The sequence below is a fragment of the Leuresthes tenuis genome, unplaced genomic scaffold (assembly GCF_036924035.1).
Source record: "Leuresthes tenuis unplaced genomic scaffold, fLeuTen1.0.hap1 SCAF_7, whole genome shotgun sequence".
Classification (NCBI taxonomy): domain Eukaryota; kingdom Metazoa; phylum Chordata; class Actinopteri; order Atheriniformes; family Atherinopsidae; genus Leuresthes; species Leuresthes tenuis.
In genome coordinates this window covers 24,391,371-25,544,803 of record NW_027325361.1, presented here as the reverse complement: position 1 = coordinate 25,544,803, position 1,153,433 = coordinate 24,391,371, and the positions used below count along the sequence as shown (strand labels likewise).

The 1,153,433-nt window shown below is 39.7% G+C and overlaps 32 protein-coding genes, 1 long non-coding RNA gene and 2 other non-coding genes across 67 annotated transcripts; 22 read left to right on the top strand and 13 right to left on the bottom strand.

Annotated features, from left to right (window-relative positions):
• The first annotated feature begins 64,171 nt into the window (after window positions 1–64,171).
• LOC140312348 (uncharacterized) lies at window positions 64,172–148,912 on the top strand. The gene is made up of 5 exons (XM_072390153.1): window positions 64,172–64,487; window positions 71,657–71,778; window positions 78,481–78,528; window positions 139,694–139,899; window positions 148,158–148,912. The coding sequence occupies exons 1-5, from the start codon at window positions 64,430–64,432 to the stop codon at window positions 148,363–148,365; spliced, it is 642 nt and encodes a 213-aa protein (XP_072246254.1). The 5' UTR covers window positions 64,172–64,429; the 3' UTR covers window positions 148,366–148,912.
• A 32,039-nt stretch (window positions 148,913–180,951) lies between these two features.
• lmo4b (LIM domain only 4b) lies at window positions 180,952–191,379 on the bottom strand. The gene is made up of 5 exons (XM_072390139.1): window positions 190,879–191,379; window positions 189,169–189,409; window positions 185,039–185,135; window positions 184,051–184,206; window positions 180,952–181,931 (listed from the first exon to the last, which is right to left on the bottom strand). Exons 2-5 carry the CDS (start codon window positions 189,402–189,404, stop codon window positions 181,923–181,925), a joined length of 498 nt encoding a protein of 165 aa, XP_072246240.1. The 5' UTR covers window positions 189,405–189,409; window positions 190,879–191,379; the 3' UTR covers window positions 180,952–181,922.
• A 38,341-nt stretch (window positions 191,380–229,720) lies between these two features.
• Window positions 229,721–241,035, bottom strand: hs2st1b (heparan sulfate 2-O-sulfotransferase 1b). Its single transcript, XM_072390138.1, has 7 exons — window positions 240,446–241,035; window positions 236,598–236,839; window positions 234,219–234,304; window positions 233,675–233,813; window positions 233,490–233,587; window positions 231,883–232,040; window positions 229,721–230,843 (listed from the first exon to the last, which is right to left on the bottom strand). The coding sequence occupies exons 1-7, from the start codon at window positions 240,567–240,569 to the stop codon at window positions 230,617–230,619; spliced, it is 1,074 nt and encodes a 357-aa protein (XP_072246239.1). The 5' UTR covers window positions 240,570–241,035; the 3' UTR covers window positions 229,721–230,616.
• A 5,105-nt stretch (window positions 241,036–246,140) lies between these two features.
• LOC140311391 (claudin-18-like) lies at window positions 246,141–281,493 on the bottom strand. The gene is given in 7 exon segments (XM_072388767.1): window positions 246,141–246,304; window positions 246,307–246,398; window positions 246,474–246,594; window positions 246,688–246,837; window positions 248,065–248,140; window positions 279,225–279,342; window positions 281,351–281,493. Coding segments are annotated over 7 exon segments (864 nt in total).
• Window positions 253,251–537,860, bottom strand: dtymk (deoxythymidylate kinase (thymidylate kinase)). The gene is made up of 6 exons (XM_072390154.1): window positions 537,689–537,860; window positions 537,445–537,553; window positions 535,344–535,434; window positions 535,025–535,222; window positions 534,815–534,943; window positions 253,251–253,260 (listed from the first exon to the last, which is right to left on the bottom strand). The coding sequence occupies exons 1-5, from the start codon at window positions 537,816–537,818 to the stop codon at window positions 534,833–534,835; spliced, it is 639 nt and encodes a 212-aa protein (XP_072246255.1). The 5' UTR covers window positions 537,819–537,860; the 3' UTR covers window positions 253,251–253,260; window positions 534,815–534,832.
• On the bottom strand, window positions 300,148–301,422 carry sox14 (SRY-box transcription factor 14). Its single transcript, XM_072390137.1, has one exon. It carries the CDS (start codon window positions 300,960–300,962, stop codon window positions 300,246–300,248), a length of 717 nt encoding a protein of 238 aa, XP_072246238.1. The 5' UTR covers window positions 300,963–301,422; the 3' UTR covers window positions 300,148–300,245.
• LOC140311375 (uncharacterized) lies at window positions 396,523–397,742 on the bottom strand. The gene is made up of 3 exons (XR_011916899.1): window positions 397,630–397,742; window positions 397,338–397,469; window positions 396,523–396,775 (listed from the first exon to the last, which is right to left on the bottom strand). It is a non-coding gene; the product is annotated as an uncharacterized lncRNA (long non-coding RNA).
• hdlbpa (high density lipoprotein binding protein a) lies at window positions 455,803–470,357 on the bottom strand. 4 transcript variants are annotated; one of them, XM_072390133.1, is made up of 28 exons: window positions 470,256–470,357; window positions 467,638–467,709; window positions 465,297–465,446; window positions 465,071–465,237; window positions 463,657–463,872; window positions 463,318–463,524; window positions 462,998–463,213; window positions 462,670–462,876; window positions 462,470–462,577; window positions 462,242–462,346; window positions 462,062–462,140; window positions 461,833–461,972; window positions 461,642–461,746; window positions 461,426–461,539; window positions 461,227–461,313; window positions 461,008–461,139; window positions 460,703–460,921; window positions 460,262–460,483; window positions 459,949–460,167; window positions 459,727–459,865; window positions 459,406–459,557; window positions 459,228–459,332; window positions 459,006–459,140; window positions 458,586–458,729; window positions 458,279–458,458; window positions 457,566–457,682; window positions 457,334–457,474; window positions 455,803–457,253 (listed from the first exon to the last, which is right to left on the bottom strand). In XM_072390133.1, the coding sequence occupies exons 3-28, from the start codon at window positions 465,406–465,408 to the stop codon at window positions 457,164–457,166; spliced, it is 3,858 nt and encodes a 1,285-aa protein (XP_072246234.1). In that variant the 5' UTR covers window positions 465,409–465,446; window positions 467,638–467,709; window positions 470,256–470,357; the 3' UTR covers window positions 455,803–457,163. The 4 variants fall into 4 exon arrangements, with proteins under 4 accessions (XP_072246234.1, XP_072246235.1, XP_072246236.1 ...); XM_072390134.1 differs by having other exon boundaries at window positions 459,406–459,554; XM_072390135.1 differs by having other exon boundaries at window positions 465,318–465,446.
• On the top strand, window positions 484,773–516,761 carry farp2 (FERM, RhoGEF and pleckstrin domain protein 2). The gene is made up of 28 exons (XM_072390132.1): window positions 484,773–484,887; window positions 485,481–485,703; window positions 495,267–495,371; window positions 496,257–496,299; window positions 496,380–496,458; window positions 496,729–496,826; window positions 497,233–497,347; window positions 500,673–500,820; window positions 500,922–501,017; window positions 501,134–501,297; window positions 501,416–501,484; window positions 501,623–501,680; window positions 501,831–502,083; window positions 506,791–506,975; window positions 507,170–507,259; window positions 508,739–508,872; window positions 508,973–509,054; window positions 509,135–509,372; window positions 509,770–509,900; window positions 509,991–510,059; window positions 510,154–510,243; window positions 510,930–511,012; window positions 511,896–512,014; window positions 512,213–512,376; window positions 514,998–515,105; window positions 515,206–515,357; window positions 515,444–515,942; window positions 515,978–516,761. The coding sequence occupies exons 2-27, from the start codon at window positions 485,503–485,505 to the stop codon at window positions 515,535–515,537; spliced, it is 3,168 nt and encodes a 1,055-aa protein (XP_072246233.1). The 5' UTR covers window positions 484,773–484,887; window positions 485,481–485,502; the 3' UTR covers window positions 515,538–515,942; window positions 515,978–516,761.
• Window positions 519,748–528,311, top strand: boka (BCL2 family apoptosis regulator BOK a). 2 transcript variants are annotated; one of them, XM_072390155.1, is made up of 5 exons: window positions 519,750–519,900; window positions 520,086–520,433; window positions 521,881–522,009; window positions 524,500–524,663; window positions 526,937–528,311. In XM_072390155.1, the coding sequence occupies exons 2-5, from the start codon at window positions 520,220–520,222 to the stop codon at window positions 527,060–527,062; spliced, it is 633 nt and encodes a 210-aa protein (XP_072246256.1). In that variant the 5' UTR covers window positions 519,750–519,900; window positions 520,086–520,219; the 3' UTR covers window positions 527,063–528,311. The 2 variants fall into 2 exon arrangements, with proteins under 2 accessions (XP_072246257.1, XP_072246256.1); XM_072390156.1 differs by having other exon boundaries at window positions 519,748–520,433; window positions 526,069–527,030.
• atg4b (autophagy related 4B, cysteine peptidase) lies at window positions 529,493–534,500 on the top strand. Of its 2 annotated transcripts, XM_072390148.1 has the most exons (13): window positions 529,493–529,594; window positions 531,046–531,147; window positions 531,280–531,351; window positions 531,451–531,549; window positions 531,708–531,809; window positions 531,906–531,978; window positions 532,258–532,337; window positions 532,697–532,893; window positions 533,207–533,285; window positions 533,426–533,571; window positions 533,714–533,770; window positions 533,882–533,975; window positions 534,065–534,500. In XM_072390148.1, exons 1-13 carry the CDS (start codon window positions 529,585–529,587, stop codon window positions 534,136–534,138), a joined length of 1,185 nt encoding a protein of 394 aa, XP_072246249.1. In that variant the 5' UTR covers window positions 529,493–529,584; the 3' UTR covers window positions 534,139–534,500. The 2 variants fall into 2 exon arrangements, with proteins under 2 accessions (XP_072246249.1, XP_072246250.1); XM_072390149.1 differs by lacking the exon at window positions 534,065–534,500 and having other exon boundaries at window positions 533,728–533,770; window positions 533,882–533,971.
• Window positions 537,861–542,326: 4,466 nt separating the features above from the next.
• Window positions 542,327–545,730, bottom strand: agxta (alanine--glyoxylate and serine--pyruvate aminotransferase a). The gene is made up of 11 exons (XM_072390150.1): window positions 545,450–545,730; window positions 544,644–544,836; window positions 544,195–544,259; window positions 544,006–544,106; window positions 543,854–543,924; window positions 543,672–543,756; window positions 543,495–543,593; window positions 543,292–543,361; window positions 542,778–542,873; window positions 542,568–542,696; window positions 542,327–542,473 (listed from the first exon to the last, which is right to left on the bottom strand). Exons 1-11 carry the CDS (start codon window positions 545,606–545,608, stop codon window positions 542,366–542,368), a joined length of 1,176 nt encoding a protein of 391 aa, XP_072246251.1. The 5' UTR covers window positions 545,609–545,730; the 3' UTR covers window positions 542,327–542,365.
• A 1,952-nt stretch (window positions 545,731–547,682) lies between these two features.
• On the bottom strand, window positions 547,683–1,052,790 carry LOC140312341 (allantoinase, mitochondrial). Of its 2 annotated transcripts, XM_072390144.1 has the most exons (12): window positions 1,052,778–1,052,790; window positions 553,143–553,332; window positions 552,880–553,031; window positions 552,160–552,274; window positions 551,924–552,070; window positions 550,352–550,397; window positions 549,971–550,064; window positions 549,679–549,865; window positions 549,413–549,551; window positions 548,684–548,856; window positions 548,346–548,378; window positions 547,683–548,245 (listed from the first exon to the last, which is right to left on the bottom strand). In XM_072390144.1, exons 2-12 carry the CDS (start codon window positions 553,287–553,289, stop codon window positions 548,087–548,089), a joined length of 1,392 nt encoding a protein of 463 aa, XP_072246245.1. In that variant the 5' UTR covers window positions 553,290–553,332; window positions 1,052,778–1,052,790; the 3' UTR covers window positions 547,683–548,086. The 2 variants fall into 2 exon arrangements, with proteins under 2 accessions (XP_072246245.1, XP_072246244.1); XM_072390143.1 differs by lacking the exon at window positions 1,052,778–1,052,790 and having other exon boundaries at window positions 553,143–553,356.
• LOC140312332 (tetratricopeptide repeat protein 39C-like) lies at window positions 557,208–569,887 on the top strand. The gene is made up of 14 exons (XM_072390131.1): window positions 557,208–557,932; window positions 558,644–558,692; window positions 559,820–559,948; window positions 560,364–560,478; window positions 564,448–564,808; window positions 566,672–566,840; window positions 567,161–567,254; window positions 567,353–567,460; window positions 567,549–567,658; window positions 567,760–567,883; window positions 567,994–568,091; window positions 568,190–568,294; window positions 568,398–568,436; window positions 569,480–569,887. The coding sequence occupies exons 1-14, from the start codon at window positions 557,787–557,789 to the stop codon at window positions 569,567–569,569; spliced, it is 1,737 nt and encodes a 578-aa protein (XP_072246232.1). The 5' UTR covers window positions 557,208–557,786; the 3' UTR covers window positions 569,570–569,887.
• Window positions 577,616–614,748, top strand: kif1aa (kinesin family member 1Aa). 15 transcript variants are annotated; one of them, XM_072390118.1, is made up of 50 exons: window positions 577,616–577,960; window positions 579,679–579,847; window positions 587,116–587,189; window positions 587,306–587,488; window positions 587,577–587,642; window positions 587,744–587,922; window positions 588,257–588,368; window positions 588,647–588,724; window positions 588,859–588,924; window positions 589,036–589,053; window positions 589,150–589,228; window positions 589,325–589,403; window positions 589,690–589,832; window positions 590,524–590,562; window positions 593,309–593,442; window positions 593,819–593,898; window positions 594,161–594,236; window positions 594,867–594,946; window positions 595,074–595,180; window positions 595,274–595,354; window positions 595,485–595,665; window positions 595,771–595,843; window positions 596,223–596,313; window positions 596,406–596,554; window positions 596,647–596,825; window positions 597,040–597,177; window positions 599,157–599,453; window positions 601,480–601,598; window positions 601,720–601,805; window positions 601,904–602,039; window positions 602,343–602,505; window positions 602,617–602,707; window positions 602,803–602,921; window positions 603,039–603,094; window positions 604,554–604,662; window positions 604,803–604,869; window positions 604,978–605,062; window positions 605,139–605,244; window positions 607,180–607,206; window positions 609,367–609,481; window positions 609,601–609,734; window positions 609,828–609,889; window positions 609,970–610,115; window positions 610,271–610,459; window positions 610,653–610,724; window positions 610,839–610,960; window positions 611,076–611,219; window positions 611,314–611,506; window positions 611,598–611,716; window positions 611,799–614,748. In XM_072390118.1, exons 2-50 carry the CDS (start codon window positions 579,742–579,744, stop codon window positions 611,839–611,841), a joined length of 5,391 nt encoding a protein of 1,796 aa, XP_072246219.1. In that variant the 5' UTR covers window positions 577,616–577,960; window positions 579,679–579,741; the 3' UTR covers window positions 611,842–614,748. The 15 variants fall into 15 exon arrangements, with proteins under 15 accessions (XP_072246219.1, XP_072246217.1, XP_072246216.1 ...); XM_072390116.1 differs by having other exon boundaries at window positions 593,240–593,442; window positions 601,904–602,033; XM_072390115.1 differs by lacking the exon at window positions 607,180–607,206 and adding an exon at window positions 608,971–608,994 and having other exon boundaries at window positions 593,240–593,442.
• Window positions 614,880–619,059, top strand: scly (selenocysteine lyase). Of its 6 annotated transcripts, none has more exons than XM_072390107.1 (13): window positions 614,880–615,109; window positions 616,084–616,176; window positions 616,263–616,372; window positions 616,559–616,659; window positions 616,769–616,946; window positions 617,042–617,169; window positions 617,319–617,474; window positions 617,561–617,667; window positions 617,798–617,834; window positions 617,998–618,081; window positions 618,255–618,354; window positions 618,525–618,600; window positions 618,701–619,059. In XM_072390107.1, the coding sequence occupies exons 2-13, from the start codon at window positions 616,085–616,087 to the stop codon at window positions 618,852–618,854; spliced, it is 1,323 nt and encodes a 440-aa protein (XP_072246208.1). In that variant the 5' UTR covers window positions 614,880–615,109; window position 616,084; the 3' UTR covers window positions 618,855–619,059. The 6 variants fall into 6 exon arrangements, with proteins under 6 accessions (XP_072246208.1, XP_072246209.1, XP_072246211.1 ...); XM_072390108.1 differs by having other exon boundaries at window positions 616,079–616,176; XM_072390110.1 differs by lacking the exon at window positions 614,880–615,109 and adding an exon at window positions 615,285–615,390.
• espnla (espin like a) lies at window positions 619,153–636,395 on the top strand. Its single transcript, XM_072390113.1, has 11 exons — window positions 619,153–619,838; window positions 621,582–621,772; window positions 623,759–623,945; window positions 624,025–624,207; window positions 624,311–624,442; window positions 630,996–631,163; window positions 631,262–631,403; window positions 631,568–631,737; window positions 631,832–631,996; window positions 634,168–635,126; window positions 635,392–636,395. Exons 1-11 carry the CDS (start codon window positions 619,545–619,547, stop codon window positions 635,921–635,923), a joined length of 3,123 nt encoding a protein of 1,040 aa, XP_072246214.1. The 5' UTR covers window positions 619,153–619,544; the 3' UTR covers window positions 635,924–636,395.
• Window positions 636,697–642,016, top strand: klhl30 (kelch-like family member 30). The gene is made up of 8 exons (XM_072390106.1): window positions 636,697–636,794; window positions 637,206–638,050; window positions 638,132–638,333; window positions 638,809–638,895; window positions 639,036–639,191; window positions 639,294–639,482; window positions 641,163–641,308; window positions 641,413–642,016. The coding sequence occupies exons 2-8, from the start codon at window positions 637,277–637,279 to the stop codon at window positions 641,659–641,661; spliced, it is 1,803 nt and encodes a 600-aa protein (XP_072246207.1). The 5' UTR covers window positions 636,697–636,794; window positions 637,206–637,276; the 3' UTR covers window positions 641,662–642,016.
• crocc2 (ciliary rootlet coiled-coil, rootletin family member 2) lies at window positions 651,808–670,772 on the top strand. The gene is made up of 33 exons (XM_072390286.1): window positions 651,808–652,017; window positions 652,088–652,171; window positions 652,747–652,850; window positions 653,848–653,992; window positions 654,433–654,539; window positions 655,240–655,446; window positions 655,955–656,051; window positions 656,231–656,320; window positions 656,399–656,533; window positions 656,629–656,828; window positions 657,031–657,213; window positions 657,524–657,668; window positions 657,769–657,915; window positions 657,992–658,222; window positions 659,930–660,123; window positions 660,591–660,718; window positions 661,068–661,237; window positions 661,667–661,846; window positions 662,134–662,268; window positions 662,343–662,486; window positions 664,362–664,600; window positions 664,690–664,849; window positions 664,940–665,107; window positions 666,144–666,528; window positions 666,606–666,736; window positions 666,830–666,950; window positions 667,038–667,201; window positions 667,291–667,731; window positions 668,420–668,569; window positions 668,656–668,847; window positions 669,485–669,616; window positions 670,023–670,202; window positions 670,294–670,772. The coding sequence occupies exons 1-33, from the start codon at window positions 651,808–651,810 to the stop codon at window positions 670,375–670,377; spliced, it is 5,583 nt and encodes a 1,860-aa protein (XP_072246387.1). The 3' UTR covers window positions 670,378–670,772.
• Window positions 671,615–699,307, top strand: sned1 (sushi, nidogen and EGF-like domains 1). The gene is made up of 31 exons (XM_072390103.1): window positions 671,615–672,216; window positions 679,174–679,461; window positions 680,670–680,810; window positions 680,931–681,093; window positions 681,191–681,316; window positions 681,591–681,704; window positions 682,382–682,495; window positions 682,990–683,103; window positions 684,543–684,590; window positions 686,069–686,158; window positions 686,299–686,430; window positions 686,750–686,869; window positions 687,199–687,315; window positions 688,222–688,365; window positions 688,797–688,970; window positions 689,081–689,194; window positions 689,286–689,399; window positions 689,503–689,616; window positions 689,998–690,114; window positions 690,226–690,513; window positions 690,643–690,826; window positions 691,036–691,148; window positions 691,501–691,779; window positions 691,934–692,075; window positions 692,168–692,250; window positions 692,929–693,027; window positions 693,259–693,375; window positions 698,159–698,246; window positions 698,373–698,452; window positions 698,549–698,576; window positions 698,707–699,307. The coding sequence occupies exons 1-30, from the start codon at window positions 671,998–672,000 to the stop codon at window positions 698,572–698,574; spliced, it is 4,062 nt and encodes a 1,353-aa protein (XP_072246204.1). The 5' UTR covers window positions 671,615–671,997; the 3' UTR covers window positions 698,575–698,576; window positions 698,707–699,307.
• ryk (receptor like tyrosine kinase) lies at window positions 701,823–740,224 on the top strand. Of its 2 annotated transcripts, XM_072390104.1 has the most exons (16): window positions 701,825–702,545; window positions 713,622–713,743; window positions 713,834–713,933; window positions 714,926–715,057; window positions 716,887–716,949; window positions 718,146–718,287; window positions 719,519–719,619; window positions 721,404–721,487; window positions 724,508–724,633; window positions 727,299–727,385; window positions 728,426–728,495; window positions 730,212–730,344; window positions 732,979–733,088; window positions 733,201–733,360; window positions 734,573–734,709; window positions 739,105–740,224. In XM_072390104.1, exons 1-16 carry the CDS (start codon window positions 702,341–702,343, stop codon window positions 739,214–739,216), a joined length of 1,884 nt encoding a protein of 627 aa, XP_072246205.1. In that variant the 5' UTR covers window positions 701,825–702,340; the 3' UTR covers window positions 739,217–740,224. The 2 variants fall into 2 exon arrangements, with proteins under 2 accessions (XP_072246206.1, XP_072246205.1); XM_072390105.1 differs by lacking the exon at window positions 721,404–721,487 and having other exon boundaries at window positions 701,823–702,545.
• On the top strand, window positions 742,560–759,409 carry slco2a1 (solute carrier organic anion transporter family, member 2A1). Its single transcript, XM_072390102.1, has 14 exons — window positions 742,560–742,804; window positions 748,436–748,573; window positions 749,189–749,351; window positions 749,855–750,067; window positions 750,547–750,645; window positions 750,746–750,885; window positions 753,191–753,263; window positions 753,383–753,547; window positions 753,906–754,107; window positions 754,927–755,074; window positions 757,237–757,400; window positions 757,633–757,697; window positions 758,450–758,570; window positions 758,665–759,409. The coding sequence occupies exons 1-14, from the start codon at window positions 742,691–742,693 to the stop codon at window positions 758,783–758,785; spliced, it is 1,926 nt and encodes a 641-aa protein (XP_072246203.1). The 5' UTR covers window positions 742,560–742,690; the 3' UTR covers window positions 758,786–759,409.
• rab6ba (RAB6B, member RAS oncogene family a) lies at window positions 761,541–815,920 on the top strand. 2 transcript variants are annotated; one of them, XM_072390151.1, is made up of 8 exons: window positions 761,541–761,806; window positions 787,966–788,024; window positions 797,043–797,096; window positions 797,437–797,563; window positions 800,213–800,324; window positions 807,199–807,292; window positions 808,896–808,962; window positions 813,792–815,920. In XM_072390151.1, exons 1-8 carry the CDS (start codon window positions 761,737–761,739, stop codon window positions 813,854–813,856), a joined length of 648 nt encoding a protein of 215 aa, XP_072246252.1. In that variant the 5' UTR covers window positions 761,541–761,736; the 3' UTR covers window positions 813,857–815,920. The 2 variants fall into 2 exon arrangements, with proteins under 2 accessions (XP_072246252.1, XP_072246253.1); XM_072390152.1 differs by having other exon boundaries at window positions 761,542–761,806; window positions 797,458–797,563.
• On the bottom strand, window positions 818,857–820,393 carry LOC140312351 (RING finger protein 208). The gene is made up of 3 exons (XM_072390157.1): window positions 819,906–820,393; window positions 819,405–819,509; window positions 818,857–819,306 (listed from the first exon to the last, which is right to left on the bottom strand). The coding sequence occupies exons 1-3, from the start codon at window positions 820,262–820,264 to the stop codon at window positions 819,261–819,263; spliced, it is 510 nt and encodes a 169-aa protein (XP_072246258.1). The 5' UTR covers window positions 820,265–820,393; the 3' UTR covers window positions 818,857–819,260.
• trnap-ugg (transfer RNA proline (anticodon UGG)) lies at window positions 821,212–821,283 on the bottom strand. Its single transcript has one exon. It is a non-coding gene; the product is annotated as a tRNA-Pro (tRNA).
• Window positions 821,576–821,647, bottom strand: trnap-cgg (transfer RNA proline (anticodon CGG)). The gene has a single exon. It is a non-coding gene; the product is annotated as a tRNA-Pro (tRNA).
• On the top strand, window positions 821,895–827,487 carry cep63 (centrosomal protein 63). The gene is made up of 14 exons (XM_072390101.1): window positions 821,895–822,269; window positions 822,448–822,625; window positions 822,729–822,824; window positions 822,993–823,082; window positions 823,184–823,297; window positions 823,425–823,589; window positions 823,944–824,089; window positions 824,262–824,405; window positions 824,528–824,630; window positions 824,746–824,943; window positions 825,882–825,953; window positions 826,103–826,305; window positions 826,381–826,702; window positions 826,780–827,487. The coding sequence occupies exons 1-14, from the start codon at window positions 822,229–822,231 to the stop codon at window positions 826,993–826,995; spliced, it is 2,088 nt and encodes a 695-aa protein (XP_072246202.1). The 5' UTR covers window positions 821,895–822,228; the 3' UTR covers window positions 826,996–827,487.
• Window positions 854,599–862,574, top strand: amotl2a (angiomotin like 2a). The gene is made up of 11 exons (XM_072390140.1): window positions 854,599–854,828; window positions 855,483–856,276; window positions 856,407–856,545; window positions 856,917–857,061; window positions 857,162–857,254; window positions 858,484–858,779; window positions 859,328–859,512; window positions 859,617–859,718; window positions 859,813–859,973; window positions 860,310–860,489; window positions 860,730–862,574. The coding sequence occupies exons 2-11, from the start codon at window positions 855,564–855,566 to the stop codon at window positions 860,813–860,815; spliced, it is 2,100 nt and encodes a 699-aa protein (XP_072246241.1). The 5' UTR covers window positions 854,599–854,828; window positions 855,483–855,563; the 3' UTR covers window positions 860,816–862,574.
• Window positions 872,717–883,547, top strand: sap130a (Sin3A-associated protein a). 2 transcript variants are annotated; one of them, XM_072390099.1, is made up of 21 exons: window positions 872,717–872,825; window positions 873,489–873,617; window positions 873,711–873,976; window positions 874,264–874,431; window positions 874,517–874,628; window positions 874,752–874,867; window positions 874,952–875,073; window positions 875,266–875,413; window positions 875,495–875,585; window positions 875,713–875,817; window positions 875,917–876,058; window positions 876,659–876,774; window positions 876,905–877,204; window positions 877,301–877,472; window positions 877,749–877,847; window positions 877,925–878,286; window positions 878,378–878,623; window positions 878,710–878,835; window positions 878,921–879,024; window positions 880,252–880,365; window positions 882,185–883,547. In XM_072390099.1, exons 2-21 carry the CDS (start codon window positions 873,506–873,508, stop codon window positions 882,341–882,343), a joined length of 3,180 nt encoding a protein of 1,059 aa, XP_072246200.1. In that variant the 5' UTR covers window positions 872,717–872,825; window positions 873,489–873,505; the 3' UTR covers window positions 882,344–883,547. The 2 variants fall into 2 exon arrangements, with proteins under 2 accessions (XP_072246200.1, XP_072246201.1); XM_072390100.1 differs by having other exon boundaries at window positions 872,717–872,936.
• On the top strand, window positions 885,172–908,618 carry myo7ba (myosin VIIBa). The gene is made up of 47 exons (XM_072390098.1): window positions 885,172–885,202; window positions 885,309–885,410; window positions 885,501–885,653; window positions 886,860–887,044; window positions 888,181–888,302; window positions 888,376–888,518; window positions 888,612–888,725; window positions 888,836–888,989; window positions 889,077–889,153; window positions 889,235–889,354; window positions 891,097–891,236; window positions 891,323–891,533; window positions 891,617–891,752; window positions 891,834–892,009; window positions 892,112–892,252; window positions 892,358–892,516; window positions 892,614–892,706; window positions 892,896–892,990; window positions 893,078–893,162; window positions 893,253–893,471; window positions 895,698–895,907; window positions 895,994–896,206; window positions 896,305–896,469; window positions 896,573–896,872; window positions 896,953–897,113; window positions 897,188–897,314; window positions 897,405–897,524; window positions 898,422–898,595; window positions 898,877–899,104; window positions 899,192–899,359; window positions 899,458–899,575; window positions 900,489–900,615; window positions 900,715–900,881; window positions 900,994–901,175; window positions 901,263–901,384; window positions 901,498–901,652; window positions 902,990–903,143; window positions 903,400–903,555; window positions 905,306–905,411; window positions 905,533–905,646; window positions 905,769–905,856; window positions 905,951–906,057; window positions 906,369–906,554; window positions 907,676–907,792; window positions 907,982–908,065; window positions 908,170–908,289; window positions 908,374–908,618. Exons 1-47 carry the CDS (start codon window positions 885,185–885,187, stop codon window positions 908,467–908,469), a joined length of 6,708 nt encoding a protein of 2,235 aa, XP_072246199.1. The 5' UTR covers window positions 885,172–885,184; the 3' UTR covers window positions 908,470–908,618.
• gpr17 (G protein-coupled receptor 17) lies at window positions 911,296–916,287 on the top strand. Its single transcript, XM_072388753.1, has 2 exons — window positions 911,296–911,463; window positions 914,055–916,287. The coding sequence occupies exon 2, from the start codon at window positions 914,063–914,065 to the stop codon at window positions 915,077–915,079; it is 1,017 nt and encodes a 338-aa protein (XP_072244854.1). The 5' UTR covers window positions 911,296–911,463; window positions 914,055–914,062; the 3' UTR covers window positions 915,080–916,287.
• Window positions 917,682–937,789, top strand: inpp5d (inositol polyphosphate-5-phosphatase D). The gene is made up of 27 exons (XM_072390097.1): window positions 917,682–918,044; window positions 918,566–918,629; window positions 921,083–921,218; window positions 921,320–921,461; window positions 922,412–922,552; window positions 922,644–922,734; window positions 922,821–922,898; window positions 923,002–923,079; window positions 923,196–923,319; window positions 925,092–925,198; window positions 925,315–925,417; window positions 925,496–925,692; window positions 925,781–925,898; window positions 925,994–926,090; window positions 930,255–930,393; window positions 930,606–930,714; window positions 930,820–930,908; window positions 931,282–931,363; window positions 934,050–934,139; window positions 934,218–934,328; window positions 934,414–934,493; window positions 934,585–934,672; window positions 934,754–934,900; window positions 934,988–935,051; window positions 935,141–935,338; window positions 936,664–937,103; window positions 937,175–937,789. Exons 1-27 carry the CDS (start codon window positions 917,905–917,907, stop codon window positions 937,213–937,215), a joined length of 3,294 nt encoding a protein of 1,097 aa, XP_072246198.1. The 5' UTR covers window positions 917,682–917,904; the 3' UTR covers window positions 937,216–937,789.
• Window positions 938,573–941,197, top strand: smx5. Its single transcript, XM_072388752.1, has 5 exons — window positions 938,573–938,642; window positions 938,827–938,894; window positions 939,259–939,289; window positions 939,416–939,475; window positions 940,344–941,197. The coding sequence occupies exons 1-5, from the start codon at window positions 938,640–938,642 to the stop codon at window positions 940,467–940,469; spliced, it is 288 nt and encodes a 95-aa protein (XP_072244853.1). The 5' UTR covers window positions 938,573–938,639; the 3' UTR covers window positions 940,470–941,197.
• bcl6aa (BCL6A transcription repressor a) lies at window positions 942,650–956,644 on the bottom strand. Of its 4 annotated transcripts, none has more exons than XM_072390093.1 (10): window positions 956,126–956,644; window positions 949,961–950,053; window positions 946,070–946,241; window positions 945,746–945,967; window positions 944,692–945,657; window positions 944,268–944,449; window positions 944,011–944,178; window positions 943,782–943,912; window positions 943,399–943,536; window positions 942,650–943,303 (listed from the first exon to the last, which is right to left on the bottom strand). In XM_072390093.1, the coding sequence occupies exons 1-10, from the start codon at window positions 956,148–956,150 to the stop codon at window positions 943,160–943,162; spliced, it is 2,241 nt and encodes a 746-aa protein (XP_072246194.1). In that variant the 5' UTR covers window positions 956,151–956,644; the 3' UTR covers window positions 942,650–943,159. The 4 variants fall into 4 exon arrangements, with proteins under 4 accessions (XP_072246194.1, XP_072246195.1, XP_072246196.1 ...); XM_072390094.1 differs by lacking the exon at window positions 956,126–956,644 and adding an exon at window positions 955,259–955,301; XM_072390095.1 differs by lacking the exons at window positions 949,961–950,053; window positions 956,126–956,644 and adding an exon at window positions 948,350–948,447.
• Window positions 969,348–1,128,845, top strand: lpp (LIM domain containing preferred translocation partner in lipoma). Of its 2 annotated transcripts, XM_072390141.1 has the most exons (12): window positions 969,348–969,566; window positions 977,812–977,875; window positions 999,184–999,219; window positions 1,020,322–1,020,515; window positions 1,036,671–1,036,774; window positions 1,042,809–1,042,931; window positions 1,062,113–1,062,700; window positions 1,083,728–1,083,824; window positions 1,099,876–1,100,045; window positions 1,117,454–1,117,632; window positions 1,122,568–1,122,688; window positions 1,124,542–1,128,845. In XM_072390141.1, the coding sequence occupies exons 4-12, from the start codon at window positions 1,020,326–1,020,328 to the stop codon at window positions 1,124,668–1,124,670; spliced, it is 1,701 nt and encodes a 566-aa protein (XP_072246242.1). In that variant the 5' UTR covers window positions 969,348–969,566; window positions 977,812–977,875; window positions 999,184–999,219; window positions 1,020,322–1,020,325; the 3' UTR covers window positions 1,124,671–1,128,845. The 2 variants fall into 2 exon arrangements, with proteins under 2 accessions (XP_072246242.1, XP_072246243.1); XM_072390142.1 differs by lacking the exons at window positions 969,348–969,566; window positions 977,812–977,875 and adding an exon at window positions 981,361–981,444.
• The last annotated feature ends 24,588 nt before the right edge of the window (window positions 1,128,846–1,153,433 follow it).

Genomic DNA, 1,153,433 nt, shown 5'->3' with positions numbered 1-1,153,433 from the left:
GCCTTTGAAAAATATTCTCTAGGAAGTGACTGTTGTCAGAAGTCAAAGTTTAAAACTAAACTACAGCAGAGTGCCAAATGGGACAATTTAGCTATCTGCAGTTTAAAAAAGAGAAAAACAAACCGAACTGAAATTCAGAGTCCCTGCAAACGAATATCTGAGGTTAATTGAACGAGTCTTTTTGGTTTGCTTGTAGAGCTTTTTGACACCCTCCATTAAGAGTGTTTGACACAAAAGGGGATGTATATGGATCAATAGTGGGGTTACATGCTTATGTTACCCTGAAAGTCCGGCTGGTCATTGAGTGGCGCCATGAGCTCATAGCTAATGACTGAAGATCGATGGCCAGAAACTTGCCTGTGGTTTGTTGCTGTGTTATGTTTACCATACAGTGGCTGATGGCTGCACCACTGACACTCTTCTCCCCAGGGAGAATAAACAGGCTCTGGAAATACATTTGCTAATAGTGGGTTTTAGTCGCTTATTAGATTTTTCAACTACATGACAAATCCCTTATTGTATTAGTGAAACAAAAGTCTATCGGCTACAGATTCCAAGAAAAATTCCCCAGCATTCACTTTGCACTGTTACATGAAGAATTCGACCCCAACAATGATGCCTGTCATTGGGATTTTTTTCTTTATTGCTGTCTGCAAGCATACACAGATGAAGCAGGAGCATTTGTTAAAATTTTCTGCACTAAACAGTATTAACACTAACTTTCCATGGCAACAGCAGATTAAACTACCGTATTTCACTTTTTGACACATTTTATATATATATATATATATATATCTTTTTTTTTTCTCTTGTCAGATTTTATTACGTAGAGAATAAATAACATTAGTTGTGATTTTAAATACAGAAACACACTTATGAACTTTATGAAAGGTAGCACTGAGATTTGTTTTTGTTGGGACACCCAGTCCTATTGCTTTGGGGTCACATAGTTCTGTACTGTGTTATCAGCACACATTTTCCCTATAAATATGGCCCAGTTGTTACCTACTCCAGCTATCAGTAGGCTGTTGTCACCTGTTCCTATAGATGGAGCTAATTTACTTGAAGAAGCCACAAAACCATCCTAGGAGAAAGGGGGCGGGGTGAGTAGTGCCTGCTGCTCCTTCAACTGTAAAAATATGATAAAGCAAATGTTGCCTCAGTCCTTTGTTTTCATTTATGTAGTCTTTGTTTTCAGTTTCGCTGGCTTTTTATGCTTTACAACTACTATGTTAGGGTAAGGCAACACATTCCTGGTTATGTTTTGGCACAAAAACTATTGTTACATGTCAGAACTGCCTTGTTAATGTTTAGAAAAAATCAATTTGAATTGAAATACATTCTTTCAAAACACTTACGTTACATTACAGCATGCCATATGGTTGGTTGCCAAGGTGGTGTGCCAATATATCGATTCACAGTATGAACCAGTGGGCACAGCAGGTACCTACTGATCCCTATGAACACCTAAGTTCTCCCCGTAGACCACGTTCCTGCATGTGCCAATCACAGCTGTTCCTGGCATGGCACAGCTAGAAGTTTCCTGAATGAAGTGTGGACGAGTAGGGACATAAGGATAGAGACACAAGAACCAATAACAGAGCGTTGAAAAAAAACAAAAATAAATGTTGATGTGTTAGAAGATTAGATTTGTATGTTAGCAGGAGTGTTGCTCAATAGGCATATGAAAGTAATCTTATGTTTACATAAAAGTGTAATGAAACCTTTTTTTTCTCCAAAATCTATGAATAATGGCCAAATAATCATAACCTCAATATTGATCAAAATAATTATGATTATTATTTTGACCATAATTGTGGAGCCCTTCCACAGTTGTCATGATTACAAACTTAGTTCGGGGCTGCGCCATTTGTAACCCTGAAGCTGAATGGAAAGCAAATGAACAACTTCACTTTCTATTAAAAACCTATATTATATTGAGAGTTTTATTGATAACCTGTCAGAATCAGATCGGTCCCAGTGACTTTACCAGTCAGAATGTAAACTGTATCCTGCGTAGATGTCGGTTCTGTTGGGGGTGGGGACTTACGTTTAGATTTGAACCTGCAGAAAAAAAGCACATTACACTGTTATGTCAGAAGTGGCTTGGGGGTCTCCTCTTATTTGGTGTAAGATTTGTTTGGACTGTATGAGAGCCTTTAAAACTGGTGCCTCATACTGAAAGTGTGAGAGGTGGCAGCCCTGTAAAAGCACACCTAAAACTGGGGACAGGTCCAGTCAGGGACAGGCCACCAAAAATGGGGTCTATTCAGAAGCTAGACACGTACAGGCAAGTTGGTTGCCTAACATTGACATAGTTATTCCAGTGGTAGTTTTTATTTGATCATATTTCAGGGCAGTACATGTTATGTTCACCTTTTTTAAAATTTTAATTGACTCTTTTCCAAAGCTGTATTCGGACGCTTGGAAATCTGAGTTAACAGAGCATTCTACATTCTGAAGCATTAGTGCCAAGTATTTTCTGAATGCTTGCCCTTTAGTCACCCAGACTAGATTCCTTACACTGTCTAAAATCTCCTAAACAATGACTTTTTTCCATCCAAGCCTTGTTTGAAGAAGTCCTTCTCTGTAAGAATTTACCCAAGGTGCTCGTTTGATGGACTGCAGCACATTTAAAAGTCTGCCTAATAATTTGCCCACTCCATTATAACTTAATTTCTGACATTATTTGTTGTAGAAATTTTGAAAAAATATTCTAAAATGAAAATGTGAAAAAAATTATTTGGGGGAATAAATAGAGAACAAAATAATATAAAAGGAAAATTATACATATAAAGATGAAGTGGAACAATAAACAAATATAGAAATTGAAAATGGTAAAGTAGATAAATTGGCAGTAATAACACCAAGCTAAATGTGTATAACTGAAAATTAAAGTAGAAATGTCTATTTAATTTGCATACTATACATATATTTGTCTTATTCTAGTTGCATTGTCATATTGATTTATTTACAGGGCCATTGACATATTTCTGTATTTATTTCTGATCTGAGCAGTTTAAGACCTTCATATTAAAGACGTTAGGGGTGTGTGTAATGTTTTATAAATGTTTGCATGAGAGTTACAATGATGGAGCCACTATGGCTCTAAAAATCCGTTAAAATACTTGTTTTGTCATATTGTTTTGGTTTACGCAACAAGAAATTGAATATCTTGCACATGATTATGAAGCACCACTGCATTTAAGTGTCTGAACTGTGAGTATTCTGTATAGTGAACGCTTAGTCGATGAATGGACAAAAACATATCCGAACTTTGTGACCCATTCTGCACAAGGTTTTTGTTCATGAGGAGAGCGGGAGGTTGAGGACCCAAATGCAGGACTTCCCGAGGGAGGAGACGAGGACAGGGAAGAATTTCTAAGATTTATTTAGATAAACAAAAGTCGCTACCAAGGCAAGATTTAACCAAGGACATGAAATTAAATTATTTACAAACCAAACCACTGGTAGACTAACAGGACAGAGCTTAGAGCAGAAGACATCAGTGAACCGGCACTGAACAAAGGAAAACATGAATCATAAACACTGAGGAGAGAGATAACAAATGAGGAGCAGGTGTGGCAATCAGAAACCGAAGACCTGGTGCGAAACCGGAGAGGAAGTAAAATCAACAGAAATCAACACAGACAGGAATTAGTCAAATAAAACAGGAAGCAAGAGGACAGAAAATCATTGACCAAAATTAAACAACTACAAAATATTACACTTTTCAACTTCCCTCTCTCTTTTGAATTGTCACAGTTAAAATAAAGGTACATAGTTAGCTTAATGATACAAATGCATGGTTATGGATAACATATTTTACTATTAATTGGTTGCACTTCCTGACATGTCATACGGATGCTGCCCTACATAAAATAGCAACCATGATATGCTGTCATTTCAGTTTAAATCCTTGGACTGTGACACTACCAGCTTTTGGAGACATGCCTGTTACACATGTTTTTGTGAGATTGGACTGAAACTTCAACATGTTGGAGTCAGAATTTTGGGTTTGTTTGTTTTGACAAAAATCATAAAATATTTAACCCTTAAAAACTTTTAAACAGTTCTTGACAGGGTGAATAAAAAGGCTTTTAAAGCTGCAAATTTCAACAAACACAGTACAGCTGCTGTTTTTAATTTCTCTCTGGCAGTCAGTGATGTGTCTCTCTGAAGGGAGATTGAAAATGACTCCCAGTGCCACCATGAGTTGCTGTGGTTTCAGGCTAAGAGCCCACATTCTGACACAGGGCCTCATCTAGTTCATTTTTTCAAAGATAGACTTATTATTACCTTCCCACAATAAATTGCTGTAGAGGGCTGGGGAAATACTGCTCCCTTTTTCTGTAACAGTGGCATCTCGGATATCATTAGGCAGGCACTGAGCAGGGGGACAGCAGATCAATGGATTCCGCCACAAAAGCATTAGTACACTCCGTGTATGATCAGTTTACTGAACAACAACCTGCCCCTGCGTCTCTTACTGGAAACAATTGATGCCTTGTTGCAGTGAAATTAATCCCTTGACTTCATAACGACAATCAGATTTCCAATTGGCACGACCCAACATAATTGTATGGATGACTGAAAATGAGCAACATATTCTGAATCGAGGTGAAGACACAGGCTACACTTTTGTTATTATTATTATTTGCTACAGTCCACAGACAATTCACATCAAGAGAGAAACACATTCCAACAGCATTATGCTGCTTTCAGACAATACTCTGACGTGTGAAATTACAATGTGTCAGGATCATGAGGATTTTCTGAGCAGATGTTTATTTATGTGCAGTCCAAAAATGATGTGTACTCAAAATCGACATGTTTATATAATAATCCATAGGGATACTCACACATCTGTAGAGAGAACCTTTAAGTCGGCAGCTGACTTTGGTCCAGAAGTATTTATCTAATTGAATTTGAACAGCAGTGACTGGAGATACACTGAGCTATTTGGAGGTCATATGCAAACTTTCTCTTTATGAAAAAGTTACATTGTATAGGACAGGGCGTTTTTGTTTATTTTCTCTGACACACTTTGTTCATTTTTTGCCCGCTCATTAACCAAAATATTGGAACAAATTGGGAATTGTGTCTGTGATTCAATTATGCAGATATTTTGTAAATTTGACCGAAACAGAGTTGGGATAAATGAGACTGACATGCCAGCCAAGATTAAAACTGCCCGGTTTCAGTCACAGCCAAGCAGTCGGGTCATCTGTAAACAGACCTGGTGGCAGTTTCTAAACTACTGCATGTCATCAGATTGATGCACAGTTTAAAAAAAATTTATGTAATCCCTTGGTGAAATGAAGTGTGACTGACAGCCGAGAAGCCAGTAATGTGACAGTTGTGTTGTTTGGTAGAACAAAGAGAACATGGTTATTTATTTTTGCTGTGCTATGTGCAACAGAAGCAGCCATAGCTGCAAGCACACAGCACAGCTGTGCAGCTTTTGGGGAAAACATGTATGCAGTTTTTGACTTGCCTTGTTGAGACTTTTCTCTTTTGCCTAAACCCACCCAGGAGTGTGAGAAAATCTTGTCAAAGCATGGTGTGTTGACACCAAGGCAACCAGCTAAATAGTGTTTATCAAGTTGACCTTTGCTTTGTTAAAATAATGGATCTTATCAGTACTTTGGATTTATATACCTCTCACCAAGTAATGGTATTATTTAACTGACAAACATATATTTGTAAAGTGACTTTGTGGCACATTATAGGAACTTTTTGAAAATGATGTTTGCTCAGATATGACAGCGTTCATGAGTCGCATTATCCTCCTGCTGCCTGTGTGGGCGGTCGTTTAGAGGACATCCCATGAGTCGTATTTGTAGAAGTGTATAACCAAAAGACTTATTTGGGCATTTTGATTGGATGACTTGTTGGTCTTTTCTGTATATATTTATGAATGTGAAAATGACCATGGTATAGTGATAATACAGTATTGTTTATTTCCAGTTTTGCTTAACATTAACAAAAGATGTCTACAAAGATGTCTGAAAATCAATGTGCTTCAATACAAAGCTACATTATTGAGAAATGATATAAACCATCCATTTTCTATACCTGCTTAATCCAATTTCAGTTTGTAGGGGGGCTGGAGACTATTCCAGCTGTCAGACAGGTCACCTGTTCAGGGTGTACAAATCAGGAATACTGAAGACATACCTAAAGGAGTGTTTTGCAACAAATTTTAGTTTTGACAATTTATTCATTATTTAGATGTGTGTGAGCGATAGGTTTCCTGTTTTGAAGCATCTGAGCAAGCTGTGTAAATACACTGCGCTGTACAGTCAATGGCTTTTTAATCGTTATTGTCATTTTTCACAACACTGTGTGTTGCTGTTATGCTGAACTGAAATTTCATTGAATTATAAGAGGGACTACAATAATAAAAATGGCAGTTAGATATAATGGATCAGGATAAATGGCACCAGTATTAAAGAAGAACACTTAATGCATTTTCATGTTTCATGTCATTATCATTAGTATTACTACCATTTCAATGAATGCATGTTGAAAGCCAGAGAGTTTCATTTTCAAAATGGCCTTAACAGACCAGTGATGCAGGTCACCCTCAAACTTGAAAGTCACATCTTCTGTAGGGGACAATAAATATTTCAGAAGTTGTATCAGTTAATTGACATGGTCACAATGAGAGAAGCCTGCAGTCTGAATTAAAGATGTACTCTGTACAAATGCTGTGGCTGCATTAGATTAGCCACAACCTGTAATCTGTCACTTAGCTGCAGCATGCCTTGCTGTTTGAAGTGATGTAAACTGCTTCTGTCCGGGCACAGAGCTGGGGAGTGTAATGGGGGATCATTGATCCACTGGTCTTTAGCTGATTGAGTTAGATAATTAAAAAGCCTCTTGTATCAGTTCCATTAGGGATTGTTTGTGTAGCTTTTTTCTTGATACTGTTCCTGAACAGCAAAACTTGGAGCTCCAGAGAGCTGCTTGAAAACAAATGGTTTCTTCGGCCCATTTTTTTTCCCTACATATCCAGTTTGATTATGAGGTCAAACTTGTAGCTGATAGTTCTAACCCAAATTATATGGAGATGTAAGTTTTTTTTCATTTTATTATTATTTTTTTTACAATGCCCACGACACGAGGGACTGGAAAACATGACCATGAAAATCGGAATATTAAGAAGCTAGTGTGATGACCTGGATCACAGAGATCCCACCGAACAGGATCTGGAGTGACTGTGCTGTCCTGAAGCGTGCAGGCTGCGGTCTGCTTTGTACCTCCTCCAACAGGCCAACTGTCCTCTGCTGTCACTGGAAGCCGCGCCAGGCCTCCTCAGCAATGGCTGTGGTGTCTGCAGCAAAGCTGAAAATAGCCGTCTGAGCTCATTAGCAGATTAGGTGTTGCAATGAATCTGTGTGGTTAAAGCTCCGAAGCCTGATATTGTTCCTTCAGGATGGCAATTACAGCTGATTGACGTGTTGGCACATGGAGACGGAGGGGTGGAGCTCGCAGCTTGTGCCTGTGGAGTTCCTCCACATGAAGGGCAAAATAATCTTCTCTGCATCACACGTTATCTTAACAGCATCTGTGTCACTGGCATCAAATGAGAAATGTGCAGTCGTGAGGCATGCTGTGTTTTACTTTGCGCAGACAGAAATGACAACTGTCACAGTGAAACTTCTTAAATAAGATGTCATGCAAAACAAATTATAGTCTGCAGATTTTAGATCTTTAGTTTGATCTGTGAACAGTCACAGATTCTTTTCTTTGTCTACTTAACCTGGACTCAGGAGCAAAGAAAAATAAATAAAAATTGTGTCGCCATTTCAGCCAGTTCTCCTGCTTTGCTGCTTAAGGTTGTCATGCTCACACTTGGAAATCCCAACATGACTGCAAATCAAATAAGATCTTCCTTTTTAAATGGATGGTGATTCTGAAAGACAGCCCCCCTGCTCCTTCATATGAAAGGGAATCACTGCGACTTGCTGGTGACTGACTGTCCCCTCATCTTTTAAATCATACTGTTGTTCTTTTATCTGCAAATTTTGAAAAAAAAACTAAATTTCTTCTCTGAGTTGGATGCCAGCTGTGGTAAGAGAATATTTTATTCTTTGCGGAATGCAACAACTGTCAAGTGGCATAGCGGTCTCTGATCATTTCTTTTTCAAATGGGTGGCATCAGAGAATGTATGTTATCAGCTATGCACAGCCATAAACTTTGTATGATGTGCATGCTTTAAGATTGAGGCTCAGAGCATCAGAGGAGCAAACTGGGGATCTGTTTATGAAAACATTGAAGCAAAAGTATGTAACTCCAAATACACTAATGTCAAACCGCCAAAGAAATGACAGTGGATGTCTCTCCTCATCTACCATGTTACAGTGATGTTCAGTCCCTGTCCACAGCATAATAAAGTCAGGTTTTAAAGATTCACAGAACTAAAAGACAGGCTGTTTTAATCACAAAATGTGAACATCTACGAGTACAACAATCATAGCTAATTCTCTGACTATAAATGTCAGCATTTAGCCAAAGAGACAAAGGATTTATAAGTTCGGAAAGCGTCTAAATACTGCACATTATAGAAAATTTTGTCTAAAAAGCAATTAACACAGGAATGTCAGACAGATAATACAACATTCCTGAGGCAAGAAATATTAACAAATGGGTAAAAAAAAAATCTGGCTTCAGTGGGCAATTAGTGACCAAACTCTGCCGTTTTGTAAGGCTTATGGAAAGTGTAAAAAGTTGTCAGGCAACACGGTTGCAATTGATAGCACTGTGGCCTCGTAGGGAGCAGTACCTTTTCTAACCTCAGCCAGAGCCTTTCTGTATAAAGGTTGCGTGCTCTCCCTGTGCCTGCGTGAGTATTCTCCATGTAGAGAAGACTGAGAGTGTGTGGCTGTTTGCCTCATTGTTCTGGGTAAAAGTGTGCTCCATCTTTTGTACAGGGGGAACTCCCAATGACCATGATCAAGATAAAGCAGGTGCAGACTATGGGTGGATGGAAATCACTTTATCTGCAAACTGTTATGATGGATATGAACAAACTATAAGTGCCTATGTAGAGAGATTTTCTTTTTTAGTGCCATGTGCCTGTCTTTCAATTAAATTGTCAAAACCTGTGTTCATTTTCAATTTGTGCATAATAAAACAGACTCAGTTTTGCAATGTACTGAGAAAAACAAAATGCAAAATCTGACCTACTAGTAAAGTCCTAACATTTAAAAGTCAATCATTGTTCTATCTGAGAGGTGAATGGTCACTTTAAGCTTGTCCTCTTTTAATAGCTTCTAAATGTGACTGTATTCTGCACAGCCAACATACTCTGCTGTGAAAAATTGGAGGATTTGAATTCTCTATCACCCATATTCTGGATGGTGGGTTTTGTAACAGTTAAAACTCCTTAGAGAACTCCATTTCAGCCTCTTCCTCCTCAGAGGGTGAATTGTCTCCCCTAGAGGATGACCCCTCTCCTTCTTCCTCGTTGTCGGATACCTTGGATGGTAGGGAGAAGAGAGGCTTTGCATTGGTGTCCCCACTAGCAGTGGAAGGTTGGGTGGATCCACATGGTGTGGGGCAGCTTGAATCTAACCGCTGCAGAGTTTACAACCTTCTCAATAACAAACGGCCCAATGAACATGGGGGGCCCACTTCTTGGACTCCGCCCTCAGTAGAAGGTCCTGGGTCGAGAGCCACACCTTCTGGCCCACCAGGTAAGTGAGGGCATGATGGTGGTTGGCGGCCATCGAGTACCAGTCTGTGGGTCATCGGAAAGCGGCCCTGGCCTAAGTCCAGGTGTTGTTGCAATGGCTGATGAAGGACTCAACAGATGGGCAGGAGGCTTCCTTCTGCAGAGCTGGGAACAGCGGCAGATGGAAGTCATGGGGACACTGGAAGGGGGAGAGTCCTGTGGTGGAAACTGGGACCTCGCTGATCCTCCAGCACGGCTTTTACCTGTTCCTCCACCACCCAGGTGAGAGCGGCCACCAGATGGAGGGGCAGGAAGGATGGTGTCAAGGTTAGTCTCCTGGTCTCCTCTGCCTCAAACTGGCGAGATGGAGCATCTGGTTTGATATTGTGGGAGCCCGGCAGATAGGAGAGAAAGAAATTGAACCTGGTGAAGAATAACGACTACCGGGCTTGGTGGGAGTTTAGTCTCTTGGGCGAACGGATATACTCCAGGTACTTGTGGTCGGTCCAAACCAGGAAGGGCGATTTCATCCCATCCAACCAGTGGCACTCTTCTAATGCCAGCTTCACCGCCAACAGCTCTTAATTTGCAATGTCATAGTTTCTCTCAACTGCTGACAGACGTTGTGAGAAGAAAACGCAGGGGTGCAGTTTCTGGGCTTCAGCTGAGCGTTGGGAGAGGACACCTCCAACCCCACATCAGAGGCATCCACCTCCACTACAAACTGCTTGTCGGGGTCAGGAACCAGGAGGATGGGAGCTGACGTGAGGTGCAGCAATTTGTCTGAGGCAGACCTGATGACAGGAGGAACTCGACCACAGGATGGACCCCGTTGTCCAGTCAAAGTGGGTGTTATGGTGAGAGAGCCAGGGGTAGCCAATGGATCAGTGGGAGGTGAGGTGATTTCAGGATGTGGGACTTTATGGTCTCATGATAGTTGCTGGACATGGCAGAGGAACCTGGTCGATACCCAGCTGGATGGCGAGCTCCTTGTCAATCAGGCTGACGCCTGCCCCAGAGTCAACGAAGGTGGCGATGGTGTGAGAGCCCCTGCACAGGATTGTGGGCAAGGGGCAGAGTCTGAGCCCTCCCTTTTACTGGGCAATGGGAGATCAAGTGCCCAGCCTGGCCGCAGTAGAGGCAGAGGTTCCCCAGGATCCCCTGAATAATGCTCCAGGGCTCCCACCTGGGGCTCTCGAGCAGTGCTTGGTGGAAAACCCGGAGCTGGAGCATGGGGAGTTGGTGCTGAGGCAGGAGCGGCCTGTTGCGACATGGTGGCCATCAGCTGGATGACTATTGAAGTTAGCGCCCGCACCAGGGCCGATGCTGACTACTGTTCTGGAGGCTAGCTGTGCCTCCTGTTGCTGGAACACTTCGTCCACTCAGGTCAAGCGGGACTGAAGTGACCCGCTTGACCTGAGTGGGGAGGAGTTCAATCTTCAAGCTAATAGACCATACATAGTCTCTGGGTCTCGGGCTAGAGGAAGGGATTAAGCCTAAGCCGAACCCGACCACAGTCCGAGGGCTACAGCCCAGAGTAAAAGGAAGGACCTTATGGGAGACGAGGTAGATGAGGCGAGTTGTCCAGAGGCAGAAGAGCCAGCCAATGGTGCAGAGGTGCCGATGAGGAGAGAGTAACAAAGGAGCCGGGGGAAGGCAGAGGAGTCAAAGTCAGGAGAACAGAGAGACTCTATAGATGCGGAGGCAGAGCACGTGGTCGGAGACAGAAGGCAGGTAAGTTCATCAGGAGGCAGGTGAGGAGGGTAGGTCGGAAACAGGCAAGGTCAGCAACAAGAGATCAGGCAGATAATGAACGCTGGAAAGTATTGCATGTATGCAATAGAACAATTTGGCACGGGTGAGAGTGCTGGAGAGGCTTATATGCAGGGCTTATTGGGAATGAGCAGCATCTGAGCTTGCAGGTGAGAGTAGTTGGGCTGATTAGGGAGGAGTGGCTGGCAGGTAGATTGGAAAATTACTAAGAAATCAGAAATCGGGGGGGGGGGGGTGCAGTGAATGAGGGAGTTATGGGGGGGTGAGGAGTGATGGGGGGAGCTCACATTGCCTTTGTGAGGGGGGGCAGGGGAGTGGAGACAATGGGGGTGCATGTGGTCTCTCAAATCTGGTGTAAAAGGTGTTGAGATCATCAGCCAGTCCGGGGTGGGGGTGATGACAGGGCTTTTTCTTTTGTAGTTGTTGATGGTTCTGAGGGTACTCCACACAACTGCAGAGTCGTTGGTGCCTGAATCACGCTCAAGTCTGGCACTATAGTCCCTTTTAGCCATTTTAATGGCCCACTTGAGGTCCTGTCTGGCCAGCCTGAATGGGTCCATGTCACCTTCTCTGAATGTCTGCTCTTTCTGGTGTCTGAGGTCTCTGAGCTGCTTGGAGAACCAGGGCTTTTGGTTGTTGTACCTTGTGATGGTTTTGGTTGGGAGGCAGACCTGCTCACAGAAGCGGATGTAGGAACATACAGTGTCAGCAAAACTGCCGTTGTCATCCTCAGGGGCCCTCAGTGACTCCCAGTCCATGCAGTCCTGAAGCATGTCCCTTGCCTCTGGGGTCCACCTCCTCACTGTAGTCCTGGATGGTTTGGACCTTTTCAGTTGCTGTCTGTATGTGGGGACCATCTGTATAATGCTGTGGTCGGAGTGTCCAAGGGGGGCACGGGGTATGGAGTGGTATGAATGTTTTATGGTGAAGTAGAAGTGGTCCAGGGTGTTGTTGTCCCACGTAGCACACGTCACCAGCTGTTTGTAGTTCGGCAGCTCCTGTGAGAGCTTATAGGTGTTGAAATCTCCCATCACAAGAACTACTGAGTGGCTGAGAGTTGGAGATCTACAATCTGCTGTTGTAGTGCTTCACGGGCGGGTGCTTGCGGAGGGATGTAAACTCCTGTGAGGATGAAGGACGAGAACTCTCTCGGGGAGTAGTAGCTGAAATACCGTGGCTGCCCAGACCGAGGTCAAGCGCCAGAGAGGCTTATATGCAGGGCTCATTGGGAATGAGCTGCACCTGAGCTTGCAGGTGAGAGTAGTTGGGCTGATTAGAGAGGAGTGGCTGGCAGGTAGAGTGGAAAATTACTGAGGCAGAGGGATAGGAGGGAAGACAGGGAGGATAAAACCGTGACATGTTTTTCTTTAAAACATGCTGTAAACTTTTTGGATACTTTAAACAACTAACACTTTTTTTGTGAAGTGATGTTGCTGGTTTGTAAGCACTAGCTGAGTAAATTTTATTGGAACATACACAAGCAGCCATATTGGGTATCTGGGGCTACGGCTATATGGTTAATGTGACAGATGAATAGAGTGATGATTTCTTAACTTGTTTGTATATGGTATATTTGTCCTTTTAACAAATTGTTTTTCCAATGTCCTTTAAGTCTCAAACAGGGAAATGAAAAGAATTGAAAAAATATTTTGTTTAATAGTTTATAGTTTAATAGTCTTTTTAATTTACAAAGAGACTGGAACATCCTCTACAAGCTAGTCTTGAGTATTGTGATGTAAATGAATAAAATCAAGCACATTTACAAGGAACAGCATGTCTTAAACTACTATCTCCTCAAGATTATTATTTTCTTTTTACTTTTGAAGAATGACATGCAAATTTGCCATTAGTATGTTATGGTTTTGGAGGCATATCTCACAACAAATTAAGATTTTGGTATTACTCTCTTATTTTGAACTGTTTTTCTTCAGACAGAATTATATATTAATTCCAGGAATTTGCAGGTAATTTGTGTTTTCACATCTAGTAGAGATGTATAGCACACCAAGAATAGTAGATGTGCTTATTACTGGAAATAATAACGTCCAAAATAATGTAATATTGGTCTTTTGGACCTCAGGCCAATCAGACCTCACAATCAGCACTGAGCCTGAGGGCCAAAACATGGATAATAAATCAGGTTTAATGCATATGGAGCCACTTATGTGCTCTATGTATCACACCTGAAAATCAGCTGAACACCTGAAAATCTGAACCAAGGTTTATGTTTTTGTTACATTGTACACAGTAGATCCAGTTAAGTTTGATAACCAAAGTGATCTGCATCCCTCTACAACTGACAGTAATTGTTTTAGAAACAGGTGTACAGCACTACATTAGCATGTTGGCAGGTGACCTGTAACCTTTTTAAATGAATCACAAAAAAATACATAAACAGGATACTTTCATTGTAATATCATTCACCAAATGAACATCTGCATTGGTAACCAATGCCATCGCAGAGGAGGTGAAGAAGTGAAGAAGAGTTTTCTTCCGATTCTGAATCCGAAGACTGTGGTCAGATCTTTGGGCCTTGGAAACACAGGTGGAAGACAGACCAACATTGTAAATGGTAAATGGACTTGTACTTGTATAGCGCTTTTCTAGTCTAGCTGACCACTCAAAGCGCTTCACTACATGCCGCATTCACCCCACTCACACACATTCATACAGCACGTCTTAGGATATAACTACGTGCTTTCTAAGCATTCACACACATTCATACCCCCAATGATACACTGGGGGAGCAACGTGGGGTTCAGTGTCTTGCCCAAGGACATGTATCCTGGGGAAGCCAGAGTCGAACCACCGACCTTCTGATTGGTGGGCGACTGCTCTTCCTCCTGAGCTCTCTGAGTCTTCTTCAGAAGATGAAACAAAGCAGACCTGTTCTCCCCAACTGCTAACGTGACTTGTGTTGTTTTGTTTTATCTAATTTTAGGCATTTGGTCAGGATCATGGTCTGTGGGAGGTGTCACACTGGTTTTCACAACAATTTTTAGTTTGGATCAAACTGAAGAGTTAGTCTGGACCAGAAGAGGCTGGTAAGGTGTGAAAGCACTTTTATAGGACACCAAAAAAAAACAAACAAAACCCTCGCATAACACAAAATGCTGCAGCATGGGTTTTATCTTAAGGGTCTATTCTTTTATTTTTTTGATTAAAGGATATTAGATAGTTTTATGGTGCCTGACGTTATGACCCGTGATAACAGTGAGTTTTGATTTAGTCAAAACAATTTAGACATAATGCAGAAACTTCGTTGTCTCCAGAGTAAAATCAAATACTGTGTGTATGCTTATACATCAGTGGTCAGTATGTTGGTATAGATTCTCAGTAATCCAGGTCATGACCATGCTAAGACAGAGGTGTCAAGCTCAAATACACAACAGGACAAAATTAAAAACTGTCACAGTTTAGTCATCCAACCATCAGTAATTTTCCATTGATCCTGCTTCTGCCCCACTCAGCCTGTCAGTCACACACACCTCATCAGTTCACTTCACTCACCTGTGCACACAGCTGCCTCTCATCACATGCAATCAGCCCAGCATATAGTCACCAGCTTCACACTCACTCCTTTGCCAGATTGTTCTTTGCCATGCAAGTCTTTCCAGCGTTCTCCTGCCAGCTTTACCGGTACCGACCTCGCCTCTCCCTGCTTCCCTGCTTCCCTGCTTCCCTGCTTCCCTGCTTCCCTGCTTCCCTGCTTCCCTGCTTCCCTGCTTCCCTGCTTCCCTGCTTCGTCTGCCTCCTGGTAATTCGACCCAGCCTTCTGTCCCTGACCAAGAACTTTGCCTGTCCTCTCCTGATTCCCGTTTGCCGGTTTCTAAACCGTTTGTCTGTCTGCCAGAGTCTCAGTAAAGCCTTGAACTTTTTACCACTGTATTCTGACTCCTTTGTACTGCAATTGGGTCCATACACCACCCGTTACAAAAACTCGGACAAAGTCGCGGGTCAGCCTTTATATTTATTGAAAAAAATGGCTCTAATTGAGGAAGTTTTTGCTTCTCTTCAGATATAACGATGAAGCTTTTCATGTGGAAACAAACTTAAGTTTTACTTGAACACTGAATCTGGAACAAGCAAAGCTTCATACTATAAACACATGTGAAATCAAATGTCAAATAAAAGACACATTTGTGGCATTAATTTCTAATTTTTTAAATCTGATGCCTCTTTCTCCTTTTGTAGCCTTCTGAGTTAAATATCAAATCTTTTTTCACAGGCTAATAATGATAATATTTTTTTATATATTTTTTTGTGAACAGATATTCGGCTTCCCACCTGTCTAGAAAGCTCCCATGTTCCACCTTTCGTTTAGCCATTTTTTGGAGGGGTGGACCCATGCGACTGGTAGTATGAGGTCGCTAATGAGTGTCAAATGAGGAGGGGGACCAGATTTGGCCTGCGGTCCTGAGTTTGACATCTATGTCCTAAGAGCTTGAATAAGGACAACTGGACTTCTTCTTGGATCTTGAGGACATATCACTTCTCATCTGAAAGGCTTCTTCGGTTCTGAACTAGATGGTGGGGAGTATCAGCTTATAAGCAGAGAGGTGTCATTCACACTTGGTGGGTCGACGCAATCACATGTAGCTGTTCTACTTCTGCCTCAGAGATTTTGTTGTTCCTTATTGCAGATTCAGTAGCTGTAATGAGGTCCACCACTGGCAGTTTCAGTAGAGAAATGGTGAAGTTCAGTCCTTTGGCTAAAACATCCTTTTCTGGTTGGAGGAGGTCTCTATCTGATAAGATCTTCACCCAGTGGTCCTGATTGTCCTTGTCTGTTGTGTCATCTAGTCCTCGTCTGACAGATACACCCAAAGGACAAAACACTCAAACACAAACTGAGTTGTGTCACGTATGCAGTGCGGTGCAGCGAGGACCTCTACATAGGAGACATATTTACCTATTTAAGTGCCTTGTGATGACAATTGTTGTAATTTGGCGCTATATAAATAAAACTGAATTGAATTGAATTGAGACCAAACAACAGCTCCACAAGGGCATGGCACAACACAGAAGAGCCACCTCTTCAGGTCAAGACTCAGCAGTGCACCTACATTTCAACGAGAAGTGACACTCTTTTGAGCACAGTAATGTACACATTCTGGACAGAGAAGACAGATGGTTTGAGTGAAGAGTCAAGGACGCCATCTTTGTAAAACTGGAAAAAACACCTTTGAACAGAGGAGGAGGTATCCTCTCAGTACCTACAATGCAGCCAGGGCTCTACGCAGGGCCCAAAAAATACTAGGGTCATGAGTTCAGGGGCGCGCTCCCCTGGAATCTTTTTAAATTCCGTTATTTAAATCTGGCCATTTTCAGAGTTTTAAAGGAACAAAAACAACATCATAATGATTTTAGGCTTATTTTTTTTGTTTGTTATCAGAGAACATCAGCCTCATTCTAAATGATTTGCAAATGAGTTACATTGTAAAACTGGAGAATCAATTTCATCAAGTCATGGATTAGGAATAAAAAGGAATGTCCTGGAACAGAGGGATAATATATACAAATTCTTCATATTTCCTTCAGTATTTAAAATAGATACCCAAGCCCTATTACACTATCATGTTGATGATAGTGCCTAATCTGTTCACTCTTGTTCAGGAAAACCAGCTTTTGAACACATTTTTATTATAATCTTAAACAATACTTTAATTATCATGCATTATACATCTGACTTTTAAAATGTATACAGGTCTGGCATAGTCTCTTCCTTTTATAGTACCTGCTGTTCCATCTATCATTGCTCCTCTTCTTGCTGCTTGGCCCAAAGATGAGCTTGGTTTGGCTCAGCCTTTTCCTCCCTATCCCGTTTTCCCTTTAGTGAAGAATATAAAAAACTGGACTATCTCACTCACCTGCACCTTAACGCTAACGTCAATAATATTGTTAATATTGTACATTTTTACACTTATATTTTAATACCCTACACTTGACACTTTTTTACTGAAGCATTTTTCTTATTTTCTTATTTTGTGTGGAATTATTGTGGTTTTATTAAGGTTTTTTTATTTGACATATTTATATTTAAATTCTTATCCTTAATTCTTGGTAGCAGGTAAAAAGAAAATTTCACTGCACATACTACTACTGTACTATGTATGATTATGTATGTGACAAATAAAACTCTTGAATCTTGAATCTATAAACAAAGTCAAATACTAAACTGATAGAAATGAAAATATTTCGCCATTTCAACATCATGTTTTCAGATGTGTCAGAAATCTTAAAAAACCTTCAGGGCGGTGCAGAGCTTTTGAAATTTGAGGTAAAAATGGGGCATTCTGAGGCTTTTTCAAGGACCATTATGGTGTCTAATGAAGAACGGGCAAGTTACCACAGAAAATGATTCATTATTATTATTATTTTGAAAATTAACCTGGTGTTTTATTTTGTTTCTGCGCACGACTTCCTGTCCCGCACGATCTGCTCTGTGCCGTGTTGCTGCGTTGTGCTCCGGCAGAAATATATAACAGGTTCAGCATCCAACATTGAGAAGTCAACACTGAATAAATGTTTCTTTTTCAATCGAAGATGTCGCTGACATATCAATCGCAAAATTAATGTTGACTCAACCGGTGGAAATTGATTGACTACTGGTACTGACGGAGTTAACCAAAATTAAACTTTGATTCATGTTTCCTTGTAATCAGAGCATGCTGGGCTGCAATAAAAATATCTACACATTAAAATGCTTTTTTTTTTCTCACAGTCATCTACCACTTAAACTGATCTCCACCTACATTTTTAGCTTGTTGTGCTCCTCTTCCAGTGACTGGTGCGACTGAGTGACTCACTAACGGTAGCAGTAACATCAAAGTCCGACTTGTGTGTGTTAGTTACCATAGACAGTGAATGTTGTTGATGACGCGCAGCACGTATGTCCAAACTGAGCCACTGTTGTATTAAACAGTCGCGCTACTCTTGGCTCTTCAAATATAAAATCACCACAATTTAACCAAAAAAAAAACCAAATACAGAGGACACGACCTCGGTGTCCTCTATGGTAGTTACGGCCTTGAATGCAGCATTGTCTCTCCTCCTCAGGCAGTTTCACAATCATTCACACCTTGGATCCTATGACCAAACCTTTCTCTTTCAGACACGTATTGGTGAGAATGACTTAAATGACGCGCACACATTGGTGAGAGGGTTCAGTAACACGTGATTGTATCAACCCACCAAGTGTGAATGACCCTCTCTGCTTATGAACTCATACTCCCCATCATCTAGCTTAGAACAGAGGAAGCCTTTCAGATGAGAGGTGATATGCCTTCAAGATGTCTTGAAGTCCAGTTGCCCTTGTTCATGCTCTTAGAATGACCATGACCTGGATGATTGAGAATCTATACTGCAAAATGTTCCCACATACTGTACTGCAAACCTCACAGGACAGACAAAACTGTATTGTGCAGCTCTAAATTACAGAAAAATAAAATATGCTGGAAAATAATGTTATTTGAAAATGAATAAGGTTGATGAACTGTATGTGAGAAAATATCCTCTGCTGCCAGCAGCTCAAAGGGCTCATTCAACAGTAGATAAATGGTTAGCTATACAGATTATTAGACATATTCTTTCTGAATGTTTCCCGAGTTGCCAATTGTGCTTGTAAATGTGTGTATGCATGCAAAAAAACTATGAACGATTATTTCTCAATTATATATAACAGTATACTGTATTAGTATCAATATTCTCTACAATTTTTTCATGATTAATTGTTAATGCCCTTTTTTACATTAATTGGCATCCTTTCAGTTTATGTACATTAGTGTTTATATTGATAAATAATTTAACTTTTAAAGTGTCAACCATGTTCACCATCAATAGTCAAGATCAAAAGAATTAAATACAATTTGATTTATTCAAACTTTATTTGAGAACATACAGTGAGTCAGAACAGATTTGATTTGTCTGGCGTGTTTGATATTTAAGACAACCTGACAAATAGCTTCAACATTATTGAATAGATACAAGCATCTGTGTGTGCATGATGGCGTGACTTGTTTGCTGTAGATAACTTTAGTCCAGCTGTTAGAAACAGCTGCTCAGATGGAGCAGATGTCCACAGATACTGTTGCACAAACTTTATCTGTCCAGAAAAGATTTGAATATTTACTGTCGCTGCAGAAAAGTGTTGATTCCGTGAAAGAATCCTGCCAGTACTGAACACTGCATAAAGAGCTACAACACTGCTCCCTGTGTGAAATTCAGCTCTTGACCTGTATTAGCGAAGCAGCATGTTCACCTTCTCCATATACCATGCTATTGTAGCTTTGGCATGGTCATCAGATGGCTGATTGGGACAGCCAGCACACAAAAGGTGGACATTAACACAACATAGGTCATGTTCAGATGTTCAGCTGCTTAGTTTGTTTTCAGGTTAAACTCCCGTGGAATCAAACAAGGCTAATATTTATTATTTTAGTTAAGTTAATAAGAAACTAACAGTTAGGTTGCTAACAGATGATGAATAATAGACTTAAGCTTCAGTGGTCAAGGTTGCTTTAGTGTTTGCTATTTTCACAAGTGGATTTTGCAGTGGATTCTGACTTGATAAAACGCTGTCAGAACCCTGCCCTTGATACTTGCTTCTCTCATAGCCCTCCTCTGACCTAGCTGCATGGTATTGTTGCAGAGTTACAGATTAAGGTTGACAATGTCACAACACATTTTTCTCTTAAAGGGCATTACTTGACCCCCTGTTGTCAAGGAGTGCAAAGGTTTCCAGTGTTATCTTTAGTAAAAGAATAAAAAACTAAACGGAATATTCCTTCTCCTCTGCCTATACCATTGTTCTTCATCAGCAAAAATATTAAAGAATACTAAAGACCATTAATAAATAGTGATAACTTTCAGTTACTGAGAGGGTTATTCATTTGTTCAGCTCACTTGTACAGTAAAACATGGTAAATCACTGAACAGGAAAGTCTATGTTCAACCAGTTCTCTGTGTTGTTCAAGCAGTTCTAGTAAAACTTTTTATCCCTCTCCACAAAGATTAAAGAAGAGGGTGTGGCATGTCCCTGAAAAGTGTAAGTGTTGCTTCTCCTTGTTCAGAGAGGAAGTAATTTAATTGAGGTGTCCAGCTCTACCACCTTGTTTCACTAGCTTTGATACACTGTTATGACCGCAAATTTCAAAACTGGATTCATCCATAAAAGTAGAGTTTCCATCATTCCATTAGGGTGATTTCTTTGCCCAACCCAACTATTTGACCTGCTTTGACTCTTTTATTCTGATGCTATGCTTTGCACTGTTATTGCGCTATTGAGAATGTAATGTTATGCTGGCATCTTGAGGCACAGCCACATCAAAACAGATGAGCAATTGCTGCAGGTTAATTTACTTGCATTGCCTTTATAAGCCTCTAATGAGTAGATTATATCTACCTGAATTATTGCTGTTTCAGTAGAGGAATAAAACCAAGACAAATCTGAGTTGTTACTCAAAGTTACAGCCCAGTCTCTTAAAATGTAACAGATGCCTTTGTCCAGATGTCCAAAGTGAAGTAATGTTACAATAAAGAAGCAAAAATTGTGAGATGGTAAAGTTTTTCAATGCCTTTTATTTTTATGTGACGGCTAGCAAAAGAGAAACCCCACCCCTAACAATGGAATGTTATAGATAGTCCTATTGCAATGACTAAGCCTTTGACTAGTAAATTGCCAGAGTTTTGCAGAACTTGGGCTATCTGTTTAAAGAGGGGTAACGAGAACAAGAAAAATTGTATTTTGTGAGGAGATAAGACTGTAGTTTGGGCAACACACCAGCTCAGGCAATCAGATTTATGCTAGGCAAATTGAATAGAAGAGCCAAGTTAACCAATATGTACCACTATTGCTAAGTGCTGTTGATACATGTTGAACATCGTAGAATAATTTTCTGAAAAGCCCACAGTGCACTGTGGGCATTTCTAGGCTGCTCACACTCACAGATCTGAAATTTCAGGAGAAACTGCAGTCAGTGTTGACTTGGTAAAGTTATTATATGCAGAGCAGCAGTGATAGATTTCAGAATCAGCGCCAACACCCCCATTGTGATTAATTTAATTCATTTGTGTTTGGCTGGGCAGTTAACACATTTTTATGTGACGTGAAAAAGTGAGAAATTAATTTTACTTCTGCTTTACTCAGACTTTGAATTTTCTAAATCATCAAACTAATAATGAAAATATTACTGATTTATTTACTGAACATAATGACAGGGTTTCACAAGCATAGACTTTATATGGGAAGGTCACCAGGGCCACATTAATGGTAGCTGAAATATATCTGTTCCCATTTCAGATTAGCCATCTTGTGTTTCCCTAACTACAAGCTGACCAGGTTGCTGTTGATCTCTGTGTCATTCAGCTGGTACCTGGGTGAGTCTCTCAATTTTCTTGCAGACAGATGGCAACTCTAGCTTCTGAGCCTCTAACTGGTAACATTGTATCCCTGTGGAGATCCACTGTATGCTGCACCAGAATATGCATCATGGAAAAACGGTTTACATGCAGCTTTGCTAAACTCATCTTCTTCTGCTGCAATCCAGGACAGTGGAGTTCTGTTCACAGTATGAAGAAGCTCCTTAAATTTAAGGTTTTAATAATTAATTTTAGAAAGTTCATAACTGTCCACTTCCTCTGCTACTCCTGGATAGCCAGCATAAATGATTATACATATATCTGCTTCTGAAATCAGCGTAGCTACTCATTTTAGCAGCTATTTATTTTCATCATGGTCACATGACTAACGTTTTTGATCCATCCTGTGGATTTATATAGGGGTATTACACTATGATAGATTCTATAATGTATGCATAGACAACATGCAAACCTGACTGAAAACTTGACAAAATGTCCTCAAATTTGTGTAAAATCAGCGTACATGTTTGCTTCATTAAGATTAAGATGAATATGCTCTCACTTGGCTATGTTAAAAAGCCTTGGCCTGACGTGCAGAATAGCTGTAATCCACTCTGTGCTAAACCACATTTCTTTGACTCTTATTGATGTAGATTTTGCATGGCATGTACTTTATAACTACTTAGGTCTGAATGTGCTTCGGCCTCTGCCTTTATCATTTGATAAATGTTACTCCCCTGAGTGCATGTCAAATCCCCTTACAAGAATTCCACAGCTTTTACCAAAAGCCATTGCACCAGGAAGTAATCTAATAATGAATACAACAGCAGTTTACACACTGCCTGCCTTTGTGGCCATAATATAAACAATGAAACTGCAAGCATCCAGACCTCCTCTAATGGAGTACCAGAGCAAACACACTCATTTAATCACAAGCTTTTCTTTCAAAGCAAACTGGCCAAGCAGCAGAGGATGAGAGGCTAATGACCCATGAGCAATAAGCAAGTGTTACACCGAATGTGCTCTTGCAGAAAGAATGAAAGGGAGAGAAAAAAAAGCTTTTACAGAATAGCCTATCAATATTTTAAAGCAAAGCCTCTATGGCTTCCCCCTCTAACTGGATTAGCGGTGTGATGTGTCCTGACAGTATGTTGTTAGTGATACTCCATTTGCTTTGTCTATCATGTGATTTTCCCTTGGTAATGCACAGAGCGCCGTTATATTTCATAATTTGTTTTGCGATCAGGGTTGATTTGTAAATGTGCAAATTCTAATTAGCCATAGCTACTGTTTCTAATTTATTAAATATTAAATGATTCTTGTGGTAGAGTCTTTCTTCACATCCCCCCAGATGAAAGTTTATGATATGCAAATTCAATTGCCTTTTAGATGTCAGCAGTTTTTTTTTAAAAGGCCCCAATTTTTGAGTGAAGCCATTTTCCCCTCGTTTGTTTGTCTGTCCCTTGATCCTCTTTAAGTTCATATTTATTCATCTCTGATCTCTAGTTGTGTTTTAGTTTCCATCACAAGTTACACACTCTGTCAGGCACCAGTACCTCTGCTGTGTATAACATCATTGGTAGTCTCTTGATTATCTGCTTTACCTATAAGCAAAGGGGTTTGGCATGCACTTTGAAGTAAACTTTTTTCCTGTTGGTCCTTGTTGTTTAGAAACTATGAAACCAGGACCCTGTTTTCCAAAAAAAGGGTTAGAGTCAAACATTTTTACACACATTTTCTGAAGCAGAATGTGGGAGTGATAGCTCGAATATTCTGTTATATATAGTTAACTTTGACTTTCTTTAGCATTGAATAGTTCGCACTGCATACAAGTAAAGTTTTACTGCCTCTCAAGGTACTTGAGGCAATCTCAAGCATATATTTAAAGTAAAATCAAGCTTTCAAGTTTCCGTTGAAAGACCTCTATTTCGTATGTCCCCCATTTAAATGACATCCAGTGGATCCAGGAGTGTTGAATATTGCTAACTTTTGACTTCAACACTTCTAACTTGGATCATGTCATATTAGCTCGCAGTAAGTATTGTAATGATTTCCTCTTTGAGCATCTATGCTTGAGCACATTTCAAAACACTGAGGACATAACAATTATCTGTCAAATCAAGTTTGTGAAACAGCTCTTTGTGCACATTTCACCATCTTTTGATTTCATAAGAGACTGTCAAGATGGACATCAGATATATGTTCAGTCAGTATTATAAAAGTGCAATCATGTCTTTTTTAAAGAGTTGAAAAGCATTGGATGGTTTACCAAGCCCTAAGGGGTGTATGAGCTTGATGTGAAGGTTGAATGGGGCCCTGTAGCACAGTCAGTATAGTACAGAATAGTACAACCCTACCAACAATCTTCCCTGAGATACTTTAAAAGTATCAGGTGCAACATTTTGTGATTTTAAGTAAGTCAGACTGAGAAAGACTGATGGTGTGGGTCTATCCAATTTTAAAGAAATGGTCAAAGTGAGATGATCTTGTTAAGAGAGACTGCCTTCTTCACATTAGCTCCAGTGTAGTCATGTACACTTCATCCACCACCTGTCACACACAGGAAATGAATGTTTGAGTTACACCTCATCTGCTGTAAACCAATTTCTAAGTGACAGAAAAAGTTTGAATTTACTGATTCAACCCTTATTTCAGACTCTGATACTTGTTCATAAGAACACATAACCAATTAATTTAGATCAACTATATAATTATTATTGTGGGCTGATATATTTTTATCATTAGAAGGTATCCTGGTATGATAACCAGATCAAAATGATGTGGCACAGTCAATGGGGGCATCTGCAGAGCTTCCCCAAATCTTATATGGTGGGACTTAAGTTTTGTTTGCCTGATTGTTTTAGTTTATACAGCACATGAACTTCAAAGTTGTTGGTGTTCCACATGTCTTCCACTGACATATGACTATGCAGCATTGGAATCATCCAACAACCAGTGAACACTGTGATTTGCTGGTCAAGTTACAACTTTTTCATTTTTGACTAGCTGTCCTGTTAATGTTATTTACAAGAAGTTGGAATCACAGGATATATAAAAGAAGAACATGATATCTGGTCAGCATACACATTCATTTGAATGCATAGATGTGTGCAAATGTTTGACTAGCACTGTGTGTTTATAAATGGAGAAATAGGCTTGATTTTAATTATGTGTTTGCAATGGCATAATGGCATATCCTGTGTCTATTGTGCACATGCTGCAAGGTGCAATATCCCAATATGACCATTAGGAGCATTGTAGACTCAGCTGTGGCTGGATGTGTAAGGTCACAGAATTTATTCTGGTTTCACGTGTGTTTTGTTGAACTGCTGCATCTCAGCTGCATGCTCAGCGAGTGATTGTACGATTGTTTTTGTTTTTTTTTAATCAAAGAAAAGCTTCTGGTAATGACCATGAATACAGAGTTTATATAACTTGAAAGGGAAGACATGACAGTCATCCAACTGTAACTTGAGAGCAGTAATGTGACTGCTGTAATCAGTAAGTATCATCTGTATGATCGGTAAGCAGCATTTTTAATGTCACCGACATGTTGCCTACAAACTGAAAGGAGCATTGTTGCTGATATGAGGTCAGTGATGACTAGCAATTTGTTTTTACTGTGTATTGGTGAAGAACTGCTTCCCTGATACTTACATCACCACACCAAAAATTCTAGATGCCTTGTGGCTGCAGCACAGTTTGAGCTACAGCTAAGATGTCCGTCTCATACAGTTGGTGTTGATGCTCTAATATGTTAACATTGGAACCGAAATTAAAACCATCATCTTCCACATGTGTCACAGCTGGCCTTAGAGGTCGTACTTACAATCCTCGATACTGCAGCTGTCACTTTTCTGCCGTGATCTTAACCATTTACTAACTTTCTCAATTATGGGCATCTAATTAACGACACAGGTGGAACAAATGCAACCCAATTATTAAATTAGGAGGGAAATTTTTGTTTTTCATCCTACTAATCCAGAAGTATAATCTCTGTTTTTTCCCCCATTTGGAATTCATGAAGGAAAATTCATGAGCAATTATGCTGAAAATGAAATAATTTGCCTATGTTAGAAAATATATCTCTCACCAAAATGTTAGCAACTAAAACTTCATAAAAAAGATAACAGGATCATAACATTACTGAAACTTAATTAAGCATCAGTTTTTATTTTCTTTTACAATGAAAATATTAACATGACGACTTGATATTTCTCAACAGAGACCGAAGTTATCATTTTTCATTTCTAGTATGAACTGGAGCTTCTCAAAAGACACTGTGAGTGGCTTTCGTGCACTTTTCAATCTGCAATGGTCAGAGTTGCAAAGCTCTTTGGGAAACAGGATCCTGGACTGTTTCATGGCCCCCTATGAATATTTCAAACCATGATAATCTGGTTGCCCTTGTACTCACTCCTCCTGTTCTTCGTGACTTTTTTTGAATGGCTGTCTGTTTTATGCAATTTGAAATGTTTTTGAATGCCACTACTATTCGAGTGCAAGACATTTATTGAACGCCCACTTATCCCAAGTGAACTTCACACTAATTAAGTTTTAAGAAACACATCCATCAAGCTATTTAGGCAGTTAATTTACTGTTGCAGTGTGAATCTGATGCTAATATTTCACACCAAATTGTGTGTGGTTCTTACACAGACTGAACTGAACTAAGAGTGAAATAAATATATCTATACTCACCATGACTAGTTATACACGTAATTATACAATTTATTGATTAAATACACATTATAACGTGGTCAGGAAACAGCATCCTCCTAATTTGATCCGTTGGGGAAAAGAAGTTTCAAATTCAAAGAGTAACTCTATTTCTTCCTTTTCGCAAGAAACACAGATTTTAAATTTTTCCACAACAGTTAGCAGCCAAATCAAAATTTTACAAGTCATTACCACATTTCTGCCATTCGTAACAACAACCCCCTCTATTTTTTTTATAGCTCCTTGCTGCCTCTGTTCTGCCTTCTCCTTTGCATAATAAACCTCTACCCAATTTGTCATGAAATCCCTCATTTGCTGGATACTCAGAAAGGCAGATTATGCTTATTTTTCATTTGGACAGTGGGAGATGGAGCCAGGTGTTTGGCAGCAGCAGAGTGTTCAGGTGTAACTGTGCTGGTGACGGGACATGACGAGCAGCCACAGATGAAGGATGAGGCGTGGAGGATTTTTGGGAAGAGGGGCACCCCACGACCTGCTCCCTGAAGAATACCCCCGCAGACGAAGAGGAGGCAAAACTTTCTTTTGAATCACTTCTTGCTGGAATCAGCTCCTATTTCTTAATTAGCCTGTGAGAGCCATATTGGACATCCAGCTGTTAATCTGGGAGAACAGATAACTGATTCTGCTTTGCTCAACAAGATTAATTCATGCCTCCTCACACAGTAGTGGTCTGATCTATGACAAGTCCATTAAATCATTCAGCTTTGGTTATTGTCATATTATAGTGTAGAGCACTGGCATAAGAGCTGCTGTGTTACAGCTACCAGGAGTGACTTTCTAATTATGAGAACTGGATTACAGACCTTGATTACATTAATCATATAATGCAGTGATTCACGTTTTTTTTATCACAGTGACTGCATACAAAGTATGTACATACATGAGCATTGGGGTGAAACCCAACCATATTTAATTCCACTGTTTGAAATCATGTCCACTTTCACAGTCACACGCGCTCCAGTAGGAAATGTTTCAAAGTGGTATAGCTTAATAACATGTAATGCAATTGAAGTTAAGATGTTCTTTAAGTAACTTTCATGTGTTATCTGATGGTGATCTGCTTTTGTCATTTTTACTTGGATTCTTCATTCTACCGTCCAGCCTGTGAATAAACCCATGATTCTCCACAGCTAAACCATTGACAGGCAAGCTCAGCTGTTCTCTATAGCCTCTTCACGTTTGACTTTTTAAAGAAAGACTTCTTGCGCATTGCGTCATGTGGGGAAATACAGAAGGCAGAAAAGTTGATTTGCTACTGACGTACCTCTGAGTCAGTAAGACAGGTAGTTACAGAGCCAAAATGATCCTGTCTCATCTGTGCTTACAAACAGCAAGCTAGCATTATGGAACATGCCACTGTAACCAATGGCGCTTCTGTCACTCAGCTGATTCTGTGACAGCAACTTAATGTGTAAAACCAAACAGTGATGGAGGGCTGATCCAAGTTCTCCAACTGGAACCCCTTAATATTGCCCATAATGGTGTCCTCTACAGTACCGCCACTACGAGCAGCAGAAAGGAAATGTGACTCATGAATGTTTCCCTATTAGAGTAGATGCTATTTTAAGCCTTTTATGAGAAGCCACAAAGTCTTCATAAGGAGGACGTAGGAGTGTGTGAATGAAGCCAATGGTTAAATGTGCAGTAAATTGCTGCACTTTTAACCATTGGTCTTTGTATAACATGATACGAGACCAACATACGTTCTGTCCATTACACAACAACACTTCACTAAAAAACATTTGTCACTTCCTGGCTAGATTTAGGCATTAACATTAGGGTTAGAAACTGATCATGGTTGTGAAAAGCACTCTAACTCGAATAATGTGGCCGTAACAATACTTAATAATAATAATAATACGTAACAATAATAATACATAATACGTAACAATATGTACAGATCTACCCCTCTTTTCTGCACGTTCTGCCACTTTTGAGATTGATGAAACTTAATTACCATTAAGGCACAATATTCCCATATGACAGAACATAAGGTAAATAGTCTGAGTGTCACATAACATGACACAGCAAACTCAGCATAGACGACCAGTCAACAAATTGAGAGAAAAAACTTGATCGACTATTTTATTCTTTTTTTTTTTTTTTTTTTTTCCTATTTTATTCTTAAACATATAATTTGTATGCAGTTGGACCACAGACTGAGCCCTAATTTAGGCACATACTTGTCCTGAGTCATGGGAGGAACTGGCCCATGTTAATAAAACAGCGCACCACAGAACGCTAACAACCAGCTGGCTGGTATAGTTAACAGTCGAATGAAAACTTGTAGGAATTCCTCCATCATATATCAGCTTCATAAACTCTGGGCTTCACTGTCACTCTGCCTCACTTTGTTTTTAGAGGCTTTGCTTGTAGGGGCACTTTTCATCAATGTTAAAAAGATTATTTTGGTAATGACAGAGCTGTTGGTGGTGCTTTAATGACAAACCAGAAATTAATTTTCCAACATTCTCTGACTGAAAGTATGCTTTCTGTGTCTGCAGCGAACCAGTCGGGACTGTAGAGATATGCTCTCTGTCCTATTGATGCCCCCATTTGTATCGATACTTCCCAAACATGGACTTGCAATCTGTCTACAGCACTTTGTAGAGGTGTGGAAAAATTTTCCTCCTGCAATCTCGTACATTATTTTTTTTCTCTTTCTCGTCTGCTTTATCAGGTTTGTGTTTTTCTCTCTGAATACAGATTGATCCAGGTACATGTGTAGCTGGTGCTCTGGCCACGCGGTTAGAAATCGTTGAACTGGATGCGATTGGCCGCAGAGGCAGCCAGTGGACTCTTGCATACTGGTAAGGATGTCTAAATTGATATAACAACACAGATCATGAATTGCCTTTGAGTGTTTAATTTCAGCACACACAGACACACACACTCTCTTTTTGGATAGTCATTCTTTAAAGCAGCGGTTAGCCCCTTAATACCCTTTATCAACACCGACTGTACTTTAATAAAAATCATGCACTTTGGGGGTGGACGTTATTTAATGCCGTTGATTATGTAAAGTGGATACGGGATATAATCACATCTTTTTGGCAATCCGTTGCATTTACAATTAAAGAACATGCTGTTGAACCAACTTTAACTATGAAGCTGGATAATTGTTGCTTTATAGTCCATTGGTCTCGAATTAATCTAAAAAAAAAAAAGGAATAGATTAATACATTAATGATGATGATATTGATAATAATGATAAAACAAACACACACACACACTGAAAATAGACTGGAAGTCACTGTCCTAAAGAATCTCCATAACAACACACACACACCCACACCCACACCCACACACAATGCTAAGCTTACTTTATAATGCAATCCTATACGTATATGTCATTTCTAAAACAAAACTAAGTTTAGAGCGGTAATGCTGTGCAGTTCAGCAGCATTTTGTTTGTGTACTGAATGATTTGCATATTCTAATTAAGGCAGATAATTTACAAAGAGATTTAACCAAACAGCAGAGGCTCTGCTGTAGTGTTAGTATACTGACATGTTTTTTTTATCCAGCTGTGCTATCAAAGGGCAGTGGTTTTGAGCATTTCTAGTTCCTGTCATGTTTGATATCAAAATCCCCTTGCTTTGACCAGGAAGTTAATTTTGCCACACAACTGTAGTTGTGCCTGCAAGCCAGCTCCTCTTAGCTCACAGCCCCCATCATGTAAGCTCCTGAATTGAAATATCTTCAGTTTGAAATATTGACTTTAATATCTCATTTGAAAAATTCATGTAACCTTTTGATGTTAAATCCATACTCAATTTTGCAGAATGTTATAGGAATATGCAGAAAGGGGATAGGAGGCATTATTATGTTTTCTCTGGGAGAGAAATTACATTTTATGGTTGTAACACCAACCTCCCCTGTGTTCTTTTTAGTCCACGAGGGAAAAAAAGACGGGGCCATTAAGACAAAATGAAAAGAGCTATTGATTGGGCTCTTATGCCTTTTCTATTTGCCTCATTTCCTAAATGCATGATAATAAGGGCTCAGCCACTGAAACTAACAATACTCCTTAATGAATCGAACTCAGAAGAATTAGCCTAAGTTTGCATAATGATTCACAGATGTTTCCATTAATGGATAATATGCATTTGGTTTGTTGTTTTGTGGATTCGTGTCCCCTTTACCAAATACACCATCATCTCCTTATAGCATTATAATGCAATCAAGTCATTTTCAATACTTTTTGCTTGAAAAAAATGCATTGCTTGTCATCGGGGATGTCTGGGGTGAGTTTTTTTCCTCTAAAGAGTATCATATTAGAATAATGTTACTGTTGATGGATTGGAGCTATTAATTGGCAAATAGGGCACAATAAGTTCTAACAAGTGCAGAAAAACATGCTTTTAGCTAATGGAGCTGGTCTGTTGATAGAGAAAAGGGTATGAGAGCATCACAAAGAAGAAGAATGAGCTTAGTCAAATCCACAGTCAGCCAAAAGTGTATTCCCTGAACATAAAAAGTATTGGTTTTCTAAATCTTTTTTTTTTTTTTTATATTTCTTTCATATATATATATATGGACCTCTGTTTTTGAGTGAACATTTAAATAGGTGGAAAAAGCTCACTGTTTCCTAAAGATGCAATAACTGGACAGAAACTGCTGTACTTTTTTTTACATATTTTATTTAATTTCTTAACTTTCACCACACATTTTGAATTGCCCTTCTGAAGAAATCATGCTTCTCTGTTCATATTGAGCAAGTCAGTTGACCGTCCATCATGTTCAGCTCACACTGCTCTTTAGCGCCAAATCCATGGACGTTTTGTCCAATGACCGTTCCTGTAAAGTTATTCAAACATCATGTATGTGCTCTCAGTGTTGAAAAAGAGAGGTAATATCTGTTCTTTACACTACAGATTTAAATGTTTCATTCAAGTTATTCCCACTATGTTGAACTTACTTTAAAGAGATTTTTTTGTTCGAGTCATTTTATCATTGAGTGCAAGCGAGTGTTGCAATTAATCAATTAGGATATGTGTTTTTCAATTTTTCCTCAACAGCACACACCATTTCAGATTCTTAACAACAAATGAATTCCTATGAGAAATATATGAGTATATTTAATAGATTTGAAAAAAAACTCCTTTATGAATATCTCTGGTTGTGTCTGCTGCTTAATATGAGTCTGTGACTACAAAACTGAGCTACTCTGATTACAAATTTAATGTACGAAGATAAATCTCCAAAAGGATTTTTTTTTTTTACATTTTAATTAAGATTAATTGCATTAGCTTTGTTTTGTTTCTAAATGTTAATGTTTACTGCTATTTTAGTGTGAATGGAAACACAATAACTATTGACAATATGTTGCATCTCTGCTAACTGATCCCCATGATATTGTTCAAATATTGCACATGCAGTTATTTATGTCACACAGATGGTTCAGTTCACACTTTCTACCCCTCATCACTCTCATTGTCACAAGGTGGAGGGTTAGGACCCAAGGAGCAGATCAACACCGGAAAATAAGATTTGAACAGGTTTATTGAAGTTAGAGAATGAAGGGAGTTGAAGCAAGTTTTAATTTAACTTTAACAATAGAGTGCGTCACCTGGGCAATAAGTCAACCATGTAAGACATTAGCCTAAATTTGGCTGTGAGGTGGCTTGAATTTGAGTCTTGGTTGGGGGCCCCATGGATTGACTAATCTGGCTCATCAGTACCCCCACTCTCACTGACGAGCCCATTCATTTGGGCAAACCGGACAAGAAATTTGGAAATGACTGGGTTGACAACAATAGAAACACCAGATTGTAGCCTCTTCAAGTATTCTGCCTGGGTAAGATGATCTCTCCCCAGCTGCATGGGCTCAGAGGTGGCTGTTGCATTGAGTGAACTCTGATATAGCGGAGTAGAGTTCCCAGAATGAGAATATTTTGGAACAGAAGTCAAACTAGCTCTGGAGTTGAGTAAACTAACAATATAAAAGAGTTTGAATCTGTCAGATGAATGTGTTAATGGGTTCTGATCAAATATCAATGAACATTGTTAAAGGAATCCTTTACATTTACCCAGCTTCCCGAAGAATGGTTTGATACATGGACTTCATGGCTTGGGATGGACAGAGATGGTAGGGATTCCGGTACCGGGGCTGTTGAAGCAGATGACTGAGAAAACAGATTAACAAAGTGGGCATTCTACTCATAATTTCCTCAATTTAAGAACAGATTTCCCTTTGGATTTTGACCAAGACAAAGTAGTACCTGTGAATGTTGTCCGAGAAGATTTCTTTGGGAGGTTACTGTGTAAAACAAAGTTTCTGGTTTCCTGATTCTGATTCTGTGATGCTGGTTGATCAGCTGAGTCCATGTTCAAGTGCAGGGTTAGGACCCAAGAAGCAGGTCGACACTGGAAAATAAGATTTGAGCAGGTTTATTAAAGTTACAGAATGAGGAGAGTTGAAGCACTGAATAATACTCGATTTCTTGTAGGAAGGGGATCCCGGGATTGAGAGCATTGAGCAGACCGGACGGGTGAGTGCCCTGGTTTGCGGGGTCCGGAGAGTTCTGAGAGTTCAGGTCCTATTCAGGTGCAGGGGGTCAGCACGTTGCAAGCAGGAATACGCAAGGTGAGTTGGCAGGTTGGCGAGGCAGCATCTTGGCAAGAGACATGTTTAGGATTTCAAGAAGAAGATTTCTTAGAAGAGCAGAGAGAAGCACGGTTAGACAAGGACAAGGCATACGTTGTACAACTTAACTTGTGGAGCAGCCAGTTGTACCATTTAGGTTACACTTAGTTACAATGTGTTTATGTTTATGCATTTAGTAGCTTTTAAAGCGACTTACACTGGTAGCAGACACTTTTATCCAAAGCAACTTACACTGGTAGGGTAAGGGGGTCTTGCCTAAAGACCTTTCATGCAGGGGATTTTGAACCCACATGAAAGGTGGCAATCTTACCTCTACACTATCCAGTCCAGAATACATGCATCAGGATTGATGAACTTCAGCTGTACCAGGAGAACCTGCTGGAGAAGTAGGTCAGCCACACCCACAGGTTGCACAAGTATGCTACCGCTATAAGGATGAAGAAACACGTTTTGGCTGTTAGGGCTTTAGGGGGCGACATTATGTATCGACAATTGAGACGATGCACCATTGCCATTAGAAAAATAGCGCAAACAGAATAATGACTGGTATGGAAACTTCGTAAAGTAGCTCAGGTTTGTCCTAGTTTGAGGCTGACAAACTCTTCTTTGGCTACAACATAGCCATGCCAAATTGTCATAAGTCTTCTTATCAGTGAAGCGTACCGAGACACTTATGCAAGGTAAATTATTTCCCCCAAGGCAAATTAGATATTTTGTCCAAAAAGCATATCTAAACATGAAAGCAAAGCAAGGCTATCTCACAGCTTTTACTTCTTTGATCCAAAATACAGTAACATTGCTAAGTAAGATGTTAATTGTAGTGTCTCTGCAGAATTGTATCGTCTAATTTTCTTTGGCTGTTTGGCTTTGCATTACCTCGGGCAACGTATTTGCATAATGAGGATTTGGAGTCTGATCACTGTATTGCTGAGCCAAGTGCACAGAGGTAAGAGAGAGATGGCTTCTTGAAATCAGTTTTGAAAATGTTGTTTTAGGCTCCCAGTGAGAAAACTGCAGTGCTTGCTTGCATTTTAAAACAAAGTGGAGATTAGAAAAGATCACATTTCAGTGTGAAATGCTGGGTCAGCTAGGTCTCAAATTTGGGTCCATGGATTAATGCCGTCAGCCATTATCACTGACGTACTTTTCACTCACTTTAAAGCATAGGAAAATATATTTCTTTGGATCCACAAAACATAGTGTAAGGTTTGTTTTACAGTTGTCAGTGACTTTAGAAAAGTGACTATTTTTTTATCTTTTTATTTATTTTTACTAAGTTCCCCTTCAATAGCCATAAACGTGTGACTTCTCTGAGATTTGTGTAGCAACTTTGCTCTGGTTTAAAAAGCTTGCTGTAGAAGATTTTTTTGGAAAAGGACCTTATATTTTCTCAGTAGCGGTGACTAATCTGCATTCAGGTTGTAGTCTTTCTCCGTTAAAACAATAAAAACGTGAATTGGCATCACTTGGTTTAGTGGAAAATGGGAGCCCTGTGGTTTGCAAAACCAGACATCTCAGGTAGTTGGAAGCAAGGCAAGCTATGCATAACATGTGAGCATATTTTTGTAACAACAAGGTGACAAACTGATTTTTCCATGTATTTTCTCTCTCTTCTTTACTTATGTTTAGATAATACTACAATTTAATTTCTGGTTTTACACATTAATGTTTTCCAGAATACATTAACCTTGGAAACATTTTATTTGTAGTATTCTTATGGTGCAGACTCTATGTAGCACAGATAATCTTTTTACTTTTAAAGTATTAAAAATAGTAAATATGTCTGTTTTGCCATATTTGATTCAAAGTGGGTCTGATACCATTCAGAGTATGGAGACAGAATGTGCATCATATTTGGATACGTGAGGCTTAAAAGATTGCCATACTTGAGTTTCCATTCTTCTTTGGTGGGACCATTAACAGATCATATTTACAAAGAATACTCAGTTGTTGCATCACTAGGGAAGAGCTCAGATCTTCTGAGATCCATTTGTTGCAGTAGTATATGTCACTCTTAGTCTGTCAAAGTCAGTCACAAATCCAAAGTGTCACTGCTAGAGAGACTGACTTTCGGGGGGAGGGTGGTGTCCCTTAAAGGACTTCCTGTGCACACACATTGACTTATAAGTGTAATAGTAGAGAAATAACAGTGAATTTTATAGAACTAATGCCAGTTGTAATGACACTAATAGTGGGCAGATTATAGTCCTTTGCCTGCTACAGCAGCTTCATAGCAGGATAGTTTACCCTGCAGCTCTCTTTTGCTGTCTCATCTTAACTCCATCCTCTATCTGGGGACAGTCACCTGCAGAGGGGCAGATGGTCTCATTTCTCCCGCTGGGACACTCTCTCTGTCTCATGTGCAGCAGGGATGCAGTGCTTTTGTTAGCAACATATTCCACAGAAATTCTAACATTGATAATTGTAAAAATTAATTAGACTAATTTTGGTGCAATTTGCATGAATACAATTTATGTAATTTGTACACTTCAAGGGAAAATGGACCAAGACTTGGAGCAATTAGTGCAAATTCTGACCTACTTTGGAAAACCTCTAAAAAGTGTAAGTCAATTCATCTTATATTGTAGATGTGTCCCAGCAATTAAAACAGTAAAAGCTGCTGTTATAGAATGGAATAGAATAGAATTGAATCGAATAGAATATAAATACTTTATTAATCCCAAACTGGGAAATTTCTTTGCAGTAGCAACATATACACTCGAGATGATGAAATAAACGTAGAAAGCACAACCAATCCAGATATATTAATAAAGCACCTACTATTAAGTAGTAGTATAAATAAAAGTATAGAATTCAACCATCAAAATAGTAATTACAAAATAAGATTAAAGTGAAAAAGTATCGTATTACATATATTCAACAAAATGTGCAGTTGGGCAGTATTAAAGTGTACCAATATCAGTTATTGAACAGATGTACAAATAAGCAGTATGTTTAACAGATGTGTAAAAATATATCTAAAGTGCATATAGAGAAATAATGACCAAAGATTTCAGCTTTTATTATACAGTGTGATAGCGTGTAGCAGGAATGATTCTTGTATCTGTCCCTTTGACAGCAGAGCTGAAGCAGCCTGTGTGAGAAGGTGCTCCACTGTCTGACCACTGTGTGATGGAGAGGGTGCTGTTTATTATCCATAATGGACTACAGCTTATTCAGCTTAGTTAAAACAAGAAAATGGAAAAGGCTCAATGATGTTTGCCAGTAAATGCATCTAAAATTTCTCTCATGTTTTACCTTTGTTTTTTTTTACTTAATTCTTGCCTGTTTTTCTTCATTTCTGACTAAGCCCAACAGGAGATGCTCCAGAAAGAGGCAGTGCTCTTAACGACCTTGTCTCACTTCCCCTGCACCACTAGAGCCAGGGTCTGCACCAGAGCCTGGTGCTCCTCCACTACCTGGAGTACAGACTTTTCCTCAGCCAGCTCCCCAGCCTTTGTCAGAGCCAGAGCCAGAGCCAGAGTCCTGATGTTCAGAACCTCTGCTTTCAGCACTCCACGCCACTTGCGTCCCAGCCCTGGTTGACTCTGTTTGTATTGGCGCCCGCTTCTGTGTCATTGGCACCTGCATTGCCAATCCATGTCCCCATGGGGGTCATAGAGTGGGATGCTCCTGTGTCCGATCCTGTTCCCAACAAGCTTGGTAAGTTATTTTACTATTAAATCTTTGGTTTAGATCATGCTTTGGCAGCACATTTTGTTTAAATAAAACACTCCTGTCCTTACTCCCTGTCCTTGTCCGTGACCCGTCTCTCCTGTGAGTAAAAACTTCCAACTTAGACAGCTGGTCAGCTGGACACACTGTTACACTACTGGAAAAGCTAGCTGGTGTCTCTCCTTCCCCTGTTGGTTTGCTAATCCTGTAACATTTTATTATCGGTAGCTGAATCCGTGCAGGGTAAATGTTGGTAACTTACTTCAAAAATGGAGGGGAATTTACATTTAAAATCTGCAGTATATGTTTTGTTATTTCAAATTTAAGCAGTTTGTTTTGGTTGAAACAAACTCTGTTTGACCCGTTAGTTTTGTTTATTTGAGCTAATCTAAGGTCTGAGAGCAGAAAGGTGCTCATTTTCTCATGCTGTTGAGACCTCACTTTTTATTTCTTGGTGATTATATTAACCATTCATGTTTGAATGAACACATTTTTCTGTAATGTGACAAACTCGGATTGCAGATTTCATTCTGCTTTTCTTGGACTTTAAATGAATAAAGTTGAAAATTAAAGCAGAAATAGAAACTTATTTCACATTAATGTTAGCATTTATTAGCCTTTTTTTAAAGAAAACTTTAATTAATTTGTCATTATTGTTTTTGTTCCTGATGATGTCAGTTTAAGTCCTCCAAAATATGTACATTCTCAACTACACTTAAATTGGTCAAGGCGCTCTGCACTTTTAATATTTAAAAAAAAACAGGATAGTGGAAGTGTATATAATATAATATAATATAATATAATATAATATAATATAATATAATATAATATAATATAATATAATATAATATAATATAATATAATATAATATAATATAATATAATATAATATATTATATTATATAATTATTATCAAATATTGCTGCTCTTATTCTCATATTTGTCTTTAGTCAAAAGACTTAATGTGTAAGAAAACTGACTGAGAAGCAGCATTAAAACCACATATCAACTTGATATTACTTAAAGCATTTATCAGATTGTCACTCTGCTCTAATAAATCTAATTTTATGACCATAGTGGCATTTAACAAAAAAAAAGAAAAAAAATTAAATAACAAAAAAAAAGTTAGTAATTGGAAGAATGTAACGGCGACAGACTTGCTTCAGTCAGCAACTTGATTCTCCAAGGACATGTATACTGGGATAAGGCAGGTGGCCCGGTCAAACTCTATACTAAATACAAACCATACTAAATTCATCCCACATTATTTGTTGCCACAGAAATTTTTAATAAATTGTATTGATTTCAGGCTTTCAGAAAAGCCAAACATTGCAGTTCATCAGTTCAATGTAAATATGAAAAAACACTTCCTTTTTTATTGGCCTCTAGAGGTGATCTGAAACCACAGCTTTTAAATTGCCAATATCTGACATTTCCCTGTATGTTTGGCATTTTCTCATGCATACCTGTTACTCTACTCTAGACTGGTCCAAATATAATGATGGGAATAAGAATCTTAGATTTATAGTTCCAAAAAAAATCATTTTCACTGAATGAACATTTATACTCACCATTTCTCTGTATTTGGAGTCATTAATTATGTTTTCGTTGAAATGTAAGTTCTATTTTTTCTTTTTTTTCAGTGGCCAATTTGCCTCGTATGTCCTACATCTCAACAGCTCATTAATATTGCATGATCTTGTTACTGTCTAGCACCTCTGCTGTTCCCTGCCACACTCCCCAAACCTTGACGGCTAAAAACTGGAGGGTACATCTGAGAAGCAGCTTGCATCTCCTGCCTTCACCAAACTTGCAGACATGGGATGGGCTCATATCCATCCAAGGATTATTCTGTCTCTTTTCCAAAAGACATTTTACAGAAGTGTCAAAAGAAATGGGATTAGTTCCCACTTTCCCCACTTTCTTCTTTGCAATGCAAAATGCATTTTATGTATGATTTTCACCCAAATAAGCTGGAGGTACAGATGAGTAGCTTCTTGACAGTTATGAATGAGGCCCATATTACATTAGGGCAATGACAGAAGGAGAAGCAAGTGAAGGTTTCAAAGGGTTCTGGAATGAGTCATTATCATCTGTGTTGTTGGGCCTAACACTCAGTCACCTGACCTTTCTTGACAATCATCACTCATAGAAGCATACAACATATTCTAACATTTTCAGTTGCTCCAATCTGCATGTGACTGGTGTCCATGTGTGGAGTCGCCCCCTCATTTCAGCAGGTACTCAGGTCAGCAGCCGCTAGATGCTGACATAATGAAGACCCAACAGAGGCCAGAGGAAAAAGGAGGCAAAAACAGGTGGAGTGGTTGGCTGAGGTGGTTATTAAAGGGGAACTCCAGTATTTTTAAACCTAGACCTTATTTCTGGCATGAAATACGTTTATCTACTCACCGAGAACAGTTTGGTGAAAGTTGGTGTCCTTCAGAAGATATTTAGATTCCTCAAGATCCAAATAACAGAGTGAACGGGGCTTAGACGATGCAGCTTCTAAATAAGGCATTATCTGTCTTTATTTCACCAATACTTAAAAATGAATGAATGCATACTATTGCACTGTTAGCTCATAGCTGCAATGTTGTTGTATGTCATGCCAGAAATAAGGTCTAGGTTTAAAAATACCGGAGTTCCCCTTTAACGACTGTACAACAGTTTGAAATGCAAAACCTCCACATTTCACAAAGAAATATGCCTGATACGTCAACTGGAAGGACCCGGATTACTGTATGTCAGTCAGCACGGTTACATGCACAGTTACAGTCGAGCTACAATTACAGCTGGACTTGGCCATTTAATTCGATCACTGTCCTTGTCCCAGTATACATTCACAGGAGCGAAATCAAGTTATTGATCAAAGATTGTATGATGCTGTGACCTGTGTGAGAAGAAGGTTCAATACAGTCTGCTACTCCTAACTTTGTTAATCAACCAAGATCCTTTAGATTACAGCAAAAATGATCAGTCTAAGAGCTATAATTGTATTGTGTTAACATTTGGTGGAGGCAACCTGCAGCTGATGATATCGCAGCTTTGCTCTTGTTTTTAACCTGTTGTTCTTTGGTCGTCTGAGAAAGCTTAGTGAGACTTCCTTCAAAATCATTTAGCAAAACAAAATGTATATTTTCTTCTCCAGTTTGCTAAATAAAGACTGGTTTTCTCAACATTTTACATTTGAACCACCTTAAAACCTGATATTATCAGTTTGCTGTAGCATAAAACTGAACTAAGTGGCAAATCCTCAAAAATGAAAGCTGAATATTTTTTTTCTGTAAAATGGACCCAGAAAGATGCTAAAATATGTCAATTATTATAGCTTTAGAGAGCAGCTGAGACCTTATCTAAAAAAACAAAGTTTTAGGATGTATGTTCCAAACTGATTTGAATTGTTTGTCTTGATCCTGCAGTTTAATGTGTTGTATTTCAGTAGTTTGGTGAAAATGGAAACTAAACGGAGAACAGCTTTAAAATCATTAAACACACAAAGAAGGTCTGTAATTACAAAATGAATTCATGCTCTGTTTACAGCCTGTTTAAACTATCTCTGAGCACACCAGTAGCATCAGGGGTTGTTGCATCAGTATCCAGGACAATACATTTTTATTCAGTATACAAATAGTGAACATACTGGTTATAGTTCTAGACAAATATGAAAATATGTTGTTTTTTCATGGCTAATGTCAACAAATGTCAGAGTAGAAGAAAATGAACTGATACAGTATTTGAAGCTCATCCATTTGCAGTAATAGTTTTTATGTCAAAATGTGTCACACTGTACAATTAAATAAAGTACCAGAAGAAACAGCCCATCACCATATTTTGGCAGGTCTGGACTGCATTTTCTGAAATCATTCAGATCTAAAGTTGATTTTAGAAAATGTACATTTATTCATTTTTTTGAAGAGATGAAGAATAAGTAGATAAAACTTAATGTGAGGGTGCATCAGGGACTGAAAGCAGGTGTCTTATGCCAAATTGGCAAACCTGATAAATGTTTACTTGAACTTCTCATCTTTTTGGAAGTTTGGTAGGAGAGATAAGTCACTTGCTTAGACTTAGACTTAAATAGACTCATGCGTGCTCTTGAGTTAAATCCCACATCACATTTGCCCTTTTATTAAATGGAGGTTCCTTAAAAATACTTCCCATTGTCATTCTTTATTGCTGTGTGCTTCCCACATTCAGTCATTTTCATTGGATTAACATTAGTCTGTGAAAAAGAGAAACAATATATTGTCATCACAGAAATAGATCACATAGGTCAGATGGTGTGTATTATGAGCTCAGCAATCAGTGAGAATAAAATACCTGAATAAAAAGGGTGGATTGTGATTCAGTTTCAGAATCATACTACTAACATTAAGTGCATCTTCCTTCTTGACATAATTTTGTATTTTATTGTACGGTGTAGGTGGTGTTCAAAACTGTGTTTCCCTGTTTTTCTGGACAGACACCTACTTCGTGAGAAGAGCAAGAACAATTTGTCTCCCAGAAGAGGAAAAAGCAAAAATACTACTTTCATGGGAGCTAAGATTTAAAAGGGAGTCTGCTTCATTAAATGTCAGTAGCTGCTAATGTTGGCCCATCTGAACATCTTTAAAACAAACTGACTCTAACTTAAGCAAACAAATCAGGTTCAGAACATGTTTAAAAATTACACTAAAAGCACAGCAATTCCCTTCTTAATTATCACATCAATGAAAGAAAGGACAGCTCGCTAAACAAGGTATTACCTTTTCCTCCAGTGTGTCTTCAAATGTGGGGGGAGAATTCTGGGAACTCTTTGGAGATCACATTTTGTTAATTGCCATCATCCATCAAGCATAACACTCATAAATGGAATAGCCTTTGGACATTTAAGATAATGCTCAGCCATTATGATGGATCGCAGTTTCGGTGCCTATGTTCAATCTGTTTAATGTCTGAGATACAATTTAGCTTTAATCTGCCTTTTTTAGTAGATTTGAAATCAACAATAACTTCTGAGGCTTTGAGGCTTTTTGTGATCTAAAACTGCCAACAAAACAATGTAAAGCACTCTACCAACCAGTTTGCTTCACCATCAGCCAGACTTTGCATAAAATTCTGCATACAAATAGCAGCATGTTAAATAACATCAAATACATGGTAATACACAAAGTTCAACAGCAACTCCTCCTTCTTCCAAAAAATCCAAACATATGCAAATGTTGTTTTTTCAGAAATGTAATGTCTTTCACAGAAGAAGAATATGGGTGTCCTCATCACACTGGTCTAAGTTGCATATTGAATTATTACAGGCTGTAGGGTAATTTAGGCAAAATATGCTTATTAAACTATTTAACCAGGTGTCCAGTATTACACACCCGGTCTTTTAGACAAACTAAACTGCTTGAATGCTGATAAAAAAAAATTCAGCTGGTTGTAATCATTTTAAATTTAGACATATCTCTGGCCTCCTTACTTATACGGTGAATTAATTAAGACATGGTGCTGCTCCAACCCAACATGGTGGCCGTGCCTGGTAAAAAAATAAAAATCTATACTGTTTTATTTAAGTGAGAGGTAGAATTAAAGTAACCCTGCCTTTGTGCAAGTGAACATTTGCAAAGTAGCTGTATATTATTGTGGGGTTTTCATTTGGCCAAACCAACAGAGGGTGAACCTCATTTTTCAAAATAAAAAAAACTTATCACAAAATGTTTTAAATGAATATAATTATTCAAATAAAAAAAAAAACTATATTTGATCCTGAGGCGAACAATCACCTGTTTTTTTCAAGGTACCAGGGCCCCTTGTCACCCATGTGATTTTCAGCTCTGGCAGTTTTAATTGAGATTTAAGTTCAGTTTGATGTTGATATTAATGTTGACTTCAGTCTTAATCTGATATCAAAAATGTATTTTTGTCACATATTGATTTTTGCTCTGTTGTAATCAACAAAAACTAAAAATGCAAAAAAGTCTAATTTTTTGCATTTTTACTTTTTGTATTTTATCAGCATTTGTTATTGCCATCTTACTACGGTTAAAGGGATTATTCCCCTCTGTCCTGAGAATAAATGACTCATTGTCCATGTCCCTCTGCTGTAAAATGACGAAACAGATGGACTGTCCTCAGTAAATCCATGTAAAGTCATTTACAAGCTTTGACTGTTTAAACAGAGCTGCTCTCTTTGCTCACCTAGCATTAGCATTAGCATAGCTGCAGATTCTTGCTCTCACCAGGCAGGTAATTCACTCACTTGTTCACTAAAATTTGTTTCCTGTCTGAAGAGAATATTGTTAAGACATTATTGTGATGTTGCTTAAGGGAACTCGTAGAAGACAGTTTTGAAATGAATGAAATGTGACAGACCGTAGCTTTCAGTTCACTCCAATTAAAACAGTAATGTTGCATTAGCTTACCTTTTGATAAATGTTGGCTGCCGCCTGCATGTTTATAGTTCATCTCAGCTGGGACGTCATTGGTTCCTTGAGCTTAGTTCATGAATCAGAAATTCATAGTTTAGGAATGTAAGGCGTCCATTGTCAGACAACAGTACTGACACATAACTGATGGAAGTAGATCTTTATTAACAGGTCACCTGGAAAAATTACTGATCTGCTTCTGAATTAGATATATTTTGGGGAGCAGAAGAAGCTTTTTTGTTTTTGGTCACTGAAGAAGTGACAATTAGCCATTTTCTGTCTTCCTTGAACATTGGTCATAGTCATTGGTCAGATCATGGTTGTTGTTCTGGTGTTTGATTTATGTTAAATATCAAAATGTAGTCATTAGAATAGTCTCTTTTAAGGCTTTAAAGCTTATACTGTAGTTTAATCTATAATTTCTTTAGATTTGTCCAGATTTTTTTTAGTCTGGAGACATTTAACATACTGTACAAGTATATAATGGGGGAATCACAAACAAACACACACACACAATTAGTTCATTTTCTATTTCAGTAGAGTTTCAACTTTAACCTAAAGCATTTCATAGACTCTAAACCATGACTCACAGCTGACTGCTTAGCTATAAATCTTACTGTAACTCTAACCTTAACCAACATCTTTAACATCTAACAAGTTTTGACTCTTAAAAAGCCCGTTAAAAATTCAGGTTCCACAAACTTAAAGATTTTTGGCCACATAAATCTAGTAGGCTTCTGGTGCAGACCCCACAAATACAGAAACACAAAACCCCACACACACCATTTCAGTTTGACTTTCATAAGATGTCAGTGTCGATAAATGACAAGCAGGTGGAGCTATGAGCAAAGTAAAGCTAAGAGAAACACTTGTTACATTACTTTTATTTTTTATTTTTTCCGAGCAGAGAGACATGTGTTGATGCTGTATTCCTACTAAGGCCCCTCACAACGCAGAGCCCCCTTTCCAAACAAGTCTATGTAACATCAAGGCCATGCCTCTCTACACTTAATTCTGCATCTAGCATAACTAGAGGCTAACAGTCTCATTTTAATTGATGTTTCTTCCACATCTCTGCCTCTTCCTGTGTATTCTGACGCTACTGCTGGTTGGTGTAGCAAGTGACAGCGTAGAGAGGAGCATCTAATCCGCAAGTGGCAAATAATCAGAATAATTTGGGCACTGTGAGTGTGTTTGTGTGGGGCGATGGCCTGCATGTACCGCTTGTCATTTTTTCAATTACTCTAGCTATGGTTAAATGTTCATTTTCAGCAGTCAGCCTGGAGCGAAAAACTACTGAGCCCCATTAGGTTTTATCCACAGCCTCACACTCATTAGTTCTCTTCGGTCAAACGAGAATGAAGGAGAAGCTGGGCTGGCCTCTCTAAAGAGGTCAGGGTGGAGTCTAGGCAGCCACAGAAGAGATTGTTAAGGACTTTTCAAGCCAGTATGCTACAATGGGAAGATTTCTGTGAAGACTTGTGTGACCTTTTTAAGGCCAATCAACACACACTCCTGTCTCTTTTTCATCTACTTTATCTTTTCCTTACAAATGTAGGAATCTACTGACCTATAAGACATGCTGATAAGCATGACAGCACAAACTAGGGGTTATGGTTATGCTGAAATCAAGAGTCTGAGGAAAATACATTCTCTCCACAGCTAATAGGTACAGAGGTTTTTATCTTCCCTGTTAGATCTAGCGTGGTGCTTTCAGACCAGTACAGGCATCATTAACCAACGTCCTCTTGTTTCTATTGACCTGAGGGATCCTGTCTTGATTTTGTGCTGCTACGCCTCTGCCAGCTAAATGGAGGTTGCAGGAAGATGGCATCCATTATTGAGGTATTCAATTCAAATGTCACCCGTTTCCACTTGGCACTGTTTTCTGTTCCTTAATGTTTGCTCGGGGCATGCGGGTAGGAGGAGGGACAGCAAGGGCTTGTTGTCTCAGCTCAGGGAAGGACTTTTCAGCAGATATTAGCCTGGGACAGATGCAAGGTGACACCATTGTAAGTCTCGCCACCTCACCTTGCACTTGGACACCTGGACGTTCTCCCAAACCCTCGCTGCATAGTTAGTATCCTCCTGAGCACAGGCCTAAAACAAGGCTGATTGTAACTATTCATCATGCTGCCCCCTCTTAATTGGATCAAAAGTAGATTGCATGTACTGCAGTACCAGCCTCTCAGGTGGGCGTGGACAAAATACAATTCTGATAAGAGCTGAAAATACTTCAGGTGCTCACATGAAATAAACCTACTTTCACTCTAAGTGCAGGTTACTTATTTGGCCACTGCAGACTTGACTTTCATTACCCGGTTACCCTCCTGTCAGTGTAATTCACTCCTATCATCCCTCAACCGAGTTGAAATTAACAGGTAATTTGTAAATGTCACTTTGGGTTAGACACCTCATTTTCTTCCTTTTCCAACAATCCAGCACTCATGAGCTAATTTTTCTTGTCTTTTGAATAAGATTTTCATTCACAAATAAAGTTATGGTCCAGTAGATAAATGAGAGTAATTGATGCAGGGGGGGAATGTGATTTACCGTAACCTATTAGAGTCAATCAATGACATGCCTCCCAGGTTTTCTTTAGTTTCCCTAATGCTGCGTGTCTGCTGAAATTCTTAAGATGCTCATTTGAGGAAAGAAATTAAATGTGATTAAATGATTTTCCACACAAAAAATACTCACCCACACAAACACTAAAAGAATCCCAAGCACAGATCATTTTTGAAAAAACAAGGACGCAGAAGTTGAACCCAGATGGGAAAATGTTGAAGCATTCTGTGCACATTCACACCCACTCTTTGTCTCAAGCTGTAAAAGGGCTTCTTCATAGGGAAGGAATGATTAGATATGGAATATATTTTTTAGAGAATGAGTCATTTCAAGTTTAAAGTTCAGTAAAAAACAGTAAAGGATGTTTTTAGGTTGTTAGAATTGGGGTCATCATGTTTCAAGATTGGTTTTAAATTTGAAGCCTTTTATATGTATATTTTGAAATTAGAACTACTCTGATTTATTTGCACATATCTAATAACAATGCAACAATGTGTCATTTAACCTTCATTATCATAGCTGCTGTTACACAGGGAGTTGGAACTTCCCATTCCTTTTTGAAAACTGCACCTGCAGAATTTATTTTGTTCTACTTTACGTGAAGGTGCAATGTTGCCCGCAGGTTTTTCTCATTGACCTGCTAGGCTGTGTCACTTATGCATTTGGTGTAGTGGTAGATGTAGGTATTTATTTTAAACAAAACTGAATAAGTCTCTTCGTGCTGCACTGGAAGGAGTTACAGCCTATTTTGTTCCCCATTAGGACTTTAATGCTCACATTGGCATCAGAGAAGTGTTATGATTGGAAGAGAAGCCCTGCCTGCTCCTAGCCAGAGTGGTAGGTTATTATTGCACTTCTGTTACTAGCATGGACTAGCCATAAGAAACGGCATGTTTGAGTAACATGTTGCCAAGTGTACTGGTACCAAAACGTCTTAGGCCAAAGGTCAATGATCGATTTTGTAGTGGTATTGTGGTCGCATGTCTTGGACACTTGGGTAAGTAGAGGATCGAAGCTGTTTATGAGCACCGTTTGGTGGTAAATTGGGTCAGATGGAGGCTCTCCAGGCTTGGTTGTCCTGAAGCAGCAGATCGGTTCAGGAAGGCCAGAAGGAAGTTGTGAACGCTTAAACACAAGGAATTTGGGAAGACTATAAGGCTGGCGTGAAGGAAGTTTTGGCCAACCATTCCATGGCTCATTAAGGGAAAAAAGGGCTTAGCTGAGGCTTTCTTAGTGAGAAGATTAGGATGGGAGGACTTGTTAACTCAAACTGAGGATATTGTTGGGCAGTGGAAAGGGCCTGACTAAGATGCCCTCTGATAAAGAGGCACAGAATGACAATGAGGAAAGTTCTCAGCTAAAGGCTCTGGAGAGTGTTGCACTGTCCAGTTTGACATACTTTTTCAAAGTTGTATGGAGGTCCTACATGTACTGAAATGGCAGATCTGAATAAACATGTTTGTCTGAACTGTAAAAAAGGAAGCTCTTAAAACTGGACTAACAGACCCATATAATGCATGTATATACTCACTCAAATGGGCCAAAGTGGTCTGTACATGCTCCATAGTTTAATTTTTTTGCAAAAACAGTAAAGCATAACTGTATCTTAATACAGTCAAATTCATATTTTTGTTTCTTTTGTCAGACGGCTAAACACTAATCAGCCCAATTAAGTACGGCTGCTTAAAGCATTTCCAGACTATCGCTCTGCTCTGATGAAATGTAAAAAAAAAAATTTTTATAACCGCAGCATCATATGACAAAATCATCATTCAAGTAACTTAAAGATGTCTGTGCAGTGAATTGAGCTATGTTAATGTATGATGATCTCCCACAGAGAAAGTTAGAAGCAGTGTGAGGCGTTTTTTCACACAATCCACAGTGTAGATAAGTCAACCACCACTATATCTTATCAAATTAGCATTGCTATTATTTCTTACTTTGCTGTGACCATTACTGTTTTACTACTTTTATTGATTTTAAGGACCACTGGAATCAATATTACTGCCATTACCATCCCCCAAATAACTAAAACATTTTGTACTACTTATATTTCTGGTCATGCAGACCCAGAAGAACTTTTAATACAATTGTAAGTTCGACCACACTTCAAACCACTGATCCAACCACGGCTCCATCGGTTAGTTTGGGATTGCTTATCTTACTTCCTGTTGGTATTGCTAATGCTGCATTATCATCACCAACTAGATGAGCAGGATTGGAGTGTGGAACAAGAGATTATGTGTGTCGAAGATCAAACCAAAGAGCCTGTTGAATATCATGGCCAGCATTCAAAGTGACTTCTAAGTTTCAAAAGTTACTTTGAAGTGTGAGCAAAGTTTGAAGACTTTTGAGCTGAGCAGAAATGCTCCCCGTGTACTCTTTCTTTACTTGCTTCTATAATCTTTTTAAAGCCCTCAAGATATTTCAGTTGACTTTTTGAGCCACAATTAAAGATGTTTTTGACTTGATATCAACATTCGTCTTCATAACAGTTTGCAAATTGTAAACATCCTTTTCATGTAGCTTCTGCAAAGGGGAATTTTACCAGATTCTGTTGATTATGAGCACAGAGGCCACACTAGTAGTCACACTGCTGTTCTCATACTCTACATATGTTTTTATTTTATCTTTAAACGGAGGCTCTTTGTCCCAGAGTGTCAATTTTGGCTCATATTCAGGCTGCGTGATATAGACAAAACCAGATATTATCATTTCTGTCACTAATGTTGGTTTGTTTTGGGGAAAAATATCACAATATTCTTAATGGAAAATCAAATGATGGCCAAGCAGGTAGAGGGATTCATGATTCATTTAACTCAGAAGATCTTAATAAAGAAAATTGTTTTATCAATTGTAAAGCAGCAATGACAGGACCAGAGGGGGGAAAAAACTTTTATGCTAAATTACAGTATTATAACCACCAAAATCCCAGATAATGTCCACTCTCATTTGAGAATGCTATTTGGATGTATTACATAGCTTTAGGAGCCACAACTACACAAGTTTTTAGTAGATTTAATATAATTCAGAAAAAGCATCATTGCCTTTCAAATATAATTTATTCATTTTTAAAAGATAAAATATAAACACTGAAAGGTAGGCAAATTTAATCTGTTCATCTATAATTGAAATCCACCATATACTGTAAATGTCTGTGTGGAGCACATAGTTAAGTTTTTAGGATGTCTCTGAACTGTTAAGTAACTATCACTCAAAATATCAGTCAAGTTAATTCCCCAATCAGTCAGTGCACCAGCTAAGTGGAATTCAAGAGTGATTTTACAATGTGATACCGTGTGCCTCCAGACTAAAAGCCTCTATGTGATTGATATATAAGAGAATTGAGGCGGCATTTAGACTTGGAAGAGGCCTCTCTCATTAAAAATATGGTGTTCGTAATGAAGAGGAAATAGAATTAGCACTGAGAGGGATGGGGGTGTGGGAAGGGGTTTGCTGTGAATATTGTAAAGAGGGATTGCTAACCTCCTCTTCCAGCCACAGCAGAAAGTCATTATGTGGGTTTTGGATATAGGTTCCCCATGACCGCATATTTATTATCTATCTAAATAGAATCACTTACCTCTGATGCTGGCTCTGATAGCCAGTCACCACAAATATCAGTTTCCTCTGTGCCTCTGCCAGAAACTTTACATAAGGCCAAATGATTATGCGTGCAACCAGACAGGATTGCATTTTGTTGTTAACTTGATTCCAGTTTTCTTATGAGAAACAACTATTTGTGGCAGAGATTTTTCCCCTTTCGTGGTGTAAATTCAACACTTTGACATCCTTCTATCTGGAAAAGGAGTTCAGTGTTAGAAAGCCAGGATACCATTTTGAAAGCAGCAAAATGAAAATTGGTCTTCATGTTACCAAGACAGCAGCATGGCCAACAGCTTTATCTATGATCCTATATCCCCGTAGAATTGTTATTTGTCCTTACAGTGCACTTCAGCACGACTTTTTCCTCTACTGCCCTTGTTCAGGCGTTACGAGTTAAGGCAACAAATATATGTCTTATGACGGGGGATGCAGCTCGATGCCTATTCATGAAGTAACATATTCAGTGCTCAAGAACATGTATGCACATAAGTATTGGCCCATTTGTCAAGTCAGGAGAGCTAATTATCTCATACCATGTGATACTGTTTTCAAGCCATGCATTTCATTTTGCAACATTAAAACATACGTGACGGAGGCTGCAGAAATGGTTTCCATGAGTATGAATGCATTAGAAAATTTTGGAAGGGGATGCTGTATTAGAACTCCACAGGGATATCAGCATGCTACACCTCTTTTGGTTTGTCATTTATCTTCCTCTGTGAGGGCGGAGAAAGAACCAGTGGGTAGTGACGCCTTCAGCCAACTTGGCAGGTTAATGAAGGTAATTTGATTTCATACATAATGGCTGCCAGTGCCACGCAGGGCTTAATTGCGCTCGGCGTCTGGTCGTCATTTCGTGGCAGCAGCCAAGGCCCTGCGTATTTCCTGAAGGTTGTGCACAGGCAAACAAGTTCCTGATTCTAGTGAAATGGAACCGATAGCTCCGTTTCAACTGCTAATAGATTATCTTATTTCCCAGGCAGATGTGAGCTCTGCTGTCACAGCGTGAGGGCGGCAGCTCGCTTTTAGTGAATCAAGCAAGTTCATTACTACATGGCAAACAAACACCATAGTAGGCCGTACAGTCCTGGGATGACTCTAAAGGAACATGCTGGTGCTAACGCTGTCCTATTTATTCCCCCTTACATATTATCCTTTTGGAATCCTTCTTCTGCATCCGTGCCTTTGTAATGTGGGCCGAATGTATTTTGCATCCCTTGAAATATGTCATATTGAGGGCAGCAATTGTACTTTTCTGCATTGAAGTTGCCATCACTAAAGTGTAAATGAGCTTTATCAAAGGCACTGATACAACCCCATGTCACCACAGAGCCTGGTGTGGCTTTGGTCAGTTTCTCCTGTGTGATGGTTCATCCCAGATGCCTCTGAGCCCAGAGAAGTTGACACCTTCTTTGGAAAAGGTTTACATGAGGCTTCTTTTTTTGCATAGTAAAGCTTTAAGTGGCATTTGTAAACTTTAGTTGTAAACTGAGGAAAGAGGTGAAGAAATGGCAAAACTGGGACCAGACAGAAAAACATATACAGATCATGACAAATCCAAATGAAGGTTACGAGAAAAAACATGAACTCGCTTGCATTTGTACGCTGCAACAAAAGGGTGAGAATGTAAGAATCACTGCAGTTCCTTCCCTTTTTTGTACCATTTTGATGTTTTCTGATTTGATGTTGTGAATCATCTGCATGGGGCTTAAGAAAATGCCAATAACTTGAGGCCCTGCAACATGTTTCATATTCTTAAAATATCAAATACTGTGATACTTAAATATGCAATACCATGCTTTTTGTTTGTTGTACATTTACTTAAAGTGGTTGAAAGTCCATATTGGAGACATTTTACAATGAAATGGTGCTTAGCTAGTTTTAAACAGTGAATTTTAGGTACCATCACACAAGAGTCAAAAGCAAATCTCATGTATAGCTGCAGGTTACCTCTTACCCTCATCTGTTATCAAAAACACTGTTCGCAACGGCCTGTAATACTCTCAGACTGTCCAGCAGTGTTCATTTTGTGCCAGGCAGAAATATAAAGCCACCAGACTCCGAGCACAGAGTGGATAAGCACTCCTACAGATTCTCATAATATGGAGCTAAAAGCCTTGTTCTTTCTCACCTCACTGCCAGCCTTTACAAGTGGCAGTACAATTAGCAATAATAATCCCTCACATAATGTGTGTGCCTGTGTGTGTGCCAGGCCCAGCACTGATTTATATTTTCCACGTAGGTGTGTAACTGTTATAGACTAGGAGGGGAATGAGTGTAAATTCTCAATCACAAACATTACAAGAATGTGATCTGAACCATAGAGACTTTACCTTTCATGAGAGGATGACTGTATGGTAGAAAATGAGAGAGAAAGGAATAAATAGATGCGTGCGTGCGTGCGTGCGTGTGTGTTCTAGTATAAAGATAGACTGCAGACTGTTCATGTTAAAATCAGTGCTTCAAGCAGATGGAGGAACAATTACTCCAATTCACCTTTTACCATTAATTAATCCTAAAATCACAATGACGGGCAGACCATGATTAGTTTATGGATAATAAACGAGAGAGAGGCTTAAAAAACGCTGCAGCACGTCATATCGACTGCACTGTTTTCTGGAGCCTTGACAAGTTGAATATATAGCATAATGCCACTGCTGATGTTTTAAGAACATTCTTTGCTTTTAGCTGAATCTAGCTGGAATTAGATGGAAGGAGTTATGTCTTTGACCTGTATTCAGCATGATTACCTAGATCTTCTAAAACACTTGTTTTCGTTGTTTGTCCAGGAATCTTTTTGTGGTTCTCACTCTAACTTGGGTTGCCTAGTTAAACCAAGTAATGAGATTATACTATTCCTTACTTATTGTAAACATGACCATGATGTTTGAAGAGGTTGGGATGAATCATTTCAGCTTGATGTTACCTGTGAGCAGGGCTCTCCAGAAACAGGCTGCTGGCCAGCTGACATCATGCTGGGAAAAATGTGTGCTTTCTTCAGATAAATGTAATGGAGCATGGTGTTAGAGACAGCCCAGATGGAGGAATAAGACATTTTAGATTAGATCAGAGGTAAGGATCATGAAATGTAAAAAAAAGTGTTTTTCACAGAATTTTGTGCGTACAATGTGAGGTTGTATAGAGGACAATTTATACCATTAGTATAAGTCATTCAAAGTAAATCCTTATGAAACTGTATTATAATCCTTTGCCTTTGTACTCCTCTTGTGTTACTGGGTAGTTATCAGGCTTGCTGTTTTTCAAAAATAGAAACTTTCCTTTTATAAGGTCAACATCCACGGTTGTTTGGCTCCATAATCTACCATAAAGCCAAAGCCAAAGTCCACTTCTGAAAATGGCTCATTAAGATTTTGATCAATCTTGTGCTTTCAGTGAGACAGACTTAGGAAATGCCATCAGAAAATTGCATTTCCCAATGACATTAGGCGCCCGGTTGACCATCCAATTCCATGTGTTTCTATTGAGAAGTTAAGATCTGATATCATTTTGGTCAGAAAACCTGTTTTTTTGCTCTAAGTGAGGCAATTAAATTTCCTTGATGGTCTCTGAGAGCACTTAGCTTAAGAGAATACACTTCTAAATCAAAAAGCTTTCAATCATCCTAAATCATATTTAGGAGAAATCTGCCCTGGAGTGTAGTGTCACATGCAATACCAGTGAGCATGTGACAGACACGTGCTGAGATAGGCGATGCTGGGAAAGGTTACTGTCCACGTCTCTGTGGGTTGTGCACTGGCTGCGACATGTTTGTCAGATGTAACCTCATGGCTAAAACCGGACAAAAGAGGCAAACCTTAACAGAGGACAGGCCTGCGAAATGGAGACAAATGATATTGGAGAACAAAAATGAGAAGAAAAATACTTTTGGGAATATAATGACAAAATCTATTGAAGAGCCACCAACAAATAAACAAATTGGCTTAATACAATTATCACAAAACCCTAGTGTATGGGTTGGGATATGGCCATTTGGATCGCTGGCATATTTCTACAAAGTTTTAGGGTGACTGGCTAATGCAGCAAAAAGTTGATTCTTTATTGACTGATGACATTTATTAGCAGCATTTTTTATTTTTTGTATGGCAGGATGACAAGTTAGCTCTCACAATAGAGTACAGTCCCAGTCAGATTAATCTCCTAGGCTTGATGCACATAATATTATCAGATTGTGCTCAGAGCTGGATTACCAACTGAGCAAAGTACTATCATTTTAGAGGCTATGTAATCTTCTTTTGTTGTTGTTGTCCTATCAAGTTGCTTCAATTTTTCTGTCTAAAATACCATCCATCCATTTTCTATACCCGCTTAATCCAACGCAGGTTCGTGGGGGGGCTGGAGCCTATCCAAGCTGTCAGTGGGCGAGAGGCAGGGTATACCCTGTACACATCGGCAGTCCATAACAGGGCCACACAGAGACAAACGACCATTCACGCTCACACTCTCTCCAAGGGTCAAATTAGTCAAATTAGTTTGAAGTATTGTTCCTTTATAAATCAATTACTAATGTTAATAATTCGTCGTAATCAGCTTTTCATTGAAACAGCAGTGGTATGGTTAGCTTTTGGATATTTTGTGTTGGGAAGGCCAGAAGGGGTCAACAGTTTTGCCCTGGCGCAACCATGAAAATTAAGCTGCTCATGATTGTATTGTGAAAGAATGAGTATAAGTCATTTTTATTAACTTTATCTGTGATTTGTATGCTGCCATATATTTAAAAAACACAAAACTTCTGATTACTTCCATGGCGGCTTTTTTATCCCCTTTGTTTATCTGAATCTGATGATCAAAATATAAATTTTTTTTATAACCTTGAACTGTTCTGAATTCTGAATAAATCTTATTCAAATTAAGTAACTTAGATAATTTTTAATTATTTTTTCGATGTTATTGTTGTATAAAGGCTACCGGGATAAAGTCTTATCTTATTAACAACTTCCCAAATTCAGTAAGAGCAAGATGCAAATACTAAAATAAGATCAGATTTATTGTCATGTAGATACAGGGGAATACACAAAATTACTCTTCCACATTTAACCCATCCAGGTTGGTACCTGTTGAACACACACATGCACATGCACAGGGTCACACACTCATGGAGATAGATGCCATATACACTGGAGCAGTGGGCAGCCATTCTCAGGGCCCGAGGAGCATGGGGGTACAGTGCCATGCTCAAGGGCACATCGGCCATGGGAAGGAGGTGGACTGACACTCCTCCAGCTGTCAGTTCACCAGTCTTTGAGTGGCAAGCGTTGGAATGGAACCGCCAACCTTCCGGTTATTGGACGACCCGAGCCTGTCGTAAAGAATAGCACAGTGATATACCAGTGATAGCAGGTTGTTAAAGAGAATTAAGTGTTTCATTTCTGACTTTCCAGATGGACCATTGAATATTTTTTACCTTTATTGGCCAGGTTTGACACATTCCCTTTGTTTTTTATTTATTTATTTATTTTATTTATGTCTTTGCTCTGAGCCTTACCTATTCCTATTTATCTCTGTTTTATGGTGCACAAAGCAACAAATTTACATCATCAACCCAGCATGCATTGCTCTAGTACAGTGTTTTTCAACTCCGGTCCTCATGACCCACTGCCCTGCATGTTTTCGATGTTTCCCTCCTCCACCACACCTGATTGAAATGATCAGCTCATCATCAAGCTCTGCAGTGGCCTGATAAGGAGCCATTCATTTGAATTTGAGTTGAAAAACACTGCGCTAGTAAAACAATGGCTGTGTTCATATGTGTTCATATGTATTATAAACTGCAATTTTTAAAGAAATAACAATTCTTCATGATTTTTTTAACAACACATTCTAGTGTAGTGCAAACATTAAAGCATATTTATGCCTATTAGTCCTCACAGTCGGGATTCCCTTTAAACCAGGGATCTCAAACTCCGGTCCTCGAGGGCCGTTGTCCTGCAGGTTTTAGATGTTTCCCTGCATCAACACACCTGAGTCAGATCTATGCCTCATTAGCTGGTTTGTGCAGAATTGAACAATCTTTGAAGAGGTCCATTTAATCTTTAATTTGAGATCCCTGCTCTAAACCAAAACCAAATTGTGACCAAAATGAAAGTGTGTGGAGACAGAGTTAAGATTAAAGGTTTAAGAAACTGAAATCAGGTTATGGCCAACACAGGTACTGGACAAAACTCAAGAGTCGTGACAAAAAAATTAAACTGAAATATGCATTATAAACATAGGTAGTGAATATCTACATACACTAAATATTTTTGTGTGAGAGTTCAGAAATATCTGAAGGGTTTTCATACAGAGGCAAATTGCTAAAGTTTGCAAGCTGACTTAGCTCCACATAACTTACAGTTACTCTGCCCACTTTGTTGCCACACTAGCCAAAAGCCTAGTGGGGTTTTTTTTGGACATTGTTGAGCTACTGTTACAGTTCAGAAAGTCAAATTTATTCCATTATATGTGGACAACATTTTTTCCCCAGACAGCTACAGCCTCTATTGTCATTCACTTTCTTTGAGTTTTTAAGGGGCAACAGCCATCAGTGCATTAGCAGAAGGTTCAAGTGAGACATTTTGTCAAGTTATTAGTCGCATTTCAACCAGGCAGTTTTACATCCAGTCATTGTAATGTTTGAAAAATAAATCAGAAAATTAAGACAGTATGGTGAAATTCCCACATTTGCAGTGTTTACTGTTCTTAGACTGAGAAACTAAAAAAAAAGTCTTACGACCAGTATTGAGTCCCATATTTAGAAGACCTCTCTTCACTTCTACCACAGGAACCAGGGACTTTCTGGGGATTCTTTTCTTGACACCCTCTGTTTTGACTGCAGGAATCAAGGGATATACAGAATGTTTGGGGGAAAATTTCAGCTCTGGCTGGGAGTTGGCACCATTGAGACTAACCTGAACCATTGTGTTGGAGCTTTCAGTAATGAAATTTGTAACATAGAAAGATTTTTATTTGATACGGCTGAAGCACTTTTCCTTGTTTGCAGGCCGCTCTGGTTAAGCGGTGCATCGTCCCCGCTATAGCAGACAACAGAGGTAATCATGGTTGTGATAAAGATGTGATTTACATTAAGAAAACGTTAACCTCCAGATATCTTACAGCATTCATGCCCTAAGGCACAGATAAAAAACGATTTTGAGTTGATTCAATTGAACTTCCTGTTTTTACTGTAGGCTTTACTGCGGGGACAAACACTGACTCGGTAGAGCAACACACTTCAGCAGACTTGCTTTGCATAATTTACCCTGAACCTTAGACCTGGAAAATGCAACAGGCCCAGGGCTGAAACAATCTTTTAGCTCCTGAGTAAAAAATGGTGAAGCCCATGTAAGTTCTGCATACTGTTGGTCAAAATGCACCTTGAGGCATTTTCTTAACGTAAAAGATTTATTTGTAGATTAATTTAGTTTTATTACAGCAGGCATCTCTATGTTTAATCTGAAAATAAAACAGAGATAAAATAGGAATAGGTAAGGCTCAGAGCAAAGACATAAATAAATAAATAAATATAAAACAAAGGTAACGTGTCAAACACTTTGGCCAATACAGGTAAAAAAAATATTCAAGGGTCCATCTGGAAAGTCAGAAATGAAACACTTAATTCTCTTTAACAACCTGCTCACTGGTTTACCACTCTGCTCTTCTTTACGACAGCTAATTAGGCTGCTTTTATAACCAGGTTTACTTAACTCTGTCATGCAAGGATAAATTACCATTTTGCACTTCTCACTTAATCATTTTAATTACCATAGGCAATTTATCAGGCTGTCTTCAGGCCATGAATAATTGGAAATATCATTAGATGAGAAAACACACAGTATATCAGCATCCACTGCATTTATGAAAAAAAGTTTTATTTTAGTCACTTTAGAACTTTATGTTGAAATGTTTCACATTTAACTATTTAAACTTTAAAGCGACAGAAGGCTCGCTCTTCAGTAGGTTTATGCAGTTTAATGTTTGTGTGCATTTGGGGTGTGTTGGCTGGTCTGCGATTGTATCTTGTCAGACCTCTAAAGTGGCTCTTGCATTTTGCTGGAATAAATTTATTTTTCATTCTTTGGTACTTGCGACATTTGTGACCAAATATAGCTCCTGTGGGCCAATAAGAAGGAGAAAGTATCTAAAAGATTATTGTAAAAGAGTTTCATGTGATCATCTGAAACCAAAAGTGACAATTTTGTGGCATTTTACAGTAAAAATTATGTCAACAGATACTTAGATTTATTTCATTCCTGCAGTTAGAACATAAGATCTTAAGATCGAACCATACACGATGTATAAGACTTGATGTTTATAACTGTACAAAATTTACTGTAAATAAAAACAGGACAATTATTTATTTTCCATCTGTACAGTGTGAATTTGAGCTGCAAAATTCTATTTAGTTTGCAGTGAGTTGGTGAATTGGTTGTAAAAAGAAAATCTTCTCCGTAGATCATATGCATATTTCCACAAATATTTCCTCACACAATGGCTCACTCAAGTCAGTAATTCAGGTCGTCAACTTGACAAAGGAACATAATTTCACGTTGTAGTTGTTTGGGAGTGAAGAAGCAAACATACATAAATACCCATTTTAAAAAAGATAAAACATTTGCATAAAAAGAATTGAAAGTTCTGGAGGACAAAGTGGTCCAAAGTAGAGATTGTGCAGTTTAGGCTGAGGCGTAGCTGTCGGTGCTAACATCTGTACAGCTGCACAAAGAAACAGCTCTCTAGAATCATGCAGTGGCATTGAACATGCAAGATACTATGTTTTAACATAACTCTCATGTAATTGTCTTGCTTAATTTAGTTCTATTTAGCTAATCATTGTCTTCTAATTCCATGTGTAATTTTTGTAATACTTGATATTATGATAGTAGAAGTGTTGAATTTTCATTTTCCATGAGAGCGTAACAGACAGTAATGCTTAGTAATGATATATTGTCATATCATATTGATTTAGATCATTTTCCAGATTTTTTTTGTCTTTATATTTTTTAAACTGGATCTGATGAATATTATATTAAAAAATGCAGCTTTTCATGACCGACGTTTTTTTTTGTTCTCACTGACAGCAGGTGTGTACTCCTTAGCAGGTTTTGATATTTGGGTGCTAAAAAGATTTTTTAACCTGTTAATACATGTCAGCATTTACAGAAACTACATACCCACAAAACTACGTGTGAACAAAAAATTGCACGTCCTAGACAATATTGACTGGTTAAGTTTAGACCAAACACATGTTGAGGGCTGTCCCAGGCACCTCTCACTGGCTGCAGTGCTCCCTGAAATACCCCCGTGCTAACATGCTGTGTCTTACTGAGAGGACTGAAGATTAGCATGTGACATGACAGATTACATTAAATCATGTCTGTGCTGTACTTTATGACATTAGCCTCTTAGCCCAGGCATACAGATGCATGCAAATGCTCCTCCAAACCCTCTTATTTAAATCTGCTGCATGACATGGCACCTTTGATATGATTATTAGTCATCTAAGCGACTTGACTTCATCCTTATCAAATAGGAGGTGTCAGCGAAGGTGAGAAATGATGGCTACTTTGAACACAAACCTTGACAAGCTGCAGCAAAATGCTGAGAAGCACACGGATGTCTCGAAATGTTGTACAGCTAAGAATTTCCACATGATGAGTTTTGCTCTACTCACTTTATTTCCTGTTTTAAAATCCAAACAGGAAGCAGCACGACCTACTCAAATATAAAAGAAGAAATCTGTTGAGAATGTGGCTGTTCATTTCATGCTGTCCAACTCATTAGTAACAGAAGTCAGTCTGTCTCAGTCATAATGGCTGCCCAGATGGCTTTCCAATCTGCCCCATGTAAAGAGTGAATCATGATAATAACACATAATCTGCTGTTTAACACATGCCTTTGCTTCAGTTTTAAAAAAAAATGACTCACTGAGAGTTTCACAAAAAATCAAGCTCAACCTTTTTAGATCTAAAAGTTGCACAGAGATTGAGAGTTGTCACACAGTCTGAAAGACTTCACTGATGATATGTCACCCTCATTCCACACACACACACACACACACACACACAGTGTTTGTATTTAAGGATACCCACATTCTGCTGCTCTTAAGGGAGATAGGAGTTGTAGACACTTCTCTCCAATTATTCCCAGTATCTCTGGAGAAGCCCCCAACACCACTTGTATGTCTTGTCTGGACTCTGTGGTCTTTAATCTTAATTATGAAGCTATCATTACAGCATGAACCCTGGGCTGCCAACAGAGGAGCCCTGGGCTCATCTGCTCCGAATCAATCAAACTAAGTTCTGCACTGGAGGACTTCTTCCTTTTTTTTCAGTCAGGTCATTTTGATTCTCCCTTATCTCATTTTCATAATTATGCTAGTTTTTTCTCTAATGGTGTGAAAATGCTATGCCTCCTGAAGCTGTACACGGTCAACTCTGAATATTTAAACTGTTACCTTTTTTAACATTACTTTGCTGTAGCACTGTGACTATAGATAGACATATTTATTTTTCAGTTGCAAGCAAAGCTTTTCTGAGTAATACAAAAGATCAGAATGTGTTCCCTGTAGTGCTTGTTAAGCCTCATTAATAGAGGAGAATGAGAGAAGAACAAAAATCACTCCAGCGATTTATTGTTTATTTAAAGGTGTGAGATATGGAGTTATGTGTCTGCCAAACACCCTCACTCACACTCAAATTGTCAGCTTCTGCTGCAAATCAGGGCAGTGAAATTGGACGACAGAGAGAAAGCTGGCAAGAGCCAGCTGACAACTTAAAGCTGTGATCAAGTGGAATGATCAAAGGCATTCAGTACTCCATTTAGAGGTACGGCGTATGACTGTGTGGTCGGGGTGATAGTGTCAGGAGGCTTATTCAAAATCAAACTACAAATTAAAATTAATTTGACACACATCCCCGGTGTAGATTTAGTCTTTCAGAGGTACCTGGTCAAAACTGTACCCTCCATGAAGAGTAATCTTATATTTTATTTCTATTCTGTTGTGACAGCACCTAAATCAGTTCTTGATGAAATGTCGTTGTGTTAATTTTGTTGATGTAATATATGTGTAGACGTGTACTGAAAATAGTAATATGACAGCAGTTTCAGGGCACACAAGCTATTAATCAGCTTGGGTGGGGTAATGTTTGTTAGCAGCTGTTAAGTCCCATCTGTGATTTTAGGACTCCTTGTGTTACTCTGTGTATTGATTTAAATAAAGATCAACTCACATTGTTTCTGAAAAATGTCTTTTGTGTACAGTCACACCCAAAGATTCAGTGTAGTCACATTCAAAACATATTATTTAAGCCTCATGTAATGTTGACATAACGGTTTACAGTATATATAGAAATGCTACATCTAATGCTAGCTAAACTCTGTATTTATATTGGGACAAACACAACATTTAGAGGACCTGAAAATAACTGCATTTTGACTGCAAGAATCTCCCCCAGAGACTTCTTTAGGGTCTCGATCACTTCAAGTGTAGTAACATGTAGCATAATATAAGGTTTTTGAAAAAATAGGTCTCATTGCTATAATAACAATTAAACATGATTTACTACCAGAGTTTTGTACACCTAAAAAGTAATAACTTGGCAGTTATGTGGAAATCAGTATTGTCTCCTTTACTGTACAGACCATTGGAGTGGAGCCCCTTCCCCATGTTGGGTAAAATGACACAAAAGTGAGAAGAAAAAGATTGTTCACTGCTTAGGATCCCTACATTTTCTTCCAAATCCTTTTGTCACATGACATATATTAAAATTATTGGTAACTTTTAAAGATACAAATTTGTATCAAATAATATGTACATACTTGGTGAACAACACAAGAAGCAAGTTGCTCTTTAAATCATCACTTGACAACCGTAATGTATGTACTCCTTGTGAGGATTTCTGTTGTGAATTGGGGTCATATAAATAAAGTCATGTATTTTTTTTATAAGGGGCATATAAGTGAGTAGCAAGCTACTGCCAAAGGAATTATTCAACCAGAGGTCTGAAGTATAGACTCAGTTTTTCTACCTATTCCAACAACAGTGGTACCATTTCATTTCATTCTACAAAAGAGTTTAACTCAAAATTACATCTCTATCTGCAGCACTAATCAACCTATATTTTCTTTTTCTGAGCTACTGAGAGAGAACATATGCACTTGCAGTGGAGAAACTCAAGAAATCCTTTACAAAGACAACCTCTAAGTAATTTCATTCATCATTAAAGAAGACGAAATCAAAGAAGATGAAGTGAGCTTTTCAACTTTTAACAGGCGGTGCAGGTATAGAATTACTTCCCACTGTCCGTGCCGACTAGTCATAGCACAAAGGGAATTGAACCTGACAAGAGAGTATCAGACAGAGAAGATTATGTGGAGTTCACAGGTCAAATTTCTTTCATGCTAAAACCCTCCAGAATACCTTTTTACTGCTGCCTGGGAGGAAGCAAAAGCCTCGGTTTAACGCGATAGAACTGACGTTCTTATTGCCTTTAAAATATGCAAAGCAGCATATGCTAACATTAACCACTGCCTACATTATTTATCCCCCTGAAAAGTGTTTTATCAGCACTAGGCCTGCTTTATTTTACTTTGAAATATTCTAATTAGCGCAGAACTAAAATATCCACTGTGCAAAGCAGAGCAGGGCTCTTTAACAAATGATTTTCAAATTAGAATCTAAATTCTTACTTGCTTTTTTAAATAAAGTTTGGTCTACTGCAAAATTCTATGGGACTGCAATTATTTTTAAAGGAATTGCCAAAGACTAAACTAGACCCCCCCCAAAAAATGCAGATTTAGTTTTAGTCCACTGAGATACTATATTTGGTTCTAAATGAGTAACAGATGAAGCTGATGAGACAACACAAAAGAGCCTTTAATGATCATTTTTTACCATGAGAGTGTATATGTGAATTTTGATATTTCTACATTTCTGTGTGATGCAATAACTTTATTTAATAAATGTTGTTCCATCTTGAGGAATCATGTCCTGTATAGTGTTGATTTGTCACAAATTACTTTGCATACCTTTCTCCATCTTTGCTGGCTGTTTTTTTCCTACAATGCTAACTTTATTTACATAGCAAGAGGTTTTAGAAGGAAAAGCTTTTACTCTGGTTTATATTGGCCATGAAACTTCATACTTACTAAATACTAAGATGCCGCTCCTTGCTTTTTAACACTCAACAGTTTACCCCACCCTTTATTCCCCACCACCCATTGCAAATTTGATCTGGTATGTGACTGCTAATTTATCCTTTCAATGCATGATATCCTGTCATCTACGCATTTGTCCCTGACTTTTTCTAATCTGAGATAATCCCAGTCAAATCCTTTGATTGTATGTTTGGACCAGATCCATCTCTAAAGAAGCAATTTAATGGGCTTCATGGCACTTGGTATAAAGTCATTTATCTAGTGGATTGGATGTGAATGCTTGTTTTAATAAGTGCTCTTCATGAATAGACGGAGAGCCATTTAATTAGCCGACGTGAAAAAAACTCATCCTCACAACTTCTCCAAGGTTTCTTTTATTTTTTTTATTTGCAGCTTGGGGCCTTGTTATAAAAGGTCTGTGTGTCCACAGATTTCTATATTAATGGAGTAAACTGAGAGACCATCTGAAAGTAAGAAATCCTGCACAATAAAGTGATATAAACACTAATGGTCTTGGTATGAATATTACACATCTCCAATTATACATTATCAGCCAAAAACAGAGTCTTTAGTCAGCTAAAGACTCTGTAAGCTAATTCTTTCACTCGTAAAATTGATTGGTCGCCTGCTTGAAATGCATGATAATGTTAGAAACAGTGGATCAACAATGCATTCATCGCAGATTTGTTCATCTTTTTAATCTGTTAAGTCTTTCCCAAATGAATTTTTTTTGTGCGTGTAGCACTAATGTTACAATAACAACAGTGATGTCTGTGAATGTGCTCAAGTTTTCACAGTTTTGTTACATTCATAAAAAGGCATCACAAAATACATCTCAAAGTATGTTAATGTGAATGCATCTTCCAATCACAACCAATCAAAATCTGATCCTGACTTTGTTTTCCTACTTGTTGTCCACCTGCTCACAAGCATTTGACTGCACACTAGAGCAAGAATTAGTTTGTCAATGTGAAAAAATTAGCTCACAAGTCACTCATCAGTGTGTGACAGAGGAGAAAAAGTGCAGCATGAATGGAGGATAAATATATAGAACAAGAAGTGTTTGCGTTAATTGATGATTGAGAAATACATTACAGAGAACTGAGTCGAACATAGATATGGCTAAAAGGTGTGATATAAATGTGGACCAATTACAATTTCACTGCCATAGCTCTAGTTCAGAAAAAATAGCTGAGGGAACAAACAACTACTACAAACTGTTGCTTTCCACCGAAGAACTTTCCAATGAAGCCCTCATACAAAATGTTATAAGATGTGCTGGGAAATTCCAGAATCTATTAGTCATTTCTCATCAGTGACTGTGTGTGTGGGTCGTTGCAACACATCATTGTTTAGAGGACAGCACACTCTCAAACTACTTTCTCAAACGTCAGTATGAAACATTTCCAAACTTTTTTACTTTAAACAACCAAAAACATTCTTTGTGTCAGGTTTGTAAAACAATCTATCTGTGCAGTGTGTTAGAATCATCTGTGTACTGCCCTAAACATCTGTTTTTAGACAGAGACTGCACCAAGTTGACTGCGTTTTCCTTTTTTTTTGTCCCCCTTATGTGGCTTCCTGCCCTGACGTGCCGAGCTGCACAGCTGTGATTGGCTGCTCTCTTTCACAACTTCCGTACCAATGAAAACAGAACTGTCAGCTGACAGTGAGCGCAGTAGAAGAGCAGTTATGCTGCTATAAAAATCTGTTTTGACACATTAATTTATCCTTAGACCTTCGTGAATCTGCAACAAGAGGAAAGAAAGGCATATTGACAGGAAGTGGAGGGAACTACTGGTATCTGAAAATATTCCGAAGGGGGGAAGAAGAAGTTCTCTTTTGACAAAGAGTGAGAACATGGGCAGTGAGTACCAACCACTGTCTTCTGCAGAGTCGGGCATAAGTTTGTTTCTAGGTATGTACTGCTTCTTGAAGTCTGGTTGCCATTTCAAGAAGAACATGCCATTTATCACACTTTATGACTGATTTTGATATGCACTAAATAGATTGTTTGCTGGATTATTTTCATCCTTTTTCTTTAAAAGTTGATTGAAGAAATTGATTGAGTTCTTCCTGACTGTACCATCTCATCTTCCACTAAGATGGTACAGTCTTGAGTCTGCAGCCAGTTTCGTCTGATTCCAAAGTGAAAGTAAACTAACTGTGTTTATCCACAGCAAAAAGGGCTGTGTTCAAGGGATATGATAGTGAAAGCCATTCATGTACTTCTTGATTTCTAAACCTAATCATTTGTGAGATACGGTGAAGTTGAAAAGTGAAAGAACTTCAAAAAGATATCGGTTCTAATGGGGCTCAAACTTGAGTCTTTTGCATGGCAGTCAGTGAATAAATGACAGGAACCATCACCTCTTACCCCCCTTTTATTTTCACATAATGCAAAACATATTCATGTCAGAATTTTTCAAAGCAAACACAAGCAAGTAACTCTTTTTGGAGTCGTGAAATTCCTATATTGCCATTCTTTAGTCTTTCCTGTGAAACTGTGAAATTTTCCAATGTTACGCCGACTGAAGTGAGGCTGTGTTGCTACAGCCCATCTTATGACGCATTTCAGAATCAGAGGGAATAGTCATGAGAGTACATCGTTTCACAACACTCTCAGATGGAAAGCAGCAATCATTCTGACCATTGAATATTGGTGTCTAAGTTATCTGAGGTATAATTTATTTATGTCAAATTATTTTTTTCGACGTCCATCTAATGAGATTGAAGCATAGGTGTAAAAAACTTGAACTTGAGTCCATAGTTACAAAGAAATACTTTGATGCATAATGTATCATGTTTTGTTTTTAACCATTTATCTTTTGATTCTTGAGCTGAATTGATTGTGAAGTTTCTCTCACTCTTTTTTTTAATCTTACCAGGGCTTAAAAAAATCTTACATGGAAAACAAGAGCAGTCACTTATTGAGGAATTTTATGATAAGAAAAGTTCAATAGCAAAAATCACGACGCTTCTTTCTATCAGCTTACCAATAATGATTGCACCTTTGTGTGTTTTGTGTATGTGGGGATGCTATCAGTATAACTGGTATACTCTCCAAGAGTCTGTGAACAGTGCTGTGAAATCTCTACATGTCCTATTTTTTCTTACTTGTGGTCAAAACACTCAAGGATACATAATTTGTTGCTGCCTATTTAAACAAGTGTTCTTTTAGAAATATGCACTTTGCTTAGATGAACAGAAGCTGTTAAAAGTATACTAAAAAAAGATTTGTATAATGAACACAGTGGATTTAATGGATCAAATTTCCTCACATTGGTTGGGTCAACATAATGTTCACTGAAACAAAATAGGAGCTAGTTGTATAAACAAGTTATTTGTCTACGTTTCTCCTGTCAGTCTTGTTGAATGAGTGAAATCAGAATGAAATCACGAGGGATATAATTAAACCCCATAAAACCCCCCAGGTTCATTCAACAGCTAATATAACATAGTCTTGTTAACAGACTGGTGGAGTTTTTTTAGACAATAAGCACAAAGTCATCCATGAATGGATGAGTTCCTTTGAATTGATTTGATCGCTCAAAGTTAATTTAGCAATCATTGCAATGGTGGAGGGATGCTGCTGGCTTCCACACACAGGTGCCTAACTCACATTCTTATATGCACCACATTCTTAAAATGTTTGAGCAATAATGACCCACAATATCGCTTTGTAAGCTACATCAACTCATAAGCTAACATAAAGAGACAAACCCACAACCAGCCACGAAGAAACCCAAGTAACATGAATGTGTTTCTATTGTATCACTGTCATCCTGCTTTGTTGAAATGATAAAAGCTGCACATGATATCATGTGAGACATGCTGGAATTTGATTTCACATTTGGACAAAGTTGTTGTCTTACATTGGAAGGACCCTAGGTTTTACATCTGTTTTGTATATGAACAAGGCAAGTCACCAGAATGATTTATTTTATAAATAAGTGTGGGACTAAGTCCAATACGAAATATATCTTATAGATCACAACTGCAGTGTAGATGTGGAATCTAACAGATTCATTACCGAAGTCGAAACTATGACTCCCAGTATTTTGATTCTGTGAAACTCCAAATTAATCTTGCTTTTGTATTCATATCCCATTTATTTCTAATTTTGTTATTATGATATAAGTGGTTTGCAGTGGATAGAGAGACTTTTTGGGATTTTGGAAGCTTTGAGTCAGTCTTGTGACAGAAAAGGTTCAGGTATGGCCCCACTGCTTTCTACAAATTGTGAGTTTATTCTTGTCAAACATCAAATAAGTTAGCTGAGCATTAAAAGTTTAGTTGGTAAAATAGTAATTCCTGCTTCTGTTTAGTATTTACTGTCAGCTTGCAAGTCCCCCAAATCCCTCCCTCTCTCTCCATTGTAGCCAGATGGTTGTCACACAAGCAGGTCCTCTCCCAGACCATGCTGATTTCCCATCATTCTTTTGTTAATGAGGTCATTAGCAACGCAACAGACAATTAAATTATCCAAATCTGGCATTTTCCTCACTTATTCACTTGTTTACTTTTTACTGCACTGTACAGTTTTCCAAATACATCAAATGACCCTGCACAGTGTGAGTGTATCTGTTGAAATGAGGCCTTCTATGCTTGTGCCATCTTCCATCCTGCGATTACTGTGATTCTGAGCTGTAGTGAATTAGAGAAAGTCACTGACACGCGCCTGCAACTAAAACCAAGTCCAGACAGTCAAGTAGCATAAACAGAGCTCTTGACAGAGTTGGTGTTGGTACAGTCTCATCAGCGATAACTCTATGGAAAGAGTGCAGCCTGGAGCTGCTGTTGCTGCTGCACAGAGGAAGTTTTGTTAGCTGTTAAATCGTGCAGAGCGGGAGACTTCAGCCAGTTAGTCGAGCATTCTCCTTTGTGTGAAACACTGCTGAACACTGACACTGCTGACAGTTAATTATGGGAGTCACAGATCATACCGGCATGTCAGCCCGACTACGATTGACATGCCGCATGTTTACATCTCTGTTGTAATGTTATTTTCTCGTTATTTTCTCAGCAGCAGTGCTGTTATTTAGTTGCAGAAGTGCCTCAGGGCTTGCCATAATGATTGTAAAAGCAGCACAGATTCAGGGGAGTGAAACATTAAAAGGGACTTCTGGGTATAATTGGATAACCTGCCATCACAGTAACTTTGCAAATATTTTAGATCAGGCTGCTGAAACCTGCACATTCCCCAGTTAGATAGTCTGTCATTCTCTATAGGTATGTCTCTACATGGCTCCACTATTCTCTCCATAACTCCTCAATACATACAAAGTTATTCTGACAATGACTCAAAACCAACTAAACTTCATATTAAGTTAGATGGGCAGACATAAAAACAAGCAAACATATTAATTTTGACACTTTAGTATGTTGGAAGTGCGTCATTGGAAGTTGCACTCCAGGTGGTTGGTGTCAGGAAGGGGGAGAAAAAGCAACATTCACACATTCATCTTAGAATGCCAGATTTAGAACGAAACAAAAAAAAAAAGTTGAAATATTTTTCACAGCTTGTCTCAAACACATTAAAGCTGAGAGAGATATATGCCTGGTCAGTAATAAAATATGCTTACACAGATTGTGATGGCTTCCATTAAAAACCCAGCCTTTGATTAAAACATTTTTCATCTGAAGATAGTTTTTCACCTGAAGCAATGCAGTTCAACAAGAAGCCCAGAAGAGACAGGAGCTTCTGAGGCAGCAGTTCATCCCCCATACACAGATGACAGTGAGTCCTATCTGCTGTCTCCCAGAGTTTTTATGGGATGAAACCAGTAAATCTGGCTTCTAGCTATACCGTCCAATATTTAACTTCAAAGCTGCTTCTTGGGAATCTTTGCTGGAAAAAAATTATTGCCAAAGTTTACTGTTAAATCAGAGGTGCTGATTGCAGCACAATGAAGCAGAAAAGAACAGCTGAATCATGTGGGTAACGTCAGCCAGGACCACATGTCAAATCTCACTCATGATGTATTCCACTCTTTCATGTCTATATCCACTCCTAAATGAACCAGTTACGATCATTTCTCTGCAAGACATTAAGCATTCTTTGAAGGGATATTTCAATTTGTGGTCTACTAGTGAGTAGTCACAGTGCTCTCAGTTTGGAGAATGATAAACAAAGGCTGACATTCGAGCTTAGCTAAAAGCAACTCAGAAAGTGGTCATGAAGAGAGCAACCCCCCCCCCCCCCCCCCCAAAAAAAAATAGTGAAACCTCAAAAAATGTCATAGCAGTTCCCCTGACCTCTAAACTCTCCAGATACCAATATGTTGGGATCTGATGGCATCCGGGTGAAGCTAACCCAATATACAAGACCCTCCCCCACAACCCACAGGGCCCAAAGGATCCTTTGCTGTGGTTGTGATGCCAAACAGTCCAGGACACCTGCAGATGCTCTTTGGCCATGCCTTGACTTGGCAGGATGAGGACAGCACGTTCTATATTAGGCAGGTAGTCATATTGTTATGACTGATCGATGTATGTCACCAAGTGAGATGCATCTTAAAAGGAAATGAGTGTGGGAATCATAGTCATTTTGGAGCATTTTTAGTAAAATTGCAAGATTTTATGCAAAAGAAAAAAGACTCAATAAAGCCCAAACAGCAGCATTGTTTTTCTTGACCTAGGGTTAACATAGTGTATCAGATTAGAATTCTTGGGCACAATCAGCATAACATATAATTTTATACCAAGGGCACATGACCCAGATGATCAGATGTTATCATCCAGGTAAACACTGCATTTAAATATCTGGTGTGAAAAAAAAAAAAGCTTTTTTATGTGTATAATCTCATACATACTTGACCACTATAGGTTACAGGGACGAAAACCGGGATGAATGGCACAGTATGTGGCACTTAGGAGTGCACTTATTAACATATATGTATATATATGTACATCTTCTTTTTTTGCTTACATTTTTTTTTAGTTCATGAAAAGAACATCATGGAGAATGTAGAGCTGTCACTCACACACACAGTGAGAAAATGATCACCTGGCTCTGCAGTTCAGCTCAGTTTAGTGTTTTTGCGAATTTGAGATCTGAGACCACTAATTTGGTTTTATGGCCCCAGCTTGTTTTGTTTCTGACTCACTCCTCCTTATGACTGATGAATGCTACCTGCCCACACTGCAAAGTTAGCTACAAGCTGATAAACATTGTGGAAGCTGCAGAGAGAAAGACTTTTCTTGCAGGAATCACTGAAGTTAAAGATGGGTTAGCTCGTTTCCATCACAATGGTTATATTGCTTTATAGTGTAAATATTACCACTTTGTGTTATCTGTTAATGCTATATTCTGTATGAGACTAAAAATATCCATTTTTAGAGGCTTTAAGGTATAGTAGTTACACTTGCATTTGTCTTAACTCAATGCCTCTGTAGTTTTGTTTTCTTACAGAACATTTTCATGTCAAATAAAACAAGTTGAAGTACAATCTCAGTTGTAATGCTATGATATATGTTAGCTTTAAATCAAGCAGTCATCTGATTAGATACATGTTGCGAATTGTTATTTTACATTTCAGCAAGACACGGAGTTGCCTCGTGGTTTGCGTCCACAGGTAGTAGTTTTTGCCCTGGAAGAACGCATGTCCTTCTTTTTTCACAGCACTCCTTTCTCAAGCTTATTGTTGCAAGTTGACATAAACCTTCTTCAGTATCAGTCAGTATCAGTTTATATCAGAAGTTCTGCAAATATCTTGATTACGATTGTTCAGAAAGAGAGAGATGATAATGATGAGCATGTAGTTTCAACTTACTTTTGCCAACAAAAAAAACAGAACATCCACCTCTGTCAACACTGAACTCAATTTGATTTGTATGGAAAAAGATGTGGCTTCATGATAATGCTTTTCTTTCCCTGCTTTGTTCTGTACACACAGCAACTTTTTTTTCTGCTATGCACACACAGATGATACATGAGGATTTTGGAATTCATTATGTTGTCTCAGGACATCTCAACAAAGAAGAAACTTCCTGATTAGGGAAACAGCTCGTTCTACCTGCTGAGCCACAGCTGCCAATATGTCAAACCTGGAGAATCTATAAGATGTGAAGTTAGTCTTACAGTGTAGTTTACTGTTAAGAAACACAGATTTAAATAGAACTGATAATCCAAACTTTCCACATAATGGAAGGCATCAAACAGTGCCTCTTACTCCAATGAGTTTAAGGAAAACAGTAGGGGTCATTTGTATGCTTCAGTGTTGTGTGTGCTAAAGGATAAATATGCTAAAGGAGACAATAAAGAAAGCATTGAAGCTTCTTTCCTTTTAGCTTTCAGAGAATTCAGCCAGCTCGTTTGATGGCTTCTCCTTACTTCCTGGTCATGTGGCTCAGTTAGGAAACTTTCTTGGCAACAAAGACCATTTGGCCACAGCCTTGGTCTTCTCACAGCCAGAAATGACTACATTTGCAAAAAAAGTGGTGCTAGAGGGTGAACATTGGCTTCATGTCCTAAACCTTATGTCTATGTCCGTCTTTGATATAGTCTGTGTTTTATTTCCTGTGGTTTTCTGTTATTTAAAATGTCAGATTAACAATCAGAACTATGGTGCAGCAATTGTGTAAAATTACCCTGGAAAGCTTTATGCTTTGATCCTTTTATTACAGAAATGTTAAAAATACTTTGGTTTGCAATTACATTTTCTGCACAGGCTGGTACTTATATATTCTTAAGCTTGAATTAAAAACAGGTATTTGTCATCATAAGGGTGTTAATCAAAAATAACACTAATGATAGCAAAATTAGTGAAATGATGAGACTCTTCTGGTAGGTAAAAAAAAAGATAAAATTCCTTTTGCACGGCACCATGTTTTACTGTGAGTAATGTCAGTCTATTGCAATCACCTTTAAGCCCTGATTCACTTTGCCACATCCCTGCTGGGAACAAAATAAATGTGTATTGCTCAGGGGACCTGTAAAAGTGTGTGCATTTAATGGTGTAATAGGGAAAAGGCAGCAGCATACTTGTGAGACTATTTGATATGGATCTTAACAAAAATCGAGGATTAGCCTTTGATTCAGAATGAAACCATTCATAACCTCTATCTTCTCCTGTTCTTCGACAGAGATGTCAGAGTGCTTTATATGCAGGGATGGTGAACTTAAAACCAGCAACCCACTGAAGAATTTCTGTGACTGCAAGAATTTACTTGCCCATCACGTGTGTCTATCTGCATGGATCCAGAGGGTAAGAGAGACTTTGCATGTATGGAGCATTGATTTTTTAATTTCAGCCTGGCTGTTTTTCTTCATCAGCCACTTGTCAAAATGTGAAGGGGGACACATCTGTGCTGGATTTCTAACAGTGAATAAATGCATTTGCCTTCTTAGAATTCCTTATTGAGACAAAACATTGCTGCCTAATGAGCTACATTTCAAATAGCAATACCAATTACTTTTAATGAGGGTTGCTAACAATGATAACGCATCAGAGGCTCAGACACTGATAATAGACTGGCAGAGATCCAGGAGGCTATCATGCACCCGACACCTGTCACCTACTGCAGAACAACTCATTAACATCTGTAGTCCTCCTTGAACCAGCAGTTGTACTAATATAGTAGTTAGTGAGGTGGTGTTTTTCCTCTAACACATCCAAAAGTCTTGTCATGCTCTTTTTAGTTGTTAAATTGTAACATTTCCAAGGCGGAGGTGCATTTCTTGTCCTGTTCAAGAATGATTCTCATTGCTGCTCGTGTTAATTTCTTATTCTACCATTAATTCTTACCAAAGAACGTCTTATTACTACTGTGTCTTTTCCGTGAAATAAATTCTAAAAAGTGGGTGCAGAGGTGTGTTGATGTGAAAATGTAAATTTAGCATCTGACAGAGGTAATGAACCTCCTCTGTATGAAATGACTTCTGATGTCATATGACATGAAAGTGCACTTTAGAAGCTTCTTACTTTCTTTGGGCAGATTTAGTGATGCACTGTTCATTTTTATAACATAATGTGATAACTGTCCAACTGCGTCCTTAGAGCAGCAGTCACATTATGGTTCTATAAATGCTGGTTCTGATGCCTCAATAGTAAAGGACTCAAATGAGTGAATTTTCTCCCTTTAGACCTTTTTTATGGCATTTTGACCCATAGGAGGAAATTCTCTCTGTTCCACAAGCTTTCTCTGTAAGTTTTTACAATGAGCTGCCAAGTACCCTGGAACACATTCACCTAAATAGAATGCAGTAATGTTTAATGTTATTACCTTCGCACCTCCTGCTGTCATAAGCTAAAATGTCTGAGGTGAAAAAAAAAATCTATTCCTCAGTTCCCATTAGCTCTGTGGAGCTTTCTAGATCTGTTGTTTTTTCCCCTCACAGCTTTTTGTTTAGCTCATCTTCCCAGCTTCCTTTTAGAAGAGCCCTTTTTTTGTTTGTTTCGGAACCTTTCGAAGAAAATAGGCTCTGAAACAACCTTTTTATTCTTTCTTCACCAAAATTTGGACTGATGTTGGCAGCTAGCCGTTTCTGTTTTTCACCAAAAGTAGAGCATTTGAAGAGGTACACATGCTCAAAACAAGCCAATAAAATCCTTTCCCTTTTCTGGTTTACCCTTAGAGTTGGTCAGTAACTTCCAGGGGACAAGCCTTTCTGTTTCTGTACAGACAATGTGAGCTACTGCCACTCTTGTAGCCCAGACCGCAGCATCCTCAGTGAAATTCTGTATGTTCTGCTCCCATCTGTCTTGTGCGTAACTAAGTGAGTGAAATTTATACATAAAGCACATTTGTGTAGTTAACACTGACTAAAGTACATTTCAAAGGGCTACAGGGATTCCATCTTTTTTTTCTCCTAAATCTATGATATACCGCTGAGTATCAGTTGTTAATGTCCATCTTAGTGTCCATGGACGTTATATTGCCAAGATTGGCAATATAGATACTATCAAAATAATCTATAACCTTCACTATTCAAGCTCATAACACTGAGCTACATCAATCAAAGCACCATCACATCTTCATATTTGTGATTTCAGAGGACATTCTTTTGTGGAATAGCTGAAGTTATTCCTAAATCATGGTAAATGATCTTTTTCTTTTTTTTATTAAATATTTTTTATACAGACTAGTCGAGCTGGTCTCAACATGGCGGCGTGCGCAGACACAGACACTCAAGGCCCTTTCGTTTTGTGCTATTTATGTCTACTTTCCATCTTGTGCACTTGTTTTTTTTACAGGGTTATGTATATATAATATACAGCCGTCAAGAACTGATCAACATTGGTATCCAGAGCAGTTCTGTTGCTACAAGCCGTTTTCCGCAGACCACCGGGATCCCACCGGATTGTTGGCCCCATCAAACGACGAAGACTGCGCAGAGCGAAGACGCAAAAGTGCTGATGCAGAGCTGGCCTGCTTGCCAGGCTAAGAAAGGACCCACACAAACCACTGCTCCCCAGCCTCTTTTTGACCAACGTTAGATCTATTGGTCCCAAAATGGATGAGCTGGAGCTACGGATGTCTACCAACAATTTCGTACGGAACTGTTGGGTGATTGTTATCACTGAATCTTGGCTTCATCCCACTATTCTTGCGGTGAAGCTAACTAGTCGAACTATTCACGACAGGACTGCAGCTGCAACTCATTCAAGAGCAAAGGGGGTGGTCTATGTGTCTATTTCAACAATGTCTGGTGCTCGCAGAGCCATATCATAGACAACTACTGCACAACAGCTATATAAGCTCTGGCATGTGTCTGTTTTACCTGCCAAGGGAGCTAACTGTAGCTATTGTCACAACTGTCTACATACCTCCCTATGCTAATATTAGCCTAGCCCCATCCCACCTTCACCCCACCATCAGCGAACAACAAAGAGCTTATTCAATTCAGTTTTATTTATATAGCGCCAAATGACAACAAATGTCATCTCAAGGCACTTTGAAATCCAATTAATTAATTTCAAAATAATCAAATTCATTCATATAGAGCCAATTTAAAAAACAATTTCCTAGCTAAGGAAACCAACAGATTGTACCAAAACTTCTCTTCAGTCCAATCTCCTGTCCTGAGTGTGCCTGAGTCGACTGTGGAGAGGAACGGCTCCCTTTTAACAAGAAGAAACCTCTGGCAGAACCAGAACCAGGAAGTGTGGCCATCTTCCTCGACTAGCTGGGGTTTGAGAAGACAGAAAAGATGGAACAACAAACACTAACACCATTCAAAGGATACCTGTTGGAACAGGGAAGCACAAGTTAATGAACACAATATTGTCACCTGTACATAAAATCATTTGAGAAATTAAACAGGGGGGGGACAAAGTGAGGAAAGGTGTGACATACGTTTCCCTTCATGGATGATAAAGCATGGATGTCAACTGGTAGCGAGCTAAAGTGGGAATGTAAAGAAACTAACACAATCGGTGTAACGTTAACGGTAAATGGACTTGTACTTGTATAGCGCTTTTCTAGTCTAGCTGACCACTCAAAGTGCTTCACTACATGCCGCATTCACCCCACTCACACACATTCATACAGCACGTCTTAAGATTCATAACTACGTGCTTTTCATACACACATTCATACCCCCAATGATACACTGGGGGGGCAACATGGGGTTCAGTGTCTTGCCCAAGGACGCTTCGACATGTATTCTTGAAGCCAAGAATGACATGAAGCCAGAGTCGAACCACCAACCTTCCGATTGGTGGGCGACTGCTCTTCCTCCTGAGCCGCCCGATAACGGTAAACTACTACCGAAACCGCACGTTTAAATTTGAATTTCTTTGGCTCCAGGTGCCCTATCCGTGATTCCTTCACCCATCCAGCAACAGCATTCTGGTAGGCACCCCTGCTCTTAAAAGCCTTCAGGCTGTCTCGGCTGTAGGGGGGGATTGTGGATCAAATAGATACAAATATCCGGAAACGTGAGTTGGGGCAGACTTTTGCAGAGGTTATCGGACAAATTACTGTTGAGGGTGATGAATATGGGTCGCAACCAATAATGTTAATAATTAGCAAATATCACCGTCTACGTCTCGCTCAAGTCTGAGGTGTGTACCGCCATAGCGAAACTGAGGAGAACTGTCAAATTTTAGAAACAAGTAAACCTGCAGTTTGGGAACGAAGGGCTCTGTTAGAAAAATATCTTACAATGAGATCTTTACAATAAGATGGAGCTCGGTCATTAGAGCTTTATATTTGAGGAGAAGATTTTGTCTTTTGTGACGCATATAATGACAGTAAAGCTTCTATTCTATTCCAGTAATAAGATGGTAATAGTGGGGTTATAGTTGTATAATGAAGAAGTAATAATTAAGTAATTATATTTAAATATATAGTATTAACCAGATCATAGCCTAGTAGAAACAGTTGGTAAATTGGGGTAATAACAGTCAAAAACTTTAAGTTTAGTTAGTCAGGGGAAAAAACAAAGAGCAATAATGGAGAAACTAATTCAAAGATAACAACAGGGCAAATTTATGATTGTTGTATTTTACTAATTATATGGTAACTTGTGAAGTTATATCAGAAATTAAGTTTGGACTGTTCTGGAAACTCAAATTAAGATATGACAGAAATACCATGGAAGCACTGCTTTGTGCCGACAAGCACATAAACCATGTCAGATCTGTTCTTTTGAAAGGTTCAACCGAACAGAACATGCTTGCTTCCATTTGTGCATATTCTGAGTAAGGATGTGTTTTTAAGTTGCTACACTGCACACCAATCAGTTTGTTTTAGAGAATACAATGTGTGTCGCTGTTGTGCTGTCCACTCCACTCCTGTGAGCTTTGGTTTTCTCTGGATATTCCACAAGTGGCGAACAGCATTCTACAGTAGACCTTTCATCTGCACCACCCAGCTGTCAGAGTGAAGAGCCACTTCCATTAAGTGTGTGTCTTCCCACTATACAATTATATACAGACACACACAAAGGTTCGTGAAGCAGGCACACACACACACACACACTCACAGACACAGAGCCTTGTTCTCAGCTGAGAGCGTGTGCTGATGATACCAAACTACTTTTTCATATGTGTGTGTGAGAGAAGCAGACAGACAGAGAGAGCATGTGACCTTTTAGAGTGCTCAGGGTAGGGAGCCCCATTCCCTTTTATGGAACAGAAATCAGCAATTGACCTGTCACTTTTGCTCTGATAGCCATCTCTGGAAAGCAGGTCGTGCACATATGTCCAAAGTGCCTCTTAACCGCATTTTATGAAACCAGAAAATGTAATCCAATAATGATTTGACTTGCGAGAGAGCAAGCCAACTGGGAGTGATAGCACGAGCATTTACCACCCTTGAAAGCAGTTGAAAAAAAAGGCCAAATTCTACATCCTTATTTAATTCCAGTGACAACAGCATTGCACCAATTTGCCACTTATGAAAACAAAACAGAGCTGGCATTGATTTTAGTTGATGATACATACATCAGCATGTTTGCAGCAGGGGACTATCTGAAAGAATATGGTCAGCACTGAAGCAAAACATATGCTGCCTTTTTTTAGACCGCCTCAATTGCCCCCCACCATCACTACCCCTTTTTTATCGTTCAGGTTCCCAAAGACAAATAGCTTGGCACAAAACTAATTAGTAACCAGGAACTAGTTAGGAGATGCCCTTTGAAAAACATATCCTGAGGCAGGATTTAAATTTAGAGACAGAGTCAGTGACTGAGTGAGCCTGGGAGATCCCGGCCTCCAGGCGCAATAGCACTTTGACCCCTGACCCTCATTATAGGGAGTGCATTCCTGGAGCGGTGAAACCCCTGGCAGCTTAAAGTACAAGGGCATGGGAGGACTGTATGGCTCGTACTACACCGGCCGAGCATGGCCTGGTGTGCCTCACTGTCCAGGCCAACGAGAAGTTGGAGAAACCACAATACTTTTCATAAAGGCCTTAAAGCAAATGGATGAATATACTTTTAGTCACTCTGCTGATGCACTTCAGAGCTTATAATCCCACTCATCTGAAATGAAGTACATAGAAGAAAGAAGTGATGCAGAGGAGCTAAATAAAGCACTGATGCAGGTGAGAGGGAAAGTGTGAAGAGATGGAAAGATATAAAGAGACAAACAGAGTTTAAACACTGACAGAATATATTAGATATGTTCTTCCTATGTGATGAAAGTGTTTGTCTGCGTGCCTGCCTGTTTCATTTTAATTGCGAGCGGTGTGAATAGTAAGTTAAGCTTCCTCCCCCCACCTTCTTCACCCTTCCTCTCTCATGGGTTGATAATTCTCATCATTGCAAACAGACCTGCTTTATATTCATTAGCCCAACACTCCCAGCAATCAGGCCGCAGCGCCAGGGGCAGTGGTCCTCTTTATAAAATCACACTGCCTAATAGTAGCGTTCTGTAATTATGTGCCATTAGCATCCATCAAAATTATCTTCTGCGTGTCATGTGTTTTGGTCGTGGATATGTTTGTACAAATGCTTTTATTGTTTTTAGGATTTTCAATAAGATGATGCCAGTTTTAAGATTTTTGTCAAAGTGCTATTTTGATTTAATGTTTCTGTTTGCAACAGAGAAAGCTTGTTATGTATGTGATTGTCGTGTCCCTGAGGTACAAAACACAAGAACAAAATGGAAAACAATGTTTTCTCTGAAATGTTGTATTTTCTTTTTAGTTGGTTGTGTTTTGGTTTTCTTGCATTGTTGTTGTTTTCCTCCTTTCTTGTCTTGTTTCTAAATGTTGTTTTTGTTCCTCAAGGCTACTGAACTATGCTGGCTTTTAAATACAATGTAATTAAATTAGCATTGTTACATGCAACACACATTTGGGTTAAAAACCACCAAACAAACGTAATTAGTTTTTTGATCAAAACACAAACAAATGATTTGTAACTCTTTCATGTCAACCTGCAGACAAGTTGGGCTTTGGGGCTGCTGTTTTGATCCCTGGGTGTCTCTTAATTACTTTTGAACATTGTTTTCTTGCAGGGATGTGGAAGTGAAGACAGGCTACGATGCATCATCTGCAAGGCCAAGGTAAGTGTATTGATGTGTCTGGTTTGAGAAAGGGGGTTGTTATAAAAATTGAACGAGATATTTGATGATGTCTCATTCTTTTAATGTTTACTGTGTGAAATGGAATGGTGAGCATTTAAACAAACACCATTTAAACCATTAAGCAGTGTCTGCATCTTGCAAAACAGCTTTAACTAGAGCAGATCCATAATACTAATGAGCAATCAGCTCTTTGTTTTGCTCTGTGATTTAGCTGATTTACCAGCAGTTGTGTTGCTTATGAGCTGTAAGCTGTCTTTTATTCCTTATTATTGCAGCAGAACACTTGCAGTTGAAAAAGGAGGGTGAAACATTACAATATCTGGCAGAGGATACAAGCCATGTAATGACAGAATCTGTATTCATTTCATGAGCAGAAATTAATCATGCTTTACTGTGTTACATTCCCAATGCAAATGATCCATTGAGTCGTGTGTTTGTGAGTTTATTCCTATGAAATAGTGGAGCTCATGTTCCGACACAGATGGGGCTGCATGCTGGATAAGGTGGTCACATTACTAACCATCTCCGATTAGGACGGATGCTGTTGATGTGTTGCTTGTATTCATGCTTGCGCCGTGGGTCAGAGCATCACAAGCTGGCCGCTGAGTGTTTTATTCATTGTTTGCTCTGCAGCGGCAGGTCGGCTGTCTGTTCCTGCGTATATGCATGGAAGGGATTCATTCTGTGGAGGAGAATGCTACAGTAACTTTAACGACAACCTTTCAGGAGTGTGAGATAGTTTAAACATGAAATCATGGACACACATATTTACAGTGTAAAGAAGTCTCAAGTGATTGTTGTTATTCATTCAGGGCTGCGTGCTAGTTTCCACTCAGGGTCAAAGACTAACTTTCTGTAATTCTGATGTTTTTCTGTCAGGATGTGTACGCGAACATCTCAGTAGCCTTGTTTCACTTTAACTTTGAATGGCGAATATCATGATTTTGTGTTTTTATCATTAAAAGAACTTCCGGCTGAGACCACTTAACAGCAGTGCAACTTGGAAATATAACCCAGATTTCTTTTTCTGTTCTTTTTCATTTTTTCTTAATCATCGTCATATATTCTATGAAACACCAGGAGGAATTGAGAATCTGTATGTCACTTTTCCCCCTGTGGTATCAAAAATTATACCAAATATTGAGCATTTTTCTGGCATCGAGTTTGAAATTCTAGTAACGTGACAATCTTACAGCAAAACTTCTCATTACAGCAGTACATTAAAGTAAAGGAAAATAAAAATGCCATGTTTATATGCATAAATCACGTATAGAGGTACAGAAATGTGTCCATGGCTTTATGCCAAACAGCTGTCAATTATGGAGACACACACACCACTGAGAATCTTTTAGTTGAAAAGATGTCTAAAACACATCAAAGGAGTCTAGAGATAGATTAAGTTAAAAAATGATGAGCATGCTGTGGAAAGAACAAAGAATTTTGGAATTTTTGTCCTAACTATGATCATTTTGTAACCTTAAGTGTTGTTATTCCTGAAAGGAACCAGGAGGTGACAACATGTTGTTGTCATATGCTGTGTTTATATTAGGAATGGGCTTTTTAAGTGATTTTTGAGATCAACTAATGAAGCCAATTGATCACCGAAGGAGTTGTTTGTTTCTGTAGTTTGCTGTCACACGAGCATTTATCTACAACAAAACCAGTCATTTTTTGTTATCTTTCCATCTGGTCTTTTTGCTCCTGACGCATAACATTTTTGTGACAGTTTAGTAAGAAAAAATATTTTACTCATCCTAAATAGGTAATGTATTATCTAAACCCAACCAGGAAGTGACAACAGAGTTTTAGTAAAATGCGGTGTTGACTGTCGCTGTGGTGCAAGGTGGAAAGAACTGTGCCTGACTGGGCTGTCCAAACGTCCTCCTTCCTCCATATGATGTCGTTGAAGCCTCTTAATTGAAATGTTTGAGAATGGCATGTGCTCTCATGTAGAAATGCTCATTTTCCCTCACATCTAGTTCTCACTGGCCTTTAAAATAGCTAATTAAAAGCTGATCAAGAAAATGAAAACTTGACCAAATATCAAAGCGAGAATTGACACTTCACTTTAAATTTCAAACCATTAGTCATTGGAAGCTCCTGCTGTATTCAAGACATTTTATCCAAATAAGGGATGCAAGCTAGCATTAGATGTCCATAGCCTACAATTGCATACTGTACATTACTCATTTGAGACTCTCTTACTGAAGAAAATGATGCATTTCCCCTGTGCTTCTACATTTTTGAATATCCAGCACAGGACTTACTTTGCTGTTTAAAAAAGTAGGTGAACTTTGTGCTAACCTGCATACTGCCTGTAAAAATGTGAGCCATTTTTGTTTAAATAGAGGCCATTTTCATTGATTTTCTGTTTCCTTGACAGCATCTGGCTGCAGGCAAACACAAATTTTAGTTGCTACAGTTGTCTCTGCTCTTCTTGTAGCTATGAGGGGATGTTTCTTACACTTTTTCAGCAGCTTCAACTGACCGTTGCATTTGTCTTCACCCATTGTACCTGTGGCATCATCATCAATTATTAATACCAGACAGTAAGTGTCTGAGAGATGTCCCACCGAGAGCCCGAGCACGAACAGGGAATAGTGTCCTGACTGGTGAACGCTGAGAGTGGCTGCTGCACCATTTAGAAAATAAGTGTTGGGACGCTTCTAGCTTATATTGATATGAACTCTACTACAGTAAGTTAATGCATCAGCATAATAACATTTTAATGTCTGCAGTGGCACAGCCATTTAATATTTGTCCACAGAGAGATGTATAAGTAGATCAGCAATGACTCTAATGATAGTGATAATCATTTGGTCCTACGCTGCTATCAGCCTGTAATGCATTGCTGCAATCACCCTTGGTTAACATTAAGGGGTTTTTGTCATTAAGACTTTGGGCTGGCATGCTCATCAAAATCTCCATTTCAGCATGTCAAACATTTTATTTTCTGTCCTCTCATATTGTTGTAGCTGTTTTTCTTTTTGTATTTTGTTTTTCCTTTTTCAACAGGGTCTCAAATGTGGGCCATTTGTGTGAGATATGCTAATTTGTTGGGGCAATGAATGCATTAATTTCATTAGCACATGGCCTCAAAGCAATAATTACCAGAGTAGGTGTGTCAGAAGCAATCATGTTAAAATTTGCCAGTTAATTATTAAGATTTTGTTCTGGGGGACCTGGATTTGACATCAGTCGCCGAGGGAAAAAAAAAGAGAGGAGAAAGTTAATGCATTCCAGTGGCCGAGGCTAGGTGCTTGTTGTTGAACACAGTGGGGGTGGCTGTGTCATTGTGGGCCTACTGGAGCATTTTTTGTATGTTGACAGCTCAAATTCTGTAATAACTACCATAGAAAACAGAGGTCTAGCTGGTGCTAGATCAGTCCAGGAGGGTGTAATTATAAAGAAAAGGAGGTCCATAGCAGCCTAATGACCCCTGCTCCATCTGATTGGAGTCCAGTGGAGAAGTCTTCGGAAGGGAAATGTGAAAGAGGAAAAGATTCACAGCTCCCTTCTGTAGCCCTTAAGGGGTCAGGAGGAAAAGCTGTTTGTTTAATGATGCTAAATAACAATATATCTGAAAAAAAAAGAAAAAAAGGGAAATATGAGTTCACCAGTAGGGTGGCACTTTTCTTTGAAAACATTTTTCTGTTAGTTAATTAAATTTTCCCAACACAAAGCTTTAATATCAGTTAACAATGCCATCGGTTCAATTTGTTAACAGTCTAGCAACCTGGGAAGATATAGCAGATTGCAGAGAAGTCCTTTAGCTCTGGTAATGTAATGATAATTGATATTTCAACACCAGTGGAAGTATCATGTATGTTCCTTTGGGCTATGGAGAGTTAAAAATGACTAAATTAGACATTTGTTTTATGTGTCAGCACAAAGTTGAACTCAAGAGTATACTCATTACAACTTATACACTACAACGAAAAGGATAGATTGATAAGTAATGAAACAAACAAAAGGTCTAAGGCCAGCTTCACTATGACATCATAACGTTCTGCAACAAAGTCTTTTTAAGTTTACGGACATCACTGTTTGCAGATGCACACAGCTGTAAGCGGTTATTCTGGTAGTGTCCTTGTTAGTAAGGTAGGAGGCCCTTACCTCAGTTAAAATCAATGCATGTAGTTGATAGAAAGGTTGCATAGCTATCATGTGTCATGTACGTTTGAAAAGCACCCACCAATTTCACAAATAGCTGAAAATGTACAAGTATGTAAAAAATAATAAGTGTATGATATCAGAAATATTTGTATTATTATCTGTATCAAAATGTAGAAAAAGCATCATCACGTTATTTAAAATCTATCCATTTTATTGCCAAAATGTTTTTTTATTGACTAATGTATGTATCTACTTATTTTGCTATTTGTTGTCTCATATGTGGACAAAAGCATTTGCCAAATGGGTGAAATGAATTATTATTTTTTTATTGTATCACTTCACTGCCAGCAATAACAATACATCGATTCCACATATTTTCCATATAAAGATTCACGTTTAAACATGAATGGACACCTCTGAAAGTTATAATATGATGGAACCAGTTGGGACACAGCAACAATTTAACATGCAAGGTTTCATTTTAATGCCACATTCATATAATGTCAAATATCCGGGCACAGCTCCGCACTTTCTGCAAACCTTCTCCACCCCATGCCTCTCAAGTGTCTCCTTAAAGATGCTTTCAATTACACTTTCAAAACCCCACTTTAGGTGAAAAAAATGTTAATCGTCACTTGATTTTATATGGAAAGCAGATTATCCTTTGATTTTGATGAATGCGGCAGCTGCCAGACACTTAATTTGACTAAAAGCAGGACATTCTGCCGAGGCCTCTCGAATGTCACTAAGCCTCTGAGGACGGTGCTGTGACAGGAGATGACACATAAAAGGAATTCCTCCTCGTGGCTTTCCCAGGACAATGATACAGGGACTTGAGGTTTGTATGTGTGCGTGTGTCCGTGCAAGTGTACACACCCAAGCTGTGAACTATTTTTACTTTAAGAAAGGACACACACACAAATAAAGTGGTTTTCTTTTAGATACGTCTGGTTGTTTCTTTAGTTTGATTCTAGTGTCTAAATATATATTCTTCACCACAACAAGAATATAGACTGTTTGTCTGAATAGAAACTAAAGTGATACTGCCACACTTATGAAAACCTTTAAAAGAGACATTTAAACTTGACCATTTGTGGGGATATTTTCAATGACAGCACGGCATTTGGAAGCCATAAGTGTTATGAAGGTAAAGATGGGAAAAGATTCCCATGTTTATGACTAACATTCGTGGCATCTGACAAGCCGAGATGGCAGCTATCAGCCTTCTACTTCTGCATGTCATTACTTATTTCACATAGAAAGAGGAACATTTCAGAACATCATACCTCACAGTGAACAATAGTTTGGTGAAAATGACTTCAAAGGCTGCTACAGAGGAGAGTAATTTGAAACTATGATAATAATGTTGAGTAATGGTTGTTGCAATGTTAGAAATGTAATGGTTATAAATACTTGTTTGTTTATTTAGCACCACATTTATTAAACTTCATGATTATTTGAAATTTCTGGGGACATCCTACCTTTCCATCTCCTAGTAATTCCAGTTTGCTCAGTGAAAGAAAACTAATAAACAGCAACTCAGAGGCTAAAGCAGTGTTTGTTTTCAACTACTGCTAAATTCAATTTTGAGGTGATTTAACATGTTTTCCTCTTTAGCTTTGATTACAGCACGCATTTGGCATGACATCTTTTCAATAATCTCAAAACTAGCACTGACCAACTGAAACAGCCTCAGATCATAACGTTTCCCCCACAGGCTGGTAGGGTTGAAACTAGCTATGATGGGTGTAGCACTTCATCCTCTGCTTTTCCTACCATGATGCCCCCATCACTCTGAAACAACACCACATGAACTTTTTACATTGCTCAAGGGTCCAATCTTTATGCTGCATAGCGAACTGAAGCATGTTTTTGAACATTGCAGGTTTTCTCTGTCCTTCCCAGCTGTTTAGTCCCAACACTGTGCATTATCTTCATACTGTACGTATGGATATGCTCTTCAATTATTATTTCATAGATGACGGTTCACCATAACTCTTCCAGTTTTTAATGTGTAGAACAGGTCTTGGTCCAATTTTAGTCGTTTCAGCTATCTCCTCCTCAAACAAAGCAACAACTTTTCCACAACTACTTGATGTGTCCTCTTACATGGTTGTTTGAGAAATGAGAAGCTACTCACTGCATAATTTAGAGTTAAGTAACTTGTTGGCAGCTGAACACATTAATCACTGCAGTACTTTTCATTACTTACATATTTGCTTAGTTAAATCTAGGTGGTGACTTTGTTTTTCTGGCCAGACTGATAATGAATTGGCTTTTTGCAAACTTTGCTTTTTTTACATTTTTGTCTGTGATTAGTTTATCTCATTGAATATCATACATAGATTACTGCCCCCTGCACTGGAGAATTTTTTCCTTTTTCGCAGGTGTAGCTCCCACGCCATAGTTGGAAACTGACCATCATCTTTGTGGTGTGTTCAAGTTCTGCTTTTTTGCCCTGATGCAGGCGACATGAGAGGACACAGAAGGAGCCTTTTTTGCCACTGGTTCTTTGCGTATTTTTTGTGTGTCAGGGCCTTTGAGCTTGCATTATCTTTGAAAATGGAAACAAGCATGGCTAGTAAGCATACGACTGGAATATTAGTCTAGCTAACATAATCTCTGATTCCCTTTTACGAGCTCAATCAGTCAAGCGATGGATTGTAAAGCAAATGAGGCTCGTGTTACCTGCCTCTTGCTGCCAAGGGTCCACAGATACCAGAATGTAACCAGGCTGTCAAAACTGGCAACAATTTTGAGTGTGGCAAGTCAAGCACAAGGTTTCAAATTATGAAAGTGGGTGTTCAGATCCAAGGAAGTGAACGCTTTTACTCAAAATACAACTTTGAAACAGACTTTGTATAAATTAAGTCAAATGGCTTTGTTAGTTTGTTTAGATAAGGAATACCATTATTTATTTAGTTTATGATTCTATGAACAAATGCCATTTCCACACAAACCTGAACTTACAAATGTTTATGTTGTCTTTGTAAACAAGAGTCAGTACAATTACATGCACAGAGTACACACACACATATATATATATACTACCAACCAAAGGTTTGGACACATCCAGATTCAAAACATGTGTGTGTGTGTGTGTGTGTTTATACACATAAGTACATTTTTTTATTTTTTAAATTTTTATAAATCATATGATTGCTATTTATTGTGGTTATTCTCTGTTGTTACCACCATCATCTTCTTCTCTGTACCGGCTGCTTCTATTACTTCTGGGTTAAAGCTGGGGGGACAGGAACTCTCTGAGCCCCAGTCAGACGTGTCTACATGTGGGAGTATACAGACTTTTAAAACATGTTAGTCTGACTGAAATGGCACTAAACTGAATTTTTCTAAGCCTGATTTTATTTGTAACAGTAATAATTTTTTTCTAATGTCATATAAATGTACGAGGTGACAATTTCATCTCATTACTACAGACACACTTCAGTGACGTCAAAAGCTTGCTATCTGAAAGTAAACATTAATTCCAAAAAGAAAATAGCGGCTGACCTTACCTGCAAGAGTGAAGAACAGAAGGATAAGGTTAAGCGGTGGGTTCAAGGGGAAGAATTGGGTTTGGACTTTAATGTCACTTTGACTTTTAAACAGAGCACTTTCTTATTCTGCTGTAACTATAGCATGTGGTTTGGTTATATAAGGTTTCAAACAAGATTTCATTTACATCATAGCAGGGTCAGTCTGTTGCCATTATTTCCAGCAAAGACTGGAATTCTTAGTAATTCCACCCTTATTATTTAACCTCCATGCCCTCTTTGTCTTTCCTGCCATTTGTCCTCAAGCACAATTCATTTGAGTTCCTGCTCAGGAGGATCCTGAGGCTGATTCAATTAAGTTCTCCTTTAACTGCCTGTCAGGCATCCAAACCGAAACTGATGGAGAATTAATAACAGCTCCAGTTGGTCTCCATACTGTTTGCAAGCTTGGAAACGCCTTATAAAAGAACTGACAGCACCCATTCCACTTTCCATGCCTGTCTTTTAGAAGTTTTATAAAGCAGCTGCAAGAAAAAGTTGGTCACAGTTGTTGTGTGGTCCCCGTTCATATGTCTTTGTTAGCAACCTAGATGACCTAGAAAGCAAACTTTGTATCCACAAAACACAGGCCTAAGTAAGCTCTGTAGAAGTACAGTATATCTTACTGCTTACTTGTAAAAAATGCATAAGGGTTTCATAATATTCACTGCCATACAAAGCCATCAATTAGCAATGAGAGATAAAAGTAAAGCTCTTTACATTCCTGTTAAGCCCTTACAGTATGTTTTCTCCTATTTGCTCTTCATTGAAGCACATGTTGCACACAAAAAAAAACACTTCATGTGGAAAGAAAATTACTTGCAGATGCATTACTATTTAGGTAGCTAACAAAAGATGAGTTGGACAATGGCAGGAAATAATGGCTGCTAAAATTAAGGTTTGGAGTTCACACATCATTATTATCTATGAATTCAACTTTCATGTGAGTGTACTCTTCCCCCACAGTCTGCTTTTGTCTTCAAACAGGGCCAAAGCATTCATTATGCTCAGACATAATGCACCATAATGACAGTAATTTCAGTATCAAATTTTCAAATGTTAGGCCTTAATTCATTGTGGTTAAGTAGCTTATTTGTAATGGACGTTTCCTACTCTTCTTAGCTAAGTGCTCAAGGAGACTTTTAAAGCTGGGCAGAGGAACAGTACATGCAGGAACATTTTAAAGGCTCTGTTGCAAACACAGAAGGTCTACCATTTAGGGTTTACTTGCAGTGTGAAACAAAAACAAATGCATACTGGAGTCTTTTGGGTTTCCACTCCCACTTATGTCTAATTTAATGTTTCGGGTTTACATTTTTGTGCACTTTTAATGTGCATGGTCAGAAAAAAGCAGCATGAAACCAGATATACCAAGTCATTCCCGTAATATCATCAGAATAAACAGCAGCTTGGAGGTCTCTCTTAGTGGTGAAATGGAATTTTTCATTGACTGAATAGAAAAATAAAAGGCATCAGTTTTGATATGTAAACACTGAAATAATTTTGAAAACAACAACCGCAATTCAGGGGCTACTGACATTCTTCCTCTAACTTAACCCATCACGACCTAAGGCTTTTTTTTTAAACAGCCTTCTAAAATCTGAGAATTTCGTGAAAACTTAAACCTTTCCAATTAAACAGTTTATTTCTCAACCTCTGAAAAAAAATCTAAAACTTGACGTTGTAAGAGTCTAAGTAGGTTAATACTTTCTGACACTTTTTCCTGAAAATCAGCTCCTCCCCTAAAGTTCTCAGTTGTATATCTCAACAATATAATACAGAGGCCTGTTTTGTATGTAGCAAATCTGCTGATAGCTGTAATTGGATTATTTTTTTTCTACGTAAAGCACCTTTGATTAGTTGGTGTAATATAATGTGAGTGCATCGATTTTCATTTGACGTATTTTATGCTAATCAAACATGGTTAAGGAAATTATGTTGCATTTACGCCAGTATATCGCATTGCATACTGGAACTTGAAATTGGTATAATTTACCTTCATTAACAAAAAGGAAGAAAAAAAAAGCTTTTAAAATGATCTGCAAAGTAAATGGAGAATATGTAAGGTGCTTCTTACGGCTGCCATTTATGACTGATTACAGTTTATTTAGTTTTAATGACATAAGTAAGAGGGGCAAAAAAATTCATGATGAAATAATACCTTGTAACAATATTGATATCATCAGTTAACATTATCTTTAACTTTTACTATCTTTTTTTTTACTGTTTTTTGTCTCTCTTTGGCTAACTGATGCGAGGACCGAATGTGTAAAAGCTAAGTTAGTAAAATAGCACAAGTCTTGCTGTCTTATGATAGAGGCACAATAACAGTACAGTACTACATTTTCTTTACTCTGTTTCATATGGAGACAAAGCGAATGTCTTCTATGATATGTCTTCGACATACATCATTTCCATGTGTCTTTTCCTTTTTTCACATCTCTCACATGTTAACCAGTGTTCATTTGGCCACAAATTCTTATAAGGAGGAAAAAATGGAAAGACAGAAGAAGTATTCCAGTGACTTTCTTTCTTGTTTCTGCTTGCATCTATCTCATTAATGGCTGGGGTTGCAAAAATAGTCATGGTTAGGTCACATCTGCAGATTTTTTTGGGTCAGGATTTTCATCATATCACGTGGGATGCAGCCCAACAGAGAGCAGTTCAGGGAACTGCTGTCTCACAATTTACGAGCACAGAATATGACACTGCTACTTTTTGAGATGTGGAAAAACAAAGATTGTATGTTTTCTTGTGAGACTTGGCTGTTCTGGCTAATGAGTTAGAGGTGAAGAGAAAGTTTGTGACCATAATTGCACAAAGTAAGTTACTCTTACACTTAATGAACAGGGAAAAAGAAACTATAGCAACCACTGAGGAAAAAATTCACAAGGCTTAACATCTGCCACCAGTAACAAAACATAACAATGTTGTCATGTATACCGATACATGATATATGCACTGCATTACTGCTCGTTGATACACATATTGTTTGAGATTCAGTAAAATTAAGTACAATTTGTTTTTGAATTCCAAAATGAAACTCTAGCAATTTTGGATTTATCTCATATGTAAAAATAATTATATATGTGTTCCTACCTTACGCTGTTTTTGTCTTATTGCAGTTGGGCAGTTTTACACAATATGGTCGAATTCTCACTACAGTCATTTGCCTGCATTAAAAATTGTCGATAATCCCTGCTAATAGGCAGACAGCTGAAAGCCTGCATTAAAGAGAGCTGTTATCTATAAAATCATGACAGAAAGAAAACTGGAAATAATTGAGCTATTTCTGAATCATCTTTTGACCAGAGTTAACCTTGCTTGTTAGGATCAGTATATTCATTATCAGGGTCCCCACAGCCATGAGGCACAGAATCTTTTGGTCCCAAACTAAGCTGTAAATTTTGAAAGAATCTGACACCCCTGCCTGAGGGTTACAGCAGAATGCTAACGAGGCCACAGCGACATTTCCATCACCATACAGTCAGTCGCACCATACATCAGCTGAGCGCATCTCCCAGTCAGTGACAATTTCAGACGTAACACTTTATTAGTATCCCTCCCATCTCTGCCGTGTAATGAACAAGGCCATTTAGACCAGATTTACGATATCTTTAAAACCTGATTGCTTAGAACTTGAGAATTATTCATAAGACCGTGCCATCATCTGTCATACAGCAAGTGCTGTTTTGTTGGGAACAAATGGTTTTGTTGTAGTTTTTTAAATGAACCCCCTCTCATTCACTCTTAAAATATGCCATTTGTATGCACACATATCCACAAAGAGGCTGTAATTAAAGGGAATGTGGAGCAAGTGACAACTCACAATCAAGTTTTTTTTTTTTCAATGTATTATGCCACCATGGAGCTGGAGTAATAGTTATGGATGTCAGTGATTAGGAATACATGCACGTATTGGATTATACTGCAACTTTTCTTGAAAGAAAGAACTCATTGTCCAAACTATGGCTGGTTTGGGAGGTGTATGATACATGTACTATATAACTTTGCTTAAAGGTAACCTCAAGAGAACTTCTCTGACTAAACAACACATTTAAATAATTAAATGATTCCCCCTTGAGTTAGATTTCCTTGTTTCCACCACAAGTGAAAGAAGTGTCCTCGCCTTGTTACTAAGATTATTGTGCTCACTTCCTGAGGCGGTGTGGACATGCTTTGTGTGTGATGCCCTGATCATCTCTCATTTACACAGGGATCCTGAGGCAGAGGGCGGGGACCCAAGTGAAGGACCAGTTTATGTCCTCACACACTCACACACGCACACTCACACACACACAGAAATGCCACTATTGCTTGGAGGCATGGCTTACTATGGCCACAGCCATGAATGGGGCCTCTCAGGATAGATTTACACAGAAATAAAACCAGTCTTATCTTGGCCCACGTGAATGAGAAATGATTACACGGTCTACATTTCAAAGCTCAGATTAAATGGAGTCATTTTCCAATGGCCTATTTAAACCAAGTCCAACCTGCAAACCTAATGAAACCAAATCCAACTGTCCATCTCAGAAACTATTAAGAAATAATTCTGGTTGATGATGTGCTTATACATGTAGAAGGGAAAACCATAATTAATATATTTTCCTGAAAACCATGATGGAAGCAGAAATGTAATACATCTCTATAAATCCAGTACTTTACTTCTGTAACTTTAATAATGTGTTTTGCTTGGTATAGATACATTATTTACACACTTTGTTTTTATTAGCATAACTTTATGAGTACCAACTTGGTTTATAGCTGAAACTACAGATTTGTATCATGAACATGTTTTCACCATGTTTTTATCAGGAATATTGTCTTTCCATGTCTGTCTTTTGGAAGTTTTATAAAGCAGCTGCAAGCAAAACTTGATCACAGTTGCTGTGTGGTCCCCGCTCTTGGAGTGCACTTCATATCATAACAGTGTCTAACAGGGGCGGACTGGTAATTTGTGAGTTCTGGAAAAGTCCATAACGGCTGTCCGGTCCACGGTTGTCGGCCCTGTGAGTTTTCTTATGACAGACAATATGGCACCCGGAAGTCCAGGGCCATTTTTTGGTCCCAGTCCATCTCTGGTGTCTAACACACCCACAGGGTGCTAAGATTAAAATCTGGTTGCTCTGTTAATGATAGAAGAATTAGACAAAAAAAAAAGAAACTTATTGTTTATTTGTTAGTCTGATCAATACTTTTCTATCTGAAAGACCAGAACCAACGATGCATCTCAATCATGAAAATAGTTACTGACCACTTTTGTTGAGATGGAATCCTTGATCACTTTATCACCTTTATTAATAGCTATTCAGAGTTAAATTGCAGTGCCAGTAAAATTAAGCCTCCCCTTCTTCATCTCCACCCACAAGTTAAAGTCATGCTGCATTCACTGTATATTGGAAGTGAGAAGTCAAAACTCTTTTGCTCTTCCTTTTTGCTTTGTGATTAACAACAAATTCTAATCAGCAGCCAAAGGTTTTCTTAATCTAAGAAAGAAATTAGCTTAAAATGTTTCTGTTGTTTGTGAAATATTCCCCAATCAGAAGGTGGAAATTATGATTTCCCTTGTAAACATCAGTAAAACATAGGCCAGAGCAACATTTCTTAACATAGAAACTTCAAAACACAGAGAAATGGAGCAACAGTGAAGTTCAGGGTTTATGGAGCCGATATGCAACAAGGGAGCAGCAACATGACTTTTTCACCCTCGTGGCCCTTTTACCCTTGCTGTGGGTATGGTAGCTTGAAGCTATATGAGAGGTTGCAGAAGAGGCACACCTGCGAATGAGAGGTGGAGTGAAGTTGAGTGGGTGCCACCACTCCCTAAAACTGGCTGTATTGAGAGCGGTATTACTTCTATCTGTGATATTTTGACAAAAAACATGTCACACAAGACCTCAGGAAGTTGTATCAGTTTGTGAAAAAAAGGCACTTATGCCATTATCCATAAAATAATTCAACTGAATGCACAGTGAGTATCAGTTTTATTTTTAGTGACACAATTACTTTCAGTTTTGCAGTACTCGCCCCTTAAAAGATAATCATATTCGTCAGCATGAATAAGCCTTAATTGTGAAACTGACTTCTATCAAACTTTCTGGTCAGCAAAAGTAAACACAGTAGTTGAAGTTGTAAGTGCAGTTGTAGACTGGTAGTTAGTACTGTCACCACACAGCAAGATTGTTCCTGGTTCGAATCTCTGCTTGGATTTGCATGTTCTCCCAAAGCAGGCGTAGGTTCTCTCCAGGTTCTCTCACAGTGAGCGTAGAAGTGAGTGTAAGAGTGTTTGGTGGTGTGGCCCTGTGATGGGCTGGACTCCAGGCTCATGTTACTGACTCTGGTTTACTGAGCTATTACTGAGTTACACCATTGAGACTATCTGTGATCTAAAACTATTTTTCTCTATATTTCAAGGCAAAACTCACTCTTTTTATTTGGTTTTACACCCAAGTTTAATCTTATTTTATAGAATTATTTAATTAGTGCATATATAATGGCTATAAGGCATCAAATAATTAGATTCACCTGTATAACTATATTTTCTTCCTCTTTAAAATAAAACAGTTTTAAATTAATGCCTTGTGCTTTTAAGTATTGAAGTAAGAGGACTATGTGTGTGCGTGTGTGTGTGTGTCAAGGGGACGCATGCGTTGTAGCACATGAGTGGGTGTGTTTCAAAAGTCCCACACAGCCATATTGTACTGCTTCAGCAAAGCTCTTGATTAGTTGTGGTTTTATGTCTGGATGGTCCATTTAATTAGGTTATGTACGAGATGAAGGTCAGCCAAATGTAATCACAAGGATTATTTACTCTTGTTAATTGTGGTTCCATCTTAACACCACAACTAAAGGTTAATGTTCTTTCAGCATATTATTTACTCTGCACACTCCATAGGCTGGCTAACAACACACACAGTGGAGGAGGGAGGGCAGACTCCACAGGTACAAATGATTTGTAGCATATTATTGACAGTAGTTGAACTTTGGATAGTTAATGGTCCCGTTGAAACATCCTCCAGCCTTCATTTGAATAATCTGACTTTGGCTCTCATGTGTGATGCTAAAGTTTCCTGGAGGTGGTTGCAGCCCGGTGCAACTCCTAATCTCTCCTTTAACTAACCACAGATAATTCTCCATGCTCATGTAAATCACAGAGTGAGCTTTAAAGTGAATTGAAAGGTAGATTTGAAGTGACATTGTGTGATTAATTCAGCTGCTCTCTAAATGACCCTTATTTCTGTCTTCATAGGAAAGCTTTTCTAATAGTCTTTCCAATAGTGATTAAAATTACATATGAACCTGTAGGTTAATAAAAATGGTAATTTAAGTAGTATCTGATTTAATTGACTCCGAAGAAGTACTTAAACGTGTTTGCACTCTGGAAAATCTACATGGCTCAGCGGCAAAGAAATTGGAATATCCAGCTGTCAAGATAATAAATTTGACTATTTCATCACTGTAATCTTCATACAATCTCCCTTTGTGCTGGTCTCTACCACTTGCAGCTAACGTAATAAATCAGCTCCGTGTTTGGAATCGTTTCATGTGTTTTAGAGTAACTGTAATGTTCCAAGAAGACCGAAAGCACTGTGATCCACCATGTGTTCTTAACCTGTGTAGATTCAAGATTTGAAAAAGTTCAGTAGAGCCTTCAACCTTTGTCAAACTACTGCCAAGTTAGCACAAGAATAGCACATGATCTGTCAATGCTTGGTAGGTTGGAATGTACTCTACCAAAGGACTTGACACTGTTCGAAGTGGGGATTCTTTTCAGCTTCTTTTTAAGCTCTCATTTTCTGTCTTTAAGTGTAGCTTTCAAATGGATTCACAGCAAATCATAATTGGCATATGAACCACCCCATAACCTTCCAGGTCAAAATTAAATACAAGTCAGAGATGTGTGGTACATTTTTATCTGATAACCAGTCGTTCTTGTTCAGTTAAATTATTTAGTAATAGAGAATTTTGATTATTATTGGATTTTTTGGAGGAGTAGGTTAAAGATGTACTTTACTTGCTTTACAGAATAAAGGTCAAAAACTTGGCTGAGGCCTTTCTGTGTGGACTTTGAATGTTCCTTTGTTTCTGTTCGTTTACTCTATAAATTGCTGATATACAAGCTGACACTCTTCTATTGAAAGATTTATTCAATAAATGCTTCTATTTGCAGCTGGGTATGTCGCACTGTTACCATAAAATTGCTCTAACATTCCTGATAATAAATGGTCACATGCATGTGATTTTTGATACCCGCAAGCCTTACAGAAAATTATTATAAGTATAATTCCTTCATATATTCTAATTTCTGCATCATATGATTCCAAATGTCTCTCAGGGCTATCGTTTTTCTGTGCCTGTTTGTGAAAACAGAAAGCTAAGAGGATTTATCTTCTTGACCCATCATGCAAAGACTATGAGCTGCAGAATAGCAGTGTCCAACTGGGAGGACTGAGAGTGGCCACACCCAACCATCCTCAGGCTTCTCTCTAAAGACAGAATCATGTTACAGGTGCAGAGGCCCATTACTCTTGTCCGTATCAATTCACTGTGGCTTTATAAAATGACACATTGGATATGAGTTGGTTGCAGGGATTACTGTATGTCATTGTACTCTGGCTTGTTTTGACCAGTCAGGGATTCAGGTTTCTGACAGTAAACACCATTAGAAATAAGCAACAACACTGGCAGGAAATACCAGGACAAGTTCAATTTGAGATTTAGTAAGAAAATGGTGTTGCAGAACTCTTCACTTTTTGGGAGCCATTTGGCCTGGAGCTATGGCTAATGGTTTACTCACTCCTCGACAGGCCCTCAGGCTTCAGGTAGTCTCACATTGTCATGCTGCTCTCATTAACTCCTATAACTCCTGGAGAGACAGTCACATACTGGAGGCCTTACAAGTGGAAGTGCAACGGACTAACAAACATGTTAAAGGACACCATGGAATTCTTGTTGCTCTTTTGTTTGGAGGCAACTTAGTAACCATAAACTACTTCTCAAACCCATGTATTGTGCTGCGACTCTGATCTCTATATCAAGCAGGAAATCTGTTATAAATCAATCCAGTTATGCTGGCAGTGGAAGAAGTACTCAGATTTTTATACTAAAGGGACAATATTTAACTGTACTCTGCAGATTAACAATGGAAATAATAATAATTTTAATAATTTATTAAATGACTGTTCTTTTGGATTCTCAGTTTTCTATATTCAGCTGAACAACATCCAGTTTGCTTTCATGAAAAGAAAGAAACTATAGATTTAGAGACCAGACATTTTTGACACGAGAAATTATTATCAACGCATCATATCAACATTGGTATGAAATAAAATCGTTTTATCTGCAAAGTTATTGAATATTACTGTAGTCCATATTAAGGGAGTAAAAAATGAAGTCTAGATAAATATATAGATAGGTTGAATTAGTTAAAACACAACCTTAAAAAAACTAAGTTTTATTGTTTGAGGGATTTTAAAAATTGTAATGGTTCATTTATTTTTTTTCAGGGGCCTGACTTGGTCAGCAACAGCACCAGAGAAAGGCCTTCAAGATAATTTGAAAAGAGAAAAGAAGAGTGGGAAGCAATAGTGTTTCTCTGAAAAAGGTCATTTAAAAAAAAATTTCATTGAGTTTTAGTGTCTTTTCATCTGTCACTTTAGTAATAGAGTGGAATTAATTAATCTGACTTTTTCACATCTTGTCAAGTAAAGGCAGAAACATGTTTCTCCAATTTCCATGTTTAAAGGGTTTAATGAAGAGCTGTCTATGTTGATGACCAACTACATCTTCAACTCACTCTCATTTCTAAACACCTAAGCCTTGAAAAAATATGATGACCTCAACAGCTACAGTCCATTTTCTCAAAAACTCACGCTCTTTGTTTACAGGCAAATCTTCAACACGTACACTCAAAGACAGTTATTTGCCAGTCGTGTCATGAGGTCTGATTAGACAATGGAACTCATCCTGCGTATACCCACAATCACCTCTTCCACCATCCTTTAATCTTGATTAAATATCTTTCTGTTTGACGATGTTTGAGCTGCTGTCATGCTGCAGTATAAGGCCCTGAAGAATGAAGAGAACATTACAAACAGCTAGTCACTTTTATATTCTGTTCATTCGTGCATTATAAGGAAATTTAGAGGATTTTGTTGCTTCGGGTTCCTTTTGTATTTAAAAATGTTTATCTAGATTTCCCATTTAAAGTATACTGTTCTGTAGAGTGCTACGAAAGGCTGATCTGGAAACAGGTGAGAGCAGACTTATCCATTAGCACTGTATTGAATTAAGAACAACTGAAACCTGAAAGAAAATGTAATAATGTGTCCAATATGCAGCACTTAGTGGTATTTGCTAAAAATAAAAAAGACTTTAGAAGGTATTGAAAGTCTTATACCTGATTTACAAGGTTTTACTACTCCTGACCTCTAACTTTATATAGAATTTAGTTGTGAACCTTAAATGAATTTTTTTTAATGTTCTTGTTGTTGTCATTTTACAGTATTTGATCAAAGTCATTCCAGCACTGGTTCAGAGCTGCTGTTAGGACAAGTTCCAAGATAGTTTCCATAACAGCACAGAAGTGGTTTAATGTCATTTAAAATGTCTCTTCAATACATAATTGAAACTCCCTCTTGTGTAGTGCACAAGAGTGTATATTCTCAGGTCATGGTGCATGTCTCATTTTCCCTGTAAGCCATTGTCTTAATATCACCAGTATAATTTATAACAAGACTGTAAATTGTCCCTATGAGTGAGTGTGAGCAAAAAAAAAAACAGTCTGAAGTTAGGCTTTTGCGCCAAACCAGCACTTGAGCCGCTCTGTTGAAAAAAAACCTTTTTAGTTTGGAGAATCGGGCAGGATTCCTGACAGGCCAGACAAGGCCCCAGATGAACAAATGTCTGCCATCTTGAACAATTCAAACCGTATACATTTCATAGCCATTTGGGTGAATGCTTCATTGTATTTCATGACACCGCATCATTTTTGCAACAGATAGTAGTGCAGGGTGGGTCCATGCAACATGGTTTGTGTTGCCAGAAGACAGACAATTTTCAGCTGAAATAATTAGTGCACAGTGAATAACCATCTGACACAAAAGTGTACATACTGTACATCCTGAATGTAGCATTTGCCTGAACTGCTCATACAATTTTGAGGTTTTAGATATTCTATATGATAAAAGTCGTTCTTCTGATGGTCCTGGTCCGAGCAGCTGCTAGCTTGGCTCAACTGTCAGGGATCCTAACTGCTTCTCCAAACTGAGGGTATGCTTACTATCATCAGTACTGTCAATGCTCATAAATATCTCATACAACCACACCTAAGAAATAAACCAAATATCAATTTAAATGACTCATTTCCTAATCCATTCATCCATCCATTTCTGTTGTCTTCAATGATTTATAGTATTGATAGTAATTATGGAGATATATACCCAAATTCACCATGAACCAAAACCGTATTGCTTAATATCCCCACAGTCAACTGCCTTTAGTTTGGCATTAAGATTCAACTTTGTGATCCCTGAAATACAATAAAATGCAGTAAAATAAGTTTGTGGTTTAAGTGGAATGTGGTCCAGTGAAAGAATACTGCAAGATAACGACCAAAATTATGATCCAGATGATACTCCAGAATTTATGGCTACGTTGGTCCACAGTAGGAACATAGTAGGTTCACAAAAAAGCTTGTAAGATTGTAAAATGACTACTGTTTCAAGACTACAAAATCATTACATCTGTAAATAAAATTATGATCAGTGACAAAAGCAAATGCCCAGAGGCATCAGTCCGTGAACTGCTGTCATTTGCAATTGGTTAGGTTTAGTTACTAAAAATGCATGGTAGGGTTAGAAAGAAAAGCATGGTTAGGGTTAGCCATCACTTCATATGAACACTGCTCTATAAAATAAAAAAATATATACTCGAAACTTTATTATGACAACACATTATGAATGTAGTCTCACTCCAAATTATGGAGTGAGTTTGGGCTTCATCATTAGTGTCTTCCTCAGTGCTATCATAGCTGATAGATATTAAATCAGTGTATAACCTAACTGCATGAGGGCACAGAAATCCTCCATGTGTCTGCCTGAAAGGTACTATGCAGCCCTTCTGTCAAATAGTCTCCGACTTTGTTTCTGGAACTAAAAATAGCAGGGCACCCAAAAAAACCTATACAAAATTTCTCTTCTCTCTTCTTGTACTTGTGCTTGTTGAGGTTGAAAAAGATAAGAGGAAAAAAGTGCATCACAAACTGGCTGCAGGCCTCAGGGTAACAGTGTCTGTTCCAAAGCTGGATAATCTCATATCAGTGTGGCGTGTTCATTTAGCTTAAAAGATAGGACCGTTTTAGAAGCACCTCCTTAGGTTATTATGAAGCTTTTCATTCTCAAGATGATAAACTCTTTCTGGCACCTGTGTAATTTACTAATGACATATGATTTTTCCCTGTGCTGACTGTGAGCCGTGGAGGAATTACAGCGCAGTGCAGAGCCTCAGCAGATATGCCAGACGCTGACATTGAGGCAGAACCTGGTTCGGGTGTTTTAACTTCTTTAATTAGGTGTGTTTACTCTGTATTTTATTTGCAGAGATCATGAAAGAGCCTGGGGAAAGGTAGATTTAATTAAGGGACACTGATGAAAGCACACAGCTCACACAATCTCCAAAGTGTTTCCTCTGATATTGCTGTAAAATATCCTGATGACAGGTGGTGCTGGGGAGGAGTTGACACGGCTGTGAAAGAGAACGATTTGAATTCATTCTCACCATGTGTAGGTGGGAAAGTGTTACAGGTCTTCGGTTATATATTACTGAACTCTATTTAACTGCCAAATGAGATCCATTTAAATACACAATCGGACTTGTGCAGAGGAGTGGGATTCAGAGGTGAAAACATAACATCAGAAATATATGACTGCATTTTTGGAATTCTGATGGTCGGTGAGATAATGGAAATGTACGAGCAGCTTTGCAATTAGCAAGTGCAGGCCTGCCACATTGTCAAATGCCCTCACGCTCTGTCTCTGCGATAATTGTCACAGCCCCTCTCTTTTATTACAATCTGTCATAGAGTCAACCATATTCATTATGCATTCTTATCTACTTGTGCTTTAACATTTGCCAGATGGCACACTGGTATCAAAAGTTAATAATGATGTAGTAGGGAAATTAAGACTTTATCAAAAGCTACTTAATACCGGAAAAAAAGGAAAATCAAAATACAGGAATGCATCAGATGATCCTCTATGATCCCATCTGTGAACGTGTAAAAGATTAATCATCCTATCTTATAGCTACAGAATATGCAAATTACTTCAGAGAGCAAAGCTGAAATTAGATTGGGTTTAGCTTAACTAATCTCCTTTGGTCACAATTTAAGTCTGATGTAGAGATAAATGTCATTTTATACTCACCGATGTAATCTGGTTCTCTAACCTATGTTATAGAAATCACTGACAGGAAATATAAAGAGAATAACGTGTCAAGGAATATGTTAGCACATGGTCAGCAGCTCAGACATGTTTTACTTACCCCTGTAAGAAAAGGTTGTATGTTGTTAAACACATGAAACAGAATTAGCTTAAAGACAAAGAGAGAAGACATAGACTTTTTTGGTGACTGATAATTGAGGAACCCTAATGTTTCCATTTTGTTCTAAAATATGACATTATTATATGACAATATTAAATTATTTGAGCCTAATTGTGTTTTTTACATCACAAATTTAAAAGAATGCAGGTCAGACTAATGGAACTTGTTCATTATAACCAAAAATCTCAATTTTAGAATGATAAATAAAAAGCCAGTGTCAGTGTTTTCAGCTATCAGAGAAGTCAAGGCATGTATAATGTATATATAATGTACAATATCATTATATCATGTGCAATATTACCATACCGTTCACTGCTGCTCATTCTTCGACAACATATTTATGATATATCGCTTGGTTTATTTAATCCATTATCATTATTTATTGTCGTATCTGCTATTTAACTTTTTATATTTATCTGCTATTTACATTTTTATATTTATCATATTCAGTACCATACACCTTGACTCTGCCTTATTACCATTGCAGAAACCACTAATACCGTTACTGGCAGCAGGCCTGCCAATGCACCCAATCAGCTGCTTTGCCCCACCCATCTTGTGTATTTTTGTGCATATATCCTTTTCCTTTTCCTTTTCCTTTTTCTTATTCTTATTCTTTATTCTATTATTTTTGTTCTTGCTCTTACATGTATGCGCCGCTATTCGCCCTCCTAATTGTCCCTCCTAATTGTCCCTCGGGGATAAATAAAGTTTTTTCTGATTCTGATAAGGCTGGTGACATAAGAACATCACATGGATGGATGTAGGCTAATCCAGATAATAATGAAATGAGCACTGGCTGCTAACTTGAGAGTTGTAGTAAGCTAACTGTTAGGCACAGCTGGGCAGTAGAAATAAACTCAATATTTCATTCAAAACATGTATTGGAACTCTAAGCTCTTTCTTTAAGCAGTTTTTACAGTTTGAGGGATATCGTGACATACAGTATTTCATGATTGATAACCATCTCCATCAACCTCCCCTTTAAATGTACAGACCATAGAGGCACGATATAAGAGAAAAAGCCTTATTTAGAGCCTGTGTTTAATTGTTCATTCTGAGCTACTATAGTAAAATGGGTGCACAATATATTTTGTTTTGTTTTTGTGAAATAGGACCTACACTATATGTAGATATGAACTTCTAAGCTAACCATAAAATTAGGGGGGTGGACAGAAACAATGAATGTATACAGGCTCAATTAGGTGTCAGCACCACCATGAGATGAGAATCAAACCTTCAGCCCCAGGTTGATGTAAAAAATATGCAGGATGTTGCAATGTTTGCCCTTCTCTGGTGTGCAACATAGCTGAAATGCCAAATTAACGTGGAAACGTAGAGGTAAATGCAGATGCAGTAGCAGGACTGTTGTGAGAGGAAAATGTCACGTATAGAACCATCAGATATCAGGGACAGGGGGCAGAAGGACATTAAAAAACGAGTATTCAAAAAATATCACTGAACATTTTTAACTAATGAGGTAATTACTTAATTTATTTATATATACATATATATATATATATATATATATATATTGACAGCATTGCTTCTTTCAATTCTAAAATGTTAAAAAAAAAAAATTTGATTGTAACAGTTTGATCTAAGACCAGCCCATAATCTTAGTTGGTGACTGATATTAAAATGAACCCCCACAGAAATTATTTTCAAATACATGCATTGTACTTTTTTATTTTTTGCTGAATTTCAGTGGTGTTCGTATAATAGAAACATCCTAAAGCTTCCAGTTCAGCTCACTTAATGTCAGTGTTGCTTATATCTGCAATTTAGCAATCCGAGGGTGATTTAGCAATCCAAAATGGAAGCCAAGTCAACTCCTCGTTTGTGAGCATTTGTTTCTGCCTAAGGATTATTTGAGGCCTGGTTTGCCTCTGGACTGTTTGTAGACTTGACCATTCCTGGAGTAGCAGCAGACGTTCCAGCCTTGCAGCACTTAGCCTCAACAGGTTCTGCAGCAACTAGCCTCTAACAGGGTTGCTTAAGGCCTAGTTTGTCTTTGCTCTGTTAAAGCCTGAAGCCTTCTTGAGCAGTGGTCGGCTTCAATCAATTCTACAGAAGCAAGCCATCATCAGCCCTGTGGCAGCTAGCTTCCTCTAGCCCTACAGAAGCAGGCCTCCACCAGTTCAGCAGCAGCTAGCCTCTACTGGCCCAGCAGCATCTAACCTCTATTGGCTCAGCAGCACCTAGCCTCCATTGGCCCTGCAGTAGTTAGTTCAATGGGCCCTGCAGCAGCTAGTTTTCACTAGTCCTGCGACAGCTAGCCTTCACCAGCTCTGCTGACGGATACACTCCCGCACACTGCTTCCTTTCTCTGGGTTGAACATTGTGCAAAAATGATGTGCTTTCCTTTCATGGTTCTTGTCGCCACTGTGACACTCTGGGACCTTGGGTTAACCAGCTATCATGGGGAGTGTGTATCAGTGATTGTGGCCTCTCCAATCATTCCAAGACCCCAAATGCTCAATTTACCCAGCAAAGTGCCGATTAATTCTTATGTGGACTGTTTTAACTATGCTGAATGATGGTCTCTTGTCTGCATCTATGTCTTAGAAACAAACTTTGCATTGTCAGATAAGTCTCTTGTCAGATTTATTGGTAGGTTACACTTTAAGAAAGACACACCTAACAACTTTGAAATTATTAGGAACAGATTTTTGCTGTTTTTTTACTATGTTATACAGCCAAATCCTGGCTATTTGCTATTTGTAACACACCTACTGAAATTAAGGATAAATGACCGAGTCACCTCATCTGGCTCCTCTCGATGTGGAGGAGCAGCGGCTCTACTCTGAGCCCCTCCTGGATGACCGAGCTTCTCACCCTATCTCGAAGGGAGAGCCCAGACACCCTGCGGAGGAAGGCCATTTCGGCTGCTTGTATCCGCAATATCGTTCTTCATCCCATTCTCATTCTCATCCCAGCCGCTTCACTCTCGGCTGCGAACCACTCCAGTGAGAGCTGAAAATCACGCAAAGCACATAAAAATTCTGTCCATAAAAATTATGAGCAGAATCAGTGACAAAGGGCAGCCCTGACGGAGTCCAACCCTCACCAGAAACACATCTAACTTACTGCCAGCAATGCGAACCAGACTCTGACATACAGAGACTGAACAGCCCCCATTAAGGGGTCTGGCACTCCAATCACCTGGCGCACTCCCCACAGAAGTCCCCAAGGGACAGTCGAACGCCTTCTCCAAGTCCACAAACACATGTAAACTGGTTGGGCGAACTCCCATGCACCCTCTAGGACCCTGCTGAGAGTGTACAGCTGATCCACTGTTCCACGGCCAGGACAAAAACCACACTGCTCCTCCTGAATCCGAGATTCAACTGTCCGACAGATCCTCCTCTCCAGTACCCCCGAATAGCCCTTACCAGGGATTCTGATGAGTGTAATCCCCTATAGTTGGAACATACCCTCTGGTCCCTCTTTTTAAAGAACCACCCTGTTCTACCAGTCACTGTCCCCGATGATGACCATGCGATGTTGCAGAGGCTTGTCAAACATGACAGTCCTACAACATCCAGAGCCTTGAGGAACTCTGGACGCACCTCATCCACCCCCGGGACCTGTCCTCCTGGCAGGGGATTCCGCCAGACGTTCCCAGCAGACCCTCACAATACGTTTGGGCCTGCCAGGTCTGATTGGCATCCTCCGCCACCAGCAGAGCCAACTCACCACCAGGTGATGATCAGTTAACAGCTCTGCCCCTCTCTTCAACCGAGTGTCCAGGTCATACGGCCGCAAGTCCGACGATACAACCACAAAGTCAATGACCAAACTACGGCCTAGGGTGTCCTGGTGCCAAGTGCACACGTGGACACCCTTATGTTCCTCCTTAGGTTCCTCCCAATCACACCCTTCCAGGTTTCACTGTCATTGCCCATGTGAGTATTGAAGTCCCTCAGCAGAATGAGGGAGTCTCCCGCAGGAGCACTCTCCAGTGCCTCCTCCAAAAAGGGTGGATACTCTAAACTGCTGTTTGGTGCCTCAGCACAAACAACTGTTAGGACCTGTCCCCCCACCTGAAGGCGGAAAGAGGCTACCTCTCGTCCAATAAACCCCGATGTGCAGGCACATAGCTGGGTGGCAATGAGTATGCCCACACCTGCTCTGCGCCTCTCACCACATGCAACTCCTGAGTGAAAGAGAGTCCAACCCCTCTCAAGGAGACTGGTTCCGGAACCCAAGTCATGCGTTGCGGTGAGTCCGACTATATCTAGTTGGAACCCCTCAACCTCGTACACCAGCTCAGGCTCCTTCCCCAACAGAGAGGTGACATTCCACGTCCCAAGAGTCAGCTTCAGTAGCTGAGGATCAGACCGCCAAGGTTCCACCTTTGGCTGCTATCCAACTCATACTGCACCCGACGCCTCTCCCACGGGTGGTGAAAAGGGGACCCACGTCGGAAAGGGGACCCACGTCGTCTTTTCAGACTGTATCTGACTGGGCCCCATGGGTATAGGCCCAGTCACCAGGTGCTCGCTGCTGGGCCCTGTCCCCAGGCCTGGCTCCGGGGAGGCCATGGTGACCAGAGTCCGGGCAAGGGAAAATGTGCTCCAAATATGTTGTTCATAATAGTCTTATGAGCTGTTCTACGTCTTGCTGTGCAAATCACAATAAACAGTTTGAGTTCCTGGCCATAAACCTCAAGGTGTTAAACAGGTTTTCTGTAACTGTTGTGGGCTGCTATAGACCCCATTCAGCTATAGCTGAAGCCCTAACCTCCTTTACTCAGTTGTTAGTTGACCTGAATTATAATGGATTAATCTTAATTGGTGACTTAAATTGGGACTGGCTAAATTCTAAATCTGATACATTTAAAGATGTCTGTGTATCATCAAATCGTACACAGCTCATTGAGAACTTCACACACCCCAATTTAAAATGTCCCGATAAATCATCTTTAATTGACTTGTTCTTGACTAATGCTCCACACAAGTACTCTATGTCAGATGTTTTTGCAAATTATATCAGTGACCACTGTGTGATTACTGCAGTCAGAAATGCCAAAGTCCTTATTAAAACCAAACTCCGTATTTTGATAAAACATAATATGAGGGCCTTCGTTGAACAGGTGTTCTTTCATGATGTCTACAGTTTTAATTGGGGATGTATTGAATTAATCAATGATGTGGAGACTGCCTGGAAATTGTTCTCTGAATGCCCCCTTCATAAGGTTAAAGGGAGGGATAATCCATGTTTCACGCCTGATTTAGCCGATGTACTGCATAATAGAAACCTTGGTTGGGCTAAAGCTCGGAAGACCGCATTCTAAAAATGTGTTTGTATTCAGGCAACTCAGAAGTCGTTTTACCTTTCTTGTGAAAAAACCAAGTCCGATTTTTATCTCTCTTATCTGCTTCTACCAAAAATTTAAACGATCCTAAAAAAGTTTGGAAAGCGATCAAATATATTTCAGCCACAGGTAATCATAATGAACTTCCACCCTATATTGTTAATGACACTACTACTGTAACTGATAGGGCTTCCATGCTTGATTGTTTTAACAGGCATTTTTATTGCCTCTGGCTCCCTGTTCTCCAGGTCTTCTCCCCCCATTGCCACACCTGCCCTTAATCCTGAACCTTCTGCTCCAGATGCTAGTCACATGTCTGCTGATCAATCTTCTTTTAGTTTTATGTTGTTTTCAGTGGAAGAGGCCCATAGAGCTCTGCTCTTTCTGGACATAACTAAATCTGCAGGCCCAGATAATTTAGAACCTTATTTTTTAAAGTTAGCTGATTTTATTGCTAAACCCCTCCAATGTCTCTTTAACCTCACTTTTACTACAAATAGTATTCCTGAAATTTGGAAGGTTGCTTATGTTCTACCCCTTTTAAAAGTGGGGGGCCCTACCTGCTGGAATAATTATTGACCCATATCCAGTTCTCCATTTTGTCAAAGGTCCTTGAAGGTCTAGTTAATGATCAGTTGAAGGATTTACTCCACACCAACAATATTCTCTCCCCATTTCAGTCCAGCTTTAGGAAACAACACAGCACTATCACAGCCTCCCTCAAACTCACTAATGACATAATAGACTTACTGGATAATAAAAAAGTTTGTACAGCCCTCGTTGTTGACCTTTCAAAGGCCTTTGACACTGTGGACCACTCCGTTTTGAATCTGCTTGACATAGGTTTGTCTGAGCAGGCCATTGGCTGGTTTGATAATTATCTGTCTGACAGAAAGCAATGTGTTTATTTTGAAGGCAACTCATCCATACTGATACATATGGCTACCGATGTGCCCCAGGACTCTGTTCTGGGCCCTCTTGTGTTTGTTATTTATGTAGACACATTGGGCAGAAATGTCCCTAATGTCAAATTTATTTTTTATGCTGATGATACAGTCATATACTGCTGCGGCTTCACCCTTGCTGCGACAAGTTACAGTTCACTTTTAACCTTGTGGAATGTCAGCTCATTGAGCTAAAAATTTGGCAAAAAAAAAAAATGACAGGAAAGTACTTGAGCCCCCTCCCACCATTTTAACGTTTTAACGTTGACCTGTTACATGTATCTTGGCATTTTAAATGATGATCAGCTTTCTTTTAAATTTCACATAGAAAACCTGGTAAAAGATTAAGGATGAAACTGTGATTCTTTTGTTGTCACAGGTCGTGTTTTTCTTTTGCTGCCAGGAAAAAAATTGCTGCCACCTTTCTCCCTGTGCTTGACTATGCCGACCTTTTATATATGAATGCCCCTACGAACTGTCTGTGAAGTCTGAATTCTGTGTATCACGGTGCCTTATGGTTTGTAACGGGTTGTGGAGCCGTCACTCACCACTGCACTTTATATGCTCGAGCTGAGTGGCCCTTATTTGCGACGCGCCACCTCATGCATTGGTACACTCTTATTTATAAAGCCGTCCTAGGTCTACTCCCCCACTATCTATGTGATTTAATTTCTAAAACTCACAGCAATGACTGTTTACGTTCCATTGCTTTGTACTTATTAAATGTGCCAAAGGTTTGTTCTGAATTTGGGAAGCATTGTTTTAAGTATTCCGCACCTGTTGCCTGGAACTCACTGCAGAACACATTGAATCTAAAGGAACTCATCACCCTTGGATCTTATAAAAGACATATGAGAGATTTTGTAGCAACTTCATATCGCATTTGTTGTTGTTCTAATGTAAAATCTTAATCTTGTTGCTTTTATCTAGCATGTATTTTACTTATGTTGTTGGGTGTTGTTTGTTTTTAATTGTGGTAACTTTAATGTTTCTCAGGCTGCTGTCTTGGTCAGGCTTCCCTTAAAAAAGAGGTCACTGTATCTCAACAAGACCGACCTGGTTAAGTGAAAGTTAATGAAATGAATAATGTTGTAATTTTGCCACATTAGATTTGTCACAATATTAGATTTCACTCCACCATTATTGTAGCCTAAAGAATTTGAAGTTATGATTTCCATTATTTATAGTGATATGGGGAAAAGACAGCACTTTTCCCCTCCTTTTACCCATCCAGACTGCCTTGTTTACTGAGTTCATTATCTCAGTTTTACAAGAAGGTTACAATTTTAAAGATGGCTGCAGTAAACCAGATCTCAAAACTATAAACCAAATTCAGAAAGTCTCCAAAACACATGATAGACTTGATAGATTTTATCCCTGTACTTAGTTATAGGTCTTAAATGTTAGATTTTGTTTGACAGTTATTTAATTATACATGAAAAAACTAGTTAAATCACTAGAAGAAATTTGAGTGAAAAAAAAATTGAGAAGAAATATTGAATACGGCTTAGGAGTGAGGATGACATGGTTATGTTTTGATTATACCTGTGGAATTGTACATTACACTAAATTTATACAGATAACAGCTGCACGTGGAAAGGGTTTTCAAGCATCACCAGCAAATTAAAGTATGAACAGATTTGGACTTGTGGTGGTTGTTACTGATATGTGAGATAAAACAGAGGGAATTAGAAATAATGGTCACTCCTTTATATGCCTCTCTCTGTGCTTTCATGCTCCAGTGACACTATTATCTAAAATGCAAGTAAAGCTTGCTGGTAACATATTTTCTTTTAAAAAATTGGTCCAAAACAGTGGGGGAATTTCTGCAATGCAGACAAAATAAGGCTCATGGGTACAAGAAGTACGGTCCTAGATTTTCCTCCCTAGTGACATCTTGAATAGTTCAGGAATTATGTGCAAAAGTTGTAGAAGATAATGTCTGATGACATAGAGTTGTCACATTTTTCATCCACTGCTATCCACTTCCATTGCATTCAGATCACACTTCTTCAGGCAGATAACTATTTCCTCAGGATTAATGTCCCAATTTCTGCATCTTCCAGCACATCAGAGTTAATGGCTTTGATTTAAATCACAGGATGGTATGTAGGAACTTATATTACCTCCAAACAAGAAAAAAAAATCTGCCTTTGGGTGTTGTTTTAGTCTGGCCTGGCGTTATACAACTCTAACCCTGCAGCTATCAGTGAGATGGGAGGCCGCCTCTACTTCTTGGTTTGATTGATTCGGTGCTGGTTTACTGAGCTGGGATATGTCGCTCATGCATATACTGTTCCTCACTTCTCATATTATATATGAGAAGTATATATTTCTCATAATTCACAAAGTCAAATACTTTGTGCATCTGAAGCCAAAAGAGTTTGGCATACCAAACAAATCGTTATGTCGCTTTATAAAAGTGAAAGGTATGATAATCTCAAATGATGAATTAATTCTACTTTAAAGCTAGCCACACATGTTCAAAATTTCAACTAATTCCCAGCGTCTAAGCTAAGCTGATGGTAACATCACACAAAACCACAAAAGTTAGGCAGGTACAAGGCATCCTGCTTAAAGGCCTATGAATGATTTTTGGCTCAAAGCAGAAAGGGGGTAATCATTAAATTGTGACATCCACAAAAAATACCTATGCATGAAACACACATCTACAGTGTTTCATTTGGATTACTCTCTGCAAATATTTGAAGCATACTGATAATTCTGTGCACTTAAGGTCACAAAATTGTGAGAGTTTCTACTTTTTTTTCTCCATAATCACTGACTGAAAATCCTCTTGTGTACCATAAATATACTTTTGCTGTATGTAAAGTAACGGAGACTTTACTGCGCATGTATATTGTTGCACATTTACTCTCTCTTGATGTACATTTTTACATTGATGGATTTTTTTTTTTTACCGAAATACCATCAAGGATTTTAAATATTTTTATTGAGAGATCTGAACACCATGCTCTAAGACAGTGCCCAAGTCGTTTTGATGAATCTTGCTCGGTGTCATTCAATTTTTTCCCAATGTTAAAGTGACATTTTGACAATGCTAACATTTGGAGTGGAGCACCAATGAGTCATATTGATTGAGTGATCGATTGATTGTTGTACAATCCACTTTTTTATTCAAAGATCTCTGCCAAAATGATCACTTTGAAAAATAGATTATAAACGAGATGTCGTTTAATGTAAATGATAGGCTCTACAACAAACTTTGAATTGTCCTTGGCAACTTGGAAAACAGTTGAACAATGTTGACACAGCTAGAAAACAACGTTGATTAACAAGAGGTTGATTGTTAATCTTGATGATCATTTTGGTCATAATCATGCATCCCTAGTCTGCAGGAGCTGAGAGCACTGCAGATGGATACCTCTGAACAGTACTGCAGGAAGTAGGGGTGCTGCAGTACCCCAAAAATGTATTTACCCAAAAATAAATACATGACATAAAGTGAAAAAAATAAAGTGGAAAAAAAAAGAAAATGCTAAAAATTAACTGGAAACACTAACTGTTGGTCTGACTAAATGTTAATTTTACAATTTGTGTTATGCTAGTCACATGACCACACGTAAGATCAAGTGTCACGATCGTGTTCTACACGGACTGTAAACAATTACACACGTGACTCAGAGTCAAAAAATTGGCACCATGGAAGAGAGCGAAGAGGCCGTCCACAAAAGGCAAAAGATGTCCGCATTCGGACAGAGATGTTCTAAGAACACAGTTCTAAGAACACAGTTCTAAGAACTGTCCACCTCGAATTTCATAATAAGAACTGCCCTTCCCCAGGGGAATTGTTTAATTTTGCATTCGCACATGAGTCAGGGACCTTGACAGAAACTGATGTGACGCAACCGTCTGCGACAGACGTGTTACTTTAGCGTCTGACACGACCTGGCTCAAAGGCCGCATCAAAAAGGAGGAAGCACATGATTTTGAGGTTTACAAAATAAGTATTTAATTTATTAAAGTAATCGAAATCCAAAACTAAACTGAATATGCAACAAAAGAGTAACTGTGAGGAGTGGCAATCAGTTGTCAGTAGTGCAGTGATGTTGAACATGGAAAATGTGCTGCCAGTGTGTTGTATGGTGCAAAACTTAAAAACCAAAAGGTAATGTCAACAGAACCCAAAATACGCTGCTGTCCTCAAGGAGCAAGCCTCCCCAAAGGGAAAGGGACAGAGCTTTTAATCACCACCTCACAGAATGCCGGCGAGAACGCCGGTGCACTGAGTTGCACTAATCAGAGCCCAGTGCTCCAGTCAGCTCAGGATCTGAGGAGAGATAAAGATACACACCCACACAAGGCCCTGAAAGACACCTAAAAGGCCGTGACACACAACAACAAAACAAAATGAAACCAGCAAAAAGTAAGGAGAGAAGAAAACAACACCACCAAGAAGCTAATATGGAGAGCAAGGAGGCCACCTTGTTCATGGCCTGCATGACGGTAATATTAATCATGGACGATCACATCAGGCGTTTAAGATCGAGGCTGGAAGAGCACACAGCGAGAGTCAGGAGACGAAGAATCGAGCAGCAGGCGATACTTCTTCGTTTCATGAAGGAAGGAAGGAGAGCAGAGCGCCGCAGACAAAGGAGACAACGTGTAAGTTTAACAGGCACCAGTTGTGTCTGTGTCGTATGAGTAAACATTTCAGACAAGGGGCGTAGCTACCAACCACCAAACACCTACGTCATGTGTTCCTATGGAACCCAGAAAAGACCCTGCTTCGGAGAAGGGGCTAAAATGGTTATATGAACCGAGGGCCGTGGTCCCTAGTTCCTGTATGTCTGAATGCACGAAAAAATGTCCCTATTCCTGAAAAGGTTATAGGAACTGCCAAAGGTTCCTACAGTGGAAATGCGCCTTATCCCTCTGAAGGTAGTTGTCATGCAAACATTGGTTTTACACAACAATGACTGATTGGGGGAGTGTCTACACCCTGATATGGCTACAAATGGGAGTGAAAATAACATTCATGCATGTGCATATATTTTCATTATCAGTGCTACTTATAAAAGAGAAACATATGCATGTATGGATTTGTAAATCTGGCGAAAGGAATGCAAATGCACATTTCCACCTTTCTACTTTCATACAGCTTGGTCACAAAACTATACACATTTTTATGTATGTGGCCCCAGGGTGGCAACAGGAAAATGGCAAACATAAGTCGGCAAAACGGAAGTATGTAAACCATTAGATGAGATTAGAGTAGCTACGTCCAATTCCAATAAACACGTACATGTACATGCTGCATCGGACAGATGCTTACCTGGATGTGCCTGGTTCATATGCAAGAATCATTTTCTTTGACTTCTCCAGTGCCTTCAACACCATACGGCCTCCCATACTGAAAGACAAGCTTCTAGTTATTGGTGTGGCCCACTCCCTGGCATCGTGGATTATTGACTATCTGACTGCCAGATCACAGACACTGGAATGCATTATTGGGGCTCCGCAGGGTACTGTTGGCTCCTTTTCTTTTCACCCTACACATCGGACTTCAGGTACAACTCAGAGTCCTGCCACATACAGAAGGGTTCTGATGATACGGCTGTTGTGGCATGTGTGCGCGGTGGACATGAGAAGGAGTACAGGGACTTTGTGGAGTCCTTCAGTGGCTTGACCAAAAAAAACTGTTTGCTCCTGAACACTACCAAGACCAAAGAGCTGGTGGTGGACTTCAGAAGATCTAAAACACCATGCCAGTCAGTCTGAATTGATGGAGGGGAGATAGAGACTGTTCAGACCTACAAATACTTTGGGGTGGTGCTGGATAACAAACTAGAGTGGTCTGCCAACATAGAAGCAGTGTACAGGAGGGGTCAGAGCTGTCTCTTCTTCCTCAGACGGCTCAGGTCCTTCAATGTCTGCAGTGACATTATGTGCATGTTTTATCACTCTATCAATGAGAGTGCACTGTTCTATGCTGTTGTCGGCTGGGGGAGTTGCACTACAGACAAAAACTGTGGGTATCTGGACGAACTGGTGAAAAAGGCTGGTTCTGTGTTAGGCAGAAGGTTAGACCCTCTAAGTGCTGTGGTGGAGCAAAGAATGAGGAGGAAATTCTATTCTCTTTTGGAGAACAATAAACATCCTCTCCACAGCATCCTGGCAGGACAGAGGAGCAGCTGCAGTGAGAGGATCATCTCTCTGTGCTGCAGGACTGAGAGGTTCAGGAGGTCCTTTGTCCCCACAGCCATAAGTCTTTTTAACAGTGACTGCTGACATGTTCTTCTCAAATTTATTCATCTAGTCAATAATAATAATAATAATAATAATAATAATAATAATGGTTGTTGTTGTTATTGTTCTGATATACAATAATTGTAAGTATTTACATTTTTTGAGCTACTTGACTACTTTGAATTTCCCGCACTGGGGGATGAATAAAGTATTTTTCCATTCTATTCTTTTCTAAACAAATTTTTCCACTGTAATTAAAGCAACAGAAAACAATGACAGTTAAGAACATTATGTAGAAAAATCATTTAAGATTAAAGTATGTGTATCACCTGATGTTTCTCAGAAAATAGTAGGCTACAGTGACAACTTTGTAACAAAGCTGAATGTGTGCCTGAGCAGAGTAAGTAGACAACAGCTTTAATTACAGAGGGAACATTAATGACATCAGTTATGAGTCACATGTTATGAAGACCAATTGAAGCCCACGAATGTGATAATACTCACATACATACAGTATGCTATAGAATAATTAGGCCTCTGAATATAAAAGAACTCTTTGCAGCTTCACAAGTTTATATATAGTTTATATAGTTTAAGTGTGAACAGAGACATCTGGAATTAATCTCTATAAGGCCCGAGGAGTCAGACTAATCACCTAGTAACCCAAGTAAACTATTGCCGCTGTGAGATAATTGCACACACAGACTTAGAAAATAACTCCATTTAGATTTGCACAAGCCACTCTCAATATGGGGGTTATAGGTAATTGATGTAATTTCCCTGAAGCTTCTCAGTGCAACTTGATCTGCTGCAGTCTGTACAGGGACATGCCATTTGAGCATGAATGTAAGTTCCAAGCTTTTGTTGATGTTTTAATTGAATTTCACAGACTTTAAAAGTGGGTCCTTGTGGTTAGGTGACGAGTTTGTGCTGACACATATGAAGGATATCCTGACAGACAAACTCTGATGGCCTTCATGGGCAGATATTTATGATAATTGGTTCTTTAGAATAAGGTAAGTATTTCAAAGGCTTCAAATTGATCTTTTCTCATTCAGAGCATCTTTGGCACCCCAAAAATAATTAGGGCATTGCTGCTTGTTATGCATGCCATGTCATACTATGGCAAAACAGCAAGAAGGATGCCAAGAGAAGTTTTATGAATTCCATTTTAGGGTAAACTGAACTGATGCTCATTATAAACTGTAAGCTTTCGAAAAGACTGTCATCTGTTCTTCCTGAGCTTTTAAGGCAACCATTTGTACTTTACAAGTCATTAATAATGGAAGTGAATTTATCTGTTTATTTTTTTTGCATGCTGGTGTCTCAAGTCAAGAGGAGACCTAGATGCAGTATCAAAAGACTAACTCTGCCAGAGTTTGAAGTAGTATCATCCTCTGAAGCTACAGTTTTCTATTTACAGATGTATTCATATAGCAGACATGTTTCTATCCACCTAAAAAATAAAAGTTAAATAAAACTCCTGGGTCTGTATGTGAAAAGCCTGCCGTTCTGACTTTACAAGTAAAATTGAGCTTTGGCAAAATACTGAAATATGATGTTCTGTACAATGACAACACCAATTCATTGTAAACTTAAAGTACATCAAATCAACTTGTTTTTGTTTATTTTTTTTATTTGAGAAATGGCAAGCCCCTTCTCTTTGCTTTTCTCAATTGCTCATATATTGAATCTTTCAAACAAAAACTCTAAATGAAAAATGGGTGAAGCCATATCACCCGTTATTTAGTAAAGCAGGTAGAGCTGGAAGGTGATCTTTGACACGTAATTGGAGAATCTTTCAGGACCAATATCTATTGAATCATGGGATAATCTCTGAAGGACAACCAGCACATGCATTAGAAGGAGCCAGAAGACAGCGCTTAGCGGCTGCCAAGGACTTTCCTTATTAGCTTTACACCTGACAACAGATGACTAGTTTAACTTTTTTTGTTCTTTATGCTACTGTAGTCAGTTGTAAAATACCCCATGGCTGTTTTTTCGCATTCACACATTTGCATCTAGCTGCTGTGTGGCTTGTTAAAGCTATAGACATAAAAACAATTAATTTGTAACAGGATTAAAACCAAAGTTTTGTGAGCATAGTAGAATAAACACTTTGTAACAGGCCTAACCTGAGCTGCAGCTTAGATCAAACACTGAAGTGACACATGATGCAACATGACACAAACTTGTTAAAAGGGTCAGTAATATCGAATCTTTAATGCTGTCGGGAATCTTTTAAAATCAGCTTTGATTTCGGCGCAGTAACTAAAGCCAATGAGAGATTTGAGTGCATTGTTAGTTACATGTCACCTTCAGTCTAACTGAGACCATGCTGCTGCATTTAAGTCAACTCACAGCCTAGTCTCACCAGAAAATATAGACTATAGGTACATTTGTTAACTTGTCCAAACTGTAGCAGTGTCATAATCCATGGTGGTGAACCGGGAGATAGTAACATATCCCCAGGCTGTTGTTTCCTGTCAGGCAGCGTTCCTGTGATATTGACCCTTTTTTTAAAATATGTGTGTGTGTGTGTAAAAATGTAAATTGCTTCATCTTTAAAGGTTTGTCTTGATATGACATAACAATTTGTGATATGACAGGAAACTCCTGGCTCTAATGGGCTTTTTGATTGATAACATTGCAATTTTTGGTTGATCCTCTTCACATAAAAAGTGGCACTTGAACAGTTAACCTATTTGTTAGATTTTGTGACTTTTCACGCTGTTACAGTGGTAACACCTTTCCGTGTTCTTTGGCAGTGACAAAGATCAAACATTAATCGTCAACCCCCCCCTCAGCACTCATTTCTGTGCTGCAGCTGTTTGGGGACTTCCGCATTGTTCAGTTCCACAGTGCTGACATGGTGAGCAGTCAGATGTCCTAGTAGCCTCATTCTCCCTGCTAGCAGAGCATGTCCCAACTGTTGTCAATTTATCAATGTATCGTGCACTACTGGGCACAGTTTGAGCCACCATTAGGACAGGTGCCTCCATCCATCATGGCCAAGTCACTTATTCCACCTTGTCAGGGGAAACTAAATGGAGCTTTTGGAGAAATGTAAACAACTCTCAGTGGACAATCAGATGGCCCCCATCAACACTTGCAACCAGAGAACTGGGTACAGAGAGAGTTCAGTCTCCCATTAACATCCAGGTGCCTCTTGCTCACACTAATGTTTTCCCATATGTCCTGTAATTGTACAGATGCGCTGATATGCAGCACATGAGCCGCTGTTGGAACTGTAGTTTAAATCCTGCATTATCTTTTCGTGTTGATGACAAAGGAAATAATTCTGCTGTGCTCTGCAAAGATGGTGCATCTTTCAAATGTCAAATTTTTTTAAAGAAAAGGCAACAAATATGAGCAGATTTTCAGTTTGACATGGAAGTATTTTTGCGGTGCTGCTTTTGAATTATAAAAGAAGTAAGGAGAAAACAATCTATGAAGATGTGTCATTCTCCAAGACTCCTACAGCATCATATATGATTTAAAAGAGTCAATTAATAATGCAACAATAACAAAATGTTATGCATGTATTCGCAGTGTGAGAGAACACATCGTCTAATTTGTGTTTGAACATTTGTTTTGCTGAAGCTGGTTTTGGAGAGTTTCATCTTGACAATTATAATCTTATGAGGAGCGCACTTACCCTGAGGGAAGCGCTTCATTCATTTTCATTATACTGCTGCACAATGCAGCCAGAGGTGAAGTGAAGTAGGTTTTAATTAAAAGACAAAAAAAAGAGAAAAAGAAGTCTCTGTGTGTGTGGTAATCAAAGCTGTTAATCAGTCCCAACCAATCAGCCAGGATAATAATGGCTCAACAGCAACCAGTAAACACAATGAAGTGAATAGCGAGCAGACTGATTGATTAAACAGACTAAACAGAGAAGAGAAATACAAAAATAAAATCGGAAAAAATATATATTGCATGCACTGTTCATGCAGGTAATAAATATACCTCTTAAAGTCAGAGTATGAACCAATGCTGTTGTGGTTTATTGGGGTACTTGAATTATACAGAGCATCATTAATGTTATTAATAACACCTGAGCAAGAACCACTACTGAGAGCAAGGCTTGTTTGAAAAGGTGCATTTATCCATTAAGGTCAAGAAAAAAGGCAAGTAATGGTCTCTATTTTTCTCAGATTTTGTGAAAGACTCTAAAACTAGGATGAACTGATTTCACTGAGAAGCCAATGCTTGAGTGCTTGAGTTCTTCTTGAGTGACATAATCTTTCATTTCCATTAATATGGACACGTGGGCTGTCGCTGTTCATTTAAAATTGACTACCCATTCAGTGACAGAACAATTTAAATATTTGATCTATAATCATGTGTTTGAAATCAGATTTCATATTTTAGCTCAAAAAGTGCAACATGTCTTGCACTTGTGTAGCAGGGGATTTTCCTGTCCCCTGATCAGTATGGAGCTTATTATTTTCAAACTGCTTCTGTAAATGGGGGGTGTTCCATTGTGATTCCCGTTTCAGTTTGGGTAAATTCCAACATTTGCTGCATATTTCTTAGCAAATCATGCTATTCTGTTATCCGTTGAGTTTATTTCTGTTGCTACATTGGTGCTGTGGGGTTGAGAAAATATAGTGACACAGTAACCAAATGTCTTGTGCTGAAATAAAATGGTGTACAAGTCTATGTAGTGCTGACCCGGACCACAAAGACATTTCTTTCGGTTTGATTTGTTCCAGATAGTAAAATATTTGCATTTATGGACACCTTCTCAGTAGCTTTTACTTTGACTTTTACTTTTACTTCTGATTGTTCAAACTGAGAGTAAGACTGCTGTCTTATACAATTAAGATGCTGACTACTACTTAAGTACCTAAGTAATTAACACAACTCCATTTATAAACAAAAAAGCTAAATATCCCTTTAAATGCGACACATAGCCTAAACTACCACCCCTACAGGCAGCAGGAGAGTTCTACACCTCATAAGAGTGTTTCCACACTGGAGGAAACGTCAATTTCAGGTTCCAAAAAAATGTATTCATTGTTTAGCACCTAGCTTGTAATTACATTCATCTTGTTGGCCTGATTGTTAAAATACAGAAAGGCTATGTAGCTGCCATTTTTAGATACATTGTTTAATTGTTTTTCTCACAAATTGTAAATTGTTGGAAGTATAGCATAGTTGACTGAAACTGTTATTATTAATGACCTACAGAGTAGAGCTGCACTTAATTCATACAACAACCCAAGGCAGTGCTTGAGGAGGCAGGCTGAAAAGCAAGTTATCACATATTATTTGGCTCATTTCTGAACACAGAACTTCAGTCTCTACTCTTAGCAATAAATGAAATGGAGCCGCATGTGCAAGCATGGGAAGAATTCAGTATAATGAGATGTATGAGGGGGCAGCAAATTTACCCAACCTCATGAAGAGCACTACTGTTGATTAGCTCAGAAGCTCTTGTGAGGTCAGTAAAAGCCGTTATTTGCATCACACATACTGAATAATTTTCCAGAGCCAAAGTAATGTGTGAATCTGTGTATCTATGAGTCTTCTAATTGGCAAGCTTTTTGAAAGTCTTTTCTGTGGTTAGGAAAATAATAATAACAAAAGACTGTGACATGATCGACATTCAATACGAGCAAAGAGATGGAGGAAAAAGCTGTCCTACTTTGAATCCAGACATATTTCACCTCTTTCAGATCTATTGTTATGAAGTGAGTTCAACTCAACATGAAAGTAATTATGCCTATTATATTCAAACAAAATGTTGTAAACCTTTGGCCATACTAATCACATCTTCTTTTATTCACAGTGAAGACTCTAGTTGGCTGTTTCTTTCCTTTCAGATTTTATATGCTTATTATCAAATTTTCCTTTGAAGGCTTTGATTATTCCCTGTCTGAAAATGAACAATAATTGCTGCCCTACTGCTTATAAAGTCTGTTGAGCAGAAGAATAAGAGTAGTATTTTCAATGGTCAATCAACAAAGAAGTACATTAATCATTATCTTACATTACATTTCTTGTTTTGTGCATGAAACATGGTTCTAAAGGAATTAAAATGTCTTTTACCCTTCTAATTATGCACAAGATTTGTATGGTTACTCTAAAACATGATAGGAACAACAAGCATAAAATGGAATTCACAAAAAGGAGAGTGCTTTGATCACATACTGTATGCCTTGAGGAGCCTTGCCCAAGAGTCTTTGATGTGAATAAGCGCATGAAAGATATGTCCAATTGGCCTGGGGTCACCCTCAAATTTGCACTCTTTAATCATGTGATCCATGTCAGGTGTGTGGGAAAAAATGGTTCCTTTTGGATTGTGTTTTCCTTTTTATTCTTTTTTTTTTTAATCAGTGCATGAGGAAGATCAGTGCAACGTAGTTTGTTCCCCATATATATGCCTGTACAATAAACACTACAAGTTGTGAAAGGCATTACAGATGACAAACACAGGATGGGAGGAAAAGCCCAAACAGTTGTTGAGTTAATACCCTCATAAACACTGGGATTGCTGCACCTAATTACCATCAGATGGATGGAACTGAAAGGTCGTTCATATCCTGTTTTAGCCACACAACCACCACTGCTCCAGGGAATTCAATGCTGGTTTGGCAGTTCAGCATTTTAGACCAAAATTAAGTATGTCAACATTGTCAATAGATATGATCAATTTTCATGTATTTGTAGTCCAGAGTAAATCAATTCTAATGTCTTTCCCTGTTGTCAATTATTCTGTGCCCTCTCACAGATTTAAATTATCACTACCCTGCATATAATTTGAAATAATGTTGTTTCGTTAAGCACCTTCATACTCCCAATTCGTCAAATATAGATGCTTGCCCAGGAACCTGCTGTGTTGGTTTTGTGTACGGGGGGGTACCCTTACAGCGTCACTTTGTGGCCCAAAGGATTTTCAAAGCTGGTAATGTAAAATGATGCATCGCTATGTTAACGAAAAAAATGTGAAAGCTTTCCACAATGAAATGCACTTTCTTTGTAGTTCACTTAACAGTAGCAGCTGGAACTTTGACCCATGTACAGATATTTTTTAACTGATCAAACCATAGGAGATAATGGTTTGCTCCAAGTTTGATGTGTACAAGCACAGAGCCGCATAGCAATAGTCTGCAATACCAGTTGATTGGTCAACTGTATTTTTCACATGTTTAGACTTTTTTGCCTGAACAGTAATTTATTGTATTAATATTTTGAATAAGTATAAATAGGCAGAGATGCCAATTAAACTATATATTAACACTGCTTTTACCATTGACCATATTTTTTTCATTGTTAGATGCCAAGGTTCTCAGTTATCTCTGGCAGCAGCCTGAGGTTGGATTACTTCACCCACATCCATGTCTGTAAAAATCCAAAACTCTGCCCACAATCAATTCGAGAAGATGGGCGTGGCTTCTAAAGTAACATGATGAACTATTTGAATGTGAGAAAAACCACTTCACCTTCAGGCTGCTGCAAGAGGTTACTCACCACTCCTCAACCAAACTTTCATCTCATGAAATCCAAGATGGTTTTGGCAATAGGGGAATATGTGTGGGTGTGTACTGTGACCAGCAGTACGTATCTCCAGGACCACATTTGTGTCATAAAAGCACACAAACAAACATGAACTCACAAAGTGAAAACAAACACCAGCCACGCTGTCTCAGCTCTACTCGTCTGTTTAGCCTCCCGAATGGGTGTCCTTAACCACCCACCCTCAAAACAACTGCCTTCAGTTAGATTAACAACAACAATACACCAAGATTGCACACAGATTCTCAAATGCTGTCAGATACAATTCAAAGACACAACAAAAAATTCTACTGGCAAACAAAGTTTCTCAGCAAAGTAACAATTACTGACCAATACACTGCAACGAAAGCATTCTTCTACTGCAGCGCTAAAGCATATTAATACTAATGTTAGCTTTCTTCGGTCTTTGTAATGGTGAAAAATAAGCATTTGGACTAACATCTCTAAGATTTTACATTACAGTTTTAGAATAACTGAGTATCTTAACTTGTAATATATTATCATGGTTTCCTGAAGATGCTACAGCTCAAACTTCAGCTCGTAAACGATGGTGAAACCATGAAAGTAAGAAAAACAACAAAAAAATGCACTGAAAGCATAGGCTAAAAAGAAAACAAAGGTTTCAGAGGTTTCTTCTTCTGTTTTTTCTTCTCTTGAGTAATTTTGTCAAATGTTTACAATTTCATAATGTAAAACTTACATATTTCCTAAATTTTTAGATGGAAAAAATGCAAATTCTCATCTACCTAAAATTTAGATTTTGCTGCTCCTATAGCATAGACATTCCTGTGGGACTTAATGGGATCTTATTTCTATATGGAGATAAAATTGAAAAACCAATGGGATTTAAGAAAATATATTACCTCTTGTCCCTCTCTGAATTCAAAGGGCAGACCTCAGTGCTATCACAAAGAAAACAGCTTAGCAGCAGTGCATTTGTTTTCTCATTCAGGGAGAGAAGCACTTTGTCTTTCCAATCGTTACCTGTCTGTGAATCAGTTGTTCCATTATGGAGGGTCTAAAAAGGGAGGTGCTGTCTAGGGCTAAATTGCAATTAGTCGGCCTGCAAGTGAGGCCGGCAACAGTTAACTTGGGATATTGGAGTGCAAGGGCCCCGTAATCAGGCTTTGGTCATGTAGAACAATGCATAAAATTAAATTGACATTAATGAATAATTGTATAATGAAAATGGACGAGTAGAGTTAATTGCATGTTACAGTGAGTGTAATGCCCAGATAACCCTGTGTCTAATGCTATTCTTAGTCTGACTGCCAAGGCTCTCACCGTGGCTCCTCTCGGCGGGAAGTCATTAAAGCTAGGGAGTAGATAATGCCAGTGTGCTGAAAACCCAGAGTAGCTACAATCTTGCAAAGACTTTCTTTCACAGGCTTTTTCCTAAGTGGCCTATGCTGAAGTCATTTGTACACAGTCTGAATGAAATTAAAGGTCACCAGTGCTAGGCATCTATGTCTGGATGGGCTTTTAGAGCGGGGCCCGCTCACAACAGGGGCTGTCACACGATAGAATGAACACCTTAAGCTGACTGAAGAACGTGGATATATGCCATAGAAGAGGAGGACTTGAGTGACAGCTGCTCTGACTAATTCATAAATGTAATCATGCAGAACCACACCTTTCATTTAAAAGTTATTCCAACAATTAGTGATATTTCCACATATTGAGTTGCATTTCTTTAGCTGTCTTAAAGAATAGGCTCTATTTCCCAGACACATATCAAGTCCAGCCCTTGACAATCAGTTCTTTTAAACTGAAGATTTTTTAAAAATTTGTTTTTATTAAGGCTTAGTCCATGTAAGGGAAACTGACTGAATATGTGGCCTTTTTATGTTTTTGCTCTTCAAGCCACTAAAAAGCCTTTTACATCTAACAGTTTGTTAGGGCTTAGTGCACAGTAGTTTTGTTGACTGTGTATGTAGAGAATAAAGTTGCTAATAATAAATTAATGTTGAATTAATTTATACTTTGTGCTTCTTTGGTTTAACTCAAACCATTTTAAACCATTTAACTCAAAGTTCATGTCAACTAAAACTTCTAAGAAACATAACCCTGGCACTTCGTTTGGGGTTCTCATGGTTTGAAAATATCTAACTTAGTGAGTGGTTCAGATTTGCAATAGAATGCTATGACACACTCCTTATCTTTATCACTACCCAACTTCAAATATAAAACAACTCTCCCTTCAAAGTGGTAAGTGTAAATTCTTTTGTTCTTGCCTTTGCTTTGCTATTAACAGCAAATTCCTGTCAGCAGTTAAATTCTTCACTTAAATGAGAAACTAGCTAATAATGCTCTGTCAGATCTTTGTCTCATGTTTTATATCCTAACTAGGAAATCTTTTTTTTTCTTTTCTTATGTGTACCATCAGTGGCTGCACCACTACTAAAATGAACTTGTTGCTTGTAACATTGGTTAAAAGTATTCCATACAAGCAACTGTTCTTAACATTAAAACCACAAAACAAAAATCCTTTTCACACACGCCTTTCATGCTGGGACTTTAGTGCCTTCATTTCACTTTGGTATCATGCATGAAAGTACAGAGACAACATGGGTGGGGGGGGGGTCAAAGTTGATCCGTTGCTGATACACCTCTGAGCCTTAAAAAGAGCTGGTAATAGAGGCGAAATGGGTGATGAGTGCAAGGGCAAGTCGGCATTGCAGAGCATGCCACTTTGACCAGCAATGCTCTTGTTAAAAGGAATGGAACAACAGTGATGTGGTGAGATGTATGAGAGAGAAATTTCTATGTGAGTTTTGACAGAGGTACTAACCTTCATGCTTGCTGTTACGTTTGTTTGGTGTGGTCTTTCTCCAACCTGGGTCAGTTTAACATGTGACTCATGACAAAATCCAAAGGGGATCAGTACTGACTGTCTTTGGCCAATCTGCAGACAAGGGAAATGTGAGTATTTGAGAATAGAATTGCGGCAAGGTATTATGCATGTATCAGAGGGTTGGAGTGAAGTGAGTGGCCCCTGCCCTAAAACAGCCTGATGTGAATAGAAGTGTAAATTCATGGTTGAAAAGGAGCTGTTGTTCTTACATTCTGTGGTGTTTTGACCAAAACATGTCATAAAAATTTCACCAAGACCTCATGAAACGGTTTAACTTGTGAAAAATGGACAAAATAGGTCCACTTTGAAATAAAAGTCCCCATACCAACTTACAAGGAAATCAAATATTATTCAACCAAAAGTTACCAAAATCCCTTTTGTTTGACCAAGGCATAATTCACTCATATGTACAAACAGCAATGATAGGTGGTGGACAATGATAGCTTTAAAGAGTCACAAACTAAGTGTATTATTGGTGTTTGAAATTGATGATAAAATGTACAATATTCTAATAATATTACTTTAAATCTTCATTTATTGAGTTACATAGAGAGCTTTACTTTGAAAATATCTTCTCCCATTTTTTGGGAAGTGACACGAAAGCCCATGGGGTGAAAATAAGCAGCTTCCCATAGGGAAATTCACTGAAAAGAACAGCAATGTATCAATTTACTAGCGACTAATTTACTATTTTCTCAGCTCATTAAGTTGAAATGCATCACTAACATCACATTAACACAAAAATATGCAATAAATAAAGCAAAGAAGGCAATATCATAGTAATTTATCAGATCATTTCTGGTAATCACTGATATGTTTGTTTATTGCTTTTTGCTATTAATGTGCTGAATTGTAACTTCAGTGTAGGGATAATGCACACTTTCAAAGGAATTTCAAATAGTTTTCTACTCTATATCAGACAAACTTAAAATACAAATGAGCAGACATTAAAGGAGCAACATGAGCTCCAGATATAAAGTTTATCTTAAAAAAACAGATGTATTTTACTCTTGACAAAACATCTGCAAGTTGTTAACAAAGACTGCTGACTTTTCGCCCATTGCAAAGCTGTTTCCTTGTATGATCACAATGGTCAGTTAAATGTTTCATTCATTCATTTAGCAGATGCTTTAATCCAATCAAAATTAAGAGTAGCAAAGACACTGGGAGCAGTGTAAGGTTCAGTTTAATGTTAAGGTGCATATCAAATTGTCAATAGGAAGCTAGCCAACAAGCCTGTGACTATCTGATAGGTTGTCCACCATTCTACCTCCAGAGCCACAGCTACCCCACTCAGCTGGTTGCTACTCTGGCGTTTGAGACACTGCCTGGGATATATTAGATGCTAAATGAACAGTTCTCATGTTTGGTTTAGGAAAAATATGCTGCTGTAAAGATCTGGATGACATGAGGCAAATGATTATGGCCAGATGTCCAAGTTGGGAAATGTCTGAAAAAGCAAGGTTTGGGGCATGCTCCCAGTCAGCAGTGGTCTGACAAACATTGATTTGAGAAAGGGTGTTTGAGCTTGTGTCTGAATAAGTCTCATTTAACTTGCAGAGCCTAAAATGTACTTAATGCACTTAAAAGTATTATTGGGGTCTGACATGTTTTGGAGCCAGTGCCTGGTGAACCTCAGTGCTTTTGCACTTGAATACTTCAAGTCATCATTTCAGTGGCAGAGTCCATCTTTTGTGTCTGATGCTGATCTAATTTGATGCTGCAGGTTGGTGGTACATGGAACTTGGTGCACACCCTATAGGCGGAAAAGGGTCCAGAAAAATTTAAATTGAAACATTGTATTTTGAATAATATGCGATTTTCAGAATATTATTTTCAGTGCAAATTGAAGTTTTTATTGGAGAAAAAGACCAGCAGTTAGAAAAATGGCTGCTCCTGGAACACCTGTTGGCTGTAGAGCTCAAAAGAGAGATTCCAAACTGATTAGGTATAGTGAGTCTTCTTGTTTTTGGAACCAATTGAGCCATGATATGCAAATACAATTGGACGTGATGTCTTGTTCCTATAGTATTTAAGGGGATGCCTTGCCCTTTTCAGCGTAGTTTAGCTAATGCCTCAATGAAGGCTAATAGCAAATGGGTACTAACTTGGAGGAATAGTTAAGGCGAATGGGTTAAATATGTTTGGTGAGCAAGTGTAGATCACTTTGGGTATGTTTGAGATGTGTATTTCAAGGGTGGCCCTGTCCGTGTTGGCCTGGTTTACCTCTGTTACATCTTTAGAACCATGCACATACTCAGTTGAAGTGGCCTGAACATCATTAGTGGCTTTTTTTTAGCAGATTTTATGGTGTCTCCGAATCAGCCATTTTAGGTCAATGTGTGGAGTACGGGTCAGTTTCCATCTCCAAGGACTATTTGTTGGTATTCAAAATTCATACTGGAGCCACAGATTACTAAGAAATGTAGAGTTCAGTTAATGTTTCAAATATTTGTCTGTGGGGATTATTTAGGATTTGTCAGCAGAAGAGAAACTGTTGTGGCGTTTTCTGCCATGGTTCTACACAACAAGAAAAATGGCCTCAAATGGCCTGTGTCTCAAATGTCCATTGATAATATAAATGTAAAATTATAGTACACAATTAAATAAATCATTCTTACAACTAAAGTAACTCAAAATACACAAATCACGTGGCAGACACCAACAATCGAGCTGATAAAAATATTTATATTATGAAGAAGAAAAAACCTCCACTTGTATGAAGTTAAGGGCCTCACAAAGCAGTGCTGAGCTTCCTTTTGGACTGAAAGGAGGAAAAAGCACCTTATTTTGATACAAATCTAACTTTTTTCTTACGTTTTCTAACTTCAAACCAGCAGTTTGAAAGGCTAAACCTAATGAAGCAACAACTCCAAAGAAAAGGTAGTTTTAAACTAAAGTTAAGTGTATGGTGGATGACCTTTGTGTCCTTGTTGGCAGCTTTTCAGTCACTCCACCCTGATACCCTTCTTGCCTTCAGAAATGTGTTAACAAATTAATAGACTGCTGTACGTTTCTTAACAAGTTCACAGACATTTGTGAGATTGTGTTGGATAATGACATCAGAACTTCCAAGATGATTTAAAACTACAATGTTTGCAGCCCAACAGCATTTAGCTGCTGAAGATATTGTGGAGACAAGATATTCCCTTGAATAGGCCAGACACTGTATTTAGTTTCACATCTGCATGGTCCTCAGCACTTACTTTACTGCAAACTATGACCTAGATAGATTTACCTAGTTGTGTCAATCTTTCCCATTTTGAGTAGTTTTACATTTTACTGGAGTGACTTTTAACTCAAGTTGGGTGAAAAACTGCAGCTATGATATAGACATTAACCTGCATATCAGTGGTTCTCACAGATGTGCATGATGTAATGCTTTCCATCTTATCACAGGCATTTAGCAGGAGGCCCCTCATGTCCTATGTTGTATGACTTTGGCTCCATTACAGATAGTGCTGATGAGGCAGTGTTTCCTTAAACAAGCCTCATCTTGTACACTTTTTAAAGTTGCCTGGTTTCATTGGTAAATGTGGAGAAGTGAGATGTCACACTGGAGGAAATAGGCCAATTAATCTACAGCCCCTCCCTCCTCCCCACATTCCTCGCTTCTACCCACTCACCAGGAGTATCCCAAAGTGGAGTCCCAGGAGAGTTTCCAGCAGCAGTTGGAGTGAAGGAGGATCTTGATGTGGTGTTTCGAGACATGCTTGAGTTTGAACTCTGTCATCTGTTTAAACCGTCAGCTGAGCACGCTGAAGGTTTAGATACGCGGATTCAAACATGCTCAATTTCCATACCCAAACTGGTTTTGTTTTACAGCATACCCACAAAAGTACACAAAAACGCACCTCGAGAAATAATTCCAGTAATTAAGTTTACCCAAGGCAGTTTGTTTGATCTATTGGAAATTATGCTCTCTACAGTGTGTAGGCATTTCTATTCTTTATTATTTTATGTGTCAAGTGAGAAATACAACCTAATCAGAATTTACTAAACTACTTTGAATGTTGGTCATCTATTACAAGTGTACTTTATATTAATATGAGACATGTATGTGCAACATTTTATATGAAGTAGAATATAACATCAGTAAAGGAATGAAATTTGCATAAAATTTGTACCTCAGTTGGAACAAGTTGATATCAGTTAGGCAGTGCACATCACAGTCTACGCAGCTGTCAAATTTACAACAAAAAAAAAAAAAACATGTTTGTGCCTGATTATTTGGTCTAATTTGGCCTGAAATGCTGCAAAAATAAATATTTTGAAGTCCTGATAAAAAAAAACAGGAGGAATCCTGAGGCGTGTCTATGAAACGGGATTAATGGCTTAGTGAGCTCTGTTGAGCCCAAAATCTGAGTCATGAAGGTGGCTCTCTTTTAACCTGGTTAGATCACCATGGTAACTTAAGCTGAACTCATAACCTACATTCTCATAACAGCACCTGAGCATTTTATAGTCAAAGTTTCAGATTAAATCATCTGAACAAAGCACCCTCCTTTCACTGATTCTTCTCCTGATGATATCCCAGACAGCAAAATCAGACTGAAGCAACATTTAAATGTCGTCAGGAAGAAGTACTGAAAGATGTGGTCTGACACTGTAACAAGACTGGAAGTGCTAAAAGTTTGTGACAGAAACTCACTAAATCAACTGGCATTTTAAAAATGCAGTCATTATACCAAATGTTGACTTTTTAATGTCCAATTTAAACCCAGTGCAATGTTGATTTAGTAGTATCTTTTCAGCATTGAATCTGTTGAATATTTCCATCCATTTTCTATACTCGCTTAATCCAATTTAGGACTGCAGGGGGCCTGGAGCCTGTGCCAGCTGTCAGTGGGCGAGAGGCAGGGTACACCCTGGACAGGTCACCAGTCCATCACAGGGCCACACAGAGACAAATGAGACACACAACCATGCACACTCACACTCACTCCTAGGGACAATTTAGAGTTACCGATTAACGTGACATGCATGCTTTTGGATGGTGGGAGGAAGCCGGAAAGACTCCACGAAAACACAGGGATGCAGAAAGGCCCAGCTAGCAGTCAGACCTGGAACTCTCTTGCTGTGAGGCGATGGTGCTAACCACTACACCACTGTGCAGCCCCCCTGTTGAATATTTTATCCACCATTATATTCTTCTTAACTAAAAATAAGTCCTTTTAACCAGAACTCTGTGTTGAAATAACAAGTCACCATGCAGATTCTCAGATGGAGACACGTTAAATATCCAAACTCTTATCATCCAGTCTAAATAAGCGCAGCAGAGTAGATGATAAAACTCTCCCAGTACAAACTGTGGTATCATGTTTGAATGAGAGGGTTGAATTCATCTATTGCCTAAATATGATAGTTCAGTATGATGAAAAACAGGCAAAATGGTCAAATTGCCTCTTCACCTGTATGTACCAGGCATACCGGTGATAAGCGATACCTTTCGTCACTTTATTCTGTCAGTCGAAAGTCAAAATATAGCCTTCCCTGCAGAGCAATCACTGGACAGAAGTGTCTCCCATAGGAGTTGGCAAAGCAGTGAGTCATACTGATTGACAGCTCTCCGTATAACACCAACACATGAGCATAACATTTTTTTCAAACTGTATGACTGTTTTTAAGATTGGATTGAACATGAACATTTAATAACATGAATTTTTCTCAACAATCAATACATGTATCCATGTACAATGTGTGGAGGGGCTTGCTCTAATGTCAGATGCAGTATATCAGACATTTTTTAGGTTAGTATCAGGCAGTTTCTGTTAATCAAAGTGGTCCACTACATGATTGACAGCCTGCTGGAGTATACATTGTTTTAATGGGATTCTCCCAGCAGGCACCAATACAATTTGTCTTGCTCGGCCCCTTTTCTTGACTCCCTGATGCTTCCCATGTTCCATTTCTGTAACTAAAGCTGTAAGACTGCTTGGTTGTTCTTCTTATGTGTTTTGGTTTGATGGTGTTTTTTAAAAATTGATTCATTCTCTGACTGTGATATGCACTTAAAAATGCTTGACAATGATGTGGTTTCATTACAATCCGAGAATCCAAATCCATGGTGAGCAGTGTAAATATTCTGGCAAAGAAATTAAGCAGTCTTTAGTCACATAGCTGGAACAATGTAGCTACAGGCTTGACTCACACTGCTGAAAGTCTTTAGAATGCACTTTGATCTAGTCAACTCTGTACTTCTCATTGACCTGAACTCTTTTTCTGAAGGTCTTAGTGTATGCTTATTATAGATAAATCCAAACTTATGTAAAAAAAAATCATTAAAGTCAGAATAACACAAAGAAGTTACAAAGAAGAAAAACTTTTTGTCCACATTGTCTCCTGCTGCTGTGCTGGCCTACCTGTCTGAAAGGGAGCAATGAGTAATTTGATTACATTTTTCATCTCGCTCGAGTGCTGAACAAACAGGAATCTGTGATTAACAGTTTTAATTGGGATTCAAACTTGACAAATTCTAACAGCCTCGCAACGTGCCTAAGATGAATAAATCACTGAGTCTGGGATCATCAAGCTGCCTCCTAAGTGACTGTGCCTTGAGATTACTTTGTGATTCCACAAACTGTGAGTCCGCCAAGACTGAGTGTGTGTAACTAATCCTTTTCCCACCACATGTCAGGTGGAGGATGTTTATGTCCACTCAGTGAGCTGACTAACTTGGATCCTTGTTTTTTTTTCTGCATTTCATCTTTGACGCTTGAAAGCCTGGATTTCAAAACTGTGGAGCCGGTGGTATTCAGTCTCACAGTGTCAGATTTCTGCACACCTGGCTTACAAAGGAGCTGGAAAAATAATGGTCAAAAAATATGTTTACAAGTCAGGTTTTGGGGCATGTAAGGTTAATTTTACAGGTACCAGTCTGTGACAATGATAGAAAATGGCTTTCTCTTTTAAAAAAAGATCATGAATGATAAAGAAGTGGAATCAAAACCTCTTTTATAAGCTATTTATGTCACTACATCAGAGCAGCTAAAAAGACTTCCTCTATAAAAGATCATTGAAGGACTTTGAGCTTTATTTAGTCTTTTGTGACTGAAGCCTAAAACCCTTTTGAAGCTATGTAATTGTTTTCTTTTAATTTGTTTTCACAGCCTTCTATCAATTGATTGTGTAAAAACAGTTTCATCATTGCAAATATAGTTAAATTGGCTTTATAATGAATAAAATCCAAGAAAAACAGACTGATGAGTGATACTTATTACAGTAAATCACAATTGAAAGTGACTTTATTCTTCCAGAATAGTAGCTTCTGAGCCAGATGTGTAAAAAATTCTCCAGCCAGCGTAAAGTTACTGCTACAAACAAGCTGTACCGTAATTTCACACTTGCAGTTTTGTCAGAATTATAGATGGAGACACACACCATCCCTCAACCACTCTGACCCACCCTAATTTCAAATTTAAACATCAATAATGTGCAATGGTGTCTGAAATTCCATTGTGAAATGTAAAATTTAAATCTTGATGATATGCATCGTAACTATTGTAATCAGACACCCTAAGCTTCGCCTCCATTATTAATTGTCCAAAGCCTGATGATTTATTGTAGTCCTGCAGAAGGATTATTAATTTTCTGCTTGATTATACCTGTGGGCGGCAACAACACTGTTCTGCATATAAGCATCTGCTAAATGAAAAAGTATTCTTCATAAGAAAAGAAGTCTTTAGAAACACAACAGCTCATTTTTGCTTCAATCAAAGAAATATAAAAATGCTGTTGATTAAGGGTATTTGGCATGCATGCAGAGAGGAAATATGTACGAACATTATCTGATGAGTTTCTTTGTTCAGACTTATTCTATATGCAGTTAAAGACACGTACAGTGTTTGTCTTTTCTAATCATATGCATGCTGTAACTTGGTTCAGTTTTGTGTCCCAAACTGCACCTGCACCGCAACAAAACATGCAACCATGCTGCACTGCGCCAGTGTGACACCGGTGGTTTACATTCCGAAGGAACAGTGGAGAGTGACAGAAGTGTGTGTACAATACAAACTGTTCTCATTTAGGCAAGTCTGGGTATGCCTTGACTGCAGACAGCCAGCCAAGTTCAAACTTCAATTTGAGAAATCCGTTGGATCTCCACACTTAAAGGAATGCACAGGTGCAGACAACCCCAGCAGACACTTGATCAATCTGACACTTTGCAGGGCCGGAGCCAGTGGCAAGTTCCTGTAGGATCATGATTGGGCCCCATGCAACAAAAGAAATCAGTACTTGGCTGTTTTTTTCCTTGTTTTTTTTTTTCTTGCTTCCAGTCTTGCAGTATCACAGCCTAGTAAATTAATTTTAATTCTCGTGCTCATTTACAGTGACACAGCTGATGGTTGTGTAATAACACTTTTACTCTGATAAGCTTGGCATGGTAATCCACTATCCTATTAATCTATGCATGTCCATCCATCAATGCTGCATCACATGTTGTTGCTCTTAGTTGACAGCTTCCACGTACATCTACTGATATCAGGGTCACCTTTCTATAGAATAGAGCTGCAGAAATATCTATTTTTGCAGCTGTTAATATTCAGACTGGAGAGAATCTATGAAGAATTCAATTTGAACCTCTTTGATCAGAAGGGATATTACTGTCCATCAAATAAAAAAACTTAAAACTTTCATTAACTAAATCAAATAGAATATGCAATTTGTGCCTGTTTCTAATATGAGTAAGGCAAGATTTAGTGTTTTTGAGGACACTAGTGAGTGTTGCTTAACATTTCAGCAGTCTTATCCTAAATCAGACATGTGCTTATTTGTAATAGGTCTGACACATTGGTGCTGAGCAGAGAAGACAGCTTGCCATTCACTCTGTCCTCTCCGGCCACTAAGAAGGAGAGGCAGATTAATTAACAGACCTTTGCAGCCAATGAAGACAGGTGGCAATAATCCTGACAAGAGACAGATCTGAAGCCCCTCATACAAAACCAATTTCAACTGCGCTCCATTTTTCAAAAGCTCATCAGGTTGAGGAACGAGGGAGTTGAACCCATGTGGCTGCAGAATTTGTTTCTCTCTGATTGCCTTGTCAGGATATCTTATCAGATGGCAGATGACCAGAACCCCACCCTTCACAGACAAACTCTCCCTCTTTCTGTGTCTCTGACACAAAGTGCTCCACACAATGCACCCTCTGTTTTGCAACTCACACACACCGCCTTGCACTTTCCCAAAAAGACACACACACCGCCACAATCCACCATTTGCCAAAATGCTGTTGGTGTGCCTGTCAAGCTTTCCATTCTCACACGGCACCAACGAATTTTAGGATAACAGGGAAAATTTATCTCTGGGATTTAACATTTAGAAGTAGACAGAGAAAGCAGGTTGTTTCTACGTGGCAGCAGGCAGTTTGGCCAACTGTCATGACAAGCATCACAGGCAGATTTTATCAGCAATAGCTGAAGTCAGCTCCATGGTAAGGAAAAATAGAAGATCATTGTAAAACGGCCTTATTTGCCCCATTTCATACATATCTGAACAAGCTACAAGGTTAGATTGCTGCTCACATTCTCAAACCGTGTGCTAGTTTCAACATTACACGACAAAAGCCTTTGAGGACCGGGCACCTGGGTTCAAATCTCAGGTAACAAGCACAGATGGAGTGTTAAATTCCCCAAATCCAGTACTGCTAACATTACAGGAGTGGCCTCCCACACAGCTACTGAGGGAAAAGGCTTTTATTTAACTTCACCTGTGACCTCACAAAATAATTATGAAATGCTAAGGCCTGGGAAGTAACTCCAGGTTGGGTTCCTTTTGTTTATTTGAACACGCCAGCATAGCTGACTTTAAGATTGTACACTTCGCATGTATCCTTTACAACAGCCTCATGCACACCCATTCAGCCTATTGGGAAGGCCTAAGAGCTCAGCTTGAAGGGGTTAGTGAATGGTCGGGCTGTGATTGCTTAGATTTACACACTTTTCCCTAATTGTAGTTTGTGATTGTTCCTCGTTTGCCCAGCTTAGTTTCTGGATAATTCATCAAATGTGCTGTCTCAAAAAGTCAAAGGATGTGTAACATAAAAGTTAACATGAAACAGCTGCAGCACAAACTCAATACAGGGCTCTGGTTCAGACTATTTATCTTGGTTATTGTCAGGTACAATGAGGTTATTTCTCTGAACAGGATGGACCCCACTTGGTTTGCAACAATGCAATCACCAGCACATTATAGTAATGCTACTGTCTGTGGGCAATTAGTACATAATAATGTGCTGCTCTTGCATTAATGTGACTGAGCACGTCTGTTAGGTGTATGCATGTATGCAGTTCTTTACTTCCCCTCCCCTTTGGCCTCTCCAGCATAACCTCCTCAAGAGAGCGGCAGTGGTCGATGATAGGATCCACCCTGTCTGTCCAAACACCACTCCCTCAGGGACATTAATTTCCAAGCAGTCCCATGAGTCAAAAAGAGGTAGAGCTCACTGGAGATTAGGGAATGAGAATCACACTTTTCAGTAAAAAAAAAAAGTATATTTTTTTCCCACAGAGAATGTATTATGGCAAATTAATTATTCTGAGATTAATGCATGGAGAAAATATTTTAGCAGGAGATATTATCTCTGAAAAGTCAGAGGATGGATACACCTTTTGCTCCCATCCCCCTACCTTGCTCTCCCACCATGTGCTGAAAACAGCTAAGATGCATAAGGAGTCTAATGAGGGAAGAGATTCCAAGCAGCCTGATGGATCTCATCAATCACCTTTCTACTTTAGAGGTGTGATGTCGGTCAGGAAAGGGGGTCATGAAGGGGGGAGGATGGGGGAGAAGGGAAGGGATCAGGCTTTTAATCTCAATAAGTTAATAGACTTTCGAGTTTGGTCCTACTAAGTAGAACTTTGTGCAACTTACTGCTCACAAGCAGCATGTACACAGGAGAGTCTCAGGAGCTGCTTGGCATTTCCACATTACACAGTTAATTTACGTTGCACCTGAAATTAGGAGATCTAACTAGAATTTGTCGATACACCCATAACAGCCAGTTAAAGGTTACTAATTACAGAGCTGCCATAAGGAAATCTCTCCAGATCTCTGCTGTAGGAAGTGCAATACATGGATCTTAAGATGGGTTATAAATATTTTAACAGCAAATCTGTAGGATTCCTGACTCACCTGAAGGCGTTTATTATATCTAAAACAACATTGGACCAAGTGCTATAATTAATAAGAGGCTAGTAGCAAGCATAGAGATGATGTTTGATCACGGAGGCACTGTACGGTGCCCAGACCATCATACACTGAGAAACATTCATTGTGTCTTAGCAGGCTTCCCTGACACTTCCTCGTGCAAGACCTCTGCTAGCCACTGGCTCTATATTGATCCAGTGCATAGAATAATATACTAGAATAATCATATGGAAAAGAGTTTCACGATGTGCATCTGCTCCATCCAATTATTCCAACCATCAAAATGTGAACTAGTTATTGAACAGAAAATACGTGACACAAGCTTTGTTTGTTCAGCAGATTCCATGTTTATTTGAGTGCAGGGTCTGTTTTCATGCAATGATGTAATTCTATGATGTTTTCCTAACCATAACCACTTCATTTTAAATACACAACCCCAACCAAGTAGTCTGTAATGTGAAGTACAATGGTGAAGCACAAGAAAACAACAACTGAATGAAAAAAACTATTCCGAGGAAGGTCCGCTGAAAGAAGACTGATGACAGTAAATGTTAAATATTCTTGTAAACTTAATCCAATTATTCATATGTACAGGCACAATTCCCAGTTTGTTTGTTTTTTTGGATAGCAAATTAAATTAATTCCATTGTGTAATACAGTGTCACAGCATTATGTCATCATCTGGTTGGAGGGGTTGAAGAATGGCACTACATCCCTGACTTCGAAGCGGGAGAGCCACTGTCTTGATGACGAGTGCTTTAAAGTAGCTTTGTTTTCACTGGTTGTTTTTGCATTAAGTCACTATTTCCTTACACTTTCACTCCCTGTTTGATCACTGTTTTACATTTTACAAACTATTTGGTTAAGGTTAGCTATTAAAAACCAGATGGTTGATGTTAGGAAAACATCATCGCCTACATTAAAACATAAACATACCCTGTAATTACATATCAAATCAAAAAATGTCCTTAACATTTTTAATGCCCGTCCTCTGAGCTAAACACACAAAATGTGATGGATGCATGAACCACACGTCCCATTTGAATAGATTACTTTCAAAAGTTGTGCTGGAAAAAATAATGCTGGTTTTATCTTCATCACTGCAAAGTTTTCTGCTATGTGGCTATTTTAAGTTTTGTTGTGAGACTGGGCAGGGAAGTTACATTTTTTTTCAGACCCATACACAGACTTTATCAACAAAAAAGTGCTGATTATGGGGTTATCTTTTACCTTGGATATCACTTTTTCAGTTTTTGGTAGATGCTTTCACTGGTGTTTTTTCCCTGTTTTTCCTCATAAAGACACTTATTTGGTCACGTATATGCATATTAATACAACACTTGCAAGACCTGCACATTTCACACAAATTGTCACTGTATCATGTGGAGGCAAAGACACCAGGCTCCCTTGGCTGAACAAAGCATGATACCTAATTGTTGTTTCTTGAAACATACTTGCTTAACGCACAACCAGTTAGCAACATCCAGGACTGCAGCATTTTCATACTTGAGTGAGGGGTGTGTTTTGTTTTATATAGCGCCAGTTGCATATATATGTTATAAATAAATTTGACAGCTATATCTAGGTTTATCGAAAAGACCAAAAGAAAATTGAAAAATGTGATCAATACAATTCTGGTGCTTTGGGACTTTGAGTATTACACCAGTAGAATGTCCAATTTACTTTTTAGTCTAAGCAAAATAAAGCTGTGGTGGCCCCAACAGGGTCACGGTAGCTGTGTAGCTCAACAGGTTACAAAGAGTGCTAATAAGCAGAAGACCTTGGGTTTTATCCACAGTATTTTTGTCACTTTTATTTTTGCTATCTTCTTTAAAAGCTGTGCTTAAGAGCGTTTAAAAAGTGAGTAGATTCTAAATGTCTTTTCATTGGTGACCGCAGTCATTTTTTGAACATCTTTTCAATAGAAATATGCTCACAAATCGAAACATTAATTTTCAATCTTAGACGGAAACATGAGTAAGTTCGACTCTCAAGGTAACAACAGAGCAAATGTTTTGCCGCACAGTGAGGGCTTCCTTTTGTCATTGAAAGAATAGAACCTGATGGCACAACAAATAGAACGAAATGTGGTGGTCAGTCCTTAAGATTTGTGCAACAGAGAGCAATGCACGTTTTTGGTGACGATCATGCTATGGTAGATTTATTATCACATTCATCAGCAGAACCTCTGCTTTTAGTCATATCAAGGCCAAACCAGTCTGAATCCAGCTTAAAGCAACTCAGTGGGTTTATTGTAGTTAATCAGCCAAATTAATTACGGTATGTGTGAAGAAGCAGAGTAATAAGATAGATTCACATACTTCTATTGTTTCCACATTCCTCTCTATTGAATAAAATACTGTATTTTCTGTATTTTGGAAATTTTTTTTATTTTAGAAAAAAAGGAGACAAAACTTACCGTATACATTTACCAAAGGAAACAATGATTGAACACACCATATGAGGAAATGTATCACAGATATGACAGGCTCATCTGCTTTTTTTTTTTTTTTTACTGGGAACACTGTCATTTGCTGTGCACTTAATCATGAAATTCAAATCATGTGGTAATCCACAAACCAGACTGAGAAGCAAACTAAAAAAGTCAACAAGCAATACATTAACTACTGGTTAAAAAATCCCAGTCTGTTATTTACATCCTGATGTTTTATGACTATGACCTTTAAACACAATACCAATCAATCAATAGGAGGGAAGCAGCCTATTGGGAATATTTAAATCCACAGATTCTGAAAGTAGGACACAATTTATCCAAACACAATCATTATTAATATCTGGACAGTCAACCCTAATACATTTTCTGCATATTTTCCACATTAGTTCTCTCCGTCCAGATGTACACACACACCAAACTTGGAGATAATTAATGATCCACAGCTGTCACGTTTGTCAACCAATACAACACAATATTATCCTCATAAAGTCACCTAAATATTTGGCCCATCATGAAGATGGCTGCAACATTCTTTGTGATATAAAATCTGGAACTGAACACCAACAATAATAATAGAAAAGACTATTATTTTATTACTAGTAACTGCTGGGGAGGAACATACTGCTACTGAAAAAAAATGACTATAGTTAGATCAAAGTGTCTATTTTTTTTTTATTTATTTTTTTTTATTAGTCTACTAACTTAAATTTATAGTACAAGTTGACAAAAATGCCACAGCTGCTTCTTGCAAAGTCTGTAGCTTGAGTAAGCAAGTTGCAAAACTGCTGTGAGTTTAGTAGTCAACTGTTTGGCTGATATTCTAATATTATCAGCTACCATATGAGGGCATTTTAAAAAGTGTAAATCGGCCTGTGATTCAGACTGCTCATCATGCTAATCCATGTGCATACTGAAAAAAAAACATTGATTGCTAATGCTAACGGGTGTGTGGCAAAAAGTTAGGCCATGTGCTGATATTATTGCTTTAGTTTTTCTATTTGTAAAACTGCGTTTTACAATTGAAAAAATATATACATGTCAGTTACATTTCATGCAACACAGCTAATGTTCCCCTAAATTTGAATTTAGAACCACAGTCACTGAAATTAGTTAACTGTTGGTAGCTAACTTGTCAGTTCCCTATTTAATTCTGTTAAAGTCTGAAGTCATTTGAATCTGGTGAGCTGGAAGAAGCAAATGTGTTAAACATGCAAGGCAATAGGAAATCCTTGCTTACAGTATTAAGCAAGTGAAAAAATGTTTATGCATATATAACTTTTGAAGTTATATAAGTTATATAAGTTAGTGGAGTGCAGACAAACACATTGACAAAAGCATTGTTTGGCCCCTTCTTTACCATTTTGTGCTTACATTTCTTTTTTGCCCAAAACAGTTAAAGAAAATAACACATCCAAAATGTAAAACTTGACTAAACATGACTGATATACATTCAATATTTATTCAAGTTGTGGATAATGTTTTCCCTGCTCTTGACTGTTATTTTTTTCTTTAAAAATGCTGAGTTCCAGTTAACATGCTGGATTAATAAATAATGGTAAATAGTCATACATACAGTGTATTCTAACCTTGTCTAGGTTCTTCAAAGCATGTATTCATTCAGAGAGACACTCATGCAGCGCCTACTATAATCTATATTTTCTCTACAACATGTGCTGCCTTTTCTCCACAATCACACCTTGAGTGTCTTGCCCAGGAAACCATGAACAAATAGGGCATCACTGCCAACCTTCTGGAAGACAACCACTCTACTGGCTACTTAAACATAGTACCCTTCTCAAGACATAAATGCCCCGCAATATATATGGAACACTGAACCAAACAAAGGCAACATAATATCATCTCAAGAGTTGATTTGAGATGACACATAGAAAACTGGGTTGTAAATTTCCATCATGAACAGAGCCAATCGTTGTGAGAAATACCTTTACCATCTCCAAAAGACAGGAGTAGGTTTTCACTGAGTCTTGTTTTTGGCTTTTATGTGGCTGCAACACTCCACCTCTTTTAGGAAGTAAGAATCACTACCAAAGAACCTGATGAGCGAGGAAACAACAACCCAGTATTTCAGTCAGAGTGACTAGAATCAAAAGAGGCAAAAGTTCAGGATCTGAGTGCAATGAAATGTATCAGTTCTTTAAAACCTACTGACATAGCTCACTTGTGGAAGAGCAAGCCCAGACAGAAAGGGCTGAGTAATGAAGATGGATGCATTCTGTTATCAGGCAGCCACTTAGTGGGGCCTGATGTAACCTTAAACATTGAGGATAGCTCAGTTGCACAAAGAATCTAATTAATGAATAGCAGCCATGAAAGAGGACAAGGCAAGTGTGCATTTGCAGATGAATTCCAGACACTAATCAAACACTGTTTAAGTGGTTTGGTTTGTCTCCAGAGCGAGGCGATATTTGCTGAGGACTTAGGGCAGTGTTTGCATGCTGGCTTAATGATTGCATGCATCTTTTAGTGTTTTTATACATGTGCCTGTGTATGGGCTTTTATTCCTGTTTTAAGTGTTATATACACTGGTGCCAAGCCTAAAGTAATAGAGGACTAAAAGCACAGAAGTGGTGTGAAGCTACATTAGTGTGAATCTATTTAAACATTATGATTTTGTTGTTCTCTGATCATACCACACAGCAGGTTTTCTATATGTAGACAGTTGAATCCCTTTGGCTCTGTAGCTCGATGTATATTGGCTGTTTGAAGCTGGGGACATTCTTTAGATTTTAAAACAAATTTAAAACTACAGCTTGGCCAGTACGCTAGATATTTTAAAAAGAGTGCACATTATCAAATCTAAGGTGCAGGACTCTCACCTTAAATGGGTAGAAAGGGATTTTGGAACTAAGTTTAAGCGCAGTGTGTATTCTGTGCCTGTAATTGTTAGACAATGATCAGGGCAAATCTTTTTGTAGGTGCCTAAGATTTTGATAAGACCGTGTGTCTTCTTGGGCTGGATCTTGATTTCTATGCACATTTCTGATAGCTATTTTAGCAGGTTGAATTGACCAATCAAAGCGTTGTGGCCAGAATTAGTAATGGCAAATGCTACTATGTTAGCACATACAGTGGCTATTATGGCTATATCTAGAAGTAGCCTGTTAATAAAAGTTTTCCTAAAACACGACTGAAGGTGAAAGTCTTCACTTTAGCATATGTTGGACAAAATGCAACTCATAATTTATGATGATTGTGTCAAGTTATAAAGTTTAACAGTTCATCCTGAGAGAAAACTTGAATGTCAGAACCACCTTTCACAACCAAATGGCTTCACTGACAGAGCGACCAACAAATGCCTGATACCTCCCTTTGTGTCTCTGCCTTAAAATCATAGGATTATTATGATGAAAAGTGAAGTTAGTGATGATCCGACCAGAGTGACTATGAGGTTATATTCTTTCTCTTATCCAGTACCAGCTGCAGAGGCGTTCTCCCTGGCGGTTGCTGGGTTTCCAGTGGCAGACGTGGCTTGTGTTGTTCACCGTGTTTGTTCTGCTGGGACTGGTTCCTTATGTTGTTCACTGCATGATGACGGCGTTCACCAACCCTCCTCCTCCTGTCTCCTTTAAAGTGGCAGCAGCCTCTTTTGGTTTACTGACAGAGCTTCTGCTCATCAAGTAAGTGTTTAATATTTTACCCTCTATCCGTTTACCTACACATCTGTAGTGTTCATGTCATGCAAACAAGCTATTTCTGAAAACATGTAGTTGTCTGACCCACAGCACACCCCATCTCTCTTGTTTTCTTGTCTTTCTTTCCATTTTGAAAGAAACTGGAAAGATGTCTGCAGTACTATCAACCATTAGTAAACGAACAGTGTGATATTATTAACGTCTATCTTGTAAGTAATGCATTAGATTCCTGGCATAAACAACATCTACTCTCTCATCCGAAAGCAACATATGGCAGATACTGTAATCAGATTACAAATACGGTCATGTAATTAGTAAATGCCAAAAGCAGTTTGTCCCTCGGGCTGCACTTTTATGATGCATTCAAACTGCGTTATGTGGAAGCAAGGTTCATTATTGTAGTATTTTAAAAATAAATCTATGTTTTTTATTTGACTTCTATATCTTTGCTCCAACGAGCCAATGCTGGGCTCTATACAAGCTCCCCTTTACTTACAATTAGCTGTAAAATATGATTGTAGTTTTAGAAATGACCCTCTAATTACCCTGAGCTGCTTTTTCTGTGAGCAACAAAATTAAAACTGGTCTTGTACATGTGTCCTTCCTCCAGTCTTTTTCTTAACTAGAGGAAAACAGGCTGTTTGTAATTAACTTAACAAGGCCCATAACTTTTTTCCCCCCATTAACTGCCTTTGCAAGGAATGCAGCAAGTCAACTGGTAATTAATAAATGTGGTAGCTGTGGTGGTGTGCTTCTGCTTCATTATGTTGCTGAAGCCCTTGTCCACGCTAGTAATGAGCTGTAATTTTATGACAGGAAATTGGTTTGTTTACAACACGTTAAGCAGCCTGAGATGGTCACATTGTTCACCGATCTGGGCTGCAGGCATTGTTTGAGTTAAAATAGGTTAAAATATTCTTTCTTTAACATACTCACACCTATCTGTGAATCAGTTGAAGTAAGTGAGTTTTTGCTGAGGTTTTAAAGTTTTAGTAAGGACTACAGTGGACCTTAATTGTTAGAGAAACAGTAATATTCGTAAGTGTTCTACATAGGTTCTCTGCTGACTGATGCCTGCATTATTACTGCTACAATAGGAAGGTTGGTGGGTGCCCTTATTAGGATTGGTGGTCTTTACAGACCTGTGCCCTGTGGTATTAGAGCTGCCTGGGATGTGCCAGCCTCCTGCTGCCCTCTGTCAGTGTGCATCTCAATCACACTTCAGCCCTGCGGGTTCAGCTCTTGTAAGGAGCAACCCCCCCAGTCCCCTCCCCAGCTCCTCTGACCCCCATCTTTTAGCCACCACTCCACTTATAAGTCTTCCAAACAAGGATGAGACCAACAGCTTACAATCTAACATTTTTACAAAATATTCAATATAATTGCATTCAGTTTGCATTAATTTTAGAAGACAGACTTTCTACAACAACAAAAAAAAAAGTTTGTAAACCTTAAAATGACGTGCTTTTGACTTGTTTTGAAGTACAGTGATCTTTGTTATGCACATTCCTGGGCCTGAAATTGCCCTGGAGTGACCGGAGGCTGAGATTCCGCAGTTCACAACTTTGGTTTCTTGCCCCGCACCACACCGTTTAGCTTTACTGTCACTTCATATTTTTGTGGGCTTTTCATTGTTGTCTTTGTGGCGTTTTCTGCATGACAACAAATTCATGTGTATGGCTGCATATGTACATGGCTTACACAGAGATTTTATGGCAGTGGTCTTACAGCCCACCACTGTACAGGAAGTCCAAGAGCAAATTTGACAAATTTGACAAACTCTGTGGCGTTACTTTAATATATATATTATATACTAAATTATGTCTCCTGGTATTACAGGCTTTGTAACAACATGAAAGGGGTCTTTCTGCATCAACAAAGCTTTTACATATTTTTTGTCCTATGGAAAAAAAAATATATAAAAGCTTAAAAGCTCTCAAAGCAAAAAAACAATGACATTTGAAATACCCAAAGCTAATTGAAAAACACAGGGAAATTGAGAAAATATCTACAGCAATTTGACTGGAGCATTTGGGAAGAATGTAACAAACAGAAAACAGAACCAAATATAAAAGCAATCTTCAAATTGCCCAGACCTTCACTGAAATGTTTCCATGGGGCTCTTAGAGAGTGGCAGCCGGGACATGCTTGTTGAACTCGTAGTTTGTCATACAACAAGTGTGTCCCAGCTGTAGTCAACAATTTTTAATGTCTTCTAAAAGCAAATCTCAGCTTGTTTCGGGATTTTCTTGATATTTTGTGTGTTGCAGTGTCTCTAAATCCTGCAGTAACTTGGTGGAAAAGTCCTCTTAATTGCAACGTGTTAAAAGTAACCAACAATATTATTTTAGGATTCAGTGCAACTTACAAATGTGGGATTTGTCCTCCTCACAAACTCAAATAATGTTTTTGTAGGTGGTCGTCTGGTTTCCTTTGAATGTTTTGACCCTCTGAAACAACCTTTGATTTGTGCCCCTCTTCCAGCTGCAGGTCTGTTTCTGGACACATTCACAAAGTCACAAAATATTTGTCAGGCATGAACTGCGTTTCAGAAGGCTGTCACACAATATGCGCCCTCTCCTTCCTTTACTGTCATGGCGAGAGTTTGCGGTGCTGAGACAGAGCCCTGACCGTGCAGCTCTGCACTGTGAATTTTTATATGCCACTGCCTGGAGGTTAGAAACTCTCATTATGCCTTGTTAGATTTATTAAAATAGATTATGGAAATGTTAATTAAGTCATTAATTACATTATTTAAGCAGCATTGACAGATAAGGAGTATGTATGTGTGTGTGTGTGTGAGGGGAAGAGAAGAGGTGGGGGGTGTCAAGCTCCCTGGGTGGTTTAAAAGGATGTGATTGGTGACAAGGGACACTGTGGAGATGGCGTCTAACCAGTAGTGCTGACATGATACAAAGTGGCCTACACTGCTCTCTCACCTCACGCTACTGTCTACAGCAGTTTGCAGATCTGCCTGAGGACGAGTCGCCCTTCTGCAGATGTATGAGCCCACAAATTTGCCTTTTTCAAGTGGCAACTACACTTACAGTGAGTTAAGAGGGTTTAGGGATCGAGAACATGTTTTGCATTCCACTTTACATTTTTCCTTTGTGTGGACGTTCAACATTTGGACGATGCATTTTCAGTGACATTTGAGCAGAGGCCTCAAGCCATATTTCCAGCTGTTCAAGAGGAAAACACAACAGCACAATTGTAAGATGAATTACCCACAAGTTGATACTATGGACTCTCTTATCTGTTGACAGTTTAGTTACCACAAAGCACAAGAAATGTGTTTTCCAATTCTCTGAGAATTGAGCTTTTCTTTGTACCATCAAACCTATATTAAGGCAGAGAAAATTGCTCTGATCACACTTGATAAGAACAAATGATAGATGTTGTAAACAAGCAGAATGTTTCAATTCTGATGTGAACCATTGATTTGCCTCGGCAGCCAATTACTATGTGGGCTGAGGTTATCCATTCAGTCAGTCTGCTGAGAGAGACACCCCATCCCCACCCCCATCTCCGTGTCCATTCTACTTTTTTGTTCCAAAAAATTGCTCAATTAAAATGTATTATAAACTCTTATAGTTGAAAAAGAACAGTAGGAAATAATGAGTCTTGTTCCTCTGACCTTCCATCAGGGTGCCAGACACCACTGAAAGGTGTATGTCTTGATATTAAGTGGCTGCTGATTGTAGGAAGTGATACAATGTGTAGCCGTACAATACCTTGGAGTCAAGCTATGACGATTAGCCTCCACATCAGCCGCATGAACCTAATGATAATGAACTGATTGCTGTTAGTTAATATGCACCAGCATGAATCACATAAATCAGATAGTTCTCAAACAAAAAGAGAGCTTTTCTCTCTGTTATAGTAGCTGATTATTGAAAGTGACTAAATAAGATACAAATGTATACATAATGTATTATCATAATGTCTCCCTCTGTGTTGGTGTGTTCCTCTAATGGTCAGCAACATCCAGCCATGTGAGAAAAAAAGTCCACCCTTTTTCAAATCTCAAAGGTTTTACGTACCAAGATAAAATAAAAATAAATACCAAAATAAAAACTTAATGTAGGAGGATGAGTCTCATCCCTGCTCCCAAAATGGGTGAGATTGCTCGATCACTCCCTGGGACACGCTATAAAAAGGGATGGAGCCTATCTCAACCTCCTTAGGTCTTGGTCCCATGACCGCCTGCTTCTGGGTTGTCTCCTAGCTTCCTACCCATTTCTGACACTGGTAATCTTCAGCGCTGAATAGGTTCCCCTTCCCTATTTCACCAAATTCCTGTGATCATGTCAGTTCTTATGGTTTTTAAACTTTTTAAATGGTCGCTTATGGTTTCTTAATAAAATGAATATTTTCTTTTAATTGGAACTACGTCGTCTGCCTTCTGTAAACAAGTTTGTGTGCCTTGTGGTTTGTATAACAACTGAATTATTTCCCTGGGTGAAATTCCCAGGGTGGCGTTGTCACTTCACACATTCACTCTTCCTCAACCTTCATATCTAGATTCTCCCTTGGTTATCGCCAAATTAAGATTAGGTAAATGATGAAAAATGCAGAAATAGTGTGTGAAAAACTAAGTACTCCATGAAAGTCCATGATTCAACAACTTGTAGACAGAGAATTAATGGTTTTCTTTATGATGTTATCAGTCTAACATTATTCTGGGTGGATTTTGATCCACTTTTCTTTACGGCGTTACTTCACCTCACTGAGATTTGTTGACACTCATTTATTTCACAGCTCTCTTGAGGTTCCATCACTGTATTTCAATCAGGTTGAAGTCTGGACTTTGATTGGATCATTGCAACACCTCGGTTTTTTTTGTTTGTTTTATTCCTTTTTCAGACAGTCTGTTGTACATTTGCTGTGTTTGTCTAGGCCTTGTGGCTTCAAAACAAGCCCAAATCATCCAACTTTCACCATGCTTGACAGTTGGTATGAGGTGCTTGTGTTGAGATGCTGTTTGGTTTCATACATAAGTGCATTATAACCAAATATCATTACTTTGGTCATGTCTGTCCACAGGACACGGTTCCTTGCCTTCCTTATTCTTGTTGTACTGTCATTTTAACCACTCACATGATAACCAAGGCCTATGAAGTCTGAAATGTAGCTCATAGTTGTTTTTTTTTTTTTTTTTTTTTTTCAGTTGTTGTTGTTCACTCGAGTTTTAAACAACAAAACTGATGTTTTTAAGTCTGTTTCTCATACATACTTTGGCCTTTTTTTATTACGATAGCAGAATGCCGTTTGTACTATGCTTTGAGCCACAGCAGTAGAGTCGCACTGCTGTCATTTAGTATCACACAGAAATCTTGACATCTGCTTTCAAAATCTGTCTCAGTATCACATTGTCTCCACAACAACTGGGGATTACCTTTGTTTGTTATATGTTTTAACATATCATTGTCATCTCATTAACATTTATTCTTTTCTAAAACACAGTTCTTTCTGTGAAATCCTTGGGAAGCAAAGCAGCTATGCTCAAAATTAAAAATCAGTTTCTTCTAAAGAATCTTTGCATCATATTTCTGGTGTGCCCAGGTCACAGACAGTGCTGGTTGAATGCAATAGTATTTGTAGTAGTGGTATTTCTGCAAACGTGCACTTCTGAAGACTTTATGCTTGCTAATGAAATCTCAGTTCATTCCACAGAGTGTGTAAGTTATAGTAGATGCTCTACTTGGGTCATTGCAAAGATATGTCTCCTCTCCTAAACGGAAACATCACTAGTTGTTTTAATCTCCAAACTGAGTAGATTGACGTGAAGTTTTTAAAAGTGAAAATTGAGAGGGAGAGCTAGTACAGTACCTCCAAAGTTCCCATTGTAACACCTTACAATATTTGTTACGTTTATTTAATCTGTTATAGGAAGAAAATGTTTGGTTCGCACAGTGCTCTGCAACATTTTGATCTTTTTATCACTTTTTAAGGCTTTTGTACATAAACAAGGCCATTATTCCAGTGCACACTGCCAGTGACAGCCATTTCAAAACAGCAATACCACAGAAACAAAAGCAGCAGCAGGAGTGCTTTTCTTACTTTGTCTGACATCTGTAGAGACACATAAAGTGAAAAAATATAATTTTGCCTTTGCATGTTTCCACATTCCCTCTAATCACAGAGGCTAAAAGAACTGCCCCCTCCCCAAAAAAGCCCAACCTTCCCTGATTGGTCACTTACAGGGATGTAAATTTGTATACACCCCTGATTGCACGATGAGCAATATTGATAATAATGGCGTTAGAGTGTTAGAGAGTTGACAAATGTGACGTCGCCGGTCCGGCCGCATCTGGTGACTCTTGTAAGTCTCTTGACATAGTTAGAGAGCAATGTGTGTCGAGCCATACTGTACTTATCTGTACGCTAACAACAGATGAGCGTGCTCAACTATTTCCATTTACTCATCTTCTTTTCTGCCAGTAAGCGTAAACGTAAACTGTACAGAGAAGACGCAAAAAGGCTTGCTATGATTGATCCAGTGCCAGTAATAAGAGACGACATACAGGAATCACACAACATACATTTAGTGTAAACAGGAAACGAAGTACAAGCACGGTTACTGTGACAACCACAAACAAAACTGGTGCAGACTTCACACATGTTAGTAACCTAAAAAATATTAACTTTCCTTTTTAAATATATATATAGGGGGATGTTTTTTTGTCTTTATTATGAATTTAGATGTTAATTTTAATTATGAAAAATAATTCAACAATCACCCTATCATTTAGCATGGGCCAGTTGTACAAGTGGCCCATCCACTTAGGTCAACCCATAACACCGGCATTATTTTTTTCAGTAACGAATAATATAATACCTTTTCCCATCGTTACTGAGAATGTGAAGTGGCGCGTTATTAACATTTGGTTGAATGAAGCGCAAAGTGTCAGGTTTTGGCCCTGCATCAGTTGCCTGGAGAGAGCAGGGGTGGGGATGATGACACCGCTGCAAATGTGATGATGATTGGCTGGGTGGGCGGATGATGCCCTGCTCGTGCTGTCTCACTGCACCCTCTGTGACTGCTAAACACAACAAGACAGCGACAATGGCTACGAGCCAGGGAAATTCAAAGGTAGCGACTTCAAACTGGAAGGACCGGCATGACTTCTCGCCCATTTTAATTAAAGACAAGAATGTTTATGTTACATGCACGCTATGCCCAGGAAAAAAATACTTTATCCACGTCTGCCTCAAGCAACTCGAATCTTATGAAGCACCTCACGTCAACACATGCTAACATGACACTTGTTGCTGCTGCTGCTAAGTGGTAGGCTGCAATCTATTGAGTTCAAATAAATACCAAATGTTCTAAAATACTGTAGTGTTTTTATTCTTCAATCAGTTAATATAAACATCTTTGACGATAAAGATGTTATAGAACGTAATAGCGTATAGAACATGAAAAATAACGTCACAGTTACTTTGCTGAGTAACTAATTACTCTTACAATGAGGTAACTGAGTTACTAACTCAATTACTTTTTGGGAGAAGTAATTTGTAACTGTTACTAAGTACTTTTTAAAAGTAAGATGACCAACACTGATGATGAATCAATCAAAGTGTTTCAGCAATTTTCCAGGAAATGACAGACTGAAATACCTTTAAGAATTCATTCAAAACTACTTTTTAGTATACAGGTCACTATTTTCAAGTCAGGTCATACAAAAAATATATATATTCTGGGACTTTAAAGGGTAAAAGCCCTGGTATGAAAACAACATGGACAGTAGACACCCAATCATGTTCAGACTATATTCTTTGTTCAGTCCGTGATCTGCCGAAACAAGTCTGTTCTGTAGCACCCCAAAATTAGAAGCATCAATGGATGTTCTTCTGGGATTGTGTATGATTTAGGCCACAGACTGTCAGAACTTTTTGGGTGGCACATGAAGGAGCAGCAGTTTATCATTATGAGGCGTTCAACAGTTTGCATCAATTTTCTTGAATTGCATGAAAGACACGGTTTGACTGGACCATTCCATTGCATCATGTCAGGATGAAAAGCAATCTGGATTAAACAGGAGTCTCCCACACACTCTAAAGACTCATTTAATAGTAGGACAGGGACTTAATAATAAGACTGGGATTATGTTATTACTAAAAAAAAGTTATTTGGCATCAGTGTGAATGTAACTAATTGGACTTTGGTGACAGAATGATGTGGGATGAAGCCTACAGACTTCTTTTCCTAATGCTGTCGGTGGGTGGTGTTTTCACAGGTGTCTGTCGAGTTACTTCAGCAGTCGCTACCGGCAGGCTGAGCAAAGCGCCTTCATAGTCCAACCCAGAAGCAGTCTGGAATGCCGGGACCACTCTGAATCAACTTCAGCTGCGGCAGGTCACGCTTCATCAGCACCCTTGACCAGTCAAAGAGAGGAGAAAGTGGAGGTGTTGAAGATTACCGGTAAACATCTCAGCTTTTTCTGAATCAGACGGAGTTAACAGAATTCAGGGTGTGAGTAAATCTTTTGGGTATTAGATGTGTCTAACAGCAATTCAGAGAATCACAACAGTATATCATTGTGGCATTTATGAGATCTTACACTAAGAAACCTATTTACGAGGTGCAAAACGGTCTTGTTTTTCCACTGTGTTAAACCTTACACCCTCACTTTATACAATAAATACATTAGCATAAGTTGCAAATTGATGAAAAGAAAGAGAATGCACGTAGTTTGCATGAGTGTGTTCTGGCACAGCGAAGGAAAAAAAGCCTGAAATCACTCTCTTGCCTTAATGATGCCCACACAGAGACAATGGGGCGCCGCTCTGATTAGTGTCACCTGTCCTTGTGCATCTCATCAGCTCCATTATGGCTCCAACTCCCATGCCTCTTCTGCTAATTGAATAGCCCGTGAAGTGGTGACGAGCACGGGGGCGAGAGCAACGTCTGTCCCACTGCTGCTTTAGAAATGAAAGGAAAGCTTCCCATAGAGACCCAAGCTCTAGAAACATAAACCATTATCAGACAGATTGCTAACAAGTAGCCCTCGTGTTACATTACCATCATATTGAGAATAGATTGTTTTTTATGTTTAACAGCTTTCAATTAGCAGCTGCTTTATAATTTTAGCAAGGATGCATCATCTCTTCGCAGGTTCAGATGCTTCATTAGTAAGGGCTGGATGAGAAGATTAAAAGTACTCGCCTAAACATCCGTCAAATATACAGATACAGCCAGCTGCTGCTTAGCTTAGCTTAGAACAGATACCAGAAATGGATAATTGTACAGAATTGCTCAATCGAATGGCATCAAAATAGTGTATAGTAAATGCACCTTCAAAGCAAACCTAGAAAGGTTTGTGAACCCCAACGCTACGTGCCTCTGATTTGTTTTGAACTACACTGATCTTTATTATGCACATTTCCGGGCCCTTTCCTTACATCACACCATTTCACTTTACAGTTGCATGATATTTTTGGCTTTTGATCTTTGTTGCTTTGTGGTACATTTGATAACACAGGTGTTGCACCCCACAACTGTAAGGAGAGCCAAAGAGCAGAAAAATTGCAAAATTCTTTAGAGTTACGTTAAAGCTCACTAATGTATCTTTTATACCTGTTTATTCCATAACAAATCTAACATCCCTGTTCGTTTTTTTTCCAATCTCCAAACACGAAAGTGTCAAAATCCATAGCAATCTTTGGATGGTAGCGCATCTATATCTGTAGCTGTTTTGTTGAAAGCAGCGTCAACGTGTGATCTCACGTTGTAAGACGTGTAAGCTCTAACCACATATATTCTTCTGACCCTCACTTTGTGTTTTGTGATGTCAAGACAAAATAAACCAAGCCCAAACCATTCATGAGTGAGAGCAAAATGGAAAAGTGAGCAGGGCTGTGGAAAACACTGTGTCAGATTCATGGAGTCAAAAAAAAGCAATGTCATCCTGCACACCTTCTACTCCTTACCAATGTCCTAATCAACAGTTTCAAAAGTGTTCATAGTCTTGTAGCAAGATTTCATATGAGGCGTTGTGAGATGTTGAAACTACGCATCATCATGTAGCCACACGTTTAATGGCAACAACTGGGATTCCATATTAACAAAGGGAAAAGAGACAGAAAAACTCAGTCTCTAAAAAACTTTTGAGCCTTTCTTGCAAATTTGCAAGGTTTTGCACAGGTTTTCCATACGTTCTGACATCAGGTCGGTGTAAAACTGAGTGCTGGGCATTTCTAAAATTGTATCAGTTCCTGTAATGTCCAAAAACTGAAAAAAAGGGTCATTTTGTTGTTCTTGTTTTGCAAACTTCTTTACCATGTGTGTGGCTCTTAGCCTGTAGTTATTTGAAAAATGCGTTGGGAGTTGCTACATAATTTTTTAACAAGCATGGGTAAATGTTTTCCTTAAGCACTTTCTTGGACTAGTTTTAGCCATGTTTTAAACATTTTTGTGGTTTTTGTGATTTGTTTATGGCAAAAAGAAATGGCAAATTCACATTCAACAACAGTTTCTCAAGTTTTTTTAATCAAATTTCTAACAAGATTGACACAACAGAGAACATATGAGTTGGTTTACAGAAATATTTTCATCCTTTTGATCATCATCCCCGTGTGGTATAGTAACATATAATGTATATCGTATCAAAGATTGCATCGTATATCAGATGTAGCACTACTAGTTAAATAGCTAGTTAGCTACATATCCAGTGATTTTTTTTCCCATTTGATACATTGGTTGTGCTACAACAGTATCAATAACTTTTCCACTACAGCTGAATGGAAAATAGCTCAGTTTGGCATTTCAGAGCAGTTTTCCAATATGACATTCAAGATGCTGATCCATTTTCTAGTCTACAAAGTGTACAAAATGAAACACACAGCCCTTTTTTAGCCTAGACAAAGTTTTTCCAGAGCAGCCCAAGTCCCGATACAACTGTTTTCCTTTTTAATATCTGCCATATGTTCTGTTCCTTTTTAACGGTATTGTATAGGAAACTGTCTGTAAGGTATATTGAATTAACAAATGTTGTCACTGTACATCAGTATTGACCTGTGTCATTAAAAAACTTTTGTAAATAACAAATAAAAACAGAGACATGCCTCATATGTTTACATTGAATGGTTTTCAGCTCTATCTGTATTCGGTCATTGGAAAATACATGCAATATCATTCTTATCTGCAAAGAAGACATTTCATTTTTATTGTATAAACATTGCAGCTGTGATGCAGTGTACCTCTCCTGCCAGGCAGGAGCTTTGCAGTTATCTGCATATGTCTGAGGTTCAGCTAATATGAAAACATCCTTCTCACTCTTGCTCTGTGAGCTCTGCAGGCTTATTGTGATCAGTCCCTCTCTGTTTCACTTCATGGTCACCATGAAGTGACTTTCAGCTGTGCGCCTCCTTGGCTCCAGCCTTTCCACTGACAGAATTGACTTTACAGCAATATCTCACACTGCTTTTTCTGTTAAATGACACTACAACAGTGACTCCCATGCCTGCATGGTACAAAGGCTCAATGTGTACATGTGCAGCCAGATGGACACTTTCAGGATTGAAATTAAATTATGAGTGTGGATTATTCTTCAGGCTACATCTGGGCTCCACATGGTACAGCAGACTGTGGCAGGAGAAGCAGGTGGGAACGTGGGCAGAGCACACCTCCAGTGGGCTCGCTTACATCTCCACTCACCGACAGGGTATCGCCACAAATGGCAGACAGAAAGGTTACAAAACCATCCTGCGAGACAAACACTTCTCTGAATCCTGACAAGTGTCTTGCTCTTTCCTTCTTTTGTAGCAGCAGCAAGTCTTTCCCTCTAAGTGTCACATTTGACGATAAAATTTGCTCCATATTACATTTGTTAGGAGATGTTTCCGTTTAAAATCATAATTGACCATAATTACAAAAAACTGCAGTTAAAGTGTCTTGCCTGCCTAATTCACATTATCACATTATATTCTGATCATTTCTGTCAGTGTTCATCACTGACAATTAAACAGGTTGTAAATCTATAAAAAAAAAAAACACGATTCCATAAAGACAGATAATGCCTTATTTAGAGGCTGCATCGTCTAAGCCTTGTTCACTCCGTAATATGGATCGCAAGTTATCTAAATATCTTCCAAAGGACGCCGACTTTCGCCAAACTGTTTTCGGTTGGTAGATAAAGGTATTTCATGCCAGAAATAAGGTCTAGGTTTTAAAATATTGGCGTTCCCCTTTAACACTTGACTTTAAAGCAGACAAAATATGAATACAAAAGCAGTGTCAGATTCCTTGCAGATGGCAGGCATGTTGGGAGCTGATTAATGTATGTCCATTATTCATTCAGCTCTGTTTTGGTCTTCACAAGCTACTGAGGTAAATGTGTCAATTTAATTGCTGACGGCTCCACCAGATAATTGGTAACTTGTTCTCTGTGTCACTTCATACTGTTGATTCTGTACACTTACATCTGAGTCTGTTTACTGAAAATTGCATTGTAACCCCCTGGAAATAAAAATAAACTTTATCTAAGTAAAATGCTATATAAAATGCAAATAATACACAGAAGTGGTGTATTTTCAGTCAAATTATCAATGGCCTCTAAGTGACACAGAGTTTCTGAAAAACAGCATTTTGACCCATTTTCAGTACAAAGATATTCAACCCAGGCTCACAGAAATTGGTTTAATAGTCACATTATCTAATCTATTGATTCGTGCCCACGAACAGTTGGTTCAAATATTGATTATGATATTATCTGAAAAGATCAAATTGCACATTGGAAAATTCTTAAAAGTATTTTAAAATGGACTATACTTGCATAGCGCTTTTCTAGTCTAGCTGACCACTCAAAGTGCTAGACATTCACACACAAATGCCACATTCACCTATTCACTAATGGGTCACACACTCATTTAGTACATCTTAGCCCTAAGTACGACACAGTACTTTCTTCTGTGCATTCACACACATTCATACACTGGTGGACGCTTCGGTAGGCAATGTGGGGTTCAGTGTCTTGCCCAAAGACACTTTGACATGTAGCCCAAAGAAGCTGGGAGTCAAACCACCGACAGCTCTTCCTTCTGAGCTACATGTCTTATTAGCTGACACGTCGCGTCAAGCTCGGGATACACTGTGCGGTTTTCAGCCATCCCAGGTGAAAGACAAATTGAATTATACAGGGCAGTCCATGGTAAATACTAGTCCTAGAGTAGACAATGAGAGAGGTTCAAACACAGGCTATTTAAGGTTTTGCTGCCAAAGATACCAGGAAAAACTTGTCTGTGAAATTTAGAGCTATCATCCTGCAGTGCGACTGCTGCTACAACCTACAACTCAAAACCAAGCAATAGAAATATAGTATGGAGTAATGGAGTAGCTTGATCAGTGAATTAATTTCACTTTATTTAAGCTTTAATAATATAGCTCCAAATTACAACAACTGTCATCTCATGGCACTTCAATGATAGTCCAATTTAAGCCACTTAAAATCAAATGTATTGTAATGCTATCATAATCCAAATTAGTGCAATTTATATAATGCCAATTCCAAAAAAAGTTGTCTTAGCTACTTACCCAGCTAAGAAAAACCAACCATTGCAACTTTTGATTCAGTCCCCCCCATCCCAAGCCTGCACAAAGCGACGGTGGAAAGGAAAACTCCCTTTGAACAGGAAGAAACGTGTTAGCATCGTTGTGTATAAACTGAGACAAGCCTGAACAGTGTAGATGGAAACCAAATGAGCAAAATGTGACTTTTGGAGTAAAACAAAGAAGAAAATCTGTTTGAGTTGTAGAAGCAGAAACCATGTTTGTATGAGGTGTATGAGTTTATACCATGACTGCATCACAAAAGGCAGAGCAAGGAATGAAATAGCAGAGGAATTACGTTTATTACGTGAACAGCAAGCCAATAAACATCTTAATACACACCATACTAAACAGAGCTCATAAAACCTATTTCATATAATGAGATGGTATTTTTCTTTTTGTTGCTCTTCATGGTCACAGCCGTCTGCAGTTCAGCAGGTATGTACAATCTGCACAGGAAACTTGATGTCATAGCCAAGTTATTAACATGCGTGTCGCATTGGCACTTTACGAACTTATGAGACTTAAAAGAAAGCTTGAACTGCACACAGTGTGTAGCTACCCGAATCTATGTTGTACATCAGAAAACTTGGTTAGCAGATGAAGCAAATAAATGTTTTACTGGTTACCCCCATTTTCAAAAAAATGTTTTCCTTGAAGACCAAATGTGACACTGGATAGTGTACTGCTTCCTATCCTATGATTCCTTCATGTATAGTTGGTTTTCTGAGTGCAGTTTGGCAATGGTGGCCTTTGCTACTAACAATAATAATTATCATACATAATATGGCAGTAATTACTGAATATAAATATCAATGGACAGAGATGTGGCTACTCTGTACTCTCTGTAAGGTATTGAATGGGACAAAACGAAGTAAGGTTAAAATTGCAAATATGCGTGAAGTAAAGTAAGATGTCTGATTCCCTCTGTTTTACATTAACAGCATTAATAGTTTTACATTGAGAGTTGTTACCTGTAGTTACTGACCAAAGAAACTCAAAATTTCCAAACTCTGATGGGGCCATAGAATGGCACACAAGAAGCCAGGTTTTCAGGTCTGTCCGTCAGGTATAGATCGTCAGCCTTGACTTCTCCAGTTTTATTCATTTCCCCAAATGGCAACCGACCACATACATAGAAAATATTTAATCTGTTATTTTAGATTTAATAAAACACTGAATTTTTGCTCATTTCTTTTTTCGCTTAAGTGAATTTCATAACTGCTTTTGAGCATTTATCGTTATCAGCAAAGGAACAAAGCACGCCTGGAGGCAGCCACGATATTTCATCCACTTTGTATAATGAAGATGAAGTAATATTGAATTGCAACTTCCCATTTCAAATGTTCATCAAATGCAGTATGAGAGCTGGTCAGGTGGACAGAATCACTATGAGATTTATGAAGAGGGATTCATATTTTTCCAGAAGTTCATATAGCTTACTTTTGCATCTAATTAATACATAATTTCATAATTTCAGTGCTCATCATAGTATGTAAAATAAACTAGTTATATAGTTTACAATGAAATAGTGAGGTGGACAATTCTCTCTTTATCCCAGCAAGGGGATGTGATTTCCATCTATGACAGTTAATAGCTTGAAAAACTGGTTTGGATTTTTATTACTAATCAAATTACATTTTACATATTTGTCCCTTTGTAGCAAGCACCATAGTAACTCTGATACTGATTTACTGTCTATAAATGGCTAACTGTATACATTCATGCAACATCTACATGTTCTCGTGCATTAATATCATTTCGAAATAAAAATTTTCATTGAGCAGGCTCTCAAAAATCAACACAAACTTATTTATGCCCTACACACATATTCAATTGAACTCAAGCCAAGGCCTTTGTTGAAGCTGAAGCTCATTAGACGAGTCCACCTCATAATGAGTGGCCAGATCCATCAGGAGAGATAAAGCTCCTGCTCTGTGCTGACTGAGATCCAGTTAAACACACCCGCGGTGCTTCAGACCACATGTGAACAACATATTCGCTTTGAAGCACCAACACACAGATTTGAATTGGAGTGTCAGAGTGCCAAATGTCCTAGGTTGTGAGTGACAAGGGATCTGCTTTAGAGTTGGCTACCTGTTGAGGAGGATTAAACAAAATGCAGATGGTGTTTACGTGATATACAAACAAAGGCAGGCTCTGTTCTGATGCTGACAGAAAAAAGCTTTCATCAAGTGAGGCCCTCATCAAAAGTCAAAAACATAGATGTTGTTGTGACAATTCCATACCTTTCCCCAGACTACATATTTTTCACATTTGTTCCTCATGAAAGCAGAGCCCGTGTCTGCAGATAAAAAGTCCTGAATGTTTCCCTTTTTCCGAGGCCTGTGACAGAATAACACGTGACCCTGCGATCACCTCTGCTGGACAAAGGCTGCTGAGTGTCCAACCATGTATGCTGGCCATCAACACAACAGGAGCGCAGTACGGTCTGATCCACTGTGGGTCGGGTTGAATAAATTAAATGAATTACCAGCTGCCCTGTGCAAGCTAGCCGGATGCAGGGTGGCATGAGCACACCATTACAACAATGATAAGGATATATGCACAGTCTTGTGTTAAAGGAATTACACATAGCATCCAAAGCCTTTAAGAGATCCTGACAGTTTTGCACACACTTGCAAGTTAGTATGACATGAAAATGTGTGCGGCGGCAGAGAAGCTCGGCTGCTGCCTGGCCTGAGTCAGGGGCACAGAACGGTCAGAAAAAAGAGAAATCTTATTTTGATGCAAATGGACACAGTACTGTGTTTAAACAGTGCATTAATGTGACTCCTCTGGAGAGGATAACATCTCCAGATGCACAAAAACACAGTGATGTCCCATTTAAAGCGATATGACATGAAATCCTGACATTGCAAGAAGTGCTTACCGCCTGTCCGAGCGGTTTTGTCTCCAGCTTTGATAAAAACAGATGAAGGACAGAAGCTTGCATTTGAGTACCAGCCACTACATTGGAGGGTCAATTTACATAATATTATGTATATGGTATTCTGCTCCCTCCTAATGTTTGAATTTAACCTGAATTTAAGTCTAACGCTCGCAGAAGTGTTGAACGCGAGACACGTGGTGAGGAGTCCGATAACTTTGTCTTCCACCTGTTATCTGATGCTGCGCAGAGAGGAGGGATCAGCCTCACTTCCCCCTGGAGTGATTTATGATTGAGGACATGTTAATAAAAATATCAAAACAATCTGAGCTCTGTGGGGGAAGATACTGGTCCACCACGTACATCATGCTCGACAGGCCCATGCAGGGAATCGCCTGTTTGACAATATTATGCGGGTATGGATGCCCCGTTGCCCTGCTCCTGAATAGAATATACAGTTGTTGTTTGTTTGTTTCTGTTATTTTTGGAGGGTGGCTGGGGGTGGAACTTCTAACAACAAGGTGACATTAGCGTGAACATGCGCCTTCCTGCATGCAACAAATTGCTTGATGGGTGAAGCTCTTTGTTGAAATCTTGTGCAAACACTTACAGTACAGTAGAAAAGTGTTAAACCACATCTCGTTTCTTCATAGTTTGCTTCCAAGCAGCAAGGGTGTAAACTTTTAAATAAGTCTTGAGCAATCTCCAGGATTACTGATTGTCTTTTAAAGTTTTTGTGAGGATGTTGGTAGCTTTTTTTTCAGTCCAGTCCTATACCCATCTATGGAGGACTATATTTTATCTTTTTTTGTTAAGCCACTTAACACTTATCTATGAATCACATTTTAAAAAGGCACCTAACTTAAGGATTGAACCGTATGTTTACACCTATCATTTTTCCTTAGTCTACGACAAATGCTATAAATATAACAAAGTTTGACAGATAAAAATAATACTTTTACACCAACAAGTTTACTTCCAAAGAGCTATTGGCAAAAAAAAATGACATATCTCACCAAGGTGTGCAGTGTATCCTTAAAATAAAAAAATATTTGAGAAAACCGGACAAGTGAAAGACAATAGAACATGTTGCAGCTGTAAAAAAACAAAAACTATCTGCAGCAGGTGAAGAGTATCTTAAAGTGATATCCTTAAGAAATAGGATAACATCCAGTGAAGACCTGAAGCAGAGAGATGCTCTGGACCATCAGCTGATCCATCGACTGTTCACTGAAGCCTCATCAGAAATGGTCTCCGTGGCTGTCAAGAAGCCATTCTCAAGGAAGGGAGCAGGGAGAAAAGGCTGAGGTATGCCAAATGACACAAGAACTGGAGTAAAAAAACAGTGGCTGATTAAGCGATTAATAAAAATTTGACAGTTGTGGTTAAAATTGTCATCAATATCCTCAGGTTAGGTGAGGAGATAAGTACAACAATAAGTGTCTACAACCATGTTTAAAACATGATGGAGGCTCTGGAACGATTTGTGGCTGCATTTCAGCCCATGGTGTTGCATGATCCACCATGCAATACCTTCTTGGAACCACCTTATTTGCAACAGCTTCATTTTGTTTGCATAACAATGGGCCTCATCACCAATATCTCTGTAGGAATTTTCTTAAATTCTTTCTTCAGTTGTTCTTTTGAAATTTCTGAAGAAAACTCTACATCAGATTCATGAACATGTTCTCAGACCACTACATTGTTCATACCTTTGCTCTTAGACTGAGGAATGACAATCTCTTCTAAATTGAAAGGACATGCCAGCTGTCCTTAATTTGCATTGGTAATCACCCAAAAATGCCTATTAAAGGGCATGAGACTGAAGGGCGTGTGCAAACACATCCAACATTGAGATGTCTATAGTGCGATTTATTGTGGAGCGAGTATGTGCGTGCATCTGATTAAATAAAACCTCCTGGTGAGTCTGAGGGTTGGTCAGTGGTGACCACGGAGTCAGGGCATATCCCAGATCTCCTAATATAACAAATCATAATAAAAAGCCACCGCTGTAGAAAATTTAATTTATTAAAAGACATGTACCAATGAGCCATGTGTCATCAGCTGTTCCTTATTCAAGGTGCTTGCCCACAGAGCTGCTCTGTAAGATGAAGGAGTCTTGTGCTCCTCCTGGGAAGCGGGGTACCACATTTATTAGGAGGTTCTGGGAGTTGCAAATGAGTTGAATATTTAGTGTTATTGCTTGCAGTTGAGTTGTGGGAATGGATCTTGTGTAGGGGCTTTAACGTGCAGGTTTGTGTCGTTTCTTGCACCGATGGTGTTAGGAAGATCAGCAATACAATTAAATTCCTTCTTGACGGTGACTTGTTCTTCAGCTGTATGTGGTCACTTTATGTAGTGTATGGCCAGTTGATTTATTGCATCCACGACTTGCAAGAGAGCGTGGCTGATGGACAGATGTGATATGCCCACCCTGTCTCCCAGCACTCACTGAAATGTTCCAGTGGCCAAAAAGCCCAAGGTCATGAGAACCTGCACATGTGGTGGAACAGGGTTGAACCATTACTTTTGCAACGATTGCAGAAATCGTATAAAAAGGGTGGAACCACTATTTGATGGCACAGCTTCCAATCAACTTAATATAAATTAAAAGTGTTGGTGTCCCTAATTTATTCTAAACCAACAAAATGCTTTGTACCAACATTTATTTAGAACATCTCTCAAAAATGTTATGGTAATTTTATTATGGTATTTTAATGAACTGCACAACAGAAGACGACACAAACGATTGTGTTCAAACATGTCAGTGCTCAAATGTGCTCAGGAGTACTCCTGAGTGTTTGATGCAGTGAGGGATAATCTTGACAGAGAAGAGAACAAAAGGCAGCCAACATCCAAAGAAGAGTTGAAGCCTGGAGAACTATATCCGAATATTTCTTCAGGAAGTTAAAAGTAAGCATGCCTAAGACGGATCAGGCTGAGTTGAAGCCAAAATATATGATTTTCAAGCTCTTAACAATTGTCCAAACTATTTTGTGTCGCCTTATATACTCTATTTACGTTTATATTTGCACACATTTCAAATAAATTGCAGCATAAATTTTCTGTGTTCCTGAAAATATGTTAAGGGGAGGATGAGAAATCAGGAGTGAAACAAGACATCTATACCGTAGTATATATAACTATCAATGCATAAAAAAGACTTAAAAGCCATAAAATCTTGAGTTACACACTTTGCCTGCTCTTTTAAAAGAGCATCATGTGTCATCATTAAACACTCATGGGTACAGCAGTGAGCTTTAGTAAACACACATCTTACAAAAGGATGCAGAGCTGAACGCACTGGAGAAGGAAGTTCTAAATTGTTCATTAAGTGTCCTCAATGACTGGACGACAAGATATCAACACCCTTCCACCTACCACCACCACTCTCAGTCTTGATGGATTTATACTGAGTTTGGGTGTGGACGTGTTGTAATTCAGTATGGGTTAAGAGCCACTGCGGGGATGAAGCCCGTAACACTCATTCAATTCCACTTCCAATATCACTGTGGCTGAAATCTCAATGATTTTCTGTCTCAGCCTCTTGCCTGGACACAAAATCATTTCAAAGCACACAGTTAAATGGAAAAAAAAAGTCCTGAAACATAAGTTCCACTTCAAACATACAGTGGTGTTGTCATAGAACTTAGAGTGTATCCATGCTCACAGTGTTAGCGCTGACTTTAGTTGCTCCCTGAAAAACTGAATTGAACAGGTATACTCCCTTGTTTTCTGGTGCTTTTAATGGATTAGATGGCTCATTTCACTGAGCTCACCGTGCCTGTGTGACATGAGGTTAAAGTATATTTGTCATTGTCTTTCTTTTCTTACATGAACAGTTTATGTTACTGGTACACAATTCTTATCTTTATAAGTGAAAATACTTATGTTCAGTTCTATTTTTATTTCTTTTCATTATTGGTAATCAAAAAGTTAATACTGTCACTTGTCAGAAATACAAAGACAAACAGGAATGCAAGTGCATACATTTGCCACAAAGGCAATTTTTGAAACAAAGGCATTTAAGAGCCTTTAGTGTAAAGGTGTCCTTGTTTCACTGCCACACAACACTTAGCTACTGTTCATGCACTTTTAGATGGAAGTTGGATCAGAAAACGCTCTAATGTCCATCTTCCAAGTTGTTTGTTAAATGAAAAGTAGAAGTTTTACTTTAGTTAACAGCCCCATTCTAATTGCATGGAACTTACCAGCCTGTCACACAAATGTGACAGATTATATACCGGTAAGCAGATTGTGGCTGCAAATGGTGTGTGTGCCCTCTTCCTGGCTGCGAGTCCTTTGATACTGCTGCAGGTATTGTATGCTGCTCTGGTCTTCCTTTGTAACCTAAAGTGCAATTGCTTATTGTAGCTGTTTCGTTTTGCAGCTTGTTTCAGTGTAGGCCCTCCCTTGGATATTAGTGGATCACTGCCGGAATGTCCATTTCTTTCTTCATGGTATTGTACCATGCTTTACCAGTATGAATGAGTGTGTGTTTCTAGACCCAGGTTTACTGGGCCTAGAAACACAGGTTTACCAGGTTTATTGTAAAGACTTGGAATAGAAACATTGCACAGACGCAAACTTGGACCATTTTTTTTTTAAACTGCAATAAATCTATATTCTTCTTTCCTGACAGAAGCTGTTAAGTTTTTATTCTGCATTTGAACAAGTACAGACAGCTGATATTTTACAACAAGCAGCTTTTTTTCATATGATCCCAATAGCCCTTTTAATGTTTCCCACTCAACTACCACAACAACCATAGTTCTGATGTAGTTTTAGCAGTGCTGCATTTACTGATTTCTGAAGCCCATTTCAAACATGATGATCAACTTCGCCTGAGGACACCATCTCCACCATCACCGCTGACTAAGAAGCTGCACATACTCACACAACTCTTCTCTGATAACAACATATCATTAACATTCATCCATCCATCCATCCATCTGTCCATTTTCCATACCCACTTAATCATTCAGGGTTGTAGGGGGGCCTATCTCTGCTGCCATCTGCTGAGAAGCAGGGTACACCCTGGACAGGTTTCCAGCTCATCGCAGAACATTTAATTTTGCCATATAGATACATATCAAGCAATGATCGATGTAAACAATTTAAGATATTGATACCCTGTCAAAGAGCAGAGGCCTCAGATGCAACACAAAAAAATTACCCAGTACTGCAACAAAATACCGTAGTTAAAAGGAGGAGGAGAGTTTGGATGGCACTGTCATCTATGAATTTTTTCAGTGACGGATGTGCTCCGTTGGATTCATCTTTTCACTTGGTCAGAAGTCAAATTAACCTGCTTCTCCTATGTGTGTGTCCATAATGTGATAACAGCAATTCAGACTTGTGCAGTGTGTTGAAAGTGTTGTGTTTCCAAACTACTAAAGACTACCATTGCAAATTGCACCAGAAAATCACCTGGGTGCTCATTCACACATAATACCAACACATTCAGGTGCCATCTAATTAATGGAAAGCAGTGCGTGTCTGAATGGGGCTAAACCGTCATAATTTCAATCACTGTCTCCCAACAATTCACAAAAACATTCCTTCAAGACCAGTTTTGACCCACATGAGCTGTTGCATCCTCTCCATGGCAAACTTGTGTAAATGTCAAGCAAGATTTGCCCTCCTTTTGTTTGCTGCAGAAATTGCCGGCAGCTCATTTCCTCCAGGAACACATTAACAAAGCAGTTAATTCTGTCATTAATTAAAAGGAATCACAACTCAGTGAACACTTCAAATTAATCTGTTGAGATTTGCTCTTGCACAATGCTCGCTTTCTATTTTCTTTGTCTCATCAAAGAAATTGTAGCTCAAGAGATGTTTTTTTTCCCCCTTCCATTTGTGTCAGTCTGGTCCTGTATAGCTCCGTTAGCAAAGCATGTCACCATCAGAGCCAGGTTTCAGGGTGTGATTACAAAGGACCCATCTATGCAGTGAAAAAAAATGCACTCATAGCACTACCAAGGCACTAACAAGGGTGTGGTTGGCAAAAAAAGAAAACAAATTCATCATAAAAATTAATTGCAAAGGCATGAATAAGCTGAATAACTAGAAAGAGTGGTCTTTGAAACGATGAGTTTGGGTGAGATTGATGTGAAACGTCATCTAAACGTTATCTAAAATAATGCCACAAATCAGTTCCATAAGACCAGCAAAATGTTTGATCTGGCCACTGGCCACACAGAGCTGTTTATCTTCTCAGTCACTGGGTTATAAATACTAGTGTGCTTGGCGTCTCCACAGTATGGAGCTACTTGGAGGGTGATAAGGTGCTAATTAGCGACTGTTAGCACAAGTAAAAAAAAAAAGAAGAAAACTGCATCCACAGAACGAAGCACATCTCACTGTTACCACTGAATGTTCTGCAGATGATCATTTCTCCTCTTTCACCCAGACTTGAGACATGTCCCTCATTAACACTGTGTACAAGAACCCCACACCCCACCCCTCTCTTCTTCCAACCAAGCCAGGTCTGACAAATTAAGGCTGCAGAGTCATTAGATTTAGATAAGAATTTATCTTTTACTCTGAGACAGACTTGTATCTATTGTATTTTTCTTCTTTCCCATCTCTTATCCCAGCACCTTCCCACTCACCACCACAGTCACCTCCATTCACTGTGAGATTGTTAAAGTAATTGGGATGTTATGTGACCAGAGAGGCCAGATACATTTTTAACCCTGTCATGGATTAACCTCTGGTGTCTGAGGTAGGTCATGGAAGGTGCAGTTGAAGACATGGTAAGACTCATTTAAAGGAATCTTGATGCTCGAAGACGACTTCTTTCTGCCGCAGGTACATGTGCCAGGAGGTCCAGAGATGACTTCTGTACATTGTCAGCGGGTTATTAAGGCGTAAAGTGTATTCTTTTGAGGGGGGGGGGGGGTTGCTGAACGAGACTGGTCTTTATTTCAGAGTACATCATTTCCAAACATTCAACCAGGTTTCATGACATGCTTCCTGAGAGCTATTTTAAATGACCTTTTAAAGTTAATCGCAGTCATGCTTGGTCGAACTAGTTTAAAGGGAATCCAGCTTCAAAAAAAGAAGGGGAAGGGAAAGGGAAAGGGAAAAAAAGCAAAATCTCTCATGATATAATCCACAGCAGGATAATTAGAAAAGCAGCTTTCATAACATCAAATAAACAATCGGCATCAGTTCCTTTATCTTTGTCCAAAAACATGCATGTACAGCATTTGACCTGATCGAACGCTTGTGTATATTTTTCTGCATGAAGAGTCACAGCCTGCAGCTGCATGATCACAACATTAAGATTTATTATTCTTCAAAGCAGAACACATGAAAACCACCTGAAATAAATGAGTTAGAGCCTGATGGCAGCAGCCGGTGCATTTCCATGATGCCGGTGTTTAGAATCCTTTGTTTTAAAGGGCACTGAACCACCTTGTTGATATCTAGACATTTATTTGTAGAGTTAATTGCACCTACATTCTTGACCACTTTGTCAGACAACGCCGCACTAGAGCTGAGAAATTCAGAGTACATGGGGCTTGTTTACTACGATCAAGATAACAAGGACAAGTTTGTGGAATAACGAAGGCCGGGGCCGATGCAGAAAACACTATATTTTCCATTTTAATGGTGTTTAAGCGTGGAAGCTGGAGGAGAGATAGCTTGAAAAATGTAACTAAAGGATCAGATTCAGTGGGATCCAAATGGCAAGCATTGCTGTTGGGCATGATGACGTTTCTTTGATGTGAGCTATAACTAGCTTTAAGCTCAGCTCGGGCGCATCACGGCTGCATGCTGACTGATGTTGGTATTCCACTTAGATGAGATGGCCACTTTGTCGTGTCAGCCAACTGTACCTTTAATTTCAAATTCTCTAATGTCCTAGATGGGATGACATGAAAGGGCTGGGTCATTAGTGTATTGTAATGTTTGCCCACAACCGCATGAGCTGGACTGTCATCTTTTGGAATTTTGTCACATTCATCAATGTTCTGCATAATGGGATGAGAAATTATTTACATATCAGATCAAAATTGCCAGAAGAGAGCATTAATTATTGAAAAAGTGACAGAGTCAAAAGAGAAGCTTCCCTCCTCTTTATAGTTTGTTGCCTGCATGGACTGAAAGCCACTCTGTGCCAAGTAAACACAATTATCTCAATTTTAAAGACATTTGAGAGAACGCAGTCAGGCACAAAGGCCGGAGCATCTTCACTTGCAACAGTGAAATTAATGTTTGCCCTTCAAGCCTCACTTCCACCAATAGGCTGTAACAAGCTTCAATAGGGCATGGTGCAGCTTCTGGAGAGCCATCTTCCCTACTGTCTTTGTGTGTCAGCTTGCTGATGTTGTTAGCAGCCTCTAAACAATAGAAAGTGCATCATATTGATCAGTGTCATTGAACATGGTACTTGTACTGACTTAATTATTGAAAATAAAGCAGTGGGCTAACAGGGGCTGCTGCACACTCATTCCAGGGAGTCCACTTTCTTCACTCATTTATCATCAGCTATGATAAATGTATTTACAACCCCAGTTCTGAAAAACATTTGGACACTGTAAAAGGAAAAAATTTGGAAATCTCATAAACAAATGTTTTATTCACAACAGAATATAGAAAGCATATTAAATGTTGAAAGTGAGACATTTTACAATTTCATGGAAAATATTAGCTTATTGTAAATTTGATGACAGCAACACGTCTCAAAAAAGTTGGGAAAAGGGCAACAAAAGGCTGGAAAAGTAAGTTGTAGTAAAACGAAACAGCTGGAGGAACATGTTGCTACTGGTTACGTTAATTATCAACAGGTCAGTAGCATGACAGTATTTGAGTCTCTCAAATGTAAAGATGGGGAGAGGCTCAGCAATCTGCAAAAAAATTTTGGACCATTTCAGAATAATGTTCCTCAGTTTAAAATGACAAAGTTTTGAATATTTAATCTTTTTTCATATAATTTTTTTCATTTTATCATTTTATATAAAACTTTATCTTACAGAGATGTAAAGATGTAAACATGAGCCTGAAACTTATTTAAGCCAAAGCTCAATTAGAATGGAAGTCATGGGTGCTTCCATCTTCCTCACTAAAGAGGAGAGGGACCATTCAGCTTGTTATCAGCACTCAGTTCAAAAGCCAGCAGTATAGAGGTGCATTAGTGTCTATGATACTGGTATCTTCCACAACTGGAAAAGCACCATCCGTGCCATATATATGTTTTAGAGAAACACATCCTTCTGTCCAGATGAGGCCTTTTTCAAGAACAACCTTGCTTATTTCATCAATTCGATGCTAAACCGCATTCTGCACAACAGCATCATGGCTTGGTAGTAGAAAAATCTGAGTGTTGACCTACAGTCACCAATTGAAATAATTTGGTACAAAATACGAAGTACAATAAAGAACATACAGGATTATTTAGCAGTTTAGAGTCCAAACATGGGTTGACATTCCTCTCCAAAAGGTCCATCAACTGGTCTCACTTGAATGTCTCACTTTAACATCTGACAGGGTTTCTATGTTTAATTTATGAAAAAATTGTTTGTATTTGTTCATGAGGTTTGCAAATCATTGTATTGAGTTTTATTCATATTTTGCAGTGTCCCAACTTTTATAAAAGAGCCTTGAATGGGATTCTTAATCCAATGACCTGAAATGTGATTTCACTGCAGGGATATTGGTACATAGCATATTCATCATCAGGAACAGTAACATCTACCTGACTTCTTGTTTTGAATTAAACTTTAGCTCATTTTAATGCTTAAACTTAATCTGTTTGAATATGTTCTGTTTGAACCTGCTTTTTTAACTGATGCAGTAAACTGTGACTAATTTATTTTTTATTTCCTTTGAAATGTGTTGTTTGAGGTGTCACATGCACTCAACATCATCAAATAGAGCCATGATGACAGATAATGACATTTCTTTTACAATGCTGTCTCCGTATTTACAGTCAATTATATGCATAGGCAATGAGGATATAAAGAACTTAAAAATGCAGATACATACATTTTACTGCCCCCCCCACAGTGTCATCCCTTTAAGCTGCCAAGAGAGTGTATTAGGGTGAATTCATGAGGGTCTTCTGTAATAGGCTGGCACACACACAGGCACAGCCTGTGGAACCTTACAGGCTGCTGAAGCTGGTCTTGGCATCGCTTTTGGCAGCTATGTGGTTCTGTGCTCACACACTCACACTACACATTCTCTCTGAAAAAAGAAGAAAAAAATAACTTTTAACTAGCTGGTCTTACCACTCCTTTATAGATGAGGAAGCCCTTGGCATAAATAGATCTACATGTTCATTTGGTATATTAAGAGAGACACACAGCTAAAGAGTGTTCATTACAATTGTAAATTTCTGCCCTCAGGCCCTTCGCCCGGCGCTAGATTACATGAGGTCTATGCTCATGGACAGCGCCTGGCATCTGATTGAGGGTCCAGTGCAGCTAATTAATTTCATTAGAAAGTGAAGTCATCTTCTAGCAGGAATTAATATTTGGAGCGTCATGTTGCTAATTTATTTCCAGATTTAATTAGCTCAGAGAAGAAATGTTGCTTGGGCAAGAGGACTTTTTAATTATCAGCTTGGATAAATTTGAAAATGTTGATGCCTAAGGGTTGAGTTAATTAAAACCTGCATTATTTTAACTTTAATTAGCTCCCATCTTTGTTTTTCTTCACCATATGGCTATGTCCTGTAGTCAAATTTAGTTAATTAAGCTAATTAAGCTAATCATTTTAATTACTCAAGACAATGTGATTGGATAGGGGATGACTACAAGTTTATGGCCAAGTACTTGTTTTTCATTAAGTTGAAGGGACAGAGTTATTTCTGATTGCAGTTGGCAAGCATAGCAGAGTTGTTTGAGAATGTGACAGCCTCTGAGATATTAAGGCTGAATCTAATTGCATTCCTTGATATAAAAAAAAAGGAAATCTTGTCACCAGCACAACTCTTACAGGGGAGAAATTATTTGGTACATGGTTTTTTAGGTTTCTGCTCACAAGCTGATGTCGACCCCTTGTGCTCCATCAGATTAAATAATGTTGGCTCGTCACTTTTAAAGAGGCTTGGCATCACTGTAGCTATTCGCTACCACAAAATAAGGAATCTCATGATCTGCAGACAGTGCATGTTGTTTCGTTTGACCACAGCAGGCTAGAAAATTTTATTATAATTGAGTAATAGTGTGTGTGGTTGCTGGTGGGATGGGAGCCTGCCCTTCCCCTTTCTGACCCTGGAGAGTGTGATGGCTGGGGTGTGGGTCTATGTGAGCTGCTAGCAGCTGTGCATCAGTCTGGACACAAGCTGGGCCCATCCAGAAGCCAGGCCTAGCTGACAGATGCAGAAGTTAAACCCAATAATGAAATAATACTGGGAGACATCATGTCCGTGGTTTCCATCATTGTTAAAAGATTTTGGTACTGAGTACCCCCACTTAGGTAATTTGTTTCCATGTATAATCCTATTGCTCACTATTAAATTAAACCAACTGGTCATTTCAGTTTGGAGCCTATAAATAAACTGGTTGCTATGTGCATGGGCAGTATGTGGGATGTCTCATCTGATTAGAGGGGAAGCACTTAATAATTTGTACTGAAAAAGGTGACCTTCAGTGTCAGGTGACCTCAGTGGTCTGCCACACATATGGCCCTGCAATATTACTAATGTCTGTTCCTAATGTAGTTTTACAATCCTGATCCAGGACCACTCTCCACAAATTGTTTTGGACAAATGTTGATGTGTGGTGAAATGGCAAAGGGTGCCGTGTGAGAGATGTCTACATGCATGGTCGAGAGAAGTAATGCTATGAAGCGTGGCTACAGCGGTGAAGAGAGATGATAGGCCCCTCTCTGCTTTCATCAGGGTGAGGCTGGTCAGTCATTAGTTTGTGTGTGTGTGTGTGTGTGTGTTCAGTTTAGTCAATGTTAGAGGGGTGGAGCCTCCAGTCTTCTCACAGTCACGCTGTAATTTAGAGTGCAATATGAGAGCATATTTAGTCACTATGTGCTCACTAGGCACTCACCTGCTTCAATAAAGTTTCTGTTGTGACCTGCGTGCAAACTTTGCATCTACTGCTGCAGATGCCCACCTGATCTGCTGGCTCTGATCTTATTATACCTTCAACATAAGACAAGCAATCGGCCTCAATCACTTATTTTTATTTGTTAATCTTTCTATTGCACGTACAAAACATGTTGAAAAGCCTAATCTTAGGTATTTAGGTTTGGATAAACTAACAAATCACCCAATGCAAAACCCCCAGCTAATGGTAAAGATTATGGTAATTTTGGTTGCCCCGTGTTTAATAATTTTTTTTGAATGGACACTTTTCACTTTAAAAAGAATGTTTAAGAGTGGGGAAGCTTATACTGTAACTTTATGCCAACATGCTTTTTCAAGATCCTTCAAGATAACAGCAGTATGTTGCTGACATAGCCTAAAATTGCTAGCTTGTTGCTTGGACTAAGGATTTATTGGATACATCTAAAATAATATGTTAATATTCTATTTATTACTGTTAAATAGAATGTGAGATTTTTCAGTATGTCTAAGACAAAAACATAAACATGGCATAAACATAAACCACTCAAAAGTATGTTTAATGAGATGACATGTTGAGCATGTAGTGCAAAGTTTGTCTCATAGGTCGGTGAAATGATTGGCTTCTTGAAAATAATCTGTACTTTACACACGCACTTACTTAATAGCTTGTCGCTGCCATTGCTCGACCTAAACACCACCTGCAAGGAGGTCTTCACGAGGGGGCTGCATTAGGATTGGTGTGGGCCAAAGCAAACTGAACCTGCAGTGACATAGGAAAAAAAAGGAAAAGACAAAAAAACACAAATGGGACAAGAGACAAGAGTTATGGGGATGTTTACATCTTTATAGTTATGTGTTACATGAGTCCTTCTTTTTAAGTGATGATTGGCAAACAGCTTAGAGGCTCATTCCTGACACAATCGTGACCGGAGTGTGCTGCACACTTTGTTGATGCAAGTAGGTAAGTATAGTGTTTGGTGTGGTTTTACTGCCAGTTCATAATAAACTTGCAGTTACCCTTGTTTATTCATTTCTGTTACATGATTTAGAAAGCTAACACAACTTATATTGCTTTCTAATTGTGGCTTCATGGTAGTACTGTGCTGCGAGGCTGTCTGTAGAGTTAATGATGTAAAAACTAATAGTTTGGTGCCTTCTTTATTGCTGCTGTTAGTTTAAAGAACAAGTTTGTTAGATGATTTACACAAGACGGCTAAAGGGGGAGCGAATGATAATGATCAGAAATCCTGCAAAACTGAGTTTAAAATGTAGAACTCTAGTCTGCATTGTGAAATGTAATGATTTATGTAAAACGCTCTGTTGTGTAGGTGTGCCTTGTAGTAATATGCAGCAAGACCCATTCTGGGATGGTAGCATTGTTAGCACTCTCACCACAGCAGTTGTACTGAACCCTGATTAATGTGATACTAGTAATGCTCCCTACTTCTTCACGTGAAAATGTCTGGTGTAAAAAATGGTCATTAATGATGTTGAATTGAGTTGTTGACAAAAGGAAAGGGATAGCATCTTTGCATCATCTATTTCTGGCCACAAACTGGGAGGCTAATATGATAGCTTTCAGACAGGAAAACTATTGCCCCTTTGTGTCAAATGAGTATCCACATTACTGTGTTTCTGGAATTAGAGAATTTGATTGCATTTAGTAAAAAAGTGTACTTAACATCTCCATAGCACTACATAATTAATTTGTTTAGGGATTTTATAAAAAGCATGATCTTGATTTCCCCCCTGGGGATCCGGGCACTAAAAGAAAATCTTAGAAAGTGATTTAGAATTTGTTACCTACAAATTAGGGTTAGGATTATAATTTTTTTCATCTGAAATTTGGAAATTGTATAACTGTTCCCAAAAATTATAAGTGAAAAGACAAAAAAATAAAGTTTCACGTAAGTTTATATTTATGTAATAATTAACACGAGATACATTTTTGGCCAAGATTTTGCGAACAGTCCAACATAGCCCCCTCCTCTGGCCAAGGAGCTCTCAGTGAGGAGCAGCTTAATAGATTTAGATGAAAGGACGGAGTCATGGAAGCTTCAACCAGCAGAGAGCAAGGAGAGCATCTGCTCAAAGGCCACCTCCCCACGCCCCGATCTCCAGAAGAACTCGGGCATGGAGCCTCCATCTCCACAGCTCCACACTAATTCCAGTGCCCCCGCCACACGCAGGCTAATTAAGGCCATGCATTTATTTATGACTGAGCTCATTAAACAGGGAAAAAGATGGTCGCCGCTCTAAAAACACATTAGTCCCGAAGGAAACTGCCTGTGAAGTTGCACTCCTCAGGCTGTTTCAGGTCACAGATTTTGAATCTTTGTGACATATGAAGAAACATTGAGATGGAATGCCTTTAAAAAAAAATTGAAAAATGGGGAAAAACAAAAGTGCTGAGGCAATGGAATGATGGTGAATGTCCTGATGGCACAGGACATTCGTCAGGGTATATTTGAAGCTGCTTGAACTGGTCCCATAATTACATCTATAGGTCAATGACAGGGGGGTGAAATAAATTTCTTTCTCAGGTCTTGTGCTTTGAATTTTTTGTTTGTGTAATTTGTCCCATTCCTGAATGTGTATAATTGAAAATGACAACTGAATTAAAAATATGTAATCATTAGAAGACATAACTCAACCTACATTAACACTAAGTGCACCCACCCTCAAAACCTCCCCACCACCTCCCCCCACTTTTTTATATTACTATGGTATTTAAGTTCAGTTAGACTTGGGCTATGCAGAGCTATGAAATCAAAGACAGAGGATATCCCTCAGGTGTATTTTCTCCCCCTGGAGTGCTGTGCTGTGTGTCTGTGTGTGTGTCTGCATAAAGGGCATAGTCAGAGAGATCTTAGGCAGATCCTTCTCCCTTCCTTGTAATTGCAAAGATAATGCCAAATCACACAGTCCTTTGCTGAGCCAACTGGCATCTAGATTTACAGCTTTTTAATGACTAACTTTGAAGACACTGAGAAATTCCCTTTTTGTCATCGTATTTTTGAGCTTTGCGTGGAAAAACCTAAAATAGAAGAATTTTGGCATTGTTGCCATTTCTGGAGCTGATATCAGAGAAAAATGAAATGTTATATTATTATTCATGATTTATAGACATTAACTGGCTCTCCATCCAAATTCAACATACATTTTAACTAAACTTTTTTTTTAAATCAGAAAAATAGTGTACAGATATACGTGCATCTAAATCGACTATTGTTATGATGTTATCATACAGGTTTGGTTTATAAATATCAGCAAGAGATGTTGTTCAAACTTGAGCAAGAAATGTAGAAGAAAAGGGTGCATAGGTGTGAATTCAGGAGTTCGATTCAAACCTCAAACCTTGGAAAACAATAAATTAACATTTGACATGAAGATCAGCCAGCAAGCACAGTGGACAGTGGAAAGGGAGACTTTGGAACAACTAATTTACCTCATAAATAGGTCAGAATGAGCATAGTATGAGTAGTATATGAGTATATAGATATAAATAGATATACTATGTAGAGTATTTAACCAAACTAAACTACTTAAATGTGAAATCATAAACCCAAACGGAAGGTATGAAGTGGTAAGTATGTCCATCCAACGAAGTGGCCGTCTGTGCTCTGTATGCTAGCAGGGCAGGAAGTGAGTCAACATGTGGCAGCAGTGCATCAGTTAATCCCAGCTGTGTTGGCGGAAACGTTGCAAAACTTCAGGCGGGTATTAACAACTACAACAGGAACAGGTTCCTACAGGGGTGAATGGTTATGATGCAATATCGTACTAGTGATTGTAAGTAAATGTGGTTCCTAAACATTAGAAGTAGTGTTAGTGCCTGAACCTAATCAAGCAGTACTGATGCCTAAACCAAACAGTGGCTGAAACTAAAAGTAAACAAAAAACAAGGAAGAGAAAAAAACTTAGAGCTCAAAAGCTCAGACCTCATGTTTGTAATTTCTGCTTCATTCCTGTATTCTCCTCTAGACATAATTTCAGCACTTTGCTGAGCATTCTGTATTAAACAGTTTTATGAATTATGTTTTCTGCATTTGCTGTTTTTAAATAACACCGTGACTGGTGTATTAGGGCATCAGTGCAAAATACAACTTTTACGTACCTCAGAGATGACAGGGGCTTTGCCAAAACAGCAGCATTTGATGACCTGGAAATGAGAACTGGTTTCAAAGGCATAAATGCCAAAAAATAGTCTTTAACCACACAGCTGTTCTGGGACGTCATGCTTTTTCTTTTGCATCTTCTTTTATTGATTACACAGCCGCTGATGGTTACCATGCCCAAAAATCAATTAAAGAAATTGCTTGAAATTTGCAGTATTTGTCCAGTATTTGTCTTGAAATTAGTATTGGGATAATCATCACAGTGTGTTTGTGATGCTACAGGCACAGAGGGGCTCAAATCAATCCACAGGATACCCACTCAGTGCTTCATTTTAGGATGACTGATAAACAACAGCATTTGGTGACCTTTTGCTGTTCTTATGGGGGATTTAACCCCCTGCTCAGAGCTGCACCATGCTGCTGGCTCCAGCAGACAGGAGGACGATGAGCGCTAGAAATCAGATGGGACTTTTTCTGCAGGACGCCTGCGCAAAAGTTTGATGGTACTTTTGGTTTCTTCCTCAAGAGCCACAGATAGTGTGTAGGTGTCTATTGTGAGTGCAAAGCGGAACAAAAAGGGGCGGTGGATGGGGGAGCTGGAGGGGGGTGTCGAACTCTTCACTCTCTGAAGGACTGTGTGTGTAAGATGCTTTCAACAGCAAGCAAACTGGCTCTGCACTTACTGAGAGAGGAAGCTCTGAGTGTTTAGAGTACTCAGTCCACTTAATGCGTTATTATTGTTACTACATTCTTGAGGAGAATGGGGGAAAATGGAACAAGGAATGCTTTTCAAGAGTCAAACCGGCAAAAGGAGAGGAGATGAATGTGTGAGTGCAAGCAAGCAAAGATGACATGAATGTTGAATGTTTGTAATATTCTCCAGTGAAATCAACTTTTTCATTTGTGGATAACGAGTGCCTCTAATTTCTGTTGTGGATTTATTTATTTTCTTAAATAATTCGGTTGCTGTCGTTGGAAGATAAAACATCATCGCAACAAAGGAGGAAAATTTATATTTTGGATAGCTTTGAATAAATCTAAGAAAAAAATTGAACTGTGCAAGAATGTGAAAATATACCTTTTTCTGGATTAATATCCAATTATGTGTGTGAACCATATCCATTTTTACTAAATGTGGCTTTAAGAAAATAGGAGTCCTGCGGGTACGAGGTGCTGAGTTTCCATTGCAGCATTATGAGTGCATTTCCACCATGAGGGACATGAGTGAGTGTAAAGTGAGACTCTTCTGGTTAGTAAAAAGCAACACTTTAACTGTGCACCTTGCACCAGAGTTCACAGCATACATAATGGAGAGGATAGTGTTACCTGCAGCTATAGGCCAAACGGGACTGCCAATAATTGCCTTACCAATATTTGCATGTCCCTCTCAGTGTTATTGAACACCAGGCTAAGTAACTGAGCACCACCGCTCAGGCACTATTTTAAGTTGTTTGCTGAATCCATGGTGGGCTGAAACAAGACAATTATGAGGACCATTTCACTCCATTATGGTGTTTTAAGGGGCCTCAGCTTTCATTGAAAGCTTAGATTCTGGCATGCTTTATATGGATTTTCAGTCTACTTGGGATGGATGTTAACTTTTGTGGAAAGGACTTTTTCTGAAATACATTCATTGGCGATTATTCACTCCTGACTACTGTTAAGAATAAACACCTCTGAATCTTTATTTTGACCTACAATTAGTAAAAATGAGAAAAAGAAAGCCCGATAAATGGTTTTTAAGATACGTATAAATAGTGGGACCAACAAAAACCTCTTGGACCTCATCAGTGTAATTACTGAAATGCTGGAATGTGAAAGTGAGATTCATATTTTTCACAGTTTTTTTTTTCTTGCAAAATCTGATAGTGTGGCCAACAAAACAGATGGATAAACTAATGAAGGAACGAATAAAGAAACACAAGTTGAATGATGCTATGGGGGACAATCTGTTTAAGAAACACTGGAATAGATATTGCTCATATTTATCGAGTTGAAACAACCAACAATAAAGCCACTTCCAAACAGGTCAGTATCAGACTTTTCTCTCCATAAAGCAATGCTATAGGCTATTGGAGTAAGCTCTTTTTACCACCTACAGTTACGGTTGGAAAATGAAGGGACATCTTGCAGCTGTGTGAGAAACTGCATTAAAAATTTCTGGCTTAAGCCTCATTGAAACAATTTAGAAAATGGGGCATGCTGTGAATGTTGTGAAAATGTAACTCCTAAACCTAACTAGGTCATTTTCTTACTTACTTATATCAAGTATTTTTGCTGTCAAGTACCTGTCAAACAACAAATAAAAGCAACACTTGGTGAATACAACTCGTCACTCCAAAAGGTCTACTAATTACCAAAAAACATTTGTATAAACATTCATATAATGTGTTGCTGATCATTTGATGTTGTATTCACCTAATTTTAAACCTGGTAAGGACGATTTTTTTAGATATGTAATTTAAAGAGAGAACAAACCAAACATTACACTAAGGTAAGCCTTTCATGTTTCATGTTATCTCTGTAGATTTTTTATCTCTGTAGGTTGAGTAAATTTTCAATTTTTGACATTAAATGTCACGGAAACCTTCAAACTGAGCCTTTAAATAAAGAAACAAGACAAAACTAAACATTTTGGTGTACGCTGCCTTTTCAGGGAATGATATGAAATGTGGAAGAGTTGAGAAATCTGACCTAAGTTAACAATTTGGAAATTAACTTCTTGTAGCATTTGATTTTTCAAGTTTTAAGTTCACATCCTCCAACTGAAACGTCATATAAGTTGTTTGTTGCTTGTGTACCCTTCAGTGTGACTTACAATGACGTCTTGTTTCACTACAACATTTTGTTTCCACATCAGATTAGACATCACTATCAAGTCTTTTGTTTAAGAAGCCACAAAGTCCTCATAAGGAGGAGAGAGGGGTTGTTAGGCTGCACAATTAAGCATAGAGCTTTCAACCATGAGTCATTCTGTGATGTGAGATTAAGACCAAAATATGTTCCATCAAAAACACCAGAACACCTTATAAAAATACTTGTCACTTCCTGGTTGCAGACTGTAACATTACTTGGATTGGGTTAGAAAACAATCATGGCTATGGCTAAAATACATTCCCTTTCCAATGCAACCAAAACCAACACGAATGCCATTTTACTGGTTGTCTTTTTTTCATCTAAACACAACAAGTTACAACAAAACTGTTACTTTGGGCGAGAGCAGTCATCTGCCAATCGGAAGGTTGGTGGTTCAGCTCCCGGCTTCCCCAGGCCACATGTTAAAGCGTCTTTGACCCCAAATTGCTTACCAATGCGTCCGTCCATGTATGAATGTGTGTAATAGAGAAAAAAGCACTGTGTAGCCTGTAAAACTGTATAGACTAAAGCATGCTGTATGAGTGAATGAGTGAATGTTGCATGTAAAAGCACTTTGAGAGGTCAGCTAGACTAGAAAAGCACTATATAAGTACAGTCTATTTACCATTTACTTTGTGGTTGCCTCTAGGTGTTAACATCACTTGGTTAGGGTTAGAAATAAAAACTACTTGAGTAAGGTTAGAAAACCATCGTGGTTATGGCTAAAATAAACAGCATTCTTTTCACAACACAACTGCCATAGTCATGGATGTCATTTTAACCCTTCACATGCAGTTGCTCTTGTAACCAACAGAGGTTGCATATTCTTAAGAAATCATTTTGGCCATGTCCACCTGCATGAACAAATACTGCATGGGCACGATTTGGGTAGGAGAACCCAAATCGTTTAATCAAGTCATGTTAAAAGTCATCTCAAGGAACTTTAAAGAGAAAGTAATTAAAGCCAATGTCAGTCCAATTAGATGCAGTCAAACTCAATCAAATTCAATGTAATCAATTTATAAACCAAACAAATACAGTACACTATAATGCAAATCAGTCCATGCCATTATAATTGTATTCATGTAATACTAATTCGTAAAAAAGTACCTCACTGACAAATAATCAACAGATTGCATCAAGTTCTTAGTTACAAACAGACTCAGCATCATCAATTAACTTAAGAGATTTTAAGAACTTGATGGCAAACATGGGAACTTTTGGGATTTCTTCCACTTCTGAGGTTGTAGGTAATGTTCAAACATTCAATTATCCAACTTGAGGATGAGGTATTTATTGATTGTAAATACTGATTTACTGTTTACTGTACTGTAAGTACTGATTTGTTTATGCAAATTATTTTCAATAAAATACCTCAAGATGGTCTCTTGCAACAAATTATTTGAACTTCTCCTCCAAAAAGAAACTACTGATATGAGAACTGCTTAAACACTGCTACAAAACTACACATTTTTAGTGCCCCCTCACAGAAGGAAAGTCTGCCGTCAGATCAAATTGATCAATTTTGTCTCTTTTGTTTGCAAGATTTTCAGAACTACCACATGAGCATTATGATCCAAAAATGTGTTTCCATCAAGAAAAAAATAACTGTGTCCACTCTCGCAGCCCAGACAGCAACACCCTCATTCCCTCACTGAAAATTAGATTTCCGCAATTCCTGCAGAATCATTTGACACAGAACCTTGTTGATTTAACCGAAGTTGGTTAGTGAAACTTTTTGGAATTAGGCTTCTGGTTTGGTGGTTAGCACCATCACCTCACAGCAAGAGGGTTTCTGGTTCAAATCCCAGCTGGGGCCTTTCTATGTGGAGTTTGCATGTTCTCCCCGTGTATGAGTGTGTTCTTTCCGGGCACTTCGTGATGCAGTTGATGTAGTCTTTATCAGGACCATAGACCCGAGTCATATTAGAGGTTTTGATTTTTTTTTAAGTTTGGATTATTCTGCAAAATGAACAGAAGTCAGTAAATCATCCTTGTAAGAATAGAGGTGCTGGCCTGTATGGGTTGCAGGAAATGGATGGGGTTCAGAGAGCACTGATATTGTCACTTATACTAAAAGATAAAATTGTGATTCTTTTGTACAGTGTAAAGAACTGTTTAAACTGTCTAAAACACTTAAAATTAGTTTTAGCTTCTTAATAGCCAAAATATCAGTCACAATGTCTGACTTACTATTATTTATGTAATTAGGAGGACTATGCTTTTAGTTTTGCATATTGCCACAAACAGATGGCTCATAAGCCATCTATCCTCCACGAAAATGTATAACGAAAATGACTCGCCCTGTGACAGCTGGGATAGGCTTCAGCCCCATCTCCCTTCCGCATTGACTTAAGCAGGTATAGAAAAATGGATGGATGGATGGAAGACATCCCCTCTGCCTAGAGAAAAATAAAAATTCAATCCTTCCAGTTGATAATTAAAACCTTGCAAGACTGAAGACATACACAAATAACAAATAAATACAAGGTGCCCAATCATAGGTAATCCAGTTGTGGAGCATAAGCAGACTCCCCACTGAGAGCAAAAAGGAGCTGGAGTTGGAGCACTGTGATTTCCCTCAGGCAGATGTGCCATTTAAGTGTGCTGCATTGTTATGAGTGAGTTCCATTAGCCCCAGCTCTGCTGTGCCACATCAAAGCAAATTCTCACATATAGATTATTTGTAAATCATGTCTCAAACTGAGCAACTTGATTTGATACTGTAAGGTCATTTTGAAAAACGACTCGTGAGATCTGTGTATACATGAGCACAGCTTATGTGTTTATGTGTGTATGCATGTGTTGATATGTGTGTGTGTGAGAGTACACAGCTTAATGCAACCAAGCGGATTTCATAATGCAAAAGACCATTAGTGGTACACAAAATAATGTTGTTCTGATGTGGCTTACTGAGGTCATGTTGAAGCAGAATTAAACCCAAATTAACCTAAAGGATCATTCCTTTTTATGATGTACTAAATGGCTTCTGTGGCCAACGAATAATTTGATATGCAGGTGTGAGTTGAATGCAAGTTCTGGATCTCTGGTAATATCATCATGTTTCAGTAGTTTTACTTAAATGAAATGGAACACTTAAGCTGAATCAGGATGATGGTTTAGAATATTTTTTGCAGCCATTTAGGTATTAATGCTGGCCACTCTTTAATGTTTACATAGCTCTTTCCTCCAAATTCCAGTTTAAAGTGGTTTGTAGAAGCTCCTGCCAAAGATCCATTTGAATGTTACATGAAAAAGTGGAATTATCCCTGGTGGTAGTTTTTTTTTCTTTTAATGTGCAAATGCACATTGCTTTTGTGCATCTGCAGTGCGATTCAGCTGCAGCAGTAAGGTTTGTCTTTATGTAGTTTTAAAGATATGTGTAACCTGTTCTGTCCTTAAAATGCAGACTGTAAAATGGTGGTTGCACCTCGGCCACCCTTTAGGTTTGCCTCAGCAAACCTAAAGTTCAAAAGTGTTCAAAAGTGTCACTGTCGTTATGTGAGATGTGTCTTGGATCTTAAATGTCAGTTACAGCATGACTCATTTCTCATCATTCATTTGAACCACTTTTGGCAGTAATAACTTGAAGTAATTGTTTTCTGTATGATGTTATCAGTTGTTGTTGTGAAGATATATTGTGCCACTCCTCTTCTGAACATTGCCTCAGTTCATTGAAGTTTTGGGAGTTTATGCACAGATCTCCCATCACAGGCTGAGGTCTGGACTTTAACTGGACGATTACAACACCTTGATGGTTTTCTTTTTCATCGTCCTGTTGATGACCCAGTTTCAGCCAAGCTTTAGCTGTCAGACAGATTACCTCACAACTGACTCTAGAATACTTTGATACACAAAGTAGTTGAATTTTCAAGTCCATGACTGCAAGGTGTCCTCATCAGACCTCCACCACCGTGCTTGACAGTTGTTATGAGGTGTTTGTGCTGATTTGCTGTGTTTGGTTCCTTCCAAACATGCTGTGAATTATGACCAAACATCTCCACTTGTCTTGCTGTTTGTTCGGATGTAACTTTGCAAATCTAAGTTTTGCTGACATGTTTTTTCCTTGTAGGGAAGAGATTTTCTCCTGTAAACCCTTCCAAAGAAGCCATACATTTCCACCCCTTTTCTAATTGTCATGAACTCTAATATTTAACATGCAATCGGCTGTAGAGTCTGAGATGGAGTTGTTTTTTTTCTTCTGAGCATTACACCACCTGACTTTGGGGTGAACTTGCCGGGATGTCCACGCCTGGAAAGATTGACAGCTGTCCTGAATGTTTTCCACTTGTAAATAACCGTTCTCTCTGTAGAATGACTAACTCCATGTTGTTTGGAAACGACTTTCGAACCTTCTTTTCTCCTTGACATCGTGTTCACAAACACCTGAATGCTCCAGTGCAGCAAAATGCCAAACCTTCTGCTTTTATAGAGGTGCTCACATTTGTGGATGATCAGTTAGTCAAATCTGTTTGATTAGCAACACCTGGCGGCTACTTATCCTCTTCATTCCTATGGAAGCTGTGAGGGTGGACTTAGCTTTTCTATACACTGCTTCTGAAATTTTGTTGTAATGAAAAATAGACATCTGTTGTTCGTCTGAGGCTGCATTTACCAAATTTAAAATTCTGCTGAAGACCCGATGATTAACTTTTCCTCTGCCTGATTCACAGAGCTATACAATTGAAAGAGGGTGGACTTAAGGACCTCAACAAAGAAATCTATCTGCAGTCAATGCGTTCTTTAGTCCACGAGAATATATGAACAAAGTGTATGCTTTCACTCTGAAGACCAAACAATAAATCATAATCTCGTGCAAAGTGTTACAATTAACGAGTTCCTGCAGAGCAGGATTTCTTTTTTTTCCCTCTACAGATGCAATGCACCTTAAATCTAACTGGTGAAATCATTTACCTTCAAGATTCAAGCTTGTCAGAATCACCTTGCTTAGTGTTATACTTAGGAGGCTGAAAACAGATCCACTCTGCATGAAATTCCAATTTAAAACCCAAGATGCTGTTTACTCTGTAGGCCCATTTCCTCTCCTACTTGAGCTGATTTCTGCATCAAAGCCAGCCCTGCACAGCAGCAGCATTGTTTCAGCGACAGCCGCAGGCTCACCGGGGGCTACACACTGCGCAGATAAGTGCATCAGCTATTACTGGGTCCCTCCTTCAGACCTATTAGGTCTTGCAAGGACTTCAAACACCAATTTGTTCAGCAAATAGCCCATTCAATTTGTGCCCGCCAAAGAGAGACACCTCTCTTCCTCTCTGCAGTAATTGAATCTTCAAAGGGACATTTTCCTGTATTTCTGTCAGGTATTAGGGGTGATGAATAGCAAATGGTCAGCTGAATAGAAATAGAGGATATATGTTTATCCATTTTGAGTTGGACGTTGATCATGCGCCTTGATGATTGCAGGACTGGAAATGAAATAGCAGCGTTGCAGGGTCCTCAAGAGCGACAGACAAGTCATGGACTGATACAGGCTTCTCTGCACTCACACTACATCAACTTCTAACAATGCAGCTAAACTACAGTTGGCTAGCATAACTGAAGCTTTCAATAAACTTAAGGAGGCTTGTAAATCTTCAATATTTTTATTAATTAAATACACCATACTGGAGCAAATGTCTCGGAAAATATCACAAATAAATTTCTCTCTCATTCAGCATTTATATGTTGGGAATGATCTACATTACTGACTATGAGCAAATTTCTTCAGGCTGTCGTGGTTCAAAGGGAGGAGCTGGGTGCGGAGGGGTCGGATGTACTGTAGCCACGCCTGGACAACGACATTTACATGCATACTGTACATACATGGAAGTTTTACAAATACACCAACAGTGTTCATGATTTTGTTTTCCACAAAATGCCACAGATATTTTTTAAAACCCCATACATATATATATATATATATATAGCTATCTATAGATATACATCTATAGATAGATATATATATTTGTATTTATATACCACCAAAAAGGAAGGAAAAAAAAACATTTCCCTTGACAACACTGAAAATATAGAAAGTGGAAACACCATGTTGCTGGGAAATTAGGATAGAAAAGGAGGAGAGGAAAAATGAAAAAGTCCTGCTTTTCCCCCAAAATATTTTTTAACAAATGTGCAGAGTTGAAAAGTCTGCAACTCTTCAACCCTGTTAAGTCTTCTTTTCTTTCCTTTGCTTCAGTCACGTCTTCTCAGTGAGTTTAATTCTCTCTCTCTCTCTGAAGAGTCCCCTCAGAGTCTCCTTCTGTTCTTTTTCAAAATCCAAGTGTGTCCCAAGCATCCTGTCTCAGGTGTGGCAAGTGCAAATATCCACCCAATTTTGGGGAAAAGCCAAGGTTTGAAGGCTGAGAGTTGAGTATGGGTTGCAGAAACAAAAAAGTCAGGTTACTGGTATGATGGGTGGAGGACTCCGTTGGGGCGAAAGAGCCTGGGAGCACAGCTAAAAATGCTGGGGGGGGGCTTCTGATCCACGCTGTCTCAAGTGACAATGAGTAAGGGCTAAAATGAAGGCACACATCCTGCTTCCTGCATGGCTCCCGTTTAACACACCTGAGCAGTGGATGGAAAAAAAGGAGAAATGGAATAAAACAGAAATAAAGTCTTCATTAAAAGTGTAGTTCACATAGTGTCAAATTTTTCACCAAGCTGATAAATATAATTTCCACAAGCTTCAGTGTCTAATTTATTGATCAGCCAGGCTTTGAAAACCATCTGGTGTCCCATTTACTTTGCATTAACTTAAAAGTGCCTTCATGAGGCGATTCTCTTTGGTATAATTAGAAGCGCGCTCCAACATAACTGCAGGAGGTGCTCAGGCCTGTGAAACAGAAAAGCAGGGGAGGAAATACAATTATCTGTCTGAGCTCCACCAGCATTAAACTTTTTCATCTTTCTTGTTTTTTTCCTGCACGATTCCAAGGGGTGATTTACTTTTCCCTTCATCCCTCAAATCACTAGGAGGGCTTCTGTCTATTAGTAATTGCAAACTCCTACTTGGGGGCTAATTAAAGTGACTGACGCTGGGAGGGTCTTCCTCCCCTGGGTCAAAGCAGCTCTGTATGAGAGAGGTAATTTGTCTGTTCTGAACAAAGGGATTAGGCAGAAGCTGGGAAGAAAGCTTAATAAATGAGCACCAAATGTCCTATGCCATGATCGTGAACAACACCAATTATGTTGCAGCAAAATCGCACATTATCAAAACAACGGCCTGTAGATAACTGTGTGACTGCTTCATTTTCTCCTGTGCTAAACCAGCCTGTGCTTCTGTAGTCAGCCTGATATATTGGAAGTATATTGATCTGGAGGGCTGGTATCCTGCTGTCCAAATTCTGTTAAAGCAAAAGGCATGCGTGATAAAGTGCTTGAGCAGCAGAAAGTATCTCCTCATTTCACACGTAGAGATAACGAGAGCATCCGGAGACTGTTCCCACTGAGTAACGTGTCTGTTTATTTAATAATTCTCTCTCTGCTATAATTAAAGCACCAGGGCCTATATTCAGATTGCATTTTAGCATTAATAATTCAACGCTTTTCACTACAATTGATGTTAGTGCATAAATAAACTATGAGGCTTCATATTTACCAAACCTACACGCTACGAGAGACACTCTTCACACGCGCAAGGACTTAAAACAGACATTTAAAATTAAGCTAGATAATACAACAGCTTTCAATTTAAAAGTGAGGAGCTCTTTGAGCTCGGGGAGCTGATCTGTGAAAGTGACAAGCCCTTAAAAGGCCAGTGACGTAGATGGAGAGGGTGGCGGGGGGGGGGCTTAATGGAGTTCTACCTCTCCTCTACTCCCAGAACCACTCAAGGTGAAATGCATGCTCCCAACAATATAATTCCTCTTTTAGTCTGTCTATGACACACTCCAAACACCTCCCATATCTCTCAGCATGCCGTGTGTGCAGACAAGGTATCAATAAAGCGGCTTGTTGTGAGGCAGAAATGATTAGATCTCCAGCAGGCAGAATGAAGCAATCCTGAAGAATGAAGTTATCCTTTGTATATGATTAGGCCCTTTGTTTTGTTTTCACTGGAGGCATCAAGATCAAATCAGGGAAAGCCATGATGACAGCTCTCATGATATACTAGCTGCTCTGGCTCTCTGGCTGTGTTCAACCCTTGAGGGCCCCCTGGATACAGCTTTTTGGCCTTGGAGTAATCATTTAGACCACATGATCCCAGTCTTGTTGATAGAGTAGTAAAATTCCGCTTTAAACACACTGTATTGATGGCAACATGTGTAGTTTTTCAGCACAAAAGGGAAGTCTGGCTCAGGGTGACAAAATAAATTCACAGTGAGTAAAATATGTGTCTTTGTGAGCACAGCAGCGCACACAAAAAAAATCCACATAATTTTCAAATGTGTTATGTTGATGGTTAATACAGATTTTCTGAGTGTCCTCCAACAAGAATGATGGAAAAATCCATCAGCTGTCTCGAAATAAAATGAATCTCTGCTCTGTTAGATGCCTTGCAGCGAAGCTGAACCGACAACATCAATATAAACAGAGTGAGAAATGTTGCGGTGAAAATTACAGATGCTTTTCTTTTCATACTAATATCTTCAGTTGACTGATGACAAGCTTTCGCTGACTTGTCCTGTACTTTCATACTGATCATCCATTACTTTTAACACACAAACACACATGGTGATCTTACCTTCTGGTCAGGCAGTAGTGGGTTCGTCTGCAGGGAACTCAAATGGCCGTTGATGAGTGCTGTGGGTCTGTCGTGTTCGCAGAAGAGGCTGCCATTGATGTAGTGGAACCGGTCCCCGGGGACAAGCCGGTTCCGGCAGGTGGAACATGTGAAACACTTCAGAGAGAAAAATACAGTGGATTACAACCAGGCACGCTGGAGCAAACACACTCAGATTCTTGACATGACATCACCGTTTAATTAGGGGATGTCAGAAATTGCTTTGGTTTAGCTAACCCAAATATTTAATCATTTAAAAACACATAAGAGAGGCCAAATCTGAACAGGTGAGAAGATGAAGCTAATAAATTACTGTTTGACAACACTGAGGCTGTTTCAAAGAAGGAACAGAGCAGATTCTACTTCTTGAGGAAGCTTAGGTTCTTCTGTAGTTTCAGCAAGATGTTGCATATCCTCTATAAGTCTGTAGTGGAGAGTTTAATCTGTTTTGCAGCCATCTGTTGTGACAGCAGCATCAGAGCCAGAGAAACTGAACAAAGAAAGCTGGCTCTGTGCTGGGGACTGATCTGGAGCCGCTGAAACTGATTGTTCAAGGAAGAATGCTGCAAAAGCTGCTTAATACAATGGACAACATTGTACATCCTCAAAAAAACATAGAAGTCAAACCACAAAGTGTGTTCAGTCAGAGGCTTCTTCAGCTCTACTGCAACAAAGAACGTTACATGAGGTCTTTCTACCTGTAACTCTGTAACTCTACGATGACTAATGACTGATAGCTGTTCCAGTTTTTTATGCAGCTAACACAATTTCCTATTTAAGTATAATTCAACTAAATGAATTCTCTTCAATAAAACTTTATTTGTACAACCCATTTCTACACACAGTACACCTGTAACAAAACCTGAAAACTTCTGGAACTGGAAAAGACTGAGCTTTTAAGGCTTTAAGAAATTCTTCCAATGCTCCACAGTGGAAACTTGAGTTTTACCTTGAGATGGTACACGTTGCCCTGTGCCCTCATCACCAATTCACTGGCTGGAATAGACTGACCACAAGCGCTGCAGGCTCCACTGTTTCCGAATAATCTGCGAAAAAAGGAGGATGACAGAGAGGAACATGGGTTACTATGGAACTGTTGTGTACATCTGCAAAGATTTAGCTTTGTATAATGAACTGTGGCATCCACACTTTTGTCTGCTAAGTACGTGACTGAATGAAAGGCCTATTCAGTGCCTCGTTCGCTGCTCTCCATTTCTAACTGGAAGAGAAAACATGCAGGGGGGGGATCATCATAGTATCAACAGGAAAAATGAATCCTTTACTACACCGCTCTCCACAAGCATCTCTCACTGAGACTGCATATTACTTTTGCTGCACATTTTTTGCAACCTAATAATAACCTGGAACATAAGCAATCAGGACCTAAGAGGATTTGATTGTACATCCTGGCGGAGACATAGTGCTTTTGCCATTAGGACTCCTGTGAATGCTCTGTCAGTGCCGTGTTTCCATTAGAAACCCCGTAGCTACTCCGGTTGATATATAATGTGCATGGGTTAACCTTTTCAATCATGGTGTCAACACTTTAGATTTGCTTCTGCTCATCTCTTTCGTCCCTAACCTTCTCCCTCTCTCCCCCCCTCTGCCTCTTGATAATGAAATGCTTGCTCCAGCTTCCCTTCTATCTTCCTTCTGAGTCCACAATTTAGATTACTTCATCTCGGTGAGCAGCAAACTGAATGAAATTTCGATTTGAGCAGAAAGTAATTTACTGGGATCTGGACCCATTTGTCATCATATCTCACTGGGTGTTTGCTCTATCACTGCACTTTTCCTAAGCAATCAAATAAGACCACGGCATCTGACATGCTCCGGAGAGAAGGGGGAGGAGAGAGGGAGAGAAAGAGAAAAGGATATGTGGGAGTGGTTAACAGTGATGTGTGTGTGTGTTTATCAGATAAAGTTATTTGACTTTAAAAAAAATTACAAAAAAACCCAAGAATGTCTCGTCTGTTTGAGTTCAGACATTCTTGAAAGCGATTTTATGGAAAGTATTTAACAAATTCACGGCCACACTGAGCAAGAGACTGAACGTCTCGTATCGTACCCTGAGCAGTTGTTAGACATACTGACAAACAAACGAGCAGCAGCTCTCAGAAATGGTTTTCAATAAGACGGCCTAGGCAGAAGCGAATTTTGTCTTGGCATCATTTGGAAAGGGTCCATCAAAACTCAATTTCAGAAACTAATTAACTGGAGCCTGTCGTCACGACACTGCCAATTCTCGGCTCTCGCTGGGACAAACATGATATTGGAAATTAACATATATACCTTGCTTTAAGATTCATGCGATGTGTGGAAAGAGAGAGAAACACCTTTCCTACGACACATTTCTGAATATAAAAGCCAGCTCATTTGAAAAGTTCAACTTAGCTCGAGCCGAAGAAACACTCTCTTCGTCTTCAATTTGTTCCTGAATGAGTTTCCTCTGCATGAGAGCTTTTGACAGAGTGTCGAAACAAATGCTACAGGACGCTTTCACAGCAGCCCTTTTACATTGCAGTGTAGTGTGGAATAAGTAGCAGGTTAATTATTTTACCAGGGGATGGCTCTTGATCGGGTTTGATTTAAGGAGCCAAAGCCTTTAGGTGCTCAATTAAGTTGCTGTAAGGGTTTGAACTTGGGGCTCTAATGGCCTCTCCTGCCACTGAACTACATCGCAGAGGTGAAGTCGACACTCCTGGTCAGTATAATTAATGACAAGGGACTCTTTTAATTGCAATGACACATCTGGATTCTGCTTTTTGTCTCTGAAAAAAAATAAAAATTTCTCAAAGTGACAACATTTCTGGGGGACGCTTTTATCTTGATTTATCTGTTGTCTTCCCCAAGTGGATCCATCTTTGATAAAATTTAATGACAAACAACAGCAAAAAAGAAACACATTCAGAGCTGTCTGCTGTCTATATAGGCAATGACTATTGGATTTAATTTCAGCACTGACTGTCGGGTGAAATATAGCGTGGCTTGCTGCTGGGCTGTCTGGTAAATGCAGACCTCATTCACTGAGACCTTTGAGTAGGGTAAAATTACCCCCACAACAATGATTTCTGCAACACAGTCCATTAAAAATGCCTCTCTACATCAGCAGCCAAAGCACCTTAAAAGCACTAGGCCATATTGATACTGAAGCGGGGCTTTGCATAATGGCAAGAGCTGCATTAGAGAAAGAGGGTGGAGGGGCTGGGGGCGGGGAGATTGCGAGGATGAGGGAGGGTTGGCGTGGATCTGCGTTGGGCATGTGCATTTGTTTTGGGAGAAGGGGGATGGGGAGGTGAGCGTGTGTATGCCTAGGAGTAGAAGGTGTGGGTGGGTGGGGGTGGTGTTTGGTGGTGGGGGAATCAGCCAAATTACACTTGGTTAATTCAGAGTAACAGATCTGCCCCCAAGTGAATCGAAGGCCTTGAATTAATTCTGTTATGACAAATCAAGATAAACGTTTCCTCTAAATTGCTTGCGATTTAATTAATTTCTGAGATCCTTCTTTCTTTTTTTCCCCTGGCCTAATAGTTCACATTCTCTTGTGCTGTCACAGTGCTTGAGTGGGCAGACTTCAAAGTGATATTAAATAACCAACTATTAGATTTACCTCACACATTCTATTGGAAAAGTGCCATTTAATTACCTTGGCTTATTCAATTAAGGGGACAGCATTCTCCCTGAATCCAGCAGCTGCAAGTAAATTAATTCTCCCTCTACCAGCAGCCCGCAGAAATAATATCACCTCTGGCTTAAAACAACATGAGCCCCGCAGCACACGCAACTTTGGCTTGAAGTTTCAGCTCTTGGTGACAGCCCTGCACTGGGAGATATGTATCTTTTAAGACCCAGCAGATGTGAGCTGATCGAGCAGACGAGAGTATTTTCACATCAGCTACTTTAAAACTAAATTAAATCTACTGCTGAAAATGTTGTCATGTTGTAAGGCTTGTTTCATGGTCTGTTACAAAAACAAGACTCTGCCCCTTTAAGATAAAGGGGAAAAAAATACAGCGGCAACTGGCCTTCACAATAATCCCTCCTCTCTATCTGTCTTTTCTCTCATGCTCTCAAAAGCCAATTTGGTTAATTAAATGTTTTGTTTGCAGTGTGGCTCTCATTCATTTCGGACACGTCATTGGTAGCGGATACAAGCCAGGGACCAGATCTCATTTGATAAAACCCATCAGGACTAAAGGAAATGGAGGGGGACTATAATTAAAGCATTTAATTGTGTGGACTCACTGTCAGATGTTTTTTTTTTCTTCTCCCCTACTTTTGTCTTTATCTCTACAGGGATCTCATGGTTCCATAATATGCATTTTAGCTCTTCTACCAAGCATGCTCTCATTACAAGTGGAAAGGTGTACCCACAACCCCCCGCCCTTCCAATTTTAATTATGTTATAGTACCATTATAAATGAAGTACCCCATTGACTTCCCCGTGCTTTTTATGAGGTGGGAGTGAGAGCACACGGGCGCACTTTAGATTTGGAAATTGTCAGATTTGATTTGATGCTAGTGTTGTAGGTTAGGATCCATCCTTTCAAACGTGAGTTCACATGTGTTTTAGCTATAAACAGACATCCTACCTGAAGTAATGTCTCTTATCAATACAAACTCAACTGTTCCAGAAGATGCTTCAAAACTGGTAATTAATGGGCTTCAAATCGATAGCGTTCTTACACCCCTGGGTGACTTTGATTAAACTATGTCTCATCTCCTCACATCAGTCTGCACATTAGCAGAATGAGTGACATGCACAAGCTCAATGACAATACTTAAAAATGCTCCTTTTGCTGATCAAAAGGTGATTTTCTTTTATGTAAAGAAAAAAATATTAAAAATGAGATCATCTGTCACCAAAACAAAGAGGGTTCATATGTTTAAAAGCAAAGAATAGTTGTACAAGACTAGTTTTCTTTGCATGCACTGATTATGATCTGTGGAGCAACTTTTTCACTTTGTTCTTCCCTCTCTGCGTCGCAGTGTTTGGAGTCTTCCGCAAGGGAGGCTTCAGTCGGAGCTGCAATAATCAATGTAACACATGAATTAATCATTTTAGGGTCTTCTTCTCACCTGATGTAGTCGTTTCTACAGAGGATCATGCCGCTTTTCGTGTAGCATGACGTGCCTATTTCGCCCAGCTGGGCCTGGCAGCAGGAGCACTTGAGGCACCGGCTGTGCCAGTAGCTGTCCATGGTGTAAAGGAGGAAACGGTCTGCGATTTTGCCACCGCAGCCTGCACAACGCTTCCAGGACAGAGAACCTGTGCCCACCGCTGGTGGCTGGCTGCTGCCTCCGGGATTCACCATTGTCCCTAAAAAAAAAAACAAAAAAAAAAAACAAACACAAAGAAGTTGTCAGGTTGTCTCACCAGGAAGGTCGTTATTCATACTTTTACCAGCTTTGTATTTATTTCTGTACTATAAAGCTCAGGAGTGATACCTGACCAATGACATCATTTTGAAATCTTGCTTCTTGAACATATTGTTGCATTTGCAGCTCCAAGTCAGACCAAAGTGAACTAGCTGATCTCATTACAGGAGCAAGTCTTGTTCTGCTTCAAGGCAGCTTCGAGTCATTTAGTGAATTAATCTGCCCTTGATCTCTGTCTCATCCCTGTGCTGTTGCTTCATTGGACCTCTTGTGATAAACGTCTGTTAACTGAATACACTGTGGGGCCAAAGGAGCAATTATGCAGCACAAGCCATTGTTGAGCTGTCCTGAGAATTTCAAAATAACACAAGACTTCAAATAATTCTTGGCAGTTTGAATGGCCGAATAGAGGTGGTGTTTACCCTAAAAACAAAGGAATGTGTATGAAAAGCCTGAAACACAATTGGCTTCAAGCTGACATGTGAGCCAGTTCAGCAAGTTGGCTCTGTGTTTACCAACACTTGATGCTTGCTAGGCTTTTGATCGGAGCTGTGAATATGATATGTCTAACTATAAACACAACACAGCTCAGAGATACCACAAACCTGCTGTAATGATGTTAATCTAATGAGCTGAAGCGTGTGTTCAGCGCAAAATTAATGTGTGCTCTTTCAAATGTAATCCCCACCAATTTGGTTAGGCAGACTTGCCGGGATAAAAAGCCAAATCTTTGTTGAAAGGCAGGTAGGGCCAATTAGACCTAGGAAGGGGGTGGGGGGGTGGGGGTGAGACTGAGAAAAGCATTCAGTAAGCCCATTAGCAATGGCTCTTAGGGACAAACCGCAGCGTACCTTAGCGCTGATTAAATCTAAAAGGAGATGAATCAAAAAGCAGACCTGAAAGTGATTCTCCTGAATAAACAGGACGGGCTATCGTCAAGTTTCTTTCGAGGGGGGAGAGTTTCTGTTTTATTCGCTAAGGGATGGAAGGGGACAGGAGCGGAGAAGGAGGGGGGTGGGCTTTTAACTTAAATGGGCTAACTCAAGTAATTACATGGCCAGGCAATTTGGGCACAGAGACCATGTCATGGAAGTACAAGAAAGAGCTAGAGTAGGAAAAAACCTATCAATCAACCATGGGCTAAAAGGTCCGGTCCACTGGCTGCTGCTCCTTAATGGAAAATAAAAGATACGTGGCTTCACATTGGTGTCATTGCGTGATAAATGCGTAAAAATGGGATAAGGAGGAGGAGAATGATCTTGGCTATCAAATATCAGAAACACACCGAAAAGACGGAACTAAAATAAGACTGTGTTGCTAACGCAGACTATTGTTTCCAGTGTGAAATAATTAGAAACATTCAAATGTATTTTAACATGCGCCATAGATAGAATGCCAACGAGAACTCACCTCGTTTGTCTCTTTTCCGTGTAATGGCGGTAAAGTTGATGGTTTGACGTGCAAGAAGGTGAACAGGTAGGGCACAACAGTCCCAAAAAGTGCAGGTAAAAAGCAGACGCACTACCGCGCGTGGTCGGCCTCCGAGCGACAGCGAACCCACAGCGAGGACTCTCTCTCGGCTCTTCACTGGCAACAAGCGGACTGTCGACCAAATGGAGTTATCAGATAGTATTTCCACTGGATGGTTCCCGTTTTACTGATACCGCTTTAGTGCTCTTTTTTGTTGCTGAGACGAAAGGAGTCCATTGCAGGACGCAATTACAGGTCTCCGCATGCCGTAATGTCCTCAAAGCCGTGAAGTGCCTGTTTTGGTAGGAGGAAGGAGAAAGTAGAGAAATAACGACGCAGGCAGAAAGGATATAACTGACTGTCTTCTCTCCCTCTCTCTCTCTCTCTTTCTTTATGGTTTGGTCTCACAGTCCCGTTAGCAGCTTGTTCTACATGTGTCGCTGACAGGAAGAAACCTCCAGTAAAAACCCTCTTTAGCTGCGTGACGAAAATGACGCCGCAGCCAATCAACTCGCAGTCCAGTTAGAAGGGAATAACAATTCCAGCCAATCGGGGTGAAGCGAAATTAACTTTGACACGCAGACACAGAAGGGTGGAAGTGGAGGTGAGACTGAGCAGAGAAGTCAGTTGTGTCAAATGTATACACTGAAAACACGGACAAGAACAGCTCACGGGGAATTAAGACATAAAACATGTATTATTAAACACGTCTTCATTTTAATGAGCAGTCACTATAAACACGATAAAATGATTGTATTTACAATGACTACCTTATTTAATCCTACATTAACAACTGGTTTTCATTTATGAATATTGGCGTGATGAAACCATCTGTCTCCATATTGAATACCTTTAAGATTAGACTAGATATTGCTAAAAAATGCAGCATCCAGTGAGCTACATTCACCTCACGTCAGAGTTTAATTAGTTGACATTCAATAACTACTTCGTTTACAGAGGACGACTCCAACCTCTGGGAAATATCCAGGCTTTATAGTTGCGTGGTGGCGCCATCGTCTGTCACTGAAAATAATCGCAGCGACGCCGGCTGTCGTTTACAACCTCATTAAGCCTCAGGTCATTGGTTTCAACACCTATTAAAGCTAATCTGCAAGACCTCGATTTGGCTGAGGTTCTTTAATTCATTCAGTGCAACATTTTTTTTCTTTAGGTGGGGCATGATGGAGGAGATAAATGTCAATCAACGGCAAGACTTTTTGATTAAATAGATAACGATAATAAGGTGGCGCTGACATTTCGAAAACTACGTTGAAAGAGAAGAGTCATCCTTATATTTCTTTGTACTTAGCTTTTACTAAACGGAGAGCAAACACGTGACGTCTTCTGTTACTGATTGTTGCTATTGGAGAAAAGTTGTCTTAGAGAAAGTAGTTTGAGATTCACCAGGTTGAGTGGTTTTACATGACAAAACAGCATTCTTATACGATGCCCCTGGCTTCAGATTTATGAAGATGATCTTTCTCTTGACTTTAATTGTTTAATTATTCTTGGAGCTCCAAGGAGATTGTACCGCATCAAGCTGATTTCCCTTTGGCAAAGCCAGTGCTGCTCCACCTTAGTTTGAGCCACGTTCTCTTGACGCTCTCATCATTCTCTCTCACAAGAACAAAAAAAAGCCCCACAGAAGATTGCAAAGAATATATTCTCCACCAAGGAATGATTAATTGATATAAATGATTAAAACAGAGGGAAATTATGAAATGAATTTGAAAAGAGGCCTCACAGGAAAAGCTTTGTTTGTTCCCAGCCTATTTTAATGAGCTTTTCATAACTGGGCAGGAGAAATTACTCTGTGTGTTCTCTTTGCAAAATAATTATGGCTATTTGAAGTGGGAAGGAGGTGTAGGGGTCAGTGAGATGAGGAAGATGGGGGTGTATTGGGAGTTCCCTCAGAAATTGATCATCTCCTTACTCCGCTGAGATCTACTTTGGCAGTTTCTAAGCAGCTGCATTATGGAAAAAAAGGGCCACACAACAATATGGTGGAACACTATTTCAGTGTTTAAACAGGGACAAGGGAGCATCAGCTGTGGCTCGCTGTGTTGATACTCCCCACAGGAGTGATCTCACCGAGATGAAAGGGAGACCACGGTACTTCATTATGAAGCCTCTTGTCTTGGAAACCACATTCAGAGCCACATTCAGCATCGTGGTTAACTTCGGACTGGGATTCGCTCTGTGTTCCACTTTGTCGACGATGAGCCGCGGAGAGGCTGCTTTCAGCCTGCAAGTTTACACACCACAGGCCATCCCCAAAGTGAACATATGGGTCAATATAATTGTCTCTCACACTCACATTTTAAGATCGCGTCAGAATGTTTACCACAGCCACATGAGGTCCGCTCTGTGTGCGATATAGCAGTAACTTATCTTTGCAGCGTGTGTGCATGTCCTGCCCGTGAGAGTGATATTTGGTTAGCCGAGCCAACTGATGAAGGAAGATTAGAGTTCAGATTATTCACGGATAGAAGCCGCTCGCAAGGCTGCACTGACTATGGCAGAAAGATCGCCAAGAAAAATCTCTTAAATGAGCGAGAGGCTACAATCCTAAACCCACATTACAGGACTACTTAAAGTCTGTAAATGTTCCTTCTCTTGACTCTTTGAACCTTAATGTAAACAACTATTATTCATGCTTTTTCCTTTGTATTGCAAGTGGCTTGCCATGTTCTGGAATTGTTGCACTGACAGTAACAAAGATTCAAAAAGAGGTGACGAGACATTTTGTGTCAGATATGAGAAACATTTCTATGTTCATATAGTCTTTTTTTTTATTAAAAGAGTAACAAGCTATGGGTTTTTACCTTGATAATAATATAATAATCCATGTCATATCTTATTTTTATTAGATGATATATACAAAAGAGCCTCAGTGAAATAACGTCATAAAGCCATTTAAACTGTTAAGGGACTTCCTCTTTACTTTGGAGGCAAAAGAATAACCCGACTCTTTCACTAACCCTAATCAGTTCCACTGTTATTTTTCATCATTGTGACCTTGCCAATTCATGACAAAAATTGGGACTTTTCAGCAACAAGATTTTGTTTTACACACTTTTGTCACTTTAGAGAGAATATGAAGCCAAATTTGTGTAATTTGAGAAGAGCCAAACAAGATGTTTTGAGCCTGTGTGCTAAGCTAACAGGCAGCTGGCTGCATAAACCTACATATGAATCTTCTTATTTTGGAACCACACTGTGTGAAAGCCACTGAAAGAGTATAAGCTGTAGCTCAGGTTGAGGAGCAGTCGCCCATCAATCGGAAGTTCAACTCCGGCTACATGTCGAAGCGTCCTTGGGCAAGACACTGAACTCTACGTTGCCTACCGATGTATCCATCGGTGTATGAATGTGTGTATGAATGGTTAGAAAGCACGTAGTTATGTATAGATGTAAGACATATTGTATGAGTATGTGTGTGAATGGGTGAATGTGGCATGTAGTGTTAGAAGCACTTTGAGTGGTCAGCTAGACTAGAAAAGCGCTATACAAGTACAGTCCATTTACCATTTATAGTTTGATTCCATTCTATCATTCATAACCGTTTATCAAACTCATTAAAGATTTGGCAATGGTGACATGTAAAGTTTGTCAGTGAGTCAGATGTAAAAAGATTTAAAAAGTTGATCTGCTAGCTATAAGACCACATTCAGCTGAACACATTACACTGCACTTCTCAGTCACAGTGATATAATGTCATAAAAAAACAAGCATATTCAAAATGAATGAGTTACAATAATCAAAGCCATCTATCTGAAATTACCTTTGTGATGCTTTGTTATTTGATATGTTCTTTACACTATTTTCTCTTGTGTTAACAACTTGACGAGGACCGCCAAACAGTGAAGCACCCAGAATTGTTTTGCTCAGTTTTCACTGATGAAACCTCATTTTTGGTTTTTAACTAATTGATTGTCACCAGTTTTACCTGATCCTCATTTTATCTGTACAAAAGAGTGATTGAAATGTGTAAGGCGTGGTTTGGTCAAATTATCACAGGGATACAGTACTACAGCAGCTTTTCAACCATATTCTTGCAGCTATGTCTACAGCAGCTGGTTTTGGGAAGTGGAGCCACTCAAATTAACTCAACCCTCCTTTTTTGAGGTGTACCTCTATTTAGATCAGGCATACAGCTTTAAACTGTCACTAAAATGTAAATTTTGATTCAAATCACTCCAAATAACCATTGAAGCATGTTTTACCATATGCAGTACATAGTCTTAGAACTTGTATAGGCACAAAAAACACTATCACACAACAAACTTGTAAAGAAAAAATACATGATTGGTGTTTTGTTCTCAAATACTCACTTTTCCCTCATTTTTCTCTCGCTTAGCCATTTTGTTTGTTTAAGATGGCAAGCTATGCAGTTACACTGTTGATGAATTATTATTTAGGAATATATGGAAAAAAAAAATTAGTAACCTAGAGGATTTGGCTATTATTCGCTCCTTCTAATGTAATAACATGTATGTAACTCTGCTTTCATAAAAAGAAAATAAAAAAAAATCTCTGTGTGAGTCCTGCACATGTATTCTCATTCAAAGGGGAAAGAAAATTAAAAAAACAATTTACTGTAAAGCAAATCAGTGTGGTATCTCAGCCCCCAGGCGCTCAGGGCAGTTTCAGGATCAGGAATGTCCATAAGAAATTGTGTACATCAAATTCAATTAGAAATTCAATTAGAAGTACATGGTCATAAGGTTCACAAACTTCTTTAGTGTTGCTTTAAATTATCAGTATAACTGCAGATGAGGATTTGCTGTTCATAGCAAAGCAGAAAAAGAGCAAAAGCTCAAGAGGTATGATCTCCAACATCTAAGGCACAGTGAATGCACAAGTCCTCCAAAATTGTTATATTTGTTCACACCCTCCAGTATGGCTCAAGTGACGCCCACTAAAGTACCGCCCTTGCTAGTGGCAGAAAGAAAATATATCACAAATGATTGTTTCAACATTAGAGCCGACATTAAACTCAGGTCTTACATTTAGGGAGCCACAAAGTCCCCATAACGAGAAAGGAGAGTGGTTGCATGGTGCAGTTAAGCGCAGCATTTTCACATTTGGGCCTTTGTGTGGTGTGGAGTTGAGAATAAAATACATTGCATTAATAACATGACAAGACCTCACTGAAACACTTGTTTTACTTACTGGTTGGTGTAGACAATATCATTGTTGCGGCAAGGTCAGAAAACAGTCATGGGCTAAAATATCATTTTTTTACAACATGACCGTCACTGTCATTTACTGGTTGCCTTGGTTACATGTAAACATAATATGTTACAATGAAACTCTGCCACTTACTGTTTGGCTTGAGGCAATAACATCCCTTGGATAGAGTTGCACCTCAACAATATCTGGGTAGGTTTTGAAAACTAGCATGGTTACTACTAAAATACATTCTTTCTGCAACGCAACTGTGACGTCATGGACAGTATTTTACGCTTATATGCAGATGCTCTCACAACCAGCGGAAATCGCATAATCTGTTTGCATGAACAAACGGCACATAGGACATTTTGGGGACTCTCTGAGTTGTCACTGAATGCAGCATGATTTGAATCTCTTCTGGTAGATAAAGAGGGGGAGGTTGGAAAATCTTTGTAGGAGTTTTTAAGTTGGTAGTGACTTCAAACTCCCAGTTACCCTCTTTATTTACTCTCAAACAAAACAAAAATGCAATGGAAAACCCACCCTCTAATAAAGATATGGATAGTGTTATGACAGAATCCCCATTCAGATTTATCCTGTGTCCTGATGAAACTGTGGTCTCAAGCCTCAACCAATAGGTTAGCTTTTGGTGTAGGCACATGTTCATTGGTGTTTCCTTCCACATTTCTCTAGACCATGGGAGGGATTTACAGATGGAACACCTACATGGATTAAAAATGAGTTGTAAATTATTTTGGGTTACTTTGGGTTACCACTGGGATAGGCTCCAGCCCCCCCGTGACCCGACTGACGGATGGATGTTGCTCTTTTGTTCAATTAATGTGGCTATCTTGGCTGTTTTTTATTTAGTTACCATTACATTAGTGATTAAAGAGTGACAGGATTATTTTTACCTTTTTATTTGTTTTCAATATTTGGTAGATGTGTTGAATGTTTTTGACGGTGTTTTCATTCCATTTAATTATTTGTATTTCAGTTCATGTGTACAGTATTTTCAATGGATTTTGCAAAGTTTTGATGGATCAGGATGCACCTTTCCAAACACACCAGAAGCCCTTAAGAGAAAATAATGTGCACAAAAGAATCAGAAAACATTTTCAAGGTGGGGAAAAGAACGTAGAAATTGCTAATTCAGAATCTAAATGACAGAGAACTAAAAGCAGCTTTTCTTTTAAGTGCTTTAATCGTTCCATAATTGCCTCTACACACTATTTCAGACTCTCTGCATGTGGACACGTACAAACACAAACACAACACCATGTGTTGCCTCTAACAACGTTGCTTTAATGAAATGTCGCGAATCCTTAATGACTCTCGATGCCTTGTGATGAATTTCATAATTATTCAACCCCACACAACTGGAGTGGGAAATTCATCAGTCAAAGCAAATTAGTTGGGATCCATTAGGGTTCTGTGTCTTGTAGGGACATTCACTTTATTAGCTCCTTACACCCATTGCCATAATTGGGAGCATATTTCATTTGGTTCCAACCCCACTGCACTGAATGACTGCTCTTTCCCTTTTCTATTTACAGCAACGTGGTCTGTGCTGCATACTGTGCATATAGTCTGTTGCACATTACAGAGCAGTGTGGTAGATGATGCTGTTTCTTTGTTTAAACCGGCACTGTTTATTTCAAGAGTGACACCACCTCATGTTCACATCCTCAGAATGTGCACATTTTTCAGATTTTAGTCTGGTCCTTACTGATTCATATGCAACATCAAATGAAAGAAGTGGAAAGATCCAGTGATCCCTGCTCACTTGAACTTAGATTAAAACAAGCCAATGATGAAAGAGGATTTTGTCTTTTCACGGGAGGGCCAAGGTCCGAGCACGCAGCTCCTTGTTGATCAGTGGCACATGGTGGAGGGAATCACATCTGTAGGATGGCTGACAATGGCTTCCACTCACTCTTGCTTGTCCTGGGGCTGCCTCAGGGTTTGCCTTTCTTTCACTCCTCTACTTCTTGCTCTGACAACCTGCAGACATCTCAGATGAGTGGCATTCTTTCCACAGAGACACTGAGTCTCAGACATGAAAGAATGAACTGTTTTGTGTTGAGGCCATAAGAAACCAATATAGGTTTGGTAGAATGTTGGGTGTAGTGTCATTTCAAAGACCTTAAGTTACATTGCCAACCTATTTAAATTGACTGGTGAATTTTACAAACAAAGAAATTATGATTCTCATCTTCATTCATTCAGTTCATTGTCACCTAAAAAAACCTTCATTTGGAGGAGGTCAGGCTGGATGTTTGGATTATTAAAGCAATCCACTTTAACACATTGCAACATGCTTTTCACCTGTAACATGCCCATAAACGTCCCCATAAGCTTCTGCAAGTAACTTTAGATCTAAAACTAATAAACTATTTATTTTCTACTTTTTTAGATTTTTGTTTCTACCTGCAAATTCTGTCATTTTAGCTGTTTTTGTTCTGCATGTGGAGACAAATTTGGGTTTGATTGCACGCTCCTCACTGTTTTTACCCTAAACCTAAGTTAATCTGTTGAATGATTTAGTTCAGAGGACATACATCTGTCTGTCATCAGGCTGTAAGTCACTTTTGTTGAGCTGGCACTGTTCTCATTACTTCATACCAACATGTTTGCACCAAGGTGGTAGGGCAGGTGCAGCAGTTTTTGGAATGGGTTCATGCTGATCAGGTGGAAGAATGGATTTATGATGAGTGTTTATGAGGCCAAGCTTACAGCTGCTCAGAATTGGTCTATAGGAAGAGAAAATACTTTGCCGTGTAAAACATTTCAACCTCCAAAACTTCAACTTCGAGGGAGTGCAATGGAGTGGATATCTACACTACAATCACTTCTGTGTCCAGCTACATGAACTGGGTTCACATAAAATGGTGTGAGTTGCAACGTGGTGCTGCAACATTGAGGCAGCTGTTGCAACACTGACTGAAAACTACTTAAAATATATATAATGGGTTATGAGCTGTTTAAACAACCACAGAAATTATCATAGATCTAGTGTAAACACAGGTTAATTCAACTCTGAAATTTTATGATATACCAGATTTGTATTTGGTTGAACTTTTAGTTGGAACTCGGTTGGTGCCATTTTCATTTTTTCAAGTATATGTTTGAATTTAGTTATACACATACAGAAACATCATAATTTGGTCTTAACATTTCATTTAACATGGCAAACCAGGAAGAAATCAAATATGCCTATTGTACAAATGTAATTAAGAGAATTGAGTAAGTATGTTTGGACACGAGGTTACTGTGTCTTGTTAACAAGTAATGTAAACAGTTTCGAATTGGAAATATTTTTCATTTCAGTGAGAGGACTGTCAGTTATACACTCCTCAAAGCTGAACGGTAAACTCTCTATTTGGCAGAAGCCTTTTCTATGTAGTTATAGGATCCTGAATTTTCCACAGCAACAGAAGGCCTTCATTGAGGCCTTGCTTTAGAGTCTTAATCTTATGCTGCCCACATCATGGCTGTGTTTGTCCAAAAAGCCTCCACTGTGGAGCTGACCTGATTGGAAGGTAATAAAATCTAAGTCGAACAAAGAAAAGAAATAAGCTACATTCAAGCAGGCACGCACACACACACACAGAAAATAGCACCCTTATCATCCCTGTTTCATTTAGAGTTGATTGCTGTCGGATTATAATGCAATCACCACGCTGTGTGAGCCGTAACTATGGGAACTGGTTTTAACTGTTTATCTTGCCAGAGATCTTAATTTAAGTTTGAACACTCTGGATCACTTAGATGTGAGAGACATGGGAAATTGACAAAAAAAAAAAGGAAAAGAAAAAAAGAGAGAGTGCAACAAAGAGAGAGGAGGGAATGTGAGCTGTGGAAAAAAATGGAAAAACAGGCGCTGTCTTGTTCTCTCTGCTGTATTTCATATGCAATTTAATTTGTCTTTGAGAGAAAATCAATTTATGATGACAATCCGCTGGGCAGTTATGAAAGCAATGGAGTTCCTTTGCCATGGGAAAGTTTCTGCTGGAGAATGCCACTAATCTCGGCAAAATGAATCATTCACACTTTATTTGGACATCCGTGATACATCCCCCCACCTCCCCACCCCCCCACCCCCGCTATCCCTCCTCCTTCTTCCTCCTCATCTCCCGACTTTCATTCATTTGTGACAGTTTTATTACAAGTTGTGCAGGTGGCTGGAGGCTCAGGAGTCAAACAAGAATGCCGCATGGAGACGCTCCAAAATGCTAAGGAGTCGATGAGTCTCAAATGATGTTTCCTCTGTGCTGTGCAGTATGAGTGTTACTATTCTAATGACATTCTCAACTATCACACTGTCAAACCTGAAAAGACACACCAGACCAAAAACAAGGGTAAATTTGTCTCTGTCTCCAACTCTGCTGAAATCTGCTCCACAAAGATATAATTTAAGGTATGAACAAAGTCAGATTAAAGGATCTGGGGGTCTGACTTTATGTAAGCCTAACTAAGCCCATACTAAATGGACAAAACTGCATATGTTGCCATAGTATCAACACTGTAGTTTGACACTCACAGAAAGCAGTACAATTATCTATGTGGCTTCCAAAGAATTCCTACAAAGCAGAAATAATAAATAATAATAGCAGCTATTATTTCAAAACTATCAAAACCAAGGTTCAAAACTTGTTTTTTTACAGGATATTATATCAACAGTATGAATCCAAGGACTCAACTTGCTTTGTGTCAACAGTTAAGGCTGCTGCTGTTCGTGCAATGGTGTAAGAGAATGTGTACAAAATACTTTTTTGGAGTAAGATAATACCAGTTAAGCATGGCTTGAAAAGCAGAACCTTTCTAACCATGTGCATCCCTATATGGCAGTGGGAAAAAAAAGTTTTCGGTCATTCATTCGTATAAAAATCAACTGATTCTCGTTCCCAGTAGTTTTCAAATCTAATGTTCACTTTGCAAAGTGCAAAAACTCATCCAATGGCATTTTCCCATTGACTTTATATGTAATTCTACAATTGGCAGTCACGCTTAATCTAAATAAACCGTATATCTATACTGAAATAAGCAGAGCTATGAAAATGACAAAACAGTATATGATTATATCCCAGCTGGGTATAGATTACATTTTTATTTTATGAAAGTATTATCTTAAAACAAAGTGATAATTATTTTACATTTCTAGAAAGATTAACATCATACTACAGCCAAGCTTTGTAAGGTAAATAAAACACAAAATCATACATCAGGATTCAGTCATCGGTCAACCAAACAGATATCTCAGACTGTGGGATTAAGCTGGAAATCATGGATAATCACACAAAGGAAACATTCAAAAACCCTTGCTTGCTCATTGTTTTGAACCCAAAAGGTTTTTCCTACTAAGCGGCAGCACATCAATGTGTTACCCACAATGTAATAGGACAGGACAAATGTCAAACCCACATGAAAATCTGTGGGAACTCTATGTTGGTCTTGGCAATAAAATTGTTATGGGAGTAGAAGAATAAACAAGCCATCTAGTTTCTAGTTCCACTCAGGGTCCTTATTTAGTAATAAATAAATAAATGAATGAAAATGATAATGAATGGAGACCTTTGGGCTAAAACAGTGTAAACCTTTTATTATAGCATCCCCAGAGAATTTGGATATGTTTTGCTCTTCAGCTCACCCTTCAGTTGTGGGATGTAACAGCACTGTCGTTACAAACAAGCCTCCGTTTGAGCCCTGCACGTGCACAGCTGTACACGTGAATTCGTTGTTGTGCTTTCGGGGCTGACAAAGAAAAAAGCAACCAAACAAAGAAGACACACTTCCAGAGGCTGCAAAGAATGTCAAGATCAAAGGTAGGATAATATTACAGAAAGTTAGAAGAGTGAGTCTGCATACTTTTAAGTATTATGATATATGTGATGTACAAACATGCTCATAAAAAGACAAAACAAAAAAAAATGAAGTAAACTGCTCTGGTTTCACAGCTTTCAATGTAGCATACGTGTGAAATCAATACATGTCCAACAAAATGTGCATTTTATATATTACAGTGCCATGTGGTGCATGATTTTGAAGTGAAATTTGGAAAAACGTTTTTCTATGTTAGCCTAAAGTGGAACTGAGGTGCTATATGAGGCTTCAACTGTGAGGCAGAACGATAATTATAAGGTTTTAACTTTCTTTTTGGGTGCTGATGAATAACTAAACAAGCATGAGCATGCAGCTGTTGTGTTTTCCCTGTTAGTCATTATACAGAGCACTAACGTAAATGTCTTATGTACTGCAAAGGAAGTTTGAATTGGTTTTATTAGTTTGTTGTGTGTTGTTTTATTAATTTATTTACTTTTTCTTGGACCTTGAGTCTGTAATAAAGTTTGGTCTTCAATTCAATTCAATTCAATTTTGTTTATATAGCGCCAGATTACAACAATTGTCATCTCAAGGCACTTAAGTAATATAGTCCAATTCAAGCCAATTGGAATTCTGTTCATTGTAATCATAATCCAATTAATTCATATAGAGCCAATTCAAAAAATTTATATCCTAGCTAAGGAAACCAACAGATTGCACTGAAACTTGTCTTCAGTCCAATCTCCCGTCCTGAGCGTGCCTGTGGAAAGGAACGACTCCCTTTTAACAGGAAGAAACCTCTGGCAGAACCAGACTCAGGAAGGGTGGCCATCCGCCTCGACCAGCTGGGGTTTGAGAAGACAGAAAAGAGGGAAAAGAGGGGGAAAATACACCATAACGCCATTCAAAGGATATCTGTTGGAACAGGGAAACATATGTTAATAACCACAATAATGTCACGTGTACATAAAATCAATTGTGAAATTAAACAGGGGGAAAAAGAGAGCAAAGTGAGGAAAGGTGTGACAGATGAGGTCCCCCAGCAGTCTAAGCCTATAGCAGCTTAACTATGGGATGTTTCAGGATTACCTGAGCCATCCCTAACAATAAGCTTTATCAAAAAGGAAAGTTTTAAGCCTAATCTTAAAAGTGGAAAGGGTGTCTGCTTCCCGGACATTTACTGGCAGCTTATTCCACAAGAGAGGGGCCTGATAACTGAAGGCTCTACCTCCCATTCTACTTTTAGAAACTCTGGGAACCACAAGTAAACCTGAAGTTTGGGAGCGAAGTGCTCTGTTAGGAAAATATCTTACAATGAGATCTTTAAGATATGATGGAGCTCGGTCATTAAGAACTTTATATGTGAGAAGAAGAATCTTAAATTCTATTCTGAATTTAACAGGGAGCCAATGAAGAGAAGCTAAAACTGGAGAAACATGATCTCTCCTGTTAGTTCTCATCAGAACTCTGGCTGCAGCATTTTGGATCAGCTGGAGGCTTTTCAGAGAATATGTGGGACAGGACAATAATAAGGAATTACAGTAGTCCAATCTTGAAGTAACAAATGCATGAACTAGTTTCTCTGCATCACCCTGAGACAGGATGTTCCTGATTTTAGCAATATTACGAAGGTGAAAGAAGGCAGTCCTAGAAACCAGTTTTATATGTGCGTCAAATGATAAATTCTGGTCAAAAATAACTCCAAGGTTCCTCACTGTAGAACTAGAAGCCAAGGAAATACCATCTAGAGTAACTATATAACTAGACAATTTCTCCCTGAAGTGCTCAGGTCCAAAGAGAACAACTTCAGTTTTGTCTGAATTTAAAAGCAGACAGTTCTGAGTCATCCAGGTCTTTATGTCTTTAAGACAGGCTTGTTGTCTGACCAACCTATTGGTTTCATCTGGTTTCATAGATAAGTACAGCTGAGTATCATCAGCATAACAATGGAAATTTATGCCGTGCTGTCTGATAATGTTACCTAATGGAAGCATGTATAAAGTAAAAAGAATCGGTCCAAGCACAGAACCCTGAGGAACTCCATGACTTACTCCAACGTGTGAGGAAGATTCTTCATTTACAAGAACAAACTGGAATCTATGAGATAAATATGACTTAAACCAGCCTAATGCAGTTCCTTTAATCCCAATAACATGTTCAAGTCTCCGTAACAGAATGCTGTGATCGATCGTATCAAATGCAGCACTGAGATCCAACAGGACAAGCACAGAAACAAGTCCGCTATCAGAAGCTAACAGGAGATCATTGGTAACTTTCACCAGAGCTGTTTCTGTGCTATGATGCACTCTGAATCCTGACTGAAACTCTTCAAACAGATTATTTCTATGTAAATGATCATAAAGTTGAACTGCAACTATTTTTTCAAGAACTTTAGACAAAAAAGGGAGATTGGATATAGGTCGATAATTAGCCAACACTTCTGAATCAAGAGTAGGTTTTTTAAGTAAAGGTTTAATTACAGCAACCTTAAAAGTCTGAGGTACATTGAATTCAGTATTATAGGAATCAACCACAGCTTCAATCACCTCTGATTCAACCTACACAGAGCTGATGGCGAAATAATCCTGATCATATTCTTTTCACAAATTCAAAGCAGCACGTCGGCAACTTAACTAACAGAGCCAAGCATAGCAAATGTAACAGAACATTTACACCTCCTCCCATAGAGTTGTCTTCCACAGTGCAGTTCTTTTTTTATCTTTATTTGTAACTGCAACAGTGTCTTCTTTTCCACTTTATTTATTATGTGAAAGTGTTGCATTTTACAATAAAGTAAAACAGTGTCATGCTGGGCAGGAAGCACAGCTGTGAACTGCAGTATCTCAATGTGCATAACATTCCCACTGCAGTATGTGCAGCACACCAGTACCTCAAAACGTGTCAGAGGCATGTAGTGTTAAGGTAGTGTTAAGGTAGGTTTGTGATGCTTTAAGTGATGTTATGATGGAGCTGAATCTCAACAGAATGCTGTCAACATCATGTGAAATCCGTGACAAAGAGAACTGAGAGCATTTAATAACAAACCTGAAGCCAGATCCAATGTTATTTGGTTTTCCTAATGTTGTTCTTATTATTATAATATTTAGTTTTAATTTTAGTATTCAAATGATTTTTTAAAAATGCAATTTTTTGGTTGAAAATATGTTTCTCTTCAGTCTTTCTCTGATCATGAGTGAAAAGCATGGACAGTGTCAGTCCTACAAAGAATGATGTCCTCCAGCCACTTGAACCTGTTGTTGGACGGGTTCTTGAGCTAAAGCTTGCGCTTTACATTTCATAAAAATCCATTATCAAAACTCATTAAATTCACTCCCACTTTACCTCAACTTTTTTTCCTACTCAAACACTGAACTTTACCGGAACACAAGCTGGCTGAATTGTAAGCTGGCGTGTAATGGAAGTGGCAAGGTCAGCGATCAATAGGAAGTTAATTAATGAGGAGTATGCAATGTTGTATAAGTATGGATTTCTGAAAGCCTATGACTGTGTTCCAGTCACTGAAATGTGACCAGCATTGGGTGGAAAAAGAATAAATATATAAATAAAATCGGCCTACCTTTAATTTACCTTGAAATTCTAACCTCATAAGGACTTGGTTGTACCAGTCTCTCATACTGCACTATATTTTCCTCCAGACTAGTTTTGATTTTGATAATTACAGTAAATTAATGAATGTAGCCCAGGCATGCATTGTATAAATATGATGATTAAATACTATGATTAGTGAACCTACAACATCAAATTTAAAAACATATTATAAGTGGCTAAAATACTATAAAGCCAGAACATACTTAGATACAAGGCTTTTTATTAATACCCCCACAGGTAAAATAAAGTGGAAGAAGGCAGGATGCTCCACTGTATATTGGTATACGTTTGCAGTAATAAATTCAAACTGAGGAGAGAAAGCTAATCAATGCTTTATTTGCAGTGTTTAAAACAGGAGCTATGCACACTGAGAGAGAGAATTTCCTTTCAAAGTAAATGAGTGCATTTTTTGTTATTGTGTATGGAGCATGGCTGCTGTATTGTTCAAGCTCTAAAAGTTTGCATGAGAAAAGTTGTGCTGTGAGAGAGAACAAGGATAAAAAATTAAGTTCTGATTACAATTATGGGACGTGACACTTAGCTGATTTCAAATCAGCGAGGCCAAATTTCACAAAGCCTATCAATGGTGGCAGCAAGCTCGCCAGATCCCTCCCCAATCAAAAGTTTGCTCTATATAATTTTACGCAATCAGATTTCTCCACAGTCATCCAGTGCAATCAGGTAATCAGAGGGGAGCATTAACAAGACAAATGGGGTTTAAAAAGTGGGTGCACTCTGTTTGCAGGAACTTCCTATGGAGAAGCCCCCTCCTCTCCTTGATTACTCCTATCACCCTCATACAGCGCAACATCCCCGCTAAATAGCTTTCTACTACAGAACAGGCAGTATGTGCAGTGGGAACAAATGAGACTGACTTTACATGAAAAAAATCGACACCTAAATTGTTGCCCTTAAAGCTATTTATGTCAAGTGACTAACTGCTCTAACTAACAATTTCATCATGTGATTCATATTGTATAGTAATGGTACTGTTGCCATGTTCACACCTTTCATTGTATGCAATATTCTGTCATCCAGATTGCACAGTAAGGGACTGTTTGTACCAGAATGTGTTTTCATCTCATGTGTGCTTCCGTTGCATGTAGTTTATTGAGTTGGACCAGCTTTGTGACATTGTCAGTGCGAAGGTAGTCTCACTCATATATTATATATATTGTATCGTTAATCCATTGAGTCATGCCAGTCCACATACTGACAAAAGCTATTACCTAAATTATGTACATAATTACTGGAGGTCTCACTTTCTGTTAACTAACTTAAAATTGGCTGTGAATACGTAAATAGCTAAATGTCTTAGTATGTTAAATAAATGGACAGAAATTACAGAAAACTGAAGATGGCTAAGTAGTTAGTGAGTTAGCTAACATTTGCTAATATCATGAACTCCAACACAGCTGACAAAATTGTGAATTTGGGTGACCAAGTAATGTAGAAAACCTTACCTTCCAAAATGTTATAAGCCAACACAAATAAACTACATACAGTTTGAAGCAAAGTCTATGTGGATTTGTGATTATGCTAACTTAATCAAAAGTATTTGGTTTGATGCCATCAGGATAACATTTTGTTATAAGGTATATAAAAAAAGAGTAAATATCAATTCAAGTTATCTGTGTTCAACACATATTTCTATAAATACAATGTGTTGTCTTAGTAAGTTAATGAGACCTGACAACGAGCCCAGTTAGGCTGAAAGGCTGAAGAATCATAACTGGACATTTCAGTAATCCCTGGAACATAAAAAAGATAGTCATAAACTTAATCTGATGAAAACAGACTGAGAAGTGTGGTAACATTGCCCAAAAATTAGGGTTCAAAATGATTTTTTCTCACCTTTCACCGTTCATCTATGTGCAACATTTGAGGACATCAATCAAAAGTAGGCAGAAAATTGGACTGGACTGATAAAGTTGAAAGAATGTTTTATATAATGTCACTGACCAACAAAAAACACATAAAAGACAAACAAAAGAAGATCAAAGGTCTACCATATCCCTGCAAAAGGGAGGTAGAGGGGAGGAATTAGGACTGGGCCTATGACTATTCTTCAGAACTTTAGTTTGACATTAAAATGGGGTGAGAGTGGCAGTTGTAAATTACTTTGGATAAAAGCCACAAAAAAACCTAATTCTAAATATAAAACTATCCTAATTACGATGTTATCATGATTGTATTCTGTTGGTAGAGTTCCACGTGTTCATCACTCAAACAAAAGAGTCTGGCTTTCTATTAGGGTGCCTCCTAATTCTTGTCTGAAGATCCTTGTGTTAACGTGCAATGAAGGTTGAGAACAACTAACAGGTTAGTGAGCACCTGGATCCTGATTACATTGGCATTTATAGATAAGTACAAGTTAAACAAATATATTGTTATGAGAAAGCTTATCAGATTTCATTTCTTCGGAACACGGCTATGGTGAGATCTTATCAGCTTCCTAGCCATGACTTATATTGCTCAATTATATGTCATTAAAAGTGCACTGACTGTCATAGAGTTTGCTTGTGATTGAGGTTACACAATAAAAGGTTCATTTAAAAAGCTGTCAAAAAAATTATGTGTACTGGAAATATTTTTTCAGATTTCAAATCAGATTCTACAAAAAAGATTAAAATAGTATGCCTCAAATTACAAAATCTTCTTCCAAATATTAGCATTAGCTATAGTTAGTTTTTCATTTTAAACTGAATACTCAGTGCACAATGATGGCCTTGACCACACAAACCTTCTGTATAAATAGTGTATTTCACTGTAAATACATTTGGTTGGCCAGGCACATTATGCATGAGGGTATTTATCCTTTGCAGCACCTTTTTGAAATGAGTGTCTTTACTCTCCAACTTTACTTCTTCCTCTATTCTAATGACACATTTCTGGTTATTCTAAGAGATTGACCTCTTCACTTACAATTGCCCAATCCTTTGAGCGAATTTTCTGGGCTCTGAAATAATTAGGGGAGACGATGGGAGGACGACAAAAAGACAACAGGAAAATTAAATAGGCCCTCTCTATGGGCCCTTGGGGTCTTTGCTGCAATTCTAATTAAGACCATCTAGAAACAGAGGAGCTTGGGTTGAGGCAGTTTCTCATCAGGGTCCCTCCATGAGCCTCTTTTGTCATGAACACACAGCCAATTACAAAGCTCAACAAAGGAGTAGGGAAGTCGTATACCCTCCACAAAGACCAGAGACTATAAAGAGCTACAAATATCCACCAGTACAGAATGACTTTGCAAGAAAATAACAAGTGAAATTAAATATGCGTTCAAATGTGTGGCCAGAATTGGTTGACATAAGACTTCCGGGTTCAATTCCCTGTGACCTACATGCCACAATAATTAAATGTTTTCAAGGGGAACACTGAAGATCTGATAATAGAGTGGTTTTCCAAATATGTGTGTTCCACTAATTAAATCAAAATAAATTTAGGTGTAAAGTAAATCTGGACAGCTCCCACTCTATATGGAGACAAGCCAAAGATAACCTCACTTGTTTATCATCTTTGCATATTAGTGTTGGCGAATAATATAAGTGGTTGTGCAATCTCAAAGCTTGCCAGACCATAGATTATAGAGCTGCCTTTCATTTCATTCATTGTGCACCGAGAGTAATTACCCAAACATAAGTGTTCCTCTATCAGAGCCCACTCTCAGCACTCCGTAAGCAATCTCCTCAGACAGGGGTCCCGTCTCAAGCCACTTGGGGCGGCACGGAGTGGCAAGTGGCTAAGCTTTGTGGTTGCCTGCGATCGGATGAGGCCTCCTGACAGTCACGGCCAGGTGGGCCTATCTTTCAGTCAGACATCCTATTTACCATTGCAAAGCTCCACTGCCCTGCCTCATTTATAGCTGCGTAGGTTGCTTGTGATGAGAGTAGATAACGGAGTACATCCACCCTCCCACCTCTATCCTCAGAGGGAGGGAAAACATCCTCAAGATGGGGAGGGAAGGTTTAGACAATTATTTGTGTGTGTGTCACATCAAATATGAAAGCTTGCCACAATGTGTAATTGGGAGAAAGTAAGAGCAATGCTTTTATAAAAAAATAATGTATGGAGGAAAAAAAGCAAACTTTTTTGTGTCGTTAATGTGTACCAGTTTTAGTCGAGTGAATAAGCAGTCCCAGAGAAATCAATGTAAAGACATTGTGCAGAAATTAATATTTGATTCTAATTGAAGTGTTTCGCAAATCAGCGTCATGTATTGTCAATCCGTTTTTTATTATTTATTAAGTGTGGGCATTGATTGTTTAGGGAGCCTTTGCGACCACTGATTTAAAAAATGATCCTTTCCTTAAGTAAATGGACCACTTAAATACACTAACGCTGTCAAGTACGAGTAGATAAATAAATTAATCTAAATGTACTTTTTTTTATGCCTCCACATTTTTCATCAAGGTTTCTTGAAATATTTTAACCGTTTGAGATTTTATTTGTCACTCAGCCGCAGCCATTATAGCCCATGTTACAATTTTTTTTTTCAAATGACTCAATGTTTAAAGTATAATTTTACAGTTACTTAAAGAAATTGACTGTCTTTTACACCAGACTGTAAACATGTTCATATCTGCCATAAAGTTAGGTATCTTAACACAGAGTCTCTGAGGGGGTATTTGTCAGTCAAAGTGGGCGTTTTTCTATCACAAGACTTGTTTGGATAATTAGACTTAAAGCTTGTTTGATTATTACTAGTTGCCAGTCTTCACTTTGATTGGTGAATGCCAGTGGTGAAGTACACACACTTCATCATAGAGTATATTCACTTCTTAATCTCCTTTTATCATGTGTATCACATTCACTAGTGTGTTGCAAGTCAATTTCTTTTCCCAGGGAGGCAAAGACATGACCTTCCCATCTCTGCCTCTCATTGACCGGTATCAGTTGCCTTCACTGAATGGGTTGGTTAGGTTCATGAATGAGATTTAGGGTACCAATTTCATGCCGGTGCTTACTCCCTAATGTCAAGCAACAGAAGATATGAGACAATATAAAAATACTACTGACACTTTTTTGGATAACTAAATGTGGCAAAGGTCTCACTATGTGTCATTGTTTATAACACAGGGTGCTAATCCTTTGCTGGATGGCAGCTCAAAAGAAAAAAAAGAAAAACATTGGTCAATTTGCATTTTCTTTTCAGGTTTTCTAAAAACTGAGCCATATTTTCAGTTTAATTTTGATGCAAACCTATTAGTTCTGTAATCAGTTCGCTGTAGCAGTTGAGACTGACGTACCTTCCACTTGCAGTTTACAAGTGTAACTGAAGAATGCATATTTCATAAGATGGGGTAATTTGACATTTTAGGAAATTGCGTAATTTGTTATGTATAAATGTATCTTTTTATAATCTATTTCATAAAGAAACTGCTATATTATTATTCTAACTTATTTTGTCAATTACTATAGAATTAATACAATTTGAAGTTTGAGTAGGATTAGCTTAGCCTAAAGAGTGGAAAGTGAGGGAGAAAGGCAGCATGGTTAGCTTTTGGTTGTGTCCAAATGCAATAAAACAGAATTTAGGTTATTGAACCACTTAAAAAACTTTGGGGAAAAAAAAACAAACAAAAGTAGTTGCATGGGACATATGCTTAAAAAAGTATAGAGAGGTATATAGAGAGAGTATTGATCTTGTTTATTGACTTGATGCAGCAAAAAGCCGCTTATTGACTGATCACTTGAGTAACATGTTCGCTATGTCAGAAATGATTTATTTTTAACTATTTCCTCTCATTTCCATCTGTTAATTCAATTCAATTCAATTCAGTTTATTTATATAGCTGTCATGGTTTCAGGCGGTGGAGGCAAAGGAGCAGGATCCAGATGCAGACATGGACAGGAGCCAGAAGTGAACTTGAAGGGTTTATTGTAGAAAATAAAAATCACAGCAAAGCTGGAAAACACGGAACAAAAGAATTGGAAAACTCCTAAGAAAAACAACAAAACTCAACTGTACAAAACTTGTAAGGAAAACCATGGGGATGAAGACTACGGTTAAGACTACGAGGAAGACTGTAAGGATCTGACAAAGACTGAGAAGAAACCTGGAGACTAAATACTGTGGAGAGGATGATTAGTGAAATGCAACACCTGAGGAGAACTAGCACCGGCGATGGGAGTGGAACTGGTGAACTGGTGAATCAGGAAATGACAAGAGAAAACTCATAGGAAACTAAACAGACAAGAAACTAGATAAACAGAATACAAAACTAAACCAGAAAAATACAAAACAACAAGAATCGTGACAATAGCGCCAAATCACAACAAATGTCATCTCAAGGCACTTCAAAGATACAGTCCAATTCAAGCCAATTAGAGTCCAATTCATAGCAATCATAATCCAATTAAATCCAATTAATTCAATTCAAAATTTGTCAAATTCATACATACAAAGCCAATTAAAAAAAAACAATTTCCTAGCTAAGGAAGCCAACAGATTACACCGAAACTTCTCTTTGGTCCAATCTCTCGTCATGAGTGTGCATGAGGCTTCTGTGGAGAGAAACGACTCCCTTTTAACAGGAAGAAACCTGTGGCAGAACCAGACTCAAGAAGAGTGGCCATCCAGCTCAACCAGCTGGGGTTAGATAAACCTTACCAAATATTATATTTAGATTAGATTATATTTAGATTTAGAGTCTCATTTGAAATGTTAAATGTATTTTATGCTGTATTAATAATAGACAAAACACTGATGAAAGAAGGTTCCCACCTGATGACCCCATTGGCATGTTGGTCAGCCCTGCTCACTGGTATATATAGGGATTATAGGGATTATTCACTGAGTCCATTTTCTTTTGTAGCACAAGTTTCTTGTGTTTACTTTGAATTCAAATCTAGCCTAGCTAGTGACTGCTGTGAATAGGGCAGCTGACAACAAGGGAAAGACCATGTGACAGATTGGAAAGACAGCTGACAGGAGGCAAAGACCCCAAAGGTGCTGCCATGGGCTAGTAATCCATGGTAGCAGTAGTGAGGCCTAGCAGCTCTGTTACAACCAGCATAAGCTACAACTAAACTAAGGAGAATACCCCTAGGTTCAGCGAGAGCAGGGGCGGAAGATGACTCACAGGCAGACTACTTTTTAAGAAGTCAAGTCGCATGAAGTCCAGCGGCAGGTAGAAAACCCCAATCAATAAGACAACTATGGAGGTGGAGGAGGAGTTTATAAGAAGGGATGTAGGGTGTAGAAAGATTTGGAGTGCAAGATAGAAAGAGGGTTGAAAGAGTACATTAGTGAAGTCTAGACGGCAAAGAGACATGGAGAAATTGGTTAAGGAAAGAAGAAACTTAAGAAAGCAGTGGAAAATTAAGAGAGGGAGGGAATTAATGTTTTGCAGGAAGAATTGGGAAGCAGGTTAGCAATATTCAGAAGGGCTGAATATCTTAGGAAAAAGAGAAAGAAGATAGAATATGTAAGGACTACGTTTTACAGAGACCCGTTCAAGTTTGCTAAAGGGTTGTTTAACCAGGAAAAGGGAGGGCAGCTTAAAGCAACAAAGTCAGAGGTGGAAGAGTATCTAAGAAATACATATTCAGCTCTTGAGCAGTGTAAAGTAGTAGGCCTTCCACCTGACATGCCACCATTAGCAGAGATAGCTCATAAGATGGATGTTAGACCACTTAGGTGGAAAGAGGTTGAGGAGGTAGTCAGGCATGAAAAGGCTTTGTTGGCCCCAGGGTCAAATAGAGCCCCCTACCGGGTTTATAAAAGTGCATCTGATACCCTGAAGTTTTTGTGGAGGCAATTAAGAATAGTTTGGGAGAAAGGAATAGCTTAATAGATACTACTGTGCAGACGGCAGGAATACCAGGTTTCGCAGGGTGTTTAGAGCACACTGGCATGATTTGGCATCAGATTCATACATCCAAGATTGAGAAAAAAGACTTGTATGTTAAATTTCTGGATTTAGCAAATACATTTGGTTCAGTGCGACACAGCATTATTTGGAAAGCGTTTGATTATTTTAGAGTGCCTGTAGTTGTTATTAACTTAATAAGAGCATATCTCCAGGATAGTAGACTGCCTAAGTACAGCAGGTTTCACAACAGGTTGGCAGAGGCTAGAAATAGGCATTATGACAGGGTGTACAATTTCTCCATTAGCATTTAGAATGGCGATGGGGATAATTATTAGAGCTTCCAATCGGGTTGTAGGTGGAGAGATATCAGGATGGCATGGGCCTTACACCAATTAGGTCCTACATGGATGATATGACGTTGCTGACTACAACAGTGTCATGTATGAGGAGAATACCTGAGAGAGTTAATAAAAATCTAAAGTGAGCTGGTAGGAAAATCAAACCTACTAAGTCTAGAAGTATCTCAATAAATAGAGGGAAATTAAGTGATAAAAAGTTTGTAATAGATGAAGAAAAAAAATCCAATAGTTAGGGAAAAGGCAGTAAAGAGTTTAGGTAGGTGGTACCAGGCAGACTTAAATGATGGAGAGCAGGCAGTGCAGTTTTGAAAAGATGTTGCCGAGGGAGTGGATAGAATAGATAAATAAGGACTTCCAGGAAATGTGAAGCTATGGTGTCTGCAGTTTGGATTGTGTCCTCGGTTGATGTGGCCACTCTTTGTATGGGATTCCATTATCTGTTGAATAGAAAAAAAAAAAAAAAAAAAAGGAAAGATTAGTTAGCTTTTACATTAGGAAGTGGCTAGGTGTTCCTAGATGCTTAAGTACTGTGACACTGCATGGGAAAGGCATACTCCAGCTCCAAGTATCTAGTCTAGTAGAGGAGTTTAAATGTACTAAAGTTAGGACAGAGCTCCTGTTAGCTGGGGATAAAGATGTGGTAGTTAGTAAGCTGGTTCAAAACCTGACCAAGGGGAGGAACTGGAATCCAAGAATGGCAGCTCAGGAGGCAGAAGCAACTCTTAGACACACAGAGATTGTGGGCAATGTTCAAATAGGCCAGGGAGGCTTGGGGCTTGGCCCAGGCAAACTGTTGTGGAGTAGAACAGGTCCCAAGGAGAAGAGACAGCTAGTTGTTGAGCAGGTTTGTAGACAGGAGGAAATGTTAAGGGGTACAAAGGCAGTGACTCAGGCTAAGCATAGCAGTGGTTGAATTGGGAAGGTGTACAGAAGAAAAAGCTTAGTTAGAAATAGCTGTGAAATATGGCGGAAAGGAGTATTAGATTTTTGACTGGGGCAACATATGATGTATTGCCAACTGCCCAGAACAAGGCTGGTATACATGGTGACATTGTCACAGGGGGCATTAGCCAAACCAGAAAAAGAACTCAAAAGCAAGATTCAATTTAGAAGAAAAAATTATTTATTCTTTGCGACCAAGTGGCGGTAACAGGAAACGTTCAATCAGGAGCCAGGTGAATAATCGGACAGCGCAGGAGTCTGAGGTAGGCGTAACTGGATGAGGAGAGTTTGGTTAGCTTGAGGATCCAAATAGAAAAAATGATCCAAAACCGGAATGAAGACAGTCTTACTGTGAGCTGGTGGAATACGACTGGAAGGTGGGGCAGAGTCTGACTGGCTGGAGGGTGTGTTCCAGAGTGGCGGCAGGTGGTGAGGTGGACGCGGAGGAGAATCCGAACACGGCACTGATAGGCCAAGACCGGAAACCAGGGGCTCCGACAAAGTCTCGGGAGGAACTTGGCACAGAAATGGTGCAAAGATCTGGCGAAGACTGGTGCTCCTGCTGCTCCTTAAGTATGGTTCTTGATGACTGTAGATTACAAACAGGTGTGACAGCAGGCAGCAAGCAGATTCCGCCCAGGTGTCCTGCTCACCCAGCCTGAAATTTAGAAACACACCTCCACAGCCAAGTCAGATCATGACAGACATAACCAAGTATTAAGAAGCTTAGCTCCAGGTATTGAAGATAAAGTAAAGCAGGTAAATTTAGGAGGGTCTAAGGTGAAGGGAGTGGCAATTCAGTTTGTTCAAGAGGGGGAGAAAGTTGATAAGACAATAAGGAGGCAAGGCAGCTTAGAGGGTGCTTGTGATTGGGAGATGCAGGTAGATTTAGGAGGAAAGCTTGTTGTTCCCCAGGAAATAGCCTCTAAGGCCCGATATAGTCTTGTGGTCTAGGAGTAGAATGAGAGTCTGTTTCATAGAGCTGACTGTTCCTTGGGAGGAATTAGTGTCAGAAGCATATGAAAGGACAAAAGCTTTGGTATGTGGAGTTGGGGCCAGAATCAGAGCAGCGAGGATGGAAAGTTAGGATATGTCCAGTGGAAGTAGGATGTAGAGGATTTGTTGCAAAGTCTGTTGTCTCATTGTTGAGGGAGTTGGGTGAAAGTGGACAGAGTGTGAGGAAAAATAGTGAAGGAAGTGTCAGATGAGGCAGTAATGTCCAGTCAGTGGATTTGGACTAGAAGAAGTAATAGTAGATGGGGGCCCAGCAGGGGAGCACTTAGGGTAAACAGACAAAGAAGCAAGGAAGAAATCCTTATATAAGTGAAGGGTGTGGCCCATGTGAGCCTTTTGAAACCAGGCGGCTATTTTAGGTGAGTTGGCCTGTATGGCCTTGTTTTTGCTGGCATTTTTAGTGATTGTAGGAATGTTTAGGTGAGTTTGTCTGCTGAATCTGCTAGTGTGTCTTGTCCTGCCTCCACCTCTGCCACCCTCTATACTTTCATTACCCCCTACCCGAACCAGAGTTTGTATCCCCACCCCGCTATGACTGGTGTGCAGTTGGTGAGAGGCTGGGGTAGCTTGTGGTTGTGGGAAAAAAAAGATGGTTGTGGTGTGAGGAGCAGAGATAACTGGCATTAGGGGAGTGACTCTGAGATGCCAGTGATCACTGTCTAGCCTCCTGGAGGTGTCATGGGCCCAGCTAGACAAAACACTGATGAAAGGAGATTCCCACCTGATGACCCCAATGACATGTTGGTCAGCACTGCTCACTGGTCTATAAGGATTATTGACTGAGTCTGGTCCATTTTCTTTTGTAGCACAAGTTTCTTGTGTTTACTTGTAAATACTGCGTTAAACCGATCATTTTTCTTTTGAAAAAAAGACTTAAAAAACACCTCAGTTGTGTTTTATGAACCGCATTAAGCATATGGCGATGTATTACTCTGCAAAATTCCTGCTATTTCCTTGTTTTTTCTTTACGACAGTTTTGACCTGCTACCGAAAGGCAGAGGGTGTGTAGACGCAAGAGTAAGAAAGCATGTATGTTAAAACCACAAAAAAATATAGTACTGCAGAAGTACAGCACCCACCTAAATGTTATTGCTGTTGCAAATCTTCTGTGTGTGTAGAATCACTGACAGTAAAGGTATATCAAATTAATTTTCTTCAAGCTGAGTCTCCCCTTCTGTACTTTCTGACTGGACATAAGTAAATCTTGTGAGGGCCATGTTGGAGTCACAAGAGAGGCTCATAATGAATTGCACTGAGGGAGAGCTTTTGATTATAGAAAATAAACATCTCACCCCCACACACCATTCGTCAGCCCTTCCTCCCCTTAGCATAGGGGAAATGTGTGCTTTACCTGAATGTAGGTTTATGTCCTTAAACTTTAACATGAACAACATGCTTAACATCTTTAATGGAAGAAATAAATAAAGAAAATAAGGAAAAAATCTATGTATTAAAATCCATGGAATTAAATGTTAGTTAGGAAGTAATCCATACTTATTCAAAGTCACATAACACATGCCCTTGTTGAACAAGAAAAGGCTGGGGTGGCTTTGGATTAAGTCTGACGGTTTTGAAACCCCATCTTAAACTCGATAAAACATCTGTGGATAGAATTCTCACTTGGACATAGCTTATGGGTGGAAATTTTCTTTTAAAAATGACATACAATGATGTAATGTGCAGAAAATTAAACAACTGTCAGAAACAACCTCAGAAATTAAATGCTTAAACGTCTGCCATGTAACAGCAGCAACTACACACACTTTCTGTAGGAAGTTTGAATTAGTTGTAAACTTGAAAGCAAAGTCAAATTAAGGGCAAATTTTTTTTAAGAGTATCGATCATTTCTTTTCCTCTGGACCTCTGGGCTGTTGCCTCAGATGATCTTACTGAAACTGAGCCTCACCACATCACTCTGGCTCTCTGAGCAAACACAGGAAAAGCAAGCACCCTTGCGGCTGTTTAAATTTTTACCTTTATTTGTCATGGAAAAGGTTCCTCTAAATATCCATGTTCTCTATCTAGCGTTTTGCCTTTAAGCAACATTTAGCAGAACAAATGTGGGGAAAAAATTGTTGCTTTTGGAAGAGAAAATATTACTGCTCCTTTTCAGCAGCTAGGTTTTCCCAGCTTGTGTGGAGTCCAACAGATACAAACCTACTTCTTTCACTTTGGTGCTCCTGCTGCCTTAGGAAAAGTTTATCTAAAACATACTTTTACATGTGTGTTTTAAGGGCAGTGAGGCAAAAAAATGGTTCTTACCATGGGAGGAATTAAGTCTATCTACAATGGGTCTTCACTAAATCTATCAAATAGCACATTGCTTTTCTCCATATTCAGTGCAGTCCAACCGGCTTCTGAACAGCACCATCACTTGTTCCTCCTGCCAGAAAAATACACTCCCTCTTTCAGACAAGAGAGTAACAGCACCAGACCATTTCCTGGTGTCACATGTTTCAACTCTGTGAGGCTGAAACAATTCTTTCTTTCATTATAATGAAACACGAGATGCCTGATAATCTCATAAATATGTGTTGTATTTCTTTTTCTGCACTTGCACTGCTTGGGCAAAAGAGGTAGGTCTTTGTTTCGTGCTTCCTGGTCCACAGGAAGTGATTGCAGCGTGACAGTGAGAGACACTCATCTCTTGGAGAGGGAGAATGCTGGAAGACGTATTCCTTTTTGATCAAGGCTTGCTGACGGATCACCCGGAGAAAGGCAAATGAGGATCATACCAAGGCCCGATGACAAGAGGCCAATTTTGATGTCCCTTTTCTCTCATTGCGGTGCTTCTCTTTCAAGCCAAAATCTGCTTGAGCAGCCTGGGAAAATGGCCTTTTACCCACCTTCATAGTCCCACAGTTGACAGGACAACTAAGCTAAATGGAATTTAGATGAATGTTGAGGCTAAGAGAAATGAGTCCTTCAGCTCTGCTCAGTCTTTGTCTTTATGGCCACAAGACATGAACAGAAAGAAAGATTTCTGTCATGACACTGTGAAAGAAAAAAGGTCTGTCTGCAGGTGAAAACAAGGGCACCGCTCTGTTTCATCCCAGATTGTTTAATTCAAAAATGTTGACCCATGTGAGAAACATTATATCTGAGCAGCATCGAGGTCCATATTCAGTGTAACAGGAACCTCAAAGGCCACATGTTCTTGCAGTGTTTATAATGCATTAGTGGAACAAACTCTACACTGTACTCTCTTTACAAATCCCACCTGGCCATATATTAGTTGCAGATGTGGCTCTCTAATTCATAATGAACTAATAATGGTTTTGTTAGTGCAAGACTGTTTTCCTTTCCTCCCTCGCACACACATAGATGGGACTAATCTGCAGCGGAGGTGTGGCAGGGCAGGAGGAGATATTGCTCCCTGCATGAAACATAGACTTTGGAATGTGTTGTTGCAAGCTATTACGCTTTGAATTATCCTAATATGACTCACTCATCATGAATGGATCTGTATTATTAAATAACCGCCTATCATCCCCCCCCCCCCCCCCCCCCCCCCCCCCCCCCCTCGGGGAGTCACCTCTCTGTATCTGCACAGATCATAACACGTTATAATTTGCTCTCCAGCATACATAAGTGAAACCACATAGGTTCAGTGCCTTGTTTTATTGAAAGTCCTTGATTGTATTTGTTGCTAATGAAACCGCATGACACAGAACTGCAAACTAATGACTCCATATTCTGATGGCATGCTGATAAAAAGGAGGGCTCAAGGACCAGACTTAACAGATAAAGTACAACAAAAGATGGAGATCTAAAGGCATTAATTAACTGCTTGATCTAGCTTTTATGTCAGAGGGTGAAGTTAAAAAGAAAAAACACACTTAATCTCAGTCAGTTTTGCAGCTTCTGCCACAGATACAGATTGATTGTATTCATCAGCATTAAATTTAAAATTTTTATTTTTCTATTTTGAAATCTATTTTTTCTCAAACTATGTTTTTTTTCCATACTTATGGCATGAATTTGTGATCTGGATAACAAAAATAAACAAATAATGATAATTGATAATCGCACATAACGCTTCACTCACTGAAAACTCATCTGATATCAACTTAAATAATAACTCTTTTTACAATTCAACTCAGGTTTTCACTTTTCCTGTATGGATCATCACTGTCACTGATGTACAGATACATCAGTGACAGTGACTATGAATAGCTAAACTATTTTAATGTGGCTACTCTCAGAATAGGTTCAAAATCCTTTTTGTATGCAGAATGGCCTTGAGCCAATCCATTTACATATTTCCAAATATTTTCTCCCCTTAACTGTGTGATTTGTTATTGTCGTTTCAAATCACAAGACAAATTGTTCTGTAGAATACTGCACCGCTGCTAGTTTTTCAGTAAGTTAACTAAGTTTGTATTAAGGTTAACTTAAAGCTTTAGTGTATAAAATAGAATGTTTTGGGGTTTTTTTATCTTAGAAAAAAACTGTTTATATCTTTTCATACAGTGGGTCAGACCCAAAATACTGACTGTCACATTCAATGCGAGACAGTCACTATTTTGTTATTGTGAGACTTGAGAGCCCTGTTATAATCAACGGGACCTGGAAGTTTTACGTTACCTGGGACTTTTGAGACAGAAGACGCTGTGCCTCAAGCTCCCCCGCAAGAGTTGCCGCTATCGCTTAGCAGCGTATCAAAGACTTTACATTCGTGCAAAGTAATTGCATGATGTGTGGTTAAATGTTTCAGAATATTGGAATTATTGGAATATTTCCCCCCTTTGATGTGGTCAAAGCTCTGTACGTGTTGCAACTGGCCCTAGTATTGTCCTTTTTGGTGAAATATAACCAAACTTTGGGGCGTTTCTGCCTCGACGCCATGTTGGAAACATTCTGAGCCAAAATATGCAGCGTGCACATTACGTAATCGTGCAAGTGTGTCAGACGTTAGCAGAACCTATAAACAGGATCGTTAGGGAGATTAACGATTCCACGGAATCGAACTACTGGGAGACGGTTCTTGATTCCCATCCCTAATGGTAGATTTACCACTTATAGTTTATCTGCAAAATAGATAAAATCAAGGTTTGTTTTTTTGTATGCGGCTAAGCAAAAGCTGTGAGTCTAACATAGAGGACATGAAAACAAAAACGCTAGCACAGTTTTTGTGGCACCTGAGCGCTACCGTATTTTTCGGGCTATAAAGCGCACCGGGTTATAAGCTGCAATATCAATGATTGACAGCTAACGGGTCTATTTTCATACATAAAGCGCATCGGGTTATAAGGCGCATTAAATGAAACAAAACTCAGATAAGTCAAACTTTATTCAACTCACTTGTTGTACTGCGTGACTGATAGTGTTGAGTTTGAAATCCGCTTCGTAAGCATGTCTCTCAACAGGAGCCATTTTTAGGGCGATGGGTATAGAAAATGAATGAATGAATGCACACAGCTTAACATTGAAGGACAGATTGTATAACTCCGCGAGGCTCGTGACTAAGGTGGTTGTGCTCAATCAATCAAGCAGTGCAGCTTCATAACTTACCAAGGCTGTCCTAAAACATTTTGACAGATTTTTGAGCACCTTGTACCACATAAAATCGGATTTAACCAGAATTAGTTCATACATTAGGTGCACCACATTTTAAGGCGCACTGTCGATTTTTTAAATTTTTTTTTGTTGAGAAAATTAAAGGATTTTAAGTACTCCTTACGGTCCGGAAAATACAGCAGTTACTGAGAACACCATAAAGTATAATGAAGAATACGAGGCAATAAGCCAAGTGACACGAGAATGCTCTTTGTTTACATTCATGCAGCGTTTATTTTGTTCCTTGCAATTTGGCATTTGTGTTTCAGCCTTTGTGAAGATCAAATAAAAGACACTACCCTTTTGAAGTCTTCTGAAGCTGCGTAGTGCTCTTACTGAGGACCCATGCACACTGTGATTGGTACAGCGTGAAACCCTAAGCTCGACAGACTTGCCATCAGTTGCTAAGCCATCTGACAAATGGTCAGTTGTGTAATGTCAGGATCAACTATTAAAATGAAGTCTCTTCTTCTGTACACGCTATCAAATCTAACATCAGTCTGGTACTCCTTACAAAAATCTGCTTATGAATTTAAAACTCCACAGTCGATGCCAAACAGTACCTCATAATGTTTTATGCATTGAGCAGCTTATTTTTGTGATTTATCTGTATGGATTTGGCCCAATCGCCTCTGTCGAGATCAAGCTCTGAGGAAAATAGGAAAAGGCCTGCCATGGATGGATCATGTTTTAAATTTATATCCACCATGGATGAGCAGAATTACCACTTGTGCATTACAATTCAGAAGTAAAACCTAATACTTAAAATGTTGGAAATCATATCTACGGTTGAGTTAGTGCTAAAGTCCTGGTGCATTGAAAACTTTAAAAATTTCCATTATTTTGCTCTATTGACTACATACACATTCTCTTCTTAGTTGATCACAGGTTGGAAAGTACGTTGATGGCATGCAAAGACCAAAGCCGTAACATGTGCGGCATGAAGTATCAAATTAAAATGTCCTGCCACTTCTCTCGAAGATTTCACCTTGAAACTTTGATGTTTGACCCGTGAGTAAGGGGTGAACGGAGCTGCACGCCCTGTTTGTTATTGCTGCATATGTGTGTGTGTAGCTCTCTCATTAGAGAATTTTACCCCCACGAAATATTTAGCAAGGAAAACAAGGGCGATAAAGAAAATGAAAGAAGGGGAGAAAGCAAGAGGAAATCCAGAAGTAAGGAGAACTGGGGATATTGTAATTAGTTGCACCTGTTTCCTTTAAGCCAGCTCCAGTTTCCCTCTACAATCGCATGCAGATTACCCATCAAAGCCTCTCTTCGCTGCCTCTGCTCAATGGAGCCTTTGTTGCCAGTTGTCAGGGAGGCGGCCTACAAAAGTATGTAACACAAGCAGGCCACATTGCTCTGCAGCTTACAGTACATGTAAGTCTCCACCAGCCACAACAAGTATAATCAGGAGACACAGAGTCTGCAGCACTCAGTTTGCAGCTGAGGCACTGGTGGTACTTTTTTGGGAGGATGTGGCCACAACAGTTGCATCATCTGTCAACACTAAAAGGAGCCTGTGTTATCACTGCCACACAGGACTGATGTCAGCTGAGGAAAGATGACTTTTCCTGTTTGCATCTTCACTGGAACGCATGTATATATGCTCTTATGTTCAGCAGCAGTGTACAATGTTGGCCAATGTTTCCTCACATACGTATGTGCACATACATATAACCCATCTATCAAAAGCGTTGTGCCACTGTTAGTAAAACATACTCTTCGGCAATCTTGCTTATACCTAAATATGATTTGGAGGTTGTACTTTTTTCTTTAGCATTTTTCAAAATAAAAAAAAAAAGGTTAAAACAATTAAAACCAACTATGATATGACACAAACTTGAATTGTAAATGTAAAATAATCCTTATTGGCCTTAATCTTCCAGGTAAATTAGATAAAGTGAGAAATAAATACTAAAATAATTACAAATTCCTGGACTGAATTACACCAGCTAACGCTCAAAGGACCAATAAAATCTGGACTTCTTTGTTGTTGCTGCTCACTGCAAACTCATGCTGCGCAGGCAAATATTAACTTAATTACTTAACGGTTATAACGAAAAGGAGGCTGCAGAGTTGCCAACAATATCAGACATGTCAGATTGAATTCTGAGGATCTTCGCATCAAATAAAGGACAACGCATACAAGTAGCAGTGCAAACATCACGTAACTCCAATAAAGAGTTGGCATAAGCTGCTAGCACTTATAGATGGTACTATCAGACAGTGCAAAAGAAGATCAAGTAAAATAAACTTCCATATACTACGAGGGGAAATGAAAGACGAAGTGTATTGGTATATAACCATACTTTAATTTTACTGTGGAGTGCTCTGGTTTACTTGTTTTTCAATGTGCTGTATAAATCAAATTTGCATTGATAATAGTGTCCTTAAACTGATAGAGATTTTCTGATTAGTTAAAAAAAGTGTGATTTATTCAGTTAGAATTTAGAGGTAAAAAAACTCTAAAACTCCAGACTTTTGAAAATGAAAAAGCTTTCTGTCTTTTCTTTTCACTATATGGAGGTTAATAGAAAAATTTCAATGTGTGACAGAATATGAATGTGACTTTGTTATTGCTCCTCAATAAGACTTTTTTTGGTTGTTCGGTCCTTTTTTTCCCCATAACTCCTGAAACTTTCTAAACTAATCGTCTACTTATCTCAGTTACTTCTTCGTCTTTTCATTTATAAGCTGTATTTTCCCAATGTTAGCCCTTTTTTATATATGTGTGTGTATATATATATATATATGATTACTTATTTTTCTAAAACATTTCAGTTTTGTACGCCTTTCCCTCCATAAAACTTGACATTTGCCATAGACACGTCAATACAGAGCGTCAAAGACCTCAGTCACATTGTCAAAAGAGGTTTTAGACAATAGCCTCCATAGTTCCAATCATGTTGGTCCTTTTTTTCCATATCGCCGCGACATTAAGAAAAACAGCTTGAGGAATGATTCGTTGATCAGTGGTCTTGATCCCAATTCAGCTAGTCGTTCGCAGCTGCTGCAGTCTAATTTCTCCATTTAAAGAAGCTGTCCTTGATTAGGTTATTATCAAGACCGTTCAATGTTCCAATGAGAGGAGCTGAGGGAAGAGTGACATCGATGTGGTGGTAGGGTGGTATTTTCTGTCATTGAATCGGATGCTGACAGGTTCACATGCTCACCTCATGGAATGTATCTGACAATGAACGGCGCGGTGGAGGAAGGAGGTAAAGGGAGGAGAGACCGCTCTGCATTCAAGCACTAATTAGAAAAATTAGATCTATGAAAGGCAGCGAGTGATCTAGGCCTTCAACCTACGTCTGTGTACTGCTGTAGCAGCACAAAGAGGAGGCAACAATGAGCTCTGGGGAGGAGGAGGGGGATAAATAATTTAATCCATTATCTACTCTGCAAAGCTCATCAGCACTGCTACACAATGGCCACGATTGAATTGCTGATTGCATTTCTCTCCTACCCTCCAGGAGAAAATGCCCATGCTCCACTATGTTCTGCCAGCACAACCAAGAGCAGCAGAAAAACAGAGTGGGAGGGAGAGGCATAGGAGTGTAGAGTGTCTTCCACCAAGGTCAAACTACAATACAGCAATCTAATTAAGAGTATCAGAGTTTCCTGTATGGGGTCAACCTCCACGTTGTGCTTACAGGCTCATATTGTCCATTATGTCTTACATCATGTACTTCTTTATGCAAATGATGGATGGGATGCTAATTAAATCTTTCTACTTCGTCTTCTAGCCAATATTCATTTTAAATGGAAACATAAAAAGAGTCACTATCATCTATCTGCTGCAGTTTAACCAGCTGTAAGTCAGCCCAGAATACCACTCAGGCACAGGGTTATGTGTGTGTGTCTGTATTTCTAATCACAAAAGCAGCATGGTTGTGGTGGCAGTTCCAGTGTTGGGCCACTATAGGGAAACTTTTTTTTTTCAAATAATTATTTAATGGCTTGACCATTAAATTAAGAAGCAGAAGTTCAGTTTTGATCCAAATGTTGATGGTCCCAGGTGGATGATTCCTGCTAATTTTGGAGATACCTTGCTTTTCTTCTTGTGTCACAATCATTTCGGCATGGTACATCTCAGCAATTGCTATTAAATTTGGCACTCACTTTCATGGTACTGAGAAAATTAATCTTAAAGACTTGTTTGAATCAAGACCTTTCACTGTGTCCCACCTCATACATTTCACTTATTTGGTATAGTTTATTTAAATCTAATTAGTTGTTACAATAGTTTATGGTTGCCAGAGGATGAATTCAATGATTTGATGAGCTCCAGACTTTCCAACCAGAGCCATTTTTATCCACATTTGTGTTTCAGTGAAATTTCTTGACAGCTTGCAGATAGACTGCTATGACATTTGGTACAGTCAATCGTGTCCTCCTTACTCAAGTGATTTTCTCACTTTGCTACAGGGAAGGTCAGTGCATCATCAAAGTCAACTGGATATTTCCCTTATGAATGAATCTGTATTCACTTATCTAGTTTCATCCAACAGTTACTGGAAGGCTCAGACACCAAATCTCTTGGATCTTATGTTGCCACAGATATCTTCCATATTCAACATAATAGCTACAAACGCTTTTGCTTTCTTTATTATTTAGGAATGGTTGCGTTTGAGTCACAAAGCTGAACTAAGCATCCAACTTAGGTGAGGTTTATCACTTTTAAACTTGGCTCCTTTGTGATACTGCTGCTGACTGTGTTTTCTGGGAATCTTAAAGCATTTTTCCAACCAACAAGAAAAAAATTTTCAATACACATAGTTGGATGGCTTTCTGCAGAATTATCTGCTAAACTAAAGGCATCCTTCAGTCTCAGTTGTACTTGTACAGTAGCATGCCAACACCTTGAGGAAGGGAAACATCGCTTAAACATTATACCTGCTAAAAATCAGCACCCCGATGTTTGAATTAGAAGGTGTTCGGGAATGTTAACACCGAGCTTAAAGTACAGATGTGCCTTTTAAATTTTCCACTTCGCAAAGCAGGGGATAATTGTCTCTAAAGTTTACAAAGAATAAACATTGCAAGTTTTTAACCCTTTATGAATAAAGATTTTACTATAATTTAATGCCAACACCTGAAGAGACAAAATAACTGCTAGTAAAGGCATGGTGGTAACCAGACTTGTGGTACATTTAGCACACAATAAATCATGCATAATTTTATATATATTCTAACATATTATAGGAGAGCAGACAATTTAACATCAAAACAAAACAATGCCTGATAAAAATCTGCTCCTCTTAGCTTAGCTCTTCACGGTGTGCTGCATGAAGAAATTATGTCTGTGATGCAATCATCCACTTATAGTATCAAAACTGTTAGTAAGCTCTAAGGCATTGTTTGTGTTGTTTATCCATCCTTTATCAAATGTTTGAGTGTAAAAGTCTAGAAGGTAAGGCAACAGGAATGGAATAATCTGGTTCTGCTTTTTGATGGTGATGGCCTCCATACATTATGCAGTCTATCAACAGCACCGAGTTCTGGTAAAATAAAAATATCAGGGACACTTGAGGGCTTTTTGGCTCAGTGCCTCAGACATGCTGGGTTAATTTTACCTTCCATTTTATCATGGCGCATTTACATAAAAGATGGAATAAAGTGGTACACATAATGGTCCCCTTTGGCCAAACGCTTGAAGGTCCTGTCCACAGTCCCAGTGAGGGGCGGTCAAGCTGCCCTGGCCTGCTCTGCTCTGCTCTGTTTGTTTTATGGAGCAGTAGTGAAACCACTTTGAGGTCAGCAAGTAGCAAAAAAACTGTGCTGGGTCTCCTATGATCCTCTGAAAACTTTCATTGACAAAAAGAGGTCATTAGTCTGCACACTGTGTCAGAAATAAGAGGTTCAAATGCTCTGAATTGAATGTAAATCAGACATTTTACATCTTTGAGCAGCTGATCAATTCCTTTTGCAAACATGGAGGTGAAGTAGGGACAAAACTGCCCCAAGTGTCTCCTTTACATTGTCCAGCAGTATGGAAACTCTATTCACACATCCTGAATTCATTTGAGTGCTGTCATTATGCAGGTACAGCACAAATCGTCCAAGACCAAGTGAATCTATTTATAGGTATTGCAGGGCCTGAGAGCCAAGTGTGCCTAATGGTGTAATTTGTATTGTTAATGGCAATGCACTGTTAGTTTGTTCCATTTGGCTTTGCACAGGTGCATTAATGAGAGCCTTGTGAGGCATTTCAGTTGGTCCAGGCACTGTGAAGGCAGGGCCACGGCTCCCTCTAGTGGTTTAGAGCGCTTTAAACGCAGGTTGGGGTCAAGGTTTAGGAAGGAGCTGGTTATTGTATGCTTTTTGTCCAGAGATCAAGCATTTTTATTGTGACAGAAAGACCTGCACTAAACCAAAAAAGTCAACAACAAACACCTTCCATAACTGCAGCATAGACTTTTGAAATATTGTGTTCCTAATTAACCTTCAAGCTCATCAGCCACAATCAATATAGAGTGTAGGCTTTTTTTCCTAATTGAGATGAAGTAATTATCAGACTGTATTCATCTCGTTAATGAAACAATGTTCCAATATGCCTGCAGCAAAACTGTTAATTGAGTTCTATTTTCTGAGACAGGAAGCTTTTCTTTGTGTCCATGGCCACAAAGCGTCAAATGCGGGTTGGGGGCCTTTATGCGTGTCTCTGTGTGGCTATAAGAACAGGCTTTGGACTGATGGAGTGTGCTAGTGCTCCCCACAGACGGTTCCTCCATCCCTGCTGTCTGTTCTCCCATCAGCGAGGAGGAAAGAGTTGGTAATACAGCTGACTTCAGCAGATCATACCGCCTCAGCCTGTTATTTCATGGTTTCTGTGGTTAAGTCTCCCTATTGAGTAAGATATTGTGAGGATATTATTCTGTAATTATGAAGCAAAAAAATGAGAAACAGGAGCTCTGAGTTACTGAGTCTATATAATCCACTGCAAGAGATCCGTAAAGGGTTCAAAAACAAACCATGTCTGTACAGAGAAATCATTTGGACTGACTTTCTTTTCTCCAGCAACACTAAACCACATGAGACCTTTTTGCATAATGACCTAATGTTGAAATGAAGACATTTTATTGTGCTCTTTTTTTAAGCTTTTGTGGCAAAAACAAAGAAGAGATGGAGTGACGTGGAGCAAAAGCAAAATTTAAGAAATGTTCTCTTCGAAATGCAACTCACTTGAAATAAAAGAATATGAAAATGAATTGTCAAGTAAAAAAAAAATATATATATATATATATATACATATATATATATATTGCAAATTGTTTCTGAATTCAAGTGTTCCACAGCCTTAAAAAGTAAAGTTCTCTCTTCTGGAGAATCAAGCTGGTATCGCTTGTCAGATGGCAGCTAAAATCACTGATGTCAGTTAATGTGGTGAGTGCCACAGGGCAATGGCCATTCAGACTGGAAAATGTTGACTTTTTAGGGTAAAGAGATAAAAGTGGCTATCTTACAGCAGGTTGAAACAATCTCCTATGCCTGTGACACATCACAAATATCAGAATTAACATCAGCTTGTTGACTGGCATGTGTTTTCAGTGCATGGACTGTGATGTCTACAGGCCTTGCAGCTTTGCTTGTATTTACTCTTGGATGAATTCCTCTGTCATAGGACAATGGAAGGGCATATGGAGGCCAAAAGGTCATTCTTAACAGGTGGCTCTATATCAAGATCAAAGCGAGTCCATTTAAGATGTGATAATCTAGTACTGCAAAGTTAGGATATAAATTGTCCTGCTTTTGTAGCTTGTGATGCTCTGAATGGCCTGCCACACATCTGCTGTTAATAAGGCCTTTCTCCAACCCCCGCTGATGTCTCCGTCTTGTTCTCGAGGAGGTGATGCATGATACATTGTTAGCTGCATATATAGACGCAGCTACTCATACAGGTTTTTCTTTATTTTGGCAATTTTTGTTTACTTTGCAGAACAAAACTGAGGACATCAAAACTATGAAATTGCAGATATGAAATCATGTGGTAAACAAAGAAAACGGGTGCAGCAGAAGTGATTCCATAGATGATTTTTTTCGTTTGAAATAAAGAAAACTGCAAATATATATATATCATTTAAAAAAATTGCATTTGCCACCTGTCTGGAGATTGGATATCTCACTTTAATATCTGATTGTACTTGTATTGCATTTGCTTTCTCTTGAAATGCCCTGAGACCACCTTTGTTGCAAAGATAAAGTGAACTGACCTCAATAGAGGGGCTAATAAACAATAAGGGGACGGCACTATGGGAAAAGCCAAATCAGGGCTTTTGGTGTTTGATCAGGATGTGTGGTGACGACCTGTGTTTCAAAGAGGATAGAATTAGAACTTTAGAAAAGAAAAAACAGAAAAACGCCCCCAAACTTTATGAAAATATGTTAAAATGTGCAAAACTAATTAAAATGGCCCATCAAACTCAGAAGACAAAATCCCCAACTCTTGATTATGTAAGTAAGAATGAATGAAGCCAGGACAGTTGAAGTGATGTTTTTATGTTCAGGCTTTTAGTTTGGTAGATGTGCAACAACAGAGCTCTAAGATAGAAAACACCAAAATGTGACTCCGGGATCACTGGAGGGTGAACACTACAAAAGTGTTATATTATAAAAAAGGCACAAACCGTCTCTTTCCGAAATAACCCTGTACTCACACATTGGAATCATCTTTTGATTAGTACTTTTCACTAATTCCAGCTCGGTCCCTTTAGAGACTAACAACAGCAGCTATTTGTCACATCAAAGATGTAAATCACCTTCTCTGTGATAAAGTACTGATACGTGTTAAACATTCAACGAAAAACAGCAAAATAAAAATGCAAGTCACCCAGCAAAGGATGCAATGGTCCGATCTTTTTTCCCTTTCACCGTGTGGTCCAGAAACATGTTCACTGCGTGGTTATATCATATGTACAAATGCAGCCTCGACAACCACGAATTTGTAAACAAATATTCATTCACATAGAATCTGATGTGCAATTGATTTAAAAAAAAAAACGAAAAACAAACAAAAAAAATCACAAACCAGATTAACTCATTTTGTTTCTACAAAAAGTCATGTTTAAATACTAAATGAGCGAGTGCCCGTCAGCTGCTTTTTCTCTCTTGATAGTCTATTCCAGAACCCATCGTTTCTAACAGCTTCATCAGATTTCAGCTTCATGTCTGAGGTTCCCACAGTATACGTTAGCGGTTCAGTTTACTCAGCAGCAGCACCATCAATTGATTAAGAAAAAAATAAAAACAAAACACATTCTTAGAAATGTAACTGTACAATTCAATAAATCCAGCATCACCTCAAGTCTCCTCCTCTCCCAGTGTATACACCTTCTAACAGAGTCCCTGTACAGCCCTCTTCACTGGCTACACTTTCAGTTCACTTTGGGGTAGATCTTTTCATAGAAGAAGCTCTGAGCCAGCACGTAGAGTTCTCCATCCTTCTCCCTGACGGCGTGAGCACGGACAAACTGAAACTGTTCAAGCGCAAACTCGTAGAACTCATTTTCGATTTTCCAGATGACAGACTGCTGCAGCTTGGCTATAGTCGCTTTGGTGGGGGGCTTCTTCTCGGTGGTCTTCCTCAGATGGGATTTCTTTCCTGGAGAAACACAAGAAGCTTTTGTGTCTCAGTCCAAAACACATAATGACTACTCTGCTAAATTAACTTCCTGTCATCTGACACATTTTTACAAAAGCATTCTCAAACCTGTCTGATGACAATTGACTAAAACCCGCTGACAGAACTGTCACTTTATTTATCTGAGAGGTTAAACCTACGACTTAAACTGTAAGTTACTGACTCTGCACGATGTTCATTAATGAGTTAAGATAACATTCGGTAATAATAAATATAATAATAAATTCAGTCATCCACACATGACATTCCTCACAGCACCATCAGACATATTGTACCTACAGCAGTTAGCGTGCAGTATCTGGACATCGTGTTTTTCTTAGTTTTTTTAAGGTAACTGAACTATCTTTCTCATGAGGAATTTTTTTCTGTAAGAGAGCAGCCGCAGCTCAAATTCTGTTGTGAACATTCAGAGTTTTCTCCTGCTCATTTGGCTCAGCTGCAGTGAAGAGAGACAGTTGGGAGCTGCATGTAATTATCTCAGGTAAACAATGGAGTGGGAACGGTTTTGACAGCACTTGTGTGTTTTATGATGAGATCTGTCAGATTCTGCTGAAAAGCTGGTCAAATCATGTTGAATCATGAGCCCACACAACTGTCTGTTAATGCGACTGCTGCATGTCCGACCGTGTTTTACCCCGAGGAGTTTTCATCCTCAGGCCACTACATCAGGACATATTTACATATAAGAATCATCTGACGTCTATATATGGTTCATTTCGGACCTTACATTAAATCTTGAGCTACTTTCTCTGTTTTTAACTGGTTTACTGCTGTTTAAAACTTTTTTTAACTTTACATTTTTAGCTTGGCACAGTTTAAAATGAGGATCAGGGTCCATTTCACCGCACGCTGTAGCTGTATGCATGTGATAAATAAAGTGCAAAAATCTGTTCAGGCATGGGGCAGAAGAGACATTCATTTGCCGTCAGATTAATGTCAAAGGAATTTATGTCTTGTTTGCGAGATGTGTGCAGTGAAATGATGCACGTTGTGTATGTACCCGTTTTGTAGAGCTCTGTGGCTCCCTTGAAGAAGCGTGGAAGCGCTGCCTCAAGGATCATGACGAAGTCTTCCAACTCCTCAGTCACTCCGACTAACAGGTACTCGTTCACCAGGTTGTATTTAGCCTGTTCCAGAGCCCATCTACTGCCAGCATTCCTGCACACAAATAACAGATCAAGATTGGGGAGTTTAAAACTGTTGTTGTATGAAGCAACATTGAAGGAAAGCCAATTTCTTCTTCTTTTTTTTTTTGCAAATCTGTTTATTGGGAAACCAATCACATAACAGAAATTAACTTTAACTAACTGTAGTAATTAAATTAACTAACTACATTTTTTTTTTTTTTTTACAGAAGGTGAAAAAGTAATCCCTGACAAAAAAACTAGTGACAAAAATGAATAGTAAGTATAATAATAATAAATTTAATTTCTAATGCACTTTTCATCGAGAAAATCTCAAAGTCAGGACAAGGTTAAAAATCAGTAAACAAGCAGAGCCCTGCATCAACAAAATAGATGAAACAAAAAGGACAGGACAAAAAACTCTCTCCAAATGTAAGGTCAAATCAGTCAACCAATGCTTAAATGAAGGGACCTCTCTCTTCTTTAGTAGGACCAGGTTTTTTGCTGTTATAAGGCCATGTGCCAGAAGGTGCTGTTGTGCACTATGTAGCTTCCTTAGCCCCTCTGATGTTCCCAGAATTATCCAAATAAGAACTGGGTCTAGTTGAATCCCCAAAATCAACGAAAAGAAATCAAATATTTCATGCCAATAGTTCTGAAGTTTGGGGCAGAGAGCGAAACTATGAGATGGGGTACCTTCCATGGACTCACATTTCTCACACAAAGGAGAGACTACAGGAAATATTTCATGCAGCTTCGTTTTGGAGTCGTGTAGTCTGTGGACTATTTTAAATTTAAATTAAACAAACAGTGTCAGGCGTTTCTACAACATTCATGGATGTGCTCCAAACTCTCCTCCCACACATTGGGAGGTATCAGGGCTCCGAACTCTCTTTCCCACTCCTCTTTTATCCTGTCCATCTTAGGAAGGCACATGTTTTGTAGTATCTCATATAGTTGCGATATTATATAGCGTGGATTGGGGAACAGATTAACTAAACTCTCTATCTTGTCTGGATTTACCTTCTCGAAATAAGGGAGGTGTGTTCTGAAATAATTCCTAATCTGAAGATATCTGAAAAACTGATTCCCCGGGAAATTAAACCTTTCTTGGAGTTGCTGGAAAGAGGCAAAAGTCCCCTCTATGTATAGGTTACCAACAATACAAATCCCCAATAGTTTTCCAGGTGGAAAAGGGCTCATCCAGAGCTGAGGGGGTGAAAGATGGGTTTGCTGTTATAGGTAGAAGGTAATAGAATAAGGTAGACAGTCTGCCCGTTCCATCTCTAGCCCATCATAGGGTGTTGGGTTGTCATCTAACCAATATAGGTAAGCCAGTTCCTACCTGTCCACAAAAAGCCAACCTGTCCACGAAAACAGATCGCACAATAACTCAGAAACTGCACGTATGTTGAGTTTACCGTCACACAAAGGCAGGACAGAGTCGCTGGTCCAAACTCAGGGCTTTTAAAGGGGAACTCACCAGCACTCTGAATGGTGGCCGCAGAAGAAGGGGATCTGCAGCCAGAGTTTCTCAGGAGCGCAGTCAGACCCGCCTGACGACACACATTCATCGAAGGTCTGAAACACAACAGGAGGGACAATAGTGATACAAGAGGCAGTGAAAGGAAAAGATTATTTTCACAGATGTGAGCTCAACACACGGACCTTCTTGTCCCCTTGTTTCCTTCGTCGAAGGCCTGGTCTATAGTCGTCTCCGAAGCGCAGGAAATAGTAGTAAGACACAAGGCGCTCTATAGGATCCCGCACCACATTTATGTACAGCGGCTTGCTCTTCACACCATATCTGAAGAAGAACAAAAAGGAATAGACGTATTCTGTAAAAAAAAAAATAAAAATACTTCCACTGATCAGATACAATGTTAAAGTCTCAGTTAGAGCAGTTGATGAAGTTTATACAGTGATTCATATTCATTGTACTCCAGATCAAGATCCTCTATCAGTGAAGGGGGTGGATGGATCGGAGGGAGCGAGTCAACAAGATCCAACTCATATAGAAGCACTTAGACCATTAGAATAATTACCTGAGATCACTGGGTTGATAGTGTCAGGGGAGATAAGGACAACAATGCAATTAATCAACACTACAGCACAAGTTAGCAATCAATAGATGACCTCCCTTTATCCGCTCTGCTAACTGCGTGTAACTAATCTGGATATTAACGGTATTGCAGGAAATGAAAGGCCTTACTTTGAGAAGTCCAGATAAGCTACGTGGCCGTGGTAGAAGCCGGGCTTCATCTCTCTCCACGTGGTGACGTTCCGAACAAAGCGCACCTGGAGACAAAGATAATGGGAATTCATTACGGAGCAGCGGGAAAACACACAAACATCAAAGTATCCAAAGCTTAGTGTTGTTCTGTGTGTGACTTTAAGCATTTCTTAGTTAAAACACAGAAAAAGGAAGAAGTTTGAGACCAAAAACATACTCTTCACCATACTGGAGTCAGCTGACTGCACTTGAATCTTTCTCTTCATCTCTTTGATCGTGCTCAGTGTGTTTGAGGTGACGGAGGGGCTATTGTGAGATGGCAGACAGGATATTACCTTGGCACTGGCAGCTAGACATAACAATAGTATAGCTTTGGGGCATTTACACTGTGTGACCTGAGCTGCACTGACAGCTGTGTGCGCTCAGCCTAACAGGCAGCAAATATTTTCAGGTTTTATTATCTTCAATGTAGAAACAAATACACCAAGGGGATGAAAACATATTAAAACAAAACAGCTACATGAGTAAGTAAGTAATGTGGGGTAATATAGTCCACTGATTCATGCGCTGGTAATGAGCCAAGAAATGAAGCAATGTGCCAACAAAAAGCAAGGAAGAATAATGTCTTGCAGGAAAGCATTGAGGTAAACCCATGAGAAACAGATTTTCACCTTCTAGTTTCCAAACATCTGCGAATAAGGGTGTCTTGTTGTGTCTTTTATCTTTATGGATGTTTGAAGTTGCACAGGTCCAAGCTGCAACAACAATTGGAGGTACGGGTTTTCTATCCCATCGAGTTTGATTTTCCGTAATTAACCATGCGAATCCTGCTGAGATACGTTATGATGGCTGTTGGGCTTTATTTTGGATGCTTTTCCACATCAAGCGACATGAACAACAAACCTCTGTTGTCTCTTTTTCATGCTATCGTTACCAAGAAAAGCAAATCGGCGGTCAGTCTGAGCTGAGTTGATTTCAGCCTGGTTTATTTTCAGTAAGTGAGTCAGGTGAAGCTCTACAAATATGTTTTTACACCAAAGCCGTTCCATTATTTGTTCAAAGGCAGAGCCAAGACTTAGAACCAGTGCTTTCTGTCTCAAAGGCCAAAGCACTGGCTCCAGCCCCAAAAACACTGACCTGTGGAGATAAACTGTCTCCCTGCTCTGTGGGTCTCTAAAGATAATCAGTATGCTGTCAATAACAGAGGATAAGATGTGTATTGGAAGAGAAGTCTAAATTAATGTAATGATGGGATCCGGATGCAGAAAACCAAACCAGCATCAGGGTCTTTTTGTCAATGGCTACATTTATGCCGGCAGAAGGCAATTTTATTTCTTTATGTGCACTGGGTTCATATTAAAATGACAACAAAAATGATCTTGAAAAAGAGGGTAGACATCTCCACCTCCACAGTGGCGATGGAAAATGCGATGTCACAGAAAATTCTGAAGAAAAAAAAAAGGTTTCCTTTTTTTAATTCAGATTAATCCGATTACTCTGACCAACAGAAACTGATGCGTTTAAGGAGGTATAGTTGTAAGAGGTAGAGTGTAACAGTACAATGTTCAGCTTGCACCTGAATGTTTTTGTTCAAAGAAAGTGAAGTAAGAATTATTATTATTTGAAATAAATCTTCATTCTTACTGTAAGATCCTGAAGACTTGCGCTAGGTGACATTTTTACTCTAAAGTATAAAGTAATTCTAAAATAAAATTAAAAAAAAGTTTTAAAGTTTTATGATCGAGTATGTGGCCTTAAAGTTAGATCATGTCTTGACATGTTGCAACATTTAGATTTGACACAAGTGGGAATAATAGCAGAATGAGGATCAATCAGTTGCTATAATTTACACAATCATGCTTTTTTATTGTTCTTTTCCAGTTATGGAAACAAACTATTATACTATGTAGTAGTTATACTACTATGAACTAAGGCCTATTTTAAATAAGCACCGTTCAATATATCTGATTCTATTCTTTGCCACCAAGATTTAAAATACCATTGTCTTATCCTGAGACTGGAACCTGAAGCTCTGCCATTCATGTGAAAGTGTTTTCATGTAACCACAAGCACATCTCTATCTTCTATTTCACATTTTCAGCTGTGCTGATCGAAGCTTACAAGCCTGTCATAATCTGAGCATCTGTGCTGCCAACAAACTCTTTGCTGCCTCGATTCTTTGTCTGGTTTCTGTGAAACAGAACTTTCGGTTGAAAATGAGTTGGTAATATGGTAAATTAGGCCTCTACACCAGTGTATTCCCAGCTTAAATAGAGGTTGAGTGATTTAATAGGTATGACGATGAAATCTGGTCTTTTTAACTTGGGATCTTGTTCTGGTTGACAGTGGAAATTCTACCTGGTCCTGCAAAGACATGACAGGGTTGTTTTTGGTAGTGTTGATGTGCAAGACGTGGAAACGATTCTTCCCGCAGAGGTCGTAGGCGATGTTAGTGAAGGACGTGCTGGCCGTCTTTGGCACTCTGTTGTAGATGATGACCATGTTGTCGTTTTCGGCCAGGGGCGGCAGCTCCCGCAGCCCGCCACGCTCACTGCGACGCAGCTCTACTTCAGCCACCTCGTGTCTGGCGATGGTGCGTTCTGAACGGGACAGAAACACGGTATCTGACGTCAATGAGCACAAGTTATTGAACATTTCTGATCAATGATGGGTTGGTTGTGTGCTTTTCTAAAGTGGCCCATGTTTTTATTATTAATGAATATTCTGCTTTTATTAATGCTTTCTTTAATTTAATCATTGTTGACATCAATGTCTCTGACAGTCGGAATTACACGGCTGCAAATGTGGCAGAAACCAAACTGAATTCTTGTTCTGTGCGCTGTTCATATTCAACTCCAGCAAAACACAAAAAAACTGAGCAGCTTTAGCATTCACTGTTAGGATGGTGCCATCGTGTTTGAGTCCACAGACACGAGCATACAACTGACGCCGGAATAGACAGAATATATAAAGCAGATGCTTCAATGTGACGTCTGCCAGAGGTTCGTTAACTGCTATTTAGAAGTCTTGAGTCTGGGATTTGGCTGTTGCCATCTTGATATTTTGGGAGCCAGAAGCGACTTAATTTGGCTAAGAGGGTGAAGCTGAACGATGATATTTGAAACTCGATTGGACAAAAGTACCGGTATGTGTTTTTGCTTTCAAATTTCTTCATATTTATAGACTTATCTTTAAAAAAAATATCCAGAAGGTGCCAATCTGCATTGGCTTGATATCTGATTACTTTGTTTATATTGTACAAAACATCTAAGGCTCAACAAAATTTCTCTGAAAGTTAAGTGCATTCTGACCAGTATTTAAATGTAATGGGGCTTTTTTTGAGAAGCTAAGAGTATTTAAATTGGATAAGAAATTGCATCTTTAAATCCATTAGACCTGGAGTATTGTGCATTTTCACTAAGGTCTCTTTATTCACAATCGACTTTGAAAAACACATCTGACCCCCTAAAATAGTGCTTGAAATTACAGCGAAGAACATGTCCACCTGCCAGCTAAAATGTATGAGCTATACGCATGCAAGGAAACCATTATCCTAGACAAAGGAGGGGAGTAACACCCCCGTTATTCAATAGAGGAGGCCAGAAGATCAAATGGATCAAATTTAAAAAAAAAAGAAAAAAAAAAGAAAAGTGCTTTGTATTTTTCAGCAAAGTCCGACAGAACTGGTCTCTCCTGGTTATCAGCTGGTGGCCCATTTCTTCACTGCACACAGCCACGTTCTTGTCAAAGTGTTTTAGTTTTGGGGAGATGAAGATGACCAATTAAAAGAAATTGTGTGCACACGTGGATGTCGTAGTATGCTTTCTGTCATCACTGTCGTAAAGATAGCCAATCAGAATGAGGTCTCGCACTGACAGATCACACATCAGTTCAAACGCTGAACTGACAAAAAATTGTAAAAAATGGCGACAGCACAGTGCTGACAGTACGTTCCACGAAGAATGTTCACGTGTTTACTGACGCTCCTGACAGTCGGCAAAGTAACTCCTGTGAAACAGTTCATATTTCTCCGATTCACTCCTTTGTTGTCACAGCCACTGCTCCCTTCCCTCATCCGTTCCCAATCTTGCTCCACGATAGCTCTTTAATCTTAATTATTTAACTCGTGTACAGCAGCCATTTTGACAAACAATTGACCTGCTACAGAGCAGGCAGTTGTTTGGAGAAATGTAGCTAACCTCCGAGTCTTCTTTGTGTCTGTTAACGAACTAAACAGCTGGAACGAATGAGGAGCGGCAGCACAAGCAGACTGGCAGCTGCCATTTTGAGCTGTCAGATGAAGTGAACACTCAGAGGCATAAACACGCGAGCCTTTCCTCCCACATGAACGCAGCAGAAGGTCAGCGAAGCATGTTAGCGGACCTTGATTAAAGAAAATAACACAGTCCCTCAAACCAAAACAGCATCCAAACATGTAATTAAGCTTTTGATGATAATATTGACAAGAGATATCATTTAAAGTGTTTTCCACTCTTCTTAACTTCTATGTGGTGTTAATTCAAGCCAATAACTAGAGAGGCTTCGTGGGTATCGTTTAGACTTGCTGTGTCATTAAGAACAAAAAAACAAAATGTGTGTATACTGTCACTCTACTGTGGTAACTGTTAAAAAACATCTATTTTCACGTAGGTTTCTCCTTAAAACTTTTGAACACAATTAGCCACTTTTAAATAGGATTAAATGTCCAATCATAGTCGGCTAAAACATACAGTCCTGCAGCAGATGGTCTGGTCCCCACAGAGCCCTGATCTTAACAGGATTATGCAAATTGGACTTTACAGAGCATCCTTACTTCACTTTTAGAACCCAAACATTTTGCACAGTGAGTGAAACACAGCGCTTTAGATACGACAACACAACCAGTTGAGAGCAAATTACTGTGAGACCTCTGCGAGCCAGAACAGACATGTTGACTGTGTTCCATTTTCACATTGGTCACACATGTGGTCAAACTAAAACACATTCATGAGTTGACCAGCCAGTGTGTGCTGCCACACACTTACATTACGTGTCTTCATCATAGCATAAAGACCTGTCTAAAGTAAATGTCGCTGTTCATGTTCCATACACATGTTCCTCTTTAGATTCAATCATTGATGGAAAGAAAAAAAAAAGAACTTTAGCTGAACTGATGTTTTTAAATTGTTTTATTTTCTTCCTGCAGCAAGATCGTGTCCGCACCAGTTTTAGTTTACAGATGATCGGATTAAATGCTTTTAAAGACTGGCAGGTAATCACCACATCTGGAGGATATTTGTTCAGCTTTTTCTGTTTGAAAAAAAAACAAACAAAAGCTATGTGTGATACAAAATGTCATAAATAAGTCTCAAAATGATACTTAACAGAAATGAAAATATGAAACAGGCCTTGTGATTTGCATTTCTAAAACGAACACATATGTAAGTCTAAAAATGCAAACAAGTTCAAGTGACTGGCAAGAAACTGAATGTAAAGGATAAGAACTCCTGTAACAAGGTTATAGTGAGCTAAAGAGAAGCAGTCAGGAGCTGTGGCTGGTTGGATGAAAGTGATACTCAGCAAGGAACCACCATCTGCACAGGGCAAGGAGATGATGCTGAAACCTTAGTTTGGTGCAGGTCCACTAAAATATATAAAGATGACTGTCTGAGATAAACAAAGTGACTGATGATATGTCAGGTTAAGGACCAGGGGACTACTCAATGGCATGGCCATTAAACAGTTCAGATCCGAATCTAATTTAAAATTTATGGTTGAAATTGGAAGAAAAAAAAAAGGTCCATAACAAGATTCCATCCTTCAAAGCTGATCTGTAAACTGCTATTAAGGAACCTGATCGATGAAGGATGCTGTTTTTCTTTACTTAAGTCCAGCCTCAGAGAATTCAAGCTGTGGTTGGTTTTCCTCTATTATATCTGAAAAAACTGCAACAAATTACGACCACCATATTAAAGTTCAGACATGTATAACAAAACATGAATGCTCAGCCTTTAACTAAAGGGTCTGAACATCCTCCAAATGTGGTGAGTCCATCATTTTTATACCAGGGCTTGGATTGGCTCTGATATGTGCATCAAATGTAGATTTCTGGAGTAACATTATTTTCCCCAACTTCAACATTTCTGTACAAAGCTTGAGCACCACAATTCAATTTCACAACTATTAAATATTTTCACAAAGATAATTCATCTTCTTTGGGGTCTTACCAAGTTTGGCTCTTGACTCATCCAGTCTCTGGATCTGATTCTCTATCAAGAACATTGCAACTCCAAATGCCAAAACAGCCAAAAGCTGGATCTTGGGCGACATCGCGATCCTTAAAAGCCCCATCAAACAACCGCAGGAATCATACCGCGGATCCAATTATCAGCACAAGAGCTCCCAGATACGCAGCTGCTGTCGGGTCCAGCAAAGAGGTTCGTTGCCGGCAGCTTTTTTAGTTTTATTGACCTTGGACCAAATCAAAACAAATGTCGTCGATGTTTGCTGTCGAATGTCATTCAGTTGTGTGGAGATTAACGGTCCTCATAAGGTTAGCTCATCGTTAGCTACACAAACTAACGTGAGCTAGCTTCTGTGCTAACAATATCCAACATTTGGGAGCCTACACGTAAAGCTCATGCAAACGTCATTTTTGAAAGGAAACAAAGTGTTTGCTTAACGTTTCTTTTGGGTTTAATTTCGTTTAACGATCACGAATGCGTGCTGACACCACGAAGACCACGGGCATTGTTCGTTTGCCAGGTTGAAACTAAATGAGAGTTTATGCGTCCGAAGCGAGTTATACGTAGCAGCTTGCCTGTAGCTATTGGCGACACGCTTCTTCTTCGTTGTCTTTTTTGATAATAAAACAATAATAAAAGCGTATGTCGCCGCCTGCTGGACTTCAGTATATATTGTCGTAAGGAAGAAACGAGTAAAGGGGCTCTTATTAACAGTAGAGAGAGCATAGAAGTAACCAATCTCTGTAATACAATCATGTAATTTAAAAAAAGAAGTATTTTATAGCCCCATATAAACGTATTATCTGAAAGGATGTTTTCATCAATCATTGTCACAAGCTAGATAGTTCACTCTTTCAATCCAAGGGACTTAGCAGTGTAGTTTGTTTGATACATTTGTCCTAAATTCAGATGTATGATTTAAAAGTTACATAATTAATAGAAGCCACATGAACATCACAGAAGTCAGAGGCTGCACAAGTTACAGTTACTGCATTAGGCTTGTTCTCTTATAGCAGCCCCTGTTTTAGAATAAAATACAGTAGAATAGAAAATACTTTATTCATCCCTCAGTGGGGGGGAATTTAAAAAAATGCAGCTTCTGAATTTTTTTTTCTTTCTTGTTGTTGTTGTATAGCAATATAGCAAACAACTATTACTGAGACATTAGACCACCACGGTTGTGTAAAAGACGAGTAAAAGTGAGGGAAATTATCTTTAGCTAAGGCTAGCCAATCAAATCAAAGTTGTAATTAGATCAGACTGTGCTTTTGGATTATTACTTTAATAGCTATTTTTTATTTTTCAACAAAAATGAGTCTCTGTTTCTATTTTTGTGGATCTAAGTCAGATTTGAAACTTTTAAAATAAAGACAAGACATTTAGGAGCGGAGACAAGAGAGAAAGAGGGTTATATAAACATTCAGAGGGGTTATAATATTTCACTCCCTTATAATGTCTGTGTAGTTAGTGTTATGCATTAAAAGAGGTAAAACAACTGACTGTGTGTCTATGAATGTTTGTGTGTGTGTTTTACTAGAGTAATTCAATAAAACCAACATGAAAGCCGATTGGTAACCAACCCATCATGTTTGCCCTATTTGTATGGGTGAGTGTATGTATGTGAATGTGTACTTGTTGAATTGATTTAATGCATTAAACGATGCACAAGGAGCAACTGGCAACCACCTGCCAGGCCTACCCCTGTGTATGTGTGTGTGTGTAGCATTGAAAAAGATGAGACATAAAACAGGCTAATAATATTGATAATAATCACCATACACATCATCCCCGTCATCATCTTTCTACTGGTTACAAATAATAGAAATATAATAATAATAATAATTTTATATTATATAGATATACATAAATGGAGAAATAAGGTAAATAAGCAATGTCAGCAAAGGAAAAAGACGTGAGGCATTTAGATGTGTGCAGTGTTAGGTGTCTGTATGTGAGTGGGTGTGTTTTGGGTGCTCTTATAATGTGTGCTCGCTGCGAAATTAAATATAGGAAAAGAGATCACGGGCAAAGAGGGGTAACATTAAGAGTGATGCACTGAGTTTAGATTAATGAAGAATGTGAGTTCCATATATTAGTGTTAGCAGTAGCGTTTTTGAGAGACGCAGATAGTTTTTCCATAGTTACTTGTTTAACTATAAAAAATTTTCATAATGTGGTATTAATTTGAGTTTAAAGTTTTCTGTCACCTCCTATTTTTTTTCTAAATTAAAATGCAGAACAGGTTCTCGGTTTTACAGTATATTAAACTACTGGCACCAGTTCAGTGAGTGCTTTCAAATTAAAAATACTTGAAGAAGGCCAAAGGCTGAATTATTGAGAGAATACTTTAAAGACATTGGATATAGGGGTTCTATAGTATAGCTACTATATCTTTGAATTTGTTTTCAGAAGTACTGTAGGTGCAAAACTATCAAACAAGTCAAACTGAAATTTAAGGTTGGTTCATTAAGAACACAGTGCGATATTCCATCTCATAATCCAGCCGATCCATCTATTCAAAGATGTGGACTAACGTCAAATCAGACTTTACTAACAGATGTACAGCATATAGACGAATAGCAGTGATGCACAGCTACACCAGCAGGTGGTGGTAAAGCCTCAAGGATGACGGTATGTTGGCTGGACCTGACAGACAAGGTGCTTCCTCTCATGCAAATGAACAGAAACACAGAGTCTGTGGCAACCTTAGGAAAGACATACTCCAAGCGCCAGAAGAGAGAAGTTGGACCATTATGATATGATAGAAGACCCCTGCACATACACTGTTTTAGAAAAGATTTATAAATTCAGAAAATAGACTTTGAAATTTGAGATAAGAAAGTAAAACTCAGATTTTTGTGCACACTGCAAAGTTGGATTACCAACAGAGGTGAGTAACAGTGCTTAGGCCTAATGCTGTGTGGTAGATCTGATTTAATGATTGGTCATCCACTCCACCTTTCTGCTCCCAGATTCATAGTTTAGGCTAAAATGTCAAACCTTAATTGAGTTCAGTCGAATAATCATTATTCACAGGACAAAAAGGCTGCAACAATTTTACTACATCTGACAACTGTTATCAAATATTGGAGACTACATTAAAAGTAGTTCATCATTCTGAGAATCCCAAATGAACATATTCAATTGTCTTACTGTCTGACTAATAGTAAAAACACCCACATTTTTAGTTTATTATGAAAAAAAGACATATTCCAGTTTGAGAAGACAGTTTGCTGTCAACAAATCAACTGATCATATTATTTTAGCTCTGAAGTGGTGACTTACTGATGCTTTCTGGAAACTGACACGTAGTGTGAAGATCACCATTCATTCAAGATTTGAATTGAGTACCAACAGAACTGAATAGTATTTACTTGATAACTGTTGAGTAAATATTAATTTATCTTATCTAGATTAAGCAAGACAGATTTGACACATTGTTTTTACATTTACAATTTAATTAAATCAACTTGTTTTTTTTCATTATATTAAATATTCCTTGTACATTTTTACTTTCATCCATTGTATTAGATAGACATTTGGTGCAAAACTTGTTTCTGGAAAATAGAAACTTTGTCTCTTGGTATCAAAGACCAGTCCAGTTGTATACACAGTGTCTGATCAGCCAACACTTACATCAAGAATATAATAGCTATCTGGGGGAACTATTGTTTTTATTAAACTTTTCTGAAACAGTGGAAAAACATTTAATTCATCATGTGGTGCTGCAGGGCAGGAGTATAACATGAATTGCCATGAATAACACTAATAGGATAAAAAACAACACAAAAATCAATAAAAGTAGTGTTTTTGTTCATTTGAACCTTACTTGCATGAGTATGCACCCTAAATAAATTAGTTTATCTGTCGACTCATACTTTCAGACACCAATATGAAAGTTATGTCACTCATTAAAAAAGAACAGAATGTTTAATCATATCTATTAAATGCCATGCAGTCAAAAGCATTCATAAATTAATACAGATTTAGGAGGCCATGAAATAAATCAAATGTCGACATTTTCTTTAAGGTCCACTGTTGGATAAAGTGATATCTAGTGGTGAAGTTGCAGACTGCAACCGATTGAGCAACTCTATGCTCTATGTTGCTACTTTTTGCTGTCTCATGAGCTACAGCATAAGTTGCCTCTACTACAACATCACTGCTTTTTGCAAGACTTACGAAAAACTGATTTCTTTACAGTTGCTTTTGGTAAAGAAGTAGTCTTAATGAGTGATATTTGTGTCACTATTTGAGATAAAGCATGTAACATGACAACCGTTTTGTTGGGAATTTGAATGTGTTTAAGTACAGTAAATGTGAGCTTTTACACAATGATGAACAAACAGCCGTTTGTTAGCTTTTATTAATTAATTATACCGTAGTTTATTCTTAGGTTCTTCTGTTGACTTAATAAGAAGAAACCTTCAAGGTATGCCCCTTTATTTTCATAATGCATTGCAGTTCTTTTATTTTCTTTTTAGGGCCAATATATTGAGTAGAATGGGCATGCACTCCAAATGTAAGGAGTTTTACGCTGAGAGAGATAGACTAGCATACCACTTAATTCTCACAGTATCCATAAGCTAACAGGGACAACTAAGCTAAGGCAAGTGTTATCACAACTTAGCGCTCCTCCCCATCGTCTGCCTGGGGGTGAAATTGTGACAACTATCTAAGTTTATCTATTTTACACAGTCTATGGTCTAAGGAAGTGACATATTATCATGCTAACATTAACTTTGTCTGAGTTATGCTAACAGTTCCACCAGCAGTCTCCATTTGCAACTTTTTGCAACAACATATTGTACTTAATAAAACGTTTCAAAGGTTTAACTGTTTTCATTGTGATGATGAATGTCTAAGGTTTGCTTCATACCGACTGTATGGCGTGAGCGGAATGTCATCGTTTTCATTTTGATTGTCATATCAACAGATTAGAGCATGCACACCTGCTCAGGAAAAAACTCCCAAGGTCAGTGTTTTTTGTGTGTGAGTTAACAGAGCAGATATATATAACCTAAGCATTTCCTGGTCATCGTGTTGACCTCATACATGAGCAATAATAAACTTTTCACTGTTACCTCAATGTGTATGAAATGTCACAGAGCTAAAAAAAATTGTCTTGTATGCTATTTTTTTTATTCATTCAATCACATGTTATTAAAGGGTTGATTTGAACCTATATGAGTAGTGTACTTGAAGAAAAAGCCCAGTGTGTATAATTATTGCAGTACATAGACAGAATTACTTTTTCCCATGCTTTTAAGCAGCTCCCTCAACAAAGGTTAAAAAGTCATATTTATGCTATGTGGTTTGAACAGGGCAAATCTGCGGTCTTCATTTGCCTTGCCGTCTCAACAACAGAGTAAACAAAACCTGGTGTATATATGGTGATTACCAAAAGCAACAGTAAGTAAAAATCCACAGAGATGAAGCCAGTTTTAGAAGCAAGTGGTGTAACTTCTAGATTTTGATGTTGACATGTTGTAGTTAATTAAAATAGGGCACAAAGAGAGCACAATACAAGCCATAAAACCAAATAATACAATTATGGTTACATTATACCATTAATAAAATAAATCTGACTTAAAATGCTTCTACCAAAAGAAATAAAAGATGTAAAAAAAAAGCATAACCACTCTTCTCAGGAATGTTGACCAAACAAGAGAATAAGTCAACACAGAATTGCAGAACTTAAACAGAGGCTAAACTCTACATAGTTAAATATCTGGTTTGACTGCCTTCCATCCACACTTTGCACTTTGTAGGAATTGTTGCAGGTGAGTTGACATCTGGTGTCAGGCCTGTACATAGTGTGCTGAGAAGCAGCTTTGTAGCCATGCCATCGTACCTGGGAAAACAACCGTATGTGTGAATAACATACAAAAATGAACAAAGATAAGAGATCGTAGTTTCAAGTCTCTTAGGGTACCTTAGTTACTTATTTACATAACTCTTACTTTTATAATAACTGTCCAAAACATCTATCCTAGTGTGTGTGTTACACCTTGGTGTTACACTGCCAGTCAGTCCACCAATACCGAACCCGCCGTCATTAAAAGTTGTGAACTGACAACTTTTCACAATCAGATCAGCGAAGGCCAACACTCCAGTGATGTCACAGACACTTAAAGAAATACAGAGCAAATAATGGACTCTATGCAAAATGGTCCAACAGTAACACCAGAGCTAAAAACTCAGAGAGCAAAGTTTGACCATACCTGCAATGAGAAACACGATCCTGGCTGTCTGAGTCATTATGGCTTTGATTTTGTCCTCTGTGCTTCCCATTTTCAAGCACTTCAGTGCAAAGCTGATAGCTCCGTGCACAATGCCAACAATCATCAAGGCTCGAACAGCTTGGAGCAGGGCTGAAAGTTACAGCAATTCAGCAAGTTTTTCATCACATCAAACCAATGTGCAACCAGCACAGAGTTACCTAACATGTAATCAAACCTCACTGTTATGCTATATAAGATTATTAAAAACTGAAATTATGACCTCTGTTACAAGATATTGTCTTTGTGTTTTTCTCTTTTGAAAAAAATCTTCTCCTGTAATTTTGAGATAGTAAGTCAGAGATATGCATGGTAAAATAAAAAAATTAAAAAAAGTCTTTTGCTATCAAGTTTGTGTATAATTTTGGAAAAAAATGCTTTTTCCTGTGTAGTCCAAGTTACTTTGCAGTGATGTTAATACCTGTGGATATGCGAAATGTCGGCAATATATAAAAAACAATGTATTTTTCTATGACTTAATAACCAAACAGATTATATTGGTACAATTAACTGCCATTCAACAACTCTCTTTAGCAAAAAAAAGAATATATAAATCATAGTTTCTGTCATCAGTGATTGCAGGTTTATTGTTTGATTAATTTCATATGTTTACTACAACTACACAGACATACAATAAATAAATGAATCCTTACACAAATTAATATCATATCAAGAATAATACCAAAGCATAAGTTTAGTCCTTTTGGATCATTATATAAACTACTTTTGAAATGATTGGGTGAAAATCTCTGGTAAGTTTTTTCCGATGCACGTGTGCAGTTTAAGCAAGGCTTAGAGAGCTCAATATTAACAGCATTCACTTTCAATTAAAGTATAAAAAGGTAAGAAAAAATGGCTTTGCAGTTGCTGTTTTTCGAGTAGCAGTCATATAAAAACTCACAAAATCAAAGCACCGTGTGGTGAAACATGTTGAACTAAATACCATTTTTCTATTTCTTATAATACTGTACCTGTAATATTCTAGATGTAAGCTTTTAAAACCGTATATACAATATGTTCTACACTATATTCAGCTGTTAAGCACAGAGTGTGGAAATGTACTTTACATTGTGTGACACTCTGCTAAAGCTTGTGCTTGCTCAGCTAAGCTTCAGATGTCTCATCAAATTTCCATTCAAGACACCATCTTTTTCTGCAGTCGACTGCATTTTCATATGAAGTGATTGGAGTGGAAATGGAGAAAATCTGCCCTGAAACCTTCCAAATATTCTAAAGTATCCTACAAAGTACTCTGGAAAATGTTCTCCTTAATCCGACATGTGCATTTGATAAATGTTTTTTTCACACAGTCTATTTTACCTGGCAGTACCAGTATGATGAAATAAGGTCTGGACTGGTTTCTTCCATACACTTTCCCCACACATCTTCCAAAAAACTGAAATAGGTGTAAAAGATTGGGTCTGCATGCCCCACCTATTTATTACAGTTGCAGTTGGTGTTAAGAATTACACCAATGTGAACAATATGAATCGTAACTGAATCACAGAGCCATTCTAGATGTCATTCTAGATGTCAGATAACCTTCCCATGTCATAGAACAGACCTAATCAGGTGTTTGCTAAAAAAAATTCTTTGCAATTTGGAGAAGCAGTGGAAACGAGAATTTCCCTTCTTGTCGTAAGGACATGGTCTAAGCTGCAATAATTTTTTTCCCATTCTTATGAGGAAACTTTGAAATGCAAGTGTTTGATGTTTTGTTCTAACTGTTCCATTATTTTCTTGATTGAAAGAAACATTTCAAACAAAACTTCTTACCAGAAAAATAACTTTTTTCTCTTTCAAATTAAGCCGTACGGAAGCCGTACGGAAATTCAACTATAGGGGTATCACACTCCTCAGCCTCCCTGGTAAGGTCTATTCGGGGGTACTGGAGAGGAGGATCCGTCGGATAGTCGAGCCTCGGATTCAGGAGATGCAGTGTGGTTTTCGTCCTGGCTGTGGAACAGTGGACCAGCTCTATACCCTCGGCAGGATCCTGGAGAGTGCATGGGAGTTCGCCCAACAAGTCTACTTTTGTGGACTTGGAGAAAGCGTTCGGCCGTGTCCCTCGTGGAGTCCTGTGGGGGGTGCTCCGTGAATATGGAGTGCCGGACCCCTTAATAGGGGCCGTTCGGTCTCTATATGACCGGTGTCAGAGTTTGGTCCGCATTGCCGGCAGTAAGTCGGATACATTTCCAGTGAGGGTGGGGACTCCGTTAGAGCTGCCCTTTGTCACCGATTCTGTTCCTAACTTTTATGGACAGAATTTCTAGGCGGAGCCAGGGCGTTGAGGGTGTCCGATTTGGCGATCTCAGAATCGGGTCTCTGCTTTTTGCGGATGATGTGGTTCTGTTAGCGTCGTCAGGCCGTGACCTTCAGCTCTCACTGGAGCGATTCGCAGCCGAGTGTGAAGCGGGTGGGATGAGAATCAGCGCCTCAAGTTCAAGTATCTCGGGATCTTGTTCATGAGTGAGGGACGAATGGAGCGGGAGATTGACGGGCGGATCGATGCGGCGTCTGCAGTGTTGCGGGCTCTGCACCAACCCGTCCTTGTGAAGAAGGAGCTGAGCCAGAAGGCGAAGCTCTCTACTTACTGGTCAATCTACGTTCCCATCCTCAACTATGGTCACGAGTTGTGAGTAGTGACCGAAAGAACGAGATCGCGAATACAAGCGGCCGAAATGGGTTTCCTCCGCAGGGTGTCTGGGCTCTCCCTTAGAGATAGGGTGAGAACCGCTGCTTCTCCGCATTGAGAGGAGTCAGATGAGGTGGCTTGGGCATCTGGTTAGGATGCCCTCTGGACGCCTCCCTGGTGAGGTGTTCCGGGCACGTCCCACTGGGATGAGACCCCGGGGAACACCCAGGACACGTTGGAGAGACTATGTCTCTCAGCTGGCCTGGGAACGCCAGCTCGGAAGAGCTGGACAAAGTGGCCAGGGACAGGGATGTCTGGGTTTCTCTGTTAAAGCTGCTGCCCCCACGACCCGACCCTCGGATAAGCGGCAGATGATGGATGGAAATTTTACCCCACTCGGCTTAATATGTACAACTAATAACAGATAGAAACTGACCCGGAAGACCCGAATACAGTATGCATTCTGTGAAGCCGGAACCAAGAATGATATATATACACAGCCGAGAGAGAGGTCCTTTGATGCCTATTGGTCCATTCTCGTTGCAGCAATTATTCCCACCAGTCCCAACAAACTCAGAAGGAGGCCCAACTCCCAAGTTTGGGAACGAAGTGCTCTGTTAGGATAATATCTTACAATGAGATTTTTAAGATATGATGGAGCTTGGTCATTAAGAGCTTTTTATGTGAGGAGAAGAATCTTGAATTCTATTCTGAATTTAACAGGAAGCCAATGAAGAGAAGCTAAAACTGGAGAAACAAGATCTCTCCTGATAGTTCTCATCAGAACTCTGGCTGCAGCGTTTTGGATCAGCTGAAGGCTTTTCAGAGAATATGTGGGACAGTCCAATAATAAAGAATTATAGTAGTCCAATTTTGAAGTAACAAATGCATGGACTAGTTTTTCTGCATAACCCTGAGACAGGATGTTCCTGGTTTTGACAATATTACGAAGGTGAAAGAAGGCAGTCCTAGAAACCAGTTTTATATTTACATCAAATGATAAATTCTGGTAAAAAATAACTCCAAGGTTCCTCAATGTAGAACTAGAAGCCAAGGAAATACCATCTAGAGTAAATATATGACTAGACAATTTCTCCCTGAAACGCTCAGGTCTAAAGAGAACAACTTCAGTTTTGTCTGAATTTAGAAGCAGACAGTTCTGAGTCATCCAGGTCTTTATGTCTTTAAGACATGTTTGTAGTCTGACCAACCTATTGGTTTCACCTGGTTTCATAGATAAGTACATCTGAGTATCATCAGCATAGCAATGGAAATTTATGCCATCCTGTCTAATAATGTTACCTAAGAGTTTCTCCAGGTACTGTAGAGCCCGACCATCCAGAACAGAATCATGAATCACTGAGTAAGAATAAAAGAGAGTATAAAGTCCACTGATGTGGGTAATGACCTACCGTAAAAGTTTGACTTTGCTTCTACTGTCTTCTCCCCTAGCTTGTGCTAGCTTCTCATCTCCTGAGTTCTTCACAGTGCTTGCAAAAAGACTCACCCTGTCTGGTTCTTCTGATATTTTACATAAAACATACTGACTCTCTCACTTTGCCTCTCTGACACTGTAGGGGATGCAGTTCAAAACAGAATTCCTCAGCCATATAATTTATATGTGATCTTGCCCATGATAAGTCTTGTAGCCTTCCATCAACAGCTTATTATGTATCCAAGATGTATCCAAGAAAACAGGCCTCATTTAGCATATTAAATGTTAAGGTTCATGACAATGCAACAAGAAAAAAAAAAAAAAACATTGTTTTAAAGGCTTGCCAGGAGAAAAGCCTCTTGTCTCTAACAAGAGTCGTTTCATCTCAGCTTAGGTTTGTAAAGCTGCATCTGAACAAACCACAGGACTTCTGGAATGATGTTTTTATGACAGATGAGACAGAAGAGGAGATGTTTGGTCATAATGCACAGCACCATGTTTGGAGAAAACCAAACAGAATATCAAGCAAGCATAAAGTGATGATTTTGGTTTGTTTTGCAGCCACAGGAGCACTTTGCAATCATTGAGTGGACTATGAACTCCTCCGTATATCAAAGTTGGACTGATCATCTCTACAACAGCTAAAGCTTAGCTGAAATGGGCTCATGTAAGATGACAATTACCCCAAACACAGCAGCAGATCTACAACAGATGGCTGAAAACAAAAAAGAATAAAGGCGGTTGCAATGCTGTGGTGGGACCTCAAGGGAGCTGTGCATGAACAAAAGTCCAGAAACCTCAATGAAATGATGCAATGCAGCAGGGAGGAGTGGATCTAAGGAGACTGATAACGTCATACAGAAAATGATTACCTCAAGTTATAGCTGCTAATGCTGGGTCTACATCCTACTGGCTCATGGGATGATGCTTCTGCAGTTGGGTTTAGGTTTTGTTAAATAAATAATATCACAATGTAATGTGTTGTATTTACCAAAATTTCACAGCTGTACCTATTTGTACTTTTGCCTCTAGTAGATTTTTTTATGTTTTGTCATGTATATACAGCTACATCTCTATACCAGGATGCCTGAAGCTGTTAAAGTCTATATTTGGTGAAAAGCAAGTTTTTCACCTTTTAACATGCCCATGTGTTACTTTTTCATGTACTAGGGTCATGATGAAACAGGCAGTCACCTGGCTGAGCATTTCCATCTTAGAATAACATTGCACACATGACAGTCTCAAACGGTTTCAGACAGTTTCAATGTAACAAACCCAAGACACTTAACTTTTACAGGCTATCAATCAGAAACCAGGTTCATCTTTTAACAGTAGCATTTAGCAACATATTATTAGCTATGTGCTAACACCTTCAGCTAAATGGCACATATTATCTGTGTGCACTTGTTTTACTACAGCTCAGGGCTTCTTATTGTCTGGTCTTCTTATGTGTTTGTGTGTACATGTGTTTCTGTGCTTGTAATGCATAATCTCAGCTTGTTGTGTGCAACCCTGTCGCTGTATCACACTTTCTTCGAATACAGCTGCCATCGATGCTATTCTCCAAGTTTTTTTCTCTTTAACTTCCACACAGCATGATTCCATAGAAGAAATTAATTTTTCATTTTTTGGAGCGAGCATCAGAGAGGAGAGGCAGGGCTAATTTACTTTTCACAGATCTTGGAATAATAATTAAGGCAAAAATATTACATAAAAGCCATTTGAAGGCATAAAATGATTATTTTAATTGAATAAATTTTGTAAATATGTAACATTACTGAAGAAGGAGATTAGTTAAGTCTTCAACCCTTCATTGTATTAATGACTGAATAAACAGCAAAAACTTAGTGTGGGAGTGTGGTTTGGTCAAATTTGACTGACGAAATACACTAATTTTAACAAACGTACAATTTTTCACCTTTGCATTAACAGTCATACAAATCGTATGAAGCTCCTTGAGGCCATTGCGGAAAAATAACTATAATTGTTATGCCAAATTTTCCAACTGTGTTCTCGCGACATAAAGTTTGTTTTTGGTTGTTTTTGTTTGTGCATTTCAGTTATAATGCTCATTTCATTTTGTGTCATTTAGCTTCTCCTAATGAGATGTCAGCTCAACTGAAAACAAATAATTGTGTTTCTTTTTTTCTTTTTGGAGTATCTTGAAAATATTGACAGTATGTATATTCTTGCAATCGAATTCTATTTTTTAATGTAAAGTAATGAACAGGTTCTCACCTTCTCCTCGCCATGCTCCACACCTTATGATGCACCTCTGTGTTTTCTAATTGTATGTTTTTATATTCTTAGTTAGGGATGTTCCAGTGGGTCACGTGACAACACTCACTAAATCTCTTCTCTAACTTCAGAAACATGCAAGTCTCAGCCTTAAAGTAAAAAAGGACGTATATTTCAAGTGATTATCGTGAATGCTCTTATTAAAGAACTAGGACATAAATTAATAATGATTTGTGTTTTAAGGTTTTTTTAAGTTGTTACAAGAGCCTGTTGTGTCCCATGTGCTCCAGGTACTGTTAAGCCAGAATCTTGTCTCTGTTTGGAGACCTCTTGGTTTTCTTATGAATCACTGAGTAAGAATAAAAGAGAGTATAAAGTCCACTGATGTGGGTGATGACCAATTGTAAAAGTTCGACCTAGCTTCTACTGTCTTCTCCCCTAGCTTGTGCTAGCTTCTCATCTCCTGAGTTCTTTGCAGTGCTTGCAAAAAGACTCACCCTGTCTGGTTCTTCTGATATTTTACATAAAACATACTGACTCTCTCACGTTGCCTTTCTGACAATGTAGGGGATGCAGTTCAAAACAGAATTCCTCAGCCATATCATTGATATGTGATCTTGCCCATGGTAAGTCTTGTAGTCTTCCATCACCAGCTTATTATTTTATGGTTATATCAAAAATAGACAAATGGAATACATGAAGTTAATGGTCCACTCAATGACTGCAATGTGCCCAGGTCCCATGGCTGGAAAACAAGGATAAATCATCACCTCCTCGCCAACAAGATGTAATCATAAACCAAGATAAAAAAAACAGCACTATTATTACCTTAAATGCATGAGATATAATTGATTCTCTCCTTTTACATATTTACTCCTTGTACGTATTTGGTTGGCATGTACATTTAGTTAAAAAAATAGTTTTGTCACTGTGTAAAAGTAAATAAAAAGAGAATACAGTTGCTGGACCTCTGGGAGAAGAATATTGTCCCATTCTTGTCTGCTATTGCTGAAACTTGCTGGTTTCATGATGCAACTAATGTTTTCAACTTGTGACATGTCTGGACCCCAGGCAGGCCAGTCCAGCAGGTGGACTCTTCAACTACGAAGCCTTAATATGCAAGGCCTGCCTATAAAAAGACGTTGTTTGAATGGGCGTATATGTTGCTCTAAAACGTGTGTATAACTTTCAGCATTAATGAGTTCTTTCCAGATGTGCGGGTTGCCAGTTCCAAAGCCACTAATGCACTCCCACACCACCAGAACTTGCATGAAGGAGCTTTAACCTGCATATGTGGATGGCATAGTGAACTTTGTTCACAGACAGTGATTTCTGGAAGTGTTCCCGAGCCCATGCAGTAATTTTCATGACAGAATCCTGAAATTGCTGACAAGAGGACTCCCGAACCATTTGTAAGATGGTAAGATGAGATTTACCGATAACTGAAATTTGTGGCGATCAAGGAAGATGCTGTATGTGGCGCAAACCCAGATACTCCTTTTTGTACCTTCAAAATGGTAACCATGTTGTGTTCATCAAATGATAGGGATCCATTTTTATTCCAGCTAAATATGAAAAAAGGTGGGGAATAGTTTCATACTGTGTTGAGGGCAGCCGTCAGAGCTTTACTCTGGGTTGTAACTCACTTGTAATAGTTCTAGTGTGATAAATACATATACAAAAACTATGAATAATCTAATAGAATCTAAACGTGTTTGTCTCATTTGAACAGCTCACCATTCATTGATTCATTACTGTTCTGTACTTCTACGGGGGTTTCTAAGTCATACCAGATGATAGCGCTGTTGGGTGGGAGCTCTGTATTGTTGTGGCAAATCATCAGGTGCTGAAAGTTGGGTGACTGTTCTTAAAATGACCCACACTAAGGTGCTTGTTCTACCTTCTCTCACACAGCGATTGGATCACTGCCAGTAGAAACAACAGCTCGCTAATAATTTTTAGTATCTGCTGTGTAAAGCTATTTGTCCCGCAGCAGGCTGAACCTTCAGCCAACAAGTTTTCTAGAAGTTTCCTGAAGGAGCCACTGTTTATGTATCATGAACTGCCTACAGACATGACACAAGAGATGCTGCTTCACAGGGATTGCTTAGACACAATGGACTGGATTCTAATGTATGGTATGAGACAGTGTATCTTTATGTGCACACAGAGGATCATTAAAACTGAAAAGTGTTTGTAATGACGCTCAAGGTGTAAAATATTGACAATATGTGTTTGACAGAATGTTATATAAATAAACTATAATGTCGATTTAACAGTTGTATGACTTCACAAAATGGTCCAGTTACAACTCACACCAGGAGTCCAAACTTTTAATGTAGTAGCATTGGTGCGCAAAGATTTTAGAAATTTGTGCAAAATTTTACCACATAAATTAGCCCATAAATTCTTGAGTCCTGTTTAAGCATTTTGTAAGGTGACAGTGACCACTGGTCAACAAATTCTAATCGGCTCGTTCTTGGGTTGATGTGAACATTTGTGCCATATTTAGCAGCAAGCCATGAATACTAATGTACCACCTTTGAAAAATGTAAAAGCAAACTAGTTAGCAACCTTTGGCTTGTTAGTATTATTATAATGTGTTCCTGTCCATTTACTCTCCTTTCCTCCCAGCATTGCGGAAAATGCCTGGGCAGTGGTTGTGTTATTCCTATGGCTGAATGAGCCATTCTGTAAAAGACTGAAGGATCTCATTCACTGAAGTAAACAATTCTTTTTACATATTTCCTCCAATTACTTCACACCTCCTCTTCTCCCGGAGCACTTCTTAGAGGAATGTTTCTCATCGTATTGTTCTTTGTTCACACACACACACTTATGGTCAGCATCAAACCAACATGCGTGACATCCTCAAGTTCGAGCTCAGATTCATCACTGGCTCTGAAAAGTCATGGAAACAGCCAGAAAACAAACTCTTTGCTTCAGACTAGCAGCTCTCAAATCAACAGGTGTCAACAGGTCCATATTTTACACTGACTATATGAATGTTGACAATTTTCAGAGGTTTCTTCGGTCTAAGGAGTCAGATTTTGTTTCTATTTGCTCTCATTATATGTTTGTGAATCCAGCTGATGATGCAAATACTAAGCTGCAACTCCAAGCTTCACTTTAAGGTTATTTACAAAAAAACCCAGTATGGTGGCGCTACAGGACAAACAACAAAAGTCAAGGAATTATCTTTGTGTTTGTCGATTTGCAGGATAGTGCGTCCTTTTTATCTGGTTCTGCAAGGCCAGATAAAGACTAAGGACATATAATGGAGCGAATTTCACATCAGTCCATTCAACTGTTGTTATGGTATTTCATTAAAGACCATAAATATCAAGTTAATAGTGGTGCTAGGGAATGTGTTACCAATTTTATTTTTATTAGGACGCATCCCCTGGAAACAATGAATATTTAAAACTTGATAGTGATTCTTACATGATGCAGTCCCAAACAGCATGTAGTGTAATCTGCTGCAGTCATTTTCTCTGAGTTCTGTAGGGCAAAAAAAAAAAGAAGAGTTTGGGTGACAGACCTTGAAAGAAAATTTCCGCACCAGCTTCTATTTTGAACTCCAGTCAAGAGCTCCATTACTACTCAGGCTACAATACGAAAACACTAGAAAGAGATGTGCTGAAATGATGAAAGGCTGTCCCAGAAAATGGTATAAAAATGGCCCATTTACTTTCTCCCACCTTTTGGGAGTCTAAATGGATTTTATTCAGTCATCAATGCACTACTACCTGAATTCCACTAGAGGGCAGAGCGAGAGCACGGAACACAGGCAGCCTCCACAGCAGGGAGCAAACTTGTTAGAGGTGTGATAAGGGTGTCTTTGACATTACAGGGGCGTGGAGTGAATGTGTTGTTTCTTTGAGGGCATCAGGAACTTCAACAAAATATAAGCAGGTCATTAAAAGGGCAATCAAAAATTCTGTTTCCTTCTTGCTTGTGTGAATAAGGCTGCTTACAAGTGAAATCAGTATAAATGAATAGTGTTATACGATTTTTTTTTTTAAAAAGCCAGAAGGCAGGCATATTGGTTTAGCTGTGACAATGACTCACATCCTCAAACCTGTAAACAATGAACATTACCTGGACAGACAGGAAGACAGCTCTCACAAATATGCTAAATTTGAAGAATGAGAGAAAACTTCAGAAATCCCTGAGCAATTAACCAATCACAGTCCAACAGGACAGTGTGACAGAGTGCACACATCATTGGTCGACAGGCTCGCATCCGTTATGCTTTCAGTGGGGCGAGATCTAAATTAGAGAGCCAATTAACTCTGCTAATAGCCCTCTCCTATTTAATCTGGAAGACAATGGGGATTGAAGAGGAAGCTTTTACAATATCCTCTTTCTACCACGATTCTGAGGGTCTGCGTTTGCCTTCTTGTTTTCACTTCAATTAGCCCAGTGCTTTCTATGATTAAGTACCTATAATTATTTTTCAATTAAGGCTTTGATCTTGTGTGTACTGTATACAGCTCCTTAGCGTGCCTGGAAGAATGAGGATGAAACAGTAAATTTGTTCCCTTCTGTGTTGTGCTGATGAGGGTGCAAGGTAGATTAAGCTAACCGAGCTGCTGGGAGAGCTGCTGCAGCGACAAAACTTGTTCAAATGTTTGTCCAGTTTTAAACTTTTCATGAATATCTTCTAAAACCCCTCTACTGCATTTTATCTTTCTGTACTTCCCTCTATGCCTGCACTCTATCTCTACACTGTCACCCCTGTCACCTCTGACAGAGTCTGACTGGTGGTTTCCTTCTATGTAGCTTATTGTTAGCGTTGATGTTAGCTATAATGTTATATCCTCATTTCTAAGTCGCTTTGGACAAATGCATCTGCTAAATGCGTAAACATAAACATAAAATTATTTTTCCTAATTTATTTCACAACAATAGAGTGGTTTATTACAAAGAAAACTTACGAATAAGTTTCATGAAAGCTTATAAATGTTGGGGTTTGTATGTTTTTTTTACCTGTGTGTCAAGCAGCTGCATGTAACAGCCACCACAGGAGCAAATAAAGTCATATTGAATGATGCAACATAGATTTATTTAGAATTAGTTTAACTCAGCAAAATCTCAGTTTGCAGGCAAATTACTAATAATGATTACAATACTTTACTTGAAATTTGTATAACACATACTATATATTCAGATGGTATTTAGCATTAAATTGTGACATATTTTGTTGTCTCATTTATGCCAGACGCTGTGAAAATTGCTACTTCAGTTATTGCAGGTTCTTATTCCAGGTCAGCCAAAGTGCTACATACCAGAAGGTAATACAAAGAGTAGCTAAAAACAGCTTTGATGTGAAATATAAATGTACACTGGAAATAACAAATATTTCAGTCACCTTCCAGCTGAGGACTGTTACCAACATTGTTGAATCGTGTATTTTCAGAGTGAATTAGTCCTGCAAAAATATTCAGCCACCAAAATAAATCGGTGTAGTATGAGCATGCCAGTAAGGGTGACAGCAACATTGGTGTTTTTATGTGTCTGTTGATCCTAGATGTTTCCAATGAAAGTTTATTAAACTATAGGTGAAAATTAAGGCAGATGTTGCTGGTAATCCTCAGCTCCCTATTACCATCATTCTGCACAACATAAATCCCTCCATCGTCCACTGACTGTACTTATTTCTGACTATGACAACCAAATCAATATTGAAGGTTTCTGATTGTCCTTCAGCATTACCATTACTTTACCCTTAGCTAATGGTAATATCAGCTATATTAGCTGTACAACACAAATTATTTTCCTATTCATGTGGGGATGCTGCTAAATTGAAGCTCCTTGCTGTTTTTTTCCTTTTCGCTGTGATATTTTAGAGTTAGCAGAGGTGAAGAAATAAAACTGAGAGACTGCCACTTAAAGAATAGGAACGTAAATTACAACATAAATTCCAGAAAAGTTGAGACAAATGTGAATAAAAACAGAATGTAACGATTTTTTTCTAAAAAAAAAAAAAAGTGTTTTATTCACAATAAAACAGAGAACTTGCTAATTCACGTTTGAAAGTGAGTAATCAATTTTCTTTTTGGCTGAATATCAGCTTGTAGGCTTAAAAAAAAAGGTTTTAAATTTAGATTTTTCAGAATACAGAACATTTTCCAATTTGCCTCAGTCCGTTTCAAATAAGCCTTGTGTGGATAGAAAGGCAAACATTCTTCGCACAAAATGGTTTCTTAGCCTGTATAGTGAGTCCCATAACAGAGTCATGTGTGTTTTTAATCTTTTGATGGTATTATGTACTGTAGATTATGGAATATTCAAATCCGAGAACAGTTTGGCGAAAGTCAGCGTCCTTCGAAAGCTATTTAGAAAACTTGCGATTGGCGACAGGGACGATGCAGCCTCTAAATAAGGCTTTATCTGTCTTTATTTCACCAATACTTTAAGAAGAAGGAATGACCGAAAGTGAACTATAGCTCTGTTAGCACATAGCTACTCTTATGTGGCTACTTGCAGCTATAGGAGAGCTAAGGGAGGGAATTCTACACACACCTCTACTGGGACCACTTCACCTCTGTTATATGGATATACGCCGATCGCGAGTTTTCTAAATAGCTTTTGAAGGACGCCAACTTTCGCCAAACTGTTCTCGGTGAGTAGATAAACGTGCCAGAAATAAGGTCTAGGTTTAAAAAACAAAATCGGAGTTCTCTTTTAAAGTGCTCTTTTTACACCTAGTCATGTTACTGATCTGCTGCCAATTAACCTAATTACCGTATTTTCCGCACCATAAGGCACACTTGAAAGGCTTAAATTTTCACAAAAATTGGCCGTGCGCCATATATTCCGGTGCACCTTATGTGTGCACTGGTTTCCAAAATCTGTCACCAATACCGCCATTCTGAACTTACCGCGGGGAGCACCGAGCATTCATCGGGGCATTAAGCCCCCTCCGCATCACTCACCGCTCTCCCTTCACGCCACTCACCACCACGTTCACTTTTGCCACGGCTCTTCGCTCTCGCACATTGGAAATGAAAGGCAAAGGCGGCAAAGGCAGTCTGAGATGGGTGATGCAAACTGATGTGCAGTTTATAAGTTTATAAGTGTAAAAACGACCGACGATGTTGTCCTTGACCGTCGGACCATTTCCCGCTGACACAGGGACTTAATACATACACTACGTGTGCTGGTAGCGATAAACCAATCAGAGAACATTAGGTAATACATACGCCTTATAATCAGGTGTGCCTTATAGTGCGGAAATTACGGTACTTGCAACATGTTCCTCCATTAGTATCACTTCCTATTCCTGCCTTTCATTGCCATCATCCCAGTTAGTGTTATGACCATCAAATTCAAGATAAGCAAGTTGTTTTCATGAAATAGTACAAAAACTTCCCTTTCAATATTTTTGATATGTTTTCTGTCTTCTACTGTGAATAAAATATTGGTTTCTGAGATTTGCAAATCGCAACATTCCTATTCCTCTTTGCATTTTACAGTGTTGCAACTGTTTTAGAATTGACATTGTAGTTTTAATCATGGACTATTCATTTAATTGTACTTTGGAGATCTATATAAAGGTAATTATTGATCACACTGAAGAGAATATATTTGACTCATGTAGATGCTAGCTTTGTGACAAAAGTGCTGACACTTTGTTCACAGGCACAGTTTCTGAACATGGACTTTGTGCCTTTATGCTTCAATTCAGAGTTTTACATTTTCAGTTTTCAAATTGCACCGAGACTTTATTTATATATTTTTACTTTTCTTTCTTCTAATTTATAGCTGTGTGTTTGAGCTTGTGTTTTACAAGTAAATAAAAAAAATGATTTACTACACTGTCAAATCATCCATAAAGGAAAATACTTTCTCCAAAATGTACTCAAGTATAAAGTGATATAAACATTTTCAGGCGGATGGTTAAGGTAAAGTTGCATAATATGCTCTGGGGCTGTCATACAATTTACTGATAGTTTACCCATGAGCTGTGGATTACTCATATTTCACAGTTTCCTAAAGTACAGTCCGTACTGTAGCACAAAAGGTGGAAGTAAAGATCAGTAGTACAGATGCCATGAAAACAACAAAAAAAAAAAGGAAATTGCCTGATCTTCTCATGCATAACAAGGTACTTAATAACAATTATCATAATTCCTGTGTTTATGTATTGCTACCTGACCTGGGTGGTAGATCAAAAGCGGCTTGATGTGCAGTGTAAAATGACAGACTGGGTTAATTAACTGCAAAGCTTCAGGGATTAAAGCGTTCAAAGTATTCAACCCTCAGAGAAGTGGAGAGGTAAAACATGTTGTATAGAGGCCCAGGATCTACTGCTTACAGACACAGAGAAGCTGTGAAATCTAAACCAAAATGTGATTAGAATGAAATGGTTTGCATAAAGCAAAGAGGACATACTTAATTTATTTTGATTTTACAGATGCAAATGTAACTCATGTATTCATAATGGCTGATAAATGCTCTTTGATGTTTTAATACAATGCTGCCCTAAAAAGCTCTAAGCACATGTCTGCTAAGCTAAATGAGAACATCATTATGCAACAGAAATTTCAGATTGGACATGTGATGCTTCCAAAGCAAGACACCACAAAAACCACAGAACCAATTGATGAGATAGGCACTGATGGTCTTGGCTAAAGCGAAATGTTCCTACGTCTCAGATGATTAGGAGGCTGTGGACTGCCTGAGAAGACATTCTGTTGCTTCTAACTTTTTTCAAGGAGAGCATTGAGCATATAAATTTATCCGAAATCCCTGCCCAAATGTTGTCTTTAAATTATTTGGAAGGTGATTTTTTTTACTTTTTGTTTTTATTCACTATTAATGGAGCAAAGCAGAAATCTTAAAATGCTTCTGTGATGACTGCAGTTGACATGCTGACTCAAGGGGCTAATTTTCAGTCACAGTTTAACACTTGTTTTGCTGTCTGGCAACAGAGACAGCAAAAAATATTTGGATGACAGCAGCTTTAATAAGAATTGAACTATATTAATACACATCATAAGTGAGCAAAGAATACAAAATGAGCTGGTTGTTATACACAATATAAGTACTGTTATCTAAAAAATAGTTTGGTTAACATTAGCTATAAGTAACCATTTCATCTATATCCCTAAAGGTCTGGAGCTCTCTCTTGAATCTTTAGGATTTAAATGTAAAATAATTTTCATTAGCAGTGAAAAGTAAATCAATCTTATAAACATTAATTTGGGCAAACCAGCCTCAAAGCTTTAACCCCCTCTTCTTAAGCTAACCTTCTTAAGTTCCTGCTCTGTTTTGGGGTTAAGATCTATTACGGTCTGGTTTTGAGTGTAGAAAGGTTTATTTTCAAATTGGTATACACTCTGATAATGTGCAAACAGTTAATTTCTTACAATGCTGAGCACGCCAGTCTTATTTCTCTAATACTTTGGCCTTCTTCATGTGTTCCAACCTAGCTAACAGAGGATGAGAAGCTGAAATCCACTGAGAGGCCAGTAATTAACTCCTTTACTGTAATTAAAACACTTAAGTCTCTAAAGGGTGTCAGGCTCCTAATGAGTTGTGACATTTTAGTGGCTCTGCGTACCTCTAAAACTGTGCTGTCACGATATGCTATCCAAGGAAAAGGAAGAGCTCATACTGAGGTTTGGAAGAAAAAAAGTACAAATAAAAGGAGAGGAATTGAAAGAGGGAGATGGGATGCTTTCTTTGCCCTAGAAGGGAAATAATGAAATATCAGGCTTTGTGAAAAATAGAAAAATAAAAATGGGAGGTGCAGGTAGCAAGGGGGAGGTGGGGGTGGTTAGGAATTGTGTCTGAAATATTTTGTATGACCTCCTCCCTCGCCCATCCATCAGGCAGGCTGGCTCATTATTCTAACTAGCCAGTTCTTTTCTTCCGTAGCGGGACGCCATCAGCTGCAATCTGCATGCCAATTATCGGCCAGACCCCCTGATACCCCTGCATGGAAAATGATCTGTCAAGGAAAAGAAAAAAGGAAACGAAAAAGCGAGAAGACTTGAGCACTGTAGCCCCAATCTCTCTAACCGCCCCCCCACCCATTTCTCTCCCTTTACACTCCACTCCTCTCTCCCTTCGTCTTCCTGCACAGCAGTGACAGGGCTTCCTAGAAAATTAATCTATGGAAAGAGAAGCAAAAAATTATAAATGTAGCTATTCTCCCACTCCGGCCGCTCAGTTCTCTGGGATCCGGAGGGCAGGGGAAGTGGAGTTTGTGATAATTGCCAGGGAAAGGGGGGTGATAACAAAGGGCCACTCTTCCCCTGAATGTTACACTAAGGGCAAGAGAAGCGGTCATGAAGCAACCATCGTGCTTTTTACATTCCCAGGTATGCTTCCTTTTCTCCCCCTTTATTACCATCTATTTCATCATCAAATTACAGATGAGATGAGCGGCTTTTTCTGAACACTCTCTTGATCTTTTAACAACGATAAATGTTCCGAACCAAGAATAAAGAAATGTTATGTCAATGGGCCAGGCTGTAATCACTGGAACTGCCTGACCTGGCCTTCTGATCATAAACAAATCCCAAATACATTTAAAAAGACTGTTTTGCTAATAAAGTCTCCTGCAGATACTGTAAATGCACTTATCTCCTTTATACTCTCACATTATACACACATACTGGATATTCTTATCTAATTTACAATAGTCGCATTTACATCCATCAGTTTTAATGACATCTTCATTTTGCATGTACTCAGATCTAATACTAGAACTCTTTCTAGTAGGACAAAGCTTCATTTGTAGTTTTTCTGCCATCAGGATTTAGATTTAGATTTAAATTTAGATTAATTTATTTTTTGTTTCTTTCAGTTTAAGTTTGATTGGCTCTCCTCTAATGATGGCATCGCATTACTCCTGTTGTGCAGCTCTGGCTAGAAAATGATCATTGCTTATCTCAATGCACAACCCTAGGATTGGGTGGGAATGCATATAAATTAACCTTTTATTTCCTTATAAAATACTTAAAAAAACTTTAAACACTTTAGGAAAGAAACTGAGCTTATGATCATAGCAGACATATTATACTCTGAAGTCGGGGATACCTGCTTACAGACATATATCATTTCTAAATAATGTCTTCAACATGGCTACCTTCTTGCTACAGTGAAGTTGCACTACCTAATCTGCACATCTCTAACAGGACCAAGTGTCTCTCCGCTTTTCAAGTGTTTCATGCCGAACCTTGGTGGACAGTAACAGTAATACTTCTGTAAAATAATCTTTCATATAAACTTTTCCAAAACTTTGTAAAAACCTTTGTTATACACTTGTGTGTATGTCTGAGTATCAAAATTAACTTTGTTTTCTTATAATTGTGACAAATATGTAAGATTTCTAATTCTAGACCAGCAAAGATTTGGCAACTCTTTACTGATCCACAATGTTTGGGGCAAATCTCAATGTTTTTTTTTTTGCTGACAAAATGTGGATAACTGATGTAAGATTGTAATCAAACCAGGAATTGCTGGAACACTTTGGATGTGTTAAGTCATGTTTGCTAAATAAAACTGGCTATCCCTGTCTGTGAGAGAAGCTTACTTTGCTTAGGCTCAGTTTAGTCTTTAATCTTAGCTGTATTTCCTCTGCATCCCAGCTACTGCACCTTTGGGCAAAAGAAGAAGCCAAAGGTGACTACTGAATGGATCGAGTGATTGAACAAAAGGAAGTACTGTACAACACAAAGTTTGCTGTCTTGTATTAAAGCCAAATCCCTGTTGTCTAATGCTTAAGAGATTAGGCAAAGAATCTGTAAGAATGACAGTTGGAAAACATTTTTTTACAAAAACACAAACATACACACACACATATATACACAGACACAAAGCAAACCTGATCCTGATTTCTAGCCAGGGAGCCAGGAGAAGAGAAAAAGAACAGTCACTCAGTGGAAGCAGCGGAGAATTGGGTTTGCTCTGTCTGCCTTTGTGGTGCATGTGTGTGAGCTTTGATTAAAGACAGAAGATTCTTTAAGCACATTAGGGCCATTTTGTCCAATTGTTTCACGCCCTCTTCCATATCCACCCGCACAAAAGATACAGACTGCAGCACAAAGCAATGCTCACCCTCTTTACTCTTCTCTATCACACTGAGCAGGCCCAGCACAGGCACAAACAGGCAAAGACCAAAGGAATTATGCTCTTGTGCACCACTAGTACCAGCAGTGTAATGTCTTATCTCTTTAAGGGCAGATGAGGTATTGACATACAAAGGCAAACTAAACAAAAGGTAAGATGTAGTCTCATGTTTGGAGCATGAAAAAAATATTTCTTTTAACAGTCACTATTAAAACGTGCTCATCTGATTAGTAATTCTCAATGGACAGCTATAATATCTTGTTAATGCACTCAGTTGCAGGAGCAGCACTATAGCTTGCAGTGCACTTGTGTAATATATGTTCAGTATTAAACCAACAGCACATGCATTGAATTTGCAATCACCCCCTAAATTCAAAGTCTCTGGGTCTGATGCTGAAATGCAGCGAACAAAATCATATTTCAATATTCACAGAGAAGAGGAGAAATGACTCTGTTAGCATACTCAGTAAGAGAGCTGAACCCAGGCCAGCCAGCCACCATACCCTAGAGTAATAATTAAGAATCCTGTCGCCGAGTTGTCAGTAGTCAATTACACCTCCTGTTCAGTTGGGCGCACGATCTGACTGCAAGCAAAACGAAGACACTGGAGCTGTCATCGGAGATGGAGAAAGAAGGAAAATGACTGAAACGGAGATTACTGTGGAGTAGGGATTTTGAGCAGGGTTTAACAGTCTCTGTCACGAGGTGAGAGCTGAATGCGAGTGACCAAACGCCCTCCCAAACATGAAACCATTATTGCCGATTACACAGAACGGGGACTTTGGTGGTGCATTAATTGAAGCTTTGGCTCGCATCAGTTTCCAATTACTTTTATGCTAGCCTACGGTTAATACGGTGACAATGGATGGTAGGAAGACACTTCACAGACGGGAGACTGGGTATGAAATGAGAGTGGTTCTTGTTGTCACAGAGTGAATATAAGTGCGAGGCAGAAAGACTGCATTGCTGCTCCTGTGCTGCTGGCTATGAGTGTATTCAACATGCAGAGCTGGTTTAGGACAAACACTGCAGCTAAATACAGTTAAAGCTGACGATGACCCACTACCCTGTTGGACATTGAAACCTAGATTCATGTCTCAAATAAAGATTTAAGCACCAGTAAATAAAAATGTCACAATTAGTTAATTTGCATGCATGCTTGAGTTGGTTAGAGTTCAACCTAACCATTTAATTGGACCACTGACACCAGTCCAGCCTCACAGAAAAACTTAAAATAGTCACATAACAGAATAGTTTATATTCATGCTGATAGAGACAAAATCTTTCTTTTTTTGGGGCCATCCAGTTCAATGTTCAAACTAAAGTGTTTCAGTGGGACATCTGCTTTGTGGGTGCATTGTGTGTGTTTTGATGTGATGTGTTACAGTATTACAGGGCCATTTTAATGCAAACCATGCTGCTTTTCTAACTTTAACCCCTTAATTGTTAATACCTAATCATTATCAAGTAGCTTGTAATGTGTAAAACAACTCCATAATAGCAAGTGCAAGCACAAGGAAACAAAAATTACATTTTAAAGTTACTTTAAGGTACTAGTGTTCAGGATGGACTCCATCTTGACTTTCCTATTTGCGAGTTCCAGGTGTAACCATACTCCAGTCCCTCTGACTTCCAAATGCAAACTTATTTGAATTTTAGATGTGATGCAACAGTCAATTTGTGACTATTTCATGAAATGTTGTGGCACTGTGTTGCTCTGTGGAGATATTTTTGTCTGTTGTAGCATGAAAAAGAAAAATTCTGAGAAAATTGTGTCACAAATCAATTGATTTAATATACAGTTCATATTTTTCCATCGACAAACATGGGAGGGGAATTGCATTATTGGCTGAAGAATGCTCGATGGCATGACTCTACGTAACAAAATGCCTCCCGTCAGCATGTTTTCTATTGGGCTTTTTCCAGGTGACCCATTACGCTGTGGTCCAAAACAACTTACAAACAATTTAGCTCACAGCAAAATGTGAAGCAGTGAATTAGAGAAAAAGCATGTTATCCCTTGTTATTGGCTTCTTCTCGTTCTGTGTATTGCCATCTTCTGTTATTTCTGGGTAAAAGTCAGGGATAGGAACTGTGGAGCATGCGCTGAGCGCCAAAGCCTGTTTGGGTCTAGTTTAGCTTATACTCTCCATGCAGGAGTATTTCAACCCCCAACCGCATTATCTGGGCCCTGTCCTCACTAACATGGTTATATATGTTCCTGTACAATTGCTAGTTTGGTGTTGCTATACTGTAGCAGCCCATAGAACGGAAGATCTGTGATTCACACCCTGATCATGGAAAGCTACATTCAGCTTTATGAGCGAGAGACATAATTGAAGACACTCCGATACGAACATCAACAAGGTTTGTGTTAAATGTTCAAGTAGCAAGGCATTCTGATGAAAAGGGAGCATCAGCCAGATGTTTATGGATTGGAGCACAGTATGTGTGCAAGAAATACCGTATACTGCTATTTAAATACCAAGATTGGGTTTTATGATCTCATCAGGCTTTCTAAAACTGTTATTTTTTTACCGTTAAGTTACAACTCATGATGCCACAGCAACTGACAACTGAACTAAAGTCTTCGATAGTGATGACTTTTCAAATGTTAATGGTTCACCCCCTGGCCTGTAGAATGGATACACATCTAGTGTATGCACAAATGACAGATAGTTTAATGCACAACAGATGGATGCCTGTGAATTACCAGTTCGTCACCAGAGAGTGGAGAAATTTAAGATATCCTCAGTTTCAGAGTAAATGAACAATGAAGTTTTTATGCATACAGGGAACAAAGCAGGAAGAAATAAAGAACTGATTCTGTAAACTTCCTTTTGCAAAATTAAATCAAATATGGACCAACAAGAAAAAATTGCAGCCCACTTCAGTGTTTTTGTCCACGGATCATTATAGTCTCTACTTCTTGTAAAGTTCACATCTGTTCACAGAAGTGAGGACTGTTTTTGGGATATTATGATAAAAAGAAACATTTACACAGATATTCAGTATACTTTTCATTGACACATGTAAAAACTTCTGTTGCTACAAGTAGTTGACATAGTGATCTTAGGAACACATTCATTTAAAGTTGAAACATACTGTTAAGCATGACTGAACGGGAAGAAACATTTAGGCCGAGAGAAATTAAACTTTCAGACTACAGTCTACACCACAAGTTAATTCATTTTTTTCAGGCAGTGGTTCGTTCGCAGTCATCGTACAGGAAGACCAGGTGAAAGCCTCAAGTTTTAAATCTGCAGCTATGGGTTCTACTTAGTCTAGACTGATAAAAATTGAAATTACGGTTTTCAAATAGCAGGAGAAAGTGATGAAAAAAATTGCGATTTCAACGATTTCAAGTAACTGTTTCCTTAATTCGTTATGTATTAAAGAAATGACAGATAACATCAAAGGCAGAGGTCAAGTTGACAAATGGAAGACAACGAAAATGGCAAAGGAGAGCTGAGTGTAGGGCTGCCAAAGAAACTTCTGTCCCCAAATTACTTTGTTTTAATGCAAACGATCCATACGGAAGATTACAAACTGATTTCTGATTCTTTGTTAGATTAGCGCAGAGGCTTTGGCAAAGTCTCTCTATCATGGTAACAATGTGTCTGAGTCAGTGAGTGCTACCTTGTGCTAGCTAAGTTTCTATGTTGCTGCTTAAAACGATAGCGTTACTGGAAGTATCAAGTCCAGTTCTGTGAGAAAGTGAACCGCTAGCACATTGAACAACATTCTCTTCAATTAGAAGAAGTGGCCAGTAAGAGTCTCGAAATCAAGAAAAAAACAACAAATAATGTGCAGGCAGATTAGCTGTAGATTACCTGTCACATTTAAAATGTTTGTTTCACAGAGCTATGTGTGCAAAGCTGTATGTGTTCTGTGTGGCCATGTGTCGATACATTTCATGAGAGGTGCTTATCAACAAATGAGGAAACTACAGTGTAGCAGGCTGCAACGTAGGTTATATAAAGCTTAACAGCATCACCAGTTTTACAGGCCCTTATCATTTTTTTTGTTTTTTCCTTAAGCTGTCTTAACTGTGGGTAGGTAGACAGGAATAGAATAGATGTTTATTTTTTTAAGTAGAAATGAAAGGGTTACCTTGGTATAGTCTCTAAGTCAAATAAAGATGCAAGCACATAACTGGGGTTGAAATGCAACCTAAGGACTTTGGTGTAGGTTGTGCCTTCCATTACATTCCACCAAAACCACAAAGAGAAGTTTCAGCAAAGGTTTCATAGTGACCTAGTTTTGTTAATTCTTTTGCCTCTGAAAACTGAAGTGGTGGTAATTATTACTCCAACAAAGGGTACATTAAATACTTCATTGCCTTATTACCTGAATGTGCTACAAACAGATTAAAGAGAACGCTTAGGTAATTTGATAATTGCTTTTGGCACCTGTGTTTTGTTCTCTCCCCTCCTGTAACAGAGAAAAAAGAATCCCTCAGCATAGATTTTACCTTTAAAGTCAGGGCAGAGAGGGCTGAGGAGCAGCTCAGCCCCTGTTGTGTGACCTGCTGAGAAGGCTACACTTTCACGTCAGCGCTACATTTGCCCCTGCTCAGCATGTCTTAGATTCAACCACATCCAGATTTATATCACTGTATGAATTAAACCTTGATTTTCAGTCCAGTCAGCATGGTAGCTCCACATCGTTTCACACTCTGGACAGGCAATTGGCAAAGGTATGCAGAGGAACACAAAGTGACTTTCTTCTTCTTCTTTCCAGTGATGGCCTCAAAATTGCAAAAAAGGTTCTTGACACTGATTTGTATTTTTTTTATTTCATTTTTCACCTACGCACATAGTCAAACCTTTTCTGTTTCGGCCTGGTCTCTGTGGATCCTTGCTTGTGGGAGGGGGGGGAGAAAATTAAAATCCATCAGCTAATGTGTCGCCCCGGTAATGAAATAAGAATCTGACACTCTCTTGCATTGAAATGCAAAAGAGGTGTCCTGGCGTTACCCTAGCAATTTATCATAAAAGCCAGTGAATTTCTACTTAATATACATGAGGTACAGTGAATTATTACAGGGCTTGCCATTATAACAAACTTCTCAAAGTGTACAGACAAAGGGGTCAAGTATATTATTTTCCCTTACGTCACTCAGATGGATGATCTAAATGGCTTTCTGAAGTTGGGAATTTCATACTTTCTTTGAATATGTTTTATACTTTGTCCCATTTTGTACAATACAACCCTTTTTACCCTCTGTTCCCTTTTTGGTAGAGAGAAAATGGGAGAGTGGGAACAGAGAGCCAAGACGAAAAATGTCACCTGCTAGTATCTGAGAGTGCTTTCCACAGCTCTAATTCATCTCTGCCAGCAGCATGTCTCTGCTCTTCTTTTCTTCCTAACCACACTAAAATGAATCCTCTGATTCACCCAGCCAGCAGCCTCCCAGCAAAAGTAACATTAAACACAACAAGAAAAGAAAAAAAAGCTCCTTCCTTGTGATGAAACAACAACTGGAGAAACTCTCATGATTAATCATTTGCCCTTAATCTCATGATTCCACTTGGTTAAAACAATCAATAGTTAACAAAGCTTGTGATTGATGAGCCTACTACATTTAAGAAGTGTATTTGTGGAGGGATAATGGTGAATAATGCCCACTAATATTAATAGTGCTGCTCTGTATCGTTTGATTGCTGAGTTTGGCCAAGCGACAGCCCATAAGAGATTATACTTTTGTCAAATTAAAGATTGAGGAAAAGGATGCCTATATCATCTCAAACAGGATCTGTGTTGATGTTACCAACAACCTCCATTGTTGTTAAATTGTCCAACACGTAAAAGTAAACTAGTTGTATAAAGCTAGATAAAATCCAACTATTGTATTAACGTGTCATTGGGTTATAAGGAATCTTATTACTGTCTGAATGAATATATAATTCAGACATAATCAAAGACCACACTTGAGCTTTGAGAGGTGACTGAACTGATTATGCCCAGTGAATGTGAAAATCAATTTTAAGTGACACATTCAAGTGTTTTGCCCCCAACTGAGTACTGTCATATAATGCATGTAGCCAATGATAATGTATAATTTATATATGACACATTTTTACAGAGGTGGGTGTAATGCCATTATCATATGGAGAATGTCTTTAGTTCTCCCAGGGGACATCTCAACAAATTCAAAATTTCTCAAGCATACCAGGGCCAAAGATTAATGATAAACATGACAAGGACAAATTAGAATATGCAGAAGTTAGCATGTCCCAGCCACTCCAAATATCCCCAAGCCAAATAAATAGACTCACATTCTGGTCTATTCCCTATTGTCCAATTTTATAAATATTCCAATTGCCCTATTGCTGAACTACTACAGTATGTGTTTTATACAGACAAGGGCTTCAGCTTTTAAGTGTAATAATAATGCAGACAGGTAGGGAACGATTAGCACTTATACATCCAGTTTTGAGCAGTGCTAGTTGTGGTAGGTTATGGTTCTAGTTCTCATAACCTATTTTAAACTTCAAAGATCCAGCGAGTCATTGAAATGTGTTTGTTTCTTGTTCAAAATGATATACTAAAACTCTTGGTTGTCAACTGCGATTGTAACTACAACCAGAAGAAGCAACATGAGCATAGAACAGAGAAACGTCTGACCTGGCTTACATTTCCTCACACTATATTTACAATAGAATAGAATAGAATAGAATAGAATAGAATAGAATAGAATAGAATAGTAGCTTTAACAGCTCTACATCTGAGTTGTCAAATGGAGAAAACAAACAAGGCATAAACTTTTGAATAGTAAGGTCCAGAATCATTGATTAGAATTTATGTATCCAGATAACACTGCAAAGAAAATTGTTCATGAAAAAAATACATTTAAGTAAAACAATGCAAGAGGTCTTTCTTCCAATTCATGAGACACATTTTAAAATACTAACTGGGACGCTAACCTAGCTGTCCAAATCTTAGCAACGAACAAAAAAAAAAAACTTAAAAAAAAAAACAGCTCTTGAAATCCCAAATGTATGATAAATCACATTTCTATATTCTATATGTCTAAATGTGACCACATTACTTTCAGGTTGACCTGAAGAAAACGATGCAATGCTTTGATCAGTTTCATCTTTAGACTAGCAGTTTCATCCAAGCTCTGGTCATTATGCTACGCTGGGATAAGCAAAATCTTTATACTTCATCACCCCAGATTTACATTTACATTACTCACCCAACTTCTCAAAAATTTAAAAAAAGTAGCACTACCTAATACTTACTACTGTCATATTTCTTGTGTTTTTTTTAATACAATAAATATGTTGTTATGATAATGAAGCATGGTGAGAGCAATGATATATAAAACTGGGGTACAAACCAAAATCAAATTAATTAGAAAGATATAAGTCATCATGTGTCACAAGCGTTGCTTCCATGTGTTATAGTATTGATTACACAAGTCTCTTAAACTCAGTTGGAAAGATATACAACACCATTCTTTCAACACATATTCACTTATTTGAAGTTTTCTATAAATGTCCCATAGATCTGTCATAGTTCTTGGGACTGTGAAGGCCACAGCATAGAACTCACATTATGTTAATACTTATCAAACCAGTTAGTGACCCCTCATTTCATATGCATGGATGCATTGTCCTCTTGGAAAAGACCACTCCCATTAGGATAATAATGTAATTTTGTATTGATATGCAGTGACATCTTTCTCTAAGGGAACAAGCAGAGCCAAACCATGCCAGCGAAATGCCTCACAGCATAACGGAGCCACGTGGCTTTCTCACTGTGAGGGTCAAGGCTTCATGCTATTTCTTTGAATAACTTACCATGTGTTATTGTAGCAGAACATGAAGATATCAGTTAATTCAACTACAAAATAGGTCTGTATGGTTTAATTAATAGTGCATTGCATTCAGACTCATACAATTTGTTTTGCCAAAGTGTAATAAAGCCCATAAAACCAAAAATAAAAATACTTTTGCTTCTTACAGTCAGGATCTCTATGTCCTAGGGGATGCGAGGAGGGAACTTTATTGTTTTCGACAGGGAACATAAATCTCAATAATCATCAGTACTGGGCCACAAGTCCCCTCCTCACTCCAAGTGAAAGTCACATCCAGTGATGTCACTACATTAAAGAAGAAGCCTCCATATCCACCTGAGGCTCAGGAGATGGATGGCCTGCTCCATGGTGCGCTTGCTCATCTCTGCCCCAGTACAGAAGTCAATGCTGATTAAAATATCCACACTGGGTCCTTATTTCTATTACCAATTCACTCAGCCAGCCCAGACCCTCTCAATTAAAGTGCTTGGGTCCAGATGAATGGAGATGAGGGGTGAATGGTCGCTGACAGAATTACAAACGCTCACAGTCACAATTTATCCTCCTGACAATTAGGAGCAATTTGTTTCATGCTAACTCATCCTTAAGGTTTCAGAAGGTCTTATTTGATATAAACAGGAGCGACTGCAGCTGTCACAATCCCTTAAGTGCCACCCTCTGTTTTGATTATACACAGTTGACTGCCCTTCATATAACATGATGATTTGCCCAAATCTGCTCTAACACCTAAATTAATTGGATTGAAACATGTTTATATTGGTCATGTATACTTAGATTATGTCAAGACCTGGCCTAAAGGACGGTCTTTGTGCACAACTACTTGAGAATTGTGCTTTGTTTTATACACACAATCTTATTTTGCTACTCTGTAATGTCCCAAACAATTAGATTGACAATGGTAATTATTATAAGAGGTGATAAAGCAGCATATAAATATGTAAGCTTTTACGACAACCTTTTAACTACGGCTTTGAAAAGTGAGAAATGATGGCGACTTTTCAGCAAGAATGTCTTAGGCGCCAGCACAATGCAGTACAGCTTTCAATGACTGAGCCACTTTCTTTAGCGGAACCACTAAACTTCTGTGGCAATATTCTATTGTGCTTTGAAAAAGGGCTTTTGAAATGCATTAGCACTACACACTTTCTGAAGAAAGCCTGAGCATGGATTTGAAACACAGCGACGCAAGAAAAAAAAACAGAAGAATAAAATAAATAAAACCGGAATGCAATCATCTTTTTTTTCCCTTTTAAAGATTTGCCCGGCCCCTTTGAGATCTCTCTCTCATTGTTTGCTGACGACTTGATGTTGCAAAGTTCTATCTATTTTTTTTCCCTCCTCTTCTTTTTCTTCTGCCGTAGCAAATTTGTTTTCAGGCTCCATAAAATAGCTTTTTCTTATTTCAAGCAGCAGTGTATGCAGTGGAAAATCTTTCACATAATATATCCTTAAAAGCACGTTACTGTGTCCCATACACCGTTAAGAGTTAAGAACACAGTTAATATTTACAGTTGAAAAAAATGGGAGAAAAGGAAAGGATTTTGCCAGGGTATAAAACACCCCCACCCACGTATACACACTCACTCTCAGTGCAGCAGTTGAACAATTGCTATTCACAATCCTATCCTTAATGCCTAAGACCAACATAAAAGAAGGGAGTTTAAGAATATAGGGATAAGCCCTTTCAGCTTTTCTAAGTCTTAAGGCTGGTTTATGCTCCATGAATACTGAGCATCGGCAGCCAGTGCTGTTGCCACTCTAAATAGATATTACAATGATTTGGGAACAATGCATTCAACTGATTCCCTCAGACACAAAAATACATATATGTGTATATATAGTGAATAGGAGGCAAACATTAGCGGTCCCTGACAATACAAGCATTTTTGATGTAGAGGGGTAGAGCAAGATTAATGTCTGAGCGAGAGAAAAGGCGAGATACCACTTTGGGTGTTTGCTGGGAAAGCTGCAGCGGGAAGATGCTTTGAGAGTCTAAATCCCCCCCCGAGTACAATGCAGGGCTGCTGATACAACCAGCAGACACGGGGTCACCTCCCCTCAGGGAGACAATGGAGGCACAACAACAAACTGGAGTGAGGAAGCACTGGGGACTGTGGCAGCACAAAAGCATCCAGACGCAAGGCAAAGAGAGGGGAAAATGAAGAAGAAAAGGAAAAATGCAATTTGCACTTTCCATCATGATTATTACTGCTAATAAGCATCAAGGGCTGCTGAATGTCAGCAGAAAGAAGTCACTATTCCCCAAATCTCCTCCTTTTCTAACGTTACACACGAGAATGTTATTCTTCATTGCAAAATGTCTGTGGTGCTGAATGACAGCATTTAATATGCTAAAAGTCTGTAGTCTTTTTTTTAAGTCCTTTTTTTCTTTTCTTTTTTTTTGCCACTTAAGCTTTCCAAATGGCCTCAGGGCTCCAGAACAACCCCGACCCTTGTGTCTCCTCTCCCAATCCAAGATTAGCCTGTCTTCTTGTCTTAATCCAGCAGAAACGCAGCATCCTGACTCCAACACCTCTCCACAATTACTGCACTCCATAATCCCCTGCCTGCCTCCATTTTCCCTACTGCTTTAAGAGGGGTAAAGATCAGGGGTGAGCACTCATCCCCAAGCCCTCCCCTGCCTCTCACCATGGCAGTTAAGTGTCTGTGGAAATCACAGAATGAGTAAGCCTTGTGACAGCTTATTAATACTTCTCTCTTCTCTGGGGTTTACCAATGGTCAGTCCTTAAGTATACTGTACTGGATTAAAAGGATTTGCTTGTAGCTCAGGTTAGCTTCTGCAAAGAGGTATTTCAGTGCAATTCTGCTGCTCTGTTCGTACTAAGATGTCACTTTAAGGGGTCTCGAGTTGCATTGTGAGCCAGGCTGATGGTCTATGAGATATAATGTGGAACGTGAGGCTGAGATCTTTTTTTTCATGGTCACTATCTGCTATGATTTCAAGAGGCACTTGATCCTCTTTTGGGAGCGAAAGCATTCAAGCCCAGGTCTGAAATACAGCAACCATACGAACTGAGCAAGCAGCTCTTTATTTGCTAAACTTTGATAGTTTTTTCTGTCGTTCCAAAGAATGACCACCGCAGTTCTCTTCCACTTAAAGCTGCTGTTCACTGCAGTGTACACGGCTGAGCAACAATGACTGCGGTGCTTACAGAGATGTGCTTAAATGAATCATCCTGCTGGCTTAGCATAGCTTGGCTGCCTCTGTGCTTTGAATGTCTTTAATGCGTTTGTTTGCCTGCAGGCCCTGCAATTCTTTCTCCCTGCTTTCTGTGCTTTCTAGCCTGGATAGATTATGCGTTTATATATATTTATTTCAAAACCTAAATGGACTTGAATCGATCAATACTTCATTGTGTGTGTGACGAAAGCTGCACAGGAGGGGGGCACCCAATATGACAGATGTTACAATTCAGATTTTCTTTTCATTCTTTTTCAAGTAAACACAATGCCATATCGAAAAGCATTTCAAAAGCTGTTTTAAATTGATTTAAGTTAGCTCCTTGTCATAAAGCTGTGTGTTCACAAGTATCACAGAGATGACTGGGAATGGAGAAAGAGTAAAAGAAAGCTGCCTCCTCCAAGGAGTCTAAGCTATTGTAGGCTTCTTCCCAAGCTTTAGATTTAAAAAGGGACCAAGCCTAGACAGATTTGCTCAGAAGTCTTTTCAGAAGATATTTTCTGTGCTGCAGATAGTCATCATAGAGAATAAACAACTTACTTTCAGAGAAGGGAGGGACATGAAAGAATATGGAAGCAAAAATGTCCCACTGGTAACAAAATCAAGGAAAATAGAAGGGCATCAGAATCCTCTGAGCCTCCATATCAAATGTCCCACCCGATTTGGAATTCACAATGAAATAGACAGCACTTGTGCATAATATAACGACTGACATGACATATCACTACAGCAGAGGAAGTAAAATGGGGAAAGGAGAGAGCCTTTTATGTTCTGAAAATATGATATGATTAAGGCTTTTCATGCTGGAAGCTACTCATATTTTTTTTCAGCATCAAAAGGTGAGATCTTAAGTTTTCCGTATTTCTAGTCCTCCATCATATCGTTCAATATCTTCAAAAATTATTACTGCTGCATAACTGAATTAATCGACAGAAGTACAATTGAGTTGGAACCTCAGTTGCCCTAGCTACAGGGACAATACCAGGGCTTTTCATCCAATCACATCTGTTCCATTTAGCCGACATGATTTTTGGAGCTTCTAATCCACCATGCCTCATTCAGACAGGACGATGACCACAAATATGCTACATTCTCAAGCTGCGATAGATGATGGAGGAGGAGGACAGAAGACGGGTGAGTTTTTTGGAGGGAAAGGGGAGAGATGTGTTCCACTCTGAGGCGCCGGAGCCTCAGAAAGAACAAAACATGCAATTAGAGCTGCAGCACACTGCGAAGTGGTCATTACTAGAGCTAATGAGCGCACTATCTGTCCACACATTAAAGTGCTTGCTAACGAGGGCCTGTTCATCATCCAACAAACACAAGTCATCGCATAATCCTATCTCCTGTCCTCTCATCCCTGTAGCAGAGAGAGAGGGGCTCATTTGGGCAGGAGGCAAAAAAAGAATCCAACAAGGCGTGAGGATTTGGCTCTGAGGCAGCAACTTCAACTCCTCAAACTTGACCAAAACACTTTTCTCTTTATTTTTCCCGCTGATTTTCCACCCTTTTTTCCCTCATTTTTTATCAAATGTTCAAAAGAGCTTTTTACCCTTTTGAGTATATATGTTTCAGATTTTTTAGCAGGGCGCAAATGGGAGAGATCAAATTTTTTAGAGTTGGACTCAACTTCAGGCATGATTAGGCCCTCTTTGCAAAGACACTCTTCACCTAAGTTTTAACAACTCACCAGACACCACAAGAGGGCACTGCAGCCAAGCATTTTCCACCCCCAACACGTGCCGCTTCTGCTATGTGGCATCTCATACTGTAGGCTGATAAAGAAAAGACAACCGATAGTTGCATCAGATAAGAGGGAAGGGAACGCACTCCATAGGGTTCACAGATTCTTAAACACTTGTTATCTGTTTGATTCATTCCTGATTGCAAAATATTTCAAATCCTCCCACAGGGCAAGCAACCTCTCGCTGTTGCCGCTTTCACTTTGGCATGGAAAAAAAAAAAACACATTCTCGCCAACCCTAAATACTGGATGACCTTCTATTTACCGGAAGGTAGTTGGAGGGGTAGAAAGGGCGTTTAGTCTTTCACTGTCTCTGAGGAAAAAAGCAGCCTGAGCAGTAAGAACAGCTTTACTGTACAACAACTGCCAAGACGAGCGTTTGTTAAAAAGAGTGACTGACACAGGACTGAATACATCTGTATTTCATATAAAAGAAAGGGAGAAATAAGGAGATGAATTTGGATTTATTTTTCCTGCCTGCTTGTTTGTTTCCATCCTGTCTCCACAGGGCAATGTTCTGACAGTCACAATCGGATGAACAAGTTTTTCCTTTCCACCATTGTTGGATCTTAAGCGCTCCGTTGTGACTCATCTTATACCCTGTAATTATGTTGAGGAGAAAACAGACTTTAATTCTCCTTAATTGTCAAAGCTCAAAAAAAAAAAGTATTTAACCTTGGGCAGCGATATTAACCATACAAACCACAACGGCTCCATAAAGATGGGAAAAAGGCTTTTCTTCATCGCTTTCATTGATTGATATTAATTCTGATTATCTGAAGAGAAGAATTCAGATTTGTGTAGTTTCTTTTTTTCCTTGACATGGTGCATTTTATTGAGAATAACATGATTAATAAAGTATAATTGTTAAATGGCACTGTCACAGAGCCACTGTAGAGCAGGGAGTGTATCTTCTGTGCATGTCAAGAGTGCTTCTGATTACTTCCTCCCTATTCATCATGTTGTCATCTGGCCCTGAGGCATCAATAAACAACTGTCATGGATCCAAATCAACCAGCTTTCACAGGACAAAGCATCTAATACAATTTTATAGTTACATTACTTTATCATAATATCATATCTAAGTGCCAGATTATGAAGTCTCATGTTTGATTATCTCACAAGTTTCAGGTAAAATTGTGTTTCTATGAATGAGATGAGGATCTTACAAACCTGCTGCTATCTCAATCTGTTTCTCAATCTGTTTTCTCTTTTCGTGGCATAATGGCATGTGATATAGTCCATCAGCTGTACCTTCACTGTGTGTGGATGTGTCTGTGTGTTGTATGCATAGATAGATAAACACAAACCCACGGACGCACGGTGTGATCTGCGATCAGAAGCATCAGAGGGTTTAGTTGCAAGTAGCACTGGCCCCCAGGGGACTGCCTCTGTGCCTGTGCAAACATGTGGACCTCGCTCTGCCACCTGGGAGCGCAAAAAAGGGAAGACAATCAAGATCAGCAGCCCAGATAATCTCTGTTTAGGACACTACATGCATTTAGGCTGAAATATGAGACTACATGGGAGTTGTTTTTTTCGATCTGTACATGTTTGTTCAGCATCTAAATCAAGCAGCGGCTGGTTTCTGCGACAGTGGGCTGGGGAGAACAGGGAGGGAGAAAAAAGGAAAGCAAAACTGGTTGTGAGCTGAAGTGGGTGGTTTTTGAGCAAGCGTACACAGTTGCAAGATTGAGCTCAAATAAATTTACTATTTAATAGGACAAAATCTGCACGCAGAACCAATTTCAAAGCACCTATTCCAGGGTCAGCCTCATCTCAGCTGTGCTGGGCAGCAATCATGCTGCGAGCACACAAATGATGCTTAACCACAATTAACCTGGAGGGTGTGCCACGTACACCAACACCATTCAATCACACTTTCATATCACCAACAAGTTTGAAGTTAAGAGATTGTCTTGGCTTCTCTCTCATCAAGCATCAATAATTGATTGAGGCCTCTGGGACACGTTGTGTATTGTGTCGTTCTGAGGTGATCAGCAAACGGACACCTTGTGTGGGAGGAGAGGGCACCCACTGGTGCTTCGCTTGACCCAACCAATCCTCTATTATTTATTACAGCAAAAAGGATCCTGGTGGATGGGTTAAGGAGGTTAGTCCACATTTAGTGCTCCCTCAACCAACATCCCAGAGGTTTAGATTGAGCATTTCGCGCTACGCTGCCTCTCCCCACACAGGCCCTGATTTGATATTAATATCAATCTTCTTTTTACCATTCTCTTCATTGAGATTAGCACCTCTCTTTTTTTCTATCCTATTCTTACATTAATTTTGGTCTAACAGGGACAACGTGAAACATACTTTACTCCAGAGGAATAAATTCCTAATATGGTATTTTTCAGAGTGTAGACGTCAAAGTTAATCTCACATAAGTTTATCCCATGCAGACTGACTCTTCAACTCACACACAGACACACACACACACGCACACACTCAGACACGCACACACACAGGTCCAGCATGACATTTTGTTTGTGCAGCAGTCAGCTGAAACAGACAGTTGACTTTATTTTGTAATGAAGTGCTAAATGATTTGTGTTGCTTTAGTTTTAATCCCAAATGGCTGAAATTAAATAAAGGAAAGCACCAGGGTTAACTCAAAAAGCAGCTTCTTGCTCATGTTTTACTGTGCTGACAGCACCACTGGCCAAAGGTTAGACCAAAGGCCTGCGGCAACAGCCTCGACCACACTATATCAGTCTACATTGTCACCCCATCATTGTTCAGAGCTGACACCAGCATGAGCCGGGTCAGAGTTCGAACCCCTAACACTCACTCAGGCGCTAACAAATCACATCTAAACATGACCCTGGGCCCTCAGGCTAAAACAATGAGGCGAAACAACACCATTCTCCAAAAGCATTGTACTTGGGTGCAATGATAATTCAATATAAAAAGTTGGACCTGTGAAATAATGACAAGAAGTCATTAATCAAAGGCCAACAAAGCCGAAGCCAAAGCACTGCAAGAAAAATGGCAAGAATAAACCTTAAAGTCCCTTATCAGTTGAAGAAGAAAATTACACAGCTGCAATCCTGAAACATTTAATTTGCAATTTATGTAGAATCAACATATCACATCTCTGCCACCACTTCTCTGCAATTACTCTAAATGCCTGAAGCAGTTTGCAGTTTGTGAATACTTCTTTTTTTTTGTTGATATTTGGGTTTTGTCTCTGTCTCACTGTCAAGTCTCACTTAGAGTTCCTGTCTCAGATATCCTTTTTTTTGTCACAATACAGCAGAACTCATAACTACTACAACAACTGAGGGCATTCAATAAATTAAATTCAACAATGTGACAAATCTAGAAGATTTTCCAAAGGGAAGATTTCTTCTTTACAGCACAGCTTGTGTCCGTTGTGTGTGAGCGTGCACAAGTGTGTGCAGTTGGTACATTTTTCTTGCTGGGTCACCTTGAGCGCTGCAGTGCACATGGTATGAGGGTCCCGTTGCTGACTCTGGCGCGCTTCGCTGAGTACTTCCTCAAGCGCAACACTCTCACTCCAGCAGGGATTTCCATACACCACACTTCCTCTAGGCCTCCATTGCTAGCCATTAGCGGTGGATTAGGAGAGCGGGTAAACGGAACAGGAAGGGCCCCGGGGGGTTAGCTATCAGGTGGCTATAATAACTGACGTCCTCAGATTCCAATAAGAGGTTACTAAATCAATTCTTGATTTAAAGTTCCACATAAATCTGTATGAATTTCAAGAACTTGTGTGCTAAAACCCAACCAAAAGTAGAAGGTTTCCATTATGTTATTAACTGAACTTGTCAAGGTATGAATGAACACATGTACTTTGACAATATGACTTTCTTTCCATTCAACATTAAATGCCAATAAATTAGCATAGCATTAAGACAGAGTGGGTGGCAATTGATGGTTATGGCATCACCTCATTTAGCAAAAATCTTCAAAGGGCCAAAATCAGACTTTCAAAATGTGTGCAAAAGTGTATGTCTGCCTGAAATCGTACAAAATCAAGCTTGTCAAAAATGGACGAACATACTAAGATAATGTGGTTGTTGAACATGTCACTCCTGCATGTATACGCACACCTCGACTCCAATGCTCTAAGGCACACGTGCTCCAAAGATCCATCTTTTTGCATCTTTCTGTAAAATTCTAACAATATGTCAGCTCAAGATCATTTAAAAACTGATGCTCTGCTCTAATAAAATCTTGATTTTATAACCACAGCGTCATCTGACAAAATCGAAATTTAAATAATTCAAAGACTTCTTTGCTTTGAATTCAGCTTGACTGATACGTATGATGTTCTCACACAGAGAAAGTTAGAAGCAGCAGAATGTCTTAAAGGTTTACTCACACAGTCCACTGTGTCCCGGCGTTGAAAAGACATTGTTGTGAGTTTATAAAGTTAATATTTTGATACTGCTAGCAAACAGTTACTAATTTACATCTTGAGGGGAGCAACTTTAGGATTCATTTGGATGTTATTTTCTTACAACCTAACCAATTTCAATCCAATATGCACTCTTATTTCTGCTCAGATTCAGTTTCAAAACCCCTTTGAGTTCATTCGTGTTTTGATGCTGCAGTGTTAGTTGTTAACATCCACACTGCTGCAGTCACAGACACCGGGCTTCTCAGTGCTTTAGCAACAGCTTACCTCTTGCTAAGACTGAAAATTCAGGCGAGGAGTGAGTGAAATAAAACAGCTATAGGCTGTAATAAGAAAAGAAAGAGTTTAAGATGCTAAAAAGCTGAGTTGTAGGCAACTGATTATTTATTTGTGTCTTTCTTTCTATGTATGGTTAAAGTATAGAAGATTTTTAGGACTATAGATGCATAAATGGATTTCAGGCTTTCCTGTAAATGTGGACAAAATAACAGCTCTGAAAGCAAAGCTGGTGCACAAATATCTTCAGTGGAGGCTGTCACATTGTGACCACATAAGAAGCCCGCAGGCTTCGCAACTAGTGGCCACTGAGGTGTAACCAAGTGAATCAGAACGTAGAGCCTCTATTTGTCAGGAAGACAAAGGTCTGGTTTTCACACTGAGGTCACAGTTGCATGGAGAAGAAAGCCGGACCCCGCCAGGTAAATAGGATGTCATTGTGCCATAACAAAAGCATAGTCTTAACCCTGTGACCTCATCAGCTTTGGGGAATGCTCCTCTATTCTCAGTCAGTCATCAGAAGAGGGAGCCTTGCTCTTTTGACGACACTGCCCAGACACCACAAGTATTAGTTTCCTCAGGGCCTGTTGCACTCACAGAACGGAATTCAAGTGCTGCAACTTGTGGCGACATGAGCTTTTACCTTAATGGTTTCATAAAGGAAGATTATGACACAAAGAAACACCTCAGTCTTTGTGGAGAAAATGTGGCAGAGCTAATAACAATGTGTTGCTTGATGTGATGATAAGATTTCAGTGACCTATATTACACATTTGAAATCATACCACCAAAAAAACTTCTACAAGTAACTTGAACTGCACCCATCATATTTCCTGTTCCTTTCTTGCCCCACTTTTCCTTCAAAGCCCATCAAAATTACTTTCAGAAAATGCAGTATCACTTGTTCTGTGATCACGCTAATCTGAACGCTTTAGCAGATTGAGAGCTTTGAGTGCTGAAAGCAAAGGCAACTCAATCTTAGAATTTAAAAGGCTTTTTTTTTGCCTCATACAGCCTGCAGCCAAATGGCACTTGTGTTCTGACACGGCACATAAACACACACAAAAGAAGTTATTAGCGTAGATGCAAATCAAATTACTAGCAGTGTAAACTGCTATTCCTCCCTGCACTTGGGCCTGTAATTACTCTGGCTTATAGGACTATAATGAATGCTAATGACACACTACTGCAAGGCCATCAGCTAACACTTGTGTGAGGTTGGGTGATTTTCACTTAAGTTATGAAAGCCCATTTCGGTCTGTGTAGCTTCCCATTTGCTCCGTGCTCAGTGTGAGATTACAGAGTGAAAGAAATTTTAGTCAAAAAACACATGCCTGGAATGTGTTTCAACAGCAAATCATTTCAGAATTAAAGGCCATAATTGGATGCATTCAACCAAATCATATATAAAGCACATTTTTGCATTTCAAAAGGGATTACAAATGCAGCTACACAATGACAGCTTGTGGAATTGAACAACAGCAGTTGCACATGCTTTGAAACAAGTACATGTCTGTGTTCCTCATTGAATCTAATTTCATTAAGATGATTTTTATTTTTGCTGCCAGAAAGTTTGCACTCTTGGTGAAATTGTGATGACAAATGTGTACATGTTAACTAAAAGAAATATCACATATAGATGAAGTTATTTTTAGTAGATGAACAACACTGCAAATAAAATTGAAAATATTAAGCATTGGTGCAACGCAACAGCTCCAATATGGTGCTGTAAATGATGGAAGTCCACAATGACACATTTTCCTTACAACAAACCTATTGTAGAGTCGTTCCATATTGATGGGAATGCACTTGACAAACTTTAAGGTCCATTTAATCCCAGAGCTATTATAATATCACTGCACTTATTTGTTAAAGTCAAGCCAGCATATAAGAAAACACTTTAACCTCAGTGTCCATTTAGCGGCTGTTTCAGAGCTCATCATCAATGAAAAGTCATCCTTTTGCCCAGACAACTCATTTAATCCTTTTCAGAGACAATAATATTAGTTTCCAATATGCTAAAGCTTTTCATGCTTGGGGGGGTAAAAAAGTTGTCATGAGTTCAGCTCTTTAGAGTTACACATAGAAATACCAACCTTTCACCCATACACTAATTAAATATGAAGCCAAGTAGTTGTCTCTCAGCTTTTTATATCCGTCCTCTCTATCTCTGGCTGGTTGTCTTGTTAGCCTGTGGTGTGGTGACAAAGTCAGTGCTTACACAGAGAAGGCATGACATTGAAAGTTTGGATCCCTGGACTCTATCGTCACATGTGCAGGACCCTCTGTTAGTGTCAGAAAGGGTTACATTTTTAAATCAAATTTCTCTACATGACACAGAGAAAAGCAAACACTGTTACAAAACAATCACCAATCAAAGCTTACATTAGGGATATTGTGATCTAATATTAGTGATGATAAGTGAGATATTACGAGAATGGTTAACAATATTGTTTCTATACACATTTGATAATATTGTGATTTGATCTCAACTAATATGTTCTCTCAGTAAAGGAGATTCGATCAGAGTAAAAACAAATCAAATATTTTAAAAAAGTTATGCTTTATTTATTTATTTATTTTTTTGGTCCATTCTTGTTTTTACTGATCTTCTTTTAACTAATCACAAGTATGGTCATATGAATCAACGTGTGATCTTATCTTTTTATTTTAAATAATTTACAGTACTTGGAGATCTGTCAAGCTATGGCTTAATTGTTTACAACCGTGATCAGGTGTTAGTGTTTAGCAACCAGCTGATACACCTCAGCGAAAGACCAGAGAAGGAAAAATAATCCCAACAGCATTTTTTATCTAAATATGCAAGAACACCTCTGCTGAGAACATGCTTACTGAATCATATCATCAACTTATAGGCACACCAGCCACCACCTCAGATTTCCTTCAACAAACAGCCGAGTGAGCCAAAGCTCCCCATCAACAGCTCCCTGAATAAGGGATTTCTTCTGTCCTGAGGTAAAGGTCACCAGTGCAGAAGAAATGCTGCAGTAGAGAGAATCTATGTCCGTTAAAGTGTGTGCAGATGGCCCAGAGATAAGGACTGGTGGAGCAAGTGAGCATGCATCACAGTCTGCTTGTGGTACGAACAACTCACAGGAAAGAGGTGGGAGCTTTCCAGTTACCCACTATGGTGTTACTAAGAGGGTTGAAGATAGCAGTGGCTGCTCAAACAGAAGGACTGAGTGTCAAGGAGGAGTATGCATTGGCCAAGAGCACAAGATAAATAGCACCTTCTCAGCTGTTAACCTTGATGACAGACATTACATACTGTGTACTCTTTGCTGATCTTTCACCACAAAAAAAGGTTATATAAGAGTGATGATATTGAACATGCTCACTGTTATACTTTTGATGCTTTTAGATTATCTGTTAGGAAAGAATATTATCTATGTTCGATTGATGGCGAAAGCTGCACAGGTTTTTGTGAGACCACATTTTGGGTCTACTGATGCAAAGCTTCCCATGCACAAGCATCAGTCTACATTCCTTGTACACTTTCAGTTAAGCTTTGTGGAGGTGTGAATGATGGTCCTTCTCTTGAAAAGTCTCTCTTGTCACTTTTCTGTCCATCGTTTGCTTTGTCTGGTGTGTTTTCCTTTCTCAATGGAGATCGATCCAGTTGCATGCACACTTGGCACACTCCTTTCAGTTACCAGTGCCCCATTATCATTGTCCAGATAAATAGTTGATTGATTTTCAAAAGTCTAAAACTGTCACATTTCCTGCACCATATGATGACCCTCCTACCATAGGGCAAGCAAGGTGATATTAATGTGCCATGGCCCTTGGGGTCACAGTTTTTGAAAATGTTTTTATACTTATTAGCCTTGCATTAGCTAATGTTGACTGACTAAGCTTAACTCATATTTATATCTGGAACTGTGCATGATGAGTGGTTTGGGGTCCTAAAAAAATTTCTGCAGCATGGTTGTAGGCATTTAGCTAACTACCAAAGACCTTGCCTGGTGCTCAACTTTGGGTGCAGGGGTCTTCACCGTTTTTTTTCCCCCCAAGATGCCCCATTCCTATCCCTAAAATGAACACAGACAACTTTAAGTTACTATGCAAAGTCAGGCAAAATGGTTATTCTACCTCTTTTTAATTTTTTTCCATTCTACCAGCCACAATTTTTATCTGTGCCACTAAGCAAGAAGTTTTCCAAGTTCTACTAAAGGTCTCACATTACTGAAAAAGTTAGCACGCAGTAAAATAAACATTGTTTATGGAGCAAACTACTCAGTGTATAATTTTACCAGCAAGTTACTTTTGTGTGCAGTTTTCCACGTGAGCGTCTGTAATTTATGTAAATTGCTACTACAATGGCATCATTGTAGAATGAATAAAGACAGAGATTATTTTCTTAGTTTAAACCACCTCAACTATACTCAAATCAGGAGTGAAATTGGTCTATTCAAAGTATTTCGCCCCAGTCAGAGAGATGATGATCTGTTCTTTTGTATTCATCAGACCAGTGTTTCCAAACCCTGGTCCTCAGCACACCTGTTTCAAAATAATGGGTCTTCATCAGCATTCTTCCCAGCTTAAAGAGCTGACCCATTCTTTTAAATCAGGTATGTTAAAGCAGGGACATGGAAAACATGCAGGGCTTTGAGGACCAGAGTTGGGAAACACTAAACTAGACTTCTAGTGCCCTATACTGTTAACGCCCATACAGGTGCGACTGAGATCTGGTAGTCGCTGATGCTCTAACAATGTCTGGCTCCAGAATCAGAACTGCCTCAGCTAAAAAACTCATGTCAGTATGGTTACATACACAGTTGAGTTGAGTTACAGTTATAGCTTGATCTGACTGTTTAATTGGACTACCGTCCTTGTCCCAGTATGCATGCATAGGAGGAAAAAGGAGTATTAAAGTGTCCGACAGTATGATGCGAGAAAACGTACAAGACATTCTGCAGTTTCTAACTTTCTCTTAGGGAGCTCATCAAACTTCTGAGTATAGCCAAATTTACTGCATTGATGTTTTAAGTTACTTGACTGGTGATTTCGTCAGATGACGCTGTGTTTATGAAATAAAAAGGATTTTATTATTCACACATAATCTTAATGGGCCGCAATCACAATTGCAATGTGTTAAACTGTCAGATTAAAGAAAATGGAAAAATCTGTAAATGAGAGTAGCTTTATTGAACCGTCGACTGTATTAACAAACATTTATTTATAAAATAAGAAACATTTACTGATTTCACAGAAAGATGCAAAAAGATGGAACTTCGGCCCATTCAAATCAAGTTGAGTGTATATGCGCACAGGTGATTCGATCCCCCAACCACTTTATCTGGAAGCTTGGTTTCATCAATTTCAGTTGGACTAACATGTTTATATGTGTTTTAAGTCTGGTTTTGGTCTGACTAACTCAATAATTAGTTTTTTTCTGAGTGTAATGAAAACTTGCTTAGTGAGGAAGTGTAATGTTCTCACAACAACCTGAGTGTTAGAAACAGCATCGATATTATTGTGTCACTGTTTTTTCTTCTGCAAACATTTTCTTAATTTTATAAATGTATTCAACTATTTAATTATATAGTTCATGTGTGTATTATTAATTCTGTGATATATAGATATAACTCATCTATAAATATATATATGTAGTGTATATATATTTATAAATGAGATCGTGATTGATGATTTCAACATGAATTGCCCAATTTGCCTTATATAAGTGGATGTGAGCAGTTACAGTGACAGAAGAACCATCAGTGAATTTGTGGTTAAAGATTTTGCTGTTGTGATATGATAATGATCTGCAAAACACACCAGTGACACAACTAAGATACTATGAGCCTCATTAAAATCAGTGATTCTCTATGTTATTGTAGTAAAGAACTATAACTGGGTTCAACAGACACAATGTCTGAGCCAAACTTTTACTGTCCTTGACCTATTTTTTTTTAAGTGCCAATTCCAATGAAACCTATTCTGTTTCATCTGAGTTGGTATAACTTAAAGCACAATTACCTCAATGAACTGTAGTGGGAGCATACTTCATGAGGCATGAATTTTTAGACCCTGGTGGACAAAGCACCCAGAGTAAATCTTAGATCAAACATTTTGAAAAGTTGGATCTCAACTTCAATAGCTGCCGTCAAAGAGGCTGCAGGTAGGAAAAGGAAAGGAAGACTGTCTCGCTGAAATCCTATTGAGCTATTTTCAGTGTGGGTTCCAAAAAAGCGAGAGAAAAGAGTGCACTGGTAAAGGTCAGCGTGAACCCAGATCAGAGAACCTGAAACATGGCACGGAGATAAAGGGCCCGGTGAGAAATATCAATTACACCTTGACATTTTCCAGAGAGACAAAAGAGGTGCATATAATACCCCACGATGGTGTGGAGCAGTGGCCACTGCAGCCTCCTCAGAATTCACCAACAATGTGGGTTCCACACTGTGGAATCAGATAATTACTGTTTTTAAAAATGTTTTATTAAAAAAAGTTAATATCTTGAAACACATTTTCTCAATTGTCATACAATATAATGTGTGTTTAAGAAAAGATCACAGTGTCATGGTATAAATTAATTTTTGGCTTAATCCTAAAATGCTGCCTCTAACCTATATGTGACTTCAGAAGACACACTCCATTACATCCAGAAAGCCTGTTCGCAGGAGGTCAGCAGCTGGCCCTTGAAGTCCTGTGTGTTGTTCGTTGGAGTCTGTGAATTTGACTTCTGGTAGGTCAACATGCTTGCTTATTTTGGAGGTATTTACTTGACTCTACTTATAACTGCTGTAATGAACAATAAATGCCAAATCACAGGCCTAGGTTGTGTTGTTTCTGTTTGTCTGAGGCAAAAGAGCAGTTGAAATAGTTGGAACTACTTTACATTTACCTGTCGCTTTTAGAAAAAATTAAAACTAACTATTATAACTGTGACAGCAGTAAGTACATTACCTGACAAAACCAGACTCCCAGAGTTATGCAGGGCTACAGTAATTATTTATTTTACTTTATTCACTCTAACATGTGATGATAAGCCCTATTTGATAAGGTACTGTACAACACAAACAGTACAAATTCATGGTCAGCATGACTCTTGTACTTTGAATGCTCTAACATAACGATTTAGAACTTTTTCTTTATGATTTCTCATATAGTAAAAAAAAGATATAGCTCATAAAGTAAAATTAGAATAGCATCTTGTATGAAGCTCGATATCATGTCATGTACTGGGAGGCACCTGAATTTTACATTATTCAACAATGTGATAAATCTGGCTTCTGTACAAGGCTGATATCTTATACATCTGCTGCTCTGCACTTCCTCAAATATTTGCAGGCATAATTAGTTGACATAATCAACCCTGTACGCCTTTGTGGTGATAACAGTGTTGTACAGTGCATATCGTTTTTCTATTGCCATCAACTGAATTGAGACTGAAGGGGGTGCCTCTCATTCACTCTCATTCAGTTTTGTGTCAAGGTAAATCCCCACAGCACACCAAAATATTTCTGTTTTCTGTAATTATGTAATATGTAGTAAACAATATAAATGGGATGTCACTTCCATCCTGAAACATTGGAGGACTTTAAAACAGCAATCATGATTACAAAGCTGTGATCACTGCTGTAAGTCACACGAGGCCAGTGTTTTGTTTTCCATGAAATATCATAGCTGCTCAGGTCAGGCCAAGATTGTGAGTATTCAGCGATACTTACCAGCCTATAGACAAGCACAAGGTACCACATAAGAACACATACAGTACATTGACAAGTACATGTACATGTACATGATACATTATTAGCAGTTTGAAGGGCTCTTCCATTTAGTTGACAATGATGTTTAAAATACAGCGACAGTGTAATAGAATTGTCTGACTTCCAGATGTTACCATTTATCAAACACAGTTGGACAATTTCAACCTGCAACTTGCAGCTTGAGAAAAAGAAAGCCACACCTCCTGGAAATTCTCTTTATTTGTCATCTTTTAATGTTAAGAAAATATATTTTAAAAAACACATCAGTAGTGATTTTATTTAGTGTATCTTTTTTGGGGGGGACTAGGGCTCAGAATATATGGTATCAAAAAGTCTTCATTAGAGTTCTTTTGCACTGGATAAGTTGACATTATACAACTGTTGTACAATGATATGGTAAAAAGAAGGTTACCCACATGGGGAGTTTTTAACTGTATAGTGTATAAAGAATTTGGAGATTTGAAGGGGTTTGTCACCAAAAAATGTGTGAATATGCAAGGCAATATGGCCTCCTGACAGCCTCTCGGGAGGCTATATTTCATTGGTCTGATTTCTTAACAATGCACTTCTTGACTGTTGTGACAGCAAAAATGACTTCTTGCCAAAATATTCTGACAACTTGTCCAAACTGCTTTCCCAGCAATACACCTTCAATTTCTGAATTAGACCGGATGTTGTCAAGAAAAAGCAAGAAACAGATGCAAATGCAGTGATGCTTTTATTAAAGCTGGATGACATAAATAATGAAAAAGTTGAGATGATTTACACAAAATTAGGATGGTAGTATAACCATACCAAAATGTCTGTTCAATCCCAAAATTACATACCTTAAGACTTCATCTCCTCTCTTGAAGATATGTATTGATCCTGTTAAGCCAGTTTAGTACCATGGATCCATCAGTCTGGATGCATTCATTCATCATCATTTGATGGAACATGGTTGCGGTGGTACTGTCGCACAAAAAAACAAAATGTGCTTTCCTAATGTCAGCCCAAAATCTCCAAGAAGCTTCTACAGTTCAGTCCTACTAGGCTAGTAGTTTAATCTTGTACATCTTTGGGCTCAGAAGCATATTTTTGAGACCTTCGCACATATCTACTAGAAACCCATCTTGGCATTGGCATATAGCCAATACTACAGCATACAGTATGAATATTTTGTAGGCCAGCATTCCTCAGCCCTGGTCTTCAGGGAGCCACCGCCCTGCAAACTTTGGATTATTCTCTGCTTTAACACATGTGGTTCAAATTAATGGGTAATTAACAGGCTCGTGCAGATTCTGAGGACAAGCTGTTGAGGAGAGCCATGAGGAACACTACTACATTCACACTGCAGTGTTGACATACTTCCTTAGCCAGCTATGTCACAAACAAGATTACATTTAAACAAATAAAGGGCACTACAGTGTAATATAATTTTGTCAAGCCTTCTGTAAGCACAATAAAGTATTTAGTTTTCATACATTTAGCATTTCTTCACATATATTGAACATTCAGGCCAAATAATTATCTTACCTGTCATGGAGTCGTGGTTTCAAACTGCGATGATAGAGTAGTGGCAACAGTGACCGATTTTGTAACATAGGATTGGATTTGGTAGAGAGCTAACCACTTGCAGCTAGCTTACCTTAGTTCCTGAAAAGCTATTCATTTGATAGGCTTAGAGTTGAAGAGTTTCCACCGTGGAATACTATTTAAGCATTGACATTAGTTGTCATACACAAGCAACAAAATGAGAAAACAGCCAACCCTGGTGCGTTAGAGGAAGAGAGACTCACCATTTTTTGCAGAGTATGCATTTAGGCTATTGGCACAGGAAGTGTCTCTTTAGTGAAAATGACACAAACTTTAGTCCCTTCTTTTAACGCTTGATTTCTGAGGTGGGATCAACAATACCGCTGGAAATGCTAAGATGTACAGGAAACAGCTTACAACAAAGAGCTCAACACATGGTCAGTCTTTCCTGAATATATGTGGGCCGATCCCTTCAAGTATTATGTCTTGGTTTGTTCATCTGTCAAAGATAGACTATGCATATTTTGCTAAACAGCATACCACCCTTACAATATTAACCCAGCCTACTAAAAGAGATTATAAAAGGCTAGCTAATGAATTACAGTCCATTTTTATGGGGTTCTAACAAAATGGTGGTGTGTTACATGTTGAGAGTGAGCTGTAATCCAATGCACCAGATAGTACTTTTCACACAAAACCATCTCAGACCTTGCGCATATGAACACTGATAATCTGATAAACACAAATTTCTCTATATGTTTGTGCCTTTTGTCTACATGTGAACGCAGTTTTGGGTACTGAAACCAAACTTTTTGGTAAATGCCTCACAGGATGAAGATTTGTGACTCAAACTGTGATGTTTATGGAGAACTGGAGTTTTTGGCTTGTCTCATGATGACACTGTGCACCATAATCTCCTCTTTGTTGACATGGCAGCAGGAGATGCTGGCAAGATACTGCCAGAGCCATCCTTGTTAATAGCTCTTTTTACATGTTTGGACATAGATGTACTGTTACTCTTCAACTCTGCTGGAGAACCGAGACATCTTGAATGCATTACTTCTACATAATCCAACACAAAACCAGCCACCAAAATACACGTTTTTTGATAAGGCTCTATCAGACCTCTAGTTGGTGAAACAACTTTGTAAATAAAGTGGTTGTATGAGGCTGCTTTGATTGCATATTGAGGAGAAGACAACTATGATCAGATCACAAGTCTGTGCTGTCAGAAAAGTTGCACTTTAACCTTGTATCAGGTGAGGGGAGATAACATATGACACCAAATGCCTTTGTATGGTCAATAAAAGTGGTTTAAACAAAAAGTAAAATGTTACTACTTGTACCCTATGTATATGAAGTTAGCTGTATAACGTGTTGTTCTGGTTGTGTTTTACATTTCTATATAGATTGAAATTTTCTTTGTAAATGGTGCTGAGTTTTTTTTGAGAGGGGGCCTCTAAAATTGTGCCATTGCCGTGTTTTCCAGTTTAATTTTGCTTTGTCTATATGGAACCAAAACTTACTTGATAATGTATAGGTTCCACATCCATCGATGTTCTTCATGATGATGTTCAACTGCTTCGCGTAACTCCATGTTGGAGTCATTCACCTGCAACAGATTGCTACATAATACTGTTTCACACCATTCATATTGAATGGTTAGGGATGGGAATTAAAAGCACATGGTTAGGTTTAGAAAAAATATATGGAATCAATCGCTTGCATTGCTGCTGAGACAATGTCACGTGAACATCCCCAAGCACAAAACAGATGCCTATACAGAATTTGCCATCTCACAATTTTCAACCTCAATTTGTGACACCACTAAGGTTTGGTCATGTGAACAAATGGATAATAACAGCAATAAAATACTTCAGAAGTTGTCAAATTTTTCGCAGCATTTTCCCTTCTGCATATTCTGCTGCATGTGTGCCCATTTAGAGTTTTACAATTGTTTTTGGATTATTTTGTCAAACAAGTAGCTGAAACTTGGATTAAATAACTTTTTTAATCTAGAAATAAAAGATAGACTACTTGACTATCCCTTATCCCTTCAAGAAATAGAGATTAATTTTAAAGGTAATCATAAGTGTGAAAATTGCTCTTATCTTTTCACCATAGCTTTGACTGCTAACGGGCCGTCTGGCTCTGAAATCTTCCCAGTAATAAATATTCATATACCTTTCAGGGTCTTTGTTATTTTTGATTGCCTTCCATCAGTCTGATCTGTTGTGGTGTGAGAAACACAAATAGTGAAAATAAATGCATAAAAAAAGAACTATAAATATAAATAATAAAGACAATGAGTGAAGGGGGGAAATTTGGAACATCAAAGGCTCCTCTATCTTTGAAGCATGTAAACAGTGCGTGCCTTCAGTGAGTGGAAGAGCCCTTTTTAATGATTCCATGGAAGATTGCCACATCGACAAGCATCCTGTAATAAATGAAATTAACAAACATTTCTGTAGGGTCTTTTCAAAGGGAAAGAGAGCCCAATGTTTTTTTTCAGATAAGTGGTCTTTACATCCCCTGCTCCTTCCTGATTAGTCTAATCCAGTGAGAAGTGCGTGCAGGGTTTTGATTGAGTCAGCCGTCGAGGACCCCGGGGGGAACCCTCCTGATAAGTGCCTTTACCTTTCACCTCTAGAACCCCACGCACGTCGTTTCGCCATATCCCACTCCCTCTAATCTCATTTGGCCCAGGAAGACATGCTTAGGCACAAGAAGCTACGATTAGCATCCTCTTTACCAAGGGATTCCATTGGCTCTGACTGCCAGCGCCCTCAACCTAGGCCGCTGAAGGCACTAAATCAGCCAGGTAGCTGTGTGTGTGTGTGTGTGTGTGTGTGTGTGTGTGTGTGTGTCTCGATCCCACATTCAAAAGCATGTCTTTGACAGCCTGATATCAGAAGCTGACTTCACTAAATTAATCTTCACCAGACAGTGGAAGAACTCAAAATGTTCTCCATTATTTTATCACATGGATGCAAAAGAAGAGCTGCAAGCAGGCTTTTAGAAATATTATGGTTGAAAAATTAGAACTGACCATTAACAATGTCTAACAACTAACATTATTAGGTCTTTAAGAAAAAAATAAAAATCAAGAGATTTCACATATTTTTACTGATATAAATGTCCAGATTATGCACCTATTATTTGGATTAGTGGGGAAAACAAACCTCTCTCATGAGTCTCTAAAGTGCCCAAAGAGGTGAATACACCCTGCAATAAGATACATGCCAAGCAACTCAAAGATTACACTAATACCAGCTGCTGTGGCTAAACTTTGCAAACACATTCAACATTCAGCCCATTTAATTTCAACAGGGATTGTTATGTGGCATGACATCATGGTATTTTTCCAAAAGGGTATTTATGTCGAGATATTTTACAAGATTGTTTTTCTTAAGAAGTAAGCCCTGGTTAAAGAAGGGAGTCTCAGGTCCTTACGCTGTGAGGAGGGCTAGTGGCTACAGAGTCTCGACTGTTAACAGCAGTGTGTGGAGCTCTCCGCAGCTTCAACAATGGATCCAACCATCTAACATCACACAAAATCCAAAATGTGTCGAGTTGCTTTGTGAAAGATGTTAAATAAAACATATTCATTTGGAGAAACACGTCTTTATTTATGAAAGCACAGATAAATTAATCATTTTTTTATGTGGAGCATATAAAGATTTTTTTAAAGTCTTTTCAACAGGAAAAAAAATCAAGCTTTGCTGACTGTAGACTGCTTTAGAATTGAAAACAAAAATCAAACCAATTGCTGGACACAAATATAAAAATGCCGATCAGGAGTGTAAAACTCGAGGAAGTTATTTTGAACACCTCTTAGACAATCTGAGCATTTAGTAGTTTATTTTTTCATCACTCACATGCGAATACAAAGAGTCTTGTGCATGATGATGCGAAAAAGCACAGAATAAACGGCTCAAAAAGTTTATGAAAAATTCAGAGAGCACAGACACTCACAATAATTCAGAAGTATCATATGAAGCATTTATGACGTTGCACTGTAAATGATGAAACATGTAATAATAATAATAATAATAATAATAATAATAATAATAATAATAATAATAATAATAATAAAAATGCTAACAATATGCATGAGGAATCAAGCAGACTGATAAGTGGCCTCAGGAGTGTGTCATGAGAAACTACTGAATCAGCAGCTGCTGCCCCCCAAACACTGTGAATCTAATACATTTAAAAAAGGAAGAGAAGGAAATCAGGCTGCATAATGAGGCATAGAATGAAAAAGAAAAAAGAGATGTGGTTAGAACTGTGGTCCCCAGCCCGGGGATCAGGATCACTTCAAGGGGTCATCAAATAAATCAGAGAGGTTGCAAGACACAAAGATAAGGAGGAGGAACGTTCCAGGGTCCAGAAAGGCAAAATTAGATTTATTTCTTCAGATTTTTTTTCTTATAATCTGATTCTGGAGATCAATTTACCTCTTTGTGGCTCTCATTCATCGACACGTGCAGCATGTAATGGAAACTATTACAGTAGACACTGCTACATTTGAATAGGTAAGAAGACTGACAGATTAGAGCCACTGACATGAGTAATCGGAAGGCATTTCTCAGCACTTTTTCCAATATAATTAAAAAGTATAATAGGTAAAAATATATATATATCAGTTGTAGCTCAGGTCATAAAAACATCTTGTAACTGAGGAGTTTTTATTATTGTTCTCTTATCTAACAGTTGGCTCCAATTGTGAGCCTGTCTGCTCAAATAAAGACGTACTGAATAATCAGAGGCACGTTTTTTTTAACATTTTCTCAATTAAAACATCCAGGAAAATTATTCAGCAATGCAACACTGATCCAAAATGTAATGTATACATTCTGAAAACTGTTGGAGAAACAGCCCTGTAAAATATGAGCTGACTCTCAGAGGAGTAGGCCGCTGATCCAACAACAGTTAACGCAGAAAGCGGAACGTGAACTGTCCGGTGCAGACTGTGAACCTCCGACGGTCAGCATCTCACGCTCTCCAGAGAATTAACATCTAGACCACGTGCACGCGTGTGTGCAGACCTGCACCTGTGTGTGTCCGATAAATAACAATAATAATTAAAAGGTCCACACTTTTTTTTTTAAACCAGTCGGGGGGAATAAAGTCTTGGTTTAATTCACTTTTCCAACTGGCACGAGACATTAAACGACCGTGGCAGGATTCCTTTTCTCTCAGCTCACCCACTCCCCAACACCCCCCATCTTCTTCTTTTTCTTCTTTTTTTTATCAGCTCGTTCACCATTTCATTTCTTTCAAATGAGAATTCAGGAACCCCCAAATTCAAGCCCCCGTGTCTTCAAACAAGCACAACTGTACGGTTTTTACTTCTTCTCCCGTCATAAAAATGCTATCCCAGATTCAATTTTAGATAGAGCAGGATTTAGCCAGTGATTATGACTTATTCAAATGTATCTATTTATTTACTCTATTTTGATATTCTGAAATTAGATCAGTTGTAAACCCCTTTTGTTGTCGCAAATCTGGTGCTGATAGAAAAATACACAAAAGGAATGTAACTTAGATATATGTGACATACTGCCATCATCAGCATTAACATTTGACTCTTTTTTGGTTTACATACCCTTTATATACCTTTTCAAATTATTTTCATTTTTATTTTGTATTTCTTTAGAAAACCAGCTCGCCTAAATACAAACCCACTTTTCAAACTCCATTTTCAGCTGATGGTTTCAGGGTGACATTAAAACACAATCATCTAAATGACTTTTAATTAAACAACCCCTCTCCTCCCCATCCCACTTTTGTTTCATCTCTTTCACTTCTTCTCTTTTCCTCCAGACTTCAGTGAATGGAATGATAAAAAGAAGAAGTCAAAGCGCCTGCTTTTACTCCGTGTTTCCCCTCCTCGTTGACTTTTATCGCTAAATGAAGCATATAAATGACCTGAAAGCGCTGGCTGTCGCGTTAAATTAAATAAAATAAAGAACAATTATCCTCTCCACCCCCCCCCCCCCCCTCCCCCCCTCTGATCTCGCGCTGAAAAGGAGTCCTGGAGAGATAAGGCAGATTGAATTCTCTCTGTTGTGCTCCAATAAAAACGTCATGGGGGGAAGAGAGAGATTTAAACACACACCCTTTCCCCTATAATTCAAAATAATAATTTCCCTCCCATTATACCTCTCAGATGCCGTTTATCCTTATTTATTTCAGGGCGTCTTTAACCGCAGTCAATTTCCGTGACTAAGTTGGATAATTACAGGTAGCGAGCGAAAAAACTTGAAGTCAAAGTGATTTCAAACAACACCACGTTATGTGTAAGTGATGAAATATATGACACCGAAATCCGCAGCTGCGGTCCTGAAAGTAATTAGAATTGTCTAATTTTAAAGTTGAATTAGGACCCTTTAGGGGTTTGATGTAAAAAAAAAATTTAAAAACTTCCCAGTCGGTTCAGTGAAGTATCGCCACTAATTTCCAGCTCCAGATAAGCCTGTCATAGAAATCTGCCCCCACCGCCTCCCTCCTGCCCTCCCCTGGACTGGATTACACCTTGGGCAGCAGGGCAGAATGTTAACTTCGCTCCACACATGTTCTTGGCAGATAAGTAAACAATTTGGGTTTATTTATTTATCTCTTAATTAATGCTCAACCGTTAATATGAGCCATTTACACGCCCAAACGCCCGGGCCATGCGCTCTGCCCGCAAATCCATCTACCTCCACTAACAAGAGAAGAAGAAAACAAATTACGTCGAACTGCTGCTTTCGAATTCTCCTTGTTGTTCATCCTCTGCTGTCAAAACGAGTCGATTATGTTCCGCTCAAAGGTTTGCGCAGGTTTAAACACGTGTGTTTGCGTGGTTTGATATAATGGGGTGTAGCGGGGTTTTTTGTTTGTTTGATTTTTACTGCAGCACGCGGAGATATATTTTTAGCAGCATTTTCAGCCAAGCTTGGGCTGCAGAAAGTTGGACCGCAAAAGAAAAAGTCACATTGAGTTTGTTCCATTAGTTAAAGCTATAATTAAGCAGCTCCTTAAAGTGATTAAGCAGTCAGACAAGTCGGACGGGGCGGAATGCCTCCGGGGAGGCCTCTGTTGAACTGTCAAACATAAAAAAAAACCGGTTCATCCCAAAGTCACAAAAGCACCTTCACTGCGCTGCGCCCCTGAACAAGCCTCAACCCTGCGACTGTAGTCATGTTAATAATTATCATAATAACAGCGGGAACCGAAAATAAAAAAGGAGAGACAGAAGTGCGGATGTAATTAAGCCTCGTTGAGAAAATGATCAAAGAAAAGCTTGACAGCTTTAAAAAGAGAGAGCATCGATTTGGAAAAAAGGAGGATTGATTTGGATGGGATTGCTCTAATTCAGATCTGTACGGGCTATCAACTGTATTGATCATATTTGCTTTACAAACGCACAAAACTTTTCAGAAAAAAACACACTCACACACACCCTCAACATTATTATAATTTAGTGACTGTTTAAAACTTTGCCTTCTTTTTGACAGTTTAAACGCATCGCTGCATATTTGTTGTGTCAATGACCTACAAATACAGGAAATTGTTCTGGTTGAAGACAGATTGTCTTTATTCAAAACGTCTTTGCTCGGCACCTGAACAAAGAGCAGGAGGTATCAACCTTCCAGATACATGATCCTTTCCATAACATGACAGCTTTTAAATGACCATCTCAGATAGAAAATACACATAGAACTCCTTGAATTCAAATAGAAGTTATCCTCAAAATCAAATGAAAGGGGGGGAAAGGGAACTCAGATGAAAGTATGACTGTATTAGCACTGAACCACAGGAAAAATGCAAAATGAAACATCAGGATGATTTTTTATCCTCCCTTTGTCATCTTAAATAGACCGTCTACTTTTATGTTCCACATTCTTTTTTTTTTTGTCATAAATAAAAAAAACAGTATATCCCGTGTATAAGCAGCCTGTACGTCCTGATTATGACCTTATATCCAGAATATCATCATATAATTGCCAAAACGCGGACTATTTAGGCCTATACAGGTATTGTGAACGCTAATTGTGCAAGCCAATTTTTTTTCCAAATAAAAAGCAGACTATCAATAATCAACACAAATCATCATATCAGCATTGAAATGTACATAATAAATAAGGTTAAAGGCCTCCCTTTTTCTGGTTGCCATAAACGTTATACAATTTACATTTCTTACAGTTCACTCTGTTACACCAAACTCCAGCTCCTCTCTGCTCAGCCAGGAACTTGTTGGATTTCTGGAAAAGTTTCTTAGTTTTTCTTTTCTTTTTTCTTTTTTTTTCATAACAAGTCCAAGGCAGATAACACTGTTCGTACCATTTTATTAGGGCGCGCTGTCCATAACATATTTACATGCATGTCAGTATTCAAGTGAGTTAAAAAGTGGAAGAGAGTCTTGAGGGTTACATGGCAGTGGCGTGTGCGGATGAATATGGGTCTATCCCAGTCTTGGTCATACCTGGAAAAAGTATGTAGGCCACCGGGGGCTGTAAACTTGACGTTGACCAGGCTGTGCAGTTGCACGGGACGACGTAGCCCGGGTTTGTGGGCGACGGGTGGGTGTGGGTGTGCTGACTGGGGCACCCAAGGGTGCCGAATGCGCCGTTCTGGTATCCCAACGAGGAGGCATAGGGCAAAGTGCTGGTGCTCAACGCGTGGGGCATCTCTGTCATCTTCTGGATGGCGCTGGAGCTGAACTGACTCGGGTCGAGGAAGGAGTACGGGGCGGACGTCGGCGGCAGAAACGCCCTGGCTTTCTCTGAGGAGCCTAAGAGAGAGTCCGCGGCCGACACTGGAAGTCCCTTTAAGTGATCGGTGTCCCCGAGGTAAGGCAAAGGAAAAACGTACCGGTCCTTCTTGAGCAGGTTTTTGGGTTTGCGCCTCGGTCTGTACTTGTAGTCGGGGTGCTCCTTCATGTGTTGTGCCCGTAGCCTCTTGGCCTCGTCGATGTAAGGTCTCTTCTCAGACTCTGAAAGCAGCTTCCACTCGGCGCCCAGTCTTTTGCTGATCTCCGAGTTGTGCATTTTGGGGTTCTCCTGAGCCATTTTCCTCCTCTGGCCCCGGGACCAGACCATGAACGCGTTCATGGGTCTCTTGATATGATCTGCAGGCTTTGACATCTTAAAACTAGACTTTTATCCACAACGTTTATGGCAAGGGCAAGTTCTTATCTGAAAGAAGGGAAAGTGATCACCTGTTTAAATGCCAGATACCGGTCATGCCACGTCTGGGATGTTCGGCGTTTGCAAAACAGCAAAAAGGAAAAGAGAGGCGGAAAGAAAAAAATAAAAATCCAGCGCCCGGTTCGGTTCTTCCCGAGTTAAAATACTGATTTGCGTTCGCTGAAGTCCGCTTGCAACTCTTGTATCAGACCCGCGGCAAAAAAATACACATGCAAGATGCACACACGTAAAAAGAATCCACAAAGGTGAAAGCAATGTTCCGCATTCAGTTTGCACGAGTCATAAAAGTGTCCTGTGTTATTTTTTTTCTGTCACTGCTTCTCTCTCTGAGGTTTGTCGTCAAGCACCTGGCTTGGAAATGAGCGGAAGAGCGTGAATACGAGCCAAAAGCGGTGAAGTTCAAAGGCTGGGCTGGTTTGGTTTCTGCACGCAATCTGACATAATCTGCAGGGCGTTTACTCACCAACCTGAGCGCCCAATCAGCACGGAGACCGGCCATTCTAATACCTTCACGAAAAAAATATAGGCTATGTACATTACAACATAAACAAAGGCAGGGTGGGAGTAAAAGACAAAAAGAAAAAGTAAATGGTGTATGTGTATACGTGTGCGCGCGCGTGTTTTTGTGTGGGGGTGATACTCGGGATTCCTCCCCAGATCCAGTTAATGTAATGAATCACAATAAACGTAGACCTTCAACCTATTACAAAGAGGTTTTAAAGAGGATTTCAGCTGCAGCGTAGGCTGCTGTCCCCAGAAATACATACGAATGTGGTCCAGAACGGAGCTGAGTCTACTTTCATTATAAATATTATCACAATTATTTTATTTTTGTGTATAATAATAACAATGACAATCATTATAATAATTCGGAAAAATGGGAATATTGGGAATAAAAAAAAATTGAAATATGCAAAAAGACCAAAGAAAAAGCAACTAGTCTGTACCTATCTAAAGGACACTTCAGCAGAACTTTTGCGGGAGTTGGTGTCATACAAACTCATAAAATGAAGAATAAATTACAGCTGGTAACATGGATAAAAACTTTAAACACCAGGTTTAACTTCAAGAAAGATAATGTTTATATGTCACTCTCACAAGCAAAAGCTAGCACTTTCTTAATAGTACAATAGGGGGAAAAAGCGGGCCAAACAAACAAGCGCGAGCACGTAGGCCTACACACGAGTACTCGCTCGTGCCATTAAGGTCAGCACGTACCGCCGATACCCTGAAGCGCAGCTGACAGAATTACAAACACCGAGTAAGTCTCACATTAACTACAACCGTTCTGAAAAGACGAGCGCGAGCCTGTAATTGTTGCATTAGTTCACTTCAATTTGACAGTGTGGTTTTTAAGGTGGCGCAGAGTGATCGTTTTAAAATGCTAATTTCAGCTAGGACCACTGCCTAATAGCCCTCGGGCTAATGTGCGTGATATATGATTCTTTCAGCTGTGATTATTAAACGAAAGGCACTCTCTCTCTCTCTCTCTCTCTCTCTCTCTCTCTCTCTCTCTCTCTCTCTCTCTCTCTCTCTGTCTCTCTCTCTCTCTCTCTCTCTCTCTCTCTCTCTCTGCGTGTCTCTCTCTCTCTCTCTCTCTCTCTCACACACACACACACACACGTGTGAAAATGCTGTGATTTGAGATTGCTTTCAATCACGAGTCGAGTTTAATTCGTTACACTGTATATATATATATACATATATATATACATAGGCCCATACGTATACGGAGCCGCACGCGGATGTTGTCAGCTAAATATCTTCACCTCATCCTTTCACTCAATAGGCTGTGCAACACCCAATAAGCTGGTTCAAGTTCAAGTTTATTTTAGCCTCATTAGCGTGTTACGCTGATGCTAGCAGTTCTGATGTCAGCATTTACAATATAAAACAACATGAGGTTATATGTTGGTAATGAGACTATGCTTTTTTTATATATGATGTGCAGCCAATTATAAAGCTTGCTAACATTAACATATTGTACAAGGACCTGACTCGTTTTATTGTTGAAACCAAATGGACAAAACGGTGATAATTTTCCTCCCTCTGATGTCCCCATATTTCTCATATTTCAACCCCATCTGTCTTTCTCACGCCCTCTCTCTCTCTTCGCTCTCCGCGTCCCCACGTACGCATGCGTCAGTCAGCAGCTTGTAACCAGAAGATTTCCATCATATCTTTTCTTACAATTCCTTGAAATAGGCCTAATCGTTTAAGGGAGAGGGGGGGAGGGAGGATGCGCGTTTTTGGATAAAGATTATCCTCACCTCGACTTACAGAACAATCAGCCAAGAACACCCCTGACCTTTCTTTCTTTTTCCCGTCTTTTTCCTTCCTTTTTTTATTCCCAATGCAAGCGCCGACCAGCATACAAACAAACGAAATAGCTGCTCCAGCCCTCCCAATCGGCAGGCTATATGATATGTTCATCTGCAACCACGAGGTAGTATGCTGCATGTTTTGCACTGTAGCCCATATTTCGGCCTGCATTGAACTTTTAAATTGCGGTGTGCTATCTTTCACATAGCAGCATGTGCAATTTGATATGTGCGTTTAGGCTACCGCATACCCACACCGGCTTAGACTTCATTTGAGATCAATGAATTAGATAACGGGAAATTATTTTAGGGGCTGAGCCTCCATACTCATGAGGGAGAAATCAGCTATGTTTCTTATTCAAAAACTGATTGTCTCCTAAACGCGCGCCTGAAAGTTCCCTCGACAATTTAACGGGATAATGAGAAATGCAGTAGGTTTTGATTTGTCGAGGGCTGCGATGATTATTATTTCCATCTGCATTTTTTTCTCTTCAGGTTTCTTTAGTACAGCCCATATCTTACCCAGTTCTGCACAGTAACTGTCTGAAATAAACGCGTAAAAAGACAATAAATACTAACTAATGTGAGAATAGTTTAGGTTTTTGTAAAAACTCCTCAAACTTCAGGAAATGTCAATGCCATGTATCATTTTGAAAGAGTGAAATTATGAATATATGCCACTCGTGGTTTTCATGGGACAGGCTTATATATGATTTGAAAATCACTGTTAAAGTGAAACCAACGCACTCACCTGTTAGTCTTAATCATTAAGTCTAATATTATGAAATTCAAAATAAGCTTATTACTTTTAGTGTAACAAACAGCTAATTCAAATCGCACACAAACGCAGTCAGTACTTGCGCGCACGTGGCAAACACCACGCGTGGACGCGCCCCTACACATAAAACTAGGATTATCTAAGGACACATGTCCATCCATCTCGCCTAAAAGAGTGAACGGGGAGCGGCCTGACACGCAGAGAGCCTATTAGCCAACTCCGGCTCCTGCGGAGTGCATCGAGGTAAGCTCCCCCACCGTAACTGTCCATGGTGCTGAAGCGGTAAGAGGTTTTCTTTACTGCACACTTGCGTCCTCCCCTCAAAAACTCTTGAAAGCGAGGGTTGACATTTCAATGCCTTTTATTGTATTTCCATCCTATTTAGGAATGGTTCTCCGTAATAATAAATATATTAGAAGCCCGAGACAACTCACATGGTCTACAACTTTTCTAACTTTCTTTTTTCTTTTTTCATAGCTGAACATTTTTAAGCCCATAAAGTGGAACTCCTGAAGTGTGACCTGAACATAAAAGACATACATGCACATGTTACATCTACATTATTATAATATAATTAGTTTAGTTGCATTCAGTAGTGTGTGTATAGTATGTTATTCAATAGAGTATGTAATAGAGTAGTATATATATATATATATATATATATATATGCATGTGTATATATATATGTATATATATATTTGGGTAAGCTATTATATGCTTGACACAAAATTCTCAACTTCAATTTTTTCACTGTAAAATGATTTTGCAGATACAAAGTAAAGCCCGGCCTCTTTTCAGCCTTGTGTACAGAAAATGTTCTTTCTGTTTTCAATTAATGCTTAGATACTGTATGATCATGGTCGAGGTGACTGTTCCTCGTGACTGTGCAAAAATGTATATGTACCGTGCACTTCATGTGGTGATAATTGATCTTGCAACGTTCAACACAAACAGGCTTTCCTTCGCTCTGAAGGCAATTACAAAACTCCAATCCTGCACACAATACTGCAGACCTTTTTACATGATCCCTTTCCAAGCACCATTCATTGACAGTGATAAGCAATCAAAAGAAGCAATAAGCTGCATGTGCAGACTATATGCAGACTATGTTACAGAAGATTACTTTCTATACACACACACACAGATATATATATATATACAGTATATATGTCTTTGTGGTGAAATCAATTCTCAGGTGATAGTGAAGTCGGGCTTGAATAAAAATCTGCAATAACTGAACTTAAGCTGCTCTCTCTTTTATTCTGCAACACTGGATGACACAGAACACAGCAGAAAAATATTAACAGAGGTTCAAGGCATCAGGTGATAATGAAAGGATAGGCCAATACTTCAAAGACCACGAGGTCCACATCACACAATTATACAATACAATTAGGATTAAAGGGGCAAAACAAAGATAAGAGGAGATAGGGATAAATTATCACAAAAGGAAAGATGTGACTCTCTCCTGACCTTCATTAAGAGAAAAAAAAAACTAATTTATTGCTAGACTTCCTTGCAGGGGGATTTCAGCCTTTTACATGTGACTCAGACTCACCAGATAAGATTTAACCAGCACAACTGAGAATCTGAACTGCTACTAAACAATAACAAGGTTGTATTCACAATGGAATACTATATAAATACGTGTGTGTACATTAAAAACAGCAATGATTATAAACTATTCTTTTTCATGAATTATTTAATTATTCTTCGTGCGCGCATGTTTGTGTGTGTGTATTAGAGGGGTTAATAATCAGGAGTCCTCCCCAATTCCATCTAATGTAATGAATCACAATCAGTATAGACTTTCAACCTGTTTTTTAAAACCGAGGTTTTACATTTTATTTATATCTTTTTATTAGTATATTGTGTCACACAAAGCTTAAGCTTAGGTTATCTAACATTATATCCAACTTTTGCAACTATCAACTTCTCTTAATGAGGGACAACATTACCAGGAGGTTATTATAGTAACCATGGCATGCCAAGAGTTGTTATAGTGATAAGGTCTAAAAAAAATGTCCTAAGAAATTACTGGACTGATCTGCTGTCAACCTTTGACATCATGACTCCTCGCTGCAGGTCTCAAAAAGAGTGTGGATATCATGCCCTGCAGGGATTCTGTAAAAGCAGCTTGTTTCAGGGTCTATACACCCCTGTAATACTCACTTCTCATGATTCCAAAGGGCAGCATGAGGATTGATATCCAGTGGCCACAACCATGCAACAGAAATCTATACTTAACTTGCCTCTCTTTGGAGTTTGCTTCATTGTTACTTACTCTTATTGCTCATAATTACCTCAGTAGTATTCAAGAACTATGGATACATCTTTGGCAAATAACACATAGGTGCTTAAAAAAAAGAACACCTATTCATCTATGCTAATTTATCAAAACACTAGTACTGGATGCCTCCAGTGTGGAATCAGAGTTTTTCTCATTGTCTAAAAGCTCCAGCCCTATGATTTTTCTCCTTAGTTTTACTAAAAACTGTTAAGTCCAAAATTTAAAAACTGTTAAACCTGAAAGAAGCTTTGAAACAACATGAACAGCATCTCCTTTTGATGATCTGGTTATTGACAAATAAAGCCTTCACCCATATAATATCAGCTCAAAGTAAGTAAAGTTTTGGAAAGCCACATTTTCATTGAACCATTTGGTTAATTATCTAAGGTGTCCTCTAACCGCGTGAACTCCAAAACCCATATACAGCATCAGATCTTAAAGAGGAACTCTTAAGAGTAATCTAAATATCTTCCGAAAGGACGCCAACTTTCACCAAACTGTTCTCGGTGAGTAGATAAACGTATTTCATGCCAGAAATAAGGTCTTGGTTTAAAAATACCAGAGTTCCCCTTTAATGAGGTAACTGTGTAGAGTCCAAGAATCAGTGTTCTGATGTGATTTCTAGATATATTCTTGATATATCAGTCTAACACTGGTATCAAATGATATTCAGCCATAAAAGCACTGAGAAGTCATTGAGTTGGCAGTGGTTAAACATGTATTTTTTTTTTTATTCATGCATTTATGTTTACCCACGGAATATTTTTAATTGAAAGTTTGCAATAAAGTTTTTTTATACGTTTCAATTAAAATGTTTGTGCATTTGCAAAGGTGGTGTGATGAAGGGCTGAAACACTTTAAAACTGTTTAGTTATTTTATTATAAAGCATATTTATACATTTTTCTTTCCCTAGTATTGCAAGGGAATATCAATGACAGAAACATTCCGTATCAGCAGTCGTCCCAATTATTATCTTTAACATTGCTGTACGGATTGGGCACAGTTGGTGCATCCCTAGAGATGTCCCAAAAGTTTGATAAATCTAAAAATTAATTTCTATCAACAATTCTGAAGAGATAAGTAGCTATTTTAGCAGTTTTGATACAGATCTTAAATTCCCCAAAAGTGTACATTCAGCCAGCAACAGCATCCGCTGATTGGGTCACATTACACATTTTACTCCTACCAACATTTAGACTGTTCCTATACCTTCTGTCTGTGTCTGTTGACCATGTTGGTGCTCCACTGCCATTTATGCTGGAGGATGACATTATCATCGCTTCCTCCAAGGCTGCTAATTGTGCCCCGTATTCTCAGCTTCATTCTGCCAGAGAAGCATCTCAACCCACCATCAATCACTTTGTCTAACATCAAGATAATTTTCAGGAGTGTTTGTGCAGCGCTGAAGTGAAATGTGACAATTCAACAAGGACCTTGAATGTATCTTTTGGGCGAAGTCGAGGAATGCAACGGATATGGGATGATACTTTCTTTGTCTTTTAACTGTCAACCAGAGCTTTACAAGGCAGTAGGATACTAATATTTTCCAGTTCCTGCTTTGGCTGGAAGTTACCTGGTCCCAAAAGGTTTTGCAAATTAAACTAGCAACAGTCCGCATTCTGCTTTGAGTGAATTCTGGGTACAGAGGGTATACAAGGATTAATATCTGTTGTCACATTATAGATACTGATCCCACAACAAACATCCAGTGGAATCACCCTGAGCAACCTGTGAAACATTTCCTCTGAAGAAATGGTCCTGTTGTAACTGTGGCAACAGCCAGAACTCTTCCTCATAACTCCTCTTCAAGACTAATGTCTGACAAAAGTCTTGAAGTGACTCCTCGTGTTTTTGCTTGGCAACATTTGGAAAAACCTTCAAATTAAATAGCAACTGCTTTACAACTGTTTGACTGAAACGCTTGTAAAAACTCTTATGACACATTGACTTATTACCTCTCCTTATAGCTGTGGTCCATATCTTATCCGTGGATGTAATTTGTCTGTTGGAGTATATGGTCAATGCTGGCATTCAAGCTCTGTGGGTCCTTTTCAATTACTGGTAAATACTTTTTAATGTAATGTTTTGGTTGACTGGATTTGGTGTTTTTATGGGAGTTGAAAGTTGTAAGAGACATGTAAATGCCACAATCCTGTACTTCATGAATTCGTATTCTTGTTATCTTTGTTAATATTGCTCTATTTATCCAGTGCCTTTTTTAAATCATTTACCACAATGCCACCAGGACCTCCACTGATCTCAGACCTGAAACTCAAAATGTGCTGCAAAACTGCTGTGAGTCAGCAAACCTGAAAATCAACATTCTACAAATGAGTCGGAATCTTCTCATACATTGTTCTTATTTTATTTACAGGCTTTTACATCCTTAATTATGTGGGTAAAGAAAAAGTCCTGCCTGTGTTCTGCAGTATAGGTAAAGACAGAGCCATCTCAAAAGAAGAAAAGACAGTTAAAGAAAGTAAGAGCTTTTGAAGCCAAGGCAAGCTGATGAAGAGAAAAAAATACAATTCCACAAATCTGTATCAGTGAATGATTAATTAATTTTAGTTGAATGATCTGCTCTAGCCTTGTGAGATATCAGCTTCTATTTCTTTTACACTTTTACTGAAGATCTCAAGAGACTGGTAGTTCAAAAGGCTGTTCAATTTAGAGCTCCTACTGGAAATGGCTTCAGAAAGACTTTGCCATACATTGGGCTTTGATGTGTTTTAACTGTCATAATCTCCGTGTTCAGAAATGGGGAAAAATAAATTTGCTCCATTGTATATGCTCTTTTTCTTCTTCTTCCTTGCATTCCATTTCAGCTTTTGATTATCTTCCCTGACATTTCTTTCTTGAAGGCTCGGTGTGAATTGACGCAACAACATGTTTTTCTTTATCTACTGAGTTTGAACTATAACATGTTGCAGCTGGAAGGTGATCTGGCAGGTCATATATTAATCAAAGAACAGATAAATACCCTGTGATTCACTGCACCGTTTTTCAGCCAACAGTTTGTCTTTGGTTGGCGTTATGCCCCTGACATTACCTCCTAATAAGTCTCACATTTCCATATGCATTCGCCGGTAGATGTGCGATAGCTGTTTATTGAAAAGCAAACTAAACTTGAAAAGAGAATCTAACCTCGAGTCAGAACTCTGCAGGGGTGGACTAAGATTGAAATTGGTCTGACTCTCTGCTCTCTTGAATTGAGGGTCCATTGTACTACGTCAAACAAAAGGTTTTTTTTTATCAGAGGCCCTTAATGTAACCCCCTCCCTTCACTCTCTTGGCCACCAACTCGTTCTTCTCTTCCTCTCTCTTCTCATTCATTTATTCCACTGTGTGTGGAAATAGGCTGGGCAACAATTAATTTCAGAGTGAATTCAGGCAGGATCTATTACCCCTCTCTGCCTCTATTGCTCTAATGGAAATCTATTTCACTTCTCTTTTGTGTCCAATATAATTTAATGCCCATTTTATTAATGGCCTGAAATAATTACGGGAGGCTTTTGTGATTCTTGAGTATGTTTCATTTAATTGTGTAATAAATGTCTAATCAGAGCTCCCATCTGAAGCCATTATGGCATTAAAATTAACAATTACGCCACAAATGTCTTGGTGAATGCGTTGGGGTCTATAGAAATCGTTGCTGATAACAAGACACATATAAATCATTCATGAGAATTTTTGCAGAGAAAAGCGGTGTGAAAGATAGGAGGATGGGAGGGTGGAAAAAAGAGGTGGAAGAATAAAAGAGAGGAAGAAAAAGGCTGAGTTTTCTTTATTCCATTGAAAAACGGGGATGGCCAAAAGATAGGGCATTCTAAAACTGTGTCACCCTCTTCAGTTCCTTTCTTCCCCTGTCTCTCTCTATCTCCCTTTAATTTGCCTTCCTCTTTATTTTTGAAGTGACAGATTTCACTTTGGGAATTCATTAACCGTTAACTTGGGCGATAAAATATCTATCAGGCCCTCTGCCCGGTTCCTTTGCTAAGCTGCATGGCACTCCGGTTCATCGTTGTGGGTGACCGAAGACAATTAAAGAGGCTTCACACTCCCTCACTCTCCCAGTGTCACTTTCTCTGTGAAAAACAGGAAGGCTGCTCAACATACCAGCAAGAATTGTTTTCTTAGTAACCAAATATACTCATTTCATGGTATGGGGAAACTCCATCTGCTGCTAAAAACCCTCATCAGTTTGTCTGTGTCATTTCCAAGCTAATATACTACAATTGGTTTTGGTGAATCTATTTTATTATTTGATATTATTATCTATTTTTTAAGTTTTTGCCTTTTTTTGTTCTCTATTACCATAATGCACAAAGGGCCTCCTTGGAAAACTGATTGCACTCAAGAGTCCCAACCAGACTCTTAAATGTGACAGAGTCAAGGAAATGACTTTGATATAGATGATGTCACGTTAATGAACAGGTTGATTTGATTTTATCAAGTTTCAGGAATCTAACCCTAACCCCCCACCGTAATCAACCAATCTCAAGTAATTGGTTGATAAAACCCTTCTCTGTCTCTGCCCAATCTACAATATGCACTTTGCTAGTATGCTAGTACAACTCTAACACTGCAGCTCCAGCACAGAATTAATATTTTGTTACAATTAAGTTTGAGGTTATCGGGACTGTTCTCCTCCCCATAATGTACCCATCGGTCATGCAGGCAGAAACAACCCATGATTTAGTTAAAAAAAATATGCCCCCTATAGTGGTTGAGAAACTGCATGCAAAGTGTAAAAAAATGGCGTCCATGAAGGTGATGACCACATTGTTAAAAATAATCTATTTGAGCCATAACAGTGTTCAGTTTCTAACCCTAACCAAGTAGTTTTGATTTGTAAATATCAATTTCATTCAGCTCAGTTTAATTCAATTTTATTCATATAGCGCCAAATTACAACAACTGTCATCTCAAGGCACTTCAATAATACAGTGCAATTCAACAATTTTGCAAAACCTTCATATTCATCACAAAATAATCCACCAGCTGATAATATTGATCAGTTTCTTAGTAACATCAACCTTCCAAATTTACAGTTTGAACAGGCTATGGCTTTGGATTCACCTCTTTCAATAGCTGAACTCCATGAAGCCCTTCAACATATAGGGTGGCCGTGGCTCAGTGGTCAGAGTGGGTCATCCAATAACCAGAAGCGGTTCGATTCCCACTCTCACCACTCAAATAGATTGGTGAATTGACAGCTGGAGGGGTGGCAGTCCACCTTCTTGCCACGGCTGAGGTACCTTATCCCCATGTTCCCCGGGTGCTGTGACTGGCTGCCCACCACTCCAGTGTATGGCATATGTTCAACAGGATATGTGGAGGACAAATTTTGTGTATTTCCGTGCATGTACATGACAATAAAATATGATCTTATGTGCCTAGAAATACAGCTCCAGGACCAGGTGGTTTTCCAGCAGAGTTCTACAAAGAATTTGAAACACTTACATTTCACAAAATAATATCACAACTAAAGGAGAATGACAGGCTACCACAGAAACTAGGAAAAGACCCTGTACTTCCATCCAGCTACCACCCAATATCACTAATAAATGTAGACCTTAAAATAATTTTTAAAGCCCATGCCATAACACTAGAAAAAATAACTCCCCTTATAATACATCCTGACCAAAGAGGTTTTTATAAAGGATAGACACTAACACATGCAGAGTAATTTTCTCAGATTGCTCTTGGATACCACAATCATCTCTCTAGATGCAGAAAAAACATTTGATCGAGCCAACTAGAAATTCTTATTTGCAACTTTTAAGCAACTTCGGGTTTGGGTCATCCTTCATCAAGTGGATAACAGTACTGTATAGTTCTCATGCATTTGTCAGGATAAATTATTAAACTTCTCCAAGCTTCGGTCTGCAGAGAGGTACCTGACAGGGTTGCCCACTTTCCCCCTCACTTTTTGCTATTTCTGTCGAATCTTTAGCAGCTGCTGTTAGACAAGATATAAATATCAACAATTCATGTAAAACCTGTACCATATCATTTGCATGTTCATACAAACACACACATGCATTCACTGACAAACAGTCAGATGTTTATCATACAGTTGCTGTTTCGTCCTGTGGTTTCAAACCATCAGTATCCACAGATGCTCCAAGTACTTGCAACTTGTGGTTTTTTTTTGTGTTTGTCTACCTTCAGGTGTTCCTGATGATGCTTTGCCTAGTTTCCCTGCAGACGCCATAGGATGTTTTCTGTTTAGTCTTTCTACAGATGTAGCATCTAGTCTTCTGGTTTTGTCTTGTTATTCTCATTGTCTCCTCATATAATTTTTTTGAATCTGTGTCTCTTTTCCCTTTTTTTCCCTTTTTCTTTGCTCTCCCTCTTCCCATGTCCCCCTATCAGCATTTATATGTATACAGTATCTTGACAAAAATAAATAATTAAGTAGCACTTGGGCATCAAGGGGAATTTTCAATTCATAAAGCTTCTCTTGGCAAAGCAAATGTTGTCATAGCATGGTATTCAGATTACAGTTCTGCTTGCCAGTATGCTGGACAGTACAAGGTAAAAAAAAAGGTAACTAGTGAGGTAACTAACTACTGTTCAGAAACATACAGCTATGGAGCCAGAGGTACAGGGAGATACAGAACAGGAAGAAAAAGAAGTCAGACAGCAAAAATATTCACTGCAACTTCTTTAAATTTATAATTTAGCAACAAAACCAACCAATATCTACTCTTACTGCCGTTGTCAGACATGTTTGATCTCTTAAACTGTTATTTTAATTAATCTGTAAATATGGACTCCTTGCCTTGACCTGCTACTTGCTTATTAGATTATGACTGGGCCTTATGGCGTTCGAGGCTCATTGCAATGAAAAAAATAATTTATGAATACCTTTTTCACTCTGAAAAAGAAGATTTTATTACAACTATAACCTAGTTGTCTTGGAGAAAACAGCCTCCTGTCAACTAAAAGAAATTGGATGGGTCTCAAGACTGTGCAGTATAGCAGGGCCCACATCATGGTCCTCATTTTGTCATTTAAATTTACATAATCACATTTTCCAATAAAAAGTTTCAACTATATGACTCCAAAATAGCTGCTATAAGTTGAACCAGCCTTGTCCTCTTTCCAGTTTGGAGAGATAAACTACCATTTACTCATCCTGTAAATGTAAACATTCAGCAGAACCTGTCCTTGGTCCCGCCCAGAATCCTCTCAAATAACTTCACTGTCAGATTCCTTTGATCATATTTCATGATATCCTTCTTCATTCCACGAGATCCTCAAACAAAAAATAAGAGTTCAATCATTTGTAATATCTGTTCAAGTTTTAGAAGACGTAAAGTTACACACCCTCAGCAGAAAGAAGAGAAACTGTACAACCTGATGGTCACAGGAAAGAATCGAGGACCTCCTAAGCTGTTCAGTGGAGCATTGTGTCATGTTTAGTCTCTGGCTAACCAGAAGTATAGACCGTGGAAAAGAGGAGATGATGCAGATTTTCCCAAATCACCCTCAGGATTGAGAAGGGATGTCAAATGACTTTTAAGGACTGGAGCCACCACAGATGACTCTAGTATATTCAGTAGAAAACTGTAGAGTTTCTACTCGAGTCTCGTTCACCTCTCCAAGTGACTTACAATATAAAAGCCCCAGTACCATTTCTACATGTTTTCCCAAATGAAAAGCACCAGCAAGTCCACCAGCAACCCTTTTGTTTAACTGAAGTTGAGCAACAGATGGTTCAGTTCTCACCTTCACACATTCTCCCCCTTGATGTATCCAACAACTGCCATTAACAGAGCTGGTAGTAGGTGAAACGAAATAGGGGACAAATGTTCCAGTGCTGTTCTGCTATGTTCCAGTGCTGCTCAACACCATGTCTGACACACAGCTTTGAACGTGCACATGCTGAGGATGACTGGTAAGGTCATGCTGATGCCAGAAAACATTTGAGGAATGAATCCATTTTATCAGCTTGAGTTATGCAGTGAATTCCACTTTTTAAAATGCTCTGAAAGCATATTTTTCAAGTAAGAAAAACACTGGTAGCTGAAAAAGTTATTTGAAGTAAAAGATTGTAACAATGTGCAGATAAGAGGCATTACACCTGTGTGTAGCTGCTGATACCATTCAAAGAGAAGGACCTGACTCTTACTCTCTCAATTCAACATCACAAAGGGCTCAGAGAGAAAAGTGTGCATTTTTCCAAAGGATGCCAAAGAATTTTTCAACTTCTGAATACATTTTTTTTATAATGTCTTCACAAGAGTTCCAGAATGCTCCAATAAGGCACGGGTTTTGAAAACTTAATGTAACCTTGAGTACAATAAAAAAGCAATGCTTTTCACTATATTTTATCAAATGTCTTAAGCAAGTTTCAAGTTTCTTTAAGTGACTTTTATTACTGTTTCAACATTAGTGGAAACCAACTGGTACATGAAGTGCAAAAACATATCAAATATTAACACTGTTCATGACAAGTTTTCCAATTATGGCACAGACATCTGTAACCCTGGAAAATGACCAACAATGTTGAAAAGCTGAAAGGTATTGCATAAAATAAACACATACACAGGCTTTTTTCCTCATCAAAGCCAGTCCAAGCATGTGTGGTTTCCTGAAAATCTATTGAACATAAGTGTGCAATTTGACTCCCACACAAAAAAGATTAACTCTACCGACTTCACCAAAAATGACAATACAGATAGGCGTATGCAGAATGTAAGTACGTATAATGATAATACTTCTGAAAAACATGGCTCCCAAATATGTGGTACTCTAATGGGGATTCAATGCACATTGAAATATGAGTAATGACAAATATAGAAAATAACATTGATTTGACATTTCACTTACTATCATTTAACACCAGCAACCTCTCACACTCAAGACAACCTGAAATTCTAATATCCACCCATACCTAAATTGACACTTTGTTGCCTTATGTAGAAATCTGCATGACAAAACTGAGAATATTGCAAATAATTTTCGATTATATGGACCAATTACTTACAAACATACAAAAACAACATGGTAAACAAAAATTTATACTGGAGGAAGAGAGCAGATAGAGAATTACCAAAATGACCACCTATCTCAGCCATCTTCTACATCTCTCCTCATAAGGCTTCACTTTGACTAAACAGATTACCTACCATTTAATTATCCTCTTTGCTGCTGTGCAAATTAACCTTGGTATTTTCACAAAGACACAAGTGTCTTTGTGATCATGCCTCACACCTTTCCCCCTCCTCTTCTTCCACTCAATTAAATTCCAAGCTCCAGATTTCATGGTCAGTTTTATCTCACTCACTCTCAAAGAGTCCATCATCAATTCTTCACAACTTTTCATGTCCCCTTTCTCTGCAGATTCACTGCGAAATTGCCCATTCAGGTTATTAAATAGCTGTGACTGCTATAAATTTCTGGCAACACCCAGATATTTCAATATGCGTTTCAAACACTGACCCCCAGCAGTAATTAGTCTTACTCTTTCTTCTTTGTTTATCCAAAAATCACAAAGCTTTTTTTTCATTCTTTATTCTTTATTTTACATTCTTTATTGAGGCTGCATAAGTCAGGAGGAGGTTTTTTTTCAATATCACATTCCAGCGAGATGTTAACAGTTATTGGAAAACTTCAAGCAATGAAAGCTAATAGTTTGTGTTTTATTATTTTCCTCAGCAGGGTTAGCTATATCGCTCATCAGTCTCAAAAATGGATGGAAAAGTAGAAAAACGGGGAAAAAGTATCTTTAAACATGCCACACATTCAGAAGAATTGGCAACTGAATTTATCCAAATCTGATTTTAGAGATCTGTGATGGACTGGCGACCTGTCCATGGTGTACCCCGCCTTTCGCCCGATGACTGCTGGGATAGGCTCCAGCCCACCCGCTACCCGACCGACGGATTGACGGTATATAGAAAATGGATGGATGGATGATTTTAGAGATATGCTTCAGAACAGTGTAATTTTAAGATGTGCTCTCATGAGAAAGGAAAGAGAAAAGTGACTGTTCAGACTCAGCAGTGAGTGGATACTTAGTTTATTAGTATTTAGAAAAATTGTTTAATTAATTAAATTCAACGTTATTTTAACAAGCTCAATTTTTAAAAAAAAGGACTTATTTTGAGGAAAACGTAGTATGGTAAAAACACTTCACATTGCAATAATGAGAGGTTTGTCAGTAATGAAAACGTCTGTTCAAGGTTGATGTGTGTTAAATGTTGCAGTGTGACTGGTTGGTTTGAGTGATATAAACAGTCATAATCATTAACTAATGACTTGATTCAATTGGATAATTATGTAATAGAATTATTTTTAATAGTTATTATCACATAACTGAATAAAGCAATTGTATTGAAATAATAACAATATGTAAGATTACACAAAATTAGTAAAGTATCACTATACTTGGATAATGATGCAACAAGAAGACAATTTCAAACTAATTCTTATAAGTGTATAAGCTTACTTGGTTTGTTTTGGCCAACATTAATGTTGGTGAAGATGGCTGCATATTGACACACCACAATAATTTAAACACAACACAAATTGTGATATTAAGCTATTATTTTATATTTAGTAGGAATATTCTACAGAAAAATATCAAGAGAATAAGTGAAGAGAAAAGCTCTAAAATCATATCAAGTCAACAAGAAATAGTTTTTAGAATATGGACTTTATTTACCCTATAAATAAAAAGTTAATAAAAGTTAATTTACAAAATAATATATAAAGTTCTAGATCCATTGAAGTGACTTGACAAAAATCTATAGACATCACAAAAGTATATCTGTCTGATCTAGTTACATAGCTCTAGTCTGTTCAGACCAATGACAAAGGGTAAACAAAAACTCTCGCATACTAACCTTCTACAAAAATAAATTGAATATATTTTAGAGGGTGTGACATTTGGTTCTCATCTCTGAATTGCCTGTTTAGAGGACTAGTAGCAGATACTATGTCTATTCATTATGACAGGAAAAGTGAACATGAGCACTGATTATGACCTATTCTACATATTCACAGGGTGAACATATGTGGCAGCTTTTAAATGGAAAAATACATGATGATATTAAGCTTAGAATTTGATTTGTGCAAGAATGTACTAGAAATGCACTAATAAAATATACAAAACTGCAGGAATTTTCTGCAAACAGCAATGACTAGTGTGATAGCTTGATAGCTATGCTAATACCGTTTTTATTTTTACGCTAATGTTACTGTTATGTTAAGCTAACTTTATATTTTCTGAGTAAATGCTACTTCTAGCTCGTACTACAGCTACCATGTCTATCAAACTGTGGAATACAGTGAATAATCTAGATAGTGTGTGCTCTCATAGATACAACAAAGTTTGTTTGTGTATAATAAATACAAGTTATTTGTTTCTTTTGGTAATGATGGTCTTTGATACTGAGTAATTAAGATAAAAGCAATATCTATGTGACATTTAGACACAGTCTGAGTCCTTTCCTTTGTCTTTTAAGACACCATGGGCTATAATTGGAGACCAGTGCACATCGTCTCTCGGCTGAGAGGGTAAATGAGGGATCCCTAGACTCCAGGATTACCCTATTATTGAGAAGACGTTTGACTAAGCCTCCACCACTGACACATATTCCTGTTCTATGGCCTATTCACTTTGAAATATGTCTTGTCAGGGAGGCTTACAGAAATCTACATAATCCTTTCTCATCACAATTAAAGATACCACTGAACAATAAAATTGCTTGCTCTCTGGTTTGTTTCAAGTTGCTTCGACCAAAAAGAGGGTGAGGGAAATGCAGCTGGGTGAAGACTGAAGACTGCAAAAGGTTAAGATGAATTTTAGATGATGTTTAAGGAGACGAAAGAAAAAAAAGAGTTTACAAGAGTTCTTCCATCAACCCATTGTCTATAGTCATTTAATCCAACTCAGGGTCACTGGGGGGCTGGAGCCTTTCCCAGCTGTCGTTGGGCGAGAGGCAGGGTACACCTTGACCTTGGACAGGTCGCCAGTCCATCACATGGCCACATAGAGACAAACTCGACACATAACCAGCCATGCAAACACTCCAAGGGTCAATTTAGAGTCACCAATCAACCTCATATGCATGTTATTTGGGTAGTTGGGGGGAAGTCGGAATACCCGGAGAGAACCCATGCATACATGGGAAGAACATGCAAACGCCACACAAAAAGGCTCAGCCGGGATTCCTACCAGGAAACCTCGTGCTGTGAGATGACAGTGCTAACCACCATGCAGCCCTACAAGAGTTCTTGTGAAGCAAAAATAGTAAATGTTATGTTAGTGTAATTTGTCATGAATATAGTTTTGAATTATGATGGATAACTGACTTATAACTAAGAGTGAAGAAATCAAGTTGGAAATGCCAAGTAGAGCCCTTTTTAGACGGTCAACAGAAAATTAAAAATAAACTTGATTCATTTTTTTAAAAAGTCCTTGCAATTATGTTCCAGTTTAGTTCATAAAAGTATATTTCTGCCTTCCTGATCTGGTTGTATAATATAAATGAAGAAGACGTAAAAAAGGGAAAAAGAGCACATGAACACAGGATGAAAATTTGATGCAATCATCAGCCCTATTTGATCTTAATTAGTTACTGTGTCATTATGATGGCTGAAATATTCAATTCAATTTTATTTATATAGCGCAAAATTACAACAAATGTCATCTAAAGGCACTTCAAAGACACAATCAAATTCAAGCCAATTAGAATCCAATTTATGCAATCATAATCCAAACAAATCCAATTCCAAATTAGTCCAATTTGTACATAAAAAGCCAATTAAAAAAAAGTAATCTAGCTAAGGAAGCCAACAGATTGCACTGAAACTTCTCTTCGATCCAATCCCTCTCGAGGTGACTGTAGAAAGAAAAACTCTTTTAACAGGAAGAAAACTCTGGTTGAACCAGACTGAGGAAGGGTGGCCATCCAACTCGATCAGCTGGAGTTTGAGAGGACAGAAAAGAGGGCACAAGCCATAACACCAGCACAGGGATACCTGCTGAGAAAGAGAAACACAAGTTAATGACAGCAATGACATTATATGAACATAGAGAAAAAAGATACCAGAGTGAGGAAAGGTGCATCATGGGAGGTCCCTCAGTAGTCTAGGCCTATAGCAGCGTAACTATGGGATGTGTCAGGGTCAGCTGACCTATCCCTAACTATAAGCTTTGTGAAAAAGCGAAGTTTTAAGCTTAATTTTAAAGGTAGAGAAGGTGTGTGCTTCCCGGACATATACTATCAGCTGGTTCCACAAGAGAGGGGCCTAATAACTGAAGGCTCTGCCTCCCATTCTACTTTTAGAAACTCTAGCAACCACAAGTACACCTACAGTCTAAGAGCAAAGGGCTCTGTTTGGAAAATTTTGCACTATGAGACCTTAAAGGTACAATGGAGCTTGGTGATTAAGCTTTATATTTGATGAGAAGAATTTTTAATTCTATTCGGAATTTAACAGGGAGCTAATGAAGTGAAGCTAAAACTGGAGAAATATAGTCTCTCTTGCTAGTTCTCATCAGAAATCTGGCTGCAGCATTTTGAAATGAGTGGAGGCTTTTCTGAGAATTTTGTGGAATGCCAAATAATAAAGAATTACAGTAGTCCAATCTAGAAGCAAGAAATGCATAAACCATTTTTTCTGCATCATTCTGAGACAGGAAGTTTTCCTAATTTTGACAATATTATGAAGGTAAAAGAAGGCAGTCTAAGAAACCTGTTTTATATGTGCATCAAAGGATAGATTCTAGTCAAAAATAACTTCAAGGTTCCTCACTGTAGTACTAGAAGCAAAGGAAATACCATCTAGAGGAACTATATAACTGGACAGTTTCTCCCTGAAGTGCTCAGGTCCAAAGAGAACAACTTCAGTTTTCTGAATTTTGAGTCATCCAACTCTTTATGTCTTAGAGACTTGCTTGTAGTCTAATCAACTGATTGGTTTAATTTGGTTTCATAGATAAGTACAGTTGAGTATCATCAGTATAGCAATAGAAATGTATGCCACGCTGACTAATAATGTTACCTAATGGAAGCATGTATAAAGTGAAAATAATTGGTACAAGCACAGAAGCCTGCAAAACTCCATAGCTTACTCTGGTGTGTGAGGAAGATTCTTCGTTTACATGAACAAACTGGAATCGATCAGATAAATATGACTTAAACCAGCCAAATGCACTTCCTTTAATTCCAATAACATGTTCAAGTCAGAATGCTGTAATTGACTGTATCAAATGTTGCACTCAGATCCAACAGGACAAGCATGGACAAGTCTGAGGCTAAGGAGATCATTGGTAACTTTCACCAGGAATGTTTCTGTGCTATGCACTCTGTCCTGACTGAAACTCTTCAGATTATTTCAGTTCAAATGATCATAAAGTTGAGCAGCGATAATTATTCCTCAAGAACTTTAGACAAAAGGGCCACTGGCTATACGTCGATAATTAGCTAATAATCCAGGATCAGGAGTAGTTTCTTTTTTTTTTTTTTTTAAATAAAGGTTTAATTACATAAACCTTAAAACTCATAGCCTGTCAATAAAGACAGATTGATCAAATCCAAAATGAAAGTACTGATTAAGCGGAACATATCTAAACAGTCTGGTCGGCATTGGGTCTAAAATACAACTTGATGATTTAGAAGAGACTATCGCTGTTGTTAGCTCAGAGATCGACTGGACAAAAACAGGTTCTGAAGATACTTCTAAAGTGGCTGTACTTGGTGATACAGTGATAATAGTGGGAAGGTTTCCATTAATATCTAGTAGAAACAATTGTATTGGTAATGAAGCTCATGAAATCATAACTATTGAGGCTCAACAGAGCTCGCACTCTTTGTCAGTGTCAGTTACCTCGGGATTCAGAACACAGACGCAGGGTCTTTTGGATTCCAAGAGGTTTTATTTTCAAACAAGCAAACAGAGCACAACAAGGCAGGGCGATCTCCCGGCAGAGCAAAGAAGAGAGCTATGGAAAACCCAAGCGCTCTCCTCAGTAACTATGGCGCGGAGGATGAGCGCAGCTATGAAAGTTAAAACTCTCCAAACTGGGAGGAAAACAGAAAAGCTATGAACACTTAAACAAAGACATGCTCTCCTAACGAGGCGGACTGAAACAAAAGACGCACTCTTGACAAAACAGAGGCACTATGAAACTTTACCGATAAACTTAAAACTCTCCTTTAACGGAGGCGACTATGAAAGGTTACAATAAAATCCCTCCTTGAAAACGGAGGAGGAAAAAAAAAGCTATGAAACTTACCGTGTAGAATAAATAAACTAAGGCTAGGGATGCACTGCAGGAGGACCGCTCACTGCAGGTTCGTGGAATCTATGGATCAAGGCTTGAGACAAATGGCTGGTAATGATGCTCATGGGGAGAGACAACATACTGGCACAAGACAAGGGAAACGCAGACTATTTGAACACATGAGGGACCATGGGGTACAGGTGGAAACACTTTGGATTCAGGGAAGATAATGAGACGCCTGACACGGGAGGAAGGGCAAGATACCTGAAACGAGAGGAGAAGGTCAGTGCTTTTTTCAAAATAAAACAGGAAATGACGAGAAAGACATGAAACAGAACATAAACCGTGACAGTCAGCCTGGCTAAAGTGCTGAAAAAAACCTGGCATTGTTCTTATTCTCTTCTATCAATGACGAATAGTAAGCAGTTCTAGCTTTACGAAGGGCTTTGCTACCAGACTATCCTTCCAGACTAACCAAGACTTTTCTAATTTGGTTCCACATCTTTCCAACTTTCTTGCTATCTGCTTTAAAGCATGCACCTTTGAATTATACCAAGCAGCCAACCTCTTTTGCCTTCATTTTCAGTTTCAATGTGTACAGCATTGTCCAATTTAGATTTATTGTCATTGCAATGAGTAAAACAAAAAGTAAGGTGCAGGCCTTTCAGTGCAGACATATAAAAACTGTGTAAACAGTGTAACTTTAAAAGGACAGTATGACTATATAAAAAACAATATGACTATGTATTAAAAAAAACAATATATTGCACTTATCACCATAAAGAGGCATTTATGGCTCTTATGAGCAGTTGGAAAGAAACTATTTTCTATTTGTCCTGGTTCTGATGGCCCTGTACCGTCTACCCGACGGCAGTGTCTCAGACAGGAAATATCCTGGGTGGAATGAGTTCTTCAAGATGGTGTTGGACCCTCTGGAGTTCTTTCTTGTTTTCCACTGTGCAGCTGGCAAACCACGTACTGAGGCAGTACGTAAGGATGCTCTCCATGGTGGAGCGGTAAAAAGACACAAGCAGTCTCTGGCTAATATTGTTCTTCCTGAGGATTCTCAGTGTGTTGTTCTTGTCACAGGTCAGTTTCTCCTTCTGCTTCCTGGGAGGAAGCAGAAGTAACTGATCCTTTCCACACAGGTCCCACCAATGAGAATGGGCTGAATGTCTGTTTTATTTCTTCTGAAGTCAATGATTAGCTCCTTTGTGTGTTCAGGAGCAGTTTATTGTCTGTGCACCACCCAGTCAGCCATTGCACCTCATCCCGGTAAGCGGACTCATCATCTCTAGTGATGCAACCTACCACTGTGGTGTCCTCCGCATACTTAATGAAGGTGTTGCTGGCATGGATGGGGGTGCAGTCTGAGGTGTAGAGGGTGAAAAGCAGGGGACCCAGCACACAACCTTGAGGGGAACCGTTGCTGAGTATTGAGAGGTGTGAAGGTGTGGAGGTCAATCCTGACCCTCTGTGGACAGAAAGTCCTTAATCCAGAGGCATGTGGAATGAGGCAGTCTGAGGTTCAGCAGTTTTCTCACGAGACGGTGGGGTAGGATGGTGTTATATGCTGAATTATAATCTACAAAGAGAAGACGGGCGTAATTTCCTTGTTTCTCCAGGTGGGTTAGCGCTGTGTGTAGCGCTGTGTTCACGGTGTCCTCTGTTGACCTGTTTGCCCTGTAGACAAACTGGTATGGGTCCGATCCAGGGGTTATGAAGGTCTTGATGTGACTCTTAACCAGGTTTTTGAAGCACAGGTGTAAGTGCAACAGGCCAGTAGCCGTTGAGGCTGGTTGTGGGGGATTTCTTGGGTTGGGGGACAACAGTGGAGGTCTTCAGGCAGGATGGGACTGCAGACTGTGTCAGTGACAGGTTGAAAATCTTGATGAATATCCCAGCAAGCTGGGCCACACAGTCTTTCAGCACCCATCTTAAGATGCCGTCAGGGCCCAACAGCGTGCGCCTCACCTGGGGCATCCTCCTCCTTGGCCGTCCTGATGCCTCTCTTCAGGTTGGCGCGTGCTGTAGAGAGTCCAGTCGCCAGCTTTGAAGTCGGCGTTTCTCTCGTTCAGCAGCTGCTTCACCTCTCTGGTCATAGACCCGAATGCATTTCTCCACTGTGACCGTGTCTACACAGTTCTTGATGTAACACAGTACAGTACAGTACAGTTTCTGTAAGACAACATATATCAATATGATGATCACCAATCAAATCAGATGTGTGAGACTACAACTCTGCTTCCTGGTCTCAACCATGAATTGTCATGTTTTTGAATGACTAATACATTTGGCCAGATTTCTAGATATGAGAGCTGCTCCTTCCAAAGTGGATACCATCTCTCCTAATCAGACCAGGTTTTCCCCAGAAAGATTGCTAATTATCTATGTAGCCCACGTTGTTTGCTGGACACCATCTAGACAAACAGTGGTTGAAGGAGAGATGTCATCTGGTCAGGTTGGTCAGGGGTCCAGAAGGAGTCAGACATTGTTTTGGCAAAATTACACACCGATGCAACATTAGTTTGAGTGACTTTGAATTTGCGTAACTGGGTGTCATTACCACCAACGTGTACAACTATCTTTCTGTTTCTACATTTATATAAAAGCAAGAAGTTCCAAAGAACACAAACGAGATTACAGGAAGTGATGTAATATGTGTTACTGCGAAACGTCAGCCTATATTTAAATATCTATTTTAACAGCAGCTCTCAACCTGATTCTACGTCAAATAAATTATTTGCAAAATTAGTAATTTACAAATTACTCATAATTATTCAGAACCTCATAAGAACCAGTATTTGCAGAATAGATATTCATGCTCACTCTAACAGAAAAGAACCCAGAGTTGAGAAAATACAGCATATTCGTGAAATTCTGTAAGATGCCTCGGCATGTGCACGAGGTAAAGCACAACTTCCTCATTTCAGTTTTATTGAAAGTATATAGTCTATTTTTAGTCTTCAAGAATAAAAGTGCATGAAAAAATGGCACTACTCAGAATTACAAGCAAAATGATACGATACTGTAAATGGACTATACTTGTATAGTGCTTTTCTAGTCTAACTGACCACTCAGAGCGCTTCTAATACTACATGCCACATTGAGTAGTGGAGTACAGCACGTCTTAAGTCTATACATAACTACGTGCTTTCTAACCATTCATACACCGATGGATACATCCGTAGGCAATGTGGGGTTCAGTGTCTTGCCCAAGGACGTTTTGACATGTAGCCCAGGGAAGCTGGAGTCAAACCACCGACCTTCCGATTGATGGGTGACTGCTTTTCCTAATGAGCTACAGCCGCCCCAACAACTATAACTAAATTCTCCACACCTTCACGGTTAAGGCGAAAGATAATCGCAGTAATACACCGCACATAATTCTTAACGGTCATCATTCATCATGCAGTTTTATTGTTCATTTATGTTCAGATTAAAGTGTTTTGTAGACTTCTAGCTGTTCACATGTTGATGATCATGACATGTAACCGTGTATTCTCATGTAAAGTTTCCCCCATGTTTATTCTGTTGAGTTTTACCTCCTTTTCTGTGTCACACCTCATTTTCTGTGATTTTCTCCCTCAGTATATTCACTCCTTGTCAGACCATTTCACGTTACTTCCTTCCACCTCTTAGTTTCCTTTTCTTTGTCAGCCAATGTTTTGTTTCCAGTTTCTTTTGCATAGTAAGTTCTTTGTTCAACCTTTTGAAACTCACCTCCTCCTCTTGTAGTCTTGCATTTGAGTCCAGCATTTCCACTCCTGTGACTGTTAGACCTCTATCTATTTGTTTGAATATATTATTGACTAGATAGATAGATTACTTTATTCATCCCTGAAGGAAAATTAGGTCGTCATAGCAGTCCAGTATATTTGAATACAATAAAATACAATACTATTACCACCCTAAATTAAAAAAGATCGGACACCATGGAAATTGCAAAAAAAATAAATCAAATAGAATTAAATCAATGAAGAACTAATTTGTACACTCATTAACTATTGCACAACATGAAGCCTAGATATTTCATGTTTTGTAAAGTCAACTTAATTTGATTTAATATACATCTATTTCCGGGCTGCGCAGTGGTGTGGTTAGCAAGAGGGTTCCAGGTTCAACTCCTGACTGGGGCCTTTCTATGTGGGGTTTGCTTGTTCTCCCCATGTATGAGTAGGTTTTCTCCGGGTACTCTGGCTTCCTCCCACTGTCCAAAAACATGCATGTTAAATTTTCCTTAAGAGTGAGTGTGAGCGTGTGTGTGGTTGTTTGTCTCGTTAGTCTCTGTGTGGCCCTGTGATGGACTGGCAACCTGTCCAGGGTGCACACCGCCTCTCGCCCGATGACCGCTGGGATAGGCTCCAGCCCCCCCGCGACCCGACCAACAGATTAAGCGGGTATAGAAAATGGATGGATGGAAGATGGGACAGTAAAGCTTTGACAACTTTGTAATGTCACCATTCCTTCTCACAACATTTAAAATACTTTGTAGACTGTGAGCCAGGTGAGACTCAACTCAACGGTGGCGAGGATCTGGAATAGTGGAAAACCTGATGTATAAATAATGAGCTACTGACAAGGAGGGAGAGGTTGACAATCAGATGGTCGACGGTTCAATTCCCAGCTGTTGAAGTGTTTTTAAGCACACCGAAACCCATGTTGACTCTTAATGTGCCCAGCAGTGTGTGAATGTGTGTGATGGAGAAAAAAGCCCTCCAAAACTGTATAGACTAAGAAGTGATGTATGAGCGTGTGCGTGTGAATGGATGAATATGGCTCATAATGTAAAAGTGATTTGAGTTGTCAAATCAACAAGAAAAGCGCTACAAAAAACAGTCCATTTGCCATTTACAAGGGGGAAGCTTGACAAATTAAAACAGGAAGCAAGACCAACTAGAATATCACGTAAACCAGAACACGAGAATTAAAAAAGCAGAGCACCAAGATTAAGAGGAACAAATTACAAATCAGTAATCAAAACAGAAAACCCAACCTGAATTTCTGAAAGCCAATTACAGAAATCAGAACAAGAATGTATGCTAAAACAGACCATGAAATTATGAGCTTTTTTTCATGTGGGTTCCAACTTAGGTTTAACTTTTTTTTACATATAATTTATGTGTGAGGTAAGGATAAGGAAGATCTGTTCCCTCACATCTGTTCTCGTTTTGTCCTGCCTCCGTTCATCACTTCCATTTTCCCACGCTGTCAAACTGACCACATTCTTTTTTCTGACATCATTATTGGTTGAATGGTCTTAACTTCTATTTCTAAAGCCAATCAGTCTGAGCCTTGTTCATTAAAACTTTTTTTCTGTCATTCTCCTTCTAGGCCAACTTTAACGAAACCTGTCTCATCGTCATCTCCACCTCTACGTAATACCCGAGAAGCCGCATTCGAAATCTGCCACCTCCTAACTTTGATATCCACCACCAGCATTTTGACACCAGGGGGTCCCGTCCTAGCCCCTTACTTTGTTTATATAACTCTTACTCTATGATACAGACTTATAGACTCGATTGCCAAACAAATATGTTTTAGATTAATCTCTTGTTCACCAATTAGTCTTGTTCTATCCTTTCAATTGATCTCTCTTTATTGAACTGAAGTTAGTTGCTGCTGTTCTAGAGAAACACTAGGATCCAGGGTCACACATGTCACCTTTAAAATATTGTATTTTAACTGCTTCAGTAAAAAGCACTCAAGCCCCCTTAGCTTTCTCTTTAAATTGTTTATCTATCATGTCACGAATATATATACAATATGGGCAATAGACCATATGTTTGATAATGTGCATTCACAAATTAATCAAATTGTTCTTACAGTGCATTAGTGTGCATACATTGGGGTGTGGTGTCTATCTAACTGAGGCCTTTGCTAATGACAAAAGCTGACTTGTGGCTGTGCAGCATCATGTTATATTGAATGTACATTTTTTTTGCTGAGACTGACATGTCTTCCTGTGTGACAACTGTGGGTTTGTGAAGAAGTCCTTGCTCTTAAATTCTGCAGTCTTGACACCAAAACATGACCCATGTTCAACTGCTTTCCTGTGACCTGTAATCAAAAATTTCAAAACCTTACAGTGTCAGCCATGTGTATTCACAATCATGCTGTGCCACTGCCTTACTTTCTATGAGTTTATAACCTTTTTAAAGAAGTAGTCGCAATAAAGTTAACAAGTAAGACACAGTCCACAGGCTCCTGCAGGAGTATCTAAAGTGTGGTACAGAAAGGAGGGCACACAGAGAAGGCCAAACATAATCTTGTTTAGAATGTCCAAAAGCCTGGGTTTTACATCTGTTGCCTCTTTCTTCTCTAGCATCTATATTCTCCTAGTCCTTAGAAATATTATGAGGTCAGCTGGTGTCATGACAGATGCACAAGTTGCACACAGCCTTCACTGTTACCATACTCCTCCACTGTCAACATGTCTCTCTCATGACCTCTGCAAAGCTCCACTGTATCATTGGTATTCTGTTTGTAGGTTTTTGTCATTGACTATGGTGGCTCAACATAAATGTAAACATATGAGCCAGTACCACAGGTAATGGTTTCACTGCTGACAAACAATATATCATATACAGTATATATATAACACACAATATTGTTATTCAAATTAGATCTCTTGTTACAGTCATCCTGTTCGAACAAAGTAGAAATGCAAACATTTGAAGTTTTTAACATATATTCCTTTAATCATCTTGTGACAACTCAAATTCACTTCTGGGAATCCAGAGGATTTTTTAGCACAAAAGCTTATAAAAATCTGTAGTATCAAAAATGCCTGCCAAACTGCCAAGCAAGAGACCTGAGTTAATCTTCCATCCAATCAATTATTGTCTACATTTTATTTCAATATTTTTTGTTTGTTTATTTTTGGTCTCTGTGTATTTTCGCAAAGCAAGTAATAAAAACTAATAACTTAATCATTAGTAATACCAAATTAAGTACAAATCTATGTTCATTTTTATCTTGTGATACTTAACGGAAACAAAAGATTTTTAAATGCAAATAAGCAAAGACTGTCCTTTATGTTGAATTGTTGGTAACTTCATTGAGACATTTTTTTTTCACAAATCTGCACTAATTTCATGTTAACAAGTTGTTTTTCAACACAGTACATAATTATTTTACCTTTTACCGGACCTATTCCCCACCAGTTGGAAGGGATTAATTCACATCTCCTTCTGCCTGTTAGGAGAACTACAGCTGTATCAACGTGCCCCTTCTTGAGACATGCAGATGCATGGCGACTAGTTTGATGTTTGATGGGACTGAGAATGGGTGGGCGAAACAGTAGTCTTGAAGACAATGTTTAATGAGTGGTGTTTCCACGAACCTCATTAAACTTTTGAAATGCCAACACACAATCAAATGTGAGGACATCATACTGCGGCGGAGGGAAGAAGTAGAAAAAACACACAAACCTTCTGATACTCCTACTAGGGCGAGACAGGCATCACTCTGCCTTCTTTTAACACATTAAACTTTTGTAAAATGTATCAGAATCACCATCGACAAAATCCTCAAAATTTGAATTACTTGGTATCAGATCAGACTGAAAATTAGTGGTATCGCACATCACTTGTCAGTAATCAAAGTGTGAAATATTTCAACATTCCATCCAGTCTCTCGGACTATGTATGAAAACCTAATTAGCACACAACAGACTGTTTAGATCTATTTTGCACACTTCTCATTGTGTGTTTTTGTGTCAGTACCAGTGTACAAGTTAGAAAAGCAGTTTTACGACCATTCACATCAGGTTAATTCAAAGAACTCAACATGAACAAACTCTAAATTTCAGAGGGGCTGATTTGACTGCATCTGACTTGCAAACAGCTGGCTATTCATACATATAGTCGTTTTTTGGAATGTATTTAGCCTCCAGCAGCTTCTCGGTGCTCTTCTTTTTTTCCTTGTTACTCTGCCAAAATATTGTACTAAGTAAAACTACTATATCTACAAAGACTGTCATGTTGTTGGTGGTTATTTTAGCAACTTGACATGATTATGTTACTCTCAATGTCAACATAAATGCAATTCTGATTTATTGGTGTAAAATGCTAAACATTGTATCAAGTCTAAAATTAGAGCACTGCTTTCTTCATTAAAATCAATCAGAGTTGATTCATTATTGTGACTCATTTTTCATTTCAATGCCAGTGTCTCATGTCTCACTTTGAGCTTGACAACAGCTGTGACACTTTGACACCTGTTCTTCATGCCCAGCAGATAAACAACATTTTGTTTTTTCTTTTCCCATTCAGTGTCTGACCCACTCTGAACCAAAGCCACCAGGAGGCCTTCATTCATTCAGAGTGCAGCAAAAATGGAGATTACCTCCTGAAATCTCCTGTATCCCTCCTATACATCACCCAGCTGCAGAGACAGTTACAAATTGGTATTTGGAAGACATGCTTCAGAAGGTAATTAGCTTTACTTTCAAGGATTACACTGTTGGCAACAAAAAAGGGAAGTGCATTTTTGCAAAACCTGAGGGTGGCAGATTGCAAGCAACAATACTACAATTGCCATATTTAAGATTTTAGACAGAAAGGTTAGACTGAAGAGATAGTTAGTAAAACATTTTCATGTACAGTAATTATTCAAGATGTACCTCGGGTAAACAAGCCCTTCGAGCTCATAGTCTTAGCATGCTAATAAAAGCCAAAACATGATAATGACTAGCTGATGCTGGAACTAATGTAGTGGGTTGTTTGGATTTATATGTGAGTAGCTGGCATCTCATTCACAACCTCTTGCCTATCACTTTACGGCAGTCACCACTTTAACACTGTGGATCTGTCTGTGATGCTAACTTTACACACTCACATTGATGTGTGTAAATAACACTATCTGTGCTCCAGCACTTGGCCTCCAAACTTTCCTATGTAGCATTCACAATAGTCTGCCTCAAATAAGTCCATTTGCAGAGCAACCAGCCACAACAAGAGACCCTCAGTAACGTGTTGGTGTGGTGAATGAAAACTACAGTGTGTATTTTTCATCTTAGCCTTGCAGAAATGAACCATTACAGGCAGTTATTTATTCATTTCAAGTCAAAGTTGAAGGAAAAGTTTTTAAGAACTCCTCGTTTCCCTGAATCTCTACACCAAAAGTGGTGAGTGGCAAATCAGCATGAACCATAGAGACTTAACAGACAATGGGGAATACACCATGTTGAAATTAAGCTGAATTATACTCAAATTCATAGCCCCTACAGTCAAAATTACTATGAGCCATATAAGTAGTGTTGTAGCTGTTAAATAATGTAAGTTAGGTAGCCACATCGCATTCAGTCACCAAAACTTACATTGCAATTAAATGATTGTTAGAAAAGACTTTAGATAGAAGAAAATGATAAATTCAAAAAAAATTTAGTCAAGTCATTTTTAAACTCTTGTACATGTACATGTACAGTTCCCAACTATAAACAAGCTATTCTTACATATAACGACTTTTTCACTTCTGAGTTATGTTCAATTAATAGCATAAAATCCCATTACTAAAAGACTTGGGTGACTTCCTGGTTGGATTAAGGTAATAACATTAAGTGGTTAGGGTTAGAAAACTATCATGATTAGGGTTAAAATATATTCTTTTTATGATGCAGCCATCACCCTCATGAATGCAAGTTTTTTTCTTTGCTTACATTAAAACATAAGAGTTTGCCCAAAATATTTGCCCAAACACAACCCAAAATCTTGTCACATCTTGTTTGGGTTTATCTAATAACTTAAGTTGATTAAGGTAAGAAATCAAAGCTACTTGCTTAGGTTATAAAACTATACCTTCTTCGATGGCATTTTTGCGATTGACATGCAGTTGTTCTCGTGGCCAATAGACGTTGTATATTCTACAAACGTAATCAACGTAATTTTGACCTACCTGAACAATTGTCCCGTGGGGACATATTTTAGAAGATCAGTCTCAAAAAATAAGCTCTAGAGCCTACAAACAACAAAATGTCTTACGTTTACATTCTATTACTCATGTTGTTATGTAACATGTGTTAAGGTCTAAAATGGCAAGATTTAATCACCATATCAACAACATCTCAGAATCATTTGTTGACTTTTCACTGCAGTAAACACTGGAAGACAAGTAGAGGACCTTAATACTCAGTGTCAGTTTAACATGGTAGCTCAGAGCCAATCAAACTGAACTGATGACATTTGACCTTGATAAAGGGACGCTGAACCCCAACGGTCTCATAAGCTTTGTGTTGATGGGTCAGAGCGAGAGTTAGCTTTGCATATAATTAATGTTTAATAACCCCTGGTTGTTTGTCAACACTTTTACCACTGTCTTTTTCCATGCCTTATAATCTTCAGAGTGCCTGCAGGCACAGCATTCTCTGATAACATCTTAAGCCTCTTGTTCCAATACCCTGGCCTGGCAGTAACAACACTGGCCAGTCACTCATTTACAAGCAAAGATAAATGCACAGTCCTTAATCTGTCTCCAGTTAGGGCTCCAGCAACACAACACAGGCCAGGCCCACGCCTTCAACTCCTCCTCAGGCTTAGCTGCTCCATCAGTCCTGCTGCTGCAGCATAAGGCTGCCTCCACTCACCTCTATCACCTGCCACACAGGTACCAGCTGATAAGCACACATGCACACAGCCACAGAAAGCTCTAACAGTAATTAGGATGAATTCTAAAAAGATTTCGCAGCTTTTGTGCTTGTGCATTATTTTATCAGGACCACGTCCTACTTTTGAGTGTGCTTTTTGTTTTTTTCTAAGCATACTATTTGGATGAAAAGCATTTAGATTATTTGACTTAAAAGTTGAGATAAACAAGTAATCATTAATTGACTGGCAAAAAAAAAACTGTATCTAAAAACCAACACCTCCTCTGCTTCCCAATTGCAGAGGACTTTTCTTTGTCTAATATGATCATTTTGGTCTGTCTTAATAAGATATGCAGGCTGAAGATTCCACCTTTGAATTTAAGCAGTTGTGAATGTTACTTGGTTTTATTGTCCCTTGTAAGCAGATTAACTGAAAAAGAAAATAGGCACATAGGCAATAGTAGCCTTTAAAAAAAAACTAAATCCCTGCATAATAAACCAAACTCTATCTCATACAAGGTTTTAAGTCTGACAAATCTGTAAAAAAAAAAAAGAAACAAAAAACATTTTGCTAAGTGAATTTTGATTCCTCCCCCCACCTCACAGGTTAACTGAAGCTGCTTTCCTTCATGCATTGGAGTCCTGAAATATGTTCCAGATGTTTAAGTGCTAACTATAAAATTTTCATGACCCATACAGATTTAAAAGTTAATGGGAAATTAGATAATGTCGAACAAATCTATTACCTGTTTTTCAGGATTTCAGACTGTAAGGATAGACATTTAGATTTACCAAAAATGTATAATGCCTCAAATCAACAACCAACACACATACAAAAGAATGTTTAACCACAGCCTCTTTAGTTGGTCTGGGTTTTATAAAAAAAAAAAGCGTTAGATAGTTGCCACTCTTCTAATTTAGCACATTGCTAGCCAACCTCCCTTCTCCTCATACAGAGCAGAATTCATACAACAGTGAAGATACTAGTTACTGGGAGTTATGGACACTTTTCAGTGAACAGCACTTTACTGTTATTTTTTTTTAATATAAAACAAAAGTTACCCACAAAAAGTTGCAATATGTAAGGAGATGCAGTAATTTTGAGGTGTGGAGAGCCTCTTTCTATATGATAAATTAACTCATATGCCAATCGAAAATCTGTGTTATGTCTCAGTCACTCCTTTGCGAAGGCAAGCACAACAAAATCCCTCTTAGTGCTGTATAATAGTTGGGGAAGAAAGAAAGAAATAATTAAATGTGAGTCAGTTACACAAGCTCATTAAAGCTTGCTATCCACTCTATTTCCTTTTGGTTTGAATGAGACAAAAGAGGAACAATATCCTTTTAAAGGCTGTTCATCCTATTCATTTAAACTGGTAGTGAAGTGTCTGTGTATTTCGGTGGATTAAAGTCTGATAGCACTCAGTCTGAAGACTTGTGAATACACACAAGGCAAGAAAGACAGTTAGAGGAAGAGGAGAACCCTGAGCTACAACAGACAAGGGGGGAAACATAATGAGGTGAATTAGGAGGCAAAAAGTGTGATTATTGTGTGATGCGGTGGCGGTAGAGGCGGTGATGGTTGGATCTTGCCAGCCCCAGGATGCAGATAGAAACCACCAGGGGTACAGGAGGGGAGCAGGCAATTGTGATTTATGGGTAGGAGCAGGCTGATAAGGCAGCTCCCTTCATTTAATGCCTTATCAGCTGCGTTAAAGAAAGGCCACAATTTGCAGCATTCTTAAAAGCCCCAGATGCGACTAATCTCTGCAACCTTCCAGATGATCTGTCTCTGGGAAAACTATAGATCACTCACTTGTCTTACTGATTTCAGACTCTTCTCCCTTTACTGTAACGAGAAAGTAGCAGAGGAAAATGTGTTTGTGTTGCACAGTAAAGTATATTCTGTCAAATAAATCATGACAAAAATAATAATAATGAAATGCTCTTGTTAATGACCAGAACTGCAATGATAAAAACATTCATATGAGGTGACTCAGCAAAATGTCAGTGGTATTTTTATTTTTCATTGCACTATTGCATTACAATATCTATGTTCTCTGTCATCACATTAAGTTTGAAAGGCCATGTGAGGTAAAACTGGGTTGCAGCTATTCTTTATTTCAACTGGTGTGCAATTTCTCACCCTGTAAAACATTTCAAAATGAATTTGTTCAGATTTTCTTACCAAGAGTGACATGACATACAGTATCTAATGCATGAGACATGAGCATGGTGAACCCGATCTCATGGCAAAATTTGTGATAACTATGTTGGTCCACAGTCCATGACATTGCTGTTTCACAGTAAATGCAAAAAATGCACACGTTCAATTGCTCACTACGTAATGACAGTGATGCTCAACATCTCGCTGTGTTAGTGACATTGTGTTGATGTGCACATTTGATACTGGATTTAGCAAAACTGCACATGAAGAGGTTGAAGGTATGGTTGGATACCTTAATCCCATGCTGGAAATGAAAATTTGGCACTGATCATGTACAACATTTATCACCTGCCTTTCAGTTTTTTTTTTACTTTGCTCTCACTGGCAAATGCGAGACTAACTCAGAACTAAAATACATTGTTGTGGTTGAAAATAATGAATATGGTTTGGTTTACAGGTTACAACATACACGATTAGGATTAAAATTATATACATGATTTTACTATTCATGATTTGTGGTTCCTGTCTTATCACATGGAAGCTAGAGAGATGTTGCCATTTCCGACCATGTATTGTAACACCATTATATCTTGGAGATGAGGACAAACATAAAAGACAAACATGAAAGACTACTTGAGCTTCTAAACAAAGCAAATGTACTGTTCATACTCATACTCAAGTCAACACCACTGTCGACACTTTTTTTATGAGCAACTATTTTTACTAAAGTTTTCAAGAGATTAAAGTTTAGAATTGCCCTTACCTGTAGTTAACCACAAATTGATTTAATTTTATAATCTGTTAAATTCAATTAAAATGAAAGATTTCCAAATGTAGGGATATGCATCCATACAAATGTAGTGCGACTATTAGGCCTTTTCCTTAATGAATACAATCACTGGACCACCAACATTAATTTGCAGGAGCTTGACATGTTTTTTTTCTTTCTCTGAGCAGTGTGTGGCTTTAGTTTTGGACTCAGATGGTGTGATAATCTAGCCTGAGTGTAATCCAATGATAACTGGACACTGATTCAAAGAGCATTGAGCAATTTATTCTTAATTTGTATGGAGGCTGACACGCAATGCTGTGGCACATTACCAGAGTCAGCTGGAATAAAGTGTGGATTGGCAATGCCAGTGGCAATTTTATGTATATAGCACATTTCATCTCATGTAAACCATTCTTGCTGTTTGGGAACCGAACATTAAGAATTTATTTGAGTTAGTGGCAATAACTTTTTTAACAGCCTTGAGTTTGAAAACGTGTAGTGGTCCTAACTTTGTCAGCCCTAGTTTTTATGTAGTGTGTTCAATAAAGTATTCTACACCAGGAGGCCTACAAAGCTGCAGATTAATCTCAGACATAATTAGAAATATCTCACTGCAAAGGATATTCTGGGACTGGAATTCTGGAACGATTTGAAATGGGACCAACAGAAAGCTTGTCTTCCCACCAACAATAAGGTGGTTTAACCCAGTCCATTTGGTCTCATAAGCTCCTGTACATTTTAGACTAATATTTATTCACTGCAAATGTTTCAATGTTGCACAGTCTTTGTCTGAAAAGGGAAACAAAGTAAGGAAGCAAGAAAACAAAGTAACCAGCGATGTTTATGAAAAGTAACACAATTTTACACATCTACTTTCAACTGCATTCTCTTCCTGGATGTATAATGTGTTAATGTGAAGCTGCAACCTTCAGGCTGAAGCATTAAGCCAATGTTGTTGATCCATAGTGCTAAATGTCTTACTTTTACAATAAACGCTGTAAAATTGTATGATGCCTTACGTATGGGTATGGTTGGAGCGGAATTCCTCACCCTGACAACTTAAGGGGGAAAAAAAAGTAGAAAGGCGCTTTCTCACATGAGGTGATGGGGTCTGTATGAGACCAAAGCACCAACGATCCCGTACATCAACTGTATAGTTTTGGTGCAAAGCGGCAAACACCAACCAAAAATAAAAGAAACTCCACAAAATATGGCAATACAAGATTTAGAAATCATGGGGAAAAAAAAATCCTTGACAAAAGTCTTGTATTTGACTCATGTGACGACCACCTCTTCTCTGCGAGAAGAACTAAACTTGACAGTCTCTTTATTGTGAAAACCGTTACATTTTGTAGATCTGTGTAGCTAATACACATTTTTATGTGAGACTGGCTTATCAAGACACTCTCTCTTCAATTATATAAAAGTGTGCAGAAGAGCAAACAACTTCATGTAAATGGATTAAATGTTCATATCTAAGTCCCCACATGTTGCACACACTGTATGAATGACTTTCTTGTGGACACACACACACAGATACACACATAACTCCAGTGCTGTGTCAGGTGTCCCTACATTCTTCTACCAAGTAACTGGGAACTTGACACAGCCACACAGCTGATCAATACTAATCACTGAAATAATTACTCACCGGAGCTTAGGTATACCATTGATTTTTAAGGCAGTTGTTTGCATTACTGTCATATCTGATCTTCATAATCTTAAAGGGCTTTTTTACCGTTGAAGTTTAAGGTCCTCAGTCAGGTTGTATAAAATGTATGAATGTCATTGCAAGGTCTAATCAATGTGCATTGATGTCTTGAGCACAAGCTTCAGTGGCTTTCATGTGTCTTCATAGAAGAAGTTGAGCATAAATAACAGTACTGAACATAAACAAATTATGTTGTTTAGGTAGAATTAAATTTATACACAAGTGTATTGAATATTGATCAGTGCTGACAGAATGTTAGATAAATGATAAATTATCATGTATTTTACCCAAACAGACTCAAATGAACTGGACAATACTGATTGTCAACAGCTGGTTGGAGCCAGAAGAGGAGCAACATAACAGTTTGCACAACTTCTTCCCTTTCACATAATTCAAACTGCAAAACACTATCTAACTCATTCCTCAGCTGACATCTGTTAATATCTATGTGCAAATAGGTAGAAGGAAGTGGAGCAGTGTTCATCTGCAGGGCAATCATCTGCAACGTGGCATCGTCTGGTAATCCCTCCTGCTCTGTCATTCACCTCTGTGGTTAGCACGAGTAGCTACAATCCTTCAAATCTATTGCAATTTTGGACTTTTAAATGCTTCTCTTTCTTTAAATTAAGTGCATATATTCATTTTTTAATGCCTCACTGTGTTCTACAAGTGTAATTAGTCTGAGATACTCAGCAGTTGATTTTTTTTCCCCTCCATTCTTAAGTATTCATGAAAACCAGTGATCTGACAAATGGAATTTTTCAGTACGGTAGCATCTTGCATCTCACACCCTATTCCAGCAGATAATCCTGTTTAAATATCCTGGCCTGGTTTATACAACCCAGGTACGAAAATATCAGCAACAACATTTAGATGTCTACATACGTAGACATCTATCATGTGTGCACCCTCTAAAGAAAATTCACCAAGAAAGCATGTAAACAATGGTGGATATGCGTGGGTTAGTTTGTGATGCAAACCACTTCACAAATGCACAGCCCCATTTTACAAGTGAGGTTAAAAACTTACAACACAGCAGGAAGGTGAACAGCTTCCTCACATGTCTGTCTGCATTTCAAAATTGTATCATTCATGTCATTGCTATTAGATGTTCGAAAATACTTTTAAGGACATAAGTGGAGGTGGACAACAACAACACAAGGTTAGGCTAAAATACAAATCAATAAATAGTTACAGGTTTTCGTGCTTCCAACACTTCCAAATGAAAAACATCAAATCACATTTTCTGGGCCTTTAATGTGACACTGCTTTGCTATGAACTTGAGGACAAATGTACCGATTGCACATTTTCTTGTGAGACTGGACTCAGTCGCCTGACCTCCATGCTTCTGTAATGTGAAATGTCCTACTAGCTGCTGCAGCCAAGGGGCACATACTGTTCTCAGTTCCCCTGGCTAATTCATCACAAGCACTCCACTAACACCAAGGTCACTCACATAATGAGAGGGTTAATGTGATAAAAGGCAAAGCTGTGATTGGATCAAAGCAAAAGGGCCACTTTACAGTCACGTTTACCTTTCAACCTCTGTGACTTAACTTCAGATGACCTGCAGTCCCTGTTGCTGTTCCACATCTGATGAGCTGCCCACCACAGGGCCGGCAGCTTGCACATTGTTTACTCTCCTCTCTTTGTTGTCACGGCCCACTGGGGAACATCCTACAAGTGAACTGGCATTTGACAGGGTTTGCATGATGAGGGAGGAGGTCGGGGTGGTGGCTGTGCTGCATGTTGGGAGTCACCTATTTTCCTCAGGTGCCAGGGCCTTTTGGCGTGTTGGTCCATGCTGCGTGCGCTCGATCCACTCAGCCTCCTGCCCCCACCTCTGTCTCTGTCTCCCTGTGTTCCCCACCGCTCCAGCCCGCCTGCACGCCTGACAGACAGACAGATGCTATCTGCCGTGCATCTCCAGTTCTGGGCCTCTATCGCTCTCCACAAACAGCCCATTGCTCGCACACAGGCTGCAAATTTCGTCTGCCTCTCTCCCACTAGATAAGGCCCAATATCAGTGACAGAACATATTTTATGTATGAAATGTAGCTCACAACAACCAGTCAAGCATTAGGTTTGTTTAAATAGATGATCTTTATCACCATTCTTTCAACACAGTTTTGACATTGTTCTCCGTTTATTTTTATTTGCCCACAATTCTTTTCATGCTATCTACCCCAACAATTGCCTTTTAAAGAGGCTCCTGTCCAGGGGTTGAATTCATTGCTATTTTAATTATAGCTGCTCGGTGTGAGCAGGACAGAGCGTGTGAGGAATGTTTCCTGCCCGTCTGCAGTTGTAGTTCTTCCTTCTAAATCCATCCAGTCAACATTCCAGCGGATTATTTGCCAGGGATTTCTCTTGTCAGAGAAGCAACACTTTTCCCCCCTACTGTTGGCTGTTGTTAGCATCAGATATTGGGTGATTTCCATTTAGTGCTTAGGTTATGGTTGTCAGTTTGTGCCTGGCATTTTTGTAATGACAGAAATAAGATCTCACATATGCCATGAGTCAAGCTAACATAATAGTTTGGTTTATGTGCATGTGTGTTTCTGTGTGTGAGTGACAAAAAGATAGTTTCAGTTTTTTGTTGCGCTATTTTCAGTTTTTCTATTATCTATTTAAAACAGACAAACAGACACTCCTCATCAAATACCGCAATTTTATATCCTGTCTGCAAATATTTGATAACTATATGCTGAACATGTTTATTTGATTGGATACATCTTTCTTTTTTATATATTTCAACCCTTGTTCTGTCACTACAAGCCCTGCCCTGGTACATTGTGCTGGGTTGTTCCTTTTAAACCCCCCCATCTAAAAAAAAAAGCAAAGCCTCACCCCTGCGGCACACACAGAATGAAAGGGGGGACACGCAGGTCATTACCATAACAAGCTGGCGTGTTTCTGAAGATACACTTGTTCAGAACAGACAGGGGCAAGAGGGGGTAGGCCAGGGTGGCAACGCAGGCCCAGTTTATTTCAATAACAACAGCCAGACACACGGCCGATCCAGTGAGACTTTGTATGAAACACTTGGGCTCTGATGGAGCGATAAGACGCAGATGCTAAAAAGGCAGACTACTGAAACGGCCTCTTGACCCTCGCTTTGAGTTATTATTTAGGAGAGCAAGTGAAGTAAACATTATATGTGATCCGTTATATGATCCTGGTCATACTTGGCAATCATTACAAAAAATGAAAAATGCATTCCATAATATAGGACATTAGTATCAATATCACAGGGAAAGAGGGCTGCATCCAACCTACCAATTTACACTTAAACCTGAATTGTTAATTACAGCGTGATCATTTTCACATGAATGGCTCCATGTTTACTGTGGGGCAACTGATCTATCCCTGGGGAAGATGATGTCAAGTACTTTACACATAAACAGATGTGTACCCCACCACCAAAACCACTTCCAAAACCCTTTTTTTAAAAACAGGTAATCCTCTAGGTTAAATCTGAGCTAAACTAGTCAGTGAAAAGCAGTCTGCGCTTTAATATTTTTACAGATAAAGCACACACTTAGATTTAGAAGGAGATGTCCTAAATCTCAGCTTGATTTCCTATGTTAACCGTGGCTTAGCTGCGGCTGGGCTGGATGCAGGAGTGCCTGTTGAGAGTTAGTGGAGTAGTTGTAAATATGTGGTAACACTTTCAGTGGTAATCCTCCAGCACAAAGAATTGCCAGAGATTATGGACCGGTTGTCTGACAGAGAGAATCCTCCGGCACAATCAAATTCCTATGGCTGCTGAGATTTGTAGAGGGCACAATACTGTACTGCTGAGCTGTGAGGGCAAGCTGGTCCCCAGATGGAGAGCTAAGAAGCAAATATAGCATGAAGTGCATAATAAGTAAACAGAGGTTGGCTAAGAATTTAACATTATAGGAGGGAATAGTGGCAAGCCTTCTCATTGTTTTTTTTTTCTTTAGATCAGAGGAGAGTGCTTCACCAGGATGGTCTGACCTGTGCCCATCCTCTCCTGTTGTTACCATGCTGACCCGAGTCGTGGAGATGTGAGGACCGGCAGCCCTCTCCTCCACCTCCTCGGAGCGCGACAGAATCGCCCTCGCTGACACGTTTTGAGTGGGGTTTAAGGAAGTGAAGTGAAGAGAGAGTGTGAGGGAGCAGTGAACCCCGCCACAGCCCCACAGCCCTGAGGATGAATAGAAGATAGGAGCCGTTTCATTTCAAAATCGGCCTCTGCACTTGGCTGAACCTACAATAAAAGTTGATAATTGAGAAGTGAAAGAGCAGGATCAATATGACTGTGGAAAAAAAATCGGAGGTTTGGGCTTATGTTTAATGCAGTTTAACTGATATTTAATATTTTCTGCTTTCTCTCTCTTCTTCTCCTTTTGTCCACATTAAAATACTTCAAAAAGAATTCTAATAAAGTGGAAATTAAAAGGAGCGTAGATTGGGGTTGGAAAGAGAGGCCTCTAATCCTGCTATCTCTTAATAATTCAAAGTCTCTTTTATTTTCTGAATAAAAAGCGGAATTAATCTGGCACTGTGAAGCTGTCCTCTCTTCTCACTGTTTAAATAAATCCCCGTTCGTACATTAGACGCGAGGAGGCCGGCTCTGGCTCCTCGCCAAGCTCTGTGTCAATTCCCTCATGCCTCCTTCCTTTCTCTCCCAGCCCCTCTTTATTCCCTTTCTTTTGCTTTCTGCCAGGGAGGGACCTGTGAGAGAAGCCTTGCCACCAGAGAGCCGCTATCTCCAGAACCTGCTCAGCACACAGGCCTATCACAGGCAGCTAAGACCACTTAGCTCAGGCCGCCAAAAGGCACCCTTATGAAACTTTACCCAGATATTAGGGCACTCTGAAGCCAAATGATATATTACAAAGGCATTGTGTAAGGGTGTGACCATTTATAGTATTTATATAAGGCTGCTCTGACTGTTAGAAGAAACTGAGTTACTATTCTGGCCTGTAACAGAAATCAAGAGATGGGCATTCTATTCTTTAATCTAAATAAGGCACAGAATGTTTATCACACTGATTATGTGTAAGATTAAAAAGTAAATTCTAAAATGAATAACATCATTACATGCTTTGTTTCACTGAAGACTGAGTCAGTGATTCAAAAAAAAAAAAAAGACAATTTGAACAATTAAACAAGAAGTCCACTCATCAAACAGATGAAGAAGTCCACTCATCAAACAGATGACTGTGTCACTTAGCTTTTCACTCGACAAAAGACAGGCCACTGAAACTGACACTGATGAAATAAAAGGAGCTTAGGCTCCATGAGCAAAACTGAGTAAATGCAGTTGACAGAAGAGTGGGGATGCAGGAGCAGGCCCGAGCGGGAGCACAACGGGGCCTGCTGGCGCTTTGATTAGCACAACCCTCTCTATCAGTTCACAGGCTTTCTGTCTTCCGAACCCTCTAAGCAGCAGGTCCCCCAACCCCCCCATCGGCCGCCTTCCTGTCCATGAACTCCTCCTCCGGCTATGCCGTGAGCAAGGAAGCTGATACAGTCAACTTGCCGGCCGCCTCCCAAGGATGCATTTGTTGAGATGAGCGCCGTGCCTGTCCTTGCTCTGATAGACGCCTTTTGTGGCGCTCTAGAATCTAAGATCCTCAGCTCGATCCTGGATCAGCCTTCCCACTCTCCCCTCTGTGGTCTCAGATTTGCAGCATTGCTTTCCCTCTTCTTCAGTCTTTGCACATGCTCTGGCTCAAACTGCCCTCACTTGGAATTCTGACGATACTTTCCTCCGAGACTCCAGATAGACAAACAATAGCTGCAGACTCTTGGCTTTTTCTACAGTGGTCACTCATCCAGGCAGATGCACTGTTTTCAAAAAGCAAACCAGTGTCATCCTGTCGGCTGTACGTGATTTAACAATATGCTGGGAAATATCAGTATCTTCTCAAGGTGAAGCCTTGGACCTCTGCACCCTATAACCATTACACATCTAATTTTATGTGTTAAAAACAGCTTGATTTTGTGAGGCTTGTAGAAATGGGATTGACATGTTTGGTCTAGGGCCAGGTCGTTCTAAAAATCCGGCACAGCTCTTTTTCAATACTATATTGCTCTGCGCAGAAAATCTCTATTTTATATGTTATCAAATGATAAAAAAAATTTAAAAAATCAAGAGAAGTAGGAAATAGAGGAGGCCCAGAGGGGAACTGTAAAGGTGTGTCTTTAGTTCCCTGAAGGCAGCAAAAAGTCATTTTCACTGAGGTGTGGGCTATTTTTATTTATATATCTCCTTCGCTCTGTTTCTTCATACATACTGTTTGTGGGGCTATCATTATACCAGACGGAGTGGTGGGGGTAAAAACCATTTGCATTAGCATCACTGTCTGACTCCAGGCACTAAGCAATGATACTTTATTCCATACCATTCAGAGGGCCATTATCACTCTACCCCCTCTGTCCCCTCTTCCAGCAGGGAGCTCACACACACACATGCACACGCAATTACACGACGCGCCGCTCACACTATTCCCATCCAACGCTATCACAGATAGCATCTCGCGCAACACTGGCGCAGAGGTACAGGACGGGCGAGGGGAAGTGGAGGGGAGGGACATTTCCGGAGGGGGGTCCTGGCATGTAATTGTCCTGGTGAGCACTCAATAGCACCTTAAACCAAGCAGGCAATCTACAAAGCTGTGCAGTGAAGGAGGGAAAGGCCCTGTGGCTATGGGGACCCTAATAGGAACTTCTTTCTCACAGAGATAAATGGAGAAAGTTCCTTTTATTTATCGGTAGATGCTGTTTGGGACTGGGGCTATCAAAGCGCAGCAGTGCTATTTATCCCTCCAAAAAGGATTCGTCCGACACAGGGCTGAGGGCAAAAAAGGGAAAGAGAAGGCTAAGGAGGGGGTGACCACTGGAAATTGGCAGAAACAGAAGGTCAAACTGTTTATCTTTTTATTCCCATATCTCTCCTTCTCCTTCATTCTTTCATAACTCTCGGTTTACCTGTTGTGGTAAGAGCCTCAGTAAAAACACTCTTTTGCTAGCTGTCACTGCATGGAAAATGGGCAGATTTATGTCTACAAGAATTCAGTCACAGATCAGGGTTGTTCAAATACGTAAACAGTCAAGGTCAGCAAGTAATTAGTTTCTATTCACTCTTCAAATGATCAGTAGTCGTTACAGTGTAGTTCCAAAGTGAAAGTGATGATGATATGAACAAAGAGAAGAAAACCCATCTATTCATTCATAGCGGGCTGATTGCATTGCTTTGACAGTGAATTTAACATGTCTGTGCATATTTTACATTTATTAGACACACAAGCAAGAAGTGGGACCTCAAGCGCAAGTCAACTAATTCATTTAAACAACAGCAAGTAGAATATCACATCCTTAAGTGCTTGTCTCCACTGTGTCCAGAGCATCACATGAAGAGCTGTTCTACCAAGAGCATTCAGTCTGCCTTGGATGAATGAGCATTGTTCAATAAATGCCTTTCAACTGTCATGGCCCAGCATACGTAATCCACCTTAAGATCCAATGCAAAGACAGGGAGAAAGTTGGATTTTCATAACAAAGATCCTGTCACTGTCTTGTTACCAGACAACAGAACATCTTAGAAGGTCCTCATCTGTACTGAATGCAGCAGGTTGGTTATAATACACTTTTTAAATTAAGAAAAGCTTCAGTGACTAAAATGAGCACAGAGGATTCTGCAGTCCCCCCCCCTTTTAAGAGTCCTCTGGTCGAGTGTTTCAGTTTCACAATCCACAGCTTTATTGTTGTTGTGTTTTTACAGCACTTTTGAACCACAGCAGGTTTCAGCAAAAAGCTCTGATTAAACTGCCACATGTTGCCTGATGGCAGTTTATGAAGTAAGAATGTGTCAACAGTGTGTTTTGAGATCTTCTGTTAAAGATTTGTTTGATAGATTTTTCTTAAAAGAAAGTGATACGTGCTTCTGGAGTTCCATTTAAGCATTTTCCATTGTGTCAGCGTGCATGATCCAAAGCACTTGATGATCATGGTTTATAAATTTGTCATGACAACAATTCCAAATACAAGGTGCTTCTGCAGTAGGTTGAATCCCTCCAAGTTACATCCTTCTTAGGCTAGGAAAGACTTTTTCGTTACACCCTGAAGTCATGATGGAACCAATTACAGCTATAAACAGCTGCTAAAATCTGACATTTCTGTTAAATAGCTAGTAGCTGTTAGCTGCTTACCTAATAGCCATTTATACTGGCAATTTATATTTAGCTGTTCTGGCAATGCTGAACACTGAAACATTTAAATCTATACTACACCAACACTGAACCATGTGCTGTTTGTACCAACTAAATGAAAAGGATTGTTGGTGCTGTGGGAAAAATAGAGTCATCCTTCAAATTTCTCCAAAACAAATATTAAGCCCTTTAAAGGATCGTTAAAATCAGTTCCTTGACACAGAGCAGTCATCTGCAAGACTGTATTAGGTGACATCCTAGCTGTTATGATTCTTGACTTTGAGAAGCACCTGCAGTATTTTCTTCACAGGTTATTTATTTGAATGCCAGCCCTTCCTGTCTGTTCTTCCAGCTCACCACCCAACCAGCCTCCATATCACAAGCTGGTTATATTTATCTTGCTATGATCTTAAGCTTGTAAGGAGGTTGTTTGTCGGAGGCCACTAAGAAGAGAAACTGCAAATAATCAACCAAAAACAATTTTTGTTGTTTCTGAGTATTTTCTGTTACTACAGATAAGAATTTTATAGTAGATATACTAAATTACATACAGAACCAACAACTTACTGTTGTCTATCTATGTTACTTAAATAATGACTAGTGTATCCTCTTAACTGGGTTTAAAAGTTATGTTAAAATACTTCACATAAAGCCATCCGGTGTATGTTTTGGTTATCATAGAAAACATGAACAAGCGCTTCCATTTTACTACAGTGAAGTGACCACAAAACACTGATGGGTCACTGAACCAATCTCCAATATTGTAAAGATCTCAGTTTCATCTACAGCTGATGTTCTGGCAATAGAAGCTCCATGGACGAATCTCTTTGAAGCCAAGCATGGTTTAGGAGGTGAAGGAGTACTGGGCAAGCCACATGCTGGTGATGAATGACTTCTCTGATCCATTACTGTCTATTTTAGTCTGGTAATCCAAATGGGAATGCCCACATCAAAGCCTGGCTCTTTTCTAAGAGGAATTCCCCTCATACTTGGACATGCAAATGAGCAGGGCCTCCTCCAGGCCCCCACACCTGATTGAGGCGTGCAACGCCATTGCCAGCAAAGTGCCATGGGAATTACATACCAAGGGATGGCATCCAATTGGACCAAACTCTCCCTAAGTAATTTGCTTTGGCATTATTCACTGGCATAGTCAGGCATGGCAGCACTTCCTTTATTTCACGGCCATGCTGCAAGATTTCTGGCTGGACCTCGCTTGGAAGCCATAGTATGGCTGAGAAAGGCGGAAAAGAGGGATTTGGTTTTTACAAAGGAATAGAACATGGATCTGTGTCAGTGTCTCTGCTCATTCAGGTTTTGGGAATGTTTTGACTTGTTGCCGGAGCTTATGAGGAGACGTTCATGATTCTTTTCCTGTTCCTGATCCTATTTCAATAAAACAATTGTCGCTGCTGCGAGTTTCTGCTGCCAGACAAGTTTTCACTTCCCCGCAACAAAAAGAATATATGCATATGTTAATCTAAAGCCACTGCGACAGTGCTAATTCATTTGTTTGACTCAGTGTTTGAGAGGAACAATGCAAAAGTGAAAAATGCGTGTGTTCTTTGCTATTGCATGTTTCAACTGCACCTAACATCACACAAACATGTTACAGGTGAAATATATGGTACTATAAAGTAAACTGAAGAACAAGCTGTTAGAAATATACTTGCATTTAACTAGATTTCAGATGCCCCAACAGAAAGAATGTGAATGTTTTCCGTTGTACTGTAGACAAGACTGAGTGAAACGGTCACATAACTCCTTGGACACCCCAGCCAGTAAAGTGGCAAGGGAAGAATACAAGATATTTCCGTGCAAAAAAAATTAATTTATGTATATGCAGATGAGAAAGGACAAAAACGGGTCAGTGACTGCAATGGACCATCTTTTCGTAGGAGAAATCGGTCTGAGGGAGTGGGAGTATTTAATTTTTCCCCAGCTGTTTCAGCAGGCAGAACAGCATACGGCGGCGCTCACAGAGACTACAGCCAGAGACCAGGAGTCTTTTTACATCGGGTTCACAAAGTGGAGGTTTTCCTCCTTTGCAGATATTAAGATAGCAAATGCCGCAGCCCGTTTTTATGAGGGGCTCCGATACATGGCTGCGACACCTCTGTGAGTTCACGCTTTAGCTGGGCAGGGCCCGCACGCCCCCACCCTAATTAATTTGTCTTAATTGCCCTGCTGCTCTGGTCGCTGTCCCAACATTATTTCTCCACTCTCAGCAGACTTAACATTTTAAAAAAATCTCTCGGATCAGTCAGCAGGGGGACTGGAGGAACAGTGAGCCTTTTGTGTCTCGAACAAAGTAGACAAAACAACCACAGCCTGGGCTTTTGTGTTGTCATCACAGAAATAATGTTTATTACTTTTGGAGAAGAAAGGAGAGTGCCATCCAATTAATATCAATTAATTCAGTGTAAGATTTAATATGTTAAGCAGTCTCTGTCACAGTTACCATGACACTGCCTGAAATATATTCAGCTTAAAGGTGGTTTAGAACAATAAAAATAATATTTTTTCTATTTTAATTGTAAATTATACAAATGGTTGATTTTTGACTCATACTGAGTGGTACTGAGGAGATATACAGGCAGTCAGAAAAAAAAACAAGGATCGTCTTTGTTCTGTGATGATTTAACACCACAATGTAAACATTTCATACCCTATTTGGTAGGGTATGAAATATTTAAATAATCATTAAATCCCCACAACTGGATATACAATCTTTTCACTAAGTAATATTGGAATATTATATTAAAGCTTCTGTATAGTAGCTATTTTATACAAAAGTGACTTTAACTGAGTGAAACTAAATTTTGTACAAACATGTTGTTATGTAATGTCATTGGCTAATAAAACCTAAACTACACAGATGGAATATTACATTTCTGTGAAAGTAGGTAGAAATGCATAATTTTAGGGAACCAGACCTTAAATAATTGATTTGGATTCTGAATGTTGTTTTTTTTTCTGTCATGCACCAACCTCCCTAACCTTTCTCTTTGGCAAAATGCCCTTCTTCTCTCTTCCACTAGGCTTCCCCACCCAGAAAGCCCTGTCTGGCAGATTTGTGCCTTTCTTGTGCTCCTTTCACAGAGCAGAGAATGCTGCTGAAAGGCAGGGCAAGCTTCCTCGCTGCCCCGGGACCAGTCCAAATTGTAATCCTATTCCTCTGTTTATCAAAAAAAGGGAGAGAGCAGAGAGAGGGAGGCATTGAGCTGACAGCTTGATTGTGATGCTCCTGTCTGATAACTCAGCTAACCTTATCCATCTATTTCACCTCAACCTTGCAGCCATGTCCCCAACCCCCTCCACCTGCGTCGATCCTCTATCCTGAGAGCTACACATGCACGCACGCACGCACGCACGCACAGGCTTACCTTGCACACACTGTCTCCCTGTGTCTCCCTTTTTCCTCTCTTTCGTTCCTGTAATACACACACACAAATAATCACTGCACACCTCTGACCCCTTTATCGAGTGTCAGTGTTAATCCTCATCTCTCTGCTCAATGCAGAGCACAATCACAGGGACCCGCAGGACCTACAGTTAGCACTGTGGTTAAGTAGCCCACGGTGAAGAAGTCTGTGATAAAGATGGCACAAAGGGTCAGTAGCTGCTAGGAGCATAGGCCAAAGCCCGTGACTGGCCATGGCCTTAAGACAGGACAAAAAGGTAGGGTGCAGAGGACTCACAGGGTAACAGAGGGATTGAAGAGGAAGTGCAGGACAAAGGGAGAATGTGCACAGCAAGGGCTAGGTTAATACACTGGGATAAGATGGGAGTACGTACAGTATATTCATGAAAAGCTGCTTTCAGTCTCTGGAGTTGTTTTTTAAAGCTCTACAATATTGAGTGCAGTCCAGGAAGACATTTTTAAATGTCCAATACTGTAAGACAAAAAAGCAGAACAGGGCTTATATTTTCTTATACTTTCAGAAGTTAATTCAAACTGAATTTGATATAAGCAAGTCCTGTTTCAAATGCATGGATAGATATTCAGATAACTGTGTCCGAAATGATCCTTGAGCAAGTTTTTAAGTGTATAGTTCTATTTTTTCGTAGCAGATCTACAGTCCTTCACTTCTCATAGAAAAAGGAAAGAGTGCAAACTGAATCTAAAGCAACACAAGAAAATCTTAGAATTGGGAAAACAACTTTAAAAGGGTTGGATTTTTGGAGTTAATTCTTTAGCTCTAGCTAGTGTTGGCAAAATGCCATTTTGGAGCTTACGGAGTTGGTGTTCAGAAGCAGGTTTTAAATTCAGTCTTGGAGTTGATGAGATGTTTATTGCTCCTTGATTGTTTCGGTCATGTAGCTAGCTGCTCTGGAAATTTAAAACTGTGTGGGTTTGTCTCTAAATGTTACAGCTGGGACAACATGAGTTAAGTAAGTTTCGTGCATGATGACAATCCTTGTGTTTGATACAGCTAGATTTGTTTAATGTGCTGTGACTGAGAAGTACATGACTGGTCAGATTTGCTAGTGCTTCGATTAAAAGCACCTGATTATATGCTACATAAGGTGTTACACAATAAACAATTGAACCATGAAATTTAAAATGTTTCACTTCTTTAAAAGTTTTGCGAAGCGATGATTACATTCATACATAGATACTGATGACCCCTAAGCTCGACACACAAGCCCTGCCTGTAAAAAAAAAAAAATAGAATAGAATTTGAAAACTGGTAAAGGATTGTTTTTACAAAGACCACACTCTGAAGTTACATGTGATTCTGACATACATTGTAACACAAAGAAGAGGTCAAATTTTAAAGGAGTTAAGGATTAACAGACTAAGCTTATGTTAATTCACATTTGACCGATATTTAATAGGTAAAAGTTTGCTCTGTATATACAACACATCTGTGACTTGTCATGTGTTATAACAAGGTGTTTTTAATGCAAATAACAGCATTTGTATGTACCTTCATTTCTCCCACAAACTGTTTGTTACAGCCTCCATTCATTATGTCAACACACTCACAGAAATCTACGGTGTAAACTACAGAGTAACTTTCTGTTGTTCTCATTTCCCTCACAGTCTAAAGTTCTGCAGTAAAGGTTGGAATCATGTGCAATTATGTGTATGTGAACAAGTGCATTTGTCAGCCTGGCAGCTGTCACACATCAGCTAAGCTAACAGATGTTTGTAATTAATATCACCTAATTACTTGATTGTGAAATATGACACACTTCCTGTTAAATTGCAAGATTTACATTTATGCACTGTGAAGGGTTGATAAGTAAAATATTTAAATTGAGGCCATTTGCAGGTTTTATGTTAACATCCGGCCGCTGTGATACAACGAATCAATCAACCTATCACAGTTAGTTTTAATGATATTCTTCTGTGTTCAGAAAACATTCATCTTCTCTGTTCATTCTGCTCTGGCCCGCTCTGAGGATTGTCATTGGGACACCCACATGACACGCGACAACATGCACGCAGTCAGCGCAGAAGCACAGGCCGACTCACGTGTACAAACACGCACACAGGCACACACACTCTAGAAAGCGTCACTGTCAGAGATAAATCATGCCTGACATTGTGGCCTGAAGAAACAGGCTGACTGAGCAGCGGTGAGATGAAGATACTTCTCACAAAGTTTCCCTGAGCCAAACAAGTAGTCTCCCCGGGAAACCTGGACGCTGACTTCAATTGCTCGAGGGCTACGTGTCAGTCAAAATGTCCTCCAAACAGGCACTCTGAAAGCTGACGAACTTTATCACCCAGATACAAACTTGTAGATTGACAACTTAATGCCAGGACGTGTTCAGTTCATATTAAAAAAAGGAAAAAAACGTATGCTGTCATTCAAAAACAAGTCAGGAATTGTTTCTTTTTTTTCACATTAATAGACTTATTACTGCATACCTCATGAATATTTTCATTTCTTATTGGCAGGGCTGATGCTTGCTTTTGATTCTTCTGTTGACAAAGACTAATGTGAGTTCACAATGATACAGAAGACTTTTAATGTGATGTCTGTCTTTTGTCCTTAGAAACAATAGCAGCTGTAGCTCAGGGGCTTCTCTGTGTTGTGGGAATTCCAGACACAGACAGGAAGGGACGGCTATACACAATGTTCAGAGACTTCCTATCCCCTTTAGGACAATCTGATCAGTCAGTCAAAAGGCCCCTCCATGGGCCCCAAGGTCAGGGGCCATGCCAGTCAGACAAAACACAACAGTCTCTCTGTCTCTAAGTGCTCCTGTGTAATGATTGTGAAAAATTGCATAGAGGAAAAAAACGGATTTAAAAAACTGGTTTACTAGCTTTATGATACCCGTAAAACAGTCAAAAGAAAGACAAAAAAGACAAACAAACAGAAGAAAAGAAAGAAAAACAGCTTCAAGCGCCTCCTTACTAAAAATATTTTCAGGGGGAGGGAGGGATAAAAAAAGTGAAAGTGTGAGAAAAAGGAAACAGGCCTTTTACAACTTTGAAGAGAAAGAAGCTGCGGAGCAAACGGAGAAAATATTTACTCAGGGAATTAGTTCAGGATCATTGTGTGCATGCAGGGCTTTAGTTCCCTGGCTCCATTTCAAGGCCCAAGTGGCTCAACTGGAGCTCCCTCCAGGGCAGGCCTAATTATCACAGGGCTAGGGCCATTAAAATGCTTAACTAACCTCGTTTCTCCAAAACGCACAGATTAACGCCAGCCTCCAGCAAAGTGTCGGGAATAACCCTGCTGCCTAATACCCTCTTTGATTTTTTTTTTTCTCTCTCAAGTGTGGAGAGGCAAGGCAGAGGACTGGTGTGGTAATAGTTCTGGATGGATAAGAATACTGAAAGTTAAGGTCCCGTCAAACCACCCCTACTCTATAAATGGATGTATGAGGAAGCACAGGTAGCATTAATCAGTCTGTGTACTCTGTACCTGAGGCTACGATGATTCTGCTCTAAGACTGTACAGTGCACCACACATTATGCTTTTTATATAGGCACTGAGGACAAATAAGGACTGTAGATATGCACAAACGAAAGATACAGACACTTAATGAACAATTCAAGTCATGCAGTGCACCTCTTGACTACTACAGTTACTAATCAATTTCAATTAGCTACAGTTTAATTGTGCTAATTTTACTGTTGCATGAACATATACGAGCATTACAAAAGCACCCTCTGGAATCAAATACTTAGTTAACAATCTGTCTGATAATACCAGAAAGTATCAAAATGTCTGCACTGTATTTTGCTATAGAAATCTGGTGACATAAGGGCGACTTCAAGGCCTGGTGGGTAAAAAGTCAGCCTACTGTAGCTTGCAAGCTTCATGCTATAAACAGAGCCGTGATGAGAAAGGGCTAATTCACAATAACTTTCTCTGGGTTTTTTTTCATGCTATACATAATAATGTTTACCCAGGGTATTTATTATTTGCATTCAAAGATAGCATATATGGTTGTTTGTCTCTGTGTGGCCCTGTGATGGACCTGGTCAGGGTGTACCCCTCTCTTGACCAATAACAACTAAGACAGGCTCAAGCTTTTCCATTACACTGCATGGTACAGTGCAGCTTGTTTGTTTCTTTTTTTTTCTTCTTTTTTTTATTGTGGGCTGTAACATATATAATGTATGTGTAATGTCATCATCTGTCGGCATAAACAACGCCTGCAACTCTGCGGCAGTGCAAACTAACACTCTTTCTTGTGCAATGAAGTCTTGAAAAACCGAAGCAACATAATTCACAGTTATCTCATCTCAGAAATTTTTATCCAAGGAAGTTTACCATACCGAAGGTTTATTTGTCTCCAAATGGTAATACCAGTATGGCAAATGGCAAACATTGTTTGTTTGTTTTTTCTTTGTTTTTATCATAATTTTCTTAAGTATAAATTAAATATCTGCTACTCAGTCCCAGTTTCTATTAGAGTGATTCTGACTGATTGGGACAAAAACATTTAGTTCAACATTTTCTCCAAACAGTACTTGAACAGTTCTCATTTGCGAGGCTTTTCTCATGCAAGACAGATTTACTATACCCTGCAAACCATTCCTTTTAAGGAATCATTTATGCTCCAACTGAGAAGGTTTATGTAAAAGAAGATGATATAACACTGATAACAATTCTTGTAGCATTCCCTTTATAGACTCTATGTGCACTCATTTTCAATGAAGTCAAGTCAGCTTGATGTTGGTCAGTAGTTTGATCTTGAAAGTTTCCCAAAGATGACCTCCTTTCAAAGAGGCCTATGCAAATGTATTAAAGCCGCAGCTCTGAAAAAGGTAGACCGAGCTGGAATGCCAAAGTTAACTTTTTTTTGTATTTGTTTAATTCCTTCCCTTGATAGATAGATGCTTCAGCCAATATGTGTCCTTATGTGTATGCATTTGGCAGACACTTTTATCCAAAGCAACTTACACTGGTAGGCAGGTGTAGGGTAGGGTCTTGCCTGAGGACCCCTACTGGAGGTAGTACTTTTCATGCAGGGGATTTGAACTCAGGTCTCCCACAATTCCAAACAAACACAAAGCCACAAAAATATATTCTGGATATACAAAAACCATAACTAGCATTGTGATACCCATTATGTTTGACTGGGGCTTAAGATTTTGAAGAGCCAGCAAATACAAAGAAAGTCTGGCTATGTCTGACCTCATAGAGCAACATTGAGAAGTACTGAGAAGACACAGATAGTGTCACGAACATTGATGGTTTATAAGCTATTTTCAAATGAAAACAGCTCAAAACACAGGATTGGCAGTGGGAACACAACAGAAACAACTACTCAAAACAAACCTTGAATTCCATCACACAGCACAACAGAGTGCAGAAAATGTCCAATTAAAAGATACATTTTGATGCAGCGAGTGAGTTTGCAGACATAAACACATAAATCTTGTTGTTGCGCTTCAAAGCTGAAGCAGCTGTAGCTCAGGAGGAAGAGCAGTCGCCCACCGGAAGGTCAGTGGTTCGATTCCGACTTCCCCGGGCAGCACATCCTTGGGCAAGACACTGAACCCCACGTTGCCTACCATCGGGGTATGAATGTGTGTATGAATGGTTAGAAAGCACATAGTTATGTGTAGACTTAAGACATGCTGTGTGAGTGGGATGTAGTGTGGCATGTAGTGTTAGAAGCGCTTTGAGTGGTCAGTTAGACTAGAAATTGTTGCAGTATGTCCACTACATTAAGATGCTCCTCAAAGCGCTGGACTAGATGTTACTCAGGTAGTGTTTGGGAGTTTTATCCTTAGAGTGAGCCAGCTTTGTCCAAGTGTGCTTGCTGGTCTGAAACATAAAGATATAAACTTGAACAATGTTGTGGTTAGGTTATGGGGTTTTCGATATTCAGATGACATATTCTAGACTTCTTTGCCACTTGTGCTTGTGTTCCATTCAGTTTTTCTAAGTTCACTTTTGCCATCTAAACTTCCCTACACTACCTTTTCTGTAATTTACATTTATAAAATCAACACAAAGAGTTGTTTTCATCTTTTGAGTAATTCACATATCATTATTAAGAAAAAAACAGAAATGGAAGCATCATGGTGACACAAACCAAGAGGCTGTGAGGAACTTGAGTCCCTGAAGAAGACTCTACGATGATGCACTGTTCTTTAACATGTGAAACCTTGTACAAAAAGGCTCTCAACTGTCCTTAAAATACTTTAGCCAAATCAGCAAGAAACACAATAACACTCGTCTGCAAGTTTCTTGATGTATGTCTTTACAAATCATTTCACAATATTTTAAATCAGCGCATGCAGTGGAAAGGAAACAAGGTCGTTTGTATGCAGTGCACTGTGTAATGAATATAATTAAACTTGGCAATAAGACCCCACGCCTATACAGATGCCGATCATGTTTTAGTACTGCTTGAAATGAATTTTCTGTGCTACCCACTTTGTCTTTCAGGCATTGAGAAGACATGAATGAAGAGTCTGATAGAAGGATCACAGTCTTTGTTCAGAATAACACAAGGATTCATTGGTTCATTTAAACAACTGTCTAAAAATCAGAGCGATACAGCATGATTAATTTTCTATAAGTGTTTTTCTTCATTTCTTTTAATAAGCACGGTTTCTTGATCTCAAGGAAATCAAATTAAACTCAATTCCAATCAGTATGACTGGAACAATATGATTTATTCTCACATCCCAATTCATGCAAAACATGCTTGTGAAGTGTTTTGTAAGTCTTAACCCATGGCCCGGAATTCTATAGTTCTATCATTTCAGCTTTGTTATGCATGTATTCACATGATCTCTTAGTTTCTGCTATTTAACGATATGTTAAACTACTCAATATTACTGTACAGAAGAACACATTTTAACGTGATTGCCAGTATCTGCATTAATTTCTCTCACAGCTGAGACACAATTTTCACCATCTCTGTGTCTCTACCGTACAGGTGTTCCTTTGAAGAACCAATTTATCTTTCAGGCATTTCTTAGCTTTCGTCTCCAATTATATCACACAATTTAGCAATCTTTTGAAGTGTTATTTGTATAAACATTCTCTTGCATGCACCAGCAGCTGGCATCTCCCTTCAGGGAACCATCACACAGTTGCAGCTGTGATGCACTGAGAAGACAGTTGGAGAAAACATTGCTGGTGTAATCGAGGAGCAGATGCATAGCAGAGAAGTAAAACTGTCACTGACTTTTCATTTAATTTAACTCAAGCACTGTGAGAAGAGTTGTGTGTCACAAAGATCAGCATTTCTATCTCACGTTGTTGATACTGAACTACTACGTCTATTTTCATCATTACGTAAAAATTAATTTACACTTTACATAAAAGGATTATCAATGAAGGTATGTTTGTCATTCCTCAGTCTCAAAACACTGAATGATCAGGCAAGTATGTTGACTTTAGCTGTTTCTGCACCTCACAATAAACATCCAGTTCCAGTGTTCAAGGCCATCGCACACCACAAGACACAAGAAAAAAACAATTATTGTGTAAATCTGAACAAAATAGGACTTTAAAATTGAGCTTCTCAAAACCAGACAAACACTCAGATAGTGTGGTTGGGTGTTAAATCACTCCTACATTTATACACTCAGATTCAAACAGACCAAGGTGCTACGTACATGCTCCTAAGGTCAATCATTTTTTTAAAACCAGTGTATTAATACACTTTGTATATCAATACAGCTAAATTCCAAACACGGCTAAACACATTGGAAATTGTGACTGTGTCAACTCATGGTCACTTATTACATTTCCAGACTGTAGCTCTGCTCTAGCAAAATCCTGAATTCATAACCACAGCGTCATGTGACAAAATCACCATATAAATAACTTAAAGAAAACATTTGTGCAGTGAATTCAGCTGTACTTACATGCGCAATGATCTCCCACAAAAAAAAAGTTGTAAGAGACAGACTCACACATTCCACAGTGTCAGATGCAGTTCAGTCAGTTACTTGATGCAGCTGTACGTATATTTGGACTAGGACAGAGGTCCTGTTAAATAATGGTCAAGTTGAGCCCTAACTGTAGCTCAAATCAACTGTGCATTTAACTGTGCTGACTGAGATGTGTATTAATTTAAAAATAGTCATTTTCAAAACAAAATGAAAATAAATATAAATTGTACATATTCTCTGGTGTCTGCGTCCTGGATGGCAGAATGTCCTACATATTCCTTTCATTTATTAGTTAAATGATGCCTTTGGATTTTGGATTTGGTTTTGACAGTGCACTTTAATGACATTTTTCATGCCATTTTTCAGCATATGTGAAATTATGTCAAACACCAAACAACTCATCAATTTGTTGACAGGCTTAATGATAAGTAATAAGTTTAATGAAAGGTGAAGTACAGCTCTTTTAATCATTCATGCATTCATGATGCAGGTTCAAGATGTGGCAGCTGTTTCTTTCACTCTTGAATTAAGTTCAGTTAATAGCACTTTTCTGAAACACTTTAGCACTTTAATTCAAAGTGAATATCACTAACTGAAGCTTCACAGAAAAACATTAAATAGCCACATAAAGTAAAACTAACTGTGGTTTGTGTCTGCTGCACATCTGGTGCTGGACTTGGCAGACAGAAATTTTGATCCAAAACACCTTGTGTTTAACACTTAACCTTAATCAGGTAGGCTAGTTTGTAATGTGTAAAGGATAAAACAGGGAGTTAAAGAGCAAGGAAACAGCGAGTGGATACAATACCAACAATTCAAAGTAAAGTTACTTCAAAGCACTAGTGCTCAGGACAGATCTCCATTGGAAATATCACACTTGGCAGTCGGGTGTCATCATCCTCCAACTGCTCCAACCTCCAAATACGAGTTTTGTTACCTATCAAATGTGATGCAACAATCAAAACATGGCAATTTCATGAAATGCTGTGACACTGTATTACAGTGGAAATAATTCATGAAATAAATCATGTCTGTGGATAAAAATCAGTAGATTCAATTCAATTCAACTATTTTACATTTTGCTAGGAGACTGGGTTGCAATAAAACAAAATACTAAACTTAGATCATCATAATCTCACTTGAAAAAATCTAAACTGTATGTAGGTTTGTGTGTGATGCTGCTATTTTAAACATGATTAAGATTTTTTAAAATTGACATTGCTTTTGTGTTTAGAATACTACTAACTATCATATTACTTATATTATGAAGTCTAAGACTGGAGTAGTCTCGTTTTCTGCCCTTTTGTCAGTTTTATAGACTCAAAATCCATTGTCCCTCTCACTTTAACTACTGTAATGATATTACAGGGAAAATACAGCTCAGTTTGCCTAAATTAAACAGACTTGAGCATTGCTAATTGTTGCAGTTATTCCACAAATAATCCTTTTAGTGTTTTTTTGCCCTGGAAAAGGGGAGAAAAATGTGATAATAAATAAATAAAAGCAAATAAATAGGGACTGATTTGAATGCAGTGTCAGGGGAGATGTAGTGCGAGAGCGCGATAATAGCTAAGCTAGCTTATGACATCTTTGTTTTCACTGAGCACTGTGCTGTGCTCTCTGGGGCCCACAAGAGGATTTTTGGCAAAGCTGTTCTTCTTAAGGTCCATACTTTGCAAACACTCAAGGAGGCTTCTGTGCTATCAGTGAATCAGAATCCACGTACTCTCTCATGGTATAGGAGGTGGAGGAGGCTACTCATAACAACAACTTTCCCCATGGACGCATGTTACTGTATCTGACACTTGGGGCTGAGCTGAACTAAAAACAAAGAAGTTAAACAGTGGTCTTTTTTGGAGAGATTAGTTCCACATGTTAAGAACTAGAATGGAATGCTGCATCCTGGATATTATTCTGCTCCGCAAGCAAACACACTCGCTGCTAAGAGGCTGAGAATTTATTGTGATTTCTTACATCCACAGTGAATTTATTGTTGTTTCTCAGAATTCCTTTCTGCTTCTGTTTTGACACAAATAAATGACTTTGGGACCTTGAAGGTTTAATTTGAAATAGCACATGTCTTGCAGTCAAGATGTCGTAGTGAAACAATTGCTTTTCAGCTGGTGACCAGACTTGAGGTGACATGGTGAAGGGGAAGTACGGAATAATATTTATCTCCCTGCCCTTGGAAATGCAGCGCGCACTTCCAATTCATCCATGTCTCCATCAGAGAAGAATGAAAGCGTGGTCACGAAAAAAAAAAGAGAGAGAATCCTTTTCATTACAGCAGCATGGCTCATTTATCTTGTTGAGTTGGCTCCATCACATGTCATCGATTACACAAGTTTTCTTGAAACAGTAGAACACCACAGTTTAGGTCACAGACAGGAAGGTGTAACACAACAAGTCATCATCAAAATAGTGGAAAGGACAACTGGGATTGTTTTTTACTGTAGCAAAATTATCTTCTGAGCCAAAGAGATATAAACATACCACAGCAAAACAGAATGTCTGTGTCAGTGTGTTTTCAGAGTTGGGTTTCCTACAATAGTTTCATGCAAAAAAGAAGCAATGATGCACAAATTAATTTCCTTTCTACAGATTTAAACAATAAACAGACAAAACCCCATAAATCATATAGATGTTTGTTTTTTTCAGTGTCATTTTCTACAGCCATCTCTATCTGACCCCGTGATGTTGAGTTGCCACAATAGCTGATGCCTGACTCACATTTCCTCTTGAAGGCAGTTACTTATGAGTCAGAATGAATGCTTAAGTATGTTTTCAGGCTGAAGAAGCAAACTGGGGGCACATGAAACTCTCTACGATGTAGATACTGTTCTCTCATCGGTATGCTTTAGAGTTAGATGAATAGGACTGGAATCAAGTATTATAGACCGACAAAAAGAAACATAAAAAATGTATTCAGAATTATTTACAACAACTCATGTGGAGTAGTTTGCCCTTCATGCCTATTAATGATAAGATTTCTCCCCACAATAAAATCAATAATGCAAATTATAGCATCTCCATGCACCTTGGATTACCTCATTGGTTTTGTTCTTTTTTTTTGTTTTCTCATTTAATTATCGTTATTATTATAATTGCTATTGTTATCATCAATATATTTACTCTTTGAGTCACAGGTTTATTACAACACAGAGTATAAAAAAGTTTAAAATCTGATGAGATAATTTCTCTCAAACTGATCAGATCTTATATTTGTATAATTTAACCACAACACTACTGTGCCTGCTTGAGTAGACCTTACACTGTGTTCCTAAATCTCACATTAGAAAACCAGGGGAAGAGTAAAATGCTCAGCTGTCCATCTCAGCCTATTTAGTATTCTGCCCATAAAAAGGTTTAAAGCTCATCCCCCAACCATCTATCTAGCAAAAGATATGAGATAACTTTTTTCTTCTCAACAGATGATATTAAGTGCCTCCTATTATCTCAGTAGGTCTGTATCATATTAGAATCTGCAATCGCAGGTCAGAAAGTATGCGGCTCTCTTGTCTCGGCCAGTGCAGCAGAATTACTTTCCTGCACACAATAGCTGAATGGGTTGAGGCTTTGTCATTTAAACTGCATAAAGAGGCCAGAAATTGATTTTTATTGTAGATCTTCATATCTAATAAAGCTCTGAGGATCTCCATTCTTCATTGTCTGAATGGCCGGTGAATGCTTTCAATCTACCTCTCTGTTTCATGCATAAAAGTGGAAGCCAGAATGATAGGAGAAGAATGAGAGGGAGGGGTGCTGCCACGCAAGTGAAAAGCATCCCTTTTATTTTTTTTCTCTTCTCCTTGGAAACTAGACTTGGGGAGGGTGGGAGAGGTGAAGGAGCTGGGGGTAATTGAAAAGTGAAATGTTTTTTTTCCCTACCTCTTTAGAAAGAATGTGTCTTTTTCAAAGAAAAAACATAACCAGGAGTCGCTTCTGCTAAAGAAATCCCCTTTTGGAGCGTCCAAAGCACCGAAAGTCGACAAAGATATCAGTTCTCTTTCAACGGAGGTCAGCCTAATTTTTCAAGACTAGTTTAGATGCACAAATAATAAATCTCCTGCAGCTGTATGGGAAATCTAGTTAGTTTGTCATGAATGCAATCCTTTGTACCTCAGTCTGTACCAAATCATAGGAGAAACACTAGGTACTTGAATAGTCTTTTAAAATGCTAAATTAATTGAATTTCGTCAATGGACAACAAAAAACTAAAAAAGGTGCAAAAATTTATATAAAAGTTCAATGTTTTGGGTTACAGGATAAATGTACAGTAATTATGTTGATAACAATAACTAATTAATTAATATTATTCTCATGCTGATGGACACTAATTATGCATTTTCTTTTCCAGTTAAAAATTGGTGTAAAAGACTCCTTATTAGTAATTGGGGTTGGGGTGGGGGTGGGGGAGGGGGAATCGATTCATGTACATATCGCGATTTTTTTATGGGGTGATTTTAAAAATGAATTTTTCTCCCCAAAATCGATTATATAAGTCATATACGTAGCCATAAAAACTTAGGCCCTGCCGTAAAGGTGAGAGATTAACGGAGAGCGGGATGAAAGCAGACAATGGGGACTGCAGACAACTCCAAATAATCGGAATTAAGACCTGCACTCATACATTTTAAATCCAAAGTATGGATATACTTTGGCTTTAATACAATTCCAGGAAAGACAGACCTAGATATGACCAAAGCGTATGTAAACTTTGTCACGGACAGGTATCGTACTGCGGTAATAGACTAACATGAGTGCTCATCTTGTGCGCCACCACCTAGAAATGAAAACGGACCAAGCCAAACGACCGACAAGCCAGCGGATACTGGATGGATCATTGAACAAACTTCCAAGCACCTCAGATAAAGCTAAACAAATATCAATGTCAATTGGAATGTCAAAATCCTCTTGTGGGCCCCACAGTTTTTGGAATTTGGAGCCACGCTACATTATACCGTCAAGGAAGTTTTTTCAGAGACTGCCATTCCTAAACTCTACCACGAAGCGAAGTCAGGTGTCAAAAAAAAGCTGAGCAGAACTGAATGAGTTGCTCTTACCTGCGACTCCCGGACCTCACGGCCAACAGAGTCACAGCCCACTACATTGCAGAAGATTGGTCATTGTCCTCTCACGTCCTCCAAACAAGGACCCAGTAAGTTTTGTTTATCAGTGTTTATCTGCAGTCCAGGGTTTTGTAAAACTGTTTAATTTAAAGCATTTTAATTTCAAGGCTCATATTTGTGCTGTTTTTTTCTTTTAGAGGCTCTATTTTGGCCAAGTGTTTTATTTTAGTCTATTTTTATCTCCTTCAGAGAGCACAGAGTAGTCCGAGCACTTATTATTTAAAAACATATAGGTTAATCTATTGAACAATTCATTACATTAAGTTTTGTTAAAACTAGCCCACATTTGCGCTGTGTGGACATTTCAATTAATATTGTAACTGTAAACTTTAAAAAATGCTGTACATTATAAGTAACTCTTTTTGTCTCAGTTGAAATAAATGTCAGCTGCTGGACTGATTGACAGATTGATGTGCATTGTTTATGGGAACTACATTCATGGTTTATCATCTCTAGAAGTGTATGATTCAACTTGTTTGTTTTTAAGGAAGAAAAGAAAATTACTGATTATATTGAATCACAACACTTGGAGAATTGCAATTATCAAGAACCGTGATAGAAATCGAATCGGCAATTTAGAATCGTGATACAATCGAATCATAACCAAAGCATATCGTCCTACCCCTACTGATTATCATGTTTTTTTTCATGTTTATTATGTCATTCATATATGTTTATCTGTTTATTGAATACTTTTATACTTTTATTTTCACTTTTTTTCTTTTCCATTGAAATTTTCTTTCAGTTTCATATTCCATTGTCATTTATGTTACCTTTTTTTTGTCCTCTAACATTTGCTCTGAGCCAATAGCATCCACCCAATGGGTGTCCAATTATTACCAAATTATTTGACCCCAGCTGGACCCAAAAATTATTAATGAACATATTTGAAGTGAGATATAAGCACCACAATTGTCAAATCTAAACCAATATTGTATTTCCAAGGCCCAAACAGAAGTTTGTTTTGACTTGTGTAAGACAGGGTTTACAGCTACACTTCGTGTTTGGACCACATAGTGTGGGTTACAGAGTTTTCTCTACACTAGAAATGCAGTAGAGCGTATCTTTCAAAAGGTTTACTGGGGATGAATATTGTCTCCTGACAATAGATTGACAAAGAAGGCTTGCTCTGTTTTGGAGACAGTTTTGGAAACCCTGAAATTGATTGTGCAAAGAATGCCGTACAAGTTACTAAATGTAATGGGTGACGCTGTGCACCCTCTACATAACATAGGGATCAAACAAACAAAGTTTGGTCAGAGTATTCTTAAGCTTTATTGCAACATAGAATGTTACAGGTCATTCATACCCCAAGTGGTAACTCTACTTTGATGGTAAATTTTATGTCTCTTAAGAAACCCCCACAACAGACTTTCCAATCTGCATTTGTCTCACCCAGACACACAATTGTTTTAAACTATTTGTCTCTTAATTAACACTCAGACAGGTGGGGACTGACCTCTTTTGCAGAAGAAGAAAATAAAAAAAACTTGGCTGGCCAGCAGAAAAATTTAATTTCTCATCAGATGTATTAGGAAGGGAAGCGCAAAACTTCCACCACACTACACAAAGACTTTTTTACACGACAAATGATTAATCACTGTTTTCATTTTTTATGCTGTAGTTAAATTCAAGTATTCAATTCAAATAATCTTTCATCATTTCAATCGCTTTAGTATTTTTTATATAGCGCCAACTCACAACAAACATCATCTTAAGGCACTTGAAAGAATCTGCAAATTTTTAAAAATCTGCCTCGCCAAGGTTAACCCTTTAGACCTCCTTCTTGACAATCATGTGTATTGCTCTGCTACTGAACTACCGGTATGTCTTTTTCTGTCTCTTTAACAGGATTCTATTCCTTTCGTGACACTTTCACGAAATATCTGGAGACCATATTCCTGTGTACAGCTCTGTTCATGTCCTCAAGTAAAAAACAAGCAAATACATAGATAAATTAGTGTGTCTCATGGCAGAAGCCAATGTGTTAAGGTTTAGGAAACTTTTGTGAGACTGTGTTGTGTATGTTCACACAGAGCTACATTAAATTAAATAGAGAAGATGTGAGTGGAAGGATTACATTAATTAATCAATTTGATGCATATATAAAGGTGATGCTACTTTTAAAAATTCTGTTCAAGGACTGGGCTTTGGTGGAGAACTGTACTCTCAAGATTTGCTTGCTTGAATTTGATTTTAGTATCAACGTGGCCCATCCAATACCAACTCTGATTGCAATGAATGTAAGTAAAATAAAATACTCTGATCTGAGAGTAATTTTTCATTTGAAAATGAAAGAAACATGCCCTCTATTTATTTCAGTGCTGCTCTAAACAAATCATTCTCTGTTTGCATGTTTAAACTAAATGTTATGCAAATGCACACCTCACCTAGCTCACAGGGCTTCACACTCCTCCCTCGTTCCTCTCATTTTAGGTGATGGTAAACATGTAAACAAAATTTGTTTTCATGCATTTGAATATGATTAATTATCACAGAGTAATCCAGCTGCACTTGTAAGGACTTTTCATAAAAGATTAGGAATTTCAAAGTGACAACCATGATAGATGGAAGCATTCTGTAAGTCGCAGATTAAAGGTCACAGCAATGAACTGAAAAAACTCAAGGCATCATTTAAGTTGAGGCAGATGCAATCAGAACTGTGCAGCAAATAGACTGGCGCCTCAAACAAGCAAAATGATTATGGAAATGGGTATCTGCTCACAGCTAAACATATGGCAGGGCCTAATGCCATGTAACACTAGGGGCTGGGTTTAATCAAACTTCACCAATTAAAAACACAAATGTTATGCAAACATCTGAAAGTCTGAAGAGGAAATGAGGAGGATTGTTATTGACGATAGGAAAGGAATCTATCTCCACTAACTCTCCAAATGTTTCCTCCACTACTCTCCTCTCTGCAGATAAAACTGAGCATCATCTCTGATTGGTTTCAACAAGCTTTTCTTAAATAAACAGGCCAAGTGGGAAACATGGACAAAATAGATTCCCACAGGGAATTTACAGCATGCTTCTCATTTGCAATAAATCATAAAATAACCTTGATTTTAGAAGCAGTTAACAGCTGTATTAAGGATAAAATTGGTTCTGAATGTGATTAATCATACATTTAAGCCCTAGCTATGACCTGGGGCTACCTGAAAGACAAAGGTCTGTCGATGTGTGTCATGATGCTATTTGGTGGTTTCAGGTGAATAAACACCTGGTTGGTCTGCAACAAAGGTCTGTCGATGTGTGTCATGATGCTATTTGGTACTTTAGGGTGAATAAACACCTGGTTGGTCTGCACCAAATCTCTGCCTCAATCCTCCTGTTTCATCCAGTCACTACGGACCATTTTAACATGTCAAAATACACGTTTTAAAATGTTTTTTGTGTTACTGGCCACAAAAAATAGCTCCATAGAAGAACACAGAGTCACAGCATTAAGTGAAAAAGCCACAAAAACATCACAAAAACAAGAATCAAATTTAAGAAAGTCTATAAAGTTCAGATTTGGACAGTGGAGGAGGTTTTTTTAAGTGACTACTTTAAAATCTCATCTTTTGATTCAGTTCCTGTTTTCTATGCATTTTCTTCAGCTGCTTTTTCATTGATATACACATTAGAAATACTTGGTGAACAAGTGGTTAATGTTAGGCGTGGAAAAACAACATGGTTATTGTGTGGAAACCAATATTGCTTGAATGAATACACTGTAATCATGTCAAATACAAAGCAGGCTGGACACATAAACCAGACATCCTACTGAAATATATGACTTTGAAATTCACATTATGGCAGTAGAGGTGTTGAAGTTATTCATATCTATTCATCCTATAAATAATGTAGGGGGTTATCGTAATCATTCACCCTAGGTGTGACAGGGAGGTCGGAATGACAGTGTTGCAACAGAAGTTACCAGGTGCAGTCTTTCACAAGGACCACAATTCATTCACTGACTTCCACACATTCCATTTTTGAGCGGCTGAAAGTCATGAACAACTGCTGTCTCTTCAAAATGACACCAAAGGAAGCAAAGATGTCCCATTGGGTAAATGTAGTTCTTCCATCCTTACATCTCCCTCTCTGTGTTGCTTCACCTATTGGGAGGAGCTAAGATGATAGAGGAAGCGGGGAGCCACATCAGCCAAATAAAAGAACCCATACACCGATCATCTTCAAAAAGCAGCACCACAATGTGGCTAGAGGAGATGTCAGAGGGCTGTCCCAGTTGAGACCTGGGAGTTAATGACATCAAATAACAAAAAGTGTTTTCATTCAGTTCTGACAGGAAAGAAAACTTGCTCCGTGAAATTTGAATGGTGCATTTAGTGTGCAGGCATCTCCCTGTTTATACATTATAACTTACTTTTGCCTCTGTAATTGTAAAGATTTCAATAAGAATTAAAACGGATCAAAATAGCTTCTTCTTGAGGCAAACTGTTGCCTGCTACAGAGCATGTCAGCAGGGAGTCATGGGTGTTCATGAAGAATCTGGATCCCAGGTTCAGGTGATTAAGGTGTCTGACTTCATATCTGTACTGATGTCAGTATTACTCCAGCAGCACATACACACACACACACACACACAGTATTGAGCTCAATCATTTCTTCTTGAATAAACAGTATTTCATTCCATCAGCTGGTACAGTCACACAAACCAAATCCATTTCAGATCCAGCAATACTTTCACCAAAATACTGACTTACAGTAGAGTATTGGATCTGCTTTGTGGTCACACGGGTTAAGTTAACGTGGCTGCAAAATGAATCGGCTGTGGTTAAATATTTCTGTCTATTTAGTTTTTTCTTTTGCATATTTTTGAAGCAGACACAAAGGGTAGTCCGGTTTTCTGCAAAGAAACATGTTTTTCTTTGTGTTTATGAAACTAAAAAATACTCTCAATCCAATTTGGATGTCATGAGATGCTTTTTTTTATCCAATCATTCAGGTCTTACATTACTTTACTTATCCTAAGCAATTTACTATAAGCTTTAATGTATGTGAACATCACCAAGTAAATCAGAATATTTTACTCTAAGCTTCCCAGCTCAGGCAAAAGTATACCTGCCACTTGTCCATTATAGACATGACACGGGTACCCCCATCACCATCCTCGTCTCAGTCCCCCAGGAGAAGGTAGGGATGTAGGCTGTGGAAGAGGGAGGGGGCTTTGAGAGGATTCTTTATGCAGCTCTGTGTATTGCTTTCATGTTGTCCAGCCGGTAACTAAGTTGGGTTGCTGGGGGCAATGGCTAATTCACACCCTCAGATCATGAGCATGAAATGAGAGAGCAGGGAGCTCTAAAGCCCTGGGGTTAATGATAGCGCCATGGCACCACACACCCAACACCCTCCTCCATATAAATCTGGTCAAATGGTTTCATTTTAGATGATCCCCAGAATCTCGTAGCAGAGGGGAAGAAGCTGAGCAGGAAACATCTGAGATGGTGGGCCTGATTTTAGAATGGGTAAAGAAGAGGAAAGAGTTCACACTGTGCAGTTTTGTTTTCCAAAGCTTTACATCTGCCTTTTTTCAGACACTCTGCTGTAAGTCAAGCATCTGCACTTTTCTTTGTGTTATCCCAATGCGTGCTGTATGAATGGACACAGCAGGCAGCCCACACAGAAGCTATTTTGTCATGATGGAGGCTGTTTTTTTACGGAGATCAGCAAATAAAGAAATAAATATTTAAAAGAAGAATACAAGTGTGAAGGACTTAAAAACTCTTTTACTCCCCAGTCGAACAAGCATGTGGATGAAGACACCCCCCCCCCCCTCCCCCCCACACACACACACTACCACCCCTTTTCCTCCCCAAAAAAACCCTCTTTAAAGTTATTTCAAATTTCTCAGCATGGCTTTGAGAAATCTGTTTGTTTGAGGGCAGCATTAGATGTGACCAGCGTTTTATTGTGACATAAAACCGCATTTCTTCCTTGGCAGATTAAAAATAAAATCGGTTAATAAGAAAAGCTGTCAGCAGCAGAAAATGGCTGACATAATCCGTTTATCCTCCAAGCAATAAAGATATTGGTCCTTGGGAGTCTATCTTTCCTCTTATGTTATTTCGCCCAAAACATTATCTACTATGCATTCAGATGGATTAAGAAGTCATAAGGGAGATAGAAAGAAAATGACAGACACAGAAAAAAATATATAATATCCTTTTCATTCCACATCAGACACATTCACAGGAGGGTACATATATGATCCTTCCCTAAGTTAATGAACAAAGAAAAAAAGCAGTAAGGAGGAAGAAAAGAGAAGAGATGACAAGCAGTTATCCTAAAAATGTGATGGAGAGAGATTACAGAGACTAGTGGGGTCAATGAAGCAGAAGAGCGGAGTGGATCGACCTCAACTGGGGCTAAGATGGGAACATCTCCACTTCACTCTCTATTCGACCAGGGTGACATGCAAGTAACAAAAAATTAAGCGTGGGCCTGTTTGAATGGATGATAGAATCCTTAAAGAAGGAGAGAAAACACTACAAGTCTAACATCCACCCATTTTCAATACCCACTTAATCTAATTTAGTGGGCTGGAGCCTATCTCAGCTGACATTGGGCAGGAAGAAGGGTGCACCCTGGACAGGTCGCCAGTCCACAGGGCCACATTCAGACAAACAACCATGCATGCTCACATTCGGGACAATTTAGAGACACCAATTAACCTAAAGTGCATTTTTTTGGGCGGTGGAAGCCATAGTACCCAGAGAGAACCCACGCATACACACGAAGAACATGCAAACTCCACATAGGCTATCCAACCTGGAACACTCTTGCTGTGAGGTGACAGTGCTAACCACCACATCACTGTGCAGCCCAAGTCTATCATCAGAAACAGGATTCACTGTAAGAACCTCATGGGCTTATCTAATGTAAGACAAGATGGCATGGATCAGGCTCTTACATGAAACAGAAACTTTCATAGTTTTAAAGCTTCACTTTGCCTTTGTATTCACTTTTGTATTTCTATGCTCTCCATAGTGTTTCATCAATATATATGAGACATCATACATGGCCGATATCTCTGACTGTTGTTTTTATCCCACCTGAGTGAAAGCAGGATTCCACTGAGGCTTTCCTGAGTTGAGCTGCTCCCCCAGGGACTCAAATGACTGACGGATAAAGGCACAAGCAGAGTAAACGTGTGGTCAAAGATGTGAGGCCGGTCATGAAATGCTGATTTGGATCTGTGTGAGCCGATGGGGCCAGGCTGGGGCGTTGAGGTGGGCAGTAGTTTGTGAATGATGAAGGGGGTGGAGACACCGCTGAGTGGCAGCTAACGTGTGCCGCAGTATGAGGCTCTGAACTCAGACTCTGTTCTGTTTAATCATGTCGGCTTGGATGGTAATGAAATTTGATTATGCCTCTAAAGGCAGCAACGTTGGGTGGAGGGGTGAAATATTAATATCTTGCTAGATTATGCATGAAACCCTGGTGTATAATTCTCCCTCTCCCCTTGTCCACCACAAAATTGTTAGTAGTTCATCATTAGCATGGAACTTTTGCATTTCCATTTGTCTTTTCAGTGCAAGCTGCAATGTGATTAATGCAGGCCTTGATTCATTAGTTCATCATCAATGTGGTTTTAACTGATCACTACAGATCCATCATACACTCCACAGGGCCCCACAGAGTAGATAAACACCCAGGATGCTCAGAAGGGCTATCTGCTGATCTATTTTAGTTGGCTCTCATGGTGGGCGGCGGCACATAATTCACAATGCCATGAGCCCCAACCCACCACACTCAGTGAGCAGCTATTATACGTATGTGTCTGAGAACACCCAGCTATTAAAGTGCCATCACATCCATTTGATTAAAATAAAAAATAAATGTAAAAAACTAAAGAAGGGGGGTGGCGATGGAGGGTGGGTCATCTAGCCACCCCAAAATATGTAGACTTGGAAAAGGGGGTATAATTAACCAATTGTAATCCAAAGAAGAAAAGCTCCAGCTTTTGGGCAGCAAAATAATAACTGTGACCAAGTCAAACACTAAACGATTGGGAATGATTGGCTTATAGAGGCATAGATCTACACACAGAGAGGATTTCTGATTCCATGAATGCCTGTAAACAAAAAATTCTAAAGCAAAAGATGTACAGCAAAAGAGCTCTGCGAGTAGCTGCGACAGTTCGATGAAACCATTCTCATTTTCAGGCTGTTAAATGCTGCTTTTTTTTTCTTTTCTTTTTGTCTTTTTGTTTTTCAGATTGTCAGTAGATATCCTCTGGCATTGGAGCTGTGATGAACTGGTCACAGATAATTTGATGCAGCAAATAAATCTAAGTTAGGGAGGAGGTGTTGAATAAGTCACAGTGCCATTGGAGGCCTCCACTCTACTCCTCTCTGTGTGTTATTTCACTTATATATAGATTGTAGTTTGTATACCTTATGGGTGAACATTTGAAGAACTAACATGTAAATATTATTTGATCTACTTACTGACTGAGCGTACAACCAGTAGTTACTGTTTTGGCTGTTTTCATTTGAGGAAGCTATCTTATAATAACAGAAGAAGTAGAAGAAGAAGGCTGCTTGGTGAAGTTATTGTATCTTAATTTTGTGCAGACTAATTAGATTATTTGATAATGGTGAAGATGATATCAATATCTGCACATTAATACCCTTCCATTTATTATGAGATAAAAATTTAACAAAATGTTACCGTAAATTTGTATGCTAAGGCTAAGAACATATTTACTTTATAACCTTGTGCTCACAAAGGCCACCAGATCCATTATGGAGTGAACACCACAATGAACTGAGACTGTACAGAATCTCTGTATTTGAAGGATGTAAACAGTGAACACAGAGATAATATAGGAGTTTAGTGTTTCATTGATGTTATGATCACGGCAGATAAAGAGACAGCTGTGGTTTTGTAGATTATATTAAGGCCCCTTCCTCAAGGATGTCAAATATCTGGTCACATTAAGCCCTGCATTTAGCATATTTAGTCACCTCTGTTTCATATCTTTCGTACGAATAACATTATTTTCTGAGGATGTGCAAAATTGATGCTCCAAACAATTGGATGTGTGAGGTAGCCGTCATAAACACAAGTAAGAGGAATTAAAGGAAATATATTCTTGCCCTAATAGTGTGAATTGTTTGAGGAGTGAGCTGATGGCTGCTTGGGGAGATATGTGGGTGAACCGCCTTTAGCAGCAGACATTGGCTTGTCAGACTGGCTTGACAGGATTCCAGGGGGTGAAGCCAGAATAACTCTGTGGATGGCTGACAGTAGAGTGAGGCTGAGGGCGAGGTGGAGTGAGAGCACAATACAGAGGCTGCAGCAGGCGGTTTCGCTGGCAAGGTATAGCAAAAGGCAAAGCACACAGAGACTGGAGACTGGGACATGGAGCACATGCAGAAACAAGGTATCACTAAAAAGATCGAGTGACAAAGATAAACTGCACTTACACTGTACTACCTTGGTAAAGTAACAATCTGGTAAGGAGTGAAGAGCAGAGCTGAGTCGAGCGTACTGCAGAGGTATAAAGAGTGGAGGTGAATCCACAAAGCTATAACAGCTCATTAATGTATTTACCTTTGTTAATGAGATGTTGACTGAGCTTCCAGTTGTTTGAATCAAGCAAGCTAACATTGCAGAAGTATAGAATTATTAAAGTAGGACTGCAATTCTAAACCAATGTGTACAAATGGCTCCGGTTAGAAACACAGAGCAGCTTCATGTACAAGTCAGGTTGTGGACTAGCACCTGCTGTAACAAATTATCTGAAATTTTATTCAGGTGTATGGAAACTTTTACAGGTGTAGTAACACTTTAGGTGATGTCAAACAAACATGCAGACTTGTGGATCTGTTATTTTTGGGTTATAATGATGAGTTGAATTACTGCAATGCTGAAATGCTGTATTACTAAAAGGCTAAACTTGCAGATTAGCGAGCATCAACATGCAATGGTCGAGGGTTGAATTACGGAGAATCCATCAATGATGGAAACCTGCGGTGTTTAGTATACTGAATGAAAATAAACATACCAGCTATATTCCTTCTCCTGCACATAAAGATAAAGGAACTGAGAGCTGCACCACATCATCTTTGTACTGGTATAAAATGGCTTCAGTGGCTGCAGTCTTCCACATCATATCAAATGAGATTGCAAGAGGAAAGAAGATGTCTTTGTAATTACTATATGACTCAAAAGTTCATGGAACATGGCATAAGTAACTACATTGTGGTTCAGTTGAATGAAATCAACTTATATCTAATTGAACTGATTATAACTGAGCATATGTTACGTTTAGTCACATTTTTATGTTGAATGAACTTCAGGTTCATTTTAAAATGACTGTCAGGTAAGACTTATATATCCCGATGCACAATGACACCAACACATTCTTATTCCCAAATCATCACATACTGACACATGGCAAATAACCCTTTGCATCAGTTTTCAACGTCCCTTTCTGATTAAAGGAAACTACTCCATATTTCCAAGTATCCCTCTGTCGTGTCAAGTGACACACCAGCTGTGCAGTAAATACAACAGTAAAGAGTGGCAGTAAAAAAACAGAATTCTCAAAGGCTGGCTCTGCGATTAGATCAGAAAGTTTGGAGGGGAGAAGGCACCCAAGCACTGCCATAATTTATTACTATCACTTCTTTTTCTGTCTTTATTTCTAAATATCAAAAGTTAAGCTTCGGGGCTGCATGGTGGTGTGGTGGTTAGCACCATTGCCTCACAGCAAGAGGATGCCAGGTTCAACTCCTGGCTGGGTCCCCACTGTGTGGAGTCTGCATGCTCCCCCCCATGTATGTGTGGCTTCTCTCCAGGTGCAAAAACATGCATGTTAGGTTAATTGGTGTCTCTAAAATTGTCCTTAGGAGTGAGTGTGAGCATGTGTGTGGTTGCTTGTCTTGTTTGTCTCTGTGTGGCGCTGTGATGCCTCCTGCCCAATGACCAAGAGGATAGGCTCCAGCCCTCCTCCACCTCCCATCATGGAAGCATCACCAACATTTTCCACGTTGCCTTAGCAATGCACCTAACAACAGTCATATTACCAGCTCTAGTAACCCTAAATGTTAAAAAGTGATGCTTTGGAAGTACCCTCTGTGTTCAAAACCTAAAACCAGTGTTTTGACCAGTGTTTTGACTCATCGGTTTGTGATGAGTTGGGAATGAGAGCGGGATGATGACACCAATCATGTCTAACCTGCATAAGAACTCGCTGTGTCATTAGGATTAGGAAACATTTTTATCAATGGAAAAAGCCAATAAAGCACAAAAAACTGTTTGTCCCATTGCTGTCATCCAATAGCACCTGATCCTCACTCCAATAATTTACTAATTTGAGATTATACTAGGTCATCAGACAGAATGAAAAGAATGAAAAGAAAAATATAAGAAAAAAAGAAAATATTTCAAACACGATTGTACAAAAAATATTTGAGTTCTAATCTATTTGATTATGGGATCATTTTAAAAATGACCACAAGCATACTGTTCAGAATGTGTTTCTCAAGATAATGACACCATTTTGATACATGGGAAAAATATTGACTTTGTGTTTCATGCCATAAATTGAGACTGTTTGAATGAGCCAGAGATGTTTTGGAACCATTTAAGTCCATCTTATATGTGCAGTCTATGCAAACTTTTTTCTGCAAAGATAACTTCTTTGTAACTCCTCAAATGTACAAAGGAAAAAATTATCCATTTCTAGAGTGTAGACAACTAACTCTTTTAAAAGAGATACCGATCAAGACTTTGAACATAATTTGAATTAGCAGAACAAAATCATAGAACTAAGAGTAAAGAAGGCTGTATGAAAACTTGGACAGAATAGTGGCCATGTTTAGATCGCACACAGATCAGCTCTGATAACAAATATTTCACATTAAATGCATTAAATGTTAAACTTGAACCATGAGCACTGAAATGACTGTCACTTATAAAAGGCTCGAGCCTTTTAATGAAGTATAATTTTGCTGTTGACAAAGTATATCTGTGATATTCACTGTGCACTAAGTAATTGTGCTTGAAAGAATTTAATTTGTAACTGTATTATGAAATCTACTGAATGCATATAATAACTGTCTATAGATATTTCCTTTCAAAGGAATAATCAAGGGGCAAATATGACAGCACGGAAGGGCTCCAATTACCTCAAATCTCACCTCTAGAGTCAAGATAAATACGTCAGCCGAGGAAGACCTAATATAATTGGCCATAATAGAGAGACCTTGGGTGTTTTGTCTCAAAAAGACAGCCAAATGAATGCAGAGCCCTGAATTGAGCAGATAATCAGCTTCATATTTGCCATCACCTCACCAACGTTTATCTCAACCTTGTGTGAAAACATTGTTTGATTTAATTGATTTTAGAAGCTAAATTTTCTGATGAATTCCTTTAAAGAATAAACACATAATAACAATGTGCCCTCACTTTACTGATAGTTTGCCCCCAAAAGGTTTCAGGAGTGCACGGTACCGAGTTCTTCGAGTAAATACTGGAGAGGTCATATATGGGCAACAGGCTTTCTCTCACTGTCTTTCAGTGTTCATACAAAACCTTTTATTTTTCTGTTGAAATGCTGGAGGAAAAGTAGAGCTGTGTCTCTGCGGAGGACAAGCGACTAGTCAGGTGGGAATGTTCCACATGAAAACACAAGCAGCTGGGAGAGCTTAATGGGAGATTCAAATACTGTCAATCGTTTCACAGTCGCAACAATGTCAGCGTGGCACTGTATTAAGTGCCAACCACTGATAACTGGGTCTAAGTCCAGCGCAAATCCATCCATGTTCATTCACTGTGGCCTAGCAACCCGTATCAGCCCAGGCTGGAACAGGCACAGACTTAGAGCATCAGAAACTTAATAGGCACTTGGTCCCACTTAACACTAAGTGCTACCAGATATGTTTTTAATATCTTCTAGTCCAGGTAGTCTGGAGTTTAAGCTATAAAAATGTCATTTCATGTGTGTAATCCTGTCTATTACTCAGAGGTTTTAGGGGTCTATTTTTTATAAGTGCGCTGCCACATTTAGTGAGCAGTGAAGAACCTTTCTCTAAGAATGTTCATGGATTTGTAGTCATTTTATTTTACAACTGGAACCATGTTTGAAATGCAGTGCTCAAAGGCAGCAGTATTATGCCTGAATCCTAAAGCTAGAACTGACCAGCCATAACATAAACTAAGCATTAGAGCTATGTATGCAGTGCATTTTATTAAATTTTCATTATATTCTAAAAGCATAATTCTTCAAGTTATTAACAGTACTCCAATACAAATATTTTGCAAGTGTAATACATATACAGCAATATGCAAAAATCTTGAGTCACCCCCCTTTTCTTTAAATTTCTGCCTCCAAGAAATCAGACCTTCTTGCCATCTCTAAAGTGGTTTAGTTCTCCAGGCTTTCTGAAGGTCTTTTCAAAGTTTGTCTTTGAACATTGGCACATCCTTGTAACTGACAATTTTTAGAAGAATGTGTTTTTTTGGTCAGTGGGGTGTTAAGTTACTTAACACTGTGTTGTGTCGACACATAACTGCCAACTTAGTAAAGAAGCAATTTTAATTGCCGTCTTTGTTACTGGCAACCTGTCACAAAAACACTATTTCTTTTGTTGCTCCTGTGAAAATACCAAAAATGACACGCTTTAACAGGCAGAAAATGGTATTTTTGCACCAACAAGGTGATTCCTAAAGAGCTATTAGCTTAAAACTTAGCATGAATCAGCATGATGCGTACTGCGTCCTTCAAAAATCTGAAAAAATTGGAAAAGTGGAGGACAGAAGAAGACTGGGAAGACCTAAAAATGGTCTGCAGTAAATTAACAGCATCTGAAAGTAATGTCCTTAAGAAAGAGGAAAAAAATCCAACAAAGACCTGACACGGGACCTGAGAGATGCATCTGGACCTTCAGTTTATCCATCCACTGTTTACTGAAGCCTCATCAGAAATGATCTCCATGGAAGGGTGGCTGTCAAGAAGCCATTCTTAAGGGAGGGAAACAGGGAGAAAAGGCTGGGATATTTCAAATGAAACAAGAACTGTGCTGAAAATCAGTGGCAATGGGTCTTTCAAATTGACACCAAACAGTTAGTCTTTTATTTCACTACTGGGAAACTGGTGTGGGCCAAACGTTGCAGGGTCCCTGCAGCCCCTATGCAGCCTGTGATCCCTGTCCATTTAATTCAGTGACAATGACAATACCTGCTTTAGTTCAGCTGTGATATTTAAAATGTTTCAAGCTGCTTATTTGACCTCTATCCTTTATGTATTGATGGGAAAATACACAATTATAATATTTTAAAAGGAGTAAAAGAGGGGCCCACAGAAAATAATACCAATAATAAGAACAGTGAACACTGAAATATTAAAAATTCTTACGGACTGCCTGAGAAAATATCCAATAGTTTATTCAGCTGTGAATCTAAATAGATCATTTTATGTACAGTATACATGTATGTGGTTCAAATATACTTCATAATATAAGCTGACTATTAAAATCAAGCCATCTGCTTGCTGAACAAATTGGGCTGACATTGTTTCACACATTGTTTCCCTTTAGGTTTAAAAATGGATAGAGGGCTGAAATTGTCTTTCTTCCAGCTCAGACATACACAAACAGTGACGCTCTCTCGCTGCCTCTCTCCTCTTCTCCAGCATGCCTCTAATGCGTCCTAATCCTGGCTGAAGACAGACGCGTGTTGTGTGTGTAAGAAATATCTCTTTGCTTTTTCTGCCTCAGTTCATTATTTTTCTTTCTTGTCACTTAGTGTGATAGGTTGGACAGAGGCGCACAGATGAGCACTGAAGACACAGTCACAAGGCCTTAATCTAGTCTTTAATGCGTGACTTCAGAGATGTCATTTATCTTGTGACTGCAGCAGGCGTCCACAAAACTTTATCTCTAATAATATATTGATGGATTAAAGGGGTCAGGCAGGAGACCAGGCAAGAAAAATTGCTTATTGACATCAAAATACAGTGCCCCAAAACCTGATAAACATAGGGACAGGAGAGTGGAAGTCAGAGAGAGAAGGAAAAGAGAGAGATGAGGGAGGGGGAATTGAGTTGGGGTATTGTGAATGTTTGCAGCCGGTAATTTCCTTCCTTCACAAGAGCCTCTGGTGGTCTGAGCCCTCAGCTTGATAAAAAACCCCAGCCTCTCCAGCAAGGCACTGTGCAGTTGCCGAAAGGAAAAAGCCGGTGACTGCTAGGTCATTTCCACGTTTATCTTGACATAAACTCCCCCACTACCGCCACCTCAACATCAACCCTTCAACACACACACACACACACATACGCACGACGCTGCACCTTATTAATCACACTTAAGTGCCGTGTGAGACTGGAGCACTCGTGCGAAGGCAACTGAAAGCAGAAACCTGAATGTGAGGCATTATCAGGAAAAGCACTGCTGTACAAACTTGGGAGACCACTGGTTGTCTCCTCCATTTTACCATTTCCCCACAGCTTAGAGAGGAATGCATAGTATTTATCTGAACAAATAGGAGACTCTTTAGTCAGCTTCATATTAGGATCGGCTCCAAAACCAACTTGTAAGTAGAATATACATTTATTCAGTATAATAAACAGATGATTGATAATTGTGTGGACATACTAACTATATATTTTTTCTTAAAATGTTGGCAAAAAAGGCTGAGTTTGTATAAGCTAAAAATATGAGCCTCTCCTCATTTCTTTGTACATTGTCAGGAAACAGGACATAGGGGCAGCAATTTATTGAAACTTATACAAACAGAAATGGGAATGTAATATTTATGACAAAAAACAAAGTTTATTTAATTCTAACATGCATACAAGTCAGTATTTTTGTATGACTATCTTTATTCTTCAACATTTTTTTAATAATTATTTTTTTCAGGAATAGTTTTCCAGGCTATTTGAAGGACATTCCAAAGCTCTTCTTTCGATGTCGGCTGCCTTTTGTTCCGTTCACTGTCAACATGATCTGACACTGCTTCAATAATGTTGAGGTCTGGGCTCTGGGAGGATTTATCCCTCCATAAGACCTGTTGCCACTGATTTTCAGTCCACTTCTTGTGTCATTTGGCATAGCTCAGCCTTTTCTCCCTGTTTTCCTTCCTTAAGAAAGGCTTCTTGACAGCCACCCTTCATGGAGACCATTTCTTTTGAGGCTTCAATAAAAAGTAGATGGATAAACTGAAGGTCCAGATGCATCTCTCAGGTGCTGTATCAGGTCTTTGTTGGATCTTTCTTAAGGACATTACCTTAATAGATGCTATTAATTTACTGTAGACAGTTTTTAGGCCTTCCTAGTCTTCTTATGCCCTTCACTTGTCCAATTTGTAGAACACATCATGCTGAGATATGCCAAGTTTTAAGCTAATAGCTTTTTGGGAATCGCCTTGGTGCAAAAATACTATTTAATATCTGTTAAACCGTGTTATCTTTGGTATTTTCACAGATGCAACAAAAGAAATAGGAACAAATTTCTGTCTTTGTGACAGGTTGCCAGCAGAAAAGTGGATGGATTTCCTGGATTTTTCCCAATTCGTAAAGACATCACTTTTCGATACTGTTCATTTGCCATAGATAGTTATTTAGGCCTTTTCTCTTCAAATTAATCTATAATTGGATTTGATTGAATTATTACAAAGAATTGAACTCAAGTTGGCTTGAATTGGACTATATTATTGAAGTGCCTTGAGATGACATTTGCTGTAATTTGGCAATATAAATAAAACTGAATTTAATTTAATTATATTTAAGGACACGCTGCTCACCATGCCAAGATAGGCTAAACCTTTGGCTTATAGCCCTTTGGGAATCACCAGTAGTATGTGTCTTTGTGTCTTTGTGACAGACTGCTAGTAACAAAGTGCCAAAACATACTTTTTTAAATTATTTCTTTGCTAAGTTGTCCGTTATGAGTAGAGATAGCACTGGTTCATCCCGTGTGTTAGGTGCTTTTTTGTACTGGAATGATTCATTGAACAGTATTAAGTAGACTAAGAAACAAAAAAGAAAATGGTCAGATGCAAGGGAAAAAAGGGGTAAAAAAGCAGTATATATATAGAAATTAGGGGTGGCTCAAGGCTTGTACAATACTGTATCTGTTCAAATGCCAATCACAAAGAGGGTTCAGATATACATTCTCTGCATGTAAATCAAATTACATGAAGCTATGAGAGATTTTCACAGACCATTCGTATGTACTCACACTTGCTCCATATAACTCATATAGTAAAAGCCTGCTTCAATACTTTATGTGTAATAAACACACTGGCCTGGTTGAATGACTAAAGCTGTACCCTCACTATACAATAAAAGAGTAAGAAGCACAACTTCATAGGTGACGATGCTAAGGGGACTTTCAATTCCAATATCAAGCCAGTCTTGGAAAAGTCTTTAATTACTGTATCCCCACTCCTCATGATGGATTGTGATATACCAGTCGCTTACTTAAGAAATCTACCAACTGAAAGCATTTTTTTTTTCTTTTTCACCACCAGCTTCATCTTTTGCAGTCCTTGCGTGAAAACCACGTTTTGAGCATGTGGCAAGCCGTTCCAATCCGAAATAGAGTCAATTCTAACCCCTCACACAGACTCTTCCAGTCCCGGAAAATTAATACACTTTACTATTACAAGATAAAGCTGTAGGGACATATTACACCGGGCATATCTGCAAGCCTGTAATACTACAGAGTCAGCATTCAATAAAAGACATTTGCAACCCGGCATTTCTCACAACAACACTTGCAAAAGATTTAAAAGCTTCTAAATTAGGTGCAGCTCACGCACGAAAGGTGCCTGGTAAGCAGGGTGATACTTACTTAAAATGACAGAGTTGTTTATGGAGGAGGGGGGCTCCCTCTCTTTAAGGTGGCATGCAAGAGGAGCAGTTTATGATCCACACACTGGGTTATTTAGCCTCAAACAGTGTGCATAATGTTGGGTGACAATCAGTGCATGTAACTCAAGTCGGGCTTCAAGCGATCTCCTCTGTCATAACAGTACCCCTTGAATGCTGATGGCAAACTTATCGTGCCATTTATCTGATGCAGCGTCCGCCTTCTTGAGCTCAGACACACCGCTTTCTAATTTGCTGCAGTGTCAGAAAGTTGTGAAAACTGTTGCAGCGGAAGGTGTTTACAATCCTTTGAGAGATAAAACAGAAATGTATGTGCAATAGCCCCCTTTCTCAGTGTTGCAGCAGTTTATTTTTACAGCCAGGGTGACTGCCCTTGGAACCATTAAAAATTTAATCCAGCCGGCACACGCACATATAACATATCACCCATTGTAACAACCGGTGTCTGCACTAGACAGGGGAGCTGGCAAAAAGTGAAAAGAAAGAGGGTGCAGCCATTTTTCACCCTGTAACAAATCCCAAAGCATGGACGCTTTTATTATCTGGATACTTTTAAGAGAATGCCAGTGTTTGTGTTACGGACTGAAATTACTTTTTTTAACCTTCTAATGAGTGAAAATATCATCAGTCACCCTTGCACTTACTGTCAGATAGTAATAAAGTGTGATATGAGTTTGGATTGCAATGTGTGTGTCACTTGAAGGACAGGCAACGCTCATCAGTTAAACACCCCACCCACACCTCCACCCAGACAAAAAGCCAGGAGGGTAATAAAATAGGTTTACAAGCAAACTAAGATCGCCTGCATTAGTCCTGGTAAATCTGTCGCCTGCTGCAACAATAGCAATAAAACTGTGGAGTTTGCCACACACCTTCAAGGTTGCGTGATGGTCTGATGCAAAATGTACTCAGAATTCAAAGGTAACAATAACAGTCAAACAGCTGCATTTAGGGTCATTGTGACATGATTAGATTCTGCCCAGAATGCACACAGCTCTGCATCTTTATCACAGTTATCACTCAATGCTGCATGTGGATCACTCCCAAAACTGTACTCTGAACTGCCTAAACGAAAGCATGATGATGAAGGAGACATCAAACCCAATGCACAGTTTTGAAATAACCTACATCTCAGAAAAGAAAAAAAAATAGAAAAAAAAAAACACATAATACATCTTACATTCCACTGGGGAGTAATAAAACCACCAACTTCCATGATGAAGAAAATGTTTCTCTTTGTTGTTCGTTCCAGAAAGAAAGAAGCATGGTCAAAAGGGTTGCCACTGTGTAATCTACCTTTGGGCATTGGTACATTAATTCCATTTTCATATTCACTGCCGTTCCCCCCCAACACCCCCCCCCCCCCCCCACCCCCCCCCCCCACCTCCTTCCACCTCCACACCCTCCTCTTCAGCCTTCTGCTCCCTCAGAGAAACAGGCACTCAGTTGGAAGCCTGGGCTACTCCGCAGCCCGGGAATACCCCAGAGCCCGCACGCCTGCACTACATAATTCTACCCTGCCTCATTATTTAGCATGTCACCACTATTTTACATGTTAAAGCCCCTGCATTGCCATCTAATTTATTATAAGAATATAGAATAGGCAAGCCTGGAATGGGGTCACTTGCTTTCATGCGGCAAAGGAAATAAATTCATACAAAGTCAGTCAAGTCAAGGTGAAAACCTGTGTCAGTAAGATGCATTTTGTCATTCTTTGGAACAAGTATAGTATCTGAGAGCTGTAAGACTTTTCCTCCATCCCGTTACCATTTCCCCACAGTGTTTAACTACTTTAATCTATACTTTCATTCACGTTCCTCACAGAAAAGAAAAAAGAGAAAAAGGAAAAACAGAGCAGAGTCCTGCCAAGAGTTGAATTGGCTTTGATGAGATTCAGCTGTAATTATTTCTCAGCTATAACAATAAGGACAACAACAACAGAAGACTTAATCCGCCAGTGAGAGGGCCTGATTCTGCTTCCTGGTGACAGTGATTAGGCCTAATCTAGGGGTTTTGGTGTGTTCATTGGAGAAATGCGATTTTAAATGGCTGTGTGTTTTGTTTTGTGAGAGTTTTATTTGCACTGACTGTGTGCAGTTATAGAGTGAAAGTGCAATCCATCTTTTGAGGCATTGACATTGAGCAAAAGGGGCACTAAGGCTGCAGCGAACAATAATGTTCATTATCAAGCACAGTTCACAGTATTGTTTATAAGATGATGAGAGAATATCAGAGAACAGTGGAAAATTCTTGTTATATAACTATTGTTTGGTCTGACTTGGGAGTGTGAAACCAAAAGAGTCACATCTACACTTTTAAAAATGTGGAACCAGCAAAACATTTCTGTTATTGAAAGTGTCACAGAGATACCTACCTACTAATTAATCCTTTTCTTTTTTTTAAGTTGTGCACTTGGGTAAATGATTTAAACCCTCTAAACAGCTGATTTATGGCTAAAAATCAGGAAGACGATTAGGTGACAAATCATTTTAGCATCTTGGTTAAACATTGAAGCAAATAGTGTTTATTTGAATTACCGATATTGAATACACTACAGATTATTTTAGTGAATTTGTCTGAACAGTCTAACATTATTCTTACCATTAAATTTGTTTTTACTTTAGATAACATGATGTAATTGATCATCAGGGCAACATCCAGCAATTATTTTCAATATTAATTTACTTCATTTTTGTTATTTTCTGAACAAAAAAATCTGATTTGTAAAAATGGTGAAAGGGGATCATTGTACCTGAAAGACCTTTCAAAATGTTGCACTTCTTCCTATTCTTCTACTACAGAAAACTCAAAAACATTAAATCATACACATTTGAGAGGCTAGTAATGTCATTTTAAAACAAGTTTTCTCACTCTAATTACCATTGAAAATGGATAAATGTTCCAAGCTGCAAAAAATGATCATCTTAAGTTCCCTGTAGCCTTAAGTGATGTCCTAAAATTATCTTTTTCTTTCAGACAAAAAAAAATGGAAAACATGAATTCAATCACATTTCAGGGCCAACTCTTTCATTAACAAGTCAATTATTTTAACTTAAGTTTGTTTCCTGAATTCATCAGCCGTCCACTTGCATCTAAACAAACAAAAATATCAAACCCAATATTTGATATTGTGTTAATATCAAATATAAAGAATAAAAACTACTAAAGAACCATTTAGAGCTTTTTTTTAAATATCAGTGAATAAAGTCATGTTGTAGCAAACATGCCAAACATTTCCCTGCTTCAGCTTCTTCACTGCAAATATTTTTTGTTTTCTCTGCTTTTTATGAATGTAATCAGAATATATTTGGGTTCTGGTCTATTGGTCAGATAAAACCTTTATGGTTTCTCTACTTTTTTCCCCTGAAATTTAATATGATAATACAGTTGACTGAGAAAATTATCAAAATACTTATTGTTAGATAATGTTCATCTTTAAGGGAGACAAAAGTCAGATGAGACACACAAATGATCAAATCAAACCACAAAACAAGTTAAATACATTTTTTTTTAAACAAAAAAAGCCTCCACATTTAGCACAGTGATCATTTTCTTTGACTGCCTCAGTCGCAGCAGCCGTCAATTCCCACATAAACTGAGCGAGAGACGAACAGGATGGAGTGGAAGTGGGAGAAGGAGAAAGGCCAGATGTCAGGGCGCTCCAGGAAGAGGATTGCTAAGCGGTGTGAACATTTTTCAAAAATGATGTTTTGTGCCTCAAACATCTTGCTTACAGCAGCAGGGTCTGATCCAAGTATTATGTGCAAATACATCAGTAGCCTTGGACCCCCCCTCTTCACAGGAATACACGCACATACACGCATGGATGTATGCACATAAACACACACATTTCCTAGTAAGTGAAGCTCGGTGCCCTCCTCCCATCCTCCCGCCTGCCTTCTTCTTCTTCTACAGAAGTAAATTATCAAAACTGTGTTTGAAAGTGAATGAAGGGTGACTGGCACTCTCTCTCCCTTTCTCTCGCTCCCTCTCCCCTTCCCGCTTTGACATCTCAGTTTTTTTTTTCCCTTACTTGCCACCGTTTCTGGGCTAGGTGATAACTGCCGGTAATAGGATTAACATTGATTTCTTTTTGCAAGAACAGAGATGTGCCAGTTCCAGCTATTTATTGAACTGCCAGCTTTGAACTATGAAAACTGACTGCAGGAAAAGACCTAATGCAGCATTTTAAAGAAAAGAAAAGCCTCTGTGCAATTCTTTCTTTCTTTTTTTGTCATTTCTTCCTCCTCTGTCTTCTTTTTGTTGTTACAGGATAAAAGAGCAAATCGGGTGCCTGTGTTCTAGGCGCTGGTAATGACTTTATTTATTTACTTTGTTGTTGCTTTTATATATATATTTAGAAAGAAAAAAAATGCTCCAGTCAACATGGTTACGATTTGATCTACAAATCTTCAGAGTGTTTGACTTCCCTTTTACCTTGAAATAAAGATCCATGCATGCATTACTTTGTTGAAGCATAATCCCATGACATAAGTATTTCTGTTCAAGTTTGCTTTAATGTTTGAAAGACAAAAACCTGGAATGACCGTCCTGACTGACGTGTAGTTGTAAATTATAATCTATGGTGTCATTTATATTTTAAGTATTTTTCAACCACATATTAAGATTAATCATTCATCTTCTGGAATGTTACTAATTGAGCGTATCTCTCTTCATTAGCTCTGAATGGGTTTATTGATTACTGAACCATGTCTATTGATGACACCACTTAGGCAGCCAACCGCTGAATCCACACAAAACAGAGGAACACAAGTTACTGTGGTGTTTCAAATTGATGGATTTGTCAGTTTTAAGTATAAGAGTACCATAAAAATGTCAGCCAGTTTGGGGGAAAGACAAAACAATCAGGTGAATAAAACTAAAACTGCTACTTACAACAACATAATTGATTGTTCTGTGCTTTTCATTCAAATTTCATATCCTAAAAATATTTTACAACACAAACAAATAGATAAAGAGCGCAATTTCAACTCAGGTCATCTGCAATTTACATTTGAAAAAATGTTCTTTCTGAAAAATGAGCCAATAATAAAATAATAATTACAGATTTTTTTTTCTGCAGTGCAGTTGTTTGGAGAATCAGCTGATCATCTCTCTGTTTAAAGGTGGTTTAATATCCGAATTTATCTAAACACTGAATTATATAAAGATAAATACATACAAATACATAAATACATAAATAAAGACATTTAGCTTTATATGTTCATAACAGTAAACATTCACTTTGCTGCTCAGAGGCTCATATAATTGTGATACGTCTAGAAACTCCAGGCTCAGTACATCAGTGTAAGGTCTGGATAGCACGACACTACTGTACTAATTTAAAGCAGTTGTTTGTAATAAAATGCTTCTCTTTGAATATGCAAACTTAAGGAGAGCAAAGGCTGATGCAGGCGACATGGAAGTGGTTGTGTTATGCAGCGCTGTATTGTGCGTGACAGCAGCACCCCCACACACGTCTACTACTATCAGCTCAGCTGAAACATGAAACAACTACCACTGTCACTACAAATGCACCCCCCGTCCAAACCAGACGCCTGTCAGCCAGCTAATGTCCCCTGACAAAACACGCTGTGAATTAGAATGGCCACAAAAAGTGAGTGAGTGTGTGTGTGTGTGTTTGTGACAGAGAGAGAGAGAGAGAGAAAGAGTGGTGGTGGGAGGAAAGGGGAGTAGAGAGAGTGAGGGAAAGAACTCATCTGTGTCACAGCCTATTCCCTCGGGCAATCAAGGAAGAAAAAAAACAGTCATTAGCAACTGGTGGTGCTTGCTCCAGCAAATCGCCGTTTGAGTGAAGATTTATGCAGACTCCTTGCTGGAAATGATTTATTTATTTTAGCACAAGCTGTGAGATCATTAACCTCCGCAGTGTCTCTCGGGAACGACATCTGCGGCCCCCCACACTGCACGCACAAAAGGCCCCACGCGTCCCCTGGTTGAAAGGCTCAAGAGGACGAAGGAGAGGAGGAGGAGGAGGTGGAGGTGAGGCTCTCTGCAGGGCCTCTGGTGTTCGAACTGGATCTTTAAACAATGATCAGGCTCACTTGTTGGCATTGCTTTGACAAGTGGGGGCAGTATCTTGGATTGGTGTTAATCTGATGTTAAAGGGAAATCTGACTGGTAAATGTCAATTAACGAAGCACACACATCGACTTAAAAGTTTAGCATACAACAGGAATTTTTGCGAAGAAAATTTTACACATACTGTGAATTGTTGTTCACAGTATGGATATTTAGATATATTTCTCATTATAATCATGTTGATACGCATACAGTATTACCGGAAATATTTTAACACCTGAGTCTATGTAGTTTGAACTCTCACAGTTAGTGGCAGTATTACACAATATCACTGGAAGCCCACTATAATAAAAATAAAAACTAACACAAAGAAGAAGAGGGCTAAAGAAGATGCAGTAACTCATTACTCAAGATGGCACAAAACACAAGACACAAAATCTTAGCTCACTTAGCTAGTTCTGAGATAGTGGCATGAGATTTCTATTTTATTGTAAGTTTCCTAAAAATGATTCATCTGTCTGCTTTTATCTCATATCTGCTGGTGATGTTGCAGTTGCAGTGGTCCTACCTCTACTTGCAGTCAATCACTCCACAAATAGGAGCTGTTTCAGACATTATATGGTTTTGTTTGCTTTGATTAAAACTGCATTGTTAGCCAATTTCATTTCAGAAAACTGCTTTAAAATTGAATATTGCAACTATTAATATTATATTAATATCATTATAGCCACTTATGGTTATTGCCTAGGTGCAGTTTGTTTATTTTTTTGTAGATTACCTAACCATACGAACTTTTGCAGAGCAAAAAGAGATTCTGTCTACAAACTGATTAAAATGTATGTCAGCGTCTTCAAATCATTTCAGTCAAGGCTGAAGCTGGACTCAGAGCAGGTGCACACTTCTCCTGGACAGGTGAACCTCTAGCACTATGTTCAAGCAATTTGGACTAATTTAGGTTCCAAACATCACAAAGTTTACCCTTTGTATTTCATCTGAAGTCATCAAACACTATGATATGACGTATTTTAAAAGAGCATGTATGGAATATGTGAGAGTTCTCCTGTGTGACATTAAGGTGCTGCATTCAGTACATGATCTACAAACACGTGTGCTGTACAGAAAGCCACACGCTTGTTTTTTGTTTTTTTTTCTAACCAATTTAGTCATCTAATGTAATGCCAAAACTATAATCCATGGTTGCAGTTTTCATAACTGTTTGTGACATGTTACAAAATAAAACGGGCAAGTGAAAAAGCTGTTTCATCTCGTGCCTTCATATGGAGCAACATTATTTAACTGTTTTTATACTGGGGCTGCTAACAGCTGCCCCCTGTCAGCTCGGTGTACATGCGAGCATCATCGTGTCTCTGTGGACATGCAGTCTAAATGGGGAACAGCTGAGAACAGATAAGGGAGGAGGTAGCTACAGGACACAGGCTTTGTTTTTAAAAAATCTGGCAGTTTTGTGCAGCTCAAATAAAATTATGTTTTTGTAACTGCAATGTCATTCGGAAAAATCACAATTTACCATTTAAGTAACTTAAAGACATAAAGATGTGAAGTGAATTCAGCCTTACTTACATGTACGAGGATAGCGTTAGAACCACAAGAAAGCCTTAAATGTTTTTTCACTAAGGCTCACAGTTTCGCACCATCTTTGCTCAACAACTCGATTCCCCTCCCATTCATGTATACTGAGACAAGGACATTACTCCAGTTAACCGACAAGGTCAAACATTAAAAGTAGGTTGATTCAACTGTGCATGTAACTTTACTGAATGCAAAATGTGTCACAAACGGTGGAGGAGGTAGGACCCAGATGCAGTTGAAAATCAAAAAGGTTTATTCAAAAAACAGGGAGCAAGAACAAAAAGCGCGGCTGAGCCGGATAATCAGAAATACTTCAACATGAAAAAACAAGACTGTGGATTAAATAACTAAATAACAAAGACTATGACTATGACTATGAGCTCGCCCGATGACTGCTGGGATAGGCTCCAACCCATCCGCTACCCAATTAACGGATTGACGGTATAGAAAATGGATGGATGACTATGAGCAGGACTATGAGGGAGGAAACCAGACTAAACTTCTGTGGCATGATGTGAAGGGTTGGTGAAGATTCTGCAATGAATGAAAGGAAACCAGGAGACTAAATGCTGTGGAGGGAGTGATTACTGAGTGCGTGCAGCTGATGACAAGGAAACAGGTGATGTGAGTGAAGCTGATGGCAGGGGAGAAACATGACAAGAACAGAATCTAAAAACATGACAAAGAACCTGAAAACATAATTATCAAAACATAAACTGTCACAGAAAAACATAAACTGTGTGTGAAAATGGTTAACAATATCACTTAGCAGTTACTTACCCACATCTGAGACAGCTGTTAGTTGTCTATATTTATTAGTTACTCAAATCATGGAGTACAAAGGTTACGAGACCAAATTTGGATCTATCCTTGCATTTTCTTCCGGTCACAGTTAACAACAGTAAACAATGGCAACCGAGGTGGAGCAGCTGTATTTGCAGTTGGAGCTCATCAATAGTGAAGAACAAATGCGACAGAGAAGACGTTTGCGGAGGTGGTTTGTTCGACCGGTCGAGGTTGGTAACGGGTGAATTTACAACACTGGTTGTAAATTGTAAACAACCCACTAAGGGACCTGGATGAACAAATGTACTTTTGACACTTTCCTTTAAAAGCAAACGTTTAACTAACAGAAATGAGATGTGTGTTAGATTAGCTCAAGTAAAATAGAACTTTCAAACTGCTAATGGGAAAACTACATTATTTGAATTACTTATGCAGCCACCACTATTATTTAACTACTTCCCCTACTGTTACAGCTTGACCAAATACTTTAACTGTAACTCTGACTACTGAAACACATTCCTCATTCCCAACTCACCACAGACTTGGGCTTGGTCCCTTTACATCAGTTTTCAACACACAGGGAACCCTTTTACTGTCACTTTCTTGAAGGACAGGGAACTGCTGCAAATAGTTATCCTTCCGCAGCAGGAAATGATGAAGCTGCTACATCATCAGCAAAAGGCAACAAGGAAATATTTTTCTTATGATTGGCTCATCAACAAGGCTGTGTAAGGAGGCTGGAATAGAGAGGGTAGACATCTGGCTCCCAAGCAATGGTCTTTGTGTCCCACCTCCTTCCCAGAGTTTTTTTTTTTTTCCACTTCCCACACTGTACAGTAGTACAGAGCCCCGCTGTACAGTAGTACTTTGTTACGCACTGAATAAAATTCAGTTAAGGTTGAGTAAGTTGGTTGGTTTATTGCTGAAAGCTTTGCATATTTTCCACATTTCCATAGCAATGTACCCTGTGACTGTAATATATCAACTTAGGAAACGCTGAATGTCCAAAAGTGACGCTTTGGAGATCAGCTCTGTTTAAAACCAACGCAGCAGGTTCCTGGCCAAGTATGAGACGAGTTTGCATGAGAGGGAGAACGGGTTGACTACTACTACTAAAAGTGAGTGTAGCCTGCGACTTCTACTACTATTGCATAGGTTGTGTAGGTTCTATAACAATTACAATACAGCTACATTATATGACAACCATTTTACCACAACTACAACCTCTGCTGTTTTTTTACAGTTGCGTTACTATTACTTGTACATCCTCAACTTGATCTAATGGGCTGAAGTGTGTGACAAGGGAGTGCATACTAGATTTTGCTTTCTGAGGTGCTGTAAGGGTGATGTGATGAGAGTTTCTATTGTTCAGAGTGCTAAACATGGACATATAAAAATAACCAAAAAAGAGAGAATGAAACAAGAAATGGTCAAGTTAAAGAAAATTGTGTTAATGTTGGAACTATTAAGAAAAATGGTAAATCTTTCCATTTGCAGTACCATAGTTTATATTCACATTAATCATATACACAAAATGTGGAATATTCAGATTAAATCTTTGGTTTGAGCAACTCTTAAATGTTTCAGAATGCATTTCTAAATGAGACATTTCGTTAAGCTTAGATTATTCAATGCATATTTTTACATGCTTTAACTTGGCAAATGGCAAAGAACATGCCCTTTAATGTTCTCAACACTGGAGATATGTTGGTCCCCAGGTATCATTACAGTCCCAGTGCTTCATGTACATCAAAATGCTCTTAATGCAAGTACCTCTTTGTCCATCTAATCAGAAGATTTGAGGTCCTGTGCAAGTCCAAACTGATTCCTTGGGGCAGTAGAAATTAAAAGGGCAAAGCAACTGACGGTATAAATATGAAATGAATTAGAACTTGAATCAAATAGGGGCAATGTGTGGCCTCATCCATGCCTTTTTAAGTATATGTAATTGACAACTAATAGTAATCTCAAAGCTGCATCAAATAGCATCTTTGTTTAGCCTTTACACCTAAAGTGGAGAAGGCCAGATGATTGCAATAATTTCTCTCCCTCTCATCCCCGTGTGCAAGACTGATTCTTTAATTTCATTAAATTTCATGAGTTTGAACGATCAGAACTGTGTCTTCTTTGGAAGAAGAGTATGGATATGGCTATGGAAGACAAATGGGCAGGAGGTGTAGGTTTGTCAGTTTACGGGAAGTGATGATTGTGCTGCAGCCTTATCAAGCAAACACTTGAGAGCACAACAAATCAAGATTTTTATTGGGGGTTATAAACTTGAGCATCCAATTGGAGATGAAGAGGACAAATTTATGAGAAATGTTAACGGTGGTGTAATTTCTTTCCCAGATGGCAGCTCTTTTTTTTTGTTTCTAAGGTTATATTACTGTGTAAATATGCAGTTCTTTTTTATCATTAATATGCTAACTGAAAGTCTTCTGTACACATGTTTCTAATTATTATCCATTAATGATAAGATTAAGCCAACAAAATGTTTTGAAAACCCACACTTTCATATGACGAGTAGTAATAAGACTCCACAGAGCAAACATTTGAAAAGAGGAACCAAACTTTTTACATTTCAATTTTTCTTTTTTGTGAGGTTACTGTTTCCAGTTATGTAAACAGCTGCTTGAACCCAAAAATAATGCATACAAAATGGAAGCATGTTTCAAATTCAAATAACCACAGTTTTCTAATTTAATAAATGAAGTTTGGAAAAATGCAGAATAAGTTAGAAAAAGGCGGGTGAACATTTTGGCATGGTTTGAAACAATACTGTGTGGTGAGAGTAGAGGGGGATCAGGGATAAACAAACAAACCTTGACAAGGGCAGCAGTGGAGAATCAGTCTAGGGAGAAGCGCGGTCTGCAGCCGGGTGCAGACAGCCCTGTTTGAGAGGAGGACTTGCCAAGTACCGACCCTGAACTGCGGCACTCTGTTGCTGCCTGGCTGCACTAAACAGTGGCTGCCAGCATGCACTGATTTATCAAGGGGGCAAATCCAGCCGCCACCTCGCTCTCCCTCGTGCCCTCCCTTTATAAAGAACCTCCCTGACGGCTCTGATAGTGCAATCAGGGCTACGGCAGAGCCAAGGCAATTTCTCCTTCACTCTTTGATAACCCCGGGCCTTATTGAAAGGCAATGGCAATGGCAGCAACAACAGCTCAACTGGAAAGAGTTGCTGTATTTTGAAGGGGGAAAAAGGTTACGCCTTGACAAAATGAATGGGGAGTGAGGGATGTCTGTCTCACTTTATGTGAAAAGCTCATTGTCCTCCAACAGGTGGTGAGATTCCAAAGTGACTGATGTCCCTCAGCTAGCATGTCATAAGGACAGTCAAATATTTCCTTTTTTCCATCACTGAAATTCTGACAGAATGCTTGTTCAACTTTTTGTCCACGTTGAGCTTTGACAGAGAGAGGCAACAGCCATGCTAGGTCTGTGAGGCCTAGCAATGCGCTTAACAGTGCTTTGAGCTAAATGCTAGTATCAGTATGCTAACATGTTTTAGAACAATGCTAAAATTCAAAAGAATTGGATCATCAAAGTCATGATGATGCTTTATCTGGAGACTATGTATACAAAAATGTGCCAGCTAAGCAGAAGTAAGGATATGTATTACAATGACAGATGGAAGACATTGAGCAACTTGTCGCTCTCCAGGAAAAGTACGCCAGTAAACAAGTATGACAGAATTTATTCTCCTGAGACCACAAATTCTAAAAAGATCAAGTGATTGCTAGATTCTGTGAGATTCATCTCCTGTTGACTATGAATGAATGTGTTTTCTGTGACTATTCATCCAGTGGCTGTTAAAGTATTTCTTTAAAAAAACACGTTACTCTGGCATTGTCAATTGAGGGATTATCACAATGAATAGTTTGATCATCTGTTGTTGTTGTTTCTTTGTTTAAATTTGTTTGGTCCATCTCAACAGTACACTTTCAATGGCTGAGTGACATTTAAGACAATGGGGATTCACAAGCTTCTGATCAAATATTTTTTTGGTCCTTGGGTTCAAGTGAAGATGTATAAAAGGAAAGGAAAGGCAGAATCCAGGGGATGTTACAAGGAAATTTTGAAAAATATATATTTATTTTAAATAGTTAGCACTTAAGAAATAAAAAGTGAAATAGAAATTCTCTGTCAACAAACGCTTTGGCACTGGAGTGGCTTGAAGTTTTGCATTGACATTGCCCATGAATAAAGTTTTCCTTTTGAGGTTTTAACATTTTTAGAGCTGTTAAAGCTGAAAAACAGTTCTCTTTCCCAGTTTGGCATCAAACTTCAGTTAGATTTTGTTCACAGCTGATGATCTCTGACCTTATGAAGTATCAAGCATTCTGCTTTTTTAACTTTCAGGTAAGCATGTGCAGAGGCTATTTAATGGTGTAGTAGGCCGTGCTTGACACATGTAACATACTTACTATTATATGTTCGAACAGTTCTTAAATACGGTTGTTAAATGAGGCTGTTAAAGATGATGCTCAAGTAACGGAGTGCTAAATAAAGGTTGGAAATTTGTGGTCAAACGACACATCAGAACAAGCTAAATAGCCTTGAGAGAACAGAGCAGTTTGAGGAGATGTAGCAACATGGGACAAAATATCGCACAGCTTTAAGAGGATGAAGAGGAGGGGGTTTCAGAAAGTCAACAAGTCTTAAATGATAAGGAAACTGTATAATTCTAAGGTGTTGTAGAGTTTAGAACAGTTCAAAGTAAGGTACTATCACCAAGATGCAAAGGCCCAACAAGGTTTCAGAGAGTGATGATCACACGAAAGATAATTTTTACGTGAAGACTGAAAAAAATGCACTTTATTTTGTTAAGACATTTTGAGCACACCCACAGTGCTACTCTCAGGCCTTATCAAGTGCCATGTTATGTACTGCACGCGTTGTTACACACACTGTATGAATAAAAGATGTAGCCTCCCTTTTCAGATGCAGGTGACCCAAAAACCTGTCCAACAGTTGTGGATAATGCCCTGTCACTGTACGAAATTTCACTCATAAATAAGCTTTAGCAGCCGATTAATAATAACTGTCTCAGTGGCAAAAGCAGAAGGATTGTGTCACTTTCACAGTGTCATGCAGCCACTCAGAGAGGCAGCAAAGATGTGTGACGGTCAGGTAAAAGATGGCTGACGATACAAATAGTGCGAGAGGAATTCCAGTGAATTCTTTGTTTCAATTCAACCATTCCCATCCATAAATGATTTTGGTTTCAAGAGAGTAGGCAAAACTCATGTCCTTCTAATGATTAAACTACAACCTCAAACCTTATTAATGTTCATTCAAAAACAGTGTTCAGTTTTTTTGTCCTACTGCACTTTTGCCTTATTAGTATGCACATAAATATGAACGTGCATATTAGTCCATATTCCCAGCCTCCCAACACTTCTTTTAAAGAGCATAGTATTTTCTACACTGCCACTGAATGTTAGAGCTAAGATGTGATTTTTGTTCTAAAAGCCAGGTGTCCCCAGGACTTCGATACCCCTAGACTCTTGGCTGACAGGCCAGTTACACTTTAGCCATTAAACCCAAGATATTCAAACAAGGTTTAACCGTTAAAGATCAGTGAACTGTTAAATATACCCACTCAGACCTGTGTCTTACTCTGCTGAGAAACAGTAGGTCTGTTTTCCTTTGAATAAATTTCATAGACTGAGTGTCTGAACATCAGTCAAGTCAAATCAGTTTCCCTAACCTGACCCTCTGAGAACTGAGTTAGCATCTATTATTCATGTTGCAGTCCCACAGTTTTGTTGTTTTGTCCAGAGCTGAGTGTTTCTTTGTGCCCATAATTTCACTATTAAAAAAGTATGTCAGTATTGCATTCATTTTCCTCCAAGTGGACTATTTCACCTTTCACTTTATGGTACATTTGGATTTGTCAGTTACACATAACTGAAGCCTACCATTACAGGCTTCAGACGTTTATGTTGAGTGAGAATTATTTTTCTACAGTGAGCTTGATCCCCAAACTGAAATCCTGAACAACTAGCACTGAATAAAGAATTGCTTTGAACCACTCATTCAGAACTGACGTGAAGGTCTTGATGCGAGAATTATCTCTCTTTAATCATTTTGAGTCTGAAGTGCACCAGTGATGCCTATGCTGCCCACCTTCGATCATTATTTGAATTATTTGAACTTCGCTAATATACTATATGAACTTTACTGATTAAATTAATGCTTCTATACCATATGAAATACATTTACTGAATTGCCTTCCACTTGTGCTCATCTCATGCAAATATTTTGCTTAATCTTTCATAAAATACCATGAGAGTGGGAGATGTTAGGAGAAAATGTTTTTGAAATGGGAAGGAAAAATGAAAAATAATAATTTCTTATCAGTGTAGAAAATCACAAGAATTAGAAAGCAGTGTGAGCAATGTGAATCATGGGAAAAACAGGAGCAAGAACCCAGTTTATAAAATCACATCTGATTTTACTTCCACTTTACTTGTATCTTGAACTGAACAATATCAGTGGAGGGAAACTCTACTCAAAAAAGTATTGATAAGGGCAGTTCTTTTGTGTTTGTTGATCTGATGCACTGAGCAGCTTCTCATTCCTTACGTAACCTTAATGTTGGAAGACACATCCTGTGATTATGAGAAATATTTCATTGTCTTTCAGAAGAGTCAAATTATTATTCCTTATGAAGCAAAGAAAACATCCATCCATCCATTTTCTATACCGTCAGTCGGGTCGCAGGGGGGAGCTGGAGCCATATCCCAGCAGTCATCGGGCGAAAGGCGGGATGCAAAGAAAACAGCTAAGGATATTTCTTAAACTGCTAAAATTGAGTTAAAAACCATCCAATACATCATTAAACCTGGATGGATAGTGACAAACCAAGAGACATGATTGGGAGAAAATCTTGGTGGATTGAGTGTGGAGATCACTTAACTATTTGGTGAAATCAAATCACCAGTGGAGCTCACAGCAATATAGTGAAAGTAAATGTCCACTCTCAGTGTGAGGAGAACTCAAGATATTGGAACTAAACAGCTGGATTCATTAGGCTCAAAATGTGAAAGACTGATGAAGGGAGCATGAGACATCATTTCACAGACATCGTAGAGTCCATACCTTAACACCAATGAGAATCTTTGGGATGTGCTGGAGATGATTTTTTGCATACACTCATCTATACAACATCTTGGTGAAAAATGACTGCAACTCTGGACAGAAATTAACGTTGTGACATTGCAAAAGTTTAATGAAATGATGACACAGCGAATATGTGCTGTAATCAAAGTTAAAGGTGGCCAAACAAAATGTAGACGGTAACTTTTAGACACTGTATTTTTTTCCCCTACTTTCTTGCATGAACTTCATTGTGGTTTGCATTAGCTCCAACTGTCCTGATCAATCAACCAGTGGTTTATCCTACATTGGGTTATCTTTATGTATGTGCGTTTCACATCACTAAAGTTCTGATCTACTTCAATGTAAGACTAATGTACATAAAAATGCACTTTTGGACAGCCTGTAGTATTCATAAGCCACTCAGAAGTGCTAAGAAATTGTTACAGTGTAGTTGTATGTCAAAAGTAGGAATATACAGAATAATATGAAAAAGATACTCTTGAACAAATCCTTAAAGAATGTTGTAAAACATCTATAAACAGAAGAATATGCCATTTTGGTTATGTGTGGAGTATCAAAGCCATTTCAACTCAGTTTTAATTGGAGGCTTGATGTTTGGGTTTTTAACAAACAAAGGCTAACACTGTGAAGCCCTGCTCAAAGTTTATCCAGTGCAGAAGTCAGCAATGTGTTATTTTCTCTAGGTATAAATTATGTGATGTACAAACTACATCATGAGGATACATCAACCATGTTTGCACTTTAAAGCATCTCACATCAAAATATGAAGTAGCTACTTTGGTCCACAGTGCAAAACATAGCAGTTTCATAATAAAGGTGTAGAAATTGTATAATTCCTATACTGACTGGACCTGCCTACATCTACCTTTCCAGAATGTAACAAACCCAGGTTTTGCATTTCATAAAACTGTCACGCAAACTCAAATAAAGTAGCAATACTACATTTTCACACGCATCACAAATGTGATATTGAACAGGCATCGCATGTTCAAATACACTTTTAAAGAGGCAGAAGAGGGTGGACGGTGGCGCCACAGCATAGGCTAAAACCAAGTTCGAGTTTTCCTTTTTTTACTTTGCTGTCTGTCATGGTTGTTCAGGGTTAGTCATAAAAATAAATAATGAACTATAAAAAACACATGGTTTGGCTTGAATGATATGAAATGCATTCAGGTTTCCATCACATCACTTGAACGCTTTCTTCAACAAAACAATATACAATTAAAAACATTAACATCTCATCATTTCTGGGTCTTTGTTGTCACAATACATTTTGGAATGTGAACAAATGTTCCTACTTTTAAAAAATTTTTCCAGCATTAATTATACATTTATTGAAGCACTTGTGTTTATGCATCTGTTACAACAGTGTATTTGAAGAGATGCCCTTGTACTTTAATTATATTTTTTAATACTTTATAATCTTTTCATAAATCCTTTTTCTTTATTGGATATCATGCTAAACTAAGATGGCACATTTTACCACTTACAGATGGTAAGTTACAGATGGTAACTTTTACCACTGTATGATCGTACACGAGGGAACTTCTATGAAAAATAAAGGAGATCAGTGAGGTGATGACACATCACATCATAGAAAAATAGTACAAAGTTACATGGACAGCGACAAAACCATGTCCAATTTTGTGTCTGTCCAACCTGAATCATTCCAGTATGTTGTCAGGCTCCGCCTCACCAGGTTCCAGGCTCAGCACTGATCCTCCCTTATTCCACATCTCTCTGAACTTCGCTGTCCTGCAGTGCAGCAGCTGTTATGCCGGTTTGATCGACTTCAGGGGGGTCCGAAGGTCGAAGCACAATGCAATTCTGTGGCAGAAATCCTTGTTCTTATCAATGTGACCTTCAGGGCCGCTGATACCACTGATTGCACAAATACTACAATCCTTTGCTTCCAATGCAGTACCGCTGTGGTTTATTCTTTAGGATTTTCATCGAAACTGCATTGTTGCGAAGGATGTAATTAGTCCTCTTTGTCAAGACTGATTTGATGGGTTTGTCTGTATGGTACAGAGGAAAGTTGATATAATATCTAGAAAGCCCAGACAACATGTGGAAACATTTCACCTAAGACAATGCATATTTAATTTATTGAAAGGGTTTTTTCAAAGATAAAATCATTCACAAGGAAAATACTTTATTTATACAGAGTCATTTGGTGTCATTCTTGACAATGAAAAAAAACTATATATATTTGGAGATCTAAAATTCAAAAGAAGACTTCTTACTAGATTATTTTACTTAGAGACTACATACTGTATTCAAATTTGAATATTGAACAGCTTTTAAATACTATAAATAACGTCCTCTGTACTTATAAATGTGTTATCTAAATTTGATAATTCCCTATATATCTTTTTAATGTTCTTACCTCAAAGCAGCCTGAGACTCTCAGCAACAGTAAGATTAATGGCTGTTGTAGTTGTAGCACCGGTCGCTGTAGCAACATTGAGAGCCCCATATTTAGCCAGATAGGAGTCTCATTCAATGCTCAAGGTTCGATCTATTAAAAAGAAGAGTGCAGTTATGGTAACATACCCATCTGTCAAGGAAGTCCTCCATCCTTCAGTCTTGATAGCTGCAGATCAACTGTTTTGCCTTGATTTTACCACTGTCCTAGAATTTGTGTAATGACGCCTGGATGATATTGAAAAAAAATTTACCTTCGGTGTCAATGCTGAACATCTGAGTGTGAATAAATCCCACAGTAGACATTTCAAAGGCTTCCACAATACTTACAGAAGCCCCAGCAGGGTTAAGAACACTACCTGCTGCTGGCACTTCAGCTCCAGAGAGAATGCTGTGTCACCTCAACAGGTGGTTGGTTAGATTACTGCTGTTCTCACAGTTAGACACAGCAGATGTGTGAAGGCTGCACGCTGCATACAATTTGCTGATCTGTCTGTGTTTATGTTTGAGATTAGCCTCAGTGTAACACTAAAAAGCAGTCTCTCTTTCTGCAGGAAAGTATTTGTTCTTAAATGAGCATCAGAAGCATTCTTGTCTCTTTCAATCACCCCAGACGAAATACTCTCCTCATCCTTTTCAGTAGATTGTTTACAATCTTCAAACATTTGCAAATTGTAAGATTCAAAGCATTCCATATTAGTTATTGTAAATTATTGCTGTTTTTTTGTAATGCGTAAAATCTATCAGTGGCAGGAAATTTGATCAGGAATGTTAATAAACTCCTTCTGCAGTAAAGTTTGGAAGTTTTGAAAATTTTTGGAACTCTGTTTAAAGCCACTGTTCAATCATTTAGGAACTGAGGATATTAATTGCTGGAATCTGTGTCTATTTGTGCTGAATAGAAGATTTCACCTGTTCAACAATCCAAAAAAGGATTGTAAAGTTTAATCAAAATCAAGATTTAGGTTTTGTTGCATTTTTAAAATATTTGCCAACTTTTCTGCAAATGGGGTTTGTAAATTATGTTAAGGGTTCATTCATATGTTCCCGTTGAAAAATAACAGAGAAAAATTAATAAAGAGAAAAATTAAATACCTTCACTTGAATATACAAACTATTGCAAGAAGAGTTACTTTCTGTATTTCCAGATGTTCCCAAAACACCTTGAACACAGGCCTTTTGTCGTTGTATGTGGTTCCTTTTTTCCTTACTCTTACATAGACTTTGCACTTCCATGGGTATACAGCAAATAAACCTGCCAACAATAGGTTGGTTAAAAAGTTGTCCAGATAAGTGACAAACACACACACCCAAATCGAATAATAATCAGAATAAGAATTTCACTTAGAAGACCAAAAAATCCAAATCATTAAGAAGAGGAGGCATGTTTTTTATGACTAAATGTCATTTTAGGGAGCATGCGCATGACTGAGGGCGGCACAGTTGTCTGTATAACAGTATCACAACTTTTCACAAGATATGTGATAAGTGTAGAATTCATGACTGGTCTCAAAACGTGTGTTAAAAAGGGCTGTGGTTAAGTAATGTAATAAAGTAGTAATAAAGTAGACTGCAGCAACAGCCCTCAATTCCCATCATGTCTATTCTGGACTCGGTCTGTCAGTTATGTTAAGCAGACACTTTAAGTTAGTATGTATTTTCTTTGCTAAAAAAAAGTGTGTGAGTGTGTTCCTCATTCACAAGGTTCTTCAGATAAAAAAAGAAAAGATCTGCTAAGTGTATTGATTTACACTTTTTTTAAGCAATAGTAAGTTCTGTTTGAAGACTTCCATCTGCAGAGTGAACCTAAGCTCATCTTATTTGATCAAGAGACCTGAAGCTGACATGAAGGAAAATGTATTCTTGTTGCCAAAATCTCTGTAATTGCTTACTGATAGAGTAGCAGGTCAATTTCAAACATAAGTTGTAAAATAAACTCCTTAAGAGTAAAAACCTGATTAGCCAATTGTATGGAAATTCATATAAATAATAAAAAGAAAATCATATTGTCTCAGCTGCCACTCAAGTTCTCTCCAAATTTTCAAAGTGCAAACCAATAATTGATGAGCCCCCTTAAAAAGTAATTAGGCTATTCATGGTGTTAAGTGTAGCAGTGGACAGGGCTTGATGACTGCAGTACAGACCTAATCCAGGGCAGCAGCTGAGCTGTTGATTTGCACACTGTGGGCCTTGCATTGTCAGGGCTTTATGGTCCCTTTATGGTACGCCAAGAGACACCTGCATGGGCGATATGTTGCCTGGGACATTTTTCTCTCCTCCACTCTGTGGCTCCTTTGCTTTTGTATCATTAGCAGAGCAAGGGAGCTGTGAATCACTCGTCTCTACCACCCCCCACCCCTACCCCCACGCCCCCATCTCTTTCAACCTCCTTCCACCCCCTTACAGCCCGACCACCGCCGCCGCCGCTCCCCTCCCTCTCTTCGGGTGCTAAACAGCTTGACAGAAGGGTGCCCAGACCGTTGGCAGTAGCCATCGACTGGAAGGGAGAAGCTGCCAGGAGTTCTTGATGGATAGGCTCATTTTCCAGCCGGCAGCAAGTCTCGGCGAAGCATCCGTGTCATTTGTAATGTCAGCCAACAAAATGTAATCAAACATTCCAGCGGTTTAATCACAGAGGGCTGCTCGAGAGATGATTGTAGTGTCAATATAATGCTATTTCATTATCTGTTTGTATTTTATATTGACAGTGTCAGATAAACAGTGTGGAAAATTAAGATTAAAAATATGGTAATTTCATTTCAATCACCCCGGCTACAGTTGCTGGCCCATTATGCGATTGATTACTTCTGAATTAAATTTGGGGCTGAATGTAAAGTTTAATCTTCTTTCTTCTCTGCAATTCAGCTCCCCAAAGGCCTCTTAGTAAGTAAGTACCCATTTCATTTAATCTTTAATGAAAAGTAATGGCCCAAATGAATTGTATAAATCAGCTGTCGTGTGTACCTAGTTGACATTTTATTTCTTTTTCCCTTTCAATTTTGAATCTACTTCTTACATGTATAGTGCCATGACCCAAAAAAGCAACAGCACTTCTAAGCTATTTGCTGTTTCTGTAAATAAAACTAATCATTTTTTTCAGTTTTGTTTCATATCACAAACTTTATTTTTATTTTTATTTTGTAAATTGGGAGCAGATTTACAAAAACAGAAAATAAGGTCAAACACATTTACCCTGGAAGGTGCTAAGCAACGAAATTAAGAGGAATGCTTTATAGCCTAGAGAGCCACTTGAAGGAGAAAATGCAACCTCTAAACCAGCCGAAGGGTGATAGACATTTTAATTACATGGTAAATTTTGATATTTTTCTCTGTGCCTAGGCAGAACTCTTAAGCACTGTCATGTACTCAAGATTTGGCAACAAATTCCCCCCATTTTTGTGGCTGCATGTGAAGTGACACAACTGTTAACGAGAGCTCAGCAGAAAAATAAGGGGTTGAAAAAAGGAGCTCTTCTTTGTGAGTCCCATTCAGCCCGATTTGTCCCCCTTTGTAGTCCTAATTATGTGCCAAAGTAGGATAACAGAAGTTCTCAACTCGGCCATTATGCCAGCACAAAAAAAGAGACGCATACAAGAAGCTGATCACTTTGGAATTAGCAAACATGATACTATATGAGGAGAAAAAAAAATCATTAATACCGTCAGGGATTAGAGGTTCTGATTAAAGGGTAGCTTCTACCGTATGCAAATTAGTGATAGGCATTTATCAGCGCCTGGGCAAGCTGTCTTAGCTGCAAAGCCACATATGTTTTTTAGCTGATTAAAAAACTGCTTGAAGTTGCAGGCTTTCTAATGGTGCGGTGAGAAAGAGAGACGCAGAAAGAGAAGGGGAGGCTGGAAGGCAACTCATTTCCTTTTGGCCAAATTCCCGCAATAGCTCAGAGCGTTTGCCTTAATTCCCTCCTTTATTAACTGCATTCTTTTGTATATAATTAAAACATTTCTCAAGTGAGCATGTGCATGCTTGTTTTTATTTTTTCCTGCAATATTTTCCATCAGAATACATATTGTATTCCACACAGGGCTTTTTTACATTGTATCACCATGGCCTTGATGCCCCTCCTCGAAAGAGCCTAAGTTGCGAACGACGCATATAAGGGCAGAATTAGGTGAGAATTTGTCAGCGGTCTGCTATTGTGTGGGGGTCTCTGTGTTATTATATTTCTTTTCATGTGGAGGTGACCCCCTTTGCGTTAACAAAGAACATGAGGATGAAACTGAGCTCTATGTGCTTCTCACCCGGCACTGATAATGCCTTGGTTACCCAGCACCCCCCTCTTCTCCTTGAGGGAACACTTTAATTTATGCTTTTTCATCTCCCTGGGCCCAGGACTGTTAACCTGCTCTGTGCACTACTGATTCAGGGAAGGGAAACCTCTTATCCACACCAGACTGCTGTGTCAAGTCTCTTCTCTCACTCTACTAGTACAAAGTTAGACTACACACTCTCCCTAAAAATTTGCCAGCTGTGGTATCAAAAGTTTCTGAACACAAAGAAGTGACTGCATGCTGTATGTAACAGTGCTAAACTAACACAGGTAATCATCACAGTCCTAATCTGGTGCATACTTTCATCAGTGTAGGCCTTCTTTTGCACTAAATGGTGCACAACTTACAAAATCTATTTTGTTACATTGAAAATATGTTTTTAACATTTGTGTTGAAGTGTATTTATAAAGTACCTGTAGCAGCTTTGGTTTCTTCTCTACTACATGTTCTCAGAAGAATGTATGTACTTGTATGTATAATGTTATGTACTTTTTACTTCGTTACATGAGCAATAACATTCATTCAAAATATGCAAAAACATAAGTTTGCCTCATAAAATGTAATTTATTGTTATTAATTAAATTGATATATATATTGTCTTATATATTGTGTAATAAATCAAGTATACCGAACAACAACAACTTTAAATGTGCTACCTAAAATTGATTATGTCAATGAAGTGAGACTGCAGCTGTAGGAGCTAGTGGGTCAACATCCAGCTCTGAAAGAGTGTTAAAAAGAAAACAAAGAGGCTGATATGGACATACAATGAGTCACAGTAATACTGGATTACTTGCATGTATCATTTTCCTCTGCAGAGAGGCAGTGGCAGTTTCTGCCACTAAACACATACAAAGTCATTCTTGAACTAATAGTTGTTCTTGTTTTTGCACAATGTACAGCTATCACTGAAAAATACAGGTAATGAACTTGCATAAGCACTTTTCATTCTGTTTATTGCAGTTTGGAGGTTAAAGAACTGCTGTCAGTGGTAAAGAAACCTACATAATACAAACAGAAATTACATTCATATTGGACCTAAACTATAGAGAGAATTCACAGTGTAGTCCACTCCTCCCATGGGTGGACCAAATACTGTAAAATCATGAGTGGAGGTTTTTGTTGTTAGCAAAACCATCACTGATACACAGTGGACCAATAATACTGTGCAAGCCAGTGATTCAATAAATTACATCGTGGCAAAGAAGCCATGTAATTGAAATATCTAGATAAGGATAACAGTGACTCCAAATGATGTGAAATGATGGAGACAAAAAAAAAGGAATGGTCCGAAGATGGGCTTTTGGTTGCCTTGAACAGTCTCGAAGGAAAGGCCTAAATAGGAAAGCCATAGAAACATGTTGAAAAGATCTATTGTTGCTTTTGAAGGCAACTTCTATCTCTCAAGGACATCTAATTAACAGACAACAGCTGAGTCCATCTCAAATGGTAATATATTTTCTCTTAAATGCATCATTTTCAATGCCTTATTGCTTACTTCAACAGACATTAGGGGTTTTTTTCCATCTTTTTCTGAGAGGTATTTCTTGCTTTATTTACTACACTCAATATATTGTCAGCACTTGTACAGGCATTTATCTCTGACCTCTTCAGTATACAATAGTGAATTGGTAGTTAATGAAAGGTAAGCATTTCAACACGCTTTTTCATATTTGGCTCAATACATCGTTTCATTTAACTGCTTTTATAGTGTTTCAGTCAAGCCTAATTTGTCCAAAGGGCAGTTCAATTAAAATCAAATAAATTACTGAAAATATCTGAGTTCAAAGTTTGAAGAACAACCGCTGATACTTTCACTTTAGGGACAACTCATTCTGAAAGGTGCACAAACTCTTTCAGGAATTTTTTCTAAGATTTCCTGAACCTTGATAAAGTACGCATTGGCACAACATCAGACCATGCAAACACAAAGCTATCCAATTAAGCACACCCTTAAATACAAATGTTTCCACATTCTCTACATAAGTACATATAGGCTATGGTCACACTGCAGTTGCAAGCGACCTAAATCCGATTTTTTTTTTTGCTCATATGTGACTCATATCCGATTTGCTTTTGACAGTGTGAACAGCACAAGTCGCATTGAATCTGACATTTTCGAATCGGAATCAGGCCACTTTTAAATGTTGTTACTGAATAGGATACTCTCTGATTTTTTTTAATGTGACCGCAGTCTGAACAGCCAGGTCTCATTTAATGCGACGTTGACCTCATTCTGACGATCGGCCCAGCACACTGGGGGAAACCCCACCTCTGCCTGAAGCCTGGCAGCACCTCCTGGAGATCGTCTCTTTGGGGTAGTTTAATATAGTCAGGCATGAGGACCTGGTGCACAGCTTTGCAAAAGTCATGCACAATAGCACAAACGGAGGACTTGGCGATGCCAAACAGGTTGGCCAAGGTGCGGTAACCCGCCCACGTTGCTACCCAATATAGCCCCACTCCCGCTCGCTTTCTTAAGGAGAAGGATCTCCTGAACGGCGTGTGTCCTCTTGAAAGTCTCGGGGAGCGCTGACAAATGTGGTGAAAGGCATTCCTCGACATTCTAAAGTTCTGGAAGAATTCCTGCTCCGTGTAATCAGCCACAACCTGATCCCACCATTCCTGGCCACATCCAAATACTTCTCTGTGCGGATGTTGCGGTTATTGCTCCGCATAGAGCCATCATTAACATCTGAATTTTCTTCCTCTTGTTCATCCTTTGTGATCTCACACAGTATTTTTAGCAGGGCTCTCAAGTTTTAAATGAAGGCAATTCAGGTCTTTTATTACTTAAGTTATTATTAGTGTTGTTGTTAGTGTTTGCCTGCTCAGACTCATGGGAGATGTGCTTGTTTCCTGCCGTTTCCATAGCGATAGCAGCGCACCAGAGAAATTTATAATCTACTTTTTTTCAGCATGAGAAATACCATGTGTGGCGTGTGAGCGAGAACTTGTTGAAATGTGTGTGTATCGGGAGCCTTGAGAGACCTGATTTTTAACATTAAGCCATACAGTCCTGTAGTACCGGTTGCCATGGTCGCTTCAGTAAACATCATTGTGGCGTGTCTATGGGCGTGATGTCATCAATGATCAACTGCACATGCGGTCACTTCAGGAACATGAGCTGTTCCCACAGCAATCCGTAGACAGGCCACATTTAAAGAGGTAATGTGAACAGCCACACAAAAAAACGGATTTGAGCAGTAAATCAGAATTGTGCATTAAGACCTGCAGTGTGAACATAGCCTTAGTACTACATATCAAAACAGTCAGATATTGAGACAGGTTGATGAAATGGGTCATGTTTCCTTTGACTGTTGTCGACTTCCAGGGTTTGCTATTTACCCAGTGATATCTTTTCAAGAAATCTTTGAACTGGTGGCTCATTGCCATTAACAGTTTCATTGGTCTTTTTTTTACTAAGTATCCCTTACTGCATCCCTAAGAAAAACAGCATCAGCTGTTTATAAAATTCCTTAAAATGACTTAAAGCTTTTACATAACAAGTCCATATTTTTGAATGTGTTTCATAAACTCTGTCATTCGACAAAAACTGTAACTGAGTGTGATGCATTTTATTCATCTATCGGCTTCATACTGTAATGGAAAAATATTGTCTGTGCTACTTACGTCCTTATAATGATATGTTAAAGTCTTTGTCGCTACAATGTCTGCTACAAGACCGGTATGTAAGCCAGAACCCAATGGCCTTGGGTAACCATAAAGAGAATCTGTGAGCCTTACAGTGTAATAAACATATAAGAACTATTTTTCTTAGTTAGGAGGCATCAGAGGAGAACTGTAATGTACTGTCAACACACAAAAAGAGAACAAAGGAACTGCTCACTGTTTTTTGTCAGATGTCACAGACTGCTGTTGGACTTTAGCTGTTTGACCTTTTTGCTAAAGTGTGTAATTAAACCTTCACAGTGGTGTCATATTGGTGTTCAAGTGTGTTCTTATTTCAGGTGTCCAGCACAGTGTATTCGTAATAGGAATATTTGAGTATTCTTACATGGACCAAGATATTTTAAGTTGGACATTGCATTCATATTCTTTACATTGTTTGTGAAAGTGCTTTATGCTGGTAAACAAAGCAAATCAGTTTGTCAGATGTCATCCTCCATTGTTATGTTTGCATTTACTGATGTAAAAAAATGCAAAAAAATGAACCTGTTCAAAAATCTTTGAAGGGTCCATGACTTGTTTTCCCATGTTTTCTGGCCTTTATACAGTGTTAAAACAATGTATGGGCACCTTAAAGATCAAAATCCAAAGCTAAAAAAGGAGGTATATGCATGTTTTAGTATTTTTATACTGAAGCAACCTGACCACTATTAAGTCATAGTTCCTAGATTTTATTTGAATGATCAAATTCTCCAGGCAGTGCACCCCAGCTAGAGCGTATTCATGTAAGTCCCTTTACAAGCAAAAGTTTTTTCAAGAAGCAGGAAATGTGTGATCCACAACAACTCCTGAGAGCAAGGCACTTTGTTTTTGTCTCAGAGATGTCTCCAAGAAAATGTGTCTTTGGTTGCAATAATCAGAAGACCCTTTAGCCAAATCCTTTTGTTTTCAGGAGGATGCTACCCCCAGGATAAATTGCTCCCTGGCTCTAATCTAATAACATACTATTTGGAGTTAAGAAGTGCACGAAGACAATCTAGAGGTACCAGAGATTAAGAATGAAATGACTGGAAACTATCAGCACATGACCACTTTTATGATGGATGAAAGTTTCAATGTCAGAGTGCTCAATTTGAACTCTTGTTTGTAAGGGGCAAAGGAGAAAGTAGCATAACTTTGTTACCATTTCCAACAACTTGCAGCAGTTAGTGGAAAGTACCAAGGTATAATGCCCCAAGTTTAAATTTGATGCATAAGCAAGTTTACCTTTTTTCCACTTTATAATTCTTTCCCTTAAATTGATAATATAAACATCAGCACAATCTCACATCAATGTGTAAAAGCTTATAAGTCCATAGGTCACTAAGGCTACTGCATTTCAAATGCTGCCCTAATGTTACTACAGATTTGTTCACAAGTCACATGAAATACGATTTGTTTTTCAGTTGTGATATGGGCCACTTCAGTATGTGGTCATAAATAGGAGAGGAGAATATACAGATTTTGTCAAATCAGAATCACAATTCTGTGCAGGCCCCACATGTCTGTGTTTTCTTTTAACCTCTTTTTTTTAACATGATGGACGAGAGCATAGACGTTAGCCAGTGGAAGACCAGTGAGGAAAATATACAAATAGAAATAGAAAATGTAAACAGACGCCAGCGTCTCTATTTCTGAGTCTAACTCCCTGACTTAGTGATGTCTTTGTTTTTCGCTCATTCACATCATGACATCTTTGTTGTTTTTTGCGCTTGAGGGTCAGTTCAGTATGGTGAACCGTTCACACTGAAATCTGATATTGGCCATTGTCAGGGACCAAGCAGTAAGGTAACAAGGATGCAGGTGCTTTTGTTAAAAAATGTTAATTTTTTATTTACCCAAAAAATATGAAAAAGTTGCAAAATTCCAACTAAACAGGCCTATAAAAGAGGGTAACCAAGTAGAACTAGACTCAGAACAAAAGAAAACTCAAACAAATGAATGAACAAGCAAACTGACCTTCCTGCACAGAGACAGAAGGGGAACTGAAATACTGGTTTAGCTAAACCATGTATAACACAAAGGGGGAAACAAAATGGCTGCTACGTTCTAAACCAACAGAAAAACACAAAATGAACCACATACACCCTATGACAGTGGAGCACATGGTTTAGTCCAATGAGGCTGGGCAGTATATTATAGTCCTCAGGGCTTGGCCACGTCTTTTGCTGCACCAAGAAAGAGAAGCTAAACTCCAGGTAACTCAAAAAGAAAGAAAAGAGTATTAATACAAAATAAAGAGAATTTGACCTTGCATTGTTGACATTGTTGGTACGTCACATTACAAAGTGAGAAAAATAAACTAATTTCGTAAAGAAATAACGTGTTGAGTAGTGTGTCTAAATGTCTGGAGTAGTTACTGTAGTCAAAGTCAAATTTATTTGTAGCACATTTCATGTACAAAACAATTCAAAGTGCTTTACATAAAATTAAAAAAAGCATGTAAAAGAAAATATGTAAAAGAATATAAATAGAAAGAATTAAAATAATCAAAATTGATTCAAATGAATAAAAACAAGCAACAGTCTCAAGAAGTTAAAAGAAATTGTGCAGATTTCATGCATATACACATGAGAAAATAAATGTTTATAACCTGGATTTAAATATGTCTACATTTGGTGACAATTTAATCTCCACTGGCAGTTTGTTCCACTTGTTTGCAGCATAACAGCTAAATGCTGCTTCTCCGTGTTTAGTCTGGACTCTGGACTGGACCAGCTGACCTGAGTCCTTGGATCTAAGAGCTCTGCTGGGTTTATATTCTCTGAACATATCACAGATGTATTTTGGGCCTAAACCGTTACGGGATTTGTAAACCAAATGACTGTCAAGCAATCTAAAGTGGAAATACACTGGTGGTGAGGTGCGGGTATTATCATGTGTGGCTGGCCATCACAGCCACATTAAGAGGAGTAGTGTGAACAGGCTAACAAAAATTGGAATTGAGTATTAAGGCCTGCAGTCTGAACATATTGTAAGTGATGAATATTCCCACTCCGCTGGGAACACTTTTTTGGCTCTTTTATGAATTTCTTTTAAGTATATAAAGAATTTGTCAATATCTTAGCACACAAAAATTCTGATTTAAATTTTCCAATATGAGTGACTGGATAGTGTAGTGGTAAGATTGCCGCCTTTCATGTGGGTGACCCCCCACATGAAAAGTATTACCTCCAGTTGGGGTCCTTAGGCAAGATCCCCTATTCTACCTGCCGACCTGGGATATGAGTGTAAGTTGCTTTGAATAAAAGCGTCTCCAAAATGCATAAACATAACATAACAACATCTTACATATGGCCTCAGTCCTGCCAAAAGGAAACATTATCTGAAGATCAGTGTGCTAAGAAGCTGTCGTATTTCCCCGAGAGCTTTTATTCTATGAAACAACATGTAAAGTGTACTGTGTTTACCTGATGCATTCTGTGTGTTACTTATTGCCAACACCCCACATACACACATGCAGTGGCTAACTGTTCACACTGTGCATCTGACATTTTGTCTCTCCCATGGGTAGAATCTAAAATCAATAGCAGCTATGTTAAAGATGCAGCTTGCCATCTGACCTGTCTTCCCCTTGTCTTCATCACAGGCTTTTTGGCTTTCTCTCCCGAACCCCTTCACCCCTCCCGTCTTACCCCCGGAAACGATGTACCAGCACGCTCTTTACAAGACACAAATTGTTTAAGTCAGTCTAGGTGAAGTGAGTCCTGTGTCCTCAGGCTGACAGAGATTATATGCAGAGGAAAAGCAGGTCAGAGTTTGGACAAAAGACTTGATGCAACCTCTTTAGCTTCCAAGAAGAGGAACTGAGTGTGCTTAAATGTCTTGGGAGTCGTTTGCCTCTTGATTTTGGAATCAATGAAGGGGCAGAAAAGGGAGGGGCAGAAGGTTTCTGTAGCAGAAAATGGCATTAGAGTTAATGACCAACTTAGTCCCAGAGGGGTAGTCCATATTAAAGCTATTTCAACAGTGACAGCTTTCATCACATGACCTGACTGATTAATGACAAAACGGTGCTCAAATAGGAATAACAATAAGTGTCAGTCAGCATGAAAGGAAAACAATTATTCAGCAGCCTTCCACTGTTTTTCTGGCTTTTGGTGGATTTTATTACCTCAGAAAACCTTTCTGACTTTGCTGTTCCTTTTTCGATAGAGATTTAGTTTGAACTTTTTCCCACACACGTATTTTTTTTAATTAATCCTCCTAAATAGACAAATACAGCACAGGTTGCAATTTGTTACTTTTTTTAATCACTTCTGAAATTTTGCTTAATATAGTAGTCTTTTACTTTGAAAAGATAATAAAAAGGAATATATATTTACTAAATTTACAACTATATGAAACAGAGATTAGCCATAAACAACAACATTGGATACGTTTTATGCTCAATTGATCATTTTTCAACAAACTAATAAAATGATCACTTAGTGGGTTCAGCTCTGTAGGAGATACTGTATGCTGTCATTTAACAGTTAAAGTAAATGACTTGATAATTAAATCTGATCACTAATGGGTGGTAAAAATGTGTCTTCGTGAAATAGAGATAGATGTTACCATAGAAACCTTGATACCAAGGAAATACAACATGCAGTGTGCTAACAGTAATCACAAATTATCATAAAAAAAGAAGGTTGGGAATAGTGTGATATCCATGAAAGTCCAAAAACATTTAAGGCCCCAGATAGTTTGTCAGCCATAACTTTGAAGTCTTCTGTTGGATGTTTGAGTTTTAGTATGCAGCGATGTTAGGCAGATGCTTCTCTGAGTACACCTAACATTTGAGTTGAAGGATGCTGGTAATATTTGTGACTTTATGACACAACACAGACAACACATTTTTAGATCTTAAAAAAGGTTTGCTAATTATAATTTCTCGTCAGTTTAGCAAACTGCTAGAAACAGAAATTCTATACAACACAACAAGAGCAACATCTAGGCTAATAATCAAACAAAATTACTTTAACATATATTTCAAGCCTTTTTAACAGGATTTTTTTTTTTTTTTAAAAAAAGGTCAAAAGGAAAGAAAGAATAAGGAAACAAAATATGTTGCTATCATTGGGTGTTTAAAAAATCTGAATGAAAAATAAATCCCAAACACAACTACACGATTGAACTTCACACAATCTAGATTCCATTGGGAATATGACAGTAAGGGAGATTTTTTTATTCTTTTAAATTTTTTCCTTATTATCCTTGGTCATCTCTCTGTGTCAGAATGGTACTTCAACCCACTTTAGGTTGTAGCCACCAGTTGAAAAACTCTTATTGTGCTGGAGATTGTTTTGAATGCTGATTGTATCGCATCTGTGGCGACAGAGGCCCCATCTGATATTTACCACCGCGACTCTGCTGGGGGTGATGAGGGGGCAAGGCCAAGTCCCACGTGTCTGACTGGAGAGCAGATTAAAGTGTTCTGAAAAGCTACACACTGCTGCCCGCAATGAGAAAAATAATAATGTGGACATGGCCTTCCCTTTATGACAGTAACAACACATTCTCCAGGGAGCAATCTTTTTTTATCAATTCCAAAGAGTGACAAACGGCGCACACCCAGTGTGAGAGGATGTATGGACTATTTATGATGCTTGTGACTCCTGAAGGTAGAAATGACAAAAGCAGTCAAGCAAACTTATACTACTATCTGTCAGTTGTTTTTTTTTTCCTTTTTTAAAATATCCAAACAGGTACATTGTCTCTTGTTATTTCTTTCAAACTTAATGAGGCACTAGCTGTACCCTCCTGATAGTCTTTGAACAAATGAAACAGCAAAAACAGGGGAAAAGCATTGCAAAATAATTGGAATGTGAATTAAAAAAATATGTATCTATTTCTTACAGAAAGGAAACCATCTAAATTTAGTGATGAAAGAAGTACTTTAGATTATTTACTTTAGTAATAATACATTTATTGTACAGGTGGAAGTCTGTCATTCAAATTTTGTACCAAAATATTATCAGATTATAAGTTTGTAAGCAACACTAACTTTGAACAGGACTTTATTATTTAATCTATGTAATGGTTAATGGACCACACTTAAATATAACTTTTTTTAATCTTGTCTTGGTTGTTTCTAATTTACCTGTCCAAACAAAAATTCATGCAACACTTCATATTATATAAATGCTCTCTATATTAGCATAGAGCACATTTTTTTCAGTACAGTCACACACTTATGGTCATACAGAGGTAACATGGACACCAGTGTCTTGCCCAAAGACACTTTGACAAGTGCGGATCGAACTCCCAATTTTCACAGTTGGAGAACAACCACTAGCCACCAAGTCACAGCAACCCAGAGATTGTGTCAAAATTGACTGTTTAATTACAGAAATTATGCAGTTAAAGTCTGTGTAAAGCAAGTAACGAATATGAGTTAAAAGGGAAAAATGTGTTGAACAAAATGAAAGGTTGGGGGTGTTTCGGTCGAAGATGCTGATTAACAGATGAGCACACTACCGTATTTGGGCAAAAGAGAGACTGTTGTAACAGACCAAACAGTTGGACGTTAAGTCACAAATGTAGTTACAAATTATTTTTGTGACTTCTCAGCTATAGCCTTGCTATAACATAAGAATTGAGCAAACAAGACAACTTCCACATACTTCTAATGATGCAGCAATAGATGCCAGTGCAAGCGGAGGATGGACGCCCTGGAGAAATTGAGTTTATTCAACTACGGTCATCATTTGCAGCTGATTCTCTTTTAATCCCTGTTGTCTGTGGTCATAGTTTGCTAATCTGTCTGGAGAAAATTGGTCACCGCAGAGGCGTGGCGTTGGTCCTTACCTCTATATCAGGTTGGCTCTTCATAAAATCATGGCATTGGGGACAACCACAGTAAGTCCAGTTGTATGTGTGCGTAACCCCCCAAACATGAAAATCAAGCATGTTCTTCCTCAACTCCTGTTTTCAGGAAATTTGAATAGGGACCCCAGGCTGTTTTGCGAACTTTGGCATCCAGTGAAAAATGTATTTGAGGCACAGAGGCATTAGAGTTGGCTAACTACATGTTATATCAACATCTTGAACAGAAAAATGATGTAAAACAGTTTAATGGTTGGATACCACATTTCAGAACCAATTATTTTGAGAGATATTTCACGAGTTAGACTTATTTATCTTTACAGAAATATAATAGTGATGCCTTCATTTCAGATTTCAAAATAGCTGTGCTTTGAGATTTTGACTTACTTAGTTAGTGTGCCTTTTGAAAAGAAATGACTGGAACCAGGCAAAATCTCTGTATAGCTCTTTATTTTCCCTCTGTGATTTCTATCCTCCAGGATTCTGTGAATGTGTGTGTGCAGCTGCCACACTGTTATGTGCTGAGTTTGAGCATTCAGAGACTTAAATTAGATTTGTAATCTGATAAGAAAATGGCGGATTTAAATGGGTAAAGTGTCATCAGAATGACAGTTTAGGCACACCTTTTGCAAAAATGGAAGTTTTTGGAGTTCAGCAGACAGACAGCGAACTTACTATATCTATGAGGGACGCACAGATGTATTAGACTAAAATCGGTATCGACTGATATTGCCTTTTGATAAATAGGTTGACATATATCGATGGTGGTGCTTGATATTTTTCTGGTGTGTCCTGATTGTGTTGCAAAATTTATTTCCATGATTTTTTTTTAAGTTGGCTGACAGTTTTTTTTTAGAAAAAGAAAGAAAACACACAAATTGTGTTTTATGTGATTTTTTTAACATTGCTGAAATCATTTGTGCACATTCAAAGATGATGGGATGAAGGACTGAAATACTACTCAGTTATTTTTTAAATCTCGTTATTTCCTTATAATGCATATTTCATGGCCTCCCTGGCATTAGAGGGAAAAAAATGGGAAAAATAATCAGTATTGGTTATTGTCCATCAGCCAAACAATTATCTTTAACATCTGTATTTGCTCAGACATTTACAGCCAGTGCATCCGTAATATTTATAGAAGCCATTAAAATATTTTAATTGTTTGTCTGACATTAGCATATTGAAAAAAATACTCTGGTACCGAGATGCAAATATACAACATGGAGACACTGCTATTTAAAAGAAAACATATGTCACCATCATGATTTATGATGTCATAGCTGGATCTACTTTGAATGAAAGTTGCCATCTACATGCACTAAGCACAACTCATGTATGAATTCTAATTTTCATACCTGCTTATCCACCCAGAATTTGTTGAACTCCTTATCAGCTATCGTATATGCATGCAAAACTACAAGCTGTTTGAGCTTTTTTCATTTTTTCCTCAATGTATACTGAAGAAAGGAAGTAAGCCTGGTGCTCCTCTCATGTAGTTTGGGAATATAACCATAACATAACATTTCTAAAATTTATTCAGATTTATTGAGCAAACATAGAACCAAAACTAAATGGAACAAAACATAATTCAACTTAAAAACTGAGTTGAAGCAACACTGGCCTGAAATTAAACAGTCTTCATGTTTTTAGTGGAAAATGTTGAAGCCCTCGGAAAGTGTACACTTTGAAAACAATGAAGGCATTTACAAGACAAAAGCTTTGCATCTCAGTAAGATTATTGCACACTGAACACAATAGCACTTTATCCTTTTCTCATATTTCATATTATAGAACACTGCAAAGTAAACAGACACCGATCTGAAAGCTTTAAAAAGAGATATAAATAGATGTTGTTATTCTGAACCATCTAATGAAACATCATCATTCTCCTGACAATGCTTCCCAGCTCCTTTTTAACCAAACACAGCGCTTTAATGCATTCTTTTGTTTCGCCTGTCTTTCTGTTCTATTATTGCAAAGAATTGTTGCCCCAAATCTACAGAAGAACTCACATACTTGAGATTAAACTGGTCACCATAATCAGGCAGCAAATTTTAATTGTAAGAGCCTCTGTTGGCACTGTTTTCTCTCTTATTCTGTCCTCCTTGACAAAAATCTGACAGTGGCTTTGCATGGCAAACCTGTTTAATGAATGACTAATCCAGGAAGAGCGCATTATGGCAAACTGTCACACACACACATTGTACCAATATTAACTTGAATTTACATTATCATCCTCTAGTAATGCTGGAATATTTGGATTTCCATTAATGTATGGCCTTTCTGTGTGAAAACCAAACAGCAGTGAACTAAATCTGCTTTTTTTCTCCTTTTTTTGACTGGATGTTGGTGTTAACACTGTACAGAGGAGCTTTCTTTATTGGGATGACAGCTCCAAGGCTTCCCCACTCCTCGCAATCAAGCTCACAAACAAAAGACCCCACTTGCATTACTCAAAACCTCTTCTCAAGCAGTAGAGCCAAACTCCTATTACGCCATTGTGCTGGTGCTGTAAATCAACAGAACAATGAGGAGAAGCACAATCACATGTGCCGGCACCATCATCCTTATAAAACATGAACCCATAGAACAATGAGTCAGACACTTATGTGAAAAAGTCTTTTCCTCCTCCAGTTATTTATTGTGTTCATCCTCTAGCTCTCTATTTGGTGTTTATATTTTCATTATCCTATTTCTGACACACCAGACTCTAAGCTGCAAGAAAATTAAGTAAAGAAAATAGACATTTAGTTTTCTCTTGGTGGGCAGCCCGCATGACCTGAGGGGCCTACAAGATACATACAAGGATCTGTGATAACATTTTGTATATTTATCTGCTTTCACTGTCACTGTCACTGTCACTGCCCAGCCAGCCTCTCTACATGACTCTGAACTGAGGATCACACCTGGCTTGACAGCCAGTCAGTGTATCAGCTGACCCGGAACTCCAACTCAGGAATAAAGATGTGTTTTATTAGGCATCTCATTAATACAATGCAGTTTCTCTCCAGAATGCATAACAGCTATGTTGTGTGTTGAACAATGCAGCGTTAAACATTGCACGTTTACAACAGAAGCTCAAAAATTGTACAAATGCTTCAATTTCTGGGCTCTAAAATCATTTCATTCCTACAACTGCCTTTTGAAAAAGTAACATGCCAACATTTTGCATTACATTGAACTATAACGTATGATCAAAATGTGTAAAATCATTACATTTTCAAGGCCCGAACAAATTTTTTATGCCATGTTTTTCTTTGTAAATTATATCATTATCAAATTATATAAAATGCCTACATTTTATGTTATGTAGAACTATAATATTTTCAAAAATGGTTAAGCTGATTCTAAAATTGTATCAAGAAGGAAAAGATGACTTTCAAAGCAGGTTCACTGCAGAAACAGTCACAAAGATGTTTCAATAGGAAATGTGCCAAAAGGGACATCATTTAGATCTGTTCTTAAGACCAGAGCAAAATGGGACAGAAACTGAGATTAGCAGCTTAAATTTGAGTAGTGAGAAAAAACTGAAAGCAGCTCTTCCATAAATGTGTCAATAAAGGAAGTGTTCAGGCTGTCAGCAAGAACAGTCTGGTGATGGCTACATAAAAAGGGATATTATTGTAGGGATGCAGTGCACAAAGTCTTCATTACAAAGTTGTCTGAGAGTTCAGTGGTGCATGCCTGCAAATCAACCCCAGGCTGAGTTATCACCTTTATCCTTTGATGAAACATTCCTATCCTGATGGGAATGGTCTCTTCCATGGTCGGTTCATCCTCAGTGAACCAGGCAGCAGTGAATGGTTTGATGAGGAAGAAAAATGACGGGGATCATTTGCTGTGATCTTCTTCACATGATGCCCGGTTTAGGACCTTATGGGAGATTTTGGACCGACATGTGCTCTCCACCAACCACCATAAAAACATCAAAAGAGGGAATCTTTGTATCCAAATCCCTCCATGTTCTCTGTCTGTAAGATCGAAAACGCAGCACTGGTGAGGGAAATGTATGAGTAGACCAACAGCTAGTTCTCAGCCTGAAATAAAACTCCAATATAATGTACCACCCCAGCTCTGTATCACATCACAGAATTTGCAAAGCCCCACCCAGTCTTTAAGATTGAAAATAATTTTTAGTTGGACTACTACCTTGGTATGCACATTTAAACCATATAAGCAGTAGAGTTTTGCTTTGCTTTTCATTACATCATGAGACCTTTTAAAACCATGTATAGTATATCATAGAAACACATTAGCCAGTGGCAGAACTCAAAATATTTGTCATCATCAACCGGGACTACTTGGTTAATAATGCTTCCACTTAGTTTAGTACAGTGGCAGCTTTTCACCAGCCACAAATAATGACGAAGGAGCAGGTGTGGAAAGGACATCCATAAGCCGGAGACAAGCAGAGCAGTGCTGGGGAGACGGAAGAGCAAAGCAGCAACTTTTGAATATTACTGACCCAGCACTTGGAAAAGGCAATGCACAACAAGACGAAAAACGAATGCTTTTTAGTCAGAAAATCCTTTCACTCTCACATTCAGCAGATCAGATTAAGAGAGAGGTTTAAGAAGATTTTGACACGCACCAAAAAAAAAAAAAAAAAAAAATCAACTTCTTAGCCATGGGAGGGGGTGAGTCAGGAAAGGTGGCGGGGAGCAGTTTGTAATTCAGTGGCTTCAGGCAATTCATCACAGAAATTGAGTTTCTAATGCAGCATCTTGTGAATCCCTTTTGCCCTGTCAACGTTTTAATACATTACATTGAGAATGTAAATCGTGTTTGAAATTTGGCACAAACTACACAGCTTCTACTGAACTCACCCTTACTGTATCACACATACAAGTCTCACATTATATACACATACTTTTGACTTGTGGGTGACATGTGTGCATACATATGCACTGTAAAAACATTCCAAACCAAGGCAGAAATGTCTTCATGTTTTGCTGTTGTTTGTTTTAAAGAATAAGAATTAAGCCATGAAATTGTATAACTCAAACCTAATATGAATTAGGGATTTAGCTTAAAATCCAGCAAAGAATTGTTGTTTCATTTAGTTATTGCTGATGTAAAATTCAGACAAATATAGCATAGCATAGAAATTATTAAAACCTTTAAACAACATATACGAGGGCTGAAAAGTAATATCAGTCTGTTTTACCTTACAATCTTAAAACTATTGAGGGAATGTTAAGTTTTTGCTAACAAATAATAACATTATGACAGTGTTCTTTCTAGCAGTCTACTCATTAAAGCCTTCTGTTTGTCCCATAAATGGCTTTTATATTGGTATTTTCATCCAAAGTGAAACAATATTAACCTGTCCAACACCTCCTGTTCTGATGTTTTAACAAAAAATAGTCCTTAACTGCCCAAATTTAAATTTTTCATGAAAAAGAATCCATACCTCTGTAGTTATCAATATATTACTGCATTACCTTCATGTGATTTTTTTAGCTATTACCAGTGTTACTTGTGATGCTATTAACAGGGTAACTTACAGAAATAAAATGAATGATAAAGAACAGAATATCCACCAGAAACATATACCAAAGAACTATTTTTGCAGCCACTACTCCTTTCAATGTAAATGGTTCAACAACTTCCTATACTGAACTGCCCCAATGGCAGGGTTACTGAATACATGTAGCAGGCCTGGGAAATCATGCTAACAGGAATTCTTGTTGAAACTGATTAAATCAAAGACATTTTTTGCCAAACTGCAATAGTATTATGTTACTTGTTAACTAGTAAACCTGCATTGCAAGCTTGTTAATGTGCACTTTCTCTCTGTTACTTTTTAGGATGTGAAATGTGATTTTTACATTGTAAAAATTTTGCAAGAAAAGTCTGTTCTGCCTTTTCACTAAAAACATCTAGTATACATCTAGCTACATTAGCAAATCAAGTACTGACAATCAGCAAAAACTAGAGTAAACTAAAGTTTATTTTTAGTACATATTTTAATATTTTCATAATTAGTTTTTCTGGACATTCAGGACTGAGCAGCAGCTCTTCACGTCAGTCTGGAAAGTGAATTGTTAGCCAATGTTTTCTTAGCTAAGCATCTAAAGCGGTGCCTTTGGACTTTTCCAGGATCAGTTTAGACAATGTTTATAATGTAGATTCAAGGAGAAGTTACCAGAAGAATACCAGAAGTTGAAATACTCAGCATCCTATCTGACCTCCCAATTTTATGTAGTATGTAATGACTCAACAAATGATTGTTATAATATTATAACTACTGTAAAAAAAAAACTGTTATCTTTGTCACTTTTTAAATGTCATGCATACATGATGAATAAAACATGATATTCTTTTTCACAACATACACTGTATTGCCATATCTGTTTGACACCACACAAGAAACAGCTGTTAATACAATCCAAACGTAATTGCCTGGATATATCTGAAACAGGGCACACTGGTCAAAAACAAGTGTTCTTTTTTTGGATTTTCTTTTATTATATTAATCATCTTTCTGTCAACCAAAACCTCCTTCCTGTGCAGACAGCTGTCCTACTGAAAGATAAGTATGGGATATATTAAGCTTAGGGACTTGTTTTTATGCAACAGCCTTCTTTAATATTTCTTACAAGGCTAATTCAAGGAGCTCTGACAAGTATTGTAACCATTAGTCATACATTGGAAGTTTTAATTGCGTTTAGGAACATTATATTTAACACTATTCAATAACAGGTCTCACTGGCTCGTGGCACGCACACAGTAAATCTTTTTGTCTGTTGTTTTTGTGAGACTTCCACCTAAGATATTAGTTGTTCACCATATAATCTATCACCACGGTATATCATATATTCTAAAAGTGCCACGGATGCCAACCTATTTAAGTTGATCATCTACAGCAGATGTGGATTACCCAGTTTTGATTGTGTCACATGTTGTCCTTTAGATATCTAGGGTATCTGACACAGCAGATATTCAAAAATCTTAAGACATCCGACAAGTATGCCCTAAAATGCTTTATTAGTAACTGATGATCCTACTGTATAATGTTGAAGTAGAACTTAGACTAGCACTGCGTCCCACCATTCTGAATGTTTCACCATCATGATGTGGTACTTTTTGCAACAATAAAGATATTTTCATTGTTTCCAAAAATGTGTTTTTAAATCTTTTCTGATCAAGAACTCAGGCTTAAAATTGCTAAAAAGAAACATAATTTAATAGGTATAATATTTTTTCACAGAAAATTTGCAGAAAGTACATCGCTTTCACTAATAAAAATGGGTCATCTGGGGTTTATTCAGCTTTTCTTCAAGTGAGCAAATAGGAGTTCTCTGGAAAAATGTCTGGTTTTTTGACAAGTTTGTCGAATGACAAAAGTCAACAACTTATCACGGGTGAAAGCTGGCCGCAGAGGACTCTCACTGGTCATCAAAGATCAATACTTACATTACGGTTTTCTCTCAGAGTTGATTAAAGCCACAAAAACACATACATGCAGTTCCCTTTCCTGTCAAACTCTGATCCCTTCTTAAACCATGTTATCTTCATTGATTTGTTGTTTCTTTCTTACGAAAGCAACATCTAAACTTTGTGAGCTTCACATACACAGATGAGGAAATTAAATTGTTCCAAGCATTGAGTCATTTATGTAAAAATGTCACATACTGATTATGATAAGTAATTAATGCTAAACTGAAAGACAGTAGCATGCACAGTAATATTCAGACTATTGACTTTAATCTAATTAAGAGAACATTTACTTTAAACATGGACCATTAGCCCCAAGCAGGTTTCTCCCTCGCCCCAAAAGTGTCTTCTCTAATACTGCAGCATTCCTGTTCTGTACCGAGCTACGGTAGAGCGAGTGTTGCCAGATCTTGTGATAGAAACAAGTCACCTGATCTGTTAAAATAAGCTGGTGTAATTGAGTTGTACACATCTACATAACACAGCTAAGATCAGCATACTCCATTAAGCTCATTTTGATTATTACTGACTTAATCAGATCTTATTTGGGTTAAGGTGACGAGGATGCTCTGTTAACATGGCAATATGTTATTCAGAGGAAGGTTTTAATCGGGTTGATGTGATATCTGAAAAGTGAAGCCAATATGGAAAGCACAACACCATGTAGATTGCATGGCTCCAAAACAAACAAAAAAATAAATAAAATTGTATCACTGAATAAATGTACTTCTTATCAATCTGCTGCTGGGGGTTCTTCTTAACATAACTTGATGTTTGGGAAGATATATTCAAATGTCTGACTGCCTTCACTAACATTCTTTGGAGTCTAAAGGGATGAACAAGGTGTCTACATGAACCTGAGTTGAACACTTCTTGTTTCAACTCATGAAAATTGGTATCACAGTTATAATTATAATGCCAGTACATCTGAGAATCGTGTCATCTGCAGAAACACTCTGATGAGTGATGGTCGACGACTTTGTGGCATCATGCAGGAATAATTACCTCATGAGATGATTCTGGATTTTACGAGGACCAGAATAAGCCAAAGATTAATTCTGGGAGAAGAGAAGGAGCTGGTGGAGGACAGCAGATACCTGGGTTTTCACCAGAACAACAGACTGAACTGGAAATGCAACACTGAGGCTGTCCTTCCTCCAAAGGCTTAGGTCCTTCAGTATTTGCAGTAAGATGTCGCATATCATCTATAAGTCTGCAGTGGAGAGTGAAATTTGTTTTGCAGGCATCTGTTGGTGAGGCAGGACCAGAACCAGTGGCTCAGTGGTCAGAGTTTGCTGAGCGTGGTCAGAGGCAAAACAAACTTTCAATCAGAAAGAACAAATTGGAATATATTGTGGCCCATTTGAAAACTACTGACTGTGAGTTACCTTTTCCAGCCTTTGAGGTTTTCCAGTTTAATGTATTTGTTTAAGAGACAGCTAACTGAACTATCAACAATCTTTGGCAAGGAACATTGTTTAACAGACTGGACTGTTAGGAAAAAATGACTGCTTATGAAAATATTTAATCTTTTGAAGGTTATGGACATATTTTTGGAAATTTTGCAAGATATCAGAACAATTGTAGGAATCAGTCTTCACTGCCAGTTATCCTAATATCACCACAGAGTGCTAATGCAGATCTAACCTGACACAGAAAAAAGGTGTCTCTGGCTAAATCAAGGAAGATGTTGACACATGTTGGTCACATGTTGACCCAGACAGAAATATCACAACACAAATTAAGTGTTTGTCAAGGAACTGTGTTCATGGTAACCAAAGAAGAAATCAAAATCACTTATGTGGCTTTAAACGTAAAACTATTGTATCTATTTTCAATTTCATGCAGCTCCCAAATGGCTGTAAACTCTTCATAATGCATAAAACATATAAACATAGCTCTTAAATAATATACATGTAAACATGAACAGTAACATATTGTATAATCTACATTTGGTAGCTACACGTGACACTATTGTCCTGTTAACTGAGAAAAATCTTCTCTATTTGAAAAAGGTAGAGTTAAGTGCAACTTGCAAAATATCAAGGGAAACATGATGCTACTGTACGGCACCACTAAAGAAACAGAGAGCAGATGTTTCCTTCCAAACATTTTTCTGTTAAACTCAACGCATCCAACAGTGGATTTTTCAAATCAGTCGTTCCTGATAATTCTATCTATTTTTCTCTTGCAGATGTGCAAATACCAAGCAAAATGCAAGCATGTCTTCTTTGGTAGAGTGTGCCACTTGTGCTGCTCCACAAGGTAAAGTGCACAATGAGCACATTTGCTTCAAATGAAAATATCATTTTCAGAGTGGGGGATCATAATATTCAAATCCGTATTTAACCTTTCAAGGCAGGAGGATTATACAGCAAAGTCTCCATTCCGAGCGGTTTCCTCGCCCCCTACTCCCCTGCCATAATAATGATCATTATCATCATTGTGTGAAAAGAGGATTATCATATCGTTATATAAACCCAGGAACACCCCTACTATTATGAAGTAATTTTACTCTCATCAGTGGACCGGCACTGTGTATGACAGTCAGCTGAGCTGTAGCAGGTGACCATGGCAGTCCTCCATCATTCTCTGAGCTGCCAGACTCTGCTGTGGAGGAAAGAGAGACAGTGTTTCATTTCAGCCACAAAATGGTGAACATAAAGACGCTGTCAAACACAACTTCTATGATTTCTGCAAGTGCTTTTCTTTTTAACGACAGTAAAAAAAGAAAATGTTTCAGAGACTTTAGTAATTCATTGCTTTTCTAGTGTTTAGCCATTACGCTAATGATGATTGCCTCAGAGTTTCCATTTGTTTGTTTTCTCCACAGAGAAAGAAGCTTCCAAAAAAAGAGATTGTGTGAATATGCGGTCATAGTAAATTAGACACTCAGCTGCTTGGTTACTTGTTAGTTAGCGGGTTCATTTTCATATGGTATAACATGATGTGTTTTGTGAGTTGGATGCATGCTCTGCTAAATGTCTTTTGGGAGGCGAAAAGTCCACTATGGATCAGTTGAATTTCACGTTGGTAAGGACCAACATATATTATGTGTGACTATCCAGCAACCAAAATTCTCCCGATAAATGCAGTCAACCACTCATCAAAACCATAGTTAACAGACAGTAAACAATGTTTTTACTACACAAAACAATGAATTATACTTTCAGTATCAAAGTGAAATTCTAATCTCCAGACATTCAGACACTGAATCTCTGGGCATTTACAGTGGACATGAAGAATTCCCTTTTAACAGGAAGAGACCTCCAGCAGAACCAGATTCAGGAAGTACGGTCACCCACCGCAACAAATTGGGGGTGAGGACAGGACAGAAGCAGAAAACAAGGACAAGATAAGGACATAATCAACAAGGCAAAGATGCAGAACAGACACAAAAACCTTTGCTCTGGGAATTTTTGACAGTCGCTTATTTTCTGGTCAGAACTCTAAAATGGGCAACTGTATTACTCAGAGTAAAGAAACAAAACTAGTGAAATGTAAAACTTTATACAGTACACCTAATATCCACCCCTTAGAAAAGTACAAATCAGCTCCTTTAACTTCCTCCCGGGCAGTCTGGACTCATACACTGTAACCTTGTGAGGTACTGTACTTACTCATTATTGCAGTTGGTTTGCATATGGAAGCTGTGTCTTTCCTTAAAGGGACACTAGCACCATATTGTGGATAAAGTCAGCATTACTGGACACTCAGGACAAAAAACTGTATAACGGTTGTTACAAACAAACATTTGCCTTATTCAAAGCATGCTTTTCTTTCGCTTTTCTCCTCTAATTATTTACACCATGTCGCATACTGTCATTTCGATACTCAATAGCAAGGTCAGTCCCGTCACTCCCAAGAACCCAAATGTTTCTGCTTCTCCGTAGGTACAGCCTTAAACATACGGACTCCTTTTAATTAAATCATACTTTGACTCAGTCCTCCTCAGTCTTACTGACAGCAAGGTCATTAAACTATTAAAGGGAGTCACAGGCAAAATTGTTGTAAGCAGACTGAGGCAGGAAAGGTTAATTAAATGGCCATTGCTTCTCCTTACCTCAAGCAAAGCAGCATTCTTCCATCCCAGGCAGGCCAGTATGAGAGAATGTGGTGTTTTTTTCCATTCTGTGCAAGATGTGTGAGCATGCTGTGTTTTTTCTGTTTATTTCTTTTGCTGATACAAAACTGTGACCTCTTCCTGTGAACCGTGCAATACAGTAAAATGAAGGAAACAAAAGCAGTGAGACTGAACCTCTGTGTCTGGTTTGGTTAAGGACAAATCATTTTAAAATGCTTAAGAGCTAATGTATGAAAACATTTAGATGTAGTGTGCACACGTCTTTCTTATTACTGTTGCTGAAAGGGTCAGGACTCGCCATCATTAAGCTTATTTAAAAAAATTAGCTTTTGATTAGATAGAACATCACGTATTGGAAAATTATCCTTATTTTCATTTTGGTGTGTCCTTGTAAAATTCCAAAAACATCAAGCATAAGCAGGCCTTTTCAGTCAAACCGTATGTAGAGTGCAAAACTATCACATTATTTCACATATGAATAACATTCTCAGCTTTAGTACTCACAGTGTTTGTCTACATAATCTTACAGCTGTATGTGAATTTTTTTCAACTGAAGATACCAACATTTATATTACACAGATTTTCCTAAGGACATAAAAGATGGTCATTCCTTTGTTATTCTTTTTTTTCTTTTTAAAAAAAAAACAGATAATCAGTGAAAAAATGTAATCTTAGCATTCTTCTCCGTGCTGCTTCTTCACCTTCCTGGTACTGTTAGGATTTTGTGGTAGATTACAGACAAAATGGAATCTGTATTGTGGCTACAATCACTGCTCTCTATTATAACCACGTTTGCATCAGACAATACAGCGATTTAACTGTAGACAGCTCTGATGGATTTAACAACAGCTGGAAGTGATACTTTTCAGATCTCAAGAATTTTATCTTCTCAGTACCTGCTGCTGGAATTCCACAACAATTTCTCACTGTTTTGTCTGTAAGTCATCTTCAAAAGCTAACCACTCTTTAATCTCTGCATGCAGTGCTTGTATGTGCTATAAATACAGAAACTGTTAAGATCACTTCAGCTTTGTGATATTTTAAAGTTCTAATGAAATGTCCTCCATCCATCTCACTCTACATCAACTACAGCAATAAAGCCAATGCTGTATGATAAATACAGGATGGGGAACTCTACCTTCTAGTTTGCTGTTATCTACAGATACTAAAAAGAAAAGAATAGCAAAGGCAATGCATCATACCCATTTTTAAAAATTCTGTGCAATTTTTTTGTAGAAAAAGTTATTTTTAAAAAAGTAATGAACATACATATACATTTCAGTTCAATATAGACATTGAACTGAAAATGTATCTTTATTCATTACTACACAACATGGTGACTTCTTAGTTTTTAGTATGTGTCTAAAAAAACTTACCATGTTTTTTTAACCTTTAATTTTTTTTTGTATGGATTTATTAAAGAGGAATAAATGGGAGGCATTAGTTGAGAATCATTGAGTAGCTGCCAGCATTCTATAAAAGTGCTGTAGATTGTTTGCATGTTGGCATCAGTTAAGGTGAATGTAATGAAATTGGATTTTTTTTTCAGATTTAGATCAATTAGGTCGGTAATCTATATCCCACCTATATCATTTCCCTCTTTCTGCTTTTATCTATTTATCTATTCATTTGGATAGTTTGCCAGAAGCAGAATGAAGTGTGTCTCTGGTATGAGACTGAGACACTGCACTTGCAGGGCAACCCACTGTTGTTACAAAATGTTGCTAAATGTGTTGCTAACTGTGTGTGTGGGGGGGTGTCCTGTGAAAAGTCACTAAAAGGTACTAAAAAGTTATTAAATCCAGCAGTATCCGTCTGCATTTTTGGTCACGCTAATGCAATCCTTTTCATAAATGTTTTTGTTCAAAATCGTTTACTTCGAATGTTTCATGCTGTACTCCACTATGCGCTTTTGACTCTTTGACCTTTCAACTGTGAACTGCACTCCAGGCTGATGTCGTACATCAAAATAGCGCACAGAAACTGCACACCACACCGGCCAACGTGGACCATCATGCATTGCTTCCTGCAGCCATCAGCTATGTAGCCAATAGAGCAAGCTAATAGAGCATCCCTAGTTCATTATTATGATGGGTAAGTGTCTAAGAATACGCAGACGTCTTTGCCTCGAAGTGGTTTGTCTCCTCCACAGGATTTGGAGAAATAATCTGTAAAATACATACCAGAACATATTTTATACTGCAGTTGTTCAATGTTATTCACAAACCTACAACAGCACCAAGGCCAGATGGGGTCTAACCCTTCTGATGTTTCCAACTGTCAGCTTGGTGTGTCACAGCTTTAAGTACAATATTTCCAACCTACTTCACAGATGATTGTTGAAAGCCACAACTTGCTGAAAAAAAACAATATCAAACAATATCAGACAACAATATTAAATTAAATTTAAAAGAAAGGTTAGTCCTCTAAAAGGGTGATTTGCCCTGACTGACAACAAAATTTCAACAAGTCCTCCAACTGAAATGGTCATGATGGTCTTTTGTTTTTTTACCCTTCAATACAACCTATAATGACATCAAGTAAAGCACCACCCCTGCATCGGGCAGAATTATGACTCCTATAAGAGTTTCATCTTCAGAGCAGTCTGCTCAAGTCTTCCGTTTAAGAAGCCACAAAGTCCTCATAAGGAGGAGGAAGGTGAGGGAGGATGGCGCAATTAAGCACAGCGATTTCAACCACAGACCTTAGTGAGACAGAGACCAGCATACTGTCTACTAACAACACAACAACGCAGTTTGGTTCATCATGGCAAGCGCTAAAATACATCACTTTTACAACAAAACTGTAACAGTCATGGACGACATTTTACTGGTTGCCTTGGTTACGTGCAGTCACAACACTTACAATGAAACTTTATTGGTTAGGGGTAAAAAAAAAAATTTACAATGCAAACGTCACCATCATGGATGTCATTTTTAGCCTCCACATGCAGCTACTCTCACAACCACTAGAGGGCATGTATTCCTTGAATTAAATATTAGTATAATTATTACCTTCTCCCAGCATGAGGAAACGCCACATGGACACGTTTTAGGGATAAGGACAGTCTCCAAAATTTACATGCTTCTGGTATACATAATACTCAGCTTCTTTGTAAAATCCAATTTAGCTATTCAGTCAGGATGAGCCCATGACATTAGAATATTACAACAATAGCCAGTGAACATCATCCCATTGATTAAGAGAGAGCTTGCTGCTACATGAGGACAACATTAAAGACAGAGGTGGAGAGTCCCAGGTGAGGTGTTAGAGCTTGTGCTAGTGTAATTAAAAAGGAGGAAAATGCTGGACTCAATAATGAGATACAGTACATTGTTTAAGGAACAATGTGGTAGTCTACTATGGCTATACTCAGAAGATAAGTTGAGCAAGGTCTCATCTTTATGTGTTCACGTGGCATGCAGCCATAATCAATGAAATATTTTGTCAGGTGAAGGTGACAAGTGAGGAAAGAGCTGCATCATGCAGTAGTTTCAGGTTGAGTCTCAGGTTTTATCTCTGAAGCCCCAGACAGTGATCATTTATTCACCTACTCTAAGAGGAGAATCAAAATTGGACAAAATGACCAAAAAGAAAAGGCTTAACCATCTGATTCTTAACCTTGTCATACGCAAAACTGGATTGTATTTATCTAATGGTTTTAATAGTGCAGCAAAATGCACACTGCAAAATAATTCCAGGCAGCACAGTATCCTGATTAGTTCTTCTTTTTGTTTATCAAAAGCAATGTCACTCATCTATTACTTCTCAGCTACTATTTGACATTGAAAAGAAAGAGATAATTGTGCGTCACTTTTCTATGTGCATTTTCTGTATTGTTAGATTGTGATGTGGACCAAGGGAACACTAGATACATTTTAATTAAGACCCTCTTTACATAATCAATCTGTGAAAATATGCTGTTGGAGAGCTGCACTACAAGTAATTGTGATCAATTTGTACAGGGGTTCTTTATCTGCTTTATACCTGGAGTGACTATAGAGTATCTGCAACATCCAATTCATTCTGTGCAGGAATAAGCTGTACTTATCTCATTCTATAACAAATACCTATCACTCTCTTGTCTGAGGACAATGTCACTTCAGTGTTTAATTCAAAACGGTCCCAATTACTGATGCCTTGAATGACTGCAAGTGACTTACCATGTGTTCCAATACTATTTCTCTGTTATCTCCTGCAGAAGGAAAATTATAATGTACTTAATGTATGAAAGTCAAAAAACTTTGATACAGGGTGTAGCGCTTTAGAGCTCTCTGAACCAGTTGATAATATTGTTACAATGAATACAGCAGTGTCAATAGGCTTATCTTTGAAAGTTTGCTTTTTAAAATCCTTTACAATGTTAACCTGCATAACATCTGTTCTTAAATATTAGGTATCAGCCACACTGCTTACTTATACAGCACACATGAGCTGAAGATGATGATACTGTACTAGAATTGTTTCGTAAAATTTCATTTTTAAACTAAAAATAACCATTTTCACACCATTATTATATAAGTTCAACCATATTAATGTGGTATAGAATGTTTGTGGATTGTTTGCCAACAAAAACAAAGGATTGGTTTTGTGTGTTTTTGCAAAAATGCTTTGAAAATATGTGACCAATAGCAAGATGTATAGGTGCATGTGGACTATCCTGAGAAAGTATTAACGTGTAAAAAGGCGTTTTGACGTAAATGTTGTTAACAAATGTGTTTTAGCTCGTGTCATACTCTTTTCCTAACTCTAAAACAGTAGTTATGACTCTTTAACCTGACCAAGTAGTTCCAGCGCCTAAACCTAACCAAATAGTGAGGAAAATCAAAAGTGAAAATACCAGCAAGTCTTCTAACTAGCGGTCCTCGGACCAAATTAATGTTTATTGCTTTGGAAGATTCATAATTCAGTGAAATTACCTGGAAGTATCTGTGCAGCAGAATGGAAAAAAAACAAAGTTTCAGTCCTTCCTTTATTCATCCATAGGAAACACTGGACCATCCTTTATGGAAGGAAAGGAGATTATTCCATCCTACGTTTCCCTATGGTAGCAATTTTATTCTCATGTTAATGACTGTGATTCATGTAAGTAAATATGAGAACAGGAGTTAATATGAATAGCATAGGTGAACAGCCTGTAAAAACATCCTTCACTTTTGTGTCTTTTTCTTTACTTTTTAAATTACAAGTAATGCTAATATGGCAGTAATATGTTATAACTAATCATATTGATAAGTTGAAGATGATATACCATACCGTCCAGGAAGGAAAGTGACTTCGTTAGACACAGTTTTCTTCTTTTTCTCTTTTTGTTGAACATTTCTTGATTTCTCGAACAGCTGTAGACTTCTTCTGAGGACCATATGACACAACAGCTTAGTGTAAATGCAGTTGGATTCTCATTGTGTTGTTGTCATCTTTCATCTATCTAGGTCCCTCTTTCTTAATATTTTTTCCAATGAAGTTGAGATGAAGTGTTTATTAAAAGACAAAAGGAGGTGATGTTTTTTTTTACTCTTTGACTGTTTTTTTTTACTCATCTTGTCACCACTGGCCTGATGTTATGAAAGAGGTTTCTGAAGAAATTGACATTTTTTTTCTTTTTTCCATAGTTTTATAGATTATTTTGTGGACCATTTTCTCTGAGATATCCCAATGTGAATTTAATTGATTCCTGTTCGCCAACAAGGAGCAGGTATTTCTCCAGTGTTACATATAAGTAATGTGGATTTGCAATATTTTTGCAAATTAAAATGATATGCAAGGTCTTCTGTGTCTGAACTTAAAAAATATCAACGGTATAATGTTTGCTTGAAGTCTAGAACATGGGTTGGGTTTTTCTAAAATGAACAGCAGCTTTAATCAATATTAATATATAACAATGTTTAATATCAGGATTCATAAAGGCATTGAGTGTAGTAGTAAACATACAAAGAATTATCACCTGATTCTGCAGTACCCCATACCACATAATTATTATTTAGATTTTAGTTTTTGTGGCCTCAACTTTAGTGCCAGTCCCATCAACTTTGTTTTTCTGGTTGATGAGACTGATAGCAGTTTTCGTCAATAAAGCTCTTATGGTTCAAATACAGTTGCTGTTAACTACGCATACATGTTTATCATAGCTGCCTTGGTTGTGCACGTCCTCAGAAATTAATGTTACGCAAGCTGCAATATGCAGGTGACCAGTAGGGAGTGTATAAACTTTGTCCAGCTTTTTAAAAGATCAAAACCTGAATGATTCTTTTAAAACAAGCAAAGTTCAGCATAAGTTTAAGAAGAACCTCTGCCGTGCTGCTCATAATAATGACACCTGCTACCCATCTCTTTCTCTGCCAAGGGACTATGGTCAGAGCGAGGGAGTTGATTTAGGTGTGAAGAAGCAAATTACCTTCATTGCTGCCCTGGCATTACCCATGCAGATCTTTATCGAAAAGGCCAGTTACTTTATTGTGACTATTTTACAATGGCTTTCCGTGCACCCATACTAGCAGGAGATTGACTGAAATTATATTCTCTTCATGCTTGGCTAGGTTGCAGCTTAGAAACAAGCTGCTTATGGAAGCCAGGGAAGATTGCTGATAATAGGAGCTAATAGGAGCTTCACATCCAACTCCTTTTTTCACCTGTGTTGCAATAGCTCAATTGCAGTGACAGGAGGAGAGAAAACAATCTTTTCCATAGAGGACACAAGACCTACACCATTTATGACATAGCCAAAGTGCACTGGATGGCAGACTCTTGGCTCCTTGCTGCTAAAAAATCTGATTTCCAGTAGGCTTATAAGGGATCAACCAAGCTTACTCGTTTATGTCTGTCAATTTTCACATATCTTTGCATCTTTTTACCCATAGCTGGGATTCCAGACCATCAGGTGTCTGAGCTCTACTGAGCTGCAGGCTGCTTGTCAAAACATCTGTGAGTCCTTCATTTGATCTGTCCTTTTGTAGAACAAAGAAAAACAACTTTGCATGAGTTGAGACTATATGCAAAGTTTAAATTCCTCAAATCAAAAAACTTACATTGCCTGGTCAAGCAATACCAAACACTCTAATTTGTAGTTAAACCGCCATTAGCTTGGATTAAGGCATGAATTCACCGTAACATAATTTTGAAAAGCTTGAGCAATGTCACAACAATTACAGTCCTAATTCCCAAAAAGTTGGTACAGAGTGTAGAATCAAAATAGAGAATGCAATGTTTTGCAATTCTCATAGGCCACCATTTTATTCACAGAACATAGAAAACATATGAAATGTTGACAGTCAGATGTTTTACTATTACAGCTACATGTCTCAGAAAGTTGGGACAGGATGCATTATGTGGTCTTGTACTGTCTTACTGAAATATGCTAGGCCTTTCCTGAAAATATTGTCTGGATGGGAACATGTTTCTCTAAAACCTGCATATACCTTTCAGCACTGATGGTGATTTCCAGATGTTCAAGTTACAATTTCCATAGGCACTAATGCACCCCTGTACCATCTGACAACCAGATACCAGAAACCGGTCGTTTCTCTTTAGTATAATTTAGTTTTCCTGGCTTTTGTTGCCCTGTCCCAACTTTTTTGACACGTGTTGCTATAATCATATTGAAAATTAGCTAGTATCTAATTTAGTGAATAGTAGAATATCACACTTTCAATATTTGATATGTGTTCAATGTTTTAGTGTGAATAAATGACTGATTTAAGAGATTTGAAAATCATTTCAAAGTACCTTTTTTTCCAATCTTGATACTCTCTAGCAAATTGAAGCTTTTTTTTTTTAACCTTATTGAGAAGTGGTTTTCTTTTCGAAGCTGCCGCCCACAGTTAGAATAGCTATTTCTATTCTTCTGAATATAAATATTCTATTCACAATGCGAAAGCTCTTACTTTCACTATTAAACATTGCTGCGAGTTCTACTGTTGTCTTCAAATTGATTAACCTAAACAGGTAAGCGTTCTCCTGTCTCGATCAGTTGAGATTTTCTTCCAGCCACATTTCTTTATCAAAGATGATGGTTCACCACTATTCATGCCTCACCCAAGTTTAGCAGTTCAGCAATCTCCTTAGTTGTTTTGTTTGCTTGATGCAGATAAGGATGACTCCTTTGAAACAAAATAACTGTCATGAGTCACCGGATTCAGATGTTTGCCCTTCAGTGTCACTTCCCTTTTCCCTCTATGTGTGTTGTTTGTATTGTCTTCCCTCCTTGAGTGGGAGGCCATGGCCGCCTCTCTGCTTTGGCTGGCTCTTCAGGCACAGCTGTCTCTCATCAGATCATCAGACCTTCAGTATATCAAACCTGGTCTCAGCACCAGATTGTTGTGTTTTCCACAGTGGTATATCTGGGAAGTCTGTATGGTTCCTAATGTACTTACCTGGTTTCTAAGTCAAATTATGTTTTTTCCATGTCCTGTAGGAATCTTGCTGGAGTAACAGCCAGCTGTAATTCAGACTCCCAAACTGACCTTCACTTGTGTAAAGGCCTTCTTGGACAAACAACCACTGAGCCATGCCTGCACCCCCAGAGTCCCTGTGTATATTCCTAGAACCCTTATCTCATGTCTCCTCCGTTCTAGAAAACCATCCCCTCCCGCAGAACTCACCTGTCTGCCCGCTGGTTGTATCACCAACACCTCAGTTCAGTTCGACAATCACTGATAAACAATAAACCTTGATTGTACTTACAGTTCTCTGCTTCTTGGGTTCTGTTTCCTTATCACACACACTCAAATGCCAATGAATGCATCAGAGGCAAGCTGGCTTCAGTGTCTTGCTTGAGGACATGTGACTTTGACTGGGGTTCAAACCAGCAACCTCTCAGTTGGCAGTCAACTGCTCTCACACCCGAGTTTCAGCTGCCCCAAGTCTCTAAATGTAATTGCCAAATTCTTGAATTTTAATCAAAATCCCATCCATCCATTGTCTATACCCATTTAATCCAACTCAAGGTCACAGGGTGGCTGGAACCTATCCCAGCTGCCATTGGGCAAGAGGCAGGGTACACCCTGGACAGGTCACCAGTCCATCACAGGACCACACAGAAATGGTCAATTTAGAGACACCAATCAACCTGTTATGCATGTTTTGGGACAGTGGGAGGAAGCCGAAATACCTGGAGAGAACCCACGCATACATGGGGAGAACATGACAACTACACACAGAAGAGCTCCAACCAGGATTTAAACCAGAAGCCCTCTTGCTGTGAGGCAATGGTCCTAACCACCGCACCACTGTGCAGCCCCAAATCAAAATTCTATTTATATATTCAGAATTTGGATAATTAAGGATTTATGGGAGTCAAAGATAGACGTGGCTGGATAGTGTAGTGGTATGATTGTCACCTTTCATGTGCAAGACCAGGGTTCAATTACCCTGCATGAAAGGTACTACCTCCAGTAGGGGTCCTTAGGCAAGACCTGCCTACCTTTGGATAAAAGGATAAAACTGTTTGCCAAATGCATTAATATAAACATCCAGATTTGGATAAAGGTTACCTGTACTTTTTAAGTTAGTATTTATTTATTTAGTTTTGAAAGTGTGAAACATCTTTTTTTACAGTTTGTTCTTTGTTTCATCTTAAAAGCAGAACTGTTGTCTTTGTTCCATAGTTTATACAAAGACAATATCTAAGACTGTTCCCACATACTTTTTCCAACACAAGGCGCAAACACAAGGCTTCATTTTCAGTGTCAGCCAGTGACAGCTGTGGGCTAAAGTAAGCCTGGATAAGTTTTTGTGTTGTCTGTCTGTCCTATTCATTTGAGCATAATATCTATCTATGGAAGGAATTTCTTTCAACCTGGCCCAAATGTTCCCCCAGATTCAACAAATAGCTGATTCTAAATTTGGTGGTCATCATCACCTCATGAAAAAAACACTTTTTGGCCAAGTGTCTAACAGAAAATCATGTTGAAACGCTGTGCATGATAGAATCATCTGAGAAGTCGTCCGTATAAACTATTTAGAAAAGGGATGGCCCTTTCAAAGAACAGATCAGCAGGTGATCGAATAAAGCATCCGTCTATCGAACTAAATCAGCATGTAAAAAGGAGCCCTCATTGTTGCTTGTTGTCACACCTGAAACTTGCCTGTAGCTATATTTTGGTCTAAGCTCTTGTGCTGCAAACAGATAGCCCAGAACATGGCAAAATCACAAAGTTGTGATCTCATAAATCTCACTAGAATCCAGCTGCTTCATGAATTATAAGGCAGTTCAGACAGAGCTTTTATGCAGACAGTGGCTTAATAACATAATAGTTACGCTGTTGTTGAGTTTGTAATATGTCCATTTGTAAAGAACATGGCGTACTGTGTTATCAGTCCAACTATTTTGCTATCAGTCAGTCATTATATCTTCTAAATGTTACTCCCAAGTGGCAGTGTGTGAGACCAATTCCTACTCATTTGATGGATTATTGTGACAGAAATGGAGATTTGCATGCTTGTGCCCATGAGGCTGCAGTGTTGATCGGTTAACTGCTGTGCTACACTTGAAGGTGGAGGCCTTGAATTTGGAGAATAGGGGTGGAAAAGGGGGGAGGGAGGTTGGAAGGACGGTGGGTTTTTATTAAAGTGGAAGGTGTCATGATGAAGAGTGGAGAGGTGAGGGTGAGGAAGGAATGCAAGGAGGGAAAGTAGGGTGGTAGGGAGAGTAATGAGATGCCCTAGAGTTACATTGCTTTAACCTCATCATCAACCAACTTCTGGCTCCCTGTGCATTTCCTCCCTCTGCCTCTGCTGCTCATCTTCATTTTGTGTTTTTAAGGTGAACTTACAGTGGAATTGAGTGTTGAAACATGTCTGCCATATCTAATTTATATTATTCCACTTTTCACTGCTCAATTTTTCTGATTTTTCTGTCCTTTTCCACATTATCCAATTTCTCTACCTCTTCCTCAGAGTCTCCATTATTCTCCTAATGCTGGGACTCCAGTCTGACCAGTCTGGTGGCAAGATCTAGCAATTTTTTTTGTTTATCACAGGACACATTAGTGTAACATCAGGTTCAACCCTGGATTTTCTGTATCATAAATTAATTCACTTCTTTGCGGATGCACAAAGTCATAGTGACTCACACATTACTGTCATGATTATACCTAATATAAGGTAATGTTTGAGATAGGACATCAAAAGGTAAAGAGGCACCTCTTAAATCAGAGCCATCAAGAACTATCTCTGTGGAGGTCACTTGGATTTGTAGATATAAAATCTAATAAGAAAAATATATTTCCCAGTTCTTTTTCTCATCACACCAGTTTCAAGCTCCCTTAGCCAAAAATACTTTGCAATATGCATACATTCATTTTAACAAAAGATATCTAGGTTAAAAAATATTTAAAAGTTTATTTAAAAAGTATTAAATCTATGTCATTTATTTTTTCTCTACTTGTATTATGCCGCCTTTTGCCTTTTGCCTTATGCCGCCGTCTTTTTCTTTAAAACATGCTCAGGTGGTGTTTGCTCATGCAGGCAGAAACGGTCAATAATTATGTTTAAAGAATAAGTGATCTCTAGTGGTTGTGAGAGTAACGGCGTGTAAACAATATAGATGGCGTCCGTAATGGTGACGGTTGCATTTTCTTTTACCTTAAAGCAAGATGATTCCTAATCCTAACCAAATGACAATTCTTTTCGAAAGCCAACCAAGAAGTGACAGCACTTCATTGTAAGGTGTTGTGTTTAGATGGAACCAATGGAACAAGCAAATTAGCGTTCTTGTAAAAAGAACATATAGTATTCTAGATCCAACCACGATCTTTTTCTGACTCTACAAGTAATGTTATTGCCAAACCCAAACATGAAATGACTAAAGTAAAGTGTTGTTGTACTGACAGAACGTATGCTAGTCGCAGTCTCACGTCACACAAAGGCCCATTGTTTAAAGCAAAGTGCTTAGCTGCTCCATCCAACCCCCTCCCTCCACCTTATGAGGACTTTGTGGCTTGTTAAACAAGTGAATGACATCTACTTGTTTAACAAGTATAAACATAGTCATATCTCTCTCTGACCACTTGTGGGGGCGGTGTTTTACAGAGAGTCGTTATGAGTCGTATTGAAGGGTATGAGCAAACGGCCATTCAGTTGGGGGACTTAAACACATTTGTCACAGAAATTGCACTCAGATGTTTTTACACAAGCCACTTTTGTTAGTTCTTTAGTTGCCTCCAAGACCTTTTAAAACTGATAGGGTTGCAGATGAAACAATAATGCTAAAATGATCTCAGTTCCTCTTCCAGTACACCTTCCACATTATTCCACAGCCGGTTGGGAAAAAAACCTTGGTTGGCCTGAGTGTCGTGACGGCACTTAGTGTTGTCTTGACATCTTGAAATCTTGAGTTTACTTAAGCCTGATAAACAATAGAAAACAATAACCTGCATATCTCTTTCATACTTTGTAGTTGAGGCCCCAGGTCCATCAGTCAAATTTTTTTTTAAAAAAGGAAGCTGACAGAGTTTTGCGACTTTGCTCAAAACTATGGAACTATTGAATTCTTGCATTTATGCTTCCATATATGTCTAATCAGGACCTCTGCATGCTTAACATATGGCCTCTGTTAGTTTTTATTATTCTAAATTCACAAGATGAGTTGTTCCATTGATTAACATTGTTGATCTCGATAGTTAAGACGAGGTGGTGATCTTTGTACATGAAAGAAAATCATTAAGAACTAATTCTCTTGCCCATTCATGCACAAAATAACATCTGGAGAGGTTTTATAAATGTGTACACATAGAAAAAAACTGTATTGTATATATTCTCTGTAGTTATTCAGAATTGTTGGGCTTTGGGAGTGAGAATGCCAGTCACATCCCTCCACAATAACCTTCTGTGAGTTTGCAAAAGAAACAGTTATTCCCTGTTTTAAGCAGACACCTGCCATCATAGATGATCTTTTAGATCTGTTCGTTTCTATTTCACTTTCTATTAGAACCTGCAGAATTTACCTTAGATTGTCCCTTTGTCAAGTCTTCCCCTATCTGCAAGAATTTTGCACAAACTCGCAAAGAGTTAAACTGAAGTCTCACATGTTTTTTCACCCTTTCAGATGAAAAAACAAGAATAAAGGTGATCCAGAAGATAGCTCTGGCCCTCATGTGGGGGGCAGTGGTTGCAGGGGATATGTATATCTGCAGATAAAGCCTTCTGTTCTGAAACAGTATTTACCAGGCCTTTTTAGATACACATCAGCTGTGAAGCCATGGGTCCAGCCTTCATTATGCTGTGTGAATCTTCCCTCATTTGGCCTGGATAGCATCTTCTTTCTTCCACCTCCAAATACCCCTATCCACACTCCTATTCGCTCTGCACAGCTAACAAGCAAGATGTTGCTGCTGATGGTGGCAATATAGCTGGAAACAAATGTCTTTGTTCGCTATTTCTCAGATACTACACCCCCACCCCCCCCCCCCCCCCCCCCCCACACACACACACACACACACACACACACACACCCCACCCTACCCGGCTTTGGGCGAACCTCGAAAGAGCCAGGAAATCAAAAGATGCTCAGGGAGACGATACAAAGACAGGTGGAAAGAGGTGCTAAGACCACCAGCAGATATGACGGCAAGATAACCTTTAAAGAACAATCGGAGGAGGAAAAACAATAAGTGACAAAACTATCAGCAGTGATCTTTTTCAAATATGCACTGATATTGTTCACAGATACAAGTCTATACCTAACTTTTAGGTAGGTGGTCTCAAGTTAGACTCATTATCTAATATTTGAAAAACTGTTTACAAAATCTTGCATTCTGAATGAGAGGCAAGAGTTGTGTGGCATTCTTGCTATTCTATCACATCTGTTATTAGAGATCCTCTGTCCTAAGCTTAAAGTCCTGCCATCATCCCAATACTTGACACAAGAAAATACTATTTATATCCATGTGCACAGACTCTTAAGTGGCCACAAATATTCCAGTTTAGGCCTTCTTAAGTGTAGTTTACGTGATGAAATTCATAGATACAAACCTGCCTACGTATGTATATACTCCTAATTTTGTATTTAAATGATTATTCTTCTGATGCTTCACACACTCATATTCTTGCTGTATAGGTCAGAATACACCATCTCATTGGCAAGATGCTCCCTCTGACACTATTGACATTTTTCCCCTGAGAACACAAGGCCTAGGAAGCATAAACATTGGCTTGCCAGGCGTGCACTTGCGCTGATGTTAAGATGGGACCATACCCATATCAGATTTCTGTCATATTTCTCCGGCTGACTAGACTAAGCACAAGTCAGAGGTATGAGCCGATAAAGGGTGTCTTTCACACAGCAACAACACGTACCAGTGTGCTTATCACCTCAGTCCCTAACATGCAATCACAAGGAGGACAGGGGGAAGATTGTTACATTTGTTGATTTGTTTTTTTTTCTCTCTCTCTCTCTCTCTCTCTCTCTCTCTCTCTCTCCTTCTTCTTCTTCTTCTTCCTTTTGGACTGATAAAGAATGTGGAATCTGAGCAGGAAAAGCTCATCTCTGTAGGCACGACATGAGCTAGTGCTGAGGCAGGCCTAGATTTGTTCTCCTATGTCTTAATGTAAATAAAATGCTTTGCTGGGTGGTAACTACAGTAAACACAAAAGATGAAACCCGAAGAGGGCACAGAGCAGAGAAACGATTAAGAAATGTTTTGGGGGGTTTTTAAAAAGAGAGAAAGTAAAGGCTTCAGAGAGCATGTTTGCCTGTATGCTGGACTGACAGCTTTTAAAAGGAGGTGACAGGGAGAGATGAGATGATGAGTATCATAGAGGTCTTTTTTTTTATTGTTTATTATAAGGCATTTAAGAGCTTTTCTTTCAAAGAAAATGCTCCATGAGCTTTTTAGTCTGAAAGCCGTCTTGGCTCTGGCTTCCATTTATTCCTTTAGCTGTAATGGCAGCAATTAAAAAATGTAAGTTAAACTTTTAAACAGCCTTTTCTCCAGCATGAAAAACACTGTGTAGCAAAATGGTAATAATATATTCATCCCTGAGTAAACATCCCTGCCATGTCCTTTATAAACAACGGTAGTGAACAAAATGAAAGTGATAATTTCGCTGCCTTTGAGAATTCTCTTCTTTAATTCTGACAGTAAACTCGTGGCTGTTACGGGGTGTTAAGTAGGATTTAAAACTTGTCAGACAAGACATGTTTGAAATTGCTTTAAATAAGTGCACTGTGTTGCTGTCAACCACAGGCTTAGAGGAAAATATCCCTACAATTGAGGCACTCATCTGGGCTCAGAGAGCTGTGCCCCAGCAACCGGCGCCAGATTCTTCCCCCTGCTCTCCGGCTCTAAGCCCTGTGAGCCAGCACCCCCTGCTGGACGAGGGACATGTTCATGCAGCTCTTGCTCACAAAGTCAGGAGATGTAATTTGCATGATTAACTATGAATCATGACTTTTGAATAACATAAATGAAAATAGGGTCAGGCGTCCAAAAAAGTTTTTGTTTTTTTTAGTAGTAGTTTGGAGAGTTTTTCTTGCCAATTATGATTAGAAGATTTTTGGCTCAATGTCCACCTTGGCTTTGTTTGGACCTCAAGCTTTTAACATTTGCTGGAGCTGCACAAGTACAAGTACACACAAGTGACTCATACATTATAGCAAGAGTAATTCAATAGGTACCATGTACACATGCAATGTTTTCTAGATATTTTACTTTGTAGTAAATGTAGATTAGGATGACTATTATCAGTGTTTTAATACCCCAAGATTGTGTCTTTAAAAGAAAAAAACACACTCATATAAACACACTTAGGCTGCAAGCAAGTCGTAGAAATTGTGAGAAAATATTTTTAATGAGGAAAAATTCTACAATCCTCTGTCTTCAGCCACAGCGCGATAACTTCTCAGAGTGACTGCTGTGAGGACTTAATTACTGATAAGTCACCCTCACTGTGCGTTCATTGTAAAGTAGAAGAGGAGTCTAATCTGTTACTCAGAAATAATACTTTTGTCAAATGTTTGTACAAGCTTGTATTATTTGGTTTCTGCTGTAGTTTTCTGTGTGTGAGATAATATTTGGCAGTTTTATCTTTTTCTTTTTCTCTTAAAGGACAATAAACAAGTCAGATTACTGAGTTAATACATCTCACTTTAAGATTTTATTTCTTTTTTGCATATTAATGAAAAGCATGATTCCCCATGTTCAAAGTTGTTTTTAGAGTAGTGATGGGATAAAACAAGTTTAGTGTCTCTATTTTCTAATACATAAAGCACTAAGAATAATTTGTGAATATCACTGACAGAGTATCTCATGTGGAAAATGTTTACTTAGCTGCACCCATATCTTAAAAATGCACATTTGTTTCTGTAAAATTTTCCCTGAAGGCTCATTTACCCTCATTAAATCTGCTAGAAGCATGGAGGACACCACAACAAAGCAGCACTGATTTTCCTGCCTACTACAGGAAAGAGTTAAATCAGCTGTCATCAAGCACATCAGACAACTTTTTGTATTAGCGCAGTAACTTGGGATGCTGGGGCTCATATTGCTTGTATTTCTCAGTGAAAAGAGAAGGGATAGAAAGAGTGGGGTTGTGATTGGAGGGACTAAACCTCTGCAGTACCTTGTCCTATGATCTGGCACACTCTCCTGCCAAGATGAGTCTTTATCATACAAAGGGATTAGATTGCCCAGTGTAAGTGCCTTCAAGTTATTAGCACCTTCTTATACAAAGTATAACAGCAAACCCAAAGACATTGATTGCAGGGAACAGTTCAAATATGATTTCCTTATAGCTATTAATATGTATGCCTTAAATAGAAGCACACCGCTAAGCAGCTTATGATATTATGAAAAGAATGTTCCCTCAGGGGCATAATATGCCAGCAGTGACAGCAAGGAGAGATTCGTATTTACCCAGATTGGCTGTACTTACGTCAAGCATTCTCAGAGCTTGTGGGAGGGAAGATGGGGCAGTGGCAACAGCTCGCTTTCGATAAGCACTTACCGTGAATAAAAGACAAGCATGAAAGTGAGGTTTAGCCTCTTTAAAGATTCCCGACCAAATGTAGAGGCAGATAGGGCAGGTGCCTTTGGTTCCGGACGTGATTAGCTGTCTGTGCAGCACTGTTCCCACAGAAATGAGACATAGCAGAGACATTGTCCAAGCTTGTCCAGGTGGGGGACCTGTCATCCCAAACCAGAGCTTAGCAGTGCAGTGCTTGGAGCGAAAGATTAGGACCCAGAAATTCAGATTTTTCCTTTTTTTTTCAATGAATGCTTAAGTCAAAACAGCTTTTTTTCTTTGCTCGCTCTGCATTCCTTACATCAGCTTTCATTTTTATATTATTCATCTTTTCCCTCGTATTATGTTGATAATAAAGACTTTGTCTTTCCTGTCTTATGATGGTTTTATAAGCTTCAGTGTCATGCACACATTTTTAGATACAAATGCTGACAAACACCACCACACGCACTGATGAAAATATATGTGTGCTCTTTTTATCCTGCTTTGTTTGCAAAATGCAATATACTACAAATTAACACTGATCTGCTTCCTTATGATATAAGCAAATAAGGTAGTGATGCATTTAGGTACAGTTTTTTACTCGCTGTAGGTTCTTGATTCCATGACCTGTCAACATGAATTTAACAAAAAATAAATAAAATAGGGCAAGGAAATTTAATATGAGACAGTTCTTCTTTATTTTAAGGTGCTCAAGGGCTTCATGATACAGGTGAGCAGCCAAGAAAGAAGGACAAGTCAGAAGTGTTAATGGTTAAATGTATAATAAATAAATAATTGTAAAGTAATAAAGTATAAACCAGATCTCAACTTTAAAAAGAAAGGCTTTTTTAAAAATGCAAGGTACATGTAGTGCGAGTCATAAATTCTACAATTAAGATACTAAATAAAGTAGAATTATTTTTAAAAAATAATCATAATCCCATTGGAAGACTTTAAGGGGCAGCGAGTTAGATTTATTGCCCCTGTGCTCTGAAGATATCTGTGATGGATTGGTAGAATTATTGATCAGTACCAATGACTCAATGAGGGCTTTGCAAAAAGCAGAGATTTGTGGTATTCCAAACTCACCTTCCAGCCCATACAAGTAAAAGAAAAACATACCCGCTCAAAATGTACAGTATTTGTATTACATTTTTAACAAAAGCAAGTGGAAAATCCTTTATTAGACATTCACTTTGATGGACTTGTGTAAGCTTACAGATCTCAATTGGGAAAGCATGACAGTACTGTATAATCACTGTGTTACTCATCAGGTTCACGATAATTAATGTTGATGATGTACAAAACCTTTGTGTGCAAACAAACAAGAGTGATGGTATGGATGACACATTGCATTTTTAAAGTTGCATCACATGAATTTGTGCATTTGCAGCACGGCGTTGTAGTACAATAATTTTGGCTGTATGCTAAATCCAGTAAAAATCCAGTACAAATAGTTATTCAGATTATCACGGTAACATGCATTAGTTCAAATGTTATCAGTTCAGGAAGCAGAGTATTTAGATATATGGGACAAGAAGTATTATCTGTGTTGCTGAAATAAAAGTAGCAATAAGCAGAGTAAATGTCAATGAATTGCATTCAGAACTAATGATGAGTACAGTAGTTCAGAAAGGATGAAAAGTTATCACAATATATAAAATGCATTTGTACTTGAGTGTGGAACACAATTACAAAAATTTTCTGTGTCATGAAGAAATTTCTGTTCACAATTAAGTCCAAATAACTATTTTTGTCATTTTCATGAAGGTGTGCAATTTTCTTTTAATTCAAAATAACATATTCTTAAAACACAGACATATTTTATCAAGAAAATGATAAGATTAAGAAAATCTATGTAGTGTATTACATTGTACTACACATTGTATGTGTGGATGTTTTGGTTCACCCTCCCTTAGAAAGCATACTTTCAATACTAATTCTAAAAAGTTTATTTTTAGTTTATGATGCACTATCAAATAAAAATACTGTCCAAAAAAATACTATAGTTCTATAAGTGTACTTAGTTACTTTCAGCTTCTGTCAACATTAGAAAATATCCTGTATACTTGTACGCACAGGTAAGCAGTGTAATAGGTGTGTTAACTCTACAAACCATGTCAAGCTCATCAACATGGGCATATTTTTGAAAAATAGCCCAGTCTTGGCGCTTCAAACCCTGCACTGGAAGTGTTGCCAGTGACAGAAAGAAAAAATATGACAAATAGAAAGAAAGATTAAATCATCTGCATCTTAACATTAAAAAACTAAATATATGTCAAAGTATAAGACATTATATATAAACACAATCCAAGAAGATAAGTCACCGTTTTTAATTCACTGATAAATTACAAAACAAAGACTCAAAAGCTCAAAACAGCATATAAACAGTAGGTGTCCAAGTGACTCCACCTGTAGTCACCTGAAGGCTGAACGTTTTTCAGATCACTTTGGGGGAGGACAGTTATGAAGGTTTCCTAAATCAGTGAGAATTGTGGTTAAAGCTGTGTAGCCCTCAGCGTATTGATGAAATTTCAGACTCCTGGGAGCAACCAGATGTTTGATGTGCCTCTAAAAATCCAGGTAAAGGCTAAACTAAGGGGGATGATGAAAATGTGAACAAGCTGTAAATCTAACAGCAGTAGCAACATTGAAGCAAGAAACTGTTACAGTCTGTGTTTGAACAAAGCAACGCATTGTATTATGTGATTTCAAAGAAGCAAGTTCGCAAATAGCCATACTCAGTCGCATTCAATAGCCTATAAAACTTTGAGACATCAGTTTCTCCCTGTTATAATTTTAGTACCATTCATGGTTGCATTTCTATATTAAGTTGAACATTTATAAGTAATTCCAGTACTGATGCCAGTCTGCCTTGTCTCTGGCAAGACAGCAGTTAAAATTAGCACAACTACAGAATAATTATAAGCTGACTCATCATCAGCAGTCCAACTGCAATTTCAAACAAAGATTTGCTAAGAGAAGCTAATACTAGCAAACTGGTTAAATGGTATCTGTAAATCCTGACAGCACATCTTCTGCACAACAGTAAATTAAGCCTCAACATCATTATCATATAATTACAGACAACATCAATGAGTCATACCAAAGTTAGAGAAATTCTAAAGTTAACTTTGTATCAGAACCAGTCTTTGTATTTCTGTAACTTTTTATTTTTGCTTCTCACTACTCTTCACATTAGCTATAGCTAGCTAACGCACAAAATATCTCCACTGGAAACAGCAGCTATAACAGTGATAACTCTAACCCAGCTCACACAGAGCTACTGTGCTGATTAAAGTAGGACAAAACACAAGTGTAAAAGTTAGTTAAAAACACAGAAGCACCCACTAGCCTATTTATGAAATTAATGTCTGCATGCATGCATCAAGCTAACCAGACACTGGAGATGCCAAAGGTTTTATTATGTCAAAGCATTTTTATTCGGGATTACAACAACCACTGTAGTGTGTTTCTTTGAAATGGAGCAAAAACAACCATAACCTGATTGGAACCAGTCAGTATGTACTTCCAGATCATTGTGGCAACAAAATTCTCACAAACATTCAAACTTTTTAAACATATCCAAACATATAGTAGCAATGTTGGCTGTGTTCCCTTGAAACCACTGTTTAAAGAAACAAGATTTTTCGAAAACTCATCCGTTAGAGTTTGTATTCGGCAAAAGACTTACAAATAAATTTAGTGGACTGAACTTTTAACATCTATAAGGAGGAATCTGTTCTTTCAAATGTAACATAGAACCACTTTAAACACTGCTAACTAGTGCAGGGTCCGTAGGGTAGAGTAACAGCTTTTACAGCAAAGTTATCATCAGTTCTTCAACTTATTAGTTATCATTTTAAAAAGTAGTTCCAATTTTCATGTATATATTTTCTCTATATTGACTTAAAGCATGTTTGCTGATTGAAAGTTAGCTTTCATTACATACAAATGATACGATAATGTCACATTTGTGCATGTCACAGTGAAACTCAGGATGATAACCATATCAGCACACTGTTATTTAATCAACATGGCTGACACTGCCATCCAATGAGCATCTGCTGAGGGCTCTTTTGCAATCTATTTCCAAAAAAACATACTTCTAGGACATGGAACAGCATTAGCTTATAGCTGTCATCCCTCCACCCACACACACCAACGCCAATTTGGACCGAGATAACTCATCATTGCAATCATTTATTTATGCATTTACTGTACTGAAGCAAGGAGAAACACATTATGTTTTTTTTTTTGTTTGCTGCTTAACCTCTAATTTTGTGAAACCGTGGTCCAATTTCTCAGTCTGCAGTATCACTGTGTTTTGTATAGGCCTATCCTAGCCAGCTGCTAAGTGCTGGTGACCAAAAGCAAGAGCTCCGGGCATTCAGGCTGATGTGCATACTTGTAACCAATCACATCTGTCACAGTCGCAACATTCTCTGGGGTCAGATCAAGGCACATTGATATTTCATGTGGCCTATTTCTACTGAGCATGTTGCAAATTATCCAAATTTTCACGTCATAAATGTAGTCTGCGGCAGAATTAGAGCAGTCATACTTCTTCAATTTTTCATCTCAAATATCAAAATAAATTGCACAGTGGTTGCATTATAAGATGCAGCTCTATACAGAAAATACTACAGCGGACAGGCAGTCACAGTGTGACCCAAGCTGTCCTGTTAACTGTCCACACAATCACAGATTTGCAATGTAGCCCTTCCTGGGTCAATTCTCCCTGTTATGGCAAATAACAAAAATATGGTAATATGCCTATTGATGTTGGAGTAAAGATGATCTAAACAGGCCCTGACAATGATCTTACTATGACCCTAATATTTATCGACTCAATTATCCTTCTATCTCCACATTTTAACCGTACACTTGGACTACTTATTTGTCCTGTGTAAAAGATGAAAGCAGGTGAAAAGTGTGGAGAGGAAAAAATGAGGGATTGGAGAGTGTCAAAGAGTTTCATTTATAAGAGGAGGGAGGTATTATGAGCACATTTATCCAAAATTGGAAAATAATGAAGAAAGATTAAAGCCCTCCCAGTATTTTAGATCTTCCAAATGGACAACCAGTCCTATACTTGACAATGGACCACGGACAGTTCCAGACACTATTATGTGCCACAAATGAGAGTGTGACAATGTGAAAGCCTCTTTGCAAGATAGAGGGAAAGAAACTTGAATAAGGTCTACTTGTGCACATCTCCTTTCGTGCATTTTTGTGTAGTGGTGACAAGACAGGAGATAAGTTGTCACTGTCTAAAATTAAGTAAAAAAAGTATAGAAGGCTTTGCATCACCTATTATGGATGTTATCCGACTCCTCACTTATAAGTGAAGTAGCTCCTTCAAGGCTTGCCATGCTGGCCTCTTATTCCTCTTTTGGACTGCAAAAGGTTACGTCAAAACAAACAGACAAGGAGCTCATTCGGGTGTCGCTGCCACTGATTGGCTTATAAAAGCTGCAAAATATGCTTTATTAACCCTGTTTTTCATTGCTATTTCTTGAATTAATCAACTCGTGTGAACTGTGGGTGCAGTTTCTGCTACACCTGACGAATTGAGCATTTTGTTCAGAGGAGCTGGATGAGAGCTACAGCCTCCATCACCTTCACCTAAGCTGAGAAAATACAGACAACCAGGTCACAGAAATTCTGTCACAAGTTATTGGGCACCTAAGAGTGTGGGAAATCCTATAGTGCAATATTATTCTCTGTAAATCTCAAACTGTGAATAACACAAGCCAAGCAATTTAAGCAGGAAGGTCATAGCAAAGTAAAGCAGAAAAATTGCCACGAAAAAAAAAACAGGCTTTCTGAGAGAGTGAAATAGATGAGAGATGAAGGGAGATGAAAAGTTGACGGGCTACCCAGGCAGGTCTACAAAAAGTAATGAATATCCCTTGGTGTGGAGCGATTTTGAGGAACTGTCATTCTGAATGAAGTGAGATAAAAATTATATTTCACCTAGATAAAAAACCCAACCATTACAAAAGTAGAAAGGACATATGTCTGCCTGATGCTGCCCTTAATCCAAGACAAGGCCTGACAGCCTACGCCATCAAATGTCAGAACCACTGAAGCATCAAAACAGTATGATTATACAACACATGGAAAAAAATTAAGATAGTGCATTCTGTGGAAACAGACCAATTTTATGGATACAATGTAAAGTCCGAATTGAATAAATTCCCAATGAGCTTTTGATTATCTTGACCACTCCAGCTTTTTCTTTAGGAATGAATAAAAAGTCATTACCAGTATGCAATTAATTTTCTTTTCTGATAAAAAAAAATTCACTTTTATGAAAAAAAAAAAAAACATATATATATATATATATATATATATATATATGAATATATATACATGAGTCAAAATATCTATCCAGGGTAACATCCTTTTTCTCAAATGGCCCAAATAGACCACAAGGCTATCAGCTTTGAAATTTGCATTACAGCTGTAACCGGTCGAATATGGGGCCGATCTATGAATCCAGGCAAACTTTTTTTTCCCCCTCCCCTCTCTCCCTTTTATCAATTCAATTTCTTTTGTGTAGCAGAGAATGAATTGAGAAGCCATAGATTTTGCCTTGTGTAGTAGAAAATAACGTGTCCTTCGCAAAAGAATAACCTCATGCTTCTCATTCCAAAGTCTTAGTGCTTTTTCCTTGAATAAATCATCTACATCTATTGAATCCTTTTCATTTCGCTACACAAGCCCACCATTCAGGGTAAAAAGAAAAGAGTCTGAATTACTTCAAGCTGGAGAGTTACCTTGCATAGAGAGGAATTAAGGACCATTTGCCAATATTGTGGATCAACTATGTTGAGAATAAAAGCATCATTCTTGTGTTACCTGGCTGGGGAATATAGCCACAATGGACTTCAAACAAGGACCAGCGTACAATCCACTGACTGATTTTTACTAGAGGGACCTTGGACTTTTCACAACAAACAGCTTCCAGCAAAGACAAGCATAAAGGAAAGCTTTTGAATAGTCGTTGTATTACCCTCTTGCCCTTTGTCAGGAAGAATGTAGGCTGTTCTTTGAACGTCAATGGTTGACCTCAATCTCATAATTTTTCACTGCGGTGCTGCAAAGTAAATAGCTGCCTTTAGAAACGGTTGTTTTGCATTGTTCATGAGCTGCTTCAATGAGTTTTATAAATCAGAAAGTTTTCTTGTATATTTGAATACTGGCCACCTTCATATGCCCTTGTCTGTTATACAGTGTTCTACCAATGCAGAAGGACTTGTTCAAGAATGATGAGCATGAAATAGCTAATACCCACACATTCTGTTGAGATGAAAGAAAATTAAATACTAAATTATTTTTCTCTTTTTTTTTTAGGGGCATATAGATGTGGTTAAAAACAAATGTTTAGCCTATTCTTTGAAATAAACCTTAAAAGAATGACTCAAAGCAGATTTGCAGGTTTGATGTTTGCACATAAGTCGGCTGACTAACCCTGGCGTTCCTGGAGATGCCCACACTCCCACCTGAGTGACACTCACTTGAGCTCTGCTCCAGTTTCTAGGCCCTCTAACAGCAAGATAAGGCTCTTATCACCTCCAAGAGCAAAGATTTGGCCTCAATCCAAGAGAACCAACGGAGCAGGAAAACCACTGTCTAGACACTTAAAGTGAACTAAAAGCAACAATGCTCTGTTTGACAGGAAACACTAAAGGACTGTCGCAGAGGCACAGCAAGTCGTGTCGTTCAGACAATGTCATTGTGCGAAAGCGCCTCACCAGATCCCCTTTTCTGCCATCATTTTTCATCTCCAGCTAGCATGAACCTTTGGCAGGGCAGAGGAAGAGATGCTGAGGAGATCTGATACTGCAGTACACTGCACTCTGTAGAGGTTTATTACAGACAAACGTAATGATGTTAAGATTCAGACATCAAAACACCATTTCAAATATATTTTCCATGTCTATGTGCATCATTTTTACTTTACCTATCAGTAGCTGTGATAGATATTGAGTGAATTAGAAGTAAACAAGCAGTTCTTTGAATGTATTTGAATGTGCCACCCCACCTCCACCTCAACCCAACAAACATATATGCCCTTAAGGATCATTCTAATGTTTAATGAGATTGTGGAGCAACTTGAAATTTTACTTCTAATTTTATGATATCGTGGGTCCAGTTCCGTCATAACGTCCTTAGACCCCTTTCCCCAAAAAACACAGATCATCTGCCTATCTTTGCATCTAAATCTTGCTAATTCATCAGTGATGGCATTTTTGTGGGTCTGATGAGCTGGCCGTGCTGAATAGCATCCAGTCAGACCACGCTCAACACCAGATTCTGACTCACTTATATGCAGTGCCTCTGCTGCCTCGCTTGAATGAACAAGTGAGTCTGCAGCTTTGTTGTTGTAGACAAAGACTGCTGTTTTGTATAAAGTTGACAAATGGCCTTATTTTATGTTCATTACTCTACCGTTTACTGTTTAAAATCCAAAATACATCCAAACACAACTTCTTAGATTATTTGGGGTCGTGACTGTCCTCTTACGACGGTCGTGCTCACGAGTTTCCTCTGTTTTCATGGGAACGTTGCAAGGTTACCAGGGCCTGCATTTAGTCAAGCTGCAACTAGAGCACCCTCTGTTGGATTACAAAGCAAACTACTTCTAACAATATGAGGTCCTCGTCTGACGCAGTTAAAAGCTGTCTTTTTTTTTTTATCTGAATGAGCTATTGACTTTTGAAGTTTCCGGTAGTTCAAACAGTTTTTCAGACTTCAAGGAAAAAACAACGCTACTTGAATATTTCCTTTGAAATACATTTAAAATGCAAGGAAGAGATTCAGCAACAGTGAATACCATTGTGCTCCATCTTGTCTGTACATCAGTTTGTTGTGGTAAGGTTTGTCTTAAAAACAAGGCTGAGCAGCAATGAGAGATAGCTGCGGTGGCGGGCTTGAGCATGCGGGAACACAAGGCTGTGCGTGCTATCTAACACCTTTCTATGTAGGAGCTCACTTGAGGTTTCCCTCCTTTTTTCTCTGTGTGCTTTGTTTAAGTGGTAAAAACAAAACTCAGCTGTGTTTTGGAATGGAAAACTGATTTACAGTGAGATTACTTACACGATAAACGGAAAGGCAGCAGCTGTGAGGCAAACAGGACCCTGAACTCAGAGGAGCAAACATCTACTGTGGTCTTGAAACATTTATCCACAGAACTGAATACCTTTTTATCAGCGATTCTCAGTGTTTGGCATGGAGATCCCATTTTGAACCGCATAAGTGGACATAATGTCAATCTTCAGTGTCAGATATTTTTGTTTGACATTAACCTGCATTTTAAAAAGTTGTGCCAGCCACTCTAGAAAAACAAAGTAACAGTGCCATCTAGATAAACAGCAAACATAAAGATTACCTGCACATGAGGAATTTGGAGTTTGGCAATGATCTTCCACAGGTGACCCCTGCTGGTCCCCATAATGGTGTCCTCGTCATTACAGTCGGCTTTCTCGCCTCCTTCTTTACTCAAGAATTGTTGATACAGTCAAAGGAATACTAGTGTTGAGAGCAGGTCATTCTCGCTCTAAAATCTTAAGATACAGTAGTACAATCCACACACTGAAGAATGTGAGCTGAAGCAATGTAAAGTAAATCAGAAGGCAAATTGGCTGTTTTTTATTTGAATTTTTTTTTCTGAAAGACTTAAAGCTCTGCAAAATTTCATATAGTCAAGCCTATGTTTGGGGTGTGTGTCCTGAAACATTGCATTCACGCGCACATAAATGAGTCCCTTCTCATCATTTGATTGAGCCAAGCCCGTCTCAATTCCAAGGGGGTTCCACAGTGTGCCTGTGCCATTTACTACCAGGGCTCCTAAATCCAAATTGACCTACAGACAGACAGAGGCTCTCTTCTTTTTTTCTTTTTTGTGACTAAAATATGAAAATTAGAGGCAAGCTTGAAGACATTATTTTTGCTCCTTTTTTTTTAAAGAACAATAAAGGCCACAGTTTTAATGATTTCTAAGACACAAAACGTATTTTATCAACATCCCTCCGAGTTCGTGATTATCATTTTGTTATCTAAAAACATTGATGAATAAATCCTTTTAGAAATCGTTCTTAGTACTTGATGAATGCACAAGTGTTTCTCATTGTACTGAAGCATTAATGATGTTCCTCGCTTGTATGTCACATTGGATAAAGTGTCTGCTAAATAACTAAATGTACATAGTGGAAACATCAACATATTCTGTTTCTGTTTAGTTTTTTTTAAATGTTATGGCACACATACAGTAAAATAAATTATACTACTTCAAATATTTGAATGTATTTGCACTAAATATTCACCATGATGGTACTTAATCAGAGCAACAGTATACATCAAGTCAAATTACCAAAAGGTCAGTTGTACAGTAGCTTTCAGTAAAAAAGATGATAGGTTTGTCTACTTCTGCTTCAATTTGATTTAACATGTGATACATCAGCAGAGCTGGACTCACTGAACAAGCTGATGAGGGGTATGGAGACTGGCATTGGCCAAGGAAGTCTCAAATTCAAGTCTATCAATGCCATCTAGTGGATGAAGGTGGCTCCCTTAAAATCATGGCTCCCTTCACCTTTTCCTTCTCCTTAACACAGACAGTACATACTGTTGATTCTTTGATGCTACATATAATAACAACAAACACAATCATAAATATGAGATTACCTTCTACGTTACAGAGAATTGCACATTTCACTTTATATAAGGATATATTTCAAATGAAGCATTTGTAAAACTATTTTGATTTTTGTATCTCTTTGGGGTCACTGCTGACTGAACACTAATACAGGATACTGTTACAGTCATAAAACAACGGATCAACACCCTCTTTAAGAACAAGAGTAAAATACAGAGGAGTATTTAAAGTATTTATTATTTAGTTCATAGTTGACTTAATGACTGCACGGTGCCCAGGTTCTGTGGCTGCAAAACAACCCCAAATTATCAGTCCTCCACCACCGTGCTTGATAGTTGGTATGAGGTGTTTGTGCTGATATGCAAACGTGCTGCTGTGCATTATGACCAACCATCTCCACTTTGGTTCTTGTCTGTTCAAAGGACATAGTTGTAGAGTCTTGTGGGGTTTTTTCAGATTCAATTTTACAAACCTAAATTTTGCTGCCATGTTTAAATTTTTGGTAAGAATTGGGCTTTCTCATGCAACCTTTCTTTTTCTAATTGGACTTACATGAACTTTACATTTAACATGCTAACTGAGGGCTGTAGAGTTTGATATGTATGTATATGCCTTGGGTTTGGCAAAAAGAAGCTGTTTTTTGCTCAGACATCCAGCCCCACATATAATACTCTCATACAGTATGTGTTCATTTCGAAGTTTGTTTATGGATGCCAAGTTAACGACAGAAAAAGAAGGCAGAGAAAGAAAATGAGACAAGATAAGGGGCCACTTGACTCTTTTTATGTCGTAAGATGCTGGAGTAGATGGCGGCAGAGGTAGGTAATAAGGAGAGAAATGCCCAGAGACACAAATCCACCACTTAAATTTTTCTTTCATTTTCAAAGTCAAAACTGCATTACCTTCCAGGCAACCTCAATGGGCAGAGATATACCTGAGGCCACCTGGATTCCACTCCAAAGAGTTAGCCAAGACAATTTTCCTTAAATCACCTGCTATCTTAATCTGACAGACAGACTCGATTACAAGGCGTAAAAATTGCTTTTCTCGCCACCAGCAGTCGTTGTGAAATTATCTTAATTGTGTCATGATTATGCCTCAGAGCTCTGGTGAGAGCTTTACGACACTCCGTTCAAACACAGGAGCACTTTATGAGTGTTGAAAGTGTGCCGCTATCAGCTCTCAAGGGGAGACGGGATGAGAGGAAAGTACATTCGTCTGCACTCGTTTTTGTCAGTTTAAGTGTTTGACAAACATGTACGCATGTGATACCCAAAAGGGAGGTGAGTTCTAAAAGACAGGTCATCTGTAACAATAAAGTCAATTATAAGGTGGTGGGAAAATGAACTAAATGAAAGATAAAGAGTGTGGATCAATCAAGATACCTTCACGATCATTTAAGTCAGTGGTTCGACAGTTTTTGCCAGAATTTTTTCATTCATTCAGTGTGCTGCAAAATAAATAGACTGACTTTGGGGTTCTAATGTTGGTCAGATAAAACAAGCAATACAAATGCGTCACCTTGGGCTCCGACCAATGATAATGGACATTAATATATAGTTTTGAACTATGAATAATGCAATTATTAACTGAAAAAGAATCCGCAGAATAACTGAGAGGAAAATAGACATTGAGTGCACCTCAAAATTGTACCCTTCTGTTATTGTTTACTTATCACATTTAAGTTTGTATGAAAAAGGGCAAAGCATGTATACGGTGCCAGTCAACATTTAGACAGACATACTCATTCAAAATGGATATTTAGAGAGAAGCAAATTATTCATGCGGTACTACAGTACTACAGAATCATTACTCAGATTAGGACTAACGCTGACAAAAACTAAGTTTCTGGCTAAAAACGTGTAGTTAAGTGAAAAGGTATCAAGACACGAATCAAAACAGGAATGAAAGAAAAGTTATATGAAAATGATAGAATTACAAAAGGTGTATCTTGCTCACAGAACTGGGAGTCTCCATGCAGTCTCCTGGCTGAAGGTCCAGGTTGTAAAGGCCCACTGCACACCCTGCTGCGTTAGTAATTTTGGTGGGAAGAATTCCTCTTCAGTTCATCACCACAGTGTCATTGCTAAAACAAGAGTGGAATTTCGAATGTTCCATCATTTTTTCCAGTGTATTTTTAAAACTAAGTCCTGTACAATGGAATAACAATATGCCATCGACAAGTGTGACATTTAGCAGGTCTGTCACCTTAAGAATAAAAATGGAAAATATTATTTTTCAGTTAATCCAAACACTGGAACACTACTGACGAAGCTATTTCGGTCTACCACACCTGAAATTCTTTTTGCCGATCACGGACATTCAGTCCTGCAGTCTAATGAGCATCTGCTTATCAGTACACAGCTCAATAATATTGATCTGTCTATCTGAAGATATTTTTCATGAGTTGACGTACTGCATTTGGAGCTGTGCATTTGAGGAAAACAAACCATTTTGATTTTATCTGAACACTGTTGAGTATGCTGAATGAAAATCTTGATGAGTTTGAATTCTGCGGTCCCTGACTGTATCAAGTTTTTAAAGTAGAGCTCTGAATCTTTACCTGTCGTGTCTTGCATTCATTGTGTGTGTAACTGAGTGTGTGATCATTTTTGCTTGTTTGTGTGTATCATCTGAGCGAAACGTATGCTTTAGGTTACAGAGTGATGGATTTTGAGTTGACTGTTTCCTTTTGAGCTAAAAGTCCTGAATCTGCACAAATGAGTCAGATGTTTTGATATTTTGTTTAACCTTTTTTAAGGACAGGACACCTTAAATCAAACGTGTTTAAGCAGTTGAGACAAACAGTAGCAGCTTGAGCTCTGACTCAAGATGATGTGGCAAGCAGTGGCAGTATGTGGTTATATCATTATTCACTGTATATCAAATTGATATAAAATCTCCACCCTCCCCTTCTCCGTCTGAACGTCAAGTGGACATCTGTAAAAGCTGAGTGCTGGACAGCACCTGAAACTCAAGCCTAGCTGAAGAGGTCGGTGGATATCTGAAAGCAGAAGGAGAAACCAATTCCTGCTGGAGAGAAGATGGCTGCAGTCAGAGAGGCCTGTCACACAAGCAAAATAACTTCATGTTACAATTATTTATTTATTTTTTGCTGAGACCATCATTTCAGTCAAATTTGGCATCAGGCATTCTGGAAACAAGAAGGCAACTAGGGCTTTTTTCATAGAATGTGCTGAATACGTTCTTTTGGTCACCACAGAGATGATGGAATTAAAGGAAGGCACAAACGTCAAGACGTCAGAACGTCAAGGTGTAAACCAGCTGACTTTACCTCGTTTATATGCAGCTGCTTTTGGTTTGAAAACTGCTATTTTCATTCCGATTGTGCAGGACAGATGTTTTGTTGCTTTATCAGGTGTCTCCTATTATTGACATATGTTCTGTATGTGAGAATGATAATCAAAGGGTTGTGTTGACAGTTGCTCAGATGTTTGCCTTATGTTGGAAAAGGCCTGTTGTTTCAGTGTGCATGAGTACGCATGGTGTTTTGCTCACTGCGTCTGGTTGGCTGTAAGAGTATATGTGATGGAGAATGTGGCATCATCCTGCAAACAACACACTACACTGTGAGAAGAGTCATGTGTGGGGATCCTATATGAACTGCTGTCTGTCAGAATGTGAAAGTTACCAGTTGCTGTACTTGTTTACTTGTAGAAACATGGTTGTAAAGCTCCTAATGCAGAGACAATCCACCCTAATTCCAGTTTGCTAAAACCACTATGTACAGTTCCTATTTTAGAAATGTTCCAAATAAAAGGAATCAAAGTCATTTTGTTACACTCAGTGAAAACGTAATGACTGCACAACAGAAGTGCTTTAATCACATTCATGTATAAATATACTCTTTTCACATTGCCAACCTTTGACCACCTTAAGGTCTAAATTTGGAAAGTTACCAGTACGACAAAACCAGAGAAGGCATTCCCATGAACTGATTGAAGTTTGTTAAAATATTCAAACCAATCGGCAAAATTCCAAAAATATATGTAATTAACATTCATGGCAGATTTGTGATGAATTCTCTATTTTCTGAGCGTTGTCAACTTTCCTCTGGATTTTATATCATCTTAGCACCCAATGGAAAACCAGGCATCAACTGTAAGTGCCCCCCCTAAAAACAGGGTGCTCACTCTCACCTGATTGTGATCCCATTAAATCGTCACCCACCTCTAGTTTAGCCTTCAAATCAACAACTGATCCTAGAGGTTGACATACTTTTCTTCACTAACAAATAATAAAATCATGCGGCTCTAATGAATATTATCCATCCATTTTTTTTTATACCTGCTGATCCGTCGGTCAGGTCGCTGGAGCCTATCCCTGCCGTTCTAATGAATATTAGTTTTGAATAATTCCCCGCACTCCCATCTATAATTTTCCACTAACATGAAAAATCAGATGACATTTTGTGCCCCATTGTAAGATATATATATTTTAGGCTATTTTAATTTACATCATTTTCTACTTTTCCAAAGGACTCAGAAGGATACACAACAGAAGGTTTTCCATTTTTATTGACTTTTTGGACAATTTTTTCCAGTGTCATCCATAACCGTTCACTTCAATGGTATTTGCATATTCTTTCATTCAACACTAGGAGGATATAAACCAAGGTAGGTTGATGCTAGATGTTGATTAATCAGCTAACAAGCTAAATGTGCACTCCAAGCTAAATTAAACCAATAACAATAAATGGGGCAAAAGAGGATAGAAGGGGAGAGAGAAAAAAAAAAAAGTGTTTCAAGAGCTTTAAAAAGGAACATACATACCCTTCCAGCTGTCCATTATAAATGCACCTTTACATCATCTACCTGGTTTGTATCTTTCTAGTTGTAAGGCTGATAAGAAAAAAAAAAAAGAAAAAAAAAAGGGGCCATTGCTATTGAACAGAGCACTCTTTATAGCAATTGGAAGACAAAAGGACTGGACACTGACCCAATACAGAGGGTGAGTAACATAGGACATCACTAGACAGATAGTTGGCACACAATGGTCTGCTGTTTTGCTCACAAACAGTCATTTTTCTTCTGTAGAGTGATTTTACTTGGATGTTAAAAATGTTCATTCAACAATTAGTGTGAGGATTGATGCGTTGGAGCTCGACGCCTAGTGTTGTACAAGGTTTAGTTGTGGCATGGTCTCCAAGCATCTGGCAGTTTGAGAGGTGCCATTCTGCAGTGGCTGAAAGCGAGCTGCCCCCCTTTGTACAGTTTTACCAATTCATAAGGCTACAAGGTAGGTGCCACTACTTGATCATATTCACAAAAGCACAGTTACAAGCAGATGGGAGAACATTACAGAGGACAACCACTATAGTATGCTTTGGGGCTGATGACTGACAATTTTCACTCAGCTACATGGATAAAGCAGGAAGGAGTAGGTTACTGAAACAGCTGGCCTCACTGGTCAGACATGTCTGAATCATAGAGACTCAGTCTCCTTACCCCTTCCTGCAAAGGCAACTAAGATAAGGGCAGCTCAAATAAAAAAAAAAAAAAAAAATTAAAAAAAAAAAAAAAAAAAGATGTCTGGCCACCACAATTTGGTATAACAGTTCAAACCACTATGAATTGTTTTAACGATCTGTCTTTTGCAGACTGTTTAGACTCAACCGCAACACCTCTCACTTTTTAAGCATAAGACAGTATTATTTAATGCAGATACAAAGCTCACGTCAATTACAGTATCTGAAAGCACTTGTAGACTGATGACTCTGGAGGGGTAGTCCAAGATAAACAGAGAAGGATGACATTCTCAGAACTGAAGATCTTTAGGGTCAGCGGTCAGTCCAGGTCAAAGAGGGGGACAATGACGGGGAGGATTGTGACCAGTTAAGCTCAGGCCCACGTGTAGCGATGTTGCTTAGAAGCGCTTGGGTCCCCAGGGTGAGGCCTTTGTTGCTACTGGGGCTCCAAAGCTTGGGAAATCTTCAGAGCTGCTCATATCGGGGGCCTGGCGGTGAAAACAAATTGGGATTAGTAAAGAAAATGTGTGACCAGTTCAACCAGAGTCATCCTTGTGGGAAAACTCACCTTCTCATTGCCTGTTGTCCAGGGAGCCTCCCTCACCACAAAACCTTTGGATGGGCCACGTTGTTCATCCATCGCAGCAGCGCTTCCACTGGATGGCCTCATGTAAGCCATCTTTGCCTCATTTTCCACAACATCAGCCATCTGACATAAAACAAAGTGAGCCAGTGCCGACTGGGAAACCTTTCAGGCAATTGATACATTAAAGAGCAGGAAATGCTTAAACGGTGCTTACATATTCCTCTTCTAGGTTAAGGAGATGGTCAATGGCTTCATCCACAAGCTCAGGGCGACCTATGACTGTCACAAGGTTTGGGTCTGCAGCTCCACTCTGGGGGAACCTGAGATCAACCTGAAAAGATGGACATGCTGTGTCAAACTGGGTATTTTAGGTGATAAGACACAAACAGGAACTAAATGTACTGACATCAAAACATGTTGGACCAGTTTGATCAAGAGGCTCCCAAAGGCAAAATCCTAAAAATAATACTGATAAAAAGCAAATACTCAGAATTGCCCTGACCTGGGGCACCATCTGAGCCCATCATTTTCATCTAATGTAAATCCATTGTTAATAGTTCAAATGATGCATGATTTAAGTTTAACAAAAGACTCCCATTAGGATTCATCAGAATCTGCTTTCATTTTTAAATTATTTTTAATTAATTTTTTTTATTCTTGTTTTCTGCCTGAACTACAGTAAATAAAACTGCTTCTGACAGAACAAGAAACAGGCTCACGGGTTGGATGCATCTATCCCCTTCAGCCTGGTCAGCAGCTGGAATTTATCACTCATACTCCATCACCTGACATCATAAACCTTCACTGGCATAAAGCCAAGAATGCAGGCAAAACTGCCCATCATCGATCCTCGCACACAAAGTTGTCTCAGCTTGATAGAACTTTGGTTCAGAGCTGCTTTGTTTCCAACCGCCTCAGTAGCCTCACCTTAAACTCGTCCATGATCTTGCGGATGCCCTTGCCACGAGCTCCAATGATGCGGGCATGGACCCTGCTGTCCAGTGTCATGTCCTCGGAGATCATCCCTTCCAGCTCATCCACAATAGACTGGATGGCATCTCGTGCAGCTATGGCTTTGTGCTCATACCCTGTAATAGTTATCTGATCCTGTGGGGGAAAAAGAAAAAAAAAAAAAAAGGAGGGTTTTATAGTTCTGATTTAGAGGCACCACCTGTAATCGTTCAGGTTTGATTTGTGAAAATTGCAATTGATTTCTGTCAGAGGTGCGTTATACCTGGTTTTCATCATTCTTCTCTGGGAGCTGGATGTTAACATCATGCTCAGTGCGGATGTTTGTAATAATGGCACCCTTGCGGCCAATGATTTTGGGGTGATACTTAGGGTCCACAGTGATGGTCAGCTTGAAGTTCCTGAGTGCCTGCAGTAGATCCAGTGGGAGGGGGGCTTCATGTTAGAATTTCAGAAAGTTTGACACCAAGCGTTTCACATTCTGTGTTCACCTCACATAGTTAAAGTTAATAACTAATCTCTTTTCTGCTGAAGTTTCATGAGGATGTTGCCCTTCAAGTTCATTTTTTAAAAAACGGTTCCAAATGTCATAACCACAGCAAATACCACACAAAACCTTGAGTAGTAAGCGTAACGGCTGGAAGTGTAAATGCATGAGGGAAAATTTTTAAAAATTCAGACTAACCCGGTCCTCCTGCTCGGCCTGCAGCTCTTTGACTCGATCCAAGAGGCCTTCTTTGGCGCGGTCGAGGTGACTGGCCAAGCCGGTGATTGCAATTTTATTAGACTGCTGCTCAGGAGCAGGCACTTGAATATTTACCTGAAAGGACACAGTGAGGTCACATAAAAACGGATGAAAAATTAAACCTTCCTGCATCTCTGCCAATATAAAATCTGTAACACATACCTCAAATTCATCCATCATCTTGCGAATTCCGCTTCCTTTCTGTCCAATGATGTATCGATGAAGCTCAAAAGGCACTTCCACCTCAACAGTCACAGGAACCAAGGCCTGCAGAAAACAGGAGAGTTAGGGGGGGGGGGCAGCTACAGAGGACTAAAACTGAGTTTTGTTGTTGATCGACCTTCAATGCTTCTATGGCAGCCTCGCAGCGCTCCTTGCGGCCGGAAATCACAATCACATCACACTTTTTGGGCGCATTTGGATCGACTGGTTCCTTCACTTCACCGTTCGCTTCTCCATTTTCTTGGACAGGAGCCTCTGCAGGAGCTGCTGCTAAAAGGTTTTTCATGATTAATTTAATAAAAATGACAGAAATTCAAAGCTTCCATCTGCTTGTGACAACATGATGCTTTAGACACAAATATATGCTGCATGTTCACTGAAATGGGAAAACAGTCGTTTAGTTGCAGCTCAAATATTAAGACTCTCTCACTGCTTTTACCTTGTGGGTCCTCACGTTCTGGGAATTTAATCTGCACATTGTGATCTCTGGTGATCTGCTGAATTCGTGAGCCTTTGGGACCCATGATAGAACGGTGAAACTTTTGAGTAATCACACACTCCATGGTCACTTGAGCTTCCTAAAATAAAAGAGTTCAAAGAAATTACATTTCAATTATGGGGGGGGGCACTCACAGACAAAACATGGAAATTATATACTAACCAAGTCCTCAATAATCTCCTGCATGCGCTTTTTGGCAGCCTCCACACATTCTTTGGCTCCTTTGAGGGTGACCTTTTCACTCTGCGAACCTGTGCGGGGGAAGCTCACCATGACACCACCGTACTCATCAGCAAGGTCCCTGAGGACTTGACCACGGCGAGTCACAAAGGAGCGATGGTGCTTGGGGTCAATGATCATAGTGTCCTCAACAATGTTGTCCTGTAACCCAAAAGTGAACGTTTCAGATTTAGGCACCACTAGAAGTTGTGGTTTAGCTTATCCTGCCATGTATCAAACCAATTTCAAACCATACCAAACTCTTGATCAGTTCCTCCAACTCCTTCTGGGCCTCCCTCACTGCTTCCTCTGTGCCAACCACAGTGATCAGTTCCTGGTCTTTGTCGTCAGCTGTGGGGAAGATGATTCTGGCCCCGGTGCTGTCACGAACCTTACGGATGTTTCCGCCACCTTTTCCGATGAGAAACTTGTGGTATTCTGGCTTTGCATGCAGCTCCGCAGTGTGACTCTTTGTTTGCTAAACAGAAAGATAAAGTTTACTTAAGAGAGCTTATTACAACAAATTAACCTCATTTATGGAGGTCAGTTTAATGGACGCTCCGGCCAACTTCAAAGTTTTTAAACTAATTGAAAATCCTTTCATTTTTAACAGAAACTCAGACCCCCACTCTACACACTCTCTTCAGTCTGGTAAAATGGTTGCAAGGTCAGCAGTAGCTAAGACATTTCTGCAAACCTTCTCCTCTGCCAGGGCAAGTAGTTGCTGCTTGGCTTTCTCCACCTCCTCTACAGGGCCTCTGATGGTAACCTTATCGATCCCTGAGCCCTCCGAGGGAAAGTGGATGTGCACGCCACCACACTCCTCCATGATGGAGCGGACCAAACGGCCCTTCGACCCAATCAAGGAGTTGTGCAACTTCGAGGGGATGGACACATCCATTTCTGTGATATTCGCCTGGACACAGTGAGGCACTGGTTAAGCATACACACCAGATGTGGACCACATGTCAAAGCACTGGTTAAACCTTCAACTCTGCTTACCAGGTCTTTCTGAATGGCCAAAATACGGCTCCGTGCTGCTTCGCAGTTTGCCTTTTTCCCAGTGATAACAATCATCTCAGAGTTGCTGTTCTCAGCAGGCAGGTCAATTTTGGTGTTAGTTTCCTCACGAATCTAGAAAAACAAAGTGTGGAACAGTTTATAAAAACAAAATCCATCACACAACTCAACAGTATTCACTTTGTTATAAATATACAGTACCTTCTTTATGTTTGATCCTCCTTTTCCAATTATGTTTCTATGAAACTGCTTGAAGATGGGGACAGAGACGGAGTGGCTGTTCTCCACCTAATTTGGGGGGGGGTGTCACTAAAGGTTAACACTCAGCTACATTTTCACTGTGCCTTAATAACACAAAAATATTCAACAGAAGATGAAATACAAAATCATCAGAATTTACCATCTCAGCCACGATCTTCTGCATGAACTTCGAACATTTTTCAACCTCAGTTCTTGGGCCCCTAAGTTGAACAATGTCACTTTTATGTGCTGGGTCGGGGAAATTGATGATGACCTGTAAAAAAATAAATAAATAAATAAATCATCAGGAGTTATCAAAAAAGGGACATCTAATCAGTTCACTATAGACTATCAACAGCAGTAATTTCTGACTCACTTCTGGGAATTTGTCGCGCACTTCTTTTATCTTCTCCCCTTTTTGGCCGATGATGGCTCTGTGAAAACGCTGTTCAATGATCAGGTCCTTTGTACGCTCATTCTCCTGTCAACCGACAAGACATTCAGCAACACAAGGCATTATGGGAGCCATTTGCAGCACCTTACTTGTAAACTCAAACTTGCACTAACCATGCGTGACGCAAGCTCAAGCAGCTCCTTCTTGGCCTCCTGCACCCCTTGGGGATCCCCCTCAATACGAATCAGGTTGCTCTTCTCGTTGTCAGGGGGGATGCGGACGGTCACCTTGTGAAGCTCTTTGATGCGGTTGACTAAAGTTTGAAATTGAAGAAATACACTGTTTGTTGTACTGTTCGTACCTCTGTGCATTCACAGCATTTAACAGGAATACTACACTTACTATTAACACCTCCTTTTCCAATCAGGTGACGATGGAATTTGGGATCCACGCTAATCTCTGCATAGTCCATTCGGCTTACCTATTGAGCCAAAACACACATTTTAAGTAAACTATTTGGATGCTAGTGCATTACATGGATATTAAATAACCCATTCTATTAAAAAATACACACACACTCACCAAATCTGTAACAATGGTTTCAATTTGGCTCTGCACCATTTGCACATCTTTGGTTGGACCCTCCAGGGTGATCTTATCCTCTCCCTCAGTGAACTCGATGTGCACCTATGTGCAAAAAATACATGAAATAGAAAAAGTTCAGATGATTTAAAAAAATAAAAAAAATAAAAAAAAAATTAAAATTGAAGGGGCTATTCTTAAGAACAATAGAATTAAGACTATTCAAACCTTGGGCATTTGTTGGGTAATCTTTGCCAAGTTCTGCCCCTTCTTGCCAATAATGAAACGATGAAGCCAAGAAGGAGCCGAAACCGAGGAAACAGTGTAACTGTTTGCCTGCAAATAGAAACAATTTCAACTTATCCTAATTTTCCTCTTTTCTTCTCCAACAACTATAAGCATCAGTTATTGTCAAACGATCATCTTACCTTGGCATAAACTTCAGTGAGAGCCTGACCCAGGCGGTCCGGCTCTCCACGAAGGATGACAGTTTCTGAGCTGCTGTCAGAGGGTGGGATCTCGACTGAGACACCAGTTCTATCCAGGATCTCCTGCAGGGTGTTTCCCTTGGGGCCAACCACATATTTGTGCTGAGACTTCTTCACCTCTACAGCAATGCTGGTGGAATTCTTCTTCTACAACAGAAGAGCGGACTTTATTAAACATTCTTTTAAAAAAAGGTAAATAGAGTAAAGCTTGATTATCATCAGCCTTATTTTCATGGAAATTACGTTTTCTCAGCAATCATTTGCATACCTTCTCTTCAGAAATCTTCTTGATCATAGTCACAGCAAGGGCCACCTGCTCCTTTTCCCCAGTGATGACAATCTCAGTCTTATTCACGCTTGGAGGGGGGACATTGATGCGGGCACCAGTCTCCTGCATCATCTCTCCTACCAGCTTATTGTAGGCACCGGTGATGAAGGGGTGGTACACCTTGTCAATATTCACCCTCTCCACAGCACGTTTGTCCTACAAGAATAAGATTTTTTATTTTATTTTTATTTTTTTTTTTAAGCAGTAACTTCTGGAAAGTATCGCTTAAAAATTAGTGTTGCTTGAGATTTCCCCTTCACCTGCTCAGCAGATATCAACAGGATTTCATGCTTCGCCTTTTCCAGGCCCTCCTTAGTACCAGAGATCTTGATCTGGTTGCTGGGGTCCTCGGGTCGTGGGATCTGGATTTTGGTGGCTGTTTTGAGTTCTAGCTCCTGAAGCTTCTCCCCATTTTTGCCAATGACAAAACGATGGTGCTCTTTAGGGATGGCAACAGTAGCTGAGGCCTGTCAGGATTTATATTGATAAAAACCAGCATCATCATCATCATCATCATCATCATCATCTACTATGGTAGTAACATTTAGGAATGTCCATGTTATGCATTTATGTTTTTATTCACAAAGGAATCCATTTACTTGAGTCTGCAGTCGGGACACAATCTCCTTACGGGCCTTCATAACGGCATCCAGCTTTCCAGAAACCATGATGGAGAGACCCTGATCTTTTGCTAAGGAGAGTTCCAGGTGGGCTCCGGTCTTATGCATGATGTCCACACAGACCTTTGCTTGGTCTCCTTCCCCAAACTGGTTGATGTCCTTGTACTTGCGCTCCTCCAGCGGCACATGGAAAACCTTGTTCAAAAACAAATGTAATGATCAAAAACTGTTACACCGAGCTTACACTGCTGGAGCAAAATAATCCTCCAGACCAGAGTTGTTTGGATACAAAAACATTCGTCTGCGATTGTGTTCAGATAGAATAGTTGTGTTGCAAGTTGACTTAAGTCATTTGAATTACACAGTGTCACTTCTCATGAGCTGTGCACATTTTGTGTCGTTTCTGAGCCAATTTCACTTGAGCCCCCCCCTGCTGATTCAACAGCTTATCCTCATCATTAATACGAGAGTGTCACACACACACACACACACCTGAGTAAAGTCATAGCCAACATTTATTGGTGATGAAATAAACTACCTCTGAAATGTGCTACCATCCACAAACCACTCCTGAAGCTTGAATAACCCTTTTTAAGCAAAATTACTTTAAAAAAATAAATACAGTCTTTAAATCACAAACATAAGCACAAATACTCAAAAGAGCACATGGTATTGGTAGAACATTTTAGATCAAAGCTAATACACAGCATAGGTGTGTCCAAACTTTTGACAAATACTGTTTGCAACAAGCTGTGCAGCAATTTAGGGTTGAGCCAACATGATGACATCACTGATGGCTGACAGGCGTTATGATGGTCAAACATCCTAATGGAACTGAAAATTCATCATTCAGCAAAGTCTCCCTTTAGCCAACAACATGATATTTGCTAAAGGTTGAGAGCTGCAACTGAGAAACGTCTATGCTTGCATGCATATTTAGGGACATGTTTGTTAACCATATACAGCCACTGCTGCTTACACCACCCAGTCATGTGGAGGAGTTTCTGTGTATGTTAACAGAAACTTAGCACTTTGCTGCTGCTACCTTCCAAACTGCCCATGATTATCCACTCTGCAGTCGTGCCAGTTTTAAGATGGACTCATTTTGTACAAAGTTCTCTGAAGAAGGTTAATATGTATTAAAAGAAAAAACAAACTGCAGAGAGAATTATGGCACTATGGCACAATGGCACCAAAAAACAGAAGCACATATTAAAAGTGCCAGATTATGCTGGCTATGATAGAAAATGAAACTTCCAATAAGTCAAGCAACAAATGTCATAAGTAGACTTCTAGTCAGTAGATGCAATAAGATTTCTTTGGACTAGGGTACCATACAGCTTTTTCCTGACACACAAGTCATGGGGAAAAAACAAAAAACAAACAAGTATACCTGAGTGATAACAGAAGACTTCAGAGGACGAATCTTTGATGTCCAGGCGTTGGCAGGTTCCTGGGTCCCCTCAGGCGTGGCTGCCTTCTCAGGCAGAGGGGGGAAGGCTTCCTTGTAGGTAGGAAGGGCGTCTTCCTCCTCTCCAGCACTGGGTCCTGCCACAGCAGCTGAGCACATACAAAAACATATAAGGCCAATTATGGCTCAGAGCGCATTTTAGCACAACCTTCAACTGAATAATACTCACCACCACCACCACCACCACCACCCTGCTCCGGCAAGAGCCCACTGCGGTGCTCATTGAAGCTTTCCTGCGTAAGTACAGCGACTGAGCTCATGGTCAAAATCCCACGTTAACACAGAGTCGAGTGTGCCACTGAAGAAAAAACAAAAACAAAACACAAGCACAAACAAACCAACAAAAAAAAAAAAGCTTATTATTTTCCATTTTCTCAAAGATGGCAACAGTCAGTGGGTCTACATGAGGAGATCAATTTGATTATAGCTGTAGTTGGGACTATACTCCTTATTTGGGCAAGGGTAATTATCCAAGTATATATGGTGGTGAATAAATTGAGTCACTGGCACAAAGCATGTCATAGGTGGCGCTGTACCCATTTTAACTAGTGGTAATATAGCTACTTCCGGTAGACATCTTCACCACCAACAACAACAACAACAAACTCAGGCATTCGAGAAAGATGGTGAACGAAGAGCAAGACAACGCTACCTCTACATTTAGTTTGTAATGAGCATGGTTACTGCACAAACGCGATGCACATGGAGGAAAGACACCGCCGATCATCTTCTTCAACTTCCGGGTCACGACCCCGGGAAAAAGATCTCAAGCATGCACAGAACGAAAAGTCCAGTTCCCAGTCCAATTCACCCTATATACACAACCGTTTAGTGCGACTACCAACTGAATTATCTCAGGGTGTTAATCCGACTGCGAGGACCCCGATTCAGTCCAATTTTTAGTCAGACTAAGGTGTATACATGAACTTAATAACTTAAGTCTTGTTGTAATTTAGACAATTTGATTCTTTACAGTGCCATGTAACCCCACTGAGTGTAGACAGCAAACTGAGGAATTCAAAAAGGTCTTCAATTCAAACAACTTGGAAAAACCTCTTTGCTTAAAAATTAGCTGGTTGATTTGAGAGATGTGGTCCTACAAGAGCACACAATTCACTGCTTAAGTCAGACTAGTTTAGTAATTTGACATTTCTGTATTTGATACCTCTTTGTCTGAACTAGAGACCACTCCCTTGGAAAGGGAGAACATATCTCCCTGCAGATGTCAGAAAAGAGATTTAACTTAAAACTTTACTTGTTACTTATAACAAGTTAAAAGTATTGATTATGATCGGAAAGAGGTTTCTAAAGATCAAGGTGCTTTTTTGGGGATTTCACATGTGCTGTATACCATATTTGGTTTCAAGACTACTACATAAAAAGTATCATGTGTATAACTAACACAGCAATTTCACGGTCTTGTTTACAATGGGGTCGTCCTTGATAATTCTCCTCTGAAGAGGCACATGGAAAAATGTGAGTTAAAATGACACAAGCTTATCATAACTGGACTTTGATTTTCAGAGTTTATCTAATCTCCCTTTATCAAAGAAAGCTATGTCTCGTATAATGATCACCCATGTCAGCACTGTGTTGATGTACACCAAGAATGAGTGGTGAGTAAAGAGATTAAACCTTTGCACCAAAAACAAAAACGCTAGTTTGGACATGAGGCAGCAACAAACTTTTCTTTGTACAAGAAACCAGTTTGTCTCTGTTCAACCACCTTTGTCGTGTGCTATTCTAAGAATTGTAGCTAGGTGGAGGTTAAGAGGATTTCACCCCACTGACCCCTCTGTATGTCCACACTGGATAGGATTAAAGGACCAGCAGTCCTCTCTGGAGTCTTCACACCAGATGATTATTTAAAAAACAGAAAGCACAAAAGAAATCCCATCATCAATATCTGGTAATGATTTTGAATTCCATCTTACACAACTGAGATTTGCCAGGTGTTGACTGACTTCTATTAGCAACCCTCGCTTTAGTATGCAAGAGTTGTGGGGCTGAATGAGTGCTCCATCATCAAGAGGTTTCAACATTTGTGAGGCTGGGAAGGAAGGGAAGCTCTTAAAACAGAAAACTGCAAATAATTTCAGGATTCATGTTGCTCCTTAGTGTCCTTCAAATTCATTCATAAGAAAGAAAAGACATCCAACTGATATTAGAGAAGCAAGCGATTTATAATCTAACAAGCAGCCTCTTCTGGTAGCATTTTCACCTGGTTCAAATTTTGTTCAAACCAGCGGCTTGAAACGAATGTCAGATGCAGCATAAAGAGCTGCCAAAAAAACAAATAAAAGATTAACATTGATTGTATTGAGAGAGCACCCTCATTACACAGTCAAACTGAAAACACAAGTGGTGAGAAAAACTGTGGTGTAAAATTGAAGTCCAAGGACAGAAGACCTGACTCTTTTAATAGTCTGCCAAAAAGATCAATCTGTGTCGATGCTTTCATTACAAATACAGTAGATGTAAAAACTTACCAGCTAAATGGTCAGTTACCAGATAATCCGTCCTGTAAAAATGCAAGTTCCCGTCAGCCTGCCAGCTTTTGCCTGAGAAGGAAAGAAAGAAAAATTTGTTAAAAGACAACCAGCGAGGGGTCTTAATGGGTTTCAGCCACCAGGGAAAAACTTTGAAGAGAATGGGCCCTGAAGTTAAAAAGTAAAGTAAGTTTCCAGATATAAGCATATGCATATGATACATATGCAGAGACTACAGTGTCAGCAAGTATCCTCATTGTAATCCATACTCTGTCTTCCTTTTAGCCCGACGTGCACCTCCTTAGAAATGTAAATAAACGTTACAATGACAAACGTTCAAATGTAGCAGGCTGTATCTGGATCAGGTGTGCTCACAATGCCAACACGATGACCAGTATCCTGTCTGCAGCCATTTTCTCGTTTTCAAAAGACCAACTCTGTAACAACGTGGCTAAACGCTCATGCGCACTGTCTCATTTACAAATTTCTCCTTTTTCTGTGGTGCGGTAGTGTCAGCAAAAGTGAATATCATTAAACATTTGCTAGTTTCCCCACATAACTATACTATTAGAAATACATCCTGTTCAGTATTTTTGAAGCAGCAGGAGAAACCCAACCACCATCTAAGGCTATGAAGGTCCTAAATGCACAGGTACAGTCATGTAGAAAAATAAATAAATTGTCATGACATGTTAAGGACCAGATTTTTTATTTTTTTCCCCAAACCAATTTTCCAGATACATAAAACTTCAGAAAAAAAAATAAAATAAGTATGGTGTACTTTCTTTTTCACATGACTAAATCCTCATGTTGGCATAGTGCACTTTTGTAGGCTTCCCAGTTGACTCGGTGGATCTGAGAAAAACATTTACCACTTGAATTTTATAACATGCCACATGATTTCAATAAACAGTGTGACATAACGGTGAATATCAATAAGTATCAGTATTGGGGAAAAAAAAAAAAGCTATCAGACACCAAAGACAGGATTATATTTCACTGTTAAACAAGAGTGGCCATTGCAGACATCTAACTTTTTTGTGAGCCAAGAAGGAGAAATCCTGCCAAAATGTGACCGAGTCAGATAGCTGAAGCCATTTGTAAATTCACAAGTACTGAAATAAAGTAGAGAGGACCCCACCCTGTTATTTGGAAATGCAAAACTGACATTTGATGAAGATGCTATGGGTGAATAAGGTAAACGGGTCGTTTTCCGAAGCACGATCCAGCAAAAGCTGTGAGACTTGAAAGTGCAGGACGTTTATCACTGAAACCATAGTTTGCCACTCGTATCATACCAGCTTCCTCTCACTGCAGAATCAGAATTGGTGAAAGTTTCCACTGAGTTGTGCAGCTTGTTTTACTAATCCAAATGCTGTTCTGTAAGGGGTATATAATGTCCAATGCATGTTAAATAATTATAACTGTGTACACAAAACAGAGCAAGGGTTTATTTTATTCCTTTTTAGTATATACACTGTTGTATGACTACCAGTAACAACATGTGGCCCATTTCTTTTCAAAATTATACAAATCATAAGAGCCTTTGCATTATAGCAGCAATATATATGGCTAAATGAATGTGAATTCCTGCAGTATCATGCCAGAATATTAAATCACCTGGTCACGGATGCAGTTAGGTCAATAACTTGATTACATATCCCATTATTTAAAATGGCCATTAACGAATTTAAGTTAGCTTAATCAAACTTAGCGGCAAACCAGCCAACCTGAGATATCATTCGTGTTAACGCTGACTCGCTCTACAAGCTAGTTAAACTCACATTAATGTCTTCTGCAGCCTGACAAGCTTCGAGTCTTTATAATATTATACCCAAATCCCAGCTTACAGACTTAAGTAGCTAGTTAGTGCGAGTGCTAGCTAACACGATATCAAGTTAACTAGCTGACAGCTGCCAACGACACATTACAGTTAATGCTAGCTGCCGTCAGGTTGGCTAACCTTGCTCAACCTTAAAAATGTACTAAAAACCGAGATAAACTAACATTATCCCAACTGACGGAGCACTAAGATAACTTCAAATACACTTGCCTTTAAGCAGAAGTGTGATATTCAGGGGGGAAATCAGAGTGGCATGGATTATTAGCTCCAAACCCCTAGCTTGTTAGCAAACTTGCTAAAAACTTTAACTGTGGTGTGCGCGACTGTGACACGTAGCCCCTTAGCTAATAGGTAGCGTTAAAGAGACCCACACAGAACTTCAGACTGCACTCGTCTCCAGCTAATGACATTAGCTATCCGTTTATGTATGCCAAAACCCTAACAATAATTCTAACCACACACGTAACCTGTGGTCGTGTCACTTTTATACAATTTAGTTAACATCAGCAGGCTCAGTAAAAGTACAACTTGGATTGGAGCCTGGCTTAGCGAGCTAACGTTAGCCATTTGGTTCTACTAGCTCGGCAAGTCCACGTAGGCATACAGCTGAGCAGGGGAGAAATGACACGGAGTCAGGCCAGAACATATTGTAACATTCGCTCTTTACGAAGAAACTGTATTCCACAGAAGTACCAGTATGTTCTTTATGATAAACGCCTTTGTCGTGTGTAAGGGGAATGGATTCGTGTTCGTTAGAAAACCAGAAAGTACTTACTTATTTTTATGTTCTCGTCTGCCCTGAAGGTGCAGAAGCTGAGATGAAATTCCACTGGCGAGAAGGTGGGAGTAAAGGCTGACGGATATATACCAGTGCCGGCCACCAATCATGTCTTCCAACGTCACGTCTAAGAGTCCGGTTACAAAAAAACTTATTTTCATTTCCAAGAGTGACGACCCTTTCATAAGTTCTGTACTTTGATAACACAGAGTGTAGAATCATCCAACATAGTGACAAATGATGCATTCTCTAGACATATCAAACTTGGCCTAAAGTAAGAGCATGTTCGAATAATGAGAAAAGGGATTTTTAAATTATCACTATTCTCACTTTTCAAAATGGGCTGGCTTACATGAGTGAAATGTGATAAAAGGATTAACTTATGCCATTCTGTTATAAGGTTTCGCATACAAACGTGTTTTGAGTGTGTAAGATTTTCTTCATACGGTGCAAACAACCAGTTTTTTCTGCAGAAATAAAGCCTCACTGTCTAAAATGCCAAAATTCTTTTGAATGAACAACATAAACATGCATAGGCTTTCTTGCACTTCAAATAATTGATCAATTATTTTTAACATGTAAGACCACAGCGGAATAAAGCATTTATTATCTCCTGCATTACATGTACAGCACTTTAATTAACCAGACTATTGCATTCAATGCTTGGAAATATTCACCAGCAAACTGCTAAAGCAACCAGACATAAATAGAAATCCACCGACCTTTTTTTCTTTATCTCCCAAAATTATAACCATAATATTAACCTCAAACCGAAAATTTCAATATTTTTCTTTTGAAAGCATTGCAGTATTGTTGCAGTATTAGATCATGTCTTTGACACATACAGGTGTCAGTTATGGTGTTCCACAGGATTCTGGACAGGGACCCATTCTGGTCTCGCTATGCATGCTCGCCTCAGGCAGTATCATTAAAAAAGATGACATGTATTTCCACTGTTACACTTATGACACCCAACTCTATTTATCAGTGAATTGTGTATTTATCAATTATGTGAAGGAACTGTTCCGTTACTAAATTTGAATTCAGGCAAAACTGAGGTCATTGTTTTTGGCTCTCTGAGATTCACAACCAACAACTTTGAGGGGCACTACTGCGGTTTCCAGCCCGCGGTGAGGAACTTTTTAGTAATTTATGACTTAGATTTGTCTTTCAATTTACATATTAATTAGGTTACTTACGTATCCTTATTTTCACCAGTGTAATATTTCCAAAATCAGGAGCATCCAAAGCAACGCCTGAAAAGCTGCTCAGTGCCATTTTAGCTTGGTGTTTAAATAACACCCAGGACACGATTAACATTTGTGTTTTTATTTTTATTTAATCTTTATCATTACTGTCACAACATTAAATCCTGTTTTAATGTGGCTCAAAAACTTTAGGCCAACATATCTATTTGCTACTTTCAGTAAACATCCAGTGTTCTTGATTGGTCTGTCTTTGCAATGAAAGAAAAAGTTCTGGGAAATCATACTTAACTCAAAGTTCAGTTATTTAAAAAAAAATGTACTTACATGAACATATTGTATATATCATCTAGCTGTGTTACATCAGCGTTCCTTATAATTAAACTTTTTTATCATTTGGGAACTGAGAATACAGATACAAGATGCAAGATTTCAGCTGCTCAACAGTCTGTGGTTGTTGTTGTCAGATTCTCCTCCGAAGAACGCTCCATACATTCTTAGGAGACAGATCTGGAATATAGGCAGGCTTGTCAAGAGCACACACACTGTAACTGTGAAGCTACGCTGTTGGAGGTTGTGTCAGATAAGTCAGGCATTGTTCTGCTGAAATAACCACAGACCACCTGGGACAGAGACATTGCCTTGATGGAAGCATGTGTCTCAGCAAGATTCTAGTACACACATCTGCATCAGTGGTACAATTTCCCACTCAATCATTTCCTTTGTACTTGTCTCTGTTAAATAAAGTTTTGGTTGCATTTTAGAAAACTTCCCAACTTATCTTCCCAACTAACTTATCTTGGGTTTGCTCAGAAGTAAAATCCATAACACAGACATGACAATGTCAAAAATACATATATTATTTTAATTGTTGAATATGATTGTATGAAACTAGTAATAATTCATCACTTGGAGATAGGAATCAGAGAAGTGGTTTTCAAAAGATTAAAAATCTCCAAGTTGTTATTAAACTAGTTCCTTATTAACCGATGCCATTTCCAAAGCATTCTTTTGCTTCAGAGTTTCTCCTGTATTTCTTATTGTTAGATCAGGCAGTTTCACAAATTTGTCTCAATGGTTCAGCTTTCTTCTAAATCCAGACTTCAACTCCTCCTCTTGACGTAGCAGCTTTCTCAGGAGGCTGACTTGACTGTCTCTCATCCTCTTTTCTTAAGACAATCAATGTGGAATTAGCTGGACAGTGCCTCTTCTGTGCTGCTGGTTAATTCTTAGAATGAGTAAATCTATAAGGCATGGTAAAAGATCTCACCATATGTGGCAGCCAATGTCTTTTTGTCGTCTTATATAAATTGTTTTATCTGCTGATGACGCTGCCCGAGGGGAATGGTTGCTGATCCCGGCTCAGCCTGCTGGTCTGAGCAGTGTTGTTATAATTATAGTTATAGTACTATATAGTGATGTTATAGTTTGATATATTTGGATAAGACATGAAGGCTTAGATAATCTGATTTCACATTATCACTGTTATAAACAGAACATATCAGACCTGCCATCTTCACAACAAATGCAAAACATACAGAGTAGTTCCTCAACTAAGATTGAAGTAAATCCTCATTTAATCAGTTCTTCACAAAACATGCAAATTAGCTGTACAGCCCCACATAGCAATTAGTCAGGATTGATCCAGTGTTACATGTGGAACAAACAGGCTTTCTGATCTTGCCTTTCTGAGACTGTAGGTGGTGCTTTGCAGATTCAAAGCAGAAATTCTTAGCCATAATGCTGTTTATGTTCATGATATGTCCTGTAACACATAATATAACATCTCACGGATATGATAACAAGGCTGAAAATGTTGACATTTAGTGGAGGAAGAAGGTAACATTTGCAGACTAGAAATAAGTCTAGTCTTTTTCACTAAACAATTTAGGACGATTTATATTGTGTGTATGATCATTCATGGCTTATGCAATTAAGTGCAATACACCTTGGAGAGCAGCATATCTATTTGGATTCTGAGGTAAAAAGAAGAAAATACAACCCAGTGATAATGCATTGTTACTTGATTTTATTTAATCAACTTAAACCAACTTCTACTGGTAAGACTCCAGACGTTACAGCTTAACCTACACTTAATGTTGTTACTTTTGGAGACTTATCAGATTGTTCAAACACTGTTAGCTGGTTGCATTTCCAGAACTGTTTACCTCTAGCCCTTCAAACCTTTTGGCAACACACAACAGCGACTGGGACAACAGATGACAAATGGTATGAAAATTAAGCTAACTGATCCCTACAAAGCAGAGAGGGCTATTAAAGGAAATTAAAGTGTGAGAAAGAAATTGAACTTTGCAATTTCCCCAGCTGAAAATGTTGCAGACCAAGAAGCCTGGTTGAAAGGCCGCACAAATCCCCTACATGATTGCAGAAGAGCGTGCTGACACGGGGATGGCAGTACATCCTTTCACTCTGCAGCATTGATGAGCAGACAGGCTTTAAGAGGAAGAACCAAACAACTGCCAACATGTGAGGTATGCAAAGCAACATCTGGCTAAGCAAGAAAGGTTTTGGAAACAAGTACAGTGGACAGATTAAGCTAAGAAACCAAAACTGAAAAAAAGACTGGTTTCAACCACAGGACAGTGATCCAAATCAGCACTAAAGAAAATACATGAAAAGAAAATTAAGAACGTAGAAAATTAAGTGCACATTGTTTCAATTATAACATTTTGCATATCAGGACTTGAAATGAGGTAAATGCAGCATGAGATGAAAAACAAACCGTTACATATTACACCATGAAGAAAAAAAAATTAATTGAAATGCAGAAGCAGTGTGAGGAAAATCTAAATCGAATCTAACATTATTCTGGAAGAATTTTGTCCCACTGTTTTAGATTTGTAAGTATTTGTTTATGCAAAGCTCACTTAATGTCCCACCACAGCATTTTCATCAGGATTAGGTCTGGACTTTGACTGGACCATTGCAACACCTTGATTCTTTTTTTTTTTTCAGGCATTCTATTGTAGATTTGCTGCTGTGTTTGGGATCATCGTCCTGTTGTTGATCCAGTTTCAGCCAAGCCTTAGCTGTCAGACAGATGTCCTTATATTTGTCTCAAGAATACTTTGGTATACAGAGGAATTCATGGTCGACTCAATGACTAGTGGGTGTCCAGGTCCTGTGGATGCAGAACAAGCCCAAATCATCAGCCCTCCACCACCATGCTTGACAGTTGGTATGCTGTGTTTGGTTTTCGCAAAACGTGCTACTGTGCTTTATGACCAAACCTCTGCACTTTGGTCCCCCATCCTGAGCATCTGTTGGTTTTCTGAGCTTGGCAACGTTTATTTTTAATTGGCTCTGTATGAATTGGACCAACTTGGAATGTAATTAATTTGATTTGATCGAATTATAAATGCATTACAATGAACAGAATTCTAATTGGCTTGAAGGACTATGTCTTTGAAGTGCCCTGAAAGGACATTTGTTGTGATTTTGCATGATATAAAAAAATTTAATTGAATTGGTCTCATCTCTCCAAAGGACATTGGTCCAGACGTTTTGTGCTTTTTTTCAGTTGTAATTTTGCAAACCACAGTGGTGCTGCCAAGTCCTTTTTGGAGAGAATAGGCACTTTGTCCGAGCAACCCTTTCAAAGAACTCATACTTGTTCAGTCTTTTTCTAATAGTACTGTCATGAACCTTAACATTTAACATGCTCACTGAGGCCTGTAGAGTCTGACATGCAGTTCTTTTTTTTTTTCAGCTTTTCAGAGCATTACACCGTCTGACCTTGGGGGGAACTTCCTTGGATGTCCACTTCTGGGAGGATTGGCAACTGTTTTAAATGTTTTCCACTTGTAAATAATCTTTCTCACTAAAGAAAGGACTTCAAATAACCTTATGACCTTAAATGACAGCAATAATAGTTTCTCCAAGATCGTGGCCGATGTCTTTCCTCCTTGGCATTGTGTTACCATACACACCCAGGTGTTTATGGGGGAAATAAACACCTGGATGAGAGAGAATTTTCTACAAATAAATGAAGACAAAACTGAGATCATTCTGTTTGGTAGCAAAGAGAAGAGGGTCAGCATTGGTAAATATCTTGAGACTCAGGCCCTTACAATCACTAACCAAGTTCATAACCTTGGAGTGTTGATAGACTCAGATCTGACTTTCAGCAGCCACATCAAAGCTGTCACCAAGGTAGCTTTTTACCAACTCAGAAACATCAACAGAATTAAAGGTTTTCTCTCCCAAAAAGAATGGGAGAAACTCATCCATACATTCATCTCCAGTAGACTCGATTACTGTAATGGTCTTTTAACTGGACTTCCCAAAAAGAGCATGAAACATCTGCAGCTCATCCAGAACACTGCTGCTAGAGTTTTAACCAGGACTAAGAGATCTGAACACATCACATTAGTTTTAAAATCTTTACACTGGCTTCCAGTCAGTCACAGAATAGATTTTAAAAGCCTACTGATGGTTTATAAATCCCAGAACGGTTTAGGCCCAAAATACATCTGTGATATGTTCAGAGAATATCAACCCAGCAGAGCTCTTAGATCCAAGGACTCAGGTCAGCTGGTCCAGTCCAGAGTCCAGACAAAACACGGAGAAGCAGCATTTAGCTGTTATGCTGCAAACAAGTGGAACAAACTGCCAGTGGAGATTAAACGGTCACCAAATGTATACATTTTTAAATTTAAAAACATTTTTCTCATGCATCTATGCATGAAATCTGCACAGCATCTTCTCGAGACTGTTGCTTGTTTTTAGTAATTTATATTCTCTTTATACTCTTATATTCTTTTATGTATTTTTAATGCTTCTTCCACTCCCCGCTGCAATGCTTTTATTTTATGTAAAGCACTATGAATTGTTTTGTACATGAAATGTGCTATAAATAAATTTGACTTGACTTGACAAACGCTCCAGAGCAGCAAACTTCCCAAACATCTGCTATCATAGAGGAGCTCACAACTCTAATCAATTAATCAAGCATGGTTGATGGGCAGCACCTGACTGCTACTTACACTGTTTTGGATTTTTTTTCTCTTTTTGTTCCTATGGAAGCAATCAGGCTGTACTTAGAGTTTCATGCACGGCTTCTGTACTTTGGCGTAGTTTTTCCGTAATCAAAATAATACAGTGTAATGTCTTGTTCAGTTAAGTTTGTATTTACCTAATTTAATGAATCGGTAAGGACCACTTTTAATTCCAATCAGTTTTATTTACATAGTGCCAAATCACAACAAATGTCATCTCAAGGCACTTCAATCATGCAGTCCAATTCAAGCCAGTTAGAGTCCAATTCATTGTAATCATAATCCAATTAAATTCAAAATCAGTCCAATTCATACATACATAGCCAATTCAAAAACCATTTCCTAGCTATAACTCTTCGGTCCAATCTGCAGTCCCGAGTGTGCATGAGGCGACTGTGGAGAGGAACGATTCCCTTTTAACAGGAAGAAACCTCTGGCAGAACCAGACTCAGGAAGGGTGGCCATCCGCCTCGACCAGCTGGGGTTTGAAAGAACAGAAAAGAGGGGACAACAAACACCATTCAAAGGATACAAGCTGAGACAGGAAACACAAGTTACTGGCAACAATAATGCCAAATGTACATAATGTCATATGAGAAATTAAAAGGGGGAAAAAAAGAGGTCTATAGCAGCTTAACAATGGGATGTTTATGGGTCACCTGTGTCAAGCTTTAACAAAAAGGAAAGTTTTAGGCCTAATTTCAAAGTTAGAGAGGGTGTCTGCTTCCCAGACATGTACTGGAAGCTGGTTCCACAAGAGAGGGGCCTGATAACTGAAGGCTCTGCCTCCCATTCTACTTTTAGAAACTCTGGGAACCACAAGTCAACCTGTAGTTTGAGAGTGAAGTGCTCTGATGGGAAATATCTGACAATGAGATCTTTAAGATTTGATGGAGCTTGGTCATTAAGAGTTTTATATGTGAGAATAAGAGTTTTAAAGTTTATTCTGAATTTAACGGGGAGCCAATGAAGAGAAGCTAATACTGGAGAAATATGATCTCGCCTGTTAGATCTCATTAGAACTCTGGCTGCAGCATTTTGGATCGGCTGAAGGCTTTTTAAGATAATTTGTGGGACAGCTCACTCCAGTGGGAACTCCAAGGTTCCTCACTGTAGTACTAGAAGCCAAGGAAATGCCATCTAGAGCAACTACACCACACCTGATTGAAATGATCAGCTCGATGTATCAGGCTTTGCAGTGGCCTGATAAGGAGCCATTCATTTGAATCAGGTGTGTTGGAGGAGGGAAACATCGAAAACATGCAGGGCAGTGGGCCTTGAGGACCAGGATTGAAGAACACTGAGCTAGACAACAATAACAACTTCAGTTTTGTCTGAATTTTGATGCAGACAGTTCTGAGTCATCCAGGTCTTTATGTCTTCACAACAAGCTTGTTGTTTGACCTACCCATTGGTTTCACAGATAAGTACAGCTGAGTATCCTCATAGCAATGGAAATTTATGCCATGCTGTCTAATAATGTTACCAAATGGAAGTATGTATAAAGTGAAAATAATTGGTACAAGCACAGAACCCTGAGGAACTCCCTGACTTACTCTGGTATGTGATGAAGAGCCTTCATTTACAATAACAAACTGGAATCTATCAGATAAATATGACTTAAACCAGCCTAATGCAGTTCCTTTAATCCCAATAACATGTTCAAGTCTCTGTAATAGAATGCTGTGATTGACTGTATCAAATTCAGCACTGAGATCCAACAGGACACGCACAGACAAGGCAGCTACCAGAAGCTAAGAGGAGATTATTTGTAACTTTCACTAGTGCCGTTTCTGTGCTATGATGCCCTCTGAATCTTGACTGAAACTCTTCAAACAGATTATTTTGGTGTAAATGATCACAAAGTTGAGTTGCAACTATTTTCTCAATGTGGTGAGGAGTCTGCCACTAAGACCTGGGCCACAGTAGTGGCACGCTGGTCACGTGTGGGAATGGCAAGCGTGTATTTACTGAAAACGTCAGTCATAGCAAGGACATTTTCCAATCCATTGCGAGCTGGTTCCAGCACAGTGTAGTCAATGGCCAGAATTTCATAAGGCTGGGATGCCATCAGATGTCCCATAAAACTATGAGGTTGGGCATGTTTGGCAACTTGGCACCGCTCACATGACTGATACCAGTTTGCCACGTCGGCAAACATACCTGGCCAGTAACACTGGAACCTTAACAGTGCCAATGTTCTTACTGTGCCTTGATGACCATACGCTTGATGAACCTGGGACAAAACCTCTTTTCTCAATGCATCAGGCAACAATAGCTGCAACACAGGTTCAGCACCATTGGGACAAAAGACCTTGCACTACAAAACTCAATCCTCTTCAATCCAATGTTCTCCCTTTCCAAACAGTACCAACCCAAACTCAGACAGCCTCTTCCGCTCCTCAAAGTTGGGACGACGCTTCTCCTTCCAAAAGGCACTGACTTCCTGAATGACAGGAACAGGGCAAAAAGATCAAGGGGTGCAAGCTCGGGCAAAACAGTAACAGCAGCCTGACTTGCTACAGTTTTCAGGTGCAAAGTCTGCTGCAAAGGCCTGGGCAGAGATGTCCCCAGAATTACAGCTTCAATGTTGTGACCACCAGGTGGATGCAGGCGGGAAAGAACATCAGCATTCTTATGTTTCTTCCCTGATCTGTACTTAATTCTAAAAATCAAAGGAAGCCAATTGAGCTGCCCAACACTGTTCTGTAGCCCCAAGTTTTGCAGAAACTTGTTGTCAGTGTGAACAACACACTTTGAACCCAATAAGTATTCTCTAAATGTTTCCATCACAGCCCATTTAAGAGCCAAAAACTCCAGTTTCATTGAGCTGTAGTTCTGCATATTATGCTCAGTAGGCCTCAGACCACAACTAGCATAAGCAATGGGCCTTTCCTTGCCTCCTTGCTCCTGGGATAGCACGGCCCCTAGGCCATCATGACTTGCATCTATCTCTAGGATGAAGGGCAAGAAAAAGTCTGCATAGGCAAGCACTTGTGGATTTGTAAGTCTGGTTTTCAGTGCCTAAAAACTCTGATGATACTCCTTGGACCAGTTGCCATCAACACCCCTTTGTGCTCTCCTCTTAGACTTGTTAGCTCTAAGCTCTTAACATTACTCCGTAATTCGTGAGTTGTTATACTGGCACAATGACCCTCCTGCAAGACCTGGAGAATGAAATCTGGGGCACAGAGGACAACTCAAACAAAGCCGGCCCATGCTGTTCGAAGAGCTCTTTGTAACAATTGCGAATCGCATTTGTTACCTCTGCAATTTAATGACCACTATTTTTCCGAAGCCAAACTGGACCGCTGATCAGAGAAAGGGGGAATGTGTAAAGACAGCTGGGAATGAGAAGACACACATACTCAATCACATTCCCTAGCAAAGTGTCCAGGTTGGCGACAGCATCTACATATCACAGGGCTGGTAAGTGCAGACCGATTGTGCTGGTGAATGCTCTGCAGGAGAGCAATGCTTTGACTCAGCTGCTCTTGCTGGCATTTTAAACTTCACGCATCTCACCCAGCTCAGACATTTGAGTGAAATTAACCACCTTATGTGCACGACCCTGGATTGCATTCTGAAGGCCTATGGTGGAAGGGACAGAGTCACTTCGGGCCCTTGTGCCGCATGGAAGACTCTCACGCTCCCATCCAATTGCTTCAACCCTGACATCAAGCATAGTAAGAGTTGGTCGCCTGCATACCAACTGCTTTAACTCACGTCAGAGAGCACCGTCTAAGACTTGCTCTACAAACTGGTCCCTCAATAACATTTCTGCATTTGGCAGATTAGTAGGTACACTCTGTTGTACCTTTTCCATGAGGGCCATTAAAGCAAGTGAAAATTCTAGCAAAGTCTCCCCTTCTTGTTGCTGTCTAGAGAAAAATGACTCCTGCAAAGTTATATAGGACTCCGAACATCCATATGATTCCTGCAGTGCAGCAATTATCCTAGCTGGGTCTTCCTTTTGTTCTCTAGAGCGATATTTTATCTCTTCCCAGGCACCTCACCAAGGTGATCAAACAAAACGAACGCCTGATCAGATGTAGACTTGTGCCATGTCCTCATGCACCTCCTCAAACTGGTCACCTAACCCCATACCTGAACTACCCTTTTAAAAAATAAAAAAATAAATAAAATATGCAATGGGTTGTGCGGGCAAGGCAGAGTGTGCAACACTAGGGTCGGGACTAGAAGCCTCTCATTATCTGCCTTCAGTTGCGCAACCAACTCCCAGAGTTCTTGCAACTCTTCCTCCATAATTACAACCAAACTTACCACTGGATAATTCAGCTGCTGTTTCGCCTTGGCCAGCTACATTAAGCAAATTTACTTCAGTTTACAAGAAGAACAGAGCTGCAGGAGCACCAAACCATACCTGCAGCAATGTCAGAGGGTAGACAACCAGGAAGCGAGTGGAGACTAGAGCTGAGAGCACACAAACCAATTGCAGCCAAAGCCTGCTTATATAGGCTGCTGTGTTTGAGTGACAGGCTGGTAAGTGTCATGCAATTAGAGGGACCAGTTAGCTAAAGTCAGATATGAATATAACATTCCTCCTGCTATATCAACCATATAACTTTAGGCATAAAAGGGAGATTGATAATCAGCTATAAAGGTTTGATTACAGGCTGCACGGTGGTGTGGTGGTTAACACTGTCACCTCACAGCAAGAGGGTTCCAGGTTTGATCCCCACCTGGAACTTTTCTGTGTGGAGTTTGCATGTTCTCCCCGTGCATGCGTATCTCTCCGGGTACTCGGTCTTGCTCCCACCATCCAAAAACATGGCAAAATTGTCCTTAAGAGTGAGTGAGACCGTGCATGGTTGTTTGTCTCATTTGTCTCTGTGTGGCCCTGTGATGGAGTGGCGACCTTTCCTGGCCTCTCGCCCGATGATAGCATACCCCCCATTGTTCTTATTCTCTTCAATTAATGATGAACAATAAGCAGTTCTAGCTTTACAAAGGGCTTTCTTGTACGTTATTAAACTATCTTTCAAGACTATTTGAGACTCTACTAAATTAGTGGAACCCCATTGTGTCTCCAGCTTTCTTGCAGTCTACTTTAAAGCACGCAGCTGTGGATTATACTCAGGAGCCAACCTCTTCTGACTGATTACCTTCCTTTTCAGAGGGGCAACATTGTCCAGTGTTGCATGCATTGATAGTGCTGTCAACAAGAGAGTCAAATTTTGCTGGAGTAAAATTTAGGTAGCCATCCTCTGTCATATCTGCACATGGCAGTGAGGAAAATAATGATGGAATTAACTCTTTAAATCTGGTTACAGTATTCTCTGAGAGACACCTTCTATATGTAAATGTCTTCTCAGAAGCTGTATAGTCAAGCTCAAGAGTATGATTATAAGGCAGTGAGTAGATCTGTGAACACTTTGAGAAAATCCAACTGAATCTAATATAGAATTAAAGTTAATATTTAGGCTGTCACTTTCAACATCTACATGAATATTAAAGTCACTACAATGACTTAATCTGTACTCAGCACTAACTGGGATAAAAATTCAGACAGAAACTCAGAATAAGGGCCAGGTGGACGATACACAACAAATAGAAGAAGTTTTAGTGATTTCCACTTTGGGTGAGAAAAACTGAGAATCAGAGATTCAAAAGTGATAAAACTAATCTTGGATTAGTAAGCCTGATCTGAAGATAGCTGCCACTCCTCCTCCTCTACCTGTGGTTGGAGGAACATGAACATTTAAATAGTCAGAGGGAGTTGATTCATTAATGCTAACATGATCGTCCTGCTGCAGCCAGGTTTCTGTAAGACAAAATATATCAATATGATGATCACAGATCAAGTCATTCACTAACAGAGACTTGGAAAGGAGAGATCTAATATTCAGCAAACCACATTCATTAGTTTTATGTTTTTGTTCAGTTCTATTTTGTGTCTTTTTTTTGCTCCTTTTGTGTTTATTGCTTTATTTAATTTGGGTGGTGTAGGAGCAGGCACAGTCATTATGTGGTTTTGGGGGGTAGCAGCAGGTGGGAAGCTACGAAGTGTACACGACAACATCTCTGCATCCTGGTCTCAACCCTGGGCTGGCATGTTTTTGGATGACTAATAAATTTGTCCATATTTCTAGAAATGAGAGCTGCCCCTACCAAAGTGGGATGGATGCCGTCTCTCCTAATCAGACCAGGTTTTCTCCAGAAAGATTGCCAATTATCAATACAGCCCACGTCGTTTGACTTGTTTTTTTTTGTCGTGTCCCAGTATGTCAAACTTTAAAACATTATTTTTCAACAGTGTATTCCAATATGTACAAGAACATAATCCAATAATCCTTTAAAAATGTCTCAAAAACTGAGGTGATCGATAGGGGAGAAACACAGACAATTCCTTAATCTAGGACGGGATAAAAGCTGGTTACAAAACATTTACAAGCCGCAATACCTGCCAAAATTGTGCAAACATTCCTAAGAAACAATGCACAAACTTTTTATGTTAGCAAGTTTAATGTTTGCGCTTGTTTAAAAAAATTAAGAGATACCACTTGCCCAATGGCGTACAAACTTTTTGGTAACGCTTACAGTCATAAAGAGGATTTGTTTGCTCATTATGCTACAGTGTGGCAGCGGTCGGTGAAGCATGTAGTGCTGTTTGTTCTGTGATTTCCAGTGAAACATCTTATAATTTGTATATTTCTGCTGAGAGTTTCTGAAAGACCTCCATTTTTGCTTTGTCACTGGTTGACTACAGAGAGCACCTAGATATTTCAAACTCTTATCATTGTCACTACAAGGATAGCAGGTGTTAAATCTCTGATTCACACAGGAAAGCTCATGATATACATGATTATCTACACGGAGTAAATCGTATTAAATTAGATCAAATACAACAACAACACTCTTTCTTTGTCCATCTTATCATGATCACTCATCCTTTTAGACATGTTATGTACAGAAAACCACAGCCAACAGTCACAGACTATTACAAAACCATCTGTCCGGCTAATTTCATTACACATGGGTGCTGTGAGGTGGTCCTGGCCTCTTTGAGGATAATGAATGCAGATCAAAAGATACCTTGGAGAACAGCCAAGTCAGTCAAGCCAGGTTCTATCCATTATTACTCTATTTAGGCATTAACTTAATTTCGCAATGACATGCTTCACATTGACACAAAAAAATAAGGAAATTAAGAATGGGACATTTAAGCAACAACATTCAGTCACAATGGCAACCACGCACAAGAGTTGGACGAGTAAAAATGCTTGATGTGGACTTACTGTAAACAGATACATAGCCTTGTGAATGGCCCGTGACTTCTACTGCATGCTGGAAAAGCTCTACTCCTTGATTTCTTAGCATTAAAAATCAATTAGCTGGTCAAAAACAGTTTAAGCTTATAACATTTTCAGTATAGTTATACTGTTTCATTAATACATAACCTATTAATGAATTACTTTAAAATGTATATGTGTTTTTTACTTTTCCTTCTGTCAAATACACAAATGTGATGTATGGGAAAACCTATGAAAAATACATTAATAAATAAGCTCCTCCTAATAAATAAACCCCATATTCAGTGAGGGACATGTATCCAACAGTCCAAATTTTTCTCTGCATTGACACCTGCACTGCCAGATCAAAATTTTCAGTGTTATAGATAATGTCATTAAAAACTTATTGGGGGAAAATATTATACTTGAACACTTAATTTTGCATTTTTCAAATATCGCAACTTTGCTTATTGCTCCGCTGAGACCAGCAGGGGGAGCTCTGTCATAAAGTGAAAAGGGCCACTTGTTCTGATCGCAGTCGTTTGAATCTTGCTTTTGATCTGGGTCTGGTTCCTTAGTTTTTCAGGAATAATGTGATCCACCTATGTTAAAAGACATAGACTGTATTGGATGCTCGTGACACGCGCGAGCACGTGATACAAATGTTTTGAGAAATGTGTTTCTATATTTGGACAGTTAAGGAGAAACTTGTGACCATTTAATGTAATCTGCATGTGGAACACTGTAGCCCAGTTTCTATATGTGAGACAAATCCATAACGTCACCCCAGAACTAGTTTGGAAAAACAAGCTTTTTATTTTGTCTCAGTGACACGGTAAACTCGGGTTGCTTTTACAATAGTTTTCCTCGAGGTTCTATGAGTTAAAGCTATGTGTTTTACAGAGTGACATGTTTTTGTTTTTTTCTCCATCCATGAAATCTATTTAAAGTCAACGAAGGTAAATCTTCGCTCGCTCCACAGTCTACTATCTGTGCCCACATCTGAACCAATAGTAAGACGAACGAGACTGTTTCAGCCAATGACAAAGTAGTGTGAGTGCGCACTCGTTTCGGTGACGAGGACCATGGACTGGAGTAGTGACCTACTCGGTGTTACAAACTTTTAGCGTTTTGTGTTATTTTGGGCAAAACGGTAAGTTTAACATTGTCTTACAGGAACATTTTCGTATTTTCTTCCAATTTGGTTACTTTTTATTTGAGTAAAAACTCAGTTTAGGATTTAAACTTCGGTTCGCTACTCGTCGGTATGGTTGTAAATTCGTAGTTCTGGTAATCAAAACGAAAATAAACCTCACCTTAGTTATTTATATGTGCCTATGTAATGTTTGTATTTTTTATTTAATTAACTTTTCATACTGACGAATATATATGCGTTGCCCGCAACTTTAGCCCCCAAAAAGAAAGAAAAATGCTAATTCTGTACGACGTTGTTTCTTTTCATATTTCAGGCCGTTGTTTCTGCAAAGCTTCAACCTATTGTAGAGTCCATCGGATACCATAGTAATGGCTTTTGTAATTATTGGCTGCTGATCCTACATATGTCAGCTCTGTGTGTTACGTGTGTATGAATGATTCTCACATGTCCACAAACTGCTTCAGACATGAAGCATGCAAACCTCCAGTTAAACTGGTCAAACACCAGAAATTTGAAAAAGGGGATGTTTCCACCGCTTCGTTGTGTTTTCGTTCTTTGCATTGATTTAATGTAATTACTGTATATTGCAGGAGTCAGCGGCTCTGAGGAGTCATGGGGGAAATAGAGGGCTCATATCGGGTCCTGCAGACCCCCGGCACACGGCTGGGAGCCCAGTTCAATGCTGGCATCAGCACTCTGGAGCCGGGCCAGAGCCTCAGTGGCAACATGGTCAGCGGGAGCAAAACCCATGGGCGAGGCATGCAGATCCGTGTATATGGGCTGGACGACTCCCAGGAGTTCTTTGACATGGACGTAAGTTTCAACTGTTGCACAGCGTCATTGGTTTTCCTTCATCCTCTTTTGTTTACTCTGGGATAAACTGGTGTTTCTTACACAGCAGGCACCATGTCAGCTTACAGTCCTTGGTTACCCCGCTTGGGTTGGTGACAGCTGCCATATGGCTTTGGTGCTGAAATCCCTTCCTTCTTAGGGCTTCTTATTAGGGCAACTTAGTGTAAATCACCAGGGCACGTTTAAGTTTCTTGGCTGTGATTTCTGCTCTACGCCTAAGTAATGTTATTAGAACTGGTAGTTTTTCTTTATTCTTTACACAATCTAGTTACTGGCTGGTTTCTGCTGATTAGTTTTTAGGAAAGATTTTGGTGAAATACATTAGCAAGCATGCACATTCTTGTCAAAATGATTGCCAGTAATTGTATTGTTTTCACAAAGATAACTTTTGAGAACCAGCCTATTTTAAGATTAACAGTGGCTTTTATGATCCGCGATGTTGCACTCCTCTCCTGTTTTTACTTGGCAAGTTGCAGAAGGAGTAATCCAGGCAAATAGGAAGCAATAAGGAAGCCACTATATCAGAGCGTGTTTCCTGCCATTTCCTGTGGACAGAAGAATAACCATGCGGTGTCGGCACGGTGATTAAATACCCAATTCAGTGGCCAATTGATTGAGAAGAATAATACTGGATCTGGCAGCTGCAAATTGTGTTAGAATAGGTGGTGTATTTATACTGCCCTATATCTGTCGTAAGTCCTGTGCAGCCACAACAATAACTGTTCTGGCAGATGCAGTTCGGGAGCACTGCTGAGACAGACATTTCATAATCTTATGCACCGTATGTTGTTTCAAAGCCTTAAGCTAAGCAGATAGAAGTTTAATATCGTATGGGGGTAGTCACCTGTGTTGTTTAGTCCACAGAAAAAATAATGTGAAGATCTTTTTCTGCTTGTGTAAGTTTTCAGAAAATATTCTTCCCTTAGTGTCCATAGAACTTGGTATGACAAGTGCAGCGAAGCTCTGGTGTTGGCAGGAGGTGCCAGACAGAAATACATAGCTGTAAAAGGAGAATGACGGCAGTCTTGTTGTCAAGCAGACTACAGTTGGCCAAGAACAAGATGGCCCTCTGAGAGGCTGTGTTGTTAATCGTCAGTGCTACATATTTCTATTCATTCATTCAGAGTAGCTGTGGGTTGGTGGTAGAATAGTATTTATCTCTATGTGCTGAACGGCTGCATAGTCAAATACATCAGACAGAGCTGACCGTCATTTTCATTCAAAAGAACTTCCGTGGTTATTTGACTAAAGGTTATTTTAAAAATAAACAAATTAAGCAGTACAACTTTTATACTCAACTGTAGGTTTGTCCTCATGGAGCCTGAATGCAAATATAGATACAAAATTGCAGTGTGGAGTGTTTGCAGTGGTTGTGGCCATGAAGTAACTACCACTCCTCATTGTGGGACTTCTGTTGCTCAGCAACCCAAATATCGTATACTGTACAGCGGTGTACAATCTAATCTCATACTATATGTTGTCACTCATTCGGCACAGTTGCGTGTACTCGCACAGTTGGGTCCAGCTACGGTTACAGCTCAACTTGGCCATTTCATTGGACAACCAACCTTGTCCCAGTACACATGACAGGGAGGGTAATTGAGTTATTGGCTGAAGCATGTCCCACACTGCTGCCCTGTATGAGAAAATGTCCAAGATACCGTACGATTGCCGATATAGACGATCTGATCGAAAATCACTCCATCACTATTACAGCCTATTATTCATTTTAGAAATATAGGTTTTGCGCCACATCTGCACAGACAGAAGTGTCTGTGGCTCAAAACATTTTTTTGGTTTGGTTATTTGTGTGAGGAGCATTTCATTTACACATGCTGATCCCACGATTTGATAAAGTTATTGTTATTCAAATATGTGAGTGAATTATTTCTTGATCAGACTAACACAATCATTTATTTTTTTCTCTCTCGTTTTATGTGAACGCACTTGACTATTAGGTGGATCATCATGCACATATGGGACAGTTGCAGGGCAGCATTTTTTGTCTTTCTTACGGTTTCAGTTTGTAATTACTTAAAAATTGAATCCCCTGTGATACAGAGGTAAAAACATACAATGTCATAGGTCAGTAGAATTTTTATTTTATTCTTAATTAGACAAATCAAATCATAGAGCATGTTCTTTGATCTGTTGACCTGGCATGGCTCATCCAGCGGACATTTGCTTGCATGGCTCTTATGCACAGGCTCCTCCCACAGCCAGCACAGGAGAAAGCTAGGCCTTGTGGTTTGTGGACAGGGAGGAAGGCCTGTCGGTGCAGGGAAACACAGGCTTCTTTTATCCAGGCCCTTCGCTGGTCTTAACGTCCAGCTCAAAACTCGCAAAATGGGTTGGGGGGGGGGGTGAAACCTAGCTGTGTGAAAATGCAGCCGTGGTGGGAGGGAAATCGGGCAGGCCTTTGCTTTAGTGTTAGCAAACAAGCACATAAATAGCAAGGTTGACAACAAAGTGAGTAGAAAAGAGGGGGGAGAAGTAGGGGAACAGTTTCTGGTGTTAAAAGAGCAGTTCAGAGGGAGCAGTCATGGCCAGAGCAAAGTTTGAGGTGGGGGAGGGGACGCACTCAGCAGTCAAGCCTCGCTGAAAGTTTTGCCTTGGAATTTCAACCCCTGTGCTGTTGCAGAAAGATTAGATTATTTTATTGGCGAAAGATGATAGAGCTTGTGTAAATCAGTGGCTGTGTGTCATTGCTCTTTAATCTTTATACTATTCATACATAGATGGACGGTGGTGAGAGACAAACAACGTGTCATTGTCTCTTTAATGTTTTTACATAAAGTGATAGATTGTACCTTATTGCACCAAAACTGGCATATTTGGATTTTATTATTATTTGTAAATATGGGTGCAGCTGCTAAAACTAGCCGATTAAACCCCTTCCTATTGCGTGCAGTAGCGGGTTCATCATCAGTACTCTGTGGGCTAAAACTTACTGGTCCAGTAAATCTCTACCTCCCAGAGAACAGGCTTGTCACTTTGACAACATAAGGGATGCTATTACCTTTATCTTGCTAGCTGTGCTCAATAATAACTCGACTGTTAACTGGTTTGACCGGCCTGGTACACACAGCAAAAGCTTCCAGCTGTCTTGACTAAAAGTTTTTGAAAATTAAAAAGGAAAGAAATGGATCGATTTGATGTAATTATGCCAAGGAGTTATCTATAGAACCTCCATGCGAGAACCTGGTAGACATGTTTCTTTGTTTCTCCGTATCTGTTCTCTGTTTTTGTTGCCCCTCAGCATCCTCAGTGAGAATTGGCACGTACACCCAAATCTTGAGCTTCTAATGCCAAGCTGGAGCCGATTAAAACCTGCTGTGACTACAGGGTCATTTGACATGGGAGTGAATGTTGACTAACTCTTCTCAATGCACTCAAAAGCCAGATGTTGGCAGGTTTTTTTTTACCAGTGCAAACAGGGCTTTAGATGAGCGTAGTTTGGAACAGCAAAAACGTGTGGCTGTCCACGTAATGGATGAAGTAGAGTTTGGCTTCTGTTTCACGCACATGCTAATAAAATGAGGTCACTTGTTTGTCATTGCAACCCCTGTAGCTAAGAAGCACGTTTTGGTTTCGTCATTGAAAGCACTCACACTGTCCTTCTATACACTGAAGTGTTTGAACAGTCCAGTCTCCGTGCCTTATTTTACAAACAGTCCTTTGCTCTGCACTTTATTGATCTGGTTACTGTTACGGGTCTGGTCGCCATTTGAAAGTCTGCTGGGAGTAATCGGCTACCAGCTAAGGACGACCCACCAGTTTTTTAAAATTTGTTTATAGTTTATTCTTGCCGTTGCCTTTGTTTTGGAAGCCGAGTCTGGAAAGCATCTAGGTTACACAGCAGACCTGAACAGAAGGCACACTGTAAAACACTTGATCCTGATTACCAGGACAAAGTTCTTATCTGGCAACACATGCTGCTACCAGCTGCCCACAGGTGTGTTCTTTAACCAGGTTTTTAAGTAGTGGGGGAGAAAGAAAATCTGCAACTAAAGTTGAGAAAGACATTAAAGATCTTTTGAAATGTCCCCTCACATACGTGCGAAAGCGGCCACTGCTGTGCAGAGCTTTAAAATGTATATTAGCCAGGGCTATATCGCGTTTGCAAGGCCATTACAATGTGTATCCCACTGTGACTAGTACAAGCCCAGACACACATGCTGTCAGTTGGGATTCTTCCAGAGATCACCACCATTAGCTGGTAGTTTTAAACCATACTAACCGGTCTTGCAAGGCACACCCAAGTCAAGCCCTCGATTAGAACTGGGTTCAGTGATATTTGGGTTATAGCTGTTTTTTTTGTTTTTTTTTTCCCAGCCTTCAATTTCTATGCATGACTATGGCAACCCTCCCCCGCAGCTTTTTAAACTCTTTTCAAACTCTCTCACTCATACTACCCATACCCCCCCCCCCACACACACACACACACCACCACACCCAGCAGAAGATTTGTCAACCAGAGAAACATCTGTTTGTCATAATCCCTGCTGCTTTCAGCACTTGATTTGGTGACCCACTGACCTTGCTTGGTGCTCAGAGATGAGACTGTGGTCTAAACCACAAGTTGGGTGCGAACAAACAGAACTTGATCTTACTATCACGTCACAAATGATTTTTAGGTTAACTTTGCTATCGGACCAACAATTACATAATAACATTATTCCAATAAAACATTTATAGTGACTAATAAAATGAATGTTTTTTAAAATTGATCATTTTCGTCTTTAAGTGTTTCTCCTCGTTGCTTTATTTCTCTCAACTTTTGCTACTGCGCATTCAGTGACATAATGACTCTGTTTTAAGGAAATCTCATCTGCACACGTCCTCACACTGATGAACGACCAAGGAACTGTGAGAAAAACAGCCATTGCATTATTTTTCCCAGATCGATATGTATTCGGACACAAGACTAAAAGCTTTAATTCAAAGTCTCTGTGGGTTTTTTTGGAGCCGCTGGAGTGCGTCGTCAAGAAAAAGATTAGTGTGTATTAGGGACATGATGTCACAAGGCCACGGCACAGTTACTGTGACTAAAAGGATTTACTAGATTGCTGTTGTTGCTATGTCTACTGTGTATTTGAAAAATCAGAACGGTATCAGTCCGTTCATCTCTAGTTGAGTTTCTTTTTCACAAAGTAATTACACCCAACATTACAGTAACAGCAGCCATGATTGTGCAAAAAGAACAATCACAAAATCCACAAATAGTGAAATCTGCCATCATTTGTGTTAACGTGAGCAAAACCACTGCAAATATGTGTGATTGAAAAAGATTGGATTGTTGTTGCACGGTGGTGTGGTGGTTAGCACCGTCACCTCACAGCAAGAGGGTTCCAGGTTCGATAGTTGTATAGTTGTGTGGAGTTTGCATGTACTCCCCATGTATGCGTGGGTTCTCCCCGGGTACTCCGGCTTCCTCCCACCATCCAAAAACATGCATGTTAGGTTAATTGGTGACTCCAAATTGTCCATAGGAGTGATTGTGAGTGTGCATGGTCGTTTGTCTCCATGTGGCCCTGTGATGGACTGGCGACCTGTCCAGGGTGTACCCCGCCATGGATGGGTTTAATAAAAAAATGTCTGAGTGGCCCAAACAGGACTCCTTGTGGTCACATTGAGGCCTGAAGCTAAGTTTGTTCCAACATCCCTTCCGCTACAAACAGATGATGCAAACATTCAGAAAAGTTAGGGCCTCGCAAAATGCCATTTTTTATAAATAGAACAAATAGCAACTTAAACAATTTTGCTCAATTAATAAACATAAAATAAATGTTGGTCACAAAACAGGTTAGTATAACTACTACTAGTTATAATGATGATGATATTAGTCTAGTGTTGTTTTTACTATTATACATACATTTATGATATAAATCTTGCTAATTCAGACTGATATCTCCAAATCTACATTCAGATTTAGTTCCCTCTGTCAACAATGTATCAAATACGCACCTTTCTGTTGACTTTACTCTGAGTGTTTTCTTTAAGCGGGACTCTAGTAACCCCTGGTTTCCCGGTTTCTAATGTCATCAGCTGCCAGTCAGGACAGGCTAATGCTGCTGCTGAACTGAAGCTAAAGCATCCCACATGTGGAGACTGGACTTCTGTCATGTGATGAATTGCAGCTGAAGTTGATCTTATGGCCACATTTTTACATTGACTACATACTCGCCACTGAGTGAAGCTCGAGCAGCTTCTTGTTTTGTTTTGTTTTTCCTCTTGCCTTGCCACTTTTAAAATGTCGTTTAGTCTCAGTGTCTTCACCTGCAGCAGCGTCCTGCTCTGAGCAGTGATTGTGTGTGTGTGTGTGTGTGTGTGTGTGTGTGTGTGTGTGGTGTGGTAGATGTCAAGCCTGAGACCTCTTCGCTCTCTTCTCAACTTATGTTTGGAGGGTGTGGGGATGATGAACAGTGGTTTGTGGGCCATATTTCCACGTATGCTTGTGAATAAATGTTCTGCATTTGCGTATAAAATGGGTCCCTCATTGCATCGTGAGGCCCTACACACAGCGCATGTGGTGAAATAGTTGTCTTAGTTGGAGTGCCTCCTCATTTCTTGGCTGATTAGTTATTCTCGCTGTGTTTTCTGAGTTGGTCTGCAACCACAAGGGTGGACGTGGCAAATGTGGTTCCTCATAGTAGTTGTATAATGAAAGTATTTCTGAAAGTATTTTCTATTACATTTTGGACATTTTTTGCCAGGCAGATCTTACTCTCTGCCTGTGTCAGTCCTAGATAAATAATGATCACACTATGATTTTGTGTTGGCAGTAAACTCTGTTTGTTGTTTTAAATGCAGTCATCAGCATCCGCATCACAACATGTCTTAAAACAAAGACCTTTCCGCACCTCTTTCTGCACCTGGTCTTCAGTCGTGAAGTTTTATCGTGTCATAACGCAGATACTAACAACAAGCTAGCTGCTTAGTAAGAAATCAGGAAGTAAATGCAGCTGTAAACAGTCTGGTCCAAGTTCCTGCTTTTATTCTGACCTGTATTTTACTTTTCACTTGATCAATGATATTGTGGTTATGTTCAAATTACACTTGTTATTGAAACCAGCACAAAAACAGTCATCCAGGAGCCTCATTTGTACTTTAAGAACAGATCACTTAAAAAGTTATTTGAGACTCTTACTTTGTTTGGCTGTTAGACTTTGATGAGTCATCCCAGTGGAGCGATGACATTTATGAAGGAAGGATGGCATGGGAACCCTCCAGATGCTGGTGGTGGATGAGCAGTGTTAGGAGGCAGAAACCTCTGATGCAGCCTCTCGGGCACCAGGAAAGTCAGCCTGATGACAGAACAGAAGAGTTTTAAAGAGTGGAAATCAAAGTGACTGGGTGGGAATGTGGCGGGCAAGAAGACCATTGGACCAGAGTAGTGATGACAGATTGAGAAAGATGTGTGTGACAGAGTGCGAAAGTGACAAAGCGTCTGATCACCAGAGCATGAGTGCAGACAAGAAGGAACAGATATTCCTTATTGTACTTGCGCCATTGTGTCATTGTCAATAGATAAACAGCTGTTAACAAAATGCAGCAATTTCTAAAAATGACATTTTCTCTCAAACTTCTGCACATATCCAACTGAAAATCTGGTGGTGGAAAAAGACATGTATCCCTGACAGTAATGCTTTATGGCTCACTATAAGTGTATGGTGGTGTGTTTTCTTGCAGAGGCACTGCCCTCTGTGTGTGATTTCTTGCACAATCTTTGGGGAGTGGAGTGTGGGGAGGACTGTGAAAATGTTGCTATCAGTTCAAATCACCTTGCCATTCATGTTTTTGAACACATACTCATCCTGTCTTGTGACTCTTCCACACGAACAAATCAGAATATCAGTGCTGAAATAATGTATTATGGAGCCAAAGTCTATATGTCTGTAGCGAGTACACCACATACTTGCTGTATGTGGATTAGCAAAAAAGGTGGTTTTCAGTAGTGCACCTTGTTAACTGTTCAGTAGCTGTTAGATTACTGTGAAAATGTCACCCCCCCTCCCTCTCAGACTGAAGAAGATAAAGCTGATTGTGTAGATTTGATCAAGCTGCCTCACCTGTCCAACCTTTCTGCTTAGAGTTAATAAGTGATGCAAAGTAGAGGCCTCTGAAAACACTTTCCTTATGGGTGCCACACCGCTACTACAGAGGAAGCTACTGGCTTCTTTTCTTGCCAAGCCAGCTTCCCCTGTATGTTGCCGCTTATTAAAATAACACTTTTTTTTTTTTTTTTTGCGGTGTATAGATGGTTGAGTTGTGCAAGACTCATTATTGCTACTCGATACTGCAATTTAAGCTTCAAATCTGCCGTCTGTTGGCTTGAGTTTTTGCTTTAGTGTCTTATCGTGACGTTCACTAACTTACAGCAGAATGTGGTGTACGGTTAGCCTGAAAGGTCACTTGGAAAAAAACAGGTATTAAGTTATGAAACAGTTGTCTTATGAGTGAAGATGTTGGTTTTGCTCCACCAACTCTGTTGACAAAGCACTACATCTGCCTACGGCTCAGTATATGGTTACACTGAATCTTCGGTCAAACTGACAAAATGCCTCCAAATGTTTCGTACATTTGGCCACTGACTTGATGCAGAATACTTGCTAATGTCGGTGTGGATGGTGTTGGCTTTGACTCAAAGGCAAGCCAAAGTATTTGAACACACCAGTTTTTGTTCTGCTGTAATCAGATACTGTGAATGTGTGGAAAAGAGACAGTTTACAGCAGATTCCTGCATTTATGGATGTTGTGTCAGTAGGTTTCACCTGCAATTTATAGATTTTTCTGAATGCGGAACATGTGATGGTATCAAAGTAATGAAAAGTCTAACTACAGTAAATCTCACATTAGTCTTTGAGCTGTAATGCTTTTCTTTAGTCGATGCAAAGCATTTCTTTTTATAAGGCTTTTAAAAATACTTTTTTACATTACAACCAGATGTTTTAGGCTATAATTTTCTCAAAAAGACACAGGCTAGAATTCCAAACCTCAAGTGCAGTGTGTTCTTAGTACATAGTAATTAGTTCTTCGTTTAGTGAAAACAAACCCCTGAGCCCTGAGAAGGTAAACTTCGGCAGATTTCCTGCCTGTTATTTTTGCTGCAGTTTGCTCAGAGTCGGGCAACAGAGTTGTACAGTAGGACACATTTCTGCTGTTCACCCGCTCATCATCCAAGGCGAGGAAACTATTTAAGTCAACAGATGGAACATAAGCAGCCATAAAACACAATGAAGTGAATCATTTGCTGGCGGCAGATAGTTTCTGCTCCACAGACAGTCTTTATTCAGTGTTCAGTTTGAGCACTGCCAGGGTCTTCCCCTCCTCGGCCTACTCCGTCGGTCTCTTTCTGTGAACGCTCTTCAGTATTTTTTCACTTAAACCATAATCATTTATCTAGTTTTGGAGATCTTAAGATGTATCATAAGAGGGCTTGAAAAAAATTCTATGTTGACGCAGTTATAAAAAGAAGTAATTCAGCCTGTTGTGTTTTGTCTTCTTTTTTCTTTCCCCCCCAGCCGAAAACTCTTGGACAAGTCCTCCTCTCTGAGGTTTTCCACAGAGGCAACCTCATTGAGAGCGATTACTTTGGCCTCGAGTTTCAGAACATGCAGATGAACTGGGTACGTACGTTAGCAATAGTGTTTTTCATTTACGTTTTAAAGCAGACGTGTTGCATATGCAGTAGCTTACAGCACATGCAAATTGAATGATAGTGACGGATGCTGGAAAGGTTAAAGGTCACAGCTCGATGACAAGACTTGAGTGACAGAGCAACATCCTCTTTGAACTAATTTCTCAGTTTTAGGTGGTATTGTTTTCACTTGAGTGCTATCTGATTGTTGAATATATTTCATTTGTCAGGCTCAAGTTCCTATTCTCAGCTGTCAGACTTTCCAGTTTCTTTTTCTTCCAGAAACATAAAAGGAATGCCACACCACCTAGAAGTTTTTATAAACCATCACAGGAGCTATGAAACGCACCATAAACCTCCTTCGAGGAGAATGCAACTGCTGTAGATCCACTGGTTTTTAGCTTGAACATTCAACTGCATGGGCACATTTGGCTCCATGTGCACAAACTGACATTTATCGATTTTTAACATTCCAGAGGAAAAGCCAAAGATATTCAGTGTTACGTAAAGTATTAGTACTTCCCTTGAATTTATGGAGATGATAGACACGCAGAGGTGTAGCTGTAAACTGAGTAGAACTATTATTTTTGTTTGGAAATGTCACCTGATGCACATTTCTTAATGCATCTAGAGTGTTGCACATTCCTTTGTGAATCAGACCCAGATGTAATGGGGCCAAGTTAGCACTTACAATAAGGCAGCGGAGAAGCCAGTTTATGCAAACAGCATTGCAACATTTCTCTACTGTTAAAACACTCGCATAGCGTGTGATAAGGTCATAGTTAAAGAGTCGTATCGAGTTTTGTTGTCATCGCCTTTCAAATTTTGGAGCCTTTGATACTGTGACGGTTATGCTCTCTCCGTCTCCTTTTAGGTTTGGCTGGAACCCACCAAACCCATTGCAAAACAAGTCAGAAGTGAGTAAGCAGAAATAACAGATTCCTCCTGATGGAAATGTGAACATGCTTTTATGATCTGCTTTCATCTCTCTTTTCAGGACCAGCGAATACGCTGTTTAGACTGTCGGTGAAATTCTTTCCCCCTGACCCCGGTCAGCTGCAGGAGGAGTACACGAGGTCAGTGACTGTAATTTCCTATTGGATATTACTTTCATGTTGTGCTTGTGTTGAGGAGCTTTAGAAACTGAACTGTTTTTATATTTCATTTCAAAAGCTCATGATTTTGAATTTAGAGCATTTTAGATTTATAATACTTGTCCCCCAAAAAGACATTTCCGGAATTCTTTATTACTGGAAAAGGCAGACTTGTGTGTTCTTAAGTTGAAATGCAATAACGTTTGTGTGACACTGTGCTTATGTTCTCCTCCCCCCCCCCCCCCCCCCCAGATACCTATTCTCCCTGCAGATGAAAAGAGATCTGATGGAGGGCAGGTTGATCTGCACAGAAAATACTGGAGCACTGCTGGCCTCTCACCTTGTTCAGTGTATGTTTTATATTGTGGTCTTTTAACTGCAGAAGTGAATAATCTGTTAATTCAGGTTTTGTTTGATGGATATAGTGCACTTTGAATGTATTATACCTGTCTAAACCACATCTGTTGAATTAATGACTATGATTCGAAAGCATACCTTTGTTAGATTAAGTGCATACACATAAATGACCAGAAAGCACACACTTTAGTCCAGCACATAACTTATACATTTGCATGTAAAGGATTACTTATGCAATCAGTCAAAAGCAACAAGTGTTGTGGTCATAAAAGATGACAAACCAATAAGTTGTTTGATCAACAGTTAATCTCTTAACAGTTTATAGATTCTTCCTATTGACATTTACTCTGATTCTGTAAAGAAAATGTAATGTTTTTTCTTCTTGTATCCCAACCTTAGCTGAGATTGGTGACTACGATGATGTAGCAGACATGGAATTCCTGAGGATAAATAAGCTGTTGCCTTACCAAGACAAAGTACAGGAGAGAATCATGGAGTTCCACCGCAGGCATTTGTAAGTTACCTTCCTCTGGTCTGTGTGACGGTATCCTTGTGTTTCTGATCTGAAGCTTAATCATCTGTTTGTGCCTGTTCAGTTTGTCGTTGGTAGTAGTGTTTCAATCTGAACTGCTGATGTTGAACCAGAGTTCCTTTAAATGCTAATGTTAATGCAGTCAAAAACAGTCAAAAATGCAGTCTTATTGTTGTACAGTATTCAAAGAATGGAACAGTAAGGTCTCAGCTGTCACCAAATTGTTCCGTTTCTGCTTCTGTGACTCTCTTGTGCACAACTCAAAAGAGGAATTGTAATTCATTGCTTTCTTCTCATGGTCATGTTAACTGAGTTTATTTGGATGTTGACATATCTCAGTCAAGAACAGGAAATCTCATCGCTTGAGCCACGCCCAGCATAGTATTGTAGGTCAGTGGAATTAACTTGCAAGACTGTGCTAAACTTAATGATACTTTCCTATTTTAAGTTCCCTCTCCCGGGAGTTCCTTCTCCCGCCTTTGCTGTTGCTGCATCTCTTGTGTGTAAAATGAGAGATAAGAAGAGCGTAGTTTTCCATGTTGAAAAGTTCTGAGCTATATTAACACAAATCTTGATTTGAGAAGCATGATGGCAAAAAAACAGCTATAAATGGAGCTCTTCTGGTTAAAAAACAAAGTTTAAGAGTTGGATGCCCGGCATAATTTTAAGCTAATGCTTGTACATTTTTTTTACTGTAACCAGTTGCTTGAATTGATCCTTTTTGGTTGGATAAACTTATGCAGTGCAGAAGATTGGGGGGCTGTTGACTTGCTGCTGTGAAGCACTTCCTGTTGGTTATGGGATATGCAGGTCGTATGATGTGCAGCAGTGTGGTTTCAGCTCTTGACTGAATGTAGTGCACAAATCAACTGATCAAGCTTCAGCATTTAGTCTTTCAGTTGTGCCGTACAGTGAAATTTATGCCAAAAGTAGCATAAATGGTTTTTTTCACCTATTCAAACACCCTTTAAAACGTGCAGATTTGTCATGTGTATATTCTCTGTGCTCTGGAGGCGAGAGTGCATTCAGAACCAGTCCAAAAAGTACCACTAAATACCAGTGGACAAGCCTGTGAATATGATAAGGTAAAGGGCACACTGTAAGGGTTGCCTGTGATTCTCTGACATGATTAGAGTTGTTCTTTATTTTTGACTGCACTGCAGAGGGACTGGGAGCGAGCTGGCAGCAGTCTTGCAGACAAGTAAAATCTATCAGTCTTGATTCTTTTTGTCCACAAGTTGTTACCATCAGTGTGAGACGTTGTGGTTGGTAAATGTGCTGTGAGCTGTGCCCCCTCCATCAATGCCCCTGAGTCATTTGATGCGGGACTAAATGCAGGTCTCTCCCATTGCAATCAAAAGCCAGATGGTAGTGGATGTTAGTGGCTGTTGTTTTTTTTTTTCAAACCAGGTTTAAGAGGGCTGTAGTGTGCTCACTACTTTCTCTGTGAGACATTGGATATATGTAAACTGGAAGGGAAAGAGCCGCTGTGGGCACGAGATGTTTGGCCTTGAAACTAGATGTACAGGAAGTTGTATACAACGTTCTAATGTCTTGTGTGGTTGCTGTCATGGATTTTATAGGGGAAGTACTGGAATTTAGACCAAGACGTTTGACTACAGGAGAGCACATTTGAAAGTGATCACTGATGTTGCATTTTTGTTACATTTTGCTGCTTCCAGTATTTGGCATGGCTCATACTGACATTGTGCCTGTTTTATGTGGTTTTAAGGAGAGCGGTCACTGTGATCAGGTCACTTAACTGAGACAGCGTGGTGTTCTTGCTAAATAAGAACAATAAAGTTGTTGTTTTTTTTTGTTTTGTTTTTCTCAGTTTTAGAGTTCATCTTCTCACAAAACTGCTCACTGTGCTTTTCCCACCACCAGCCCGCTTGGAAGCACAGAACTATCCAATGGCCATTAGGGGCTCTTTTAAACCGAGTGTGTCGGGCGGCTCTAAAGACTTTTGCTAATCTCTTCCCTCGGTTGCTCGTGTGGAAGCACAAGCAGAGAGTTCCCTGGCCTAATCCTTTGCTCTGGCCGGTCTATTAGCCATAAGGCCAGTGGGGCAGGGGAGGGCTCTAAGGAGATTTTACTGCTTAAAGGATGAACAAAATTAGAATGGAGTGATGATTGGATGGATATGTCTTCCTAACATGCCGTTTGGTTGTAATCGCATGGTTTTAGATAATGCTTGTCAAATCCTCGAAGTTGTAAGGGATTTAAGGTCACACCAACTTGACATACAAATCATGATACCATCTTTCATTATTAAGATTTTATATGGTAAATCTTTAGTATAAAATGGACGGTCAATGCACAGTTTTGTAAATGAAACGTATACAGTGTTCGGACTTAACTTTTTAACTGTATGTTTAATACCCGAATTCCTGAGACGAGTTTTGTTTGATTTGTTGAGAAATTATGACAAGTGATTGAAGGCAGTTGGAGATTGAAATGGAAGTTTTCTATGCAGAAAAAGTTAATGTGTCACATGAGTTTACATCCTCATTCTCCATTTCTTAACAGGTTACGCATTTTTGGGGTGTTACGCAACTCTAGAAAAGCTCTGGGTCAAAGCTGTTTGTGTAGCACATCAAATGCAAGGCAAATTCAAAATGCACGACATGTTGCATCAGAGATGTTGAAAAAAAAAAATAATAATACGATAAAAAGGGGAAACAACAAAAACTGACCAAGACACTATAAACACATTTTGACACGGTAACCAAACTGAGTGGAGATAGATGAAGTGCCAACTGATAGTTTAATAATTAGCAATAAACTCCTTCTGTGACTTTCACCTGGTGAAATGAATTAAATGCATTTTTGTCCAGGCCCAGAAGTTACTCCGAAATTCTCTCTCAGTTTCTGTCTGTTTATTCAACTGAATCTTTTTAAGCTTCACATGTCGGTATTATTTACAATCAGCTAATGATAGAGCATTGCAGATCTGACTGTTCTTCATTGTTTTGTGGAATTCTTCTCACCAGTATCACTGATATATCATGAATTACAGCAGCTTTTGAAGGATCTTTAAAACCTGATTTATATTTTGACTGTTTTTGTCCAGTCGAACTCTCTGAGTTAACAACAATAGTCCCTTTTAAACCATCAACTTGTATTTTAAACACCTGGTCCAATGCACAGATGAGTTTTGAAAAGGTCCAATAATTGATCCTTGGGGAACTCTTGTACTACTATTGTACTACAGTTTGTACTATGATATCTGCATGAAGAGGACATAGTGCAGACCACGAGTGTTAATGATTTTTTTTGTTGTTGTTGTTGTTTTTTTTAACACCAGTGGCCAGACTCCTGCTGAATCAGATTTCCAAATCCTAGAGATTGCCCGTAAACTGGAAATGTATGGCATCCGCTTCCACCCAGCAGCTGATCGGGAGGGTACCAAGATCAATTTGGCTGTCGCTCACATGGGGCTTCAGGTGTTTCAGGTAACTACCACATTGGCTGGTGTCCTCTGTGAGCATAAACTCACTCCCTAACGGTGTTACTGACCACTCTGGGCATCTTTTTGACTTTATTTCTCTCCCAGGGCAACCTAAAAATAAATACATTCAACTGGTCCAAGATTCGAAAACTGAGCTTCAAAAGAAAACGATTTCTGATCAAACTGCACCCAGAGGTCCATGTAAGTTTTCATAGAAAGACCACTGTCTTTACCCAGAGAACGGGCACCTGTTTTATCCCTGATTTAAAATTCATTATGATGGACACCATGCTGTTTATTCTTTCTCTTTCTTTTAGGGCCCCCATCAAGATACACTCGAATTTATGATGGCTAGTCGAGACCAATGTAAAATCTTTTGGAAGATCTGCGTGGAGTATCATTCATTTTTCCGTTTGTTTGATCAACCGCAACCGAAATCCAAAGCTATCATCTTCACTCGAGGTTCCTCCTTCAGATACAGGTATTATACTCAAGACACAAGCAAACCTGGGGCTGTCTCGTACTAATCACCATATATACATATATTGTCTTTTAACATCATGGCTTTCAGCACTTTAATTCAAACCTCTGTCTGTCAGTGGAAGGACTCAGAAGCAGCTTGTGGAATATGTCAGGGAAAATGGAGCAAAGAGAACCCCTTACCAAAGGTGTGTGTTTGTGTTTATGTAGCCTGTTGGTCAGAAGAAGAAGTTTTCCCAATTCTTCTTAAAAGATTCAAAGGAAAATAATTCCTCATGAAGCCCCGATAATTCTGACATGTTGGTCTTTTGCTGTCTTTTGTTCAGGAGGAACAGTAAAATAAGAATGTCTGCTCGCTCCTTTACAACAGATGTGCCAAAACTGGTGAGAGGAGCAACTGATTGTGTTTTGTGAAACAACATCTTTGCATCAATTGAACTGTAACTGATAAACTAATTCAACGTTCTTCTCTTTGATTCCTTTCTTCTGTTTTCCTATTTTTCCTTGTCCTGTTTTGTTTAATTTTTTCCCCAGAGCTTGTCATTCAATGACAGTCTGAGGACCCCAGGCTCCCCTTCCTCCTCCACTGTGTCCTTCCACCCAGCGCACATGATTAGCATTCTTCCGCAAACAGAACTGCAACCTCAGTCCCAACCTTTGTCGACACTGAGCCTGTCTCCAGCACCTCCCCAGCAGCTTCAGTCCCCTCTGCAAGCTACTAGACCCCCCAGCCCGCCGAAGGAAGATCTCGTCAAGGCTGCTTCCCCATCACACTACTCTTTTCAAGGTGCCCCAAGCAATCAGGCAGCAGGACACTGCAGCCCCATGTTTGTGTGTGTAGAGAGTGGTATTTCCCAGTCGCAGCCTTTCAAAAATGGCAATGAGGATATTGATCATGGTGGGAGAAGGGGAACTGGGTGCTCAATGTTAGGGGGTGGAGGGAAAAGGAAGGGGGTTCTTACACCTGAGGCCTTTCAAGCAGAGATTCTGCGCACAAAACAGAATCCCATGTTCTCAATGTCCAGCTCTCCGCTGCAGGTCACGGAGGAGTTCATCGATGATGATCCCACTCAGATTTCTTTTTATGGTGGGGGGGCAGAGGCCTACTCCTACGGGCTTAATAATAAAGTTGATCAATTTGATTTTGTGGAGGGTTCAGACCTCAGCAAAAATAGGATATTCAGTGTGGGAATTGAGGACCTGAATGGGAACACCGGTACCTTCCCAGATAGCATTGTTGGCCTTTCTGAGACCAGCTCCTTAGCAAATAACCGCTCAGAGTGCAGCTCCTTGGACAACCTGGGGCTGAGCTCTGCAGGAGAGTCTTTGTCAGTGGGCTACGGAGGCCCAGACTCCTCCTCACTTCGCCTGCCGGGGTCTGACATTCAGTCAGAGGCCAGCTCAATGGTCAACTTCCCAGCATACTCTGTGCGCTCTGAGAGCAGCTCTGCCGTGCAGTTCAGTGACCTGGTAGAGCAGCTGGAGCAGCTCAGCTACCCGCCCACTGCCACTGAGGGCTCGGGAAATGGCAGCTCCGATTCAGACTCAGACTGGGGCTCTGACAGCGTCCTTCCACCTGAGCAGAATTTGTTTTATAGTAACACTCTAACAGGGAGCAGTGGCATAGAGAGCTTTCTCCTTCAGTGCCACAACCTGCAGGCCCTAACACTCACAGACCCCTCTGGATCCCCACATATTAAAATGTAGAGTCCTCACAGCACTTTAAGTCTTATTCCGGGGATGTCCAGTTACAGAGAAAGCAATTTGTGAATAATTTGAAAAGCAACACATTTCACTGTTCAGAATGAATGCAGTTTTACTTTAGTCCCAACAACACTTCAGTGTTTTCAGCCATAGATAATGAGATGCTCACAAAGATGGCTGCATCATGTGAGACTGTTTTTTTTTTTGTGCTTGTGTTCAGCCAACTTTGCATTCAGTTTCCATAATCCTGCACTCTTATCAACTTTGAGGCATGTCTGTGTCGATACGACATCCTATAATTTTTAGCTTTGCTATGAGGTGGAGGTTCTATGTTACTTTTTCCTCTTGCAGGCAGCGCTGTTATTTGTATTTAACAGCTTTGGCCTGTATTTTCATAACATTCTTGAACGCCATATCTTCTGTGAGAACATATTGATGCATGCATTTCAGCTACCCCTTGAGCATTTCTGAAAATACAAACAATTTTGGGCTTTTACTTTGGAAGCTTTATATATTTTTATATATATATTACATTATATATATTACCGGGGACTGTGGGGTCAAATAAATTCCAACTTTCATACAGTGAAGAAATCTTGTTAGTATTATAGTTTTATGATTATTTATACTTACAATTATATCTTAACCCACAAGTAAGCTAAAGAAAGACATCCCAGCTGAGAATAGGATACTCACCGCTGTTACTATCAGCAATTAGTTAGTGTCTACGTCGCATTCATTAGGTGGCACTTCCTTTGCACTGTAGTTTTCCTTTGGATTCTAATCAGTAATCTGTCTCTTATCCAGAGCCTGTGATCTCAGGGTAAAAATGAAACCAATAACTGTCCTGTTTCAGTGATCCTTAAGGGCCTCCTTTATTTAAAAAACATGACATGCCATGAAGTGTGTTTTTCATTTTCACGTCTGTGCCTCGCTGACACCTGCTGGCAGACGTAGTTTCCTGCAGCCGTGGCGTCACACGACATGTTGTGTTGTCTTCAGCATGTAAAACGAGTATTGTTTGATTTGTGATGTCTGAAAGATTATAAACAAACAACAAAAAAAAATCACCTAAGCAGACATCAATCCACCATCTTCTTTCATGGTCAGATCCAGTGAAGAATGTAAACGGTGTACTAATGAGCCAACAAGTACACTGTTAACACCACTTTATAATAAATGAATGTATCATCTTACATTTTTAAAGTATAATAGCATATTATACATTTATCCTGAAGAAGAAAAAAAGAGAGAATGCACAGCAAAGTAGCGTTTCTTTTGTTTTGTTTTAAACATCAGGTTAAAGTTATCTTCCAGAAAATCCTTTTGGTATAGTGGCTTGTAATCATGTACTGCTGCTTTGACTCATTCTCGGCTTTAGCCTTGACCGTGCTTTGGGTTTTTGGTATAAGTTTCCTTTAGAATACTGACGTGGTGATATTTGGTTTATTGGAAGAAAATCAGGAGTCTTTTGCACATGAGCTATACATTTTTTTCCCTTGTTTTATGAGCTGCATTTAAAGTCTGGGCATAGGAACACTTCTATATTAACATGTACAGAGCTTTTTTTCCATAATGTGTCATTACACTCTGGGCCTCCCTGAGATCAGGTTTTTTTTGTGTCTTGAAACGGCTCTAGTTGAATTCCACATTGAGCACGAGAATCAAATAATTGGTACTGTTCAAGTTAGATGGATATTATTACCCAACTGATGTTTTCTCCTCTTCTGGACAGTCTGTACTTGCAGATTTAAAGCCAGACTCCATGTTGATTCTAACAAAGCTTTTTCTGCTTGTTAGCTTCCTGGTCTGCAGCACTTGCACCGCAGTGCCTTAAAGCACTTACTTTCAGTTTGCTTTTATCTCAGGTTCCTGTGTTGTTTTGAGAGTTTTTTGCTGAATATCTGTTTAGAAAAGGGGGGTGTGTTACATCAGGATGATCCTTTTTTCCTGTTTTTTTTTTTTTTTTTTTAATTTTAAGACCGTTATTAGAAACTCACCTGTTCTCATTGTCATTTTGAAGGATGGCAAATAGCCAAAACACACCAGAAGTGGATTTGCAATCTCTCTACGATCACAAGTGTGCACAGGTGTGGAGCATTATTCAGTTTCAGATGCCATCCAGAAAGCTTTTAGTTGACTGATCTAATGAAGGCTTTGTCTTGGTGCTTTTTTTCTTTTTTTTGCCATGTGATCCTTCCCACATCCAACTAAATATTTGATTAATATGGGCTGACCGTTATAATCGGCTAACTGCACTTAGGCTCCAAGTACTCATCACTTAATCCTGAACATGTATATTTACTAATTCTAAACAACCTGTACTTAATGTTTGTATGTTTTGCTCTCAAGAATAAAGTAATTACTTTTGGGTACCATAATTGTCAGACTTAAAATTCTTTTTTGAGATGCAGGCTGAAATCAAAGGCGCTTATAGCATTGTAATGCTTTCTGGTGCTTTTCGAACGAGCCCCTGTGGTGTTCTACATTAGTTTAGAGGAAAAACCTCTAAGTGGAGACCTTGTTAATAGTTGTGCTGTTTTTATCCCACTGCTGATCTTCTATATTCCCTTACAGAAAGGATCCAAGGTGACCGTCTCTTAACCCAGTCACTCTTTTGTTAATTAAGCGAATTAATCCTAATTAATTACCCCTACATGAAGTTTCAGCTAAATGTTCAAACAATATTGTGGGAGGAGAAAGAAAAGTATAACTGCAGTGTGGTCCCCAACAAGTCACCACACAGTAGTTTTTCCTTATGTTTGAAGCAGCAGACTCGCTTGCTGTTGGGGGTTGGGGTGGAGCAGTACATAAGATTCCTCAGCCTAATTCCAGCTGAGTGTGTGTGCGCGCTCCCTGTTTGGAGAGGCCTTGTGCCAAGTCATTCCAGTGTGAGCCCCCGTCCTCCTGCTGTGGGCCCGACGTCCTCTCTTTTTCCCTTCCTCTGTCATTCCCTGCGGTGCTCTTCACATAAACTATAAACAACTATTTGCCCTCCAGACAAGCTGCATAACCGATAAGTCTTTGCGTGAGCAATTATTTCCGGGTCGAATAGTGAGTCGCATGTTTTTTTTCTTTTCGTTTTTTTTTCCCCAGCCTACCCCCACCCCTTCCCTCTTTTTTTTTTTTTTTCTTCCTCTTCTCCCTAATAGAAGTGGAAGTGCAGCTGTGATCCATAACTCAATGAGAGAGAAAAGGGTTGTTGTTTTTTTTCTGTATTTTTTGTGTCTCCACATTTGTTTAGTTGAACAGCTAACGGGCAGGAACAAAAGTGGCAGAGCTAGTTCTCTGAAGTGGAGTCAGGCTTGTATAGGTCACGATTCATCATTCCTTCTTGTGGAGGGATTTAGAAACAACGGCTATGATTTAAAAATGGGGAGAAAAAAGAGTGTTGGAAATGTGACTTGTTGTGGTCTGCTTTGCAGCTCGCCTTTCATTTGTGGCCTGTGTGTGTGAGATGAAGCATTCCATTCGTTTGAAATGTTTTGCAGTGTCCTCTAAAAGGAAATAAGACAGTTCTGGAAAAATACAGGTTAGATGGAGGTAAATTTGACTGATATTTGACTATATGCAGCTTATTATAGAACACTTGTCAGTATGTTGATGGGCTTAGTTCCTCTGTAAGAGCATAACTGTTCACCTCCACCCACACAAAAGATCCCGTTTGACCGGTTTGAGTAGAAGGTTTTCTGTTTGCTTTCCTTATACCTCAGACAATAATCTTGCTATTGCGGGTGATTTATTTTTCTTGGAACGATTTTTTAAAGTTTCACTTTCCTCTCCTCCACAGATTCGGTAGTGGACAGCCCTCAGCTCTCGCCATTCACCTCCAAGGGTCCCCTCTGCCTGTCGCCATCCTTCCAGATATCGACCCTCAGCCTGCCCAGCCAGGCCCCGTCACCCCTGCAAAGCCCCATCCTGAGCGAGGTGGGCAGCAATGCCAGGCTAGAGGAGGATGAGGAGGGCAGGAGGAAGGTACACTGCTTGCATGCCACCTTTCCAACCCTCTGCCTCACAACCACAAAGCCTAGAATGCACAGACTTCGTTTCCAGTGTCATTTATAATGGGATGGGAAGTTTTACTGAGTGCAGTGGAGGGAGAGTAAGTTTTGTTTTGCATTTCTTCATGGTGGGAGTGTTTTTAAACTAACATCCATCTCTTTTCTCAGCGATATCCCACCGACAAGGCCTACTTCATTGCCAAAGAGATTCTGACCACAGAACGGACGTACCTGAAAGACCTCGAGGTCATCACTGTGGTGAGTTTGTAGTCGTAGCAAAATGCACATTTTGCAATGAACATTTCAATTGCATTCACATCAAGTGTGTGTCAAAGAATATTTATTGAAATGGTAAGAGTGAAACTAAATGATACAACAAGTCGTCATGTCCACGTGTAAGACAAATGTGGAGAGAAAACCTCAGGAAGTAGTTTAAAGTAGTTGTGAAGTACAGATTATTCCTAATTTTACCATGTTCTGGGTGACTACTCCATCCTGATTGGCTGGAGGGTGTAGGTTAAAAAGTGTTAATTTACACCTAGGAAAGACATTCCGGTCAGATTGCCTGATGACAGTTCTAAATTATTGCGCTGGCTCAAACGCTAGTTGGTAACGGAGACTCAACGTTATTTCACAGTTTATCACAACAGCAAGACAGACAAAAAACGAGTGATTTGATCATTTCTTTTAACTTACTTGGTGAATGTGATAACTTTGAAGACTGGGATGCAGCAGAAGAAAAAGAGAGAAGAGAATATGAAAAGAAAAAGGAGAAGCAACAGATGGAGGTGATGCCAAATTAGAGGATAACAAGGACGAGATAAACAAAAAAAAAACACGACATGGGCAGTTAAAACACTAAGAGACTACCAGGCTGACAAAGACATGGACATCAACTGTGAAAGCTACACTGCCCCTACTCTCAATGCCATTTTGCGACTGTTTTCTGCGTCTGTCCGGTCGACCAAGGAAAGGGGAGAAATGAAATGGTCCACTCAACTGTGACTGGAAAAAAAAAAATTCACCATTTTAACTTTAATTTGAACTGATTGATTGAATATTTATTTCTTTCGTAAGTGACCATGGTGTAAGCGGGATAATGCCCGACAAGGTGTCCATTATCAGAAATGAATGGACTTTGCGGAAGCAACCGTCCGACCGTTCACGCCTCTGCGTCTGGCATTCATTTCTGATAATGGACACTTCGTCGGACATTATCCCTTACTTCCTTTATGTCAGAGTTTAAATTTTCCATAGGCAGAAGCAGCAGATCGTGGATGTGATCATGAGGAGTTTCTGTTTGCCCTTAAGCACACAAACTGCTATTTTAAAAAAAGGAGGCAAAAAAAAACATATTTTTTGCTAAATTGAGTGACATTAACAAATTCTACTATTTCCATGAACCATTTCTACAGTGCATATCAGAAACGTACTGCAGTCTCTGCTGGAAGATGCACTGTGATTCATCTTGAAGTTGCCCTTTTTTTTTTTTGTATTTTCCTGTCCTATGCACTGAGTAATGCCTTTGTTGGTTGACCATGAAATTTTGGAAGTCATTGACAGCTTGACTTTGAAGTTTTATGAGCATCATATCCAGATAATTTAATTTATTGGCTTTAACAATTTTCTTTGTATAATACTGGACTGGGAAAATGTAGATTTGACATCATTCAGTCCTCCAATCCTTCCTGTTATTAGAAATGGCGAATCAGGTGGTTGTCTCTTTGCTGTTCTCAGTGGTTCCGTAGTGCTGTGATCAAAGAGAACGCCATGCCTGAGGGCCTGATGACCCTCCTCTTCTCCAACATTGACCCCATCTACGAGTTCCATAGAGGCTTCCTAAAGGAGTTGGACCAGAGGCTGGCTCTCTGGTAGGCGCACCTTCGTGTTTTGTGTTGGCTTTAACTGCATGAGGCTCCTGCCTGATGACATGGTGACAAAGACTTGATTTGAAAATCTGTTGTTTCACAGGGAGGGACGCTCAAATGCTCATGTCAAAGGTGATTACCAGAGGATCGGGGATGTGATGCTGAAGAACATGTGTGCTCTTAAGGTAACAGTTATTTGCTCTTGAACTCGTGTCTACTAATTTTTACACTGTTGACTGACAAATGTGTTTGATTTTGTCCCCAGGAATTCACCAACTACCTTCAGAAACACGATGAGGTGTTAACGGAGCTGGAGAAAGCCTCCAAGAGGCTGAAGAAGCTGGAGACGGTTTACAAAGAGTTTGAACTGCAGAAGGTGTGCTACCTGCCCCTCAACACATTCCTGCTCAAGCCCATCCAGCGCCTCATGCACTACAAGCTCATCCTGGAGAGACTATGCAAGCATTATTCCCCTGCCCACCGCGATTATGACGACTGCAAGGGTGAGTGTTTCAAAGCTTAACCTGTTTTAATGAAAAACATTTTGTATGAAGACCTACAATCTGTATTATTATAGCAAATCTTGCATGTGTGAAATAAAACACACGTTTTCTATCTAACTGGACTCCAGTCAGACTAGCCTCTTTCAGAGTTTTGTACTACACATCTGTTCGAAGTGGAACGAGATCTTGTTGGACAAAACATTCAAGTATGTCTAGAGAAGGCCTGCTAACACAAGGACTCTATTTCCTTTCCATAACCCTCAGATTCTGTCTGAGTGGTGGCCTGGGTGTTTACAGGCGAGGGCTCATCTGACTGGAGCCTCTATTTAAGTGACTGTGGAGTCAGTTGATGGCACACATGAATTAACTCTCACAAATTCATTTTACATGTAAATAGAGGCATTGAAGGAAGTGGCAGACATAGCCACTCAGCTTCAGAGCAGTCTTATTCGGCTGGAGAATTTCCAGAAGCTAACAGAGCTGCAGAGGGACCTGATTGGGATCGAGAACCTAACAGCACCAGGCAGAGTGAGTGCACCAACACAGAGCTGAGGGTAGAGGGAGCAGAGAAACCGGCTAAAAAGTACTTGCAGTGTCTGACATGCTTTCCATTTTCAGGAGTTCATCCGAGAGGGTTGTCTGTACAAGCTCACCAAGAAGGGGCTGCAGCAAAGAATGTTTTTCCTGGTTAGTCCAAAACTACCACTGCTTCAGCTCAGAAATAAGATGAATGTTAGTACCTAAACAGTTGTTAATGTTTCATGTGTCATTATCTTCTCAGTTCTCAGACATGCTCCTCTACACAAGCAAAGGTGTTACAGCAACCAATCAGTTCAAAGTGCATGGACAGCTGCCCCTTCATGGCATGATAGTGAGTCTAAAATCTCCAATTCTCCTCACGTTTGTCCCGCTTTAACTTAAATCAGGCCTGCACAGATCCCAGACTGACTGTGGGTATACGGTCAGAAGATTAGTAAACCTGATGATGAGACTTGTCGGTTAAAACGTGTCGACAATGTGCTGAGAAGGGAGGGCACGGGTGTCCTAACTTTTCACATGTCTCTGCTTCACTCCTGGCTGCAGCTCATAGTGCTGGACGCTCCGGTAAGTCCTCTGAGCTCTGCCAGCGTGGATGCCCAAACCCTCCCCTTCTTCTCCCATGCCTGCGTAGACAAAGCAGAAAGGCACACCCAGCAGATTGTTCAAGACGCATAAACATGTTGATATTTTGCTTTTCCAACTGTGATTGCGTAATTATATGGTTTTATAGAAATGACAACAGTGATAAAATATCAGGTGGGCATGGTTATGTGTCAAATTTTTTGTAACTGAGGCACGTTTTTGACTGAAAGATCGAAAAATCGAGTCTGCCATATTTACCTCCAGACATAGAGATGCTGCAGTAGAGGCTCTTTGACAGGCGTCAGTCGGACTTTTTGTATTTATTTCCCTTCTTTTTTTGTCCCTAATGTTAAATCACTCATGATGAGCAATCGTTGTTATTAGATGCTTGCAACTGCTTGTTCCATCTGTTTGTTTTTTTCTTCACTTTTCTAGGTCGAGGAGAGTGAGAATGAATGGTCGGTCCCGCACTGTTTCACAATTTATTCTGCTCAGAGGACCATTGTGGTGGCTGCCAGGTGAGCTGTGAAAGGAAAAGTGGAGGTTTTACCCTCGAGTTTCTTTTCAACCGTGTACAGAGATGCGTCACTGCAGCTGGCATGTTTATAGGACATGGGTTGTGAAATAAAAGCAGGAGCCTTTTATGGTCTTTACGATTAAGAAGTTAGCAACACGTTTTTGAAGGCTTTGAATTAAACCAATGTAGCTTGCCAAATGCTGACGTAACAAATTCCAGTTTTTTTTGTGCCAAGGCTCTGAAGGCAGTGTGCACACCAAGTCTTGCCTCATTCACATGGAAACCCTTTCATGTGTAAAAAAACACAGAATTCTGTAGCTTAGCCTGATAATGTGAGCAACACATCTCTATATTTACCTCTGGGGTTTAGCTATGAGGGTTTTACATTCTCTCTGTTTTGTTTCTATACAAAGTTTTGATCACTGTTCCTACTTCCAGTAAAAAAAAAATATGTATCAAGTTCATCCCCGAGGTCTGGATAAGAGGTCGTATGACTAAAAGAAGAGCTTCGAAGCTCAGACAGATTTCAAAGAAAACCCGCAGGTCCAAAAACTTATTTGGAAAACCCAAACTGTATGTTGCAAGCATCCATCACAGTTTACAGATCATCTTTCTGGTTCAGCTTTGATGGATTGTTCTCACTGGTTTTACCTAAACAGAGCAGTATCTTAGATCACATTTTAAAAACATTTTATTAAGATAATTTTATTTTCGGTGTTATTCTCAGTTTGATTCAGGGTTAAGATTATTGGCTGTTGTTTTTATTTACATCGTACGCTCACTCTACTTTCTAACAGACTGAGTTTACTCTGTTTCTTTTATGCCTCTGTTTCTTATTCACTGAATCATCTTTGATTTAATTTGGTGTTTGTTTGTACTTTCAGCTCTAAAGTGGAAATGGGGAAGTGGATTGAGGATCTGAACTTGGCTATTGACATGGCCAAGAAGTCTCAGGAGAAATCCAGCATCTTCCTTGATCCCGGCCTGAGTGATCGCTCCAACCGTAAGCGCTTTCCACTGTCCTCAGTGACTGCAGCATCTTTAGCTGAAACGTGTGAACTATGTGGCTATTTTGTGTTTTCCTCAGCTTAGTGAAAAGAAAATTCCTTGAGACATGAGCATCCTAAATGTACAGTAAATCCCTCTCCTCCACACAACTTCCTTCCCCTCCTTCCATCTCCCCCTCCTCCTCCTCCCTCAGGATCATCAGATGAGGTTTCTCTGGAGCAGGAGTCGGAGGATGACATGAACTCCTCTCGCACTTCACTGGACAGGCAGACGCATCACCGTGCCAACACAACCATGCATGTGTGCTGGCACCGCAACACCAGTGTGTCTATGTCTGATCACAGCCTAGCTGTGGAGGTACTCCTCCTCTGCCCTCAGGGACATCCACACATACCCATTTACAAACTCAAACACGCATGTAAAAGCTCAAGCCATATTACATTTCAGACACACTTGAACATCATGCTTTATTGCTGCATTCATGTAGAGGGAAAGACGTCTGTTTTCAGCCTGGATCTCTGCATTTAACTTCTTTCTTTCGTTTTTTCTTTAATACTCCTCTTTCTTCGTCCTGTGTTTCTGATGTGTCTACTGTTTATGATGTGTGAAGTCAACTTCTTCTTTTCTGTTCAATTATGTGCATGCAAGAAAACGTTCTCCATCACTGATGTTTTCGCTCTACAGACCTGGAGGATTCTTCTAACTCTCTTCCTTCCCCCTTCCTTCACCTCAAAGCTAACATGCTAACACTCTTTCTGCACATTTTCCTCCTCTTCTCTTTCTTCTCTTCACCTTCTCAGTTTTCGGCTCTCCGACCGCCTCTCCAGAGCTTCCACCTCGTTATCTCCTCGGTCAGGGACAAAGACCAAACACCATCACACATGTTTGCTGGTACCGAAACCAGAACCTATCTCTCACTGATTACCTGCGCGTGAACCAGGTACTCGAGCTCGGGGGTAATGGTGGATCACTGAAATGTCAGGGAAGAGTCGAAACAGAAAACAGCCAAGTGAAAACCCTGTTTCCAGAAAGGTTGGGATGCATTTGGAGAGATGTTAACCACTCTCAGAGACACGAGAGTGCAAACAGTTCAACAATTGAAGAATAATTATTTCATAAAAGGATTTGCATAAAATTGCAGAGAATTTAGAATTTTGATGATCACATTTTCAGAGCATGTGAAACTATAGTCACCGAACACATTTTTGTGGTTGTATCCTCGCATGCAAGTTAAAACACTTCTTTGCCAAGAGAAGAACATATATGGACAAGATCCAGAGATGCAGCTGCCTTCTTTGGACTTAAGTTAATTTAGAATGGACTGAAGTGAAGAGGTCCTGTGGTCTGCAATAATAACATTTAAGATTCTTTTTGGAAATCATGGACACTGGCTACTTTGTGAGCAGCTGGATACTCAAGATTACTGTAAGACCACAATCCCGAGAGTCCATTTTGTTACGCTCCAAGCTATTCATTTGTCATCGCAACATAATGGTCTGAACCAGTCGGCGTCCTCCCATGGTAGCTCCAGGCAGGTTTTAGGTGTGGGACTCGCACCTCTCACTCACTTCTCAGGCACTTTGTTGATCTGATTAATTGAAGTTGGAAGAATTTGAACTGCTTGTCCTTTCTCGAGCAACTTCCCTCGATGTTTCTGTGTCAGAAACTGTCTGGAGCAGATTAAAATACTTCATCGTCTGAGCTAAAAAGAGAGGGATGTTTCAAAAGCTCACAGGGACTATTCGTGCTTGTGACTTGGCTAACATGCATATCTTTCAGGGCACCAATAATGTTGAACAACATATACAGGTTTTTCAGCAACCTATGCCGACATGCAGACATCTGTTTCAGAGGAGGCCATGATTATTTCAACAAGACTAAACCAAACCAGATTCTGCATATTTCACAGTAGCATAAGCTCTGTAGTGAGAGTCAGAATGCCAAAGTGGTCCAACTGCAGTCCAGACTGTCATCTACTGAAATTATTTAGTGCATCATAAATAGAAAATATTTATGATGCCTCTGCTTGAAAAAGCAGAGGCCCTGAAATTAGAATGGGGAAAGCCTTTCACGTCTAATACCACTGCAAATTGTCCCCACTGTTCCTCAGTTAAAAGATGCGTCAACACAGTGGTGAACATATCTTTAAATCTGGCCTGGTCTGTTTTATAGCTGCATTGTACACCACGTTCCAGCTTTTTTGGAAACAGGATAATAGTAATAACAGCTAATATGATGAAATTTGCTGATAAACAAACATTGTTAGTGTTTATTAGTTCATGTCTGGATGGTATTACACAGCATCCTTTGTGTCCCAAGAGATGCTTTGCACACAAATGAAAGTATCCATTTCAATCTGGACTTCCCTATAGTATAAAAAAAAAAATCTAAAATTTGTTTTTAAAAGCCAAAACAAAAATAAATGCTTGAATATAAATATGTGATGGCGACATAAGGCTATGGAGCATAGAAAAAAACAAGCCAACTCATACAGACGAACAAAATCGGCCTGATTTTTAGTTCTTCTCAATTAGATATTGTCCCAAATTTTCAAAGAGACATATTTTTTTTAAATCGGAAGGGAAAAAAATTAAAGACAGTTTGTTAAATTGCAACCAGACTTCTTCTCAATCAGGTCGTTAAACAAAGAGGTCATGCTCTGTTTTTCACAACAAAGATCATCATTATGCACTGACAAGTTGGATCAGTCAAAGCTGCTCGTTTTGGTCTGTAGACCAAATGAAAATGGAGGTTTACTGGTAGTCTTTGTGGGCCTGTGCATGAGGCAAACCTGCTCCATCACACTAGAACACATCAAACTCAAAGGAAAAAGTTTATTCAGAATGGCTGCGTGCATCAACACTTCATTTCCATAATCCTCAGTAACACAGAAAGAACTATGAATTCAGATTAGCTCTAGCCATTTATCCAACTATCGTGTGTAAATTTGTTACCTTCTTCTCTTTCTATCGCTGTAGAATCAGCTGTCAGGGTACCTCCTGAGGAAGTTCAAGAACAGCAATGGCTGGCAGAAACTCTGGGTTGTTTTCACCAACTTCTGCTTGTTCTTCTACAAAACTCACCAGGTCAGCCGACACATCTTCAGTTTTATTTCTGTCGCTCCTGCTTGGATTTGCGACCATATGACAACGTGTAACTGTGGTGAGGGCGATTTGTCGTTTGCAGGACGACTTCCCGCTAGCTAGTCTCCCGCTGCTCGGCTACACAGTGAGCACCCCCGAGGAGTCGGACAGCATCCACAAGGAGTACGTCTTCAAGCTGCAGTTCAAGTCCCACGTTTACTTTTTCAGAGCAGAGAGCGAGTACACCTTTGAAAGGTGCGTTTTTTTTTCCCCCAATTTGTGTTTCCTCTAACAACGGGTCAAACTTAAGTTGTGTGGTAGTAACTTTGTCCTCCTCACAGATGGATGGAGGTGATCAAGAGTGCTGCGAGCACCACGGGACGGATGAGCCTGCTCATACCTAAAGGTGGTCCCATGGAGATCAACGGAAACTGAGTTGAGCATCATGTATCCAGAGGCTGGGCCTCTGGGAAGTCGTATTCTAAGTGAAGCAAAGATTTGAACAAAAACAACTGGAGACTGAATGATACTGCCAGGTGAAGCGTTAACATTTCTTGGCTTCATTCTTATTGTTTGTGCTTTTTTTTTTCTTCACTAGTGATATAAATGGTAACATTTGTTTCAGTATAAGGGATATAATGAAAGGGAGATGTGCACATTATTATCAGGTTTTTTGCATGTGTAGTTCTCAGTTTGGTTGTTCACATACACTGATGGGACCAACCGCAACACAAAGGGCTTCAATTTCTGGCTTTTTGAAGGACTTGAGCACAGTACGACTGAAACTTTACTGGGTATATTACTGTGATACAGATGAGCTAGAGTATGTGGGACATGAAGGTGGAGCCGGTATGTGCTCTGCTCTTCGTTATTAGACGGAGTCGAGAGATGTGTTCGTGCGACGGAGGCGAGTGGAAAGTTAATGACATGTTAAACCAAGTTGGAGATTTGAAGTTGGGAAGTTCTGTGGAATTCATGCTGCTGTTCTGACCAGTGCTTCAGTGTTTTTTTTTTTTTTTTTTTTTTTAACAGCTGGCGTAAGCAGGGTTTATTCCTAAAAACTGATGCCAGTCCAATTTGTTGTTTCTCTGCCTGCTAATGGAAGGATGCAACCAGTGTTTAAAAAGAGAGCTGTTCTACTTAATACTCCTGATTAGTTAGGCATCTTTGTGGCCAGTTTGGTGCTATATATGTTTCTAATATCAATTATAATCAAATGTATCCTGCTTTATTTTACATAGGGACAGCAGTAGAACATACTGTGGAATGGTGACGACTGAAGAACATATTTTGAAGTACTTTATGGCGTCTTCTTGTGTAAGGCTGTTAAAGATAAATGGGAGCTGACTTTGTATAGGGACAAGTGACAGTCAATTTACATAAAATCATGGTATTATTTGTGATGTATTTTCTATGAAGACTGGAATCTTTATCCTCGGTGTGTGTATGAATGGAGACCCAAACCTCCCGTGCCTCTGGAGCTTTAAGGGAAGGTGATGATGGAGGCCATCTGTAAACCGTTAGATATTCTGTGCATACGAGACTGACATATTACTCCTATTTATTGTAGTGTCGTCAAACCCATGCTCGTGAATGCCCTCATATGGACTTTGTGTAATTCCATTGAAAACCTGACAAATAAACTGAGTTTGAATCGTGCCTGTGGCTTTTGTTTTTGGTCAATTCTTTTCTCCGTCCTAATCACTTTACAGTCCAGAACCTTCATTCCTTAGATTACTAAGACGCTGTGTTTTTGTCACATTAAACATTTTCACAAATTGCTTTATCCTTTTAAATTTGAGCCACAGTCGACTACTAACTATATGTAATAGATGCCGATAACCTTCATGTATCTAGGAAATCAGTAAAGTTGCACCTTTTGTAAGATTTTTTTTTTCTTGTGAATTGAGGATGCATATACAGCTGCAAACTATCAAAACAAGGGGGGGTCATGATTTGTGGTTTCAAATTACTGGGAAATTTACAGGGTAATACAGTTGCTTATGTGCCAAAACAAAAAAGCTGTATGCATGAATGTAGTCCACGTAAAGTCGAAGGGAGTTGATGCTTTTCTTACTGAGCCTTTCTCCCGATCAAGTAGACAAGTTACAGTTTGTAGAGTTGGACTTTGCAGCTACAGTATCAACAGTGACTATAAAATCTGATGTAAGCCACTCATAAATGAGCAGGGCATTCCTCAGGCATGTCCAAACAGCTTTAATGGTGGGTGTGGTGGCTTCCCCAGAAATGTCAATATCACTTGTCTGCCAAGAAGATCTGTTCAAACAGTTTTCAGTTGGGGTGTGGAGAAGGTGTGGATCTAATCACTGGCTGCTGTGATTTTGACCATGTTTTTTTTGTTGTTTTTTTTCATCAACTGCAATATAAATTTGATAGGTTTTATTCATCAAATCAACTATCTTTATCAGGCCTAATTGTTTATAGATTACAACTTCACATTCCCGTCTTGACAAACACATAAATCATGTTGCTTTCATTGTGGCAGAGATGCTTATCATGGCTAACTCTTAACACTGCTTTAGTATGTCGGAGGGCACACAATCTTTCCTTCTTTTAAATGCATTATGAGAGAGAGACGCAACGTGGGATTATTTGACCCTCTGAAAGGTACAACACCAGCAGGTCTGTATGGAGACCCAGAGAAGTTACCAGAAAGGAGAAAATTGAAATGCATAGAGAAAATGATGTCTGTACACTGAATAAAGCTACAGCTATGACTTAGTTAGCTTAGTACAAAGACAAGAAACAGGAATGCCCAGCTATTTTTCTAAGAAATTTAAGAGTTGGCATGTTAGCTTTAGCCAGTGTAGCTTAAAGGTGATAATCCTATTGAATTTTACAGAAAATGAGAAAAAGATTAGGTGATTATAAATTGTTATCATGTTCATACTGAGCATGTTTGAATCTACAGTATTGATAACATATTGAAACTCCATGTTAGGATTTCTGTGTTTGACATAGTTTTTAAACATTACTGCTTTGATAGATTTGTAAATTACTGAAAGCTATCAGTGTCACCTACAATGAGGACTTGCCACTGCTTTGATTTGTTAAGAAAGTTCTGAAAAAAAAGATTTTACCAAGTAATGCTGTCTAATATATTTGAACTGCTATGCTTTCTTCTATAGGTTGTTCAACGTTTCCATTAAATAAAACTCTAAATGTGTTTGGCAAGTACATTTGTATGATAAATTTAAACTCCTTCCTGACAATGCCACTTGACTGAAAAAAAAAACTTTTCCTTGTTTTGTACGGGTGTTTTTGGACTTCAACAACCTTTTCATAGTCTTTAAAACTATAGGAGGGTGTCCCAACTTCTCTTTGGGACACTAATGCACACCATTAGAACTGTGGCCAACCGAAGTTCAAAGAACTCCTTTTATAGGCTCTTTTGTAGCTTTTGAGTTTGAGCTTTCTCAACAGGAACCATCTGTCTCATAACTGTACTGTTATTGGTCCAGATGATACAAGTGTATTAAGCCTGTTTGAACAGACAAAAACAAAGCCAGAACTAGCCATTACAATGTGGCCTTTAAATTGACCGTAGGAGTGAGTGTGAGTGTGTATGGTTGTTTGACTGTGTGACCTGTCCAAGATGTGCATTACCTCTCATCCAATGACAGCCGGCATTGGAAATGTACATATTAGCTGGATTTACCCATTTAATCATTAGAATTACCCCTTTTATACTCACAAAGTATGACCTTTTATTTGACAGTGGGGGGAAGGTCAGCATGACATGTGGCATCATGTGTTTTCATTTTATAGTTACATCTATGAAGGATGCCAGATATAAAATAGTGGATTCCCAAAGAGCCCGTCTCGACATGGTATGCAGTGTGTCCTTAGGAGATGTGAGCCAGACAAGTGGAGGATAAAAGAAGAAGTGTCAGGCCTAAAAAAACCCAACTATGAACAGTATATGAAAGTGATGTCATAAAGAAAGAGGAAAAAATCCAGCAAAGGCCTGACACAGGACCTGAGAGATGCATCTGGATCTTCAGTTGATACCGTTCCCTAAAGCCTCATCAGAAATGGTCTCCATGGAAAAATGGCAGTCCAGAAGCCATTCTTAAAGAAGGGAAACAGGGAAGAAGAGCTTTGGAATGTCCTTCAAGAAGCCTGAAGAACTACTCCTGAAGACTACTTAAAGAAATGACTAGAACGCTTCTCTAAGAGGTCTCAGGCTGTGTTGAAGAATAAAGGTGCTCATTAGAATGGTTAAAAAAAAAAAAAAATCTGGTTTTGCTTATATATTGTATTTCCATTTATGTTTGCATGGGTTTTGATCAATCACTGCACCCATTTCCAGTTTTACTCCTAATATATAAAGAGATGAGGGGTGACTCAAGACTTTTGCAAGGTCCTGCATGGATTCACTGCATGTTGTCTGCCTCGCAGCATCTGATCTGTAGAACAAACTAGAGCAGTGTTTGTTTTATTGATGTCTTTGTGCTGAAGACACCTTTAATAAAAACAATTTATTTAATAGCAGCTGGATCACGTCTTGTGTGTGTGTGTGTGTGTGTGTGTTGCATGAAGTTGGATGAGGGCAGAGGGGAGGGGCTTTTATTGTTGCTGACTTTCTCCGCCTTTGGACTCCACAATAAGTGCCCTTAGAAGGAAAGCCAGTCAGACTGTAAACTTGCGAGCATTTTTGCGCTCAGACTGGTTGAAAACCCTCAGTTGTAAAAAGTCAGAGAAAAAAAAATACTTTTTTGCTCAGTCACAAGATAACTTATTGTCGTTGGGCCTTAGTAGACTATCTGTATTTTGGGTAAGTTTAGCTTAATTAAATTGTCCTTTACCATAAGTCCGTGTGCGCACACCTTTATAGCTTCATGGCAAATGTTTCCTGGAGTTCCAGCCGGTCCTTCGGTAGACTTGGTAGCGTTGGCAATCGGGAGGCTTTATCCGGGCCATCAAAAGATATCCACAACATAATCCGCGTGTTTGTTGCAGGATAATCTCCAGAATCCATTCTATCTAATACAAGCGAGGGAGCGGTGAGGGTGTCTGCTGGGGAGAAGCGGCCGCTGAGCGTCGCTTGAAGGGCGGAGAGGTGAGCTGCGCACTCCGCGGCGGATGACAACAGCATGGAGATGCTGCGCCGCTCATCCGTGTTTGCCGCTGAAGTGTTTGACCGGTCGCCTACCGACAAAGAGCTAGTGTCCCAGGCCAAGGCACTGTGTAGAGACTACATCCACTCCAGGCTGAACCGAGCCGGGATCGGCTGGTCTAAGCCTGAACACGGACTGGCTGCGTCAGGTGGGACGCTTGGAGATATATCGTCAGTCCTCCTGTGGCTGGGTGAGTTGTTTTTCTTTCAGTTAAAATTAAAAAAAAAAAACAGTATAGCTGATTAAACAGAGGCTAGAGATCGCTCTAAAAACTATGTTTGGTTTTATTTACATCGTCCAAAGTCTTATTGTCTGCCTGAGCTTCTGTTTTTGCAAAAATTGAGACACTGGTAAACTGAGAGGGACTCTGGGTTTTAGGAGTCTTATAGATTTTCTATTTTATTCTAAGCCTCAAGTGAAATGCGTTCTACTATTGCTTAAACTCGGCACTCAAAACATGACAATTTGAAGTCAATAGAAACTGAGGAATATGTGAGAAAATCACATATAATTTCAACTAAAAGCCTGTAAAATAAGAGATGATCTTATAAATTCTTATCAAGAGAAACAACCGTACCACTTAACTGATTAAAAAAAAGGCATAAAACTGAATAGAATATGTTAAGGTTAAATCAAAATCATTGGTGAAGTGGAGCATTAGATAATCACAAGTTTATCTTTCATTTTAAGTTACACAACTGAGAGGGATTCCCAGGAATCCTCTTAGATGTTTGTCTGTGCAGAGGGCATGCCCACAGGCAGATAGATCACAGGTGGCTCTTCCAGTTTGAGGTTTTGATTTGTCATCTGAGGTTTTCAGCCCACCTCCCCTCCAGGTTGCTTGGAAATTCAATGGAATCTCAGACTTGTAGGAAACTGAAACTAAGAAACTAGTCAGGAATAGAACTAGAGTCCAAAAGAGACACAAAAAGTACAACAAAGTATATTTAGTTATAAGTTATATAAGTTATAAGTCTTTATAAGAAAATAATTCAATGTTGTGTCCCAGCTGAGCTTTAGCTAAGGAAATGGATATTGGTTTTGTCAGTATTGTAAATATGTGGCTGCAGCCAAAAGTTGCTCAAAGACTGGCTGCAGGGGGAACAAGCTGACATGACTATGGTCAAAAATCCACCTAAATCCCCCTCGTTGCAAGCTTATTAACTGAGGTGTAATAAGAGGCAGCTAGTTGGCATCACCTGTAAATGTAGAATTCAACCATGTGACATCTGATGAATGACTATTTTGAGGTCTAAGTGTTGTTTACAGTTTAAGTCGAGTGTAAAGCTAACACTAACACAATTACGTCTTTATAAAAGTGCTATTTGCCTAAAGTTTGTTATCATTAGCTTGTATCAGCTATCTCATTTATCACCATGTACTGTATACATGTGGTCTTACTAGATCAGTTGTAGTTGTAGCAGCAAAACACATGAATGTATTGATTTGAGCATGATGGCCTTTTTCAGTCCCATTTAATGGAACCTTTTTCTATATAAACTGAATAAGTTTAATTATTGCTTCCTTTAAAAGTTTCACAGCCCTGCTTGAACAGTCTGTATATTCGCTAGCTGAAAAGCCAGTCCAACGGGCAGTGAGAAAACCTGAATAAGTTTAATTTCTTTTGTTTTGGGCAGGTGATGAGTTGGAGTACCTTCGTCCCAACGTGTACCGTAATGTAGCGCGGCAGCTGAACATCACGGTGGCATCAGAAAGTGTGGTGTCTGACGCCTTCCTGGCCGTTGCAGCAGACATTTTTTCCACAGGTATGTCTTGTTCAGGGGAATCATGCACGCTTGCATCAGAGGAACTAACTTAACTGAAAACAAAGGAAGATGTTGTCCTGTTTAAGGAAGTCACTTTGCTTATCATTGAGAAGAAGGAACTTTAGAGTTTGAGGCATATACAACTGAGATATTGAGATTCTGTGGAACTTATGGTATTTCTCCTATGATACGTTTGTATTGAATTACAATAGAGTTTCTGTAACATTTCCCCTGTAAAATAAACAAACTCTAAAATAACAACCTTCTTTTTCCAAGTAAACATGTTCCACACCTCCCACATAGGTTAACCACTGAATTCCTGATTAGTTAGAGATATTTTGGGGCTGTCATTATCCTTTGACAGGAAAGAACTGTTGGGAAAAACATTCAGTCCATATTAGGTTAACATGTTGCTAGAGTGTGTGATTGTTACAGACAGTTTGGACCCTACCCAAGGAGTTTAGTCATGGGTCTCAGCTGGCTTCTTCCTCAGGGAATATGACAAAGAGATCTGCAGCAAAGGTGATTAAGAGTCAAACTGGGGAAAATCAGGTTAGTCTAGTCCACAGTAACATGCCTGGTTAGTCTGAAAAATAACATGAGGTCAAATTAAAGATTATCCATCTTAATTCGGACTTAAAAGGTCTTCTGGGCACAATGACTGATGCACAAAAATCCGTTTAATAGTTGGGGGAAATGTAGCCAGTTTACAGGTTTAAAACAAACAAATAAACAAAAAAAAAACATCAGTTAATGCAATGTAAATATGGACAAACAGCAAAGATGACTAAACAAGTCACTGTGAAGAGGAAGTCCTGTGTGGCTGTGGCTGTGGCTGCAGCTGTAGATTATGTCCACAAACGTGTCTGATCCTCATGAGCTCGGTTACAAATGTCATGCTACTGTCTGAAAGTTACAAAATGTAGGGATAAAATAATAACAGCATATCAACATACAGCAAAATGAAATTTATGATGAACCCACTATAAACTTTACTCCCAGTTCTCCTCAGCTCTGTCATACTTTTAGTTCCACAGTCTATAACTTCACATCTTTGGTTCAGTCTTGTTAGTCTTATCATTGTAACTGCAAAGAAAACAATAAAATGCCAAATGAGCAAAGCTAGCAGCTAGCAGCTAGCTTGTAAAGGTAGTGGAGCATTTAGGTGTAATCAATGTGATTTCAGTTTAAAGGAACATCTTAGATAAACCTAGATAAACCTAAATTCACCAGTTAGTAAATGCAAACAAGCATTTAGGTGAAACTTTGAACAGTTAGTTTTGGTTCTATTGTCCACAACTTAGCTTTTTTTGGTTCATTTGCTTTGTTCAGTACAGACATTTAAAGGAGTCATAAAATAATAGTAAGACAGACAACCGTCTGGGCTCACACACACCTACGCCCAATTGGGAGCGAGCATGCTGCTTTTTTTGTAGTTAAAATACACACACTGCCTATATGGATGACTCCCTGATCACAATAAACTTTTTTTTCTTTGGGGAAATTACTCTAAGTAAAGTAGCATAATAAGAACATTTATCACCTTGTGTGATGTATTGTGTTTTTGAAATAAGAATCGCTTTTTTATTTCACTCCAAAGTTTACATTTGATTAATTCATTTCAAGATAGTCAAAACTGTAGTACTACTACTGCCTCGTAAAACTGACTCCAGCAGCTGAATGTTGCTTTTATGTTGTCTCATGCTTAAGGTTTTATGATTGTTGTTGTTTGATTTGGTTGATGACAGTTGGATGCTAGAGCACAGACAGACAGAACTGGGCAGACTTACAGTTTTACTTTTAGATCTTTCATTCATTTACATTTTTTTTTCAGTGGTTTCAGTGGTGTTGCTATCTATCTTCATCAAAGAGTTTAAACTATAGTTTAGGTGTAAAAAAATAACTAACTTCATGCACACTCTTTCTAATGCAGACAGTAGTTTTAAAAATGCAGACAATTCTCCAAAGATTTCACCATTAAAGAAAAACATGACCTCATTTTATGAGATTCTAGGAATACAGAATCAGAAGACAGTTACAGACAATAGATGGATCAGGGGCTCAGAATGGGTGGTCAGTTAGACATATAAACACCACAGAAATAGTCTGATTGTAAATGGTATGGCAGCAGAGACAAACGCTTAGCATGCACACTAAGTGGGAAAAATGATCTGCTCTCTAATCTAGCGAGGCGTACTGCCTGCCTGCTGTCCCAAGCCTTGTGTTTATGTTTCCTTCTTTGTGGAGCAGAGAGGCATGCAGGCCTAATGCCGGCTGCTGAGGTTTGATAATGAGTTCACTCATCTATTAACAGAGCTGCTGAAGGAGACATTTGCTGCACTAAATCCAGCTCCAAATATATAAAAACCTTATATCATTTGCATGATTCAACAGTTTGTTTGTACTAGAATGCTGGACATCACTAACTCTGACCGAACTCGAGGAAAAGTTTATTTTGCTCTTAGCTCCACAACTTGTCCCTCTCATCAGGTGTGACATGGGGAAAGGTGGTTTCCTTGTATGCGGTAGCGGGGGGCTTGGCAGTGGACTGTGTGCGGCACGGACATCCCGTTATGGTCCACACCATTGTCGACTGCATGGGGGAGTTTGTCCGCAAGAGTCTCATCCCATGGTTAAAAAGGAGAGGGGGCTGGGTAAGGGAAACCTTTAATACATTTTCGTTTGTGTGGTTGCTTTAGTTTGTGTATGAATGTTACTAATAATGAAACTATGCAGTCAATAGTAACATGACAGGGAACTGAAAGTAACAGCCCACATTCATGGGCTTCCCTGATAGTGAAATAAAAGAACCATTTTCAATCTTCTATATCGCCTTATTTAGACATGTGGGGGAAAACATTTGCAGTTTGCTGTTGCAAAGAAAAGCTTTGCGATGGTAGTTTTAAAAAAAAGTGCAGATCAGCCTTCAAAGTGCCCATACAGTGCCCATTTTCTGCACTGGTTTGGAATGCTGTGTCGCTGGAATGATTTCACTTATAATTGTCCAGGATGTACCCTATGTACCCTGCCTCTCGCCCAATGACAGCTCGGACTGCCCCCCCCCCAGGATTTCAGTGTTATACTTTGTTAGTCATTCTTGGAGAACTGCTTAGAGAAGTTTTCAGTTCCTCCACACTAGAGCGTACACAAGCTGATGTATTTCTTTTTCCACACAGAAGCTCTATGGAATTTAGGTCAGAGTTCTAAGAGGGCCAATCACCAATGTTGAGAGATCACACAGAGACAAATGACCACACACACATTCACTCCTAAGGACAATTTTTGAGACACCAGTTAACCTCACATGCATGTTTTTGGACAGTGGGAGGAAGCCAGCGTACCTGGAGAGAACCCACACATACAGAGGGAGAACATGCAAACTCCACACAGAAAGGCCCCAGCTGAGAGTTGCTGTGAGGCAACAGTGCTAACCACCACACCACCGTGCAGCCCTAGAGAGCCATTAATGTTACTCAAATAATTTGGTTCCTGTTCCCTTAGTACATTCTGGTTGGAGTTCCTCCTCTGGCTTCCTCTATTTAAACCTTCTACTGGCTGAATTTAGGCTGATTTTGAAGAATGGCACGTCTAAATCTGCTCTTACTGATCCTGCTTCAAACAGTCTGTTAGTTCTGCTATATTTGGTCGTTCTAAGCGATCTTTGCAGCCGTTTCCTACTGATCCAGAGCAGCAGACTAGCTCTATCCGAATTCAATTAGTGAGGTTTTTTTTCCAACAGTCAGACATAAAATGGCTTGAGCTTATGCTTATGCTAATGCAGGACAGTGGATAATTTTCCGTAGAGTCCTGCTTGTGGGAAAAGCCCCTCTGATAAAGTTTTGGAGACAAAAGGTAAATCAGACAGATACAATAAAGAGACTTGGGTTCAAATTAGAACATCTGACAACGTGCTTCTGTCTGTTTTGCTGGAAAGTGAACAAATGAGCACCCAGGCCTGTCATGTTTTGAGGATAAATGAAGTGTAACAAAATGAAGAACACTGAATTGTATGAATGACCTCACAAGGACAAACAAGGGACCTGTTTTTCACTGCTGCAGCCCAAACCCAGACCAAGACCTTTTACCCTGTGATGATGTCAGTAAATTGTAAACCTAAGAACACCGTAACTGGAAGAACGAGAGGAGCTGAAGAGGGAAAAGTGTTCAGCGTCAGGACTGACACTAAACTGTGCGGTCTGTGGTATATCACTGTCTGTGAAGATAGTTATATAAGTAGACTGGTAAGTCGAAGACTTGCTGAGAGTTCTTTGGCTTTGGAAGAACTTATTGTGGGCTACTTTAAAATCTTCTCACAGTAAATTCTTAGAATAGTGACAAATCAGGAGCATATGTCGGATTCATTACTTCTTCTTTTCACTGTACAGTACTTAGATGAGTGAAGAAAGGAGAAACCAGCATAAAGTGCCTAGGTGCTGGCTTGCTACAACTTCAGTGCAACTTGGTGTCAGTTCTGAAAGTCTCTGGAACACTACTGAAGGGATGGAACACCATTCTTTCAAAAGATATTTCCTCATTTTATATTTTGATGAGAGACAGATGTTCAGCTGGGTTGAGATCTGAATCATATGCCCCAACATACGATTCAAATAATTTTCAAGGATACTGGCATTGTCCCCCTGGAAGAAACCTTTCCCAAGTGTTTCATGGTAGGATAAAGATACCCCCCACCAACTTGATTTGTAGCTCCACTTATTTTTCATGGAACAAGTAGACCCAAACCATCCTAGAAAAATGCTCCCCAACGCATAACAGAGCCACCTAATCCCCTTACTGGAAGGGACAAGGTTTCAAATTTTTCTGGTCATTGTCACCAATCTGTACTTGTAGATTGCATTCTCCATGTGACTTTGTGTTGTTAGATCTTAGAATTTGACCTCATATGAATTTCTCTGGTGTTCTCTCACAGGTGGATGTCACAAAATGTGTGGTGAACACTGATCCAAGCTTGCACTCTCACTGGCTGGTGTCTGCTGTCTGTGCCTTTGGACACTACTTGAAGGCTGTTGTGTTTTACCTCCTCAGGGAGAAGTGAAAGACTGAGTCACAAACTGGATTCTGAGACGACAGACCAGCACTGTATACAGTACCACCACCACTAAAGCATCCACTGTTTTGGATCATGTTTACACTCATTTGCACTGTACCTTTATTGATGAACACCTACCCATTTCACAGAATTTAACTCCACTTGTTCTATGGGCTTCCACTTGTCTATTTATTATTAGTGCTTATATTAAGGCACACCTGATGTGAATGTACACAATCACCCTCTGTAGACCTTTTTAGCCTTTTGTTTTTTCTTCAGACTGTAGAACTGCTGGTATTGCTGCCTGTGTGGTAGTGACTTGCCTTCCCCCTAGTGGTAACAAATAGTAACTGCTTTTCATTGGTATGCAAACTGAGAAACTTCCTCAGCATGTTGGGGCTAAGAGATAAGACAAAATTATCGATAGAGTGTTGAATGACAGCAGCCATAAAAGTGTACTTTGCTATATAGAACATCAGTTCTCTCTATTTCATTGCTTTATAATGCTCATCACAATAGTCAGTCTCTTCCTAACATTTATCTTTCACACTTTTGAATCACAATATGTAAAAGTAATGCAAAGCTAAACAGGTCATAGTACAGTCGGTCTGTGTGTACTAGCCACTTCTAATGATCTTTTACTACCAAATTTGGGAAGAAAAATGTAACTCTTTGGCTAAGGGTCCATTGACTTACACCTGGATCAACTAGGGTGTCTTAAATTGATTAAACGTTAAAGAGTTGTACCTTTTCCGTACTCAGTGCTATTATATTTTAGGGAGGAGCATTTCAATTTCCACAAAAAGGGGAAAATATTTTCTAAGATTATCAGAATAAGTGTTTCCTCTGCCTTTATTTTTCACTGTGAGGCTGCATGTTATGTTGCTGTACTGTAATTACAGTAACATAAGTTGCAGCATGTTACTAAGAGCACTTTGATGCAGTTGCAGTTTGTGCATATAAATTATTCCATGAATAATTGTACTTTTATGTGGCACATAGCACTAAACGACATACAGAATAGGTGAATGTTTGTCCGTCATCTGCAACTGTAAGTATTAACAATAAAAATGGTTCTTACAAGTGTGGCATCATTTGTTCATTTAAATGGGGACATGAGAGATTTCGCTTTGCAGCCTTTTTGCAGAAGGTAAGGTCATGCAGCACCAGATAAAATATCTTGGCTTTCTTAATAGCAGTATTATGTGGCTCATTTGTAGAAAATTAATGTGGAATGTGTTATGTAATAAGACATTGCAATATTTTCCTTATTTTGATTAAAAATGAGAATGTGAATTTCTGTGGCCCTTTATTCAAATGGGGATACATTTATGCAAATACAATTTCAATATACAGATCATTTGCCATTTGAACAGGCCCAAAAACCGATCTGTGACACATTCTGTCCAGGATTTAAGGTTATTGAATATGTTCATATGTTATTATATGTATTTGGATTGTTTATGTTTATGCATTTATCCAAAGCAACTTACAGGTAGGGTAAGGGGGTCTTGCCTAAGGACCCCTACTGGTGGTAGTACATTTCATGCAGGGGATTTGAACCCAAGTCTCCCACACAAATGATGGAAATCAAACCACTACACTCTCCAGTCCCACAGTCTATCTTGTAAAGGTCAAGATTAAATTCAACACCTTTACAAAGGGTAAAGAAAAGGTTAAAAAGACCATTATGCCCTGTCAGTAGTAAGACCATCTATAAAAGTTCTTCTGGCTCCTCTGAGTGCTTCTAAAGCAATTTGTATTCATCCACTGAGTGAAAACAAACACAATAAGAGCCAAGGTGGAGGTGTCTATCACTGCCACCTAGTAAGTTGTCTGGTCATGCAAGGAGCCTCTTCTCTCATGTTTTGTGACAAAGTGGGTATGAAGATAGCGCTGAAGCACAGCAGAGAGGAATAGGTCAGAGGAGAAATCTGCAAGTTGTGCCCATTATTTCAAGTTATAACCACCTTCCTCTTAAGGTTATAAACTTCTACTTTAGTGGAATTGACTGTGTCGCACTTTTTGAACTTGGGTCTTTTGAGGTTATATAATTGAGTTTTGTTTCCTTACCTTTCAGTCAGCCCTTGCTCTTCCTGAAAACACTTTCAGTATCATATCACCACAGATATTTTTTTAAATTTAGCAGGATAATTGCTTTGCCAGTTTTCTAATTGTAGGGGTTGCAACTATTAATCAATATACTTAATCAACATTCAATTTTTTCTTCGAATTCTGAATAATAAAAGTACGATGTCATGATGTCATGAATTTTTTGTTAACTGTCAAACTAAAAGATCAAGTAAATTTTAGAAGAAAGGACACTCTTGGCACCATGAATGTTTTTATTACACGTCAGCCAATAATCATAGGCTTCTGGGCAAAACAACTTCTCCATGTTAGATTCTATTGGATGTTGCAATAAATATCCCGCCTCTTTCCGAATTCCACAGCGGCAGTCGTTTCCCATTGGTCCAGCAGGTTGGAGTGCAGGGAACAACAAACAAGATAGGGTGAAGATCGTCGGGATGGATGCAGGTTAGTAAGATTTTATAGTCGTTTAACGTTTTTTTTCTCTCCCCTAGCAGCCCTGACTACCACAGAGTATTCATAAAGACATTGCCCCATACTTAGCAAGGAATGTCCCGCTCTGTCTTGACACTGTAGCAAAGCTTGTCGCCAGTCCAACACAGACCCATATTGCTTTGTAGCCTCGGTGACGTTAGCTTGGCTAAAATGATGACTAAAGCTAACTGCTAACTAACGTTAGCCTGCTGTTATTGCTAAATGTGCTGTATTCTCCGCATTGACAGCGTGTTGCTCCATCTATATCTTACAGCGACATTCTCGAGGTGTCATATGGGGTAATGTCATGTGTCATTATAAAGTTTCGCCCACAATGAGTGGTCCCAGTTCCTCCTGTGACTGTTCGTGCTAACATTATGCTACGCCCAGGAGGAGCATCCTAATGCTCTATCATCATCACATCACGTAGGCTTATTGTGGTAATATTAGCACTGTGAATGCTAAAGGCTAGCGTGTGTTATATGTGGTATGGTGCAACACTCCTCAGTTAGAGCTCACTGGCTCCCCGTTTCATGTCCATCTCACGACAGAAAATACTTTCTTATATAAAGGTAAACTTAGAAATCAGGTTTTGTGAAAAGGTTAGTAACATGATCTCTTCGGAAACCTTTCTTTAAACTGTAGAGCCACAAGTTATTATTTCAACCCAGTACACGGTTCAAGTATATTTACAAACACCATTTGGCCAACACAAGAACTCTTTGTCTTTTTATGAGGAACTGTTTACTCCATTGGTATCATCCGCTGCGGTGTTACTTGACTTTGAGTCAAGTGTTTTCAAGAGCAGCTTGTAAATACAGACTCTGACTGATTTCACAATCTGACATTTAGGAATTCCTCTGATGTAAAACCACAGGATTAAAATAAGCCAAACTATTCACAGCATGATTATTTGCTCATGCACAGGCGAATTTGCTTTTTATCTCCAAGCCAAAGAGACAAATATTTTATGTCTGTGGACCTTCTTTTAAGTCATATAAGAGTTTTATAAAGGCTTATTAATACTTCTACAATGTTGTGTAAACTCATCCCAAACTTGCTTTTTAAAAGTCTCTCAAAAGTCCCATTATGGAACATTATGATATATAGTATAACATTATAGAACCACAGTTTCACTTCCAGAAAAGAAAATAAATTCCTTTTTTTGCTTTCGTATAAAATGAGAACTATTAGAATCCAAACAGGTTTTTTTCTAAAGATGTCCATATATGGGATCTCCCTCCTGGAAGTGACTGGTATTCTTCTCAGGCAGCTAATGGATACTCCATCCTAACTGTCTGACAGATAGCTTTACTCTTACCGGCTTCAACGAGCAGACCAATGTTACTAATATAAATGGTGATCACCGGCGTCTCTTTCCTACCACAAGTTCCCCAGACACTTACAATTGTCTCTTTTTGCAGCTACCTTGACGTACGACACACTTCGCTTTGGAGAGTTTGAAGATTTTCCCGAAACCTCAGAGCCCGTGTGGATCCTGGGGAAAGAATATAATGCACTCTCAGGTGGAGCTTTAGGATATGTTCAGTAGATGATAAATGTCTTGTTAATCAAAATCTGATCAGCGAGACAGCCAGTACACTTAATCTTTTAATTGCAGATGTGTTCAAATTGATTGATTTCTCCTCTTAATGTAGAGAAAGATGAGATTTTGTCCGACGTCACTTCACGGTTGTGGCTCACGTACAGAAAAAACTTCCCACCGATTGGTGAGTTGACACAACAGCTGTGTGTTTTAGTTAAGCTCCTGAGGTTTTCACTTTCAGACACAGAAGAAAAATCATGGTTGACTCCCAAATGTGTTGCAGGGGGCACCGGACCAACATCAGACACAGGATGGGGATGTATGCTACGGTGTGGCCAGATGATCCTAGGAGAGGCCTTGGTGTGTAGACACTTAGGCAGAGGTAAAACACTTTTAAAATACTAATATAGACTGTAGGTGTGTAAAAACTTAAAGTATCTTTTAAAACTGTGCAATGCTAATAGCTTTTATTACATTAATTAGACTGTACCAGTTTGAGCTGGTTTAGGCCAGACTTGACAACAGGGAATTTGTTTTCAGACTGGAGATGGGCCAAAGGCCAGAAACAAAGAGAAGAGTACATCAGTATTCTCAATGCCTTCATTGACAAGAAAGATAGCTATTATTCCATCCATCAAATCGGTGAGTGTCAAACCCTTGCAATTATGTCAAGGGATCCCTAGAGCAGTACTCAAATAGTTTGCTTAAAATGGTTCTTTTTGATTCTAAACGCTGCAGCCCAAATGGGAGTCGGAGAGGGAAAGCCTATAGGCCAGTGGTACGGACCAAACACAGTCGCCCAGGTTCTAAAGTAAGTCATGGAGATGAGTGGAATTCTTCTTTTTTTTTTTCTTTTAAGTAATTAAATATGAAAAATAGCTTATGCCTACTCCAAATCAAGCAACCAAGAAAACTGGGGAAGGCAACTAGTGTAAAGAGAAAGGTTTCAGTTAATCTAAAATACAAATATTTTACTGTCAAACAGTTAACTGAATCATATCAGGAACTGCGCTTCATGGATGTTTAAAACAGCTTAAAGAAGTGTCTTTCTGGTTGCCAAAGCCAACACGCATGACCGTCTCACTTTCAGGAAGCTGGCAGTGTTTGATACATGGAGCAGACTGGTTGTACACGTGGCAATGGACAACACTGTGATCATCGAGGAGATTAGTGAGTGCAGCTGTGTTGCGACACGGTGTTTGAGTCTTTTCCTGCTCTGTTTCATTTGCATAACCTCTTAAATGTACTTGTTGTGCTTGCTCTGCAGTTAAATGGTGGACTTTGCATAGATTGTTTATTCAGGTGGTATTTTAAATAAATCTTGCTATTACAGGAAGGATTTTGCAGGTAGAACCAAACAGGAAATAAAAAGTTATCCTAACACTGTCCTCTGGTCAGTCTCACTTTGCCAGTATTTAAACAGATAAATGGTTTGTAAGAGGAAAGTTTCTTTCTATTTTACACTAAGAACATCTGTCCCAGTCCTCTCTGTCTAGGCCTCTTTGCTAATCTGGTAATACCTTCTGCAGAGCGTCTTTGCATGCCGTGGCTGGACCTTGCAGGAGCATGCGGTGAACTGGAGGGAGTGGGGGAGCTCAACGGCTGCCTGGAGGGAGCATGTGCCCTGGCTGAGGAGGAGACAGCTCTCTGGAAACCTCTTGTTCTGCTCATCCCACTCAGGCTGGGCCTGAGCGATATAAATGAGGCCTATATTGAAACCCTCAAGGTGATAAAATTCCCCATGTACAGAGGTTATGCATTTTTTCCATGAAAATAGTATTCCATAAGTGATAAGTTATTGCTTATGCGATTTACAAAATGAAGCTCACTGTCATTATGTAAGATCGGATATAATACTAATTCAATGCAGACTGACTTTGGAATTAGTAGAAAAAGTATTGAAATTGGAAAAGAAATTTAGTAATTTCACTTTTCAAAAGAAATGCAGTATAAAAGCAATAATATGTAGAATATGACTGGGGCAAATTCAACAACTAGTGAAAAGACTGGTGAGATAAACAGTCTTTCTCTTTTCACAGCAATGCTTCATGCTGCCTCAGTCCCTTGGTGTTATTGGGGGAAAACCCAACAGTGCCCATTACTTCATTGGTTATGTTGGTATGTCTTGTCTTGTGTTTGTGCATTTAACACTCAGCTGTGCATTGGAAATAGCGCATATGCTTTTTTCTTTTTTTTTTTTTTTTTTTTTTAACCTTTAAGAGACCATTTTGATTCTGAACACATCTCTTTGTCCCCAGGAGAGGAGCTCATTTATTTAGACCCACACACCACACAGCCTGCAGTGGAGCCATGTGAAGACAGCCAGGTCCCCGATGAGACGTACCATTGTCAGCACCCACCCTGCCGCATGCACATCTGTGAGCTGGACCCATCCATAGCAGCGGTAGGACTGCCAGGGAGGGTTTCACTGCAGACAGCCTTTGTATCTTCAACTAAGGCCAATTGTTATAGATGAATGTGAGAAGGCTGAAAAGTTTAAATGAACTCAGATGCTGTGTGACTTATTGTTTTCTGGTGTTTGCCAGGGCTTCTTCTGCAGAACGGAGGACGAGTTTGACGACTGGTGTATGCGCATAAGAAGGGTAGGTCTCTCAACAGTTGTGTTTCTCTTCCTTGTCTTTGACTTTCCTAAAATAAAGGAACAAAGGTTAAAGGGATTTGGATATTATACAAAGATGCTGTTTCACTTCTAGCTGTCCTGTAAACGAGGGGGCCTGCCCATGTTTGAATTAGTTGACAGTCAGCCAGCCCACATGGTCAGCGTGGATGCCCTTAACCTTACTCCTGGTAAATGAACTGCATAGTTTTTAACATATTCCAAAAGGGGTGTTCATTAAAATTAATTGAAATGTTTGTTTTTTTTAAATTTTCTTCAGATTTCTCAGACTCGGACAGGCTGGAGAGATTCTTTGATTCAGAAGACGAGGAGTTTGAGATCCTGTCCCTGTGAGGAACATAATGAACAATGATTTACTGTTCAACAGAAGGCAGAAGATTCTCTGTATCAGAAGGGAAGCCTGAGGGGATGAACATTTATTGGAGACCTCTTGAGCCGGTCCAGCTCCAGTGGTGTAGTATGTGTGTGTTACACGGCGTTCTTCAACAGCCTCCGAATGCTCTTTGTATCCAACATCAAGACTGCCTGATGGAAGCTGTAGCAAGAGCTCAGGATAATTTCTGTATGCACATCTTCACATACACGCGTTTCCATTCGAGTCTTAACACGTTCAATGTTTATTCTGAAGTGATATGGTGCCTTTCCCTGACTCCATATGTAAAATTGCCATAAAAACGGTTTTCTGTTGTATCGAAACACAATGGTTCATGATGCCTACGGCTTACGCAGTTTGTCATTTTGAGTCTGTAACAGCCTGTAATGAAACCAACTCCAGTCAAAACTGAAAACAAGTTGTATAGTTGTTGATGCAAAGTATCCATGCCAAGTCTAAAACGTACACTCTAGTTTGGTTTAAGATTATTTATTTAATCAAAACAACATACAATTACAATAGAGATGTAAGGGAATAAAATCTAAAAATAAATTCCAAACCTGGTAATCAAAAGCTTTATCTATTCCTCTTTCTTGGCTAAATGTTACACTGAATTTAGCCTCTGCGTGGGGTTACTTAGTTTCACCCTCTGACTCACTTCCACAGCTCTCCAATTAATGTGTCCTGAGCTGCACTGATGGCATTAAAGCTGTGCTTTGTGATGTTGCTGTGAACATCCTCAACATTCTGTGCAGCATCAATGACCTAAAATAGACAAATTGGATTGTTAGACATACACCATGGCCTTAAATTACCTAAAAACCTGAATCCAAAACGGTGTCATACCTGCCAATTTATTGACGGGTCCTTCATCAGCTGCTCAAACTTCTCCTGAACAGCTTTTTGGAAAACTTTATTCTCGTACCTCTCATCTCCAAACTGACCTCTCAGAGCAGCCTCAGCTGGGCTCAGCTGCAGAAACATAACAAGGTCGGGTTTCGGTAGTCCCACATCAGGTTTCATGCACCAGTCCAGACAGAAACCCTGAGGAGTTAAAAAAAAGAAAAGAAAAAAAGTAAACATTAAAATATCTGTTGCTCCTCAAATACACATGAAAAGACTAATAGATGGATACAAAGTTTGACGTGACAAAACAAACGCTCACTTGCTTAGCGCTGGTGAAAGCAACTCCAGAGAAGGCATACCTATCCACAATCAGAGTGATCCCCTGCTCCAGCTTCTTCTTCATCAAAGGCCTGTGGGTTAGTAGAAATATAATTATGACCATAAGATGTCCGATGTCTTCTATACCCTCTTAAATCCATTCAGGATCGCAAGGGACTGGAGCCTATCCCAGCTGCCAGTGGGTGAGAAGCACAGTACACCTTGGACATGTAGGCACCGGATCACAGGGACACAGTACCAACAGTAAAGAGGAAAACTGTCAAAACCACCATGTCTGGAGACCTACATTTAACAAGGTCAACCAGAGAAAAATAGGACAATTTAAACAATTTGATTGGTAAGATCCTATAATAAAAAAAATACCACTAATTAATTTAATAGTGTGGTTCTTTTAAAATCCTCCACGGTCCTCAACCCATCTGTGGTTGTGGTTGCTTGGCACATACTCGCTTGCAATCTTCTGAAGAAATGGGTTTAGCTATCATAGCTATTTTAAAAGAAGCTAAATTATTTCCAAGTAACTGACGGCCTCCACATTTTCTCAGGAAAATTATTGAGACACAAACACATTATGCATCCATTAAGAACTGGTCATAGAGCAGCTTTCATAAAAGATGCGCCATTGTTCAAGATAACAAAAAGGTACATGTCACCCACGGCAGGAGTAAGAAAAGTGGCACCAGTTGAGCATCTTTGACTACAGTGATTGTTGCTCACTGTTATTTTTTTGTGTTCCCAACATAAAAAAGCCTACCAACATTTTTAACAAACATTACCAGAATATTTCAATATTTTTGAACAATTGTATTTCTTTTGCAGTGCCTGAGTCCAGTAGATAAGGGGGACAAAAAAAACAAAAAACATGCTGGGACAGTGGATGAGGCTCAGGCTTCTGAACACACACAATGACAGTGAATCAGGTGAAAACTAAGTGCCACTCCACAGGTATTTTTCTTTAAATTCATTTATCTTTTTTCCTAGCTTGCTATACCATATCTGAGAAGTTCTTTGAAAGACCGCTTCATTACTATTCAAAACTTTATTGCATAAATATTATTATATTGTATATCAACAGGACAAAATGGTTGACATTTTTTAAAATCCCCATAACTTCATATATAAATTGTTCTTAATTGCAGATATCATTGAAAACTTTGAACACGTGAAAGGAAGTTGTTTAAAGAAAAACTGGCCCTTATTTATTTACTGGGGACAATTTACTCAGTATAAATGACTGATGGTCTTAGGTCTACATTATGATGCTGAAAAGTTGTGTTGAGTTGTGTTGCCAGTTTGGGCGGTTTTAATTTTACAGGTAAAATTTGGTGGTCATAATTTGGGCGGTTTTTAAGTTAATCTTATGTCATATTGAAATACACTTAATCCAGACACATACTCAGTCATCATGAGGGGTGAATTCCAATGCCCTCGGACCTGTGTACATCAGTGATTGGCCATTTCCATCTGTTAAGTCTCCATAGTAAACGCAGCTATTGGCTACGAAGACTGACAGGTGATGCTCTCAATCTGCAGCTATAGGTCGACTGAGAAGGAGGATGCCGAAGTGGGCAAATATAAGAAAACTTATCAAAAAGAGTGGGAAAGTGAGAATGATCTCAAGCTATGGATTAAAAGGTGGTGAAAGTAAGCCCACTGCAAACTTTTTAACACAAACATACGGGCCCACCTGAGAGCGTTCCAACTAATATTCTGTTCTGCACAGAGGTAAGAATTCAAACTGATCGTTGTAAATGTAAAGAACTTTTCATTACTGTAGTTCTGTAGAAGTACGCATTTGGTTAGTGTGTGCGCACCGAATGCGCTCTGTGTGTTTGTTTATGATCAAATACGTGTCGTTACGTCAGGATGTGATGTCCACGCGACGTCCTCGCCAAATCTGGTTTTGCTGTGGTGGCTAGTTGGCGTGAAATTGCTCCAACTACCGGTGTTCATTCCTTCTCGCACAGAATAACTTTCACTATCGCATTTCCTACGGTGTACATCTGCCATGCCGACTACGTGTAACTATCCAAACATTGTAATCCTGTATATTTCCACACTGCTTAAAGGCAGAGTCTTACACCATTTCCCAGCGGTTGGCAGAGAACAGCAGATGCACCGTGTGGTCCTCCAGATCACTCTTCTTCTCCAGGTAGGCGCTGATTAACTGTCCAATTGTTGTGGTCCTGTCTGCATGCACACAACGGCGCGTTATTTGAATGTGAGACCGTATATCAGAAGATCTCTTTTCACCGAACAACTATACGCTGACTACTGTTAAACCAACGGTTAACAGCAAACACTCCAGAGAACAGTGTGGCTTACCCGGGAATCGCATCATCTCCGCCGGACGCCCGCTTTGTAGCAGTGCGTTAACCAGCTTCTTGCATTGCGTCGTTTTCCCCGCTTTGTCCACTCCCTCCAGCACAATGAGAGCTCCTCTTTTACACGCCATGAAACTTGTTATCAGAATTTACCCGCCATATACTGAAGCAGTTGACACCAGAATTTCCGGAAAATGTTCTGACGTGATTCCGGTCATTTTATCTGACGCTTTGGCGTGCACGGTGGCGGCGTTATACTGTGTTGTTTGCATGTTCTTAGCGTGCGTTATCTCCGCGTACTCCGGTTTTCTCACACTGCCCTAAAACATTAACGTAGGTTAATCGGTGACCCTAAATTTCCCTACAGTGTGTGTGAGCGCGGATATTTGTTTGATGCTCTGTCGCCCCCTGAGGGATGGGCGGCCTGCTCAGGATGTACCACCTCTCAAGAGGCGAGACAACGACAGCTGGCTCCAGTGTACAAGGCAGCTGTGGAAAGAAAAAAAACCTCCATCAGAACCAGACTCACGAAGGGTAGCCATCCGCCTCGATGAGCTGGGGTTTGAGAGGACAGAAAAGAGGGGACCACAAACACCATAACCACAGACCAGGGACCTGATGAGACAGGGAAACTCAAGTCAAAGACAACAATAATATGATATGTACATCAAGAAAAAAGATAACAGAGTGAGGAAAGGTGCATCATGGGAGCTCCCCCAGCAGTCTAGGCCTATAGCAGTATAACTATGGGATGTTTCAGGGTCACCTGAGCCATCCGTAACTACAAGCTTTATCAAAAAAGAAAGTTTTGAGCCTAATCTTAAAGTTAGAGAGGGTGTGTGCTTCCCGGACATATACTGGCAACTGGTTCCACAAGAGAAGGGCCTGATAACTGAAGGCTCTGCCTCCCATTCTACTTTTAGAAACTCTGGGAACCACAAGTCAACCTGTAGTTTGAGAGCAAAGTCATCTGTTGGGAAAATCTCCAACAATGAGATCTTTAAGATATGATGGAGCTTAGTTATTAAGAGCTTTATATGTGAGGAGAAGAATCTTAAATTATTTTCTGAATTTAACAGGGGGCCAATGAAGAGAAGCTAAAACTGGAGAAATATGATCTCTCCTGTTAGATCATATCAGAATTCTGGCTGCAGCATTTTGGATCAGATGGATGCATAATAAATAATTACGGTAGTCTAGTCTTGAAGTAACAAATGCATGGACTAGTTTCTCTGCATCACTCTGAGACAGGATGTTCCTGATTTTAACTATATTATGAAGGTGAAAGAAGGTAGTCCTAGAGACCTGTTTTATGTGCATCAAATGATAAATTCTTGTTAAAAAAAAACCTTGACGGTTCCTCATTGTAGTACTGGAAGCCAAGGAAATCTATATAGCTAGACAATTTCTCCCTGAAGTGCTCAAGTCCAAAGATAACGACTTCAGTTTTGTCTGAATTTAGAAGCAGACAGTTCTGAGTCATCCAGGTCTTTATGTCTTTAAGACAGGCTTGTAGTCTGATCAACCTATTGGTTTCATGGATAAGTACAGCTGAGTATCATCAGCATAGCAATGGAAATTTATGCCATGCTGTCTGATAATGTTACCTAATGGAAGCATTTAAAGCATTTGAAACTAATCAGTCCAAGCACAGAACCCTGTGGAACTCCATGACTTACTCTGGTGTGTGAGGAAGATTCTTTGTTTACAAGAACAAACTGGAATCTATCAGATAAATACTAAGACTTAAACCAGCCTAATGCATTTCCTTAAATCCCAATAACATATTCAAGTCTTTGTAACAGAATGCTGTGATTGACTGTATCAAATTCAGCACTGAGATCCAACAGGACACGCACAGACAAGGCAGCTACCAGAGGCTAAGAGGAGATTATTTGTAACTTTCACTAGTGCCGTTTCTGTGCTATGATGCCCTCTGAATCCTGACTGAAACTCTTCAAACAGATTATTTTGGTGTAAATGATCACAAAGTTGAGTTGCAACTATTTTCTCAATGTGGTGAGGAGACTTAAACCAGCCTAATGCATTTCCTTAAATCCCAATAACATATTCAAGTCTTTGTAACAGAATGCTGTGATCAATTATATAAAATGCAGCACTGAGATCCAAGAAGACAAGCACAGACACAAGTCCGCTATCAGAGACTAAGATGAGATCATTAGTAACTTTCACCAGTGCTGTTTCTGTGCTATGATGCACTCTGAATCCTGACTGAAACTCTTCAAACAGATTATTTCTATGTAAATGATCACAAATTTGAGCTACAACTATTTTCTCAAGAACTTAAGCATAAAAGAGCGATTGGATATAGGTAGATAATTAGCCAACACTTCTGAATCAACAAGTTTAATTACAGCAACCTTAAAAGTCTGAGGTACGTATCCTGTCAACAAAGACAGATTGATCAAATCCAATATGGAAGTATTTGATAAAGGGGAAACCTTGAACAGTCTGGTTGGGATTGGGTCTAAAATACAAGTTGCCATCAGTCCAAGCTTGGTGTCAGAGAGCTTGACTGGACAGAAGCTGTCTAAATACAAATCAGGTTCTAAAGATACTTCTAAAGCTGCTCTACTTGATGATACATCAGTGATAATAGTGGGAAGGAGTCCATGAATCTTCTACCAATTTTATTGGTAAAAAAAAAGCTCATGAAATCATCACTGCTGAGAGTTAAAGGAAGACATGGCTCAACAGAGCTCGGACTCTTTGTCAGTCTGGCTACAGTGCTGAAAAGAAACCTGGGATTGTTCTTATTCTCTTCAATTAATGATGAATAATAAGCAGTTTTAACTTTACTTAGGGCTTTCTTATATGTTATTAAACTATCTTTCCAGACTAACTGAGACTCTTCTAAATTAGAGGAACGCCATTTTCTCTCAGCTTTCTTGCAGTCTGCTTTAAAGCTGTGAATTATACCAAGGAGCCAACCTCTTCTGACTGATTACCTTCCTTTTCAGAAGGGCAACATTGTCCAGTGTTGTAAACATTGAAACTGTAATACTGTCATCAAGAGAGTCAAATTTTGTTGAATATAGCAGTGAAGGAAATTATATGAAAATATTCTTTTTCAATTTGGTTACAGCATTCTCTGTTAGATACCCACTATGAATCTTTTTTTTTTCCCAGAAGCTGTATAGTCAAGTAATGTAAACTCAAAAGTTACCAAAAATGGTCAGATAAGACAGGGTTATGAGGGAACACTGTTAACTGTTCACTCTCAATGCCATTAAGTCAGCACAAGATCAAGGGTATGATTAAGAGAGTGAGTAGGTCTGTGAACACTTTGAGAAATCCAATTGAATCTAATGTAGAATTAAAGTTAATATGTAGGCTGTCATTTTTAGAAATCTACATGCTCGAAACGTTCCAGTTGTAATACTGCCTTTTTTCTGGGTTTGTATTTCCAGAGATCTTCAAATCCTCACCAACAAACAAAAGTATGAAAGTGTTCCTCCTTGTTTCATTTCACCACAGCACAGATATTTTTTTTCTTTCAATCCCAGTTCTGTTAGTCTTTCTCTCTGCATCCCAGTTGTGGCAGATATGTTGCTGCACTCACTGTAGCAAGCTTGGTAGCAGTGCGTCATTTATTGTTCACCGGTTTGTCTCTTATACTTTGTTGCTTTCCGAAAATTTGATGATTTGACATATAAGAACAAACTAACCCCACATCTTTCCAGGCAAATAAACTGATCTGCAAGTGCGCTCCATATTTACATTTCCAAAAAGAAACATCTGGTTTTGATATAGGATTTATTTTCTTTTATTTATTTTTATTTCTTTCGTAACTGTACTGTTGTCTAATTTTGAAGTGACTTCTTGTCTATTAAGTTGGCATGTATTTCAGGCCAAATTTAAACATCTTTGTTCCTCTGATAGCAACTGTCAATAACAGCAGCTCCCACTTGTTTTTTTATAGTTACCCAGTGACTCACATACTGTGTACAACCCAGGCACACAAGAGAACAAATAATAGGTATGTTTTCCCAAATGGGCAAAATGTACAAAGGTGCGCACATTTGCACTGTTTTTAATACGCTGTTTTGTCTAGTCTAGGCTATGTAATACAAACTTGGAACTATGTATTTAATAATGTTAAAGCTAAATGTTTTTTTTTCATCCTTTTAACCCAACTAAGTTTTCAATAATATCTAAGCTAACCATCTTCTATTTATGATGAACTCTAACCAACAGCAACTGACAGTTTAGAACAAAAGTGACAAGACATTAATTTTCAACTTCTATGGCTCAGATTTGCAACTTATACGATTATTTGTCAACAGATCAGTAACATGAGTGGACATAAAACGAGCATCCCGAAGATACCCTGTGGTACATAATATGAAAGCATGCAGAGAATTCTTTGTGTCCGAGGGACAGAGCTGAAAAACCAGTGTTGAATGGCTGTGATCTTCATGGCCTTTTGAGCCTATACGCTGAAAAGAGAAACAATATTGTTGTAAAATTCACTAGGTTCCTGGTCTGAAAAGTATTATTGGCAAATCTAGTTTACTGCTACATGCAGAAGTGCAAATGAAAGCTTATATATGAGCTGAGCTGCACAAGGCAGTTCCCAAGAATAATACTTTATTTCTACACACCTCCTTCCTCAACATTGACTCACAGTTGCGTTTAATCATCAAACAGAAACATGTTACACTTTGCTCTTGTGACAGTGTTTCAGAGCGTCTTTCAGCGCCGCCAGCACCATGTCAACGTTAGCCTTGCTGCTGTTGCATCCCATCAGTCCCACACGCAAAACCTGAAAAGACCAAAAACAACTGGCTTACTTCCAAGCAGACACAAAGTGGGATTGGCTGTTAACTAGCGGCACATGTTCTCCATTTTTCTCTTACCAAACCAACCGATGGTCCCAGACCTCCAGAAATCTCTAAATTGTGAGTTTTCATGATGTAGCTTGTGATCTCTTTCCAGTCATATCCATGAGGAGCAACAATTGTGGTTACTGTAGGCAGTCTTGCGTGCTGTAGCAAACCATTTATAATTTCATATTAACGAATCAGCATCTTTATGTAAATTCCTCCACAAATTTTTTTTAAACTCACTTTTTCTTTGACAAAAAGTTTGAGACCCATGCTCTCCAGGCCAGCGTGGAAATACTCTGCCACGGTCTGATGTCTTTTCCATGAATTTTCCAGGCCCTTACATGAACAAAATGATATTTAGAAAAAAAAGAGTAAAACATTGCTAAGCAATTCACACATACCGGTTATTTTCATTGTATACATTTTCAAGACACTAAACACGGTTCTAGAGCCAAGTTAGGGCCCCGTGCTTTTTTTGTTTGATTACATACTGTTTGACTAATTAGCACTAAACCCTAAGTAATGAGGCTGATGGGAACGTTAATATTTTGCCCATAAATCCCAGAATTGGTTGAAATATTTTCCATATTAATGAACTTAATTAGAAGAGGCCCTTATAACAAGAGCTAGTTAACGATGATTGATTCACGTTCCCGCCTTGATCAAAATCTGATGACTAGACTCCTGCTTTAGGTGCTGCGGAAACTCCAGATTTATGCTAGATTAACGCAGTTCACGCCAATACATGTCCCACCTCTTCAACAAGGACAGCCAGGCTCTCCCTCAGGGAGTAAAAAGCAGTCACTGGACCCGTGTGGTGATATCTGTGTAGAGGATATAAAGAAGTCAGAGCTCCTCAAAAGGATTTGCCTGTGCACTTAAACTGAGATGACTGTTTGAAACATGGATACATTTCTCTCTACTGGGAAAAAAAGAGAGAGAAAAAACATGTCTTACACTCTTGATGGCTTGTCATCACATCCCCAGTAGTTTGCAAGCCAATTCAAATCCAAGAAGAATGACACAGGCTTTGTTTTCCGATGGAATGCCTTTTTACTGCAGAAAAAATGTACCTTAAATGCGTATTATTCTCTCAGTTGCAGGCATGTAATATATACAGTAAACAGTTCTCACCATGCCCTCTCACTGAATGAAATGGGTGCTGTTCCCGGAGGGGCATTCAGAACCTTTTGGGAGCCTGTATACAGGATGTCAATCCCTGCAAGTACAAGCATTCCCCCAAAAAAAAGACATTTATATGTATCGCCATCAACACATAAATGTTTGGAAACATTTGGCTGGATTTATCGTTAAACCTTGCTGATCCATGTAGAGAGGGGTCCCTCCTATTGAAGCCACAGAGTCGACAAGAAACAGGCAGTTATACCTGCAGACACACACCAGAACACATCTGCAGTCATCTGTCTGCACTTGAGGTGACGACTGAAGCTTAAGCACTGCGTCTTACTTGTGGCACAGCTGTCCGATGCCATCTAAAGGATGCAAGACTCCTGTCGAAGATTCTCCATGTGCAAGGAAGAACAGCACTGGCTTGTGTTTTGATAAAGCCTGTGGTGAGATGACATGATTCTGTGAGCTGCAGCATTAAGAATATGATTTTAATTGATTTCACAGCTACGGTGTTGGGAAACGATACCTTCTCAATGTCTGCATTGGTCAAGTAGCCACCAGGTGGAGCCACAATGGTATTTACTCTGGCCCCTGTTGGATTGACACTTAATGTTCTTAAATCAATTCAGAATTATTTTATGCCTGAACTGATGCTGATAGTATAGAACAGGAGTGGCAATTGATTATTCGGTTCAAAGACTCATAGGAAAGCATCTTATTCTTCAGTTCCCTCATATTAGAAACATCACAAGCCATACTTTAGCATTTCTAACAGCATAAAAGTTGAATCCGTGCAAAAGGACTGCATCTGTGAATTAATCCACAGCTAAAAGAAAGTCCCCCTCAACTGCACTGTTTAACAGTCTTTTCTTTGCTCAAGGCAACCTTGACCACATATCTTGGAAAGTTCTACACGTTTATTTTGGTCTTCACATAGAAATTCTGACTCGAAATTTAAAGTACCAGCAACCTTACCTATCCTCTCAGCCATATCTGCTGCCCGCTCTCCCCAGATACCATTCACTGCCATCAGCACACTGTCCCCAGGCTCCACAGTGTTAAAGATGGCACACTCCATGGCCACGTGGCCAGTGCCGCTCACAGCTAAAGTCATCTTGCTTTCAGTCTGGAACATGTACTGGATTCCACTTTTGATGTCACTCATTATCTGTAAAGAAAATGATCTGAGTTCAGTGAAAGCTGTTGTTAAAAGGGACATTGATTTTCTGACACTGATAATGGTCAGCTGCAAGCTGTGATTGGTCCAATCAGTTCATTTACAGTTTGATGACTGATAATTGTTGTTTTCAAGAAAAAAAAGGAAACATTTCTACCAAGTCAGCTTTTCAGCTATGAATGTTTGTTGTTTTTTTTTTTTTAATATATAATTAAAACATGTACACAACTCATCGATCTAGAAGCAATAACCTCACTATAATGATTTAAAATTGAATGATCACATGCACTAATACAAAACTGGATCATGTGCAGTGTTCTAGTCCTCTATGCAAGAATGGCATTTAACCTGATTATCCTCGTGTATCATATAAATCTAAAGTTTTATTCATTATCCAGATTCAGTCCTAGTTTAATTTAAGATGGTATTTCATGTTTTGGGTAATAATTCAAAAACATAATCATAAACATGTTTAAACCACTCCAATTAGCGAGCGCTCCACAAAATAAAATATTCCGTATAGGAGGAGACTGACATAATATTCTGTTAAGTCATCATAGATGGTGGATGGGCTCCACCATCTATTTTAAACCAGCTGCGTTACCTCAAATATCTCTGGGTGCATGTGTCCAATGACAGGCTTGGCTCCAGCCTCCAGGATGCGTGGAGGAACATTGGATGGTCCTGGTCCAAACATGTGACGATGGGGAACCACCATAGGTTTCTGCAGGCATTGTGGTGGTGGTATGGAGACCCGTGACATGTTCTCTACAGCTTGGCAAGTAAAGTAAAGGCCCAAAGAGCTGTGGAAGGAGGAAAAGTAATGCCCTCAGCTGGACACACCCCTCTGTCTGACCAGTGAGGTCCTCAGATCAGGGGATCACGGCTTTTCCATTTTTTTAAAAAGCAAACAGTCATCTAGCATGTCCTCAAATGTTAATAATTGACTAAAGGCTCTCATGTGTATCATACTTAACTGTTGCACTGCTGTGTTCTTACTCAAAACAACAATGATTCCCTTCCTCCAGTGCAATTCTGTTTTATTCAGTATGGCATAACATTAGTGTAATTAATCATGTTTTGAAACTTTATTTATGTTTGAAGCTTCATGCTTTTTGTAAGTAGAGTGCAGAAACAGGAGGCTGTATGTCATTACTTCTGGAAGAAAGCCAACACATAAGGGAAGCTGTCCTTAAAATTTTAGTCAGCGTAACTGAAGATACAGTCAGCAGAGCAGGAAAGGGTTGCAAATGTAGTGTACTCATATAGGGTAACGGTAAGTGCTATTTAAAGTAAAAACAGTTTACTGTGTAGGTTGATGTTGTTGGACAGAGAGGCTCAAATTACTCAGATATAGGCTACAGGTCAGGGTACTGAATTGTTTTTCTTCTTCTTCCCTGAAAAAAGCATTAACACTGAGGGTCATGGTTTCACAGGCAGGTCCATGGAAATGATTTTCAATATCTTCTCAGCTTTATTGTATTTGAATAATTTGGGGGAGAGGGAGAGAGAGACAAAAGGTCACAGAATTTACAAGTAAAAGCATTCAGGCAGATTCTACAATCAGCAGATCAACTGGTGGCAGGTGAGAGTGTCAGCACTGCATATAAAAGATTGCAAAGAATTTTGTTCTTTCAACATCTGCAGTGCGTAATGTAGTGAAAAGATTCAGGGAGTCTGGGGAAATCTCATTGTAAAGAGGTCTAGGATGAAAACCACTACTGAATACATGTGACCTCCGAGCCCCCAGGCAGCATTGCATGAGAAGCCATTGTGCCACCCTGATCAATATATTCACATGGGCTCAGGAGTATCTTGGGAAAACCATATTCACTCAAAACAGTTCATTGCTGCATCAAGAAAATGTCACCTGAAACTTTTTTACACTAGGAAGAAGTCGTATATAAACCATGTGTAGAAACATAGTTTCTCTAGGCTCAAACTCATCTCAGATGCACCACAAGACAGTGGACGGGTGCTCTGTAGTGGGAAAGAAAATCAACATCTGACTCTATGTGCCAAAGATGAGAAAGACCACCCAGGCTGTTATCTGTGAAAGCCAGCATCTGTGACTTCATAATGGTGCATCTATGACATGCGCATATCTGAAGGTACCACTGATTCTTTGATTGAGTTGAGTTTTATTTCATACAATTTGATAATACTTTATTAATCCCCAAAGGGAATTTATATTGCTGTAGGATGAATTATTATTGAAAATATGCTAGCAACAACTTAGTTAATGAGTGCACAGGCAGCATAGGCTGTTAACACAGATGGACCCTCAGATGTCAACATGGAAAAGAACTCACTGCCAACAGTTCAACATCTGGGGTGCAGAGATGCTCCCTCTCAGTGATATGTCTGGGATTACACTATATGTTGTTAATAAGCACGATCATGCTCCTCCATCTCTACTGCCTTTCTGTGTGTTGTCTCTGTCTGCCTGCGTAGTCTTAAAGCTGAGTAGAGCGGTGTTGCTCCTCCGGCCATGCCTCATGTGTGCTTGACTGGCCTGTCTGCAGTCAAAATCGGCCTCCTATTTAGAATGTATAGAGCATCATGAAGAGCAGAATTGGACAACCGCTACCGTGGACTGTTGAGCTTCTGAAATCGTGTATTTGGCAAGAGTGGTGTAATCATTTGCCAAAGGGTTAGGTGGAATCGAAAGGAACGGTGATGTAACACGGAGGTAAACATGCCTCTCCTCGGTTTTTTGAGTGTGCGGCTGGCATCAAATTTTAAATTTGTTAACATTTTCTAAATATGATGAAGTTGGTCAATGCAAATTTCCAATTTCATTGGACTTGAGTTTGATCAATAACTGTTCAAAGAAATAAATCACAGATTTAAGTTTTTATTACTTTCTTGAAAATTTCTGAACTTTTCTTGAAATACCCAATTCACTTTGACAAAGAACTCTGTTTGGTCAAGAAGAAACCTATTTTAGACTCTTCATTCATGCATAGGTACATATTTGGTACAATCTTTTTTTCTGCCAATACAGGTTTAACAACTTTCTTAATTTTGGATTGAATATTTAAGTTTTTAATTGCCCCTTACAATCCATTTCAAGACACAATTATGGCTATAAAATTGGTTTTAACAATCTGCTGAACCAGGAAGAGTTCAACGTTCAATTAAAATTAAATTAGGTATAAAAGACATTGAAAAATAAGCATTTTTATTAGATTTTAGACCAATTAAGAATACAATATTGGAAATTTAGGGAGGGTTATCGTTACAGCTTGTTGTCTTGCTTTACAGTTGCCCTTTGAGTGATGAGGAGATGCTTCCCCAGAGGTTCGGGGCAGAAGATTCCATCTCTATACACCAACTGTCCCCTCAGGATGGTGGCACGCACCACTCCCTGTAGTGTGTGGCCGAGGTAAGGAGTCACCTGCACACACAAAGTCATTAAGTCAGTCATGCAAATATCTGTGCTTGACTCATTTTGCCATTTTTTTTTCCTTTAAATGTTTCCTAATAATTTTTTTTACCTTATTTTTATGGTGTATGTTGGCTTCATCGATCTGTATAAATATATAAATATAAAGATGAACAACAGCTGATTAAGCTTTTGATAACTGCTAAAGGAATGGATTCCTTATACCAGTGTTTCTCAACTCCGGTCCTCATGACCCACTGCCCTGCATGTTTTCGAAGTTTCCCTCCTCCACCACACCTGATTCAAATGATCAGCTCATCATCAAGCTCTGCAGTGGCCTGATAAGGAGCCATTCATTTGAATCAGGTGTGGTGGAGGAGGGAAACATCGAAAACATGCAGGGCAGTGGGTCATGAGGACCGGAACTGAGAAACACTGCCTTACACTAACCTCAAAATCTCTGTCCGGATCCCATATGACAAAGTCTGCATCAAAGCCAGGGGCAAGGCTGCCCTTCCTGTTGCCAAGGCTACACAGTTGGGCTGTATTTCGGCTGAGGAGCTTCACAACATCAGGCAACTGAAAGCCTCTTTTACTGGCTGAGCTCCAGAACAGCGGCAAACCTGAAAAATAGTGAAAACACTTAGCTGGATCACAAAGAATTGAAACGACACTGGTCAAATTTGAAAAGGTTTTTCAGCTTTTTGCTATTGCACTCATTGTCTCTCTCTCTGCAGGGGTGATGCTGAAACACTGTGAATCTGTCAGTAGTCTTTCCGGAGTCAGACTTTGACCACTTGCTCACTGCAGCAAAATAGTAAATGATTGCTTTAAACTGACACTCAGTCGTTGTTTACTGCACTGAGAACTTTGTCCTCCTGATGATGAAGGGATGACAGATAAACCATATTAGCATATATTCTCCTTCAAATCACTTTTAAATAATTAATTTCTTCCACAGTCTGTACTAGCTGAGCAGTATAGAAGATAATGCATGTAGAAACAAATCCCACAGAATATGAATGAAAAACAAAACCTCTACAGCAAGCAAATGGGCAGTGAAGTATTAGAAACAGATAAGAGTTTGAACATGACCGTTGCCAAACTACCACAAATCACTTTAATGTTACGATTTGTTTTGATAGCTGACTGTAGCTGAGAAATGTCATGAGACATTACCAAACTGCAGTGACGAAATCCCTCCCCAAGCCTGTGTGAAGTCACCACTGTCCAGTTTCTTCAGATCAGGTGTGCAGGGAGAGTGGTCGGACACTACCATGTCAATCTGTCCAGCTTTCAGCGCAGACCATAACTGCTCCTGGAGGGGCAGGGAAAAAAATCAGCTGGTAACCAGAGACTAAATATGCACTGCCTTGTTTTGTGGTCTTTTTATGTTGACCAAAAATAATCAACTTAGTATCCATGTTTCATTATAGACTGTTTACTCGGTTAATAGAGCCTCGGATTGGGGGGCAGCACTTGAACTGTGTGGCCCCCTCAGGTATGTTTTCTGCACACAGGCTCAAGTAATGGTGGGTAGTTTCCACTGTCAAGGGCGCTCCGGCCTGCTGAGCTTCATGAATGAGTTTCAATGGTTTTGCAGAGGACAAGTGAACGATGTGGCATCGCACCCTGGGAACACAGAAATGTAGTTCTTACTGAAACAAATAATCCAAATCCTTGACAGAAATATCAACTATACTGAAAGTGTGAGCATGTGTTTGCTGTAGTTCTCACTGATACTGCAGACAAAGTTCTGTGACAATGCGAATTGCCTCCATCTCCATGACATCCGGCCTGGACTGCAGAAAGGTGGAGTAGCGACAAGGGTCTAACATGGGAAGGGGAGTAAAAATAACTCATTTCATTTTTTTTTTTTTAAATCCCTCTCTTATTGTTTCAACAATGCTGTGTCATGACGAACATTGTGAAGGCACACAAAAAGTTGAAGAGTTTTGCACAAACACTTCCTCCAGTTTATATCTACAACAGTTTTCTAAAACACAAACCAAAAGAAAAAGTATAAACCCGAGGCTATAGTTATGAGACATTGGCCAAAAAAGTATTTTCTAACCTTGAAATATTTTAAAGCAACTTAAAACGATGTAAATTTGTTACCGCCAGTTTGTTTTGAAGTTTGCTGAACATCCCTCTCTGCATGAAACTGGAGAAGAGAAAGGGGGGGGGGGGGGGGGGGTAAAACATAATTCAGGTATTAACAAAAATTCCTACCCCAATTCACAAAAAGTTTGGACCAAAGTAAGAAATAAAAAAATCTATGCAGTGATTCTTTAATTAACTTTGTCTTTTATTTCATTGCAGACTGTATGAGCTCAAGATATGTATTTAATTTATTATAGTACCTCCATCCTTGCATTTCAAACCTGCAATACAGTTAAAAAAAACGGTTGGGAAAGGTACATTTGAGGGCTTGGAGTAAAGTCAGGAAAAAATAATGATTTTCAAACAGGTGATACAAACAAGAGATTCTTCATAATTTAGTATAAAGTTTGAATCCACAAGAGGCTGGTTTTTTAGTTTGTTTCAAGAGCAAATGTGGGCAGAGGACTTCCAGTTTGTCGAGAAATGTGTGAGAAAATCATTGAAATGTTTGAAAACAATACTCCTCAAAAAAAGAAGGAATTTGTATATTTCTCACTCTACAGTACATGATATCATTAAACCGTTGCACAAGAGCAACAAACACAAGCCTAAGCTCGACACCTGTGAGATCTGATTGCCTCAACGTCAAAAATCATTCATAGCTGATATAACAACATGAGCATGACTGTTACATTTACAAAGACCATGTAAAACTTTACTTATTTTAAAAAGAAGTCTTATGTTAGCTTTGCAGAGGCAGTGTTGACTGGAATGGACCATCACACAGTGTTTTCTGGTCAGACCAATCGATTTCCCGGATCGTTTTTTTCTTTGGAGAAGAAATGGATGCTGTGCAAAGCAAAAAAATACCATCCAGTGTTATCAGTAACAGGTCCAAAAGCCAGGTGTGAGTGTGCCGGGTTGTATCCAATGTTCTTGGCAAAGCTCATTTATACCTCTGTGATGGCAGCATGTACATTGAGATTTTTGAGCAACATATGCTACCTTCATGTTGACATCTTTTCCAGGGATGTTAATTAATTTTTCAACAAGCCAAATTCACATTCTGCACATATTACACAGCTATAACTACAAAACAAGAGGGTGTGGGTACCGCACTGGGGCACGTCTGCAGTAACCGCAATAGAGAATGCTGTTGAATTTTAAATAAAAACGCAAGGATGACATCCTGATGCAGTTGTAAAGCTTAAGATGTGTTATTGAAATAATACCAGATAAGAGTGATTGCTTAATACTGGAGCATATTTTAAGTGTTGTGAGAAGGAGCAGCAACATCACAAAGTGATTATAGCTTGACTATCCCTATTTTTTTTTTTTTGGTTTGTGTTGCAGGCCTTAAATGCAAAAGGGAATATATATTAACAAATTAAATGAAGTCAACAAGACCGAACATGAAAAATGTTACTTTCATGATGTCTGCAATGACATAGAAGTCAAAGTAGGTGTAAAAAACACTGCCTTTTTTCATCATTGCCTTTTCTATTCATCCCAACTCTTCTGATTTGAGGTTGTACAGAAATACTGTATTTTTTGAAGCTGTGCAAGGCTTTGCTGTTTGTGAGTTACCAGCAGGACACTTCCTGTGCCTTGCAGTTGCTTCATGGCAGTGTGGAGATCACAGTCAGCCACGTGGGGGAATTCATCAACACCACTATGGATGAGGAAACACTTGAAACCAGCCACACCGGCCTGGATCATGGGTTGGAGTTCAAGCTGGAACAATATGTCATTGATGCTCAGGTCCCAGTACAAAACAGCCGAACTGCAATAGTGTAGATTTAATCAAAATAGTTTTACTTTACCTGATTTCCAGGTATCACACCTCCCCAGAAGGCTGTGTCCACAAAACACTTCCCTGTTGCTTCCTTTAGCTTCTCGTGAAAGTTTTCAAGTGTTGTGGTTGGAGGGATACTGTTTCTGTATGAATTTGAACCAGAAACATTTCTTATGTTGTCAGCAGCAGCTCTTTCTTTTAATTCCATTATAAGATTAAAATAAATAAACGTAATGAAATTAAATTGACAAAATGCAAATTTATCCCAGAGGGAAAAAATATATTGTTGCAGTAAATTTGGAAAAAGAAGCCTCTTACTGAACACATTCCATTGCTTCAACATTATGTTATGTAGAGGGTGAGCAGTGTTTTTTATGTTCATTAACTTTACTCATTAACAGCATTCTTTATAACACAATCAGCTCAAGGGACTCTAGAGCAGTCCCCAAGCACTGAGCCAACTTTCTTAATCAGTTTGTTAAGTTTCTTTGAGTCACTCGCTGTGATGCTGCAGCCTCAAAAGATGGCTGAAAAGCATACTGCACCCTCCACCACAGACTTACAGAAGATATGTAACATATTGGTGCAGACACTGAAGAAGTACAGTATGTTATGTCCCTTATTGAACACAACCTCAGTGTTGCATTTCTAGTCCAATCTGCTGTCAAGGTACACTCCCAAGTATCTGTATTCCTCAACACCACAAATGCACCAAGCTGACATTTCGGTGAGGAAGTGTCCAACTTACAGGGGCATGTCCACAATTGTTGTCACACCTCCAGCTGCAGCAGCTCTGGTGGCAGTCCAGAAGCCCTCCCAGGAGGTGCGGCCCGGTTCATTCACATGAACATGGCAATCTACAATGCCTGGCATCACCAAGCTTTCACCCGCATCAAACACCTGCATCAAAAGTGCTTTCAGTATAACACCATCAATCAGAAACCTGTGCAAAAACAGTGTGAATGCTCTGGCTCTAACTTTACAAACTGAAAAAAGAGAAAGCCAGCCTACCTCACAGCCAACATCTTCAGTAAGGCTGCTTGTCGAGAGTATTTGTTGTATTTTTCCTTCCTTTATTACAATGGCAGCAGGACACACTTCATCACCAACCAGTACCCTCTTACTAATAACAACACTCACCAACGATCCAGGCTCCATTTCTGTCACTGAGTGTCACTCTGTACAATGAACTCTCCAAACTCTGTCGCTTCCCTACAGATATTATCTTGGCTGAACAGTGGCTGAGATCCGAGGCACCACCTCCCACTGTACGGGTCAAAGGATAAGCATTTATTGACTTTTTTGGAGGCCTTGCAACATGCTGGATTATCATGCACAGCATTGTGAGTATGCTCCAGTGTTTTAGTATGTCTGCAATGTGAGGAGAAGCTTAACGTGTTATCAGATAGAAATAAGGTAGAAGTTATGATCAAGTCATTGAAAAAGTTATTACATAATTAGAATTCTTCATACTGGGAGAAGCTGTTACAGTAACTATTGCAGGATGAAACAAAACTTTCATCAGTAACTTTGTAAAAACTGTGCAAATTTTGAGCTCTCGATTATGAAGTAGAATCAGAATTTATTGAGAATTAGTGCATTTGGAGCTGGGACATAATGAATATCGAGGATAACCCAGCTTGCTGCACCCCAAAGCTTGATAGAAAGTCTGCATTTTAAAAGAAGATATGTTGTAATAAAATGATTGTATGAAAATAATAGAGTACCTTACTGGCTTCTTGTATCCCTGAACTGCTGCTGTTTATGACAACATTGTTTTTTATTATTAAAAGAGACATATGCTCCCTATCTCATGAACATTATGCTATAATTACAATGACCATAGATCAAAGCAAGAGAAATGCAAATTACATTTTGTTGAATTTTGAGGTAGATTATGCCATCTATGTTAGTAAAACAAGTTACATATTTCATTTTAATACAAATTGCTGTGTGGACACCACCACAGTCTTTTACAGGAAGCTTTTAACAGCTCTACAAACTGCAAACAACTGTGGACTTGAACTCGTCTATTCTTTTTTTTTTCAAACGACATTTTGATACAATTCTTAGCACAACATCGTTCAAACATTAGTCCCTACAAAATATAATTGGATGTTTTAATGTTTGTATGCGATACATCCATCAATTTATCAATTTTCATCAGCTTAGCCGAGGTCGGGTTGTGGAGGCAACAGGTCCAGGAGAGAAACCCAGACATCCCTCTCCCCATTGGCACTCTTCAGCTCCTCCTGGGGGATGCATGCAATACAGCACTGTGCAAAAGTCTTGAGCCACAACTGATTTATTTTTATTTTGTTTTCAAGGATTTATTCTTGACCCTTCCTGAAGGATTTACAGAGTTCTTTGAACATTGGCAACTCTTCATTCTTTTTCAATCCTGTCCTTGTATCTGACCTTTTTCAAAAGAATGTGTTTGTTTGTAAAGCCACTTAACAATGAAAGCGATGTCCTTGAGAAATAGGAACAAATCCAGCAAAGGCCTGACACAAGACCTAGGAGATGCATCTGGCCCTTCTGTTGATCCATGTACTGACCACTGAAGCTTCGTCAGAAATTGTCTTCATGGAAGGGTGGCTGTCAAGAAGCCATTCTAAAGGAAGGGAAACAGGGAGAAAAGGCCGACATATGCCAAATGCACAAAAAGTGAATGAAACGTCGCTAACATCCAAAGAGAACAACAAACAAAGCCTAATTTTGATACGTATCTTTTATTACCCTTAAAAATATATTGTATGCTTCATATAATGCTCTTTTCTCACAAGTTGACACAATTTCCTGAGATCGGAATGAATTGTCTGTGACATTTGGTCAAAAATTACAGTGAGACACTTAACCCCTCTTTTCCAAGACAGCCCTTATCCCAAATATGAGCCTATGAAATGCATACTCATGCAGGCTGAAACTAAGAATCGTAAAATGGCATCCATTAAGGTAAAGGTCGCATTATAAAAGAATGTTTTTACTCCTAACCAGGATCAATTTCTAATCCCAACCCAGGGATGTTATTGTCTCAACCCATTCAGGAAGTGAAAGTTTTTTGTAACATATTGCATTTGCATCCATGTAATCAAGGCAACCAGCAAAATGGTGTCAAGGAAAGTGATGGCAATTTGTGTAAAAGGAATGTATTTAAGCTGAAAAAAAGTTTGGTTTACCAGCCCTAACGCAGTAGTTTTGATATCCAAATCTAACCAAGTACTGGTATGTGAAGTTACTTTAGTAAAATGTTGTGTTATAACCTGATGTGAAAAAAACTGTTATTGTTAAATGGTCGTGAGCATATATTTCAAGTGGTTGTTAGATTGAAAGTGCATTCCGTTCACCATCCAACCTCTGTGTGTGGTTTCCGTGGCTTGAGAAAGGAAAAACTCAGGAATGACGTTTACTCCAATGTGAAAATACCCATATGAGGAATGTTTTCCTCCTGCCATTTTTAGGGGCAGTATTTCACAGGGGATGCCATTATAAGTCATTTTGAAGATGACCAAACAACCTATGTTGTCATATCAATTAAAGAACTTCTTATCTTTGCTGCTTTTGACATTGATAATTATTACTATATGAAAGAGCATGCAGTAAATAGCCTGAGAGCTAACACATAGCCAACAAGCTCTGACTACCACCCACCAAAATGATAGAAAAAAAAAAACCTTGACTGGCAGCTTTTTACGCGAATGTATACATTCCCCTCAAACAGTTGGTACTGATCCTTTTTCTAGGCACAGTCTCGTTGGGAATTAAACTGGCCCTCTTAAAACACCAAAGAAGGCAAAGGCAAGCCGACCAGCTAATACGCCAGTCAAAAGTGATGTTGTAATCCTCCTATCAAGCCCAGGGGTTGTTGCTTATGTAGACTAAAACTATTTGCAGTTGTGTTAGAAAAATATGCAACTTCTCGTGATCCAGAAAGCAACTACATGTGAACTATAAAAACAGTATTTATGAAAGTAACAGCTGCACTGTCTAATGAATTTTAGGTTTAACCTAAATAAATATTTTTAAACCTTAACCAAGTAGTTTTGATTTCTGACCGTGACAAAGTAATGGTATTGCTTAAATCCAACGAGGTAGTGACAAAAGTTTTTGACACTTGAGTGATGTTAGATGTGATGTGAAAACACTGAATCAAGCTGGTATTTCCCTCCTGCCAGTTATAGGGGTGATACTTTACAGGATGACAAGTTTGTCAACCTCAAAACTCTGCTTCTGACTTCACTGACCTTTGTTATGCACAGCACTGCACCTGAAACAGCCCGAGAGTGCCCAGCCCTGTACTGCACCTTTTAGCTTTGCTGCCACTTGACAGGTTTGTTGGATAATGATAGCTCTTTTTTGGTCTCTTCAACATGAAAACTAATTCATGTGTATGGCTGTACATGTGCAGGGCTCACATGGAGATTTGTTTTGATGACAGCCCACAAATGTTGGGGGAGCCCAAAAAATCTGCCAAATTCTCTAGTGTAACTTAAAGGGTTTGCATGAACAATTTATACGTTTTTTTTATTGGAGGACTTATTGCATAAGTAAAGGGTGAATGTGGATAACCTGCTTATGATGGGGAAGCACAAGTGAAAATGATTAGACTGATTGTGGGTGAAGCCCGATACCAGGTAAGGTTTATTTCAAGCTGGAAATAAACTGGGATTTCGAAATAAGACAGAAATGTGATTGTGACATCCTAAGTAGATTCAGGGTTCCTCCCCTACAGCAACATGAAGCATTATGAGCTCATTTCTTTCTTAAAGTAGTTAAACGAGCTACTATAACTGCTGTTGAGTATTTGCTGTTAATGGCAAAGCAAAAAACGAGCAAAAGAGTTTTATCGTCCTACTTCAGCAAAGTAGGCCTACAGCAAATAGATAACGATTTGAATGGAGCACCCCCATGGAGCATTGTCACATATATATATATATATAAATAATACCTTTAATTACTTTTTTAGCATTTCTAGGTACAGTTTCCGTGGTTCACTGTCTGGCGATGTTTTTATTTTATGTCACGTTTTATGCCCTAGTTCTGAAATGTGAACTCTTCCTCAGTTGTCCAACTCCTCAGTGCGACTCCAGGCTACTCTGTGTGGCGGAGGGAGAGAGAGGAGCCTGTGGGTGCAGAAGGAGTCTGATGGATGCGTGCTGACAGGATTCGGCGTCGAATGAGCAGGCCCTCATCCCTTCATCCTCCCGGCTATGCGCTGTGCGTTATGACGCCAGGCAGTTTGACGAGTGCGTTGCGTGGTTCCAGCAGCTCACCGCAGCCGTCTCGTTATGTAATGCAGGGGATGCTGCCGCACGGATCAGATTAACGAGCAGAAAACTGAAGGATGGCCAAAACAGGAATAAATAAGCGTGCAGGCTTATGAAAGACCGTACATGCAAGTACAATGCTTATTGTGGATCGCTCTGCAGTGTAAAAATCTGGGCATCTGTGGCCTGAGGAGCGCCGACGTCTGGAGCCTGCGGAAGCGGCACATCTTTTTTTTCCTCGCCGACCAAAGGCGCGTCCCTGTTTGGATTGTCACCTGCATCAGTGGAAAGAAACCAATGCGGGTTTGTTTCAGAGAGGTCGCAGGATCGTATTGTTTTCCTAATTACGCCGGTTTGAGCCCACAGCCGCCGAGCTGTAATATATGTAATGGCGGGTCCCGAGCACTCCCAGCAGCAGCAGCAGGTAGAGGAGAAGGCAGAGCACATAGATGATGCTGAGATGGCTCTGCAGGGCATCAACATGCTGCTCAACAACGGATTCAAGGAAAGCGACGAGCTTTTCAAGCGATACAGGTAACTGTATCATTTCCACACTATCAGCTCACATAGCATTTCTGACATTTCCAGTAAAATGCTTTCAGCTAAGTGGCTGAAACATTGCATGCAGAGTACAACATGTACTTAGCCACTGTGCGCACGGCGCACCTGATGCTCACGTGTTCCCAAAATAAATGATAGCATTGACTGCTCGTTTTAAACACCGTTTACAAGTGGCAAGTGTGTGGCCCACTAACAGACGTCGTTGCACTGAAGCTGAATTTATTATATTAGGAAACTGTTTAAGTGTCAGTTATTCAGATACCAATTCAGGGATCTGCGATTGCAGACTGTAAAGTGACAAAATGTCATGCTTTTCTAATAACAGTGCAGATTTTAAAAGAACAAAACTTGTAAAGAAGAGCCTGCTTTTGTTTTCTTTACCTTTTTAATAGATTTTCATATATATTTCCTATTAAATCTGAACCTTTCGGCTTTAACATGTGCAGAGTAACCTTTACTCTTTTATATTATTCATGGTTTATCTGAGCTTGTTTTGGACACTTTCTTTTATCTTTCTTGCGTGTTGTGACGTCGACAAAAATCGACGTCTTCTGAGCACAATCTGCCTCCTGTAGTTCTGTAGAACTCAAAACTACAGGAGAAATGTAGTTAGACAATTTTCTAAATGTACTTTGTTACTGTTTTTTCCCCTGCTCTTCTTCCTCTTTCCTGTTCTCTTTGTAGGACACAGAGCCCACTGATGAGCTTTGGGGCCAGTTTCGTCAGTTTCCTGGTGAGTTGCTGGTAATTAAGTACAATTCCAGAGAGGAATACAAGTCAGTGAAATAATAATAGCAAGAATTACAAGAGAGGCATCCAAACGTAGAGACCAGAGATAACTTAATTTGTCAAATAGGTTGCATTACTCTCACCACTCGCATCATCTCCCTTGTTTTGCTTTTCCGCCCATTAACATAATGAATGCCTCCTCCTCCCAACAGCATTGCTCGCGGAGGAGCACGTTACTGAGACACATCTGTGTGTCTGTCAATGATAAGAGAGGGGGATTTGTCAAAATGTAGTGGTCTCATACACACATACACACATGCTCTGTCACTTCCCTGTCTACACTGGCACAGCATGAGGCCAGAGATGATGTCATCCTCTGTCTCCAGATGCCAAATGGACCAGAAGGCAGTGGGGATGGGGACATTTGAACATTATGCCAGACATTTATCCACACTCAGTGATAGTTAAATACTGAGTAGCACACATTCTCCAAGCTAATGTGAAACCAAAAATACATTTTTTGGATTACTCTCTGTATTTGTGTACATACATCTTGCCTTATTTAAAGTGATCCCTATCTGTCTGAGCAGCATCCCAACAAAGATTTTCTGGCTTATTCAGTACAGACATATGTTTAAACCCCACACACAGCTGTGCAGATGTCACTGCATTCCTCCATTCACTGTTATGCATAAAGAACCCTTTGTGCTTTCCTGCTAAGTCTATTACACAAGCCTTCACTTTTTTTAAACAAGATTGCGAATTAACTCAAGCATAAATCTACTTTGAGTAACAAGACATTTGAATCTCAGAATAATAATATAAAGCAGTGCTTTCTGACTGGAGGCCATGGGTCAGGTGTTGGAGCAGTCTGTTGGGAAATCTGGTGGTTCAGTTTGGCTGCTCTTGTCCACATGGCAAAGTATTCAGAGCCAGGGACACTTCTCCTAATAGCGAGCACCTTGCATTTGGTGTGTATATGAGGCAAAAATTATGAAGTTCTTTGTATACCACAAGATAACAAAGTGCTATATAAGATCAGTTATTTTATCATTTGGATACACTTCAACCAGGAGATGTCACTGCACAAAAACTAACCAGATTGAGGGTTTTTTCTGTATTTCACCTCAGAACGCCATGATGACCTTTGAGGAGGAAAAGATGCAGACGGCCTGTGATGATCTGAGGACCACCGAGAAACTGTGTGAGAGTGACAGCGCCGGAGTGTTAGAGACAATCAGAAACAAGATTAAAAAGAGTGTAAGTGCAAAAATATAAGGGGGCAGGGGGAGGGGAATGTTTGATGCCACAGAGAACCTGTAAATTAAACTGATAAAAATGCTTCTGTTAAAGCTGAGCCAAAGTGAAATCCACCGATAAAGATCAAACCAATTTTCACGTTCAGTTGGATTCCAATGTGGCTGCTATTTCCTGATATCACAGCAAGAACATGCTTCTGTTCAAAGTTAAGATCCTCAGCATTCAGTGTAACGATGCAGACCGCAGTGAGATCATTGATAAACCCTCTCACAGATTGAATTAGGGCTTCTCTGAAATTCAATCAAAAAACTGGTCGAGGAGTCTCAGAGTCGCCTCATGGCTTCAGGTTATTGAAGAAACTCGCTGCAAGATGCAAACTGCTTACTGCACATCTGTGTTTGTGTGCATGTTTCAGATGGACTCTCAACGGTCAGGCGTTATAGTCGTGGACCGTCTGCAGAGACAGATCATTGTCGCTGACTGCCAAGTGTACCTCGCTGTTCTGTCATTCGTCAAACAGGAACTCTCAGGTAATAAAATCTTACTCACAGGACAAGCAGTCTTGTGAGTTGAATTTTATGATAATGTTGGCTCAGTTATCCTGGTACTGATAAGTATTACTTATATATGTCAGCTTGAGACAATTTGCCACTAATTTAATTTATTTCTAAAAAGCCTACAATACATTAAAAATAGAACTACAAAATGTTTTAAGGTCATGTCCACAGTTGAAAAACACTTAATACAGAGTGCTTTCAAATACACACCTGATCACTTCAGTTAACCTTTAGTGCAAATTGCTGTACAGCCACCAAAACACTAATAATTCATGCTGTCATGACAATTACAAATGCTGTCACTCAGCAATAATACTGAGACACTGAATGTCCAACGAGCTAAAAAAAAAAAAAAATTGCAAAATGCATTTATAAAGTGTGCATGTATCTTCCCCTTTGTCAGAAATTCATGTCTTGTTGCATTGCACAAAGGAACAGGCCACTCCATACTCATATGGCATTCTTACAATTCTACATAAAGGAAACTTACAGTTACAAAAACACCCCCTGTCATTCATTCTATATTTAATTTACAGTAATGTATATCAGCTGAGTAAAGGACTGAAACACCTGTGTAGATTAAATATTCAAAGGCCAAATACTGTAAACTATGACCTTCTCCTGTCTGAGTCTGCGGATTGTGGTGGCTTCTCTCATCATCATGCCAAGAATTAGAACATGGTCAAATTACATCACAACGTGGTTATCAAGGTCAGATTATATCAGTTCATTCATAGTTTCAAGCTTTAGTATCCTGTACACCATAATTTGCATTTGCATCAAGTCTGGTATTTTTTTTTTGATCCAGTGAATGAAATCCTTGACCACTGTGCTCAAACTGTGTTCTGAAATTTAAAAATAACGTTACACATTACAATTACAACTACTGGGAAGTTGGTTCAGAGAATGGAGTGAAATGTTTTAGCGATACAGAAAAACTGTATGTCTGTCTGTTGTTTTGCTTATTTCTGGGATTCCTCAAGGCTCTATTTTGGGCCCCATTCTTTTTTTCTCTGTAAATGTACTCGTTGGGGACTTTGATATTCCCTGTCATGCAGACGTTTCTGGACTGCTTACAATCTTAATGGTTTTCAAATGTATTCATTTGTATCATCAATTTGTATTTATCAATCTTACAAATCAGTTTTGGAGGCAAAACAAGCTTTTTTTTCCTCTTTTCTTCTAATTTTTTACTAGCTGAAATCCCTACCTCCTTTCCAGACACTTTGATAAAGTCTTCAGTGCTTTTATCACCTCTATGTACATGGAAGGAATATACAAAGATGTGATCTTTAGATATGCACAATAAACGCAACATCACATAACACAGTTATTGGCTTCCTTCCATTGAAGTCCCCTGGGTTTCAGGATTACTTTTAATATTTTATTGCTTTTTTTTATAAAGTTCTAAATGAGCTGGTCCCAGTCTGTGTAGCAAAAGCCTTCCAACCAGATCCAGGTTAAAAAGAATAGATATTTTAATTGTACAGTTTTTCAGTCAGTCTGTAGTTAATGACATTGACAGTATACATGCTGGCATTATGGTATGGATATCAGAGTTATGTATGTCATGACATTGAAAACGTCACAGATGCATAATACTGTAGTCAGGTTGTATTTTAATTATTTGATATGATTTTGTTTAGGGTTAAGAGAAAGTGTAGAACGGAAACTGGAGTGTGGAAGATAGAGGTTTAATATAGAGTGATGGATGTGGAGATGACACAAAGATGGAGGGGTGATTGCAACGGGTGCAGTGTCGAGGGGTTAGATGTGAGAGAGGTAAACGTGTAGCGGCAAGGGGGTTGAGGGTGAAGAATAGAGGAGGGGTAACAAGGAGACGGGTAAAAGATGAAGATGGGCTAATGGGGAAAAGAAGGCGTGAGAGTAGAGGAGAAATAGACAGATGAAGGGAAAGGGGTTAAACTGATTAAGGTTGGTGTTGGGATGACTCAGAGGAAGAAAGAGAATGGATGGAGAGAAGTTATAAAAAGGGGAAGACGGTAAGATTTACTGTTGTTCATCCTGTGTTGGAAAACAAGCAGCCTCCTTCTTCCTATCGTTGTTTTTCTTTTTTATCCGCCCTCTTCTCCTCTTCTGCTTTCTTTCTCTTTTTCTTTTTAAGCTCTTTTCTCTTTTTAATCTGCTGTTCTTGCTTTTTCATATATCTTTTTTCTTTTATGCTTTGGTGCAGTTCTCTCTCCTCTTCTCCCCTCAGTTTTTTATCCTCTTCCAAAGTTTTCTCTCTTTACTTCCAAGTTATTCTTTGCATTCTACAGTTCTTTCCTTTCCCCTTCTAATTGTCTCTTTTGCTCCTCCACAGCTTTCTTTTCCAACTGCAGTTCTTCATTCCTTTTCAGTAGCTTTTACTTTTCTTCTTGCCATTCTCTCTTTTCTGCCTCCAAACATCTCTTATTTACACCCAACGTTGGTGATGGTGTTACAAAGGGTTTCAAGGGTTGAATTCCTTCTTCTTCTCGTCCAACTTATTCTTCAGCCTGACCAGTTATTTCTTCCCAATCCCAGTTCTGTATTTTTCTTTCTTTCTTTTCCATTTTCTTATTTGTCTCGTCCAGTAACTCTTTCTCCTGCTCCAAATTTCTCTTAACTTCCTCCAGTCTTCCTTTTTCCTCTTTCCAGCTTTTGCTTCTCCTCTCCCAGTTTTTTCTAGTCCTCCTTCTTTTGTTTTAGCTCAGATCTTTTGCAGCTCTCTGAAAGTCTTTTTGTCTTTTTTAATTCCGCAAACTGATCACTTTGCACTAAAAGTTGTGGATATACTGTTCCACTTCCTTTGTGTACCTTCTCAGGTGGTAGTTTTCAGCTATGGCCTTAATTATGTGTGAAAATATTGAACTGAGTACTAATGTATCCTCCTCTGCATCTGGAATAGCCTTTTTGGGTCATGATGACAGGAAACAAAAGACAAAAGAAGAAAAGAGACATTAGATGTTTGTTACTGTGTTAGCCTGGTATATGATAATAATAAGAATAAAAATAAGACTTTTCATAACAATTTTACACAGTGCTTTACAAAAATAGATAAAAGAGACAAGGTACATGAACTCACTTTAAAATTGACAGACATGAGAACAAAAAAAAAAGCTAATAGCTAAATAAAGACTGTTTTAATTACAGAAGTGTTAAAATAATCAAACGTTTCCAGGAGGAACAACCTGCACCTACCTTACAATACCTGTATGTGGGAATAAAAACTCCCCATCTAGGTGGGCTATTCCAACACCAACGAGGCCTTGTTCACATTTCTCATCCTCTCCCCTTGTTGTGGTGGTCTTTTAGCACACGGTGTAGTCTGGAAAATCTGGCATTTAAGAATTACTAGATTGACGTCTGAGCCTGCAGTAGCCCAGAGCAAATAATCTAATTTTGAGTATAGACCTCCAGTTTCAGTTCAAAATCAGCATTAAATGACATTAGTGTGGTGATCACCTCAGAGCAAGAAGGTTCCTGGTTTGAACCTCAGTGGAGCCCTTTCTGTGTGGAGTGTATTCTTCCTGTACCTGTGTTGCTTTCCTCCAGGCGCTTCTGTTTCCTCCCACAGTCAAAAGACATACAAGTTAGCTTAATCTGTGATTCTATAAGTGTGAGTATAGTTGACCTTTTTGTATATTAGCCTTGTGTTGGACTAATGACCTATTAGGGTGTACCCTGCCTCTTGCCTCAGTGTCATCCTAGATAGCCTCTAGCTCCCCGCCACCCTAATCAAGATAAAGTGGGCAGCCTGTAGAAGTTGGAAAAATGGATTTTGCGTGGTTGTCGCATAGAGGAAACATTTTCATAGTATTTGTTTAACCACAAACATATATCTTTAAGATCTGAAGCTGAGGCTCAGCTGTTACTGTTTACCATTTTTGCTGTTGTGGTTTGTTAAAAGGCTGGTCTTGTTCTTCCACCTCATTATCTCCATGTTGTTTCCATGAACAGCATATATTAAAGGAGGTTGGATTCTCCGTAAAGCGTGGAAGATGTACAATAAATGCCACAGTGACATCAGTCAGCTGCAGCAGACCAGTCATCGGAGGCCCTCAGGCAACCACGAGGCCCTCTCCGCAGACAACGCCAACCACAATGTACCAGTGGAGAATGGCGTTACGGCCGAGGCTTTGGACCGACTCAAGGGCTCTGTCAGCTTCGGCTATGGCCTCTTCCACCTGTGCATATCCATGGTACCACCACACCTGCTCAAGATTATCAACCTGCTCGGTTTCCCTGGCGACCGTCTCCAGGGTCTGTCCTCCCTTATGTACGCGAGTGAGAGCAAGGACATGAAGGCACCACTAGCTACGTGAGTTGCCTCGTGTTTTCTCATTTCTTGTACAAATAAAGGAATTAAAAAAATAAATAAAACAGTCAAATGATTTTAGATAGTTTTAGATAGTGCTAGGCTTTATCTATGCTAAATGTAACTGTATTGCTTTTGGGATAAATCAGTCATCCTTAGTATATGTTTATCTTTACCATTATGCATTCAAACACAAACCAATATATATTTTTTTAATTTTCAAAATAGACTAGAATAGAACAGATCAACTGCTGAAAGTGAAACATTTGACTGGTTCATGAAAAATAGTAGCTCATCTTAAATTTGATGGCAGCATCACATCGAAAACCACTGGAGGAACATGTTCCGACATGACATAAAAATTTGAGTAGGCCAACTCATCACAGGAGCTTCAACGAATAATTGTGAAAACTGTACCAAACAGAGGTCCGTTTCACAAAGCAGGTTAAGTGAAAACTCAGTGAAAAGTGAAAAGTTTATTAACCCTGAAATGAGGGAAACTCTGTTTCACAAAGGGAGGTAACTCAAACCAGAGAAAGAGGGGTAACTCGAGCCTGTTTCAGAGAGAGAGGTAACTTAAGCTCTCGGTCAGTTACCATAGTAACAGACTCTATGAACCTAACCTGGTTGGGACCAGGTTTTTCTCAATAAACCTCGAGTTTCTCTCTGTCTCCGCCCTCTTTCAGCCATTTGATTTCCTCATTCATTCAGTCAGCAGGCGAGTTTTGGTGTAGCCTAGTTCTTCTAGAAGTTCTGGAACTCCATTAGGTACAGTAGGAGGCGACTTTTTTCACAAACACGGCATGTTCAGTTTAGAAAAACCACCAGGAGATGGTTATCAGACCACACATAGATGTTTTAGCATTTCCAGACAATTATCTTTTTGAGCGGCACCATCAGAATCTTTTGGGACGAAAAAAAAAAGATTTGTTTGAACAGGCTTAAAAAACATATCTATTGGCCTATTATAAGGCACTTGTGTCTTGGGGGATGGACTCAGAGGATGAGCTCCCTCCAGGGATTCCCTCAGCCACTGGCCTCCCAATATTCTGGCTTAGGGCCAGCTCCTCTGCCTCTGTTAGAGTGGCCCAGCACCGTCACCTCTAACCCGTTTTACGGGCATCTGCCTTCTTTCTGTTGGCTGAGTAGAAGTCTGTGTTAGTTTAAATAGGCTTAATTATTTAACAGAATATGATATAGATGAGAAGACATTTATGTGTGTGAAAACAGCATTATGTTGGGGATAAAACAACTGCACAGTCAAATAGCCACTTAATATTTACTTTACAGTGGAAAACATGACCAAAATGAGGTGCCTCCATGCCGAGGTCTTACCTGTTTGAACAATGTTTTTATATTTCATCTTAAGCTGCTGCCAAGTGCGCTTCTCCCCTGCGGGATTGCACCTAAATGAAATAAATGAATAGGCTACCATTCAAGCAGTTTTACCTTGTAATATTGTTGTGATTGCAAAGGACTACCTTTAAACGTACGCACTGACCCGAGCAGCAATGTTCTCCCACGCTGTCACCCTCTCTTTTGCAGCTGCAACGGTGTTGCACGTCTTTCAAAAAACTTGTCGAAACTCGCTGTATGAGCGCATTAAGATTTCCAATTCGAGGTTGGTAAAAACGTAGCCCTCCTTTTCCCCGTTGCCAAGGTGACTGGTCGAATTGTGGATCCATTGATGCTGGCTTTTTATAGTTGTGGCGCATGCGCTTAACTCAAGATGAAACTACTCAGAGTTGACTAAACTAACTCAAATCAGCATTTCTGGAGTCTCAGAGTTTTAGACCCAGAGTTTGATGAACCTGCTTTGCGAAACGGACCCCAGGTTTGGATTAAATGTCTTGTTTTGTTGCTCAGGTTGGCCCTCTTGTGGTACCACACAGTAGTGCTGCCTTTCTTTGCTCTGGATGGCTCTGACACACACGCGGGGCTGCTGGAAGCCAAAGCTATTCTGCAGAGAAAGTCAGTGGTTTACCCCAACTCGTCCCTCTTCATGTTCTTTAAGGGACGAGTGCAAAGGCTCGAGGTAAGTCCAGCAGGCATTGAGTCAGCATTGATCATTTGTGATACTGAAGCCAAAGTCTGTTGAAGCCTTTGCTTTATTGTTACTGTACACAGGAGAAAACATACTGAATAGGAGAACCTGAAAATACTCTTTCATCAACCAGCACAGCAGCCTCTCTTCAAGCACATATAGTTTGCATGCATGTCACAGAATTCATGAACTCACATACATCTGAACAACCATCTACTGATCCAAGTCACTCATTCAACACATGCATGTAGTTTGTGTCTAACATGGTTGATGTTACCTGTCAGTGTGTGTTCTTTCTCCTCTGTCCCCAGTGCCATATCAACAGTGCTTTGACCTGTTTCCATGATGCATTAGAGCTTGCATCAGACCAAAGAGAGATCCAGCATGTTTGTCTTTATGAGATTGGTACGTGTTTTCTCATCTGGTTAGTTGTGGCTTGTTGACAGTTGGCGTACATTGCAGCAAGGGAATCATCTTGTCCTGTCTGCTTGTCTTTGTGTCAGGGTGGTGTAGCATGATAGAGATGAATTTTGAAGATGCTTACAGAGCCTTTGAAAGACTGAAGAATGAGTCACGATGGTCACAGTGTTACTATGCTTACTTAACTGGAGGTAAGTCTGACCAACACTAAACATACTTAAACTGTTGGAGTGCCTCTGCGGTGTGTTCTTCATGGTCCCCATTTGTGTTTCCTTTCAGTGTGTCAGGGGGCTTCAGGGGACCTGGATGGAGCAAGTGGAGTTTTCAAAGATGTGCAGAAGCTTTTCAAGAGAAAAAACAATCAGATAGAGCAGTTTGCTGTTAAAAGGGTTGGTGTAACTTTTAATTGTTTTTTTTTTATATCCTATTTCAAAAGTCATCTCAAGTTAGTCACAAAAGTTTTCCTTTCTTGTTCAATTCGTATCTGCAGGCTGAGAGATTGAGAAAGGTTTCGCCCACCAGAGAGCTTTGTATCCTTGGCGTAATTGAAGTACTTTATCTGTGGAAAGCACTTCCGAACTGCTCCTCTTCTAAACTGCAGATAATGAATCAGGGTTAGTGTAACCCTCAAGATTCAGACTAACAGAACCACTTTTAGCTGCAGCCCTGTGTATAAGAATGTCATTTTTACCTTGTGTGATCACTTTCTGTGGTTTGAACTCAGTGTTGCAGAGTTTAGACGACGCTTCATGCAGAGGCCTGAAACATCTCCTTCTTGGTTCCATTCATAAATGCCACGGAAACATTAGAGACGCTATTCAGGTAGTCATCTAATCTGTGCGTATCTATTGCTTTGCGGTTTATCTAAATGGGTAATTATACTCATTCAGCCCTCCCTCCTCAATTTGTCTGTGATCCAGTCATTTCAGCTGGCTGCACGAGACGAGTACGGACGACAGATCAACTCGTATGTTCAGCCATATGCTGTCTATGAGCTGGGATGTATACTCATTGCAAAACCAGAGGTCAGTCAGGTCTGCTCATTCAGCATTATTTGTATAAAAGGTTTTGTTGGATTGCTCACCTGTAAATCCATGTTATAACCCTACACTTTATGTTTAAATTCAGACAGTGGGAAAGGGAAGATCATTCCTACTTCAAGCCAAGGTAAGATTTATTAGGAATTTAATTACTACCCCATTCATAAAAAAGATTAAAGGTTTTCTAAAGTGCAACAAAATCTAAGCAAATTTAGAATTTGATGCCAGCAGCAGACTCAAAAAAGCTTAAATACAAGAAAATACAAACAAAAAGTTGTAGAACTGCAAGTATACCAGGTGACAGGTGAGGGTTTTGGGGATGGGTATAAAAGGAGCATCCACGAAAGGCTAGTCTTTCAAAGCAAGGATGAACCCACCACTTTTAACATCCAGAATGCATAATTTTCTGAAAAGATTCAGGTCTGGGAAAATTTAACTACTTAAAGACCAATGAATGACCAACCAACTACTGTTGGGTGAGCACTGAAATGTGCCTCCATCAAGGTGACATTATTTCAGCAGGGCGGTGCAAGACCACATTCTGCATGACTTCCAACAGTGTCACTTCATAGAAATGGAGTGTGAATAGTTGAATGGCCTGCTTGCAATACAGATCTTCTTTTGAAGATGTATAGAACCTAATGAAGAGCAGAATCAGACAGCAACAACCACTAAATGTTAAGCAGCTGAAATTTAGTATTCAGCATGACTGGACACAGATTCTCCTTGGAAAACGCCAGCATTTATTACTCTTAGTTTCCAAATAATGAAAGAGGGAAATTAAAAGGAAGCCCAATGTAACACAATGGTTAACATGATTCAGTTTTGTGTTGCTGGCATCAAATTCTAGGTTTGTTTTTATTTTTTCTAAATATAGGGAAGTTGGTCGGTGAAGACTCTGAATATAATTTCCTTTCTTTCTGAATCTCCTTTCCTTCTTGTGTGTGTTAAACACAGGTGCAAATCAATGAACAAATTAAAGATGTATGTTTTTCTTGCACTTAATTTTCAATTTGTTCATTGAATTGATTTGAATTGAAATTTGAATTTTTTTTGCACTTAAAAAAACTTCCTCTGGAAATGGGGTTTGTATTCCAAGTAATACACAATAACTGACAGACTTTTTTCTTGAGAATTTAATCTCACATTTCACTATTTGAAATGTTTCAGGATGACTTTACAGGCTATGACTTTGAAAACCGCCTACATGTACGCATCCATTCAGCTCTGGCTTCTTTGAAGGAAGTAGTCCCACAGTGACTCAAGGAAGGAAAGCTTTGATGATGGCTCGAGCTCTGCACAAAGTTTTTAGCCATTCAGAGTTACTGTTTGACATCCTGGTGAACAGATCCCTGGGTTTATTCATTTTTAAGTAATTTAAAAATGTAGTGTATCATATGTTTGTCACCTTACCCAGTCAGACTGATAATGAAGTGCCATCTCTGTGCATTTTATACAGCAACAGATGGCGACATGTGCTCACACTAGTACACCTCTAGATATAAATTGTATGTATTACAAACTATGCCTGAAGTCTCCAAAGTTAAACTGGTACATATGTGTCTTTTTAGCCTCCAAACTAGTGTCTTTTTAGCCTCCAAACTAGTCACCAGTACAATCATACTTCAGTTTAGTTACTCCAGGGTGAAAACCTGAATATTGCTTTGATGCTACACAATTGCGGAGATTGTAAAGTGTAAAAAGAAAACTGCATAACTTGCTTTGCAAGCCCTCTTCCCCTGCTTCCTGTTTTTGTGCTAAGCTAGGCTAACATGTCCTGGGCCTGTTTCTGGACTGGATGCACAGAGATGAAACTGATTGACAAACTGTTGACAAAATTAACAGATGTATTTCATAAAATCTCCAGATTACTGTACCTGTAAGTGTTTTCCTCACTGCTATGTGTTTGCTGGCTCGTAACATTTTCAACTTGTGCATTTAGATCATTTTAACTATGTCCTTCCTTCAGTGAGCAATTCACTACATAAGTATGTTTAATGAGGATCACATTTCCCTTTATAGTAATGTTAAAAAAAACAACAAACAGATACTTGTGTTTTTCATATTCACTCAAATTTAGAGTCTACATAACAGTCCTCTATCACATTACATAGGATAGAGAATAATTACTAATGTAATTATTAAAAATTAGACTAATATTTGTATGTATATTTACTTATAAAGACTCTATGGGTGGAAACCTGTTCAGCTGTCATTTTATTGTTTAAATAGTGCTTTTCCTAGTTGCAGTTCCTTAGACATCGTCGGAGACTGTCATAATTTAAATAATCTTAACTGGAAATCCAACATTTCTGTGCTTAGATCTTCATCAGGAAGAAAAAATGGAGAGTTAAAATGTCAGACAGATTTAGCCAACACTTTTGCAGGTGAGGCCTATCATGGATTGTATTTTTGCAGGTTATCAGTCCCAAAGGCTGCATGCATAAAGTCTATTTGAAGACACCTCCCACCATGAGCAAGATAACCGTACACAAACATTAAGTGTACAAGAAGTTGTAATGAGAAGAAGTTATAAGAAAAGTTGCTGTGCAGGAGTTCTGTCTACTCCTACCTAGAGATTTTTTTTTTTTCTGTACACCTGAGCTTCGGCCATCCTAATTAGATCTAAAAATCTGCTTTTCAAGTTACTTGGTAATTAACTCAAATGTAACAAGGGCCACTTTTATTCTCAATGGAAATATACAGGTAAACTAATAGTCTAATTAGCCATCGCAGGAATAGTAGAATAACATCACTGGTCACCTCAAGTCACACAGAGTAATTACAAGGATAAAGTGAGATAGTCACATTTGAGTAGTTTGACATTGTGCGTTTATAATAAATTAAATCACCGCACTTCACAGTGGCCACAATGAGTTTTCTTTTATGTTACATTCGGCATTGAGCCTGTGCAATGTGTATGGCACAGCTGGGTAACAGTGGCTTTAAGATTGTACTGAAGTCAAATGTACCAGTCTGTTCATTCCTGCGTATACATGAAGGTATTTCAATACAGTACCCCCAGTACTGCAACGTTGCCTCTTAAAAGGTGCTGCTAAATGTCAGCAATGTATTACTACTAATTTGTTTTAATAGTGTTTTAGTAACAGGGGCTTTTGAATAGGTTCATAATAGTAACAACTTTATGTATTTCATAAAAGAAGGTTTACGTTTAACAGCAATATTAATGCTGATTTGTTTTGATTACTGTAATAGCCAGTATTACCGATCAAGCTAATTCAAAAGTAAGATCTTACTGGATAAAGTACATTCAGGAGCATAATTTTAAAAACCTTTGTAAACAGTTTCAGACTGTACATATGAAATTTTCAGTGCAGCGTATCTTTTATTAATGGACACTGTTTTTGTCATCCGAGCAATATAGGCAAATGACAGTCACTGTGTCGTCATTTACAAAGGCTTTCAACAATAGCCCATTGTGGTTTTCATTTCACGTTCAAAGTTGTGGAATTATAGATTTATTTTTCTTACACTGACCTGTCAAAGCAATGCTTGTCAACCCTTGTGACTGTGATGGATGTGAATTGTGGTAAATTTTGAGGTGACTGCTGTGCGAGCGGTCAGTGCAGTGAGCGTAATGTCACGGTATAATATCAGTAAGATGTTACTTACCTGCTGTACTGAATACCTCTGTCACTAAAAGATTTTGTCATGAGATTTTGTTGAAATTGACGTCATAAGTTAGGAGGATGACGTTCCATTGTGTCAATAAACTGTTCTCCATTAGTCTGGGTAAATAGTTGCTATTTCCTTTCCTTGTGAGTTTCTTTCTTTTGAAATACTATGCTTTGGGACAGTTTTTCTTCTGTTGTTTTAGAGGCAAACGCACCAACCTGTAGTCTGCAGTATCTGCTCTTAATCTACAGAAAAAAAAATAGCTGCAATTCACAGCAGATGATTAAGATGCTGATGTTGGTATCCTATTTATGGCCTGGAACCACTGGAATAGAGCAGAGGTGGCCAGCGGAGACGCCACTGACAGGTTTCAACTTGCATCCTTGCCAGGTTTGTTTAGCATGTTACCATTCAGCCTGTTGGGTTTTTTTTCTTTTATATAAATGCAAAAACATAACAATAAGTAATTTCTATTTAACAAGCCTGAACCGATGGGTCAGTCAGACTTTTAAAGTATATTTCAGTCATAATGTAATCCCTCTCTTGCTTTTTGTGTGCATACTCCACCAGGGGGTGTTCATCTCACAGATAACAGCCAGGAATTGCTGTGATGGTGATCATTCATACAGATTAGTATAACCAGGCACACCTTCAACAACTGCAACATTATAGTGATACTTACACATGGACACTTTGATAATTTGCGAATATTAGGCTGTATAATATTAGACCAAAACATTTGGACAAATATGGGATTTTTCCTAGGTTCCATTTTAGACCAGTGTTGATTGCCCACATTGATATTGATGATTGGTTCTTACGATTTGTTACTGTGTGGATCTTGGCTGTATCACTACTGCAAAATGTGTGTTTAAACTTCAAATGGGACTCGAGTTGGTTTCAATAAATTAATATTGAGACACTTTGGGCTCACCTAGCAATTAGTCCAGTGTTTCTCAATTCCGGTCCTCATGACCCACTGCCCTGCATGTTTTTGATGTTTCCCTCCTCCACCACACCTGATTCAAATGAATGGCTCCTTATCAGGCCACTGCAGAGCTTGATGACGAGCTGATCATTTGAATCAGGTGTGGTGGAGGAGGGAAACTTTGAAAACATGCAGGGCAGTGGGTCATGAGGACAGGAATTGAGAAACACTGAATTAGTCCAAGCTTATATAAAGCAAACATTGGCAATTAACACTGAGCTAAAATCAAGCCAATTGACAGTGCCCTATATGGTCTATTTTCTAGCCCACTTCTTATCCATATGTGTCTCAATAACAAATGTTGCCTGGGAGACTTAAGTGTTTTTATTCCTTTTTTTTTGTAATCTTGTGTTCTTTTACTTGAAGGATCACTTGAGAATTTGGAAATCTTTCGCTCTTTGACTCCCCCTTGAGTTAACAGATGTAACGCTGCTATTAAAATAACAAAGCTCCCTTTGAGCCTGACTGACACCTTCAGTAGCCACCAAAAATGTCAAGAGACAAGATAGGATGATGTTACAGGACCTAAGAAGAATAAGATGGCATATTGTCATATACTACGATACATATGAAGAACAAACATGTTCAGAAAAAGTTCTAGTTTATTTATAACTGTCTTGCTTTTTCTGATTAACATTTTTTAGGACTCTGAATGGGACATATTTGTGAAATCAATAGATGTGCAATATAATTCACAACATATACACATCTCAGTCTCTGGGCACTCCAAGGCTCTTTCAGGCTCAGGAATGTGCATAACAATGGATGGTGCACCTAAAAACCTGTCCAAAATGTTTAATTAAAAATGTCTTAGCAAAGATGCCCAGACCTTGTTCTCTTTTGCCTTATGGTGGATCTCCATGCAGTTCTTTTGGCCCACAAAAGTTAAGTACACTACATCACTTCAAAACACAGCACCAATCACATTGACAGTCTCATGTTCCATTTCCTCCCCGCTGATGAACAAAACCCTGTGAAACTTACAGTTTTAGAAGCAACAGGGCAAGTAATCCTGTTCTGGATAATGACTATACACTGTCGTGCTAAATCTCATCTCAGCTGCTTCCTACTAGATTGAAAATTGTCTTAGTGCAAGGTGGAGGCCACTGCTCAATAAATCCAATAGGAACACATAATCTGCAAAAAGAAGAAAACATTATTCTGAGTCCACTAAAGCTTACACTCTCTGCTCTTTGTTGTGTTTAAAAATTCTGCCCATAAAAGTTATGAATGAAATCAGTGACACAGACCCATCGGGAACATGCCTGACAGACTACCAGCAATGTAAATTGTTCAAGTTGTGTCTTGTTCAAGTTGTGTAGTGATCAAATGAGAAATTAACAGGCCTAGTGCCCCTGACTTTCAAAACACCCGAAGGGTCGCTGTCACATGTCCTTTCCACACTGACATACGTAGGCTTAGTGAGAGAATAAAGAGGTACATTGGCTCTTTAACCAGGACACAGACCACCTTGCTCCTCTCGAATCCAAGGTTCAACTAAAGAAGAACTCTTCTCTCCAATAGTCCACATGGATCTTCCTTGGGATGCAGAGAAATGTTATGATCCTTGTTTTTAAATAGGAGGACCACTATTCAAGTCTGCCAGTTCAGAGGCACTGTCCTCAACTTTCACAATACATTGCAAATTCAAATAGGACAAAAACATCCACAACCTTAAGTAATTTAGTGAGGATCTTGTTCACCCAAAGTGGCATTCATACACCAGCTTAAGCAATGGAAGTCTAGAACAAGGGCTATTTGGACACCAACCTCCTGTCATTCTGAAAATGCCACAGAAGCTTTACTGGATGTGGGAGTTTCAGATTTCCAGGACCAGGGCATCTGACTAGGTCTCTGAACACACCATAGGTATACTTTTAGGTGCATCACTGTCCTAAGTTCTCCTTTCTCCCTGATCGTGTTCAGTTGACTGCTCAGCTCTTCCCTTTACCTGAGAAGGTTCACGGCAACAGATCTGATGATACAATATAAAATCTATCTTCAACCAGCGACCTCGGGTTTTCTACTATGCTTGAACATGGTGTTTGCGACAGTCCAGCTGTGATTACCAGACAAGTCCAACAACATGTTACCTATGTGAGCATTGGAGTCCCCAAACTGAACAATAGCGTTACTGAGAGGCGGTGTCTTCTTACAACTTATCCAAGGACTCCAAAATAGGTATTCCCTCAGACCAATCAACTGATGATGCAGCTCAGCTGCATCCCCTCTGTAAGCTTAAGATTCAAACATTTTTTTAACTAATGTGGCATTAAATTAAAGTAAAAGATATCCATAAACATTCACAGCTAAGTCTTTTGAATTTGAAGAAACATGGTTAGAATATCACTATGAACAATAATCTGTTTGGTCCAAACTGTTCTTTTAGATGTTATTTGTAATTCTGAAGAGCTGTATTTAAGCTTTCTTGTAAAAAAAAAAAAAAAAAAGCAATTTGCTCTCCACACGCTGACAGACACACCAAAAACGTCTCTTTAAGAAAACATGTCTGTCACACAAGGCTCGAGGCTACAGCTCACTCAACTAATAAATTATTCAGGGACCTTTGCCTCTGAATTTTGATGTGGCAGTGCCGAGCTGGAAGTTCGGACAGAAACAATGACACGCCTTTGCCTGCGTCATCCTCTGTTATTCACTGGTAACCCCAAATAATCAAAACACATTTACTGATTCCACTTTACTTTAAAACTAGGGGTGTATGCAGCATATCTTTACTGTGTGATTAATTCCAGTTACATCATTCATTTTCATTTGTCATTCACACCTTTAACATTTTCTGCATGATTCTTAAAAGAGGTGTTTGCATGAAATATTAATTCTGATTAATTCATTTAAAATAATTGTATTTAAAAGGCGTTGAGGAGAAAGAGCTGGTCCAGGACTGATGTTCAACTGTTCAATAACTGTTCATGATCAACTGTGTGTGTGTGAATGAGAGCGAGAGAGCAATAGGAGTGGCAGGACTGTGCAAAGAGCAAGGTCACACACACAATTGCATTGTGTTTCACTCAGGCTGAAACCTGAGCAGCTGAAGCATCCCACCACCAGATAGAGAGTTCCTGTTCACTAGTCTTTATTGTTCCTAAGCCTCTTTGCAACACACTTGGCAAAACATTCGTATTCACTGTGGGAGATGGACTGAACATCCAGATACTGCATCTGTGCAAGAAGCTACTGACCAGGTGTATTTTATTGAACTATGAGATAATTTCTAATGCAGCACTGTTTCTGTAAAGATGGATGATCATAAAAAAGAGGGACTGACCTCATAGCAACAAGCTCTACACACACTAAACCATTATAGTCCTGCAGTGTGTACAGTAGGTCACTCACACCACAGAACACTAATCTTATTTTTCTGTTCACACTAGAAAGGTCGTTATTGGTAGATGCTTTTCATTTTCTGAAATGTGCTGACATTTGCTGCAAATATTTTTAAAAATTCCACTTGATTATTCTTTAACATCATTGCCCTTGTGAATGAAAAGGAATGTTCCTAATGGCTACAGCAAGTAGTTTTTGTTCCCAAAGATCATAGAAGTCATAGAAGATATTTTGCTGAAAACATTTTTTTCCATAGCTTCCAGGCAGGTAGTATAAAGCTTTTCCACCCTCCTTTCATTTTGATCGTACATCCGCAGAATTCATACAAACAACTCCACCAAAATGAACATCCTGAACCAAATTTATGTTGAGATGTTCTCCATCATCCACATCTAAGTGCTAATGAAATGACTAATGTAATTTTTTCATTTACATTGTCTGAGCCTCCCCTCAAACAGTTTCCTCAGGGAGGCCCCGCCTTCCACTTAAAAAAAAAACCCTGCTGTCACGTTTCAAAATGTCTTCATGTTGGCAAAGTGCAGGCGTGGTCAGTATCATCAAAACCAGTAGCATGTGGGTGAGCCAGTACCAAGGTCCTGGTTGTCTTCATTCTGACATAGTGATGTAGTTCCCACAGACACCTGTCAAGAAATGTGTGTCACTTGTGCCTTCCCTGTAAATATATATTGTTCAAGAATGTTTTCCTCACATAACAAGCCTAATCTGATGGAAGTGAGGATGTTATCACTTGTCATTTATAGTTAGCTGCAACAGACATAGTGTACAGGGGCACAACTGATCAGGGACACAGCTTCAAATTGAAAACATACACCATCCCAGAAAGAGGCATACTCAGCAGTGACAATACAATAATAAAACAAACTAATATATATATATATATAAAAATATAAATATAATGGCTGTTTTGTTCCTGCTCTGAAGTCACGCTTTAACAAGACGTTATCTTCATTTCCCTGAACTGAACTCGGTTTTCCTGGCGCAGCGACCTCCTTTGTTCCAGTTTGTCTCCCCTCAGCTTGATGTCCCTGCTTTGACCTATTAAAACGTACTCATACAACAGCCTTTCTGTGGCTCTAAGTCCCGTACTCCAAAAACAATCCAATAAAATAGTTTTTAACGCTTGAGAAAAAATTCCTCCTATTCCTCTGCTATATATATATGTATATATATATATATATTATTTTTTTAAACTTTAAAATCAAAGAACTATACTACAGTGGCTTTTATTTGTGTGTGAAACTGTAATCTCACTCCCTTCCTCAGCCGCTCCCTCCCTACCTCCCTCGTCTACTGCATTGATGCTGCTACCTCCCTCGGTGATGATGTCACCGGCTCAGTGGAGCTCGAGCATCCTTGCCAAAGACTGGGAGACAACAGAGCCATTTTGACCGCCTCGGTTTGTGAAAAACCGGCGGACTGACCACCTTCCCTGCTCACTCATCAAGGCAAGTCGAGACAGCGCGGAGGGTGGGTAGTTAGGTGATTTAAAGGCTGAATTCGGCTCCAAACCTCCTCCGCCAGTCCCGTTTTGATGGGGAACAGAGGCTGCTAACACGGGCAGTTGCCAGACCTGGAGGAGACCTGCGAAGGTGGAGGTATCCACGGGGCTGGACATTAAAACCTACGAGCACTACAAACGACACATTATTAGCAGTGCGGAGGTAGGATAGCGTTTTCTTCCTCTTTATTTTCCAATGCTCGGTGATAATGCAGTTTTAATGAGACAGTCTTTATTTACTTAGCCCAGTGTTAAATCTCTTGGGAGGAGATGTGCATAGGGTGCGGCCATTGTAAAAGCTGAGTGTCGGATAGATAGTGGCCTTTAGCTGCAGAAGGACATTAAGCTCCTGCGTAACAAGAGTCATGTACTGTCATCTTATTTGATTGCGTCTTTTTCTATATATATTTATGCAAAATGGGACAGATTTGAGTCCTGTTTGCAAGAACACAGGCATACATGCAGTGTCAATGTGCGACAGGTAACATACAAGATGTATTGCCTTTAATGTAAATTTATTAGATCTAAAATTGACGAAAGGAGTAATTGTTAAGTGTGGACTAACAATAAAGAATGACTTTTGGGCTTAGCCTATTTAGGCCTCAAGCCAACGTTGAGTCATGTTTTTTTAAATTTTCTGTCGTCTTAAAAAAGCTATAAAAATAAACAAATATAGTCGCTATATGGTCCTATACTCAGAATTACTGAGGTGGAATCGTATTAGACAGCTGTCATTCACGAGTACTCACTGGTATTTAAGCTTTTCTCACCAGGAAATGGTGGCCGCCCAGCTGAGCTGCATCATCAGTTGATTGGTCTGAGCTTCTGCGCGTGCAGATTATGACCATGGATTTCTGATTAGAAATGTCGAAAGTGTGTTTAAGAATGTTTCCACGTGTAATATTATGTTGCACAGGGGGTGGACAAGACCTATAATTAAACGTTAGTTTAATATCAAAACGTGAATTAATTAATAAAACGCTAATCTTTTGTACTATTTATTTGTTTCATTATCAACAAGTCCTCATTGTACCCTGTAGTAGATTATCTACAGTTATCTGGAGTTCAGGTCGTGCCTGTAAGTCTGGTAAATTCATGTTTAAGGTGCCAGCTGTAGGAGATGTTCTAGAAAGCAGGGTGACACAGCAAATTTACATGATGACCAGTCACAAACTGATACTCTGGGTGCCGACTCAAAATCAAACATTTTTTGTAAGCTTGAGCTATGATTGAATTAAATAAATGAATGTGCTCATAACAACATGCTGCATTAGATCATTAGACCCGAGTCAGCAGCAGTGACAGCTGAAATGTCTGGAATTGATCACTGTTTGGCTTATTAATGGAAACACTTTTTTGATATAAGGATGAGTCACAGAAATTACGATCACACAATGATGTAATGCTAATTTTTAGTCTTTTAGGAGACGGTATGACGGGTTTTGAGCTATTTGTGAGACTGGGCTGTTGAAAGGAGCCAGACCCTGGATTTGTGGGTGGTTTCAGTGCCATTCTCGACCAGAGAAATATCCTGACATTTAGCTGCTGCTGCACTTCTTTTGTTACAGCCAGCTTTATTATCCATGTCCCTTGGCTGCAGCTGACCATGCATGGTCTTTTCATGTTACAGCCACACAGCCCTACCCTCCTCTATTGTCCTGATCAAATCAGCTACAAGTTCTGATATACTGCCTTTCTCTTGTTTTTTTTTTTCAATGTAAAAATTAGACAGCAGTTTTGTTACACGATATAGCATGACATGAAATAACACATGCTGAGGTATGTTATGACACATCAGTTGCATATATACTGACGCATCCAGAAAAAAATAGCATTGCTGTTGTATTTATTTATGAGGCTTCATTTTCTCCACCCTTTTAGAGACCGTCAGGCCCCTCTTCTGGGCATTAGAGAAGGCACCAAAGGTGCTAAGAAGACAGCACCATGGCAGGGGCCTCTGTGAAGGTGGCGGTGCGGGTCCGCCCCTTCAATTCAAGAGAGATTGGAAAAGAAAGTAAATGCATCATCCAGATGTCGGGAAACACCACCAGTAAGTACTCCTGGCAGATCTTTGTAATCAAGATGACAGTGTTGGGGTACTTTTGCAAACAATAAACACTAATCCTTCTCATGCAGTACAGAATTGCTCTGACCAGTCTTGGCACAGACAAATAACATTTGAGTGTGTCCTGAAGTGTCTGTTACCGGGACTTAATATTATAAATATAATAAATATTTTGGGCCTTGCAGGTTATGGGGTGGAGTCTTTGTAGATTGGGTTTGAAGCCCACAGGTGCCATTGGATGCCATCGAATTAATATCCAGGGAGTCCTTCCTGTGCAGTTTTTGCTGGGCCTACTGCTGTCCAGCAGGTTGAGGCTGCTGTTTTAAGGGTGTGGCATTACCATGTAGATGGTTGTGTCTGGTCTGTAAAAATATTAATGTCCGTGGCAAGTAGCAAAGTAACATCCAGGTGAATGCCAGGATTTGGGTTTCCCCAGCAGAGCATTGTACCCCACAGCCTGCTGTGAGCTCTAGCTGGAGGACCCTTCTCCTACCAGAAGTTATGAGTTTGAGCTCCTCCAGCTGTACTGTTTCTCACTCTGACCTCTGTCAGTGAAGCGATTAATAGAAGATAAATTATGCCTGCGTAGGACTTGGAGTGACTCTGCAAATCTGTGGAACACAAGAAAGGTCAATGTCAAGTCACATGATATGAGCATAACTATCCCGGATTTCAGTGGAAGCCAGTTTTTAATTTATCTGAGACAAAATGACTATCTTCAGTAGTTACTGCAGGCTTCATGTGTTGTCACTAAACACAAGGAGAAATACAACAGTTAATCAAACTGTAATCTTCTGAACATTACTGCACAGGTGACACAATCTCCAACGGATTTCATCAGACATTTATTTAGAGAATAGCCTGTTGTGGTGTAAGAAAATAAAAGTCTGTTTAGTCAACATTCTTTAATGAATCTTTCTACTTAAATCAGCCGCTAATGCATAATCTGTTGTAAATATGACAATGGCAATGAACATTTGGATGAAACATAATTTTTTCACTTTCTAAACCTCCTGTATTTGTTTTTACTATCCCATCTTGTAAAGATCAGAGAGCCCCACATTCCATAGATTTTAAAGAACTCGGGCAATGAGACTGGAAAGATACTCGATATGTAGTCTGCTTAGCCAGGTAAAGCCATTTGTCAATAATGAATGAGACTTCCTAAAATATTTACCGTTTGGCCTAATTTAGCCATCTCCCTCCTCTCTGCTCGTGTCGGGGGTGACTAGGTTCAGTTGTCCTATTTTTTTTATTATTTTGTTTGCAGTTTTTGATGTTCTTTACCACATGCTTAATATGAACAGTCTTTGCATGATAGTTTTGAAGATTTTGATCCCCAAAGTAATAATGATGAAACTTCCTTGACTTCCTCTTCTGTCTATATGAAGTTAACAGGTTTAGTGTTTGCTGTCAGCAATGTGTCCTCCTTCAGTGTCCACTTAGATCAGACAGGCTGTAGTTAAACTTTAATGTATTGATTGCATGGAATGAAATGTCCTTGGATACATGCTGCTTGAATCATATCTACGTTAAGTTTTTTACCGACTAGTGGTTCACATTAAAATCCAATATTATTTAATATGTTACTCATAGAGGTATCAAAATATTACAGAACTGCAACTGCAAATATAATTTCTTCTGATTGGTACAACTGCAATTTACACAAAGGCATAACTATAATGAAAATTGTAGGACTTAATGAACCGAGTTGGCCTTTACCTCTAAAACACGAATGAGAAACTTCCATGTTCATCACTTAGAAAAAAAATAAATTTAACATCATGTCAGCATTACTAGTGGACTTAATGTTGTTTAGACTCACAAAGATGCGCTCAGTGTTACAGAAGCTCATTCAGCACAGCAGATTGTCCTCTTCCAAACCAAGTCCATAGCTCTGGATGTGGGCTGGAGGATATGAGCAAGCTGATGTCATGAAAAAGCCCATTGGTTGCAGTGTTTGGAGGGGGCACATAAGCAGGGTATAAATGTCCCCTTGTTCTTCTGTAGTCTTGGCTGAAGAAAGGAAAAAAGAAGGAGTTCTGGAGTTTTTGTGTGTCTCTCTTTCTCTGCTTTGTGCTCTCTGACACTTGTGTGGGTCAATAGCTCAGTTCCCACAAAGTGAGAGAATGGCAGTAATCTTGTTGTTTGACAGATCTTCCCTCCCACGCTGAACTTAATTAAGATGCAAGCGACAGACCTGAAGGAATAATGGCTCGCTCTTTAGAGCACTAGATGGTGCAGATTCTTGGTGGTTAGATTGGGATTTATTTTGCTGCAGTAAAGTTGTGAATATATCATTAATCTAACCTACTACATACCATTAGAGCTCATTGTAACGTCTGTAAATGTGAACACATGTGTCACTATTTTGGCAAATGTGTGTATTGCTGTTGCATATTCTGAGAGTTTAAAACCATCCAGTAAAATCCACTTTGTGTAATTATTTGAAGTGTGTTACACTTTTTATGCCATTTGAGTGACAGTAATCTGGCTGTACTCTCTTTTGGTTAGTACTGGAGTTCAGAGGACCCAGTTTGACATGCAGTGACTGACAGTGGTCAAAACTAAACAGCATTTATTACAAGTAGGTTGATATGATTTTCTTATTTAAATTGTTCTTCAGTCTCAGCTCTATGACTGAAGGTGCCACTGTTAAAAGATGAGATATTTCCTTATGAATGAAAACTCTGATTGGTCTACTTTTTACTAACTCAGTCTAGGAAAACAAATGTATACAAACTTAAATTATTTTAGAAGAAATTGAGTTCTTTCATACTGCTTCTATTTTAGTACAAATATTTACCCAATAAACATTGTATTTACTGGTATGTCATGGTAAAGTGCATCTTGTCTTCCATCTGCGGTTAATAAACTCAGAATTTCATCTTAAAAGCTGTAAACAGCCACTGCTGCCGAATGCAGCATCGACGTGGCTCTCCTCCAGTCGCTGTCAGTGGGTTCACATCCCCTCTGTCAGAGCTGCTGACGCAGCCACATTTCCTTTTCCATTGACTGGGACAGGTCACCCGTGACAGCATGACCAGTATCACTCAGTCACAATTATGAAGTTCCAGCAGCTATGACAAAGACAAACATGCAATGGTCCATAAAAGGATGCTGAAAACCCGACAGAAAAGCAACTATAATTAAACCTCAGCAGATCATTTTTACTGAAATGTTGTCTGATTTAGCCATTCCTGATAGTCATTGTGTTTGAAAAAGTGAGTGTTGAACAGGAAAAATGGGCCAACCCCCTTAAAAAGCATAACACACACACATTTACTTTGAGATTGATGTCAAATTTTTTAAATAACAATATACTGAAATTACCAATCTGATATAAGTGAAGTGTTAAATATTGCTTTAAACACATTTCAGGCCCAAAACACATACATATAATTGTTTTTAATATAACCTATATCTGTTATTTGTTTGTTTTTAATATACAGTTATTTTAATAGTTTTGCTCTAGTTTAATTTTGATGAAACACGACACCCAAGAAGTAGAAGTCAAGGTTGAATAAAGTTTAAGTTAAAGTCCTGAATTCATCATTTCTGAAATGTTTTAAAACTATTTTTCACAGTGGATGACTGTTGTTCCATCACAGTGTAGCAAATATTTTGGTAACATGTAGTTGTTACTACAAAGCAGTTATGTAAAATGGAAATAACTACTTTATTCATTTCGATGTCAGTGGTGTACAATAAAATGTACACGTGCTGACTTGAGGCCTCCGTTATAACCTCACTGAAAAGTGCCTGAAAGAGGTGTAGCCACTTCTCCTGCAAAATTTGGGCTATCAAAACAAACCTGAGGGGAGAAGGTTGGAACTTCCAAATAAAAAGAAAGGTGAAAGCCAGACTGTAGAGATTAAATCCATCCATTCTTTTTTTTTACCCACTTAATCCAATTCAGGGTTGGAGCCTATCTCAGCTGCCTTTGGGGTAAAAGGCAGAGTATACCTGGATGGATCCCACCCTATTTTCATCTATTCATGATAATATTTGTTATTTGTGTAACTATGAGAACACAGGATGAGTGTTAGCGACTCTCTCGTTTGTGGCTTTGTCTTTCCTTTCTTAAACTTTAAACCTTGGTAAAAGAGTAATGATTGATATTCTGCTTAGAATTAATAAAAGAAGCTATAGCCTCTTTAAAACAAAATTATACTTTTGGTCAGCTTAGTGTTGGCTAAGTAACAGCTGTAGTTTCACTACAACAATCAGTCAACACAGCTCAATGTGAGTGTCTTTATAAACTCCCTCCTCCATGTTTTCCTTAACCTCATGGACACACACACACACACACAGATCGTGTGGTAAAATGTACTGAGTCTGACAAAAAGTATGTTCAGTATTTGTAATGGATAATCTGTCTGTGGGTTCTTGGCGACTAGCATAGATAATGTTTTGTTCTCTTTTATTTTGATCTAAAGGTGACTAATCTCACAGCTTCATCACTCTGTATTTCTATCAGTCAGTTAAAGGGAAACTATTGTGTCAGCTTTACTAGATCCCATTTAATTGTTTTTGCCCTCTGTGGCACAACTTCCAGACCTGGCATAATCTATAAACTCAACGCTTACCAATTGAAAAACATTCCCATTGTAAAACTAGGTGACAAATAGTAATAGGGAATGCGATGAAGATGGGAGATGTGCTCTGTGTGCTTAAAGTGATGCGGAAACGGTTGTGTAGTAGAGATTAGTGGTTAGGCAATAGGCAGCTTTGACCTGTGTTTCATAGTAACCTTCGTATATGCCATGGATCATTGCCACTCTAAGGTAATCACCTTATCTGAGTGCAAGATGCTTCGGTTTTCTGCTTTAGTAGGAGTGAGGGGGGGGTCATTTTTACTGAATCAAAGCACAACCAAAGATGAGTAAGCACTGAGAGGATGTCGCACTGCAGAGAGCTTCTGGACAAAAGTCAGATGTTGCTTTATTTTTCATCTTTCACCTATAATATACTCTTTCAGTGCTGACCAGAAACTATATTTAGTTTGAACAGTTCTTGGTTATTAGAGCCTCTGATTTGTCCAGACTCTTGTTGCTTTCCACAGTAAAACAATCTAGCTTTATAATGGTCAGCGTCATTACAGATAACAAAGGTGAACACAGCAGCGTCCCTGATCTGTCTGTGATGAGTGGAGTCATTGATAAGTAATGTTTAATTGATGCTGGTTGCTCATCCTGTTCTAAGATTAATTTATACATTTAACTAGAATTTCTAATGATGATGTCATGTCACTTTACTGTACTGTAATGGAAGAATGAAGAAAAAATATTGAATGTCTTGCCTTCTTCCAGACTGCCTGGACATGTCGTGGCCAAAGAGTAAAGCTTTATCTTTTTGTCTTGGTGAAGAATGGGCCTGAAATGTAAGACCTTACTCTACCATACTGGCCTATATTTCATAGCTTGGAGACAGAGCAGCAGTGTAGAGAGGAAATCATAGTTTGTACTCATGATTGTACTTAGCCCAAGGCCTCTTCCTCCATTATCGACCACATCTGCATTAGCAGAGAAAATGGTCTGGAGCTCTGGGAGCACGGTGGAAGCTTTTTCAGCAATGGCATCACCACGTTTAATCACAGCATGTTGTATGAGCACTGCAGCGCCTGTTACAACAACGCTTGAGTTCAGTGTGCGGGGTGTCGCTCACTTAATTGAATTCTTGCTGTACATGTGCAAAGACTTTGTCTCAGCCTTCATCTCTAACAGGATGAAACCCCAAGAAATGCAGAGTATTACACATTTGCAGAAAAATTGTTTTTATGCTTTTTTCATCGTATACTCCTCCTTGTTGACAGTAAATTGCTTTGTGGAAATCATAAAACAGTAAACAATATTATCACGTAAGCCTTAATTGTTTGTGGAAATGTTCAAGAGACCCACAGTCGGTTTTCACCATGCTCAGTTGTCTGTTATTGGATCATATTGTTTTCCAGAGGCTGCATATCAGCACAAGTACTAATTGTAAATATAGTGTTTTAAGTGTAAACATCTTTCCAGATTAAATAATTGCATAGGCATCTTTTCTTCATCACAAAGTCGCAGCTGCATGTGAGCGCCAGAGAGCTCTACAGCACAATCAGAAAGACAAAACTAACAGTTAGTGCATCCCCCATCATTTTGTGCCTCAATTTCATTTGGAAAGGAGACCGATGTAGACATATCTAATGTGAAGTTACTGATTGATCAGATTTGATCAGATGTCATACTTTAACTAGATTTTCATGAGTCATCGTTGCTCATCCAAAAGACGTAAATCTGCCAGAACAGACTATTATTAGTTAAACTCTGGTTCTGTGCAGCAATAGAAATACACTGACTACAAAATGGCAACAAATATACTATGTGTTAATGGTGTAATTAATGTACAATAGATAAATGTTTTTTTTGGCTTTTTTTGATAAGATGGAACATGTGATCGCTAATGAAGGAACTGACTCCTGAGTTTTGCTTAAAGTGCAGGTGTGTTTTATAGAACAGCAGTCCCGACACATGAAGACATAATACAATCATATCAACACTTTAGACGTCATCAGGGAAGAATGAATAGTTAAAAATGAAAAAAGGGGCCAACAAAGAACAACTGACCCTTACCATGTGCTGCAAGCCTTAGGCTGAACGATGAGCTGAGTCTGAGCTGTCCTAAAATGCCCAACGAGACTTTGCAGGTAACAAAATGGCCTTCTGATTTGGAAGAGAGAAAAATTAGAATGATTATCTTATGGTTGAACACGTGACAGCTCTTTAGCTGTCAGTAATGAGTCTCTCTGTTGTTTCAGGGCAGGATGATTCAAATTTGTAATTTTATATAAGCAAATATTTTTATTTTGTTTTATAAATGATTCAGTTTCTTATCAGAAGTGACAGACCATTGTTGGTAGTTTAAATGGCAATTGCTTTGTATTTGCATCACTTATCAATTATTAATACACAGAAAGAACCTTATTGAATACAGTGCATACTTATCAGACTAATGCTCACACTTGAACGTCAAGAAATTGTTTTCATTTTTAACTTTCAAAAGAACATCAAGAGGTTTCCAATAAAATTTTTCTTTTAGGGGATTTTTTTTTACCGTTTTAAATGCCAAAGATAATAATTGGTAGAGAAAGAAGAGGCGACTCAGGCCTCTCCAGCTCTGTTAGCACAGCCTTGCACCGGCCCAGATGAGATACAGTTTCACATGGGTGGCGTTCACCCTCCCTCTGACCTGTGTTTTCTTGTCCTATCTTTCAGCCATCATCAATCCCAAGCAGGCCAAAGACAACAAGAGCTTCAACTTTGATTACTCCTACTGGTCGCACACCACGGTAACTCATTGTTCACCCCCTGTAGCTCAACCAAAACACGCTCACATATTTGTATTACAGTACGATGTTTGTGTCGTGTTGTTTGCGAGGTTTACTTTAATGATCTCTGTCCACAGCCCGAGGATGTCAATTATGCCTCTCAGATGCGAGTGTACAAAGACATTGGAGAGGAAATGTTGCTTCACGCCTTTGAAGGCTACAACGTCTGCATCTTTGCTTACGGTCAGACAGGCGCTGGCAAGTCCTACACAATGATGGGCAAACAGGATGTCAAGGACCAGCAAGGAATCATCCCACTGGTAGATTAATAGAATGATTTCTTGACAAATATTGATTGTAAATTTAAAGAAAGGATTTCTTGCAATAATATAATTTTTCTCCTTTCAGTTGTGTGAAGATCTTTTCACAAAGATCAGTGATAATACTGACAACAGCATGTCTTACTCTGTCGAGGTAAGAGTGGGTAGCTTCTTCTATCTGCCTCTTCTGTTTGTACGGCAGATGTAAACTTGCCACTACTTATAAATGTTTAAACAGAATATATATTTAAACAGGTCAGCTACATGGAGATCTACTGTGAACGTGTGCGGGACTTACTGAACCCCAAAAACAAAGGAAACCTTCGTGTGCGAGAGCATCCCCTGATGGGGCCTTATGTGGAGGACCTGTCCAAGCTAGCAGTCACCTCTTACAATGATATCCAGGACCTGATGGACTCTGGCAACAAGGCCAGGTGATGGAGCCATCCATTTATGCAGTCATGTCATTGTCAAGTGTGTGAGAGTCATGGAAAAATGGAATGAAATGACTAAATAAAGGGAAGTTCATTCTTCGTGATACTACTACTACATGAAATACTACTTTACCAACCTGTAAAGCCTTTAGTTTTATGGCCTACCTCATAAACTAAGAAATAAAATTTAGATAAAAGCATTATTGAATTTGATTCAGTGTCTTTAGAGTTATAGACTTATATTAAAAGACAAAAATCAAAATGTGGCATTTGCATACATGTACAGTACATGCTCAGAATGTTACTGAAGCTCTCTGTACAACTCTTTGTACAGGACTGTGGCTGCCACCAACATGAACGAGACAAGCAGCCGCTCGCATGCTGTATTTAACATCATATTCACTCAGAAACGCCACGATGCAGAGACTGACAACACCACTGAAAAGGTAGCATATGTTTCTCACATCCTAACTGAATTTATTTAACATTGAGCTGTTGCCTTTGCTTATTTAAATGTTGACTGATGACCGATATAAATCTTGATGTTAAGTGGAAATCAATGACTGCTTGAAGGTCATAATGATAATGTCACATTGTGAATGTTTTAGTGTTTTAGAAATGAAGCGAGTCTCTGGAATGAACATGAAGGCCTATAGATTTTTTGTTGGCAGCTCTTGTGATGGATTTTATTTATTGGCATATTTATTTCTTGGACTGTTTGCAGGTCAGCAAAATAAGTTTGGTGGATTTGGCTGGCAGCGAGAGGGCAGACTCCACTGGAGCCAAAGGAACCAGACTTAAGGTTAATTTCCTAAATTTAAAGTACAAATTTAAAATCACATTTACTTGATTGAATGGGAAACAATTGCTTTGGCTAAATCTATATTGAAGCAGTACATTTCTGTGTTTCCTTTGGTATCGTGCTGCTCATAACAGGAAGGAGCAAATATCAACAAATCTCTAACTACACTGGGAAAGGTCATATCTGCTTTGGCAGAAGTGGTATGTGTTATTATTTCTCTTTGTTATACTTAATAAAAAATGTACATTTAGTGTTATATTATTTATTTATTATAATTATACACTCACATTCTGTTGTCTGTTTAATTTTAGGATTCTGGGCCAAACAAGGTAATTGTCAAACATTTTTTTTTCCCATTAACTACTTCCCTTATCTTTAAATGAATAGATATGCAAACTTTAATTGTGTGTTTCTGTTTTACACAGAATAAAAAGAAGAAGAAAGTGGAAAGCTTCATCCCATATAGAGACTCGGTTTTAACTTGGCTACTGAGAGAAAATTTGGGTATTAATGCTATTTTTGTCATGAGAAATAATCCTTAAATTTGCCACAACACGAGCCCGAAGCATTCCAATCTATGTCTTTTCTGCATTGTGTCAGGGGGGAATTCTCGGACTGCAATGGTTGCTGCCCTGAGTCCAGCTGACATCAACTACGATGAGACCCTCAGCACACTCAGGTAGAGAGCACACAGCTCAGCTTCTGCTACAGACTGTCCTCCCACACAGCTGATGCACATGGCTTTGAAACCACTGGCACCAGTGAACCCAAGTGTTGCATAATGCACATTTTCCTGAGCGGTTTTCTTCAGTTTCACACTTCAAACATCTTCACAAGTAGCAGCTGCAGTATCAGGCGGCAGCATCCTGAAAGTGTGATGTCAGGGGAGTTATACGTGTGTGTCTTGTCGTCTCCTCCCTCACCTGAGTGAGCATGCTCTATGTGTCTTTCTTTTGTATCCTCAGGTACGCTGACCGAGCCAAACAGATTCGCTGCAATGCTGTCATCAACGAGGATCCCAACAACCGACTGGTGCGTGAGCTGAAGGAGGAAGTGTCCCGCCTGAAAGATCTCCTCTATGCCCAGGGCCTGGGTGACATAATTGAGAGTAAGAGACTTTGTAGTTTTAATTCATTTTTAATGCTTTCAAACTACACATTTTCTCTAAGTTAGTTAGCTCCCCTCACATTCGTAGTTTCTGTTGAGATATGTTCTGAAAGAGCACAAAGCAAATTAAGGATCAGGGTAACAAAATAGTAACTAGAATATAAACAAACAGACATAGTTGCTGTTAAGCCTCTACTTCTGTCTTCATGCTCATTTAGTCATGCAACAGCCTCTGTGGTTGTGCTACATTTTCTCTCAGGTTAATCTGTAAAAGCACAGACAGTATGACACAGCTGCTCTCTGAAGCTCACTGGTCACTATTATAGGAATTGAACAGCACAAGTCGAAGATCCATTCATTTTAGGAAATTATTACATCAGGATCCAACTTTTGTTCCAAAGGTATACCTTTACTGTTCCACATTTTATCTGAAAACACATTTAAAGTTAATCAGATAAATGTATTTTTTAATGAAACCATGAACAGTTCATTTGCCAGAGAAAGATTTGCTCATACTCAGAATTTCAGGACTGTATGTATCATATTCTGAGAGCATATTATTTTGACTGCTGTGCTTAGTCTTCTTATAAAATGACAAGTCAACTGACAATCCATGAACGTTTTATCTAAAAGTCTTGTGCCATTTCTTCTCTATCCTTCTCTCTTTCACTCTTTGTCCTCTCTCCTCCCAGCATATCGAGCAACTGGCACTGATATAGAGGGTTTGAAATGTGTGTTTTCTGGTTATTGCTTTTTCTCTGCCGCTTGATATCATGGGTGCTTGCTGTAGCTTGTCAGTGTTCTCTGCAGCTTCGCAATACAGTTATGTGTTGACCAGACTGATTTTGGATTTTTTTATTTTTTTTTAATCACAGTTAAGTCGCCAGTTTTTATACGAATAGCATGTGGTTAATGTCAGTCCAAGCCTTATCTTTCCGGCTTAATTTTAGTTGCTTATGGGACTTGTAATATATAATGCTGCTGTAGAGATATAAGTTTGGCTTCATAGAAGTGGTGTTAAAGGTACAGAGCTTAATTTCTCATGAATCATCAAAGCAGAGCAATACTGTATGGAAACATATACCACAATGATAAAGATACAGATCATCCCACTCATTAATTTCCCTGCTGTAGAAGCGACAGCTTCCCATTCTCCTGGTAGCGTATGTCTGGCTTGATTTTCTCCAGTTGGCAACTGTGATGAGAAAGCAAACAATAACTGTAAGATTATGATGTAGTTCCTGTGAGTGAGCAACATCATTTGTGTAATACTGGCACTTTAAAGTAGTCGTCTCATTTTATGCCATGACTTTTTACACTGTTTACATAATACACAACTTTAGCGATATTATGTGATCCATCTTGGCAGGCTAATGGCTCTCCAGATGGATGGGCGTGATACACTTTGCCAACTTGTTGCTCTCTGTTGCCATAGCAATGGATACCTAGTCCATGTTCTTCATGCTGTAGAATTTATGATAGAAATTTAGGAGCACAACAAAGCCAAAATGAAACACGAAACTGAAAAGCTCAAGCAATATGAAAACTACTTTGTGTACTGTTTGAATATATACAAAATTACAAATAAAACATTTCCAATGACAACCACAGGGCCTGTAAAACACACCTCCCACTGTGTGTGAGTCTCTGCCAGGTTAGATTGGTTGGTCTCACAATCCCTCAAGGCCTCAACATACTTTAAATTCCTTCTTTTGAGATATACCTTACCCTTATATCTGAAGGGAGCAAGTCATCTTTATATGGATGAGAAATGCTGTCATTGAAAATTACAAACAGGAAATTAAACGAGGCCTGGAAATGTTCTGTTCCCACACCGAGCAGATTTGACTGAATGCTGAACATGTAAACATGGCTCTCACTGTTAGTGTACAAGGACTCAACAGCATGCAGAAGTGGCCCTGGTACACCATACGCTGAGAATTCCTTGGGTAGCCAGGACCTATTTCTACCTCAAGACCACAAAACACTTACAGACCGGATAAGCAAAGTGCTGACTTCCTTGTAAATCTGTGGGAGAGCAAAAAGCTCAAAACTGTATCCCAGACTGTGATGAAACCTGCATTGTTTCTCCTTTATCTGAGGCTCGACTGTCGGTCTAACCCTTCAAGTATGCTGGTATAGCATATACTGGGAGGCTGGGGAGTGTGATACCCTAAAAGGTGACACTCACCATTTGTCTTTGCTGAAAAGAGTTTGGAAGGTGCCTGTCTTTCCCCTTCTGTGCTGCTCAGCCATTTCCAAAGGAAATTAGTAGCCAGCAGATAGATCTCTTCTCCAAACATCTCCCAAGCCACAAATCTGGCTGCAGTAACAACATTTTCAACAATCTTTTTTGCCTAGTCTATAACTCCCCAGGCTAACCAGGCTCATTAAGGCCCCCTCTTTTACCTGGCAGCCTTCCTCATCTCTACTGGCCACCAGTGAGTCCTTGGGTTGCTGCCATCACAGGCACCAACAACCTTTACAGGTCTCTATGGGCTCCATCTTCCCTACCTCCTCTGTAATATGAGAAAAGCTGTCTCTGAGGTTGAAATTTAAGTTACTCTGGACTGAGTCCTCCATCACCTTTTCCCAGCAGACACTGAATACTTGATTAGGTCTTCTAGTTCTGTTCAGCAGATTAACCCACCATGTGTTGATCAGCTGATAGTTCTGCTCCTCTCTTCATTCAAGTGAAAATTGCTGCCCTGTTTCCATTTTTTCCTGGACAGGGCAGTGACTTTTCTATTCCTTTAGTACATCGAGTTTTAATGAATCATGTGTGTCCAGATCTTCACCCTTGAAGGAACATTTAAATCCTGACCACACTAGCCCATCTGCCATGACAATGAACAGATCTAAGAAGGAGTTTTCGAATGTATTCAGCAGAAACTGAGACCTTATTGGAGTTGTATTGGAGTTACGACCGTATGTTGGATTACTAATTACATAACGGATTACTTTTTGTTTTTCTCTTAAAGATGCTTGAGAGGGAAATGCAGTATAAGAAACATTCTTGTAACAATCAAGAAACTCTATCTGAATACATTTAGAGATATATATTTTCTTGTTTTTGAATGATTCTGCATATGACGCTCTGCTTGACGTTTTGTGTAGTAGACGCATTTTCTTTGAGCCTTGATGTGGCTGGATGGTCCCTTTGTTGCATCATTTAAGTTCATCTTTTCTGCACGACTTTCTGCTGGTGCTGCCATCGCTTTTGTACAAGTCGTTCAAATTTCTCTCTGTGAGTTAGCTGTGTTTGAAGCCACATATCTTTGTTCTTTTCTATTCTCCCCTCTCTTCTTGTCCTTTTCTTTCTGCATTTCTTTGTTCTTTTGCTTTCTATTATTGATTACCCCAACCCCACTTCCGGTCCACTCCCCATGCCCCGTCCCACCCTGACAGACATGTCCGATTACAAGAACAATAACAATAAAGGCCAAGATGTGAATCAAAAGGATGATCTCTCCACAGTGACCAATGCCATGACGGGGATGAGTCCCTCTCCATCCCTCTCAGCTTTGTCCAGCCGTGCCGGCTCTATTGCCAGTCTACATGACCGCATCATGTTCAGTCCAGGCAGCGAGGAGGCTATTGAGAGGCTGAAGGTAAGCACTGAATAACATGCAGCCAGTTTAGAAACTCAAAATGAAACCTTGGGCAAGTTGCATAGAGGTTTGATTACATGCAAATAAGTCTTATTTTCCATTACAAACCATTTGGCAGTATGTGATTTTTGTTATTATTACTGACAAATCAAATTATGTGAATATGACCAAACTGGCCTCTTAAAAATGTTTTACTTTCTAAACCTCATGTTCACAATATTCATTCTAATTGTTCTATGTTGGAGGAAAAATTCAGCCAATACTTGTTAGTAGATCAATTCATTTTTTGCAAAATTTTGTTTGCAGATTTGTTGGCAGAAAGAAAAATATCAAACTTTGATTGGATGTCGTTACTACTTTATTTTTCAAATAACAGGAAACAGAGAAAATCATTGCTGAACTTAATGAAACTTGGGAAGAGAAGCTTCGCAGAACAGAGGCCATTAGAATGGAAAGGTAAGATTTTGCTTTATTTTAGTTTCCATCCGTCCATCCTCTGTAACAGTTTTGACCTGTTTAGAGTCACAGAAGGGCGTCTGTCCCAGCTGACATTTGATTAGAGCTGGGGTCTCCAGAATAATAATATGTATCAGTGTTTGGCTTAGAGTTTATAAAGAAAGGTAAAAAGAACAACCTTATCATTAAAACTTTTACTTCAGGCATCTTGATATACAAATAAAAATACACTGGGTGTACTGAGTCTAATGTCCCTCTACAGAGAGGCCCTGCTGGCAGAAATGGGTGTGGCAATGCGAGAAGACGGTGGCACTGTTGGTGTGTTCTCTCCTAAGAAGGTAAAAATGAAATATTTCATACTATATGTCTCCAAACTTCCTTTTAAATTTAATGCTTATCATGAAGATTAATCACTGAATGCCTGCCTATTTACCCCGAAGCCCTCTGATAGCCCCAGAAAGCCCCAGCCTGTGTTTATCGACACAGTTGGGCTGTTTTCACCCAATGAGGTTTGTTGCTCTGAAGTTTTAAAAGTTGTGTCCTGAGTGCTTTGAGGTTCTCTTCAACAGGAGCCTTACCTTGCTAGATCAGAACTGTGTTTCTCTCTTTCATCAAGCATTATCCTAAATCTACTTAATTACACACTTCAAGAACTTCGTCGCTGCAGCTGCGGCAGCAATGGTTGTAAACATGGGGAAAATATAATGGTTGTGCTCCATCTCCGTCATTTACAGCTGTTTTCCTGCAGAGTACATTAAACAATTGTCCTGGGAAGCTGTGGGGAGGGAATTTTATTGCATGTTTTTAACTATTACTGATGGTTTCTTACAGCGAGTGTGTGTTTTTTAATTCTCCAATCCATATGGTAGATTGTAATTAACATGGATACTAAATGATTTACTGTGCGTATCGTACTCACTACATGTTGATTGTTGACAGTAAGTAAATTATTCTTTATTCTATGTCAGACACCTCATTTGGTGAATCTCAACGAGGACCCCCTGATGTCTGAGTGCCTGCTGTACTACATTAAAGATGGAATCACCAGGTCAGACACTGACTCTTTACAATTTCATTTTAGGGAAATACAATTTAAATGCTAAGTTGAATAAAATAAAGAAAAATGGTATATGAACTAAGTGCACTAAAGTACTTTTGCCTTTGATGTTTCTTAGGGTTGGTCGTTTAGATGCCAGCAGTCGTCAGGATATAGTCCTCAGTGGCCACTTCATCAAGGATGAGCACTGCACCTTTACTAGTTCTTCTGATCCAGTGGGAGAAAGTGAGCAGATTTTACTTGATTCCACAGACTTGTAGCTGTGTATATTAGAGTTTTTATTGCTGTGATATTAAGCCCTTAATTTTCTCCAAGCAGCAGTTGTCCTCGAGCCCTGTGAGGGAGCTGAGACTTATGTCAATGGAAAGAGAGTGACAGAACCCACTGTTCTGAAATCAGGTTAGAATGCCATGTCATGTGTTTGTGTCTCTGCATTATATATTTCCCTCCGTATAATACCTAAACATCGATGTGCACATCATATGAATAGATTTAATTAAATGGATTCGGATTTGTGGTACCTTTGCAGGAAATCGCATCATCCTGGGAAAAAGCCACGTGTTCCGCTTCAACCACCCTGAGCAAGCCAGGGCTGAGAGGGAGAGGACGCCCTGTGCCGAAACCCCTGCTGAGCCTGTCGACTGGGCCTTTGCTCAGAGGGAGCTGTTGGAGAAACAGGGCATTGACATGAAACAAGAAATGGAACAAAGGTACAGAACATAACAGATAATAAAGCTCGTTAGAATGATATAAAACTTTCACACACTGTTGCAAAAAATAAAAAATCTTGCTGTTCACCTGTGTTATGACCTCAGGCTGCAGGAGTTGGAGGATCAGTATCGCAAAGAAAGAGAAGAGGCCAACAACCTTCTGGAGCAACAAAGACTGGTACTGAGCAGTCATAACAACAGAATTCAGAATGCTGTGAACATGAATCATTCAAGCTCCAGAAAATCCAACATAGATAGAAAGAGTGGATAGAATCTATTTGATTTTTTTTAGGTGCAGTATATATTTTATACCTCAGAGATGATTCGACATAGATTTTTATATTGAAATAAAAGTTATAAATATCATATATGACATTTTGTATTGTCTTTGTTTGTCTACGTTCCTCTACACGACTAACATACAAGACAGTACTTTATGTCCTTTATTTCAGTGACTGTCATCTTACCAGATAGTTTACTCACTGACATAATAGTGAAAATTATTTTTATGTACTAAACTGTTTTTTGTCATGGGCTCTCAATGAATTATTGTTTAGGATTATGAGAGCAGGCTGGAGGCTCTTCAGAAGCAAGTGGACCGTTATTACCCAGAAACCACTGAAGAAGAGGAGGAACCAGAGGAGGAAGGTATAGATGGTGACTGGACAAGTAAACTTTTCACATATTGGTCATTAACGCATCTTGTTCACATGAAGATCTTTTATCATTTTGCCCAACAGTACAATGGACGGAGAGAGAAAGAGAGCTGGCTGTGTGGAGCTTCCGTAAATGGAGGTGCTACCAGTTTACGTCTCTGCGAGACCTGTTATGGGGAAACGCAATCTTCCTTAAGGAGGCCAATGCCATCAGTGTTGAACTCAAAAAGAAGGTCCAACATGTTATTGTTATTCATACCCCATCAGTGTATCTAAGTCAAATCTACAGATCCGCCACCAAACTGATACGTTGTGTCCCCTGCAGGTCCAGTTCCAGTTCGTGTTGCTGACAGACACTTTGTACTCCCCACTGCCTCCTGACCTGTTGCCCCTAGAGGCATCTAAAGACAGAGAAAAGCGACATTTCCCTCGCACCATTGTGGCCGTGGAGGTGCAAGATCAGAAGAATGGAGCCACTCACTATTGGACATTAGAGAAACTAAGGTAGCTGAACAAATATAAAGTCTACTTAACAAAATCTTACTTATCTGAGGCCAATACAGTATTTTTCCAGCATGGAGCATGGAGTTATAATAAAGAGTCATTCAGCATCTCTCAGTTGTAGAGCTAACAAAAAGCCTGCTGTTTACACATTAAATCCATATTGTATCTTCTTTGTGAAATATCTTAATGGGACAGTTGTTGCCACTTTTTGCAGGCAGAGGCTTGATCTCATGCGAGAGATGTATGACCGTGCTGCTGATGTGCCCAACAATACCACAGAGGAATGTGAAAATGTGATGACGGGAGGCGACCCCTTTTATGATCGCTTCCCTTGGTTCCGCCTGGTTGGCAGGTAAATACTGAACACCTTTGGTTCCATACAGCAGGGGTAGAAAAGGAAAACATTCCTCCTTAACTCATGCGAAGATCAACAATCCCAGAGGCTGTTGGATATAACTGCCATATACACCACAGTGATGGAGACACCCTAGTGAATTTATTTGCACCTGCCTTCATGCAGTCTGGTGTCTGAGTGGACTACTATCATCAAATTGTATGTTTCAATTGTTTAAATATATAACTAGGGATCACTTATCAATGCAATGAGGAATTTTGATTGTAGAATATGCCAGTTGATAACAGGCCTATTTTCTTTAATAGGAAAATCTGCAGTGGAACATTTGAGAATGACATCTCCTCTGTCCTCCTACTCAAAGCCTCTCTCCCTCTTTGGCACATCATGTCCCAGCCTCTGTCTCTCTGTCCCTTTTGCAGATGAATTCTTCTCAATCACACACTCCTGTTATGTAATCCTCTGCATATCAACCTGTTAATCTCTTAAACTCTTGCACCGCATTTATTGAAAACTGGAGTTGATGTGTGATGTGGCAGTTTTACTTCAAGGTTTTAATTACAAGTAGTATTTAAACGTATCCGTGCTCGTGTTCTCAATAAGCATGTTTACATGACTTTAAAAAAAAAGAAAAAGAATGATTGTGTTAGTTTAACCAAAACAATACTTAAAAATGCATGTAAACACATCAGTCTGTTTCTTTGTTTTTCTGACACTAAAAGTGAAATTGTGACCTGAAAATTAGCCCATTAAGATTATCTGTCAACTTGCGATCGCTTGAAGCATTCCAGACTGCCGCTCTGCTCTAATAACATCCAGATTTTTATCATTTTATCTACATCTTACAAAATCACCTTTCAAGTAATTTAATGACATCAGTGCTTTGAGTTCAGCTATACTTGTATGTACGATGATCCTCCCCAGAGAAAGTTAGCTGTGGCAGAATGTCTTGAACTTTTACTGAAACAGTCCATAGCGTCGCAGCGTGGTACATACTACGGGCAACAAAATTTGCTCCTGTACATGTGTACTGGGACACGTCCTGTTTAATGTCACAGTCGAGCTGTAACTGTAGCTCAGCTCAACTGTCAGAATCAGAGTCAGTTTTATTGCAGGTAATTGCAGGTTTTCACATATAAGGAACTTTTTTTGGTGATTGGTGCAAATAATAATAGAGAAAAAGAATTGATGTTATTCATCACTAGACACTAGAAAAGAAATAGTTTCAAACTAAAATAAGGTAAGAATAAGTCATTTGAAAAATAAAGTAAGTCCGATTTACAGGGGTTTATTTAAAATAATGAGTAATAATATGAGTATTTACACTGTGCAAAGTAATGGCAATGTAACCGTTATGACTGATGGCGGACTGCTGATTTTACTGTGTTATTGAAACAAGCAGTTGCTCATCTTATGATTTAATTGGGAGAGAGAAATTTCCACTATCTGATGAACTGTTTAACCTAATTAGAGGAATAAACCTTTACTTACATGTGTCAATGACGCCCTCGGCCATTATAAGTTACCCATCTTTCATTGAATCCTGTTTTTTTTTATTAGAGGAAATACTGTAATGAACCCTCACTTCCCATATATGGCATATTTGGCAAACTGAGATGGGTGATGTTATATGAAAATGAATATGGTATCAAACGAACTGCACTGTATCTGCCTCCTTCTATTGTTGGAAGTGGCTGCCTTCTTTGGAATTTCATTTCTGTGCTACATGATGTTTTTACCTGTAGGTGCTTCTGTGGTCCACCATTATACTCATGGTCTTACGCGTTGAAATATCTCCTCTTGTTGCATAGGCAGTACCTACATTTCGCTGCAGTTGGAGTTAGCTTTTGGTTCAAAGGAGGGGAGGTTTTGTCCGGTGGTCCAGTCCATACGTTTCTCTACCATCCCATTTGTGTGAACAAGTTTGTGCTCTCTATCTAACTGTACTAACCTAGTTCCCATGTTTCTGGCTGCACCAGAAACCCCATTTTCAACACATGCATGAGCGAACGCATGAGTGACCCTACCCCATCCCCGACCCTTTCCAACTCTGAAATTACTGAGCTGGCTGACTCGCAGAGGGAGGGTCGAGGGGAGGATGAGTTGGAGGACCTGGATGATGATATCTTTTTGGATGACCCGTCCTCGGAGCTCGGGGGAGAGGATGATGATGATGATGATGATGATGATGATGATGAGGGCGAGCTCTGCCGAGGCTCCAGCGAAGGCCAGGATCCCTTTTACGACCGCTCTCCATTATTCAGTGTAGTGGGAAGGTTGGTGAGGTTTCAGGAGCATGCTGGTTGAGGAAACTAGCTCTTTCACGCTGAGACGCAGGGTCTGTTTCCCATAACAGACATCACTAGAGATGAAAATACAGTTCACAAAACAGAGACAGTATTTTCTGAGTATGTTTTGGAATGGGTACACATTTTATACACATCAAAGAAGTTTTTTTCTTTCTTATTTGCCAACCTCATATCTTCTGTCCAAAGTAGCTATTATTTTGGCTTGCAGATATTTTCCATTTTACTGTCAAGCTCACACAGAAAGGCTATAGATGCAATGTGAACATGGAGCTAAAGCATTTCAGTGTTATATCTTAAGTGGAGATTTGAAAGTCAGCTTTACATAAAGCTTTTTGAATTTGGAATTTTGTGAAATCAGTCACTTCAGTTTCTTGACTTTATTGTCATCGTCACTGTCTCTTCAGTATTTCAGCCACAAATGTCCCCCACATTGCTACAGATTCTTTTCCATTACTGAATGAACACTGGAGTAGACATTTCTGGGCTTTAAAGTTTTATATTTTGTTTTTAATCTCATCTCAATTAGATGCTTGTTTTACTTTGCTTTGTTGCTGTTTTTGATATAGTAACTAAATGCTTCTCACTTATTTCTACCAACAAGTTCTTAGAGTCAGCTCAAGGTGGGTCAGTTCATGCCATTTGTTTCTGATGGAATCACAACAATGTTGATTCTAAACAGCTGCTTGAAGTGTGTGTCTCACATATAAGTGAATAAATACAAAGCCGAGGCTTGTTTTTTTGGAGGGGGGGGTTAAGCAAAAAAAGAACATTCACTTGCTAAAGCACTGACATATCTCATGGACTCTGTTTAGATCTGATTTGCATAACACGGGGTCCCACAGTGAAATGTTTTCATCATGCTGTGTAACCAAAAGTTTTAAAGAGTTTGGAATTTTGAACTCGCAAAGTGGTATTCAAGGCAGACTCAAAATCTCAAGATGAAAGAGCTGGTTTCTACTGCAGCTGTCTCTTTTAGGCATGCCAGAGCACAAATCTTTTCATTTTGACCTTTTTTGTCAATTTTACTTGAATACATCTGATAAATACGTGATCCCCCTATTTTGTACAATTTACCATTTTGATCCACGAGGTGCGCTTTGATTTTTGATGTCATTCGTTGGTTTTTGGTGTAGCATACTATATATTTAGCTGCTGGCAGTTTTTTATTCAAGCTGAGCCATGTTCCGTATGATGATTTCTGTTCCATTTGCTTTTGATTCCTTTGAGTCAACAAGTTGAAAGCATTTTTGTTCACCTTTTATGTCCTGAGCATGCCTTATTTGCACCTCACCAATCTTGTCATAAGTCTCCCCCTCTTTTACACCTCTACCCTTAAATGTCTACCCCTTCAGGCACGTTGAAAATGTGGTCTATGACTACGAGATCAAGCATTGTTGAAAGCAAGACAGCAGAAATCCATCTATTGTGGTTGTTCCTTCATTTCTATTCTCAAGAAAATATCATCTTCAACAGCCCCTGTAGTATTCTCAAATGTAATGTAAAGATAAAGTGCCTCAGTTGATCAATCTGGCTCTATTAAATAAGTGTATTGTTTACACTGATAGTGTTCTCCTATTGAGGCACATTAGTGATGCAGGAGAATGTAATTATTATGTAGGTCAGACAGAAAACATCTGCTAGTTTCTAATATTTTGATATGATTTAAAGAAATTAAATTTAACCCCGTATTCACATGCTCCTCAGCCTCACCAAGGCTTCATCAGTAAACTGCAAAAGTCTATGGATATTGCATGCAACCCATAATTGTCTTGGCTATATATAATCTATGGATGGTGAGGAAAAGCCCCTATAAAGCAATAGTAAAGGGCAGCCATGGCCATCGCAAGAGCAGTCCCAGCTTCTGTTTGGTTGCTTTGCAGCTCTGTGTTCTGTTGTCCAGTCCAGTGAAAAATGTATCAAGTGTGAATCACATCCTCGACTTGTTTGTTTATAATATTTTGTTTTCTTCTGTTGTTTTCTGCTCCCTGTACAGGGCATTTGTTTATCTGAGTAACCTGCTCTACCCAGTACCTCTTGTCCACCGTGTGGCCATTGTTAGTGAGAAGGGAGAGGTGAAAGGTTTCCTCCGAGTTGCAGTACAAGCCATATCAGGTAAGGCTTAGATCCTCAGCTTCGCCCTTGTTTAGCTCAAACGACATCAATCAGTTGACAAGACAGGCTGGGTGTGACTTCTGGAGGGAGTGAAGTGAAGGTGCTTTGTGTTTCCCTCCAGCTGATGAGGAAGCTCCGGATTACGGCTCAGGAGTGAGACAGTCAGGCACCGCCAAAATCTCATTTGAGGATCAGCAATATGAAAAGGTTGGAAAAAAATGACACCAAGTTAATTTAGTATATGCTAAGGTTAAAGTTCATACATGTATGCACTCAGCAGTCTATTATGGACCTTGCATTTTCAGTTCCAGTCAGAGTCGTGCTCCATTGGACTGTCCCGCACAGGGATTTCACAGGAAGAGCTTCGTATTGTGGAGGGAGAGGGGCAAAATGCAGAAATGGGACCATCGGCTGATGAGGTCAACAACAATACATGTACGGGTAACTGTATTTTATGATTGAATGGAACCGTGTGTCTTTGTGGGTGTCTGTAAATGCTGACCTTGCACATGTGGATAATATAGTCAAGTCTGATGAACAGTCAGGAAAATGTTCACAGTGGAACAGTCGGGTAGATCTGTGTTTGAACCGCTGATGCTGGCAAAAAGCCAGGAGAAAAAGATTCTTGGCTCAAATTAGCCCAATGAGATACACCAAATCCTGACAACCCAATGCATCCTTCTCTAGATTATAAGCACAAGCTTCAACCTGCATCTGTTTTTCATTTTTCTGTATTCCTCCCAGCTGGTGCAGATGAGCTGGAGAATCCGCTGAAGGCTGGTCCGGATGGAGCATTAGACGTAACACTGGATCACCTGAGGATTGGTGATATTTTTACCTTCAGAGTGACTGTCCTGCAGGCCTCCAGCATCTCTGCAGAATATGCGGATATCTTTTGTCAGTTCAAGTATGTCGTTTTTCAAAATGTGTCCATGTAAATAAAACCGTCATTATTCAGTGTTAAGTAATTTTTTTTTACAATTTCAGGTGAAAAATTGCGTTGTTCTTCTATTTTCAGTTTTATCCACCGCCATGATGAGGCCTTCTCAACTGAACCTTTAAAAAACACAGGCCGTGGTCCCCCTCTTGGCTTCTATCATGTGCAAAATGTGAGAAACACCAGAACATACGTTACCTGGACAAAGATGTTTATTTAATGGATTCATAAGTCCACTACAGAACCAATAATGTATTGTTTTTGTAGATTGCTGTTGAAGTTACTAAGTCCTTTGTGGACTACATCAAAACCCAGCCGATTGTGTTTGAGGTGTTTGGACACTACCAGAAACAGCCTTTTCTTCCTCTATGTAAAGCTGTAATCAGGTACCATGTCTGCTTATTTGAGCAAGTAAACAGTTTTAATACAAATAACTACACAAAGATACAGTGAGTATATTTGGGTTTTCATAATGGCATGTATATGTGTATCGTTGCATCCAGTCCACTACGTCCCTGCAGAAGACAGTTTCCACGTGTGATGCCTCTGTCCAAACCAGGTAATAAACTCCCGGCTGGAGCTGCTTTACTTCAACTCCACTGTTCGTTTTTGTTGCATTGCCTTTGCACATTTTGTACTTTATCTTTGTGCTGGCAAGTGATGTCATCTTAGCTTCATGTTGTTGGGTGTGAGCAGTGGATTCTGACAACTCACCGGATCGGGAGAAGTCACTGGAGCTGATCCGATACCTGGTCCCAGATGTATTCAATGGGGCACTTGTGGACTCGCTGTCAGGCCACGCACTGTCTGCTGCTGGCTTGGCCGCTTCCTTCCTACTGGAAGCGAATGAGCAAACTCAACTGACAGCTCCACCCATCTCTATCTGTTCAGTTATTAAAGCTCAGAAGCCGGGTTGGTTAATGTTGTCAGATCCAAGAGAATCCTGTAACTGGAAACCTTTTCTTATATCAAGTGTTTATATTGATGTGACCGAAGATTTAAAAATCAACTGACTGTTATGTTAAATAATAACTACAGTTTCAAAGAATTCAGATAGTGACTCTTGTAAGCATCAATTTTCTGGAGGTGTAAACATGTAACACATAACCCGTCAAGCTACTGGGTCAGTACTTTATTACAGACTCAAAGAACTCATACTCAGGATGGAGCACATGGGGTGTTTTTGTTCTAGACACCTTTTACTGTAGTTTATAACAGCATTACTAATACATAAGTGATTTGGCCCGTCAAACTATTACATAACTGAAGTTAACTGATATAGAGAATTTTCCCATGTCAGGATTCTACAGTTGGATTGGCTCTCTGGTGCACTGTGTGTTTGCTGTTGACCTACGTGGTGAATTCTCCTCGCAGTTCCTTCTTTGAGCTTCTCTTGAACTTGTTCATTGTGCATTTCTTCTTCAAAATTTAGTCATGGAGAATACTTTCTTAAAAGGGAATGTTAATTGCATTGTACACCAAGCTGCTCATTTATGACACATATAAAGTTTGACTGTAGGAAAATGTATTTTCATCTTCATCTAAAAAATCTTTACATACTGTATTTCTTGTTGCTGTGGGGCTGTGGGGCTGCATGCTGATTTATTTTGAGTATTCACTCTTTTAAATCTGAATTTCGTTTTGGGGAAGTTGGAGAAATGCAGTTAATTTGTCATTAGTCATTTCTTTTATGTGTAGTTACACCTGAAGGATAATTGAGTCTGTGCTTGCCACATCAGATGCCTGTCACAAATCCTGTAAAGCTAAATAACAAAATTTCTCAAAGGATATGTTGCAGTATTTGCCTTAAAGTTAAATCTGCTGACGGAAAGAAGCTCCACCTACAGTACTAAGTGGTTCCTCTCTTCCTGCATTACTGATTTCCTTTCTTCTTCCCTTTCTCTTTCCTTGGTAGGGTAGCTAGCTGTGCTCACCTCCTTGCTGTTAGCCACCTTCCTGCTCTTAGTTTACATTTGAGGTTTCCTGTGTAACCCTCTCTAAAATCTTTTTCAACACAGTACCTGCCACCAAGCTAAAAGCCATGACCCGTCCGCAGGCAGGACCCTGCCGCTGTAAATATGATCTCATGGTATTCTTCGAGATCTGCGAGCTTGAGGCCAATGGAGAGTGAGTATCTGGTGTTAACTCACTAAGCATCAAGTGCACCAGATGTTTCAAATAAAGTTTTTGGACCAGACAGTTCTCTTGTAGTTTATCAGTGTTTGCTAAGCAGAAGAATGAGGCCTGTTTTCATTGGTTTATCCCAGTTACATCCCTGCAGTTGTGGACCACAGAGGAGGAATGCCATGCCATGGTACATTCTTACTGCACCAGGTATGTCAGTCACACAGTGAGCAAATATAATGTTTGGAATATTACAAAAACATAATACATTCTAATTTACCATAATCACATACCTTCTGTCTTCTTTGTTCACTCCAGGGCCTCCAGAGGAGAATTGCTGTTACTATTGTACATGAATCTGGAGGTGATATGGAATGGAAGGACATCCGTGAGCTTGTTGTGGGTAAGTTTGGTTTTCAGAATTCTAAACCTGAAATCAAATATTTTAGCTGTCCTTACTAAGACTTGTTCTTTCCCAGGGCGTCTGCGTAACACCCCTGAAGGTGACGAGACCATCATTGACCCCAATATTCTCTCTCTGAACATCTTATCTGCTGGCTATGTCAGACCTTTGCAGGATGACAGGTGGGCTCTATTGGTATAGACTTTGGATGCAAATTGCTTATGATGAAACGGCAAAATCAAAGTATCTCTAATAGATATTCCAGTAGTGCTCAAATTGATATTCTTGATATGAAGAGTGTGGCTGCTTGGCTGAGCTTGTAAACCACTGTATAATATGGGTCTGATTTCTGTCAACTACAGTTTGTTGACGTCCGTTTATAACTGCCAAGGCAGCTTCTGCACTGAAACAAGACACGCAGGCAAATGCATGGCATTAGGTGCAAGCTTTACTTGGCCAAAAAAAGCATGGCAGTGGAAACGTGCCACTTGAATGTCACAAGAAATCGGACCAAGTTCCTTTCAGTTCTCATCTTTATTGCTGTGTCTGCATGAATCGAATTTCCTCTCTATAATTATCACAGGTCAGATTCAGAGTGAACAAAAACACAGTGACTCAAACTTCCCTTCACTTAATTAAGCTTTTTATCTGCCACACCAGTAGTTGTAGTATAAAGTGGTTCACTTATCCACGCTGGCTGTGCGACCCTCCTTTGTGTTAATTTGTCTTTGTCTGATTGTCATCATTGCACCTACATGTTGCATCTCACTGTGTTTATCGTTTCTTATTCAGTTCCTGTCACATTTCAACCCGGATTAGATCTATTAACCAATATACTACCGTATATTCATATGCACTTATCTGTTCATAGAGATTATACCCCCCCCCCCCACACTGTTCAGTCTTACAGAGCCAAACCACTATTCCTTACCAAGCACATACATTTGAATTTGGTCTTATTGTACAAATTGGTTTTAATAAATGCATATTTTGGGTACCCTGATACAAAAGAAAAATGTATGACTTTCTGCCTTATCCAGCTCCTATCAACTGTTTCATCAATGTAATGCAAAATACTACCTGTCCTTGTACCTGGACTCATTGCAGTTTAATAGATTGGACATACAGCATTTCATCATCACCTCACTAAATCCCTTGATTTGACTCCCTTTATTAAAAAATCACAGACTTAGTCCAAAAACGCATTTTGTTAAGTTCGCTGTCAAAGCCCTGGAAAAATTCTTCAGGGTATTTTCTACAAATGTGACAAAGTGTCCCTATTTCAGTTTGAATAATTCACTCCAAGAGACTAACATGATGCAACTAAAAGTCTTTCTGTCCAAGTAAATTTCATTATGTGTATATATAATATGAATGATAATTCATCCCAACACCAAGTCTTTGGTGTGTACTGGTGTGTATTTTTGAGGGGTTTATTAATGATGCGTGGCTCTATAATGAGAACTTGTCATAGTCTTTTGAATTTGTGTTTTGACAGATACTGATATCCAATTAGAGAACAAAATATTTAAAAAATGTTCAATTATCTATTTTTTTTTTTACATCTAAAACAGCTTCCCATGTCACCACTGTATGAAAGCACAATAAATACCTAATAATACATTCAGATTATTATTATCCTTGTTGTTGCTAATAATTGTTATTTATGATTAATTTTTCCAAATTGTAAAGAACATTTTGCCATGTTACTTATTATTTTCGTCTGTTTTTGGCCAATTTAATTAATCAATCTGCTTACTCTGCCACTGGCTAAAAAGTCCAACTGTCCAGTAATACGAGTATTATCACGAAGACTTACCGAGTTGCAGTCTAGAGCGACTGAACGCACCAAGAAGCAGTAACCAGTCCTCTTACTGGGTCAGCCTTTCTTTGACTATAATGCTCTACCATTTGGGTTTTCCACCCTAACTGATTGTGCTGTTATGGTTTTGGAGGCCAAGAATGTAGTTTAATGGCTGAGCACCGCTTCAAGCCGTGGTCCCAGATCATTCTTGCTGAAACTAACAACAAGGTATACATGGATGCTAACATTTTTCTTTCTCCAGTCCACTAACGGAATGTTTTTGTTTTTTGTTTTTTTTCCTTTGCTTTTGCAGACAGTTTCTTGATTCGGACATGCCTAGGTATATTATTTGCCTCTCTTTCCATGCTCTTAAGTTATATAAACACCTCATCCTTCTAACTGTCTGTACACCCTTTCATCCCTGGTCAGCTTTCAGTGGGTATCTTCTCACCTGCTCTGTCATGACTGTCAGCAATTCATGTGTGCCTATTTGTTTTCTTTCCCTCATGAGAAGTGAGGGATGTGGTTCTGCATGTCCTCAGGTCCCTTGCTGTGCTGGATGTGTGTTTGGGCTGTTATCAGGCTTCAGATGTTGACGGACAGGGTCTGCATGGCTCTGCTTTGCTTCACGTTGACTGTCTTTGCTGGAGGTGTCGTGAGGCCAGTTTTTAAAAAAATCTTTGGCTGTTCCTGCATTTTTGATTTGATAGAAAGATGGAATCTTCAAATCTGCAGCCATTTTTAAAAATAATTTTTACCTCAGCCATTGGTCTGTTTCATTATAGACACAAATTTCCGTGCAGATTGAACTGAAAAGGATGTGATTAATGGCTGTGGTTGAGGTAAACAGATGTGTGGGTACAATAGGCCAGTAGGGGGTGGTAGAAATTCATTATTAAAATGTGGTTTGGATCAACAAAGACTTGTATCCTGTCTTTAGCTAAACAAAATTGTCTCTTTGTGCTGTGATCGCTCTACTCGCTTTATTATTTTTGTTTTGTTGACCTCGACAGTGATGCAGTTTTTTGACTCTCTGAAAATTATTTTAATTTAGTCTGTTTGCTGTTAATCCTAAATCCAATCTTCCACTATTACCTAACTGCTGTAATATGGATCACATCATTTACAATACCCACACAGGCACAGTATTCAAATACAGCTATAAAAACGTAATCCATTGAACCATTACCTCACCAGTAGCACTTTACCTAGAATTGCAGCTATGTTGTGAATATTTTTAAATCTTGCTTGTACCTCAGCGAAACTGCCAAACGCTAGAAACAAATGGTTCCTTACATGTTCTGCCAGCAGCATGACTTCAGTGCTGGCTCCCACATTTTTAGGAGGTAGTAAAATGCAGAGAAGCACATGTTGGATCAGTGTAAAGAGGAAATTGCTTCCTTGTAGTGTAAGCGAACAAGTTTCTACCATTTGGAAAGAAGTGTGCATGTACGTGAGTGTGATTCTGTGTGTGTGTGCGCGTGTGTGTGTGTGTGAGTAAACGTGCTAATTGCTTGTGAGAGAGGGGGGATCTCTGCACTGACTCACCTTTAAACACACAGCTCAGCAGCAAGTTGTCGTTACTCCTGCTCAGTGCTGATTGCTGTCTTCTGGGTGACACATTGTTCACTTTAAAAGGTCAGCTGAGTCCAAGACCAGTGGACTGCACATCTGAACCTAATGAACACTAGTTTCCTTTTACAATTCTTGCTTGGATAATCTTTTTTAGATTTAAGGCAGTCCCGGGCTGCAGGCCAGAATAATAACTGCTTTCAGTGTGTGATTATTTTCCCTCAGGGGACACGGGAACGTTTGTACACATTACCCTATGGAGTAAATCACCGGCGCAACAGAAAGCAGCACTGTTATGCTTGATGAGTTGTGTTGTACCGTTATGTGACCCTCTCAAAGGTCAAGCAGAACGACAGATCAGCACCGTGCACAGTTTTCTCCATGGTCTCTGATTGGTGAGACGCACTAACTGTGGCACTGTTTACGTAATGAGACAAAAGACAAACACCATCCCAGCCACACAAGCGCACAACCACAACTTACTTCCTGACTCTCACTTTCTATTTTTTTGCTGATTTCTTCTTTCTCACAGCATTTCCTTGGGAGTTGACCATAGGTACTTCACTGCCCTGTCCCTCATCTTCTCGAGCTATCTCCCATCCCTGCCTCCATTTTTTTTTCCTGTACTAATAGCCATCCCTGCTCTGCTTTGCTTTTCTATTGTGTTTTGTACAAAGCAGAGCATCATTTCAGCCTGTTGCATGCAAAATGACTGTATTATTACTTTTAATTAATTGATAACTAAAGATATACAGCCTATAATGTCTAGATATTATACAATACCTTTAGTTTAGTTATTATGGTTGTTTTTTGTTTAACTAAATGTATATTTCTATGAATATACATTAAGGTTTAGAGCCAGATAATATGTTAGGTGTTTGTAAATTCACCTTAATTGTAAATGCTGACGCATTTCTTTGGTTTCCAGGACTTTCTACCGCTTTGAGGCTGCTTGGGATAGCTCCATGCACAACTCTCTGCTATTAAACCGAGTCACTCCATACGGGGAGAAGATCTACATGACCCTCTCAGCCTACTTGGAGGTACAGTACAGTGCGCACATTGATAAGAGACAGAAGTAGCTGATACAGGATCAGATTTGATGGGATGAGTTCCACTAGAGGAGGAATGTGTGAAATTCTTCCTCTTCCTTCTATTGCAGATGGAGAGCTGCACACAGCCTGCAGTCATTACCAAAGATATCTGCATGGTGTTTTACTCTCGAGACACAAAGCTCTCAGCTTCACGTTCTATCCGCAACCTTTTTGGTACAGGAAGCCTAAGAGCGGCAGATGGGTGAGTTTGAAAAGTCAAACTCAGAAAGCACCATGGAGCTCTTGTATTCTCTCTGCGAATATATAGTTAAGTAGTTTTTCGTCCTTTTTCCAGAAACCGTATAACTGGAGTTTATGAGGTCAGCTTATGTCACCTGGCAGATGCAGGGAGCCCAGGTAAGAGCCAAGATAAGTTACCGTTTTGCATCAAGCTCATTATTGCAACATTTCTAATAAATACACCTGTTCCACACCAGGAATGCAGAGGAGACGCAGGCGGGTTCTGGACACCTCTGTAGCCTACGTTCGTGGGGAGGAGAACCTGGCTGGGTGGAGGCCACGCAGTGACAGCCTCATTCTGGATCATCAGTGGGAACTGGAGAAGCTCAGTCTCCTCCAAGATGTGAGGGTCATATATTACTTTATGTACTGTACACTATGTTATTATCATTTTGTTTCTTCCATAGTTGGGAAAAAAGAAGTTCGAAGCAAGCAGCTGAAAAATGCCACTCCACTGTTCTAGTCTGGCATATTTCCTATAATTCCTCATTCTTTCAGGTGGAGAAGACCAAACATTACCTCCTGCTGAGGGAGAAACTGGAGTCAACCCTGCTAATGGGCCAGGAGTCCCTTCACTCCTGTGTTACTGAGGGGCTGAGCGAGTCTCCTCAACCCACTGAGGCGGATCAGGAGTCTGGCTCTGGCTCCGAAATCACCACTGAAAGGCAGAGGGAGCTTGCTGCCAAGGTCAGCTATCACGTCTTTGTAGATATGTCATTTCAAGTTTGACTTGGGCAGTCTTTATTGTATTTTGTTGCCAGAGGAAAAAAACCTACCCTGTTCATACTGTAAATACATTTGTGTGGAATTGCTGTCACAATGCCCAAGTTTTTTATGATATCTAACATCAAAGTCTAAGTTTTCTCCTTTTTTCTCACAGTGTTTGCGGCTGCTCACTCACTCCTTTAATAGAGAATACAGTCATGTGTGTGTCAGTGCCAGTGAAAGCAAGGTACAGTAGTGGTTCAAAAGACTTCCACTTAAACATTTGCATTATGAAGGTGAGATAGCTTTTTGTTGGTTAGCTCTGCACAGTTGATCCAACCTGCGTTTGTGTGTGTTACAGATCTCTGAGATGTCTGTCACAGTGCTCAGAGATTCCCCCTCCATCTCTGCTCTTAACACAATCATACCCTCCTCAACATGCCCTTCACTGGTTGAGGGTTGTTATAGCCAAGCTGAACTCAGGTCAGTCTAAGTCTATCGTTGGTTTCCTTTTATTGAAATGTTGGATTATTTGCTGTAAGGTGTTATCCCACTTACTTTGTGAGTAGAGCTCAAAGCTACTTTCTTTCTACCACAGACCACCGACACCTCGTTCACGTGCCGTCAGCCCCGGTCCTGACACACAGCAGGAGGCAGACCCCAAGAAATCCAGCAATGGAGTCTCTGACACCAAACCTCGAACCCGCAGATTTGTCCCTGATATCCAGGAGATTAGAGTCAGGTCAGTCTGAAGCTGTCACTTCAACGTGTTTCATCACTTTGAGCTGCAAAGACAACATTGTTCATTAGAAAAAAGATTCTGTTAACTTTTTCAGCCCCATCGTGTCAAAGAAAGGCTACATACATTTCTTGGAGCCACACACCAACGGCTGGGTGAAACGCTACGTTGTTGTTCGTCGGCCATACGTCTACATCTACAACTCAGAAAGAGACACTGTGGAGCGGGCTATTCTCAATCTCTCCTCTGCTCAGGTGGAGTACAGTGAGGACCAGCAGGCAATGCTGAAGGTTAGTCTTTCACCAAACTCTTCCAGAAACACTTTTCCTGCTCCCACATTAACCTTGGTGTAACAAGCTTTTGTGGTTCTCTTCTCAACAGACCCCAAACACATTTGCTGTGTGTACGGAACACCGTGGAATATTACTTCAAGCCACTAATGACAAAGAAATGCATGACTGGCTATATGCATTTAATCCTCTCCTTGCTGGAACTATCAGGTCAGTCATTTTGCTGACAATAGAGCTGTCATTGGTGTAAGTAAAAAGTCATATTTATCTCACTGTCTTGTCTGCCTCTCAGGTCAAAACTGTCGAGAAGACGAGCCGGACAGATGAGGATGTGAGAGAATGATAGAAAGCAGAGACTAAGATGTACATAGATCCTTGTGTTTACCAATCCCCTTCTTCCCTTGATCCCCAGTGCTGAGCCCCGTGTCCACCATCACTCTCACCAACAGCCATCTTCCCTCTGTGCTTTCTCAATTCATCTTTTGTGTGCTCAGCATCTAAAGTACGCATTTCATGTCAGGCCTTCACAGCAGTGTGAGTCTTTCAGTGTGAAGAAATTATTCAAAAATCTGCCACCGTACTGTCCTGGAGTTAATCTTAACTGGATGATTGAAGAAATGGAGGGAGTAGCAACAGTTTCTTATCTCGGATTACATTTGTATGATAATGTACTGTAGTTGTTGTCAGTGACACATCAAGCCTTATACATTTACTCTTGAAAAAATGCAGTGACATGTATCTTTATCTAAAGCTGTCATGTTAGTAAGGATCACTGCTCTACATTTGCATCAGTAAATAGAAACACATGCAGATACTTCTCTGCTCATCTCTACTGCTATATATACAGTTACTAAACTGGTTTCTCTTCAACATACAGCCTGAAACTACATGCTAAAACAAAAAAGACACAGAGTGTCGCCTAAGAATGTGTCTCTTCTCTCTGATCTGTGAATCCTGACGTTGAATTATCTGCCTTCTATTCTTAAAACTTCATAGAAACTTTCGCACTCACAGCCTGGCGAGGGAGTGGCATATCACCATAAAATCCAAATCATTTTAGCTACTTGTTGGGAGTACAGAGAGTATCTACATTTACATGACAGGCAATCAAATGTCATCACATTGATTCTCCCAATTTGATCTCATTCTCTACCTGAATTTTATTTGTTTTAAAATGTGATATATTTAGATTTTTAACAGCTTTATTTATTTCTGCATGTATTTATTTACAAAGACATTTATATTTCTAAAGTAGTAGTACAGTGCAATTTCTGCACACGGCACTTTTTAATGAGTTCCTTAAATGTTTGAGTGATATGACCTTGTCCCCATCCTGTTAATGCTTTCCAAACAATTTAATAACTTGACGAGAAACATTGGCCAGTTTCTTTGTGCTGAACTTTACTTGAATTATACTTTCCACTCTTTAAGTTTAGGATAGTCATACCTTTGACCCAACTAACACATCTAAAAGTAGAGAATTTTAAGGCGGTCTGTCCATCCTTGTTAAATCAAAGTAAAAACTGTACTTCACGGTACACAACATGAAACTGGCTTTCTGAATGATATGTATATTGATTAAATGTAGTGCCTCTCTTTTCAAGCATACTGCACAGTATGCCTCTGCACCAACTGCTTTGAGACTGCATCCTTCATGCTGCTGAAATATTGTTCTGGATGGTCACATATCATATCATCACTTTCCTGCTTGTCATCGTCACTCGCATGTTCAGACGAAAGGTGTAATTTGTGGTAATCTTTCATTTCTAAAATGGCTATAAATGTCCACAACACAGAGTGCTAACATGTCACAACAGTCAGCAACCAAGTGACTTTTTTTTGCTCAACATCAATTTGAATTCAAACACTATTCTGTTTACATTGTGCAAGATCTTAAACTGGAATCACGTTACCGGTATTTCATCTTTCCATATTCTGCTCATTCTGACCATGAATCTTTAACTGAACTTGCTCTAAAACCACAGACAGATGCAGCTTATGGGGTGTTGTGTGAGATGGATTGATGAGCGTATGCCTCAGGTCAGCCAGCCTAGAGCGCGTGTTTTGTGATATGGAAGGACAGCATCTCAAAGTACTGAATCTGTACAATATTATTTATTAAATACACACTCTAACGACGAGGTCAGTTTTTGCAAGTGATGAAACTATAAGACCAGATGTTACCTTTTTTGTGTTTGCATAATCTGTTCAGTACTTGACATGTTAAAACATTCTGTGTTGTAGACTTTGAAGTGAACCAGTCAAACGTTTTTGCAGCCCTACATACCTGTACAAGTGTCAGTAGTTGTAATAAATTCAATCAAGGGTGTTCAAATCTTTTTTGTTGTGTAACAAAGGGTGAAACAATGATATGTTTAAAAGTCTATCATCAGACCTTTTGTATTTTATCCAGCTGTACCATCATAATTGGGGGAATACCTGCTGTACTGTGTGTTACACGGTCTCAAACTCTTTATTTGTGTTTCTTCTTTTTTTCCCCAACCCATTATAGTCCAAAAAAAAAAGAAAAGAAGAAAAAATGTGTGTCTGGGATTGCTCCGATGTAGGTTATTCCTCTTGCTTTCATTGTCCCTTTTAATATGCATCACATTTGAGTCAACCAAAGTTTTGTTGGTGCACTCACAAAAAGTTCACACTGAATGTACATTAATATAAGAAAATACTTCTTCTGCTTAAATGATTGTGTTAACTTGTCTTCTGGATTCCTGTTCTGGTTCCTTTACTGAATGTTGGATATCTATCAGGGAACCACTGGGAGGTTGTAGGCCACAGCTGTAATAATCACTGAGTGGGAGGATTATGGCTCACTGTGGCCCAGCTGGGCATTGTATCTTGTATAAAGTAGTGCTCTTTGGGACTTTACAATCACACTTTCACTCTTGTATCAGTATCTACCTTCACCATCGTGCTCGAGCAGCCTTCGCACAAAATCTACTTCTCCTAATCCTTCTTCTATGAGTTAATATCTAACATTTTTGTGCTTCCACGTTTAATCTTTTTCTCCTTTTTTTTCACCAATACATTGAGTTCCTTCCTTCTTCAAATGATTTTGCATTGTATATAAACATGATTGCTGTGAACAATGTATTATAAAGTTGCACCCATTAACAAACTCTTACATGGGCAGTAGTTCAGTCAGTGTCTGAGTGTTGGAGTTTAGCGTCAGATGTTTGTGTACACTTAACACATTGTCATATATTAAATAAACTTGGAAATTATGCAACACAGAAATGACTCTCCCTTTTTATATGAAACACTGTGAAATATGCGTGTCTGGCTACAAGCACTTATCGTGAACAGCAATGAGGAAATACAACGAATTGCATTCACATCGTCCAAGTCCATCATATGATACATTCGTCGCTGACGTACTCAAAGTCACGTCTACGTCTCCAAATTACACTGTTCAGCTTCCTCTTAAGCTTAGTCTGACCGTTTTTTCATACACTTCCTCACATCTTGAATGTCTGAAAGTCTTCTCTTGTAATCTTAGTTGATTTTTCAACGTAGCCATTCTCGTGTTTTTGTTTCGTTTTGGGTTTTTTTCTACCCAGAGGTTCAAACCAAGCAGCTCGTAAACAGGTAAAACTGACTCTGGTCTTTTAATTCACCCCCTGCACTAATCATGCTAATTATTTATTCCACTTATTCAAATTAATAAAATAAACCAGACTCTTACACTATGTGAAGGAGGGAACTATAATATTAGTTCACTTTAGTTCTTTTGTAGAATACAGCTTTAAGACCTGGCAATCGTGGGAAGTAGCGGATGATCCAGTCACATAAACGGGCTAGCTAGCTAATGATTGCTAGGAAAATACAACAATAAAACCATTCAGGACATCCTCACATCACTTCCCAAGGTCAGACACGAAGTTTAGACTTCCATCCTTTTATCTAATACAGAGGGGTGCATATCTGATTCAAGTTTGATATTTTTGAGTCACATAAGATAACTGTAAGCTTGCTGGCAAATTCGATTTAGCCAAACCAGCTAGCTAGAGCTAAAGTAAACAGATGTGACCCACAGCTCGTCAGCGCTACCTGATGCAATCGCATTGAGCCTCTTTGGTATTGCCATATTGACAAAGCGCGTCGTTTATATGGTTCTGCTATAACTTTCGATGTTCTGAATGATCCGTAATGGTGGTCAGAACCAGGAAGCTGTCCGATAGCAGAGTAAAGAACTGTCACTTCAGCTTCTGGCTGATAACATGTATGTCGCTGACTGTGCACTTACGGTGGAAATACATGCTAACACAAACGTTGACGTAATCTGTGTAATAAATCTTCGTATCCCTTGAAGCTCGGATATGGTTTGTAATTACACACTGCCTGGTGGCCACGAAGAGCGTAATAGTTGAATAATATCTGAGACTGAAAACTGCCCCATAATCATGAACAAGTACACCTGCTGATCGTTCTGCAACAAATCAGCAATCTGTGACTCATACCAGCTTCGAAAACCAGGTTCCTGAGATGCTTCCACATAATGCAAAATTGTTTGCTCATTTCTGTTTCTTATATATGTTGTATCATTTTTTTTTTTAGAGTAGAATGGCCAACAAGTCTGAAGACATCACCCTGGTAATAGGTCACAATTTACCCGATCACACCCTCCATCACTTTCCAGACATGAATCTAGAAAGGTAAGGAGATTTTATTAGTTTTAATGTGTCACAAAACCTCAGCTCACTGCATAAAGACTGTTGATTGAGTTCTTGATGTAATGCAGGATCTATATGGATTATAATGCTACTACCCCAATGGAGCCAGAGGTGATTCAGGCTGTTTCTGAAGCTCTCCAGGATGCCTGGGGAAACCCGAGTAGCAATCATATTGCAGGTGAGAAAAACTTTGGGCCAAAATTAAATCAAGCTGACCTTCTTAATTGGAATGAAAATGCAAAGTAACCGGATTATAGATTCAACCACTTATATTGAAATGTAAGTCTCTCTCTGCTGAATGAAAGGGATTATAATGGCACTGTAACATATATTGATGCATCTCAGCAGTCACTTGCTCTTCCAGGTGCCATGGCCAAAGCTATCATTAACCAGTCCAGACAGACTGTGGCAGGAATGGTTGGGGGTAAAGCAGAGGACATTATTTTCACTTCAGGAGGAACAGAGGTAACGGTTCTGTTTTCCGGTTTTAAGTAGTTACGACATCGTTTTGTGATTCTGGATAATTGTCTGGAGCTTGGTTCACAAGGTTCACAGAAAGCCAATCATCTTGCAGGCTAATAACCTGGTGCTGCACACGGCTGTAGAGCACTTCTGGAAAAACTGCCGGGCTGCAGAACAAGGTGAAGGACATCAGAACGGATGCTCTGGCTTACCTCACATCATCACCACAAATGTGGAGCATGACTCGATCAAAATCACAGCTCAGCACTTACAGATGGACGGCAAGGCAGGTAAGACACCACAAGGTTTTTTCTTGAACTTTTCTTAAACAACTAAGGCAAAGAAGACTCCTTGCATTTACTCCCTTTCTCAACCTGTTTCATAGATGTGACATTTGTGCCCGTGTCTAAGGTGACAGCTCGTGTAGAGGTAGATGATATTGTTGCTGCAGTACGCCCCAACACATGTCTCATCTCTGTCATGATGGCCAACAATGAGACGGGAGTCATCATGGTAAGAGGACAACGAGGTTTGAATACCTGTTGGCCTCATTTGTGTTTACCTGAAAATCTTTTTCCAGTTTTTTTTTTTAAATAGCTGAGAGATTTTTTAATCTTAATAAAACTGATTAATCTATGCTGAAACTTTATTCCCCCGCTCAGCCAGTCCAAGAGATCTGCCAGAGAATAAAATCTCTGAACAAGCAGCATGAGAGACTCAGAATCCTGCTCCACACTGATGCTGCCCAGACCGTGGGCAAAATCCCAGTAGATGTCCAGGAACTGGGAGTGGATTACCTTACAATAGTTGGACACAAGGTGGGGAATTCGTTTTTTAGGGTCTCTAAAGTTTGCTTTACAATTAAGCAAAACTGTTACTAAGAGATGCCTTTTGTTCTATGTAGTTCTATGCCCCCCGTGTTGGTGCTTTGTATGCAAATGGCCCAGGAAAGAGAACGCCTGTCTATCCTTTGCTGTTTGGAGGAGGACAGGAGAGGAACTTGAGAGCAGGGTAATGATGTACGCTGTGTCACGCAAGATAACACCACTAAAGTAAAGAGTACGCAAGAAGCAGAGGTGAAAATCAGAAATTCTCAGTAACAAAAAAAAGTTTGTCCTTTTTCTTTTTGTCACAATTACAGCACCGAAAACACACCAATGATTGCTGGTCTGGGAAAGGTATGTTTCCTGCCCAACACGCCATATGTGTTACAGAACTGTCACTGTTAATTTTCTGATATGGAAAATTAACAGTGACAGTGTACAAAATGACACTTTGTGTAAAGTAGTTCAAAAACCAAGCATGTGATTTTGTGCTTGTGTGTGTGTGTGTGTGTGTCAGGCTGCAGAACTGGTGACCTCGAATCTGTCAGAATATCAGAGTCATATGCAAAGTATTAAACTTTACTTGGAAGAACGACTGCGGGTAAGTTTTGGTTCCATATGGGGGACTTTGATCAAATAAGTCATTTTAACTTTACAAGTGGAGATGTTGTTAGTTTACAGTGTGATAAAGGTCATTCAAAAACAGAGCATTTTGCTCTTTGCCTTTAAAACTGATTCTGTAGTAACTACTGTCATGTATATTTTCCTTCTCAGAGTGTGTTTCAAGACAAGATCCACTTCAACAGCCATTACCCCGGCTCTGATACTCTCCCAAACACATGTAACGTGTCTATCATGGGCCCAGCTTTACAAGGTGATGTCACAACTCTTCACGTCTCTCTGTCCCTTTATCTGTTTTGGTCCACCAGTTCCAACAGTCCTCTAAACCTATCCCAGTGTTCATCAGCAACAGTTCATGACCCACATGAGGCTATTTGTAAATGACAAAGCTTTTAAATGATTAATCTCTCTTTCCTGCCTTAGGCTGGAGGGTATTGTCCACCTGTAGGAGGTTGCTGGCGAGCGTCGGTGCTGCCTGCCACTCAGACCGTGGAAACAGGTAGAAAAGTCGCTCTTTTCGCCTGCTGTGCTTTTGTCTGCACTCTGTATTGTTTGCAGTTGTGTAACTCCCATTGCACTACGCTGTATGTGTCCATCAGGCCTTCTCATATCCTCCTGAGCTCTGGCGTCCCCTCAGAGGTGGCAGCTAATGCTATGAGGTTGAGCGTGGGCAGGGGAACGACCAAAGCAGATGTGGATGCAGTTGTGGAGGACCTGAGGGAAACCGTGCAGCTGCTGGAAGACATGAACTGATGGCTTTTGTTTGCACTAAGTAGAGTTCTTCTGTGGGTCAAATAAGGATCCAACATGCACCATCTGTGTTAATTATGATATTAACAGAGCCTGTCTGTTGTTATGGTAAGATTAATGCACTCAACTTCCATTATGTCACATGGGTTGCTAATTTGATCATTGAAGTCAGGCCAACATGTTTTGAAATAAAACAAAAATTGAACACACCATATGAAATTTTCTGAAGATGATGATATTCCACGTTTATCAGCTGTTAATCGTCCCCACTCTGATTATTTTTTAAAATAGCCCTAAGAAAACACTAATCCACCATGCTTTGGCTCTGACTTCTCCCATTACTTAAGTTTCCGTGCAGCCTCAGCTCCCCCATCTCTGCTGGAGCCTGGCTGCATGTGCCAGCATATGGCCACTGCCACACAAAGAGAGCAGGAGGCCATGAGCGCAGCGCCTCCACCCGTCTTTCATTACCTTTCTATCTCACTGGCTCTGACCCCCTCCTCTCTCCCCAGTAGCAGTGCTGGCCAGCTGGCTGCTGTTAGGGTGTCACTTTCCCGGCTCGGGAGGAGGCAAAGAGAGCATGAAGTTCTTTTTTGTTATTGGAACGGGGTTTGTGCATGTGTCTCACTGGGAGGCAAAGAGCACCAGCGAGTTTGCTCTGCTTATGCCATAGCTCACTGTTAGCAGCCAAGGATGGTGCTTCATCGTGCCATCCAGGCGGCTCGGGAAGGGGATCTAGCAGCACTGAGAGATCTAGCGTCTTCCGGTCACCTCTCCCCAGCCATCAGTGATGCTCAGGGTGCAGGCCCAGTCCATCACGCTGCCAGGTGTGGACGCCTGGACTGCCTGCAGTTCCTGGTTAACGATCTGGGAATGGCAGCTGATCCTCGAGCCTTGAACAGAGCCACGCCGGCTCATGATGCAGCAGCTACTGGCAACATCCGGGAGCTGCAGTGGCTTGTGGATCAGGGGGGCTGCAACATCGAGGTAGGTTTATACAGGGACAGAAAATCTACCCTAAGAGCTCAAGTACCTTGAATAGATCCCACTTGTGCAGCTTTTCTAGTAGTTTTTAAAGGGTCAGTGTTGGAAAGTTCCATAGTACTTTACTCAAGTACTGTTGTAGCCTAATAATTGGAATCTTTTTTTTACGTTAGTTTTTTTTAATGCCATTTTACACTGTACTCAAGGAAAACCACACAATTAAGAATAAATAGCTAAATAAAAGCACCTGCCCAACATGGTGTAGATCCTCTTAATGCACTCAGAAGAGTTCTGGTTCTTCCAAAGAATGGATATTCTCACACAATTCTCTGGGTCTTACAGGTTGTGGGTGGGTGGGGGGGCTCCATTGATAGAACTGGGATCTGGGGAGTTTGAAGGGTGAGTCCTCAAATGACTAAAGTTTCTGAGCAGAATAATGAATAGTATTGATATGATCAATACGTTGCATGGTCATTCACTTATCTTGTTTGGGTTTCCAGTGCTGTGTGTGTGATCTATTAATGCTCATTTCATCAGCTTTTAGTTAGAATTTCTTTCACATGAAACAAAAATTTAACATTTAGTTATATATTAAATGCTATATTTACCCATATGTACAACCCCGTGTCTATAAAAGTTGGGGCGCTGTATGAAATGTATCCGATGCAGTTTGTAAAGTAAATAAAAGTTCAATTAACTGAAATAGTTTTTTCAATTTTTTCAATTTCTTTTCCTGTTTTTGCTGCGGCAGCTCTGGTCATAATGCATCTTTCTTCTTATCTTGAGATTCACATTGAACTTTTTTTTGTGAAAACAGATTTTGTAAAAACATTTGTTCTACACTGGTTTGGAAACTGCTGGTGCAAAAAATGTCTGCCAGTAGTCCTTTCACTTTTGTAAATCTGTTATGACATGTAACCGTAGCAATGGGAAAGTTGTTTGTATGCGGGACAAGCTGCCAAGTAATGACTGGAACAGCACCCCACATCCAGATGAGTTGAAGAGGAGGCGTCTCGGATTCAGAGCAGGAACAAAACTGAGGGAAAGGAGGAGGAAGTTTAAACCATTTCTTCTCTCTATTTCCAATGCGAAACATGCAATCAATGGCTGTTAAATAGATGAACTTGGAGCCCTGATAAGGACACAGCAGGAATATTGGGAAGGCAGAAGTTTTTGTTTCACCGAGACATTGCTGCAGTAATGACTCAGCAACCCTTTACCTGTTTTATTTTGTTATCAATCATCAACAAGAGCATTCCATAACTGGAACAATTTATACTCCAGCAAAATAATTTCCCTTCAGGGATTGATAATGTTTTATTTGATTAAATTGAACTGTAATTAGCCTCATTTAATTTTACTACAGTAAAATTTAGTTCATTCCTGAGTAACAATTCCAAGGACCTTTTTTCCACATTGATTATGTATGCTTTTAGAACATTACATTTTCCTCCACTTTCCAAAGGACTAATTACACAGTATTAGTACCTGTTTTTAAGTAAAGGATCTGAATACTGTCCACCACTGCTGGCTTTGCTGCAAGTGTTAATTCTAGGGATGCACCAATTGATAAGTCGTGTTTTCAGCTCCAAACAGAGTATTGTATTTCTTTTCCCAGTTAGTAAGTGCACCAGTCGTGCTGTAACCACCACAGACACAAATGTCTTAATATCGGTCTTCATAAGAACCCCTGCTGCAGCTGTGGAAAAGAAAAGACCCAGGCTGACTCTTTGTGAACTGTTCCAGGACAGGGATGCTGCAGGGGCCACAGCCCTTCACCTGGCAGCTCGGTTTGGCCGAATGGAGGTGATTCAGTGGCTGCTTTCTGTGGGAGGAGTGGCCAGTGTGGAGACGAAATGTGGAGCTGTACCTGCTCACTATGCTGCAGCCAATGGGGATCTTACAAGTTTAAAACAGCTCATTCAGAAGGCACCCGGGTGAGTTAACAGTCCTTGTTTTCCAGCAGCATGGTCTGTGGTCCAAACTTTCTATATATTTGATCAGCAATTTGATGGATTACTGAAAATCGCTACAGACCCCAGAAAATCAGCCTCCATATGCCCAAATTCTCATTTGCATCAATGCCTTTCCTGAGTCTTGTACTTTGAAATACTGTTGAAAAATAAAGCTTTATGAAATAATTAAAAACTATGCCAAGAACTATTGGAGCTAAATGTCACAAAACAATCTGTATATGATGCTGACATTAACTACTACTACCCGTTTAAAAAATCTGGAACCAAAGCAGTTGGAGAGAGTACTGTTTCAGGAGGAGGCATAAAACTGTTGCACTCATGGCTCTGTGTCAGTGCAGTTCACCTCCTGGTGACCCCAGCAGGTGATAGCCTTGTGAAACTGATAAAGGAAAAGGACAGTAGCTGGTGTCTGGCAAGAGAACAGGGACAGCTGGTAGGGAGCTGGCAGGTTTTAGTGATGTTTCCCCCCCACATTATAACTATAAATGTCTTTTTCACACTAAATTCTGACTGCAGATCTGCTTCTGAAACAACTTCTTTAAGGTTAGTCAGTGCCACACATCATAGCGTACCTTCTTTTGAAGCAGTTTGCATTAGTAAGATTACACTATACCATATGGAATAATGGAAGAAAGCTGCCAGCTTTTGCCAACTAATAATCTCAGCTACTTTGATATATTTTAGTTAAGTTCGCTGCTTACTGTCTTCCATGTTTAGCAGTGTGTCAAAACTGACTGCATTTGTCCAGTATTGGTTCTTTTATTTCTAATGTTATTAAAGATCAGCATTACACCTTTGAGTTTATGTTTTATGTTGTCATGCTACTTTCTCATTAATAATCTTCCCCCTGGGTGACGGACACGCTTGGTTGTCAGTCACAGGCTTAGAAGACCTAATCATGCACACCTGTTTTCACTGTATCAGATGAAAACAAAAATACCGCAGTTAGTGTGACTCTTAAGTCAGGAATGGGGATAAGAAAGACGAGACAAGACCACAAAAACCTTCTCTCTTCCACCCCTTGAGGCCAGACGGTGGCACTTTGAAAGAAACGGATGAAGATAAGAGGCTCCTCCCACATTATATCCTTATTAAAGTCTGTCGGTAATTCACATGATGCTTGGTAGGCTCAGACCATCTCATATGACCAGCAGCAGCCTGTGAATAATACATTGATTGTAAGTTGATGTAAATGAAGCCCTGGGACTCCAGCAGGAATGTTGGACCAAAACATCTTGATCATTGGTTTATCAAAGGAAGATAATTAAAGAAGGAAATATCCACGCCAACAGTATTCATATGTTACAGCATGAATTTCAGCTGTTGTATCCACTTTCAATGCAAAGATTTTGGGTTATGCCCAGAAAATGAGATCAGCAGAGAGGTCCTAATCAGAATGGTATGTACATACTGTACATGTGTTTTACTCAGAGCCCATCCATCCATTTTCTATACCCACTTAATCCATTGGTCAGGACACAGGGGGGCTGGAGCCTATCCCAGCAGTCATCAAGCAAGAGGCAGGGCACATCCTTGTGGGGATCGAACCTGGACCCTCTCGCTGGGAGGTGACGGTGCTAATCACCACACCACCGTGCTTTACTCAGAGCATTTATTGTTTTGTTTTTTAAATCCAGTTTTCTATCTATTGTGACGCATGAGAAAAACATCTTCATAGTCTTCATATACAAGAAGCTGCAACTCTTTTGATGAATCTTCATTGATGACGAGCTACAATTTATTTTGATCAACAAGTTGATGTGATAATCAGCTGTTGTTGCTCCAGCTGACATGTATTTTTTGCGTTTGTTTTCAGTCGTTGCCACAAAGTATAGGCAGAACTTTGACATGGTCTCAGCTTTGACAACATGTTTTAAATCATTTGGTGGCTGATAGTGGTAACTGTTGCTCTTGCCCCCTTGTTGCTCATGTATATATTGAGGACAGGTGTGTGAACCACCAGACAGGTATCGGTGCTACCCCCCTGTACCTGGCCTGCCAAGAAGGGCACCTGCATGTTGTCGAGTACCTCATGAAGGACTGCGGTGCTGACGTCCACCTGAGGGCCCACGATGGCATGACCAGCCTGCATGCTGCTGCTCACATGGGCCATCGAGCTGTGGTGGTGTGGCTGGTCAGTACAGGATCACAGATTCACGTCTCCTTTTTCAAGGTGCTTCTTACATGCGCTGTTTTCCCTGAACTCCAAATAGGTTACCTGCACAGATGTGGACTTGTCCTGTCAGGACAGAGAAGGAGCAACTGCGCTGCACTTTGCAGCCAGCAGGGGGCACTATTGCATCTTGGAAAAGCTGCTTCACATGGGTTCGAAGGTCATCAAGGATTACTGGGGAGGGACCCCTCTTCATGATGCTGCAGAGAATGGGGAGCTGGAGGTTGGGCCTTATGTTTATTTATATAGTTTTTATGTAGTATATCTTGTTTTTTAACCACACTGCTGTTTTCTGGCCCACTTATGTTATCCTATTGATCTCTCAGTGCTGTAAAATCCTGTTGGCCAATCGAGCAAACCCTACAGATCAAGATGTTGACGGGTTCACAGCAGCAGACTTGGCAGAGTACAACGGACACTCTGAATGTGCCAGATATCTCCGTGCCATAGAGAAAAACGTAAGCTCTCTGTCTCAGCTACACTATATTTTATTTTGCACACTGCTCCGCTTTGTGTCCTCTCTTTGAGCCTTTGCCCAGCTATTTGCCTTGACTTGAAAATCAAAGCCCCAACTGGGGAGTGCGGTCAACAGCAAACATCTGGAAGATCTTGGAACCTTCGGTGAATCATTTGTTACATGTATTTCATTCAGGTCAAGCCTGTCATTCTCCCGAGCTATTCTCTTCCACTCAGCTTGATTGCATTGCTCTTAGTTTAAGAGGTCGAAGAGGATGGAGGATGAAGGCTTTTGTGTTTAATAAGGCATTACAGTCAACCATAGCGTGAGTTCTGGAGGAGATTCGTTGCTCTCACACAGATGAACTCTTTTGTGTGGAAAGCACGACACTCCTCAATGCGATGAATATTTTAGTGGTAACTCCTTGACATGAGATGAGGTCTTTTGTTATTTGCTTTTCTTTCAAAAAGCTACATAATAGTTTTGGATGGAATATTACTATTGACTATGACACCAAAGTTTTAGCTTGTGAAATTGATATAAAATAGGAAGCATAATCAGGTTAAGTCAAAGAGTTTATGGGATGCCTCACTCAGCACATTTGTTGAATCTTAAAGCCTCACAGCTGTCCACCTGCTGCCTGTAGTTGTGTTTTTCTCCCCATCACACTTCACTATGATGCAGACTAAACACTGATGTACGCAGAGTAAGCACAGCTGTCAGCCAATAGAATCCATGAATATTTCAGCAGGGAAGAGTAGCACTCATACATGAAGAGGATGACGATAGAGAAGCAGTGAGGCGTGGCTGCTGAGCTCCCCTTCAGAAATAATCCACCCATCAACAATGGGGAGCTAATTAGCGTAGGGGCCGCTGCGGCGTCAGACGCAGCCGGAGTCGCCGCCAGCTGAGGGCCTATCGGTTACCCCTCTCCTGCGGCTCAGGTGGAGGGCCTCGAGGCTGAGCCCGATATGGGATCTACAGGCTTAAGTTTCAGCATTTTCACCGTTCTGATGCCTGGGACCAGCAACTCTATCCCTCTGAGGAGCTGGAGAGCAGGATGTCATCAACTTCAAACACACGTTTGATTGTGTGTGTCACATTTTTTTCCAGTGACTTGGAAGTGCTATGATTGTCACCTCTGGATACTCTGTATTGTTTGTAGCAGGAAGAATAGTGTATCGTGTTTCTTGGCAACTTACAAAGTTGATACACAAGCTTGATCTGAACAAAGAGGTCATATTGACAGTGAACCTGAAAAAACGGTTAATTTAAATGCTCATTGTGTTTAGGGAGCAGGCTTCAGAATGCTTTAAAACCTACTCCGCCAAAGGTGAGCTGCACAAGCAGACAGAAGACGTTCCTTAATTACATTTCTGCTGGTGGTTCATGTTTGCAAAGCGCTGGGTAGATCACAGGTTTCATCAGTTCTAAAGTTGCAGTCAGATAATCTCATTTCCGAGCAGCGACCTGAATGGACAGGGACAATGACCGGAGAGATCTGCGTGTTTCGCCTCGGTGCCTTTTGGGATCGCTCACAACAAGGTCAGACACGTTCAGCGCTGTCAACCCTCATCTCACATCTCAGGCACAGCTGCAATCAAATAAACTGTGTGGTGTGGGCTTCGCTTTGGATTGGGTCAGACTTCTGTTATTAGAGGATCAAAGTATTTTTAGAATACTTGAACAGAAGGAAAACGTTTCTCTGGCATAGTGAAAACATAAAAAAATAAACATGCTGAAATAACTTTTTGCATTTGCTTTAATTTCAGTAAGAATTTTTCAAATTAAATTATTTGTTCATTTGATAACTTGAGATATGTCAAGATAAGCCTTTTTTTGTGTGTTTTAGCTTTTACTAGACTAAAACTCCCGTTTTTATTTATAGCAAATATATATTTTTAAATATATTGAAGATTAAAGAAAGATCACAAAAAGCATTGGAACCATAAAAGGTAAACATTTCTGAGTAAACCCTACATATGACCTCATGATGCTAGGATTCATTAAGCTTTGAATTCCACCGAGTTTCTCTTGTTTTCAGTGGAGTTTATCAGTTTCTCCCATATTCTAGACAGAGTCTCCCCTGGAAATATCAGATTTCCCATCATATACACTTGGGTGTTCTGAACATGAGACTAACCTCAGTACAGTCAACTTTTTACACATCAGGACATGAAAAAAGATCATCTGCTCCTTACCTGAGTTTAAAATGAGATAAAAAAACCAGTCAGATGAACAACAACACATGACACATTACACTCTTATTATTTGTTGAACAAAAACCGAAGCGGTGTGTGAAACACTCCCCCTGATTCACCAGCTTGTAGAACCACCTTTACCAGGAATAACTGAAAGTAACCGTTTTCTCTATCACGTTATCAGTCTCTCACATTGTTGTGGAGGAATTTTGGTCCACTCTTCCTCACAATGTTGCTTCAGTTCATTGAGATTTGAATAAAGAATCTTTATTGTCACTATGCAGTCATAATGAAATTTTGTTGAGGAGCTCCTGGCTTAGAACACACAAAAGACACAAGGCACACAGTATAAAGATAACTAAATAATATGAAAATAAAGTTTATATATATTTATTTCACAGCTCTCTTAAAGTCCCACCACAGCATCTCAGTCAGGTTGAAGACTGGACTTTAACTGTGTTTGATCAGCAGCACCTGGCTGCTACTTACTATCTTCATTTTTTTAAAAGCAGTAATGACGGACTTCATTTTTCACACACCGTCTCTACATTTTGGCTTAGTTTTTGTTAAATAAATAAAGTCACGATGTAATTAGTCATGTGTTGTTGTTCCTCGAATTCATTCTGGTGATGTCTTGAAGGTAGTATTTTCTTTTTCCCCATTGATGTGCTTCTGCATTGTTCATCAGACTCAAAAGCTGCAGCTACCAAAATGACCGTACAGTTGATTCACCCAACAAAATAGCTAGAAATCTGAACATTTTAGCTTTCTTCTTTGTAGGACTTACTGCAGGACAGTTGTAGTTAAAGCTTGTATATGCTTAACTGTGTCCATCTATTTTTTATGCCAGTCTTTGGATGTCTGTTGTTGGAGGCAACCAGTTGAATTTTACAGATACAGATCCCTTCTCATCACCCCTACATTTTATACCAAAGCAAAATACAGTATTACTGACATTTTATAGAACAAATGATTCATCTAGGAAATAATTAGCTGATTTATAAGTTATGGTACCAATAATGAGATAATTTCATGAAGATTCGTTAATTTAGTAAAAGAACACAAGGTGCAAAACTGACCGTTTCCAGTGAAAAGACCCAGGTGGAAAAACACCACCTGAGAACATGTGGATAAAATGTCTTTTTTTTTCCAGCTGCTCTGGCAAGTTTTCCGCTAACACTTCCCTTGGTGCTACAACACATCCATTTGTTTGTCCATGCATTAGTGACAGCCATCCTATCCTTTCCCTTTAATTATTAACACCATTCTCCGGTCAGTGTTTATTGGTTATTGCCTGCTGGCCCTTGGCTATAGTTGGAGATGCTCACCATCGTGTTTAACAAGTGGTCAGTGATCTTAATGTCGCGTCATATACAACATCCAACAACGCTGGAGCAACCCACCCACCCCTCTCCCTGGGTAGCTGGCTGCATAAGTCTGTGCCACAGCCGTGTCGCTGCATAGGGAAGTTGAACCGGTGTGTACTGGGAGAGCTGTGTAAGGTTAGTGAGTTTCAGGTTGATCACTCTCACTATTGTAGCAACTTGGGAGCCGCTTTTAATTGTTCTTCCTCTATTCTCTGTTTGATTGCCTTGTTCTGTATGAGCAGTAGTAAGTGACTGGACAGTGTGAGTAATTATTATTGTAAAATCAAAGAGAACACAATACATTCTGTTTCAGAGCCCTGAGCTGGCAGATGTTTTGGCAGCGTTTGACACATTTTCTATCAGCTATTGCTTCTTACGGTAAGGGATGACTAATACTCCAGACTTATGGCTGGGCTTTATTTTGTCATTGTAGAGTTTTGCAAAGTGAACTTTATATTTTCCTGTTTCTAGATAGATGTTTTTGATCTTTTAGTTGTTACAATATTCCATTACAAAGTAGAAATCATTAAATCCTTTTATTTATCATTTATCCAGCTACAGGAGATGAAAAAAAAAAGATGCAAGTATTGGCAAAAACAAGCATTCACCTCCATTGAGGAAACTTGAGAGTATATTGCCATGTGAGTGGACGTGTATTTACACTATAGTGTTCTGCGTATGATGTACACCCGCTGTATACATTCCATGTTGCATCTACCACTGTGGACAAGAACACATCACGTGGGAGCAGGTTGTTTTAATGATTGATTCCAGAGCGCAGAATTACACGACATGTTTCTTAAATACACATGGTGTTCTGAAAAGCTTAAACTCTCTCATGGCTTGACCCACGGGGACTAAAGATTAAGTGTTGCTGCTTGTCAGACAATGAAACAGCACTGAGTAGCAGTTTCTTAACTCTTGGCTGCTAATCTGTAGTGATCAGGGTTTTTGTGGTCTTCAGCAGAGGGAGAGTGGCTCTGAGCCAAACGTAGGGTTAGGCTATCTGTATCTGCGTGGCAGTTGTGATGGGGGTGCTGATGAAAACCAAATGCTTTCGAGCCAATGAGTGTAATTAAACACATACACACACAGTTCATCGTAGCTTTCCGGACATTGAACTGTTACGAGAAGGGTCACAAGGCTCCCCCTTTTTCTTTTCCCAGCCCTTTTGTTGTTTATCTATTTATGAATTGCACAACTTCTGGGAAGTTTATCCCTCTGCCTGAGCAGTGTCACAGCATATTTCATGTTGCTCCACATCAAAGTGCCGTGCGAGAGGAAACGGCATGGACCACCTCATGGACATAAAGCACAACAGCATGCAGCAGCATATTAGGTCTGCCTTTGATGTTTTGGTTACTAATAATGTCCTTGGAGAGCTGAATTTGATATGCATTCTGTGTGGAGTGCATTAGGACAATGCAGGTTCATTAAAGGGAGGCAAACTGTTTCCACATATTCTACATCCACCCCAGAGGGGTGTGAAACACTGCTGCTTATTTAAGCTCACCTACTGTCTCAGGGGCTTGTTTAGTTCTTTTGTCTTTCATAGAGGATGTCTTCAGACATTATTTCCATGTGGTAACCTCAGTTATGGCATTTGGCTCATTTTTGTTTGTCTGAATAAATTCCTCCTTGGTCTAATTAAAGAATTAGTGTAATATTGTGTTTTTAATAGGCTGTGAAAAAAATAAAACCAGCCTCTTATCTTTATAATTTGCTCAACATGCTTCACTTTAGGGCACATATTAATTTAGAACAGATGCAGATTCACAAGGTCTAACACACTGATATAGGAGAACTATCCAAACAAATATATGAGGGATTATGTTGCCCACTTCTACTTTTAGATTTCTTCCAAATTCTGTGGTGTGCTGAAGTTTGGAGAAGTGGTTAAACTCACAGTTTGTCCCAGGTTAATATTGGTTGTTATTGTTGCTTAACTTCTGCATGATTCAGGGAGTGTGGTTCATTCTGAAATGAACACTAGTCACACAGGGTGTGCAGATTCTGTCATCAGTACTGGCCCACAGACAACACAGTCATGAGAGAACTGATTCTTAATCCGCCGTCCATCCAAATGGGAAAACCAGATGACTGATGACTACGGTAGTCTCTGTTGTAAACTGTCTCATAATCTGAAACATCATTAGATCGTTTGAAAGCTAATTATTAGTTGGATGTTTGCTTTAAGTTACCTAATAATCTCATTAATTAGATTTTCCAAAGGCCAAATATTTTTCTCTGTTATTATTTAAGAAGAACCAAATAACCAAATAAGCTGCAGATGACTTGAGAAGTACATGACCTGCCCTACTCTGTCTCAGATTGTTTTATCCAAACTCCAACTGATCATGATATCTTTAGTCTAAACCCAACCAATGATGGGAAGGTCATGCCTTTGCTATTGTAGGAAATCATTTGACTTGTTGATGTAATGCACATCAGTCAATATAGAGAAGTGTTCTTTATAATCTTCTCAAACCCGATGGATTCAGGGATGTTCTGTTCGTCTCTAACTCTTAACAAACCTGAGTGTGCACTTGTCTTTACATTGATCTCATATACTTGCACACAAAAGCAAATATTGTCCAGCTGACAACATGTTAAAAAGGAAATAACGATGTTCGGGTCAATCCTTTATGTACAAAAATGTAAATGTCACGCAAACTATGTGAAGTCCGCTCAGATCACAGTCATGTGAAAAAGAAAGAACACCCACATTCAGTTAAAACATTTTAGACATCCGGACATGATAAAAAATAAATAAAATCATGTGGTCCTTGCCAAGTCAAAGTGAGCTGCCACGTGAAAAACAATAACTTCTCCTCAAAGTGCAATTGAAATAAAAGACAAGCAGAAGTTAGCCACCTGTGTGGCAGCTGACAACTCACTGCAGTCTCACATCTCAGTACTTTTATTTAAATGGAATTTATTTCAATTTAATTGAATTTAAATTAAAGTGGAGGTGTGATATTTGCAGACGTCCTGTGCAGATAAGCCCATTGAGGTAATCGCTCCTGTGGTAGAGGAGGAGGTGAAGGTGAAGCCGGCTGTTTTATTGCAACGCAACAAGGAGGACTATTACGGGAGCCTGAGTGACACGTCCAGGGACAGTCAGAGCTCTAACGCACATATGGATAGTCTAAAGGTAAGCATTAAGTTTAGGGTGGAGGAGATTTTATGATTCTTTCACTACCTATTATAATTTACTGTATCCTGGCTCATTTCTCTTTTTGTCCAAATGAGCAACCTGAGTGTGAGGAGCCACCACAGGCTAGATACCCTCTGCCTCCTCCTGCTCCTCCTTTACAACCTGCTTCTTCCATGTCTGCCCAGCCTGAGAGGACCGCAGCCAACAGACTGGAGTGGGTTCAAACAGCAACATCTGGTATGAGAGGCATTTCTGTTTATCTTGTTTAAGAACTTTCTTTTTGGGAAGCAATGCAAAAACTATTCAATGGTTACTGTAAGTCATTACTCAAAAAGTAGTCCGAGTTAATTAATTTTCATTGAATCGAGTGAAAAAGAGTCTGCATTTGATTTGTATTGCAGTTATAAAAGGTTTCAATCAGTCCAAAGCGGCTGGGAGCACAATAACTGTCTCTACTGATAAAACATTTCCTGGTACAAACCTCCTGGCTGAAAGGAAACTTCTGGGGGACATGAAGTCCATTAAATCTTTGAAAGAGTCAGGAATGTCAGGCGTCTTCACTGGACAAGCAGTGAGTATGCTGCTGCAGTACTTTATATACATCCTACTTTTTTTTACACTTCCTTTTTTTAGATTAAATGTAGATAACTCTGTGCTCTCTGTAGAATAAGATGGTGGTCCTACCCACTGAGGAGGCCAACCTGTCAGACATAGACTATCTGGTGCCCACCCATGATGAGCGAGGTCGCCCTATAGCAGAGTGGAAGAGGCAAGTCATGGTAAGACAGCTGCAGGCCAGGCTGCTGGATGAAGAGGACCAGAGGAGGAAGGTATGTCATTACAAAGGTTGAACATGGTATAATGTCATCAATTTCCAATTCAATTATTTTTATTTAGTGCAAATGTGAGAAAATCTAATGATGTTTCAGGCCTAAAGGTTAATATAAGACCCAAATTAATGAACAGAAGACAACAGTATTATATTTGACTGTTTATCTATTAAAAGAAATGAGGCAATATTCCACATCTATGAGTGTCAAAATATGTGAACCTTTTGGACCAGCAAGATCATTTTAAGGTTAATCAAGACAAAAAAAGTTTTTTCAATCAATATTATATCAATTTGCTGTTTGTGGGCACCATCTTTTATTTAAATGACAGATATCTATCAAAGTCTGATTTGTCAGGGTGTGCCATGGCATGAGCAAAGGAGATTTCTGGGGACTGATCAGGTTGTAAAATGTTACAGCAGTGGTTGACCATCAAATATCACTTCAGGATTAAAGTGTGTGCAATATTCCACTAATCCAAAAGTGGAGCAGAATACCTTGACAGCAGCTTAAGGCCCCTGCACACTGGCTGCTGTTAATGTTTAATCTAAAAGTAGAAGTAAAACACTGAATCACAATACCGTGTATGGCAGGGCTCAAGTGGAAAGCTGTCTACAAAAAGAGAAGTTGATGCACATCTGCTGTTTGCTAAAGATGTGGAAAAGCCAGAAGGCTGTTGGAAAAATTATTATGTTTGAAGAAAGGAAATTGAGGCATTTCAGCCTAAGAACCTTTTCCCATCTATAAAAATATGGTGGTGGTAATACTATATCATGGTTTGGACCTGGTTTTCTGCATCCAGGCAAGGACAGCTTACCATCATTGGTGGAAAAATTCATTCTGAATTGCAGCAACAAATTTTTAAAATGTCAGGACATCAGCCTTTGAACTGAATATCAAAAGAAAAGGGGTCCTGCATCAAGTCAACAACCTTAATCTAATATAAATGTTGTGGAAGGACCTGAATCGAGTAGTCCTGGAGAGGAAACCACCACCATCTCAGAGCTGAGGCCGCTCTGTACAAAGAGGAAAATGGGAATGAAATGGACTGAAATCCCTCCAAGCTTATGTGCAGAAGTGATCAACAGTTACCAGAAATGTTTTAGGTTAGTGCTGCACCAGACGCCAGATATTGAAGGCAAAGGTTCATGTCATTTTACCACTCACACGTGTAATATCGGATAATGCTGTCAATAACTAAAGAAATAACCACAATGTTTCTTAAACCCGTCTCATTTGTTAGTTGTGTGAGTTGTGTGAAATTCCAGTGATCTGTTTGGTGACGTTAATGTCGAAATATTGTAAGTTCTTAAGGATTCACAGACCAGTGGAGATGGAAATTAAAATCATATTTCCAAGAAAGTTCTTTGGTATTATAAGTAGAGAAACAGTTGGAAACAGTTACAAAGTAGCCTCTCTATGTTCAAGCAACACCATTCTACAGCAGGTGATGAGTGAAAAAGCTGCTTGGTAATCTTACTCGTTGATTTCCATTCTTATGTTGTGCTTTCAGAGGCATCACAAATATTTTAGGTTTGTGTTTCAGGCTGATGTACAAAAATAAAAACACATTCCATGTTATTTCACTTTGTCAATTTAACCCCTGATTGGCTCCAAACTGCAAAGGCCTTTGAGGTTTTTTGGAAATATTCTTAGTAATTTAAGATGTTTTTGGAATTTATGAGGAATATTTCCAGGAAATCTACTTTTAAATACAAAATAGTTCAAATTAATCAGCAAGTTGATCAATACAACATTTTGATAACCGATTAATTGTTTGGTTGATCAAACAAAAATGTCAGATATTCTCTGGATGATATGTGCTGTACAGCCTCTCCTAAACTACTAGCTGATGAACGAAACCAGACTATAGTGAGAAAAGCCCATATTGTGGTCTTACTTCGTAATACTATTCTAAATCTGCAATGCTGAAAATTTGAAGTCACCATCGACTTTTAATTGCTCATAACAAATCATTCACACATAACTCACTGAGAGTCGAGTCATATTTTTGAGGTTTGGATAAGGGCTGGGTTGCAGTTTTACTGTATTATTACTCTTTTCCTCACATGCCAAAACCATTTGAAATGTTTGATGGACTTTAAAATGACATCCTGCTTATTTATCTGCCTGCTGTTTTTGTTTTTATTTCTTTTCTTTTTTTTTAACAGGAAAATGGGAACAGATATGCCAAAGTCAGCTGGAGATACTCCCAAGCCCACAATGCCATCCTGGGGCCTTCTGGTGAGCTTCTGACTGAGGATGACCTCATCTATCTGGAACAGCAGATTGCCAATGTCTCCATGCAGAGGAACTGTGCAGGTTATGAGCTGGAGCTGGCTCGTCTAGCTGAGGAGCTCAGGCACATCCTGCCAGCCCCCATAGTCAACATAACCGTCAACACACAGTTCAGAAACTTCAAAAGTCAAGTTCCCCTACCTGTGTGGTGCAGCCGGATCTCAGGCATCGTGAAGAGCATGTCTCTGCTCATGACCAACCTGACCGACCAGCCCTACTGCAAGATGCCCAACACTGAACTTATATCTGTGTTTTCTCAGGCACCAGACAGGCAGATTTCCACCAGGGTACGGAGGGAGAGCATTGAAGATGAAATTCATCAATTTGGAGTGTCAGTGAGGACTCTGAAGTTCAACTTTGAGAGCCAGAACTCATCTTTGTCAGATCAGCCGGAGGAGGCTGTTGTGTTGCCTCCTTCCACACCGCTTGAGGGCACATTTTCAGACAAACAGCCTAAAGTTTTAAAGCCAGCCACAGAAACAGACCAGAACAGCGACTCTGGCATTGATTATGATGAAAATGTTGCAGATGTTCAAGAAACTACCAGCCTTAGAAAGGAGCGTATAGTCGTTCTGTTTTTAGGCCACTGGAAGAAATCTGCTTACACAGTGACTCTGAAGAGCAGAGATGCTGGAGAGAGGAAGATGAGCGATGGAGACCCAGACATGGGCGACAAGTCTGGTTCTGGTCGTACAGGCAGCTCGGAGAATGCCCAGTCAAAGATGATGAACAGTTCCCTTGGACATTTCTTCAAGCAGAGGAGCGCTGTCAACAAGATGCTAGGAAACTGGAGGAAAATGATCTCCAGTGTCCCTTCCAGACAGATTCGCAGGTAAGGCTGCACATAGAGGAGGAGTAAAAACGTTTGAGAAAGTCTTTCATTTTAAGCAAAGTCAGCTTTCAAATTCTAAAATATGATTGAAAATCACTTTTGCTTCAGATTTTTCTCACTCAGTGCTTTTCAGACTCCTTTAGCAACCTTTGCTTTTTTCATTTTTTTTCATATCTAGAAACTTTTTGGACAAACCTTAATGACTTTCACTTACAGTACGTTGCCATGTGTTTATAAACCCTTTCTAACCATGTATCATGCACAGGCTCCACAGACAGAAAGCCCTCTTCTCCCCAGAGCAGTTCTTACCTCGTCTGGATGGGGTGCCTGTAGAGTATGACAGCCTGACCCTGGATCTCTTCATGTTGGGCTACTTTCACATCCTGGAGTTGGATCTGTCAGTAGATGAACGCAAAATGAGACATCTGTTGTGTTTCGAGGTGTTCGACCGTGTGGGGAGGTTCCCCTGGGAGGTGGTCAGGGACTTTCATAAGGCTGTCATACAGGACATTGAGGCTGGAAACCGTGAGTGGAAGGATGGCTTTGAGGACATTAAAGTGAAGTTCTTTGGGAACACTGTTACTCAGTCTGAAGACACTGCAGAAGTGGTGAAACACAGCCTTCCAGAGGTTAGACAGGTCCCTAAAGTCATAGTACAGACACCGACGCCGGATGAGGGGATGCTATATGGTGGAACTGATATATCCAGTTTCAGCAATGAGGAAATTTGTCAATATATTGACCGTAGTTTTGCTTTTTGGAAAGAGAAAGAGGCAGAGATTTTTGATTTTGAGTAGTTGCTTGTGTCATCTTTTTTATATTTTTGTATACTTTGTCATTGAAGTGTAGCAGTTGTCCAGAAGTTGGCACCAAATGCTTTGCTAGTTTCTTAGCTGTGTTTATTTGACCTATTTCAATCTCATATTGCTTGATCTGAATTGTCATTTTTTAGATTTTTTTACTCTTTTATTTAATTATGTTTACAAATGAATCATCAACACATTTCAGAAATTTGGAGTTTGTTTTTGTAAAAGTGTAAAATGTGTCTGTTGTAATAACATATTTGATATGTGGATAACAGTGTTGTTTTTTTTACTCTGTCTAAGAAAGCATTTCATGTTGAATGTTCACAACAAAGTATAAAATCCTGTGTCTGACAGAAAAAGACCCAATTCTGACATTATATTATAAATCACTACACAGATTTACATTATTTAACCATGACCACATTCTAATGAATCATTTCTGTGATGTAACACTTTCTTTGATGTTTTAATGATTTTAGAGACACAATAAATCAAACTTAACATACCGTAACTCACTGACATTACAGTTTTTGCATAATTTTTTATCAAAGCTGTATTGTTATTCCATTGTTCATTTCCAGTTATTGGTGCTGCTTCATGTATCTCCTTTACAAGCTTCCTGGCCTGTTTAGACAATCCAAAACACGTGCCTGCGATAACAGCTGTGGGTCTCAAACTTGTTTGGAATTTGACTTCAGCACAGCGTCCCTGTCAGACCTAAAAATAGCTGTGTACGCGACCCCAATGACTTGGCAGAAGCTTTTCGCCATGCTGCCCACTCCATGTTGATCTAAGCTGCGGCTACAGCTTTTTTTCACTAGAAGGATGAGCCATCATTTTCATTCTGTGAAACGTGGGTAAGGTTTTTATGTTGTTCTTGCTGTTGATTCTTTAGTAAATTTTGCGATAATAACAGGTAATTTCACTGTTGGCTTTAGGAAATAATCATACTGTTGTACCAGTCACTAGCCAAATGTACTTTGCTGTCCTTTTAATAACAGTTTTATATTTGAAAGTTTATGTGTTAGATATGGAACATTTTTCTCATAAGATATGTGGAAAAAGTAAGTTTGTTTCATAGTTACAAACCACTTCTCTTGACTGCTTGTGTCTCTGTATGATACAGTTGCTGTAAATGTTTCTTCTACATGAAAAATATTCTGTAAGAACTACTAAATTCCAATAGTTTGAATGTTTTTGAACAAACAAACATTGGCTGGTTAGTGTTTAAGTGTTTAGCTCTTCTTGTTTTTCTTCTGTGCTTTTAGGTAAGTGATAACCTCAGTTGTTGACCATCCCTGCTGACTGAAGAGTTTCCTTTTACATTTTGGACTGAAACTGATCATGGTGCGCAATGTGGATGACCTGGACTTCTGCCTGTCCTCCCATCCTCAGAACATCCTGGAAGGCTTGCGTTCACTCTGCTCTCACCCCAAACTTGTTGATGTAACACTGAGCGTGGGTGGGAGGGATTTTCCTTGTCACCGTGGAGTGCTGGCCCTCTGTAGCATGTACTTCCGCTCTATGTTCTCGGGGGACTTTGTGGAGAGCATAGCTGCACGTGTGGAGCTTCATGATGTTGATCCTGACATACTCAGTTGCTTACTTGACTTTGCCTACACAGGCAAACTGACTATCAACCAAAGCAACGTGGAGGCATTGATCTGCACCTCCAGTAAGCTGCAGTTTCAGACAGTGCGAGCTGTGTGTAGCCGATACCTTCAGCACCAGATTGATGCGACAAACTGTCTGGGAATCCTGGAGTTTGGGGAGATCCATGGATGCCCTGAGGTGGTGGCCAAAGCATGGGCCTTCCTCCTGGAGAATTTTGAGGCTGTACAACAAGGTGAGGAGTTCCTATTACTGGGAAAAGACAGGCTAGTTGCCTGCTTGTCTGATGAAGGACTACAAATCCGTTCAGAGTGCACTCGCGTTGAAGCCATTCTAAAATGGGTTGAGAATCAAAAGGAGTCTCGACTCGACCACCTTCCTGAACTCCTCAACTTGTCACGTCTCTCTCTGCTCAGTCTTAGCTACCTGACTGACACTCTGCTGAAGGACAGTCTGGTGCAAGCCTCTCCCAGCAGCAGGGAGGCAGTTGAAAAAATCCACAGAGAGGTTGGTGAGTTCAGACATCTCTTTTTTCTGTGTTCGATCTCAGTGGATTTGCTCAAACATTTATAACCTTTATCCTTTTAGAAAATTGATTTGACACCAGAATATTCAGACAGACTTAACTGTCAGAGTCCACAGCCCAACCTGCAAGAAGTGCTGTTTGTGATGGGAGGTCGTTCGCTGGATGATGAGGACGATGAAGAGGATTCAGAAGAAGACGAAGACAGAGACCCGAGACTTCAGAGATTGCTGTCTAGGAACTGTGCCTTCTACAACACAATTACGAGTAAGATATTCTTCCATCTATTAGAAATTAATTTTTTTTCCAAGTTTGTTGGGAACCATCTGTCTGGCTTCCTAAAACAGTTTGGCAGACATCACAGATCGTTGAATGTAGTGTTGACAGAAAAATAGCTTTGGAGAAATGTGTTCTGGACGTGACAAAATTGGATCATCTTCTCAGTTCCTTAAAACGGGTGTTTTTTTGTGCATGCTGGCAGAAGGTACCCATGTTACGTTTTCACATACACATATGTGAGGAAAAAGAGTGATGCATCCCTTTTTACATTAACTGTTGAATTAAAGCCAATAACCAGCTCTAACTTACAATCACTAAAATGTTCTTGAGGAATATTTTTGTTTCTTTGCATATTTTTCATCATACACACTGTATTACTGTATTTATAAATCTTTTTATCTAGTTTTCTTATCTCTCTCTGAGTGCTTCTCATCATTAACCTCAGTCACTTTTACATCTGCAGAACAATGGCACGAGCTCCCTAATTTTCCCAATCCCAACAAGTGGGGTTACTCCATGGTGTCCTTAAATAATGATGTCTATGTTACAGGTTAGTGAAGCGTATGAAACATTTTCAAACAGAACAGTGAAATCAATCGAAACCAAGCATTTTCGAGTGATTCTCCCAACTTTCTCTTGCAAGGAATGCAAAACAATGATTTTGATGAAGTGCTTTTATTTGTCTGACAGGGGGCTCACGAGGTTCAAATACTAACACGTGGTCGACTACAGAGACCTGGAAGTACATCACAAGAGAAGGGAGATGGGTTACTGTGGCACCCATGCTCCGACCTCGGACTAACCACACATCGGCAACACTTAACGGGGAGATTTACGTCATTGGAGGTAAGTCATTGTGGGGAAGTATTGCTACAAGTATTCTTATATATACACACTACACTGCTCAAGTTAAGCATGAATAATTGGTGATCATTTTTCCATCTTTAGGTACAACATTGGACCGTGTTGAGGTTGAGCATTATGACCCTTACAACAACACATGGGCTTTGACATGTCCTGCTTTAAAATACGTGACCAACTTCACGGCCATAGCCTGTCATGGGAAACTCTATGTGATTGGATCATGTGCAGTGAAATACAATGCACTGACCATGCAGTGCTACAACCCTGTCATAGGTAAGAATGCCTTGAGACCCATATTGCTGCTGGAAGATAAAACTCCAGCTCTCTCATGTAACTTCTTTTATTCACATCTTACTAGCAACAGCTTTACAATAAGAATTAAAAAGTAAGAAAAATTATAATGTTTCCACAATGAATGCAGTCTTATTGATGGATTCATCTGTACCACAGTTTCTGTTGAAACCATTTGAATAATACCCCAGTTTCCATTTTCTGCCAGTTTTACTTGCTTTGATTGATTAGAATATTTATTTCAGTCCAGGCTGTTTGAACCCAAGAAATTAAATGTTATCTATCTTAAACTTAATTTAAATTATTAGTAATTGTCCAATTGTGTCTTTTAGTACTGTAGCACATTCCAAGAAAGCTGGGACAGGGTCATTTAGGACTAGTATATGAGTAAAAAAACGAAAAAGGTCTTTTACACTTCTTTGATGGCAGCATTGATGCAAAATTGTACAATGCAATTTAAGAGCAAGAAATGCTGCCTTCAAGAAGACATCTTTTCCTGGAACATTAATGCATTTTTCAAGGGGGCCATTCAGAACCATATTCTTCATGCATTACACAGACATGGCTGAGGTACAGGTACCAGACTAGTCAGTCTGCAGTCCTGTCCCAAATGAAAGAAATTAAATGAAGAAAGCAATAATGACAGCCTTGTATTGTTGCACACCATAAGAAGTGTTTGTAGGAAGAATGAAAAAACTTAATCCACGAAACTCTTCATCTCTTGATATCTTTAATTCCACAACTTCTTTTAAGTGTTGGGAGAAGGAATAGTAACATTAGAAAGTGGTAAATGCTTTTTCTGTGCCAGTGTTTGTTTTATGTTCTACAGGCGTGAGATAAAAAAAGAAGGTATACCAACAAAGGTAGATTAGGTAAATGAGACAAAACATGAAATATCTTGGATTTATATTGTCTGCAATAAAATAAAAATCAAACCATCTGAACTTATTTAGAATTGGGGTGGTCTGCAGGTTGACCTAAGTTCACAGTCCCAAAGATAACCAGTTGCATGAGGTGAGGACAAAGTGGGTGTGTCAAGGCCAAAACAGAAGATCAACTCACATTACAGATGCTCTCTTCTGACTTTCAGTTTACAATTTTCTGATTTACAGCTGTCCTCTGAAGCCTCCTTTTGTTTTGGTATGCCAATTTTTGTCAATTTCTGTTGTGCTGTCTGCTGTGGGAGCGTTACTGCGTAGTTGTACCCGGATAACTATGTATGTCTGTAATTGTCCTAATGCAGTTGCATTAGTTATTTGTATGGTATTTATGCCTGACTGGTTCAGAAATCATTGAAAGGTGTGGGGCTTCTGCTGAAGCACGCATGAGCAGGGTGCGTGCAGGCACAAGTCAGCAAGGCACAGTCACTGGAGATAAGAACATCTTAAGGCGCAGCAATAACGAGCTGTGCTCCTTTTACGTTTGCCAGTTAAAAACTGCGTTGTTCCTGTCGAAATTCACAGAAAATAAATTCACGCTTTTTATAATGAATGCACAACACTGGTTGTATGTTTATCATAAGTGATTAACCTCTTTATGTACCATTGCTACTGTATGCTTGTATATTTTTTTTCAAGTGTACAGACTCTTCTCTTCATATGTTAATTCAGAGGGGGTGCTGTGTAAAGTCTAACAATTTGTATGTGTTGAATTTTTTTATAGATAACTGGATCAGCGTTTGTTCACCCTTCATCCCAAAGTATCTGTCGTCTCCTCGTTCTGTTTGTGTGGATGGAACTATATATCTGGTGGCTGATAACACAAAGAAGGTCTACTCATATGATCCAGAGGCAAACATGTGGCAGAAGGTGGGCTTAGAAATGTTTTGCTGACAGCAAACAAATGAGTGCTCTGAGTTGTAGGAATGAAATTCTTTTTTTGCACTCATCTAATTTGAACCATTACTGCTCAGGTCCAGCTTCTTCACATGCTCCATGAGAATGGTGGCCTTGTAACCCTGAATGGGAGGCTGTTTGTCACTGGAGGCCATTGGAAAGGAATGGAGGGAGACTACGGAGTGGAAGTGGAGGTTTACAACCGAGCAACCAACACGTGGGAGGTGGAATGCTTCCTTCCAAGGCTTTGGTTCTACAGCGGAGTCTCCACCATCTTCCTTGAGCCATCCCAGTGGCCCGAGTTTTCCCCCATAGATTCAACATAATAGCATCCTGTCCTGACAAGACTAAACTTGAGGTTCACAAAGACATATCCCTCTCGTGCAGTACAAATGGGATGTTTATCCCAGAATGTCAGTGTGCCTTAGAATAGTGTGTTACATGATCCTCAGGTATTCTTGGATGTTTTTTTAGGCTACTTGGCTGCTCATCAGGTGTTTATGTATCCTTTGTATCATGTGTTTGAGATTTGAATTCCATTTGTGTTATTATTAGTGCTTACGAATCATTAAATATCTGTAGAAAGTGCTTCAGGACAATTGCTTTGATAATTATTGTTAGAATTATTATTATTAGTTGCTGTAAATTAACTCTAATTGTGAATAAATGCGACTTTGACTAATGGACAACTAGTTTTAAATTATTTTAACAAGTTTCCGCTTTAACTGTAGTGCATCAACTTTAACTCATTGGAATCCAATAGTTTGGTTTGGGGCGTCTCTTCTCCCATGGAAACACCAAGACCAGCATTCTGTTACTATGACAACGGCCCGGAAGCGCGTGGTCACCATGGCAACTTGACTGGGATTTGACCAGTTCAACATGGCTGCAGTCCTTACTCTTTAAGTTTCGACATTAAATATTGACTTTCTCTTTTATTTCAATGCCTTCTTTGCCGAAGTAATGATAGAATTTGGTAGCTTCCTCTTTCCTCTTTTAACATGCTAAGTTTGGGCTTTGACCCATTTGTTGTCTTTCTATCGGAGAATTTCCAAGCATAAAGCTAGCTTAGTTCAAAGCAAACGAAGCTGTTTGCCTTATAAAGTTGTTACTGAGCATACTGTGGTCAAAGCTGGGACAGTTTTGCAATGAGTTGTCAAAAGGAACAAGCTGGACACTCACCTAGACTGGAGGCTGTGATTCAGGTTGGTAACTAAACCCTTTTCCTCTACAGCGTCCTTCATATTATGCAACAATTTTAAAGTGAAAAAAACGACTCGTCGGAAAAACACAGGTGCGCGATTTATCACAGCGCAGAAAAGCTGGAAATTAATGTAGTTCAAAATTATTCCTGCACTGTCACTGAATAGTCTGCGTTTAAAATGCACGTAGTTTAGCAATTTAGCTAACATGGCTTGTAAAATATATCAAATTATTTCAGGTGAAAATGGCCATTGCTAAAATACTGCCCCCCCCCCCAGTATAAGTACTTCTTGTAATATAATATGAACTTAACTTTCATGATACTTCCTTTTGGAATAAATTAAGTGTTTTTTCATATCATTCAAGTACAGTTTATCTTCCTCTGAAGTCAAATGTGGAATGCAACACTTGTGAAATATTCTTTGAACTTGTGTCTTAGGACTTGAGTACAGGATTTGACATTATCTTCCACCACTGCTGTCCAGTGAGGTGCGCTAAGCTGAGTGATAAGTTTGTGTGATTGCAGAAGTTGGAAGAGTCTCTGCTTGATTCCGATGGCAGCTCAGGAGAAAGGAGTCTAACACTTCAGGCTGATGGACAAGAATCTGGAGCCACACCTGTGCCTATCTCCACTTACATCTGCCAGATCATCACTCGCAATTTGGCTGAGCAGTCAGCTGGTAGGGAAGATGGCTTTACTTGTAATACACAAAAAAAATATAGTATATAGTCCATATAATATAACTTTGCCTTGCAAGATATCAAGTTGTCATAATGGTGCTAAGATTCACACTTCTCCACGTTTCCTACTCCCAGGTGAAAGCTCTGAGGTCAGCGAGGTTGAGGAGAGCATGGCCCTGAGGGAGCATCCGTCTCCCAGCCAGATGGACCGTGACCAATCACTTGTCAAACACACCAGTCTCACAGAGAGGGTAAGAGCGACACGGGGCAGCAATGCTTTCTCAAACCAGAGAGCAAATGACATCCCCTGTGTAAGTAATGCTGACACATACGTTATTGTTGATATGTGTCTTAAATAGTCTTTTTATCACGAATGATTGTATATACTTAACATGTGTAGCCATTTCTAAATACCTTTTGCGTAGAAAGTGCTTACTATTTATTGCTCTAGTGTTGGTTTGCCTTGCGCTGCATCAGCAGATGTTACTGAACCTCTTTCAGGATTTGTAGCACGTTAGAACTAATGGTCAATTTATGCACTTTTGTTTGATTAAGATTACTTAGATTACTTAGATTAGACTAAGTAGCACTTAGATTAAGAAGGTCAGCCACAATCAAGTATCGGCTGCATAATGCTCCATGCATTTAAAATGGTGTAATTTTACAGTAAACATCAGCGTAACTCTTTCCAGCTGGTACAGCCTTATGGGGCAGAACAAACAAACAGGGAAGGAGGATTTGAAACACCTTTGCATGTAGTCTGGCGAAAATTAAGATCGCATTAGAGTAGAACAGACTCATGACTAAATAAATGTGCCTTTGGAAATGTAAATGTTCGATCAATTCTTTTTGTGTTTTCTGGTGCATGTGTGTGGGGAGTTTTTCTGGATACATGTGTTCATGTACACGTTTGTAAGCACAAATAAGGGAGGGGGGGGTTCTTCATGAAGGGTTTCCTTGTGGACTGCTCAGATAGACTCAGACTCCCCTGTTCTCACATGGACCGGCATCGCCCTTCATTGCCCCCCATGGTGCCCCCCCTTCCATGTAGCGATGGCTGTTTTTTTCGGTCAAAAATTGTGAAGGACCCCGGCCTCCTCCCACGAGACTTTTGAAGAAAAAGCTCATTTTTCATGGTGTACAAAGCAGCCATTTGTAATAACACTGCTATCATTCTGCTGTATTCATGTAATGTTCTCCTACTGCTTGCTTTGCATTTGGAATTTACTTTAAAACCATGGTTATATATAGAACTTAAATAGCTTAGCATACACACATACATTTATATGTATAAATATATATATATATATATACACATGTACATGTATATACTATAGTTATTTATATTGGTATTTTTAGATGTGTGAAAAGACACTAAACAGAAAAAACGGCGTCTAGAGTTACTAATATTGATCTAGTTGCGTGTCACAAGTCTAAGGTTTCGTTACTCCCGTCATGACTCATTTCTTTTAGCGAAAGCTCCTGTCATCTTCACTTTTTTCTCTCTGCAAAAACAGCATGATTGCTTAGCAGCATTTTTTGTTTTAATGTGAATGCAGTTTGAAAGTCAATGTCCAAGAGCCAAATATGTTGCCTTGACTATGGCAAATAGACAAAGCTAACAAGCCAGCAGTCTAAAGTGGACACAAATCTTAAACCTTAAACATTTACTGTTGAAGGGATTATATTACTGAAAATATACGGTCAGTTTAATTTGTCAGTATCCTGTATTTTGATGCCCATTACAGTGTATTCCACTTGACAGAGCCGCCCGAAGGTACGTATTCACCATCAAATATCAGAACTGCTCAGGAGAAAGAGTGGGTCTCTGACACCCGAAAGGTCAGTCATTCAATCCATGACTTCCCTGAACCACATATCTAAGTGTCCTTGGTCAAGAGACTGAACTTGATCTACGTTGCCTCTGATGCATCCATCGGTGTATGAATGTGTGTGATAGAGAAAAAGCACCATGTATCCTAATAACTTATATGTGTGCTGTATGAGAGTGTGTGAATGTGGCTTGCAATGTAAAAAGAAGTCAACTACACTAGAAAATTACTATACAAATACAGTCCATTTAAATCCACTACTGTTTGATATCAGCAATATAGATCAGACCTTTACCTGTTTACCTGTTTTATTTGTCTTAAAATGTTACATATTATTCATTCTCTCACGCTCCAACATTCAAGAATAAAAGTACAAGTCCAGTCAGAGTGCAGTGCTCCTTGAACAGGTTTTCTGTGTGTGTGTGTCGCTGTAAAGGATTCCATAGGGACTCGATATGCCCATATACTGATGGAAAGTAGCACACTTTCAGAGGAGAATGCCCCCGCAGTTCCTGAGGACAAAAAACCCTCATAGTTATTTTAGGCCAGTTTACTGCATGTCTTTTATGGTTAGGCTATTGTAGTGTGACCATGTTTTTTTTTATTGCGGTTTGCCAGACAATAACTAATATACTGTATATTGTAAAAAGAAAAATGCAAACAAATTTGCAAAAAATTTAAATACAAGGAAAAATAAAAATGATACGCGAGCAGCAGTTGCATTGCAGTCTTTCAGCAGAGTTAGTGGAGTTAATGGAGTTAATGGAGTCTTTGTCGGTAGTGGACAGACCCTCAGAAGTCTGTTGTTGAGGATTAAGAAATTCTCTGCAAATCCAACAAGTAATAAGACAGTTACTGAACTTTTATTTGTATTATTTATATGTAGTTTCTTTCTTGTCTTTGTATTGAGCTTATCTATGCAGTTACTGGTGATACTTTAATCCTACTTGTAAACACTTTAGGGTGGTATCGATGGTCCCATTTAGCTCTCATCATTTGATTCTTATTGTATTTCCCAAAATGTCACAGTGTTTTTAAAGTATTGTTTTTCATTTAGAAAAAAGATGTGCACCTTGATCCCACACATGCAAGTGACATACAAGAGCTTTCTTTCTAAAATCTACCCATTGCTGAAATGCATTTGTGTCAGCGGAAGCTAATCCACCACAAAATGTGTGACCGTTTAGCAACATATATTATCCCAAATCCCCAGTTTTTCCCCTGCTTCTCCCTAGTCTTTGAGCTGACAGAAGACTCTTAACGCAATACTGGTGAGGTCACACCTGGACTCTGAAAGCGTTCCTCTGTGTGCCTGTTAAGTCACTCTTGGTGATCTCTGGTGACCCCAGAAAATTGCTCCTGAACCAGGAAGAACCCTGGCCTAGTTTGCAACACAGTGGTTGACGAACGCACTGGGGTGAATTCCGTACCCTCTGTGTTGCTTTTGGAGCCTTGCCAGTGTGTGTTTTCTCATGCATACGTCCATATCCTACAGCTTGAACACTTATCGACTGCCTGCAAAATACTGCAGTGTGACAGTCAGCTGGATAAAGATAACTCTTGCCGAAGGATTCCTGACACCAACTGCCATTTCCCAGTGCTCTCTGGAATCTTGAATCCCCTGAGTCTCTTCATAGGAACCCTGTCAAACATAGTTGGAGCAGATAAAGTCAGATTTTAGGAACTATGTTTTTGTTTTCTTTTACTCTGTTACCCCTTCTGTTTCCAGCTTGTTTTTCCTGCTGGCTCAATCCCGTTAATTTAGGCAGCAGTTTGACTGGAACCCTGCCAAAACGTCTGACTCGCAACTCTAAGTGAAAATAGTAAAAGTGAATTGCCTTCCCCACAGAGACTACGCTTAAAAGCCCTTCTGAGTACTGAAATTGTGATGAAAATATTCCAGTAAAGCTTTCAGAATTTTACATTAGGCCTCTCATGTTACCTGACTTTAAAGATCATCATTAAGTATACTTTTCGGTTCTTTTAACATGTCAAAAAGATATGTCTTGAACTGACTTAGTAGATGTATGTACGCGGAGGTTTTGTATGGAATTTGCTGCACAAACCACATGCTTGTGAGAACATAGCATGTATTATTAGTTTGACACATTTACATAGATCATTTGTATCCCTTGTATGACATTACTGCAGCTGTTCCCAAGCATGACCAAAGAGTTCACTGTATGTTAACATGCTCACAGCAGTTGCTCCTCCTCCCTTCCATTCTCCCTGTTTGTTATCCCACATTGTGTAATTACAGTCAGCAATGATACATAAACAGCTTTCACAATCAGCTGGGGCTCTTTTACCGAGTCAGCACTCAGGGGGTAATGTGAGGGGAGGAGGGAACGGGTATGTTGTTCAAGTAGGATAGTAAGTTTTTGGGCTGCTTGGGGGCGATGGACATCCGCTCCAGCTGTGTTTAGGAATCTGACAGATAGTGCACTCCATTAATTCCCTTTATTAAGCCTCTGGGCCCAGGCCAAGCCAGAGAAAACGATTGCAGCTGTAACCCTTCACATGCTGGCTTGACTTTGCACTCATGGCCAGATGTTGCTCTGAGGGAGTCAGATAGACAGAAAGAGGACTGAGGCTGTTGACTAGTTCCTGGATGTGCCTGTAAATCTATACAAAAATCAGGTATTGGTCCACAATACCGCTGTTCTTTGGTAGGAGAGGAGATAAACAGTTTCAAAAGAAGCTTTTCAAATCCCAAGACTTTCCACAAAATCTGTCTGACTGTTTATACAAATGAGTGAGTTATCAGATCTCCAATTGTTGTGACATTAGGTCAATGAGAGAATATTGCAATCATAACTTGGTTACTGAATGGATTGGATTTTTTTGATCTGCCACATGAACGAGGCAGCAAGTTTTGGCCCAAACACCAAAGCCTTCACAAGGGCCTTGAAAATGATTCTCTTGTTGCTTGTTGGCAGTTGAATCAAGGCAGGATTATCCCTTGATGTTGTTTGAAATATTTATCAAAAGAGACAATACAAGGAGTGGCACAAATCATAAATATCAAGAAATATAAAATACTAATTTAAACCACATTTCTTGAAGCCCGAAAAGGCTTACGCTCAAGAAACAGATACATGGGAATAAAAAAAGAAAAAGGAACCATAGCTCCCATATGGAGGCATAAAGGATGCCATGGAAAGGCTGTTTCTGTATATATTACATTTGGAACATTATTGCCGAATGGCACTTGGTGACCTCAAAGAGGAGTTAAGCTATAGTGGGAGTGGGCTTAACTCACTTTTGGGAGCCATGGAGGCTGCTCAAGAGTGATTGTGCTTTGAAGCAGATCATAAATAGCAGAGGGTTCAGCAAGCACACTTCTGGGCCCCCACTAAGCCCTGTAAGCCCCTGAGTTAGGGCAGATGGAAGACTGAGATTATTTGCTTCTCTCTTTTGCCTTTTCAGTCACCACTAGATGGGTGTGTTGTGAGGAACGATGAGTTCAAGCTCACATGAAGACATGGGTGATGAAAGCTGGTGATGGAATGAAACCACGGAAGTAGATGGTGGTGTTGGAGAGTTAAGTGAAAGTGGGGGTCTCCATACCAGATTGTTAGGGCGCCCACTTGGGACCTTCCTACACAGAGCATAGCTAATCCAGAGCAGCCCCTGGCCTCCTGCTTTACAGCTGACATGGGAGAAACCATAAAGAAGCGTCATCTTTGCGGTGTGTGGAATAGGGGCGAGGTTCTGGCAAGAAGCCCACACACTGCAGCTATGTATGAAAAAGTGCAAACAACCCTACACATCAAGTTAGGGCGGGGACCATCAAGTTAGTAGTTGCCAGGGACACCTGGTCACTGAGTGCACAGCAAGGCAGGGAGGCTGCAGTCAACAGCAGTGACAGCTCTTGGTGGAGCTGAAATTCATTTGCTTTATCTGGAAAAGATTGGTGACATTTTAAAGTGCATTGTACATTGTCAGCAATGCATTCCAGTTCTAGGTGGTCTGGCATATTCCTGCAATTTAGTTTTTTTGTTGATTTAATTTCAGAAGGCCAAACGTTTGTTCACATTTAGTATTACTCACTGAAATGTAGTGTTGAGGCTTGTTAGGCATATTGGTCACTGTTGTGATCTAAAACCAAAAACAGTTCTGCATCACATCAGCCTTTCCTGACTCCTGATACAAATGCACAAACATAGCAGGGCCCCATTCATGAACAAAACGTCTCGGTAGAGCAGTCAGTGCAACAACATCTGAAGTCACATGCATCCATTATCTGAATCCTGTTGGCTGTTCAACAAATTGCAGCTCGAGTAAGATAGATTCTTTTTCTATCCTTCATTATCAAGGTGTTGTAGATTCTAATTTTAGTGTTTCTCCAAACGTGTTTTTGAGTCTTTTTTGTGACTAATGTGTTTGAGTCTTTAGTGTTTAGAATTAGCTTTTTTAAGTCTGTTGGAGTCAATGTATCAACAATAAATCCCTCCACAAGGCTTCAAATGTTGATGTGCAATTGTAATGTCCGTGTTTAATTCCAGGTGAATGCATGAAATACAAACCACATTTCCAGAAAAGTTGAGAAGTTTTCTAAAACACTTTTCAATAACTTGGAAACTAAGGATACTGATCGTTGACATTTTGAAAGAGAAATCTGTGTCCATTCTAGTTGAATACAAAATTTTGTGTGATTATTGTTGTCTGATTCTTCTATTCACAATGCTCCAGACACTTTCGAAACAACACCTCTCTGGGCTGCTGGTTGGCCGGTCAAGCATACACACTCTATGTGACACTGAAATAATCATAGACCTCCTGGGAGAAGACATCCTCTTGATGATAGAATATTTCTCATCAAATTCCAATATTGGCCTCTGCACCAGTGGTACCTTCACTCATGCAAGTTGCCCATGTCCATACCATCACAAACACTGGCTTTTGCACCTTTTGCAGATAACAGCCTGGATGTTCTTTCTCATCTTTGGTAATGTAGAATCCAACATCTGTTTTCCCCCATAGCAGCTGAAACATCGACTCACCTGCCCATAGAGCACATGTCCAGTTTCTTTCTGTCCATCTGAGAGAAGCTTGTGCCCAGATAACATGCAAGCATTTCTACATTTGATATATGGCTTTCTCCTCATGCAATACAGTTTAAGGTTAAATTTTTTAACAGAGTGGAGGTGCGATGGACTGTGATGAGTGAAAATGGTTTTCACTCACAAATATTTTTTTTTTAACTGATGGGAGATTTTTTTTGGATGGAGTTTTGCACAAAGTAGTGAGCCACCTCCCATCCTTGCTTGGAAAAACTGAGCCTTTTTGTGGTTGCTTCTTTTATATCCAATCCTGACACCCTCACCTCACACTCTGCTTGTTGTAGAATCTTCCAGAGCCCTGTTACATGTATACTTCTGTGTGTTGAGTCAAATTTAAAATTTGTTTAAGTTTTCTAAATGCAATAAAGTTGGTGGAGACACTAAAATAATGTATTGTCATGATATATAATTTGATCAATTTGATAAGGTTGAAACAAACTGACAAATTATACATTTTTGTTGCGTTTTGTTGCGTTTTAGAAACCTTTTAGCATTTCTGGAAATGGGGTTTGTACATGCTTGTTAGCAAGTCAGTGTTATTGCTATAGTTGGGCCAAATACTTGAAAGGATGCATAATCACTTATGCTCCCCACACAGCTGTTTCCAGGAGTCCATTTAAACACAGCTGCTGCAGTTCTATGTGTTTCAAATACTCCGCCCATGTTGTTCTCCCTTCTCAATCCCTGTGGCTGTCACCTCAACAACGGGCAGTCAAAGAAGTTTTTGTGCTCTCCTGGTCCTCTGAGGAAAACACCAAAAGCCCAGAGCCAAGTGCGTGATGGCCGTTAATGTAGTTTGTAGTATAAATTTCTGAAATGGGCATTTGAAAATGTGTTAATAATGGTGGCAAAGTGACTGGGTCCAGTGTTGAACAGTGAGACTATTGTCTTGGCTCTCTTGGAGCCTGCTGAAGAGATTAAGCACCCAGAGAAGAGATGAGGTACAGAAAAGAGGAGGGAGGGAGTGGGTCGCAGGGTTGATTTGAAGGGCTTGGATGGTGGTTTGGAGTGTGTTGCAGGGGAGGGGGCTCCTTCTCTCTCACTCTCTTCTTCTCTTTTTACATGAGAAGTCGGTGAGGGCAGCTGGAGGCATGCAGCGTGTTGTAGTGCTCTAGGGCCATGTGGTTTGTATTAGTGAGGACAGGGTGTCTGGCACCAGGATAGAGAGTGGGTGGTGCAGATGGAGTTTAGGGTGTATATGAGGCTGAGAGGTTACAGGACATTTGGATTTGTCAGATACGGGAGACAATCTGAGATTCCGCAGTGAGAAAGACCAGGACATTTATATATCTGTTTTTAGATGCATGCGACAGATGCATGCGACAGATGGAATCAAGCATGAACACCAGTTTACACGCATACTTGACAAATCTGTTTTTTTCAACACTAATACTGCTCCTCTCCAGAATTTTCTTTGAAGAACACACTAACTGGACATTAGATTTTAAAGGTACTGATTAAATTCAGTGCACATGCCATGTGGTCCATGTTTTATTCTAAGAAAGTTTTTTTCTGTATCCACAGTATAGGCTTCCTCAATAACTTTGCTTGTTCTCAAAAAAAAATATTTTGTTCCTGGCATATCCTTTAATCAACTATTCTGTGATGCAGATATAATCTAGTTTTGTAATTACAACAACATCATCGTTAAGAGTTTGATCAGTTCCTCTAAATTTGTTCTGTTGTTGCGATGTGCAACATGCTGAAGATAATCTGTTGCCATTCTACCCAGCTGGATGAGATGCTGATGTTGCAGCCAGCAGTGGAATGTGACCAGGACAGTTCACCAGCAGGATCCATGCACCTGCAGAACAAGGAGAAGGCCTACAGTCAAAAACTGCAGGCCTTTCAGGAAGCCCAGAGGAGACAAGCCCAACTTGTTCAGAAGCTACAAACCAAGGTGGCAAGAATAGATCTCACAATTCAGACACCTTTGCAGTTCCTTTGACTTTACCCTGTTTTTATCTTAGGTTCTTCAGTACAAGAAAAGGTGTGGGGAACTAGAGGAGCAGGTGCTGAGCAAGACTGCAGAGTCTGAAAAGATGAGACTGTTGGTGCGTCTAAATGGCCTTCGAGAATCTATGTTGCTTAGATAGAAACACTCAAGACTGATAGGCCTACTCAGATCAGCGAGAAGTTAGTCAGCTCCTCACAACCAATCTCAACGGGTCTGAACTGACTGATAATCCAACACTGCCTTGGTAGCAGCTTAAGCAAGTTAATATTGCCATTGCCATTGCTGCATTGTCACTGTTATCTGTTGAGATGCACAGAGATCATTTTCGTGTTTGTAAAGATCCGATGAGTTGAGGGATCTAGACTGTGAAATACTCAAAATTCTGCCACTTAAATGAAAATAGCAGACTCTTGCACTAGATATTAAATATGAAGCAGTTGTGGACACAAATGGACTCTTCATGGTGCTAATAATATTTGTGCATTTATTCAAATATACTTAATTCATCCAAATATTATTTTAGGTTGTGTAGCAACCACAGAGAATTTAGATGAGTAGATTTACGCAGTAATTATGTTTCTTCATAAATGTCAGTTAAAAGCTAACCTTCTTCTGCTGCCATATATCTAAATGTTATCAGGATGCCAGTGGTGAATCTGTGTGTCTATTCAGCTGCAGGCCCACGTAGATTCAGCTGAGTGTCAGAAGCGTGTGGAACAGGAACTTACCTCTGCAATCCAGAAAAAGTCTGCTCAGCTGCAGGAGGAGCAGGCAAGGTGAGTGACAGTCACTGGGCAGCAGTGACAGCCATATTGTCCTGCTGATAAAGAAAACCTGTGCAACTGTTCTGTTCATAAGTAATACATATAATGGAAAATGCATCTAATACTTGGGTTTTTTTACAGTAAATTCATAAATAAGCCTGTTTGAAATTTGCTCCAGATTTCTTTCCCTGTTTCTTGTTGAGAAGCAGAAATGATGTTTGAATATTTCTGAGAATTGTTTGGACCGGAGATATTCCCAGCAGTTGCTTGGGCTTACCTTCATGTTTTTTTCCTGCCATGGCTGCAGGGAGAATGCAAGAAGCTGCTCTTGGAAGATAACTTCTGCATCCAATATGTCAGAGAAAATTAGTGAGGATATGTTAGCTTTTTTTCTGCAAAGCATTTTAATAATGCTTCACATCAACTGTGGGAAAATATCTGAAGTCGAGGGCATATTTAAAGGCTGTATGTTTTACAAAGCTATGGAGCTTCATTTGGAGTAACCGAGGTAAGAAAGGACCTGATCATTACTGCTCATTGTAGAGTAACCAAGCTCTATCTGCTTACAAATATATTGATAGAAATGAATGAATAAATATATATTTGTTGTGGCAATAATTCCATAACTGCCACTTACATGTTACTGTCACTCAATCCCTTTTTCCCCCACATCTCCCTTTCCTTTAAACACTGTATTATCGTGGTTTTGGCTGTCTCTCAGACAGATAACTGAACGAAACAATGTGATGTGTTTTACTGTAACAGGGTGTGTGGAGTGTGAGAATGATGTAAACATTTTGTAAATGACTCCTCTTGCAGATCTGGTTGACATTAAGTCTAAGTTGACACAAACATTACAAAACTGTCACACATGTTCACCCTGAAACTGCTGTTGGCAAGAGTTACTCTGTGTGCCATGAATGAAGGAAGAATATGCTTCCTCTGTGAAGTTTTGTGTGACTATCAAGACAGTTGTTTGGCACGGGGTTGTGGGACTTGTTTTTTGCAGGTGTGCCAGCCTAAGCCAGGTAAACTCTGTATTGCGGGAACAACTGGACCAGGCAGGCACTGTCAACAAGGGGCTAACAGAGAGCTTGTGGAAAGCCCGTGAAGATGTTGAGTTGTGTGATTCACGTCTGCGCAGAGAGCAAGAGGTGGGAAAAACCACAAAAATGAAGTGCTTGAGTCACAAATGCAACAGGGAAAGCTCAAGTTCATCCCTTAGTGCACATAGATTGTGCAATTAAACTCCTGTTGGGTTCACAAGGGGTAGGAATTCCATTCATAGCCAGTTTCATCAATTCGCTCTTGTTCCCTGTTCATTTCATTGCTATGATTTTTCAGTTGTTGTTTCCTGTGAAAACATTCCAACTGCTGAGGGGGAGGAAAACTTTGTGCAAACAATCTGGCTTTCGTGCTGTAAATGGGCTACATCTGTTGACTCAGGGAAATCCAATTATTTGTATGTGTGCCAGCATGAGTCCAGAAGTTCCAACATTGCATGTGTTTGAGGATCACAACAAAATAAAAGGTTGCTGTAAGCAACCCTTAGCACCAACACTCCACTAGTCCTCCTGTCTTCTTGTGTCTCCAGACATGCGCCTCCAGGTCGAGTCGTGAACAGGCTCGTGTCAGAGCTCTGTGGCGCCAGGCCGCCTCCCTGCGGAGCATTTTCACCCAGCTAAGGACTTTCACTGACAGGTGAGTGAAGCACAATGCCAGAATTCATCTGGCAAATCAGGATACCACAGGAACCCCCACCTCTCCTGTGTTTCACTCTCATTACTGCAGCAACTATCCATTGCTTGCCAAAGGATCAAAGTGGAACAGGTCATCAGGGTCACAGGTCTCCTATGCTCATTGTTTCCTCAGAGGGGACACAGATAGGTTAAAGCAGTGTTTCTCAATTCCGGTCCTCATGACCCACTGCCCTGCATGTTTTCAATGTTTCCCTCCTCCACCACACCTGATTCAAATGAATGGCTCCTTATCAGGCCACTACAGAGCTTGATGACGAGCTGATCATTTGAATCAGGTGTGGTGGAGGAGGGAAACTTCGAAAACATGCAGGGCAGTGGGTCATGAGGACCGGAATTGAGAAACACTGGGTTAAAGCATCATCCATCAGGACAAAGCTTAAGCGCTTGCTGATAAATAATTTGCTTTAATGGTGATTGCTCAGCTTGTTGACAGCTTTGTCGTGTCAGAGACTCTTCTATAACTGACGACACTTCAAAGTAAGCACTGATCCCAAAGTTTGATCCATCATCAAACAGGCAGATTTTTAGTAATATTATGGTCTCACTACTCATGAGTGAAACCAGCATGTCCGTATGTCCTCACCCTTTAAGGCCTTTCACATGTTTTGACACATTTCTTATATCCTATATCTTTTCAACAGAACTCTGGCTGATATGCGTGGTGAATGTGTCGCTGTGAGCCAGCAGCTACATGTTGCATGTGCAAACCTAGGCGCAAGAGTAATGGAAGAGAGCACCTGCAGTGGTGTGGAAATGTCAGTACTAGAGATGCAGCTGAAGGACAAGCTGAAAGAGGCCATGCAGCTTCAAGTTCGCTGGGATGCTGAGAAAGTCAAACTTAATTCCAGGTAACGCTGTCTTCAAATCTATCTATAGCCTGGGTCGGTTTACAGTAATGACATTAAATTAACAGGTATTTTTTTAATGATTATCAGAAGCTAGTTTTAAAGTTCATATTGTCGAGTGACAATATGTCGTATGTGAACTAGTTTAACTGAATCTGACTCCCATAAAGAAATAAACTTAAATTCTGGGCCTGAGATAATACTTACTAAATTCACATTCTAAATTTGATCCTGATATTTAATCCAAGAACTTTAATTCCTGTTGTCTTTTAACCTTTTTTTCTATGAAGATGTGCTCTTGTTCTGATATAGAATAATCAGGTCTTTTGTAGTCCTGTTCACTTCAATCAAACTGCAAAAATGTCATTCCTTTTGTATCCTGAATCTAAGCTGCTTTTTTAATACCACGATTCTTTGTACACAATATGATAGTGTTGATGTTCTTTTAGGAGGAGTACATGCCAATGTCAGGTAACTGTATATATCTATGTGTATATGTTGTTGTTTTTAGAATCCTGGAATTGACTGACACATTGAAGCACATCCAGAGCCAGAACAGTGAGAAGGATGCAAGCCTCAACGCCATGCAGATCAGTCTGGACAGGATGGTAGGACTCTGGGAGCGAGCAGTTAGAGGTGGCAGATAGAAAGAAGCCTAAATTGGCTCTAGTCTGGACCTCAAGTTTGATAAAGTCCACAGCTTCCTAGTTAAGAGGGCTGCAGTCTGGGGAATGTCAGACTTGCTTTACGTATGTTGCTTATCTGACTTAAATGGTTTCCTGCTCAGGAGATGAGGAGAGTGGAGGATAAAGCAGAGACGGATGCACTCCATGTAGAGATCCAAGCCCTCCAAAAGATTTTATACCATATTCACCAGGTCTATACAACATTCTTAACTGCACTTTGCTTGAGGTTGTGCATCTTTTTGTTTATTCAACTCTTAATTCATTTCCAGTTGGTTAACAGTGACACTGAGAGTGAGAGCTCTGAAATGTTGTCCTCCTCACCTCTCCATGGACAATCTCCACTAAGAAATACTACCCTGAAGGCTGTACAGAATGCACTCTCCAAGCATCAGAAACAATCACAGGTGTACCAACTGTACATATTTCAGAGGAACAGTATTCTCAGTATTGTGAAATATTATTTAACCTACTTAATGATATTTTTACATATAAACCACAGGACCTACATTCACGTTTGGAAACAGCTTTGGAGCAAGTGGACATATTTCGAGATCATCTACAAGTGAAGGATGTTGAGAGGATAAAGGTGGAGCAGATGATCCAGGAAGTACGGAGGGAAAGTCAGGAGGCTAAAAAAGCTCTGGAGGAAAGCCTTAAAGAAAGCAAAAGGTATTGTTCCTCACTGGAGCTCATATCCAGGTTCAGCCTGAGCAAACACTTGTTATGCTTTTTCTTAACCCTATCGTGACATTGGTATTTGTGAAAATGCTATGTGGGAGCATAGTTAAATGTACTGATATTGTATTCATATTGATAATGATCACAGCTGTACAGTATTTGACCAAAGCATATTCTGTCTCTTTCTTTTTATTTGACCTCCCTCTTTCGCTGTGTCACATAGTGAAAAAGAGAGCCTGAAGAAGCTGCTTTCAGGGCTGAAGCAGGAGGTGGACTCCCAGCGAGTTGAGCTCGAGGTGCTGCGGAGCTCGTCACAGGACCTCCAGAGACAGCGTGACCTCCTGAGGCAGCAGAGAGAGGACCTGGAGATGCAGCTGGCACGCCAGCGCACGGAAGCCCAAAGAGGGTACAGATGAGCACAGAGAATGGCCATTACACAACACAAATCCTGTCAAGTGTGCTTGTCTCCAAGCTCCATGTGTTTAAAGTTTTAAACCAGTAACACATGCCATGTTCCAACCAACAATGCACTGGAGAACTGGAGCAGGACGTGCGATCAAGCAAGCAAAAAAAAAAACAACTCCCTCAGTGGTTTGGCCTTTAGCACTAACATTTCTTCATTTTTCAAAGTGGAGATGGATTGCTGTTGAGGGATTTTGTTTGTGAGGCTGAAACAGTGTTAGAGAGTTAAACGTGTGTTACATTTTATGTTTCAGGGATAGGAGTCTGCAGGAGCTCGAAGGGAAACACTCAAATCTGCGCAAGGAGCTTGTTACAGTGAAGGAAGCTCTGAGTCAAATCACTCTGCAGAAGGAGGTGTTAGAAGATGATAAGGCAAGCCTTGCTCTGGCTCTAAAAAAGGTAAACTGCTTTATTTGTACACCAGCAATCCTGATTCTAGAGGTCTCTCTGTGGGTGTTGATCATTTATATACTTCTTATATTAATTATTAACTCCACAGATGGAGTCCCACAGTGCTGCACAGGAGTGTGCTCTGACTAAACTTCAGAATCAAGAGGCTGCCCTAAAAGATTCTCTTGCCAAAATGGCCGCCCTTAGTGAAGGCTTAGCCAAAGACAAGGTGGACCTCAATCGCATTGTGCTGCAGGTCAGTCCCTGTTCACTTCCACTGCTGAGAGGCTTAGAACATGAAAGAAAAGTAAATATTTTGGTTTCCCTTTCAGATAGAAAGTGAGATGGCAGAACTTGGTGAACGTAGACGGGAAGCTGAATTGGAGCGAGCAGCGGCCAGAGAAGATGCCGTACGGGCACAATCGGATATAATGAGTATTCTTGCTGAAAAACAAGGGCTGGAAAGCTCCGACATTCAGTTACAAGATCTCTGCCAGAAGCTAGAAGCAGAGCTGAGCCTTCTGCAGAAGGAGAAAGCTGAGGCCCTGGAGAGGCACTCCCAGGTCAGGGACCGCCAGTCATTCACACTCTCCGTGCTTCCACCACCTGGGAGAACTATTTTCATGTCATGAATAGCTTTCATCACATTCATGGAGCTTGTTGTTACATTAACATGTAGAGGAGGTCATGGACACATCTGCCACATCTGCCTCTTTCACATGGGATATTGAGAGCAGTTTGAGCTCCTTTTTGTGTGTTATGAGTAACGTGGGACATAACACGGGATATTCATGAACAAATGTGAAGTGGAAAGGATAAATAGATAGACATATAATATCCAGTAGGGGTTTGGTGAAAGTGCCCATAAATTAACACCTAAATGATTCCCATTCTTCCTCAACATATCTCTCTGTTTGGTCCTGTAAAGAATGAAAAGAATCCTTTCCTGTGTTGTTATCTGTTCCGAACATTGAAACTGGGATATTCGTGTTGCTTAGAGCTGAAATATAAAACACCTAAACAATTTGACAAATTCCTTCCAAACAATTTTAGATTGCTTATCTGTAAAAATAAATCAGCCTTGAATAAAACAAGCCCTGTGTGGCCTGTCTTGCACTATGATTATATTTCTTCCTCTCATTGGGCACTACTCACATCCATAACATGTAATTCATCCTTTTTCATATTTGGGGAAACTGAGTGCTAATGTTTAGTTAGTGTGAGTTCATTTCATTCCAAAATGAAATTTCAATGATTGTTAGTTTTTAAACATTTTATTGCTGTGAAATATTAGAAATTGCAACAGACTCTTATATACAGTATAGCGTTATTATGTGTCATAATCTGGCACAATATATTAGAAAAATACGAGGCCTTTTTCAGATATTCTTGATTATACAGAACATGGCAAAAAATACTGTTTTGGATGTCACTGTTGCAAAACAAGAAAAGCAAGATCAGGGAGAACAGGGCTTTTTACTAGTTTGATTAAACTAACCAACACAAGGAATCGGTTGCTTTATATTCTCATTTCTCCACACTAAATATGAAATAATTATACATGAATAATTCTTCTTAAGTTTAGGGAAATCGCTGTGGATTTGGGGGAGGGTCTTCATGCTGAGCTAAGCAAAATCCTTCTAGCCATCAGACATGGTATCAATTTTCAAACTATCTGGAAGGTAGGAACAAAGTGGGCTTCAAAAAAGTTTTTTACTTTGAACTTTTTACCCATGTTCGAGACTGAAGTGTTAAGGACAGCTTTCCAGAGAGTTGCATTTAGCTCTGTTTCCATTGTAAATTACCTGCACTGACTTGGGTGGATTTCTACATGCATGCTACAGCACATCCCAAGAGAGTCCTCTCCTCAGTCCCTCCTAACATTTTTTTTGGAGTCAGAAGATTTGAAGACAGATGTTGAATAAAAGTTACACATAAAGTTCATTATTTTTATTGCTATATATAGGTCTTGTGGTGTGTCACAGTGATTTAAGTAGCAGTTGGAAAAAAGTCACAAACGTACCAATCATTTTTTGTTTTGCTTGAACAAAATGTTGAGTTCAATATTAGTTCAGCAAATCTGGCCTTATAAATTGTAGGGTTTGGATGATTAATTCTCAATCGCGGCTGCTCACGCTCTTCCAGATGAAAATGAATAAATAGATAAGCACTGCATGCTGTATTTTAATGCACGTAATGATATACTGTTGCACAGGGAGAAAAGTTTGCTAGATTTTTTTTCCTTTCCATTTGTGTACACCAATCTGCAGGTCAAAAGGCAGAAGCAGACTCTGACAGAAGAGCTGTGTGCATGCAGGAAGGAGCTTGAGGCAAAGACCACAGCCATTAAGAGAGCTGCCCATGACAGGGAGGAGCTGGCCAAGGACAAGGCAGCTCTGGATGTCAAGCTAAACTCCGCAGACCGAAAGGCCTGCGGTCTCACGCAGGAGCTGGTTGTGCTGAGGTCTGAGCGTGTTTGTATATGTCTGTGTGTATTTGTTTGTGTGGTCTGACCTCTGCTAAAAAATATCAAATTGGCGCAAGATATTTCAGTTTGTTTACAGCTGAACATTGTGGAATTTTTAAGGTTAATATAAGGGTTGGACTTAGGCATGTAATGGTAATGTTTGGGTACAGTGTAAGGAATGATTGTAAGTTAGTTCACATACTCAAGAGTATCATAAAAAAGTGTGTGTGTGATGTTTGCTTAAGTAAAACCGAATGACATTGTGTACTTAGGAGCATTTGGACTTGAAGTAAATTGCACTTTCAAGAGCATAACCAGTCTCATGTAACAGGAGTCTTTAAGTAACACAGTTTTATTTGGAAACTATGCTTGTGATGGATTATTGGATTTTATGACCTTCTGCACCTTGAGGTTCAAAGGTCTTTTTTTTTCAGAGCTCAAACCTCTTTACTGCTGTGTTCCAGAGCAGAAAAGGAGTCCCTGGAGACAGCTCTGTTTGAGAGCCAGGAGCTTTCTGCCTCTCTGGAGGCCGAGTGCACCAGGTTGGAGGGTGAGAAGCACAGCCTGATCCTGGCTAACGAGGCTTTGACGCGTGAGTGGGCCCCTCCCTGAGAGACCCCACTGTTTTCTGTGCCAAGCGCCTTGGCCATGAAGCCTTTCCAGCCGCCCACTAGAGATCCATATTTCAGCTCTGAGCTCTGCAACAGCTGGGCTGCAGCATCACTGGAGCTGCTTTCTCAGCTGACCAGGGTCTCACTACTCCACACAAACACACATGGATCACATAAGTAGTGTTAAGCTCGAATGTTCCATGTAAAGCCATGGATGAATAAATAAAACTACAAATGAAACCTTGCTGATCCTGGGCCATTATCTGTTTATGAATATTGGCTTGATATGTAACTGGTAAATGTGGTACATAGGTGCATTTATTTGTGCAGGTGAGGCTGCTCGGATGCGTGTGGATGCTGAACGACAGTTTGCGCAAGCAACACAACAGCGGGGCGAGTTGGAGGAGAAGTTGGCTCAGGTGGAGAGAAAGGCCCAGTTAGTGCTGAAGAAAACAGAGCAAAATCACAAGGAGCAGCTGGAAGCTGAACACCAGCAAAAGGTACAATATGAGTCAGGTGGTGCTCGGACAAAAATCAAGCCACAGACCATATTGCATTGGAGTCAAGCCCCTTTACAAATGCCTTTTAAGCTGTTGATATTCATTATTGCATGAGTACTTGATACTCAGTAGCTGAATTACAGCCATATAAAAACTTGGCCTTATCCTAGCCACACAGCTGTGGAATTTTGTTACTACAGCTTCCATAGATGTGACGCTATTGTGTTGACAAAAATCTGTCCACATACATGAAGACATAAACACTGTAAGTGCTCAAAACTGCCTTTAGTTAGTCTTTATTACATATGCATCAATGCAGTCTAATAAAGGTTAAAAATGACTAGCTACGTTATTCCAGTTATCAATCAGATGCAGAAGCTATATATGAACAAATTAGAATGAGGTGTGAGCATTTTTGCTCTTTTACAGGAGCAGAAGTATGCAGAGCTGATGGTTCGACAGCAGCAAGCCGAAGTGCAGCTGCGGAGACAATGTGAGGAGCTACATGTGCACAGCCAAAAGGAGCTGCAGCAGGTGCAAGAGGAACTGGCCAGGCTGCAGAGGGAGTTCAGCCAAAGCCTCCTTATTGCTGAGAGTGAAAAGCAGCAGGTTTGTGAGGTGGTCTTTATTGATTTGGAATGTTTTTTTTTAAAGTGTTTATCTGAGTATTTTAGAGAAAGCCAAGCGTTAAGGAATTATCCTGTAAAAGCATATGTGTGTATCAAAAGTGTCTCACTGTATTTTGTCACCATCATCCTGCGAAGCATGTACTGCATTGCACCTCAGGGGAAATTCAAGTATATTCATTATTTTATGCTCAAGATCCTCCAGACCACATTGTGTTTGTCATCTATGCATAAATTTACCTGACATCTTGTATTGTGTATTGTGTACAGGCTTTGTCCCAGAAGGAGGCAGAGAGGGCTTCCCTTACAGAGAAGATACTATCCCTGCAGCAGGATCTGGCCATAGCAGACATGGAGATGGAACGCATGCAACGAGAGGCGCTAAGCAAACAGGAGCAGGATAAGGTAAAAATTTGGCCATGGTCAGCTTATTTGTGCTGTGCATGCAATTTAGCTCACAGGTTTCTTTCTGTTTTCAGAATGCAATGGCTGTCCTTAATTCTGAGCTGCACAACTTGCGAACTCAGTTTGAAGAGTCTCTGAGCTCTCATCAGAGTGCAAATGATAGTCTCATGGAACAGGTCAGAGAGTTGAACCAACAGAAAGAACAGGCTAAACAGGAGGTAGGAACAGTTTTTGTCAGTATTTCTTTTTAATATAAACATTGCGCTTGTTGCTTCAGTGGGACTTGTATAATATGTGTTGCAATGATGACTCATACTGACCTCCGTGATAAATCACAGAATATATACTGTAGGGCCACTAGATAGATGGCAGAGGTTGTTTGTACTGTAGGATCACAGAAATGAAAGGAAATTTCAGGCGTGTTTGACTTGGCATGGAATGGGAGACCTCTGATCTGCTTCTACTGTGACCGAGAGTTTGCACCAATTAGTACCAGTGCAAGGGAGAACCATTTAACATAGGCCTGTGTTGACATTGGCTGGTGTCAAAGAGCTGTACTAGCATCAGGGTGCCATCAGGTGCGGGGATCACACAGCCAAATCCTACAAGGAGAGGTGGTGTAGTCTCCTCTCTTAAGACCTCTCTGCTCTCCTTTTCGGTGTCCTTTTCCTGTCAAATCCACAGGAGGAAAATTTAGCTCTGCTGACCTTAATATAAACATAAAAGTGCAATTAGAGACCATAATTTGGCCCAGTGACACACCTCTCTGAGCCAAATGAGAGCTGTAAATCTCATCTCTTGGGGTTGCATGAGGTCAGGATTCCAGACACAGGGTCACTGGGTGTTTTAGTGAAATAACAAGCTCACACTCAATTCGTTTAGATGAAACTGCAGTTGTATGGGCCTCAACAATCCTTGATTTAAAAGCCTGGATTCCTTGGAAAAGGGGGTGTGTGGGACTTTTTGGTTTCCATGAAAAAAGCAAAAATTAGGGTCACCCTGTCTTCAGGCTGTCTCCTTAGCCCTGTCAAAATATAGTGGATGAGAATGTGTGGAGCCATTGCAGAAGAGTTTTTAGGCTTGGTCAGCCCTCCCTGCCATATATCAAGTCAAACTTCTGCAACTCTGTCATATTTGGCTGTAACCCCTGCTTGTTTCCGTGTTTCATTGTTGCTGTGGATTCACATGTCAGATAGTTACAAAGAAGGAGGGAGAATGTGTGACAAAGAAGTAGAGAGCAAGTGGAGATGGAGAGAATGAAAGAGTGGAGGATATGGTACCTGGTACCATAATATAAAATAAAGTTTGAGTTAACCCCTTGTGTAAATAAGCCAGAGGGAGAGTATTTATTTTCACCCTTGCAGCAGCGAGAGGCTGGCTCCACTGGGACTCCAGGTCCCCCTTTCCCATCCGCATAACACAACACTGCTGCCCTCATGTTCCCTGCCCTTCTCCTCCACTCCCCACACCCCCAAATCAGATAAAATAAAGTATAATTGACCAGATCGGCACTAGCTTGTTTTTTCTCACATTAGAGTTTATGAGAAGGAACCATCTTGTGTGGCCTCTAAGCATAACACTCTTTCTCCTCGTCATCCTCCCTTTTCCCTCCTCTCCCTCCGTCTCTTGCACCGGTTCATGGGGGGCTGCAGTTTATCATGTTGCTCTCTGCGAATTCTTTACACTGTAAGCTGCAAAGAGGAGATAGGGAGAGACAGCACCTGGCTATCGGCCCAACTGGCTCCTATCTGTGCCTAGATAAGCTCGGGCCTCCCTTCTTCTCTCACTACACACAACATGTTGCTATAAAACAGAATATAGATCATAGAGTATCTTGAGAATGTGCACACAGCACCTAAAATAGGCGATGTTGAGATTTAGCTTTCAAACAACAAAGCTCTAATGTGTTATGTCATCCAAAGTCAGCGTTACAGAATGCTGAAGGTTTATATGTTTTTGATAAATATCTGCATTTGAAATAAAGTTAATTCATGTAATTTATCATATCACTGTATACTGTTTACCTGTAAAATGTACCGACTTATGCTCAGTGACATACATTTCCTTTAATTTTCCATCATTTGACCATAAAGTTAGAAGGCCTTCGTCAGCAGCTGCAGGAGGCAGAGGATAGACTTATTAAAGGTCAAAAAGATCTGATTGAGGCTCACAGAGATCTTCAGAGCTATGCGCAGGAGCAAGACGAGGTACGAAAGGAAGCACTGGACCTAAAACGGCAGCTTGGTGATGAAACAAGAGAAAAAGAAGCCATCCAAGCATCTAACCTGGAGCTTAGAGCATTCATCAAAAGATCAGAGAGTGACAACAGCAGGTATGGCTGTCACAACAGATTACAGAGTTCCTGTGAAGTCTGTTGTACCAACTGTTTAACAACAATAGATATTTTGGGATACTTTCTAGTCTGAGAAGAGCTTTGGAGGAGAAAAAACAGAAACTGTCCGTCTTAGAGGAATGTGGGAACTCAATGCACCAAGAGGCAACCTCCCTGAGGAGCAGTATGAGAGAGCTGGAGAAGTCTCGTCTACAGGCACGCAGAGATCTGCAGGAGCTGCGCAGACAGGTGAAGTATTATTTAGGTCAGTGTTTCCGTCTCATTTACTTTCAATAAAGAATTATCTTTAAATAGTATCTGCCATCTTAATGTGAACAGGCAAAAGTTCTGGAAGGTGAGAACAACCGGCAGAAACAGGAACTGTTGGAGCTGCAGGCACGGGTATGTCAGGAGCAGCAGAAGGAGGAGGAGGCACGTCTCAAGGCTTTCACTCTCAGGCAGAGATTGGTGGAGTGTGAGGCTGGCAAGGAAGCAGCGCTAAATGAGGTAGAAGGCCTCCAGGAATTACTCTGTTAAGAACATGCTGGAGCAAACATTCCTCCTTGGCTTAAATACTTGAGAAATACTTGTCATACTCATGCAGAGACTGAGCATGAAACACAACATGCAATACATTTTAACAGTCATTATTTAACTTTAAGAGAACTGTTGACTAAATACAGTTGAGCAACAACACAAGATAACCATCACTTTATGCTCTTACTCGTAGAATATAAATGTTAGTTTGCTTAACAAAACTTGAGAAGAAAAAAGCTCTCATCCAGTGAGATTAAGTTTTAGTCTACTCTATTTTGTTATCAAATTTTTAGGGACCCTAAATTCTCATGACCCTAGTAGTTGTGCAACTGAGTGATTATGTGACCAGTGAGTAAGTGGTCTGTATAGCACTTAGGCTACTCAGAATGAATTATTAGGAATCATTAGAAGTCTGAACAATGCATATTTTTTCAGCTAATTGCAAAAATCCACAATATACACAGATATACACAGATATTCTGTGACCTCGTCAAATATCAAGCATCTTGGTCTGAAGGGAATAGAGACCAGAAGAAGGCAAAGAAGAGTTACATCTCCACAGTATATTGTTTATTGCCTATAACTCCTTAGAGAACCGTTTATAAATCATTCAGAGACATTACCAGTGATGCTTGAATTATGTCCTTATTATTTGCACTGAAATGTCGGGCGCTGCTCAAGTCATGTCTTATACGGAATGAATCTACAGTTTATTGGTTTTAATGCTGTGGTTAGAGCTATGATAATTTCTGCAAATAAACATAAATACAGTCCTAAATATACCTTCTTAAAAACCTAAAAGAATGGAAGCAAAATAACTGACAAGGAGTTGGCAAACGTTTCCACTTGTGTCTTCAAAATGTAAAGGATTATAAGATATGTTATAATACATCACTGAGCAGACCACAGTTATGACCTTTATGACATTTAAACTACAGTCTAATAGACCTTGTAGAGAGGTGTAGAAAGTAAACATGCCATAGAACTGCTCTGCCTATTTGAACAGGTTGCAGGTCTGCAGTGTCGTATGAGGGAACTGGAAACAGCCGAACTGCAGAGCCAAGAGCTGCTGCAGGAAAAAGCATCCTATCAGCAGCAGAGTAACCAGAGGCACAGAGAAACCACTGCTCAGCTGGAAGCAGCGCTAGAAGACTCCAGGACCCAAGTCAAGGAACTCTCTGTGCAGGCCGGTCTTGCTGAAAGCAAAGCCCAAAGCCTGGAAGAGCAGCTGGGTCTGAGCGATGCCAAATGCAGGCACCTGGAGCACCAGCTGGACAGGCTGTACTCAGCACTGCAACGCACCTTTGCCATCAACCATACAAAGCTCTCTGACAAACCAGATTCACGAAGACGGTCTCCGTCTCCCTGGAGAAGACACTTGGATGTGAAAGGTGAAGTTGAGGACATCGTGTTGTCATGATTCTTGCCTCTTAAAGGAGGTAAACTAAAGAGTGTGGTCTCTTGTCAGGGGGAGAGAGTGTAACAGAGGTATCCGTGTTGTCCTTTCGCCATGGTGAAGATGAGGAGTGGAACGTGGAATCTGTGAGCGCAGTCCTACACGAATTCCAGCAGGAACTTAGGAATGCACAAAGAGATAGGGTATAAATAAAAATGCTTAATAACTGAATTGAATGACCTAACAGCACATAGGCAAAATCTATTATAATTAAATGTTTCCTTTTCTTCCTTCAGGATGAAGCCAAGGCTCAGATAATCAGTCTGAGTCAACATTTAGCAGAACTCAAAGGCTGCCAGGACAAGTCAGCCACCCAGTTGCTTCAGCTACAGAGGTCCTTGAAGCAATCAGAGGAGGGTAAGAAAGTAAATTATTCTTATGAGTATACAAAAAGTACTAGTTGTTATTTGTTTTACATATTTATGTATTTGTGTGTTCTTACAGGAAAACAGAAAATGGCAGAACAATTACACGAGGTACAAACTTCCCTTTCCCTGCAGCAAGATGAAATACACCAAACACAGAGGGAGAAGAGGCAGCTTGAGGCAGAGTTGGCTCAACTCGGGACTAGTTTGCAAGCTGCTCAGACTGAGTCCAGAGCACTACAGGTATGTAAAATGAAAAAAATGATTGAAAGAAATATCACACAGCAACTTTAATGAGACTGAGAAAATCCTGTCCTAATTCCTTATAACAGGACAAGTTGGAGATCTTGCAGGGGTCAGAATCTTATGCAAATTCAGAACAGCGGAAGCTCAAAGAGTCTCTAGAGGCAGCAGAAAGCAAAGTGAACCGTCTCGAGCTCTCCCAACGCACCCTTGAGGGTGAGCTGCAGAGGGCCCAGCTGAGGGCAGCAGAGCTAGATGCAGAGACTGGGGCACTGCAGGAGAGACTGAAAGCCATGAGGAGAAAACTGGGTGAGAGTGAAGACCGATGTGCTGTGCTCAGGGTCAGTGAGGAGAGGCTGGCCACTTCACTGGCTCGGGCTGAGAAGCATGAGAGTCAGCTGAGGGAGCAGCTTCACAAACTTTCAAGCACCCTCAGTACCAACAGCACCAAAGCCGAAGGTCTGCAGGAGCAGTTAACACAGCTGCAGACGGCTTTGACCGCCAGTGAGCAGGACCGAAGGCTGCTGCAGGTAGAGCCTGTCAACTAGTTACACCCACTGCTCATCAGAGTTAAGGTTGAATGTACAGGAACAAAAGTTTAGTAGAAATATATCGAAAACAACTATTTCTTTATTTCTCTATGTCCACTGTATTTTCAGTTTGTAGATTACGTCTTCTCTCATAACAAACGATGTTGAACAATAGATTAAAGTTAAAGTTTGAATTGATTTGATTTACAGTGCAGCTCTTCTGTCCTGTCATGTCACTTGCTGCTGTGGTTTCCTGATGTCCCTCAAAATCTGAGAGGAATGTAGTGCTCATTACCCTTTATTTCATATCATCCTTACATTAGTAAACATGGATGTAGCTCAGGATTTAGAAAGTCCTTGTCTTTGCTTAACTTCTGGAAACATTTTTGTATTTTTCTGAAGTCACAATGACAGCTGTAAGTTTTTAAGGAGAACTGTCTGGTCATAGTTTGGGAATGTACTTTAAAGACAATAAGAAAACAAAAACACAAGATGCTTGGTATAAATGTCTTGATTGGCTCAGTGTTAGAAAGATCCCTACTCCTGCCAGCAACTTCCCACAGTTAATCAAGAACAGAAAAATATTACAAAGAACTGTTATGGATATAAGGTGCAAAAACACAATGCTTTGGTGGAGCTGTGTAAGTGCTTGAATAATATATTTCAACATGTATGTATGTGTCCATAGGAACGTCTTGATAAAACACGGGACGCACTCTCAGAGAGTAAAAGGCTGAACCACACACTCACAGTGCAGACTCAGAACTTTCAGAGAGCCCAAGAGGACTTAGAGCTTAAACTTTCTGAGCTGGAGAAACATAACAGGACACTGAAGGAGGTGAGTCTCACCACTGAAGTGTAAGTAAATGAGGGTGCAAAGGTTGAAGCTCTGTTTTGATGTAAGGTTGATTGACTGTGCCCCAGAGCCTGAAGCAACAGCAGGAGGCTGAACTGCGCACTTCCCAGCAGCTGCAGAGAGACAAAGAGGAACTCCAAGAAAAGCTCTGTGATCTGCAGAACTCTTTGCAAAAGCTTCAGAATGAGAGAGCTGAGATGGAGAAGGTCCTGACACGCCTCGGTAGAGACAAATCTGCTCTTAGAAAGACACTAGAGAAGGTGAGATGAACTGCCTACAGAACTATACTTTAATACAGTCGTTTGACTTGAAAAATGAAAAAATGCACTTATTACTGTGGCAATTTTTTTTTATTTCCCAAAAGTCCAAGAAACCCCAAAGCCTTAAACTACTTTTTGGTCAGTGGACCTAAAATAATTTTTGTGCTGAATATGAAATAAAACGTCTGAATCATATGAGAGAGCCAAACCACAATGGGCTTTAACTGTAATTAAAGCATTTTAAAGTTAATTCTACAACTGCTGGAAGCCTTTGCACGAAATCGTCCAGGACTGAAGTAATGTGCATTTAGTGTTGGTCAGAGACTTGCTGCCACGTTCTGGATCAAGCGGAGACATACAGCTGCTGAGGCATTGAGACACATAATTGAGCAGTTACATTAATCTTTGCAGGAAATTATTTGAATAATTTGCTGTTTTATCATTCTCTAGTTATAATATCCTTAATTTTCTACATTGTACAAAGTGGTCTCAAAGTGGAGGAGAAATATTACTGTGATTGTGAGTGTGAGAACCAAGAGGCTCTGCTTGGTTTCTGCTGCACACATTACAGGAAGACACATGAGTGCAGAACAATCATGGTAAAGTCGTTCACTTTATGTCACCCTCGTGCTGTCAGGTGGAGATGGAGAGGTTGAGGAGGGAGGAGGAGGCAGCATCTGCTACCAGAGAGAGAGTGCAGTTGGAGCAGAGAGTCCACAGCCTGGAGCAGGAGCTGGCTGAGAAGCTGGACGTGCGGCAGACTCTACAGGTGTGAGGTTGCAGGATTAGGGGGCACAGCGTTCACTGCAGGATAAATGATTTGTACTGCTCGCACATTTTTATTTATGCTGCATATTTCTTGAATGAGGGATACATAAATATGTGAACTTATGCAATACCGCATGATAAGTTGGACAAGGAAGAGAGGTTTTTGTGTGAATCTGAACTTTGAACTTGCATTTGGTTGTTTACACCAAAGCTTTGTGAAAGCTGTCTTCCATTAACTTGTTCTTTAAATTGGTTGTTATAAATCCAGCTGAATCCAAACCCTCAATGATTTCCTAATGCTTAACTGCTGAATACAGCACGAGACACATCATAAGAACATCCTGGCTTTTATCTTTTTTTACTGCTCTATTTTCAGTTATGTAAACCTTAAATTGAACTGTCTTCAGGCCCAAATCTCCCAGTTGGAGCACTCTTATGCACAGCACCTCCTGGAGGTGACTGCCCGTCATCACCAGGAGTTGGATTTAGAGACAGATCGTCTGAGGGACAGTCAGCTCCAAGCAGAGGTCGCCTTGGAGACCAGGGAGAGGGCTCATCACCAAAGGGTTAAATGCCTGGAAGAGCAGGTATTACAATTCTAGCTGTACATAATTCACTTGGAAAATGGTCTTAATTTTATAGATATATATATATTTTCTTGCTTCTTTGTCTTGAAAGGTGCTGACTCTCAAAGAGCAGCTTGATCAGGAGACCAGAAGGCGACAGGCGTATTTCAGTCAGATGCTACAGCCTGGTGTCTAAGCAGTGAAGTCTGAGGCACATCTGCCTTCTAACTTTTCTGTCCTTGCTGGCAGCTTCCTAACTACTGTATGTTTCAAGCTACATTCTCACTTTGGATGCACATAAATACACACCCAAGGTGCTCGCACCACCCTGCACATGTGCACACAGGATTACTTTAATCTGCTGGAAAACTCAACAACAAACAATGAGTGTTTTGTTTATATGTGAACTGGATGTGCCAATTTGTTTTTAGGATTTCCTGTGGCTCACGATAGTTTCTATGTGTCATGTTTTAGAAAGCAATGTGAATAAAGGTTTCATTGTTTGCTACTTTCTTCTTCACTTATGATGGTTTGTGTGCTCATTTGTCTTATCGATCATGTATTTACTCTATATGTCCCCATCATTTTATGTAATAAGTCGCTATATGTCATCGTTTGTGTATCATAATCAGAATTTAAAGATATGTTTATCAAAGAAATGAGATCTAAACATTAATTCACATTGTGAATTGTAAGCAGATTTTGTTAAAGATAAAGACTTTTTAGTGGGATTCTATTATGTACTGTTTTTGACTATGTTAATATTGGTGGGTGCAACATTTCTAATCATTTTCAATAAAACTGAGTGTATCCATGTGGAACTATACAGTTTTGATGTGTACAACTTTTACAGGATGAATGATGAATATTCTGCTGGCAACAAAACCCTGTCATGAAAACTTTTCCTTGAGGTTTGTGAAGGGCGGCACTGCGCTTACATAGCATGAGTTCATGCTGTTAAAAGTCTGTGTGAATGTACTGTTGCAGGTGAGAGAGGATCTTAGAGGACAGTTCTACCTTCATTGTTTTCTTTGTTTCAAAAATGACCTGCAGACATAAATATATGGTGAGGTTTTTGTCTTCTCATCTCATCTGCACTGTTTTTCATTTCAGCTCTTACAACCATACTTTCTGTACAGTAGTTCACATGCTTCTTACAGTACAGCAAAGCATGCTTTGGTAACTGTACATAGAGGGAGTTTCACTGAAGGGGGGGGGGGCTTGTCAGAGTTTCTTTAAAGCAGCTCTTTGATTATCATAGATCCGCCCAGTGGTTATCCTGTTACCAGCCTCTTTTTAGCTATTGGCTGGAAGGAGCTAATTATGCAAGGTAGTGAATCCCTGTGGGGGAGGTGGGGCCAAAGCTGAAAGAACTCCTTTGGCAAGCAGAATAGAGCTTTTATTGAGGATATTTCTAAGCTGACCATCAGGGACCAAATCACTGGATTGTTTGAAAAAAAAACAAAAAAAAACATCTCAGCTGAATCACGCTGCTCCCCCTCTTTCATTCCTTCCCTCGTTTCATTTCAGTGAGACGGAGTGTAGCTCATGCAGTGCCCAGCAGCAAGCAGAATGCAAGGAATCTACAGTATTCCCTTGTCTAACAGTAGAAACCAAGTTCACTGCTAAGGGACAAGTGAGGAGAGACAGAGGCAGAACCAGGGAGCGGTCAGGGGAGGATTCCGGCTTCTGCGGCTGTGAGGAGGAACGCACGGTCTTGTCCTGTTCTGCTCTGCACTTGTTGCCTGAGGTGTGTGTGCTCCTCCCTCCCTTCTGCAGTGCCTGCTGTCAGCTCCATCCCTGGGTGGCTGAGGCCATGGTTCTGGGTCTGCAAGCCCTGCTTTCCTGCTTCTGCACCCTGATCTCCCTGAACCTGCTGCCCAGGGTGGAACCTGCTGTGCCCTTGGAGGACTTCTACCCCTTTGGCCAGGACAAGGGGGACTCCCAGACCGTCGCTCAGGACGACGGAGGCTCTGGGCTCCAGGAGATCTCTGTTGCTTTCCCCTTCTTTGGAGAGAGGCACACAGGACTCTATGTGAGTACAGAGAAGTGTGTTTTCACCGAAGTGTGTGGTGTTAATGTTTTTATGCAGTAGATCACCATAAATGTGTGTGCATGCAGTTGGCAGTTAAAACTGAACTGAAGCTGTGAACTGTAGAGGATAAGATCCTTGTTGAGATGAGATTGGGCAGACAGCCAGATACTACACTGAAGTGCCTTTTGAGAGTTTGTAAATGTTCATGTGCTCTCGTGTACTCTGCTGTGTAACTTCATTAGTAGAATATCATGTTTTCCCCTCACGGGTGGCATCATAATCCTCCATGACTCTTTCTTCACTGTACATCTGCCCTTCCTGCACTCTGAGACCACAGGGGGACTCTGAGAGACAAACTTTTCTCAGAATAATGGTCAGCCTCGTTATTATAAATCTACAAAGAGCTGTTTGAGGAAATGACAGTTTGTGTTCTTACTGTTGCTGGAGCATCTGTGAGCTGTTCTTTTTCACAAGAAGCGGGAGTGGGGAGAAAATATGCAGAGAGAGAAACAGTGCTCACGGGAGGAAGCCGAATGGTTTGACAAGGGTTTTCGCGCACCACAGTGGAACACCCTTTGATCTGCCTTTGTCATGTATTGGGTTCAGTTCCAGCGCATGGAAAGGCAGAACTCCCTTAAATCAACACCACCTGTTGTGGTTATGCATCCACGCTTGCTTGCCGAATCTCCCCTTCCTCGCTTGGAGCCCCGCCTGCCTCCTCCCTGTTCAGGCTGAGGGCAGGGGAGGCTGAGGAACCATGGCAACAATGGGCAAGGTCAAAGGTTGTCTTTCTAATCTAAGCATTTGCACCAATGGGGGTGAGGTCAGACTCCTAATGAAGAAGTATATCAAACTCTTCTGCTACACAGGCAGTTTGAAAACAGTTAAAGTATTTATAACTATAGAGTTTGGGTTCTCCTGCAAGTCAAAACTGCCTCTGCACTGCACTCCAAAGTGTTCCTTACAGGTTTGGTAATAAATTCCATTACTTCTCTTGTGATAATGCGGCTACTCAATAGTCTAATTAGACAAGATAAGACAAGTTACTAAATACTTAACTTGTTGATCACAGATTGTATTATTATCTGAGAGAGATGAAAATGAAGGTACTTCACATTCTGATGTGTGCTGTGGTAGAAGTTATGTGATATCCTGTATCTCCCTCTGCATCTCATTGAGTATAATATATTCTGGCAGGCACTTGAAATTACAGTCATGCTCATTTGAATGGCTCACCTGAATCCATCAAACATCTGCTGTAAAGTGAGCAGGCCACAGGGTGATATTTGCCGCCGGAGAGCTACTTTGAACAGGTAACATTTCACTGAGTACTGTAAGGTAAATTTGTATCAATAATTCCTCCCAGGAGTTTGTTCCAAGCCTCCGGGCGCCTGCCACATGGAAGCTGTCGGACCAAACAGATCTTAGAATACGCGCCCACGTGTGTGTGGGTGTGTGTGTGTGCGCGCGCTGTCTTACTTCATAATCATTATCGATGCCTTTGGAGCTGTGCACGTGCTGCAAAGTGTTTTCTTTAAACCTTTCACAGCAGATTCCATTAAACCTTTGTCCCATTCTGAAACTAAATGTCTTATTTTCAGCAGTTGCCATCAACAATCACAGCAGTGCATTTAAGGTCTGCCATAGCCACACAGCGCTTGGTAACAGAATTCTAATGTCACTTAAAAATCCCACTATAAACCTGGGTCTCTCCCAACTTCCAGTCCTATTTATGCTTCATGGTAACCAGGCTGTCCCTCTGTTATGGTTTGTATCTGGGAGTTTTCTTGTGTTGCTGGGATCTCTACTCCATCTCCTCCTCCTCCTCCTCCTCCTCCTCCTCCTCTTCCTACTCCTACTCCTCCTCCGTGTCCTCCCTCCCCTCCTCCCATGCCTCAGATAGCATGGCAGGGGTCTTCCCCTTGGAACTGTCCAGCTGCTTTATCTGAGAAATGACCAATAACTTTAACAGAACACAGATGTATCTGCTTCTAAACAATGCAGTTCACAGATTAACTGCTCTTTGGGATGGCTGGTGTAAAGAACATGAACGAGGACATCCAGGGTCAGAGAGGAAAGAACACTAATTTAAAAGCAGATGTGAAAATAGCTTTTTATTATCAAAGGTTCTTTTTGTTATGTACAGTGAAAAAAACTGTGTGTGTAATTGAAAATACACTTGTCAACAAAATTAAAATACATTTTGTACATATCCTGCCAGCAAGCAATAGTGCAACTGCACTCTTTATGGATTACACATCTGCTACTGCTCATGTGAAGCTCTGTGGAGCGACAACACTTTGTGTAATTTCATTCACTCCGTTTCACTCAGCACTGTATGAGTCGAGGTTTAATTCTTTGTGCTCAGCATGGGGTTTTTTTGCTACACATTTATGGGATCAAGGGCATGACAGAGCAGCCGTTTATCCACCGTAGCAGAGCTATCTATATCTGCATATACTTACAAAACATTTGTCTAAAAGCCTTAAGTGTCCAACTCAACAACACCCTTTAATGGAACAATATGACTTCTGGCGTATCCTTTAATCTCTTGCAGAGAGTTAGATAAGGAGATTGATACCACTTTGAGGTGTTTTTGTTACACATAAAGCTACAAGCAGGACATGGTTTTCTTAGTGGAGCATAAGGGCTGGAAGTCTTTGTGCAAAAATAACAAGTCGTTGTTCTATAAAGGGGGCTGCATTCCAGACTGCTTCCGCTGGTTGGCTTTTAGATAAAGTCCATCCATCCATCCATTTTCTATTCTCACTTAATCCAACTCAGGGTCACGAGGGGAACCAATCCCAGCTGTCATTGGGCTAAAGGCAGGGTACACCCAGGACAGGTTGCCAGTCTTTAGTTAAAGTACAACTCTTGAAAGTTGCTGCATTCAACCTAGAAATATTCAGGTCCACGCTGGAAGGGAAGACAACACTAATCTAATGAGAGAAACAAAGCAAAGTAAGTCGAAATCTGTCTCTTAGTGTGTGACTATAGTTGTTGTACAACTGTCATCATGGTTTATTTCAATTTAGCAGGAGATCAGGCCTTTTTTTGTTATTCCTTTGTTTGCACAGATTTTAATTTAAAATAAATGACTCTTGTAACTGTTCAGCACGGGAGAGGATCTATCATGCTTTGGGCTTGTGTTGCAGACAATGGCACAAAGAACATTTCAGTGGTAGAGGGAAGAATAGAGTCAGCGTTACTAACAGCATTATTTTTTTCAGTAACGAGTAATCTAATGAATTACTTTTCCCATCGATACTGAGAATGTGAAGTGGCGCGTTACTAACATTTGGTTGAATGAAGCGCAAAGTGTCAGGTTTTGGCCACACATCAGCTGCCTGGAGAGAGCAGGGGTGGGGATGATGACACCGCTGCAAATGTGATGATGATTGGCTGGGTGGGCGGATGATGCCCTGCTCGTGCTGTCTCACTGCACCCTCTGTGACTGCTAAACACAACAAGACAGCGACAATGGCTACGAGCCAGGGAAATTCAAAGGTAGCGTCCTCAAGCTCATTTTGATTAAAGGCAAGAATGTGACATGTACGCTATGCCCAGGAAAAAAATACTTTATCCACGTCTGCCTCAAGCAACTCGAATCTTATGAAGCACCTCACGTCAACACATGCTAACATGACACTTGTTGCTGCTGCTGCTAACCCAACCCCGAGCCCAAATGTATAAATATAGTGTTCTGTTTATTTTGCAGTAGGCCTAAAATACAGTTACAAAGATTTGCACTACTTAATGGCCAGATTTTTGTTTAGTGTTACGCAAGTTTACACATGTTTCTTAATTTTGCACTTGAATTTTCAATATTTATTTTTTATACATTTTTATTTCTATGCATGTCACATGGCAGGCTGCAATCTATTGAGTTCAAATAAATACCAAATGTTCTAAAATACTTTATATAGTGTTTTTTATTCTTCAATCAGTTAATGTAAATATATTTGATGTTAAAAATGTTATCGAAAATAATAGCGTATAGAACATGAAAAATAACGTCACAGTTACTTTGCTGAGTAACTAATTACTCTTGCAATGAGGTAACTGAGTTACTAACTCGATAACGGTTTGGGAGAAGTAATTTGTAACTAACTAATTACTTTTTTTAAGTAAGATGACTAACACTGCTCATGAGTCGTCCCAAAACCTCACAGAAGTAGAAACAAAGAAGAACAGAGAGTTGGTTACAAAAATCAGCTGCTCAAACTTCTTCTTTTTCTCTCATTAGTTTCAAATTGTAAAATTTTTAAGTAAAAAAATTATTAATAATTCTAAATATTAAAGCAACGCATTACCTTTAACTTTAGACTTAACTTTAGAATTGGGTCAACACTTGCAAACTATTCACAACAACAGAAATATTTATTTGGGGGGTTCAAACTTTTGCATTCCAGTGCATCGGCGCAATACAAGCTGTGTTTAAGTCACTCCACACATTTGCAGACAGGATTTATTGCCTCAGTCTAAACTCTTTCGAGCTAAAGGTGAGCCAAAGCTGAGGAGGTACAGGCCAAGTGCACAGACCATAGACTGTAGTCACTTCCTTTGGTCTCGTCAAATCATTGGACAAGTTTTGTAGCTGTGAAACCTCCATTTTTGACAAGGAAAACTAATGTTTTCCCGAGCTGATCCACGGGCACCCTTTTCATTTAGGACTTTGCTTTGGCTTGACTTAAGCCAGAAGAAAGTTTATTTTACTCCATAAATTGCTTGGCTCGAAAGAAAACCACCCAAGCAAAATCCTGGATATATCCGGCGAAGAATTCCCCAAAAAACATAAGCGAGGGTGTTGCAGAGTGAAGTGGCACCATTGAAAGTGAGAAAAGAAATATGTGGAGAAAGATGTTTCTTACAGAGTTGACTGATGGCACCTCTCTCCCCTGTGATTCTGACCATGGTCATGTTACAGCAAAACACAAGGCAGCTCTGAACCCATTCACTTTCTCACATAAGTGTGATGCAGAACCACCCCTCACTGGATGTCATATACTAGTTACAGCCTGGTGGGAATCCACCAGGATAAAGAATCAAAAGGTTCCAAGTTCAGTTTCAGTTTCTCTGAGGTTATTGCCATGTCAATGTAGCCTTAAAAACTTCTTACAAGAAGGAAATATGTTTAAACAATTCCAGATGCTACGAGGGCTCCGATTAGGCATCTAAACTCATCATTGGAATATAAATGTTATTTAGTGCTCATGGTTTCCTACACTAATTCTGGTGTAAGATGGGTGACTTCCGGGCCGCTGTCACCACAGGTCTCTCATTATTGGGCATGTGCGTATGGGAGGTTTGTATTTCATGTACATCTATTCAATGATCCAACCCCGTGCCCTTGCTCTTGTTTTTCTCCTGGTATCAGATGGCGCTCTGGCTGACCCCGGGGCCCTGCCCCTGTAGTCGGTCTTTCTCCCCACATTGGCCACATTCTCATCACATCACGCCGATTCAGAGGGGAAGACTGTGGTCGGGCAATTAACTGAGACCCCGTGCTGTGCCAAACAAAACTTCCTCTGGTGTTTTTACAGCAAAGTCCTTCAAATTATGTTTTTCATGCATGCATTGAGCAGAGCTCAGCCATCTGACGTTGCTTTGTCACTGTCACATGTCAGTCAGGCTGAATGTGAAAAATCGGGCTCACAGCAGAATTTAGGAAAAGCGGGACAGATGCCAGCCGGGCAGGCAGAATCTTCCCATGCTGACAATAAACCGACACAATGCCTGAATGAAAGCTTTTCATGGGGATTCAAGCCCTCCGCTGTAGTATTTTCCTCTCCTGTTTGTGCTGTTGAGCATTTTTTTAAGAATCTCCAGGGTTTGGAGCTGTACCTGGTTGAATGCTGGAACTCATCGTGTGTACAACCAGTCTAACTTATGTAAATGTTTTTTTTTTCCTTTGTGCCTCCTATGCACTTATTGTTGCTCAACGCTCTTTTATAGTCATTTATTTTTCCCAAATTGCATCTTAAGGAAGATGAAAAAGAGTCAGATACTTCTGCTTGTGTTGGAGACCAAAAAGGAGCTCAATGTGTATAGTGGACATTTGCCAGCTGGATAGAAACATGTTCCTAAATGAATGTTATTATATTGTTGCCATTTGGTCTCTGCTGAAGGAGTAAATAGGCAACTGCAACTGATATGTGAGGCATACAACGTAATGCTGAAATTGTTTTGTTTAAAATAAATTAATAGCAGAATTAAAGATAATTTTCCAATTGAATCTGTCTGTTATTTCTATGGCTAATAAATGTTTTTATATATCTAAAAAGATCCTAAAAATTGTGATTTCAAAATTGGTGATATGTCCAAACAAAAGTTGAATGTCAAACTGCAATTATGTAAAAATGAGAAAACAAATAGCAAGCCAGTATGTGCAATATTTCCTCATTTTGGTTTATTTTCTGTCGACTGACTAATCGGTCAATTGAGTATTTAGTTTGTCAATAAACCTCCTTTTCATCTCTGGTCTTTCAAAGTAAATCTTTAGGCAGCTGACATTCCACCATGCAATACAAGACAACAGTGCATGTCTGTGAGTAGATCTGGACACAAAGAGAGGATAGACTCATTTATTTGGTTACATTACTTTTGCCAGACGTCTGCGGATTTAAAGACTTCCAACTGGTGTGATGACTTTGCAGGTGCACGAGCAGCAGAAGCCAGGTTTTCTCAGCTGCTCATCATACGAAATAAAGTTAGCGTCTGTCTGCTACGTAGGAAGTGCAAACATCCGTTATGAGAGCTTTCACTGCCCAATGCTAGAGTTTATTCTTTGAGGTCAGAGCACTATTTGTCCACCTTTACATGTCCTCCTCAGCACCACCACTCTAACCCCACCTAATCCTGTAAACAAGTCACCATGGTTTAATCTGACAGTTGAGAAATCTCTACTGGTATTTTTTTTATTCAGGTGCTCTAATTCCAAATACATTTTCTTCTCAGGTTAACAACAATGGCCTTGTGTCTTTCCTGAGGGAGGTGTCTCAGTTCACACCCGTAGCTTTTCCAATCGCTGGGGACAGACGGGTTGTGGCGCCATTCTGGGCCGATGTTGACAACCGCAGAGCAGGGAGAGTGTTCTACAGAGAGAGCCACGATCCTTCCATCCTGAGCAGAGCCTCGGGTGATGTCAAGACGTACTTCTCAGAGTTCCCCAACTTCAATGCAACATGGGTCCTCATCTCTACGTGGCATCAAGTTACTTTCTTTGGAGGAAACTCCCAAACGCCGGTACAAAAATCCCACTTTAACTGTGGTCTTGCCCCCATGTAGTTACATTGCGAAGTATCATTTGCAAAACTAGTTTGAAAGCATCTTATTCCATTAAATATTTAAAAACATAAAGGTGTGTTGAGAGAAAAATCAATATCTGATGTAAACTGATACAAGACTAATCATCAGAAACTTCAATAACAATCGGTAAGGTATACGCTACAGTAGACTGGCTGCCTTCCCCTTCTATCTGAGTCACATACTGTATATGCTGCTGATTTCATGAAAACTAGACTGAAAACTATTCAGAATGTCTGACACAGTTAACATCAGTATATACAGCTTTTGCCACTCAAAGCATTTATAATAGGCGCAAAAAGTAGACAAAAGCTACATTCACAATTAACTAAATGAAATAAACTTTTTTTATTTTTAGTCTGTTTCCACTTCTTGAATGCAATCTTCTTTAATATCAACTGAAATTAACATATTTTGAACACGGCAGCATCTCCTGATGAAACTATTTTTTTCAGTATCAAATAAATTACTACTATTACACTAATTAGAAAGCCTTTGAAATAAATCCCCAATTATGGTAATTGATAGCCCACAAAGTAGTAAACTTTAGATAATCATGAGGGAAACAAAGTAAACATAGGCATTAAGATGAGTTCAATTACTGGAAGTTGAATATTTACATAAATTTCTAAAAAAATAAAAATCAGGTCACTTTTATTTCTAAATGCCACGGAAGCTTCAATTTCATTATTTGACATTCATTCATTTCAGGTGACTTGTTTTCTAATGCCACATCTATCTAAGCTCTTTTCTCATTCAGACAAACAGCAGCATGAGAATTGTTGCTAGTTTCAATTAGCTGTGATGTCTGATCCAACAGCTCTCTGGTGCTGGACTGACTTAACCAAACCCTTTAATATGAATGTCAGAAATGGAAATCTTGACTAAAATGGCTGTCCAAAATTAAACTCCACTTGCGTTCTTGTTGGGTTATATAAGCGACTGTGAAGCCAATAGGCTATAATCATCTCAATGCAGGAAAAAATCATCTATTTGTTAGTTTTTAAGGCTATAGAAAAATATGCCATGTTTTTAGCCTTACCGAGTGTGTACCCTTAATATGAAGATTCTGTTGATTGCGCAGCTTATCACTGAATTTGCTGCAAACCAGTAACTGATCTAATCAAGCTCATTCCTCCTTTGTGTAGGTCAACACTTTCCAAGTGGTGCTCATCACAGATGGAGAGCTTTCCTTCACTATATTCCAGTACAACAGCATAATTTGGACGACAGGCATGCACGCCAGCAGTGGAGGAAATATGACTGGGCTTGGAGGGATTGCAGCGCAGGTAAGACCACACAGTTATCTTGTTATGGCGACAGTCAGGACATACAGCAAGATTTGCCTCCCATTCCACAGTAGTACAGTAGTAATTCAGCAATCTTTTTTCATGTCTACCTCTTCCCAGGCAGGTTTTAATGCTGGCGACGGCACTCGCTATTTCAACATCCCTGGCTCTCGCACCGCCGATGTGGTAAATTTAGAGGAGACTACTAATGTGGGCTACCCAGGCAGATGGGTCTTCCGCATAGATGATGCACATGTGGAAGTGGGTGGCTGCAATAACTCCGGTGAGAGCTGCTCTTAATAGATTAGTTTGTCAAAGGCTCTTTGATCCCCTAATATTGTTGTTTCTGGGATTCATGTTACTCTGACATCGTTCTCCAGCATCAGTGTGCCCTCATCTGCGCCCGTGCCTGAATGGAGGCCAGTGCATTGATGACTGTATTACAGGCAACCCCTCCTTCACTTGCTCCTGCTTGGCTGGCTTCACCGGTCGACGATGCCAGATTGGTGAGTTATGGTTGACACCGCTTCCTGCTCTGTTGCCTCTGTGAATGACTGCTTGTCTACCTAAGATCAGCCAGGAAAAATAATGTCAACTTGTTAAGAAAATACTAGATTTCACCGGGCTTTCCAAAGGAACACCTGAGTATTTCCTTAATACCCGTGCGGGTTTTGTGCCAATCTGATGCGTTCTCCTCGGATTTTACCTTATTAACAGACCAGATGTTTCCTTCTAATTAAACACATACTACCTTCTTTGTGTTTGTCCCTGTCGCTGCAGATGTCAATGAGTGCGCCTCAAATCCATGCCAGAACGGAGGGACTTGTAAAGATCAGATTAATAGTTTCACCTGTGAGTGTCGTCCTGGCTACACGGGGATTCACTGTGAAACAGGTACGATTAAGCAAAGCCTCAAGCTGTAAATCTATTATGGTCATATTTTCATTCCCTCTTCTTCACAGATTCCTTTTTTAAGCAATTAAGACCAGTTGTGCCTCTATGGGGCATTTGCATGCTTTAGCTTGTAATTTGCGATAAAAGCTGGAATCTTATGTTTACATGTGCTTCAGAGACAGACAAATAAAGATTTTTGTGAACGCTGACAGTTTTATTAAGTTCTTGAGAAAACCTTCGGGTTTTTTAAAGTGGCACCTTGGGTCCTAATAGCTTAACTTTTGTTTCAATTGTTAAAAAACAGTGAATAATCTCTTGAAATATACAAATATGATATGATAAACAAAGTAATATGTTTACTGTAAATATATTGATATAAATTAAACGATTTCTTCTAAAGACCTTCTCTGATTGAGTAAAGTATCTATTGTCTCAATATGCCCTTTCCACACACACACAACAAAACTTTTTTTAAGCGTTTTTGGTCCAGCCCCTCGATAGCGTCTGTGCCTATTCCCACAGTCCAGCCTGTGGAGATGAATCAAACCTCTTCTAATACCTTTCGCAGCCAGCAGCACATACTTGCAGAGTGAGGGGAGCTATGCGGCGGATATATTAATCAGCTGAGTAAATATTCCACGAGTGTGTGTCTCTGTCCGTGTGTGTGTGTGTTACAGACATTGACGAGTGTGAAGACAGGCCATGCCTCAACAACGCGTCGTGTGTACAAGGCACCGGCAGTTTCACCTGTGTGTGCGTGCCGGGTTACACTGGTGTCCTGTGTGAGACAGGTGAGCGGGGTTTCTCACAGTCCTCTCTCCAGGGAAATATTTTCTACTGCTTTCTACATCAAACTCAGTCTTTTGGCAGATGTGTCTGTCCAAAGAGTTTCCCAGTCCAACTAGACAAATGGGTTATGCCTGAATAGATTTGAAAACAACTCTTTTATTTTTTTTTCCTTGGGTCACACAGCGTAGCAATGAACCAAATTGAGAAAGTTCACTTCATTCAAGTCAGTATGCAAAAAAGTCCTTTTCTATTCGTAAATCTCTCGTGATTTATTGTTCATGAAACTCAAATCCAGTGGAGAATTAAATGATCAGGCCCTGCACAGTTCATGAATCCTTGCTTGTACATGAGACCAGATTACTCTTAATTCCAGACACCTGGTCAGTGAAACTCTATGCTTTCACAAGGGAAGTTCAGTCCTCCTAATCCAGCTTAGTGTCTTGAACAATAACCTTGAAACTTACCTCTGATTAATTAATGTTTGTTCATCCTCCAGACATAAACGAATGTGAGTCACAGCCCTGTCTGAATGGAGGAGAGTGCATCGATCGGGTGGCCAACTTCACCTGTGCGTGTCCTGCTGCCTTCACTGGAATATTCTGCGAAACAGGTGAAAACAACAGCTTGAGAGGCTTGTTTAAAAAAAAAAAAAAGAAAGAAGTTTGTCAAAGGAAACATTAACATTGCCCTTTTTGTTTAAATTCCTGTTATGTAGCATCTCACCTACTGGAACAAGTACAAAGAGAAATCGTAAAGCTTTTTATCCCAAAACAAGTGTTTGTGACTCAGACTTTTATTTGAGAAAAGGTGTTCTGTTGCTTAATCTGTGTTTTATTTTGAAGAATTCACAATATAGGCTGCACGGTGGTGTGGTGGTTAGCACCGTCACCTCACAGCAAGAGGGTTCCAGGTTCAATCCCTGCCTGGGGCCTTTCTGTGTGGAGTTTGCATGTTCTCCCCGTGTATGCGTGGGTTCTCTCCGGGTACTCCGGCTTCCTCCCACCGTCCAAAAACATGCATGTCAGGTTAATTGGTGACTCCAAATTGTCCGTAGGAGTGAGTGTGAGTGTGAGTGTGTGTGGTTGTTTGTCTCTATGTGGCCCTGTGATGGACTGGCGACCTGTCCAGGGTGTACCCTGCCTTTTGCCCGATGACTGCTGGGATAGGCTCCAGCCCACCCGCTACCCGATTAACGGACTGTCGGTATAGAAAATGGATGGATGGAATTCACGATATAACAAATATTACAAAACATTACATATTAGAATGCTAACAAAACAAGTGTGCCTTTAGCAATACATCTTAGCATGGATACAACTGAAGTCCAACCATAAAAACAAAGAAGGTGACAGCTTTGTTGGCAGAAACTGTCGTCAGGTTGCAGGTTTTAAAATTCCTCGTGTCTTGTATGAGTTGGGAATGGTTATCCAAAGTCAGAGTAATGGAAAGCTTCCCCCTTTTTGAAGAGACTCCTTCAATTTAGCTTTTAAAGAACAACTTGTTGGTTTAGTACAGCACTTCCTTGTTACTTACCCATCTGTAAACTGTGTGCACCAATGCAGATTAGCTGATATTTGTAAATATTAACTGGTAAGATGCCGTCACACATAGTATGATAATGGCATATATCTCTTTCATACATGTCTGTATCACATACCTCTAGTTTGTTATATTTAGCCAGTAAGACAGTTTTGAGTTTGGTTGCTCAAGTTTTGAGATTTGCTTCTGAGATTTTGCCAAAAATATGAGGTGCCATGTCAGTACAATGGTAGTGAACGTATAATCACAATTAGACACATAGACACTATTTTATATACATAGAATAATTAACAAGGAAGCTTTTTCTGTATAGATATTCTTTTTTTTCTAAGATCATTTTTAGCACTGTATCTAGTTGCACTATACATCTCAAAGCCAGGTATTTTCAAATCTGAGCAAATTAACTAAAAAGTATCTGAACTACTAAGTAACAGCAGAGATTAACATGTTTAATGAATGTGTTACTTGGGTGAGCTAATCCGTTAACGCATGTTGATGTCTTCCTTTCAGAGCTGGTGACGCCACAGGTCAATTTCACAGAGGCAGACAACCAAACAGGTAAAGGAAAAAGCAGCTCCTGCTAAAGCTCTGCCAACTTTTTTCACATACTCTTTGGTTTTTACATCACACCCATAACTCCCCTTAAGAGTGGTATGAACACCAAAATTGTGAATATACCAGTTTGTGAGTCGGGATCTGTACATGTGCTCCAGACATCTATGGTGACAAGTGTGAAGGTTTTGTTCACTTGGCCCAACTGACGCTTACTGCAGGCTGCTGGGCAGGTAGAGAGCAGACTGGGGTATTTGAAGAGGAGCTGCACTATCCCACAGGAATTTGGAGCTCTGCCCTGGAAGAGGCTGCTGTGATGATGGATTATTGTAATTATCAAAACTGACACGACCTCGCCCAGTTTACTACAGGAACCAGTCGCTTGATCTTGTAAATAATTGTTTTATAGCACATTTTATTAGTTTACCAACAAGAGGAAGTGCTTTGTCTAGACTTAAAAAGCCCTCTTTATGAGTCAAAGCTGGTCTTAGGAATTCAGGTCATTTCTTCAGACAGAGCTGTTGAAATATGCATGCCTCCACACCGCTGCTTCTCTGGAAGTTAAGCATGGCATCACACTATGGTTTAAAGCGCAGCTGCTGCTTGCATAGCAATTAGACACAAAATATGTTAAATGCATATTAAGTCTATTATTTTATTGAATATCTTTATTATTCTGTTTGTTTTAGGGAATAACATCCATGAGAGGCTACTGATAGCAGCTGCTATCAGTAGCCTCAGGGTTTTTCCTTCTCCACTAAAAGCTCTTTAATAGCATTCGAGCTGTTACAAATGCATGCTATTTCTCACCCTTGAGCTGAAATAACTATCAGTGCTTATATAGGCTCACTTAAATCTCCCAAATACTTTCCTGCCTGGCTCACTTGGAAGGCACAGCGGAAAAAGGAGCACGATCCTCCAAGGAAGAGAAAGTAGTGGGACTCAGAAGTGCCTAATCAGGCTCTCGGATCAAAGGGCCTGGCTGCACAGGTGGCCAATGAAAGTGGCTCTTGCAAATTAACAATCCATTAATTGCCCTCAGGGCCATACTGTTTGGTCACAAAATATGCTCCATATCATCAGAAAAATAATACCCTCCAACGAGCTCCTGGGACTTCAAAGGGGAGCCATTTAGCTGTGATACGGCCATTTTCTTTGATCCACTGCTGCAATTAGCAAGGAGAGGAAAACAAAAACATTCTTATAATTTGTACAGAGCGGATGTGCAGCATGCTGACAGCTAATTTCTTGTCCTGTGAACTTTGTTTGGAAAGCGAAATGACAACAAATCAATACATAGTTTACAATATAGTAGATGAAAGACACTCAATATGCAATGCAGATGTTGACCATTTCTACCTTCGGTCTATATTTACATTCAACACCGAAAATGTTACCTTATTAAACTACTTACTTCTTAAGCTGAAACAAACTTTGAGCTTCTTACTCAGAGTAAGAGTTAGAGTTTTTCTCCCTCTCTACAGTGGAATGCCTTTGCCAGAATGGAGGTGTCTGTGGCATCAATGGAAGCTGTGAATGCCCTTCAGGCTACACAGGACTCTACTGTCAGCTTGGTGTGTATGATATGTATAATCCTATCAGGTGTCTCACATGCACTTTGCTGAATGGGTCACTGTAATATCACAGATGTCTCAAACTAAGAGACATTTTTCTCAAGTTTGAGAACCTACTTTTCACCATTCCTCTCACGTAGAAGTAACTCAGACACCGTGCAGTAACAACAGACCCTGTCCTGATGGAAGTCCATGTCTGGAGTATGGAGGGACCTACCTATGTACATGTCAGACTGGAATAGACTTCGATTACAAGGACTTTTACCCCTATGGTAAGCGTCTGAGGCGCCAACCTTGCAACTGGCAACTTTAGCAGCTATGTGTTACTTTGTGAGCAGCTGGTCGCTATAGTGAGAAGCATTTTTAAGCACACACATCTTGGCAAGTGTAAAATTCTATTTTAAATGGCACGATCACATCAGCTGTTTACATTACGGATGTTGGGAGAGATTTAGAAATCATTGCTATTGTTAGAGTAGTTTATCAGTCATTGATTAAATCAGTAAATGTTAGATTAATGTGTCTTTGTCAGACAGTTTTTTGTTTCCCAGTGCAATGGGACACAGTCAAGTCTCTGTATGTGTTCTTCAGTACAGCCCCAATCGGCCTGCGACTCTTCTCCCTGTCTGAATGGAGGGTATTGCTACGAGGCGGATGGAGGCTACACCTGCGACTGCAGATACGGATACTGGGGGAAGCACTGTGAAAAAGGTAGAAGAGTTGATTCAAAAATGGAAAAGTGCCCGCATCTGAATTAGTGAAGAAACATTATCAAAACACTCTTCAAATTTGTGCATTATTACTTCGACTTTAACCCAACAACAGCTGTGATGTACCAGGAAACATGCCATTACTCGTAATGCTGCTTGAAATATGGCAATGCTGAAAGGCTTAAGATAATTTGCACTTATGACTGAGTTATGGGCTGTTTTCCTGAAATATGACTTGAACTGTAATGGAGTGGAACAGATTTATTTTGTGTGATTAAAAGCAGGGGTGCTCTCTGCTTTAAGGATTTCCCTTCCACTGTCTTTTTCCAGTTAGACTCAATACCTGTGCTTCTAGCCCCTGCCGCAATGGAGGCTCCTGTAAGGAGGAGGGAGGGAGCTACAGATGTGTGTGTCCTTACCGGTTCACTGGAAAACACTGCGAAGTGGGTGAGTGCCACTGTAATGTAATATTCCAAATGTTGTTTTTGCAGATTTCTATGAAAGCATTAAAGTACATGATATTTACTGTAATCATCAGACAGCTCCAGTTACTAGAAAAATTACATGTCTAGAAAAATTTGTATTTGATGAGGATTTTTTCAAGCTAACAATGCAGAGAGAGGGTCTACTTTTAGAATATTCTTTACTGATGGAGAAACTATGTAAAAGTAGTCTGTGTTTCGTTTAATTTTTGCTTAGATATTGTATAATTTAAATGTACATTGAAATTAAATTATGAAAGTTAACTAAAGTTAACTTGTAGGAGATGTTAATGACTTATTAACATCGGAAGTGTGACTCTGGTGACAGAAAGGTTGGAAACTGCTAGCTTTAACCCTGTGTTGCATTTTAAAAGCTTGTTCTATCATCAAGCAGGGAAAATCTTCATTATAACATGTAGCGAGTAACTGAGGCTGTCAAATTAATGTGCTGAAGGAGATGTATAAAAAGATTTATTGGAGTACAAAAAATTAAATGACAGTACCTGAGTAAAGTATCCTAATTGTTTTCCAAGAGTATAAATCGGTACTTTCATCAACTTTGGTTTTAAAACTGTTTCACATTCTTGTTCATATGCTGTAACCTCGCACCTTCCTTCATCTGTAGCTGCATTTTCCCACCTTCATTTCAGAATATAAGAATAATGGTAACGATAATAAACTTAAGCTAGCACTTTTTTAAACAGGTGTTTCAAAGTGATTCACATAGTTAAAGATGAAAATCAAATCTGCCGGTAGCACACCTTCCCCTTAAACGCAAACATTTTTTTTAGTAGTTTAAGATGAAGAAAGACAAAAAAAAATTTACCTGTCAATTTTTATGTTATTATTTCTTCTGGATGTTTTCTTTCAGGGAAGCCTGACCCCTGTGCCTCCAGTCCCTGTCTGAATGGTGGGACATGTTTTCACTACATAGGAAAATATAAATGTGAATGCACTGAGGCCTACAGTGGCAGGCACTGTGAAATAAGCAGGAGCTCAGTGCGTATCCCTGCAGGTAAGCAGACCATGTGTCACCATACAACAATGTCTTAATCTCTCTCTGATATTGACATTTGTACAATGTTGACTCAATCAGATTGGCAGAAGTAGGGGATATCCTGAGCTGTTAAGTGCACAGATACTAGCTTTTCATCTGAAGATAATCTTAGAAGTGTTGCTGCACTGGAGGCCCCGCTTATACAGATATAGAATGGCTACATAAGCTATGTAAAGTAAGACCTGATTAGATCCGATGATTCATGTCTGCACACTCCAACAGCATGCTGGAGGTAATTTTAGGAGGACAAATACGGGGAGTCTTAATGGAAAGCACCTCTGTTGCCATAATACTCTGTTCTGGATGAGCTCTTTAAAGCTCAACTGTTTGTGAACTGGTGTTACTATGCAGCCATGGTGGCATTATCAAAGTGTTTGGATTCATTTCAGAGCTGGGCTGTGGCCCGCCCCCGCATGTCAAACATGCTGAGATCCAGTTTTCCTCAACAACACCAGGCTCGGTGGCTGTGTATATATGCCATTCAGGCTTCACGTCCGTGCCCAGAGCCACTCAGAGCATCTGTGGCATTCAGGGAGACTGGAGCCAGCCACCCGTTTGTGAGGGTCTGTAACACATATCAACACATGCATCCTCCAAAAAAAAGTTTAGAATCATCAAAATCTTTCAGATTAGTTTTTATTTACTTCATTTTTTTATTTCTCATTTTTTACAGAGATCAATGAGTGCTTGTCACAGCCTTGTCTCAATGGCGGTTCTTGTCGAAATAAGATTGGATCCTATCAGTGTGTGTGCAAGGATGGCTTCAGTGGAAACCGCTGTCAGATAGGTAAAAGCTTGAGCAAACCTTTGATAATAAACACAGATATTTAGATCACCTGCAAACATATGTAACACCTGTCTGTTTCATCTCCATTCAGACACAAACGAATGCCTGTCAGAACCCTGCCTGAATAGGGGGACATGTGAGGACCAACCTGGCACCTACTTGTGTCACTGTCAGCAAGGCTTTAAAGGCCAGAACTGTGAAATAGGTGTGGAGTGTTTTTCAGCCTCTTCTATAACAAGTGTATACATTTTAACCAACAGAATATGCACAATGACCATTTTTACCAAAGTGGAAATATCTGTGTGCAGAGCAGGACGGGTGTGAGTCCAGCCCCTGTCTGAACGGAGGTGTTTGTCGGGGTTACAGGCGGAATTATGTGTGCGTTTGTAAAGACGGTTTCTTTGGGGAGCAGTGCCAGATGTGTAAGTGGATCAGCCCTGCCTCATGACTCTCTTTTGTTAATAACCTGATCCAAACATGTATGTATCAACTCTATCAGTATCTGTCTCTAACTAACAGTGACCAGTCTAACTGGGTGTGTCTGTGTTTACTAGATTGAGAGAAATTGTAAACTTACTCAACATCCCCCCCACGCCCCCCAAGTCTCATTCAAAAGTGGATTGTTCTTTAAACATGTCCATAAACCGAAGGTTCAACTCACACATTAAATAGTACATTTCCAAACTCTTTCTAATATAAAAGCATAGATAGGACTGAATAGGGGCCCGTGTAAACTTAACTTGCTGTCTTTAGTGACATGAACCAAATTGTAGGAGCTTTTTTTAATCTTTGTCACCCCCAAGTGGAAGACCCATGTGTACTGAAACCTTGTGGAAACCGCGGCCGCTGCTGGAGTGACAGGAGAGGAAACTATAACTGTGTCTGCAAAGTGGGCCTCACCGGCAAAGACTGTGAGAAAGGTCAGAATCTGACCCTGCCGTGCTCTGCGTACTAGTCTTATGCACTGCAAATGCAACTTTGTAATGATTTAATGTATGGATAAAACAATGTAAGGTTGCCACTGTTCCCAGACCTGTTGCCCCCGCATGGTCTCCATGTGCTGCGTGTAGAGGAGAGTGAAGTGGAGCTGCGCTGGGATGAGCCGGAGCCCTCAAGCGGCCTTATCAGCATGTTTGCTGTTACCTACGCTCCCCTGGGCCAGAGCAATCCCAAAACAGACTACCTGGACAGGCAGCGGTCCACCCACGTTATGCGAGACCTAGTCCCCGGAATGCTGTACAACATCTCCACTGTCTCCATCAAACTCAAAACCAACAGCAACGACACGAGCCAGCCTGCCACTGCATTAATTCGCACCAGTGAGGACATTTTTACATGCCATGCAGTTGTTTTAGCAAAGATAAAACTCCTGTAAAGTGTTTCTGTGTCTATCTTTATAAGACTTTAAGTGCTTGCTTAAATTTAGTTAATGTGTGTTTCTGTTGTAGGACCTCAGCGGGTGGAGCAACTGCAGGTGGTTAATGTGTCTTCAACTCAGGTTTGGCTGAGTTGGCTGGTTCAGGCTGCTCGTCATGCTGCAGTCAGCAGAGTGCACGTGTCTTTACTACCTTCAGATGGAAGCAAGGCTCGCACTGCAGTGCTCAACACAAGCACCACGGAGTATAGCTTCAGGTCAGCTTCTGAACAATGAGAGCTCAGAAATCCCAGTGACACACCTGCAGCTTCCTTTGTGTCCACTGAGTGGTGCTGTTGTACTTTGAAAGGTTGTTGATGATACACCTTTAAACCAACAGAGGGAAATTTTTCATCACTTTTGCAAAGAATTAAACGGTAATATCAAACACAGGAGTTGACTCTGTGTACATTCTTGTGTTTCCCAGTTCATTACAGCCCGGTCAGGTGTACATAGTGGATGTTTTAACCCAAAGTGGAATTAGACCAGATGAGTTTCCCTCCACCAGCCACTCAGCTGGACCACTGCAATTCTGGACAAGTAGGTTCCATCGTTTAGTGGACACTACTAACATAATTTATTGCATTCTAACAACAGAGATAAAGCAAGAATATGCAAGTCACGTGTTGCGTTAGAATTGTTGTTATTCCATCATGAACATTATATGAAATTAAATTAAATGAAAAAATACTTTATTTTGACAAAAGGAAATCATATATCAGCCTGATCAGAGCCTGATCAGACTCAGTTTAACAGACAGGAAATGTTGGTTATATAATTTGAACATTGGTGAAAATTAAATGTGTTTTGATATTAAATGCACATTGAGCAATTCTACAAGTTTTTTGTATACTCTTTGCAAACCACTGACTATCTACTGTCTTACCCTCAGGGCCTCTTCCCCCACAGAACCTCTCGATGTCACATGTGACCCCGAACTCGGCGCTGGTCACCTGGAGTCGCCACCCGAGAAACATCCCAGATGGCTTTGTGATCAACGTCACCCGAGGATTGAATACCAGAAGTCGCTTCCTGCCCAATGGGAAATTAGGATCATACACCCTCCGTGAACTGAGTCCAGGACAGCACTACCATGTGGCTCTCACATCCGTTAAAGACACAGGGCGGGAACAGATCCACAGCAAACCACAGCACTTAGCATTTACTACATGTGAGTGTCTGTCATGGGAATCTTTTGTATCCGAAGCTTACATGATAATAAATGATGCCATACTTGGGACTTTTGTGCTTAAATCTGAACTCTAATAATAAATTGCATTTATTACATTTGAACCATTCATCTGTATCAATTTTCTCTGACTCAGTGCTTGCACAAGCCAGACAAGGAAGGAGAGACAGGCCAACAGTGGCAGGACAGGGGACTCAGAGAGGACACACTCTTCCCTCGTCTCAGCCTCAAGACCTTGGAGGCACAGCAGAAACAGAGAATTCAGAGGAATCGCTCAGGTACTTAAAAGGGCTAGATAATTATTCAAACTGCCTTAAAACAGCTGTGCAGCTGTGGAAGCTTAATAGTTAGTATTTTTCATGTTTCACAGATACACAGAACTGGTCGACAGAAGGGGAAAGATAACAGCCAAGTTCTCCCACTTGTCTCGGAAAGCCATTCGACATCGTACTAGTAAGTATCACTAAACATGTGATGAACACTTAGTGGAGAGTCAGCAGAAGACAGATACTTTTTCTTATGGATGGTCCTGTAGGTCAGATGATGCAATAAGACAATGCCATACTTCTCTGACATCTACAGATGAAGATTCTACCTGATACCTGGAGGCAGTTCAGATTTTTGCTCAGTATGTCCCAACAATAATTCATCTTATTTGCTCATTTTTAGAAAGAGGAACAATCAGTCCACAGTCTTTTAATGTATGATTTTAAACACTTCCCTTCTTGATGAAAAATCAGCCATTCGTAAATGTAAAGGGACTCTTTGGACAGACCTGTTGGATCTGCCACATGTTTAGAAACTCAGATGGCGCAATTAAGTTTTTAATTTTGTATTCAACTTTTTATTTCACTTAAGAAATTCAATTACAAAGGCCTCTACCCTACTGCCTCATCAGAAAAAGTGTTTTACAGATGTTATCTCGTCCTCTTGAGAATAGGCTTCCTCTCTAAGATCGTTCTGCCAATTTTAATGACGTTTCACCCGTTGTCATAATATCATTTTAAGCAGTGGAATGTACACAGTGTCTCAGTCAGTGCAACCTCTTAATTCTCCCAGAGTCATTGTGCAGTCTGTCCTGCATTTAGTCTTTTCACAATGATTTCTGACAGGAAATGTTTTGCCTTGCAGAACCCGATCCACCAATCAGATTAGAGAAGATGGAAGAAACAACAAACAAAATAAGCCTTGCACTGGAGATTCAAGAAGATGGTTCAAGAGCAAAGCCTGGTAGTTTTTTGTTTGTTTTCTTTTCCAAATAGATGGCACATCTACCCATGTAAGTGATCCCAGCTGATGTGCCTCTTATATGCATGAGATTCATGTTCTGATGTGTGGGGGGTAGAGCTGGAGGCTATCAACACGTAGTATCAGCTGTGATACTGTGGAAGAGTGAGCCTGAAACCTGAGACTTCTACTTATTCTGTACTGAGGATTTTAATGGCAGCTGCTGTCTTTTAGAGCTGCCCCAGGACTGCCACAGTCTGCCCTGCCAGAACGGAGGTACGTGTGTGAACGAAAGCAACTCCTTCATCTGCAGCTGCACAGCGGGGTTCAAGGGCAGACAGTGTGAACTGTGTAAGTTAATGTGCTTTTCCACACATACTCTGCAGCACATACACACAGGAGGATTCAGTGAAAGTAGGTTGCTTTTAGGCAAATACATCAGAAATTATTGACATCAAACAATTATTTTGAGCGTGTAATTTATTCAAATATATAAAATATTGTCATACAGACCTGGGGCGGGATGGATAAACTAAGAACAAAATCCATACATACCACTTTTCTCGCTCATAACGATTAATGTAGGTGCTGAAAGTAGTCGTAGTTATGCTCAGCGGTCGTGTGAAAGGGTGACTGCTCTGGTGCTGTTGGAGGACCTCACACATGCTTTTCTTGTCTGGTAATTTCTTTATTCCCTCTGGTCTTTGCTCTGAACTCACAGAGATTATAAGCTTTTTTCCATGCAGTAGTTTTTATTCTGTTCATCATTACAGATCAGAGACCACCAAAAAAAAACACTTCTCCTTTTATGCACGCCTTTAATGTATTCCTCTACTTCTTCACTGGGAGAATTGCACAGCCTTCTTCTTTGCTTTTGATTTTATCTGTACTCCATGGAGCAAAAATTATTCATGCAACACAGAGTTATGGTTGAAAGGGTTGATATGTACCTAACAGTAAAATCTAGCCAGCTGTTGGCTAGCCTTTTGATAGTTTGAAGTTTAAAAGGCTGCTATTTCGTCTAGATTTTATTATAGTTAAAATTTGAACTATGAAATGCCAACATTCTCTCAACACTCTGTCTGACTGTATTTTTTGATGCCTGTTGAATCAATGTAAGTACTACCTGAAAATCTCAAATTTAGATCAGTTATCACAAATGTTTAATTTTGGTCTCAGTATGGGGCGTGAGAGTAGCCTCTATACTTCTGCCTGACATCATTTAAATGTGTCAATCTATTTAGGCTGTCTGGGATGGCTTCTTAAATGTCTATAAACTTGTGGCTCAAACAAAACAAGAGTTTTACACATCCTTTCCTAGTTTACAACTTGATCCAACGGTTCATCCGTGTTAAATCAGGAAAGTTGTTTTCTTTACTCCAGTCAAGACTTGTATGTATTACAGCCATGCTAACACCTAAGATGGTTTAATTTAACCACAAAAGTAGACAAATGGTATGCAGGATAAACGTTATGTGGACCATGATGTAATATTTTCCATCTGATACACATTGATGCTGAAGATGAGATTTGACTTGCCGGTTCACTGATGTTCAACCTCTGGTGTGTAAGACGATGTGTTCATTGCAGAGTTTCTAAGTTCTCCCCCAGCTGAAGAGCTTTCCTTCCACCACTTGAGGACATTCTGGTCCACTGGACTGTAAAGCCCTTATGAATGCATAATAAGATTGGCACAAACCTTCTATCATCTTTAACAGAAATATGCAGAAAACCTCATGGATTATTTGATCAAGTTTTAAGCGTTGTGAGTGAATTTACACTGTGCGACTGTAACATCTCAAAGTGTGTATTTTCAGTATAACATATGTTTAATTGGATGCCGTCATATAAAAGTGTCAAAGTGTGAGCAAGAAAGAAGACGTGTTTGCCTGATGATTGTCTCTTCTGAATGATATGGTTAACTTTGAGGCGTAGGGGCACGTTTGTACATTGTCTATGTTTTCACAAAGCATTGTATTATTTGCACAGTACTTTCTTTCCATTTTTCTGGGGGCTAGTGTTACATTTAAAAGTCATTGTTTCTTTTGAGTGCTCTGGAGAAAGAACTGTTCTCTTTAAAAAGCAGCAATATTTTATCTGCGCACAATGGGCTTCTTTGTGTTGATTCTAATCTTTCCAAATACAACGAAGAGCATGATCAGCCACATTAATAACTTGTTAAACAGAGGCTGGATTAAAGAGTTTTGCAAAGTCAAAGTAGCTCATTTTCAGCTTTGAAGTTTATATCATGACAGGCTGTAAATGGAAGCTTGCGTGTTGCCTGGAGGAAAATTCCTTTTTGTCCTTATTACTGAATTTTCAAGTAAGAGAGGTAGTAGGAGTGTTGTATTTGCAGTGTCTGAAGCTTTCTTGATGTTAATGAACATCAAAACATGTTTGTAACGTGATTATAAACTAACTTAGATAACATAAGATAAGATAAGATAACCCTAACCTTATTCAATCCTGCAGCGGGGAAATTTTCTTGACACAGCAGCAGCAGAATATAAGATCACATGTGACCAAAAGAAAAATTCCACATCAACTTTTGATAGCAATGTATCTAAAAATCGTTAGAAGAAAATATAATAGCATTAAATAAATCAAATATTTAGAAGAGAATAGCTATCGAAAAAAAGGTAAATATTCAATATAAGACCCTAATGGCTGATGGCATGAAGGAGCTGTTTAGAGCACCCACAGTGTGGTGCAGTGGGTGGGAGATAGATGCCAACATCCTCTTCTCGCCCACCTCCTCAATTGAGTCCAGGTGACAGTTATCACAGAGCTGGCCCTCCTGACCAGCTTGTTCAATCTCTTCCTGTCTCTCTTTGAGCCTCCATAGCCCCAGCAGACCACAGCAAAGAGCAGTGCAGAAGCAACCACTGTGACGTAATAAAAAGTCAGAAGCAAGTTGGCTTTGGCCCTTCTTAAACAGGACATCAGTGTTGGTGGTCCAGTCCAATTTATTATTGAGATGAACACACAGGAACCTGTAGTCATCCACAATCTCCATATCCACTTTCTGGATGTTCACTGTGAGACTGTCGTAGCCTCAGCTTCACCGGTGAGACTGTCGTAGCCTCAGCTTCACCGGTGAGACTGTCGTAGCCTCAGCTTCACCGGTGAGACTGTCGTAGCCTCAGCTTCACCGGTGAGACTGTCGTAGCCTCAGCTTCACCGGTGAGACTGTCGTAGCCTCAGCTTCACCGGTGAGACTGTCGTAGCCTCAGCTTCACCGGTGAGACTGTCGTAGCCGCAGCTTCACCGGTGAGACTGTCGTAGCCTCAGCTTCACCGGTGAGACTGTCGTAGCCTCAGCTTCACCGGTGAGACTGTTGTAGCCTAAGCATGAAGAGCAAGAAGATTTAATGCTCTTGCTTCCCTCTCTGGAAATCTGTAAGTTGATGTAGGACCTCCTTCTCAATTCCAAAAGTCAGCAAGATATCCAGAATGTCCCATAAAACATTGCACTGTTGATTTGCTTCTGGTGTATGTCAGTACATAAGAAACACACATAAACATGTAAAAAGAATGGTTTCCTGAAAGTATAATGATTATAAACACACCTCAAAACCAACAATTGACAACGTTAAAAGGGCACAAGCTAAAGGTTTTGCCTAATCTGGATGTTATTTATTGTTTTCTTCCTTTTTTTTTTTGGTCTTTCTTTTTTGTGATGCTCTGTATAATTGTATGCCTAGTGGCTGCCCAATATATCCTGCTGTTGATCAGCTTAGTCAGTCAGGAGTTGTACCAGATCTGTGGTAAAGCTTACTGCTAGTTTTGAGGAGATTTGAAAATATATATTTATATATACAGTATATGACTGCTGGGATAGGCTCCAGCCCACCCGCTACCCGATTAACGGATTGACGGTATAGAAAATGGATGGATATATACAGTATATATATGATTTTTTTTGGAGAGCTGTTACAGGCTTTTTACTCATTTTTACTGGTTCATTCCACCAGTCTAATCCTAAAAATACCAACTACAAAACACAACAAATTAGTTAGAAGCCTGGAAAAGCACAGACACTTTCCATCTTTTAAATCTTTGCTAAAGTAATGCCCAGCAGTGAGTTATCCAACATGTCTGACGCAACTTCTGACTAAATCAGATGATCAGCGTTTGGGGAGTCACTGTGCATACATGAATGCATGAAATAGAGCAACACATACATTCTTTGAAAGAGAACCACTGATATGGCTTTGAGGTTTGAAAACTTGCTCTTCTGTGTTCTAATTGTGAGTAACTGCTAGCTTAGCTCCACTGTGAGAATGTCTCTCTGGTTCTCCATACTGAGAGGGCTCTGTCTGCCACTGTCTGCTGCAGGTACAACTTGACTTGGCCAGCTCATTGGGATGACTGTCCTTGTCCAAGTCTATATGCACAGGAAGGGAATAATAAATTATATCTCACACTGCAATGCTTTGGACTGAACATTGAAGACATTGTGCTGCTTCTAACTTTTCACAGTGGGAGATTATTGTTTATATAAGAATAGCAGAATACAGTGCACATATGTCTTTAGGTTTCTTGAATAATGATTTTTGTGAGATGAGCTGCAGTTATAAAATCAAGATTTTATTGAAGCAGAGAGGCAGTCTAGAAATACTTTAAGAAACCACATGTAGTCTTAATGTACTACGGCAAGACATGAAACTGCCATTAGAAATTATTTTAAAAGAAAGCGCAGTTCAGTTTATTTAAATGTGAGAACCAACACAAAGTTATGCACATAAATGGTTTTCTAGTTAGTGATGAACAAAAAAAAGGCACGAGAACCAACATCGAGATGTAAGGTAAAACAGCTACTATCAGAGAATATACTCTCTTACCTCATTCCTAAACTCTAATCCCACCAAGTGAGTGAAAATATGACTGAATATTCTTCTGAGAACATGTTGACGACGTAGACACCGGACATACCCTCACTCCCCTTGAATCTTGTTCTTCACCCAAACATTCAGTGTCAGATTGTTTAAACATTCCTCTCCTAAAACCATCCATCACCCAGAGAGAACGGCCCGGCTCCAACCCACATGACTCCTAAACTATCCAGCAGGCTCTTCTTTGCTGACAAGGCTCACAACATTCATACCCCATGTTGTGTGACTGCTGTTTTGCAGTGTGCCAGCGAGTGCCACATCCATGTACCCGTCTCTATTCGGAAACCAAGAGTGTGCCTGTGTGGGAGGGTGGAGTGTGCCACTACCTGTGAGTCCTGTCAGGCCATCCTGCTCGTGCATGCTCATGTTAATCATGACGTATATGACACTTGATTGAAGTAACTATATGTAACCCGGTTAATCAAATAAGTACTTTTTTTTTTCTTCTTTGTAGGTACAAAAGGACATATAAGATACAGCAGGATTTGTGTTATCAAGAGATTTGTGAACCGACGCTTTCCAAGAAAAGTCAGAGTAAGTCCAACAATCTGTCCTCACACTGGTGAAGTTATTTTCAGCAAATAAACCAACGCAGTGCTTTTTACACTCTGATGTTATCTTTCTTAACAGCCAGAAGAACAAACAGACCACAATAAAGGTATGTTCTCTTGATTAAATTCAACAGAGTAATCGTGTTTGTTGTGAAAACTTTACTGCTACTGTAGAACATTACAAGATTTTCAACAATTAGCCAAAAAAAGAGCTGTTTCTCTGATTCTCTCTTTCAGAGCACCTGGATGCTGATAAAAGTGATGCTGTCATCACTGTCATGTGAAAAAAACATCCTAACTTCAGTTTTGGTGTATATAATCTACTCGGAGTATCCGATTATGGTAATGTTTGTGCTGAGAAACCCTGTCAGAACCCACTGTAGCATTTCAGAATCAAAACGTCATCCATGTGAACAAAGGCTGCACCTGTACGCTTCATCCTCAAAGCTGTGTTTGTAGGTCTGTGCCTTGCAAAAGCAACCACAGGAAAAATTTCAGACAACCACAATTTGCAAATGTTAAGCAGCATAAGAGACCATATATACCTCATTTCCATGTCCATGCTGACACATTAAGAGAGAGTTTTATTTGTGGTTCAGCTGCAGGTTTGTCCCTCAGGGAAATAACTGTAGAATGTTCAGAATTCCAATCATTTCCTTATACCACCTATGATCTCCTTAAGAAGTCAACTGGAAATATATTTTTCACCACAACCCATAAATTGAGCTCCTCCTCTGACAATGACGCACAGTGTTTTCTGTGTAAAATATTTTACTCTGTGTCTTAGCAGGCATCACTGCTCGCTACTCTGTACATAGTGTTTATAGGCCATTTTGTAGGTGAATATTTTAATAATAAAAGTGTTAAAATACTTCTGTTTTTCCTGTTTGTCTCTTGCATGATGCTTCACATCTAATCTGTTGTTATGTTACCAGTTATTCATTCATTAGGCGTATTGGGATCTCTTTTACAAAAATCCACATACCAGGTCTGTAAGTCTGTGGTGTATTTTGGGCCAAGTCCATTTAAGGCTTTGAAGGTGATCAGTAAGATTTTGCGGAGTTTGGGGGAAAGCACGGGGATGATGGGTTCATACCTTTTTGACTGGGTAATGAGTGTAGCTGGAGCATTTTAAATCAACTGGAGATAACAGAGGGAGCCCAGACCGATACCAGAGTATAGTGAATTACAAATGTCGAGGTGAGAACAGGCAAAAGTTTGCAGAACTTTTTTGTAGGTCAGCAGATGAAAGAAATGAACAGATTTTTTAAAAATTGTCTTAAGCTAAAAAAAACAAAACAAAAAAAAAAAACAGACTGAACATGTTTGACCTGAGCATCAAAACTAAAGTTAGAACCAAATATGACTCCTTGATTCTTTGCAGCCAGGGTGATATTATTATTATTTGAAAGACTTTCAAGATTAGGAAACCAAACAGAATAATCCCTAATTTATGATACTTTAATTTTAGGAAATTTTGTACAATCCAGGATTTCATGTTAGAAAGACAAGCTGCTGGGATCGTTGGGTTCTTTTGCCATGTCCATCTTAGTGTCACGTTGAATAATAATCAGGCCAAGACGTAACTAGAGAAAAGAGTTGGGCTCAGGATTGAGCCCTGCGGTACACAAGTCAATAACTCAACCATCTCAACTGTCACCTGAGCTGTTGAGATGGTTTGAGTCATTCAGAGTGACCGAAAGGTTCTATTGGAGAGATAAAAAGAGACTAGAGGACGCTAAACAGTGCAGGAGGATGCTGCAATCAAAAGGTGGTGATTGAATATAAAATAACTAAGATGGAGCTTTCTCCTCTATCTGCACTAAACTGTACGTAACAAGTTACCTTAACAAGATTAGTGTCTGTTGTATGAAATGCTCTAAAACCATAACGGAAGTTGTTAAAAACACTTTTATCATTAATAAATTATATAAACTGTGCAGGGATTACCTTCTCTAAGGCCTAAAAAAAAAAGTAGATTGGTCTGTTGTAACTTCAAGATAACGCGTCCAAATTATGTTTCTTTGGAAGTGCATGAACAATCATATGTTTAAAACTCTCTGTAAATGAACCAGAGGCCAGAGACATACTAAAAGCTGTGAAGATAACAGGGCCCACTGTGGGGGAATACTTCTTTAAGCAGCCGAGTGGAAACAATATCTGGAATGCAGGACAAGGAGGTTAAATGTGAGCTTTAATTCTGGGGGAGAAATTTGTTGAAGCTCTGTAAAAGAGGCAGAATAAACACGGGGAATGGAAATTCTACAAGAATCAGGCAGGATTTGAGCTAACATAGTTTCCAGTTTATTTGTAAAATGAATTTGGAAATCTTGAGGCAGTTCAGCATCAGATTCTTGAAAAGATAATGAGGATCAATTATAATTAATCACTATCAACAGTATTAATGACCTTATATAGTATTCAAGGGTTGTGGCTGTAACTGAATGTCCCCAACTGCTTTCTAATAAATCAACTTTTGATTCTTTAAGGTAGTGTGCTACTTCAGATTTGTTGGTATTCCTCTGACATTCACACTTTCTGCAGAGTCTTCTGAGGGCTCAAGTGTGATCATTGACCCAATGGGAGTTACCTCATCTTTAGTGTCTTGGTTTTAAACAGGCCAACTTGGTCAAGGATGGAAAGTTCTAAAAAGTTTTCTTTAAAACCAGCAGATGTATGGGGTGGGGGTGGGCACTATAGACCAGGATGCAGAATGAAGTGGGCAGGCCTGTGATTAAGTTAAATGATGGCACTTGAAACCAAGTTTATGGAAGACGGCAACATTGCAGGCTTGTCCCTTGATTATTGGATTGATCTATTTTTGTCAGACTACAAATACGGTTTCATAAATGTCCACTTTTGGGATACCACATTATTAGCCATGATTTCTTTATCTCTTCTACGATATAGGAATTTGAATGTGCCTTTACTTTCTGCCCTTTGGAGCTTTTGGTTTGATGGGAAATATCAGTGGGCTGGATATACTTTATATATTCCCCAGCAGTGAGTATACAGAATAAAATGCGTGGGCTGTACAGAGTATTAGTTTCATCCAATAAGATATTTTGATATTTGTGCCATAGTGTACTAGTGGAACCACGCTGAATTTCTTTAGACATTGGAACTTTATGCTACACAATATGGTAGTCAGGTAATGTAAAGTATTCAAAGTAAAAGATAAGGGTGGAGATGCATTCCATAGTGGCAGATACATTTGCAGGATATGAAACGGAATCATCATAACACTGGAACAGGAGAGGTTTCCCTCGGCGCTTAATGGATGTGACATACGGTTTTAGAAATGCTTCCGACAGGACCTAAAGGCAGCATTTCACTTCTATAGTAGGAGCAGTGAGCGTCCCCCCTCCTTCACTCCCTCCCCTCCCTGGCCCGAGTGAAAACTGAGATAGTGAGGAAAAAGCGACGGGAGGACAGACCATGGAGGGAGAAAGCTTGATGTATTAGCTAGTCTGCTACTTTGGGATACTTTTTCGAGTTTCCTTTCTTCCTGCACAAATCAGTGTGCCTCAATGTGACGATATCAAGCGTGGACTTTAATTGGCTGGAAAACGTCGTAAATCTCCTGAACGTTCTAAACAGTGAACGGCAGTCTGACCGCGGACAGTTAGCACAACTAAACTAAAGTTAGCCTGCTCCGGCTAACTTAGCCTGTTTCAGCTAGCAAGAAAGAACAAGAAGAAAACAAAAAAAAAAAACAGACTTGTGGAAAAGGGAGTCGCGGCTGAACAGTCAAGCTGCGGCGTAAAGTAACTAGTAATGTTGCCTCCCGGGATTAACTTCACATACGGATGAGAAAGTAATTGGCGACTGGGGAACAGCAAGTACAACGGCGAGCCAGACGACCACTGATATGTTGGGGTTGACTCACAGCTCTGGCAGCCTGTCTGAGTCCCGAGGTTGGCCACACTCGGTGCTCTGGAGGCTTGGGGGCTTCTTCTTCCTCTTGCTGCTGGAAGGCGCCGGCTGCCTCGCCAACCCGAGCAGCCCCTCGGGGGTCAACAACAACCCAAGTGTCAACATATACATGAGTGTGGAGGAGGTGAAGAAGCTTTTGGGTAAGAAGGCCTGCAAGTAAACCCAGCTGTCTCCAAACGTAGTGTCTCTTATCTGCGCGTGTGTTTTAAGACAGATGTGCTGGTGTGTCCGTCATGGATATATGTTTACTTCTTCCACTGTATTCCCTAGTGAGGTCTTAGTAAGCAGCCAGAGCGCAACATATATTCTATATATTGTAGTCTAAAAGCCGTGTGGCTCTAGATAAGCCTTAACTTAGAGCGAATGGACTAAACGTTAATTTCGGCTTTCCGTGCATTAAGCGGGTTGGTCCATGGGATTTTCCACATTGCAGTTGGATCTGAAGAAAAGTCACTCTTAGTTCAATTTGCTAATTCTTTGGACACTCTCCATATAGTATTACATTTTTATTGAAATCTCTTAAGCTATAGGACAGTTGGCAGCAGAGTACTTCCATAGGCTGGATAGATGTATCATGTTGGACTGCCTCATACTTGGCCCAACAGGAGATGACGTTTATTATTCAGTTATACAAGAAAGTGAAGAAAATAGCCTCGAAGCTTGGTCTGTCTTTGATTGCATTTGCAAGTAGACCCTGGTGTGTGAGTGGGAATCAGTGGGTATTTTATTAAGTGAGTTGCAGGGTGGTAAGTTTAGTTATTTGTAATGGCACCAGGGTTCAGCCTATGCCTCAGCTTCAAAGGATGTATAAGGTGTGAGTTAAGTATATATTGGGCATTGTAACATTAGCAACCGACTTGGGCAAACTATGCGGCTAATGTTTTAGTTCTGTTGTACACGAACATGGACAAAAAGAATGGCAGACTTGTAAAATAGTTAGAATTTCTTTTTTCGTCATGGTTGAGCTGTCATTAGTCTAGGTGTTGTTGTTTGGGCTTTAATCGTTTTTGTTAATGGGATTATACTCTATCTTGATGACTAGGTTAAGTCAGTTTATGGTCCTTAAGTTGTTGATTTAGGGCTCACTGAAGGTGTGTTGAATGTGCACTTTGAAACAGGTTATTTACCATGCAAGGGCCACCATACAGTATAATGAGAGGGTAGAAGTGCTGGAGTCTGATGTCTCCACAGTGTCATGCCACAGCTCTTCCTTGTAGCTAGTGCTCAGCTGTAAATTAATTTGTCATCATCTTGTGGCTGGATCAGCATTTTTTTTTTTGTTTTGTTTGTTTTTTCTTTTTGTCAGACGAGAATCGGTAGGAGTCAGCAAAATTTTTTTTTTTTCATTTGTCCATTAGTCTGGAAAGAATTACCAGATGTGTCCTAAGGACATTGTGTTGGCTGACCTTGGGAAATCAGCATGCAAAGTTATTCAGAGCCGCTCGCTGTGTGCTTTTAAATTGTGAATATATGTTTTTGCATGCTTTGTGGAGTGGTACGCCCTTTAAAACACATTCATGGGTAGACCACTGGTGGGCTGCTCGCTTTTTGACAAGAGCATGAAAGCATCACTCATTGTGCTGTTTGAAAGTCAGTTCAACGCTCTCCCTCTTCTTGCTGTACTCTGGCGTTCAAGCGTAGGCTGAATTTATCCCTCTCAGCTCCTCTTGTTCTCCACTATGCTATAGTTAATATTCCTTTGCCAAACCAGGGCCTCTCTCTCGCGGTTTGCCTGAAACCTCATCTGGATGTACGGAGAAATCTCTTAATGTTTAACAACCGTATGTGTGGAGCTAAAAGTATGTGTGGACAGAAACTTCCATGATGCAGTGGCAACTGGTGGAATTAAACTTGTTGGAGAGAGTGGAAATTGGCGTCCGCGTCACAACGTCGACGGACTGCTGTGGAGTCCAGAGACGCAAAGTTTGCTTTTCTAAAATCAGCCAGGTGGTTTTTGCAATAACAGTATTCTAACCTCTGACGCACTATGCATTCAACAGACAATGAAAACTACTGTATATTCATCCTTTTTCAGTTTCGCAGACACGTGTCCGTGACCCGTGTCGTCCTGTTGGGGGAGTTTAAAAAAAAAACAAAACAACATTTTCACGTCCAAAACACTGTCTACTATGAAGTACTGTAAAAAGACAGCCCCGTTGATGCCACACTGCTGAATCAGCATGCGCAGGAATGTGATCTCTTTTCCCGAGGACATTATTGTTACACATTACTCAGTTTAAAGCAGGTGTAAATAATTAAATTAAAGATGGCTGCATTCCCTTTGATTGGTTGACTGTCGAGGTCCTTTTCTGCCGCTGTGCACGCTTCTCACTATCACACTGCCGTGGCTCAGCGGGGATCTTTTGTGGATGATTAGGGTACATTTAGTGTATAGTATGCGATGCGCTTTCTCTAGATGTGTTAACAAACTATAACTGACTCTGGAGAGGTGTAACAAAGCTTATGAGAGTTTAGTTGTCACCACCATTGTTCCTGAGAGGAATTTGCACGTTTCTCTGTTACTTGCATGGTGCTGCAGCTTGTAACAGACAGACAGTTTACTTGATGTGCAACTGATTTCGTATGAAATCAAACACCCAGATGATGTGGTTGGGAGTACATATGTGTGTGTATACACTCAACTAAACTCACACTGGCCTCGGTGCTCTGTGTATGCTCCACAGTTCCCGTCCAGTACACAGAAGAAGAAGAAGAATCCAGTAACAACAAAGAGTAACCGCAAGGGATAACATGCATCTTTCTATAAAGCAGTAAAACAAAAAATGGTTATTAATACAGCCAAAATGTCATACTTCAACGTTTTCTCACATAGTCCATAGTGTCGCTGTGTCAGACACGCTTCAGTCAGTAAGTTGATTGCCCTCACGTGCAGGTATACAGGCACAGAGGCAGTGGTCCAGTTGGCAGTGGTCAGCTCGGACTCGACTCCATTTAACTTTCCCGACTGTTTGCTCTGCAGCGTGTGACAGAGAGCTGCTCCTAACCCTCAGCTCTGACAGAGATCTCCTCTGCTGAATGCAAATGGCATCGAAGATGAATGTAGCATTTATGTTGCAATCATAAATAGAAGACGGGGTATTTTCTCTTACCCAAAGCAGAAGCATTAGCATCCGAGCCTATTGATATTCCTGCCTTTGTAACTTTCCACCTGGGGCCCTGTTTAATACAGGGTTTCTCTACCCATCTCTGCTGTTGCTACAATGTAAGAGATCAGATTTTTTTGGTAGATTTCCAGGACTTTTAAATTTCACTGCACAGTGAGAAATGTATTTGATACTAAGGCATTGAGGTGCTGTTGTGGCAGGACAGGGTAACGTCTCCATTTGATGTAGTCATACACTTTCAGCTATTAAAGCAGATGGACTGCCTGTTGAGGATTGTTTCATTTTAATGACTTTACCAAACAGCCCGACTCTCAAGGGGTTGGTAAGGAAAACATAATGCTGAACTGAAACAGGCTTTTGCATACGCTGTGTGCCAGACTGTGGATGACAGGCAAGCAGCATCCCTAATTGCTTTTACACATGACTAATGGGTAGTGAACTGTCGGTCTCTAGAATCCGCTCGCATTCCTACCCTCAGCTCCCATATCAACCCTGTTTCAAGACCCGTGTCGCCAGTTAGAATTCTGCTGCAGCTGTTCAGCTCAAATTCAATTACTGAAGCTGTACTCGACCCCAAAGATCAGTTCAGAAGTGTTTTTGCAAAACATGGCGAGATAATGTAGAGTGTGATGAAGCTCCACGATGTCTGACATGCATGTAAGGGAATCAGATCTTTAGGAGATTACATTAAAGTTGAGAAGGGGTTGGATTTGGTAATTAGAAGGTGAAAAAGGGGCGGGGTCATTCATTATTTTTAAAAGTTTTCTTAGATCGCAGTGATGTTTTCATGCATCAATACCCATTTATTTCTCATTTCTTTTCAAAACAAAACTCGATCGACTAATTGATTGACTACTACCAGATGTCACAGTTTAGGCTTTAAAACCCAAAATATCTTATGTTCTAAAGGCTGTTCGTAAACATATTAAAATCATTGTCACAGTTATTGTTCGCCTGCTTGCCCCAGGGACACCCACAGAATCCTCCGACTACTTTCATCCGAAAGACTAGAAAAGAGAAGACTAGAAAGTCTTTCATTCCTTCTTTCTTCTGTCATTTTGTGATGTAAAGTGATTTAGAACACGACACAAAAGGCAAATGTGTTGTGTCTCCTATAGTAACATCCTTTCAGTACCAAATGTTCCACGGTGCAGCCACCAGTTGCTTTGACCTTCAACATGTTGGACCCAAACATTTTCTTTTTTGTGGTGGAGAGAGTGAGCTGAAAGATTCTGTTTTCTGGACTTCACTTTATCTATTAGTGCTAGGAGAGTCCAGCTTCCCAGTCTCCAAATGAAATTGGCATTGTTTAGACAAAATAAATAGTCTCACATTGAATTCACTTTTTTTTCTTTTTTTTTTACAGGAAAGAGGATGATTAACCTAATTTTACAGCTGCCTCACATGTAATCTTTTAAATTAATACATTTCTTTTTACTTCAATGTTACTTTCAACAAGGATATTTTTACATTTTTTTTGCAGCGTCGACATTTTTTGCCTCTCGACAAGGTCATATTTTGGTGTAATTCTTCTGGTTGGGCACTAGAAACAACAAAAAAACCGATTTAACCCAAAAAAATGTGAGCCAGTGAGTAAAACCAACTGTGTATTCCGAAGAGCTCAGTGCATGTTGGCTAACGAGCCTCCATCCCCTCCTCCAGAGAGCTGAAAGGCAGAGCCCAGGCTTTGAAAAAGAGTCTGTGAACTGTGAGGAGTGATTGGCAGCAGCATTCATTTCCTTCATGCCATCCCGCGGCTGAATACGGCAGCCGCTGCTTTCACATCTTTTGTCTAAGAGCCGCCTCGCTCGCAGGAGGTTCTGTAAGGCATCGACCTATTTTAAGAGTTGTTGCCCTTCTGGTAAAATCGCCTTCATGGTTTTCGTGTTCTTTGACGACAGATTTCTCAAGATTTTACTCAAAATGCAGTTTCAGGGTTTTAATCAGTCTGGCATGTTGTTTAAAGAAATATTGTAGTTGTAAACATTGAAGTCAGATATTCGGAGCCTTGGACTTTCTGTAGCTTCTTCTTTTAAAGTGGGCGATGGCTTGTGTGTGAGGAAATACGCTTTTTTTAAACTGAAACATACACAGCACAGCCTTACAAACTGCTGCTGTACTCGCAGAGCTGCCCGTGTGGAATAGCATCCAAAAATAGCTGAGTATGACGGTGTGTGTCAGACTTCTTAAATGACCCTTTAGTCACCCGAAGATGGAATCATTCTGACACAAACAGTTGAGCATTTTTTCACTAAACCATTTGATATTTGTTGAGTAAACTCAGGAACACCTTTGAGCAACAAATAGCCATGAATGAGCTTCCTTTAATGGGACAGCAGCAGACAGTCTTGCTCAGATCCCTTTTTTTTGCCTTCATCCTTGTCTGCCCTCGGGGCTCTTGAAGGAATAAAAGAGGGAAGCTGATGTATGGTCCCTTTGAACTTAGTCAAAGCAAACCACAGAGATTGTGACTTAATGCGTGTTCTTTCTTCTAGCAGCAAGTTGCTTTGAAATGAGACTATTTTTGCATCTTGCGGTGATCTGTAAACGCTTAGCATTAGAGTTTGGTTAAGATGTTTGGTTGGGTTGGGAACATTGCCTCATTATTAGCATTCCTTTTTATTAGATAGATTAGATATGTGAATACCACTGAAAAGGCCCCAGCTTTCTTATTTTAATCTAGATTTAGTGTAGACGATCTGCGAAAACAGCGTTCAAAAACTGTATATGAATAGTTCCATCGTTGTACATACGGACACTCTGTTGGATCTCGCTGAACCATTGATCCAGAAGATGAGATGACAGTGTTTCCCAAGCAAAGTGAAGACTGGGGCAGGCCGCTCGGATATATGTTTGATGACGCATTTTCTCTCTTATTCCGTAATTATTTTTTCTGTTCAGAATGACAAAGTCTTTGTCAAGCTGTACGTTAGCCCTCCCCGCCAACAAATCGATCCCAATCACGTACAAAAGAAAGGATCGGTGAGTTAACCGTTTTGCCCGAGGAGTTTTGTGAAAACATTTAGTGCCTTTTTGGGAGAACTCGGCCAAAAAAAAGGAAGCAACTTCACATTAGCCATTCCTGCAGCAAACAGCTGATGGCAGGATGCAGTAATGATGAGAACATGTGCCCTCTCTCCCTGTGAGGCAGGAAACATCAAGGCATTCTGTCACCCTCTTAGCCATACAGGCACATGACGACTTTGGCTTGTACTGTGCTATGCAATTTAGTGTAAGGTCGACAAAAGAAAAGGGGAAAGAAAAGATCAGCTTGTTGTCTAATGTCAAGATGTTCACCATGCAGATCCACCGGCCCTAAACAACTGTGAGCTGGGGAGGTGATATCCTGTTGAAACTGGAAACTCAATGCCTGATGTTAGAGTCAAGCGGAGAATGACGTAATAACTTTGCCTCCTGCACATGTGTAATTTTGTTGATAAAGATTTTCTGGATGGCTGTATTTGATTTCTTACTCACTCCTAAGAAACTGCTGTGGGAAGGTTTATGTTTTTATGTGTGTGTGTGTGTGTGTGTTTTTTAAATGCAGATTTCTCACTCATTTTATTGCACCCAGTGGCAATGATGTAATCGTCCACCTTTCACTGTATCTTAAGCCTGCTTTGCTGATTGTCCATACACATTAAGCCTCTATTAGTGCATCGTATTTTTTTCCACCACTCTCTAAAATCGGGTCTCTTCTCTAGCTGTTCTATCTAATACTGATATCTTTTGCTTCCCCTCCTCCTGCTTCATGTGCTTATAGCTTTGTTTGGAGTTTCCAGTTGATAGAGTTTCACACAGGCCCTTATTTTTCCCCTCCTCTGTAAATGTGGCCAGTATCTTTCTACTGAAAGGCTGGCTGGAGCGTATATCTCTCGAGTACTCAGGGATGGAGGCTTTGGGAGGTAGAGTGTCGACTGCGCTCACAAAAGGGGCTTTGTTATATCTCTCCTGGACCTTGCCACCTGGCCACTACCACCTTTTGTTCTCCTCTCTCAGAGTCTGCAACGTAAGAGACGTTGTCTTATGTAAGAGAATACAACACATTGACTAAAAAAAACCTCTAGAATGTCTTATTCCAGATCTGTTGCTGTACTTTGTACTTTGGTGTGGACAACTGTATGTCACAGGAATGCTTGTGTTTAGTTTAAGTGACTTGTCACGATGAGGTTCATGGCACCGACAGAGTCTCCACGTCAGTTTTGATTAATGAACTCAAAAACGAATGAGTAATCATCTTCCCTCACACAGTTGAAAGAGAAGTCCTTGTGCCCTTAAGCAAGGTGCGTGCACTCCAGTGAAGCTTGTCTGATAGAAGAGAACTGATTGTAATCTCTTTAAAATCAGTGACGGTTGTAAAGGTCACTGACATTCTGACTTGTCATCGATATATAGTGGATTCATCCTCAGTCGAGATTAAAAACACTTTATCTTTTCCGAAACCATGATCAGTGGACATAAAAGCAGCTGTGAGTTTGCCCGCCACTTTTCCTGCACTGACTCATTCGCTCTTCATTCCTGTAGAAGTTACTGCTTGAATGAAACCAATCTGTATGAAGCTTTAGGACTCCGATGCACCGGACGAAAACAGCCAAAAGTCTAAACAAGCAATAAGCACTCGAGCACAGCGTCCAACTGCCGGCCAGGATGTCCAAACTACACCTGTGCAAGAACAACTTAGACAGTGCAGAGAGTTGTAGGAAGTAGGTTACTAACATGGAGGCTGTGACTCACTGTAACGAATAAATACTTATGCTGCTGTGTTGTTGGTTTGAGGCTGGAGAGCTCCAGGAAGTTATAATAAACGGTGTTTGTGCTGCTCTGGAAGGCCCTTTCTGTTTTGCTAAGAGGACAGAGCACCTTTTTAAAAAAAATTTTATTAGGTCTGTTTAAAAAAAGAGTTTGTAGGGATGGATGTGGCGGTGTGATGTGTTGCCATATTGTTACGATATTATCAGATTACATAATTGATTACATTGTTGCAGCCTTTGTTTTTCAGTGAAATGAAGATGACTGATTAGATTGTTTGTAACGTGTTAAGTTATTCGTTTGTTTTTTTTGTTTTGTTTTTTTGTCATGACTAGGACCTTTTTACTCAGTCATGTGCTATGCTGAACAGCCAATCGGAGCGATTTCTCTCACTGACAGAATTGGATGGAAAAAAATCTGACAACACAAACAGTTCGTTACACTCCCAAAAATACAATTATTTTATTTACAGTTCCCAGTGTGGGAGAACATCTTTAAGATTAAGAAACTGATTAAATGTAGTTTAAAAGTGAGGTTTTAAATAGAGGCCGTGTAAAGTCAGTGTTTTGACAGCATTTCATGCTGAAACATGAACACACGTTGAACTGTTGCCATTAATTGACGTTAAACAAGGAAAAAAAGGTCCTTTGAGGTGAACAAACATGAATGTCGCCTTAATTTTCAATAAACAGCGTCACATCATCTAATAAGAGGAAGAGCAAGGAAAAATTAAACATTGAAGCCTTGTTTTTTTTTTTAACCTTAGCTCCATCACAGCTGGACAAGCTGTATCCAAACAGTTGTCGTGTTCACAGTGGTCTGACTGACCTTTCTTTTAGTCTAATTCATTAAAAACTGGTTCTCAGGGATTAGGGGATTAGGTTCCAGACTGTATTGTGTCAGGTATCATTGTCTTTTGGATAAAACTAGGAATTTTGTCCTTGCAACTGTCACACATTAGATTAGTCTTTTTAGGATAATTTCACCAACAGAATATGTTTCACATAGAATGTGAGATGTAAAAGTAGAGGAAGAACATAGGACATCCATCGTGATGCTCCATGAATCTGGTTTCATTGTGCAACTGTGTGCCACAGCAGTTTCCGATCAGTGTGGGTGGTAGAGCATGTGCTGCCTTTCCCATTGTTAATCACTTCACACCTACAGAGAGAAATGGAAATCTCCAGGAGGAAATAATCCCTCAAAACATAACATGCTGCCAAGTCATAGTCCCGGAATTTAAAATGTTATTTTCCATTTGCATTTAAGCAGTCGGTTGGCATCAGAGATGCTTGCAAGCAATGTGATGATGACGCTTCGAATGCTGTGACCAAACAGTAACTAAACCTGACACTTGTTTCCATCTTTTTGCAACGCTCTTATCCCATTCTAGATAACAGAGTGTGAGTCAGATGCAGTCCTTCAACTTCCTGACCCTCAGGAGCCACTTCTTCCCCGTCCTCAGCCTGTGTACTCTGACAGGCTCCTGTTGCCTCTGATTCCTGTTTTAATGGTCTGGCTGTTTGGGCGGAGAGCTGCTGTGCTATGTGAAAGACAAACTTGTATCATAAGGCTCCTTTTTTGAGCCTTTATGCCTGGCTGCATAGTTTAATTGGTGTAAAAGCTGTGTGGCCTCGTGTTGAGACAAAGGAGGCACACAGAGTTTAGCATGAGACTGGCAATTGTAGCTGTGGCTTTATGGAAACCTCCAAACAACACGCCATTCCTGGTCTGATTCATGGGAAAAGCTTTGCCATTTGCTATGTCATCTTTGTTTCATTGTTACACTGGTTTATCATTGCTCTCATACTATTGTATTCGGTTGTATTGTTAGCAGAATATTCTTGTACTGAATAAAGTAGCTTTTGGGTCTAAGCATCACATAAAGGCATGAACCCCTAAGATTTGCACAGTACTAATACCGTTCAATGAAATGAAAAAGAACCAAACACAAGTCTAAATACCTCTTTTAAAAAAAACCTCTGAATCTATATTTAGCCTTTTTTTTTTTTTCTTTCTTTTTTTCCAGTCACTACCCAGTAACGTCCATATAAAGCGTGACTTCCAGTAATGTTTGAAAACTGAAGATTCGAGGTTGGCTGAAAAATCTTTTTTTAATTGGATTTGTGGTCTAAAAGGAATCCCAAAAATTTTGGTATTCGTTACTAAAAAGGGGTTTGTAGGATTTCATGATCATTTCATGATCAAAAAGGTTCAAAAGTTTAGATCAATCGACCAGCCTAAGAGTAAGATGATTCTGTGAGAGTAATAGAACATATGCACAGTGTAATCCATCAGGATCACAGCAGCTTAATGAAATATCAGGCATGCTTAGGAAAAATTAGATTAGGTACCATAACATACTCCTCAACCTTGTCTTAACAGACACACCAAACTGACAGTTTTTATTGGCGACTGCGTTTCTGAAGAGGTGAAATAAACTCCTCAGAAGCCAGTATAGCGACTGTACTGCGACTGATCAGCAACACACACAAAAGTAGATCAACTATCAACACATTTCCCAAACATTTGATTTTAGTTCTCTGTTTTTGTGAAAACACATTAGGGAATAAACACAATAATCAGAAAGACAAAGAATTTCTCTATGGGCTTTTTAGACACCGGTTAGTGTAGCATGTGGCCCCTCTTGGAGTTGGCAAATTCTTAAGAATGTTTTTTTTTATTTGAGAGTGTAAGAAAGGTCTGTGAGCGGGAGCTCTGAAACAGCTCCAGGGTACTCTTCCCTCTCTTTAAAGTGGATATTTTGAGGCTGACGGATAGACCCCACTCTGCCAGACAGACCCGTTCAAGGACTGAAAACCTGCTCCAGGCCACGGATTTCGTCAGTGCACATCAGACTTTTTGATGCAGGCAAAAACTTAGAAATGCACATTTCTTTTAAGAATATCAGAAAACACAATAACAACCTGTTTTCTTCTTTTTCTGGTATTTTGTAAACTATGCATTCACCGAAGACTGTCGAGTTGAGGAGCCTTTTTAATCTAAGGTATTCTACGCTGTTAATCTGCATCCTTCCCTTCCCAGTTATGTTTTATGGATAGAAAGTAGGGGTCCTATTTATGTTGTGGCCTTACTTGACCATTTTGAAGTTTTGAACTTGGGCACGAAGAGTCCTCAAGTGCTAACAGATGTGTAGTTCATCTCCTTTTATTGAGAGGAAACCCCTCCTAATCCATGGTGGCAGTTTAATTGCGTATTTCACCATTTTTTCCCCCTGGGGGTTGCTCTAGATGAGAGAAGTTAATCTAAACTGCCTTTCATGTTCGTCAATCCCAACATTTTCTTATCACCTCTAATTTTCTGTCGACTGTCCTCACGCAGGCCTGGACGCAGAGCTCTACTATGTCCGGGATGATGTGGTGAATCATTACGCGCTCTCCTTCAACATGCCTGTTCCCACTGAGACCAACAGTCTTTACTTCATGTGGTATTCTAAGTCAAAGGTATGGCTCTACCTTTTTTTTTTTCTCTCGTTATATCTCGTTACCTGTTGATAAAGATGGTGAATGTTAATGTGCATTTGTCATTCATAGGTTGACTACCGGCTTGCGTTCTATGTGGAGAACCCTCTTGCTTTAAACCCACCATGGAGCAACATCTCCAGTCAGGGGGAGATGCCCCGTGTCCCCTCTGGTCTGTTGAAGCTTCACTTTTTATTGTATCATTTACTATCTCATCCTGCATTTATCTAATCTGCACTTTAAAAACAGATGTCTAGAAACACCTATATATATATATATATATATATATATATATATATATATATTATTCATAATTATGATGTCGATTACATTTAATGAAATGCCTTAATGAAAGTATGGAAAAAATGTTCTTGCTCTTTTATCACGTTTGCATTTGATCTTTTATGATTTTTACTTTCTGTCTGTTCAGAACACGACTACAGTAAGCAGTAAATTAGCCTAGCTTAGCATGAGGATCTTTACTATCAGCTACGCACACCCGTAGAACTCATTGATTGGCCCATTACATCTTTTTTGTTCTGGGATTGTACGACTAACTAGGGTTGTCCAAAGTAACGCCCTTGTTCACTCTCAGTTTTCTCCATAAAGTGTGACGGCCACACATTTTTAAGATTTGGAATATCTGACAGTTGTCATTTTGGCACTTTGCACTTTTGCTTTTGAAGAAATTGAGTGTAATTTTAGACGTAACTAAAATAAGCCTGGCAGAGTTACTGGTTGCCTGGCAACTGTCCCATCAACCCACGAATTTTCGATACCCGCTTCATTCAATTCAGGGTCGTGGGAGGGCTGGAGCCTATCCTGGCTGTCATTGGGCAGATCTGCCTGGCAACTCCTCAGTCAATCAGCACATAACCTCCCATGAAACTAATAACTCTTGTTTCGTGTGGCATTGGACAAAACGTTTTTATACGCCAGAATGTTTTTCTTCTGCCTCAAACTGCTAATTTGTTGCAGTGAAGCATATTATTATTTCCTTATTCCGCCAAACTTTAAACAACTTTTACTGCAAAGTTCTTTTTTTTTAGCCTAAAATATGATGTATTATTCCAAATGAATCCCAGATGTCCCGTATCTGTCCGAGTGTCTAAAATAGCGTCTCTGAACGACTGATTGTGGTGCATGTGTGTGCTTTTTCTACAGCCTTCAGAGTGGAAGTGGCCTGTTCAGGCAAAGTAGAGGAAGAGGCATTTTTAACAATGCAGCTCAATCTGACCAACTATGCCAACAACTACACAGTGCTCAACTTCAAGAGGAGGAAAATGTGCTACAGAAGTAAGAATACTAATTCTCCGTCAGTAATCTCAACAAAGGTGTGGTTGGTGTGATGTATCGAACAAGCACAACAACCTGGCTGCACAGCAGGAAAGTCGCACGTGTAATTTGGTGACCTGGATGACAAGTGGTCACAGAGACCGGCATGTTTCCCTGGGACTGTTGGTGTTTCTGCCTCAACTCCTGTTTTACCCACTGTGACACATCAAAATGTCAGCTTGGCAAACGATCTGTTGGAATTGTCTGCTCATCATACATTGCCATGTTCTATATAGAGAGAAAACCAATATGTTCTCTACACTGAATTTGGATTATGTGGGGATTTCCTTAATTTTGTTAAGTTTTCTGTAAAAAGCTCAAATGCTTGAAGATATTTACATGTGACCTCGCCTTCTCTGTCCACCACGGAAGCAAATTTATTTCAATCTTATTTCAAGCAGAAAGCAAATTTGCAGCATGAACAGATTCTTTGTTGCGCCTTGTTGCTGCTCTGAATGCAAGTAGAGCAATCATCCCTGTCAGATGTGTTCTTGAATTGCTCCCATAATGTCACAGGAGGAGGACAAACGATGGCTCATGCCTACTGCTGTATAATCACACACTGGACTGAAACTTTTCAAGAGACCCATAAATCCTTTTTAGGAAGCACAATTTCTTTTTAGAAGCTGGACCTAAAAGAATCCTTTTTTTTTTTTTTTGCCCATTGGCATCCGAACAAGTTTGAACCATAAAAGTTTAGAAGGAAACTAATGAAACAGAGAATATTTTATATTTAGTGACTGCTTTAAAGAATACATTGTTGTTATTCAGGTGGCAGTTTTTACTTACTTTCAATTACAAATAGCGAGGGTTGTGGCGATTCACTCAGCTCACGAGACGAGACACGATATTAGGTTCACAAGAACGAGACGAGATTTTAAGAAAACTACCATGACAAAATATATGACTGGACCAACAGACTTTTATTTAACCGAGTTGCACATGCATTTTTAAATGTTTTATTATCACTCTTTACATGATATAAGCATAAGCTTTTAAAAAACTTCTTCTTCCACAAATTTAGACTAAATTGCCGCGCATTATTTTCATACAGTGCTTGCATATTGTCCGTGTCTTATCAGTCACTCAACTGCCATTTATCACTTCCGCCGGGTACCCAAAATGCTGCCAAACAAACAATTTGAAAGTGGTATCTTCAATGATAAAACCGGTATTTTCCGACGTCATTCTGGCTGCTTGCTGCCAGAGTGGTGTTATAAGGCTCTGCTTGCTGCTTACCTCCTTCTCCTCCTCTTCTTCTTTTCCTTCTCCTTCTTTAGGTTCTGGCAGGTTAGACGTAACAAAGGTGCATTACTGCCCCATAGGTCACAAGTAGAAGTTTGGATAGCTTACAAATCTTGCGAGACAGATTTCTAACGCGACGAGAAATATCGTCGCGTTTAATCTCGCGAGATCTCATGGCACGAGATCTCGTCACACCCCTACAAATAGCAATGTTTTTGATTATCCTCCAACCACACTCTCCATCTCATACTCAACCACTGCTTGTCATTGTGGCGTTGGACTGATTTGCTTTAATTTTTGCTATTTCGTAAGATGAGGTAAAGTTCCAAAGCTCCCCATTTAGTGTCACAAAAGACTGATTTAGTCTGACCAAGTTAAACTGCATGTCAGCCATTATTGATCATTTTAATTTCACTAAATGCAATAAGTTTCTAAATTTCGCTGACTTTGGTCAGGTCTGTTATTAAAGAATACCTTTTAAATTGCAAGACTTTTGTGGTAAAATGGAGTTGATGTAATTCTTTTTTCTTTCTTCTCATGAACAGGAATAGATTCTGACCCAAAGATTCCCATTCCCCTCAACGATAACACGTCTCAAACAACTGATAGTAAGTAATCTCATCTCCTTCTTCTGTTGTTCTTTTTTCCCCTCTGCCAGCTCGGTGTATTGTCTATTACAGGTGGCATCTGTTTGATAAGACTGAGGCTGAATTACAGCCGGAGGTCCCTCTGCGTAACACTACCAGTAGTCAAAGGGTCCACAAGAAAAGCAAATTACTTCAGAAACTTAAAGGGAATTTAGTTTTTTTTTTTCATTTTTGTTTGAAGTGCTTTTGAACAGTCAGTGTTCAACCTGCGGTAGTCAGCTGCATGAGCTCTTAGTTTGGGAAATCAAAAGCTTTCCTGGCAGGCGAGCGACAGCTTTAAACTTCTGAAGTTTTCACCTTCTAAAACGACTCCAACTGTGAATATTTCCACAGTGCCACTTCTGCATTAAGCAGCTGTTTAAACTTCCTCCGGCTCAGAGGGTTTGTGCATCACCACTGTCCTTGATGCATTCGAAAACTGTCTGCGCTGCAACACTCGGTGGCAAAACGGACTGTTACACAGACCCGCTGCATCTGATGGAGAGGTGACGTGGTGTAAATATCCACAATACAGCATTCGCTCAAACAAGTGACATGTTTCAGGTGTGCTCTTCTTGTGGTTTTAGCTTGGTGTTGAAGGTGACCCATCGGGAAAGCTTCTGATTTACCAAACAGAGAGCACTCTGACACCTGTCTACTGCAAGGAAAACACTGACTCAGAAGTACTGAATACAGCTCCACTTAGAAAGAAACTAAATATTTCTTTAAGCGAGAACTTCAGGTTTCTTTTGGAGAACACTCTGTGACCCCCCTTCTTATTGTGGGATTTGTGGGACTCTTTGTGATTCCACTGCCTCAGTAACAAAGTACCATTAGTAGGCTTGTCTCCCTTCTGCTTGGGTAAGCCAAAGGAACCCGAGGCCCCCCGAGGCTTTTAGTGAGGTGATGAGAAAAGCTCCCAGACACTGGATCCTGAGCACAGCCAGTACTATTCTGTCCTCCATTAACTCTTACGAGGAGCCTTAGGCGCTCTTATGTTACTTACTCATTGCCATGCTTCATATTTTCTCTCTGCCTCTCATAATGACAACACTGTTGAAGCTTTTGCAATGACGTTGGTCTCTTCAGTGTAGTGGTGTCTCATATTTCACAGTTGCTGCCTTGTTTGACTGTTGACTTGCATCTTCTTTTTTTTCCCCTTTTTTTTTTTTTATCAGTTACTGGTGTGCCCACACCCACCACCTCCACCCAGGTGTTCTATATCAGTGTGAGCGTCTGCTGCATTGTCATCTTTCTGGTGGCCATCATCCTGGCCATCCTTCACCTGCACAGCATGAAGAGAGTGGAGATGGAGGACAGGTTGGCTTACTTTACTTGTCCTGGTTTCATGTCATCTACAAAGTAAATGTTTTATCTTTTTTTTTCTGTCAACTTTGACCGTTCAATTTTTGTTTATGAGTTAGGCCTCTGAAGTGTGAACTATAAGGCATTTACAGGGCTGCTCCGATCTAGCTGGAAGCTTTCCATATTTGCCCTAAATAATTTGGTCGGTGGTAACTAAAACGTCCAATCATCATTCTTAAATGGAGAGGAAAGCGTCATCATCCTCAACAAAACGGAGGTTTTGTCAAGTAACTGTTATTTATTCTGACCTTTGAGGCTTCATAACCAGCTCATACCACACATGCATACGGAAATCTTAATAACTAAAAACCTTTCACTAATCTGATAATGTCAGTTCAAATGAATGGCTCCTTATCAGGCCACTGCAGAGCTTGATGACGAGCTGATCATTTCAATCAGGTGTGTTGGAGGAGGGAAACATCGAAAACATACAGGGTGGTGGGTTGAAGAACCCTGCTCTTGGCTGTTCCCAATAACAAAGGAAAGGGTGCTGTGGTTTATGGTGTTTATGAGTGATGTGACGCACACGTTGTCTGGTCGAATCATGATACCTGATCATCTCTGAATGAAACGCATAATATAAAATGTTGTTAGAAGTAGTACACGAGTAAAAAGTGTTCCATTATAAATGAAAGGTTTTAAGTAAACCCTGCGATAGGCCACAAAAGTCCTGATTGGAGCAATCGTAGCTTTTTATTCTAAAAATATTGCATTGTCTCAGTGGCAGTTAGTAGCTGGTTGCATTATCTAATTGAGAGATCAAACTAGAGCTATTTGTTATTATTTCTTTTTGGGGTTAAATAAAGTATTTTTTCTTTTCATTATAACATGTTTCCTTAGTATAGCTTTCCACATTACCAGATCAAAACCTATTGTTAATTAAGAGTCCTGAGATGCTTTATTACACGCTTTGGCACTGTGTAAGTGAATATGGTCATATTTGACTTGACTTGATTTAAAAAAAAAAAAAAAACAACTTTTTACATCACATTTTACATTAAAGTAACACGAGTAAAACCAAGAAATTTGGATCATTCCTTATTTTACATTGCACAAATTCCTTAAACATGAAATTGCAGCAACCGTTTGTGCAGGCCTTCATTCACATTCACTAGTTTGAAACTAGATAGTTGTAACTAAACAGTATTTGCCTCCACATAACTGTCTCCTCCTCTTCTTCTGTCAGTGTGAGTGACAGTGGGAGCTCACAGGGCCTGTCTCAGCCGTCCACCCAGACCACACAGTACCTGAGGGCCGATACGCCAAACAACGCAGCTCCTGTTACCAGTAAGCTGCTTTTTTCTTCACCTTCCTGCTGTAACATGGTTCAAACCTTGAAGCTGATCTGTGACAACATGATAAATGAGTTCATTTTTATTTCGGGGAAAGAAAAGAAGAAGAAGATTCGATTACTGCTGTCAGTGTGGCAGGTTTTTTTTTTTTTGTTTTTTTTTTCCTTTTTCTAGCACTGGCATCTGCAAATGTGGATGCTTTTCCAAATGCAATAATCAACTGTGAATGACCCAATTAGCTTTATCGGTATCATAGGATACGCAGTTCATGCAGTGATGTTGTCTGTCTTTTTGTTTTCTCTTACCCTTGTGACCCGTTACTGTGTGAGCAGTGTGTAAATATCATCACCATGTGCTTTGCATCAGGCAGCACTTAGAGATAGAAAAAAGCTGCCTTTTATTCTGGAGCTGGCTGGAAATGTTAACGTCTAAATTGATGTAATTATAGAACATGCTGTGAAAGGTAGACGTACAGTAATAAAGTTATAGTAGGTGTTAAATATAAACCTTGTACTTGCCTACCTCAGAACCATACTGGGGGTATTCAGAAAGTGTATATAAAGAGTAGCTTCTAGGTCTGTTTAAAACTGACTTGTTGACTTGTTGTGTGTCTGATTAAGAAGTGTAGAAACTCTGTACATCCATTGGGAAATGGCTTTTCAATCAAAATTCCCAAAACATGCTGGGTTTGCCGCAAAATTATCGCCAAATATTTTATTAAAGAAGTTTTTAAACTAGCTATTGACACTGTGAACTCAATAAGAACCCTTTTACTGAGGTCACAATTGATAAATGGGTCATTTTCACACACATTTGTTTTCTCTTTGCACTCATACGTCTCCCCCTGCTGGCCATTAGATGAAGTGCATGTAAATCATTTGCTTCATATATCTAAACCAGGAGACCCAACTTATCTTTACAGTCAATGGGAGTTTGAATTTATTCCCATTTGCCAATTAATGCTACCAATATATCAGCTCATTATGCAGTAGCTGAACGTCGGCTGCATCACATTTCTTTTAGAAGAGGTCTTTGTTAAATTGTGTTGGTGTTAGTAGCAGTGTTGCTGTCGTCCCAGCCCCTGCTTTCTTGGTTTGCACCAATTGTAATTCAGAAGATTATGTTTATTTGGTGGATTTGGCCTTTTAATCTCACAGGGAGGATCAACAAAACAGGGTTGCTATTGTTGAAGAATTGCCATCGCTCCCTCTGATTCTCAAATGTTTTTCTTTAAACTTTTTTCACAAATAATTCTCTAACAGACCGTACATACCTTGTACACAGTGCATATTGTAAACTAATCATACAGTAGATCTGTATCATGTTGTATCCTGTTATGCAGAGCTGCATGAGAAGATCAGCACCACCCTTTCTGTTAAATGTGAGACTACAGCCACCAGCTAATAAGCTAAGCTTCTTTGTTTTTGCCTCATTGTCAGTGTGTGATCCATCATCGCCCTCTTGTGGGTACAGCCCACATCTTGCCCTCACCCTGTGCATTCGGTCTGACCTACTTGCTGTTTCTTTATGCTTTATCCCCATGCTATTAATTGAACCACCAGCTGCTTCTTTTTTTGCTCCCTGAAGGGCGAGTTTACCCAACTTGCAAGCATGCCTGGTTTGATGGATGTGTTTTATTTCTGAGCTGGAGATTTACAGCAAGAGTTAGACATCCATTCATTCACTCTCAGGTCATGTTGTAACTTGTGTGAGCTATCCATTAAACCACTTCTTTCTTCCTTTCTCCCACCCTCCACTCCCCCCTCCTCTGGTCATCAGACAATCACCCTGGTTCTGCACCCATACTCCAGCTTGCTGCCTCCTCCTTCCAAAACCCCGGTGCTCCCCCCCACGAAACCAAAAGTAAGTTCAATGAAGCAAGAGACAGCACTAGTCTCAACACCCTTCAATCCTATTCTGTCATCATGCTTTACCTCTGTAACCATATTTTGTTCATATTTTTCTGCTTTGATGAGCGATGTGTATAGTTACATTCATGCCCTGCTTCCAGTTAGGTCACTGTGAGGTCAGCAGAAGCATTAAAGTTCCTGCTTTTAGATATTGAGTCATTGGAAGCCCTCTTTTCCCTTGTGAAGGCTCAGTATACTGGTCCATGTCTCTTACTTGCTTTATACTAACACCCACTGTCATCACTGTTTGTGTTGTGAGTTACACAGACGCATATTTAAACATTTGATATTTTACTGTGACATCAATGCCACGTCTCATACACATTAAACTGATATTAAACAGGTTTCACTGATAAATCATTGAGTTGTTTATCAAGAAAAAAATGTGTAAATGTCTGTTTTGTTAGCTGTGAAGATCTACGACTTTTATCTGTTTTATATGATTGCAGATTTTATTCTTTGAGTGCAAACAGCTGATTGTGAATGTAAACGTCTGTGTTTTCCCCACACATCATATAGACTATATCTGTCTAACTGTCAAATGAACTGATACTGATACTACCATTTGTAGTCCTCAGGGATGAAACACACTGCGTCTCTTAGTTGTGTTTAATGTAAGATGTAAAAGCATCTTTACATTATAGAAAACAGGGTTTTGTCACATCCTGTACACCACAATCAAGAGTGAGACTCAAATAAATAGTTTTCTTCAAGTTATCCTGCTAGAGACCTTCCAGAAAAATCTTCACAGGCTTTCTGCTGTTGATTAAACTTGCCTGCTGTCTAATTAGTTGGTGAGAATTGAGTGAGTTTTGCATGAGTGGATATAGAAAACACCAGGCTGCTGATTCACTGAAAAAGGAACAAATTCATGTCATTCTAAGCAGGTTTTAGTGGTAGCATTCAGACAAAAGAATGCCGTTGTTAGCTATTGTTATATGCTGGTGTATAATATATGCTTTTGATGATTTGCATACTGTAGCATAGACTGAATAAATTTAGTATTACGAATGGATTTGGCAGCATATACTATACATGTTACTATATCTATGCAGTGCAAGCCTGAACAGAAACAGTCATATGAACGGACTGGAACATTTTTTCTTCTCATCAGTTGTACAAAGGAATCTGACAGAGAGCACAGTTTAAAGAAGTGTCTGAGCCAATTGAACAGGGGAAATGTGCCTAAAAGCATTTGTTTTTCAGCTGAAGCTTTTCTCTGTCTGCCTGGCTGTATGCCCGTCATTTCACCAGTCTTCATCCACCTCCATTTCATATGAATTGTTGTGACAAAACAACATGTTGTGAGAAAACTGCAACTCCTCAAGGACTTGCAGAGTTTAACGTGTGATGCGGCTTCTGATCTGACATACAGCACAGAGAGTGGAGACTGTGGGTAAAGTGAAAGATCATGTTTATTTCGAGTGGAAAACGACTATGCTTTCATATATCATGGCAGTTCAATATGCTCAAACATGTTAGAGGTCAGATTTTCAGCCGCTTCATCCACCTCCACTTTATTTTGTTCATTCACTGGGAGCTTCGCAGTCTGACATGTTAGAAGAAAACTTACTCCATGAGGGCTTTTGTGCCGTATCTCATTTAACTTGCAACTCGCAAACACTGTGCACTTTGTGACACGCTCTGTCACTTTCAGCTTCTCTGAATGAAGCCATAAACGTTCTAAAAGCAGTATTGTCCTTTTAATTATATTTTGAGCAGCTGCCCCAGCCGTAAACACTTCATACAGTGTTCTGAACTTTCCTATACTTTGATGCAACATATCTTTACTGCCCTTTGTAAAATAAAAGATGTTGATGGTTGACCTCTAGGGGACAGCATTGACATGCGTTTTCCTACACTGTCCATGCAGTGGTAGAGATTTAAAACCCGTTGCTTCCACCATGTCTCTCAGTCTGTTCATTTAGATGGAATCCTGTGTAATTTTTCTGCTTCTTTACGTTTAATGTTTAGCCTGAAACTCACACTTCACAACACCGTGTCAGTTTAAATCTTTCTAAGTGCAAAAAGAGCTTGTTGTTTCTTGAAAGCGTATCAACTTTCACTGAGTCCATCTTTGTCTTGAGGCTGTTTTCTGTTTGATCTCTACTTCCTACATTTTGTCTCGAGAGTTACCACTTGTTGCTGACATGTTCTTTACACATCAAGAGTGTTGTTTGCAATGTGCATATGTGTGTACATAATGTGGCGAACTTTCTGTGTGTGCATGCGTGTATCAAATGTATCCAAACTCCATCCTGTGTCTGCAAGCCTGCAGCTAATGACAGAGTGTACATTGGGAGGTTATGTAACAAAAGTGCTGTAATACAGGACTTTGCGTGAAGTCGCTTTAATGCCACACATGTAGGGTACTGCACGCGTTGCTGACTCTGTTTCTTGTAATTGTTGGATTTTTCTCAAATTCAAATGAGGCTTCTGTTTTAGTGGAAACCATGGTTATGAGTAGGAAACTTGTTGGGTCAAAGGTAGGGATGCCTTGACCCCGGTATCGGTACTAATACCATGTGCATGTACTCGTACTCAGTATTCATTAAAGTGTTCCGATACTACAGAACCGATACCAGTGTGACAGGAGCTTAATTTTCCTGCCCTGTGTTTGTGAAAGTTAAAATGTTAAAACAATATGTTGCACTAAGAGTAGGTTTACCTTGCTAAAATGCACAAAGTGCAGTTGTATTTGGGTTGAAAGAAAATAAATTGCGTTTAATTGTAATAACTGTAATAGCTTTGATTAGTACTCATATCGATACTCTGTATCGGCAAGTACTAAAAGGTAAGTACTTGTACTCAGTTTAAAACAGTGTGGTATCGGTGCATCCCGAGTCAAAGGTCACACACAGAAGAAGCAACCCAGGTATGCTATCATGTTATGATTAGGTCAGGAGAGCTGTCGGTCAGTTAGAAGATGTGGATTTTGTGTGTTGATTGTGAACCTGTATTCTGCCCTCACAGGTTACCCATCACTCCGTATAGAGAAGAATGACCTGAGGAGTGTGACTTTAATGGAGGCCAAAGCTAAAGTGAAAGACATTGCAATTTCAAGGGAAAGAGTCACACTGAGAGATGTCTTACAAGAAGGTATTTGCTCCACACTCACATTTTTTTTTCTTTCCTAAGGTACAGGAAGCTCCTACTTACTTTATGAGAGTAATATCAATATGACTTCCAGAGTTTCACTGAAAAGTCTGATCAGCCCATAATTTAAAGATCCAAGAGCACATATTGTGCCATTTATTTAGATAAAAAGTCCTCCTCTTGCTTTGTTTAGCAGCCTTTTCTCTCTTTCTTACCTAAGATTTGTGATGGTTAGAGTTAATAATGCCTCACATCATCAAACTGTGCACCAACTACTCTAAGCCAACATAGATGCTCTGAAATAATGAGAAATAATCCTTTTTTTTTTGTATTATTTGATGTTCACTGATTCACTGTAGCCAATGATTCTAGTTTAATCTTTTTTTAAATAAAAAAAGCTTTTATTTTTTAAGCTTTTTCATATTTTGTAAATTCTAATATGAAGAGTCCTCTCTGATGAGACGTAACCCAGAGGTTGCTCAAAGCTGATGCACTGTAGTGGTAGAAATGATAATGCAGTGCTGTCTCTTTTTCATCTTAAATTTTTAACATTATCTAGACAAGGAGGTGATCCCAAGTGAGCACGAATGGCGTTGATTTTCCCTGCAGAGTGTGAGCATGCCTCATCAGAACAGTGCCAGTAAATACTTCCCAAGAAGCTAAAACAGTAGAAGCTTGTGTCTGCCGAGGCTTGTCACACACAGCAGGAGTTTTGGACTTAAACGTTTCTAACCTCCTTTTATTGGCTGCGTATGAAAGGAAAAACAAAATGGTTTGGGTTTCTCTTCGGTTTTCACTTCCTCGCTACAGGATGATTCAGGATGATTCAGCTTGTCATGATGTGGTGGCACTGAACAAGACTGTTCAGTTTCTGGAGATGTGCCCACACTGGGGTTTGGTGTGGAGAAAAGCATGGGTGTTCTGTTTTTAAAAGTTGTTTAACAGCCTTCAGTGGTTTGGGCATTGCTTCTGTTTAAAAGGTAACACAGGGAGTGCTTTGGCGTTAATATCATTTCGAGTCTACTTAAAAATAAATGAAAAAGAATAGCTCATAGTTGCATACAACTGATCTTTTCACCACTTTGGATCCAGACTGAAATACCTGATAGATGCATTGCTGGAAACATAATAGGGATTAAGACATATAGAGGAAGGAGGAGCAAAAGGAAATCTTAATTTAGCTCTAAATTTTGTATTTTTTGTACAAGATCCTCCCTTTTTTTTTTTTTTTTTAAACTAACCAAATATCTTGCATTGTTGCAAACCAAACCTCTTAAAACTGAACAAAAAGTCAGCGTGTTCTGTTGATTTCATTGTGTAAGCAGCCCAGTGCCTTGGTGCGATCCCATGCTTCTGCAAGTTCATACGTTTGCTTCTCAGATGGCTTCCTACGATATCAGTACTGATGTAGAAGAAAATTCGAGATTGGGTGTCAGTTACAATGGGCCAATCCATATTGCTGATTATTTCTTTATTTTTTTATTTTTTTTTCTATCAATTTTATTTATTTATTTTAATTTTCCCCTTGTCCTGTCCAGCATTGACATTCATTCAAGGGCCTTCTACCCCCTCTAGTGGTGAAAACAAATTAAGTTGAGACTACCTCTGATTTATTTTTAGTTTTAACCAAGCTAGAGAAGCTATTGTTTTGTTCAGATGCTTTTGTAATGGATGTTCCCATCTGCACTAAACTATATAAAGAGCTGAATCCCCAATTGCACTGACTGAACCAGTTACACTTGTTATATTTTTATGGTTAAGATTGTTTGCACATATTAAATAAATAAGTAATATAATATATTTATATCTGTTTATTTGTTTAAAAAAAATAGGAAAGAAATGTTTCAGTCAAGTCTGATGTTGCCTTGCACAAAAGAATGATCCCAGTCTTTTCCACACAATGAAACCGTTTGTTACCATAATTCCGCGCTGGTTTTCTGTATCGGATTGGTATCGGCAAGAATAATCATTAAAAAAAATCGGATTGTATCTGTAGGCAAAAAAATCTGGATTGGGACATCCCTACTTCCTATTCCACATGTCTATGAACGGACTGTGGTTGAAGTCAGGTGAAGATATAGTAGGCGGGTAAAGGAGGCAGAGTAGTAACAAGGCTGAAAGAGCGTCAGAGTGGAGCTTTGTTTTCGAAAGCCAACATGTCGGGACAGGCTTGATGAAGACGGCAGAGTTGGAAAGGATAGAATTAAACTCTAACCCTGCTGTTATGCTGCATCTCCTTTCCTGTTGAAGCATTATGCTCAGTTCACCCTGGGGCTGAGATTTTTTTTCTTTCTTAGTTTACGTTGATGGTTTATGTTCTGAAATGATATTTTACCACAGAAAAGTCCTGAAGCTCTGGGTGTTAAAGGAGATGATGAATGCGTTCAGTTGGCATTTCCACATTGTAGATCTGTCTACTCTAAACTGGTGGTTCTCTAAACTCTTCTTAGTTTGGCTCTTGTCAGCAAAATGGGGGCCAAAACTGGCCAATCCCTTTAAAAGACAATGGATTTTAAGCTAAAGCCTGTCCACCTCTGTCCACAGATCAGCCAGGCAGGGCAGACAGTGAGCGAGGTGACATTTCAATCTCTGAATGAGATGCCTCTAGTTTTCTCACTCCTGCCCTTTTCCTCATGTGAAAAAAAAATCTGCGGTTTGTCTTTGACAGGCACGTTTGGCCGCATCTTCCACGGCGTGCTGCTGGATGAAAAGGACCCCAGTAAAGAAAAGCAAGTCTTTGTGAAGACAGTGAAAGGTATGTGCTCTGTTCTTACAGACATGCAAGAAATTAAAATGTCAAATCAAATGTTTTGCCAGCCGTGTGTCAGCTTTTATTTCTCCTATCGTCATGCAAGTCATCCATTTATTTTAAAGCATGTACTTTGCACAAATAATAGGAAACCGCCCAAGACAGAGCTCTCATTGATCCACCAAGAAAGCAAAATAAATCAGTTTCACATTAATAAGAAAAACCTCCGAGCTCGTGTCCGTTTATGGGCATTTATATTCAGAATTGCCAAATGATGGCGGGGGGGGGGGTATCGCTACGGAAATATCGACATGACAATAGAAGTATGATTTCAGGAAAGTGCGCGTCGGCATGTTTATTGATGGTCATTAAACCCAGCTATAAGGCATACCAAAAATCTAAGATTAATGAATGAAAGGAAGGGCTCTTAGATGTAGCTTACATTTCAGTTGTGTGCAGTTTTTGAATGATCTTTTGTAATGGTTTCCCTCGATGGCCATACATGGTTACAGTCCCGTAAATGAGTGTACAAAGTTGACAGTAAATTATTCCAGAGTCTTACTCGGAGTGCAGGTTTTCATGTCGGTGACGGGCCCTCGCGTGTTGGACTTTGAATTTCTTTGTTAATGGCATGTGTTGGCTTTCTCTGCCAGTTGACTTCTGACCTCTCCATTCTCTCATGTTTACTCAGAATGGGGTGGATACCACTCTGTGAACAATATCCCCATGCCAGTTTTGGCTTTGTTAAACTCTTTTACTTCCTTCTCATACGCCTTTTGGGAAGAGAACAATACCACTTTCCATAAGTACCAGACGGTGGCAAAGCTGTACGCACAGATTAAAAACTAGCACAGGTCAGTTTCCCTCTGAAGTACAAATGACTGTTGGCAGTTGGCAGGAGTTGTGCAATGACAGCAATAAAAATCCAACTCTACCAGGGGTTGGAAAATAACTATGTCCTAAATTTTCCATCTGTCACTAGTCACACTTGTCTTTTATTTTTATTTGATTTGACTCTACCGTTGATTTTTTTTTTTAAATTCCAGACCATGCTTCTGAGGTACAGGTGACCATGATGCTGACTGAAAGTTGCAAACTCAGGGGACTTCACCATAGGTAAGTACAAGCACTCAAAAGGGATGTTTTTGTGTCGTAACCTCATCTTGGTCTGTGTTTTAGACCAGTGAGCTGTTGTCGCTCAACTAAATCTGAATCGAAAGCTTTTTTTGTGAACAGGTGTGAGCCATTCGTCGGTTAATTCTGCAGACTGTCTGTAGTTGACTGGACTGCAGTGCGATAAGACTGACGTGTACGGCTTCCATGGCACTGAGTCAGAAGTGCCCAATGAAGATGAGACAGAAAGCATCAGCATTAGGATCAGTTCTGCTGAGCTAACTGTGCTGAGATTGAGCAAAATGCACCAAAACCTTTTGAAAGTAATTACATGGGATATTGTAGAATGATTGTCTGAAATGTATAATAACTGAGGACAGCTGCAGTAAAAGATAAGCAAATAATTATAAAAGAGGAATGTTTTTAGTGATATAAAAGGATTTCCAGTCAGTCACTGCCCCCAGAGGACTCTTGACAATTGTTTTTTGTTTGTTTATTTAACCAAATTCCTATAGAGCCCTGAAAAATGTTGTGTTCTGTATAACTTATCACAGAGGTACGTGGGTAACTTGGGGCAGAAAACAGAGCTCAGCTTGCTTTGTTTGGCAGCGCTGAGCCCCTGAACAGACATGACGAGGCAGTTAACGTTACCAATCGCCTAAAAAGATTCATGGAGGTTGGTCAGAATTCCAAGGAGATCACACTCCTTTGGCAAGAGCAGAAGAATGTGGATCCAGACCAGTGAAAGATCTGACTGATGAGCTCCAAAGGCTAGAGTTTCTGCAGTAGTCACTTTGTCTCACAAAATGCAAAACTCTGATCCTGTGTCATAAGACTCATCCCTTAAATCTATAATCATAATATATATAGTTTAAATCCATTTTTACCAATAAATCCGTCATGTATGGTGACATTTCCTGAAGCTATTCCTGAAAATGAATGGTTCAGGGTGTTGTGAACATTATCACATATTACGCCAGAGAAACTAATATCACCAACATGCTGCTGATATTGTCAAATAAGGAGCGCATAAGCACGGCCAGAGTCCTAAAGCAGGCGAGATCATTCAGAAACATTGTCTACATATTAAAAAGCTGTGATCTCTAACCTCATTATAGAACTTTAACTTCTGTGTGTAGGTGTTGTCTGCTTTTTCCATAGTTTCAGTTCTTAACTGAGGAGTACAATTCTAGATAAATAGTTCCCTTCGTGTTGTCTTCTTCGAAGTGTCTCTGAGCGCTGATGAAGCAACGCCACAGTTGAAAACGTCGAGCAGGTTCACGGGAAGAATGGCGCGTTTCTCAGATGTAAACGTATGACATAACTTTGTGGCTTGACTTTTAATCAGGTGGTTATTTCTCCAGAAATGGGCTCTGTTTTCATGTTCTACTTGTAGTCTGAAGGCATTTTCTAATCACACCGGCGATGTTTAATCAGAATTGGCCCCAGATTTACAGTAGCTGTGCACCCTCACTGTATGTGCCTCCTCAGGAAAAGAATAGTCATGTTTGTCTGTTCCTTCTTCCTTCTTCTTTTTGAAGTGAGGACATTGATGAGATTGGCTGACACTTCCTGCTTTATGGTTCGGACAACCACAGTTTCCCTGTTCTGTTGTCTTCCTGCAGTGTTTTTTATGTGCAGCAAACCTCCACACACGTACATGCGCAAGTCAGATCTAATCTGTTCCACACTGTTACCGTCTCCCCTGTCTTCATTTAGAAATCTGTTGCCCATAAGTCACGTGTGCACAGAGGACGGTGAGAAGCCCATGGTGCTGTTGCCCTTCATGGCATGGGGGAATCTCAAGCTCTTCCTGCGGCAGTGCAAGCTCGCCGAGGCCAACAACCCTCAGGTGAGGCTTGGACTTGGTGAAGCATTAGTCCCCTAATTCTTCTTCTCTCAGTTTTTTAATCAATAACAGAAGGCGTTCCCCAGGGTACATTTCTTTGTCCAGCTCTTTTTAACTCTTTGGAACGTTGAAGCAGTGTCATTTCACGTATTATGTTGCTGATTCTGTACATCTTTTACAACATATATCTAATATATCTTGCAATATATATATATATATATATATATATATATATATCTTGACTTGTACTGAACCCTGATTAAACAAAATTAATATTATTCTTTTTACTTCAGAACTTTTAATTTGAATGCAAGTGTCTCCTGGAAGAAAATATTTATTTATTTATTTATTTATTTATTTCTACATGAATAAACTTAGACCTTTTGGACAAAGCAAATAAATAGTTAATTGTATTCTTTACTTGTTGAAGCCTTATTTCCTGACATACTGTATTTAATTTTGTGTTGTGACCGCTGGGATAGACTTCAGCCCCCCCGCGACCCGATCGACAGATTAAGCGGGTATAGAAAATGGATGGATTTTATGCTCCTTTATCAGGGGCGGACGTGGCTCAGTGTTTAGAGTGGGTCATCCAATAACCGAAAGGTTGGCAGTTCGATTCCCACTCCACCTCCTTGCCATGGCCTTGAGCAAGGCACCGTGCGGTGCCCCGGGTGCTGTGATTGGCTGCCCAGTGTATGGCATTTGCCCTATGAGTGTGTGTTCAACATGACAATACATGACAGTAAATCTGATCTTAATCCTATTCAGGAATTTTAATGATTTTTATTGGCATGTCTTCTTACCACTTGGCCTTTTGTCTGACTGTTCAGACAGTCATCCTGTTTTTAAAAAGGACTTGATGTCATTGGAAAAAAGAGCTCTCGAGCATAAATAAAGGCTGCACGTACATATTTGTTAAACTATAATAATACATGCTCAGATGTAAGACATGTGCGAAGCTGTATTGAGACATTTTTAAGCTCTTAGAATAAATCTCCCAAATAAGAAGAAAAGTCTGATTCTGTTCCAGTGTCGAGCAGGAAAGAATGTTTTTTGCGTGTTGGCAGGAGTCGGCACCAGCTAGCACCGACAGTTCCTACTTTTTGCACTGTTATTATAAAGACTGTTGATATAGTCCCACTTTGGGTGGAGATTTTCAGTCTCCATGTAAAGACAATCAGGCTTTTGTATATGTTAACCCCAAGGAACCTTTGACGTTCTTGGCAAAGCGAAGTGCGAATCCAACCAATCAATCAGCATCAGAAAAGCTACAAACATTTCACAATCACAAGACGAAGCTTGCCAGCCACTCGCAGTAATCAAAACCCCCTTTGTACAGCTTCAGGTAACCCATCAGCACCTTCACTCTCACCGGTTTCATTATCTTGTTCTGGCAGTCGAAGGAGACAGAGACGGTCATTAAGTTGTGCTGTCAGGATAAACATCATGCCATGAATCAGTACCATTATGAGGCAGATGGGAAATTAAAAAAGAAAAGTGTTGCGAGTCGGGCCTTTTCCCATGGGTGCCTGTTTTTTTTTAGTTTTTTTTTTTTTATCTGATAATTGTTATTTGCAGCTTGAGCATTTGATTGAGTATGTTCCCGTCTTGTTCACTGGTTGCTCTGGAGTTTGTTTTCCTATGTTTTGGTGGGATGTTAACACTTTCGCTCATATCACACTATCTGATAAGAAAACATCCAAAAAAATGTCCACTAAGTATGTCAGAGCCAAGATTTCTGATTAATTTGAAATAGATTAGATAGATTAAAGCAGATAAATATATGGTACTGTCAGTTTAGGAACTCTTGTGAAGCGTCGTTGTCTTCTCAACTATGCAGGATGTTTATTTTCAGGGAGTAGCCTCGCTTTGTTAGCGGTCAGGGGTGGCCGCGCTATTGTCTCTGTGGGTTCAAGCACAAAGCACCCGGCTCACTCAAACCTTTGGGGAAGGAGCATCACGTTGGATCAGATCCTGGTCCATCTGTTGTATGCAAGGCTGGTCAGCAATGTTAATAACGTTGCTTTAAATGTCAACGCCAGTGTATTTATGCTATACTTAGACGCAGCTTTTGCCTGGAGCAGCTCTTCATCACCTCATTACATTCAGTTACCAGGAAAAAAACTATCAACATGCCAGCATATGCTTCCCATCTTCACTAAGTACCTGATAGTAGCACAGGAAAAAGGATTTAAGGGTGACGTAGGTTATTACAGTTACTTCTTAAAGGAACATACATGTCTGTGCTAAATTGTCATTGGAATCCAAATTTTAAAAGCCAAAATCAGTAACTCGCTGGTAATGCTACAGGGTCAGAGGCCTGACACCAGTCAATGAAAACATACTTATTTTGTGATGCATATCATTATGATGATTGTGGGCTGAACTTCCTGGGAGCCAGTTACAGTTTCAGCTCACTCGTCTTTCTGATTTAGGAATCCGAACTAGTCTAACACATGTGTAACCCCCCCATCTTTGAATGCAATTGGAAGGAAACAAGAAGTTTGACGCAGAGATCACTTTCACCTCAGTAAAGACACATTAGCTGTGGTTCCCAACTCCCTCTTCTTTTTGTTGCATTTCCTGGTTCTCTCAACTGCACATTATCGCTCTGTCTGTCCCATTTCCTTTCAGGCTATCTCTCAACAAGACTTGGTGTACATGGCCATCCAGATCGCGTGTGGAATGAGCTACCTGGCTCGCAGGGAGGTCATACACAAAGACCTCGCTGCTCGGAACTGCGTGTAAGTGTGTGGCCTGGAATGAAGTTTCCACAGTTCATTTTCAGGTGATTTGGCTTGGAATTTCATTGCAAACTAATTACCACCTCTTCTCTCTTGTCCCCTCTGCTAACAGTATTGATGACAACATGCAGGTGAAAATTACAGACAATGCCCTCGCTCGAGATCTATTTCCTATGGATTACCATTGCCTGGGAGATAATGAGAACCGTCCTGTCCGCTGGATGGCCCTGGAAAGCTTGCTCAACAATGACTTTTCCAGTGCAAGTGACGTGGTAAGAATTACATTCACAGATCTGATACTTCCCGCCTCTCACTATAATATTTTTCCAAGAGACATAAGGCTGAGAATGCCATCCAGGAAATAGCACCAATTGTATTCAAGCCATTCTTAGATACTTGGTTAATGTGTCTAAAGGGAAGGGAGGTACAGTATTGAGCACCATTTGTCAATGGTTCTCCCCACTTTCCTGTTTAAGGTAAGCAGAGTGGGTGTGGCAGACACTTTCCAGAAAGCCACACCGATCCTCAGAGACTCTGATCCAACACCAGCCAGACATCTCACCCCATCCCCCACCCCACAACCCTGTGCATTGACTGCTTGATGACAGTCTTGGCACTTACAGTTTGTCTTTAACAGACAACTAAGCCTCAAGTCCATACAAGTAGCTATGCATTAGTGTTGCGCACATACAGATGTCACACCCTCGTGTTTTTGAACATCTGATTCAGAGATACAGAGTTTTTATCTTGTTGCAAATGTTGGCAGTGGCATTGATGTGGGAGCAGAGTGGATTACTGAGCGGGGCGTCTTTATTCCCTATCATTTTTGTAATTAAAAGCTTATTTTCTCCCCATAACAGCTAGCGATGTGCTGTAACACAACTGAAATGGGTGTTTTTTCTGGGAACGTTCTATGCATTTTGTATGTTTGTCAGTGTCAGGTTAAAGTTAGAATTTTCTATCAGTGGGGTTATTTTTTTATTTCTTATTTTTATAATTAGAAAAAAATATGGCAAGATCCTCAAAATTCCTAGTAACAATTTCAGGGTCAGAGGGTGAAGTTGTGTTAATAATGCGATTAACACTTTCTCACACACACGAGGAAATGCTTCTTTTCCTTTTTCACTCTGCAGAGGTCAGGGTGAAGATCAACATTTGCAGGCAGAATGTGGCTGATATGAGAGTTTAAACCACCACCCCCCTGCTGTTTATACATTCAGCCTCTTTACAAACACTTGTGGTTGCGATTTATTTGTATTCGTATTTATTTGTATTTGTATGTATTCTAAATAAATTTTTTGACATAGTTTCCTTGCATTGTTCATGGTGAACGTTTTGTATTTGACAGCCAGTAGGCACCCCTGGTTTTCCACACTCATCGTAGTTGTGCTAATGTTTATGCTGCTGAATGAAAACATAATGGCTTGTATGTACCATTTTGTTAAAAATGATCTTATCGTTAATCATGTGCTCTGTGTTCACAGTGGGCTTTTGGAGTGACGCTGTGGGAACTCATGACTTTGGGTCAGACTCCCTATGTTGACATCGACCCTTTTGAGATGTCTGCTTACCTGAAAGATGGCTACAGAATAGCGCAACCTATTAACTGTCCAGATGAGCTGTGAGTTGATTTTTAGAGTGTACACACATACACATGCAGTGTTCGCATCCTGTTGAAAGGTTCTGGGTTGAAGAGGGAAACAAAAAAAAATCAGAAATGCTGAAAATTGCAGTCTAGAATGCAACAAAACTTCAACTTTGAATGTGTATATTTGTTTGAACCAATTACTCAAATAGAAATAGAAAGCCTTTATTGTCTTTGAATGACTTGCATACAATGAAATTAGGAGTGCTGCTCCGTTTGGTGTCATATATGTACAAAAGAAAAATGACAATAAAATAAGAAAGAGAAATAAAGTATGAAACATAATTGCACTAGCCAAGTGTATTGCACGTACAGGTGGAGGGGCAGGATGATTTAAGAGTATTTACAGTGCTGATGGCTCTGGGGAAGAAGCTGTTTCTGAGCCTATTCGTCCTACAGCAACAAGTACTTCTTCACCGCGGCTTTACCGCAGCTTCGCCTCAGCTTTACCGCAGCTTCACCGCAGCTTCACCGCAGCTTTACCACAGCTTCACCTCAGCTTTACCACAGCTTCACCTCAGCTTCGCCTCAGCTTTACCGCAGCTTCGCCTCAGCTTTACCGCAGCTTCACCGCAGCTTTACCACAGCTTCACCTCAGCTTCACCTCAGCTTTACCGCAGCTTTGCCGCAGCTTTGCCGCAGCTTTGCCGCAGCTTTGCCTCAGCTTTACCACAGCTTCACCTCAGCTTTACCGCAGCTTTGCCGCAGCTTTGCCGCAGCTTTACCGCAGCTTTGCCGCAGCTTTGCCGCAGCTTCGCCTCAGCTTTACCGCAGCTTTACCGCAGCTTTACTTCAACTGCAGGCAGGCCAGTCAAGCATTTCCACTGTGTTTCTAAAAGCTCCATACTTTTCTGAGACCTTTTATACCCAGTCCTGACTACCTCACCTGTCACCAGTTAACCAGCTATTTATAATCTTCCACAAACTTATATATTCTTTGAACTTTTCGTTTGTTCTTTGACTTATTAAGGTTGTTTTGAGTGTGTTGCAGTTAACAAATTTTAGATCTGTTTTTTATTTGTTTATGCCGATTAGTCAAGACAGTGAAAATCAAGTTTGAAATTAATCAATAAAATACAGATTTAAGTTTTTGTTCCATCTTGTGACACTTTGTGGCTTATTTGGAAACAGACTTTTTTCAGTGTTTCATTTCTGGTTGAAACAACTTGACAAGATAGAAGTTGTTTTTTTCTATGTTATTAGTTTTTAAATGGTGATCATCAGCTAATCAGCAGCATTCAGTCTACATGATACATATGTTTTTCAGAGCAAATGACTAAAGGTGTACATTTGTGCTGCGGCTCTGCTGTTGGACTTATCAGACTCCATGTTGATCCTCATAGTTTGGCATTTGTCACCTGCTTGCTGTCGTTGAAATGGACGTGCCAGTGATCAACTGCCAGGCATTATTTATTGATCTATTTATTTTGAAACCATTTCGTGTTGGGATGAAACTTTGCACTCGCAGAAAGTAGAACTTGGAAAAAAAAAAGAGATGGCTTCGTGTAAGCTTGTGTTTGTGTGTTCAGCTGCTGCCAGGCTTGTTCTTGCAGGCTTTCAACAAAAGAAGTGTGCTGCTGGTGACATATTGTTCATGTAACACAGGAGCTGAGTTGAACTGAAATGTTCAGCTACTGCCGGTGATGGTTGATATGAACCTTATCAACATCCTGCAACTGTCAAGAATAAGGAGCAACCTTTGCCCACTGGCATCATTTTCCCACCCGGACATTGTTATTTACTGGCAGTTTCCTCAATATAGAGTCAGCACTAAGGTTGCCACCTTCTCAATGATGGATTAGAACAGGGTTTTTCTCAGTTCAAAGGCATCCATTGGCCAACAGTCTGGGTTAGATAGTTTGCCCTGCATGATTGACTCAATCCAGAGAGTTTTTTTTTCATGGAAATGTCTATAGAGCCACAGATATTTCAAGATAAAACTCAATAGTGTTTGTGCACATGTTGCTTTCATTACAATAAAGTGTCGTGATTGCCACAAAGGTTTCTTTGTACAGCTGTGAAAGTACACTCTGTTCATTCGAAGGTTTGTCACAGCACTACAACCTAAAAAGAAATCCTCTGGTCCTTGCTAGGGCTGGGTGATAAAACAATAGCTATCGAGGAATAACTTTTCCTTGATAGAAATGTGAAACTTGGCCCATATACTTTTCCATAGATTACATTCATCCATCTTTTGACAGACAATACGAACAGCCAATGACAATGAGAGTTGCGCTGCGCTGAACCAATCACGTGGCTGGAATAGAGCCATGCCAGCAGCTAGTCGTGGCGTGTTTGTTTGTTTGTGCTGCTGCAGCCGTATAAAAAAAGAAAACGAGTGCTCCCTCGGAAGAAACGACGGAAGACACAACCCAAGGCGTAAGAGATGACATTGTTGATGAGAAGGGCCCGAACAGTTTGTGGTGTGGAGGTATTTTGGTTCTTTGAAGTCCAACACGAAACAGAGGAGTTTTTACGGCAAAGACAGGGAATACCACTAATCTCTTTCATCACCTGAAGCAAGCGCCACCCGTTTGAGTACAGACAATGCAAACTTTTTTTTGATTAGTTGACCGGTCAGATATAGGATTTTAATTTAAAATACCTGATCTGTGTTTATCTGAAACAGTCATATAGTGTCACATGTCATGCTCAAGTTTGACAGAAAATAAATATTTAATTAAAAATTAATCTTCTGATATCTTCAAATATCAATTAAGTGTAGCAGGGAACATTTAAAATTCACAAAATAATGATTTGTTTCATATTGTGATATATATCAATATCGACTGATATGAAAGAATATATCGTTATGACTTTTTCCCATATTGCCCAGCCCGAGTCCTTGATATCCAACAATTAAGCTAAAATGCAAAAGTCTGTCCCATGACTCAGTATCTGTAGAACCGCCATTAGCAGCAATGACCTGAGTCATTTTCTGTATGATGTTATCGGTCTCTCACAGAGTTGCGTCAGTTCATTGAGGTTTGCAGCATTCATAGATGCACAGCTCTCTTAAGCTCCCACCAAAACATTTCAGTCAGGGTGAGGTCTGGACTTTGACTGGACCATTGTAACACCTTGATTTCAGACATTTTGTTGCAGATTTGCGTCTGTGTTTGGGATCATTGTCCTGTTGATGACCCAGTTTCAGCCTAGCTTTATCTATCAGACAGATGGCCTCACATCTGACTCTAGAATACTTTGGTATCCAGAGGAGTGCATGGTGGACTCAATGACTCCAGGTCCTGTGGCTGCAGAACAAGCCCAGATCATCAGCCCTCCACCACCGTGTTTGACAGCTGGTATGAGGTGTTTGTGCTGATATGCTGTGTTTGGTTATCTCCAATATGCTGCTGTGCATCATGACCAAACATCTCCACTTTGGTCTCAGCCATCCAATGAACATTTTTCCAGATGTTTTGAGGTTTGTTCTGATGTAACTTTACAAACCTAAGCTGTTCTTTTAGTGAGAAGAGGCTTTCTCCTGCAACCCTTCCAAAGAAACCACGCTTGTTCAGTCTTTTACTAACTGCACTGTCATGAACTGAGGCCTGTGGAGTCTGAGATGTTGCTCTTGGGTTTTTGAATACTTTCGCTGAGCATTGTAGAGTCTGACCTTGGGGTGAACCTGCTGTGACATCCACGCAAAGGAAGCTAGGGAAGCTTAGCAACCATCTAGAATGTTTTCCCCTTGTGAATAATCTTTCTTTCTGTAGAATGATTAACTTAAAATAGTTTGGAAATGGCCTTATAATCCTTCTCAGATTGATTGACAACAACAGCTGCTTCTCTAAGATTGCTGATGTCTTTTCTTCTTGGCATTGTGTGACCACACAACGGAATGAGCAGCAAACTGCCAAAACCAAGCTGCTACTTATCTTCTTATAGAGGCAGTAAGACTGGACGTAGTTTTTCCACATGCCGTTTCTGTATTTTGTCTGTTTTTTTTATATAGATATTACAGTGTAGTATGCCATGTGTTGGTCTTCATCTGATTTTGTTATTTATCTTATTTTAAAATCTTTTTAGTTTTTTATGTCCTGATCCATAAAACGTTTCTTATTTTTCACATAATTGTATGTGCAATGATTGTGGAGCCGATTACTTCCTTTTCCAGAATATTTTGGTCGAATACAAAGGTGTGCACTCATTAATAAACAATCCCGTCACACTGATTATATCAGCACTGTACAGGCAGCTACTGCTTCAAAACAATACAACTTGGACTGTTTACCACCAATGTCCTGAGACTGAAGCCAGTTTTGTCTCACACACTCACTTTCACACACAAATGCACAGAGAGAGAGCTTTGTTATTACATTTGAGACAGATTTGAACCTGAACCTTGTTCCCTTCTCTTTGTGGCAGGTTTGCAGTGATGGCTTGTTGCTGGGCCCTGGACCCCGAGGAGAGGCCCAAGTTTCAGCAGCTTGTTCAGTGTCTCACAGAATTTCATGCAGCGCTGGGTGCCTACGTGTAAAAACTTATTTTTCTTCTTCTTCCGTTTTTTTGTAAGCAACACTCAAGGCTGTTGGACACTACTCACATGGAACGCATGTGTGAAATTGTGCCTTATCGAAAGCAGACTTTAGCCTGATGGTTTTATTTTGTACAGGTCTTTTGGAGTTCTTCTAGTTTAATTACCTTTTTACAGCATAGCAAAGTAAAAGGCTCTTTGTCATATATTGTTTAATTTGCTTGTAAAGCATTTGCTCCTCTCTCTGAGGGGACCTGAACAGTGCAAATATGTCATCAACTTTTACAGACGTGTATCTGCTGTGGAACAAGTTTATAAAAAAACAATTTAAGCATCTGAAAATGACAGTATTTTTTACAGTTTTGTAACCTAGAGAAGCAGTGTAAATTGTAGTTGATCTTCTTTTTTCTGGGTACCAACATGGACTCAAAGGCTTCATCTGTACAGTTTGTATCTTCTCAGACATGTTGCTTCCCGCTGCAATGATTAGCTCAAGCTAGGTACGAGTGGCAGCTTGGAAACCACACTTGAGTTTGAAGTGATAACTCTTAGACCCCTTCAAATGGTACAGTTTCCTCTGGGTGAGCTTATTTTCATGCAAACCAATCCTGCCCACACTCTGAGGAGACCTGCTGGCTGGTTTTATCAAAGCAAAGTTACACGCGTATCTAAACCAGATTTGGAGTGAGACCTGGTTTTTTGAATGCCACCTCCTTCTTGCTTTTTTTTTTTTTTGTACATTTCATTTTCACTTTTTTTTTTTTTCCTATAACAAACTTGATTGTTCTGCGTCAGAACACAGCCCTTTACAGGACTTTCCGACCAGTTTTAGCAACTAGAACACTGATGCTCACTGTGAAAACGCACAACTGCGTATCAGCTTGGTCTAATCGTATTCTTACACCTTTTAACATCTTTGTGATGTGTTTTTATGGTCACTGCATGTTGAAATATGGTTGTAAACTGCTTCCTGAATTCATATCCGCAAATTAAATGGGATTTTTAAATACAGTGGTTCAACTTCTTTCCCCTCTCCCCACAACATCCAATAAATGGGTGGGGGGGTGTTCGGTTTGGTTTGGTTTTCAGTGCAATCTCACTTCTATGGATAATCCACTAAACCCAAGTGACGTTAAGATGTATGTTTCCACACGGGACCAGCAGAGCTTGAAGACGAAACTTCTTTCAAAATGTTATTTCCACGCAGCCGTTCGTCAGTTCTGTTCACTTTTCTATCATTTCCCCACCCACACCAGTCATAATAGACCATAATGCAACGCAACCACAAGACATGTTGAGTAAGGTGACATTCTCTTTCCAGACAGTTGTGTCACAGTTCTGTGGGGTTTACTGAGTTTCTGGTTTTTGAAGTGCAATGAGGAATATTACTATTTGTGAAGGGTGCTTTCTGGATTCTATTAACTGAGCACAAACTGTTTCTTGTAAGAGACCCATAGTTATTGTTACCCTACATTTTTTACACTTCAGTGGAGCTTTGACTGTTGACAGAGTCGAATGACTCCTGTTTAGGTACTTCTATTATTTGTTCAGTCATTTATTTCAATGACGTACAACTCTAGATGAAATACCTCTTGCTCACCTGTAAAAGCCTCACAATATTTAAATACACACTCGTAAATCTAAATATTGTCTTACCAAAGTTCAGCCCCAGAGTTGGTGTTAAGCAACACATTTATTCCACAGTTGAGTTGCAATTGAGATTACAGGATTCTAACACCTTGAGGGCATGTTATTGTATTTGTTAGCTTCAACATTTTTTAGCAAAACAGTTTTATTTGATATCTGAACACATTTAGCTTTGTTAAAGATACCTAAAAAAAGGCATTTGTATTAGAAATGCAAATTACAATTCAATATTTTCTTTTTCTCCACAAAAACATAAAGAAGTTATTAATAAAGAAGTTAATTTTATCATATTTTTATGGCATATTTTACAGGCCCAGAATGTAAAGTTATTAAATGAAATTGTTTCGAGTCATATCTGTTTTCTTTTAATGTATTTTTCTTTATTTTCTCTAAAGAAGCTGAATGAACATCCTCCAAGTGTGGTGATTCCATCATTTTTTGCCAGCCAAGACTGTCGATGAAGTGCAGCCCCTCTGTTTTCTGTCTCTGATCCATTCACATCTGTTCTCAGCTTAATAACTAAATTATTCATTTCGTCTTGTCTGTGGTGTTTTTATGTGCTGTAGACACTGCCAAACTAAGCATCAGCACATACTAATACTTGATGCAAGCTTGTTCCTGTTGGCCTACGTAACGTAAATGTAAGGTTTGGATGAGAACAAACTGAGTTTGTGTTACAATTCTTAACTTGTGATTCTTGCTTGCATGCTTAAATTTCATAAGATGGTTCCACAAGTTTGGTTCTCAAGAATTCCACTTATTTGACATATTTATACATATTTATCTGGCATCTGACAACAAAGCAACTGACCAAATTAACAATTTACAAACGTTTGATTAGTAAAATACACTCTGGAAAGACCTCGAAAAAACTAGTATTTTCAATCATTATATTAAGTAGCCCATGTCAAAGACGACGAATAAATGATTGACAACTCAAAGTTCTTCTGGACCCTTCGCCATGACAGTAAACAGTAAACTCAAAGGAGAGGCAGACAGAGGAGGGAAAGTATTTTTCATCAGTTCGAAAACTAAATATTTTGTTCATTTATGTGGTTAGATGAGGAATTGTTGAAATACTACAAGAACATCCCGACCTTTATGGTGTAATAACCTTTTACAGGCATGAAGAGTCGGTTAATTCATGCCTAAATGTGTACCATTGACTTGCTCGTCTCCGTCTAAAGTTCAACTCACTCCTGGTAATAGTTTAAGTTACCGCCTGGTCTGCTTGGCATATAGAAGGATCAACAAAATCACACTGAACAGATGATCACGTTGTTATACATCTGTGGTAGGTCAATTTAAGACTTAAATAGCTAAACGCTCCATAAACGGTCATTAGCCGTTGCTTCTCTGTTAGTAGTTTGTACTCATTAGCTCTGGACTCTCGCTCGCGGCGCCGCATACCACAACTAATGAAGCATTAAGCCTGTTTTAGCTGCTAGGGACCGAAACAGGGATTCACTGAGGGGATGACAACACTTGGAATGACACCAAAACTCGTTCAGTCTTCTCCTAATCGCGCTGTTTATCGGAAGTATGTATGTAAACAGCCCCGTGAGTAACGCTGGCTGGTCACTCTTAATAACCTTGCACATACGCATCATTCAGACGTGGTTAATTCCCACAGGTGAGCAAGTTTGACAAACTCGCGCGTGACTCAGCGCATCGGCGCGAGATCGTCATGTACCAGTTTAAAGTTTCAAAACATTTACGCATGGAGTTGTAGGTTGAGTCCAGTTACATCACCAGAGCCTTGGACAGCCCCCACCACCCAACCCCCAGCTCACCGGTGGGGACAGAAGAAAAAGCTTCGGTCTGACACAGATGTCTGTAGACAACTTCGCTCTCTGCACGCGCGAGGACATATTAGCAGGACCAATGGACATGCATTTCCCCAAAGACTCGAGGAAACCAAGGAGGTTATGCTGCAACATTAAGGTAAGCATCAGTGCTGCCGCGGGCTAAATTGTAACCTGCAGCATTTATCCTCTAACTGTTTATGTATCCAGCTAAACTTCTTTCAATTTCGCAGGATTGCCTAACTGCACAGAGATGAAACTTAAAGCAGACGAAAGTCATTTCACATTTTCCCTTCACAGCCAAGAGGATACTGTAACAGGACTTTATTTGAGATAAACAGGTCCTGGGCAATAATGAGAATATTGTGCCTCTTGTTTTTGAAAACGGTCAGTCAGAGCTAACTTAAGTCAGATTTAGCTGGACTTTGTGTTATAAATAGGAGAATGTTGAACTGATTGACATTTGTTTCTGAGAGCAATGAGATGTGAAATTAAAGTGGCACCTATCTCTAACCGTTCAGAGCAGTGTGTTTGTCATATGTATTATATCACATGAGGCGTTCAACTAAACCCATTTTAATACCACACTTGCCACTTAAAATGGAGAAAAAAAAAATCAACCTGTAACATTTCCAGGGTGGGATCTTATTTACTGACTGCTGTTAATATCAATCTGCCTGTTATTGACTATTTCATTGTTATGTGGTCAATAATTATAAAGGAAAAAAATCCTCATAGCACTTGAATTTTATTCAGTTTGAAATAATTTTTTAAATAAGAGAATTTCTCTCCACCTAAAACGTCTTTTGGGCTGTTGTAACTTAGGTTTTATCTGTCCGCCAGCAGCATCCAGTTCCATCTTTGTTCCATTTTCTATATAAAGTCTGTGAGCACCATTCATGGGGAGATGCAGCAAAACTGTATGTTCCGTAGCTGTAGAAATGAGCCAAAAGACCCCTGTTCCACTTTGATGGTTAGTTTCAAAACTTACCAATATGTATGTGTCTTCACTGTGTGAACGAGGCGTGATTAATGCTCATACATTTTGTAAACGTGGAGCGACCAGAATGAAAAGTCTTTTGATCCACCGCCTCTCAAAGAGAAACTGCGGATTTGAATCCGAAATCCTGTGTGTTTACCTGAAATGTTCTTACCCTGTCTGACGTAGGGACAGCTCCTGCTAAGCATCTGCTGTTTATCATTTTGAAGTCTTCGGTTAACCCCCCCCCCCCTGTGCACGCACATGCAGGTGGGGCGGAGGACAGTGAAACAGCAGGGTTCAGTTGGAAAAGCATCATCACGTCGATATGTTTGAGAGCACAGGATGAACTTTTGCCTGTTATGCTCAGCATGCGTCTCAGAGTCGTGTCAAGGTATATTTAGATAATGGGAGTTGTTCAGAATAAGCAGCTGGTAATTTGTCAGCCAGGTGTTTGAAAGTTGTTCCTATAGGGATTAGACATAGATTGCATGAAAGCGTAACGTCAGAATGCTTAATTGCTGCTGGCTTCCTGTCTTGCCATTGCAACCAAAGAGAAGAAAATTGCCTGAGCAGCTTTTCACATAAAAGTAAATGATTATGTGCTCAGGGAAGCCATCCAGGCAACAGAGGTTTCACAAGGAGCAGTCATGTCCATCCATTTTTTCTTGAAAAGTGCACAAAGTACTGTTCGAGCTGTACTCTTTGTTTGCTTAATGGACATTCAGTTTGTTTTGTATTCCTGACAGTTTTAACCTGGCGACTGCAGGCTACACCTTGTCAACACTCACAGTCAAACCTTTGATCCCAGAGGCTTCAAAACTTTCCACAAGTGATTGAACCGCTCTTTGGCTCCATATGTACAACCCAATTTAGAAACATTTTAAGGACTAAAAGTCTTCTTATCCTCGCCACTTATTTGACCAAAGTGGGATGAGAACATTTCCACCTTATCCTGAACTGTAAATTAGGGCTTTAAAAGTACCTTTTGGAACTTGGTGGAAATTACTGGTTAAATGATAACAAGTTAGTAACATGACTAGATTTAAAAGAATTTCTGTAATCTTTTTGCTCCTTGCCTTCCCCCCACAGTTGTGGGAAGTAACACCACTGTTATGAAAACAAATCTCCGTGTGAGCCCAGCACAAGTACAGCCAGACACATGAATTTCTTGTCATGTTGAAGAGGCAACAAAAGCGCAATCAGAAGCCCTCAAAGATCTCGAGCAACTGTAAAGCAGAAAGATTTGCTGTTGGGCTGGAAACCAAACTTGTAAACTGCGGTATCGTAGCCCCTGAGTGCACCAGGGCAGTTTCAGGCCTGGGAATGTGCATAGCAAAGATCAGTGTACTTAAATGAGTCAAAAGCGCAACGTCTTAAGGTTCACAAACTTCTCCAGTGTTGTTTTAAAACAGCATAACAGAGTGGCTTTGTCTTTCAAAAGTGAAGGCCTTTTGTGGAAGACTGCGTGTGCAAACGGTTTAAGAATAAGATCTCCAGACAATTATTTGCAAAGAATTTGGGGATTTTGTGTAAAATGTAAATAAAAAAGCAGAATGCAATGAGTTGCGAATCTCATATACCAATATTTTATTCACAGTGGAACACACATACAACATAAAAAATGTTTAAAGGGAAATTTTTTTTAACTGATTGCAGCAATCCCAAGGAATTTGGGACGGAGGCACCTTAGAGAGAGTTTTTTTTAAGAAGTGAAGTTGAGCGGAGGTTCAGCAGTCAAACTACATCTGCAAACTGTCGAGCAATTTCAGATTAATGTTGCTCAACTTAAAATTGCCATAACTTTAGAAATGTCATCATCTACAGTACATAATATCATCAAAAGATTCCAAGAATCTGGAGACACCTCCATGTGAAAGGCACAGGGCTGAGATTGTGTCATGGAAATCACTGCGTGGGCTCAGGAACACATTGTTTGTGAACACAGCCACGAGCCACAAGTGGACATGATCCAAAAATGCATCTCCGAGCTTTGCACATCTGGAAAGGCCCCATCAGTGCTGAATAGTATATAAAGGTTCCAGAACAACATATGCTCCCATTCAGACATCTTTGTACATCCTTGTACGTCTCAGCAAGACAAAGCTAAACCGCAGCGAGGCTTCGTACAAAAGTCCAGCTGCCGAACTAGCCTGCCTGCACTGCAGATCTGTTCATTTGGTGCATTGTGAAGTACAAAATCTGACAAAGAAGATGCAAGAAAATCGGCTAACATTCCACCCACTGCAAAAAAGCCATAATCTGTGATGGTGTGAACATTCTTTTCAGGAGATCTGCAAGATTGAAGGACTTAACTGTTAGTGTCTGAGCCAAGGTTCTGTTCAGAGGCATGCACGTTTGTTTAATCTTTAACACCATCTGAACATGTGATAAAGACTAACTTTGCATTTTGATTGGATATACAATTATTGCCCTCATGCGAAGAGTTGGATGAAAAGACTGTTACTGCTGATTATACGCAGCGACAGCTTAACTTGCCACACACTGGCTGTAGTCTTATTATACGGACACACGAGAGGGGCGTTGATGCTTTCATCAAACCCTCGGCAAGAAAGAGAATTTGCATAAAACGCCAAACCATTATTTTTAAATCTGTGACAAATTTGTAGCCTCTTTGTTCTGGAGGCTATTGTGCAGCAAAACTGTTTAATGTTTGCTTTACAAAAAGGGGGGGGGGGTGATCCTGTGAACATGGTTTCTTTTAAGTGTCCTTGGAGACCTCAGATTTTTTTATTTTAGTTTTTAACAAAATAGATCTGGGGGGTTTTTTTGCAGAAAAAACAATAGCAAAGAACAAAATAAATGGATCGCCAGCAAGGTAGCAACTGCACGTGCCCCTGAAATAAAAGCATCTGAAATCTGAGTGGGATCTTCCGTCAATTCTTCCCCTCGCAGCAGGTTAAAGGCTGGGACAATAACTTCCACACGGAGTGAGCTGAGCTGAGTTTAAACACTGAGAATCTAACCCAACACAACCAGTTTTCCTGGTCACAAACATCAGATCGGCTTATATCACTTTGACCTTCTGTTTATGTGAATGCTAAATCTTTCGTCACACTTTGGCATTTTATTGACACACTCCCGCTTCTCTGTTCTACAATTTGTCATGCTGTACAAATATCTCAGTCAGGTTTCAACATAATGCAACATCGCTTCACATATTATTATCGATTGGATTTAAAAAAAAAAAAAGGCAGCTTTTGGCATTCTCTCTGAATTCAAGTGAAAGTGTTTCCTCTGAGTGAAGAAAAACTGAAATTGTGAAAGACTGAAGTGGGTTTGAAGTTGGTCTGAGAATTCTTTCGTCTTGATCTGCTGTAAATCACAAGCAGCTTTTTGCTTGCCTGAGCAGATATGACCTGTCAAAACATTTAGGTAACTGAACCCCATTTGAACAAGAATGAGGATGAAATATTAGCAACACCCTAAAAGCATCTATTGTGTGTGCCAACAAACCATAAAGCCAAGCATTAATGGGAGCTTTATCTGTTCTGAGGCGACTGCTTCGTTCATTTTCCCTTTTCGACCTGGACGCCTGTAAACAAGCTGGATTTTATTGCTGTTATCATAGCAAAGTCACTCCTAATCTCAGCAAGTATCTTTAGTGGCATCGAGGCGTTCACGGCCCTCCACCATGGACAGAGTATCTTTTAAAGTGAGGGGCTCCTCTTCCAGATCCCTGGGAGTCCTTCCAGTGCATGACTTAAATCTTCACACAACTGTGAATCTGAGGAAGAAAGTCCAAGAGATGGATTACACACTGAAATGGTGACATTCCACATATAGTGTCTCCAGTAGCTTAGCATTTAGCTTAGAATGTGTGCAGTGTCATCACTGAAACAGATACTTGACTGCTCTTTTGGAGCTGTGCTCTGCTGCTTTTGTTTTTTCATTCTACTAAATCTATCAGTAAAGAAACAGCTTCTGAAACCCGAAGGGGTAACTCCATATGTCCATCATTCTACGTTGAGAATCATTCACAAGTGGAAAACATTCTAGACAGCAGCCAATCTTCCCAGGGGTGGATGACTCAACAAGTTCATCCCGAGGTCAGACCGTGCAATGCTCAAAGAAATTGCAAAAAACCAAACACCTACATCTTAGACTACAAGCCTCAAGTTGGTATTATACATGTTAAAGTTCATGACAGTACAATTAGAAAAATATTTAACAAGTACGGTAAGTTTGGAAGGGCTGTCAGGAGAAAGCGTCTTCTTGCTTAGGTTTTTAAAGTTACATCTGAACAAACCACAAGACTTCTGGAACAATGTCCTTTGGACACACGGGACCAAAGTGGAGATGTTTTGGTCATAATGCACAGCTCCACCTTTGGAGAAAATACAGTGAATCACCTCAAACACCGCATACCAACTGTCAAGCACGGTGGTGGAGGGCTGATGATCTGGGCTTGTTCTGCAGCCACAGAACGTGGGTGCCTTGCAGTCACAGAGTAGACCACAAACTCCTCAAGACTGATAACATCATACAGAAAACTATCACTTCAAATTATTGCTGCTAAAACCATATTCTAAATAAGGACACAGTGAAAATGTCACGTGATATTGTTCATCTGAGTTTGACTTTAAATTTGACTTTCTTTCTCACGTGAGTGCATTTTTAACTTCACACAGACACCCCTGTCTTTATGTTAGCAAAGCTGACTGGCCGCAGGACGTACAGATCCTCTTATCTCACTCTTGGAGAAGGAGCAAATAGTTAAGTCAACCTGTCTTTCCAACTTTATGAACATAATTCTGCTATCTGTCCTAGCTGTTCGTCTTGTTCCACGGCCTCCTGCAGTTCTCTCAGCTGCTGTACAGCGCCTACTTCAAGAGCACCATCACCACGATCGAAAGGCGCTATGGCCTCAGCAGCTACTCCTCGGGAACCATTTCCTCTCTCAACGAGGTAGGAGCCAACAATAACATGCTCGCACAATGTGAGATCATGATATCTTTACTTCAAGGATACCGATGACAAAGGAGGAATTGAAGTTAACAGCAACCTATCAAAATCACACATCCTGACAATTGAAGCGGGACTCCAGCATTTTGGAATGATGTTACTGCATATAGAGGGGTTAGGAATCAATGAAAGAATGTTCTGTATGTGCTCGCTGCGGAGGGCGCAAAATCCCATATGTAAATGTTTTCCATTTGTCAGACATACATGACCCCGGGCCAAACTAAATCACCATGTTGACATTTGCTTTTTGTTGGCTTTTGGAATTATTTCAGGAAACCAGACAAAACAAGCCTGAAGATTTCGGTTTATCTTCTCTCTTTGGATGGTTATTTGAAGCTGCTGTTATGTTTTCATAGTGAAAGAGGATCAAATAATTGTGCGTGCTGTGAGAACTGTCATCCAAGAGACTTTATCACCCAGCACTACACTTTTACAAGTCACTAAAATAAGTTGGAAAGACCTGCAACTTGCTGCATTCACAGTGAGAAGTCTGATGTAAAGAGAGGAAATGTTCCGTTTGTCTTCTATTTTAAACTCGTCTCTGCTTCTGTCTCTTAGGTCAGCAACAGCCTCCTAATTGTGTTTGTGAGCTACTTTGGGAATCGGGTTCACCGTCCTCGCTTTATCGGAATTGGTGGACTGCTGATGGCTGTTAGCGCCATGATCCTCGCCCTACCTCACTTCCTGTCCCAGCCCTACGAATACGACTCTGTTTTACACAGTAAGGCAAAGCTGTAAACACAAGGCCGTGTGGTGTCTTCAGTTATGGTTACTGATCTGAGTCAGCCCAGAGCAGGGGACTTAGAAATATACAAATCTGTCAAAGCAGTTCATGAGACTGTACATGAGGGGTTTGTTTGGAGCTCTGCAGAATTTTCCTTGCAGTGCTTTCGCAGTCCTCTGCAGGAGTCAAACAAGTATCTGTAGCATGGTTCACCTCAGCCATGTCGCTGCTCTTCAGCTGAACCTTTGCATAACTCAGAGGGAAATTCATAACCAAGGAGTTCACTGAAATCTACGAAGATTACATTCACCTCCAGGGCAATTCATTTGCAATAAGAATATCCTCCTTCTGCCTTTCATTTAGGTTCAGACTGAGTGTCAGTGGAGGGTCAGAGAAGCTTCAGGAAATTAGAAAAGTCCACTGCTCTGCCATTAACTGTAACTTTTTTTCCTCCTTCTCCTCCCTTCTACATCTGTGTGCGACCACCTGCCACAACCCAGATCGCCACGACATTTGCATCCTGCAGGGCAACGCGAGCAGCACGGAGTCTTGCGGCATCGATGAGACCAGGCGGCTGACTGACACAAACAACCTGTGGCTGCTCATGGCCATTGCTCAGCTGCTCTTTGGCGTGGGCTCCGTGCCCATCCAGCCATTTGGGATATCCTATATAGATGATTTTGCTGGACCAAGCAACTCCCCTCTTTACATAGGTGAATGACCTGTGGTTCAGACATGCAGTGAATTGGTGTGTTTACTTTGGCACTTTGTTTGGTTCATATTTGTTACACGTGGATTCTGTAGGTTTACATGAAGAAACGTTAGAAAAAGTTTGGATCAAACATACTTACATTCTCATGTCAACAGGGAAAGCTTGTGTGCGTGCTTAGATCTGTTTGTGGTTATCAGATCCTTGTTCCAGATCGAGGATCATAGAACAGATAATACAGCTATTTGTGCTCATACTGTGAGGCTGTAAAACCGGCATGTTAAAGGAAAAACTCAATAGATTCTAAATAAGAGCATCTTTTCTACTTTTGAGTTTTAGAATGACGTTCACGTTTTTGACTGAGGCAAGTATCGCAGTCAGTGGAGAGGTTTTCTGTCAGTATTTATCTGGCATTTACAATTGGGTAAGAAAATGAGCTCATCTCAGCAGTATTTCACAAACTTTTTCTTTTATCATTCACAGCCATCCTGTTTGCTATATCTGTTTTCGGGCCGGCCATCGGTTATCTGCTGGGCTCAGTCATGCTGCGGATCTATGTGGACGTGGACAGAAACAACTTGGGTAATTTTTAGGCCTTAGAAGGCAGCCCGCAGTTAATAAAGCAGCATAGGCGCTTCAGTGTGGTGTTTGGAGACTCAGTGGTCACTGCTGTTTCCTGCAGAGGCAGAAAAAGAGCTGCGACCAGGAGATCCCCGTTGGGTTGGGGCCTGGTGGATGGGTTTGCTCATCGCCACCGGCTGCCTGGTTCTCACCTCCATCCCGTACTTCTTCTTCCCTCGCAGGATACCATCGGAAAACAATGTAAGTCTCCCTCTGACAGATGTCTGTCATACAGGACAGACATGTTTCCTTACATAGAATGTGTCTTGATAGAAGCAGTATCACTCATGTTTGGACACACTCACTATTTCTCTTTTGACTGGTATTGTATATGAAGGTATGTTACAGTTTATGTCTGTAGCAAAGTATGTTCTTCAGTGCAGCATGTCTCATGTTGCATTGACCCCTGCTGGCATTATGTCAACATTGCACGTTTATTTTTCTCCAGCAAAGAGATGATAGTATGACACTTAACACATTTCCTTTGCCAAGAATTGATGTGTACTTGAAAATTCGTTTTGTTTCTCTCAGATCTTTTAAACAGCTTGTAGAATATGTGTTCTTTGATAAGATAAAGCCAAAATAACTTTAAAAGGAAACCACCCCCCTCTCGTGACCGCACTCGTTCAATCATCCAGCTGTGGAAAGGGACCAAGTAAGGATATGTAACAGGATGTAAACTTTCCACAGAAAAAAGATACCCAAACGTTCCTGTCATTTTCTTTTCCTCTCCTTTTTGGAAAACTCTTATCTGTGCAAAACCAAAAAAACCTTTCAACTCACAAAAGAAGGAACAGAAATAGTTTGTGAAATTTGTCCTTAATTTAATCACGTGGTTTAGTGCCAGTAGTGATCTTTGAAAACCTGTCAGCATTGGAGTTAGCTAACAAAGAAATTGAAATAGTTAGCTTAAAACAGTAAATAACTGCTTAATGAATAAGTAGAACAAATAGTTAGCTAAAGGATAAATGATGCCCTGAAGGAATGGTTGAAAAATCAGCTTATGCCACCCTTAAGTGTTAAGTTAAACTCTATTCAAACCCGAACAACTAGTAAATATGCTGCATTACAAATTAAAGTTCTGCATGAGAAATCTTAGTTAAGCAAGAGTACCTAAGCAACACCTGTTAAATGTATGTTTTGATTGTTTCTAATAAACTGAAATATTGAACCTTTAGTGAAATGAATCCATGTAAAACCTTTGGAGCTTGTAGATAAATATCAGGTGAGTTGAAAGTACATTTCCCTCTTGAAACTGTACTTAAGTAACTTGAGTAAATTAAAGAATTTGAAGCTTACTTTGTGGTTAAGGAATTTATGATTAAAGATACTTGAAGTAATTTAATAGCAGTGTGCAAGCAATCAGAATGGAAAGAAAAATAGCAAACAAATAAGACTAATTTTGCAACAATAAAACGTGTAAGTTCCTGTACACGACTTTAAACATCCTGAAACTAGGTGCAGACAGTTTAGTGTTATAAAGCTGCAAAATAATAGTTTGGAGTGAGAAAAACGTCACAGAAATCTTCCTTTATGGTGTTCGACAGCTGTGGGTGGTTCAGAATAAATACACTGTGTGCACCTCTGGCAAGGAGCTGTCAGTTCTGATATTCCATTCATATTCTTGTTTAGGTCACACAGCATAGCTGGAATAATGAGTCATGCCCAGAGTACATCCCCTTACACCATTGTGATCTTTTATATTCCTGTCCTTCAAGACACGTAGCATTACTCGCATTTCTTCACCATCCCTGAAGAGCATGTGCTTTTCCTACCTGCAGCCGTCCTTTTCTGCACCCACTCTTCTGTGTTGACTGGTGTTCAGCAGATCTTGTGACAGAAATAAGTAGCTTGACCTTTAAAAACATGCCCGAAACAAGAGACTGAGTTTTAAAAAAAGGAGAAGTCCAAAATTAAAAAAAAACAAACAAAACCAGTCTGATACAGTGACTGTAGAGACAAAGACAAGCACCACAAAGCAGCCGTGTGTGTCACAAAGCCCAGTTAGAGCTCAGGTCGGGCGTAATGTTGCTGCTACGGTGTTAACACGTCTACATAATAAAACTGAGATCAGCGCACTCCACAGAGCTTGATTTCATTATTGTTTAAGGGATCAGAAAATGTTTTCATGGCAGCGTCTTATTCAGAATAATGTATATGATTATTAATAGTTAATATGTATATTATTATGATCATTATTAATAAAGGTTTTTTTTTCTTTTTGGGATTAATAAAGTATTACTCAGTTCAGTTTGATGAATCAACATCAGAATTTAAATGTAGGCAATGTGTTGTAGAGGCAGAAGGTAACTTTTCAAGGATTCCCTGTAATAGTGGTGCTGATTATTCAAACGCTCTCTTCTGTGTTTGCATCGGTACGGCTGTACCTCATTAATGTCCCTGTACTCATTACACTCAGGTGATACGATGAGTTACACTTTGTTCATCTCATTGTGGCTGGATGATAGCTGTAATTATGCTTTTAAATCTTTTTTTTTTCTTCTAGGTGACTGAAAGTGAGAGTGACTCTGACGATGACTTTAAGAATCCAGAAGTCTCGCTACTTGATTTCCTTAAAAGTAAGTTTGTCACGTTCAGACTTTTGGGCCAACAACCTGACTAAACATGGTGATATTGGTCAGTACATTGTTTCCAGTAGCATAATGCTAATTAGTGTGTCTGTTTTTGATCTGATCAGTGTTTCCTAGAATGTTTGTTCACCTCCTGTTGAGCCCTCTTTTCCTGATGCTGGTCCTGGCCCAGTGCTGCTTCTCATCAGTAATAGCTGGTCTATCTACATTCCTCAACAAATTTCTGGAGCGACAATATGGATCTTCTGTTGCATACAGCAGCCTGCTAGTAGGTGGGTACAGGAGGAGAGCAAATGTACTTTTAGATCCTCAGTCAACTGCTTATAATGCTGCCTCAACAATTCATAATCCAGAGACTGGTATGTTTTATTAAACCATTTTATAATCTCTTTAGAAACCAAATTAATCGTTAGTGTGTTGAAATAATTTACCAGATGTGCCTCAGTGTGTTCTGGTTGAGCTGCCATTTTTATTTAGATTTTAAAAATCCCTTGTTTTTTTTTTTAACCCCTGTAACTTGGCCCCTCTGTAGCATTTCTTTTATTTTTAGGTGACTCCAGTAATTAGTGTGAAAACATATGCTACACAGTATTTTCAGATATTTGGAACTATGCTGCTTTTGGTTCTCAGGTGCTGTGAATCTGCCAGCGGTGGCTGTGGGGATGCTGATAGGTGGGGTCATCATGAAGAGGATGGGTCTCTCTCTGAAGACCATCCCCCGTTTCTCTGTGGTCATGCTGACCATTTCCACCCTCCTCTGCATCCCTCTCTTCTTCATGGGCTGTCCCACCAAAAAAGGCTTGGAGGCCAATTACCAAAATGAACAGTATGGGTGAGTGAGGAGAATCGGACTTGCAACACATCGAGGTTTCTCTTGATGTTTTCATATTTCCTTTTTTTTTTTTTTTTTTAAAGGAAATCTGCCACTAAATATTGGTTGGCCAAAGTGTCATGCTTCTTTTACCAGTGTGTCAGTCAATCTTTAGCATCCATTTCTTTTGATACTCGCCACATATGAAGACTTCTAACCTTCACTGTGGATCAGTCTCAGAAATAAGTTAAATAATCTGAGATGTGGGCTACTCTTTATCAAGTTGGAGCTGTTGTTAGTCTTTTAACTTTGAACTGTTGCACAAAAAGTCTTTGTGGATTAAGATTAATAATGAAGATTGTCAAGCAGAGCTGTTGTCTGCGTTTTACATGGTGGCAATAAAAAAAAAATGACACCTTACTCCTTAATAGTGTCGTGTTTTCAGTAAATGTTATAAGATAAATATTTGGAGGGAGTTTTCTAGTTGTACTCTTTTTTTTTTTTTTGTGAAACAACCTGTATTGATTCAGTACACAGGGAACAGACAGGACACTTGATACAAGATAATCTCATCCCTTTGTTTACTCTGAGTTGATGTATTAATTAGTAATCAGTTTGAGTAAGATCCGAGCCGAAGCTTACTTCAAACCTTCCTTCAAACCAAACACAAATTTGTTGGACTGAAGAAATCCTGGGAAAATTTTTATTGCGCGGCTTACATACTCTGATCTCTAATTTGAAACTAGATGATTTTATTGTTGTTGTTCCAGCTCATAACTGTACTGTGCTGGACTTCAGGGCCAGTTTCTTGCATTTGTTGAACTATGTCTCCCTCCACAGGTCTTTGTCCAAGTGCAACACAAACTGCTCGTGTCCTGCCAGTGCCTTCAACCCCGTGTGTGGCTCTGATGGTGTGGAGTACATTTCTCCCTGCCACGCGGGCTGCACCAACTTCACCAGAAACGCCAACAACACACACCGGGTTCAGGTCAGAGCCTCCTCTCAGCAGCTCTTACAATCTGCATACAATGACATGAGCTTCAGTGAACACATACTGAAAGTGAAATACCCTTAGACATTAGTCCTGCTCTTCAGGGGGGTAGTATTTCCTTTTTACATTTTGCAGGATTGAAACAGGAATATTGCCATCCATTCAAACGGAGAAAAAGATTAAGACGACTTTTTTTTGTCAAGTAGTCATTGTCACACAAAATACATGAAATTATGAAAGGAGTTTGGCAGTGACATTATCTCTTAGTTGTGAACACACGCTGGGAACAGTGAGCAGTTACGCTCACACTCTTGAGATAGTGAGCACATCCAGAGCTGTCTGCAGATGCAGGTGCAGGGCATAAGGCAGCAGTAAGGGGTTGGGTGCCGAGCTCAAAAGCACTCCAGCTAAGAATAGTGACGCCACATTTTTGACAGCCATTGAGAAAACAAACTGCCAACCATTCATTCCCATGCAGCGTCTCTAGCTCCTAATCCACTACTGTTCATAGTGGCATTTATTGGGAATCTGATGGAAAAATGTTCAATATAGCTTCGAATGGTATTGAAAAAAAAAGCCAAAACAAAAATAGTTGAGGTTAGTTTTTGTTAGAATGAATCATCTTTGTCTACATATAAATGGCAACACACTACTGGGAAAAAAATATTATTGCAGTATTTTATTTTTTCAAACAGATCTATAAAAGATTATTTATGTGGAAAAAATATAATGGCTGTAGAATTATTGGGATGAATTTAGTTCAAGCGCAAAACAATTTCAAAAACCTGAAAAATGACTTTCTACTCTGCAGACCTTTTTTCACACTAAAGCATCCTTTTTGGAAGTTTGATATTATCACCATACAGGTATCCTATGCTAAAGGGGATACACAAAGAAGCTTTTAATCTCCTTTCCTTAGTCTTCACAGAATTTGATGCAACAAGGTGCTTTGAATGATAATTTAATGATTTTTCATACTGTGGCATCAAATCATGCTTGTTCGTATTCTTGCTCTTTAGACTCACTGGTTGGCCTGCATCTTCCAGTCTCAAAGCAGTTACAGCAGGCAGAGGCTCTGCTCCTAATAGGATACAAGCAGCTCACAATCAATATCTAATCAATGCTTTCTTACTCAGAGAGAGTAAAGCAGGCCTCTTCAAAGGGGACAAAACCACAATGTGCAAACGTCACAGCTTTGAATAATCTTCCAGTGTGGGATTGTATGGCTTCCAGTTGAGTATTAGTCAGATTGACGCAGCGTTTAAGCCCACTGTGTCATACTCGAGCTCAAACTCAGACCATACTGGCTACAGTTGGCTTAATGGATTAATGCTTAGAGATCAGAGGCTACTTATTCTTCCTTTTGTGTGAATTCACACTGTTCACAAGTGGTAAGTTGGAGTTAGAATTCAAGCATTTAAAGACTGTATTTCTATATTTTGTTTTTAATAAATTCCTGTAGTATGAACTTGGCATCTTTTTGATTTAAGGGGGAAGAAAAACACTTCCGCACATTAAAGAAACACTTAAATACTTCTTTCTTGAATTGTTGAAATGTTATTGTCCAGTAATAGTGAGTTATGATTACTACTTTTTCACATTTTCACAAAAAAAGCCGTTGATTGTTTTGCTTATCTACAGTGGAGTTTTGAACAGTTTAACAGGTGGGAAAACATGGAGTTCAATCTTGCTGAGAGGTTTTTTTATATGGCAAAAATAACACAACGTGTCCATGTCATGCTTAGTGTGAGAGTCTCTACTGTATTCTTCTGTAATTTACAGTCATGATAGCTTCTTTCCTCCGCTTGTTGTTCACTGTGTGTGGAGCAGAGCACAGTGAAAGAGAGACAGGCGAGGTGACAACCACAACTTGTTGTTTTGCTGTAAGTGGAATAAAAGCTCCCCATCTGGTGCTTATCTAATGGACTTTAAACATCTCAACTGTGGCCAGAATATCTGCTCTGCTGCAGATGGCAGGGATGCTAGTCCTAGTCATCACTTATGGGATCACCAGCCCAAGCTGTGCACCTGGCTGTAACATTGCCTCGTCTCAGCAAGAACTTGAACAACACTGTAGTTTCTCAAGTTAAGCACAATAAGAAGACATGTTCTGAAATTTCCCTTTCTTTCTTTCTTTCTTTCTTTCTTTCTGGATACAGATGTATACCAACTGCAGGTGTATACCAGGGAGTCAGAAACACGCCCAGCCAGCTCCTTGTGCCAACAGCTGCTCTCATTTTCTCCTCCCTGTCATACTTGTCATCTCTCTAGCATCACTGATCGCCTGCCTCACTCACAACCCAATGTACATGATGGTGCTTAGGTAAGGCAGAATGGCTGTAAATAGAAATATTAATTTGTTATAGATTTGAAATGTTCAAAACACTTATTGATCTTGATTGAACTATATGCACAGTGCAAAAACAATTTACAATAATGATTTTATTGCCTATATGTAATCAGGCAATAACGTTTTTGAAGTTGTGTGTTTTTCATACAGAGTATGAATAGAAAATACTCAAATTGCCCTTTTACACCTTTACTTTTTATTCCAGATGTGTTTCCTCTGAAGAAAAGTCATTTGCTATTGGAATTCAGTTCTTACTAATGAGAGTGTTAGGTAAGTTAAAACTGTTATATGCCTGAGATCAAACATTACTTCAGTCATGATATTCTTCTTCATGTGGCCCAATATCCAGAACTATCCTGTGATTATATTGGACTTTGACATTATTTTAAAATACTACAAGACGTGCTGTTATATGGAGGATCAATGCATCCAATGTGGAATAGTTAAAAATCCAAAACATTATGAATAAAAACAATTTAATAAATAAACTCTGTGAAATATATATCACAAAATCAATTATTAATTTGATCATATTATTCAAATGTCCTTATTTGCCTATATTTATAATATAACATGAAAAATTGTACAGGGCAAAAATGTGATAGAATATGACAAAAGAACTGTTAACAAAAAGGCTTTTTTTAGCAGGGAATTACAAAAAAAAAGGTTTAGAATAAGATAAATAATAAATTACAATACAACTCTTAATCATTAAAGAAATGAATAATGAAATAACATTCCTTCATGGTAAGTTAATTTTTTCAGTATTGTGCAGTGTGGGCTTCCGTACTGCTCCCTTATCTCACACAGTGCAGCTTTTTTTTTTATGTAATGTCTCAATGTTGTTAATATCTTAAACCATACAACAATATTAAAGGTACTTTCTTGCCTTTCCGTGTAGAGTTGAGCTCACTTCAGCTCCGACAGGCCACAGTCTTAGTGCTTTACCTGATCTCCATAGTACAGCATCAGATTGTCGATGTGGCTTCCTTGATCCCACACTGTTCCTTTGTCCCTCTCAGCCTGGCTACCGGCCCCTGCTCTCTTTGGCATGACCATTGATTCGTCTTGTATCAAGTGGAAACTCATTTGTGGAAAGCCGTATAGCTGTGGTTACTACGACAACAACCTGTTTCGGAGCCGGTAAGGAGCCTTAATTATTCAGAATACATGTCACGTAGACACAGCGTACATAGGCATCGCATCCATTAATTAACCATTCATCTCACCCCCAAAGGTTCTTGGGTCTACAGGTGGCTTATAAGGTCATGGGAGTTACCCTGCTGATGGCGCTGTGGTGGAAGGTGCAGCGGACCGAAAAGTACAGTCTGGAAAAGCAGCCTGAAGGACTACTGTGATCCTGCCGATACTCCCTCTTGAGCCAAGCCTCTCATAGCTTTTCTGTGGTGCAAAACATTTTGAAGAAGAGTATTCTGAGATTAATCCACAGTCTCGACCTCGATTTTCTGCAGGCCCAGTTCTCTGCCGAGTTGGTGCATTGCTAGTTGGAGTGAAGATGTTTTCCATGAGGAAATATTTCTCGTGTTTTTGGATACATTATGGCTTATGATTTCTGATTTGGAATGAAAACACAAATGACTTAATGAACACGGGACTACTAAAATAAACATCAGCTCTAGTACCTCGCAGTATTAACATGCGTCCAAAATAAAGATGATCCTCAAACTGATGATCAGACAACAGTTAGGTATCTTTGTATGTAACGTGCTCCTAAAAGGTTGGAATCTGTTTAGATTTCTGTTTGCATTGGGAACACATTTGTAACTAATTAACGGTATAACTTAATATTTAAGTTATTTTTTATTAGATGTTTGTCTCATAGACAGAGACATCTGGAATAACTGCAGTAATCATTTCCTTTTTGATCACATGTAACACTTTGATTTCAATACTAATGATTTTTTAAATATCAAGCACACACACTGTTACTCCTCTTTTTTAATAAAGTAATTTAACCCACACGTTATGCTTCTTACTGGTGTGGTTATTGGGTAGAGTTCATAACAAGTTTAACCTCTTCTGCCTGGTAAGTAGGTCAGCTAGCTCACCTTACTTCATGTCAGCTTTGACATTTTGATTTATAGCAAGATTGTCTGGAAATTTGTGCAACTAATACAGCTGCTGATTTCAGTAAAGATGGATCTTTTACTTGCTTTTAATAGCTTTTTGGAACTCCAAATGCCAAACTGTTCTCGGTGAGTAGGTAAACGTATTTCATGCCAGAAATAAGGTCTAGGTTTAAAAATACCGGAGTTCCCCTTTAATGGGAACTTGGAGCTGTTTTACAGGATGATTATGGACAGGTGAATTACAGTGGGAGGGAAAGTAGAACGATTACAATTATGTCTTTAATTGTGGTCACAACAGTCTCTATACGTCATCCATGAGGAGAAGTACATTCAAGCAACACTAGAGAAGTTTGTGAACCTTAAAACTATGTGTTTCTGACTCATTTTGAAGCACGCTGATCTTTGTTATGCACATTCCTGGGCCTGAAACTGCCCCAGGGTGCCTTGGGGCTGAGATACCGCAGTTAACAACTTTGTTTTCCAGCCCTGCACCAACCGCTTTGCTTTACAGTCGCTTTACATTGTTGTGGGCTTTTGATGGTATCATTGTGGTCTCTTCAACGTGACAACAAATCTGACATTTCCTTTCGACAGCTAACCTACAAGAAGTTATGTATGCTTTAGTGTGTTCTTGCTTTTACTGTAATTCAAAACCCTCAGGTATTAGTCAGGGCTCCCTCTGTTGTCTCTCGCTGATTCAGTTAGAGTCGTTACCAGGACAAAAAGGTTCAATGGCCTAAATACATCTCAGATTTGTTGACCTGGTATGTTCCTGACCACTGAGATCCACACATCCTGTTTTTCTTTACTCCATTACTTGGAAATTCGGTCTTGTGATTTTGTAATATACATCCCCGATCACATTACCATCTGGACACCGAGTCTGTAGCTACATTCAGATCCCTTCCTATAACTTTCCCTTTTCAGAAAGCTTTGACAAAGCAGATTATTTATCACACATTTTATTACTGTGTTTTTGTGAACATTGATGGAATATGACAGTTTAATGGCTGGCCGACCATGAAGCTACCACCACCATGCTTTAAACATTAACTTATAGAATAAATATAGAAGCTCTAGTATAACACCATGACTCTCCTTTACAACCTGCTCAAAGGTTACCACATTTATGACTCAATTTAATGCATGTAAAACTTGTTGATTTAAGTACAACTAAAATAAAACTAATATTGATTTTCTGTCCCTATGGAAAATTCATGTTGATAGTTGCACAATAAACGTCATTCTGAACTGAGGACGACTTGAAGAGGCCATTGATAACATAAGCTTGTTAGAAAAGGTATATAAAATATAGTTGTTTTCTTGTAAACGTTTCGAAACTTATTTTTGCAGCCACAGGAGAGTCGCCTCTTAGAAAAAGGATTTAAGCCACTTCAACGCTGGTTATATCTTTTTACACCTGGAGGCTAAAACAATGTTTTTTAGACAGTCTATGGATGTATTGAGGGTGACAAATCTTTATTTTTTCCCAAGAAACATTCCGCTAGTTTGAAGCCAACATATTATCAGAACATGAAATTACATTGCCTTCTAGAACTAAGCCTAACTGATGATGTCATCCAGGTTATCTTAGCCTCGAGCTGTGCATAAAGATAACACTGATTTTGAAGGATGGAAGCGTTCAAGTAAGCTGGGAGAGCTTGAGAAATAATGCTTTCCAGTTTTATTTTAGGAATTGTAGGATCCTAGAACGTAGGGGCATGAATTCAATCTAGACTTTTCTTCTTATCTTTTTTTTTAGGTCTGTTACAGCTCTTTGTTGAATAGATCCCCCAACTTTGTGAAATTGAGCTTAATATATTGTGTACAAACGTTATATGTGTTACAGTGTATTGATCATTTGCGTTTAAATAAACAGTCCTGTTTGCACGACTACTATCACCTCTCCCTCCTTCTCCTCGCCAACACGCATGACGTCATTTTATTATGATGACTGTCAGTTCAATGAAGAGGCGGCGCATGCGTTCAAGTCCTCGCTTAAGTGGGGAGGGAAAAAAAAAGAAAAAACTTACCCCTAGCGTCACGGACCGGTGCAGCAGCAGAGTGTTCCCATCACAGTGAGACAGAGCTAGAAAGCGAGCAACATCGCCGCCCATTCCATCGAGCATCTTCACCAACTAGCAACGAACTCGAGTGGGAGCTCACAAGTACAGTCCGACGTCCTCCGGTGTCCGCAGCGCCCCGTCCTCCTCCTCAAAATGTCCGTGGGTAGTGACTTTGGAAACCCTTTAAGAAAATTCAAACTCGTCTTTCTCGGGGAGCAGAGTGGTAAGAGACGTCTTATTCCTTCTAGAAGTTCATTTTCGGTTGTGTGTCAAGTGAACTCGTTGCACCTGCTGCCCAGTCAGCAAGTTCATGTCGTTGAGACACGAACATTTAGCTAGCTGTTCCGGTTGACACGCGCTCCTCTGGAGTTTGTAGGATTTGAACTAAATGAGGAAAACGTATTCAGTGGTTAAAAAAAGAAGAAGAATGTTTTCAAGTCGAAAGGGTGGTAGTGGGCAGGGGAAGGGAGGGCATTACTTTAATCAAATTACCAACCTGTGAGGGTTCATACAATAGTCTGGAACGGATTGTAGCCTGCAGTCTCGAAGTTTATGAGGGACTAGTGATGCTGAAATATCTGCCTCGTACCGTGTTTAAGCTGGATATTAGTTTAAACAACCCGAACCTGCTATTATGTATTGCACAACATCAGTTGCGAATGAATAATGCTTGAAAAATTAGCCTGATTTATTATACAGCCTCGGGTCTGAGCTGCTGTGGATAGTACAAGTTGGTAAAGACAGGATTCGTGTGTGTGCTGAGACACACCCAGGTTGTCAGTGGCGATGAGATAACTTGTGTGGCTGCAGTCTCTGCCCTGGTATTGTTCCAGTATGCCTACCGAGACTGACTTTTTGGGCTTTTGTTTGCACGCTGACCTGCTCGTTGAATTTCCGAATAGCGCAGAATAAACCATTATTGTCACGCCGTGTGAAACTCATCCTCTGATATGTGTGTTATTCTTAAATCTCTGCCTCCACCCTGAGCCTTGCATGCCCACACCCTCAGACAATAATTGGCTTCTCATTCTCTGAGACAACTAAAGTGTTTTCCACGAAATTGCACTGAGCCGGCTGAGAGATGATTTGAATCTCCAGGTTTATTTGGGCTGGTCTGTTTTATGATCCATTTCTCGAGCAGCCAAATGAACCACATTAGTCATGGCCTCGTCCTCCAGTAGGTCCTATTGATCATCCATTATATTAAGGCCATGCATTACATTGAATTATTGTTCATTTAAAACAGTGCGACCTGCTTATTATCTAAATAATAGTGCATTTGTGTTGTCTATTGGCCAAACGAATTGGAGATTATTACAGAACATTAAAACAATGACTTAAACATCACTCAGAGGAAAACAGAGAGTTTATCCTGACATCCCAACATTTAGCTGATTAATTGATTAACAGACAATGGAAAACACCCTCTTTACCATGTGAGGATTTGCAGTTTGTTCTGTTTTATTGAAGAACTAATGTCGTATATGCAGGAAATTATATTTTGATCAAATTATAGACATAACATTTGGCTCTGAGAAGATGAGCTGGTTATTTACAACAAATATCTCATATTTAGTAGATTAAGCAATTAATAAGTATTATTGAAAATTGAGGAAATTGTATTTAGTTGGAACTGATTTCAGTGCAGCTAGGGTTTTTGTTGTAAATGCTTTTTAAATGGGATACTTCAGCTAGCCGTTTGTAACGTATATGTTTTAATCCTGAATAGTTTTATGGCATTAGATGACGAGCATCAAATCAAAGGTGATTTGGATACAGAAACAAAATATCAAGAAAAATAGTTTTCTACACAGTAGGTTGGAATTATTTATAAGTTTATAGCCTCGTATTCGTGGACGTTGTTGGTGCAGTTGTTCAGATATCTGCCTGCGTGCTCCACCTGCTACCCAAGGATTCAAGGGAGGGGGCATACTGGCCCACTCAGACAATACAGGAACGGGACATGTGTAATATTGGTCTACTCCTGACTTATCAACAGACCTACATCTTTGAAAAAGTACCGAAAGTTATTGTCAGAGGAATTATTCCTCATGTGTGTCCCTAAAGCTTGTTAATTGGGAAAAAAATAGACATTTGAATTTAAAAAATTGAGATCAGCTGCAGAATGAATGACCTTGATTTTTAAGGAGCCTGTTTTACTAAATGGATTCCACCAAATTTGAAACATACTGGAAATATGTCTGGTTTTGAATATTTTAAATGACCATTCTGTCACTGTTTAGCCTGCAGCGACTGTGATGGTTAAAAATGTAGATTTTTTTCCCCCTTAAACTTTCGATATTTACATGTTGTTTTGTGTGTGTCGTTATTGTGTTATTTCTGCTGATTTGAGCTGCTCCCTATCTAGATCAGGACACTCTTGTACTATAGGTATTAAAGCAACACTGGAGAAGTTTTTGAACCTTAAAACTATGTCTCCTTCTGACTTGTTTAGAACTACGCTGACTTTTGTTATGCACATTCAGCCTGAAACTGCCTCAGACCGCCCAGGCACTGAGACACAGCAGGACATTTTTTGTGGGCTTTTGATGTTTGATTTAATTTATTTATTTATTTTTTTTTTTTTGGGGGGGGGGGGTTGTGTTTCATCGCATAACTGTAGGGGGAGCCAAAGAGCAAAAAAAAATAGCCAAATTCTGTAGTGTTACTTCTACTTTTTCTATTACCTGATCAGCTAATGGTTGAATGGAAAAATAGAACAAATGAAAAGCAAGGGACAGTGAAAGAAGTTAGTAGTGTTTGGTTCATTCAGAAAAATTGACAGCTTTGTTATTGTCGATTGTCATGGCTCTTCAGTTGAAATTGTTGGATATCTGTGACCGGATGTCAAACGAGTGCCTCTGCCAGTCATCTCTTTTTGAGTCTTGTGTACATGTAGCATTAACTTCTGATGACGTGTACAACTGTCTCTCCAAACAAGTGGTGTAGCATCCATAAACAAACATTTTTTTACCTAAAGCTTAAGGGAGTAATGTCAAAGTTTGCAAAAATGTTCTCCTGAACTTTAGGATGAGTTTATCTGAATGTTGGGATTTAAAGACACTTTAGACCATAACTAGAGCAATCGTATGGTAATTTAAACATTTGGATAAAGCTCAAAGGCTCGACTTTGTCATCAAAATGTTGAACAAAAAAAACGCTTATCTAGCTAATGCCATTTCTTAGGAACAAAAGGAGAGGTGGATGTAAACTGCAATTTGACTGGTTTGCATATATATATATATATATATATATATATATATATATATATATATGCATGAGCCTGTTCTAGTTATATTTGTTAGAGCTTGCACTCATTTCTCTTTAACATCTGGCCTTAAAAAGATAAGACAAACACAAAGCCATTTTATCAGCACAGCATTGATTACTGTCTCTGTGGTGTTGCAAAGAAACATATGTTATGTCACACATTCAGAAGAATTGCTTTTTTATTTATTTTTTTTGCTCCTATGATTTGAGATGTAGTCCCAGTATTACAGTCCTATAATTACTGCTGACTTTGTAACTGTCAGGTAATTAAGCTAAGTTTTATCAATAAGCTTAACCTTTTGGTTTATATGAAAATCTTTGAGGCTTGTCGTGTTTTAGATGGTGAGATACTTTGGTTGGACTTATTCTGTGGTGTCTAAAAATGGTTTGAGCTGCTGAACTCCAGTGTCACTCGAAAGCCTGCATGTGTGTAATGTAAGGTCCCAACCACATTGGAGTAGTCAAGTCTGTGCCTATTATCAGTGCGAGGAGACTTAATTTGTCAACCAACCAGACAGTCTCCTGTCTCCAGCGGACCTGCGCCTCTCTGACATGTCTGCGATTATTACAGCTGGTGGCCAGGCGGGCATGAATCCAGTCAGCTCTGCCAACGTCATTTATTAATGCACACCTCTGGACTTGAGTTTGTCAGGAACGGGGGCATCGGCTCTGATGCTGCTGTGAAAATGCCTCTTGTTCTTTCTCAGTGGAGAGTTCCTGTATACTGTGTCTTTAAAAATGTGTCTATAAAAGGAAAAATAGCAGAATTTAAACTAACGTCAGAGAGGTGGGAGCTGTTGTTTTCTACACTCTCTGTATAAAGACTGTTGGCTAAGATTTCCTGACAAAGCTGAAGGTTTTAAGCAAGCCAATCAGTTGTTTCCAAGTCTGTGTACCACGCTTAAGGAGGAAACAGATTTTTGCCAGTACCAGCCTTAAAGCAATCAACTTATTGTTAGAGAATCTCAGATTACTGATCAGTGCTTAGTGGGTCATAGATGATTTGCCATAGGCAGGTTTTCAGAAGAGCAATACTGGATGGTACTTTGTAAAAGCCAATTGTTTGGCGGTAATCCACTCTGCATGCTTCATTTCACCTCAAACAAACAGATGGGAATACATTTGATACAGTGGATGCATTTCTGCTGTGAGATTTTGCTCACTGAATCATGATGCCATCTTCCATCCGTCACCGCAAAGCAATTGCTATCACAAACACTAGAGGTCTGGTTTCAAAAATGGTGCTGAATCAGCAGACCGGTATACTTCAGAGCAGGGTTTAGTTTGTTGCTGATGTATCAATCACTGTGTCTCCAGGAAGCAGCTTTCTGAGCAAATGAAACTGACTTTTTGATTTCTAAGCAGCTAACCCATTTCCTCACAGATGCTGTGAAACCACAAATGCAGATATGGATACAGCTTCTTCTCAAACACATCAATAACATGCAGCTCCTCGTACAGCAACACCACAAATGTGCAAAGAAGATGTGGCAGCGGAGGCCACGCCATAGTTTTGTCTGAAGAAATATGTCATGTATCGGCAGAAACCTGTTAAGTTTGATTTGAGACATTTCTGGGTAATGCCTGGACTTTATCTGCAGGCATGTTAAACTATGTTTTCATAGAAACTGCGGTAAATGTCTGGTAAGAATTTCTCGGCCAGTTCTTGGTGAAATGTGTTGAGAACGCTGGTTACAATGAGGGTTGGTCTCTTGTACTCCTTTTGTTACAAATGGGACTAAATGACATGTTTTTTCAAACTTCATTGAAATCTCTTCGTGCCAGTTTGCAATACCAGGAATTGTCCCGATTCCCCTTTTCTGAGCGAAGTAACATTACCACTGTGATGTCACTCAGTCTTGGGAATTCCAACCCTCATCTATGGTCATGAGATTTGGGTTGTGACCGAAGGAAATAGACTGCAGTTTCAGGCGGCTGAAATGAGTTTCCTTACGTGAGTAGCTGGGCTCAGCCTTATAAATGGGATCAGGAGCTGGAGCATCTGGAGGGGACACTGCTCCTAAGCAACCAAAGGAGTCAACTGAGATGGTTCAGGCATCTGAGTACAATGCCTCCTGTTTGCCTCCCTTTGGAGTTTTCAAGTCAAGTCAGACCCGGAACTCATTAGGGGGGTTCAAATAGATTTTCTGGCCTTGGAATGTTTCGAGATCCCAGAAGAGGAGTTGGAGAGTGTTGCCTGGGAGGGAGATGTCTGGGTTTCCCTTCTGGAGTGGCTGCCTCCACGACCTGGCCCCCCGATGAGCAGATGAAAAGGGATGAATGGCTGGTACTTAATGAAATCCCTTTATAAAGCCACCTGTATGTCATTTCTTTTTACCGCAAGTGTGTAAATAATGATTTATATTTGGCTAGTTTGAATACTGTAATTTTAGGCTGCAAAATGTGTGGTGGACTAATGATAGGAGTAGTTCACAATCTGTTTAACTGTCACTCATGGGAGTGATATTGATACTCAGGATTAAAAGTCAGTTCACCATCACTGTGTGCTTTATTTCCTTAATTTGGGTGTGTCAAGACTTCAGTGGCGCAATGAGAAGCAACGAAGATTCCAGTTCCGTCAGAGGTCCATTCCCCTTTGCCTTAATGCATGCCACAAAGCATTTCAAAAGTCAAAAGAGTCAAAAGACAAAAAAACTCCAAACAATTTCTGTCATGAAGTGCCTTGTCAGTAATTTCCCCTATGAGTCATAATGGTCTCTATGGTTGGGTATCTTCACTCCTTCAGTTTTATGTTCTCGTAATCTTTATGGAAATAATTTCGCTATTCAATTCAGGAAGTCTTCAAAGAAACGCACTTGTCCAGTTTACAAAAATCAATCTCCAGCTCTGCATTCTTATCCAAATCTGGTCACTTCTGTCCCCAAAATGACCAACGTGACAACGGTGAGAGTCAAAACTCGAGGCTTCAAAACAGCGTTGTACAAACTAGCGGGTGTCTTTCATTTTTACCATCATTTGTTTATGTTCTGTGCATTTGACTTTGGTAAATGTCTGCAATATATATCAGGAAGTCAGTTTGAATTGAATCTATAGAAGCAACTGATTATGCTACATGAATAAGTCAGGACTACTGAACTTTTGTATCACAGCTGCTACAACAGAAAAATCTAAACATGTAAAATATATATTTAAGATGTGAAGAAATGTGTCCAAATAGCCATATAGATATGACTTCTTACTGAGTGTATATTGCTTTTATTTGTGACCTTTTGAAGATTTAAATGCATTTCTAAAAGATTCAACAGTTGAGCAAATGATGTTGCATCACAGTTTTACGATATTTTCACCAAAGGATCTTCAGAAGCTTGGTTGAGCTGTTGTAACAAGCTATGATTTTAAAAAAAAAAAAAAAAAAAAAAAAAAAAAGAAAGAAAGAAATGCCTCACCCAGGAACTGCTGTGTCTCAACAGAATTGCAGTGGAGATTTGGAAATCATATCCAAGACAACATCTAAATCACAACGTCTTAAAATGTATTTGAAACAAAATCCTTCTTTGCTGTGCAAGAGCATGTTATCCAAAGAGCCTCGGGGTGTGAAGGAGGCAACAGGTGAGCTGGCTTAAACTCGTCTCAGCTCAGAAATACTGATTTTGATCTCAGCCTGTTGGCCTTTGTGATACTTTTTTTATATTTTTATTTATTTAAATTGTTTTGTGTCCTTCTGTTCTAGCATCCTCTGAAACTGATTCCATAGAGAGTTGTGTAGTAAATGGAGTTTGTAGACCTAATTGCGTCTTACTGGCAAGTGTCTTTCTTCTGTTATGGATCGGGGGAAACGGCTCTCTGACAGCTTTGATCTGCCATCGATCTGCTCAGCTGTCCATTAATGTCTTGAGCTCCCCCTTTTGTTTGCAGCTTCAGGGCAGGAACGGCTGTTTGTATTCTCAACCTGGCACACAGCGCAGTTTTACGTGCTAAACACACATAGCTTAATTTCCAAAATGATACAGTTCCTTTTCAAATGACGGAATCTCCACAACAAATACGTCAAGATATACAAATGAGTGTGCAGTTTAAAGGGTGCTTGTAGAGCTTAAGTAGCTCTGGCACCTGGCACCAACAAAAAGAGCCGTCGAGGGAGACAGTGGAAAGGATTTTAAAACTCCTTCAAGAAGTTAAGTCATCTCACTCTGTGTCAATTTTGGATGTTTGCAGTCAGCTGTGTCTCTAATGTGGCACAAGTACATGCAAAATGGGAAGATTGTTTAAAAAGAAAAATGTAAGAAACTACTTGAATTTACATCCAGAAAAGCCAAATGTAGCCTGCCAATAACACCCAAATGGAAGAAAACAAGGTTAGAGTGAGCTGGTCAGTGATCAGTCACTAAATCCCATTGGACAAGGAGATGATGTTGGAACTTTAGTTTGGTTCAGGTCATGTCCAATGAACCATATAAAGGTGACTGACTAAGGAAATAAAACATTGTTCCATAATTGTTGCTGACAGGAGCTTGATATCTGGTAAAGGACCAGAAGAGATGGGAGTCATTAGTAAGTGCACAGGTGGACACTTTTCTCATTTCATCAATCAAAAGGAGGTTTGATGATGCTGGGGCACATCTTCACGAGCAAAGAGCTGATAAACCTTTCGACTGCTGTAATAGAGAGTTGGAACATGATTTTTTGTGTGCTGTATCTGTTGTTTTTAATTTGTTGAATGAAGTTACAGCCATGCCAGCCTTGTAGTTATAACGTCTGCATCACTGGCTAATCAAATCATGAACAGAGTGCAAGCACTAGATTAAAATGTCCCAAAAATACATATAATGGCTTGGATATCTACCATCCAACTTTGGGAGGATGAGGTAGGAGGTTTCAAGAACAGTCCAACATGCAGAATAGATCATGAGTCAAAGCTAGAACCTAGAACCTTCACCTATATCTGCTGAGGCATGTGTTTGTGCTGCAACACCTTTCAAAACATATTTCAGCCAAGCAATAGCAAGCAGCGAGACTGTACTTCTATATGCATATGCTGCACAGCTGAGTGGGTGTGCTCTCACAGGCCCATGGGAAAGCAGAGCCTCACTTGTAAACTGTGCCCAGAATAAAACAGATCTGTCTGCTGCCCATGCAGTGATGTGGAGAAACTGTCTGATTCAGTTCCGCCTGCATGTGAGCCAGTGAAAAGATTTTGAAGGCAGTATCTGACGGCACAGTTTTTAAAAAGAGCAGGAATAGAGCAGCGAGGGTTGGAGCTGCTGTGATACAAATGTGACTTCTTATGCTTTCGCTCCAAGCATCAGCTTTAGCACGGATTCAGGTACTTTTAAAGTGCTTCTCATTTTTCAGCTGAAGACTTTTTTTTTCCAACATTTTTGTCTAAATTGTGTGTTTCTAGAAAATGAATTGGAATCCTGTATAATATGAGATCTTTCAAATGTGAAAGACAGGAAAGTCCCATTCAAACATAATCCAAGTTGCTCAAACAGAAAAGCTCCGGGAATAAAATCCCTGCTGTGGAGGAAGGCTGTCATTTACCCAGCATGGACACTTCACTGAGTTCAGCAGGTCTCCGTTGGTGTTTACCCTTTCTCCAGCTCCCCAGATGAGCCCTCATCATGTGGAATTTACCTCACGTGCCTTAACTGAGTGTAACAAGCTGTATTTACCTGACAGGTCTTTCACATATTTACATTATAGAATAACCTTTATTACCCCACGAGTGAGAAACATGTTACAGAGTCCTGTGATGAAGGAATGAACTAAATGAATTGACAAATGTAAGAAGGTATGCACTATTTTATTGATAATAGAATAGAATACCCTTTTTAACATTTAATTTATTAACATTAAATTTATTTAGCATTTAGTATATGTGGCTGTAATAAATGCTGTCTCATTTAGATGCTGCTGTAAGCAGCATGCAAACTGTGCTGCAGGGATTTATAGAGCGGAGGCACACTGAACATTCATCTCTCCGGTTTAACAGAGGAGGGAGTGTTTTATCTAACTCAGTGGGCTAAGAAATGAATCATGAGCAGATGACTTGCAGAGAAACAGGTGGCAGAGATGCTGTGGGATGGCAGCAAAGCAGGACCAGTCTGATGCATCTAATGCTCACTTCTAATGTCCCCATTTTTCTGGGATGGCTATTTCTATTAAACAAATGAGTTTGTCTTCATTCTTCTGTCTTTCTCCAACCATTTATTGAGCTCATTATGTCTTTGTTCTTTGAGCAGGAAGCCATCTCCAGGTCTTACTTTTAACCTTTGGTCTTTCTCAATCTTAAATGGTCTGTGTTGCCCTGCACTGTCTGAAGAGTTTTGCCTCAGAACTCAGGCTGCTTTCAAACGCAGCGGTTGTAATGCTTGCTTTGTACCTACACGTAACCTGAATAGAATTTCACAGAGTGAGATCATCCTTGACTCAGCTTTTTTTTTTCTTTTTGTATGTCAATATCAATCCTATATTTGGTGAGTTAATCGGGTTATGCTGTATTCTAAGACCCCCTATCTGTCACTGATCATGTGTAATATTGGAATTAGTTGGTCATTTGGAAAAAAAAATAAACCCACACAGAGACACATCCTGTACCCACGTGTAAATAAGCCTTTAAGAAGATTAATAGGATTTAATTTAGTGTTGGGTGGAACAGGTATTTGCCTATAATTCATTATAAAATTCATTGTCTTGACTAAATGAAAACCAAGACACTGTTTAAACAAGCTATCATCCATTGGATTAAGTTGTCTTTTTAAAAAAATTATTATTTATTTAGCCTCAGCTTTATGCTCACATGCACAAAGCACAGCAAAGCCAGTCTGGCACAGATTTTTTTTTTTTTTTTTTTTCATTGCAGTCATAAGCACTCTCTTAATGGCTCGAGCTACCCCGCAAGGGTCAAGTGAAAGGACCTGAAAGACTCCAGTGGGATGCCCGTGTTGCCCTTTTTCTAATTGCCATGATAACTTGAAGACAGCAGGGCTGTTGCTGAGGATATTTGGGAGTGTTACTGCCTCCACTTCAAGAAAAAAGTTGAATACAATTTTAATTAGTCAATGTGTCTATGACTGAATCCATTTATTTTCATGATATGTAGTGAATTTAGCACTGACATCGCAAATCGAGATGTTTCAGGGTGGAACGTGTTGTACTAACATCACACTGCTCAGTACTCCTGCTTGATTAGATGACCTTTAGTGCTACATGAATTCATTCAAACCATTAACTGGCAGGTCATTACACTCTGTTGGCCAATCAATTTTTTATCATCCCATCACATGATCAAAACTGAACCGTACCTCAGTGTGACCACCATGGCTGCTCTTTGGTAAATCTATTATTTAGGAAAGTAAAAACTACCCTGAGGACACTTGGGGAAAACAAAATATCTGTTCATTAAGAGCAGAAAAAGGATGTAATTCATGTGCTCGGTTCCATTTACCACAGTCCTTACTGTGAAGTGTTTTCCCCGTAACATATGTAACAGGAAGGAGAGCTCTTCATCACTGATGACTACTGAAAACTAACCGAATGGCAGATTTTTCACACTTTTAGCTCTGTCTGCGACCAGTTTATCCTCCCTCCCATTAAAGTTACATGGCACTACTACAACTGGATCTTATGTTATATATAGCAGAATAATACAGGCATATTTCATAATTTTCTGTTACTTAATAGTTAATTAAATGAGAAATAATCCAATATTGATCTATAGTGACAATATTTGTTAGTTGCAGCTCTGGTATCTTTGTTCTTCCACGAGTTTATTAATCTAAGATGTTGGGTAAACTTAATTTGTCAATATTTATTTAGCAGAGTAGATTAAACAAGTGCCACATAGGTTTAGTTAGAAGTTAGTCAAGTCTCAAGACTGTCTCTCCAAAGGAAATCCTTCTCGACTTCAGGTTTGATATTAGATGTGTGTACTAGTGCGGTTTAAGCTCTACGTCCAGCGTTTAAAACAAATAGTGTTAACTCGGGTAAGACTGTACAGGCTAGTAAATGCAAATGGGTAGTATGACAAAGCTACCGCTTTTAATCACGTGCTGTAGGCAGTTTGTTTATATGTAAGGCTCAGCGATCAATGGAATTTTATTTTAACTTACAATAATGACCTTCAACGATAATGGAAACAAGATAATCAACATAAAAAGACAATCGTGCTGCAGTCCACCTCACAACAATGCTGCTGTTTTTTCCTCAATGATGAATGCAGCGCCCCCTTTAACGCATGTATGATCACACACACGCTGTCAGTGCATCTCCTGACCAATAACTGTGATGTCTGTTGAAAACACATCAGAAAAAAGTCTCTGAGTGACCAAAATATTGATGATTATGATTTTAGCTCTAATTGAGCAATATAGGTTGATAGATTAACCAAAGGTATAGTTAATATTAATCCACTGAACTGAAAATAGTTGTTGGATTAATCACAAAATGATTAATCAACTAGTCAAAAAAATGATAAAAGAAAAAAAAGTTAGCTGTTAGCTGCAGCTCTAGTTCCCAAAATGTTTTTGGCAAGACGGGAAGTAACTCAGTCCCAGATCTATTCTATCCTGTGATGAGTTTAATGAGTGGCTGGTTCTTCCTTACGATGTGAATGATGGTGTACGAACTGGTTAACACGTTCCACATTGTGTTTTTAATAGGAGTAATGTGACTTAATCATATGCCCTGAATATTTCCACTCAGCCTCATGAATTAGCTTTTTCAAATGAGCTAATTTTCTAAAGTAATTCTGTTTTTTATCTGCAGCATTCGCTGCAGACACTGAGGGTATGAGTGTATCTGATCATGCTAAGTGCAAGTAATACAACATGTATCTGGAAGAATGGAAATGAAATAAGTGGCGTGTTTTTCTGAGAGGATGCTGTTTTCTTTTCTCCTCCCTCCAGCTGCCCTTTGCCTTGTGAGAATGAAATCTAATTTAAACATTAAACTGTCATGTTGGTGTCTCTGCAGCCCTCTGGCCTGAAAAAGCAGACTTATGACTTCTGTCTTCTTTCCCACGGCGGCCACAAACGCCCTGTATCTCTGAGCTACTGTCATACCTTTGCCGATATGTGATTGGGCTCTTACTGTTTTTGTGCTTGTGTGTTGTTGTTGCTTTTAGTGAAGCAAAATGCCTCATTAGGCTGCATAAGAGCTGAAATGGCTTTCAGAGTGTGTTACGTGTGTGAAGGAGACACAGCCTTCGTTGAGTTTGAAAGCATGTTCATCCATTATTCAGAAGCATTGGTAAATGGATGTGTCCTGTAAGGAGTTCATATTGCTTTTTTTTTTTTTTTAACCAGTGCAGGCCATGTGACACACATTGTAAGACCAATCAATACCACACAGATTCCTGATACCATCGCTGTCTGTTTTTGTTGCCTTTTTATTCTGATTAGTCTTCACTGATACTTGTCAGCTCTTTTACACAGTATTTTATCAGATACTTACCAAAACAAAATAGAAATGAACAGAATACATGCGTCCAAAGTACTGCTTTTAGTTCAGCTTTTTGGTGTGCTGTTCAATGGGGCAAAGGTCCAAAGCCAAATTCTGATGTTCCCATTAGGGCTGCACAATTAATCGTATTTTGATCGTGATCACGATTTTGGTGGCCACAATTAAGAGAACCTGATCGTCTATGATATTTACATTCAAAATGCGAGCTCTGCTGCCTGCATCTAACCGCACGTGTTCTCAACCAGTAGTCTACCAACCACCAGGGGGCGAAAGCATGGTTAAGGCTTCATTAAGCTGCCTAAATAACAAGCGCACAGTGTAAGACAGCCTGCAGCGGCAGCGAGTTAGACTATGAGTCTATGAGTTAGACTGATGAGAGCAAGTCATGTCGAAAGCCGAGAAGAATCCAGAAGCATCTGAGGATCGCGATGAGCTTGTGCCTCGAAACGGGGCGACACCCATTTTCTGGACTTCAGGGCAAGTGACGTTAAACAAGAACAAGTTATTTGCAAAGAATGTAACAAAGTAGTGTCTACCCCGCAGAGTAACACCACTAATTTGTTCTACCACCTAAAAAACATCACAAACCTAAATATGAGGAATGCATGAAGGCCAAAGCTAATGTTAATTCCCAAAATCCCCGTCCGTGTCCAGCGCCAACCCAGACAACCATTACAGCACCCTGCACCGGGCAGAACCCTATCCATCTACCTCCCAAAGAAATAACAGACGCAATATCTTTTTATTTGGCCAAAGACATGTTAAATTATTGGGGTTTTGTTTTTATTTTGCATTATTTATCATTTATTCTAATTTAAAGTTTTATTTTTTACTAAAAATTGTTGTCACATTGTTTGTTTATAAATGGTGCAATAAAAATACATGTTTTTCCAGACATGATGAATGATCGTGATTTCAATCTTGATCAGAATAAATGTAATTATGATTTTGGTCATAATCGTGCAGCCCTAGTTCCCATGCTGACATTCTCACAGAGACGGTGCTAAAAATGTGCTAATAAAGTACAGCCGAGGCTAAATTAAAATTGTCATTTGGCCAGATGCATGAACAAACCTTTTCTTACACACAAACTGTTATTTCTAAACATTTAGTGGTGAGACTGTGTGCACCTCATGTATTCTGCACACACTTACTTGGAGCTACTTAACTGTGATACAGTAAAGTGGAAATAAGAAAGCTAAGGTGATAGAATTGATAGTTTTTTTTATGATCTACTTTAATTTAATTGTGTTGTGTTGTACATAACTGCAGCTATGCATCATGTTTGTGCATAAAGGCTGAGGAAGACCCTGCTAATTAGACTTAATAGATGAGTATTTGGAGATTTTTCTGAGTGCATCTACACCGTAGATGTGCTGTGACACCAGCTACATGAGAGGTACCTCTCGTCATTCACCCTGACATCAGATCCAGATGTTTGATCTTCAGTTAAAAGAATGCAGCTGTTTGAAAGTAGAGATTATGGTCCCAATCACACACCCAAGTCATAAGGATTCATCACTTCATCACTCAGAGTAAAATGGCTGTTTCTGACAGCTCAGCTGTCTCAGTTAGTGTTACATTGGAAAACTGGATGACTTGGGACCAGTTCTCAGTTCTAGTGCATACATCATGTAACACTTTCATGTAGTATTGGCATGTTGTGAGTAACAGTCCAGAAGCAATGAATTATCTATTAAAGAGGAAGTTTTTTTTTGTTTTTTTTTTTAAACCTGGACCTTATTTCTGGTAAATGACAACCATAACAGCAGCCGACACTAAAGAAACTTTAGTGTCTTTAGTGTCAGTTACTTCAGTTGTGTGGAATTATTTTGGTTTTAAAAAAGAGGATGCTGCACAGCGCCAGGTATTGTGCAAGACATGTCTTGCTACTGTTGCTACTTGGCGAGGCAACACAACAAACTTAAACATTTAAAAAAACACCATAAAGCCTTATTTGATAACTGCAAGGTTGGACTTTTCAAGCTAGCTGGTAAAGGTAAATACCCATGGATAGACTACTAAGTATTTTGTTTGGTATGCATTGTTGGATTGTGAATTCAGTTTTTTCCTTTATCTTCATCTGAGCCTTTTGCGTTAGGTTACATTGACATTAACTTCTCTTATGCATCACCAATGTGTAGGCTGTGTGTGTTTGTGAAAGAGAGCGTGTTTGTGTGCGGGCTCGCCAATAACAACAACACGGCAGCTCTGAACTAACAGTGCAATAGTACGCATTCATTCGTCTTAAAGTATTGGTGAAATAAAGAGGCTGTATTGTCTATGCCCCGTTCTCTCCCGTTATATGGATATACGCGGATCTCGAGTGATCTAAATAGCGTCCGAAGGAGGCCGACTTTGACCAAAATGTTATTGATGAGTAGATAAACGTATTTTATGTCAAAAATAATGTCCAGGTCTAAAATGACAAACTTCCCCTTTGAGGACCATTTTTGTCTTTTCTACCCAACTGTAGTTTGTCTGCTGTCTTTATATGAATTTCAACTTTAAATGGGCTTCTATGGTGATCACAGCAAAGTTATCTAGGCCTGATGTAACAGGCCAACTTTTCCTTTTTACAAGGGATTAGTTTTACAATACAATGTATTCCGTTCTTTTTTTCAAAGGAATAATGTGCTTAGTATGTCTTTAATGTAGGCTAAGACTCACATAGGTGCTTTGTAAGCTGGTTGATTAGACGATTAGACCCCTTCTGTGATCAGGTGACCCTAATCAGTTGACCAGAGGCAGCTTTGGATACATTTGATTCTGTGAGTCAGATTTGCTCATATGAGCTGTTTGCAAACACATGAAAATTGTGCTGTGATGTGTATATGCAGAGCAATGATATAACAGAGTAGCTTTTCTCCCTGAAGAAGGAAATGAACCACCCCTGCTTCAAGGTATTTACATGGGTAACTTTCCCATATCAATAATTCTTCAGAAAAAGATTGTTAAAGCACAAAAGTGCTTATGTACAGTGATTATGTAGATGAGAATTTTCAGCCTTAATCTCTTTAAAACAAGCTGTCCATTAGCTGGATGAAAAACATGTTTCCATGTTCAGTGTACGTTGACATGCAGTGGCCATCTGCAAAGTGCAACACTGAAAAGGGATACCTCTGTGTCTTTAAAGTTATTTTAAGTTTAGATTTGGATTTAGAAGACAGGTGTGCCTGGTAAAATAGAGCAATTAAGGCTGAGATTAAAAGAATGTCCTGTAACCTGATGCAGTTTTGGAAGACGAGTCAAAATGCTATGAATAGATTTTCCCATAAAGTTCAATTTCTGCAAATATATTCTCCAAAAATATAATTTATGTACCTCCAAATAGTACATTTAAAAAGGTTTTACCAGGAAAAACTTAATTCGTTTAAAATTGCTTGGGATATGACCCAACCTATTCTTCCTCATTAAGTGACTGGGTATCTATGATTATATTAATCTTACCTCCAGTAGGTGTCCTTAGGCAAGACCCCCCTTATGCTACCTGCTTACCTGGGATATGAGTGTAAGTCACTTTCAATAAAAGCGTCTGCCAAATGCATATAAAACATATATGAATTATGTATAACTCAGAGCAGCTAGCTTGCTCTGCACACCCAGAGGTAACCCAATTATCAGAATGAGCCGTGCCACGTCGTCCTCAGCCTTCTGCAGAGCTTAAAGACCTGAACCATTCATTTGAATCAGGTGTGCTGGAGCAGGGAAACATGGAAAACACTGGTCTAATGGTGTGTTGGTCAACTGTCCAATTACTTTGGGCCTGTGGAAATTGTGGTATGATGTAAAAAACTGTCTGTTATTCTTTCCACAATACTTTTGTGAAACTCCTAGAATTAAAGCTGAAAGTCTTAACCCCTGTCACATCCTGAAAGTGTCATTTCAAATTCATTGTGGTTTGTGATTGTGGGGCAAAATGACAAAATCTCAACCCATGTCCAAATATTTACTTTGTTCGCTCACTGAATGTGAACAAAAATGTTTGTTTTGTGAGGAATTCTAGAAGGGTGACGGTGGCTCTGAGTCCTGCAGCTCGGCCGAGACGTTAGATGTGATGTCAGGTGGGTTTAATCAATAGAACTCATAACCAAGTCGGTCCTGGAATTTTCCTGAATTAAAGATTCCTGATGTTGGCATTTATTCTGTTTGGAGAGCATTCTGGGACACAGAAGTTTTTATTTTTCTTCAAAAGATTGAAGTCTGCAACAGTTCCAGTTGTGTAACCTGTAACCGTCAGTTGAATAAGAGAGCAGCTCGGAAAGTGGAAAGTTTCATTGTGAAACATTTTTATTGCACAAATTGTGGCAGTTCTTGTTGCTTTTGTTGAACGGGTGTGTAATTTGTTAGCTTCGACTGAATGAAATTCTTTGGAAACCATCTGGTCTTTGGCACTCCTCTGTAAGGTTCCGTGTGCCAGCTGCTGTGACTGTGCATAAACAAGTATATGGATGCAAGAGTCAATATCTGTTCCTCTGGTTCGATTCCTCTCCACTTCTTTGTGCTCTGCTTCCCCTCTGAACTACTAGTAAAACCACTTATTTTTCTCTGTTCTTTCTTTCATTGATAAATATTAGATATCTGCCTCTCTCCAGTGATCTACCTCTCATCATGTTGCTGTGCCAAGAATGGCATGCACAGTTATTTTTATCCATCTCCTTGCGAGTTGGAGCTGGTCCCATGCAAAAAGCAGTGCCATGCTCTGATTGGCTGCCAAGTCCTCAAGCGTATTCCATTATTCCTGCCGCCAGGTGACCAGCACTGGTTTTACCTGATTAAATGGGCAGTTCGGTGTATTATTCAGCTTTAGAGAGCACAACAAAAGAAGGTAATTTAGAGTTTTTCTTATGGTCATACATGCAAACTTTTCTCCAACAATAGATATTGCTCATATCAACATGTTCATTCACAATTGTGTAGATCCAAAGAGGTTTTACAGAGAGTGGGTGGAATGACTGAACTTTCACTTTAAGGGGGAGTGCGAGGATATTCTCGTGCTTGTGTCAATAATTCTGGAGGTGTCTGTAGAGAGTCTTTATAACTGTTAAAGTTAAAAAGCTTTGAGTAGCATAGTGGGAGGCTGAGAGGTCTGTTATAGTGGGACAGAGCGGGTAAGTGTCCGCTTTATATGACCAATTAGAGAATTAACTTATCGAGCTGATGATGGACGACACAAGTCTCAGAGAATGATATTCGGACAAGTGCAAGCAACAAGGATCACTTATTGTCGCTCTTTCCTTGAGGAAAATGTCAGCAAACACAGCGTTGCCCTAGTAACCCATTGTTGTGTGGGTATTGTGTGATAACTGCTCTGTAAAAGTGCAGTTGCTTTGTTGTTTTGATATGTAGGTCATCTGTTGGAAATGAAAATGCTTTTTAATCAGTAATGTTGCTCGATAAATCCTGTTGCACTCACCAGTATATCTGTCCAGTATAATTTAGTCTCTCTTCATTCGGTTAATTTTGCTGAGGCTATGCTGGAAGTTGTTTGTTTATAAATAATAATCAATTTAACGCCCTTTAAATAAAGTATCATCTTTGGAAATTACTGTTGATTTGACTTTAAACTCAGCTGTATGATTATATTCCACAACCAACTTAGAGCTTATAATTATTACTTTTAAATTTAGCACATTTATTTGATAGAAGGAAAAAAAACATGTTGTATTAGTTTGACCAAACTGGGTTTAAAATTAGAGGTCTGAAAGCTGGACTAACACACCCAGATAATGTGATTTGGCATCTAATCAGTCCTGCATGTTTACGCCCAAATCGAGTCAAATAGGCTCAGGCACTTCTCACGTGCTCTAAATTTCCATCTTTTTCCATCTTAGTCTATATTATAACAGCCAAATTCCTGACAAAGTTGCTCTTTTACATGTTTTTATTTCTTTTGTCACAAGACAAAACAAGTGAGCAATCGGGACTGAAAATCAGCCCATTAAGACTGTGTCAATTTGCACTCAGAACCTTTCCAGGTAGTCACTCCGCTCTAATAAAGTGTGATTAGAATCACGGATTATCATACTTATTATCACCCACACAGATACATCACAAATCCCTAGAGGTCCCTAATGGGCTGTTTTTAGATTCCCATGTGTGGAAACAAGCCTCAATGTGTTAGTTTGTGGGTTTTGTCTTTGGTTGCCACTGGAAACTATTTAGATAGTAGCTTGATATATCACTATGCACATTTAAAAAAGAAAAAATATTAAAGTGGTCTGAAGAGATTACTGTGTAAGTCTCTAAGCTGGAAACAGTGAGGTGAACAAAAACATCACTTCCTGTGCTGAGAGTGACAGGTGCCAGCCACGCAGGCTGAGATGGTCGAACTTTTCAAACTCTCTGATAATGAATGTGTCCTGTCTGAATATCATGGCAGTCGTGTGAGTTCTTCTACTTTGAGACAAAGTCAGAGCTCCAGACTGCAACAGCTTGGACGTTTGCTCCAGGTTTGTTTATGTTGTCATATTTCTTATGAAACTCCAGGTGTGTGTAAGTGATCTTACTGTTGTTATCACAGTAATACAGTCAGTGGTTGGGATCAAGGCTGCACGGGCTGTTTTCTACCCACGTCCAGTCAATAAGCACCCTCTTCCTATAAAAAAGATCAACAATCAGCATTTGATCTCACTTATGTGATCTCACAAAAATACAGACCACCTATTTATTTCAGCAGGAATGTAGGAATGGGATCAACACAGTTTCATGTAGCTACTAAATAAGAACTCTAATAATTGTACACACTGCTCCTGCTGTGCCCCAGTTGTTGGCACAGCGAGTTTGCCAACTTTAAACATCATTTTGAAAGACTTGTAAAGTTCCTCAGAAGCATGGTTCTTTACCTGTGTGTGGGCAGATGTACTGACACAAAGCATCTGGCAGGAACATATTTATATTAGAATTAAAATAAGTTTCAGTACAGCCTGATAACCCAGTATGAAGGTAGAGCTGCCGTCCACTAAATTTATGGGTTACATTTGATCATTTTAAAGGGAAAAAAAGAGCCGTCTGCAGCTAATTTGCAGTGACATTGATGTCAATCCGTTAAATGAAATCAACATGCAGAACAACACAATTCATATTCATTCATTCTTAATTGAATTGCTGAAAAAGGCTTTGCTAATGAATAGACAGTGAACAGAAATGCCAAACTGTTTTTAGCCGATTTATTTTAAAGAGATTAAGGTAATGAGATTCATTAGTTTTGTCTGTTATTAAAAAAAGTGCTGTTTAAGTTTTTTTTTTTTTTTTTTTTTTTTCTGAAAGCACCAGTTTCTTTTTAAAGAAAACCATAGTTTGCTCTTTTAATAAGTTTATTTATTGTCAAAGCATTCATCGGTGATACGATTAAATGGAAAAAATATTATTGTATTGTGTTGACTGTCTATTTCAGTTGCAACAAAAGGTGAATCTCGTGCTCTGAAATTCATTTTTGTTACATCTATTCCATACAGTTATCATCAGCCCTAATAATATCTCAAAGGGATTTATTGATATTTCGCTTTAGTGCATTTGTTGCGCTTTTTCATCACTGATTGTGTAGGTGTGGAGATGAGAGAATCCTTAACTAGCTCATTTTGTGGTTGCATACATAACAAATAACAGGGGGAGACAGAACCTAAAATGGGCTGAACAGTGCGGGGCATGTAATGTACCGTAAAATTGCATTTTGACTTCTTTGGAGACGTCTTGATGAGGTGTCTGCTGACTGTGCTCAGCGAAGTCGTGGTGGTGAAAGTGCAAGTTGTTCCACAGCAGGGGCCCAGTTTTCACTATTAATTGGCCCTCATGTTGCCAACTCATTCTGCAAAGTCTTTGAAGTGATTCCAGACTCAAGACTGTTAAAATGTATGCTGTAATTAAAAAGCCACTATTCAGTAATCTGCTGATTAGCTATTCATTAGGATGCACAGTTAAGCACAGTCATCCATTCATTCACTCTGCCTCCATTTGGATTTGACTTGTTGAAGCCAAACTATCTAACCAGCTAACTGTGGCCCCAGTCAAGCAAGAAACACTCAGTGACATGAATGCAGACAGAAATGATCATCAATCAGTATTAAAGCAACTGCACCACTGAGGCATAGAGAGTAGATTCTTGCTAATATGAAAATCAACAGATTCAGTTTCCCAGCTTCAGATGCATGTCCTTTGTGTTGTGAAGATTCTTTTATTTCCCTGGGACTTTACAAAGCCATTGGGAGAATTTTTGGGGGTAATTGAGGCTGAAGTAAGTTTCTTAAAGATTGTATTAAATGCAGTACCTCATTATTTTAATTATGTTTACCAAAAGATTTGACACAAAGGGAGAATTTGTATGATTATACTGATTGATTGATTTGTTTGTTTTTAAGAGGGAAAAAAAACTTGCTTGTGGATTTCTTTTGGCTGATCTGCTTGGCTTGCAGGTGAAAAAGTTAATTAATTTAGTTCAATAGCTTTGGATAACATCACCAAGCCTCCAAAAAACCCTCCAAAAAAGCCAAAAACAAGTACACTCACATAAGCACTGCCTATTTCTATGCCGTTGCGTGGACTTGATTTAAAGGCAGGTTTAAATAGAAGATGATGTCGTCAAGTTCACATATATTTCTGTTCAACATCAAACATTTAAATGCCTTATGTAACCTCATGAATTCGTCCTCTCTAACCCCTGCTGTTGCTACGTAGTTGAAGAAAAACTCCTCTGACATTACCACAGCCATTGGAATAAAGCTCTAATCAGAAACGTATCACAGTTATTACAGAGTTTAATAACTGTTGCAAAACAGGAAAGGTGGAGGACATTTTGTAAGAGGTAGACCGTTTTTCCTCATGTTATTAAGGTGGCAATTATTACAAGAGGAAAATGTATATTTTATTCAATTTGTGACGTGCGATCATAATTCACTTTGAGTGACCTAACCCCTATGGTGAATGTATACAATAGATGCAAACAATATAAACTTATGTTGTATCAGTGCTTCCATTTAGAAGAAACTATTGAAACATCTCAACTATTTAGGTCAGATGGAAACATGTCAGTGACAGTTTTTTAAAAGGATTAGGATGGACAGGAGTTCACTACTCTGTGAAAGACTGTTTGGGCAAATAGTTAAACAGTTTCAGTATAATATTTATGAACATAAAATTCAATAGATTCCCTGTACATAACAGAAGATGAAGGTAATCTGGAGAAATCTCTGTATGCAGAGAAAAGACAGGAAACTGCTTTGAATACCGGTGAACTTCAGGCCCTCAGGCAGCGCTGCATTAAAAGCAGACTTTTTTTAGTTTTCTGAGGTGGAGATCTCAGCGTGGGATCAGGAACACTTTTGAAAACCATCGTCAGTAAGAAGTCTTTCTCACAGCATCCACAAATGCCATTTAAAGCTTCTCTGGGTCTGAGCTTAGCTTAAGGTGGAGTGAGGCAAAGTGGACAACTTGTCTGGGAAATCATGGACACCATGCATGATAAGGGCACGTGACATTGGTCAGTTTCCGGTTTTAGGATGTCCCACGGTTTCAAAACCACCAAGAGTTTTCATCAGTCATCCTGCAGTGTGCGTTTTTGTTGTTGTTTTGTTTTTCTTTGACTCATCAAACACCGGAGGTACGGGACCTGCTCAGGTCGTGTGCAGCACAACGCCTACACTCCCTCTCTAGTTGAGGAACTTGAGGAAATGCTCAGAAATGGAGAGCTAATTCTATCATTTATTCATAAATCTGCCTTGGCGTTATTGTTTCTTTTAAGCCTCACAGAAAAATCCTCAAATTATTCTGTTAATCTGTTCTAGATGTTACTTGAGTTAGAAGAAGAAATGAGGACATGCTGTATATCCCTGAGTTCTGAACCTTTTTAGCATTGACTGAGAGGCTCAGAGAGTGCTGTTTCATGGTACTGAGAGTGGGATGAGTCAGCAGCGAGGTTGTCTGATCAAACTCATCTGTCCTATGTTCAGCTCTCTCACAGCCACTGATGTGTAGGTATGCTGTGCCTAGCAACTACTGCAGGTAAAAACATTTAGCATCTTTGCCTCTTAAATCACTTAAAAGATAAACGGTAAGAACAGTAAACAACTGATTCTTTGCCAAGTTCCAGCCCACAGAAAAATCTGTAAATTGAGCTCTCTTTTTTAATTTGGACAGTATTGTGAGACTGTGACAACAGTGTTTTAGTCTTAACAGAGGACTGAAACTAAGACGAGATGTGTTTACAAACCGTCACCCCCAGAGTGTGGAAATCCTTAAACATCAGCTTTGGGTTTCAGTTTTCCAAAACCTTTAGCTAAACCAATGATGAGTTGTGGTCAGTTTGCATGTTGTCTCTGTGACCCATTGAAACTCAATACACGGTGTTATTACTAATCTAGATTTAAACTAAGGAGTCAGATAACATCAGAATGATGAAATAATGTGGCCTAAAAGTTGAAAGATTTTATTCTCCATTTGCTGACAGACTTCTCAGCTGTTACACAATGTGTATAAGGCATAGAATTCAAAAGCATGCAGTGCTGTTCAACCCCATCTGGAATTAATTTGTGACTTCAGTGTATACATCTACCTATAAGCTGTCCAACAAGTCTGACACGCCCCCTGACAGACTCATGTGATGAGCAGCTGATACTTAAGGCAGCCGCTGTACATTCAGTGATGCTGAGCAACATGTTCATTCTTTGCTTTTGAACACAGTGACAAAGTAAACAACTCTCTGATGGAAAAGTGATCCTGTGTAAATGATTTGCTCGAACTGCTATTATTGTCTTGAGGTTCGAGTTGTTTTGGATGCTGAAAATTTGCTCCTTGCTACCCCACTTATGTCTAAGGTTTAACTTACTTGTAGCTCCTCGGTCAGAATTGCTCCCTGCTTCTCCAAACTGAGAGCTCTCTGACATCTGTATTACAGCAGGTAAGAGAGTGACTGCTCATACGTTCTTCATACAGTCCTACATAAGAAGATTTAAGGCAAGAAATTTGCTTCTTTCTGGTCTTGCCACTGCTTTTTAAAGGGGTTCAGGTCCACAGTTTGACAAGACAACTCCAAAAGTTTCTTCATTTTGATTTATTGAGATGCATACTAGCTTCTCCTTGGGATGATTTTCTTCCCGTATCACCCAGTTGCAATTGAGCCTCAGCTCACAAACTGATGACCTGTTGCTCCTCCTGATGTATTTTCTGTCAAAAAGCAATATTTATGTTTCCTTCCTTTATTGCAGTATGCCCTGAAGCAGTAATGCATCCCATCCCATTAACATTCCTTCTGCTTGACTACATACAGCAGAGCTTCCCACACAATGTAAATACTTGAGGAGGCTGCCCAGGAATATTAATGGCAGCCCAAATATATAAAATACATTATCTGTAATATGGTTTGCTCATTCTAATTTACATCTTTGAAGGATTTAAATGGGGCTTATGTGTGAAATCGATGCCTGTGTAGTAGGGATATGAAATCGGCCCCGTCTTCAGACCGTTCGATCGTGGCCACTGTCGATTGCCGATAGACGATCTGATCGAAAATCACTCCATCCCTACTGTGTAGCATAATTCACACTGTATATATTTCAGTGCCATGTATTGCAAACAAGCTGAGAACCGTTTGAAAGGCTACAAACTTTAAAGACTTTGATTTAAAATTCACAAAAACTGACCAAGCATTTTTTTCCCGAGACGACCTTATTTCCTTATGTCCTGAAATGGACCTGAGGAGGCTAACTGAGGCTCCATCTGTTAGACGGAGGGGAAAGGTTATGATTTGCATTTCAAGCTCTGATTTGAAGAAAACAAAAAATAGATGAACATGCTTCTGTTGAAATGTTGTTTATTTCCAGTTAGTCATGAAAAAGAGCGCTAAATTATATTATTTCTTCTTGCCCCGTGTCTTTGCATTTCTCTTTTTCCTCACTTCCTTTGATAGCAATGCCTCTTTGCTGCATCTGCCACCGTTTTTTTTTGTTTTGTTATTTTCTCCTGCTCAAACCTGGTTTTTTTTATTCATTTATTTTTTTATTTAAAACTTTATTTATTATTTGGATGTAACATGGTAACGTAAAGCAAAAAGATGTCGTGCCTCTGCCTGCTACAGGGCAGTTTTAAGCTCAGGAATGTGCATAATGAAGGTTGGTGTTCTTCAATACAAGTTTTAAAAAAAAGAAAAAATAGTTTTTTTAGTAACAGCTTTAGTAACAGTGAGTTAGCACAAGTAGAATTTGATTCTGTAGGAAAGTCGTTGTAGGTACTGTCTCATATTTGGAGCTGCTGTGTTTGGCTAAGGGCAGACGGGGCCCTGCCATCTACATTAATCCAAATATCAAAGCTTTAAAATTACATTTAGAAAATACGTTTTAAAAAGATCCCGCTTTTTTGGACCAGATCTTATTCAGCATTTAGTATGGCCTCAGTGTTTGTATATCAGCCTGAAATTGAGGGTTGAAATAGTCATTAAAAGTGCTTTGGCTTAAGAGACCCACCTTCACACTCTTTATTTATATCACACTATTCCATTATAGCTCCATGCACACCAAAATGAAGTGAATGGCTTATGATGACATTTTTGTTGCAAATACACCTTCAATGAATTGGCAGAGCCTTTTAACTTCAGTGGTTTCCAGCTAAAGAAGGACGGCTTTAGAGTCTATTCATTTAGATGATGTATTGATAAATTCACGTGAGATAATTTGCATCATCAGTAGCTGCACATCAGTTCCTGCCTCGCAGCTATGGAAACCAAGAGATGTCACAGACGCATGTAATCGGTCTGCCTGTTCAAAAATATTGTAAAAAAACAACTAATCTGGAATAGGTTCAGCACAACTTGCTCATGACACTGTTGCAATGAGAAATGAACCAGCGTCACCATTGCTTAATGGATAAAAGAAGAGGTTGTGATCGATTCCTGCTTTTTGCCTTCTCCTGTCCCCCCCTCATTGACACAAGGGAGGAAAATCATTTAGAAACCTTATGTCATCTCTCAGTAAATCAACCTGTAAATATCTAACCAGCGTTCCTTTGTTGTGGTGAATAAAAGTGGCTTTATATTCCCGAAATGTTCCTAACAAGATGAATTAACTGTTGAATTGATATGAATCTAGATGCCTGATTTATAGCCATTTATCAGTCATGTAACTATTAGAAAGTTGGGGAAATGTTTTTCTACCAGCCACAGCATCAGACCATGCACAAAAAGATCATGCAGGTCAAGTTTATTAGAATGTACTGTCAGTAATGCACATGCCAAATATTCTGGGTCAGGTAAAGGTTTAGTTGACCAGTCTTTGACAATGTCTTGGACAAATAATCAAGCAGCCTCCCAGCCATCAGTGTATTTTTTTCTTCATTTTTCACTAAAGATGATGCTGTTTTTCTGTGAAGGTATTTTACTTTTATCCCGTTCTCTTTCCACTCTGTAAAGATTACCTTGTAACTTTGCTGTCGTCTCTCTGTTTCACGATAATTGAAAATATGTGTTTAAGTAACACAAAATCTTTCCAGCAACAACTGTGCTGTAATTGCATCTGGAGCCCATGCCAGTGCTGACCTCTTAGGTCACCTCCGCACACTCTAATGAGCTCCCTGGGCAGCAGTGACAGCCGTGACAGAAAACTGCAACCACCAACCTCCACTCTGAGGTTCGCTCAGTGTCTGAATGCCGGAAGGGGGAGCTTCTTGTCATCCTTTAATGCGCTCTGTCCTTCTCTTGTCTTGCAGTTGGAAAGACGTCTCTGATCACACGGTTCATGTATGACAGCTTTGACAACACATATCAGGTAGGTTCTACTGAAGGCAGAGGAGTCTATTTTGTCTCTAATGATCAACTTTACCTTCTTTGATCAGTCACACTGGGCTGTAGGCCTGTCCTTTGATACTAAAACAGACAGCTGTACATAACTCAATCAATCAATGGCATTGATCCTCTTCTTAAAGAAGAAAGCCAAGCTCAAGTGGGATGAGTAAATGCACAACAGGTTTTAGGCTACAGAGATGTTAAAACAGACAACTTTGAACTGAACAACATCAAGAGCAATCAGCATTTTAACCTTGTTCTGCAAAGCAGCCTAATTTCCCCACTATCCTAAAAGCAGAATATTGCTTATGCAGCTACAACCCTTCTAGGGATCCTTGCAAGTATCTGCAGACATGCAGAGAAACTTAAAAGAAACCTGCAGATTTACTGCTTTATAAGCAGAAAGTATCTACTAACACAGTAATAAAAAAGGAATTAGAAATTAATCCCAGAAAGCTGTTTAACTCACCCTCTCACGTAGTGTTAAATGTTTATGCATGTCTTTCAGCTCACTCTCCCTCTTTATTGCAGGAGGGCTCTAAGTATTATGAGTCTGAGTAATAAAGGAAAAAGTATAAGCGCGTGTGTGTGTGTGCATGTGTGTGCGTGTCACTATAGGGTAAGAGCGAAAATGAAAAAAAGCTAAGGTACTGTTTGGTTCTGTTGAATTTGAACAATGAACAACCTAATCACTAAATATTTATCTTTCATTGAAAATGCAAATGATTGAGCAAAAATAAAGCATCTTATTTATTTGATCTTCATTTTATTTCATGACAAAAAAACTTTTTTTCATGAGGTGTAGAAATGGCCAGCAGGCACTCAAGAGGACCAGCAGGTTGATTATGTTCTACCTCTTGATCTTAAAGCTGGAGACCTGCAGTGCAGATCCCACGAGCTCAAGTGATAATCTGGCCCCGCCTTTGAATCATCCACAACGGTCTCTAAAGAATTCCTCACTTCTGTTACTAAGCTGTGCCTCCATTTTATCTGTCTCTTCCATCTAACGTGACGGTCTTTTGCTGTGCACTCATTTTGAATTTAAATTTGAATTTCTGCAGGAACTAAAATGTACCAAAGGGATGGATGAGGTTTTGAGGGGGAAAAAATCTCCTGTAGGATGGTGAACACTAGTTTTCTACTTGTTCATACATCCTAAGTACAGCATATTCATCAGATGGCAGCAGTTACAGCACACTGCACATTCTTTCATTGAATTTAATTGTTGAAGGTGTGAGCTGCGTTGAAAATGAACGACTGCTGTCAGGCAGTTTTCTTCTATAAATGACAAAAAATAGGTTAAATGTTTTTCAGAAGTCTGTAAGGCTTAGCATAAAGTGGATGCCTGTGTGAAGTAAAAATGACATTTCTTTAGTCAGTTTAACTTAACTTTTGCTGTCAGCTTAGGAAGAACCAAATATAAAGAATCAGAATGTTTTAACAGTATAAAATTGTTCACATCAAATGTATCTTTAATGTTTTGAATAATTGGCGGTGTGCAGAAATTGGTATTGCATCTGCCTCAGTGACTGAGAGGCACATCCATCATAAGGAAACATCAGGCTGGATTTGGACGTTGCTTTTCTTATTCAGAAAAAACAAATGCAATAGATTGATATTCGTTTGTCATGTATTGTAGGATTGTGTCTTCTGCTGTGATGCAGCAGCTGTCTTTGACTTCACTCCAGACATGTGACATCTAGATTAATATTACTGTGTATTCAGTCTATCATTTGACCTTACTGAACACAGATTGCTCTCTTTGTGTGTCTGTGTTGCTGTAGGCAAAGAAATGGAAAAAAAAGATGAGTCTGAAGTGTAAAACTAGCACACACACGTCAGTGCTGACAGCAATTAGAAAAAAAATCAGTGTTTTCTGATGACAAGGGTCTGCTAAAGATGTGAAGGGAAAACTGAACCACTTATCTAGACTACACACTTACAGAGGGTGAAGTAGATTGAACAAGTTGTTGTCAACACAAGAAGAAATATACACAAACGCATACAGAGAGATTTCTACATTTTACCTTACCTTGACACAAGCAAAGCTTTGAAATATGTGCAAACAGAAGCTGCTTTCCTAACATGCAGGCAATTTGGTTTGGACTTTTTCTTGTAATTGCTCTTCACACATGCCTCAGAGCTGAAGATTTTCTACTTCAGATGCGCTCTCACAGCTAGAAACCCCTGCAAAGGGGTTGCAGGGGTACGTCTGCATCGGAGCTCACAGAAGGCAAGACGTTAGGCAGAAATTTCTGCCAGAATTTATTTGTTTACAGCACCATGAGCATAGCACATGAGGCTCCCTGCTGTGGTGATATATTACTGCATGTATGTGAACGTATCCACAGCAGCATGGACCAACACGCACAGTGGTAGTAAATGCTCTGGAAGATGTGCTGCTGCCTTCAAATGCTACCACTCCTAAACATCTCTAGAACATTTCAGGACACCAGTGCATGTTGTTACGAGCACCTTTATTCTTCACCACAACCTTTGTCATCTTAGAAAAGCTTTCTTTCATTTCTTTAAGTAGTCTTCAGGAATAGTTCTCCAGGCTTCTCAAGATGATCCCACACTGCTTCAATGATGTCGAGGTCTGGGCTCTGGGGAGGATCCACCCTTACATAAGACCTGTTGCCATTGATTATTTGGCATACCTCAGCTTTTTCTGTCTGTTTCTTTTCCTTAAGAATGGGTTTCTAAAAGGCACCCTTCAGTGGAGACAGTTTCTGATGAGGCTTCAGTGAACAGCAGCTGGATCAACTAAAGATCCGGCTGTATCTCTCAGGTCCTGGGTCAGGTCTTGGCTGGATTTCTTTTTTCTTCTCTGTTTTTGTTTCTTCTGACTATTTAGAGAGATGCCAAATTTTTTTGCTAATAGTTATTTGGGAATCACCTTATTGGTGCAAAGATAATGTCTGTCAAACTGTGTTATCTTTGGCATTTTCTATAGATCTAACTGAATAAAATGAGAACAAACGATGCGTCTTTGCGACTTGCTGCTATTAACAAAGTGCCTAAACATGCATATTAAGGTGTTTTTTTTCCTAAGTTATTATTATTTCATCAGTTTACCCATCATCTTACTTTTTTAGTGAATGGGAAAGGAAGATTCATGTCAGTGAAGTGGTTCCACTGGTGGGTAATAGAGTGGAGAGATGCTAAAAACTTGAGTGGCTCCATGTAGAGCACTTCTGGGTATATACTGTTGCACCAGTATTTTTTTAAATAATGATCAGAATATTTTCATGAGGGTGTAGATGAGGTTTTGTTTGATAAGGAACACGCTGTGAGAAAGGGGCCTTACAGCTTTAGACTTCTGTTTGAATCTATTCTATCCAATCTGTTCCAGACTGTAATGATATGAATACCTTTACAAGGGACATAATGTGTGATAATGCATGTGACACAATCATGTCCTGCATCATTTTTAGACTGTAGCGCACTCCTTGATACCATTACCTGAATGTGGACATCTGTTGTTGTCTGCAGGCTGTCTCGCTCGAAGGCCACTGCTGTATTTTCCAACCTGAATACACGGGAATGAATTACATTATTAGAAATCTTACGGCTGCCAGTCAGCCTCAAGTATGGTCATTCTAAGCAGCATGAGGGAACGTGCTTTCCTAGACAAATTGCTGTCTGCATGGACCTTAAGGCTTACAGTAATGAGTGCTGAAGAGACGGAGAGGACACAGGCAGCATTTTAAATGGACACATGCTAGAAATATAGCATCTGTTTTTTCAGTGACGTCCTCCTTTTAATGTCAGTATCTGCCGCACTGTGCTGTGATAGCAGCAGCCAGGGAGGAATTTGATCAGATAGTTACTTAATTTGTTTGAAAAAGGCATTTGAATCCACCTCTTTAAAGTCCAGAGAAAATAGCTTTTTCATTCCCATCTTAATCAGACGGTGGATTAATGATTTTGGTGGGGCACCATAACCTCCGCCCTGTTTCCATAGATCAAAGCTGAAGCTTAGTTTCTTTTTAGTCCTCTTGAGTGTGTTTGCATGCTGCCCCCTTGGCCCTGTGTCTTAATGTCATTTTTCCCCCCTCCCTGGCTCAGTGACAGGTAGGGCTGTAAATGATTTTGCAGTCTTTTACTGGCTCAACTCCCGAGACCTTTAACTATTAATTGAAATGCAGCATGCCTAAGATCACTGTGAGTGTTCATCCTGCCTCTCAGTGGGGAGGAAAGGTTTGCCCAATGAGGGTGGGAAATTGATATGAATGAAGCCTGCGGGGGACCCCTGTCCTGATGAGCTGACTTATGAAGTCATGGTATCCAGGCCATGACACGGGATAATCACTTGTTTTTCAGTTACATATACCTCAAGCTCGAACATTTGAGCAGATCCAGTTCAATCCTTAAAAGGAAGAGCATCTGTATATTCTGTGACAGAAGGCCATCAGGAAGATGAAACCAAGTGTGGTGGCGGCTTTAGTCAGCAGGAGGATGTGAGTGAGGAGAGCCTCTAAAGCAGCAGTCTCCCATCAAGCAGCCATCCAGCCGAGAGACACAGAGGCAGGCGTCCTTGCTGCCTGGCATCTCATGCTAAAGGGCTCGAGGCCTCTGGAGGCACAATCCTTTTGTCAGTTGTTGTGGAGCTGTCAGTCAGGCCCCGCCAGCCGGCTGTGATTGCCTCTGTCTGTTCTGCCCAAATGTTCTGCAGCCTCTTGTAGCAAATGGTGGATCTATAGGACATTTTTTATGTTGAATTAAAGAGGATGAGACAATAAATGTGTCAAATTCAACTGATGTTATCCTCTGTTTGGATTTCTTTACACTAAACATAGAATAGATCACTCATCAAATTATTTTACTCACAAAATGCATTCCACTGTTCGAGTAGATTGGAATTAAACTATTTAATCTGTAGAACTGATAAATCACTGATTATGCCTTTTTCTTTTTCTAACAAAAGAATCTGAAACAAAAGCTTCCTTGGTACGATGAAAAGAGTAATTGTTGCAGCAGTGGATTTTTCAACATGTTGAGGCACTGCCTGTGAAATGATGGAAGCAAAATATCTAAAAGTTTAAAGTTTGAGCTCATAAATTCAGCAGTTGAATTGTTGACCCACTGAACTCATGGTTTGAAGTCTGGAGATGGAAACATTTTTTTAAAGGAATAATAAGACTTATAGGCCTTAGAATTCTCTAATTATCCTTTCATAGCGAAGTTAGTTGTTAAAAGCACATGAAGTATTTGTATTCTTTCAGAAATCCTCAAAGTTTATCACTTGTTTTAAACTGTGGAGCTGATGTTATCTGACGGCACTCGATAGTTACCATTAATAATGTTTCAATTCTGGCTGCTAAGCTGTAAAGATAGTGATACCTGACCAACCTTTTGTTTAGTTTGCTTTTGGTTTAAGTTTAAAGGCAGCAAGGGAAGGTTTGTTTTGTTTTGTTTTTTTAAAAAGGGAGCAAAGCCGTGGGTTTTAGAAATCTACCCAAAGCTTTGCAACATGACTAATTAAAGTCAAATTGAGCAATTACACAGCTTCTCTGGCCATACTTATTAGTATTGTTCAAAATGCAGCAGCCTGTAATTGTTATGTTCTACGTCTCTTATAACCAGCCAGCTCTCTGAAGAAGTACACACGATCAGACAGATTCACTCCACCAACTGATGCTGGCAGTGAAATATTCAAATTAAGCAGCTTTTGTGTTTCAGAAAGCTGCTGTCAAATCCACTGCTGTGAGCTAATGTCACTGTGCTCTCTATGACTCAAGGTCTGTTGGTTTAGCAGCGTTCCTGCTGGATAGAGGACCTTGAAAGTCCTGGTGGGAGAAGTACTCTTGAAAGAAATGTTCTTGTTTCCCGCTTACATAAAGGCAGCAACAGTTCAATGGAATAAATCATTAAAAATGATACAGGAGGAAGCCCTTTGTATCACGCAGACATGTGCAGTGTTTCTGTCTGGTTCCAAATCCAACACAACGTTTGAGTTAATGATTATGACCCACTTATGGGTGAGCTTTAATGTCTGCTTATTATAAGGAGATGTACAGGCAGACGGTGCTCAGTGGATGTTGACTCGGGGGGAGGTTTTCCAGACAGTCTCTTATGATTCCAACTATTTAAACAACCAAACTAGCAAAATAACCAAAGAACTACTGACCCTTAATGGTTAAAGTACATCAAACGTGACGCAGGTGCCCTGAAAAATGATAGAGATGGGCGGTTTTCTATCACTTGAGTAACTGGATTTACTTTTGATTTTAATTGTATAAAATGTTAGTTTTATTCTTAACAAAACCCTAAGATAGAGTTACAACCTGTCCGCAACAAAAAAAAACTACGACCTTCAGAAAGGGGTCACCGGTCAAAAAAAATGCTTGTTTTTCCCTACCTGCAGTGCAGATGTAATTTAAAAACAATAAACACACAAGCTAACCCCACTTACTGGCAGATGAAGTTTCCCTTTAGACTTGGAATCCAGCCTTCTTGTATTTCTTTTTACTTTTTGCCTTCCTCACAATGTCTTTCTGTGGGATTGGAGCTACAGTTCTGTCAGGTCAAGTCATGCATGAACTAAGATAAAAAGTTATTCAATCACAGATCATTTGTGAATTGATGTGCATATATGTTAAAGTAAGTACAAAAGAATGACAAGAACATCTATAGTAGCTGAATTCCTCATCAGGGCACCTAATTTCATGTTAAACAATTGGACAACACCCTCAGACAGGGATGCATTTCATCCATATACTGTATGCTCTCTTTAAATCCACAGATCATAAACAAAAACTGTGATTTCTTTTATTTTTTATTTATATATATATATATAATTAGATGACATTTTAGTCAGAAAATGTGACCCATCTCCATTAAAGCCTCGGTTCTTTGCGCATGCTCCTGTTGTTTGCACCTCCAACAACATGACAGATATGGTTGCATGGTATAGTGGGTAGGCTGTGATGCAAGTGTAGGCAAGAGAGCTTTGCAGTTGCATTGTTGCATAGTGGCTTTATAGCAGACACGACACCACAGTTGTGCTTAGCTTGGATAAATGTGTCTTAGCTCCAATGTTTTCATCCTCATGAAATGATAATACAAACAGGCTGTGCTCCAGTGCTCACACAGAGCCATGGAGGTGGTTATGCAAGATTAAACACTGTGGTGGGGGGGTCGCACAGTAAATTGTAATGTGGAAAAAAACCCAAAAAACATCTCCACATCCATGCTTTGTTTGAAGAGTAGCTTCCATCTTAAAAAAAGAATTGGATGTTTGTCACTGTGATTATACTTTTATTATATCGACTCTATTACTAGTTGGACACTTTAGCAGCAAATGAATCTTGATCCTGATATCAACTCATTAGAAAATCAAGTCCCAATTAGTCATGATTTTACTGGTTCTGAAGAGTTTTGATATTCAAGTTGAGATGTTAAATATACATAAAATGTACACAGTAAATCTGAAATATAAGGTGGAATGGCTTAAGGGCATTTTTAGCTCTAGTTGTCAGCAGGATAGGTTAGAGATGCATGGTCTGCCTTCTAACAATATTCACTTGTTAAAAATTTAATGATGACATTAATAATTTCTCATGATCTAACATGTTCATGTGTGGTTGTCTGTGTGGGGCTCTATATTTAAAACTGGAACCAGGAGAAATGGCTCACCATCACCTACATCCTAATGCTTTTAACTTAATTTAGACTCTTTAGATTGCCAATGATAATGGTGTATAATTACATACTAAAGGTGTCTGAGATGTTTTCCAAAAAAAGGATTATTTTCCTTTTATTATTTGATCTGTTGGCTGGTTAAAGGAGGAGGTTTAATCTACCTTCCTGTTTTGGGGGACTGCTGTAGCCTAAAAGTGTATCTTGGATTCACTCATTCTCATTTTGGATTAGTCAGAATTCTTTGAGGCAGTTTACTTTCATTTCAGCAATGTTTGATCTGACTGAGCATAAAGAAAGCGTATAAATGACGGCTTGTCCCCACGCCAGCCTCTTTGAGTAAGTCCAGTGTGGTAGCTGGCATCGCCAAGGAAACGAGCGCGTGATCAAGCTGCTGATGCTCATTGCTGTCAAAGTGGGCACTGAGCTGAATAACCTGAAACAGGAACAGAACATAAACACCTACCTGCTTCAAATGTACAAAGTGTCACTATGTATCAATGGAATGGGGTCTTTTTAAGAATTGATCAGAAAAAGTGCTAAAAGGAAGCACAGGTTGACCGGATCACTCTCTGTCCTCAGCCCCGCCGCCCATCAGCCAGTACTGTACTCGGTCCAGTTAACAGAGCTGCAGTTAACAGGCTTTCACTCATTTAGTCCTGAGGACATCTTTTATTTGAAATAGCATGTTAGTGTTTATTTTCACATTTTTGAAAATAGAGGTGCTCTGGCATCAACAGTCTTACGTAACAGCTACAGATTTGCTGTTAAACATTGATTCGGTGATTCAGACTTGTCCTAGCCACAGCAACTGATGAGTTGATGATCATAGCAGGCAGCAAAGCAGACAGCCGTGGGCTTGTGGAAAGTAAACATCCCTGAAAGAGGAACACTTTGCCATCTGCCTGATGACACAATAAGGGAGTGATTACGTCGCTATTTCTGTAGATAAATGTACAATGAAGATCCAGTATGAGTCATGATTCTAAGCAACCCATTTGAGTGTGAATATCACTGCAAATCTGCAAACTGCATACTGTATTATAAGTACTGTCGTTGTGGTCATTTAAGTTAATTATTTTCAGAATATTGCTGGCATACTTGTGACCTGTCTGTAACTGACTATAAATCAGAAATAGAGCTGTGCCAACAGTCCGTTAACACAGAACTTTTGAAGCCTGTCTTTCTGTTGAATTTGATTGCATGTTATATTGACTACAGCTGTACTTAAAAGTGTTGCGATCCTAACAGCTTCTTCTTCGTTCTTTGCATCTGTAATGTGCATCGTTCAGTTGCTTTCAGAGGTTTTTAGAGTCAGTCCTGTGTCATTGATCCATGGCTATGTTTTCCCTTCCAGGCCACAATTGGAATTGACTTCCTGTCGAAAACCATGTACTTGGAAGATCGAACGGTAAGGACAGAAGTTACAGCTGTATCATGTCATGACAGGGATGTTAGATGTTGGTCTTATGTTAGCTGTGCAGCAACAATTCTGTCATAATGTGTTTGTCTTTACAGTAATGCTCGGCCTATTCAGCAGTGTTGATAACGGCATGTCATCCTCCTTGTGATGTGTAGATCAATTCTTTCTGCTGTTTTTGTGTTTATCATTGCAAAAGAGTACAGCCTTGAGAATGAAAGGTCTATTTGGATGAATGGTGCCAAATGGGAATCTTGTGCTGTGTATGTGTCTGAAGGGAGCCTACTGTTTCCAGGCTCTCTGACAGTCTGAATAATCTTCCCCTCCTCAGCTTTGTCTCTCTGAACCCCAGGTGAGGTTGCAGCTCTGGGACACAGCAGGACAAGAGCGCTTCAGGAGCCTCATCCCCAGTTATATACGGGACTCCACTGTGGCCGTGGTGGTCTACGACATCACAAGTCAGTGTCCTGATTAATGCCCTTATTTTTGCATTTCACACATTGCTGAGTTAACTTGTTTTGAGGCTTATGTCTTTTTTGTTACACGTACAAATTTCCAGCTGTAATCTAAATTGATTTACTTATTTTAGGAAGATGATGCACGTCTTCTAAAGTTTTACTGCTGATTAATATTTGTGACAGATGGATTTCACAGGGTAAAAATCACTAAATCAAAACCTAGATATTTAGGCATTTGTGATTTTCTTAAAAATGGGTCTATTTTTTTTTTTTTTTGGGGGGGGGGGGGGGGGGGGGGGTGTTACTCTGCAGCTCCCTCTTCATAGTACTCATTTCATCTCATTTTGGTTTAGTTTAGTTGTTGTGAAGAATGCATCAATACACCCAACGAGTGGGAGGGCACAATGGAACTTACACCATGGCTGCTTGCTAATAAACTCACAAATGTAATGAAATTGAAAATATCAGTGGTTTGATTATGTATTTCAATAATCTTGATGCTCTTTAGCTCCTCTAAACATCATAGAATGTCATCCTTTAGCCTTAAACATTCTGTCATGCACATTTTGAGGCAACATCAAGTGAAACAGGAATAAAAACATTATTTTCATCATGATTAGAGAGATGAAGAAGAGCAACGTTCCCCAATCACTGTTTATTTGTATGAATGGAAATAGCACTGCATTTTGCTTCTGGCGTTTATTAAAAGTGTCAAGCTGAAATAACACTCTCTCATATACGGGCTGCATGACTCATCGACTCTCTTTCTCTTACCTGGAACTTCTCATTTTTTCATTTTCTTTGAGGTTTTATCACATTATCATCCTCCAACTGTTCCTCAGACTCAGGCTCATATATATGGAATGCAATTTTAATTCATTTTAATAAGAACAAATCAACAAAAAATAGATACAAAGGATATGTGAAATTAATAAATATGACATTTTCAGATATATGCTAATAAAATAAGTAGACCTATGGAAAAAATTCTGAAGCACATAGCTATGGAAATATAGATGAGATGAAGAGTGGAAATTGTAATTTTTTTCAAAAGACACATTTATTTCCCAACTCCTTTCACATCCATTTCTTCTATTCAGATAAAGGGGTGTGGTTATCTACTCTGAGTAAATTAACCACATCCCCATCTAAAGCAGCATCAGGAAAGTGCCCATGAAAGAAACACTGAACACCCCATTTCCTCTTTTCCGCATTGGTTTTGTATATTTTTGGAATTAGTCAGACAAGGTCACAGTGCCACAGACCAGCGTAAATGTTATTTAATTCAAAATCCAGTCCATTCTATTCAGAAACCATCTTTCTCTATTTTACACGATGAGGACATGTCTAACTGTTGCACTTTAAAATGTGCAACCGTGGTGCCAGACTTGGATAAGCACACCTTCTTATTTGAAGGTAGGAAGTGTAAACAAAAAATGGCAGAAATACCTCCAGGTTTTTCATGCATGTCCAAGTGGGAGGAGACCCCGGGGCAGACTCATGCTGGAGGGAGTGCATATCCCCTCTGGCTTGGGGCACCTTGGGATCGTCCAGATGGAGCTAGAGAGAGAGAGAGATCTGAGTTTACCTCCTGGACCTGTTGCCTCTGTGACCTGACCACAGATAGATGGAAGAAAATGAATTGAATGAAAATAAATGCGGCATTAATGAATAAAAATCCTCTGAAGAAGAATTTTTAGATGAAAGCCCCCACAATTAAGTAAAAGTTAATTTGTGATTTAATCGATTTAAGATTGAATTCATAGCCTTTATTTATTTGATACTGATTGATCCCATAGATGACGTCACGCTTGCTATGATTTAGCTCCTCTTAAGAAGCTCTTACCTCTTGCAACTGCTGAATTGTAAATATGATAAACATTTAAAGTTTCTTATGTTTGGCTCTCACTAAGGCGCTCTCTGTCCTTTTTTTGGTGGTTGTTTGTTGTTACAAAGCCTATCTCTAAGCTCCTTACCTAAGTCTCAGGGCAGTGATTGGGAGTCTAAGATCCACTTTCCAACCAGTCAGAATCTGAAATTTGACATAAACCAATCTTTGTAAATGTGCCCCTGTTGGTTCTGTGGAAAATATTTTCTGTGACTGAGCGTTTGTCAACATGCAACGACTTGTCATGTGAAAATAAATTTCATTCCGAACTTCACAGACAGACATAAGTTAGCATCCAACCACAAACCATGTTCTGTGTTCACCTTGGAAAGCACTTGGATCTTGTCTCATCAAATTCCCTCTCCAAGAATGTGATACAACCCTCTGTCTGCATGCCGGCAACTCGATGAATGTTGCAAGGTCAAACTTTAACATGCAGCGGACCTGGGAGTCCGACACTGATTTATTATGTCATTTCTGTGCTGTTTGTATCATATCATCTATGTTTTAGGTGTTACTTTAAGATTTGTTAAAGACTGCGTACATATAGTATTTGATATAAAGCCATTAGCACCTTGTTATTCAGTATTTGAATACTTTTATCCAGATTTATTTAACTTTTTTGTCGGCCATGTCAACAATAACTACGTGTGTCATTGTTACCTGTATTAATTGTTGTATTAAGAGCAGCATCAGTAGGACCCCTGTTCGTGCAGTTTACTTTACATACAGTATAATTTTACTCTGCTTTATTTCTTCAGATGTCAATTCATTCCAGCAGACATCGAAATGGATTGATGACGTGAGAACAGAGAGAGGAAGTGATGTCATCATCATGCTCGTTGGCAATAAAACAGACTTGGCAGACAAGAGGTATGTACATGCTACTGATAGCAGCTCCAAACTTCAGCTTTTCTTTTTTTGTCTCAACACAATGACACGCATAATATGGAGAATGTCAGTGTGCCTCGAAGCTTCAACCAGCTGAAGAACAAAGCACAATAAAGCCATCAGGCTGACTCCACAGGCTCCCCCCGTAGAACCGTTGCTTTGATTAGGCATCAAGAGTCTATATGAATTTAAAATGAATACCACCTCATTGGTATAAGAAAGCATGCATGACAAATATATTTGTTACACAAATATTCTAAAATACGTTTAGTAGCTTCTCCAGATGAATTATGTTCAGTGTTATTGTGTTGACAATGGTTGCACATGAGGCTTCTCAGCTGATTATTACTGGAGGACTTCCTGTCAGATAATTTGCTTTGAAATGAGAGAAGTGTTCCTTACATGAGCTTTGGTCATAAAAATAATTAATTTTCATCTATTATTTATATAATATAAATGAGTATATAACATGTGTAGCCATTAAGAGAAGTTTGGAATATGCATATGAGACATGAGACAGGATGTGTTATGAAGCTGAGAGTGAAGACAAATTGATTTGGAAAGAGAACGCTTAGAGAAGAAAGGTACAAAAAGACACAAAGCTGAGATGTGCATTCATGGAATAGCAGGAGAATATAAAGGGGAGAACCAACACATGAAATGGCTTGTGTCCTGTGGTAAATTATATTCATGCTGCATGAGTACAAAATATAGTAACTCGACAGATTTCAGATGCACAGCAATCGGCAGAATTAGTAAAATTGATGAAAAATACCGTTTTTGGTTCTCCCGCTAAAGTTGGCTTCTTTTCCTGAAATCCTGAAAGAAGCACAGAAAATTATTTAAAAAATCTATTATTCTTTCTCTTTCTTCAATGTAAACTTTATTTATCCATTACGTTTCTTGAAATACACTGAAAATCTCAAGCTGGCTTAGTTAGACTATTTACCATAAAGAGTAATTACTTAGATCAGCAAATGGCAAATTTCATCCTTGTGCAGTGAGTGCTGAAGCAGTGGAACAACACTACAAGCCATATATTAACACAGTCATGTATTCCAGCGTTTGCTTGGTTGCAGTCGGTGACTTTGCTTCTGGATTGTGCACACTGCACCTTTTAGTATTGGGATCCGACTTCCATATATCATGAAATTGTATTTTCCTCTCATCAAGAATATCTTGTTAAGATTTACTTCTAGTCCTCCATGTGTGTGTATAGGTTCTCATTAGTGTTGTATGGAAGCTAGAAAACAGTTCCTTTAATATATCACTCTTCTGCCAAATACGCGGCCTTATTGAATGTGAGGTTTGCCACAGATGATCTGACCTTGTGTGGTAAGTCATTTCATTCTTAAATTCTGCATCAGCTCACATCTGCAGAGAGAAATTCCCATGGCGTTTTACTTCACTGTATGTCAGTAACAGAGGGGAAAACAGGAAAATGCTGTTGATGGCAGTTTCTAGGATATATCTCACTGGACGTGTCAATAAAAGCTCGCTGCTCCCAGAACAACAGGTGGAAAGAACGAGCTTTGGTTTCACACAACAACGAGATGAAGTAGGTGATGTAAGAGTGCTCATGAATATGCAAAGATGTCTCCCGCAAAGTGAGTAAATAGGTTAGATAAATTTAGCGAAATGTGCCGTGACATTAAACTTCTGCAACGAGTGCAGTGGAATTACTTTTAAAGATGGACCTCCAGCAGAAGAGGAGCTGAAATTGCTTCACCTTTTTCATTTACTCGTGCTTAATTTAACCTCGCTGCTGTTTAGTTGAATCTTAATGTGATCTGGAAGTTGACGCCCCAGTAAATGTGCTTTGGTAAAGAAGTAAAAGCTGTTTACTACATTAACATCAGCATCATCTCTTTATTTGTTTCTTTCTAAAGGAAAACAGGCATTTTTGTTATTTTAACTGTTTAAGCTTTTAGGTTTTTGCCAAAAGGTTCATACTTAAATCAGGAAAAAATAGCATTCAGTTCCTCAAGGTAATCTTAACAAATTATTGTAATCACAATCATTTCTTTATTTTTTTTCCAAGTTATTCCCAAGGTCAGATGGAATAGATTATCAAGCACTATGCAGGAGCACCTCTAAGAGCTGAGCTCTCTCTGTGTTGGCCGGTATTGTTCACTGGTGTGAGATGGAGCTTTTCACAATGCTCAGTGCTCATAGGGGAGTTTAGGTGCTGTGCTTTTCCTGGAGCTCAGCATGAGGGGAATCTGATGTGCACCATCAACCAAGCAGAGCCTGGTGTGATGTACACTGACAAGAAGACACTCAGGCATTTTTCAACTGTTAAACTCAGAGCATTGTTCTGTTCTTTTGTTCAAAACTGCGACCAAGAGACAGCGGGAAGTTTCTCACAAAGTTCGTAGATTAATTTAATGCTTGGCTTGAGATCTTTGAGATGGACTGGTACACAAATGTATTATCATTGAATGTGAATGTAGCTAAAGTTTACTGATTTCACATTGGTGCTGTGCTGTGTCGTGCTGAAGCTTTCAGTGTCTGAAAACAGATACTTAACTTGGATAAAGTTTAATTTACTACATCAAAGAAAGCCATTCATTCTTTATCAGGTAGTCCTGGAACTGCCCATCTAATTTCTCAGTGATGGACTTTTCAGGTTGGCAGTATCAACACCTTTTGTTGCCACTGTTGTTAAACTGAGTCAACATGTATGTCCCCATCCACTTTGAGATGCTGATAGGACAGAAACTGCACAACCAGGGGCTGTTCTATAAAACATGTTGAGAAAAGTAGTCATTAAAGAAACATGTCATTAAATTAAAAAAAAAACATGACTTGAGTGAACCAAACAAATTAGTTTAATCTTAAACAGCCCCAGAGGTTGAGTGTGGATCTCACCAATCCAGTATAGCAAAAAGCAGTTCTAAAGAGAGAATTAATTTATCAATTAAATCCTAACAACAGGGTTATCAGTCTCCCGTAGATAACATGACACAGATGAACAAACTGCTGTTGTATATTGAATTTTGTCAGTTGCGATGCAGAGCACTAAAGTAAACGTCTGGAGAATATAAAGGTTGTTGCAAAGGAGTCATTGTGTAAAGAAATAATGTGTGTAAACAATTATGTGTGAGAGTCTGACTTTTACTTTGTTTCTTTCAACTGTTTTTATAAGAGTAATCAACCACTACTTCTACTTCCTCTTACTCGCACTCTGTGTGAAGTGGAGAGAGATCGTAATCTTTTCACCATAAACTCGCATCTCAAAAACTTTGCCAAGCAAACACGACACAAAACAGAACAAGTGAGCTAATCAGGCCTCACATATCAGCTCAAAAGCAATAACGCTAAGTCGGCATGTCCTGTTTAGATTCAGAGTTCAGTTGGTTTCCATCCATCCATTTTCTATACCGTTAATCGGGTAGCGGGTGGGCTGGAGCCTATCCCAGCAGTCATCGGGCAAAAGGCGGGGTACACCCTGGACAGGTCACCAGTCCATCACAGGGCCACATAGAGACAAACGAGACAAACAACCATGCACGCTCACACTCACTCAAATACGGACAATTTGGAGTCACCAATTAACCTGACATGCATGTTTTTGGATGGTGGGAGGAAGCCGGAGTACCCGGAGGTGACGGTGCTAACCACCACACCACCGTGCACCCTCAGTTGGTTTCCTTTTAATTAAACTTAGTTTATTATGGCGAAAGTGTGTTTTATCTGATTGTTGACATGTGACGTGTTATGATAAATGATGGGTACTCCACAGGGCGTCAGGCAGTGTGCGTAATGAATTTCAGCTGGCCATAAAAACAAGTCAGTGGCACATTGTTTAAGGTTCACACTCTTCGCTAGTGCAGCTTTAAGGAGCGACTTCGATACAACCTGTAATTAAATCTGGTGCAGTTTAGTCAGTGAAAACAGAAAAACTGTAGATTGTTTAAATGTATTTTAAGATGTACATTAGTTGCTGCTCCTTGTTAAAGTAACACTAGAGAATTTGGATTTTTATTTTTTTATTTTTTTTGCTCTTTGGTTCTCTAAAAAAAAATTTAATAATTATTTTTTAAATTTGAAGAATCTCAGTGTGAACTCTGCCAATGTTCGGCCACGGACATTAAATTGTTGTCATGTTAAAGCGGCAACAAAGATGGCATCAAAAGCCTGCAGAACGTCTAGCATCTGTAAAGCGAAACGTTGTGGCTGGAAATCAAAGTTGTGAACTGCGCTACCTCAGCACATGTGCATTCCAGGTCAGTTTCAGACCCAGGATGTGTTTAACAAAGGCTGGTGTTCTTCAAATCGACTCAGAAACGCATAGTTTTAAGGTTCACAAACCTTTCTAGTGTTGCTTTAGGAATTCTGATTATGTACATGTCTGTGCTCCAGATTTCATCTTTCCAGATCTTTCAGTGACCATACTTTCGGTGGCCTGCCTCTGTTGGCTGCTTAGCGACAGTTTTAAGCTTTAGTTTGCTGTTTCTCTCCTACACCTACTGAAGTTAGTATGGCACATTACTCGAGGTGACCATAAACACGAGAGACAGAGGATCATCTGGTCCCATTAGGTTGATTTTCAAAGGTACTGAGATGAATGAGTTCAAGGAAATAGACAAAAGGAAGCAATGAACCAAACACAAAAAAAATGTGTGAGCAAACACAACAATACTATGCATAATGTTTATGTTTATGTATTTAGCAGACGCTTTTATCCAAAGCGACTTACAAATGAAGATATATAACAAGCTATATAAAAAGCTAACAATAAACTACATAGAAGGAACCCACTAGTCCGACTCTGTCAGAGGTGACAGAGTAGAGATAGGGTGCAGGCATAGAAGGAAGTGCAGAAAGATAAAGTGCAAAGATAGAGGGGGTAGGGAAGTACAAGGTAAGTGCTAGGATAGGAGATGCTCTCTGAAGAGCTGGGTTTTCAAGAGTTTCTTGAAGATGGACAGGGACGCCCCTGTTCTGGTAGCGCTCGGTGGGTCATTCCACCATCGTGGGACGACACATGAAAAGAGTTTGGATTGTCTTAGGCGTGGTGTAGGCACTGCTAGACGACAATCCTGGGACGAACGGAGGGACCGAGTTGTGACATAAGCCTTTGCAAGAGCATTCAAGTAGATGGGAGCTGTTCCATTAAGCACTTTGTAGGCTAACATTAGTGACTTGAATTTGATGCTAAGGGTAGCCAGTGGAGTTCAATGAACAGAGGGGTGACGTGTGTTCTTTTAGGCTGATCAAAGACCAGACGCGCCGCCGTGTTATGGACCATCTGCAGAGGTTTCATAGTACAGGCTGGGAGACCAGTTAGGAGAGCATTGCAGTAGTCAAGGCGGGAGATGACCATGGCTTGCACCAGGAGTTGGGTGGCATGTCGGGTTAGGTATGGTATGATCTTTCTTATGTTTAGTAATGCAAAGCGGCATGAACGAGCAACCGAGGTAACGTGATCTTTGAAGGTTAGTTGGTCATCAATCATGACACCCAAGTTTCTAGCAACCTTTGATGGAGCAAGAGATAGGGATTCGGTTTGGATGCAGATGCTGTGTTGTATGGTTGGTTTGGCTGGGAAGACAAGCAGTTCAGTTTTTGGGAGGTTAAGTTGGAGGTGATGGTCTTTCATCCATGTTGATATGTCAGAGAGACAGTCTGAGATTCGTGCTGAGACTGTGTGGTCGTCAGGTGGGAATGACAGATAGAGCTGGGTATCATCAGCATAACATTGGTATGAGGAGCCATGTGATTGGATGATCTGTCCCAGTGAGTTGGTGTACATGGCAAAGAGAAGAGGTCCCAGTACTGAACATTGGGGGACCCCTGTGGCGAGGTGGTGCGCTGCAGAAGTGTGACCAAGCCAGGATACTTTGAAGGACCGACCAGTGAGGTATGATTCAAACCAGGGGTGTGCTCTCCCTGTGATGCCCATGCTAGAGAGTATGGACAAAAGGATACTGTGGTTGACAGTGTCAAATGCTGCTGATAAGTCGAGCAGGATAAGTACAGAGGACTTAGCTGTCGCCCTGGCTTCTTTTAAGGCTTCTGTCACAGCCAACAGAGCCATTTCGGTGGAGTGTCCACTTTTAAACCCAGATTGGTTTGGGAGAAGGAGGTTGTTATGTGAGAGGTAATCGATGACCTGCTTAAAGACCACCCTTTCAATGATTTTAGACAGTAAAGCTAAAGCTTTACTTTATTCGCTAAAGCTAATAGTAAAGCTTATTAGTTGTTTTTTTTTTTGCTAGGACTGCACATCAGTCCTGCAGGTTCCTGCATCTTGATCATGAATAAGCCAAGATGTTGTTTAAGTTAGGACTTGTGCATCCAGAAATAGTCAGACTCTCTGGTGCAGCTCTGTCAGGTGATGTTATGATGTAAATGCATCTCCAGTGCAGAGTTTCCGGTCTTTTTTTTAAGCATCATTTCAATATATCACTGTGTTTGAGGCTTAGAGGCAATGTTTCAGTGTTGGAGTGTTAAGCTGTGATAAGAACGTATTGTGGGTGAGCTGAGCTGAAGAAGTGGTATTTTTGACTGGGCATTGATGCCTTCTGTGTTCAGAAGATGAAAGAGTACAGACTGATTACATCATGGTTTCCCAGTAGAACAGCTGCAGGTCGATTTAAGTCCACATCTTAACAAACCTGCTGTCTGTGCAGTCTGCCAAGTCTAAACAACTGCACCAATTTCTGTTTTTTGTTAACAGACACCTGATACAGTCAAGCAATCCCTGCCAGGCTCCTTAAAGTGTGACGCAAATCAACTATTATTAATTTGGCAAAGGTCTAAAATAACAGGAGCTTCAGTGACTCTTTGTACAGCATTCACTCCTTTTTTGCATCCAGTGTTTTGATTAAAAAAATGGCTCTATTTACAGACAAATCACAATTGAGGAAGGCGAACAGAGGGCTAAAGAACTGAGTGTCATGTTCATCGAGACCAGCGCCAAGACGGGTTACAACGTCAAACAGGTGAGTGAGTGACTTCAGAGAAAGTTTTGGTAACATCTTCCCAATAAGGCGCAGTTATGGAAACGCATTATACCCATACATTATCGCTAATGGAGCTGCAATTATTTACCTCATTAGTATAAGCGCTAATTTCCACTTGAACATAATTACTACAGTAGGATATGAGGCAGTTTAAAAGCACCCTGTGGGGTTCTTTGTTTGTATTCACTGCATACATCCTGACTGCAGGACTGATTAGTCTTGCAAAGCCAGACTTCACCATGGTCTCCACAGTGAGAATGGTGTGGCTGGAATGACTTAATCATTCTGCGATGGAGAAAAAACTCTTTGATTTGTTTGTGCTCCCTTAAACAAATCACAATTATCCTGGAACAACAACTGTGGTCCTTTAAGGATTGTCTACAATACTGTTAACTTATTCTCTGTAGATCTTTAGACTAAAGTCTGATAAACATGCAGAAAAAGTTTCAGACTATACAAATATTTCAATTTTGTTTGTATTTTCTACATTTGTGCTTGCTAGCTGGCAGCCTTCAGGTGCAAATTTGACAGAACCAAGATGACTGAATAGAAGTTGTGACTGGCACTTACATCATCTTGCAACTTCCGAAAACCAACAGTCCAAAATTGGCTCTAACTTTAAGCAGTGATTGACTAGATCTGTGGAAATATTTAACTGCCTTTAAGCGTAGCTGCTCAAGCATACACCGGCCTCTCTTCTTCACTGCTTTTCTTTCTGCATTTCTGTTTCTTGCTGCGTTCATAACTCAGTAACTCTGTTTAGAAAGATTTGATGGTTCTAGATACAAAGAGAGGCATAGCCTAGTTTAACAAAGACAATCTGTTTGTGAACAGATGATTGTTGTTCAAATCAACCACTGTCTGCGGAGTTAAGAAGTAGTGAAATGAAGGCAGGCTGTATTGTGTCTGTCAGTGAATGGCATTGATGGCAGGCGCCTGGCTCATCGTGCAGCGGCGCAGACAGAGGAGGCTATTCTTCACCTTACTTAGGAACTGTAGACACTAGCAACTGAGTCCCAGGGCTGAACATAGTGCTGTGAAACCAAAACAAAGGTCACAGTAATGCCTCCATAGACCCCAGTGTTCCCATTGTTTGGCTTTGTCATTGTGATGTTGATGTGATTCTAGCAAATTTAAGATTCTAGGCAATCATTTACAAAAAGACCTTTCTTCACCTCGACAGAATTTTTCATTTCTACCCAAAATATGCTAATCCAACAGGATATAATCTGGAACAGAGAACATGATCAGATTTTTGGAATAATTACAGCTGTTGGACTGGCACATATGTGAAGATATTTGTCTGTTTGTCTTTTTTCTGAGTAAAGCTGACAGTTCTACTGTATAATCAGTCACTTATAAATGTTAACTAAAATTATTAAGACCTTTTTTGTTTGTTCTCACATCTGCATTACCACGTAATTAATGACTATTCAAGAAAAAAATTTTTCTATTATTCCGTAACTGTGCAAAATATCTGTTTAGTCTGGGCACTAAGTTGCTGGACATGATTACCAGTTTAACTGACTTGATCGGCGCTGATTTGGTCAACAGTGTCTTCATTGTGTTTATCATTTTCCAGCTGTTTCGACGTGTGGCAGCTGCTCTTCCAGGAATGGAAAGTATGCAAGAGACAAGCAAAGAAGGGAGTATCCTTTGACCAACAGCTGAAAGTTTGTTTTCTTATTTATTAAAAAGCCTCTTCATGAAAACGGTCAGAGTGCAGCAACAACACTGGAAGGATCGCATCATTCACTGCTGACTCTTTAAAGTGAAGGGGCTCTCGGGGAAAGAGAAGTCAGCTACTTGTATAATGAAATAGGTTTTCAGGAGAACACTAATGTTGCTATTTCAGCCCTGATGTCTGACATGTTCAATCTTTGTCTGCAGTTGTGTTTACAGTGGACGAGCAGAATTGCCCATTTAGCCTTCCGTCACTGGCATCTCATAATAAGAATATTGGTTTATGAGATTTCCAAATGATTGCATTCTACTTTTATTTTAAATTTACACACCACATCCCAGCTTTTTTGAAAATGGGGTTGTAAACTGACCACCGCAGCGTTAATTATTTATCATATGTGAGTGAAGTTCTGCATCATATTCTATATGAGGGATAAATGCATCAGTAGAGGCTTGTTTGGCTGTAGTGCCATGTACAGAGATCTTCTTTTTTTAAACATCTGTTTTAAGATACTTTATAGGTTTTACATCAAATTTTCAGTTTTTCTTGAAAACCTCTATGCCAAAAGCAAAATAGATTAATTGACAAAGGGAAGCTCCCTCAGTAACCAACAAGTGGATGCACTGTAGAGAAGAACCCTGTGAATTCAAATTCAAATTCTATTTGCTTCAGATTTTATGCTAGATGGATTAAATGTATGTGTTATCAGTTAAATTAACTTCACAAAGGTTTTCAGATCCCTTACTTTCACACAAAGTTACGTTTAGGTGCATTCTGTTTGCTGTAATGACCCTCAAGAACGTCACCGGAGTCTTAAATTGAACTGAACAGAATTTAATTTAATTAAATAAAAAACTAATTTATAAACTAATTTCAAAGTTATTGTGCAGCATAAAGAAGCAACAACTTAATAGTCATAAAGAAGTCATAGTATAGAGCTGTTGCTTTCGATTGGACTGACCTCCATGGCGTTCCTCGTTAAAGCTGAGCTGAAGAAGCATCAGACTTCCTTGTTGGATCACTATGCTGTGTAGTGTTGACCGTTATGTTGAGCAGCGTTTGCAATATTATTTGCTGCCCCAAAAGATGACTGCAGAGCAGATTCCACTCAACACAGCTGACTTATTGAAAATATACAACATCTAAACTTCTTCAAGCAGGAGAGCCTGCTCTTTACCTTTCAGTAGGCAGCCTCAGTGTTGCTTTTCCAATTCAATCTATCGTTCAGGGGAATAGCGAGGTATCTGTACGATATGTAAAATCCCAAATCATCTCCTTTGTCCGGTTTACATTCAAAATGAGGTGATGGTTCCCGCAGTATGCCACAACATGGTACTTAGCCTCTTGTCTATCATTAATACACCCTGAGTATTTTAGGAGAAAACAGGATTCAGAGTTGTACTGGAAGTCAGAGGTATACCGACTGCAGTCTGCTGCGGTGCTCCTGTGGTGCTGACCACATTCTCAGACACACCAACCATTAATTTATATAAACTGTGCTACGTTTGTCAGGTGTTCAATAATCCAGGCAACTGTCAAGGCATTATTTTCTTGAGCTTCTCACATTACCGTGCCGGCTGAACTGAGTGCAAAGCACTGGAGAAATCAAAGAATGTTATCCTCACAGTGCTGCCTGCTTTGTCCACATGAAAGTTGGTTTGCTGAAGCAGGTAGATGAGATGGCATTTTCAACCCCAGCTCTGGGATGATGAGCAAACTTAAGTGTTATATGTGTTATATGAATACACAGCATGACCTGAGCTGCTGTAACTTACTGCCACTATGGTGCGGCACAGGAAGGCGTTTAAAGAGGCAAAAGTCATAAATTTTTGTTGGATAACATTTTCGTGAAACCATTTCAGTTTTTACAGAGAAAATCTTTTTTTTTTCTCCAAGAGTTACCTCATTTGTCTTCACTGTCTTGTCAGGTATTATTTATAATTATGATCAGGTACTCGTAGGGATTATTCTTTATTGGTTTCAAGCAGGATATACAAACAAAAGTGCATAATTAAATACTCAGGTTCCATTAACTGTAAATTATTCATATGGCGTGCTTGTAAGAGCGCTCATGCAGCGTTGCACTGTTCTGTATTCACGGGATTTACTAATGCCTCTAATATTAATACTGTTCTGCTATCAGCAGCAAATCAACTTAACAAATCAGCAATCTGAAAACATTTTTATGTATATAAATCAAGATCACTTCATTTCTCCCCTGAGAGCAGCAGTCCTTCATATCCTCCTCAACAAACAGAGCAGAGTGCCATCTCTATGGTAACTGTGGATAAGTTATGAAATTGCTTTTGGTTTTATCATGTGCGTACAGCACTGTCATTGCTCCTTGAGGGCGAAGCTGTGTCGCAGCGTGATGAGAAACATGGCAGCATTCATCTGCGTTAAGGTAAACTTGAATCAGACGCTGACTTTAGTGTTGTGAAGGCTTTTCAGCTCTGATTGTGGCTCGCTCATCCTTCACTCGTTCAGCCTTTACCAACTGCATGGCTTCAGTAATGAAGTCAGTAACCTAACAACCCTTTCAGCAGTTGAGAATCTTTCCTTTTGTTTTGTCAACACAGTCTGCCATATTTCCTGGTTATAATGCATATCTCCTTATCAGCCTATTACCTTTATCTCCCATCCTGTTTTTCATCTGTCATAATGAGGCATAATGGATGTGGGAGTGAGCTGTGTGAGGAGGAGGTGTAGTGATGGATGGCAGGTGATGGCAGTTCCTCAGCAGTGATGTGCCTCTTCCGACACTGTCACTTAATGGAGGAGCTCTGCTCTTGTTATTGCGTCATGAGTAGTATTGATCTCACCGGGTGAAGGGCACAAACAGTCTTGGATACAACGGTGCTTGTAAAAACACGCAAGTTACACTTCTATAAGCAAGATGCATTCGATTTAGTTTCTTTTTGTTAAGTTACAGTTCATGAAATCAAAAGGGTTTAAAGAAAAGAACTGTGACTGAGAAAAGTGAGTCTTAGATTTTTTTTTAAATTCAGCATATTTGAAGGAGGTTTCTTGTTAAAAATGCTGCTTTGAAAGTGTGGACAGATGGGTCAGACTGATTTATAATGGATGTTCAGGCCTATGAGACACAGCCCGCTGCTCCCTCTCTGAGAACAATTTCCTACCCAATCATTGTGTGTCATTACCGCTGCTGATCTGCAGGCAGGGAGAGTAAAGAGGATGCTTGACCCAGATCAGGTGTTGGGGTCATCCATGTTAATCAGGGGGCCAGAAAGCAAGATAAATCACACCATTCACACGGTGGTCATGGAAAAGCTGCACAATGGGATTATGTTATTAAATCGAGTTAAAACGTTGTTGATTTTCTGAAACGTGCTGGTGTTGGTCAGAGAATTTTTTAAGGCGAATATGTGTGTTTAAGTTTCTCTTTAACTAACTTATTGCCATCGCTCTTGTTGATGTTCTTATTCTGGAAAAGAAGTTACATTTTAAGAGTTGATGTGCTAAATGCAAAAGTAAAAGAACAGTGAATAATACACCTTTAGTGATGTGGTTAAAAAATGTGTTCAGCAGGTCAGAGTCGTACACACAAGAACCTTAAGTGCACTCTTACTACACTTGAGTGGACATTCATGCAGATGCTGCCACCCACTAATGTGAAAATGCATTTCTGGGGCCTTTTAAGATGTCCGTCTATTAACAAACAGTCTTTGCAGCTCATCAATGAACTACTTTCACAAACTCAAAATCTTTCAAATATTTACAGGAGACTCAGTTTACAAGAAGCTGTATTTAACTGTCAAAACCCATCAGGTGAGTAAAATATTCAGGACTGACGGGGCTCATTTGGTTTGGAGATGTTGGCAGCTAATACAAGCTTTCACATTCCAGATGGGAGCTGGTCCACATGGGAATGCTCAAGTGTATGCTGTTTTTAAACGCTGTCCTTGAAATGACATGTCAAGATGACACGCTGCAATAAAACAAGAAAAAACACACGCTGCTGGGACAGGTTGCAGCAGCCACATTGCAGAGCTCCATGGCCATTTGATGCTTCCAATCTCATTTGCATACAATATGTAGGCCAGAGTTTTTGTAGCCCACACCTTGCACGTGCATAAAGTTCACCAGAAAAATGAATAATGAATAAGAGCCTGCTGCTGCACTGTTACATTAACCAGCAGGTAAATATGGAGGTGTTTGCAATGTCTGTAAGACAAAGGAGCTCATTCTCTTTTTTAAAAAATAAATCTAAATGGACAAAGCAAAAATTATCCTGACCTACAGCTGCAGCTCATTAACACACTAAAGTGCACCAGCTTTAACTATCATACAGCAGCACCAATAATTCAAGCTAGCATCCATTCTTAGTTTATTACCCCGCTAATAATGGAGAACAGTCGTCCTTGTTGAGCTTAATTTGTGTCCACATTGTCAGGGGAGAGTTTATAGGATATAAGCCTCCCTTCATGAACTTCTGGAAGAAACTGATTAACTGGAATTAACTTTCAAATTGAATCCAAGTGCTAAATCATGCAGTTTTTATTAATGACTTATTGGAAGTTTTTATGTATTTACAATTGATTGAACAGAATGTCAGGGAAAAGCACCATCTAGTGGTGGTAGACTGACACTACAGCCTGTTGAACACAAACATGAAAATCACTTTTTCCCCTGTATCTTCTCTTTTAAAATCTACACAAAAGCTTATTGACTTATTCAGCTCAGTGACACTGAAGGCCGCCTGTATTTTACAGTTGTTTTTTTTGCTACATCATCACCACATATTTGTGTAGCTTCCTTAATACTGTTCTATAGTGATCGACATCAAGTTGGACAAACCGCAGGAGCCCCAGACCACCGAAGGCGGCTGCTCCTGTTAATGCTCACCGTCCATCCTGGAAACGCATCATTTACACCACATGCTTGTTAAGTTGCTTCCCCTTTGGTTAACCTGCAGTTGACTTTGCAGTCTGAGATCCTGGCCTCCACACCTGACCACTGGTTACTGGTTGGAACCGGCAATATGAGAAATTGGGTCTACTTTGCCAGCAAAACTGCAAAAGAAAAGAAAAGTTAGATAATTTGTTAAACGATACAAAGTCCCCATGGTGCATCTAAGTATACATGTTTTATGTTGAAAATGAGGTAGTCTTTTTGTATTTTTTGTCCTTTTATTTTTTCATTTTAAAACATACAAGGAAGCTCTGAGAGCTTGGAAAGAACAGACGGGACATGTTTTTATGTACGACAGTGTTGTTGTGGGCAAAGAGCGTAGTCCTAACCCCAGTCACAACAAACTCTTACTGAACTCCTCGAATAACTTTTTCTAATGCACACCTGTACACTCCCATCTCAAAGCTAATTACCTGAACATTCAGAGCTAATCACAGCGCCCCTGCCTGTCACCCAACTGGGATTCAAACTTTTGCTTTTTCAGATGCTTCAGGACAAACTGAACTGCAACATCTAGAGAATCTTAATGCATGCCTTGTTGTAAAGCATAGGTACTGTCTACCTGTGCACACTAGTTCGAATATGTAATTGGTTGATATTACACCAGTGACTCGATGCACTCTGTCCAAGACTTTTTTGTTAAAGAACTGGATTTGTATACTTGACTTCAGAATATCTTTTTGTCATATTTGTGTGTAAATGTGTGCTTTCTGTATAGGCAACATTAGAATGCAGTTACACCGAGGGCCACTGCCACATCACATCTTTCTCGCCACATTGCAGCTCTTTTTAGAGCACCTATTTGTTTAGAGCGTGTCATAGATTTCCCCCCGTGTGACAGCTGCTGTTGCATTGTGTAATAACTCTGTATTTGTTGGTGATAATCTGCACATGCGGTGTACTGTAAGTGAGCAGTGGAGAATCAAAGTCCTCGCCTTGTGTCACAGAAAAATGTGAGCACAAAGTTTTCTGTGTGGTGATCAAACACATATTTAATATTGTAAATCAGTTTTGTTCCTGACAAAAGACTAATTTGCACATGTAGACCTTTTTAGGTTGAATATGACGTTAGGAGATGCTTCTTTGTAAATGTACAGTTACTAAATTCAAGACATGTCTGATTGTTACTGACAGGATGCTGTCCCATAATCTTGTTTCCTCTAAGATGAGGTTTGCTGCTTTTGTTTAAACTGACTGCTTATGTTGACATTATGGAATGTTGCAAATGTGTTTAAATTTGGCTTTTCATTTTTGTTTCTCCTTTCAGAGCCGGTTCATAATGTACTGATGGTAACGTCAGCCAGTGTTGAGAACACTACTTTGATTTGACTTGGACTTTCATGCACTTTTTAAGGACATGTTTTAGATTTAGAGTGACAATGTAAGTCGAAAGAAACATGGTTTAAAAAAAAATTTAAAGAATTTTAAAAAAAAAAAAAGAAAGAAAAAATCCAGAAAATCTGGAGTACTGTGTCTTAGAGTAGAGTCAAACATTTAGGAATTGTTCACACTTGTCCAGATGGGAAGCACTCTTTGTGAAAACTAGTGAACCTTTCTAATAAACATAATGAGCCAAATAATAATAAAAAGAGACGGAGTTGGATCAAACATCACTGGGATCTTGGCTGGAACGAGAATGATGAAGACGAATTGAAGTTTGATTTCCCCCGACATGAAAAAAAAAAAATAGAAGGTTAATGTATGAGCTGTGTTGCTACCCAATTACTTTTTCAATACAAGAATGTTCTGCCCTCCTTATTGACCACAGCCTCGGGTGGAGAGGTCTCCTCCCTGTAAACCGACCAAGTCTTCGCATGTCGGGGGATTTGGAGTCTCTTAGCCTTTTCCTGAGAGGGGGGGGGGGGTTCCTGAGGCTGCTGTCACAGCTCTGTACAGCAGACCTGATCAGCCCAGACCTGGTTCTTCATTCACACTGTACAGAGATCTAGCATGTCTCTCCAAATGATTAATAAAGATGTCTTATTACCAAATTTTGCAATGGGCCTTTTTTATTGAACACTTTCATTTACTTAATTGTCTTTTAACAATTTACAAGCACACATCTTCGTTAAATTATACCCTCACCACTCTCACCTTCTCTGGTCTAATAACTGCTATTTTATGTCAGTACTTTGATTGATTTGTTTCAAACTCAAAATGTGCATTGCTTACAATTTTTTTTATTTTTATTTTTTTAAAGGAAAAAATTATGTACTTTTTAGTAAAAACATGACTTGAGACGATGAATAATAATATAATATGCAATGCTGTGATTTTCCAGGTTACCAGTAATGAAACAGTCGGGTCAAAACAAGCACTGAGCAAACATTTGTACGTGTTGGGGCATGTGCAGTTTCTATTTTGACTACATTAGTACGCCTGGTTTCAACTGTTGACTGGATGTAATACAACCAAATGTTCACCTTCTCGTTTGGCCAAGCCTGGATTAACCCGTAGAGGCACCCCCGGGTTAAGTGGGCCATTGTGCTTATTTAACCACCTACAACATTACGCACACTCTCTCGTCAGATTTGTATTAAATGCACCTGGCGAATGCATGAACATATTATCGACTGACTTCAAACATATGAATTCTTTGCTAAGCCCGACCAAATGACATGGCCTTAAAAATCAGAAGTCTTGCTGTAAGTTTCAGTAACTTTAGAAAAAAATCTGCGCATACAAATTTAAAATTGTGTTCTTAAACATTGTAATTCACCTTTGCACATTTGCTGCATACTTGGTCTATACAACCCCTAGCTTATCTTCCCTTACAAAGGCAGAAAGTAGAGGCTTTCTGAATGTCAGAAAAGTTATTTAAAATAAAAAGCGCTGACGAGAGTTTTGGGCAGCTGTTACTGGTCCACTGCTAAGCTATCCTTGCTAGCTTTTAGCAGCATATATTTAACTGATGTGAAGTTACATTTGTCTCCACATAATATATTCAGCTGCTGTATTTGACAGATGTAACAAACTTAGTTGACAACATTTATGAGTATGAAAATATTTATTTTTAATGCAAGAAACAGGAAAGGGCAGTTTATAAAGCTTTAGCTGAAGTAAGGCTAATTTACGAACTAGAACTAGCAGCTGCTTCTTTATTTTTTTCACAAAAAATGCTTATGTGGCATTATTATGTTGATATAAAAGATGAAATGTCAAAAGGGGACATTCAAGTTTTAAATATAAATAAAAATTTGAATGCAGAGCATGTATTAGTTTTATATGACATTTGGCTATTGCTGATATCAATGGGGACTACTGATTGTTCAAGTATTTCCTACTATCTTATAAGGTTACACACTCTCACTTTGAAGCCTTCATCAATAATAATTGTACAAACCAAATGATCAACTTGTCTGTTTTGTCAACAAAAGAAAATGGAAAAAGTAATAGCATTATAATATAATACAACCCTATGGACTTTGTGGAACACCTGTACATTAAACTTGCTCAGTGTGGATAAAGGTATCAGTTTACAGTTCTGTTCAGATTAAACATTCAGTACAGTAACACATAATGAAAAGTATTTGTATGGAATACACATAATCAAAATGGAATGTACTATTGCTTTATGTAATTAACAATTATGGAGAAACAGACTTGTACAACGGTACTGGGTTTCCTGTTGCAAAACATTTTTGTGGCTATTGGTCTAATTACTGCCTTAATATTCTGTCTGAACTAACCAAATTGAGGTTGTTACGAAAATTAAGTACAATTTTGAGGTAGCTGTTCTCTTGCTAGAGTATCTCATTAAACATTTTCTACACCACATTTCAGGGGGATACATTTCTGCTCCACTACATTTATCAGACAGCTTTTATTAAAAGATAAGTAGATGGATATATTTAAATATACAATATGACTTATAGGTGCAAGACAGTTTTTACTTTGAATGCTTTCCTCAGATATTATAGAAAGCTTCCAAATGCAAGACCATTTCTAATTAAGTATTTCTGTATGATATCATTGCAACTTTTATGAAACCATATGATTGGCAAAGTGTTCCTACACTGGCAAGTCACTCTGGGAATTACTTCCTGCTCTGTTCCACCATAATTTTAGGGACCAGCATTACCGGGGCCGTGCTCAGAGCCAGGAAATACACGATGAAACTGAAACTGGGTCTCTGCTATTTTCACAAGAACCGTGTTTGTTTTCTTTAGGTTTACTGCCCTCTTGAAGACAAACAGTCCAGATTCAGTTCGTTGATGCCAACACTACTGATGCCAGTTCATTTGGAGCTCGGATTCAGCTACTTGTTCGTCATTATGGGGGATAGATTTTTAGTGGAATAATGTATTTGACAGCAAAAAGCAGCATCTGTCAAAATATGGCTGCACCTTTAACAGGCTGACAGTTTAAACCTGTTCTTCACCAAACCAGTGTGACAACTAACGAACTTCTTATTGTATTCAAATGCACAGATTATACTGGCCTTAAAATGACTTAATACAAGCATGGCCTAGAACTGAAATTGAATTCTACTTGGCATACCCTTTCCCCATCTCACTATAACAACTGCTGTCCGTTTTTTTTTTGTTTTTTTTTAATAGAAGCACATAAGGTGACGGAAGAAAGACCATTTCCATGAAAGTGATCTGGTTTTCTGATTTCATTGAACATGGAATATTTGCCAGATGCTTGATGAATGAAGGTTATAATCCACTTTCACAGCTGAGTGAGTCTTTTGTGGCAGCTTTTTGTTGTATATCATGCCAACAGAAGTAATATTCACATTATCATATTCAGAAGCTCCCTACTGGCCGGATCTTTTTTTGTTTTTTTCGATTCACTTAAATACTTCTTGTTTCATAAATGACCCTAGTGTTGTGTAATTCTTTCAGATGACAGTCATCTCCTGAGAACACATGGCGTCATCAGCATAAATGAATAAAAGAAGAATGAAAACAAACAACAAATATTCATTTAAAAAATAGCTTTATAAAATGCTTTGTCAACTAGCTATCATAAATAAAGAAGACTATCAGTTATGTTCATTGTTGAGCGGTTGTGATGGGGAGGAGACCATCTGTTCTTAGGGGGTCTTGTGGTATTAGCCCCACTGGGACAGCTGAACTAAATCCCACAGCACCAGCTGGGAGTATTAAGCCTAGAATAAATAATAGGGATACATGGCACATTTGGCTAGGGACGAAACAGTGTCTTGACAGGAACACAAATGGATTCCTGCTCCTCAACGGTCTCAACTTTCCTTATCCACCGACGACGTTAGGTCTGCTCTTCTGGTGGCACTTGTCAGGAGAAAATCCTGAGAGCTGCACATTACTTGTCATATCACTCGTGGACTGACTCCTTTCTCCTCCTTTAAAATGTCTCATCAGTTGAGAGTCTGCGCCAGGATTTAATTTCCCTTAAAAAAAAAAAAAGACAAATAGAAAAGCATTAGTCTCTGTGACATGGTGACTCTGTCCTGTTATTCTAGTCATTCACCACAAAGTCAGAACTTACACATTGCTGCCAGGGATGATACTCTCTTGGTGTTGCTTTGTCAAACTGAATTTCCTTAAGAACGCAGGCAGTCTGAGCTTGGTTCTGGCAGACCTCGAGGAAACGCTATAACGTAACACAGGACAATGTTGAACTTGTGCAACAAACTGCGGTGCTCCAGAGCTGAGGTGCTAATGAGAAGCTCTGTGGACAAATCAACCGCTTAGCACTGACGTGTAAATGCTTAGGTATGGTTGGAATTTCAAATTCAACAGTGGCTCCAAAGAGGCACCGTTTTCATTTTCTTCCATTTCAAACATTTTCAGTCTGCACAGCATCAGTATGTTATGTCAGCTTACAGTGTTTTGGGGAAGAAAAGCTCCCGTATTTATGTTTGTTAATGTCACACACCTATGTATAGAGTCAAGGCACAACACTACTCAAAAGTCAAAATTCCGGGAGACAAAATTAGAGACACGTTTTTCCTTGTGTGAAAGTTGTGTTTACTCTGAATGAACCCACCATTCTGCTTGTAATGATGCCCGCTGTTTAGCCTTCATCTTCTCCTCCTCAGCTTTTTGTTTCACTTCATCCCCCTCCTCCTCCCCCTGTTCTGGTTCTACATCCACGTCCTCTGGTATCTGCTCCCACAATTTGGTGTCGACCCACAGAGCTTCCTGCAGGCTGCGGCCTTGGCTGATGCAGGTCACCCTGCGACACAAAGGGCAGGCCACAGTCAGGAGCCCGCTGTGGACCCGCGACATTGTCTCCAGGCATGATTCACAAAACGTGTGCCTGCAGTGAAGCACCCGGGGAATCCTGTCCATGCGAGAGTATGGCAGGAGGCAGACGCTACAGTCGCCGTCCTCACACAGAACCATGCCGGTCACGCTGGATCGGTGGACTAGGATGATCAAAGACTCCCAGTGAAAAGTCTGTCTGGAGATCCCGACTGTCTGGAGCCAAAGTCAAAGCTGGTGACTGCAGCAGGTCCCCAATTCCGACTCTCTGCCTGTCTATTCAATCAAATAGCATGTTGAATAATAAATTGTATCTAAATGTAAAAAAAAAATAAATAAAAGGATTCCATATATAAATATTTATAAATTATTTTTCTCTAAATTTTAACAATTCAATTAAATTCAATTCAGTTTTATTTATACAGCGCCAAATTACAACAAAAGTCTTGTCAAGGCACTTCAATAATATAGTTAAATTCAAGCCAATTGGAGTTGGATGTCATCTGTTCAGATGGATGAACAGATGACAGTGATGTGCAATTCTGAATTTAGTCTTATTATGGACCATTATGAACAAAGGAAAAATTAAAGTTGGATAACAATGGAAATCTGCTTACAGTATGATTAAATTACAGACATTTAAACGATTAGACAATGCAATTCAAGATATAGTATCATCAACAATCTACTTACTGCTCGCCTGAACAGTGCTTCCTCAGAGCCTCCTCTCTGACTGTGCAGCTCAGCCTCAGTGCATTGAATAGGGTCAGAGAGCTCGTCTGCCGCCTGTTAGCACTGTCTGTTGCGTTTGTGGGGGCGGAACAGAAGCCTCTCTTTCTCACAGCCAACACCCTCCCAATAACAGCTGGGGAAGCAGAGTGGTGGAGACGCTCTTTGTTCAATGTTTGACGGAGGGCAGGTGGAGAGACGGGTATGGAAGTTGGAGATACAGAGGATTTCCAAAGGAGGGGGGCAACCTGTCGAACTGTAATAATTGTCTTCATCACTGTTGTGCTTTTCCATGTATGCCATAATTTCATAGATCTGCACGTATACGCACTGAACCCTTAAAATACAACGAAAAGTAAGGGCTCGTCCGGGATTTGAACCCGGGACCTCTCGCACCCAAAGCGAGAATCATACCCCTAGACCAACGAGCCATACTGAGATAGTGCCAAAAATTTAAATTTGAATGCAAAACTTGGTTGTACGTCTATTTTTTGACATTGTCTCAAAATCTCTTAAATTGTCTCCTCTCAAGGTACCACAAAAGAATTAACATAAGTCTCTTGTAAAAGTACCTGTTCAAAGTTGCAGTAAACTCTGTGTTAACACGGTTCAATTTGCAACGGTCAATACTTTAAAAGCAGTAATTGGCTGCCTTACGTTATACGTGTAACCGCTTTGCATAAACTACGCAAGCGGACAATTTTAGCTTAGACTCAAAAATTTGGGCTCGTCCGGGATTTGAACCCGGGACCTCTCGCACCCGAAGCGAGAATCATACCCCTAGACCAACGAGCCACGTGTTCATATATGCCGGTACAATACACTTTTATATTAAGGCACGTATTGGTACGCCAAAAAATTTGAACTATGATATCACGAAAGTTGCAGCGCTAGACGTTCCACTTTTATCTCTGGAGCAACGGTACAGTTAATGGACTAAACCAGAACTACAACGTATATACATGTATATACTCTATAGCTCTGGACTAAACGTATAACGTACTGACGTCATATAATGGGGGTGGAGTTACCGCCTTACATCAGGAAAGCCATTGAACCTGCAACAGTAGAATACCCGTCAACTGGAGTTCACTGATGTCAACAAACAAACTTGGACGCACAGAAATAAGCTAATGTTAGCTTCAAACGTTTGTTAACCATGTTAATAAGCTATATCTTCTGCGGACAGCGGTCTCAGCTACAGTCCAAAAGTCAGTCGTTGTAGCTCAACTCAGAAGATTGGAGAACTTACAACGTTGAGGTTACCGAAGCTAAGTTAGTTAACTTAGCACGTAGGGGGAAGGCCCGTTACAGTGTGCCTAAAGCCTTTATAACAAGTGTAAAAGAAGGTTGTCAACAGAGACACGCTGAACCAGATGGAGGCTTATTTGGAATCAATGCAGAATTCCGATTTAAGGTAAATAGACTCTTGTGAAATCCTGTGACTAACTAACTTCAGGTTGTTTAATAGCTTAACAAACAGTGAGATCTTCCAGAGATTTAAACATTTTTCTTTGTCTTTGGTTGCCCTATGTTTTAATTCAACGGATCTCACAAACATCACCAGGCTTTCGTTTTCTGTGTGTGCCTTCCAGCTCTGTCCTGTCTTCATGTGAGCCAGAGCTTCAGGAGCTTATGCGACAGATTGACATTATGATCAATCATCAGAAGAAGGAGTGGGAGGCTGAAATCCGGGCCTTGGAGTTAAGGCTGAAAAGTGGAGAAGAGGAACTTTCAACCTCAAAAAATATCATTGAAAGAAGGGATCTCGAGGTGAAGAAAACGACCTAAGAAAGTCATATTGTTGTGTTTTTTTGAAAGTATCTAAATCAGCTAAAACTCATTCTTGCAGTAACACCTTCTTCAATCATTGTAGATTAGATTACTTCGTAAGCAGCTTGAAGACATCCAGACTGGTCGTCCAGAGTTAGTTGCCAAGTATGAGCAACAACTGCAGAAAGTCCGGGAAGAGGTGAAACAGCTCGTCCACTGTACAGACAAGCAAAAACACAGTTTGTCTCTTGAACTACCGATAGATTTAGTTGTTTCCCTCAAATGAATTTCACAATACTATTCCTCTTGGAACAATACTTGCATTTCAGTGGTTTGAGAAAATCATTATGAAAATATTTTCCTGCAGTTGGATAAATTGAAGAGAAGTTACCACAAGCTTCAGCGCAAACACCTCAAGGAGACAAATGGAGGAACAAAAGAGACGGGCCTTTTAAAGGTGACCTGGCTTCCTGAAAATTACCGTAATCCTGTCCAAATTGCCCTTACCTACCATCTGCTTGTAATGAGTAGCATAATCATCTTTACATCTTCCACCAGGAATGTCATCAGCGCTCTACAGAGTGGGAGCAGCTGCATGCCAAGTACCAAGACCAGGTGACAGCACTGGAGGCGCAGAATAAGAACCTGATTGATGAGCTCTCACTCATTAAAGTAAAAAGCACATTTGTAACTTTAACACATTAAAGCAAAGTCAGACAGAATTCAAAGCTGGAAAAAAAAATGAAAGCAGGTCATTTTTTTTTTTTAAATCACATAACATCTGTCACATGATTCCCAGTCCCAGCGGCGAGTGGAGAGGGAGCACGGGGAGTGCTGCTTGGAGGTGCAGCTTCTACGCACTCAGCTGGAGAAGGCTCAGGGCAGCCTGCACTCACAGGAGCTTGAACTGGAGCGCCTCAAATCATTTGAGACACTGCTGGGACAGTACCAGAGAGAGGAGCAGGTTAGTAGTGTGGCAGGAACATGTGCAAGCAGTGTTAATAAATGTAAACTATAAAACTAATGTATTACTCACAGACAGGTGCCAGGCTGTTGAAAACCTTTCCATACTTTTCTGGAATATGGAAAGCTTTTAGCTGTATACATATCACAACCACACACCAATTCACATCAGGAAAGTGATGAAGTCATAAGAGCTTGATCCCTCGGCAGAGAATGATAAGATGGCAGCTTTGTGCAAATATTTAAAACAAACTTAAGTGAAGGACCTGAATGCCTCAGCAACAGCAAGGTGACAATCCTATTTGTCCAGTCCAGCATGTTGAAACATTATCCAATCAGAATCTACTTTCCACAGGCGCTGTCAGAGGTACGGGAAGAGCTCCACGCTACGCAGGACTCACAGGCCACATTTGTGAGGAGTACCAGTCTCGAGCACCAAAGGCTTTGTAATGAAGCTGCCAGACTCAAACAATTGCTGCAGGCTAAAGATCACGTCATTCAGTAGGTGGACTTCCAGAGTGTTCAGTCTGTTGTGGTGTAGTGTAGCCTCACAAACACAAGGGGGCAGTCTATACCAACACTGCAGGCAAGACGAGGCATTTGTGGTGGTCTATAAGAAATGCTGAGACATGACACAGTCCTGCAGGTGTTTATTGGTTATTTGTGTGTTCAGCTCTCTGGAGGACTGCCTGGCAGCTCACGGCTGTTCTGGTGTGGAACCCCTCAGACTAGATCTGGAGCGGACTGCAGCCAAACTTCAGTGTGCTCAAGCATGCGAGGTCCACCTCAAAGCTGAACTCGCATGTGTCAAAGAGAGGTAAAGGTTGCTGGTCCCAATCATGTTTATCTACTCAATGACAACAAATCAACAAATATGTTCCATTCTTTGTACGTATCGATGGACACATTGATCGAGCGGTTTCTTTTGCTTTGGCTCAGATTGGAGAGTGTGAGCAGACAGAGAAGTGACAACTCAAAGACTGAGCAAGAACTGAGAGACGTTAAAGCGGAATGTGACTCCGCTGTTGCTGAAATGAAAAAGGTCAGAACGCTCCCTTGACTTTCTTATACACTATATGTTCTTTTTCATTTTAACTGTTGACATCAGTGCCGTATGAGCTTTACCCCCCCCCCCCCTCGCTGTATTTCTTGTACAGCTCAGAGAGGAGCTTCAAAGGGCCAGGCAGACTCACAGTGGTGAAGTTCAGGGAATGAAAAAGGAGGTGTCGAAGCTGACCGGTGAACTGCACCAGCGTGACCTCACCATCACCACACTGAACAGCTCCTCATCCAGCATCAAGCAGCAGCTTCATGGCGAGGTGAAGCGAGCAGAACAGAGGGGAGCTGAGTTCAAAGTGAGTCAAGAACACTGTGCTCTGAAACGATTTACAACCTCATTTCCAAAGAAGTTAGTACGTTGTTCAGATAGAATAAATTGACTGGTCCACCCTGAGGTATCTATAGTGACTGCATGTTGACATACAACAAAATTTGCATAACATAATGAGCAAGTCTGATAAAACTACAACCTTCCACATTTTTGCTTGACAGATGTATTAACTCTGTGCAAAGCAATATGTTTATGTTTATGTATTTAGCAGACACTTTTTATCCAAAGCGACTTACAAATCAAGATATAACAGCTATACAAAAAGCTAACAATAAACTACATAGAAGGAACCCACTAGTCCAACTCTGTCAGAGGTGACAGAGTAGAGATAGGGTGCAGGCATAGAAGGAAGTGCAGAAAGATAAAGTGCAAAGATAGAGGGGGTAGGGAGGTACAAGGTAAATATTCTGCCCAAACCAGGCAGACCAAACCCTGCTGTAGGGGTCTGTGTCAATACAAGATGTCGTTCCAGCACATCCTTTGGCTCCCCTATGGCTCAACCATAATCTTAGCATTGATCTAATGCTGAACCATAAATCAAGCTTAAGTTTTCTGGTTGGTTGTAAAGCAGGAATTCAATTCAACTTTTCTTTAAACAATTCCCATTTACTTTTCTCTTTTCATTTTCTGCCTGCCATAACTTAAGTAAGAACATGGATTAATAATAATAAGGTCAGTAATAGTAGTGATAATAATGACAGTTATCCTCTTCATCATTTCTTAAATGAGTTTGTTCATCCTTAACAAATAAATAATTGTGTTGGTGCCCCCTTTCAGCATCACACTCTCTCAGTAAGAGCCCAGCAGGCTGTAGGATTGAGTCATTCTGGACTTTTTCAGAATGTCTTCATCTGTTCTTTGTGGGAAAGAATGTATGTTTTTTCTTTTTATTCTCCCACTCAGATAACTCAGGTCCAGCTGGAGACTCTACAATCTGAGAATCATCATCTGAAGAGTGTGCTGCAAAGCATGCAGGTTTGTGTGTTTCGATGTATGTAACACACACACACACCCCCACCCCCCACATACACACACATACACACAGTTTCACAGACAACAGCAGCCAGGATCCCTTTCCGAAGGTGCCCTCTGTGCTCGTTTTTAAATCTCTTTTCTCTCCTCAGAAGAGGGATCCCCCGCTAACTTCACTGAGAGAGAGCTACGTGTCCTCCCTGAGCAGCCTGGAGCAGGAGAATTGTCGGCTAAAGCAGGCACTTGCTACGATGCAATCACAGCATGGTGTTCCCCAGCAGACGAGTCAGGAAGAGAATGAACGTACTCTGCTCAGTCACAGCACGACTGAGCAGTGGCAGCCTGTTGATGACAGGTAGATGAGACGTACAAATGGATACAGACGCAGAAATGTTTTACGACTGACCATTATGAAACCCTGTCGTTGCAGGCTTCAGGTAGACATGCAGGCCATGAAGGGTAAGCTCCAGGGAAGCACAACTCACTCTGAAAGGGACATCCAGAGGCTATTTAAAGAGCTTCAGATCCCATCTCGGTCTCCGACAGAGCAGACCTGCAGCCAGACCCAAAACAGCAGGCCACATTCCTCCTCCTCCTCCTCTTGCTCCAGCAGCAGTACGAGACTGATCAGGAGAATCTCAGTGCCAGCTTTAAGTTCCGGTGAATCTACTGCTGGTGGACGAAGCTCAAGTTCTGAAGAATCTCTGACCTCATCATCCAGAGAAAAAGTGATTTCCTCTCCCTCTGCAGAGGTGAGGCAGCTAAAAGAATGACTGCGGTGACTGTGCTGCAAGAATTCCTCCTGATGTGTGTTTTTCTTCCCTCCCAGGAGCTTCTGTCAGTGTCACCTGCACACGGCATGGTCACTCGTTTCTTGGAGGAAGAAAACTTACGGTCCGTTGAGCTGCTGCAGAAACTGGACACTCACATCCACGGTATGGGCGAGAACATCGTCAGGACGATGTCCAAGTTCCTGGGAAGTGGCTCGGGGTCAAGGTCTGACCAAACACAGCAGCTGGTGATTGAGTCAGATCAGTCATTGTGAAGATGATCTTGTGCCTTATTAAATTTGATGAAAACTTTCTATTTCTGCAGTTTTGCACATTTATACTAAGTTTGGCACCTCAGAGCTTTGGAGTGGAAGTTTTTCTTAGCAACTGTCAATAGTAAATTCTAGTTTATGCTGCTTCACTTACAAAACTGATTAACTGAACTTGTCACTTATATATGTTTTTAAGTATTCCTCCATGTGCCAGAAGAAGCTGAGATGATGTGTTGCCATTGTGAAGTTTTATGTAGAGATAACACCAACCTAAATTGATTGCTTATGTTAGAAGTAGCACCAGCTACAAAAATAAAGAAAAACTCATTTATTTCTATAAATACACACACATTCACTTTTAACTTATGGAATGCAAATACTGATTAGTTTCACCAGTGAGGCAAGGAGACTAAAAAAATTTCCCATTTAAGACGTTTGAATTATCTAGATTTAGGCATTTTTGTTAATTTTCTGTGTAAAAAGATTTTTGTTTTTTAAAAACTGCTTTAAATGTGTGAAATAAACCAGATTTCTTGCAACCTATGGTTACTCACAACACCCCTCTTTCAGGAAATGTCTCTAAAGATGTTCAAGGTCTTTAGACACCCATTATTTCAAATTCAGCCGCTTCTGCTAGTAGAGGTTTCTGTACGAGACAGAATTTTGTCTCAACTTTGGCCCTAAATTTCTTCAACATACCAGACTGATTGTGACACAAAACCATCCGGTAAGAGGAAACCGTTTGGAAAAAGTCAACGGCTTGCAAAAAATACTTAGCATGTGATTGGATGAAGCAACTGTCATGATCACAGTCTATCGTTATCAAGCTTCAATGAATCTGATCCACAGAGTGCTTGAAGCAGAGGGAAGAGGTGCTGCCATTGTTGACTTTTCCTTACACCTGAAACCTGATTGGTCTAAACTTTTGTGATGTGGCATCGGACAGATAGGTCTGAGTCTGGAAAGATGAAGTCTAACTGTGACCTTGTAAGTCACAAGAATCCAAATTTATTTGGATCCCGACTTTCACCTGAGCAGCTTCTATGACCTCTGACATGAGAAGCGTTTTTGCACTTATCTTGAAGGAAGCTGCATACTGACACAGTTAGGGATGCAGCTGTGATATATGCTTTACGCTTCCATTCGGAGAAAAGAATTCCGACTGTGCAAAGGATCCATTTGTACCGTACATCGTGTCTTTCAGGGTAGTAGCACTCACCCTGTCACACTCCCCTCTTCTCCCACACGAAGCCAGTTCCACCGCCATCATCACCACTCACCTTACAGAGCCCCCCCAGCCTGTTTAACCCCAGGAATGTGTGCACCATGCCAGTGCTGTCATGAACCTTCCCCTGCGACCTGCTTTGTCGTCATCATCAGAAACCTGATGGAATGTTAATATCAACCATGTGGAGGACTGAGAGGCCGGCGGGGGGTGTCAACGGTTGTATTTCACTGCTTTTTCCAACGAGGGACACATTGAAGGAATGGAAAAAAAAAAAAACAAAAACAACTTTTAGCAGATATGTGTTTTTCATTTTTGACATTGAGCTGTTACTAGAAACAAAACTGAACTAATGGTCGGCTGCGTCCACGTCCTCTGACTCCTCAGTCTGGCATTTGTTAGCTTGTGTTACTACTGCAGCACTGTAAGCCCCAACAAGGAACACTGAGGAATTTGGCAAAGCAGTCATTCCTCTGGTTCTCTCCAGAGGGAGTTGAAAAAATGTTTTTTATATGTGGAGATTCCTTAAAGGGGCTCAGTGAAAGGGACGCTGACGCCCGTCCAGTTTGGACTGCTCTGTTTTTATAAGGATTTACAAGGAAATATGCCTCAGCCTATATGATGATAGAATGAGGGTTAAATAGATGAATGTAATGAACTTAAAACTTTACTGGTGACATTATGCTTTACATTCTGGCTGTTACTTTTTTTTTATTGCAGTTGCATGACTTACATAATGTAGTATAATGCGACAAACTCATAAAAAGAAAATAGTTGTTTTCCAGCCCAGGCTGAGATTTTGATCACATGATCACAGGCCAAACAAGATGTGATTCAGCTGTTTCCATGTGCTGAGTAATGCTTTACTGTACAAGACATGTAACATTTGACTTAGTTTCCAAATCTCTGACTCTTCAGCCAGGGGTTGAGTTTACTCTGTTCTTTGATGGAAAACCATTTTACTCTTCTTTGGTAAGGTATGTCTCATACGATTGTTTTGCTTTGAGACACATCAGGTTGTAGTTTCAAAATCTCAAAAATTTACATGTCCCTTTTATGGATGAAGATGTGTGGATCATTCATGACGAGCTCTCAGTTTTAGAATGTAACAACACAATTTTCACATCACTACTGCACAAGCTTCAAACATGTGCTTGGACTGGCTTCCAAGCTGATGTTCTCAGGCTCTCATGTTAAAGTCATGATTCACATGCACACTCATGGAAAATGTCCCCAGTCAGCATTAATCTGCTGTCAAACTGTGCACACATTGTTCTTTTTTTAAACATTTTGTTATAAACAGACGCTTTAAGGTGAGGAGTTCGTGTAGCATGTAAATGTAATTTATCGAGAGAAAGAGATAGAAAAATGCCCCCAAAAAGTTTCTTCACTTGTTTTTAAGTGAATTCTGAAGCGATTTAAAATCATTATGTCATTTGTTATGTAAGCTCTGAAATATAAATAGCTATTGTATTTTGAGTTGTTATGAGAGCCTTCTGTAGGATATCTGAGATATGATTACTTCCTAAGCTCTACTGCAAAACAAACAGCAGAGGGCGCTGAGCTCTGTTGCCTTTCCAAAGTCAGCAGCAATAAGACTGCCAGGTCTATGATAAGCAGCAATATCAGGGGCTTGAGTGAGTGTTTTTGGTCTGCAGCTGTCATGAAACGGGAATTCAGCTCCAATCCGATACGCTGACCCTGAATTAACAAAGAGATGAGCCATTAGTGAATACTTTTTGGGAATATCGGCCTACATTTGTCATGATTGCAGTTGGTTGTGGTATTGTGGTTGTGTTCTGAGTTCCAGGCGGGACTGAGCAGGTACCCAGGAAGTCCAGGGCTGAGTCTGGACTGCTCCTGCCAGCACACCTGCTGCTCGCTTGCGCTCGTTAGAGCGGGCCTCTTCAGGACCTGCAGGCGCTCCAGATTGTCTTACAGTCTCTGTTTGTAATCAGGTTCACCAGTGTGTTACTTGTAAAACCGTCCTATGACTTATTGTTCCTTTACCTGTGTTCCCCAGTGTAACCTTGCTTCCTCTGAGATCTTTGGATACCTCCATCGACCTCCTCACTGTGTCCGGATCTGCTTTATACCTGCCTGCTCGCCCTGCCCCCATCTCAGACAAACCACACTACTGTGTTAGAAACCTTCCTGGAGACATAGCAAGCCCTTACTGTGGAAACTACTATCATTATTTGATTACTCCATGGACCCATTTAACCGTTCCTCCTCTCTTCCTAGAGATATTGCCGGACAGGACTCTCTGTGGACCTACTTTACACCATTACAACTAATAAATCAGTTTCTTTTTCCCATCTCTCTGTGTCAGTCTGCTAATGGGTCCCTCCTTGTGTGTATTAGCTAGTCCATAGCTGCGACAACATTATCAATCCATCTTGATGGATTAAGGTATTTCAGGAACTTCTCTTATCTGTAAGATCATAACCATGAGAATAAAAATGAAGATGGACTGTTTGTGCTTAGGGCTGACTTATCTATGTGGAACGGTTGGAGGGGATTTCTTAAGCGTAAAGGAAGTGAAAAATCTGATTGTACATGCGACTGAAAAAAAAAATTGTGAAATGTCTCTATTACTACATATAACACTTCACTTGTTGAACTTCCTTCACAAGTCATCTTTTCCCAGAATTGTTGCAGCCTGCATCACTCTTTGTTGCACATTCCATCGTCGGCCTCAGAGAACATGCCTAGTCATTCTATCTCCAGCAAGGACTGCTTCGTACATGGGAACATCTCATTCTTTTTCAGTCTGAGCACACTTTTGGAGGGTGGTGTTGAAGACAGTGAGTGCAGGTTGCAGATGAACACGTCTCGTGTGAAGGGGACTCTGGAGGGTCGCTGCAGGATGCTTTGAGCGCTGCAGAGACAGAGAGGCGCATTCTTATCTGCCTGTTCTGTGCCAAGGGAACAGTGCCAGAAAGGAAAAGAGGAAAAGACGCATTCCAAAACACAATGAGCGTGTTTGCATATGTAGTTTACCAGTTACAGCAAGCGTTTTCTGTAATGTGGTGAATAAAAGAAGATGGAGGAAGAAAAAAGAACACTGTGCCATAAAACAACTCAAAGTGTGGCCCTAAATCCATCTTTGGATTTAGTTGTTTTTGAGTGTCCCCTTTGTCATGCTGCACCTCCTCGTCTGTCCTTTTTACTATTACTGTTCTGTACTGATCCTTCTAGGTGTAATGGTCAAAGTCAGGGGTCATTTTAATTGTATAGGTTTTTTTTGTCAACTGCAGTCAAAATTACAGAGGTGAACCTCTAAAGAATCACCCCCAAAATCTAAATCTCCTCAGATCGGACATCTCTGGTTTACTATCAGCAGGAAATACCAGACAAATTTAGCCAAAAGCTATTTGAGAGTTTTAAAGTTGTTTTGAATAATATTTCTGTTCAAACTATAAGTCACATGCTTACATCAGTCCTAGGTGCTGATGTAAAAGAGATACATTCATAGGGAACCAGGGAATTGTAAAAACTAAACAACAGGTTTGTCCTGTGTCTCCTTGGTGCTAGACACAGGCAGAATTTAGATGTGGGATTATGGGTGGAATATTTCACAAATTTCAGTGTAATTAAGAAAAATACTTTTAGGAGATACTAAAATCTAAACTTTAAATGCAGGAATATATAATACTTTGACTCATTTTCTGGTTTCTGAACAAAGAACTTAAAATACATATGAAAGAACTATAATACAAGGCCATTGTTAAACTGAATATTGTTCGTGTTTTCTTGTAATCATCCTTTTTTTTTTTTTACTGTGAATGTACAAATTCATATACTTCCATTAGATGTAGTATTTCTAATTTAATGCCCACGTTTGGTGTTTTTCCTCAGTAGTTCTCATAGGTCAAGCTTTGGACAACACTGTCTCTCCCGAAGGCACAGCTTAGTTTTTCTACCAAGCTGCAGAGTGTAGGGGCCAAGGCTGGCCCTTTTATATCTGGTTGAACAGGAAGACACCAAAATCATAAAGATAGATGTCACATCCAGGATAGAACACTCAGGCCTGGTGGGGTCAAACTTAGGGCCTGGGAATGGGTGGTTGAAGGCTCGGGGCCCTGTGGTAAACCGTAGACCTGGAGGTCTGGGGTAGGAGAGAACAGCTGGTTCTGGGCTTTATAATCAGGTCATGCAGAAGGTCAAGAGCAGGTGTGGAAGGCAGGGACCAGAGGGTGGCATGTTGGACTTGAAGAGAGTCAGCAACAGATGGCTGCTGTCGCAAGCTGTAGAAAAATTAACATCACTTCACTAGTTTGTAAAATGAAAAGTGTCCCTGCTGGTTGTCTCCATTTGTTCTCCATTTTCCAGAGGTTTAAAGGAACACTGGTATATGTCGCTGAATTGTTCATGTATAGATAACATTGCTTGTTGCCTTAATGGCTTCTGGTATCAGCAGTAAGACCCCTAAATACTCAAGTAACTGGTTTTGGTGGGCAGGATTGCTTTGCCTGCTGTCTGCTGACTCACTTGAGGGAGTCAGTGCTCTTCCCTCGGTTGTACACAAGCACTTTGCCACCCTGCAAAGCTGCAACACTGCTGCTGTAGTTATCTGACATCTTAAAACTCAGTGTCAAGAATTTATGTGATGATCTTGAATTGAGGAAACACACCAAACAACTACTTAGTTGGCTGGCATTTTGACTTATCGCAGAGACAAGGGCTTAGTTAAAATGTTCCAATAAGCCACAACAGTGAACCCAAACGTACAAACACACTTCCTTAAATATATTGTAGCCATCATTAATGCACCTGTACCTTTCCTTAAGTGAAAAGGCTGGTTTAGCAGTTATAACTAAGGCAAAAAAGAGATCTGTTTTGTCTTCTTTGGGTGTTTCCTACTTTTACCATTTTCTGGGATGTAACATATGCTGTATTGCTCTTCTGGAACAATTCTCAAACACATTTTTTATATTAACATTCACAATGGCTGACTTACCACATTACCTTGTGAGTCACAGCTGATTAGCTCCCCCATACTAATTGCTCCGCTTCTTTAAGCTGAGAGCACTTTGACTGCAGTATAATGCAGGTGACTGTAAGTGCCACTTACACTTGAACCAATATGAAGCATCACGCTGCAGCCCACTTATGACAGTTATATTTCATTCTGTCTTGAAAGAAACAAAGCAACCTACATAGTTGGTAGCCTAAACTTAGGCCAATTTTTCCTATGTTAGGCTAAATAATCACTTTTCATTCCTACTTTTTATACCATCTAAATGAAGGGATAATGCAGGTAACCTGCAGTGCATTTATTCATGCGTTCATGACGCATGTTCAAGTACAACATATGACAACTATTACATGCGGTCACTACCCTCTTGGACGGTATTTTGCTGGTTACCATAGTTACACATAAGCACAACACATTACGATAGAATTTAGTCACTAGCTGATTGAGTTTAGGCAATAACAACATTTGGTCAGGGATAAAAAACAATTGTGTTTAGGGCAAAAATAAATTGACCTTTTACTGACAGGCATACACCAATAGTACTTAGAACTTGAAAATGAGACAATGAGCCTAATTAAGAAAATCTTAATTATCTATGTAGCACTTTTCATACAACTTTGCAGCTCAATGTGCTTTACAGCACAGAACAACAACAAAATACACCAAAAAGTCCCACTATATAAATACAATTAGGTATATAAACCCCATTAAATAATAAAAGAGGGTAAAAAAATACATTGTACAGTTAAAACATGTTAAAAGGTGTGAGCAGAAGTCAAAGCAAAAAAGTAAAAATCAGTTCAAATAAAAGCCAGGTCAAAAAACGGTGGGTTTTAGTTTAGCTTTGAGGCATTAACATTCTCTGCTGTCCTCAGGTCTTCAGGAAGGCCGTTCCACAGACGTAGACCATAATAACAGAAAGTTGTCTCACCATGGGTTTTAGTTCTGACTTAAGGGACAATTAAAAAACCCTGGCCTGAAGACCTGAGGGTTCTAACAGGCTCGTAATATAAAAACTGTTCTGATAAATAGTCAGGAATAATACCATTAAGAACCTAAAATCTATTCTGAAGCTGTCAGAGACTTTAGAAGTGGTATCATATGTGCTTTCTTTCTGGCCTTGGTGAGAACCCGTGCAACTGCGTTCTGGAGTAGCTGTAGGGAAGCATTAGTTTTTTTAGGGAGGTTAGAAAGTAGAGCATTACAGTAATCAGTTCTGGATGAAATTAAAGTGTGTAATAGTGTTTGTGCATCAGTTTGAGAGAGAAACTGTTGTATTCTGTCAAAATTCTTATGGTGATAAAAAAAACAGTGTCTTAGTTTCACTTTTAACATGATGCTCAAACTAAGATCCGGGTCAGATGACACCTAGATTTTTTTTAATGTTTTAGAGGGATTCGTTGTCAGAAATTGTAGATGTGCTGAGAGTTTCTCTCTCTGGGCTTCATTAAAGATAACTGAAACTTATTTTTTTGTGTTGGTTGAGCTGTAAAAAGTGTTCTGCCATCCATGTTTTAATATCAAAGATACAATTTAAGAGAGTCTGTAACAGAGTCTGGTCCAGATCAATAATCATACCAAAACCTTTGGTTTTATAGGAGTGCTCACACCTACTGATGATCAATTAATCAAGTGCATTTGAAAAGCAACATCTGGCTACAACTCACCCTCTTAATTTCTATGAAAACAGCAATGGTGCACTTAGTTTTTAGAATGCTTTTGCATTTTAGCTTATTTTTCAAAAAAATGTGTAGTGATTCTGTATACAAAATCATGTGTTTTGAGGGGCCAGAAAACCTTAAAATTGGACAGAGGGTGTACTTTCTTTTTCACGTGACTGTGAATGAAGCAAAGCTGAACAGAGAAGAGACAAAGATGACTGTGGGGAAGGAAATTTGCTCATTTGTTCATGTCATTTATTAGCTTATGTTGCAGCAAAATGCTATATGTTTGTGTTCAAACAACTTCTAGAGAACTTTTAATTTTAAGAAATTTTGAGTCGTTAAATGACATTAACCAAGTTTCCTGTTTCTTCTGTGTGTTTTACAGTAACCATGGCTGGAAATGTCTTCTGTTGTTGACAAAGTGCATACTTTCATACATACCCTCTCCCCAAAAGCTAACACCATGCACTAGCATTGTTAGCACTATGTGACAAAGAAAGTTTCAAGCTTGAATCTGAGAGTTTTCTTGTCTCAAATTTCAAAGACCTACTTTCTGGATGCCATTAAATGATTTTTAAGAATAAATAGCATTATCTCAGAATCAAACAAGGTCCCAGTGAGATTCATCATTCCTTTCACAAACTGGAATGTACTGAGATTAACCATGGTAAGTTTAAATGCCTTCCACAGACCAACATAGCCCCAAAGCTTGAGCAAAACAATATACATTCTGGGAAAATGGAGCTTATTAATGTTGTCGTTTAGAACACCAACAGAACAGAAAATCTGTGCTGCATTCTCTTGTGTAAAAACTATTCAGGACATTCCTTACCCATTCACTGTCACGGTTTTATGTTTTGATAACCTTGTTTCAGGTCTTTGGTTATATTTTCAGGTTCTTATGTGTTCAGGTTTCTGGTCATGTTTTCCCCCTTGTCACTTAGTCTCACTCAAGTCACTTGTTTCTGTTCACAGCTGCAATCACCTCCCCACAGTATATAGTTTCCAGTTTCCCATCACTCATTGCAAAATCCTCACTTTACCTTCCACGCTCATGCCACGATTGTTAAGTCTGGTTTTGCCTCATAGGCTTGTTCGTTATTTAATCATAGTCTTAGTCTTGTTCATGTCATAGTCTTGTTTATCACAGTTCCATAGTCTTGTTATTTATAAATCATAGTCTTGTTTTGTTTTGCCACAGTTCTTAGTGTTTTGATATCCGGCTTAGCCACATTTTCTGTTCTTACCATGTGCTTTGCTTTTGGAATAAACCTTGTTTACCTTTTTGAAGTCTGCATCTGGGTCCTCCCTTCCTGCATTGTACCTGCCATTCACTGCTAATGAGGCTCGTTATTTGGATCGTTATTTGGATCGTCTCGAATAATTAGTTTGCAGATTTCCCCTGTAGCCACAAGCATCCTGGGCTGCAGCCTCATTCTTTTCCCCTGTCTTATGCAATAGCATGCATAGTTTTGACTGAGAATGACCTTTGTGCAGTATTTTGGTCCTCAAGAGTTAACCCTGAGCAGTGAGACTGACAGTCATGGTGAATTATTTTTAGTTAAATACCCCTTAGCTTGCATATTGCTGAGCCCGTAACAACAAATTAACAGAAGAAATTCAACATTAACTTGGATATGATATCTTTAACATCCTAAATAAAGTGAGAATTAAACACTCCTTGGCAGCCAGTGAGTCTGAGATATTTGGAGTATGCTTAACGTGGCTGTACCTGATAAAGGAAATAAAAGGGAAAAGGCAAAAGACATTGTGCAGGAACTGATAATAATCTACGTACCACAAGCATCCTGGGATACACTGATGAATACGCAAGGGAAAGAGTCAGTTTACATTCTTTCAGTTGTAGTGTCATAAACAGCTCAACGTGTTTTGATTTGTACGTCTTTTGAAGAGAAATACTGAATAAATGATGCCCTTCCTTAATTCTGGTTTACAAAAACTTGATAGTTTTTCCACAGAGTCGTGGAAACTTAATGAGTAGCTTACCTGCAGCTAAAACTAAAATGATCAACCTGATTGGTTTCAAAGTAGACCTTTTTAACTCTCAGTAATCAATTTCGGATTTTGTGGAGATTATCGCCTAGTTAGTTCTTGGTTTAGGCTGCCTCTCTGTTTCTGGTCAAATGGCTCTCCACCCAGTAACTGAAACCAAAAGAGATTGAGAAATAAATCTGGAGGACTATGTTATGTTCAACAATGTTATGTCCGTGCTCATACACATACAGCAGTGTGCCATGAGGGCTGCGTGATTTTAAATAGCACAAACAGTGGATCAGCTCATGTGATTTTAGTTCAGGCAGAAATATCTTGATGGATCCATTGGAATGCCTACTGAATATCTCAATCTTCTGATTCCAGTGGTGCCACAATGAGGTCGATATTTTCTGTGAAATGTCTTAACGAGTGAATGTTATAATACTATGGCTCCTGAGAAAGGAAGGGCAGGACAGGCAAGCAGGAAGTTCACAAAACTGAGGATTTTTTTAAAATAAAAACAACACATTCCCATGGTGCATTGTAATAACTTTAGTGATTACATAATCTAGTAGTACATAATGTAGTGTCATCAGGTCAAACTTTAATTTACCCACTATTGTGGTTTCCAACCAAATATTGCAAAAGTATTACCATATTCTTTAGCCTTACCTCAGTCATTTCTTTTTTATTAGAAAGCAAAAGTTTGCAGGCTAACGTGCTAAGCTAAAATGTTGATAATGGCAACTTTATTGTACTAGCTTGTTAGTATTGTTATTGAAGCAGCAGCATCCATGCGCTAACATGCGGACTAGCAGTGAAAGAGGCACTAAACCCTTTTAAGATTATGTGATGAAATAGCTCAAAATGTTGCCTTGATTTGTGAAAATATCCTGACATAAGAGAATTCTACATTAGGAACTTTGGGGAAAAAAAGTGCCTCTGACCCTGAGTTACTGCTTATCATTACAAACAGCCCACTCTGTCTTGCATGGGTGCAAGCAAGCCACTGAGCATAAATTCCTTAATTTGTCCTCCTGTAGCAGGAGCTGCCACTAATGCTTTGCCTTCCCCCATCGACACAGGAGATCAAAACTAGACTTTAACTAGGCATATAAATATATTAGTCTGACCATACTCTTATATATATTAGTCTGATCATACTAACATACCCTAAAAATTCAGCTGGGGTAAGAATAACACATTTATACAATCAACTAGACTTAAATGAGTGAAGGCACTCTGTACATGCTCCAAAGTTTCGTCTTTTGTAAAAAAATAAAAAAAGGTAAAGCATTTGTAAGTGAATATCAACAGAGCTGAATTCAGAACAAATTCCTCTCATTCACACATTGTTCAGTCACTTTTCTGACAAAGTCAGTGTGATTGAATGGAAATATGTGAAATTAACACCACCTTACTAAGACCAGCAGTATGTTGTGGGTTTACAGAGTTACTGGGATGGACTCCCAGATTCTGCCCTTCTATAAAAAGAGAAGCATAAAGCCCAACAACAGTCCACCATTAGGGATGGCCTTCACCCAGGAGCCTGAAGCTCAATATCTGTTTGGAAGTTTTTGCCTTCTTATTCTGTGGTGGATTTTCTACTGTTATCATTGAAAAAGTATTGTTACTTTTGTGGCAGTAATTGGTAGGGTTGCAATGAGACCATCCCACTTATTTTAGATGTGAAGAAAATTCACATCAAACAACAGTTCAGGTCTTGCTGTAATTATGATTATTACACCTTAATCAAGCTTAAATTAGGCCTATGTTTATTTTTACTTCGGTGAAAACAGTTTAGTGGTTTGTGAACTTAGTTTATTATAGATTATTTATTTTCTTTTCAGTAGAGCTGAGGATATCCTCCTCAGTAAACGTTAGCATAAAGGCAGCTAAGTGGTCCTGAGCCAATGAACTTCTGAACCCCTTCTTTACAAGCGTCAGTGTTACAACGTTTCTCTTACTGGCACAAACTTCTTATTTAGTTATCGAACTGTTGATTCTACAACTTAAACCTGTTATTTAATAATCATTGAAATTCAGTACAGCACACTGAAGTTATACTTGTGAAATGCTCAGATAAAACTGATTGGACTAGACAATTATAAACCTCTATATGTATACATCATACATAGTCTGTAAGAAGCATTTAATGAATGTGTTCTTTTACTACACATGCAGGGAAACATAGTTTTTTAAAGTGCTTTCTTTAATTTTTCTTTTTCTAATGACAAATGTGTAAGTATTTTCAGCCTCCAACAGGTTTTGTTTTTATGACATGGCTTTTCAGCACCTCCTCCCATTTTATATTGTTCCTGTATACATTAAAAAAGTTAGAATGGCTGGGCAAGAAAAACAACAAGTTTTTTAATAATTAATTGGACTCTGTGGTTTAACGTCTACTGCTGCCCCTTCCTCTGGCCTTCGGTAGTTCTGGCATTGCTCTCCCCTCTGCATTTAAATTCCACAGGAACACAAACAAAAACACGGCAGCACGCAAAAAAGGCACATTCTCCTCTGTTGTTTTGAACTGTTTTGGTTTTCCTAAATCAAACCTGGAACAAACCATGACCCATTTCAAAGTTTGTTCAAAGGTTTTTGCAACTAAATGCAGCAGCACGACTAAGTCATTTCAGCGTCTCAGACAGAGGGATCCAGTCGAGTGGGTGAAATGTCACTAAAAGATGCAAAAGACCGTGACAGCGTACAAATATTCGCTATAAAGTAGGCAACCTTAGGGGAATCATCTTCGTAAGAAGGGTCTGTGCACGTTCCACAATTCCTGTCCCTGAATTTATCCTGAAGCCGTTAACAACAGAGAAAAACTCCAGTGTGCAGATCACTGTTAAGAGTTTAAATTCCTTGCTTGGATTTACAATGCTTTGATGCCAGTTAAATTGTTAATAGTTTTTGTCTGTGATGTAATAGGTTAACTGGAAAAATAAGACCTCAGCCTGATGCTGTGGTGGGACCTTAAGAGAGCTGTGCATAAATGAATGCCCACAAACTTCAATGAACTGAAACAACATTGCAAAGATGAGTCGGCCAAATTCCTCCAAAATGAACTGACTAATCTGGAAAACGCTTACAAGTTAGTGCAGCTAAAACTGTTGCCTCCCAGTGTATCATTGGGGGTATGAATGTGTGTGTGAATGATTAGAAAAAGCACGTAGTTAAGAATCTTAAGACGTGCGCTATGAATGTGTGTGAGTGGGGTGAATGCGGCATGTAATGAAGCACTTTGAGTGGTCAGTTAGACTAGAAAAGCGCTATACAAGTACAAGTCCAAGTCCATTTCAACAATCTGCTGGATCAAGAGGTGTACTTAGTTTTACACACACAGCTTCTGCATTTCGGATTAGTTTTCGTTAAATGATGATCATGATCGTGAAATAATTGGGTAATACCTGTATATGTTTTAGTCTATCTGAAGTTGTATTTACTCAGTTTTAGGTCATGGAAATTTTATTATGTTTTATGTTACTTAAAACCTTAGACTTAAAGAGAGTCTATTTTGTTTTTCACAACTGAAAACGCTGCATATTGAAAAATTTAATTAGCTGAAATCACAAGATGATCTCCCTCATATTTGTCACCAAGAGCTGCTGTTTTACTGCAATGATGTTTTACTGCATGCCATTTAATCATTGATGATTGAGAAAAGTTGTTCAAATATAATTATTTGTTCACTCAATAAAGAAGACTTTTCATGCTCCATTACATTCAGGCAGGTGCTGCTACTTGACAAAGAGGTGCATTTAGATAACAACAATGTTATCAAGATTATTCCTACTCAGAAATTAACCTGGTTATCTGCACATTCCAAGAACACCCTCCTCCAAGTCCCCTCTGAAAGAAGATTAAATCATTACACCATATACAATCCCACATTACTGCACCTTTCATTACTAACTATAAGATTTACATCAACATGCAGCAGCTTATAACAGGAAAAAATTCCCTGTAATCTTAAAAGCCAATACCTCCTCAACCAGAGGAGAAACATCATTGACCCTGAACAGCTTTCCCTCCTTACATGCCTGAGTCAACATTTGGCCTCTGTCTGTTTAGGTCTTTAATTACGAAAGCCATAAAATTGTCAGCGTTAAAAAAGATCACAGGGAAAATTGTCATCACCTGTGGTGATCTCTCTGCTGGACCACCTCCCCATAAATCAACAGGCACTCTGAGATGCTCCCTCTCTGTTGATTCAGCAGATCAAAAGGCTATTTGTAATAAGATTTGATGGATTTCTATCCACTTATTTGCAGCATTACATGAATACATGCTTTTTACTTATTTAGAAGAAGTGACACAGCTTTAGAATAAACAGAGAAACCAAGAATGTGTGGCATCTGTTTATTACGTAAACCTGATCTGTGTTATGGTGTGTGATTGTTAGAGGTGTTTAAAGTCAACTACAGTGTGATTCATATCATCAGGGTATATACATTGTTGTCAGCAGATAATACACACACGTTTTTGAAGGATTGTCCCATTTTGTTTTGATAAACTGAAGAGGTCTCCAGCAGAAACGAAAGGAGTCAAAATTATTTATTTTAAAATGTAACACATTTTAACAGACTATGCACCTATATGTGCTGCGCCTAATTATAAGTGCACTAAATTAGATAAATCAGCTTTGCTGGTCATGTTTCATGGAACCTGTTGTCTTAGAATAAATGCCTCTTTTTTATCTTTCCTACCCTGTTTCTAGAGCATGTGGATGTTATCAAGCACGTAATGACTGCTGCACAAAGCACATCAGTGGTCTGCAGTTCCCCTCCCATGCTTTTAACACGCTCACACAGAGCTGCATATGTTGCACCACCAAAGGAGAATTTGTATGCAAATGGATTTGCTTCCTGTCCTCTATCTGCTGGGGCCAGGGTGGGATTTCCTCATTCCTGACGTCTGACCCCACCACTCCTCTGTCTCCACTTTCTCTTTAACTCCAGTTTACCATCTGCAGATAGAGGTTATCACAGAGAGCCTGCAGCCTACTTGTGTTTGTTTAGTTGGACCTGTATTTAGTAGAGCTTTACCCTGACATAGTGATTCCTGCATGAGAAATATAAACAGTTCCTGTTACTATTCCAAAATCTCTGTGTTGTCGTCCTTAGAGCAAGAGGGAATTCCACAACATAAGAAATACATTTAGATACAAAATAGAAAATATAACCAAAATAAATATTAAGTGAAAATACAAGGGTGCTGTGGTTTTGATCATTAAAATGTTTTGACCATATAGTTCATGTTTAAGAATGTTTTCAACATAAGATGGCATAGTGGTGTCTGTAAATCCAATCAGCAAGAAAATAGTAAGAGCAACCAGTCATTTTATTTTTTTACTTAGGTATTCTGTTTGTTTTGTGATAAAGTCATTTCTATAATTGGTATGAATGCATACTATAACCCAATGGTGCAGATATGTATTTAAAATCCATTTAACCCCATTAGTAAACCATGGAATGAAGAGATGGATAAACAGTGGATAGAGATTAACAAATTCTGCTTGTAGATTTGACCTCTTGACTGTTCTCCTGCTTAGTGCAAGCCAAGTGGAAGAAACATTCTGTCATACAAATAAAATACGTTCAATACCTTTAAAGTTTTTGAGAATAATTTAACATGTTTCTTTAAGATTAGGATTCACTCCAAAATAAATCTCACAAATATTTGGCTTTTATGGGACTGCAAAAAGTGAAAATGTGGAGAATGAGAATGGGACGCATCAGTCATTTTCTCAAACAATACTGTGAATTTTTTTAATGAGATGCACCATTTGACTCCCCGTGCATACTTCCATTTAAAAAAAAGAAGTTCAAATCACATATACCCATATCTATACCATACCAGGACCATTGCCTTCTCGATTTTAAATTTATGTTCTGTTTTTAGCAGATTGCTGAACCTCTGCCGGTCTTTACTCCTGAGAGACTCTACCACCCTAATCTTCTCTGTTTTATAACCAAACATGTTCCTGACCAGTTGCCAATTATGCTATTTAGTTGCAACGTGACCCTCCAGATGTCTCTTTTTGGTACCACTTATTTTTCCAGCCTTTTGTTGCCCCCGACCCATTTTTGAGATGTGTTGCTGCCACCAAAATTAAGATGATGTAAAATGTCTCACTTTCAACATTTGAGCTTTTCTATCTTCTATTGTGAAGGAAATATTGGTTTATGAGATTTTTGTTTTTGTTGAACAGTGATTGCATTGTACAATGTCCCAACTTTTTAAGATTTGTAATGTAAAAGGGGGTTGCTTGTTGTGATGAATCCATAGAAAACCACTGAGAGCTTTAAGATGTTGTTGTTATCTGGTGGGGGGAAAAAAAGTAACCACAGCTTAATGACCTAAACACCATTCAAATCAAACCAGAGCTCCAAAAATATAACATGTGATGAGAGGTCACTATTCAGATTTAAATAATCAATCGTCTGTTCAAATTCAGTTCAAATTGGACAATCAGCAATGCAACACCTCTAATTTTAGTCTTATTGGTGGCTGATCAGTTTAAATCAAAGGTGTTTAATGTTGGCAAATGTGCACATTATACAGGGTTGTGTTACAATTGTAAAATAATACTGTTTTGGCACCCAGAAGTCTATTGTCGATCAAATTCAGGGCATTTGCTCTTGTGTTCACCTAAATGCCTGTCCGGAAACACTCTCCCCAGACTGCATGGGGAAAATGACAGAAATTGGCCCCAGAAATCCAAAGAAACATCCGTAATTTTAGAAAGGAATGTCACATTCCTTTGCAGTTGACTGAGCCCAGTCTTCCAGAGTGCCTCCTATCAGGAAGTGCTGCACAATGGGAGCAAATTGCCAGAAACACAAAGTCAGACATTTGGGACGGAGGTGGGGGCAGACAGAGGAAACTGTGTCAGCTCTCATACAATAACCTTTGCCTTAATACTTATATTCAATGATGAATAAATAAATCCCAGCATGAACCAAATACTCAGTGAAAAAACTCAGCAGCTTTTCAGTTATTTGTTGAAATGTTGCATTACTCCATTTCTAGCAAAGAGATAGCGTTTGATCCAAAAGTAGACAAAGAGAGTCTTTTATAACAGTAAATAATAATAGATACGGAGAAATACGAGAAATAACTTCCTCTTATAACTCAGTTTTTATGAAGCATAAATGTGTTTTTCTTATTATATGTGTAATTATCATCGTATTATTACTAGCTCTACTGTCAGAAAGAAGAAGAAAATGTTTCATATTTAATTTGTTAATATGTAATAAACACACATTGGTTTATAGCAAACATGCCCAATACACAGAAACTAAATAAGTTATTAATGTATATTTGTAAAGAATAGAATAGAAAATACTTTATTCATCTAAAATATATCTGCGTTATTTGAAAAAGAAAAAAAAGGATTACTGGTAGTGGGTTTTTTTGTTCCACTACAGGTGGTACCACCTTGATGTCGGCTGGATATTTTACAAATTTTACTGCAAACAATTTGCCTCCTAAACTAACTACGGCATGGATTATGTATTTATATCATTGTTTAAAGTTCAGTCCTTATAAAAAATTGTTTAAAAAACCCTTCTGCTGGTAACTTCACTTTTCTTTTGGAAAACTGTGCTATTTATATAGTCCTGACTCTTATTCTTCAAAGAATCCTTTGCTATCCAATCACTGGTCTGCAGTGTTCTTCACGTCACCATTTGGTATCAGTTCAGCTCGCTTGAACCTTCAGCTTCCTTAAAAAAAAAAGGAAAATTAACTGATTAAAAAGTAAATCATTATTAGTTACGTGATACTGGACAATGGAAAAAACAGAAAATAACAAATGCCGATTTAGCATTTTTCACAATAATCCAAATACAATATATATTCATGATTATATTGACTGAGGGTTGTTTTATAATGTAGAATTTGTCACAGTTATATAACGGAGAATTAATCAAATGCAAACTGGTTATATCTAGAAACAAAAATAGAAAATTCTTCAATATCAGCTTGTAGCATCATTATCAACCCCTTGAAAAATTAGTGGTTTTCCTTCTTTTTTTGGTTTTGTTTCGTTGTCATAATTATTATGATTAAAATATCTCTCCCGGTTGTAAAATTCAAACTCCTGTGTTTCACCCTTGCCCTCTTCCAGTGTCAGGACTGTGAACTGCTAGGTTCCACCACCTGCTCTCTGTCTGACACAGGGCTGTGTCTCAGCTCCCTGCACAGAGTCATCCATCTCTGCTCATTGGCAGATGGGCAGGTTGAGGACTCCCCACTTAACATCCCCCTAGGAGGCATCTTTATCTGACCTGGAAGCCATGGCTTTACTCAGCCATCTGCTTCCAAAGGGACTGCGCTGAGCTCATGTGAAAGGGGAGGGGGCAGGTCAGAGTACACAAGTGCAAACAAGTATGTGTGTAACGTGAGAGTCACCGTTGTTACTGTTATTTTGGATTTACCAATGCATTGCATGAATTAAAATCGCAAGTTTTGAGATGGGTAGCAACAGCTGGCCCATTAAAAAGTCAGCTGTAAGATAACTGCAGCTGATAAGGCTTTAAATGGCCCTTCCACCTGCTCTGAAAAATTTGAACCAGAAAAAAGGAAGATTGGATTTGAATAGGTTTTCTCTGTGAGGAAAGCAGGTGGCTGTTTTGTTTTGTGCTGAATGAAATGAAGACAGCACATTTGAGGCCTTTGTATTTTGGGGTTGTTGACTGTACGCTCAGTCTGCAGTCTGTTTCGTATACACTGCATTCTTGTTGCCGGAGTCCATATGGTGGGGGCTGACAGGTGCATCTGCCTCTGAGCTGGAGGGCAGAAGATGGTCTGTGCTGTGCTTTGTTTCCCCAAAACATCTGCCTCTTAGCCTGAGGCCCTGTGACGTTCCATTAAATTCCAGCCTCGGATTTTACAGGTCATGAATCATTTGACTTTTTACAAAATCACCTCTGTTATTATAAAGGTGGTTCACTATCAGCAGTTTGATGCACCACCCAAATGCGAGCCCTATCAGAAGAGCTTAGTTGTTGTGACACTTTTTGTCACCTAAACTTTTCAGATGTATTATTTCTTGGTAAATATTTAACAGCATTCTAACAGAAAAGCATTCCAAAGAATGCTTAAGTTATCTGTTGACACAACATCCATGTTGTGAGCCAAACACACATGGCTTGTTTCCCTGAAATGGCTAAATTGAGCTCAACGTCTTCTCAAGGTTTCAGCAACAGTGACAACAAGGAATGTTGCTGGGCTTCAGGTTATGTGGCTATGATCAATTCCCTATCATAATCTTAAAGATCTTGCTGTGTTTGATATTGCCATTGCCGTGCTTGAAAGTTAAAGTGTTTTGACCCACACCTCATTGATTGTGTGGATGTCAATTAGCAACTTACTTCCACGGTGTTATGTGCAGAGGTTGGAAAGAGATCATCCTAACATGTGTTTGAAGCTGGCTGTAAAGATAATTTGACAACATTTTTCTATGAGCTCTCACAGAAAAGATGGCATTAAAAGCTATTTGAAGATTATGCTAATCAATGCCTCACTGGCTAGAGCAGTTGTGTTTCAGTAAATGCAACAGCCGGATGCTGGTGGAGCTGCAGAGATGACTATCACACATGAGCCGGCCTCTGACCCCTGGCTAAAGCAGATGGCCAACAGCCCCTGGTCAACACCATATATAACACACAGGGCACATTTCATAAATCCAATGTGCTTCATTTTAATCCATTATGCTAACTTACAAGCATATACCAGATACAAATATTTCATAACACACTATCATGTTTACACCACATATTGACATTATTATATTAACACAACTGAATAATTCTTTCTATGCGATGTAGTATTTGTCAACTTTTATCAACATGAGCATTATCTCTATGAACCAGTCCTCGTATTTGCAGTAAATGTAGACCGCTATTGATTTGCATTTCCTTTTGGATAGAAACACAGCAACTTACTGGTAGTAAATGTCTTTCATCTTAGCAGAATGATATGCACTGAAGCTTGCAATCAAACCAATTGATCTGTCTTACATATGAATAGCTTTGGTCATTACTGTATTGGTTATTGCCTTTGTAGACTTTGCGACCAGCACATAGTAGGTTCAAAGTGATAGTTGAGGTTTTTTTACATTTTATTATAGAACTTTTCATAATTTCCAGCTGTTGCAGCAATCTCCTTCTACAAGATATTTGCCATCTTAGAATCACTGTGCTGTATTTTTAGACAGAACTGTTTATAAGCCCTTTTTACACAACGGTCAAGTCATATCGCTGCAAAAAAGACAACCTTGTTTACACAGAACAAACAGTAGCAAGTCAGCGCTGCATCAGTCTGTGCTTAAACTCAGCAAGCTGACCTTGAGGAATCAGCGTTGCTGGTAAACTGCTGTGTTCTGCCACACCTCATTCCATGTCTGCACTCGCAAACAGGACACAAATGAGCTGTGGTGTAGTGATGCCTGGAGAAGTGGGTGTATTCAATAATATGTAAGAGTATTTTTCTATACTTGGTCAAACAGTATTTGCATATATCTTCTGCCTGTTGACATCAGGGAGCAAGCATTTGTACATAATATGTGCCACAGATTTTATGTGTGAACCTAACCAACGCATCAAATGAAAGCAACTAGTACTAGCCTGCCTTAGTAGGTAAATAAAATGGACTTTCGACGCAGTATTGAATGTTATGCAGATGAAAAGAGATTCAGAAGTGAGTTGATGATAACTCATTGATGACTGTAAATGCTACTTATTCGAATGAGTACACTCATAATGTCTAGAAAGTCAGACATTATGACGTTACAAGTTAAGCTACGCCACCCCTCCAGCCCTTGTGATCAGCTTTGCTACAAAGTGCATTTTGTTTGAACTCTCAGCAGCTGGTAACAAATTATTTTTTGACATTTGTCGTTTTTTATTAAACTGACACAAACTAGCTAACAAGAGCGTTTTCACTACAACTTAGAAAAGGTACCACTTGATATAAAAAGATTTACACAGCATAATTTTAACTGTAGATTACAATTGGATTGAAGGAGTGGGTGAAGAGTTCTCTTCAAACAAAACAGACTCCGGCAAACTCAAAATTGACCTTCTTCACTTGATGTTTCCTCTTGGCTATAAAGCTGTTGCTAGCTTGGCCTTTGTTTGGTTTGGTCACTATCTTCCTGCTGAGAGTGGCTGCTGATGGTCAGTAAATTACCTCTATTACATGACAGTGTCTGTCATTCTACTGTTTCATATGTTAAATATAAAGCAGGATGTGACATTTGAGTGTGAAAGCACAGTACCTTTAATGAAGGTGGGGTTTTGATGATTCTCAAAGGTAAAGAAATGAGTAATGTGACTCGACATTTTCTATTGAGTTCTTTTTGATTCATTAACGGCAGGTTGACTTCAATTGTTAACAAATGTGTTGAAAATACTCACAATTACCATCCCATATCAAACAACTCCACGGGCTGTCTTTACAATCAGTTTTATATCGATTCATAGGAAGGATTTATTGTGTATCAACCTGCAGCAGTCATCTTAGACAAAAAAGTTGGGCTTTATTCTACTTCTTTTGTCAGTGAAGTAAAAAGTCACAAGAAATATTTATATGGTGTGGTGTAAAACTTATGATGGTTTGATCAACAGGAATATTATATGCATTATGTAATATATGTAATATACAATTGCATTTCTCTGTGGTATATATGTACTGTCTGTGCATGCACGGAACATGCATGGGTAAGGTAAACAGACAACTTTTTTTGGATGGAGACATTAAAGAGTTATAGTTTGCTCAATATCTTAACAATTTTTTTATTACTCGTGGTGGATTTCAAATCAATTGGAGATGATCCAGTATTCTGTACAGTTACCAGGTTTGTAAAACCAAAATTGGGACTTGCATTAGAAGTTAAGCCCTTATGTTCACCTTATCTGGCCCTAGGTACTTTTCCATTGCGCATAGTTTCATGAGCAGCCATCAGTTTGTTCCTGTTTGGTAAATTAATTGAGACCAACTCTCAAATTCAAGATAAATTAATTTCTTGTCTATTTTATTGAATTTATCACAGATAAGCCAGCGGGTTCAGTTTGTGGATGTAAAACGTTTCTATATGATTATGTACCTTATAACAGAAATGCATAACTTATCAAATTAACTTAGACCATTTGTGCATGTGTAAATAGCAAATGATGTTTAACCACAACCATCTATAACTGTCACTGTTTATTATTGTAATTAAAGATATAGATCCTCTGAAGTTTCATCTTGCCCTAAACCTAACTTGTTGTCTAACCTAAAAATAAACCAATCCTTCGACATAGAGCTCTCACATCAGGAAAAGTCTAACAGTTTCTATTTTCTAACAGTTTTTGTGGCAGATCTCCTGTCTGACGGTCAAGTCAGAGCTAAGGAACTAACCAGTTAGGATTAAACTAATTTGATTGCAGTTTAAGTCAAACTAAAAACCCAAATTAGTCACAGATTTGGCATAGGAGAAGTTTTAACTACTAACAGATTCAACACTTTACATGCTTTTATATCTGCTCACATCTGCTCGTATACCTAAAGACAGATGTAAGGAAGTGCAGCAGGAAGTGCAGCACATGAATGGAGTCATATCTGTGTTCAGCGGAGGGTTGAAAGTAAAGGAACACTTTCATACGAAAAGCAATATATATTAGCAATATACTAATATTTCAAGAGAGCTTTCTTTTTCACTGATGTGGTAGGTGAAATGAGAGTCAAGCTTGTAGTGCTCAGAGCAATTCACTGATTTAGTTTAATCTAGAATTTAATAAAGTTAATAAAAAGAAATAGAACAGAAATGAGTCCATGGAGCAATCATGAAAATATGTGTTTTTGCTTTATCTGTAAACAGCATCATCCACAAGTGTAGCCCTGTTTAGAGTTCCTCACTGGTTTAGTGTCACATGTTTACTTTTATGATGATATGAGGAATTTCTTGTGTCACCAGGAGCAAGGGATCCTTTTTCCTAGAAGTTCAGCAAGTCAGACTTTCGTAACAGGTTTTTCCACCTCCCGTTGTCTCGTGGCCCCCAATTATGGTCACTGGTGATTACTGAGAACTTTTTTACAGTGAGACAGCAAATGATGACAAGATGTCTCTGATTTCTGATTTTTCAAAGTCACCTCCAACTGATACAGTTCATCAAGAGATTAATTTGATCTGCATATTTAGTCTGCGTCTCCACACATTGGAAGTTAATTCAACGCTCCTATGAAAATTCCTTTTGGTCCAGGGTAACATTTTTTTAGATTCACAAATCACTTATAGCTATTGTCTACTAAAGAAGAGGTTTTACGTTACAGTTGTTCATTCATTGGAGAAACCCCCCATTAGAAGAAAATGTCAGTTGGTGATGGCTGGCCTCCTGACATCCTCAGTAAAACAACAGACGGGAGGCTCAGCCAGAGCCCATGCACATGGTAATGTGAGGAATGCGGCCATTTCCTCCTTTGCAGGAAAACAAAAGGAGCTGCTGGAGCGCCAAGCCTCTCCCACCTCACGTAACAAGGATGGTGCTCCCAGTTCAGTCTTTATTGTGTTAACCCAGTCAGCCCAGGCTGGGCCATTAACAGGTTCAAATGGCGGGTCCTAAATGTCACTCTTTTAAGATTTTCCTCCAAGTTTCAATCACACCACAGTTATCAACAAGAGACTTTTTTTTTTTTTTTTTTTTAGAAAATATGCATCGTAGCAGCCCACTGTCAGAAACGCACCTCTGTCTCTATTGACAGCTGTGAAAAATATAACATTTGCTGTTCTCTCACCGTAAAACACAACAGTCTAAACTTTCTAAACTAATCTAGATTATCTGAAGTAGATTAGGAGGTTTATTTCTCTTTTTAAAAAAGAATCTTGTGGGTAAATCAATTAGACGTTTCTGTAAATGGCTGTAAAAAAAATACTGCTGCCCCTCTCAAATTCTAAATACAAAGTCATATGCATAGGTTTTCGTGTAGCTGAAAAGGTAGCATCAGTAAACTTGACTCTGTCCATAGATAAAATACATGTACTTTCTACATATGTGTAAATATATTTGTATTTTAATATATGACATATAAACATGTGGTGTGGCCTGCATACTAAAATTATCTGTGGGATACATTTCAGTAATGTCATTTCCAGAGAATGGAATGACACTCATTCAGGTGTTTGACGCTAAACCTGGTCATGTTGAGGTTGGGTGTACGTGTGAAAAATAATGACGACTTGTTCCAGCAAGTTTAGCACTGATTCACACTGAGTGTGCATTTTAGTGAAAAGAGCAACATAAGTAGTGCTGTGTGGTGTCAGTTTTCCATTAACCTAACATCATGATTACATAATTCATTTACATTTTCTGTAAAGATTTCCTCTGGCAGGGCTGCACGGTGGTGTGGTGGTTAACACCGTTGCCTCACAGCAAGAGGGTTCCAGGTTCAATCCCTGCCTTTCTGTGTGGAGTTTGCATGTTCTCCAGCTTCCTCCCACCGTCCAAAAGGTTAGGTTAGGTTAATTGAAGACTCTAAAATTGTCCTTGAGTGTGAGTGTGAGAAAATGGATGGATTTCCTCTGGCATGTCAAAGCTACATCTTAAAGCTCTTTCCCACATTGTAATTAAAGTGAGTGTTACTCTGTGCAGGTGGCTTGGGATGATGATTCAACAGAAATGCTACACAAGGTTAATCAAACAGTACTGAATGATAAAGCAGTATTGGTGTGTGATTTTATCTCATTGAAGTTTCACAGTGGGGTGAGAATTAATATTTTGATTGTAGGCTACATCAAATCTAGCAGGGACAAAGTTAGCCAGCACAGTTATTTGCATTGGTGTAGAGCATTAGATGAGAAGCTAGATACCACTTTCATATCATATGTATGCTAATTATGAAACTACGATGCAGATTAGCTTAATCTAGCATAAAAATTGAAAATGGAAGCAATGGTTCAATTAAAACGTTAAGATTACTACATGTTTTATCTAGTTTAATTTCTACATTGAGTCATTGCTTTTGGTTTCCTTTTTTGCTCCCCGTTCTGCTTTTCAGATATAGCAACAGAATAGCTAGTTAAAGCTGGTGCTGTTTTGTACCTGGTGGGGTAGCTTGTCACAGTGTATTCTAGTAAACTACTTTTTTTTCCTTTTTAGATAAAGAATGCATGCCTTTAATGACAAGCAGAAAAGTTCCGCTTTTTGCTGTCGTAGTGTCACCCTTTTCACTCCTCAATGTGAGGAGCTTGTCAAAGTTTAGTTACACATAAGCTACACTTGTTTAAGGTATGTGGGATATGTCTATGTAGCCAACTGATACATACTATAAACTGCAATATACATAAAACCACATTTATACTCACATCTGAAATACTTACTAAGGGATTTTGGAATTTGCATTCCATCTGCCTCAGTAGTTGAAACTTGGAGCTTGGAATGACGCCACACCAGAGCTGACCATGTTCAAGTTCAAATGCAAATCAGAAAGTAGTGTGATTTGCTCATTGTCGTGATCAACAATGCATTACACTGTATTTTGCACTTATAAACACCATAGCAATATATGTACTGAAAGAGGTACACAAGATACTGTGTGTGACTGGGACGCAAACTGACAGAAATGCTAATAAACAGGGGCAGCCATGTTGGATTTCAAGGTTGGGACTGGAGAGATTCCTCCAAGTCGGAAATTTGACTTCAGAGGTGATTCCAGTTGGTTGTTCCTACTGGATGCTCAAATTCCAACTTCCAAGTTCAAAAGGAAACCACCACAATTAATTTTTTCTTAGCCTCGGCCCAGAGCCATGCTAGCCATTTTTCCATGTTTCCAGTCTTTGTGTTAAGCTAGGCTAACCAAACCTCTTGGCTCTAACTAACGAGGCGCATTTCTAGAAAAATTGTAAAGCTTTCAAATGTAACAGAAACTTTAATCAATTATTTGTTTATTTGTTTGAACTCTTATTCAACAGCCACAAGTACAAAGGAAAATGTTTTCATTGTCCCCACTGACCAATCTTGTTGCTAGCAGTAAAAAGTTGGAAGAGCATCAAGCAAACAAAGAAAAGAATTATAGAATATACAAGTCATGCTGTTCTGTAACAGTAAACCTTTCTAGTTATGGGGTTTAAAATTCTTATCCTGCAGATGTGAGGCTGATGTGAAACTATATGATAAAGCATCTAGCAACAACACAGTGGTGTTATAAACCTTTCCTTATCTTGGTAACTCAGTTTAATCATAACATGGTAAAACTGAATTGATTGTTATCAGTAGTTCAGCATTCTTAAGCAACTGTTGGACTTTAACTGCCATGAGAATCAACAGGTTCACCTGTGAATGTATGAGATAAAGTAGCCTACTGTTTGTACATACTGCACTACATTAACAAGTGGAGACTTGTTCACCCCCCACAACCTTAAGCCGCCACATTAGGATGATGATTTTCATGCAAAGAAAAAGGGTTCACTCAATGCCAAGACCCAACCCCCACCACCAGCTGATCCCAGTGTCTACATCTACATGCATGGGTGTGATTGTGAATGAAGCACTGATGTTAGTGGTGGAGGGGAGAACAGCAGATGGCAGGGCTGCCCCGTCATGTCTGCTTTTTGGGGAGAACAATGCATCTCTTAGAGCTCTTATTAAAGGAGGGGACTGGGATTTGAGTCCACGGACAGCTGGCAGGCAACATGCCTCGCACCCGCCCCCTCTCCCACCGTTTCCACACACACAGACACACACTCTGCAATTAAATGGCACGGGCCACGGCTTAAACATTTACCATGGCCATACAAACAAAAGAAAAGAAAGGTCCATCTCTCAACTGTGTGATGCTTTTTTCGTCAATACCTCAGTGTGGTGGTTATAATGGAAGGTGTTTTTAAGTTTGTTTACTGTTTCTATCATGAAGCAAAATCTAGCATTCAATACATTATAGCATTAATTATCACTAGTCATGATTGTATTTTTGTCATTTTTGACAATTGTACTTCTTTTTTATCCATCTAATATAACCATCAGTTATCAATTTATCAAGCAGACATAGCACAGAGCTTCTCATACGTTAACATGTGCTGTATAAACTCTATAAAGGAGTTTTGAATAATTTTGGGAAAGCAATGGCTGCACGGTGGTGTGGTGGGTTCCAGGTTCAACTCCCGGCTGGGGTCTTTCTGTGCGGAGTTTGAATGTTCTCCTCATGTATTCATGGGTTCTCTCCGGGTACTCCGGCTTCCTCCCACCGTCCAAAAACATGCATGTTAGGTTAATTGGTGTCTCTAAAATTGTCCTTGAGTGTGTGTGGTTGTTTGTCACGTTTGTCTCTATGTGGCCCTGTGATTGACTGGCGACCTGTCCAGGGTGTACCCGGCCTCTCGCCCGATGACGGCAGGGATAGGCTCCAGCTCCTTTTCTACACACAAACCCTACAAGTCTACCTCATACCTCATTCTTTAAATATTTCTGTAAAGATTTTATAGCACTGAGGTCGTAAAGTTTTACTTTATGATCTTTTTTTTTAATCCTCTGCAGTCTCACAAAAAAAGCCTCTCTATAAAACTGTATGAACTGATTTAACCGAAGAAGCTTCGAGGACTTCAAATTCCTAAAACGATACAACAACAAAAACAGCTCTTTTACATGACACAAGCAGCCAGCTGCGGTAGTGCTGCTGCTATGAAACCAATTTTTGGGGTTTAACCCCGCCCCCTCTCCCCTGCTCTTCCTCCTCCTCCTCCTCCTCCCCTGTGATCCCACAGGGACTCGGAGCCTTTACATTCCACTCATTCCAGCCGCAGCGAACAATCGCCTCTCAGTTATTTATTAGCGGCTCGCTGCTCTGCTCCGCTCAGTTTTGCTGCTGCTGCCCGTCGGCGCGCGCACATGTTCATGGAGGAAACGAGCTCTGATATCTTTCAAATAAACGCGGAATATTTAAAGGAGATAGCGTTACACGCCTAGCTGTGTAATGAAACTTGAAAGTGGTAAGTTTTTTAAATTTAATTTTATTCTAACATGTATGAGATAGCATTCCGGGCGGTTTATAATGTGGATGCCATATGACCCGAGGTGCCATTGGCTTCCCGTATGGCGCAGTTTAAATGCATGTGTGAGTTATTGACTTCTGTTTTAAAGTTAAAGCCTGGTGGAGCGCTTGTGCTACGCTTGTATTTGTATTGTAAGTGGGTATTTCAACTGGCTTAAATCTTGATTTCCACTTATATATATTTTTTTCATCATCACTTGGATTACATTTATCTAATATATTCTCGGATTGCCTCAAATTGTCATTTTTATTTCCAGCATAAATTGGGCAATCTGTTGTGATCCATGTTAAACTTGTGGAATGTGTGTTTATTGTTGAGCAAGTGCACGTGCGCGTCTGTTGAGTGTAACACCTTTCTGACTGGAAAAGGTTACACATTAGTGTGTGAGCAATAAAACTGGATCTGTAGTGAAATCATTTCAAGGGTATTTCCAGCAACAGCTCAAACACCGTAAAAAGTATTGTGTAATAGTGATAATAGTGAGAGGTGATAAACTGTATAGTGAGGAATGTTGTCAGCAGCTCTGAGCTTTAGCAGATTAAATGTAGCACAAATGTTTTTGATTGATAAACAATCTTGTTTTCTTTGCAGACTTGTGATTTGTGACGTTCCCACACCACCACATCAAGGTTTGTTTTGATTTGATTTTACACTTAATTCCCTCTGAGTGAAATGAGAACCTCTGAAGACTCCTCTGGAACGGTCCTGCACCGTCTCATCCAAGAGCAGCTGCGTTACGGAAACCTGACAGACACTCGCACTCTTTTGGCTATCCAGCAGCAAGCCCTGCGTGGAGGGAGCAGCGGTGGGGGTACGGGCAGCCCCCGCTCCTCTCTGGAGAGCCTCACTCATGAGGAAAACCAGTACATGCAGATGTCTACGCGGCAGGAGCCTCAAGGCCAGGAGCACCAGGGGGACTGCCTGCATTCTGAGAGCCCTGTGTGCCATCTGTACCAGCTCCACGGGGAGGAGCTGCCAACTTATGAGGAGGCCAAAGCCCACTCCCAATACCTGATCTCTCAGAAGGAACAAGCAGAGCAGGACGGCCTCGGCGTGGATATAATGACAAGCCAAAGTGAGGCACAGTGGGATCTGAAGAGAGAGCATGCTCGCTCTCTGAGTGAGAGGCTCATGCAGCTCTCTCTGGAGAGAAATGGACACAGAGACAGCCTGGCCATGAGCTCTTCACACAGCTATCCACAGCTGTATAATAACACAGCCGTGGCACCTGACAGACAAAGAGCCCACCACTGGGCAGAGCAGCGTGGACCACCCCCAGACTATCCTCTCTACGCCAGAGTTCCTGAATACATGCTCAGCCACTCGCAGGAGCATGTGCATTACCACAGAGACCCTCCTCCCCCCTTCTACTCAGAGCATCACAGGTATTCCCCACAACCACGTCCCATTGTGGAAGAATGACTTATTCTGACCCAGTAAAGAGCTTTCTTTCTTTTTTTTTCTTGTGGTTTTCAGCTGTCATAGTAATGAATTACTCATGTCTGCCCTCAACAGGTATGCGTCTGCTCAGTATCAGGCGGGTCACAACAGCATCACCACAGCCTCTAACAGCAACGACATGTTGATGCGAGAGAATGAGCGGCTCAGGAAGGAGTTGGAGGTGTACACTGAGAAGGCCGCCAGGCTACAGAAGGTGAGAGCTGGACTCTGGATGGAAAAGCAGTAGTTTCTTGCCATGGCAGGTTGATAAGTTGTCTGGCACTAAATTTCATATGTGCGCTCATGTGTGGGTTCACTGAGGAAGAGTTCAGAGTTTTCTCACTATTTCAGAGCCTTGAATGCCTACAATGCTTCCCATCTCCAAATCTGTGTCACATTGATGCTTTAGGAAATAAATGTCCTGACCCTGGAACCCTCAAGTGTTTAGTTAGCATTTCTGATCTGTTTGTAGATGGCAGCTGCAGAATTAGCCTCACCAAATAGCATTGCTGCATTAACAACAATCCAGAGAGCAAATAGGGAATTCTCTCACAGACTGATCTTCTTCTCACATTTTCTTCCCAGTTGGAGCTTGAGATTCAAAGAATATCTGAGGCTTACGAGATCCTGATGAAAGGCTCTGCCAAGCGTGAAACTCTGGAGAAAACAATGAGGAACAAACTGGAGGCAGAAATTAAGAGGTTGCATGACTTTAACAGAGACCTGAGAGGTATTTGTCCACTTATCTGCTGAGACAAAACCATCTGCTTTTTAATGTAACTTTATAAATGTGTATAACCAATATGTTACTTTTGCTTCCTTCTGTACAGAGCAACTTGACACAGCTAACAAACACAGAACAGCCAAAGACGCTGAGTGCACAGACCAGAGGCAGCATGTCTTTGTTAAACTCCTGGAGCAAAGTGAGTAAATTTCTGCATTAGTCTTTTGTAACTGATCTGATTTGTTAAGTCAGACTTCCCTGTGAAGCACTTAACAATAGGAGGAACATAGTTGAGCAGGGATTGGTTTCCTCCTACAGTGATGTGATACGAGACATGTCAGCACAGAAAGGGCTCTCTAGTGTTAATGTAGACGCCAGCCGTTTTTCCTTGTTGCTGTAAATGTGACCTGAATTCCAGGAATTTTTTGGGTTATTTCATGCTCCTCCATCCTTAGCTCCGTCTTGCATCAATGCTGACTTTCCTCCTCAAGGGTAACTAATAAGTTTGGGACTCCAGGGTATCCTGACCTAGCTCAGCAAGCTCCTTCTCCTTGTTTGGACATTTCTTTACACCTTGGCTTAAGGACAGTTGAGTGGTTGTGAAAATGACATTCTTTTTATTTCTGTGCAGGAAATCTTTACCAGATTGATTATTAATGAGTTAAAATTTCCCTTTCATTTGATGTTAAGAATCAGGTGGAATAACAATTGCAGTTAAAGCAGGTCTGTGATTGTCTGGAGTCATCAGATTATTCATATAATTCAGTTATCTTGCCACAACAGAGGCAAACCCACAAACACAAATGCCAATCAAAAACAGTGGAGGTTTTCTTTTCTCTTTCTCTCTTTTTTTTATGACGAGAACCACTTGAGCTATATTTTGAGCTGCTTGTTTACTTGACGTCCTTAGAAACATTCCAGAGCTTTTGCCAGTACAAAGCTATGCTTGTGTGCGTAAGTGGATAAGAGGAAGTCTGCATTCCATCCACAGGCATGCACTTGTGTTGTGTAATCAGCCCCCCTTTTTTAAAGTGGCACAGGAGAGCCATATAAACTGGCTTTCCTGTCGAAAAAGCGCTCATTAAAGTGTGGACCATGGCTCCATTAATAAAGGAGAAATGTCTTATTGTAATGTCACTTTTAGGTGTTCTAAACCTTAACCTTCTAAACAAGCTTAAATTGTGGTTTGATAGCTCTTATTGCTGAAACATGCTTTGACAGGTACAAGTGTTAATGTGTCTTGATGGGTAACATTCCAAAGAAAATGCAACTCCATGAGTGATTGTTTCGTCAGTCAACTGACCCCAGCAATGACAACTGAATTGTAATAACATTCCTTCAACCCCCACCCTCTTCAAGGATTATTTCACTCATAACTCTGTCTTCCAATAACCTGCTGTTTTTGTTTTTAACCCTTCCGTTTCTCAGATGAAGAGCAGCAGCGGGAGCGTGAACGCCAGGAGAGGCAGATTCAGCATCTGCGTGTGTCCGGGGAGGAATGCCAGCGGAGGCGGGAGCTGTTGGAGCAGGCCCTGGCCTCAGCGCAGACCCGCAACCGGCAGCTGGAGGAAGAGCTGCGGAGAAAAAGAGCCTACGTAAAGAAAGTAGAACGGCTGCAGAGTGCGCTGGCTCAGCTACAGGCAGCGTGTGAGAAGAGGGAGGTGCTGGAGCTGCGGCTGCGTACTCGGCTTGAGCAGGAACTGAAAAGCCTCAGGGCGCAACAGGTTAGCAGAAAATGACTATTAAATCTGCAGCTTAAAGGAAGAGTTTGAGGAATATGTTGTTGAGGATGTGGCTCTCATTTCTTTATCCTAAACTTGAATCTGCAGTTGAGAAACTGTAGCTTAGCTTAGCATAAGAACTGGAATCAGGTCAAGCAGTCTTAAAGTTTTTATCATACAGTGAAAAGCTAAAAAATTAACACCATATAATTACTTTTGGTGCTTATGTTCAACTAGTTGACTTCTGTGTGCAGATTCATATTGACTTGATTCAAATAGTACAACAAACAATGCCATTTTCACACAGCAGAAGTGCAAATAAGAAGGACGTTGTATATATGTTTTCAACTGGAGTGGATCCACTCATATGTCACTGGTCAAAGGGCCTAGCCTACGTCTGTTACAGCATTGTTCATACTTCACTGTCCATGCAAGTAGAAAAAGAAATCTGAGCAATGAACACAGCAAATTTTACCCATGACTGAAAATGCTTGAAACAATTGTGTACTTAATAGTTTATTACTCTGTTGTGTCTTTCATCTCAGTCCCAGAATCAGGCAGCTGATCTCACAACTTCGGAACTTAGTTCTTCCACATTACAGCAGCAGCTGAGGGAAAAAGAAGAGCGTATTCTGGCCCTCGAGGCAGACATCACCAAGTGGGAGCAAAAGTACCTGGAAGAGAGCACCATGAGGCAGTTTGCTATGGATGCTGCTGCCACTGCTGCAACAGAGAGGTATGATGACATGATGACATTGTATCAAAGATGAAATCAATTGATTGTTAATCTAGTGAAGTTTAGGGATTCAGTCCTTTAACAGCAGTCTGGTTTACTTCCAGAGATACAACCATTATCAACCATTCACCCCGACATTCACCGAACAGCAGTTTCAATGAAGACCTGCCTTTGTCGAGTCAGAAACATCAGGAGATGGAGAACAGGTACTCCTCCGTGTATGTCTTTGTTACCATTCAATGCCTATGTATGACTGCTGTTTGGAGGATTTTAGATTCATGGCGTACTTCGTGTGTTCAGAATTCGAGTACTCCATGCTCACCTTATGGAGAAGGATGCTGTGATCAAAGTCCTCCAGCAGCGCTCCAAATGGGAACAAAGCAAGCTGGAGAAACAGGGGCTTCGTCCGGCCAGATCCGTCCCCACCATCAACACTGTGACCAACAGCACAGAGTGTAAAGGTGAGCTTTAATTTCTTACTATTCAGACCTCACCGAGGAAACTTGAATCTTCAATATGACGTGCTATCAAGCAACAACTGCTATAGCAGTCAGTGCCAGACAGAATGTATGCATCCCAAAAAAAAAAAAAAAAAGGAGGGAGTGGGAGACAACCCTTTCGTGTTACTCAAATAGACACCTTGTTTTTAAACTGGAATGCATATCATCTCTCACTCCAGAATAGCCTGATCCAGAATAGTCATGGGAAGAACAAGGCAGGACAGATGTTCTGTGGTGTGTAATTTTGGATGTAAAGCGGGTAATTAAACAGTGTCCTCTCTTTGTCTGCATTTGTAGGAAAGAGCCTCTCAGATGACCAGACAGGTGCTGCAGTGCTGAAACCTCCATCCTTTGTTGTGGCCAAGGGCCCAAACCGAGCCTCAGGCACCCAAAGTGATGAGGCCCTACAGGAGTGCAGGGTCACAGCAGAGCCTGGCAAACTTCAGCCATATGAGGAGATCTCCATGGCTTCCACTGGTAGGTTTTTGGAGTTATTACACAGCTCTACTACTCAACCTACTGTGCTACTCATTTTAAGACTATCCTGTCATTACTATTTAAAATGTAACTAGACCCAGGCCAGACTGAAGATTGGTATTTATATTTTGAGTCTTGATGATGAAATTAAACCAAGGTCAGCAGCCAGCATTGTAGTTGTATCTGATTTACCATATAAGCATTATTCTTCTAATTTGCTCGTTCACTCCTCACTTGTAGATGCTTCGGAGGAGCCAAAGGCAACGCTCAAGATGCTCAAGAGTACCGACAGTTCAGATTCAGAGGCATTTGAAATCCTTATTTGAGCTCTCACTACAGCTCAGATGACTGAATTGTGACAGCCACCACTGAAAGAAACCTTTGCTGACGTTAAAACCCTCTAACAACGTCTGGCTTAAAACAACGCATAGAGTGGAGTGTGTGGCTTGGTTTGATTTGAAGAGCTGAGCTTTCCTTCAACTGTTTCTGCACATTTCATAAATGGACAGTGGGAATTATTTAAGGTACCTGGACAGTATTTTGCAAAATGACAGGAACTGGGCTGCTGATGGTGCATGTTATCTGATTAGTTATGAATTGTATTTGGACTTGTAAATGCTGCTCATATAGTGATGTGACTTTTTCTGTTTGAGAGGTGACTCATGTTATTGTGCTCCACTTTTTAAATACTACACAAATGGCTCACTTTTTTTGGGTATACCAACATGATTAGTCTGCTTTTTGTTTGGTTTATCTTGAATTTACTGTAGCATCCCGAAACCATACCCTTTAAAAGTAGTGGGAATATTTATAATCATAGTCAGAATAAGCATGCTCTGTGTTTTAATGCCATGTTTGAGGATTATTCTGTTTCACAAGACAGCTCAAACTTAGATTAACAGTTGTTCCTCTCTTTAAAATACATTTGGGGCCCCTTGCTCACGACTCAGTAGAGGATTTGGAAACTTCCCTTGAATGTGGAGCTTGCAAGAACGCCTGCTCATTTCTGTCTCAAAAAAGCCTGCAAGGACTGACAGTGTTTCACTGGGGTCCAATTTTCCAGATCCCGGGTTAATGTTCGGGGGCCCCAAATGGCGACTGCCCAACATTTCACTCCCCTCCGATGACACACTGGAGCTAATCTTTTCACATTCCTTGCTGACGGAATGCTCCAGTTAAAGAAAAAGGCTATCTAAAGTCTGACCCTTCGGCCTTGTTTAAATGGCACGCATTCTCCACATGATTCCTTTTCTTGGACTGGTTATTTCTTCTGAGCCATGGTAGCTGGTTCTACCATAAGCATAGAAATGATAAACTATAATTGGCCTGCATTTGCTGGACTATTTGTTTTCTTATATTCAGCTGTGTTTTCTCCATTGCTCAAGCATCTCACATTGCTGAGTAGGCTATATACTTAACATGGAAATTTCTATTTATTTCACCCTGCTTAATGTAGGATTACTGAACACTGCTGAATGTAGACTACTGTTTCCAAGGAATGTGCTTTGTATTTAACTGGAATTTGCTCTGCCCTGCTTTGCCGCTACAATTTGACATTAGTTGATTTCCAAGGAAGCTCATGCGCTATCATCCAGTTATCATTCAGTTTTATCACTAATATTTTGTTATGTTAAAAACATGTATCAATAGAAGTTTTGTCTGAAGTGATATAGCATGTGAAATCTCACATTTAATTGGTTTTCCCCTTCACGCTTGTTCATCATATTTCCCATCACAGGGCATCTGCTGGTCAATGCCACATGTTAGTTTGAGTTACTGTCATTCGTTTATTTTGGAATGTTGCTGAAATGAATGGCTATTTGAAGTGAGAGAAGTTAATATATTTTGTTTGTTTGTTTTTCATTTATTTTATATATGAGTAATTGTTTTGTTCCTGGTGCCAAAGATGTACTCTATGTTTAAGTTATAACTGATGACAAATACAAGAGGCTCTGTTAAGGTGCCTTGCTTCAGCTGGTTGACCCAATTTGATGTTGCTGTGAACTTTTATAAAGGAAACATTTGTATGTATGCCTTGTAATGTCACAATAATAGATTAAAATTCTTAATATATGTCGGGCAAAAGGTTTTCAGTTTTGATTTTCTGCCCTCTTACTGAGGTAGGTTTATATATGAATTGAAAGTGGAATACAAAAACTACATTCTTTGACGTAAACTTTGACAACCACTTGCAGGGATCACTGAAACTTGTCAGTTAATAAAACATTAACCAAAACTTCACACTAAATTCATTCAATGTTGAATGTCGAGTGTTAGTAGAACTCAAAGAGATTTCAAAGCAATGTGCCAAAATTTCCACAGCAAGGCAGAAACGATGGCAGTGCTAACTATGTTAGCTGATAATTACAAAACTTTCGACACTGTGCAACTTATGTTTAAAGCTAAGCAATAAAGGATAAATATGTGAGCAGAAACATGACAAAAAAACCAGAAAAGAAACTAACAAGTCAAGTCAAGTCAAATTTGTACATTTCATGTACAAAACCATTTAAAGTGCTTTACATAAAATAAAAGCATTGTAGCGGGGAGCGGAAGACGCATTAAAAATACATAAAAGAATATAAAAAGAAAGAAAGTAAATACAATTAATTTAACATCATTAAAAACAAACAACAGTCTCGATAAGTTAAAAGATACCGTGCGGATTTCATGCATAGACACATGAGAAAATAAATGTTTTTGACCTGGATTGAAAAATGTCTACATTTGGAGACAGTTTAATCTCCACTGGCAGTTTGTTCCACTTGTTTGCAGCATAACAGCTAAATGCTGCTTCTCCATGTTTAGTCTGGACTCTGGACTGGACCAGCTGACCTGAGTCCTTGGATCTAAGAGCTCTGCTGGGTTGATATTCTCTGAACATATCACAGATGGATTTTGGGCCTAAACCGTTCTGGGATTTGTAAACCATCAGCAGGCTTTTAAAATCTATTCTGTGACTGACTGGAAGCCAGTGTAAAGATTTTAAAACTAATGTGATGTGTTCAGATCTCTTAGTCCTGGTTAAAACTCTAGCAGCAGTGTTCTGGATGAGCTGCAGATGTTTCATGCTCTTTTTGGGAAGTCCAGTTAAAAGACCATTACAGTAATCGAGTCTACTGGAGATGAATGCATGGATGAGTTTCTCCCAGTCTTTTTGGGAGAGAAAACCTTTAATTCTGTTGCTGTTTCTGAGTTGGTAAAAAGCTACCTTGGTGACAGCTTTGATGTGACTGCTGAAAGTCAGATCTGAGTCTATCAACACTCCAAGGTTATGAACTTGGTTAGTGATTGTAAAGGCCCGAGTCTCAAGATATTTACCAATGCTAACCCTCTTCTCTTTGTAAACTTTGTATTTCTGTCAGAAATGTAGACATTAGAATGTTGTGGCCTCAATGACCCATTGAATTTGGTTTACACTCCACAAACCATTACCGCTGAGTAAAATCCACTTCCCAGGTTTGAATTTACACTAACACTCCAGACTATAGATTATCCAGTCTTTTGAAATAATGACATGGGTGTTTATCATCTGGGTTACAAACTGCACAATCGACCATGGCCATTGTAACAGACATTTTACAAATTGAAGAAAAGTAAATGGCTTTAAATGAGGAAATGCAAAATTTGTTTCTTGTAGTGATGAGTTTTATTTCCTTGGCCTGTTTTACAATCTTTCAGTTTCTTGTTTTGGTTTTGTATCTTCATAGGTTTGGTTCACTTTCACTCTTAAACTTGTTTCACTTTTATTGCAGACAGGTGTTTGTTATGGGGGATTCCCACACTACATCTTCCAGAAAAATTGCAGTGGCAAGCAAACATGGGGAATAATTTAGCAGTCGAAGAATAACATCCCATAAAAATTGGTGCAGACCATTTACGATGTGGGATTTACTAACCAGTAGCATACTTTTTGTATGATATCACTTTAAAATGATCTGATCTCCTAAATGTTACAGAGCCCACAACTGTATCAGTTTTTCTATTTCTATTTTTCTATTTCAAAACAACCCAGACAAATCTTGTTCGCAGATGTGAGTGCTGCTGAGAAGATGGTCTCAACTCATTTGTAAGTCTCTTTGTTCTTTTATCCTCAGACATCACTGTGGAAGGAATAAGATATACGACAAAAAGATACCAGCCCTCACTGATGTAGAGTATTTGAGTATAAAGGGGGACCGCCCCACCATTGATTACTGGTATTCTGTTTTTGTTTTTTTGCCCTTTCTGGTCATGTTGACAACTCAAAGGGCTTTTACACTAAAGCCACATTCACCCACACACACACACACTTTTACAGCTGTCTATACAGTGTTACAGGCTACTCTGTGCTTTTAGTCGATCACATACAATCACACACCAGTGAACGAATGGAGTCAATGAGGGCTTCTGTGTCTTGCCCAAGGATCTTTTGAAATGTGGTCAATGGAAGCTGGGAATCCAACCACTGGCTTTTCAACTAGCAAATGACCACTCTTACTGCTGGGCTACATCCGCCCCAGTTCTCAGTCTTTCTTTGCTATGGTTGGTTGACAGGTTTCAGAAGAATCCAGAGGTGGATACCTTTAAGGCGTGTATATCAAGTGCATGCCCAAAAAAATCCTTGAGTAATCACGCAGTGTGTTTTCGCTTAATCTGAGTATCTTTATGATGTTTACCTTCAGCCCATGAGGACTGCACAAATACAGAATGATTTTATTGTCTATTTGGAAGTCAGAGTTTCTTCTTGGTATGTGCTTTCTTATGTATTTTCAAGCTGTTTTTACAAGCAAAACTCCATATGTAATCTTTGGCTTTTTAAGTAAATATTTTTCTCTTCCTTGTTACCCTAGTGAGCTTGGAATGGCATTCCACAGATGCCACACATTTTCCTCTGGCTTCCTTTTCTTGTAGCCAAGTGCCACTTTTCTAAGCTGAGAAAGCAGCAGTAATAAATCTGTATCTGTTGAATACCATTTTCAGCTGGGATACATGTGACACCATGGTGTCTGTGATATACCATTATTTTGGTCCCATCTGTGCTCACACAGATCACATTTCAGATATTTCCTCCTGCCTCTGAAGTCAGTACATGTAAGACACAAGCCCCCACCTAACTGTGTGTGACGTGAGGGGTAGGACTAGTGGGGGGTCCCTGCAGGGAAAAGGTTACGTGACTCCAGACACTGCCAAGTTTGAACTGCTTCACAATATGGGGTTCATTCCTGAAGGAATCTCAAGGGTCCGAAACTTGTCGTCATACAGCCAAGATGAAGAAAAATTCAATAAACGTGCTTGCATTCCACACACATCTGGACATTTGCTTAAATTACCGGGACTCCTGTCATCTCTAATGCATTTATCATCATTATGTTTTGATCACTTTTGACCCCTGGCAAGTGTGAGTGGTTCTCACTTTACCACATCAGTCATGTGGACAGATGTAAATAAAGTAACCTTGTTCAGACTTTTTATGTTTATTTATGGTCGGTTAACTAATGATGTGAAATAACATGTTTGTTCTTTGCATTTTCTCCAAAATGACATATTCCATATACATACAGTCAAGTAAGAATGAAAGTAGGGCACTATTTGGATCATAATGTGAGATGCAATCAATGTGTCTGGCATTCATACAGGAGACAGTAACGAATCATATGACTCATTTTGGAGGCTTTTAATCATAATTTATACTAAAAGCCTGTGTGAAATGCTTGGAAAAAAATAACTGTGTTCTGTGTTTTGCCTTAATTTCCATGGAGATCCCAAAACTTCCTGTCTACAGCAGTTATGGAATGTTCCCCCACCCCCTAACTTTTCCACATAAATCAGGGCAAAGTCTTCTAATTTTAGGGCTGTTACTTAGAAGATTCAAAACATACATAAAAGGCTATTTGCACTAAACTCCAGATCTGATTCCATTGAGGCATTGTATGGCTATTACGGCAAAAGGTATAAAGGTGTTTTGCTTTAGGCGTAGATAGTGGTTTAGCAGCTGGAAGAGCACCACACCTGTTTTGCTTCTCTGCCTCACCTCTAACACACCCACCTCTCATCCTTTTCTTATGAGATAATATGGGTGGTAGTGAATGTCATCAAGTCAAAACCGTTAATCGTTAGTAAGTATTTACAATTTAAAAGAATAGTTCAACATTGTGGCGAAGTGGTGGAGCACTTTTGTCTCAAACCAAGACACTTTTCTGGGTGGAGTTTTCACAGTCTCCCTGTGGCTGCTTGGTTTTCTCCATGTACTCCATTTCCTCCCAAAGTCAAGAGAAATGCATATTAAGTGATTTAGTAATTCTAAGTTTGCTGTCATTTTGAATTTGAGACCTCATGTATGACGTCTCTCTGTGTTGGTAAAGTGATGGACTGTCCACCTGTCTCAGGTGTACCCCAACACTCACCCACTGTCAGCTGGGGCCCCCATGCAACACTAAGCAGGAGTACAGTAGATGGATGGGTGTTCCTTTGCCTTCTAAAGGCCAAAACACAATTTCCACTGAGGTCTTTGTAACTTAAATGCCAATCATAGGCTGTGTCTGTCTGTGGTCCAAAATTTTTGACTGCACAAGTTATTTTCGCAGCTAAACAAACTACATGTGAGCTAAAAAATGTAAACTGGGTGCTCTTTTTGGTTACAGTTTGTATTTAATTGTGTTTATAATGCATTTCACTTTCCCTGACAATCAAGGAACTCATAACTTGTTATTTCCACAAGCAAACCAAAAAATGGAGACTTTCAAAGGACATCTGTGACAGGCAGGAGCTGGCTCCTGTGTCCAGTGAAGGCGCCAGCTGAGTTTCACCTGTTTTTAGTACAATTCTTGTTTACATTTCAACCGAAATTACTTGTTTGATTGAGCTTTTATGTGATGATATTATTCAGAAGTGGGTTAATAAATAAAGCTTAACTGCAACTGAAAAATAAATCCAGGAATGTATTGAAAACAGAATGGTAAGACAATGAGCTCACATATGAAATATCACGCACGTCAAAACTGCTACAGCGTGGTTCACTTAGAATAAGATTATTGGTATTGTGTGAAACCTTGAAGATATTTATTTCTCTCTACAACTGCCTTTTTCGTTCACACAATCTTCTTCTCTCAGGCTCTTTTCTCATCATTTGGTGTCTAATTGATATGATTAATCATAGAATCTTTAGAAGGTTGCAACACTCAGTTACAACAATCACTGTCTCCACCCTCCATTATTTGGTTTCAGAGGGATTTCAGAGGGATTTTAGAGGAATTTGCTTTCTCGAGTTAATATGCTACAGCATGCTTTTCTGCCAGCAAAGGCTTTAAAACAAACTAAATCTGAAAAACTGCTCCTGTTGGTCTCAGAACAGATTTCTTAAATATTGATTTATTTTTGTACAAAAAGGACAGGAAAAATAACACCATCATTATTCTGTGAAGCCAAAGTTCACTGAGCTATTTCTTGTCTGAAGAAGTTGACTTCCTTGTCATAATAAACTAAGAAACTTGTAAAGACTAGACTCACATATTCTTTGTCATTTTCATTAAAATGGTTGCATTTAACTTGATGTTAATCAATGTTTGAATCGCCACCCTGCTGGCTGCTTTCTGGGTTTCTGGGGGAGATGATTAAATTGCCATGTGTTTAGGAAGTCAGAAAGGGCCCAATAACAAATATTTTGTCTAGACTTTAATCAGGCCATGCATAAGACAGTGTCTATTATGAAACATACATTAAGCTTGCATGGCTGTTTGACTGGTTACAGTCTGGTCTTCTTGTGGTTTCCAGTGAATCAACTAGCCCTGACGGACTGATTCACTTTATGAGAAGAAATAAGAGATGAGTCAATTATGATGGGTGTCTGGAGCAACACCAAGATACCTGCAGAGAAGGGCAACCTCCAAGCTACATGAAGACAGTGGCACCTGAGTTAGCGGGGAAGGTCAGAATCTGTACAAGAAAACTGACATCTACAGTGTCTATGAATAATTGTCAAATTAGCAAAAGGGAAGAAATCATTTAGGCAAAGCGTGAAGAAAAGAAAAGAAAAAGATGATGGTCAATAGTTAATTTCTGCACTGTTTTTTATACTCAATCTTGATAAATGTATTAGCATTTCCCACGATCATCACTTCTAGATGAAAAAAAAAATCCTTGGCTTCTGCTTCTCAAAGCAACCCACATTATTTTCTTAACTAATCAGCAATAATATCTAAAGAATGATTGTCATGAGCTTTTCACAATCCCCAAGTTAAAGCAACATACCAGCAGGTGTATGTCAGTGAGTGAGTGAGCAAGGCTGGGAAGTTTAGAAGGCATGTCTCAGCATGCAGGAATGGCTTATATAACCCTTTATGGCCCAGGTGTATGTGACTGGTGAGGTGTGGAGTACTGAGGGATTGCGGATTGAACAGTGTTCACTGAGCTGCTGAAAGATCAGTAATGTAAAGATACTTGACCATTTTCACAGATATCAAAGCAGAATTTTCCTTTTTTTTCTTATTTTCTTTTAACTTGATGATGATTTCTAATAATTTACTAATTAAAATAAAAGCAGTGTATACAAAGTAGCATACATGAATGGGATAACCACAAAAGATGACAATATCCATCACATTCTTGACCTTAATTATTTTGGAGATACCATAACAGAAAATGTTTTCATCTGTCATTTTATCTGTGCTTTAAAAACAAGACTCAACAATAAGCACTAAGCAGTCATGCTAGAGTTTCTGTGAGGCTTTAATGAGCATGCTAACAAGCTAAAAAAAAAGTCAAAGCTAAGGTCAGTTATGTATTTGCCACATGTAGTGTGTTAGCAAGCTAAGATTTGCTACACAGCACTACCACCGTAGCTTATGAGAATCTGAATAATTTCTCCTTTTTTTTAAATCGCAAAGCAGTGTTAGACAAATAAAGATTTTTACCTCATTTTGGGGCTAATAGATTTCACATGCTGGCATTTCTAAAGTCTTTCCAGTTTCCTGAAAAATTGAAATAGCTCCCTGAGCTGGAACTGGGATTTCAGCTTTAATTTGTTGTCCAAACACACAAACCACAACACAAACACAACTATACTCTACTCACATGCATACAACTTGCACAACTTCAGTTTTCCTCATTTGTCTCACATTCTTAAAATGTCAATGATGTACATTGAACGAGGATGGTGGCATAAGGCTTCAGAGGGGTCATATAGTCTGCTCAGGTTGGGGTTATAAATGAAGTCCATTTTTCCCAAATTTTGTAAGATTCAACTTTTTGGATTCTTAAAGAACAGGTCAGGTCAGCTATTTCCAGTATGATCCCCTGCCAATCCTCCATTGCAGGTGCTATTGGATTTAACTACTTCCTTGTCATGGCTTTTTTACTGAAGGACTCGAGGCGAGAAGGACTCGAAGCAGTTTTATGTCCCTCCTTCGGTTCAAGCACACAGCATGACCAAGATACAAATTTTCAAACTTCAGGAGTATTTGAGTGTTGAACACTGTATTTATTGTGTTGTGTATGCCACTCTAGTAGTGGTTCAATTTGGGGCAGCCCTAAAATACGTGAAAATGGTTTGCCTCCAGAGAGGCACGTTGTCTCCCAACACTTTGAGTTTGTGTTCTTGTTTTTTTTTTATGCAAAACTCTTGAAATATCTTTTAGCATTCTTCTGACAGTCTTCTCTTCAGTCCATAGAGTTGTTTGAGGAACATTAAAAACTGCAAATGTCACCCCATGCCTCCTCAGAGAGCCTCAATACTGCCTCTTTTCCCCACTTTTATTTAATACTCAGTGTCCTCTCATTTTTAGCATGAAATAGCATATTGTACAATCTAGAAAAATCTTGTTTTAGAGATGAGCTCTTTTATTAACAGCTAAAAAAGTTATCTCAAAAGTGAAATCATTATATCTGTTCAGGTGATGTTTGAAAATTAGATGATATTAACAAATGATTAGATATTTCTCAGAAGTTTGACTGCACTCATAGGCAAAACACGTTTTACAGAATTTGTCTCCTTCCTGCCATAATGTGCATGTGCAAGTGCTTTGAAGTTCACCTCGACTACTCCTAGGGCAGTTCTTTTTCTTCACTACAGCGATTTATTACTGTGACAGGCCAATAGATAAAAAAGTAGCCTGTTTGCCTTGGGTACAAGTTAAGCTAATCGTGTGGAAGTCCTGGGTTTGATCCACAGTGGATTCTTCATTCTTTTACTGCTAATCCTGAGCTGTGAATGCTAAATCACCATCTTCAAAAACCCCACGAACACACATTTCATCATCTTGTCACAGTTGACCATGGCTGTTTTAAGACATTTTCTTTCAACCAAACAGTTATCAGTCAGTGAAAGTAAAAGCAAATCAAATGCAAGCTTTTTTATTAAACCCTGTTAAAATGACAAGAGATTAATATTGTGATTGTTGTTAAAGGCAGTGTCTCTAAGGGAAATTACAGAAATCTCAAAAGTAGACACTGTGTCAACTTATTGTTTCAAAACGCAACTAGAGTTGAGCACACCAATGGTACCTCTGAACATAAAGCCGGTTATATAGGTGACAATTCAAGAGCTAAGTAGTCTTAGGAGGTGTATTCATGTTAAAGGGGAAGTCCGGTATTTTTAAACCTAGACCTTATTTCTACTTACCGAGAACAGTTTGGCGAAAGTCGGCGTCCTTCGGAAGCTATTTAGATAACTCGTGCTTCATATAACGGAGTGAACGGGGCTTAGGCGATGCAGCCTCTAAATAAGGCATTATCTGTCTTTATTTCACCAGTACTCTAAGAAGAATGAATGAACAAACGTGTACTATAGCTCTGTTAGCTCATAGGTGCTGTTATGTGGCTACTTGCAGCTATAGGAGAGCTAATGGAGGGATTTCTACACAGGTACTCTACTGGGACCACTTCATCCACTTCATGTAGGGCTGTGTTTTTCATACCGTCCATAATGACAGATTTTCACATGATAACAAAGCATGATCTTGTGATATTAATGATATAGTGACATGATGCATTTGCATCAGTGTATCAAGCTTCAGTGATGAGATCCTTTTCAACATTGCTCACCCCTAAAGCTTAGAAATCCTTCTGTACAAACAAATGAGATCTGTACTTGCTTCTACAGAAGAATACAGAAGGATCTGACAGGCCACAGCAGTAGCATTCTTCACCTTGAATCAGATGCCATCATTCTGCTCTGACTTGACCTGTAGGTCAAAACCGTTTGGTACTGTATGGATCCAGGACATTTTTATGATTGGCTTGTGCCCTCTAGTGTTTTAGTGTAGGAATCGTAGTTACTGGTGCACTAGGAAGTCCTTTCGTAAAACTGCATTTTGGCAGGGTGCCCAGGGAAAGCTTGTTAATATTCACAGATTCTTCCTATTGGTCAGTGATTTAGGCAAGAGGAGTTGGATTGGTTAGGGTTAGGGTTAGGGCAAGAACATTTAGATTGGTTGACATCAGGGTAAGTCAACCAGAGGAGGGCGGATCATATTTTCCTCTCCCACTGTTTTCAAGGGAGAAAGCACTACAGGTTCAGATTGGAGCACAGTTGCAACATTTCAGGTAATTTCATTTTCACGAAAGTCACAGACTCTTGAGGGACCTGCAAGGCAATGATCACCAGATCATTTTCGCAATTCACTGCAATGTTTTGATCAGTCTTTTCTTTTAACTACCACATAACCACTCCATATAGAGACCAAAGATCAATCTTTAACCTGTCTATACATACTGTAAGGGAATGATGTGTATACAGCTTCAACACTATAATTCAGTAAAATACAACAAACATAAAATACTAGTTCAGTGTAGAGGGAAACCATCTAAAACAAAATTACACCAAATATGAAAGCACTGGTATGGAAGTATTTATCTGTAACTATTATTTTTATACAATCACTTTTATATCACTTGAAAATAAAGCTTTTGTATACTTTGTTGTAAAGAATGAGAGTATTCTAACGCTATATATCATTTTTGTAAGACTGTAACGTAAAAACTACGCAGTGGTCACCTGGTAATAAATGAGCCAATAGTAGATGGCTGTTTCGAGTACTGCCTCTTAGTTGACCATGTGATCGTGCTGTTTGCAATTCTTAGCGGTGCCTCGAGCTTCTCCCCTCCTCTGGTGCAGGTCTATGCTGGTTCAGAGCCAACGGCTCGGGGTTGGTTCAGCAACAACTCTGGGTTGACCAGAACATTTCCGCAGCTCTGATTGGTCACCAATCTAGCTGTGCCTTCTCTGATTGGCGGAAATAGGCATAGGCTCCGGTTCTTTCTGAGCGTTCTTCCGGTTTACATGTTGGAAAAAAGAAAAGACGAATGGAAAAAATTGTAATCCAGAGAGCGACCATTGCCTAGTTTTTTTTTAGAGATACGGTAATAACCGAAGATATCCAGAAACATGTTTGTTTGTTTACTCGTATGAATTCTGGGCAGTTGTGCTTTTTAGAAAGTTGAGACTACAAAATGTAAAGCAGGCGGCATCAGGTTAGCGACTGTAACATTAGCTTGCAGCTAGCAAAGACAGCTAGCCAACAAGATAGCCTTTTATATTTGAGGCTACGGAACAAAAACTAGTGACCACTGTGAACATTATTTGCCAGGACTGAGATCGGGTGTGCTAGTTTTGATGTTGGGAGCCATAAAGAGGTTTATGTACTTGCACGTTAACTTAACTTCACAAGCTTTGATATACTACTGTCGAGGAGATTTGTAAAATATTCACTATATTAACGTCTAAAAAGGGGTGCATAAAACCTAGTCCCCCCCCCCCCATGTCAATGCCACTATATATATGTAAATATTTATTTTCACCAACACAGTTTGCTTAACAGTAGCGACTTTCTTTCTTTGCTGTTAAGGACCTTGTTCCGCAGCCCTGCGTTAGCATGTTGTGTCCCCGCGCAGTCAGCTGAGAGTAATTTTGGTGGGCTTTACATGTTTAATACAAGGACTATCGTTTACTTAATTTAGCCTCACGGGACATTTATTGGTTTGTCAATCCCTGTAATTAATGTGCACGTTTTAACACAATTTTAGGTCCGAAACAGTTAAAAATGAGCTCACAGCAATTCCCCCGACACGGGCTGCCTGCTTCTAGTGGGGGAGCACCTCAGATCCCTGCTGCAGCAAACCTGGTGCCTGTCAACCAGCCGTCAAACGCTTTAGGTAACCTTCTGTCACTCCAGTTGCTCACAGCTTACTCCGTGTAAGAGGAACAAGACTGCAGCTTCATATGTCATCTAACTTCCTTTCCATTAGTTGGTGCAGATGGAGACAGCAATCGTGAAGCTGACCATGGTCAACAGGATCATCCACCTACGGGGGGTGGAGGAACCTTGGCATTCAGGGATGAGAAACAGGAGACCATGGTAGTCAGACCTTACCCCCAAGTACAGACACACGGGCAGCCACAGGCTGCTCCCCAAACTGTGTCCATCCAGCCTGGCACACAGGTGACTGTACCTGCCCCGGCTGTCCACCTCCCACAGGGTCAGCCTGCAGTCCTCACCGAGGGGCAGATGAAGGTGAAAATCACTAAATTGCTTCTCTTTTCATATTTTCTAGAAGCTCTATGTGTGAATGTATATATATTTTTGTATGAATGTATGGTATTTTTAGAATCTCCAGCTGATGCAGTTATTGTGATGCGCTAGAACAAATAATTTGCACTGATAACTTGTTTTAAAAAGTTTTGTTTGCATGCTTTTAGCCCTCAAGCCCAGTGTGATGTGAGCACTACCTCAGGCTTGTTATGACTTAAAGGCACGAGAAGGCTTTTTCACTTGTAGTTGTTTTGTTTTCTGTTTTTCAGGCTGTCCTAAAGTCACCAATGCCAAGTCGTCTAATTGCTCCAGCACCAGCTTCCAACCAGGCTCATATACCCATACCTCCCAAGGTTCCAAGCCACATTACTGTCACGATTGAGAGTAGTATAGCTACCACTCCCTCTATCCCTGTAGCAACCATCAGTGGGCAGCAGGTAAGTGCATTGTACATCACCTCTTAATGTATGTTGTCTTCTTTTGACTTGTCATAAAAGTCCTACTGCTAACATGTTGTCTCAGGGTCACTCCAGCAACTTGCACCACCTGATGCCAGCCAACATTCAGATCATTAGGGGGCAACTTGGGGCCCCTGCAGTACCTCCCCAGACCTTCACATCACATTTACCTCGAGGTATGAATAATGTTATAAAATGAGTGTGCCACTATTGATTTGCTTGTCCTTAAAACAGTGTTCTGTGTCCTGCTCGCTTGTTGCAGAGCATTTTGCTAGATCAGTCTATTCTATGTGTTGCAGGGGCTGCTGCAGCAGCTGTTATGTCCAGCTCCAAAACGGTCTTGCGGCCAGCCACCGGAGCAAGTGCAGGTCCTGGCCAGCCCACAGTGCAGCACATCATCCACCAGACTATTCAGGTACTTCATTGTACTTAAATGTTAATGAACTGTAAATTTTGTAGTTTTTTGTTTTCTAATATTGTTATACTCTTCTGTCCACAGTCCCGCCCTGCTGTAACAACCTCAACAGCTGTGCTTCCAACTGTGGTGGCCCCTATTTCTGCAACTAGAACTCAGTCTCCAGTTATCAGTCCAACAGTCACTCACTCTGAGGTTGTGCATGGGTAAGTGGCCAATGTCAGCACCAAGCTATTTTATCTGTGTGACTTCTTTAAAAGTTGAGAAGAGACACTGTTGAACCAAACACTTCTCCTTTTGACCCAGGTCTTTTCTAAGGAAAAGAAGATTGTGTTCTGAACTTTTATTCTGTATACATTTTGCTGCAACTTCAGTAATTTGCGTTTTGATTCTTTTAGGCGTCCAGCGCTGACTATTCACCCCCCACCTGCGACTGTCAGCATTCAGAGGCCTCAGACATCCCGTGACACTGCCACACGGATCACTCTGCCGTCACACCCTGCAATTGGAGCTCAAAAGCCACAGCCTCCGCACACCATGGCACAGGTTACTGCTTCGTTATGGGAAAATATTAGTTAGTAGTTTTATGCAATGACTAAACAATCCATCTTTTCTTGTTCCAAACAGAAGCCTATCTTTAGTACTGTGACACCAGTAGCTGCAGCAACTGTGGCACCGATTGTTGCCACAAACACTGTGCCATCAACGACCACAATAGGTATTGGCTTTTTGTTTGTTAATTCTGCCTCAGGTCACACAATTTTGTAATGTCAGCATCCAAAACTTCAACACAGGTTGAGAATTTTGCAGTAATAGCTCTGTTTGTTTTCCCCACTTATGTTTAGGCACTGTGCCACATACCCAAATGACCAGTAGCACTATTGTTACCATGGCAATGGCGTCACACTCTTCTCATGCCACGGCAGTGACCACCTCTGCTATCCCTGTTGGTAAGTTGGCCCTTTGCTTTTTTCACTCTCAAAACCTTAACCTTTACCATTATGCATAGCACACCATTTCTTGTAACCATTGCATGTTGTTATTTGCAGCTAAAGTGGTCCCTCAGCCTATCGCCCACTCTTCATCCCGCGTTCAGCCTGACTACCCAGGAGAGAGAGCCAACCTTATCCCCATACCGGGCCACAGGTCCTCTCCTAACCCTGTCACCATGGAAGCCAGAAGTGACAACAGGTGAGAGCAAAAATTTGGTCAGTTTAGTTTGACTCGTTTAGTTGGGTTTATGCTATCATTCAGTAAAATACTTGTGATTATATTTGCTCATTTTTGAAGAATTCAATAGTCAAGTCTGTTTAAAATGAGCTTTTCTTCGCATTTGGATTTAATATAGCTTTTTTTTTTTCATCATCTTAAAAATATGTAGTAAAAGTATTGTGAGTTGCAAAATATGCAAAACTATGGGTAGTTTGCTAAATTGCACTTGGAGATGCCACAATTAGCCCTTTCTGTCAGTTATTTTAGGTTTCGCCAACTGAATTTAAGGTGATTTGATGACAGAATTGTGACCTCACGAATGGACTATTTGAAAAATCAGAGTATTGCCAAATTTGTTAGAAATAATCAAGATTTATTGTCCATGTGAAAGTTTAATGGTGGTCCATCCTGCAGTTGTGGCTTACTGAGAGGATGGGGGTTATGATGCGTTTTTTATGATTCAGGGAACATTTTCTTCAAAAAAAAGCATCAATTTCCAGTATAGAATTTACAGCAAATTATAGTAATGATCCTACTTTATCAGATGCTGACCTCGTATTAATCTTCAACCCCTTTAAGGCCTTCTGTACCAGTTCAGTTCCAGTATTTTTTGCCGGCATATTCGTCATCATACCCTCTGACCCACACCTACACCCCCATCAGCAGCTCTGTCTCCACCATCCGTCAGTATCCAGGTAAGCACTGTCAAGCCATTTTGTGACTGCCAGTCATTGTCGTGAATGGTGTGACAAATTGTCATTTTTGCAAATGTTTTGATGCTAATAGAATTAAGATTTTATTTAAACTTTTCTTTTCTTTTCTAAGTGACCCCTCAAGCTCCGAGTTCAGCACTGCCCGCTCAGGCTGGAGTGGGCGTGGCTACTACCGTCCACCTAAACCACATGCAGCTGATGGCTGTGGATCGGATTGGTCTTCCTTCTGCACAAATCAGCACCCAGGGGATCCAGCCACCCCCGATTGCTGCACAGGGCATACAACCTGCACAGATAGGAGTTCAGGGCCTGCATACGTCTGCACCAATCACCACACAAGGAATACAACAGACACCAATAGTCACTCAGCAGCAACAGCAGCAGCAACAAACGCAGTCTGAAGCAAAACCTGGTAATAACAGAACTGATATACCACAACTGAAAAGAGCATGCTGTTGCTCACATGTATCTGCGTTTGGGTTGACGATGCGTGTCTTGTTCAATTCAGGGGTTGTGTTGGCTGATGGATTTGTAGCGAGCCCCATTAGCAGCACATTCAGCACGACCCAGCCAGCAGGCACCATGGTGCAGACCCACACCCAGGGAGGAGTAGGAGGGGCTCCAACGCTGGTTTCCTCCCCTCGACCCAGCATTCTCCGCAAGAAGCCTGCTAATGAAGCGTGAGTTTGACACTGTCACACAAAGCAGTGCACCACTTCCTTCTGGTTAAACTCAGTCATCTTCCCATTAGGTCTACATGTAGCAGACTAACTTAACTAATTTTCTTCACGCCACATGCATTTTAATTTAATGACTACTATTTGCTGACTTGCTGAAAAGCATTCATGTAATTCACTTTTAGCTGCACCATTCAAGGATTCTTGCCTTGATGCTAATGAAAACAAACAGTTAAGAATTTCAGACAATAGATGATCCATATTATCTTTGAGTTGCAGGTGTGTTCGTAAGAATCTGATCACTGCCCAACCCAGTGAATCCAGCACTGGCAGAATTGAGAGTGGTGTAAGAGGAGCCGGATCTCCCAGGCCAGCAGGGTAAGCTTGTGTCACATCCATATTCTTATCCAGTTGTGATTTAAATCTGGAAGCTGAAACTTTATTTCCTTTCTCAGTGTAAAACCCAAGGCTGAAGTGCACATGGCAGTGGCCCCTCCTGTCATGGCTACAGTAGAAGCATTGCCTGCTCAGGGAGGAGAGCAGCAGGCTGTGGCTTCAAACCATCAACACCTTGCCCAAGCCATCCCCACCATGCTCGCCACGCCTGGCCCTGTGCCTCCCTCCCAGCCATCCACTGTTCTCTCATCCCTGCCTGCAGCCATGGCTGTGACCCCCCCTGTTCCTGCTTCAATGGCCAACACTGTGGCTTCCCCCACTCAGCCTGCAGCCAGTAGCACTGCAGCATGTGCTGCTAGTTCCACCTGCTCAGATTTGAAAATCAAGCAGGAGATTGAGACAATGGACACCTCCCAGCCAGGTGGGGATCACGGTTTTCTTCAGTGTGTTGTCAGTGACCTGATGTGGACAAATTGATGAATCATAAATAAACAGTGCATGCATTCCCACAGATCCCAATGCAAGTCTGTCATCAGCAGCGGCCCTCAACACCCAGGCTTCCACACTAAACACCTCTGCGACGGGAGATCTGATCCCTGGGGCATCCCCGAGGAAGAAGCCTCGCAAACAGCAGCATGTTATCTCAAATGAGGAGAGTGAAATGGTTGAAACCAACAGCACAGATGAGGAGAAAACCCCGGGCAGGCCCATCACCGGCAGGGCAGAAAGACGGGAATCTCCACCAAGGGAATATGTTGGTATGTTTTTCCATCCATTGCTGCAGTCACAGTGACAGGTTTTGTCAGCTATTCAACTCTTTTTTTAAACTTGTTTTGTCTTAAAGATGAAGAAGGAGTGCGATACGTGCCGGTCCGGCCTCGCCCACCCGTCACCCTCCTGCGTCACTATCGCAACCCTTGGAAGGCTGCTTACCACCACTTCCAGAGGTACAGCGACATTCGGGTGAAAGGTGAGAATCTTATTATGTTTAAGCAAATGCATGTAATTTATAAAACAAGCGGCACTTTCAAATACAAATTCTGTTTCTCTCTCAGAGGAGAAGAAGGGCACCTTACAGGATATGGCCAATCAGAGAGGCGTGGCATGCAGAGCACAAGGCTGGAAAATTCACTTGTGCGCTGCACAACTCAGACAGTTGGTGAGTGCTGGCTGGTCACAGACCTGATCAAATTAGTTGAAGAAAGATTTATAGTATTTCTTTTTCCTATGGAAATGGAATTAGTTTTGTTGATGCCAAAGATGGCTCCCATCTCTATGGGATCTGTTGAGTTTCAGAACTCATGACTCGAAGTGTGGAATCTTTATCAAAGTAATAATTATGCACAGACAATGTGACTGGACTAATAACACATGAAATATTAGCCATATAAGCAACAGCTCTTAATGTTAGCAGTTATTAAAAAAAACACACAGATGGAGGGAGCGACAGAGAAGTCCACAGCTTATGGAGCCGATGTGTAATGGAGGAATTGTGTTCTACGGTTTCTGTTTTAACAACTTAGGCTGTTTGATACATGACTTGCGATTAGACTGTACCCAAGAGGGGTTACCAGTAACCTGCCAGCTGTACATGGTCAAACTGAGGATGAGCAAATGTATTGGGAGTATAGTAAGTTAAAGTTATAGTGAGTAAGGATTTGGGAATAAAGTCGTATGTTGGAGTGTTGTCTGAGCTCTCTGGGTTTTTACTGTGTTCTCACTCATGTAATAAAATAGTGTTCCAGGGGTTTTTAAGTTATAAGAGATCCTAAAAGATGCAGATCCTGAGGAAGACATGGGTGGAGTGTGTCAATCCACGCCGTAAAAATGACTTCCTTTGATAATGGTGGAGTTAATTGGAAGAAAAAGGAGCTGCTGTGGTGACTGTGTTGCTGACATTTTATTTAGACCTCAGGAAATTGTGTCAGCTTGTGAACTGAATTGAATTGAACTAGCTTTTGGAGAAGTTGGCTCTACAGTGTGTGTGTGTGTTTTTTTTTTTTGTTTGTTTTTCTTTAGCTCGTACTGTGGATGATTACTCAAGGTGGTCAAGAAAGTCATGAGAAGTGCTGTAATGTTCAGTGTGATTGTAGTCTATGGTTCTGACATAGATAAACCATATTTGAATGATTATTTTAAAAGGTTTATCAACTTTTCTTGCAGCTGACTACTAAAAATTGAAAGATAATAAGTCAAAATGAATTTAAATGCTGCAGGTTGACTTTTATCTTGACAATTCATTAATTTGATTATAAAAAAAACATGTAGTTTTGAATCATCAATGTGCTCCATTTTGAATCACTGGTGATCCTGCATACAGATGAAAGAATTTCCTTTCTTGACTTATTTTTATAAGCTTAGTTCGTGTTTGTTTCTTGTTCCGTAGTCAAGCTTGGAGCATGATGTGTACAGCCGCCTCTCCACTCTGCAAGAGGGCCTCATTCCAAAGAAGAGAGCAGGCGCAGACGATGATCTTCACCGAATCAACGAGCTCATACAGGTACTGTTAAGATCCAGGCTTCAGACATTTGGACAATCATTTGTGGAAATACACAATTAGACGCTGATGTCATCATGTGTGTTAAAATTCTTCAAAATCTACTCTTATTAATTAAAACAGAAGCTAACCATTGGAGGTGTTTAATTATCATCCAGACCAGCACTGAAACTTAACTAAACCTTGTTGTTTAAAAGGCTGGCCGCGCAGTAAAATGAACCCCCTTCATTTTTCTACTGAAGTTGTTTTATCATCGACTCAGTTGTGGTAGCAGAGAGCTGAGCATGTGCTTTAGAGTGGGAGTCATTTGGTCAGCCGTTGCAGTTGCTGCCTTCCTTTTTCATTTGCTGTAGAAACAAATGAGGAAGTGGCAAACAATAGTTGAAAAAACCTTCAGAGTATTAAGGTAGGTGTGTTATCTCTATGATATTTCACTTTGTTACACAGTGATGTTGCTGGTTTTGGTAAACGGTACGAGAGCTATAACTAGGTTTTATTTACACTTAGCAATAAAAGTATCACAACAGGGATCTGGCAAGTCTAAGTTCAGTAACTGTTTACACAGATTACACCATTTGCTGTTATTTTCTACAGTTTGAAGCCATAAAAGTATTGGTAAAAGATTCTAAATTAAATCTTTAGGCAACCTGACTTAAAATTCAGCCCATCATCTGGCGAGTGACTAATCTGCATTTCTAACTGAATGTTGATTTGTTATTTCATGATTGACATCCTGCTGATGGGTAGTTCTTATCAGGTCTGTCAGGCCTTGATCATCTCATCTGTTTTAAAGAGATGGCATGTTTATGATCCTTTCACTATGAGACCAGCCACTCGCGCTTTTATTGCCCTTTTAAAACGCCCATTTACAGCACTTTATTTTCACTTTTTATCATGGATTGCTTGTTTGACTTTTGTAATATAATATTGTTTGCATATCCTTTTTGAGGTTTAACTTATACAGCTTTGCACTTTAAAGATGAAGTTTTGTCACATCTTCACTGTAGCTGATCAGATTTGAAATAAAACAGGAATTACTGTTTGGACACGCCTAACCTTTCAATTAGAACAAGTAGGTGTGTCTCAAACGTTAACCTGTACCTTAAAGTAATAAATACCTACATCAGTGTAATGCTCAGTGTCTTTACATGCACAAGCTATAACCACAGCTCGACCAGTTGCTTGGAATGCTCTGCTTTGCCCCATATACATGCACAGGGGAGGGACACTGAGTTATTGACTGAAGTATGTCTGATGCCGTGGCCTGTGAGAAAAACCTTAGACGTCCAATCGCTTCTAACTTTCTTTTTGGGTGATCGTTTTACATGTAAATGTGGCCGAACTAACTGCACAGACATCGTCATCAGTTAACTACTTGAACGGCGATTTTACTCGGATGACTGTGGTTATAAAAGCGTGATTTTATTAGAGCAGGTGGCCAGTTTACATTTGGTCTTAATGGGTCGCTGTCCAATCACAACATCTGGGGCGTCTGACAAAAGAAAAATAATTTTATATGAATGAAAGCAGCTTCTTGGGAATGTGTTAAAATACACTTAAATGTCATTGGTTTCACTAAAAGATGTATGCTAACCCTTATTCTTATTAAGCTTATTCTTTGTTGTGTAGCTTGGCTCACTAGAGAAATTATTGAAAGCTGTAAGCTCTTGTTTTCCATGATTTTGCTGAGACTTTGCTGTCTGTTATAACCTTTAGTTTCTAAAATCTGTTTACATTTAGTCTTTGTCCCTTTTCAGATACATTTTTGCTGCTTTGATTGCTGTTTACCAGCCACAGTAGTAATCTGCTCATTTGTTCTTAGGGTAACATGCAGCGCTGTAAGCTGGTGATGGACCAAGTGACTGAGGCCAGAGACACCATGATGAAAGTGCTCGACCACAAAGAGAAAGTGCTGAAGCTGCTCAACAAGAATGGCACCGTCAAGAAGTCCTCCAAACTGAAGCGTAAAGAACGGGCATAAGCACGAGTTTCCCATCTGTTGAACAACCCCCCCAGCAACCTCTCTGAAGGGGTGATGGAGCTACTTTGAATTTTGGTGCTATGATTTGCTGCATACAATCGCATGTACCCTCCCTGTCTGCCTGAGAGCGGACAGAGAGAAGAGACAGGGAGGCATCAATGAGCAGAAAACTTCAGAAACAGGTTCTCATTAAAGACAAAGTGCACATATTGAGCGTGGGGCGTTCTAGGTTGTATTAGTGTGGCCAGCTGGATGACCACGCTTCTTTTTTTTCCTTTCAAAGTCACGTGAGGCCATTTTTACTAACTTAGTTTCTGCCTCGTCTTTTAAGACGGTTTGAAGGTGGCACATTGTGAATCAGTGATGTTTGGCACTAAATGCAAGTACAGTGTATTCAACACTTGGCATGTTCTGTAAGAGAGAAAGTTTTTAATTCTGAATGACCCAAGAAGTGACGTGTGGACGAAATCAGTCCATTCACAAACTGTGTACAAACTACTCTCAGTTGTGCTCTTTTCATCAGTCTGTGCCTTCGTTTTGTCAAGTGGACATGAATTGGATAGACATGTGTAAGCTAGTCCACATGTTAAAATACAAAAAAATATATATTTTTTATCTTAAGCAATTTTTAGTTGATTTTCTTTTTGTGTTGTTTGGGTACATGGCTGCCTATTATAAGCCACAAGTTTAGGCATAACCTCAAAATCAAAGTGCTTCGGTGGCGTTAAGATAAATAAGAGAATCTGAATGTAGCATGCTGAATTGATTTACTGTAGGGGAAAAAAATGCTCTTAAAAGATCCTTAGATTTGAAAGTGAGAATGCCAAGTCAATTTTTTATTGAATGCCATCTCTAATCCATTAAATGATAACTAGATGTTCAGACAGTGATGACAGTGTTGTGATTTGGCTTTGACAGAAGGTGCAGCCCGCAAAAGAAATGGGTCAACTATTCTCATGTGTTCACAGTGGCAGATGGAATTAATGTAAATTGCTGTAAATGTGCTTTTGGTTTTCCATTGACCTGGTTCTTTCCAAGTTTTTGTACTCTATGAAACAATTTGTGCTGTGTGTGACGTGCCGCCTCATGCAGCAGAGTGTAACAATTACGATGACACAAGATGAAGTGAGCCTGAAACATCTAGCCATTGTATATTGTTTTTGTCTGTGTAACTATAGTAAAGCTGCTTAAAAATGACAAAATATGCAGTTATTCCACTCCACCCCCCCCCAGGACCCTTTTCGCATATCAGTTGCAGCCTATCGACAAAAAGAGAGACGTCCTCTTTTATCCACTGCTGTGTCTCTTCCGTTATTCAGACATGCAAGACAAAGGCGGATCAGCCCCGCATTGGTGCGTGCTTGCACACATCAACTGGCATCATGGAATCAGCCTAGTGGCGGCAGCATTGAAGGTTAGAATGGTACATTCTGCGATACCAACTTGCTCTTACACACATAGTTCTTTTCTCCTCCGACATTATCTCCGTTGCCGGCTCGAGGCACAACGGCAGCGAATCAGCTCCACCATGCTGCCTCTCTATCACGTGAAAGCCGTGTGTGAAAAGGTCTTAACCAAACCACATTTGGGTGGTGACCAAACTGAATAAACTGGCCACACCTGAGCCCTCAGATAGTAGATCAGATTACCACTGTTTTTGTTGATCATCGTTGGAAAAAAGACCCCTGCATTAAGTATGAAAAGCTAAAGGCACACTGCAGAAATAACTACTTGAATTGGATTTCTGCCATTTTTAGGTCACTGGCTTGATGTGGCTCAGTCTGACCTGTCATCAATCATACAGTGTGACTTGTATGACTGCTGTCTTATCCACATTCTGCCATCTGCAGTGAGCTCAGTTCTTTTTTTTTACTATCCACTGTTAACAACATAATTGCCTTGAAGTGCAGAGCATTACGTTGACAGTAGTTTACCCATGACAACCATGTTTATGGATCAGGAAACCTAAGTTACTGGCATTGAGGTAGCTGACTTTCTCCTTCTAAGAACACCTAACACCATTTTTTATAGAAGGCTGTTTCTGATCAAATGACCTTCTGGTGTTCAGTTTTATTCAGTAGGAAAGTTACAAAACATTTTGTTGTTAATATTGTTAGGGCAACAATAAACCCCCCACTGTTTTAGTGTTTCAACCAATGTTAAGCTGTATTTCAAGTTACCAGACTCGTTTTTATTTATTACATAATATCATTTTCAGTAGGATATCTACAGTGGTAACGGTGTTTGAAAACAATTTATTTAATCCTCTGTCACAACATAAGTAAATATGAGCCTTGTTGGTGACACTGGGCGGATCTACCTTTGTAGGAGCAAAGTCAAAGTGCCATAAAATGAGACAATGCTCAGGGAACCTTCCTGCTTCAGACTCATTCAAGGAAAATTGAATTGGCAGTAACAGGAGCTTCCAACAAAAGAAACGCAAGTTCTCAGGTAAGAGCAGACATGACGCAGTATCTCAAAGTTTGTGATTATACCAAAGATTTCTCAAGTAAAGTGATATTTAATCATATAACGACACAGTAATGCGGCGGTATATAATAGGAGTCCTACTAAAATAAGAATGTTTAAAGTGGCATTTGTTACTAAAAGCTGCCTCGGTATATAGTGTTTTTCAAATAAACACCGTTTTAGTGAAAGACTGCTTTTAGTTTAGCTTTGCACACAGTATGTCAGATATGTATCTGTAGAGACAGACATACTGGCCTGGCCTGGCCTGGCCTACATTTGTTTGCCAGCAGTTTTGTGTTAAATCTAATTGATTAATCCAAATAAGAATAATTTACCTGTATCTTCTTTTCAGACTTGCTCCACATTTCTGCCATGCTGCATTTAAGTAAGGTAAGAATGGGTTATCTGCTCCTAATATGATACATTTTCAGTCATAATGTTCAACCATCTCCAGAACTATTGGACTTTATTTCCGACTTCTGGCTTTCTTAACCAGGGAGATGTTGTATGGCTGGACGCTGATGCTGGGGTGGCGATTGGGGCAGAGGTTAAGGTTACGGACACCGGGCAGATAAAGCTGATAGATGATGAAGGAAAGGTACGTCTCCCAAAACCATTTACCTCTGTTACACTCTTGAAAATGAACTTCAGCCCTTCTGTATAATGCCCGCTCTTTGATAACATACAGGAGCACAAGATCAGCAAGAAGATGGAGGGTAGTGTTCGGCCCATGCACCCCACCTCCGTGAAAGGTGTGGATGACATGATCAGGCTCGGTGACCTCAACGAGGCTGGGCTGCTCCGGAACCTGCTGGTGCGACACAAAGAAGGCCTCATCTATGTAAGTTTCTTTTTCTACTGGTTCCACTGTGGAACCACCTAGTTTTTATGATTTCCGTAACCTGTAACTGTTTACTCCACTGCTTACTCCACCGTGCCTCTTCACTGTGAGCAGCCTTCATCGGTAGACTTTGCCCCATGGTTTATCACAGAGCTGTTTGTTTCCATAGAGACAAATGAGCTTCTATTTAAAGACAATGTCCCAGTGTCCCGATGTGTCTTCAGTTATGAATCTGGCCATTTTTATGAAAAATCAATGGTAAATAAAAACAGAAAGCAGGGATTTACGGTTAATTTTGACGCTGTGTTTGATTGATAATAGTACGAGAACATCACATCAGATGTTGAAACTAAAATTACTGTTTTCTTTTTAAAGTAAGATGCTCAATGTCTATCAAGTCAGCAACTTGTTTCAAAGAAGTTGGAACAGGGTCAGCACAAGACCGGAAAAGTTATAATTCTTACACTTCCAGGTGTCAAAGCGTCTTTAAGGAAAACAATGAATGTCACATTGCCCCTGATGAGTGTGTCAGTATGCAGCTGTGTGTATGATAGATGAAAAAGTTGCCGCATATATTGAAAAAGAAGCTCCACATGGATGTGTTTAAATATGTTAATGAGAAACACTGTGAAGAGCGTGCCAGAAAGGCTGAGATGCAAAGATAAAGAAAGGTTCACCACTCTGTGGACAGCTGAATTACTGTACAATTAAAGAATATTAAACTGAAAAGAATTTGCAGGGTGCTGCGTAATTTGATTAAAAAGGGTTAAAGGATTAAAAATCTCTGCATGTCAGAGACTGCAGCTGAAACCGGAAAATATTTTCTAGTTTTAAAAGAAAATAATTTAACGTCTGGGATTTATTTTGTGTTGCTGGCATCAAATTCAAAATAAATATATTACAAAGTAAAAAAAAAATACAATATATTTCTCTGTTTTGGAAATGGCTAAATGCTGCAGGCTAACTTTACAGACACTGTCTTACACTTATCAATCATATGATCAATGTCCGCATTTAGCACAGCTTTTCATAACTGTGACTAATCAGTCAAATGTTTACACCCACAGCACTGCTGCCATGGCTAAAAGGGGTTATTTGGCTCTGTGACGAGCTTCCTCCATAATAACTTGTTTAAGCTCACGAACACACAAACAGGCTCATCAAGTGTGCTGCTGTGTGATGGGTAACATGTCGCTCTGTTTTAAGACATACACAGGCTCCATTCTGGTCGCAGTGAACCCCTACCAGCTGCTGCCCATCTACACCACCGAGCAAGTGCACATGTACACAGATCGCCGGCTGGGTGAATTGCCGCCTCATGTCTTCGCCATCGCAGATGCCTGCTTTTTCAACATGCGGCGCAACAGAAAGAGCCAGTGCTGTGTCATCAGGTGTGCCTCCTGACTAACAACGGAAGACTGAGGCTCATATTTAAAAGGCTTTTATTTAGACTTTGTCAAATGATCTATTGCTTAATTCAAACTTAAATCTGTACAAAGGAAAGCTTAAGTCAATAGGATGTGTGACAATGGGATGACCTGATTTAAAAAAAAAAAAAAAAAAAAAAAAAAAAAAAAAAAAAAAAAAAAAAACCTTGCCACTAAAAGTTAAAGGCATGGTTTGACATTTGTTATTTTTAGTATATTTGGAGTCTAATAATAAGGTTATAACCTTCACAGTAGCTTAATAAAATACAGCCTTTTAGTTACATTTAGTTTAGTTTAGGAATTATAAACAGGAAAGAAGGCATTCCAGCTCTACCCAAAGGTTAAAAAACAATTTTTAACATGTCAGTTAGTGAGCAAAATAGATGCACCAGGCTTTCGTTGTATCGACACTACAAACGTGTGGGTGGTGTCATGTCAGACTATTTCTCAACATCAGCCTTTTTGTTTTGCTTCTACTACGACTAATAACAATAATAATAATCACAGGCTTATTCACTTAAAATAAACTTTAAAGAAATACTTTTCAGTTTAAACATATTAATGTTTTTATTCTTCTGGCTGTGTGAACATTTGAAATGATAGATTACCTTCTAATCAAATGCCAAGATACTTGGAGACAAAGATGGACATTTGTCTTTAAAAAATGTTTCTTTTTCTTGGTTTCAAACCAGAAAAATAAAAAAGCATGTAGTGGCAAAATCTATTTAGATTTTTGCGACTGTTATGGGCTGACACCCGGGCGTGAGTCAGATGCAGATAAAAGGACACACTCAGACTACAAGTCCAAAAGGCAGGGTTGTTCATAGCGCAGATCATACACGATCAGGGGGTCAAACTCCAACAAGGAACTGCCAAAGAGGGCAAAATACAAAAAAAAAAACAAAAGAGAGGCAGGGAACTAGATACTTACTGGCAACCTGTAAAAGAACTGAAACCTGTGGGATGGGTACATATTCTGAGTCAGTACACAGGTGCTTATAGCAGGCACAGAAGTGAAAACTTTCATTGAAAGGTGTCTAAGTGAACCACGACAGTGCCACAAAAGACATGAATAAATAAATCTCTGTTTTTTCCATCAGTGGAGAGTCAGGAGCAGGAAAAACTGAGAGCACCAAGCTGATGCTGCAGTTTCTGGCTGCAGTGAGCGGCCAGCACTCCTGGATCGAGCAGCAGATTCTGGAAGCAAACCCCATTTTGGAAGGTAAAAATGTACAAGCCACACAAAGTTTTCCTTATCAAATCCATCCTGAAATGGGTTTACATTTCTCTCTCAGCCTTTGGTAACGCCAAAACCATTCGCAATGATAACTCCAGTCGATTTGGAAAGTACATTGACATCAACTTCACCAAGGGCGGGGCCATTGAAGGGGCCCGTGTTGAGCAGTACCTGCTGGAGAAGTCCAGAGTTTGTCGTCAGGTGGGGAAATTAGTCAGCTGACTGTTTCCAGTTATCATAGTGAAGAACAAGTCAGATATCCGTGTAGTAAAGAACACTTACTCCCATAAACAGGCACCTGAGGAGAGAAACTACCACATCTTTTACTACATGCTGATGGGCATGACACCAGAGCAGAAAAAGATTCTTTCCCTTGGGACGGCTGCTGAGTACAAGTATCTGATCATGGTACTGAGATATTTCAATACACCTGTCTTTGTTTTTAAGATAAGTATTTTCAGTGGGAATCAGAGATGAAAGATTACAGGTTCGTATTTACCTTTTAACCACGTAACCAGGGTAACTGCACCAGCTGTGAAGGACGTGATGATGTGAAGGAGTACGCTCACTTCTGCTCAGCTCTGAAGATCCTCATGTTCAAGGACACGGACTCCTGGGAAATCTTGAAACTTCTCGCTGCCATTCTTCACCTGGGCAATGTGGACTTTGAAAGTAAGACTAGTTATGTTGAAACATTCTTTAATGCTACATCGATTGCGCCTTTTTGTCAACCGGCTGTTATTTTCTGCTTTATTTCAGGCATCATCGTAAATAACCTGGAAGGCTCCGAAATCCTCAAATCATCCCATTTCAACATGGCCAGCCAGCTTTTGGAGGCAGGTGTGGTTGTTCTCTGCAAGTAGAAAACAATGTGCTGAGATGACCATATCTGATTGCATTCTTTCTTTTAATCTCAGGCGGATCCCAAGGCGCTGGGGAAAAGTCTGACTCAGCGCTCTGTCACCACCAACAGAGAGACGGTAACCAAACATCTGACCTCTGCTCAAGCCGTGGATGGCAGGGATGCCTTTGTCAAAGTAAGGTCTCACTTGGTCCATACACTATACAGAAAACAGAGCTGCTGTCCATTTAAAACAGAAGTGCCTCAGCATAATGTCCAGTGAGGCTGCAGTGCTCCGTACATATCAGAAACCAAAACAGTGAAAATAAATAGTTTATCTGCAATATTATTTAAAATCAGCGTATGGATTTGTAATTGAAGTACCTTTGTAAGACATTATTAAGTCAATTTTCTAACAGGACACGTATTCTGCAGGGTGCGCAGCTATGCTAGTTATATGAGAAAGATAGATTTTTACTAGGCTTTATAAAGTACAAACTGAACAACAACCCAACATATTACACTGTCATTATTTATTTAACAAACGCTAAGCCAAAATGCAGAAGCAGAAGTGTTTGAAAAACTAACTACAGCCTATGATTCAACAGCTTGCAGAACCACCTTTGGCAACCATAGACTTGAAGTAACTGTTTGCTGTGTGAAGTTATCGCATTGCTGTGGAGGAATTTCAGCCCACTCTTCTTTACAGTGTTGCTGCAGTTCATTGAGTGGGCATTAATTTATTATTATTTTGACACCTTTACTCTTTTCTTTTCTGATCATTCTCTTTTAGATTTGCGGCTGAGTTTAGAATCATTGTCCTGTCATGTGACCCCATTTCAGCCAAGCTTTAGCTGTCAGACAGATGGCCTCACATTTGACTCTCGAGTACTTTAGTATAGATGGAGTTCATGGTCAACTCAATGACTGTAAGCTGTCCAGGTCCTGAAGATGCAAAAAAAAAAACAAAAAAAAAAAAAAACAACGGCCCAAATCATCAGCCCAAATCATCAGCCCTCCTCCACCGTGCTTGACAGTTGCTATGAAGTGTTTGTGCTGATATGCTGTGTTTGGTTTTCTCCAAACGTGCTGCTGTGCATTATGACCAAACATCTCCACTTTGGTCTCATCTGTCCACAGAATATTGTTCAAGAAGTCTTGTGGTTTGTTCTGAAGAAACTTTACAAACCTAAATGCTTCCATGTTCTTTTTAAAGAGAAGAGACTTTCTCCTGCAATCCTTCCAAACAGGCCATACCTGCTTAGTCTTTTTCTAATTGCACTGTCATGAACTTAAACATTTAACATGCTAACTGAGGCCAGTAGAATCTGAGATGCAGCTCTTCAGTTTTTTCATAGTTTCGTCTGACCTTGGGGTGAATTTGCTGGAATGTCCACTCCTGGAAGGATTGCCAGCTGTTGTTAATGTTTTGAACTTTTGAATAGTCTTTCTCACTGTAGGATGATGGACTCTAAGTTGTTTGTAAATGGTCTCATAACCCCTTCCCAGATTGATGGGCAGTGACGATTTATTTTCTGAAATCATGGCTGATGTCTTTCCTCCTTGGCATTGGGTTAACACACACCTGAATGCTCCAAACTATCAAATTGCCTAAAACGTCTTCTTTTACAGAGGCGATGACGATGATCACCTTATCAATTTGCAGGGTGTAGTCAATTTATTTAATAAAAAAATGACACATGCCATGTGTTGTTGTTCTTCTGAAGTTGTATTCACTAAATTGTCATACCTGGTAGAGACCAGCCAATTTCATATCATGTCCTGATAAGTAAAACCTTAAAGATGAGAGTATACATTCAATTTTCATGACTGTATGTTTGTGTCACGAATACAGTATTTTCAAAAGCAATACGGCACCGAGAGAAATATGCTGAAGTGAGAAGAATGACATTACTGTTTTCTGTATGATTTGTCCAGGCTATCTATGGAAGACTTTTCATCTGGGTGGTGGAAAAAATCAACGCTGCCATTTACAAGCAGCTTGAGGAGGAGAAAGAGCCCCAACAGTCGATAGGCCTTCTTGACATCTTTGGCTTTGAGAACTTCACCAAAAACAGGTTGACGTTTCAACACTTCTCATTACTTTGGAAGTTTGTTGCTGCTGTTTTTAGACTAAAATCCAGCTGTCCTTCACCTTCCACAGCTTTGAGCAGCTTTGCATAAACTATGCCAACGAGCAGCTGCAGCAGTTTTTCGTCAAACACGTTTTCAAGCTGGAGCAGGACGAGTACACCCGTGAGAACATTGTTTGGAGTCACATTGATTACCAAGATAACCAGGGCACCCTGGATGTTTTGGCAAGCAAACCTCTGAACATGCTCTCACTTATTGATGAGGAAAGCAGCTTCCCCCAGGTCTCTGTCCTCTTTATACCTTTAAGCTTTTTGTTATGACAGAGAAAAGCAGGTTTTAATTACGTAGTTCTAATGTTTTTCAGGGAACAGACACCACCATGCTCCAAAAGATGAATCAGGTTCATGCAAAAGGAAGCATCTACATCCCCCCAAAGAACGACCACGACGCACAGTTTGGAATCCGGCATTTTGCTGGAGTGGTCCACTATGACTCAAAAGGTACAGATAAGAATTTGAAAAAAAAAGTTCATTATTTTGGACATTGTCTGCAGTGCTCTTATTGTTTCTGCTTTGTTTTAGGTTTCCTTGAAAAAAATCGGGACGCCCTCAGCTTGGACCTGATTCAGCTGGTGGAGACCTCCAGCAGCAAACTCCTCAGACAGATCTTTCACAACGTGCGGACCCCCAGCTCCACTATCATCAGGAACAGTGTCAACCCTAAGATGATCATCAACATGCCAAAGAACTCCCTCCGGGTAAGTCAAGATTCAAAAGAGCTGGAGTTTCAGCTATAATCATGTGATAAATGCACATACTCTCGGAGTATAGAGTAAACTACAATTTTTTTTGTCTGACAGCAAGCAGCTGACAGCAAGAAGCGTGTGCCAACCCTGACAGGCCAGTTCCGTCAGTCCCTGGATTCCCTGATGAAAACCCTGACATCATGTCAGCCTTATTTCATTCGCTGCATCAAACCCAATGACTTCAAGAAGCCTATGGTGAGGAGAGAAGCTCCGTTCACTCAGCCAGAATAAAGACACGTCTGCACCACAACACAAAACGGTTTGCTGGAAGTTATCGTGTTTCACACCTCTTTGTGTCAGCTGTTTGACAGAGAGCTGTGTATGCGCCAGCTCCGTTACTCTGGCATGATGGAGACCATCAAGATCCGGAAAGCCGGGTATCCCGTACGCTACACTTTCAGCGAGTTCCTTGAACGCTATCGCGTCCTCCTGAAGACTTCCGTCTGTGATCCCAAAGAAGTGAGTTGGACAAAATAGTCATTTTGAGCTTTTCTAAGCCTCCTAAACTCTCAGCTCATATATATGAGTATTTTCTTCTTCTTTTTATTTTTTACAGGATAGCAAACAGAAATGCTGTGAGAGCATTTGTAAAAGTGTGCTTACAGGAGAAGGGGACTGGAAAACTGGCAAAACAAAGATATTCCTCAAGGTGCTGCCTTTCATTCATATGTAGACTGGGTGAAGGATGTGTGAATAATATGCATTGCGTTTAACACAAATTATTCTAATTGATTTGGTTAATTGTTGGTTATCCAAGTACACTCTGAATGCTTTGATTGTTAAATTGATTTTTGTCGATCAAAATAAGAAAAGGATAATTGCTGTTATCTTCTTACAGGACTTCCATGACACAATGCTCGAACTGGAGCGAATGAAGGAGCTAAACACAAAAGCCCTTTTGATCCAGAAAGTCCTTCGGGGCTACAAATACAGGTTTGAAACAAAATGCAGCTGACATTTAGCTTTTGTATTTTCATGTGAGTTGCTGCTTTATCTCTTTATGATTCGTGCCTTCTAAAGGAGAGATTTCCTGAGGAAAAAGGCAGCCGCGCTTGTCATTCAGAAATGCTGGAGAGGATACAAAGGCAGAAAGTTGTACAAAGTGGTGAGCCACTTTTTCAACGCATCACTATTTACTCTTATGGGCAATGTAGGCCTGGCTTGCATTAAACCTTCAGTCATGTTCTCATTTCAGGTGCAGCTTGGCTTTGCAAGGCTGCAGGCACAGGCTCGCTCTCGTAAACTCCAACTCCAGTATAAGAGGAAGCGGGAGGCCACTCTCGTGCTGCAGACCCAAGTCCGAGGATACCTGGCCAGGAAGGAATGGAAGCGCAAGAGGGACGCGGTGATCCTGCTGCAGGCACAAACCAGAGGCATGCTGGCAAGAAAAGCTCTCAAAAAGAAGAGGAGGGATGTAAGTTCAGCCTGAAGAACATGAAGGAAGCTTTGCTATTTACCAGTGGTAGTAATGATGAAAAAGAAAGGTTCTAGTCTTGAAGGCAGCTTCCATTATGTTTCCTTTCAGATTAGCGGTAACTAAAGCACCCCCCCCCCTCCCCCACCATGAATACCCACCCCATATACTGTATATGGAAATTAATTGTAGTTGAATCTGTATCTGAATGTTTTTAGCTAATTTAGCTTCTTCACCTGTTTACCAATCAACTGTTTAACTTCCAACAAGTTACTTGCTCTTTGCCAGCTATTTTACTGTTTTGTCAGAGTTCATTAACATAGCTGTTTGACTCATTAATCACTTAATTTCAGCTTAGTATTTCAACCGTTTACCCTATTACAATTACTTAACCATTACTTTTAGCCTCTTATTTCATGTATTTATATATCAATTGTATGCCATCATCTTAGTTGTCACCATTTATGCAAAATGGTTTGAATGTTTGTTCTTTTGTCAAACTATTTAAGTTGTTTATCCATTACTTTAAAGGACAGATGTCCGTTCTTGGTTGCTAATTAGTTATCATGCACATTCAGTGGAAACATGTACGTTTCAGGTGTTAGAGGAGCTTACACACTGCGTTAGCCTCATCTATTGCAGTCAGCCAGGTGAATGGTACGTTCCATTTGAACTCAGAAATGACAATTTCCAAGCTGCCAGTATGAAAAAGGATCCTCACTAAACCGACCAACATGGCCACCCCTGCATAAAAAAAGTATGGAAAAAAAGTGATGATACAGTATTTGTATGTTCAAAAATGCTGTTTAATGGGTTGTTATCAATTTTCATTGCTAATAGTGGCTGGTCAGTGAGCACAACAGTGAGCAAAGCCCACTTGTTTTCTGACTTCCAACTGGAACGGGGCCAGCATGGGGGTGACATCATTCCCAGGTTCAAGTTCCAAATTCCAAAGCCAATGGAACGCAGCAATCTGTTGTGGTTAATGGATAAAGATACTTTTTTTCCCTGTAAGGACAGATATGTGGACCTAAGACTGTACATAACAAGCTGACGTCGCCTCCATGACTCCTATTTATTTGTTAACTGCTGCTTTGAAGCCTCGAGTTTGGCAGTCAGCCATCCTTAGTCGAATAGTAAAAAAAAATTACCTCTAATTGCCTTTTCCTGGATCTTGTTGGAAATCATCATGAGATTAAGGAAAGATGGTTTGAGAAATTTGTAAGGAATGAGGAAGAGACAGCTGTGCTGCAACAAGAAGCCGGCCACACTTACACTAAGCAGTGATATGGGCTACGGAAGCTAAGTCATGTACATTATATCAGTATAAGACATGATATAGAATATTACTTTACTAATAAGGTTCAGAATTAAGAAAGGAACTAAAAAATGGCGCAAAAGTGAAGCATATTGTTGTCACAGGGTGCTCACATTCACCCCTCTGTCCTCATATTGATTCCACACAAACCACATTTTGTACAATTTGATCCCGCTATGATCAACTTTGCAAGTTGTGGTATGCAGTTATATTATTTCTTTCATAAAGGATGCTCCAGTGTTTTTAGTATGCTAAAATGAGAAAAGAAAGGAAGCACTGAAGTTCTTGTGGTCGCTTCCAACTAGATACTTTTGGATAATTTTATTCAGTATTGAACCTTCCCAAGCAAAGAAGAATATTCGACCAGACCCGGTATATGAACAACAGGGTGGAGTGATGCTGATTAGACAAAAATATGGGGCCTAATATCTATTTGTCAATGGAATTGTTTTCAGATGGACGACCAGCAAAAGGACCAAATCTAGCTAATGAAACCGTGATCACGTGAGAACACCAAAGTGTTTCTTGAGTTAGTGTTTGATTAGCGAAGCACAGGCTTTTTGAATCAGTGCATTCTTGCTCTTTTGGGCACTTCTGCATTGATTTTACTTTTGATAAGTGACTACATGAAATAAAATAATTTCTTTCTTTGATAATCTGGTCTTTTTCAAATCCATTCCTTGCAACTTAAGTGGGCACTGCAGTGATAGGCCACTGTGTGTAACCCCTGCTTGCGAGCAGGATGTAGAACCCTAGACTGATGCCAGTTATAAATGTTATAAAACATAAATTTTTTATTATTTTAGTCATTCATTGCCTCTGAAAAAATGTTATTTAGGGTTGCATGGTTAATAATAATGATTATTATTATTATTAATTCTTCTTCTCTGTGTTTTGTGTTCCTTCAGATGTACCTCTCTGCTAAAGAGAAAGCAGAAGAGCAGCGAGCCCTTTTGGAGAAACAGAGACACCTGGAAGAAGTGTTGAGGAAAAAGAGAGAGATGGAGAACAAAGTACTGTTTGAATCCAGAAGTGACCAGGAGATGGTGGACGACGTCTTTGGCTTCCTTCCTTCTATTATTGGAGGGCAGGAAGGGCAGGCACCAGTGGGATTTGAGGTTTGGTAACAGTTCGGTTAATGTTTTGTAGGATTATTAGATAAAAGTGTGTTAGTATGATTAAAACCATCTGTATATGTTTATAGAATATTGAGGGTAAACGGACCATTATTGAGGAGATAGACATCGATGACTATCCCATGATGGAAGATCTTCCTGAAGAAGACTACGACAACCTGGATGAGTACACCTTCTCCAAATTTGCCTCCATGTACTTCCAAGGTGCAGCCACCCCCTCCCACATCCGTGAGAGGCTCCGACAGCCACTGCTCTTCTGTGAAGATGAGGGAGATGCTCTGGTGCTTCTCTTAGATCACGTAGTTTCTACAGTTATTCCAACAGTTTTTTCTCACCCTTTCATTGAATTACTGGGACTTTTCCGTTGTGTTTTCACCAGGCTTCACTGACAGTGTGGTGGATCATTCTGAGATTCATGGGAGATCTCCCTGAGCCAAAGAAACAGCTGAGAATTCAAGGAACCCCCAGACAGGAACGATTTCTGGCACAGGACTTGATCTCCAGAAAAGACAGACGTCTAAGCAACATGGTGGGCCTTGATCAGGTATGTATCTTCACAGGATGGTGACAAATTTTGAATTTTTACTCGTTTTTTTAAAAAATGAATGTAAATCCATCCTGCATCTTTAAATGTCTTATTGTTTAAGAGGATGCTAAGGAATAAAAAAGAGCCCCAGCCTGCTACAGTACCCGAGGACTCAACGCAAAAGCGAAAGGCCTCTGTTTTCACAGACCTTTTAACAAAGAACAGAAAGGCTTCTGCCATGCCCAGCGAGACAGCTCAGAACCCGAGGGTGTACACCGTACCAGAGGCTAACCCTCGAGCAAGGAAGGGATCCACATTCACCGACATGCTGTCAAGGAACAAAAAAGCACCCACTGTTCAAGAAAATGGACCGCCAAAATCCACTTCAAGCCTCAGGAAGCCCTCCATCATCATGGAGGAGGTGAGGTGGAATTTTTAACAATATTTCAACTTAATGTTGCTGTCCACACACTGATGGGCATTTCATATTTTTTCTTACAGTCAGACGATCTAACTGAAGTGTCCAAGCCCACCACTCTACAGACTGTGAGGGAGGACAGTGATGTCATGAATGAAGAAGGGCCCACCTTGGACAGGCCCCTGACATCCCTTGAAAAACTCCACATCATTGTGTCATATGGCATTATCAGACGTGACCTCAGGTTGAAAATGTTTCATTTTGAAATAATGTATTTCTGCTGTAAGTTTCCTGGCTAATACAACGTTATCTGCGCAGGGATGAGATCTACTGTCAAATCTGCAAGCAGCTTCAGGATAACAACAATCGCAACAGCTGCCTCCGCGGTTGGATCCTGCTGTCTCTGTGTTTGGGCGTTTTCTCTCCCAGTGAGCGCTTTATAAAGGTAAGTCAAATATTTGAACTAACCAACTCAGTGTCATAAACTGTGTGCTGTGAGGTTTCATTCATCCCCTGTTATTTTTCATCACTGCAGTACCTCCAAAGTTTCATCCGCTCAGCTCCGGGGGGCTACGCATCATACTGTGCTGAAAGGCTACGGCGCACCATCATGAACGGAGAGAGGGGGGAGCCTCCCGCCTGGCTGGAGCTTCAGGTATGACAGTGACATGAAATTCCCTGTAGTCGATTCAGAATTCATCTTCAGTCATGTGAAAAATAAAATAGACCTTTCAATTTGAAGGTTTTCCGTATTAGGACATTATGAAAGATAACCTGGTTACCAAAAATAAGTGAATCAGTTGAACTACAGTATGTGACATATTACACTATGTCACAATTATTTATAGAAAGGAGAAACCACAAGACTTGAGAACAATGTCCTTTTGACAGAAGACACCAAAGTAATAATGTTTGGTCCTAATGCACAGCAGCACGTTTGGAGAAAACCAAACACAGCTTTTCAGAACAAACACCTCATACTAACTGTTAGGTATGGTGGTGGAGGGCTGATGATCTGGGCTTGTTCTGCAGCCACAGGACCTGGAGTCATTGAGTCCACCATGAACTCCTCTGTATACCAAAGTATTCTAGAGTCAAATGTGTGGCCATCTGTCCGACAGCTAAAGCTTGGCAGAAACTGGTTCATCAACAAGACAAAGATCCCAAAACACAGCAGAAAATCTCCAACAGAATGACTCAAAATATGATAATGATCCAGTCAAAGTCCAGAACTCAACCTGGCTCCTCCACAACAATTTGAGGGGCTGATCAAATTAGTGCTGCTTAAGATGGTCATACAAGCTATTGAATCATGGGGGGTACTAAGTTTTTCACTATCTGCAGATTTTTTTTGTTGCTGAACTGATTAATATTTAGCGATCAAAGCTCAGAGTGACTTCTTGAGCATTATTCAATGAACGATTATTTAATTATGTCACCAATCTGCATTAGAATCTGGATAAGTTAACCTAAACTTTTTTTGTCATGTCTTTTGTTTATTTATTTATTTGTAATTGAACATTTTTTTTCTCATTTCTCTGCATTGTGATAGGCAACCAAGACCAAAAAGCCTATGATGGTGTCTCTGACACTGATGGATGGTCGCTCCATTAACCTTCCTGTCGACTCAGCATCTACATCCAAAGAGATCTGCCAGCTCGTCTCAAACAAAGTCAAACTCAAAGACACCTTTGGCTTTTCTCTCTATGTAGCCATGTATGAAAAGGTACAAAGTGGTAATTATATGATAAATGCGCCTCGCAGTTTCTTTGTAACTCTTTGTGAAGCTGTCTCATTCAAATTCTAAAAGAGAAACCAAAATCAGACAAATTGATAGAGAGAACAACTCTTGTTTTTCCAAAATATTCCAAACTTATGCCCCACTTTTAAGCGTGAGATGAGCTTGTGCCTTTGGGCTTGTTAATATGCGTATTAGATCAGGTGATATATATTAGATTTGATAAAATAACAGAGGCTAACATCTTAAATTGCTGGTCTGTGCTGAAGGTGTGGGCTCTGGGTAGTGGCCGGGAGCATGTGATGGATGCCGTCTCCCAGTGTGAGCAGGAAGTGAAGAGGAAGGGAGGCCAGGAGCAGCACGCTCCGTGGCGTTTCTTCCTCCGCAAGGAGGTCTTCACCCCCTGGCATGACTGCAAAGAGGACCAGATCAGCACAGACCTAATCTACAAACAAATCATCCATGGTCTGAAGTTTGGAGAGTACCAGACTCAGAAGGTGGGCTTGTGTTGATTATAAGCAACAATCTACAACATTCTACCCTCACAATTGACTGTTGTTTTCCACATGTTCCACCTTTCACAGGAGGATGACATCGTTCAGCTTGCTGCGAAACATTTGTACGTCCTTCATGGCTCGGACACCAGTCCACAAAATGTGAGAGAAGCTGTTCAGGAATGCATCACCAACGCTTTACTGGAAGCAAAGTCAGAAGCCAAATGGGTTCAAATGGTCAGCACTGCTCATGCTCAGGTCAGTCACATATCATGGAAAGCCTTAAGAAAAGCTCTGATAAGGCTTTAAGAAAATCAAATTAACTTTATCTGTGTCTTTTCTGTAAACCACTGAAGGGCCCCTTTCTGAGTTCAAGACAAAAAGTTGACTCAGTGAAGGCAGAGTTAGTCGACTATGCCAGAGAAAAGTGGCCCATGTTCTTCTCTCGGTTCTTTGAGGTTGCCAAACAGTCAGGTAGGTGTCTGGTTGCAGAATTCTTTGCTTTTTCTTGCTTGTAAATTTATATTATAGCCAGATGATTTGGTGTCCTTAAGGTGATAAGGGAAAATGATCATCAAAAAATAAAATAAAACAGTTGCTTGTAACAAACCTACATAAGGGGTTTTAAATGGACAGCATGAACTAACCAAGAGATTTCTGCTGAGACTACACAGGGAATCTGGAATCATTTAATCTAAATCTGAAAATGTTCTCATTTGAGAATTTAAAAAAATCAGTGAATCATTCCAAATTAGTGCCACTGTATTTTTTGTTAAATTAGTCACATATCCTTGCGTTTTGTAAATTTGAGTTGAAGCAGCACTCAGATGGAGCATTTGAACGGCTACATGACCATCATACTTGATCCCTAAATGGAAAAAAAGGGCCAAAATCTGACTTGGGGTAGGGCCAAGAGGAGAAATTGGGACTGGCCCAACTTCCAGCCATTGCTCCGTTGGGATGAATATGACTGTGCCTCACTGTGGTTTCTAGCACTATGATAGAGGAGAATGTGGCATTAGAGTACAAGTTTTTTTTCAAAGCAAAGGGCTTTCTCTGTGCCAATTATAGCTAGGCTGCGGGTACGTAAGGGTGCAGTGCATGGCAACTGGACTCCACCCTGACCAAAGAGTAACAGTCTTCACAGACAGTTTACTTGCTCAGGTTTGCATCTTTGTGGTCAATGAATAATAGCGCAACAAGATAATGAATCCAAACAATGCTGACACGATTTTTCAATCTCTTGGTTTGTTGACTGACTATTGACAACAGCTGATACGCAACCGTTCTATGCTGAACAGGACTACAGAATGTCTGATTATTCCCATTGTGTTTGCCATGCGCCAGAATTTATTGGGCTTGTTTCCCCCGTGGCTGTGTTTTTTAGGTCCCCCACTGCCAAAGAACAAGTTCATAGTGGCCATGAACTGGACTGGTATCACATTCCTGGATGAAAGAGAGAAGAGGCTGTTGGTACTCTCCTTTCCAGAAGTCACGGGAGTCAACCTCATCAGGTAAAGATACATCTGATGCTTCCACTAGAATTGGAGTGAAAGAAGCTATTTTCTTTTGGAAAATGATAGAACCTTTAAAAGCTATATTGTGTCACTCAGGGAGGGCAAAGCATCTGGCAAGACCGTTTGTCTACTGACATTGAAAGGAGACTTCACCCTGAGTGGATCGACAGCTGAGGACTTGAGCGAGCTGGTTACAATGTTCCTCAGTGGGCTGTCAGAGCGTTCTCAGTATGCTGTAGCACTGACGGATGTCAGCAGTCAAGGTGGGACCCCTCAATTCACATGCTGAGTTATCCATTTTAAATTCATTCCTGATTCCTAACTGGCTTATTTATTATTTATGACTTTATTTATACGTATTGTGGTCCTCTCCAGATGACCCCACACTCCTCAGCTTCAAGAAAGGAGAGCTTATTATACTTATCAAAGACAATGAGTTCTCTCAGCAACGTGGATGGCTAAAGGGTCAAAATGACATCACCAAAAAAGTAGGAGCAGTCCCCACTGAGGCCATCTTAATACTGCCAACACTCAGCAAACCCACCAATGAGGTCATGGTACGGAGTTGTTGACCACACATCTCTCTCAGATGAGTTGTTGTCTCCCAGTTCTGTTAAGAATTAAACATTTTTTCTTCATTTCAGAGCCTCTTCAAACTGTCGCCAAACCAAAGGAAGAACCTCATACAGGCAAACCAGAAAGAAACGGGTACAATGGAGAGGCTGGCTCCTGTCACACTCAAAGAGTTCTCTCTTGAGTATTTCAGGTGAGACGTTGGCTCCATTTGACTATAACATGCATGCTCTATATTACCAGCTGGTCAGCAGAGAGTGTTCTGTGGAGGATTTCTGACTGCAGCAATATTCCTTGATCCTCCAGGCAGCCCACTAAGGATGTGAACCAGCAGGTGATGTCTCGGAATGCTGCTCCTGAGAGGCTGTGGGCCCACTCGAGAGAGCCAATCAGACAGCCTCTCCTCAAGAAGCTGGTGGGCAACCCAGAGCTCAGCCACAAAGCCTGTCAGGCCTTCACTGATATCCTATGCACACTTGATATAGCACTTTATACTGTTTGTGTGTGTTTTTTTTTGACAGTACACCTTTGGGTTTCTTCTGGTAACCTGCTGCATTACTCTCTGTACCTTTTGTTTGTGTGTATGTTTGTGGATGGAGATGTGTTATCGTGACCCAATATGTTCCTTGAGCCTCCTGCTGGAAAAAGAGCAGTATGTCAAAAGTATGTTGAGTGAAGTGCTCCAGATGTAGGGGAGCTACGAAGCCATTCCCCCTTTCATCTTTTTGATCCTGTACCACACGTTTTTAGCTATTGTAATGTAACACATGAGTTATCGTGCCAGTTGTAAAAACATATATTTGCATTATAAGTGTGGTCTGAGCAGTTTTTTGGGTTGTGGCTGGTGTGATCCCATAGCAAGATGGTCTTTATCTAAGGAACACGAAGTGAGTCACTCGACTCCATTCCACCTCTCTATTCTGTGGGTTGCGTCTCTTTTAAAATCAGTGATACAGATTTGTCCTGCCATGCAAACATAAATTTGTACGCAAATTACACTCAATAAATCTTCAGGCACTTGATGGCTGAGAGAACATGTAATACCTACTCTGAGAGCTCCCACTAGCACACACCAAACTGATAGAAAAATACTTGGCAGGCAGTTTTATTCTCAAATACTTATATTTCCTTTGTCTGCAGTTAAGCCACGGACAGTTGGTACTCCCTATTTTAGGCACATTGTCATCATGAGTAATGCGTTGAGCTGGCCCAGGTTGGTGAAGCACCATATTGCAAATAGTTACGATATCGTCAAATGACTAATTTGTCATTTATCCTAATTCCTCCCACTGGATACAAGCTCAATTCAACCCTGAGTTTTAATGTCACTCCTGTCCTCTGTTTTGTTTTAGAGGCTTACATTAAGAAATAATGATGATATGAACCACATTTCTCTGGTGTTTACAAAATCATTTTTGGTAAACACAGGATCTGTTGTTGCACTTTTATGTGCCTGTTGATATTTCCAACACCTGACTTGAAAAATCCTAATAAAATGGCAACAGGAAGTCAGATTTCTCATCGGCTTTACTACCCCTCTGGTGTTACAAACCTGTTCATTCAAGATTCATTTAAAAGAAGATTGTTTCTGATGTTCTGGCAGGACACACACAGTAATCCAAGATTATGGTTGCATTACAAATGCATCTCCAAAGTGAGCCAGTCGTTAAAATTTCTGTACATCGTCAATAAGTTCAGCCCTCTGCAGCCACAGTTTCTTTGAGAAACATCCGCTTTTCTTTTTTAGAGTTTTTAAAAGCAGAAAACTTATCATTATTTCTCCTTGACTGTTGTGTACCGATCCTGAAGTATATGGGAGATTACCCCACCAGGCAGATGCAGAGTGCCCTTGAGCTTACGGACCTGATCTTTGGCGCCGCCACTGAAAATGAGGCACTCAGGGATGAGATCTATTGCCAGATCATGAAGCAGATGACCAGCAACAACAACAGGTAGACCTGGGATTCTTCTTATTGTAAACTGCTGTCTCAGGCTGCTTTATTTATCTTTGTATATTCATCCAAACATCTGTAGGGTGCTGGCTGTTTTGAATGTCAACATATTGGTAATTCAAGCTTCTACCCCAAATTAATTAAAAAAAAATTTTAACATTTAAGCTTTTTTCAGGGGTAGTGCTGAAAAACAACTGTTTTATGTTTTGATGAGAACAAATGATCTTGTATTCTGGAACGTGCATTGTTTTGTCAGGTTCAGCATTGAGCAGGGCTGGCAGCTGATGTGGCTCTGCTGTGGACTCTTTCCTCCCGGCCAGTCTCTTCTGAGGCACGCTCAGCGTTTTCTGGAGTCGCGTCGTAGAGAAACCCTCGCCTCCGACTGCCTGAAGCGGCTGCAGGGCTCTCTCAGGTTCGACCGCCATGCTATGCTGTATTACACATGGCCAACGCAGAAAAAAAGTTGGATGCAAGACACAAAATGTGTGTGTGTGTTGATAACTTCCAGGGCCAGACGATTTAAAGAGCAGCTAATGCGGCCAGTAGAAATGCACGCAACTGTTGCATCACTCCTCACTCGTTAACAGCCACCATCACACAACATGACACTATGCTGTGGTGAGAAGAGGAAATGTCACGCTGCAGAGTCACATATTTTATCTCTGAAAGATAAACTGAGCTAAAGAACTTATTTTTCTATTTCTCTTTGAGGGCAAGTTGTGCAGTGTGAGGCTCAGTAGACTTGCTAGCAGCAATGAACACATTAACAGCAGAGCTCTTCATGCAAATGTTTTACATCAGCTTCACACAACACCTAGTATTTGCATGGCCTCTATAAATACATTGGATTTGCCTTCAGTATCTTTATAAGTAATGACAACGGGCTCATAAGCAAAAATAGCAGACAGCTAACAATTAATGTGATAACCTATCTTCAGAAAAATCCACATACTTTAGGTGAAGATTCTTTTCACTCAGATAAAGTAAGCACTCATCCAATTCTAAGTTTTAACTAATCAGGACATAATACTACTTATACTGCTTCTATGCAACAGAGAGGGTAAGTAGCACCCAGGTGCTGCCACTTAGACGCACTTAAGTGATCATCAGCAGATGTGAGCGCCTCTATAAAAGCAGAAGGTTGAGGTGTGTGTTAACACAATGTCAAGGAGAAAAACAGCAATGATCTTAAAGAAGCAATTGCTACTACCAATCAATCTGGTAAGGGTTATACGGCCATTTCTAAATTATTTGGCGTTCATCTTGCTGAAAATAAGAAGATTATTTACAAGTGGAAATAGTTGTAAATCTTCCCAGGAGTGGATGTACCAGCAAGTTCACCCCAGATTCAGATGGAGCAAAGCTCAGAAAAACTGAAAAATCCTACAGTTGCATCTCAGACTACAGGTCTAAATTTGTTAAATTTTAAAGCTCATAGCAAGAAAAAAAAAAAAAAAAACACAAGACTCCTGGAACAATGTGTTCACCTCATACCAGCTGTCAAGCACGGTGCTGGAGGGCTGATGATCTGGGCTGGTTCTGCAGCCACAGGACCTGGACACCTTGCAGTCATTGAGTCCACCATGAACTCCTCTGGATACCAAAATATTCTAAAGTCAAATGTGAGGCCATCTGTCTGACAGCTAAAGCTTGGCTGAAACTGGGTCATCAACAAGAAAGAAGAGTGGGACATAATTCCTTCACAAAGATGTGAAAGACTTATGACTTCATATCGAAAATGATTACTTCAAATTATTGCTGCTGAAGGTGGTTCTACAAGCTATGGAATCATGGGCTGTAATTAGTTTTTCACTTACTGCTTTGGCATTTTGACTTAGTTTTTGTTAAAAAAGAGTACAATATGTCTTGTGAGTTGTTCTCTCAGGTTGCATTTACCTCATTTTTAGATCTGGTAAGGAGCAGATGAATGTTTTCATGATGCCCTGATATGTAAAACCATAGAATGAAAATAGGATGTACATTCTTTTTTCACATGGTTAGAAATACAGAAGAGACTGTGGGCAGGCATAATATGTGTCTTAATGGGACACCCAATATCTATCGAAGTTACAATTCTGGCCAAGTAAATCATCAGTTAAAATTAGGCATAATGTAAAGAGAACAAAATAGCATGTTGCTAAGCATTTGCTGATCTGGTCTAGGATGGACCCCAGGAAGCTCCCACCACACCAGGTGGAGGTTGATGCCATCCAACAGAACAGCACAAAGATCTTCCACAAAATTCACTTCCCCAATGACTCAGATGAGGTATGAACATGGGCCTTTTATTTTTAAAGTTACGAGGGGGGGGGCACGGTACAGATAGGACCATGTGCATTGCATAGGATCAATAATAATTAAACCTGTAATTCCTCTCATCTCTCTCCAGGTATTTGAGGTGGCAACCAACACCAGGATCAGGGATCTTATCCAGACCGTTTCCAAAGAGCTGAAGCTGCTTTCAGCAGACGGCTTCAGCCTTTTTGTCAAAACACACGACAAGGTTCGCTTTTCTAATCTTTTAATAAGTTATTTTGAATCGATTTGATTTTGTTTAGTTTTGTCTTTAATAAACCCTCCACCCTTTTCTGACCAAAAAGTCTAATTTTATCTATATAATTTCAGGTTCTCAGTTTAAATGAGAATGACTACTTCTTTGACAGTCTGAGACAAATTACCGACTGGTCCAAGAAAGTCAAGCGGATCAAAGATGGTAACGGCACATCATTTGATTGTAGAGAAAGTGGGACTTATGATGGTTTTACTATATTTAACTGTACAATCATCTGTCTTTCTGTATTCTGCAGGTGGGCCAGTCAACATTGCCTACATTGTGTTCTTCATGAGGAAGTTGTGGTTCAATGTGGTCCCTGGCAGAGACACAGAGGCTGATCTTATCTTCCATTTCCCTCAGGTACATTTAAATAAGCAGCTCACATTTTCCAGCCTGGCGGTTTTTTGTTGTTTCATCTCCATTCATATAATCCTACCTAATCCTACCTGGCACACAGATGAGATAGTATCAATGGTTCCCATTGTGTTCAGTGGAAATGCTACAGATGAAAAAGTTGGTGACAGGGACCTACCAACAGACAAAAGTTATTTAACTCAGTTATTTAACAACTATGGAACAACTTACAAAGACAATCATTTGGTTTAATGGTGAAACCTCAGCCTATATCTGTTGAAAATGCTTAACGTAACAAACCTAATTATATCTTGTAGGAGTTGCCCAAGTATCTGAGAGGCTATCACGTTTGTTCTAAAGAGGACATGGTGAACATTGCAGCTCTGCTCTTCAGGGTAAAGGTGGGCAGTGACAAGACCCAAATTGTCACAATTCCCAAGATGCTGAAGGAACTGGTGCCTGTTGACTCACTGAAAGCCATGTCTGAAAATGAATGGAAAAAGGTACAAGAGCTTTTTTTCTTATTTTCAATAAATTTCACAGAAATACCCAAACCAACAATGCAAGTATTTATGCTTTTTGCCATCCTCATCCCTTCTTAATATTCAATCTTATTATAAGCCTCCAGTGAGGCTCGAACTACATAACGCAGTTCTTTGACTAAAGTGCTAATATCTGCATGCTAAACCAAAGGCAATCTTTACACTGGAATGTTTTATGGTTAACATACACAAAGTTCGCCATCTTAGTTTAACAATTTGCCAGTTAGCACAAAACTCAGAGTGCAGCTTTGGCCGAAGGGAAAGTGAAAGGAACATAAATGTTTTAGAAATTGTATGACAGTCTATCTAGAAAACTAATATTGAAAGGTGGACAATAATATTCAGTTGGATTCCTGTATAGGTGACATCTGAATTATCCAGGGCCCAAAACTTTCCTGCATCACACCCCTCTGCTACCATTTTCAGTAATATAATTCAGTTAAACTGTCAGTGGTTTTCTGTGTGGATACCAGAATATCAGAGCAAAAATATCTGCGCAATTAAAATGAGATAAATAAAACCTTACTGCGAACAACACGTGACATACCACAGTGTCATTATTTATGGAACAAAAACGAAGGCAAAGTACTTGCCTAGATTAATACTCAGTTGATTACTTATTTAGTAGTGAACTGACTTTAAATGAACCTGTGTGTTTATTTTTGAAAAGGAATTTGTCATCCATTGCAGTGGACCACAATAGGGCTCTGTGGCACAGACGAATAAGATGCATGACATTAAATATTGGATTTATTTTTATTTTTCAGGAATTTCTTTAGGGTTTGAAAAAAAAAAAAATCCTATAGAATCATCCTTTGAATTGCCTGTACTGTATGAACAATGGCACCATTATAGACCCTCCCAGTGCAGTGAGAACATACCCTGAAGGTTTTGAGTGGGCGGTGGACGGAAATAATTAACCTCATTAAAAGCGGTGCAGACTTTTCGAAAATGAAAGTGTTGTATGGTGCGGTTTTTATATATATATATATATATATATATATATATATATATATATATATATATATATATATATATATATATATATATATATATATATGTATGTGTTTTTATATTTTCAGAATATTGTTGCCACTTACAACAAACAAGGTAGTATGACTGTTGATGAAGCAAAGTTGGCATTTCTGAAGGTGGTTTGCCGTTGGCCGACGTTTGGCTGTGCTTTCTTTGAAGTGAAGGTAAGCGCCACAGTGACTGCAGCATTAAACGGTGATCAATCTCGCCATCTTTGATCAGTTTTGATTGATTGCATGCTCTCACCCTTTTTTGCAGCCTCTGTCACCATAGTGTGCTTTTAGCAGAAAGCAAATAGTCCCAACTGCAGCTGAGAACCGTTTTGTCATTTGCTTCTCCAATTTTGTTTTCAGCAAACATCAGAGAGAAACTTTCCAGATATTGTGCAAATAGCCATCAGCAAGCAAGGACTTACAATCATTCACCCAAAAACTAAGGTTTCAGTCTTTTAAAATGTTAATTCCCAATATTTAATATTTCGCTGAATCAAAATCTCACTCTTAACCTTACACCATTAATTATTTTTTTTGCCTTTTATAAGGACGTTCTGGCCAATCACCCATTCAACCGCATTGCTAATTGGTGCAGTGGAAGCACCTACTTTCACATGACTGTTGGAAGCTTGGTCAAAGGGAGCAAATTCCTGTGTGAAACATCACTGGTAAGCTGTCACTAAACAAGTGTTAAACTCTCTGATAACGGTCTTTCAGTTTCCTTTACTGAACATTTTGCATTCTTTTAAAAGGGTTACAAGATGGATGATCTTATAACCTCATATGTCAACATGTACCTGAGAGAGCAGAAGGCGCTACGATCCAGGAACCAGCGCTTCAACATGTGAAGTCAGTGGTACATGCAGCGCAGCTTGTGCTTATGAATGCAGGATTAGTTTGCTGTTTTTGAAGGAACAGTCAAATTTATCTGTGCCGTGTGGTAAAAATGACATTGATTTATTGGATGAAACTAAATGGTGGTCGATTTCTGTTTTTTTTTTATTTTTTTTTTTTTTTAAAAAAGGTTCTATTAGCACATATCCAAGTGACCAAGCACGTAGCAAGTAATCACAAGTGAAAAACTGTTAAATGGAATTAGTTTTTCTTTTCTTTTTTTTTTAAATGAACCATTACTTCTGCTTACAAGTGCTTCTTCCTTTTCAGAGCAAAAACTTCCCTAAGGTGACAAACTGTAAAACATATCTCTTTATTGTTTTTTTAATGAATTCCCAAGCCTGGGTGAGCATACCCACAGTAAAACTAAGTAGAACCACAGTAGAACTACAGTGTACCAGTGGCCGTCCCATAATCACACTTTCAGGTAGTTTCATAGATAACAATTCCCATGAACCAATCTTGTCATCTTGCAGAATTAGGTATACTTTTCAGGATGGTGATGGGGAGCAAGATTCATCTGACATTAGCATTTAGCAACATATAATTAGCTTTGTCTTTAGGTAGCAAAGTCAAAGGCTCATATCTGCGCAAATTTGTTTTACTTCAGTAAGAGTCTCAACTGGTGTTTTGCTACCCTCTGTTTTCTGCTGTACTCAAACTATGGTATGCGGGTTTTAGATTAGTTTCTCCATCTGACAACAGCAACACTGTAAATGCAGCACAAGTTTCCTAATGAGTGTTGTTAATCTACTGAGACAGAACTGTCATTATTAACAGGGACCTCCTGATTGATAAATTAAGCTTGGAGCTTTCCTTCCGTGCTTAAAAAAATACACTTCAGTGGTGTTGACTGAGGCTCTGCCTGCAGAACTGGCTTCCTCACACCTATAGAAGAGAAGGGAGCGAACGATGTTCTTGTGTTTCAAATACATGGGCCAGACGTGGCCATCAAACCAGCACTGTTGTATGTGGTGGGCTTAATTTGCATTTTCATATATGGTTGAATACCAAAGGTCTAGAGTTACATATCTAAACATGCAACTGTAATGAACATTAAATAGTTTGTAGGGCTTCAAGCAGCACCCACAGTAAGACTTATAAGATCATTAATTTTAAAGTATTTGCTTTAGTAAAACTGCTTGTGCACATGTGGGTTGGATTATATTTGTCTATGGTTTAGAGACGGTTTATATGATAAATTGATCTACAAATGCAAAAGAGTCATGAATGCTGAATGTACCTTCTCATAAAAAAATTAACTTTTTCTTTTTTATCTTTAAATTCTAAACCAAACATTGTTTACTTGTCTGTTTGCTAGCTTTCAGTCTCTTTCACTGCCTTTGTTGGAACTTTGTTAAGCTTCTCTGGGGCCCACTGCCTCCAACTATTGATAACTGGAATGGTATGAAACCAGCTGCACAGGGTGAACTGCACCACCCCTTGTGCTCATGTACTACACACACAAAGCTAGAGCCTTCTCATTGAAACATTGCTCTGTACTACTAATAGATTTCAAAAACTAAAAATTTGTTTAGTGCTAGAGTATTTTTTTGTCTCATTTATTGATGAGAATTGTACTTTTCTCTGCAAAAATTGTCAAATAAAACATTTTTGAATGTCAGTCTATGAAAGTCTGTTTGTATGGTTGATATGATTCTGTACTATTCCAAAATAGAACATTTGCTGTCTAACTTAGCATTTTTCAGTTTTTTGTATGTTTGATTGGATTTGTTTTTTTGAACATAGTTTTTACATGAATCATTAGTAAAATGATTAATTAAAACCTTTGCCTACTTGTTTTACTCAAAGTAAACTCATAACAGGTTTGTTAGTGTGTGAGAGTTTCTGATATCTAACAGTCAAACGGAGCAAAATCTTTTCAGCAGCAAGAATAACATTTAAGATCATAAACACAACACGTACACAAGGAAATGTTTTTGCTACAGGGTTACCAGACGCATAACAGACAAAGTGGACAAGCCAAACAAAGGTGGGGGACCCATCCCAATTAGTAGTTGGCAGTAGATTAACAGGGTAGTGATGTCAAAGCCTCTCCACACTCCCAAGCAGATAGTGGCTTCATTCAAGTCTATAGAATACCATTAGCATATCGATGATACATAGAAGAAAAAGGGATTATGTGTCTGAAACACAGCTGTGAAGACCACATATGAAAGAAATATTATCCCCCTCAGCCAGAGGGTCCTTTCTCCACATCTGTCTGATGGTTATGTGACTGATTATTTTGAGCATTCCAATTCAAGATGCCCCCAGGAGGCACGAGAGCAACAAGGGCCTCTGTTTTCACCAAGCATCCCCCCTTGTTGCACTTGTTTTTTTTTTTCTAACAGTCCTATAGGGCATGGGGCCCTCTTTAGAATTTAACAGACCATCTACAAAAAGATCATCTCTGAGACTTCAGTCATAAACTTCACAATTCACAACACAGTCCATCTTCTATCTATCAGCGGGAGGGTGGGTGTTCATGGTGAAGGCACTTGGTGCACCACCAAGCCTGGTTTCCATGGAGTCATGCCCGACAACTCATTGCGACTGAGGCATTCCATTCTTCTTCCCGCTGCTAAAACGCACTACTTATTCTGACTCAAACTATTGTGGAGCACACAAGTGGCTCTCTTAGGAGAAGGGGATGGAGAAAGAAAGGGTGGGGTCAGGGTTCAAACGAAAGGCTCCCATCGGGACTCCCTTTCTGTTATCAAATTTGTTGAGAGACAAAAAGAGCTACAGTCTCATTCCTCAGGACATCTTGACGGAGAGAAGAGGGGTTAGAGGACAGCATTCTTTGTTTCAGAGCTCCAGTTCTTCCACAGAGCTGCAGATAAACTCCCTGTCTCCACTCTGGTCCACATACAGCTCCCTGCCCCTGTACTGACTGTTATCCACTTTGCTTGCAAGCAGCAAAACTTTTCCTCTCAGGATTTCTGGTAAGTTTTCTTTGTATCTATTTATTGTGAGATAGCTTTACCATAAAAAAAAAAAGTGATTCATGTGTGTGTCAACTAGAACACGATAGAATAAATGACTGCTTATAATGATCCAGCTTAAGATTGTACTTAAAAGCTTGTACTTTTTACTTATTTTTTTAAGTAATGGCAGCGCATCAGCTTCTAACGTTTGGTGGTTGATTATCATTTAATCCAGTTAGCAAATTTCACATTCATTTATTCCAGTTAGCTATAGTGAATTCCACACATTGCAGCTGTCTCAGTTTTGAAAAGGACCAATGCCAGGAGGCTCGGTCTCCTCTTCGCCTGCAGAGATCTGCATAACTAGATCACTGTGATGAAGGCAAATTTCAGGATTGTCTCTCTTTAGGATTATCCCTCTGAGAGATGTAAGAAGGCTTTTCCATTCAGCTGTTCCGCTACTGGTTTGTTATCCCTGCTGGGGCTGCAGACCTTTTCTTTTGGGAGAATGAAAGCTTAGAGTCTGAACCTTGGCTGAGAATAGCCTTTGATTGTGGGTCTCACATCGTTTACTCAAAAGAGCCTTGCTGCTACATCTGGTTGGCTCCTAATGGACCAAAAGCAAGCTGGTGAAAAAGAGATTAATCCCAGTCTGACAAAGGCAACCCTCATTGTTTTTACTCTGTTATTTAATTGTATGTCCCTGTTCGCTGAGCTATTTACAAGATGCATTTTTTAACTTTGTCTCAGCTGGAGAAATCTGACCTGTTGGATGAGATTCATTAATTGCACATGGTGCTGGATCCACCACAATCCAGACTTTGTTCGTCACACCCCAGTGTTACATGTGTAGATATCTTATGAAAGCAACAGAAAAAAAAGCAGACAGAGGCAAAAAGGAGTGGACAGTTGGAGTTTGCCAAATTTGTGCAACCAAGTGGGTGGTCATTTTATAGGTGTGGCTGAATAGTTGGAAACCATCTTTGAAGAAGCATGCAGAAACATAAATTTGCATTTAGATTTAGGACCTATTATAACAACTCATGAGCTCGGCTTGATGTGAACCAGCTGCATTATGACCATGATTAAAATATTCACAATGATTTAGTCAAATCACAGTAGCCTATCGTTAATTTTTCTTGTAAAAATTAAATGAAATGGAATGATATGGAAATTATTTAGAAGATGCCAACATGTGATCAACATGTTAATGTACTTTGTTAACACTGTCTAAGTCTTCCCATTAAAATCCAGTAGCATCTCTACACTGATATCTTGCGAGGTATCCACCGTCACCACTTTTAGCATCTTAGAAACTCTGAAATCTGAGAAATCCACTATGCAGAACTGAATGATGTCTTGAAAAAATCTTCCTGTTTTATTTCATACCTTGTTCCCTTGTCCTTCCTTTCTTTCTTTTTTTCTTTACTTCTTGTCCTTAGGTTGTTACTCATTGCCACTCACCTGCATTGCGTTTGTCAGCTACTTCAGTATATATACAATTGGGTTTCTTTATAGTTCTTTGCTATGTTGTTGTTGTTATGCCTTGTAGACTTTTCTGCCCTATTCCAAGTCAAGTTTTGCTTCTTATTTGTTCTGCTTTGCATTTTTGGATTTCAGGACTCACAGTCTGTCATTTTGATTCTGAAAATTTTCCAGAAATATTTTGGAACACTTCCAGGAAACCACACTCTATGGCAGAAAGTTAAAAAAACAAATAAGCAAACAAACTGTATGACTTGATTATACACATTCAAAGTTATTGCTACCTTGATAATACAGTGGAAACTTCGGCTATATTTAGCTAACCTTCTTATTGACTTGGGTAGAAACTGGAGACTGGGTAGAAAGTCTGGGTATATAAATTAGGCCAACAAGACTTTTAAAATTTTTTTTAATGTTTCACTCCGTATTTCTACCTGCGTAAAGCACTTTGTTCAAACTGTGTTGTTTTTAAAGAGCTTTACCAATAAAGTTGGATTGTACTGGATAAAATACTGATTAGCCAGCTTAGCGGTTTTGCTTGTGTAGAAGTTAATTCTGCAACATTTCATGTTTAGTTTTACGCCACGATGTTATATATTGAATATAGAGGCACACCATTACATTGAATACACGAGTCAGTAATACTACAGGTAATGTAGTGGTTCAAATTGAGTGTAATACTGTACAGTTATAAGTTGGCCAGCCCAGATAAGTTAGTTGCAAACCAAAGTGAGGAGTTAATGAGTTGCTCTGACTTTCTGGACTTTATAGAAGCACTCCAATGGTCAGAATGAAGCACTTATGTTCTCTGAGGGCATTGTTGTTACCTTGTGAGACTGGGACAGTGACAAAAGCTCTCCCTGCCTGTTGTCTGTTCAGTGTGTATGGACAGGGTTTCGCTCACAAGGTTTCCTGTCACTGAGGTAGTTTGCTTTCAGAATAATAACAATTAACATTTTTTTTTCTCTTTTCTTGCATTCAGTAGTTCTTGACTGTTGATTGTTATGTAGCCTACAATTTATGTAAATACCTGGTCTTATGTATGCAGCAGCCATGTGAATGAAAATGTGTAGCTAAAGTTAAGGTTTGCTTTTAAGATAATTGCAATTTCTCTGTCTCCTCAGGCACAAAAATGGAGTCCACTACAGTGGAACTGTCTCTGCTGTCAAACCAGTCATCAGAGAGCTGTGCTGCAGTAGAGACCACCATTGAGAACCAGCTATTTGGATGGTTCTACATTGTGGTTTTTGTTCTGGCACTGAGTGGCAACAGTTTGGCTCTCTGGATCTTTTCTCGTCAACGTGGAGTGTCCTCTCCTGCCAATGTCTTCCTGATTCATCTGGCTGTGGCAGATCTATCGTACGTGATCATCCTCCCACTCAGGGCTACCTACCACTTCACAGGAGGCCATTGGCCCCTGGGTGAAGTTTCTTGCAGGGTGGTAGGCTTTTTGTTTTATGTCAACATGTATGCCAGCCTGTACTTCCTAGCCTGTGTGGCGGTAGATCGCTACCTGGCCGTGGTTCACGCTGTGAGGTCACTGAAGGTTCGTCATGGTTGCTATGCTCACATCATCAGCTTCTCTTTATGGGTCCTGGTTACTGTCTCCATGGCTCCACTGCTTGTCACCCATCAGACTGCGCAGGTGGACAACACAACAGTGTGTTTGCAGCTGTACCGAGAGAAGGCCTCACGCAATGCATTAATCTCTCTGGCTGTGGCCTTCACACCGCCTTTCCTTGCCACCCTGTCCTGTTACCTACTCATCATCCACAGCCTGCATCGGGGCTCTAGGTTAGAGCCAGCCCTTAAGCTGAGGGCTCTGCGCACCATTGGTGTGGTCATGCTCATTTACGTGATCTGTTTTCTTCCTTATCATATGAGCAGGGCCACCTTCATTCTAGGCTACAGCCATCCTGGCGTTTCCTGTCAGACACGCAGAGCACTGAGCATGGCCAACCGCCTCACCTCATCCCTCACCTGCCTGAATGGTGCTATGGATCCGCTGGTCTACCTATTTGGGGCAGAGAAATTCCGCAGCACTCTAAGGCGACTGCTTTGTAAAGATAAGGCAGGGATGTCTGCAGCCACCAGTGGAGAGTTAAAGGGAACGCACGAGAGCTCCCTGAGCGCTAAGTCTGAGTTCTGAGGAAAAGGAATGTTAATAAGGTCTGAGTCATTTAAATACTGTTGAAGCAAATCCAACTTTGATTTGACTTTTCCTTGACTATTGCCTTTGCCTAACTGAAGATACATGATGAAATCAAATAATGAATTCAAAGTCCAATTCTGGTATCCACCCTACAACCCATTCAATGAACCCTCGTGGACCTATATCATTTCTGTGATTGACAGAGGGTGTCAGGACTATAAAACACCACACGTAGTGTCTTTTAAATGGCATATTCCTTCAGCATGCTTCAAGTAGAATCAACAAATAAGTGCTAACTATGGTGAATATATATGTGTATATATATATATATATATATATATTGATCATGTTTCTCTTACTTGAGTGTCACTGTCATCACAAATTTTGAATGGGTTGTTTCTATCAGAGGTCTTCTTTGTACCATATGGTTCTAAGGAACCACAGCTTAATTTAAGTGTCCGATATCAGCTCTTTTATTTTTTATCCTATTCAGGGTCAAGGGGGAGCAGAAGTTAATCCCAGCTGCCAATGTAACAACTTCTGTCTTCTGTCTTGATTTAGATTAGAAATATATACAACTTGTTGTTCTTTCTAAAGCTTTATATCTTAGACTAATAAAGAGATAGATGTAGCCACCATGCCATCACCTGTTTGTTTGTGGACTTTTGGTATGAAGCAATATGTGTTTGTTTTTTTTATGGTTTTTTTGAGCCCAATGTGACCACAGTTGGAGAAGTAGGGGCAATGCTAATTTAATAGGTAACGTGAGTGCTACTTTTTTTTCTCTTCAACCAGCCAACCAAAAGGGAGTAAATTTAGCTTTTGAACCCATCAGAAACTGTGGACAAAATGCACTGACTTACCATTTGCTGTAAGAAACAAATGCTTTTTTAATGGCACTCAACTGGAGGTACAGATCTCTTGGAGTTTTTTCTTTCTTTTTTTCTACAAGCTAGTTTCACATGCCATTTCTGGTAATATAGTTTTATATACAAGCATAATCTTCCTTCCATTCACTGCAGGGAGGTTGAAGAAAGGTGGAGGTCGAGTTTATGTGATAGCCTAAGACTAACCGATCAAATATGTACATATTGAACTTGTAATGTATATTTCCTGTTGATGTTCTGCATTGAAAGCCAAATGGAATAAATCTGTATTAGTTATTGTCATGTGTGTTGCTTTTATTTAAGTTTAAGGTGTATTTAGCATTGCTGGCAACATGACTCTTTAGTCCAGACTGAAATATCTGTCATGAAATAATAGGGTAATTTGATCCTTGTGAAAACCACAAGAAATTTGGAGGGGTTTTTTTGTTTCCTTTTACATATTCTGAACTGTCAAGTCAAAAATTTTGTCCAGTATTTTGGTCAAAACTAAAACTGTAGACTTTCAGTTTTGTCCAAAATCACAAACATGCATCTACTAGAGTCATAAAAAAGTGCTAATAACATTATTCAAGTATCGACTGAAACTGATGTTAATTATTAGGTGTCCAAAACCTCAGAGTATTGTTCAGTGTCAAGTGTTTACATGGAGAAAGTAGAGAATGACCCAACAAGCCAGTATTTCATTTTTAAAAAACAACAGCAAAACATCAGCATCATATTAATTTTGATTGTCCTTGACAAATCTCAAATATACATCTTCATCCAGCTTCTTAATACCTCCTCTGTGTTATTTGTACTGCAATATTACATGGAAAACAACTTTTTATTCATGACATTTAATTTGAAAAAATGGGGATGATTGAGACAGGGAGAAACAGATTAATAAAATGTCTCTTGAATGTTCTTCAGCATTTTCAAAAGTATATTACATACAAGTTCTATATAAATAACATCTACTTTTTAGTATTGGTGGGGAAACAACATGAACTCAGCATTTCAGTTATTTGATCCAGAAAAAGCAAAAGTTTGATTTCATGTCGCTCAAGTCGGTGTTGACGTCCTCTCCGTGAAAGTGTCAAAGTTATTACAAGTGCAGGGGAAGAAACCTCCAAGGGTGCAGTGACTCGTCACCATGTAGTTCTGTTTTCATATCATGTGACCAACATTGTGGTTTGTGAGCGGCTTATTTTCCTCCTCTTATTTCTGCAAGACTTCCTGTCCATCACATGAACACGGCAAACCACTCTAAACTTGTATTTCCTGAATATATATACTCTACAGAACCTGTAAACTCTCCTGATTCATATGATTAAAAGCATGGCTTTTAGACTCAGACAAGAGCCTCTGGACAAATATTGTCAGTCAAATGTCAAAGATAATTTGAGAGTTAAGAAATACAACGGAAAACCAAATGGAGCTTCTTGTATTAAACTTAAACTCGTTCAATGCAACAACTAAGTATCTTTTTCCAGTTTTTTTCGTTTTCTCTTACTTCCCACTTTCACTTCTTTTAGTGCATTTTTTTTATACATGACAGCACTACTTTCTGAACAGTGCACATTAACAAGTAAGTATACACAATCTACAGAACCATGTGTGTTTGTTAATCATTAGAGAAATGCGATGAAGACTGCTCCTGTGCAAGCCAAAGTTTGCATTTCCATTTTACAGCTCAGGCAGAGTGGAGGCAACAGGGCCCTCCTCTCTGTCACTGCTCAAATGAGGAAGTTCAGAGTAGAGCTAGTAGCAGCTTCCTTTTACAGTTTAAGAAGGCAGAGGATGATCAAGTGACAGAAAGAACTTCAAGTACGCAACATGAGAAGGTGAAAACAGCCAAAAAGTAGAAAAACCAGGTCTACGTTGGTGTGCTGGAATAAGTTTTTTTTTAAGGCAGATGCAACATACCTGAATTTGGACACTTGGGTGAGAAACAGGATGCCAAGTTATCAGCCTTGGTACCATGGCAATATAACTCGAACCACAGCTGAGAATTTACTCTCCAAGGCAGCAAGAGATGGAAGCTTCCTTATCCGGGACAGTGAGTCCATACAAGGAGCGTATGCACTCTGTGTTTTGTAAGTTACTTATATTCATATTTATATATATATATATATATATATATGTATATTGCGTATATAGCAGGCAGTTCATTTTAACGTTTTCATAAAGATGATTATGATTCTGGGACCTTGTTGTCCTTGTTCATGAACTTTTGATCCTTACTATTTAAGTGATATATGGTTGTTTGAGCCTATGTCTTTTGGTGCTCATCATTAAAGTAACATGACTTTCAAAGTTAAAACTCCCCTTCTGTCTTTCACTGTTTCATATCACTTTTTTTTTGCACACTGCAACCCAAAACCAGTTCCCCTTTATTTCCATTCTGTCCTGCCACAAAGCACCACCCTTTGCCCTCTATGCCACTCTTTTGCACACTTTTTAAGTAGATAATCTTCTTTTCAAATGCCACCAAGACTGTTTTGGTTGCATATTCAACAGATTGAAAGCCCTGGCTAACGTGTACAGTATTTCTACCTGTCCTGCTGTACATGTAATTTCCCAGTGACAGACATTTGCATTTTATTTCTAACCACAGATACCAGAACTGTGTGTACACATACAGAATCCTGCCAAATGAAGACAAGAAGCTCTCTGTTCAGGTGCGTAGACAGTTTGAAAAAAAGCAATCATTATTCAGTTTTAAATGAGTTATATTTGTTACACTATATAACTATGTCTCTGATAACACCAGAGAATTTAAATGCATTCATACAGCTATTTTGACACAGCTATGACTGTAGCTGTAGCTCTAATCATCACCAAAAGTGTTTAGAGTGAGATCTAATCTTTTCAAATGATTAAAATATCTCAAATACTTACGGTTAGACCACCACTGTCACATTTACAGACACTCGTGCTCCTCAGAAGATGAAGCCTCGTGATTTTGGTGACTCCCTTTTTTTCCCTAAATGCCACAATGAGGTTTACATTTATATATCAACAAATCTACTGTTAATTAGGCTAAATAGATTAAATTACCGGACCCAAAACTCTGTACATTCATGGGAGAAGGTGCTGTATTGCCAGATTTGACATGACTGCAACCCAAATCAAGCCGGTTCAATCCTGGACACTTTTTATCAGATGTAGAATTTTCTATGAGGTCTTTTAGAGGTCGACGATTTAGGTCAAAGTATGGAGAAATGAAATATTTGTTTCCCTTGTGATTAGCATAGAAATATTCATAATTTCAGAATACAGTCTGGTTGCATAACAATAAGTAAACAGAATGTTGAATCTTGAAGTTGGAGACACACCAACAAATGAGGACTTCTATTTGGTCCCCATGGGTTCAGACTGCTTTCTGAAGGTTAAAACTTGCTTTTAGGGTTAACTCTAGCAATAAGGGAAAGGTTAGGCATCCCCCTGCTGTGGTTAAGGTTAGGAGGGAGTGGATTATGCCAAAGCCTTGCTGCTTAGAAATGTCTAAAACTAAGCAAAATAAGAGGACAAGAAAATACAGGCAGAGAACAGAGTCTCATACAAAGGGATCATACATTATACATTTTTTAAAAGCTCCACATGATATCTTTAAAGTTTCAAAAGGTGGATATGCCACAAATACATCTATTAGGACAATGCTGTGTATTTTTCCATTGACATCCATCTTGTAAAACATACATCATCTAATGTGAAGTATCATTGGATGCAGTGGACTTATACCTTCTTATGTTTTGTATTAATTCACGACTGAAAAGCAAGTGTAGTTTCCTCAGCTAAATGCTGCTTTGAATTAGGCCAAATATTATTTTGCTGGCATGGATAAAAGCACAGGCAACCTCGGTCTGCTGATGACCTGTATTGGCTTAAATTTGTCACCATTCCATGTATCCAAGTCATGAAAGACAGAAAACATGAAATTCCCCTGCATGTTGGGAATTTGCTTGGGCTTGAGAATACACAGGAAAATAATTGGGCACTATTGTTTAAGATATGAAGCATATAAAATATTAAGGTAAACTGAAAGCCAAAGCTTGAATGATTCGATTTATAAGAAAATACAGACAGAGTTTATTTGCCAACAGTCTCAATGATAGGTACTCATGGTGTACTTAACTAATAAAAAATGTAAAGATTACCAGTTGAACAGAAACTCCAAAGCAAAAATCTGAAAATATGTGAGGAACAGTCAGTAGTTCCTCTAAATGCACACAATAATTGCTGTCAGTATTTGATATAATCTGTACCAAACAATTAATTATACTTCTGCTCATCATGTTCCTCCTTATCAGGCATAGGCAAAGGTTTCTTTGCTTGATGCTGCTGCGTTATAAAAACCATCTCTCTTTATTACAAGAATAATGACAAAAACAATTACATCACTGAACTGGACCACTTTATTGGTAAAGGTCCAAGAGCTCTTAGCTTCAGAGTAAAAGTGTGGAATAAACAAAGCTGTAAATTTCTCTGTTTGTTCTGTTGCACGACCAAATTTTAACCTAGATTTAACAAGCCCAAATCATCAGCCCTCCACCAGTTGACAGTTGCTATGAGGTGTTTGTGCTGATATGCTGTGTTTGGTTTCCTCCAAACGTGCTGCTGTGCATTATGACCAAACATCTTCACTTTGGTCTGGTCTGTCCAAAGGACATTGTTCCATAAGTCTTGTGATTTATTCAGCTGCAACTTTGCAAACCTAAGCTGTGCTGCCATGTTTTCATCCTGGCAACCCTTCCAAACAAGCCATATTTGTTCATTCTTTTTCAAATTGTACTGTCACGAGGCCAATGATCCATTAGTGTGTGAATGATTTCTGTAATCAAAGGAGGATTTCATTCAACATCATCAAGTCCATTATTTGAAATAATATATGGAAAAGGATGAGGCAGCTTAGGAACTCAACAGATTATATAACTGCAGCTACAGACATAGCAAACAGACTAGATATATCTTGTGTCAAACAGGAAATAACATTATAAGGTCATGTCATGTTGTTTTGTAACAGAATATCAAAACAGCTCTTTTAGAACAATAGGAACACATTAGAATTTATTTTCTTCTTCGCTAAAGAGATGTGGAAAAAAATATGTTTCTGCTATGATTTGCTCCGTAGGCATCTGAGGGAGTTCCTATTAGGTTCTTCACTATGCTACCTGAGCTGGTAGAGGCATATTACAGTCCCAACATGGGTCTGGTCACACATCTGCAGTGCCCTGTCCAGAGGGAGGAGGAGATAGACGAGGACCAAGGTCAAAAACCTCCTCTTCATTAAATCAGTAGTTATAACAGAAAGCACAATGCATTGCCTGTTTAAGAAATCTTAAAGATCCTATATGTCTTTGTATTGCAGAAGCCAATAATCATCCACCACAGCTTCCACCCAGGAACTTCACAGCTGATGGAAAAGAATGTGAATCTAAGACTTCTGAGCAGGCCAGCAAGTCTCTGTCAGAAACCTATCTGATGAGACTGCAGCACATGGACTTGTCCATGTACGGTCATATTTCTAATGAATTGCATTGCAAGTTGTAACTATGGCCATGACTGAGCCAAGTCCACGTCTTGTTGTTATCATCCCGCATCTACTGTACCAACGGAATCAACTAAATGTTTTTTTCTTTTATTTCTTGCTCTCTTTTTTTATGAGATTGTGTACTTTTGACTGCTCAGTATTTTACCTGCAGTAGACAGCAGACAGAGAATCTTTGAGAAATACAGACATGGGAGCTAAGCCCTACTCAGAACCGGGCTAAGGAAAAGTGAATCTAAAAAATCTCAAACCTCAAAGAGCAATCACCATATAAAGTGAATTTTACACAGTCCTAGTTTCGCATCAGATAGTTGTTTACTTTGTCACTATTTTCTTAACCAAAGAACATCTAGGTTGGTACTTTTCATTGCTGGCACGGTTGCTGCCCTGCTATACTGCTGCTAATCAGCTGTGACTCAATCCCAAAATACAAACTAAGAAATGAGTGAAAAGCCTGGAAAAGCACATACACAAATCATCTTTTAAGTCTATACAAAAGTTATGCCCAGCAGTAAGAAACAACTGACGAAATGAGCTGATCAGTAGCAGGACACATAGCGGAGCATGCAGTGATGCCTGGCTACACGGACGTTGTTCGGGTGAGAAAATAATGACAAAGTAAATGTAAGGCCGTGTAAAACTTACAATAGATATTGTTTACTCAAGCCACTATGAAACTTTTGAGGCCCGAGTTGTTTTAGATGGTGAAAATGTTCTTTATGGTCTCATTTTGAGTACTTCTTAGTTTAGCTTCTCCCTGTCAGAATTTCTCCCTGATTCTCCAAACAGAGAGCACTCTGACCACTATCCATTGCAGGTAGGAGATACTGACTACTTGTAAGAACCTCACACGGTTCCAATTAAAAAGAAACTGGAACATCCCTTTAATTTCCTAATATATTATATTTCCAGATTATCAGAGGAGCATCAAATGGCCATCCAAGAATACTTCAGGACCTCAGTCTGCTTAGATGCTGAGCAAGCACAGAACGGTAACCCTAACCTGCCTGGCCTGAAGAAGCTACTCATGGCAGTCTGCAAAAATCTAAACAGGTACAGTTTCAAACCGATTAAATGTTTGATTTTATTCAGAGCGTTGTGTGTAAGATTGATTTGACCAAGTTTTGATATTTTTGCGTGGCAGTGAAGTTAGTCGAATCCTTCCATCTCTGGAGGTCCTTCATAGAGCATTGGATCAGCAGCTGTCCCCTGGGATTGGGCCGTATCCAAAACAAGTCGGTTTCAACCTTGATTCTTTTGTAGCTTTATCAACACACAGGAAAATACTCATCTCATTATGGATTCTCTGTTTTATTTTCAGATTTTTGTCGATTCAGGTCAATCCATAACCTACAGGCTTGAGCAGCTAACAAAACTGCTTTACTCAATAGAGGAAAAGGTAAAGTACTAATCCTTGTTCTACCGGTTATGTAGTTTTCTGTCCTACCGAGAGATGATCTCAGCAATGGAAGCCAAATCACTTCTGTATTTCTCTTTTTCAGGCTAAAGGTTCTGTTTTTGAGTCAGTTGGATATGACGGAGGGCACAGGAACTCTCTCATACCAGTTGTTATATTTGAGGTGCTCCCCTTTGTTTGTTATCATATAACACAGCAATGAGAACAACAACAACAAAAATTAGATAGATTATCTCAAGGATTGCTGTTTAATCTGATGAGATTCCTCTTTTTTGGCAGGTCAAGCAAGAATCTCTTGGTATTTCCACAAAAATGTTCCTGAAAGTGGATGTTGAAAGTGGAAAGCTCTACTTAAAGAAATCAAAAGATGGGCCTGAAGACAAATACTTTGTGCATAATAAAAGTAAGGAATCTATAATCTGATTCATTAGTGTGTTATCTTAGTAATGCTATTCAAGCAATAGTCAACTTAGTCAACTTTAGTCAACCAGTCGACTAAATCTGATTTTTATTAACTGTTTTCCATTAAATGATCCCCAGAATACTCCTGACTGTCTCTTTCACCATGATGATCAACTTTAGTGATCCCAAAAGCCCTAACGTCTTTCTGTGCATGTTTAGTATCAATCAGCTAGTTGCTGACAAAAATACTCACATATTAACTGCATCTGCAGACTGGTATTCATCACACAAAATTTAAAAAAAGATTGCTTCTTTCTAACTTTGTGCTCAGATGACGTTTCAGAGTTGTCATTTTCTATCTCAACCCAATAAATGAACTATCTTGCCCTGCAGCTTAGTTAAATATAGTGTGAACTGATCAATGTACCATGTTTTTTTGGTAGGTTAAAGAAGTCACTGTTGATTGGCAGCATGTAAAGAAATTCAGAACATTTGAAGAATATGTTCAACACACTGCATATCATGGGATGTACAAAACCAGTCTCAGAGTTATCACTGGCCTAAAATGCAAATCATTTTACATTGTTTTATCTAATTTGCTGATGGGGCAGGGAAATTTCCCCAAGAACACTGTAAAATAAAGATATGAAACATATTTCATGCCATGAAGGTCCCCCTAACCCAGGGGTCGGCAACCCCCGGCTCTTTCATCGCTATGCTGCGGCTCAGCATGGCATGGGAAAAGGAATTAAAAAGTATCCAATTGAAGTGTATTTTATTTGCGTTAGTTCATCTTTTTTTTATTATTGTAGATCTAAATTTGGAAGATTATTGTGATCTTGAAATATTAAAATAGAATTATCTTTTTTTTCGTCGCTCAAAATACGCGTCACATTCACCGAAAGACGGTATACGGCCTCCAAAATGCTGTGCATAGAAAATAAAAATATCTGAAGAACATTTAATGATGCCTGGGAAGATTCATTTGCATTTACCTCTGACGGGGGTGGCTTACCAGTATGCCTAATTTGTGGGAAGAAAGAGACCTTCAATTCAGTTTGTTTTTTTTATAATTATTCATTTTCAAATAATAGTTCAAAATGTGTTCATTGCATAAATCAAATAAAATTTTCTCTGTAGCACTTCATGGATTTCGTAAGCAACACAAAAATTCCAAGTCCACATAGTTAACTAACGCAAATCTCTTGGAAGCAATTCCTTGTATTCTGTCCTACCCAGACCCCCCAGCCTCCATATGGGGACTCTTTGGCCCCTTTCTGCCTTCTTCGTGTCAGTGTCCAAGAATACAAATCAATACAGTTTGTCTCAGGATAGCCTCATAAATCACCTTGAGATAGGGCTAGATGTAGTATTGACTAGGAAGACTATATACAGAGTTACAAAATGGCCATTGGCTAATTTTATATGTTTATATATTGAAAGGTTTCTAATGCTTCCACCATGAGATAAGACAGGATGTACGTTGATTGCAACTTGGTGTCGTCTTGGTGACTTTCTCCTTATCTGTGGGAGTACTGTGCTAAAACACCATATTATACCTGTTAAAACAAGGACTGCCAAGAAAACAGTCACCAATGAGGTCATATGGATCTGTGCACACTCTTATTTTGTTCCCACCTGCAACTGTAACCATGTTAGCATGCAGACTTTTCTTTCATCACATCTCTGTTTCTAACTGTCTCACAGTGCTGCTAGTATGGCTGAAGACTCTTGCTTTACAACAGCTTTAAGATTTCTGTCATTATTACTCAGTCCTACAGTTGGTAAAATCCCAGAAGATGCATGCCAAACTTACAATCATGGCGGAGACGGAGAAAGAGAAGATTTTGAAAAAGGAGTTTGTGTTTGATGACACAAAGGTAATCATCATATTCAATCTAATGCCGGTTGTGTTTGGGGGACAGATCTGTTAATAAAGTTTGTCCTAAATCTTGCTCAGTTTTTAAGATCTGATATTTTTTTGCTGTAACTTCAGAAAAGAGAAGGCTTCTGTCAGCTGCTTCAACAAATGAAGAACAAACACTCAGAAAAGCCTGAACCAGACATGATCACAGTGTTTGTTGGCACCTGGAACATGGGTAACAAAAATATGATATTCAGCTATTGAATACATTTGGATGGACTGATGGTATAAAAACTGATCCTCAAACCCACAGGAAATGCTGGTCCCCCACAAAACATTGACTCCTGGTTTCAGTGTAAAGGCCAAGGCAAGACACAAGACGACACGGCAGATCACATCCCACACGATCTTTATGTGATTGGGAGTCAAGAAGATCCTTTGGGGGAGAGGGAGTGGGCTGAGACTGTGAAAGGTGTCCTGAGAAACATCACAAACATTAGCTTTAAACAAGTAAGTAACTGTGACAAAGTGACAAAGAAAAGGCTAAATTCTGGTGCAGAGCAACACTGCATCATAAAGTACATCTCCAAACATCCAGGTGGCGATTCACACCCTGTGGAGCATTCGGATCATGATCCTGGCCAAGCCTGAGCACGAAAACAGGATTTCCCATGTTTTCTCAGACAGCGTGAAGACGGGGATTGCCAACACTTTGGGTAAGTGGTCCCATATTAAGACAAGGCATAGAATGAGCTGTCATAAAGCTCCACATGCACATTAGTACAATCTGGGACTATTCATTTGTTTGCAGGAAACAAGGGCGCAGTAGGAGTGTCTTTCATGTTCAACGGAACATCTTTTGGCTTCGTCAACAGTCACTTGACCTCTGGAAGCGAGAAGAAGCTCAGGTGAGGAGCAGGTTACACTTCCTGTAGCATCAAGTATTACCTTATATAAGGATGTAACTTTAATCATGTCCCCTATACTTTTCAAAATCCTATATTTGTTGACGCATACGGGTCACTTTAATTGACTGGTACACTCACAGCACCATGACTGCTGTATCTCAGGGTATTTTTCCCTGGAGGATTACCCCTAAGGTTATATAACTATGTTTACTCATTCACTGACAGGAATTCACTCAGTAGTTAACAATAACTGCCTTATATCATGATTTTGCATTATTATTTTTAGCACAAGTAATTTGTGTAAGTATAACTTTGTTTGAAATTTTAAGCGCTATATAGCGGGCCTTTCATTTGTTCACTTGCATAGGCTCCCTTTGAAGAAAAGTGAAGTGCAAAATATTTGGTGTTTACATTTCTTATGTCAGTTAAAAGAATGCACATCTTTACATTCATTTGTGAGTGTTCTTATAGTAAATAAGAAGCATTATGCACACAAAACCGCAGGAACAACAGTGCTCTTTTGCGATTTCACAATTAGAAAGCTATTTCATTTAATACTTCTATTTGTTTTTCAACAAATAGAAAAAGGAGACGCAGTACTACATTTAAATACAGACACGTGCCTAAATTCAGTAAAGCACAAAACAGTAAAGTAGGTGCATTAAAAAATAAAGAAACGAAAGCAGAAAAAGGGGCCATGTGTTACTGAATGAGACAAAGGTTCAGATGCTCAGCAGAAGTCTGGATCAAGGTCTATGTTTCCATCTCCATAAACATATGTTTAGAGCCATTAGTTGGCAAATATAGCCCGTTTACATTGCCATAAGTTTTTGTCTTTGAGTTCTGGAGGAGGTGAGAATATTACAAACAACATCCATTATAGTTTTCCACAGCTGTTGTTCAGTTATGGGATTCGGCCCCTTCTCTAACAATCATTTCAAGGAATATTCGAAGCCACAGTTCCTCTTTCAGTTTATCTGCATCCTTCCAGTTCATTGCTATCAGTCTTTTAGCCAAAATACATCCAGTTTTTTTTTTATTATTCAGTTTGACCTTTCCAAATACCCAAGGCTTAATTAGCAAGATTTAAAATGTCCTAATGAAGAGCTGGAAGATGCTAGAGCTGGAAGATGAGATCAAAAATGTTCCATCTCTGCAATTTCTACAAACATTGACTTTGATGATTATAAATATCTGAGCCCTGTGTGATCCTTTAACAACTGTTAGCTTCTCCCCTGCTTTGACCTCTTATGAACTGTATAATAACACAACTGCATGCCAAATCAGGTTGTTCTTATTTAGATACTTTTCTACGTTATCAGTGTAAAATATGGACTGAAATGGCATCTGTCAAAACTGCACATTAACCAGGAACAAATTTCACAAGCACATGATCATCTGACAAAATTAGTTAATGAGTCTTTTGATGTCGGCTGCATTTACATGTGAAACCACTCACCAGCTCACCTGCGCAGCTCTTTGCCATAGTCAGAGCATTTACATGAATATAGATGCCTTTTCAACACCGAAAATTCATGTAAACACCTTAGTGTGATTAAAATCACCCCCACAAAGGATAGCATACCTCTCATTTGTAAAAATAAGTTAAAAATACAGTGTGTATAAAAATGTGCAGAGCTGCAAAGATGTCCAATTCACCACTCGACATGGAACCAGTTTGTCCCGAGCTAAATTTTTTTGTCAATTGCTTTGGTCAAACAGAAAAGCTCAGTACTAAACTGAAAAGGGGGCATATTGACATGTATTATATGTAGTTGGACACACTGCAGTCAATAAATCAATTTCCTCTCCATGCACATATACTGGGACAAGGAGAGTGACCTAGCTACAACCATAGATCAATTTAATCGTGCATTGAAATATACTGACTACAGGATACAATGGCTACACTTACCCGCTCAAATAACATAGTAAATAGCCTAAAACATGCTGAGTACATGAATAGAAAACATAGTTATTTTGATTATTGAACTGTTGCCCAAACATGTAATTGTAAAGTTCTCCACCTAAATTTAATTTTTTGTCAAAAAGACCAATTGAGTTTTTTTCTCTATCATGGCCATGGTACATAATTAGTGGTTTATCTATTTTTCATCTTACCCCTATGTATGTGTGCATTGCTTGTTAAAGAGAAGACACATTTTTCTGTCTTGGAATTTCCAGCCAGTGGTAGATAGCTCACTTCGTCATTGTTCTATTGCCATTTTGTTCCTGATTTTGTTAGCGTTAGCTTGGCTTGTTGTGAAAAGAGTGATGTAGCAGCTTTTATAAAGATCACAGGACATTTCGTGCAGCCCTTCATTTAAAACAGACAAAAATCAGTTGTATGAATCCAGGTTTCATGGAATCAGGAACTCCCCTGAAAAACATTGTCTGAGAATATTGTCTGTCACTACATCCACAAATTCAAGTTCAGAAGCTCAACCAAGCAAAGTCAAAAGCAAACAACAACATAAACACTCCCTCGCACACTCATTCAAAGACATGTTCCTATTTTTTTAAGTTTAATTTAGTTAGTTTTTTTAGGTTTTGGGAAGTATTTTCAGTGTCATGCCTGCAGAGGGCAGCAGTCCAAATGCTCTCAATTTTGAGAATCAGGGAGGAATTCTAAGGGGGAAAATATGCTAACAGCTGCTATAAAAAAGGATAGGAAAAGAGCAAATTCTCATCATCTAAAAAAAGCTCAAATCTGGTAAACTTGTAGTGATTTAAGCAAAAAACTATGTCGTGGATTTTTACTCCACCTCACTTTGGCCACAGTGCGCAGCCGCTGTCATAGCAGTCACTTACCTGCAGCTGCTCACTACCTGTGCAACTCAAACTTTCTTTTGTGGAGAAATGAAGTGTCAGTTAAACACAACCATCCAAAGCAAAGCCTTATAAAAATCCACAATATAAAGTTATCTTTAACAGCTATAAGTTTATTTGGTTTTGAATGGAGAATCTGCTCCTCTCCTGTCCCTGTTTCGAGAAGTTGCTGGTTTTGCTAATCCATCAGCTCCTTTCCTGCTACTCCAAACTAAGAGAGTGTCTACAGCAGGTATTACATGGCCACTCCTAAGATCTTCACACAACCCCATTTTGGAAAAGATTTCATGACACAATAAAATGTGAAATCCTTCTTGGAAATAGTGGATGCCGAGTCCTCTGAGTTAATGTTTGGCTAGCATCACTGTTTGCAACAACATCACTGCACAGGAACTACTTCTTCCTGGAAAAGAAGATTGTGAAGGAGAAGTTTTTCTATCATGGATACAGTCTTTGCATAATTATGTAGAGCATGGAGTTGTAATTCTGTGTGTTGCTTAAGCGAAACTTGTAGAAATTAAGAATAGTTGTACTGTCACAAATTCAAAAACTGAAATACAAATTTCTGCCACAAAAATGTTTTAACTGAATGAGGGTAGAGCTTGTTAGCCTCTTAAGAAATCAAGCTGTACCACAGTGTCTGTCTCCGTTCTCATGTACTGCATCTAATACAGCTGAATTCCCAAGAAAGCTGGTGTATTTTGCATATCTTTCTGTTTCTTTTGTCAGACAGCGAAACGGCTTCAGAATTGATAGTGAAAAGCGGTCCATTAAGACTCGTGTTTTGTGTTCCCCCACAGTCTCTTCTGAGGCTCAGCACTAATGGCATTCATGTTTACAGCATACACAATCTTCAAGTCCAATTTGCCATTCATGTCTTGCCAATGAAAAACTCCCACTTTGATTGGGAAATACCAACTTCCCTTCTGCAAAAACCTCTACTTCACTGAGATGGATAACTTATACATCTGTGAAGAGGTCGTATCTATGTCCAATTAAATAAACAGGCTTTAGGGCGAGATATGCTCCATCTATATTATTTATCTTCTTATTTATCATTTATCTTCTGCTTATTTTAGCAAGACAATGCCAAACTACATTCTGCTGGTAATATACCAGCATGAAGTCAAGTTGTCAAGCCCTGTTGCTTAACTTTTGTTTGTGTGTGTATGCGCGTGTGCGCGCACACTGCCTTTGTATTGGAGGCATAACCAATTTAATCAGAATGCATCAATTTTATTATTCGAGTTGTTTACTCCATTGTGCTCCTGTTTCTGAAACCTCACTTAGGTGCTTTATGAGTTGCAAATTTTTTAATTTTTGCTGTAAATGCAGGCGGAATCAGAATTACACCAACATCCTGCGATTTCTAAATCTCGGAGATAAAAAACTCAACCCCTTTGACATCACACTTCGCTTCACACACCTCTTCTGGCTTGGAGACTTGAACTATCGTGTTGAACTTCCATCTTCAGTAAGTTAAAGAGAATTTTCCTTGCAAATCATCCAAAGAAGGAGACTGTGTATTTAGTTTGTCATTGTCTTGTAACATTTTCCCTTGAAGTTAGAGATCCAGCAGTGCTGAAGCGAAGTCCCTGGTGTATAAATGAGGCATGCTGGTTGTCAGGTGTCTGGGCTCTCAGCTACTAACATTTAGTCATGAAAAGTGACTGTTTCCCTTTACAGGAAGCTGAGAACATTGTGACAAAGATCAAACAGCAGCAGTACCAGGAACTCCTTCATAAAGACCAGCTCAACATGGAGAGGAATGATGGAAAGGTCTTCCTGCATTTCGGTGAGCTTTGGAAAACACAAATAAATACAGACATATCACATGAATTTGCTGTCATTATATATATATATATATTAAAAAAATGTTCTTTTCTTTTTTTTTATGTAGAGGAAGAAGACATTACATTTGCACCCACATACCGATTTGAGAGAGACACAAGAGAGAAGTACGCCTACACAAAGGCCAAAGCCACAGGGGTAAGCCTCTGTTTAGTCAGATGTCTGTTCCCTGTATGGCTCTGTCCTGCCCTATAACACACACACAGTGGAAGCAGCTACATCACTGAACATACACCTCATCTGGATTTCTTGGCTTAAGATATCCAGGTCAGAGTTCTGGTGCACATTTGATCTCTGGAATGGATTCAGGCCCGCAAGAATGTTGCTTATTTTTCTTTTCTTTTTTACCAGAAATGACACGTCAGCCCATCCCTCACACACCACACTATTCACCGGCAGTAGTTCCAAACCATTCAGCTGTTTTTTATTGTTTAAAGTACATTGCAGCCTGGTCTATGAAAACTGTTACTCTTTCAGTATTTTATGCACTTACGACAAATTCAATTTGCAGACAAAATACAATTTGCCCTCATGGTGTGATCGCGTCTTGCGGAAGTCATACCCACTGGTTCATGTCGTCTGCCAAGCATATGGTGAGTAGTTCCCAGCTGTTAATTGTTGGTGCTTTATTTTTTAGAAGCAAATGCGAAATTGAATTTGGTCAAATATTTGGTTGTTTCACTTCCTTTACTTTCAAATAATTGTCTTGTCTGTCAGTTTAGGCTCTTGGTATAGGGTTAGATTAAAAAGTGTAAATAATTTTTAAAAAATTAATATTTAGCTATTGTTTGCATTTAGCTATGCATTTTGAATTCCAGTATTAGTTGGGCTAGCAGACCAATCAATTCATATAGGTCAACACAGCAACGAATCTCTAAATTATGAATGAATACGCACAGGACCAGTGCGTTGCTTCCACTCAACTTTCCACATCCCAAACATCTCACATCTCACTTTGATTTTGATTGGATGAGTGTGGCTGCAGCACTGCTTCGCTCTGTTTGTTGGTCAAACAGCCCCTACAGAACGTCCAGTAAGTGCACTTTTTGTCCCGTTGTAAAATGATGGCCCCATTAAGTGCCAACCAAATGGGGCGGTTTGTTGCTACAGGATGTTGTGGTTGCCACGCTGCTTCAGTGTTGCCTTCAGCTGTGACCTGAACGAGAATAGCTTCAACACACCACCAAAGCCCCTCCACACCATAACGCCTCTCTGCTCAGCAGCGGACACAACTTACGTCTCGTCTCTGCACCTCACAGCAACACAGCAGCTAGAAGATGAAGTCTCACCTTAACAATGTCCAGATTTCCTCTGATCTAATGTTCATTTCTTGCTTGTCTTGGTCCAAGCAGTTCTACTCTTATTTATCTCCCTCAGGAGTAATTCTTTGTCTATTCATTGTCTCACCAACAGTTGTTTAGATGTGTCTTTGACTTTAACTCTAGGTTAGAGTTAATCTGAGGTGCTACTTGTGGCTGATAAATCTAATGATCATTTCCTGAATGGATTTTTAGTATTCCATTTCACATGAGTGAAACCCTCAGCACAGCATTTCATGGTTTGCGTGACAACACTCGCAAAACCTTTCAGTTTAAAGTTATCTACATTTCGTATGGATCAAAGGAAACATGTTACATACCCTTTTTTTTATACGTTGACACAATTTTAGTAGGCCTTAGTGAAATGTTTTTTGTCTCAAAATACCACAGAGTCAGCTTCTTTTGTAACCATGAATTCATAGATTTTTTCAGATCAGCGTCAAGTTCATTTTTACTCTAATATAATGCTGTGTTCAGTGACACATGAGAAACTGGAATTTCCAACTTCTGACTGGGAAAATAAACTGAATACTGCCAGAAGTCTGATTTCCTTGTAAGGATATAAAACATAAAACCGTTCAGCTACTGATGAGAATTTGCTGTTAAAAGCTAAACAGAAATCAAGCACAAGAGTTTCACAACAGCAAATGCAGCAAGATGTGATCTTGAAGTTGGGTGGTGACAAAGATTACGATAATTTCTACTCTGAGCGGGGCATGTGACGTAGACATCCACTGGAAATCTAAAGCATTCAGTGAACGAGCAGTTCCACAGAGGGCTCCAATCCAAAGACCTTGGAATATCCTATATACAACTAATGAAACTGCATTAGGACAGTTGAAGACGTGTAGAACTGTGCACAGAAACTGACACATACAAAATAAAGTTTTGTAAGAGCGCTATAAGGAAGTAAAGAAAAAGAGAATGAGGTCAGCCAGCTTAATCTGAGGGACGTGATAGATGTCTTAGCACAGCAGAAAAGTCAGATGAAGTTAGTTGAACATCTGTTTTGGCCTTGGCACAGAACATTCACAGACTCTGTCTACATCTGTACATCCTGCACTGCCCATGAGTAGGATTTTATCTACTGTCATATTCCCACACCAGCTTTTGGCATACAGCTCCCGTTCTGTTTTACTGTCTTTTACAGATATGATATTTAGCTGTTGATGGTTGTTGTTAAAGCTGCATTTGTTTTTTGTTTTTTTATTTTACTCCCCTCTGAAATTACCTTATGTTAGTGTGATGTTTATTGTGAGACTGAAACATGTGTCACTGGGCCCCTGCTGGCAAATATGCTTTCATTGCACTACAGGCTCTATTTTTGTTATCACAGTTTGAAATGTCAGTATTTTGATGGTTAGTAATAAAACAGATAAATGCAGAGATGTTGCTCAGATGGCCATGGGGCCAATGTTCCAGTACTTCATGGCACTTCATAACACTGTGTGCCATATAAAGAGGACATTTCAAAGGAAGTTATAAAAAACTGAGAAATTAATGTGAACTCGTTCATTTTGAGACTGAATTTCAAAAGACAAACTATGAGCATTCATTTTTTCTGTTTTATCTGTGTAAACAGATCTTTGAACTAGCGCTTTTGATGTGTGAGCTTGCACAACACTGCACATCTGTCACTATAACCAAAACTCACTTCAAGTGAGGCCCTCAGGAAGCTGGCGCTGTGTAGTATGCAAAGCTGTCAGCAAGACAAACAGAGGCCACTTTAAGTCATGTGAAATATAGAACATATCGGCTTGTTCTCACTGTTTTGTCCACTGTTGCATTTAATGTGTGACACTTCATTTTACTCTACACTGTAAAAAAACAGCAAAACATAAAGAAAAACTTTCACTTGAGCAGAAAAACAGAGCTTTTCCTGTGGAAATCATGTGGAAAACATAGTTTAATTTAGTTTTGACAATAAAACTCCCATTTAGCCAAACTGTTTCCCTCGCAGGTTGCACTAATGACATCATGACTAGTGACCACTCGCCAGTTTTCGCCTCATTTGAAGTTGGAGTCGCCTCACAGTTTGTCTCAAAGCACGGTAAGATCACCTGTCCGGGTCAAGCATACATAAGTCGCCTCAAAACTGTTGTCTGATGTTTTCTTTGTTCATTTTCAGATCCAAACAAAGCATCTCAAGGTGGAATACAAATCATGAACTGTTTGGCCATCTTGGCCACAAAATCGAAAACAAAGTTCTTCATTGAATTCCATTCAAGTTGCTTGACGAGTACGTTTTGTCTTTTTGTTGGACCACATGTTTTTGGATTCTTCTTTAAATGGGAAAAGATCATTTAAACAACTATTTCCAACAGAAACTATGAAGACTTCAGAAGGAGAGAACACAGAACAATCTGACGGCTCCATAAAAGTTCGGTTTGGCAACCAAGTTGAGGTAAAATGAATTTTCAGTACTCAGTGAAAGATTTTTTTTTTCTGGCATCTATCAATTCTTCACTTCATTGCCTTTCATCTTTCTTTCCTAGCTCATCCCCATCATCTCTGACCCCGAGTACCTCTTGGACCAGCACATCCTCATCTGTGTAAAATCGACAGACTGCGACGAGTCGTACGGTAAGGAGCTCTCGTGCACGTTGTACAGTTTTACGTTGAGCTGAGTCGTACTTACAGTCAGCCGATGTGTTATTCTCAAAGGAGAGGGCTGTGTTGCTCTGCGGGCTGCCCAGTTCTGCTACAGGGAGTTTCAGATCACGCTGACTCACCACGGAGAAAAGACCGGCACATTGACAGGTGGCATCCAGTTACGCACCTCTGAGGGCAAACCCACAGAAAAGTTATATGGTGAGACTGGAGATCATCTCAGGAGTTACAAGTTGAAGACCTGTTTTATTTCTTAAAACATCTTATCTTATTCTTCTCCTCTTTCAGATTTCATCAAAATCGAAAAGGATGACTCTGTCCCCTCAAAAGGCAAACCTGGAGATCCCAACAGGTAAGATATTTTTCACATTATTGTAATATTAATCACATCTCAAACTTGATTTCAAGACGTAATTACGTTCTCTGTCTTCCGATTGACAGGTCTTCCATCGCACAGGCACATGATATTTCTAACCCGAATTACATGGGAGTGTCATTCAAAAGTGGGAATGTGATAGATAAAGGCTGGAGTTACAGCATGCCACCGCGAACTATTCCCACTGTGGGGCAAGGGGGCAAAGATCCTAAAAAGGCTGCCTATGATTTAGGCACACGCAGTCAAACAGGAAAACTTTCCATGTAAGTAACAGTTTTTACATACATTAATTTTTGCATTTCAGGCCTGCGGTACATCCCAAAATAAGCTTTTAGGACTTTGTAATGTGGCTATTTTTTCTCAGAAATCTTGAAAGATTTTGTGGCACCAAGCACACCAGGTGATGAAGAGTTCAGGCTACTTTGTCTCATTCTTCCTGCAAACACATCATCTTAAGATGTGAAACAATACATGAGTCATCATTGTCACTTTTTTTCATTTCAAAACTCGACACAGATTCTCTGTTGGAGACAGATCAGACCTACTGCAGGCAGACCTACTTGTCCTGTAGCTCTACTCTTGTAATGTGTGTGAAACATAGTTTTGTAATGTCCTGCAGAAAAATGAATGGATTTCCCTGGAAAAGATGCCGTATGAAAGGCAGCATTGTTCATTGAAAATGTCAGTGAATTTCTATATTCCGTGTTAATGCTGCTATCACCGAAGTGTGAATGAGCTTTGCCATCACAGAGCCTGGCTTTCAGACATGTTGCTGATAACCGTCTGGATGTAACTTAGTCTATTTCTTCTCAAAAAGAAAGAGAACTGGAATATTTGGAACACACATTTCCACTTATGCTCCATATCAGATGCCTCCGAGCGCAGAGAAGCCGACGCTGCCTCTGGACAAAGTTTACAGAAGCCAAAGTTTTAAGGGGCATTGGTGAATGTAACTCTGTATGGTAGTGCTTAACAAGTATTCACCTGAGTAATCCCTTGACCATGAAGTTATATCAGCTATGGATTAATGAGAGTTCCTATAGGATAGCTGTCTAAGTGATCAAAGATTATGAGTGTCCAGCATAGCTTGCCCTTTACACTCAGAAATTCCTCTACAATCCTTGAATTGTTTCATGATATCATCAAGAGGAGAAATATGCAAATCCCTGCTAAAGGAACATTGTTTTTAACCATTTCAAGAGCATTTTTTTCGACACCGGAGATCCTCTGCCCATCTTTGGTCCTTCCAGACTCATTTTGTGGACACTGCTTCTGATCAAAATCATATTCACTTGTCGACGCCACCTGTTTGAAATGACATCATTATTCTGTTTTACCATATTACTTATCTTAAATTGCCCACATTTCAACAGTTTTTTGGGAATGTGTTGGAGGCCTGAAATGCAAGAATTGATGCATATTACCAAATTCAACTATGTGGACAAGAAAAAACATGAAATATCTTGAGTTCATACTTTCTACAATAAAATACAAGTCATATAAAATGTAGGAATCAATCCTACTTTTTCTGATTTAGAGTTTTTGGAAGTGATATTAAATCCTTACTGTGTGATCATTTGTTTGCAAGGGGTGAGGATGAAAAGGTTTCAGAGATGTTTGACAATCCGCTGTATGGTTCAATGGGAAAAGCACACAGCCGGTCCAAAGACCAAGACCATCCACAGACAGACCATCTTACACCCACAGAATCCCAATTAGCTTCCTGCAAAGTAGCAGATGGAGACTCTGATCGCCCCCCAGTGCCCACCCCACGTAATCGCTCCTTCACCTGCTCTGAGAACAAACCTCAGCCTCCGACACCCATTAACCTGACCCCATCAACATTCAAGAAACCGGTGGTGCCCTCCCGTTCGGAGGGTGGGATGGCACAAAACCGGCCTCCATTGCCTGCCAAGTCCCGACCGGAGCCCCAGCCCACCAAACCCAGAGACTACAGAGACACCTCTGAGCTCACCATCAAACACAGACTGCCAGCAAGACCTGGACAGCCACAGCCTCACAAAGATAGTAAGTAACGCTCTCAGATTTCCTGACTGATTTAATATATATGATGATGCAAATTATTTTCCTTTCTTTAGTGCATCCAGATGTTCCCAAGACAGGCCGTCCTATGAACTGAGATCCAGATGCAGCCATGGTTGGCATTGACAGAACAGCTTCCTGCCCACCATGCCCAAAACATGAAATATGCAAAGTCAAGGCAAGCCAGTAAAGATTATCACTGTGTACTACCGAACAGTGGAAACTCATTTGTCTGCATTTGTCTTTGGGAAATACTTCTGTCTTTTTTTTGATAGTCCAAAGTTTGATGCAAAACGGGATTAAAATCAGATAATAAAGACAGACGTTTTCTAGTCCCAGATTTGTAGAGAGCGCCATACTTTCACCAACATGTTCAGGTTTAGGTAGGTGATGCTAGTTGATTGCAGTTTAAAGATTTTCCACCAGATATCACTAAATCCTTTACATTGCTCCTTTACGGTTACATAAGCACGAGAGACACATATTATATTTGATGTCTGCTAAGCTAGCATTATAAATAAGGTTAGAAAATGGTCTACGCTTTCATGAAGTTTTACACTATACTGTGGCCGATGAATGTTTACCGCACAGTATTATCTTGCGCAAACATTGACATGTTTGCCTTTGTATGTACAATAATTGCAGAAATAAATTCGATTTTGAAAGCTTGATGATGTTTTTTTAACAGCATGTCATGTTCAGTGCCTGTGAGCTGTGGAGACCAGTCTAGTACAACACCAGGTCACGTGCTTCCATCTGCTGCTTTCCTGAAGAATTGCATGCTTCAAGGACTCATTCCAGTTGATTATATTCAAAATATTCTTTGATAAACTGAATTTTACGTAACATTTACATTAGGATATCTGTCATGAAGGGGTCCAGTTGACAACAGACACTATTGGGTCCTGAAACCAATAATGAAAGGAAGAGTGAATCAGTTTGTTTACACAAGAAGTAAGCTTGTAAGAACAGGGTACACTTTTATATATAATCTGAATGCATATGACAAAAACATGGGATATATTTGTGCTGGATCACGTTGCTCCTTCACTGAGTACCTATATGTAGGCTTTCCTGATCATTTTCCTGAGTGTTTAAGGAATTTCCTGGAATACCCTGGTTTAACAAGCCTTTGCTCAACAATATTGAGTGTCCCTCTTCCAATGTTGACCTGTTAGAAAAAATATTCACTTTTCTGGTGTGTGACTATTTGTGGTGAGTTGGACATAGATTAAAGGCATCCTGCAGGTTTCATCTCACAGGCTTTATTTTAGGTTTTTCATCTTACAGTTATCACATAATGTTTTTCGGGAACAACATTCACCAAACAAACTCCAGTAAACTTAAAACCTCAGAGGTGCAAACATCATGCCTCTTTCAAAACGTGAACATTGAAAACGCACCTAGTTCCCTCTCGTGGAGGGGGCCGGTAGTTGCACCCAAGTGCGTCACAGCAAAGCGCGCCGAGGGTTGATACGTCATCAACGACAGACGCAGTATCACAAGAAAGCTACCGCAATAATGGTAAGAAATCTGTTCGAACACATGAATATGTTTTATAGCTTATACTAAATATTTAATAAGGCAGTCTGTGGTTTACTTATAGGTAGGTGTATCGCGTTGTGTGGTGTATAGTTTCCTGGCTTTCGGCAAACCTCCTCTTAGCTCGCTGCTAACACTAACGTTAGCGTGTCGTTGTGTTTCTCAGCTTTTCTACTCGTTTTTCAAGTCGCTGGTGGGGAAAGACGTGGTGGTGGAGCTCAAAAACGACTTGAGGTGAGTTTTTACAATTTAACCACGGAGCATGTTGATATTTTTGCTGCGAGGTCCGACGCTTATTTGCAAAAAAGCATGCTAGCTGCTTGGACCAGTATAATGTAGATGGTGGTAACAAGTGAGTTTTTACACCGAAGCTTTGAATTAACGTTACACTGAAGGCAGCTAAAATGTAGAGAATTGTTGTCGTTGAATTGAATAGGGAGGCGTCCCTATATGAAACGTAAAAGAAATGCAATGTGAATGGACGTTGCAGAGCTTAGAAGTTTATCAAATATTAAAAGGTTATTTTATTGCAGTGTATGGTAACATTTGAATATCCATCAATGCCTATTGTCATTTCTATCCTCACATCTATTTTCAGCATCTGCGGAACTCTTCATTCTGTTGACCAGGTTTGAAATACACATTTATTCATCATCGTTTAAAACAAAGCGTTTCAGATATTACATTATTGTCCATTTTTTGAACATATTTATTTAATTGAATAATTAGGTGTCACCATCCTTTGTGTGTTTCAGTACCTGAACATTAAGTTGACAGACATCAGTGTCACAGACCCAGAGAAATATCCTCACATGGTAAGTTTCTCTGCACCTATCATCCAGCTTTTTGCCTGTCTTAGCCTAAATGTTGCTTTAAGGGTCGCTTGGAAACCCCAGGCTCCTTTCTCTCCAACTTTATCGATATCATTGACAAAAACAGAACAAATAAACGAGAGGGTGGCTGACTGAAGAACAGTCCTTAACTGTGTTGCAGCAGAAAAGCAAATGCTGGGTAATAAAGTTACGTTGTCCCTAAGAAACAAAAGGAGGTTTTCTAAATGAATGCATAACTAAGGCGTTATTATTTTTTTAGTCACATCTCTTAGAGAAAGTTCCAGAGGAGAAATTTCTCCAATCTAATGATTGTTGGCCAGCTTGTCCTCAGTTATTTCGTGGTTATCGGCATCTAAAAATGTGACATTTAAGCTACCTTTGTATATCTTGACATTTTCTAATGGTATGACATTTACTCATAAGCACTTTCTTACATTGTGTCGAACGTCACCCGTCAAAGATAATAGATTCTCCTGAATCTAGTTTGTCTACATCAATCCACACACCTGCACATTTGGAGGTCCATGGAAACTTATTTATTTACAAATCGACCTTATAAATACAAAATGGCAAATGTGCAATTTGCCCTGTTTGAGAAAACGAGGGGGTTGTCACATCAAACCTTGTCTACTGTTTAGGTCTTAACAAAAATGACAGATTTTTAAAGTTTAATTGAAGTACAAACGAAACCTCTTGTTACCAATATGCGTGACACATACAATGCCTCAGTAATTCTGTCATCAATTGTCCATCAAAAGCATTTTGGACGTACAGGATTCTGTGTTTCTTGAAGCTGTTTTTCATCGTCTTGACATCAAACTCTGCCATGTCTTGTTTTAATGTGCTCCAGCTGTCTGTGAAAAACTGTTTCATCCGTGGATCGGTGGTCCGATATGTTCAGCTGCCGGCAGATGAAGTGGACACTCAGCTGCTGCAAGATGCTGCGCGAAAAGAAGCCATGCAGCAGAAGCAGTGATTGGGCTGCGGTCCGGGGGGGGGGGGGCTTTTGTAACAGTGAACGATGACTAGTTTAAGTTTTGAGTTAACTTCATTTAAAGATGGAAAAAATGTCACCGGTCCGTGCAGGTCTTGTCAGCGAGGCTCTACTTTAACACGGAGAACTTTAAGTGCATTCCTGACATTAGTGATGAATGATTTGCAAAGCAGTGCTTATTAGAAGTTGTCTGTACCTCAGAGGCAGTTCACAGATGATGTTTTTGTTTTGTTGAAAAGAAATCGAGCCAAATCCAAATTAGAGTCCAGAGAGCTGAGGTAAAGATCTGCTGTGATGTTTATGTTGACTGTTTACCTTAAAAATATGACTTTTGTTTTTTTTATGCCACTTGGAAATAAAAGTTATTTATATTTTGGTCATGTTTAGTGACTTTTTCTTTTCTCAATGGATTATCTCAGCGTTTTCGCCCAAACTGATGATATTTTTCTTTTCTTTTGTCCTGATTTTGGTCAACCATGGTAGAAGTTATTTTGTAACTGAGTGCATTTTTTTGGGAAGTAAAGATTTAAAAGGATAAATTTCATGGTTTGCACGGGATAGTTGTGGCGTGATCAGCAGGTAGAAGCCTGATTGTTAGATCTGCTTTTGGAAGAACAATAAATGTTTTCTCGCAGTGTAACGGCTCTTCCTGTAACCGTTGAAGCTAAACCAGCTGAAAACACGGAGTGTTCGACACGTTTGGATTTTGAGAAGAGGCGGGAAAATGTTTTCCAGTCTTAAAAAGCAGTGAAAATAAATAATTCTCCAAGCTTCTTATTTTTATCTCGTGCTTTAAGGGAAAAACACCAGCTGTGAAATCTTTCTGTAAGTCTTACTATATTCTTAATGGCCTTATTATCCATTCATTAAGCCATCCATCCAATGTTTTTTTTTTTTTTTTTGCTGCTTGTCCACATCTAATGATGAAATTGCCTGCTGTTACCAGTCTATCACCCGCTTTACGAAATGTTAACAAAAGAAAAAAGAATCCCATCGGTGTTGTAGGACCAACATCTTATTTTTTTTTTTTTAACTCATTATTTTGGTCTAATTATCATCAAAAGACATCAGAAAATACCCATCAGTGTGCAACAATCCTCAGTAATTCAGCTCATTATTTGACAAATAGCAACTGAAAATTGAGAAGCTAAAACCACCAAATGTCGCTGAGAGTCAAAGAAGCTTCCTTGATTATTTGGATTTCCTCAAAACTGATAAAAGCTGAAAAGCACTCTGGAACCAACTGCTGCAGTTATGCCTGTATTGCAGGATTTAAACGGTCATCTTCATTAAGTCCTCTGTCCTTTGTGGGTACAATTCATGGCTTTAAAGTCTAAATTTGTCAAAAAAAAAAAATAATAATTTTCCAAAGTTGCACATCGTGCTGTTTGGACTACAAGATGTTTTCATTGTCTCAGAGCAACATTTCAGGAACAAGTGAAACCTTCTGCCTGCACATTCATGGTCATCCCTGTCAAGCACGACAAACTCTGGTGTCAATACATAGAAATCCAGAACCTTTATTTTACATTCATACATCTATAACGTTGTACAATAATTTTAATGCAGTTTAAAAAAGCCCAATCCAAAAAAAACCAAACAAGTCCTGAAAATTTACAATGATAAAGTTGCATGTTCTAAGGTTACTGACAAGCATATAGAAATATATACACACACACACACACTCTCACACAGGGATTTAGGACGAGTGCTGTCCTTGAGTTGTACCTTAATAGAGCTGGGCTGAATGGAGAGGAATTCAGTCACCATAGAGAAAGGCACATTGAATACACAGTGTATCTACAAACAAAAACCTTAACACTGACACAAATTTACTGTAGGATCTAGAACAAAGAGCAAAAACTGTAAACTTTTACTTATGAAAAACAAATGAACAAAAACGAAAGTCACATCTATACAAATACATCTGAAGCAAAAATGTTTTTCTTGGTCAATACAAAGCAGTACCTTAAAATGCAGTTCAACACTAAGATTGGCTCTGCCAGCAGAGAGCAATCCCACAGATATATTAACACAATATGTCACAATATTTATGTAGTCACCCTCTTCATGTACACTAACGACGGTAAGAGTGTACCTCATGCATATCTTCGTCAGATGGCAACAGTCATCTGATATATTTCAGACTGAATCCGACGCCATGTTTTTGTTTTTTTTTCCCTTTCGTGTGAATATGGCAACTTGACAAGAAGCGACACGTCTGTACATCAACGTAAAACTGTATAGACAGCTTTTTTACATCCGCAAAGCCCGTTATCTTAAAATATATGTACCACTCGTCGATCAAAATTTTCAATACTTTCAGAAAAGTAAGTTCTCTGATATAAAATACTGTATTTTCAAAAAAACACATCGTTTACATTCCGTCCTTCTCAACAAAATAAAGCTTTATATACGTACCCTCAAAGCCTAAAAACACTCCCAACATACACATATATATTCTCGTATTTATATAGAAACAATAAAGTGACTAAGAAGCCAGAAGTGGCTCTACGTTCACATGTAGTGGAAACCCGTTTAGAATGGCATACACAGCCAATTTAATTGTCTAATGAACACAGTGTGGCACTACAATTTAGGATGATTGTACAAGTTGGGGTCTATAAATGCCATGGTCAATGCCTCCGTAAAAACTCTTTGCCTCGTGTAGCTCAGCATGCCTTTGTCAAGTCAGTAGGCATGTCTGCTGTAGACATACGGTATTGGATCTTTGTGTTAGTGATGGCGCCGTGCTTCTGTCGAAGATGCAGCCGCAGCTGACTCTTGTGGCGGAAGTGCAAGTTGCATTTTTCACACTGTAAAAGACAGAAGAGCGGCATTACTTTCAGGCGTTCTCGTTGCGCCTTAGACTTATTTTTAACTTCTCGAGGAGTAAGTGGTGTCAACCTACATGGTAGGGCTTCTCTCCCGTGTGTATGCGCAGGTGGCTCTTCAACGTCTGCAGATGGCGGAAGCGTGTTCCACAGATCTCACAGGGGTATGGCTTCTCACCCGTGTGGATCAACACGTGGGCACGAAGATGAGCAACCTAAACAAGAAAAACATGAAAATCAAGCAAATCCGGCTGAATTTAGACTATAACTATAACTAGATGTCTTAGCAAATCCCATCACACACTGATTGAACATCCGAGCCGACACACTTATTGCACAATGAGCAAAGTAACTTCTACTTAGAGATCAGGCTGAAATGAACTACAGACACAATAATTGCTGCTCCGAAGCAGCAGAGTTTCAAAACTAGGTTCAGACTTTTAATGAAGGGGGTCAGTACCTGCACAAAACGAGCTCCGCACGTCTCACATTTGTATGGCTTCTCTCCTGAGTGGATGCGAGTGTGAGTCTTGAGGTTAGCTGGTCTGTTAAACTGAGCACCACAGATATTACAGCGATACGGCTTCTCTCCTGAAAATAAGAAATCACTTCAGAATTCTGCAACCAACACACCTGAAAGGCAGCTCATGAGCCAGTGGAACTGCTCTATTTTTATTTGATTTCTTTACCTGTGTGGACAGTCTTGTGGCTGGCAAGGTTGCCCTTGTATCGGAATGCAGCTTGACAGCGGTCGCATTTGTACGGCTTGTCGCTGTGTACCTGAAGCATATGCTGCTTCAGAGCTTCATCCTCAGCAAACTTGGAGTCGCACTCGTTGCAGAAGAACGTACCGTTTTCTGTCCAGGACAAAGCAAAAGTCAAAGTTAACTGCTGCTCACGTGTGGCGCTGAATCAACCCTGATGTGAGCAGAAATCCCACACGCACCACAGCTGGAGTCTGAATATTCAGAATGAAGCTCTGCCATGTCTTCTGATAGGCGGGACCTGGAGGTTTTGGGACAGACCTCTGAGTGCTGTGGGGACTGGGAGCCGCAGGTTGAGCAGTTGAGACGGTTCAGGTAGTGTGGAGGGTGGCCATCGCCATTCCTCAGTGACCCCTCAAGTGCACTGGAGATAGACAAATTGTTCAATTCAAACACATATTTCATAATATAATTAATCCAAAAATAAAGTTTCAAAACTGGTCCTGTTTTAAGTTTAAAATTGGGAGAGGTACATTTAAATTGAGTGCTATTTGTTTTATGAAATAAATGAAATGATGAAAAAAGTCCACCAGCAGCTTATGAAAATGGAATAAGCTTGTTTTTTGTTGTTGTATTTAAATCAAATGCTTCGCACAGAAACTTCACCTGTTAATGATGTTGTTGAGACGACTGACTTGCGGCACAGGCAGATCCTCGCTGTGGTCACTGCTCTTGCTTGTGGTTTGAGGGTCGAGGTTCTCTGAGTCACTTGGGTGAAGGTAGGGCTGCAGGCCGAGCCGCTGAGGTGAGCGAAGCCCGGGATCCCTCAACCCCACCTCCTCCTCCTTGGCGCTCTGGTTCAGCACGATGAACTTGTACTTCTTCCAGTTGCGAGCTTTGGGGTCCGGCATACCTTGTGGGCCTTGTGCTCCGCTGGCTTGGGAGAGGCTGGCGTTCTTGCTACTGCTGGACTCTGTCGGGGAGTTGGGCTGGCAATCTGATTTGAGGGGGCTCTGCGGGCTGCTCACCAAACTCTTGCGTCCTGCAGAGGAGATTCCCAGGGGATAGTGCTGATGGATAAGATCCTCCTCTGCCTGAGGAGCGTGCTCTTTGCCCAAGTCTTTCTGGTGCTCGAAGGTCAGCACTGGAAACGTACGCTTCCTTGAGCCGAGGCCAACAGTCTGGCCGACACCCTCGTGGCCCTCCTTTCTCATCTCATCGTCTCTCACTACCTCCCTGGAAGCGTAGGTGGTGGAGTGAATGATGCCGGCAGAGCTCGTGCCAAGCGCCCTGGCGTATTCTGCCCTGATGGCATTGGTGCTGTCATGTGGAGAACAGTGCTTGTGGTGGATGCCACTCTTTGAGAGGTCAGCAAAAGCGTTTTTGGTATCTGTCAGCTTGCAGAGAGGAAAGGGGAATCCTGGCATGGGAAACTGCCCATAGAGAGGGTAGTTGCTTGGGGTGCTGACCCCAGTGAACATGTTTGTGCCGTAGGGCCTACCATCCCTGAACGGAGCCATGCGGCTGTGCAAACTGTCAACAACATCATGGGGCCGGTAAGCATGGACATCCTGAGGTAAAACCAAGGGACTGACCAAAAACTCATCTCTAGGAAGCTTGGCAGTCGGATCACTGTGCAGAAAATGAGAGGTCTGTAAGCATACAGATGCTGATGATCATGGATTTACACCAAATTGTTATGGAGCTTTGTTCTACCCACCTGGATTTAATAAATCTGTGGCAGGTGTCCACCACATGGTCCATCTGCAAGTAAATAGCTGTATTCATGATAGCCACGATCAGACTCTCCTTTAGTGTGAGTCGGGAGGTGTACATAAACTCCAGCAGGATAGCAAAGCCTTCTGGGTCCACCTTTGGGTCCAGACTGATGGCATTAAGGTTGCACTTGTGGGAGTCAGTGAAGATGGAGTAAAACAACCCACTGCAGAAATTAGACAGAAAGAGACACAAGATTGTATGAAAATGAGTCACTTAGTCTGCAAACAGCAGCTGATAAATTTACTAAAAACTTAATGTCACGCACCTGCAAGCCATGAGAACAGTCTTGTGTGCACGGAACTGCTGTCTGTTAACCAAGATAGTGACATCTGTGAGAATATCTCTGCTACGCAGCCGGTTCAGGTTGAGCAGAACATCACTTGCATGGCGTGTGAACTGTATGCAGCTGTCTGCTGCGCAAGCCATTTTGTCAAGTTCTGCAAAAGGGAGAGAGGACATCCAGATTATTTTGCATTTGAAAAAGTGCCTGGATGAATTTTTGCTGCAACTGCACAAGGTATTCATTAGTTTTAACTACAGAGAATGGGTTATCTCGGTAAAATAACAGGGTTCAAGAAATCTGAACCTTTCCAAAGGTAGCGGATAAAAACTAGAACAGATTCACAGATCACCGGAAGGCGGCGCCCTTTAATAAACAAACAGCGACCAGACGTCTTCATTTCCACCTTAAGAATAATTTCTCTACTCGCTCTGTCAGAAACACTGGTTGCCAGCCAAATATAACAAATTAAATTCGCATTATATCATGAAGATGAATGAAGAAAAAAAAAGAAGCACATTTTCAGAAGTAAATATATCCATTACATATAATTATATTGTGACTTTATATTAGAAAAATAAATAAATGCCACTTTAAACAACAAAAAAAAAAACAGAATAAAAAAAATTAGCACCTTAGCAGTACTAAATTTAAATTTTAAATGCGGCGTAAGAAAGTTCAGACTGCCTTCAGCGCGGCGGGGTCGGCTTTCCCACCAGCTCACGCCTGACAGGAGGAGAAATTAGGGAAATCATTTCCGCAAGCAGCTGACTTATTACTAAAAACTTTTCACACGCGCGCGCGCTCACATACAACAAACAAACAAACATCCAAATTTCAATTTCAACCGCAAGATGTCCTCGCCATGACAGTCTGCCATATAGCCCCGTGCAGGTGACAAGGTTATAAGTAACAGTTTGCTGTGGAAAAAATAAAAGACAGACAGTGCTGTTGTGAAGTCCAACAAATCGCTCTGTGTCGATAAACTGCGCCGGATTTCTGTGTCAATTATTTTATGGAAGCGAAAGCTAATACTGAATTAACCCGAGGAAGATAAAGAAAAAAAAAACCCTCTTTTTTTAAAAAACGGAGGCGGATTTATGACAGTATATTTAACTCAATGTCAAGTGAGAAGTCTGAAACCGGACACGTCTCTAAATAGAACCAAGACACTTAAAACTGACGGACTGGTAAATAGTTACCTGCTGTCGCTTAAAAAACTACCAGTAACGTGGACAAAATTAACTACCCTTTTAGGAAATCTTTAACGAGGATTACAGCTAAATAACTTAAGTCGTTCGGCTTTAGTGAGAGTGAAGCCTACAGTTTAAATGCCAATGCATATTTTAATCTGCTTAAATTGGTGTTAGTCACAGTTTCTTATTTTATTTGCATTTTATAGGCCCTAAATAGAGACTGTCGCTGTTCTTTGGCATAATTACTACGTAACCGAAACACTTAGGCCAGGAAAGATGTGAGAAACCTCGCGCAAAGCCCGAGCAAGCTCAGGGCTTTTTCTTGGTGACACCTTTAAACTTGGCGTAGTTGTTTTGCTAGCTTGTCAAACAGCGCGCTTTCACTGTGGGGGAAAACGAGAGAGACAACTTGTAGACTCTACCACGGAAAAAGCACACCCCACAACAGTAATATTTCCGCTACAATGTTACGGTAACAGGAGGTTTTGTTCGGCATTGCCTTTTGCGCTCCATTAGAGCAAATTACCTTCGCTACGACCGCGAAGTAAAAATATCCTGAACCTGCGACTGCCATGCTGCCAGCAAAGTTCGTGTGACAGCGCGCGCGTGCCTCCGCTCCACTGCGTGCTGACACTTGAACGTACAGAGTGGCATCAAATCAGAGCGCATCAACACAGCCACATTCACCCAAGCCCGTGTGCTACAGCTCGGGTTCCGGACAGCACAGCCAGCTCTTAGAAGTCCTATTTTCGTCGATGTAGTTATCTAACCCGAGCGTTATTACAGCTTTACAGCATGATTAAGCAGCTACAGTGGAGGTAGGCAGCTGCCTGCCCCGTTGGTTCACCAGCCCAGCGCCGAGGCAGCCGATCTGTCAAGACAGCGGTGCTCCGGCTGTCACCACAGCAGAGTTTCGACTCAGCACTGTTCACACTGACAGTCTCACACACAGCCCTGGCTTCACAAACACTTCACCAGCACAAATGAATAAATGTCTAAAGCATCAACAGAATATAGTAGATAACAACTTCGCGCCAAATTAGAGGAAAAATGGAATTTAAAAAATCACCTGGTAGCGCTTTCCTAGAAACTTCTTGCATCACCACTTCTAAGAACCCCAGTTCTAAGAATCAGACGAGCACAATTCTCGGAATTTGAGCCCGAGAAAGTACCACTCCCCCGGAGCAGGGGAGAGACGCCTTTTTCCCAAATTATAAAAACAAATGCATTTAAAAGCTGTTAATGCTGTTTGTACTGCACCTAACAGTTTTTAAAGTTATACTATAAAAAAACTAGTGTTTAAATTAATACAAAAATTAGTATAATTTTAAAAAATAACGCAGTCAATTGCTGTCTGAAGATCAAAATCCCCCTGCGTTTGGTATAGTCCGCAGTCAGAGGACGTCGGGCTGGCTACGTCACCGGTTCTTTTAACCCAGCCCCCGAAATTCTCAGAACTAATTCATATTCCATGACTTAAGCAATGTGTGGTGTCGTTGACTGCCGTCGCATTTAATAAACAGACCCTACATGAACAGCACAAAGACTGAGCTCTAAATTAGGTCCAGGCGGACAGGTCCATGTTACAGGCTTGCTTTTCCTGTTGACATTTTGTAGCCAGAATTTGCTGCCGCTATGCCAACTTCACAGACGAAGAGTACTGCGAATCGCCATCGGGGGTTTGTTGAAAAAGGAAATCTTTAACAGATTTATTATTCACACGTCTGTAGGTAGTCAGTGGAGCGTTTGGATGGGACTGTTTATCTCTGCGCACAGTTAAACTGGGCACTTTATCTGCCCAATTTAAAAACGAACGGTTTAGTTTTTTTTATTTTTTATTCTCACCTACGCGTGTAACGGTTTTATGTACTGACCTTCCAGCTGTTGCCGCGTATGCGTTTGGTTAAGTCGCTGCTACAAACAAAGCTATAGGCCATTTGGGATAGTGCTTAACTACAAATCAATTTAAGGTCTGCTAAGAATACTTCGTTTAAGCAAGTATCACTAACAGAAAAGCATTGCGTGAGCCAACCTGAAAGCCTTTAGCCCGTCGTTATGAATCTGTTAATCTTTAAAATGCTGTGAAACCTGTTGTACACGTTGTAAAGTGTAATACCAAGGTCAGGTCTGTGTGGTTTTGGTGTTAAACGTCTGCATTGCTCAGTTCACGGTGACTGCTGTGACTTAGATTTTTTGTAATTCATGGGTGAAGGTACCTGGGAGAGTTGTCCATGTCAGGTGACGAGAACATTTACAAATGCAAAATGAATGAAAGATTCTTGGAAAAGTAATTGAATCCATTGCTGTATCCCCCCCACACACACACACACTCTGCCATTTAATTAAAAGCCATGTGTACTGCATATTGCATCATTTCTCAGAGTCGAGCAAGAATAAATAAAGTCTTTTTTTTTTACATCTCAGCATTGTAGCATTGTGTTGGTTCTTTCCTTGTCTGAAACTATCACCAACTAGGCACTTGCACAAAATGAAACAAGACTAGCTGAACTGTGTCGCTTTGTTTCGTCCCGCATGCAGGGGAGAACTGGTGTGAAATTGCACATTGTTTACCAGCTAATAGGTGGCTTCTGATTCTTAGTTATGAGATGCAAATGACAGCAACTGAGAACTTATATTCATCTCATGAGATGTGGGCACACATTTACTGTCAGTGACTCACCTTGGAAACCCTGTTTGTGGTGATTCCAAACCACAGATTCCCCGTCTTTTCTCATCCCTTTCACTCCTTGGCACAGAAGCAGCATTTGTTGGGCTGGAGAACACAGAAAATCACATGAAATGTAAAATATGTGGGAGTGCATTTAACAGTGAAAGTGTCCAAGGAGTTTCAAAAACTCTCCCTTCAAAATGCAGCCATAATCTTAAGCAGTTTTTGATACTAAAAAGAATATTTCATTCAGAACAGTTCAAATGTTTTGCTTTTGTATCAATATCAGTGCATTTATAGCTGTAAAGATACGTGTGTTGGCTGATTGAAACATAGCCTCCTTTCTTGTCAGTGTTACTACAGTTAATAACCTGCACATTCCACGTTGGAGCAAACCGCCTTGTGCATTTTATGCTGTAAATGTTGCCACAATGAGACTTTAAATATGTTTCTACTCCTTTTCCGTGAGGACTTTGTGTAATATAGAATTATCTTATAAGTTTATTCTTTCAGGACCTATTTTAAGCACCCTTAAGATGATATTCTAATTTGATAATTGACATATCCGAGAGAGTAAAAAGTTTTGCTATGATTTCCCACCGTCATCGCACCCGAACTGCCAGCTGACTCTGGTGACATTTGAACTGCCTGATACCTTCGTCATCCTGTGAACAACAGGCGGTGTTTCTTTTTCAGCCCAATGTACGCCAACACACCCCGCTTTACCACAAGTGACATTTCCCTGTGGATTGCCTAAACATCCGCCCATCTGGATCCAGCATCCCACTAAAAAACACTTCAGGTGTTCCTAAACCATTGGGGAGAATAAAGGGGGGAAAAAAGAAAAAAAAAGTCTCCAAAATAATTAAGACGAACACTTTTACAGCAATCTGCGATTCAGCACTGCCAAATAAAGACTGTGTTGAGCTCCAAACAAAGAGCAGCGTCAACTTTATTTCAATCCACTTGGGGGATGTTGAAGGCGCTCCAGCGCAGTTATGCATAATGCACGGCCATAAACCATCCAGGAGTTAGGAGAGAGATGTGTAATTTACCAAGGCCTCACGCTGTGCCCAGCTATAGAGGGATGAGATAATTACTGCAAATCCTTGGCAAACTTTTCCTCAACCAATTTCTTGCAAAAATAAATGACCCACTTACAGGGGGCAGAGGAAGAGTGCAGAGAAGCTGATCAATATGCCCCGGTCTGAGCTGATTGGGGGTGCATTATCACACAATGAGCGGTGTATCAGCTAATCCCCTGATCTCCATTCAGGCTGTATAATTAAACAAGTGGTCATGACGTTAGGGCCTTGGTCTCACTGTCAGAAACCATCACAGCTGAAGGAGGCTGCCTGTGATTTAAGTCGGGTCGGCCACTAACAGAAGCACACTTTAAAAAAAAAAGCATCTTGTAAACTTGTGACACGTGTGAAACACCTCTTAGCCTGTTTTTGGTGCATGATAGGTCACTGAATAGAAAACGTCCACTGACAAAAGCCCGGGGCCCGGAGGTTGCCTCACTTTTTTTTTCCCTTCTTTTTTTCCCTCACAAACTGCACACTTTTGTCTCGTTTCACAGCAAATTTCTGCCAACTTCAGTGTTCATTGTCAGCAAAGATGTGAGTGTGGAGTTTTGTTCTGAGAGGCATGATGCAACCGCGCTGTAACACCAAACAGATAATGCTGTTAGCTACAGAGGTCTTTTTAGTTCCTTTCTCTAAAAGAATTTCTTTTCATATTGTTAAGTTTCACTTTTTTTAACTCCATGCATCCCAGAAGCTTTTTTTTTACACCCCCCCTCTCTTTTTTCTCCCCTTTTTTTTTGTTCACACTTCACTTTCTCTTTGTCAAACACCACCATGACTGCAGGTGTGAAATGTGGAGCAATTGCAGCGTGTCAATGAAAAGATTTGTTCTCCACATCTTATTGTATGTATTGATACAATTTCCTTGATCGTCTATTTGAAGAGATCACTGAAAACATGCGCAGCATGCATCATTTATAACAGCTGTTTAGGAACACAAGGTGTAATGAGTGAGTGCACTGAAAAATTGACTTCAAAAGATTTCCTGTGCAGGAAGGCTCCTTCTTTGTAAGTTTGCCTCCTGCTTTTTTTTCTTTTTTTTAATTAACAGGCAGAGAAGTCATATTCCGACACAAAATCGTGTCTGCTCTTAACAAAGCTGCTGTGTGCCTCTCCACATGTGCACGCTCCGGGTTGAAAGTTGTCTTTTATCCCGATTGACAAGGTTAAACACACACAGGGAGATTACCAGCAGCTCTGAATGATAGTGGTAAAGAGCTCTTTGAGGTTCACACTCATCTAGAGAGCAGCTTCATGATTACAAATGATCATTTTGGCATCGCATTTTATTCAGAGGGTTTCAGGGTCTTCTCTTACAACTCGTATTCATAAGTTATACATGTGTTTTAGCAGCTCCGGTGGTCAATAAGCAGAGTCTCTGAATGTGTGAAAGCTTTGTTGAAGATGGGGTGTTAATTCTGCTTTATCAGTTCCTTCAAAACCAAAACACAGCCACACTCATGGAAATAACTTTGGAGTAAGTTTCTGCCGAGTGCCTCTGTGGATAACCTTGAGTTCACCCGTTTGCTTGTGCAAGCTACATGCTAAGGTTATAGTCAGAGCAGAGGCGTGTTAGTGGGCTGGAATTCCAATTTAGTCAAATCAAAGCATGTAGATTCAGGACTTTCTCAAGGCCAGCTGCAAGGAGCGAGGAATGCAGCCTGCAGAGTGGAACTTGATGGAATTTTCCACGCATACCACAAAGAGCCTCTCGCCAGTGTGCCATCTGCTGGATGACGGGTCGGTTTCTTCCACAAAACACAAGGAGAAACGGAAAGCATGCCACGATCGCCACCATTCACATAAAATCTTCACACTCTTTGGTGTCGGCTCTGTCTGCCTATTTTATTTCAAACGCTCCAGGGCTGCAAAAACATGCAGCAGTTCCAGCGTGCACAAGGAGAAGTTGTTAAGATTTGGGAGAACTTCTGCACAGATTAGTTTCAAAGCTTTGTTTATGTGCCTCCACGTGGGCTGAGTTTAGTTTCTTAACGGAGGTATCCTGTCTTTGACAGGAAGCTTTGGAGCAGGGATTCAAATGGTAAACAAGAGGGTCTTATTTCTTTGCACCACACTCGATAATGATCCAATAAGAACCATCTGTCGAAATCAACCCCCTTTTCTGCTCTACTGTCAAAACATCCACCAGTTGGCTCCAAGCCTTAGATTGTGATGGCTCTGGGTGTGTGGTGGAAATGTTTTTTTGTATCACAGCATTTTTTGTTTTTTTGTCTTTGACATTAGGCACATGCCTGTTTACTGCGCTGGGGAAATTCCCACCAGGGTAAATTTACTTGGAATAGTGATTATATGATTAAAACAGAAGGCTAAACAGTTAAGGAAAAAAAGTAGTATGAAAGCTAACTGACCTAAACAGTGACAGCTTACGAGTATTACAGAACATCTACTTTTTCCATTGTTACTTTAAGTTAATATTTGGACATAATTGAGACATTGTCCAAATCTTTTAGTGACACAGCAAGAAAGCATAACACGGTGTCTCCAAAAAACAAACCGACGTTTGTTTTGAGTAAATTTTTTTAGTAAATGTTTTGCACTGTTTAGGAAAAAGAGACAACATGAAGTATATTTCCACTGAAGCAGTGGAAACTTCCACTCTCAAGTAGTTTGTATGTGATGTAAATGGTCACGACTCAAAGCTGCCAAACCGGTTTGAATTCTTCGTCGTGTAGGTAGCGGATGTTTGGCCTCAAACCGAGGGGGAAAGCTGAGACTGCTGCGATATATGCCCACATCATCAGAGTTCGTAGAGATTGACTGCACACCGATTCAGTCTCGCAGCAGTGTTTTGTTCCCGGACTCTCATGTAATCGCTCTTCACTTGCTAGTTTTTCTCTCCCTTGCCCTATTTTTGATATCAACCATATACAATTCTCCCATGTTACACTGTTTCTACTGCCAGATCAAGGTAGCTGCCTAAATCTAATGTCAGGTGCTGACGCTGGTCTACAAGGCTGGTTAAACAGGAACTACACACACCTAGCTCCAGGCCACAGTTCAACAAGAACCATGCACAAGCGGCAACGGTGCACTCTTCAGCATACTATCTCTGTTGCTCCTGTGCTGGAAAAATTCTAAAATATGAATGCAATCCTGGTTAGAGCCCCGTTAAGGTTCTTACTGAACACATCTACATTTTTAATTACCTCATGTTCAGACACAGGAGGTCAGATTCAATTCCTCTCTTCAAACATGCAGAAACAGGAGCTGTAGACGAGCTCTCCATGAGAGAAATCTGGTCTTAGCCCTGACATTTCCACCAAGATTCCTGTGCATCAAACATTACCAACCTCCAGTAGCATATAGGTGTATTTTCATGTCAGCTCTTTGGTGGTTTCCTCCAGCCAAAAGCAGTAAATGGATTTAAATCCAATGTGGAAACAGGGATTGGGGAGGATGAAAGCAATCCCACCAAACCCCAGAAGTCAGAAACAGAAAACAAACCTCAACCTCAGTGTGCTCACATGGATTGAAGAGAAGATAATTACAGCATTTTATTTAAATAAAATATCACAGGAAATATATGAATAATGTATTAAATGCACACGGACATTTGCAAACAAAGAAAATAACCTCATTTTCCATTTTTCTTTCATATTGCTCCCCAAATTTGACCCAATATGCATCTAGTTTGGTTTAATTTTCACATGGAACTGACTGCATTTTACTTAATAAATATAGACATTGGAAAAAAAAAGAATAAATAAGTAGAACTCTTTCTTTTTGTGCATTCACGAAAACCTCCCACGGTTTATTTTTGCTCGAAACAAATCAACTCAAATAACCATCAGCTCTCATTAAGCTGCATTTTCGCTGTGAACGGTATTTTTGATTGTACTCTTGTCTCACTAACAGCGGCTGCATCCCTCTGTGCTTTCATTAAAAAGCATCTCTACAGCCCAGGAAATGGCAGGTGGAAGTTCAGACTGTGCCAGCGCCTGTGCTCGGCACCTTTACATCATTGTTATCTGCGCCTCATCATGCAGACAGAAAAAAAAAAAGTTTTGTTTTGCATGCGCGAGACCACAAGTAATTCTCTGTAAAAGTAGCACATGTGAACTGAAGAGAAAATCAACCGACCAAAATGTTCCAACCAAAGCGTGGATGTGCATTAGCGACCTGTTGTAAATTCAAAAATAAGAACGTTTGGCTTCTACAGAGGCCTCTGATGGTGTAAAAGTCTTTTATCTGAAGGACTCACCTTTGCTTTTTGTGTTCTTTGTGTGCTTGAGAGAAGATTCCTGTGGTGCAAAGCTGGCACGAAAATCAAAACGGAATCAAAAAGTTCTCTCAAAATGCTCATATCTCCCCTTGGCTCATGTTCAAAGTCTTCTTTACATGTTTTTACATACAGGAGATAAAGTCTGTGAGGACATTATTTAGTTAGTGAGATTCAGTTCTCCCATTTGCTTATCAGATGTCAGTTGTTTTATCACATATGTGCTTACTGTATGTGCTTTACTGTTAGTTTGCGTACTTGTTCAGACAGAACAAGCGATTCAGCAACACATTGATTAAATCTCTGAGATTAGCTGACCAACATGAAAGTTGTATGGAAATATACAGTATTATCAAGGCAGCTGTTAGCAAGCCAGAGTTTCTGGCCTTTGTATGAAGTTAAGTGTTTGGCTGCCATCCATCTTGCTGAGGTGCCATATTCTAACAATATATGACAACTGTTTTAAGAAGGGACACTCAGATATTCCGGCTTATTTGTTTTTTAAAAATTGAAGGCACATGCACGTATCATGCACGCTGCCAAAGGATGGAAGACAAAGAAAGCCCTTCATAATAACAAGAAAAGATTAATTGCATACACAGATTGACATTTGTGGTCTGTGTTCAGTGGAATTTTTTAACTGTTTTATCATCTTGCAAAGCCTCGTGCCTCTGTGCATGGCATCAAGCCCCAATTTTCAGAAATTCAAAATGCGCTCGAGTTCACTAAAGGCTTAACTTAAGAGTTTTTCTCTCTTTGCTGCACTCGACATTCATGCATCTTCCACCAGTGCAGAGATTTCCTCTCTTTAATTTTTACCCAGTGCTGACAAACAGTAGAAAGTCTCACCTTTCTGCTGGAAGGAGTGAGGCATGATAGGATCTGTCAGGACTCAGGTGGCCGCTCTGAATCTTCAGCTCAAAGTCCAGCTCAAGAAGTGATGGGACCTCTCCTGGGGGTTCCAGAAAGCGTCTCCACCAGAGGTTTATTTGTCTGGCAAGTTGCTGGTAGATCCAAGATGCAGAGGCTGACTGGTGCCCGAGCCTCTACCCTGAGTGGCAGCTAAAGCTCGGAGGGATGAAGTTGTTCTTCAGCAAAAGAGGGCACCGGATCTGTGTCTGGCAGTGGCGGAGCAGCTCTGGTGAAGCCTCGTGTCTGTCCTTGTCGAGTAGGATGGGAACGCTTCTGGAAAGGCGGGCACGGCAGCCGGGCTGAAGTGAGTCAAATTGACTGAGCACGCTTCACGTTAGAGAAACGGTCCACAGGGCATCTCTCTGGCACTCTGAGCTGATAGGCCGCCTGCGCTCTAGCGTTCATTGATTGTAGCACTCACAGTCGCTCCACTTTTCCACGAATGCTAAAACCGTGGGACAGGCTGAGTTTTTAAAAAAATAAAAAAAAGACATGAGAGAGAGAAAGAGAGAGAGAGGGAAAAGATTAAACAGCCTGCAAAATAATCCCAGTTTTTCTATATAGAATTGATTTGAATGTAGAGTCTGAAATCCCATTAAGCCACGGGAGCACAAACCATAGACTAGCCGTGCCTTTAACATGGAGGAACTCTTAGAGCTCAGGCCATCTGCCAGATCAGAGTTTCTCATATACAGCAATGACACATTGTTTTATAAACAGAGCTTTTACACAACAAACATTTCAGTGTCCCAGAGCATTAATCTACCTAAGCTTATCTCAATCCATGGAACTAGATATTGCTCTTTATAACTTGAGTAGTGGAGGGGGCGTCATTACATCACACCAGCTGTCACTCCAATATGGCACAGCCAATAGGAAGGTCAGTAATGTTGCAGCTGGAGAGAAAATTAGGGAGGAAAATAATGACAACATTAAAGGAACATTTTCGATTAAAAAAAAAAAGCTACTGTCAGTGTTGAATGATCTTTTTCTTTTTGTCTGTGGGTAGAGTTAAGTAATTAGAATGTCGTAGCAGGAAACCAAAATATCATCTTTAGCATTTCACTGAAAAAGTGCCTTTTTTTCTTCTTTTTTTTCCATCTTTGTGCATGTGAATCCGTAGTGTTAACATAAAACCGTTTTGTGAATCAGCACACAATTGTACTCGACACCTGATGCTGCACTCAGATTAAATCGAAACACATAACGTCTGTGCAGATAAGCTCATCTCACCGGGAGACAACTCCCAAAAGCTCTCACAGTCACCAGCACTTCTATGTGAAGAGGTACACATTAGCGGAAAATGAGATATGTATGGATATTTGACAGATCTTACCATGTGCAGTGTGTTCATCGCAGCTATGAGATAATCCAATGGATGAGTGGACTAATATTCAGCCAATCCTACTAAAGCCAAATTAGTCCAACACATTTCCATCATATTCAGAGTAAAGCAGCCCTTACAATCTGAGCTCCTGGGATACTGACAGCAAATGACCGGTGAGCCTCGCAGATCCCTGTGATCCAGGGATAAACTCATGAAGCAAGCTTAAACCTCTTAATGACACACAAATCAAAGTCAACAACAGGTCATGCTGCTTGAGAGGAAAATTTTGGGGACTGTGCAGTCCTCTTCCTGTCTCCAGCAGCCGTAGAGGGGCATAAAGATCAGGGTAGCATTGGAGAGGCCTAACAAAAAAGACATCAAGACTAACTGGAGTCTAAACGGTCAATCTACCTCCCTCTGTCCCTTTTCTCTTATACGGCTTATACGGGGACAGCTTCTGTAGAGCAGTGTATGAGTGACCTTAATCATCAGAGGGATATTTGGGTTTTACTTGGCAGCGATGCAACGCATGCGGTCATCACTACGTTCGACTGGCAGGCATATAAAATGAGAGGGGGCCAAGGTCGGTTTTCAAAGTGTAATCCATATCATCCCGTTACAGAAGCTGCGCTGCCATCAGCCCTGAGCGTCAAACACGTTTTGATGTTAATAATGATGTCGGATTATGCTGTCATCTGATATAATTTTGGCCGGCATCAAATTAACAAAACGAGGATCATCCGAGTTCTTTAAAAGGGACCATGTTTTTGCAACCTTCCAGATGCAAACATGATCTGATTTCATAAAGTGGCTCATTCTTTTTCGCTTGTTTGTTTTAGTCCAGACAAACTTGATCATGTTTGAAGCCTGACATTTCCCTAGATAATACAAGATCAAGAACTCCCAACATCGTTGTTCTGTACGCATACTTCGCAGTGGTTCTTATCAGCAGTGTCTAAAACCAAAATCATTCTGGAAGCTGAAAGCAGTGATCCCTCACTGTCTGCATATGGTTTAACCACCTTCTGTCTTTTTCAAAATCATTGACATGAAAAGTAGCCCCTATGGGAATGTGAAACAAGTTCATAGATTATCAATCTATCAATCTATCAATCGTGTCATTATCACTGTTTTCAGCCCTTGTGGATTTGAAGGAACAGCCTTCCATAAACAACCTGCTGTACTGCGTTGGTATGTTTTCTCAGAGCGTATACTGGTCGTCTGTTTGTAAGATAACCTTTCTCAGGCAGTCAGCTGCACGTAATTATCACATCAGTGAGGGATAATACGCGCTTGTCATTTTCACTTACCTTCTATCACATAGATCTGTAATCCAGCCACACTACTAGCCTTTGTTGTGCCAGCATGGCGCTCCCTGGTATCCATGGCTGCCGCTATCAGCTCTAATAAAGGTCACAAGAGCCAAATCTGGAGTTTTGCATAAGCTGGCATTTATAAAATGAAGAGGATACATATTTTGGGGAGTGACACAGATTGCATGTAGCAGATTTGACAAAAGTCTTGTTGTTAGCATTCTAGGATTTACTTTTTTCAGTGAAAACATACTTTTCTAACAAATGTGAACGTCGTGTGCTCTTCGACTCTGGGACTGAAGTGTGCCACAAAGCCATATGAGGTGTGCTTTTTCCTTTGTGTCGATATTTTAGTGTCTTGTGATCATATCTGCTATATGTTATATGTGATCTGCCTGGGAAAAAAAATGTGTCTTGATAGATTCCCAAAGTCTGTTTTAAAAGGCTGTCCCCAAAATACAGATCGTTCCTGCACTCGGATGTGAGGACAGGCCAGTCATGGTCACTCTCATAAAAATGATATTAACTGGGTGGCTTTACAAGAAGAAGGGAGTTGTAAACATGATTATATTGTTTTTTGTTGGTACATTATGTCGATACAGGGAGTTTTTCCAACAATGCAAATACTGTGCTCCACACAGATCTTCTCTGCTCAAAACTAATTGTATGATTCTTGCAATATTTGGGTATCCAGAGTCTGTGGTGAAGCTGATGGGAAATAGCCTTAAATTACAGACCAAGGATTCTTGCTAGGTGCTGGTTCCAAATCTCGAGAGTGAAAAACAGGAAATACTAGTTGTTATAGTTTCACTTGTTTGATTCCCACTTGCTAATCAGTGTTCTGGTCATTTTTTTTTAATGATTAGAAAATTAAATAGACACAGACAGCAGCAAAATCACTCAGCATAAAGTTTTCCAATAACTGTATGTCTCAAAGGTATGCACTTATGTCTAGTCATGATGAAAGGTCACTCTACAGCTTCAAATATGCTTACGTCTATCTCCAAAAAGGCAAATGGCAAAATCTCAAACGTGAGGCTTCAAACTGACAGTTCAATAACTAACTGAAGACATACCAGTGGCTACATCTATCTCTTATATATACTATTCATAGTTGAAAATGAAATTTGATTTTACAGCTGAGAAAGCAAAACTAGAAGACAGAACATTGGCAAACAGTTAGCTTTGTACTTTCCCATCTTCTCTGGAACCTCCATGGATTCGACAGAAACCACAGACCTGGCTAAAAATTTGGACTGGTGAGGCTCTTTCTTGTTGAAGTGGAAAGGGTGAAATCCCCTTTGTCTTTGCCTTCCCTGGTGAAAATGTCTTGAGATTTGAGACATGCAAAGTGGTGGTGTGATCACAAAGACAGATATGGGCATAACTGCCTAGTTAATATGTTATACCTACGGAGGTAAAGCTCTGAGACATAACATCAGCTAACATACTATGCATCTGCTGTTGTCTCTTCAACATTTATAGACTCTGCTCCAGAAGATGCTAACCTGGCTACAGCTTCACTGGAATGCTTTGGGGTGCCTGCGATCATCTGCCTCAATGTCAAAAAACAATAGCTTGTGGCAGACTTCCAAAAAAAAAAAAAAAAAAGCCTATCCAAGCTAGCTAAGATTGATAACGTCATAGTGGTATCTAGCGTATGAATCTGTCTTTGGCACTGGTCTGCCTCTTCTTTAAAAGTATGAACTGTGTTCCCTAACCTGTGTCCATCACTGTAGCTGTAACAATAAAGCTAGAAAGGCTGACTTTTTACTCAGTACTCATAAATGTTCTCCTCTAGGTTTTTGCTTGACATGCTGTCATCAGTGGAAACTAGGATTTTTCAGGCTATGTTACCATTAGAAGTGACTCAACACCCAATAATTTGATTTGAAGAAGAAAATAGAGCTTTGTTTGCAGCATGTTATAACAGTATCTGTTTAAACTGATAACATGTTTTCCCAACCCTAATCAAGTCTTTTTACAGGCCTAACAACATAGCTTAAATGCAAATTTTCTTTTTTAGTGCTAATACGTCACCAAACTCCAACCAAAAAATAAATACGTTTCAATCTAAGTTAAGAAAACACTGGGTCAGATTGGAGATGAAGAGGCAATTCAAACTGAAGCACATAATAAGAATGACGTTGCATATTATCAACCATCTCAGTTGTTTGAAAATGTAATCACTTTTGTACATTTAGATTGGCTTTTCTTTCAATGTGGACTGGCAATTAATATTTGTCAGTTATGAAACCATCTTTGCAAGATTTGTGAGCAGTTAGGATAAAAAAAACTAAAGGTGGTGTCTCTTTAATAGTCAGGGAAACTGAAGGGTAACTTCAACTTTGTATGTCTCTTAATGTAAGTGATGGTGTTTTTTCTTTTTCCTTTTCATTGTTGCATGCTGTTGTTCCAAAATCTGTTTTTGCAGGTGGAGTGCAGCCTGAGAACATGCCCTCAGATTTTAGGAATGCTTCTGTAACATTCTTACGTGTTTGCAGTTTGGCAGTACACAGACGTCACTGTGGTTTATGATCTAAAGATGTTGGTTTGCTCACTGTCTTTGTGTCAGACACAATGAAGTGCTTGAGACTGCATTTAGTGCAGCAAATCAAACCCTCTCAAAGTGAAGTATTATATCAAATCCTTTGAGTTGGAGGACATTAATGGAATTGCTGCTTCCAACACTTGGTTGTTTGACTTTTCTGGGCCTTTCATGTCTGTTCTGGCTATTTCTTTTCCCTTTCCTTCTGTGTGTATTTAGAGATATGTATTGAAGACATGATACTTGTGCACCTGACAGCTTTGCCTGAAAAGACAGCTTTTCCAGTTGATGGAAATAGATTTTATTTCAGGAAGCATGCTATGAGTACTTGGAAGGCAGACGTCACAATTACAACTGCTAGACTAATCTCGTGAACAGTAGGAGTTTTGAGAAATGCTAAAACCGTTGATTGACACATACAGTAAATATTAGTATTTTGGCTTATAGAATAATAACAATGATTTAAAAAGTATAGAGCACAACTGAAAGCATAACTTGATTAGCAGCTTATTCAATCCATTCCACTTATTTGGTCTGGTGTGACCAGTAGGTAATGCAAATATTATTGTGCATCCTGTTTACTCAGCCATACTTATCTTTACCTGCTGTTACTCTTGCCCTGCTTTAGCATTTATGGTTATCTTGTTGTGGGAACTGCTCAGCAGATGTAACAGCACAAAGCTTGCTTTGACTCTCCAATTGCTCCACACTGCAGAGCTAAAACAGATTAAATACCAATGCAGATAGATTTTTATCTCAAGAAACGACCATCCCATTCATCCTACATCAGAAAATATTGTTCTTGTTGTGTCTGCAGGCCTCCACCTCCAACAACACATCCTCCTTCATCGTTATACATGTAGTATATCATCACTGACAGTGTGATGTAAAAAAACATCCGTCCTGATAGCGCTGTATGTTGTCCAGGTTTTTGGTTGATAATATCAGCCAGACAAAGCGCTTTACTACTCCGTTGTTGGTGAGGAAGCAGCCAGCTAGAAACATTTCCCTCAGTGCAGGAAAAAACAACAACAAATAAAACAGAGCAGACATTAAGTGGCAAATCCCCCCAAAATGATTTCAGGATATAACTGTAAAATCCTGCCGCTTTAAAAGGGCTTCAAAGGTGCTGCACAAGTGCGAATCATTTATGCTAAAACATTTGCTGTAGGCAGGGATTGTCTCTGTCTACCACTTTAATACATATTTACATGCTAAAACATAAGAATTAGAATTCATTAGTGTAATCTGAGGTCTAGATCTAGATCAGGAGTTGTTTGATTAGTTGCTTTGGGACATTGTTTTTGTAGTGTGTCTGCCTGTCTCTTGCTTTGTTTTTCCTTATTTAGCATGACTCCCTGTAATGTGGTTGTGCTTGAAGACTAAACTCTGCTATCTCAGCTCTAATTAACAGAGCATACATAGTTCCGAGACACAGATTTGTTGTTTGCTTTCTTTCTTGTTCTTGTTCTCTCTCTGGTATCTTGGTGTTGTTTTTGTGCAAAGCACCTTGATTTGCCTGCCTACTGATAATGATAGTCAGAAACTATATTACGTTATCTACAAATATTCAAAAATATCACTCCACTCGTCTCGGTTTCACTTATTCGGATGTAACCTGCATGATATCATCACAAGCCTTTGATTCCTGAAAACTGGGCCTTATCGAAACCAAGAGAGTTGCATTTAAAAGACGACCGGTTTCTCGTTTTCTTATTCAGCACATAGGTGCAAATACAGATCCTTTCGCTCACACTTTTATGAGGAAGTATACGTTGACTGTGCAGCTGCTGTGCTCTGTACCGTGTTTGAGGTTCACCTACTTCAGAGGAAGTGGTGTGGGCGAGAAGACATTGTTAGAACCAGCAAATAAAACAGGATATCCGATGCTGGAACAATTGAAACACTAAAATTTGACAAATTTGTTTGTTTTTACTGACAGTTTTCTCTGCATTATATTGTCTCTAGTTAAAACGAGTCGATCAAAACTTAAATATAGGAGGAATTATCTGTTGAACCTGTGAACCCTGCCTGTGAGCATCTTTCTTTTCACATGTTGTGGATAAACTTGAAACCCATCATGTCAATGACATGCTTAGATCCACTCCCTAACTGCAGAACATCAAAGAGCCCTTGATTTCCTCTAGCCGAGCATGTTAATTGGTGCTTGATTGATAACTTGAGTTCACAGGCAATGGCAATGTGTCATCTAAACTGTTCCAGGGTGTCTTTGTGAAATCAGCTTTAAGAGTGGAAGAAGTACCACTGGCGGGCCCATTAAGAAATTGCCAGTGTACATACTTGCAAATAAGCTGTCACACATTACAAATGAGATTACCTTTTTCAGTTTGCCCTGGAACTTTGAGATGAGGGGATGCGAGGAGAAATCTCTGAAATAGCTCAAATTGTTGGTTTTTATCAGTGTGCTCGATCTGCAAAGTGCTGTTTATGCTTTCTTCATGCATGGTGAAAAAAGAACATTCACAGCTTGAAGCACAATGTAATCAGCTGCAGCAAAGTATGAATTAAACCAAGAAAAGATAGGGCTCAGAATGATTGCTCTATTTTGCATTTATGGCACTAAAAAGGATTTTTTTTCTGTGCCCCACCTGATAGAGATGAATTATTAACTCTATCTTTCATCCATCAGTTCACATTTTGAAGAGAAAAGACCAACTAGATCTGACTGTACTGACATGAACAAACACAAGATAATACTGACATTGTGTGCGCCGGAATTATCAGTGACAAAACAATGATACAGCTGAGCGCAGAATCAGAGGTGAAAAAGCAGTTATTACATTTGCATACAATCACAAGAATGCAAACTAATTGTCTAGTTTGCATGGCAGCGATCACAGAGGTCAGGTAAACCCCACAGGAAAGAACTTTGTTGGTCCATCTGACGTTGGCTTGCTTGTCAACACCAACAGGAGAGTTATTAGCTTTGACAAAAGTGAGTGTCTTTGTGTCTATGTGTAGTGAGGATAATACATGCTCAGCAATTATCAACCAGAATAAGTTTGAATATCACACTGGGATAGGCTCCAGCCCCCCCCAAAACCTGACTGACGGATTAAGCGGTATAGAAGATGGATGGAGGGATGTTTGAATATCATTCAAATAACTGTATTTTGTAGAACATGAGCAAAGGCATCAACATGAATATATATGGAAAAAAAGAACTGTGTCACAGTTAATGCAACGGTTTACCTGTTTGCCTATTCCACATTATACATCAGTTCTGAGCCAGAACTTTGTGTGTATAATTTTGAATGTAATGTCAGTGTGACTGGATTTCATTTTCTGTCAGGCAGTGAAAAAACTAATTATGATTGACTTAATTAAATTGACTGTATCCGTAACGTTCGCTGACCTATGTGAAAAAATATACATCTCCAACTCCAAAAAAGTTGGTACATTGTAAAATCTCATTAAAAACAAAAGGCATTTATTTGTAAATCATATAAACCTATATTCTGTTTCAAATAGAAATATTGAAAGTGAGACATTCTACTATTTCATGAGGCCATGTTTACCAGTTTGTAGCATCCCAACTGTTCATAAACCTCTGGGAAGAGAGGACACCGGTTGCTGGACCTTTGCGATAGGAACGTTGTCCCATTTTTGTCTGATATTGTCGCTGCTCAACAGTCCTAAGTCTTCTTTGTCATACTTTGCATTTCACGATGCCCCAAATGTTTTAAATTTATGAAAGGTCTGGACTGCAGTCCAGTACGTAGAGTCTTCATCTATGAATTCATGCTGTTGTAATAGATGCAGTGTGTGATTTAGCAAGGCCCTCCCTGAAAAAGATGGAAGCATATGTTGCTCTAAAACCTGTATATACCTTTGAGCACTGAAGGTGCCTTTCCAGATGTGCAAGGTGCCACTTCCAGAGGTACTAATGCACCACAATACCATCAGAGATGAAAGCTTTTCAACCATGTGCTGATAAAAAGCTGGATGTTCCCTTTACTCTTTAGTCCCGAGGACGTCAGAGCCATGATTTAAAAAAAGAATTTCAAATTTCAATTTTTAAGACCAAAAACAGATTTTCACCTTCCCTCAGTTTATTTTAAACGAGCTTTGGTCCAGGAAAGACAGCAATGTTTCTGGATCATGTTCACAAATGGCTTCTTTTTTGCATGGCAGAGCTTGAACCTTCTTTTGTGGATGGCATGGTGAACTGTGTTTGTGGAAGAGTGCTTGAGCCCATGCAGTGATTTCCATGACGGAATCATGCCTCTTTATAATGTTGTGCTGCCTGAGGGCCCGAACATCATGGGCATCCAATGTTGAGATTTGGCAGTCTCCAGATGTTGGGAATATTTTGATATTATGTACAGTAGATGATGGAATATTTAGAATGTTCAATTTCACCTTGAAGAACATTATTTATGAAATTACTCTACAATTTGTAGATGCTTGTAAATGTTTTTTTGGAGACTGCTGAAGCTTGCTGTATTTACATCTGATAGACTCTGCATCTGAGAGGAGCTCTTTATGTACTCAGTCATGTTACTGATGTGTTTCCAGCATTGTCTCCCCCATCCCAACTTTTTTGAGATTAGCTAATATTTTTCATGAAATGGTAAAATGTCCTACTTTCAGCATTTGACATGTTCTCTGTATTTTGTTGTGAATAAAGAACTGGTTTATGAGATTTGCAAACCATTTCATTCTGTTAGCATTTACATTTTACACAGTCTCCCAGCTGTCTTGAAAACAGGATTGTAATCTTTTTTCCAACCAAATTATCCAAACCTGTGGTGCCTTATCCACTTCTTTAGGGTCAGCACACTTGATTAAGGAAAGGAACATGTCCACAGTTATGTGGGGCACAAACATGTTTATCTACGTGGGATGGAGACCATAAACCCTTCCTGACCTTAACTAAAAGCGTTTTTTTTCTTCTTAAATGAACCACATGCAAGGCTCTGGATGTAAATTCCAGTCTTTTGTATGAGATTTGTATACTTTGTACACCTACCATCCTTGCCAGCCAATGAATGCCACAGTCATTTACTAAAAAAGAGGAAAAAGAAATCCAACCAGCAATTATAATTAAGACTAATGTAATTCAGTCTAAAAAAGTTACATAGTATGTAAACATTTTTGTGGGCAGGATTGCACAGTGAGAGCTTTTTCACAGAAGACATTGTGCCATGCCAAACCTGGAAAAGCATCTGTTTATTCTGATCAGAGGAGTTAGTGGGCACTTTACGGAAAAGACGACAGAGATTATTGAAGAATGGAAAATCTTTTTCAGGTCCAAAAAAGTCCTTTTATGAGTTTCTTTATTTTACTGAAAATGTTTCATGGGTCTGCATCTTAATCCTTATGATGTGTGAGTAACTACCTCCTCTTTCGTAGTAAAACCATTATTAGTTTCGGTTCTTCTATGTGTACCTCCTATAGCTCAACGACATTATCTGCTGTGAAAAAGATTTCAGTAGATTTCCGCTTATTGTTTCTCTCTTTTATTTTGGTGTCACTGACATCATTTGTGTCCTTTCCAAATATATAACAGCATATGACAAACATACAACAAGCTATCACCCTATTGCAGAGCAGGTGGCAGAAACTGTGCTAAAATAAAGGCCTTTTTTTTCAAAGAAAAATGGTACTCTTTTCTTCTTTTTTTTACAAGCTGACACCATTTTCTGAGGTCTTAATGACATATCGGTGACATGCTTTGGTCAAAATAACGGGGAGAGAAAGTACAGCAGCTCCTTTTTCATCCATTAATTTGCACCTATATTCAAATGGATCATTTCAGGGCGCAGAGTGAACCCACTCAAATCCACTCTGCCACTCTCTTCCTCAGCGTGTGCCTCTTTTGAGATCTGTTGCACTCAACAACCCTTGGAGCCCATTATACAATATGAGAGAGCATGCAGTGAATAGTTGGAACTCAAACCAAACATCAGATTGATGGAAAAATACTTGACTGGCAGTTTTATTCTCAAATACTTAGAATTCCATCATCTGCAATTCGATCATGTACAGTTGTTAAGCTACTGATCTGTCTTTTTAGCACAGCCACAAGTGTTGTGTTGAAGTGGCTCGAGTTGTTAAAACACACGCCACAGAAGGTAACGGGCCCTGGCCAGTGAATAACACTGTTGAGAACATATATAATTACTTTGTCACATATCCGCTTCATAAACTTTACATTTTAGTGTCGTTCCATTCCTCTGTGTAGTACTTAACCTCATATATGGCCAATATTTCACTGTTTGCTTTTGTAACTGCAGTTACCAGTGCTGTACAGATGGTATATTCAGTGACGAATGGGAAGTTGGAATTTCCAACTTCTGATGGGCGAAAAAAGAAATTTAAGCAGAAAGCAAGGGCAAAAGAGATCCAACTTCCCACTTCTGAGGAACAGCGAATACAACATGATCTGAAGATCGAATTAAGTGGAGATACAGAGGGGGAGGGTGGACATCTTTGTATAGTGATGCAAGTTTTCCCGTCAAATCGTATCATCCTGTGGTTGATTACTTCAGGCCTTTGCCCACCGAGTCTGTATTTTCAGCCTTCTTTAGTCCCCAATCAAAAAAAAAAAAAGAAGAAATATTTGGATTAAAAAAATGCAAAAAATTTTTGTGGAAACTTTAATGATGGACAAAAGCTTCGGAGTGTGTGTGTAAATCTGATGACATGAAGTGACATTCTATTTATCTATGAACATGCAACAATATCAGATGACAAATACAGACTTTTCCTGGTCTAATGACTAATAATGTCTACCGGTGAGAAAATAACTCACTAATAGAGTACTAACTGTGTGCGATTTATACTCTAGTATAAAGACACATCTCTGACTTTTGGGTTAAATTTTACAAAAACAGTTACTGGTTAGTATTTCTGTCAGTGTATAGCATTGCTGCATTATCATCTGTCTTTAGGAAGCTAGCACAACTGCCTATTATTTTACTTGTTAATAAATTCTAAACCAAAAACATGTAAATTTCAGTGTCGAGATCCTTGTTGAGGTCATTGTACTTCTTATCACAGAAACCATGAAGTATGCAAAACCTAAAGCCCCAAGACTGTGCTGACATAATTAGTGCATGCAGGGATGCACTGCTTAGCTGACAAACCACAACGAGAAGGTGGAAAAGCCATAACTACAGTAAATGTAATGAACCAATGCAAATAAGGAATGAATTAATCCCTTCCGGCCAGCTGTCAAGTTTAAAACTTGTAACTTTAAAACTTTTTCTAAGTGCCAGTTGTTTGGCACATATGCAGGTGACATGGCCTCAGCAAGATATATATACATTCATCATTACTGCTGTCTGATCTTCAAGATCATGCTTATGTGCATGTTGAGCAATATTTCAACAGATTTCAGTAATATTTACCAGAAAAATAACTAAAGCTAAATTTAGATTTTGGTTAAGAGAAAAACCACAGACACTAATGGACACCATTTCTCACGCTTCCAGATGATAGACAGTGCATGACAGGATGTCGGAGCACTGCGGCATGCAGTGCATAGCATTTGAATTTGAATTTGAATCTGTTCAGATTATAACATGTACCAATTCACACATCAATGGATGAGTGCTCTACATGTGCTTGTACTGAGACACCTTCTGAGCCGTTTCCTTATTAGCCGCTACTTTGCTAAACTTCCTGTCCAGTCGTCTTTATCAGAACACGTTAAAAATGCCCCATTTTCAAAACAGCAGGGACATTTTTTTAGTGTATGATATTGCTACAGATAAAATAAAATAAAATAAAAACAAGCACATAACTACTAAAGTCGTTTTCCGACCTTGTGGCCAACACCCTGAGCTGTTTATTGCCTGGCTTTATCACTATGTTGTCCACTGTCTATGCGATGTCTGGATTTGTGATATGTTTAATTCATTTTGGATAAGACTCTTCTTTTTTTTAACGGTTTATAGTAACAGAGGGGGGACTGCCTTACATTATATGTGTCGTTCGGCCTTTTTCTGCTTTTTCATACATGAGTGTGAGTGAAGCAGCCGGTCGCAGTGGGGCCGTGGTGTTTTGGCCTGCTGCCTTACATGGGCAAACCTCTGAACCGACTGAGACGGCTGGAATTTCAGAGCGTGACGTCACTGCCTACAACTCTCCCAGAATTTGGATCAAGAAGTTTCACTTTTTTTGGTGGGATTTCAACCTTTCACATATTTCCTAGAAAGCGAGGTAAGCCGTCGCACTTTTAACGATTTAAGCATGTTGGTGGTTATCGGCTGCCTTAAAACTGCTGTGTGAATACATGGAGCTGATAACGTCGGGAGCAGCTCGCCCTCAATTTGTCCGGCATTGTTAGACCAGAATATGAATTTTTACTGTAGCTCGGACGGAGTTAACAATGAGGGCGTGGACTCGACACGATAGCCTTGGCCGGTAGGAATGTTACATGAGGGTATTAACAAAGCTAACTTGTCGCTAGCGCGTGCTGAGCAAGGCTCAGTCATGCATTAAAAATATCAAACACAGCGAACCGACAAGTTATGCTAAACGGGACTCTGGGCGTCTCTGGGGGTTTCTGTTTTTAGCCAAGTGGTCTGCTGCCGAGCAATGCGGAAGACAGACTGTCACCGGAGAGACAGGAGGAGAGCCCCTTTCTGCAGACAAATATGTCGCTGAGTTTTACCTCAGTGCTCACACAAGCTCATATTTACTGAACTTACTTAAACGCCCGAGAACTAGCGAGTATCTGTGTGGTCGTTGCTTTGAGGGAACGTTCTTGTTTACGACAGTACAGAAATGCCACGTTAAGCGTTGTAAATTACAATGTGTCTCACTCAAGTTTCAGAAAACTCTGCTTCGTTGCGAGTTCAACGACTTGTGTGTCTTTTAGACTTCCACAAGTGACACGACAAAAAGCATTAGTTGCTCATGTAAATCAGTGGAGACCGAAAACATGCGAGTTTACGTGACATTAGGCCTGTGTCATCCACAGAGGACACACTGACATTACAGTGGTAGAGTTTAGTTAGTCCTGATTTTGATTAACAGAAAGTGCAGGCAACTATCACATCAGACTTGATGATAACCTTTACCTATTAGACTAGTTATGCTATAAAGCTCATATACTGAAAAAAAAGGAAACTGCTTGTAAAAAGTGTATAGAGAACTTACATTTATATAAGTTATAAGTTCTGCTAGACAAAAACATGTCATCATTTTGAAAAATACGGCCTGCAGGCTTGTAATGATGCTCCCAAGAGCATTTATTAAATCACCAACTAACTGTTATTTTCAGTACAAAAGCCAGTCTAGTCAAACAAACACCCAGAGATACTTGCCTGTAAGGACACAAGTGTGTGTCGCCTAGCCACAATGGAAAATATTCGTTATATTTTTTGCTCACATCAGTAAAAAGATAAGTTAAAGGTTTCAGGAAATTGATATTCAAAGTGTCTACATATAGATGGGTTTATGTGCTACATCATCACAGAGGTGCATGCACATCTGGAGGGCAGGAAACCGTTCATCCTGGTTTGGTAGGCATGCCAAGCTCCTAAGCAGAGATGACAAGCCAGTTAACTACAAAACAGCAAAAAAGATGGAAAGGAGTTGTTCAGTATTCCGAGGGGATCAAAGGCCTTTGCCGAGAGTAGAAGAAGATTGTAGTTCTAGGGCAGTAAAAGGGCAAATAGGGGTCCCATGGGTCCCTAAGGCAGCAAAGTGTCTGCAGTGCCCTCTTTGTGTCTCAAAATGCTAAACTCTGATCCCGTGTCATAAGATTTCATCTCTTGCAACTGTAGAGAAAACATAATTATATACATCTTATAAACTCATATTATCCTTTGTATGAACGCTGGGTTTCTCATTGACATGTACATATGGCCATGTAATTACTCACTTGGAAATGTCTAATCGTTTGTTTTAAGGAATGTCAAGATTTGGCAGTTTAACAGCACATTTGATAACATATATAAATATATGATGACATGGACCAAACCAACAGTGTGATCAGTTTGAGCCACTGTCTCACACTAAATTAGCTGTCACTCGTTTCCTACAGTATGTTTGCTTCTTGTTTTGTAGTTCTGTTAAACGTGACAGGTTGGAAAGTAGCTTTTTTAAACTTATTTAGCCCAGTGGAACTAACATTACCTCTAGGCTGCTGATATTGTCAAATAAGGAAAACGGAAGTACACAAGCAAGTGAAAAACCAGGTAGAACAACTAAGAAATGTTGTCAGCTTAGTTTTCCCTCAGGCTATATTAAATCTTTGAACCATGAAATGGTCTTTTACAATTGAGTTATTTCCTGATTTAATCTACATGAATTTACAAATGATACAAATATTATTTTATTTAAGAAGTTCATTACTATCTTGAGACAGCCGAGTGCAGTTTTGCACCATGGATTCACGTGCAGTCAGTAGTGTTTGAAAGCAGGAAAGCAGTCTAGAACAAAAAAAAGGTTCAGTGCGTAAAAAAATACATTGCACACACAAGAACATCAGGCGCAAGCTTAATAAACGGTACATACATAAAACACGTGTATGTTCAGCTTTTCCGTTACACAAACTCGAATTTGATCAGACAAAAAAAATCAGACCATGCGTATACACATGTTTAGAGCAATTAATTTGTTATTGGGGGTAGAAACAGAAAGTTGTGACATAAGGGCTGCACAGTATATAAAAAATTTATCGTTTACACAATATGAACCTGCACAAACATTCTCAATATCGCAAAGAAGTTCTGCTTTTTTGCACAAATTTTATACAGCTATTTAGCATGAACGGATGGGTTCACAAGTGGAATGCAACCCTCATGAATAGGCTTGAGATTATCACTGTGTATTAAAGTATTTGCTTATATATCGTCATTGCAGTATTCTCGCTGACATTGCATTTGGAGTGTTAAATAAAATGAAATTTCACAGACTTGGTCAGTATGAAAGTGATTTCTTTTTCAGATTTTGTTTCTTATCCTTGATATTTCTTATACGCTCTTATTCAGTCAAATCTTACTTATGTTACCACACTTACAGATGTCAACCGCAAGGTATGTAGCACAAAATGTTGCATATGTGGCCCATGCACAGCCAGTGGAGCCACACGGCACCCCAAAAGCTTCTCTTTTGAGAGATAATGGATTTATGCCTCCACACGAAGAGGATTAACCAGTTCAAGAGAAGCTTGGGTAAAATGCACTGCTACTGAACTTCTAGAACCTTGGTATAGATGGTTCCTGGTCTTTTGTGGAAGTAGTCTTCCTATGTTTTCCTGAAGTTTTCCTCCCACTGTTGACTTAACTGAAAACCTTTGTAAAAGTCTAGAGCATTGTCTCCCACATCAGGAGTGGAAACAAAATCTTGGTCTAAACCATAAATAATGTTCTTCCATGAAATGGAAAAGTAAATCTCACTTCCTTCTCTAAAAGCTGAATACAAACTTTGACTTGGATCTGAATTTCAAATCAATGACATCAAGGTCCCCTCAGGAGAGCTGTCATCAAACTGAATACATCTGTGTCGCTCTGGCACATTTCCATCTCAGACAACATTAAACAGAACTGTCTTTAAAATCTCTGTCTAAAAAGGACTCATTTGACAGCGCTGATGATGTTTAAGTTAAAAGATGAGTGACTCAGCTGCCTCTGAGCCTGGGCCCCCCTGGTTGATTTAGTAAAGTTATTCTACTGTTTGTGTTTCTCTGCATATCTTAATGAGGATGCCCTATTCTTTAAGAAACAGCAGTGAAGAGTCTGATGGTGGGTTTTAAGAAGGATCAGCCTGTTACCACAAGCAGAATCAAGTATGCATCTCTACAGTAAATATTGTCCAAAACTATTTGAGACATTGTATCGATAGTAATTCCCATAACTAAGCATCTGTTTTTTAAACAGATGAATGGATAAATAACCAGAAGATCATTTAAAAGAGATAACAACTGTTGTGCAGGTATTTTCAGAGGCTACACTAATAGAAATCCCAATTATTAGTTTCATTAACAGTTATTTTTGAGTTATTTTCTCTTAGTTATTCTGAAATGTTGTCTGTAAGATGTTAACAATACAACTAAAAATGTTACCTCTCAGCAACTTTGCCAAATTCAGACTTTCAGAGTTTTGCTTAGACAATAAAAATGCACTAAAAAAAATCATTACTGTCAATTATTTTTTATTACAAGTGAAGATTTAAACTCAGTGTTCATAATAAAACACTGACTTTAAATATCTTATTTTTTCTCCAAAACTGCGGCAGATTAAAGGGCCTTCTCTCTGTGACAATCAATTAAAAATAAACTCTTCCAGGTTATTAGACAGAGGTATTTGTACAAATAAAATCCAACTCAAGAAGAAAAGAATAACGTATTGTTCCCCAAGTGACTGTTGTAGAACAGATTGTTGGTGTTGTACTAGCTTTCAGTAAATTGTGTGTGTTTGGGGCATGAAATAAGATTCAAACAATTCTAGTAAAACATTCCAGAAGTATTTCATGTTTGGTATTCAGTATTTGGGGCTCACTATAAAATTTCGGAAACCTTTATCCTTGGCCAGGAAAAATGGCCGGTCATCTGCTAATAATACTTTGTGCTCTTGCTAGTTTAAATGTTCTCAGTTTTGCCTTTTTAGCTTAAAAACGCATGGGCATGCTCAGCAGCATTAAGCTGTTTTAAGTTTCAGATCATGTTAGTTATCCAAAATGTTTTTGTGTTTGCCCCTTCACAACTTAATTTTATTTATATTTTCCTTTTTAGCTTATTTTGAGTTTCTATGTCCACGCTGTCTGCTGAGAGTTCCCCTGTGTTAGGATCTGAACATACTTCTGCAGGGTCTTTGCATTGGGGCTTGAAAAAACACATGTCTACATATAATATAATTGCCATTTGTTGGCAGTATCAGATATATGTTGAACAATCTGCTCTTGGTTGTGTTTGTCTTGTTGTTGGTCCTTTAGCTTTGCTCTGCTTTGGAAAACACAGAAGTCAAAGTGGACAAAGACCTTTGTGATGGAGTGAAGCTAAGTTAAACGATGACAATTGTTTAGAGTAGCTGTTACCTATTTTTTCATCTCTGTGTCTTTGATTTTTAGCAGTTTTGGTGCTTCGTCCTGTTTATTATGAAATCAGCTGTTGTCGGCCCCTATCATACGTATGATAGAACTTTTAGCCATCAACACATTGCCTTATCTCTGAAGTCTATTTGCTATTAGCTTTTTGGAGGATTGCACGTCTGTCTATCTGCTTTGAAAAAAATCCGTTTCTACGTGTCTCATTTAGAGTGATGCAAGATGATACCTCCTGTGCAAGTATAAACGACGGGCCCTTACTTGCCTTTTTCTGCATCTGACTTCCTCAGCTTAGTTACTGCCAAGCTACACAACACCTTGCTGTGTATATGATCTCTGGAGATTTTAACACCTGCCAACTTTCCAACAGTGGTTCAACTGATTATTATTTAAAGTTTTTAATTTTTCCTCAATTTATACAACAACAATATTATTTCCCTCCAGGGAATGATAAAGCATGTTTTTGTACATTTTTTGCCTTGCATATATTTCAAATTTTGCGCTTTATGTTTTCCTGAGTCATGGTGAAAAAGTTTCACAAGTCATAGCTGGCAAATAATTTTTTGCCAATTAATTTTTTGTTGATCCACTGTTTCAACCCATTAGCCACTAACATGCTCAGTTTTCAGATCTAAGTCTAATGAATTTGTCCAGTTGCCTGAGAAACAGACAGATGATATTTCATGTGCATCTTTGGTTAAAAGAGTCCTCTTATTCCTCCAGAAAAGCTCGAATGGTTGTGAAACGACCAACAAAGATCAGTCTGTGTTTATTTGATATGCATGCATTTATAAGAAATGTTTCATCATGTTTGAGGAACATTAAAAGAGAGTAGGTTCTTTTGAACAGATATTGGCATATTTGAACATCACCAGGCTCATGACTGAAAATACAGGGCATGACACAGACATGTCAATACCTGCGTGACATTTCTTCGATGTTTGTGGGAATGGGTGTGAGCTGTAATATGTTGTGTTGCGCAGTTATAATGAAGACTCTTTTATTGAGCGATAAAGAAAAGTGCAAAAATTCTCTGTCTGCTCTGAAGTTCCAGATTTGAAAAAGCAAATTTAAAAAAAAAAAAAAAGGGTTAAATGTGCTGTTAGTGATCACAATCCTGTGTTATTACCAGCCACAGAAACCTGTATCCACTGTTGTTAGTGGACTTGATGTTTGTTTCCATGTAAAACAGATTTGTCATTAATACTTTAATGATTGTGTTACCAGAAACCATAATTATTGAACCTACAAGCAGACTTTATGAACTGATACATTTCAAATCCATTATTTCAAAAGCACACAGGAACAACTAGTCATTAAATTATTGTCAACTCATAGTTAAGTAATTATTTAAGCAAAACCAAGTTGGAAAGAATTTCTCAAAGCCTCTCAAATGTTATGTTTTGCCACATTTCTTTGCTTCCTAACATTCTTTCACTTGCTGGTAGACAAAATAAACAGTGATGATGTTAGATTCTTTGAACTTGAGACGTCATCTATATCTTTCATCAGGAGCATCAATAGAATAATGTTAATCCATTATTAATTGATTGCAATAGCTCAAAACCACACAGAGCAGCCACAAATTAATGAAGAGCTGCGGTGGTAGTTCATGTCAGTTTGAATAATATTGTTTAGTTATTTGGCAAGTTATAGAGCAATATTATTCTAAACTGTGAGTTCGGACTTCCAATATTCCCCCCATCATTAGGCTGAACTGAATTGACTTGAATTGTATTGAATGAGGCTTTGTTAATCCCCAAAGGGAAATTGTATTGTTGCAGTAGAAATTATTGAAGAAAAATAACAGAAGTAAATGAACAAGTGAATAAAATCAGTTGACAAACTGATGGAAGTGTCGCTGAGCGAGAGGTGTGGTTGAAATCCCCAGAGATCTCTGTGAATGCACTGGGATGCTGTGTCTGTAGCTTGGCAGCAACTGATGCTGATGGCATCACATGCAGTATCAGCAGGTAACACTGGCGACTTCTCTCAGTAGAGAACATTGAGCAGAAACTCACAGCCAACAGCACAACATCCCAGGTGCAGAGATGTTTCTTTTCAGCAATGTGTCCTGAATTACACTATATGCTGTTTATGAACCCTGCAATCCCTCCTCCTTCATGCTTACTAACCTGTCTGCAGTCTCTGTCTGCCTTTATAATCTTTGATCAGTGTAGAAAGGCTTTGGAGTATGGAATATGTTCCTGCAGCCATATCTTGGTGGAACACATAATACTACATTTTCAAAATTCCTGTAGTGGCCTTGTTGTCCTTTTTATTTGCCAGTGATCTCTTACATTCTTACGTAATTGTTGAGGGAGGAAATGGGTATATCTTCCTCATCCTTGCTTTCTCTTTCGATCCTGCTCTGCATCCAACTTGTCTAGATTTGGGGTCTTATTCCAGGCATTACTTGGGCTTTCGAAAGTTCAATCAAGTTCAACATGTAAACAATTTTCCCATTGGTTTGGTTACGCACAATGACAGAAGTTAAAACATTTCTTAATTACCTTCCGAAGTCATTCCAGTGGTACGGCATCTAAACCAGTGTATAGATTTTTTTGAAAATTCAGGTGTCACAGTAAATTAGAACACCATATGTTCAGAGGTGCTGCAACGTGCTGCAACTATTGTGGTGCTATTTTCATCATAAATATCATTATCAAACTATCATGTAAAACTGTTTAAAAGAAAAACAAATAGATGTTGAGCAGTGCAGTTAATGTTGATCAAAGTGCCTTTTTACCAGAAGTCCAGAAAAAAAAGATTTTATGTTTGTAGGACGAATTCCAAGATATGCTTTATGACGTTAATGGATAGCAGCACAGAGTATTCTTCCACACACAACTGTAAACATAACGAAGGCAAAGATAAAGAACGAATAGATAAAAGCAACACGGAGGGCAAAAAGTGATTGGTCACAGACAAGTTGTATGTTTATGTGTCATTGTCATGTTGGGACTCTTTAGTTGTCACAGCTGCCATTGGATATGATTACCAGAATCAATTCAACTGGTCCTTCACCTTACAGAGATGCATTTACATTAGGTTAGATATTTTTGTCTGTTGGTTGACTTCTCCAAATGACTGTTTTGCTGTGGCGTCACTTGTCAGCATTGTTTCCTCTGTGGTGGGTGTTTTTCCATGGATGTGTTGCTCCCAGCAGTGTGACAGGCGCCCGACAGATTAGAATTTAAATGGCCGACTTGCACTGCAGTTCATAGGTGGAATTTATAGGAGCCAGGCCAAGTTTCATCTTTCCACTGATGAACGACACAATGAAAGGAAAAGAAAGCCTCTCAGATGACAGAATCTATTTACTATGCTGGTGTGGTCCTGCACAACCCAATTATAGTTGGGTAATCTATTTGAGTAACACAGTCTTGTCTTTATTTCTCAATGTCAACAGATTTCAACATACTGCAAAGAGCGTCAGTTGTCTCCCAGAAATTCCTTCGATCCAAAGAAGAAAGGTAAGATTACTACTCTAGTGTATTGTAATTTGTTCACATGTGATATGTTGGTCCTTTCTCTTTTCTATTCACTTGTCAGATGATGGTTGATCTCAGTTTAAATAAAATGCTTTCTTCATGCATAAAGATGGACACTCAGTGTAAAATTAGACCCAAGACGTTCGGCAGGCAGTCCAGCGGTAACATTAGACTGAAGGATGTGCTGATCATTGAGTTTCAGGATGTACCTTTCCAATAAACTTCTTATTGCTGTACTTTCTCGCTGTGCTTTTGCACACCAGGTGTAATGTCACCTTTGTATTAGGCTGAGTCTTTGAGGGGAGGGAGTTAACTGCTGCAGTTATGGAAAAAGTTACTGAATGTTAGTAGCTCCATACTCCAACCAAAAGATAGTCGCCGCTCATTGTGGGCAATAAAGCACCACGTTTTGACATGGAAGAATGTATGGAATAAAGAAGACTAATCTCTTGTACTGCAATATCGATTTAAACAGTTCAAACAAATCCACAACTATTCAGACACACTGGGGAACTATTTAAGTTTAAGATTTTGGAGAGGTGAAGGAACTGATTTTTTTAATTTATTTTTTATTTAAAGATCCTTTTGGGGCATTTTGCCTTTCGCTCAAACAGGAAATGGGGGTAAAGAGATAAGGGAATGACAGAGTAAAGAGGTAACAAGCCAGCTACTTCATTTGTGCTCCAGTGATATTCACCACAACTGTCGGCTGCAGGTTCGCCCCTAAAAGAACTCACTTTTAAAGCCATTCTGAAGTAGGCCTGTCTGTTTAAGAACAGCTGAGTGAAAATGATGAAATTTTCTGCCAGCAATTGATAGAGCTGACTGATACGCTCTTTTAATGATGTCGTTTCATTGCTGTGGGTATGTCACATCTGTCACTTGCAATTTTGTCTCAAGCCTAAAAGGCAAACACATTTTTTAAATGTATGTATCTGTATTAATTTCCTATAAATTGCTGTTCTGACTGAGCATCCTGGTCACTTTCCCATAAGAAACCCAATTGCAATCTCACTGAGTCCGACCCTGTAATGTTTATTTATCACTTTCAACATGAATCAAGTCTGGACTGCGTGCGCTCGCTTTAATGGATTGGCAAGTACAGGCATGGGTGGGTTAATTTGACTTATGCTTTTCGCAGGAGTCCAATAGATCGCGTCATTGAATAGAATAATTAATAGTGCGGTCTTAAATTGTCTTACGTCATGTGTTCTCTGACAATAATTAGGAGCACAGGCTAAACAAGAGTGCCTAATTTGAATGAAAAGGAGAAATCTGGGCTGAAATTTCTACCACTTTTGCAGCCTTTTAATCTCTGACTCAAGCACAGCAGACAGCAAGATGGAAGTGGAGCTTGCAAACACAGTGATGACGAGAAACTAAAGCCTCCAAGACTTGACAGCAATCATGCTCATTACTGTAAGAGCAATAAAACATTGTGAATAAGAAGTCAATAACAGTCCATTCTCATGCCAACAGTAGGCATAAATATTTAAAAAGTTTTACTGTCAGTTGCTCCCATCACTTTTGGGACTAATCTGAATGGCTACACCAACATGATATATTATGTATAGAAAAATTAGAGCTCATGCATTAAAACTTACATGATATACTATTCAATGACATATGTTATTGTGCATGTTATATGACATATTTACCTTGTCATTGTTTATTTTATGAAAAAAGGTCAAAATGCTGAAACAATGTGTGGAAAAACAAAAAAATTAGGAGAGTGAGGAGGAGCCAGGTGCAGCTCATCATTTGCACTTGATTAATTGATCATCAGTAAGTGTTAAACATATCTGTAAAACATTATCTTAGCTACACAAGTGCTGCTCAGGGGAAGGGTTTGCCAAATACAAACAATTTGGTCCATCACTCTACAGAGGGGAACGATTATTGACTAGTAGAAAACATTCATGAGAGCTGCCAGTCTACACAGGAGTGGACGTCCCAGCAAGTTCGCCCCCAAGGTCAGGTTGTGCAGTGCTCAGGCAAAATCTGCCAAACTCTCAAGAGCTACATCTCAGACTCTCCAGGCCTCAGTTAGCATGTTAAATGTTGCAGTTCATTACGGTACAGTTAGAAAAAGATTGAACTGGTACGGCTTGTTTGGAATACTTTCTGGCTTAGGTTTACAAAGTGGCATCTGAACAAACCGCAAGACTTCTGAACCAATGCATTTTGGAGAGATGACGGTTTGGTCATAATGCACAGCGCCATATTTGGATTGAACCACCGTTGGCTGGAGAGCTGATGATTGGGGCTTATTTTGCAGCCACAGGACCTGGACGTCTTGCATTGACTCGACCATGAACTCTGGCAGCTAAAGCTTGGCTGAAACTGGGTCATCAACAGGACAATGATCCCAAACACAGCAGCAGAACTTCAACAGAATGGGATGCATCGGTTCAAAGTCCAGACAGATAGAAATTGTGTGATAAATATTTACCTAGTTTTAGGACATGGTAATGACTGTTGAGTTGTTTTTTTTACCTTTAGTCTCTTATCATTTGCGTTCAGACAAGCAAAATATAGGCACAATCTTTTGCAATTTGGCTACATATAAAACAAAATAATAGCGCTTCACCTTTCTTCCCCAGATTGTCACCACTCCACTATCATCCCTCATCTTTTCCCATAGGGCTGGATCCGAGAACTGACAAATGTTGTCTTAGAGTTAGTCGAGAGTTCTGTGATAGGTGCATACACAAAATTGGTGCTACCATAAGTTGTGTTTTTGCCAGGTTTCTGAGCAGTTTTTCCCTTAAGAATGTGTGGACATGAATTGCAGTGAATGTGGCCGTTCTACTTTGATGAAGTAGGTTGAGCTGTTTCAGGAAATGAGGACTCTCAAGCCAAGTTGCTCTTCAATACAATTCCAGTCCAGGAAGGGTAACATAATGTTCTCTCGTAGCGGCTGTAAAGCAGTTGACCTATGACACCCATGGGAGTAATCAGACTTTAATTACACCTTCTTAATCACTTGAAGACAATCTGTGGAACAAGATGACTTCTCCTGGTAAATAGGCTGTATGTGCCAATCTGGGAGTACTAAATTCTACATTTTGCTGTATTTTAGCAATTCACTAAAGAGATTGTCATGTATAGTTTTAATCCACCCAAGTTTCTATTCGGTTTCTATTTATCATTAAGTTTTAAAGACAAGAGCCGATAGAGCAGGCTCACATTGTCACCCATCTTAGGTCAGACTGAACCCAAAACAACTGTGAAAAGTTCTCTACAATCATCATTATTATTCCAAGTGAGAGGTATGCACCACAGAACTGGCTCTGTGGAGTGACTCTGGCTCTCAGAGTATGGCATTCCAAAACTAAAAGCAAACCAAACTGATATTGCCCTCAATACTGTCTTCATTTTTTCTCCATATTTGGAAATGTTTACCTCCTCATGATGGTTGACAGAGGTTGGAAGAGGGGATGTGAGTCATTTCAAAAGGCTTTCTAGGGGTGAGAGGAGTCTTCCATGTGACTGCCATTTAGTGAAGTTAGCTGTTAGTTCTCTGTGCTCCTGTGATCTAAAGAAAAACTGTGAGTATCATTTTGTCCTCAATTTATGATATCATAAGCTAAAAGCTGCTAAAGTGGTTGATTCATCTGTCTACTCTGCATTGCCCAAAATGGTGTAGATTAGGCTGCTTTTTGGCGAACTGTCGTTGTTTGTTGCTGTTGGATTGAACATTTTAGAGGTGTCAGCCAGGTGTCATAGTTATATTCTTGCATCAGACGTCACACAAAATATTCCTGTGCTTATTTGCAAGTATTGAAAATACACCAACTCACCCAAATGTCTAGAAAACTATCCCTTTTTTTCTCCTTAAGTTCAGACAAGCTCAGCACTGCAAGTGAGGCATTTGTGTGCATATAACTGTTATTAATGCGAGGTTAGAGGTGAAGAAGAAAACCGCAAAGATCCGGCCGGTCTGAATACGCATATTCAAGTACAACTTACAGAATAGCCCGGCGTGTTTTCCTGTAGATATCTTGTGGTTTTGTGTGTGTCTGTGTGTGTGAGCACTGAGCAGGCAGGGGCAGCTCAGATCGTTGAAGAATTCTGGTTTTTGCAAACATCCCTTCTTACTGATAGCTGCACCTTAACTGGTTTGACCTCCCTCCTGGCTCTAACGTTCACACTTCAAACGTTTAATGGCGGCTGCCTGGCAGTTCTTCTCTCTTAACAAGTTTAGGGAAGAGGTAAATGATTTTGCTTGGCTGTGAGGGCTGCAGCTGCTGACTGTAGTGATGGTGTTGGGCGATTATCTAATTACTTTTATCTTTAAATTACACTGGGACTCTATCAACTTTCCGCCTTGCAGTCAGCTCCTCCGTTTGTTTGAGTTTAGCTTTTTCATTTTTTAATTAATATCTTTTTTAAATGTAGGAATCACTCTGTTAAAGGGGAACTCCGGTATTTTTAAACCTAGACCATGAAATACTTTTATCTACTCACTGAGAGCAGTTTTGTGAAAGTCGGTGTCCTTCAGAAGATCCATATAACGAAGTGAACAGGGCAACGACGATGCAGCCTCTAAATAAGGCATTATCTGTCTTCATTTCACCACTACTTTAAGACAAATTAATGAATGAACGCGTACTATTGCTCTGTTAGCTCACAGCTGCTGTGTTGTTGTTATTGGCGGCTATCGGGGGGCTTATAGAGGGCTTTCTACACACTTGTCTACGATGACGTCATCGATGCCCACCGCTGCTGCCTCCAAGTTTTGGGCCTTTCAAGACCTCTGCAGGTGCTCTGTACTCATTGACACCAACATCTTCACAGCAGATCTTTGAATTCCTGAATTGGAGCTACTGAACATCTTGTTCCCGAACATCCTCAGCACCTTATCACACATTTGCTGTTGCGCCCTCAGAGGGTTTTCATCAGGGAACACCCAGCAGGTCTTATAGTTTCAGAGGTGAATAGTCTTTGTCACATGTCCATTTCTGCTGCATCCATTGAGTTCACTTTAAAATATTCCAAATGGTGAGATGTGAGTGGCCATGACGTTCTGCTTATCTGGAAGCACAGCTGGTCATGAAAACTTAAACAAACAACAAGGAATAAGAGATTACGAATGAAATAACCAAAAGACCTGCGGTTGAGTTTATGAGAATTATAAGCAGGTCTCTTACAATTTCATCTGGCTGCTCATGTTCAGGTCCATCTTTTCTGGAACATTTTAGCATCTAAACAGAGGTGCCGAATTTCCTGCTGCTACATTAGTCATATGCAGTGTAGTATGGAAGCGATAAGAGTCATTTTATTATGCCAAATGGACAAAATATGTCATGAGTAGATTTTATTTTTTATTCTTTCATTTTTCTTAAAAGTTAGGAGTTGATTCTGAATCAAAGTTTGATAAATACGCAATTCTTTTGTGAATCGGTTTTATAAACTCTCATCAGTACTAAAAATAACGGGTCCATTTACTTCCAGCCTTGGCTGACTGAGGCCGATGTGATCACTAACGTGAGCAGCTAATGAGTGCAGGGCTGACATGCACTACATCCCATTTTTAAATGACCAGTTCTCCTCACCTTACATGTAAGTGGTTCCAAAAGGATTTCAGGACAAGTTTGCATTAGTCTTTTGACATGAATGAGACTTTAATTAATGCTTTATGACATCTTAGAGAGAATTGTTTTTAAAGCTTTCCAGCTGGAAATGAAAAACACTTGTGTGTTGCCCGTATGTAAAAAAAAAAAAAAAAGAAAAAGGAAAAAAAGGAACCTTTAGAAGAAGATCAAATAAATGTCATCCCCTTTGGGAGAGATGACCATAAGAGATAACAGATCTGAAGCTCTGAGAACCATGTGTGACAGTGAAGCCTTCAGCCACTCTATCACCTCTGACGTGGGTCTTGTTTGGTTCTGCTTGAGCAGAGCAGTGTCGACCATATTGCTCCCAAGATGTTTTAATATGATGCAACATGGCGAGGAAAGTTGGACTATATTCTCAGCTAGCACGCACTGTTGAACTCATGTGAAGTCACCATCGCGTGGTTAAGCCACCTGCACCTATTGATGAGCTTCTGGACAAACGGAGGACTTTCCAGAAGGTTCTGTGAAACCTGTGTCAATACACAACTGTCCGCCAAGCATTTCCAAGTGCTGTTGGCAAAGACCGGGCTGCTCTCACGACATGAAACATGATCTGAAGCTGTTCATTTACAAGATAAATTGGAATAGTCATAAAATTATATGCGGTAATAAATAAGAGGGTTTTTTTTTTTTGAGTGTGCAAACAAATAACTTCAACAAGAATGAGGGTTGGAGGGAGGAGGCAGGGTGGAGGAAAACATGAATAGAAAATTTGATTTATAATGGAAAGATGGAATAGAAATACTTTCTCATGCGTTGAGCATGAAAATGCTGCTGGTGTCATATCGTTCTATGTTTAAACGAAGGGAAAGACCGTAAGCAGCACAAATGTTGATTGTACACACCAGTTCATATATGGCAGAATGTTGCCATTCTAACACAATAGCAGGTAACCTTTCATTGGAATCCACTTAGCTGGAAACTTTGTACCCACTGGCAGACATACCAGAAAAGTCCAGGTTTATCAAGTGCCAAACAGGATGTAGATGGGGTCATTTATATAGAGTACAAATTGACTGGATTCTATCATTACTATAGAATCGCATCCAGTCAATTTGCACTTCATTATAACAGCTGGAAGCAGAAAAATGACATACTGTGACATTTTTCGACCACTCAGGAGTAGCTGTAACAGTTCTGTATGGTGTGCCGTCTAATAGTAGCGTGTGATAGAAAGGTTGAGGGTGATTCTATGCAACAGACTTCACTGTGACAGCTCAGTTCTTCGACTTTGTTACTTCTCTGCGATTTAGGATTTACCTACAAAATACAGTCGTCAGTTTTTGGCATTTTGACAGTTTGTTTAGCAAACAGTGACGGACGTGCACGATGCATGCAGAAAAGATAAAGCTCAGACTGCGAAACCAGTCAAACTTGTTGTAAGTTTAGTTAGAATTGACATTTCTAATAAAGCATGAGAAGACATTGCGGCATGCAGTTCCTTGATGTCCCGGAATGAGGGCTGCTCACACTCTGTCAGACATTAGACTTTAAACATCTGATTTATGAGACTGTAAGTATTCTTTATAATGTTTAACCACAACATGTAGAGTTGATCATTGGTGATAGTACACTACTGGCTTTTCAACCACAGTATTTTGCTGCAAAGAGTTTCTTTGGAGCCACTGCCAGCATGGGTGTTTTTTTCAGAGTTCTTTACGTTGGCAGACACCGATCACAGTGTTCCATCAATCTCTGGTGGTTTCTCCCCTGCCCCTAAAAGGATTTAATCCGTTCTCATTCTGCTTCGCACGTCCTTGATTTCCAGATGCCGGCCTGGCCAGATTGCAGGAGATTGTGTGTTTTCAACAGGAGTTTTCCAAATGAATCTCATTAATCACGCCTTAATTTATTGACAAGAGCAATTACACCGAGGATCTTAACTAAGCTGAGGAGAATGATGCTAAAGTGGAGATTATCTTTCCTTATTAAGGAGAATCACTTTAAGGGTTTGATTACTTTCTGTTTTTGTGTTAAACTCTTGTTTACCTTAGAACTAATGATCCCTTCTTAACAGTTATTATTGTGTACCGCTGAGACTTTCAGAGTGCAGATCAAACGCTGAGATTGCATTTAAACGCATACAGTGCAGCTTCTGTTTCCTCTTGTGGCAACAATTACTTCAGCTTTGGAATTTTTGATGGTTGAAATTGAAATACAAGTTTATTTATTAATAGCTTTGAGCACTATAAATATATGTATATTTGTCAGTATCTGCTCTTGATTTTTCTTCAAGTCGAACTGAATTTTATTCTCTTTCGTAGTTATGCTGGAAAGGTTAAGTCAATGCATAAGTATTCAGTAGATTTCAAAGCTTTGGTAGGGCCCCTCATGTTACTGTTGATTTGGCTGCATGCTGGTAGCCAATATTGTGTTTGAACGTAAATCATTAAGTCGGTTTAAGGTCTTCGGCACTTTGATGGAAGTTCCTCGGAATGCATTGCCTGCATTTATTGTTCTTTTTTCCAATACAAAAAGCGACCCACATGTTCCTGATGATGTTATCCCTTTTATGGATGGACTGTTGTCGATCAGGGATGAGTTGTCACTTAATGTCAGGATTGAAGAATTTGGTTCTTATTATGTAACAGCGAATCTTTTGCGTAGTGCATGCTTCACGTGTTTTTTCATAGAAGCTTTCATTGTCTGGTGAAGTGCAGGATCTTCCCCCTCAGTGTTGCCAGTGAAGTCGAAAGTTCTTTCATTGTCAACTTGTCTTGAGGTAGCTTCTAAAGCCTGTGGCCGTATGTTGTGTTTAGGTCTTTAAAGATTTAGATTTTCGGAATCTCAGTCAAATATGGACTTATTTCAATCAGAAAACCCCAGAATAATAAAATAAGCTTACCTCAGGTGATGTTGCTCCCACTCTTCTTAGAAAAACCCTTTAAGTTTCAAACCTTGATGAAATTTCTAAACAAGCAGCACAACATTGCTGCTTTAATTGTTTGATAGATGGAAGCTGAATTAAAGTGGCCTGTCTCTGAGGTGGTGATGATCTGCATCTGGGTAGTTTTATGGTATTTATCTCTGCTTTAGCTGCCCACAGTTAACCAGATTTGTTTCTTGCGTGTACTTTCCAGCCTTTCTCTCAAAATTACCATCTTGAGAAGATATTGATATTGGTAAGGGCAAAAAAAAAAAAGAAAAAAAAACGCTTTCTCACTTTCTGGAACATCAAAGGGGACTTGCCAAGGAACAGGAACTTCTGGGAATATCTGCCAAAATTCAAACTTCAGACCTTTTTTTTAAATCTGTGTTGAAATGCTGATGTTACCCACATTCATCTAGCAGGGATTTTTTATCCATGTGACTTACAAATGAGGAACACATTGGGGGCACTGTGGGATGTGCACAAGGACTCCTCAGCTTGTAATGGAAAAGCTGGGGACTGAACCAGCAAACTCGAGGTCCGTGTTCCTAAAAAAATACAAATTCCCACCACCACTCTTTTTTTTTTTGACACTCTGTCAAGAGTGAGTGAGATTGAGAATTTCTCTTTGCTGTTTGTCAAGCTGCTGGTTACTGGTAAACAGCAGTAATATTTAACATTGCCACAGAGGTGACACTTCCACACTGTGGAGTGATTGTGTGCCAGAAGTGGCATTTTGTCTGTGCCCCCATCATTTAGGATCAGATCCTACTTAATGATTAATCTTAGATTAGACAGAAGCTGGAGGCTAATGGGACACTTTTCACTGAGTGACTGATACACTTGCTTGGCATGTGGTGACAGATGCAGCCTCTAAAGGCCGTCAAATTACTGAGGCATGTTGGCAAAACACAAGGCTATTAATGATGTGCCAAAACATTGGAAACTGCAAGATACAAATCACCTCAGAATGACAAGGGGATGACGAATTTTGGTTTTACTTTTGAATTCCAACGACGATTAAAGAGCATGTTGTTAGGGTTTAAAGGGCAATAGATGTTCGCAACACTTTGACCTACCTGAAAGCTGTTGATTATTTATTTATTTTTTTTAGATTAAAACTGCATGAACGTGGCCTTTTTACTTTAGAATATTAGTGAGAGGCGAGCTGTGATAAGGAAAGCGCGATAGAAGAGAATGAAATTACTCTATTTCCCTGGCATCCCTGGCATCTTGGGTTTCTTTCGTCTCCTTCTTTTCCTTTTAAAGGGAATTCCGTTCCCTTAAATTAGGCCTGGGATTTTTTTCCTTTTTTTTTTTTGGTCAGATGAAAAAAGTGCTGAGGTGTTTGGCTGAAGCTGAAGTTTCAGGGGATCAATTGTGGAGAGAAATTGGAGGTCTTTGTGCCCCTCTTTGGAAAAGTGCAAACGTAATTGACTGGCAAGTATTCAGCATCAGGTACTACACAATTCAAAACTTTATAGCTACTGTGACTGTGGTGTCAGCAGCAGAAATTTTACCCCATCACTCTTAGAAAGAGCTACGTTAACAGAGCTGCATTTATCAGTCTCCTGTGCATATTTCACACGACCCATTGGCAGGATTAATTGCCAACAAGTCCCCAGTGGTCCAGGAATGCAATTACCTACTGACCCAAATCATTCTCTTGGCCTCAAGTCACCGTCTCTTCTCTGGCAGCGTTACACCTGGGACAGAATCGTCACATAACCTCCCACTAGGCCCCAATGCACCCAGACATCAAGGCTACCATTTTGATATTTCTGTGATAAGCTGGGTGTGCATGCAATGCAGAGACGTGACAGATCACTTGTCACCCGTGAGGCCATTTTGTAGGCTGCAACATTAAGAGATTAAGCAAATATCAGAGTTGCCTTCCGATTTTAGCTCGTGATCTGGGGCTCGTTCATGTTGTATAGTCTTTTTAGGAATAGATGTACTTTGAATTCAGGCTGTTGGAAATGGGGTGACAGTTCTGTTCAAAGCAAAGGCAGACGGCATGTGTTAATAGATAAAGACTTGTTTTCTGTGACAGTGATTTTTCGAGAGAGGCAGGTGTGAGGTATTTAGTCAGTCACTTGATTTGTTTGTGATAAGAATTCTCCATAAACTTCAATAACCAACAAAAGAGAATTTAACACTCTCTGCGGTGCTGACTGTTTTTTTTTTTTTTTTTTTTTTAATGTTATTTATCAATGGAAATACAAACGGCTTTTATACATGTTTTAATGAAGTACAGCTGGCTTAATTAAAAATGACCTAAAAAAAGACCCAAAAAATGTTGATTAAATTTTGCAAACACTGTTTAAAAGTCAGCATCTAATGGTGATGCGGTCTATACGTGCATGGGGGGGATGTTCAAAGATGTAATGGGCAACAAAAACATGAAACAGCAGTACAATGAGAGGAACACTGATGTCATGTTCTTCCACTTCTGCGCCAACAGGTTTTTTTTTTTTATTCTCTCATGATTTGAACAGACTAACCCGTACACTGGCTCTGGACTTTTAAACATGGTGGTTACAACATTTTAGTTGGTTTGGTTTGTCTCCTTAATATTGCCCTTAGCCCTTACTGTAGCACCAGTTTAGAGTTCGGTGGAGAAGTCGATAGACTCGAGGAGTCCCTGTCGCCTGCGGAACAAAACGAACCACAGGCGCTCGCTCAGCATGGAGCCGACGCACATCTGTTCTGGAGTGGGACTACATGTAGTGGTTTCTGTTGATATAAACTTTTAAATCTAATCCAAAGTGCTTGAAAAGAAGCAATAGAAAAGCAAGTTCAAGTTGCAGATGAATACGATTCTACAGAGATATTTTTTCAAATAAAGCCTCCATAATCTTAGATACACTCCACTAATCTGTTCAGATGGCCAGTCTCAAACCAGACTGAAATTTCAGGTGTTTCTTTTTAAGCTTGTTTGGATGTTCAGGTCCAGCAATATGGTGCCATTTTTCCCTAATGGACCTGCATAATATCAAGAGAGTGTTGACAAATGATTTTAGTGTTTTGTTGTTTGTCAGTCCCTCTCAATTTTTTTATCTGGTTTGGTATTTTCTGTAATGCGAATCAGTTGCACTTACTGATTAACTTATGTTGGATTCCAGGCAAGATATATAAAGATAAAATACCAAGGCTTAACTAGATGGAAACCATTTATTCACGGTGCTGATGAAAGCACTCATGCTTAGACTTTAAAGCATTGCTAATGCTATTACAAGTATAATGGAAAAGGTAGCGGGGACTTCCACATGCTGTTGGTCTGTCACAACATACGGAGAAAAGCTTCTTTGTCTAATACATAAGAGGTTAAAGGTTATGCTTTGTGTCTTAGTCAGTTGTCCTAGAATCTGCTTTGTTAGTGGATTATCTAATTGTGGGTATTGTTGCGTGTGTTGTGGATCAGGTCACACTGTGCAGCTACCCTGAGCTTTGACTCATAGCCTTTGCACTAAATATGGCCCCTTTGTCATCTGAGCTCTCTTCTTGCTTTTTGTAGGTTGAAGGTTTGTGGGTCAAAGCTGGTTGTGGTGGGACCTTGCATGTCAGATTTAAGGTCACTTGTGTTCATATCAGTTAGACCCAGTACATCGGAAGCATTTACAGTCCCAACTTTCATTATTTGTTGAAGCATCACATTAAAAGGAAATCCATAAACCAAAGCCCCAGATTCTTTTGTCATTTCTGGGGATTTCCCTTTTTGACCAAGGGCTTTAGTCTTTTTAGGCCTAACTGTTTTATTCTGATGATTTTTAGAATTTTAGATATTAGAGAATTAAACCTTGGATGTTCTTCAGGTTCAGTGGCAACCAGTGTGAAAGCAACCATGTATGTATTTACACAGCTTTTTCTCTATTGTGTTGCTTTTGTGGTACATTAAGTTTATATGACTGTCCGGCTAAGCCTCATGTCTTTATTAGTAATCAGTCAGTGGGTCTACATGATGAGATTAATTCGATTATAGCTATAGTTGGATTATGCTCCTTATTTGAGCAAGGGCAATTATCCGAATATACATGGCGGTGAATAAATGGAATCATTGGCACAAAGCATGTCATACCCCAGTACGATAGGTGGCGCTGTACCTATTTCAACTATCACTAATAGAGCCACTTCCGTTTGACCTCTTCACCACCATCAACAACAACAAGCTCAGGCATTCGAGAAAGATGGCGAACAAAGATTAAGACGAAGCTATGTCCCTCTACATTTCATTTGTTTCTTTTCAACGGCGGCGACAACAACCGTAATATCGTCTCCTTTGACTTCCAGGTCACGACCACGGGAAAAAATCTTGAGCATGCACAGAACTCAAAGTCCAATTCACCACATGCTTCACTGTCTACAAGCACGTTTAGTGCAACTATCAACCAAGTTATCTCGGGGTTTTAATCCAACTGCGAGTAACCCGATCCGGTCCAATTTTTAGCCAAACTAAGGTGTATACATGAACTTAATAACTCAGTCTTATTGTAATTCATTCATTAATCCGATTCTTTACAGTGTCATGTAACCCCACTGTCTAACCAGTCGAAGACAATGGTCAGAGTGCTCTCGGTTTGGAGAGTCGGAAAGGATTCCTTAAAAGACGAGCTAAGCAAACAAGAGACAGGACAATTTTTTCAAACTAAAGCAACTCAAACGAGTTGAACGAATGGTATATTATTGATTTTCCTTTCACCACCTTGCTTTTCTTCAAACCTCTATTTACTCTTTGGCTGCAGTTTCTCAAATGCAGAATGAACGTGTTGCAACAGAGTCTGCAGTCTGTGTAACTGCATATATTTAAAACTACAAGCGTTTTCAACAGAGCTGTTAAGACTTTTTTGAAGTTGCGGTGTTCTCGTGTCACCGGTCCAAGCTCGTGTCATAAGTCCTGTCTGATCTTCTAAATTGAGCCTTCTGATGGCTGCCTACTAAAGGTAGGAGAATAACTACTCATGAGTAGCACAACATCACTTAAAATAAAAAAAAAGAAAGAAAATCCCTTTAATGGGGGTCAGTGGATGAATACTAATGGGGTCGGTCTGCCTCATAATATTCAACTACATTTCTTAGTTGGCTAAGTTGTCATTGGTCAGTTAGTTGGGAGGGTATCTATAAACTGACATTTACTTTTAGCTGATTCTTACATTTTAAAATGAATGAACATAGAAAGTTCCCAAATGCCATACTTCTCCTCTCACTAGCATTACTTCCCAACTGTTGTGCTGCTGCTTCTTCGTTCTTTCTCTCACTGAATCTCAGCCACCACCATGAACTCGGACAAACAAATAAGCTGAGTTTGGATAACTCATGCACCGATGGAAAGCATCTGTCTCTGTGGTTGAAGTAGAGAGGAATTATGCTATTATGCACAGCTGCATGTGGTGTAGTCCGTGTTAAAATGGACAGTCACTCTCCTGGAAGGTGTTAACACTTTTCATGTTGGTGAATGTGTATGTTGATATCTCTGTGATTAGCTGATATTGGCTTTAATCAGTTAAGTTTCTTAACCTGTCAGCTTGGCAAGGGGTTGTTTTGTTTTGTCTAGATTAAGATTTAAATTCTCGCCGAGCTTCGTATGGACAGAAATGAATTAAGTTTACATTCACACAACACATAACTTTATATAACCAAGTTTAGGCCTGAAAATTCCTCTCCAGGAGCCTGTAGATATGCCAGTATGTTGCAAAAGTTCAAAACTGTGTCGAGGTTTCAGCTTCATGTTGACTTCCATTTCTTTGCTGGAGTTTTTGGTAAATGTAGTTTAAACATGGTGAATGTAGAGGGTTGAAGTTGATCTTCCGCCTATAAATCTCTGAGGAGCTCGTAAAAGAGGCAAAATGTGCCTCGTGTGTGATGGCAAGCGGGCACCGCGGAAAAACATGATGAGTCAGCTACTTTTGCGATGCCCGCTTGATGTGTGTAGATACACACCAGTGTGGGGCTGAGTCATTTTGTCTGGCATGTGTGAGTTACAAAAGAGGAACAGTGGCGGGATAACGGGGATGTCTTTTTTGCACTGATAAGCCACAAATGAGCATACAGGTATTATCAGGTGACCACGCTGGAATATCAGTCTGCAAACAAAACGAACGGGTAAGAGGTGACATGGGAATGGCCGAGGCAATGTTAAACTGGCCATACAGGTGGAGGGCTCGGGTTAAACTTAGTGGAGGCAGCTGGTGGGCAGGACTGTGGAAATTTGGAAAAAAGTTGGAGGGCAAAAGTATTTTACCAACACGCCTGCAAACAAATGGCTTAAACAATATGAGGTTGGCTCCTGTCTGACATCAGTGGCTAATATGAGCAGGTTTTATACTCTAATGGGAGGTTTCTTGTGTCTTTTGTCGGCAAATCAGATTATCTCATTGAACCAGGTAAGGCCAGTATAGCTCTCTGCAGATTTACAACTGAGGCGTCTTTGAAAGGGCTGTAACATAAACATGTCATAAATTCTGTGAACATTAGCCCGCTAATGTTGATAAAGTCCGGCAGCTATAAATCCTCTAAAAACTCATCTTTTTTGCTCCAAATTGTACATCCAGCAGTTTTTGCCTGGAGAAAAAAAGGCCTCTCATGCCTTAAAAAAATTGCTTGTCTTCCTCATTCGATATATTAGGATCTATAGAAATGTTAATCTGGCCCCACCCACATATCGACCTTCCCTGTTTCTTCTGAACGATGACCAGTTCTAACATTAGTGGAATTCAGCTACACATCTATACACCATTGTGTTAATATTATATGTTTAATAAAGCCCAGTTAGCTCAGCTATACATCTATAAACCAGAGAGAAATTCTCGAGGAAGCTGAGGAAATTATACAGGATATATGCATGTGGAAGTAAATTGCAAGTGAGCTTCTGGTTAAATTGTGGCCTGGCCAAGAGTACGTCCTGCCAGTTCCTGGCCCTATTTAGCCTGACGCTCCCAGAGTTAGTGGCTTCCAGTTATCTCGCAATTGACCCGGAGGGAGTGAGCGAGCTTCTCGCCGCCTCTCACATCTCACTAAGTGCTACAGCTCCCCTCCTGTCCTTGCCTGTGCTGCCACCCTACCTGTGCTAACTTGGCCTCGGCTTTCTTGCTTCTCATTTCATGTGTTCCTCATGGTGCATACAAATTTGTTGTACATCCCTATGATGCAAGTAGTCAGTTTGGCTGGTTCTTGTTCCTCCAAATGGTCTATGTAGAACATACAGGCTTGTTGACAACTTGAACTGTAATTTTACAGTTTTTTTTTTTTTGTATCCTCATTAAAGAGCCAAAGCGAGGTTGAAAATGATAATTACAAGATTCCCGTGAGAGTAGTCTGCTGGATGAACCAGTGTATTGGCTCAAAAAGCCGATATTGATATTGAAAGTCACCCGACTGTTTGTTAGCTGTGCTCTTGTCCAGATAAAGCTCTGATGAATAGGCAGAAGTTCAGTTATACGGTAGATGAACCTGCTGAATGCATTCCCTGCATTTGTGTATTCTAGTGAGCCCAGTGTGAGTGATTGTGTCTATGCAGTTCACAAAAGGATAACTCGGACTAATTTAATCTGAGCATGTCTTTCACTTTGTTGCGGCGCTGCAAAGAAGCGGCTATAAATATCTCATAAAGCCCAGGAAGAGGGCGAAGGTATTTACAGACATATGCATTTTTCATGGGTTTGGTTGCATTTTCAGTCTCCAAACATTAAAGCCCAATCAAACTGTTCTGTGTGGGAGCACTTAGAAAGCATGTGTCCAGGAAATGGACCCAGTTGCAGATCTGGATGACAAGAATGTTTAAGCTGTTATTTAGTAAAAAAAAAAAAAACACCCACAAGTTTTCACATAAGTTATTACTCAGAATATTACAGAACGCAGTGTGAAGTTTAGTTGAAAGAACACTTGATATTCGTCTCTTTCAATCCAAACCATCATAACCTGATGGGGAAAAAAAAAGACCCTTTCACAACCTAAATGACTTTTCTTTGACAGATTGGGGTTCTTTAGAATTGTGTTAATGGTCTAATATTCTTGGATGATCAAATGTGTTTGATAGCAAATTACTCTATCTGAACATTTAATGGCTTTGATTATGTCATCATTTTGTTCATCTTTTTTCTTTTGGTCTATGAGAGTAAAAAAAGGTTTCATCCTAAGTTATCATAATGGAGTTAATAATAAATGAAATTGCCTCCTTTTATTTTACACTCAGAAAAATAAATCTGAACATTTCAAAGGAGGTTCAGGTTAGATTGTGGTAGTCTGTACCGCAGGGGCGAAGTGTGTTCGGAATTGGCACATGCTATAATTTAGTACACCTAAATTAGCAGTACTAAAATAATTTAATGGGTTTGGCTACTTATGTTATCTTTTTAATTTAGTTTGACAGTTGCATCGCAGCTTAGTGATGCCAGAGGTTCAAACAGCAGAGGAGCAGAATTAGGTGACAACAGTGAGTGAGTTGAGATGTTATAGTTCCAGTTTGAAGGGACATGGACAGGTGCTGCAAAACCTTCAGGAGCCTAGATAATGCAGTCTGCCTCTGTCTCTCACCAGCTTCTATTATTGTCACAGTTTGAGGCTGTAATTCACTGCTCAAAGACAAATGAGTGTTGCTCTAAAACTCTCAGTGCCTGATGACACTTATCAAAAGCCACACTTCTTCTGAGTCATATCTTAGACAAGTTTACAGATCGAGTGTGACTGACGGTGGTCAGAAATAACTGTGAAGAACAAAAGGTGTTTCTCAACTTCAGAACGTGTCTGAGAATGATAAAGTTTATGTTTTCCTTTGTATCAAACTAATTCACTGATGGTATCTCTAAATTGATGAGTAAGCCAGAACTAATGATAGCCAGTTTGACATGTTTTGATTATGCCAGTTTCACTGAAGTTATCTTGTAAAGGCTCAAAAAGGTTGAATAGGAGGCCAAACTGTATGACTGAACTCATCGTTCTCCACCATGCTAATGGTAGCATGCGCCAAAATTGATGTCACGATAGCTGCCGCCCGGGTGCTTTGGTGACGTTTCAACCGGTGACGCACCTTTCACAGGGCACATGTGGAAAAACAGGAAGAGTCTGTCTCTACGGGCATCTGTTCGACCCATCAAAACCCAAGAAGGTACAACTGTTGTAGATGTTCCAAAAATAGCTGAAAAGTGAATCAGAGAAGTTGAAACGGTGTTGTTTTTCCTCAGTAGTGACACCTACTGTTAAGGAGGAAGACTGTGGTGAGTCCAGTGCGCCTGAAGGGCCTGATATTGTAATTTTGTGATATTATGATGTTGTGATACTGATATTGTGCTGTGTTGACGTCTTCTTTGGCTTGTGCCATGACCTGGTCATAACTGAAGTTTAAACCTGCTAAAACATTAAAGGAGCTCAAAAATAGAAAGGGTTATTTTAGAAACAGACCATTGTATTTAATTGTGTCATGGATAGATTGAGCATTGCATATATTGTTTCACTACATCTGATTTTTAGCACCCATTGCAAGACACATGTGGTACCTGCACTTCTCATCAGAACTGCTGTTGATGTGTGAATGTTTTTTTAAATTTTTATTATTATTTAAAATTATGCAAGCATTTTTTCCCCTCAGGACTGTTTAGGAGAGCAGATGTTTTCTCTGAGCTAATGGCTAAAAAAATTCTCCACATATGCAAGATACTGGAGGTATTATAGTGCTGTTGTCAGTTTGGTTTGGCAGCTTGTTATTGTGTTTGTAAGACAAAGCTGTGATAGTTACTGTTTAGTTGATTATTAGCACTTATACGTGCATTGTTAATTTTTTCTCTCTCTTTGTTTTGCAAAACAGAGGTTTTGATGTAAAGTTTGAAAGTGACGTTGTCTTAGTTACAGGGCCACATTGGCACAGCTGCTGTTTGCATACCACTGTTGAACAGGTATGGAGCTACAGAGCTGGTACCAACATTACACTGCTTAAAAGCCACTTGCTTTGTCAGGGTTTTCCATATGACATCTCCCTCTGACGTATTTCAGCATGTAGCATAACGCACCCCCTCCTGTGTGTATGTATATGTATATACACTTATTTTTTGCCAACTCATTTTCAGTAAATGTGAATGTGGCACTTGATGGTTTGTGTTAGTTTCCAGCAGAGTGAATGTGAGTAACTGCCAGTTTTTAAGGCTAAGGGCTGATTAAAAATTAGCTCTCAGTAAATCTGCCTTGGGTAAATAAAGGTCTGAATAAAGTTTCCAAACCAGTTGGCAGTGGCACACAACTTACGCTAATTTCAACACAAGCAAACAGGAAGTGAGGGAAAGAGAAATAACATGTTAACAACAGAGGTGATGGTGGTAGTGGGGAGAGGAAACGTAAGCGGTGAATGCTGTTCTCTGTTTTGCATGATCAGGAAAATGAAAATGCTCATATAGGGAAGGACAGTTAGTATTTTAAAAAATCTAAATCCATTTTCCTTCTTTGTCTTCATGCCACAGGAAAAGACTGAAAGGCTCATCGACAATTTAGTGGATGAATAGAAGGCTTTGCAATGATAATGACCAAAGGAAATAGTGCAGTTTAATGGACAAATTTGGGTAAAATGACCCTTTAATAACTCTCCAAAACATGAGTCTTAGTAACCACTAACTGGCCACTTAGTCTGAACTCTGCAGCGTAACTGAACTGTCTTTGCTCCCAAGACCATGCTTTGTAACCACAGTTACACAACACCGTTTAAAAAAAAAAAAAAAAGACAGATGAAACCCAGAGTGACAATGCCACACCAGTCAGACTTACCTTCCTTTGATTTTCACACTTTAAGATCAGAAGAAGCTATGTTCTCAAACTACGTCACAAAGCAACAAACTCTCATTAGAAATGCGACTGCTCTGCTTCTTCATACAAGGAACTCCACACATATCAGAAAACCCACAAACAAATCCTGCAGACAAGTGAAGCCATATGTGCTGACAGTGTCATTTATTCAATTGAACCTGCATCAAGATGTGCTAACAAAAAAAAGCAGCAAACACATCAGTAGCAAAGATATCTTAACCAAGATATGCAGTTTTAGCTTAAAAAACACGCCACTTCACTAGGGAAGTATTAGGAAAGTTAATCCGCCGAAATAAACAACCGAACTTAAACACAAACAAACAGTAATAAACAAAGATGTGTGGCCGATAGCTTGATTCTTAGGTAGAGTGAGGAACTATAGTGGAGAACAAATGTTACAGTTGGGCCCTGTGTGTGACACTCATGAGCTTTCTGTGCCACCTACTGCAGTGCAGATATATAACTCAGAGTGTCTTCAGTCAGAGGCTTCTTCAGCTCAGCTGCAGTAAGGAGCAGAAGAAAAGCTCATTCCTAAATGCCAATACATAGCATGATGTCAAATCTGACAACTAGAATTTTCAGTTAAAAGATTGGTATTGAAAGTCGCCCCTGCATCATGACAAAATCAGACCAACAGCTTTATTTCAAACCCCTTTTAAAAGAAAAAATACGAGTGCTGAGAGCCCGACCCTTCATATCTTAAAAACATCCACAACTTTGTGGAATAGAAAGCTCCAAATAGTCTTAAGCAGCCTTTATTTCACTTCCTGGTGTCATAGTAGGTATGCTCGTGGTTACACCTTGAGCCTTAGCTGAGCCCCATAACGCCTCCCCCAAATTTTTATACAACCTGCCTGCTGACTGCCGTTTGTTTTTCACAGTTCATCTGTATTATTCATTTAGCACATCTGGACTCCCAAATGACCGAAGTAATGTTTCTGTGTTAATGTCAGTTACAGAAGAGTATCTCTGATTGACGTCCCACTCGTAAAATAAAAAAAAAAACACTTTTTATGAGCTAAACACATATAAATGAGTAACTGCGACTGCATCAGGATCAAAGTACACGAGAAGCGGCCAAAATAGTGCTTGATCTACATCATAGGATAGTATCCCAAGTGCCCAGCCGCTGGTAACTTTTTCTCTGTGCCTGGCCGTGTGCTGTGCTTGAAGAAAGCAATATGTCTGAAAATCTAGAGCATATGCTAGAAAAAGCTACTGTTTATGTGTTCCTTCATTTTAAGATGGCACAAAGAAAGTGTAGTGAAGTTGAGCAAAGACCTAGTTGTGAGTTGCACGTCCTCAAAACATTGTTTTATACTGGGGGGGTAACAATCCCAAACTGGCGCCCACCAGTAATTATGATGCAAGTACAAAGACATTTTTGCCATTCCAAAGGGAGTACGGCAGTGTAGGTGTTATAATTCGTATTCCTTCCTGCTTCCTCGACTTAGAAGTTCAGATTTAGAAAAATAGCCTCCCCCTCCCTCAAAAGAGAAGAAAAAACAAGAACTGTCACATTGAGTGACACCAATCGTATGTAGCATCTGTGTTCCCACTACTGCTCCCTGTAGTATATGCCACACTGTGGCAACGTGGGAAACTGACACTGTCAATTTATCAGAACAAAAGCTTTCCTCAGCACAAGGAATACACATCTTTGGGCCCTGGAGACAGAAATCATTCCACCCCCACCCTTACCTGCATCTAAACAGAATGTAGGACATTCACAACACCAGAAATAGAAATTTCACTCGCAATTATCATTTTTTGAATTTATCCCCTGCAGTCAAAAGTTAGTGTTTGACTTTAGGAGTTAGAACTGCACTTTAATGCTAACTTTCTTAAAGTAAACAGCTGAATGAAAGGCGATGATGATGGAGCCAGACAGCTGCTGCAAACCAACATTGAAGCATTTCTGTTAATTGATTGAGATAGTTGTTTCTTGAAATGATTATCCGTTTAGGAATGTTTTTTTTTATTCATGAAATGTATGTTGTGCTTTTTTTTCCCTTCAGGTGTGTAATCCTGTAGTCACCGGTGGCAACATTTGGGTAAGTGCTTTTACCACTATCTTCCTTTTCAAACCACACACACATCTATAATATATATATATCAACAGTTTAAATTACTCATCAAAAGTTGGCAGGAGGACAGGAGGTTAAGTCAGTGGTCCTGTGATGCACTTTTGATTTAGTCATTTAGCCTTGGTTATGAGAGAAACAGATAATGTGGATGGGGGAAACCGTTTCTTTGTCCTGCTACTTTCTCCTTGTCTCAGCTTGAACTGAACGTTCCACTGTGTGTTGAGTTTTCCTCCACCTTAGGAACAGGTTTGTGTGTCGTCCTTCAGCTCATTATCACTGCACCAATCTAAGATGAGGCGCACATGTGTTGCACATGTTAGATTATCCAGATACACACGGTGATTTTGTTGCACAGGTCGTATTAACCTAATGTTGGCGTTACCCACAAAACCACATCCATTGATTTATTTTTTATTTTTTATTTTCTAAAGCAGAAATAAACACACCCACAAGCACCTATTTTATAATATGCTTTGCCTTTTGATATCTACACAACAGAGAAAACGGAATCATAATAGAAATTGGTAACAAAGAATAACTGAGCTTCTCCCACACGTGGAAATATGCTGTATTTTGTTACATCTTTTCTCAGTGGAGAGCTGACTTTTCATCTCGCTGCTCTATACAGATTGTAAAGAAGACCTGAACATTTCTTTATGGAATAATGTTGTAAAGTCTGGATGTGAAAGCTTGACAATTACAGTAGTTTGAATTCTAAAAAAAGATGGATGAAACTAGATTGTGCAGAATTTCTTAAATCTGTTTGAAAGACATTTGTACCAGTTACCTTGAATCCCATCATGGATGCTTTAGTTTGCATTTGATGAATCGGTTCATGCTTACAGATGGGACAGCGGATGAAGGTGAAGGAGGCCGACTGAAAGCTAAACATTGGCGGTGTGTGCCACTGCTTAAATGCTCTGAGCCCTGACAGATTGATACTAAATTTTCTTCAAAGTAATGTGGGCACTTGTGGGCAGGTATAAGACCATATGTACTGTTAATTGGAAAAAGCAGTTGACTTAGAGCTTATAATAATAGAGCTGTTGACAATGGAAATACAAGCAAGACCACTAAAAATAAATGTAGCTTACCTGTTAGTAATAATAAATAAATGAAGTGTTTTGTTAAGCTTTCAGTCTTTCCCTCTTCATTAGAACAGCCAGATCCAGCCTGCTCTGATAACACTCTGATAACATGTGTGTTCTTCAGTATAAATGATTAAACATACGATGCAATCATTTTTGATTGTGATGGAAACGTGCAAATGCCATAATGGTTTTTGGACCTAAGGTATACGTGTTTGATCACCTACACTCACGGTTTCGCCACGTGCTTTATATGTATAAAACATGGAATTCATGAAATATTCAGCAATTTCAGTATGATACATATTTAACACAAATGAAAAAGGCAGGCATTCATTTTGGCTTTAGGTAAGCTCTGAGGTGCCTGTGCTTAGCAAAGCATGCACTGTTGTTAAATGCCAAAATCTGATGTATTTTTGAAACAGATGGTAAGGTGCTCATATGGGAACCTGAGCTCTTCTTCACTGAGTATGAAAATGTTGAACAGGTGGTCGAAGAAGCTTCATTCCCTTCTGTAGCTATTATTAACTCCCTTTTGGTCCTCAAGTAATGATAATAATACAGCTATTTGTGCCCTCGTCTGTACTACGCAGACAAAAGAACTGCCCTCTTCTTTGTTTTTAGAAAATGGACAAAACTGTATCATTTTGATGTTAAAAGGATGTATAAATTGTTTAATTTGCTTGGGGGGAAGAACGTATGTGTAGTGTAGCAATAGTTGGCTCTTGAAATATTGATTTGGTCATGTTTTATGGACAACAGCAGCTCTTTAAAGTGGGATTTTAGGTACATGATAAAAAGTTTTTTAAATGCACGCAGCTGTTTATTTTCCATATCATGTAAATGTATGGAAAATAACTGCAGCAATCCTTTACAACGATCCCATTTTTAAGTTGATGTTTTCTTCAAATTTACTGTTTTTTTCTATAGTATTGCCATGGAAACGAGTGGCTTGCATTTGCAGCGTGTGAAAGGGGCATCGTTGATGTTTCATCTTTTACATACAAAAAGAGCAGAGTGATCTTTTCAAGGTTTCTACTTCTCGTTTTGATGTTTTATTTGCTTCATAATCCTGACTTTGCCAACCCGATTGCTAATATTTCAGAGTAGAACGAATCAGTGTGTCTGGTGTTTTTGATTTAAATGCTACGCTTGTGTGTCCCTGTCAGGTCATAGAAGAATTCTGTGTTTACTTTCAAAAGGACAGAGATTTAAAGTTTTATGGAAGTGTCATTTCACAGAAGAAGATCTGTGCTGTTAGGTGTTAGAAAAATTGGCAACTCCGCTACAGTGTGTTGGACATGTCAGTGTTAGTTGAAAGGGACACTGCATAAAACGTTCTATAATGTAAAACACCCCAAAGAGCCCCATCTCGCTGTTGTTTTTGTTAGCCAGCATTAAAACATCACTGTTGCACAGAAGTAGAATGATATTCAAATTGAACTTGCCAGGGGTGGTTCTTGGTTTCTGAAACTGTTTGTTTGGATTCCTGGCTCACAGTTCATCTGTTTAGGCCAGATTCTTGAAGCACACATCAAATCGACGGATGAGTAGCGAGGCTGGCTGCCAGCTGAATTTCAAGAACAGTTTCGCTTCTCAGCAGAATTCCAAATGCTTAACTCTTTGTTGGGAATGAAAAGTGCTGCAGCCAAAGTTTTTCCTTGACGCATCTCTGAGTGCAGAAACTTTATGTAAATGGACAAATGTTTCAGTTTTTGCTGGACTGCAAAAGTGGAAATTATGTCATGGCTTCTTCAGCATGAAATTTTGTGGTATGCATTCAATAGTCATGCATTCCAGTCCAACCTAATACCATCCCACTGTATGCAAGGTAATTACAGCATCTCACTGGAAGCTTAAATTCACACTTCTCTGGCATTTTCTTCAGAGCTTTTCAACCCGATTAATCTTGACTGAGCATTCATTTGGAGTTAGAACAGCTTTCATACAGTTACTGAAATATTTAGCAATAATGCATGCACGATGCTGTCTCAAGTCTTCGCTTTACTCCTCATATCCAAGTAACTTTTGGGATCATAGGCTATCTTCAGTTTTTTATTTTATTCAATGTCTCACAGTTTTAATGTAAAACTTGAAAAGTGTTACTGTGTGTTTGAACTTTTCTATCTGTGTGGTGCCTTTGCCTCCTTTTTAAAAGGCAGAAAATCAATGTGAGTTGAGAGGTCGGTGTGTAAAGATGCATCAAACAGGTACCCATAGCTTAAAGGGGTAGTTGGCGGTTTTTTGAGTTGGGGTTGTGTGACATACTCATGAGCAGGTCGTTCCTCACCTGCAGGAGGCAGCAGTCAGATCTCTCTCAGTTCGGAGAATCGGGGAGGAACTCCTATCTGAGAGCTGAGCTAACGAAACAAACCAAACAACTGGTATCTAAAAAATATCACAGCGGTTCAACAAACGCTACATTGTAGATTTTTTTCGCAACGGGTGTTGTTTACTTTGTCACTGTTTTCTGAACAGAACAACAAGTGTCAGTGCGCGCACAGCGGCTGCACAGCTAATCCTTAAAAACAGATATTTTTGTTATCTCTGCTTTTATGGATCACTCCTCAGTTCCACCCACCTGTTCAAATACAGTAACTTCTGATTCTGAAAAGGCTAATAAGCCTACGGCCCGATACATCAGATTTTACATGGTATTTCCCAGTGGATGACATCACGGCATCTCAAAGCTTCAGCCCTATGAGCTGCGTAGTCTGTGGTACAAACAAAGTTAGGGCAACTTTACACCAGCAGGAATCTGTTAATATGGGAACTGAAAAGAGAAATTTTAGCGCACATCCAACGCTGACTGAACGCCTCGAGTGGTCAGGCTCAGGGAAGCAGTTCTCAGACAGCTAAAACATCTGGTGGTCATCATATTTCTTATCAGTTTGTGAAAGGTCTGGACTGCAGGCAGATTATTCTACTACAGAGCCATGTTGTGGTAGCAGTCTCTTGATCCATACCTTTCAGCATTGATGGTACCTTTCCAGAGGTGGATGTTGTCAGTTCCATTGGTACCACCAAGCCATCAGAGATCGAGGCCTTTGATATGAGAGCTGAAAATCATCCAGCTGCTCCCTCTCCTCTTTCTACGGAGAATGTGGCATCCATAACTTCCAAATAGCATCTCAGATGTCCATCTTTGCTGGACTCTGCCTCTCTAAGGTGCTCTTTTAATACCCACTCCTGTTGCTGACCTGCTGGTATAGACCCGATTAGCCGCAGCTTGTTGATCAAGCTGTTTCTTTTTAGCACCACTTACTTGTCCAGGCCTTTATTGGCCCGTCCCAACTTTATGGAGATGTGTTGCTGCCACGATGAGTTGATATTTTTCTTCAAACTTTAAATTGACTCACAGTCAACATCCGATATGTTGTGTTGTCTGTGTTCTGTTGGGAAAAAAAGTATTGGGACGTGAGATTTGAAGGTTTTTGTTTACATTTTACACCTTTTTGTTTCAACCTTTTTTTTTTTTTTCCAGAACTGGAGATGTAGATTAATTTGTGAAATTCATGTGCTGTAGTTTTATTAAACTGGTATTCAAACTTTTTTGTCCTTTCATTATTAGACTCAGTAGTAGCTCATGTGATGAACTATGTACGGTTCTTCCTGGCAGATTCAGAGCGCAGACGGGGTGAATCAATGCTGCTCTGTCAGATGGGAGAGCCCACATGTCTCACATTGCAATGGAATATAGTGGTGTATCAAACTGGCATACGATAGAGCAATCGTAGCCTTTGTCAACGGCTCTGCAGATGAGTTTTATGGTTGCCATCACGCTGCGTGTTTACACAGTGAGGATGAAGGGCTATTCTTAAACAATTACTGCAGCCTTCAGTGAGAAACTGGAGCACAGAATGGGACTCAATAGAGCTGAGATCACCTTCGACAAGGAAAGTGAAGAGCAGAAAACAAGTAAATAAGACATGCTTAAGAGGGAAAGATTAGATTAAAACAACCCCAGCGTGATTAAGAGCGCTGACATAGATACCCTTGGGTGGATTTTTCAGCAGACCAGCGAGTGGTTTTGGATTAGTTTTAAGCAGCAGGAAGAAATAAACAGCAGTATCCATCAGTCAATTAAGAATAAAGCCTTCCAAAAACAACTCGTTTAACTTTGCTTTTCAATTAATCTTCTTTGGCTGTCACTTAGGGTTATAGTGCTGCAGAGTGAGCAGTGGAGAAGTGAAAGATTAAGTCAGAGTCCAAACAACTGGGCACAAGGACTGAGGCGTTTAAATCAGGCCTGCGCATGCTGCACAGATGCTTCTGGGCAAGCGGGACTTCAGAACTTTGTTTTTCTCAGGAGTTAGAAAAACATCTGATTTATTTTACCAAGTGATGAATCATGACTTTAATGTGTCCAATTTTTAGATTTACACAATCACCTACAATCGTTTGCTTTCTGAAATCTTTCAGGAACATGTAAACTTTAAAAAAAAAAAAAACATCTTTGACTAAAAGTGACAAATTTATGAGCTGTCTTCATCCGTTGTGGTTTAAAATGTCAGCGATGTTCTGTGGAACTTAGGTAACAAACTTCTCAACCTCAGACATTTCACGTACAAAGAATGGCTCAACACAGGCAACACTGATGGATGTTCTCTTCAGAATTCTTTGCTTTAGTTAACAGACTGAGGAGTTTCTTTTCTTTTCCTGAGCTATTTTCATTTCATCGATTTATTTTTGTTCATTTCCAGTTTTAAAAACATCTCCAAATCCAGTCAGTTGCGGCTCAAAAGGTGATTAACCACTATCGATATGGATGAGAGACTCGTTTATTCAAAATCTGAGAATATGTATATTCAGTAATACCCACAATTCACAGCCCAGGAGCCCAAAAGGACAGCCTAAGACTGCATACCTCAGTCCACACTGAGTGACACAATTACTTTGCCACAGCTAACTTTTTGTCTCGATCCAAATCCATCCATAACCTTTTGAGTGACTCGTTAGGGAACAGACACACAAAGGAAACGCACCACCTGCACAGCCACCTTTGCACACCTCACAGAGCAAGATGACATAAACAAAGGAGAAAAAAGCGTTCATGGAATCAGTCACAAGCTCTTTCTTACTGAGACTTTTCTTAATACTCTCCCGCATGTGTGAGAAACGTACAGCGAGCTTAGCCACTGGTATTGTGTGCTTTAAAGAAAACATGATGAAACTCTCGCTTCGTGTGACATGATGAAGTTATGGGCCTAAAGCCCCTTATTGTTGTGTATCTGTGGTCATGCAGTCCAGCGCAGCAGAATATAACGAAGGTGAGGGAAACTGTGCAGACGCTGCCAACCCTCTGGGTCCTTTTTCCTGCATACAACTGAAGCAGCAGCAAGTCGAGACAAAGGGGCAAAACACCACAGCGCTTTGTCTGCGTCTTTTTATCGCGCCAAGCTCATATTATGCAGACACAATTGCGACGTGAAATCTCCGTCTGCTGCAATTGCTTAAATGGTAGCTCAAGTATTTAAACAAGCTCAGATGAATTTGTCTGAAGCTTACACTCATTCATCTGTGCTGTGCAACGGGGATTCTTCAGCAAAGTCATCTGTATTCAGTAAACAAAGTGTTATTGATGAGTTGATTCTAGCTGGCTTTGCCAGTAAGTGAGCCGGAGAAGAGATTATGTCCTCAAGCCAAAACCCAACAGAAGTTTGAATAAGGGGATAGAAGTGCAGCACTCATTGTAGCAGGAGAGGATAAGCTGTGTTCAACATTTAAATAACAGCTCAATACCTGTGATATGAAAAGGCCTGAGCAGCTCAGACTCGCCAAAGTGGAAAATGTCTCAGAATGATAAATCTTTATGACTCCACTATTCACTGGGGAAAAGTGATTGATGTTTGTGTTGATATCAACTTACTGAGGAACTGCAACTGAGGGAGCTTTTTGGGAGTTTCATCTACTAAAGGACCAAAACAGTTAATCCGTAAGAGAAGGGAAAGGTGTAACTACAGCAGCATATGGCAAAGGCTCTGAGGAATCCAGAAATCTGTTAATCCACCACGGGTACGGTAGGGGATTATACCCTCTGTGACTTTTGTCTGTTTTTACATCGAGCTTTGCATTGGCCCGTCCACAGTTTGCTTTCAAGCTGTTGTTATTCAGCCATGGGAGATGTTGCAATGCTGTTTACAACTACTTGGAGGTAGTTTTGAAGTAAGCTTGTACTTAGATACACTGAATGGAGAACGGATGAGGAACAGATGTCGGAAAATCTAAAGCAGCATTGATTCACTGAAGGAACATCGGAAAATGTTCCAGTTTTACTCACTAAAATAAGATAATTACTGTAAGCTCAATTCAGATTGCAGTTTGAGTCACCTCATGAAATAAATTTTTTTTACATGGGGTTCTATCTGGATGTTATCGGCCATTAATTCATTAATGTGAGCGGCTTTAATGTGTTCCATTTGCCCTGGAAGTCTGATGTAGGAGCTGGAAGTGGTGTTTCACCCGAGCTGACCACTTTCCAGGACTACAAATAGGAAAACCAGAATAGTTTTTTCATTGACGTGGTTAGCTTTTGAGAGCAATGCCAGTTTCTTTTTTTTTTTTTTCTCCTATTCAAACACTCCTGCAATCTGTAAAACTGAGTTAGACTTAGCATCAGTTTCAGTTTGACTTGACATAGTGGGCATCAGATCATCTAAATGTAGATGAGTCAGCTGAAACCAATCTAGTCTTAAACTGTGATCACGATAGGGTTGTTTTTTACAGTATTTCATTCCTAATAAATGAAACTGAAGACGAGAGCTGCGCTGCTGAAAGCTGTTTTTTAATCGAGTCAAAAAAAGTCATTTTGGTTCTTGTCCGATTAATCTGCTGTTTCCTCTCTATACCTCTGTCAGATTACCGTATTTTTCGGGCTGTAAAGCGCACCGGGTTATAAATAGCATTAAATGAAACAAAACTCAGATAAGTCAAACTTTATTCAACTCACTTGTTGTACTGCGTGACTGATAGTGTTGAGTTTGAAATCCGCTTCGTAAGCATGTCTCTCAACAGGAGCCATTTTTAGGGCGATGGGTATAGAAAATGAATGAATGAATGCACACAGTTTAATGTTGAAGCACAGATCGTAATACCCCGCGAGGCTCGTGACTACGGTGGCCCTAATGCTCAATCCATCAAGCAGTGCAGCTTCGTTGCTTACCAAGGCCGTGCTGAAACATTTTGACAGATTTTTGAGCGCTGTGTACCACATAAAACCGGTTCTAGGTCAGAAAGCACAACCAGAATGAATTCATACATTAGGCGCACCGCACTTTAAGGCGCACTGTTGTTTTGAGAAAATGAAAGGATTTTAAGTGCACCTTATGGTCTGGAAAACACAGTAATGTTAAACTGTGATCACAATAGGTTTTTTTTTTGTTTTTTTTACAGTATTTCATTCCTAATAAATGAAACTGAAGACGAGAGCTGCGCTGCTGAAAGCTGTTTTTTAATCTAGTCAAAAAAAGTCATTTTGGCTCTTGTCCGATTAATCTGTTGTTTCCTCTCTATACTTCTATCAGATTAGTCAGTAAAATGGGATTAAGCGGGTAAAGAAAATGGATGGACAGTCAGTAAAATGTACCGTTGATTTATTTGAAATTCAGCCTGGCTTCTTTAAGTATTACGCCGAATTTCAGAGGAAATAATACACTAATGCCGATGTGACCATCACCACCGTGTTTCACAAACAGATTGATTTTCTGATTTTGGAACGGATCTGTTCCTTTTCCCAACAGTTTACTTGCAGTTTAAACCTAAAAGCCTTTTTTGATAAAAAAAAAAAAAAAAAAAGAAGAAGTGTTTGATGAGCAGCGGCTGTCTCCCTGCAGGCCGGGTGAACTTACTCGATAAAAACATCAGCCAGTGCAAGAGCAGCCTTTGCTTCCATCGAAATGACCCTTGGTTCCTTTGTGGCCTCCTGACTGTCACATGACTTGCTCTATTGGGACCTTTTTCACCCTTCTGAGCATTAAAAAGATCTTTTCTTTGATGAATAAATTGAGGAATAGGTTGCCATCTGTAAAAATTGGTTTAAAGGAGTCTGTTTCGGGATTTGTCTGAGAATCTGATGTGTTTTTTTCTTTTTTTTTTTGTAGAAATGAAAGAAATCCTAAAAGACATTGCATTGGTGTGAATGTTGCTCTTAGTAAGCTCAGCTGACTTATACAGTGCAGTGTCAGTTAAATGTAGAAGGAGACACGATTTTCTTTAGATGCAAAACCATGCAATTCCTTTTCTGAGCTCTCAAAAGATTTTTTTCCCTTTTTTTTCTTTAAGTAGTCATAATAGTAGCTCCTTACACTGAAAATACAGAGGCTCGTCTTTTCGTATGATTTTAGTGTTACAAAAACACGACAAGATGTCTTTTAAATCTCATTATCAATGCAGTGAGTCAACCATAACCACCCCTGTCTCCAGAAGTTTTAAATAAACCTGATTCAAAACTGATTTATAGGTCTTACACCACACATATAGAATTACAAAAGCACACACAGCTGACAGCTTGATCCCTCAAATTGGAAGCTTGCCTCCATCATATTTCACTGCTCGAGTTCCAGTCGTGCAGCCAGACAATTGGCTTGTTTGAGTTCAGGATCATAATAATTAACTCTGTCCAACCAAAATATGTGTCCTCTTGCAATTCATTCTTTTCTCATGAGAGGAGGATTCCAGTCTTCATAAATTACATTTCTGAAAGCCTTTAGAGTCCTTTGTGTTTTTCCTGAGAAACCCCATTCAGCCTAATTATCACCTTTCCTCACAAGGTAGACTGTCCTTGAAACGCCCAGCTGGATGTGATGTGTGCTACAGTTGCTCTTCTCACTTTGACCATCTCATAACTTTACAAAGCCTTTTTTCCCCCCACCACAGAGAACAAATCTGTATTAGAAAAAAGTCCCTTCTGCACTCCTGTAGTTTCAGCGCTGCGTCAGAGTCGATCCCGAACATCAAGAGCTTCCTTCCAAAATGAAAGGCAGCAATTAACACATCAAGGTTGAAGATGATGCCATATTAATTTTTCTCGCCTTCCTCGGCCTTTGCAGTTAGCTACTGTTGTATGATAAGCATTTCCTTTTTCCTGCTGTGATAAGAAGCCGAGGGACAGTACTTGTCAAATAAAGCCAGTTAATGATAGCGTGATGTGATGTTTTATCTTTTCAAGGGAAGTCCGCAGCTACTCTAACTCATTGTTGTTACCTCCCAGATAAGCTTTACTTTATCGACTTTGCCCCAGTCTGTCTCCCAAATTATAGGCGCTCATTAGCTACCTATCCAACAGTGACATGTGTAGCTATGGGCCAGCATAATGGTCCTTGATTTGATCTGATTTTTGACTGCTGTAGCCGCAACAGAGTTATGTGGCACTTTTTGAGGCAAGGACCACTGTTCCCTCTAAGCTGCCCCCCCCAGCTGCACACAGAGCTGCAGTGTGTTAGTAAAGGATGACCATGAACTTACAGTAGGTGAAACGCATGCAGATTGTCACTAGAAGAGGGAATACTTTGTGTTGTAAATCAAATTATGATTAATCAAGTTTTTTTTTTTGTTAAGGCTCTATTGGAAATTCATAGCACTTGTTACTGAAATGTATCTCAAACTAGAAGCAGTTAAAGTTCAAGTTGAAGCCTCACCAGTCATTGTAGAGAGTCGAGGTTCTAAAAACACATTGAAATACATGAAATTGGGTTATTTAAGCTGTGCTTCACAGTGGATATAGAAATAGAACTGTATAATGAAGAAATGATAGATGTTGCCTGCCACCTGTCCTGAAGCTGACTTTATGGTTCTCTTCAAAAATATCTCTACCAGCAAAAGATATCGATAAGAGATCGCTGTGCTGGGCTCGAGGATGACTTGTTTTACTCAGCACAGCATTGCTGTGTGCTTCTAAATGTACGCAATAAAATCACGCTCAACCCATTCAAAGTTCAACACCAATGGCAGCAGGGATGGACTCCAGCTGCAGACCGTTTCCACACTTACAAAAAAGTGACATGTTCGACAGCGGTGACATGTTGGGTCATCTCACAGAAAGATGTCCCTCAAACGAAGCTCGGGACGTGTGGAGAATGGATAGCAGCACCGAAGCATGAAAGAGGTTTTTCCTTCACTTTCCATCCGTACAGTCACGGTTCCCTGAATCAGCTGGGCAGAATTTCACTTTGCCCAAATATTTTCTCAAAATCCCTAAAAAGGCTAGCGGCATTCTCATTCTTGATCTTGAATGGAATTTGGGAAATATTTGCCTGCAAGCACACTTTAAGGCCCTTCTGCATCAAGCTGCCAGTCAGCTGTTAGGAGCGTTGCTGAATATCTGTCTCTTTGTCTCTTTTCTGCACTGACTGACCTCATCATTTCACAGATGACCTGGTAGTAGTCGGAGTCTCCGTTAGTTGAGTCCATTATCATATAGCTTAATTTCTACTTCTTTTTTTTCTCTGCCTCTTCCTGTTTTTCTGTCCACTCCCAAAACAAAAAATTCTCTAACAATATCCACAAACTATGCACAGACTTCTATGGTGAGGGAAACGGTCCAAATCGTGATAATAATTGAGCTCTTCTAGTAGTTTACCACTCCCTTCTGCGCTGGAGAATTTTGTCCTCTTGAGCAGGCGTAGATTGTACATCCTGACTTGTAGTTGCACGGGGTCTTTGCGGTGCGTTCGAGTGCTTTTTTTTTTTTTCACATCGTCGCTGATTCTTGACCCCAGTTTGGCATAAGAACCTTGAGTCTTGTGTCCTTATTTGAAACACTGCGCGAATGCTTCTCATCTCAAAGAAAAACACCCTCGGTTTTCCCATACTTTGGCTCGACTCTCTGGAATCACGAAGCCACAGTATTATGAGAAATAAAAATAGAGATTAGTCTTTTCTGCCGTCATCCATCTCTGTGGCTCAGTGTCACCCACTGCAATCAGCTCGAGACAGTTCATCGTCAGTCATTTGCTATTGATTTGCTGAAAATGTGAAATATACAAACACTGGCTTTGTTTGTTGTTGATGCAAATATTATTTTTAAGTATCTACCGGAGAGGTATGCAAGAGATGGTTATGGTTGTGCTGTGATATATTTACAGCTGTCAGTCAGTAACCTCCTGAGACTCGGATAAGATAAACTCCTGAGACTTTGCATCTTACCAGTTGCAGTTTTAAGAAGCACATTCTCCGTTCATGCAAGCCAACCAAATTCTATTTGATATATCCCAAGCCAATACAAGCTGTCAGTCAGTATTAAAGTCAGATTCACATATTTACAGAAAAGTTGTGTTGTTGTCATTAGGGAGCAAAGGCCAAAAACTCAAGTAAACTATTCAACAGCTGTTCAAAAGAAAATCATGCAGATCTTGTTTGGAAGTTTTAAGGTATTACTTCAACAAACACAGCTATTATCTAGTGGCATAGGTTGGCATTTATGTGCTGGAATGTAGTTCTTATTTTTACTGTAATTCTGAGAGACTGCAAATTAAAGATGAGCGCAGGGGAAGTGTAGTGAGCATGTTCAAACGAAGGAACTTCTCACTTAGTGTTTTTGACCCTTCAAACTGTGTTTGTGCCTCGCTTCGTGTGCGGCTCCTACGTGTTCAAGCATTAGCGCGGATAAAAAACTTTAAATAAAACGCAGGGAACAGAAAAAGTGAAGGAACTGAGGTTTGGTGAGAGGTCCCTCCCAGTGGAGAGGTGCGCTGTTTGAAAAATGCTGTAGTAATTGGGAGATGAAAACCCTTCTCGCTGAGAAGACTCTGAAACAGATAAGACATCTGCCACAAGTCACAAGGTTATGAAGAGTCATAATGCTTCCTTTTGTGGGTGTTTGTGATCTGTTGATTGTGTTGTAATTTCAAGTGTCTTTGCACTTGTTTTGCAGTTCAATTTTGTGACATTTCTGAGGATGTGTTGTCACTTTTCTTTCCTTTGTGTTGGTGTGCATAGGTGTGTTCATCTTTTGTATCTCTGTGGATTTGCATCCTTTCCTTTTTGAATAAAATGATAACAATCTTTTGCTTCTGCTGACGTTTTGGTCGTCATGTCTTGTCATCTGTTAGTGGTCGTTTGTCTTTTTTCTTTATGTAAATTTGTCGTTGGTCACTTTGTGTCTGTTGCTGCTTTGTTGCCTCTTGGTAATTGGGGCTTTATCTCTTGTTATGGTATTTGGTTGTACTCACTTGGTGTGTCTTTGCATCAGTTACTGCTGCCTTTGTATTCACTGGTTCGAGCATCTGTGGCTTTTTGTCCGTTCAGCTAACCAAACACACATGAATCGCAGCGACGGGGTCGAAAATTCAAAGTGGGTCAGGATGAAGAGTAGCTTTTATTCCGCACCTTTTTCTCCGTCTGATACATTTCAGGTGATATGGAAACAGTTAACAGCAATTGGGGCAGCTACTTCTTCATGTCTCACTCGTCTTTGCTCTGGGTGGTGGTGCTGGGTGTTTGGTGGGAGGTGGGGGTGGGGGTGGAAGTCTTTGTAGTAGTCACAGCTCCAAATCTCATTTGTAATGGTTATCAACTGGTTGGGCTCTTCACAATAGCTAATGGGGAAAACAAATCGGTATTTGCCATGTTTATCATTTGATTAACCTTCATATTATCCCTGTGTAATTAGCCTAATTATGAGAGGCTTTACACTGAATGTCTGATAGCTCCCTGTACAAGCAGGTCTGAAATTTCCTGGCCTCCAACCAGTGGAGCGCTCCTGTGTTTAAAAACTCTGAACCAGGCAGAGTGTAGCCGTAATACCTGTTCAAACATGTGCCATAAAGGATAAAATCATCTTCGGCATTTGGAAATCAAAACATTCAGTCCCACTTGAAAGCGCTGCCTCTCACTGGATGTTTTTAAAGGACCGGTGTGTAGAAAATGAGGGGATTCAGTGGTGATGTTGCAGATTGCTGCCAAATGCAACCCACTACAAAACATCTTGTGCAGACAGGTCTCGTTGCTCGATGTGAAACAAAGTTCACATCAGAACAGAAAAGCAATGGTTACGGTCCATTGCCGCAACTCACCCGGCAAGTTGGGGATCACTTGCTGCCCGTCTGCTGTTGTCAGAGCAGAGTTAGCCATCGGGTCAGTGTCTGAGTGCAGACTGGATGAGCTGTGATTGGGACGCTCTCCTCACTGACCGCTCAGCACACTTGCTTTGACACAACAACAAAAAAAAAAAAAAAAGGTGATTTTTGCCTGCTAGCTTCCTCACTCCTTATTGTCACAGCCAGTTTGTGTCAAGTTGCCAGTGTTGGTTAAAAGACTGACTCACAGCAGGTGTTGGAACATGAAGAATTGTTTCTTGTGCTGCAGGTGAATTTGTTTCACTGCCAGGCATCAAGTCCTAAGAAGAGCTTTTCTGTTCATACAGTTTATTCAAACCCTTTTTTTATTTTTTATAGCCGTGATAACACCTACACAACTTCATTGTGACAGCTCCTTTTCTTCGCAGATACATGTTTTTAACACTTGTGTTCAGTGGAGGACTGTGGGCCAAACCTTCCTGCAGTACTTCTAAGCAACTCACATTTTAGCAACCCCAGTGACTGAAAGTGGATGAACCTGTAGGAAGAATAAGGTGTTTGAAAAAACATATATCCCCATGTGTAACAGAATCAGAGATGTACGCAGTCACATAGCATAAAGGAGATCTAGATAGAGTTAAACAACAAGAAACATAGATCCTCACAGGAAGTTAGTGATGAACAGATTGAAAATGTAAATGCACGTGAACATAACATACCACAGCCGTATGTTTATGAGCCTGATAGGCCTCATAAAGGGCAGGTAAGGGCAAGGATTAGAATGAATATCATTCATCTTAGAGAAAGTCGTTTGTGGTGTGAGGAGAACCAGCAGACAGCTGAGATGGTGAGTTACTGATGTTAGCCAATCATTGCTGACATTGTGTTCAAAGTACAGCAAAGTTTGCCATCGCATGTCATGGTTTAACAAAAGTACACAGGGTTGTACTCTGCTTGAGTATAAAAGAGGGCGATAAACAGAACTTAATGTACAACGATCAGCTGGTGGACTATAGTCGTATCACCAAGTGTAACATAAAGAGGGTAAACCAAGAGCCCGATGAAAGACGAATGGGAACGTTGTACAGTCGGGTGTCCTGGCACAACCTGCAGAGAGGCTGCTACTAATGACGACACCGACGTAAGACACATCAGTCCTACATGATTCTGGTTTCAGTATCCCACCTGGAACTCCGTTTAATTGAATAACCCTTTATTCATTCAAAAGAGGATTTTGGAATCAGTAACATACATTTTCATTTACTTATCTGCTTCTTGTAAAGGAACCTGTGCAGCATTCTTCTTTGAATGTGTGGGTACATTATCCACACAGGATTCCTGTTTCCTCACCTAAGCTAGCTCTGTTAGAGCTGTGCTTACTGAGCGGGTGGATTCCATGCAGCCTGTGCTAACACAGGCCTCTCTTAAATAAGACGGACTAGCTCCATCACAAATACAGTCACTGCAGCCTGTACTACAGAAACACCTCCCCAGGGTGACATGAAATGACACCTTGTGAGAGATTTAATAAAATGCATTAAATCTAGCCGTAACTCTTCAAAAACACGTTGTCACTAAATGTTTACTTTGTGAAAAGTGCAACCTGCAGCTAGCACCTGAGTTTTCACCACATCGGGCTAAAAAAAGCCTAAAAAAGTGTTTGTGTTCTATTTTAAGCTGAATGTTTTTGCCTTTTGACTATTATTTGAAAAATCTGAAAACATTTTGGACAATAAACTAAACACTCGAGAGGATCTCTGTGAAGTTTTCTTGTGATCAGTCATGTTTCCCTTCTGTGCTGCCTAATCAAAGTCACTTTTCTGATCACTGCACGCCGCGCTGGTGCTCATCTGATTGTGTGATCCAAACAAAAATAGGGGCCAAGCTATTCAAACACTGCTTCTTAGTGCCTCTGCTGGTTTAAAACTCCAAAGTATGAAATAAATTGTTGATTAAATTGAAATCGGTCATGGAACCAAATGGGATTTATGTTGTTAAATTCACAGATTTACCTGAAAAAAAGCAAAAAAAATTTCTTTCACTCGGTGGGGAGGTGAAAAAAAAGATTAAGAATAAGATCAGTGGAGCAGGATCAGCAGGAAGACCCCGGCCTCTGTTTTGGTCTTGGTGTTGAGATAATCTTGTCATGTAGCTGTACTGTTTTCAGTGGCTATGTTTCAGAACACGATGTTTGACTTGCCCAGTCATCTGATGTCCTGAGACTGCCAGTGCACCTTCACGATTAAATTTTCAACACTTGAAAGAGGTCCAAAACAGCTTTTTGCTTTGATTAATATGCCAGCACGTAGTATGGTGTCACACTTACGGTACCTTCAAATATTTACCCCTTTTTGCTCAAAGCGGTTCCAGATCCATAATGACCGCTTGAACTCCTCGGTATCCCCCGTTTTCAAACAGTGGAGCGAGAGCTTGTTTGTTTAATGTCGCATTAACCTGTTCAGCCATTCAACCGGTCCTAAAGCAGAGCGAGTCCAATGCTGGGAAGACTTTGTAACAACCTCTTGCAGATGGGAACCTTTAATTTTTAAAGCATTTTCATCCGCATGGCTGATCCTCCGCACGTTGTGTCACGAACCGAATCCCAGTCGCCTACCAGCCCTGCACTTGCTCTGAAAAACCTGCCAGCCAAAGTGTATCTCCGTCTTTATCTCTGCAGTGTCTTTTTGTTGGAAATGATGTTTTGATCGGTGCTTAGTGAGCCAAAAACGATGTAGTTTTAAGTGTTCTCTTCTCACGGGACAATGTCCGAGGCGGGAGACGAGCAGCTTAATTGCCCACATCTGAAGTCCTCGTGCACTTTTTCTGTCCAAGCGTACATATTTGCAAAAGTGTGGCAGTATGAGAGCTGTTATCCTATAGCATTGATTGTATGCATCCAAAAAAAATTTCAGAGGGAAAACTAAAGCTTACACTGATCTTGCCTCAGACTTTAAAAAAAAAAAAAAAAAAGTAAATCCATTTATTTATTTATGGCTGTTACATTAAAAACTGGGTTCCCTTTTTGCAGAATACTCACGAACGCTGCTTCACAAATTCACACCTGAAACCAGCACAACATAGTCAGTGTGACACTACGGCCTCTCTGGAATTAACTGTGGGATTAGGCCCTTTTATTAAGGGCACCTTAGAGGCAGTAGTAAAGGAAAGGAAAGTGCAACTCTTTGCCCACCAGATTTATATTTCTACTATCAGTGCTCCAGAGTTCTACCGACAGATGATGTCACTACGACATATAGAATTTTTTTTTTCTTTCCCCCCATTAAAAAGTATGTGCTCTTCCTAAATTTGATGGCAGCAACACGTCCCCAAAAAGTTGGGATATGTCTGAGTTTTCGTTTCACAACAGTCTGCAAGCGTCTGGGAGCTGAGGAGCCCATCACATTCTGGTCTGATAGACAATTCAATCAAATCAAATAGTGCGATGTCAGCAGTTTTGCTTGCAAAAGTCAATCTTGAGATAAATCACGCACAAATAGGTGGTTTTTCACAGTAGTTTTCAAAATATGGTGACTAGCAACACTTAAAAGCAGATAATGTGGGTAAATGGCAGGTGAACACAGATGCTAAAACACAGTGGGAACTGCACTCCGCATGAATGCTAACATGGTTTTGTTCAGTCACCTGCAAAATTATTCATCCCCTTATTGCATTGGATCACAATTGCTGTTGAATAATTCTACGAACAGCTATCTTTGGAACTGACAGGATGCTGACATTTTGACCACATCAGATACAACAATGATAATATGTCAGTTTGTCTTTTAGGCTTATTTCAGAAGATAGCAGTTATCCTGTCTACTAATGGGTAAAAACCGTTAACTGTTATATGCAAATAACGTTTCCTGATGCTTCACTTTCCAATAGAACTACAGCCCAGTATTTCTTTGTTAGTCTGCCAATACAAACTTAGTCATTTGTCTCTCCCGTATTTTATGGTAACACAGCCATAGCGTCACCATTCTTGACAGGCTGTAAAACTAATCATCTCTTTCTCATGTAGAGGCTAGTTTAAGCTTAACGTCGATTTTTAGCTTTTCAGTGTTTTACACCAAATCTTCAAAGACTGAGAAAAAAGATGAAACAAAACGCTGCAGTTACAGGAGTCAGTCACTCACCAGTCAGCTCGTGGAGCATTTTAAAAGGAGAGGCTTCTGAACTCTGCAGTGTTGATAATGTGCCATTCAACATGCCATTCAGTTTCCCAGCCACAAAGAGTTTTTGCTAGAGAGCATGTCATTCTTTCCCCCTAAAATGTCTGAACCCTACCATCTTACGTTAGAATTCAGTACTCTCTGTGGTCCTCTTTGGATGGGCTTGTTTGATAGTTTCCTCTGTGGATATGAAAGATTAATGCAGCTGAAGCACCTGCAGCGGTTCCTCAATGACAGCTGTATAAGTGCAGTGGAACAGCTGTGAGAAGACAGCCCGACTGCCATGAACTCATAAAGCAAACCGTGGAAACGTGCTGTCACTGCTTTGTGAGTCATTTGAACTGCCCTTGCAATCAGAATGAACTTTCCACGAAACTCCAACACTAATTCAGTGTGCAGTGTGACTGGATGCGTGTCTTTGACCTATTCTATATGCCTTAATGTTTTGGACACATTTTCTTTTGGTATTTTGCAGATCAATGAAAAAATTACTTTTTTTTTTTTTTTTAGTTTATTGATTTGTCTGAGCTCAAAGATAATGAGCCAAAATGGATTTGTAAAGGCAGCACGTCTCATCATCAGACCTTTCCCCACACGTTCTTCATATGAGCATATGATTTACGCTGTAAGAATCCTCTTTGTGTGGCTCTCCTCAGGAGGTGCCTGGTTTCCTCCCACAGTCCATAGCACTTACTCGGGGTGATGCGGATGCTTTAAACTTATACATTTGTTCATCTACCTGCTAAAGACACCTGGTCAAATTTAACAGACATTAAACCATGACTGTGGATGGTGTCCATAAAATTAAACCATTTGTTGCACTTTGGCACAAAAAAAATTGTAATGTTATAATATGCAACGGATTATTGAAAAAAAGTAGCCAGATGAATACAGACAGCTTGTAGTTGGTGCAAAGGTTTGTTCGGATGGTATTCAGTTATTTTGGCCTGAGGCCAGCCAGCACCACCACAGTGATAGCACAGCCCCAGCAGTGAAGCACAGAGGTGGAAGTGTAATGACCTGGGTGCCCAAACTGTCGGCTCGATGACAGTTGTGGATGGAACGATGAGCGCTCGCGTAAAAACCAAAAGCTTGTTGACACGATGGCTTCCAGTCTCCAGCGGCTCGGCAGAAGAGCAATTTTCCAAAACGATGATAATCGAAAGCAGAAATCACACAAGCGTCTCTAACCAAGAAAAGAAATAAGCAAAATAGAATCATGCATTGTTTTAACTTTACACATTAAAAGTCTTAGTGCAAAGCTCATACATAAGAAATAAAATGGAAATCTTTTTTTTAACTTCAATAAGTTATGGAATGGACATATGGCAGTGTATTTATAAAACTGATGTGATAAATAACTTGACTTTTGCTGCATTGAGAGCTTACTATGGGGTGTATATTTGAGTGTTCAGTGTCACAGAAAAGCAAATGCAATCGTATTAAACTCTAAGCACATTGCTTTATGTAGGTTTAATGTGGCCTTTAGGGTGTCCATAGATTGACATTCCACAATAAATTATTTGCCTTCCTCAAAGAATGCCACCACTTACTGTCACAGAACATTTTCCTTTCAGGATGTCACATATCAAGTCTTATTCAGACACGCTAAGATCATTCAAACCCCCCCCCCCACCTTACTTCAATCCATCTTTTATTCTGTTAGCCATCTGAGTGTTGGGAAATGAAAGCATTTGCATTGAAAGGACAGGTGGGTGTGAGACACCAGCGCTCGCTTGAATTGTAGCATTAAGAGCAGAGAAAAGAAATCAAAACTAAGAACCATTCAGACGGCAGGAGGAGCAGGGATTTGAGCTGATATTAAAAGATGATTTTGCGTGGGCTTTTCTGCTGTGCTCCGGAGAAAGAATTCAAACCCTGTATCAGTCAGAGTGAGGATAATAAACGGCACAAACATCAGAACACTGAACAACAAACAAGAAGAAGGAGAGGGGGAATCACGGCGCATAAATAGTTCAAATATTTCAAGTGATTTCAGAATGTGATGGTGAAATACTGGATGTTTGTGTCCTCAGCCACTGCGAGGTCTTTTAGTCTGTGGTGGTGTTCTGTTCGCTGCTACTGTGGAGAGGATGCACCTTTCAGAGAAAGTTGGAGCACTGATTAACGATCAGGGATGCACAGTTCTTGATAATATTACCAGTTTTATTAATATTTTACAGGTTTACTCTGCAAAAAGCACACAAAAGCTCCCATAAGATGAAGAAATGAATCAATCCCTTCATGCTTTGTCATTCCTGAACACTGTTCGCGGCTCATTTTTGACAGCCACATCAACACTAAAAAAAATCATTTAGTTACTTCAGTGTTACACCATTTTTCAGTGCTTTTTCTGTTCTAAAGACCTTCTGTTTTTTAAGATGCTTTGTTGCTTTCACAGCTCTTTGTCTTGCACGTCACACTTTGTTTGTTGATCTTGTGCAGGCATCGCACGCAAGAGTGTGAGAAAAGAAAAGGCTCCAAGTCAGAGTTGAAAGCGATTTCCCCTCCACTTCAATACTTTATTAAATCGGACACATTGTTACATGTCAACAACACAGTGCGTAGTACCTTGTTTTTTATTTCCAAAACATCATTCTGCCCGTTGGTAGAAAGCTGATTCAATAGATAAGAGAAAAAGACTCATACGCACATGACAAGTAGGGCCTTTACTTCTAGAAACCACAAGTTTCCCTTGACATACATTTATTGTGGGTGTCGGGGGGTTTCCATCACATAATATCAGTCTTGAGTTCACAGTATTAGTTTGAATTGTTTTTGTGTTTCTCTCCTTAGAACTATGTGGAGCCCAGCAAACGAGCAGACGGGACAGGTGGCAGCCAGGATGGAGACCACTCCGTCCTTGGGTAGTGCCAGCGTCTCCATCTCCCAGCAGCAGGCACCCAAGAAATTTGCGCCGGTGGTCGCACCCAAGCCTAAGTTCAACCCTTACAAACAGTTTGGAGATGCCACCCACTCTGACCCTGCAGGTAACAGCTCAGAGGACAATAAACGAGCGAGTTACAAATAAACCATTCCCAGTTTTTACACCACAGGACTTGGCTTTTTTCTAGCTGACAGCATATTAAGTCAGAGCAGCGTTTCCTGTTCTCCGCTGTACAGAGATATTTAAGTCAGTCACGTCACTTAGTTTTAGTCAACATGTCATTTCCTGCTTTTTCCAAAGTAATCCTTTAAATTAGTAATAAAGGTTATAGAAAAAGCTGGGATGCAAATCTTATAAATCCTTCATTTATTCACAGTGGAACATGTTGAAAGTGAGACATTTTAGCATATCATGAAATATATCGGCTCTTTTTTAATTTGATGGCAGCAGCATGTCTCAGAAAAGTTGGGACACGAACATGTTTCCCCTGAGTGGCATCACCTGTTCTTTTAACAACAGTCTGGAAACATCTGGGAACTGAAGAGACCAGGAGCTGGACCCTTGGGAGAGGAATGTTGTCCCATTTTTGTCTGCTATAGTCTAGCTGCTCGACAGTCCTGGCTCTTTGTTATATTTAGTGTTTCAAGATGGACCAAATGTTTTTTAGCCGGGGAAAGGATTGGACTGCAGGCAGGTCAGTCCAGCTCCCGGCCTCCTTTAGTATGAAGCCGTGCTGTTGGAATAGATGTGTTGTCTGGATGGGAGCATATGTTGCTCTAAAACCTGTACGTTATATACCTTTCAGCATTGATGGTGCCTTTCCAGATGTGCAAGTTGCCAGTTCCATAGGCTCAACTGCACCCCCCTTACCATCAGAGATGCAGGCTTTTGAAGTGAACGCTGACAAACAGGCCTGATGATCCCTCTCCTCTTTAGTCTGGATTATGTGATCAGTTTTCGACTTTGCCTCAGTCCATTTTCAATTAGCTTTGGCCTAAAAAAAAAAAAAAAGTGGTGTTTCTAGATCATGTCCACACATGACTTTTTCTTTGCAGGATAGAGATTTTACTGCATCTGTGGACGGGGGTGTGTGTCAGTGTTCAGTGTTCCTGAGCCCAAGCAGTGATTTCTATGACAGAATCTTACGTTTTTAATGCAGTGCCACCTCTGGGCCTGAAGATCCAATACTGGTTTTTAGCCATGTTGGTTGTGCACAGATTCTCTGAATCTTTTGATGATAATATGTTGTGTGGATGATGGAATGTTCAATGTTAGTTTTGCTGAATCTGCCCATCTTTGCCTTTGAGAGACTCTGCCTCTCTAAGGTGCTCTTTTTTTTTTATAGACACAATCAGATTATCGACCTTTTACCAAATAGCATATTTAATTTCAACTAAATCTGTACTTTCTTGAGATGTGTTGCTGCCATCAAATTCTAAATGAAATTTAGGTTTCTAAGTCTTCTGAATCATTACATTCAGTTTTGTTTGCTTTTTATTGACACTTTTGAATCAGGCTTGTAAAACAAAGCAGCTGCCGCTGAATGTGCTCCCTTCAGTGCTCCACATTATCACCAGCTGAATCAGAATCCACCATTTTTTAAATGTTCTATCAAAGAAATGCTATTTTTAAATAATACATTAGCTTGTTTCACCAAAAAAAGGCAAATCTGCAGCATTTGACATTGGTTTCCATAGTTACAGAATGATATATTTTGTTTGTTTCAGTCCTTGGCAAAATATGTGTTTCCGGCTTACTTGAAACTGTTTCTGGACCTTGAAGAGACTTCACCAAAGCATTTAAAGTCACCTTTAAAACATAGAGCGTTAGGAAAAGGAGTGAAAGAGCTTAACAAGGTTGAAACGCACAATCACTGATTCTAGAGAGTGTCTCTCTGTCATGGTAACACTGAGCACCCATTCACTTCTTTAAGTATTATTCTCGGTCGCATGGATCGTACATGGATCCTATTTTCATACTTTTGGCTTCTTTCGTCATCAGTTGAGGAGCGTTCAGACTGAATGGAAGGAGAGCAGAGAGAGACTCATAGAGACTGATTTTAATGATGAGATTTGCAGAGTAATTACAAGTAATTAGAGAGGTGTTAATGCATGGATATTTTCAAGTAAATGTAGTAAAAGTAGCGTGGCTTGCAGTCGTGTGTGAGTTCAGGAAGCCTCGTGTTGTGTGTTGTTTTTCTTTTCAGGTCCCCTGGGAAGTGATGGCTTGTTTTCAATCCAAAGACTTTAGTGTACTCACTACCAGAAGTGTGGGACTTAAACTTTTATTTTATTACTCATATTAATTATTAAGCGTAGCACTTCAGGAAAAGTTTATGAAAAAAAAAAAACATTTCTAGTTTAAGAAGGATGGAAGTTTACACTGCTTTCATTATTACCTTTGATGAGTAATATCCTTTGAAACAGGCCAGTGGTGTGAGAGGTAATGATTAGTCTCCTTTAGAAAGACTTTTAAAGTCAATCAAGAGAAGCTTTTAAAGTAGTGAGATATGCATTTTATTTACAGGTTTAAAAGCTTTTTTTTGGTGTCGGCAGAACAAGTGGAACGAGTGTTTTCACTCTGAGGAACGATAGTAGGAAGACTGAATCTTTGTTTCTGTTTAAATGGGAGTAAAGAAGAGCGTAGGAACCGAAATGTTGCAACCTGCTCAGTGCTACTTTACATTAGGACAGTTGTTTCAGTAAATGAAAACGGTTTTGCAGGCCTCAGATTTTTCAAGTTTTTCTTAATCAGAGGCCAAACTCACTTGTCTGACTTGTAAAATGACGGCCAGTTAAACTGATAACGGGGATAATTACAAACTGTTATCGACCCAGAACGAGACAACACTGAACTCTACAGACTGAGCTGAGTCACCTTTAAAAGTTGCTGTAACTAGTGGCTAAAATAATCTGTTTCGCGCTTGATTATAAGATTAATTCTATCTGATAAAATAAATATTCTCATATTTAAATGAAACGTCAGAATATTTTCATGTTTTTTTAGCTTAAATTATCCGAAGCGCTATTAAAAACAGGTGTGGTCATGTGGTTCTGTGTGCTCAGCATTAACGCTGTCACAGATATCAGCAGAAAGAAATTGAACTCGTTTTCTTTAAACTTACTCTTCTGCTTTCTTTAGGAATTCCCATTGAGTGAAAAACCAACTCGGTGAGAACGTCTGTTGGTGTTCAGCTGTGATCTTTATTAGCTGCTTCTTTGTCATCTATTTGCTCAGTTTTTTGAGAAAAGTTGACGCTTTCCCTTTTTTAACGTTTTTAAACCTAAATCCAGCCGATTGCTTGTTGTGTGGGAAACTGTCTGGGTGTGAGTACAACAGGCCGGGATGGGTCCACAGGGTCTTTGATCGGTTCACGGACTCTTTGTGGAGGGCTAACAACAACGCAGAAAATAAATGAAGGCGTCGCAGTCGTTCTCATCACTGCATGTGACTTTTCACTTGACAGACAGAGCTGTTAGCGTTCATTTAAACAGCAGAGCCACATTTCGCTTGCCTCCTGCGTGTCCCTACTGCGCAGCAGGGCAACCTCTGGCTTGTGCCATGTTTTTAAGTAATTATTTAAAGCATCCTGAATTTGTTTTTAAGTCTGACGTGTCCGAGATGTTGCAACGGTGAAACCTGGCACAGAGATGATGCTGCGCTCCCTTTTGTCTTCCACCTTCCCGTCTAGCTGATGTGTTGTAACATGAACATTATCTAAGCCTCTGCCCTCAAACCCCCTGAGAGCCCTAGATTTCCAAAACAGGGGAAACGGTTATGAAATTCAGTAAGTCGTGATCACACTGTGAGGCTGAAAACACGGCTCTCAGTGGGGGTTTGTGGTTTGAGCTCAGACCGTCTTGCGCTCCAGATGTTAGTTTTGTGTAAATTGTTCTTAGACGGCTGCTGTTTCAGCTCTGCCCACCAGTGTGGAGGGGGTGATATTCAACAACAAGGCCGTACACGGCGTTTTACAAAAGCAATAAAGAGTCGAGCTAAAATGGAAGGATAAGTTTTGTATAAAAGGAAATGCATAGATAGGTTTTAAAAGATTAAAGTGAAAAGGCTGGAGAAGCATTTGTGTTATTAACCAGCAGTTTTGTGTCGGTTGAACAAAACTGGACTAACCAGAGTCCAAAAGCCAACTTCTGCGATGGTGTGGGGTTGTGTCAGTAAACGCCTCCATCATGGCAGCTTCAGTACAGCCACAAAAAGACTAAATCTTCTCCAGGAATATACATGCAGTTTTCTACGAGAAGAGAAATCTGCTCTGCACACTGAAGAAGAGTGTACAGGGTAGTGTAGCCCTGACCCGTCCCCGAAAGAGAACGGCGGGGAATTTAAGGCGGCGCCGACGACACCAGACCGAAAGATGTGTTCGCAGGAGGAATGTGACAAAATAAGGTCTTTAAAGTGATCTGAGAAGGAACGGAAACATTACTAAGTGGCAAAAGCCCCACTGTCCGCTGTGTCTGCTGTGTTCTATAGGCCTAAAATGCAAAAATAAATGTGCTATTTTTTACTTTTTCATTTGGACATCTATTACATAATTGTAATACTAAAGTGTTTGTGAATATGAAGTAATTGAGGCAGTTGGAGTGTTACTAAGAAACATCTGTAGACCTGCTGTCACAGCTGACTGTGACGGAGGCTACGTGTTTATTTGGAATCCGATGAAAAATGTTCAACGGAGACAGGTCTGAACAAACTGCTGCATTGTTAACTTGATTTACACCACTTTTAGAGACAAACTAAAGATCCAAGAAGGTCTGTTGATCAAATCATTTATTGTGTGCCATTTGCGTGCCGAAAACCTGACATAGTTTAGTTGAGCTTAAATTGGAGAGCTGACAACGTTTTATCTCCTTTTACGTGACAACAGATCAGTTGACAAGGCCCTGATGTAAACTTTGATACATTTTGATGATCCACTTGAGTACATTTTGCACCCCCCCCCCACACTCACCACAGCACGCACAGGAACCTAAAGTCCAGCAGATGAGCCTGCGTAGATGGGTGCTCTACGCCAACAGGAGGAAGAAGTGGCTTATTGAGATTATATAGTGCTGCGGAACAGATGGGCTCCGAGGCATCTTCTTGTGTCTTGTGTCTGCATCAAGTAGATTTGCTTGGTGCTGATGTTGTGCACATGATTGGAGATGTTTCAGTGCAGCTTAGTGGCGTTATTAACATCACTTCCACTTCCTCCAACTCTAATCTCAACATGCCAGAGATATCCCCTCAGAAGGAAGGTGGAGAGGCAGCTTTCTGCGCTGTTGCTGGTGACTTTCCATCGTCCTCGTTATGTGCAATGTTACCGAGTGTGCTTGGTTTGGATAGAGGCAGGAAACGGGAATGCTTAAAGAGTGAGAGGTGAAGGGAAGAAGGACTGATTCATGAGCAACTTCTTCTATCAGATATTCTAGTTGCAATGTTTTGACTTTGTGGTTCCATTTCTGCATGAACGCAGGTGTGGCCGGTGGGTGGCCTCTGGAAAGGATCACCCAGGGACCATTTCCTCAGAATATTCAGTCAGATTAACCAGCCGACTTTTCTGAAGAAGCATTAGAGGATGAGTTTTTAAAGAAAGATGATACCTACAGGCTACGGTGTTTTCTCAAACCAGCCAAAGCAAAGACAGCCTGGCTTTGGAGGCCCCCCCGCGGGGGTGTTAACCGTCCAGCCTAACATGCTTGTTGCTGTGAGGTGCAAAGACATTTTGAGTTCAGGGCATTTGTGGCAGACAATAACTGTGAGAGTATTACAGACTTTAAACTCACAGAGCAGCTATTACTGAAACAGCTTCAGACATAAATAGCATCAAACAATATTTTCAATCATCACTGAAGCATCATAATCACGACTTGAAATTTTGATCAAGTCATTTGATCTCTTTCAACCTACAGTGAAAGTTTTGATTTGAAGCTCTCTTCTTTGATGTGATGGACTTTGCCAAGAACAGTTTGCATCACACCCACGCACACACCCCCCCCCACACACACACACACTCTGCCCTATCTCCAATTTTAAATTGGACTGTTATTTAATCAAGAAAAACCTCGTCGTTGCTGTTTATTTTCACATCTCTACATGTGAACCACTCCAAGTGATTATAATTGTCATTAAAGCCAAAATGTGGCTTCACCATGTAAAACCACTGCCACTATCTCTTTTTCCACAATTATTCATTGTCCGGGTATTAAGAGGATTAATAAAGGATGTAGCTTGAAGTGAGGATGTATTAGGAGATAATTACTATGTTGGACTTTGTGATGTAAATGTTTGGCTTTTTATGAGCTGAGAAATGTTAGCTGTATGAAAAGAGTGTGTTTGTGTTTACATCTGTTGTAAGGGTTAAATGTTGCATTACATTACCCCTTAAATCTAATTTCCTAAACGGTGCAGCCTCCTCTGGAGCTAGCTTTTAATATTCCATTAAAACCTGAACATTTAATAACGACACTTACGGATGGTTGTTATCAGCATTTTAAACATGCATACATCAACAGCAGAGCCATCTGCAGACATCTCTACTTGTCAAAGGATAAGACGTCTTTATGAACAGATAATCTGGGCTTCTCCTCATTTTTAAAATGTAATTCTTTTATATCAAATGTGGGGACTGTCTGATATAAAATTGAGGATTAGCATAAAAATTAGGGACAAGTCAACTTGGCAGAGCGCCTCGTTGGCCCTTTTGTCTCGCAGGGGCCAGTATCGGGGCTGGAATGAGCAGTCTGAGGTCATGTTTATTATGTGGACAAAGAAGCCAGTGCAGGCGGGGTGGCTCTCAGGGAGCTAGGTTTGCCCTCACATAATTCTTTTTAGCTTGAACTTGTTCCGATTAAAGCTCAGCAGGAGGAGGTGAATTCTCAGATGGTGACCCTTTACTCAAAAATTCTTTACAACAGATTTTAGGCTTTAGGTTGATCTTATATGCTACATGCATCATAGGGGGGTCACTCTTGATTGCTTTTGTGCAGAGCAGCTTGTGCTCCAGTTCTTTCAGGCAGGCTCTTTGCAACGTTTTTGAAGGTTTAAAGAAACTGCAAAAGGTGAGCTGTTGTTCATGTCATGGGTGCAACATCTTTTAGGAAGTCCTGATCAAATATAATGAATAACTGCACCACATACTGCAATCCAGTGCAACTTTCCTGCTTTAAAAACAACCTGTCTGAAGCATGGTCGTCTCAGTTTGGTTAAAGAACAGAATTGGCTGCATGTCATGTAATGCCCTGAAAATAGTTGAAAAGGCATTAGTTATTGTTGAAAGGTGCAAACGCTGTCTCGAAGACTAAAGAATTTAGTTTTAGAGGGAAACCTCGTGTCACTTTTTTAAAATGTAAATCTACTCATGTTACTGGATATCAGTGCAGCAGAGTTTGTGTCAGTTCTTTCTGGAACTTCTCTGTTTTGGGGTAAACAGGCCGTTAAACGTGACCTTGAGAACCTAGATCAGATTTCCACAGCATTCACTTTCTCCTCGGTCTGACTCTGCTCAGGATTCACACCGGCATCGTCTCTAGCATCTGTTTTTCACCGCGTGCACGTGAAATCTGTCTTTTTAAAGTCTGTTCAGAATAATCGTAGATTAAACAGTTTTAAACAGGGCCTCTTTTTTTTTTTTTTTCCTGTTTGAAGTGAATGTAAATATGCATATGGCGTGACCAAAGCTTGTCAGACACCACAAGTAAATGAATCACTCTGTAATGAGTCATCTTTAGCTTCTTCATTCATATTATTATTTTAAGAAATTAAAATGAATAAGCTGCTATGGTGGGAATACAATTTCTTTAAAAAGAAAAGCCTGAAACCCATCTTTTTAAATGCTGCCTTCTTTTTGTGATTGCAACACGCCGCGTTGTTTCATAATGTCTGGCTCGGTAAGTTTTTGTTTTGGGCCAATCATAGTGAAAGTTAAACATCCGAGAAGTGCTGCTTTTGTTTCAAAAGGAACAACGTTTATCACAAAGTTTCTCCAAACCTGCTAATTATTTGCTCAGAGCTGTTCAAAAAGTGTCAAACATGTGCATAAGCTGTTTTTATTCCTCCCTGCTTGACTGGCCAGAGGCAAACTGACTACCGGTTGTTATGTCAGAGTCCCTCATGGGTGTCACCAGGAGAATTTACAGGAAATCCACCAATGAGTGTGTCAGTGTCCCCATAGATACCACAGGCTCATGCTCTCAGCAAATACAAAGGCAACTTTTATCTAAGTGGAACACAACACTTACTGTAGCTCAACTACTTGTTGTGTTCATTCTGCAGCGTGGCTTAAAAGTTTCACACATTTTTAGAATATCTCCTTTTTTTTTGGGGGGGGGGGGGGGGCTTTGTGGTGTAACACGTTGCCATTATTCTTAAATCTGATATGGCCAGAATGAGACTTTTCACTTCTCTAAATCTCGCTAATTCTGTAGTTTGTAATGTTGGGACAATATTTTTCTTCACATCCTGTCTGCAATTTCACGCTTTTGTCTGTGTGCCCAAAGGAAGTTCAAATGCTGAGTAAGAAGTTAAAGAATTAACTTACACTTGAGAAATTTTTGTTCCCCCCTTCCACTGCTAATTATGCAGCAGGCTGTATAGCTAGATTTTAAAGGCAGATCTGCAGGCCAGTATTCAAAACCGTCTAGTGTTTATCTACACCGCGTATCTGAACTGAGTTTTGATTTTGGACGTAAAGTCGTCGCATTGGGAAAGGAGAAATTTAGCTTTTATCTAATTTTCTTCGGTGACCAAGCCCCTTAAATGAGCGATTTTTCCAGTACTGTGGATTTTCACTTCCAGCTGACACCGTTCTGCTTGACGCTCTCACCGTACACAACAGAAGTCAAATGTCAGATAACTGGAAATGGCAGCTTAAGTGGCTCCAACACGAAGGAGCAGCAGCTGTACCCTGCTGTCCCTCTGGATGTTTGAGCTCCACACTTTTATCTGTAAGCTCAGGCCTCGCCACTTTGTTGAAGAAGCACGTTTCGGCCATTTGAATTTGCAATATCACTCTCCACCCAAAGGTCATGTCCATATATAAGGACTGGAATTCATATCAGCTGGTAAATTGGAAGTTTTTCCTTCTGCCTCAACCCTCAGCTCATCAAAACCTTGAACACTGGGCTCTTTTTGTCAGTATCTTTGTACTTTGTGCTGATTAAATCACATTGTTTCGATAACCTAGTGTCCTGTATCATAAAGCAAACTTCAGGCAGACAAAATGCTGCCTGCTTTGTTGAAATTCTCAATGCGTTGTCCTGTTTAGTTGTGGAAGTTCATCCAAAGCAAACGTCTCCACAGAATGATGCTGCCATCACCATGTGTGACTATAGGGATGGTATTAATAAGCTGATGTTCAGAACATTTTCTTCTTTCACACAGTGAGGAAGGGGTTCTTTCTGGCTATTCCAGCGTAAAGTCCTGATTGGTGGAGTGCTGCACTGATTTCTGTCCTTCTGTAATATCCTCCCATCTCTGCAAATAATTTCTGGATCTCATTTGTAGTAGGGCTACACATTATATTAAAGATGTACCGTCATTGTGATGTCAGCATGCATTTTGTCAATATGGCCGAAGACTGCTTGGTCTGCAGTAATTGGTCGGCCGAACCGCTTTCATGGCAGACGGCTTAAGTGGAAATAGTAGAAGAAGCACAGGCGTATCTATTAGCCAGCGTGCATTAACAAGTGGAATGCAGTGTCCTTTAACACACGCGAGCTGAACACTATATACTGAAGTAAGTCTGTGAATCACAATGTTCTACTGAGCTAATGCGTATCACACACTGTCCTCCTTCAGCCAGACAATCCTGTCTGGGTTTCACATCAGCCGCTGTGAGATCTGGCAGACAAGTGGTTACCTTTTTCTAATTATGTCCAATGTGTTCAACTCACCGCAGACGTCTCACAGACCATTTGTAGAAGTAGCTGCAGCAGAGCCCAGTATAACAAACACCCAAAATAGCCTCAAAACTTTCCATCTGCTCCATATTGAGGAAGATCTTTTGCCCGAGAAGGTGGGGTTTGGACCCTTCTCATGATCGTGATGAGGATTTTATTTCATGAAGAGGCAGATGAGACAGTTTCAGCCGACTGATCAGTATTTTTTGTATCTCGGTCTCCTGAGTTGCATAGTTTGATTCACAGCTCGTATTTTTGCTGAACAGTTTCTTTAAATGACTCTTTAAGTTGTCGGGGTCAAACATCTTTACCAGATTAATGGAGTGAATGTAAATACATTGCTAAGCAGTTCTTACATCTGTATGGGGTCCCCAGATATTTGATAACATGTCAGTCGCGACAGGCAAGACCCATAAAAGTTTTCATGAAGAAGAAGAAGACGCATAATGAATGAAACAGCTATTAAACGGTAATTATGCTCCAACGCCTTTACAGCCTTGAACTGTAGTCGCTGGCATGGGAATACCCTCCTCAATGGTGTGTCACTTTAATAGATTAGAAAGGCAGAAGTTAAAGGTGATGCCTCACATAGAGTGTGACACTTGTAGCAGAGATAACTGGCTCTGCTGTAGGTTTACAATAGGTTCCCGTCACAGCTGAGGCTGCTTGGAAACGCTTTGTGTTATGAAACTAGCAGAGTTTACACAGCAGTGACATTTGACTGGCTCCATTTACTCTCTGTCAGGCGTGTTTATAAGAAATAACATCAAAGCTCCCCTCTCTACCTTTGATGAATCACATTTTCTCTCATCAGAAAACCTCACTAAACACACATTTCAAAAGACTAATTGATCAGCCAATTTATTGTTTCAAGCATTTAGAAAAAGAGAAAAAAAAGCCACACTTTGACTTTAAGCCATTCACCTTTTCTCAGTATTCTCTTTCTCAGCTTTTATGCAGAAACATAATCTGTCTATTGTGCCTGATCTCGGTTTTGCCTCCCGTGGGATTTCTCCGTCGAGAAGCAAGGAGCCAATTTCACTCTACGTCTTTACACTTAAAACAAGTCTATCTCCAAAGGCTTCAAATCCCTCCTTTGCATCTCTAAACCAAATGAAGTCATAAATCACTCTTCTATACATATCATGCTAATTAAGAGCTGGGCTCAGCTGCTCTTCTCCAGCGGAAGATGGAATAAAACAGGTCCGTAATTATGTCAAAACAATGTGCTCCCAACCTCTGCCACAGCTCATTTGGAACGTGTACATGGAGATAAAACATGTGGACTGACACCCAGGACTTTGGGTGGAAGGGACTCCAGATTTTTCCTTCTGAATAATATATAAACCTCTGCTTAGCTTTTCTTTTAGAACATGAACAAGTTTGTCTTTTAGCAGTGAGGTATAAGAGTAGTGCTTTACCTCCATCCATGTGACCCTAAAGAGTCACATCTTTGACTCGAGGGCCAGTAACAGCCCCACAGCAGGTTGAATGCCTGCGACTCCCCAGCAGCACTTGGAACTGATAAAGTCCACTTTCTCACTGCTGAAGGTCTTACACTTCTTTAATTACACACTGAGTGTGTGAGTCTTCAGTTCAGACTGTGTGACACATGTGGACCCACACTGTCTCCCTCTCCTGCCCTTATTTTGGCTCCACGCTTCACATGTAGAAGCTAACAGACACCAGTGGCTCCGGCCCTCAGCCATAAATCCAGTTCAGGTTGTTGGAGATGATTTACGCAGCCAAAAACACACACTCCCTGTATTTTAGGTTTCTTCACTTCGCAATCTTACTGTTGCAAATGGTTTCTATCAGTTAAATTTGTGGGATGCATTCTGAGAAAGGCAGTCAGCGCCGAGCTTTGTCCTAAGTCCTCTCAGGCCAGATGGCTTCCACACGTTTAACTCTAATATTGTGCATATTTAAATCTGTAAACATATGCTCAACCTTCAGTGTTCAGTCTTCCTCCCCCACAGAATGGACAAATCCTTACTGCAGAACAGAACTACTTCAAAAAAAGACCCCCCCCCCCCCCCCCCCCCCCCACACACACACACACACACATACACTCTCTGCTGCTGTCTTTTGTTTTATTTTGCTGTAAATACAGTGCAATATCACATTAATTCCAGTAGCAAACTACCATAATTAATCATCACCCATATATGGTAATGTACGTGTTAATAAATGTGTCACTTGTGTGAAAACAAAGTTTAATATTAGTGCCGATGTCACAGCTGGATCCATCTCATCCTCCCCTTCGCGACGCTCCTGTTCCCGATAACCAATTAGACCTCTCATGGTCTCTCAAATAACTTTAATCACTGATTAGGATTCATTGTTCAGAAAGCAGCTACTTAAAAGTAATTGCTCAATAAAGAGAGGGGAAGTTGTCGTATTAAGTAGGTGTTCCTGCTGCTTCTCTCATTAGTGCTCACTTGGAGCTTTCATCTCCCCATTGTCACAAATGGAGTCGGCTTCATTCACAGCACAGGAACCCTTCTCACTCTGCCCGGTGCGCGCGGCTTAAAAGCAAGACGCCATTAGTGCGGAACAGACCCGCAGAACAGAGAGTTCTCGTCTGCTCGAAACCTCTATTGATTTTTTTTTATTTATTACAAATAGAAATACTCGGTGAGGCACGCGCGGTGAAGTTTTTGGGGACTTCAGCCGAGCAAAGGGGGTACGATACCTGGCTGGGTTTCATTTGTCAGAAATCCCAGCTGCTCGTTCATGCTGAGAGGTGAAGATGTGGAAAGCAGCAAAAAAAAAACAAAAATGGCAGACGATGCTCACAGAATAGGCCGTATGAGTTTTTTTTTTACTTCTCCTCAGACATTTATGTCAAGATTTCACAGCAGGTGAGAAAGATGTTGTATTTAGAGGAGGATAAAGTCTGCTCAGAAATTTCCTCTCGTAAAGCAGAAGTGGTGAAAAGCGGAGAAAACACAGATGATGTCCATTTAGAAGAATTCCTGTTTGCACTGCAAATGGTTTCCCCCATTATGCAATATTCTTAACAAGCAGCACGCTTTAATACCAAAAGGAATTCTGAAATAACACATTTTCTCTGTGTTTGGGGCACGTTTCTGCAGGTGGTTCTCATAAAGGTGGTAACAACAACAAAGATGATAAAGTGTGTGGTGAGGAAAATTGAGCGTAACCTGAAAAGAAAGAACGCTTCACCGATGAAGCCAGTAAAATTCTGATTATTTGGATGGACTCCCTGTTTGAGTTTCTGATCAGCAGTCATGTGTTTTTAAAGGAGAGCTGAAAAATGGTGGAAAAAAACAGACATTTAGTTTTCCTGCAATATATGTTGCAAGTTGAAAAGTACACAATATTTTGTGTATTCATCAGTATCAAAGACTCTGGGATTATTGTTGAAAGTTTGCACCTGCATAGAAAGTTAACTTTATTTGAACTTTATTTCATTAACACCAGACAGAGGACACTGCCCTTTGCTCCAGACTCACGGGCTGTTATTCCTTTCTTCTTCTTCTTCTTCTTCTTCTTTCCAGCGCTGGAGGAGAGCAGACCGCTGCTGAAATGTGGAGGTGCGCTGCACAACTGTAATGTTCAGGCGTTTCTGAGCAAAAGGGGAGAGAGCTGCGCACCTGCTCGCATTAGATGAATGAACTGTCATAACCATATCCTCCATCTCAGTGTTTCATACAGTGTTTTTTTCCACATCAACATAAAAGAGTTAGCTTGATGTGATGCCAGTTAATTCGTCTTACTTCATATCTTGCACTGTGCGTGCGCTCTTTGCGGTGCCGGAGCAAATATCACACTGTCCCGTTTTATGGAGTGTGCAATTATGGAAATAAGCCGTAACATTACATGGTTCTTGATTCGAGAGGCAAGGTTTCTATTAGGCGACTGTTTCTCTGCTGACCCTGAATTAGCCACTAACGACTTCAAGGTTGAGTGCAGCCATCTGCGAGAAAATGGTTTTGCTTTGAAGGACTGCGGGGAACGCATACACCTCCAGCGATGAACAAATGAACACATTTCAGTCCTAAATAAAGGAAAATAAGGTCAAATTAACCAGAAAGATCCTTTCAGCAAAGATGCTTAATGACCCCTGATTCAGCTCCAAGTCGTGCTCTCCACTGCTCCACATACAGATCTGTTCAATAAAACATGCCTCTCTGAAACATTTACAACTCTTGTGTTTTCATGAAATGATGAGTCCAAAACATCTTTGATGTTTGGGAGAAACGTACATGAAACTTAATGTTTCAATTCTCTGTAAGCCACAACTTACAAGTGACTTAAATTCTGGCAGAAAGGATCTGAGGAGCAGGAGGAGGCGTGGAGGGGAGGGTCGGCCGGGGCAGAGCGGCGCATTTTCAGTGCTCTCCCAGAGGTTCAGAGGAGCTGTTTCTCAGGAGTTTTAGCAGAGGTCGCAAGGTTATTACATAAACAATTCACACGGACGCCCTCAAACGCCCAGCGGCAATGTTTAATGCATCGCTCACAATTTTTTTTGAATGGAGCATTGCTCAAGACGCAGGCGAGTCCAATGTGAGGCGTGCTGCATTATCTTTCTCTCCTCACTTCTTCCGCCTGTTTTGTCGAGGCAGCTGAAAACCACGCTTAATTAATTTGGTCAGCTGCCTTGGATAAACTACCCTGATGACATCAATTAGATTCTAATGAAAACAGATAAAAGCCATGGAAAGCAAATGGAATTTCTGAACAGGACTCATCAAAGTCTCAGCATTGGAACAAATTCCCATTACGTCTCATAAAGGCTTTTAATTTGCAAAGCTCATGTCTGGTTTGGTACTTAGAAGTACATGGTCAAATGATTCGGTCTTAAATCCTGTGCCGAGAGAAGCCAAATCAGAATTTAATTTGGCACGGAACTCCTTATCCTGTCTGAAACATGTGGCAGGATGCAATCCTTGGATTAGAGTGGACTTCAGAACTACACATTTGGCTTGTTTCTCCTCCTCTGGCACAGCAAACACCTAGTCTGCCCGTTTGTAACACGACATTAACATTTTCAATCTCAGAAACCCACATCCTTACTCCAGATTTGTACTTCTTAGTTCACCAAATTGCTGCAATTATGTGTGTCAGTCTGTTGATGCGGGATAACGAGCTTCTTTGTCTCTTTCACTCTCCCCTCTCTCTAATAACTGTATGACCTCTTTCAAATGATTTGATTTTACAGCTTAAGACAGATAACAGTTCAGGCAAATTAAGATGAATCAATGAATTCCTCCGTAGGTGCAATTTTTCAACACTGTGGAGACGCTGCTTTTAAAACAGGCACTTTACTGAAGGAAAAAATTCAGTTCAACTTAAGTGCATTTAGAAAATACAAACAAATTTAATGTAACACTCAAAATAGTTTCCATAGAGTGTGTCACGGCCCTTTGTTTTAATTACACTTCTTAGTCGTTTGGGAGCTGTCTTACAGTCACATGGATCAAGGGCAGACTGTGTTGAGTGAAAATAGTTTCCCATGTGCCTGTATTGATCCTGGTGGCATGTCTTTTTGACCTGAGCTTTAAAGGTCATGTGTATCCAACAGTAGTTTCTCTTAGAGGCCTTTGCACGCTGAAATTTGCCCAGATTTCCTGATCTTTTCACGATATTTTTTGAGAAATGTCTCTGACAGAGTTTGACTCAAAGTGGTGAACCCTGACCTTTCGTTGGAGGCTCCTTTTATGCCCAATCCTGACACCCTCACCTGTTACCAGTTAATGTGCTGATCTTCCAGAACGCTTTAACTTGTGTATTCTGTGAACCATTCTGTATTTATTTGCCTCTTTCCCGATATTTTTGGAGTGTTGGAAGCATGAAATTTTAAATTTGCTCATCCTTTTTCTCAACAGGGAAGTTGGTCAGTGAAGATGAATTACAGATTGAAGATTTTATGCATTTTTAGAAATCTGTTCTGGAAATTTAGGTTTATGAAATTTACTATATGTGTATTTCAAACAGTTTCAGTGCAAAGTTGCTTAAATTCTGTCTAAACACAGATCAAAGTGCATTCTTTTCTACTATTAACAGAAAATGTGCTGTCTGGCTGCATTAAATCACTAGACTGTCACATTCATCAGCATGCGGGACTCTGCGGAGCCACAAGTTCAGTGAACTTACTTTGTCTTTGGGATGTGACTCTCTTTATCCATACATTTTTAACTCTTTGTGTTGTTTTGCGCACCTGCAGCACCAGTTGTTTCAAATCAGAAGGTTTATTTAGTTTTTTCTTAATTCAGCGGATGCAGCGTGTGTTCTTTCAGAAATGTGACAGTTTGGCTGTAGAAAAAAGGGGAAGTATTTAATAAGCCGTTTTTGTTGTTCTTGGTGCGTGTGTGTGTGTCTGTCTGTCTCCATCCCAGCGGACTACCCTCCCCCTCCACCACCTGCCGAAGAGTCAACCGGTTTCCCATCATCGCCTGGCTCCTTCCCCCCTCCACCGCTGGCAAACTCCTACGATTATCAGGTGAGAGAACCTGCTGTGGTATCAAATTTTCTTGCTTGTCAGTAACTCTCAAAGAGCCAGCACAGAAAGCAAACGCAGCCCTGAGCCCAGCGCCGACTTCATGTACCAAGTCCAGCGGAGCTGTCGATCTGTTTGAGCTGCAGCCAACTGCTGAGACGTCCAGCCCCAGATGCTGCCCGGAGCTGAACTCTCAGACCCACACGCAGATATACGTGCTTCATCACCTCTGAGGGTTCTAATGCTGCATGGATGGAAGGCTGACACCTATTGGTGGAGCTTGGTCGTTCATTTTTGCCTTGCTGCACATAACACCCACAGGCATTTGGCCCCACTTGGATATCTGGCCTCTACGCTCTGACTGACTCTCTTAGCACTTGACCTCTACTGAGAAATCCTCCAAGTGCTCCATATTCCTTTGTCCTGTGTAAGCAGGATGAAGTCTCTTCAAGCCCATCATTTGATCTGAGCAGTTTTCTGTCCTAAATGAATGTTTCCTAGTTTGGTGACAGAAGAAAAGTTATGTGTAGCCCTACTAAATACAGGAATGGTTTAGCAGTATGTATACTTTCAAGTTATGCAACGGCCTTAATGTAAACTACCGCCACATTCACACTTAGATATGTTAAAAGGTGTTTCAGGATTTTGCTTCACCAAAGGAATGTTAGGGTCAGCCAGACAGCAGAGTTGCTTCCTCTTAACCCATTTAGAGCTGGCAGGGCCCAAAGAGACACATGAGCGGTTAGGAATGCTGTAAACCCTCAACAAAATGAACTTCCCTTACAAGAAATCTATCTAAAAGAACATTTCAGCAAATCATCAAAAGCTCAACACAAGCGTGTTGATTTTATCAAGTTCAATCACAATAGCTGTTTTACAGCTTCAAACCCGCCATCTTGAGTTTCTCGCTGAACTCTAAGTGCTCGTCAGTGATAAACACCGATCTGCTTCTTTGGACTTTCAGTGCACACCTATCTGTGTGCATCTGCTCTCTGGTGTTTGAAGTAACGTGAAGTTATCTCAATGTGCAACTGCAACACTGTTTCCCCCAAAAGTTGAGATGCTCTCTTAAATGAATGGAAACTGTCACATCTCAGCGTCTCTCACGTGATTTTGGTTCTCTACACGTGCTTCATGCACTCAGTCAACTTCAAGGCTTCTGTCAAGCCTAATTGAAATGTCCTACTTAATTTAAAAAATGAGCTTTAACACTTTGATGACAACAAGCTATAAATCTGAATTTAACATTCACACTGTCACATCGCAGCCTTTCATCCTTTAAACAAAGACTTGAATGGAGAGAACTGAGTTGAACCCTTCTGCTTTAGTCATCAGTTGCACTTTTACAAGAGCTGTGTACATGTGATTGTTCTGAGTAAAACTGGATATAATCAGTAATTCATTAAGTTTATTAGAAGTCATAAACGGCAGCAGCAGAACAAACCAGTTTCTGTTCTAAGTTTCCTCTAAGCATGTGTGGTATTTCTGGTGATGTAAGTTAGTTTTTTTCTTCTTCTTTTTTCCAGCTTCATAAAGGAAGCACCTCTTTTTCCCAATTTCCCCACTCAGTTGTCAGCATTGGTGTTAGGGAAGCCATCGTACATCTCAAAGGACAGCTCCACAAATGTTCACATCCGTCACGAAAATCGGCTTTTAAAAGATGTACGAGTAGCTGGGAGACAAAATCGACAGGTTTACTTTTGTGAAAAATGTAATGAGAAGTTTACCTGAGCCTCTAGAAGTCAGAGACAAGTGCCGGCGTCCTTCCGCCAGAATATTGGCTCAGTTTTGTTTAAAGGGGTCGTATTAAACTTTCTGTGATTCTTACTCACGTGTTATTATGATGTCAGACAGCTGTGTGAGATGCAGATCCATCTTTAAAATTTAAGACATTCTATCTGTATCCCTTTTTTGGAAATAAAGGCAAAAAAGACAGTAAAACACTATCAAAAAGCAGCTAGAAATGCAAACAGGTTTTAAACTCTAAACACAACCTTTTAATATTAACTCTGCACAATCTATTTCCCCCAAATCCTTTGCACACGCCGACAAATATTTATTCTAAAGTACATCAGTGAGCCCGTTTGTGCACAAATTTTAGGATTTGATTTAGCCTCAAACGTTGTATAGATGGATTTCCGAATAAATAATTCCAGGATGTATTTCTCACTACCTGATGTAAGTCGCTGCCTGATGTAAGAGGAGCGCGCTCAAACTCTAAGAGACTGGTTACATAACCTGAATGCTCTCATCACCTTGGTGCCAAAACTTAACTTTCTTAACATGAAAATGACGCCTGCCAGGACTACATAAGTGGGCTTATTAAATGTGTGTCGGGGTCTTTGGGTGAAGTGACTGAGCGTACCCCTCTTTAGCTAAGTTTGATAGAATAACCTTTATCATCCCACGAGTGAGAAAATTGCACATTGCTTGGTGATGAAGTGATATATACAAATAAATAAACAAATGCACAAAGGTATGTACAAGATGTATATACCAGATATGATCAGGGTAAGATGCAGGTGATAGTTATAGTTATAGTGATGGTGAGTGAGTGCGCTGATGTGGTGTTATGGAGTCTGACAGCTGCCGGTAAGAATGATCTGCGGTAGCAAAGCCCCCGATGACCCCCTCTATATTCCAGCTCCATCCCCTGATAGGAATATCTGTCCGGAATTCATTGTGTTTTTGGTGTTATTTAAGCTGAATAAAAACTGCTTGTTTGGTCTGTGAGACCCCAGAATTGCACTTCAGCTTTGGGGGTTAGCATCAGTGCAGCCTATATAATATGTGCAGTACCAAGCACAAATTCATGACTATATATATAAGAAATATGAATATATCTTTAGTATATATGATAATTCCCAATAAAGCTGCTCTCATTCAAATATTTGGGTTTCTTTAGTTCTAAAAGCCTGATTTTTATAACCACTGTGTCGTGTGAGAAAAGGCACATAATAACCATGTCTGCGCAGTACTTGGGCATTTACTCACACCTTATACAGTGTTGAGCTGTGGGACATGACTCGATTCTGCCCCCCCTCACGTATACTGGGACGATGACGGAGCTGGAGCTGGAGCTGGAGCTGGAGCTGGAGCTGGAGCTGGAGCTGGAGCTGGAGCTGGAGCTGGAGCTGGAGCTGGAGCTGGAGCTGGAGCTGGACTCAGCTGTGTAACCGTGCTGAATGCTTCCACTCAGGACCTGCAAGCTTCTGCTCAGCCTATAGGTTGTTTTTCAATAGTTCTGAAAAAGGCCTGTTTCTACAGTAGCTGCTGGAGAAGTTTTAGCTGCCGTGGATTATTTTCATCCCTCATTTCACTCTGAACTGTAAGGAGACACATTACATTAAATGATTCATAAGAAATGAAGTGAAGTGCCCAGTTAGTTTTAAATTTGCCCTGACTTCTTTTTCCCATTCTTCTGCCTATAGAGTGAATCTGACCAGGAGCTTAATTCACTAATCCACCTCTGGGTTCTTAATTATTTGTCCTTTAGCTAAAGCAGAACTCTTAAACTGTTGGACACCATTCAGAAAATGGGATAGATATCAATCAAAATGTCTTGATATATTTTTCTCTGGGCTCAAGTGGAGAAATTTCATGTGCTGAATGAATAAATCAGGGATTAAATGGTATTTAACTCAGGATAAGGCAGAATATGCTCTTTATCACCCAGGCGGAGAGAGATGTCTGGATTATGACACTTAAAAGCTGAACCTTTAGCAGAGAGGGAAAGACAAATCTCTCATCTTGGCTCAAGTCCACATTATGCAGCCATACACGGCAAAATTCCTGCACAACACAAAGACTGCACTATTTCCTTTCATCCTTTTCGTGATGACTGTTAAACAAGTTAGTCTGTTTTCTCCTTTGTTGATTTGAGAGAAGCCATTAGTGTTTTTTGCTTTGTTTATCCCTGCTCCTGATTGCCTTAGATGTTTTTAAGCAGCAGCTCTGCTCCAAATGGAGGCAAACCCTGTCTGTAATAGATCGTGACAGGTAATCCAAACACATAACATTAGAATAAGAAGCAGTCACTGATCCAACCAACTCAAAAAACCCCCGCAGGAAATTGCATGAAGTCTCCTTGCAGTTGCAGCATAGTTCAGAGGACTAAAAATACATCTGTCATTTCATGGAGAAAATCCCGGGAATTTTTGTAGAAAACCCTGCCACTAATGGTCACGTCATTTTAAGTGTTTTCCAGACTTTGGTGTAACACTTTTGTGTTTCTTTTGCCCAAGTGTTTAGTGTCTTTTTGTGTGATGGGGTTGTATTTTGCTCTGAGGCAAAACAGAAAAGTGTAGATGAATAAATCAGCGGCTTCTGTTGGAACGTTACCGCTCTTTGCTGACGCTTTCAACTTCCCTCTCGTGTGAGTAAATCACAGCAGTTCTCATTATCAGAGCATGCTTGAAATGTTAATCTAAAAAATATTAGGCTTTAATTTCAAAGAATTTAGGTCTCTGTTTGAGGTAATGTTGGATGAGTTTGTGAGCAAAAATATGCAGAGATGAAGATAGTCATTCCAAAAGCAGGAGGTGAACAGTGCACGGCGCTATGAAAGTTGTGTGTCAGACAATACTTTGCTTCTTATTTCTCACCGTGTTTCTCACATGGAGACGTCTCTGCTATTGATTAGCGGCTTTCAAAAGGATTGTCTGAGGTCAAGGTGAAATCTGAACTTAGAAACCGTAATCCAAAGTTTAAGAAGAGTGGAGAGAATTTCTTTGAGCAGCGTAGAGGCAGAATTACTTGTTGTTACTGCAGAGCTATCTTTAACTGTTAAACACAGCCGGTGAACGGAGTTTAACCCTGTCAACCCTCCAACACACTCTCCCATGCGCTTTTTGGGAATGTGGATGTTCTTCACACACTTTGATGTAGAAAGTGCTCTAATGCAGAAGCCAGTGACTTCTACTACTACACGATAAGTTGGATGTCACATTGTTTTTCATTTCTGTTGCAAAAAAAGGTTAAAGGTGTGTTTTTCTTCTTTTCTTTTGGTGATAGCTTCTCAAATTCTTATCACTTATTCTGCAGTTCAGAATTTTGATGTGAAATTTTCAAATGGAACATAAACTGTGGCCTGTAGTGGAGGATGAAGGAAGGGCTGTATTTAGATTTTTAGGCTTTCAGTGTTCCAGCTGCAGGAGCACAGTGGCCTCAATAATGGAGGAAGCTTTCAACCAGAAGGACAGAGGATGTGGGGAAAAATCGATTCCCTTAAATTCAGCAGTTTTTGTTTTCTAAGAACCAGGATTTATTCACAAGTATAAGTGTATAAGTGAAAAAGACGTTTTCAACTTTTCAACCCCATTTTGTCTGATCTCTCATCTTCAGAGAAGGAACTCCTTAGATAAGTGCTTAACTACAGTGGAAAGGGAAAATATCAGAACATGTCTGGGCTACAGTTTATGGGGCAGCTGAGTTTTTTGCTTTTGTGTGAGTGAGAAAAGAAAAGAAAAGCATTGCCTCTGATGTCATTGGACCACCACAAGTTCCAGCCAGTTTGTCACAACTTTACTAAACTTCTGTTGGATTCCGATCGCTAGAACAAACGTTTTCCTCTCAAAGATCAGCACCTCATTTAGATTAGTACTTATTCATTTTGTATCAAATCATAACCCAACGAATCGGAATCAAATCTTTTGTTCAGTGAACAATGTCTGCCTTAGAAGGACTCTTTCAAATGTTGGCTGCCTGACCAGACTGAGTAACCTTTGTCAGGGGGGGTGACCAAGAACCCAACTCTCACTCTACTCTACTCTACTCTACTCTACTCTACTCTACTCTACTCTACTCTACTCTACTCTACTCTACTCTGCTCTACTCTACTCTACTCTCAGAGCTGGAGAACTCTCTTCGGAGAACCTGTTGAAGGACAATCATCTCAGCTGCTCTCAGTCAATCAGACCTGTACAGCAGAGTGGTTAGACAGAGGCCTTTCTTTAGTGAAATTCACAGTGAAGAGAGCAGGAAGGGAACGGGTGTGAATGTTGTGTAAAGCTGCTTTACTGGATGTTTTTTATCACAGATGAAAGGACCCGAGAAGACCCTGGAAGAGAGGCGCTCCAGTCTGGATGCAGAGATCGACTCCCTGACCAGCATCCTGGAAGACCTGGAGAGCAGCTCTCCGTACAAGTCACGAAGCACACAGGTATGTCACTAACACGACTCCACACGACCACGCTGCGCTTTAGTTTAGTTTAAATTTTCAGGCATTTGATATTTTTGCTTTTGTCTGGTAGCAGAAGTGTCCGGTTGCTTTCCAGTAATCTTATGGAAATTGATTTTGGAACCTTTAAGAGTCTTTTTAGGTCAGGCCTACTAACATTAACTTGTTCAATTCTTTGCTTTACTACATACATTTTATTACACAAGAATGAACCGAGATGGTAATAAACTTCCACTTGACTGGTTTGTTGAGGTAAACCACTTTAGGATGTAGTTCTTGGTTCGTCAGGTTACATGTACACTTGGCTGAGATGCAAATGGAGTGTAAGGGAGACACTTTTTATTTGCTGAACTGAACTGAACACACTGCACGTGCTCCTGAATAAACCTCTGATGAGTATCCTCCTCATCCATCAACGTTGTGCTGTATACTGATTACAGGCCCATGCAGGGGAAGCGTCCCACAGCTAACCGTAGAAGTTGCATGTATAAGAACATCTGGTAAATGGGCCCTGGGCTCATCACTGGAAAAGGTTCCTGTGGTCAAGGCACAGCTTTTGAATGCAGGACTTTAGCCTGAACATTGACAAATCTAACATTTTTGCATAGCTGTGTTTACTTCAGTAAAGGATCTCATTGTATTGTGTAGCACCGCTAACACTGAGTGACAACTTAAGGAAAAGATACCCTGTTGTAGGTAGGATGCTGATTGGCAAAAAAGCCATAGTGGGACAATTCTGTATTAAGTGTTGCAGATCAGGTTTACGTCAGAGACAGACTGCATTTTTTTAAAAACTGGTTTGGTGACTAAATGAGTCATGACCTATATTATTAGTTGATATCAAATGATAATAAGAGCAACTTCAAAAAGTCAAAGCCTTGGGCAGTTCACTAAATTGTTTGACACACAATAGATGTAGGACATGTGAATGTATAAAAAACCCAACCAATTGTTTTTGGTGTAGGAAGGCTCAGTGGGGCTTGCAGCACCATGCAGATCATGTCTCCAGTGAGATACTCGAGCAAACAGTGCAATACCTGAAAGGTTGCTCTCTGTGGGGGCTGTGCACACCATGGAGAAGTACAAAAATCTCATGAGGTTGATTCTGTGGATATTTCCCTGTGTTGTTTTCATGTCTGAATGTTGTCTGTTTGAGGTATTTATTAAATGATGCATACGTAACTCTGACGGCAGGACTAAGATGGTAAATAATTGACAGAGCCTGTTTATTTAGCCACAGAAGAGGGGCTGTGCCCTCGTACAAAAGGCTCCTGGAGCTAGAAATGTACGTCTTGCATGAGTGTTTATCTATGTGCCAGAAAAAATGCGTGACTGATAGAAGTCAAATGGAAGAAGCTTTTCATGATAAAGTTTGGGTTTCAAGTGGTCTGAGAAATGTGGTATTTTCAGGGAAGTGTGCAGTGAGACAAAGACAGACAGAGGACTGATGACTACAAGTGCTGACGTCCTTTGGTTTAGTGACTGCAGGCTTTCTGGTTAGAGGCAGCGAACTGGGTGTACGACACGCAAAGTTAGTTATTGCACCACACAGGGGAACCATAGCGGATACAGAGAGAAAGGAAGTGTACACTGTGGCTCTGAAATGATACACTTTAAAGAGAATAAGACTTAATGCTTAGTGTTGTGGCAAACAAGGGTGTAGATGTGAAATGGGAAGCTGTAATGACATGAAATTATGTGTTCATAGACTATGTTAAAAGGAGACATCTCACAGTTTATCACTGAGTGCAGACGAGAGGAAGCCGAGGTGGCTCATAATGTGCAGAGATCATATAAACAGAATGTGATGATTTGCAAATCTTCTTAAAATTTTTATCCGTAATAGAACGTAAAAAACATGCCAAATGTTAAGATATGAATTCACCTTGAACCTTGAACCTTGGAATGGATAGTGTAGTGGTAAGATTGCCTTCTTTTATGTGGGTGACCTGTGTTTAAATCCCCTGCATGAAAGGTTCTGCCTCCAGTAGGGGTCCTTAGGCAAGACCCCCTTACCCTACCCGCCTACCAGTGGAAGTCGCCAAATGCATAAACACAACATAAACATAAATGTGGTGGCAGCAAAATGTGTCAAAAATGTTGGGACAGGTGCAACAAAACACTGGAAAGTAAGTGGTAGTAAAAAAAGAACATTTTGCAACTAATTAGGTTAACTGGCAACACGTCAATGACATGATGAGGTGTAAAAAAAAAACAGAAAGAGAGAGAGAGGACCTTAGAGAGGCAGAGTCTCACAGAAGTGAATATGGACGCAGGTTTAGCAATCCGCAAGAACTGGGTGCACAGATTGATGAGCAGTTTTCCATCATCACAGCTGAAAATCCTATCTGTCAGAAAAAGAAGGTATGATTAAAGAACTCCAGTTAAATGGATCCTTCAGTTTGATAGAAATGGATTTACTTCTACAAAAACCACATGAATCTTATGTTTTTGTTCACTGTGTTGGTGCATTTTGCATTTATTCAGACATCAGGATGCAGCCCCTCAGACAAGCACAAGGAATGGTAGCAGTAAGACTTTTCCTTTTTTATTCATGACTTTTTAGAAATGTATAACATTTTCTTAATACAAAATTAGAAAAAGCCAAAAAAGAAAGCTATTAAAAAGGAATTGTTTTTCCCAGACATTTTTGGACGGTCATTCAGGTTAGACGGGCTTTATAGGACGCAAAGTTCCCCTAAAGATAGGCGACTTTTAGAAAAATACACTGAGTGTCCTGCGTTTTGTCACCTCTCTGTGGAATGCCCTCTCCAAGCATAGTTTTCATTCTTTATAGTCTAATAACATCTGGTTTCATGTGATGAGGAAGTGAAATGATCATTTTGAGTATACGTGCTAGTTTCTCACCACGGTGAGCTCTTGAAATCTTGAAAATTTGACTTTGACAAAAGTAAAAGTGCCCCATTCTTAAGTCTGTTTTCAAAAGGTCTCGGACTCCTTCCGGCTCGTGCTTCAAGCAGATGTGGAAAAATCAAATGTTAACGATGTTTTCAGGTGATACTGAATGAACTAGTTTCTGATCTTTTGTCCACCTGCCTCCCTGGTCATTTCCTGTTTGTTGGTGCCAAAGCTTTGCTCTGCACCCACAACATCCTTGAATCATTGCTGAATTGTGCTGTGGCTACAGCAAACAGCTGGTTAGCTTAGTTGAACAAAAAGTTTCCACCACACCACTTGTTATTTCATGTATTTAAACCACGGGTTAAATCAAAACAAGCCTGTTTTCTCCTTCCCCATTGTCAGAGGCAACATGGTGAAAAACAAACTAAAATTTGCTGCTTTGTCCTCATCAAAAATATTCTCACTAAATGGATGCCCAAGTATAACATTTTTGTCTCTAACTGTTCTTAAGCCTCATCTACACATAATCTTAGAACAGTTCAGTTAAGAAGGACGACAGATCGTTCAAGCACCACATAGAAACATGAGATGTATCAGTCCAAATACTGAAGCGGTCCTTTGACTGCAGAGAGGACAATGAACCCTTTTTAAACGTCTTTATACGCTTGTGCTGTGTCTGTAAGAGTACAGCATACCATATGTACTGTAAATCTTCTGTCTTAGCTATTTGTGTTACGAGGTCATGAAATTCAGCTCTATTTGTGGAGAAAACAATGCACGGGCATCTGTTTCCTATTGTCTTTGTCTTTCTTATAAACATACACAAGCATCTGTGTACATACTGTGTTCAGGAGCCCACACGTACAGTTGGAATAAGAGGAAACAATCACATCTTAAAGACGTGGGACCACCAGCTGCTGTGCTTGTTTTTTTTTCTTCTTTTTTTGCTAAATAAAATATCGTATAAGTGCATACCTTTTTTCCTGGGGGAGAAAAGTATGTATTAGAGCAGGAGTCTGAAAGCTTTTGTCAACAGGGCCTAAAAAATTGATGCGCACCTGTTCAGCTCCTGAATGTTGCTCTAACAAATGTATGCCTGTTGTAGTGGTTCTACCTGTCAGGGTCTAAGGTGCATGTTTATTTTTATCATAATGGGCTGCCAGCTTTGTGGGGTTATGGGTGTGAGGCTGAGTCACCTGTGTCAGCAGAGGGCACGTTCGTGCCTCCGACATGTATTAATGATGAAGTTGTGCGCATCGGACTTTTTGGTAGTGTAAGGCAGCTTTTCAACATCTCTGTGTTATCATGATGCCCTTTTTCTGTCTCTTCTCCCTCAGAGCCCTGTGCACGTGGAAAAGATTTAGCTTTGTATTTGATTGTTTATATTGTTTATATTACACATATACGTATGTATGTATGTATGTGTGTGTGTGTGTATGTGTGTATACACACACACACACACACAGTTACTCTCTCCTCAGCTGATGCTAATTCTAGCTGATTAACTTAAGCTGACCTTTTCCCCTACACAGCTGCTCCTGTCAGTCGGTTCTCTCAGTGCATTATTGTACAACATAACACTGTCCTGTGTGTATAATGGGCCAGGTTTCATACTCCAGCTCTGCTGCACAGTAATCTTCTGCTCCTGCAAGCAAAAGAGAAACAAATGCTCTCCATTTACAGATTTCCGTGTGCCAGCGATCACCAGAGCCAGCTGTCGAAAATCAATAGGCTACTCTCCTCTCTTTCATGCTGTTGGGAGAGGAATCCTCACTCCTCATGTTAAATTTGGAACTAGCAAAAGGCACGGCACACACCTTGTGTGTGCTCGCCACCCGGGTGCAACCGAAATGGACTTTGCTGCTCATTCATAAAAAATCTGAACAGCGCTCCTGCAAACATTCAGCAGGCACCGATGCTTCACAGACATCAGAATAATTTTGTTTGCTTTAGTTGGTATTCTCTGTGGCATAACAGTGGGTAATTAAATGTGATCATTATATAATTCCCATTTGTTTTCGCTGCAGTTTCATCTCAGATGTCATTTGTCATTTGACACGATTTACTAAGTTCGTGTTGCAGTTTGTTTGCTTCATCCTGTGACAGCAGAAATTAGGCCAAATCATATAATGATGTTTGGATCTAATTTTCCTTGTGCTATAGGACTTGAGTTTCATCAAACAGAATGCTGTGAATTATTAACCCAAAATGTTTTCACTTGTTATCACTGACATCACAAAAGTGGATGACTTTGTGGCTATTAAGCTCAGTAGTTAGTTAATTCGGTTGTCACACACAGTACAACAATAATAAATGGTTTTACGATATCAACAAGTAAAACGTTAAATAAGCTGAAACAGAAGCAGAGTTCTTGTTTGCTCATCCGTCATCCTTAATTTGTGTATGTCAGAATGAAATCCTCTGCAGGCATAAGACATGTAACATCAGTCTGTTAAGGTGGCCGCATTTAGTCATCTGGACGCTCTGATGTTAACATGAATGTTCCTCACGACTTCACTTTGTTCATTCAGACCTAAAGAGTGCACGCTTTGTATCTTACATCAATGTGAGATTGGACAGGCTGCAGAAAACCTACTGGTGGCGGACGGCACTGTTAGCTCGTTGAACAGTTTGGGACAAAATGACTGTGTTAGAATTTATTCATTGGATAGAACGTTCACAAGCTGCCAAATAACAGACACACAGTACAGATCGTAGTGTTTTAAAGCCTTTACATCTTATCAACGAAGCAAGACTTTCCCAAATTGAGACTAACTCACCCAGGTGCTGCTGACTCTGCTGGAACAAGATCCTCCTCAAAGCTGGTTCAACTTACAAACCTTCCAAAAACGGGTTTGATTGTCCACAGCCAGAAGGCCACCGCAGAGCCATGTCATGATCTCACTTTAAACTATCTTTGAACCTCAGGACCATAGTGCAGAGAGACAGCTCATTTCCACAGAATATATGCCGCGTTTTCCCTGTAAACTGATGTCTCAGTATCACCGGTCTCGTTTATAAATGCAGTTGTCATGACGGTTTATGTCTGTGGATATTCTTTGTGGTGCCCACTGGCATGACAAACACTGAGCATTATTTATGAATGGCACAGCGTACAGGATTTATACACACTGCTTTGAGTGCAATCAATAAATGTGACTGAAGATATGAAAACATCACACAGCAGGACAATGAGAGCATCACTGCGCTCATGTTCTTCCACTGCTGCTTCAGCTTCACATTGACGAAGATTAGACACTTCACTGTCTCTGGGCTCTCTAACTCAGCCCCCATCCCCTGATGGGAGCAGTTCTTTGTTCAGGACCATTAAAGAGTTCAGCACCTTTTTGTCAGGACTGGAACCAGAGCTTAGACGGTTCTAACGGTAAAGAACCACTTTGGTGGAAAAGCTCTATAAGCTCTTTTTACACGAGTCAAAAAAACACCCTTTAACATCTGACACGGAGGCTCTAAAACTAACAGCAATTACTTGTGGACAGAAAAAGATGGTATTTATTGGTATTATTCCATCTTTTTTTTCTCCCCATAGCCTGGAGTTTTTTCGAAAACCCTTTCTGATATTTAATCATTCTATTTGTTTGACCTGGTTAGGAAACACAAAGAGTGTGTTCATTTTAAATTCTTCAAGTGTGCCGCAGTGCAATCTGAGCCCAACCAGCCCCACTAATACGCAGCGTAGGCCTGTCTAAGCACATCAAATCTGTTTTGGGGGAGTTAACAAGGAGGCCCAGATGAGTGTCAAAACAGTGTGCTCATCATGCACCAGAGCAGCACCGCTGCTTTGGTCGGGGCTGCAGAAGCTTCCACTGCTCTGACCTCTGAGTCACACTGACCTGTGGTGCATTTCTAGTAAACGAATTAATCAGCCGGCCTCCTACTGACGTCCTGCAACATCCAGTATTATGGTACGCGTGGATGTTGTCATCATAACATTCTTAACATGAGAACTGGATGGCCATCGTTGCCTGGAAATGTAGGAATTATATAACTAGACTTGAACGTGAGAATATATTTTTTAATCCACTTGAGTGCTGCCACATCTGATCTTTTGTGATGTGTTGTGGTGTTTGTCTTCATGCGCGCCTTCGTAGATCGATATATTTGGCCCAATGCTGCAAGCTGAACAGAAACAGGGACACAGCTTTAGGGCTCAGTAGGTGGTAATTGTTGTTGCTGTTTTCTTCCCCTTTTACACTTTTACACATAGCAATACGTATGAGAGATTAATGTGACTTTCTGTCAAGAAAAGGGATGCGCATCAATCCAGAATGTAATCTTTAGGCACGTGATGACCCTTTTTTTTTTTTTTTTTTTGTGGGTGCACAGTTTTGAGCCTTTTTAATAGCTATCCACTGTAGGACCACTTAAAGAACTATTTTTCTACACATTTTTGCCCCAATTAAACTCCAATGCCTTCCCTCCATTGAAGCATCACCTCATCCTGATCCAATTCTGTCTGTTTTAATAAGACTTAAGTTGAAATTTAAAAGCTCTCCCTGTCGGATTCATCCACACTCTGTGAAACAATAATGTGTGGTGCAGTGAATAAAATATTGAAAACCTAGGCTCACTAAAATGACAAACACTTAACGCCGTGAGAAACTTTCCCAGTTGTGCTTTGCTGCATTGAGGTGTGTGCTTGTGTGTGTGTGTGTGGCACTTTATCTGATGTAGCATCTTTCCTGATGGATTCGAAGATGGAGAAGTAGTCAGCTGTTGCTAGGCTGCGTCCTGGCAGTGCCAAAACTTCTGGGAACAGTAATATGCAACTCACTTCCAGTCATGGCTCCTCCTCAATTAAAAGCCAGTAAGCAAATTGTATCTCTTTGTTTGCACTCATGTAGATTAATGTGTGTACATGTTAGAGCTGTCCTGAAAGATGACTTAAACTGTTTATCACTCGTGGCTCCACTGTGGTGCCAAAGTGGGGGTAGCTGCTGCTCGGAAGGCAGTTGTTTGCCTATTGGAAGGTCGGTTGTTTGATCCCTGGCTTCCCCAGTGCGTATCTTGAAATGTCCTGGGGCATGACACTGAACCTACATTGCTACTAATGCGTTCACTGGTGTGTGAATGTATGATAGAAAAAAAAGAAAGCATTGGCTGGAAAAACTGTATAGACTAAGGGCCCATTTACACTGTCATGGAGGTATCCATCTGTGTTTTTCTCAACGCAAACAGACAGAAGCACAGTCTTTCAAAAAGCTCACATCTCCTAGGCTTCTGAGCTTATGCTAAGCACTAATCGAATGTTGATTGGATGAAAGTTAGCTTGAACTTGGAAGGCCTGACAACAACCTCTAAATGGCAACAAAGCATCAGTAAGAAACACAGACAACAGCTGCACCCAACAGTCTTTATCACTGAACACCAAGTTTCAGTCCACCACAAAGCAGAGCTTTGTCCACTTTGATGTCTGGGTTTTCCACAGCAAAGCTAAAGGACCAACAACTGCACCAAGACGACCAAGAGAGGCCCACATCTCAGATGGTTCCTTACATTGTGTTTATTATATTTGATTTGATTAAAACATCAGCTTATTTAAAACATGGCTTGTTAATATTGAGAAAGACTGTTCTTAAGTATATTTATGTAAAAGTGAATGATGAAGTTCGCAACTTAATCACTCATAAAGCATAAAGACTGTTTTCCCAAATAAACCTTCAACACAGGCTGTGAAACAGTGGATGCCGCAGTCAGAATAAAGAGGCCAACAACATTTTCAGTAACTTATCGTAAACTAAATCGGAACTCATAAACAGGATCCTTTCCCGTTCCCCTGAGCTATGAAGAAAAAGTGTTAACATTACTGTAGATCTCTTAGTCAGTAGACACTATAGTCTTTGCAGTGCCAGTCATTCAGGATAGTTTTGTTTTGTCAGATTATTGGGCCGTCTTCAGAGCCCTAGAATGGCGTTACAAGAGTGACATAGTGTAAAGATTGACCATTTCTGCGTTGGTAGCAGGATTTATTGGATGATTGGCTTTGACTCATTTAAGATAGGGGTTTAAGTCCCATGTGAACCAAATGTTTACATTTTTCATCGTAGGTTTGAAAGGTTAATTCAGCAAAAAGAAACTCAGCTTTAAAGAAAGGTCATGGTATGGAATAAAATTGACCACTTTACTACATTATCTCTGTGATTGAAAGGCTTACAGACAGAAAACCACTGTTACATGCACCATTGCAAATGTCTTGCATGTGTTTATTTTTTTTCCTCCAAAAATTAAATAGAAAATACCATTTGAGGGGTTTTTAAGGTGTACTCCAGGGACAGTGTCTCTGTTCAACTGTCCTTCACTGACAGAGTTTTCATTTGAAACAGCAGGTTCCTACTTTCTGAAATACCAAAGAAAAGGGTTCTGTCATTCCTCCTCAAGAGCCGCAGCATGGCTTCGGTCTGTTTGCATTGGGGCTCTGTGTCAGATAGCCTGATGTCTGTTTAGTATCTTGTCATGTCCATACAAAAGAGATGGGCATTATTGAAGTCTGCTGACAGTTTCGCTGAAGCTGAATGCTTGAAATGCTGCTGAGATGGATCCTATCACATTAGTGCCTTAAGGAAGCCTCACTTCACATTGTGCCATACCGTGACACTCCCATCTCTCAGCAGTCTGAGCACTGCGGCTGGCACTCGCTGTCACAACATGGCAGAATGATGGGCCCTCTGTGCTTGCTCCCAGTTCACCCACTGATCAGGGCGTCTGTTGATCTCTGAAAAACCAGTTTATGCACCGCATTAGTGTAAAGGGCATACTTTTAGTGGGGTTGTGTAATTTAAAAGAATGTCTGTTGAACATTTTGCTGTAAGAGTCTGGGAGCGTACCTCTATTTTTCTTATTCAAAAATAAGGAGGTTGTGTTTACTATTGGCCATCCCTGTGGTTCCTCAAGAGTGTGAAGGTGTTGGTGGCTTTTCTTCAGCTCTCGTCCCCTCAAGAGCGCCACTCCTTCACTACAGCCATGGTCCTTTCTGGCTATGAGGTGCGATGAGCTGAAATCATGCATCATATTCATGTTGAGCATAATAATGCGTCAGATTGTGCTGAAGTGTTTGATGCGAGGCATTTCATTCCATCAGCAAGGGCAAGAAGAAGCCTTGAATGAATGGATCATGGCGAGGATTCAATCAGTTTTTCTTCCTTTGTGTTTGTAACAGTCTAACATTTGAGCTGACAAATCCCTGAAACACCGTGAGGGCTAATGAGCTGTCTACAAATCTGGTTGGAAAAACGGTGAAAAGAAAGATGAGATGTCCAAATGTGTCCGTGGTGTGTGACGTGACAGTTTTTATTGAAAAGATTCTCATTACTGTGTAACAAAGCTAAAGCAAAAAGTTAACACAGCTGCATGTTGAACTTGTAATGAAGGCACATGTTTATTTCATCATGTCTGAATTGGTTAGGGGCGCATCTTGTTTGTAGCGTAGCTATGCTAATGTCTCTGAGTTCAACGTAGAGCTCTCCTCTTCACATTTGGAGATATAAGCTGACTCACGCTCTGGATGAAAGTAGAGCGAGCAGACTGACACCGCTCTTTATTTGTACCATGACCCTTTTAGTGACTTCACTGAGAACAAAAAGACTTCGGAAAATATGTTTCTTTGGATTTTTTTTCCACAAATGCTTTGCTAAGATACAGTGTAGTGACTTGAAATGTGCTCTGCCAAACAGAAGAGCAAGACACAGAAATGAGTGCAGGTTGTTTGGAAGTAATTATATTTCCTAAACTGCATGGCTATTCTTAACATGCAGCAAGTTTTTATTGTCCGAGCATCTTCCTTCATCCTAAAATCTGCTCTCTTTTGGATTTTTACAGGCGGCGTTTGCTGCTAAAACAATCTTTTTCTATCCAGTAGTGGAAAGCACTTCATTCTGTTAGAGCTGGGGTTTGTTGTGTTTTACATTTCAGATTTCAGAGACTTTTATCAGCCAAAACGACTACAAAAAAGTTTTACTAATTACTTATGATCCCGATTCCAAAAAAAAAGCTCCAACAGCCGGTCTCCTCAGTTCCTAGATGCTTGAAAATAACTGTGATAAATGTGGTCTCCATCCAGTCTTTTTTTAAGACGTTTTGTCACCATCAAATCCAAGCTGAGCTCATAGTTTTCATGAAATAGTAAAATGTCTCACTTTCATTTGATATGTTTTATATTGTGAATTAAATATTAGTTTATGAGATTTTTGCCAATAATCAGATCTTTTTTTATTCACATTTCAAACGGCATCCAAACTCTTTATGGAATGTGTGTCACACGTTGGAGGCATTGCTCGTCACTCTTGTCCTGTGTACTTGTGTTGTTGTTGGGCTCTAATGTCAGAGATGCCCTTCACTTGTTCCAACACTTAGTTATAAGCGTTTCCTCAGTAGGAATCTATTTTACTGATTGACGAACACGCCTTCTCGCTGAAGCTATCAGTCGTAGTTTGTGCGATGCCCCAGTGTGACCACAAAGGTCAGCCAGTGGTATGCTCTGCAGGGCAGCTTCAAACAAAGCAAAACTGCACTTTGTGCTCGAGCTATTTAGGCTGTGACAAAAATGTGTTTTACTCCTCAGCAGTGACAGCTCAGGCATACTGTCTTCTGCTGCTGTCACCGGCATGGTATGTGTGTGAGCCCGACCCTGTTATTCCTTTTAAAAGGTCAAGGCTTGGCTGCTATTTTTTTTTCTTCTTTCCTTTCCGCAATGGATATTTTTCTCTTCAGGGCTCGGACGCGAGTGTGTGTCTTCATCTTTACAAGCTGACCTGACGGTCTAACACTGTAATTTCAGGGCTCGGTGGTGCTGAGCCTTCTCCTCTGTTTGTTTTAAAAGCTGCCATTGTCTGATTTCTTTGTTGCTGCGTGGAGCAGCAGAGATGTTGCCGGTGGCATGTATTTGCCAATCTGGCAGCAGGTTTTTGATTTTTTTTAACAAGGAGCCAACTGTGGGGAGATGAGCAAGCCTCCAGGCGCTTACTTACTTCCGTTAATGTTCGTTAGTCAAATAAATAGCATAGTATCACATTTGTCTTTTATTTACAGGGTGAACCAATGACCAGTTTAGCTGGAGTGGGGAAGCTGTGAACTGTCACAGTCTGACATGCCCGTTTATGTGACAAAGGCCTGGTAACAGCGCCAAAAGGCCTACTGTCCCTCTGCTATCATTGCATATCATCCAACTTTATGATGACATAACGCAGCTCCTGATGCAACAGCGGACGTGTCTGGGATTGATGACACCGACACTGTAAGCGACTGACCTCCTGCAGCGGGAGGGGTCACAAGTGCATGAAAGCTCATTAGAGATGAGTCAGGGATGTGTGGTGAGAGTCTGGCCTGCAGTTCTGCAGGAGGTGAGTGAAACAATTAGTTTCTGCTGTGCGAGTGCTTAAAAACACACATTTCCCCCCTTTGTAAAGATAGCCTGCAGACATGTCACGATCTGTGACTCTCACGGACTTTTTTTTTTTTTTTTTTTTTCAAGCAGTAGCCCTGAAAATGATTTTTTAGTTGCATCAGTGAGTAATACGCCCCACTTTGTATGATGTTCTTACATCATCTTAGAAATATTACATACTTTTTTTCCCCCCTGAAACCCAGTTTTTTTTAAGGGATTATATAACTGAAATTTGAAACAGAGACTTCATGCTCAACTACATCGCCTCTGCCTTGTCTTGGTGGTAAAACCAAAGAATGTGTGTGTGTGTGTTGTGTATTATACACGAGACAGCTTACCTGCCTGTCCACATCTCTGTCTGCCTGTTGCTGCTGTTTCTGAAGATATTACCTAAAGAGAAGAACAAAAGGCAGAGATCTCCCTACTGTTTAGCCTAAACAATAAAGACTGTATTATAGTTTAGTGACATCTGTACCACATTCTGTGTGAGTTCACCAGCATTCCAAATAACACCGCTACAGAACATTTAATTTTTCATGCGATATTCTCTGAGATCTTACTTCTTGTTTATTGTCAGATCTGGAATGACAAATCATCTGAGGATACGTTTCTACATATAACCTTTAAAAAAATAAGAAAGAAAATTCAAAAACAAAAAAGCCAAATTGGATTAAAGTTAATTTGAAAGGACAAGAAAGGTCATTCTTCAGCTGTAAAATGTTCCACGCAGTGTGCTTTTTTTAGCATGCACTGTAATGAATCTGCCTCAAGGTAATTTTACTTCAGTGCATATGTAAAAACAAACAACTGAAGAGTGGTTGATACCTATCCGCAGTGGAAAAAACTGCTCCTTTAAATGTGAAAGAAGACCCATCCAAAACATTTTTTTCAACTATATTTGCTCATTCAAATTTGAATGCCAGCATTTTGAAGAAAGAAAAAAGGGAGCAGGGAAAGAATAGAATAAATAGCAGGTGGAACATAATAATTGTTACTTGGCAACAGGTCACCAACACAGGTTGGTATAAAAAGAGCATTCCGAAGAGGCTGAGTGTGAAAGGTTCATTGGGTTAAAAGAAGTGAAGTTTTCTCGAGCCCAGAGGGACGAGGCCAAAATCCAGTGTTGCAACTATAAACCCATTTACATTGCAGCTGCTGTTGTATGCAGTCCCATTGTGTAATTATCAAATTATCCGTGTAACAAATCCTCAAATCCTACCGCGTGTATATCTGTGGTGACACGGATTTTGCATGTTCATTTCTTTGAGGAATCAAGCGGGAATTTATTCAGCTGTGGGAACAAATTGATCCCGCCCAGTTTTCACAGGTTTCTGTTCAAACGTAGTAACAGCTGGTGGATGTAATTCTGCTGTCAGATGGCATCAAATCATTGTTGAACAAGAGTTATAATTAGATGGCATAATTAGAGTGGTGCCACTCAAAGCTCAGACACGAGAAAACTGACATGAAAACACGAGGTAAATTAGAGCGTCGGTGCTCATTTCCTGGATCAATCTGAGGACTGCTGGAGCCCCTTCATTGCTGAGCAAATATTCACCTCTAATAGAAGCTAAAGTTACCAAAAAACTCTTGAGTCGGCTTCTAATAAGCTGTTAAAATATTTTCTACAATTTCTATCATTTCTGCTGCACTTCAGAGCAAATTAAACCAGGTAATTAAAGTAGGTTTGAATGACCCTGACTCCGTGTCATCATTTTAAAGAATGCATATTCATTCAATCAAACAGCTTCGAAAAAGACGGAATATTGTTGCTACGTTATGATTAGTACATTTGTTCTAATCCATAAAAGAATGTGTTGTTTGAAAGGTTCGCCTGCAGAGGCGATGGTTGTCCTGCAACTATCAACATAAGGAAAAAGAAAAGGACCAGATATACTGATAGAAGATGTGGTGAGCAAAAAGTTCTCAGTATGTGAGCGCTATCTGCGACTGAAGAGATAGCACGAAACAGCTGGAGGTCCCACTGCGTTCCAGAGACGACGTTTAATCATCATTTTTAATGTGCCTTATCTGGAACTATTTTAGGAGGAAAACTGATACCCATTATTTCGTGGCTGCACCGAGGCTGACGGCTTGCTGCGCGTAACTATTTTTGCCTGAGTGCACCGGGACGGCATGACCGAGAGCGGAGGGAATATGAGTTGAACGCCTCAGTGTCGGCTGGGGATTCCTCCGTGGCCGTTGTGTAATTGCCGAAAAGGACAGATGCAATTGGACGGCAGAGCCAGCCGCCGAGAGGAGCTGCGTCATACAAACAAGAAGCAGGAGAAAGTTTAGAGAGGAATATCCAAGGTCTTAGATGAGTCTGAAAACACGCCATGAGAACGTCTCCCTCTTCAGGGGTTTTCCCCAAGCCGTCTGAAGAAAAAGAAAGAAAAAATCCCCCACCCTCGTGGTTTGAAATGCAAAGTTAACAGTTTTACTCAGTGCCCCTCCAAGGCTTCTATAGTCTCTCCTAATCTTTTTTAATGTGTCAAAAGGCTTTCTTGAGAGTCTCTGTGAAATTTCACACTTAAGTTGTTTGCAAAGTCAGTCTGAATTATGGTGCAGACGGTGGGTCGACTTTTCTGAAGGGGTTAGGGAAAACTTTTCTAAAACTGTGCGTGCTGTGTTTGTGTGTGGAGGGGCTGTTCAGAGACACAGCACGCGTTCACCCTGCTGCTGCTGCATGTCTGGGGCTTTGGATTCAGAACCGAGGCTTGACATGTGCAAGCCTGATCACACAAACAGACATGAGGAAAACCTAGACTATGGAACATAATGCTGATAATATACTTTATTTTACAAACATTTATGATATAGATGCAAAGCTCTGTGATATAAAAAAGATTTAGTGCAAGTTTTCTATGCCAAGAAAAGAAGCTCCAAATACACGTTTGGCTTGGGGCAGTATTACGCTGCAGTTATCCATACGTCAGATACTTGATTCATGTTCTTGTTAATAACGTAGGTTACGCTTTATTTTACAGCTTGGTAATAAGTCTGTAATATTTTGTGTTTTCTATAGTAATAACCACAGTAATAGCAGTCTCAGCAGGGGAAACTGCAAGGCAAAGCTGTGTGGTGATATTATAGTTATAGCTTAGTGATATAATAATATTTTAATAACTGGAAACATGGTGACTTAATATAATATTTTCAAAAATATTTTAGGTTAGGACCAGCCTACTTTTAGAGTGAAAGAAGTTGAGACTGGTAAGAGATTGAACTATTCCTTTATACTTTAACATTCTTTCGTTTATTGCTTTTACCTGGAGTCACATTTGGCTTCAAAACTGACCAAATATCAGTTTTGTGATTTCCTCTCATGCTTATAATTTCATTAAAATACATACTACAATATGATACAATGCCTAAATGCAATGTAATGAATGCTTTATGCGAAGCAGCCCTACTGTGTTAGCCTTCTGGATTGATTTGGACTTGGTTGAAAATGTTTGCACAAATGCTTTCATTTTTAAAGTCGTTGTGTTTACATGATGTTATAAGAATAGAAATTTTCTCTTTGTCCAACTAACATTCTAACATTTTAGAATATGAAATTTTCAAAGTCAAACCAACACACGCAGGTAATGTGGTTTGAAGTCTGATTATTATTACTTTAAATTAGATCAAAAGTGGCCTCCTCATTTAGCTCATGCTCCACACTTCCTGTCACAGGCTTTGACCCAGAGGTAAAAGAAGAAGAAGCCGGTAACAACAATGAACCGCCTCAAGGGATAGATTACTTCTCATTTATGAAAAAAGAAATGACTAAAGCACACAGCATCTTCTAAATTCAAAGAGCAGTAAAGATTTCCAACTTGATGACTGAGTCTGTACTGATTTACTGCAAGATTAATTGTTTGTAATAGATTAACCAGAAAGAGCCCATTGCTAACAAGATGAAATGGGGCATATCGCCACCTGTTCAACAGAGTCAGACAACAGGAAATCAATTCCTCTCCCAGGAGAGTAATCTATAAGCAGCTTTACCCATAGCTCGACTTAACTGTGCATGGAGCATACTGGGTGTCTGCATGGTGAACTGAGGTCCAGTAGATCGGCATCTACAGGCAGGTATGCTGCACGCTGCACAATGAATGGAGTCAGCGCGAGAGTCGATGCAAGCGCAACAGACACATGGTACATGCTTATCTGCAGAAAGACTGACGCACGCCCTCTAATGATGTGTGCTCGTGGTTGCACAAAGTGGAAGAACCCTGAAACTGTCTGGAGATTCTTCTTCACGTCCCAGGGTGACGTTTTCAGTCACCTGACACAGGTTTGCTCGTCTTTTTCCTCACATAGCGCCCTTTTACACGAGCATGACATCGTGAAATGTTCACTGCGTGCCACAGTTTCTAATGACTGTCTGATATCTTTTCCTTAGATCTAAATGTAGACATCGTGTCTAGTTATTATTTCCGTTGAATCAGGCCGTGTCCTGACGCTGAAACTTCTTTCAAAGGCTTTACTTGTTCAGCCAACAGAGATGCACTTCAGTTCTCGGTCACGCCCCAGTTCTGATCAGGAACTGTAGAACTTAACAGCCTTGGATCCAAACCAAAAATATTGACCGTGGCACCAATTCCACACTCAAGTCTCAAAGGATGCTTGTTTTTGACTTGTTTTGCATACCCCGTGACTGCGAAGCTATTGTATTTCCTGGTTGGATCCGGCTGGCATGTGGTTCTCTCCATGGACCAAGACTTTTTTAATCTAAAGTCCTGTTTTTCAAGAGATGGCAATCGCAGTTCATAGGAATTCTCTGCTGATGAATGAGCTCCATTATTTCTGTTTGCCCTATCAATACTTCTCAACATTTTGACAGGACTTGCTGACAGTGACCAGTGAAAACACGGAGCAGAGTTTAGTTCATATGTAAATCTTCTCCACTAAGCAGACATTTTTGTTCAGATTTTGCCCATTTGATTAGTTTGATCAGCCTTCAGAAAAGGCTTGAATCTATTCTCTTAATGTAATTTGTGGAAAACGCACCATGACAGTGTAATTATTTGAAGGGGGCCAATTTGCATTTCCAGTGCTCTGCGAGCTAAATGTTCTTTTAGGTTCTAAGGCCTTTAAGATAAATGCATAATCTAGAGTATTTAAATCCCATGAAACATTTAAATTAAGTAATATCACTTCCTAAAGGGCATTGTGGAGCTGATTCCATACATATGCAGACAGACACTTTTAAATAAACATCAGCGCTAATCACTGAGACAGAAAGCAGAGCGAGAGCAGGAAATATTTTTTGGAGCTTTTAATGGTTCCTTAGGGGCTCCCCTCTGACTTAGATTAGATGGGATTTAGACAAAGTTGATGCTGCTACCAAAACTTGGAATTCTTTTTATCGCACTGCATTAGGAGGGTGGCAGTGCTACATACTTTTTCACTACTAAAATGTCAACAGAAGGGTTTCTCGCCTGAGTTTAAATGAAGCTTTGGAGGGTGGTGATGGCGGAGCGTTACAGGAAAATATTGCTGTTTGTGACATTTATGTGCAGCCGGCTTTGATCATCTCTGAGGGGAGATCAATTGGAATTGTTGCTCTGCCCCATTTCGGAAGACAAGTCTACAAGTGTGTTCCCCTAGTGCTGCAAATTTAGTAATTGACTCTGATATTTGGCTTCAGGCAGTAACCTAATAAGGCCATCCAAGGTTAATGATAGACCTTTTTTAGAATGGCTGAACGTCTGACACCGATATGTAGTGAAAAACAATTATTACTTACATGAGAGACACTCGGGGCAGAAGTCTCTGACATCTCTGTGAAGCGTTTTCATTCTGTCTGTTATTATTTGCTATGTTTTGTGACAATTTGGCCTGTGCATGCAATGTTGCCATTGGACATTAGATCAAAGTGCTACAGTCATTCAGACTGCGAGAATCTCAGCAGAGGGGTGTGTTGCTGCTTTATGGCCTCTCTTCCCAGGAACACCAGCGCCACAAATTTCAGTGATTTAACATCTTTCATGTCCAAGCAGCTGCAGTCAGCACAAGTGTCGTTTGCCATTGCCAATCTGCTGTCATAGTATCCTCTGCCAAGCAATTTACCCCCCCACCCCCCCACACACACACTCCTGCTTTATTAGCCATAGATTATATGTGGTTGTGGACTGTGCAGAGCCTCTGCTGTCGAGGGAGTCTTACAGCAGAAGGAGGCAGGGTGTATAATCTTTTGAAAGCATAAACCACACTGTGAGTAAAAGGCTGTTGAATATATAATAAAGTAGGCCCCTGCCTTCTCAAATAGGCACATTTTGGGGCAAAGTCTCTGCCTTACAAAAGTAAAGACAAGCCATGATTTATTGTAGTTTGTCTTCTCTACTTCATACCAAATATGTAGTCGCGCCTGTTCTCTAATCATTATTTCCTTCGACTCATTGGAAGCCAGAGACACTGATTACCATAAGTTATCACTGGCCTGACCGTAAGCCCTACCCATCTTTTCAGGTCCTTCACAGGCTAATATGTGTGTTGATGTACGCTACCATACCAAATAAAAAGTCCCTGTCTGGATTTCATTTAGCATATGGTTTGTAATTGTTTCATGACATCTTTCTCAAATATGGATTGGCCACCACAGGGTCCAGACCTTCCAAAAGTCTTATTACTCCATCATCAATTCAGGATCCTGACTAAAAATGAATGCAGTTCTGGTCAGAAATTAGTGTTGTTTCGCTGCATCAGCAACATTTAATTACACCTGGAATTGGAATTGGTTGTGATGAGTTTATTTGGTCAGCATAAAGTGAGCCAGGAAGTTTGGTATGTGCTATTTAAGTGCCCAGCGTGGGAGTCTCTGCCGTGTTTTTGTTGTACTTATTCCGAGAGGACAAACAGATCAAGTAAAAACCTGCATTAAGGTAGTACTTTTTTTTCTGTTTTTCAGAATGCTGGATCTTCGGTAGGCTCCACCCCCAACGCTCCAGTGACGGGTTACAAGCGCATGGTCATCCCAACTCAGCCACCTCTGACTGCTACCAAGAAGTCCACTCCCAAGCCTCAGGCTCCAGGAGGAGTCTCCTCCATCCCACCTTCCTCTGTCAGCCCGGTGGCCAAGCCTCAAAGCCACATGGCGCCGCAGCCTGTTCCTGCCTCTTATGCCACAGCATCAACCCCAAGCCAGCCCACCTTCAATGTCCAGGTGAGGTCGGCCCAGCCTGGCCCCCAGCATCAAGCTCCGGCTGGGCACCATTTCGGCCAGCAGCCAATCCGCAGCCCCGCACAGGTGCAGTACATGCCTGCCCAGCCCAAAGGTCCTGACTTTGCTTATGGACCGCCGCAGCCTGGCTTCTCACCAATGGCACATCATGAACAGCAACATCCAGGAGGACCCCAAGGAGGTGGAATGGGCTCCAGGAGACCTGACCTGGCCCCAGCCCATGCATACCAGCCTCCAGGCCCCAAAAAGACCTACATCACAGATGTGCCCCCAAGCTTGGCTCCGTACACCTCTGGACCAACTGTTCCACCAAAGGTATGAATATTTTTGATTGTCATCATACATTTTGCAGGGTCTGCTGACACCATTACCATTATCCCTAGATATTGTGGGTGAAATAAGACTTTCTGAGAGGGATACTGTCGTCATACTGTCATCCATTCTTTCCTTTTATAATGATTAAATCAGTGGCAGTAAGCCAAGTAGCCCAGCCATGTATTGTCTCCCAGCTCCTGCTTGAGAATCCTGAGGTTTTCTCCATCACCTGAGATACATTATCCCTCCAGTGTTCTAGGTTCCCCTTTTTGGAAAGAGTCCTGGACACATCCTGATTGGACTCTTATACCACTTGAGTTGACAGACTGAAAATTTTGATGATCTGAATCCAAAACACTGTCCTTTTTAGTCTCTTTTCATACTTGATCTCGAGGGTTCAAACATGTTTGGTCAAGCAGCAAATCAAGAGCACGTGTTTCGCTCTTTTTTTCTGGTACATCTACCAGCTGAGGTATATAAATCTCACCCTGAGGCCTCTTATCAGAAATGTATTGAGTGTTTAAGTAAATGGGTCTGAATCATTAGAACTCATTAGATTTGCAAAATCAGCTTCATAGCAGCGAACAGAAAGTTTACCGAATAAACAACAAACCACAATTTGATTTCTTAAAAGATGAGGTGCTGCATAATATCTGAGTCTGGATATGCCGTCATTTGCAAATCACTGAATCTTTGTTTAATAGAAAAATAGAACAAAAGCAGCGTATCAGGCATTGAAACTTTTCTCAAACTTTTTAAGATACATGCTCATTGGTCATTTGATGCCAGCAAAACATTTAAAGACCACATCATTGATATGAACAAGACCCAAAATCCTAGCTGCCTTTTGGGGCTTGAGCCCAGTTAAGATGGAATGAAGCGAAGTCCTGAGGCCTGACAAATGAAAATGTATTATTTTTTAATCATTGACACAGTGCCCTTTGGGCTAGAGAGGCGTGGGACAGTCCAGCTTGTTATTAGCACACAGTTCATAGGCCAGAATCTGTGACAGTGCCGAGGAAACAGAAATTTAATGTAAAAAAAAGAAAGAAAAACATTACAAGCCTCTGGATTGCGTACAAGACCTTTTTATAGATCTGCGCTTTACTGAGTAGAATTACAAAATTCTGTCATCCCTTAGAACAGAGTAGTCTGTGCCACAGAGACAGCTATTCTAATCTCAATATATCCAGCCTTCGACAATCTCTGGAAAGTGGAGGGCCCTTGAGTTTTCTTTAATTCAAGGATTTTATGCTAGTTGAAAATACAAACTGGGCCTTCCAGCCTTGGGGAATGGCTCATCAAGGACTGTACTTTACTAAATACAAATTAGCTTCAACATTGCAGCAAGTATCTTAAAAATAAGTCTAATTATATTTGTTCAGAACAAAGTCTGCATTTTGCTTGAAAAGCTCGCTTTGGTCCCAGTATGATGCATTATTAAAAAAACAAAAAACAAAAGGTGGCGTTTAATAGATTTGTGAGCATCTCTTTGATTTCAGATAAAAGCAAATCACTAATTTTACAGGCTGAGCTTGTTTTCTCTATGAATGCATCTGTCTTCCTTTCCCAAGGAGATACTGAAGCAGGACAATGGGTTCTGTGCCAAACATATCAGGAAATGTAATGCTCCATATGCTCAAATTCAATCGATGAGTGTGCTGTGTATGTTTGCTGTGTTGTGACACATCATATTTGACTTGACTCTCCTAAAATATGTGCATGCGAAGCATTGCGCTAATCTGTTCCCTTGATTGTGTGCAGTATAGTAGATCTTTAATGCCAAACCCCCCCCAAAGACAGCATAAAAACCAGATTAGAATGAAAGCAAAATCTGTCAACTTTGCTTTTATGATCATCACTGGGCTTGACCCAGCGTCATGGCATGTTCATAACCTTTCACAAATGGTGTTAAATCTACTTAAAAAGACTGGGTTGTGCCTCTGTTAATCGGTTGTAAATATAAACCAAAACATGGTCAATTAAAAATAAGCTATTTACATATTTGACAGAAGAATCAGAAATGACCTCTCGTCTCTTCCAGTGAATGTTGATTTTATGTAATAACCCCGGACTTTGTCAGTTGGTGGTCTGTGGCTTTGATTGAAGACTTTATTAAAGAGATCACTTCACATAATTGAGGTTATTCATCGAAGGTCAGTTTCATTAGAAGTACTTTAATGAAATCCTATGATCCAGACTTGTTCTGATCAGACTGCGTGCTCTGCCCCCTGCTTCACCCCGTGTCATCCTCTGCCACCCATAACCCCAAAGCCTCCTGCTTCACACGTGAAGAACATGAAAGAACAGCTTCTTACATCAAAACACGTCAAGGATGCTTAATTTCCCAAATCCACCTGTGTTTGATCTTTGTTGTACTTTATAAAGTTAACAGATTTCATGGCTGCCGGTGAAGATACCAATTTCCATGACTCTCTTCATCTCTCCCGAAATTGGAGGGAAGCTAAGCTGGATGATAGTTTGTGTTATTGCTTGAGCTTGAGTGACGTTTGACAGGGGAGGATTATTTTGAACTGCTCAATCCCTGCAGCCAGTGAAAGCCCCCTCGAAGGTCAATGATGGTTTCAGCTGTCAAACATGTTTAAATAACTTGACATTTTTCTGCCTTCCAGTTCCGGCCACTTCGCCTTTTGACCCGCACAAGAACATTTTCATATGCTGCCCTCAGGATGTATTAGAAAAAGAAAAAAAAAAGAACTTTCGGATCATAAAAACCAGTTGATTCTTGTAATTGAACATCTTTCATGAGAAAGCCCAACAGCCTGATAGAGCTTTGTGTTGGCCCACTAAGATCAACACCATCTTTTTACTTGGTACTCCATTCAAATTCATTTTAAAGTTTTGCGAATTAAAAAAAAACAAAAAAAACTGAAAAGTGAAATGCAATGATCCTGTATTCATTGTTGGGTAAATTTGAAGAGCATCAGTCAGAAAACAGACTTGTGTGAAGAGTTGTGGTAACAGTTCAATGTGCATGTTTATGTACAGGGATTTAAAAGGGGCTTAAAGACTGTGGCTAAACACACAATATGAACAGTTTGCCTGCTGTGGCCTGAACACACAGTCTCACACCTTCCTCCTGGTCCGCATGGACTTGAATTGCATAATCAAATGTCTCGAATTGCTGCAGAGGCTATTGTCATGAAGTTTTGGACTTTTGCCTCAGACATGGCTGTTTTAATGTTGTTCTGGAGGCTTAACATCATCGTTATTGGGCTTTTTTAAGAAACTTCGGACACTCGTGACATTTTTCCTCGTGAAGCCAACGAGGTCATGCATCAAGAGAGACAATAGCTAGTTAATGTGCTCACTCGCCACCAAGTGGTCAGGGGTGTGAATTGCAAGCTGTCAAAATGACAGATGACCTTCAGATTTTTCCATCACTGTTTAAAAAAAAGGGTCAACGACAGAAAATATTCGGTTAACGCGACCTCTGGTTTTTGGTGTTACATCCATCCATTAGATGTTCAACATGGCTAACAAGTGCACTAGAAGGGAGGTGGCGGTAATGACAGCAAGCAAACAGTTACCTAAACGTGCCACACAAACTACTCTCTTTGTCTTTTTCATCTCTCCAAAACAAGCAATATTGTCACAATTTTTCTTCCACAAGTCTTTCTCAAATCGCAGGACTTCCATTAGGGGTACATTTCCCAGCTGAGGTTAGGCTTGTCCAGAAAAACGTCTTTCAACAGTAGGAAGGCTGAAAGGCACGGCATCATTCTCTCTCTGCCTCAGCCCAGTAGGTTCCATCTGTTGACATTATTGTAGGCTACTTCCTGTAAAAGCAAAATTCCATCATGCTGATTTTTCTCATATCAGTAATTTAGCCATGCAAACAGCTTTGAGCTGCATACTAGCTATGGTGATTGACCTTTCTCCAGACTTAATGAGATACTGCGTTCACTTTCTTTGCTTTGTTGATACAAAACAAGTCTTATTGCAATTGTGGTTCCTTGAGAACATCTTATCTGTTGTAATTAAGATGTATACTAACTGAATTTCTAGAAGACAGTGTTATATGATGCATGAGAGGTCCTTAAATCATCTGCATGGAAAGGGGATCAGGTGTGAACTCTTGCTGTGTGATGTCATCTCTTCAGTTGGATGACCCTAGTTGCTCTAAACTCAGGAGCTATGTACAGGCCTTAAAAAAAGCAAGCAGGCGAAGTGCACGGTTACCAGCTCCGCTATAGATTACCAGAGAGGATCCTACGCCTAGTGCAGAGTTACCATGTGTAACTACAAAGCAGGAGCCCAAGGCTTCGACAAGATGAAGGCGTGTTATCTGCAACCCTGTGATCTTCTGTGTGTAAATTCACCTTGAAACAAATTGCATCTTGTTCTATGCCAACTTTCTACTGACAGGAAATGTGTCCCTTATTCCTTGTAACTTTGAAATGATCTGTATTATGCTACGAGGTTTTGAGGTTGCGTAAGTGAAAAGCCATAGCTTATTGTGTCAGCTCAGTGATGATTTGATACGTGTTTTGTTTTCGGTGGCCCACAATCTAGTTTCATGTCTTCACAGTTCCATCGAGACAACACTGAAAGCTCGTCCACATGTTCCTCTGTGCCTCTCTCCAGTTTTATCGACAGAATTTCCCTCTGGCGACATGAAAAATAAATAAATACCTCATGAGAAATCCTTAAAGCTGCAGTCTATTTTTACCAACCCATAAAGTGTTCACACAACATCAGAAAAAGCAGGCTCAAATTCACACGTGTATTCCTCAGCACATGTATTTATTTGCCATTCAAATCCCACCATGCATAAAGAACACAGTATCTATTTCTGTAAAGCAATTTCTTCCCTAGTAACGTACAGTGGAGCTTTAAGAAAAACTGTGAGTGAGTGTATGCTCAGGTAATGAACCTAAAAGTATAATTAGAACATTTTCCTGGCAGTTTGTCAGTGATATTGTCTTGACAGCCCAATTAAAAACAAAATAAGTTGTGATTGTGAAAAAGCACACCCACTCATTTCAGAGTGTGAATACTCCAGTTTCACCTGTGGGCCGTTCTGCCCTTTAAATTGTTCGTTTCGTCTCACATTATACAAGAGTGTAGGGTCACACATAGACACACACAAAAAATCTCCAAATGTTTGTTACGCTGTTGCCACACTCAGTCAGGCAGATGCCCCATTTTTGTCAAACGTATTAGTTTGTATTGTCAATTTGTTAATGGCATGAACAGCATAGAGTGCTTTGTTATGGAGAAAGATATGCCTTTGTGTTTGACTAAAGTACCCCCTTATATTCTCAAGGTGCAGACGATTATTTAACATTTTAGAACAAGCGTTGGTGTATCTTTTCTTCCGTGCCGTTGCCTCGATTCGTTAGAGCATTATTGCCACCTGTAGACAAGAGAATACAGCTGCAAGTGTTTCCGGTCACTTAGTTTAAATGCTTATTGACAGTTTTCCCACAAATGTCTTTTTGGGAAATGCAGACCATTTTGAACCATTTTTTTTCTGCTTTGCTAAGTTAGTAAAATTTGTGACTCAATTAAAATGAATACAACAAAGGAATACAGAAACGGACCGAAACGCTTTAAGTCTTGGAACAACCACCACCAAAACATTAGGGACAAAAATACTTTATCTGACACTTTAAAACAGTTTGACTCTGCTTAGCATGCCCAAATTTTCCAAGCTAACAAAGGCAAGCTGCTCAAATCCAAGCTAGCAAGAGCAATGTAGCCAGTGACAAGCTAGCTTTCACTAGCATAAGCAATGAGAAAAGTAAAACCTTAAGTATTCAGTACGGTGGGCTCTGATATACGTTTATTTATTAATTCCTGTCTTAGACCTGGATGTGTTCCAGCTGCTCTCAAGCATGCTGTTGTGCAGCCTCTTATCAAAAAGAAAAACCTGGATCCCTCTTTGCTGTCTAACTTCAGGCCTATCTCTAAATTGCCATTTTTATCCAACATTTTAGAGAAAGTGGTTTTTATTCAGATCCAATCATTCCTAGTGGCCAATGATATGTATGAGAATTTTCAATCTGGCTTTAAACTGTCACATAGCACTGAGACAGCACTGCTGAGAGTTTTGGTAACCGTTGACTCAGGGAAACCCAGCTATGCTAGTTATGCTAGTCAAGCTATGCTTGATTTGTCTGCTGCTTTTGACACTGTGGATCATGAGATTGTCCTAGCACGACAGAGCAGTGGGTGGGCATTACAAGCTCTGCTCTCATGGTTCCAGTCCTACTTGACCGATCAAAGTTTTTGTGTGCAGCTTGGTGAATTCACCTCATCCTCAGCCCCTCTTACTTCTGGGGTCCCCCAAGGCTCCATCCTCGGGCCGATTCTCTTCTTGTTATATATGTTACCATTAGGGTCAATTTTCAAGAAGTATAATCTTTCTTTTCATTGTTATGCTGATGATGTTCAGATCTATCTGCCTTTGAAATCCAAATCTAATGATTCCGTAAAGACATTGCTTGATTATTTAAACAATAATGTTAAATCCTGGATGACCTCAAACTTTCTGAATCGAAATGAAAACAAGACCGAAATCATAATGTTTGGATGTGGTCCAGTAGACTTTACTTCTGGCTTTCTGGGCCTCCTTACACCAAACATTTGGTCCTCTGTAAAAAAATTTGGTGTAATATTTGGCAACAGGCTGAAATTTGATCGCCAGGTTTGCTCGGTCGTGTAAAAAACAGTTTTTGTCATTTGAGGATTTTATCGAAAGTAAAAGGATAGCTGCCACCTAGAGATCTGGAAACTGTAATGCTTTTATTAACAAAAGACTGGATTACTGTAACTCACTTTATTTTGGCCTGGACCACTCACTCTTGCACCGTCTGCAGCTGGTACAAAGCGCAGCTGCCCGTCTCCTCACTGGAAAACGCAAGCGTGACCACATGTCCCCTGTCCTTGCATCGCTGCACTGGCTCCCAGGTTGCTTTTAGAATGAATTTTAAAATTTTACTGTTTGTTTTTTAAGCTCTTAATGGCCCAGCCCCCCTGTATTTGACCAAGCTCATTCAAATTCACACCCCAGTCAGAACACTGAGATCCTCCATTCCGCTGCTACTGGTCAACCCTACAACAAAACTAAAAACCAAAAGTGACCGAGCTTTTGTGCAGCTGCCCCAAAGCTCTGGCATAAGTTGCTCAGGCATATCAGATCTGCAGGATCATTTGAGGTTTTTAAATCATCCCTTAAAACACCCTCTCCCTGGCTTTTAACCAAGATTAATCATCATTTTAAATCTTTCTTGTAATATCTTGTTATTGTTATTGCACTATATGTATTATATGTATATTATGCACTTTAACCTGTACAGCACTTTGATCAATCCCAGTTGTTTTTAAATTTGCTTTAAATAAAGTTTGAGTTGAGTTGAGAGGAGAATTATGGACTTCCTGTTAGTGGATGACCAGAAATGTGTTTTAGGTGATGACAGAGGTTTCAGAAATTTGATAACTTAGCCCATGATATTCAACACTGAGCACAACATAGTTTCCACGCTAGTTTCAAAGCACCAGATCAGTTTTAAACAGACATTTGAGGGGCTACTGCAAATAATTTAGTTCTGGATTTAGTTTCCAGGGTCAGAAAGATTGTGGTTTGGGAGAAAAATGTATGTTTTTAAAGGAAAGCAGATATGGACAAGAAATATTGGAGGTCTTTTAAAAAGTACCCCGTTGCATGCAAAAAAATACAACTGGATCATTGACCCAACATGACATATTGTCCTCTGTGTTTTTGAAATGGTTCAGCAATCCTTCTGCAGTTGAAAAATGTCCGTTGGCTGCTTCGAGGGGTCTGTGAAAGGATTCTGCAAAGAGACAGAACCCTCAAATTAAAAAGTAGTAATTTCATGAATAACGTGAATACCGTATGTAAAAGCTACTCCGTCATTATTACTAGAGTTAGAAGTGAAATGTCTGTTAAATAGAAATCTGCTGAGCTTCAGTCGCGTACTTCAGAGGAAGCCACGGAAGGCATTTAAACCCGCTCACCCTTGAAGCTTGTGTCAGTTTGGAATACTAAATCTGTTGGCTCATATCAGTTGACTGACTTGTGCCCTGTAACCATGCAGCGCACATTCTCACTTGTTGTATCATCAGAAGTCATTACACCTCTAAAGCAGGTCAGACTGCGTGACAGGGATCAGTTAGGCTCCCTTGGCATTCCACATGTACAAGCTGCTGTATATGATTACTGCTGTGTCTACGGCCATGTTGCTGAATGGCATGATGTGTGATGGTGGTCCACACGGGATCTGTTTACTGAGTGCTTTATAGACTGAAGGTCAGTCCGTCGGACCTGATCCTTGAGGTTCATAATTTAAAGTGGATCTCCTTAAGTTTCACTTTCTCATGCTGGCACATTGAAAAGCTTCCTTTCAGTAGCTGCTTCCAGGTTTAAAACAGTCATCCTGTTCTCGAACAAATCTCCAGCATGAGACCCATTCAGAGTGACACAGGCATGAATGCAGACTGTTAAATGAGTTATTATTTTGCTATAAGGCCTCTCCAAATATTTCAAGAATCTTTCCAAAGTTGTATGACTCATTCTTTCTGATGTAGTCAATGTTAACATGCTTGTGGTCAGATCCACAGGACTAGCATTATGACTTCTGTTTCACATAGAAAAAGCAATTATGAGTTGTACATTTATAAAATTTAATTATTAGAATGAAATATCATTTTTCTTTTTACTTTTTTTTGCAGTTAAACATATTAAATCAGGTAATGGTATATAAAAGCACCCAGTAGAGTTTTTGCACATGTGAATGTTTTGATAAACGGGTCCATGTTTGGTCTGTGTTTCCTGATTTGTCTGCGACAAGGCCTCTTTTGCAAGAAAATATTTGCTCAAAGTAGAACAAACCGGTAAAGTAATCAGAAAAAAAAAGGAAATAGATGTCTTGTCTGTGGTGGGAGCTGCAGGCTGCAGTAACAGCCCTGTTAACAGTGGGTGGCTGTCGGCTCTATCTGCCGCAAAATAGAGGAGTAAAGCACGAGGGAGGGAGTATCTAATCCAGTGGCCGCCAGCTTATAGATGCTAGTTGTCAGCCTCTTCGTGCCAATGAGTGGCTGAGTTATATGCACGAATTACCGCCCAGGTCGAGGTAGTAGTTACCCATTATTTGTCACGTGCCGGCTTACTATTGGTCAGATCATTAGCTAGCTTTGGCAGAGATATCCAGCCTCCTCCAACTCTGCTCAGCAGTCTCCATTTTGACTGTTTTACTACATCATTCATTCATTGTCGTAGAAACCGTTGTTTTTCTGTCAGAATGAAATAAACCGTTTAACTGACACGTTTGACCATGTGAATTTGTGGGAATGTTAATTGAAGTTATGACCAGAGACGTTGGCCTAGCATTGGTGTCAGCCAATATTCATGATCTGCAGAGAGAACAATGTCAACCGATGGCAGTGGCTGAGTTTTTTCTGGTGGGTTACACTCTGAAACTGTTGAGATCTAATTCCGTTTAATGAAGTTGGTCAGAACAAAATGTTGATTTTTACAAGTCAGTGAATTGTGTGTGATTTGACAGGCTATAACTGTGTTCAGTTCTTTTTCTGTTATACTTCAATCTTTGTTTCTCTGCCGTTAAAGGGAAATTTCATAGGTTCATATTGGTCGCTGGACACACTGTTATTTTTAACTTTGTTATTTTTCTGTATCAGCCCAAAATTTTACAATCTGTGCATTCTTAGTAAATTCTTATGAAGTCGTTTTTTCTTTCTTCTTATGAAGTTGACATTTTTGGAAAAAAAACAGGAGAGAAAAAAAAAGCTTGGAAATATAAGCACTCTCCATCCCAAATGTACGGCCTCATCGTCTGATGCAGTTGGTTGAACAAAACTGTTACTTCCCAGGAATGCATCTCCTTTACAGCAACACACGGCTTTTCAGCAATGTTTGTGCCAATTGTCTAATACTTTCCTTTTCTATTTATTTTCATCATGTTCCTGTTATAGAAGAGAAGAGAGGTTGACCACACTTGTGCTAATGCGAGGTCTCTGGAATGGCAGAGTTAGTCATGAATTCATTCTTTCACCCAACCCTACAGTAGCCGGTCCACCTTTCTGTTGCTGTTGATTCATTTTGTTTCACCAGACTGAGTGGCCACCCATGCACATGTATCTGCTTTGAACATTTATGTTACTAAGGAAATTATTGCAAGAAGTCTTTGGAAATACAGGATGTGAATTTCCATCATTGAGCTGTAATGTGCAGTTATGCAATGTGAACCCTTACATGGATGAAATTTCATGTCTTCTCAAAAGAACTACACCAAGTGAAGGGTTTAAGAGCTGAGAAATTTCGAGGAAAACTTCCAAGCATGACTTAATAGAAGCGAAAATGAAGATTAGCTCAGCACTTTGATTAATATCCTGTCATTCACTTGTTGGTCCAGCTCGGAAAATACTGTGGGTGCGTTCGAGTTTATTTTTGTTTGTTGTTGATTGGCTGATTTGCTCCCCCTGAAGATCAGAAGTGTTTGTCACATAGCTGCTCATAAATAATACCCCCTGCCACCCTGCTCTCCTCGTGCCCCCTCTGAGACGAGCAGCACAGCTGGTAAATAACCGGGCGGATCAATATCTGTCACTGCAGTTCAGTGAGCCCCTCAGTCCAAAATGTCTGAGCAGCATATTTTCTTGTCTTTCAACCTCTCGCCGTGGCCCTGCAGTGAAGAGATGCAGATTTGTATCCTGCAGTACAGATATCATTCAGTGGCTTTTAAATGTGGTGAGTTTGTGCTACTGCGCAGGGCTATAGTGGCATTTACTCACGTCTCCAATTGCAAAATAGCATTTACTCAGCTCCATCAGCATCAACCCACCTCCTACTTGAGGTCTTGAAACAAACGCAGCCTTCATTGCGAGGCTGAAAGGCTGTGGAAGGCATTTGACATCTTAATTGACGAAAGACCACAAAGTAAATGGTTACCAGCTCTTAAGTTGTTTTTTTACATTGTGTTTTCTTAATGGTTCAGATTTGAAATGATCCTTAAAGTAGCTACAGAGCGCAAGACCCGTATTCACACCAGCTCACAGTCATGCTCGGTGCACGGCTTTTAAAAGTGGGGCTTTTTCAATGACTCGAGACACGGATGAAGGGATGAGAAGAGGAGGAAACACAGTACGCACCGGTGGAATCACAAATTTCCTCCTCCTGATTTAAGAATGAAAGAAAATAATGAGTATACATAAAATCAACAACCAAGTTTAAAAAGAGAAATCAGGATTAGAACTTACCAAACAATCAGGTTTTTTTCATGTCAAAGGGTGTTAAAGACACTTGAAAGACAAAAATCTGGTTTTCATCCTAATTTCAAACTGGTGATTTATTTGCGAAGTTAAACACATGAAATCGTTGTCTTAGATGAAGGAGCAGGTTTACCCGGCATTTATCTTGCCAACGCAGCTCTGATACTGTTGCATGCTGGCAACAGAAACAATAGAACAGCATCTCTGAAGAATGAAATAATTATGTAAAGCTGTTATTTTAAGAGATATGTACACCTTGTGACCCCGAGGGTGCTCTTTATCGATCCAGGCATCTTCTTCAGCCGTTAATTCCCAGGAAGGCACGGCTCAGTCGAACCCACTGCATAAACAGTGGCCCCTGCTGGCTCCTCCTCTGCATGGTCTCCCGTCTCCTCTCGGCACACAAACAACTTTTCTGTTTTTGGAACGTTGCTGAAACTTTCTTCCTCTCTGCCCTCCTCACTTCCTCCTTATCCCACAAATGGGAGCCTTTAATCCTCAGCTGGATTGGAGTCCATGAAACGTGTGCACTTTCGAAACTTTTTTTCCCCCTTCTCTCTCATCAAGCAAGCATCCCAGAGCCGATTGGCCTCTGTGTAATGTTGGCAGCGGTGCTTCAGCGGTAGTGTTTGGTCAACAGTTATCTCTCAGGCTGTCATTCACACAAACCATGCAGTTGTTTAGGGAGGACAGGAGAAGGATGCGTCTTGGTTTGCCTGGGAGGTGAAATTACACAGGAGGTGGACAACACTGTGTGTTACAAAAGGGAAGAACAGGTTGCCAATACATCGATTTGAGGAGATAACCTGTATGAGTCTTCATTATGTCCACCACATGTCCTTAAATATAGATTCAGGCTACCACATGAGGAAGCAGCAGGGAAATTACATTGAGCTCTCACCCAAAACCAGGGAAACCTGCATCCTGTTTAATATGGAGTTTGCTCCATTCACAGGGTTGTAATGGTAGACAAAGAGATGCCAAATAAGTTTCATCTCAGTCCCGACAATTTGTGCAGTCATTTGTTGTTGTTGTTGTTTTGTGTTTTTTTTAGATTGCTCGTGGCACCCCTTCGCTGCACTCTCAGATTTTCAAATATCTGTTTGCAGGGGAATGTGTCAGTTCCCAACAGATGACCTAGTTTTTGCACGCACCATCTAACGCGCACTGAAAGGCCCCTCTACATACATTACGTGTCTGCGAACACTCTGAAGTTGATCCCTTTACATGAATAGAGTTTACAGCGCAGATCTGAATGGCTGTGGAAAATGTTAGTTATGGAATTAGATAATTTTTAATTATCGCTGGCTGCTCTGTACACAGCTGCTCTTCAGTTGACTGTTATATTATTTTTTTCTTCCTCACCATTTAATTGGAGCTGAAACAGCATGACCTATTTTGTTTTGGAGAGAATGTACACTTTATCTGTGTCTCCTCAGAACGTGGCCCTGAGCTTCATTTGCGGCGCCGCGATGGTTCCTCTCAAAGTGTAATGCAGTACAGATTACTCGTAACCTGTTTAACATGGCAAGCGGCAAATTCATCAGCTGGATTACATAAAGCCATGCACATGTTCTGCCTTTCATGCACTTTGCTTAAAAAGGAATTAATGATGCAGCTGCTTGGGGGGGAAAAAATGACAAGGCAACTTTGCCCACTTTCAAGGTGTTAGTTTTATTTCAAGCGGAGTACCTGCCAGAAGAGGCGTCAGGTGCTCCTAAAGTTTCCATTCAAGTGCTGTGCTGTGTCATAGGGACACTGACGTAAAGGCTACTTGTTGAAAATGCAGTTTGGAATTAGAAAAATTAAGCCATCCGCCATAATTGCATGGCTGATAATACACAGCGTCTTCAAGAGTGTAGCGCACGTTTGATTCTAGAGCCCCCGTCAACACACACACATGCACATACACACTAACTCACTGAAAGGATAGTGTGACTGATCCAGAAATCCTCTCATTGTTTTAGTAAAATGGAGTCGCCTAAGCTGCTATAATCACTCATTTAGTGTTGCAGCAACAAATGCTTATTTTTAGATATTTCCAATCCAATGAAAAATTAGAAGAAAAAAAAAATCAATCCCTCATGAACCTTTACTAATGCAACTGTCCATTTGCTGTTGTTGTTGTGTTTATTATTACTCTTTAATGAGCCATTTCCCTTTGAAAGACCCTCTGTCCATTTCAGATAATTCAGCTGCGATTTAGTGAAAGTTAGAAGCCAGGATGTTGGACTGTGAGCCGACTGAAGCACCCTCCTAAAAGCCTGATTTAAACCTGCGGCTCTGCTGACGGTACACAGCCTTTCTGTATTGTAAAGTCCATCATCATTTAATCTGTGGATAAATACGTTGGTGAGTGATTATGTCCTCCTCAGTTGTGCTGATCGTGCAGCAAATGTTGAGCTATTGTTCAAGGTAAGACAGCTGCTTTTGGTTGGTTGTGTTTTGTGAGTCGAGCAGAAGCTGAATGATGGAGCAGGTTTCCAGACACAGATTAGGGTTGTGTTGCTGTTGTCTTTCCTTGTGCTCTTTCCTGACTGTGTTTTCCACTTCTTGTTGTCATATTCAGCTCACTGGTTTGTGCAGTTGCTCTCAATGTCATACTCTTTGCATGTTACATTTGGACTGAGAAAAAAAAAAAAAGACTCGCCTAAATTTGAGAATACAACACACGTTTATTTTAAAGTTCAACAAAAATGTGAATTCACCTCAGAAAAGAACACTATGACCAACAGAGCTAAGGGAGCATCTTCTCTGCCAAGGCCACTGTTGAATTTTGCAGTTGTAACAAAACTTATCCCAATCTGCAGTAAATCATAACAACTTCAGTCCATTCTCCAGCTCTCCATGAAATGATATGAAATTCATCTCAGTAGTTTTTGCAGTAAAAAAATAGCACGTAGCTGTAAAACAACCTGAATAATGATGTGCTAATAATATTCTATGTTTTTTTGGTTTTAAAAAGAGGAAAATACAGTCGAAAGTGAAGTTTCGGATGTATTTTTAGGACATTCTGCATGCTATTTAAGGGCCTCTATTGCTAGCCTAATGACTGGAACGTGACAAAGTCTTACTCGCCTCTGCTCCATGTTGGCGCACATCTCTGCTGTTACAGAGTCGATGTTCTGTCCATTTTCTGAAAACCATTGAGCTTAGCGCAGGCGCGTACGTTGGCTGCCAAGCTTTATGATGTTACTGCTGACTCCCATTCAACCTTCTATTTCTTTCATGTTATTTCAACACCTGCTGAGTCATTAGCTGCTCTCACATTTGACCAAACTTTATCAAAATCGTGAATGTTTTATGAAGAACTGGATACCTGATTAAGTGCATACAGCACAACCACAGCCTCAGCTTGGCCCATTTACTACATAATATGATGACATCATGAAAATAACGCAAGTTTGAAGCAAAGAATAATGCTGTGGTTGCTCAGTACGCTGTTGCTCAACATTAATCAGTGGAAAGCAATGCACTCAGTTACTTTAGTTAATAGTTTCCCTTGTAAAGAGCATTTAAGTCCACAGGCCATAACCTTGATTGGGAAAGAACACTTTGAAACTACCAGTATGTCCAGCCCAAGTTACAGTTGCTCGCTGAAGTAATTATGGATGACCCAGAGCAAGTTGTTAAAGAAGACATAATACCCTCTTTATGTTGACATGTATTTAGAGAGAGACTTTATTCATCTCAAAGGCAAATTAAGGATACAATCTCCTGAGGTCTGAAAGGGACATTCTTTGTTAAAGTTACCACAGAAAAGCAGTACAGAAGCTCCTTTTTCAGCTGTGAATATACAGCTCTGATCACATCAGCCTGTTTTAGGGTGTGGAGTGACCCACTCATTCCACTCCAGCCCTTCTTCTTCTGCAGGGTCTGTCTCTTTTGAGATTGGGATTATTCATTGTTACCATCTGACAGAGCATGCAGTAAATAGCCTACCAGCTAACACTAGCATACACAGAAAGATGAGCTCAGTCACTAAATGTTGCAGTTCAGTCGCAGACAGTCGGATGTGTTTCCTCTTTTAGGCACAATGTCATCACAAGTTGTGTGTGGGACTGAACACACAGCGCCACAGAACGTAACAGCCAGCCAGCGCTTTGTGCTCCAGTCACAAGTCGCATATTGGCTCCTCAGTTCCTGCTCTTCACTCACGCTCTATTCCTCTGTGTTTTGTTTAAGGCTAACGTTAAGAAGTGTTGCTCATATGGGCTATTTTTCTTTGAAGTTGACATGTTTGTTTTAGTAATGGTTGAGCTGCTGATGGTGCAGACAGTGACAAATGAGAAAGTGTGATTGTGGAAAGCTGCAAATCTGAGCAGCTCACTGAATGAAATATTTTCAAACTCAAGGGCACCCAACGAAATGACAGTATTGTGTGTTTTGGGGGTGGAGTTTTTCAGCTGGTAGTAACTTCAGACACTAAAATATATGCACAAAAGCAAAAAACACTTTTCTTTTTTTAATGAGAGCATTTAGTGAGAGCATTAGCAGCTAGGATTGGTAAATCAACCATTAACCACAGAAATACACAGACCTATCTACTGATTAGGATAGTATGTAGTAATGTAAGAAGAATGGACATTTTTAGTCATATAAGAAGAAATTCTGTTAATGCATATCATTGGTCTGTATGTCTGGATCCAGGCATCAGGAGAATCACATCAATGAACTATTTTCATCCTCGTCACATTAACGCACACAGAGTGATGCTGCGTGATCACAGTGACAGACAGAGCTGACACCCTCTGCCATGTTTCATCCTACAGATGTGTAGGTTGCTGATGGTATGTAAATAGTTGCAGCCTCTTGTTCTCTTGCACTCCTTTGTTCCACCTCCTCTAACAAAGGTGTAGGTTTGATGCCCTGAGAACAGTTGTCTCTGCTGTTCACTCTCTATCACTTCAGTGGGAGCAGCAGAGACGGAGCCTGAGGTTTGGTTCATAGCGGGACACAATGCTGTCAGGGCATCAGGTGAGAGCATGTCATGAGCCTTCCAGCCCTCACCTCACCCCACCCACCCCACTCCACTCCTCACTTAATCAGTTCTGACACAATGCCAATTCCACAGTGGGTGGTGAACACAGCTTTATTCATAGATGTGGCAGTCGGGTGGTGATCAGCTCCCAGACTCTGTCCTGCTGCATCAGGTAGCACGCAACAGCGGCCAACTTCCAGATGTTATTGTTGGTTTTGATTTTAAGTGCTGTGGCATTTAACTACACTCACAAAATCATCCGTCCGGCTGAGGACTTCTGATGGTTCATCAGGATGTGTTTCAGGGGGTAGATGACCTATTCACCCTCCGTGTACATGACAGTGGAAAATAGGTGTCGCTGCTAACCCATTCACCACTACATTTAAGCACCGGCTTAAGTGAAAGTGGGGCTGAGTTTCTTGAGGGCACAGGCAAACAATTTACTGAATTGAGCCAGACATAACTGGAAAAATCATGTCTGCAGCACGTATAGCTGCTTTATGGTTTCCATTGTTGTCTCAGAAAAGCTGAACAGGAACTGCGAAGCAATCACAAAGCACACAGGGAAGCAATTTCTTTCTCTTATTCAAGTGAAAAATTATTCCATGCTGTCACAAAAGACTCCCTAACAAGGCGCTTTAAACTCTCTGGCAGTGCATTGCTGCGGGGTGTCAAAGAGTGGATAAGATATAAATGAAGCTAAACTCCAAAGTCTGTTTCTGGTAATAGCAGTATTTTGTTCCTTATCCAAAGTGCTTTTGATGTGGAGCTAAGATTAACGGGGTTAAATTGTGTACTACAGTGTCTTAAACTAAAAGCACGCAGGCATGATGAGCAGTGGGTTGACAACATGGGCAACTCTGTGAGGGAGCACTGATCAGTTTGATTTAGTTTTTAGTCTTTTTGTGCAGCTTGTTGTATCATTTGTTGTGAATTCAGCCTTTCTGCATCTCACCTTTCACCATTGTGTATTATTAAGAGAAGCATTGCTAAGGTTACAACAGAGGAACACCCCACCTCTGAGGAATGTTCCCTTTCATCTCCTCCTAATCCTGCATCATGTGATCCTGGCCAGTGATGGCTGAGGAGGCACGAGGTGCCAAAGAATCCGTGTGCTCAGGCCCAGCTGCTCTCTGTGGAGTGCCTCTGCATGGCAGACAGATTCTCACATCCAAGGTGTTGATCCCTCAGAGTTAATGAGCCCTACTGTTTGGGCTTCTTTTATCAGCCTGCTGCTTCCTGAGCTGGGCCAAGCAGAGGCCACGCATCATAAAATTTTGACTCTCCGTGATACACTGTGGACAGTAAGCAGAGCTCAGTGTTTCTCACCATGTCTGGAAATAAACCACCTTTAATGTATTATTGAAATTACAGCTACATTATTCTTGAAAGTTGGACTGACACATACGGTGTGTCATATTAATGAAAATGAACTCTTTAATGGATGACTTGTTGTTCTAAACAACTGCATTATTGCATATCTCTTAAACCGTAACATTGGTGGGAAAATAGTGGCCGGTGCAGAAATTTCACTTTGCTAAACAGAAATATAAAAGCCCATCCTATCTAAGAATACTACCCACTCTATTCTTAGAGTGAACATTGAAATCAGCCGAAAACATACTTCCCTGCACTGAGCTTTGTTGCGCTGTTGATAAAACATGTTTCCAGTTTGTCACAAGTTAAACTAACTGACCCTGCTGCCGTACAGTTCAGAAGGCAGACTGTAACAGGCAGCCATATACTGAAACCATGTTGCTTGTAGCTTTGTTAAAGCATGCCGTTAACAATAAAAAAACATGTGTGTTTGAATAATATATGACATCTTTACATCATAGATACTGGGACAATGTTTTTTTTCTAAATTCATGAATATTTCTCAGAGAAGGTTGATATATTTCATCTTTATTCTGTCTTATCTTGCCGTTCTAAATTCTCATGACACCATTTTTTTGGCTCAAGCGTTCTCAGATTCTGGAACAATCCTGACGCTCAGTTTTCTTTGTAATACACACACACACACACACACACGCTCGACTTGTTATGCGTGTCCATCTGCACCATTCAAGCCACAAAAGTCACCTTTTTAAGTATCCTGGCTTCAAATTATTGACTGCAGCACACAAAAACTGCGTAAAACAGATGGGCATCAACCATGATGTTACACATTAGTGTGTTAGCTGCCATTGTGACGCCTCAACTTTTGCTTTCAGCATGTCATCTTTATCTTATTGAAGTTTGCAAACATATTTGGACAAAAGGGCAGAGCTGAAGAGTCCTCTTCAGATTGGATAATTACTTTTGAGACCTAATATCTGTTGAACTATTGAATCAGTTTTTGAATAATCCCAGCACCCTGATCAGAAGAAGTGAATCTAATTAATGACACCACAACGACTTGTGGGAAAACTATATTAACTTTGCATTTCATGAGAGGAGTTGGCACGCTTTTAATGGGATTGTATTAGAGCCACAGATGTTTCGGAGGCAGGAACTAGCCTCTAGACTGTTGTGTCTGTTGCACTTTAAGGCACTTCCTTGTTGACTTCACATGTGACACTGAATGACTTTGTCGGTCTTTTATATACAGTCAGTGCTAGCAGCTGAGCGCAGTGAGGTCACTCCAGGTTAATTCCTCAGCCATGTTATGTGCCACAGCAAACATCTAAATTGGAAAGTATCTATGACCATGCCACCCACAAAGTGTTTCTTTTTTTTTTTTTTTTTTACAGAAGATGCCTTATTCTGGGGCTTATTTTCAGCTGCATTGGCACAATGAGTGATGAATGATACACATGATTGTGGACGATTACAGGAATATTACAGGTGTTACAGTCTCTCTATGAACCCCTTGCTTCAGCTACGTAGCAGTAACGTTGAGGTAACCCAGGTAACTACATGAAATCCTGAAATCAAATGCCATCTGATTTTTTTTTTGCTGCCATCCAATTCAAGATAAGCTCAGATTGTTCATGGAAATGTCTCACTTTCAACATGTTGTTTTCATATGATGGCCTCCCTTCTGACAAAGCTAGAATAAGACACCTCCCTAATTCTGGCTCAGTTCTTAGATACTTACAGCAGGCTTATGATTATTTGATTTGATCTCGTGGACTCTCACAAAGTAAGCCAAAACCAAATGTTGTGATTTGACTCTGATTGTAATACATTAAACACTTTTAAAATCCAAAGCCCAAAGAGCAGTTTCTTACTCATGAAAAGGGTTAACGTTATATCAGAGCACTCACTTTCCATCACTCTTTCTTTTTTTTTTTTCTCTCTATGTGGTTGTTTTGAGTCCCTCGGTTGTCGTTTAGTGTATTAGCTGCATTTTATGGTAGCTGTTTTGAGTCTTCTATTATTTGTTGTGCTATTATTTTTGGTTGTTTATCCTCTGTAAAGGTTGTTCAGAGTGTCTGTGTTTTAATGTGGTTGATTAGTCTCTTGGCGGTTGAGTTGAATCTCTTTGGGAAAACTCGTCGCCTCCTCTAAAACTGTCTTGGAAGGCCAACCTCCCCCTCTAAAAACCTCTGACATTATTGCATTTGTTTTTTCTTTACATTTCACACAGCAACCCAAATCTTTTTTTTTTTTTTTGGGGGGGGGATTTGGGAAATTTTTTAGATCAAAACATTTTCCAAAAGCTTTTCTCAAACATTTTTGACATTTTGACTCAAAAACATTGTTGAAGGCAAATAGTTGAGAGTGAATTTACACAGGGTCTTATTTAGAGTCCTCATTATACTTTAGGAATACATCCAAAGGTTGAGTAAAAACACCAGAGTAATTACTCTGGCTACAAAACTGTTATTGATGATGCAGATTCCTTTATGTGGCAGAGTAAACCACGGATAAATAAAACCAGACAGTCACTCGGCTCCCAGATGTCACAATTAGGAGCACCTCAAAGGTCAGCTCAGATTTCCGGCCATGCTGTGATATTGAAAATCAAATCTAATGTAAAGATCCAAACCAGCACCAGATCTAGGGAAGGTCGTCGTAGCGTTTCTGAAAAAGATTGGTCCAATCAGCACGCAAAAAGTCGAGTTCAGGGCCCAAGGGTTCCTGAAAAGGACATAGAAGCACCTGTGACAGGATTGCACCATAAGCCAGAGCTTATAGGGTGGTGACGGGTGGGGGGGTGTAGGGGGGTTGGAATAAGTGGCAGAAAAATGTCAAGCACAACACGTCATCCCCAGACAAACACACAGCAGGCAGATGTCAGATAGCAAGATGAGAAGGAGGGCAGGTAGGAAGAGGCATCTTTTGAGAATTATGTCATCCTCCCAGAATCTCTTCCAGATCAGGCCCCCGCACACATCTCCCCCTCTTTTTCTTGCTCACGGTACGTCTGAATAACGTATCTCCCAACCTATCAGTCAATCAACAAGCAGCTTTTTATTTTAACGGTTGCCTCTTCTTTCTCTTCTGTTATTATTATTTTCCAAACGTAAGGATTAGTCAGGGTCAGTTTTTTCCACCCACATACTTGTGCTGCCCATAAGAAAGCCTTCTGGGCAGCACAGCAGTGGGGCCTGAGCCAGGGTCAGATATTTCAGAGGGGAAAGGCTGACTGAGGACCATCCAATGAATGTTAATTACAGCGAGTGTGCTCTGTTTGACCTCGAAGCGCTGCCTCATCTTCATGTGGTAAAGTCTGGCTTTTGCAAAGTTTTATGTTGAAGCGGGACACATTGATGTTGTCTGTTCCTTTGCTGCACGTACCCCCTCGTTGTGCTTTGTTAACCTCTGTCTGTTTGTCTGTTTCTCAGGGCGGTGCACCCGTTGCTCACCCCGAGGATGAGCTAGAACGCCTGACCAAGAAGATGCTGTTTGACATGGACAACCCTCCATCTGAGGAATATTTTGGTAAAATTCTGACGCTCACCTCATCCATTTACGCATGCTTTTTTTTTTACTTGCAAAAGTTGCTCAGTCACAGGTGTGATGAAACAAATTGCATCTTGGACACTCAGAATGTCCGCTAAATGTCTACAATCACACGTAAAGACGTGAGTATGAATGGTAAGGGCTCCTTTAATTGTACTCGCCAATATTTTACAAACCCCAGACGATCTTCACACATGCAGCTTTTCTACCAGCGATGTTCTCTTCCTTGACCCGTTTCTGTTCTTGCACCATGGAATCAGGGTGCGAGCCTGTGATCCAGCTCAAATTTCCTCCATTTTGTGCCAGAACCGTTTTCACCTTGACAACAGACCATATTTTTTTCTTTTTACAGCAGCGTAGTTCAGTGGAAACCAGCCAGGATATCAGACCTGTTACAGACCTCGATGCTTTTAGCACCTTATTGCAAGTTTTTGCATCAATCCAGTTACACGAGCCAATTATGTACGATATATGACACCAACATGGACATGATTGGCTACGCCTGTGCCATGCCCCATGGTGTAAAAAGTAGAAACCTGCTGGAACAAAATGACTTGGAAAACAAGGAAATGTTGGATATTTACAAAGTATCCTCACGGCCTGACAAAGAGTGGCATCACTGCACCTCTTATATCGTTTTTTTAATACTGTTTAACCAGGAGTTCTTGTGAATTTGATATAACTACCAATCAAGAAATCACTAGCGGATCAAAGTGAACACACCAACACATTTCGTGAATTCCGTGGGTTTTTAAAGATCTTTTTTCTTTTTTTTTTATGTAAATATGACATGATCATATTTATCTATCATCTAACTTTCCTGCATCCAATCACATTCATGAAAATAGTGGGGGGGGGTTTTAAAACTCATAATGTTCCCGTCTTTTTAATCTCCCTGCACCCGCTCACCGTGTTCTTCATGCTTCTTGTTACCACACATAGTGACAGGATTGTTAGCCTGATCCGTGCTGTGTATCACACATTGTGCTGATGTGTTAGCTCTGTATTGGGCTGGGGGCGATTTGAAGCACTCCCCGTGTCTAATGTTGGTGTCTGAATGAAACTAAACAGTAATTTGCGCTATAAATGGACCCCTGTTCTCTGCAGGAATTGTTGATGATTTGACAACAGTCTCTATATGATAATGGTTGTCATAGGTGATTTTATAAAGTAGTAGAATAATTCAAACCTGATTCACATGTAACTACTACTGGGAAGAGCTTTGCAGATCAAACACACTTTTTCATACATTTCCTTGGTAAATGATGTAAACGTTAGTGCAGACAGTGATCTCATTAGGAGTCACATTTTGCATCTGAAAGAAGAACAAAACAAGGCTCCCGCGTAGAGAAATAATCAAACTACAACAAACTACTGTGTCTAGTATAAAACTTGTCTGGTGCCAGGTTTAATTGCTGGATAAAATAATGTGGGATAGTGGGTTAATAGAAGAAATCTGGCATAAGGTTTCTTAGATTAGCCTACCCAGTGACCCACAAAGTTAGTTTGGCATCACTGGAGCACTGTTTTTAGAAAATGGCTTTAGGCAGTAAAAAGGACAAATTACAGACTATTGAGCTGTGAGCAGAAGCTATTTACTTGTAGTTGGAGGCTATATCCCTGCTGAAGCCAACTTTAGATCTAGCCAATCCAGTCTTGGTAATTTATCAGCCAGCAGTGACACATGAAAAGACAACTACTCATACAACCTGTTTCGTAACTCATGCATCTAATGCTCATTCGTTGCATGTTTAGGCATTGGCTGGCATGTAGTTTGCCAAAGCTGATGACCTACAAAATTCTCCTCTGTTTTAGTTGCTAGCATGCCGAAGATAGCTAGATTAGCATCTGTTTTAGCGCTCCTTCTACTTTTCCATTTAGCAGCAGATCGTGTGGAACACTACCTCCACCAACATTATTGCAGTCTAGGGCTGCTACCGTGTTCAATGTGTAAAGGCACAGAAAAATGTACAAATGAAGGGATGTTTGTGTTGTGCGTTTACGGCTAAGTGGCGTTACGTTAGAAGTGACAGAAGTGTTTGAGTAAAGGGTTGATGTGTTACTGATGCATCATATGTTGTTCTCGATCTCATGCCCCACGAAGACCCTGGATGAAAGTGGAGAGTTTAGCTGCTCCGTCTATGAGGACTTTGTGGTTTGTTAAACAAAAGACTATCCTTTAAGGGATGACCATGAGCCGTGCTGAGGGGTATGAATAGATAACTCTTATCACTGCTTAGTTGGAGCTTTTGTTGTGGAAATATTCCATATTGAAACAGAATTTAGATATGCTTTTTCTTTACAGTACAACTTTGATTTAACGTTGCCTTTTGTTGAGGTTGTAGATATCAAGGTTTACTCCTACTCATCTTGCGTGAGAATCTGAAAAAAGAAAAATCTGGCACACAGCAGGGTTTATCTCACTTCTTGCACCTATGTTTGTAAGCTGCAGTTTTGTATAACTGTCAGTAATAATGCAGTTCTCTTTTCAACAGCTTTAACTAGCACAAAAAGTACTTTCCTAGAGCTGTGCAATTCAGACTTCTTTGGAAATTCTAATGTTTCTTCATTGGCATGTAGCTGAATTATGTCATTGCGTATCTCTGTTGTTGGTCCAAGTGGTTGTCAAAGTTTAGATGTATTATTTAACACATTCAATTTCAGTTTTTTGAAGTTGTGCTTTATTGAGAAAACTAAGTGGGGTCAGGTTAAGTTACAGTAATAATAGGCTTAGAATTAATGGCTAGTTACCATATCTTCAGTAACTGCTTTTGGCTTTTACTACACACAACATGAAGTGAAAAACTAGACTTATATTCTCTTTGACCTTGTAGCCAATACCTTTAGCGTGGCAACCATATTCTGCAGTAATGGTCATTTCTACAATTATTGGTGTTCTGCACACATCTACCACTAAATGGAAAAGAAAAAGACAAGCTAACACAGGCAAATTTAATTTAGTCTTTTCATGCTAGTAACCATAGCAGTTGACAGCTTAGTAGGTTTTCAGCTTTAACATGCTTGTTGCCGAAGCACTAACATGCCTAACCATGCTAAGGCCCAGCCGAGGTACTGCCTAGTCGAGTGGATTGCTAGCCTTAGCTTGCTAATCGTTAGCCTTGCCCTGTTGATTCACAGCCAAGGCAGTAGATGATGTAAGCATTGATACTATCCAGGTGGAAATAGTAGTTTCCTTCTCATTTGCCGCCAGGTGCTCAGTTACCAGTACTGGCCAATTAGCCAGAAAAGGCAACAGCTCAGCGGTCTGAAATGTTCCCTTTTATTGTGCCATGTATACGATACAGGGAAAGCTAACCTTTTACTCTTTGCCATGACTTATTCATCGCTACCTGTAATGTAGGAATTACAGCGGCTGTATCAGTCCAAAGCACTCCTCAAGGTAGAGTCTCAAAAGTGATAAGCCGCAGCTCTTGCTATTGGGTAATGAGAATGAAAGATACACTGAAGGCTTTTGACAGATAAAATACTCCAGATTTTGATGACAAATTTTTCCTTTCTCTAATTGTTTGTCTTTTTTCCTCTCATTTCTTTCTTTTTTTTCCTGTGAAGCACTTGATATTTAATTTCCCTTTCAACTGGAAAAATATATATATAACTGCCAGGATTAAACAAATACCAATTTTAATACTATTTTGCAAAATAGGATTCAGCAGGCAAGGATTCTGTGCATTTATATTTCATTTCTATTTTTCCGCCCTCTGCACCCTCAGCTGCCAGTGAGTGCCAGCCCTCTGCTGCTCTCTCTTCTTTAGCCTTTAATCCCCTTTGCCCTGGAATTAGTTCCCATGCCCATTAGATACCTCATTCAGAACATTCAGTGGGACTCTGGAGCAGGCTTTATATCAGCTCACAATCACACAGTACACCGTGATAGCACGTGTAGGTGTATTATAGCTACAGGGACATGTATTTAACTGGTATTAAGGGATATTCGGCTTCACGTTGGTGCGCACTGATGTAAAGACGTTAATTGGTTCACATTAGACACAGGTCAAATGGATCTCTTGGCTTTAAACAAGTATAGTCATTTTACAGAGGAATGGTCTTGTTGGCCTAATTTTTAGGGGAATGTTTACACAATGTAGAATTGGCATGAACTCTGTGCACTGCTATACCATGCACACAGATGTTTGCCAGCTATAAAGCTGACAGGCTGAGGGCTGGTAAGGCAAAGACATGGGAATTGAGAAATGGGTCACATGTGAGCAAGTTGGGGATGGCGTGTGAGTCCCCAGCTGATGGCAGTGGGCTGTTTTTGGAGTGGAGGGGCAGGGAGGGTCATTCCATGGTTAAACAAGGCAACAGCTGAATTAACTGAGAGACGGGAAGAGAGTAAGGGCAACGGTCCACAACTGAGGTGACTGCTGGGACTCATTAGGGGAGAGTTCAAGCGCAGACACAAGCTGCTCTGCGAATCCACAGAGAGCTGCTCCTCCCCCGCTGAATAATATACATAAAGTCACCACAGTTGTGTTGAAATTAAGTTCAGTCCAGCTTGTTTCTTACTGTACATCCAGTGCTGCGGGAAAATCAGTCCCAGAGCACGAGATTTTTGTAATTACAAAGACTCTAATGTCACACAAGCTTCTTCTTTTTTGGTGTGGGTACAGGGGGAAAGAGGGCTAGCAGTTTCTGAAACCCTAAGGCTAGTAATTAACAAGATTAATCAAAGTGGGGCTGCGATCTCTGGCGCACTACTGGACTGGATCATTGTCTTCCTATTGCAAAGTTTTATTGGTGTCACTAATGTCTTTGATGAGCTTCTAATCTGAAACAGCCATAGTGCGTTTCCATTGGTCCGGAGGGGGTTAATTGAATTGAATTAATGTTACACTCTGCCTCAGTGGCTCTGTGATGTCACAAGGAAACTTTTCATTAGACTCCTTGGAGCTTCTAAGTTACACAACATTATTATGCTCTTGTACAAAAGCTGCAGTCCAGAAATTACACTGGACAAGTCTTTGAGGACTTTTCAAGGCAAAGCAGGCTTAGAGAAAGCAACCGTTGTCAAATGAAAAGACTCATCAGGCTGTAAAAGGGAGAAAAAAACCTGAAAATGGTGTACTATAGAAGAAGGGCTTTTCTTGTGAGAAACCCAGTTTACAAGCCAGAAATTCCCCCTATGATTGAAGCTTCTTTGAAAAGCAACTGATTAGTCCTGATTTAGAGTTCCAGATTAGATTTGAGTAATCTGAAAGAGCCTTTTCTCCAAATGTCATCATCCGTCATATTTAATCCACTTAGGTTGTGCGTAGGTGTACTGTGTTTGTGGAAATCTAATAAGACACAGCTACTCAGCTTGCAGAACAGATGCCTTGGCATTTGTGCATCAGAGGAACTTACAATATTTTGTCATCTCTACATTTCTGTCAACCAAAACCAGGACATAAGGCTGAATAATTGAAAGGATGAGATGCTTTGCATTATTTACAATTAGTGATGATGATACTTATGCAGTGTTGTTCCTTCTGCTGCTCAGAATGATTTTTTTCTCCTTTTTACATCAAAATGACAAGATGAGAACTTCTGTGTGTGATCCTCGACTTTCAGCAGTGCACTGTATGGCATAGAATTGAGATAAATTTGAATTTTTAATATCCAATCAATATTTATACGAGAGATTCTTGAGTAGTGGCATACATGTTATTATCAGATGGTAGGGAGGCAGTCATCGGAAATTAGCCAGTAGATTCATAACGGCACGCTGAGCTCCACACAGGACTCTGAGCTGTCGGGAAAGCCTCCCCTTCCCGTTTGAGCTGGCCTTTGTTTTACGATAAGAGTCAGAGAAGAAAAGGCAGGCTTTGCCATATTTCCTCATATTGTCAGCTGCAGAAACGCTCATAATTTATAAGACACCTCACATGAAAGGTTTATGAAGAATCTTGGAAGAGATACAAATGACAGTGTGGCTGCAGTAACACCACAGGCCAGCGGAGTCGGAGCATAGCAGCCAAGGTAATTGGGTCAGAAAAAGTTTAGTCTCACACAGCGAGCTGTCTGTAATTCTTCATAAAACAACAGAGCCTCGCAACTTCATGTATTAATAGACTTCCAGTTTAGAAAGCTTTGTGCGTTGTCTAAGATACGCTGGTGGAATTAATTTGCATTTTACTGAGGTCGCCCTTAGCAGCCTCTTAGGAGTTTGCTCTTAGATGTGCCTCTACATGTCACAACAGTAGGATGTGTGTCAGAGTAGAAACCTTTCTGCTCCCTAAAAAAGACACCCCCACTCCTCCTCTCCCCAACTTGCTTCCCTACTATGCTCCACCTCAACAATCTCTAAATGCCTTTAGCCAACTAGGAGGAGACCCCATTACATTTGTCTGCTTAGTTATGAAGGTGTCTCTGCACTCTACTGCCATCTGAAATGATAAAGTTTGTTAAGCCCTTTCACTTTTGTCATTTTAATCTAATCAGACCGTATTTTGCTTATTTCTTATTAAAGTCTCCCTTAAGTCTCCCTTGCATTGATGCAATCCTGCTTTCAAGGACTTTGAACTCTTTGTAGCTAACAAAGTGAACATACCAGCATCAGCACGATGAGCAGGAGGCTGTGCTACGGAGCAGGTTTATCGTACCCCGGGGCACTTTTTGTTTTAACAAACATGGTATCACAATGCTGGGTATTAACTTGAGTCAACCCAGGTTTTCTGACTGTGGCTGTCAGCACATTCGTGTACAATAATAGGTTCTGCAGAAAGTTTCGAACAAGAAGTACAAACGTTGATTTTATAGAAAGAAAATACATGGAATTTAAATCTACAGTGCGGATGTCTTTAAATTGCCAGAAAAAAGTTCAGAAATGTCTTGAAAAGTGCAAACATGAATGAAAATACAGTATATAAAGCAGAGACAGACTTCATACAGCTCTAACAAGCTTGAAAAGTCAATATTTGGTATAAGCACTTTTATTCTCCAACACAGTCTGAACCCTCGTAGAAAAGCTTTCTTGTAGTTTCTTTAAGTAGTCTTCAGGAATAGTTCTCCAGGCTTTTTGAAGGACATCCCAAAGCTCTTCTTTGGATGTTGGCTGCCTTTTGTTCCGTTCTCTGTCAGATGATCCCACACTGCTTCAATAATGTTGAGGTCCGGGCTCTGGGGAGGATTCATCCCTCCATAAGACCTGTTGCCACTGATTTTCAGTCCACTTTGGCATACCTCAGCCTTTTCTCCCTGTTTCCCTTCCTTAAGAATGGCTTCTTGACAGCCACCCTTCCATGGAGACCTTTTCTGACGAGGCTTCAGTGAACAGTAGATGGATCAGGTCCAGATGCATCTCTCAGGTCCTGTCAGGTCTTTGCTGGATGTTTTTACTATTTCTAAAGGACATCACTTTCAGATCCTGTTCATCTGCTGTAGATGTTTTTTAGGTGTATCGCATTTCTTTTGTTCTCCATTTGTCCAGTTTTCTCACATTGTTTTGAAGGACACGCTGCACACCATGCTCAGATATGCAAATATAAGTTTTCAGCTAATAGCTCTTTGGGAATCACCTTGTCGGTCTTAGCTTTGTCATCTTTGGCAGTTTTACATTGATAGAACTAAATGAATGGGAACAAATGTTGTGTCTTTATGAAAGTTTCTACAAGTATCATTTGGAATTGTTCTTGATAAGTTGTCTGTTGACATAATGCTGGTTCATCCCTTGGTTTTGATGTCTCTTCATGTTTGACTGATTCACAGGCCATTTTTCTGAAAGTAGTCAGTTACAACGACTGGATTGAAATGAGTTACAAAGAAGCCAATGTAAAAGGAAAACTTTGAAAGTCCTTCAAGTCTGGCTCTTTGATAGCAAAAAAGAAAGAAATGAGAAGTGGCTCAGAAGTTTGAAACAATACTGTATGTTATCCAGACCTAAAGTAACACTGTCTCCGTCGGACAAAATGATCATGAAACTGCAGACTGTGATTTATGAATAAGCTCAGAAATCTCACTGCTGCGTCGTTAAAAAGTCAATCTTACTATGATTATGATGGTGTATTTCATTAGATTAATGTGTTGCAGGTGTATTCTTGTGTTAAGCAAGACGTGTTCAGCCCTCTTCTATCAGATGCAGCCCTGGCTGTGTTACAAAATGAAAAACACAGTAGGTACTACTTCCACAGCATTAAAACATTTTTGCTTGCTGCAAATTTTATTTGCTTGTTTTTGAATGAATTTTCAGATCCTAAACAACATAGTGTGAAACAGTTTGACAAAGAAGGGTTTTGACACTGTTTAACTTTATATAAGAGGAATTAAACCTTCAGTTACCTCATTAAGCCACAACTCCTGCTTCATTCATTCATGATGTGACAGAAGCAGAGCAACTAAAGTTGACAGCAAAACATTTTTCTCTGAATTAGATTTTTTTTTTTAGGCTTCAAGTCTCTCCGTGACTGTTCCGGCATCACGTTATCTAAAATCTTGGTCATGCTCTTACATCAACAAGCAAGTGAATTATGCAAAGGCCATGCTCATATATTGTACAATAAGGTATCATTGTAACATGATAAACCTATGATAATGATAAACCATACTTGTTACCGTGGTAGCGTAACCACAGGTGTTGCTAACTAAACCACAAGTAAATGGACTTTTCTAGTCTAGCTGACCACTCAAAGCGCTTCACTATATGCTGCATTCACCTCACTCACACACACTCATACAGCACGTCTTAAGATTCATAGCTTTTCTAATCATTCATACACATTCATACCCCCAATGATACACTGGGGGGGCAACGTGGGGTTCAGTGTCTTGCCCAAGGACTCTTCGACATGCAGCCCGGGGAAGCCAGAGTCGAACCACCGACCTTCCAATTGGTGGGTGACTGCTCTTCAAGTGAAATCTGAAGACTCATAAATTAAAATGGAATGAAAAACATTTAAAGGGCTACCAACAACAGAGTGATATGTAATGAGTCTTTTAAGAATATTGAAATGATATTTTCACATGGTAAAATGTCATGTTTGAGCGTGTGAGGATTTCATCAAATCACAGGGGCCAAGTGTTGACTCCTCATTGTGTGTAAACATGTATGTACACTATGTTGCATCAGTCACTGTGAGGCAGAAGCATAATGCTGCTGGAAGAAGGTCACAGACCACCCAGGGGGAGGAGGCCAGCATACAAGGCAGTCTGGTGACATGGCAACTTGTCTTAAGCCCAAACATCATTGTACCTCCTACAGTGGATTAAACTGTGCTGTACGACTGCAAAGGGCTAAATCACACAACACAATACCCTCGGATGATCCATCATAGCTGCCTTTTATAGGAAAAATGCAGTATGTATGTCAGTGTGTGGCTGCAGATTTGACTCCTAAGAGTCTTTTTCTCATCGGAATAATGAAAAATGTTTGGAATCTCAGTCTACAAATTTGCCAGATTGAAGAAATTCTGTAAAAACTGGGAGCTTTTGTTTTGTTTAGATCGCATGCGATTAATTCTTTAATGAATGAAATTCTAACAGTTTTGCTGCCATGTCATCATCTTGTTTGTAATTGGTCATGAGGTGTCTTTTAATGCTGTTACCAATATGATCAGAGGGCCAGCCTCAGAAAACATGAAGCATTTCTTCACCCTCATTTCTTCACCCCCCCCCCCCCACACACACACACACACACACACACTCTCTACATCCTCACTGCCGCTGACCTCACTGTGCTGCTTTCTAGTTTCTCAGCTGATGCAGTGTGCCAGCATGGGGCTTCTTTTCCCAGCGACAGAAGCCCGCTTTTTGGCAGCGGTTCACGCGAGGTGACCCCGCCGCCCTCCCCTCCCCTGCTCTCCCCTGCTCTCCCCTTCCTCCCCCGCCAGGCTCGGCGCTTGCTATCCTGCCTCGTTGAGACAGCTCCACTGAGGCTTGCAAGATCAGCTGCCGTGCGAGCCCAGCTGAGGCTTCCGGGCACTCACGTTGCTAGATTTCATTTGTGAGTGAGCGTTTGACCACGGTGATGAGTCTGCATGCTCATGCATGCAAGTGCAGACGTACGGGTGCACACAGATAAACAGCATGTAAACAGCATATAAACAAACAAACAGCCTCTCCACATACACTACTTCAAACACACCTGTCCCCTGCCTTTCCCCCCGTCTCTCTTTCACACACTTCGCCAGGCCTGCTCACTCCATGGCACCCCTCCACGTCAATTCTGCCAACCTGCTCCTAAAACATGTAACTTACACTGGGTCCCCGCCCCCTCCTCACGCTGATGCCGTGGGCCCTGACAGGCTGAGCTGTAATGCTTAGTGGCACAGGCTCGCCTATCCTCCATCCTCCACCATTGCCGCAGCAGTTCTGCAGATTGCTATTTGCTGACATCGGGAATGAGATTAAAGGCTGAGGTTAGGAAAGAGGCATACAGAGATTGAAACGCAGCGATGACAACCATTTCTCTCGTCATTCCATGGCAATTGAGGGTCACAGCATTGTCAGGCTGCACAGAGGGCAATCCAAATCAACAAAGTAGATTAACCTAGAGGGGAAGGAGATGAAACAGCGCACAAATTGTGGCCTCTGGCTTGTCGCTGGCTGGCAGTTACACTCCTAATGTGTTCAACAGACTTATTTTCTAAATTTACCCACTCGCTGACTCATTATTTCATGTCTTTAATCAAGTGTGAGAAACTTTATGCATCCTCATACCTTTATCTGGCCCACCTTTTTAGAACTTGTCACTAGAATTTATAGCTGTTTGATTTCTGTTAAGATACTGAAACAATCACGATTGAGACAAATATTATTGGTTGGAGTGACAGGTTAAATTCAACATTTTTAGCCTCGCGAGGGCTAATATCAGTGGCTCAACATGTTTTGAGTTTTTTAACAACACATCTTTCAGATATGTGAATCCAAGCACAAAACTTTGGTTGAAGTCCCAAAATGGATTTTGTGGTTCTTTTATTGGTTTTGGATTCAAGCTGCTTTATTTGCCTTTGGGGTTTGCAAGGGTTGCACCAGCAGCGTTGTATTCTTTAGTAACATAGTGTGAAAAGTTTGGTCTCCCACAAAAAAAAAAGAAAAAAAGTTCCTTGCGATCCTTCTTTACATGCACGATCTTTGATTTTTGACGATGTAAGATCAAATTGAGCTGCAAGTGCGCTCCCTCTCTGCCTTTCATGCCGCTTCAATATCACCGCATGAAAAAACAAAGAAGGCAAAGACTGAGGGAAATCTGAAGCGTTCTGCCACTCAGCATCCCCCAATCCCAAACAACACTGTCTCACTGCCACTACAAATACATTAGAAATCAATTATTTATGGAAGAGAGTCAGGGCCTCTTTAATCTTTTCCTTTTATCCAATTAAATTGTCTAACCATTCTAAGCCTCTATAGCTCAGAGGGAATGTGCTTCTTTAAAAAAAGAAAAGAAGAGAAGATTTTTCTCTTCAGTCCCTCTTTTGACTTTCGATGTAACGGAGAAGAGACACTTCTGAAGGTTGCAAAATGAAAGCAAAGAAAAGTGAGTAAAGTGTAAATGAACTCCCCCTCCCGCCCCGTCACCATTGCATTGGTTCTACAGGAAGTATTTGAAGTTTAGATATCAAGACTCTGGTTCCATTCCCTGCGCAAAGGGACACAGGGGAACGGTGAGGGCTTTCATGATTCCTTTATGCCCAGCTGAAATAGTTCGAAAGTATTTGGGATCATCTCCACAGGGGTAAATACGATCTTGCTTCAATTGCTGTCCTGTATTATTCAAGGAGCCAATTGAAGTAGTGTCTGAAAATTGAAAATGCTTATTTCCAACGCAGACGTATGAAATTATTAATGTGAAGAATCGTAAAACACTCTGCTCTCCTCTCTGTTATCATACAGTGGAGCTTTTAGAAACAACACTTGCAGACACGCTGCGAAGCTTTGCATTTTCACACTTTGTGGAATCATTTTCATGCCCCACAATGAAAAACATTACAGTAGGAACCAAATGTTTTGTGCACCATGTTTAATTCTTTCAGTTCTGTTGCCTTAAAACATTAAACTGTTTTTAAAAAGTGATGCTTTAACGTCTCAACACTCAGCAGCAAGAACATGGGCTGAGTTTAGATGGCATCAGCTCAGTCTGAGGCTTCACAATGGAAACCATTGAAAAATACCAGTGAATATTGTACAGCAGATCCAAACTCTGTGATTCAAGTTTGTGCACAGCAAAAAAAAGAGCAGTTGCATGCCTTTTCTTTTGTTGAATCGCTACAGCAAAGCAGGTGCCTCCGAGCCTGTTTCTTGTCTTTTTAGTTATCCAGTTAGAATCTAGTTCAGTCCAGTTCATTAGAATCCAGTTCTTTGCAATAATGTGTTTGAAATGAGCTAATGTAACTAGTCAGTCATGAAGATGCAAAAACAGTCAATAGTTCTATCATCCCAAATCATTTTCCTACATTTTCTACATTTCTATACTAGAATTAGATTTTTACAGGGCTTGGACTGCATGTCAGACAAAGTACCTTCAGCCTAATGGACATCAACCCAAACTGAGATAAAGTTGAAACATAAATGTAATCAGCTGTCACTTAGCTGTCAGTAAAGAGAATCAAATTACAATAACATATTGACTGCTTAAATAAATAAGCTCAGAGTCGTCTGAGTTCTTCTTCTATTGATCAGGCTTTCTAACTTCCACTGAAGCCAAATATCTGCATCATTTTGGCAGTGATGACTGCTGTTGTAGGATTTCTTTCCTTCGGTCTTGTCCAGTGTGAACATGCTGTTCTTTGTAAAGACATTTTTAACTGTAGGTCAAAACAGGGAAACCGTCTCATCTCGGAAAAATATCATGCAGATTTCAATCCATTCCCTGAGATTTTACAGCCTAAACTTTTATGACCTTTTAACAACAGTGTTTTCATCTTTATTAAGATGACAAGAAATGAAAGCGTACAGTAGCTTCAAGGCCGGCTGTTGACAGCCTCAGATCTGCTGCTGTGTGTTCCACGATGTGAAGTCATGTGTGGGCCGTACGCAGCCTGGCACGACACGTCTGTGGGTATGCATCCAGTGTACGACACATGTCTGCGTGTGTATGTACTTGTCAACATGTGTGGCATGCCTGTCGCACTGTGAGTGTGTATGTTGCTGTAAAACTGTGTACACTGTACCCACAGTCGTGCACAAATAGCTCCTCAGGGCCCTCGCGATCACAGACTGCCAAAAGGAAAAGGATTTCCGAGAGGTTTCCTGCTCGTTATTTAAAGTGGGAGCCCTGTGGGACATGTTTGGCATTCTCATCCACTCACTGAAGATGGCCTGTGATCTGAAGCCACTAACAGGCTCGGCGGGCTTCGTCTTCGTCTCTCGTTAGCTCTCTCTCCTTTCTCTCTCCCTCTGGCTCTCTGAAGTGATTACCCTGCTTGTGATTCCACTGACACCCACATGTCCCCCGGAGACGTGCCTTCACTAGTTTGTTTAATCTGCCTCCCTGTACAGTAGGTAGCACAGCCATAATTGAGGTGTGGATAGAGCTGCGGGAACAGATGAAGCCGATGGAAAGCTTTATGAAAATTTGTCGGCGCTACAGTTTGCCAGGGAAGGCGGCAGGTTATAGAATAATGCACAAAATTCAGCGGAGATAAGGATTTATGGAGGTTAAACATCAGTTATTTGTTTTGTTGTTTTTCACCAGTCAATAAACAATAAGTCAAAATGTCCCATATGTCATTGTTCTAATAATGCTATCAAAATGTTGCTGGGTCTGCTCATCCTTTGAGATGCTTTCCCTCTGTTTGCAATGCGGCCCTTGATAAGATAATAACTAATCAGAGATTAAAATACCATTAGCAAGCCTGGCAGTCGAGCAGATATTTGATCTCTGCAACATATGACTTCCAAAAGTTGCGCTGATACCTGAAACAGATTCCGCTTTACACTCTGTTTAAAATTTTTGATATGAATACAGCAAGTGGAACTGTGAAAATGCGAGCATCAGATACTCTATCTCCCCGCGGTTAGTGTCTCGCCTCTGTCTGTAACACGCTTGAACCGCTCCGTTAAGAACATACAGAGTGTCAATCATCGCCCCAAATCAGCCTTTAGATGAAGCAAAAAGTGAAATGGGAAGAAAAATGATCCATAGAACTGAACTTGAATTAATTAAATATACTGTATCGTGCTTCCTCTGAGAGATTGCATCTGTCCTCAGATGTGTAAAAAATAAAACATCCTCAGATATCTTTTCCAACCCTATTATTGTAAGATACCAGTAATTAAATTGACAGTGTTATTAATTGGGTTGAAGATAACTTGCATTGAGTCGAGGACATCTTAAACTCAATTAAAGATATCTCCAACTCAATTAAAGATATCCAAATGCCATGTCCCGCAATATGCAATCAGGCTCTTTGTGGAGCAATAATATCAGTTCACTTGTGCCCCTTTTACAAAGACTTCCTTATTCTTCTAAAGTTTTCTTTTTATCATGTAAAGGCTGACTTTTTGAACAGATGTCACTCTTTGGTGATGTGTAGAGTTTCTTTAATGTGGCATAATTATAGTATTTAATCCTTCCTTATCCAGTGTGTTTGAAATAGAAATGAAGATTAGGCACTTCTGACATCAGGAAATTAAGCATTTAAAGGGGTAAGTCCAGATTTTTGGTCAGGGGTAGCATGAGTTGATTCTGTCGCTTCAAGCATTGAATAGACAGACTTAATCCTGGAGCTTTTGACTTTTTAATAAATGACTAAATTCTACTTACCTTACTTATTTCTACCATAACTGTATAAAAACAAGCCTCTTAAAACTGGGCTAACAGGGTTCGAATCACTTCTGCCTGTATACGCCAAACTAGACTCAATAAGTGTGTATGAATATAGCCAAATTCCCAAAAAAGCTGCTCTCATTCATGCATTTTTTCCGTTTCTTTAGTCAGACAGCTAAACATGTCCAAAATTGTGACTAAAAATCTGCCCATTAAGACTACATGTGAACTTATGGTCCCTTTAAGCATTTCTGGACTGTCGCTCTGCTCTAATAAAATCCTGTTGTTTTTATAACCGTAGTGTCATCTGACAAAATCACCATTAAATTACAATAAAAAACATCTGTGTGGTGAATTCGGCTGTACGTATATCAGATTATCAGCTGCCTGCATGCTAATGCGAATGTTCCCTGGATTCTTAATTAAAATACCACCTCACATCAAGGGCAAACGCTCTTCAGTATATATAAGGTCACCTGACAAGCAGAGCGATCAACAAACATTTCAATCTGTAGAATATGCACATGTAAGCACAATATAACATCAGTCCAGTGATGCTCAACAGTTGTTGCTTCTTAAAATATATATTCACAGAAAATACACTCCCTGGTGAAAAAGAAGATCACCAAAAACAAAATTTAAACAAAGTAATGGAAAGGAGGCACCAATGGAAATGTACGCCAATGATTGATATGTTTCAGCTTGCAACAAGTTAGTCAACCCTGACTGAAAAGTCAAGGTCAGCAACGTTATGTGGCAAAAACAATGAGGTCAGCTGACTTATTGAATTTCAATAGAACTTTATTTCTTCCCTGATGACACAGGCCTATTCCAATCTGACAATGTCAGGATTCATTGGTGTCAGATTGAGAAAAAGTAATCACTCTTTCACAATCTGACACCAGTGAATCCGGATACATCATTTTCACACATCGATTCGCCACCACAGAATAGCCAATAGAATATTTGCTCAGACTCGATAAAATCTACTTCCTAACTATCTAGTTTTAAGCTTTCTTTTATTGTTCAGTAGCACTGATACTTAGGGCAGTGTCATGATCATTCACAGAGATGTTTTTCAGGCTCCTCTTGCTTCTCCTCTCGACGCTCTTTGTGTTGGGCCACTGTTGCACAACATGTGCTATTTGCCATCCAAACAACTAGTTCCACATCTTTTTATGAATTGTTTTTAAGAAAGTTTGTATCCTTTACCAAAGGCCACTTCTTTTCATCTATTGTCAGATAAGGGAATGTGACTGTTAGTTCTCGAATAAATGTTACTTGACCTGAAATATTATTCTTTCTACTTCCTCCTCCTCCTCTCCTCAGGGCGCTGTGCCAGCTGTGGGGATAACGTGGTGGGGGAAGGCACCGGCTGCACTGCCATGGACCAGGTCTTCCATGTCGACTGCTTTGTCTGCATGACCTGCAGCACCAAGCTGCGCGGCAAGCCCTTCTACGCTGTGGAGAAGAAGGCATACTGCGAGCCTTGCTACATCGTAAGCAACTTCTGCCCTTTTTTCAGTCCACCTGCCACCTCACCTCCACTAAGTCGCACTCGTTGTTCATGAGTCCATCTTTCAAAAGCGTCCATGCTGACATAAGGAAGTTTTCAGGAGTTTTCATACATCTGCAACCACATTAATTTCATATAAGCTGTCACCACTCACGACACACACTTTCATTTCCTCTTCTTCTTCTTATGTCCTTTTTTTAATGTTTTTTCATCATTGAGTGGAAATTATTCTAATGATCTCTTCACCTGAATGAAATTTATTTCATTTACACGTCTTACAATGGCAGTTAATTAACATGGTTGATCTTGGGAAATATTCAGTCCTTGAATGTGTTACACTTTATATTAGCCTTTCATCAAAAATATTGTGACATCGCTTACTTTTGTCGCTGCACTCATCAATATTCCACCCAGTGATGATGCATATGTAAGTTTGGCTCAGAGTAAAGAACCTACTAAAAATTAGTACCGGAGCACTTATCTTTCAGAAGCGTTTTAGTAGCTTTCAGCTCCTAGTTTTGGGTGTGCTCTTTTATTTTACTCTTGATTCTACCATCTACAAAACAATCAGCAGGTATCAGGCAGACAGTTGGCTTCTAGCTGGTACATATGGTGCAAAGTTCAACAGTGTTGCCTTAAAATAATCAACTGTTTTAAAGTGGGAAGATGGCGGGGTGGTTTTTAAATGTTGTTCTTTTGTCCTGGAGCGGCCAAAAAAGAAGATGGAAATATCTTATAGCAGGTTTAAGTCAGTTGAAATGTTGTTGATGCCTCCTGTTGGCAGTGATAACAGAGACAAATGTTACAAGCAGCCTCAAAATACACTGGCACAGCTTGACATTTATCCTCAGTCATAGTCACGAGCAGAGCCTGTTCCGGAGACTAGGTTTAACAAACTCCGGGAGCAGCCCCGAACTCTGAGCTGATCAACCTGAGAGGGAAACGGTTTTCCTTTGTATTCACCTATAAATCCTTTCTCCGACTGAATTTTCTCTGAATGAAAAAAAAAAGCTGGAATCGCAGCATATACTGCAATTAGCTGCGACAGCACACACTTGATTAATTTTATGCTTGTGCAGCAGATGTTTCTACAGATGTCAGTCTATTGGAACATTGTTTTCCATTTAAAAACTATGACAGGAGGTGCGCATTTCTGCAGGGGGGCCAACAACCAACTGAAATAAGTAAAGAACTAATATCTGTGAAAATCCTGCTGATGAATTAGTTGATATCAACTGTTAAAATGAGGAAATGTGTGAGAGAGGAGGAGTCAGAGAAAAACCTAGAGTCAGTTACTATAGTAACAAGGTAGGGCAACAAGGTTGGTCTTGCAACATAGTAAATCGCCCAGCTTTTCTCTCATCGGAAGGTTAACAAACTCAAATTGAACAAAGCCTGTTTCTAAAACAGACCTCAGCAACACGCTCAGTACTGCTCCTGTTAGAGTTCTTTACATTCATAATGACATCACTGACTTTATGATACAGGACTTTCAGATTGCTTTTCCTGGCTGAATTAGACAACGATATTAAATACAACGCGTTTCATTCAGACATCACTCAGTGGGCTGATGCATAACTATCTTCAATTAGAGCTGATCAGCAGACAGATATGGCTAAAATACACTTGAGTTATTAAATTATGTCAGAACATGACAGGGTGTTAATTCTCTTTGTCGATAAGATAAGACGGTAGATTTTTTATTTTCCTTTAACCTCTCAAAATCACTGATCTTATCAAAAGTTTAACCAGAAAGAAGAAATGATTGACAGGGAGAAATCCCAGAAGTTAGCAATGTTATTTTTTAAATTGAGTGTTCTTATTCCGTCTTATAAAACTGTGACTTGTTTTCTTGTCAGTGTGTTGCACAACATGTATGAAAGTGTTTCCTTTCTCAACATTGTCAGGAAAGACGCATCATCTTGCAAGACCACAAGGAAATAATTTAGCAGAAGTGTTTCCCTCCTTCAGTTTCACTGGAATGTGGTTCAGTTCTGTCATCGGTCCAGCTGCTGAAAGTGACACGGTTCACGTGACTTATTGACAGCGACGTTGTGTAGTTTATTCCTGATAACTGAGATGGGACGTTGCTTTGTGGCTCAGTGCGCAGGAACATAAGGAATTCGGGGAAATAGCTTTGAATCCTCACTTGTTTTTTGTTCAAATATCTTTGGACTCAGTTTGTAGAATTTTATACGGACCTCTGTTGCCAGCTTCTCATGTCTGCCTGAGGCTGGCAGCGTCAGGGCCCATTAGCCTTTACTGCCTGTATTATGAGTGACCAAATGGCAGGGTAGAACAATTAATGAGAAATTAATAATGTTATGTTAGGATTTTTTCATCTGCCCTACTTGACAGCAGCCAGGATATGAGTCACTGAAACCTCCTCAGTATCTTTTCTTCAGACTGAATGTGCACAGTGAAACTACATGAGTTTGGCCGGTGATCATAAAAGACACACACAGAATTGTTGAATGGGGACCTTTAAAGAGAGGTGATTCAGGTGGAGGAGGGATGAAGCGTCTTGTTGACTGGGACAGATTTCTAATAACTCCAGATATACAGCAGGTGATTTTAAGAAGACTAGAAAAGGATGTTAATTATTAGTTCAAGTTGATTACCCATAAAGCACATATTACCCCATTTATTCCATTTTATTCTGCATCATTTGCAGGAAATGGTTTGATATGCACTTCACCAGCAAAGTCTTGACACTGAGATACATGACATTTCAACCAGTGGCAGGCCATCTCCTAAATCATCCCTCTTCAGGGGCACTCACTGTGATTGTGGTTGTCTTGTCTGGAAGTTCTCCAACTCTGATACATGCACTAAAGAGGAATGGGATAATTTAAGAACTTTATTTATGCATTTCATCAGCATAAATGTTCTTCTGGCACAAGATCAAAAGGATGGGGGAAATCTGAATTTCTTAATGAAACTAATTTCTTCTTCTTTTATTCTCTTCCTGGGGGTCATACGCCTCTGTGCGATTAGAGAGCGAACGTGAGAGTTGAGTCTCTGAGGAAAAATGTCAACTCCCTGAGAGGAGGAGGAAAACTTAAAGTTAGCCTCCAAGTCAGTCAGTCTAGGAATGTCTGAAGCTCTAACAAACAGTCGTCACACACTGCAAATCTGTTTGTTTTTTTTAATGTAGATTCCCCAGCTGTTGTCCACCTCTAGCCAGGGACAACCGTCAGTGTTGGTGAATTTAGTTAGCGTAATGTTGTTATAAATGTTGCCTTCTCATGAGTTGCCGGAAGTAGTTTGATATTTTGGGAAAAACACATGTTTGCTAGATGTGAGGCAAGATAATGGTTGATGCTCTCGTGTCTGTGGGTTAAACAGGCAGCTCAGCTCAGCTCAGCTTAGCTCAGCTCAGCTCAGCTCAGCTCAGCTTAGCTCAAATGCTCAAAGCAAAGGGAGACTGCTCTGAAGTTGGCCTTGCTCTGAAAAATCTAAGTCAGGGCTGCAGAGCCTCACATGCAGTATGTAGATGTGTGTTTGGAAGTACAAGTCAACAGTGAGATCGTTTTTTAGGCCCTCTCTGGTTCATGTCCTCCTCGGTCTGTTACGTGGAATGTCCCAAACCCCAGAAAAAGGCCCTATGGCGTTGTCAGGGAAAGTTTTCACAGAGCGTCTCCTCTGTTTTGGTCTGTGATGAGTGTAGTTTAATTTTAAAACAAGTTTCTCTCTCTCCAGATTTTAATCAGCATGCATCAGCTGAGAAACAGTGTTTCCTAGTCCTGGTCCTGGAGAGCCACTGCTCTGCACATCTTCAGGTGCATTTTGACCAGCAGCACCCAGTACTTACACAGCATGTGGCTCTTTCAAGGCAAATTATTTCCATTGAAGTGTACTTCAGCAGTCCTCCTCAGAGAATCGGGACCAGGAAGTGCACTTGAGCAGTATTAACGTAAAACTAGTTCTCGTTATGGATTTCAACAGGCTGCCTTAAAACGTCACAGCTGTGAAACAACAACAGATTTGATTTTAAAGCTTTTTTGCTACAAATGAAAGCTGTCTTCCCTCAGTGTTCTGCAGCTCCCTCGATTGCTGCAGCTCTCATCGCCCACTGTGTCCCCAGCTGATCTAAGCAGACATTAATGCCTGAGTTGAAATGTCGGGTTTGTGTGAGCTATTGTGGATACTAGAAGTGAAATGACAGAAAATGGCAGAAAAAAGGAAGTGAAATCAAAAATGTTCAGTGCCACAAGGTGTTCTGAGTCATACCAAAAATACTACTTTCCAACCAGGGTCATTTCTAAAGGTTACATATCCCCTGGAACTCTGTTCGGTCCCTGGTTCCTGTAGTGGAGATTAGGCTCACTGAGAAAAGGGACACCCTAAAAGATCCTGGTTCCTGGAAAAGGTTCCTGCAGTCAGTGATGTTTTGCTGCTCCAACACACCTGAATAAAATGAAGGCCTCAGCAGCTTATCTGCAAATCCTGCACAAGCCGGTTATTGGCCTGTTAACTTGAGCCAGGTGTGATGGAGCGATCTTAAACATTCAGTACATGACAGGGAAACCCGTTGCTTTAAAAAACAACACAAAAAAAACGTTCTCGCTTATAGTCAGTAATTCAAGACAAGTTTGAAAAACTCCACACGAGAATCATGTTTTGTCTGAATGGCTGCACACAATTCCTCAGTGAAACATGTGTAGCTGTTATCTTAAAAACTGGAAACTCCATTTATGATTTGTGCTTTTGTTCCATATTCTCTGTACTCTGTGTGTGAAATAGATTGTTTCCAACACCCCGAGGCAGCATATTACATTTGATGTAGAATGTCTTACAGGTACAACAGGAGCCTGAGGAAACTCGCTGTGTGTAGAATCTGTGTAATGTTATGCAAACGCTATTAATCCCTTTGCCAGGAATTGCAGGAATACATTTTGCACACTGATTGCCATCCAACAAAGTACACTGCCATGTATCAAAGTAGGCAATCAGCAGGCCCCTTATCTGAGCTGACACTTTACATATTCTGTGGAACAATGGTGGCATTTGAAAGGGCAAGATGCATCTCTTCCGCAGAGTGATTTTCATCATTCAAGCTGTTTGCCTAGATATCATGAATTCCTTTCAGTAATATACAGAAACTCACCCACACCTGTTATCGTGGCAGGTATACTTCCTGATTTTACAATCTGCTATCTTTCTCTCGAACCAACCTCAGTCACACCACTGCCCCACAAACTGCAGGGCAGCAATCAGCCTTTGTCCGCAGCACTTCCCGGCTTGCCTCCAAAGAGGACTTATCGCTGCCTATTTGAATACACAGCGAAGCTGATAAACTTTACAGACGCCCAATTAATGTCTTGTTTTGCATGGAGTGATTCCAAATTGCGTTAATGCGTCAACATCAGCGGATCCCCCCCCCCCCCCATCTGATTTGTCTCTGCCTGAGGTTCCCCCCACCCCCCGCTTCCCTCATTCAATATTTGCACACATAATACGACCCAAAGAGACACCACCCGGCAAGGCGTCCATCTTTGTTACTGAGAGACAGCAGTCTTCAGCTTTAGTGCCACTAAGTGTTTTCCAAGAAAGCTCTCTTGTGAAATGTTTTCCATTTAAGTCAAAGTACTGCTGACGGTTTCTGGAACAGATAAATCACCGAGCATCTGGAGCTGGATACGAGGGGAACCCAGTCAGAGAAATAATCATTACAATGTTTCTGACTCAGTGTGTCCTTTTATTAATGGCATGGTGGGAACCTGGAAGGATTATTAGAGCCGTCATGTGTTAGTAATTCTACTCTACGATTAGGATTAGCCAAACAAAGCCTCATAGTTTCACTTCTGCTTCTACAGAACAAATGAGATCGTGTTGTTTTTCAACACTTTTAGACAGTTATAGTTACAGACCCCTCCTCTGGATATTCATGTTCAAACACAGTTTAAGTAGTTTGTCAGAGAAGAGATAAGCAACAAACATAGCTGCATTAGACTGTTTAAGCTATTCACCAGCAAGTCATCCTCATGTTGAGCTTCATATTACAAATTTCAATACAGTCCAGCACAGAATGAGGCTTAATAATGATGATAGTTTTATGATGATTTTATGATGATTTTAGTTCTCTTTAGTGATGTCAGCCTCCCTGTTGACTCTTCTTCTGTTTAGCCACTTCTTAACTTGAACTGAGGTTCCTACAGCAACAAGTTAAAGTGATATAATGCTGCAAATCCCAGCACCGCTTTGGCTAAAGGCCTTCCATTAAAAAAGAGTCATCCGGATGGAAGCATATGTTGCTCTAAAACCTGTATATACCTTTCAGTATTGATGGTGTCCTTCTAGATTTAGAAGTTGTCATTTCCATAGGCACTAATGCACCTCTATACCATCACAACTGTGCAGAGATAACAGGCCAGAAGGCCCCTCTCCTTTTTAGTCTGAGGACACGATGTCCATGATATCCTAAAAAGAATTTCAAATTTCAATTTGCCTGACCACAGAAGCGTTTTCAACTGAGAAAGGCCCGAATGTGACTGTTCAAAATGTATCCACAAAACAACAGTCATTTTCTGAGTTTATTTATTAGTAACTCAAAAAGGGAGTAAATGGAGGTGCGCTGCAAACAGATATAGCTGCAGCTTTTATGTAATATTTGGGTAAAAGCAGCTGCGCTGGGATTGCTCGCCCCAGTAGTAAACGGTTATTGTTGCCACAGTAACTGCAGTTGTCGTTAAAAGCAATAAGGACTGAATTCTGTAGACTTTCCCATTATTTTCTAAGTTTATAAAGATAATGAATGTTATAGATTTTAGAACTGACCCTTTTGTTTACTTCGTTATTTTCCAGTAGTGATTCCACCTTCTAGAGAGCTCAAACCACAAATACTCTCAATCACTGGGATTATAGAAGTGAAAGTATCTGTTGAAAAGTGCCATCTTAGAAATGGAGTGTAATTTTCTTTCTCCTTTCACTTCAGGAATCGTGCCTCTAACCATGAGAGCACATTAGTTAACAGAGCTGAGAGCAACTGGGACTCATCACATATCTGATAGCTTAGTTGGTCTTTGAAGACGTTCTGCAGTGGTACTCGCTGTCACTGAGGTTAATTGCTTACACAGGTTACCATGCCTACTGTTCTTAGGTCAATTCTGTGTTGGCCATATCTGTCTTGTTACTACAGCAGCGAGTTATTTGGCTGCAGGTTTTCTCCAGCCAAGTTTGGGCCCAGTTAATTTCCTTTCAACAGGCTCTTTAACTGCCATCCACTTTGTGTTTTCCACTCAAACTCATTCATTCTGTTTAGCTGTCATTTATGAATGGTAAAAGTGTTGCAGAACCCCATTCTCCTGTTTATGCTACCACTCTGTCAAATAAAGACCATCCACAGTGCAGCCAGTTGAAGTGTAATGTAATGAGGCTGATGTAAGTAACACAAGGTCACATCGGCAGCAGAGTTTCATATTGAAAGAGCAGTAATAAAGAGATAGGGACTTGGCTACACAAAAAAAAAACCTTTATCTATTTCTGCCTCTTTTTACAGAATTTCAGAGAGCACCAAGGTCACGGACGTCATCTTGCTCCAATGTAATTATGCTCATTATCTGGTGTTGTACTATGGCTCTGTTATTTAAATTAAATTGGCTTTGCTCTCATTGGCTTCTACTGGAAGATTTTCCATTCTGCTATTGTAAAGGAAGGAGCTGCACAGTGCAGCCCTGACCTGCCAGTCACCAGAAAACTTTCTTTATTGACTGATGAGCTTTTACCTCCTCCAGTCTGTTGGACTGTCTTAGAAAGGCCTTTTGTCCCCCGCACCCCCACCCACCACCTTCCTACCATCCATGTGCGGCTGCACAGGGACCCACTGGTATAGATAGATATGATTCTTCTAGAACCCGGTTCACTACTGCAGTGGTATAGTAAAAACGTTTCATTTCTAAACTTGTGACCTGCTTTTGTGTCAGTTCTGCTTCCACTGGAGAAACCCTGGTAAGGGGACAGCTTGGCACTGTTCCCAGGAGGATATGGAAGTCTGACTAAATCACAGTAAAAACACAAGTTGATCACAGAATTTATTCAAAAGTAATGTGACTGAAATTTGGTGACAATCGATACAGAATAAGAATGAAAGAAGGAAAGTGTAAAAGTCACTTGTTGCTTTGAGATGCCAATAATAATAAAAAAAAAAATAGTATTCTTAAACACCAGAAATCAACCATAGCCCCAAGATATCCTTTATTTCCTGCTATCAATCAGATAAATGGCTTAAAATAGAACAACCTAACAAAATAGTTTATTCATTTTCTAATAGTTTAGCATCACAGCATATCCTTCTTGAACCGAGACACAAAACGGGCTCCTCTAGTTCAGTAATTACCAACTATTAAAATCACTGTTAGATAAATAAATGAATAAATACAGAACTGTGCTGAAGTCTGCTTCCAAGGAGCCAGACGTTCTTGTTATCTTTTGAGCAATAGTTCTCCAGGCTTTCAGAAGGACTTTCAGTTTTTCTTTGGCTGCTTTTTCACTAATTTTCAGTCCAGTCCTTGTACCCGACCCTTTTCAAAGAAATGTGTTTTTTCTTTTTGCTTGTTAAGCTACCTAACACTGACATATGAATCATTCAATCATAAAAAGGCCGTTAACTCAAGGGATGAATCAGGGTTGTGTCGACACATAACAGGCAACTTAGCAAAGAACCTATTTTTAAATTGTAACTTTAGGCACTTTGTTACTAGCAGTCTGTAGCAAAGACACATCATTTGTTCCATTTTATTTTGTTTCACAATGAAAAATGCCACAGATAACACAGTTTGACAGACATAAAAGTATTTTTGCACCAACAAGGTGATTCTCAAAGAGCTATTAGGTGAAATAGTCTCAGTATGGTGTGCAGTGTGTCCTTAAGAAATTGGAGGAGACTGAATGGTAAATTAGCTTCAGACTAACAGTGTCTGATAGTCATGTCGATAAGAAATGGGAAAAATCCAGCAAAGACCTGAAACAGGACCTGAGAGATGCATCTGGACTTTCAGTTGATCCATCTTCTGTTCACTGAGGCCTCATCAGAAATGGTCTCCATGGAAGGGAAACAGGAACAAAAGGCTGAGCTGTGCCAAATGACACAAGAAGTGGACTGAAAATCAGTGGCAACAGGTCTTATGGAGGGATGAATCCTCCCCAGAGCCCAGACCAAAACATCACTGAAGCAGTGTGGGATCATCTGACAGAGAACGGAACAAAAGGCAGCCAATGAAATTGATAGATGTGACTATGAAATCATAAATCCTGAAATAAACAAATGAAGTAAATGTAAATATATAGATAAGAAAATACAGTTCAATATTTTTAAAATGACTTATTCAAAGGTCACCATCGCAGCTCTGCAGCAGAATTGACACAGTAATCACTTTTTGTTGAAGGTGTTTTTGCCAAAAAAGAAAAGCAAGAACATGGACATTGGCCCCATGAGTTCAAAGTTCCAAAAACTTTTGGAATAAAATCTCAACAATTGGGGAAGGATCAAAAACCCTCAAGTGTGTGACGAAGTAACCAAACAGTACTCACTCCTCGCAGTGTCTGTGAACATCCACGTCAACATCAAGTGAAATTAGCACATTCATTGTTGAGTTAATCTCTAAGCAATGTGGGGGAATGTCAGCCCAAAAACGAAGTGCACTCAAATGAGGGCAACATAATCAAACTATCCAGATATCAAAGGGAGGTTGCTGAGGGTGCCACAGCACCCAGAGGCGACAGGCATGCTGCCAGCTGTATTGGGGCTCATGGTGATGAATGTCCTCCACGGCACGTCACACGAGACTTTCCAAACTAACAATGGGATATCCCCAAGAACTCCCCTGAGGCTGCTGCTGTCATTGAGAAAGGGGATGGAGGAAACAATGACTCCAGTCACAGAGCATCATCTCTCTGCTCACAGCGATATGAGGAGCACAACACAGGAAGAGAAAGTTTGTAATGTAGCAGTAATATGGCTTTAATTAGAAATGACTGCACAGCACCCACACACCTGTCACTTGTGTGTGATGGATATCCAGGTAGTCAGATGCAGAGGCTTTCAGCCGACGTGGTGCGTTCAGGGCCCCCTGCACGCTTGTTGTTGCGGGCTGTGGCCACGCAGAAGGCGAGCGGCCGCGGCAGGTGCACACCCACTCTGCTTTTACTTGTCGTCTGAAGCACGCTCTCAAACACACAGAGAATCTGCTTTCTGCTGACTTTGTCATCAAATATTCATGGCTGTCTGCATTAGCTTGCAGAGCTCTAATTGAGTTCTGTATATTCAGACGTGATTAACTCGGTCTAATTCCTCAAAGGAGAGAGCCAATTAGATAGCACTTGCATGAATAGGATTTCACATCTTAGTGCGTCTCCAGACTTGCCAAGACAATTATGTGTGTGTATAATTGTGCTGTACAGTGGGTGTGAGCCCAAGAAATTCAAGCAAGTCATTATTTCTTATTACTGACCCGTAGTACAGGAAATGCAGCTGTCTTATCCATTACAAGTAAGTGAATAAGAAGCATGAGTGTTATTAGAATACACTGTTTAGAAAAGAGACGGGAGTAAATCCATACACTGAGTCTTCTAAATCATCCTACTTCGTGTTTTTTTTTTTTTTGGTTTTTTTTTTTGCCTTTTCTCCAATAACCCAAACCCCCCCCCCCCCCCCAACAGGAGCAAGCAGGGGCGAAAAATATCCGTGACCCAGTGCTGACCCACCATAATGTCACTCTAACTCATGGCATGAGAGAACTACTGCCGGGGTCTTTGTCAGTTTCTCTCTGTAACCAGAGCAGGAGACATTGCCCAAAGTCCAGAGGGGTCACATTTTGCTGCAGAGCTGAATTTAAGGCAGAGAGGCAGACAGGCCAGCCGGCCGCTCTTACTGAGCCTGAGAGAGAGAGATGGGGGGCCCCTACTGCCACCTTTTTTATTTTGAATAAAAGGCCTGAGCAAGCCATGAGCTGTGTGTCAACCCTGTCCCTTCGTGTTGGCTGCAGCTTGACGTTATCATGCAGCCAAAAAAGGAAAACTGTGAGAACAAGTAAAGCTGCACAGCTGAGCAGAATGAAATGTATGGAAATTTAAATCTGACTGGACACGTGCTGTTTCACTTGTTTGTCAAGACTCCTGTGAAAGAAGTGAAACCTGCACAAGTTGCTGGTGAAACAGATTTCATTGGCTGAGACTGAGACTAGTCAGACAGGGATTTTAAGTAGATGTAAAAATGTGGTTGGGAAGGCTCTGGCAGGATGCGATTCCATTCCTGCACATGCTGGTCGTCCATAACCCTGTGTGAATCTATCACACTGACAGAGAGATTCAGGAGAAGCAGAGCCATTCCGGGTCAGAGACACCGAAACCTCAGAACACTCATCCGGACTGAGCTGCATGCACACAGATGAGTGTCAGAAACGTTTTAAGGTCACTGATCTTGAGTTAGCAAACCATTAGTAGAATCACTTTTCAATGCATGACATGCTCACTCACACCCACATGTAAACAAAAAAACATGCACACCTCAGTTACGTGCATCCAGGCAGCTGAGAAGATTAGAGTGGGTGATTTACATAACGCTCTTAGAAATGACAGCATTTTTTAAGGGAGTCATGTCTTGTTAATATATCGTCACATTCCCACAATTGTGGGCCTGATGCTTTGAAACTGCACAGACAGATGAAGTCAGCATGCCAGCGCTGCTCACTGGAAAGCAATCAAAGACATAAAACTAGATTTGTATTTGTGCTGAATGCCAGAGCCCGTGGATTGGATCGTGTCTGGAGTTTCAGGTGAGAAATGGACTGCAGGGTGCTGCTCACATGTTAACCCTCTCAGGATGAGGCCGGGAGGTGATCACGATCAGCTGAAAAACAGAGAAACGGAGTTCTACACACATACACATGACCCACACAGACCTCCCGACCTTTGTGGCCTGAGAAGACCACAGAATGGGGAAAGAAAATTGATGCTTAACAATCCTGTAAATGTGTAGTGATTTCAATTTGCTCCCAGCCATCTTTAACCATAGCAAATTTACCTCTGGCTGTCATCTCTGTGATTTAGCTAAAGAATGCAATAACACACCATTAGCTCTGTGATAAATCTATCTGCTTCTTTGTCAGCTGACACAAGGTAGCTCCTAAAATCTCATAATTACTGTCCATGTTTTCAATTTACTTTCTTTTTATGTCTTAAACAAAATATTGAAGTAGGAACCAGACTGTCGTGTGAATATGCAAGATAGGATTCGCACAAGATTGAAGTCTGTTCACAGTAGCATTGGAAGGGTTTTGCCAAATCTGCTGTTGAAAAATGTATGAACAGAGGTTGGTGCCAAGTCAGCTCTGAGCAATATAACTATACTTTGAATGTACTTCAAATAACGTACAAACATAATAACTCAGTGCTGTTGACAGCTTGTTCCATGGCGACATCCGTAGACACAGGTGGAGTAATTTAGCCCATGAATGGGATGAGTTTTCAGTAAATAGATTTAATGCTGTAGCTTTAAAAGTATTTTTGTGTCATGGCTGTTCAACAACAAGTGTCTTACTATTGATGCTGTCAGAGTCACTTTTTGTTTTAAAAGAAACAATATCATTTTTTAATTTTCTTGGTGCAAATTAATAATGTAAGGTACCAGTCTGTGTCCAACAGCCACAGCAAACGGGGTTAGCTTAGCTTTGGAAGCAGATGAATAAACATAATAAGATCCAACTCACAGCATTAAAGCTAACTCATCAACATATAATATTGCATGGGTTTTCTCCATTCAAAAAAATTCAAGCCATGGTTCTGCTGGGTGAGATATTCAGCAAAGATTCTAGGAAACCACATCCCGCCAAGAAGCTAATCCACTGCGTTTGCGAGCTTCATATTTAGTGCACCAGCTGAAACAGGGCTGAGCAGTGAAGTAATTTAAACTAGTGTAGAATGCAACTTCCAGACACATCATCAGATTCACACTGCATCATAATTCCATTCCTTAAATAAGCATAATGTGATCTATGCACGGCAGTAAGATTTAATGAAAAGATTATCGTATTTCATGAATTGAATAAAATGATATGGTCTCACATGTGCATTCTTTTTGGGTCCAGAAACAGAAAGACGAGCCCCCCCCCACTGGCCCCGCCCATGTCTTCTGGTTTTGCCTGTGGACTTTTCTGGGCTCTGAGAAATGTTTGTTGACAAACCCTGATGGACAGAAAGTTCTAAATTTAGTCTTGTTTGCTGGTGTTCTGTTCTCTAGATGTAAATAGGGGTCTGTGGGAAATCTGTTTTCTGGACCACTGGGAAAAACTAGCAGCACAGCAGCTACATCTAAAGAGGTTAGGCATAGCTGCTATGAGGTCGCTCGCTGGTTTGTGGACTGCCAATTTGAAGCAACAGTTTTCCGATTTTGGCCATCACCATCTCGCTCCTTTGAAACCTGATGTTACAGGCTGGTGGTGGATCTGACTGCAGAAGCTAGAGCTGAGAACTGGGTAGTGACTTGTCAATGTAATACTTTAAATGAGACCTTAATTTAGTAAATAAACACCCTGTTGTATTAAAGAAAGCTTTAAACTTGTTGCTGACGTTATAAACCCAAAAGTAAAATGTTTTACTGGTGTGATAAATCAAGTGAGAAGTTGGGTGATTTTCTTGAAGACCTCCATACTTTAAGACTTCACTTTGCAACTTAAAAAAAAAAAATCACTTGATTGGAAAGAGTGTGGGTTAAAGACATTTTGACATTGGCTTAAGTCACGAGACCTGGAGCTCATCTTTTATATTCTGTGACAAACAAGTGTGAAGTTTTTTTCTGGGAAAAAGTGGGTCCTAATTTTCAGAGTTTTCAGAGTCGAGTTTCAACCAAGTAAGCGTATTCCCCCAGATTTTGCAACTTTTCCTGAAGCTGTAGTTTGTGGTTTTGGAATTCTTTCATCTGTCTTATGTGCTCCTTATTGCGTTCACTATATTGTCCTCGATTATTTTATTTTACAGCAAATTACAGGTACATGGCAGTACCTGTTATTATACATAATAGCACATAATAGACCCTTTGTGATTTTTGGTTTGCTAAATGTTTTCTTTTTGTCCTGCTTGATTGACCCATATTAAGCAATAAAAGGGAGAAAAGCTGCTTGTCAGGGTTCATTAAGTCAGCCGACACTTTCCAGCAGCAAGAAGGAGGGTCAGTATTTTAACTCAATTCACCAACAAGTCAGTATGCCTTATTCATTCCAAAGGAAACCAAACCCAGCAGTGTCAGTGCTCAGCTCCATCTTTTATCTGGCTCTTGTTAGATATTGCTGAGCTGCCTTCAGTAGAGTGTAGTTAATACCCACGGCAAGGCCTGGCATCACATTCTTTGAGGGTTTGGACACATATGCACACGCACAGAATCAGATCATCTGTAAATTTGGCTCACTCTGAGTTCAGCGTGCCAGGACATAAATTGCGTGCGGTCTCACTGAACTGTGGCCGGCCTGCTGTCAGCCCGACTTGGCCATGTGCAAAAAAGAGAACAGATAGGTGTAAAATGTGTGTTGATCGGGGTGGAGGACATGCAAGCAGCAGCTTCAGCTTGCTGCAGCCGTAGTGTTTACGTTTTGCATCGCATGTCTTTGTTTCAGCCACGTTTTAACAGTAGATGTGTTGCATTGAGTCAGGGACCACAGACTCATTTATCTGAAGTATTTTCAGAAGGGAGCAAAGGAAAAAAAACAGTTTAGCTCTCAAACTGTCTGTGTGTGAGAGCTTATTTTTATGAGAAACATTTGAGGCTCCTCCATGTGAAGATTTTTTCAGTACATTCTGGAGTTTTATCGCTCTGGCTTATTCTTATCATTTATTTTTTTAAAAATGAGTTAGTTTTCTTCATTGTTTTTAATTGAGTTATTTGTCTATAATTTGATCTAATAAATCTACAAAGTGCATCCAAAGTTGAAATGAGTGAGGTGATCTCACTCTGTTAGCTTTTTTGAAACAAAATACTCAGTTTATACTAGCTGACCCGTCATGATGTATGTTTGGCTTGTGTGACTGCATTTATCTTTTCTTTCTCTCTCGGTTCAAAGCACACGGGACCTCTAAACTTTGTTACATGCTTTATTTGCCATCACACTCCTCATTCCAATAGAGAGCTGTGTCTAACACAGTTTGAGAGACCGTTACTAAACATTTAGAGCCCGAGCCGGACTGTGTCGGCCCTTTTGGTGTTTTGAGAGCACTTTGTAGCAAATGGAAAGAGTTTAGAATAAGAAAAGAGGGCCACAATTGACTTTAACGCACTCCGCTTACCCCTCGGGTCAGCAGGAGGCTGTCTGACCTAAATTCACTTTACCTCATCTGCCTAGACATTTGTTTAGCCTTCTGGGCAAACACTTAGAGAAATGTATGAGGGAGAGAGGGGGGAGAAAAAGAGAATACATATGCTTGAATACATCACATTTAGTCAAGGGGAAAGCAAAATCCTGACATGTGCAGACGTATACAGCCCTCTAGTGGCAAACTGCAGAGGACCTTAATGTCCGACAGAGAGAGCAGAAGTTACAGAATTTCCAGAACGAAATCCATGTGCATTTTCCAGTTTTGACATCGGATCTGGGTTTGTATAGCCGGGCGAATGAATGTAATCCTAAACAAAAGGAGGCAATGCAAAGAGAACAGGAGCTGGGCAGAATGAATGAATTGAGGTCATAGAATCTTACCGTCAGAGAAAAAGACAGGAAATTTTGTCTTTTGAGTACTGTACTCATTACAGTAGCCCCGAGGAACTGTGTGCTGTGAAATCATATGCTCTAGTTAAGCTAAACAAGGGCAAGGTATTCCCACATGCAGGCCAGATAAGAATAAGTAAGTAGAAATGCAGACAGATGAGTTGAGGATGGTTTCGTGCTGTTTGGCCCTGGTATCTTACTCAGATTCTCAGGTTGCAAATGTAACCCCCCAGCCCCTCCTCACCCCCCTCTACCTCCACTTCTCTCTGTCTGAGTGTGTGTATGTGAGGCAAACCTCAAGGGTCCAGTGCAGCGAGCTCATTAAAGGCTTTATTCTACTTCCAGGATCGCACAAGATTGCAATATGGACATTGTTTATACACAAATATAGCCCTGGGAATAATGTTTATTTCTATTACCATCTTGGGGGGGGGGGGGGGGGTGCAGAGCTTGTCTGCACACATTGCTTTTCATGAAATACAGCCTCTCCAGGAGTGCTTTGAAGAAAAGGCCGTTTTTCAAACCCCTTTTTTTTCCCTTCCAGCCTGGAGTCATACATCAGCTGCTCTCCTCTCGTGCCCTCTTAGCCTCCGGTGGCTCCCCATCATGCTGTTAGAATAATGTCGGGAGCAGTTTTACAGTGCAGCTTCACTGACCCTCGTCCTGTAAAAAGCTTCCCTGCTCATTAGCATAGAAACTATAAACGCCAGTGCACGTTCGACGCGACCAGACGGGGATGGCTGGGAGTTTACCTCAGCCGAGCGGTCACATAAGTGTCATTTTAAACGGCAGGGTCCAGCGGTGCATCTGGGAGGCAGCGTATGACGCAGCGCAGTGTTGCTACACACCCCGAGCTGTGTTTGGAAACACTGAGGCAGCTTGCTACCACAGAGGGGGCCAATGGGAGCAGCTGAACCGTGCACTCTTTAGCCCAGCCAAGCGCAGAAAGAGAGGGAGCGAGGGGGCTGGAGGGAGGGGGGCAGAGAGGCAACACAGATCCAGGAAATGCCTGAGCAAGAAGCAGTGACAGCGGGGCCCATCAGCTCGCACACAGCCTCATCAGGTTGCACACTGATCACCCTCACATGATATATCCATCCCCTGTAATTGCTTTGCTGTTTAGGGAGGCAGTCGTTATTTATGAAATATTGAAATAACAAATGGCGTCTCTCGGCAGATATTAAGAAGAGAGATGCCACCGATAAGTCAGAGGCGGGCAGCCGCCACATCCCTCCGCGGGCTGCCTGCCCAGTCGCCTGGCTGCAGAAAACCTGCGGTCATCACAAAGTGGAGATATTTACTGCGCACACTCTTGAATATGGGAGGATGGAGTGTGGGAGAGGGCAGCAGAAAAATGACTGTTTGTGTTTGGAGGGGAGTGCTAATCAGATTCCTTCAGCTTCAGAGGCATTTTAGGACAGCCGAGCTAAAGGTCCTCTCAGTGTGGATTTATTTGTTGCACAGGCCCAAATGGGAGCAAAGTGGAACACTGGCAATGGCTCGTTCCAAATCACATGCTTCAAACTGGAGGAAATGCAGGACAACCTCTCCAGATTTTTCACTCTGGTTTAAATCAGTTACCTAATTGTTTAACTTTTCAAGTCCAGCTGGAAATGGGTCTTTAAAACCACTTGATGCATCATCAGGTTTTTTGTGTAATCATGTGGGTGTCTGTGGGCTTTTGTGTTTGTGTCTGCAGAACACCCTTGAGACCTGCACCATCTGCAGTAAGCCCATCATGGAGCGCATCCTGCGGGCCACAGGCAAAGCCTACCACCCTCACTGCTTCACCTGTGTGGTGTGCCACCGCAGCCTGGACGGCATCCCTTTCACCGTGGACGCTTCCAACCACATCCACTGCATTGAGGACTTCCACAAGTATGAACTCAAACTTGTTGCACACATTTAAAGCTGCCCTTATCAACACCTCTATTTGAACTATTATATATACAGAATGGAAGAGCCATCTCTCGAGGAAACAAACCTGCTGAGAATCATCAGCTAAAGTGTGTTTTAGCACCTTTCAGATCATTTTTTGATCACCAAGATGTTCTCCTTTTGAACTGATATCATCTTCTCTCATCGGTACTATTCTCCAGGCACATGCAGTCAGCTTGCTTTTTATCTGTTCAACTCAACTGTTCAATGAACAAATAGACGTCGAAACATATCAACTACCGTAAATGCCGGACAATAGAGCGCACCTGTATATAAGCTGCACCCTCTAATTTTAAAAAGAAAATCCATTTTGTACTTGTAGAAACTGTACCAGATTATAAGGTGCAGGTGTCCACATTGTAATATGAGATATTTACACAGAAAGATGTTCCACGTGAGGATTTTTAAACTTTTGATTAAATGTGTATGGTAACATAAACAATTACATACTGCAAATGCTTTTTTTCCCCCGAGCAGTGCCTGTAACACCGATGGAAAAGTAATTGATCGCCTTCTTCTCCTGCGCACTAAAACCATCAAAGTCATCTTCTTCAGTGTCTGAACTGAACAGCCTCAGAACTTCGTCACTCACTTCAGCCTCTTTGTTGTCACTCTCACAATCTCATCTCAGATCGATCGCCTTTAATTTAAAAGCTGCATCATATGCTTTTTTTATGCTCTTTATTTGTTTTCCATGTTGAGGGTGAGTACAAATGACGATTTTAAAATGATTTATTAGTGTAAGTGTGTTTGATTTATCATACAATTTCATTGGACCACTGTGAACTATTCGTTAATTTTATTGGCCTAATGTTACGATGCAAAATGTTTTTGGCGGCATGAAAAAAAATTTAAAAAACATATTAGCTGCACCGTATTATAAGCCGCAGCGCTCAAAGCCTGGGAAAATTGTAGCGGCTTATAGTCCGGGAATTGCGGTATTAAGCAGTTGGAAACATTTCTTAACTTGGGAGGCAGCTGGATTCTCACAAGATCAGAGCTGGGGGAGAATCTGAGCTGTTCATTGGTGGCCAGAACACAGAAGTTTGGACCAGTTGGGTCTTGTTCCTGCAGCTGTGGACAGCTTTCACAACAGTTCAGTTTTGACTGACTGGCTTTGCTGGCTGTGATTTGTTCACCTGATTGGTTGGAGTGGACTTTGATAGACCGTGATAGCAGAAGCTTCATCCAATCACCTGCCAGGGATTATTCTGGAGAGTGTTTGGCCTATTCTAAACAGGTTCCATGGAGCACATTCCAGATGGTTCTCTGTAACAAAATCGACTCTGCCTCAGGTTAGAAAATGTCTTCAGCAGTTGGCAGAGGTGAGAAGAGAATGAATACTTTAGTTTATCTGAACATGAATATTTTGTCTACAAAATCTTAGAACAGCTTCAATAACACCAGTGTAGCTGACTCATTGTTTTGAGGCTGTTGTTTCTCTTTAATCCCACTTTTTATTTAACAGTTTAAATGTGGCCTGTTGATGTGTCTTATCAGTGGAATTAGGTTGCTCAGTGGGGCTTTATGGTTGTGGCGGTGTTACTGATGCAATTTTAGGATCTTTTCCAGAGGGAAGTAAAAAAAAAATGTGAAAAGGAATATGTTGACATAAAGGGGCTTAAGGTATTAAATGCCATCAGAACTCCATCCATCCATTTTCCATAGTCGCTTCATGCTAATTAGAGTTGTTGGGGGCTGGAGCCTATCCCAGCTGCCTACCCCGGGCTACACCCGGCATACATCACCAGTCCGTCAAAGGGTTAACATGACAAACAAACATGGACAATTCTAAGATTAACTTAGAATCACCAGTTAACCTAACATGTATATTTTGAGGCTGTGTGTGGAAACAGGAGTACCCGCAGAGAACCCACACATGCGTGTGGAGAACATGCACACTCCACACAAAACGGTCCCAGCTGAGAATCAAACTGCTGAGCGGCGGCAGTGCTAACACCGCACCACCACGCAGCCCTCATCAGAACTCTTTGTTTATGGAACCTTGTTAGCTAATATGCAGCTCACGGCTTCATCCAAACCAAAATGTGATTTCCAACTTTGAGCAAAACCCTTCTGTTTGTCGGGCTGCCTCCAATCTCTTGTTTTAAATCCTTCTTGCCAGGTGCAATGACTGATGCAACACGTGAGATTTAGGACAGTGCGTTGCTGTTTCACTCCTGTGGTAGAGATTTTCTGTGTTCTCACAGCAGGACATAAAGAGGTTGAGCATCGTCTAAGTAGATCGTCCAGGGACTAGGACTAAAACTACACAGCAGAAGCTGTGTTGTTCTTGCATTTCTCAGAAATGACAGGCAAGGCCACAAAGTCACTATTGCAGTTATTCACACATCCAGCAAAACGTCTGGCCCATCAGATGTGGACGTTTGTCTTCTCACATGCAGCTCCTCAGCTGCAGATGATGTTTAGAAAATATCAAGGCTGCAGTGCATGTGTGAAAATGCTTGTGATCAGTACTCTAAAAAATCCTTTCAACGCTTCACATTCATTACCTGTAATGTCAAAGAGCATCAAATTATATGAAGTGCGCTGCTCAGAGTGACAAACCGATGATGGATCATCTGCAGCCGCCCTGATGCTGCATTACCACATACGGTACTTCTGAGCATTTCAGTGCACTGAGGCTGCAACTTTTAGTTATTGTTGTTGTTTGCTGCTGTTTTCTAAGAAAAATCTCCAATAAACCTTCACTAAGTTTTCCATCCAGCACTAAACAGAAGAAGAAACACAGATAGATGCTCTTGCAGATTTTTGCCAGAATGGGGGGGGTGGGGGTGGGGTGATTCCACTGAATTATTGTCGAAGTTAAGCTATATTTAAGCCTCAGTACTATGAGATCTTGGGGTTTCCTTTACAGGAATTATTGCTAACGATTGCGCAAGTCTTTTGACCAAGAGACGTAGACATGAAGTTAATGGTATATTCCTGTCATTGTATCACTCTCCACTGATTGCATAACCATCACCTTACCAGAAATGTTCCACTGAGTGACCAGAAAGGAAACAGAAGCTAGCAGCTGACTCTTGGTGTGTGTGTGTGTGTGTGTGTGTGTGTGTGTGTGTGTGTGTGTGTGTGTGTGTGTGTGTGTGTGTGTGTGTGTGTGTGTGTGTGTGTGTGTGTGTGTGTGTGTGTGTGTGTGTGTGTGTGTGTGTGTGTGTGTGTGTGTGTGTGTGTGTGTGTGTGTGTGTGTGTGTGTGTGTGTGTGTGCACATGCCTCCTGCTTTGTGGTTGCACTGTTTAATTCCACATGACAAGTTTGACCTCAGCAGACCAGCCCTTTGTGTCGAGGAATAGTCAAGCTGGGGCACGAGCAAATACTGTGTAGCCGTGGTTTCCCCAGAGCCACACAAACGCTTCAATTCCTTATTCCCAGACACTGAATGAGAGTGTAGAATAAGGGAAGTGTTCACCCGACCTCTGGTCGCCTGACAGGACCTCAAATCTCAGTGTGCTTTTCATATCCTCATCAGTGCTATTGTTAGAGAGACCTCTTCCCATTCAAGGCAATTCCGGAGTTACTGGCTTAAAGTCTTGTTCTGTAAATGTTTTTATGAGTCAGTTATGAAGATATTGTAAATGCTTCACTATATTTAGCAAATGTCGTTTTTTTACCTTACCAGCGAGCTTCTTAATGAGAGGAAAAAACCCAAGCTGTGGCTTTTTTAATTAGTTGAAGTAATTGATGTAATTTTCTAATGTGTAACTAAAGTCTTTTATATTCTGATGCAGTTGTGGGGCTTGGAAAATCAATTGTAGGGGTCCTGAAGTGACTGACAGGAAAATAAAAACAAACAAAGAGAAAACATTTATTGAGTCCAAATAATCATATGGATTTATTTTTTCTATTTAGATGTGCAAAATTGTTCAAAACGAAGAAGCATGGTTGCACCCTAATTGTAGACTAAGCTTTTGTTGACAATAACATTTTCATTGGTTGGGTAATTGTGGGAGGATGTTGGTACTTTGCCATGAACTTACAGCATATACTTATATTTCCAGTTATTGTTATTAGATTAGTGCAACAGAATGCCTTAATTTTCCTTCTCCCACTCACATTCGCGTCCTTGTCAGCTGTCGTCTGGCTCCTTGTTCATTGAATTAGCTGCAGCATTATGTGATGCTTCAATACAAAGTCTTCTGCTCTGTGCTTAAAGTCAGAAAGTGATGTTTGTTAAAATGTTGCTACATCTTTTTTTTTTTTTTTTGCTAGGTACTCTTTTGAAAAGTTTGGAAAGTGGTGAATAAGTTGATCGACAGGAAAGGATTTTTTAAATTTGGATTTCGTGGCTTTGGTCTTTAAAAATGATCACCACAAGGGGCAGAGCTTTACCAGATGAGGTGCAGGTTTCCATTCCTGTTCAAGATTCTGTTCCTGTTCGTCTTTGGTAAATTGCACTTACCAAACGAGGTGGATCAGTGCCACAGCGGTTGCTGTGAATCAGCTGAGAAGAGATACACCTGCAACATAAACTGCATCCACAAAGTTAACAATACAATGCCACTGCAGCCTTGATATTGTTGTGATATCTGTGCTTTCTACTAACTCCTACTCATCTCAGTACTCTTAATTTTTTTTTGTACACTACTGCCAGTGCTACATCCTCCTCTTCTTCTTCTTTTGGCTCTAAGAGAGACTTAACACCACAGTCATGTCGCTTCTAGTGGTACAAAGTGGTATTACAATACAATGTGGTCCTCAGCTGCATGATACATAGGTGTTTTTTTCTCTTAGTTCAGGACAAATCTGTTGAGTAACGGACCTCACTATAGTGAGATCACTAAGCTCCTTACAAATGGCAGATTAAAGTTCATGTTGAGTCATATTTGCTTTTGTTCTGCGCTTGTTTTTCACAGGAAGTTTGCTCCACGCTGCTGTGTGTGCTCTGAGCCTATAATGCCAGCTCCAGGCCAGGAGGAAACTGTTCGTATTGTGGCCCTGGACCGTGACTTCCATGTGCAGTGTTACCGCTGCGAGGTATGCATGCTTTATGTGTTCTTTTCTGGCTATGGTGCACGATTCCACGTGCCAGTCACAATCACATGAAGGTTTTAGACGTAGTGTATGAACTTGTCCCCGAGTCACTTCTTCGAGGAGACGAGTGAATCATCCCTCGCTCACCTGCCTCGAAATAGCTTTCACTGTCTCCCAGTTAAAGTTCATAGACTTACATAGTAACCAGTCTGTCAGCAGCCACTCTCTGAGTTGATAAGCGCGGCTGACATATTATGTGCCTGAATAAAAGAGAAGAAACGTTGTCACGTGGTCTAAAAGCCGTGCCGGTGCAAGCGCACGGAGCGGCTTGCAGACAATAAAGGTCACAGGAAAGCAAAGCAGATTAGTTCAGCTGAAGGGGCTCAACAAGAGAAGAACTTTGTCACCAGGGAGCCATGAGTAGATGGAATAAGTGTGTGTGTAAGAGAGACAGAAGGGTCGAGGTTAAGCCTTTGTCACAGACAACTTTAATGGGTTCAGCTTTAATGACAAAGTATGAACCCTGAGGTAACTGTTTCCAAGACGTTAATTATTGCATTATCACATCATCCTTAAGAAATGTCAAATTATACAAATTTCGAAGCTTTCTAAGAACCCTCACTTCTCCTCTAAGCAGCTGTCTAACATTAAGAAAATTATAGAAACTGTAAAAACAGAGAGGGCTGTACGGAGATATCAAAGCATTCTCGGATAGCTGTTTGCTTAGTTCATAATATCTTTAGGAAACGTTAGTTGAGGTCAAGTTGCAGTCTGGAAGAGCCAAAATACTTTTAGAACTGCTCAGTGGATCATGAAACTGATCACCAACTGAAAGACCTTCAGGAGGATTTAACAGACTCTGAAGTGATGAAGCTCTGTTTGAAATGTCTGAAGTTGAAGATGAAAAGAGGATTTTTTTCTACATAAGGGTAATGATCCTAAAAACACAGTGGAGCTCAAGAGCTGCATGCTGAAAGTGAGGCATCCACAGTACCCCAACCTAAACATTATTAGAAAAAACTGCAGAGAGAGCTCAAAGAGGTAGATGTTAGATGGTCAAAGAATCTCACAAAAACTGGAACTGGAATTGGAGCTCCCAACACAAGGACTAACAGACTCTAAGCTGGAACCAACAAGTGTTTACAAGCTTACAAGACATTCAGAATCTACTCTTTAACAACCTTTCTCTCTAATATGAGACTAAATATTTTTTACCTGGTTTTAGAAATGAGTTTTCTTTTTTGGGAGTTGTCTGCGTGATCTACTGTGTGCCAATTTAAACAGAACCTCTCGAACACTTAACAAGTTTACTGTCAGGAATCAACGGGAAGTTTCATTTTGATACTTAATTCTTTTTCTCATTGCTTAAGAGGTTTCATTATGGGGGTAATGTGATATTTTAAGAACTGAAATATCGATATGTTGATAATGCACATATGATATCATGTTTTGATCCTAGATGTTAAAATCAACTTTTTGTATAATTTTTAACAACATTATTAGTGTAAATGCCACACAGTGGTGAGTGTCGGATATTGTGACAGAGTCTCAATTTAAAATCAGTTTTTTATAAACCTGCACTGGCGGAAAAAATGCTTGAATACAGAAACCCAGGTTTGAATATGTGTGCTGTCAGTGTTATGCACCAGTAACCAGTTATTTTCCCCCCAGACTCACCAGCTGGCAAAAAAAGGAACAGAGACCCTTTAGTAGGTTGGCTCTAGATAATTTTTTAAACAGCAGTAAATGTGTCATTTAGGGCGTGAACACAGTGAGGAGATGAATGCGTCGGATTGGTGAGCGAGGCTAATGATCTGTTTGTGTTTGTGGACTGACGGAGTGTCTGTGTCCCACAGGACTGTGGCTCTCTGCTCTCAGAGGGGGATAACCAGGGCTGCTACCCGCTGGACGGACATGTCCTCTGCAAAAACTGTAACACCAACCGCATCCAGGCCCTCACCGCCAAGGCCACCACTGATCTCTGAGCAGCCTGCTGCCCAGTCACCTCCACTGTGATAACCCAGCCCACACTATCTTTATTTCTCTTGCAAATCCATAGAAGCCTGCGGTATATATACATGTGTATATATATATATATATATATATATATATATATTTATGTTCACCCTCAGTTACAAGAAATGGCGTCACATGTTCACCTGCGTACATGTAACCACTGACTCGGTACAATCACTGCAGAGGAGGTTTTGTTATTTAACTGGGTTTAATTAAAAGGAAAATGTAATCATTTTGGCACCTACACACCTTCCTGGTGAAGGAGGGAAGACCAGCTTCACTTTCATGTCTGTAGGTTAAATATGCAGCCGGTTAGCTTAGCTTAGCTTAGCGTAAAGACAGGGAGATGGGGGTAAGAGCCGGCCTGGCTATGTCCGCAGGTTACAAAACCTGTCTTCCAGCAGTGAACTGCTGCTTTAAATCAACACTCCACATCCATCAGTCAGTGCTTCATTACAAGTCAACATCAATAACCGTGCATCTTTCAGTCAGGCTGCACATGCATGCATTACCCCAGTGTTTATCTCCGGCTGCTACCTGTGATCTAAAATGCAGTCTGCCTGCGCCAGAACAGACATGATGTTTGACACGTCTACCCAGCAGGTGAGGTCACGGAGGGATATGTGTGTGTGTGTGTGAGTGTGTGCACACGTGCATGTCCGTGTGTGTGTAACTTTAGCTCCAGCAGTATTTAGGAAACACACGAGTTGTTTGGAGCATGAATTTGATTGTGTAGTGCAGAAATACTCCTCAAAAGGAGCTAGTATTCCACTCCGAAGACCATAATTCCAAAACAGTTCCGCATAACTGAACACCAAAGAAGTGAAATTACACTGCCACGTTTCCTGTGTTCTTGTTTTGTCTGCAAGTGCATTAAATGTTACTTACACTACTAAATGGGACCACAGGAAGTACAAATAGTCATTTCCACCATCAAGAACAAAATCCTTAACAGGCAGCAAATGCTTTCATGTCACATTATTTCCTTTGGACTTTCTGAATAGATACTCGTCGTTGGATACTGTAGATTATTTTCAGTTGACCTAAGCAGTATAGTTATGAAATTCCATTAATTGAAATGCAGCCCTATATTGATATTTGAGTGTAATTTTAATCTTTTTTCAGCAGACAAGTGTGTAACTTCCCCCACATTTATCATGCCAGAGAGTAGATTGTACTGTAAGCAGTTTGGCAGAGATAAGGAATATTACACGGCTATGCAATTTTCAATCTTAAGTGCATTGACACTTTATAATACATTTTATGAATAAGGAAATATTTTACCTGTACATATTCAAGTTTAAGTGTCCTTATAGCAACCCTTTGATCAGAGCTCTGCTGTTGGTACTGTGAGACCTCGTGTGTCCCTGTGCTGTACGTCAGTCCTGATACTTTTATTTTCTAGTTAGTTTGTTTAAAGTTAATGGGAGAAGAAGGGACTGTGACGGTTCAAATAAAGAAAAAATGAATGCAGATTGTATGATTTGATAAATAGAGGAATTATAGATGGGCAGATTCACTGTTCAGTGTAATAACTTCAGCTGTACGATTACTGTGGAGTTAAAGGTACCCTGTGGAGGTTTTGACCATTAGTGGCCAAATGGAGCCGTTTTCAAATGCATTCTCATTTTGGTTGAATCTTGCATGCATACTTGATCCCATATAGAGACGGTGGAGCTAGAGAAGTTGCCAGGTGATGCTCTGGTCCTGCCAGAGGTAAAGAGGGGTAGTCGGCTCGTAGGTATCAAGCTGTTTTCACACATGCGCATCGGAGATTTTCAGGAGAATGTGCAAATCTGGTTTGGACTTTTCCTGCAGTTGTACTTCCCAGCTGGAGACTGCAGGAAGCAGGACATGATTCAGGAATTACACCGTGGCAATCGTTGTCATTTCATTATAACAGGATGAGAATATAAGATGAGGCTCCTCGTTGTGTTGATAGCAGCAGCTCACACACTCGCTCAGTCACACACACAGAGTAAATTCTCCAGAAGATTTGCTGCTTCGTTTGCACGTTGTCTCGCCTGCTGATCTTTTTCGTCTATTTTGACAGGAGAAGGCCAGATAAAAAATCTCCAAAAGTAGTCCAGAGCGAATACTGCATACTTTTGTGTTCACACAGACCCTGCAGATCCGTCCAGAACAGCTCTAGAACATTTCAGAACTCCAGTGCATGTGTGAAAATGGCTTCAGGAACTCTGATTAACACCTCTTATTGGTCAAGTGACCCCATAGAAATCCATAGTTACTAAACAGTAAAATGACCTAAACCAACTAAAATGGGATAAAAAAAGAAGCTAAAAAGCCACACAGAGTTGCAAAAATGACATAAAAGTGCTCCACAGACCTTCAGCTCGACCAGATGGACACAACACAAGCACAAAAAAACAAAGGCATGCTACATGACTGCAAAGAAAGGCAAAAAAGAAAAAGTTTAGCCAGGAGAATTTAACTGTGAGAGTCCATAACTGTTGACATGACTTATTTTATTTTTATTTTTTTTCTTAGTTGATTTCACACTATTCTGCTGATTGACACTCGATTAAAGTAGCATGCGTTGAAACAAAGCACTGCGCCCACAGAAGCAGGGAAGAACACAAGCTCGCAGCTACTTATGTGGCAAGCAGCTTTCAAAATAAATGTTTAACTTATGATGAGGAACTCTGAAGCATAAGGTTCTCTTGTTTACAACTCCACCGGGTACCTTTAAACAGCAAAGACCGTGTCAGGAGTAAGTTATAACCAGCAAGGGTTTTCCGGTTTATTAGCAGGATTAGTTTGCAGTGAGCCACGTGATACAAGTCCAGTGTTTTCCAAGCCTTGTTTATGTTTGTCTTGTGCGTTTGGATGAGTGAATTATGAACAAAGTTGTTAATTCTATTCCTTTTTTTCCTTTTCTTTACTGTTTCCTTCTCACACTGAGCAGTAGTGTTTTAATGCCATTTGATACGAAAAAGTAATGATCTCCATAAACCTCATCTGTTATCAGCTTGTCTGATTACAACAGATCAGGTCATCGTTGCCATGGGAACACTTCGTAAATAACTGCGCTAATAAGGCTGTTATTAAATTAACGCTAAGAGCTGAGGTTGTACTTGTCAGACGTTTGCAAAAACAGATTTTTTTCCCCTTGAAAATAGACCAGACTTAATTCTTTTTAAAAATGCTAACAAGTATTTTGAGGTGAAAAGGTGGCAGCCAGGGTTGTGTGTGTGGTGGCGGCAAGGGCTGGCCGTCCCAAAGCTTAGGGAACCTAAACTCAGTTTCCATCAAAGAATTTTAAGCGAATGGTTATAAACAGCCAGCTGCAGGACTTTAAGACACTATTTACAGTCATGTGAAACATTGTTTATTTCAAATCAAAGAGGGAAAAAAAAAACATGTATTCTCTTTGATTTGCTTCTAATACTTTGAAAGAAAAACAACTTTTTTTTTTCTTTTCATACTATTTTCATACATTTTAATCCAAGAAATTAGCCTGGAGAAATTCTCAAAGAAATGAAGGGCTGCGAGCTGCTCAATAGGCTGCAAACACATTCATTAATAAAGACGAGTGACTTCTGCTGGTTTTTAAAAGTGTGAAACGAAGTGTTTCAGCTTGTTAATAGCGGCTTTATTAGCAGTTTTTCTGCAAAGTGTGTCTCACACAGTTGGAGCTCTGCGACGTGTCAAACTCTTTATGGATCGTCTCACTAATGACACGAGTCTCCTGAAAAAAACTGGCTGCTACGTGTGTGAAGAAGAGCAGTTAATGATCTTTTTTAAAGTTTGATCAGTATTTTTTCCTTCACCCCTTTGTTTGTAAAAGTGCCTTTAGCAGAGCAGTATTGAATTACCGTACTGTTGCTGCCTCTTTCATATTTTGCTTTGCCTCAAAGATTTAGCCTTGTTTACTTGTTTTTACCAAAGTAAATAAAGAGGATCTGTTTTGTTTGGACCAACTCTGAATCCACACTCGAGATGTTTCCATTGTGTGGGGTGCTGTAAGGCTGCAGCAGTCTTTAGTGGCGCTGAGTGTGAAACTCTTCCAGCCCTGTTCTGCTGTTGTTAAAGCAAAGCATCTGTTCTGAATCTGTCGAAGGGGCATCATGTCGTGTGGTATTATCTTTTTTTTTCTTTCTTTAATAAAAGCTTTGCATTAGCATCATGTCTCGGACTTGTTTCCTTTTGGTCTTTTGAAAAAATTTAAATTTTATAAAAAAAAAGGTTTAAAAACCCTCTGTCTTTCTGATGCTGGTCCAGCGGGCCCTGACCCCACACCACCCTCTCCACTCCCTCCCCAGCCACTTGTTAACTCTTGACCTTTTGGCTCCTCGTGCATCGGATCGACCAGGTAATGAGCAACTTCTGTCTCCACCTCGGGCTCCCCTGAAACCTGCCGGTGACCTCTTGTGCAGTGTATCTGCAGGCAAAGGAGACTTCTCCTGAACAAGTAAAAAGCAACACTACTTCACTCTTTCCAAGAGTCACTTAAAAGCACTTCAAGTGGCAACAAATACTCCCGTGCTCACACTGCTCCAACCATAAGTTCCTTTGTCGTGCTCAGATTTTTCATGCACTCTTTACACGAATGGGAATAACCTGCCTGAAAGAAATGAAAACCTACAGCCGCAACATTCCTCTGAGTGAACATCTGGGACAGAGGTTTAATTGCACAAAGAAGCAGTGTGTGGTCTCTTTTTCTTTTCTTTTTTTAGGGGTAAAGGGGGGACACAATCAGAAAATGCACTCAGCTATGAAGTATGCTTACAGCTCAGATCAGCTTGATGGAGTTGTTGGAATAATTTAAAGACCTTGTTTTTTTTTACTGTTGCCTTTCCAGGACCCGCTTGATTTAATCCTCTCCATTTGTCATCTTTACTTGTGTGCTACAAATCAGCAGTGAGTCACCGAGCATTTCATTTCCTCCTTGCAGACAGCAAAATGGAAGCAGCAGTCTGAAATGTAAGAAGGGCCAAAGAGTTCTCCACGGGCAGAGCAAGAAAAGCCGCATTCTCATGGAGGAGAAACAAAGAAGCAGCAGCAGTTGTGGGGTAGTGATGGTTTCTGATGTACAGCAGAATGTGAAATCAAACATGATCTGTTTATCCACAGCTGACCTGCTGCTTACAGTGAATACTCGGGTTACGTCATGTTGTTTTCCAGCCTCTGACATGGCCTCTGAACAGGAGAGCGTGCGCTCAATCCCCCTCTGTCTCTGCTAGGAAACCGAGGAGTTTGACAACGTGAAATTCTCTAGTAATTTTCTTCTTAAACATGCTGCAGGCTATGATGTGTGTGTGTGAGTGTGTGTACGTCTGAGGGAGACGAACAGAGAAGCCCACGAGCGGATTAGCCTTGGACTTGCTTTACTGCACAAAAATCTGGTGTTTACAAACAAATTGATGAGTGATGGACCCTCCAGCCAGCATGATGTACCTTCCAATTTCTTCCTCTGCTTTAAAAAACCCCAGCATCGAGTCTCCGGGGCCTACTTCTACAATATTTGAATGTATTCTTCTAATACTCAGAATTATGGCCTGAATTATTTACAGGGAAGCGGAGATAAGCACGAGGGAGCAAAATGAGCCACTATCATGCATAATCTTGCGCACTCCAATCTGAATGAAGCTGTCATATGGTCAGATTTACATAACATTACAATGTGGGTTGACATCGCAGCACTCTGAGCTTAATGTTATTAGCTTTTAAGTGAATTCCCACTGTGCATTTGCATCATAAGCACAGATTTTGTTGCGTCCTTGACTTAGCTAAAGGCAGTGATGTAATCACTGAGTCAGTGTTGCTCTCGGTAAAACTAAGATAGCTCTGAGACTCAAATGGAAGCTGTCCCAGTGTGCACGTCACACAAGAGCAGCATTATTGCCTTTTCTTGTTCTACAGCTGGAAGTGAGCTGCAGTCAGAGTTCAGCTGTGCAGGCTACCTTCACGAGGACAAATACTGCTCTTTGGAGACGCAGAAACAGACTCTACCACAGCTGTAGACCTAATCTGTGGATGTGCAAGTTTTCCAGACTGATGCAAATGTGCGACTGTTACATGATACGTCCATGAGCTGACAGTAAGTGTCTTAAGTGGCATTATCCATTCATCGCAGTTTCTACAGCAACAGCAGTCACCTGAAAGGAAACTTTGACCTCTGGAAGTCACTGTTGTACCATTGGTTTATATGGACGTTAACTCCCAACATTCTGCTACAGGGAACCACGGTAACCACACATAGTGAACCATTCGAGTGAAAGCAATGCATCAAATGTTTAAAAAAGTTAAGACTGAGAACAATGTTTTTTGGCTGCTCAGGAATACTGTTTTAAACAGCCTATTTCAATGCATTAGCCACCAACTGGCCAACATCTACCTTCATCACAGACATGCATCTTCCTTGGATGCCGGAATCGGCAGAACTTTTGATGGCCTACTTAAATTGCAAAGATTATAAAAAAAAGTTCAACCAAACTACCATCATCCTGGAAAAGAGGACTTTTTTTATTTAGAATGTGCACTCTTAGGTTTAGCATTCTCAAATTATTTTCTTATTAGCTACACACGTGAACTACAGCAGATGAGCTAATTTATCTTGAGCTAATTCAAAATACATCTGTGCAATTTTTTTAGCAGTTAATAGTTTTTCTTTTCATTTTACTTGAAATCATAAACGTCAACCACATGGGAGGAGTGGAAGAAAAGTCTACCAAACCTTTAGTGGATCCAACTGGATGTCAGTGCAATATGGGTGCTACACTTTTATGGTTCTCACTCACTGTAATGAGCTTTTGCTACAAACTCTTTGTCCAAAGGTTGACCCTGAGACTCCCAGAACACAGCAATTATTACTGGGACATTACAGATGATTACTGGGACACATTGTGTTCCTATGAGTTACACTTTCCTTAGAATGCACCCCATTCTGACTCAAATTGCTGTATAGTTCCTGTGTGTTAAGGTCTGACAGATTTGTTTCCTGTACTCCCAGAAACTAAGTAGTGCAATTATGTCAGAGCAGGAAATGCAGTTATAGTTGAAAATATCTTGTAAGGTAACACAATGTTCTTCCTCACTGCCTTTTTATTTTATTCTATTTTTTTAATGTGTTAGCTAGCAAAATGTCATTTCATTTGCATGTTTTTTCCTCTAACTTCCCTCAAGCATCCCCAACGTTGAAACCTCGCGGAAGAAAACACATTTTAATGATCACTTGCAGAGTTACTGTTTAAGAATGTTTTATTTTCAGTTAAAGAGTCTGACACACTGAGAATCAACATCAGACCAACAGACTGAGCAAAGTAATAAGAGACTGCAACTTCCTTGAACCTGGAGATAATCCTCCAATGCAGCAGGTAATGATGGTCAATACAAACCCCATAGAGCGATTCTTTCTGAATTTCTGATCAGTTCTGACTGCCAGCAGGAAGCCAAGTGCTCTCTGAGGGATTGCTAATGAACATTCTCTGTGGCCCCAAAACAGCGATTATTCAAAACATCCAAGTCCATCCACAGCTTGGGAAGTTTTATTTTTGCCAGATGTGATACTGGGTGAATTTCAATGCAATGAATCCGACTGCTGCTCATAATTTGGTATCAGTTTCTTCTTAAAATGTCCACATATAGCACACGGTGAGTATGACGAGAAGATAAACTGCTGCTGCACAGCTGAGTCCTCAACAAGAGGCTTTAGATTGCTGAGATGGGAGCTTACCTGATAGAGGGAAAGCAGCTTTTTACAGTGTAGCTGGTGGTTATTTGCTGTCGGACAACTTTTTGCTCTAAATAGTATTTTGTTAGAAATTCATTTTAACCATTTCTGACCTACATTCTGCTCTGGAAGGCTGTGGAAACACCATCCAGCTGCTGAAAAACCAGCAGTAACAGATCTTTTTTTATTTTAACAGGTGTCGCCTCAGAGGAAAGGAACTTTCTAAGATGGTCGGCGTATAAAAGTGTGGATTAACTGCTGATGAATTGAGCAGGTTAGCTTGCCCTTGTGGTCTTGATTTACATGACATCCAACCACAGTTATCACAACTAGACATGAATCAGGCTCCACTATCTACACTCTGGCAGAGATTAATAAGTGAATGGTTCAGTAATTGATTTACTTGGGGGCGTGTGAGTTGTCGTGAACACTTGTTAAGCTGCCAGTGACACCAGAGACTAAATAAAGGACACATAGTGTTGTTGTTATTTTGTAAAGCTTAACTGGGACTCAGCAGACAGAAACATTTTCAATACAGCATAGCATGATCAGTTTTAATGTAAGCTGTGATGTTTTGTGAACGTTGGATATCACGTTTTTAATACCTGACTATAACAAGCATGTGATAGCAGAAGGAGACAGTGCCTGAATGTAAAAAGGACATTTAAAAGTAAACTTCCTGAAAGAGAAGTGTTTTATGGCTCACTTGGTTAAGCAGGCACCCCAGAGGACGTAGTTCCTCAATGATCCTGGTTTGGGTTCGAGTCCCAGCCAGGGGCCATTTGCCCCACTCTCTCCAACTCCTTTCTTGTCTACCTACTTTAATAAAAGCTATTTGTGCCCAAAACACCTTCCTAGACAGTTCCTAGAAGGTACGGTGGTCAGGACAGGTGAGCAGCACCAGCCTCCAACCCGTCTGATCCCCAAACGTGGACTTTTTCATTAAATGTGACACAACACTATCACATAAATTCCAGCAACAGTGTATCACTCTGCTGAGTTACTTTTGTCTAATTTAGCATGAAAAAATCATGTCTGTGGATACGAATGAATACACTTCATGTTTAGTCGTGGCACTGGGTACAGGATCAGAGCCATAGATCTGCTTCAGGCTGTTAACTAAAGAAATATAGACAGGCAAATAACTTTAGTTTTAACAGTAGCCAAAATCATTCCTAAATCACTTGTTTTTGTTAATCATAACGAAAAGCATTGTCCCTCTAACCCTCACTGGACCATCTGGTCCAGTCACAGCAACTCTGATCATCAGCCTTGAGCGTTTTTTAGTAATCTGCTGAATCACCTTCTTGATTCAGTGTTCATTAACATCATTTCATTTATTTAATTTGTGTTTCCACTATAAATAATTAGAAAGATTGAAATGTTTAGTTCACGTCTCAAAATCCACCCAGAAGACACCATGTTCATTTTAATTCCTTACAGCTGTATAACATTTTAATCAGTATCTTTCTATTGCTTGGTATTAGGATGATAACAGAAGTACAAAGTTCATCTGATCTCATTAAAATTTACTCACATGCTGCCCCAAAGCATCCATTAGAATCTGTATACAGAGTAATATATTAGATTGTTATTGCTCCTATCTCATTTTAGTTTTCTCATTATCTCTTTTGAGTATTTTGAGCGTGTTAGTCACCAATTTCCAATTCTATAATCTTGAAAATTAATTTGACCTTTTGACATCACAGAAAACAGCCGCGTTTTAAATTTAAACACAGTTTGAACTTATTGATTGGAACTGTGGGTATGCCAGGCTTTTCTGTTATTACTATGAACTCAAACATGACAGCAGTGGTATGAACCTGTGCTGTTGTTAGCCCTTTAACCGCTCACTTACCCACACATCACAGCCTGTCAGGCTCACACTGAACCCACCGAGTCGAACCCATTGATATGCAGCACATGGGGAAGTGTTCAGATCTGGATAAATCCACAGACTTTACTGACTTAATGTAGGTGCGTCTCTCCAGCTCCACTGGAAGGTAAAGCAGTTCTCATGATTTAAGGCGTTCTTTGAGCTGTCACCTTTTGACCTTAGGGTAAGCAGCAGAGAGGCGTCTGTGGATTTATTGCAATACCTTGTGTTTCAGAGTGAACTTTCATTCTCACACTAAAGCGGGCCAACTGATTAAGCCAGCTGAGGATATCTGAATACCAGAATAGCAGGCACCAAAAGGACGAACACTTTCTTGTTTCCTTGACAGTGGGTGCTATTGTTGAGTGCCACAGATGACACAGAATCCAGCACACATACTGTAGTATTTAAACAGGTGTAGGACTAGAGAAAGTGTTGTCATGTGAACCAGACCGGCTTCATGAGGTGAAAAGATTCTGGTAATGTACAGGTCCAGATTTTGCCATATCACCATATTTTGGACCTTCATCAACACCTCCAGCCTTTTTCCAGATGAGAGGACTATCCTTGTCCCAGTACAACCAGAGTAAAAACTGATTGTGCTATTACATAACAGACCAAAACCACTGACAAACAATTTAACTGGCTGCCAATCAGTACAATATTGAGCATTGAGTTTGGACATCTCTGTATGTTTTGTGTATAGTGTGTGCTTTATTACCCGCTTCTTCTGTCATTTCCAGGTCAGATTCAGCAACAGGAAATGTGAAGTCCAAGAGCGATTAGGCCAATGAGTCCAATTAAACATATACACGCAGGATTAATTTGACTTAATAACATTATCTGAGTGTTAGTTCAGCTGTGAAAAATTAGATTTAGTATGATTTCATTCAGACTACATTCTGTGGTTGGAGCGGATAGAATTTAAAGCCCTGTGTTTGAACACTGAAACGCATTTGGATGACTTTGGCTGCACACGGATGGATACTTGTTCCTTTTCTAGTTTCCAAAGCTGCAGTTTAAGCCTGTGATGTAGTAACACTGTCATATTTCCTGCCATTTAGTGTTCTAATCAACTGTCTAAACTCGGTGTTGAAGCCAAGCAAGATTTGTTGCAAAAGTCAAACCAAACGGCAATCCAAAGTGAAAGTTAAAAAAGGCCTCACTTATCTCAATTCAGTTCAATTTAATTCAGTTTATTTATGTAGCTCTAAATTAAAACAAATTACAACAAAAGTCATCTCAAAGCACTTCAAAGATATAGTCCAATTCAAGCCAATTACATCAGTTTAATGTGATGCAATCATATTCCAATCAAATCAAATTCATTAAATTCCAAGTTGCTCAGTTAAAAAAACAACAGATTGCATCAAAATTTGTCTTAAATTCAGTCCCCCGTCCTGAGCGTGCATGAGACAGCAGTGGAAATAAAAACACCCCCTTTTAACAGGAAGAAACATCTGGCAGAACCGAACTCAGGGAGGGCGGCTATCTGCTTCAACTGACAACAAGTGGAACACAAGTTAATGACAACAATAATGTCGTATGTAAGTGGAGAGTAACAGAGAGCAGAGTGAGGTAAGGTGCATCATGGGAGGTTCCCCTGTAGTCTATATCTCTAACAAGAGAGTTAGAAAAGATCTTAAGTAACATTAAAATGGCATAGAAAGTGCATTTAACTGGAATCAATGGAAGACCCCCCTCGACCTGCCTTCTCCTTAACAGCTTATCAACCACTTGGGTCACCCCCCTCAGACTCCTCACAGTGGTTTGGTCCAGTCCCCCCCCCCCCGTAGTGTTTTTGGCTGTAAATAACTACTTTGTTAAAGGCTAAGTTGAAACAAAGGATGTGTCGAATGTTTTTCACTTATTTAAAATACAACATGTTGCAACCAGACTGCCTTTTTTAAAATTTGTTTTGTTTAGTTTTTTCTGTCTTTTAAATTGCAGTTGAATTGGGCTTCAGTCAGTGGAGTTACACGAGTGCCATCGGATCGGATTAATGGCTAAATTACAATAAGACTGAGTTATTCAGTTCATGTAGACACTTTAATCTGACAAAAAAAACGGATCAGATCAGGTTACTCGCGATCGAATTAAGACCCCGAGATAACTCTATCTAAATGTACTCTGAACGTGCATGTAGACGGCAGTGGATCGGATTAAGCGTTCTGCGCATGCTCGACATTTATTCCCGGGATCGTCACACGGAAGTCGAAGGAGACGATATTACTGTTGTTGTCGCTGCCGTCGGAAAGAAATAAACAACGCGATGGAGAATGCGCCGTTGTGCATCGCGTTTGTTCAATAACCAGCTCATCATAAACTAAATGTGGAGGGACGTAGCTTCATCTCGCTCTGCGTTCGCCATCTTTCTCGAGTACCTGTTTGTTGTTGTTGATGGTGAAGACGTCAACCAGAAGTGGCTCTATTAGCGATAGTTAAAATGGGTACAGCGCCACCTATCATACCGGGGTATGACATGCTTTGTGCCAGTGATTCGATTCATTCACCGCCGTATATCCAAGGATAATTACCCTCAGATAAGGAGCATAACCCAACTATAGCTATAATCGAGTTAATCTCATCATGTAGACCTACTGAGTGTGTGTCTCTGGTGCATTTTGGCACACTCAATTTTCAACCCATTTTAAAGCAATCTAAATATTTTCAGAAAGGGCAGAATTTTTTTTTTTTTTGCGATATTGCAAGCTTGGTTTAATTTAAAATCTGTTATGTTTTTCTTTGTATTTTATAAAGTCAAAGTCAAATTTATTTGTATAGCACATTTCATGTACAAAACAATTCAAAATGCTTTACATAAAATAAAAGTATTGCAGCAGGGGGCAGAAAAAGCATTAAAAATATGTAAAAGAATATAAGTAGAAAGAAATTAAATAATTAAAATGAATAAAAACAAGCAACAGTAATTGACAGTCATAGCAACAGTCATAGACTATGATGATAATATATATGTGGCATAATCTTTGTATTAACTTACCCCAAAACATTCATTTTTGTTTACGAATTATACAATGAAGATTTTGATTTAAAAAAAAGAAAAAATTAAATAAGCTTCTGGTTTGTTTTTCACCTACTGGCTGAAAAAGCGTTAGAGATCTTCTGTATCAGGAATATTAAACCTAATTTATTCGCTTGTCTATGTCAGCTGACATAGCAGAGAAAAGACAAAAAACATCTGGTCATTTTTCAGTGCACCAAAACCCCAAGTAAGTAATTTATCCCTTGTGATATCAGTTGCAGTTTGATAAAGTCTTCAAAGGAAAGAACTGAAGTTTTAAAGAAAATGTTTCATAATGATGCCATCAGGGTGAAACTGTTTGATGTGGTCAGAATGTATTTTACGAGGTGGCGATAACAGGTTAGTTAGTCATGATAAAGAATGATTTTGTCTTTTCTTTTTTTCTTCTTTATACATGACTTAAATAAAATGACAACTGGTTAATAATCACTGCAGGTAGGAAATGTTTTCAGTTTCTGTTCAATGATGCATTCACTGACATTTCATCTTAATGCAGCAGCTTAAGTGGCCCAGAACAAACTGGAGCATGTTAAGACTTTGCTGATGTAATCTGACCTTTGTCAAAGCTCGAGATGGCTGTGGAAATAATGTAAATGAGATTTTTTAAATTTCCCTTTTTTCTTTTTTTTCTTCTACATTGTAGCTCAAGCACGATGCCGTAGAACATACCCTATCAGTGAAGGTGCAGCACGTTCATCTCAACATGTTCTTTTAGCCCTTGAGCCATTACCAAATGTGTGTTTGAGATGCCTGATGTCTCTCAGAGAATTCAAACACTGTTTGACACATGTCAAGTGTAGACGATGAGACTCCTTGTGATCGCCTCAGCTTCAAGTTTGTGTTTTGTTTCTAGTGCTACAACAAAGCATGTTTACTTCCAATTTCTTTAAACTTTGAAATTCTTTAGAAACGGTTCTGTCTTTGTTGAACTTGAACTTGTGTAGCCATTGTCATTCTTCATCTAAATAGCTTTAAAAGTGTAATGTTTTTTTTAACATTACTGCTTCTTAGGCCAAAAGATGTGGACTTATACCAGGCTAAATGTTTAAATTAATGAGAGAGCTTTCAGTGAAATACCCATGACACTACTGTATGTTTTGCTAAATTAAAATCAGAGGGTGAAGGGTGAAGAAAAACGGGTTTATACCCATGTGGCCTCAATAACTTACATTGGCAGTAAAAACATGAAGGAAAGGGTACTTATTTTCATAATCCCACAACTGAGAATTGTTTGATCACACATAATAAGTCCTGCCACAAATGCTATTAAAACTTAAACCCCAGATCCTTTGGACATAGAACAAAGAAAGTGGAAACATAAGTAATAAATTATTTACATCAAACTGGTTACCCTTCCCTCCCCCATCTCTGTTTTGCTCAGACAAACTTGGACAACTCCACCTCTTTGATTTGATTGCAGAACTTCTCCTCGACAGGGTGCTAAAGTTCCCCTCTTGATGGCTTCTTTTTGCTGCGTTGTGGAACTGATGTTGCATTATGCAATGTGCTGCTTTAACCAGGTTAGCATCTTTGTGTATTATAAATGCTATTCATCCATCCCTTTGGTTCAGACTGAAAAGTTTGAGATTTCTATGAACTTTGGTGATCTCCTTAAAGTCAGATCATAAGAGCTTGAATACGGACAGCTGGAACATCTTGAGAACATTTCACCTCTCATCTGAAAGACTTCTTTAGTTCTGAACGAGATGGTGGGGAGTATAAGCTTATAAGCACAGAGGGTTGTTACAGTCACACGTGTCACTGAGCCCCCTGACCAGTGTGCATGTTGTTAGAGTAATCATCACCTATGAATTGTCAGCCTGCCTGAAAGAATGCATTTTGGTCACAGGATCCAAGGTGTGAATGGTTGTGAAACTGCCTGGGGAGGAGAGACAGTGCTGTATTGTAGATGCTGGGAAGGTGATACCTGAGACCACCTCCTCTATTCAAAGTTGCTTTTTTCCAGTTAAAAATAGATGGCTTCCTTGACTCCTCTCTCAAACCGTCTGTCCTCTCTGTCCAGTCTGGCTCTCCTGTGTCGATTTGACAAAGGCCCAGCTTGGATATCCACAGGTTTGAGAAGCTTTCTTGGAGTGCTGATGTTCCTTGTGTTTTCCCTCAGCCTCGGTAGGTACAGTCTCAGCCCGGGGGTGTAGAGTTCTGGTGACAGCCAGTTTGTGTTATAGTGGATGACGTGAGTCAAAAAGCAGGTAGTCTGTATGTGTGGGTTTCCTGTAAACCTCAGAGTTAAGACTTCCATCCTCATCAGAGTTTTCTCTAATTAACTGGAATATTTTGACATCTGCTTTTGTACAGACATGTATGGCTTCCAGATGATGTATCATTGTGACTTTTAGTGGTTTTTCTTGCTTTTTACTTGGCAGAATAATGGAAATAGTCATGGGTTGAAGCCAGATGGATGGGTTCTACCTTAATCAATTACAGCAGTAAAATACAGCATATCTTTCACATTATTACATCTATAATATATCATATCAGACTGTCACCCCATTGTTACCATTTTATTAACGAGCTGTAATCTGAAGTGCTACCTACATAACTGCTGTTCATTTGTCTACAGTACATTTATGTGAGAGACACAGTTTGAGTCTTTGTGCGTCACTCCCGTTGGTGTGCTTCTACAGCTTGAACAGAGTCTGCTTGTGACTAAATTATTACACTGGAAAAAACAAGGACATACACCTGAATGTATATTGGTGTTGAACCCTAAGCATAAATGTTTATATAATATATAAATAAAATAATATATAATATAATAATATATATAAAATATAATATAATATAATATGTATTATAATTTGGCAGACACATGACAAAAAGGGTTTTTTTTCAGCTGATTTTTTCATTATTTCATTAGTTCATTATTGAGGGCAACAAAATGACAGTTGAATCAAATTTTTGGCTTTCAAAAATCTTGAGAGACAAATGAAAAACACCAAATTTCAGATAACCACCATGAGCCTTTTAAGCAGCTGTGGCTCAGGAGGTGGAATTATCGCACCCACTGAATCGGTAGTGATTTGATCCCTGGTTTCCCCACTCCACACATGGAAGTGTCCTTGACTTACTGAACCCATTGCATTCATAGGTGTGTGAGTGTGTATGGGCTTGTAATGTATGTGCACTGAGCTCTGAGTTGTCAACAGCAAAAAGTGCTTTATAAATACAGTTAGTATCTTACCTCCAGGAGACGGCAGTCAGAGCGCTCTCAGTTTGGAGAAGCAGGGAGGAATTCTCATGGGGGAGGCAAGCTAACAGCTATTTAGAGCAGGGACAAAAGAAGATCTTAAACAACTCAAACATTTCAGAGCACTTCAGCAAACGCTACATTGCAGATTTTCTTTAAAACACATCACTATTGCATCAGACTGTTCCCAATGATTCTACTTCCGTGTTGCTCCACGTCATTGCGGCTACCGAGTGTATCCTGCTGCTGATCAGCTGTGACTCACAGTTCTACTGGTTTAATCCCAGAACAACTGCTACGACACTGTAATTACACTGTATTACAAAAGCAAAGATGACAACATGCCTTTTTCTGGGAAGATTGAAGGCCGTCTGTCTGAGCCAGAATATAAAGAAGAACTGCTGATAAGAGATGCACAACAGAGAGACAGAGCAGAAGTAATGCCCAGGAGGAAGATATCCAACATGTCTGATCAACTCAGCTGATTTTGGGGAATTTGGCTGCCTTCATATACTGTATGTGAGCACAGGGCATAGTGGAGAAGCAAACATGTAAAGGGCAGGAACAAAGCACAATGCAAGTGCCCCTGATGCTTTACATATTTGTTTAACAAGTGCATCTGTTGTGCTACCAACGGAACATATCATCTATAATAAAAAAACCTGAACCTTACTTGTAGTAATTAAACAACACTGATTTTAGGCAGTTTATTAAAGTATATAGTTTGCAGTGGACAGACATATTTAGCATGTGGTTATGAATAATACAGATGAACTGTGCTTTATCCTACAGTTTGAGTGTAAAAACACTGTCCTCAAGTTAGAATTTAGGGTCTGTGCACACAAGACAACATGGCGTCTAAACACTTCAACTTCACATTCTCTATGCTATCTCATTTCCTCCTTTTTAGATGTTGACTGAGAAACTGTTGCTAAAGCTAACATTAGCTCTGCACAGACAGGGAAAGTGGTGAGTGATTAAAAGGCTTGCACTCTTTCTGCAAAGCAGAACATCCGCAGGTCATAACCTTTTATAGTCTGGTATAAATATGATATATTTTAAAAAGTTTTCTGAAATGGGGGGAATAATTTAGATCTATCAATTTACTTGTTGATATTGGATTCTAATCAGTTTAGTATTCCCATTACTCATGTTCACATTTTCTGAATGGAGTTGACAAAGACACGAAACCCAAAGTTTATTCGGTTTTGGATTTCAGGTAATAAGCACTTGTGTTGTCGCTGAAACCTGAATAGTGCACTTGTTTCCTCATAGAAAATTGAGTCAAGAGTCAATATGGATATTGGTTAAGCATCGATAATGGTTTTGGTGTCAATAAAAAATGATCTCGTCCCATTGCTTGGTGATATTTTGGGGAAGATGAAGGATGTTTTTCTAAAGGGGAAATTATCAACATACAGTTCCCTGAATCAAAAAGATTATACTGAAACAAGCTAAATCAATGAGGATTTCATCTTTGTCAGCAAAGGGAAAGAGTAATTAAAAATGACACATCTTTGGGCCACCCTTTGAGTCAGTTCCATCCAATTCCTTGCAGCATACTTTGGCTGTCCATCAAGTCTGCCGAGGTGGGAAGAATTCCATTTGGGTTTACTTTGATCAATGACTAAAACTACAATTTAGGAGAAAAAAAATAATAATTTACTGAATTTACTGGTTTAATACAGAGTACAGGGGAGAGTAGATGAAGGGATAAGTGGACTTGAAGTTTTCTGATTGGCTCATCTGGGGTGATGGCTGGGTGGGTAGAAACTTGGGTGGGGGTTCCGTCTCAGGAGGTGAATGTCCCAAGACGACTTAGGACCCCCAAATGGCACCTGAAAAGATAATAGTAGAAGGTAGGGATGGGTAAATGGGTGATAAGATATGGAGGGAGAAGGGATGGGACAGGGAGGATGGATGGATGAGGGATGATGTGTTGAGGAGGAAGATAGGAGCGAGGAATAAGGAGGCTGGCCATGTGATAAGATGAGTGGTTTCTTACATAATGCAGGTATATAAGTATTAAGATGGTATATAAGTGCATGAAATCTATTTATATATGAACTGAATCAAATTTAGAGTAAAGGAGAACTCTGGTATTTTTTAGCCGACTGTCACAGAGCACGGAGTAAATCAACTGTGCTCCAGTACACGTTCTATAGTTCATATTCGTTCTATTCGTTCATTCATTCTTCTTAAAGTATAGGTGAAATAAGTATAGGTGAAATAAAGACAGATAATGCCTTATTTAGGGGCTGCATCATTTAAGCCCCGTTCACTATACGCCGATCGCGAGTTATCTAAATAGCTTCTGAAGGACGCCGACTTTCGCCAAACTGTTCTCAGTGAGTAGATAAACGTATTTAAGGTTTAGGTTTGAAAATACCGGAGTTCCCCTTTAATATCATCCATTCATTAAACATCATTATGCAGCTGTACAAAATGAACACCATCTTTGAATTGTATAACTTGCATAGAAAAATAGAATTTACGGCAACACATTGTGTTAAATGATTCATTTCTGTCCATATATGGAGTATTAATGTACATTTAAAGTGCATTACATTTCAAATGGAATTGAGCTGCTGCGTTAACGTGCTCTGAACCGTTGTCCTATATCCTTTTTCAGGCTGAGGTCTCCGATTTATCAGACACTCCTGAGTGAGTGATTTTTACTAACAGTGTTTTGTTCAGGCTCAACCATCTGTGGTTAAGGGGATTTGGGAGGGATTTTGTGGATTACCACTCCAACGTTTGTGTGTAAACAGCTGAATGTCACAGGTTGTGAGTGCTATCATGACTGAGTCCATTCACTTGACAGAGTGGATTAAGAGGCATCAACACAATGCTGCCGCCCCACCAACCAGCTTTTCTCTGAAATGTAAAAAAACAGTGTTACACTATTATTGTTGAAGGGCTTCTTTTGCTGGCACTGCAGAAAAATATTGAGCATTTTCATGGAAGGTTGAGGGTGATTTGAAGTAGCAGCAACCATAGAATTGAACAAATTGAGGGTATTTTCACTGAATTCCTTCCTCTATTACAGGAGCACAGTCCTGGAAGATGATAAAGGCAACGATATTTTGTCACGTCTTTAGGTTTTGATTCATGTCTTGTCTCGTCATTTCCTGTTTTATTTTGAAATATTAACTTCCCTCTCGTTTCAGGTACCTTGCCTTTCCTCCTGTGGCAAGTGTCTGGTTGTCTTCCCTGATTCCTAAAGTGTTTCCACCTGTTCCCCATGGCTCCTCATGTGCTCAAATAGTCTGCGTCTCCTTTGTCTTGTGCCAGTGTGTTGCCACATGTTACGTGCCTCACTCTCGCGGCTTTGTCCCACAGAGGCCACAGTTTTGAATCCATGAGCCTGAAGTTGAGCGATCATCCTTCAGAGCTATTTTTGTTGTAAGTTATTCCATAGCCATAGTTTATGCAATGTTAAGTTCTTTAGCCTGTTTCTGTTCCTCCGTTTTGATTTTGTGTTGTATTTCAGTGATCCTCTTGAGCCTCCGTTAAAGGAGTGCTTTAAGTTAATTGTTAAAGTTTCACAGTGCCTCTGTTTTCGAGAGAGCTTCTTTTGTTTAAGTCCGCCTCATTAGGAGAGCGTGAAGATTTATTTGTAATCGCTCATAGCCCTTTGTTTTCCTCCTAGAGTGGAGAGTTTTGATTTTGATAACTTTCATAGCTGCACCCTCCTCAAACATAGTCATTGAGGAGAGTGTTTTAGAAGTTTCACAGCCATTTTGTTTGCTCTGTTTGGAGATCCTCAACCTGTTTGTGATTACTAAACACTCTTGATCTGAAACGACCCTGCATCTGTGTCTGTGGTCACTGACATATTTCTTGTCAATGATTCTTATCTGGTGTTACTTTTCCTCCATGATGATTAGCTCGGCTGCTGCAATAAATCTGTGATGTAACAAACTCAAATCATTTTCATATGTGCACAAAGTCCTGCAAATTTGTAGACATGTTCTGGAGGTGAAGCAGTTGAACTCTGTCTGATGCACTAACCACTAAAATCTCCTGAGTTTGCTGGGTGAGATACTGTGTGAATGTAGCAGTTAATCTTCATGAGTTTTTACTGCAAGCGTGCAAACTGGGAAGAGTCACAGTTTCAGTCTGTTTTCTGCTGACCCCTTTGGTGCTTCCCACTTGCTTGTTGTCATTGTGAATACATTCTGATATCATCAAGGCCCCTTCGTCATACTTTTTGTATTCTGTCCTGCTTCCCCTATGAGGCGCCTCCTGTATATCATGACCAAACTCTTTGCATATTCTCCAGAACATCTTCAGCGAGCATAAGTTGCTGGAGCCTCAGAGTACATTTATCAATTACAAGAATAGGGAAAAGGTGGGTATATTAGCTGTAAATATCAAGGAGTTTGTTTTATAAATGTAATCTTTATTTCTAAGGGTTTCCATTTCCTCCAAAAATACAGAAACTATTTGACATTGTGTTGAGTAAATAGTTGAGAAAAAAAATTGTAAAAACGTTAAATTCAATTCTTAAAATGGTCAAAGTAACTGAACCTACTAAGAACATGACCATAAATCAAGTATTCATGCACAGTTTCGAGCAAAAATTCAAACAAAAAGACTGAAGGTCAACTTCAGTCTGATAACATAATACCCTCCCTTTGAGTTTGTTGTGGAGTGAAAATATCTTTGACGCTTTATTTAACATCCGCTTGGTTTCTGGATCAGTGACACTAATACTGAGTGCCGACATTGAATCTGAAAATTGTAAAGATCTGTGCTGCTGAATTGAAAACACGTGCCCTTGTTTTAGAACTTGCAGCTTCTTTGCTGATTTATCAGCTTTATTGGCCAAGCAAATACACCTTGTCTATTTTGTGAAATTCCTCCACTGCATAATACATACCTAAAAGCATATATGATACATAATGAAAGCATTTCACGGCATCTGCTTGTTTGAGGCTTGTGTAGCGTAAATTTTATCATCAGCATCAGTGTGTGAGGGTCCATTAGGTTCCTCTGCAGCTGACTGCGTGTAGCCCAAATATTGAGAATGGACAGTGTGCTGACCAATCACATGTTTGTTCATGTAAGCCACCCAAAAGTAACATAAATAGTCCATGTTTGCTTCCACAGAGTCTCAGTTGGCTGGTGGATATAGAAATCATGTATTCAGCCCTTGTAGAGTCTTAATGTATGAATAATGAAATTCCTTCTATGCATTAAAAACAAAGAAACAATAGTGGAATTTGGCCTGGTCCTAAGTCAGCAAAAAAGTTAATTAAAAATAATTATTTTTAGGTTAAAAAAAATAATGTTATAAAAATAGAGTCCTAGAAAACTATAATCTTTTTCACAGCACATCAGCTGGGAGCAGTCTTGTATTAATGTAAATGTTTTGCTTGACATCAGTCAGCGGAGTATGAGGCCATTGTCAGGAAAGTGACACCATTATGGTTAAAATGCAGCCATTTGTAGCGTCTGTCTTGTTTCAGTCTTTAAAAGTCCTCCGACTCCGTCTTACATGAACCCAGCTATTGCAAAATACAACCCGATGGTGCTCACTGTCACAGACCTTTTACATTTCCCACCAGAATTTAGGGGACTGTGAGTACACTGCAGCTCAGGTAAATGCACTAATGCCAACAAATGTCAGTGACTGAAGCATCTGATGTTATTGACCTGTTCTTTATCACATGGGTTTTACTAAAAAAGGATAATGAGTGATTTCTATGGATCTGACCTTTCTAACATCCGTGACACACAGCATAAGTACATTTTCATCTGATTTCCTGCTCCTCCAACAATAACATCGTCCTTTGACTCTTTCTGTCAAAGTCTCCTTCAAACATGTTATTGTTTGACCGTTCTATTTTAGATAATTAAAATGAAGATTTTCATTTAATTGCTGTAATTTTAAGACAAAGCTCATGTTGGATGAGCTGTTCAAGCTAAAGAGAAACGTTTAACAAACTAGGGCCCTAAAGCAACCTGTCATTTCTTCTTTAGGGATTCAAAGAAAAAAAACATTCTCCTGAAGATGGTCAGATCCAAGGACTGGATTGAAAATGAGTGAAAGGCAGCTAATGTCCACAAAACCCCCAGAGATCTATAGCTAAAGACCACTTTAAAAGATGACATGAAAAACTGTCTCCTTCCAAACAAAATGTAAAGAAATGAGGTGTCGCTCAAGGTTTCTGTGGTTTGAAATCATTCGCTTCAATGTTGTGATTCCTAATATTTACTGATTCAGTAACATCCTTATGTCCTTTTAATCTAACTCTCCCTCAAAAACTAGTTCTGAGTAAATTCTGAGATTCTGAGAGGAGGGGATGTTGGTGGAGGTCATCAACATATTCATAAATCCTCATTTAGCAAATGAGGAAAAAGTTGGAGAGTCAAACAGTATTCAGGCCTTGAGAGGTGGGGTTTTTATGGTAAAAACGTAACGTTATGTCATTTTCAGGGAAACAGATGAGTTATTCGGGATTGGGAACTGCAAGTGTAGAATCATGGCTGCTTAAGACAAAATCACTTTAAGCGCATGTCTTCTGACATCCTGCTGTGAGCATGCAGAGATGGCGTCCTGAGGTGAAGTAAACATAATTTATTCCTCAAGTTTACCACAACTATACTCTTACAGTAGTTCAGTTAAACTCTCAACAAGCCTGGACATTTAGAAATGGGATATTTACAGCTGCTTTCATCCACCACTGTTCTATTTCTCATAACCACCGTGAGATTGGCAAGATAATGTGTTTGGCATTATGACATATTGTTGTGAGACAACAGTAGCTTACTGTGCTTCATGCACTGTCCAGTCTTTGGCAAATTGCAACTATTGAACACACACTGGCTTTGTGACACCAAGAATTTTTTAATTTTTTCTGCTGTATAGATCTGTACATCAAGCCTGCTTGTTCATTGGCAGTTTGATGACTGTATCTAAACATTCAGCGAGTTTTGTGGAATCACTTTTTTTTAAAAACAAAGTTAAAAAAAAAGTTTTAAAAAAATGAAAATCTTCACATAAAGCACTTTCTGCATAATTCACATAAAAGATAAATTAATATGTCATTTCAGATTTACTCAGATCAGCCTTTTTTTGGCATTCTTTGCTCGATGGGCGCACGTTTTTCATGCTCTCCAGCAGCATGGTAAATTATTCAGGACTACAGGATCAAAGTCATTTAGGAGATCTAGTCAGTGGTTTGGGTTTGTTAGGTAGACGGCACACTCTCATGCTCTCGGCATGCTCTCCAATTCTCACAATATCCACACACGCTGCCAGAGGAAACCTAATTTGTGGATTAACCTCAAATTTACATCTTGGAATGTGGCACCTTCCGAGAGAAAAGTGCGAGCAATACCAGCTCGCATTTGAAGAAATCATTAACAATTAAGAGCAAGGGTGAAGGATGACTCAAAATGGTTGCAGAGCAGCACGATAGCAGCAATGCCAGCTGAAATAATAATGTGTTCTTCAGTGTACATGTCAGCACACTTAACTCATATCCTTTGAGTTGTAAAGGCTTGACATGAGATTCCACCAATAAGCATAATGGTTGGTTGTGTTCAACACCTTATAGGAAAATACATCCTAAGGCAGATATCGTGTGTTGTTCCAGGGTTTTTCAACAGTTGTTTCTGCTTTTTTGAAACACTTTCTCATTGTATCTGAAGAATGAAGTCTTGTCTGTCTGTCACGAGATGTGCAAGTTGTATATTGAGTGATGCTGCAATGAAAATGGAAGTTACACTCTTATAACCGCCTGGTTAAAAGCATTGTGCATGAGCTAATCTATTGTTTATTCTTTGGGTGGGTAGCAAGATAAAAATGGATTAGCAAAGTGCTAAATAATTGACATCTTTAAATTTGATTTGAATACTGTGGCACCTTCAAATCTTTGGGTTTAAAAGGTTAGAGGGTCATAAATCAGGCATACACGTTATATTTAGTCTGTTCTCCAAGGCAGTGCTCACCTCACTCACCAAGTCTACTCATGTTTTATACATAACATCTTTCACACTGAGTTTTCATCTCACATGTTCCCCAGGCATACACTGAAAAACCAGAGAGATCTATGTTTTGTTGCTGTCAAATGTTTTTCTCTCGGTCAGAGTTTGGGCAGCCAGACGGTGATGTTGGGTCCTTGAATATTGTTAGTAATGTCTCCACAGGCCCGTGGGGATTCTATAAAAGCACTCAGTAGACCCTTAAGCTTTGGCTGTATTAAACAGAAAACATATGTGGACCGTCTGAGAAGCAACTCCCACAACACGACACTTCCACAATCATCAATGAAACTCGCTCCAACATTTGTGAGAGCAGCACACAAGTGGTAGCATGTTTCCTTTGTAAATAAAAAAAAAACCCTTGATTGTCCATATTCAACTCATGATTAATAATCACACTTTATGTTCATGTATGTTCTTAATGCACCTTAAAGGCATTTCTTGATACTCTTATCAACACAGGAGCAGAGAAAATATGCTTGCTTTTTGCAAATGCATATCACATTTATTCTTGCAACAATCCAAAAACAAATTGTCTTGGCAAATACTGTCCATAATATTTTTCAGCATATTACAAACAAATACACTGAAAGCTTATTATGGCAAACTCAAACCCAACAAGCAACAAAATAACGTCATATTGACCTGAATGTAACATTGTTTCGCATGTGTAATATTCACACTTTAAGAAAATAATCTTACACACTGTGTAACTGTGCCTAAACTTTCCAGAACAAGAGCTCTACAAGTTAAAATCAAGTCATATTTAAGGCCTTCTGAGAACCATATGGCAGGGTTTTGAAGATGAACTTGCTATTCAGAAAACCCTGAAAGGATTCCAGCTCTTTAGCTGTGTATTTTATGTTTCATGATGCTCCAAATGTTTTACAACTAGTGGAAGATCTGGACTGCAGGTAGGCGAATCCAGCCCTCAGGCTCCTCTACGACAGAGTCCTGCTGTTGTAATAGATGCAGTATGTGTTTTAGCATTGTTTAGCTGAAATATAAAGAAGTCTGAAAAAGACTTCTTCTGGATGGGAGCATGTGCTGCTCTAAAACCTGTATAAGATAATTGACCTTTTAGCATTGATGGTGCCAGTTCAATAGGCACTAGAGAACTGGCTGCAGGCTTTAACAAGCCAGATGACCCTTCTTCTCTTTAGGTAGGAGCCATGACATCCAAAAACTATTTCAAATTTTAATCCATCTGATCACAGAACAGTTTTCCACTTTGTCTTTGTCCATTTTGAATGAGCTTTGGCTCAAACACGACAGCAGAATTTTTGCACCATGTTCTTTACCTGAGAGAGGTATTTGTGGATGAGATGGTGAGTTGTGTTCACAGACAATGATTTCTGGAAGTGTTCCTGAGCCCATGCAGGGGTTTCCATGACAGAATCATGTCTCATTATAATGCAGTGTTGCCTAAGGGCACAGATATTGCGGGCTTACCGTGCTGATTTTTGGCTGCATCCCTTGTACAAAGAAATTTTAATTAATTTTAATGTTCTTATGTACTATAGACAATGGAATATTCAAAGCCATTTTGAATTGAGGAGCATTATTCTGAAACTGCTCCACAGTTTTTTGCAGATCATTGAACCTCTGCCCATCTTTGCATCTGAGAGACTCTGCTTCTTTAAGGTGCTCTTTTTTTAAAATCTCCAATCATGTTATTGACCTGTTGCCCATTACCCTGTTCAGCCCTAAGAGTCTTACTGGGGTTCCTGCTCCAAAATGACATGCTCAAAATGAATTACAAACGCTGTGTAAACCATCTTGGTATCAAAATAAAAAGCAAACACTTATGGGACTTCATCAGAGCCGGATAAGACCAGATGTTCCCCTCCTAGTTCCAGGGTTGAAGAAGGCGATCTAATTAGTTGCAAAATGCTCCTCCAAATGTTACAATTTAGCACCATTTACTTTTCCAGCCCTTTGTTGCCCCTGTCCAACCGTTCTGAGACATTTTGGTGTCATCAAATTCAAGATTAACTAACTTTTTTTTCTGAAATAGTAAAATGTCTAATTTTCAACATTTGATGTGTTCTATGTTCTGTTGTGAATGAGATATTGGTTCATGACTTGCAAAACCTTGCATTCTGTTTACATTTTACTCAGCATCCCAACTTTTTTGGAATTAAGGTTGTAAATTCTTTCTGGAAAGAACGTCATTTTGAAGTGCTCACTTATGAACAAGCAACAAAAATCACATATATACGTCCAGCTCCCAAGCACGAAATGTGTTTGAGTCCAACTTTGAGACTACGGTTTTTCATGTCTTTTTTTTCAGTCCTTAGTTTGATTTCCTTCACTCCACTGCTGTAATACTTCATCACCATTAAAGCATTTGGTTTAGGTTCGGAAAACATCACAGTTAGACTGAAGTACACTCATTGCAGAAGGAGTTACTAATATTTTCCACAATAAGTTGTTTAATTTTCAACTCAAGAAACCCTGCCCATCTAAACATTACGCAACGGAGATACCCTAATCCATTAAAAACAAACACAGCGGCCCCCGACCAAACTGCGATTGGCGATTGTGAAGAGTGAGGCTTGGCTTGGTCGATCAGTAAAATCAGCTGCAATCTCAATCTGCCAATCTGTTGTTGTTGGAATTTTAACTTGCTGTTTTTGTAGAAGTTGAAAATTTAATTTACTTTTGAGTCATGATTTGTATCTATAGCGACACTTAACAGCTGCATTCTGTCAAAGTGTAGGCAAACTTCAAATTAAACATTGCGTGTGCTCCGAAAACCATCAGCCTGCAGGCTGAGATCCCAGAGGAGAGAAGAGATGGAGCATAAATGGCATTCTGAGCTTTCAAACCTCACGCACATGTTTTTTATTTTTAACTTCTTGGGAGCCATTTGTTCAAACATTTAAAGAATATCTGGCGCTTGTCAGTTGAAGAGTCAAGCAGCTTGACCTACAATTGAAAAGAAAGTAGTTGATATATGCAACCCCAGGTAGAGGTGTGGCAGGATGAGTCTGTAAGAGTGTGTGTGGATGAGCACACAGATATGTCATTGGATGTGATTCATTTGTGTGTTTGGTGGGGGGTTAAATATGTTTACTGTTTACATTTAACCAGCATATGTTCTTTTGGCTTTTAAAATAATTAATCAACTTCCAGATGTTTCCACTGCAACACCTTCTTACTGCTGCTCGGAGACCAGTTTGTTCCTGGCATTGTGTCTCAGTTCAAGTCATGACACTCTACAATTGCTGGGAAGAACCATAAAAACGGAGGGGGAATGGACTGGACTGATCACATTAGATAACTAAATCTTTGAGTTCATGCCCTCCCAATATCTCAGACTGAATAACAGCTTTCTTAATCACAGCTTAATGCATCCCTACAAATGGCTCAGATGTAAGGTGAAAAAGAATAGTAGAATAAAAGCCCCAATATCACATGATATTTGACATTCAGATATAAATGATCAAGAATATTATCAAGTTTAAACTTCCAGTCTTACTTTTTATTTTCCCATCTTCCTTCTCATAATTAGCTTTCTTAGGCAGTTTGCAGTTTTTACAAAAAGCCAAATTGTTACACCGAGTGCCTCCCTCATGATTTCTCTACCATTTTCTGAGAAAGACTCTGAATAGATCCCAACAACCATTACTGTTCTCCACTTCCCCCTGTTTATTTCTATTTACAGCAGTTAATACAATTATTCCCAGTCGTGACCTATTTAAGCGGAGCATGCTACGAGCCATTAGCATTCAGCAAGTCTACAAAGTTACCACATTGATGGATTTGTGAAAGGAGGTTGTGTTTTTTACTGTGTGCGTAGGTGGAGGTTCAGAGGCCTCCTGTTTGTCTTCATTTAACTGATTTTCTGTTGCCATAGGAGCAGGCGTCTTTTTTATTTTTTGTTTTTTTTTCTCTCATGAAAGTGCAGCACTTCAGAGCAGACTGTCTGGATTCAGATCAACAAGAGGGTGTCGGGGGAGTTGTCCAGGATTTTACACTTATCATCGCTCCCATTACATGACTTGCAGCTCACTTTGGAGAAAAAAATGTTGAGTTCTTTATTATTTCGGAGCCATTCATGGGTGTGCATTCATGTGGTTTTAGCAGATCTTTGAAGAGTGCGTGTATGTACCGTTGTGCATGTTGGAGAAAGAACATAAATCTTCTACAAAAAGAATGATATGAAAATGTAGGATTTGTTCGCTTTCATTTTGTTTTCCCTCTTCCTTGTTTTGCGCTGGAAGACTCCCTTTAATGGTGTTTGATTTGTTACCCCACCAGAGAGGAGTTAAAAAACTTCCCAGTAAATCAAGTGGAAAAAGAAAAAGTCAGCAGACCGTTTTGGATACAGGCCATGCACTGCTCTCCCACTCTCTGACTCTCTGGAAATGTATTCAGCCTCATATGGATGGAGATTCTTTTTCATGATTGTTAGGTTTGTTTGTTTGTTTGTTTTTTAGAAATAATAGTTATAAAATCATACATCGTACACACTCGACTTCCATGTGACAAGTAAAGTGTCACATGGAATTCTATAGTTTCCACTCAACTGAATAGTCAGACTGTTGAAGCTGGTTTGCTCTGCTGTATTCTTCACAAACCACATATTTCCCTTAATCTCTACCAGTTAACTGTTCACTGTTTAACAATAACATTCTTACACTTTTAGTGTACTATTTCACCAGCTTATTAAGTGTTCTGAGCTCATTTTGATGATAGACAATAATTGATTGATTGTGGTTTTTCCTCAAGGCTCCGTACTGGTGCCAAAACTATTTAATCTTTATATAAAAAAATATTTGTTCAGTGTCCTATTTTTTGTTGTTTAGCAATGACACAAACTTCTTTAGTTCTGGAGATATTTTAAAGACCCAGAAATTATTCATCAGGAAATGATTCATCAATAAGGTGGTTTGATGATAAGTCATTCTT

Bases quoted from the DNA above. Each gene is read 5' to 3' on its own strand.
- smx5 (XM_072388752.1), top strand. The intron at 939,290-939,415 runs GTTTGAAATACA...TGTGTGTTTCAG, and splicing joins CTCTTCATTCTGTTGACCAG to TACCTGAACATTAAGTTGAC. The intron at 939,476-940,343 runs GTAAGTTTCTCT...AATGTGCTCCAG, and splicing joins CAGAGAAATATCCTCACATG to CTGTCTGTGAAAAACTGTTT.
- sap130a (XM_072390099.1), top strand. From the start codon at position 873,506: ATGAGCTCACAGCAATTCCCCCGACACGGGCTGCCTGCTTCTAGTGGG. The intron at 875,074-875,265 runs GTAAGTGGCCAA...TGATTCTTTTAG, and splicing joins CACTCTGAGGTTGTGCATGG to GCGTCCAGCGCTGACTATTC. The intron at 875,586-875,712 runs GTATTGGCTTTT...ACTTATGTTTAG, and splicing joins GCCATCAACGACCACAATAG to GCACTGTGCCACATACCCAA.
- agxta (XM_072390150.1), bottom strand. From the start codon at position 545,608: ATGTCACGGGTCTCCATACCACCACCACAATGCCTGCAGAAACCTATG. The intron at 544,260-544,643 runs GTAAGGTTGCTG...TCAATCCAACAG, and splicing joins AGATATGGCTGAGAGGATAG to GGGCCAGAGTAAATACCATT. The intron at 543,594-543,671 runs GTGAGAACTGTT...TTTTTTCTGCAG, and splicing joins TCATTCAGTGAGAGGGCATG to TAAAAAGGCATTCCATCGGA.
- LOC140312341 (XM_072390144.1), bottom strand. From the start codon at position 553,289: ATGGAGCCTGGATCGTTGGTGAGTGTTGTTATTAGTAAGAGGGTACTG. The intron at 553,032-553,142 runs GTAGGCTGGCTT...CTTTTGATGCAG, and splicing joins CTGAAGATGTTGGCTGTGAG to GTGTTTGATGCGGGTGAAAG. The intron at 548,857-549,412 runs GTAATGTCTCAT...ACTATTTTTCAG, and splicing joins GATTTCGTCACTGCAGTTTG to GTTTGCCGCTGTTCTGGAGC.
- LOC140312348 (XM_072390153.1), top strand. From the start codon at position 64,430: ATGGGCAGTGAGTACCAACCACTGTCTTCTGCAGAGTCGGGCATAAGT. The intron at 64,488-71,656 runs GTATGTACTGCT...GTTCTTCGACAG, and splicing joins GGGCATAAGTTTGTTTCTAG to AGATGTCAGAGTGCTTTATA. The intron at 139,900-148,157 runs GTAAGTGTTTAA...GTGTTTTCACAG, and splicing joins ACAGAGCTTCTGCTCATCAA to GTGTCTGTCGAGTTACTTCA.
- farp2 (XM_072390132.1), top strand. From the start codon at position 485,503: ATGGGGGAAATAGAGGGCTCATATCGGGTCCTGCAGACCCCCGGCACA. The intron at 512,377-514,997 runs GTACTCCTCCTC...CTATCGCTGTAG, and splicing joins ATCACAGCCTAGCTGTGGAG to AATCAGCTGTCAGGGTACCT. The intron at 515,106-515,205 runs GTCAGCCGACAC...TGTCGTTTGCAG, and splicing joins TCTTCTACAAAACTCACCAG to GACGACTTCCCGCTAGCTAG.
- ryk (XM_072390104.1), top strand. From the start codon at position 702,341: ATGTTGGGGTTGACTCACAGCTCTGGCAGCCTGTCTGAGTCCCGAGGT. The intron at 718,288-719,518 runs GTTGGCTTACTT...TTCTTCTGTCAG, and splicing joins AGAGTGGAGATGGAGGACAG to TGTGAGTGACAGTGGGAGCT. The intron at 734,710-739,104 runs GTGAGTTGATTT...TCTTTGTGGCAG, and splicing joins ATTAACTGTCCAGATGAGCT to GTTTGCAGTGATGGCTTGTT.
- LOC140312332 (XM_072390131.1), top strand. From the start codon at position 557,787: ATGGCGGGTCCCGAGCACTCCCAGCAGCAGCAGCAGGTAGAGGAGAAG. The intron at 559,949-560,363 runs GTAAGTGCAAAA...TGCATGTTTCAG, and splicing joins GAAACAAGATTAAAAAGAGT to ATGGACTCTCAACGGTCAGG. The intron at 567,255-567,352 runs GTACGTGTTTTC...TCTTTGTGTCAG, and splicing joins TGTTTGTCTTTATGAGATTG to GGTGGTGTAGCATGATAGAG.
- bcl6aa (XM_072390093.1), bottom strand. From the start codon at position 956,150: ATGCCTCACTCCTTCCAGCAGAAAG. The intron at 945,968-946,069 runs GTGCGTGACATT...TAATTTCTGCAG, and splicing joins ACTGTTCTCATGGCTTGCAG to TGGGTTGTTTTACTCCATCT. The intron at 943,537-943,781 runs GTACTGACCCCC...TTTCTTGTTTAG, and splicing joins GCGGAGCTCGTTTTGTGCAG to GTTGCTCATCTTCGTGCCCA.
- LOC140312351 (XM_072390157.1), bottom strand. From the start codon at position 820,264: ATGGTTCTGTGTGAGGACGGCGACTGTAGCGTCTGCCTCCTGCCATAC. The intron at 819,510-819,905 runs GTGGGTTCATTC...GTTACGTTATAG, and splicing joins GCATCATTACAAGCAGAATG to CGTTTCCTCGAGGTCTGCCA. The intron at 819,307-819,404 runs GTAAGTTCTGAC...TTTTTTTTTAAG, and splicing joins ATCATCCCTGGCAGCAATGT to GGAAATTAAATCCTGGCGCA.
- cep63 (XM_072390101.1), top strand. From the start codon at position 822,229: ATGGAGGCTTATTTGGAATCAATGCAGAATTCCGATTTAAG. The intron at 823,590-823,943 runs GTTAGTAGTGTG...TACTTTCCACAG, and splicing joins AGTACCAGAGAGAGGAGCAG to GCGCTGTCAGAGGTACGGGA. The intron at 825,954-826,102 runs GTTTGTGTGTTT...TTCTCTCCTCAG, and splicing joins GTGTGCTGCAAAGCATGCAG to AAGAGGGATCCCCCGCTAAC.
- rab6ba (XM_072390151.1), top strand. From the start codon at position 761,737: ATGTCCGTGGGTAGTGACTTTGGAAACCCTTTAAGAAAATTCAAACTC. The intron at 761,807-787,965 runs GTAAGAGACGTC...CTTGTCTTGCAG, and splicing joins CTTTCTCGGGGAGCAGAGTG to TTGGAAAGACGTCTCTGATC. The intron at 800,325-807,198 runs GTATGTACATGC...CTCTATTTACAG, and splicing joins ACAGACTTGGCAGACAAGAG to ACAAATCACAATTGAGGAAG.
- espnla (XM_072390113.1), top strand. From the start codon at position 619,545: ATGGTGCTTCATCGTGCCATCCAGGCGGCTCGGGAAGGGGATCTAGCA. The intron at 624,443-630,995 runs GTAAGCTCTCTG...TGATATTTGCAG, and splicing joins TCCGTGCCATAGAGAAAAAC to ACGTCCTGTGCAGATAAGCC. The intron at 631,997-634,167 runs GTATGTCATTAC...TTTTTTTAACAG, and splicing joins AAGAGGACCAGAGGAGGAAG to GAAAATGGGAACAGATATGC.
- klhl30 (XM_072390106.1), top strand. From the start codon at position 637,277: ATGGTGCGCAATGTGGATGACCTGGACTTCTGCCTGTCCTCCCATCCT. The intron at 638,051-638,131 runs GTTGGTGAGTTC...TTATCCTTTTAG, and splicing joins TTGAAAAAATCCACAGAGAG to AAAATTGATTTGACACCAGA. The intron at 639,483-641,162 runs GTAAGAATGCCT...ATTTTTTTATAG, and splicing joins GTGCTACAACCCTGTCATAG to ATAACTGGATCAGCGTTTGT.
- scly (XM_072390107.1), top strand. From the start codon at position 616,085: ATGGCCAACAAGTCTGAAGACATCACCCTGGTAATAGGTCACAATTTA. The intron at 617,170-617,318 runs GTAAGAGGACAA...TCCCCCGCTCAG, and splicing joins ATGAGACGGGAGTCATCATG to CCAGTCCAAGAGATCTGCCA. The intron at 617,475-617,560 runs GTGGGGAATTCG...TGTTCTATGTAG, and splicing joins TTACAATAGTTGGACACAAG to TTCTATGCCCCCCGTGTTGG.
- sox14 (XM_072390137.1), bottom strand. From the start codon at position 300,962: ATGTCAAAGCCTGCAGATCATATCAAGAGACCCATGAACGCGTTCATG.
- crocc2 (XM_072390286.1), top strand. From the start codon at position 651,808: ATGTGCAACATGCTGAAGATAATCTGTTGCCATTCTACCCAGCTGGAT. The intron at 656,829-657,030 runs GTTCAGCCTGAG...TGTGTCACATAG, and splicing joins TCACTGGAGCTCATATCCAG to TGAAAAAGAGAGCCTGAAGA. The intron at 662,269-662,342 runs GTAAAAATTTGG...TTCTGTTTTCAG, and splicing joins GCAAACAGGAGCAGGATAAG to AATGCAATGGCTGTCCTTAA.
- lmo4b (XM_072390139.1), bottom strand. From the start codon at position 189,404: ATGGTGAATCCCGGAGGCAGCAGCCAGCCACCAGCGGTGGGCACAGGT. The intron at 185,136-189,168 runs GTGAGAAGAAGA...CTTTTTTCGCAG, and splicing joins TGTAGAAACGACTACATCAG to ATTATTCGGAAACAGTGGAG. The intron at 184,207-185,038 runs GTAAAACTCAAG...TTCTCTCTGAAG, and splicing joins GCAACGTGTACCATCTCAAG to TGTTTCACATGTTCCACCTG.
- inpp5d (XM_072390097.1), top strand. From the start codon at position 917,905: ATGCCAAGTTATCAGCCTTGGTACCATGGCAATATAACTCGAACCACA. The intron at 930,394-930,605 runs GTAAGTTAAAGA...TTCCCTTTACAG, and splicing joins GTGTTGAACTTCCATCTTCA to GAAGCTGAGAACATTGTGAC. The intron at 930,715-930,819 runs GTGAGCTTTGGA...TTTTTTATGTAG, and splicing joins AAAGGTCTTCCTGCATTTCG to AGGAAGAAGACATTACATTT.
- lpp (XM_072390141.1), top strand. From the start codon at position 1,020,326: ATGTGGAGCCCAGCAAACGAGCAGACGGGACAGGTGGCAGCCAGGATG. The intron at 1,062,701-1,083,727 runs GTATGAATATTT...TCTGTTTCTCAG, and splicing joins GACCAACTGTTCCACCAAAG to GGCGGTGCACCCGTTGCTCA. The intron at 1,122,689-1,124,541 runs GTATGCATGCTT...TGTGTCCCACAG, and splicing joins TGCAGTGTTACCGCTGCGAG to GACTGTGGCTCTCTGCTCTC.
- kif1aa (XM_072390114.1), top strand. From the start codon at position 579,742: ATGGCAGGGGCCTCTGTGAAGGTGGCGGTGCGGGTCCGCCCCTTCAAT. The intron at 601,599-601,719 runs GTAAGGCTTAGA...GTTTCCCTCCAG, and splicing joins TGCAGTACAAGCCATATCAG to CTGATGAGGAAGCTCCGGAT. The intron at 610,725-610,838 runs GTACAGTAGTGG...TGTGTGTTACAG, and splicing joins TCAGTGCCAGTGAAAGCAAG to ATCTCTGAGATGTCTGTCAC.
- dtymk (XM_072390154.1), bottom strand. From the start codon at position 537,818: ATGGCGTGTAAAAGAGGAGCTCTCATTGTGCTGGAGGGAGTGGACAAA. The intron at 535,435-537,444 runs GTAAGACTCTGC...ACTAACCCACAG, and splicing joins GCCAACCGCTGGGAAATGGT to GCCTTTGATGAAGAAGAAGC. The intron at 534,944-535,024 runs GTATGACACCGT...TGTCTATTTTAG, and splicing joins ACCCGTCAATAAATTGGCAG to GTCATTGATGCTGCACAGAA.
- slco2a1 (XM_072390102.1), top strand. From the start codon at position 742,691: ATGTCTGTAGACAACTTCGCTCTCTGCACGCGCGAGGACATATTAGCA. The intron at 750,646-750,745 runs GTAATTTTTAGG...TGTTTCCTGCAG, and splicing joins CGTGGACAGAAACAACTTGG to AGGCAGAAAAAGAGCTGCGA. The intron at 750,886-753,190 runs GTAAGTCTCCCT...TTTTTCTTCTAG, and splicing joins GGATACCATCGGAAAACAAT to GTGACTGAAAGTGAGAGTGA.
- atg4b (XM_072390148.1), top strand. The intron at 531,148-531,279 runs GTGGAGCTTTAG...CTCTTAATGTAG, and splicing joins AGAATATAATGCACTCTCAG to AGAAAGATGAGATTTTGTCC. The intron at 533,286-533,425 runs GTATGTCTTGTC...CTTTGTCCCCAG, and splicing joins TTACTTCATTGGTTATGTTG to GAGAGGAGCTCATTTATTTA.
- sned1 (XM_072390103.1), top strand. From the start codon at position 671,998: ATGGTTCTGGGTCTGCAAGCCCTGCTTTCCTGCTTCTGCACCCTGATC. The intron at 679,462-680,669 runs GTACAAAAATCC...TCCTTTGTGTAG, and splicing joins GAGGAAACTCCCAAACGCCG to GTCAACACTTTCCAAGTGGT. The intron at 680,811-680,930 runs GTAAGACCACAC...ACCTCTTCCCAG, and splicing joins TTGGAGGGATTGCAGCGCAG to GCAGGTTTTAATGCTGGCGA.
- boka (XM_072390155.1), top strand. From the start codon at position 520,220: ATGGAGATGCTGCGCCGCTCATCCGTGTTTGCCGCTGAAGTGTTTGAC. The intron at 520,434-521,880 runs GTGAGTTGTTTT...TGTTTTGGGCAG, and splicing joins GTCAGTCCTCCTGTGGCTGG to GTGATGAGTTGGAGTACCTT. The intron at 524,664-526,936 runs GTAAGGGAAACC...GTTCTCTCACAG, and splicing joins TAAAAAGGAGAGGGGGCTGG to GTGGATGTCACAAAATGTGT.
- myo7ba (XM_072390098.1), top strand. The intron at 888,519-888,611 runs GTGGGGAAATTA...TCCCATAAACAG, and splicing joins AGTCCAGAGTTTGTCGTCAG to GCACCTGAGGAGAGAAACTA. The intron at 907,793-907,981 runs GTAAGCGCCACA...TTTTGTTTTCAG, and splicing joins GTGCTTTCTTTGAAGTGAAG to CAAACATCAGAGAGAAACTT.
- gpr17 (XM_072388753.1), top strand. From the start codon at position 914,063: ATGGAGTCCACTACAGTGGAACTGTCTCTGCTGTCAAACCAGTCATCA.
- hdlbpa (XM_072390133.1), bottom strand. From the start codon at position 465,408: ATGAGCTCAGTCGCTGTACTTACGCAGGAAAGCTTCAATGAGCACCGC. The intron at 457,683-458,278 runs GTGAGGCTACTG...CCATCTTTTCAG, and splicing joins AGATCATGGACGAGTTTAAG to GTTGATCTCAGGTTCCCCCA. The intron at 457,475-457,565 runs GTAAGCACCGTT...GTTTTATGTCAG, and splicing joins TTAACCTAGAAGAGGAATAT to ATGGCTGATGTTGTGGAAAA.
- hs2st1b (XM_072390138.1), bottom strand. From the start codon at position 240,569: ATGGGGCTTTTAAGGATCGCGATGTCGCCCAAGATCCAGCTTTTGGCT. The intron at 233,588-233,674 runs GTCCGTGTGTTG...GTTGTGTTTCAG, and splicing joins GGAAACAAGGGGACAAGAAG to ACCTTCGATGAATGTGTGTC. The intron at 232,041-233,489 runs GTGAGTTCCCCT...ATTTGTGTGCAG, and splicing joins GGCCACCATTCAGAGTGCTG to GAATGCTGGCAGTAGATGGG.
- amotl2a (XM_072390140.1), top strand. From the start codon at position 855,564: ATGAGAACCTCTGAAGACTCCTCTGGAACGGTCCTGCACCGTCTCATC. The intron at 856,277-856,406 runs GTATTCCCCACA...TGCCCTCAACAG, and splicing joins TTCTACTCAGAGCATCACAG to GTATGCGTCTGCTCAGTATC. The intron at 859,513-859,616 runs GTATGATGACAT...GTTTACTTCCAG, and splicing joins GCCACTGCTGCAACAGAGAG to AGATACAACCATTATCAACC.